At 46.9% G+C, this 1,153,433-nt stretch overlaps 1 protein-coding gene and 1 non-coding gene across 3 annotated transcripts; both read right to left on the bottom strand.

The window, feature by feature from the left end:
• Nucleotides 1–193,711: 193,711 nt before the first annotated feature.
• NYAP1 (neuronal tyrosine phosphorylated phosphoinositide-3-kinase adaptor 1) lies at nucleotides 193,712–857,804 on the bottom strand. Of its 2 annotated transcripts, XM_069644964.1 has the most exons (8): nucleotides 854,958–857,804; nucleotides 756,688–756,793; nucleotides 655,620–655,883; nucleotides 442,481–442,779; nucleotides 438,247–439,668; nucleotides 251,677–251,883; nucleotides 205,154–205,275; nucleotides 193,712–194,913 (listed from the first exon to the last, which is right to left on the bottom strand). In XM_069644964.1, the coding sequence occupies exons 3-8, from the start codon at nucleotides 655,823–655,825 to the stop codon at nucleotides 194,656–194,658; spliced, it is 2,514 nt and encodes an 837-aa protein (XP_069501065.1). In that variant the 5' UTR covers nucleotides 655,826–655,883; nucleotides 756,688–756,793; nucleotides 854,958–857,804; the 3' UTR covers nucleotides 193,712–194,655. The 2 variants fall into 2 exon arrangements, with proteins under 2 accessions (XP_069501065.1, XP_069501057.1); XM_069644956.1 differs by lacking the exon at nucleotides 756,688–756,793.
• On the bottom strand, nucleotides 379,497–379,598 carry LOC138461690 (U6 spliceosomal RNA). The gene has a single exon (XR_011264301.1). It is a non-coding gene; the product is annotated as a U6 spliceosomal RNA (small nuclear RNA).
• Nucleotides 857,805–1,153,433: the final 295,629 nt, after the last annotated feature.

Raw genomic sequence — 1,153,433 nt, 5'->3', positions numbered from 1 at the left:
AGGATGTCATCTTGGAAGTATGACACATTTCTGACTCCTTGCAGGAGGGAATCAATCATCCTCTGAAACGCTGAAGCAGCTGAGGACAGCCCGAATGGCATGCATGTATATTGATACATGCCGAAGTGCGTGATAAACACTGTGAGCTGACGTGATTCTTTGTGCAGGCTGATCTGCTGATATGCATCACGCATGTCCAACTTCGAGAGGATTGTGGCCTCTTCCATCATAAGAATCAGTTCATTTATGCTGGGTCGTGGGTAGCTGTCAGTTATCACCTCCATGTTGAGGCTACGTAGGTCGATGCACACCCTTATGTCGTTGGTTTGGTGTTTTTTTATTAAGATCACTGGGCTCAGCCATTCAAAGGATTCCACTATTTCGATGGTGCCCTCTTTGGCCATTTGGACATTTGAGACTCCAAGGCATGTCTTGCGGTTGCCGGAACAGGTCTCACCTTGTGCTTCACCGGCATTGCATTGGCTTTGAGCTGGATTTTGTGGACGTCATTTTTTATCCTTCATGGATCTTCAGAAAAAGCGCAGGGAATTCCTCTCGTAGACTTGACACTCCTCCTGCTCTGACCAACAGTACCTGGTAATCTGTGCTGGGGCCAAGACAAATGCTTAACTTGTGCTGTTCGTCCCACCCCAACACTGCTTCTTCTGAGAGATATACTTTGGTTGTGGTTTGCCTGCCCTTAAAGTCTAACTTGTCTTTGATGGAGCCTTATAGGTCTACTGACACCCCCACAAAAACTGTCGGCTTGTGCTTGGTTCTTTTAACTTCCACTGTTTGCTGTCCCACCATATTTTTATATGCCTGGATGGGAATAATCATTAGATCGGAGCCGGAGTCAGCTATTATCTCATTGCCGTCTACTTTTATCACGCAATGGGGTTTCTCTCTACTGCTGCGAGTAGAGTTCACCATGATAACGGTTGGTCTGTCATCATCCTCTTCATCATCGCTTGTGGATCTTTGGCCCTCAATGGTCGTGATGTTTTTTTTTTTCCAGGTGCAGGCGACTGCGAAATGACCAAATCTCTGGCAATTTGAATACTCTTGGTTTCTTGCTGCACAGTCTCTGTCATTGTCGTTCCTTTCTGGTGTAGAACTTTAATCGGTTGCAGAACTATGTTCTCTTTGCTTGAGAACCATTTCATGATGCAGCGAATCGCCTCTTTAAATACATCGTCTCCTTCACCCCAAACCGGCTCTGGCTTGAGGCCTGTGAATATCCGCTGCCCTTCAACTCCCATTGCGTTGAGTAACGTGGCCTTTTTTCTGTATGCAGAGTAGCCCGTGTCTCCCAAGGCCACCAGGTATGCAGTGAACAATGGATCCATTGGCAGCCACATTATTCAGGGCTTGCCTGGGGACTGGAGAAACGGCAGGGGTGAGGTAGCACCTTGAATGGTGGCCGCATGGGGCAATTTCCCTGGTCCTCGTCGGCAACTATGCGGTGGCCTGGAATGAGCACTGGACACAAGGTGGTTCTGTGACAGGCGCTCCTGACCCGGACCTGGATTACACAGACCATATAATGCACGTGAGCATGAGAGTACATATAAGTCTAGGAGATAACCACTGCAGTTTCTTCACTGCTGTGGATTTATATCTCAGTCAGTTGGCAATTAAATGTATTTGATGGCTTCACATGTAGTCTCACGAGATCTCGCTGGTCGAGATCTCACGAGGCAAGTTCCTCACACAGCTCCCCGATTAATACCTTGAGGTTTCACATGGAGTACATACAACTGGGTCACAACTGCTGTCATGACCTTAATTGATGTTCTTATGTCGACCCTAGTGAAGTTGGGATATTTCAATTAAGTGATCGGATGGAAAAGAGAACTAGTCCCTTTTCCCTGTTGTGGCAGCCTTCTTTATTTCATTTTGTTTCCTGTGGAAATCTTCTCCCAAAGGAAAAAAGAAAGCCATTTGCATTCCAGATGAAGCTGGATCTGGGTGTGAATGGCTTTCAGGCCCAGGCAGGGGTGGGGGCGGTCATGACTGCTAACGGCCCACTGCCTGAGCCGAGGCCCTCGCTTTGCTTGGGCCTACCATAACTCAGGCTGGCGGGCTGTTACTAGACATGTTCGTACCCCCGTCAGGTCGTGAAAGCCATACTGTCCTCCACTCTAGGGAAAGGGTGCAAACCATAAACAAAACAAACGATTTTTACATTTCTTGTTGAGTAGCCTTTTGGGTATTAAAACAAAATTGTGTTTATCGTACACCTGTCCTCACACCCAGCAACAGGTAAAGACAGCCTGTACATTGACCATCAACATGGAAGGATAGATAACAGGTAGGGCCATTCCTCACATTCCCAGATGCTGAAGTTAGCTTCTTATGCGAGCAGCTTCTTTTATAGGCTAAAGTAAGCTTCTTATTTGGCCAGCTTCCTATTCAAGGTTGAAATTAGCGTCTTATTCGGCCAGCTTCTTATTCTTTGGCTGAAGTTAGTGTCTTCCTCTGCCAGCTTCTTACTTATAGGATGAAGTTAGCTTCTTATTCAGGCAGCTTTTTATTTGAGGCTGTAGTTAGCGTTTTATTCGTCCAGCTTGTTATTCGCTGGCTGAAGTTAGTGTCTTACTCCGCCAGCTTTTTACTTATAGGATGAAGTTAGCATCTGATTCAGCCATTTTCGTATTCAGTGGTTGAAGTTATTATGACTTGGCCAGCTTCTTACTTGTAGGCTGGAATTAGCTTCTTATTCTGCTAGCTTCTTATTCGAGTCTGAAGATAGTTCCTTTTTCGTCCAGCTTCTTATCCACAGGCTAAAGATAGCTTCTTATTTGGCCAGCGTCTTAGTCTCATGTTGAAGTTAGCTCCTTATTCGACATCATCTTTTCCACATGTTGAAGTTACTTTCTTATTCGGCCAGCTTCTTATCCGTAGGCTGAAGTCAGCTTCCTATTTGGTCAGCTTCTGAAGTTAGCTTCTTATTCATTGGCCGAATCTAGCATCTTACTCGCCCAGCTTCTGATACGTAGGCCAAAGTAAGCTTCTTTTTCGTTAGCCTCTTATTCAACCAGCTTCTAATTTGCATGTTGCCATTAGCTTCTTATTAGGACAGCTTCTTATTCATAGGCTGAAGTCAGCTTCTTATTCAACATCATCGTTTTCACATGTTGACGTTAGCTTCTTATTTGTTGGCTGAAGTTAGCTTCTTATTCGAGCAACATCTTCATAAAAGAGTATTTTATTTAGACTATAATAGTCTAGGTATTCCTATCTGATTTTTTTGATAAACTCAAAAATACAATGGGAAGATGTGTGAAACAAGTGGCATTTCACAAACAAAGTTTAGAAAACAATGTCCAGTTTAAAAGGCAAACTGTTCAGGAAATGACACGTGACATGGATAGGTTTAACCTGTCTATAAATGGCAATGTGTTACAACGAGTGTCCAGGCATTTTATCTATTTATTTATTTATGTTGTCATTTGTGTAGCGCACATAACCCAGAGGCATTAAGGTGCTTTTTCTTAGGAAATAGGTTACAATAGTTACTTGCAGCAGGAGAAGTTACATAGCATACTTAGGTCACAGGGGTAACAGGTACAGGATGCAGCGTTATCTTACAAGGGATACAAGTCATTAGCCCCTGTAATTGGTTCCACACATAGCGTAAGTAGTAGGTTGCAGAGAATATGGTCAGGCGTGCATGGGTAACTGTCAGTGTTACAACCGGTCATGAGTTAGTTGAGGTCTTGGGCGAAGAGACAGGTTTTGAGGCCTCTCCAAAAGGACCATAGTGATGGGTCTGTCCTCAAGCCCACAGGCATGGAGGTCCAATGTTTGGCCGCAATCACTGGGAAGCTGGCGCCGTCAGCTTTTAGTTGTTTGAACCTAGGGGTGGTTACGTGGACAGCGTTAGTTGAGCGGGTGGGTCTGATGGATTGAGCTTTCGAGATTTGGCTTGCAAGGTATGCTGGTGCGCTGTTAGAGAGGCTTTTGTGCGTAAGTGAGAGCGGTTTGAATTGAATCCGATTTTGGACGGGAAGCCATTGGATGTTGCATCTGGCTATGCAGATGTGCTCATGTTTGGGTGTGTTGAGGGCTGCTCTGATAGCATTGTTTTGTACTATTTGTAATTTGTTAATGTTTCGGGCGCTCGAGCCAGCAAAGAGGGAGTTGCAGTTATCGATCCTTGATAGGATAAGTGCTCTGGCAAGGGTGATGCAGTTGTCTGTGGACAGAAAGGGTCTGCTCTGATCAGTTTGGAGGTGTGGGCTGCTGAGGAGGCTATGGCATTGACTTGCCTTGTTAGGGCGAGTAAGGAGTCAATGTATACACCTAAAGTGTTTACCTCCTTAACCCTTTAAGTGCCATGGGGTTTTTCCCCCAGTGCCAATGCCTTTTTTGGTGATTTCGGTATGTCGCCATTCAATGCCTTGTAACTTTTTTGTTACATGAGATATGTGGCTCCTTTTTTTATGGTCATAACGCCACCCAGGATTCCCACATTTTGTTCATGTGGGCAACCTACAGATTTGGGCCTAGGGTGACAAAGCCAGAAAGGAAAACAGGGAACCCTATGCATTTCTGAAAAGAAGACACCCGTGGGAATCCAAAGATGTCTGACTTGCGCAAATCTCCCCAGAATGTATTACCCACAAGCCCCACCAAAAACCCACATGGGAGAAGGGTGACAAGGCCAGGGATATTACCGCCGACTTTGCTGGAGCTCTGGCTGGCCTGTGTTACAGCTTCTCCTCACCAGGCAGTCCCGGCAGTGTGCCAATACCTACCCGAAGGGAAAAGCTGTAATGCAGCCCAGCCGCAACTCCAGGACAGTTGGACGTGATGTCCCCGGCCTTGGACATCCATGCACCATGTGGGTGTACCGTTCCCTAAGCACAGCGGCAGTTCCAGGGATCCCCCGGCAGGATCCCCATTCCTCCCCAGAGGTGACACCTGTAAAGTAGCACAGCCAGAGCTGCAGATTGGGCTTGCAGACGGACAACCCACATGGGAGACATCCGCTCCCATGGAAACACCAATGTTCTGCTGGCATGGGGCATTATTTGTGGTCTGCCTCTGCAATTGTGTCCCAGCCCACCAAAATATCTGCCCAGACGGCCCATTCCCACCCACACCACCAACAATCCAGCCTCAGTCTCACCCACCCCACTGACAGTGGGCCCTAACCATAGAATAATGAAAAACAGTACTCACATAACGTTGCAGCTGCTCGTATAGAAAAAGCTGTAAACAAAACAAAAAACATGTGTTACCTACGGTTACACCAGGAAAAACAAATCAATACTTTCCAAGCATGCCCCCCTTGCAAGCCATCCCTGGTGGGCTACTGAACCTCACCCCCCCCCCTCCCAGTGAAAATCCACTTGCCCCTTCCTACGGGCAGATATCTTCCCCCAAGGAGGGCTGTATGAGGTGGCCCGCCACAATCCATTTGGGGGCACCTCATGCAGGCCTCCCTGGGGCTCCTACGAACGGCTGCATGAGGTGCCCCTACAGCATTTGGGGTGGGGGGGAGAGGGCCACCAAAAAGCATGGGACAGGCCCCCCAGTGGGGCAATAAGGTTTGGGCGCCCCGGGGGCAGAATGGCACACTATTGTGCCCATCTGCACCAAGGGGAGTTGGGTAAACAAAGAACAAATTTGAAAATGGCAGGCTGCACTTTAGGGGGGCTGAGGGGCACCCTAAACAGCCGGGGAATTTTGTAATGTGAAGGGGGTGCACCTCTGCACCCCCACCCCAATTGGAGGGGCAGCGCATCTCATGTAGCCCTCCCTCGGGGCAGAGAAGGGGGGCTGTCTTGCACTCCTCCCTGAGGTCAGGTGTCCCTTCCTAGGAGCAGATATCTGCCCCCAGGGAGGGCTGCATGACATGGCCCCCACTCCATTGTGGGTGGGGGGGGAAGGCTCACCAAGGGGAGTTGGGTTACCAAAGGAAAAAAGGTTTGGGCACCCTGGGGCCAGATTGGCACACCAATGTGCCCCTCTGTGCCAAGGCAAGTTTGGTAAACAAAAAACTTGAAAATGGCAGCCTTCACTTTAGCAGAGGCTGAGGGGCACCCTAAACCACCAGGTAATTTTCTAATGTTATGGGGGGGGGGGATGGACCTCTCCCACCCACACCAAATACAGGGGGGAAATCTCATTCACCCCTCCCTGGGAGTAGATAAGAGGGGGGTTATCATGCAGCCCTCTTGCATGACGTGACCCCAAGTCCATTGTGGGTGGGGGGGAGCAACCCCTTTCCATAGAAAATATTCCCTGGTGGTCCAGTGGAGAGGGGCACTCCCCCCAACACCAGCCATGACATTTTCTTTATTTTTTATTTTCTTTGCCCCCATTCCCTAGGAGCAGTGGGGCTCCCATCTGCCCCAGGGGGCCCTACCCTGCAGGCCCCATCGTTTGAGGGGCCTGCCCACAGTTTCCTGGTGGCCCTCTCCCATCACCTCATTGGATGAGGGGGCCACCTCATGTACTCCTTCCTGGGGTGAGAAATCTGCCCCCAGGGAGGGTGAAAAGGGCCCCCCTTTCCACTTGGGGTGGGAGGGAGAGGGCCACCACCCTTTCATATCCTAAAAGAAATCTGTGGTGGCTAGTGGTCCGCAACCCCCTCCCCCCTTCCCATTGTGTTCTATTTTTATTTTTATTTTTTTCATATGCCCCCAGCCCTGGGGGCAGATGGCCACTCATCTGCCCCAGGGGTCTCTATACATATGGCCCCATGCTTTGGGGGGAGAGGGCCGCTTACCTAGTAAGCAGCCCCCCCCCCGCTTCAAATGGGATCCTGGTAGTCTAGTGGCCATTGCTAGGCAGGGATCGAGCACCCTGCGCCCTATCCGTGGCTAGCAATGCTGTCACACAGGGTGTCGTTGGAATCTCCCCTTTCCAAGGACAACACCTAAACAAAATTCCATGGTGGCTAGGGTTCCCAAACCCCTCCCCCCTTCCCATTGCGTTATTTTGGCAATATTTTTTTTTCTATTGCCCCCACCCCTGGGGGCAGATGGTCACCCATCTGCCCCCAGGGATCTCCATACATGTGGCCCCATGCTTTGGGGCCTCGGGGGTTGAGGGGGACGCTTACCTAGTAGGCAGCTGCCCCTCCCCGTACTCAAAAGATGTCCCTGGTGTCTAGTGGCATTGCTGCCCACGGATCGAGCGATCTGCGCCCGATCCGTGAGCAGCAATGCTTACACAAAGGGTGTTGTTGGAAAGGGGAGAATCTCTCCTTTCCAACGACACACAGCGGCAGCCCGAAATGGCTGCCGCAGTGAAATTACATTCACTTTCACGCCGGCGTGCATTACGCATGCCGACGTGAAACTGAAGGTAATCCAGCCCCCTGGCAGTGAGGGGGGACCTCCCCCTTACATAGCCCGGGGGTTGGATTACAGTTTTGAGCGATCCCTGCTTTGCAGGGATCTCTCAAAACAAGGTGCCAAAAAGGACAAGCTATCTCATCCTTGGCACTAAGGGGTTAACTACCGTGAAGATGTTGTCGTCAATAGTGAAGAATTTATATGGTTGAGGTTGTTTATTCAATCTAGATTGGCTGCCGATGATGAGTATTTCAATTTTATCATCGTTGAGACAGAACTTGTGTTGCGCCATCCAGGCTCGAATGGTCAGGTAGATTTTATTCAGTAGGTTGCAATCGGTGTCATAGATTCTGGTGATTTGTAAAAGTATTTGGGTGTCTTCCTTGTAGTTTGTATACACCCAATGTGTCTACGAGGTCAAAAAGTGGCTTGGTAAAGACATTGTACAGAGCTGGCGAGAGTTGGCGAGACACAAAGCCTTGGGGCACTCCGCAGGAGACCGGTGCCGGAGCGGCTGCTGCCGTAGTGGAGAAAACTCTCATTGTACAGTTAGAGAGGAATGATTCAATCCACTCTAAGGCCTTGGTCCAGAAGTGGCTAGCTAGGGCAAGGTGTTATGGCTAACCAGGTCGAACGCTGCAGAAAAGTCAAGTAGAAGGAGAATCGCTAAGCCCCCTTGTCCTTTATTTGGTACATCTGGATTTTGAGGTTTAAGAGTGTTTCAGTGCCGTGGTCAGGGCAGAAGCCTGACTGTCGGAGGCCTAGGAGATTGTTGGATTTCAGGAATTTTTGTATCTGTAAGTAGGCTACTCTGTCGAGTATTTTTAGGAGGAAGGGGACCATTGTGATAGGCTGGTAGTTAGTGGGGATATTAGGGTCCAGTGTGGGTTTTTTAAGCAGTGGGAGTACAAGGCTTCTTTCAAGTTATCTGACACTTTACTAGCGGAGAAGGAGATATTGATCAAAGTTGTGATAAAGGGCACAAGCTTGTTGACACAGGGCCTCATTACGACCCAGGCGGTAGGTTACCGCCTGGGTCGTACCTTTACCGCCATGGCGTAAACTACGTTTACGCCATGGTGGTTGGCGGACTTACCGCCCCATTCCGAGGTTGGCGGGGCGGTAAGTCCCCAATCCCCATTTACCCTTCCCCATTCCCATTTTTGCCCCATAGGGCATAATGGGAGCGGGGAAGGCGTTAATTACGCCACCGTAAATTACGGTGGCGTAATTAACGACAAGGTCCCTTAGCGCCATGGATTTTAACACCTGCTAAAATCCAACTCATACTGTGGCCGTGCCAACAGGAAAGCAAAAAGGAAGTGCCGCCTCACCGCGTTCTACAGAAGACTTCCTGGCTGAAAAAGACCTGATGGAAATCTCTCAACACTTCGATGATCCCCAACCCGCATTACCGGCTAAGGGGGGGGATAGCTCCACAGGAGCCACCCCACCCGGCTACACTGGGTGCTCCGGGCAGTCTGCCGGAGCCCTCAATCATTGAAGATCCAAGCGAAACGGACACAGGGGACAAATTCATCACTTTGGAGGACCGCAGGAACAATCTTCTTCGACGGTGTACACGCCCCCCCCACAGCCCTTCAGGTGCTAGAGTGGTGTCGTTTGCACCTCCGAGACCCAGGGACTCGCTGGGTCGAAACAATCCGGCCTCTAGTGTCAAGTTGGGCCACTACGCCTTTATGGGGGCATCAGCCAGAATGTTCCATAAAGAAAGGAGGGAGTTATCCCTCAGCACCCACATCAAAAGATCAATGGAGGGCGCGCTCGGCGATCCACTACTCCTCAAGAACAGAGTGTTACCGCAAGGAAATCAATTCTTTGAGTGAGCCTCCAATCAAGTTGGAACAACAACGAGGACGACATAATCCTAAACAGAAGAGGTATACTTTCATTATTCAACCTGATCCCAAGCCTTCGTGAAATAAAATCCTCTGACCTAAAGATAGTGGACCCTTACCACTCGCATGACAGAGCCAAAGCGAACATCCACACTGTTTCTAAGAGTGTGAAAAAGGAAATAGTGCGAGCAAAAGAGGATTTGGCCGCTCTAGGATGCATCATCAAAACCCAAAGCCTAAATTCACATCCAAAGGACTCGGGTCACTTTGAGAAAAACTCGGCCTGCCAGGATAAAATCATTGGAAATGAGAAGGGACGAGAACGTAAAAGAAGTCCGGGTCAAATCCAAACTGGGGTTAACTCTAATCCAAAGCCTCAAGAAACACCCTCGACCACCTTTCCGGACAACTCAAGCCCGCTCAAGCTGACTAAAACCTTTGATTGCCAGACAGCAAGGTCTCCTAGGATAAAGTTTAAATCGCCCGAAGGGGACTCGACATAGCACCGAGCGCAGAGAAACAGGTCAAGCCCGACAGCATCAAAACAAGCCACTCCCTCCAAGTTAAAACCAAGAGACAAACTACAGGGATTGTGGGCTTGTCTTCCCAAGGTGTTGTCACAAACGAACAAATAGCAACCCGCAGGTCGGCTGGAAGGGCTTCTGGATCGTCCGACGGTCGACCACCATCCTACTTCTCTCCATTTCTGTTCATGGAACACCCGCGGCCATCTACACCCTACAATGAGGTGCGACGCGAACCTAGCATCATTCGACATCATTTGCTTACAAGAGACCTGGTTGGTACAAACACCCGCCATGGATGGTTATGACATCATCTTGGCCCCAGCCAACAAAGGGCTATTGGGTCGCCCGACCTCTGGCCTCCTTACGGCTTATCGGCAGGGAATTGGCCTAAAACACAAGGCCACACTTCTTGCTAACCTCTCGATCTTGGCAGTACTACTCGATTGGGTTGAAAACTCCTACTCCAGATCTTCGCAAATCGCAATTGTTAACACATACTGGAAGCCAGCAGCCATAAACCAACAGTCTTACTTAACGATGATGGAAAACCTGGTTGATGAAATCCAAGCTAGGTACCAGGTCCTTGCCATTATAATCTGCGGGGATTTAAATGTTAAATGTCGCGACGGCCTTGCAAAGCCGGATAAATCTTCTAACTTGACCCCAGTGGGGAAAAGAGGGCACCTTTGGTCGTCCTTAATGTCCTCAAGAAATCTGGAAAACTTGAACTTTGTCTTTCCGAACGCCCATCGTCTGCCAACTTGGGAACAAGGTCCCCTCAATGCCATCATTGATTACATATACACATCCAGGCAACTCTTGGGCAAGGTGAAAGCCTTCGAAGTACGCAAAACAACAGCCAGCGATCACAACCAGCTCACAATGTCATTGGTCAACCATTTTACACATCCCGCGCTGTACGTCCTGGCAGTGGAATGAAACCATCGTGGAAACAGATTGAATTTGACAGCGCGAGCAGTCACAACCCTGCGGGCCAAATATGTTTGTGAGGGGAGCATCGAGAGAAAAGAAAACCTGGACTACGTTCCTTTATTGGTACAATACCGGGAGAAACCTAAACAGTTGTCTTTGTTCATTCAACCCAGACATTCCTATGATGCTACTCTTGTAGCTAAAAGACGAGAGCTCTGCAGGCTGTAGAGACAGCTGGGAAACCTTCCTCAAAACAAAGATGAATTAAGGCTGGCAATAGTAACCTACAAAAACTAGGTAAGACACCATCGCCACCAACTCTACCAGCAGGATGCGGAATGCATGCTAAAGGCCATCTGTGGAAACAAAGCAAAGGAGTTTTGGTCACTGTTAAAATCATCGGCCCCATCACTTAACAACTGAACTTTTAACGCCATGGCTGAGCAAAAATTGATTTCTCATTTCTCCTCAGTCTTCCAAGCTCCGGAAACAACAGCTCCTGAAACAGAGGCCTCACCAGGAAACAATCTGTTGGTGTCGAAATGGCTAAAACTAGACGACCTAGCCGAAATCGGAGACCACATTAAAAAACTGAAGATCTCTAGAGCAGCGGGCCCCGACGGCATCTCCAACATAGACTTGAAAGCAAACCCAGCAGAATGGGCATCGATGATCGCGTCGATTTTCACAAAATGCGCGACGCAGAAAGCCCTTCCGCCTTCGTGGACTAAATCCATCATCGTCCCGATCTACAAGAAGGGCGACATCACAGACCCCCTAAACGACCGCCCTATTGCACTCTTGGACTGTATTGGCAAAGTTTATGGTAGTCTGCTCCTGAAACGATTCCAAGCTAGGGCAGCGTCGGCCCCGTGCAATGACAAGTTCCAAACAGGCTTTAAAAAGAAGATGGGTACGGCGGCTAATATCCTAATCATCAGCACCCTAAAAAGTAAGGTCTGGGAAGGTAAACCTCGAATTTTCATTGCTTTCATCGACCTCTCCCAGGCCTTTGATCTAGTGGACAGGAAACGGCTATGGCAAAAACTAGAAGGGTGGAGCTGCCCTCAGGAGATTCTGCAACCAATTAAAGCCCTACACTCGGACACCACCCTCAGGGTTCGACTGTCACAAAGGGGGAACCTTTCAGGGGAAATCCTGACTGGGCAGGGGGTAAAACAAGGCTGCCCCTTGGCTCCAGCGCTGTTACTGGCCTACATCGGCGACTACGGGGCATCAGAAGACCTGGCGCGCACTTTCCACCACTAATCGCAAATGTCAAAATAAGCCATCTAGTGTATGCCGACGACCTAATCTTACTGGATCAGAATCAGATTGGCCTCCAGAGGCAGCTTTCAAATCTCCTCACCTACACGGAGAAAAACAACTTAAGAATAAACAAAGAGAAAACTAAAATCTTGATACTCGCAGCTGGTCATAAAAAAATCAATGACAAATCCACATGGCGTCTTGAGGAAAACGAGATTGAGAGGGTTACCGAATATAAATATCTAGGTGTTTCGATTGACGGCTCGAAACTTGAGACCTCCATGCAGGCATCCCTCCAAAACAAAACCAAGAAGCTGGCCTCCCAAGGGAAAGCAATCGATACACAATTTGGGAAATTCTCTTGCATTCCAGTGCTAGAATTTTACAGGAAAATGTTGTGCTGTCCATCACCTATGGTGCTGAAGCCATGCCATTGATCCCAGCCAAAACTTGGCGGAACCTAGAAAGCCTGTTTTGGAAGACGGTCCTTTGCCTTCCAAAATCTACATCTATCGCCGCAATTCGTCGCGAGTTGAGCCTCCTGTCATTAAAGGCAACGGTAAATATCAATGCACTCAGGCTATACAGGAAATGTATAATGGACGACCGCGATCATATTTATGGTCTCCTCAATAAAGAACTCTATTCCGGCAAGGTGAAGATGTTGACAGCCTGGAAAGACTTCAACAGGGCCCAACTTGAGTCGGTTGAGTGCTCGGAAATTGATCTCAACACTAACCCCACAAGAGTATACCAGAAACTGAAAGATCTAGACTGGATTCAAACTCAAGAATCAGCATCTACGAACAAACTTCTCCTTCACCTTCCTCCATCGTTCAGCAAACTCAATCAGCCGATGAAATATCTGCAAAAATGTCCCAGTAGGGGCCTGAAATGCGCTTCTAAGGATCAGATTGAACCTGCTAGAGACTAATGAAATCCGGAAGATCAGAGGACTAGCGGATTCAAGCACTTACCGCCTGTGCGCAATTGAGATTGAATCAATTAGACACCTGCTGATGGCCTGTCCGAAAACCGCAACCCTGAGAGCTGCTTACTTTAAACATCTAATCGGGGACGACAGAGGGTGGGACGAAGAAACATGGTGGCCAAGACTGATTGGTGGAGATCGTACATCGTGGCTCCTAGCAACCACAAAAATCTTGGAACATACCATGAAAATGTTAACATCTTGAGGATCCCACCCTGAGTAGTCGCAGTGACTTTGTTCTTCTTTTCTTTCTGCAACTTGTCCTTTGTAAAGTTCGTTTCTGAACATACACAAATAAAACAAACAAAAAATAAAAATAAAAAAAGTTGAATTTAGAAAGTGTGGATAATAGCATCACTATGCTAAAGTTGAATTTAGAAAAGTGTGAAAAATAGCACCACTGTGCTAAAGTGGAATTTGGAAAGTGTGCCTAATAGCGTCAATGTGCCAAAGTTGGACTTAGAAAGTGTGCCTAATAGCGTCACTGTGCTAAAGTTGGAATTAGAAAGTGTGGATAATTGAGTCACTGTGCTAAAGTTGAATTTAGAAAGTGTGAATAACAGCATCACCATGCTAAAGTTGAATTTAGAAAAGTATGAATAATAGTGTCACGGTGCTAAAGTTGAATTTAGAAAAGTGTGAAAAATAGCGCCACTGTGCTAAAGTGGAATTTGGAAAGTGTGCCTAATAGCGTCACTGTGCTAAAGTTGGAATTAGAAAGTTTGAATAATAGCATCACTGTGCTAATGTTGGATTTAGTGTGAATAATAGCGTCACTGTGTTAAAATTGAATTTAGAAAGTGTGAATAATAGCGTCACTGTGCTAAAGTTGGATTTAATGTGAATAATAGCGCCACTGTGTTAAAGTTAAATTTGAAAGTATTCCCAACATCATTGTGTGAGCCCTAATAGCGTCACCATCCTAAAGTTGAATTTGAAAGTATTCCCAACATCATTGAGTGTGCCCTAATAGCGTCACTGTGCTAAAGTTGTATTTAAGAAAGTGTAAATAATAGCGCCACTGTGTTAAAGTTACATTTGAAAGTATTCCCAACATCATTGTGTGAGCCCTAATAGCGTCACCATCCTAAAGTTGAATTTGGAAGTATTCCCAACATCATTGAGTGTGCCCTAATAGCGTCACTGTGCTAAAGTTGTATTTAAGAAAGTGTAAATAATAGCGTCACTGTGTTAAAGCTTGAATTTGAAGATATTCCCAACATCATTTGAGTGCGCCTAATAGCATCACTGTGCTAAAGCTGAACTTAGAAAGTGTGCCTAATAGTGTCAACCTTTTTAAAATCTAATTTAGAATGTAACCAACAACAGTGAGCAAAGGATTTAATTGAGTGTACCCAAACTATTTCACTGTGTCGAGTTTCACATCTAGATCCTGTACCCAAATAGCATTGAGTGTCTCACATCTAGATCCTGTACCCAAATAGCATTGAGTGTCTCACATCTAGATCCTGTACCCAAATAGCATTGAGTGTACCCTAACTGTTCTCACCGTGTTGAGTCTTCACTTCTAGATAGTGCACCCAAATATCACTGATTGTACCCAATTGTCTCACTGTGTTGTGTCTACATCGAGATAGTGTGCCCTAACTGTTTCACTGTGCTGAATATCACATCCAGATAGTGCGCCTAAATATCATTGAGAGTGCCCTAATTGCTTCTCTGTGTTGAGTCTAACACCGAGATAGTGTGCCATGACTCCACCCGTCTTATCTAGATCCAATCTCAGAGCCCCACTCTGGTGCGCATCACACCCCCCCTCCTTGAATCCTCCCTCTTCCCTGCCCAATCATCCCCACCCCCCTGAACCACCCTGCACCCACCATCTCGAACCCAGCATGCCTTCTATCCAACTCCTAAGCCAGAGGAGTCTGTTGGCACTCCGACACCCAAAGACCTCTGTCTCCTCCACCCCTCCCACACACTCTCCTGCAAGCACACCAACCCCCCTTCTAAACCACCATTACCTCACAGTCCACCCTTCCCATCGACCCTCCCACCCCCGCACTGAACTGCCCACCCACACGTGAAGAACCACCCATATCCCCCACCGTCCCCTGCCCTTTTCCCCACCCGAAACACCCACCAACCCCCCCACCCACCGTATCCGTTCCCTTCCCTGAGTACTGCACGTCTCGCCCAGGCAAGAACTGTGGCCTCATCTCCATCACCATCAGACCCCCCACCCTCTCTCACACACCAACTGCACTAAATCCCTTGAAAAAGAGGAAACACTCCTGGGCCCCATCTTCCTCTCTCTACTCCTCACCCCTCCTCCGCCGATCCTCTTCCACATTCCCTCTCCACCAACCTTCACCACCCTCTCCCACCCCTCACTAGTCTTCCAACCCCTCTCCCTAGATTTCTCGCCCAGCACACCCAACCTCACCAACCCCATGAGATCCACACACAGATTCCCAAACCCTACTCCCTCCCTGTCCCTGTCCTCTAACCAACCACCGACCCTGCCCTCTGACCGACCACTGTCCCGCACCCGCCCACCCAACACCGTCCTCCCACCACTCCCTCCCTCCTCTGCCCACCTCCTCTTTCCCTCAACCATCGGCCAGCCAGCTACCATCCAAAACCTGCTCCCGCTCTTCCACCTCGCTTCGCTTTCTAACCCTCACCCACAACCCACCCCACCCACGCCTGCAAATCCCCCAACCCACACCTCTTCTACCGCAAGGACAACCACTCTCTCAGAGGTCAGATGCATCCTCTTTAATGCCCGCTCTGTAGCAAAAAACAGACACAGCATCTTTGACCTCCTCTCCTCTGACAATCCCGACCTAGTCTTTATCACCAAAACCTGGCTCACCGACGACTTTGCCCCTGTTGCTCATGAAGCCCCCCCCCCCAAAAAAACTCCCTCATCTCACTCAACAGACCCTCTAGAGGAGGCGGAGTTGAAAGTCGTTTTCAAATCACACTTCTCAGTCTCACTCTTCGACTACCAGACTTCCACTCCTTCCTGCGAATCCCTTCTCGTAATACTCTCACTACCCCCGTCATACTCCCGCAGCTTCCTAATCATCTACAGACCTCCCGGCTATGACAGACATTTCACAACCAATCTCTGTGACTCTATAGCCACCATCCAAGTAAACCACCCCTCTCTCACCCTCCTAGGAGACTTCAATATCTGGCTAGACATTCCGACCAACCCCATGACCCACTTTCTAGTCGACTGCCTCGATGCGCTTAACCTCTCCCTTCACATAAACGGACACACCCATTCCAAAGGACACACCTTTGACGCCATCTTCAGTTCACACGACCAGATACACCTATCCCCCCCCATAGCTCTCAACTGGTCCGATCACTTCATCGTCCCCTTCTCCATCCGATCCTCTACCCGCACGTCCATCCCTGATCCAGCCACCCCCCCTCCTCCGCAAATGCTGGAAGAAACTAAAGATCCTTCCCAACCTTTCCGAAGCACTGCTTCTCAGACCGCCCTCATACTCCTCCTGCAACAAATCCTTAAACATCAACAGCTTCGACTCTTGGCTCATTAACTCACTAACCCCGCTCACCCCCACCTGCCGCTCCTCCCCACACCTTAGTCCTCACCCCAAATGGTTTGCTCCGGAGATGAAGATTGCGAAAGAGCGGAACAAATCCCTAGAACGCAAATGGCCGAAAAGAACAACCAATCTGAGTAGATCCAACCTCGCCTTGCACCATCGCTACTATAAAGTTGAAATCCTGAAAGCCAAAAAAACCACTACAATCGGATTCACAACTGTAAAAACCCCAGCAAGGAACTCCACAAAATCATTTCTGAGTTTGTCAAATCATCCTATACCTTTGCCCATTCTCCCTCTTCTCAATCTCTCTGCGACTCACTCTCACTGCATTTCTACTCCACTGCCCTCGACAGAAGACCTCTCTTAACAACAAACTGGCCCTCCCCTCGCTGCCACAAAATCCGCCGGCCCTTCCGGCCACCGCCCCACCCGCCACCACAACAACTCCACCCATTTTCCAATCCTTTAAGCCAATATTCAGATAAGATTTTCTCGCCCTTCTCTCTGCCCGAAAACCCTCTGGCTCCCTACTTGATCCTTGTCCCGCCTCAGTCCTCAAAGAAATATTCTCTTCCACCTGGGAAGGAGAATATTCAAGAACCATTCTAAACGACTCCCTTACCTCTGGAATCTTCCCTGATGCCTTCAAAATTGCTCACGGCAAACCTCTCCTAAAAAACCATCCTTTGACCCCCTCGACACCAAAAACTACCGCCCCATCTCGAACACCAGATTCCTTGCAAAACTCATCAATCAAACTGCTTACTCCCAACTAAACGTCTTTGCGGAATCCAACAAGCTCCTGGATCCCGCCCAATCTGGGTTCAGACCAGGACATGGAACAGAAACCACTCTGGTCTCAATCTGGGACAATCTTAAGATCACTGCTGACTCTGCAGGATGCGCTGCACTAATCCACCTAGACCTCTCTGCCGTGTTCGACACAGTCAACCATTCAATCCTACTTGACCGCCTCCACTCCCTAGGAATCTGTAGAACCGCTCTCAAATGGATCGTCTCCGTCCTCAGCAACAGGAAACAAATAACCCAACTGTCCAAGCTCAGCACTCCTCCTGGTGATCCCAACCACCAACTCGGTCAGGAGTGGAGGATCCTCGTTCTCAGTCTTGGCCCCCACTCTTTGGAACTCACTCCCCCCTCGCATTCGACACACCGAGGACTACCTATCATTCCGCAAACTACTAAAAACATGGCTCTTCCCATAACCCCAATGATCACCTTATGATGCGCACAAAACTAACCACCTGAAAGTCAAAACTCACCCCACAACCAATGGTTGGGATGAAGCGGATGGACTGAAAGGATGGAATGGACGCTCATCACCTTATCCCCGCTCACTGTGCTCCCAGAAGGTGGACAGAACGGATAAGGGGGAGTGAACGGAGGGAGGGGATGATACGGTCGGAGTGAATGGAACTGAGAGAATTAATGGAACGGAGAGAGTGGACCGAACCGAGGGAGTCGATAGCACGCAGGGACTCGATGGAAGGAAGAGTGCATGGAACAGATGGAGTGGATGGAACGAAATTAGTGGATAGAATGGATGGAGTGGATGGAACGGATGGAGTGGATGGAACGGAATGAGTGGATGGAACGGAATGAGTGGATGGAACAGAATGAGTGATGGGAATGGACGGAACGGATGAAACGGATGGAGTGGCTGGAACGGATGGATTGGATAGAACAGATAGAACGGATGGAGTGGATGGAACGGACAGAGGATGGAACAGATGGAGTGGATGGAACGGATGGAGTGGTTGGAACGGATGGAGTGGATGGAACTTATGGAACCAGGGGAACGGAAGGAGTGGATGGAATGGATGGAGTGGATGGAATGGATGGAGTGGATGGAACGGATGGAGTGGATGGAACGGATGGAGTGGATGGAACGGATGGAAAAGAAAGAGTGAATGGAACGGATGGAGTGGATGGAACGGTTCGGGTGGATGGAATGGATGGAGTGGATGGAACAGATGGAGTGGACGGAACGAATGGAGTCGATGGAGTGGATGGAGTGGTTGGAACGGATGGAGTGTGATGGAACTGATGGAATGGAAGGAGTGGATGGAACAGATGGAGTGGATAGAACGGATGGAACGGATGGAGTGGATGGAATTGATGGAGTGGATAGAACGGAATGAGTGGATGGAACGGAATGAGTGCACAGGACGGAATGAGTGGATGGAAGGGAGAGAGCGGATGAAACGGAGGGAGCGGATGGAGCAGATTGAGCGGATGGAACGGATTGAGTGGATGGAATGGATGGAGTTGATGGAACAGATGGAGTGGATGGAACGGATGGAGTAGATGGAACGGATGGAGTGGATGGAACGGATGGAACAGATGGAACGGATGGAACGGATGGAATGGAAGGAGTGGATGAACGGATGGAGTGGATGGAACGGATGGAGTGGATCGAACGGATGGACTGGATGGAACGAATGGAGTGGATGGAACGAAAGTAGTGGATATAACGGATGGAGTGGATAGAACTGATGGAGTGGATGGAACAGATGGAGTGGATGGAACGGATGGAGTGGATGGAACAGATGGAAAAGAAAGAGTGGATGGAATGGACGGAGTGAATGGAACAGATGGAGTGAATGGAACGGATGGAGTGGATGGAACGGTTTGGGTGGATGGAATGGATGGAACAGATGGAGTGGATGGAACAGATGGAGTGGACGGAGTGGATGGAGTGGATGGAGTGGTTGGAATGGATGGAGTGTGATGGAACAGATGGAGTGGATGGAACAGATGGAGTGGATGGAACGGATGGAGTGGATGGAATTGATGGAGTGGATAGAATGGAATAAGTGGATGGAATAGAATGAGTGGACAGGACAGAATGAGTGGATGGAACGGATGGAGTGGATGGAACAGATGGAGTGGATGGAACGGATGAAAAAGAAAGAGTGGATGGAATGGATGGAGTAAATGGAACAGATGGAGTGAATGGAACGGATGGAGTGGATGGAACGGTTCGGGTGGATGGAATGGATGGAGTGGATGGAACAGATGGAGTGGATGGAACAGATGGAGTGGATGGAGTGGATGGAGTGGTTGGAATGGATGGAGTGTGATGGAACAGATGGAACGGATGGAACGGAAGGAGTGGATGGATCAGATGGAGTGGATGGAACGGATGGAACGGATGGAGTGGATGGAATTAATGGAGTGGATAGAACAGAATGAGTGGATGGAACGGAATGAGTGGACAGGACGGAATGAGTGGATGGAACGGAATGAGTGAATGGAACAGAATGAGTGAATGGAACGGATGGAGCGGAAGGAGCGGATGGAATGGAGGGAAAGGAGGGAATGATGGGAGCGGATGAAACGGAGGGAGCGGATGGAACGGAGAGAGCGGATGAAACGGAGGGAGCGGATGGAGCGGGTTGAGCTGATGGAACGGATTGAGTGGATGGAATGGATGGAGTTGATGGAACAGATGGAGTGGATGGAACGGATGGAAAAGAAAGAGTGGATGGAATGGATGGAGTGAATGGAACAGATGGAGTGAATGGAACGGATGGAGTGGATGGAACGGTTCGGATGGATGGAATGGATGGAGTGGATGGAACAGATGGAGTGGATGGAACAGATGGAGTGGACGGAACGAATGGAGTGGATGGAGTGGATGGAGTGGTTGGAATGGATGGAGTGTGATGGAACAGATGGAACGGATGGAACGGAAGGAGTGGATGGAACAGATGGAGTGGATGGAACGGATGGAACGGATGGAGTGGATGGAATTGATGGAGTGGATAGAACGGAATGAGTGGATGGAACGGAATGAGTGGACAGGACGGAATGAGTGGATGGAACGGAATGAGTGAATGGAACAGAATGAGTGAGTGGAACGGATGGAGCGGAAGGAGCGGATGGAATGGAGAGAACGGATGGAACGGAGGGAATGATGGGAGCGGATGAAACAGAGGGAGCGGATGGAACGGAGAGAGCGGATGAAACGGAGGGAGCAGATGGAGTGGATTGAGCTGATGGAACGGATTGAGTGGATGGAATGGATGGAGTTGATGGAACAGATGGAGTGGATGGAACGGACGGAGTGGACGGAACGGATGGAGTGGATGGAACGGATGGAGTGGATGGAACGGATGGAACAGATGGAGCGGATGGAGTGGATGGAACCGATGGAATGGAAGGAGTGGATGGAATGGATGGAGTGAATGGAACAGATGGAGTGAATGGAACGGATGGAACGGTTCGGGTGGATGGAATGGATGGAGTGGATGGAACTGATGGAGTGGATGGAACAGATGGAGTGGACGGAACGAATGGAGTGGATGGAGTGGATGGAGTGGTTGGAATGGATGGAGTGTGATGGAACAGATGGAACGGATGGAACGGAAGGAGTGGATGGAACAGATGGAGTGGATGGAACGGATGGAACGGATGGAGTGGATGGAATTGATTGAGTGGACGGAACGGATGGAGTGGATAGAACAGATGGAGTGGATCAAACGGATGGAGTGGATGGAACGAATAGAGTGGATGGAACCAAAGTACTGGATATAACGGATGGAGTGGATAGAACGGATGGAGTGGATGGAACAGATGCAGTGGATGGAACGGATGGAACGGATGGAACGGATGGAGTGGACGGAAAGGATGGAGTGGATGGAACGGATGGAGTGGATGGAACGGATGGAACAGATGGAACGGATGGAGTGGATGGAACCGATGGAATGGAAAGAGTGGATGAACGGATGGAGTGGATCGGACGGATGGAGTGGATGGAACGAATGGAGTGGATGGAACGAAAGTAGTGGATATAACAGATGGCGTGGATAGAACGGATGGAGTGGATGGAGTCTATAGAACGGATGGAGTGGATGTAACGGATGGAGTGGATGGTACAGATGGAACGGTTGGTGCGGATGGAACGGTTGGTGCGGATGGAACGGTTTGTGCAGATGGGACGATTGGGGCAGATGGAACAACTGGGGTGGATGGTACGAGTGGGGCGGATTGGAATGGTTGAAGCGGAACGGTTGGAGCGGATGGAACGGTCGGAGCGGATGGAACAGATGGAACGGCTGGAGCGGATAAACGCCTGGTGCAGATGGAACGCTTAGTGCAGATGGAATGCTTAGTGCGGATGGAACGCTTGATGCATATTGAACACCTTGGGCGAATGGAACGCTTGGGGCGGATGGAACACCTGGGGCGGATAGAACGGTTGATGCGGATGATACGACCAGTGCGGATGGAAGAATGGATGGAGTGAATAGAACGTATGGAATGTACCTAATGCATGGAATGAATGGACCGGACAGAGTGACGAAGTGGACAACATAGACTGAATGGAGGGAACGGACAGAGTGGGGGGAACTGACGGATTGTATAGAATAGACAGAACAGATGGAGTAGACAGAGCAGACGGAGCAGACGGAGTGGACGGAACGGACAAAGTGGATGGAACAGACGAATGTGAATGGAACGTATGAGGTGGAAAGAACAGATGGAGTGGATGCAATGGATGGAGTGGATGCAACAGATAGAGTGGATGCAATGGATGGAGTGGATGCAATGGATGGAGTGGATGCAACGGATGGAGTGGATGGAACCGAAGGAGTGGGTGGAACCAAAGGAGTGGATGTAACCGAAGGATTTGATGAAACCAAAGGAGTGCATGGAACCGAAGGAGTGGATGGAACAGAAGGAGTGGATGGAACTGAAGGAGTGGATTGAACTGAAGGAGTTGATGGAACCGAATGAGTGGATGAAACGTGAGGAGTTGATAGAACGATTGGTGCAGATGGAACTGTTGGTGCGGATGGAACGGTTGGTGCGGATGGAATGGTTGGTGTGGATGGAACGGTTGGTGCGGGTGGAATGGTTGGTGCAGTTGGAACGGTTGGTGCAGATGGAACGGTTGGTGCAGATGGAACCGTTGGAGCGGATGGAATGGTTGGTGCGGATTAAACGGTAGCTGCGGAAGGAACGGTCTGTGCGGAAGGAACGGTCGATGCGGGAGGAACGGTTGGTGCGGATGGAACGGTTGGCGCGGATGGAACGGTTGGCGTGGATGGAACGATTGGTGCGGATGGAACACTTGGTGGGGATGGAACGGCTGGTACGGATTGAACGGTTGGTACAAATGGAACGGCTGGTACGGATTTAAGGGTTGGTGCAGATAGAACGGTTCGTGCAGATATAACAGTTGGTGCGGATAGAACGGTTGGTGCGGATGGAACGGTTAGTGCGGATAGAACGGTACTGATGAAATGGTAGGTGCGGACGAAATGGTTGGTGCAGGTGGAAGTGTGGATGGAGTGCATGGAAAGGATGGAACTCATGGGGTGATCGAACAGATGGAGTGGACGAAACTGACGCAGTGGATGGAACAGAACTCTAATAAAACACAGCTAACTGAGCACATTCCGGCTAGCTTAGGCGTTCCTCAGGCCTAACTCAGCCAGAACCCAGTCTAGGTGTCCACCCACCAGACTGAACACATCCAACTGATTTCATCAACACCACACCTATCGCTATAAAGCAACTATCATCCAACAACCACACCAGCTGCACACATATCCGGTGCACCCACGTACCATACAACACTCCTTCTCTCTACTGACTTGAACTACGGTTCCCGAGGGCGTTCAACCTACCAGCCCTTTGAAGTCATACCAATGATACATAAGGCGCTATATAAATGACAAGTAACATAACATAACATAACATAACATAACATAACATAACATAACATAGACACCCACTCTGCCTCCATCCCAATGGTTCCCCTGTGCCATATGAACCCAGCCTGCCGCCTTTCCAGCGCACAGGCATAGGGCTACTCGTACAGCATGTAGGGCAATAGGACCAGGCTTGTTACACAAACGCAAAGATGCTTGTGTGAGTCTTTGCTTTTTTTGAAAGGCGCATTCTTTTTAGGCCATGAATGCCAGTTTGATAACTTAGTCCAATATGTGGGTAGAAGTAGTGAACACTGTTGCTGAATATATATTAACATGCTCAGTTTACATCGACTTATCATCAAAACATTCACCTGGGTAATATTGTAACGATGCACGAGAAAGGAGGATGGATGGGGATGAGTTCAGCACAAAAGGCAATGAACAATGCTCTTTGGACAAAAACATTGCTTGATTGCAGGGACGGGGACTTGAAGACGGGAGTATGGAGAAACTGTATGGCATGGCCATGTGGACAAAATAAATTGATGAGCCCTGGCACAAAGCTACCAGTGATTGCAAGAGAGCTCGCCAGACAAGAGGTAGGTCCACAAAACACAAACCTGATAGCCCACAAAGGTGGCAATCGGTGAGCTAAAGAGGGCTAGTTCCAGTTTCACTGTATAAGTGTCCAACAAGTACAGATCTAGGAACACAATACACACCTGTTTATTTGTGCATGGTCTTCGGTGCAAACTGCCATTGATACAGCATAGGGATGGAGGGAGGGGGATGGATGGACTTGAAGAGGGGAGTCTGGGGACACATGGTCTGGGGAGGGCCATGTGTACAATGGTCAGCGTTCGGAAGATCCCTTTGAAGTGTACATGGTGTTCGACAACTTGAGCAGTCACACCCACACAGCCCCCTTGGGAGTGCACAGTTATTGGTGTGAAATGCCATTGAATCTGTAAGGGCAGGGTGGATGGACATGAGGCGAGCGAGAAAAGCCGGAACAATGCTGAAGGGACACAAACGTTTGATGATTGGAGGGGCTGGCACTTGAAGCGGGGAGTCTGGAGACACAGGGTCTGGGGAGGGACATGCGGACTATGGTCAATGTTCAGAAGATCCCTTTGAAGTGTACATGGTGTTTGACAACTTGAGCGGTTACACCCACACAGTCCCCTTGGGAGCGCACAGTGATGATATGATATGATATTTTATTTATATCGCGCTCATACACAGGTGTTTCAGAGCGCAACCAGGCAAAGGGAGGGGAACAGGGGAGAAAAACGAAAACAGCGATCTTAGGGGAGGCCAGGAAGCAGTGCAGGAGGGTGGCAGGGTGAGCAGGTACCTGGGCCAGAAGGACAGAGGGTGGCCAGGTGCAGAAATGCCAAGAGAGAAAGCAGATCAGCAAGAGAGAAGAGGGGCAAAGGCAGAGGCGAAGAGGAGGGTGTTGAGGAGCTTCCGGAACCGTAGATGGTTCTCCTCAAGTTTGAAGGTGGCAGGAAGGCAATTTCATAGGGAGGCCCAAGCCGAGGACAGGGATCTACCCCCAGCTCGTTTCTTTGAGAAACGACTGACCCTGAGGGAGTTAGAGGTAGAGGAGCGAAGGGCTCGAGAGGGGAGGTATTTACGGAGGGATAGTTGAAGGTATTCTGGACCCAGGCCCCAGAAAGCCTTGCGGACAACGCAAAGGGTTTTAAATGTAATCCTTGTGTCAACTGGGAGCCAATGAAGGGATTTCAGAGCTGGAGAGATATGATCCCAGGGATGGAGGCCAAGGACAAGATAGGTGTGAAATGCCATTGATACTAGAAGGGGGATGGATGGGGACAAGGTGAGCACAAAAATGCACCAACCAGGGCTGGACAGGCCTACAGAGTACTGTGGAGATTTCCCGGTGTGCCTCTGCACTTTGTGCCTATTTTGTATTTTATTTTCACATCATATCACAGGAAAAGCGTTGAGCTAGCTCAACATTTGTAATATGGGGACAATTTGCAAATTGTTTCCAGTGCCTCCATTCGTTCCCAGTCCACCACTGGCACCAACCATTCTTTCATGACACTCACAGATGATTGAGCGTGTTCTTGACTCACTTAAAAACTCAAAGAACTATCCATATTTACTCAGTTGTATTTTATTTAATTGGGTGATGTTGATGGCACCAACAAACTACAAATTGTATACTTGAGGTTGAAGTACAGTATGAGAAAATCCCCTGTACTGTCTGCTGTCAATGGGGAATTTCTCGCGAATGGCTCGAACGACACATGCTGGTATTACTTGTCCAACGCGGTATCCAAGCCTCCCATGAAGCCACCATTTAAACGAACGATAGGCCACCAGCCTGTACCACCTGTGAAAGAGAAACATACATATTTTAATTGAATGAACCTGATAAGTGTACCACCCAACTTTAAAAAGTGCATCCGAAATTCGATGGCATAGTTACAGCACAAGTCCCAATGATATGCTAAAAGAAATAATAATAAAATACCCCAGAGGTTTGATGTACCATCTGCCTTGCTTGAATCATAGTGATATAGGTTGACGTGTGTTGCCTTTTGGAGAACATACTGATGCACGGGATTAGGGCTGTGGTGGGTGTTCAGGAAAGGTCAGTGCATGGGGGTCAAATGAGTATCAGCATGAAAGCAACTGGGTGGTTGGGGCTGGTGGGACCCTGGCCTGGAAGGGCGGGGTTCGGGAGGGCACAGGCAGTTTAGTGGAGATGAATGTACACTTGGGTAATGGCTCGTCACGGTCTCACTCTCTCCTCAGAGCACCTTCTTTCAGAAATTATATTACAGAATTGTAACAAGGCATGGCTGGACTTTCGTGATAACAGTGCTCACGCGGAGCTGACAGGGTGAGGCAATGGTGTGTGTGTGGGCTTACCGTGCAAGGCGCTGGGGAAGGTAGAGCTGCATTTCTACAGAGAGATCGATCACAGTTAGGACAAAGTAGGAGAAAAACATGCAATTCTAATGGTCTCAGTAGTCAAAATAACTTAGCTTCTAGAGTATACTTACTCATTACTTGGATTGCGAGGCTGAACTGTTGCGCAAAGTTTGTGCATAAGCACCATCATAATCCTCAACACGGACCTTGTGAGGCAGGCTGCCCTGAAGTCATGCAGCTCGGTAACCCAAGCATCCAGAAGTTTCTTGGCAACAGCATTTCTCCACCTTGATTGGCATGACCTCGCAACAATTGCAGGTACACCAGGTGGACACGTCTTCCATGCGACAAGGCTGGGTCTCACACTTGTGTGATTTATCTTGCAAATTATCGTCTGATTCCCCATCGTTTCTGCAGCCTTCTCTTTCCATTAGTTCCTCCTCTGAATACTCAGGCTCATACTGGTAGGGCTGTATTGTTGACATTTGTCAACAAATATTTAACCAAAACTAAAGTAATGAGTGAAATCAGTTCTGCTACTGTGTGTAACAGTTCGCAGGGGCTTCGTACTAGGAAGATAGCTGCACCAAGCAGAAACGAACCACGGGCGATTTAAATGAAATACAGTGAAACTATTGACAAAGAAAGTAGAATGTTGTCTGATCATAAAGGGTCCGTTTACACTTCTTGGGGAAAGCGGTGACCTGACATTTCCATGAAGACACGTCAATAACTTGCGCACATAGAACGTCGAAAGGAGATTGGCATTGTGGAAACAGCCTAACGGGTCTAGTGATGTCAGCTTCAGGGACACATTGTTTTTGCATGTGTAAAAGTGAGGAAAACTAAGGTAAGATGCATAGGAAACACTTTTTTGATCGACCCTAGTATGCTTAATGCAACCTGCCCGAACGATCGGGACAATAACAATTTTGAGCACACTTTGATTTGACAAGCAAGAGATTCAGGAGATTTCTGTGGTATTCAGATGACGTTCCTTGTATGAGGATTGATTTGTACATTTCTGGGGGCAGGCATTCATGGCTGATCCTGCTTTCTTGTTCTTTTACCAGCTTGACGAATGTCTACACTGATATTTGCAGGAAGTTTTGGAGTTTGTGCTCTGGCTCCTCTTCGTGTCCGGTTGGTTGTGTGTTAGGATTGGTCGGTCTGTTTTTTATGATTTGTCGGATGTCGTTGATTTTGTTTCTGAAATGGCCTGCTAGGTTGTTGCATAGTTTCTGTGAAGGTATTGGAGTGTTGTCGCAACCTGGTGGATTTCTCATTTCATTTATGATGTTGAACATTTCTTTTTGTGTGTTGGTGGCTTTGGTGATTCGGTCATCGTAATGCCTTTTCTTTGCCTTTTGAATTTCCTTCTTGTATGATCGTATTTATCACTGGAACTGAGTTTTCTTATCTTGGTTATATTCTTTCCTCCATTCTAGTTCCAGCTTCTTGTTGTTCTTTTTCATGGTGCTTAGTAGTGCGGTGAACCATTTTGTCATTGCTCTTTTTCTTGAGGGGGTAAAAGTTTTTTCCGGGGAGATGTTTTTGATATTATCTGCAATCCATTTTTGTAGTAGATCCATTTTCCTGTCTAGGTTTGCCTTCTCCAGTTCTGTAGTGGAAGGTTTGGTCAGCTCCAATTGTTCTATTAGGTTGCTTGCTTTGACGGTTTTCCAGTTTCTTTTTGTGGTGGTTGGAAGTTTGAGGGGCTGGTAGGTAATTTTGGTCGGTAGCATGATCACAAATGGAATGATGAGATGGTTGCTCCAAAGTATTTGTATTGGCGGTGCAGTGGTGATAGGTTTTTCCTTGGCGAATATTGCGTCAAGTGTGTGCCCTGCCGAGTGTGCTGCTCCTTTGACCAGCGTTTGTAGTTTCATGGTTGTTAGTTGCCCGATTAGTCAGTTTTGTGAGTTGGTGTGTTTTTCTTCAAACCATATGTTGATTTCTCCCTGGATTATCAGATGCTCCTGTTGATTGGCTATCTAAACCAAGATGGACAAAGTGCGGGCATAGAGATTGTCTTAACTACAATACCGGCCATGGAATATGGTCCCAAAAAACTCTCAAAGCACATATCACAATAGGCTTTACACTGAAAGCGTGGAGGTTAACAATTAGAAACTGACGTATCCCTTTCAACCAACCATTGCCAGATCTGCAGTTATAACACTGGTTATACAGTGGATATCTTCTCCTGGGTTGACGTAATGCTATCAGTGCGGGAGTAATAAGCGTGGCCCTTAACTATATCTTTCAAGACGGGACATTATTATGCTTCAAGGGGATGTGTGACAGGGGCATTCTTAGGCATTTGGAACGGCTGTTTTATGGACGGTTAATGGCAAAAGCAGGGCAGGAGACCCCGGCATCCAGTATTAGACGTAGTTTGACATGTTGGCAAAAGGTCTCAAGAGAACAAGATCTAGATTATCCCAAATTCAGACCATCATACACGTTGTTGCTTTCTAACAATAACTTACGGTTAGGGGCATTGGTGAATATATGGTCTCAAGATCTTCAAGTGGTTGATGGAGTGGCAGATGTCTTGGTTGTATGGCACCTGATGTCAGATGTGTTTATCTCCACAAGACCTAGGCAAACTCAAGTTAAACTACTACACAGGGTCTACCTAACCCCCAGAGTTCTGTAGAAGATGGGAGTAAGAGATTCACCAGAATGCTGGAGATCTTGACAGGAGACAGGCCCTATGGGTCACATGTTCTGGTCATGCTTGATCAGAACCCGTGTATAGACCAAGTGGGTGACTTTATTCAGTTTATAAACTTTAAATCAAGGAGTGAGGGGGAAATGATCACAGACGCAAAGAGGAGACCAACAAGGGCAGTCAACATTAGCATTCAACATTGCATTCCTAAAGCGATGTGTTGAGGGGATGCCTCATGGGGACTGTGCATACAGTCAGCTCAAAAGAATGTGTGGTTTAGGGGAGACCTTTTAAAGGGAGTTCATGATGTAAAGTCAAGGAGGCAGTTATATTGGGTATAATATATATGTCTCTAACATTATACTATATTGTTAGTACTAATAGTGATTACTGACATACACTACATGCTGTAAGAGCGTCAGTGCAATCCATAGAGTGCAGTACTTAGCTTTGCATTAATGAGCACATGCGTAAGATCAGGAAAGCGACACTATACGGACAAAGGGTTATTTGTTACTTTTTAGTTTCCCTCTGTCAATTGACATTGAGCACCATTGTTTATAACCAGCGCGAGATTTAAAACTTACCGGTTAGCAGTAACGCTTGTTTTGGAATTTTTCCATGACAGCGATCACTGCTTGAACTTTCAAAGTAGCAATACATAATATAGGGTGCATTTATTTACCTCTGCTTTCTGGTTCCTAAATAGAACGAACTGTGCTGTGCACACAATCTATAACAAATATGATAGTTTGTATTTTAAATGTAACAAACTATGCAAATTACACAATTCAAACATGGCGGCCCTTTAACTATAAGACTGTGTTTGTAAAAGCGACTCTCTATACTGAAACCATAGTGATGATGTTAGTTTATGAGTCCTTTTTCTGTGTTTCTTACCCTCAACTTGAACTAGCGGTTTGTTGCTGCGAAACGTGTCATTGTTTTTCGTGTTGCTATCTCTGTCCTGGACATTATATTAATTAAAGCTACTTTTTGTGCCTGTAACACCCTGGCTTCCTGTTTCTATGTTTGGAGAAGACTACTAGCCCCAAACTTCTTCCTGGAGTGCCATCCACTTTCTTTGTACTTTCGTACAGAGACCTTTCCAAATATTAACACGCCGAGGAGAAAACGGCGTTGGAACGTGCACCCGCTCCGTCAACCGGCAGCATAACGCAGCATCCGCTTTCTCTCTTTAAAAGGAGCTGCGAGTTTTGCTCCGGATTGCCCAGGGAAAATTTGTGAAAGTGAAGCCACAGTTCCAGTTCGCTGAGACGGACTTGCCACATATATGAGAGGAGGAGCCATTACCATCGGAGGGTGGAGGGCCATCCGTCCATTGCGGTAAATCCAAAACTGTTGACACTGGGTTACTGTGTTTCCTACTGAACTGAGCTTCACCCTAACTGGGCATTCGTTTTATGGATTGTTTTTCAAGCATTTTCGCTTAAAGAAAACTTTGCACGGGAAGTGAGAATCCTTTCTCTGGAGAGACAGGCAGCTATTGTCAGGCATTCCCAATCACAATATGTCAACATAAAAGGACAGAGAAAGTGCACGTAAGGAGCAAGCAGTGTTCTTATTCTGTGAAAAACAAACCTGTGCCACCACGAGCAAGCCCAGCAACAAACCACCAGATGCAAAATGCAATGAAGAAATAAGACTCCTTAGAGAACTGGAAAAGCTCCAAAGAAGGGAGATCAGCAAATGGTGGGAAGAGTATCCATGGCAGAACTATGTTGATGTGGGACGGGTTCCCAGAGGGCTACGCATACTCACAACACCGACTTTTGAAGAGCAGGACCCCCACATGTTGGAAGAATGGGGCGAATCAAGCAACAAATGCTCAGTGGCATTCCTTAATATTTTAATAAAATATGCAAAGATTGACCGTCAGAAAACATTGCTCAAAATACAAGAGATTGAAGAACAGCTAAAGATCATTGATCAAAGCGAAGAAGGAAAAGCCATTCGAGCAAATATGGAAAAGGGGCTTAAAACATTTGAGGAAGAAATTAAGCTGCGGAAACAACGTAAATTCCTGCGAGATAAAGATGATTATGAAAAAGGGAGGGTGCTCACATTTGCGAAAAAGTTTGACACCTTAAGACAAAAGCTCCCAAAAACAACATCAATTCCAGAGAACGAAGCATCCAGTGCACCATCATCCTCTGATGTTGATACCACAGAGAGTGAAAACGAACAGCCCCAAAGAAAGTTTAATTTTTTAGAAGAGATGAGACTCTTAGGAATGGATGGCAGAAGCAGCAATATCAGCAAAAAAACAAGAGGAAGAGGACGGGGGAAATCAACCAAGTCACGAGGAACAAGAAAACAAGGAGGAGCAACCGCCTCAGATGCAATAAAAATGGACAAAACAGGCAGACAAACACGCTCTGGGATAAAAAATTGATGGTAACACAAAGTAAATTACCAGACATGTCCATTATCAACTTAACATCACACAATTTCTCGTTGGAAGAACAAAAAGTGTTAAAACTTGATTTGAATTTCTGTCCCTCCTCTCCCTACAACTACGCAGAAACAAGAATTGATTTTGACAGGTATATGCGTAAGTGTTAAGAAAGGAAGAAGGCAATGAATATGGCAAGGGAAATGTGCACGGAATCGCACAGTGAACAACTTTGAATCTAACAACGTGCATACAATACCCAAGACTCATGTATACTAAAACCCAGGAGTGCAAATAGAGTGAAACAATAATACCAATATATGAAAAGGGATGTGGGGTAAGCACTTAGAACCTCCTTATGACTGAAAGGAAAGTCGGCAAACTCCTTACCCACTATGCTATTACAGATACTGACAGCGCTAAGCCCACGTAGAGGGCAAGCAAGGACAGGATTTGTGAGCTGACACTCTGGATGATACTGAATAAGGAACTTAGAAACAGTACTCACAAGGACCAGAAAGACCACTTGAATGTCAGTAAACCCACGAACCCAGTTGATCAAACAGGGACCCAGAAGGCTATAACAGCAATGGGTGGAGGATAACTAAATACATAAGACCCAAGTCAAGGGGCAAGTAGGAATTGTGATTATAGAATAGTGAGGAAAACAAAAGGCATTCACACAGGAGCTAGTTACAACAGCACCCCACCCCTAATAATCAATGGGAAATAAATGCAGAAGTGCAATGGAAAACATGGAATGGATCCCAATAGAAAGTAAGGATCAGGAGCAGGGAAAATGATATCACAAAAGGAAACCTTTCCCACCCATCCAAGGAGAAAAGGCAGGAAGCTAAATCTAAAAAGGGAAAGACTAATGCATCAAGTTTTTCAGTAGCAAAGGACAACATCAAAGAAACAGAGAACACAGGCAAATTGGGCTGCATCAAAGGGTAAAGCACTGAGAAAGGCTGCCTGCAGACAGAGGAAGACAGAAAGGGAAATCCAGAAAGCAGAAATCAATTAAGCACATACATTCGAAATCCAGGGCAGAGGAACAAGAAACAGAAACTAGGAACTAGGCACAAAAGCTAGGAACCAGGAACAAGGGACCAGTCACAACAGGAACACTGCAACAATGACCAGTGCTGGACTGAAGCAAACTGAGGCTTTTAAAGCTGCTTAACGAGCACACCCCTCAGGTGTGCCGCCTACTGCACCTGCAGCCACAGGTGTTGCCTATCCTCCACCCAACCTTGTCCTGCAAGGGAGGTGGTGAAGCAGTGAGCCAGGCATTCTGGGAAGCATAGTCATTAGATTAAAGTAGCATGCTGGCTGCCAAAAACCTGGAATGGATCCGGAAGGGAAGTAACTTGGAAAATAAGGTTTTAGCGCTCCCAATTCATCACAGCACTGTAGCATAAGGTTCGGAGGAAATATCCAGTAGGGAATAAACCCCAAAACATGCCCCAAAGTGGCGGGAACGGGAGCGAAGGGAGCGAGCTGTGACAGTAAGATACGCTTAAAGAAATTCTTCGCCTCCAATAATCTGAAAGCCAAAGACGATGAACCTCTATGTGGGTACACGCCCTTGGTTATAGAAGACATGCATGTATTAAGAGATCTCATCCATTTGGAGACTGAATGGCAAGAAAATGAAGATATCAGTGACCCACAATGGGATCTTATGAACATCTGTACTGATTGGCCCTGCAAGAGCAATCTTAAACTAAAATCCCGCTTTAATCCCATGTTCAATCCGGGAGGAAATATTGAGGCTTTCCAAGATTTGGTTATCAATGATCTCAAGAAGTTTAGAAAAACAAAAACTTACCCCAAAAAAAATCTAACTCGCCGAGAAGAGGAGATCCTGTCCAGTATCTGTGCATTGGAAGACTATGTCATTAAACCTGCTGATAAAGGCACCAACATAGTCATAATGAATCGGGAGGACTATATTACCGAAGCAAATAGACAATTAAAAGATCCCAAATGCTACAAGTTACTGGACAAAGACCACACGCCAGACATGAATGACAAACTGTTTGAATTATTGATGAGATGGAAAGAGAAAGGCTTATTGGAAGAAGATATGTGCAAATATCTGCATCCTAAGTGTCCAGTGATGCCCACTATTTACTTCCTGCCTAAGGTTCATAAAAGTAGAACTAGACCACTTGGGAGACCCATAGTGACCCTATGTGGGGCACTCCTCGAAAACGTGTCAAAACTAGTAGATGAAACACTGATCAAGTTTGTTACCAGTTTACCGTCATATCTACGAGACACCAAGGATTTCCTTAACAAAATAGACGGTATACCTTGAGAAAAAACCTATCTACTAGCAACACTAGATGTGGTCTCCCTATACACATCAATAAAACATACAGATGGCCTGAAGTTGTGTGAGTATTTCCTAAAAACAAGATCATTGAACTATTTGGAACACGGAAAGATGATTTTAGAGATGATCAACCTTTGCCTAACTAACAATAGTTTTTTATTCAATAAAAACTTTTATACTCAGTTGCAAGGAACAGCCATGGGCACAACATTCGCCCCCGCATATGCAAATTTAACGATGGGCTGGTGGGAGAAGTTTGCAGTATGGGTCCCTCCCAATAGCCACCAAACGGACAAAGTGCTCCTTTGGTTGCGCTATATAGATGACTTATTTGTAATTTGGGATGGAACAACAGATGAATGGTTGGAGTTTGTTAAGTAGCTTAATGTAAATGAATATAATTTACAGTTCACCGAATGCCACAGCAAGTCTGACATTATTTACCTAGATATTTGTGTAAGTGTGGCACAGGATGGATTAGTTACTGAACTTTATCACAAACCAACTAGCTCCAACATTCCCCTGCATGCCAAAAGCAGTCATCCCACAGCCCTCAAGTGGCGCATCCCCTGTGGTGAATTTATCCGCATAAGACGGAACTGTTCGCAACTGGACACTTATGATAAGGAATGCAGAGATATGGCCTTGAGGTTTCAACAAAGAGGCTATCCTAAAAAAGTACTGGAAAGAGCATACATTAAAGCACGGCAGAAGGATCGCTCCATTTTACTGATGCCCAAAATTCAATCTGAGAGTGTATTGGAAGAAACAGATACACGACTCATTCTGACTTTCAGTAAAGCTTCCAAGCACATTCGCCATATAATACACAAACATTGGCATGTACTTAAGCAAGATGAACATCTGGGGAGCATTTTGGGTCCTAATGCCAACATAACATATAGACGCTCAACCTCATTGAAAGATGACTTAGTTTCCAGTTACATGAGTCCGAAAAATTCACAAACTGCCTCGAGCTGGTTAAATGCCAATCCAGAGGGCTTCCAGAAATGCGCAAAATGTAAAGAGTGTAAGTTTGCTAGAAACACTAAAAATTATCGACACCCTGTACTACAAAGAAATGTGACCATAAAATCTAGAATCACATGTGAAACAGAATATGTTGTGTACGTGCTCACATGTCCATGTGACAAATGGTATGTGGGGCGTACGATCGGCAAACTTAAACTGAGGATATTGCAACACATAAGAGCCATCAAAAATGTCGATCCCGCATATCCTATGGCCTTACATTTCCAAGAGAAGCATGGAGGCAAACTAGAGGGCTTTGGATATTTTGGCATTTACACCATTCCAAAAACAGCAAGAGGTGGTAATCGGGAACTCTTTCTTAGACAATCAGAAACCAAAAAGGTTTTGCACCTCGAAACCAAGAAACCAAAGGGCCATAACCTAGATGAAGAATTGTACACTTTTCTAGGCACTTAAATTGTCTTAGATGATACAACAGCATTGACTACATAGACTTTAAAGAAGATCCCAGATTCCCACACTTTGTTGGGAGGTCCTGTTTTTCCTATAAGCATGTATTTTTAAGAGACTTTTCTTATTACTACAATTGAATGCCTAGTCTTCCTCTTTCTCTTCCCCACTTTTCTAATACGTGTAAAGGCTTCTTCTCAATTGGAGTTTACATGAATTTGTCACAGGTTAATGTTTTCCACTAATATTTAAGGACAGAAGGTCTATCGATTTAAGAAAAACTTTTATATCGACTAAGAAAATTGAATGTATTTTAGACCTTTTTCTATTCTTTCTTTCTTGGTTTTTACTCTTCTTTTACTCAACACCCCTCTCCCCTTTTTTACTTCTCTCCTTTTATAGGGTAAGCAACATATTTATTGTTGAAATACTGATGAAACACAGGTAAACTAACAGTCGCACTCACATCACCCTTTTTAGCCATGATTTGATGTTTGTGATTTTAATTGTGATGCAACAACATGACCTAGGAGGTTTTTTTTTTATACATGTGTAGTAATGATATTTAGTGCAGTGGGTAATGATTGACATGTATACGTAAAGCATTAAGCACTTTATTTACTTCCGAATGAGGATTATTATGATGATGCTGCTAATGCACGTTGCACTTTACCAACAGTTTGTTGGACTCCCTTGCTGCTAATAGCACAAGCACTTTATCAACATTAGGTTGAATATTGCAGATTTGCACAGTCAGTCAAAATAGGTATTCAGGGAAGCAATTCCAATACCTGTCAACCACAGCACATCATGGTCAGGTACACTAAGCACTTAATCTCTAACATTATATTATATTGTTAGTACTAATAGTGATTACTGGCATACACTACATGCTGTAAGAGCGTCAGTGCAATTCATAGAGTTCAGTACTTAGCTTTGCATTAATGAGCACATGCGTAAGATCAGGAAAGTGACACTATACGGACAAAGGGTTATTTGTTACTTTTTAGTTTCCCTCTGTCAATTGACATTGAGCACCATTGTTCATAACCAGCGCGAGATTGAAAACTTACCGGTTAGCAGTAACGCTTGTTTTGGAATTTTTCCATGACAGCGATCACTGCTTGAACTTTCAAAGTAGCAACATATAATATAGCGTGCATTTCTTTGCCTTCTGCTTTCCGGTTCCTAAATAGATCGAACTGTGCTGTGCACACAATCTAATATTGATCTCTGCATATAGTTCACAAATGGTTATGTTGCAAATGTTACAATGTCTGTTTTTGCAATGCTCGATAACAAATATGATAGTTTGTATTTTAAATGTAACGAACTATGCAAATTACACCATTCAAACATGGCGGCCCTTTAACTATAAGACTGTGTTTGTAAAAGCGACTCTCTATACTGAAACCATAGAGATGATGTTAGTTTATAAGTCCCTTTTCTGTGTTTCTTACCCTCAACGTGAACAAGGGGTTTGTTGCCGCGAAACGCGTCGTTGTTTTTCGTGTTGCTATCTCTGTCCTGGACATTATATTAATTAAAGCTACTTTTTGTGCCTGTAATACCCTGGCTTCCTGTTTCTATGTTTGGAGAAGACTACTAGCCCCAAACTTCTTCCTGGAGTGCCATCCACTTTCTTTGTACTTTTGTACAGAGACCTTTCCAAATATATATATATATATATATATATATATATATATATATATATATATATATATATATATATATATATATATATAATCTTTATTGTCATCAGTTATAGATAATACATTTTCAATCGAAAATACATACATATTATATCAAATCACATATATATATATCTCTTATATCACATATATCACATTTATCACGTATCACTTACAACAATGTTAGATAAACAAATTAATCAAATAATCACCACTCATAATAATGATACTATTATAGCCCATCATACTCTAAAACTTAAAGCTCAGTACAATTTTACACTATTAAAAGAATACTACTGCTTCTCAATTCCAAGCAATAATACTCAGCAAAATTCAGTCACATAGCTCTCCCATCACCTCTCTTATTAACTTCTTGCTCACTATGCATACCCTCTAATCACACATTTAGCCAAAAGAATGCAGTAACATTATGACTATGACCGGTGCAGTACAAAAGGACCTATATGGGGTTAGTTAACACCTGACTCCACACCCGCCACAATGCAATTTGTAAAAACAGAGATTCTGGGTTCAAACAATTGTCCCAGAAAGCTTCACAAAGTATAGTGGTATAATTATGCACCAAAGGTCCATAATTATTCATATAAATACCGCCCATTTTAATACACTGGCTGAGTACATGTCTAGCTGTTTCCAATTGCGTTTTAAGTGTGCAAATACGACAGTAACGTTCATCAGCCGCCAATCCCAGCCGCGAACCCATTATTGTACGTAAAGGAAGTTGATTAGTACGTAATTTAAGGATAAAAGTCCTTAATGCCGGATCTGGGCTAAGTAGTGAATACGGTTGGACTTTAAAAAAGCGATGTACCACGAGGGATACCTCCTCATATCCTTTAAGCTTGGCTAGATGGGTGTAATTATTACACCAATCCCATCTGTCAAATGTTTTCCTCAGATGAATATAAGGTATAGACATACTAGGTTTGTAGGTCCAGCCAATAGCTTTGAAATGTTCTTCGTTCAGCTCTAGATAGTTTCCACCCATGAAAAACCTTTCACTAACCATATTCTTACCCACTGTTGCCAGGAGCACGCAAGATGGTTTGGAGCACGCTTTAAGGTAAAAACAACCTCTAGCCCGCTTCGCCATACCGCCTAAAGATATTAGACCCAGCTCCAGTCTCAGATATTCCATGGAGCATGATGGCCCCGTATGGAATAGTGAACGCCAGAAAAGACCTTCAAGTACATCAAGCCAGAAAAAATCTTGCATGGCCAGGGCATCCAAACCATAAAGCATTGGGTATAATTGAAAGGGGTCAATAACCAAGGATTTAAACAGTTTTATTTGTCCTTCCTTGATATTATGCTGTTAAGGTTCAAATGAACACCCTAATATATTGGCAGGAGATTGGAAATTTGAGAGCCTTTGTGGATTGTTGTAATAAGCTATCAAAAAGGTTCAACAGTATACCTGTGGACTCCATGGAATGGGGGTTTACCTACCGTTGCCAGCACCTGTAAAATGCTGGTAATTACGGTATATCAGTCACCGGTATCGGCTGGTCCCGCTGGAATTACCGGCGGGATACCAGCAAACTTATAATGACGGCCACAGAGAACCTAAGCACTGAGCAAGTAAAGGAGTTGGTTTTCATTCACTACAAAGACATAGCGCATGAGCACTGACCAAGCCAAGTGAACCAGAGGAACAATGCCTATTGGGGGTTGTAGTTCATGTTCTTTACAGACATACAACACATGTCCTCAAGAGTGGACACACAATATACCCCTTGCCCCGATGCAAGGCACCTTCTCTTGTACAATGACTCCTTCCTGATTTATTTCTAAGTGTGGTGCTAGGTGGAAACCCGGAAACCCAACTGCCCATGTGCAAGGTAGTGCCCGAGCCGCATGCACAGTGATTTATGTCAATGCGCTACTACTCATCTATGCACCTTCGGGCTTCACTCACATGGCATTGGATTTGCAAGTGAATTTGACAAGGCCCTCCGAATGAGGAACAGGTATGAGAGCTGGGGTTGAATAACACCTCTGCCAAAGTTCAACCACTGAGAGGCCCAAATGAAACTGTGAGAGACATTATTGAAAGGAGAGAGGCTTAGACTTGGGGAAGGGACCCTTGAGGGGCCGGAGAATTAATGGTGCCATTTCCTTTGGAACCAGAAGGGTCAGAGTTTAGGGAAGGAAACCCCAAGGGACCCAGAGGCCTTATAAACTACATTTGTTTGGAAACAGCCGGGTCAGAGCTTGGGGAAGGGAACCCTGTGAGACCCAGAGACATTGTGAACTATATTGACTTGTTGTAAGAGCCCTACCTGGAAGATCCCGAGGGCACCCCTTTTGCGTTGAACTATTTTTAAGACTTGCAGAACTAAACCTCCTGGTAAGGCTACCTGAAACCAGCCTTGGTTTACATTTCCTTTTGAACCACAATTTTTTCTTTAAGATGACCCGACATCACATTTGTCTTAAGAGCGAGGGCAGGCATAGGTTTTGACACAGACAGACTTTGGTTTTGGACTTACGGACATCGACGGCCCTTAGAAGCATGAGTTGAGGGAACAACCCCACTAGAGTTAGAGCCAGTTAGGCATTACACCAACCCTACACCGTTTTATAATAAGCGTTTTCCAACTTCACACTTTTGAGTCTGTGTCTCTATTGATACCATGCCTGTCTCACAATGCACACACACACTCCCACACATCCAAGTGCATGTAACTCAACAGGCTCACACACACAAACACAAAATGGTAGTACCTGGCCATAGCACAGTAACTGTTAACAAATGATGTGAGCACCTGGGCATATGATTGCTGTGCTAGGCACATGCCTACAAAAGAGTGAAAGCTGTTGGCGTTGTCAGTGCTTGTTTCTAACTTGAATTTATTGCAAGTAACGTATATACAAAAACACATATTGCTTATAAATCAAGGGTGTGAAGTCACACTTGCTTCAAGCATTTTTATTACCCCAGTAGCTCATTTAAAGCTACAGTTAGGCCATTACCTTTCAGAAGATGGCATGGTAGCCCCATACATTCCATATTATGATGTTACTGCTTGAAAGAGCTTGCTCAAAGAGATCCCAGGAGAGCGTGTTTTGGGCGAGGCGGGGTAGGTAGTTGTCAGAAATAGCCATTGGGAATAGCATGGGCATGGCCAGTCAATTAGTATATTAAGCCATACAACACCCACAGGTTGTGTGTCCCACCTATTTGTGGAACTATACAAATAGTTTTTGGTTCTTAAACACCACTTAACAGCCAAAACTAAAATCACAAAATTGGCAGACTTCAAAACAAGAAATGTAAATAAGAGGAAAAGACTGGAAAAAGGCCTGCCCAAACTGTGCACCTGCTTCTCATGCTCCCGACGCCCTCCCCGTATTGACTGAGATTGGAACAGAGAAAGGCATGAGAGTGCCAAAATGACAGGACCAGCAAGTGCTCCCCAGGGAACATGCTCGGCTTGCAGGGGCACACTAGGTAACGGGCGGTGGGCTGCTGCTGTAGTATGGAGTTCAAGGGTGCAGGGATCTTAGATGTCAAATGTGTGCGTGGCCTGAGCTGGTATCCCAGGACTGCAGGTGGCATGTCCAGGGAGTGGCCTGGGGTGGCACGTGCTACCCCAGGAATCTGATTGGCCACCCCGGGGGATCCTAAACTATGATCATTTTGTGTGTGCGCTCGTACCCCACAAGTCAGTTCCCCACTTGGGCCGCCCCAGTCAAAAGAGACTGGGCACACCACCGCAGGACTGCAAGTAATGATAATGGTCGGAGACACCATGTGACTGCATGAGACATCATGTGACTGCACTTCCCCCTCACTGCTCCCTGCACCGTCATATCCGCTGTACTGCCAGCCTACACGCCCCTCCTCCATAACGACGTGGATGGGCAGTACACAAGGCTATATCCAGCATCCTTCAATTCCTGGAGGATGCATTTACCTGGGTGTTGGCTCTCTCTTGGTGTGTGACACCATCTCATTGGTCAGCACTACAGATGGTTAAACAGTGTCCCTGGGGGTTCAGGTTAGATCAACCAGGGTGTATCTGCATCATGGACTGAGTCACAAGCAGCTCTGCTACGCTACATTTACCGGGCTGCAACAAAGAGGAACCTTGTGCCTTTGGATAGTGTAGTATTGTACCTATCTATCTGCACTGGGTGCACACAGTGCTTCTAGTAGAATACAGCTATGTCATATGGAATGTGATGGGACCTGAGGGTTCCAAGAACTACAGTTGGGGACACAGGATGCGAGAACCTTACTGAAAGGATGTCATCTGTTTAGCTCCCTGCCCTTTCTACATAACTAGCCCTGTAACTCTGTAAGTTATAAATAAACGTACTCCTTTTATATATACAAGTCTCCTGTGCCTTACCTGAATCCAGATGTCTTCTTACCATCCCCGATACTACAAATGGCGACGAGGATGGGATGAACAGGTATTTGCTGGTTCCAGTTGGATGGAAATATATTTGCCTGTTCACCCCAAGATAAAAGGACCCACTAAGGAAGACCTGCTGACTCCTGTCATGATGAAAATGTTTTTAGCAGATGTCCATGATGCCATGATGAGCCCAGCAGTGGCACAGCCCAGCACCAGCTTCCATGCGAGATGACTTCACAAATCATTTGTGCTAGGTGTAAGTCCTGTTTCTTCATTTTTAAATACTGCAGCATGCCATGTTTTATGCATGCGTTTTCATTAACCATCCTACGTGCAATTCATGGGCTCTTTGAAGTATATGTATACACGTGTAACTGATGTTAACTGTTTATTTGCGGGTGATTGGAATTCCTTTAGGAGCAGTTTAGTTTAAATCTATTTACTAGATTAAATGCATATTTTAATCATTGCTTGAAGGTTAGAGGCAATGGTTCTGCACGTCATATGGTTTAAGCTGATGTACCTTATTAAGTGGATTGTGCCATATTGTATGGTAGGGTAAATCCTACTATTTAAAAGGGTCACAGAGTGTAATTGGTGTTTGCATTTACTTTATGAGGGAGAGTGGTTGTATGGGTTTATGTATAACACTATATCACACCAACACCCTAACCAACAAACAACACAAAGAAAGAACATTTTTTTTTCCTGCGTGTAGTGTTTAACAATATTATAGGATTTTCAGGTCTTCAAATGCTGAATTTCATATATATTTGCAATGCATATTGATATATTAAATGTGTTATTTCCAAGGAGAAATATGTTCATTAATAACATATTATCCAAGATGTGGATTGGAATAAGTATAATTTAAGTGGCACAGTATCGTTCTGTTCTCATGTTAGAGTATAATATTTTTTTTTCTTGGCACAGCATCGTTCTGATGTCATGAAATATATAAGTGAAATTGCTGAGTGATCTCCATGTTAAAGGAGATAGCCCTATGGTTAAATGCGACATGAATGTTGCATGGTATGTATACCATTTTTGGGCATATTACATATGGCATGCATGTGAAGATATTACCGGTTTATTTTCCTTGGCCTAACATGTTTTTTTAAACCTTGGATGCTTTCAATTTTTGGCTGCATTCAAAACTATTTTTTTTCAAAGATCATTTGCACTTGGACTCAGATCTGATCAGTCTCTGTCGTGGTGTATTCTCTTCTCGCGCTGTTCTTTTCCAGCTGCGTTGTTTTAATGTGATCTTTGTTTTGTGAGTTTTCTTTCCTGCATTTTCCCACTTTTCATTGTTTCTTATGGCAGGGTGTGTATGTGAATATGTGATGGGGCAAACCACAGGTATTTCTGAGAGGAATGGTGGTGTATGTAGTTATGGTTGTGAGGAAATTGTTATAAGGATAATATATATGGTCCATATGAATGTTAGATAGTTCTTGATGGTTGCGTGAGTACGCGGTTGTGCTGGGTGTGGCAGACCCTTTTCTCCATGTGGCAGGTGGAGTGGGAGGAGATACGCTTTGATGATTGAGAGTGTGGCAAGGAATGTATGTGCTCGCAAGTGGCAGTTGTGAGGCCCGGGAGTGGCAGTCCCGGGCAGGTGGTGAATTGTGTGTTTGATTGTTTTGAATGTTAGTTACGTGAATGTGGATACGCTTTCTTGGTTGTGAATGTTGTATAGAATTTACTGATGTGAAGGATTGTGTAATTTGGAAAGTCTCTCTAAATGTCTGGTCTGTGATATTTTGTTTGTGTGTTCAATTGAAGAGAGGGAGATGTGTAGTATTGTACCTATCTATCTGCACTGGGTGCACACAATGCTGCTAGTAGAATACAGCTATGTCATATGGAATGTGATGGGACCTGAGGGTTCCAAGAACTACAGTTGGGGACACAGGATGGGAGAACCTTACTGAAAGGATATCATCTGTTTAGCTCCCTGCCCTTTCTATATAACTAGCCCTGTAACTCTGTAAGTTATAAATAAACTTACTCCTTTTATATATACAAGTCTCCTGTGCCTTACCTGAATCCAGATGTCTTCTTACCATCCCTGATACTACAGATAGAAAGTACCAGTTGCACATTGAGGACCAGGACACTCAGTCCTTCTGTCACACTGTCCTACAAGCCCTATTTGCAACTTGTGGTGGCCTGGAATGAGTACTGGACACAAGGTGGTTCTGTGACAGGCTTTATTGATCCTTGATAATACAGACCATATAATGCATGTGAGCATGAGAGTATTTATACGTCTCTGAGACAACCACTGCGGTTGCTCCACTCCTGTGGGTGTATATCTCGGTCAGTTAGCAATGAAATGTCTTTGGTGGCAACCACTGCTGTTAAGTTCACAAGAGTGGGTTTATGCCTTCATTATGATGGGCAGGCTCTGATTGCTGGCATGTATGCTCAGACTAAGAGCCTGATAGCCAGAGGATCGCCGGGGAGTGTCCTCCTGTATCCTGGTCTTCTCCGACACTCGCTGTCTACGGGATCCTTGCGCGCTTCTTGTGTGTAGTCTCACGTGATCTCGCTGGTCGAGATCTCGCGAAGCAGGTTCCCCACATATTTTCTTTTGTCGAGTAGTTTGGTCCTACTCCATAACAAAGTCTCTATACTTGGTTGGTCTTCTCTTCTCCTGCTGGGGTCGGCTCTCATGGAGTGAGGACCTTGGTGGCATGGTCCCGACATCCGGTGCTGCCTCTCGATCTGATGGTCCTGGCGTCCTCTGTCTGTGCTGTTCTCATACTCCTGGTGCGTGATCCCTCTTGTCGCCTCTTTCTTGACCCTCATCCTCCAAGTTCTCTGTCTCTATTATCTCAGTCCATTCCCATGGATCCCGATGTTCTGTTAGACACTCTGTTCCTGTGGATTCTCTCCTCCCGAGGGAATTTCTCTTGAACATGGCCACTCTCTCCAAGTTCCACCTTTTGTCATCTTGGTTGTAGATGTGGTTGGTGCCTCTTTGGAGTACCCCTATTGGCTGGCTGTACTTGGACCCTGTTACCATGTCCTTGTGCGGCTGTTTTATTTTTTACTAAATCTCCCACCTCAACTTCTGTCCAATTAGCTGCTCTGCGCATGTCACCCTGTGCACTCATTTGATCCTTGTTTTTTTGGATCCTCCAACCACTTCTCTCATGTCAATGGCATCATCTTGACTCACTTTGTGTAACCATGGCGGTACTAGCGTGGATGAAGCCCTCCTTCCTCTAAGCATTTGGAAAGGTGACACTCCTGTGACCGCATTGGGGGTCAGGCAGTGAGCAGCTATGGCTTTTTTAACTGTTTTGTGGGGATCCATTCCTGCTGCACAGGCTAGTTGTAGGGCTCCTTTTATGAACCTGTTGGCACGCTCTACTAATCTATTAGCTTGTGGATGATAGAGACTGGCTTGTTACTGCCGAATGTTGCGCTTCCTTAGAAATCCTTCCATGTCCCTCGAAATCAGCTGGACGCCATTGTCCGTGACTATTTCTTTGGGCAAGCCTCCAATCTGGAAAACTGAATTTAACACTTCAATCACGGTGGTCATGGTGTTGTCAGATACAAATTCTACCTTATCCCATTTGGACAGGTAATTTACTAGGAACACCCCATACTTGTGGTCCTGCAACATAGTATCCATTGGGCCAATGAAATCAAACCCAATTTTGTGCCTTATGCCAGAGGGGCTCTAGGTGGGAAACATGGGTACTTGCATCATTTTGAGCCTATTGCCACTGTTCGCATCATTCGTGACACCTCTCAATCATGATCCTGACATCTTGGCCTATGCCTAGCCACTAATATGCTTCTCCCACTCTCCTCCTGGTCATGTTGCCTCCGAGGTGGCCTGTGTGTGCCCTGCACAGTATCACTTTACGCATGCCTCTAGGTGGTATTACTTGGTCACCTCTCATTGCGGGACAATCCATCTCAAAAATGTCCTCATTGACTTTCCAATACGGGTGCAGATCTTTCGGAAACAGCCTTCACATTAGGCCAGCCATTGTGGACCCAATTTGCCACCTTACTCATGAACTTGTCTTTGTCTATGTCTTCCCTACTGTAGGCTACACTCATCTCCAGGAATTCTTGGCTTGTCAGATCCCTTGCAGATGATACAAGCAATCATCTTGGAGGAACGTGGTGCCCGGGGTTCTGCGGTCCAACAGCCTTGACATGCAGTCTGCTTGAGCATTCCTCCACCCTTCTATGTGCACAATTTTGTAAGTATATTCTTGCAGTTTGGCTGCTATCCAGGCTAGTCTTGGCGTAGAAGTCTTGGTGCCTCCTGTGCTCAACATGTGAACCAACGGTTTGTGGTGGGTGACCAGTTGGAACTTCATACCCCATACATACGTCCTGAAGTATTCAACTGCCCAGGCGCATGCGAGCATCTCTTTCTCTACGGTGGAGTACTTTTTTTTCAGAGTTGGAGAGCGCAATGGATGCAACTGCAACTATGTGCTCTGTGTCACCTTTCTTTTGTGTGAGCGTGGCTCCTAGTCAGTAGGAACTTGCATCTGTTGTGATATACGCTTCCTACACTGGATTGAACGGTTTCAAGGATGGGTGTTGACAATCCCCGTCTTGACTTCATCGAAAACGGTCACTGGAGATTGACCCCAGTCATACTCTGCTCCCTTTTTCAATAGCTCTCTCAGGGGAGCAGTTGTTTTGGATAATCTCTGTAAGAATGTGGCTTAGTACTCTGCGAGTCCAAGGAAGGACCGCAGTTCGTCTTTTGATGTTGGGCCAGGAGCATTTATGATGGCATTGGATTTGCAATTGAATTTGACAAGGCCCTCTAAATGAGGAACAGGTATGAGAGCTGGGCTCGAATAACACCTCTACTGAAGTTAAACCACTGAGAGGCCCAAAAGGAACTGTGAGAGACATTGTTGAAAGGAGAGAGGCCTAGACATTCGTTTGGAACAGGCGTGAGATCCTTGTGGGAGATCCTTCCTACAGGATCTCCTACAAGGAGTAAGAGATCCTTCTTAAGGCTTACTCTTTCCTTCAAGATCCGATAAACAAGGTATTCCACTTCTTGGGCTCTCAGCACACATTTCTCATATCTCAGCCGAACCCCTGCCATTTGGAGTTTATTCAAAACTTTCCTCAGTGCTTTATCATGAGTCTCTTCATCTACAGCATATATGAGGATGTCATCTTGGAAGTATGACACATTTCTGACTCCTTGCAGGAGGGAATCAATCATCCTCTGAAACGCTGAAGCAGCTGAGGACAGCCCGAATGGCATGCATGTATATTGATACATGCCGAAGTGCGTGATAAACACTGTGAGCTGACGTGATTCTTTGTGCAGGCTGATTTGCTGATATGCATCACGCATGTCCAACTTCGAGAAGATTGTGGCCTCTTCCATCATAAGAATCAGTTCATTTATGCTGGGTAGTGGGTAGCTGTCAGTTATCACCTCCATGTTGAGTCTACGTAGGTCGATGCACACCCTTATGTCGTTGGTTTGGTGTTTTTTTATTAAGATCACTGGGCTCAGCCATTCAGAGGATTCCACTATTTCGATGGTGCCCTCTTTGGCCATTTGGACAATTGAGACTCCAAGGCATGTCTTGCGGGTGCCGGAACAGGTCTCACCTTGTACTTCACCGGCACTGCATTGGCTTTGAGCTGGATTTTGTGGACGTCATTTTTTATCCTTCATGGATCTTCAGAAAAAGCGCAGGGAATTCCTCTCGTAGACTTGACACTCCTCCTGCTCTGACCAACAGTACCTGGTAATCTGTGCTGGGGCCAAGACAAATGCTTAACTTGTGCTGTTCGTCCCACCCCAACACTGCTTCTTCTGAGAGATATACTTTGGTTGTGGTTTGCCTGCCCTTAAAGTCTAACTTGTCTTTGATGGAGCCTTATAGGTCTACTGACACCCCCACAAAAACTGTCGGCTTGTGCTTGGTTCTTTTAACTTCCACTGTTTGCTGTCCCACCATATTTTTATATGCCTGGATGGGAATAATCATTAGATCGGAGCCGGAGTCAGCTATTACCTGGGTCTCATTGCCGTCTACTTTTATCACGCAATGGGGTTTCTCTCTACTGGTGCGAGTAGAGTTCACCATGATAACGGTTGGTCTGTCATCATCCTCTTCATCATCGCTTGTGGATCTTTGGCCCTCAATGGTCGTGATGTTTTTTCCTTTCCAGGTGCAGGCGACTGCGAAATGACCAAATCTCTGGCAATTTGAATACTCTTGGTTTCTTGCTGCACAGTCTCTGTCATTGTCGTTCCTTTCTGGTGTAGAACTTTAATCGGTTGCAGAACTATGTTCTCTTTGCTTGAGAACCATTTCATGATGCAGCGAATTGCCTCTTTAAATACATCGTCTCCTTCACCCCAAACCGGCTCTGGCTTGAGGCCTGTGAATATCCGCTGCCCTTCAACTCCCATTGCGTTGAGTAACGTGGCCTTTTTTCTGTATGCAGAGTAGCCCGTGTCTCCCAAGGCCACCAGGTATGCAGTGAACAATGGATCCAATGGCAGCCACATTATTCAGGGCTTGCCTGGGGACTGGAGAAACGGCAGGGGTGAGGTAGCACCTTGAATGGTGGCCGCATGGGGCAATTTCCCTGGTCCTCGTCGGCAACTATGCGGTGGCCTGGAATGAGCACTGGACACAAGGTGGTTCTGTGACAGGCGCTCTTGACCCGGACCTGGATAACACAGACCATATAATGCACTTGAGCATGAGAGTACATATAAGTCTAGGAGATAACCACTGCAGTTCTTCACTGCTGTGGATTTATATCTCAGTCAGTTGGCAATTAAATTTATTTGATGGCTTCGCATGTAGTCTCACGAGATCTCGCTGGTCGAGATCTCACGAGGCAAGTTTCTCACACAGCTCCCCGATTAATACCTTGAGGTTTCACATGGAGTAGATACAACTGGGTCACAACTGCTGTCATGACCTTAATTGATGTTCTTATGTCGACCCTAGTGAAGTTGGGATATTTCAATTAAGTGATCGGATGGAAAAGAGAACTAGTCCCTTTTCCCTGTTGTGGCAGCCTTCTTTATTTCATATTGTTTCCTGTGGAAATCTTCTCCCAAAGGAAAAAAGAAAGCCATTTGCATTCCAGATGAAGCTGGATCGGGGTGTGAATGGCTTTCAGGCCCAGGCAGGGGTGGGGGCGGTCATGACTGCTAACGGCCCACTGCCTGAGCCGAGGCCCTCGCTTTGCTTGGGCCTACCATAACTCAGGCTGGCGGGCTGTTACTAGACATGTTCGTACCCCCGTCAGGTCGTGAAAGCCATACTGTCCTCCACTCTAGGGAAAGGGTGCAAACCATAAACAAAACAAACGATTTTTACATTTCTTGTTGAGTAGCCTTTTGGGTATTAAAACAAAATTGTGTTTATCGTACACCTGTCCTCACACCCAGCAACAGGTAAAGACAGCCTGTAAATTGACCATCAACATGGAAGGATAGATAACAGGTAGGGCCATTCCTCACATTCCCAGATGCTAAAGTTAGCTTCTTATGCGAGCAGCTTCTTTTATAGGCTAAAGTAAGCTTCTTATTTGGCCAGCTTCCTATTCAAGGTTGAAATTAGCGTCTTATTCGGCCAGCTTCTTATTCTTTGGCTGAAGTTAGTGTCTTCCTCTGCCAGCTTCTTACTTATAGGATGAAGTTAGCTTCTTATTCAGGCAGCTTTTTATTCGAGGCTATAGTTAGCGTGTTATTCGGCCAGCTTCTTACTCATTGGCTGAAGTTAGTGTCTTCCTCTGCCAGCTTCTTACTTATAGGATGAAGTTAGCTTCTTATTCAGGCAGCTTTTTATTCGAGGCTATAGTTAGCGTGTTATTCGGCCAGCTTCTTACTCATTGGCTGAAGTTAGTATCTTCCTCTGCCAGCTTCTTACTTATAGGATGAAGTTAGCTTCTTATTCAGGCAGCTTTTTATTTGAGGCTGTAGTTAGCGTTTTATTCGTCCAGCTTGTTATTCGCTGGCTGAAGTTAGTGTCTTACTCCGCCAGCTTTTTACTTATGGGATGAAGTTAGCATCTGATTCAGCCATTTTCGTATTCAGTGGTTAAAGTTATTATGACTTGGCCAGCTTCTTACTTGTAGGCTGGAATTAGCTTCTTATTCTGCTAGCTTCTTATTCGAGTCTGAAGATAGTTCCTTTTTCGTCCAGCTTCTTAGCCACAGGCTAAAGATAGCTTCTTATTTGGCCAGCGTCTTAGTCTCATGTTGAAGTTAGCTCCTTATTCGACATCATCTTTTCCACATGTTGAAGTTACTTTCTTATTCGGCCAGCTTCTTATCCGTAGGCTGAAGTCAGCTTCCTATTTGGTCAGCTTCTGAAGTTAGCTTCTTATTCATTGGCCAAATCTAGCATCTTACTCGCCCAGCTTCTGATACGTAGGCCAAAGTAAGCTTCTTTTTCGTTAGCCTCTTATTCAACCAGCTTCTAATTTGCATGTTGCCATTAGCTTCTTATTAGGACAGCTTCTTATTCATAGGCTGAAGTCAGCTTCTTATTCAACATCATCGTTTTCACATGTTGACGTTAGCTTCTTATTTGTTGGCTGAAGTTAGCTTCTTATTCGAGCAACATCTTCATAAAAGAGTTTATTATTTAGTGAATAGTTAATCTAGGTATTCCTATCTGATTTTTTTGATAAACTCAAAAATACAATGGGAAGATGTGTGAAACAAGTGGCATTTCACAAACAAAGTTTAGAAAACAATGTCCAGTTTAAAAGGCAAACTGTTCAGGAAATGACACGTGACATGGATAGGTTTAACCTGTCAATAAATGGCAATGTGTTACAACGAGTGTCCAGGCATTTTATCTATTTATTTATTTATGTTGTCATTTGTGTAGCGCACATAACCCAGAGGCATTAAGGCGCTTTTTCTTAGGAAATAGGTTACAATAGTTACTTGCAGCAGGAGAAGTTACATAGCATACTTAGGTCACAGGGGTAACAGGTACAGGATGCAGCGTTATTTTACAAGGGATACATGTCATTAGCCGCTGTAATAGGTTCCACACATAGCGTAAGTAGTAGGTTGCAGAGAATATGGTCAGGCTTGCATGGGTAACTGTCAGTGTTACAACCGGTCATGAGTTAGTTGAGGTCTTGGGCGAAGAGACAGGTTTTGAGGCCTCTCCAAAAGGACCATAGTGATGGGTCTGTCCTCAAGCCCACAGGCATGGAGGTCCAATGTTTGGCCGCAATCACTGGGAAGCTGGCGCCGTCAGCTTTTAGTTGTTTGAACCTAGGGGTGGTTACGTGGACAGCGTTAGTTGAGAGGGTGGGTCTGATGGATTGAGCTTTCGAGATTTGGCTTGCAAGGTATGCTGGTGCGCTGTTAGAGAGGCTTTTGTGCGTAAGTGAGAGGGGTTTGAATTGAATCCGATTTTGGACGGGAAGCCAGTGGATGTTGCATCTGGCTATGCAGATGTGCTCATGTTTGGGTGTGTTGAAGGCTGCTCTGATAGCATTGTTTTGTACTATTTGTAATTTGTTAATGTTTCGGGCGCTCGAGCCAGCAAAGAGGGAGTTGCAGTTATCGATCCTTGATAGGATAAGTGCTCTGGCAAGGGTGATGCAGTTGTCTGTGGACAGAAAGGGTCTGCTCTGATCAGTTTGGAGGTGTGGGCTCCTGAGGAGGCTATGGCATTGACTTGCCTTGTTAGGGCGAGTAAGGAGTCAATGTATACACCTAAAGTGTTTACCTCCTTAACCCTTTAAGTGCCATGGGGTTTTTCCCCCAGTGCCAATGCCTTTTTTGGTGATTTCGGTATGTCGCCATTCAATGCCTTGTAACTTTTTTGTTACATGAGATATCTGGCCCCTTTTTTTATGGTCATAACGCCACCCAGGATTCCCACATTTTGTTCATGTGGGCAACCTACAGATTTGGGCCTAGGGTGACAAAGCCAGAAAGGAAAACAGGGAACCCTATGCATTTCTGAAAAGAAGACACCCGTGGGAATCCAAAGATGTGTGACTTGCGCAAATCTCCCCAGAATGTATTACCCACAAGCCCCACCAAAAACCCACATGGGAGAAGGGTGACAAGGCCAGGGATATTACCGCCGACTTTGCTGGAGCTCTGGCTGGCCTGTGTTACAGCTTCTCCTCACCAGGCAGTCCCGGCAGTGTGCCAGTATCTACCCGAAGGGAAAAGCTGTAATGCAGCCCAGCCGCAACTCAAGGACAGTTGGACGTGATGTCCCCGGCCTTGGACATCCATGCACCATGTGGGTGTACCGTTCCCTAAGCACAGCGGCAGTTCCAGGGATCCCCCGGCAGGATCCCCATTCCTCCCCAGAGGTGACACCTGTAAAGTAGCACAGCCAGAGCTGCAGATTGGGCTTGCAGACGGACAACCCACATGGGAGACATCCGCTCCCATGGAAACACCAATGTTCTGCTGGCATGGGGCATTATTTGTGGTCTGCCTCTGCAATTGTGTCCCAGCCCACCAAAATATCTGCCCAGATGGCCCATTCCCACCAACAATCCAGCCTCAGTCTCACCCACCCCACTGACAGTGGGCCCTAACCATAGAATAATGAAAAACAGTACTCACATAACGTTGCAGCTGCTCGTATAGAAAAAGCTGTAAACAAAACAAAAAACATGTGTTACCTACGGTCACACCAGGAAAAACAAATCAATACTTTCCAAGCATGCCCCCCTTGCAAGCCATCCCTGGTGGGCTACTGAACCTCACCCCTTCTCCCAGTGAAAATCCACTTGCCCCTTCCTACGGGCAGATATCTTCCCCCAAGGAGGGCTGTATGAGGTGGCCCGCCACAATCCATTTGGGGGCACCTCATGCAGGCCTCACTGGGGCTCCTACGAACGGCTGCATGAGGTGCCCCTACAGCATTTGGGGTGGGGTGGGAGAGGGCCACCAAAAAGCATGGGACAGGCCCCCCAGTGGGGCAATAAGGTTTGGGCGCCCCGGGGGCAGAATGGCACACTATAGTGCCCATCTGCACCAAGGGGAGTTGGGTAAACAAAGAACAAATTTGAAAATGGCAGGCTGCACTTTAGGGGGGTTGAGGGGCACCCTAAACAGCCGGGGAATTTTGTAATGTGAAGGGGGTGCACCTCTGCACCCCCACCCCAATTGGAGGGGCACCGCATCTCATGTAGCCCTCCCTCGGGGCAGAGAAGGGGGGCTGTCTTGCACTCCTCCCTGAGGTCAGGTGTCCCTTCCTAGGAGCAGATATCTGCCCCCAGGGAGGGCTGCATGACATGGCCCCCACCCCATTGTGGGTGGGGGGGAAGGCTCACCACCCCTTCCCATTAGAAAATTCCCTGTCGGTTTGGGTTGCCCCACAACCCCCCTAAAATGCGGCCTACCATTTTCACTTTTTTCCTTTGGTAACCCAACTCCCCTTGGCGCAGATGGGCCCAACAGTGTGCCAATCTGGCCCCAGGGTGCCCAAACCTTACTGCCCCACCCACTGGGGGGCCTGCCCCACAATTTGTGGTGGCCCTCTACCCCCTCATCCCAAGTGGGTGGCGGGGGCACTTCATGCAGGCCTCCAAGGGCCTCCTAAAAATGGCTGCATGAGGTACACCCCCCTCCTTTTGGGCTGGGCGGGAGGGCCACCAAAAATGATGGGACCCCCAAGTGGGTGGGGCAGTAAGGTTTGGGCACCCTGGGGCCAGATTGGCACACCAATGTGCCCCTCTGTGCCAAGGCAAGTTTGGTAAACAAAAAACTTGAAAATGGCAGCCTGCACTTTAGCAGAGGCTGAGGGGCACCCTAAACCACCAGGTAATTTTCTAATGTAATGGGGGGGGGGGGTGGACCTCTCCCATCCACACAAAATACAGGGGGGAAATCTCATTCACCCCTCCCTGGGAGTAGATAAGAGGGGGGTTATCATGCAGCCCTCTTGCATGACGTGACCCCAAGTCCATTGTGGGTGGGGGGGAGCAACCCCTTACCATAGAAAATATTCCCTGGTGGTCCAGTGGAGGGGGGCACTCCCCCCAACACCAGCCATGACATTTTCTTTATTTTTTATTTTCTTTGCCCCCATTCCCTAGGAGCAGTGGGGCTCCCATCTGCCCCGGGGGCCCTACCCTGCAGGCCCCATCGTTTGAGGGACCTGCCCAGAGTTTCCTGGTGGCCCTCTCCCATCACCTCATTGGATGAGGGGGCCACCTCATGTACTCCTTCCTGGGGTGAGAAATCTGCCCCCCAGGGAGGGTGACAAGGGGTCCCCCCTTTCCACTTGGGGTGGGAGGGAGAGGGCCACCACCCTTTCATATCCTAAAAGAAATCTGTGGTGGCTAGTGGTCCCCAACCCCCTCCCCCTTCCCATTGTGTTCTATTTTTATTTTTTTCATATGCCCCCAGCCCTGGGGGCAGATGGCCACTCATCTGCCCCAGGGGTCTCTATACATGTGGCCCCATGCTTTGGGGGGAGAAAGCCGCGTACCTAGTAAGTAGCCCACCCACCCCCCGCTTCAAATGGGATCCTGGTAGTCTAGTGGCCATTGCTAGCCACGGATCGAGCACCCTGCGCCCTATCCGTGGCTAGCAATGCTGTCACACAGGGTGTCATTGGAATCTCCCCTTTCCAAGGACAACACCTAAACAAAAATCCATGGTGGCTAGGGTTCCCAAACCCCTCCCCCCTTCCCATTGCGTTCTTTATTTTGGCAATATTTTTTTTTCTATTGCCCCCACCCCTGGGGGCAGATGGTCACCCATCTGGTCACCCATCTGCCCCCAGGGATCTCCATACATGTGGCCCCATGCTTTGGGGCCTCGGGGGTTGAGGGGGCCGCTTACCTAGTAGGCAGCTGCCCCTCCCCCGTATTCAAAAGATATCCCTGGTGTCTAGTGGCATTGCTGCCCACGGATCGAACGATCTGCACCTGATCCGTGAGCAGCAATGCTTACACAAAGGGTGTTGTTGGAAAGGGGAGAATCTCCCCTTTCCAACGACACACAGCGGCAGCCCGAAATGGCTGCCGCAGTGAAATTACATTCACTTTCACGCTGGCGTGCATTACGCATGCCGACGTGAAACTGAAGGTAATCCAGCCCCCTGGCAGTGAGGGGGGACCTCCCCCTTACATAGCCCGGGGGTTGGATTACAGTTTTGAGCGATCCCTGCTTTGCAGGGATCTCTCAAAACAAGGTGCCAAAAAGGACGATCTATCTCAACCTTGGCACTAAGGGGTTAACTACCGTGAAGATGTTGTCGTCAATAGTGAAGAATTTATATGGTTGAGGTTGTTTATTCAATCTAGATTGGCTGCCGATGATGAGTATTTCAGTTTTATCATCGTTGAGACAGAACTCGTGTTGCGCCATCCAGGCTCGAATGGTCAGGTAGATTTTATTCAGTAGGTTGCAATCGGTATCATAGATTCTGGTGATTTGTAAAAGTATTTGGGTGTCTTCCTTGTAGTTTGTATACACCCAATGTGTCTACGAGGTCAAAATGTGGCTTGGTAAAGACATTGTACAGAGTTGGCGAGAGTTGGCGAGACACAAAGCCTTGCCGGTGCCGGAGCGGCTGCTGCCGTAGTGGAGAAAACTCTCATTGTACAGTTAGAGAGGAATGATTCAATCCACTCTAAGGCCTTGGTCCAGAAGTGTGTAGCTAGGGCAAGGTGTTATGGCTAACCAGGTCGAACGCTGCAGAAAAGTCAAGTAGAAGGAGAATCGCTAAGCCCCCTTGTCTTTTATTTGGTGCATATGGATTTTGAGGTTTAAGAGTGTTTCAGTGCCGTGGTCAGGGCAGAAGCCTGACTGTCGGAGGCCTAGAAGATTGTTGGATTTCAGGAATTTTTGTATCTGTAAGTAGGCTACTCTGTCGAGTATTTTTAAGAGGAAGGGGACCATTGTGATAGGCCGGTAGTTAGTGGGGATATTAGGGTCCAGTGTGGGTTTTTTAAGCAGTGGGAGTACAAGGCTTCTTTCAAGTTATCTGACACTTTACTAGCGGAGAAGGAGATATTGATCAAAGTTGTGATAAAGGGCACAAGCTCATTGACACAGTCTTTAATGAGGTTGGCAGGGCAGATATCACCTTGGCATCTTGAAGGCTTTAAGCCTTTAATGATTTTTATAGTTTTGGTGATGATCATAGGGGTGAATTCAAATTTGTGGGCTATTGATGGTAACACAATGTGAGTGATACGTGGTGGGTTGTCTCTGATGAGTTTCGCTTTTTTGTCTTTGATTTTGTTTTGGAGAAGGGATATTTTGTCAGAGAGAGCATTTTGGACGTTTGCGCGCCAAGACTGATCTTCGATGCAGTGGTCAGGTAGTGGAGCGGATGATTCAAGCTCCCGAAGAATGGAGAAGAGCTCCCTGGTGCCCGACTGAGCATTTTCAATTCTCTGGTTGTATGAGTTGCTCTTTGCTTTGAAAGTGGCTTCCTTGTATTCAGCCGCTAAGGTGTTGAACTGTACCTTGTTTGCTTCTGAAGGTGTTTTTTTCCATACACACTTGCCCGTTTTTTGCTGAGCGCAGGGTTTGGAGGCTCGCAGTGAAGCAAGATTTAGCGTGAGCAATGGGTTTCACTTAACGGCTGCCCAAGGGAGCAACTTTGTTGATGCCGTTAGGACAGTTTGGTTATTGAAGCTATTGTTTTCGAAACATTTAATGAATCACAATTTATTGTTATTACTGTTTATATTAGATGTTGTCCTAGCTCTGCTATGCATAATTTGTTGTTGCTTGAAACTCTAATAGATGCATGGTCACTGATATATATATATAAAGCAAAAGCAGACTAACTGTACATGGTATTAGGAGACCTAAATTTAAAGTTTGAACCACTTGAGATTATATATGGTTTATGTGTAGCCTTTGATATCCCCAACTTCAATGCCCCAAAACCTAACAGAGAAGATTGTTTTGTCTCTGAAATAGCCCCACTGTGGCCTAGAGTTGGCCTCAGAGCACTCAATGGCTGCTTTCAAGAAGGGAGTCTCGCCAGACCTACTTATAGAGGGGTTGGGCGTTCTAGCCATATTGACTACACTGAGTATTTGGTTAACTCCTTTAAGGTTGTTAGTTGCCCTGAGGGTGACCATGAACCACTTACTGCATCTACTACAAAGTACCAGGTACTCTAACCTCATTCCTCATGGATTGTGAAGCTAGTATTAAATAATCGCTGCATATACTCGAAATAGGATCAAGTGGGGCAGGAAAGATTGAAAATTATATATGGACCTGCTTCTGATCCTGTAACGAATATCCTGCTGCTCTGATACATGTGATCCAGAGACGGGAATTGATTTAGTCTCTAAAGTGGGCAACAATGTTTCCTTCCACACCTTAAAAGAATCAACTAACACCAGTCATAGAATGAATTGTAGGGAATCCTAGTGTGACCCTGAGTGCAGACGACGTAAATGAAAACTACTATTATTGGTTAAAAACACCACTACTAGAAATAACGCAGTGATCTTGTCAGTGAGATGTGAATATAAGAATCTAATTAAAGAAAAGAAGATGGGGTATGCCACCAAAAAATGGGAAACCCAATTAGCATCAGTTGAAACTGATGATTCATATGTGTTTTGGGAATTAGTGAATAAAGGATAAAGCATTAACTTTGTATCCCGGAAAGCCTTCTTAAGAGAGTTCACTTGGATTCAACAATTTAGGAACATGTATCATGAAGGAAGGGCAAACCTGTTATTAGGAACGGATTATGTACAAATGTTACTTCGCCACCAGAGTTAATGACAGATGAGTCGCAAATAGTGATGTGTTCTCCTAAGCCCCCGTCCAAGATGGTATTTCTGCAAATGTTTCCAAAAGTGAAGAAACAGTTTGGGCTCCACTTCTAACTAAACGGTTCAACGCGATTGTAACTGCCAACAAAATTCCTCCAACATACAAAAAGGTCAGATAAGATAATCGCGCACATGACAACCCGATCTCCCTCCTTGCGGGGAAACCATCTGGGAAGATCTTGGAAAGCCATTTAAAGAACCGGGCCTGTTCAAATGGTGTACTGTTTAACTTACACGCAGACTTTCAGAAAGGGATCAGAACTATTGACCAGATATTTTGGCTCATTCGGCTAATAGAGAAGTGTGTCATCATCAGGAACATAAATCTTTATTGATGTTTTATAGATCTTAAGAATGTCTTTGATTCAGTCCCAAGGCAAGCACTGAGGTTGAACTTGCAGAAGAAAGGGTTTCTACTAGACCTCTTAATTCCAATGATGCGTTTACATACACACAACAGCGCAAGAGTGTGTTATGACCCAGTGGTAGTGAAAAAGAAGACTTTCCTGAACTGAATCGGGAGTGGGGCAAGGGTGCGTTTTGGCCCCTGTCTTCTTCAGTCTTTTCATGAATGATCTAGCGGAAGACATCTCTGACTCAGTAGCCGATGTGCAGCAGCTCAATGGAAGTGCTAGGGGGATTTTATTATTTTCAGATGATGCTGTTTTAATATCTAAAATGGTGTCAGGCTTTGAAAAGCAAGTGTCTTTCTTTGCTGAAATGTGTAAAGTCAAAGGCCTTGAAATCAACTATGCAAAGACCAAACCCTATGCTGCGGAACTACGAGGAAGCTCAAAAGACCAGACCTACACATTGACAAATTTCTGATTGACGAAGTGACATTGCACAAACATTCAGGTGTTTCAATAAATATAAAAGGCACATGGCATTGCTAATAATCACACTGCACCTTGGCTAAGAACTCTGGAACAGTTTGAAGGTCCGCCAGGGTGCATAGAGGCAGACTAATTAAGCCAGCATTAACTGTTTACAAGGCCACGGCTAGACAAGCATGTATCTAGGGTCCAGAACTATGGGGCTACTATTTAGACTGCCAAGTATTGATATGTTGTGAAAATAGGTTACTTCGACTCCCACTATCAGCTTCCGTCTCGAATTGGGGTGTCTCTTTATAGACCCAGTGATTTTATTGAGTTCGGTATTGGATTGGTATTCGAGCCTGATTGTTTCTCAAAAGGTGCCATGAATGATGTTTTCAATCAATTAGGAGCTTCCCACGTATTAAAGTAAATCGGTGGGGCCGATGTATGGGAAAATCCCACTCCAGCTAACAGGAGTACCCTATCACTGCTTAAGGTGAAATATCACTTCTGGTATCAGGAGCAATCTCTCCATGTACCTCTGTTCCGTTTCTAAGATGGCGAAGCTGGCGAATGCTACTGGTCGCACCTCGCCAATGGTATCAAGTTGTGTCAATTCCGCCCCAAGACCAAACGGGCTTGCGCCCATCGTGATTTCTGATGGAAGAGACGGGTCGAAGAATGCCATAGTGTCGTTTGCCATGAGGGCCATCTTCAGATCATCCAATGCAGCCTGTTCCAGTGGGCCCCACTGCCAGATGGTGTCTTTCTTTGTCAGGTTTCTCAACAGCTCCGACCGTGTTGTCAGATACCTGATAAACTGCCCACAGTAGGTCACCATACCCAGGAAGCTGCGCACTTCTGTTACCATCAACGGGGATCTGGCGTCCTTGATGTCCTTTACTTTTCCCGGGTCGTGAGATACACCCCCTTCTTTGAAACCAAAACCAAAGAAATTAATGCTGGTCTTAATAAACTTACATTTTTCCTTTTGCAAAGTGAGGCTTAGCAACAGGATCCGTTCTAGAGTCTTGATCAGCCTCGCTATGTGTTCGACTTCTGACCCGGCAAACACCAGAATGTCATCACCTATGTTATGTTAATGACGCTCTCCAGGTCAGCCAGGGCACCGCGTATTATATTCTGAAAGACTTCAACCACAGACAACACTCCTATGCTTAGGCGCTTGTAACAGTACAGCCCTTTGTGAGTCGTAAACATGGTTATGTACCTGGATTCAGGGTGGAGTACGACCTGATGATATCTAGCTGTTAGGTCAAGTTTCGAGAAAAACCTGGTACCTTGCAACTTGGCGATGATGTCATCAATCGTGGGTGTCAGGTGCCTCTCCCTCTTTATTGCTTTGTTCGACAACCTCATGTCCACACATATTCTCACCCAGTCAGGCTGCTTAGGTTTCTCGCTATGACAATGGGTGATACCCAGGGCTTTGGTTCTTCCACCTTCACAATTATGTTGAGTTTAATTCTCTAGCTCCTTGTCTACGAGTTCCCATAGGTGAAACGGGATTCTCCTATGCTTTAGAGTGACTGGATGGATAGAGTCATCTATGTGCAGTTCGATGGGTTCCCCCACCAGCTGGCCAATGCCAACAAACATGTCAGCAAATCTCTCTAGCACCGCTTGGACGTCTTCGATGTACACCCTGTACGCAAACTCACTATATTCAGTGCCTCTGCTGCCGCACTGCTTAGCACAGTGTTGCCACTTATATCTGTGACAAAAAATCTAGTCTTAATCGAGCTGGATCTGTGCTCCACCTGTGAGATGAATGCCCACATCAGTGGGATTGGTCGTTCTCCTGTGAAAGTGAATATGCATGTTCTTGGGTGCTTTAGATCTGGAGAATCTGCCATCGCTTCATGGTGTCTTTTTGCCATGACATAAACAAAGGCTCCTGTATCCACTAATACTGGAATCTCGGAACCATTGACACGTACCACACACTTCGGCTGTCTTGCCTTTGTCTTTATCTCCCTCACATTGGACATGAAGACAATGTTCTCTTCATCCTCTTCTGCCTACTGCCCGGTTGCATCCTTCTCCTGATCTATGAGGGCCATGCTCTGGGGGCGCCGTTGTTTAAAGGATCCCACCCTGGCTGGCCCTCTGTATCACAAAGTGTGCAATACATTCAAGCGTAGTGGTCAGAGTTTCCGCATCTACCACACGCCTTCCCCTTTGCAGGACACTCTGATGGTTGTGGGAGGTCATATCCACACTGTGGGCACAAAGCTGGTGAATTCACACCCTTCGTCTTGCGAGCGTCATGGCCCTTCGGACCCGTCTTGTTCCCTGGACGCACCCCACGGCACAACTATCATCAATCTTTATTGTGCATATAGCCGCATTCATTTCGGAGGCACATGTCTCAGCCACTCCATACGATCTGCCCAGCTCGAGAATCCGTGCCAACATCAGGCCAGGTTCCAGCAGCACTTGATGCTGCAATTTACCAGATGCACACCCTTGAATCAATTAGTTACGTATCATACCTTCTTTATTGTACCACACACCCGTGGCTGAGAGACGCTGTAGCTGGCCATAGAACTTATCCAGGTGTTCATCGTCCTTCAGCTTGGCTTTGCACTTGATGAATCTTTCATAATCCATGTTCGCGAGGTGCATGAAGTGTTCCCTCAGCCTGTTTTTCACAGCTGCATAAGACTCATTGACTGGTTGCAGCGTCTTGAAAATCTGATGGACCGCAGGTGTGTAGACGAGAGTTGCCACCTTGGCCTCATCGCCAGTTTCCTCAGTGGCCTTGAAATACATCTCAAGATGATTGATCCATAAATTCCTCCTCAGTCCCAGACTAGAAGGTGCTCCCGAGACATCAAACTCCAGCATTGGGGCCAGGAACCCTTGTTGGCGTGGCATTCGTGCTCTCACCTGGGCAGCACCAGCGACTGCAGCCTCATTTCCTTGATTGTCTTCCATCGCATTTGTTCAATTTGGTGAAAGTGTGTACTGGGCGCACCACAGGCACCCCTTTTGTGACAGGTGCCGCAACCCAGAGACCATGTGTCCACACTAGGTCGCAATGCATGAAGGCTGACGCAGATCCTCAGAGCAAAACCACCTGGAGCACAATTGGATGATGGAATTCTCCCCTTTGTGGAAATAGAACATTTTTTTTTTAAATTCCTTCTCTTTTTTTCTCTTAGAAGAAACACATATCAGTTTGTTTTTCTTTTTGAAAAGTTGCAGCACATCCGTGGAAGCTCCAAATATTGTCCGTGGAGGACCACGTGCACTCCGCTGGGGAGCTGCAACCTCCATTGGTTGATAAAACACACGATATCTCACAGGGACGCACGAGTAGTCTCCTCGGCCGGTGAACGTCTCTCCCCTGAGCACTGCCCTCTGTGGTTATTGCTGGGATCACCACTGCATGACCCAACCGTCGGGTCCTTCAAACCAATAACCCCTACGTCACCATTGTTGGGTGACCACGCCCCCTTTTGGTAGGTCACGCACTGTACTAGCCCTGGACCACACAGAAGACTCGGTGTTCATGGAGGCCCACGTGCACGCCGCTGGGGAGCTGCAACCTCCATTGGTTGATAAAACACGAGATATCTCACAGGGATGCACGAGTAGGGTCCCCGGCCAGTGAACGTCTCTCCCCTGAGCACTGCCCTCTGTGGTTATTGCTGGGATCACCACTGCATGGCCCAACCGTCGGGTCCTTCACACCAATAACCCCTACGTCACCATTGTTGGGTGACCATGCCCCCTTTTGGTAGGCCACGCACTGTAGTAGCCCTGGATCCCACAGAAGGCTCGGTGTCCGTGGAGGCCCACGTGCACGCCGCTGGGGAGCTGCAACATCCATTGGTTGATAAAACACGAGATATCTCACATGTACGCACAAGTAGGCTCCCCGGCCGGTGAACTTCTCTCCTCTGAGCACTGCCCTCTGTGGTTATTGCTGGGATCACCACTGCATGGCCCAACCGTTGGGTCCTTAACACCAATAACCCCTACGTCGCCATTGTTGGGTGACCACGTCCCCTTTTGGTAGGCCATGCACTGTAGTAGCCCCGGACCCCATAGAAGACTTGGGAGACCTTGGTGTCCGTCCGGGATCCGCTTGTGCAATGAAGCACATCGCTGGAACGCCCCCTTGATTCCACGCCACGGAATAGCGTAACTCTGTCACGTGTGCTCTTAAAGCAACACAAAACAAGTCTGCCGAGGGGAGCTTCATTTTGTGTATCGGATGCATACGGTATTTTGCCTTATGAGACAGCTGTATCATGCATGTTTATTTTTATCACTGCATTAACTAATTCTCTTTTGCAATGTTTTATATTTTTATGTTCATTGAGTACCAATTTTAGTTGGGTGATATTGTATGTAAATATGTGCTCTGTAAAGTGCTTTGGATTAAGGCGCTTTATAAATAAACACATCATTATCAATATTATCTTTTTTAGGCCCCTTTGCTATTCAGGTGGTGGTCGAAGCGAGTAAACGATATGGCCAGTCTCCACGCTGCCCAGCAACATATGGCTGAACTACCTGCCTTTACACTGGTAACCGTGAAATACGTTGTGTACCGGCATGGCAGTGACAGCCCTTCTTCTTGGTAGATGCAGTTATACAGTTTGAACAGAAGAGGTCACTGCTGCATAGCCTATATCTGCTTAGCTTTATAGATGAACATTGCATGCCCTGTGGTTTCTTCAGTGTTCCTTTCTACTGAATCTAATTAAAATTAAAATTTTAAATGCAAATTAACTTTTTGCGGCTTGACGCCTGAGGATGAGTCGCACCACTCACCTGCAACACCTTTCTGCCTCTGAAGCACACGCAGGCTCTCCACCAGCTGGGGAGCGAGAAAGTCACAGTGAATAAGTCAGCCTGACCTCTGACCCTTTCTCTGCCGCTTGCTCTATACAAACAGTGTAGGGCGAGTGATTTATTTTTTGGCCAATATATCATAGAAACTCCCCTGCGGCACTATATGAGGGTGGGTGCATGGCGCTTTTGAAGAAAAGTGGAATGCGTTGTACTTGGTACTCCTGTCCTCCTGTTCCGGCCTGTTCCGGTTTTTACACCGTTCCTCCATTTTAGATATGTAGACGCATGAGTCCCCTTGACAAGCGTGACAAAGTCGCCAGTCCTGTTTTTTTTTATTATCTTCGAATTCTGAGCCTTGTATAGTGCAGGGTTCGTAGCCCCCACAGTCTTAGCGGTCCTTCCGGTAAGGATGGCAGGCCCTCTTCTGAAACAGTGTGCGACCCCCAAGACTGGTGGCTATAAGGGTCGCCCCAAGGATTTTACCCCCTATGCATAGAACACCTAGCTAAGTAGGTGAACGTAGGCATAATTCAGCTCAGGGATGGACTGGGAACCAAAAGAGGCCCTGGAACCGGGCCCTGGAAATAATCTTCAAAGTGGCCCCATAGTACACATTTTCAGCAACCATTTTCCTATGGGAACAATTGAGAATACAACACAAAAGAGGCTCAGGGTGCAGAGGCCTACCAGGAAAGCTCTACGGTTTCCTATAGGCCAATACACCCCTGCTTAAGCTGTCCGTAGCGGAAATCAGTAGCGCAGCAATTGAAGGTGCTAGGAATGAGGAAAACAAACAGAAGAACCAGCATTGTACCACCGTTGCAAAAAAACAGAAGGAGAGGTGAAGAGAAAGACAGGAGCATTCAGGAAGTGTGATGATGGACCCTTTCCTATGTATAGTACCGTGGCCAGAAGAAACTATTTTCATGGAAGCAATCAGCGCCATGTTTAGGTTGGCAAAGGAAACTCTGAAGGGAGTATTGAGCTGGAGGCCGCCATCTTGTTGGTAGCACTAAAGTAAACCTTCAGCAGTACACCAATACCGCAGTCTGTGAAGCCACCATGTTGCGGGCCTGACAGCCCTATTAAGAGAAAGCTGAAGTCAGACACCGGAACACAAGATGACACTATGCTGGGTGCACTGAAACCCAGGCACATAAAGATGTTTCCTAGTAAATGAAGGAGTGGCATGGTGGCCCTTCAACGGATATGGGTCGTTTGACCAAAAATGTTGCCCTCCTGCCGATTTGACTGAATTATTTTGGTCACATTGTTTTTACCTAATGCAGAGGGAGACCCCCGCAACCTCTCCTAATGCTGGGGGAGAGCCCTCAAGCCCCACTGACCTTCCTCCACTTCAACCTGTTCCCTTACCCCACCCCACAACTATTTTTTAATTAAAATATACCATTTGACCTACCGAATTTGACTACAAAGATGCAATCAAATCGGAGTAGGTCAAGTTGGCATTAGGGCAACTATGCCAATACGGGTTCAACAACCTTTTCTTTGACTGCTTCTGACTTGCAAGTCATAGCACCAGATCCTCTTACCGGAGCCCTATGTTTCGGAAGGAGTTAAGAGAAGGTCTGAAGGTGCTTGGACATCACGTGAATCTTCCCAGGGCGCTTCAGGTTTTTCAGTTGCTTCTGTCTCCCATATTTCATCAAGATCACAATCTTAATGTCACTTCACAACAAGAGGGGGTAGTGACGCCATCTTCCTGTCAGAAAACCAATTTGAAACAAAGGGTTTCACTTGTAATACATGAAACACCAGATACACTTGACATGATCTAGGCCAGTGTAAACAGTGCAATCTGAATCTGAATCTGAAACAGTGCAAGGCAATGTGGTGCAAGCTTGATACGACGGTCTTTATGAAATAAGGATAACAAAGCCAGCCACCTGTTTTACAACGTGCTTGCTTATTTTCTGCTTGCTTTTTCTTATGCTCCTCGCTTTTCTGAAATATTGAGTTAATGGCTGAATGATCCTGTGTGGTAAACATGGTCGATGGTACCTGTACTTCTACAGGAAGAATATCAAGAAACGCACATGGATGTAGTCCAGTTAGAAAAAACAAGGTACTGAAGAAATCTGGTAGGGCGAGTTTTTTGTTATGAGCACAATCAGCACGTGTTAAAGCCATTGCAATCAGTTTATGCAGTGCAAGTAAAGTCTATGAGCTCCATTTCCAGTGTTTGATTTAAACCTTCTGTTGCCCACTGGACTTGGGATGATAACAAAATAGCATCGGTCTTTCTATACCTCATAACTGACGAAGGGACTTCAAAAACATTCATTATATTGTAATTGTTCATCCAAAGAGATTTTTTCAGGTAGTTACACAAATCTTTAATGTATGTGCTGGACATTCAGACAAGATAGTTGTACGTTTGAATTGACACAGACTTAATACGTGTGGCCTGCAACACCACATGACGGGATTGAACCAAATTGCAAGGTGAAGCTTTGCCATAGCATTGCAGGGCACAGACCTTAAGTCTTTGCTAATTCAACTCTTTGGGTAGATACATTTTTACAAAGACCTCTGACCCATCCAGTCTCCTCTCTCCCTTCTCGCTTCCCCGATGTGTTCTCTTGGGACTGTGTGATATCAAAAATTCCTGATGAAGACACTCTGTACAGATGACGAGCTTTTCCTTGCCTTCTCTGCCTTTACTATGTTGGTGAAAAACTCAGCCTAGACCCTTGACTCTTCAAAACCAGCATCTCTGCACTCATGCTCCACCAGTGATCACAGCAGCACCCCTGTCGTCTGCCAACCTCCTGCGTCATTCCTTCAGGTGAGCTGGGCCACCTCTCACTCGTTCTCACCTGCTGTCCTCCATATGTTTCCAGCTTCTCTATTTGCCAACTGTTCAGTGTCGCCTCTTTTGACTGGGCCCTAAGCGCGGTGCGGTGCTTCCATGGGAGGTTCTTCCTCATGTACCCTCTTGCGGCTCCTTGCAGTTCACTAGCTGGTTTGCTTGCCTGTTGCCTGTGTGGTTTCTGGTGTGGTGACCCCACAAACCAGCACTGTTTAGCACATTGAGCTGTCCATTCCCAGCACTGGCATCCTGCTCACACCGGCATCTCTTCCTCCGGACAAAACTAGGTATGCGTTTCTAAAACAAGAAGTTGAAATACTTGTCTTTACACTGCACTGGACAAAACATAGGAATTTGTTTCACAGTGTACAATCACAATAATATATGTAATATCGTTGTTCACAATAAAGTTTATACTAGAATACGTACACCTTTACCCACAATTGCAAAGCATATATTAAGGGAATTGATATACCGTGAACCAGCATAGAGGAGCATCGTGCATGTGTGTAGTGCCAAATCCCAGTAGCATAGTTGTGCTATGTTACTGGGACTTATACCATGCCCCCTTGCCATGTGCATGGTCTCCAGGTGCTCTGGTGGATCTGAAATAGAAGGGAATGGGTTAAGTTAGTAGGAGGAGAGGGACCATTCAAGGCAGCTTTGCTGTTCTGTCTATGCGTGTAGACTGGAAGTATCCTGAGCTCTGCGTGCAAATCTGTTTCTAGATTTCCTGTGTCAAGAACTTAGAGCGACATAGTGCTAAGAACTCAGAGGCATTAGGATGTTTCAACAAAAGGTTATGCAGACTGACTTGGCGTTGAAAGAGACCTCACGTGGGAATTGTTCGTGGTCGTAAATTAGCTAAAGCTGAGACGGAATAGATATGTTTTTAATAATTTCATAAAGGAACGGAGATGCGCCTAATCAGCCGGCACTACTACTAAACCAGCAGTGAGCCCAATCATAAAGGTGAAGCAGGCACAGACCGACAGGTTCATCTCTTATGGGACCGTGGGCTCAGTGCAGGATACATCTTCAGTCAGGGTCTGATCCGATGCCGTTGCAACACAAATGTCAATAGTACAGCGCTACCAGAAGAAAAGAATGGCCGATCGAGGTTCTATACAAAAAAGGTTGTATGCCCAATGACCGTATTGTTTGCCTATTTTTTTCTATAGGTTTTTTGTTTTCTACAATTTTCTCCTCTAGTTTTTTTTTTAATAGAAAGCAGGGAGAGACCCCTGACATGCCCTCACCAATATTGCTTAACCCCAACTCACAATCTATATTTTCTGGGGCCAATTTGGGCAAAAATGATTAGAGTAAAAAAAGCAACCAATACATCTACTTCCTATAAAAATATAGGGATATTAATAAAAACAATGTAAAAACACTAGAGACCCACCGCTGTAAGAGAAACACAGAGAATGCAGACTTCGATGAGAAAGAGCACTCTGAGTTGATAAGCATCGATGTCCAGGCAAAAGACTTCAGCCGCAATGTCAATGTTCAAGTATGTGTTCATAGAAATGCATAGAAGGGGGCCTTTGATGTCACTATAGTCAATTAAAGTGTACCAGGGGTATATGACCTCTTCAAGATACCTTCAGTTCTTGTCTTGGGTGATCAACAGTGATGAGCTGGGCTTGTAGGTACTTTTACTGCGATGAAACTGATGTTGAGACGTATGAGTCGTGCAGTCCCACTGGTGAGTCAGCATCGAGTCTGTACGATATGTGGGCTTCCGTTGGTTTGAGTCGGATGCTTCCAGCAGGTCGAGTCGACGTTCATATCAGTTGCTTCCATGGAGTCGAATCGGTAATTGGGTTGGGATGAGGCAATCTGCTTGAATGGGTTGAACAACCATCTTGATGCCTCAAAGAGGCCAGACGCAGGTTGCAGATACTAAAAGTATTTACTGTGGGTCCTGTAGCAGCTCGAAGAGCATTGAGCATGGCTGAACTGGCTTGAAAGTGTCTTAAGGTGTTGAAACAGGGTTCCAGCTGCTTCTGAACCTTTGGGGGTGCTGGGAGACCCGATCGGGAGTCCCCAGGGACAAGCTGAACCCTTAGTTCCATGTTTACACTCCATAATGTTATCTGGCACTTACAGGGGGTCCTTCACCTCCAGTGAGTAGGGTCCCAGTTCCAGTGCACAGGCTGCAGAGATGCCTTGGTCCACAGCAGTGTCACCCCCACATGGGAAGTTAGGGAGAAGAGCTTGCCTCTGCCTTGGATGCCTTCTGTCTACACCTCTCTGGCAGAGGACTATGGAATAAGTTGTTTTCCCAACAGAGGTCCAATACATTCTTCTTCTTCTTTTGAGAGTCTAACGATCTTCTTCTTTTGAGAGTCTAACGATCAATCAATCAGGGGGAGATTTTCCCCTCCTTCTAAAGGCAAAATGATACAGGGATTTGGTCCTAAGCAGGACTGCTGTAAGGGGGAAAATCCAGACTGCTGTAACAAGTGTCCTTTGCCTTCTGATATCATATCCGGAGAGCCATGTTTAGAGGAAATGGGGAGGACACGAAGTTGTAGAGCGCCCCAGCAGAAACCAAGATGATGGAACCCCTCTCTCAGCCTACATCTATCCCCTGGCTACACTAACTCCACCCCTTGCCATGTTTGCACATTTAAAAGGGGACTCCAGTGGTCAGCATCCTGGTATGAGAGTGTCTTTGTTATGTCAATGTTACCTTTGGAGCACCGATTTCCATGGGGCTTCCTGGGGAGGATTCCTGTGCCCAGCGAGGAAGGCGTTGCCTTTCCTCCACGAGGATAAAAAGGCAGCTTCCTGGCTGTTGTCCTGCATGGATGTGGTGGAGACACTAAGGCAAGGCTGCTAATATAAATCCCTGTCGTAACTGAGCACCACACACCAAGCTGACACTAGTAGGATATCAAATTGCTGCGAGGGTCTAGGATTAAAAGACGGACACAAAGGTGGCATGTTAATTGGCACAGACTTTTATTAACAACCAAAATGGGGCAGGGGGATTTGGAGGAATTCCTATCTAGCTCTACTGCTAAGCAGGGACATCATTTCACCAAAATGCCTGGGGTAGTGGAAGTGACATCACATGACCCTTGTCCTCTGATGATATCAAAGGAAGTGATGTCATTTGATCCCACCCTGAAGTGACATCACAGGAAGCGATGGGACATGACCGTTTAGCCCTTGACAAAACAGGAAGTGGCATCACATAGCATTGTTTCTAAGTACACTGTGAAAAATATGGTTGCAATATTACTGTAACGTGATATACATTTCATACAAGAATGGATCACCATATGTATCGGCAGAAAAAAAACGTATAACTGCAACTGGCAAAAAGCAAAATACATCTGAAATGGATGCATATTCTACTCTAAATGCTATTTGGAGGATTTTGTCTGCATTGTGAATTTGAGGTGTTTAAGAACAGACTAAATCAGTGAGTACCCTCTGAAGTGTGCCTGAAATAAACCTTCAATGAGTCCAGCAATTATTGTATGGAATTCCAGAAAGACAAATAGCTCAAATAGCCACATGGCATTGGCCATAGCCAAGGAGCTTCAATTTGTAAAAAAATAAATACATTAAAAACTTTTTTTAAAGGCGTAGCAAGGGAGACCTCAGCCCTTAATGATGTCCCTGCTGCTAAGAGGGGGGTTTCCTGCCTCAACCAAACTATCTAATTATACTGTCTCTCTACAGAATGTTCAAAGTAAAGTTTTCTGGCCTGTGTCCAAATCCTAACCTGTACCTCACATGCCAAACTCAATATAACATGAAACGGGAAAATGTCTCTTGGACTGCCGACCTGCAGCCCAACTTTGCGGTTCCAAAGCAAAGTTCCAAAAGGGTGTAGAAAACAAACAAAGGTTCCACAAGACTCAGGGGGTTGTCTTCCTTTCCCTAGAGTCTTTCCGGCTTTACCCAACTTGACCTGAACCCAGCTCCTGCAATATGGAAGAATGGCCTGGTCACCTTGTCCAAGTGATCTGAGGGTCCCAGACCCTAGTCTCAGTACCCCTCACCTTGGCACCCTCTCCTGCAAGGTAAGATACTTCACGGTACTTGTTCCACAGTTCTGTATCTCATTATTTGCTGTGTAGTATGAAATAAAATGGAATGAATTTATTGCATGAATAAGAATGGAAGTAATTTTAATATGTTTATATTGTTGTAAAAGTTAATTTCAACTAAAAAAACAACAATAAATAAATAGAATAAAATCATTTGCTTTCACCCTGAGCTTTGGTTTACTCTCCTGACAAGGTCTTTGGGTGTCCCTTGTGTACACAGCTTCCGTATTCCTCTTATTTGTAACTTGGGTTATTCTTCCCCAGTTTGGGGTTACACTCCTGCCCTGGTCTGTGCACGTCACGGATATTTGCCCAGTTCGTATTCCCCTTTATATCTAGTCGGGGTATGCTTTCCTTATGTGTGTCCCAGACCCCCTTCACTTCCTAATATTCCACTTTCTCTTGACTTATTCTCCCCTCGATCCACAGCCTTGGTTTACTCTCCTGCCAAGGGCTGTGTGTGCCGTTTATGTTTGAATAGTTTGTGTTCCACTAAGATACTGGTAGGGGTATGCTTTCGTTGTATGGGTCTCAGACCCACATCATTAGGTTATTCTACCTTGGTGGATGTTGCATTCATACTTTGCTTCGGGCGCCTCTCACTCTCTGGGTCTCCCCAGCCCTGCAACCAGCCATCCCTATATATTTAGGGTCCGGGCCGTCACCTTCCGGCTGTTCACAGGTCTCCCAAGAGCTTTGGCGGCTTTGCTGACCTCTCGGGACGTCCCTTGGTTTTCCGTGTCCCTTCCCTGTATTTCTGTTTGTTGGACGCTAGCCACCTCAGTTACCGGTGAGTATCCCGATTCCTCTCCGGTCTGCCTTTTGCATCGCATGCTTTCTGGGGGCGCTTCTGTGAGCGTGCTTTCTTCCAGGGCACCGTCTGCCGTACTGCACCCTGGGTCTGCGCGGGCGTTGCTGAGTTCTCGGTCTGTGCTGGACTGATGTTGAAGACGCCATTGTTCTCTTCCCTCTCCTACTTCAATTTACAGCAGACCAATAGGTGCGTCTGGGAAACTAGAACGCGTGTACTCGTTCTGGTTAGTGATCATCAATCCTCATGGCCTCTTCCTCATCCCAGTGGTTCTCATTGGGGATATTCTACTATAGTACATAGATAAGAAGGATCTCGAGGGAAGGTTGAAAGGTCAACGGGATACCACATTCTCCCAAAATGGTCACTGCTCTCAATGGGGTCCTCCCTCCCAATGAGATCCTCCTACCGAATACCGGGGGACTATCGGGTAGCAGCCTCACTACCTGGCCCCATGGGAAGGGGCTTCCCAATCTAAACCAGTGATGATACCTCAGGATTCATCACACACCGAAATGCCCATGTACTTACAACATAGTGTGTGTGTATGTGTTCACTGTCTTGGCATGTGCAGTGTGTATGTATTTGTGTCTTAAACAGTGCGCATGTGTCTGTGGGCATTGTGTGCTAAGTGGGCAGTGGTATAATGTGTGGGAGAGTGTGTGTTTGTGTGCATGTGTGGGGAGTATTTGGGGGACAGTGGTTTGGGGAGTGTGGTTGGGGGCTGCTTGTGGGGGCAGACATGAGTGGGCCAGCGTTTGTGTGTGGAGGCAGTGTTTTTATGAGGTATGTCTCTGTGGGGGCATAGTGCCTGGTGTGGGGGAAGTGTGTGCTTGTGAGGGAGTGTGTGTTTTGGGGCATTGTGTGTGGGGAGGTATGACAGTAAGCAGGAAAAATATTCACACATTTGATATCAAAGGATGAACAAGCAGGGCTTTATTTTTTTGCAAGAAAACATACAACTTTCCATCCAGACCTGCACATTCAGCCAACCAGACCACCCCCGCCCCCCAATTCACCTCCCTTTATACCCCCTCAGAGGGTCGATCCTAGTTGTTTTCTAGGTCACGTCCGGATGATTATTCCTGCCTCCCAGAAACAATAAACTCTATTGTTTTACTGTGTACTAATATGGTCCATTTTCTATTTCCAGCACCCGACGATCATCACGTGGCCTTATCCATCTGGTTCACCTTGGTCCCGTTATTAACTTCCCGTCTCGTATTCCTCAGGCAAGGGGCATAGGTCCACCACTTCCTGACGTGTATTCTCTTGTAAAGAAGGCCCCATTGTTAGGACTGGACATAACCAGTGCTGTCCAAAGATGGTGACTGAGTGGCCTTCACAAAGCGCCCTAAGCGTCTCAGAAAATGCAAATGCTGAGCCTAACACTCCAAAGAAGCATTAACAAATGTCAACTCAGTCCATGGAATACCCTAACCAAAGTCTGCTAGAATTTTCCAAAAAGAAAAAAAACACTCTGGCTCATAATAAGCGAGCATGGCAGAGGCATCATAAAATAGAGAGATAAATGTATTTCCAATCCCTCCCACTGTATTCTTTCCCCCGCCCATGCCCTATGAGACCAGAGATACCAATGTTTATCACTTATCCAAACTTGGAGTGTGTCACCGTTGACGGGGTGTAGTGTGTGGTGACAGTGTCAGTGTGTGTGAGCAGTGAGTATGTGTGGTGGATTTGTGGGGGTAAAGTGTGTGTGTTTGTGAGAAAGGTGTGTATGGTGTGAGAAACCTGAAGGTATCTCCCACGCTAGTCCATGGGGATCTGTCATCCAGGTGTCCAGGAAACAGCCATCGCTTTTGGATTCAGTTCCTGGGGGGTGGACCAGTGTGGGAGGATCACCTCGGTGAGCGGTCTTTGGGGAGTGGGATTGGGACAACGGAAGGCAAGAGGTGTGTTCCCCTTCCCTGCAACACCTTTACCCCATCCTACCAGGCCAGATAATTAGGAACTCAACCCCCCCATCTCCCAACACAAACACTTTCCCACGAACAGCTTGCTATGAGAGAAAAAGGACTAATACCCGAGTCGTATACCCGACATGTCCCAATACAATCGTCAGGCAGGGTCAGGCAATTACTGACCATTACACACACACCTGAATTCCATTACACTTCCCCATACTGATAAAAGGCAGAACACGAGAGCACACTCTGAGCGAGCCAAAGCACACAAGGAAACAGCAGTTCCAAGATGACAGTTTAATACAAGGCGAAAGAAGGCAAAACCGAAGAGGTTTGCAAGGAAGGAAGTGCCCTTGACATTTTCAACAAGGAACCGTTACTTTCATGAACCGTTGAGAATAGAAAACTTAAGACCAGGAAACAAGGCTGAAGAATCCTGCATTGTGTGTCGGCGATACTCCCGCATCAATAGTCAAGGCAGGGAAAATCGATTGCCGCTGTGGTACTGTCCTTCAACAAAGCAGCGCCAGTGAAGTGGGCACAGTCGGTCTGTTGGGGAGACTGATACCAGACTGTTATGTGTTGAAGCCAAGGTTGCAAACAGCAACATTGTATAGTGAACGCTGAAGCGAACATTGTATGACGCGTATGTGATAATCAACGCGAGTACATTGAACAACAAATGAATGATTGAACTTTGAGGCCAAGATACGATACTTTAGACAGAGTGGTCCGGCACTGCATGCATGCTCATTCAAAAGTGTCTATAAGGTATCCAACTGAAAGAGTGACAACGAATTGTGAATTGAAGTGGTCGAGCCAAATCCTGTGCACAATCGAAAGTCTTCAATGTTAATAGCATAAAGAAAGTTGATGACAAAGTAGATGAAGTTGGTCCGAGCCCAGCGGAGGGAGACTAATTGAACATTGGGTTAAAGAGGATATGAGCCCGGCTAAGGGGTATCTGGGGTGAGCCGTGAATCACCCGAGAAATTAGATACATGAATATCTTATGAGAAATTGGATGTATGAATATCCTACGAGAATTGTGTTAAGAGGATCTGAGCCCGGCTGAGGGGGATCCGAGGTGAATAGTGAATCGCCTGAGAAATTGAATACTTGTCAAACCCTAAGAGGAAAAAAACGTATTGTTAGTTTGATGCATCAGGCCCTCTGAAAGAAGAGACTTTGAGAGGCAAAGCGACTTGGGCACGGAAGGTCATGATGCTAATAATTGAACTTTATCCTGGTGCTAGAGAAGCCAGAGACTGTGCTAAGCTCGAGCGTACCGCCTTGTCCAGTGCTGAAAACGTGGGGAAGGGCAGCCAACGGCCTAAACATCCTGACATATCATTTTGTCAACACTTCTTTTTTTTGCATAACATTGTTTCCCACACTATTTGTATTTAGAGGTAAGGATTGGCAATAGTTTTGTTTTTTAGTATAGGCCCTTTTATTTTGACAAGACACCACTAGGACTGCGTTATTATTATTTGATGGTCGTAGCTTGCTCCCATCTGTAGACTTAGGATTAGATAGGCGTTTTTCAAACCCTTTTTGAAGTTCAATAAACACCCTTGAACTGTGGTCACTTGTGTCTGTCTTACTGTTGATACCATGCCTTCCTTACAGTGGAGTCAATGTATGTGAGGTGACTGTGTGTTTGGGGGACAGCATGTGCTTGAAGCAGTGTGTGTGTGTGACTGTGTGGAGGAAGTATATGTGTGGGGGCAGTGTATGCATGTGGGGCACTGTGTTTATGGTTCATTGTGTACCGATTTGGAAGGGAAGTGTGTGGGGGCCAGTGTTAGCTTGTAGGTACGTGTTGATGTGTGAGGGGACAGTATGTTTGGGACGTGCATGGCAGTGTTAGTGTGTGTGGGCAACGCGTGCATGTGAGATGCTAGCCAATGTGTTTGAAGGGAAGTCTGCATGGGGGCAAAGTTTTTTATGCATAGTGGGAGCTATATGTGTGGTGGGCTCTTAGGGGGCAGATGTGTGGGCAGGGGGTGTGCATGGAAAATGTTTGGGGGCAGTGTCTGTTTTGTGAGGTCAGAAATGACAGACGGAAACAAAGTTGTCATGTTTTTGGTTATAGACTTTTATTCAACTTAAATGGGTTGAAAAAATGCCTCTCTCGCCCTATTCTAAAGAGGAGTTTCCCTACCTAAAACCAAAAACTAAGGCTGTCTTTGTCAGGATGTCATAAATCAAACGCCGTCCCTGTGTCCAAACGTTCTATCCTGACTGTCACACTACAAACAAAATAATAAAGTGAAAATGGAAATGTCTTTGACCTGATATTTGCAAAAAGTTTTCTCAAATAATAATAGAACAGCTCCAACGTAACTGTTCTTCAATATGGAAAAGACATTAGTTCGAGAGGGTGATTCCCTTCCTCTGGGTTCTTCACTGATATCACAAATGTCTCAGGCTCTAACAGTTCCCCGTGTCTTTCTTGGCCCACAACAATCCTGCTAAACAAAAACTATACAGTCTTTTAAGTTCTTCCCTACCTAAAGTTCCTTCTTTAACACAAGTTCCTTCTTTGTTTAACAAACACTGTTTCTGCTTGACACTCCTTGTAGGGTTGCAATTTGCCTGGTACACTCCTCTGCCAGGACCTTTCTTGTACTCACAACTGTCTTGTGTACTCCCCTGCCAGGACTTTCTTTGTACTCACAACTGCGTGGTGTACTCCCCTGCCAGGACTTCTCTTGTACTCACAACTGCGTGGGATACTCCCCTGCCAGGATTTATCTTCTCACACGTTCAACTGTGTGATGTATGCTTGCCAGGACTTCTTGTATTATAGTTCCTCTTTACATCCAAGTAGTACATATGTTTCTTAGCTTGATATTTCTACTTGTTTCACTTTTCTTTTAAGCTTTCCCCACATTTGAATTCATTTCTTTTTGGGGTTCCGCTTGGCACTCTGCCCTTTCGATTCACAAATAATCTTCTTATTATTTCACTTTCGATAACTTCACAATGTTCAAATTCCCTTTGGTGCGGCTGCTGAAATGCCCTGAGGTCCCCACTCTGCTCAGGCTGACTCACTGGCTCTGTGTAGCGTCTTTGGTCTTGCTTGCACATACGCGTTGTACCTTTGCTACTTGCTTCCCACTCTGGGCGTCTCTCCAGCTTCTCTCACAGCTCCGCTCCTGAACGCTGGCTTCTCTTCAGCTCCCAGTAAGGACAACGCTGCTTATCCCAGTTGCTGGATGCCCAGGAATCCTCTTGCAGTTCCTAGCTTCTCAACTGCATGCCTTGCTTGCATCACATTACTTTCCTTTTTCTGCTGGCGAGCTCCTTTATCTTCCGCCACACCGGCTCATGCCTCCATCTGCCACACACTGGCTTGTGACTCCAGCTTCTGTCCCCATTCAATAGTTTTTTTCTCATAGTTCGGTTACCATGGTTAAAGGTCGAGCACACAGGTGTTTTCACCAAACAACTAGCACACTCAATAAGCTTGACGCTCCTGCTGCTCTATATCCATTTCTTCATCCTCCTCGTCTCAGTTCTTAAGTGGTTGTGGGAATTTAAGCCCACTGATATTATCTGATGACTTAGGTGTTTGAGGGAATTGAAATTCATTGATAGTTTCTGATGCATATCTCTTGGAGAATCTCAATGATTCCATATGGAAGATCAGTTGAACATGAAAGAAGACTAGAACTGAAAAAGGTTTTCTTGGAGCTTTTACTCTTCAGGTTATGCATGGGAGTCTGGCCTAAAGGGTGTTGGGAAAAGGTTTCTTTATTTTCCCTATGGGGGAACAGATGCATGGCAATAGGCCTTTAGGGTATTGGGTAACAGGGGGTCCACATAATGGGAAAATGGGGATACCGTGCCTCATCCAAGGATGCCATGACATCTCCCCGGTGGCTTTCTCCTCCCCTGTCATCTACCCTCATATAGCCGCCCCAGGGTCAGGATCAGGTAGCGGCTGCCGTCCCCTTGCCACATGGAAGGAGGTTATCATCTGGGACTCCATTGGATTCATCAAAGTGTGGACGGATTGCAGGGGCAGTGTGTGTGGGATTGTGTGTGTTTGTGATGGGAAAGGGTGCATGTGTGAAGTCTGTGTGTCATGAGTCACGACTCTAATTTACAATCTGTATCCACTGTAATGACTTTTGTCTGTATATTACCTATGTAACTAAGCCTTGACCCTTCTTGTAATTTGTGCGCCCTGATACCTTCGGGTCTGGTGCGCAATACAAATGAATAAACAAACAAACAAACAAACTGTGTGCATATAGTTTGCGTGGGTGGAGTAGTGTGTTTGGGGGAATGTCATTGTGTGTGTGGGGGAAGTGGAATTGTGTGTGGTGGAAGTGGGAGTGTATGCGGGGTGAAGAAAGTGTGTGTGTGCAAGCAGAGTGTGTATTTGCAGGGGAAGTGTGTATTGCGCAGTATGTGTGTGCTGTTTGTGTGGGAATTGGTGTGTGTGAGGAGTGTAAGGAAGGCATGGTATCAAACAGTAAGACAGACACAAGTGATCACAGTTCAAAGGTGTTTATCAGACTTCAATAGGGTTTTGAAAATGCCTATCTAAACCTAAATCTAAAGATGTGAGCAAGCTTCGACCATCAAATAATAATAACGCAGTCCTAGTCGAGTCTGTCAAAATAAATGGGACCTATACTAATAAACCTATTGCAGTCCTTAATTCTAAATACAAACAGCGTGGGGAATACTGTTATGCAAAATAAAAGTGTTCACAAAATGATATGTCCGGGTATTCAAGCCATTGGCTTCCCTTCCCCACGTATTCAGCATGGGACAAGGCAGCTCACTCGAGCTTAGCACACTCTCTGGCTTCTCTAGTACGAGGATGCATTTCAAAACCTCAACATCAGGGCCTTCTGTGCCAAAGCCTCTTTGCCATTCAAAGTCTCTTATTTCAGAGGGAATGATGCAACACGACAAACATTAAAATTCCTTTCTTAGGATTTCACATATACAACTACTCAGTTGATTTACTCTTCACCCTAGGCCCGCCTCTGCCGGGCTCAGGACCACTTTAACACAAAGCCTTCCATTGGTCTCCCTCTGCCAGGCTCAGACCAAATGTATCTACTTTTACAAATGTTCTATACTTCATCAAAATCTAAGACTTTCAACTGTGCACAGGATTTTGCTTGACCCATCGCAGGACCACTTTGATTCACAATTACTTGTTCTCTTTTTGATATAACCTTTTTCTCACTTTCACTTTTGCAACTTCTCAGCTGGATACCTTACTGAGACCTTCGATTGAGCACCCAGGCAGTGCCGGTCCACTCTGTCAAAGGTATTTGCATCTCGCTTTTGAAATTCCAACACTCATCAGCAGTTCAACTTTACTTGCATCTCTTATCAAATGCGTTTGAAAAATGTTCGTTCCAGCGCTCGCCATTCCATGTTGCTGCTTGCAACCTTGGCTTCAACACAGACCGACATACAAAAAAGGGATCAGGCGCCCCTCTCTAGAAAGAACATGGCATGATAACCTGTTCTGTGGTTTTTTTTCCCCACTTTGAGAGTACGCAGCCATTGCTTTTTGCTCACTGTACTTTTCACAAAGGAGGAATAACCATTTGCATATCAGTCTTTGTCCCGCCCAAAAGGGCAGCCCAGCACCGAACTGTCAGGAAAACCTCCTTTGAACAAGAGTACTAACAGCAATCCCAGACACGTGTTTCAGCCTTGTTGGGAACAAGGAGTAGGCTCCACACACGTTTCTACAAATATCGCGTGTCTCGCCAAGCATTCCGCGAAGTGAACTGTAAAGTGTTTGCAGTCTGCATTAGGAGACTGCAGTGTGGAGACTCTGTTTGTGGCAGCATTGTTCAGGTGAATTTTGGGAGCAAGGAGTAGGCTCCACCCATGTTTCTACAAATATTGCGGATCCCGCAATGCGGACCGCAAAGTGAACTGTAAAGTGTTTGCAGTCTGCAGTCCGCGGCACGCAGAGTATTCATCTAAAGCGGATGTGTGGACGGTACAGAGCAGAACCGCAAATAAAGTGGCTTCCTCAATAAACATTGCTGGCCTACGATTTTTGATTATAAGTGCTGGAAACACGCTGTTGCTGAATAAGCAATCTAGGCACTGTGGAGCAATCCTTTGAGCCGGCTCTTTTGTAAAGCTTGACAGTACATGAGAGTGGGAAGTCATAGATGTTCGTTGACTGTTGGGCCGATTCTTTTAAGCTAGCCTGAAACTACAAGTCCCAGAACATTAAGCAAAACAGGATTGGACGTCACGGATACGGCCAAGGGAAACGTGAGAGCGTTGGATTCCTGCCTCCCTGCATGTTAGGAGAGTTAAACGTTTGAGCGTGGGCTGCTTTGTTATCAGTGAGCTCAAAAATACTTCAAGAAAGCATTTTGATTTGTCCCTGTCTGAAAACCAATTGATTGGGTGGTAAATTGTGATTAGCCCATTGCCTCTATTTTTTTTAAATTATTTTATTTGCATTAGGTTAAAATACAAACTTTTACCAAATTCCCTTAATCAACATTAATATATCAGATCCCTAAAAACTAAAAAAGAAATTTGTTTTTATACAATTTTCTTCCGCAGGGACACAACCAGGCTTTCTGCTTTCTGTTCCATTTTCGCCTCGTAATGAGCCATCATGTGATTACCATAAAATCTGTGACACTGTACACAACTACCAACTACATTTGTTCCAAACGGGTAAAAACCTCTAAGTAGTTTAGTAGTGCTAAAGTTAAGGATAAGCTCTCCCCCAGAATCAGTCGATCTCACCATTCATGCACTGACAATGATGGAGAGGCATGGATAAAAGAGGCCAGCCACTTCGTCCTCAGTTCTGCAAGGGCAGGTCAAGTGAGGAGCAGTTGCTGTAAAGTTTCAACTGCCAAATCATAAGGCAATGAATGGAACAACCTTCATTTTATAGAATTGAATTAGGGGCTTTAAAGTGAAGTTACAATATTTCCCCTTGATAATTCTGGCCTGTGAGACCAAAGTCTTCATTTTCCTCGTTGGGGTTTTTAGCCTGGGGCCGTCCACCATACTGTAGTTGATACACTTCCACAAATAGGTCATTGAGCTCACCTGAGTAAGCTTTTCATCATTTAGGAAGAACAACTCCTCTTTCCTCTCTTTCTCCCTGATTCCAAGGTCAAAATTCAGGATTATCTTGTATTTATCATCAGCCCATTTACACTGACATAAACTTGTAAGGCATCCAATTGTCTATGCAGATCGACCTGGGTGTGATCTATAAGGACCAAATGGTCCGCACAGAGGAGCCTATCAAGAGGGAGGCCGGCCAGTTTGGGCGGAAAGCTTTTTATGTTCATTTATATCTGAAATTAACAGATTGAAATGGGCGTGTGCCCGAGAACAATCTTTCTTGCAGCCTTTCATTGTTGGAATTGAGTTGGAGAGTAAGCCCTTACCATCCAGTTTAACTTGCAATGAAGTCTCAGAATAAACATCTTTAATAGCTTCTAAGAGATCGCCCGGGCAGCTCCAGCTCTTCATCTTGGACCATAGTTTGTTTACGGTCAATGGTATCGAAGGCCTGGGCCAGATCTATGAAGGCCAGATGAAACTTAATGCCTTTCTTCTCTCTAGTTCGACTTTTCAGGATGTTTAGCAGAAATACATTCTGCGCCGTACCCATTCCTTTCACAAAGCTTGATTGTCTGGTGTCATACTGGCCCGCTTCCGTGCTCCAAATCCTGCGGCCTTGTAGGATCAGAGATGCAAAGAGCTTTTCTGCCACATCCAGTGAAGCAATCGGCCTATAGTTAGACGGGATAGACCTGTCACCCTTTTTGAAAATGGGGACCATAATCGAGGTTTTCCAGGATTCTGGTACTTTCCTGACCTTTTTAATATACTCAAAAAGAACCCACAAGAAGGATGCCTATTTTCAGGGTTTTTCTTAAGCATAACATTCATCATCCCGTCTGGGCTGGGGGCCCTAGAATTGCTAGCTCTTTTGATCAGATGCAGAATCTCCTCTTGTGTTGTTTCGAAAGACCATCTCCCAATCATTGTAGAGCATGACCTATCCACAGGCAGATCTCCAGAATGAAACAGAGCCCCAAAGTGATCTTCCCAGCCTTTAGCTGATACTGCATTCAGAATAAGGCCTCCTGGGCTGGTTTACACCATTCATCCATTGCCACACCTGTTCTTAGCCTCGATGTTATTAAGCATGTTTTCGGCATCACGTTGCGTGGGCATCTGTTTGTGTGCTCGGACCCAATTTCGACAGATCTGCTGGAGCTTTTTGCTGCTCATAAAAGATTCTTGAGTTCCTTATTTTCTTAGTTGCCTAAGCCTGCTGTTTAGCTGTTTTTTCTTGGTGGCAACTACTTTATGAAAGCAATGCACTGGTCTAAATGATTGGCATAAAGGTTCCTTTCTGTTTTCAACAAAGTCCCACATCTGTTGGCGGTAATCTACACCTGGTTCCCTTAACAGGGAATAATTCCTGTGCATTCGGCTTCCTAATCTTCTAACTAGAAGATTAATTCTTGCTTTGTTTATCACCAATCTGTTACAGCCTGTGTTTACCCCCAAGGGCACTGTCTAGTAAATTGCAGATTGCACAGACTGGGGGGAGAAAACTAGTTTTAACATATGATGATCACTCTGGTTTGTGACTACTACCAATAGTTGTTCCAAGTAGCCCAGCATGTTTTCAGAGGTGAAAAAGTAGTCTAAAGTTTTTTCCTCCAGATCTTTCCTCCAGGTGGCTCCAGGAGGAATATCCCCTTGGTACTGCCATTCAGCATATGGATGTTTCTTAGTAGTAGACCTTCCCGCCCCCGCAAGCCTCTAAGTTACGCTTCCATAGATGATGGAGAGGTGTCTTCTATCAGACACTTCTGGTTATCGAAAAAGTGTATATTCAGATCCCCACAGATTCTAATGAAGGTATCTGGCCAGGTTTCCCGGGGCTTATCCAGAAGAGCCATCATAACTTCATGGAGGTGGACACATTCGTGAGCTTTCTTGTTCCAGTATAGATTGAATAAGATCAATTGTTTTGAGGCAGTGGAATTTCCTCCCTTCATCCCTATTGTGATCATCTGTATGTAGAATTAATGTTCACACCAGCCCAAACATCCAAATTGGCGCTGTGCTTCACAGCAACAAAAGGCCTGCCATTGGCCTCCCTTGCATTCCTTTTACAGCCGAATTAAAGTACACAGTGAAACCTTCAAGTAATGGCACCCTCCTCATCCATGTTTCCTGGAGGCAAATAATAGCAAGACCATCCACATTAATATCTCCATGGCCAAACAAATGTCTGAAGCCTCTCGTGTTCCAACACCCAAGGGCTACATTCTTTCATTCTAAATTCTTGGGCTGTTATGCTCTGGTAGATCCCCAAGCCAATGCACCAGCCAACCAACTCCAATTTTCTTCCTCACGAGGATCTGATTTCTAGATGAGCTCTGTCATTTTCCAAGGTTATCAAGAGTAGAGGCTCTCCTCTCTTTCCACCACTTTCCCATTGATTTGCCTCAGCAAGATCTACCTCCAACTTTGCAGATGTTTTCTTGATAATTACATTCTCAGTCTCTTTGCCCCTCCTGGGCTTAACCTTCTCCAGCCTTGAATAGCCATAATAGACCCCTTCCCTTGTAGTCAATTCCCTTAAATCATAACCCATCTTCAACAATCCAGGCACTGCATCTAGCAGTTTGGACAGTTATTGAGGGCAAATGTAGAATCACCCAATCAAGGCACTCTTCTTCTGGAAAATCTATAGTGTTTAGATCGTAGGTTGTGATTGTTTTTAGGTTTGGGAGGCGATAGAACAACCTCAGGACATTTTCCAGATTCAAAATCAAGCCAGCAGCCTTTTCAGAAGCAGGCTAAACACCTCACTAAATATTGGATTTGACTTGTCTTTTATAGCTCGAGATCGTTTATCCCAGGGATTTCTTGGTGGGGCAGCAGGTTTGAAAATGAGTTCACTCTGCATAATAGCACTTCTGCGTTCCTCCAATGTTTTGCAGATAGGAGAGGTCATTTTATGCGGCTCCCGGTCTCCTTCCCGCTCATTATTTTTAAAGGATACACAACGAGATGTTGCCAATTTGACGGATGAAAAGTCCTTCTTGCCAGGAAGGCCACTATGGGCAATTTGATCTTGCGGCCTATGCTTTGAATTTGACCCCGCCTGAGCACAGATTTGCTCCTGATTATCCAGGTGTGCTGCGCACCCCTCTGCATGCCCAATAACTTTTAAAGGGTTTGAATTTTGACCTTTCTCCTGGAACTTGGCCGCTTTCCCCACTGCATCACCTGCTATGGGGCCTGTGATGGCCCTGGCTCTTATGTTACGCTCCACGTTTTCCTCATTATCCGATACAGAGTAAGTTGACAGATTCATTAGATCCAGACTAGAATCAAGGCTGCTCGACGGGTAACACTCAGTTATCTCAGCATTCGGGCATGGGGGAAGCTTCTTCTCGAAAGATTTAGCTCTCAGGGAATTTGAGGTTCAATTTTTTCAGCTGCTTGGTGGCTTGTCTGGAAGCGTCAGATTTCTAACAAAGGATTTGCAAATATTAGATCTTAATTTAGATGATATTTTCATGTTCTTCATCTTCTTGGTTAGTAGCACCTTTTAATTTAAGAACTTCCTTAACTCCGACATCTTTACACCAGACACTTCTGAGTTCTCAATTACAGATACAACCCTCCTCGTTGTTTTTTTTTCCAACGTTGTCTTAGCAAACAGATCGTAGTTCTTGGATTTTATGTGGGGGGCTTTCTGTGACACTTGAGAAGCCCCTCCAGCGACTGGAGATAATGCATTCTCAACCTCTACCGCGTCCTCATCCGTATCTTGAAGGTCTTCAATCCTTGAATCAATTGATATATCATCCTGACTTCATCCCTGGGCCCTCATGCCCAGATCATTGCGCAACAAGCCTTCTCCCAGGATACCACTGTGCGAGACGGGGGTTGCCACACTAGAGACACTTGTGGTCCTATTTGTATCTCAGCCATTTCTAGAGGCCAGCTCACATGTTGGTTGGGAGTATGGCTTTTTGACCTTCTGTATTCCCATTCACATGCGACTCCTGCAAGGGGGCCATTGATGTTGATAATCTTTCCAGCCATCGCTTGTCTTTAGCTTGAATAATGGGATCCAGAATTTGATGAAGAATATTTGCAGTTTGAGCCGAATGTGTGTCTAGATTTGCTTGGAAATAAGCTCAGAGTGCAACATAGCGAGTACTGTAGTGTTATCTTTTAGTTGGTCGTTCACCGACTCATATAGTTTTATGAATGGGGCAATGGTGATGGCTAAAGCTGCTATCATATTGGTATGCAAACTTGAGCAATGCTCTGTAGCCATTGGAGGGCTCAGGTCATCCTTAGCTCCAGACAGCCATGTCTGTCTCCTGCTGCACTCATTAGGCGGCTGTTGCAGATCCATCTCTTCACCTAAGGCCATCCTCCCATCACCAATACCAGAACACAACTGAGGGCGTTTACTGATGTTTCGGGGGGAGAGGGACAGGATATTAGTGGAGTTGTAGCAACTCGCTGGCAGCCCTCCATAGCAGTCCTGGGTATAGCTTCCTCCAGCGTAAATGGCAAGGTCTTCTCTGCACTGCCTTCATCGATAGTCCACGAGGGCTGAGACGTAGTCTGATGCTCCGCCTCAATACCTACCATGCTCTCAAGCAATGCACCACCAGAACCCTCATTTGCTTCCTTCAAGTACTGGTTCTGTTGCATGCTTTTGAGAGTAGGCCTTGAAGGAGATTTTTTGTTTAAAAAAGTTGATTTAATACCAGGTTAGTTGCAGTGAAGCCCGCCGGCTGCCAGGTTGGGAGCAGACTGCAGGCAGTGTGGAATTCCCGGTGGCTTAAATACTGGCACCATTTATTACCACCTCCTTCGATTCGGGTGGATACATCGTGGCCAGAGTCTTGCCTGAAGTCCAGACGCCCGGCCAAATGTAGAAGATAGTAGCTGTGCTTTCTTTGCTTTTGCTGGATTTGAACAGAAATGTTTTGGGGCCAGAGTTCCCTGTTGTATTTTGCTGATCCTCCAATAGAGCCTTATTAGTGGAGGGCCCCATTGTAACATTCTTTCGCTCTATGGGGACCAAGCACTCGTCGCCCCTCACTTCCCCAAAGATCTGTGCCGTGACTGTAACCGGGCGGGACAGCACCTCCGCTATAGCGCTGCTGGTAGATGGAGGAGAAGCAGCACCCCTGCCATTACTTTCTTGCATCAAACATGGCACCTCATTTTCTTCTCGCCTGTCTGTTTCCTCCCATGCATGGTCCACAGGGGGGCAAACAGAAGGGGTGGCAACCTTCTGCAAACAGCCAGTAGGAGAGGCAATTAAAGATTGTTGGCCCGGCCCGGGTGCCTCCTCAGGCGTATCCACTCGACCCGGATCGGCCGGAGCTGTAATGGAAGGTGCCTTTGGGCCAGGCTACAACGATGCCTTTGGGTCAGGTGCGCAATACAAATAAACTAAATACAAATTCAAGGCCTGGCAGTATGCTCATAGTGCGCCGTCTGGGCCGTTATTTGAACTTCCACCTCTAATGGACAGGAAAGGAGGCTTGACCCTACCTCCCGCTCCTTATAAACAGAGTTGGAGGTTTTCAGAATATCCTTCTGAATCAAAATGAAATGGTCCGGGTTAGCCCGAAATGACCCCACTGTAAAGCGCAGTGCTATCTGCACACACCTCATGTGGCTTGTCCGGGTCTCTCAAATCTCTCGAACTGCATTCATTCTGTGGCGACTCCAGTAGCTCCGGGTGAAGTCCCAGCCGGGGAGACGGGCAAGGCGGCATTGCCGCGGATACAACTTTCTTCGTTGCTACGTGTCACTGTAGTTCTCCGCCTCTCCCCGCCGATCACTGCTGAACACTTCACGCACTTTACCGCTTCACTTCCGCCTGGGAGCCGGTATTTGACCAGAAGTGCCTTCTGGGTAGGAGCGTGCTTAAAGGGCCAGCAGTAGTTCTCTGGTGACACACTCCAACACTGCACACTGCTGAACACTTCTATTCCCTTCCAGCCCCCCTCTCCAGTTTGTCAAACAGGACAAAATGACAATAACAGGAGTCGCTGGCAACATTTCAGGAAAGGTTATGGGAAATGCAAGGATGTGACATGTGGCCACTGGAAAGGCAGTCAGAGAGAAAGGTGTGCATAGGCTTAGACAAACTAGCAAAGGAGGACACAAGATGCAGAAAACACAGCTGCAGTAAACTATGAAATGATCAAGGACCTGCTCGTATTTACTGATTCATTTATTGAGAAACAAAGTCATGGCCACTTATCTATAGTTAGATAGAAAGAGTACATTCACTCAATGACATATGATGTTGTTGTGCAATGGGCACAGCCGGTTTAAAGCTGCTGACGAGGAATCACAAACCAGAGCATGTTCTTTTACCTGGGAGGTGTGCAATATGCCGCATGTATATGACATTACTTTACAGCCCTCATGCTGCCCCATGTCAGGAGTGAGTAGTCTGAGAAAGTCAGATTTAACTGCTGGCTTTATCAATGCTTGTATTTGATAGGACTCCAGTGCAAGGAACAGATATAAATGAAGGGGCTGAAGGCACACTTGATTAAGACATTTGTATTACACCAGTAGCACATTTTACAGCTTCAATTAAGCCATTAACTCTTATCAGACTACTTGATAGAGAAAGCCCAAATAGATCCCAGAGGTGTGTGTTTTGGGTGGGGAAGAGAAGGTACTGGGTGTAAACGGCCATAGGAACTAGTATGGCCATGGGCAGTCAATGGGTGGGCAAATAACCAAACAACACCTACAAGCTGTGTGTCCGTCCTCACATGCCATCTCTCTCCTAGCTGTACCCCAGTGCATTCGTTTCGGCTTACAGGTAGCGCAGAAGCGCCACCTAATAGCCCAGGCCGTAAAGCAGCACCCACTTCCTGACAAAATGATGGTATGCGTGTTACCCACAGACACTCCTTACACAAGTGTACATGTTGTGTACTGCTTTACAACTCTAATCGGAGCTCTCCTGCCTCTTTTCACGTATCAAAGAGCGCATGTTTTCAGGCCTTCAAAGAGCTGTGGTGCAAAGAGTGGAGACAATGCTTACGAGCAGTCAGACACGCAAAGGCTCATGGGTTGACAGGAACACTGCGGTATACAGTGTTTATATCGGATATTGTATATCGATTCCCACATATATCTAAACTTATATCTTGAAAACCTTTATATCGAATATATTTAGGGAGGGGAAAAGAGTTACATTTTTTGGGGAAACGGTCGGGATGGGTTTTTAGGGGTCGGAAACAGGGATTTGGGTACAACCCCCCAAAAAAAAAACAAGAAAAGAAAATGCATTAAATATTAAGGTTTTCAAGATATATGTTTCGATATATGGGCATCTGGTATACAATATCTCAGTATATATAAAGACATGTAACCGAAGACGGCAAAGGGGTAAGGCCACCATCTGCCACCTTCCTCCCACAGTGCACAGCATGCCTCTGAGCTCATTTATATTTGGCTAGCATCCCCTGTCGGGAGCCATTTCTCTCTCCTAGCAAGTCCTATACCCTTCCATAGACATCAATGGGCTCTCACCTGCCAAAACATAAACACTTTATTTCACCCGGTAGGGAGTTATGGTGTACAACTGAAACAGGTCTGTCCCTAGGATGTGCAGGGAACCTCATTTGCATATTAGTGACATCACAGAAAAGGACGTCACAGAGTGAGTCTTTGATACTCCAGGGGATCATGGGAAGTTACATTAAAAGAAGTTGCCACGTGTGAGCCAAGAGATGTCTGATGTCCACTAGATGACTGGTCACTGTTATTATTATTACCGTGGGCAGCGTGAGATGCATTGGGACAAGGATTTCACCTTTTAGCAGGTAAGCCTCCGAAAGATGAAATGATTTGTCATGGAGCACACACTTTGTTTAAGTGGCTAAGCCGGGATTTGTGACCAGTCTAAAACTCAGATGCTTGAACACCAACACCAAATGCAGTGCAAAAAAATAGGATTGTGTTTTGCTGACTGACGTAACGTGTTTCATTATTGCTTTTATTTTCATGATGTATATATTTAGCCAAGTCAAACCAAATGTCTGCTGTGACCCTGTAATGCTCCTGTATATTGGCAATCAGTTAAAGTTCATCGGTGACAAGAGGGAATGCCCAAACCTCTTGAAATTACAAGGTTATTGAACAAGCACACACACACTCTGGGCTGATCCAATTCAATGGTTTTATATAGTTTGAATGTAAAAGCTAAATTGATGTGAAATTCAAGTAGCAATTGTACAAACAATGTATTTCTTATAACAAAGTACCCTCGCCGAACCGACACGTGTTTCAACCAGTCTTGGTCTTTTTCAAGGCTAAAATGGCAAATTCAATGATACTGTGTTTTAGTACATCATTCTGTTTCCAATCCATTGCAGTTCGGGTTCACAACTTCTCTGGTTAAGATATTAGTGGTCATATGGACTCAAGCCTATTGGGTTTCAATATATTGGAATTAGGGGTCTACGTGGGGCACCGATTGAGCCGGATGACCCCAACAGGTCATCCTATATAGACGAAGATGAAATCCAAATCGATCTGGAGACAATTTCTAGAATCAACTTAAGCGTATTGCACGGTAAAAGGATCACTCAAGACGCAATCCCACTCGTATCAGAGGAAAACCCTAATTCCAACATATTGAAACCCAATAGGGATTGCAAACCGAATGATGTACTAAAACACTATCATCCATTTGCCATTTTAGCCTTAAAAAGGTATACCAGTTTAGCAACTTCTTTTCCCACATCGTTGGCAAATCACGTGACCCACTTGCCCACTCTTTCTTTCCCCTCTTTAGCCCCATGTTTGGCTTTAAACAGTACTTTATAAAGATGACTTCAAGAGTACAAAAGCCGTAATCGAACAAACATGTAAATCCTTCTGTACTATGAAAAGAAAAAAGAGCAGGATTGCAGTGTAATTTTCCACCATCTTGAAGAATTCAGATACCAGAATGCAATTCAGCAGACGGCTGACATCAAGCATTGGCAATGCCAACAGTTTGGGCTTTTGTGTGGGCATGGGAACGACACTTGCCAGGCACAGCCATAGCGGTATTAACTACCAATTGTTGGTAGCAGGTGATCTAATAGCAATACAGAGTAAAAGCTTTAAACCTATGCACATGCCATACATGTTGGCTTTGCCAATGCTTGTTTGAAACAGGACTTCAGTGAAGGACATGCAGATTGTTTGGAAATCGAGTGGCTGAAGGCAGACCTGGTAAGATATTTTTATTACACCAGTAGCGTGTTTACAACTCCAATTAAGTGATGAACTCAGAAGACTGCTTTGAACATACACTGGCAGGCACTTTGAATGCAAAGCCTGATGGTAAGGCTTGATTAAAGCGAGCTCAAAGAGTTCCCACAAGGAGGTGTTTTGAGCAGGCAAAGGGAGGATTGGGTGGGAAAATAACCAAACAACACATACAGACTGTGTCCCTCCCCATTTGTTATTCCTGTGTGTCCCCCATATGCCGTTCCTCTCCAGCTTTACTTCAATGCAATAGTTTCCGCCCAGTGGTGTCGCAAGCAACACTTAATAGCCCAAACTAAAAAATGGCCTGCAAGTTTTTTAAATGTAGTTTCAAGACTTTAGGGCCTCATTACGAGAATGGAGGTAATGAAAAAAGGAAGGCGGAATGGTAATAGCGGCATCGTTAACGGGTCCGGGGCATTACGACCCAACAACCCGCCAATATCGGCACCGCCCGTAACGTGCCCCCTCATACCGGCATGGGCGCGTACACGCGCCTCTTCAGGGAGTAAATACCGGCATGCCGGTAATAGGAGGACATCACAACCCACCCGGGCATGCAAATACCGGCATCCCAAAGGCGGTAATCAGGGCCTGCATGATGGCGGCCATACAGGCATCAAGGACCACCCTTAAACAGCAATCAGCAATCAAGCAAACTGCCATAGGTGCACACAATCACCACAGGTGGACTCAATGGAGTCTGGCCCAGCATAAAAGGAGTACACACACCACACCCCTTCCTACACCAAAATGCTACCACTAGCTGTTGCAATCATGGTGCTGGAGGACATGCCTATACTGCTACAACTACAGCAACAACAGCAACTACAACAACAATTACAGCAGCAACAGGCAGCACAGAGGAGACGCAGGAGGAGAAGGAGGGTGAGACAGGCCCAGCAATTACCACCAGTGCAGCCAGTAGAACCTCGTAGGCAGCCACCAATCCCTCGCATCAGACCCAGCCCATTCAATCTAACCCCTGACCAGATCCACACCCTGTACCGGTTGGACCGGGACACCATCACCATCATAGTGGACATGATAGGCAATGACATTGCCAGCCTCATAGAAATACGCACTGCCATCCCCCCGCTACTAAAGGTGGTGTCTGGGCTCCACTTCCTGGCCACAGGCACCTACCAGCACACAGTGGGCCATCTGCATGGCATTTCACAACCACTATTTTCATGCATGTTGACCCAAGTGCTGTAAGCCCTCCTGAAGCATGCTAGCACCCACATATCCCTACCACGGACTGCCCAGGAGATAGCCGACACCAAAGTAGGCTTCCATGCACTGGCAGGCATGCCCAATTGTGTTGGTGCCCTGGACTGCACCCATGTAGAATTGGTAGCCCCCCATGCTGTAGAGGCGGTGTACTGGAATCGCAAGCAATACCACTCCATCAAAGTGCAGATGGTATGTGACTCCAGCAAGATCATCACACATTGCTGCGCCCGATTTCCAGGATCAACACATGATGCCATGGTGCTGCGTAACTCCACGCTACCCCGTCACATGGAGCGACATGCTGGACCACGTGCCTGGCTGCTTGGTGAGTTGCCTGACTGGCCCATGGCAGTGCATCGGGGTAGTGATGTGTTGGGATGCATACTCCACCTGGGTGGGAATGGGGGGGTGCATACTCCACCTGGGTGGGAATGGGGGGGATACATACTCCACCTGGGTGGGAATGGGGATGGGATGCATACTCCACCTGGGTGGGAAGGGGGGGATGCATACTCCACCTGGGTGGGAATGGACGGTGAGTGGAGAATGCACGCAGAGCTAATGACTCCTGACCTGAACCCCCCAACCCCAACATGACACATAATTGGCACACATCTGACCATTAACGTATATAAATGACCACATGTAAAACGCACAACCTGGCCACCATGTGTATGTCAAGCAATGCATGACTAAACAGGATCGCAACTGTGCCAATGTGGCTAGTGTGACCATGCACAGTGTAGTATACACAACAAAAATGGGAGGTGAAACATTGTTGCACAACCACAGTACATCCGCCTCAGCATGCATTATTTCACCCTGCATCATCTATTCAACGCCACCCAGGCTACCTCACCATATCGCAGTATCGAATGCATCCAAACAATATTGGTGCATACGTACAGGGACATGTGCAGGTCCACAGCAAATAGCTGTGCCCATGACTGTGTATCCTGAAGGTGGCAGCTCAGAGTTACTCACATAGACCTATCTGTATTCTCTTGCAGGTGATGGAGGATATCCCTTGAAGCCGTGGCTACTTACCCCTGGGCGGGACCCGCGGAACAGCCATGAAGTGGAGTACAATCGGGTACATACCCGTACCCGTGTTGTGATTGCACAGACCTTTGGCCTGTTGAAGACGCGGTTCCGCTGCCTAAGCAGGTCTGGTGGAGCACTCCTTTATGGCCCTGAGAAGGTGGCAAAGATCACCATGGCCTGTGTCATGCTGCACAACATGTGCATCCAGAGAAATGTACCACTGCCACCTGACATTAACATGCATGCACCGGATGAGGATGATGAGGATGAAGATGGAGGAGAAGCAGCACCCCTGCCAGTACGTGATGCACATGATGGCCGTGCAGTACGCCAATCACTGATTCACAAATACTTCTGACACACAGGGACCTTGATAGATATGTGTCAGTGACACATTTACAATATGTCCATGTGGACATGCACACAGGGAATGTGTGGAGTTGGCCACTAACACCGTCATACATTAAATTGATACACACAAAAAGATGAATGTCCAGCCATTGAATTTTTTTAACACAACGGGTGTATTTATATCAACTGAAGAAAGTGCAAACCCAACCACCCAGTGAACTCCCTAAACCCCCAGTGAACTCTCAAAACACCCCAGTTAACTCCCAAACCCCCCCAGTGAACTCCCAAAACACCCTAAATTACTACCCCTAATACTCCCAATCACCACCAACACCATTTTACCCACCCCCATAGTTCTCCCACACTATTTGTGGGACTTCTTGCTGTCCGGGGGTGCCATTTCACTGTGCCTCGCACTGTGCCGTGTTTGACGGACAGGGCTGGAGGGTCCAGAGGAAGCAGGGGCAGAGGAAGCGGGTGTGGTGGATAGGGAGGATGCTGTGCTCATTTGCACGCCTGGTGCAGGTTGTGGCTGCTGCATGTGCAGCAGGATGGATGTGAGGACCTGCGTGATGGCCCCCAGACAGTCTCTCATCAACAAAGCCGAGGTGTTGACGCTGGCTGTGTTGGCAGCTATGGCGGCTGTGTTGGCGGCTAAGGCGGCTGTGGTCCCCGCTATGGCCTGGGCTATCCCGCGCCTGGTGTCCTCCCCATCCGCAATATATTGCCGGAGCAGGTCCAACATAGACTCCTGTCTGGTCTCCACCCTCGCCAGCCATGCCTCAAGGCTGATGGTGGGAGCAGCAGTGGTCAAGGGTGCTGTGATGGGGGCTGGAATGGCAGTGCTGTCCTTGTGGATACTGTTCAGGTCGGAATCATGTAGGCAGGGATCTGCACTGCTGCAGGTGGGCGAGGGCTGAATGTGGGGTTTGCACGGGACTTGGGGAGTGTGGACATGCCACATGCGTCAGTCCTTCCTGCTCCACATGCTCCTCCACTGCTTTATCAGTGTTGGTGTGTGGTTCTATGGCCTCGTCTTCCACTGGTGTGGGTGTAGGCAGCTCAGTGTCCATGTTGTCAGGCGCACTGGGTGTCGGAGTGGGCTGCGAGGCTGCCCCAGAGCTGGTGTTGTCACTGGCCGTTGTCATTGGCCGGGGCGTGGATGCCCTTGTGGTGTGATCCTGGCTGCCATCTTCTCCATCGGTGCCTGGGGGGGTAGAAGAGATGCAGGGCATCAGTGATGGTGTTACATGCTAGAAGCATTATAGGGTGCTGTGGAGTACTTCATTTATCATTCATTCATTCATATTTTACAGGGGTGTCACACAGGGTAGTATGAAGGGGGCATTTTGGCATTTGCTGCATGGCAGGTGGCATGCCATTGCATTGGGGTTTGTGTGATGTGTTACATGGGCACGGTCCGTGTGTTGGCTGTGTGTTGGTAATGGGATTGGCACTCAGCATGCATTTCAGTGTGGCAGGGTTTGGCCCTCCATCTGGACAAGAATATGTTGATGTGTGTGTTGGGACATGCATTGCCTTGCCTAGACTCTCTTCCACATCACTTGTGCGACGTCATGGTTTCCCCTACAGGGATCTGCAGGGTCACTCACCTCCATCTGCAGATGTTGCTCCACCCGTCTCCATCTCCCCAAATCCCTCGATGAACTCCATATTGAGGAACGTGCTTGCCGTCTCCTCCCAGGTGGTCAGTTTGGCAGGAGAGTGGGGACCCCCGCCTGTAGCCATGGCCTCCCTCCTGCTGCTTGACAGGATATTACGGACCCTGAGGCGGAGGTCATCCCACCTCTTCTTGCAATCCTTCACTGTCTGTGGGGTTGTTCCAACAGTGGAGACCTTGCGGGCTACCTCCTGCCAGATCTCCTTCTTGCGCTGCTTTACCTCACGCTTCAGGTTCTGCTCATTTATCACATCAGCATATGTGGCAAGGGTGTCTGTCAGCATGTTCAATTCTGCATCAGAAAAGCGCTTTTTGCGCAGGTGGAGGGCACTTTTCCGGGTTGCCTTCGACATGATGTATGGATTGCCACTGGTCTCTCCTGGAAACAACTGTTGGCTTGGGAGTATTGCAATGGATTGTGTTTGTAAAGATGGCCGCTGGCCCATTTCCCTTTCAGACGCGATGACGTTACTTCCGGGTCCAGTATTACGAGCCCGGTATTAGCATGTTGTTACTACCGGGTCGGTATTAAGGGGGTCCTCCTAGGTGGAGGCGGTATCGGCGGGTCCCGTGATGGCGCTATCGGGGGGTTGGAGGGCCTTTAGCGGCATGCCGGAATGGCCATTACCGGCATGGGGGTTTGTGCATGCTCGCGCACTCGTAATCATCCTCTATTAGCGTCGTCATACGAGCACGGACCCGCTCGTACCTCCATGCCGGTAATGACCCGGTTTTTACCGCGCTACTCGTAATGAGGCCCTTAAAGTCTCACACGACAAATAATGTGTGAAACGGTAGCCTGGTGGGTTTTCATTGTTTGGCAATGGTATGAGAAAGTGTGACTTCTATGATGAAAAAAAAGCTTTTTGGTGTATCAAATAAAAACACATGGAAATAGGGGAGCTAGTTTAAATCTTTTTTGTGTGGCATATTTTAAATGTCTTGTAAGAAGGCATAGAATTGGGCAGTGTGCTGATGTTTTGTGTGTGCTTTCATAATACATGTACCCTATTTAAATTTGCCAACCACCACTTATAAACAACATTGAAAACGTGGTTGTAGACCCTCCTGAGTAAAAGAAATTCCATAGAACAGGATATTTGACCCATGCTCATTCTCAGTAGAGGGGCTCCCACAGGCCTTTGCAACATCACTTATAAAAAGTTTACTCCTGAAATACTCTGCCAAAGTAAAGCGGGAGATAGGTAGTAAAGTAGTTATGGTGCCGCCGCAGGGGGATTTATTTCCTGAGTTTCAAAGGGGGTTGGGAGGTGACATGGCCTCACTAGGGCAGACTGAAAAAAGTGCCTGGTGAGTGAAAGCTTTAGAATACAACCGGTATTATGAAGGTACCAAGCATGGGCCTAATTTTAGGGGTGCGGGGGCAAGGGTGCTTGTCCTTCCAAACTTTCATGGTACACCATTTTGTCCCCCTCATTTGACAGGGGCCCCTGTCCTTTAGATGTCATGTCCCGCCAACATTTTCAGCAAAGTTACTCCACTGGTACCCAGAAAAGAAAGTATGTTAGCCAGGTCATGAACAAAACAGAAAGGGAAGATCTCACCCCGCCCCCTCCCCCTGCACCATCAAGTCACTGAAATGCATACCCTGCCTGCTCCCTTTTCCCCTACACCCCAGATCGAGGCTCTTCAACTTCATAAGTGTGGCCTAATGTAACCTTTGTAAGCCCGAGACTTCCATCGTCCAATTGCCTTGACAGGCCTCTCCTTGGTCCCATATCCTGCGACAGTGGTGGCAGCCCCAATTCAGAAGGAATGGGGGCCAAACCCCAATCCCTACCCCCTTCAATGAGCTCTCGAAAAATCCTCCTGCATTGAAACCTTGAAAGGTAAGAGCCATCCTTATGCAGAAAATGTGGGCAGCCCCGCTCCCCTGTGTATCACAAAGGACCCTAGTAACGTCACCGGACAAATCCTGGCCCTGCAATGGACCGTTGCGGTGACCCTGGTGCCCCTGCCCTCCTGATCAGTTTTCGACCTTCTGATCCAAAGGTGCACCACACTGTCCCCTTCAAAAGAGAGGTCCTCACTGGATAATCCACCTGACCAATGGGTCGTGAAGGCATCCACCAATTCCCCCATCCTAAACGCTCCAAGGAATGCCATGGGAAAAGCTTTTCTGAACAAGGACACTTCCCATTCATCCCTACAAATTCGCCCTAAGCCTCTCATGATGGAGGCCAATTTTTCCAGATCCAATGGCCGCCTCTTGTCCCACCTACAGCCCTCCACCCTCCTCCAGCAATTTAGTGCTGTTTTTACTCCAAAGTCGATGTCGATGAAGGAGGTTGCCCCAGGGCGGTACGAAACCCTCAATCAGTGAGGCTAGTTCCGGGCACCAAGCCCCAAAGTATTTCGAGAAAAGGCGTCATCGCCGGGTCTGCCGTCAGTAGGCAACGCTCGGACTCCTGGAGTTTGAAATGAGACAAAGCATCAGCCTTTGCATTGTTATGAATGCCCGGCACATGTTTAGTCTGAAAACGCACATTTTCAATCAGACATGACAATACCAATCTCTTCTTAGGACACACTGCTTTCAGCTGTTAATGGAACACACCACAGACATTATAAATGACCATTACAACACATTCCTGCCCTTTAAAACCTCTCCCCAGATGGTCAATGCCACTACTATTAGGAACAGCTCCAAGAAGGTAATGTTTTTGGTCAGTCCACTGTCCACTCAGCTGGTGGGTCACCGCTGCCCACACCACTTATTCCCCAAGAGGGCTCCAAAACCCACGCTCCCTGTGGCGTCGATGTAGAGCCCCAATTGTATTCTGTCGTTCACATCAGTGAGCCAGACCTGCACCCCGTTAAAATCAGCCAGGAAGGTGTCCCAAATCACCAGATCTTGCGTTTGCTCCCCGGATAACCTTGTGTGATGGTGTGTCTTGGTCATCCCTGACATGGCATCTGCGATTGCTCTCGAGAAAGGCCTTCCCACTGGGATTATCCTCAGGGCGAAGTTAAGCTGTCGCACAAGATTCTGAAGTTGACCTAATGGCCTGTAGGCAGGCAGCTACTGCCTCCCTAAAATCCCAAACCTTGTCCTTCGGGATACGGCACACACCCCTCTCTGAATCAATCTCAATACCCAGGAAACAGAGAGATGTAGTTGGCCTCTCTGTTTTGAGATGCACGAAAATGCTAATGGTCTTGAAACCCGGCATGGAAGGGCAAAGTAGAAAGATGTTGGATGCCACAAGGCTCGAGATCGGGATGGCACAAGCTAAGGAAGCCTGTCCCGTGCACCTGGCAATGTGCGGTTTAAGGTACAAGAGTATTTTTGTATAATGCACCATGGGGGCAGGGACCTGGGGTGCCCTTCTGGGGCTTAGGGCCCAACTAAAAAGCTTGAAAGGCCCGGATTCCGCCCCTGGCACATATGTTTTGGGCTTTATAGAAATGTTTCTGTTAGGGTAAGTCGTGAAGAGCAGATAGTCCAGCTTGCATTACTTGTTCAGGAGGGTTTTATGCCGAATCACTACCACAGACAGATTACAAATGTAAATTGTGGTCAGGCTTATGATCCCAAAATGCTGTTTGCTTTTACACGTATCACAAGGATAGTCTTTCCTGAAGAGAGAGGGTGCTGGCCGACTTGTGCTGGGGCTCCACCCTTCAACCCGATCCACATTATGCCCCCTAGCACAAAAGAGGGGAGGGGGATTTCCCAGAGTACGTTTTTTCAATTTCCAGCATTGCTGGTCTGGTACCTGCAGTGGGGCGGGGGGGTGGGGGGAGGGTGTGGGGCCTTGTGTGCAAACGTCTGCGCTGAATTTTGGGGAATGCACTTCATTTGAATCCCTACACATCCTTCTGGGACCAAAACACACATTTGCAGATTCATCCCAAATTCTGCCCCCTGCCCACCCCATACGTTACTTGACCTACCTATGAGCTTTGCTAATAAAGTTAAGAATTTAGAATTTTATTTGGAAATGTGATCTTAATTTGGGCATGTAAACAGGCTCGGACTGGCCTGTCGGGCAATAGGCCCATTGCAGAATCAAAAACGCAAAATGCGTGTGTGTGCCCGTTCTTGGGGTCAAAGTGGGCTACTTTTTTGGCCACTGTGGGACAGTTTGATGAGTTTCTTCACTATGTGGCTAATAGATTTGACCAGTGTTGCTGAATAAATATTCTTTAAAAGCTACAATTTGCATCACATTTGATCAAAAACCTCCCCCTTGGATACTATTCAAACAGCGCCACAAAAGGAATGAATTCCCATTTGCAACTGTGGGCCACTTTTTTGTTGGTGCCCGAGACCATTTTATGCCCCAGTCCGACCCTACGAATAAGTCAACCGATGATTAAGATCTTCTTACCTAGACAGGCGCCTGCTTTTTTGGGGCCGAGAATACCATTCTAAGGCGGGGGCGGGCGCTTTTAATCAACAAGACTTACTACCTGGCCATTCCTGAGCATCAAATGGACGCGTTTAAAAAAATCCAAAATGCAGCAATTCGGTTGATTTTGCAGCTTTCTCTAAGTGACCCTGTCCAGCGGTGTCCCCAGGTGTCCCAAACCCCTTCATTGTCTGCCCATAAAATCTCGGATTTGCTTTAACGTGGTGTGCCTCACTTTCACATGTTTCCACAGTCTTGCTCCTTCCATACTTAAAAAAGGAAATCCAGCCACGCGTGCCCCTGTGAGCCCTATGATCAAGAGAAGGCTCTTCGGTCAATTCCCAAATCTCACGTCCTTCACAGAAGTGATCGTGGGGTTTTGCTGGCACTGGAACAGTCTCCTTTCTCAAGCCCAATCAAGTTGATGATCTCCTGGCCTTCCGTAAAGCCATTAAAACCTGGCTTTTCTATTAACCACCTAACTTCATTCTCTGGATTAGGATATTTGCAATTTCCACACCTTGATGCGGTACATTCTGCCTGCGGCGCGTTACAAATCAACCAAATACAAAAAACAAACTAAAATACAAAAAACAAACGAAAATACAAATAGGGCAGCCCTGTATGGAAATAAGGATCCGAAAACTATAATCGGACACCTTAGGACACAACGGCGGGTTAAGCCTGAAAATTATAAGCAATTCCACGGCTGATCTTCTTAGTCCAGCTTGTGGAACTCGCATCCCTTACGGTCTAGCTCGAAGAAGAATTTCTGCGACTCCACAGGGCCTGACATTGCACTTTTGCTGTCCTTATGTACGGTGAATCTCCCTTTGCTTTATCCATTCCAAGCACATTTAATACCTGTAATCATTATCTCTGGGCTTTAAGTGGGGTGGGACTAGCCAGGACTCAGCCTTAATAGGGTCAGAAATTGTCCTCCAGTTGGAGCTCTCTGACCTGAATCCCCCACCATTAAAAGATGATACATGGCAATACTGTCCTTCCTCGGTAGATGTCACAGTCACCCATGTGTGAAATCACATTATGTGTTTCAGACACATGAGTTACATTATTTGATCGCCATTACTTAGAAGGGAAAATCTAATAGAGACTACGTTGTTTGATTTTTTACAAGATAGTACTACTATACTGATGTCTTCTTGCTAGAATGATTCAGTAATATGAATACATATATAAGAATTATGTTTTCTTCAAAATAAGTGAGGAATCGATACCTGCATTGGCCTATTTTGATTCAAATTCGTTTTAATATTTTAAGAGTTTCATACTAGTCTATTTTGTTACTGCTGTCTTGTTATATCATATTATATTTAACACACCTTTCAAGGTAGATTTGAATCGCTTTCATGCAATAAATGGAACAGCAACCATGCCAGTTAGGCCGGTCCTTTTCAATACTGCGGCAACATCTTTTTGAAGTTCCTTGGTTACTTGCGATCCTTCCGACGTTCCAGAGATTTTGAGCGGCCCGATCCCACATATTGTTCCGTGACTTATCAGTACCCCTCATATTGTTCTGTGACTTGTCAGTACCCCTCCTTGATATTCTATCCATCTAACTGCACTGCTTGCAGTAGTGTGCAAGACAATCCAGCAACTTTCGCCTGCATCCATGTAGCACTTTTGGACACCCCATCAGCACTCGGGCCTACCTCGACAGACCCTTTTGTGAAAGTGTTAGCCAAGAATTTGCCTCTTTAGTCTGTGAGTGGTTCTGTGAATTGAGCCCCTTGCCGCCTCCATATGCACCTGGACCCAAGCAAATTAGCTAATATGTATCCCCGAAAGATTATTTTATGCTCCCCCTCTTTAGCCGTCGCCAATACTGTCCTACTACTTGCCATTTTTTCCTTCACTGCGGCCCCACCATTGTATTATCCTTACCTGGATGTTCTGTTATTGCGATTTATACCACGCACCACTGTCATTATCATCGTCCCCAGGCGCTCTGGTGGATCTGAAAAGGAAGGAGGGCTGGGAGGGCTCAGACACTTAGTGGGATTGAGAGGGAAAAGCGCATGCGAGTTTTGATGTGCTGTTGATAGCCTCAATTTGGAAAACCGGTCAGATGTTATGTGGTGTTTGGTGTATAACGGCTACCTGTCGTTTAAAAGCGGTACCATAGCGAGTTGGCTCACTTCAAACCAGCAAAGGAAATAATTACAAAATAAATTACATTAGTGAAAAACAAAGCGTCAAAGCTGACCCTAGCCCATTTCACACCTGAATTGAACACCTGACAACGACTTCCAATTAAAGTCAGAACCGAACTGCGGGTTTTTTGTTTGCTTCACCTACAGGGTTTACAGCAAAGGAACTGCATGAAACACCCGAAGTACTGTTTCATTCACAATACCCCACCCCAATACTCTATGAATTAGGGGCACCGAGTACACAGGAGCTCTGTGGCTCAGGCACCCCAGTGGAAAAGCCATTTGTGCTAAATGCCCCTATACTTTCAAGGGACTTCCTAAAATCTGTCCAATGGCAGCCCCAGGGAAAATCAAAAGTCAGCTCTCCTGCCAGGTAGCTAAGCTCGTCATCAACCCTGCAACATCAAGAACTCTGCACCAGAAAAAATAAAATGGCTGACATGCTCCTATCACTGCAAGGCCCCATATCTTGGCACACGCTATCACGCAATCTCAAACTTGGACTACCCCTGACCCCTCCACACACACTTGTCCAGAAAGCACCAGCAAGACCACAACAGATTTTACACTAGCCCCCTCAGGTGCAATATCTCCCTAATTGATGAAGTAATGAGTACATGAATTCTCCTCACCACACTACCTGCATCCCAGGGGTGCAACTACGGCCCCCGCAAGCCCCCACGGTGTGGGCTACCCACACCTGTGTGATCACGTGGAGGCCTCCACTGGGGCCCTATAAGCCGCCCCCCACATTAAAAGATGCCTCCTCTACTACCCCCAGTCCCCCTTCCCCTGCCTTCTCTATCCCCTCATTAATAGAGCTTTCCTCCTGCCTGTCCCCTCCTACGCCTCTCGTGCACCCTGAGGCGAACCTTTGGCACGGTATAAATCACCAATACATTTTTTTTAAAAAGATGCTGCGGTCTCCGGCAATGCGTAAAGTACTTGAAATAGTAAAAGCAGTGTATACAAAACCCAAGGGAAGAGATTGAAGGCAGCGTGCCAGGCGCTACGCACGTGCGTCGCTCTCGCGCGCCGCTCCCGCGAGATCTGCGGGGCAGCGTGGGGCCTCCCCGGGGAGGTTAGACACACACAGGACAGCCTAAACGGGAACAAGGCCGCGGAGCTGGCAGCGGGCTTAGAGTCATCAAGGAGCCGACGGACGCGCCCCGTAAGCGCCCCGCAGGGAGGCGGGACGAGGGGGGCAATCAGCCTGCCCGCCCACCAGACACACGCCAGATCTAATTATAATGTTTGGAGAATGGGAAATCACCCCATTTACCGCCGGAATCTTAATTTCCCTGTAATTTTCTTCTTCACCTTCACCATCAGGGGGGAGGTTATGAGGGACGGGTGGGGGAAATTCATGCAGGATTGGGCTGGGACAGCAAATTTGAAGAGACAATGGTACCCACATTAAATGTGCCAATGTAGTAGACTTGTAAATCAGGATTCATGATTTTTGGGGCCAACCTTGCACTCAGTTTTCGTGCATGTATGCTAATTTTCATATCACCCTGAAAATGAATCCATTTCCCTTAAGGGGGTTCCACGTCTCCTGTGCCCGTCCATCCCAACGCGCCCCCCCCCCCTTATCTCCCCATCATTCCTATCCTATTTGAATAACTGCACTTTCCCCTTGTTCACTTACGTTATGTTATGGTGATTTATACCGCGCACAGCTACCACCCTAAGGGCAGTCTCCAGGTGCTCCCAACCATATACATCAAGAACAGTACTTCGACTACCTTTTGTTCAAATCTTTGTCACATTGACAGTTGGATTCTGGGGTGCGGGATAGGGTGGAGGTGCAGGGGCGAGATAGGGCGGGGGTAACAGGAGAAGTGACGAGTTTAAGCACGGGCAAGGCAGTATCATGTAGGAGGTGTATGAATAAAAATGTGTTGCGTATGACACCTGCCTCCCGTGTCTTTGAACTGCAAAGCGCCAGCGCTGGGGTAGGAGGTCCCTCACCCCGGGCCCACTACATTGGTGACGAAGGAGAGACGTGCTACGCGTGGGAAGCTCCAGCGCTGGGAAGGCGAAACGCACGGCTGCAGAGGCCCAGGAGATGGAGAAGCCCCTCCCTCCCACATCCCATAACGCCACGGTGTTCGTGCCTCACAGGTGGCCGTATGAGGGACTGTAGGAGTTCCCAAGGGTGAAAGTGAGTGTGATTCCTGATACACTCCAGAAATATCCCAGCAAGGCATTCCATGGGCAGTTAATCAAAATGTGCAGGCAGCGGGCCAGGAAGCCCCACAGGATGCAGCACCATACAGACGCCCTGACTCTCTGGAAGTGCATTTACCCGGAGCGTTTGATGTGGCTGACACAAGCAATATAGGGCCCAGGTGGATTAGAGATTTTGATCTCTACATGGGGGCAACAGGGCCCGTGGATGAAGAAAGGAAAAAGTGCCTCCTTAAGCTGGCGGTGGGTCCCGCAACTAGGGACATCATTGATGAAATGCCGGCAACCTCAATTGACTCGATTCAGGACTTGAAAGGTGCGTTGGCTGCTTATTTTACACTGCATACGAACGTAGCCTATGAACGTCATCTATTTCACAGTACGAAGCAGGCAAAAGGTGAAACGATGGACACCTTCGTCATGTGTCTACAAATAAAGATGAAACACTGTGATTTTGCAAATTATTCTAACAAAGAGGCCTTACGCTCCCGGATCATTGCAGGCTGTGAATCTCAATATTTTTGGCACAAGCTACTTCAAAAGGCTAGAACACTGTACAAGATCCTTACCCTCGCAAGGGCAGAATTGGCTGTAGACACTTAGGTTGAGAGCTTCAACACGACCACCCAAGCAGAGACGGTCCACAGGCTACAGAATGACAGCAAATAAGAAGAACCGTTCTGTTACCGGTGTGAGTATGAATATCCGCACGAAGGAACTTGCCCAGCAATTGGCCAGAGATGCTCCGCCTGTGTGAGGAGGGACATTTCAAATCAGTATGCCGCGTGGTGAGAGAGGGCGAGACAAAGGGAGAGAGTATAGTGCTTGTTACAGGGCAAGGCCCCTTCTCCCAGGGACGCAAATGTCCCAAGCAGCCAGTTATTCTCAACACAGGCAGAAAGAGTCAGAACCGAGGGAGCAGGAATCGGGGGGAGTACAAATATAGGAAAGACAAAAAGGGGAGACGAAGATACATCATGCGCTCACAACCAGACCAGAGATCAAGAAGCCATGTGTGATATCTCGTGGAACAGTCTCTGTCAGACACAGAAATCAGCTCGTTGGCAGTTGAGCAGTGGTAGAGGGGCTACGTGTACGCGCTAGGTAACTCGGCTGCGACAGAACATAGCTGTCCCTCATGGGGCTAAATGAAAGACCGACAGAGTTCCTAATAGATACCGGCACCACAGTGAATGTGGTAAGTGAACAAGTATAGAACGAATTACGCCATCCACCGAAACTCAAGCTGGTGACGTACAGATGGACGGGCCTCGAACAGATGGACGGACTGTTGAACAGATGGACGGGCCATGTCAACTATTGACTATGATTTTACTAATGGTTGTGGCCTGCAATTAAGCGTTGACATGGCCATCGTGCATCGGCACGAGAGCAACCATTTTCCTGTATGTATTCTTTTGGCGACCATATTAGCAAAACAACCAGTGTCGACTTATGATGGAAATGGCCAGATCAATCCAAATGAAGCACAAAATCGTATTAAATGGAATGAAAGAAATATTTCCTTCTCAAACCAACTAGCTGTGGCGACTGTTCCTACTTTCATTAAGCAATGTAGTGACAGCATTAATGAGTCGAACATAATTGAGTCATTTTCTACTATGATGAGGAAAATAGGAACAAATACAAGCTCAATAAGGTCTTATGCCACTCCATTGGAACGTGCTAATAAAGATTTAAGCAGCCGACAATATTGTGACAAGGCTCTATCAGGTGCAAAAAAATTACTTTGTGAGTCTATTGCAACGGCTATAAGCCTTGACTTACCCAATAACAAGTCAAGCGATACAGCCACTTTAATTTGGAAATGTAAAGAAGTGTATCGAATATGCATAATTATAAAAAAGATCAGGAACTACAAAAGTGGAAAACAATTGCACATCTGGCAGTTAAAACGAATAATACGACAATATGGGAAATCTTGCGGGGTTTTAAGAAAAGGGAATTTATGATAAATTGTATCTCTTGAGAGTCAGTGGACTGATCATATTAAATCCCCTTTAGGATCTCGAGTGGAATGTGAACACGCATTTCCTTTTTCTAATGTAACTTGGAATTGTGATCATAGTGTTTTAGACATTGTGATAATAATAGAACAACTCAATAAGTCAAGGGCTGCTGGGCATGACGGAGTGTGTAATACACTACTGAAACGCTCACCAGAATTATGGGCTCATGCACTTTATGTATTATTCAAAGAAATAGGACGCAAAGGAAGGATACCTGAAACATGGCATATGAGGTATCTGTTGGCAATATATAAAAAAGGTGTGTGGAACAATCCGGCCAACTATCGTACATTGGCCATGTTAGAAATCTCATCCAAAAAATTTGCCAGGATTTTGTTGGCAGAGTTGAATCTATGGAATAAAGGTAGGAAACTCCTACCAGCAAACCAGATAGGTTTTCGACCTTAAGCTAACACTATGCATGCCCTGTTTGTTCTGACAATGGTTATCGAGTACTCCTGGAGTCACTTGAATGCAATGTGTATTGTGCTTTCATAGACTTCAGTGCAGCATTCGATACCGTCCTCAGAAATAGGCCATGGCAAAAATTAAGTGCTTGGGATATCCCGCAGGGTCTGTTGAAAATGTTAATGTTGTTGTACGCAGACACTATGGTTCGCATCAGATAGTAGGGGAAAACCTTCTGTTCCCATAGATACTTATCGAGGGGTTAAGCAGGGTTGCATTGTGGCAGCAACCCTGTTTAACCTGTACTTGGCCGATATGTATGAGCATTTTAGGAACTTGCTAAGCAGCCCTGTAAAGGTGGGTACGGCTAATACAAGCTGGCTAGTTTATGCAGATGATTAGCATTCGGTTGACCTTACAGCTAGTGGCCTTCAACACCTGCTAAATGCCTTATCGGACTACGCCAACCTGAATGGTTTAAAAGTAAACATTCAAAAAAGCAAAACTATGTTTGGTGTTAAGAAAGTAACAAAACAATACGTATGGCAAATTGAAAATACATCATTAGAACAGGTAAATGTGTACTCATATCTCAGTGTCATGATAGATGAAAAGAAGAAGTGGCATTACCATTGGCAAGTAATAAAAGAAAAATGTAGGAAGTCAGTCAATGCTACGAGCTCATTTATTGGGAAAAATGTTGGTATATCTACTCATGCTATTCTGATGTTCTAATCTGCTAACATTCTGCCACTAATGCTATATGGTTGCGAGATTTGGGCCTATAACTACCTAGATGCACTCAAAAAAATCGAGGCGTGGTTGCTTAGGAAACTCTTCAGAATGCCTAGGAATTTAACAATTGAGTATATCTATCTTGAATTTGAATTGAGCGGCGCTGTTTTAGAATGTATGAGGAAAATGGTTATGTGCCTAGAAAACATGATGCTGCTAGACAATGATACAGTCATTGTGACCTACACCCAAGCATATTTAAAATTGGATACACATGCCACTGTTGGTATAACGGGGAAAATGATTAAACAACATAACAAATGGACATCCGGGTATGATAGATATCTAAATAATGCATCACAAAATAATATGAAACTTTGGCTTAAAAAGAAAATGCAGGAGTACAGCCGTGAGTCCCATATAGTCGAATTATCGGCCAAGAAAGTTAGTGCTTTGTATTGCCAATATTGGCTGTCCCGGCTGTCTAAGCCTCAGTATATAATAGCTTTCCCTAACGGATATATTTTTAGAAATTACCCATTAATGAAATTCAACGTTTGTGACACCTTGGAAGTGATAGGTGGAAGGCAAGGGAGGTCAGGCACTGACAGATACTGTCATTTATGTGGGTGTAATGTGATGGAGACTTTGGAACACCTGCTTGCTAATTGTGAAAGTTTAAACAAGGTGCGTACTATGTACCTAAAATTTTATGATAATGCAGTTTAATGTGACGAAAGTTTTGAAATATGGTTAACTTTTATGAAAGGTGACGACTGCCATTTTATGTACCATATGGTGAAATTTTATTTGAAGATACAGATGATTTGCTTCAAATTCTAGGATAATATAGAAAGTATGAATTATGTTTTAGTGTTGTCACCTCGCTTTTAAATGTGTAAGTAGGCGCTGTTAATAGTCTATGTGTAATCTAAATTGTATGATAATTAATATGTAAATTGCCAATTACTTTTATTGGTCTTACAAGGATTTTTTTCTTTGTTGATGTGTATGTTTGTAATTTTATGTTGTATATACTAAGCCGCTGGCTAAAGGTATATTACTAATAAACTAAACTAATATACCCGTATGGGGCAATCGTTCCCCTGAGGTGCCTAGGACAGTTTGAAGGCACCTGCCGATACAAGCCGCAACAAAAGAACATTCTAATACATGTGCTCGCCACAAGGGTTGAAAGTGGGTGCGTAATCAGCTTCTGGACAGCAAATGACATGGGATTGATACACCTACTGTACAAATTGATGGCGCACAAATATATAGAACCCATGAGCATGATTAAAGAGCTGCACCCAATGCTTTTTAGGGGATAGGCAAATTACAAAAACACACAAATTAAATTGCACATAGACAAGGACAACCCGCCTGTGGCGCAAGACTACATGGGCATACCCGTAATTAACCAGTGGAAGGTAGAGGAAGAACTATATAAACTTCTAAACGTGACATAATTGTACCAGCCACGGCCCCACAACATGGGTTTTCTGATAGTCCCGTACTGAAGAAAGGCACAGACGCCATTTGCTTGTGCGTGGACATGTGGAGACCCAACCAGGCCATTAAAAGAGTGAGGCATATGGCACTACGTAGCACGGACATGATACACTTTCTGAATGGTGTGTACTGAGGAGACCCCCGGCCGGCCCATAGAGTCGGGGATTGCTCCAAAAGTACTTTAAGACGAGATAGCTGCACCTTGAGATGGATGGGGGTGCAGATTTATTACTCCAACACCCATCAATAAGGACAACTCAATGGTTTGGCAAAGGGAGTCTGTTTAAAGACAAGTACAAAAAACGGGGAGTCATGGCAATCAGCAGTGATGCGATAGTCCGTCTCGCTTCAACTCCACTGAACTTCATACAAAACACATCGTTTGTACTGAAAATTCGTCATAAGTGACGTGTAACACTCAAAAGTTAATTATCATTTCTATTGGTTAGGAAAAGGTAACTTTAATATAGGTGCTATATCTGTATGTGGTAATGGAGTGAGGGATTGGGTAAAACACTTTCAGGTGGGAGTCTAAGCCCTTCCTTCAAAATGACTACTGTGGACGTCACCAAAAGTACGACGTCCCATTGGGTCTACTAACTATAGGACCCTAGATTATTTGGTCCATTGTGATTGGGTTGGGACAAACCCCATGCATAAATTTCCACTTTGCTTAGCAGCACGCAGAATGGACAGCCAGGTGCAGGGTGCCCCCTCAGTTACCAGGCCATCCTCCAATTAAGGTTACAATCAATCATCACTTCACCAACAATGTGTCAATTATGTTACTGTGGTTGGCCTTGAAACTGCATCTTCTACCTGAGAAAGTTACGCTATCTTCTCCTTGGCGGATGACACGCGTAGTTGTGCTCGCTCGGATGGTCACGTGATGCAGACACTGTGAATTTGCCTAGTTTCTCTCGATTTGTGCATTTAATTCTTATTCGGCGTGCCACCTGCCTACGTTTCCTTATCTTTACCTTTCAGGGGCAGGATATTCTGTTCTTAAGTTTCAATTAGATGTAGCTACTGTTCGTTTCTTCTATTGGTATGACCTTGGCTCCTTTGGTATGAGTTGCATCTGCTGAGTTTCGATTCAGCCGTTTATCCTCGTTTTGCTAGAATATGAAGCTTGTTGTGCTTGGCCTCTAGTAACCTAAGTTGATTCTGCTTTTCGTGCAAAGTGAACTCGTACTTATAATACTGTGCTTTGTTTTGAGGTACATTATATACAGTCATGCTTGCCACGCTATTCCTCTACTTAGCATAGCAAGCCGTACTGTTTTCTTAGCTTTCTTGCAGTTTCAAACCTATGTACAGGCGTAAACTGATCGACTGTAGTCATTTTGCTTACAGCTTAACTCTCTTACATTTGTGAGTCTGTCCAGGCTCTCGGGACGTCACCATTCGTCTTTCATTAAGACCTTTTTGGTTTCTTCCAGGTCGATACTTAGGCAATCTTCATTTCATCTCATTTGTTGGTAGGGTTTTCTTAATGGATACCTTACCATGGTTGTTTGGTTATTGGTACTTCACTAGGTGTTGTTCTTATGATGGGTACTGGGCAGAGCCCTACTGCGGCTCTCTGCTGATTTATTTGTTCATCATGCATCACATATTTTTGTGTGAATGTTCCTGGTACTTCAAAATGAGCGATAGGAGTGCAGGCTTTATTTGGGACCTCCTCTACAGGTGCTAAAGTTTTCTCCAAACTGGACCTCTAAAAAGGGCTATCACCAACTAATACAGAGCACAGAGAGTTGAAACATAACATTCGTGACACATCTGGGACTCTACAGATACAAAAGGCTCAGCTTTAGGGTGTCCTACTCAGATGAGATTTTCCAGGCCGAGATTCATAATGTAATTAAGAACATCCACAACTGTATTAATTACAGTGATGACATTCTGATTTTTTGGTACGGATGCTGGGAAGCACGACAAAACACTATCCAGAGTATGCATGGTGTTGGAAGTGGCCAATCTCACCCTCAAGCAGGACAAATGTGAATTCTGGAAGAGCACCCTAAAATTCTTCGGTCACATATTTTCCGAGAAAGGCATGGCCCCGCACCTGGAAAAGGTAACGGCCCTAAATGAAACAAAGCCGCTGGCAAATATCTCGGAGTTAAGATCCTTCCTGGGTTTTACCTGTTGTATGCGGTACATTAAAGACTTTGCCACAACCGCTCCGTGCTCTGACCAAGCAGTATGCCACTTTCCACTGATCAGAGGAATGCCAGCAAGCTTTCACCACAATTCGCGACAGAGTGGCCCGTGCTGAGAAAATGGCATATTTTGAAGGCAGCCGACAGTCAGAACTGACAGTGGATGCGAGCCCCATCGGGCTGGTGGCGGTTGTAGCTCAAATCGACCCTGATGACCCTACACACACACGCATGTGCATATGCCAGCTGCAACCTCTCGGCGACTGAACATGCCTATTCTCAAGCAGAGAAGGAGAGCCTTGCGGTAGTGTGGGCATGCAAACATTTTCACCTGTTCCTGTATGGCAAGACCTTCATGGTGGTGACGGACCACCAGGCGCTGCTCTTCCTATATGGCAACCCTCAGGCCAAGATGCCACTCCGTATCGCTCGGTGGGGACTCAGACTACAAGACTACCCGTTTGAGTGCACAGGCCAGGGAAGGAAGAAAACCCAGCCGACTTTCTATCACGTCATCCGAGAAGCAGCGACAACCCAGAACCGTCTGTAGTGGATCACTACATCTGATATCTTATTCAAGAAGCCATACCCAAGGGCATCAAACCCGCTACCCTCGCTCAGGAAACTGAGATGGATCCAGCATGCCTCATTGTCAGTGAAGGACTCAGATCAGGGCAGTGGAGAAGGGTCAAAGAAAGAGGTTGCATTGAATCAGAGCACGTCCGGAGAGAAATAGACAGGCTCTTACTGGTGAAGGAGGAAATGGCCATGTCTGAGGACAACCTACTACTAAAAAGACATCAGATAGTGATCCCAGCTTCACTCCAAAGGAATGTAGTGGAACTAGCCCATGAGGGGCACCAAGGAATAGTGTCTACGAAGTGCATGTTGAGACAGAAGGTCTGGTTCCCCCAACTAGATGCACTCGTGGAGGAGGTCTTGAAAGAGTGTCAGACCTGTTGCCTCATCACACCCAATAGACATCCAGAGCCACTACGCATGTCTGTGTTACCAGAGGGGTTGTGGGAAGCAGTGATGGCTTATTTCTTTGGTCCCATCGAAGGGGGAAAATATGTCCTAACCGTAATGGACGCTTACTCCAGATACCCAGAGGCGCAATTCACCATGTCATCCCAGTCATGGACTGCATATTACGGCATATAGCATTCCCCAAAAAGTGAAGACGGATAACGGCCCCCCATTTGCTGGCCAAGACTTTGAGCGTTTCAGTGACTACATGGGGTTTCATCACCAGAAGATCACACTTTTATGGCCCCAAGGAAATGAGATGATCGAGCGTTTCATGGCGAACCTCAAACGAGCGCTACAGGTGGCCCAGTTAACTGGACAACCCTACGAGCAAGTCCTCCATCAACTGCTTAGGGACTATCAGAGCACTCCACACAGCTCCACGGGGAAAAGCCCCGCAGAGGTCATGTTTTGGAGAAACGTTTGGACCTGGCTGCCACAGCATGGTCCCCAAGACACTATGCGGCCCGAGGACGGTGAAATGAGAGATTGTGACCATGCCGCCAAGCAGAGAATGATGGACTATGCGAACAACCGCAGGAAAGCCAAGGACTCCACACTAGCAGTTGGAGAGGTAGTGACGGTGAAGCAGCCACAAACCTAGAAACACACAGCAATCTTCAAGGATGATCCCCTAGTGATTACTGCATCGATGGTTACAGCTCAGGGCAACCATGGTTCCACCACCCGCAACTCCTCACATTTCAAACGGTTTCCACTAGCCACCCCACGGCGGGCCCGGGGGAGAGGTAACATGTCCAATGAATACCTAACAAACGATTCCTTCCATGGAGACTGAGAAGACTCCGACGCCTCTGGTGTGGAAGATGCTGGGGAGCCGGCGGGAAGAATGGTGCGAGAGACAGAGAACTTGAGATCCCAAAGAGCGGGAAACAAACCGCAATGTCTCATTGAAGCAATGGGCTGAGGCGCACAATCCCAGGGACATGTTGCATCCCCGTTGAAGTAATTGTTTAATTTGGGGGGATGTCACGTTGACAGTTGGGTTCCGGGGCATGGGGGTGGAATGGGGTGGGTGGCAGGAGTAACAGGGCAAGTGACAAGGTTATGCACGGGCAAGGCAGTACCATGTAGGAGGTGTATGAATAAAGACGTGTTGCGTGTGACACCTGCCTCTCGTGTCTTTGTACTGCACTGCAAAGCGCTCGTGCTGGGGTCGGTGGTCCCTCACCCCAGGCCCACTACAATCTTGCTGGTCGGACGACTCAAATACATTACACGGCCTACGGTAGCAGCTGTGTAGTTATGGTTAAGATGCTCAACTCATAGGACGACCGCTTTTTGGGCAGCTTTGAACTTTTGCGCCGTTTGATGAATCCTCACCAAAGTTTGCAAAATAAGTATATGACCGCGTATGAATCAATATGCAAAGTTTGGTGCGGCTTTGTCAAGGGGGGGCAAAGTTATAGGGCGGTCCTGAAACTTTTGAAATCCTCATAGACATAATGGAAACAAATTGTTGCTCATGCCTACAGCCCAAACCGCAGCACGGATTTGCACCAAACTTGCACGAGGATCGGCAGCTTGGTCCCGAAAGCGCGCTTTTTCAAATTTGGTGTAAATCCGCCCAGTAGATGTTTTTAAAAGGTCCATAAAGTAGGTCAAAAAATTTTGATATCTGCATCCGGTCCGCAGACTCCCTTTCTGATTCGGTGACACCTCTGGACCAATCAGAGAACTGCGTGATGTTCGCGGATATCGTACGTGCTTGTTGATTGGTCAATTAAAAATATGAGGTGCATCCAAACTTTTGAAGCGGTCGCCATGTCGGATTCACGGACTGCACCTGTAGTCTGCGAACATTGCAGCAAAAACATATTAATAAAAACAATATTACATTTCTCTAACTAATTAAACAATCTCTAGGAAGGTGAGATGGGATAAAGATGGGATGGGATATGGCCATAAAAAGTCAAAACTTAGGTGTTTTTCTTCTCTGAAGTCCGCAAACATCTCAGATGTTCAGGGACATTGCTGAGATGCTCACAAACTAAGTTCGAGGACATCCATGCATATTTTTGCAATATAGGGTCAGTGAAAAGCAGTTTTTGGATGTCTTATAACTATGGCGCTACTCAATGAAACTGCATTACATTTTGCAGTATCATTTTAGGCCAATCCCAAAATGGTTCTGCAAAGGTTGGTGCTGTTTCACCAAGAGGGGACAAAATTAGAGGGGGGTCCCATAATATTAAACAGGCTTACAAATTTGGTGCCGATTGACGAATCTGCACAAAAGTTTGTAAAAAGATTCTACACCCAGATATGAATGTTTTTGCAAAGGTTGGTGGAATTTCATCAAGTGGGGCAAAATTAGAGGGGGTTCTCAACATTTTAAGATGGCTTATAACTGATGCCATTTGACAAACCTGCACAAAGGTTTGCAAAAAGATTAAAGACCCAACCTTGAATGTTTGTGTAAAGTTTGAATGGATTTTGTCAAGTCGGGGCTAAGTTATATGACTATTTTTTGTATGTACATTTTGGCACTTTAAAAAAAATAAAACATGGATGATCTGCAGCAAACTCGTGCAAGGTGCATTGGCAAGGACTCGAAAACATGGTTTTGCAAATGTGTCCATGTTTTATTTTTTGAAAAGGGTCATAATGTAGGTACAAAAAATAGTAATATACCTTTGGTTGAAGCCCTAGTATTGAATGTGAAAAAAAAAATAAGCTTACGTAAGGAGCATCTCCAAGGACTTGAAAGCATGCTTTTACAAATCTGTCCTGTGTTTTACTTTTTCTAAAGTGTCAAAATGTAAGTACAAAAAATAGTGATATAACTTTGGTGCCTGAACAGTGGGCTTGGCCCTCCACAATGACGAATGCCTACTCTGATTTACTTTTTGGGGCATGTGGTATGGCTGAATCCCTATGTTTAAATGGGGGAAGAATACTGCTTGCGGCTGCAGCCTGAAGTGCTGGACGGGATTGCCGCAAAATTGCGCGAGTAGCATCAGCAAGGACCTGAAAGCATGCTTTTGCAAATCTGTCCTGTGTTTAACTTTTTCGAAAATTTCAAAATGTAAGTTCAAAAGATAGTGTTATAACTTTTCAGCCTGGGCAGCGGGCCTGGTCCCTGGCAAGGACAACTGTCGACTCTGATTTTCTAATTGAGGCATGCCGCATAGCCCAAGCCCAGGCCCCATGGATTGTGTAGGCGGCTCACAACTGAGATTAGCAGTTTCAGCCCGCATTTCGAGCAACCTGATTGGTTGGCGCCTCCGCCCTGGGTGCTAATATTATATTAGTCCCTCTGAAAACACAAGATTCCAATTATATCACAAAAAAGGAAACAAAAATACAAAAAGACAAAGAAGAAACAATAATAGAAATTAAATAAAATGTCCAATTTTACGCTAACTCAACTTCACACTCTCCTAATTTCCGTGATCTTAAAAATCCCACCTATCCAAGGTTATATTACCCCTTAAGCATCTATTCGAAAAACAGTCCACATCCATTAAGGGTGCTGATTGAAAGAAGCGGCCAAAGTATCTCAGTCTATTCGTTTGTTGAGGGCATTGAAGAATCAAGCGTCTTAATGTTTCAATTACATTCACAGACCGACAAAATCTGCACAAGACATCCCCTATTCCCAGCTTGTTATATTTCAACAGAATTTCTTTAGTGGGGTTAATTCCATCTGAATCTGAGGAACTCACACCAAACCCCACGACTCGGATAAATAGACACAAATGGTGCAAGAACTCATAGCTTCTTATGGTCTCCTGCTAGGAGCGGCAGTGAGTTATAACTGAATTGATCTTTCAAAGGCTGAGAGGTGATGGAAGCCTTTCTTGAAACTAGCATCTTTAAAGTTTTACTGCGTTTGTGAAAATATATTTTTCTGCACAAACACAGTACAACTTTAAAACCTTCAGGCAAGGCTTGCTTCCCTCACCTTTCTGGTAAACAAATAGCACGTGTGCACATCAGCCCTCTGCCCTCGGAAGTGAAAGATTTGAAAGAACATATAACCAGTGCTTTCAGTACGGTGGTAAATTGAGGGGGTGGGCGGCTCTCATTAGGGTGTTTGACCTAAGTATTGTGAATAGGCCACCCCCACAACAAGATGCCCCCTCAGCCCTTGCATTCAAGGAGCCGTGGTTAAGGAATCGCCTGCGGCGGTTGCTGGCCCTCCCAGTGAACTCTTTAGCCACATGGCTCCTTGAATGCAATGGGCTGTCTCCTGCGTGATGTCTCTTTATTCCGAAACATGAAGAGGGCTGGGTTGGCCAGCCTCTCCTTTTTTTGTGAGTAAAGAGCTAGCACACAGTGGAAGCTCTTTAACCAAGCACGCCTAATGGGCTTCCTGCTGCATGTTAGCTCTTTACTCAGAAACAAAAGGAGAGGCTGGCTCACAGAGCCCTCCTCCTGTTTCTGAATAAAGAAACATCATGCAGCAGGTTTAGCCAATGCGCTGCTCAGTTACACGGCTGACTTCAGGTGTCAGCATTTCAGATTAGAAAAAAGAAAAGGTTAATCTAATCCAAAATTCTGACACCTGCAGGCATCTGTGTAACCGAGCAGTGCTCGGCTACTCGGCTGCCTGAGAGGTTGGCGTGGCGGGGGCTAGTTGGGGTGATTCCCAGCAGGGCCCCGGCTCGTGAACCCATCGCAGAGATTGCCGGGAGAGAGGAGGGGTTTGATGTCACTCCTCTACCCACCTGCCACTCAGCACTGCTGCATGTGCACAGTGCACATTTAGAGACTCTGTGTTTGGTATACTTGCGAAGTTAAAACCTGCAAACCTCTTCTGCATTAATTTACTTGTTTCGCTGCTGCAGTTTTGGACCAATCTAATTTCATGTTCCATTCCGTGTTTTGTGTTAAACCAGCAGCTGCATTCTGGTACATATATGCTGTCCATAAGGCAGAGGGCTGGAGGAGGCATATTAAGTACATGTGTGTGCAGCAATCTACTAAGAGCTGGAGGGACGCTGATTGCATTCACCTGTTAAAAGCTACTGCAGGCTAGGCTGCAAGAGCTGGAGAACCTTTCATTACAAACCACTGCTGCAGGCTACTGAAGCCAGGGCTGGGCTTAATTGAAAGAAACCGTGTCCACAGTCTGTGGAACATTTGCGTCCCCTGCACACCCTGGGTTTTGTCTAAAGACAAACAATAATTAATCATTAATTAATCAAGACTGATGTCCGTTGAGCCAGTGGTTTTGGAACGCAGAATATCCACTTATAACATCCATGCTCAAATCATTTCATGGAATCAATTGTACATTTTCTTTAAAAAATGTATTCATACATTTCCATACACAAAATAATCAAATTATGACAAAATATTCTAGAATATTCAGTTCATATTGTGAAATGCACATATATCCATATATTTAATTATACCAACATCTAACAATGAGCGCTACGCGTTTCGGGAATTCTGTTCCCTTTGTCAGGAGCACTATCTCATCTATTGTTCAACTTTCTTATTCAATCTTGTAATTCATTCAGCAGATTCTGTAAAACAAGGTGAAAAAAAGACACCAAACATGGTGTATATTAGCTATTTCCGTCTTCTGTGGTCAAACGTCATTTGTAGTTATCACCAGATATATTACAGTTCCCTACCTCTCATTGGTGCCCTTTGGAGTCCCCTATATGGGTGTTGACCAGTGGTTTTGCAGTAGTTCAAGAAAGGAGCCTTTCCCTCATTGTGTCTTGGTATGGGGAATGGAGGTTTAGTTACCCGTTCCAAACTTCATTCGAGAAGTTATTGTAATTAGGAACATGAGTAATATGCTGTTGTGATTCTACAAATCCTACCTGATGACAGGCGCTGTGTCTAGTGATCTTCAGTTATAATCTGCTCTCCTCTTACTGCTAGACCTCTCGGCCGCATTCGACCTTGTGGATCACAAGGTCTTATGTGGCCACCTGGATTCGGCTGCCCACTTCTCTATAGAGGCCATTAGATGGATTGAATCATTCCTGAGCGATAGAACCATGAGGGTCTTCTCCCCCTCAGCAGTGGCTGACCCTATTCCTATCACGTGCGGTGTCCCCCAGAGCTCTTGTGTCTCCCCCACATTATACAATTTATTCACCAAGCCCCTGTTCGATGATCTGGACCTTCTGGGTATCACCTACACTAACTATGCAGATGATGCTCAGATTCTCCTCCCACTTTCTGGGGATTACGACAGGATTTGGCACTGCTGAATAGAGTGTATCTCATCATCAAGGCATGCATGGCCACCCACGGTCTATGCCTGGATGATGACAAGACCGAGTTTATCATCTTGGGCACCCACACCAACCTTAAGGAATTAGGCCAGGAATACTCATCATTCAACATTGACGGAAACCTTATTAAGGTGGCTGAGGAGGTAAAGACCCTGGGCTTTTACCTTGACCATGGCCTCTCTTTCGACAAACAAGTGAAACCATTGGCCTCCACCACTGCCTACACCTGTAAGCTCATTAGGTCCGGCAAACCGTTCTTGTCAAACGATAACTGCATGATCCTGGCCAGAGCTTTAATACTCTCTAGGCTAGAGTATTGTAACGCCCTCTACATCGGTGCTAATAAAACTATTATTCAAAGGATACAAATCCTCCAAAATAACGCCTTAAGAGCCACTCTAGGGGTGACCAGAAGATGACATATCTCAGCAACTAGGCGCCAAAACAACTGGCTCTCGACGCATAATAAAATCCTTCTAAAAACGGCATCCCTTGGTCACAAACCATTAAACAATTCTGCCCCTAGCTATCTCATGGATAAACTTCATAGAAGAACATCCACCAGACCTATGAGATTCGGCAACGCCAACTGTCTTACTATCCCCAGATTTCCTGTGAAAGCAGCCAAACTCTATAACTCCTTGCCACACCCTCTTAGAGAAGATCAACCGTACTTGACATTTAGACACAACTACATCATCTTGCTCAAATCCACAGACCTATAGACTTTACTGCTGTGTTAGCGCTACCCTGGGAATGCTTCTGCACACTCTCTCAAATATTTCTTGACATATGTTTGCTGCATATTTGTATTTGTATTTGTATCTCATCTGATTATAACCTACGTATATGTTTTATTCTTGCTTGTATCTTGTATCTTGTATTTCTGTAAATAAGCTGACGCGGTTGGTGCAAATACCCTCACTGTTCTGTTGTCCAAGAAGGATTGTATCCTTGCAGTGGCTTTGGGGGAGAAGTGGGCCGCTGTCATGAGGTGGTTGCAGAGCACCTTGTGATTAACTTAATGAAATGCGGCAGATAAGTCTAGAAGAAGAAAAAGCGCTACTTTGCCCTTGTCCTTTAGGTCATCCACCTGATTCAGTACCATGTTTGGGTCTGAAGCCTGATTGTCGCAGACCCAGGAGATTGTTGGATTTGAGGTGAGTATGAATTTGTAAATAAGCTGCCCTCTCTACGGTTTTCAGAAGGAAATGTACAGTGTTTATTGGCCTGTAGTTGGTCGGCATGTTTGGATCAAGACTTTTTTAAAAGAGGGAGGACCCATGCATCTTTTAAGTTGGTAGAGACTGTGCAGGTATCACAGGAATGCGTTAATTAGAGTAGCAATAACAGGCACTAGATCCCCGGCTGCCTCTTTGATGATAGGTGCTGGACAAGTGTCCCCCTGGCACCCGGATGGTTTTAGACTGTTAATTATTTCCATTACTTCAGGGATGGAGAGTGGAGTGAATTTGAAAAGGTTGCCTGCTTTTGATGGAAGTGGCTGTGAGTCCTGTGGGAGCAGGTCCCCTGAGAGACTTGGCTTTTTCGTTTCTATTTTTGCTTGTAGGAGCGAGATTCTGTCGAGGAGAGCAGTGTGAATATTAGTGCACCAAGAGATGTCTTTTGTGCATGGTTCTCGCAGTGGTATAGGGGATTTTAGCTCTTTCAAGATAGTGAAGAGTTGTCTAGTAGGGGAATTGGCTTTGTTAATCCTCTCGTAGGTATCGCTTTTAGTTTGAAGGTTAGCATTTTTGTAGGTTATCAAGATTTTGGAGAGTTATTCCTTGTTTAATACTGCTTGGTTGTTCTTCCAAATTGATTCAGCAATTCTTTTTTTGTTGCGTAGGGCTTTGAGGTTGGGGCGTGAAACAGGAATTTAGGTGTGCTAAAGGCTTAGCTTTGCACCTTTTTAGTGGCACGATTTTGTCAATCGCTTGCTGTATGGTTTTATTATAAAGTTCAACTCATTTTGAGGGGTCTGTTCCTGGGTTGGTATGGTCGGTGATAGGTTTAAGTAAAGGTAATAGTTTCTCCGCAGTTATATAACGCACATTTCTGGTGGGGGCTGGTGGGGCCAGTGCGTTGGGCAAGTTTGATTGTAAACTGTCGTGAAGTATGAAAGAGATAAGTTGATGATCAGTCCAGGCGTGTGGTTCATTGGAAAGGATATTAGTGGCACAGTTCTTCCTTTGCTGTGTGTGGGTGTGTGAAAGTGATGGGTATATCATATTTCTGTGTGGAGAGGGTATTCCATTATTCCATTAGGACACAGACCCGGCTGTATAGGTTATGCAATTCTTATGTCATTTTACTCTCCAAGAGGGAGTTGCTGGCTGAGAGTTGAAAAGGCATTGTAGCAACTGAGCATTTCCTGGTGTGGTTAATTTCCCCTCTTTCTTACTGTAGCACTGCATTTATTTTACTTAAGTTAAATGCAAAGCCAACATGATGAGTATCTTATGGGGGCATTTGTGCAGCTAACAATGACATATTTTCTTACTGTTGCATGCCATATTCTACTAGGGGTTAGGCAAAGCCAACATGAGGAGTGCTCATACATGGGGGGCATTTGTGCAGCCAGCAAGGACATGCTTTCTTACTATGGCATGGTATTATTTTACTAGCGTTGATGAAAAGCCAACATGATGAGTATTCTTAGATGGGAGCAGGAGGCATTTTTGCAGCTTTTAAGAACATGTTTTCTTACTGTACCATTGCATTGTCTATTAGCGTTAAGGGCAACATCAACATGGTTAGTGTTGTTGCACGGGGGTACATTTGTGCTGCCAGCAAGGACACATTTTCTTTCTGCAGCATGGAATTTGTATTGCCATTATGGGCAAAACCAAAATAATTAGAGTTATTACGTAGGGGGTACTTTTGTGCAGCCCGATAAAATATGATTTCTTACTGTGGCATGTCTTTTTCAGTGACTTTGAGGGCAAAGCAAACATGAGTGTTTTACTATGTGGGATTACTGGCATATATTGGTGCAGCCGGCATGGGCATTTATGGGCACTGTCAGAACAAACACAATGTTTTTTAAACTGGCAGAATACTGGGATATTGTGAGCAAAGCAAAGGCATCATGACAATGCTTCTGTGTATTGCTTGTGACTTGGCATTTAATAGATAGTTTTTATTTCTGATTGTACAAACCCGATTGTGTTGCTTTTTGCCCCATCTGGCATTGAAAGTGGCATTGAAAGTGTGCTGTAAAATGCACTATTTTCACCTGTTTTTTTAACATGATCTCAGAGGGAGAACCCTCCCCCACGAACTTCGCTTGGTTGGCCTCCCACATTATGATCGTGTGCTCCCGCCCCTCTAATTAAAAAATTCACCAGCTGCCATTCAGTCAGAGGGCCATAAAGCCATTCATGAATGAAGAAAATACGTGAAGTCAGCACAACTCATCAAATGGCACTCGGAATCCATGCCCAGAGGCATAGCTTGGCATGGGTAGTTAGTCCTCGGAAGTAGAGCAGATGCGCATGCATTAGAGACCGTACTTCCGAGGCACGCAGGAACATGGTACATTGCTGCCAAGTTGCCATGTGTAATGCCTTCCACCTTGAGCCACTCCTGTTTTTTCCCATTGCATGGTGGGGTTTGTTCACCCATACTTACAATGGGGAAAATGAAACTGCAAGTCTCAGCATGAATTGGGAAAAACAAGGACTGGCTTGAGGTGTCATGCATGACATAGGGCAACCTGGCAGCTATGCATGCTAGCAAACCCTGCACATATCCTCATGTTTAATAATGTGTAGAGGAGCAGGTGGACGCATTTGCCCTAGATCCCGCCCCCTTACCGCTGCCATACTGGAATAGCAGGAGAAGGGCTATATGTGGGACTCCATGTGTTATTCCCATACCTCATTGAGTGTATGAGAGATGATATGCACCCAGACAACCGTATCGAATGTACCCTGGCACTGAAAGTGTGGAAGGATGCTGTATGAAAGGATGCCAGAATGCACCATTAGACATCATGGAGCGCTGAGTGAAATCTGACGTGGGCAAAGTGATGTCATAAAGAAGATATACGAAGCCATGCTGAAATGATATGAAAATACTGAAGAGTGACGATGTAACTGAAGAAATAAGAGAAACATGTACGAAACGATAAAGTAATCATGAATGCACAGGAAGATAAATTAACTTACTGACCAATAAGTGTAAATATGCAGTAACGCAAGGTAGAAAAGATACATAGAAGCTTGCTATTGAGGAATATATAACGTGGCAAGGACAACCATTATTGGAAAATGGACGCCAGCTCATGTAAATATTCAATTCAACTACCTCAGAAGCCGATCAGGGTTGGAGAGTCAGGAGAGGCTGCACGAACAGCTTTGTTTGCAAAACAAATAGGAGTCAATGTTGGCCTGGGATCAAGGAGGCTATTTTTAAGGAATAGCTGCAAAGCACAAAGGGAGGCAGACGTATTTCTCTAAGATTAAGGAAGAAGAAAACATCTGCAAGAGCCAAGTATTGGACAATTAAAAGTGTATAATTTTATGCCATAACTTCCAGTGCAATGCGGATGACACTCAGCTCATTTTCAGGCTACCCTCAGCCACCTCTTCTCCTTCTCTCATCTCTGACTGCCTGTCCGCCATCCAGGAGTAGTGTGCCGCCAACGATCTCTGCCTTAATGCCAGTAAGACCGAGATGCTCCTCATCAGCGCACCCGCTCCTTCTTTTCCTGGCACTCCCTGGCCGGCCTCTCTTGGCCCTCTTCCTGCTCTCACCTGTGAGGCTAAAAACCTCGGGGTCATCTTCGATTCCACACTCTTCTTCTCTCCTCACATCTCTGACGTCTCTAAGAAGTCACACTACCGGCTGCACCTCCTCAGAGGTATTCTTCCTTTCCTCTCCTTCCCCCAGAAGCTCACTGTCTCCAGAGCTCTGGTTCTCTCTAGACTGGACTATTGCCACAGCCTCTTTCTAAATCTGCCTGCTTCTACTCTCCGCCCTCTGCAACTCATCCAAAACAGGACTGCAAGACTTGTCCTTGGCCTCAAGCCCAGGGATCGTATCTCTCCAGGACTGAAATCTCTACACTGGCTCCCAGTGGCTGCAAGGATTAAGTTCAAAACCCGCTGCATTGTCCCCAAGGCCTTCTGGGGCCTGGGGCCTCAATACCTTCAACTGTCTTTTCCTAAATATCTTCCCCCTGGAGCTCTTTGCTCATCCGCCTCCAACTCCCTGAGGATCAGTCGCTTCTCCAAGCAATGAGTTGGTGGTAGATCTCTTTCTTCGGCTGGGGCCTCTCTCTGGAACAGCCTCCCTGCTTCCCTGGAACTTGAGGAGAATCATCTCCGGTTCCGGAACCACCTCAAAACCTTTCTCTTTGCTTCTGCTTTTTCATCTCCTCTCCCCAGCCAAATTCCTGCCTGAAACTGAAACTGCACTGGTTACCTGGTCACCCTCTGATCTCGGCCTCAGGTCCCCACCCCTGCCAGTAGCATTCCTGCACTGCCTTCTGGGCAACCCCCGCACTTGGGGACTGTCTTCTCTGTCCTTTCAGTCCCACTTCCAGCACTTGATGCCCGATGTTTGCACTTACCATTGCACTTGCCACCAGCTGGCCGCACTTTTACCTATTGTTATTTATTGTTTATCCCATGAACTGCACAGTTCCATCACCCGCACTTTTCCCTTCCCCCTTCCTATGTACTTGTGTGATCTGATTGACACCTGGCCTAGTAGGATCTCTGTCTTTGTCTTCCCTCTGTTCCCCCTCCCTTGCCTTGTCGCACCTTGAAACACTTGTGTATAGGCGCGTTATAAATGCCATATCATATCATATCAAGGTAGAGTGAGCAAGTTTCTCGAGGCCAAGAGGAGCAATGACACCCAGTATAATTAAATCAAATAGCAGTAAATAAGAGGATGAATTGTACACGTTTGTGGTCTCTTCAAACGTGACCCAGAAGTCGAAAACAAGGGCTATTCATTAAGCCTTGAATGAAGATAGTGATGTGCCTTCACTCCTTTGAATGTCCTAGAACAGACACCAGGCAACATGGTTAACTATAGATGGGAAACTTTGGCTCATGGACGAACTGATGAGAGATGAAGGACTAATTGGAAAAGGAGAGGGCAATCTGACATGATCCAAGCACCTGGGTTTCGGTTTCCTTATGTGCTGCTAGCCAAGTCGAAAGGCCAAGGTTGGGTGAGAATGCCAACCAATTAGTGGGTCTATGGGGCAACCTGCTATACAATGTTGCATAGACCAATCAGCTGCCATTTTGTTTGCTATAATCGGTATACGTATGAGGAGATAGTCCAACGGTTGTCTCACAGATAAGAGACAGCCAATGAAGTATTAACCCGTATACCTTCTATAAATAGATATGGTCCCCTATTCCAATCCCTCTCGCTTATAGGTTTTATAATTTGCCACGCAGGATGACGTCATAGTTGACGCATATTGGGGTATAAGACCCCTGTGCAATCAAGTTTGTGTGCGAGTGAACAAGCATCGGTTCGAAGTATGCCAGATGACCCTGATTTATTAAATTAATAATAAAGTAGTACTTATTCCTTGAGTCTGTCTGGTTATTTGGCCTGAGATCTTTAATGGTAATTCCATCTAGCACAAGAGATGCTTCAAAGTGCTAGAGCACAAATGTATCTACTGTGAGCAACCTGGGGGCTTCCTCACTTCTTTTCCCCCTGGATCCTCCTCTGAGGTGGCCAGGGAAAGGCCATTGCTTTTAGATCCCGACCCTAGAAGTGAATTTGCGAGGAAGGATCACCTGAGTGGAGGGAACTTGGGGAGTGGGCAGAGGACGTCCTTAGGTGAGACATGGTATCCCCATTCCCATTTCAGAATGAACCTTCTATCCCCCAAGTCGTTGTAGGCTGCTGTCAGCCTTTTCTGTTTTCTTTCCTCCAAAATGTCCCCCAGAAACACTACCTTAACATTGGGATGAGGAAGTGACCAACTAGGAGAAGACATCCTCGTTTGGGTGGATAAGCACAGGTCAACCTGATATTGTTAATACAGACACATATCAGTCAAGGAAAAAGTTGAGGAAGAATCGACACAGAGTTATGCACACTTCCTTTAATTCAAATATCCCCAAACACAACTCTGGTACTGAGACGAAGAAGAGGACTATGGAGTTGTACCAATGGAACAGCCAGGCATGGGCAGCTAAGGAGTTTCACTATGTTTAGGCAATTGAACTTAATGACCCACTGCTGTGGTCATTTTACATTTCCAATGAGTACAAAAAGCCTTGCCACACAGCAAGAAAGGGAATAAATAGGCGGGCTGCAGAAGCGAGCTGGAGCGCAGCTGGCTGGAGAAAGCACAGCAGGAAACACGGGAGCCAGAAGCCGTGTCGAGCAGGAGAGACGACACAGGCAGAGGCTGGCCATGAGAGGGTCTGGAAGCCCTGCAAGCCCTCTTTGCCAGGTGCGTACACAGGAGCTGTGGTGCACTGAAGCACTCCAGTTACCGCCAGAGTCAGGAGAGCGAGCAGTCCACTCTATTGCCTCTGCAAAAGGAGAGAAGAATAACAGGAAGCCGGAAAGCAGTGCGAGGCACAGAGGGCAGCTGCAGGGAGTTGCTGTATGGAGCCCGTGAGTGAAAAAAGGGAAACACTCCTATCGGGGCACTCCAGGAGCCTGAAACACACACTCTTGAATATCGAAGGTACTGACAATGGTAAAAAGCTATTTTGATTGCCGAAACAAGTGCTTTAGAAAATCGAACAAACTAAAAGTTATTAGCACTTTCGAAGGCTTAAACAGATACTTTTGAATACCGAACTAATTGGAAAACATTATAAGCATGTTTGAATGCTGATCAGAATAAAAGCAAATTATGAGTACTTGTGAACAGAATGAATGTAAGGTGGTGTAAGCAGCAGATACCACGGAATGAATGGTGTGAGACACAATTGCTGGTAAAGACAAGAAAAGACCAAGAAGGTTATGAGAAATGAAACCAAGTATTGGGAAAAGTAAAAAGAGTACAAGGAACTTCAGGTTAAGGGAAAACCTGTATTTGCCAGAGCCAGAATAATGCAGAAGGTGTAACAAAGTGCCTAGTGGCCAAGCAAGCCACGGTAAAGTGTTGGAAGAGTGTGACACTGATGAAAGAGACAAGTGTCCCTGACAAAGATAAGCAGTGGACCATTGTTGATGGGAAGCAGATGGGGTATCGGTTGCGTGACCTGTAATGGGTGGAGCGTGTTGTCCGACAACTGCGACTAGACTGAGTGCCCCCCTTTGGGAAAAAGCCTATGAAAGTATCCATAAAGAAACTTGTGTTTTGCTACAGCCGCTTATGTGATATTGAAGCCAAGAAACAGACTTATCTTTGTGAAACAGTGAAAAGTACTAATGAAAAGAGAGCTGGGAAGTGTCCCAAGGAACTATGTTGTTTTGAAAAAACTGGAAGATTTTAACTTTTGTTGTTTTGGAAAGCTGCAAGATTTTAACTCTTGGGGAAGGGAACCCCGATACATTGTGAACCATTTTGAACTTGGGGAAGAGGAAGCTGATTACAAGTCAAGAGCTGGAAGAAGCTCTGAACTTTATTTCAAACACTATTCCTTATGATGCTAATATCCCATTCATTGTGTATTAAGTTAGTTATGAGGGAAAGTATAGGTTTTTAGACACAGATAGACTTTTAAGTTGGACTTCCTGACACAACCTATCCTCAGTTTTCTTTAGGTAGTGAAATCACACCTTAAGATAGGGTAAGTTAGTTATGTTATGTTATGTTACTTTGCATTTATATAGCGCCTTATGTACCATTGGTATGATCTGAAGGCGCTGGTAGGTTGAACGCCATCAGGAACCATAGTTCATGTCATTAGAGAGAGAGAGAGAGAATCATAAGGTGCGTGTGAGCACCGGATATGTGTGCAGCAGGTGTGGCATTCGTATGATAGCTGCTTCTTAGCGGTAGGTGTTGTGGTTGGGAGATCATAATTATGTGTTCGTTCTGGCAGGTTATTATCCAGACCGATTCTGGCTGCGTTAGGCCTGAGGAGAGCGCCTAGGCTGGCAGGTGTGTAGCCAGCTGTGTTTAATTAGGATGATGGGGAATATGAGGCAGGTGATGGTATGAGAACGGCTATACCGAATGTGTCATGGTATTGCTGTGTTCTAGTTGAGTGGTGGTGTATAGAAGAGAGTAAGCATGGAGATGTGATATGGTGGTTTACATTAGGTGCTTGTGATCGAGCGCACTCCAACCATTCCATGCACTTCAATCGTTCCATGCACTCCAACCGTTCCATGCACTCCAACCGTTCCATGCACTCAAACCATTCCATGCACTCAAACCATTCCATGCACTCTTACCATTTTTGTACAGTGTCCATTCCGTACCTCTATCTGTTCCGTGCATTATATCCGTTGCATGTACTCGCTCAGTTCTATGCACTCTATCTGTTCAATCAGTTCTATATATTCCTTCTGATCCATGCACTTCGTCCGATCTATGCATATTACCCCTTCATCATCCGGTCCACCCATTTCATCCATTCTACCCACCTTATCCGTTCTACATGCATCATCTGTTCCACCCATTTCATCCGTTCTACCCAACTTATCCGTTCTACAAGCATCATCTGTTTCAACCGCTTCACCCGTTTAACCCACCTTATCCGTTCTACAAGCGTCATCTGTTTCTAGTCCTTACTCCATCCTGCCATTTGAGTTAATACATCTTTTGATATCCAGTTTTGAATCTGTTGTCTGTGTCTATTTCATGATGCCTTCACACTACGCAGCAGAGAGAGTATTACAACAAAGAGACTTTTTGAGACCACCCTAGCTCTTTGAAGTCTGCTGCATAGATAGAATACAGGGTGATGTAAATGTCCATCCTTGCTTGGGGGTCTGCCTCAGTCGGAAGTACTTGTTTTGAAAAGCAGCAGAGCATGCCTATCTGGCAATAAGAAAGGTGATGCCTGCCTATCTGCGCTACCCTAGCCAGACAGTAATCCAAGGTTAGTTTTGTAGCAGAAATTAACCCAATGCCACACTATCGTGGGTTATACAGCAAGTATTTTTAATTAACAAAAGCAAATCAACTCTACACGCCAACACGTGTTTCAGCCCTCTCTGGGCCGTCCTCAGGGCGTTTGTATATTACAATTAAGTGTAACTGTTCAATAGGCATGACGAAATACATTTAACCAATGTTAAACCAAAGTAATGAAACAGCCAATCCATTCAGTAGAATCAAAATTAGTTGCATGGATCATATAATTCATAAGGTGGAGAGGAGGAGTAGGATAGAGGGCAAAAGAAGGGGTGTGGGGAGAAAAAGGAGAGAAGAAAAAACAAAATGTTAGCATTAAAAAATGAACATTATTATTGAAAGTTTGACTTTAAATAAAGGTTCATGTTAACAACCTGTAGTTACTAAGTTACTTGATACTGAGTACTGGAGTAACTTATAGAAAATTATTCTTATTAGGTGAAGTCGTTACACCAAAAAGACAGCAAAATGGTCAAATGTTATGCTGTACCTTAAATTGGTTGATATTGCCAAATAGGTGTCCTATGTAGGGTAGATAGGTTCGAATCTGAAAAAGGCTGTAGTGAGTATACAAAAGCATATTTAACATTCTATAAGGTGCCAGCAACTTACTTACAATATTTCATCTGATCTGTGTGTTAAAATAAGTATCAACTCATAATATTCAAAATTCCTTACCACTGATAACAGTGTTGTCAAGCGTTATCCCGATAAAAGGGGTGTGTTGCTGCAAGTCTATTGTCAGTAAAGTACGAGCGTCATCTATTGCAAAAGATAAGGAGGATATTATAAAAAGCTAACGGTACTATAATGGTTGTAATATAACCTGGTCTCTTATCAAAGACAAAGACAAAAAGCAGAGACAGAGGCGCTTACCATAACACGCCTGAATGCGTTCCTGCACGGTAATTTCTGCCTGCAGGCAGTGGCACTCTGTGCTAAGTGAAGGAGTGGCTGGTTAGGCCAATAGCTATGCTGCTTTTGCTAGAAAAAGAGTGCGGTCATGTGACCGGACAAAGTTCCTGTTGCTAGGTAACAAAGTGAAAGAAAACTAAATGAACGGGACTGCTCGTAAGTGCAACCATTCTATTTTAAAACCATTAAAAGGAAGCCTAAGCTTTTGTGGTTTGACAAACATTACCTTGTACTGCAATGTGCAAGGAACAGTTACGAAACTATAATTACCTGTGTGGTTCGAATGCTACGTTTACAAGCTGCTTGTACTAAGGGAGAGTGTGGTCATGTGACTAGACTGAATCCCTGTTGCTAAGTAACTAAGTGAAAGGAAGCTAAATGATCGGGACTACACCGGAGTGCAGTAAATGTATAATAAAAGCTTTATCAGTATTAGTAACCATTGTGATACACTGTAAAGTACGGTGACAACGTAATGAAACTAACATAACCTGGAAAAGTAGTGTGATTTACAAGGACGTATTGAGCCATCTTGTTTGTTAAATGGTGTCTTAAAGTTAACAAGCATATGAGGTATGTCAAATGATTGTACAAGCGTTGCAGTATAATTCCCATGCTTAGTGAGAGAATAGGTTAACATGGAAATTAATATGGGACTTGCCAAACAATTAACTTACGTGGATCATCCATAAATTATCGTTCTAATAACGAAGTCAAAAGCAGCACACCTCGAACTAAGGTATAGTTTAAAGTAACATGTAATGGTAAAATGAGTATATACTGAGCTGCTAAGTACAAAAGCAAAGAAAAGATCAATATCCTGTGGATGGTATGGGAATTGGTTAATGGATTGGACCAATTGTTGTCCTCTAAGGTGTAACGACTTATTCAAAAACAATGTATATAATAATACTCTTTTATACCAAATAAACTAAAATTAAATCACAGAAAAACATTAAGTTCATGTTCTTGGTTGAGTCCCATTTGAATACATCTTAATCTGCATATCATGCGGGCCTCCGCTTGTCGAAGAAGAAGTTGTCTGTTTCCCCCTCTGGCATGAGGTTTAATGTGTTGCAGTCCAACAAATCTAATTTCACTCTTGTGTCCCATTTGATGTTCTTTTTGCCAGTGGGTTGCCAATGGTAACTTGACATCTTGACTGTTGAGGTTTGCTAGATGTTCTCGGATTCTGATCCTTAGTTCCCTGATGGTGCTGCCCACATACACTTTTTTACAGACACAGATGATACCATACACTATATATTTAGAGCGACAATTAATGAAGTCCTGGATTTTCGTATTCAAATTACCGTGGCAGATAAATTCTTTAGTGGGTGCCAAAGCATATTGACAAAAATTACAGGTCCCACATTTGTGGAACCCTACAGGTTTAAGACTTTGCGTCAGCCAATTCTCCTGTCTGCTGAAACCAGGTTGCATGAAGGAGGGACATAGTAAGTTTCTGAGTGTTGGTGCTCTAGAAAAGATTATTCTCGGTCTTTCTTTAATGTAGGTTTCCAAATCTGGGTCAAGTTGTAAAATATTCCAATGTTTATTAAGAATATGGTAAATGAATTTTGAATCACTACAATATTTCGTAATAAAGCTCACATGTGATGGAAACCCTTCAGGTTTTTTGCTTTTGGGCTCGGTAAGAAGTGACGGTCTTGTAACCGTTTGCACACCCTTAAGTGCATGGTAAATATTAGATTTGGTATAGCCTCTTTCTTGGAACCTGGTTCCTATAGACTTACATTCTGCAATGAAGTGAGAATCCTCGCAATAAAGATACACTGGCCTATGCATAGTAATGAGCTTGGGCTGCGCTGTTGAAGCGCAAGCCAGTCAGTATGCACAGGTTACCCCAAAGTAGGGCCCGACTGGCCCTATCGGTCGATCGGCCCGTGGCCGAATGACCTTGAGGACTGGGGGCTGATTTTTCATGGAGCCACCCCTGGGCTGTTTTTTTAAATGAAATAATTTGTGTTAATTCCGCGACAGTCGCAGGGCTCTCTGCACTGCAGTGTGTGCTGCGGCGTGGACCGCCCGTGACCGAAGCTGGCTGGGCCGTTTTTTGTTCTTCATAAATTTGTGTTTGTGAAATTAATGTGTGCCTGCCGTGCCCGCGGCCGGAGCAGCTCAGCTCGCCTCGCTTGCACTGTCTGTCTGTCTGCCTGCAGGGGGCAAGGAGGCTGGGGCCATGGGCGGGCAGGGCTCACCGGCTCAGGGCTGTGCTGTGCAGCATAATGATCAAAGCAAGGTAACAACACACACACGTTGTTAACTTGCTTTGATGATTTGCAAAGCATGATTATGATGCATGATGGAGCATCATGAAGCCATCACTCCAAGAGGGCCGGTGCTCTGTGCTTGCCGCGCCCTTGCCCGGCCCTGGTCCGCTCTGATGTGTTAATAGTATAACACCTACTGCAGTGGGAGGCTGTGGCTCCCTCCTGCAGGGCTGGGGCCGGGCCCGGGCAGGGCTGAGGCCCCCTGGGCACAAACAGACATGGTGCAGCACCTTGTAACCCATAACAAGTTGCGCTCAACTTTGCAGGAAGTACAACAAATGTGTTGCACTTCTTTGCAAAGTTGAAAGCAACTGGTTCTGGATGTGGCTGCTGAGCAGCAGAGGCGCTGCCGCCGACACAGACTCTGTGCCGCCATGTGAGAGAGGATATTAGGTGGAGACACTGACCGGGATCATGATCCTTTTTTTGGCCAGGAGGTGGCCCACCACGACGACGACTCGAAGCAGCCAGCAGCGCCAGTGCAGCAGCCAGCCAGCCAGGCCAGCCCTGTGCCCACCACCACCACCACTGGAGACGACACAGTGCAGCAGGCATCGCGCAGCAGCAGCCCTGCCCACTGCTGCCCAGCAGCCAGCACTACAGCCAGAGGGCACAGGCAGAGGCAACTTCACTGCATCTGCCAGCCCAGTGCCGACAGTGCTGCGGTCCCTGGCTGCCCCGGCGCCCTGCCACCTCACCCGACGGTGGGTGGCGTTCACAGCAACGGTCGGCGCCGGGAGAAACTCTGGAGCCCTGAGCCAGGCATCCGATTCCTGAGGTAAGTCCACATTGGAGCACCGCTAATGCACTGCAACCACAGTGTTTGAAATGGCTGGGTGGGTCTGGGTGCCCCCCATGCCCAGCTGCACTGAATGCCAGGCGAGGTGCCCCCCACGGCTGAATAGCAGCGTGCCAGTTCTCTAGGCGATGGTTGGGTGCTGCGCAGACAGGTGTCTCTAATGGACAGCGAGTGCCCTGACTGACCTGCATGTGCTGCGTGTGTGTTTGCTAAGACGTGTCTCTTCACTCGAAGGTACAGAGAGGCACAATGACACTCAACATCTAATAATACAACTGGAAGGTGGTGTGTCACCATCTGCACGTTTCACAGCATGTGTGTCGCTTCAGGCCCCTCGGGGTAGTGTGGAGGCCTCGGGAGACACACTTGCTTCAGTTCTAGCACCCCAGGGGCAGAAGAGTGTCCATGAGGGTGGCAGCCTTCTTAGGGATTATGCTGCAAACCTTCCTAAAAGTTTGCGATCAGCACGCTTTAAGTGGGTGGGGTCTGCCCAAGTCCCCAATCCAGGATAGCTGTAAAGATAGCCCATAGTTTCACCTTGATGGGCCCCGGTAGTGTAGGCCCAGAGCTCGCCCCCCTCACTAAGCTGCATTGCCTGCTCTGCTTCCTTTCTGGGCCCATGGTAATGTGTGCCCAAGCTGCTCGTGATACCAACCAGGAGAGCACTTTTGAGTGCTTAGCCACATGCCCAGTTGGCGTGGTATAGCTCTCTATTAAGCCGTGACGCACAGGCGAATTCACTGGCTCTTAATGGTGAATATGTCTTTCAGGCCACTGTTATATTTGGAATTTGTTTAAGCTTCTGTTGTACTTTTTGTTGCACACTTTGTGTCCGTCTGCACAGTCATTAATCTCCTATTAGATGCTGGTCTTGTAAAGCTAAATTATGTCCGCAAAGGCATGGAAAGATTCACGGGCAAACTTTGCCCCCACAATGCAGCAATTCTCCTTCCCCTAAAATTGATATGTCCCACACTCTGGCCCACAACTACACAAGAAAGTAATGTCAGTTGTTATCAGCAGCAGTATATACCTACATCTACACTGTGTGTCGGGCGATCACTGGGTTTATTTGCTCAGGCACTTGCTTTTTTATGCCATAAAGTGGCTAAGGAGATGTGAAATTTAGAGCCAAAAGCGCTGGGTCCCAATCCCAGCTTCCCCCACAGCACCAGCGATGTGTGATCCTCGGACACCACCTTTGCCCTTGGTGCCTCTGTGCATCTAGTCTGCCAGCATTGTGCCCCCTGTACGAACGAGTCACTGTATGCACATATGAAAGCAGGATCTTTCTCCCCTGGCATGTTTTGCTGGGGCTCGCACGCAGCGTCTGCAGATATGAAATGTGCTTGGCATGGGATCCAGTCTCTCAACACGTGGGGGTCGCTGCTATCCTATCACGAAGCTTAACATGCAAAAGACGACTATGCCACTCCTTGCCTTTGCCCCCACACCTCACACATGGAGGGCAGGTTGTACGTGGGGCCGTGCATGCTTACCCCATGCCCTTCAAGTGCACGGCTGCCCACTATCAGGTGTGTGTGCCTTTGCTTTGTGCACTCTCCCCAGTAACCCTCAGCTCAGCACGCTTAAGATGTCTCTCTTCCCCCAACTGACCTGAGCAAATCGGAGGACAATAAGTGGCGCATCTGGGGTCAGTGTTGTAAGGTCCCTGTGCAGGGCATCACACAGGGCACCTCCTGCAGGAGATGAGGGGACTGCAGGTCCCAGTGTATTTGCATGTATTTGAAGAACAGGCCTCAGAAAGGACTTACAATAACATGGCGCCTGTAGGATAGCATAACATGGCGCCTGTAGGATAGCATAACATGGCGCCTGTAGGATAGCATAACATGGCGCCTGTAGGATAGCATAAAGAGGAGAACAAGTAGTCGCCCACTTTCTGAGGAGGGACACAATCAGGACATACGCCCGGCTGCACCGAATGCCAGGCGAGGTGTCGCCTGGACGAGAAAGAAAGCTCCCGGCCTGCATGTTGCACACTTCTGCTCAGGCTTCTTGCCCACTGCTTATCCTGCACTGCAGCCTGTCACTACTAAATCCATCACTTAGCCGGACTACTCCATATTTGCCCCGCCCTCTTCCCTCTGTGTGCAATGGCGAAGACAGTGTGGCTCCAGCCCAGAGATAAGGGCCCTCTGCTCTGGATGGACTGATTTGTTCTACTAGTTAGTGGGCCCCGATTTGACTTTCTCTACCCGAGAGGTTGTGTTGCCAATGGCGAGTGCTGTCTGCCTTGGCCTCTAGCGGCCAACGCCTCAACACACCCTTGCTTCCTGGTGGCAAGCGGCTGGCTCCTTTGCTGTGCGTGGAAGGACCGCAAAGATAAGAACCGCTCTCTGTGTAAGAGCCCAGCCAAGGGGGTGTGGGCGCAGGTACAGGTGTGCTCTCCACTGCCCCAACTTAGCCCCACAGTCGAGGGCATACCTGCCCAGACTGCCCCTCCCCGGCAGGGAGCGCCCTGAGAGGGACCCTCAACCCCTTGGCGCTCTCCACAGGAGCCACGGTCCTCGCCTCCGATTCCAAAGTCGATAGATGTGTCTCAGTTTTGGGGGGAAGTGGAGGTCCCTCGCCTCCTCCTCCTACGCCCACTTCAGCTGTCAAGGGCAGTGCCATGATATGATATTTTATTTGTATCGCGCTCATACACAAGTGTTCTGCAACACTGTTGTTGCTTGGGTGGGGGTGTTGCTGTGCTGCTCGGTATGTACTGCATGCTATCGTGCTGTGCGAAGTGAGGTTCATGACATGCTGATGCTATTGTGTCATGTAGTGGGTGGCGTGCTGCAGTGCTGCTCGGGTATGCTGCATGCTTTCGTGCTGTGCGACGCGTGGTTGGTGTGACATGCTGATGATGCTTTTGTGTCATGTGGTGGGTGGCGTGCTGCAGTGCTGCTCGGGTATGCTGCATGCTTTCGAGCTGTGCGACGCGTGGTTGGTGTGACATGCTGATGATGCTATTGTGTCATGTGGTGGGAGGCGTGCTGCAGTGCTGCTCGGGTATGCTGCATGCTTTCGTGCTGTGCGACGCGTGGTTGGTGTGACATGCTGATTATGCTATTGTGTCATGTGGTGGGTGGCGTGCTGCAGTGCTGCTCGGGTATGCTGCATGCTTTCGAGCTGTGCGACGCGTGGTTGGTGTGACATGCTGATGATGCTATTGTGTCATGTGGTGGGAGGCGTGCTGCAGTGCTGCTCGGGTATGCTGCATGCTTTCGTGCTGTGCGACGCGTGGTTGGTGTGACATGCCGATGATGCTTTTGTGTCATGTGGTGGGTGGCGTGCTGCAGTGCTGCTCGGGTATGCTGCATGCTTTCGTGCTGTGCGACGCGTGGTTGGTGTGACATGCTGATGATGCTTTTGTGTCATGTGGTGGGTGGCGTGCTGCAGTGCTGCTCGGGTATGCTGCATGCTTTCGAGCTGTGCGACGCGTGGTTGGTGTGACATGCTGATGATGCTATTGTGTCATGTGGTGGGAGGCGTGCTGCAGTGCTGCTCGGGTATGCTGCTGCTTTCATGCTGTGCGACGCGTGGTTGGTGTGACAAGATGATTATGCTATTGTGTCATGTGATGGGTGGCTTGCTGCAGTGCTGCTCGGATATGCTGCATCATGCTATGGTGCTGAGTGTGGCGTGCAGCGTGCTGATGCTGCAGTGGATCGCACTTGGAAGTGCTCAGCCATGCCCCATGTTAATAAGAGTGGTGGGTGATATTTTTGTATTTATTAGTTTTATATAGCGCTCTACACCAAAGCGCTTTACAAGAAACAACAAGAATACATTAGAATAAAATGGAAGCATTATTGTACAACATGAGACAAACCGCCAAAAGCAATATATAGAACAGTTTTCAGAAGAATGAAAGAGAAACTGAACTGGGGAAGAGTAAGAGGGAATCAAGGTGAAGAGGAAGGGGAATGCAGAAGATGAGCTTTCAAGGAAGCATGGAAGGAGGTGTAAGAGGAAATGGAGTGGATAGAGAGAGGTAGAGTGTTCCAGTGTAGAGGGGCAAGGAGCTGAAAGGAACGGAAACGAGAATGGGCACAAGGGGAAGGAGGAACAGTAAGTAGGAAGAGATCAGCAGATCTGAGGGGGCGAGTGGGAGCACAGAACGAAAGGAGAGAGGAAAGGTGGGGTTGATATATTCAAATAGTGTGGGGGGGGTGCCCGAATAGCAGCTTATTGGACATCGTTATACAAACGGCGGGAGCCGTCTACAGGTATGTCAACACGTAACGGCTCCCCACCACCAAATTACTCATTTGAACAAAATGAGCTCCCCTGTATTTTGGGAGCATTGTTTCCCTGAACCTTCAGGGATTTATTTTATGCACTTCAATTTGGATTATGGGGAAAATGGAGGAGCACATGAGTGTCAGAGTGGTACCGCGTCCCAAGCCCTCTTCCAGGTAAGCCCTCTAAAATACTTTCCCTGTATTGAGGCCCTTTGGAATTCAGGCTGACAGCTAGCTTGTGTTTTTTTACACGTCATAGGAATCCTGTGAAGGGCCTGCTCCTGACGTCCCTTGTTTTGTCTCCCCTCTGTCCCTGGGCAGTAGAATTCCGGGGTTTGACCTTCATCAGAGAGTTCTAGGATCTGGATGGGGCTGGCCATCTACATGTGACATTGTGGGAGGGAATGGGTGGTAGGTCTTAATAACTCAAGCAGGTGAAGGGGAGTACCAGGGTGTGGTCAGTGCCCATCCTTGTGCGCAGAGCGAGCAAAGTAGGCCACTTACATGTGTGGAAGACTGGCAGTCATTTGCGGCACAGCCGGGGCTGCGTTCACAGAGCTCAGAAAGCAGGCATGCGTGCATTTCCTCAAGGAGTGGACAAACATGGCTGTGCTGTGTGAGCAAATACACAGTTCACACTCGTATGCATGTTTGGCGGGGAGCGATGCAAGTAAGAGCATGGCTAGCACCGCAGATATCTCAACGCATGTGGCCTAAAATCAGCCAGTGCTTAGTTTTCCGCTTCCTGTTTGCGTACCATACATGGGGAAGGCTCAGCCAGTGTAAAAGCACATTCTGGCCCTCTGCCCTTCTATGGCTGAGAAACCGAGGATGTTATACAGTCATTGCTTGCCAGGTGGTGGGGTGAATGCAATCTTTCGTGAGCATGTTCATTTTATTTGGCTGACAACTTGCCTTACGTTATCAAAAGTGCGAAACCAGGGTACGTGGGAAACCAGGGTGCGTGGGAAATCAGGGTGCGTGGGAATGACTGAGCATTGCAGTAACTGCTTATTCCCTGTTTAGTGGATTGAGTAAAAATGTCTTTCTAGAATTCCTGTAGGCGATCATGTGCAGACTTCTCTAGGATCTTTCTGTAGGAAGTCTTTATTTATTTATTTATTTGTATGTATGTATTTATAAAGCGTGCTGGCAGCCCAGGGGCATCGAGGCGCTGTTACAAGAGAGTGGCTTATTTACAGGTTACGACATTGCTTACTGGTTAAAGGTTACGAAATTTCTGACGCGGCGCAGCAATGCATGAGCAAGTTACATGGGTCATTACCATGTGTGGAAACAAATGAGAATCCCCCTCCATAATCTAGATTTTTATTGGCGTTAGAAAATCAACTTCTTTTCTAAATGTCTGAGCCTATTGGGCTCAACCAATGTAGTCAAAAATATTGGTGACATTAGAAGCCAAAAACATTTCTGCAATGATCACACTTGCGGCCGCTCTCCACATGACACAACGGCGTGTATGCCAGTAAACCAATTTTTTGGGACATAGTTGCTAACAAACACCTATTAGTAATCGTTTTCGGGAACCAAACTTTCCATTTCCCCTGAAGCACCATAAGAAAATTCCTGATTTTCAGAAACATGGAATCCAAAAGGTGGAGTTTGCTGGGGGAGAAGAGACACCAATTCAGATTTTCAACACATTCGTCCCAGAAAGTCATAATTCTATTGAAGACATGGAGGCGAAGGATTATGCTGCTCTTTCATTTTACTACTCGAGCAGCAATGAACAAACCAATGATATGATAGTAACAAAGATCAAACAACAACTCCTAGTTAAGATAGTCTTTGGTAGTCCCAATATTATTGGTCTCTAAACTGCCCACATGACCACCATTACCAATCATTACAGACCATGTCCATAAACACACTATACATCCTCCATCACTTCCTCTTTCTTTGCTTGATCGAAATTGCATCCACCGCTAGCCACAATCCTGTGCATGATCAGTCCCGTTCCTCAACTCCCAGACGGCTTGGAATTCACCACCATACCTAGTATGACAAAATATATTTGGTGATTGTAAGTCAAAAGAGGGTGGGACAATCGTAAAACACCAACAATTCAAAATTATACGTTCATATCAAATAAATAACATGTTCAACATTTCATCATTGATCATACGATTGTAAGGGTGGGATAATCCTTCGCCTCCATGTCTTTAATAGAATATGATTTTCTGGAACGAATGTGTTGAAAATCTGAATTCTATGTCAAGACAAGAGGCTCAGATTATGCTTGTTCAAAGCTTACTCATTACCAATGATGCCATATTCTCCACTAAAATAGAAAGTCTTAAAGGTCGATTAATTTGACCAATCTTCTGATCTTATGATGTCTTGCAGCGTGGCTCCTATGTTAAAAGCCTTGGAGGCCATCACTCCTCTCACGGAGTGAGCACTGTAACTCACTATGTCAATGCCTGCCTGTACCATCACCCATTTCAACCATCTGGCTATTGTTGATGGTGTTACGGCCTTGTATGGTTTGCATAATGCGATGAACAATTGGGACACCCATGGGGGTCTCACTTCCCTTGTAATATCTTCATATGCTGTCAAACATCTGATAGGGCAAAATGTGGGCTGCCCTGGATAAGAATTGTATGATATAGATTTCAATCATGTCTTAGCCCTTCTCGCTATGAAGAAGTCACCCCATTCAGTGATATACTTTTCTTGTTGACCGCCAACGCTCTAATGTCCGAAGATTTCTTGCATGACAACAGACATAGAAGCATGGATAGGTTGGTTGAAAGGGCCTTCCTGGATAAATCCTGGGTGTCCGGCCATGATATGAATAACTTCAATACTCTGTCAACATCCCACAGTTGAGTGCACTTTTCCCTGGGAGGTCTGGACATTTTCACTCCTCTTAAAAGGGGTGTTCACCTATAGTGACCCCTTCAATCCTGGTATGCCCAGCCGATATTGATTGATTGATTGATTGATATTTTATTTCTATCGCGCTCATGCACAAGTGTTTCAGATATGGTGGACCTGGCCGTATTGATTGTCCTATATGCTTTCCCCTGGGCTGCCACCTGTGCTAATAAATTGGAGTAATCAGGACCAGGGATTCTTTCTGCCTCCTCGCTTGGGCTAGCATCTTCGCAATCATGGAGAATGGGGGAAACACGTAGTTTATTTGCTGACCCAATGCTTGGAGTAAAGCGTCTGTTGCTTCTGCTCCCAGGTGCGGCGTCCAGCTGAAAAAGCGAGGAGATTAGCTGTTCAATCTCAATGCGAAAAAATTGATTTGGCATGTACCCCACAGAACCATTAAGTCTCCGAACACCTCTTCGTCCAGCTTCCAATCACTGGCGTCTTTGAGATATCTGGAGTTCCAGTCGGCCACCTCATTCTGACAGGCCGGTAAGTACTCTGCTGTTACCGAGACTTGCCTCTGAAGGTAAAGTTTCCAGAATTACTTCGCCATTTCTACCAACAACCTCGACCTCGTGCCTCCCAGCTTGTTTATATATCTGACTGCTGACACATAGTCCATCTTGAGAAAGGCACAACATTGGGCACTGTCAGCTATGTGTCCTTCAAGTCTATCCTGGTAAGCCAGTCGCCTAGAATTAAGGTATCCCTTCCATTTTCAAATGTCTGTACATCACAAATTTGTTCAAACCCCTCAAGTTTATAATCAGTCTTACTTTCTGCTTCCCCCTCAGTAGGAACATGTTGCTTATGAATCCTAATGAGGAGTCCGTCACTTGTCTTATAGCCTTTTTGCATTCCAGCCCCTTCAACTCTTCCTCTAACAACTGTAGGTCCTCTAATACTTAGACATATGCGTCTTGGGGGTTCATCTGGTGTGGAGTCATGTAAAAATCTATGTGGAAACCCTAAACCCGCTCGAGGAACCAGGAATCTCTGAATATAACGCGCCAGCCTTCTATATGTTCTGCTAGTCTCCCCGCTACTGCCTGGGTAATTATGCGCATATCACTTACCCTCACCTGTGGAATTCTGTTGACAATCTCCTTGTCACCAGCCTCTGCCCCTTCCCCGAACTCTGTAGGTAAAGAAAGGGGACTGTCTCCGTTCCTCATGGTCTCTCCAATGTGTTCAATCATTGTAGGTCCTGTTGTATGGGAAACGGCAGGAAGAGCAACCCCTTTCTCTGACGGTGTCTCCCGAACATGCTCTTGAGAAATGCTTGTGCCTTTTCCAGTGCTGCATAGGAATTCACAAATTTGGTTAATTATTTGATGAAACAATCCCCAAAGACTTTCCCCTTCATTGCGGTCGGTGTTTCGTGAGAGCCTAACTCGCTCAATTTGGGGTCTATTTTCACTAGTAGTGATCTCCTCCTTTCTGTGGTAATAGCACAATTTACGTTTCCCAAAGTAAAAATGGCCCTCTAGGCCAACCCGATTAGTACCATCGGGTCCACTGGTTCGTTCTTTTCTCTGGCCTCTTTGCTCATTTGTAATATTTTAGTGAGTGGTCCTACTATATCCAACATCTTGTCCTGGCAGGAGCGCCAGGACCTATCCAAACCTTTCCTCACGTCCTTCACATATTTCCCCAGAAACGTGACAATTTTCTCGTCTGTCTCGGGAGTCTCAGTGGCTCCATTAGGGAGATGTGGTCTCGGGCATTCCGCCATCAGTTTGATTTTGACTTCTTTCGCCAGTGGTGTTTTTTAAGATAGGCTGCTACCTTTTTTGGTGGCCCCCATTCAAAAGACCGGGGGTGTATCAATGCATCAGGGTCAAAGTCATCCCTCCCCCGTCCTCCTCGTTATCAACTTTCCTTTTCTTTGGCGCTTTACGGCCTTCCTCATTAGAGGATGATATTGAGAAAACCTCCTTCTCAGAGTAATCATCCTCCAAACCGTCATCCTCCTCGTCTGAGGTATTGGATGATCAACCTTGCCACCTGCTATGCCTTGCTCTGGCTCTCACCTTTCTTATTTTACAAGGAGGTTTAATGGGTTAAACCCATCAAATTTGTAAATATATGAACTTGTTTCAAGTCAGTTAGGCTTAATTATGTGTATAAGTAGCAGGTATTACCTGGGACGCTACGCGTCATAAAGAGCTGCAGTGGCTCTTGTGTGCTACAGGGGCGCTGTTCTCAGCACTTGCGATCCACGGTTGTGATGCTGGGATTCTCAGTGCTCTCGGAAGTGCGAGCGTTCACCCACAATAGATAAATAGGTATTGCGAATGATGTCACCTAACTCCTATGTTCTCTCTTGATTGTTTAATCGACACGGTCACCGAAGAGAAATGGAAGTGCCGGAACTACGCAGTCCTGTCGCACTCCCTCTTCTGTGACCGGGCTGCCTTCTATGGCTACACCGAGTTGTTGCGGTCAGCCGAGCATCAGCTGCAGCAAACTCTGCCCACACACCTGTGGATATGCTCCGCCAATAACCCACGCTACGCGCGCGCGCTATACTAAACAATCAAATAATCACGGTGTACCCTCATGAATTATAAAGGAAATAAATGTGTATTTATGTACTTAACTCGCTGCCGAAAGAGGAAGGGATGGAGGAGGTTCAGTGAATTATTACCTTGATGGATATTCTTAGTGTAAATCCAAAAAATAAAAAGAGGACGCCTCATCTTTGCAATAGTCCCAATCGCACACTGGTGCAGAACGCAAGGGGAGCATGTCTAACACCATGGCCAACTCCATCACAATGATCACTGCTAAACTGAGGGCCACTGGCACCAGAGTTGATACAGCTTTTACATATACATTACGATGTGAGTGGATGCCATGTGTGAAATGGACTGTGAGTATCGGACAGCCCAGATCAGGACAGAGAAGCAGAGACACTCCCGCACCTCTCGTGGAGAGAATGCAGAAATTTAACACCCAGTTCCAGTCAGCAACGCCAACTAACCAATTCACTAACAATTTCACCCCTCTGCATACACCTCTCAAACTCTAACCAAACACAACCACAAGTCTACAACACAACAATCCGCCCAAACTTCACTACACTTCAACAACAAAGCAAACCACCCATAGACTCGCACAACAGCACACGAGGACCACCAATTGTCAAACACCCCAAGCACAGCCAACAGACCCACCGGGCTGAGGCCGCCAACAGCATATCACTGCACTCTTGCACTTACCACTACCACTAACTCACCCCATCTCCTTTCTTTCAGAACCGCCAGAGCGCCAGGGGACCACTCCAGTGGTGATAGTGTGTGGTACAAATATCCTTTAGCATTAACATTAACATACAGCTCTGCATTTGAATTCATAAGGCAAGTCTAGACGATTTCTGACCCTCCGCAGAGGCTCGAAGAAAAGGTTAGGACTGCCATAAAAAGACAATTTCACAGGTTATGAGTTCAAAACATGAATGACTAAACAAGTGAGCCGAGGGCCAGAGGGCGATGAGGAACCGGTGGGAAGAAGAATGCATCCAAACAAACAAACAGAAATGTCCTAATGTAAGTCATTTTTTTGATTATTTATTATTTAATGTTTTATAGCTTAACATAAGGTTTTCACATTTCATAAATTACATAATGTAAATACTCTTGTAACATCATATAAAGAAATATACATTAAAAATGATTTTTAAAGGAAAGACAGTAGCAATAATATGTAAAAGTATTTTCAGAGTGTCTAAAATACGAAGTAAAAATGAAAGGAAACAAAAGAGATAGGGCCTCATTACGACCCAGGCGGTAAGGGGTTTACGGCAGCGTAAACAGCGCCGACCCTTACTGCCTGATTACGAGGTCCCTTAGCGCCATGGAGGTTTTAACACCTGCTTTTAGCTAAGGGACCATGGAGTTAATTACGCCACCGTAATTTACGGTGGCGTAATTAACGCCTTCCCCACTCCGATTATGCCCTATGGGGCAAAAATGGGAATGGGGAAGGGTAAATGGGGATTGGGGACTTACCGCCCCGCCAAGGTCGGAATGAGGCGGTAAGTCCGCCAAACACCATGGCGTAAACGTAGTTTACGCCATGGTGGTAAAGTCACGGCCCAGGCGGTAACTTACCGCCTGGGTCGTAATGAGGCCCATAGAGAATAGTAATTAGAGAATAGTTAACAAGCAAATAGCCAGAACCAGTTATAAACAATACAAGAACAGCAGTAAAGGATGAGAAAAATATCTGGATAATGTATAGTCCATACATTGGGCTTCATTACAACCCTGGCGTTGGACCATGGTGCTATTAGCACCATGGTCCATGCCGGATTCCGCCATGGTGGATGGCGGATTTACCGCCCCATTCCAAGGTTGGCGGGGCAGTAAATCCCCATTCACCATGGCCCCTTCCCCATTCCCATTTTTGGCCCATAGGGCTCAATGGGAATGGGGAAGGCGCTAATTACGGCACCGTAAATTACGGTGCCGTAATTAGCACCAAGGTCCCTTAGCGGGTTGGACTTTAACGCCTGCAAAAAGCAGGCGTTAAAGTGTGAATCGGGCGTTAAGGGTTTAATGGCGCCGCAGCCTTTTACAGCGCTGTTAACCCCTTAACGCCAGGGTTGTAATGAGGCCCATTGTCATTAATTAGTAATTACGTGGGCCTCATTACAACCCTGGCGTTGGACCATGGTGCTATTAGCACCATGGTCCATGCCGGATTCCGCCATGGTGGATGGCGGATTTACCGCCCCATTCCAAGGTTGGCGGGGCGGTAAATCCCCATTCACCATGGCCCCTTCCCCATTCCCATTTTTGGCCCATAGGGCTCAATGGGAATGGGGAAGGCGCTAATTACGGCACCGTAAATTACGGTGCCGTAATTAGCACCAAGGTCCCTTAGCGGGTTGGACTTTAACACCTGCAAAAAGCAGGCGTTAAAGTGTGAATCGGGCGTTAAGGGTTTAACGGCGCCGCAGCCTTTTACGGCGCCGTTAACCCCCTAACGCCAGGGTTGTAATGAGGCCCCTCATGTTATATCTATTGCCTGTTCTAAAAAGAAAATTCTAAGAGACAAATTACTAGTACAGACACTTATTGGTTCATAGATGGAACTCTGGTACAAATTAGCAAATAAGACAGTAGGATGGCTATATAGTTATATCAAGTAATTTCTCTATAGTCAACTACATATTGTACATTGCAATATAAAGTTTCAGTCCACTTGCATTGATCGCCCTTAGCCAGAAGTCATTACTGCTGATGTGGTCCAATCTGTGGACAAAGTCCGCATAGCATGTAGAATAGACTTTTAGCATAGCAGGACATCTGGTAAGGACATGTTTGCCAGTTTCAGTCTCAGATCTGTCCGTACACAATCGGCAGGAGCGTTCAGGTATGGTGAAATTGTTCATAATCCCACATATAGCCAGTACTGGAAGCTGGTCAATCCTTAACAGGAGGATAAATCGTCTCAGGTGCGGTGAAGGGCAAAGAGGCAAGTATGGTAATGGCTTCTTGAAGGTGTAGTTCATATATTGGACAAATGTATAGTTCTTCAGGTCTTCCAGATGCGCAAAATTATTAATCCAATCGTGCAATTCGGATTTCTTAGATAACGCTCTGAGTGAAGAGGCTGTGTCCCCTAGTGGCCTTTGGGTCCAACCAATCGTTTCCAGGTAACAGTCCATATGTTTTTTCATAAGTGGATTTAAAGAGGACTTGTTAATTTCGCAGTACATAGCAGTAATTTTGTTCTAATGGATACCTTCTTCCTGCAGATGCCTCATCTCTTGAAGACTCCCTGATAGGGCGGTGGGCAGATTAGGAGGAACCAATTCTTCTGCTGTAAGGCCGGCTGGCCGTCTTTAATGAAATTGAGGGGGGGGGGGCTCTAACACATCATGAGGCAATATTTGGTGGCGGGTCCTAAAAAGGGTCTTGCGCAGCTTCACTTCCCAAGTAAATAATCCAACTTTAAAAGAGGTGGGCCCTATGTAACTAAAGTTGTGACCCAACAGAACAATCACACTTTCATGTGTATAATTAAAGGAGTATATTTTACTTTACAAGATGTATTAAAATAAAATTGATGTGTGTAAAAAATGATTGACTGATATAAATAAATTCAATTATACATAGGATATCAACTCCAAATATTTTCTTTGAAAGAGTGTCTGATTCTTCCAAATTAAAATCATTCTTTAATATGCACTGGAAAAAAATAATCAAACCATGTATTCTGGTATATTTTCCATTCAGTGTTTGAAAACAAGAAAATTTCTTTAACTCATGTTATGGTTCCAAAGCTAACTGAAAGTGACATCTACTGTTGAAGAGCAGTATTGGCACACATTTTCATTTGCATTACTGCAGGCAATACATCTGTTTGGGGAGCCCTGGCAGAGGCCTGGCTCAATGTTAATATTTGGAGACTGACCGGACTGAGCCCTAGCCCACTTAAAGCCCTGTCAGTAACGGAGCCTCAATTTGCAGAGTGGAAGTAGCCATGTAACGCATAGATGAAGGGACCCTGATGCCGTTTGTTGCTTCCATGGTCGTCTTATCATAGCAGGTTTTTATGCCCATGACAATCCATTGAGAAATAGTGCGTTTGGTAATGGTGTTACCCTTGCGGGGTACAGCAGACCACAGATGTTGAATATTCTCATAGGGTTAAGATGATGAACTTGCTTCTTTTAGAAGGATGTGGATGAGGAAAAAACACAGGAAGATTAATCTTTTGAGCGAAATGGAAGTCTGAGACTACTTTTGGAAGAAAGGAGAGTACTAGTTTCAAAGTTACCATTTTCATCGAAAATACCAGAAAAGCCAAATCCACACAGAGAGTCCGCAACACCCTTGTACAGAAAGTTGAAGTAGTGGCTGTCGGGAGATGCAAGGGACACAACTGCAGAGGCTCAAAAGGGCCCGCCGTCAGAAAAGGTAACACCAAGTTCAAGCCCCAAGATGGAACTACAAAAACAATCCATTACAATCCTGACAGCTGGGGGCGTGGCTAAGCGCCATTGCAGATGGCTGCCTGATTTAGTGCTCCCGCTCTGGCAAATTCATTATATACATTTACCAATGTTTTGTAGCATGTAGGAAGCTTTTACAGACTTGCCTGTGGCTCGGATTGCGAATTTACAGAAAGCGGTGCAGTCCGTGGTGTGCAGCCCCGGCTGAAGGGTGAAACGCAGACTGTGTGTGAAAGATGGTGGGCGTGGCCTAAAGCAGCGATAATGCGTAGCAAGGAGGCCGACGTCTCCTGTCAGCTGGTGCGGTTGACGTGAGGCAGGGGGTAAGCTCTTTGTAGGGAAGCGTCTTTTATCCACAACAAGGGCTTGTGAGTAACATTAAAGCACAACCTTAAGGAAACAAGATATTTTAAGCACACAGGCACTAATATTGTAACTGGGGAATGCTTATTTAGTAACATTGAAGCATATTTGATGACTATTCAGTATACCCACACTGGAGAAAGGTATTCTTTTGGCACACTACCACCTGGAATTTTACACAGAAACACCAATGAACTTCTAATATAATTGCCTAAGAGAAAAATACTGTGAACACATGGCTGCTTGGAATTTCTTTTGAAATATGCTGTTCTGTCATGATACAAGCCTGTCCATCAATTCTTAATATAACAATATAAGACAGTGAAATACTTGGGGCACTCGGCTACTTGAAATTTCATTGGTGAAGTGCTCCTTTGATACATAAGGAAAAGGGACTTTTGGCGCACAGCTGCCTGGAAAATAATAGGGAAGAGCTGTTGTGTCATGGCAAAGGCACATTAAGGTGTCTTTAGTACTGCTACATAAGGTAAATACTCCTCTAATACGTGGCTGCCTTAATATTAGCTGATACTACAAACTTGAGGTAGCCGGATCAGCCGACATCCTACAAGGTATCGGCAGTTCATATTGTGTGTCTTAATTCACAATAAGGTGCATCATCTATGTGACTTCTGAATCATCAACTAAATTTGGGGTAGAATGTTTGTGCAAATTGAGTACTGTATACCAAGCATCAAAATGACCTCAAAAAAAGGACAACCCAAGGATTTGCCCTCAATAATGACTAACAATGCTCCTAAGAGACAGAAAAGTGACTCTCCCACACCCAAGGATGACATACAAGGCCCAAACCTTTCATGGAAGCTACAACTGCCAAATTGCAAATGCTGGACGATAAATGGTCCACGTTCGAATTGAGAATAAACAAAGTTGAAAGGAGGGTCAGCGATGAGGAAGATGTCACAGGAAGAGTGGCGTCTCTAGAAAATAGGAATAGGAGGAACAACCTACGAATTGTGGGTCTTCAGGAGAGCAGTGAAAAACATAATTCCATTCAATTAATATATTATATGCTTCCTCTGCTTCTAGATCTTTCTACACCCTTGCAACTCAACATCCAAAGGGCTCATCGTGTAGGTCCCAGAATCTCATCTCGTAACGCTCCAAGAACTTTAATCTGTGCCTTACTTGATTATACCCATGTCCTTCTCATCATAGACAAAGCAAGGGAAAAAACAGCAACTTGTGAGGGAAGGTACCAAGATTTTTATATCTCAAGATGTCTCCAGTGCCACTGCAGCAAGGAGAAAATAACTTTTGATGTTCAGGCCAGCTCTACGGCAACTAAACACCAGATGTGGGGTCATCCATCCAGCTTCTCTAAAGGTTACCCTCAGTGGCCATATGTTCACATTTCAGAGTCCGGCTGACCTGCGCAACTTTATGCAGAGCCACAGAAGAGAAGAAATTGACACATCAAGACCACCTACATGAAGTGGAATCTGTACAGAAAACGTCTATGCTTTCATGATGTCCTCGCCGGAGTGTGTCACTGGGTGAGCACTTCCGTGTCTGGCTCTCCACCCCTACTACTTACCGTTCCAACTCCGACATGGTTTGGAATGGCTGTTTCCTGTTAGCCACTACTATCTTCATCATTATTTGGTTTTCCTGCAAATTACAAAATTCTATGTTGACTTTGTTCGTCTTCCCCTTTTCCTCATGTTTCTTCCCTGTTAATCTATTCATGCAATACTCTGTTAAATTGGACTATAGGTTTGTATATACCATCCTGACGGCTACCTATGTCATTTAAAATAACTTCATGGAACGTTAAAAGACTGCATAATCCTATCAAACAGCAAACAATTACTTCCCATCTTAATAGGGCCAAACCGTCCATAGCTTGCCTACAAGAATCTCACCTCTCTCAAGCAGAAGCCACTAAATTGAAATGTTTGGGTAGGCCAAGTCTTTTTTTGAGTGCGGCATTTGGAAAGAAAAATTGAGTCACCACCCTTATCAATAAACATCTCCAATATAAGGTTATTTCCACAGAGTCGGATGATGCGGGAAGTTGGGTTCTGGTTATGCTCCTTATTGATTCTACTGAATACTCTATTTTAAATGTATATGGTACTACCAATGCTGACTCTACTTTTTGGATTCAATTAAGAAATGATATCTTTAGATCTAGCCCTAATAACCTCATTGTGTGCGGTGACTGTAATGAGATCATGGGTCCCCTTCTTGTTAAGAAATCAAATGTATGTTTAAAAAAAACTAATTCTCACGTGCAATTTGCCAACTTTGTTTCCGAAATAGGCCTTACTGATGCATGGAGTTTGGCTCATCCCTCAGGTATGGGATACACCTTCTACTCCCCTCCTCACAACTCCTTTTCATGAATTGATTATGTTTTTATTTCCATGACTAACCGTTTGCTAGATGCTAAAATGGAATCTTTAACCCTGTCAGACCATGCTCCTGCATGCTCCTGTACACATTCAACTATCTAATCCGCACAATGTACATTAATATAATAGATGGAGATTTAACTCAACCCTCTTGAAAGATGAACAATTTATTAAATTTATACCCATTTCTTCTCCAAAAATCTTAATGCAGACACATCCATTGATAACAACTGCCACTGCTATAAAGCTGTATTAAGAGGTCACATCATATCTTATACTGCCATTAAAAGGAAAAACCTTAAACAAGAAACAGAAGATATCCATAGAACAATGAAATCTCTAGAATCTGAATACATACGCCCCAACTCTGCCTCAATTCTTCCAGAAATAACTCAATTTAGAATACAGTATAATAACTTGGCTACACAGTATTCCTGTGCCAATCTTTTAAAGTACAAATCAAATATGTAGCAGCCCTCTAATAAATCTAGCATCACTAGTTTCTTATCTCAAACTAAAAAGGGACAACACCAAGATTGCAGTGCTTAAAGATCATAATGGTAACAGAGTCCTTACTGATGAAGGAATTGTGCAAGCCTTTTCAAATTTATATCAAAAACTGTATTCCTCTGAAGTATTATTACCCAATAGTACCCATGCCTCCGACTTCCTTGGACATATACATCATGACTCATATGTAAACACTAACTTCCAAGCATTAAATACTCCCATACATGCAAGTGAACTATATATGGCTATTAAAGACCTCAAAAAAGGTAAAGCTCCCGGCCCGGATGACTTTCCAATTGACTTCCTTGCACAGTTTAATGATCTATTGGTACCTAAGCTTAATGAACTTTATACTTCCTTTATTCCTAATGAAAGAGCCATTGAGTCCTTCTCGGAAGCAGTGCTTATTGTGTTCCTTAAACCCAACAAAGATCCTGAATTGACCCAAACTATACACCTGTATGCCTAATCAATACTGATTGAAAATTCTTGGCTAGAATTCTAGCTAATAGACTAAATCCTTTTCTTCCAAATCTAATATAAAATGATCAGGTAGGCTATGTCAAAGGGCGGTTATCACCAGCTAATATTAGACTCTTCACTAATATCCTTATTATCCTTTGGAAATCTACTAATCCATATGCGGCTATAGCATTCAATGCACAAAAAGCCTTTTCGGCGCATGCCGAGGGAAGCACTGTTAAAGTACTGCTTTGCTTGCTGACTCTCTCCTGCTTTGTTTACAGCTACAGCTACTAGCAACGCTATCGTCACTGCTCCCACAGCCTTATCTGTGTTAACTACGAGCATTAGACATGCCCCTTGAGGCCAACGTTACAAAAACAGGCTCCCGCGCGCACTGAGGGAAGCACGTTGAAGCACCGAGTTGCCCGCTGACTCTCTCCTGCGTTGTTTCCAGCTACAGCTACTAGCAATGCGATCTTCACTGCTCCCACGACATATCTGGTGATAGAGACACTAATAGTGCATACTCTGCACTTGGACTTCAGCTTAAAGCATATTGACCCATATATACTCTTATTTTCATTGATATAGGTCTCATCTGTATTAACTACGAGCATTAGACACGTCCATTGAGGCCAATGTTACAAAAGCAGGCACCAGCACACACCAGCGTGCGCGCACCGAGGGAAGCACTGCTTTGCCGCTTCGCCACAGCGTTCAATATTTGGTGCTCGGTGTTAGGCTCCCGGTGCTCGGTGCTCAGTGACTGTTAAACAGACTTAGAACACAGGTATATTTGTTTCATTGGCAAATTGCAGAGACTTCATGAAGAGAGGTCTATATTCAATACTGTTTGAAGCCTGAAGCACAGAGACATTTGCCCGCAGAGTGTGATTGTAGTACCTTTGGAAAGTTTGATGCCAATGTGTCCCCACAAAAAAACAATAAGTCTCCCTCTAAGGCAGAGGTCTTCAATCTGTGGGGCGCGCCCCCCTTGGGGGGCGCGTGATGCCTGGCGCAGAAGAAGAGTAACGCTTTTTTTTTTTTTCCTGCACTGAACTGATCATGTGCAATGGGCCACTGGCTCCCATGCACATGATCAGCCAGTGGGATGTGCTGGGGGCGTGGCCATGAAACAGGAAATAAACGCAGCCTGGACGCGCGCTTTCCTGCATTTGGATCGCGCGTCCAGGCTGCGTTGTGGTGTCCTGTGTTCCTTGCTACTGCTGCCGCCGCCTGTGAGAGGTAAGTGACCCTTTATTTACAACACGGCTCCCCCGTGGCAATCTGCCACGGGGGAGCCGCGTTATTAATACAGTACTGGTCCCCCCTTCACCTCTCTCCCCCTGCGTCCCCCACATTAGGGGGCATGGAGGAGAGGAGGCGAGCGGGGAACCAAAACTGCTCTGCCGGTGCTGTATTAATAACGCAGCTCCCCCATGGCAGATTGCTGGAGCCCAGCAATCTGCCATGGGGGAGCTGCGTTATAAATACAGCACCGGCAGAGCAGTTTCGGTCCCCTGCTCGGCTCCTCTCCTCCATGGGGCATGGAGGAGAAGAGGCGAGCAGGGGACTGAAACTGCCCTGCCAGTGTTTTTTTACAACGCGGCTCCCCCATGGCAGATTGCTGGAGCCCAGCAATCTGCGATGGGGGGAGCCGCGTTATTAATGCAGCACCGGTCCCCCAGGTGCCCCTCTCCCTCTGCAACCCCCCACATTAGGGGGCATGGAGGAGAGGAGGCGAGCGGGGGACCAAAACTGCTCTGCCGGTGCTGTATTAATAACGCAGCTCCCCCATGGCAGATTGCTGTCTGCCATGGGGGAGCTGCGTTATTAATACAGCACCGGCAGAGCAGTTTTGGTCCCCCGCTCGCCTCCTCTCCTCCATGGGGCATGGAGGAGGAGAGGGGAGCAGGGGACTGAAACTGCCCTGCTGGTGTTTTTTACAATGCGGCTCCCCCATGGCAGATTGCTGGAGCCCAGCAATCTGCCATGGGGGGAGCCGCGTTATTAATGCAGCACCGGTCCCCTCTGCAACCCCCCACATTAGGGGGCATGGGGAGAGGAGGTGAGCAGGTTTTGGGATTCTGAAAAATTGAATAGTAATGCTGTTGATGAAGGCAACGCTTTGAGCGGGAAAAGCAGAATACATTCTGTTTCTTCTTGAAGCCCATCTACAAATCATTTGAAGCGCTAAGAAGTTGATTATTTACCTAAAAATCCGTACAAAATGTATGATATATTTCATTCAAATTTATCATATTGTGATGATCATTACCGCTCTGCTCTAATGATCCTTACCTCTTTCGAGAATTTACTCTGAAGAAGTATCCTAGTGTGCAGGGCACGGGAATATCTTTTATTCTTGGAGACCATTTCTTGTGACGTTTTTGTATTTACAATTTTTGTGCCAGGGTTGTTGTCTTCTCCCCTGCACCTTTATACTTCTAAAATGTCTTTACCACCTTAAGCAATACTTTCTTTTTTTCTTAACTAGTGGTGTGCAATTTGGACAACTCATTTTTTGCAGCTTCACTCCCCCACCCCATGCCCCATGGAGAAGAGGAGGCAAGCAGTGGAGTACCTTTGCTGAAAATGTTGGGGGGGACATGACATCTGCTGAAATGTTTCCCCAGCTAAATGAATGGGGATAAAATGGTGTGCCATGAAAGTTGGGGTGGGGGGACAAACACCCCTGTCCCCTCTAAAATTATGCCCATGGAGGCAAGTGGGGGACTGAAACTGCTCTGCTCTCGCCTCTGCCTGTATTAACCTCGCCTCTGCCTGTGTTACCCTTGCCTCTGCCTCGGTTAAGTGTTGTATGTGACAGCCATTTAATTTTTAATATGTTGCTGGCACGAGCCTACGCTATACACAGTGTTTACTAGTCACTCCTCAGATCTGCCGGTGTTGTGTTTGCATGTTAAAAGCCTGTCTTTAACAGTGATGCCTCCCCACCTCTGCTCTAACACCTTCTGTCCTCCCCCCAGACCTGCAGCACTTGCCCATACTTTGACGGATCTTTCCTGCCCGTCGTCCGATCTTCGTATTTCCCTGGTAGGTGCCAGTGCCATTAGGTAGGAAGGGCGTCTGGGGGACAGGTAGGAAGGGCGTCTGGGGGACAGGGGTGGCAGCGCCATGCGGGTCATGTATTTGAATCAGCGATTTCAAACTTATCTATTTCTGGGGCTGTACCTATCTCTGATGCATTTTACCCAAGAGCTGGGTTTAGCTCCTGCTCATCTAATCCTAATTTGAAGTCTCAGGAAGACCCATATATCCTTGTGTAACTGTTCTGTTTTCATTGCAGCAGCATTGCTCCATGTAACCTTGACTAACTGTTCTGTTTTCATTGCAGCAGCATTGCTCCAAGCGTCAGTCTATCAACCAAACCACCTGTGTTCCGGCAAGAAAATCCCAGTGAAGCACTTGCCCCAGTCACGCAGGTAAGGATTTATTTTCCCTGTGTGCCATTGGATGAGTAAATATGCTGATGTTTTATATCCACCCTGTGCAAGGTTGCACCTGCAACCTAGTCCGGGGCCAGACTGCAAAAATAAATTAGAGCTAGGCCTGCATGATCTGAATAGTAATTCTTCTGAGGTTTGTACCAATGTATTTTAATCCAACTAGTGTTTCTGACCCATTTTTTTGTGGGGCTTCCCTCCCCCACTCCCAAACTTTTCAGACTGTTTTTTGCTGAATTTTTGCTTTTTAAAAATCGCCTGTCCTTTTTTCCCCACCCCATATTTCTGACCCTTTTTTGCATGGGGTATTTCGCACCAACCCCAACCTTTTCACATGGCTCAGTTTAACTCTTTGAATGTTGTGTTTGCCATGTTTACGCTTTTTTGGGGGTGCAGTTTTACTTTTTTAAAACCGTTTGCAATGTTCAGGCTCCTTTTCTCGATGGATCGTTTTCTAGTGCCCAAAGATGGTAGGGATCTGAAACGTAAAGCGGAAGGAGGGAGGGAACAGACAAAAGAAATGCAAAAACACAGAAATATGATCAGAATATACAGAATTGATATCGCGCTTGAAAGACAGCCAGTTCGCCCTACAGTTGGATGAGGCCACTGACATATCAAAAGAAGCTCACTTAATTGCCTACGTGAGGTACTACCATGGAAAGGAGATGTTGGAGGACTTCTTATTTTGTAAGCAAATTAAGGGCAGAGCAACTGCACCTGAACTCTTTGAAATTTTAAACAACTTCCTAGGTTCCAACTGCCTAAAGTGGGAGGCGTGTGTTGGTATTTGCACGGATGGTGCTCCTTCAATGTGTGGTGCTAGAGCTGGGCTAAAAGCAAAAGTATTGGCAGTAGCTCCACATATTGTGTGGACACACTGCATGATACACCGAGAAGCTTTGGCTGTGCGCAATATGGGGCATGAACTGACACAGGTTTTGACTTCTGTTGTAAAGATCGTACATTTTATTAAGATGCACCCCACAAGAGCCCGTCTGTTTGCCACCTTATGTGCAGAAATGGGAGCTGACCATGATGCTTTGCTGTTTCACACAGAGGTCAGGTGGCTATCCAGGGGAAAGGTTTTAAATCGCTTCTATGAACTCAGAAACGAAGTGAGACACTTTCTCCTGGAGTTAGACCAGACAAAAGCAGAGCCTCTGTGTGATCCACGCTGGCTTATACTGTTGGCTTACCTTGGCGACATCTTTGAAAAGCTAAATTTTCTAAACCTCTCCCTGCAAGGCACAGAAACCACATCATTTGCCATGAATGCAAAAATATCGGCATTCAAGAAGAAGCTGGAGCTTTGGAGGAGGAGGGTTGATATTGGCATAGCCGATGCGTTCCCATTATTAGAAGATGCTCTTGAGGAGACGGAGTATGATCTTTCATGTGTTTCTGAAGTAATTGGAAACCATTTAAATGCTCTCAGAACCAGTCTCGAAAAGTACTTTCCTGACGACAATTGCAACATGAATGACTGGGTGGTTCAGCCTTTCCTAGCTGACATAGGAGCCCATCTCCCAAAACAACTCCAGGAGGAACTAATGGAGATCCAAAGTGACCGCCTACTAGAGAGCCAATTCAGAAAATTGTCTTTGGGTGCATTTTGGCAACATGTGTCTGCAGAGTTTCCAACTTTATCAAAATGTGCAGTCAATGTACTGTTACCTTTCAGCACCTCATACCTGTGCGAAAATGCGTTCTCTGCACTTGCAGCCCTAAAGACAAAATATCGGTCAAAGCTGGAGGTGGAAGAAAGCCTGCGGTTGGCTATTGGAAAAATTGAACCCAATATTGACAGGCTGGCTGGTGAAAGGCAGGCCCACCCTTCACACTAGTTCTCCAGTATGCCACTGCCCAACTTGCAAGTGACAGCATTGACAGTACGTTGTTGTACTTGAGAAACAAATTGTTACAGCACTTGCATAGCAAATGTTACTACAGGACAGCAATATTGGGTGTTTTCGTTTTTGTGAAATAAATATCCAACACTATTTTTAGTTGAGTCCTCTGTATTGTAGCAAAATCGGAATGCTTTGTTCACAAATATTTGTCCTCTAATCTGATTTGAATCATTGCAAGCAATGATTTTGAAACAACGTGGTGTTTGGCATTCACTCCTTCGCTAGGGGCACCATTCTACTACCGTTCGCAACCAAGTACAATTTTGGAGTCCATGTTTATAGGGGGGGCCTGGGCCGGAGAAATTTTTCTTAGGGGGGGCTTGGGGTCAAAAAGTTTGAAGACCACTGCTCTAAGGTCTCCTTGTCTGACAGCTTGGTGTTTTCAAAATGCACAGACTGCTCCGAATTTGACAAATGATTTGGAAAAATCCTATGACACTATTTCGGGTGAGGTAGTGATTGACTTGGAGTCTAGTGGCTCATGATTTTCGGTCAGAGATGTCTCTCAAAATGTATCAGGTTCTCCTGATTTATTTCTTGATATGAGTAGTCCTGACTCATCTCTAGTGCTGTCATTTATAGCTCGGATGCCTCGTGAGTTAACACAACTTTCATCCGAGAACGTACCCGTAACTAATGGATCAACTTCGATCAAGCTAATTGAAATCACCTTGGAGGTAATGAACACTGCCTTGATGTCTTGATGTCTCTGGCTAAACTTTTTTAGTCTCTTGATATCAAAATTAATCAACAAATGGATCAGCGTGCAGTAATACTAGATTGGCAAAGAAATATAGACATCTCTGTAGCCCAAATGTCAAGCGCCACTATGTGAGCTCGTAACGCTATAGATAAACAGACTTATATGTCGCTAACAACTAAAAAGTGTACTTTTGAAAATGCTCTCCAAGATCTTGCTGTCAAGGACACTGTTATTACTTCAGTGCCCTTTGTAAAAGGGATTATTCGAGATGCTACCCCTGAAGAGCCAAGAGATGCTGAAATTGTAATAACAGATTCTATTCATGATCCACATTACCCAGCTGATATGCCATCAAAGCGTCCTCATACGATATTTTCAGCCAATAAATGTCATAAAGTGAAAGCATCGACCAATTCACAACAAAAGACAACTAAAAATGTGAAAATATCAAAAGCAATAGCCACATCAGCCACAAAACCTTTTATTAGGTCCATTAACAGCTCTAAGAAAGGCACCTCCTTGGCCTCTACTGCAGTTACTAAAAAATATGCTATGATGGCACAAGCAAAAAAACTTAAATCTCAAGCCATCAACCCAGTTCCTATTCCCTCACATCCTCCTCTTGATGCGCTCGTGGAGGCCGCAGAGGAGTTACAGACTCGAGAAAGATTTGGTTTCCATCAGTTCCAACCACAACAACAAACAAACTCATAGTTAGCCATTCCTCTTGATGAAGACAAACATGTTGAATCCCGTAGACATGAAATTAGAAAAGCGTTAGATGATTACATGTTAATGCACAAATTCCATCCAAATGTTACTAAACTGCCGTTAATGGATGGAGACAAACGTAAAGCTACTTCCACCATGTCTGAGGCTAAAAAGAAATCATTGTTACCATCTACTGGGAAGACGGATGTTCAAGTCTTGAATACACCTATAACTCCAAAGATCTGCATCTCAGATTCTCACAATGTTTCCTTATGTAAGCAAACAATTAGTAATGAAAATTGGGATGGGCTTTCTGACATTCGGATTACATTAAAACAACTCCTGACTGTACAAAATAATAATATTAACTATTGCCACTCTATAATGAACAGTGATCAAATCAAGAATGCAGTCAGGCTGGATTTGCACTCTTGTGTGCAGAATCCATTACCAAATCTCCCAGAATTAAACAATGACAAAAAGATCTTAAAGACTGTTACCTCTTTAGACAACACAGATAATGTAAAGCAAGCTCCCAGTGCAAACAAAGATAAACAGCTATTACATTCCCTCCTTATTAGCTGTCGTGCACCTCCTTTTACGAGGTACGATATGACTAGAAGGAGCATTATGTCCATATTCTCAGAAATTCCAGCCTTGGATGATATCATGTCTAGTGACATCGATCAAGTGGAATTTGTTGACAATAGGGATCTACGTGTTATCCGCATATGAATGAAATCTCGTGTATGTCATGAAACCCCGGTATTGTCCCCTCTGTTCTTCCTGGTCTCTACGGCACCGCACCACAGCGGCCTTCCAAGCCCTCCAACATGGCGGACGCCGTGTCAGATCTGCGGTCTAGCTCCTGGGACTTCCTCACTAGCTTGATAAGCGCTTTGCAACTCCGGTACGCCGCGTCTCAACGCTCCATAGTTTCCGAGTTCTTCGAATGCTGCTATTCCCTGTGCTCCTGTTCGCTTACCCTCGGAACCATTATCCTGCGGTTCCATCCTTCTCTCCACCCTTCCTGGACTCTTTGGCCTCTGCCGATTCATTGCAGTTCTACCGCAGTTGCCTTCAGACCGCTTCTACTCCTTCCTGGACTTCCGGATCTTTCAAAATTGCTGTGGTTGTCTTTGGACCACTCTAACTCCTTCTTGGGTTTCCGGATCCTTTGAACCTGGGGACCCTGTCTTCTCCCTGGATTTGTTGAACTTCGGTCACCCTGGGAATTATTGCTTCCTGAGTTACCGCTCCACCCGGGGCTGGAGCCCCCAACTGACTACTCGACAGAGTGGCGTCGGAGGAAACCCATCCTTACCTCCATGAGACCCGCACCTCTAAGAAACGCGGGAAGCCTGAACCTACAAAGAAGCGACTTTCCAAGCCTCCACAGGTGAGCCCAAGTACAGATATTGATAGTGTAGTATTAAACACAATTTGGCTGGCTAAAACCTCTTTTTTTGATGTAGGCTTTGATCCGACAGTAGGTACTGTCCCTGAGATTCCTTGTTTGATTAATCTATTTTCTCGAGATCTCATTACAAATCACAAAACCCCTTTGACTCAGAATGCTCAGAGTATTCAATCACTGAATCAGTGCAGCTGCCATTGCACTCATAAAAAAATATAACTAGATGGACAACCTGCACAACAGAAAGTCTCCATTGTAAGTTGGAATACATGAGGTTTCAACCATCTTACAAATGGCCTCGATGCTATGACGTAATATTATTGCAGGAAATGTGGCTAACCATAGCCCCTTCCTGGAATAATTATAATATCCATCTAATACCAGCAAAAAGAGGTGACAAGGGAAGACCTATGTCAGGATTATTTACTGCTACAAAAGTCAACTCAAATATTAAATCTGAAGCTTGGGCATCTCTGAATGCCTTTATGCAGCTAACCAAGCTGACTGTTCGTTCCTGCAAGTATACATTAGTGTTCTGAATTCATTTGAAGGAGCGCTTGGTGGACTGAACGTGTAGACGTTCCAACGTGCGTGCATTTTCTCTGTTCCCCTGCAGCACTGCGAGCTCTGCTCTTGCTGCTCCCCCTGCTTCCTGGAGGAGGCGGGGACTCCTGCGCACACGTGACGCATCACGTGACTGGTACCGGATACAAATTGCCGGCCCAACCGCCCGAGCGGTGTGTTCTGAATTCATTTGAAGGAGCGCTTGGTGGACTGAACGTGTAGACGTTCCAACGTGCGTGCATTTTCTCTGTTCCCCTGCAGCACTGCGAGCTCTGCTCTTGCTGCTCCCCCTGCTTCCTGGAGGAGGCGGGGACTCCTGCGCACACGTGACGCATCACGTGACTGGTACCGGATACAAATTGCCGGCCCAACCGCCCGAGCGGTGTGTTCTGAATTCATTTGAAGGAGCGCTTGGTGGACTGAACGTGTAGACGTTCCAACGTGCGTGCATTTTCTCTGTTCCCCTGCAGCACTGCGAGCTCTGCTCTTGCTGCTCCCCCTGCTTCCTGGAGGAGGCGGGGACTCCTGCGCACACGTGAGGCATCACGTGACTGGTACCGGATACAAATTGCCGGCCCAACCGCCCGAGCGGTGTGTTCTGAATTCATTTGAAGGAGCGCTTGGTGGACTGAACGTGTAGACGTTCCAACGTGCGTGCATTTTCTCTGTTCCCCTGCAGCACTGCGAGCTCTGCTCTTGCTGCTCCCCCTGCTTCCTGGAGGAGGCGGGGACTCCTGCGCACACGTGACGCATCACGTGACTGGTACCGGATACAAATTGCCGGCCCAACCGCCCGAGCGGTGTGTTCTGAATTCATTTGAAGGAGCGCTTGGTGGACTGAACGTGTAGACGTTCCAACGTGCGTGCATTTTCTCTGTTCCCCTGCAGCACTGCGAGCTCTGCTCTTGCTGCTCCCCCTGCTTCCTGGAGGAGGCGGGGACTCCTGCGCACACGTGACGCATCACGTGACTGGTACCGGATACAAATTGCCGGCCCAACCGCCCGAGCGGTGTGTTCTGAATTCATTTGAAGGAGCGCTTGGTGGACTGAACGTGTAGACGTTCCAACGTGCGTGCATTTTCTCTGTTCCCCTGCAGCACTGCGAGCTCTGCTCTTGCTGCTCCCCCTGCTTCCTGGAGGAGGCGGGGACTCCTGCGCACACGTGACGCATCACGTGACTGGTACCGGATACAAATTGCCGGCCCAACCGCCCGAGCGGTGTGTTCTGAATTCATTTGAAGGAGCGCTTGGTGGACTGAACGTGTAGACGTTCCAACGTGCGTGCATTTTCTCTGTTCCCCTGCAGCACTGCGAGCTCTGCTCTTGCTGCTCCCCCTGCTTCCTGGAGGAGGCGGGGACTCCTGCGCACACGTGACGCATCACGTGACTGGTACCGGATACAAATTGCCGGCCCAATCACCCTTGCGGCGTTAAGCCCTGGAGACAGTAAGGGCTGGAGCCGCTGTTGTGCTGTTTGGCTGTGACCTGTGAGTAACCTGAACTCGGATCCTGTTGCACAGTACATAACACTTTATCAGCTCTAAGGGTCTGGGGTGGAGAGTCGGACTCTGGCAGCTCCACAAGCTGTCGGGCGTTCCCTACCCTGAGACTGAGCGCTCCTCTTAGATCCTCAGACAATTGTGGTTTCTGCTAAAATTAATATTCTTTGAATACGTATGGACTAAGATCTTTTCATCCTTAGTTCACAATACATCTGTTTTTACTATTTTGTTTTGGGGTGGGGGGGTTGCATAGATCCATTTCTTTCTGTATTTTAAATCTAAGAGTGTTTTTGGGACAATTGTTATTATTATTTTTTTTCTTTTTGTTGGCTGAGGTTGCCTTGGTTTTCAGTGCAACATTTATTAGATTGCTGTGTTCATATTTTTATCGACTGTGGTGTATAAAATAGGTATCATTGCAATTTCAGTCTACTTTTAGCTTAACTTTTTACTGTTATATTCTTAAGTCCCCTGTTTCTAACTACTGGGCTCTGGTTCTCTCTGAATGACACGCAAGGGACTGCGAAGTCAGACAGCTATGGAGGCCTCACTGGCCTCGACTCCATCTGCTATTGGTAATTTACCCTCTGTTTCATCAGTTACTACTGTCAGTCCCTCCCCGGCTACAATGGGGAATTTACAGCATGCTCCACCTGATGCCCCTTATAACCCTTTACTCCTTAAAACCCTAGCCCGGGCTCAAATTCATGTCAGCGATAGCTCCGAGGTACTCAATGCTATGAGTAGTTTACCCCGCAATGCAGTCTACAATAGCTGCATTTTTAATGGAACTCATGATATCTCGATAGACACACAGGAAGAACGCCTAGCAGCTACCTTAGCCTCTAATCTTGCGAAAGGGGCTACCTCTCAAAAGGATAAGGGACATCTGGATTATTCCAATAACAATGTGGTTAATTCTGTTCTTTCAACATCTACCAACTCCGACTCCAGGATGCCTATCCTATCTGTTAGGGCGGCTGACCTTGTAGCTACTGCCTCTGCATCACCAAGGATAACGGTTAATGGGAACTCTGCTCTTCCTTCCACTGAACCTCCACTCGAGGTTAATTCTGTAATTAGGGCCATTAATCATACTTCGACTATACATGTTAATCTGTCTACTAATGTGGCTGGTATTCCATATACGCCTAAAGGGAAATCGATACCTACCTTGTTCAAAACTCCATTTAACAAATCCCATAATCCCACCCTCAAAACAAAATCCAATCTGGGTACCCAAGGGAAACCAATTCAAGGAAAAAATATTTCACACTTCTTTGGAAAGAGGTCTACATCTAGTACCCTTGTTAAATCTTTACACTCACTTCCTACAGTGTCTTCATTAGATCATACTAACCTAGTTGATGTAGTTAAGAAATTGGTGATTGAAGATCCTTCAGCTCAGGATATTGACGATATCAGCATTATAGAATGTGCAGACAGGGCAATTGCTGATAGTCACCAGGCCCCTAATTGCAATAATATTAATAATGTCACCCAGCAAATTTGTGATGATTCCTTTGCAGGCTCTCCTTCTGATCTCATCAATTTTATTGATGAGTACACAGAGAAACAAAATTGGTTGAAAGAAAGGGGTTTACTCCCAGACCCAAAAAAGGATCAGGGTAGCGAATCGATCTTACATCACACTCTTAAGGAGGCAGATGAAAGAATTAAACTTTCCCAACCCACTATTTCGGCTCTGAATATGGTTCTGAGTTCCTTTGTGAGTCTGTATGACAATATATGGTCTGAGGTCAGATCGCACTCTCTCCTCTTATCTGAAATTTATTCTAGGTTAGAGGGCCTTGACAGATTTGAAGAGCTAGTTAAAATTATAAAGGAAGAACATCCACTTTTGCCTACACACGGTCATGACCCTACTCCTCTTATTCAACTACCCTCTGCAGCCCATACCGTACATAAAGGACTTACCGTGATCACGCCAAGTATGCAGGAGGTAGTTTTAGTTCAGGGCCAGAGTCCTACGGTCCCTCAAGGTCCAGTTTTGAATTCTTGTACCCAACCCGCTAATATGTCGATAACTACCTCTGAGGGTCGGCGAAAGTTTACTGGATCGAAGCCACTACTAACTACCCCTCATACCAAACTTACGATGGTATCAATGGAGGAGAAAGTCCAAGAGGAAGCGGCTGGTCCGCTTCCTAATCCTATTGTTCAAGGTCTTCCCCTTATGGGAGGGTCTTTAGAATTGGCAGATCTCTCCAAGGGTCCCCCTATCGTCTCTTCTCTGGAGTTCATATCTATTTCGACTTCAGAGAATTCATCTATTTCCATTGAACCCATCAAAGAAATCCTACATCAAAAAGTTGTGCCCTGTATAGGAAGGAAAAGGAAAATCACTCAGCAAATGAAGAAAACTAAAAATCAGAAAAACGTGAAACATCTAAATTCTTATACGAACCAATTTTTTAAAAATCTCTTCTTGGCGAATACTGTGGCTTCCTCATCTACTACTCTCGTTCCGAAGGGGACTGGGAACCATGCTGATTCAGTGGCTTCTAGGACCCCTATTCCTACTACGGTGGCTAATGCAGCCACAGCTGACCTACTTCCCACTACAGCAGTTCTATCTCCATTACCGGATGGTGTGGTTGATAGTCTCTCAATTAACAACATTCCTTCCCTAGTAGTAGGACCCAATATCGAGGGGGTTGTGGACTCTGTGGCTTCTGGTATCCTGACAACAACTCCAACTTTACCAAAGCCGACCCCCGTCAATGCCTCGACTGCGCCTACTACTAATGCTATTGTTAAAGCAAAGGATTTCTCCACTGATGCAGTATCCACGACTATCTTATCTAACTGTATATCAGGGTCAGTTCAGAGTCACTCAGAGACTACTCGGCCAATGACTACAGCAAACCTGGTTAACATTGATATGGTCAAACATCTTTTCCGGGAGATACTGGCTCCTAAAACTGTATGTGGGGCAGTGCCTAAATCTAATTTATGCCTGTCCCTAGATGGGGCTTCTTCTACCCCGCCCCTACCTCTGGAGCCAACGCTCATTGCTGTCACTGAGGGTTTCCCTGTGACTACTGAGCTTATAACGAGGGACGGGGATACGGGAGCTCTACTAGAGAGGGATTCTTCTGCCCCTCTCCCTTTTAACCCAGCTTTTCTAAGTCTACCTATTGCTGCCCCGATTATGGACCGTGAAGGTGCTCCCTCTGGGCTTGATTCTGTTCGCTACAATACTTCTCTCAATTTCTGTGAAAGACTTCCTGTGGGTCCAAATGTTATTCAAAGTAGGACTATACTAAGAGGTGCTAGGGGTCCCGACTTGGCGGTTGATTCTTTATCTCAGTTTACCAAAAAGATCTCTGACTCTCTTCCTAACATGTCAGAATCAAAAGTTCCTCGGGATATTATACAATTTACCAGCCTCTGGGGCCAAGATACGCCAATCTGCTTAAACCGTGGAAATATTTTAAAGATCTTCCATCAACTTCCCTCGCTCTCACTCATCTCTAGCTATGACTTGGATAGCATTATCTTCCCCATTCATGACCGGGTAGATGTAAGTAATATCATTCTTAAATCAAGAGTGGTTTTGGATTTGATCATGGGACATAAGGAAGGGTTAAAGCAACTTGGCTTTGAAGCAAATTTACTAAAATCCACTCAGCCCTCCACTAACAATGAAGGGGATGCAAAATATAGGGATAATCTCACTATGGTATATTATCCGGAAAGAACCCCACAGCCCCATGGGAGGCAATTCATGCCCAAATCAAATGGACAATTTCGCAATTGGGCACAGGTCACTGCAGGTCTGTGGAAATGAGTCCCTCCTGACTAATCCAGAACTATCTCCAGATGCTCTTCCTGTGAATAGCTTTGGGTTTCTCTCCTGGAATTCTAGAGGTAACTCTCACCTCTTTACGAACTTAGACACTGTTACTGTGATCAGGGCTTCACATTGTTTCTTTCTTCAAGAAACCTGGATGCTCTCAACTCCCATTCTAGATGGGTTTAATATCTTTTCTCAAAATGCTAGACCCAGCCTGGGAGGGAGCCATCGGGGGGTCTTCTCATGGGATTAAGAACTTCTTTGGGTTATAGGACTAAGGTGCTTTTGGATACGCCTTTTGGTATCCTGGCCCTGGAGGTGTTCTCTCTTGATTTTACGGTTACTCTACTTCTGGTTAATGTATACTGGCACAAGGGAATCTCTCCTCTTGAGCCGTTTCTGCAAAAGTTAACGGATATGCTTCTTTCTTGGAGATCTGTGCATCCCAGGGGTAAACTGATTCTGGCAGGTGATCTTAATTCGGATTGTTCTATTTCTTCTGAATCCAAATATGACGACTTGGGACTAGCGATGGAGGACGACTCCCGCCTAGGCATGAAATTTGCACGTGGTCGTTGTTGGAATTTCGCCATGGATTCAGTGGGTCTTACTTGTCTCAATGGTTATTACGACGCTACCAATCTATCTCGACCCACATGGCGTAGATCTTCATTAACATCTACCTTAGACTACGTGTTTGTAGATCACTCTCTCACTCCTTTCTCATCTAATGTTGAGGTTTCCTTCAATTCATGGAGTGACCATGGTATTCTTCGGGTCTCATTTCTTTGTCTCCTTCCGACTAAGTCTTTGCCCGTGGGGGGACCTACCCATCTCCAAACTGTGGGACAAGGGACAGGGGTTCGTTGGACTCCTCTCAATATCAGCCTATTGAATCGTAAACTGATCTCTTCTTTTAACCATACCTCTTTTTGTTGGAAATTGGCAGTCTTCAATACAGTTCATTTCGATAGCTTTCTCACTGCCCTACAGCGCAGTATTCACGGCCAGCTTAGGAAAGGTGTTATTAAAATATCTCACCCTCATAGATTTGATCAAGAATTGGCTAACGAAAAGGGTCTCACTAAGAAACTCATTAGAGATGTACAAGCCCTAGACATGGAATGGGCCGAAAAAAATATAAAAATTAAAACCATCCGCCAAAAATATAAAAACTATTGTAAGTTTAGAAAAGCTTCTATGCTACAAAATGATGCAGATCATATGCTTGCAGTGCTTATAAAACGAGATCTGAGGGCATTTTGGGTTACAGTAGCTAGCCTAGATAATGCGGCGGTCGCCGACCAGCTAAATGCCATTCCTGAGGTTCAATGGGTTGAGCACTACACCAAACTTTTTGACATTGGGGGTGAGGGATCAGTTTCCTGTCTTCTGGGGAACAACCCCTCTAAGGAATTATGGAGCCTCCGACTGACTCCGAGACAATACTTGGACTCATCTCCAAAGCCAAGAAATCTAGGGCTCCTGGGCCTAACGGCCTTACTAACAACACATTCAAAGCTGAGCCAGCTCTCTGGGCTAACCTCCTCTCTTTGCTCTTTGAAGATGTCGTTAACTCCAGGAAGGTACCCACTAGTTGGCAAACTGCTCACATTGTCCCAATCTTCAAAAGAGGCCTGCGTAACGAGGTCAAAAATTATAGACCTATCTCGCTTATAGATGCGGATTGTAAGCTTTTTGCCTCCTTGTTGCTCTCGCACCTTAATGTTTGGATCAGGGAAAATCATATTCTCCCCAAACTACAAACAGGCTTTAGGGCAGGCCACTCAACTAATCTCAATGGTCTTATTCTCAGTGCCCTACAGACCTCTTATTGGGGTAAATATGATGGTCCTCTCTATGTTGCATCTATTGACCTGTCAAATGCTTTTGACCTGGTTATCAGGTCAAGACTATGGGGAAAACTAACCAAATGGGGCATTCCGGCAGGGCTTTTATCTCTTATCATGGCCATGTATGAAAATTCAGGGGTCCATATCAGGCTCGACTTGGCAGGAACCCTCTCCAGAAGGATTAGGACACGTATTGGGGTGAGACAAGGTTGCTCGTTAGCTCCCTGTCTCTTTATCCTTTATATGGCTGATGTGGATGACTTCCTGAGAAATGCAGGCATGGTGAGTGCTAAACTAGGGGATCTGAGGCTCTCATGGTTGGCTTATGCCGACGACTTTCTTCTTTTTGACAAAACTAAAGTGGGCCTGCAGAGGCTCATATGTAAATTTGAAGAATACGGTATTCTTAATGGCCTTAAGATTAACCCGAGCAAAACCCGTACTATGGTCTTTTCAAAGGGGAGAATGGGGAATAACAAAGTATGGAAAATAGGTGGCGAAAATATAATTAGAGCAAACAAAATCGTCTATCTTGGTTATTTGATTTTGGCTAGACCCTCGGCGATCGAACTTAGACGATTCCTCAGACACAAATTGCTCCCTCTCATCTCCCAATCCCTCAAACTAGATAATAAATATGGTATGTTCTCCCTTAAGCCTGTAGTAGATTTTTTTAAGGGTAAGGTTACTCCTAAACTTTTGTATGGAATGGAATTCCACTACTTGGCACTTTTGATTTTCTGGGACTCTCTTGAGGGTATCTATTGGAGGAAAATTCTAAAACTGCCAAATTCCATTCCAATAGCGGCTATTAGGTATGATTTAGGGTTAGTCTCATTTCGAGCCAGGATTCTCTGGAGGATTCTCTCACTTTTCTCAGCTTTGCTTTTTCCCAAACCTGACACTCTTTATGCTGATGTGGGCCACATGATTTCTTCTCAGGGACATTTAGTCAAGAATCTATATCTCAACGCTTTTAGTGATCTCTGTGACAAGACCCTGTTGGATATTTCCTCCGATAGGGACACCCTACTAACGAATCCGAATAAGGTCAAGGAGTGTCTCTTTTCTCACGACTGGAGTAATACTATTGAAAAATTACATTCGTACCCCTCTCTGAGAGATTTACAATTTGATCATAAGAAAAGAGGCCTGTTGTCTTTTATTTTGAACCAATTCCCCAACAGATATTATCGCTCCCTTCTTATTAAACTCAGATGGAATCTCCTCCCTACTCGGGAAGTTCTACATAAAAGGAAGGAGTTCTCTGATTTAGATCTTAGTTGCTGTTTCTGTAAAACTTTGGGGGTGATTGAAACCGCTCGGCATCTCTTTTTAGACTGTACTGCTTTGACAGCTTTAAGGGACAAATATCTAGGACGTTTTAATGTAATGGGGCAAATGGGGGAGGCCCATTTGATCTGGTCCCAGTGTCTCACTATTTCAAACATTAAGGATGGAATTGCTGTGGCTGGATTTATCAAAGCTTTAGATTTATACGCCCCGCTGTTATGATTATGCTTGTTATGACTATGCCTGACTCTATGAAATTTCTCTTTATTCTCTGCAGGTTTATTTTCTATCTTAGAATTTTGTAAATTTTAAATTTTATTGTCGGTATAATTTTAATGCTGCAGTGTATTTTGCACTGAACTCTTTAAATTTAAATTTAAATTTGTCCCTTATTCTCTGGAAATCTTAACTGGAAATTGGATCTATGTTGTTTGTATAGTTGAAATTTAAATGTAATGAATGTTTTTCTACCTTTTAAAGACAATTTTTTTGTAAAGGTTTCTTGTGAACCATATACAATAAAATAAAAAAAATAAAAAAAAAAAAAGAATATATACTGGAATCCCATGGGTATATCTAACTCCTGCTTTTTTCAGGATTTAAATAATCTAATGCAAAAGATTTTGTTATCAACTGATATCTCTTATACCATCATAGCTGGATATTTGAACGTGCACCTTTTTGATAACAACTCTTCTAAGGCTTCTGAAAGGCTGACCTTGTGGCTCAGTTTTACTAAGACACAGAATCTTGTTCTACTAAATGGAGTCTTTGCTAATGATACTCCGCTGCAAAAGACATGGCAGAGGGGTTCTCTTAATGCAATAATTGATTACATTTATGTGGACTCGAATCTTTTTCCTATAGTCTCTCACTTCTCTATTGTCTCCTCAGAACAAAGTGATCATCATATGCTCATAGGGGAGTGGAGTGTGAGGGATCAAGGAATCAGTGACTTTCGAGATTATTTATCTGGCACAACAATTACCAATAATAATCTAAACAGAATAAAATGGTCAGAAAAATCTCTGCTTCACTTTAATGATCTAGTGACTGTTGAATATCGTAGAATTATTGGTGATCTAACAGTTAAAAACCTAGCATACTATGAATTAATGCAGCTGTTCCATAATGAAAATTATGACACTAATAAAAAGCCTAAAAATAACCAGACCTTTATACATATATTCGGCCAAGACATACAGGACAGAAAAACATGATATCGGCAACAGAAAAGACAAGCAATGGCATTAACCTTAGAAGATAGATATTTTGCCTTACGATCAATCAAAACCACACATAAAAATTGGTTGCGAGCGCATAAATCTAGAGTATACCAGAATGATGGAGAATGTATGTTAAGAACTTTACAAAAGAAAAACATGCCCCAAATTTGGAAAGCGCTGAATAAAACTAACTAGCCACCCAAATAAATGGAGTATCAGAAGACAAATGGATTGCCCATTATTCACAATTATATGCGCTTCCGAAAATTGAACAGCTTTATGACCACGAGCCAACGACTCATCGATTCCACCTTAAATTTGATACAGAGGATATTCTCCTCTATATAAATAAGGCGAGTCGTTCCAGGGCCCCGGGCCCTGATGACCTGTCAAACTCTACTTTAAAACAACATCCTAAAATTTGGGCTCTGATACTGCGTAACATTTTTCTGGTATCTTATATAAACAACAGATCCCTGAGTTATGGCGGCATTCTATCATCTTGCCAATCTATAAAAAGGGTGATCGGCAGGACCCGGCCAGTTATAGACCGATAGCTCTGTTGGACGCACCAGGTAAAATCTTTAGTCGAATCATACTTAGAGATCTTAATGCTTGGTCTTTACTTTCAAATAAAAGAGATCCCTTTCAGACAGGGTTTGTCACCAGCCTGGGTACTTCAATAAACATCACTGTACTAAATATGCTCAAGTCTTTATACGTCACACGGAAGCAGCCATTATACATGACTTCTGTGTGGCGCTTGACTCCATTGAGAAAAAACTCCAACTTTATGATTGTCCTGAATCATTAAGAACACTGATAGAATTATTGCATAAGAACACCACTATGCAAGTTAGACTCACCTTTGAAGGCCTTTTGTCCTCATCATTTAAGACCAAGCGAGGGCTTAAACAAGGATGCATACTGGCCTCAACCTATTCATTTTGGGTATGGGGGCCAATGTTTTGGAAACATCTGCAGATGCTCCTGAGCTAGGCACTTAGATCATAGCATGGCTTCTCTATGTGGATGATCTTGTGCTTCTCTACCAAACCCCGATAGGATTGCAGAATTTACTAAATGCTTTGGACAAGAATGCCCATTAGAATGATCTAATAATTAATCTTGAAAAAACTCAGATTCTTAAATGTGGGAAATACAATAAACGCAAATCTAATACATTTGTGTGGAAATTGCAGTGCAGGATTATAATCTTTGTGTGGTTCCTGAATACAAATACTTGGGGATTCCAATTAATAATCAGCCTAATGTTAATGTTAGTGTTAAAGGACATTTTTACCGCATACTATCACCACCGGAGTGGTCCCCTGGTGCTCTGGCGGCTCTGAAAGAGGGGAAAGGGAGGGTGAGTTAGTGGGAGGAAGTTGTAAAAGTGCAAGAGAGCAGTGGTGTGCTGTTGGCAGCCTCAGCCCGGTGGGTCCATTGGCTGGGCCTGGGATGTTTGCGGCCGGTAGTCGTTGTGTACTGTTGTGTGAGTCTATGTGTGTTTTTGTTTTGTTGTTGCAATGTAGTGAAGTTTGTGCGGTTTGGTGTACTGTAGGCTTCTGGTTGTATTTGCTTTGGAGTTCTGAGAGGTGTATGCATAAGAGGAAATTGTTCGTGGATTGGTTAGTTGGCATTTCTGTCTCGAAGTGAGCCTCTGGATTTGCGTAATCTTCCCAGAAGGGGTATGGGAGCATTTCTGCGCCTCTGTCCTGATCTGGGCTTGTCCGGTATTCACAGTCCATTTACCATCTGTCCTGCACTTCCATCAACTTCCTTCAAAACCTTACCTGTCTTCCTTTTCCACTCATACAGCCAGTGTACCTGCTAAGGTCCCCAGCTCAGTTCGAGTGTGGTGATTGCTAACATATAGAAACTCTAAAACAATGTGGTACCTGGTAGCACTTATGGAATTGGCTGTGGTTGTAATGATAAAGCTTATCTACTAAGTTTGGACTCAAAATTAGCAACCCTCACGGCACAGGCAAAGATTTTGCTGTATAAATGTGGCAAATTGTCCTGTAGCCCATAATGACATTTTACCAACAAAAAGTAGTTTATATCATTATTGATGGTGCTGACACAAAAGTTCCCAGAAAACAACAATTTTGGGACAAATTGGAGACCCGGATTTGGAAGCGAGTGCTAAATCTGCACAACTACACTGCAACTGTTTTGCTCCAATATTAATTGGAAATGTTATCCTTGTATGTACAAATAATTTGGAAAATGCGTTGCTTGTTAAGAAAATGTTTATTGGGCAATAGCACAAAATATAAATTAAGTGTTTTTGCCCATTATCTACTTACATCATCACACGAGTTTCCAAGCAAATGGAGAAATCACATACTAAATGCTCTTGCCGATGCTTGCATATCTATGGAATTATTAGTTGAAAATCCAGCTAAAGCTAAAACCAAATTGTACCAGCACGATTGGATTCATACACAGGATAAGTGCTCTGTGCATGCAGATTTTGATATTGCTCTATTTGGACATAAGGAATTTCGCAGTATGGTTGGTTATCTGACCAAAAGTCCATAGCATTATAACAGGAGTCGATTTTTGAGGTTTCGCCTGAATTTATGGCCAACAAATGATATATTGGCTAGGTAAGGTATAATTAATAAAGAAATGAGCAATTGCCGGTTTTGCAAAATAACATCATGAGAGAAACCATAAAACATATTATTGTCGATTGTCCTTCTTTATTGTTGCATCATAAAATCTAAGTTCACATTGTCCATTGGGTGTGATAGAACTCTGGCGTAATATCTTCTTGTCCTCACGAATAGCAGTTAAAATTGCAGTAGTACATTTTTTAGATTCAGTATTGAATTATTCTGATGTATATAACCATGTCAATAGAACATAAATATAATGTTGGATAAGTAGTTACAATTGGCTTTTGTAAACTGCCTTAATTTAGAACTTTGATATTGCATTGTCTCATGAGGCTAATAGGGTTATATTTTAGTTAGAAATCCGATTGAATGATAGGGATTGTATTTGATTATTAATTTTGTATAGTGATTAATTTTATGGAATGACACAAATGTGTAAGATATGTTTATTATATGTTTATTAACAATTTTAAAGTAAACATTATAAACTTTGAAAGGTTGACATAAGATCAGCCAAACAAAATAAAAAAAAATAAAAAAGAAAAAGGCCTTTGATAGGGTTGAGTGGAATTATATGTTTAAGGCTCTTAAATGGCATGGCATTCCTGATCCTTTTATTTCTATGGTTAAGGTACTGTACTCCAATCCTAAAAAAGCAGTTTTTAAAATTGGTCATATGCCCTCATCTATTTCTCTTCACAGAGGTACCCACCAAGGTTGTCCTCTTTCCTCCCTTCTTTTTATTCTTGCACTGGAACCTTTCCTAGAGGCGATCAGACAAGAAGAAAATATAACCGGTATTCAATGTGGGGATATTCAGATTAAGACCGCTGCATATGTAGAGGATGTTTTACTGCTTCTGAACATAACAGACTCATGTTTGCATCACTTACTTCACATTATCAGACAATTTCCTTTAGCTTCTGGGTACAAACCTAACACAGATAAATCAGAAATCCTTCCATTAAACATACATTGTACCAAGCATCACTGCTCAAGTTCAGGAATGAAATGGTGTCCCTCAGGTGTTAAGTATCTAGGTATCCATACAGCTTCCTCTATTAAGGATATTATTAAACAAAATACTGCAAATGTCCAGGCTAGAGTAAAGGAGCTCACTAGTTCATGGTCCTCTTTGTATCTATCATGGTGGGGCAGGCTTGAATCTGTCAAAATGATGATTTCTCCAATTTTACTCTATACTTTACATATGCTCTTTATTTCATTTCCTTCATTGTTCTTTAAATCTCTGGACTCCTTCATTCTTTAATTTCTCTTGGGGGAAAAAGAAACATTGAATTTCGTTATGTAAACTTAAAACTCTTAGGGCGAAAGGCAGAGTTGGCTTTCCAGATTTCAAAAAATACCATAGGGCGTTCCTATTACGTCAAACCCAATTGTGGTTTATCCCCACTAATCCGAATCCACCTAATTGGCTTCTTTTAGAGAGAGCAATGGTTTCCCCCATATCCTTATAGACTGACCATATATTAAAGGAAACAACAGATTCTTTACCAGTAATAGTATTAATATTTCTGTTGTATATCTTAGGCCCTATGTATTCCCATCTATTTCTTAAAGTCCCAGTTTGTATCTCAACATATTTGGATGAATCCCCTGATAAAGCTCAACAAAAGAATCAAATGTTGGAAACCATGGCTCTCTCTTGGTGTTAAATATGTTGGGCAGCTCCTCGTTCAGGGTATTCCACTCACATTTAATGAAATGGTGACCGAATATCATATACCACTGATTTTTATGCACCAATATATATGTTTGATTGATGCAATTGCGGAAAACTATGATTTGTTAACATGCACAGCTAATGTCTATCAAGCTGACAGATTTCAGCATATGTCTAACCAAAAGTTCACAGCCTCTATCCATGTCAGTAGATATGAATCCATGGAAATGTGAAGTGGCATGGAAACTACTGGTGCTCAACAAATGTGGCCATCTGTAATTAAGAATATATCTAAAGCTATTGCTTTGGCAAGTTTATTCCAAACATTGTATTCCTTCCACCACTGGGCCTTTATCACTCCACTAATTCTCTTCAAAGGCAGATTTTCGCAAAATGAAAACTGTTGGAGTTGTCTTTGTACTCGAGGCTCTTCCAAACATATTGTTTTTATTGTATCCATGTTAAAAGGTTCTGGGAAACGGTTCTATTTTCCATATACAACATGATTTCTGCCTTTCCTTTTTATACCTTGGCAGTAGAGCTGTTCAGCCTGCAATTGATAGAAATAAATGCAATCTGTTTGTCCTTTTAATTGCAATAGCTATCCAAACTATCACCTCCAACTGGAAAATCTCAATCACTTTAGAATACGGTGGAACTCTGTGCAACATCCACAGAATGGAAAAATGCAATGCTACGTCCCCATTTTTACAGTTTAAGCACAAATTGAAATGGCAGTCATTTGTTGAATACTTAGAAAAAGCAACTTCTAGTCGATAGGGACAATATTAATCTGTTGTGAATATACACTTTGGAGAGCATTATCCCGTCCCCTCCTTCTGTTCATGTTAGTCCTGTGTGACTTTGTCTGTTAAATACTACAATACATGTTGTATACATATATACGTTTATTTTGAATTGCATTTTATGCATTGGGATAGAGCATGTATGTAACAACATATATGCCAATGAAGTCTGATTTAGATGAACTACTTATCCTATTGTATAATTACATTCGGTTTATAGACATAATTTCGAAATCAAAAATTTCGGAAGTCAAAAAGTCGAAAAAAAAATGTTGAAAAAAATTATGTCGAATTAATTTTTTATGACTTTTTTTTCAAAACCCCCCCTTTTTTATTTTTACCTATTTTCTTTATATAAACTAGAGCCAAAAAAAAATATCAGAAAAAAAAATAATTCGACATTTTTTTTTTCGACATTTTTGATTCGACTTGTTTGACATTTGAAATTTTTTATTCGATATCATGACTGGACACCATTACATTCTACTTGTTCTTGTATTTATATGTTTACGAACCTTAATAAAAATATTTCAACAAAAAAAACTATCCTGATAGCTGGCCAGTTTCTTAAAGTACATCTGACAACAGATACAGCAGCTAAATAGCTACTAAGGGTGCTCATATTGTGGCTTCACTCAGCCACACACAGCATAAAATCCAGAGTAATGCAGTAAGACACAACAAAGAGGGCGCAAGATTCTTTCCATGGTACCAACTGGAGAACTTTCTTAACCGAGAGTAATAAACATCATTTGTGGATGGCCTCACATCAAGAACCACATAAGAGAAGTCAAAACTCTGGTATATCAACTTCACAAAAGGTCATGCATGAAAGTTCATGCTGGCTAAGGTCAAGTGGAGGACCTGATCCTCGCCCCCGGTTTGTGACGCAAGAGTCATCCCCAGTAAAAAGATCCACTGGGGAATCATTAACATTTCAAAGAGTTCATAGTACCACATCCTTTCCACCCATGGTCATGGTCATTCTGTACCATCCAAGCCACCGCATGACTAACAGAATCTGGGTGCATAGTGGCAAGGTACCGAAGAGTGTATGCCCAGAGAGCCTCGGAAGATTAACTCCCATGGTCATAGTCATTCTGTACCATCCAAGCCACCGCATGACTAACGGAATCTGGGTGCATAGTGGCAAGGTACCGAAGATTGTATGCCCAGAGAGCCCCGGAAGGTTAACTCCCTGGAAATGGACAAGAAGGATTCGAAATGCAGGCTGAAAAAAGGATTATCGCATTAAAAGATGCCAAACATAACCTTCAGATTGAGCTCTTGCTTGTAGGTGGTTCACACCTGCCTGCTCGAGGCATCCACAAAAATGTTATCTTTCCGTTCCCAATGGTTTATTGAAAATGAGACCTCCTCGCTCAGGGCACAGAACTTGATGGGCCTGGCATCCTTTCCAAATGGGAGGGAGACAACCAACATCACAAGCGATTCTCTGCCATTGCTCACTGCCTTTGGGATAAATTTGCAGGAAACATAAGGCTTGTCCCCAGTATTGTGTCAAAAAAAGAATGGCTGAACAACGAGGCCAATAACACTGAATTTTAATTGAATTTTTAGATATTTTGCACATTTCTTAAAATAAATAGATGGGGGTTGTTTTAGGGAATTATACACGGGTGTGGGAGAGGCTATGGGGGTCTCTACCCACAGTTAAAAAGGAAAAAAGTGTTATAAAACAAAAAACATTTTCGAAATTCGGAAAAAAATGGTTTTGGACCCAGGTCTTTTTTCCATTATTTTAACTTAGATTCTCATCCCCAACCGGATGTCTTTCAGAGCAAAACTGAAGACTCCCCTTGTCTAACAAGACATGCAGGATAAGTAAACATAAACAGTAATTTGCAGTGGTATTGCCAGTCAGAATGTTCTGGAAGGAATGACCCAGAAGAGAGGCCTTCTTTCTCTAGGTTCGCTGCAAGACTATGGAACCTCCTCCCCGTCAACATCAGACTTGCCCCATCGCTTCTATAGTTCAGGTAAGAGCCCAATACCTTTCTTGTCAAGCAATGGCTCCTTCCTAACACCTAGGGCCACACACCCTGCACCCCCCACCCTACCTGAGATTCAGTGATCTGCTCCCTACTGCTTGTAGATCCCTTGTCTCTAATTGTTCACCCTCACCCTCCCCTGTTGTTGCCCGCTTCTCTGCTTCCCTCACTGTGTTCTTTGCTCTATGATTGTAAAGCGCTCCGTTGCTTTCCGGAGCTGGGTCCGCTCTCAATAAATACCCCAATAATAATGACAAGCTCCGAAAGAAAAATAGCAAAAGTGATCATGAGGGCCTTACATTTGGAAGGGGTTGATAAGGAGGTCTCACTCTTGCTCACCAAATGGCTCATCAGAGAAAGACTGGACAGTGGGCTCAGCAACCAAAGAGGCCAGCACCTGCCACCAAAGTCATCTGTTTCAACCCATGCCGAAATGTTCTCACTGACTGGAGCAGGATGAATGGAGATGCCCATAGGAAAGATCTTATTGCACACTGGCATTGACATTGATCGAGCCGGTCAGGTCCTCCCAGAACCGGGTTCATAGCTGACGTTGTGCACACTGCAGAGACTGTTCTCAGCCTTGCCTCAAGGATCATAAAAAGCACTAGGCCATGAAGTCCAGGAGGCAGAGAAACAATGAAGCAGAAATCTGTCTTAAACACGCACACCTGCAAGGCAGTGTGTGTGTTTGAGACCCTCTCTTGGGACGGAACAACCCCAATGAACTGAAGACGAGAATCAAATGAGGAACATGCTTGATCATTTGCAGAGTTACAACTGTTATACATTTTGTGAGAAGGACACAAATGTGCCACCAGGCCATGCTATATCATGTGGAGTTGGTGATTGGCTTACCTAATTCCCTATGATCAACTAAAACCACATATCTAGTTCATATGTCAGGGGCTAGTAGAATTATTAAGTTAGGAGACATAACTGTTTTTTGTTAAAAAGTGGCCAAGAGAACAAAGAATAGTAATAAAATGCAAACAGACAGATGGTGCTCTCTTCCCTTGAACCAATCATGCCAGGGGGTGGAGAGAGGAATGGTAAACTGTCCTATCCGAGCAGTAGAGGTAATTACAGAGTACTCCCCCTAGATTGTAAAGGGAGTGATGTCATTTGTGCTTTATAGGGGGATTTTACTAAGTCGACAGGACACGAAAATCCGGGGCGACAGAAGGAGGATGGAGAGAAGGCGGCTGTACCTAACCAAGAAAGAGTGCAGTGACCAGATCCCTTGCCTATCTGTCCAGAGTGTCCTGAGATCCAGCTGGCTGTCCAGAATCCCAAACAAAGGCAGAGTGCAGTGACCAGATCCCTTGCCTAGCTGTCCAGAGTGTCCTGAGATCCAGATGGCTGTCCAGAATCCCAAACAAAGGCAGAGTGCAGTGACCAGATCCCTTGCCTAGCTGTCCAGAATGTCCTGAGATCCGATGGCTTTCCAGAATCCCAAACCAAGGCTAACCTTGTAAGTAGCAAATACCCCAGCCCTAAATTGCATATGCCCTTTCTTTTTGCAGCATTAAACCCCATTAAAAACCCCAAATTGCCAGTGTAATTCAGTCGCCTTTCCATAGAAGAATCTATTGTTATCCTATGTATGTTATCATCTCTCTTTTAAAAACCTCTCAGTGTGTGTAAATCCTTAACATATTTTTAAGTAAAGTAATGAATTCCTCTATTTGAAAATCACGGTTCAAGAGTGTTAAAATTCGAAATTAACCATCTTATCCCTGGTATCTTTCTTTAATTATTATAGTCATTAAAGTTTTGCCTCAACAGAATTAGCCTCCTTGTAACTGAAAACCGAATTTGTCCGTGTATTGTGTTCATTACCCCACAAATTCCTATTTAAATCTGTCCTATTAAAACCCCAAATTGTAGTCCCATTGAGTGCAATCCCTTTTGCCTACAAGTCTATCTGTTATGTGCCTCTGTCCTTGTCAGTGAAAACCGATGTTCCTATTATAAGCAAAACCCCTTCCTTGAGCTGCCTGTCATTGTAAATCCAGTGTAAAACTAATTTCCACTTGCCACTGTATTTCCCCTTTTGCATTTGATTTCTCCCAAACCCGATTTTTCCATTTCATTCTTACTTTGCCTTGGTGCGCTGATTAGTATTATCTAAGCTTCCCTATCTCCTCCAGTGTAAGCTATACGAATTCCCTTTCATTCTGTCATGTTGTGAGTACTAATCAAAATTCCATTCTGCCATTTTGCTTGAAAAATTGGTTTTCACTTTCTTTTCTGGCTTCCCATCTTGGGGTGGTGGGCTTCACCCCAAATCTGATTTTCTCTCTCTATTCCTACTCCTTGGCAGTGCCTTTCATTCAAAGGAATCAAGTTAGCTTATGTTTGTGGGTGAGTGTAGAAGGGGGGAGTGCTAAACCGTTGGTGTTATCTCTTCATAAAATTGTTCTTTTTCTGTGTTGCCATTAAAGACTGTGTGAATTGTAATAGGATCTCTTAACCTAATTGTTTTGTGGAGATTGGTGCAGTTCGTGTTGCCACAACATTGGTGGCTGTGAAATTGTCTGATTTTCCTTTTTCATTAAATAATAAATTAATAAATATCTTCTTGATACACACCGTCCTGATTCCTGGTCCATTGTGACACGGGGTGTTTGTGGAGGTTGGGTGCAAGGCGGGATGGAGGCGTACTCAAAAAAAGAACCCGTGGTTTATTAAAAATAAAAAGCGCTTTATTGTACGCCACATCCATTGTCAGAGAAGGAGTCCCTGGTTGGAGTGTGCCGTGTAATAAAACCGTGACAGTTGCCTGTCAGTTTAAACTGCATGGAGTGAAGCTGTTCCACGGATGGCAATACAATCCACTACGGCTTTCCAAAATCTCAATGTCTGTAAGCCCTATGTTTTGGCTTGGTTGTGGGGAGAGGGTGGATTATTGGCACATGTGATGGGTGTGTCGGCAGTCCAGGTTTTTTGGGCAGAAGTCCTGGGGTGGACCAATAATGTTGAGGGGGTGCATCGTAGCCTAGACCCAATGTTGATACTGTTTGGTTTGGCAAAACATGGTGAGCACTGGAGCGCTTGCCACGCATGGCACATTTCTTGTTGCTTGCGGCCAGGGCTTGCCTGGCTAGATACTGGAAAAGGGTGAATCTTACCAGTTTGGATGAGTGGGTCGCAAAGGCTAAGGACATCTTCCTCATATAGAAGATCCCAGCTGCGATCCATGGGGGAAGCTCAGGGAAGGAGGGGTACGGCTGAGATTCCATAATACATTTTGAGGTTCGGGCAAAAGGGGGAGCCAACCCTGGGTATGATGCCTGTCCCGTTAGTAGGTCATTGATCCTAAATGTTAGGCACTGTATTGTAGCTTTACAGTTTTTATGACCTTTCTGAATTGAAATATCCTTAGTTATGTTTATGGGACAGGGAGGTGGAGGGTGGGCGGGGTGGTGGTAGGGAGGGATTCAAGTGAGGGAGTGAGAGATTTACGTGATCAATGATTTTTGTTAAGGAATGTTGGAAAATGTTTTTCTCCACTCTTTTGTGAAAATTAATAAAAACTTTATTTTCAACAGAAAAAAAGAAGAATCCCATTGGATGAGACAGTATCCAAGTAGCGGGTGCGACTGATGTTGCGAACCAACAGATCTATTCATAGAATACTGTATATGTCTCCTTAGCTCACTCACCCTTCAAGCAGATGTCACCGAAAACAAAATGGCTGCAAGAAGCTACAGGCTCAAAAGGGTGTCTAGTACTAAAGTCACGTCCCACTGATCATGTGACTCCCTAGTAGTAGGGAAAAGTAAACTCTCCAGATGACACTGATGACTCTCATTCTGTACAGAGAAGATCGTCCGAGCTGGTGACGCAGGCTGCAATGGCCGACAAATAGTGCTTACAAGAACCAGCCGTAATGCCAGCGCTGGTCAGGTGACCATTAAAGAGGGTTCATCAGCGGGGGATGCTGCAAAAGGTTTGATGCGTTTATCTTAACCGCAGTGACATATTGCCTCTTGATCTGACTCTTCCTGGCCACTCTCCGGCTGCTTCCCCCAGGCCTCGCCTAAAGTAGATGTGGCCTAGCCCGCATACATATTAACAGTTACCACTTAGAATATACCTTTTACAAGGATGTAGAAGCCCAAGCTTTATTCCATTCAAACATTGTAATGGCCAACCAATCACTCTGAGCCCCACTTTTAAATGTTTAGTACTTCTTTCCAGGCAGACTTGGAGATGTAGATTCAGCTTTGCATCCAGACACTGGGAAGTCCTGTTCTTATCTGGATATAGGGCCGGGGGTGCATTAGCAGCACCAACCCAGGCACGCGGTTCAGTCTGGAAGGCAACGGCCCACTCGGGGACAAGTCCGGCGGGCCAGGAAGTAAGGAAGCCCTGCGTCATGTGAGGAGTGCGGCCCGAGGGAAGAGGCACACAAGTCCCAGACCATGTGGTCACTGGAACTGGGGCACAGCTTGAGTGGTGTACGGTCCACCCGGGGGCCAGACTGGGCGAACCGGAGAAGATCCAAAGTCCTGGGCTACATGGTGCGCGGCAGCCCGGGTGAAGATGGCATGGGCTTGGGGAAGTCCAGCCCCCATGGGGCCAGAGGCTGGTGGTGAAGATTGCTTTCCCTTAGGGCACCAGGGCGTAAGTGGGGCCGCCAGTACCACTGGAGTGCAGTGGAGTCTGCTTCCTGCCCGGGGCCATATGGGGAGGGCGGCGCAGCACAGTACTAACGCGGAGCCCAAACACTGTGTCCAATGCAGCCGGGGCTTAGTGGAGGAGTACAGAGGTTCATGCAGGCTCCACCCAGGTGGGCAGGACCTGGGAAGAACCCGACATGGGACTTGCTGACTCCGGACCTGCAAAGGGTAGGGTGTAAATGAAAACGCTGCCACGGAGCAAAAATCTAAAAAGCACCCCAATAGAAGAAAGAGGGGATGCATCTACAGGCCTGAATTAGGGATACACCGCCAAGGTGGAAAAGGTTGCCAGCACACCGCCACGGAGGAAATAAGAGGTATCAAGGATAGCCTGGCATTGCCCCGAAGGGCAGTTCAGGTAGCTCATGGCAGCCACCCACGGCAGAGCAGGAGTTTGCAGCCTGCAGGAGAGCAGAGGACCGTACATACTGAACACTTTGAGGGTACTGCTCTTTGTTGTTTTCCTATAGACCGACATACAAGTTGGGGACTTAGACTTAGTATTGAGGACAGAATGCACTGCCATTATTACTAGGGTAAAAAGGGAAAGGTGCTGAGAGAGAACGGGAAGCATTGCATGGCAAGGTGTGACTAGGAACCCGTCTTAGGGTCATGCGTTGAGGGTGTTCGCCTGGAAGGGTTATCCATTACCCTCAGTAATTCAGAGACAAACCGTGATTCGGTAAATGAAGCAGAAGAACTGTGAAATGAGGAATGTACCCCATATTCTGTTATATTTTATAATCTAAACATCCACCATAGTTAAAAAATCGCCCCTCCAGTGCACCGTATACATTATCAGGAACCCAGGTGTGTGGCCCATCTCCTGTATCATTATCTTTAATTGCAGGTTGCTCAGCACATCATCTAGCTAGCTGGTCTGCTGCTGTGGTTCCAGTGTGGCCCAGTGCCTGCCGGGGGTAGAGGGGTGGGCAATTTAATGTGTGACCTCACCACAGAAAACCAGAGACTACACTAGCACCATGTGTTGTACACTGACCTTCAGGAATTTAGGACCCTGAGGGATCACATAGGCATTCATGTCACTGGTAAGCCCTAGGGTTAGGATTCGTTGGGAAAAATCAATAAACCAGGCACAGGAAATTATGACAACACAGACACATTACAACAGAACGACAGATTTGATCTCACAGTCGCGTGCAATTTTAAGATCAGACCCCGATATCCCGAACATCAACTAGCTCCCTGTGAACCAATATGTCAGGTTTCACAGTGGTTTGGAGAGACACAGACTCAACTGCTCTCCTGAAGCAGAAGATCCTCTCTGAAGGACATCATTATACGTTGGGAGTACCAACACGAGAGGCCGGTTCCAAGCAATTGGAATCGTTATTGTAGCACTCTTGAGACAGTGCTTCTGCAAAGTTCTGCGAATCCTCTGGAATTTGAAGACTTGCAAAGTAGATCATGTCCCACCAATCCAGAAGTTATGCATCCACCATGATCATCCGACCTTTCGCCATCCTGGATGTGTACAATCGATATTCTGCATTCTGCTCCTTAGCAACCAGAGCTGTATGTAGATGACCCCAACATAGAACATTTAATGGAGCTACCTCTGAATTCAACACCCAATTGAGAGGTTCGGCTTGCTCTCTCACACATAGCCAAGATAGATCAGTAAATTTCTACTTTCCAGGGAAGAAGGCTGCGGAAACTTGGGGTGAGGCTCATCCTGAGTGTCCGCACCCTTCACCGCACGCCTGTACGTATACTGGAGTGATCTACGCTGTGCATGAATGCAAATGTTCAACCACAATGGCCCTATAACAATAATAGTGGCTGCTATTATCATGGACGGCTCTTGATTTATTTTCTGGAGCAGGAATTTCATGCACAATCTGTCAAAATGTCCCAGTTTCACAGGGATCGGAATACTGTTATATATATATATATATACACACACACACACACACACAAACACACACACACACATAAACACAATTATTTCCTTTGGGATCCCATCAGCGATGGGGCAATTGCTGGCTGAAGGTGGCAAGATTTTTTCTCTTCTCCCCAATAAATAAACATTTGCCTTTCCAAAGATTGGTCATAAACCCCTGGAAAATAACCCAAGAGAGGGGGAGCATTTCCTACAATGTTTCAAGCAAACCATAAAAGGTGCACCCATTTTAAACCTACAAAGCTTTACTGAAATCATTTCTGCAGAGTACAATCCTAATACAAAATTTCACTGGGACCCTGATCCGACGTTCACGTGGTCTTGTGGGTAAGTATCTCAACCCTGGTCCCAAAACCCTAGATTGGATAAGTGCGTTCCCCTTCTGAGCATTCTTCAGACGAAGGTGACTTCAGAAGAAGGTGACTTCGGAAGAAGGCAACCAATCCACCTTCTGAAGAGGTTCACGGAATTAAGGAATTTCCACCATCTGGAAGATTTGTAACAAGAGGAACAAGATTTAGAGATGACAATCCAGAACTAACCTTTCACCCCCTGGCTTCTTTAGAATTTTAAAGTAATGGGGATGAAATCCCTTAGTAGTTCCTCATATGCCTAGAGCTGCAGCAGTGTCTGGATCTCCACAAGGTGTTCTCGAGTAACCCTCTGATGACAAGAGGGAAAACAAATTAATTCATAGAGATTTACACTCTACGAAAAACAGTGAAGACCCAACTCTCATTTGTAATCCTTGTAAAAGATCAAAATAAATCTTTATGGTGGCTTTCTCTAGCTGGGTAATGAGGTCTGCTTGCTCTGGCTTGATGATGGCTTTCTCTGGCTGGGTAATGTGACCTGCTGGCTCTGAGTTGATGATGGATTTCACTGTCTTAATGATGGCTTATTCTGGCTGGAGAATTATGCCTGCTTTCCCTGAACTGATGTCTCTCGGCCTTGATGATGGCTTTCACTGTTTGGGTAATAATGCCTAATTGCTCTGGCTTGGTGATGACTTCCTCTGGCTTGATGATGGCTTTGTAGGGACTCATGATAGCTTTCTCTAAGTAGGTAATGATGCCTGCTTGCTCTGGTTTGATGGTGGCTTTCTCTGGCTTGATGATGGATTTCCCTGGTAGGGTATTGATGTCTGCTTGTTCTGGCTTGATGTCGGCTTTCTCTGGCTTGATGATTGCTTACTTTGGCTGGGTAATGCTGCCTGCTTCCTCTGGCTTGATGATGGCTTTCTCTGGTTCGATGATGGTTTGCTCTGGTTGGCTAATGAGGCCTGCTTTCTCTGGCTTGATGTTTCTCAGCCTTGATGATGGCTTTCGCTATTTGGGTAATAATGCGTAATTGCTCTGGCTTGGTGATGGCTTCCTATGGCTTGATGTTGGCTTCCTAGGGCCTCATGATGGCTTTATCTGAGTAGGTAATGATGCCTGCTTGATCTGGTTTGATGGTGGCTTTCTTGGGTATGGTACTGAAGCCTGCTTGTTCTGGCTTGATGATGGCTTTCTCTGGCTTGATGATGGCTTGCTCTGGCTGGGTAATGCTGTCTGCTTGCTCTGGATTGATGATGACTTTCTCTGGTTCGATGATGGCTTGCTCTGGCTGGGTAATGATGCCTGATTGTTCTGGCTTGGTGACAGTTTTCTCTGGCTGGGTAATGAGGCCTGCTTGTTCTGGCTTGATGATGGTTTTCTCTGGCTTGATGATGACTTTCTCTGGCTGTGCAATGAAGCCTGCTTGCTCTGACTTGATGATGGTTTTCTGGTTTGATGATGGCCTGCTTGCTCTGGATTGATGATGGCCTTTCCATGGCTAGGTAATGTAGCCTGCTTGCTCTGGCTTGATGATGGTTGTCTCTGGTTTGATGATGGCTTGCTCTGGCTGTGTAATGAAGCCTGCTTGCTCTGACTTGATGATGGTTTTCTGGTTTGATGATGGCTTGTTCTGGCTGGGTAATGATGCTTGCTTTCTCTGGCTTGATGATAGTTTTCTCAGGCTGAGGAATGAGGCCTGCTTGCTCTGGCTTGATGATGGCCTTTCTATGGCTAGGTAATGAAGCCTGCTTGCTCTGGCTTGATGATGGTTGTCTCTGGTTTGATGATGGCTTGCTCTGGCTGAGTAATGATGCTTGCTTGCTGCGGCTTGATAATAGTTTTCTCTGGCTGGGCAATGGGGTCTACATAGTCTAGTTTGATTATGGCTTTCTCTGGCTTGATAGTGACGTTCTCTTGCTGGGTAATGAAGCCTGCGTGCCCTGGCTTGATGGAGGCTTTCTTTGGCTGGATAAGATTGCCTGCTTGCACTGGCTTGATGATGGCTTTCCCTGGATTCATGATGGCTTCATCTGGGTGGGTAATGATGCCTGCTTGCTCTTGCTTCATGATGGCTTTCTCTAGCTTGATGATGCGTTATCTCACTAATGATGCATGCTTGCTCTGGCATATGATGCCTTTCTCTGGTTTGATGATGCTTGCTCTGGCTGGGTAATAATGCCTGCTTTATCTGGTTTGCTAATAGTTTTCTCTGGCTGGGTAATGAGGCCTGCTTGCTCTGACTTGATGGAGGCTTTTCCATGGCTAGGTAATGAAGTCTGCTTGCCCTGGTTTGATGATGGCTTTCAATGATTTGTTGATGGCTTACTCGGGCTGGGTAATGATGCCTGCTTTCTTTGACTTGATGATAGTTTTCTCTGGCTGGGTAATGAGGCCTGCTTGCTCAGGCTTGATGGTGGCTTTTCCATTGCTAGGTAATGAAATCTGCTTGCCCAAGCTTGATGATGGCTTTGTCTGATTTTACGATGGCTTATGTGGCTGGGTAATGATGCCTGCTTTCTCTTGCTTGATTATAGTTTTCACTGGCTGGGTAACGAGGCCTGCTTGCTCTGGCTTGATGGTGGCTTTTCTATGGCTAGTCGATGAAGTCTGCTTGCTCTGGCTTGATGATGGCTTTCTCGGGTTTGATGATGGCTTACTCTGGCTGGGTAATGATGCCCGCTTTCTCTGGCTTGATGATAGTTTTCTCTGGCTGGGTAATGAGGCCTGCTTGCTCTGGCTTGATGGTGGCTTTTCTATGGCTAGGTAATGAAGTCTTCTTGCTCTGGCCTGATGATGGCTTTCTCTGGTTTGATGATGGCTTGTTCTGGCTGGGTAATGATGCCTGCTTTCTCTGGCTTGATGATCATTTTCTCAGGCTGGGTATTAAGGCCTGCTTGCTCTGGCTTGATGATGGACTTTCTATGGCTAGGTAATTAAGCCTGCTTGCTCTGGCTTGATGATGGCTTGCTCTGGATGGGTAATGATGCCTGCTTGCTGCAGCTTGATGATAGTTTTCTCTGGCTGGGCAATGGGGCCTACTTTCTCTGCATTGATGATGGCTTTCTCTGGCTTGATGATGATTGTCCATTGCTGGGTAATGAAGCATGCCTGCCCTGACTTGATGGTGGCTTTCTTTGGCTGGATATGACTGCCTGCTTGCTCTGGCTTGATGATGGCTTTCGCTGATTTGATGATGGCTTTCTCTGGGTGGGTAATGATGACTGCTTGCTCTTGCTTCATGATAGCTTTCTCTGGCTTGGTGGTGCTTTATTTGGCTCGGTAATGAAGCCTGCTTGCTCTGGCCTGGAGATGGCTTTCTCAGGCTGGGTGATGATGCCTGCTTGCACTGGCCTAGTGATGGCTTTCTCTGGCTTCATGATGGTTTTTGCTGGCTTCATGATGGCTTTCTCTGATTTGATGATGGCTTGCTCTGGCTGAGTAATGATGCCTGTTTGTTGTGGCTTGATGATATTTTTCTCTGGGTAATAAGGCCTACTTGCTCTGCTTTGATGATGGACTTTCTATGGCTAGGTAATGAAGCCTGCTTGCTCTGGCTTGATGATGACTTGCTCTGGATGGGTTATGTGATGCCTGCTTGCTGCAGCTTGGTGATAGTTTTCTCTGGCTGGAAAATGGGGCCTACTTTCTCTGGATTGACGATGGCTTTCTCTGGCTTGATGATGACTTTCTCTTGCTGGGTAAGGAAGCATGCTGGCCCTGACTTGATGGAGGCTTTCTTTGGCTGGTTAAGACTACCTGCTTGCTCTGGCTTGATGATGGCTTTCGCTGATTTTATGATGGCTTTCTCCTGATGAGTTGATCTGGTTTAATGGTGGCTTTCTCGGTAGGGTACTGAAGCCTGCTTGTTCTGGCTTCATGATGGCTTTCTCTGGCTGGGTAATGCTGTCTGCATGCTCTGGATTGATGATCGTTGTCTGGTTTGATGATGGCTTGTTCTGGCTGGGTAATGATGCCTGCTTTCTCTGGCTTGGTGATAGTTTTCCCAGGCTGAGGAATGAGGCCTGCTTGCTCTGGCTTGATGATGGCCTTTCTATGGCTAGGTAATGTAGCCTGCTTGCTCTGGCTTGATGATGGTTGCCTCTGGTTTGATGATGGCTTGGTCTGGCTGTGTAATGAAGCCTGCCTGCTCTGACCTGATGATGGTTGTCTAGTTTGATGATGGCTTGTTCTGGCTGGGTAATGATGCCTGCTTTCTCTGGCTTGATGATAATTTGCTCAGGCTGAGGAATGAGGCCTGCTTGCTCTGGCCTGATGATGGCCTTTCTATGGCTAGGTAATGAAGCCTGCTTGCTCTGGTTTGATGATGGTTGTCTCTGGTTTGATGATGGCTTGCTCTGGCTGAGTAATGATGCTTGCTTGCTGCGGCTTGATAATAGTTTTCTATGGCTGGGCAATGGGGTCTACTTAGTCTAGTTTGATGATGGCTTTCTCTGGCTTGATAATGACGTTCTCTTGCTGGGTAATGAAGCATGCTTGCCCTGACTTGATGGTGGCTTTCTTTGGCTAGATAAGATTGCCTGCTTGCACTGGCTTGATGATGGCTTTCCCTGGTTTCATGATGGCTTCATCTGGGTAGGCATGATGCCTGCTTGCTCTTGCTTCATGATGGCTTTCTCTGGCTTGATGATGCATTATCTCACTAATGATGCCTGCTTGCTCTGGCATGATGATGCCTTTCTCTGGTTTGATGATGGTTGCTCTGGCTGGGTAATGATGCCTGCTTTCTCTGGCTTGCTAATAGTTTTCTCTGGCTGGGTAATGAGGCCTGCTTGCTCTGGCTTGATGGTGGCTTTTCTATGGCTAGATATTGAAGTCTGCTTGCCCTGGTTTGATGATGGCTTTCGATGATTTGTTGATGGCTTACTTGGGCTGGGTAATGAGGCCTGCTTTCTTTGGCTTGATGATAGTTTTCTCTGGCTGGGTAAGGAGGCCTGCTTGCTTGGGCTTGATGGTGGCTTTTTGATTGCTAGGTAATGAAGTCTGCTTGCCCTAGCTTGATGATGGCTTTGTCTGATTTTACGATGGCTTACTCTGGCTGTGTAATGATGCCTGCTTTCTCTGGCTTGATTATAGTTTTCTCTGGCTGGGTAATGAGGCCTACTTGCTCTGGCTTGATGGTGGCTTTTCTATGGCTAGTCGATGAAGTCTGCTTGCTCTGGCTTGATGATGGCTTTCTCTGGTTTGATGATGGCTTCCTCTGGTTGGGTAATGATGCCTGGATTCTCTGGCTTGATGATAGTTCTCTCTGGCTGGGTAATGAGGCCTGCTTGCTCTGGCTTGACGGTGGCTTTTCTATGGCTAGGTAATGAAGTCTTCTTGCTCTGGCTTGATGATGGCTTTCTCTGGTTTGATGATGGCTTGTTCTGGCTGGGTAATGATGCCTGCTTTCTCTGGCTTGATGATTGTTTTCTCAGGCTGGGCAATAAGGCCTGCTTGCTCTGGCTTGATCATGGACTTTCTATGGCTAGGTAATGAAGCCTGCTTGCTCTGGCTTGATGATGGCTTGCTCTGGATGGGTAATGATGCCTGCTTGTTGCAGCTTGATGATAGTTTTCTCTGGCTGGGGAGTGAGGCCTACTTTCTCTGGATTGATGATGGCTTTTTCTGGATTGATGATGACTTTCTCTGGCTGGATAATGAAGCGTGCCTGCGCTGAATTGATGGTGGCTTTCCTTGGCTGGATATGACTGCCTGCTTGCTCTGGCTCGATGATGGCTTTCTCTGATTTGATGATGGCTTTCTCTGGGTGGGTAATGATGCTTGCTTGCTCTTGCTGCATGATGGCTTTCTCTGGCTTGATGATGCTTTATCTGGCTCGGTAATGATGTCTGCTTGCTCCGGCCTGGTGATGGCTTTCTCTGGATGGGTAATGATGCCTGCTTGCACTGGCCTAGTGATGGCTTTCTCTGGCTTGATGATGGTTTTTGCTGGCTTCATGATGGCTTTCTCTGGTTTGATGATGGCTTGCTTTGGCTGAGTAATGTTGCCTATTTGCTGTAGCTTGATGATACTTTTCTCTGGCTGGACAATGGGGCCTACTTTCTCTGGTTTGATGATGGCTTTCTCTGGCTTGATGAATACATTCTCTTGCTGGGTAATGAAGCATGCCTACCCCGGCTTGATGGTGGCTTTCTTTGGCTGGATAGGACTGCCTGCTTGCTCTGGTTTGATGATGGCTTTCTCTGGGTGGGTAATGATGCCTACTTGCTCTTGCTTCATGATGGCTTTCTCTGGCTTGATAATGCTTTATCTGGCTCAGTAATGGTGCCTGCTTGCTCTGGCCTGGTGATGGCGTTCTCTGGCTGGGTAATGATGCCTGCTTGCTCTGGCCAAGTGGTGGCTTTCTCTGGCTTGATGATGGTGTTTGCTGGCTTCATGTTGGCTTTCTCTAGGTTGGTTCTGGTGCCTGCTTGCTCTAGCATGATGGCTTTTCACAGACTTGACAGTGGCTTGCTCTGGCTGTGTAATCATTATTGCTTGCTACGACTTGTTGATTACTTTTTCGGGCTGGATAATGATGCCTGTTTGCTCTGGCTTGATGATGGTTTTTACTGGCTGGGTAACGGTGATTTAATTGCTCTGGCTTGGTGATGGATTTCCCTGGCTTGATGTTTGCTTTCCCTTGTTTCATGATAAATAGCCTTCTCTGGGTGGGTAATGATGCTTGCTTGCTCTGGCTTGAAGATGGTTTTTACTGGCTGGGTAACGGTGCTTTAATTGCTCTGGCGTGGTGATGGATTTCCCTGGCTTGATGTTTGCTTTCCCTTGTTTCATGATAGATAGCCTTCTCTGGGTGGGTAATGATGCTTGCTTGCTCTGGCTTGATGTTGGCTTTCTAGTGCTGGGTAATTATGCTTGCTTGCTCTAGATTGATGATAGTTTTTTCTAGCTTGATGATGGCTTTCTAGGGCTGGGTAATTATGCCTGCTTGCTCTGGCCTGGTGATTGCTTTCTCTGGCTTGATGATGGTTTTTGCTGGGTTCATGATGGCTTTCTCTAGGTTGGTTCTGGTGCCTGCTTGCTCTAGCCTGATGATGGCTTTCTAGGGCTGGGTAATGATGCCTGTGTGCTCTGGCCTGATGATGGCTTTCTAGGGCTGGGTAATGATGCCTGTGTGCTCTGGCTTGATGATGGCTTTCTCTGGCTGGGTAATGATGCCTGCTTTTTCTGACTTGCGGTGTCGGTGGTGCAATTTCACCGCTCACAGATGCATATTTTTCTTTTTTAAATTAGAAGTGTGCCCGGATGGTCTAGTAAGACTAGTTGGCACAAAAGGAATCAACTCTGCACAATGCAAACTTGTTTTGTAAGGTGTTCACAAGTGTATATAATATTTACAAATGCTTCCTGCTGCATGTTGATCAGCACATCTTTGTCTTTACCAATTAATGCTCGTTAGCAATAATGTCATTTCTTTAGCTTTGCCTTCAAAGCATATTTTTCTTTTTTAAATTAGAAGTGTGCCCGGATGGTCTAGTAAGACTAGTTGGCACAAAAGGAATCAACTCTGCACAATGCAAACTTGTTTTGTAAGGTGTTCACAAGTGTATATAATATTTACAAATGCTTCCTGCTGCATGTTGATCAGCACATCTTTGTCTTTACCAATTAATGCTCGTTAGCAATAATGTCATTTCTTTAGCTTTGCCTTCAAAGCCAAAAATATAAAACTGAAATGTCATTTGGTCTATGAACCAGTTGTTGCCCTGATGAATTGTTTAAAAGTAAGGGGCGAAACATGAAACACATGTTGGCAACTCTGTCATATTTATAGGGACTGGAGCAAACGATTTAATTAACCTGTGATGTTTTTATGTATGCTGCAAATAAATACATTAACAGATTTTGTACTGTATAGAGAATAGTCACGAAAGGACGTTTATGCCACTGCACAGCTCAACATGTACCAATCTCATGAAGAAAGACACTCAACCCAATATGAATGTATGTTTCTGTGTGGATGGGAATAGGGAATAGCTTGTAATGCCCACCTGCCCATCGCAGTCATGCTTGCATGTTAAGATGATTAGATATGCTGGGAGACCCCTGGTGCGCAGGTGGGCTTCTTCTCGGGGACTGCGGCTTCTTGCTGGTGGTCAGGCATGCTCACTGAATAGCCCTGGGCTCAGCACTTTTCTCCTCCCCGGTTATCTAGACACATGCGTTCCCCTTGCTGCAGAAACGCTTCTCTTTCTTCCGCTTTTGCCTCCCTCTGGAACAGCCTCCATGTCTCTCTGAAACTTGAGAAGCACCCCAAGACTTTCCTCTTTTCTTCTGCCTTCTCGCCTCCTCTCCCCTGCTGATACTGCACTGGTCACCTGGCTACCCTCTGAATTCGGGCCCAGGTCCCGGCCCACCCAGTTGCACTCCCGCACTGCCTCCCGGCATCCCCTGCACTTGTGGTCTGTATCTGCAACCCAACAGTCTCCTTACCTGCACTTATTGACACCTATTGTCTGCACTTTAACACTCGCACCTGTTGGCTGCACTACTTGTTTGTGATCCTGTTTCTGGCACTTGCCCATCCCCCCGGCACTTCTCCCATCTCCTCTCCCCGGCACTTGCGCGATCTCAATGTAACTAGGCCTAGAGGCCAAGTAAGATCATTGTTTTTGTCCTCCCTCTGTTTCACCCCCTTGCCTCGTCGCGCCTTGAAACACTTGTGTATAGGCGCGTTATGAATGCCATATCATATATCATTTGCTAGCAGGAGACATGGAGTCAGAGGGGCAGGTTCTATACCAGTTTCTGTTCTTTCTAAAGTCAGGCAGGGGATTCGCCAGGGTACTTCTCCCTTTGCAAAGCTTAGAAAACTCCCCCATCCTCCGTTGCCCTTCTGGTGGCCACATGTGGCTCAAATCATTTTGCAGAAATGTATCTTTCAGAATTTTGAGCCTTCGCCCTTCAATGCAGCAGTAACGCTATTACCACCGCATTTAAGGGTTGGCCCAATCATGAGTCGGCCAGTAAGTGGGAGTTTTACCTTTGATGGAGGTGAAAATGTCCCTTTACTGCCCATTTTTGTCAGTTATTCGGCGCAATTACCACCAGTGGTAATAATGTGACCCAATGGTGAATGGGAACTTACTGCTGTACCGCTACTCGTGGTCTGGAGCTAATTACGCCGGACCGAGTAGCAGCAATGCTATTTGCACTGGTGGTATTCTGGCAGTGTAACCGCTGGGATACCAGCAAACTCCTGATGGGGCATGTTGGCAAAGCCCTAGAAATACATTTTAGAAACTTGTGTTAAAAAACGAAAGGAACTAAAATGCACGATCTACACCCATAAAGGTGTCCAGCCTTTTGTAACCCAGAAAAGTCACTGCAGAATTTCTTTACTGCACGTTTTTTTACCAGCATTTCTGCCACAGAATTTGGGGGGTGCAGGGGGGGAGGAATTATTTGAGGCAATATCTAAGTCTTTTTGCATTTTGCATTTAAAAATAAAAACATTTTTAAAAAAAAGGGGAAAATACCACTGTGAAAAATGTGCCGTAAAAACACCTGAAACCACCAATGAAAAAAGATGTTTTTCATATGCTTTCTTCCGAAAAAGAGGCAGGGGATTCTCCCGTGCAATTATCCCTTTGCAAAGGCTAGGGCACCCCCCCCCCCACCCTCCTTTACCCGTTACACATATGCCCATATGCGGTACCCAGCCTCCACCCCGCCCTTTTGCAGTGTGTAAACAGACACGTTTGGTAATGTTGGCCATTGTGCATGTTTCAGTGCCAGGCACTGGTTGCACAGAGCGTCTTACACAGTGAGTTCCCTGCCTATTTCACAACCATTTCTAATTAGCAATGTACATCCACCCAGACCAACTATATAATGTGTCTTTCCGCTTTGCACTACAAGGAGTGGAACATTTTAAGACACAACTGTTTTATACAAAGATCAGCTGTAAAAGGGAAAGGGGTGGGAATTGTGGACTAGGTGAAGGATGAGATAGCAGGGAAGGTGCAGGACCCCTTCAGAGGAAGGTGGGGGTGTTCAGGCTGAGGGCAAAAGTGAAAGAAACAGTTCCTCCAAACATCTGATTTTTCAAGCTTATGATTTCCAATACTTTCATTTTTCTGACAGTGATATCCAAAGAAAAGAAATGGAGCCGGGTCCTTTCTGCTGGCGGGTGTGATGACTTTTCCAGCTGTTCTATTGACTCCGGGGTTGGCTTTCTGGGAGGGGAAGCGACCAAGGCTGCTCTCTGCGGTGTGTGTGTGTGTATGTGTGTGGGGGTGGGGGGATCAGAGTATTCAGCAGCAGCAACTCTGGCATGGCGAGTGGTAGAGGTGTACCAAGTAAGTAGTGGAACTGTGACTCCAGCGGCAGACAGCAGGAAGGAAGGGAGCAAAGTGCAACACATTTTTCAAGGGTGACAGTCATGCTGGGTGACACCAATGGAGTTGAAACAGATTTCACTTTAGCTGTAACTGATATCAGGTGCTAAAGTGGAGAGGTGTGCTCTAACTTCATAAAGAACAGTTACAGAATATTGAGCACGGTTGCAAAAGTGATGGAGCTGTTAACATTAACAGATAAAGGTACTGGAACACGCTCCCGACCGTTCCCGCTCACTTCGACTATTGGGCTAGACCGAAGCAGCAAAGCTACCTGTGGATGCCGCCCAAATGTGTTACTGTGCAATGGGCGCGAGACATCTGGCCATACGTGTTACTGGGTGTGTGGAAACTGCCAATATAGGTTGCTAGAGACGTGGGAGCTGGCAGTGCCTCTAAATGGCACGTGGAAACCGCAAGTATGTCTCCCTGGGCATCTCAGAAACGGCAAACCTTTCTTACTGGGTAAGTGCCAACTGACAACGCCTGTGGCATATGCTGGGAACGGCACTGCTCATTCATGGGCTTGGGCAGGGGGCATTGCTCAATACATGTACCTGGTCATGTGACCATCGGGAAGGTGTGTTAGTCGCAGTAGCGACTGCCAAATATTTATTACTGGCAAGCGCACATTTGTAATGCCTGCTAAAGGCAGAGGGTATGTGGGAATTGAGTTACTGGGTATGATATGATATTTTATTTCTATCGCGCTCATACACAAGTGTTTCAGAGCGCGACAAGGCACGGGAGGGGAACAGGGGAGAACAAAAACAACGATCTTACTAGGCCCAGTGACATTGAGAACGTGCAAGTGCAGGGTAGAGGGAGAAGGGGGAGAAGTGCATGGGAGGGGGGACAAAAGGAGAGTGCGGAGCGAGAAGGAGAAAACAAAAACAATACTAAAATAATAAATAAAAAGGCAACAAACAATGGGCGTGCAGCCAGCAAGTGCTGGGTTTATGGCAGCAGGCCGTGTAGGTCTGAAAGTGTAGGGAGAAAAGGGGGGGGCTGTATGGGTACAGATACAGACCCCAGTGCAGTGGGTGGCCCGGAGGCAGTGCGTGAGGGTGGCAAGATGAGCAGGTACCTGGGCCCAGAGGACAGAAGGTGGCCAGGTGCATGGTGCCAAGAGAGAACAGATCAGCATGGAAAAGGGGGAGCGAAGGCAGAAACAAAGAGGAAGGTTTTGAGGTGCTTCCGGAACCGGAGATGGTTCTCCTCAAGTTTTAGAGTGGCAGGGAGGCTGTTGCAGAGGGAGGCCCCAGCCGAAGACAGAGATCTACCCCCAGCTCGTTTCTTTGAGAAACGACTGACCCTGAGGGAGTTAGAGGTAGAGGAGCGGAGTGCTCGAGAGGGGAGGTATTTGCGGAGGGATAGCTGAAGGTATGTTGGACCCAGGCCCCAGAAAGCCTTGTGGACAATGCAGAGGGTTTTGAATTTAATCCTTGCATCCACAGGGAGCCAATGGAGAGATTTCAGAGACGGAGAGATACGATCCCAGGGCTTGAGGCCAAGGACAAGTCTCGCAGTCCTGTTCTGGATAAGTTGTAAAGGGCGGAGAGCAGAGGCAGGTAGATTAAGAGGCTGTTGCAATAGTCCAACTTAGAGAGAACCAGAGCTTGGGAGACAGTGCGCTTCTGGGGGAAAGAGAGGAAAGGAAGAATACCTCTGAGGAGGTGCAGTAGGAGGTTTGACTTTTTTGATACATCAGCGATGTGGGCAGAGAAGGAGAGTATGGAATCAAAGGTGACACCAAGGTTCTTGGCCTCGCAGGTGGGGATAGGAGGAAATGCGGAAAGTGCTAACATCTGCTAGCGAGGCATTGTGGGAACTGCCAATTCCTCTGCCACGGGACAGTGGGTATGCAGAAACTGGCAATAACTGCCAAAGGGTAGTGGGCATTTGGGGCTCTCACTACCCTTTACGGAACAGTAGCCATGCGGAAAATGGCAATATTGACTGTTGCGAGTGATCTGCTAATTACTGCTGCTGGGCAGGTGGGAACTGTCCATGCGCGTTATTTATGTATTTATTGTTTGCCTGTTAGGTGCTTGTACAATAAGAATATACTGTTTCAAAGCTCCCACAAGGCAGGGAGGGAAAGAGCGTGGGACATACATTAGAGCACAATATTTCAGAGCAGAGGGGGAAGAGGGAGGGGGACGAACCTACTATGCCTTGTGAGTATTCAGAACGTTACTAGATAGCAGTTACCTGGAAACCAGCGGGAACAGTTACTGGGCAGCGGGACTACGGAAACTGACATGTGATAGTGGGCACTGTGGAAGTGGGCTATATCCGGGCATGGGAATTAAGTATTTGGAAACGACCTATGTCTGTTACTTGGCAGCAAGAATACCTGTTTACTGGGAACTCTGACAGTGCCAATATATGAAACAAACTGGCAATATCTTTGACTGGGCATGGAAAACTGCCAATAGCTGTGAAGGGGTGTTTGGCATGTGTAAATGGCATTACAATTCCTGTTACTAGAGCAGTGTATGAACTGGCAATGTGTGTTCCTGGGCCTATAGAATCTCACAGAAGGAGACTCCCCAATTGCTGTTAAAGTTATTTTAAATACCCTTCCGATTACGGTTAGTGTTACTGATCTAGTGTGCTTCATATGCACAGTTGGAGGCTAACTGTACCCAGAAATTCTCGGGGAAACTCCTTAAGCCATAGCTGGCCATATTTATGCTAATAGAGTCGTGTTTACATCCTATCAAGAGTGCACATCCATGACTGGCAATCTCACTGCCATTAAATCAGGGGGTGGAACCCGGCTCCACACTTATCACGATGCTCGGCAGTGGAGCCCAGTCTTCTGCTTTACACCACTCCTCTTCCTGTGTGGGCCTTTGTAAGTGGGACACATACCCAAGTTCATTTTTCACCTCTGTTGCTTTTGTCCTGTTTTACATGAGTCTCTGTGCAGGACTTGGCATGTCTGTGGTAAGGGGTTGGTGGTTGGGTTGGAGTTACAGTTGACGCGTGCTGGTAGATGGCTAGCTCGTCCTCTGGCTAGTTATGGTTCCCCATTAAGTGCCAGGCTCTTATGCAAGTCTATGCAAAAAGGACGAACATACTCGTCCATGGCACTTACTGGTTGGAGTCAGGGTGGCACCCCGAACAGATGGTGGTGCAGTACATGTATAAAGCAAGCTAGATATGTATCACACATGAAAGACATTCCTGTATCAGACCACGCCACGTGTTCAGCTTTACATGGACTTACACTGTGTGTTACTCTGCGTATTGTACAACAACTGTGGCTGCATAAGCACTGCAACACTGCCAATGTCTTAACAAGGCCGCCAAACGCTACAAAGCCAGGGACTCAATAGACTAATGTAAACTTTATTGAGTGGTGTCCACCATGTATACCCTGGAAGTGGCTTAGCAATCTATGTCTACCTCTACCAGACAAAGCTGTCCGTACATTATGTTCGCCCCTGACATGGTTGACATAGCCGGGGTTTTCCCGCTCAGCCTTCCATCACGTTGCTTCATGTGTGTTCTTCTACTGCCGCCAGCGCCTGACATCAAGATGGCTGCCATGTCACACCCATGTTTACTTACAGCATCCCGGGGCCCTATCCGAGGCATGGGATGTAAAACTGCCACTCCATATCAATAAACATAGTTGAATAAATTAACATATAAATTAAATACATTGCCGATCAATTACAATACATTCTGCTCCACAGGAAGCACCGACGTCTTTCGCAAGCCCTCCACTGTCAGTTGGACGAAGGGAACTTAAATAAATAAATAATAAAAACGTGCCCGGTTTGGGACCCAGCCCACTTGAACGCCAGTGCCTGGCTTCCCTTGTGAGCACTGGGTCAATGTCTAGGGATTTAGTTCAAGATCGGCCTATCATTCCGGCGGCATTCCAAACGTAGGAGGCAAGCACGCAGAACGCCCACCAAAGTGCCCAACTCCAAAATGTTCCTGCTTTAAGACCTCCCTCCCACCACCCTCTAACCCCCCCAACATGCCGAACAACCCAAAGGCTTTCTTCATTTGTCTCATTCTGTGGACTGCGAACATGGAGAACCTAGTTGATTTTTGCGCCGTCATGGCCTTCGACAGCGATGGTTAAATAAAAAAAAGACATTGCTGACATTGGATAAGAACTAGTTTCCTGTTCTGTTTAGCCCTATCTGGCATGATTTCCTGGGGCGCCCCAAGTCTTTTGGGGCCCGCCTCTCCTGCGCCACCGCGGTCGTGTCCGCGGCGCTGGGTGCACTGTGTAGGCCCGAGTACCACCACGGCCTCTCATATTGCTGTGTCCCACACCACGGCCTGCTGTCGGCGGCATGGCGGCGTGCCGGTCTTGCGGTTCTCAACGTTCTTCCTCCAGCTGGGCAGGATGGGCATGCTCTCCTGCTTGCAGAGGCTCCGTTCAGGCCTCTGGCGGGCTTTTATCTCCCGGCAGAGGTAGCGCTTCCGCTCGATGACCTCCAGCAGTTTGCCGTCCCGCTCCTTGCCTCCCTGGTGGCCCTGTGCTTGCAGCTCCTGCTCCTGCATCAGGCTCTGCAAGAAAGTTAAATACAAAATCAGGAAATAAGCACATCGATACATGTCATATTAGCAGCAGGACTATTTGCACCTGATAGATGTACTTTGCTTAAAATCACACTTGATGCACTGGCTGAAGAGTTAACAGGGTGTGCTGGGGAATGCATCAACACCAAGGGTACAAGGTGTGCAGTGCAGAACAGGACGTTCCACCAATGGCTTGAAGTGAAGAATCTGTATTTATTTATTTATTGTGCATTTGTAAGGCGCTTATACATCAATACATTGTGTTTCAAAGCGCCAACAGGGCAAAGGGGAGGGAACATGGGATCTAAGGCAAATAGAATAAACTGATGGACAGGAAAGGGGGGTCCTCCTAGGCCTTGTGAGCATTCAGGACATACAAGTGCAAGGAGAGAGAGAGTGGGCAAAGGAGGGGGTAAGTGCTCGGAGTTCCACAAAGGCAAGTGCCGAGGAGTCAGCTGTGTGCAACAGTAAGTGCCACGCAGAGATAGTTTGGTACATAGCGATCACCTGCCAATAATAAGTGCAGGCCTGTGAGAACACAAGCCAGTGGGGGCCCGGAGGCAAGTGCTGGGATGGGGCTGAAGGCTGAGGGCGATTGGGCGGAAGGCCCGGGACTCACAAGAACACATTACGTCCCAGGCCACCAATCTCAGCGACTGTGGGGTATTAGCACAGGAATGAGAGGGGGGAGGAGGAAGTGAAGAGGAAAGTCTTGAAGAGCTTCTGGAATTTGAAGAGATCTGGCTCAAGACATAGAGGAAGGGGGAGGCTGTTCCAGAGGAATCAGCCAGCCGAGGAGAGAGATCTGCCACCAGCTCGCTGTTTAGAAAAGTGCCTGACAGGCAGAGACTTGTAGCTGGAGGAGCGTAAAGATCTGGCAGGAAAGTATTTGGTGAGAGTAAGTTGTAGATAGATTGGACCACGACCCCAGACAGCCTTATGCATGATGCAGAGGGATTTGAATGTGATCCTTGAAGCAACCGGGAGCCAGCGGTTGGATTTTAGGGCTGGAGAGATGTGATCCATGGGCTTGAGGCCAAGGATGAGTCTTGCAGCCCTATTCCGGACAAGCGGGAGGGGGCGAGAGAGGAAGAGGATAGATTGAGGAAGAGGCTGTTGCAGTAGTTCAGCCTAGAGAGTACCAGAGCTCTAGAGACATTGCGGTTCTGGGGAAAAGTAAGGAAAGGAAGGATACCTCTGAGGAGGTGGAGTTGAAAATAGGCCTTCTTGGCAAGGTCCATGATGTGTGGAAGGAAATAAAGAGAGGAGTGAAAGATGGCTCCAAGGTTCTGGCTTCAGATACAGGAGGAGGGAGAGAGCCCATAGAGGGTGGCCAGAGTGGAGGAAGGAAAGAGGGAGTGGGAGTTCCAATAGGAAGGATTTCAGTCTTGCAGGCATTGAGGCAGAGATCATTGGAGGCACACCAGGACTGGATAGCAGATAGGCAGTCGAGAATGGTAGAAGAAGTATGGAGAGTATCAGGGGGAAGCTTGAAGATGAGTTGGGTGTCATCTGCACAACACTGGAAGTGAGGGGAGAAAGTGGAGATAAGGTGAGCAAGCAATGTGAGAAAGACGTTAAAGAGCCAGGGTGGGAGGTTAGAACCCTGGGAACGTCACAGGTGGAGATAGAGGTAGGAGAGGCAAAAGAGCCCAGGATGACAAGGAGGGGCAGTCAAGGGTATCATTGAGCCGTTTTATGAGGATCGAGTGGTTGACTGTATCAAATGCAGAGGAAAGATCAAGTAGAATGAGAACAGCGGGAGAGTTAGTGTCAAGAGATGTGAGTTGTTCTTCATGGGTGTTCAGAAGAGCAGTTTCCGTGCCTCTGGATGCTCAGAATACAGATTGATAGACAACCACAAGCTCAGTATGCTGGCCCAGTTGGGGGAAGACCAGCTTTTCCAGGAGTTTCCCAAGGAAGGGAGTGATAGAGATGGGGCAGTAGTTAGCCGGACACAAGGGGTCGGCAGATGGCTTTTTCAGGAGTTGGGCGGACAAAAGAGTGCTTGAACGAAGAGGGGAAAGACCCAGTAGCAAGAAAGTGATTGCAGAAATCAGCAAGCGCTGGGGCAAGGGAGCCGATATTGTCCTTAATAGTTCTGGAAGAACAGGGGAGACCTGCTTGGGGGAGACCTTCATAGAGCAGACAACCCTAGCGACCTCATCCGATGTGATACGAGAGAAGGAGAGAAAGGCTGAGGGAGGTTGGGAGGCCAGGGGTGGCAGGCGGATGGGCAGATGGGGGGGAGGGAAAGAAGAAAGAGTGTTCAGGATGTCCTCAGTTTTTGTAGTGCAGTGCAGTGGGTAGCCTGTGCTGTGCAGAGGGCCTGAGAGGGAAGAGGCAAGGTGGAGACTGCAGAAGGATTGGCTAGTTCCTTGCAGATTTTAAAGAGTTCAGCCGTGTTGTTGGATGCTCCAGAGACACGGGCCTGGATGTGGGCCCTCTTAATGAATGGTAAGACGATATTGCCTTTGGAGAAGGCGACAGGCCAGTTTGTCAGAGGGTGAGCCTTTGGTCTGCCACTTCTGTTCTGCAGCTCTGCATTCGCGCTTCAGTTCTCCTAGATTAGAGTCGTACCAGATGTTACGCTTGGTGGCGTGTTTCAGGCGGATCCTCATGACTGGCACAAGAATGTCGAGAGTGTTAGATGGCGAGATGGAAGTTGCCGAGAGCAGAGTCGGAGGTTGAGTCTGCAGTGGGAGGAGGGGGTGGGATGAAGGTGGATGCAAAGGCAACAACTGACACTCGTTTCATCGGGCGGATGTGCATGAACATGGTTGGCAGATCTAGGGGAGGTGCAGTCAGAGGGTTGAGAGGGTCCAGGTGGGAGGAGAGGAGGAAGTGGTCTGACCAGGAGAGCGGGGTGGCGAGTGCGGCGGAGAGCGAAAGATCAGTGTGGATAAAGGCATCAAGAGTGTGTCCCATAATTGTTCTTGTAATTAGTTATTTATAACGCGCTTAATACCCAGAGGTTTCTAAGCACGGACCCGGGCATCGAACCTGCGTTGCTCCATGTCGTCTTGCTTCCAAGGAGAGCACGTTGCCTTGTGCTATCCTCCCGCCGAATCGGTGGGACCAGAAGGGATAATGGAGAGGGAGAATGAGGTGCAGAGGTCATAGAAGAGAGTGGACGCTGTGCTTAAGGAGCCAAGGTGGATGTTGAAGTCACCCAGTAGAAGGAGTTTAGAGGAAGATGCCAGGAGAGAGGAAGAGAAATCAGCTCATTCGGAGAGGAACAGGGTGAAAGAGTCAGTTGGCCTATAGATATTGGCAATCGTTAGGTAGGAGGTAGGAGAGGTAACCAGCTTGCAGACCAGGCTCTCAAAGGAGGAGTAAGGCTTGGCGGGTACGAGAGAAGAAGGGATCCACTCAGGGAAGATCAGGGCAACCCCACCGCCAGAACGGTTAGGGTGAGGCTAAGAGATGATCTTGTTGCCATCAGGGAGAAGAGTCAAAAGCAGTGACTGAGCTGGCCTTGTACCCCATCTTGGTTGGAGCGAGGATATCGAGGTCAATATCTTCAAGGAGGAGGTAGATGTCAGCAGAGTGTTTGATAGCAGAGCAAGCATTAAGCATGGCTAGATTACACAGGTCTCTGTCTTTGAAGGTTTTCCGAGGAGGGGTACAGGGGCGTGGTGCACCAGTTCACAACAATACACAATAACTCACAACCTTTTATGACTTCCAGTTACATTGAAGTCCTTGTAGCAAGCAAACGAAACTTCCAAATATGCGAGAACATAACATACCAGACATTTTTTTAATTTGGAAAGAATAGCCAGTCCTATTGATTTAGCATGATCACTGTCGAGTGGCAAAGAGTATGGGGACTTTCCGGGATCTCTGGATAAATATTTGCCCGCATGCTCCATGGCCTTACCACTGCCTCCACTGTGACCGCTGCATCTGCGACTCAGAAGGAGGTGAAAGGGCCCTGCTGGCTGTGGCTCTTCCATTCACCGGGAGGTATGGCGTGACATTTGTGTATGGTTGTGGTGTCTGGACATGTTTTATATCTACTTCTCAGATAAAGAGGACATATTGGTATTTTATTTAGGTAATACACCTGCGGCCTCAAATCCTGAGGCAGAGTTTCAGTTGGTGCCTTAACATGAACCCCTTTAACGTAACCCCCAAGCGTTACTAGAGCGGATGATGTCCCTGCCTGGCGGGTGTATTGCTACCAGGGTCCTATTTCTTAATTTGAGAAACGGCACAGTGACGGTTAATCACAGTTGCCATTTCTCAACTTAAAACACTACAAACAAAGATGGCCGCCATGGTCAAGGGAGAATGGAGCTACACATAGTCCCTTCTGCCGCTCATTGGCGCCCATTGCCATGGTGGGCATGCCCTGAAACACTGAGTGTTTCAGGTGCTGGCGAGGGACTGCCAGCGTCACGTAAGTGTGGCAGAGGTTGGGTTGTGGCGGGGGAAATTGGGTTGTGGGGTGAAGGGAGCACGGGAGTACTTATCTTCAGCCCAGTGTGGAAAATGGCAGACCCCCGCTAAAGAGCGAGCTCGGAACACAGGATTTACCATGAGGTAAAGCCTGCGTTCTATGCTCCCTGATTGGTTGGGAGGCCTGTTGATCCCCCTCCTCCCCTCCTGGGTGCTAATGAAGACACATGACATGACACATGAGTATTGGGAGCAGGAAAGTACATGCATCGCTTAGCATGAACTTTACTCTATTAGGGGACTTGGCATGGGTCACAATGCATTGAGGAAACGGTTCCATGTGATAATTTCCCCCCAGAAATGTCGCCATACAAGAATGGCGCCTTTGTTCGGTGGTATTACCATATGGAAGCTGCAGGGGACACTCCTGCAACGACCATATTTTTTTAAGGTAGCGAGGGACACCCCAGAAACCCCTGCTCCCATCTACCCCATATGCTGTCCCCATAATTAATGTCTCCTATGCCATTTCCCGGCGACTATATGTACAGTCACATTATTTAGTATACTATTACCCGATAGAGAGGAAACCTATCCCTATAACAGTGCAGTAGAAAGTAGACATAGGAGCCACGCATATTGAATTAGGGTATTTGGGAAGGCTAATGCAAGCATGTGCTGGGAGAAGTCTGTTGGCTTGTGAGGACTAGGAGACCAGTGAACGAATGCTACTGAGACTGAAGAAATGAAGAAAGGTGGGAACGAGAACTCTTGAGACCAAATCCTGTTCCTAAACAGGAGTAAAATGCCTCTTCTGTATGAGGGTAGAAATAGCAAATATCAGATGAAGAGTGGACTGAGTTTCTTGTTCATCAGCTTGACTGGGAATATACACATTCGCGTGATTACCCTAGGTTTCCCAGGGCGGGGGACTGCGTGTTGCAGCTGCGGGTTCACGCCTGTTCTGGCCTGAACTCTCAAGCGGAAATACCGTTTCCCTTTGTCAGTTCTGTTACCCAGAACGCATGCGAGGTCAGGGGGCCATGGAAGGTATGGGGGTGTTTTGCTTCTCCAACCTTGCATGGACCATTGGGGATGAAGGCTGGGGAACTGAACATTTGTATGTGCAAGGGGACGCTCCTGGGCCTCCCGGCACATATAAGAGTCAAGCGTGCGTCAAGGAGTTGGGTGTTGTGAAGGCATGATCCTGCTGAAAGGATCACGAATCGGAGAGAGAAGAACAAAACAGTGGATGCTGGGAAAACGCAGAGTCGGTGAGGAGGCCCAATTGAGAGAAATGTACCAGGTATCTGAGGCAGTGACAGCGTCAAGGTGAGCCCCTAGAACCTAAACCCATGAAGAGAAGCAGAGCCCTGGAGGCTTGGGCGGACAGACAGCAACTGGAATAATACCCTTATTCTGTGTAATGGTGTACAATCCCAAAGCATAAACAAAGTAAGCAAAAGAAAGCACATTTAGTGCTGTGTTCTGTGATGGGGTGCAATTCCAAAAGCAGAAATAAAACAAGAGAAAGATAGCAAGTGAAATACTGCGTTCTGAGGGAGAGCTTGCAAGTCCTAAAGCATAAACTAAGTAAGAGAAAGGAAGCAAGTGAAACACTGCGTTCTGAGGGACCGCATGCAAGTCCTGAAGCATAAACAAAGAGAAAGAAGCAAGCGAAACACTGCATTCTGAGGGACGGCATGCAAGTCCTGAAGCATAAACAAAGAGAAAGAAGCAAGCGAAACACTGCATTCTGAGGGACCGCATGCAAGTCCTGAAGCATAAACAAAGAGAAAGAAAGGAAGCAAGCAAAACACTGCATTCTGAGGGACAGCGTGCAAGTCCTAAAGCATAAACAAAGAGAAAGAAGCAAACGAAACACTGCATTCTGAGGGACCGCATACAAGTCCTGAAGCATAAACAAAGAGAAAGAAGCAAGCAAAACACTGCATTCTGAGGGACCGCATGCAAGTCCTGAAGCATAAACAAAGAGAAAGAAGCAAGCGAAACACTGCATTCTGAGGGACCGCATGCAAGTCCTGAAGCATAAACAAAGAGAAAGAAGCAAGCGAAACACTGCATTCTGAGGGACCGCATGCAAGTCCTGAAGCATAAACAAAGAGAAAGAAGCAAGCGAAACACTGCATTCTGAGGGACCGCATGCAAGTCCTGAAGCATAAACAAAGAGAAAGAAAGGAAGCAAGCAAAACACTGCATTCTGAGGGACAGCGTGCAAGTCCTAAAGCATAAACAAAGAGAAAGAAGCAAGCAAAACACTGCATTCTGAGGGACCGCATACAAGTCCTGAAGCATAAACAAAGAGAAAGAAGCAAGCAAAACACTGCATTCTGAGGGACCGCATGCAAGTCCTGAAGCATAAACAAAGAGAAAGAAAGGAAGCAAGCAAAACACTGCATTCTGAGGGACAGCGTGCAAGTCCTAAAGCATAAACAAAGAGAAAGAAGCAAGCAAAACACTGCATTCTGAGGGACCGCATACAAGTCCTGAAGCATAAACAAAGAGAAAGAAGCAAGCAAAACACTGCATTCTGAGGGACAGCGTGCAAGTCCTAAAGCATAAACAAAGAGAAAGAAGCAAGCAAAACACTGCATTCTGAGGGACCGCATACAAGTCCTGAAGCATATACAAAGAGAAAGAAGCAAGCAAAACACTGCATTCTGAGGGACAGCGTGCAAGTCCTAAAGCATAAACAAAGAGAAAGAAGCAAGCAAAACACTGCATTCTGAGGGACCGCATACAAGTCCTGAAGCATAAACAAAGAGAAAGAAGCAAGCGAAACACTGCATTCTGAGGGACCGCATGCAAGTCCTGAAGCATAAACAAAGAGAAAGAAAGGAAGCAAGCAAAACACTGCATTCTGAGGGACAGCGTGCAAGTCCTAAAGCATAAACAAAGAGAAAGAAGCAAGCGAAACACTGCATTCTGAGGGACCGCATACAAGTCCTGAAGCATAAACAAAGAGAAAGAAGCAAGCAAAACACTGCATTCTGAGGGACCGCATGCAAGTCCTGAAGCATAAACAAAGAGAAAGAAGCAAGCGAAACACTGCATTCTGAGGGACCGCATGCAAGTCCTGAAGCATAAACAAAGAGAAAGAAGCAAGCGAAACACTGCATTCTGAGGGACCGCATGCAAGTCCTGAAGCATAAACAAAGAGAAAGAAGCAAGCGAAACACTGCATTCTGAGGGACCGCATGCAAGTCCTGAAGCATAAACAAAGAGAAAGAAAGGAAGCAAGCAAAACACTGCATTCTGAGGCACAGCGTGCAAGTCCTAAAGCATAAACAAAGAGAAAGAAGCAAGCGAAACACTGCATTCTGAGGGACCGCATACAAGTCCTGAAGCATAAACAAAGAGAAAGAAGCAAGCAAAACACTGCATTCTGAGGGACCGCATACAAGTCCTGAAGCATAAACAAAGAGAAAGAAAGGAAGCAAGCAAAACACTGCATTCTGAGGGACAGCGTGCAAGTCCTAAAGCATAAACAAAGAGAAAGAAGCAAGCAAAAAACTGCATTCTGAGGGACAGCGTGCAAGTCTTAAAGTTTAAGCGAAGTAAAAAAAAGGAAGCAGGTGTAACACTGCACCCTGAGAGACAGAGTGTAATTCCAAAAGCATAAGCAAGGTAAGACAAAGAAGCTAAGTGATGAAGGTTACGAGAAGCACAGACTTTGGAGCTGAGAAATGGTTGCTTGTAAAGTTAGCACACCAGGCAACTTCCTTAGTATATCGGTTGCCAGGGTAAAAGCCATCTCAAAGCCTGGCTAACACGCCAAGTGCTGTGTTCAGTGGAAAGCTGGAAACGTTCGCCCTTCACGACAACAAACAGCGTTTTAGTATAATCCGATTGTAATTTCACTTGCATAGCGCAATTTATACCCCACTGTGCACCTTGGCACTGGACACAAATGATAATATTAAAAACTCTGATCAGAAAATATAAGTACAGCAATAACCCTACAGGCGGAAACAGTGGATGATTATGTCTCTTTAGAGGAAAGAAGGTTCCTGTCTGAATATCATGCAGCTGGAGGGCAATGCCACAGGAAGCCCATCATAGGGTGAGTGCTCAGAGGCAGCAGTTCCAGTGATGCTTAAGGACTGCTCATCCCAATGAAGCTGGTTAAGAGAAAATGTGCTGAATTTGCATGAGGCCTCTGCTCCCACTCCATCTCGGCCCTGCTTCTATCCATGAGGCGTCGGCTTCGCATGGCCCAGGCTCTGCCTCCAGATGTTCCAGTAGGGCTCTAGTGCGACTTGCCCTGCCTGGGGTGAGTGTTCAGGTTCTGATGTTTTTATCAAGCCTTCTTCCTGCTAGGACTCAATGTTTTAACTTTTATGCCGGAGACTGTGGTGTGCAACCCGAAATTAGATGTAAGCAACAAACAGCCCTCTTTCCACCACCAGGTTCGTAGACCCGTAGACCTTTGAGCACTGCGGGTGCATGAGTGGAGGGTTTAAGGGATATGACAAAGTAGTTTGCGTCGATTGCCTGTCATTTTTGGGATGGGACCAAGCCTGATTTACATATGGTCTTTCCCCTTCTGTAAAGGCTTGGCAGGCTGAAGAACGATGGTCTAGAGAGTTGCCCAGAGCGATGCGTGCGGTTTAGATCAATTCTAAACCTTCCAGCCATCACCCCTTTTGTATTACTGCAGGCAGAGAAACAGCAGGGAAAGTTTGTGCTGACACAAAGGAGAGTAGGAGAAGGCACGCCACGTGATAGGACCCCAGAAGAGGCAGATGAACAACAGAAGATAGTTGGGTCACTAATGGAGAAGAGAGAAACAATGTGGACAATGCATGCTAACACCATGGAGAACAGGGAAGCAGTGGTATGTGTTGATGCTAAGGAGAGCAAAGAAAGGTTTGATCACACCACAGAGAACAGTGGACACATGTTTGAGTTCTGAGCCAAGGAATGGGCAGGCTGCAAATTGTCTTCACACAAGGGGAAAAACAGAGAAATGGTTGCAATCACATCAGAGAAACACCATGAGATTGAAGTAAGATCAGTGAAAGGGGTGCCGCCAAACCAGGGAGAGCAGGAAAATATCAATGAAAGGGTTGCGCCCGGCATCGGGGGAACAGAGGAGCAAAGAAAGGGTAACACTGTACAAGCAAGATCAGAGAAAGTAGTAACAATGCCACAGTCCCAATTGTGCCCGAGGAATCTTGATCTGCGAAACACTACTGTGGAAACTCATAAGTGTCAACATCAGACTCCCTCCCACCATCGTGTAAATCAGAAAATCCGAGAGAGGATTGCGTTCACATCAGAGGAATATCAGAGAAGGGGTTGGGTATGAATCATGAGATAAGAGAGGGTTACCGCCACAGCAGGGAGAGCTGGGAAACATCCCAGAAAGTTTTAGCTACACACCATGGAAATAAGAGGAACGTCAATGGTATGGGTGCATCGCAACAGTACCATCAGAGGGACAACGGAGAAAGATTGTAACTCACAATAGGGAGATCGAAGAAACATCAGAGAAAAGTTTGCATTCACAAGAGGGATAGCAGAGGAACACCAGGAAGTGGGTTGTGTTTCCACCAAAGGAACAGCAGGCCAGGAATATTATGGGATCATTAGGGAAAGGGTTGTGTTCATACCAGATGACCAGCAGGGAAACTGATCTGTTTACAGCAGGGGGGAAAGTGCTGCATTCACACCAGGAAGAGCAGAGAAATGTCAGAGAAGTGTGGTTAACACTAGGAGAAGAGCCGAGAAATGGTTGTGTTCATGCCAGGCAGAGAGGAGAAGGAGCAAGGAAAGGCTTGTGGTTGCACCAGAGACCCACCTCCTCTATTAACTGAGCTGGGGTCTCTCTGCCCTGGAGCGAGTGTCTCTGAGCATGAAGAGCTGCATGGCGGACCCCAGAGGTGGACGCAGAGCGTCCCAGCCGGTAACCTCCTGCCAAATCTGTGGGATGAAAAAAGAAAATGTTAGAACAATCATGGCTCCTAATAAAATTGGTGTGCAGACACCTCAGATAGAGCTAGTTTAACAATGAATGCTATATTCCTTGCATAGATTCTGTTCACTGCATACTTGAGAAGCGGGAGCCAAACTTTTCGCCAGCGCATGGGACTAGCTGGGAGTGAGTTGCATTCTCTAAGTCTGGCGGCTAGGCACTGTGTTATCTTTCCTGGCTCACCCAAGATTTCCGCAGCCAAGAAGAAAGGGCAAACATTCTTCCTGTGAAATCTTCCCAATGCTACCAGATACATAATGCAGTTATCAATGTATTTATTCGTATTTGTATAGCGCGCAACAGCCCAAAGGCATCGTGACACTTGTCACAGAAACAAACTTAGTTACAGAATTATCACGCGACACTTGTTACATAGAGTGAGCATATTTTTATATTTGGAATTGTCGAGATATTGGCAATCACCACTCTACCTGAGAGGTTGACATTGGCAGGTGCACTGGCCACAGGAGTATGAATGGAGGTTAAGGGGAGCCATGAGAGAGCATGTTAGAGGTGGGGGCCAGAGAGTAAGGAACCTTGTATGCCAGTCGGACCCAGATCAAGACAGAGCGCCTGAATTCAGCATAGAGACGCAAACTAACCAACCCTACTAACAATTTCCCTTTCTGCATACACCTCCCAAATTCCAAACCAAACACAACCAAAATCTACAGCACAACAAACCGCACAAACTGCACTACATCGCAACAACAAAACAAAAACACGCATTGTCTTGCACAACATTACACGACGACTACCGGCCGCAAACACCCCAGGCCCAGCCAACGGACCCACTGGGCTGAGGCCGCCAACAGCACATCACTGCTCTCTTGTACTTTTCCTGCCTCCTCCCACTGACTCAACCTCCCCTCCTCTTTCAGAGCCGCCAGAGCGCGAGGGGACCACTCTGGTGGTGATAGTGCGCGGTACAAATGTCCTTTAACATTAACATTAACATAACATACTTGTACAGTTGTCATGAGAAATGTTTAGAAATAAGATATATGTACATAGATTACAATAAGGATGAATGTCCAATTCGTTACTTGAAAAAAGGAATATTTTTGTTAATTATAGTGCAAAGGGTAGATACAGTAACTAAACTAACTAATCTAAACTATACCAACACATCAAGGGCAATACACATCATTACTCTTTTTATATTAAAGTGAGGGACAAAAAAAGGGAGTAGCAGTCAAACTTAAGAGCCCTGAAAACTTGTAGAATGACGGATGAACCAAGTCTGAACATTAGAAGATGCCGACTAGAATTGGATTAAGGGCCATACCTGTAACCCTGATATTAATAATAATCAGAGGATGATGCAAGCATTGCAATCTAAGACCACCAGGGATTTTTGGAGTTTCAATAATAAAAACTCCAACCAACAAATTAACTTTCAATCAAATCCCATAGAGGAGGCACAATGGATTTCAAATTTTAAGTCCCTCTGGGAAAAAAGAAGCACCTGCTTTGAGTCTGAATTTGGGTAGTTTCCCTGAATGGCAGGGTTCCTTCAGTGCCAAAGATATTGAACAAAGAATTGGGAAATTTAAAAAACTCCAGGTCAATTGGTCCAGACGTCAAAGTAATTTGGCCTTAAAGGGCAATCCCAACATTTCGGCCCTTGTTTTATCCAAACTGTTTTATCCCCTATTCAAAGTAATACATATTTTGGGGCTCTTACTCATTACATTGCATAAATCTGTCTTTTTACTAGTCTTCAAAAAGGGGGAAAGGGAGATAGCTGACAAATTATAGAGCAATAACACTTTTAAACACCTCAAGTAACATTTTCACCACCTTTATTGGATGAACTAAATTGGGCTGTAAGAAATGGGAGGCTAAGTAAGCCCCAAACTGGTTTCCAAAGATAGATGGGTACCACCCCAAATGATTCCCATAGTAATCGGAACATGTTTAAATCCGATGGGTGATTTTCATAAAGTGACTAGGCAGATTCTGTCATATAAACTATTGTCCTGGGGGATACCTGCAGGTCTTCTGAAACATATCATTCTTTTACATAAAGACACAAAGATTCAGGCCAGATTGAATGGGAAAGGGGCCCTCTCTGAGGAGATATTGACATAGCTGGGCTAAGGTAGGGGTGCATACTGTCCCCTGTCCTGTTCAACCTGTAATGTGTCTGATTTGTCATCAGTTTTAAAAAATTGCAATCCTTTTCCTCCAAAATTGAGAGAAATTCACATAAACTGATTGACATACGCTGATGATATTATCTTGTTTGACTATTCCCCTATTGGCCTATCAAATGCACTGTTGAATTTATGAAACAAAATAGGCTGGAGATTAAAGGAAATACGTTATTATCAAGTTTGCAAGAAGCAATAACGTTGCTAATTATACTTGGAAAATTGAGGGGGATATTTTCCAACAAATTAAATCATTAATTTATCTTGGTTTTCCAATCTATGGCCAGCTCTGCAAAATTAAGTTGATTGGAAGATTAAGGTTTAAAGCCACAGATTTAGCAGCTCAAATGAAAAAAAATCATAGTTAAATCTGGGAAGGGAATAGTACAAAAAGTGTGTAGAAAGACCCATATGACTCTACCTTAGCAGTGAAAAAAGGAAATGCATGCCGAAATTAGGCTCATTAAGAAAATGAATATGGGAGAGCCAGAAAAAACTGAGACTATCAAGAAGGTTAAGTTGAGTTATAATAATTGGATTAGAAGACATAAGGCTTGGCTATTACAAAATGAAGCAGAAGCCATGCTCGACAGCCGTAAAACTAAAGACTTTACACATTTCTGGAGAATAGTTAATTTGATAAAGGGAGGGTAAGGGGAATCTCTTATTAATGCGGTTTTGGAAGAAGCTTGGGTCTCACATTTTAATTCCCTTTATGTTGAGGATGGATTTCCTTTTGGTGGAAAGCGGGCCCACACAGAAACAATAGGACCTATAATATGATCCTCAAAGCTAGTAATTCTTGAGCCCCACGCCCAAATAATTTGTGGAACATCCTATTTAAGGGAGACTCGGTAACCTGGGCAATGACATTGACATTTTTGTTTGATGGCATCATGCAGAAAGGACAAATTCTTCCTTCCTCGCAAACATCGTATATAATACCCATTTTTAAGAGGGGAATCAGATCCGACCCCAAGAACTATTGCACAATCACAATATAAGATGCTGACAGTAAAAGCTTTGAAGCACTAATTTGACAACATCTGAAAGGTTGGGCGATAGGAACGGGAAGAATAAAAAACACTCATACAGGGTTTCAGAAATCCCATGGTACTTATTTGAATGGGTTGCTAATAAAATATTGCCAAGAGTTAGTTTGGGGGAAAAATACGAGGTGATATATTTAGCGGAAATCATCCTATTCTCAGCATTTTACCTTGTCAGTCGTAACCGCCTATGGCAGAAATTAGATAGCTGGGGTATACCAGCGTTCCCGTTAAATTTAATCATTAGGTTGCACGATAATTATAACATGCAGATGCGGTTAAACCAAAAGGGGGGCCCTTTCACAAAAAATCTTTACCTGAAATGGCTTAAGGCAGGGGTGCATTTTGGCCCCCAGCCTTTTTAACTTAGTTTGGATGTTAGTGAAGCTATAGATCAGGCCGCCTTCGTACCACCGAGATTGGGAAACTTCTGTTTAAAACGGCTTGCCTATGCGGACGATTTCATACTAGTGGATTAAACTGTCATAGGCTTACAGAGTTTATTATCTGCTTTTTCGGATGATGCTAGAGCTAACTCTTTAAAGATTAATGCAACGAAAACAAGAATTAGGATAACATCCTGTAGAAAAGCTGTCAATATGCAATGGAGAGTGAATGAGGCCCCTCTGGAAAAGGTGAAGCACCCAGTATACTTGAGATATCTCGTTACATGAAAACCAGATAAAAACGACATTGCTAATTATTTTAGGCAAATGGCAGAATGCTTATAGTCCAAATGAAGTTTGGAAAGTACAGACACAGCAAATGTACTTATACTCCTTTATCCAATTACTACGTAGTCAAGGTTATTCCTGAACTAGAGAATTTAGGAAAAACATGTTAAAATTCCCCAGGACTGGGTTTTGGATTTGCTTGAATCATTGGAGAGTTTAATATGGCGAAAAGTACTTGGTATTCCCAATACGGTTCCATCTGACGCCATTAGATTTTAGCTCAGCTTAAACTCTCTCAAGACAAAAGGCTAGTGGAAAATCTTAGCCGTATATCGTACATTTCAGAGCCCTTGCACACAAACGTTATACGAGGACTTGAGAGATATAATGGAGGCGGAAACAGTGTTAAATGTTTTTGCTGATGATGTGAAAAGCTTTTGACAGCACAAATCAGTCAGCACAAATCAGCACGGGGGGACACGGGAGTTGGACCGCTACTTCTTCCACTCTGATGGATTTGCCAGTCCAGTGGCACTTGTCCCTGATGATGGAATTATGGTTAGTTCAGGTGGGCACACACCTGGCTCTGCAGATTCAGAGAGCATGGCTATGATGATATAAATGACGATGGGTCTAGCTAAACACAACCGATAGAGTGCACTTTGGCAATGTTTATGAAAAAAAGATCGACCAATTCATCAACTGTCGCACCAAATTTGTTACATATGTAACATTGGCAGCACCATACAGGAACTAAGGACAAGGATAAGAGAACACCTACATTCCCTGAAAACCACAGAAGCAAGATATCCGCTGGCCACCCACTGGTAAGAAAAACACCAAATGGACAACCAAAAAGATATCAGATTTGTTGGTTTGGAGACCATCAAGCTCGACTACAAAGGAGGAAACCGAGCCTTGACTTTACTTTACTTTAATATATTTGTATAACGCGGCCATGAACCCGAAGGCGTAAGGGCACTACAAAACACATAAAACAGAAAACAAAAGACAGTGTCATGAAGCAGGGCCGAGCGAGAGTATCACAGGCAAAAAGGTTGTTTAATGGAACAGATATGTCTTTAGTCTTTTTTTAAAGATTTCTAAAGATTCAATAGATCTGAGACTCAGGCAAAATGAAGCAAAACTCATTTGTAGAACTAGAAATATGGAACTCGGTCTAAACCGAACATGAGTTAAATGTGTTCTTGTAAACATGCAAGTGTTACTGTCCTACGACTGACCTCATCACACCACCGGAGCAATCCCATTACTTTAGCCACTGACCCTCACAACATGGCAATTGCTCCCATGCCTCTCATCTCCTGATAACAACCCAATCCAATAACTCACCTTGTATATACAAGGGCGAACAGAAGTCTAATTGCCCAGTATATATTATGGACCACCCAAGCAATCCGTACCTGCGCCCGCCATCTGGGGACCGCAGCATGGGCGAACCTATATAACTATGGTGGCCAACTGGAACCCCAGCACCGACCTGGCATCACAGCATAAGCTTCACGCCCAATCGGGGGCCAGAGGGTCACAACCTACAGGGACACTCAACTTCAACCCTGGGTGAACTGCAACCCTCGTTCCCAAAGAATGGACCAGGACCACATGCCTGTCATCTGTACCCCAACATCACCTTCCAAACACAACTTATAGTAGTTTGTATTACAGGGATCACTGGCACCGTTACACAAGCCCACTGCATTTTAATCAACACCACTCCCGTCGTACAGATCACCGCCAGCATCACTCAGACTTCACTGGCACAACCACGCTCATGCACAACTTTCGACGCCACAGCCACACTCAGCTGTACTTGTAACCAATCAGGCACCCCAGCTCATTAACCAATGGGGGCCCCGCCACCTGGCCTATAGACACGGGCCGCTCTAACAATATAACGCCACGGGACAAGCTACTCATTGTAGCTGGATCCGGAGGCAGTAACAGACCGATTACGAGAGGTAAGATGCACCCCAATCTCTGGCACGGCATTTTGCCCAATCTGTTTTCTTTTCTTTTAATCTTCACGCTTGGGCAACCGCCCTTCCTTCCCCCCTTCAATTTTTTCTCTCCAAGTCGTGACTTCTGATCGGACGTAACTCATCGTTCGCTCTCCATAAATATATTCGGGAGGCGGCGGGTGGCCCGTGACCCAGACACCCACCTCACCTTCCCCAATGCACCAAGGCAAATTCCATTAGTGGGGCCTCACATCTTATGCACAGGACACAAGCGCACTGCGAACACTATTATGTGCACTTCAAAATAGATGCACGCACCGTTAGCAACCATGGACCCTTCCCACATCCCCCCTCTGGAGCCTCCTGAGGGAAGGGTCCCCGGGCACAAGCGCCCTCATGACCAGGACCAGCATGGGCCACGCACCAAGGCCAATTCCATCAGTAGGGCCCAACAACTTATGCAGAAGACACAAGCGCACTGCGAACGCTAGTATGTGCACTTTAAAATAAACGCACGCACCGTTAGCAACCATGGACCCTTCCCGCATCCCCTTCTGGGGCCCCCTGAGGGAAGGTCCCGAGGCACCAGCACCTTCCTGACCAAGACCACCACGGGCTAGAACTCAACCCAGGGCATCTCCACTTCTCCAACACGTACCCAGCCCTGTCTTCATACAGTGGGGCACAACGACATGCACGCACCTAATTGACACAGGCCCTTCCCGCATCAGCCACACAAGGCCATTGAGGAGCGGGTCCCCGGGCACCAATGCCCCCATAACTTAGACTGCCAAGTGGCAACTCACCACAACCCTAGGGCGTTTCTGCTCTCATGGCCGCTCATCCCCCACAATGTGTGCATTTAACCACAGGACTCTGATGAACTTCACCCTGTGCCAATCATTGCAGCCATCGGGCACGAGCATTTGCTAACCATATACACCTTCCATTATTCTTAGGTATTGACCTCTGAGAATTAATTAACTGGGCAGACCTTAGCTCTAAACAACCCAACTACCCAGTATCGACCTGACGTACCTGAACCCAGCAGAAATGAAGACCATCCCTTCTCATCATCATCTACCAGGTGAGACCCCTGCCAATTGACTCAGCCAACCATCAACTAATGCAACTTTCTAGGACCAATTCTAATCTAGTTTACGGAAATCTCGTTTTTCTCTCCCTCCCATGTATGAATTACTGTTTAATAAATTCTGTAATTAAAAATGTTTTTCAAAATGTATGTACCAATCGGAAAACAAATATGAAACTGTGTAATCACCAATACTGGACTGTATGTCACTTTCACTGGGAACTGACTCACCCCCACATAATGTGTCTAAACACAAATGTCACACACTGTTAACATGATCACGAATGATGAATGCCCAACCTGTGGACCCCATATTCACCATATATGTATCCATCCTTTGTATTAAAACTAAAAACTGGTAGCCTAGAAAAAGACCTGTTAGGTCGAAACACATGTCAGCACCACTTGTTATACCATCAATTGATGAATTCAAGAAGAATAAAACTTTGGAAGAAATGAAAACCAGAAGCTTTGTGGAACTGCATTTTTTATGCACGAAAAAGCAAGGGAGTAAATCCCAGAATATCAAACAGCACACGCGCCGAATGAGTGGAAACTATAACAAATCTCGGTCAAGCTAAACTGGTTGGTGGGAAGCGGAGGTCAGCGGCGACAGGTCATGACTCCTAAGAGAAGGTTAGCAAAACAAAGACTTGCTCCCTGGAATGTTTTTACCCGATCCTAACCATTGGCATCTCTTCTCCATGAGATTTCAAACAACTCCAGACCTAGTTCAGTCTCATTGGGCAACGTCTGTGAGGTGAAGCTTGGGTCTCAAGGTAAAACTGGCCTGGGGTTCTCATCTGAGCATACCTGTCCCGCTTGTAGGGACTACGAAAAACTAAAGGATAAGGACTTGATGGGTCTGACTCAATCATAACTGCTGCCATTGTTCTGGGCAATCCTACAGACCATTTAATTTGAGCCTGCTATGATGAATCGCAAGGGGAAGGGCCAAATGCAGATCAGAGTTGGCCCATCACAAAAGGGTCAGTCTCTTCTGGCTGAGACTGTGTTAGGACGTGTTAGTGTGGTCTCTAATCATAGCAAGCTTGCCACCATGTTTGGGTATACTCGTCCCACTTTGGGCAGCACTTGGGGTGACATTAGGAAAACGTTTAATTCTCCTTTCATTGGTCAATCCCTTCTTTGATCGGCAAGCAGGTAGACACTGCTTCCAGTGGTTAAGCGTGTCTGGTTCAAGGTCGTCCAACGTAGGAAGCGAGTGCTCCAGTCAAGCCTCCCGGTAGCTGTTCTGAGGTTGTGGTTATCTCCAATAGAGGGCCAGTGGTTATCGGAGGATTCAGACAGTAAGGCAGCCAAGGCCACAACCACACAACTGTATTCTTTAAAATTCGAACGTCCTGGACATTCAGGGTGAAGTGCACCTCATTCAAGATTTGTGGTCATGGTGTCTATGGGTCTCTGCATTTGGCTATAGTAGTCGATTGGCAACTAACCACAGCTTATGGAGACCAGTAGGCATCACCCCCTTGTGCATCCTCCAGGCTGAACACCCTAAATTAGTAAATGCCACCAACCGGACAACTTGGAAACAGTGAATTATGTGGGCATACTTGTAATTGGAAAAGGGGGCACTTTGGGCGGTCTGTCCTGCACAAGTCTTAGAATTTGTGGGCACATATCAGAAATGATACCATGGGGGAATGGGGATCAACCCAAAGTTTAACGGGGAAATTGAGAAAAGTGACAGGGACACAGCAAGCTCCTTACCCATTAGAGCTCTCGTGCTTATAGTGGGCACCAGGAAGCCCCCCTGGACCTGTTTTATTTGTGTTTGTGTATAAACTCTTGGGGCCTCATTGAGAGTTCAGCGGTGTAGGAAAAAGGGTATTAGGTAATATAATCGCAGCAAAAATGTCGTCTGTAAAAAAAGCGGAAAGAATGCTGTGGTTTGACCGGGTAAAGGTGTACCCCATTATACCATTTAAGGGGAGCGGAGGTTTGAAGTTCAGGGGGAAGTACACCTCATTCAAAATTTGTGGTCATGGTGTCTATCGCTCTCTGCATTTGACTATAGTAGTCAATTGGCAACTAACCACAGCTTATGCAGTTATGGTCGGTTTCCTAGAGAAAGGTGCACCTGATTTTTAGTAGGCATCACCCCCTCGTGCATCCTCCAGGCTGTACCCCCTAAATTAGTAAATGTCACCAACTGGACAACTTGGAAACAGTGAATTATGTGAGTGTACTTGTAATTGGGAAAGGGGGCTCTTTGGGCGGCTCTGTCCTGCACAAGTCTAAGAATTCTTGGGCACATATCAGATCTGCTACCATGGGGGAATGGGGGTCAACCCAAATTTTAACATTTGGCAATCATGTAAATTATGAGGGGGAAATTCAGAAAAGTAACAGGGACACAGCAATTTCCTTACCCATTAGAGCTCTCGGGCTTACAGTGGGCACCAGGAATGTGCATGCCAACCCTCCCACCCCCATGCCTGTTTTATTTGTGTACATGTATAAACTCTTGGGGCCTAATTGAGAGCTCAGCGGTGTGGTAAAAAGGGGGTGGTAATGGAATTACTGCTACTACCACTGCCCTACCAAATTCAGAGTTTCAATACAATACACAATCCCCAATAAAGTGCAATGAGCTCCAAAATGGGGAACAACTGAGGGGTCTTGCAGACCTGTCCTGCTACTGCATGCTTAATGGTCAAAGGGTTTGGCAGTTTTACCCAGAGGTGACAGTGCCAAATTCCAAACGAACAAGTTAATTTATTAAAAAAGTGACATAAATTAAAGATGTGGTCTTGGATCTTTCTCAGGGGCCACCTCAATCTATGTGCTGGCCAACACCTAGTGTGCATGACTGACAGGAGCGCGCTGGGGAGCGCGCTGGGCCTCATTGTGGAGGTTCCTCCTTGCTGGATCTGGTAGACACGCCCCACCAGCGGCAACCACATCTGAAAGTTTGACATCACTAACTTCCATCCCCTCCTCAGCCCTTCAAAGGGTGAAGAAATACTAATTTGCTATACAATTGAGATGGGCTGCTGGACAAAACGAGTAGAGAGCCAGGTCCAAGTGACTTCCTGTACTGCCCCTTCATGGTTTGTACCTCCAAGGTTGAAATAGCCTTAAACTGGTCATGCAAACGTGCTGCTGCTGTACTCTCTTGATGAAGTTGATATGCAATTATTGTGTTCCTTTTTTTTTACTAGAGGAACATGAAACATATCTCTTTCCTATCTCAGGAATTAACGACCCTGAATCCCCGCTAGGTTGGTGTACAGCGTAAACATTTAAAATGAGAGCTGTTATTAATATCACCAGCCGTTCATTCGTTTACTGAATCCTGGATGAATCTGGCTTGCTCCTCTAGGTCCTCTACTCAGTCAGGAGCACTCAGGGTGCTTGTTGCAGCGTGTTCCTCCTCCCATATGATTGCATGCCTGCGCACACCTCCATTGCCTCAGTCGGGGCATCCATGTGGCCCTCTCTAGCATACTTCTGTGCTCATCTCTGCTGGGACCTTCTCTAGTGGCCACACATTCTTTCTCACTCCTGAGGCCTCTCCCAATACCTCCACCTCCCCACCAACACTCAGAGGATCAATGGTGCGTTGTGGCTGAGGTCTGCAATCAGTTGCCACAAAGGGCATGCGGTTCCACCCTCAAATGTTGTGGGGGAATCAATGTTCTCCTATGAGGAGGAATGCAGCTTGTTCTACTCTTCCTCCCCACAGCCCTCTTGTACTTCGCAGACCAGTGTGGCAGCCGGCGTACCATTCCAACAGCCACAACAGTGAATCATGGATGTGTGAACCCTAGAGCCAACGGTTTAGGTCCACTTGGTCGCAAATATTTGACCTTTTCACATTTGACCGAATAATTATTTCTTGTTTTTTGGTCGAAATTTCAGGGTAATCCGCCACAACTCCTCCTCTATTCTCTTACCCCATCCCATATATATATATTTAATTAAATTTGATCGAATTTCAAGCAAGGAAACAATCCAAAGAATTCGGTCAAAAGTAAAAGGTCAAATGTTTTTCGAACAAGTAGGCTAATACTGAGCCAACACAACCTCGAGTGGACAAATAAGTGGACAGAAAAGGGAACAAACAAAATCTTCCCACAACTACAACCTGCAATCACAAAGATAGATTTATTTATTGGAAATCTGGACATTGGTATGGTGCCTATACACAAGTGTTTCCAGGTGCCACAAAATGAAACATATACAATCTACAAGCACAACTACCACAAAACAATACAATACAACCGGGAACAACAAAACTCAATTAGGAGAAGGATTTTTTGTGTTGTTTTGGGAAACATGAGTAGGGATCTTTTTTGAAAATATTTTATAAAGGGTCACAGAAGAGGCAAGGTATAAGAGGAATAAGAAACCTTTATTTCCTTTGTTTTATAAAGGGAACTAACTCAGGACACCAACACATATTGGACGAACAGACAAGAGGTAACAGAAAAATGGCTTTAAAAAGACACTGCTTCACAAAGGACTAACAACATACTCCTAAAATGACTGCAGAAATGTTGTAAAAGCTCTCCAAACACCCTCCAGGTGAGATCGTGCCCTATGTAACACGTCCCCTCACAGTCTAGCAAAACCCAAAAAGGAAAATGAAATGAGCAGGGACTTATACAGAGGGGAGAACCTCCTTTAGGAGTTTTGTGGCCTCTGATTGGCTGCACTAAGTGGGCCAAACTCCCAGAATCACCCGTGAGATCCCTGATTGAATAGAGGAACCCGACAAATAAACCTGTTATTCATCACGCTATCCACCACTGCAGAACGGATGTCGATTCATCTTATGAGACCCAGAAGCCCGCTGCGAGATTTCATCTTGGGTTTGTAAGTATATAAAAACCTGTCTCTTCTCATGTGAGGGAACATTCATCTTCGTCCTCATAATACGTTTTTTAGACTCTACATTTATTCATAAAACTACACATATACACATCTTGTCATATTAATAATCTTCTCTAAAAAGGATTCCTCCGCTACTGCATGTCCATTTCCAGAAAGTTTGCCCAAGTCTACTTGGAAGGAAGGATGTTGTGCTTTGGAAGTGGCTGTCAAGTAACCTGCAAACTGTAATAAAATGTAAGGAGGCATCACAAAGTATTACTGCTCAAGACATCTTCTGTGCATTAAGTGTGTATGAAGGAGAATGAATGCGAAGCAGATCCTCTGGTTTATGCTGGCCACCCGACCCCCGCATGGCCTCCTTCTTGGTCCTGGGCGCTCTAGTTTTCCATGAAAACTCCTGCTTCTGGTCAAAGAGTATTTTGGGAAGACAACCTCAACTTTTCCCTTAGCCATAAACAAGTTGAAAGTTAGAATGTCAAAATCAGGGTGATGTGGTATGGTTTGGTAAATATACCAGAGTTCCAAGCAAGGCATTCCGATTCCTATAGAGTAAGCAGGGTCTTGCTGCTCACAGGCCTGATGTGGACTGCTCAAATCACATGAAGCCATTTATCTTGTAGTAGAGTTTAAGAAAAGAAATCTTCTGGGATGGACTATTCATGTGCTAATGTTGCCACAGCAAGAAGTATCACTAGATAGCCAGGCTCCTGTCTACGGTTGGGGTGATGAATAGCAGCACAGCTGGAGGAAGAGTGGAAGGGACATTAAACAGGTGGGCAGAAGGCGTGAGGCGGCGTGCTTACACGTCACAAGTGCCTCTGCTCACAATCTTCGAGCGACCATGCCCTTTCAAACCACTTTACAGAATGAGTATAGAGAATGCTGGGATGGAAATCCAGCACCGCAGCCACACCTCCCGGAAGCACGCCACCGGAAGGGAGTCTCAGAACGCGCAGCGTTGGCACTAGTCCCTCCTTCGTCAGATGAAGCGTTAGTGGCTGCGGAGTTCTCCTTGTAGAGAAATGGACGTCCCCCCCAGTAGCCACAGCCAATGTTGCAGAGAGTCAGGCTGCAATAACTCTACTTGTTTAAATTGGCCAACAGGTGAACATGAAAAGCAGAATACATTTAAATGGATGAGCGCTATGTAAAAAATATTTGTGAGTTGCTATGTGGGCGGGTGGGAATGTTTGGACCAATAATACTGATTGAATCTTTAAACACCTTACTTTAATTCCTGTATAAAAGCCAAACATTTAGCGTACTTGTCTTAAAAGACGAAATTGCACTTTTAATTGCCAAGTTCAATTTTCTGCTGTTACCACAAATAATGACCTTCTCAAGGTTAGATTTGAGGCCTGCTTGGGCAAGTCTCTATTAGTCAGAATGTGCCCTTTCTTGTAAAGTGTTTATATAACAAGACAGATTTTGAAGGAACTTTTGGGTTGATATCACTTAGAACCCCCACGACCTGATTAAATGCAAACATTTGCACTGTTGCATTGGTGTGCCATAGAACGGAGACTTCGAGTTCCTCAACTCTGTTTGTTTAATTAGGAAACCAGGCTGCTGTGGTCACACCTTATTACTGCGCCAGAAAAAAAATTATGCTGGAGACTAAGTCCAATTGCTGTTGTCTGATAAGAAAGTTTAATTGATCTGCCCTATGGATTACACGTGTTTCGGCAAGGTGCCTTTCTCAAATCAGGGCTTATCCAACTTTATTTCTCTTGATCATTACTGGAAGTGTAATAACGGGGATCAATCCCAACTGCAAATATCATTGCCGCATCCCGCGTTCAAGCGAAGTGCGAAACACGTGTAATCCATAGGATTAGGAGCGAGACACTTCCCCTCAAGACCACTTTAGTGTCTGATCAGGAGCCCTATGAAATCCCTTTTTCATATTTCTACTCTACAAGAAAGTACACCTTTTTAGGTTTAAAAAGGTGTACACTTTATGCTTTGCTGACAACATTATAAGCAACTGGGCTATTTTCCAGGTGTTCATGATTAATCTTCTAACAGGCTGAGAGGCAAATGTTTATGGGGGGTGAGTAAACTACCTTCTTATCCATCCACAGCCACAGTGCCGGGTGGGATCCCTAGTAAAACACAAACATCAATTTACAGCCCAGCCAAAAACCACATAGAACTCTAACAGCACACAGGACTCTGGTAATCCGTGCCCACGCTCATCAACACTACGCACCATCCTCTCGCTTATAAACAGCCCCTCTTTTTTGGCGAAACTCAAGGCCACCATACATTTTAGGCATGCACTATACAAGATGAAATTAGATTACATTAACATTAATTTGGGCAGTTATAACACTTCTCCAGCATGGGGTCTGGCATGGATTCACATGCTCATGAATATTCCCCGTCATCAGGCTGGGAATCCTCGGTAAAGAAAAAACCAGTATCAGTTTCGTTCCTGATCTGTCTTTCGTAGTAATAACCAATCACTGGTCTCTGCGTCATACTGACCACAGCCAATGACTGCCCTCTACCTAAGCACCGCCTCTGGCAGCCATCTTCAGATTTTTACCGCACGTTCATGTGTTGGGATCCTCGTGCTATTGCTCTCGAGCGTTAGTGCTATTTTTTCACGTTTTTCTCAAAAACTTCGTTTTTTTCGGTCAAAAGAGCCTCAGCTCCACCGACTCTCCATCCGATCAACGGGGACCCGTGTCGGATTCGTCTGCGCCCCTCAAGGGTGAAGATTTCGTCGAGCTTCGCTTTTGGAGGATTCCAGAAGCTTCTCAGGCCCGGACATGGCCCAGGAGAAGGGAAGCTCGACGCCCGGAAAGCTGTTCAGGGTCTGCCCTGGATGCCAGCTGCAGAACGTCTTTAAGGAGGATGAACACTCCTTTTGTCTCTACTGCTTACATGAGGACAAGACGCACGTGGAGAAGGACTGTGCGTTTTGCGGCAATATGTCGGAGCGGACCATGAAGGACCGCCATCAACGTCTCGCCAACTGGCTGGAAGGGAAGAGCCCGTCAGGCGAGAAGAAGAGGAAGAAATCCGAGCGGTCTTCTAAGACCTTTGAGGACGCCCCGGCGACGGGGGTCCAACACAAGGCCAAGCACCGCGAGTCCGCTGGCACCGGGAGCGCCGAACGGTCGGGCTCTACGGGCGCCAGGCAGGGCGCACCCTCCCCGCCACCTTCAGCCACGAGCCAATGCTCTGGGTCGGCTAAGAGGAAGGGCGAGCACCCGGCGAAGCTCCTGGAGAGGCCCCGGTCGAGCTCGAAGGCCCCATCGGAGGGGGAGCGAGGCAGTGTCCCCCGCCTCAAGGATAAGGCGGTGAGCGCACCTAAGGTGGTGAAGGCCTTAATCCATCCGGCCAAGCCCTCTATCGATACTGTCGCGGCGACCCTGGCTCAGCCTGTGGAGGCTACACCAGTGGTGGCGACCTCGGGGCTCAGAGTCTCCCTGCCACCGCGGAGGGAGTCCTCTTTTGTGCCCATCGATAGGACCCCCGTGAAATCCCCGGCGGGGAAGAAAAAGGGGGGGCAGGGCGTCGTCGTAGATTCGGCTTCAACCTCGGAGGAAGAGCTGATCGAGGTCTTAAGCCACGGCCTTGGCGTGGAAGAAGACCGGCCCGTCGGGATGGATCCCGACGCAGGTGACGACGACATCATCGAGGGTGCCGACGGGGCCCCTGATCGCCCGTCGGATTCCCCTCTGCCAGCGCCGCAAGACAACTCGGCGGCCATTTTGTTGGCTATACAGTCCTTATGCTCAGAGATAAGAACGAGACTACCGTTGCCGACGGAGGAACCTCTCCCGTCGGGGGATCCTGAACCGGGACCTTCTGGTGTTCCCCCGCCCAAGAGAAGAAGGATTCACCCTCCACCTCCTTTTCAGCTGTCGCGCCCCGTCCAGCCCTCCTCCCCGTCCACCCGAGGGGATGATACGGGGACTGACACGGCAGCGACGGGTACGGACGACGAGGTATACAACGAGGATCTACCGTCGTCACCTCCCACCAGGGCTTCTCCGCCCGACGAGATTGGATCGTTCCACTCCATGATCGCCAGGGCATCCGAGCTTTTCCAACTCTGCCCTGAGGAGAAGAAAAAGGAAGGATTCCTTTATCAACGGCGCGAGGCCAAGAGGAAGACGGTCCTTGCGGTGCCTCTACTGGACGACATTTGGGATGAGGGCCTCGCCCTCCTCAAGAACCCTTCCACGACGCCAGCTAGAAGAGACCAGTACGAGAAGAAGTACCGGGTTCCGGACGCGGCCCCCCTGTGCCTCCGGGCGCAGCCTACCCCGGACTCCGTCGTCTCCGCGGCGGCCAGGAAGAAAGCGGGGGGGGGGGGGGTGCGGCCTCCACATCGACTTCCCCACCGGACGGCGAGGGAAAGAAATTGGACGCTATGGGACGCAGGGTCATATCTCGTCTGCAGCGACGACGATTAAAGCGGCCAACGCCTTGGCTATCGTGGCCCGCTACGACAGGGAGCTATGGTACAAACTGGCTCCCCTGCTGGACTTCCTACCGGACGACAAGAGGGCGGATGCCCTGGATATCCTACAGGAAGGTGAGGTGGCGTCGGACCACGCCATCACTATTGCGACGGACATCGCCGACACTGGGTTTCGCCAGTTGGGCAACGGCGTGTGCCTTAGGCGGCGTGGATGGCTCAAGGCTACGGACTTCCGTCAAGACGTACAGACCAGAGTCCTGGACATGCCGTTCGATGGGAACAACCTGTTTGGGAAAACAGTGGACGATTCCCTTCAGGCCATTAAAGCGGACACTGAGACGGCCCGGGCCCTTGGGGTTCTGCAGCAATGACGGATGCCCTTTCGGAGCAGCGGAGGCAAGGGCGCCTCCAAAGGTTCCGGCGGCGGTTTCTCCACCTACCGTCAAGCGGCCCGCTCGTCGTCTCAGGAGGCCTACAGAGGACGAGGCAAGTCGGGCGGACCCCGCCGTCGTCGCCAAGGAGGTCAAGGCGGCAAAGCCTCGTCGAAACAGGATTGAACCGGCCGTGGGGTCGGGCCCCCACCGAAGCACCCCAGTGGGAGGCCGGCTGGCGAGCTTCGTCAGCGTGTGGGAGTCCATCTCCACCGACCGTTGGGTGCTGGACGCCTTAGCCCGGGGCCACGCGCTCGAGTTTCAAAGAAGGTGCCCGCGCGTCCCCCCCGTGGCCAGGAAAGAGCTTCACGTCCCTCAGCTTCTCCTGGAGGTAAAGGCGATGCACAGGAATGGCGCCATCGAACTCGTCCCAAAGAGGCTTCGGGGCTCCGGAGTTTACTCGAGATACTTCCTCGTGAAGAAGAAGACGGGAGGATGGCGCCCCATCCTAGACCTGCGACGTCTGAACAAGTTCATCAAGGCGCAGAAGTTCCGGATGGTCACCCTCCAGCACGTCCTGGGTCAGCTGGAGGAAGGAGACTTCCTGTCGTCGTTGGATTTGGAGGATGCCTACTTCCATATTCCCATCCTAAAGGGGCACCGAAAATTCCTCAGGTTTGTGGTCCAAGGGCGTCACTACCAGTTCAAAGCCCTCCTCTTCGGACTACGGTCGGCACCCAGGGTATTCACCAAGTGCCTTGCACCGGTGGCGGCGCAGCTGCGCCGCGAGGGGATCCACGTCTACCCCTACCTGGACGACTGGCTCATCCGAGCCAAGACGAGGGAGCTCGCCGTGGAGCACACGGCAAGGACCGTCCAACTTCTCACGGACCTGGGATTCTCCGTGAACTACGCCAAGTCCCACCTGGTACCCGCGCAAAACGCACTGTTTCTGGGAGCGAAGCTCGACACAGTGTCCCTTCTGGCCTCCCCGTCGGAGGAAAGGACCAGGTCCATCCTGGGCAAGGTACAGCGGATGTTGGTTTCCGACGCGGCCAAGGTGAGGTCCATCAAGTCCCTCCTCGGAATGATGTCTTCTTGCATCTACCTCATTCCCATGTGCAGGCTCCGGATGCGCCCGTTGCAGGAGTTCCTGGACGCGCGCTGGATCCAAACGACGGGCGGCTTCGAGGAGAGGATCACACTCGACGAGAGTTTCCGCCGAGCGGTCCGGTGGTGGGGCACCCGCGCGCATCTGACGGCGGGCATGGACTTCCAGACCCCAGACCACCAGGAGACAGTGACCACGGATGCCTCCCTGGAAGGGTGGGGAGCGCACACCGAAAATCTGCACGCGAGAGGCCTTTGGCTCCCGACGGAGAAGTCCCTCCATATCAACGTCCTGGAGCTCCGTGCAGTGTTCTGGGCCCTCAGGTCCTTCCTTCCGTCCCTCAAGGGCAAGGTGGTGAGGATCTTCACCGACAACACCACCACCATGTTTTACATCAGGAAACAGGGCGGAACCAGGTCCCCAGCAATGTCCAAGGAGGCGCAGGACCTGTGGCATTGGGCCGTCGCCCAAAGGATGTTTCCGGTGCCGTTTCATCTGGCAGGGATAAAAAACACCATCGCCGACTCACTCAGCAGGGAGCTGTGCTCGTGCCACGAGTGGGAACTACGGCAGGATCTAGTGGATCGCCTCTTCCGACGGTGGGGCACACCCCAGATCGACCTGTTCGCGACGGCGACGAACTCCAAGTGCCGGAGGTTCGCCAGCAGGTTTCCCCAGGCGAGGAGCATGGGCGATGCTTTCTCGTTCCCCTGGGAGGGCCTGTTCCTCTACGCGTTCCCTCCTTTGCCACTGCTAATCCGGCTCGTCAACCAGCTCAGGAGGTCACGGTGCAGGATGATCCTCGTCGCACCTGCGTGGCCGAGGCAGATATGGTTCCCGGACCTTCTGGACTTGTCAGTGTCCCCGCCAATCAAGCTGCCGGTGGACGCGGATCTACTCTCCAGGGAAGGAGGCGCCATCCTCCACCACGACCCGAAATCGCTGAACTTGCAGGCCTGGCTCCTGCAGCGCTAGAGTTTGGAGGATACGACATACCGGCCGACTGCAGAGAGGTTCTTGCAAAGGCCAGGGCGTCCTCGACTCTTAAATGCTACGGACACAAATGGAAGAGGTTCTCTGTCTGGTGCCACGCACAGAAGATTAACCCTCTACGGATTACGGCTCCCCAGGTACTGCCGTACCTGCTGACGCTGGCCAAAGCTGGACTGGCACACGCGTCCATCAAGATTCATCTTGCTGCGATCTCCCGATACACCAGAGCCACGGGCCGGACGTCCTTGTGGTCTCATCGTCTGGTGAAAGAGTTCATGAAGGGACTGTTCAGATCGTTCCCGCCGGTGAAGGCTCCGGCCCCGGCGTGGGAGCTCAACGTGGTGCTGACCAAGCTCATGGGACCTCCGTTCGAGCCTCTGCACTCGGCCCCGTTGAAGTTTCTGTCGTGGAAAACAGCGTTTCTTGTGGCCATCACCTCCGCACGACAGGTGGGAGAGATCCAGGCCCTTTCCTGCAAGGCCCCGTACTTGACTTTTCACGACACGAGGGTAGTGCTCAGGACGCACCCCTCCTTCATGCCCAAAGTACCGTCGGACTTCCATCTCAACGAACTCTTGGTGTTGCCTGTGTTCTTCCCGTCGCCTTCGTCGCCGGCTGAGAGGACTTTGCACTCGCTGGATGTGGCTAGAGCGCTGAAGTTCTACGTGGACCGCACAAAGTGTTTTCGGAAGACGTCACAACTCTTTGTGAACTTTGGACCTGTCAATCAGGGGAAGGCTCTCTCGAAGGCTTCCATTTCCAGATGGCTCTCCGGCTGTATCATGTACTGTCATCGGTTGGCAAACCGACCGCTGCCTGGCCGTCAGAGAGCGATCGCAGCTACCACGGCGTTCCTTTCTGGTGTGCCCCTGCTGGACATATGCAGGGCTGCTACGTGGAGGTCGACGCACACCTTCACGAAATTCTACTGCGTCGATCGGGATTCCAGGGAGGAGTCCAGGGTCGGCCAAGCAGTGCTGCGCAACCTGTTCGCCTGAGGTGAGCCTGGTGAGGAGGTAAGATGCTTAATGTTGAGTTTGATGTAATGCTTAATGTTGAGCCTTTGCCACCTCCCGTGGTTGTGCATGTGTGTACTGCTATGTATTCTTTATTCATGAGCATGTGAATCCATGCCAGACCCCATGCTGGAGAAGGAACAAGTTACTTACCTGTAACTGTTGTTCTCCAGCATGGGTCTGGCATGGATTCACATGCGAACCCTCCCGCCTACCCCTCTGCGGCTCTTCACTTGGTCATACTGCCACTTCACGTGATTCCAAAAATCTGAAGATGGCTGCCAGAGGCGGTGCTTAGGTAGAGGGCAGCCATTGGCTGTGGTCAGTATGACGCAGAGACCAGTGATTGGTTATTACTACGAAAGACAGATCAGGAACGAAACTGATACTGGTTTTTTCTTTACCGAGGATTCCCAGCCTGACGACGGGGAATATTCATGAGCATGTGAATCCATGCCAGACCCATGCTGGAGAACAACAGTTACAGGTAAGTAACTTGTTCCTTACTCAATCACTTCGACGAGGGAGATATCCGCCGTGGATTGCAAGATAAAATCAAAATATTATTGCTAAACTTGAAATAGAGAAATGTTTGTGAACCGTCGTGATGGGAGTTGTACTATGTACATGTGGCTTGGTTACAATAAAGGGTGGTGCAGTTTGGACTTTGAAGGTAATTGTCATTTATAAAATACCTAGTGGTTTCTAAGCGCGGACCCGGAGATCGAACCTGTGTTGCTGCACATCGCCATGTTTCTAAGGTGAGCACATTGCCCTTGAGCTATCCTCCCAAGACAGGTACATGACAACGGGGATGGGGAAGAGCGGGGTTCACTGCAGACTTAATTTATGTTGTCATGTACTGCTTCATTGATTGATTTAAAGCGACAGCAAGAAATTAGGGAGAAATGTGTTAAATGAAAAACACAGTAAAGCACTTGCAAGATCAAATGCCTTTTGAAGTATTTGTGCTCGTGTAACCTTATTGTAATTTGATGCACAACTTGTACTTTCTCAAAGCTACTCTGAAATTGCCTAATATCCCCTTTTAAAAAAAATGCAGATTCATAAAATAGGTTTCTTTAAACTAGTGAGGCCTGTTACCCTGTTTTTGTGCACCCACTCCCCCCCCCCTGCCTGATATCGATTTCTAGAGGCGCCTCTGTTTTGACTGCAGTGAGATGTGGGGTCTAAGCTTTACTTAAGCGAACCTATCACATAGCTCTCAACTCACACGTTTTTGGCGGTTGTCAGCCGCCTTCTAAAGGGCTGACTCACCCGCCAAGCCTCCTGCACGCCCATTCATTCCAATGGGCGTCTCACCCGCCAAAAACAAAATCTGGTGATTTCCCCCACCTTTGCAACACAAATGGTTGAGAGCTATGCCTATCGCCAGTGGTCCCAGTTCATTTACCAGCAAACATTGGGATTTGCTTAGAATAAGAAAACACGAGCAAACGCATTATGCTGTGTACATGGCTGAAGAGACACCATGGTCGGCATTCAATGAAAGTGAGAGCTAAAAAAGACTCTCGCGCCGAATGAATCACTGCCCTATAAAGGCTGCCGTGCCTCTGCAGCGGCGAGGAAGAGACTTGGCATGTTTCTGATGCAGCATGTCTCCTGGTGGCCACCTGCGCGGAGAACAGAGGCAATATTGCAAGGTGTGGGACTGCAGCCGCCCCAGGATACCGCCCTGCACGCGTCACGCGCTTCGCGTTCCCCCGCCTCCTGCAGGCGGCTCATCGATCTGCTGCGCAGGCGCGCGTCAGCAAATGACGTCCTTCTGCGTGCGTAAGGCGCTGACGCGGGACGCATTAGGGAGAGCGTGCAAATGGAGAGCGGTCGATTTTGGTCCATTCCACTTGCCAACAAGATTTGTAGAGTACATCTGGAGACGATACTGAAAAACTCACAAAGACCATGTCCTGGTTGCTCAACCATACATGCCAACCCTACCGATTTAGGTGGGAGACTCCAGATTTTTGAATGAAAAATATCGCTACTTTTCATGATAATTGTACCCCGATGCATTCCTATGGGAACAATCATTTATCCTTATTTCATTGACCAAATTTCTTTCCTAGGTGGTTCAGAATGTTTTCATCTATGCTCAACACATGTAACCTTCCACTGGTACCTAGGCTTTTGAACCATGAACCTATCTTGCACACTCTTAACAAATGCAACCTGTGCATATCACAGTTAATGTGAGCTGCAGTATGACAGTTTGATCACAAACCCCCTGCCAGAAGTCTTCCTTGTTTCACGTGGGCTATGGCCTTCTCTAATGTGCTATATATGCAAAGGCAGAACTGGGGAGTAGTGTCTATATAAGCTAGGCAGTCTGCATGCACCAGAGCTTCTGGTCTAGAGTCAACTTGATTGCTTAATGCATATCTCTCAACTCACGCGGTTTTGTTGGGTGTCATCCGCCTTGCAATCAACTGACTTACCCGCCAAGTCGCCTATATGCCCATACACTGCAATGGGGTCTTGGCCCCAAAAAAATAAATCGGGTTCTCGACACAAAAGGTTGAGAGCTATGCTTTATGTTTCTGATGAATTTCATTTTGTGCAATAATACTCCACGTTTTGATGTTACTGTAGCCTAGGTGTTCCAATATTCAGGTAGAAAAGTTGATATATCATATTTTCATGCATAGCGCCTTGTGTCCGATTCCTGACCCCCCTACTAAGTGCTGTACAAATAGGTGTTATAACTTGAAATGCAATGGTGCTTATTTATCAACCTAAGAAGGATTAAAGGCTGAAATTTGAACTTGGAAAGTACAGGCTGGCAGATGTCAGAGGTGAGCTTTTAACTCCCTATGCTATCCCATTGCAACACAGTTGGCTGTTTGAACAACTGTGCAGTGAAAAAAAGAATCAATTATTAAGTTATCAACCCACCATTCTCTCCTGTCATCTGTCCCTGCCAGCCCTTTAAAACAAGTCATGACACTACTACTATGTTTACTATTGGGCCATGCCATATCGTCCAGCTTCTAAGCACTGTAATAACAGGTGTTATATTTGTTTTAAAAAGTGTAATCCCCACAGCCAAGGCATTGCCAAATGCTGTGGTGTACACATTTAAGGAGCACTGGCTGGCAAGATAGCTCACTGTGTTAAGTGCTTATTACTGGTATCCATGTGTGATCCACAGGTCGCAGGTTTGATTCCTAGCAAGGTCTACTCAATGTCTAATTCTTTTGAGGTCCACAGAGTAGCATTCATTTCAGTTGGTGGATAAGAATAATTTTAAATAAAAGTGTTTTATGCAAAAGTGCTTTGCCGAACATAATCTCTAAGTAACAGACTATAATAAATGCCTGAATGTTAGCATAAAGAAATTGCAGCACAAACTAAGAATGAAGTCAGTCTTAAATCAGTGTCACTTCTGTGGTTCTTATTAAACTTCAAACATGCCTGTAATAAAAACTATAACCAAGTGTTTCTTTGATTCCTTGATATATTTGCAAATATGCTTTACTTGAACACATCTTACTTGGAACAAAAACCAGCATGATACCCCCCCACCCCCACACCCACCAGCAACTCTAAGTGCCTCCCAAATATAACTCCTGGACATGCCACGGCTCTCTTCTTTCCCCCCAACCCGTCTGGTGGTCATGAATCACATGAGAAGTATCCACAAAATAATGTATCTATGCATGCTTCCTCCTGAAAACCGGATACGGCACTTGGGGGAGGAGAGGGCCTCAAGCAGGAATAGGAGAGATCTTATCGGAGGCAGGCTGTCCAAGCAAGGCGCAGAAAACCCAGGTGGCAGGGAGGGGATCTCTGTGCAAAACACAGCCCACAAGGGGCACAGTGGGAGCTGCACACAGGCTCCTCTTGTAGCCAGCCTGCACCCTGCTATGTTGCTGCTGTATGGTGTTGCATAGTAATACAGTTATAGACCGCTGGGCATTGACCAGGGCCCGCTTTATTGTTTTATAGCTCAGGGGTAACACGAAGAATTGGTTGGGCCACGAGCAGCCTGTGGGTTGCCCAGGTTGCAGTGCGGAAAATGAAGATGTGTTGCATTTTGTTTTATTGCACCCATTTGATCATGATATTAGAAAGAAGACTATTACCCCTTTACTGAGAGAAGCCAATTTTAATTAACGTTGGCCTGCTTGATTTTTCTATTGCGTGCTGAATCAATTGCTGTTGCATGGGGGTGCGTGGAATTCTTATGGAACAGAAGGAAATACCCGGTGAATGATCAATCTAATTTTTAATGTTTTTATCGATGTCGCTAGTCATATAATATCAATATTCTATTTTTATACATTTTGCTTGATACTATGCATTGTTGCACTATTTGTGCTGTGGTTTATGGATTTTATCGGAATAAACTTTGATTGATGATAAGTACTAATGGCCGAGGGAGTGGATACCAGCCTGAATGCCAACCTGTGACGTGGGCATTAAAGTGCGCATACATTCAGACGGAGGTGTTAATGATTCCACTCGGGTGGCAAAGTTGTGGAAATAATAGATCCCCTTGAGAGGCCTAAGTGAGTGTGACGGCTGGGGTAGTTTGGCCACCACTCGTGACAGCCCTGTATGTAGGTCTCTGCATTTCCAGTCAACGGACGATAGCTCAGCATGTTAATGCACCTGTTGCAGAGATCTGTGAGCAACCAATAGCTCGGATGTTCCAATACAAGGGGAGGAGCTCATTGGAGTAGTGCCTCAAGTTAGTGTGTGTATATGTGTGTATGTAATTTCAAGTCACAGCATTGAAGCTGAGTAAGCTACCGTGGGGTATGAATGTGCATGTCTTTAACTTGAAGGTTGCATATTACTGTTGTGCAGTAGGATAGTCAAGCGAGTCCCTGCACCCCCAGGTCCATTGCAGTATCCATTCACGGTGGGAGTCATAGAAAGCTCCCAGCCAAGACACCAGTCATGTCCATTGAGTGCAAGACCACGCTGCTCGCCTCATATGGAACGCGGGCACCACAGCAAACTAGCATCGAAATCTCCTTGCTGGCTCCAAAACCATGAGTCAACCATAGAAGGCTCTAAAATGGGGCTGGTGGCCTAGATGTGAGCCTCTTGCACCAAACAGTACATTACCATTTTGGGGAGGGACAGGCCTCCCACATATTACAAAACACAAACATGTAATTGCATGGGAAATAGGTTTTAGAATGAAAATATGTTCACTTCCCACAATCTCTTAACAATTGGGTTTGCCAGTGCTACTGCGCAGCCTATAAACAACGAGTGCAGCTTTTTTTGATTCTGTACTCTGCTCACTGAATCCCTTGTAGGGAATCCCAGTTTTGTCAGCTAAGACACTGATTATACAATTTGCCCAGGAGTGCACCCTTTGCTTAAGTGTCGAATAGAGCCTAGTCTGCAATTCAGGCACTGGACAAAATATATTCCCAGTTCTAGTTGGTTCATTTACTTGTTAATGTTTGGCCTCCCGGCACTACAATATCACTGTACACAGATATCTTGAATAATTCAGAAATCGCACAAAAAGTCAACCTGACAATATGTCAATCTTTACAAAAACATGTTGAGCAAAAGGAGTAACATGTGACCTTTATTCTCCCCATCCCGAAGAGCCTTAAAGCCACACAGCTAAAGACGCTTTGAGACAACATGTTACTTACTGTATAAGCGCCTAACAAGCACACAATACATTAAATAAATAAATACATGATAAGGTATACTTACCATCAGCTACCCTCCCCTCAGTCTAAGTATGCATTTGCCAGCCATTTACACAGTCCTACTGAGGACCATCCTACACCTACTCACTACAATAAACATTAACATACCTCACACTCTGCGCTTGCCGGCCCAGCGATTATGTTAGCTATTCCAGAGGACTATATCCTTTTAGGAATAGACCGTACCACCTCCCGAGGCGGTGGCCTAGCCATAATTGCCAAAACCAGTCTAGCACTGAGATTTGCTTCTCCTCTAAATGTAGACTCATGCGAACTCTTGACCACCAAGCTAACCATCTCAAATACGCAAACTATATCTATCCACCTAAGCTACAGACCTCCAGGTCCCCTAGGTTCCTTTGAAGAAGATATTACTAACATCCTATCGGATAACCTTAAAAATACTTCACCATGCCTTCTCCTAGGAGACTTTAATCTTGGCTATAACTAGAAGACCCACTAGATCCCAATGCTACACAGATTAATGACTCCATCGAGGAACTAGGGTTTACCCAAAAGGTAACAGGCGCTACACACACTAAAGGTAGAACCCTTGACTGGATAGCGGAACACCACTGGCAAACTTCCGTCACTGCCAGAAAACCTCTACCTTGGTCTGACCACCACCTGATCTCCTTTTCCCTCGAAGCCACAGTCCTCCATCATGTTGCTAGCATAGCCGCTGCTATTCCCACTAGGAATAAAAATAACATTACAGCTAACAAACTCATTCCTCTGATCCTTCCTACTTTGAACTCTCTTCCTGCCTCCACAGACCCACGTACTTTGGTCGAAGTGTACAATAAAGTAATGCTCTCTGCCCTAGACACTATGGCACCTCTGAAAACCAGAAAGTGCAAACAGAAAAAACACATTAACACTTGGTTCATTCCCCACCTAAAAGCTATCAGATTAGAGAAACGTAAATGCAAACAAATATGGAGCCTAGACCCTTCTGATACCAACAAAAACAACCTCACCGAACTAGCTTCCTTGTACAAAAAAGAAATAATCCTTGCCAAACAAGAATCCTATAATTTGCGCATTATCCAAGCTAACTCCAACACTAAAGAATTGTTCACAATTCTCAAAGAAATGGAAACACCCATCCAAGCCCCGGACACCTGCCTTAAAGACAAAACAAGGTGCACCAGCATTCAGAGTGCCTTAGCCAATAAAATAACAACCCTTCAGGCTAAAATTAACAACAAAAAAGAGTCCCTTCAACTTGCCGCCAATTCTAACAACATCACTACCCCTGCGCCTCCGATCACCTCACCTCTCGTTCCTTCCGAACTGCCTAAACCCCTTTTTGACTTCAAGAAAGTATCCATTCTAGAAGTTGAAAAAGTCATACTAACTCTCAAACAGTCTAACTGTCACAGCGACCCTTGCCCAGCGCAAATCATAAAGGATGCCGCACAGGACCTCTCCCCATTCATAACTAAGCTTATAAATGCCTCATTCTCCACCGGTACCATTCCCAACAACCTGAAACAATCGTGGGTCCTCCCACTCCTAAAAAAACAACACTTGACTCATCCATTTCCACTAACTATCGCCCCATTAGGACAGTACCGTTCCTGCTCAAAATCCTTGACAAGGTGGCGTACCTCCAAATCCAACAATACTTGGAATGTAACCACCTCCTAGGAGTACGTCAGTCAGGTTTCAAACCGCAACACAGAACAGAAACTGCACTGATTGACCTTAAGGCACAAATAGACACCCTGAGAGACAACGGTAATACAGCACTTATACAGTTGCTCGACCTCTCAGTGGCGTTTGACTTGGTCGATCACAAAACTCTCTGCCACCACCTGGACTCCACTACCCATTTCCCCCAAGAAGCAATAGGATGGATACAATCCTTCTTAGATAATAGGACCATGCGGGTCTTTGCACCCTCAGCAGCTGCGGACCCCATATCCATTACTTGTGGTGTGCCTCAGGGCTCATGCGTTTCACTCACTCTGTACAATATCTTTACAAAGCCCCTTTTCGATGATCTAGATGGCCTGGGTATCACCTACATTAACTATGCGGATGATACACAGATCCTCATCCCGTTGACGGGAGATTATGACAAGGATTTAGCCTTTGTAAACAGAGTATATCTCATCATCCAGGCATGGATGGTCTCTCATGGACTATGCCTGAATGACGACAAAAAGGAACTCATTATAGTTGGTACCTCGGCAAATCTCAATAAATTGGGTCACCTCTATTCTAACTTCATCATAGACAACAATAACATTACAGTAGCCAAGGAAGTTAAAAATCTTGGTTTCTACTTAGATTCTACGCTCAACTTCAAAAAACAAGTAAATTCCATGGCATCGGCGACCGCTTACACCTGTAAACTAATCAGATCAGCTAGACCCTACCTTACACCCAACTGTATCACGCTAGCAAGAACCCTGGTATTATCCAAATTGGACTATTGTAATGACCTATACGTAGGGTGTAACAAATACATTACTAACAAGATTCAGATCCTGCAAAATAATGCTCTGAGAGCAGCTCTCAACATCCCTAAGAAAGCCCACATATCCAACATCAGAAGATCCAACAATTGGCTCTCCACCAAAGATAAAATCTTCCTCAAATCAGCCTCCCTGACTCATTAATGCCTACACATGGCCGCTCCTCAGTGCCTTACCACTAGATTCCTAAGACAATCCACCAACCGCCCCTCTAGAACAGCCACTGCCAACCTACTTCGAGTACGATTCCTAAGACAATCCACCAACCGCCCCTCTAGAACAGCCACTGCCAACCTACTTCGAGTACCCAGATTCAAACGCACGAAGACAGGTCGTAATAGCTTCCCAGTCAAAGCTGCCCATAACTGGAATTTACTCCCACCCTCTCTAAGGGAAGACATGTCTTACCCACGTTTTAGATCTAACCTTATCCTATTGATTAAGGAACATAACATCTGACTTCTTACCACTACTACTGTATATAATTGTTGTCTGTTGTCTCTAGCCACCACTTGCCTACTTGTATTATATCTGCCTGCACTGTTTATTAATGTTTTGTATTGTAACGCACAGCAATGTAACCTAATCTGAACAATCCTCTTTTGCTTTCTGCGCCCTAATACCTTCGGGTCTGGTGCACATTATAATTAAATAAACAAACAAACAAACAAACAAACAAACAAAATAAGGTCACCAGCATGGATCTTTGTATGGTTCTATGTCATTTCATCGATGGGTGAAATTTCAATGGGTTTTTTCCCTAAGTATTTTTTATTAAAGAAACTCATTGAAATTGAGCCCCCTCCAAATCCCCCATCCCCTATTACTTCTTTTTACCTATTCCGACCACCCCACCCCTTATACATACTTTTCCAGCCCCCCTATATATTTCGATGAGTTTTTTCAGTAAAATGTACTCGGGAAAACCCCATCGAAATTTCACCCATCAATGAAAGAACAATGTTCTTTTGATTGGCTTGTCTGATGTTTGTGTAGGTGATGGGTTTAAGTTTGTTATGATGGTAGGATGGAGATATGAGGTGGATGACCTTGTATATAATGCAGAGTCCTTTGAGATCAATACTCTGGGTCATGTGGAGCTGGGACAGAGCTGGGGGTGTTGGGCGAGTGTTTTGGAAAGGCAAAATAGCTCTTGCTGCTGTGTTCCGTATGACGTAAAGGGTTGGGGGGGGTCCAGGGTGTGGTTGATGAGTCCAGTGAGGATCGTGCTCTGCCCGAGAGAACTAGAGCCTGGACCACGGTATAGAAGTCATCAAGGGGAAGGATGTGTATTATCGTGTGCAGGAGGTGTAGCTTTAGGGTGCATGCTTTGGTGACAGCAGCTATGCAGTCTGTGAAGGATCAGGACAGGTCAATGGAGGGCCAAGAGATTTGATTGGTGTGGATAGGGAGATGTGTGAGTTCTCTGTGATGAGTTCTTTCATCCAGGGTGTGAGGTCTGGTTAGTGCCTGGTGGGGCAGATGAGGAGGTATTCTGCTTTGAATTTATTGAGTTTTCGGAAGGGCGTGGTGTGATGCTGGAAATGCATTGGAGGGACAGGGCCTCCGTATCCTTGTCCTTTACTGCTTTTTATCATGTGTTCTGTCGTGTTTTCCGTGCAGGAGTTAATGTGGGACTCCTGGCGGTGCAGCTCTCTATTTTGGTTTGGTGTACAGACCCATGGGATACCCTTATGGCACTCATGGGTGGGGGTACAACCCTGCGCCCCTAGTGTATGTTTTTGGGCACCTGTATGTGGCCCACAGAGCGGGGTATGGGCTGGTGGCAGCTCCATGCTGAATTTGACAGGTGCTCTGAGTATCCTCCATTTTGGGATACCCAGGCCCTGCTATTGGGATCAGTTAATTCCTGATAGGAAACAAGATGGCCCCCGTGGCCTCTTGCTTTCTATTGCCTGTTACCTTGTTTTCCCAAAGTCCTGGGAAGCCCTGACTCTGTCCCTTCCCCCTGACTGGCTGTTGGGTGGAAGTTTCATATATGGTGTTGTTGTGAAGTCCAGGCCAGACTGGCTGGAGCCTTCCCTGTGACTGCATGTTATGGGTACACCCTGTGGGTGGACCTGGGTGAATGGAGTGTGTGACGAATACGCATTCTGTGTTGTGGGTGTCTAGTATCTGGTGTTTGACACAATGACTGAGACAGCCCTGCCCGAAACTGGTATGAATGCAGTGTGGAGTGTTGAATGGCTGGGTACTTGTCCCAATACACATAACTTGTTGTGAGTGTCTGGAGAGGAGTGAATGGCCTGCATGCACTATGCACCTGATTGGCTGCCTGCCTGCCTGAATGCCCTTCTGACCGATTGGTTGCCTGAGTGTGACCCAGCAGAATGAATGGGAGACCAACTAGTATGTCTGGGGGCCTCTCACTGCTAGGAATCGTGTTCAGAAGCTGAAGAGTAACTGGAGTGAAACTGAAGCTTAACCTTAAAGCCCTGCTGGAAGAGAAGAATTGCTGTTGCTCTCCTTCACAATCTGAAAGCTGCTGTGTCTCCAAGAACTGACCCAGAGAGGACCTGGTAAGGCGCCCTATTCCCGAGCTACGAGGGTCCATCATGCACCAGCTGATCTTTGCCAAAGCTCCCTGTAGACAGACCTTCGAGAGGGACTGCTGCGGAATCCCAAGGAGAAGCACCCCGTTTGTTGTACGCCACTGTCGACGACTCGACGACTGCCATTGCCGACCGGAGCCGCCGTGCTCCTGTTTGCCTAAGAACTTAATTTGATCCAAGGACGCTCTCGTCTGCATCGTCGCCGCTGTATCCTGCTGGAGAAGGCCTGACCGCATCTGCCGGTGGGTTTTCCGCCACCCAAAGACCACAGAGAGCCCGACGACTCAACGCCCTTGCTGGGCCACAGTTCTTCAAACTCTTTGCGGTCCAGCACTATCGACATCGAGGTGCCCCGCATGCCTCTTCCTTGCAGGACGTTTATGCTTCCCCGTAAACGAGCACCGCTAGGAACAAAGCTGTCACTTCACCGTCGTAGCTCACCCTGTTCTCTGTCGGACGTTCGACGACCCGTGACTCCTTGCTTAAAGGGAGGGCACTCAAGAAGGGCCGTCGATTCCCCGCCGAGGAACGCTACAATGCCAGGTACTTTTGGGTTGCAGAACTATTGGGAAGTCGAATTGTGAATAATATATGGACTGGGCTTGTATCTTTATTCTACAGGTTGCCCAGGTGGGGGGGATCTCCGCATAGAGCTGTGTTTAACGGTAGCAACCAATATTCTGCCAATTGTTCAACCGTCTTGCTTTCCTTCCTCTCTCTACTGCTGGTTTCCTCTTTATTGATCTGTGTGACATTTTGACAGTATAGTTGATGCACTTTAATGAGAACTGATAATATTTGTGGTACCACTGTAGAATTGTACATATTTACCATTGTTGATTTTCTGAGCACAAAGTGAGTTATTGTGATAGTGTTCATAACCTTGAATATTAATTATATAAAGACTGTGTTTTAACCGATACAGTGTGATGACATTCCTTTGTGGGTGCTTGTGGGCTACACTGTACTTAAGAACCAGCCTGCATCACCTCCTGAGAAGCTAGGCCTTGTCTGCTCGACCACGCACCAATAATAGAGAATCTTGGCTGGGGTCCTCTGTGCCTCTCCTCTACCATATAGAGAGCGGAATTACAGACACCCCCCCTCCAGTCTTTACACTGGTGGCAGCGGTGGGATGCTTATGGTTTTAAGAATCAGTGTATAACCGTGCCACTTACAAAATATCTGCACTTTGTTAAATTGAGGCTTTGTTGTGTACAATATAACTACATTACAAACCAATGGAATCTATTGTGAATGGTAAATTGACTCGGGTGAGCTTAGAGGCTCTCCAGAGTGCTTGTGAAGGAAGAGAGTTAGACTTTGTGGCTAAGTCTAGGGCTAAGCTGATAGCTGCCCTGATGGACTACCAGACTGAGTGTGTGTTACGCTCACCTGGCTCCCACAGAGGCGTCGATCTGAACTGGACAGCTGCGGTCTCCACCAATGTGACGCGTAGGGCCGAGATGACGGACTGGACTGGCCCACCTAGCTTCTATTGCTTGGCCCGTAGGAATATTCTTCTGTAAATGGAGAAAGGGAATTAACCACCCGTGGGGTTGAGCGTAAATCCACCCACCCCCGCTGTTCTCCCCACAGATCACCTTTGATGTCCCCTCTTATTGTCATGCCTCCGCCATGGGCACATACATTTGCGATCAATATGGACCTTATTTCCCATTTGCGAGACTTTGGTGCTTTTCTATTTTTCCCAACAAACTACACTTACCACAATGCACCTGGTTATAACCATCTATTCCTGGCCATTCCTATTCGTCATCTTCGGAACTACATTCCCCAGAAGCACTAGGGATCTGCTCTGCTTCCACCAGCTCAGGAACAGAGAGGAAGGTGGCCGATTGTCTGCAGGTGTGGTGATCCAGGTGCGACCAATTAGCCTGCCTCTGTGCTGGGCAGGGCGGTATAAAAGCTGCTGCCTGTAGGGGCTCAGTCTCTTGCATTAAGAGTCCTTCCGGCACCTTTTTTCTTCGAGCTACGGATCTTGTATGCGGTTCCTCCTTACTCCGGTTTTGGATCCATTGCCCTGCCGGACTCTCTGCCGATCACGCTCTGCTGCTTTCCAGCCTCCTCCAGTGCCCTGCCGGGCTCTCTACGTTGCAGCCGATCACGCTCTGCTGCTTTCCAGCCTCCTCCAGTGCCCTGCCGGGCTCTCTGCTTTGCAGCCGATCACGCTCTGCTGCTTTCTAGCCTCCTCCAGTGCCCTGCCGGGCTCTCTACATTGCAGCCGATCACGCTCTGCTGCTTTCCAGCCTCCTCCAATGCCCTGCCGGGCTCTCTACATTGCAGCCGATCACGCTCCGCTGCTTGCTACCTACAGCCTTTGTCCGCTGGGTTCTCATTTTAGCAGCCCTCTACAGTCCTCTGCAGCCTTCTACGGTCAGCGGCCCTGCCCCCCAGGGCTCACTCCTTGCTGCCCGGCCCTTCTGGGCTCCTTGCCGTGTAGCCTGCTTTACTCCGCTGCCCTAAGCCCTTTCCCTCTGGGTTCCCTACCTTACAGCCCTGCTCCTGTGGGCTTGCTCATTGCTTTCCTGCTCCTCTGAGCTCTAAATCTTGTTCCCTACTGTTCTCTGCTCTCGAATCCTGTTACACGACTTTCCCTTCATTTCCTTCTGCCAGTTTGCTATCGACTTCCTTTTTCCTGGATTTGTCTGTTAGTATCTTCTCTTGTACTGTTTGTAGACCCTTTTGTACAGAGCTTGTCCGTTGGTTTCCGTCAGGCAACCTCTGCCCCTTCCCTTGTCTCATTTCTACGTTACAGACACCCATAGCTGTTGTTCCAAGCCATGAGCAAAGAGCGTGGGCCTCTGTTATAGCAAACTGTGTAGAAGGCTAGAGTTTTCCTAAGGTCCATGGAACACTCTTTTCCTATATCTGCATACACCCCTAGAGGGAATCCATTCTGTTGTAGCTTATTCCTTGCTACACTTGTCTACTCTTCGTTCTCATTACTTTCAGCTGTGTGTGTACTTTTCTGTCCACCTTACTTCGGCACAACCACCCAAAATCCTTCCTGGGTGTCCTGTGCCACTCTTTACAGGGTGTCATCCCGTGACACTTATAGTCTCACCTGATGGTTTGAAAAGATGGGCTCTCCATCCTGTATTGAGCGCAGGGGCGTGTTGATAACCAGTTGCTTCACTGGCTCGAAGGAATTGGTGAGTTCCAGAACAATATTGACTCCGAAAAGTATGTAGTTCGTAACAGTTCACATGTCTGACTTTCACTCTTGTCCGATTCCTTGAAGTTTGCAGCTTGACCCCAGCGAAGAGTTCCGCGTGGTAGCTGACGAAGTTCAGGTAAGGATTTGGCTTATCCTACACAGTTCAATAAAATAAGGCCAGCATGTAACCTGTGGCTTGCTCCCTTATTCAGGTGTGAAGAGAAAATATGAAGTTCGGGGAATAATGCCTCCGGCGGTAAAATTAGGTAAGTCTAATGTGGTGAGAAGAGTTCCCCTTGTTTGTCCCTTCGTCTCACCTTGTTGTCCTTTTGTTCCCTTTAGGGGCCGGGGTACGGCGAGGATGCAATGGAGACTGCGCCGACCAGTGAAGAGGAATAGTACCCCTGGCGGTAATCAGGTAAGTCTATGGGGGTAGTTACTATTGCCTCTGTTTATTCCCTTGGCTCACCTTTGCTGTTCTTGTGTTCCCCTTAGGTGCCAGAGTGCGGCGGGAACGTGCAGAAGGATGCGGTGGATCGTGAGGATGCTGCGAAGGCCGGTGAGTTCAGTGCGGCGCTGCAGCAGGCGAGGCGGCGCACATAAATGCTTCTTTCTTCCAGCTTGAAGGCGCGGTGGATCCGGAATTCAGGTAAGGATCGAAGGTTTTGCTATTATTCTATCCTCTTCTCCTTCTGTTCCTCCCTTTTTCTAGGAGCTGCAGACTCGAGGCGGGCGTGGCAGAAGACTGGATGCAGGCTTGCAGACACGGTGAGCGTTACGCTCCTGGATGCAGAATAACGCAAAGCATGTGCTGCTCTTCGGGCGTGGTTTAAATAGCCTCCAAAGTAGTCCCAGGTAAGTATTCCTCCCGAGCACCACCCGAGTAAAAAATAGTCCCTAGGTAAAATAGTCCCTTCCAAGCCTCATTTGGCTGGGAGCTCTCCAGCATGGTCTGCATCAGGTAAGCTTGCAGCATGGTCTGCATCAGGTAAGTTCTACTCTATGAGCCTGGCGCCGTAGGCGCCAGGATTGACTCTCCATCTGAGCCTGGCGCCATAGGCACCAGGAGCGCACCCAAATAGCCTCTAGCAGGGGTTTTTGGGCTTGCTCAAAATAACTTGATGCCTGCTTCCGGGGTTGCTGGACCTGGTCTGGTTCCCAGGGGGTAGGCATCATGACAGTGTGAAACTCTTGAAGGGGGGATGCAACCAATGAGGATTCTACCCTGAGGGTTGTCGCCGAATCTGATTCTGGGAATGCCACCATTCCTGCTGCCTATGTTCCAAACCCCAGCACTTCCTTGGAACTTTAGTTATTAAGGTTGAAATTGGCCTTTGAATAACGCAAGTTTGAAATAGATGCTGAGCTCAAGAAAGGGAAGTTGGCACAGCAAGTGGAACTCAAGAATAGGGATCTTGAACTCAAAGACAAGGACACTGAAGGTCAGCGAATCCAGTTAGAGAAAGCTCGAGTGGAGACTTCAGCTAAACTAGTTGAGAGTGTCAGGTCCCCAGCAACCAAGTTTATGAAGGATTTGGTTGGTGTGTATGCAGAGGGTTCTGATATCCTCCAATGGATTGAAGCGTTTGAGATGGCTTGTGCAATTCATGATGTTGATAAGAGAGATTGGGCTAAGTGTTTGTTAAGCAGAGTGCCTCAAACTGGATATGACTGTATTCTGAAACTGGGTGGGGAAGAAAGGGGCCAGTATGAGTGCATGAACTCTGCTTTAATTGCCAAGTTTGGCAAAACACCTACCCAGTACCTTAAGAGGTTCAGGGATTTTAAGAAACAAGAGAATGTGTCTTGGATTGACTGCGTGAGTGCCTCGCACATGAACATGATGGGGTGGATTGATGGTTACAAAGTAAAAATGTTTGTTGAGTTGTCCAACCTTTTGTTTTTTGAACATTTTTTGGAAGCCTGTTCACCATTGCTGCGTCAGTATGTTGCTGACCAGAACGTTTTGGACCTCTTTAAGCTGGCTAGGTTGGCTGACAAGTGGGTCTCCCACCGGGTGTCCCCTAAGGACTCCAGTGGGAAGGACAACGACAAAGAAAAGGGGGCCTCTCAGAAAGTTGAGGAGTCCCAATAGCAATCACAGTCGCGTAAACCAAAACCCTCCTCTCCGAAGACCCAAAAACCTAGTGGGGATAAGTAGTTGTGGGTGGGAGTAAGAGTAGTGGTCCGCCTGTTGCAAAGCAGGGTCCCAGTGGTTCCAGTACTGTACCCCGCACTCCCGGCACTTGTTGAGATTGTGGGGCTCTGGATCACCAAAGGGGTGACCCCAGGTGTAAGGGTAAGGCACTTGGAACCCAGGCTGTCAGCCTGACCTATCCCTACTCCGTCCTTGAGGTGGAGGCCACTGTCCTCCCCTCCTCTACTGGAATCACCTTCGGTGCTCCCGTAGAGATTTCCTTAGTGTCCCTTGGGGCCTGGGACCAGTACACAGAAGTACTGGTGACTATCCCACAGAACACTCGTAGGTTTTTGAGAAGTGTCCACTTGAATGGCCAGCCTTCTACTGGTTTGAGAGACACTGGGGCAAGCATGACAGTGGTGGACAGGACCCTGCTCAAGCCAGAGGACTATGTAGGTGCTCCTCTGAGAACCACCAGGTTAGCTGGTGGGCCTCCCAAATTATCGCCTGTAGCCTTAGTCAACATTACGATTTGAGACAAGACAGCAAAGCATCTGGTCCTGGTTCAGGACAACGTGTTTGCGAACATTTTTTTGGGAAACGATTTGGTCGAGTTGGGGATTATCACGGATGGTTTACCCATGGCTGCTGTGGCGGTCACCCAATCGCAGGTCACACAGGGTCCGGGTGCGAGCCCGGTACCCTCGCTGACGGGGAAACCCAAGGCGCGAAGGAAACGGAAGAGTAAGACGGCCACCTCTGTGGAGGGAGCCCCTGCTCTTCCTGCTGTTCCGACAGCACCCATTGGGATCCATGCTCCGGACGGGCTGGGTCCAGTGGTACACCCCGTCTCAACTCCTGTGGGAGAAGAGCCAGAAGACTCTCCTGTAGGAGAGGTTCTCAACTCGGAGGATCATCCCGACCTTCAATGCTTGTTAGCTGAAGGGGGACCCCCCTGGGCAGACTTCTGTAAGGGATAGAGAGAGTGCCACTCTCTCGAGGGTTTGAGGAGACAGGCCCTGTCCCAGGCACAAGGAGAAGTGCCTAGGACATTCTGAATCTATTGGGAGGGTGAGCTCCTTGTTAGTGAGCCCACTATGGGAGTAGAGGTGGAGTCCCACTGCAGGACCTGCCCAACTTGTCAGTTGTCTGGCAAGACTGGAAGCAGTGGAATTGCCCCACTGCAACCACTGCCAGTGGTCTGCACACCATTTGAGAGGGTGGGCATCGATTTTGTCGGTCCCTTTGACCCTCCCACTTCAGGTGGACATCGGTTCATCCTGGTCTTGGTAGATCATGCCACCAGGTACCCTGAGGCTATACCCCTTCAGACTGTAACTGCCAAGGTGGTTGCCAGGGCTCTTCTGGGCATTTTCACCCGTGTTGGATTCCCTAAGAAGGTTGTCTCTGACAGAGGATCCAACTTCATGTCTAGTTACATGTAAACCATGTGGAAAGAGTGCGGGGTAACCTACAAGTTCTCCACCTCTTACCACCCCCAGACCAATGGTCTGGTTGAGAGATTTAATAAAACTCTCAAGGGCATGCTAGGCGCTTTGGAAGAGCCCCTAAGGAGGCATTGGGATATTCTCGTGCCATGCCTGCTGTTTGCTTACAGAGAGGTACCTCAAGAGGGTGTTGGTTTCAGCCCCTTTGGGATACTCTTTGGACATCCCATGAGGGAGCACCTTGCCTTGATCAGAGAAGGTTGGGAGGCCACTCCTCCAGGTCCCGCCAAGCAAGTGGGGGACTATGTGTTAGGCCTCAGACGGAGGATGACTCAGATGATGGGTCAGGCAACAGCGAATCTCAAGGCCAGCCAGGAATTGAATAAGTACTGGCATGACCTTAAAGCATCGCAAGTGGATTGGACTCCGGGACAGGAGGGCCTCGTGATGGAGCCTACCAAGCCTCGGGCTTTGGCAAATAAATGGACTGGACCCTTCAGGATAATCTCCAAGATGGGTGAGGTCAATTATCTGGTTGACATGGGAGCCTCTGGGGTAGCCCCTCAGGGATTCCATGTTAACAGGCTCAAGCCTTGCCACAGTTGAGCCGAAGTCTCATGTCTCTTGCTAGCTTCAGAGCAAGAAGAGGATGAGAGTGAGCCCCTTCCTGATTTGCTGCATAGCAACCCTCACGATGGCTCAGTGGAGGGAATACATCTCTCTCCAGATCTGACGACAGAGCAGCAGAGGAATCCCAGTGATTTGACCGAATGAAAAAGTATTGAGGCTGAAATATCCGAAAACAAAGTGCTCGAATGACCAAAAGTTCGAACACTTTGTTTTCGGACATTTCAGCCCCGATAATTTGTTAAAACACACATTCTCAAACACACACCCACAACACACCCACAACACCCCCCAGCATACCCCCACCCACACCACCAACATAAAGAAACCCCACTTACCTTCACCTTCACGCTGGTTCCTGCAGCGCCAGTTTCCTTTCACTTCTGTGATTGGGAACTGGCGCTGCAGGGTCCTTTTCTTTTCTTGTTTTTTTTTAAAAAAAAATTTAAAACGGACGGCTGCGGGGGTGTCCCCCGCAGCCCCTGCTCACTATACCATAAAGTATAGTGAGCGGGGCAATGCGGGGGACACCCCCGCAGCCCCCGTTTTTTTTTGGTTTATTTTTCACCGACAGCTGCAGGGGTGTCCCCCGCAGCCCCCGCTTACTATACCATGAAGTATAGTAAGCGGGGCAATGCGGGGGACACCCCCGCAGCCCCCGTTTTTTTTTAATGCTACCACCAGAGGATCGAACCTTTGGTGTTCAATCCTTTGGTGGTAGCATTTTTAGAACTTTTGATCGTTTTGACCTTTTTTTTCGGTCATTTCGACCTAAACCGCAGCAGAGGGCATGCAGGGCTTTGTTCCAGCAGTATGCCTATCTGTTTTCCCTGACACCAGGCCTTACACCGTGGTGTAGGCACGAAATTCACACTGGTGACAGAGTGCCTGTCAAAAGCAGGTGCTACCGTATGTCAGATACAGTTAAGAACCACATCCAGGCTGAGGTTGCCAAGATGTTGGATCTGGGTGTTATTGAACCCTCAACCAGTCCCTGGTCCAGTCCGGTGGTCCTTGTCCCAGGCAGGTACCAAGGATTGGAGGTTCTGTGTGGACTACCGAGGAGTCAATGCTGTCACCAAAACTGACGTGCACCCATTGCCCAGGGCTGATGAGCTCGTGGACACCATAGGTGCTGCCAAATTTGTGAGCACCTTTGACCTTACCTCATGTTATTGGCAAATAGCTTTGACGGATCATGCCAAGGAAAATACGGCGTTCTCAACACCTGAGAGACTCTACCAGTTTAGAGTCATGCCTTTTGGGTTGAAGAATGCCCCTGCCACCTTCCAGAGATTGGCAATCATGCGCTCAGTGGGCAGAAGGCCTTTTGTGTGGCCTACCTAGACGACATTGCCGTCTACAGTTCCAGCTGGGAAGAGCATTTGACACACCTGGATAAGGTATTGCAGGCCTTGGAAAGGGCTAACCTCACTATCAAGGCCACCATGTGCCAGATAGCTCAGGGGAACGTCACGTATCCTGGCCATGAGGTAGGAGGGGGTCAAATCCAACCTCTCCCCAGTAAGGTACAGGATGTACGTGACTGGGAGACTCCCACTACTCAAACCCAGGTGAGAGCCTTTTTGGGCCTCACTGGGTACTATCGCAATTTCATGGCAGACTATGGAACCATAGCTGCGCCCCTGACAGCTCTGACTCCACCAAAACAACCTAGGAAGGTTAATTTGACTGAAGACTGTCAGAGGGCCTTTGATGGCTTGAAAGAAAGTCTTTGTAGGGCACCTGTGTTGTGTGCGCCTGACTACAGCCAACCCTTTATCGTCCAGATGGATGCCTGCGACACTGGAATTGGAGCTGTCTTGTCCCAGTTAGATGACAAAGGGGAGGAACATCCTATCATATTCATCAGTAGACAACTCAAGAGTAGAGAGCTTAGGTGGCCTACTGTTGAAAGGAATGTTTTAGCATAGTTTGGAGCCTTAGGCGTTTTAGGCCCTACCTTACAGAGTCTACCTTCAAGGTCCAAACAGATCATAAGCACCTGAAGTGGCTTATGCAGATGAAGGGTGAAAACCCGAAACTGCTCAGGTGGTCCATTAGCCTGCAAGGGCTAGACTTCACCATAGAGCATAGACCTGGGAAGAGTCACAATAATGCAGATGGCCTTTACAGAAGGTATGCTGACCGTCTGGATGAGGGTGTCTATCTCGTGGGAGATTAGGCACCCTAACCTCAGTCTGGGCGAGGGGGGTGACTGTGATGCTGGAAATGCATCGGAGGGACAGGGCCTCTGTATCCTTGCCTTTATTGCTTTTTATCATGTGTTCTGTCGTGTTTTCTGCGCAGGAGTTCATGTGGGACTCCTGGCGGTGGAGCTCTCTCTTTTGGTTTGGTATACAGACCCATGGGATACCCTTATGGCACCCATGGGTGGGGGTACACCCCTGTGCCCCTAGTGTATGTTTTTGTGCACCTGTGTGTGGCCCACAGAGCAGGGTATGGGCTGGTGGCAGCTCCATGCTGAATTTTACAGGTGCTCTGAGTATCCTCCATTTTGGGATACCCAGGCCCTGCCATTGGAATCAGTTGATTCCTGATAGGAAACAAGATGGCCCCGTGGCCTCTTGCTTTCTATTGCCTGTTACCCTGTTTTCCCAAAGTCCTGGGAAGCCCTGACTCTGTCCTTTCCCCCTGACCGGCTTTTGGGTGGAAGTTCCATATATGGTGTTGTTATGAAGTCCAGGCCAGACTGGCTGGAGCCTTCCCAGTGACTGTATGTTGTGGGTAAACCCTGTGGGTGGGACCTGGGTGAATGGAGTGTGTGACGAATACGCATTCTGTGTTGTGGGTGTCTAGTATCTGGTGTTTCACACAATGACTGAGACAGCCCTGCCCGAAACCGGTATGAATGCAGTGTGGAGTGTTGAATGGCTGGGTACTTGTCCCAATACATATAACTTGTTGTGAGTGTCTGGAGAGGAGTGAATGGCCAGCATGCACTATGCACCTGATTGGCTACCTGCCTGCATGAATGCCCTTCTGACTGATTGGTTGCCTAAGTGTGACCCAGCAGAATGAATAGGAGATCAACTAGTATATCTGGGGGCCTCTGACTGCTAGGAATCGTTTTCAGAAGCTGAAGAGTAACTGGAGTGAAGCTGAAGCTTAACCTTGAAGCCCTGCTGGAAGAGAAGACTTTCTGTTGCTCTCCTTCACAATCTGAAAGCTGCTGTGTCTCCAAGAACTGACCCAGAGAGGACCTGGTAAGGCACCCTCTTCCCGAGCTACGAGAGACCATCATGCACCAGCTGATCTTTGCCAAAGCTCCCTGGTAGACAGACCTTCAACAGGCTGCCGACCCGAGATGGGGACTGCTGTGGAATCCCAAGGAGAAGCGCCCGGACTGTTGTCGGCCACTGTCGACGACCACCGTCGCCGACCGGAGCCGCCATGCTCATGTTTGCCTAAGAACTTCATTTGATCCAAGGACGCTCTCATCCGCATCGTCGCCGCTGTATCCTGCTGGAGAAGGCCTGACCATTGACGCGGCGAGGAGCATCCGCCGGTCGGTTTCTCGCCACCCAAAGACCACAGAGAAGCCGACGACTCGACGCCCTTGCTGGGCCACGGTTCTTCAAACTCTTTGCGGTCTAGAACTATTGACACCGAGGTGCCCCACATGCCTCTTCCTTGCAGGACGTTTACGCTTCCCCGTCAATGAGCACCGCTAGGAACGAAGCTGCCACTTCACTGTAGTAGCTAACCCTATTCTCCGTCGGACGTTCGACGACCCGTGACTCCTGCCTTAAAGGGAGGGCACTCAAGAAGGGCCGTCGATTCCCCGCCGAGGAACGCTACAACGCCAGGTACGTTGGGGTTGCAGAACTATTGGGAAGTCTATTGTGAACAATATATGGACTGGGCTTGTATCTTTATTTTACAGGTTGCCCAGGTGGGGGGATCTCCACACAGAGCTGTGTTTAACGGTAGCGACCAGTATTCTGCCAATTGTTCAACCGTCTTGCTTTCCTCCCTCTCTACTGCTGGTTTCCTATTTATTGATCTGTGTGACATTTTGACAGTATAGTTGATGCACTTTAATGAGGTCTGATAATATTTGTGGTACCAATGTAGAACTGTACATATTTACCATTGTTGATTTTCTGAGCACAAAGTGAGTTATTGTGATAGTGTACATAACCTTGAATATTAATTATATAAAGACCGTGTTTTAACCGATACAGTGTGCGGACATTCCTTTGTGGGTGCTTGGGGACTCCACTGTACTTAAGAACCAGCCTGTATCACCTCCTGAGAAGCTAGGCCTTGATTGCTCAACCACGTACCAATAATAGAGAATCTTGGCTGGGGTCCTCTGTGCCTCTCCTCTACCATATAGAGAGCGGAAGTACAGACACCCCCCTCCAGTCTTTACAAGTGGCTATACAGGTGTTAATGGTGGAGAGGCAGTTTGAGGGAGTGGATTTCCAAGGAGGAGGAGATGTCATATATTTGAGTGTCATCAACGTATTGGTGAAAGTGGATGTTGTGGCATCCGAAGAGTTTGCCTGAGAGATTCAACATAAGTTGAACAGGAGGGGAGATCGGGAAGATCCTTGTGGTACCCCGCTTGCGTGGTTGGGATTGTGTATAAAGAAGCATCAGGACACATCTAAAATACTTTTATAAACCGTAATGGGTTACGTACACTTGACAAAACAGGATAGTCTCCATGTTGCGTGGAAGTTAGATTTGCGATATCGGTGCTTGCCAACTCCTCATTCCCCAGAGGTAGCACCTGTTTACTGGGTGATTCCTGATACCCAGGAGCTGGGTTGAACCCCTGCTATTCAAATCTTTATTTCTATACTGGAAATATTTTAGTGGTAGCTCCTCCCACTATTGGAACTCCTCCCACAAGGTGACTTCATGCTTTGAAGGGGACCTGATATGAAAACCTTTCTACTCTTGCGAGGGTATGGACCGGACCCAAGCTCTTTCAGAACGACCATGAGTTGGATGGGTGCCACCGCAAATCTGCAAATGGAACAGAAACGTTGCTTCAAGTCGCGATTGAGGTGCCCTGGCAGAGCTGTGTGGTGAAACCCTAATACAGGACTTGAGTTGGGCATTTAACTTGGGACCCTCCACAGGTTGTGAACCACATGCCCCATGAGCCCTCATCACTGCCTTTACTTGCTAGAGCTAATCCAGGGGTGGCTCATCCATAAAGGGCAAAAGTGCGGGCCCCACCTGCATTATGGAGAGGACCAAAGAAGACTGACATGATGAGTGCATATGCCGGTAATATAGCTCAGCGGGTTAAACGCTCGCTGCTACGATCTGAGCTTGATCTGCAGGTCACAGGTTCCAATCCCGGCAAGGCCAACTCAGCCTTTCATCCTTCCGAGGTCGATAAATAAGTACCAATTTCGGTTAAGTGATATTGTATGTAAATATGTGCTCCGTAAAGCGCTTTCAATAAAGGCGCTATATAAATAACACATCATTATCATTATATGTCAACCCCAGAGGTGACTGGTTCAAAAGCAGGCACCAGTGCTGTACAGGCAGTATCTGCCTGTAAGAGGCATCGATAGCTGGTTGTAGCCCCGGATAGAAGCTCAGGGGCTACATACAAAAGACTAGCTAGTCCCGACAGACCCGACATTAGCCTAGCCCCAGATCCTTTCCAGACCTAGCAACACCCTTGCTGTCTGTGTCTGCAGGGACACAGATGCTCTTTTCTTCCATGTGCGTAAGAGGCAAGGCTCGCCTTCCATGATGTGTCTAAGAGGAAAAGCTCGCCCAGTCATTCATAGACATCATCAGGTACAGTGTAGGGCCGTGGAGCACTGCTCCATCAGAAGCCCCGGAGTGTCTGATATTTAGAGCCACTGCATGTCCAGAAGGGCCTGCGCCAGAGCTCTGAGTATCAGAGACCGCAATGCCTCCCATGGTTTCTGGAGGAAGGTGCAACTCAGGGATACGCCTGTCAATCATCTCTCTCTCTGCTTCCAGCTTCCGCATGTTGGCGTGCAGCATTGGGCCACCCACCAAGGACCAGGAAAAAAGGTAACATCATTTGTGTACATGTATCATGCATATGTGTGAGTGCAAACATGAGTGTGAATTGGAGTTCGTCTCAATGAGGGGGAGCTTCCTGCTTGGAACAGGAGTTCACACGAGGCAGAGCCTGGGGCAGTGGGAGTGGTGTGGGCAATAAGAGTGACATGGTGCAGATAGAGCGGATACTGTTACCCACCCCCACCCCCACCTTAAGATATTGAGATATTTTCCAGCTGTTTTGCCATGGGCACTGGATTTTGACTGCCAGCCTCCTCACCTGCATGGAGTCACGGTGCTGCTCCTTCAGTGGCCTCCCGTTAACCTCTTTCAAGGCAGCCCACCCGCCTCACCCAGCGTATGGGGCCGATTAATGGAATTTAGTACAGAAATGGCGCTATGGCTGCACGCTGAGAAGGATACTGCGCCATCCACCGCGCAGTAATAAAAATGCATGCAACGCGTATTCGTGTAATTGACCACGCAACGTAACCGAATTCGCAAGTCACGGTTGCAACACCCCCGACACACCATACGCAAAGCGGGAATCTGCCACATCAGCTATCTTTGCACGCTCCCCCGGGTGCGAATACACGCACCCTTCAAACAGTGCGTGGGGTCCCTCGTAAGCAGGCCTGCAACTCAGGGAGCCTGCACGGTTTCCCCCGTAACTGTACCCGGCACCCCGACAACACACGTATGGAAAATCATAACTTGGCAGTAACTCTGGAAATGTGCGTGCGAGCCCACTTGAAATGTTTCTGCACCCCACTACATAGATTACGTGCACCCCTACACATTACATCAGAACCCCGATTGAGTACACGCACCCCCTAATCCAACATATGATTCCACCTGTGGGCTGAAAATCCTACGCACAAATGTACTTACACCAGCCTTCCGATGGGGGATCCTTTGAAGGACTTGTGTGGGCATTTCCCAGCAGAGACATTGCGCAATCAATTCCATGAACACATCTCTCGCCGCGCAATAGTGGGCGTGCGAGGGAATGCCCGCAGTCTGTTCTCGGAATACCCACTTCTTCGCAAGTTAGTCCCAATTTCTGGTGTTCCGCCCCCTTCAATGCCATCTGCGGAGGCCACACTCACCCTCTGCTCGGAGTCTCGCGCAAGGGCCTCGACGGCTCGCACAGGGGTGCCAGGCCAGCGCGGAATCGATGCAAGTCTAGGAAAAATGCAGCGAATTCCATTCCATGAATCAACAAACAGAGGTGTGCGTGCAGATTGGCCGCAGATTAGGTGCAAGTAGCCTATTTTCTGAGCTATAATTCCATGAATCAGCCCCCATCTGTTTTTTGGACCCACAGAGGCCTCTTGAATAAATGTATACACTGCCTCTCCATGCGTTCTTCTGTAACATGCTTGCAACCTCTTGGCCACACTTTTAGGACCTGTTCAATAATTATATTTGTCTGCTCGTCACCACAGAGCTTTCCCCAGAATCTACTCCAGAACTGGGTCAGTAGGCGCAAACCGGGGGCAATGAGATATACATGGGAGAGAACCTAAAGTAGGGGTGTGAAACCGGCCAATGAGAGGGACTTTGAGGCAAATCAGGGGCAATGGGACCTGGCATCTATAGTAAGTGGATAAGTTATCCTTTCCCTTACAGAATTGCTTGTAAATTCTATGGCTTTTAAAAATGTATTTTCAACCAAACAAATGAGCTGTAACATGCAAAGTTTTGGCTTGCACGTTCTTAAGGCTCAGACTGGCCTCTAGCGTAATTGTAATTGGTTATTTATTAATACCCCGAAATTTCTAAGCGCAGAACCGGGGATCGGACCTATGTTCCTCCACGTTGTTTTGCTTCCAAGCCAAGCCTGTTGCCCCTGAGCTATCCTCTATAGATCAGTATCCTAAGTGCAGGTCCAACCTTCTAGTGTGGGCCAGTTTAATGAACTACTTCATTATGCGGCAAGTAGTTTTGACCAGCGTTGTTGAACAAAAAATGTTTAAATTTACAATTTGCAACATATTTACTAAAAAGCTCCGTATTGTCTTCTACTCAACCAGCCTTTCACAAAAGGGATAGACCGCTATTTGCAACCACAGGCCACATTCTCATTGGTGCCCGAACCAATTTAATGCACCAGTCCGACCCTGATTGTCTCCTAGCATAAAATACCTGAAAAGGTGTGTCCCTTAGCTGGACAGGTTTGGCCACATGTGTGCCTTTGATCATCTGATGTTCTTTCCTGTTCCCCTGCTTTTGCACCTACATGAGACCAGAACCTTTGATTAGTAGCACCCAAAAATGTAAGACTAATTAATCACATTATAGATTTTCCTAGACTATTTAGGTCTGACAGTTGTGAATGTTCGCTAAATGCATGGTTTTCCCCGGCCACAAAATGGAAGCCATTTTCTGACACGTGAGCACGCACAGTACGCACCTCCACTTCGATGGCACGCAGGGAATGTCTGACATGGGATGGGAACCCCACTCCTGCCTGCCAGCTTGGCTCCAATGCTGTCCAGACTGTGCTGCGTCCGGACTGGTATTCCCGACTGTGAGGCGCTGTGGTTGGCCTTCTCGTCCCTTTCCATTTTGGCGGTGGAGTCAGGGGTGCCGTTCCAGGCTCGTGTTCCATCCGAGGCCTCTGTACGAATAAGAAAAGAGGAGGATGAGAAAAGTGGAAACTAAACGGCGAGACCTCAAAAAAATAGATTACCATAAATTGCTTTGAAGTGATTTCACAAGAAGAAGAAAACTCATGAATTGCATTAGGAATGAACCTCCAGGCACTTACTCCTTTTACTTTTGAATCAGAGGTTCCTTCAGACAACAGCTCTGTTTAGAGACTTTTTCCACCATGTTAAGCAAGCAATGACATAACAGGCACAGGCCCTTCCTGAACCTCTTCCATACAAACTGCCCTATTCAACTAAACACGATTACATGTACTCCTAATGCTTTTGCACACATGCAAAAAATGTATCCACTTGAACTGTATGTAACTAAGTAAGCAACTCTGTAACCAGCGCCACCATGCCTTCGGTCTGATGTGCGCTTAACAAATGCGAATAAATAAATAAATAAATAAATAAGAACAACCTGCTGCTAATACTCAATATGGAAATTGATTGAAGCCCACACTCCTGTGAGAGATTGCTGAGCATTCTGGGAAAGTGCCCCTACACTGACAATTGTACAATGTATGATAGGTCATAAAGATGCACACATTTTAAGAAATGAAAATGTAACATGGCCGGATTCCAGTGCGTTGAGTTGATTTTTCAAAAGAGTGGCGGCCATCTGGCGTCAAACTCACGTGGCAATGATGGTACACAAATTGGGTGCTACCTCAGTAATCTCTATTGTCAGGTCTCATTGCTATGGCCAGAAGTGTGGTGACTAATTGAGATCCTAAATCTTGCCCTAAGACCATGATCTCAGAAACAGGAGATTATGGCCCTGGTCACGCCCATATTAGTTCGAGGCGGGCATGGGGACCCGATATTATCCCTAATCTGTGATCCCGAAAGAAAGGAATAACCTGTGCCCGATCATCTACCCTACAGTCTGTGTTCCCAGAAGATGGGAATAGCCTGTGCCCCATCTTCTACCCTGCGGTCTGGGGTCCCGGAAAAGGGGAAAATGCTGTGCCTTCTCATCTACCCTGCAGTGTGTGCTAAAGGAAGATGGGAGCATCCTGTGCCCCCCCGCCCCATCAGCCCTGCAGTCTGGGGTCCCAGAAGATGGGAACATCCTGTGCCCCCTCATCTACCCGGCAGTCTGGGGTTCCAGGAGATGGGAACATCCTGTAACCCCTCATCTACCCGCAGTCTGGGGTCCCGGAAGATGGGAACATCCTGTAACCCCTCATATACCTGCAGTCTGGGGTCCCGGAAGATGGGAACATCCTGTAACCCCTCATCTACTCGCAGTCTGGGGTCCCAGAAGATGGGAACATCCTGTGCCCCCCATCAAACTTGCAGTCTGGGGTCCCAGGAGATGGGAACATCCTGTGTCCCCCCATCTACCCTGCAGTCTCGGGTGCTGGAAAATGGGAAAATCCTGTGCCTCCTCATCTATCCTGCAGTCTGGGGTGCTGGAAGATAGGAACATCCTGGGCCCCTTCATTGATCCTGCAGTCTGCGGTGCTGTAAGATGGGAACATTCTGGCCCCCCATCTACCCTGTAGTCTGGGGTGCTGGAAGATGGGAATATCCTGTGCCCTCTCATCTATCCTGCAGTCTGGGGTGCTGGAAGATGGGAACATCATGTGCCCCTTCATCGGTCCTGCAGTCTGCAGTGCTGGAAGATGGGAACATTCTGGCCCCCCATCTACCCTGCAGTCTCGGGTGCTGGAAAATGGGAAAATCCTGTGCCTCCTCATCTATCCTGCAGTCTGGGGTGCTGGAAGATAGGAACATCCTGGGCCCCTTCATTGATCCTGCAGTCTGCGGTGCTGGAAGATGGGAACATTCTGGCCCCCCATCTACCCTGTATTCTGGGGTGCTGGAAGATGGGAATATCCTGTGCCCTCTCATCTATCCTGCAGTCTGGGGTGCTGGAAGATGGGAACATTATGTGCCCCATCATCAACTCTGCTCTCTGGGGTCCTAGAACTTGGAGTTACTCCTTGCATCTTGAACCTTCTGCTCTAGCATCCATGGAGGTCTGGATTGAGAAAAATTGCCACCCAATAGTTTTTTTAAAACTGTTTCTGTGGTTAGGTTTACTAAGAATCCTAGTACGTTACAGAAAATCATTACAGATAATATGACATAGATTAATACAAAATAAAATGACAACAAGAATAAATTCAACAATTCTGTAGCATTGCACTTATAGTAAAAATCCAGGCCTTAAATCTTAGAAATATAATTGATTGTAGCTGTAAAAATGGCTGCTTGATTGATAACTGCACTGTATTCTTTTTTTTAAATTATGATTATTGTTCTTTTATAACACACTTACAGGGTAATTCATAGAATCCAGCGCACAAGTAGCGCACGCGGCTGGCGCACAGCGTGCGCCTGCGATAGTCTGCGCCAGGCACGTGCGCTAAAACTGATTTCCGCGCACAGCGTATTCATGGATTTCATGCTCCCAAACCAGCCGTGGCGCAGAGAATCGCAGCGAGCCTGCAGCAGCGCCAGTAACGCCCGCAAGAACGCCCTCGCGCAAGGAAAAGCCATCAAAATCGCTAAATCATCGCTAAGGGCTGCGCTAACCCTGGACCACTTCACAGGGCAGGCAAACAAGGAAAGCAAAGCGGGCAATCTTCAAATCAGGAGTACGCGGGAAGTTCTACACGCGACTAGGCAGGGAACGTGAATTACAGGGGTACGCGGGAATTATCACACGCGAACATCCAGGGAACGCGTATTACAGGGGTACGCGTGAAGTAGAACACGCGATAGGCCAGGGAACGTGTATTACAGGGGTACGCGTGAAGTAGAACACGCGATAGGCCAGGGAACGTGTATTACAGGGGTACGCGGGAATCATCACACGCGAACAGCCAGGGTGCGTGTATTACAGGGGTAGCGGGAAGTTCAACACGCGATTGGCCAGGGTACGTGTATTACAGGGGTACGCGTGAAGTAGAACACGCGATAGGCCAGGGAACGTGTATTACAGGGGTACGCGGGAATTATCACACGCGAACAGCCAGGGTGCGTGTATTACAGGGGTAGCGGGAAGTTCAACACGCGATTGGCCAGGGAACGTGTATTACAGGGGTACGCGTGAAGTAGAACACGCGATAGGCCAGGGAACGTGTATCACAGGGGTACGCGGGAATTATCACACGCGAACAGCCAGGGTGCGTGTATTACAGGGGTAGCGGGAAGTTCAACACGCGATTGGCCAGGGTACGTGTATTACAGGGGTGCGTGGGAATTATCACACGCGAATAGGCTGGGTGGGCCCTCACAGGTGTACCCTGTACACCCTCCACGGCCCCTGCAGGCAGCCCACAAAACAGGGGACTACCCTGCACACCTGATCATGTCCCCCTGCACCCCCATCCACCAGGGGCACCCTCCACCAGGCCCCCACCCATGTCTCCCACCACCCCCACCCCCCAGCAGTGCAGGGGCACCTGCCAGCAGGCCCCCACCCATGTCTACCACCACCCCCACCCCCCATCCACCAGGGGCACCCTCCACCAGGCCCCCACCCATGTCTCCCACCACCCCCACCCACCGGCACTGTGGGGCACGTGGCCAGCAGGCAGTCAGGCAGCAGCAGATGGCAGGTGGGAGCGTGCTCAGGGCTCTGGGGGACTGTAATTTGGCCTCCTGGCCAGGAGCGTGGTCTTTCGTGTTTGAACGCGTGGACAGCCTGATAGGGAGTGATTTTGCACGTGAAAACCCCACACTCAGCGAATCGCGCGAAAAACCGTCACCAGCATATGTGCGTCTATAGTTACCTGCACGGGCAGTGTCAAAGCGTGTGATTGGTGAAAATGGATCTACACGCAGGAGTGACAAAGCGTGTGATTGGTGAAAATGGATCTACACGCAGGAGTGACAAAGCGTGTGATTGGTGAAAAGTGAGCTACACGCAGGAGTGTCAAAGCGTGTGATTGGTGAAAAAGGATCCACACGCAGAAGTGACAAAGCGTGTGATTGGTGAACATGGGCCAAGCACGTACACGCCGTAAGTGACGCTGTACGTGTGGGCCTGTATATAAGGTAGTGTAGAACACCATTTCCCTGTACGTGCTTTTCGTGGAGAGCGAGTGGGTGAATTCTGTACTTCTTGTCGTTTCACACGCGATTTACTTCACGGCGTTTCCAGTTCGTACTCCCTGTTACCTCTGACAGCTTTTTCTCTTTTTCCTCTTGTACTGGTTTACCTGGGCCTGTTCCCTCAAACAGTGTCCCCTTCTACTGTTGTCCTGTCTCCTCAGACAGCGTACACATCTTCTTTTGGCGGGGGTGTTGCCAACCAAACGCGCTCATTTTTCACGCTCTTTTACCTGGCAGACGGTGAGTCACGCACGTATCTAACTTCTGTGCTTGCCCCGTGTGTAGCCTACCCCTTCAGAGGTCATTCTAGGCTGCGTGTGACACGCATACGTTCATTGTGTTACTGGATGCCACAGCGTAGTGCAGGGTTTTCCATCAGCACACGTGGTCTAGGGGGGGTATTGTGCACGTTCCTTAACTTTTCTGGGGTGCCTGTGCGTTGCGTGACCCGTCATCTTTCCCCAGGGGTGTCATATAGCCTTGCCACTGCACTAGGGTACGAATACCATCTGGTACCCAACCCCTTTGACACCCAATTGCCCAGGACAATTGTGCACACCGACTCCCATACGCACAATAACATCAGTGCCATGGTTGGGAGGCGTGCAAGCCGTAAGGGTGGCAAAGGTGGCCGAGCCACACGTGGTGGCCGTGGAGGATCCACTAGGGGACGTGGTTGTGACTTGCAGGGTGCCCCTGTCCCCCCCAGTCTGGAGGACCAGTCAGGGACACCCATGCCCCCCCCCCCAGTTGAGGGTCATGTGGCTGATACCAACCCTGATCAGCCCTTGTCGGACCAGCCCATTGTGGCACCAGACCTGTCCGAGGGTGATCCCATCGCTGACATCCAGGTCAGCAGGTCCACTGCACGTGCACCGGTGCACATTGGTGTCATCAGGGCACGCGCATCTATGCCAGATAGGTCATCTGCTGGCCCCCGTAGCCAGGGTGTGGCTCCATCCACCCCTCCTCTCATACACCCTGCCAAGACTGTGTCGGTCCTAGTTCATGCACCTCAGATCAGGCCTGACCCCATCCCACTACCCCCAATGCCTGCACCTACTCCCATGCTGAGTGTGCAATCCCACACACCCAGTACTGAGTCCACCACGGCTCCTGCCCCTAGTGTCCACAGCGGCGTAGGACACTCTGGATCCCCACCCCCTTCCAAGCGCAAGAGGAAGAGTGCACGTCCGGCACAGGCTGATGCCCCAGGCACGGCTGCACAGTCCGGCCCATCAAGGAAGCCAAGCTTCACAGACGCCGAACTGAATGCACTTGTTCAGTATGTGTCAGATCATGATAGGGAAATGGTCATCGTTGCAGGGTCCAAGACCACACATGCCAGACGCCAGGCACACTGGCAGACCATTGCTGACAGAATAAGTGCCCTTGGAGTAGTGAGGCGCACAGCTAGTGATTGCCAGAAGCGCTGGAATGACCTTAAGCGCAGGGCAAAGGATAAGCTGGCCTCAAGTCATGCCGCAACCTTGGTGACTGGAGGTGGGTCCCCAGCACAGGAAATAGAACTCACACCACACGAGTCCGTAGCTGGATCCTACGTCACCGAGGGACAACTCCAAGGCGTGGGAGATCTCCCTGATTACGAGGCATCATCCGGTGAGTGCACATGCATGTGTGCATTATCCATGTGCATGGTGTGTGTGTGAAGCATTCATGTTGGGTGCCTGTCAAGGGGGTGTGTGGCAGAGTTGATAGTGGCACCCATGTGCCTCATCCAGTATGTTCAGTGCAACACCATCTGCCCACAGCACTATCCCAACTGGCAACAGTGCACATATGGCCCTACACCATGGAAGTTGCCCTTGAATTGTCATTTTGTCACTACATTGTTGCTCAGACTCCCCTGTCTATTCATCTGATGTCTTACATACCATTCCTATACTTTCCCCCAGCCATTCAAGTTTCATCTTCACATGCCTGACATGCAATGATACCACATGCTAATGCGTCCTCTGTATATAAATGCCAACCAACATGCTGTCATACTGTGGATGTTGCCTTGACATCCACCTCCTACCTGTGTGCTTTGGTACCGTCTGGTTTCGAGCCCCATTCCCTCACACTCCATGCTGCTCTTCATGGTCTATCTTCCCTGACTTCTACAGTTCAGACCATCGTGCCCTACTCACGACACCTGCTTGCTAACAGTCATATGAGGGCACCCTGCCCTCCAATGCGACCCACCCTATTGCTGACAAGTGCATCTGAGCCTACTCAAAGCTAACTCTCACTGACATCTGCTCATACATGCCTTTGCCTGTCCCATAGACCCTTCACATGGTCCCTGTCCTCTCTCCTTGCTCCTCTTCCACCATCAATGGTGGGACCCGTTGGGGTGTACTCCTGGCCTCCTTCCAATCCTCAGAGGCCACAATTGATGTGCATGGTAATGGGAGCATCTCAGTCCAAGGCCCTTAGGCCAACCTCATTCTCCTTGAGAAATGCTACCCACATCTCATCAACTTCCTTTCCTCTCCTGCTGTCCCCCCTCCTCTCTCCTCATCAATCCTGCACTGCCTCCCTGCACCCTCCCATGATCCTTCTCCGCCTCCCACTCCAACTCCTACACATGCTGCACCTCTGATCTCTAGCACTCCCCGTAAGTCCTCCAAGGCTGTCAACCTCCTCCACAATTACACTCCTTTCACTGCGGCTGCATCAGGCATTCCTCCGATATCTGTCACTTACATGAGGTTATGCACCTTGACATCCTTGGTCTCATGGAAACATGTCTGACGGCCAGCTCTGTCTGCATCCTTCACACACTCCTACCTGATGTTCAGGAGACCCTCTCCCTGGCCCGCCACTACTGTGCAGGGGGGGTGTGCCCTTGGCTTCCCTGAGGGTATTCCTGCCACTGTCACTCCTACTTAGACCTACTCCACTCTGGAATGGCTTGTGTGACGTCTCTCTCTACCACACCTTGACATTCACAAACTGTGCGTACTGTGTCTGGGAAAACTGGTCAAATGTACTACTTCCTTTCTGAGTGTCCTCACCTCTCCTCCTCACTCATGTCCCCAGACACAGAAATCCTCTTCCTTGGTGCTGTACGCATCCACCTGCATGCTTGTTGACCCCCCCACGTGACCTTTCTGTGACCTCAGCAACTCCCTCTCACCCTCTAGACTCCCGTCTGTCCCTACTCATTCTGCAGGGCACACTCTTGATGCTCTGATCTCATCTGACTTTCCCCTCTCCGTCCATCTCTGCACTCCTCTCTCCTGGAGTGATCACATTCTCCTCTCCTCCCAGCTCACCCTCACCACCCCACAGGCAAAGCCACCCTCACCACTGTCACACACCTTCTTGGTATTCCAACCCATGAAGTGTGTGTCAGTCGAGGCTCATGCTGCCAAGATCTCCCCCCCATCCAGCTCCCCCTTAGGCTCACTCCCATCCTGACAGGGCCCACTCCATGCTCCACTCTATGTCAGGTACACTGGATGTCTTTGCCACGGTCATGACCACCTGTCTGAAGCCCCATGCCAATGCAGAGTCCTGGCATGACTCGGATCTTGTGAACCCAGACCACAGGTGCCGGGTGGCAGAGAGGGAATGTCCTGCATCATGCTCATCCTCTGGCAAACTGGCCTGCCACATGCTCCAAAGGCAATAGCGCCTCACCCTTTTCACCAAGATGAGATCCCCAATCCAAGGGCACATATCTGCGGCATGTGACAACTCTGCAGGACACATAGAAATCTGCAAGGACCTTGCCGAGCCAGATGCAGTGTGTACCTCCCCTGTCCCCTCCGAGCCCACAGCACTGCATGATTGTATCTGTACCCCTATAGGCCACCCCCCCAGCACTTGTCTGCGCCTAACACCATCTGCCCTTGACGTTAAGTCCTACTTACCTTGTACAGCACTTCCAGCCGCCACTTCCCCTTGCACTTCATTGTGCCACCCACCCCTGCACTTGCGTGACATGAATGACACCAGCACCAGTAGGATTGTTGACTGGCATCCCCTTCTGCCCCACCACCCCTCAGTGCTCCGCTGTACCTTCATACATTTCTGGACCGGTGCTTCACGAATGCTATATGATTCCTTTACAGGTGATGGGGAGGTGGAATCTCATTGTTTACTGCATTTTGTTGATGTAGACAAGGCACTGTGCATCGTGGCCAATTTGGACTAGCAGATCCATGTACAACATGTTAACTTATTGATGTGATGATGCAATGTCAGGACCAGAGTGGTTGAAATCCAAAAAAGTTGCCCTCCTCTCCCTCTTCACTTGGTGGCTATGTCACATGCCATGTGTGTGATGGCATGTGCCTTTGACATGGCAATCACCGGCCAATGTGTGATGGCAGTGCTAGGCAGCATGGTGAGCAGGCGTTGCTCTCCAATCTGTACATTGTATGCCCTGAGCCTCCCCTACAGACCCAGTGATGGTGAATGCATAGGAGGTCTCCCAGTCATGTGGGACATGTGTCGTAGAACTACTGCCTCTGTTGTTCATCAGCCCTTGTTGCATGCCATGGTGCTAATGCCTGTTTCCATTTTTCTCTTTCATGTCTTTGCAGGGGACGAAGCACTTGTTGATGCTGGGGATGTGGTGGTTGAGCCGTCCCAGGAGGGCAACCCGGGCCGACCTTCCACAAGTGAGGGACGTGGTGTGTTTGTGGGTGAAAACCCACAAGTGCTGCAGGTCGTGCTATCGAGGGGTGTCTCTGGGGGTTCCTCCCCCGAGCAGTATTCAGGTGTAGACTCGGAGGATGACACCTATGTGCAGTCGCAGGTGAGTGTTCTTGGGAGAGAATCTCCTCTGTCCGACCCACCTGCAGCCGGGCCATTGCCCTCAATGGGGATGTCAGTGTCGGCAGCTCAGCCTCCGGTGGTTACGGATGCAGGGCCACACCACACAATCTCTGATCCTGTTCCTGGGGCTGCAGATCAGAGAGGGAATGCAGTCCTGCAGCCTGAGGCCTTGCCGGCACAGCAAGGCGCAGTCCGCCTTGCCCCAGGCAGGTGTGGTGCCCGTCAACGTGGTGGCCGTATGCCACCTGGCAATACCGCTTGGGAGCAATCCATCTACGGTATGGCCAACCAACAGGCAGCATCATCCGAGATGATTGCACAGGCCATGGATAGGGTGGCCACTTCCATTGTCCCCCCAGAAAGGCTGATGGAGCGACTGGAGCAGGCTACAGAGTCCATCTGCCAGGCACACAGGGAGGATATGTTGGCGTCCAACATGGACAGGCGGGCGGCACTGGCGACTCTGCGGGAATCACTTTCCATGGAGTCCCAGCGCCACAGGGAAGGCCTGAGGGAAGAATTCCATCACCTCAGGTCGACCCTGTTAGAGCTTGAGGCTTCATCCCATAGAAGGACAGAGGAGCAGCTGGAGCGTCTGACACGGACGCTCTCGGCCGAGATGCAGGCAACTCGTGCAGAGGTCAGGTCATCCCGGAAGTTACTGCATGGGGACCTCCGCATGATTACAACCCAGAACCAGAACTACCAGACCCGCCTGCTTGCAGCCATGGAGGAGCAAACTCGTGCTTTGCGTGGGCTGCCTCCCATTGTCACACCATCTTCTGAGGCAGCTCCCCCACCTCCTGAGTCAGCTGCAGGGTCTGGCCAGAGCGATAGCGACTCATCTCCCACAACAGAGTAGCCGTGTGGGCCACGAGCCTATGGGGTGTTTTAGTTTCCCATGATCCACACAGGTGGATTGTGGCGTGCATCCTGTCCTCGGACCTCATAGGTGGCCCCCCCCCCCGCTGGCCCTTTCATGGCCATTTTTTCTCAATATTTTTTTTTCTTTTCCAAGAGTGTTGCCTTGTGTGTGTACCTGGGCATACACTGTATTGTGGCTGGGCACATGCAGGCTTGTCCTGAGTTTGGTTTCGATGCTTGGGTAGCAGACATCCACACCCCTCCTGCTTCCGTTTCCATGGGCTTGCAAAGGGTATGCCCAAGTGACAGCAAATTACACGGTGACATTGGACTCCCATGAGCTGTTGGCCAGTCCATAGTCAATACTGTGTAGACATTCATAGTGTACATTGTTGTTGCACCTAACTATGCATGATGGTTTGATATGTGCCTCTACTTACATATGTTGCTCATGTTTTGCAGGTATTTCACACAGTTCTTCACACGGGCATACTCTCTGGAGTCAGACTACATGTCGGTAGATGTGCACTGACACTTTTGCGTGGCGCCATCACTGTACATCTGGACGGTGAGGACATACCAGCAGAATCAGGTAATGAGACTACCATTGATTACATGCATTGTGTCTTGTTTGGGTGGGCTTCAGGGTGGGTTGGTGTGTAATTTGATTGAAATTACTCTTACACAGGTGTGTAGTAGTGGCTCCAGCGCGGTTAGCTGTTCAAGTGCGGCTATGTACCATTTGGGGCACTGCTATTTGTGACACCGGTGTCATGTTGTGATGGCCAGTTTGTTTGCTCTCACATACCATGACATGGTGTCCTCAGTGGCGGGACTGTGAAGGGAATGGGTGACATGGCAATGTTGTCATGTAGTGAATCGCCTGTGGCAATGCATATTTGATTGATGGAGTTGTGTCTTTTCGTTGTGATGCATTGCTGGTGTATGTGTAGGTAGGGGTGCACACATAGTGACACTTCCATGTTAACAATCTCAGGCTGAAGTGTATCTGACAGTTTATTGTCAAGTAATTTTGTGACATTGTCAGGTAGTGTCATCATTGATTGTCAGATGGTATGTGCCAGAGCAGTGTGCACTAGCCAGCACTGTGATTCCTAGGTGAAGAAGTTGGCCACCAGTTGCGTACGGGCTGCCTCCCCCCGTGCCCTTTCCCCTCCCATGCGCAGCGGGCGTGCATGTGGTTGTGGATGTGGGGGCACCACCATGTCCACGGGCAGGCCCCGGCGTGTTGCAACGTTGTGCAGGACACATGCTGCCACTATGATCCTGCACACTATTCGGGGAGCATATAACAGCTGCCCGCCAGAACGGTCAAGGGAGCGAAAGCGTGACTTCAGCACTCCGAATGTGCGCTCCACTATGCCCCGTGTTGCAATGTGGGCTGTGTTGTACCTTACCTTGGGTGGCGTGGTGGGGTTCCGGATTGGGGTCATCATGTGGGGGCTGATAGGGTAGGCACTGTCCCCTGCGGAGGTGGTGATGGGTATCATTAGTGGTGTTGTGTCATGACCCAGTATCTGACATGCATGCATGTGCAGTGGCATTCATGCTCACCAAGCAGCCATGTATCTCCATGCTGGCCAGCCTCTAGGTCCCGGCATAGGGTAGACATTCTGTAGATGAAGCTGTCGTGGGTGGACCCGGGATAGTTGGCATATACTGATGTGATTATTCCCTTGGCATTGCATACAACTTGCACGTTGATGGAATGCCAGTGCTTGCGGTTTCTATAGATGTGCTCTGTTGCCCTGGGTGGACGTAGAGCCACATGTGTGCAGTCAATTGCACCAAGCACTTTGGGGAATTGACCCACACCATAGAATTCCTGGATGCACGTCCGCCTTTCTGCATGAGTCCTGGGGAGATATATGTGCCTGCGGACTGATGGCCGTGCAGTGATGATGTTCAAGACCTGGTGTAGGCAGCGTGACTGCGTGGCCTGTGACACACCACCCACTATGGCACTTGTCCGCTGAAAGGATCCAGTGGCCAAGAAGTGCAGTACATTCAGGACCTTCTGCAGGGGGCTGAGTGCTTGGGAGCACAGGGTGGGTGATGTGAGGTCATCCTCCCACTCACTGACCAGGTCCAGTATGATGTGTGCTGGAAACCTGTACCTCCCATACACCTGGTCATCAGGCATCCCGAATAGGCTGGTTCTGGGTGTGAATATTCTGGCCCTGACTCTCCTCCTCCTCCTCCTTTGGTAGCCCACTGCCACTGCTGCTAGGAACGGTATGTTCATCCTGGCATCTGGCTTGTTTATTGATAAGTGCGCAAATTAATGCCTTGCGCGTGTTCTAGGCGAGCGTGTGACCCTCGCACCCCTGGAATCTAGTTCCCACTCCAATAGCGTGTGGAAATTCCCACGCAGCAGGCATACAGGTGCGCTGACGTACTTGCGTGTGTAAGTGCCCGCGCACTCCTGAAATACACGTACATAGGCCAATGGCGTGTACGCGCACTTTTGGCCAATTACACGCGATGTAATACACGTACATTGGCCAATCGCGTGTACGCGCACTTTTGGCCAATTACACGCGATGACACTCTGACGTGCAGTATTTCCACGTGTGCTCCGTCATCACGTGCTGAGTGGGGAACGCCCGTGCGGATCACGTCAGACGCGCTTACGTGGTGAGGGACTCTGGTCCAATAGAATCGCGTATGCGTGCTGACGCACTTACGCGCTAAGGCCCTTTCCTCGGATTTCACGCTGACGTGCAGGAATTTCACGTGCCAAATCACTCCGTATCAAGCTGGCCACCCGAAAACACACGGAACACCACGCTCCTGCCCAGAAGGCCGAGTTACTGCCCCCCCAGTGCCCTGAGCAGCCTCCCACGTGCTATCTGCTGCTGCCTGCCTGCCTGCCTGCCTGCTGCCACCGTGCCCTGCCATTTGGTGCCTGCACATCAGCCATCTGCAGGGGTCCAGTTGCTGTGTCCACCCCTGCTGGAACTGAAGACTCCCAACTGGGATTACATCGCTCCACAGCCCAGCCCCAGGACCCAGTTGCCCACCCACACCTGCCTCTGGGGTTGCCATGTCGGGCACTTCGACATCTGGCACCAGTGGCAACCCCAGGCCAGAGGGGCAGAGGGGCACCAGCTTCACTGCCACCAAAGTTGGTGTCCTGGTGGAGCATGTCCTGGGGCAGTATGATGCCCTCTTTGGATCGTCCTGCGCCAGCAAGGAAGGACGGGAGAGGATCTGGGCCGACTGTGTGGTTGCCATCAACGCGGAGGGGGTGGCAACCCGCAACGTCCAGAAGATCAAGAAGCGCTGGGAGGACTTGAGGTCCAGGACCCTTGTGAAGGCCCGGCGCCTCGTGGAGGGGGGCCGGGGCCGCATGAGTTCCATCCAGAAGAGGGTCCTGGAACGCGTACGCCCAGCGCTCCACGCCCAGGTCCTTGAGAGGGAGGCCCGTCTGGAGTTGAGCGGTAAGTGTGCAAGCATTACTGTGTGAGACAGGGCATGTTGCGGTGTGCTGGTTCTATGATACTTGCCTGTATGTGTGCCATGGGCCATGTATGCATGTATGTGTGCAGGGACATCATGGTAATGCATGTGCGACCAGTGATGTGTGACCCACATGGTTGTTGCATGTGTTGAAATGTGGCATGGGGAGCCCTATGCAGATTTAGGACATGAGAGCATGCCAGTCTCTGTACCTGGACATGGATGGGGGTGAAGGATGGGTGCTGATGCCAGGTACATATATGGTAGCCATGTCTGTGTGCCTGACCTGCGTGTCTGTGACTTGTGCATGCCATGGATGCATGACACATGTGTGTGACAATGCACAGATTCTGTGACGCACCCAACTTACCCTTGTTTCGCCTGTGTTCGTTGTGTTTGGGGCCAGATGGATGTGACTGAGGTGAAGTGTGTGCATGTGATATGCATGAGCCATGATGCATGTGAGTTACATATCATTGAATGTTTCAAGAGTCAATTGGACATGCATGGAAATGTGCATGGCATGCACCATGCCTGTTACTGTGTGTGTTTTGCCTGGACTGACCCATGTGTTGTGGAGGGACATGATGGAAGTGTACTTTGACAGGGGTGCTCATCTGCTATTGCTTCCTGTCTAGGGGACCATTTTACAGTAGCCTGATGCTTGTGTCCTTTGTCTCCCTCTACGCAGCGGCTAGTGAAGAAGAGGGCGGAGACGGCGCTGTGGAGCAAGGCGGCGGGGATGCCCCCACGGCTGCAGCGGAAGGGGTGGGTGAGCCCCCACAGGGGCCTGCTACGGCGGGAGACGGTGAGGAGCCATCCAGGTTGGTGGTTTGCACAGAGGAGGAGGAGGCCGACACTGGTGCACACATGGGGCCTGGTGGGAGCATCCCTGCTGGTGCAAGTGGTGCAGTCCAGGGCCAGGGGCAGGAGGCAGCACAGGTCACCGTGGTGGTGCCTGTGCATGTCGCTGTCCCTGACCCTGTGAGTGCACCACCATGCACCAGCAGGGATGCCCCGTCCCAGGCCCGTCCGCAGGTAGTGGGGATGTCCATGTCAACTGACTCCCCTCCACCTGCGGCCGTGGGAACCCCTGGCCGCGTGGAGCAGGTCCTGATTGGGGTCGCGATGCGCACGGCTGTGATTCGTGATGACGTGCGTGCTTCCCGGGAGGAGCACGCACGTCATCACGAAGTGCACCGTGCCGACGTGGCCCAATTGGGATCGGCCATGTTCGGGGGGTTCCTGCATGTGTTGGCCAATCTGACGGCCCTCTCCTCCTCTGTGCAGGCTATCCACCGGTCGTTCTCCTTGCCGTCTTCCGGCCCAGATGCCACCATGGCCCCCTGTGGACCTGCCCCGACCAATGCAGCCAGCTCGGTGGGGATCCCATCCCTGCCACAGTTGGGAGTCGGAGGTCCAGCAGGGGTGGACGACACAGCAAGTGGACCCCAGCAGATGGAAGATGTGCCGGCATCATCGGGCAGGGCACGTGCACGACGGCGTCGGTGGTTACCATCAGCCTGGATGCCGTCGTGCTGGCAGAGGCAGTGGCGTCGGAGGCAGCAGCGGGCTCGACGTGGGAGGCATCATGGCTCAGGGCCATCAAGATCAGAGGGGCAGGCATCGGCCGGAGGGCAGGGCAACCCTGGCATGGCGGTGTGTTCCGTGTGGGAGGAGTTTGGCCAGCGGATAGGTGCGGAGCGGCAGCGGGCGGAAGAGGAGCGGCTCGCCATGGCCAGGGCGGAGATCTCCATGCGTCGGGCATTGAGGCGGGCTGAGTGCCTCGAGGAGGCTCGCAGGGATTTTGGTGAGCACATGGGGTTGTCCCTGCGAGACCTCGGGGCCAGGACAGAGTCCCGCCTCCAGGACATTGACATGGAGTTCGAGGATGCCCTGGCCAGCATCACCAAGTGAGCCGCAGGACTAGCCCACTGCCTTTGTATATAGTTTTTTAGTTAGTTAGTGCTAGGTTTCCTTTATTTATTTTTATTATTTTGGACCGCTCGGACAATGGCCACTTTTTTGTACATATTTATTTTATTAGTTAGTATTAGGTTTCATTTGTGGTGTTGGGCTCATGGACCCTGGAACATTCCTGTATATATTGTTATATTTTGGGAGATACATTTTTTAATTTTTTTATTGTTTACACCATGACGTAATGGTTTTTCTTTGATTTCCTACTACATGGTTTTGCTTTGGACAAATTCTATTGATTTTTTAATCCTTTGTTTTTTGGTTTATCATTTTTGTTCTCGGACATGGACCTTTTATTTACTTTGCCACATAGTTGTATGTTTTATTGGTTTACTTGATTTTTGTTTTTAATACATTTTTATATTATCTTACACTTGTGTTATTTTCTCTTTGGTTTCTTACATGTCATGATATGGGTTTTGACATTCACTTGCACCCATTGTGTATGTGTGTGTGACGGACATGTGTTCTTTTGCATACTTGCCTTTGGGGTTGTGTCATGTGATTGCATTCACTATGTGGGTGCATGCAATCCTTGCCTGGGTGTTTGTGCTGGGTATGCTGGCCATTACTGCCATGATTGTGTATCGTCAGGACCTGGGGCCAGGGGGACATGGGTGGGGGCCTGCTGGCAGGTTCCCCACAGTGCTGGGGGTGGGGGTGGTGGGAGACATGGGTTGGACACGGGTGGGGGCCTGCTGGCAGGTTCCCCACAGTGCTGGGGGTGGGGGTGGTGGGAGACATGGGTGGGGGCCTGGTGGAGGGTGTCCCTGGTGGATGGGGGGTGGGGGTGGTGGGAGACATGGGTGGGGGCCTGGTGGAGGGTGCCCCTGGTGGATGGGGGGTGGGGGTGGTGGGAGACATGGGTTGGACATGGGTGGAGGCCTGCTGGCAGGTTCCCCACAGTGCTGGGGGTGGTGGGAGACATGGGTGGGGGCCTGGTGGAGGGTGTCCCTGGTGTATGGGGGGTTGGATGTGGTGGGAGACATGGGTGGGGGCCTGGTGGAGGGTGTCCCTGGTGGATGGGGGGTGGGGGTGGTGGGAGACATGGGTGGGGGCCTGGTGGAGGGTGTCCCTGGTGGATGGGGGGTGGGGGTGGTGGGAGACATGGGTGGGGGCCTGGTGGAGGGTGCCCCTGGGGGGTGGGGGGTGGGGGTGGTGGGAGACATGGGTGGGGGCCTGGTGGAGGGTGTCCCTGGTGGATGGGGGGTGGGGGTGGTGGGAGACATGGGTTGGACATGGGTGGGGGCCTGCTGGCAGGTTCCCCACAGTGCTGGGGGTGGGGGTGGTGGGAGACATGGGTTGGACATGGGTGGGGGCCTGCTGGCAGGTTCCCCACAGTGCTGGGGGTGGTGGGAGACATGGGTGGGGGCCTGGTGGAGGGTGTCCCTGGTGGCTGGGGGGTGGGGGTGGTGGGAGACATGGGTGGGGGCCTGGTGGAGGGTGTCCCTGGTGGATGGGGGGTGGGGGTGGTGGGAGACATGGGTGGGGGCCTGGTGGAGGGTGTCCCTGGTGGATGGGGGGTGGGGGTGGTGGGAGACATGGGTGGGGGCCTGGTGGAGGGTGCCCCTGGGGGGTGGGGGGTGGGGGTGGTGGGAGACATGGGTGGGGGCCTGGTGGAGGGTGTCCCTGGTGGATGGGGGGTGGGGGTGGTGGGAGACATGGGTTGGACATGGGTGGGGGCCTGCTGGCAGGTTCCCCACAGTGCTGGGGGTGGGGGTGGTGGGAGACATGGGTGGGGGCCTGGTGGAGGGTGCTCCTGGGGGGTGGGGGGTGGGGGTGGTGGGAGACATGGGTGGGGGCCTGGTGGAGGGTGTCCCTGGTGGATGGGGGGTGGGGGTGGTGGGAGACATGGGTGGGGGCCTGGTGGAGGGTGTCCCTGGTGGATGGGGGGTGGGGGTGGTGGGAGACATGAGCAGGTGTGCAGGGTAGTTCCCTGTGGTGTGTGCTGCCTGCAGGGGCCGTGGAGGGTGTACAGGTAATGCCTGGGAGCACACAGCCAATTCGCGTGTGGGACTTCCCGCGCACCCCTGAAATCCACGTACCCGGCCATATCGCGTGTGGGACTTCCCGCGCACCCCTGCAATCCACGTACCCTGCCATATCGCGTGTGGAACTTCCCGCGCACCCCTGAAATCCACGTACCCTGCCATATCGCGTGTGGAACTTCCCGCGCACCCCTGAAATCCACGTACCCGGCCATATCGCGTGTGGGACTTCCCGCGCACCCCTGAAATCCACGTACCCGGCCATATCGCGTGTGGAACTTCCCGCGCACCCCTGAAATCCACGTACCCGGCCATATTGCGTGTGGAACTTCCCGCGCACCCCCGAAATCCACGTACCCGGCCATATCGCGTGTGGAACTTCCCGCGCACCCCTGAAATCCACGTACCCGGCCATATCGCGTGTGGGACTTCCCGCGCACCCCTGAAATCCACGTACCCGGCCATATCGCGTGTGGAACTTCCCGCGCACCCCTGAAATCCACGTACCCGGCCATATCGCGTGTGGAACTTCCCGCGCACCCCTGAAATCCACGTACCCGGCCATATCGCGTGTGGAACTTCCCGCGCACCCCTGAAATCCACGTACCCGGCCATATCGCGTGTGGAACTTCCCGCGCACCCCTGAAATCCACGTACCCGGCCATATCGCGTGTGGGACTTCCCGCGCACACCTGAAATCCACGTACCCTGCCATATCGCGTGTGGAACTTCCCGCGCACCCCTGAAATCCACGTACCCTGCCATATCGCGTGTGGAACTTCCCGCGCACCCCTGCAATCCACGTACCCTGACTAATCGCGTGTGGTACTTCCCGCGCACCCCTGAAATCCACGTAGCCGGCCATATCGCGTGTGGAACTTCCCGCGCACCCCTGCAATCCACGTACCCTGACTAATCGCGTGTGGAACTTCCCGCGCACCCCTGAAATCCACGTACCCTGCCATATCGCGTGTGGAACTTCCCGCGCACCCCTGCAATCCACGTACCCTGACTAATCGCGTGTGGAACTTCCCGCGCACCCCTGAAATCCACGTACCCTGCCATATCGCGTGTGGAACTTCCCGCGCACCCCTGAAATCCACGTACCCGGCCATATCGCGTGTGGAACTTCCCGCGCACCCCTGCAATCCACGTACCCTGACTAATCGCGTGTGGAACTTCCCGCGCACCCCTGAAATCCACTTACCCGGCCATATCGCGTGTGGAACTTCCCGCGCACCCCTGAAATCCACGTACCCGGCCATATCGCGTGTGGAACTTCCCGCGCACACCTGCAATCCACGTACCCTGACTAATCGCGTGTGGAACTTCCCGCGCACCCCTGAAATCCACGTACCCGGCCATATCGCGTGTGCAACTTCCCGCGCACCCCTGCAATCCACGTACCCTGACTAATCGCGTGTGGAACTTCCCGCGCACCCCTGTAATCCACGTACCCGGCCATATCGCGTGTGCAACTTCCCGCGCACCCCGGTATGCACGCACACGTTTATTTTTTCTCTCAGCGCGTGTCTGTGTTTGTGGGTACCCCTTTGTACGTCATTTGTCCTGGAGGGCCACAGTATTGGACATTGATCATGTCTGTATATAGGTGCTATTTGTTGGCGCACCTTTTAGCGCACATTTCTTGCAGGCGCAGAGACGCTACCGCCTGCTTTCTTGTGGCGGTCGTGTTTGTGCCTGTTTGTGCCTGTGCGCTGCTTTGAGCGTGCGCTTTTTTGCCCTATTCTATTCCATGAATACGTGTTGTATGCGAGCGTGTGGGCGTTCCGCGCACTTGCCTCCTATACTTTCCCCGTGCCGCCCACATTCTTCCCCATTCCGAGTGTTGTGCCCCATTTTATTCCCCATTCCGAGTGTCCCGCCCTGTGTTCCGCCTACTTTAGAGCTGTGCGCTGCGCTCGGAGTGATAGCGCAGTGGCCGTGGCGCACGACGTTGGTTGACCTGTGCGCCGGCCTGCGCCGCGCGCTTTTTCAGCGCACGTCCTCTGCTTTTCTTGCGCACGGACTTCCATGAATCGACGTGCGCTGGTTTCCCTGCGCTTTTCGCTAATTTTCGGCGCAGCGCACGTATTGGCCCCTCTGCGCCGGGATTTTCGGCGCACATTTATTCCATGAATCGGCCTATTAATACCAACAAGTGGTTTCTAAGCATGGGATCAGGAATCTAACACTGCGTTGTCATGCTTCCAAGACAAACATGTTGCCCCTGTGCTTTCCTTCCTCCCTTTCCAGCAGTCGCAGTTAGAGACTGCTCATGATATACAAATCGATTAAAATAATGTATCCGAAAAACATGACACTCTATAAATAAATGTTCAAGTGTTTCCAAACTTTCCACTACACAGCAAAAGCCACAAGAAAATGTAGTTTTAAATGCATAACGGCTATCTTTCCCTTTCTACTGGGAAACACGATTAAATAGTTGTACAAAAAAAGTATAAGGTTTTTCTTGTACAGTGATATATGGAGAAGACTTGAAGTTCCCCGCAGCACATCTAGTTAAAGACCAATCCCAAACAAATAATCTATTTATTATATTATTGGATTTTACAATAAAAGCGAGTGTGTAGCGTTCAAGCTCTCCAACAACGTATTGCATTCATCTATCCACGCATTTAGTGCAGCACATTTCTTAGAATTCATTAATATTTATAAACGTAGGGTCCCCAGTAGGCCTTAATCTTCCAGGATATCATCAACATTTCTTGTATATGTTAGAATTCATCAGGGCACATAGGTGCTCAAACAAGGAATTACCAGGGGGTGGGAGGGTCTGAAAGATTTCTGAATAATAACAATTTTTTCCATAATTTCATGGCCTGAATAGAAATAAAACCTAATTTGTATCTAATATATACAGTGGGTTCACACCTAGCAAGCTGTAACACTTTCTTCCAGATAAATGATTCTAAATTATTCCAATCAACCTTCAATTTTAAGGGATGAATTGCAGCACCATAGACGATTTTTGGAATACTAACGCTTTTTAAAATCGGACCATCGGAACTAATGAACACCACCCATATTTTGCATTTTTTTTTCCATTTTAGCTGCAAGCAAGCATTTTTCAACTGATTTCTGTACATTAATTTTGCCTTCAATAGTAAAACCAAGGTATTTCCAATGACTCACTTTCCCTAGTTTATTATTGATTATGATCCATGTGAAAGTACTGACTGGGCCATTGGTTTTTAAAATGAAAATAAAAACCTTGGAATTGATGTGCAGGTCATTATTTTTCATGTAGACTTCTAGAGTTGCGAGGCATCACTCCAGACAATAGGCATTTGGTCAAATAAAACCAGGTCGTCAGCGTATACCAAACATTGGATAGGAATATCAGATAGCCGTGGTGGAGTAAAAAAGCGCAGGTGGAAGCACGCACCCCTGGCACAAGACTCTGTGGGATAGAATTGGATCGGAACAATCCTCATTAGCATTCAAATGAACCCGAACTTCAGTGCCTGCACCATGTCACGTAAATGGGTGGGGCATTTCCACTAGATCAATTTATCCCACAAACGATCTCTGTTTACACGATGGAATGCTGAGGCACATATATTGGTTGCTGTTTAATGATGTACTGATTTTTCAGTGGAGAAATTACAAGACCATTTAAATCAGTTCCCAATCTTTTTCTAAATTCCGATTGGGATTTATCTATAATTCAATTATTAAAGCTCCAAATTGAAAGTTCCTCTAAAATAAGACCTTTGAAAATGTTACTAATTGCATCTTATAAGGCAATTGGCCTGTAACTGGACGGATTCAAGCCATTTCCTTTCTTAAATAATAATGTTTTATACAAAATCTTCCAAGAATCTGGTAACATACCAAATTGAAAAATAGATGCAAAAAGCATATCCAAGACCACAGTCCACATAAATGGATCACACTTTAAAATGAAATTAGTAATGCCATCGGGCCCAGGAGCTTGGAAGGATTTCGAGTGTCTGATTAAGGTTTCGATCTCTTCAACTAAAGCTGAAATCGTGGCATAATTCGATTTGTTAGGAACAATGGAATCCTGAGGAAAATTGATGGGGGCGTATAGTTCACCAACATATTTGATCAGAATCTGAAACCTGTTAGAGTTGTTAATTAAGTCCTAAAAGCATTGCACATTTTTGTAGGTGAGAGTGCGCAACATGCAATCTTTGGGAGTAACAAAAAATGATAGGCTTTTTGAACCCGTTTTTTAGAACCTTTATTTTAAAAGCTTGCGCTCCCTCTATTTAAACTCAGGATCAGACATTCAAAGTCTTATGAGATTCAATCGCAGCTCACGTTTCTTATTTTGGACAGAAGAGTCAAAGACATGTCTCCTGGTGCGTGAAATATTTGAAACAGCATTAATATTACAAGGCTTGACCTCCTCCACAAATTGCCCAAGATCATCATCAAAGAAATAAGGCACCATTGAGTCTTTATAGTCATTGCGATGAGAATACTCATTCCAGTTAGCTAATTTCTTGTTGAGTGTGAGGCTCTTCTTGGGGCACCATTCAATACTTTATTTTAGTGTTGTTTAACCTTAATGTACCCCGGAAGCAACTCCATTTCTATGAAAAGATTTTAACTCAATACTCAACTATAAAATGACCACTAAAGGGGTTATCCTTTATTGCCAAATTGATACTGTGACGAATCCAGGAATCAGAGCCACCCCCTTTGAGGTTAGGGAGGTGAGCCCGCTCCGCAAGACCCTCCAAAGGGGATTGGGCAAGGTGGACTTCACTAGGAGTGACTATCCCTCAGAGGATAAGAGCCCCCAAACTAGAAGAATAACCCCTGTGAAATATATACTCCCCACCTATATGGAGCCCACAAAAGTTAGAAATGTGTTAAGATCTTTTTGTTTGACTGACACCACTGCTGAATCCTCCTCGGAGTCGACATCTTATAATCAGAAACCCGTTACCTCTCGTTACAGAGATAACTATACAAAATAACAAAGTCTTCACTTGGAGGAGGAGACTCCCTGATACAGAGTGGAATGGCAGAAGATGGGATGCGCAGATTGGGCGCTGGAGTGCGGAATAGACACTGCCTTAAGTGGTGGACCCATAACCCGCGCAATGCTGCTGAATACAGGAACGCTGAGGACGAAAGCTCCTCAAACCCTATGCTGAGAATCCAAGTAAGAGACAGAACCATGAGTACAGGTGAGACCGCGAGAAGGCCGCCAGAGCGAAAGGCACCCGAAAGACAGGCAGAAAGGAAAGTCACCAACACAGGCATCACCAACCCTTTCTGGCAGAAGCGCAGTGGAAAAGCAGGTATATGGGCTATTCAGGAAGAAGGGGCAGTGGATTGCTACGAAGGGGAAATCCAAAACCCAAACCCTTGAACGGCTACGTTAACTGATTGCAGATTGAATCAGGGCCGAAGAGTCCTAAGAGACACTAAGAAAGTAGAGAGGCAAGAGAAACCGAATGCTAAGTCCAAACAGGAGAAAGGGAGACGATCTCTGGCAGAAAGTCAAGCGAATCAGATTGCCAAGTACTAACATGAGATGAGAAAGGGAGGCAATTTCCAGCAGAAAATCAAAATAATGAGAATGCCAAAGTTTTACTTTCCAAATAATGTGTGCTGGGCCAGAATACAAGGTGATGTTTTATTCATAGCGCTTCGTGCCATGTCCCACCCACTTCTAAGTGCTGCAATAACAGGTGTAATAATTACCCCAATGTTATGGTACTCTTGTCAACCTCGTAAGAATGAAGGCCTACCTCATCTCTTCCAGAACATTCCATCTTGTGGAGTGCGCACGGCCCTCATGCCAGAGGCCACTGCTTTACTCGCGATCTATCCCCACGGCCATGCCACACCTGGCATGGGTTATCTTGACAGGCAGGGATGCCTACTTCTGGTGGCCACTTGGGGGGGACGGGGGTGTTTGCACCCCCCAACTTTCATGGCACACCATTTTGTCCCCATTCATTTGACTGGGGCACCTCTTCTTCAGATGTCATGTCCCCCCCCCCCAAATATTTTCAGCAAAGTTACTCCACTGGGGGGCAGCATTCCTCCCCTCCCCGCCAACCAGTTGAATATGAGCACGCCACCGAGCTCGACCAGTCCCCAGCTTCATGAGATCTAACGTATATCTCCCAGCAACAGTCAGCTGACCCGCCGTGCTAGCTCGCAGTGTTCTGAGTGTTCCAGGCCGATTCTGCTCTCACTCCCTGAATTAGCAGCAGTGCAGCGCATGCGCGTGGCTTAAGGGCCACCGGTGTTGTATCTCCTGCAGGGCTGACAAGGGGGGCACCGGGGGGAACGCAAAGCGTTTCCCCCCGGGGAGCTTTTTGGCGCTGCACACGGCCAGCGAGTGGCTGTGGGGGTGCAGAGCGCCTCCCTAGGGGTACTTAAGGGCTCAGGGAAGGTTCAGGAGGCAGGCGATGGTTAGGACTTGGTGATTGTCAGGTCCTGTTGCCTGCTCCCGAGCCTTCCCTGTGTAGCTGGGCCTAGGAGTGTGCGGGGTAGAGCAGGTGAGGTAGGGGATTGTTAGTATAGTGGTAGTATAGTGGGCGGTCAGGTAGCTTTGTTAGTTTGTAAAAAAAAAAAAATCATAATAATATAGTTATATACAGTTGGGAAGGGATATTTAGGGGTGCCGTAAATAAGACACCCCTCGCTACTTACCGTAGCTCCTGTTCCGCGTCGTTGTAGAAGGGTTTGTTGGATCGAGGGCGCAGGGTGCCGTGGGCGTGCAGAGGAAGTTTGTCGAGGCGCAGCCGTGCTCCGTTCGCTCGCCGGCTGGGGGCGGGGTGTGGAGAAACATCGTGCTGCCACGAACGGCATCCGCACGGGAGCGTGTGGGGAACAACACATTTTCTGTGTATACGGGATTCGAGTTCCCGTGTTGTGTCGTCGGGGAGAGGGGAACTGTGAGTACGGTGTCCGTCGTGGGACAGAGGGGGCAGAGCGCTCCCATTTAAAGGGGCCTCATCCATTTGTGGGGCTGAGGTGCGGTGGTGCTCACTAGCCGCCAGGGGGCAGTGTGACAGGGAAGAAAATAGTCCCTGATATTGGTTAGGTTTATTGTTGGTGGGATTTTTCTTTAGCTGGTGGCACTTAGTTGCCGGGCAGGGGGCTACAGGGGATAGGGCAGTATTTAGGAGGTAATTAGAGGGGCAAATTTAAAAATAAAAAAAAATCCTAGTTTAAAAGTTATCAGTTTCATTTTTGGAATATTTCCACGGGTAGTTTCGGCTCGGGGGCTTAGGTTTGCTAGGTTCATTTTTCAGGGGGCATATATATTGTGGTGCACAACCAATTTATTAGTGCACGATGGTGGGCCAGGGAGCCAACAGGAGGGGGTTGGTTGATGCCAAGGCTCTTAGGGAGGCGTTGGAAATTATTGGTATGGCGTCCAGAGCCCAGTTAGAGGGGGCAGTGGGGGAGGTCACTAGGGGGGGCACGAGGGAAGGGGAGATAAGTGAGGGTAGGCCACAGCGTAGAGCAGCGGCAGATGGGGCCCTCGCGGCAATGGTGGCTTGCACCCCATCGGCGGGAAAAGGGGAGGTTTTGGAATCTAGAGGTAGGAGGTTGAGGAGGGAGATAGATAGGAGGGCGGCAGGGGGAGAAATGATATCGGGTGGACAGCCATGGAGGGAGGGAGCGTGTCAGAGGGCTAGGGAAGATAGGAATTTGCAGATGGAGGGGGCGCAAGGGAATCAGAGTGGAGCCAGCGATGGGGTGAAGAGGGGGTAAATACCTGCGGAACAGTGCAGGTGGGAGAAGGGGGGAGAGGTCACCGTCACTTGAGGAAGTGGGAGTGGGGCGCGGAACGGCCCCCTCGGGTAATAGGAGTGAGGGCGGAGGGCGCTGCGCAGCTCCCCCTGGCCAGGTGGAGGTTGAGGGTTTCAGTACGGCCCCTCCTCGGTCAACGCAAGGAGAGCCTAGAGGGCGCAGCACAGCCCCTAGCAATGAGGATTCCAGGGTGGAGGTCGGAACGCCTCGCCCGAGAGAAGAGGACCAGGCAGGGGTTTCCACAACCCCGCCGAGAAGACGTCAAAGGAGTGGCGGGGCGGACGCCCCGGGCTCGCAAGAAGATCATCAACTGAACTCGGGCATGAGCTCGCATCCGCAATGGTATTTAAGGGGTGATGAAGTTGGATGGGAGGAATATGTGGGGCAATGGGGATTGGAAGATTACAGGGCGGAAAGGGAAAGGGGGGAGGAGAGAAGAAGTTCAAGGTGGGATATGGAAAGGGAAGTGCAGGGTGGACGGGGTGAAAGGGGACAAGGGAACTATTGGCTGGGTGAGTGTGCTGACATGTTTTGTCCCCGCAGTAGGAGCCCTGTAAGAAAGGAGAGGAGGAGCATCGGTGTGGACGCCAGACCGCAGGTGGCAGGTGTGGAAAGAGGTGAGCGGGAAAGGGAATGGTCATCTGCATGGCAGAGAGGGGTTACAAATAGGTGGACAGGGGAGGAACGGGCTGGTCTTCAAGGTGTAAGGAAAGAAGTTGGTGTGCAAGCCATTGGAGCCGAGGGGGTTGAGAAGAGCATTTGCTCAGTGGAGGTCCAAACGGACAAAGTGGTGGAGCCGTTGGGGCTCGAAGTGCAAGCTGGTAAGGATAAGGAGGTGGAAGTGAAAGGAAAGGAGAACAAATTGCCATACATGGGGATAACAAAACCATTGGGGGCGCACTTGATGGCAGCGACCAGAGAGAAGATTCAAGCGGGGGAATTTGTGGATGTCTTCAAATTGCTCCATAGGGAAGTGAGAGCGAAGGAGGGGTCTAAGGAGGAAGAGAGGGAACTGGCTTCACGCCCGAGGGTCCCGGTGACCATTGAGAATTGGACATCGGCGTTTATCATTTATGCCAGTGTGTATTGCGACAAATTCCCGGAGCGTTGCGTGGCCCTGCTTAAATATATGGATGTAATAAGGAAGGCTTTCACAAGCTTTGGGGGCTTTGCCTGGGTAAGGTATGATGAGGAATTTAGAGCGAGAATGGCAGAGGAGAGTCAGGCGGTCTGGGGGGAGATAGATATGGATCTCTGGCTGCAATGGATGGCCCCAACGAGGCCTGCCCCGACATTACACACAGCAAGTGGGCTGCCTGTGCCTTTCCGGCCCTTTCTTGGTCGCCCCGCCCATGAGGGGGTGGGGCGAGGAGGCAGGGGTCAGTCCTCAGCAGCGTGCTGGGGTACAATAAGGATAGCTGCGCAAGAACCCTGTGTAGGTTCAGGCACGAGTGTAGCAAGTGTGGTGGAAAACACCCTCTCACGCAGTGTTTCCAACAGGGAGACAGGGGGAGGGGTAGAGGTTCAGGAAAAGGGGTTGGGGGGAAAAGCTTTTACTCCAATTAAAGTGGGTGTGTTGGAAAAATGGTTGCAATTTTATTCGGATAGGGAAGGGGCTAAGATTTTGAGTGAGGGGTTTTGTCAGGGTTTCAGATTAGGTTACCAGGGTCCAAGGGTGCGTCGGTGGGCGGAAAATTTGTCGGCGAGAGAGAATGTTGAGGTGGTAAGACAAAAATTGAACAAGGAAATAGCGGCAGGAAGGATAGTGGGCCCATTTGATGACGTGCCGGGTGACTTAGTGATATCACCATTGGGGGTGGTGCCCAAGAAAGCTCCAGGGGAGTTCAGACTGATTCATCATTTGTCATGGCCAGAGGGTATGTCAGTTAATGATTTCATTCCCCCGGAAGAATGTGGGGTTGTGTATGCAAGTGTTGACCAGGCGGTTGAGCTGATAAGGAAGGAAGGGCGAGGGGCCTTCATGGCCAAGTGCGATATCAAGGCGGCTTTTAGGTTATTGCCGGTGCACCCGGAGGATTTTTGGTTGTTGGGTTTGCAGTTTGGGGACCGTATATACATAGCAAAGCATTGCCAATGTGGTGCGCAATTTCCTGTGCTTTGTTTGAACGGTTCAGCTCTTTTCTACAGTGGGTTTTCTCATTCAGCTTAGGATGGGAGAGTGTGCTGCACTATCTGGATGATTTTCTGTTCATTAGCGGGGCAAAAAGAGAGGAGGATTGCAGAGAAATGCTAAAGTTGTTTCAGGAGTTGATGGAGGAGCTGGGTGTACCATTAGCCGAAGACAAAACAGAAGGGCCGGCAGTGGTGTTAACATTTCTAGGAATTGAATTGGATTCGGTGGCCATGACCTCACGCTTGCCGCACGACAAGGTGAGCAAATTGGTGGCACTGTTGGAGAAAGCGGTGGGGGCCAAGAAAATGATGCTGGTGGAGATGCAGAGATTGGTTGGGCATCTGAATTTCGCATGTAAGGTGGTGGCCCCAGGGCAGACGTTTTGCAGGAACATGGCAAGGGCCATGGCGGGAGCAAAGTGCCCACATCATCGGATAAGAGTATCGGGGGCAGTGAGGGAGGATTGGAGAATTTGGCTGCGCTTCTTGGAGAGTTTCAATGGAGTGTCAATGTGGTTGCAGGGAGACCCGGTGACATGGGAAGTTCAGATACTCTCGGATGCAGCGGGGGCCGGTGGTTTTGGAGTGTTTTGGGGGGGAAAATGGTGTGCGGAAAAGTGGCCAGCGAGGTGGTTGAAGGAAGGGAGAGTATAGCATTTCTTGAATTTTTTCCATTACTAGTGGCATTGGAGTTGTGGGGGAAGGAGTTACAAAACAAGAAGGTGAACTTCAATGTCGACAACGAATGCGTGGTCCATGTGGTGAACAGACAGTCAGCTACGGATCAGAGGGTGGCAAGACTGATGAGAGAATTTGTCCTGCGTTGCATGGAATGGAATGTGGTGTTTAAGGCAACACATGTGCCGGAGAAGGATAATGGCATCGCTGATGCATTATCTCGTTTTCAATGGCAGAGATTCCGTGGATTGGCTCCAGAGGCAGATCAGGAGGGGCAGCAGATTCCGGAGGAGCTGTGGAAGATAGGAAGCTGAGAGCGCTTGCTCTGGTGGAGGGTTCATTGGCCGCGGCATCTAAGAAGTCATACAGGAGGGCCTGGGAGGATTTTATTAAGGGAGGAGCTTGTAGTTGGAAGGGTAGATGGGATGCGGAAGAGCGGAGGAGGGATGATGTTACGAATTTCCTTCTGAGGTGCATGGAGGGGCTGGTCAAGGGCAACGATAGCAGGAAAGCTAGCAGGGATTTCCTTTTACGGGAAATGGTTTTGGGGTTTTCAACCAAGTGGGGGGGAGATGGCGAGTAGGATGTTAGAAGAATGGGCTAGGGAGAGTAAGAGGGACAAGGATACGAGGAGGCTGATATCGGCTGAATTGCTGCAGAGGTTGATTGAGGTGGTGGGGGGAGTTTGCTGGTCGGTATGGTAAGGTGAACTGTTTGCGACTTGTTTTACATGGTTATTTTTTGGGGCCTTCAGGGTTTCTGAGTTGGTCGGGGGAAGAGAGGGGATAGGGGGACTGCAATGGGAAGATGTTCAAATTACGGAAGAAGGTTTAGACATCAAGATTAAAAGGTCCAAGACGGTTCAGAAGGGAAGGGGCTCTTGGGTTCTGCTGGGTCGAGGGAGCGAGGTTTTATGCCCAGTTCAGGCAGGCAAGGTGTGGAAGGAGCGCTGTGGGGGTAAGTCAGGCTTGGTTTTTCTGCATGCGGATGGATCGCCGGTTACAGCGGCACAGGTGCTAGGGGTATTGCGGAAGGCGCTGGTCACGGTGGGAGAAAAGGCTGAGGAGTTCGGGACTCATTCTTTTAGGATGGGCGCAGCATCTGAGGGTACCAGACTTGGTTTTTCGGAAGACAAAGTGAAAAGATTGGGGCGTTGGAGGTCGGGGAAATACAAGGGTTACGTCAGGGATTTTGGGAAAGGGGATTGTTGAAGAAAGGTGGAGGAGGACTTTGTGGGCAAGATGTTGTTGTTGTAATATGTTTGACTTGTCAGTAATTTTGTAATTTCTGTTTCAGATGCTGCGCAAAAGAAGGGTGAGTTGGCGCAAGTTTGGATTGTTGGCCATTCAATTGTGAAGTGGGCTGGGAAAGAGGCGGAGAAAAGGGTGTTTGGAAGGCAGTTGGGGTGCAGTTACAACGAAGTGGTGGTGAGATGGCACGGTTTGGGGGGCCTGCGGTGGGATCAGCTGCTGCCCATATTGGCAGGGATGAGGGAACGCTATGGAGTTCCAAGGGTGGTGATGCTGCATGCTGGGGAGAATGACCTGGTGAGAGATACGGGGGTGGCTCTGCTAAAGAAAATGAAGAGGGACTTAGTGTGGATTAGGGATATGTGGCCTCAAGCGGTGGTGGTGTGGACTAAGTTGTTGCCGCGAAGAGTGTGGAGGGGAGCAAGAAGTGAGGGAGCAATAGAGCGGGCCAGGATGGGGATAAACAGGGAAATGGAAAAATGTTGTGCCTCAGTGGCGGTGAGGGTCATGGACCATAAGGAAATAACATATGAGGGTTTTCTTATCTTTAGAGAGGATGGGGTACACTTGTCCGTGTATGGGAATAATCACTACCTGGCGGACTTGGGTTCTTGGCTGGGAGACTGGGTAAAAAGTTTGAGGTAGAAAAGTTGGGGGGGTTGGGGCAGAAAGAACTCCTCGGGGGAGGGTTTTCTGGTGCGGGGGGCATGGCCCCTTTTGATGTGGGGGGAGGGAAGAACAATGGGGGAATGACACGGGAAAGGAGGGGGTGGCGCTGTTTCCACAAGCAGGTCACCCCGGGGGAACAGGTATTGAGCCTGGAGTGGCATGGCCCCTGGGAGAAAGCGGGACGCCTGGAAAAGGGGCAAGGAGACGGTAGGATCCAAGGGATCATTAGGGAGGAAATTGGTTATTTAATTATTTAATTGTTGAGGGAAAATGAAAATGTTTAAGTTATTTAATTGATTGTTCAAATATTTCTTTAGCTTGTTAGGCCATGGAGCCAGTTAAGCGTTTTGATTGTAAGCTTTGGCCTGTCACATTAAAGCGACCTTTTCCACTTTTAAATGAGTCTGGGTTTTTGTGCAGTAAGCCAAAAGGGGGACTCCGGGGGGAACGCGAAGCGTTTCCCCCCGGGGAGCTTTTTGGCGCTGCACACGGCCAGCGAGTGGCCGTGGGGGTGCAGAGCGCCTCCCTAGGGGTACTTAAGGGCTCAGGGAAGGTTCGGGAGGCAGGCGACGGTTAGGACTTGGTGATTGTCCCGCCCTCCCACCCCTTCATTTTGGTTTTAGGGTAATGTCAGTTATGGAATAGGGGGGGGTCCATTGTTCATGGGATTATGCGGGGGGTTTCTAGATGTCATGGGGAGTTTTTTATGAATTTTTGGGGTCTGTTATGAGGGTAGGGTTTGGTAGTTTTGTGTGACAGGTCGGGGCATTGTGAAAGTTTGTGTGTAATATATGTTGCTGATGTGGCAGGTCAGGCTGGCTGCAGGTCATAGGAAGGGGGAGTTTGGTGTAGAGGGGAGTTTAAAAGGGGTCGAAGTGGGTCGGGGCGCCGGGGGCATGGCCCCTTTTGATGTGGGGGGAGGGAAGCACAATGGGGGAATGACACGGGAAAGGAGGGGGTGGCGCTGTTTGCACAAGCATGTCACCCCGGAGGAACAGGTATTGAGCCTGGAGGGGCATGGCCCCTGGGAGAAAGCGGGACGCCTGGAAAAGGGGCAAGGAGACGGTAGGATCCAAGGGATCAGTAGGGAGGAAATTGGTTATTTAATTATTTAATTGTTGGGGGGAAAATGAAAATGAAAATGTTTAAGTTATTTAATTGATTGTTCAAATATCTCTTTAGCTTGTTAGGCCATGGAGCCAGTTAAGCGTTTTGATTGTAAGCTTTGGCCTGTCACATTAAAGCGACCTTTTCCACTTTTAAATGAGTCTGTGTTTTTGTGCAGTAAGCCAAAATGCGTGCAGCTGAAAAGAGTAAACATCTCTTCAGGGGCAAATTGTCCCCTTGCCTCTCTCCCTCCATACTCGGTGCCGACGTAAACAGGGATGCCACTGTAGCATGGAGTATAAGGTAGCATGCACAGCCTCCTTTCTCCAGGAGAGGGCAGTGTGCTCGCTAAATATAAATACAGTGTGCATAAAAGATCAGGGACTGGTAGGTAGGGGTGAAAACAAAGAAAATGATCTTTTTTTCTATGACCCAGGTTTTTTAGTTAGCACATTATTGGGGTCCCTTTAAATTAAGGCACTGAGAGTGAGATTTGAGTTGGGCTGCTTTGATAGCTCAGCGGGTTAACTCACGTGCTTACGCTTAAACGCTAAACCTGTGTTTCACCTGGAAGCCACAACGTTGAAGGGTGGATGGAGGGTTTTGGGAGGAGATCCACACTTTAATCTATCTTAGGTTGATGAAATGTGTGCAAACGAGTTTTGTTGATATTGGGAATGCGTCTATACCGCCCGCCCCGCTATGTACCATGGCATTAACTGGAGGAGGTAGGGCGCTGAAAGTGGCGAGGGAATATTGCAGAGCTCGCCATTCCTTGCCCTCTTGCTGGAAGGTCATCCTTAGGCTCCAGACGAACGCTCATTCAGACGCCAAGACCCGACTCCACACCCCTCTCTGGGGGCTGAGTACCCTCCAATTGTGTAATATTCAGAACAGCTATTATGTAAGCGCCGAGAAGTGGAAGGATTCAGTGCTTCGCGGGGCTTTGAAAGAGGAATCTATACTTTTCCATGCCACTAATTTGTGGACCACGCTGCATTTTTGGGAAGTCAGAATACTCTGGAGTGAGTGACTTCAGAGACAATACTATTGAAGTCACCTGTTGGGTAAGAGGAAGGCTGCCTCCTGCCTTCTATTTTCCCAAGTCCAAGAACAACCCAAAAGGCAAAGTAGCAGCTTAATTCACAACAGGTCAAAACTGGCCATAGGGGGTTGATGGGGGGGACCCCAGGAAACATTCAAGGAGGTTGGGGGGCACCACCAGCACATTTGAAGACTTCCGAGGTTAGCATAGGTGAGAGTAAGTGAGCAAAGACCGATACACAAGCAGGGCTGACTGAGAGCAACCTACAGAAAAGGCTACTTAGAAATCTATGAGGTCGTTCACAAGTGGGAGATAAAGGAGAGGCAGGGTAAAGCGAGGCCAGGGCAGAAGAGGAAGTGAGGGAAAGAGAGGAGGCGGCGTCATCAGCCGGTCAGATAGCACAGGGAGTAGAGCGCTGGCTTTGACATCCGTGCAGAGCCTGTCGATGCAGGTTCAAATCCCGGCAGGGCCAAACTCAGCCTTTCATCCTTCCGAGGTCGATAAATGAGCACCACACGCTGTGGGTAATAATAAGCAGCGCTCAGATGCCTGAGGGTTTGTAGTGCTATATAAATGCAAAAAAAAGCAAAAACAATCAGTGGAAAGAGAGGCTCCAAAGTACAGGAAGAATAGAAGAAAGAAGTATCGAAAGTGGAGGGAAGGAAAGGGAAGAGAGAGGGGGATGGTTAAGGGAGGGGATGAGCAGTAGTAAAAGAACGATAGAGAATGCTGACACCCCCACCCTCCCGATATGAGGCACGGGGGGGGGTATGCAGGAAAGAGCAACACCAAGAAGGGGGGAGAGTAGCAGGTGTGACAGTATTGAGGGGAGAACACCAGGTCTGGGTAATGCAAACAACTATACTTTGAGATGGGTATCTAGGATTGAGTGGGCCTTGTTACCGAGGGAGCAGGTGAGAGTGACGGGAGCTTGGAGCAAGCAGGGCTGCATAATTTAGAGACATTTCGATTGGCTTGATGGACTGGAGAAGGGTGATAGGAGTAGAGCGTGGGAGCGTGGGAATAGCTATCAATTGTGGATACTAATGGCGCGCGAGAGGGATGGGGAGTAGGGTAGGCAGAGACTACCGAGCAAGTGTATGCAGCGGGGAATGGGAAAGAGAAGAAGAAAGACTCGTCCAGTGAGAGGATTAGCTCCCAGCTGTCAACTGTGTTTCAGGGCATTTGCCGGACTTCGCCCTGCAACGCGTTTTGTGACGGAGGACGGCCCAGGCACGCTTCCCGCGCTCTGCTCCGAGACGCTGCTGGCGAGGGAAGGAATGATTCCCTCAGATGTAGGAGGTCCCTACAGGAGGGGCTGGAGCAGGCCTTTAAACGCTGCTTGAGAAACCCTGTTGCCCAAAGTTGGCTTCTGCAAGTTCGAGTTCGACCTCAGGTAGAGACTTTGAAAAACGCTCTTAACACCAACCGTATTGGAATCCTGAGGGCAAGGCTTCCCCAAGTAATAGCAAATGTACACATACTGGACGAGGGCGGCTGCAATGCCAGGGCCGGCGCCCATGGAATCCTTTTCTCCTGGAGCAATGAGAACACGAAGAGCACCCAAAGTTCCAGAAACTACACGAAAATGGCCTTTTCGACAATGTTTACTCTGAAAGCCACCATTGACCTGTCTGCACACTTTCTAATATTCCCTTCCACATAAATGTACGGTATTCCTTGTGTGTAACCTGAACGTTATACCACTCACCCATGTGGAGACCAAATAGCGAGATGAGGTGGCCGGGCAAGGGGAGACCCTTGGGAGTGGCTGAAAGGATGAATGTGGACGCAGTTCGGCCATCAGCGGAAGAACCTGGTCACCAGTCTGCTTAGGCACATCCTCCACCGGTGCAAACCACACCATCGTTCCCACTCTCTTCCAAAAGGTTGTGAGATTTACTTTTACCCTGACCACTTACTTTCAGATGTCCGGGGAGGAGTTTTGCAGCTGCTGGTTGGTTTAATAGCAGCTGTGTATCTTATTATAACCAAGTGGGATATGCTTATATACAACTGGTTATTACGAAGTCTATTTGGATGGGCCTTGCATGCTTAGGCCCCACCCTGTCTACGCCTCTGCAAAGCACCAGTTATCTTGAACATCTGTGTTCACTCATTTGAGCAACACAAAGCGACCATTTGAAGATGTGTTCATATCTCTGAGGTCTAGCATATTGTCATGCAAAAAATGAGGTTGCTTTAAGTTAGTAATCAGATGTTATCAACATCCTGAATGACAACGGGCTGGAAGTTTGTGACAAAGAATTTCCCTATCTTTGTTTGTTACCCAGCTTCATTTATCGCATATCTTAAATCACTGAAAGTACCATGGGGCTAACTAGCTTTTTCAGGTTGGCATTATCTTGCATTCTGGGACTTATAGTTCACCATTCAGGATGTGAAAATTAAAGCCACAGTGATATTCTTTTGGCTTAGCATGTTGCTATAAGAATTTACTATCAAAAAAAGGCTGAAACACGTGTCTGGGGTTGCTGTTGGTACTCTTGTTCAGAAGAGAATTGCCATAGCATTCCGGTGCTGGACTACCCATGTGGGCGGGACAAAGATTGATGTGCAAATGGATATTTCCCATCTGTGAAAGGTACAGTGAGCTAAAGTGTGGCTGCATACTTTCGAGTGGATACCTTCCCAAAGAACCGGTCATTTAGCCATGTTCGTTCTCACAGAGCGGCGCCTATGACTATTTTTTTATTGTATAAGGATTCACATGTTGTCATGTGGCTTTATTATGCAATTTTTGTTTTTTGTAAGTAAACTCTATAAGACTTTATTACTGTAGCCCTTGAAATACAACAATTTGAGTCAAAATGTGTGATCATGGTCGCCCCTCCTCAACATCCCGGCCATTTGTCCGACCATCCCACTCCCTCCTTTTTGGAAGCAGTCAGAGTACCACTAGTTCCTTTTTTCCACTTCCACCCCTGGTACTTGGTAAGCTTTTGTGTGTCTGTGAATTACGTGGCTTCTATCAGCAAACAAGGTAGGCGGAGGCTTGGTGGAGGGAGCCCTTCCTGTTACAACGAGGCCACTCTCACCCTGACAGTCACCAGTGACCGAGATCTAAAGATTCCTGGGGCCATGCATGAGAAGGCTATCCAGTCCTGATTTTTTTTTGACTTGGTATTCTAGGATTTGTAATTTTTTTTTTTTTCCCATTTAAGATTTAGAAAAACTACAATTCCCAGAATTCTAAGCAAAAACAGTACTGGGTGGCCTTCTGCTGCATGGCCACTGGAAACTTGAGAGCTCTGCAGGGAGAGCCAAGGAACACACAAGGGTTTGGTCCATGTTGAAGGAGTCCAAATCTCATTCCAGCGGGTTGCCAATCACACGCCAGTCCGATAGCAAGGCGAGTAGAGGGCTCGCTTTGACATCTGTTCAGAGCCCGCTGACGTAGGTTCGAATCCCGGCAGAGCCAAACTCAGCCTTTTATCCTTCCGAGGTCGATAAATTAGCACCACACACTGTGGGTAATAATAAACAGCTCTCAGATACCTGAGGGTTCGTAGCGCTATATAAATGATAAATTATTATTATTATTAGGCATTAAGCCGGTTTGATAGCACAGCGAATACAGCGCTCGCTTTGACATCCGTGCAGAACCTGCCGACCCCGGTTCCAATCCGGACATTGCCAGACTCGTCCTTCCGAGTTCGATAAATGAGCACCACACACTGCGGGTAATAATAAGCAGCTCTCCGATGCCTGAGGGTTTGCAGCGCTATATCAATGCAAATTATTATCGTTATTATTACACTACTAGCAAAAGGAACCCACACACGAGCTTTATGGCCGCAGGGGTGCGCTGACGTCACAATGAGGCAGTCTCACACTGAATGCGACATATACATAGTCCACTCAAATCTGCTGGGCAGGTGGTGACTATTCCTACAGGGCCTGCGGTTAGAGAGTGGATGTTTTTGTTCTGTTATTTACTCGCTACCATTGAGGGTGTGAGGGCCAAAACCTGTTGTAAACTGGTCGCTTGCCATCCTTTCCGCGTGCTAATTGCACAAGCAACGCGTGCGCTAATTGCATGTCTGGAGCATCCTCGGCATTCCGTTGCCTGGCAACCAAGTCGCCGCCCCTCCTGCTCATGGGAGCGTTGCCATGGAGATGCCCGCCAATGTATGCACACATGGAGCGTGCACCTCCAGCAGCTGCCAGAACAGAAGAACGGCAGAAAATGAGGCGTAAAGAAAGGGAACGACGCTGCTTGAGCGACTAATATGAGAGAAATCGATGGAGAGGGCTGTGTGGAGGAGGGGGCGGCGGAGGTTCTTTCCCGACCCTCCCCCCTGGCTGCGACAAGTCACCCGTGGACACGTGTGGACACGTCAAGGTGACCCGTCGAGAGCGCGCGAAGGAGGCCCAGACACGGCCCTCAGGCCCGCTGTGGGTTGTGCGCATGCGCGCCTGCGCAGAGCCCTGTGGAGCTTTAGTCCGAATGCCTCAGCAAAGATTTCAGGAACGTCGTTAACTAAAGAAAACAATGTCCGTGTTTTGGGAACATTCAATATTATTTCCCAATCTAGGAACCCTGATTGGTTTGGGAAGGCTTGTTTATATGTATTTTGTATTTCTTAGACAGGGCCGTATGTAGAGGTCCTCTTAGCTTTTATTGTCCAACCAAACTGCTCTAATTTGCATCACAGGATAAACTGACTTCTACATCTCTAGAGGACCAGGGCAGAGTTAGTATGTGTAATTTTGAAACCAGTGGCCTGCAACATGCATGTATAGATAACATTTTTAGTTTGTTCCAGTAACGAGTGCCTTGATAAAACCATTCTTTCTGTAGCTCAGTGAGTGAATGCGTCTGCTGCAGAAGTCGTCTGGTTTTATCATTCTGGCCAAGGAGAACACTACAAAAATGTCGACGGTGGATTGGAAAACACAACAAATTGTAGACCAGCGTTAAAAAAGTAAGTGATAAGCGGGTTGGCTTTTTGTGGTCTCCTGACAACTTTGACCAACGCACAGTCTACACATCGTCGTTATTAATGGGAGCAGTGACACCAGACTCCATTATAATTAGTTAGACCCCCAATAGCATAACCCCATTGGTGGACTACGGAGAGAGATTTAGGGCCTCATTACACGGTAGGCGGTAAGGGTTTACCGGTACCGGTATTTAACCGGTACCAGCAAACCCTTACCGCCTTACTACGAGGCTCCTTTGCGGGTTGGAGAATTTAACGCCTTCTTTTTGCAGGTGTTAAAAACCAACCCGCAAAGGGACCAGGGAGCTAATTACGGTACCGCAATTTGCAGTGCCGTAATTAGCACCTTCCCCATTCCCATTATGCCCTATGTGGCAAAAATGGGAATGGGGAAGGGCAATGGGGGAAGGGGGAATTACCGCCCCACCAACCTTGGAATAGGGCGGTAATTCCCCTTTCCACCAAGGCGGTGCCGGTATTTTACCGGCATGGACGGTCCACCGCCGTCCGTGTAATGAGGCCCTAAGTGTCTCTCCAATACTGTTTCAAGGTGTCCGGTCAAAGGATCGAATGCAAAAGGATCGAATGCAATAGGGTCGAGTCAATAGGACCTAAAACAAAAGGGTCAACAGGAGTTCCAGGGGGAACCCCCCCAAAAAATAAAAAAATAAAAAAATAAAAGAAAATAAAATAATTCGACCATTTTGTTTTCGGTCCTTTTGATTCGACTCTATTGTATTTAGATCCTTTTGATTCGATCCTTTGACCTATAACCCGGTTTGAATCCATGGGCGTAATTTTAGGGGGGAAAAGAGGTGTTTGTCCCCCCCAGCTATCATGGCACACCATTTTGTCCCCATCTAATTAGGCTGGGGCACCTTTTCTTCAGATGTCATGTCCCCCCCAACATTTTCAGCAACGTTACGCCACTGTTTGAATCTCCTGGAGAAAGCGAGAGTCAAGAGGAGACTAACGATCCTTCAATTATGTTGTGTCCTGAACCTACTACATTTAACAACAAGCATGAAAGAAAGTGGTGTAAAGCCAAAACAATGACAAAAAATGTACCTGCACAAAATGTGAACAAACGCCACTCTTCATTACAATTCTTACGCTCTCCATCTATGGCTGGGTATATCATTGTCCTGAATAAACAGGGGTCAGGCCCAGGCGGGACAGCCATAGATAACTTAAACACTGACAGAAATGATGGAGTTTGTAAACTTGGTTTGGCACCAAGGGAAACAATGGATAACCTGAGCAAGATAACTGCATATCTACGCCCCACAAAAGACGCGGCCTGTGACCACTTAATTATAGAGGATGACTAAGGGGCTGACCAGAATTGTGGGGGGCATGTAGCAATACCAATGCCAACAACTATTGCTACCTTGCCGGTAAATAAATGACCAGTGGTACACGAAAATAAGGAACAGGTGAATTCACATGCAAAATCCTCTTCAGTCCCCCTGCAACAGATTTCCAACCCCCAATCCAATTGCAGCTTCCATCGAAAATCTTCAACCATCATCGGTTACTGAACCGAGGGAAATTACTGGAGATTTCCCAAATAGTTCCTTCATTGCGAGCTCTTCTTTCGGGGGACATTGAATATGTGGCTCAACCGGATCACACAAATGAGCTCATGGTTTGTCACTTTGACTCCACTTTCATAGCCTGCATGGTACAGGAGGAGAGGCTTTCTAGGACTTGACCTCCATGAACTTAATAATCAGGAAGAGGCTTTGGCCTTTTTTGTCTATCTCATCCTTATCGCAAAAACTAGATAAAGTGGACAATGACCCGAAGGGGGTACCTGACAGTCTGCAAAGACCAGAACTGAACAATCAACGTCTTGAACTGGCGCACCAGCACAAGATTGGTCATGGTCGGAGGCTGCTATAAAGATGTTTTCAAACAGCAGACAGGGTTTGAATTTACCTTAATGAACTGCCTTTATCGATTGCCTCTTGGAATGTTTGTGGTCGAGCCAACTTGGCTACATTTCTTATGAATTCATCTTCTTTCAGGATAAAAACCTTATTATGTTACAGGAAACGATGTCTGAGCACCATTTCGAATTAGAGGGTTTTCCACATTTACCAAACCGGTCTCTTGTGGCCACATGGGTCACCAAAGTGGAGGTTCGGCTATTGCAATTGACTTAAACTTGGCAATTAATATGCAGAATATCGATTCTCCACACAAAGGCCTATTGGCTCTTGGGTTGACTTCAAAGGCAACTAATCTGGAATTCCTCTTAATTAATTTGTGCTGGAATCTAACTAAGTTTACCTTGGCCTCGATACAAACAATACAATGATTACCAATTTCGGTTGGGTGATATTGTATGTAAATATGTGCTCTGTAAAGCGCTTTGGATTAAGGTGCTATATAAATAACACATCATTATCATTACAATCTGCTCTATTAGCGATACTGGAGGACTGGTTAGAGCAAAAACGCCCATATGTTGTGATCTTGGAAGGGGACTTTAATTGGAACTGTGCCGCAGAAGCCAAGGTAAACGACTTGTTCACGCTCCTCAGAGCGTGGTGAGGGGAGTAGCTTGGGACGTGTTATTGACCAATTGGGACATGCCGTTGGTGTCGCCCCATGTCATTAATGATTCTACAACTTATTACACCTGGCATCGAGGGAAGGTCCATTCTTGGATAGATCATATATTTGTTTACAACACTGTTAACAACTTGTAATAATGGGTTCAAATGTTGCATTTCAGAGCATACTTTTACAAAAAAATGGGTAAAAAGCCAAACAGTTTGCAATTGGCACTGGGGGCCCAGGGGGCAGGCATGATATTTTTTACTGGACATCTATGATAGATGTTCAGTAAAAAAATACCTTCCCTGTCCCCTGGGCCCCACAGTGCCTAACACAATCAACATGATTATGTGTGTATGCAAGACACTAGGGGGCCAAGGGGGAAAGCACAGTATATTTGACTGGATATCTATGATAGATATCCAGTAAAAACAGACCATCCCTGTCCCCTGGTCTCCACAGCTCCTCAGAAGGAGAGCTGATTTTGGCAGGTGGGTAGGGGGATTGTGCAAAAAAGGAATTTTTAAATGCCCTTGTTGCACAACCCTCCTTCCCCCCTCTAACCTCAACTCCCCAAAAAGCAGCTGAGGGAGTGCTCAGTGTTTCACTGGGCTGGCTCCTCCATAATGGGTAAGGGGGGCCACTGGGTGGACTCTCCCTTGCCCATTTGCCCATTATGGATGAGCCGTCAGGCTCGGACTGGCCTATAGGGCAATAGGGCAATGCCCACACCAAAAATGCAAAATGCTAGTGTGGGCCAGTTAAAATGGGCCACCTTTTTGGCCAAAGTGGGGCCAGTTGGTTGAGTTACTTCACTATGCAGTTAGTAACTTTGACCATTGTTGATGAATAAATATTCTTTAAATATTACAATTTGCTTACATTTGAACAAAAACACCCCTTTGGGTACTATTCAAACCGTCTGTGACTAAAGGAATGAATATCCATTTGCAACAGCGGGCCACTTTTTCATTGGTGCCTGAGACAGTTGTATGCTCCAGTCCGACCATGTGAGCCGCCCCTGCCCATTTCCTCCCCGGGGATGTGGCTGCGCCCCCTGCGGGAGCGCGCCCCACAGTTTGAAGATGTCTGCCTTAGAGAGTCATGTTTTACCAGCACATCATTTCCAACACTTTTGTCACGTCCATTGGTCTAGAACATGTGGGCATTCCCTTATCCATCCTTACTCCTTTCTTTACTCCCACCTTGTCTCCAACCTTGCCTTTGTATCTCAACACATGCTTTCCATACTTCAACTTGTATCTCCTTTGTGCTCTTAACATATATCCTTTAAGCACCACTGGAGTAACCTCCGTGTATGCAGAATTGGCAGTGACCCAAACAGGGATCCATTTAGACTTCAAGTCACTCTGATGCATCAGTTAGAAGGAGGATAACCTGACCACAGAATTTGGCATGGACCTCACACTCCAAATGGTATCTCTGACTACCTTGGATGTGTCAAAACTGATCTTGCTGCTTCGTCAACTGTCCCTGTGACTCCCCGATTAAACCTATCCACGAATCCATTACTTTCTGGGTAACACATTGAATGGAACCTCCCGTTGATACCATTCCCTTCAAGTTACCTGACAACCTCTGTACTTCTGCGTTATGACCCGTTGTCGATGAACATCTCTTCGGGATAGCCCAGACTTAATTGGGCTTTCAAAGCCCCCACCCCGCTGCTTAAAAATCCCTCTCATCTGCATGCTGTGCTTCTGCGTCTGAGAGACTGGAAAGAGTTCTGCCTTGTTATTTCCCATTTTTATCTTTTTCCCAGTTAAACTAATTCCGGGTTAACTTGGGCATCCATAAAAAACGGTAGATCGAGATAAGGGTAGGATACTATATCTTTCTCTATTTTCTGTCTGTGCCTCCTGCTTGCCACTGTTTTCCACTTGGGGTCTCCAATATGACCAACACAGCACACAAACATCATACAAATCAAATGCCTCCACACAGGTCTGCCGAGAGAACTATTTACATATACCTACATACTCCTTGGCTGCCACTTTGCACCTGTCCACACACACACACACTAAATCAGCACCCTCATCACCACACACCTCTGACATTCTCTTTTTCACAGACATGGCTAAAACGCCATTACGCACACCTATCATCCCTGATATGCCCCCGCCGTACACTACCTCATCCACCACCGCCACACAAAACAGATGGTGGCATTGCCATTACTTACAAAGATTCACTCGCACTTCGCAACCCCGCTCACCCGCCATACACATCCTTTGAAGCCTCCTCCCTCAGCTGCTCTGCTCCACCAAACCCACATGTATGTCCAACTTTACTACTAGCAACCAAAGCACTCCGTGCGCAAACATCTACCTAAGCGTGTCCATCTCAGGTAGTGTCCACCCAGACAGCAACCCCATACTGAACAGTAGCCTCATTCCACTTACAACCTCAACCAACACACCAGCTACCCTACCCTACAGTGTTGTCAGCTACACACATAGCTGACAACACTGTTGACGAGACAATTTTGTCACCCCCTTTGCGCTCACTCTGCCACATAACATTTATTTATTTATTTCATTTGTAAAGAGCACAAACAATCCTGAGGCATAGAGGCTCTGTTGCTGGTACAAATCAGGAAGCATACAAGTCATACAGATAGGAGTTTACAGGCACAGCAGGAAACAAGACAGGATCAAGTAAAAATCCAAAGACCCCCCCCCCCCACAAGACACACATCCACCACCCCCAGCCAGGCACATCACGCACATCACCAACATAGCTCTCACATCACTCATACCACCCCCCACTTCTCTACAATCACAACACCACAATCTCCAGATGACTCTACCAAATAGCCCTCCTAAAGAAAAATAAACCCTCAAGCACCCCCAGTAACCATGGTTCTATGCCTGCCTCCTCACCATCAAACAAGAAGCAAGCCCGGCCAAAGAACCCATGCCCCTCCACCAGGACACCACTCAAAATACAAGATGGCAATACGGAGTGCCAAAGTTGCCAACTACGTCAATGAGCTCCAATCTGCCCCCAGTTACACACTGAAACCTTTACCATCATCAATTGCATTCAACCAATATGCCCCTGCACCACAATACTTTCCAAGATGAATGTAATGCACGAGCAGCGCCAGGGGGAGCAACTGCGACCCTATGCACTCCCCTCCTTTCACTGTAGAGTCATGATGATTGAAGCCGCACAAGATCACGTGGAAGGTAAGTCCTTGTGCCTCAGAGATGTCATCTCAATCTGCTATGGAGCACATGGGGGGGAGGTTGGGCAGTGATGGAGGCCTTTCTCCATGAACACAAGGAAGGTCAGTCCAGTAACTGGTCTTGCCCTGTAGTGGTGATGGAATCGCTGGTGGCCTATGGTGTAAACGCATGCAGAGGCGGCAGCAATGGAGAACCTCTCACAGCAGCCTGGGTGGCAGGTGCTGTCACTGGTCACTTCTTGCCTGGTGGCCCTCTTTTGTGGGGTAATCAGGATAGAGCCACAGGTAAGTGAAAGGTTCATTTATTGAGGCCCGTGCATATGGTGGTGGCCACCATCTTCTCTTTTCCACCAACCAACACTCTCCCAATGTTCTTTTCTATGTGTTCCAACAGTGGCGCATGGCATAGTTGCGTGACCCACACCATGGAACGCATCACTGTAACACCCTTGCATCCCATCGGCTCCGGCCCTCAGCAGAATGGTTCGCCCCTCCTGCTCGGTTCAGTTCCGTTCTCAGAGCTGGGCTTGAGGAGTGTGCCGCTCTGGTATGAGGGCACCGTCACCGGGTAGGGGCGGAAACCCTTCGCAGAGTGCTTTGGTCAAATGGATCCAGTCAGAGTGCAAGCCAAGTGGTGCCGGCCCCAAGGCTATGCCGCTGCATGGTCATCCATACCTGGATTCCAGTCCTGCGCTATGCCGCGTGAGGCCATGGAAGGACCAGGAAGGAGTAAGGCGTATGTGGCACAATGACCATGCACAGACTCGGCTCAGTCTACCTCACTTTCTGAATCAACTGCCCCCTGAGGGAATCCTGGCTCCCCACAATCTGGAGTCAGAAGTCCTCCCATCATTCTACCTACCAGGCTGGAACAGTGCAAGCTGGAAGTCAAGCTGGAAGTCAAACACATAGATGAAAAGGTGACGTCATGAGGCAGATAATACTAAAACAATACAGATCAATGTTCATTCAGAGGAGCATATAAGAATATCTCTCTCTGATCATACCAATCTAAACTACTGCAAAGATGACATGCACACCCAGGGTAGCCAATACGAGCAGCCCCACCACCCCTTCCACGGTTCAATGTTCACAAGGGAAACCCAATGTCCTGGTGGGATTCTGGCTCAGGCCTTGTGACTAGACTGGGACTCAGCACTCCTTGCCGGGGGTCTCGGGGTTCAGACTGCACTGCAAGAGTCTTGCTAGTTGAGGGAGTGTTTCATCCCTCTTCCCCTGATGTGTGTGGTCCCTCTCCTTTCAGTATTCTCCCCCTTCCTTGCTACGTGTACGCATCGGGTGGTCCTCTCATTTCAGGTGTCCTTACAGGCCAGAGAGACAGCCGCGGTCACCTGTCTGCGATATAGGCAGGCAAAGAGACAGGAGGCATTTAAGAGAAGACCCTTCTAGGTGGAAGTGGGCCTTCACCAGCTCGACCAATCGCAGGTCTAGTAGACTACAAGGCGCTGCTCCCAGTGGGGTAGGAATTACTGGGAGAGACATGTCATGGGAAAGATACCAGTATGGATTACTGTGATATTAGCGAATGAAAAGTTAAAGAACGAAATTTTAACGAATCATAAACAACGGAAAAAAATATTGTTTCTTTTTGGACGGTCCCCTCCAAAGCCCACCGGCTCCCCCTGTTTAAAACCACAGCCTAGACCACTCCCACACAGATTTAACCCCTTACCCCACCCGCACATACATTTTTTAAACAGAAATTCGGCTTTAAAGTATTTTCTATTCGTTCCAATTTCATTCGCTTTTTTAAATTCGGTAAAATCACTGGATACCTATCAGTACACTCAACTACACCTGGCAAAGGATCCTGGGAGAAGGACATGATGGTGCGGGACTCATATGGCCTAGGCCCCTTTAAGAAGAAGTCCCTACCATTACATGCACAGGAACACGTGGGCGAAAGGTTATGCAGAGAGGGACTTCCCTGAAACAAGGTGCAGGGGAGTTTTACTCCAAAAAGCGGATGGAAGGATACACGGGAGGAGTATAGATAGCGGCACTGCTCCTCCTGGTGGTTTCCTGCCAGCTCAGCAAGGCTGTACCCCCTTACTAGCCCACTGTGCACACCAACAGCCCCATCCCTCCGGAACAGTTATAGGCTTGTGGTGATCCCATATTACAAGAAACCGTAGCCAGAGCACAGAAAGTTGTGCGCACCATGCTATGTGCCAAATCTATAAAAGAGAAAAAGAAAGATGGAGAAGGGCTGGAACTCACAGCAACTGTAAGTGCCGTAAAGAGACAAGAAAAGGAAGCGGTTGTAGAGATAGCCGCTGCAAGCCGCGAGACAGGAAGGTGTCACTGCCAAACTGAGGGACAGGAAGAGGGAAAAGAACTACAAACATAGTCACAACGCCCACTTCTAGACATGGACAGAATTCTGGCCAAGCTTTTGGGAAAAAACATTTCAAACTGTGATTCCAAAGGCAGTGGCGTAGTACAAAATGTGGGGGCCCCCCTGTGAGCCACGCTGAGGGCGCCTCCCGCCACCCCTCCCCATGCACCCCCAAGCTCAGCAACACATCACAGGTCACAGCACTCACTGGGCCGGCCTAGACTACCACGCTTGCGCAATACACACAATGATCATGCTGCTGCAGGGGCATGCCGCACACTGCACTAGGAGAAAGATATAAATATGTGATTTAATGCATTATACAGCACACTTTCTGAGGAAAATTGTCTGAAAAGCCCGAGCGTTTGCAATTGTTTTGTAGGGTAACACCAATCCAAAAATCCAATACATTCAAGTCACCAACAATGCACATGAACATTAATGCTTTAATCAATGTAATGCTTTGCTATTAAAAAGTCAATGCCACAATGAAAAGATGTCCAATTGGCTGCACCATGTAGACCAGTCTAGACACGTAATAGGCATATTGCAATAAAACATGCCATGCCACGTTAAGACATACCTAGACTGGTTGCACCAAAATGCCAGTCGAAGCAATACCAAGTATCAGGGTTATTTTATCCCAGATGCCCAGAAAAATATACAATGCCACAAAGGCAAACAGTTTGCAATTGGTTTTGTAGGGTAACTCATGAAAAAATCCAATAGATGTAAGTTAGCAACATGCACAGGAGCCTTTCTCCAACATATTTTCATGATGCCTTTGCCCACAATATGTCCAAGTATAAAACATTTTCACGCTTGCTGTGCCCATACATTTCCATACTGGCTGCACCAATATATTCCAGTATTCCCATGTAAGAACATACTCACATTTGCCTTGCGCATAATGCCAGTAATGCTACTATAAGAAAATGTGTCCATGCTGGTTCTGCCAATATATACCAGTACCTCAAAACATACTCCTGTTGGCTTTACCAAAATGCATGCCAAAGTGTGAAAATATATCCAAACTGGCTGCATTTAAATAAATACCAGTCTAGCTACATACTAACACTTATCATGCTTGCTTTATGAAAGATGCCCAATATAAAATGTCATACCACAATAAGAAAAAGCTAAACTGGCAACATTATAACAGCCACTCTAGCTACTTAACACTTATCATGCTTGCTTTATTGAAGATGCCAACACAAAATGTCATGCAAGTATAAGAAATGGCTAGACTAGTTGCACCAAATTTCCAGTCCACCCCATAATAACACCTATCATGCTTGCTTTTTCAAAAATGCCCAATACAAAATGTCATGCCACAGTAAGAAAAGGCTAGACTGGCTGCATCAAAATGCCAGCCTAGCCACATAATAAGACATATCAGGCTTGCTTTATCACAAATGCCTAGTATAAAATGTCATGTCTGCTCCTTGGGCCCCACCGCTCCTCAAACATACACACAATCAAAGGGATTATGTATGTATATGAGGCACTGGGGGGGGGGGAGGCATGGTATTTCTTACTAGACAGCTAGACAGTATTTACAAGTAATTAGGGGTGAAATGGCGGGGGTTTCTGGTCCCAATACAAGTATTGCCTTCATTGAAACATGGCAGGCATCATCATTTGAAACTTAGCAGGCTTTGTTTTGCGGCTGCACGGGGATGTGGATTCCACCGGAATGGACAAACAGTGACACACAAAACCCATATCTTGTCAAGGCCTATTGAGCAACAGGCAGGCAGTGCCATGATCGTATATGGACAACCACTGTATGATCACACATGGCAGAAAACAACGTCCGACTGTTGGGAGGAACCTGCAGATGACGCGTGCTGCATTGCAGTTTAGGACTTCTGTTTTCCCAGATGGTTTATTAGGACAAGACATAGACTGTAGACACCTACTATATCTAGTTATTGTGGCTTCAATCGAGCGCCAACCTCTCTCACAGCAGCTGTTTCTTTATGAATGCTCCAGCTGTTCACACCGAAACACTCTGCAGTTGCTAGGTTACCGTGGCATTCAATTCACCTGCTATGACTTCAATAGGTACCATTGTATTCACATGGCTATGACTCAGACCCTCGTTTTCACAAATAGGAAGAGCATAGAAAATGCAAAAGCTAAACACCAAGAGACCCAACTCCCCCTGAGAACACATATGTGCCTGCCTAGGTTTCCAATCTCTACCATTTCCACTTCCTGATATCTTGTAAAATCAAACAACTGCCGCCAATCTAGCTAATTCCCCCATGTGTTTATGTGAATACAAAACCGTGTGGGCATTTGAATAACCTCAATGGCAGCTTCACTTTCCCCCACTCTCCCACCTTCCATTCCACTTATGTAGGTCATATTACATTTTGCATGCCAACTCAAAGCAACAGACGGTTTGTCCTTAATCTTTAGTGCTTTTGCCCTCATTAGTTTACCAACATCAACACAATAACCCCATTGGATGGTTAGTGCAACTCCATTTAATTTGGGAAAGGGTGTGATAGGCCCCGAGCACATGTCCGTGCCCCTTGTGGAAGAATGGCATATCATACTATAAGCACACATTTTATTTATTTCTTCTCCGTTCTAATCTAGCCCTGCCCAAGTCACTCATTGAAAATGTGTAGCTTTTGGTTAAACCTCTCTACAAGACCACTAGATTGGGGATGGTACAGGAAAAGTCATAAGTGGGTTACATTCATGCCCTCTGGGGAATATATGATTTCTTTAAGTACACAATGGCACCTTTTTCCCCTTTATTTATTTACTATTTTATTGGCTGATTTTAACATGTGCAAGGCAGGACAAACATAACTTCTGAGCATGTTAGAGAAAAGGGAGGGCAGTGAGAAGATAGAGGGAAAGGGCGGAATGAAGGGGCAAGAAAAAACTGAAAGGGAATCTGGTATTCTTTTAAAAGGTAGTTTCTTTGTGTAGAGGAGGGGAGGGAAAAGACTTCCTGACTTGTGAGGCATATACACTAAAACTCCTAGGGTTTGTGCTGTGAAGCATTAACTGACAATGAGCATGGCACTCATGGATTGAAGATTCCTGAGTGGTTGGTGAACCATAATAACTTGTTATCCAAAGCACTTTACATAGAACATATATACAGACATTTTTAGAACCAGACGAAATTGGTACTTGCTTTATTGACCTTGCAAGGATGACAGGCTGAGTCGACTGTGCCAGGATTTGAAGCCAAGAACTGCAGATCAAATACAGATCACAGCAACAAGCCACTGAGCTATCCTACAGGCTTGCCATGATTCGGAATGGAAGATAAGCGTGGCCAGCATGATGTATAGATTTCCGGGTAATGCAGAGGATTTTAAAGGCAACACAAGAAGAGACTGGGAGCCGGTGGAGCTTCTTCATTGATTGTGTGATATTATTGTGTTGCTTGATGTTAACGTTTGCTATGATGGATTTGCTCCAATTGATTGAAGCTTGGTAATATAACGTTACTCTCATAGTCCAGCCTGGAGAGGATGATTGCTCTGATGAGTGAGACAGTGTTGATTAGGCCATAGAAGGGGAGTTTGCCATAAAATATGATGCCAAAGATGCATATGAATTAGCAGGGCAGAGCAAAGGACCAAAGTCCGTCAGCCAACGGAAAGGTGAGAGAAGGAGGATGGCTGAGGAGCTGGCGTTAATTCAGCGTTTAACACACATGTTTTATGTTTCACTCAGACTTGTATGGCTTTCAAGCAGTCAGCAAGAAAGAAGAGACTACAAATGCCATCAGCTGGGGAGCCTTTGGGAACCCCGCAGTTAATAGCATGGTGGTGACAGAAGCAGGGTCCACCCTTAATATGTGAGTTGTGGTTGAAGATGAACACTTTGGGCCATGCAATACATAAACAATATTTCAGTTTTTGGACCCGGAATAGAGTCAAACGTCCCAGATGAGCTGGGAAGAAGTAAGACCGTAGAACAGTAGTGTTGAGTTCTGCCAGACGGCGTTCCCTCATATAGAGAAGGACCGATTTGGTGCAATGCGTCGGTCTGAATGCTGACTGGCTACTATGTTATAAGTCATGGGTTTAGAGCCAATTTGGAATTTCATGGGCAAAAAGATCCTTCATAATTTCTCTGGCTCAAGTGATGTTGGAGATTGGTCAGAAGGGAACAGGTGAGTTCATACCCTGGTAAGGTTGCTTCAGGAGGGGGTGCTGATAGCATGATGAGTAATTTGGGAAAGATGCTTTCCACAAAGGATACTTAGATAATGATGGAGAGAGTAGCACGGAAGGTATCTGTCAATAGGATATAGTTAAAAAGCAGGGCAGGGAACAGAGGGACAGTGGGAGTTGGTAACAGCCAAAGAATGCGATCTGCGTGAGAGGAGAGCTGTCTGGACGGGAATGCTGTAGTAGAGGAATTTGCCAATTTCAACCTGAGGTTGCAGAGTTTTGTTGGGAAGTTTGTGGTACTGTTGTAAAGGTCTTGCGAGGTAATTCGAGGTGGGAGATGCACTTAGGTTTGATTCGTTATTGGTAGAACTTGCTCGGCTGTTGATGGCTTTGACGGTAGGTTGAGTGTAGTTGGCTCTTTTGGCTTTAATGATGGCTCTTTTGAGTCAACTTGTTTGGATGTGACAAGCAAGCTTTTTGGAAGGGAGCCCTGGGCACTTCAAATGCATTTCCAGCAAGATCTCAGCAATTTTGGAGGTGAGGCGATGGAAATGGATTTTGTTTGTTGGATGTTGATCAATTCGGTGATTTCATTCATGGGGACATCTACCAGTTGGGTGGTTGAGAGGTCAGTGATCTACTGTTTGATGGGCTTAACATTGTTGGTGAAAATAGTAGGGAAGGTGGTGTGCAAGATGAAGGCCTCATCAGGAGTTGGACGGTATCCCGGCGGTAAAACCACTGGGATACCGCTGGGGCTATTAGCGTTACTGCCAAACCCCCACTGGCGCTATTAGCGCCAGATTACGGGTTTGGTGGAACAGTAATTCCCCACACCGCACTGGGCCCATTCGGGAATTCCCCATTGGGCCCATTCAGGAATTCCCCATTTCCCATTGGGCCCAATGGGGAATTTTCGGCTCTACTACCATCGGTGGTAATAGCGCGCAGTAATAGTGCAGAAAATTGGCAACTTTGCAGTGGATTTACCCCCAGGTGTCAGCTGGGGGTAAATCCTGCCAAACCTGTGATTTGGCGGACCCTTAAATGCAGCGGTAATAGCATTACTGCAGCATTTAAGGGTTACCGCCAAACTCGTGATGAGGCATAAGTGAAGATATTCCCACTAGGGTGGTGGGTGATGAAAGGGGAGCACGAAGGAAAAGCAATGGTGATCAGCCCAAGACATAGGAGGGGTGGCGATATTAGGGATCACAAGGTTGCAAGTAAAGATGACGCCAAGGGAACGACCTTTAATTTGGCAAGCGTGGCTGCTGGATGGAGTTGTGGTCGGCGAACCTATAGAATTGTTACTCCAGCAAAGGTGTTGCTGGCAACCTTCTGACCAGATGCTAAAATCCCACAGAATTAACATATAAGCAGCGATTGGATAGTTTGTCAAGATGACCGCAGCGGTCGTTGATGATCATTGGTCATATTTCCGAGACTAGCGGATGAGGGCGATGATGAAGGTAGACGAGTGACCAAGGAAGCATGGCTTTTGGTTTCCACCATGAGTTGCGTTAAGTAGGGAGGGGAATGAAGGTAATGTAGATTACGGAGAAGGGATTACTTTCCCTGTCAGGCTGGTCCATGGCAGCCTGGAGAAACCTCTTTCCATTTAACCTCACACAAGCCCTGATTGCAACGCTGTCTGGCAAATACGCAAAGATTGGCTGCGGAAAAGAAAAGTTGCACTCTAATGTCCCACGGAAGGATTGTATAACACTGGAGCAAAGGCAATATACGGGTTTAATTGTAAAGAGCTGGAGTTGGGCACGAAAGTGTATCTTTTTAAATGCAGCATTATTACGCTGTTACTCACATGTGCATTGAGATCTGTTTTCAGACATGAAATTGTACTACCCCAGGAGTACTGCCTCCGTACCGCGGCAGTTATATTTGTGATGCCTTAGGTATCAGACTTCAATTTCCACCCAGATCCACTAAAGCGATCCCAGCTGTGTATTAAATTGCACTGCAACCATCAGCAAAAACTCTGCTCTGGCAAGACCTGCCCACTGGTCACCCGGGCGACGTGGGAGATTGGTGGCACCTCAATTGCACCCTCCTCTCGTGCCATGTTCAATCAGATTAGACGGTCGCTTCTTCTCCCTTTGAAGAGCTGCTCAGACAACCCACGTGTCAACGATAGGTACATGGGAGGATAGCTCAGGGGCAATGTGCTGGTCTTGGAAGTAAGATGACGGGGAGTAACACAGGTTCGATCCCCCAGGTCTGCCCTTAGAAACCTCTGGGTATTAAGCTCGGTATCATTGACGGCTGGGGCTGGGCCCTCCCCCCTCCCCTTCCCCCGCCAGTTGAAACCAGCAGTCAAAGAGTACATGTGAGCTGCAAAGTGTCCATTTTTTCTACCACGCTTGGAGCGTGCATGCTTTTAAAAATGCAAGATGATGAACATTTGGAATGTCAGAGCTCTGGGGTATTACATCCACATGGGTGCCGCCTTGCCCAGTGATAACCAGAACATATGACGTCCTTTTGCCGACAGGAATTCTTTTGAAGTACTTGACTTAAAATAATTCTGCTGATAAAACCTATCAAAATATATGTGGGGAGGCGGGTTAAAGGAGAAGGAAGGGGTTTGGGGTAGAGGGATATTGTAGGGAAATGGTGGACTGGGGGAGGATCCCCCAAATAAAAAAGTAAAAAAATGTGATGAGTTTTGTTCACAGAATTCCGACGAAGTAAAGTACTTCAAAGGAATTCCTGTTGGCAAACCAACATGGAACCAACCATAGATCATTGAGAAAGTCAGTAAAAGAATTGTCCTAATAATATAGCTTAGTGGCAGCACAGTCGTCGAAGCAACACAGGTTCGAATCCCGGGTCTGTGCTTAAAAACCTTTCCAGTATTAAGCGTGTTATAAAAAAACTATTATATATATATATATATATATATATATATATATATATATATATATATATGGGGTTCCATCATAAAATATTCTAGTGGAATTATTTGATCAATTTAATGGTGAGTTCTCACATGAATCTAATCGAGCTAACTGGTATGGTACTATGCATACATAGTTGGGAATTTTACTACAGTAATCGGTGATTCAGTAGTTTGTGTATCTTTTCAAGGGTAGCAGACTACATACGCAATTCCACAAAGTTCCTCACACCCCAATTTATTTAAAAGCATGCCCTTGGAGGTGTTACAATCCTTAACAAGCTGACGAAATCTACTGAACCTCTAACACCTGGCATCACCTACCACTGAAGAACCAGTAGAGAATGCAATCTTCTTTACAAAGTGGCCCCATAGGACAGGACCTCTTGGTAGCCGAAGACATTGGGCCTCATTCGGAGGTCGGCGCACTGGCGGGTTGCCGCTGACCCAGAAACACTGAATCCGCGCCTGACGTCCCGGTGCCACTAGTACATTACATGTCCCAGCGGTGTGGGAAGTCAAGCGTCGGATTCTGGAAGTCCCCGTTCCCATGGAGCCGCATAGGACTCCATGGGAATGGGGACACGGGAGCACCGACACTGTTGCTAACGGTGCCGGTGCTCCTGTGAAAACTCTGCGGGCGGATATCATCCTGGCAGATCTGACCTGTCGGGCGGGAAGGCACCCGCCTGCAGAGTTGTAGTCTGCCGCTCCGGAAGCAACAGTGCCAGCAAGCTTACCGGCACCGTTGTTTCTGTACCTGCACACTTAGACTTAGAATGAGGTCCACTGAATCACAATAACCTCTGATAGAGCCATCACACTAGGAGATTGTGATTGCAGGAAAAACCCTTGCCTGGCTGACATCTTTTCTCAAAGACAGATGGTCCCACATGCCATTGAGCCAACATGCTTCAACGCCACCCTTTCAAACATACACAGTGCCAAGAAGTTTGGCCTTATCCTAATGGCTATTTAACTAAGAACTTATGCAACACATTTTGAATCCTTTGAGTCCCCTTTCCCATGCTATGCGGACGACTCTCAGATCTTGATCCCCCCTCGTAAAAACCAACCGGCACAAGGTCACTGCCTCCTTACTTCAGATCCAGAACTGGATGACCACTTCCTATGACTCAATTGGTGCAAGATTGAAATCCTGGTCAGTGGCTTGACAGAAATCCCTAACCTGACCTTTAACTGGCTTTTCTCCCTCAGCACTACCTATGAGGGTCAGACACACATGGGGGTTTCATTTTTGAGTCATGGTTTGGCTTTTTTTCAACATATTTAATTTAATTTAATTATTATAGCAATGAATCAATGACAAAGCTTATCAACCATAAACAACAGTAACGATGGAAGGTACAGGAAAGAAGGAAAAAGAAAAGAAAAAAGGGACCATTGTCCTGAACACATCAACCATAAATATAAGTCATTAACAGCATTCCAGATGTTAGCACCTTCTTCCAACATGCTCTTCCTTTCGTAAGATCCTTTCTCCCTAGGAGAGAGTGCCATAAAACTATTAATCCATTCTTCATGTGAAGGACTAGCCATATTTTCCACAATTACAATATCTATTACTTGGCCACAATAAAAGCCCTATAAACCCATTTCTTTTTAGAATGATTTATCCCTAGAATTCTAGGCATCACCCCTAAGGTACAGGACACAGGCAAACGTGCAAAGGAAAGATTCAAAATCATATCTATACTTTGTAACACTTCCTCCCAAAAAGCCTTCACCTTTTTACAATGCCAGAACATGTGAATAGTTGTTCTGCTCACAGACTAACACAGACCAACACATATCGTTTGGTAAAAATTTACAATGCCACATTTTCTATGGAGACCAATTCAATGAGAGGAATATCTTCTGCTGTTTGTACCTCAAATCCAGATACATTTTCCACCTAGAAGGTCCAGCACATCTAAGAGATCAATCTTCACAGGTTATATCCTGACATAACTCCAATTCCCATTTGTCTCTCCCATTAAATAACTGATAGCCTGGGTCAGAGTCATTCATAAAATGATATAAATGAAAGGCAGACAGAGACTTGGGTAATCTATACAGATCTGGAATGTTGTGAAGATTTACTTCCAGAGTCGTTAATCAAGTCTCAAACATCTGTTCAAGTTGTCTGTAACAATGAAACTCTTTGGCTTCCAGATTGTACTTGAATTTAAGAAATCTCAAATCTCTCAATTTTGTCCCATCCAGGGCTTGTTTCAAGAACCATATTCCAGCCCCTTATGTTTCCATGAAACTGTTCACAAATACTTGAGCTTCCACCTTTTTATATAATGCATCAAAAAGGCTGAAAGAATTAGGGCCACAACCAATTTTACAAAGGGATTTTACATGAATAGGGCCAACTGACGTCATCAAAGGCCTTCTCTGCATTAATGCTAAAAGTTGCACATGCCACCAATGATGATTTATGGAGATGTAACACATCAACCAATTCTCTCAGATTGGCGGAGGTACATCTACCTGGGATAAAACATGTTTGGTTCTTATGTATCACATTAGGAAGGATAGTCCCCAATCTTCTGACATAGATTTTGGCTAATTAGTTTACATCAGCATTCGGTAAAGAAATCGGCCTGTAATTTGCACATTCCGTTTAGCTTTTTCCAGGTTTAGGGATTACAGTAATTAGAGCTGACTGTATTGAAAATATATATTTTCTTCAGAAATGGAGCACATATCTGACTAAAAGGTTTATAGAACTCTATGGGCAAACCATAAGGTTCTGGACTTTTCCCGATTGGATGATAAGGATTATAGCGTCTAATATTTCCTCCAAAGACACTTCTTTCTATAAAAGTTCTGTTTCATGTTCCCTCATTGTCGGAATCTTCAATCTGTCTAGTAACTCTACAATCTCCATATCCTCCAGTATTCTCTCTGGAGTATATAGGTTCTCAAAAGAAGATTGAAAGAAATGTGCTCAAGCACCTTGGAGCGTCTCATGTGCTTGATGGAATTACCAATAATGATCTCAGACCCAAATAACTGGACATACTCAAATAGTATGGCAAAGTACTACTTCATTTTCAGCTTGAATAAAGTAGGGCAATCTGGCAAACAACAAATTGTAGTCCACACACTCACACTTCAAATTTGATTTGACAAAGGTCTTATACCTCAATGTATGTCATCTATAACGTCATCCTGCGTGGCAAACTGTAAAACCTATTGAAGGGAGGGATTTGTTACGGGAACATGTGTACCTATATATCATATATGTATTAGTAATATCACTGGATGCCTCTTATCTAGTGGGCATGCCTTGAACCACCTCTAAATACGTATAATACAGATTATAGCTGAATAACAGCAGCAGGTTAGCCTTTGCAACACTGTATAGAATGTTGCTATATAGACCCTCTGATTGGTTGGCATTCTCTCTCAACCTTGGACTTTCGGCTTGTTAGCAGCACGTAAGCAAAATGAAACTCAGGTGCAGGAAGCAACGTCAGACTACTACCCACTTCCCCAATTAGTCCATCATATCTCATCAGTCAAGCCCTAAACCAAGGCTTCTTCTTTATAGTGACCTTGCAGCCTGTTCTCTCTTCTGGGACCTTCAAGGGAGTGTAGGTACACCATTATCTTTGTCTGGAGCTTAATGAATGGCCTTTGTTTTCAACATCTGAATCACTTGTGAGGAGACCACAATTTTGACCATTTTGTCCTTCTATTTACTGCTATTTGATTTAATAAAGCTAGGTGTCATTACTCCTATTGGCCTCTGGCGACTTGCTCACTCCACCTTGCATAGGCTTTTCGCATCTTTCATTGTCCAATACTTGGTGCTTGCAGCTGTTTTCTTCTTTGCTTAATCTAACAGAAATATGTCTTACATACATGAATTATCCTCTTGACTCCCCTTGTGCCCTGCAATTATTCCTTGATGTGGCATCCTTGATCCCAGGCCAAAAGACGCCTCTGTGTTCCTCACACAAAATTGTTTTTCCAGCGCATTCTGACTCTGAAGCCCTGGTCTGTCTCTGAGGTAGCTTGATTGGTTTAAACACGAGTCCGGATTCTGTCTTTTTATAATGGCCGCCTTATCAACGTTATGTTTTCTTCTGCAGCATGCTTCTATCTGTCTCAACTACCTTGCGTTTCTGCATATATACATTCAATTAATCTATCCTCACTTATTTCTTTAGTCCATATGATTTCTTAGTCTTCGATTACATGTTTCTCTTATTACTTCAGTTACATCTTTATTCTTTAAGTATTTGCATATAATTTCAATGCATCTTCATGTCTTTCCCTCATGATGTCACTCTGCTTTTGTCCAATTTCACTTATAGCTCTTCGATGTCCGACGGTGTGTGCAGACATCCTTCCACCCTTTCAATGCGGAGGCACATTCGATACAGTTGTCTGAGTGCATATCGTCTCTCATACACTCGATGCAGTATTGGATAATACCTGGTGTCCCACATAGGGCTCTTCTCCTGCTGTTCCAATATGATTGAGGTGAGGGGGTGGGAGCTAGGATGACATGTCCTGCTCCTCGACATTCCACCCTCTCATCAACTAATGTCTTCTGTACAAGAAACTTGGCAGCGCATGTGGCATTGGGGTGCGTACATGGACCTGCCTCAATCCATCTGTAAAAGGGACATACCACAACCAGCATGTACCTATATCTGTTGTATGTCTGCAACAAATCCAAATAATCTATATGTAGATGCTGAAATGGATCATTGGTTCTAGGGATTGCTCTTCTCACTGTTCGCAAAGTATGCCCTGCTGTAAATCTCTGGCACACAATGCAATTTACAATAAACTGTGCCACATGTTCTAATAAATTTGGTGAAAACCAATTTTCTGCAATCATAGCAGCAAGACTCTCTTGAGCTGTATTCGTGGGGTAGTCAAGCTGCTCCAGCGCTACCCTCAATAATGCTAGAGGCATAACTGTCTTTCCAGTGCTATCCTGCCTCCATATTGCCTCGGTGTGGGATAAAGAACACCCTCCATAAATCTTGCTCTTCCTGTGGGGCTCGATTAACTGAACAATAGATAACATATTAAAGCCCTCCTTTACCATCATAAACCATCTGTTTAATACTTTTTACTGCAACATCAGAAATGTTTGGGAAATAGGCTGCCTTGTTGGTTTCTAATTCTGCGGCTTCTTCACCCCAAGAAATCATGTCTGTTCTTTTAGTGTGGGCTGTGCATGTCACGACTGCGATAGCCAATGGGAGTCTTAGCGCTTCAATAAGCGTATCCAGTAGGGACGCATGATGTACTGATGTGCCATCTGCACGGAGGAAGCCCCTCCTGTTGCAGCGTGACAAACCTGAGTGCTCTGGAGTATGGCGATAAGCGCCACTAATTCTGAAGCCTGTGCTGAACAATGCAAAGGCAATGTCGTCCTTGTCACTACTTCAATTTCACCATCACGATTCAGCTTTACTACTGCTGATCCAGTATGCCTTTTGCCAGGGGTTTGGCCAATATTTGAAGAACCATCAATAAAGAGAATTTGCACCCCTCAGAGAGCATTTTCTCTAACACAGGGAATGTCATCATAAAACTCAGTATACATTGTGCAGTCAGGTACATAGTCGACCTATCCTGGTGGTTCTGCTATGAATGTTGCTGGGTTCACTGTTCTGCATTTAACAATTTTGATTGCAGGGTTCAAAATAATTATCTCGTATCCTGATGCTCTTTGTATAGTCAATGTACTTTTGAACCTTTCTAGAATAGCAAACAATGCATGCTCAACAAATAATGTCACTGAACACCCCATTGTAGTACTCAAGGCTTTTTCAATAGCAAATGCAGCAGCAACTAATGTTTGTTTTCAAGGGTAATGCCCTTTCATTACTGGATCTAAAATCCCACTATAGTAAGCCAATGATTTGTGTTCATATCCTAATGTCGTTTTTTGTGTGAGGACTGCTGTCATAACTTCTCCATTTGAATGAGAAAATAGGTAAAATTCTTCATGATAGTCTTGAAGTCCAACACAGGAGCTGCACGAATTGCCATTTTTAATTTTTCAAATCCTTCAGTCATTTCATCTGTCCATGTTATCTTACTTTAGTCTACCTGTACCTCTTTAAGTCCTTTTAAAAGGTGTCTTACTTAGCTACCTCTTTCCAGCCTCGCCTATCCATGTGTCTTACTTAATACCTCTTTCCAGCCCAGCCAATCCATGTGTCTTACCTAGCTACCTCTTTCCAGCTTAGCCTATCTGTGTGTCTTACTTAGCTACGTCTTTTCAGCCCAGCCAATCCATGTGTCTTAATTAGCTACCTCTTTCCAGCCTAGCCCATCCATGGGTCTTATTTAGCTACCTCTTTCCAGACTAGCCAATCTAAACATCTTACTTAGCTACCTTTTCTGAGCCTAGCCCATCTGGGGATCTTACTTAGCTGCCTCTTTCCAGTCTAGCCTATCCATGTGTCTTACTGAGCTACCTCTTTACAGCATAGCCTATCCATGCATCTTACTGAGCTACCTCTTTCCAGCCTAGCCTATCCATGTGTCTTACTGAGCTACCTCTTTTCAGCATAGACTATCCATGCATCTTACTGAGCTACCTCTTTCCAGCCTAGCCTATCCATGTGTCTTACTGAGCTACCTCTTTCCAGCCTACCCTATCCATGTGTCTTACTGAGCTACCTCTTTTCAGCATAGACTATCCGTGCATCTTACTGAGCTACCTCTTTCCAGCCTAGCCTATCCATGCATCTTACTAAGCTACCTCTTCCCAGCCTAGGCTATCCATGCATCTTACTAAGCTACCTCTTCCCAGCCTAGCCTATCCATGCATCTTACTGAGCTACCTCTTTCCAGCTTAGCCTATCCATGCATCTTACTGAGATACCTCTTTCCAGCCTAGCCTATACATGCATCTTACTAAGCTACCTCATTCCAGCCTATCCTATCCATGCATCTTACTTAGCTACCTTTTCTGAGCCTAGCCCATCTGTGGATCTTACTTAGCTGCCCCTTTCCAGCCTAGCCTATCCATGCATCTTACTGAACTACCTCTTTGCAGCCTAGACTATCTATGCATCTTACTTAACTACCTCTTTCCAGCCGAGCCAATCCATGTGTCTTAATTAGCTACCTAATTATTTGTTTTGTGCTTTTAAAAAAATATATAGTAGTGCTTGTACGTTTTGCAATAAATATTGATTTTGTTCCAAAAATGACCAACTTTACATTAAAAAGCAGTATATCTTTATATGTTTTGTTCGAAAATGTACATGTATTTTTTTTTACGAAGGAGAGATGTGTGAATATGTATGGCATGTGTGTATGCACCTGGCATATGTGAGTGTGCACATGCCCGCCGTAGGATTTCTCAGTTTCTCTTAGTCCTGCAAACCCCAATGAAAACATATGAAGACTTTTTGTTTATTTTGAAAATTGCTATTGAAGGCAGACGCATATCTCACAGACGATGCATTATCTATTGCACGCTTTAAAACTGAAAGTTGATGGCTGGAAGGTTTCAAATTAATCATAACCACTGGCGGTGCAATGGGGCAACCCTCCAAACGATACATTTTCAGTCTGCCATGTCATTACAGAAGGGGAAAGACCATATGCAAATCTGCATTGGCCCTACCATAATTGAGGCAGTCCAGAGCCTGATCTGCTCTTTTCTGCACAGGGCTGCCAGCAACCCCAGACATGTTTCAGCTTCAGTGGGCATCATCAGTGGAGTGCACCAGGGCTCTCTAGGCCAAAGGCTAGAGATCTACGTCTGGGTATACCCATCCTGGTGAGGTGGAAGGTTTCTCATAGCACTGCCAGTGGTTAAGATTAATTCAAAAACCTCTTCCCATCAATGTGTTTGGCTATAGTTTGTCTCCCTGTCCGGGAGAGGGTATGCCCAGATGCGAAACACATCTGAATTTCGTGTGAAAGGGGCGTGGCCTAGCAGTTTCAGGTGGACAACCCCCAATTGGTGGCAGTACCAGACTGATTTGCATATGGCCTGCACCCGCGGGTGGTGTGGAAGGAAGCCGAGGACAGTGTTTAAGATTATTTCAAACCTTCCCAGTTTTTGGTGATAATCTACTTACGTCACCTGACTGGGTCTGTGGAACTCCTCCGTGTTTTGCCTTGTACCGTCTTGGCATGTTATTCACAGCCCAATAAAAGGTATCAGGGCCTGCAGTATTTACATTGTCTAAGATCGTGCTAGAAGTGTACAGAAAAAAGTAGTGGAACTGTGGTCTCAGAAGGGGAGAGGGTAGGTGGAAGCATAGGGCAACATGTGCCTAGGTGTAGCAGCCGGGGCATTCCAATAGTCTTAAGTGACTAGTAGCTAAGGCTCCTATTACAACTTTACATTTGCCCAGGGACATGAATGGACAAATCTTCAATATAGAATGCTGAATATGGGTGTGAAAGGTAGAAGAATGGTAAAAGAAAAAAGAAAAGAAGTGGAACACCGCTCCCGACCGTTCCCGCTCACTGGTAATACCAGATGCACATCTCCGGGGCTCAGAATACAGTGCAGGACACAAGAAAAAAAGGATGGGATGGTTTGGTGAGGGGTACATGCATGACCACTGACACCCCCATAAAAACAGCTTATCCCAGTAAGTATCAGAAGCCAGGTATATTCATACCATACTAAATACAGCCTCATGACATTCAGCTGGTAAGATGGCTCAGCGGTTAAGCGCTCGTTGCTGTGATCTGTGTTTTACCTGCAGGTCACAGGTTCCAATACCAGCCAGCAGGACTCAGCCTTTCATCCGTCCGAGGTCGATAAAGTGAGTACCAATTTCGATTGGGTAATAATAACAATGTATGTAAATGTGTGCTATGTACAGCGCTTTGGATGGAAGCAGTATGTATGGCAAGTTCAGCCACATGTGCCCAGGTAAATAGTGCCATCCTATGCCATGTGTAGTGACCATAAGCAATGCGCAGCCTCACATGCCCGAATACTGCCTCCTTATGAGAGGTCAAGCGTCAAATGCCAGGTGTCGTAATCACAAGTGAGATATAGTCTCACATGGATAGGCCCACATGTGCTGGCCCCCTCCTTACTATCCCCTGCCCTGTGATTTTAGGTGCATCTCAGCAAAAAAAGAAGGAATATGTGCTAAGAAGTAAAATGCATTGTCATGTGCTTTTTCTCAAAAACCTTTAGGCCTGTGTGTAGGAGAGGAAGATGTCTACACTAAACAGGTGCCGGACGCTGACATCTATCAGCACAACAGCGAGAAGATCAGGACGGGACTATACGGTAGTGTCTGTCCATCTTACTAATGAGGTCAAGGAACTACTGTGTCCAGGAGAATCTATGTTGTTGCATCCGCCGTTTTTTGCTGAATTTATTTCTCTCGAAAAAACTATTATTGACTCTTTATTTCCCACCTCCTACCCCTTCTAACCCTTTACACACCCTCCCTATATTTTCCAATGAGACTTTTAATTGAAATATTTTCGGCAAAAAACGAATAAAAAAATATACTGGTGATGTAACAACGTCATACCATCTAGGATACTACGCCCAAAGGTCCCCGCCCCCCGGTAAAAAGCTACGAACAAGCATCCTATGTCTCCAAGTATTGAAAACCAAATACTACTGTAAATAAGGGATCATAGTCCTCAATGGACCGCAGAGAGGCGACTCCTTTACACTCCACTATTTATTACACCTCCTTATCATTGGATCAGAAGCAGCCGGCAAGCCCGTTCCCGATCCCGCGGACTTTGGCTCTCTGCATTAAGGAATGAACTCGGAAGTCATCATTAGAAGAACATGAAACCAAATCTCATTTTCTTCAGCTTTCGGGGCAAAGGCAGAACACAGTTACTAGATTCATTTTGCCCCTCCCACTCCCATGCCTTTTGTTATGCACCTCATGTGCACCTCTCACACTTCCTACTCTTGGGTTAGATCACTGTGATGAATCCGGAGGAGTCATCACTGGTTCCCCGTCAGTGGCCTCCTCCCAAGTGGACAGGTCCTGACCCTGGGGGTGGATATATGGGAGAAGATCACGTGGGAGGAGACAGCTGTTGGGGGGAGGCGATGACTCCATCAGACGAAATACTGCCTCCCCTTCCTCCTGAGTATCGTATAATACCTCAACTCTTGATGACATCCCACAAATGCCCCTTTTTTGTAGAACCCCAAACTCCTTTCATCATGTCACTCTTAATAGGGTTCCTGTTAGATTCCAAAAATTGACAACACACATATGACTTCTTCTGTTTCTGATGATTCTACAACTAAGACTTCTAAAAAACATAATTTTAGAAATCCCATAACACCTACGGACTTCAGCTCCCATAAAGCCTCCAGAACTGAGACGAAGAAGAGGAGTACAATAAGAAGAAGTAGAAAAGCAGTTAAAGAAAGCTTAATGTGGAATGTATCATATGAATAAGACCTTTTGTGAATCCAGTACAAAGAAACCAAGGAAGTGTTGAATGTTATGGAATGTATTGTTTGCCCCAGAACCTTCTAAATCTAGTATACAGAACCAAAGGAACGGCTGGACAAAGATACTTTTGTAATATCAAAAAACAGTTTTTTGAAAGAGACACTTTTGCCATCCTACTGAAATATCCTGGGGAAGGGAAACACCCTCTGGATCCAAGGGTATATCTCCTTGGAAAATAAACGTCTGTTGGATTTACCTATGTACGTTGATTAAGAGCAATTTTTGCTAAACATAAGTCAGAGACATTTCCTTGCACCCTTAGTTTTTTCTTTCTAGTGTGAGGGTCAGATTAGAATGTTTTGAACGCAAGGACACTTTATACGTTTTAAAGACTTGACACAGACTGAATCTTAGTTTCCTAGACAGGGAAACTCCTCCTAGGATAGGATCAGAAAGACCTTTATCCAACCCATTTCTTCTTAATAAAAATGTCTGACAATGAGAATATTACAACTTTGTGTCTGCCTCTCATTTTTCTGACCCCTCACACCGCCTTCTGGGGTCAGCTTGCTTTACCCAGAACTATTATTCTGGAATGTTCCTCCGGTACCATAAATAGAAACTGTCGGTATTAAACCCTACATTTCTAGCAGGATTGCCTGAGCACGTACCCAACACTTCCCACGGTCACATTCCTAGTAGTCTAAGGCTGCCTTGCACTCCCAATGCATATATCAATTGAGCCCATTCTTTTCTGCAGCATCGCTTCTGTCTGTGATAGCGGACTAACACACATCCAGACTAATGCAAAGTGTTTCCTTTCGCTGTTCCCCTTCCTTGCGTCTGCAAACACCTTCCCCGCCATCCCTCTCACTTACTTCACCCTCAGGTCTTGCTCTGCTGCCCAGCAGATTAAAGTTCAGCTTTCCCAGGTGCAGGCACAATACATTAAGCACAAAGGGCATCACTTTGAAGCTAGCAAGTGGGTGAGTCGGCGCAGTACTAAAGCATATTAACACAACATAACATATGTCAAGCGTGGACCTATTTCACACTGGGCACGGCTTCCCAGCAACGGGGAAAGGGTCGCCTAGTGATTAATGTCCAAGCGGGCTTAAGAGGGCACGGGCAAGGAGGAGGACACGTCAGGGGAAGGTTTCTAGTTGGGGAAATTGTGTGTTTTAAGCATACATGATTTAGCTTGTTTGAATATCCTATAGTGCAAATTAAACTGACTCACTTGTAGGGGATCTCAGTTTGAGCAGCTAAGGAAAATGAGGCCTTTTGGGGTGAAGTAGTTGGTCCCCTAACTAGAAAATGTGGTCAAGTGGAGAGGTCGGGGTTGGAACCCTTGTGTCCAGTAATCAAAGTGAGCGGGAGCTGTCGGGAACGGTGTCCATTACTTTTATTTTTTTCTGTTTACCCTTCCTCTACTTTTTACAACCATATCCACCATTCTGTACATAGGATTTGTCCATTCATGTCCCTACATACTAGTCACTTAGACTATTACAATCCCCCAGCTACAACACCTGTCACATGTTGCCCTAAGCTTCCGCCAACCCTCTCCCCTGCGGAGACCACAGTTCCGCTACTTTCTTTGGTACAATTCTGCCACTGCTCGTGTCCTGATTTTGCAGTCTCCCATTTGCCAGAAGACATCTTCCCTGCTTGAATCTTTAGTTCTAGACCAACATGTGAGGGAGTGCGCATTGATGTCTTTCAAAGCAGAACCATGGGTTTAATAAAGCTGACATGCAAAGCACCAAAGCACATTCTAAAGCAACCCGAACATATTTGAGCCCTTTTTCCATTTCTGAAACACCAATTATGCAACTATCCTGAAGTGAGAGAGAGGTCACCACCGTGTACGGCAATAATGCAGAACTGAGATAGATGGGTGCAAGAGTTACTAACCTGAGGCTTTATGAGAATGTTGCTCCAGCGGGCACTCTAGCCCATAACCACTCACTCTATCACGAGAACAGCCTCCACGTTCTACCATGCATGCGCAGGATGGCAGATCAGCCTACTATAGACTCAGTCCACCAAGCGAAAAGCGGGGTTGCAGGCATGATAAGTCCACCTGTGTACTCACTGCATTACCAATCCTCGGCCCAGAATCACAAACATACATATGTGTCTGCCATAGACGAGAGCCCTGTCAATTGGGAGGGATCAGCTGGGTCTATAAATATATGAAGTAAGCAGTAGGGGGTGTGAGGAGTTTCAGCAGTAGTGTGAGCTGGGTGTGCAGAATGAGCTAAAGGTGCATGAGGAGGAGGCATTGAAAGTGAAATTGCAGATGGAGGTTGAGAGTGTGCTGAAGGTTCAAGAGGAGGAGGAGGAGGCGTTGAAACTGAAATTGCAGATGGAGGTTGAGAGTGTGCTGAAGGTTCAAGAGGAGGTGGAGGAGGCATTGAAAGTGAAATTGCAGATGGAGGTTGAGAGTGTGCTGAAGGTTCAAGAGGAGGAGGAGGAGGAGGCGTTGAAACTGAAATTGCAGATGGAGGTTGAGAGTGTGCTGAAGGTTCAAGAGGAGGAGGAGGAGGCATTGAAAGTGAAATTGCAGATGGAGGTTGAGAGTGTGCTGAAGGGTCAAGAGGAGGAGGAGGCTTTGAAAGTGAAATTGAAGATGGAGGTTGGGAGTGTGCTGAAGGGTCAAGAGGAGGAGGAGGCTTTGAAAGTGAAATTGAAGATGGAGGTTGAGAGTGTGCTGAAGGTTCAAGAGGAGGAGGAGGCTTTGAAAGTGAAATTGAAGATGGAGGTTGGGAGTGTGCTGAAGGGTCAAGAGGAGGAGGAGGAGGCATTGAAACTGAAATTGCAGATGGAGGTTGAGAGTGTGCTGAAGGGTCAAGAGGAGGAGGAGGAGGCTTTGAAAGTGAAATTGAAGATGGAGGTTGAGAGTGTGCTGAAGGTTCAAGAGGAGGAGGAGGCTTTGAAAGTGAAATTGAAGATGGAGGTTGGGAGTGTGCTGAAGGGTCAAGAGGAGGAGGAGGAGGCATTGAAACTGAAATTGCAGATGGAGGTTGAGAGTGTGCTGAAGGGTCAAGAGGAGGAGGAGGAGGCGTTGAAACTGAAATTGCAGATGGAGGTTGAGAGTGTGCTGAAGGGTCAAGAGGAGGAGGAGGAGGAGGCGTTGAAACTGAAATTGAAGATGGAGGTTGGGAGTGTGCTGAAGGGTCAAGAGGAGGAGGAGGAGGCGTTGAAACTGAAATTGCAGATGGAGGTTGAGAGTGTGCTGAAGGGTCAAGAGGAGGAGGAGGAGGCGTTGAAACTGAAATTGAAGATGGAGGTTGGGAGTGTGCTGAAGGGTCAAGAGGAGGAGGAGGAGGCGTTGAAACTGAAATTGCAGATGGAGGTTGAGAGTGTGCTGAAGGGTCAAGAGGAGGAGGAGGCTTTGAAAGTGAAATTGAAGATGGAGGTTGAGAGTGTGCTGAATGTTCAAGAGGAGGAGGAGGCTTTGAAAGTGAAATTGAAGATGGAGGTTGAGGGTGTGCTGAAGGTGCAAAAGACGGATATGATATGATATTATAGTTTATTTATATAACACCTATACACAATGTGTTTGAAAGCTCTTCACGACAAGGGAGGGAACAAAGGAACATACAAAAACATTCTTAAAGGCCATGAACAACAAGAATGTGAAATTAACTATCGTACTCGGCCTGGCGACATTTCAGATAGTGCAAGAGCTAAAACACAGATAGGACGGGGGCGGAGGAGACAAACATTTGTTACTATCATACTAGGTCCAGCGTCAATTCCAATTGAGTAATTGCATAGATAAATTAAGGGAGGGGGGAGGAAAGAAAAAGAAAGGGGAAGGTAGAGGAGAAGAGAACAGTAAAAACTGTGAAAAAGAGCAGAGAAGCAGAGGGGAGAGTGAAAAACAGTTGCAGAGGTCAGTAAAACATATAATGTTGCAAGGGAACACAAAATGTAGGAAAGGATTCAGGATGAGGTGCTGAAGGTGCAGGAGGGGGGAGAGAGTTTAAGGTCGGGGAGAGAAGGTAGAGAGAGAGGAGTAGGAGGTGAAAAATTGTGAGAAAGAGCAGAAGGAGGAAAGATTGGTGGACGAGTACAACGAGCAGGAGGTGCAAGGACAGGGAATGGAGGTGCAAGGACAGGGAATGGAGATGCAAGGACAGGGAATGGGGGCGCAAGGACAGGGAATGGAGGTGCAAGGACAGGCAATAGAGAGGAATATCCAGCTGGAGGGGAGTCTACAGCAGCTGAAGGAGAACATCCAGAAGTAAAGGTGGAAGTAGTCTACGGGGAAGGGGAATGAGGCGGAGAGGCAAGTACAGAGTGGGTCAGAGGTGGGCGCCGGCATAGGAGGAGGACGTTCCTGGAGGTGGCAATGGGAAGTTGATACTAGCATAATAGAGAGTGGGGAGACCCCCTGCATGTTAGGTCCTGCCACAGACAGCTGTCCGGAAGGATTAGTTGGAGGATCATGCCTGTGGTGGGGCGACAAGGAGGCCACCTGACAGAGACCCCAAAAGTGAGTGGCTAGGCTTAGAGACTGATCTCCAGGAATGAGTATGTGTCAGCTCGGCGAAGAGGAAAGTGAGCTGGGACTGGGTGACAGGATGACATCCTGCGGTGAGGGCAGCAACGTATCCCCTACCCTGGCATTCAATGACCCTCCTCTTTTGCACACTCTATTCCTGGGAGACCCTGTGGATACTACAGCTGAAAAGCCTGACCCCACAACATGAGTCCCTGGTCTTATCCCCGCATTTGTGTGATCCCAAGAGGCTCTCTGTGCTATAGCCATCCCCTTCTATACATTGTTTAAAAGGAGGAGGATGTCACAGTGTTTTGCACAGTTTTCAATAAGGTGTCACACATAAGCCATATATAATGACACTTATGTAAAGTGCAACTACAACCAGAATTGTTACACACACACACACACCCACACACACCCGCACACACACACCCACACACACCCGCACACACACACCCACACACACTCTCTCTCTCTCTCTCTCTCTCTCTCTCTCTCTCTCTCTCTTTCTCTTTCTCTCTCTCTCTCTCTCTCTCTCTCTCTCTCTCTCTCTCTCTCTCTCTCTCTCTCAGTAACAGGTCTGAGGAGGCAATAGCAGGGGCTAATGTGTACAATGGTCAGTTTCCTAATGCCAGCTGGAAGCAGGTCCTACTCCTATAGGACCTTATTTTGCACTGTCTGTCAGGTGGTGCAAGTATTTGTATTGTTTTACTGTGCATTTTCTTCCATTAAAGAAAAGATGCCTGTATTCAGCAATATACAGGGCTTAGACAACGCGCAGCACCCCGCCTCCCACCCACCCGGCATGCTACCTTTTCCGTGACGCAGGTCTCTATCGAGATAAGTTGGTGCGCCCCCCTGCCCTCATCCACTGTTCCTGTGCGGGTGGGCCATACCAGGCTTCATATTGGACAATGCAGTGTCAGGTACTTGGCGCCTGCAGTGATTATTTTGAGGGTTTTTTGGGGATGGCTGCTGAACCCCTTTGGTGGAGAATAGCGTCCACCAGTTCAAAGGTGTCATGATAGAATATTTCGATTAATACTTTAAAGCATTTTGTTGCGACACAAGATGATCAGCAATTTATGGCCTTCTCTACCTCTAAGATTCTCATTCACTCCCTAAAGTTTCCCCCACGTGACAATGGCTCTGTGCTTTTCTTTGTCCATTGAACTCCATCTGTAATTCCGCAGTCCCTCTTCTATTTCCGTTCCCTCACTCTTTTCCTATCTCACCTGCCTTAGTTTTGTTTGCATGGCTGTCATTCCTTGACCGCTCCAGTTTCAGTACCTATATATTATTGTTGAAGGCACATATGGCTTAGCTCCCGTCATGTGTGGTGCGCACGTGGAGACACCACGTGGTGTTCTTAACAAAGAACCATGCGGGACCGCTCTGCAGTATTTTACCACCATGACTCCTGACGCCAGAGGTGCGCAGTAGGCAGTGGGTGTGTCTACAAGGCCATCCGCTAGGCCCCTAGACCACTGGTACCCCACATCAGCTACTGCTTATCTCTGGGACATTTGTGATGTCATCTTTGATGTCCTGGGTGTTAGCGTTAGCAGTGCACGGTGGCACGAGTTATGGTTGCTTATCTTACCATAACTGCCGAATTTCAGGGGTTTTTCGGTTTTACTTTGAACCATAACATCCCTTTAACAAAGTTTTTTTTACAGAATTTCATAGGTTTTTAGTAGCGCAACTTAACCATAACGTCCCTTTTTAACAAAGTTTTTTCACTGAATTTCATAGGTTTTTAGTAGCGCAACTTAACCATAACATCCCTTTAACAACGTTTTTTTACTGAATTTCATATGTTTTTATTAGCACAACTTAACCATAATATCCCTGACTTTATATACATGTAGCATAGAACATACTGAACCCCTAGCTAGTGATTTCGATGTCCGTGGACTACCGCCATGTCCGCGGACATATCGAAAATTTGACCGTGGTGAATGTAAATTTAAATAGTGTGCCCCATTTCCCCTTTGAGGTTGGCTCTGACAAGTCGTTTTTTTTGCAGATGCTTGACAGACACCTGTTATTTTGTATTTTTTTTTCTTTTTTTCTTACTTTACTCCTAAAATCTTCACATAACCTTCTCCAAAGCAACCCTTACATTCCAAAACAGCATGGCATTTCCCATAAAAGATAAGGAAATGCCATCTTCTTTAAAATAAACAGCATTACTGGAATCCATATTCTCATTATTACAGAAGAACATACCAGCACTAAGCATGAAGGCACACATGCCTCGGTTGATTACACACCTAGCATTGTTTTGCTGAGGACAAAAAACTGAACTATTGTCCTACATTGCCCTAGGTAGTAATCCAGAAAAAATTATTTTGGCATTTGGAAGGATGTTCATTACTGCTTCAACCAAGTGTTCCAAATCTGCCAACAAAGTAGGGGCACTGACATAGCCCAAACGGAAAGCACCTTAGTGCAAAACTACCACATGGGGACTGTTGATCCTGCCCATATCTTCACAAACTTGTACAATTCCCTGTACATTGCAATCAGGCACAGTGCTCCACACGACCTCCACTCCTTTAACATCAAAATTCTTTGCAACATGCCTGCATTGAGCATACTGTTGTAAACCATGCACAAACATATCTCCGAGCACCAACACCCTGACTTTCTCCACTTCTGCCATCTTCACTAAACACAGTCTCTTTAAACACAAATCCACAACCTCAACATCTGATTGGCTGATCCCTACAGTCTTCTTTCCATGCTGGATTTGCAGGAAAACCCCGGATGTAGCACGCCCTGTCCACAGACAGCCGCGGTGTCCACGGACCGCGTAACTCTTGGACAGCCCTTCTACCATTTCCACTTCACTCTCTGTGCCATTCCCTCATTGCATACAGCTAAGCAGTCACACAATACGGAGAACGTCCTCAGAACACCCCCATTTTGTTTATTTTCGAACATTTCAGGACACCGCCAGTGTTCTTATAACACATGCAACTTGCCAGCGAACAATACGGACAACGTCCTCAGAACACCCCCATTTTCTTTATGTACGAACATTTCAGGACACCGCAAGTGTTCTTCTGGCTCACTCTTTTTTCTTTTGCTGACATACTTAGGCCACATGGTTTTCTTCAGTAACAGTCAGAAACTAAAAATTGTATTTTATTTGTAGACGTATCCTACAAGTAGGTTCTTATAGTAATTCCCTTAGGGTCCAGTCACATCACATGAAACATATACATAGGGGAAGACACAAGCTTTAAAGACAGCATTATTTTCAAGCAAATAAATGATGATTTCTCTGTTTCAAAGCTGCTATTTACCCTATGTATATGTATATTGGTATGTGTTCTTGTCTCTTTGTGTTTTCTCTGTAGTAATGCAATTATGTAATACATGGGTTTTATTAGCTACTTATTACATATTTCACAGTACACAAAAAATAAAACAATTATCATTTAATTATTCAACATATTAACATTACGAATATTATACCTTCATCTTGTACGCTGCACACAATGCTATGTTTCTGCATTAGTAGCTTAGTATACTAGATAGAACCCCATAATAGAATGCTATTTATATCAATGCATCGTTCAAAGCACTAATTAGGGTATGATATTTATTGCAATGATCCATGACACTTTTTTCGCAACATTATAATAAGAATCCCTTGTACACATATTTCATGAAAAGTACATACACATGTGATGTCATCAGTGATGTCATCAATGACATTTGTGATGTCATCTTTGATGTCCTGGGTGTTAGTCTTAGCAGTGCACGGTGGTGGCGCGAGTTATGGTTGCTTAGCTTACCAAAACTGGCGAATTTCAGGGGTTTTTCGGTTTTACTTGGAACCATAACATCCCTTTAACAATGTTTTTTATTAGCACGCAAACAATATACAAAGATGGAGTGTAAAAAGCAATTTCTCAGAGATGGCTGTACACAGAATGTTGCAAACTAAGAATTTATGGTTGTTTACAGTGAAGGTCAGCTGCTTCCATTTTTTGCTCGCGTGCCGGAGAGGCCCACGACTCGCACTATAAGGTTCTATTGTTTTTTGACCTTGACAGACAGGGATCGTGCTAAAAGACTTCTTTTGAAGGAGTGTTGCAAAAACGTAAGACACGATAAGGATGAAATTTCTGAAACAAAACCACTTTTATATATTATATCACTATGAGAAAGATCGTTGGCACAGACGGAGTCGTATTTTGGGACTGCACTACGCTTAGACAATGAAAATGCCAATATAATGTAAGTAATCCTTTAGATTATTTTATACCGAAATATAATAACAATAGCGTGGCGTTAAAGCCCGGTTAAGTTGTACTTGTTCGTTCAATGTGACATAGTGTTTTCTACCGCGCACTATCACCGCCGAATTGGTCCCCTGTTGCTTAGAGGGCTCTGAAAAAGGCAGAGGACAGAGGGTGGGTTAATGGGAATAAGTTAACATACTCTGTTGCACTATCCCCGCTAGCAAATAGTTTCACATCCTAATAAATAAAATGAATATTTTTAATGAAGATCGGCTGGTGAGACTAATTTATGTTTTTTAAAACAGGTACGTACTTCCGTACTGTCAATGCCACGATTTTCAGACCCCGGCCAATGGATTTTTTAACTGCCAGGTGCAGCTACTTCTAAACAACTTCATGACCCTCACCATTTTATGGGACAATCGCCAAGGACCAATATGCCCTTACGCCGTACTTGCGGCTAGAAGCAACATACCAACCATTATGGTGGTCTAATGCCTCGTTGTTGGAACAGCCTTCCGATTATCAGTGCGACCATAGTGCTTCTTTTATCATAAACCAACACCCTGTGTACCGCAAAGGAACAGCCCGTGACTCAAGATGAACTTTTGCGGATCGACGGCAAAGACAAATGCAAATCGCTGAATATTCTCTAAACATTTGAAGTCAAATAAAAGTACTTTACGAAATGTACAATCTTGCTGTTTGCTTTTAAATCACAGTTTCATATTCCGAATTGTGGCGCGCTGTGTTGTGAGATGATCTGTGTTGTTTTCCGGGTTCTGTGTAAAGTCGCGTAGGACTGGAGACGACTGGGCCTTACGCGGTACTAGCGGCTAGAAGCAACATACCAACCATTATGGTGGTCTAATGCCTCGTTGTTGGAACAGCCTTCCGATTATCAGTGCGACCATAGTGCTTCTTTTATCATAAACCGACACCCTGTGTACCGCAAAGGAACAGCGCGTGACTCAAGATGAACTTTTGCGGATCGACAGCAAAGACAAATGCAAATCGCTGAATATTCTCTAAACATTTGATGTCAAATAAAAGTACTTTACGAAATGTACAATCTTGCTGTTTGCTTTTAAATCAAAGTTTCATATTCCGAATTGTTGCGCGCTGTGTTGTGAGATGATCTGTGTTGTTTTCCGGGTTCTGTGTAAAGTCGCGTAGGACAGGAGACGACTGGGCGTGTTTGGCTACGCACTCTGTACCGTCACAGAGAGAGACAGGGAATATGAATGCTTTGATAATGTCAGGCTTAGGGGCGGGAGATATGATTTAGTGTCGCAAAAGCAGGTCAGCCAGGTCGATGGGGCAAGGGATAGGATTATCACATAATGTCGGTGCACAGCAGCCTGATTTATTGTTTGTTTAGTGGACAAAAAGTCGGGTAAGGCCCAGAGGAAATTGTAATGTCAACGGACATGAGGAGAGTTCTTAGAACACTTTCAACCTGACAACGAACAATACGAACAGCGTTCTCAGGACACCCCCATTTTGTTTAATTGCAAACATTACCTCCATGTCCACTCTTCCTCGTCCCAGTACTTACTTCATGAGGCCCCTGCCTCCGACACAGGACCTTCTTCTATTTCTTTAAATTCCTATAACTCCTCCCCACATCCACATCACTCAGTTTCATATTACCAAGCTGGAGCATGGGACCTTCCCCGCAGGGAGGGTGAGGAGGGTCGTCAGTACTGTGGCGAGGAAGAGTAGGACTAGGAGTAATGAAGATTACTGGTAAGTAATCAGAGCATTTCAGGACACCGCGAGTGTTCTTAGAACACATTCAACTTGCCAGAGTACAATACGGACAGCGTCCTCAGGACACCCCCATTTTCTTTATGTACGAACATTTAAGGACACCGCGAGTGTTCTTAGCTCAATTTTAGCTTGCTTGCGAACAAAACGGACACATACTCGGTCCTCAGAACACCCCACCATTTAGTTTATATAGAACATTTCAGAACAGCCGTGTTGTCCGCAGACAAATCGAACACAACAAAAGTGTCTAGCATATAAAAAAAACAGAACATTGAACCTATCTCATACTCCCCCACCCTCCCCAAACACTCTTACACACCAACACACTCCACTAAATACAATTTTTAATCCAAGTTTCACTGCGCTGTCCGCGATCGTCCGCGAATGCAAGATGGCGGGCGCCACAGAAAATCTGACTCGCTTCACGCACCACGCCGTCCAATCAGCAAACACGTTGCATGTCCGCGGACATTACGCAAGCCGCTCGGCCAATCAGGGCACTGTCCGCGAGCGAACCGGGAAGTCCGTCCGCGGAGCGAACAGAGATATCATTAATTTTTTTGCCTTACATTTTGATCATTTTAAAAAAAAACTACTGGATGGATTTACACCAAATTTGCAAAAGCACGCTTTCGGGACCAAGCCCCCGCTCCTGCTGCAAATTTTGTGTAAATCCGTCCAGCGGTTTGGGCTGTAGGCGTGCGCAAAGTTTTTTCCCATTATGTCTATGGAAAAAAACAAAAGTTTTGGGACCAAACTGTGCAAAAAAATTCAGAGTGGGCCATATACTTTTTTTTGCAAAGTTTGGTGAGGATTCGTCCAGAGGGAGCGAAGTTATAAGCCACCCAAAAAATGCTCTTCCTATGGAAACACCAACTTAACCATAACTACATGGACGCTACTGCGTCCATGTAATATATGTACGGGTATATATATTATATGATTGTTTTGCACTATCTTCCAAGAGTGTCTTTTACGACTAGTGACATTTATGTCCCACATGTATTGCTGATAATCTCACAATTGTGAATTGCATTATTGTCTGAAATGATCGCACCCATTGTCCCACTTGTAAAGCGTATTTTTTAACACAACTGTTAACAGTTTCTCATTTGTACACTTGATTATTTTCCCATACACATGTACTGTAGTTACTCATGTGCGGGCTGGATTCTTCCCAGCGTTACTGCATGTAATTATCTATTTGTAATGGTTTCCGTGGTCAAAATCGATGCCTGTTATTGCGTATCGGAAATCTCATTAGATCCTCTAGCAGCGCGGGAGTTCTATCGCCGGGACAAGCTCTGAGAGATCACTTTAATAAGCAGAGCTCGGGTGGCTGGTAGTGGGAGTGCAACTGAACAGCGTAAACCGCCTCAAGTGGATACGTGCAGGGTCGGCCTTTGTGGCGGCAGTGACCCGGGCAGCGAAACAAAAATCTGGCACCCCCTTGCATGCCCCTGATTATGCGGGAGGGGGGTCACCACATTTTTCAATAGGCGCCAATGCGAAAGCATCAGCACCCTATTGTTAAATGTGCAGCGCCCCGCAGGTGCGGGACGCATTTAATTTCAATAGGATGTTTGCTACGCCTTCTCCCACCACGGCAGCTCGGCGGAGCCCTTGAAAGACTCCACGGAGCAAGTGTGGCGTGGGGCTAATGGCGCCCAGGGCAGTTGCCTGGGCGGCCCTGCCCTGAGGCCAGCTCTGACCGCGTAGGTCCAATGCGCTAACCGTTGCATCTTCTGGCGAGTGTGGTACGAAGGGAGATGCTACAGGCGAGGTTGGGTAACATTCCGGTCAGCGCTCTATGGCACATGCTGGTATGGAACAGGGTTACAAAGTAAGTGCCCGGACCCGCCATTTGTCTTAGCCGATGCCACAGTGCAATACGTACTGCCCCATTGGCAAGCGTTCCGAAAGAGCTTTTTTTTAAAATTGGTTTGGGATCTAGCGACTATTACACAACACAACACATTAAACCTGCATATATCATATTAAGTGTATAAATTATAAACAAAGTGCTGCATCTTAAAAGACATTTGGCCAAGTGAATCAAACAAAATGGAGTGCTAAGGACTTTAGAAAATCCAGTGCTTAAATAGCGCAGTTCTCTGCTTCCTGGGATTATTTTTTGTCAACGCGCAGCTGTGCAATGCTTGTGAAGATACTTTTCCCAAGTGTCTGGCGCGAGTCACAATAGCAAGCCAGCTTCCAGAAAAATGGGGACATTGCGCCAAAAGCTGCATTTTAGGCAATCTTTTCTCAATACAACAACTACCCAGCTTCAGTCTGCCTTATAAGCAGCAGCCGGTTCTATGTGGGTTCAGATTTTGTATACACAGGGTCAAACCGGGGCATAACATTGTCTCGGGCACCAATGAAGACGTGGCCCACAGTTGCAAATGGCAGTTCATTACTTTTGGGACAGACTGAGTAGTACCCACGGAGGAGGTGTTTGATAAAATGTGTAGTAACGCTGGCCAAAACTACTAGCCACATGATGAAGTAACTTATCAAACTGGCCCACACAGGCCTAAAAGTGCCCCACTTTGTCCCAAACAACCGGCCCACGCGAGCATGTTTGGTTTTTGGTTCGGGCATTGCCCTATTTATTTAATTTATTTATTTATTGTGCATTGTAAGGTGCTTAGACAGCAAGTAAATTGTGTTTCAAAGCACCCGCAGCGAGGGGACATGGGAGTGAAGAACAAATACAGCAGTGAAAGATAGAAGCCGCCCTACTAGGCCTCGTTGCCCTAAAGGGCAGTCTGAGCCTGAGTGTACAGTATGATCGAGTAAGAATGCTTGACACCATTTTAAAAATATAGATATATGACAGCTATTACGTACCCGATAATCGTCTAAGGACACAGGCGCGGGTTAAGGATTGTGTTACAGGAACGCCCGGCCCGGTCCATGGCCATTCTGAATTTGAAAACCACACAAGATGTCCACACAAGATGTAATACTCCATACCAACCACTGGATGGTGGCGTATGCATAGCACGCGAATCTAAGCAGATTAATGTTTTCTTATAATGCAGGTTCCCCCATATGTCCTTCCCCTGCCAACCTTCGCCCCTGCATACACCACCACCCCTCCCAGCCCTTCTCCCTATATACATAAATACGGTCTGTTTTCGAGAATACTGCAGTGGAGTCGTTTACTGTTCTCAAAGTACAGTATAGCTTCGCTTGGGCCCATAGGTTGGGCTTGAGGGCTCAAAAGATCATTAGCACCGGGCACGATAGCCAATCAGGAGGCAAGGAATGCGGGCTGAATCTTCTGATGTAAGCCTGCGTACTGAGCTGCTTGGTGGCTGCTTCCCCTGCCCGCCATCTCCCTCCCCCCACCTCCCCACTTACCTGATTGCGACGGCAGCAGATTGTCGCAGCTGCTTCCACTCCTGGTCCATGGTGGCCGCCATGGAATTGGAAGAGGGGCTCCATAATATAGGGGCCACCTTACTGAAGTATTTTCATTCAATGAATGGGTCGCCACAAGGTGTCCCATTCCTTCAATGAAAATTCAATGCTCTCAGCCTCCTGGGTTACCACATAGGCAACCCGTGTGTTAATAATGCTAAAACCCTCCTCTCGCTTCACTCAGGCCTTTAACTCGGGCCACGGGCCGAATAACACCCGATCCGGCCTGCCGGATCGGCTCTTAACGCTTATGTTCTACCCACAGCTCCGGGCAATACTGCTTAATTATGATTCTGGAATGTTGCCTGCTGTTTCCATTGGACAAGCTACGGGTCCTACTAAGCAATATAGCCCACAGGTTCTTCAGCACAGCACATGCCACCACACTGGCAACACTGACTGCCATGTACCCGCAGCAATATTGCCAACGACCGGTATACATTAACATTAAAGGGTTAATGCAAATGCCAAACGTGCAATGCGAATTACTCCCAGGAAGTAGCAGACACCAACCCATCTGTTACACAGGAAGGCAACAGCATTAATGGCATGTACCATGGTGGGTATATTACCATTATAGAGCCCTCCCTTGGGCCAGACCAGGTTGTATGTTACACAACCTCAGTGATCAGTGGCCTTTAACTTTGTCTTCAGGGCTTAAGGGAACGTTCCTCGGACCAGTCTATGAAGCCTGATTAAAACCCAGAATGGGTGCGTGGTCCAATCAGCTTGCTCCAAGCCTGGTCATAAATCATTGATTTTTTAAAAAACTTTCGTTATTGATTTTCATAATTCAACCAACAGACAACTTAACAGCCCATCCATCACATGGCCTCACCCTTCCCACCCCCCCCACACCAACTGTTATCGTCTCTCAATAGCACACACTCTGATCCCAAGTATTCATAATAGATACAGATGATATCAATGCAGTCTTGTAACCAATAACACACTGTATCGCTTAATATCGTGAGTCCATGGGTTGCAAACCCCATCTCCTACAGTTCACGAGTGTCCACCAGTCTCATTTCTGAAGAGTGAGACCTGGCGTCTGTTTCAGCCAGGTACAGTCGGAATGGAGGCCAGTAGTCAAATGGGCGGCTTGTAATCGGCATAGTTGTAGCATACCTGGGCTCCCTCAGTTCACACAATTTCATGCACTCTAGCCAGGAGTTAAATGTCGGGGGGCTTCTCTTACCCCATTTCCTGGCCACCGGATGTCTGGCCACCCCTGCCGCCATTCCCAGCAGTTTCTGTTCCGTGCCGGACCCCCCCTCAATCAGGGCCAACAACCATACCGCAGGCGTGTATATCCGAGGTGTAGGAAGCATTTCGTTCATTGCCTCCTCGACCTTACTCCAGAACAGTCTGATGTGTGGGCAACCCCACGCCACATGAAAAAAATCAGCAGGTTCCCCACCACATCTCCTACACCCCGGGGGGCTGTCAGTGTAAATTCTGCTCAATTTCATCGGCGAATATTAAACCCGGTGCAAACATTTAAAGTGGGTCAATCTGTATCGGGCATTCAGGGAAATCTTTCGGGTCTGGATGCATATGAGTTTCCATTGAGCGTCGCTCAAGCCACAGCCCAGGGAAGCTGCCCAAGCACTCTTGTAAGCCGCCTGTCTCGCCGCCATTGCACTCCGAATCCTTTTATAAAATGAGGATACTAATTTTCTGGAGATCAGAGGTTTAACAATGGACTGTTGTACCAGGTTGGGGAATGGGGCCTTCGGGAATTTGGGCCATTTAGTTTTTAATAATCCCTGATTCTATAATACAGGAGAAAAGTGACCGCATTGTGCTCACCTCTACATCGCAGCTCTTCCCATTGTATAAACTGCCCATCTTGTATCATGTCTCCAAGCGATTGCACCCCCAGTTTATGAAAGTGCTCCTTAAATACTTTTTTTCGTGTGTGAGTGCTATGCCTATAAAATCATAAATAGAATGATAGTAGGGCGTAGCATCCGACAATCGGCTCACCCGCTCCCAAGCCTTACAGGTCACGTTTACAGGCTGAACCTTCCCACTCGGGACTGCGTCTCTATTCCCCCACAGCATTCCCATTAGACTATTCAGATAGGAGATCACTTTCGCTGCCATGGCATGTGGGGAAGCCGGGCTCGGGGAGTTCCAACCTACTATATACTGCAATTGCGCTGCCAGAAAGTACCAGTGCATGTTGGGGAATTCCAGCCCGCCATGCTCATAAGCTAGCGTCAGGGTGTTGTACGCGATACCAGAATGTTTACCTGCCCACAATATTCTGGACATCATTGTCCTAATACGAGACCAATAAAGGCCGGGGGGCCATATGGGGACATTGTTGAAAATATACAGCAGCTTGGTAGAATGACCATCTTGCCCAAGGCCATCCGTGCTGCCTGCAAAATGGGGAGCTGGATCCATGACACTTTCTGCTCTAGGACCTCAAGCACTTTAATATAGTTATTCCTGTACAGCAAATTGACTTCCGTGGTAACCATGATGCCCAGATACCTCAATCCACCAGGGCACCATTGAAAGTCATTGCCCACATCGGTCTGCAGTACCCCTGGTTTCAGAGGGAGAGTTTCGGATTTATTCCAATTGATGTTAAGGCGAGACAGTTCCCCAAATCTGAGCACTTCCTGCGTTAAAGGAGCTAGATTCTGCTTGGGATGTTTGACATACAGTAGGATGTCGTCCGCATATAGCGATATTATAGCTTGATGCGTGTTCACGCAGATACCTCGGTGGGCATGTAGCACCTGGACATGACATGCCAGAGGCTCCATGGCCAAGGCAAACAAGATTGAGGAAAATGGGCACCCCTGCCTCGTACCACGAGTGGGGTAGAGGAACTCAGAGGTCACCCCGCTTTTATATGCAGCAGCACGTGGAGCAGTATAAAGCAGCCTGACCCAACTAATATAGGTAAGGCCAAACCCCGAGCGCCTCAACACCTCAAAAAGAAAGGGCCACTCAACCGAGTCAAATGCCTTTTTGGCGTCAAGTGCTACTAGTGCTATGGGGAGCTCGGGGTTGACATTATGCATCAGAGTAAATAAGCGCCTTAAGTTATACTGGGTGGACCGACCTGGTATAAAGCCTGCCTGGTCAGGAAGAACCAGAGCAGGCATGTGTGGTAATAGTCGATTAGTTAGTATTTTTCCTAGTATTTTAGTGTCGGTGTTAATCAACGACAGCGGTCTGTATGACGCTAGCTGGCGAGGATCTTTACCTGGCTTTGGGAGCACTGTCACTAAAGCTGATCTAGTCGATTCAGGGAGTGAACCTCGAGACATGGCGTCTTCATACATACCCAGCAGATGGGGAGTTAAGATGTCAATGTAAGCCTTATAAAATTCGGCAGTGATGCCATCTAACCCAGGTGCCTTGCCGTTAGGAAGTGATTTTATAGCTTCTCGGACCTCCTTGTCTGTAATGGGGGCGTTTAGCGCCCCACCCTGCTCACTATCTAGCCACCCCAGTGCTACCTCATCAAGGTATTCAACCAGCTTATCGTGCCCACCTGTGTATCGCGATGTATATAGCTGCGCATAATAATTATAGAACTCCTTATTTATCCCATATAGGTATTTGACGGCCCCACTGTCTGATCCCATAATCTCTGCTATGGGGGAAATTTGTTGCTCCCGTCTAATAGCCCAGGCCAGAGTTCTACTCGGGCAATCTCCCTCCTCATATCTTATTGCCATTATAGGGTCTCCCAGAACTTTTTCTTCACTCGCTGCTAGCTGTTGGTACTCCCCCCTACGTGCCCTCAGTTCGTCCTGAATCGCTAGGCCATCGGAGGCACTTTGTTTGTTTTCTAAGTCGCGCAATCTCCTCATAGACCCCTGCAGTGCCTTCAGTATTCCCCCCTCTCTCGATATGCAGCCCCCCCTGACGTACACCTTAAACGCCTCCCATATTGTGCTCTGGCTAGGCACCGAGCCAGTATTGGCCTGAAAGTATGTTTGAAAGTCTCGCTCTATGTCGGCATGAAAGGCCACGTCCTCCAGGGTTGCAGCCCTGAAACGCCACCGGGGCGAAGATGGGGAGCTCGCATTATCCTTGATATTGACCAAAACATGTGAATGATCTGAGAGGGTTCGCGGAAGTGTCCTAGCTCCAACACCCCTCCTGGCGATGGCGGTGGATGCCATAATGTAGTCAATCCTGGGGGAGCTGCAGTGAACCCTAGAGAAAATGGTATACTCTCTAGTGGCAAGGGTGCTCCTCCCGCCATAGATCACAAAGGTTATGATACGCAGCAATAGAGGACCATGCCCTAGCCGCCTGCGGGAGTGCCTGCTGTAATGTGGCCAATCTATCCAGGTCCAGTGTAAGAGCTAAGTTGAAGTCGCCTGGCCAGAGAACTTCATAGGCCGGGAATGTATGGATGTGTCTAGCACATTGGTGAAAGCATTCTGGGCTGTGCGCATTAGAGGCATATATATTTATAATTAGGATTTTTGCACCACTTTTTTCCCCCGCCAGAAGTATAAAACGGCCCTCTTCATCCTTAATTTGTTTGTGTAGTCGAAACTGAAGGGATCCATGTATGTACGTCGCCACCCCTCTGGCATGTGAAGAGTAGGACGAACAATACCTATGTATGCCCCAGCCTGCTAGTTTGGGAAGGTGCAGATCATTAGCCAGGTGTGTTTCTTGTAAGCAGAGCACGTTGACCTTATGATTCCTGATGAAGTTAGCTATGAGGCGAGATTTGATTTTATTTGTGAATCCTCTCACATTCCAAGTCATTATTGTAATCTGCCGACCCTGCCCACCACTCATCCCCAATGCGACCATAGATTACAGGGTGTAATGACTCCCATCATCCCACTATCTATATTGTGTATAGTATTAAGGGACCAGAAACCGCCAGGATTAGCGATTGTACCAGTGCATGTGCAAGATGATGAATCAGTACTACCAATGCAATTCCCGCGTGATCCTGACATTGTTCCTCCTAGACCGTCCCTCTAAGTCCTCATTCTTTGCAGCTGTTTTCTTGACCAGCTGCTGAAGGGCCGTGACCTCGCGCTGCAACAAAGTGACATTGTCTTCTGTAGATCCAATCCTCTGCTCCACTTCTTCCATACGCCCGCAAAGTTTTTCTATCTGTACTGGTGAGACATCAACTTTATAAGTGAGGGCATCTATTTTAACCCTGAGCGTATCTGTATTCCCCTTCAGCGCTAGCAGCGTCTGGTTCAGGCCGCAATGTCTACCTGTTCCGCGACTGGAGCCTGCGAGGTCGCCGCCTGGGACTGGGCCTGTTCTGTACGGGCAAATTGCTCCATCCTTGCTTGCTTCTTCTGATTACCCTTAGAGTCGTTCAAGGGAAGTGGCCGAGCCAGATATGCTATCTCCGGCCCAGATGGTGCCAGCGGATGTTCACTTACTCAACCAGTCCAGCACGGGCCTCACCCCCAAGGCACAGCCCCGGGGCTATAAGGGACTAAAGGAGCACAGCCTCCACCATCCCAGAGAAAAACAGCACACTGATCTGTTTTTTCGCCCAGCAGCCCACCTAGATACCTCAAAGGATTTGTAGTCCAATATGTTAGGCAGCAGGGGCTCACCACCTCAAAAGGAGTTCTAGACAGCAGGACATCGGGTCCCCTCCTCCAAGACAGAGCACCACATTACAACAGTAGAGCACTGCGCTCCCCAAGGGCTGTTACACCTGCGCAGGGCCCAAGAGTTGCGAGTGACCACCAGTTGCAAAACCAAGGCCTCCAATGTTACTGAGCTGTCCACCATCCACAGGTGTCCATTGCTCAATCTCGGCTTTCGCTGAGGGATGTTCCTCCTTGTGCCGAGTAGCGCACCCCCGGCCTGATCCCTTCCAGCGCTTCCTTCCTCTCAAAGGCAGAGTCAGCGCAACTCCAGACCGGCCAGGCGCGCTGCTCCACGACCTGCAGCTCCTCCTCCCTCAGCCACACAGGTCTCCCAGGCCCAGGTCAAGCCAGTCCACATCCAGCTCCGGGTACCGCAGCGCTCCTTCACTCCAGGATGTCAAAACGAGAGGAGCCCCACCCCGACACCAGGACCCGCTGGGAGTCCCATTTGGAAACTCAGACGAGTGCAAGTGAGCTGGTGGGGCGGGAGGGGGAAGGCCGGCTCCAGCAACGACCAGGCGCGCCCGGTCCCACAAGTTCGCCAATAGGGGTCCGCTCACAATCCGGGGTGGGTGTCGGCTCCGCCGAGACGGGGGGGGCACCGAACCATGTGCCGCCGCCCACTGAAGCCAGTTTTGCAGGCACCGCAGATCACCGGCCCATCTCGTCCACCACCACGGCAACCTCTGCAAACATGCCCCAGTCAGCAACTCCGCCAGCTACGACGCTGTTGTCCCAAGCGGTATGGGTGTCCGCTGAACGGGACCACTGCCACAGGCACTACGGTCGCCTCCCGTGCTGCAAGCCGCTCCACCCCCACTCTCTTCAGTCGGGCCGCAAGGCCCCTCTCGCTGTTGCGGCTCGCGGTGCAATGGCTGAGCACACCATTCCATCCGGGGGTTCCAGCTGTGTTGCCTATTCCCACCAGCGATTGTCGGGGGATTGGGGTGGAGAAGGAAGGATATTTGAGGATTTTGATATCAGCCGTTACCGGAGCTTTTCAGGCAGCGGCCATCTTGGTCTGCTGCGCAACAGCGCCTCCCATAAATAAATTATTGATTTAAGCCTGCGTTCAGAGCGTTCTGCGTGCTCCTTACGCTCGCCTGCCATTTTCTAGCTTTCTGTTCCAACGGATAACTTCCCCAAAAAGTATGACCAACTGTTCCCTCATTCTGGGATTGACCTTCACCCTCTGCTACACTAACAGGCTCTCCACAACTGTCCACCTGCCCCAAACCACTTCCCTACTTCCCTTCGTGGCTCACTGTCACTCCCTCTCCCAGAAAATGGCTACCAGGTAAATGGTGATAGGACAACAGGCAGTTAGTTCCTTCCTTTTTGCCTGGCAGCCATTTGGTTTTGTACTTTTATATTAACTTGTGGAACACCGACCTCGTACTGTCACAACATTTACAAAAATCTATAAGCACCCATTCCCAAGCTAGTGATAACAGCAATAATATACATGCTTCCAAGGGGTGCCCCATGCGGTAACGGCCTGGGGACCCCGATTAAAGGCCTGCGTGTCGGTCCCTGGGCAGTTACGACATGAGTAACTATGGAGAGTTACAATGCATTCAAAACGTAGTCATTGTAATCAAAAAAATCAATATGCAATGTATAAAGTTTGGGTGCAGGGGAGGAATCAATACCCTGACACGAAGCAGTCAATATAAATGTGTAGAGAAAGAGTTTGTGACATTATTGGTAAACACCCCAATAGAGATGTGTAGCACTGGGTGGTATATAAAACATATCTAGACCCTCTACATTAAATTGATGTACCTTTGATTTTGAACCTGGAAGTGACTCTGTTGAGTGTCTAGTCAAAGGATCGAATCCAAAGGGTCGACAGGTCAAAGGATCAACACCAAAGGGTCGACAGGTCAAAGGATCGAATTTTAGTTTTTAATTATATACATTTTTTTAGGTTTTTGTTTAGGGAAAAAAAGTGTTTTTGGGCAAAAAAAAGGGGGTTAGGGGACCCCCCCAAAAAAAAACGTGAAAAAAATAAAAAAATTCCACCCTTTGACCTGTCGACCCTTTGGTGTCAATCCTTTGACCTGTCGACCCTTTCACTGTCGATCCTTTGACCTACAACCACTCTGGTGACGTCAGATTCGGCTGTGAGCCCTTGGCATGCTGATCTGTTTGGGTTATTGAGGTTTGGGTGAACAATGTAACAGAGAAGTAAATGCAGTCTCTCTTGATTAAATTCAGCTCCTGAACAAGGGGATTAACTCCGTGAAACGCGTCGATCATCCATTACAGCTTTGTATTGACTACATTCTGCTGTTTCAATCATCAAGAAGATTAAAAAGATATGTTTGTTTACTTGAAGTATATTATGTGTATTCTTCACAACAACGTCTAGACAACCACATTTAGCCAGGGATCTGGCAAGATGGCGTGCAGGGCACGGGAGGGCTCATAGGGTGGGCTCTTTCTCTATACAGTTGCATGATCCAGGCCTTGGAACTGTGCATCTTGTGTTTATAATCTGGGTATGTTGACCAGCAATTGTAACAATGGGCTAGAAGTTGGCCGTAAACCACTGTTACTTCGCCCCCACCGTTCGGGCTCAGTGCCCAGTGCCTCTTTTAGCCAGTCTTGTTTCTAACCTGTTCTAAATCTGTTTTGTGATTTTGACATATTTTAATGGCAATAGAGCCATAAAAGGAGGATGGGCTGTAACGGGTATTATCAGCCCTTATTCTCATTATACACCCTCGGCTTTGCCTTGGGCCCATTACTCAATTGTGGGTTGAGAACACCTATTCCACTCTGCCATTAAAGGACTTAACACAAAACAGGCACGCCCAGAAAATCCCAAAACATGACAGTAAATCAAACACTGTTCTGTCACACCCCAGACATCTGCACACTCCATATTAAATTGACAGCAGAGGCGATCAATTGACAGATTAGAAAATAGAGAATATTCACCTTTCAGCAAATCCCAACGCCAGAAACATACAGAAGGAGGGACTGACACATAATTAAGGCAGATGTGCGGTCATATCCCAGTTGCTACCTACCACTATCCCTTCTGCTCCACTAGGGTCCAAACCACAGGAAATATAGCTGCTTGAATCTCTCCCGGCACTTCTGTGACCGTAGTGTGCTGAATCTGTTGGGGTTTTGGCCTGACTCCTGAAGGAGACCCATCTTATGGGCTTTTAACAAGGATCCCTGGGTCAGTACCGCCCGGTTTAGCACATGAAATAGAGTATTATTGTTACTAGCCCCCCGGGGCCAATCCCACAGGTGCTAATAGTGTGGAGGAACATGGTTGTCATGGAAATGAAGGCCGGGCCAAAGAGTGAAGTCACTCTTCCATTTCCATGGTATGTGTTGGTGGATTGGTTTGGGTTGACTTGATCAAAAACATTTGGTTGTGGGAGATTGTCTATTTTTTTTGTCAGGTGCATTTTGTTGCATAGATATGTGGGGGAGACCACCGCAGCCACTCCTTTAAACCCCCCTTATTAATTCCCCTAAATCGCCCCCACATATATATGCTGCAAAATGCGTTGTGAAAAACGCAATGAAATCTCCTGCGACCAAATGTAGAGCTCAGTAATCTACCATTCCCGGTGGGTCTAGCGAGGGAGAGGAAGCGGAGGTGTGGAGAAGAGCCAAGGGGGGCGGAGACCGGGGCTGTGGTAGAGAACAGGTGGAGATGGGGAGTGGGAACAACAGAAATGTGGGCGGGTGGGCGTAGCTATGAACTGGAGCAGGAGGTGTACTTGGATCAGGGCTCTGAGTCGGTATCCAGTGATTGTAACAAATGCAAAATAAAGAAAGAATTTTAAACGAAACAAAAACAACGAGAAAATACTAAATAAAAAAAATAAAAAAAGATATATATATATATATGAGGGGGCGGGGTATGGGGTTAAATCTGGTGGGAAGGGGGTTGTTTTTTTCATTTTCTATTAGCATTTGTTTTAAAATACAAACCTTTCCGCTATATCACAAAAATAAGAATGAAAAGAGAAAACGAAGAAGAGAATAAAGAGAAAAAGAAAACCACGAGCATCCATGAAATTTGAAGATAAAAAATAAAATAAAATCCTAGTGTACAAAACTGATGCCAAATTCCATGGGGTTTTAAACATGGGGAAATGGTGAGTTTTGGGGGAAGCCCCCCAAAAAATATTTGTTATTTTTTTCATTGTTTTTGTTTTGATAAATATTAATTATTTTACGCAATATGACCCGAGCGGCGGGGGCATAACCGACTCAGGTAATGCCCCGGGGCCCATAGCGAGGGCCTTAAGGAAGGCCCCTGGGCATTACCTGAGTCGGTAATGCCCCCACCACAAGGGTCATTTTGCTATTAGAACCCCGGCCCGCAATATATGCGTGACCGGGGGCACTAAAAGCTATTTATCTGTCCCGAAATGCTGAGGGAGGGAGGGAGGAAAAAAAAAAAAAAGAATAAGCTTAATTTTTGTTGCATTCTGCTTGACTCTCGCCGGGTTCATTAGTACCCGGCGAGAGTCAAGCAGAATGCAACACGCATTCTGATTGGCTCTCGCCGGGTCCTTACCCGGCCGAGAATCCTTTGATTCTCGGCCGAGATTCCAGCCGCCTTGTCCTCGGCAGGGGGCGTGGCAGCCTCTCAGCAAATGAGGAGGCTGGAAGCGGGGCCATCCCCGCTCCGAGCCTCCCCGCGGCTGAGAGGCTACCTTCGCCCCCCGCCGGGGACTCGGGTAAGGCTTTTTTTTTTAATTCCCTTCCCTCCCTCCTCCCTCCCACCCCCACTTACCTTCTTGTTCCTGTTTACCCAGCAAGGGACGAGGGAAGCCTCCAGCAGTGTGGAGACTTGGAGCGGGGGCCCAGATACCACCAAACTGTATTTCTATTACCGCCACTTGGTCTAGTTGAATTACGTCCGGATTACAAATGGGGGTGGCGGAGTGAATCCCTATCCTTTTAGAGTCCATAGGAGTCAATGGGGCTTTTTCAACAAACCTCTGCTGCGGTAATTCTGCCGTTAATGGGCAGAAAGTCTGCGGATTTGCCTCCAGCTCATGGTGGGAGGTTGAATCCTCCAAATTTCCCCCCACCTCATGGCTTGGCGGCGTCGGAATGCGGCTGTATATTGTGAAATCGCTGGATTTATCCCGCACCGCCCAACTCATAATGACGCCCAATGTATTTGTACTGTTTACACTACTTTTAATGTCAAATTGTTTATTTCCACCTAATTTGCACCTCTGCATTTGCCGTTGGGGGGGATGAGGACATAGAACACTGGCCCAGGAGGAAGACGTTTCCTGATAGAGCAAGCTGCACGTCGGATGCAGGAAAGATGTGCTATTTCTTAACCGCAGTGACAGAATGTGTGTTTGTAGCTCTTTTCTCCATGTGTGCTTTACGATACCTTGAGTCTCGGCTATTAGCACAGAGTGACTCATTGGCCCTCATTATGAGTTTGGCAGTAGCCGTGCCAGTAAATACCGGCACGACTGCCCAGAGGCGTTGCTAGGGGGGGGGGGTGAGGGGGCTATAGCCCGTGTCTTTTGGTTGTAGCCCCGGATAGAAGCTCAGGGTCTACAACCAAAAGGCTATAGCTAGCCCCGAATCCCGCCAGTCCCAACATTAGCTTAGCCCCCGATCTTTTCCAGAATAAGCAACACCCCTGCGACTGCCGCCGGAGTCGTTTTTTTACCGGCACCCTGCAAAGGGCAATTACCGGGGCATTCCGGCCCTGACGGACCTGGTAATTGCCCATTGCCGGGTGACGGTAATTGTTAGTCCCCATTCCCATTTGAGCCCCATAGGGTTCAATGGCAATGGGGAGGCCGGTAGCACCGGCACCATTAATAACAGTGCCGGTGCTATCATGTAGGTCTGACTTACCGGGCTGACAGGCACACACGAGCAGACCTCGTAGTTTGCTGGTCTGGTAACAACGGTACTGGCAAGCTTACCGGTACCGTTGTTACCGGACCGCCAACCTTGTCATGAGGCCCATTGTGTGGTCTAACACCTCACGAGCGAGGGCACATTTAGCGTCCCGCCTTTCAGGGTGGGTGACCTGAGTTCGTAGTGTGTGGACACACCTAACCTCCCATCTCTCAGGGGCAGCTCGTAGTGTGAGGGCACATGCTGTGAAGTGTCCTTTCCCAGAAATGACCAGGCGCTGCAGATACTAAGGAAAGCCTTTTCATTGGTCACAGCACAGGACAGATGAGCCCGAAGGCTTACAGGAGGCAATGCTCAGGTAAGGTAGGGAACATCCCCCAGCACACCCTCTCTCACAGGCAGCCTCTCTCCAATCATCACACTAAGCACACTCAGCTGTCAGCACCAACCATCTTCCACCCTCAGAGTCTCGTGATCTCAGCACACATGCATAGCAGACATGGCAGGAAGAAAGGACATTACAACAGCACACCTAACTTCCCTTTTCTCAGGGGTAGGTGACCGGGTGTATGAGGGGGGGAGAGGTCCTTAGTGTGAGGGCACACCTAATATCTCTTCTCTCAGAGGTAGCTGACCGCAGGTCGCAGTGTGAGGGCACACTGACCCTCCCCTTTCTCAGGGATTGGCAACCGGGGGTTCTTAGCTTCTCCTGGGTGTAGGTGACCTGGGCTCTTAGTGTGAGGGCACACCTAACCTCACTTCTCCCGGGTGTAGGTGACCTGGGATCTTAGTGTGAGGGCACACCTAACCTCACTTCTCCCGGGTGTAGGTGACCTGGGATCTTAGTGTGAGGGCACACCTAACCTCACTTCTCTTGGGTGTAGGTGACCTGGGGTCTTAGTGTGAGGGCACACACAACACCTAACCTCACTTCTCTTGGGTGTAGGAGACCTGGGGTCTTAGTGTGAGGGCACACCTAACCTCACTTCTCTTGGGTGTAGGTGACTTGGGGTCTTAGTGTGAGGGCACACATAACGTCACTTTCAGGAGTAGTTGACCTGGGGTCTTAGTATGAGGACACCCCTAATCATCCTTCTCTCAGGGGTAGGTGACATGAGGTCTTAGTGTGAGGGCACACCTAACCTCCCTTCTCTCAGGGGTATGTGACCTCGGGTCTTAGTGTGAGGTCACACCGAACCTCACTTCTCTCAGAGGTAGGTGACCTGGGGTCTTAGTGTGAGGGCACACCTAACCTCACTTCTCTCAGGGGTAGTTGACCTTGGGTCTAAGTGTGAGAGCACACCTAACCTCACTTCTCTCAGAGGTAGGCAACCTGTGATCTTAGTGTGAGGGCACACCTAACCCCTCTTCTCAAACGGTAGGGGACCTGAGTTTCTACTGCCAGGGCACAGTTTATCGCCCCTCTCTCAGGGATGGACGACCGCAGCTTTGCCGGGGATATTTGGAAGTTGATAGATGTTTCACTAAAACCATTTAGAAGAACTTTAATCCTGATTCCTGCAGCTGTGTCCTATGCCAGCCTGTGAACCAATCAGCAGAGCACAGGACAGACTGCTTGCTGGAGTGGACTAGTATGGTGGTCCCATATACTCCCCAGGCCCCCTACACGGCCGACACAGGCATAACCGGTGGACCCAACAGGTTGATGACTGACCCCATCATCCCCCATGCACTTACACAAAACATTGGTTGAGTTTTGGCCATACAAGGAACTGGGTTTTTATTGCACATCATTACGCAATAATACACCAGACAATCATAATCATAATACACAATGTGTACGTTTGGACACAAGGTCCTGAGGTTACGCCCTCGGGACGTGCTGCCTTCTTGGTCCACGACGATGTGGGCCTGTAGGGTGCCCCGTTATCTCTTTTCCTTCTTTTCTCCCCTTTTTCTTGGGTGGGAGGGTCTCTTGGGAAAGAAAAAGTAAGCTGCGTGTGCAGGATACTTGTTTAGTGCTCCGTGTGGGGTCCCAAACTAAGTGTGCTTTCTGGCTGCTCCTGCAGCTCCTTATATTGGCCAGGGACTAGCCCTGGGCTTTTGTCTGTCTGTGTGGGGGCTATGATCAGCCCCCGGCCGGCTGGCACCGCAGCATTTCGCATCCTGGGGTGCTCCTTTGTCCCTGCCTGGGTGTTTCCTGCTCCCCCTGCCCTTGGGTGCTTCGCACTTCCTTACTGTCCGGAATAAGGTGTTGTTCCCACTTAGCCCCTCATCCTGCCTGGCTCCAGGAGTATGAGGGGAGTTGCGGGAGAGAGGGAGTTATGCTTACTAGTTTCCCAGCACACTGGCTGATGCTCTGCCAGCCAGGTCCTGCCCCTCTTCCTATCCTGCCGTCCTAGGGCCACAGGTTACTGGACCCCGCTTTTCAGCTGCGGGGTGCCCCCTCCGCAGCGCCTTTTATAACACAATCATGCAAAATAATAAGCACCCTCCTTTCTACGTGCTTAATCCTCTGGCACAGGTGGCACTGCCATTATCCAAACCTTTACCCCATTTGGGTATTTCATTTTATTGGTGATTTAGGCAGCGCCAACATCCAAAATGACTACGTCCAGAGGATACATGGGTAAGAACACCTACAAGCGCCTAGATGCCCCCGGGCTTGGCGCGCTATACAAATGTCAAAAATACATGTCATAAATAAATAAATAAGAGCAGGTCTCCCCATCGTCAGGCTCAAAAGAGCCATGCATCTACCCATTCAAACCCGGCGCAGGGACAGGGGGTCCAACATAGAGGTGTGTTGGGGCATTGTGTAGGGCATACACTGAGGGCACCTGGAACCTCTAAATGCACACTCATTGGTGCACCCACTGTCGTCTGGGTGGGTCTTGCCTGGAGACACTTGTCTGAAAGGCCAGGGACCGTCTCTGCCCTCAGGCACCCAGACCATGAAGAGTGGCAGTCTACCCCTTAGGAAGGATGCCCCCTGCCGATTTCTCCCTCCATTGCTTTGGTCTTCCCTCCACCACTTTCGCCGGAACAGCGCTGCCGGGGATGGTCATAGCCGCTAGAGGCTCATTTCAAAGGCCTGGAGTGTCCCATCATTCCACGTACACACAGCAATTCTTTCTAATGTAAACTACTATCCTGAAGCACCCCTGTTTTGTTAATGAGTAGCGAGGATGAACAGTCAGGCTGATCTCTAAGATTGGGGGAGTTACGCAATGACAATGGTAGATATTGATCTGCACCAGTAATAAAACATGAGTATTTTAGGCAACTCCCTTATAACTGAAATAATATAGAATACACTAGAAAGGGGCTCAAGCGAGAATTTGCCAGTTATGATGTCTATGTACTGAAAAGAATTAGGTTTGGTGAACTATGGTGGACCGTCTTCCCCTAGCCGGCTGCCGAGTTTGGGGGGTGGGGGAGGATGATTCGTTGAGCTTCAGCCCATCAAGGAAGGGCTAAATCTTGAGCTTGGTCTACGAGCCCATGCATAAGCCAAAGCTCCCACATGCCAGGGCTTCATGGAGCTATCCCTGCTGCAAGTGCATATTGGCACCTCTGTAGACCCCAAAAATGAGACGCATGCAGAGCAGCGACTGCAAGACGGGGTGCACGCATTCCAACTTCCAAATGTCCCTTAATGATGGAGACCCCAAGAAATGCACTGTCCATGGCACTCGAGACTAGCAGCGTACCCGCAAATTCTCTAATTCGAGGCAAATATCTCAAACAGGGCCCTGCTTAGTACATCCTTTCAGGGGCGCAGCTCTGCGTTTTCCCAGCAAGCTATGCAGCGCACCCAAAATACTTGATATCTGTAAATAAAACACTAGCTGTAGTCCTCTGTGACTGCTGTGCCTCCAGGTCACTTACTAGAATGCCCGGAATCGTACCAAAATGTCGAACTGACAATTGCGACGGCCGAAAATGCCGACTTTTTATTTATTTATTTTCTGACCCCCCTTAGACCACATATATATGTGGGTGGGGTATAGAATATAATATTTATATGGGGGGGTCTCCCCCGCATATATATGTGGTGTAAAGGGTTAAAAAGAAAAGTCGCCATTTTCGGCCGTCGCAATAATCACACAGATCCGAGTGCCCCACATTTGCAGGAGGCTTATCTCAGTCATAACCACATCCTGTCATGCCTCCCATCCAAGTCTGCCTGGATCGACCTTCGCCCATCAGGCAAACACTGTAGCATGTATCTCACCTCTACTCTGAAAAGGGAGGCAGGTCTCGCAACAGAGGAAGCCGTGAGCGGCAGGAGACACTCTTCAGCCTCTGGCATCCACTAAAGGGTTGTCCAACTCCAGACCTTGAGAGTCGGATCCATGTCGGATTTTGAGGATACCACTCATTAATATTCATGAGATACATCTGCATACACTGATTCTAAATGTATGCACAATTTAGCTCATGAATATTAATGAGGGATTTCCTGGAAACCTGTCAGGTTTCCGGCCCTCGAGTACTGGAGTTGGGTAACCCTGCACTAGATAAATAGTGAAATTATAATTATATTCTCTGCAGCACTGTATTCTTTTTAGCCATGCACGTATGAGCATTTTTGAATACTGCACCCCTAGAGCTAAGGAAAACAAGGCACAGCGATAAGGGAATGGCCCCGGATCACATACTTCAGTGAAGTGGGCGAGCTGGCATCCGGTTCTACAGTATTAATTCAGGCAATAGACTACATCACCTCCAATCACATCTTTCATTTTGTATCAGCATAAAATACCCTTTGCATTGTTGTCTTTCAAAGGCTGCATTAGAAGAATGTGCTCAACAAAGCTCACTTGCAAAGTGCCAAACCACATGGTAAATCAACCTGACAAAAACGAAGACCTCTTTATAGGAATGTGTTCGGTGAAACAACGTATGAGCCACCCTGAGAGGAGTAAAGGGCTGAACAGGGAATGCGTATCTGCAAAATGATTAAAAGGCAATCCAGACTAAAGGCAGAGTGATTGAACATGAGTCTGTCGTTATCCACAGTACAATATCAGATACATGGAAGGGAAAATACTACGTATAAATTAACATTAGTGCACTACGTTAATTTACCATGGGTATCTAATTGAGAAGTAAACAAATGTAATGAAAAAACGTACTGCCGTATATCATTTAGCGATTGTTTATGGTGGTGTGCCTGACCACACCACCCCAAAACAATCGCTAAGCAAATCCACACACAACCCCGCCCAACAAAACAAATAAAAATAAACACATGCAAGGCCATATGTACCTTAGTACCCAAGACATGAGGCAAGATAGTTTAGAAAGTGGGGTGCCGCACTGCAGAAATATGTGTGTGTGCGCGTGTAAAATTGTAATGTTGCTAGGGCAGCCTTAACTCTTGATCCCCCTGAGGAAAGCAATGATCATGTGAAGCAATCATAATAGCTATTAGTGGCAAGCAGAGACAATACACACTGTGGGCCTGTTTATAATGTGCACACATTCTGCCACTACACTCTCGGGAGGATAGCATAGGGGCAACGTGCTTGCCTTGGAAACAAGACGACACAGAGCAACACAGGTTCGATCCCCGGCTCCGCGCTTAGAAACCTCTGGGTATTAAGCGCGTTATAAATAACCTATCATATTATATCATATATGCCTGCAAAAGGCTTCCTTACCACAAACTGCTGTCTACTATATCAAACCCCACACTCGAGGGAGAACAAAGAGCCACCGCTCGCAGTCTACTGGGCTTCACTCTACCCCAGGGGCATAGCTCAGCCACAGACCTTAGCGGTCTCATTATGATGAGGTTTCTCAACTGGCATTGTGGGGAAGCAGTGTACCTCTGACTGCTCAGCTGCATAAGGGGAGTTTGCATACAAAGTAACTTCTAAGCAACACAATTCTGATGGCCAGCAATGTCAACAAACTACTGCCACGTTCCTCCTCTAACTTCTCACATTCATCTCGGGATGATAGCTCAGGGGAAACGTGCTCGCCTTGAAAACAAGAGCACGAAGCGACACAAGTTTCGATCCCGGGTCCACGTGCATTATAAATTACCAGTTACAAAAAATTCATTTACACTGATTTCTGTACAATGCGTAGAACCAGAGGTATTGTACAATACAATGCCAGTCAGGGGATTTTCTGCCGCTCCTGTGTTTTTTTAAAGTTTATGCCATTTTCCTCTCTTAATGTTTCATTTTCCTTTTATAAATGCAAGACTACCATGTGCAGGATGATGTAATCCAGGACGTGCGTGAATTATCTCACTCTTAAACATTGCGCAGCCTGATGTGTCTAAAAAGAGGGCAATGCATTCCAAACACATCTTTGCGAAGCTTCCGCGTCACATGACTCCACATGAGTCCAGCTCCGACTGTTTAGTGAACAGCAGTTTGCATTATGCGACTTGTATTTTAGCTTTTGTAAATGAGCTGTGGGCTAAGAAGCAAAGACCAGCAACTAGTCAGCAGCTCTCCCACCACTGCCTACTTATTCTATTAAGGTAGATGTAAAGGAGGGATACAGTAAGATGGTAAGATGGCTCAGTGGTTTAAGCACTCATTGCTATGGATATGTATTTATTTATTTATTTTTTATTTTGTCATTTGTATAGCGCACAAAACCCAAGGGCATCTAGGTGCTTCTCTGCAGGTCATAGATTCAAATCCTGGCACGGTCAACTCAGCTTTTTATCCCTCTGAGGTTGATAAAGTGAGTACCAATTTCGATTGTTTAATAATAATAATTTATGAAAATATGTCCTTTGTAAAGTGCTATGGATAAAGGTGCTTTATAAAAAACAAATAACTATTATGTATCCATGCACATCATTCCCCTGCCTTATTTGTTTCTTTACATGATTGTGCCTGTACTTTGTGATAATTCCCGAGCTACAGGTACATGAGAAGGAAAAAGAAATTGTTGTGTAGGACTGCTGACATACGACATTAGACTACTTGAGTTACCTGTAGTATTTGCATGTCAAGGTGCACATTCAACATGATAGCATGTATTGTGCGTGGATTTATTTATTGGATTTGATTAGTAAGGTTATACATGAGAAATTCGTGCCAGAGTGCCTTGAAATTGAACCTGGAGCTCTAACTATGCCCTGTGTCAGGTGTGAGTGACCCTTCTCTCTGCCCCCAGTCCAGTTTCTTACTCAGGATTGGTTTAGGAGTCTAGAGCATAGATATGGCAGTTACCATTTGAAATCCTCTTTTGTTTTCATGTCAACATTTGCCAAAAATCTAGTTATGCGTCAAAAACTTCATAATTAACTAGTAACTACTATAGTATATATATATTTTTCACTTCCGCTAATCATGGGGAATTTCATAAAATGACAGCCAGGTGCATACCATATTGCACGGCTGTGTGGCAATTCTCCGCCATTTCTACAAAAAGCATAATAGTTAAGAACATGCAATTTACTCTCCACATACCTAATTTTACCCTCCACCAGTTCACCAAATCTTAAATTCAGAACATGTTCAGAGCAGCCAGAAACACATTTTAGCTTGCCATTACATTCCCCTAAGTTGCAGGTGGACAAATTGTATTTCAACAAATTGCCTGAAATTATCTAAAAAAATGAAACATACATGTATGCAGTGTGACTTGTAGTTGCTGCGATAATGCAACAATTGTGATAGTCCATTTAAACTAATAGGAAATCTTCATGTTATGCAAATTGTAGCTCTGCTGTCTCGAGGCCATTTGCCACTCATGGCCAGACTCTTTGTTGTTTTTAAGTTGGTAGGCTGTAGTTCGTAAATACTTGGGATGCACTGGTCAACACAGAGATCCCCCACTGCAGATAATGAATTAGGCTGGCCCTGTAATGTCACAAGGAAATGCACACATCTGGCATCCTGTCCTCTTATCTGAAGGGGACCACCATTTGATCTGGAAAGCTTCTATTTTCCAGTATTTTTAGAGTTCACCCTTGATTGAAGTCCATGTTTTCACTCATCTCCCCTACATTCCAGTCATGCACTGGCTAGGCCATCTGCCCTACACAGAATAAGCTTTCAGAGACAGCAAGCCTGGGGAAATTGTTTTTCAACACCCTTAGCAGCCACATTGTATTGCAGTTATAAACAGCTGGGGAACACGCCAGGCTTTCAGAGGGGGAGTCCTTGTGACGGTTGCCCAACAACAAGCAAAAGGGTCTGCCTTGGGCCTACAGGAAATGTTCATGTGAGCCATGGAAAAAAGTGGCTTTTTCTTTTCAAATGTTGCTGGTATTTTGCATGTGAAGCAATATACATTACTTTTTGTCAACACACACTATGGTCCTGATTCACAGAAGAGTTTTATAATGGCGCAATCCCATAGAAAAACACTCTGTGAATCAGGCCCTATGTCTTTTACCCTGACGTCTTTATGCTAGATGGGGTACATTTTCTCATGTTTTGCTTTACACTACAAACACCCTCATGTCTTGTTGGTTAAAGAAATGTGCAACTACTTAAAAGCTCTTCCCTGGCGCCAGCTCTTTATATAATATTATTTTCTGCATGTTTTGGTGTTGTCTGCATGAGTGCTTCTCAAATCCTTGTGTGGCTGCTACACAGTTATAAATGGAAAGTTAGTTGATCTGAGAAAACAAAGTCTACTCAAATGCGCCAACCTGAAAGGTTAATTTCGTGTTGGTGAGCCTTCAAATCATAAATCCAATACTTAATTAAGGAGAAAAATAAAGCTTCATTGCACCAGCAGAAAGCTGGAATAATAGTACCTGCATACAGCACAGACCATCTACTTAAAAACACCAAGCAAAACTAATGTGGATAAATTCAAGGGATTAATAATTTGTTAATGAAGGAACACTTGGATCTAAAAAATAATTACAGAATTGAACGTGTGATGATAACACTTGGAATTGAAAAGAATTAAAGGATTTTGGAATACGACATTTGACATGCAATGAAGCTTTATTTCTCTCCTTAATTAAGTATTGGATTTATGATTTGAAGACTCACCAACACGAAATTAACCTTTTAGGTTGGCGCATTTGAGTAAACTTTGTTTTTTCTCAGATCAACTAACTTTTCACCCTCATGCCTTGCTTTAAACTGCCAATGCCCATGCAAAGTCATTTTTGGTGTTACTGTTTGAAAATCCTGCTTTCCGCGTGAAAGGGGCATTTGAATTTCTTCTGCCTTTGTGAATTAAAATGTTGCTTTTCCTTTTGTAATGACCGGTAGGCCTTTTTCACATGGCCCTTTCTTATGTTACTTGCAGAAACCCAACAGTCTGCCTTAATTGCCCCATTTTCAGTGTGAAGGTTTTGTTACGAAAGCTGGCAGGTCATTTTTTTCAATGGGCCTTTCAGTTCAGTTGGTGTCGGGCCTTTGGTTAAACCCCACACTACAGATTGAAACTGTAATGGAGAGCCTGGCAGGAAACCCAGTGATGACTTCTCTGGTTCCCAAAACACACCTTAATGCCAGGCAGGCCTCTCACTGGTTCAACATGTAGAGGTGATGCTGCTTCCTCCCACACGGCTCCACAGCTATGTTCACATCAAGGGTACCAGTAGAATGGTGGCACAGGACTAGAGTTCTCAAGTTTCACATTGCCATGCGTGCAAAGGTTTTGCCCGTTTCTAATAGACTTGTTGGCCTCTCTCTATTTGGGCTTCTGTAATGATCTCTCCTCCCATCTGTGAGCTCCTTACTCTTGTCTCTTCTTGGGTCTACTCGTTTTCTTGGTTTTCCCGTTCTTGGGCTATTGGTACTTCTAACCGCTCGCAGGTTATTTTCAGTTTTGGCCCCTCCTAGTCCTTTCATGGTATTAGCCACTTGCGGGTTTAGTCAGTGTCCTTCACTCCCCATGGGGTATTCTCATTCTGATTCACTAGGTTCTCCCCTACCTAGGACGCTCACACTTGTAACGCCTTGCGGGTTTGTAGCAGTTTCAGTGTCATAGGCCCTTTCACAGCATTAGCCCCTTGCAGGCTACTTTGGCATGCCTCTTCACTCCATCCACTTCCAGTCTCAAGCCAGTGGTTGAAGTGGGTGGGAGCGTTTGGGAGCAGTGCTCCTCTATTTATTTGTTTAAGTTTTATTGTTCGTATACTTTAATTTGAAAAAGAAACCATTCCGGAATTGTTTAGTTTTAAAATAAAAGTGTAGGAAGAAGTTTCAAACTTGCACTTCAGTGCACTGAATTGAAAATTCCCTTAAACAGCAGGTGTGTTTGTTTGGGGGTTTGGATTACGCGTGGGAGGGGGCATGGCAATGGGGTTTGTGAGGATTGGGGGCAGGCCAGAAGCGAACAAAGCTCCACGACTTCTTTTTGTACAATTCGACCACTGTCTCAAACTGTATACCTGTTTGCAAGCACGTGGTGTCGTGCCAAAGGTGGCATCTCTTCGGGTGGCAGGACCAGAAGTCCGACTTTCTCGCTGTTGGGTCTCTGCTTGTGGTGCCTCCGGTCGGTCAGGTACCGGTCTTCGGTGTCTGCTTTCCTGTATGTTGGGGTGCGTTCTCTGTGGCGGTTTCTTCCTGTTCCTCTCGGCGGCTCTGTTCTCCCTGCCTCTCGCTTGGGCTTGGCAGCATTGCATGGGCTCGCTGCCCACCACACTTCCAATGTGGTCCTAGCTCCAGGTGACGGTGAGGGATAACCTCCCTCCTCTGCATTGCAATGCAGGTGGCTTTTCTCCAGCCACGGTTTGGCTCTGCCTCCTCCTGCTTGGGCCCAGGCCTTTTTTAATTCCTGTTTGCTGTGAGAGGGAGAACTGTATTGGTCCTGGGCTTCAGGGAGGGGCATCACACAGAGTCAGAAACCAAGCCAAAGCCTTTTAAAGAGACCTGTATATTATTACAAGGTTCTACTGCCATGTATTCGTCAAAGATTGCGATTCATAATACAAGGCAGGTCTAAAAATGTCTTTGATTGAGGAAGTCTTGTTCCGTACGGAGGGTCACCCCCTCTGAGATCCCACTTGCCCTGCCCCTATGGAGTATATTACATAGCGAGCTTTCCTCCCTAGTCTCAGAAGGGGTGGCTCCCCATTGGGGAGAAGGGCCGAATTTCCGGGTGTTGTCACAGATGTGAGCCACCACGAAGCATCCCAACAGCAATAGTAAGAGTCTAGGAGCTTCCTGAGGTGGCAATTCGGCGTCGGGTTCCTGAGTGGGTCGACTGCGTCAAACATGCTGTGTGGTTCAACAAATGCCAATGGCACATACCATTAAGAAGCATGGCAAAGACAGGCCATCTCTGTGTCGGCATATCTCATAGGTCCAATTAGAGGTCTAGGAGCCCCTCTACTGTCACAAACACAGACCATTGACCTGTTCTTGGGTGGATGGCCCCTGGGAGAGGCTCAGGCTCAACCCGCTTTAGCTCACTGCGCTTTTCACAGAGAATAAATCTCCATATACATATCAGTCTTTGTCCCACCCAAAGGCAGTCCAGCACCGAAATGCTCGGCAAATCTAGCATCTGGGCCGAAAGACGTGTCTGGGGTTGCTGTAGGTACTGTCGTTCAGAGGAGAATTGCTGAGCATTTCGGTGCTGTATTGCCCTTGTGGGTGGGACAAAGACTGATATGCAAATGCATATTTCTCCTCTGTGAAAGGTACAGTGAACTAAAACATGGTTGTAGACCCTCCTGACGTGACACCTTCCCATAGAGCTGGATATTTGGCCATGTTCGTTCTCGGTAGAGGGGCTCCCAGACCTTTTTGCGCATAGCTCAAAAGTGGTTTGAGCAGGAACCCGAGTCCAGATGTGTTCCTTTGTGCCTGGGTCGCTCCGGATCTATATGATCACTGCATGTCCGAAATGACAGAAAACGGAAATTCTGAATGCAGTGGTCACATAGATCACACATCTATGTTTCAACGGATCAATGCCGGCCTTGATCTGCGGGGGCACCTCGCAACCCCCGAACTCCATATGGGTTATCGTTCTAAGGGGAGCAGGGGACATTCCTGCAGTCCCCGAACCCCTTATCGTTTATCGTTCTAAGGGGAGTAGAGGACACCTCTGCAACCCCTGAAGCCCTTATCGGTCTAAGCGGAGCAGGGGACACCCCCGCAGCCCCCGATTTGCGTGTGCGCGATAATGTGAATTCAACATTTTTCTGTACTGCGTAAGCATATATTCTATTTTGTTTCTCCCTATTTGTTAGTGATACCGATCCCTCCAAGACCCGGTCCATGGTTTCAAAGAATGAAGTGAGCCATTGTTCTGCCCGACCAGCCACGGGTTTCCAGAAAGCACTTGCAGGGGCTGTTAACTCCACTGAACAGACTCCTGGGTCCCAGTGTTCTGCTTGCAGGCAGGCCTTGTCCAAAAGCACTTCATCCCAAATGGTCTTTGGTGATGCATGAGAGGAAGGGTTTTCTCCTCTCTTGGAAGTCTTTACCTTCAACTCCGTGGCACAGACTGTACCCCCAAAAAAGTTAAAGATGAAATTATTCCTTTTCTATAGTCAAAATGATTCAGCCCAGGGGGTGGGCTCGTCCCCTTAAATAGGCAATCTGCCACAGTGGATTGGTCCATGTCTAGCCTTCTGTAAGAGGCCAATCATGGAGATGTCAGACCCAGAGTGCTTTGTCTGCAAGAAGTACGGTGGGGGTACAGGAAATGTAAGTTGCCAAGGAAATACCAAGATGGTGGAACCCCTCGCTTTCTGTTAATTTCTCCCTTGGCTACTCTAAATCCTTCTCCCTGTCTGTCCTGCATCACTGGGTCTCCAGTAATTACCTTCCTGATGTAACTTCCCAGTAGTTGGCAGAGCTGGTCCTTTGAAGCTCTGGTCCCGTCTTTACTCCAGCAGGGCTGAGCCGGTTCTCCTGGAAGGTGAAAACCCTCCCCAGGTAGGTACAAAGTTGGGCTTTGGCTGGGTTTAGCACCCTGCTGGGAAGATACTCCAGCATCAGGCAGGCGTATCAACAATCTCTAACACAAGAATGAGTCACTAGAAACCAGTTTGATAGCCAAATGACTTCAATGGATTTTGGCTAATACAACTGTGTATTCCCATCGGCCACCATATCGGAAACCAGATAAGGCTTGATATACTTTTTTTTTATCAATCAAGCTCCCTCAAGTCACTGAGGAATATACTGTTAAATGTATAACTGTTTGTTAACTTTCAAAGGGATTCCTATTTGTATTCAAAAAATGGCCACTGTAAACTCAGAATACCCTTGATTCTAGTCAGTCCAGTGATGGGTGGTTTAGAAGGCACCTTCATGAAGTAGCCATTCGAGCCGTCTCCGAATTGTAAATGGCTAACCTGTTTGTAGAAGAGATGGTATAAAAAAAAATCAGATTTATATTTTTAGGGAACACATCGTCTGTTGCACTTTTTAAAGTGTCATTGCAGTGCTGCAAACTTGCTTCTGGGATGCCCAATCCTGAGGCCTAGCAGCAAGAATAGAGGGGTGTCGTCTGTATATGGCTGTTGGCAAGTTCAATTATGCACGCAATGGCCAGCCGACCATCTTGGTACCAACCCAACCACACTAGTTCTTAAAACATAGAGCACTGTCTGAATGTGAGACTGTTTAGCAGATGTGACTTCCATTGCAGAAGCCATTACTAGAGCCGGTTACAATGGCAACAAATCTGTGCGATTCCCCCCAGCAGATGGAAATCGGTCACCGGGTTGCCCCATATTTTCCAGAGTCAACCACTTTCTCAGACTCGCTGGCCACTGCGACGGCTGAGAGCAGTCAGAACACATGTCATATTTATGGCACTCAAACATAATACCGAAAGCACATTTCGAGGACAAACTATTGAAATGGTGATATGTACACCACTCTCGGCCCTCAAGCATGGCAGTCCCAGAATGGAATTCCTGGCGCTTGCTTGTAGTCCAATATGAATGTATGCCGCAGCGAATAAGCCACCACGGTTGTATACGAATTGTTTGTTTTACAACTGTTCGAATTACAATTGACCTTTTCACAATTGACCGAATTGTGAAGGTCAATTGTAACATATATGTGGGGGGAAACCCCCCACAACCCCCCACCCAACGTCAAACCCCCCAAAACCCCTATATATATATTACCAAACCTATATATATATATATATATATACACATATATATATATATATATATACACGATCAATTGTGAAAAGGTCAATTGTGACCCTTTAAATTCAGTCAATTGTTCATTCGAACAATTGTAAACGAACAATTTGGGTAATACCAGCCACCACACTTCAAGGGTTTGCCAGAGCACCTCTCTAGCCTGTCATGCATCCAAACATTACCTTCTGAACTCATTTCTGTTTCTCCAAATCTGCATCGAAACACCGACCTCTGACCGCAAGCACTTTAGGGACATACCCTTCTGTCTGCATTATAGAGTATGGTTCAGGACTGACATGCACCCATGCTATTGGGGAACATTTTGTCCCCATTTCCGTTTCTTCAAATCTGCATCTAAACACTGCCCTAGTCAGTGCTTTAAGTGGGTCGGGGCCTGCCGGGGCTGAGCCCCGGCACTCTCCTAAAAGTGGGGTTGAGCCGGGGCCCTGCCAGGTCCTCTGGTCCCACCACAACATTGGCGGGATGCATGCGGCCACGACGGGAGATGCGCCTGCTAACAGGTCAGGCAAGCTGACAGAAGTCTCAGCCAGCCACAGCATCGCTGTAGCTGGCTGGCACTTCTGTCAGTCACTGTAACTTCCTATGGTGAGCTCTCGCGTGAGGGGTCACCAGAGGACGTTACTGTGCCTTTGTTTCCCCAGGTCGCCGAGGCGTCTTTAACCCTCGGCGAACCTGGGGACTCCTCAACATATGTCTATGTTTATAAAAGATGGCTTGAAAAGTGCACAATTCAAGCCATCTTTTATAAAGCTTTGCCAAAGGACAATGATGCCTCGGACTTTGTCCGTTGGGAAAGCTTTAGAAAGGATGGATTGAATTGTGCACTTTTCAAGCCATCTTTTATAAACATAGAACTGTTTAAAAAAGATGGCTTGGAAAGTACACAAACCATACGGTACACACACAAATATATAAATGCTATATATTTGTGTGCCCACCTTACTATGGTTTATGTACTTTTCAAGCCATCTTGAAGTACACAAACCATAGTAAGGTATGCACACAAATATATAAAATGTTTGCGTACCTTACTATGGTTTGTGTACGTTTGTAAGGCCACGCCCATCCCACAAACCACGCCCCTAAATGAGGGCCACCCCTCGATTTCTTACCCCACTTAAAGCCCTGGCCGTATGACCGCACTTTAGGGACATACCCTTCTGTCTGCATTATAGAATATGGTCCAGGACTGACATGCACCCATGCTATTGGGGAACATTTTGTCCCCATTTCTGTTTCTCCAAATCTGCATCGAAACACCACCACGGTCGGACTGGGACAAGAAATAGGCCCGCTCACCCCAAAAAAAGTGGCCCACCCCTCCCCTCAAAAAAGTGACCCACCCCTCGCCTCACGACCCTTGACCTCTGATGACATCACCGGAAGTGATGTCATTTGACCGCACCCCAAAGTGACATCCCATGAAGTGATGAAACACGACCTTTCCCCCCTTGGCAAAACAGGAAGTGGCATCAAATAGCATTGTACCCAAGTACACTAAATTACTGTGAATGCAAGCAGACATCCAAGGCTAAATGATAATGTTATTGTATAGCACTGACGTTTAAGCTCTTTTTTATAGAACAAATATGCATACAATATCACCCAACCTGTGTTGGTACTCATGTATCGACCTAAGAAGGATGAAAGGATTTTTGAAAAAAAGAAAAAAAATGGAAAAAAATATCTTTTTTTTCAATTTTGTTTTCTTCCAAACCGGCCCAGGTATGGCCAGAAACCGGCCCCAATCCCCATGGAAGATTTCAACCCGGCCACGGCCCGAAAGGCCGAGGGGCCAATCCGACCCTGAACACCACCCAATGATCGCAAGCACTTTAGGGACATACCCTTCTGTCTGCATTATAGAATATGGTAATGGACTGACATGCACCCATGCTATTGGGGAACATTTTGTCCCAATTTTGTTTCTCCAAATCTGCATCGAAACACCGCCCAATGATCGCAAGCACTTGAGGGACATACCCTTCTGTCTGCATTATAGAATATGGTCCAGGACTCACATGCATCCCCCATGCTGAATCCTCCCAACCCGGTCTGCGGTATCCATTCCTCTTTCCCATCCTACTACCTCCTTTGCTTTTGGCAGATTTAGACCAATACCATTGGTGGGAGCGCCATACACAAATGCATGCACAGGCCTAGACGCTCCCTGACTACTTCTGTGGTGGCTGGGAGCAGTAATAAAACATCATAAGGGTAGCTGTAATGATCAGCATGCCAGAGAGCTCAAGAGTGAGGACCCCACAGGAGGTCAGCCACCAGTCGCAACCCGAGGCGTAGACAGGGTAGGGCCTGAGCGGGCAAGGCCCACCCAATATCTGTAACTGGCCACTCAGCAGCGCTGTGTTGGCATTTACAGGTGTTCATGTCACTGCAGTGGGCCCAACTAGATTAGCTTCAGTCCCTACTTGTTATACAATCCTGGCTACGCCGCAACCCTCTTCAGCTGTGGAGTCTCAGGGTTGCTAGATCACTACCTTGAAATTCCACCCGAGGCATGCTGGGAAGGTGATCTACATGCCACACAACTCCTCGGGTTTCCTCCCTGAAAGAGGCAACTTGCCCTGACCCAAACACAACCTCCCATGAGCTACAACTATATACACAACAAGGACCATGAGGGTAACAAAAGAAACATTGTAAATAAAGCTCACACCCAACCCTCAGACAAAAGCACTCATATACTTGGTACCCCATATCTTTATTTTGGGTCTGGGGATTTGGGGACAGGGGGTTCACATCCTCCCTAATATCATCAGGCACATTTTTACTGTTGATGGGCGCTGCCCAAACGTTTCTCTCCTGATAGCGGCATATTCCAGACCCTGCCACAGCGGTCTGTAAACTGTGGCCCTGGCCCCCCTAAAGGTGCCCGAAGAATGGCGAGGGGCGGCACACTGCTCTTCAACTAGGGAGTACAGTGACTGCTTCCAGTAGAAAATATTTATTTATTTGTACATTTGTAAAGCGCTCTAAACCCGTGGGCATCAAGGTGTGCCATATATGCATATATGGCACCTGGGGGGCTTGACAACACTATTTTACTCCGGGTTGGGGGCTTAACAACAATATTTTGATTCAAGGTGGAGGCTCAGGATAAAAGGTTTGAATACCACCGCTTTACCATCTGCATGCAGAGGGCATTGTGCCCATTCGGGCGCTTCACGAGGGGGGTCCAGTTACACTGAGCAAATGAGCGTGTGGGCGGTAGGTGGGCGGGCACAGGCAAGAGCGTAATGGGCACCTCTGGGGAGAAAGTGAGGCCTGCACTACTCAAGGGCCACCAGAACGACTGAGGCCTTTGCATGGCACCAGATGGTCGGCCTATTCGGGGCCCCGCTGCGGATCTTGCGGGGCCCTCCTCATGCTGTGTGACGGCGCAAGTCTATATTGCAAATTATTGAAGTGTGGCTGAATGCGCGGGTTTGGAAGAAGCATAATGAGGGATATTGATTTTGAAGGACTTAAACACCTAAACCCATATAATCGATTACACACTTAATTAAGCACTGAATTCACTGTTGAGATATTTTCCCCTTTGCGGATTATGGTTTCAAGGTTTCGTTTTATGATATTAAGAGTTTACAATCTGTGTTTAACACTAAAAATAATGTTTACGATTACAAAGAGCAAGCACAGCACCACTCTAATAAGGAAGCACTGCTCAGCGTAGGCGCGCGCACGCACGCGCACGCACTGCCGCCTCTGAAAGGAAAAGCAGAGCAATGAAAACACACCGTGGCCGTTCTCATTGGTACTCATTGTGAAGGCTGTCATGGAAACCAGGGCAGAGGGTGTACCACTGCACGCGTTGCTAGGCGACACGATGCTTCCGTCTGGAGACCGCCACCCAGCCAGAGCAAGCGGCGAGGAGACGCCGGCCAGACTGAAAAGGCAGTGACCAATGTCAAGAAAGACGGGCACCTCCGAGGATGCGGTGGAGGGGTGGGGGAGGCAATAGAACGTTGGCGGAGGGCTTCACATCTGCCCAGCAGTGGGACCATACAAGCCACTGCAGAGTACAGTTCATACCGTACTGCATCGTCTTTAGTCGCAATAATTAATTAAAAAAAATAAAGCTCGCACTGGATGGAGTGTATTACAGCTTGGAAATTCCGGATGTACTTCTAGCTGCTTTTCATTGCCTCATAAACGCATATATAAAGGCTTTCTCCCTTTCTCGTTCTTCGGGCCCATTGGTACCTACTATAAGTGTAAACCCAAGAACAGCTATGTCTACCCTCTCTTCAGTGCACCATGAAAGTCAACGTTTTGGGGCGCCTGGGAGGGTGCATTTGTCACAGGAAGGGGAGAACCAAATCCTCCCATTGGATTGTGAAGAAATCTGAGGCACGGTAAGTGTAATCTGTTTATTCTGGACCCCAAGCAGGTAACAGCCAGCAGAGCCGCACGAGAAAATAACTGACACGCCTGTAATGTTGACCTACGAAGTAGAGCCACATTCCACGCGTGCCAGGCTACAACATATCTACCCCCTTAGCCCCCAAACCCAAATTGAAAATAACACAAGAGAATATTTAAAAGAATCAACAGTGCATTACAACATTGGTAAATATAACAAAACAGCGCATAACAACCTCTGCACCTATATCCCATAATAGGAAAAACAGAATTATACTATCGCACATAATCTCTGAGCCTTATGGGAGGCCCACGGATTCTGACTGGATGCCCTACACCACCAAAAAACTACTTCACCAGGCGAACCATTATCACTGTTCACATGAATTCCATCACTGGACGACTCACAGCCCTCACTACCCCCTTCAATGTCATGGACAGCAACACCTTCTCTCGGCCGCACTACATTCTCCACCAACACCTTCCCAAGACCTTCCTGACAGTCTGGAAGATAATTCAAAATTTCACCATCCATACAAGGAACGGGAACACTATCCGTAGGTACCTCAACCTAACTCCTATCTAGAACCACAATGCGTTTTTACTTCACCTTGAGCCATCCTCCAGCTGTACATACCCCACTCCACATCTTACAACTCTCATGGAGGGTAAAAATGCACTACTTCCTTTTGGTACAAATCTGGGATTCTTGACACAAACCACATCCCCCACTTTCACCTGTAACTCCTTCCTACCACTTTGACTCATCCTTACCGCCTCCTGTCTCGCCAACACCCTCCGTTGCACACATTCTAAATCTATATCGCATGGACCGCCAGCACCCAACGCCATGGTCCTCAATCTCGACCCCGGCTTTCTCTCCCTCATCAGTTCAAATGGTGTCTTTCCAGTACTAACCGACAGAGTCCTGCAATACGCAGACAAATATTCCGTAACCACGTCCTGCCAATCAAACCCATTTGCAAGGGCAAGTTGAATAGCACTCTTAATTACACCGTTTACCCTTTCCACCAAACCATTGGCGCTCGGTTTATATAAAACGGCTCAACCCCAAACTGCCTCAAAAAATCCTTCATGAGCTTGGACACAAATTGAACACCATTGTCCGTCACCAAAGTGGCCGGCATCCCTTCTCTGTCAAATATTTTTTTTAGAAAAGCAATGACACACTCCGTCGTTACTCTGCCAAACAACACCACTTCCACCCACTGTGACGTATAATCCACCAACACCAACAAAAATCAACACTCTGGTTGTAAGCATTCAAATGGACCCATAATGTCCAAAACCACCTTCGACCAGACTTCCTTAGGAATCTCGACAGAAAGGATGGGCTGTGGATGAACCACCTTGCTCTTGTCGCTGAGTGCACACGCACAATAATCTTTGATCACCATTTCCACCTCTCGATCCATAGATGGCCACCAGTACTCTTCACGCAACCTCCTCTTGGTTAAAGATCGACCTAAATGACCTTCGTGGGCCAACGCCACCAACCTACTCCTTACACTGACAGGCGGAACCAATCTCTCACCCCTTGACACACCCCACGGACCCACAGCCAACCCATCCAACACCTGGGCCTAACCCTTACCCTCTGGTTTACCTCTAACAGCATCCCAACCTTTGAGCAAAGCCTCCTTAACCCAACACAACTCAGCATCCTTTTCAATTTCCATTAGCCGGTCAAGTGGCACAGCGAGTAGAGCGCTCGCTTTGACATCCGTGCAGAGCCTGCTAACGTAGGTTTGAATCCCGGCTTGGCCAAACTCAGCCTTTCATCCTTCCGAGGTCGATAAATAAGTACCACACACCGTGGGTAATAATAATCAGCGCTCAGATACCTGAGGGTTCGTAGCACTATAGAAATGCCAAATTATTATTATTATTATTATCTCCCAATCACCCATGTCAACTGTGGGAAGAATACTAGCAACCTGTATATCCTCCTCCACAACAACTTCTCCTTGTGCATTCACTGGCCTTACCACCGGTAAACGGGATAAGCAATCAGCAACAACATTCTTCTTTCCAGGTAAATAATCCATGGTGAAATTGTACTCCTGTAATTCTAACACCCATCTTGATATTCTTGGAGACACCGATATAATAACCCTGGTGGAAAACACATGCACCAGCAGTTTATGGTCGGTTCTGACCACATCAGGAATGCCCCACAAGAATGTTTTAAAGTGCTTGGATGCCCACGTCACAGCTAGAGCCTCCTGCGCAATCATCGAATACCTACACTCAGCATCCCTCAAGGATCTGGAAGCAAATGCCACCGGCCCACATTCTCCATCACACCACTGCTCCAACACAGCACCCAGCCCCACTTCGCTGGCATCCACCGTAAGAATTTTTTACATTTAGGGTCAAATGATCTCAAACATGGGGCATGGTCCACCTCATCCTTTATCATGTTGAACTCCTCCTGGCATTTGTCAGACCATTCAAATCTGACACATTTATTAAGTAATGCTCTCATGGACACAGTCTTCTCTGCGTAATTAGGAATGAATTTTACATAGTACTCTGTTAATCCTAAAAATGACCTCAACTGGTCCTTGTTTACGGGCGCAGGCGTCGATTTCATCACCTGAACCAAATCCGCCTTAGGACTGACACCACCCGCACTGAGAGTATGCCCCAAGTATGTTACTTTAGCCACCCCCACTTGACATTTTGCTAATTTCACAGTCAATCCCCTCTGACTTAGCACTTTCCTGACCGCATGCACCCTGTCATCATGTTCAGCACGACAACTACCCCAGACCAATATATCATCCTGAAAATAACTCACACCCGCCAAACCACCAAACAATTCTTGCATGAGTCGTTGAAATACTGTGGATGCCGATGCCAACCCAAATGACATTCAGCAAAACCGGTAAGCACCAAATGGGGTTATAAAAGAGGTAAGAGGTCTAGAATCCTCATATAAGTCGATCTGGTGGTATGCAGCTGATAAGTCAAATGTTGAAAAACATGTAGCTTTGCCCAGGGTAAGCAGTAACTCATTAATATTTGGTAACGGATGGCGATCTACCCAAATACTGGCATTTAACTCTCGAAGGTCCACACACATCCTAAGACCCCCATCACTCTTCTTAACAAGTACCACTGGGAACAACCACTTGGAACACTCTATTTCTTCTATGACACCATCGGACTTAAGCTTTTCTAATTCAGACCTCAATCCTTCTTTCGCCATTACCGGAATGCTCCTCACCTTATGTACCTTGGGTACGGCTCCCCTCTTGAGAACAATGCGGTGGGAAAAACCCTTAAGTTTCCCCAACTTCTCAGAGAACACTTCTGGGTATTTATCTCTCAACAATTCAGATGTTAACCCAGACTCATCTCCACCAGATTCATCCTGAATACTTAATACTGGTACCTCCTTTCCTGGGTGAATTTCAATATTTAAAGCAGCTTATGCAGCCCTTCCGCATCCCCTCCTCCGTCTACCTCCGCCGACACGGACAACAGCCAGATGGCCTCGCTGCCGCAGAGCACCAGCTCCGATGCGGCCCGCGGCCCCTCCTCCGACTAGGCGCAGGCTGCCTGATGCAGCCCGCAGCCCCTCCTTCGCTCACGCGCCGGCTGTCCGCTGCCTCTGCCGCCACTGTCGGCACTCAGACCGCCTTACAGCCGCAGGGTGCCAGCCCCGAAGTGGCCCCCAGCCCCTCCTCCGACCAGGCACAGGCTGCTTCTGCAACCAGCCTTCCCAGAACCAAGATCAGGAAGCTGGAGGGTGGAGGCGATGGTCCCCGCATGCGTGGGACGGGATCCAGATTACCTCGTAGCCAGTTTAGAAATCTGAGGCACGGTAAGTGTAATCTGTTTATTCTGGACTCCAAGCAGGTAACAGCCAGCAGAGCCGCACAAGAAAACAATAACTGACACACCTGGAATGTTGACCTACGAAGTAGAGCAACATTCCACGCGTGCCAGGCTACAACACATTGCATTGGGATTAGAATAATTTTAGGTGGGGGAAAGTATTAAATGGAAACATTTGTCATTGAAACATCACGCCACCTCACCCTCGCAAAATCAGGACACGGACTGCCTCAGAGCCCCCAATATATGCTCGCATTTCATGCAGGAACACCAGGGTTGGAGCACGCCTCAAAATGTTGGGAGGGCTGGATGGCAGATTTGTAAGGCTAGCAGTGAGCCATCAGCCCCCCTTTCTTGCTCTGAGCCCAGGTGGCTGGAGAGCCTTCTCAGACTTCCTCTGACCCATTAGGTGCATCTTCCCCCAATCCAGAAGCTATTTCGTTTCTCAGAGATGCTAATCGTTGGAGGCGTGGGCCTGCCATCTAAAAGCTGAGCCCAGCAGTTAAGCCTTTGCCCTCACCATAGATTGCCTGGGAGGGGCAGGCTTCTGTCCTCTACCACTGTATACTGCCGCCGTCAATAAATACACCACTCTCGGAGGTGAGGCATTTCACGGGTGGGGTGGGATATAATGCAAGTATGGGGGGATGCAGGGGTCTCCCTCGCATATGTATGTGGTGTAAAGGGGGTTGAAAAATAAATTAATAACAAAGTCGGCATTTTCGGCCGTCTGACTTCTGGGGGTCGCAGTAATCACATGGATTCCACTCTTTGCTATAGGAGCCACAGCTGGGCGTCACAAATGAGTGATACCTTCCGCCTAAAAATGCTTGGGCTTAAGCCTCCCCACCCGAGCCAAGGCCTGGAGCTGCCCATGAGCACCACTGGCATCTGGTGGCACCCATCCATGGATGCTAACATGCCCCATGGTGTTGCCAGATGCTCCTCCAATCGGCTTGTCTACCTTTGCATTCTGCGGCATGCAGACCTGGATTTACGATGGGAACATCAATCACATCAGAATACAATGAAAAAAACCTATTGGATGAGCATTAAATGGGGCATGTTGGTATGCATAGTCACACACCTGTGCTGTTGTACTACTACAAGACAGTCAGCCCTTCTGCAGTGGAATTCTATAGCACACCCATTGGCCTTGGTGATAAACACACACAGTGCAGCCGCGAGCGACTTTATAGGAAAGTCCAGGTGGCTTTATTTGACATATTTACAGTTAATGAAGGTTCCAGCTATTCTTGTAGTGTATACATAAAGGAAGATCACCCATCGGCCACCCTCTTTCACTCCAGCTCAGGCCCCAACTGACACATTCAGAACACTTACACAACACTTTGCCACATACTCCTGAGCTGTCAGTCATTCCCAGTCATTCCCATGCATCAACATTCCACTAGCATGCATGTACGACCAGCAATACAATGCAGGTACCAAGTCACAACTGCCTGTTCAGCCAGTCTCGGGAGGATAGCTCAGGGGCAACGTGCTCGCCTTGGAAGCAAAACAACACGGAGCAACACAGCTTTGATCCCCGAGTCTGCGCTTAGAAACCTCTGGGTGTTAAGCGCATTATAAATAACCAGTCATATCATTTCACACACTTACTGTGCAGTCACACCCATACACTACAACACATTTCTGAAGTGACACTGGTACAATGCAAACATACCTTTTACAGTTATACGTCTATAACGTGTGCAGCAGCATGACGCAATGTGTCTCCGTGTTATCCAAATGGTAACTGTTACGCATCCCGACGGGGAACTACGAGCTGGTTCCTCCCTTTTATTATCTTCCTCATGGACACACATCACTTCATCCTTTTTATAACCACCTCTAAACAAGCAACATAGCATATCCCCCTCAGAGTATCCCAACAACGGTGTCAGATACAAGTAATCATGTCTCTTGGCTCATGCCCTCATATGACACCCGGATCTCCATCTCATCCCAGAGGCGTTGCCGGGATTGTCTAACTAGTGGGGCCAGAAGCGAGTGTACTTGGGCCCACCACAGTGACATTAGCATCTGTAAATACCCACACAGCGCTGCGGAGTGTGCATGTACAGATTTTCAGTGGGCCTTGCCTGCTCAGGCCCTACCCTGTCTACGCCTCTTTCTCATCCTTCTGGGGAGTCGATCACAGAGTCCTGCAACTTGGTTGGCATCCGTTTCTGTTCTGTGTGGGGTTACCTATACAGACTCCCGCCCCCCACGGCCACTGTGTCCAACCCCTGAGCTCCAAAGATGTCCACAGGTGTAGCTGGGAGTTCACGGGCTACCTCCCCACTCGAGAAGCCCATCTGCTGCTCCTGTTTGCTCCCAGACTCTTGCCCCGACCTTCACCGAGACTGGTCCTCCATTCCTTCTTTGGAGGAAATCTTCCTGAGCCAGCTACAGTTTCGCGTTACTACCTCTCCCGACCGCCCGGCCATGATCAAGACGCCCTTTTGGTGTGCCATCGAAAGGGATTCGTGACAGCCTATGCATAGGCTTGCAGTTCTGGATCAATTCCATGTGTCCTACTTGAATCAGGGACAGCTGCATGACTCTCCCAACAGTTTCCTGCTCATTATGCAACTGCCCTTCCTCCTGAATCTTGTCGGCATCAATGTCCACCTACCTGCTGGACTCATGCTCCGGCACCAAAGACCAAATCTTCCTACCCATCAGCTCCTCCGCCCTGGTGATTCCTGTTGCTTTGTGCGGGTGGTGCGGTATGCCATGAGGAACACTCTGAGCACCGTTTCCACCGCAGTACCCTGCTCCAGCACTATCTGAACACCTTATTGACCCTGGGGCCAGCATGGGGTGATGCGAACATGCTCTATGCCATTATTAGATGCAAAGTCCTAAAAAGGTTTGCCTTGAAACAGCTATCCAATGTCCGGCTTCGGCATCAGGGGCTGACCATGTGCCGCAAAGATATCCATCAGCACGGGTATTAATGTCTCTGCTGCCGTTGACGGTACAAACCGCACCTCTCGATACCTAGAAAATTCATCCAGCACCATCACGAAGTTGCGGTTTTGCATGTTTGTTCGAAAGTCCACACTGACAGCTTGCCACGGTCCCTGCACTCTTTCCGGTGATTCTATTGGGGGCTGTTTCTGTAACCACCCAAATGCCAGTCACCACCTGCAGCTGGACAGCACCATCTCCACCCTTCTCTCCAAGCTGGGAACCATACTTTTTTGTGTAGCTGGGTCTTTCGTCTTCGCAGCCCCTTGCTGCCCTTTATGCGCTATCCTGGTCACCTGCTGAATCCGCTCTGGAGGTACCATCATTCTGGACCCTCTAAGCAGGACCCCTTCAGCTCCCGCCAATAGCTCTTCCCTCACTCTCCAGAGACTCTGAGGAAATAACCTTGTGTTCGGCGTGTATCGCACCTGCTCTGCCAGGAGCGACTTCTACTGTCCGCAGTGCAGCAGATCCATGGCCCGTTGCAGCTCACTGTGGCTTGCTGTTGCTTCTGCTATCTCGCCTAGAGACAAGGCCTTGGGGACTGCCAGATGGGTGATCATAGCTACCACTTCTTCTGCATCACGCTCCATCCCTGGCACACTTTGTACCACTTCCACTGGATGTCGGGACAGATAATCAGCTGGATTCCCTACACACGCCCTGCACTGAAGCAGTACCCCAGAGTCATGCAATTGTAGCATCACCTTTCCATTCTCAGGGGAGGTCGTAATGCTGCGCCCTGCAGGATGGGCAGCAGTGGCTTGTGATCCATTACCACCGTCACGGGCAGGGATGTCATTTGTGGGTCACCATGGGTCGCAGTTGCAACTCCTGGGGATTTCCTTTCTGCCTCTGCGACCCCTGCTAAAGGTCCGCTGAGGCGGTGTGAAAACATAGAAATCACCCAGTGAATTAGGCTTTCTCTAAAGCAGAGGCCTCGCTAGGGGAGCCGTGGGGTGCTATAGCCCCGGGTCTTTTGGTTGTAGCCACGGATACAAGCACAGGGGCTGCCACCAAAAGGCTAGCTAGCCCCGACAGACCTGACATTATCGTGGCCCGGATCTTTTCCAGACCTAGCAACACCCCTGCTCTAAAGTGCTGTATACGCCATACAGCAGAGGCACAGTGGCCCGGCTCTAGGGTGCCAGAGTATTTCCCTCTGAAGGACGCTCGTTTCTCTCTCCTCCGCTGCTACCCTGCTATCTGCCTGTGTTAAGGCTCTAATGGTAACTGTCACGGGACATCACAAGTCCGGGGCCAGTAAGGCATACTTCGAAGGCGTGCCAACTTGCTTTGCTAATCAAAGCTAAGCAAGTGAAAATCATTTTTTTTAAAAACCGAATTCAGAAGCATACATTATGCCTTCCAATTCTTCAAGATCCAATGTTGTGGGTGGGCCGATGAAGGAAGACTTTTATTAACTGCCAGGCTATTATGCAATTCTATGCAAAAAGGACAAGCATACTCCTCCTTGGCACTTAAAGTTAAAGTCTCCGCCCCTTCTGGGCCGAGCAACACGCTGGGGAAAGGATACCAGTTGCCACGTTCTTAAGGTCAGCGGCGGAGAGTTGCAAAAGGTCATCATTTAAAAGCGCCAACGTCTGTTATTTCCACGCTTCACCTAAACCTGGTAATTAGGTGAAGATCATGTAAAGAATGTTCTCATTACAGCTTGTTGTGGGACATCACTATCGACCTGTAATTAGAAAATGACGTCACTAAATGGGCAGAGGTTACACTTCAGTTGCCATGCCACAATGCCTATTGCTTGAGCCACCGCAGAGCAGAATTATAGCAGTATGCTTATTTGGTGCACTACAGATGTTTAACACACGTTATTACTTATTTTAAAGCCAAAAACGAACATGTTTTTATATGCATTTTTTGTTAACCTACTTTTCTGCAAAATCTTGGGAACTGCATATTATTTTTTTCTACATTCATTCTAAGCATTGGCAAGTGAAAGGACTACTTCACTGAATTAAGCACAAGGCCAGGTATTAGAGGGGATGCCAGTATATAGTCATGTATTTTATGGAATAAAACAGCCCATAATGTACGTAAAAAGGATATTATAAGCCCCCTCAAAGTTCAGAGACCTTATAAAGGAACTCAGCCTTCGGTTTTGTTTCTCAATTTGGTCAGGAAACTCCTCAGTGACTTTCAATATCTTTCTAACATATGGTATGGGGTACTTTATCCCATAACTTATAGGGCTAGACTGGCCTGCATTGGTGCAGCCAGCCTGGCTATATTGTTTTACTGTGGCATGGCATTTTTTACTGTGCATCAAGGATAAAAGAAATATATGCAGCCTACATTGGTGCAGCGAGTCTGTGGCATGACATTTTTACTGGCAAAGCCAACAAGGTTATGTTCTATACTGGAAAATATTGGTGCAGCCGACATGGGCAGTATGGGCACAGGCAACATGAAAATGTTTTTAAATTGGCATATATTGTGGGCAAAGGCATCATGAAAATACTCCTCTGCACAGTTCATGACTTGCAAGTATTTTTTCATTTGTTACCGTACAAAACATATACTAAACTGTGTGGCTTTTACCCAATTTCGAACAGAAAACCGGCTCATAAAATGCACCATTTTGTACCGATTATTTGTTTCTCCCCCCGAATCCTCCTCATTTATTTATTTTTTATTTGAATTTTTGTTTAACGCTGGTCCTACCCATTGGGTCTCGGATGGCCTTACATGGTTAAAATATTGAAAAGGTGGGAGTTGGAAATAGAAGTTATTAAATGCTTTCAGGAAAAGATAGGGAGACTATTATAGACAAGTGATAGAAGTAGAGGAGGGCAGAGTTATGTGTAGGGAAACAGGTATGTGTTGAGCCTCTTTCTGCAAGTGGTGATGGAGGATGCAGTGCGTATGTGGAGGGGTAGAGTGTTCCATGCCCTGGGTGCCCAGTGGGTAAATGCTCGTTTTTGTGTGCATATGAGTTTGAAGAGTGGCATGTGCTGAAGGTGTTGGCTGGCTTGTCTGGTGTTTGTTTGGGTGATGGGTTTGAGTTTATCATGAAGGCAAGATGGACCTTTGAGGTGGATGGCTTTGAATACAATGCAGAGTCATTTGAAGGTAATTCTCTGCGCTATGGGGAGCCAGTGGAGCTGGGCAAGAGCGGAGGTGAATGTGTGGGTAGGTTGAGGATGAGGCTAGCTGCTGCATTTCGCATGGTTTGCAGGGGGGCAAGGGTGTTGTTGGGGAGTCCAGTGAGGAGAGAACCAGTGCTTGGACTGCAGGGTGGAAGTCGTCAGAGGAAGGATATGTCTGATTTTTCGTAGGAAGTGTAATTATACATTGCATGTTTTGGTGACAGCAGATATGTGGTGTGTGATGGAAAGGTGGGGGTCGATGGTGAAGCCAAGAGGTTTAACAGGTGTGGAGAGGGATATCTGTGGGCTGTCCGTGGTGAGTTCTTGGATCCAGGGGATGAGGTTGGGTTTGTGACTTGGGAGGAGGGGCAGATGAGGAGGTATTATGTTTTGGAAGGGTTGAGTTTGAGGAAGTGGATGGCCATCCAGTGGGTGATGGTGGAGAGACAGGTTTTGAGGGTGTGTGGTTGTGAAGGAGATGACATTTTCAAGTATATTTGCGTGCCATCTGCGTATTGGTGGAAATGTATGTTGTGTTTGCTACAGGTCTGTCTAAGAGTTCAACCTATGGGTTGAAGAGGAGAGAAGCTAGGGAGGAATCTTGTGGGAATCCATGCTTGACAGAGGTTGGGTCTGGCCGATAAGGGGGCATGGAGACAAAGTGTTTCCTGTCAGTGAGAAAGAAGACAAACCAGTCGAGTACAGTGCCAGAGAGATTCACCCTGTGGGCTACGATGTCTAGTAGAAAGGTATGGTTGATGGAGTCAAATATCTGCTGGAGTAGAAGTCCCAGTACTGCATCTAGGTCGAACGCCAGATTGGAAGGGGTTGAGTAGGTTGTTTGTGGGGATGTGTTGTTGCAGTTGGGTAGTTACAACGTGTTCCATGATTCTGGCAATGTATGGTAGGATACTAATGGGGCAGTCCTTTTCAGGAAGTGTGGTGTGGATATATGTTTTTTCGAGGTGTGAGATTTGTCCTGTTTTGAGTACAGTGGGGATAGTACCATGTGAGAGACAGGAGTTGATTATGTTGAGCAGCCAGTGTGGAGAGAGGGTGGTGATGCATTTGGTTGCAGCTTGAGGTGGGCATGCATCATCCAGGAAGTGTGCAGGGTTTGTTTTGGCAGGAAGGGTCATGAGGGAGTCTGTGTCGATGGGGTGGAATGAGTCCCATGTGTTGTAATGTTTGGGAGTGGGGGGTGTGAGTGGGGGAGCTGATGGGAGGGCTGTCCAGATGTGTGTATTTTGTAGTTGAAGTAGTTCATGAGGGAGTTGCATACTGCAGTGGATGGGGGTGCAGAAGGTGTGGGTGGTGCTTTAGAGATGTACTTGATGATGTTGAACAGCTTCTGCGTACAAGTGGTGGCGGATTGGAGTTCTTGGAAGCACTGGATGGATTTGGCATTGCATATGGCTGTTTTATATTTGTCATAGCAGTGCCTGAGGGGTGTGCAGGTTGAGGGGCATGGGTTCTTCTGCCAGTCTCTTTCTAGGTATCTGGCTTCCTGCTTTATAGAGAGGAGGGAACTGTTGAACCATGGTTTGTGGTGGTTGTTGTGGGGTTTTTGTAATTTGAGGGGAGCCATTTTGTCGAGTGCCTGTGTGATGATGCTGTTGTATTGGCGGAGTAGGATGGAGGAATGTGTGTGTGGGGAGTGTGTGGTATGAGTGGTGCTAAGGTTATAGCTGTAATGCGTTTGGTTTGTCTGGCCTAGCTGGCGGCGAGGGTGGTGTGGGGCATGTTGTGGGTTTTTGTGTGTTAGTGTGAGCATGAAGGGGATAGCCAAGTGGTCAGACCATGATACCCGGGTTCGTTTATCCATGCTCCCTCGCTATGCTTAGTTGCTTCTGCATGTTAGGCAGAAGCATTTACGCCTCTCCAAATGAAAACGTTACCAGCCGCCACTGGCAAACCGGCAGCTGAAGATTAGTATTTGGTTATATAGGCCAGGAAGACTGAACGCCCAACAACAAGAGCTTCTTATTCAGGGTCAACTGCAATGCTTTATGTTTCCAAGGACTGTAACTCTGTGCAAACCTACTCCATCTTTTCATTAAAAAAAAATGTAATATGTATTGATTTTCATGTCAAACAAAAACAATTACAGCCCCCCCCCAACTCACCCCACCCCTGCCAAAGGGTCTGATCTGGTTGGTCGATCACCTGATTTCTCTTAATATTGTCACATTATGTCCAGAATCCATATTCTATGAGGGCACCATTGAAGTATATAGTCACTTTGTAAATAACCCAGCACGTCTTCCCGGTTACACTTAAGGAAGGCCAGGTCCCCTTGGACCATGTAGCTAGCCCATTCCAGCGAGATATAAGACCATATCTTCTGTAACCAGTCTAGGTTCGATGGCGCCTGTCTATGTTTCCACTTTCGTTCCACTACAAGCCACACTGCTATCGGGGGAGTCATGAAGTTACGTAAACTGTTTTTTTGAGAATGTTGTCTGTTTCGGATCCCATAATGAATCAATGTTGGAGAATATCCTCCCTGTTTGATTCTGCACCTCGATCCAGTAAGGTCCGATCACCGGGCACTCCCACCAAATATGTCTCCAATCCCCCCTTCCAGCATAAATCAGATACCGTTGTGTACATTGCGTGAAGTCGCTCGGGGGTGTATTGCCACTGAAATATCATCTTGTACCATGTTTCCCTCTAGTGGATGGAGCAGGTGAGTTTAGGAATGGCTCTCGTAAATAGTTCAATTGTTCTCTTGGCACGGCGTTGGCTAATGTGGCCTTCCATTTTTGTTATATAGTTCCATTGTACTAATGGTGTGTCATTGTTTAATATTTTGTAAAGGCTTGAAAGTAACTTTTTCGAGCCAGTGTGGGTCATAATGTACTTTACGAAGGGTGTCAATTGTTGTGTGGCCGCTGCTTTAATCCTTGGGCTCATTAGCCAGTGCCGTAATTGGGTGTAGAGGAATCTATCGTCCCCCCCACCCCCAAGTCTCTTTTGCAATCCTCGAAAGTTCTGAGATCTTGGCCTTTAAACATATGTTGTATATCTTTAGACAGCCTGCCTCACTCCAAGCTCTGAATGCTCCGGGTTCCGAAACATTGGAAGAAACGGGGAAGGGGAAGTGGAAAAAGCCACTTTTTTAATGACTGAGTCCCATACCTCAGGGGGCATCCTTGTTTAGTACCCCGCTTTATACCAATAGTGTTCCAGAGTGCCCAATTTATAGCTAACGCTATTTGCAGAGAGAAACCCCATGCATTCCATGGTCCGGAACAGGAGGGACCATTCTACTCTATCGAAAGCCTTCTCAACGTTCAGCGATACCAATATCGCCGGTTTGTGTGTTATGGCCGTTTTTTCCAGCAGGTGGTATACTCTTCGGACATTATCGTGCCTCTGTGAGATAAATCCAGACTGGTCCAGGCCTATTATGTTTGGCAATATTTCCGTTAAGCGGTTCGCCAATACTTAGGTATATATTTTGGCGTCTATATTGATTGACGCTATAGGCCTAAATGAACCAGGGAAAAACAGGTCCTTGCCTGCCTTAGGGAACACTACCAGCTTCACTTTGTTCATTGAATTCGTAATCGTGCCCTTTGATCTAAATGAATTATATAGCTTTGTGATGTGTGGCCTTAAAGTATCTCGATATTGTTTATGAAAATGTGCGGGATAGCCATCCGGACCCAGAGCCTTGTTTTTATGCAGCGATTATATCACATTTATCACCCCTCCTTCCTGAATTTCCGCTTACAGCTTTTCCCTGTCTGCCGGTGTAATGCGCGTTAAGGGGACTTTCTTCAGATATTCCACTCGTCTTATTTCTTCTTGGTTGTCAGAAGCATATAGTGTTGTATATAAATCGTTAAATGTTCCCAGGACCCCCGACATTATATATGGTGACAGTATGTATGGTGGACGGGTTGCGGGGATGTCCCCTGCTCCCATTGTTAAAAATAATAATAAATTGTGTGTTACCGGGGTGTCCCCCCACATGTTCAGTGTAATAATGTGTCCACAAAAAACAGCAACTTTTTTGTCAGGGGACATTTTTGCAGGGACTTTATTACATGGGACCGATGTAGAGAAACCTGGTGCTAGAGCGGGCAGGTATGCCAGAGTAGGACCAGAGGGAATGGGAATAAACAGTGCGCCAGGGAATATCTAGTAATGTCCAAGTGCTCAGAAGAAAGAATTAACCACAGGGAAAGAAACGGGGGAAGCAATGCAGTCTGCCGGAGTGATTGTATAGATGAGGAAGGAGAACCGACAGGAAAAGTGTATTAAAAAGTAGGCCGGTGATGCCAACAGAGTGTCAATGACGTGGAAAAGCCTGGGTATTGACCAATGCCTCAAAACGTGGCTTTTTGAACAATACCTAACCAAGGACTAATCCTGATGGATGCACAGACTGCAACTCACAGTATGGCGCCACTGTTGGAATTCTGGCTATGCACACCCTGTACAGCACTCTGCTGCTCTCGGGCTAGGCCTCAGGTATGCGAGTGCGTAGCGACTGCCATCACGGTGCCCCGTGGTTAGGCTACTGACTGGACGGTGAGTCATGGCACCCAGTCGACTGCCACAGCCAGAGTAGGGCAGGAGGTAGGAGTGCGTTCTGGCATCAATTGCAGAGATATACACACAGTGTGAACAAAATAAAATGAACTAAGACTGATCCCCACAGGCAGCCCAGGGAATCCTAGCTGACCAGAGATATGTGACTCAAACTAGCCCGAGTCTCATTGGGCTGGCCACATTTTGGAAATCTCTATTTGGAACAATAGTATGCAGAGAAAGGGTCGTGCTTTAGGCACCACACCTGTGCCTTGTACCAAGACCATACAAACGTCATCACAAAGTAAACCTTTTTGTAAACTGTATTATTTATTTTCATCATGTCTGCTTTTTTGTGCTGCAAGTTCGTGTCAAACAATGATTCTAAACGGGTGACCTTATCACGCAATTCCACTTATTTAAGTAACTTGAAGTCTTGGTAGTTCAGTACTAAAACCCAGAGAACATTCTCTAGCCTCATATCTAGCTTTGCCGTAATCTTCCATTTATGCTGGGGGAAATGAAGCCACAATCATACTCTTTTGATTAGCCTGTCTACAGATCATTTTGCATATTCCTTATGGTTGATTGACCATGTGATTTGTGTATTTTGCAAGTCCTTTGCATGCCAAACAATTACGAATAACTGTAACTTGCTGTACAGCTAGCGCTCGGAAGAAATGTGGTCAGGTGCCTCGATTGCAAATCCTAACTTCACCACACAACCAATGTGTTTGATCCTGGGTAAATATCTCTGTGTCTTATATATAACATTGCTGTCCCTAGAACTGATTTAAAAGCCAGTGCGCACTATTAAAAAGACGCCACACTCGTGGTGAAATAGACTGAGAAGATTTATTTTTATTTTCTATTTTATTGTTTAAAGAGCGGACTTGGCTCAATAGCATCAGAGCGCTGTACAGTGCGTGGGTAGCCAGCATTTGGGCTGGCATCATTTAACAGTAGGAAAGTACAGTGAGTTAAGGTCTGTGCAGCGGTATGTGGGCAGGTGTTGTTGAAAAAGCCTTGATTTGAGAGATTTGCAAAATTGAAAAATTGTGAGGGCATTCTGAGCTGAAACCGCGATCGTTTTCCAGAGGGTGGGTGAGTGACAAGAGAAGGATTGTTAGTGGGTCTTCTCTTTGTGGGCGAGTTGTGATTGAAGCTGGTTGGTCGATTTGCGGCGCAAGGATCGTGTGTCTCTAGGCACGCTGGTGTGCTACTCGTGACTGCTTTGTAGATGATACACGAAGTGTTGAACGGTATCGTGGCCTAGAGAGGAAGCCAATGTAGTTCGTGTAGGATGGGAGTGGCTCGGTCAAAGTTCTGTGCACCCGTAATAAGACGCGCTGCAGCAGGGTGCACGGCTTTTAGGGAAGCCAAGTGAGCAGCTGGGAGCCATCTATATATTTTCATATTATTCCGGTGCGCTCACTAAGCTCTAGCTCCAGCATCTCCTTGGTCACCCCTTGCTACAAGAGCAAAAGAGCAGGAGGCGCAAGCTTTGGGGTTTTCCGCACCAACTCTGGACCGCTCTCCCCGCCAACATCAGAAACGAACAATCGTACAAGGCTTTAAGAAAAGCTTGTAAAAAACGGGCTCTTTGATAAGTCTGAATAATGCGCTGTATTGCCTGTACGTTTTGCTTCTTTCCACTGTCCTACTGTACCAAACGCCGTGATACCTCAGGGTTTGGACGTTCTATAAATGTCATAAATAAAATAAATAAATATTCAGATGCTACATATATAATATTAAAAGGGATAATTCATATGTATTTAAGTTTTCACTAAGCACACTTCATCTATAAATGTAATGCACAATGTAACATTTCAGAAATGACATACAGGCTCAGCCGGGGAGGAGGCGGTGCTCTTTAATATAGACAGGGTTAAACAGGGTGCAGGTTCGCATGCGGGACCAGGGCACATGACCTAGAGGGGAGGTCGCACCCACATCAGAAGGCGAGACAGCGTGCTGGCTCAGGAACGTGGTGTGGGACCAGCGAACAGGCTCAGGCAAAGAACAGAGCACAGGCTCGGGGTGTGGGGGCGGCAGGGTGCAGGTTCAGGATAGGGGACATCAGATGCTCAGTTAGGCTGGAGTCCACCAATTCAGCAAAGGGCACAGTGCACAGGCTCAGGAAAGAGCACAGGCTCAGGAAATGATACGGTGCACAGGCTCAGGAAAGGGTACCGCGCACAGGCTCAGGGAAAGAACAGAGCACATGCTCAGGGTCTGGGGGTGGCAGGGTGCAGGTTCAGGATAGGGGACATCAGATGCTCAATAAGGCTCGAGTCCACAGGTAAAGCAAAGGGCACAGTGCACAGGCTCAGGAAAGGGCACAGTGCAAAGGCTCAGGAAAGGGCACAGTGCACAGGCTCAGATAAAGGGGCAGTGCACAGGCTCAGAAAAGGGGACAGCAAACAGGATCAGTAAGGCTGGAGTCCACAGGTACAGGAAAGGGCACAGTGTACAGGCTCAGGAAAGGGGCATGGCATTGTCTCACAAAGGGAACAGTGCACATGTTCAGCAGGGGTGGACTGGTCTAGGGTGTAGTGGTCTATAGGGAACACGGGCGATTTCCCAGTAGGCTTCTGCATACTGGGCCTCTTTTGTGTGGCATTTCCAAATGTTCCCATAGTAAAAGGGTTGGGCTTGCTGAACATGTGTAATATGGGGCTACTTTGAAAACTATTTCCAGGGCCTTACAGGGCAGTTCTGGTGTTCCTCGCCTCCTTCCGTCTTCTTCTCCTTTGACTCGCTGACTGGCGGTGCTTCCCGTTAACTGTTTGGCTCCCGCTTTATCTTCCTTTGCTTCTGGCGGATCCAGCTGCTTAAAGCAATGAAGCAGTGAGCTTGTCTTGGCCCGTTCTCTCTGCATGCCATTCTTGTCAGCCTCAGTGCTGCCTTCCACAGCGTGCTCGCCTCTGGCGTTCCAACCAGCATCCACATAAGCTGCATTCTGCTGCAGTCTCTGTCTCTCCATCGTATTCTGTTCAGCTGTGTGTGTTTTAAACTTCCCGGCATTAGTTAACACTTTCCAAAGAGCAGAACGCTGTGTTTGCTTACCGCTTCTCGTCATCCTCATTGTTCCATCTCCCTTCCTCGTCTCAGTACTTAAAGCGGGGGAAGGTGAATAGGGCTGTTGCCTAAGAAAACTTGTGAATTATCTATCTGCATCACAATAAGCCATGCAGGCATGTTGCAAAGGCTCATGGGTGTCATTAAGAATAACATCTGAAGGTTTATTTTAATTCCGTGTTTTCCTGCCTCTCTGGAGTTGTCCGCACCTATGTGGTCCTCTCACAGATAGCCACCCCAGGGTCAGAGTCAGGTAGCTTTTGCCTTTCCCTGGCCACGTAAGAGAAACTTCCCTCCAGAGAATCAGTGATGTTGCTGCTGGATTCGTCACAGTACATACAGGACATTGATTGTATTGTGATGCTATATGAATGTGTACATACATGAAATTTGATATGATTATTGTAATATGATTTTCCAGTGAAGAAATTGCATATTAATGTGTCTATATATTAAATTAATATCCCTTATAAGATATTTGTTTGGTTGTAGGTATGAATGTGAAAGTGTGTGCAAGGAAGATATTTAGTGCTGCAATGTATAAATAAAATGATTTGTTTTCATAGCCCAAATAATTGATGAGTAAGTGTTAAGATTTGTTCTAATGTGAAACAAATGTCTATATACAGCGTCGTCTTGGTGCCCAAATTGTTTCCTCTTCTCATAAAGCTGTGGCCCCACACTGTAAACTGTCAATCCCCCTGAACTACTGCCTCTCCAACCTGAAAATGACTTGTCCCACAGAAACTGTAGCCTGCGCTCCCAAAATGCACACCGCCACCCTCTTCAGCTGCTGTCCCTTTCCCTTTTGGTAAATTGCATTGAAGGGTTTGTGACCCAATACTTGGAAAGAGAGATTGATACAAATACAAACAGTGTGAAGAAAGTGTTGGTGACCCAATACCTGGAGAGAGAGATTGAAACAAATACGAACAGTGTGAAGAAAGGGTCAGTGAGACAATGCTTGTAAAAGGACATTGATACGAATCTGACCAGTGCTAAGAACTTTGCTGAGAAAGGGTTGGTGACCAAATACTGGAAAAGCATTCTTTCTTGGATGAAAGAAAGAAGGAACAGAGAACGGAAAAGCCCTGGCAGGAGAGTAAACCAGGCACTTTGCGACCCGGGGACCCACATCCCAAGAAACAGAACTGTGATATCCTGACGGGAGAGTAAACCAGGAATGATAAGTAAACCTGAAGCCGTGGAAGTAGGGGTGTTGGTAGGTCTGGAAAAGACCCGGGGCTATGGTAATGTTGGAACTGTCGGGACTGGGGGCTAACTAGCCTTTTGGTTGTAGCTCCTGAGATTCTATCCGGGGCTAAAACCAAAAGACCAGCGCCTATAGCCCTCTTAGCCACCCCCTAACAGCGCCTCTGCATGGAACAATAAGGACAAATACAAAAGGGAAGGTCCACATCACTTTTAAGGATCAGTGATAAAGTCCCAATACCTTGGCAGGAGAGTACACCAGAGGTAAAAAGAGGAATGATCAAAGGACAAGGGAAAAACCATCCCCTTTCAAGGTAAACTGATATACAGAGTGGGATAAACTGAATATTTAAAATATTTGTGTATTTAAAGGAGACTCAATGGAAGAGTCTTCCTCCTTGAACTGTGATACAGTGACAAAACTACTAGAAGAAATCTAGAGGAGAGGGAAGACCCCTTTTCTGGTGGAACTGTATTCCTTTGTTTTTGACACCTTTGAACTTTATGTTTTGAACTCTGAGAGAAAGCTACAAGTACCTAGCTTACAGAAATACCCCTTTACACTTTATATTTAGTTTAGCATGTAAGGGTCAGTTGAGGGTTTTGGACACAGGACTGTGGATGCTCTTTTGTTTAACTTCTGTTCCTTAGTTTTGTTGAGGCTGAAAAACCCCTCTTAGATTTAAGGATAGATAGGCTTTCTCCCAACTCCCTTATTATTTTGTGACAAATGAAAGCTTATAGTCAATACTGAACATGTCATTGAGTCTTACTCTTGATCCCTTACAGTACACATTCACATATAACCAAATTACAAATGCTACATAACATTCATATAGTCACATATCCAAATTCATTTTGAAAATCTCTGTCACATTACTTCTGTTAAGTACATTTCAAAAAGACTTAATGTCCTTCAAGCTCTCTTATATTGCCCCATGTCTTCCACGCTTTGTCACTGTTCACCAAGACCACCAAAGCCCTATTTTCTGTACTGTTATTCTTCACTACATGAAGACTACTAAGATTATCGACCGGTTTCGACATGTATGGCCAATTAGTGGCATGTCTTCATCCGGGTGATATATCTATTGGGAGACAGATTAACTATATTATAATTCACTGCACTGCTTAATTACTACACTTTTATTACCTTGGTTTTCTTAGACAGGCTGAACAAATAATTCAGCCTGAAGAATAAGTGTTATGATTTTTCCCATGTGAAACACATTTCCGTGTGCAGTTTTGTTGCCGGGTCCTCCACGGGGAAAGTGATATCTGCTTTTCTGAATATGCATGCCAAGGTGACAGTTATACAATCGGTAGGGCGCTGTCCTCGGTGGTAGATAGGTAAACATTTAAGAAGAAAACAAGAGGATCCTAGTTATTGCAGGATGTTAGTTGAGCTCTTTGGAGACGTGAGGTTATTGGGATGCTAAACCCAGTTCAGTAATTCATACATGTTACGTCTCACAGTCAGGTGGCCTATGCATGGCAGGCACGTGAAGGCTCTTTCTTACCTAGCCGTATGTGAACGTTTGCATGGCCAGTGCTGCTGCTAATGCGACAGTATTCATGGAACGCTTTCCTATGGGATTGCGCCATTATAAAACCCTTCCATGAAAAAGGCCCTTAACATTGAAACACACTGTTGTGGATGTTACCCTTGCTGCAATTCCATTCCTTACACTCTCACGCCCCATGGTGTTAGTGAGTATCGAAGACCATGCTGTCGCACACCACTGTGGCATTTTCTGTGTTGTCACTCTATATGCAAAGTAGGGGGCTTTCATGTCCTGCGGTGCACAGGGTCTAACAAACCCTAGGAACCAGCCCTGAATCCAAATGATCCAAGACCAGGGCAGTCTATCTGCAGAAGATGTCTGCACGGAATAGTTTCCTTGAAATATGATGGTCGCCAGCTGCGACTGGTGACATATATTACTCAAGAGGGTTTACTTGGTATATAGTCGGTTCATCTAAAACCATTCCATCTAATACCATTCCATCAATATTTTTCCATATAAAAAATATCCATCTAATGCATGTTTTTGGGGGAGGAGGGGTAAAGGGTTAATATTTGTTCAGGTGTATTTTAAAGGGTAAAGAATGGGGGTTTGGACCACCCCCCCCCAAAAAAAAGAAAGAAAGGTATTAGATGGAAATTTTTTAGATGGAAACATTTCGATGGAATGGCATTAGATGCAATGGTTTTAGATGAAATGACCATAAACCGTTTACTTCATTAACTCGTTACATGCCTGCTTTTAATAGCGCACTGCATTGCAATTGCAAAAAAAAAAGACATAATGCAGAAAATGCATCGCAGGCACTATTTGATATTTAGTGTATAGCTGCAATTTCAAGAAGTAGTGAAATGCTATCCCCTTGTTCCCTCCAGGAGCCCTTTCTCCGCCCCAGGAACCACAACCAGCTTCCTCCTTTTTTTTTAAGGCCTGATGCATGCATTTGCACGTCGTCCTTGCGCAGGGACCACGCTAATCTTCTCTGTATCCTTTCATGTTTCTGGTGTACGTGCTGCCACCTTCTCCCAGGCCAAAGAAGTGCAGGCGGGGCAAGGGAAGCATACCTTTGACCCCTTTGCAGACCGTGAGTGGGCCAGCCCTATCTTGGCTGAGGGACAGGGCATCACCAATCAGAGAACACTCAATGATCACACTCCATTAGGGTCATTACGACCCTGGCGCTTAGGGGTTAACGGCGCCGTAAAAGGCTGTGGTGCCGTTAACCCCTTAGCACCTAATTACGAGGTCCCTTTGCGGGACCCGACCTGAACGGCTGGTCTGGACCAGCCGTTAAAATAGGGACCCGCAAAGGGACTTTCTAGGTAATTACGGTACCGCAATTTGCGGTACCGTAATTACCACCTTCCCCAGTCCCATTGAGCCCTATGGGCCAAAAATGGGAATGGGGAAGGGCCAATGTTCAATGGGGAATTACTGCCCCGCCAACGTTGGAATGGGGTGGTAATTCCCCATTGAACATTGGCAGACTTGTTACAACACGTGCTAATAGCACCATGGGTTACCGCCAGTGTTGTAATGAGGGCCCATGTCTCATTGGCCAGTCAAATATGGAAGGCAGCCAACCAACATGAGGCTAGGTTTGCATCGGGACGCCGTCCACAAGAAGGACAGTCTCTTGAAAGCGACCTCAAGGTGCCATGTAGCACTGTACAAAACGCCTAAATAAATAAGGGAAACAAATATGTCTCCCAGACATAGAATACACCTCACTCCACCTCTACAATAAGGGACCAGAACTGACACACTGGAATATTCCCATAGTTCTACGCAGCCTTCTGATTGGCAGATGGGCGTTATACAAGTACAATGGGTGCTATACAAGGTATTCTGGCATGACATGGCATAACATGGCATAATACAGGACCCTTTTGTGACCTAGCTCTGGACTATGTACCCTCCTCCTGCCCCGCAGCATACAGATCACAACACAATCGCTCACACACTTGCCCGATGTAGGTGTAAATTACACGCATGGTGAATGACGCCTTCCCACGGGGTGGCTATTGCGAGTCTTTCCGTGGCATTGCAGGTGTTCGGCTGGAACCTGGCCAATCTGTGCACTTGGTTCTTGTTTTTATCTCAAGCGTCTCCGCCTCATCATATGGTATGCTAGTTTGCTTTTTGGCTCCGCTGACTTACCACCTTCCCTCGCCATAGTAAATGCTCTTGCACTATCAGAAATGTCATCAGGCCTAGTACGATAGTTTGTTTGTTCCTCACCTCTCTCCCCCCCATCCTGCCCTCATTTCTTGCAAATACTCTTGCACTATCAGAAATGTCGTCAGGCCTAGTACGATAGTTTATTGTTTGTTCCTCACCTCTCCCCCCCCCCATCCTGCCCTCATTTATTGCCAATACTCTTGCACTATCAGAAATGTTGTCAGGCCTAGTACGATAGTTTATTTTTTGTTTCTCTCCTCCTCTCATCCCCCCATCCTTGCCTCGTTTATTGTCAATGCTCTTACACTATCAGAAATGTCGCCAGGCCTAGTAGGATAGTTTATTTGCCCATTCTTAATGTCTCAAGGCCTTGTAAGAATGTTATTGTATTTCACCTTCCTCCCTACCCCGCCTTGAAGCGCTTTGAAACACTTGTGTATAAGTGCTATATTAATAAAATATCATATATCATATAACCTTAGTAGTATCAAAGCGCTAAGCCCTTGTCCGAGGCTCATAGTGCCCCCACATGGGGCCACCCGCTGGGAAGAATAGCCCGAGCAAGGGTGAAGTGGGAGGGAACGCTAAAGAGCAGTTTCCAGACACTGTGGTCGAGCTCAGCGATCTTATCGCTTTCATTAGTATGAAGGTGTGTTCATCCATTATACATCGACTATCTTCCAGTGAGAGGCAACGCCAAAGATAATGTGTTGAGCTATTATACGCACTGCGAGGCAGTTCTGAGTAGTATAATAGAGAGATCCAAGAGTGTTGGGTGTGGGGCAGGCCCGAGAGCGTGCCCAGGCAATGCTGGTAGATATGTTGTCTTAAAATACCTGCCATGTCCATTTATGGACTGTACAAAAACCTGCCACCTGCGCCCTAACTATCAATACAAATCTGTTTGATCAGATAATCACAACACCAATGCTCCTAATTAGACACTCTCTGTGTTTTATTGGACAGTCAACACGTGTTTCGACCCTCTTAGGGCCTTCCTCAGAGATGCGTACCATATTAATGAACAAAATGTACCATCTATTGTTAAACAATATAAAGATTGTCACATGTTCACACAAAATTGTGATACAAAGTAAAATGCACGTGGGAAAGAAATGATACCCAATCAACGCATGAAAAAGAACCAAGCGCTTCCCATTCAAATTGTTGTCTGTACCCACAACGTGCACTACAGATTGATCACAATTCCATTATTTCACACACCACAACATTCTCAATTGCAATTGAACCCAAATAACAATAGGGATAAGGACGGGAGAGAGGAAATGGAAAGAGAGAGAGAAAGTCACCATATTTATTGCCAACAGGGATTGAATGTGGAAACTACCAGAACAATGGGCCTCATTACGACTGTTGCGATAAGGCAACAACGACGCTGGTAGTGCTACCGGCGCCGTTGTTGCCATTGTCATGACCCACAGAATGCACCCCTTTTGGACTTCATGGTCCTTATCACAACGGGGCTTGCACTCCTTGATACTTCCAACATGGCCGTCTAACGTGGAACGCCTTCCTCTATCTTTACGTCAGACGTGGTGTATTTTACAAATAGGCTGCGGCCCCGCACGTCTCAATGCTATTGCAAGCAGCGACTAGACGTGTGCTCCGTAGTTCGCTACTCTGTTATCCTTGTTCCTGGACCTTCTAATTCCATTCCCTTACCCCTCTTCCTTCTTCCTTGTTTCCTGGACTCGTGCTCCGTGTGCGCACCTTCTTTGTTCCTGGATCCGGGAGTATCTGAATCCCTGGAGTCAGAAGAGGCTCGCGCAGGCTTATACAAGACCAGGTCCGTGCGTAAGAAGACACCGCCCAAGAAATCCTGCAAGGATCGCTCCCAGGTGAAAAAGGGGGAATTCCGTGACAGCCATGCTGCAACATTACGAGTTTGCCCGCGGGTGCCGCTCTGGACGCCGGGTCAGATCAGGCGTGCAGAGCGGCACCGTGCAGACCAGGATGGTAGCAACGGTACCGTTATGAACGGTACCGCTGCTACCATCCTCCCCGTTCCCATTGAGCCCTATGAGAGCTCAAATGGAAATCGGGACATACCAGCTCCCGCGAAAGTGAATTACCGGGCCCTCCAAGGTCAGAATGGCCCAGTAAGTCCCCTTCTGCGGGAACAGGAGCCGGACCCAAGTTTGGGGGTAGCCATGCCCTTATTAAGGGCCTGGCTACCTCCAAACTCGTAATGATACCCAATGTTTACATCAAATCAAATTGCTTCACTCGTCCGCTACCTAAATATCGTGACCAAATCTTTACAAAAACACCTCATGTGTCACTACCATTCGCTATAAGATGTTAACGCACACCAGATTATGCCACCACTCTGCCAGCGCTTTTCCCAAAATAAAAGGGATTGAACAATTATAATCACTTAATCCTATATCTATGAGTCTTCAAACACTTATGAACCCTTCACATTCTAGTGCTTCATAGGATCACTTCCTATTTCTGGAAAAAGGTTTTTAACCTGTGCTAGCAAAACTGTTACTGTCATCGGTATGGATATTCGTTCGCATTGTGAATTCCGAAAAGCTCGAACTACGAAATAGCGCATTAGGCCGCATTATGCAATTCGAGTTTATCAGAAATAGTGCATTATGCCGCATTTGTCTCCTACTTTATCTTTCATGTATGCAGGGACACCCGTGCAACTCCAGAACCTAAAAATACCGAACTAGGGGAGCAGGGGACACCTAGGCAACACCCGCTCACCCAGTTCGGTTTTTTGGGGTCCAATCTTTTTTACCTATGCCGAATGCGACCAACACTGGCATTAAGCATTTTATATTGGATAATTTGGTGCAAACCCCATCAGTATTCCGGTTACTCATGCATAACTTACATTCTAGATGGTTTTAAGCCATTTAGGCCCCTGTGTTTATAAAACCATACCCCTTTTTCCCCCTGAAATGGCTAATCATATCGTTTCCCCGTATCCCTCTTGTTGGTAGGGTAGGGTTGTCATTCCAAGTTCTAAATTTGAACACTCCAATATTCTCCACTAGAAAAATAAAAGACAAACAGCACCTTGTCACGTGTAAGTTTATTTCTAAATCATTCATCTAGTTTAAAAATTAGCACCCCATTAGAAAAAATACTCCCATCATTTATTGGGTTGTAAAGCTCAGAACCCTGGTAGGATAATGCGATGTTCCGCATGGCAACTGGTAGCTGTCGCCATCTTTTTTTGATGTTTAATTATACCCAGCGTGACGTTGCACGTCCATCGGCTGACGTTGCGCTGTCATTTCTATACGTGAACAGTGTTACATCTCAATGGACGTCCTAACTGTACTGCCCATGTGGCTTAAATGGACCGCAAAAGCGCATTCTCTTACATAATCTAATCCTCGGTCCTGCTGTTTCATTCTTATAACCTTCAAGCGAATGCGGGGAAAAGGCATCACTGGTTTCACAAGTAGTTCAGAGCTAAAGAACTGTGTTATGTTATGTTAGTGGTTTTTATAAAGCGCCCGTTCGCTAGGAGCATCGGCAGCAGGAGGAATTGGAACGGAAGGGTTTTTAAAAGTCAACGAAAGCCAAGGTGGTCAGCAGTTGTCCGGCGTGACAAAGGCAAAGCGTTCCACAGTTTTGGCTGCCGTGACCGAAAACAGTGGCCACCCATCCGATCCCGCCGAAACCGAGGGATGACCTGGAACCTGGCATCACATGATCTCAAAGGACGACCCAGTTGAAAGTGCTGAAATTTCTCCTGTGGGAATTCGGCTCCCACTCCATAATACGCTCGCTGCATAATACAGAGGGATTTGAAGATAATCCGCTTCTGAACCAGAAGCCAATGGAGTGAATGCAGAACCAGGGAGATCTGCGCACCGTAAGGGGTGTTGGTGGCAATACGGGCTCCAGGTGCTGCAGAACAACGCCTTCAAAGCGGCACTAAGCATTCCGCAGCATGCCCACATATCAAGCTTTAGACAGGATGCCCACTGGCTCCCAGTAAGGGACAGAATCACCCTAAAATCACTCGTCACCATCCACAAATATCTTTCGAACACTGCCCCAAGTACTTCGCTGACAAATTCAATCTACGGCTATCAACCAGACCTACCAGGTCAATGTACACACATTGTCTCACTATCCCTAAATTCAACTTTAAAAAAGTGGGTGGCTGCAGCTTCCCTACACTAGCAGCCAAACAATGGAATGCTATGCCTCTATCCTTAAGAATGGAACCATCGTTCTGGACCTTCAAAGCTAAAACGAAGGCCTGGCTTGCCAGCAAGAAATGCGCATGTGTTTGACCATTTTTGCCGGACTTGTTCTGTATCTCACCTGCACTGTATTTCTACCTGTACCAATTCTATGACCACCTTTGTAACCGGTCACCTGCACTTATCAATGTAGTTTTTCCTTGCTTGTATAATATGTAACTACTTGTAACCTGCAGTTATTGTCTAAAGTCTCTGGCGCCCAGTTACCTCAGGGTTCGACGCGTGGTATAGATAGAGAAACTAAACTATACTAAAGTAAGGTTTTGCAGTAGCTGCAACCAATGGAGGATGTAGGTCGGTTGGGCCTAAAATAGAGGGTTGCAGTATTCGAGCCGGCTCAGCACCAGGGAGCAAACCACAAGAGGACGGAGCATATACATGGAGCATGAAGTATGTCGCGTGATCGTGAAAAATCGACTGTGGTAATAAAAATCAGAACTATTTCTGGAAACTCATCTTTTTGGAAATTAACTCTAATTCACGTTGCACGAGATGCGTGTGGCGCCAGGTCTGTATTATTAGATTATTAATCAGTCACTGCTGTTGCACTTGCCATCATTGGTTTCACAAGTAGTTCAGGGCTACAGAAACTATATACGTACGCGCACATTGAAACTAACCAAGTCTCATCCGAAATGAAGACCGTATATGTTGGGAGCCAAAATTATATAATGCAATTGCTCAGATTCAATTAGGGATTTCTAAAAATGTTCCTCTGATCTAGTTTATTCTTCAAATCTAAGTAATACAATATCCATCTATCATGCAGACAATATATTTGTATCAATCAGTACCCAGCGCGGGTGTTTCTCATTGTAACAAATGCACTGATTGGTGTGTTTGTGAGCCTTACCTGACGGTAAGGCTGCACACGTAATTGTGCGTAATTCAGGCCACCATGGAAAGGGAGAAGGGACTACACGTAGTCCCTTCTCCCTATTACATGGCAGCCATTTTTTTTTGTTTACTTTTCTTTTAATTTACTTGAATGGCCACCATGGAAAGGGAGAAGGGACTAAGTGTAGACCCTTCTCCCCTTCTATGGCAGCCATTTTCTTTGTTTACTATGACTGCCACTGACTACATTTCCTGTCCGCGGCAGCCATTTTTTAAACTTTTCTTTTTTTTTTGGCTATGAAATGCAAGGCGTCTCGCAGCCAAAAAAAAACCACCATTAGTACCCCTTTCTAACAGGCTGGGGGTATTAGTGGCAATAAGCACTGAGCTTTTGGCCATTGCCGCCTAAGTTAACGCCCCCAGGGCCTTTGTTAATACCTTCGCTACGGTCTGGACTGTGACTATCTGCCCCAGGGGCATTACTTTATGCGGTAACAGCCCGCAGGCTCGCGGCTTATTGCCTAATATCTACTGGTCACTAACTGTTGGACGCACAATAATACTTAATTCTGCACCCACCAAATTGTACCATATGCATTTTAAATGGTCTCCGAGTGTCTAATTAGGAGTAGTGCTGTTGTGATTATCTGATCAAACAGATTTGCAGTGATAGCAGAAAGCAGTGGGTTGAGCCGCAGGTAGCCAGCGGTTGTACAATACATGCCTTTTTCTGTGAGAGTTGGGTCAGCGTCTCATGCAACTAGAGCCTCTGCCCGCACACTCGTGTTCATCAAACTAAAGATTGGCACTATGAAATGACTAAGATACAAAGTTAGGTTTGGCAGTTAACTCAACCAGGTGTCAGCTCCATCTTTTTAAATGTCCATTTATGGTACTGCAGGTTCATTCCCGAATAATAGGCGACCTCACAGCACTGAGGAGCAGGGGGGAGGTATATCTTCAGGCTGCAAGCCAGCAATGCAAGCCCCGGTGTACTGTGTAGCGATTTTGCGATAAGGCTGAATAAGACTGGCAATCATCATATCCACAGATGGAGGTACAACAGGCCAGACCATGTGATCTACAGGTTCTGATCTGCAGGTTACTCAGGATTCAACAGCTCTTTCCTACTGAGCTATCTTCCTGGCGTCTCTGAGTTCAGTGCTAAAGAAATACGAGATTGTGGAAAAAATTGCGGGCACCTGGAATGTGTGACTGACCGCATATCGTGGTGTATTGCAGGTATGTGGTAACTTGATTACTGCCACTTTAATTTACTGCACCGGCATACTACGAGTTTGGAGATAAAGTAGAGGCAATACTACTGGCACTTGGTGGCATTTCCCCCACTTTACTTTCCAAAACTGGAGCAATTACCACGGGCCTACCCACGGAATATCATGGCACTCCATTAACTGGTAATAACAAAACTTTACCGCCACTCATAATCTGGAAGATTTACCACCAGACCAAGTTGCAGTAACAGTAATTGATTTTGGTGGAACTTCCACAGGAATTACTGCCAAACTCGTAATGCCACCCACTGAAGTGCTACAGTCAGTGGGCTACTGTATTGGAATGGCAAGGTTCCAGCTGGTGAATTAATGCTGTGGAGGGACCTGCAGGTTTGCGCCCCAATAGGACCCACTCTGTCCTTCATCAGTTCAAGGTTGCTAAAGGAAGGGCTATTGAGTTTGGCAATAGTAAGTCCTGTGATACCACATGTAACACAACCTTGCCATTTTAATATTGTGTTTAGTTGGAGGAGTGATGGACTAGGCCTGGCAAAGGGCTCTTCCAGGGGCCGGATGTGACCTTTCACCTGGCCAATTATATTACAATCTGCTAGTTTGGACATTACACTCGACTGAATATTTTATAATCTATGCAAAACAAGGGTGGGGTCTGGGAATCTCTCAAGGTTGCTGTTGGTACTCTTGTTCAGAGGAGAATTGCCTAGCATTTCGGTGCTGGACTGCCTCTGGGCAGGACAAAGACTGATATGCGGTGAAATGTTTTTTATGTGAAAGGGACAGTGAGCTAAAGACTTGGTAGAGTCTCTCCCAGGGGTTATTCACCCAAGAACAGGTCATTGGGCTGTGTTCGTGCTGGTAGAGAGATTCCAAGGCCCCCCCCCCTGTTTTATTTTATAATCTAGTTATGACATTCCCAGGGATCGAAATTAAGTTTGGATAAGCAGGCGCTAAAAGCAGCTCCTAGGTATCTGGCATTAACCAGTGAGCAGGAGCTACTTCTGAGGAACAAGAAGCTAGTACACAGTGCTCCGCAAGTCTAAGTTACGCACAAGATGCAGAATTAACATTATGTCCTTTGTTTATGACTCTTATGCTTTAAATGTCATATAGATGTGTCCAAATGCTCATTTATAGATCACCCCAAACACAAAGTTAATGTCACATGGGTGTGTTTTTTTGGCATCACTTGGCCTTGGGAGCCAAAAGTAGCTCCTGGTAGCTGTTGGTGCCAAGCTAAACAAGCGCTTCCAGGCTACAAGCAGATGCTAAATAGCTCCCAGCTCCCCTCAATTTTCAAAACCCTGCATTACACATCACAACTGTTCGATGGTATTATAACATTCCAGTTGTGACAACACACTTGGCCAATTATATTTTAATCCTCTAGTTGTGACATTGCAGCTGGCTGATAGTACTACATTCTTTTAGATGTGGCATCACACATGGCTGATCATGTTGTAATCTATTTGTGACATCACTAGTGATCCAGTGTATTATGCTGTAGTTGTGATGTCAGAGAACGGAGACAGGGAAAGTGCAGTCCCCGGGTTCATTCACTCAGACATCTGAACTTTCTGAAAACAAGCGACAGTCCTACTACCTAAACACTGTAATACTCCCCTGCTCCAGGACTCCTACAGGGAAACCTGAAAAGGAGACTGTTCATTAGACCGTCAGCATCAGACTCGCCCCGCGTTCCTACAATTCAGAAAAGAACTCAAGACCCACCTCTTCAAGGAGTCTCACCTCCACTACACCTAGGCCCCCTTACGCCACATTAACTCACTAGAGGACACCAGCCCATGTCCTCCCCACCACCTGATACAGCAGTACCCCTCCCCTGTGCCCTGCTGTATATCTGTTCTGTTATTACCACTGAAAAGCGCTCCGTTACGCATCTGTAATGTTGTACACCTCTGTAAAGTGCTCCGTTGTGTATCTGTATTTTTGTGTACTTCTGTAAAGCACTCCGTTGCTTCTCAAAGCCAGGTCTGTGCTCAGTAAATACCATAGTACTAACAATAATGCTTTGGGCGCTCTCTAGGGACTTTATAGCCCCAGATTTCAGCTTATAGGACAGCCCCTTGAGCTGGAAGGTCCTGATCTCCCCAAGACACAGATTTACCTAAAGATATAATGACTGCTGTGAACCCTAAAAAGAAAACCCTCCCCCAAAGAGAGCCAAATTTATAAACCCTGGCCCTGAGGCAGACATGGAAGAGGTGGTGCCTAACTCCCCAAGGTCGCCCAGGATGTGGGACACATGACGATAACCAGAAAAGACCTCTATGGTAATGTGTCTCATCTAGAGAGTAGAGTGTCTGTAGGGCATCAGGTAATAATGTCCCCATACATAATGTCCCCATACATAATGTCCCCATAAATAATTTTGCTGGGAAAAGCCATTGGCGACGTTTTATATGGTGACATTATGTATGGGGATGGGTTGCGGTGATGTCCCAAGATCCGCTTGTAAAAATTTCCACAGCATGTTCAATGTAATAAAGTCTCTGCAAACAATGGCAAATTTTTTATCAGGAGACATTTTTGCAGGGACATTATTACATGGAAACGTCTGTAGAAGAGAAGAACACTGGGGACCGTACCGGCGAGATGGCTGGAAGCTTCAGGGCTTCCAAGCTACGTACCCGCATTACCGACCTGGATTCGAGAAGAAGATCCTTCAGCCTGTGCATTATGAAGGTGGTGGAGTCAGGTGGGGGTGAAGGAAACATGAACTCTTCAGTTGTCCAGACTGTCTGTTGATTTTGGGACCACTGTCATCAATCCTTCTGAGGTGGAAATGTCCTACAGAGCCGGGAAGATTTACCCGCAGAGGCCATGGCTTGTGGTAAGGAAGGGAGCACTGATTCCCATCGTCCTGGACTTCCCCAAGGAGGTGGTGGAAAGAAGGAACGCAATTCGATAAACCAAGGCCCTGGCAAGGGAGATGAAAACAAGAACTATGTCGACAAAGCCGGCTAACATGACTTCTTGCCAGACAGTGTGAGGAGCACTGAGGACCAAAGTCAAGCGATGGTCTGACTAAGGAGAATCTGCATAGGCCCCATCTATGACTCAGACTAAAGATGGCTCCCCCTGACCGCTGGGAGACTGTGGTGGCAGTATGGAGTAGCGTTCCACTTTTCATGCCCCTGGGGTTAAACTATGCAAATTAACCTTTTTATTGATTATTACACTGGACTTTTGCTGAAGTCAATATGGCACGGTGGGCATGCAGCAGTTAACGGCTGAACCGGAACTCAAGGGCAATGGCTCACTCTGATCAAGATAGGCAGTCCTGGAATTGACATATGCAGATGAGGGTCCCTTCCTCTAAGTTCAGTGAGGCATTTTATTTATTTATTTATTTATTTATTTACATTTATATAGCGCACAAGCAGCTCAGGGGAATTGAGGCGCTGTTACTTGCAATAATTTAGTTAAATGGTACAGGCATGGTAGCGATTGTTGACACATTATGAATGTTACAGGAAATCATACTGTTATTACAGATATTGCTTTTGGTCATATAATACAGTATACATGAAAAGTATTTGTGCTGATGTGTCTGGCCTTATGTGAAGAGGGTAGTTTTCAGTGTTTTTTGCGGAAGGTGGTGAGGGAGGCCTCACCACGGATAGTGGGTGGTAGGGCATTCCAGTGAGAGGGCGCGAGATAAGGGAAGCTGGATCCTCCCGCTTTTACTCTTTTTACTAGTGGCACAGAGAGCATGTTGGTGTACGGTGATCTGGTTGGCCTGGTAGTGGAGACGGGGTGGATCCTTTGTGAGAGGTATGCAGGAGCAGTGACGTGAATGCACTTATGGGTCAGTGTAAGGGCTTTGAATACAATCCTTTCCTTTATTGGGAGCCAGTGGGCTAGTTTTCTGGCCTCAGAAATTTGCTCTCTTTTAGCAATGCCTTGGGCTGCCCGGAGAGCATTGTTCTGTATTACTTGTAGTCTCTACGTTTTTATTGGAGGTTCCTAGAAAGAGTATGTTGCAGTAGTCTAGCCTAGAGCCGGTGATGGCTCTGGCTATGTTGGTGCAGTTCTCTTTGGAGAGAAAGGGTCTGACTGCATTGATAAGTTTAGCATGATATGCAGCTGCAGAGGCTATTGCATTGACTCGTCTGTCCATGGATAGGCTGGAATCCAGGTAAACTCCCAGAGTTTTGACAGAGTCGGAAACTGGAATTTTAATGGAATCAATGGTGAAGTGGCTGAATTGGGCATCTAGATTTTTTAGAGTGTCGGGGGAACCTACCAGGAGGAGTTCCATCTTGTCAGAGTTGAGGCATAGTCCGTTGTCCGCCAACCAGGCTTGGATGGTGTTGTAGAGGTTGTTGAGGGTCAGGAAGTCAGTGTTGTAGTCACCTGTGAGAGTGAGGAGGATCTGAGTGTCTTGTGGCTGTGGGGAGACAGACGCGGAAGGAAGAGCCTGTGTGGAGTTGCTACTATGAGAAGTGTACTGAAGGTGGAACGCCAAGGTGAGAGCTGTGCATGTTGAGCGTAGGCGGGTCGACCAATAGATAGTGAGCGGCGGTCGGGCCTGATGGCGGTTATGAAATCTACATCAGAAGAAGATGTAAGATCTGGACTATGGAAGGGATAGGAATTTATGAAGAGCGTGGAATCCCTGAATTCCCCGGGCTTGGGCGGGGTCAGGCATAGGACTCCCCCCGAATCAGATGTTCCAAGATGGATTAATAATGACCACAGAAGAGACACACATACATGGACTTGCCACCTGGCTTCCTCTCACTGCAGTTCGCACCTGACTGGTCACAGCTCCTGAGGGTCAACTTTAGGGTTGATCAAACAATACGGATGGAGACGGGAGCATCCGCCATGGAGGTCACTGAGAATTGCAATACTGGGACCACTTGAGGTAGTTCGGTGATGTGTGCTCATCAACCAGCCTTTTCCCACTGCACGTTGCACCTATCTGGATACAACACCCGAAGGGACTACTCTAGGGATGTAGCCACAATCCATGAGGGCGACACCAGATTATGGAGGGCTGCGCGGCTATTGTACACTGGCAGATAGGGGGCATCTAAGTTTGAGCTAAGACGAAGTGATAATGGATGGCTGGCCTCAATGTCTGCTACTTAGTGTACTGATAGGTTCGAATGGGGGATGGCAGTAGATTTACGCCAGGGGTTTTGAGATCGGATAGCGACTGTAATAGGGTCACAGATGAGCTCACTGAAGATAGGGGGAGGGAGTATACAGTTCATTTCTGGGTTAGGTTAGAGGCAATTTAGCAGCACCATGACATAATGGACACTGGTGCGGAAGGAAGAATCTCGGGTATCAATGACCAGTAGGCTGACACGGGTCAGACTGTAAGTGAACTACAGTGGACTGCAAGAAAGCTGCTGTGGACTGCAGTGGACTACAAGGGGACTGTAAGTGGGCTGCAGTGGACCTCAAATGGGCTGCAGTGCACTGCAAGTGGACTGCAAGTGGGCTGCAGTGGACCTCAAATGGGCTGCAGTGGACTGCAGTTGAATTTAAGTGGACTGCGGTTGAATGCAAGTGGACTGCAGTGGACTGCAAGTGGGATGCAGTGGACTGCAAGTGAACTGCAGTTGAATGTAAGTGGACTGCAGTGGAATGCAAGGGGACTGCAGTGAAATGCAAGTGAACTGCAGTGAACTGCAAGTGGATTGCAGTGGACTGCAAGTGAACTGCAATGGACTGCAATTGGACTGTAAGTCGCTGTAGTGGACTGCAAGGGTGACAGCAAACAGATTACAGCTAATTTGGGCTCATTTTATAAGAGGGTGGCACTGCCAAAACAGCACAGTAATTTGTGTCATGGAATATTAGTGGCTTTAATAATCCAATCACAACAAAAATGGTATTCACATCCATAAATAGGCCTGCAAGTGACGTGGTGCTGATTCAGGAAACACACCTGTCGGGGGAGTCAACGCATCAGGGCAGAGGTTGGGTGGGCCAGCTATTTTTCTCCAGAGGAGCAGAGAATTTGATTTTGATACGGAAACACCTCCAGTGAGTATTGCTTCACACAAAAGTGACAACGATGGACAATAGTGTCTGTGCAATTGAGCATCCAGACCACCATAGTGATGGTGGGGAATTTGTGTATGGCCCGACAGTGGACGAACATGCAGTCTATTACAGACTGGTGCAGCACCCGCAGGAACATCTAGGAGATGCGATTCCTGCTGGAGGTGACCTCAATGAGGTAATGGACCCAACACAAGATCGCAATAGAAGAGTGAATAAAATCGAAAGGGACATAAAGAGTCGTGGGGCCATGAAGAGTTGTGGGGCAATGGAGAGTCGTGGGGTCAAGAAGAGTCCTGGCACCATGAAGAATCATGGGGCCATGAAGAGTTGTGGGGCCCTGAAGAGTCGTTGGGCCAAGAAGAGTCTAGGGACATGAAGAGTCGTATGGTCAAGAAGAATTGTGGGACCATGAAGAGTTGTGGATCCCATGAAGAGTCATGGAACATGAAGAGTCGTAGGACCATGAAGAGTTGTTCGACCATAAAGAGTTGTGGCACCATTAAAAGTTGTGCAGCCATGGAGTTGTGGGGCCATGAAGAGTTGTGGGGCCATGAAGAGTTGTGGGGCCATGAAGAGCCGTGGGACATGAAGAGTTGTAGGGACATGAGGAGTTGTGGGGCCATTCAGAGTCGTGGGGCCATGAAGATCCGTGGGGCCATGAAGGGTCGTGGGGCCATGAAGAGTTGTGGGGCCATGAAGTGTTGTGGGGCCACAAAGAGTCATGGGGCCATGAAGAGTCTAGGCACATGAAGAGTGAGAGGGACATGAAGAGTCACAGCGACATAAAGAGTTGTGGGACCACAAAGAGTTGTGGGACCATGAAGAATCATAGGAACATGAAGCATCGTGGGGACATGAAGAGTCGTGGGGCCATGAAGAATCATGAGGGCATTAAAAGTCAGGGGCCATGAAGAGTTGTGGGGCCAAGAGGAGATGTGGAGCCATGAAGAGTCGTGGGGCTATGAAGAGTCTAGGGACATGAAGAATCATACGGACATGAAGAGTTGTGAGACCATGAAGAGTCATGGAGACATGAAGAGTCATGGGGCCATTGAAGAATCGTGGGGACATTAAGAGTCAGGGGCCATTAAGAGTCGGGGGCCATGAAGAATTGTGAGGCCAAGAAGCAATGGCCGGAGCAGTTGTGTTGCTACTGGATGTGTAGCAACTGGATCACACCACAAGTAGAGAATACAGTTTCCATTCTGGGGCGCATGCTGTGTATTCATGGATAGACTGTCCTAACCTCCGGGCGGGTCACAAAAAACTGCCTAAAGAGTGTGGTAGGTAACATCCACATATGCATATGGGAACATGCCCTTGACCTTACAGGTAATACCTCAACCTCTTGGAAATTAAATGCATATTTGTTGGTGAATGAGGAAATTAAGGAGTGTGTTGCGAAGGAGGCGCAGCAGTTCATAGGACTGAACAGATATGTGGCAGTGGTGGATGCTATGCTGCAGCCTGGAAAGTCTTTAAATGTTGTATGCTGGTCTGGCAATTAGCCTGTCCAGCAAACAAAAGTGCACATAAGGCCGGGAAATCAAGGGGCAGGAGATAGCGATAAAGGAATTAGAAACTGCATCTGCTTGTTACCCCAATGAGGAGAGAAAGAGGAAGTTTACGAAAAGGAAGTACCTCCTACACAAGATGATGTCTGAAAGAGTAGAGTACACATTGTTCAGGACTCGCACACGCACTACGAAGAAAGAGGCGAGACACGTAAATATTTGTCTTGTTGAAAAAGGATAGCGCAGTGGCGCTGCCCAGTAGGTATAGACCAGTAACACAGATTGCAAAAGACTAAAGAAGGCTCTGAAGAGAAGATTTTAGAGACTTGTGAATCAAAAGACTACAGAAGGCTCTGGAGAGAAGATTTGAGAGACTTGTGAATCAGAGCCACGTGGTCTTCGCCAAGGCATGATTTAGTGCAGTGAATAGGAGGAGACTATCCATTGCTTTGATAGAGAGAAGGACGATGGATGCTCCAGTTGCGGGGATCTCTCTGGACTTGGAAAAAGCATTCAACCACATTCAGTGGAAGTTTCTCTTTAGGACAATGGAGGACACGCATTTTGGAGACGGCTTCGTAACATGGGGAGATGCTATATACCGGACCATTGGTTTCGGGCCGGCTTCTGTCATCATGAATGAAGTGTGCTCTGGGGCCCATTTCCTGACTAGCCGAACAAGACACGGCTGTCCCCTCTCGCTTACTCTTAACGCTCACTATAGAACCACTTGCGATCTGGATAAGGGAGGCGAAACAGAATTAAACGGGTGAATTATGCAGCTAATGAACAGAAACTATGGCTCCCCGCTGATGATTTGATGCTGTTGCTCCAGAACCTGGAGGACCATATCCTGACATGGATGCACACAATTGATCAATATGGGGAGATATCCGGTAATATGATCCATTGGTTCAAATTGCAAGCATTTCTAGCCTCACTGAGTCAACAGAGATGGCACCTCACACACTGCTGGTTCAGTTGGTGCCCAGGCAGGATGAAACACCTGGGCATCTGGACCACAGGCCTGAGACACATAACGGGAGAACATGGCAGACACAATGTTGGGCCTAAGAGCAGGTCTAGATAGATGGGTGGCGCTGAAGTTTGTGGGGAGAGGATAATCTCTGGGGGATGTCGACAGCTCCTCGAATAAGCTACATCTTGGCAATGGTACCGCTCTTGCCTGGGAAGCGAATATGCAGAGAGATATGAGATTACAGCTACATCTAGGATAGGAAACCTTTAATTATTTTATTTTATTTATTGGTCACTTATTAGGCGCTTATACAATTAGCAAAACTGTTTCAAAGCACCAACAGGGCAGACAGGGTGGGGACAGGGGAAGGTTGATGAGTTACGGAAAGGATAAATAATTGCATCAATAGTACAAACAAAGAATGAGAATAAAGGGAAGGGGAGACGAATCCACTCTGCTTGTGAGTGTTCAGAACGTGCAAGTGCAGAGGGGGGAAGAGGGATGAGGTGCTATAATGATGCTCATTGAGAGGAGCTCAGGATAAGTGCTAAGAGGAGAAGAGACGTAAGTGCAACCAGGCATGGGCAGGGTGAGCCCAAGTACGTGCAGCAGAATACAGCGGCTATTGTTATGGAATCTACAACTTCCACGGGCACAAGAGTGGTATGACTGTGCCCAGCTTTGCCAGGGACCACTTGGCTTTCAACACAAGACACATCGTGGATTTTCAGGGACAGGATTCTGATGATTGGACAGGAGCAGAAGGGACCAAAACAAGCACACGGCTGCCCAGAGCACTGGGAATGCCAGTGTCACGGAACACAGAGGAATCCACAATGCTAATTAATTTCTGAAGCAATGTTGGGAGGAGATATCAAGAAAAATTGATTGTGACCCTTATCAAGCTGGGGGGGGGGGGTATTTGCATGGCTCAATGTAGACGTTCAAGTGAAAAAGAGGATAGTCTTCTGGCCGGCCTGGTATCCTTATGAAATAAAATGGACCGATTGCCTCATAGAAGTCAGAATACGGATCCAACTAGAGAAAATGCGAGCAAACAGGAGGATGAAAGGCTGAGTCCATGGAGAATACTATTGCCTGACAGCTGAAATGGGGAAAGGTGGAGGACAACCCAGAGACTAGTGAGCTGCAGCTGGGGAAGCAAGGGCGCCTGCGCCCACTGATGTACCATCTACAGAGGCAGAGAATTGAGAAGGGGATATGAAATTGCTGGTTGAAGGCATATTCTGGCGTAAAGTTCTTTCGTTGGCTCCCTCATTCCCTGTATCAAGGATAGGGTACAAACTGGCACTTCAGTCTCTTGAATCCATCCACAATTGGAAACAGCTTGACGTATACCGCAAGATTTCCAACGAATGATGGCACGCCAGCAATGAGGATCCTGACGCAAACGAAAGAGACCCCAATCTCTCCCACCCTGAGAGCTTGGAAAGAAGCCTGTCAAGCTCTGCTTATTCAATATGATATTCAGCTTGAGGCTCTGATTAATAGACCTACAAAAGCGAAAAACAGGATCAAGGAGATTGGATCCAAACCATTGAAGAAAAAGCATTACAAAATAAACATAATCCCTCAACTCGAAACAAGAGCTCTGAACAAATTACTTCCTTACTTAGAAAAATGTCCCTCCAAATCAATCTGTGACACATACTTACGATTCAGACTCAATGTCCTTCACACCAGAGAATATCTTACAACTGCCAAGCAATTACCCACAGAAGAACATTTCTGCAGGTTTTGTGAACAAAGAAACCAAGAAGAGACACTTTACCACATCTTCATGGAATGCCCCACGTGAACCGAGCACAGGATTTTATTTGCCAGTACGATGAAACATCCGAGAACAGGTTCTGGAGTCGGAGATGAGGAAATGTGGCTCCAGATAATATCTGGCAAAAATATCAAGTTGATCGCTATGATAGCTCAATTCTGGACATTCATCATGGATAAGAAATAATTTAAATCTGTATGAATGGAAAGACATCTAAATCATACAAAGAAACTAATGTTGAGAATCTTCTGAGTATATGAACCATAATGTAAAACTTTGTTTTCAAACTAACACGTTTATAAATAAAAAAACGAAATTAAAAAAAAAGAAATTGCTGGTGGAGTGTTCATTGGGACTAAGATGAGTCCATGGAAAACTGACTATGGTAATTGTGACTGATGGCTTCAATAACTCAGACAATAAAATAAGGTTTTATAGTTCCGAAATGGTACAAATGTAGCTAAGGATTTCCTCTCCACCTCCTGTGGGCTCCCACCTCCCTATGGCACTGTCGAATCTGAAGTTCACCCCCAGGACAGTGTTTCTCCCAGTGGTGTGTGCTATTCCCCTCAGTTTGAAAGAGACACTGCATGTTTGAAAGTAGCAAAAATCTCTGCATTAGGGAAATGGCAGAGAGGGAAGCTTTCGAGAAACCCAGCCGCTGCGTATTCCCAAATCTGAATACTGGAGTAGGGAACATGCAGATTGTGAAGCTTTTGAGAAACCCAGCCTCTGCATATTCCCAAATCCGAATACTGGATTAGGGAACAGGCAGAGAGGGAAGATTTTGAGAAACCCAGCCTCTGTGTATTCACAAATCTGAATACTGGATTAGGGAACATGCAGAGAGGGAAGCATTTGGGAAACGCAGCCTCTGCGTATTCCCAAATATGAATACTGGATTAGGGAACATGCAGGGAGGGAAGCATTCGGGAAACGCAGCCTCTGCGTATTCTGAAATCCGAATACTGGATTAGGGAACATGCAGAGAGGGAAGCTTTCGAGAAACCCAGCCTCTGCCTATTCCCAAATCCGAATACTGGATTAGGGAACATGCAGAGAGAGAGGCATTCGGGAAACGCAGCCTCTGCGTATTCCCAAATCCGAATACTGGATTAGGGAACATGCAGAGAGGGAAGCATTCGAGAAGCGAAACGTCTGCGTATTCCCTAATCCAGGGAACATGCAGAGAGGTACGTTTCCAAGAAACCCAGCCTCTGCGTATTCCCAAATCCAAATACTGGTTTAGGGAACATGCAGAGAGGGAAGCATTCGAGAAGCGCAGCATCTGTGTATTCCCAAATCCAAATACTGGATATGGGAACATGCAGAGAGGGAAGCATTCAAGAGGCGAAGCCTCTGCATATTCCCTAATCCAGGGAACATGCAGAGAGAGAAGCATGTGAGAAGCCCACCCTCTCGGTATTCCCAAATCCAAATACTCGATTAGGGAACATGCAGAGAGGGAAGCTTTTGAGAAGTGCAGCCTCTGCATATTCCGAAATCTGAAAACTGGATTATGCAACATGCAGAGAGGGAAGCATTTTTGAAACACAGCCTCTGCATTTGCCCTAATCTGAAAACTGAATAAGCCTCTGCATATTTCCCAATCCAATTCTTGGTTAGGGAACATGCCGAGAGGTAAGCCTCCGAGAAGCACAGCCTCTGCATATTGTGATGAATCCTATGGAATCCTCACAAAATCCCTGCCTAGAATCTCCTCCCATGTGGCCAACGGAAGGCAGCCACTGTCTGATCCTAACCCTGGGGGTGGTATTAGCTGGATGGATCACATGGGAGGAGAAGGCCATCGAGGGTATGTGAGGACTCCATCAGGCTATACCCAGTATTAATTCTCTTTTGAGGGGGAAGGTTCCCTAATCCCTGAATATTTGATGTAGTGTTGCCATAGTAAATCTTCCCCTCCCAGACTTTCCCAATGTACCACATGTGGGATTCCTTTATGTAAACAGGAAAACAAGGTATAGGAGGAGGGACAGGGAGATAATACAACTACTCTTAGTAGGTATGATTTTATCAAAGGTTTGAATAAACCTAAGATAAAGACGTTGTCTCCTTTAAAACATCCTCTCAAAAATATACCCTGTAAACCACTTAAACTACGTAGATTAGATGACTTTAAAACAACTAACAACATTATGGACTTGCCCTTAGTACTGAGACGAGAAAGAGGAATGCAGAGTTGCTAAACCATAGTGAGCAGTCTAGTTGCTTTGTTCTCAATTGCAGTTTGTCAGTCAGTTTTTCATCAATCTGTAATTGACAGCACTTTTGCTAGCAGGCAACAGTGAGCAGGGTGATTATCCGGCAGCAATAAATGTAAATGGGTCATGAGGGTAAATTCATCAACAATGACCTTTAATGTTTAAATGCCCATGACAAGTGCTAATGTTCTGTTGTAAATACTGACATGCCATATGCGGTTTAACCCAAATTCCCACCACAGTTAATCTATACATATAAAGTAGAAAATCTGTTAGTTTGCCCCTTATACAATTCCACAATGTTCCACTAATCGGCACCAAGTTGCATTGCAACCTGTTATGACCCTCCGGGCATTACTGGCTACATGACATTTGGGCACTCCACACCTTTCCCTGGATTTCAGCGTCTGGACGTGAGGAACAAAACTCAAAGTTACCCATGGAACCTCGAAAACATGTTTCAAGGCCCTAGGACACACCGATTCTGAGATATCTGTGCTGTAACGCACTGCACCACACCAGGGTGAGGCGACAGGCTAGAGAGAGCACAGAAAGTCCCAGTATGCTGCAGCATGCCAACTCTCGCCTCCCCTCCACGTCTGCTGCGCGGTACGCCAGCCAGACATACGCGCTCATTCTCAGAGTTCAAAGCGCATCAAGCACTAAGCGACTCGGAACAGCGACCTACAGGATCATTGATTTTCAGCAATTGATGAGAGCGTTATCATGTCTGTCTTCAGAACCCGTGCGAAGTGCGGCTACTTTTTGCTAGTTGCTTATATATCTGAAAGAAAAATGTCCCAAGTGACTTGCTTGTTTGCATAAAAAGGTAATAATTTTTTGTGAACACTCATCTACCTTATTTACACAATGCATTGAAGCAATATGCATGCCTTTTCCAAACAATGAGAAAAATAGATGACCCAACCATACAACTCAGAGAATCGCCTGCAGACACCTGCAGTGTTTCCCGTGACAGTGTCAATACAACATCCAGCATTGCCTTCTTTGCTTTCTGCCGCTTGCAGAGCTGCGTTTTTAATAGAAACTCGAAGAGAAAGGGTTTGGCGCCGTGTTAGTCCAGTTTTATGATCAAACAAAATCCAAGTTTTGATACCGTTTATTGGATGATCTAAGATCTAAACATATTGGGCTGACATGCTAGATGCACTAACTTTGGAAGTTCCATAGACCTCTTCATCGGATGGTGGTCACACGATGAAATGAGCTACGAAGGAAAGCACACACATAACTGGACATATCTTTGCGAGGAATGACGTAAACACAAGTGATCCCCCCTTTAGGCTCCATTGCCTGCAGGAAGAAATGTGCACGGCCATTCTATTTACAGGGGCAAAAAGACACGTACACTTCAAGCACAGACACTTAATTCACCCAATATTTTGCAGCTAATGTGTGCGTTTATAGTGGAGAATCTCTTTTTTTTTTCTTTCTATGCTAAAGACATGCCGAGCTCTGTGTGTGTTTTTCTTTGTTGCTCATTTATTGTGTGACTACCTCTGATGAAGAGGTCTGTGGGCCTTTGAAAGCTAATGCTTTGTTCCATCTCAGCATCACATTTTTAGTTAGTCCAATAAAAAGGTATGAAAACCTGGATTTTGTTTAATGGAAACACAAAACTACAAGCACCAGAATGCAGGGAAACAACATTTGTAGCCAGAATAGACAGATTGACCAATCACCATTTGCCTTTCCTGGGCGCGATTGTGCTTTCACCGCCCGCACCTGTGGTATAAAATAGAAAAGGGATTTTCGAATGATGGTGGCCATTTTGGAACATGCTTTGTATGGCCGCTGTCATCCGAGAAAGTACCTAGTCCCTTTTCCATTTTAATGGCAGTTGCCATTTTTTCAAAAAGAAATTCTCAGGCGGGGTATGGGCTCCGGCTGAGCTGATCTCCCGTCAGACAAAAAACCCCCAGAAAACTATCTGCACCCAGGTAAATCCCAGAATGACAAGAGCTTTCATGCCCCAGTGGGGGGAGGGGGTTGGGGTCATTGGTTTTAACGGCTTACAGCCCAAGCTGAGGCCCTCGTTTCACTCTGGCCTTTCAAAATTCAAGCTGGCGGTACGTTAAGGGCATGTCTGTCCCCCACCTCTGCCAGAGCGTGAATGCTATAATACAGGTTGTACCTCTCTTACTTGAGGTGGCGCATAGTAAGGTTATCAACCAACTGCATAGTAACTGTGCTCTGCACCATGATCTCAAATTCAAACGTCACATCAGACAGCTTAAGTTGTATTTAGAACAGTACATCCAGTCCGGATCCTTTTTAATTGGAATGCTGGGGTCTATAGTGCTGCACTTCTAATGGAATAAGAATAAAGCGTGAGTACAAGAATGCAAAGAAGCACCGCAGGTTGAACCACTCATGCATGTTACACAGAAAGTAGGCGGTGGTGCGAAAAAACTAATAGGCAGCCATTTGCTGCTTGTAGTCAACAACACTTGGCACTTAATGACTTGTAGGCCCTCACTTAAGGTGAATGCACAACTACAAGTCCCAAAAGGCAAAACGTAGTTAGCAGAAATACCGGGGCTGCACGGTAGTGTTAGCTTAATTGCGTGGCTAAACATTGCAAGGTATACTAATGCCTCACATTGTTGCTAGGCATAGCAATGCCTCACATTGTTGCAAGGTATATTAAAGCCTCACATTGTTGCAAGGTATAGCAATGCCTCACATTGTTGCAAGGTATAGCAATGCCTCACATTGTTGCAAGGTATACTAATGCCTCACAGTGTTGCAAGTTATAGCAATGCCTCACATTGTTGCAAGGTACACCAATGCCTAACATTGTTGCAGGCTATACTAATGCCTCACATTTTTGCAAGGTATATTAAAGCCTCACATTGTTGCAAGGTATAGCAATGCCTCACATTGTTGCAAGGTATACTAATGCCTCACAGTGTTGCAAGGTATAGCAATGCCTCACAGTGTTGCAAGCTATAGCAATGCCTCACATCTTTGCAGGGTATACTAATGCCTCACATTTTTGCAAGGTATACCAATGCCTTCCATTGCTAGCCAGGAAATCTCATAATTAACCTTGGAAGGGGTCATGATTATCAGATAATGATCCTATCACATGGTATTGTCCAATATTAAGCAGAGGGTTATAAGTTGGGAAAGGGTCATTATCCTGCGATCCTGGCCCCTACACAGGTCTCTGAGGCTATTTGCAAGCTCATGAGGTTGTGGAACTAAAAAGGAATGGAATTATTTTAGGCATGAGGACTATTACAGAGGCTCTATACTGCATTTCTAGCATTTTGATTGGCTGAGAGATCTTTAATGAAATCCATGCCAATAGGTTGTATAATTACTCAACCTTGTTTGATTCCCCTCAAAAGGTTGAAGCACGATCTCAGTCACACTAAAATGTAAACTTGTATCCTAGGGATCACACACTTCTCTGCAGCAGACCCGCCACCCACTGAGCTAAAGTACTATCACTGTTTTACATGTTATAGTATATACTGTTGTAAATAGCATCTCAAAATCTATTGACAGTTCTCCGTTCTCGTCTTGCAAGAGTAGGAGGCCGAGCTTCCTCGACTTTAGGACCCACCATATGGAACTCCTTCCCTGGGCAGTTACTTTATTTATTTATTTATTGCATTTGTTACTCGCCCAGACCCTTGGGTATTATGGCAAAGTTACAGAGGGCTTGATCATACATACAATATATCAGTCAATCGGGCATGTCTGTCCCCCACCCCTGCCAGAGCGTGAATGCTATAATACAGGTTGTACCTCTCTTACTTGAGGTGGTGAAGGTACGCATGCATATGTAACGTTGTGCTCACACTTGGAGTTTGTACTAATCACCATATGCGTTAAATGAATGTACCTTTTGTTAAAAGAAGAGGCCTTCTCTTTATACGGCGGCGTTTAAGACCTGCTGACCTGGCAAGAACTTGTTTTTAACAGAAGAATTGTGTTTGGTCACTGTATGTCGAAGCATGCTGAGCCTGCTAAAACTATCTGCAGATTACGGGTGGGGGGAAGGAATGAGTAAGCATGGCCTCGAGCACAGAGATACGGGCACAAAGGGGCATGAAAGAATGTGAAGACCGGGATAACAGGAAACCACGATAGACCACGATAGCAAATGTGCAATGGTTGTTCGTTAAACTCCAACGGGATACTTCAGATAAGCTCCAACTGGAGATCCGCCCTGGGGTGGACGTGTTCTATGTGCAAGGCAATGTAAACAGGAAAGTATAAAAGAGCACGATGTGTAGAGGAAGGCGCGGCACTTCGACGACTTGCTTAGCGAGACGTTTGAACTTGCAGCCCATTCGCGAATGCTTGTGCATTAATAAAGTAATGTTTACTTGGCTCTTTTCTGTCTGAGTTATTGCAGGGTCCCTCATTGTACTGGTTATGGTGACGGCGAGAAATCGCACCCACAATTCTGGTGTCAGAAGTGGGATGCGAAGGAGCGACAGTCCGTCACTGGGTGAGGAACGCCGCGGCGGAACCGGAGAAGGAATTGATCACGGGGCCCCAACAACTGAATCCGCACCTTTGATTGCAACCAACGCGTCATCCTTGTTTTTCCGGCTCCGTCGGCGGTGGAACAGCAGGCTGTCGCCCTTCGGGTCCGGAACACTCTGGCGGGACCCTTAAGGTAAGTGGTATGGATGGATGCATGATGGAATAAGGAAATAACGATTTAGGGTTTATGAAGAGGACGGTGGTATGTCCGTCTATGGAATAATAATGATGAAACGGTGATGTATTGATATTGGTATGGCGATATATGTCAGGAGGATGTACTGTTAATGTTAGCCTATTAATGCACATTTGGGAAAGGTGAGTGTTTTTAGGCAATTGCGGTATACCAACAAAATGGGTCAAGCGGCTTCCAGCAAGAGTGGTATAGGCAAGAGACACTATGCCCCTCTTGAAGGAACCCCTGCATTTGATATGTTGATTAAACATGGATTGAATTCAACATTGTTCTTAAGGGAGTGGTCTGAATATACAAAAGATTCGATTGACCATAAATGGCCAGACACCGGGTCCTTTGATGTGGACCGCATATCCAAAGTAGAAATAGAATTAGTAAAAAGACGGGTCAGACCCGCACAGTTTGAGGCTATACGACTATGGAGGGTAGAAGCAATGCGCAGGCGCAATGCTCAGAACAAACAAAAGGCAAAGGGGCAGAAGAGAACAGTAAATCAAAAATTACGTGACCTAGAGATAAAAGAGAAGGATGAGAAACTAGACCAGTTGGATAGACGTATGATGATTAAGAATAGCGGGGGTATGTATCCTGCCTTGCCGGCGCCTCGGTATGAAGATGTGATAGGACTAGAAGCAGAACAAACAACGACTGAATTGTTATTTCCAGGGGCTACGGCTCCTCCGAGAGAAGGTGAGGGTGAGAGGGCGGAATTCCCAATGAAGTATGGAGACCCAGATAGGTTGATAGACCATAGGAGAACGACTACTGTAGAAAAGGATAGAGATGGAGACTTGCAAATCCTTATGACCGGGCTGTATGGCACACCCCTCAATGACAGCCTACGGGACCAATTGGGGCGTTTTACACCTTTGGAATTTAGGACAGTGGCCACTAAACTATATACCTTTTATGAGGGTAACTGTAAATTGAGAGGACAGAGTACTGCGGATCTGCCCTCAGCATATCAGGACGCTGTCGCGTTACTACCAGTGACTGCGTCCAGTGTTCAGTTATGGGGATGTATGTCCGACATAATAGCAGAAGTCATAAGGGGCGGTGTTGAATGGGAGAAGGAAAAGAGGGCATGGGAAAGAGAGGTGAGGGAAAGAGAGGCTAAACTCAAAGATGCAGACCAGGCGGGCCAAAACGTAGCTAATCGTATGATAGCATCCATACACTCGCAGTCCATGTCCACCCTGGCGAGTCTGATGGAGGGCCTTGGCTGGCCTATACAAGTAAACGTAATTAAATATCTTCTTATTAGGGTGGATGATATAGAAGAGGAAAAGGAGCCTAGATATGTGTCCCAGTGGAATAGGATTAAGACAGAATTGGATAAGAAACTGCTACCTAATATAAGAATGGATGATTCTGGGGCGGAAGAATGGAGAATGGCTAAGGTGGAGAAACTGTTAAAAGATTATAAAAAAATAAAAGAGAAAAACCTTAGTCACCAGTCCTCTGCTTCATCACCAGTGCAGGCCCTTGTAAGTGAACAAACAAACATGGAAAAGTTACTATCAATGCCAATGAGAGAGTGTCAACCCACCATAGATGCAGTTACTGGTAACATGATGCGCACCTATGTGTATGTCCCCTTATCTCAAATAGAATTGATGCATATCACCAAGTCCATCCCCGACCCCCGTATAGACCCGGCAGGATTCTACAAAGAAGTAGGAAAGCTATTCAGACCCGGGTTATTTACTGTAGAGGATGTAGATAACATATTGTTAGCTATTGTCCCAGAGGAGATATGGACCCCCTTTCGTGCCAAAGACAATGATACAATAAAATGGAAAGATGTAATGGAGGCGAGTAAAAATAGGAAACTGCATGAGGAATATCCCGAACCCCTAAGGGGGCATGGCATGGCAGTCCTGAGGGCTCTAGAAAAGGTATTACCCCCATTTGATGTGAATGTGGAGAAACTGTCTGCTGTGATACAGGGCGCAAGTGAGGAAGTAGCACAGTACTTCCTGCGTTACGAAGCAGCATTTAAAGCACACAGTGGGCTAGAGATAGGGTCTGAGACGGGCCAACGGTACTTTGCCACAAACTTTATAGAAGGGCTCCACGGGCCAATCCAGGAGAACATTAGGAAGGCAGAAAGTACGTGGATGACTAGAAACCCCCGGGATCTCCTCGAAATGGCCAGGTATTATGAAAGAGGAGAAAGAGTAAAGGGACAACAAAAGGCACGACAAGAGAAGGATCTAAAAACCAAAGTGTTGATGCAACAGTTGCATCAAGGGCCCCAAGGCAGGTATAACTACAATAATAATGGCCAGTCACAGGGCTATAGTAGCAACATGATAGGGGGCCAAGGGACAGGTAGAGGTACAGTGCAAGGAGGTGCGCTATATGGGAGGAGGGATGGGCTACCCCAAGATGTATGTGCCTTCTGCAAGAGACCCGGACACTGGAAATCCCAGTGTCCCCAGAGTGGTGGGAGAGGAAGGGGCGTACGGCCTCCTTTACAGACAACATTTGCCCCAGGAAATAGGACTGGTGGGTACGGCAATCAAGACAATAGAATGTTTTAACCCCCTCAACCCAATGCCTTTGACGGACAAGCAAGAGGGGATGTTCCCTGGCCGGCCCCGCCTCCCCCCAATCTACTGTATCAGCCACAACAAACAACACAAGTACAAGGTGTATGCCAGGGCGAAGGATGTGGGGAAGGGGTATACTATAATGACGACTTCCAGGATAACACAAGTAATATGTCCTGAGGAGGCCGAAATGAGACAGCGGGAGTGGTACAAGTACCTATAGATCAGAGGGGGCCTTATGCCTCCATTAGGATCGGCCCCCACCGAAACTTGAGATGTCTGGTAGACACGGGAGCTGGAAACAGTTCCGTGAATATCAGAGCCGTCCCCGCTGTCCCATTATCGGATAAAAGCAAGGTATCAGTTGGATTTGGGGGAAATCCAATAAAGACTCCTGTAAGTGAAATAGTAGAACCGGAACTTCATGGGGTAAAATGGGAGAATGGGTGGCTATTGACCAATCACTGCCCAGAAAACTTGTTAGGTATTGATGCATTAAAGACACTAGGGGCCACAATATATTGCTCCCCTCAGGGGGTGAGAATGACTATAAGCAAACCTATGGGTATGATAGGAGTAACGCAAACCCTGCCCCCGGAACTCCAAGACATCCCGAATGAACTATGGGCCACTCATGGGAATGATGTAGGGGTGTTGGATGTTTCCCCAGTAGTAATCAAACTAAAGCCCGGTGCCAGGTTGCCCAGGATAAAACAATATCGCATATCACACGAGGGAGAGCAGGCACTATATCAAATAGTACAGGATATGATACGGTTAGGGGTGGTAGAGCCAACAAATGATAGCCCTTGTAACTCTCCGATCCTTCCAGTACACAAGAAAGGTGATGAAGCGGTACCCTATCGTTTCATTATTGATTTGAGGGAGATAAACAAAATAGTAGAACCCAGATATCCAGTTGTCCCTAATATTGCAAGTGTACTCACTTTAATTCCCAAAACGGCGAAATGGTTTACGGTAATTGATTTGAAAAATGCCTTCTTCAGCATTCCTATTGCCGAAGAAAGCAGGTACCTGTTTAGTTTCACTCTTCGAGATAGACAGTACCAATTTACTAGAGCCCCGCAGGGATATACAGAAAGTCCCGCCATATTCAGCCAAGCACTAAAAACACAGATGGATAACCTAGCCCTACCCGCTAACACTGCTCTGATACAATATGTTGATGATTTGCTATTATGTGCAGTCACCGAAGAGGAATGCCATTATGTGACCAGATTGGTGCTAATGCACTTAGCAGAGAATAAGCACAAGGTAGCCCTAGCAAAAATGCAGTATGTAAAACAAAAGGTCCATTATTTAGGCTTTGAGTTGTCCGAAGAGGAGCGAACTCTGTCTACTGATCGCATTGCTTTGATACAGTCCATAAAAGGCCCCGACACGGCAAAAGGTCTCCGAAGGATAATTGGTGTTTTATCCTATTGCAGGCACTGGATTCCTGAATTCTCTGTATTGATCCAGCCCATGCTAAAAGCCTTAAAAGAAGTACAAGAAAACGGACCATTAGAATGGACACCTGAGATGGAAAAAGCCCTGACAGCTATGAAAGATGTTTTATGCCACGCACCGGCCTTAGGCACACCTGATTATACCAAGAGATTTTGCCTTTTCGTTGATGAACAGGAAGGTTGCGCTGTGTCAGTCTTAACGCAGGAACAAGGGGGTAAACAGAGACCATGTGCATATTTCTCCAGTGCTCTGGACTCAGTAGCTCGAGGCCTACCCCCATGCATGAGAGCAGTGGCCGCAGCAGCGGCAGCCCTAAAACAAAGTGCAGGTATCATCCTAGGGAGCGAAGTGACAGTAAAAGTCCCACACGCGGTGGACGTTCTCCTGAATAGAGTGCATACACAGCATTTGACCACAGCTAGACTCACACAGTATGAGATGATTCTGTTTGCCAGTAATGTAAAAATCGAACGATGTAACACTTTGAATCCAGCGACACTGCTTCCTTTGCCCGTCTCACCTAATGACATTAGGCATGATTGTGTGATCCAAATGGAAGAACACACTAAGGGTAGAGCAGACCTGCAAGACACCCCGCTGGTTGATAATAAGGGGATATTGTTCTGTGATGGTTCCTGTTTCAAACTGCCAAATGGGGAGACAACAGCAGGGTATGCTGTAACCACAGGGGAGCAGTTGATTGAGAGTGGGAAAGTGTGTGAAAAATCGGCCCAGGCAGCGGAATTGATTGCGCTAACGAGAGCATTAGTGTTAAGCAGCGGTATGAAAGTGACAATTTATACTGATTCAGCCTACGCTCATGGGGTGGTTTCCAGTTTTGGTAAACTCTGGGGAGAGCGTGGGTTTTTAACCTCCCAAGGTGATACTATTAAACATGCCCAATTGATTGCTGAATTATTACAAGCCCTTACGTTGCCCAAGATGGTGGCCATAGTGAAATGCCCAGCGCATAAAAGGACTCTAGATTATGTCACGCAAGGAAACTCCTTAGCCGACCAGATGGCTAAACTAGCTGCCACAAGGGATACACGGTGGGAGGCCCGACAACTCATAGTGGGGAGGGATGTGACTATGGAAGGGACGCAGGAGCGCGTAAAGGAAATCCAAGCAGATGCAACCATTGAAGAAAGACTATCTTGGCACAAGGATGATCAATACGAGGAGACGGTAGATGGGCTATGGGCACATACCAATACGAATACTTGGGTACTACCTGATGCATACTTACCTGTGATAGTGAGTGTGGCTCATGGTCCAACTCACATTAACGCAAGGACTATGGAAGAAGTTTTGAGTGCTGTGTGGTACAACAAAAGATTGGGAATGTATTGTCGTCAATGGGCAAAACAATGTGAAATATGTGTTCTATACAATGTGGGGAAAGGTGTACCAGCCCCGGCGGGCCACAGTAAGTTACCCACCTGCCCTTTTGAGGTGGTGTATATGGACTTTATACAGCTGGAGCCTTTAAATAAACATTCCTACTGTTTGGTGATGAGATGTGGGTTCTCAGGATGGGTGGAAGCATATCCCCTGCGGGACAATAGTGCCACCTCCACAGCACAATGCATATTGAAACACTGGGTGCCCTTGTATACGGTCCCCAGATATCTATGGTCTGACAATGGGACTCATTTTACTGGTGAAGTAGTACGCAAAGTTTGCAAGGCCCTTGGTATTGATCAACGCTTCCATGCAGTTTTTCATCCTCAATCAGCTGGGATTATAGAGGACACAAATAAGGTACTGAAGAACAAACTGGCAAAGGCTTGTGCTGAAACGGGACTGAAATGGCCGGATGCATTGCCTATTGCATTATTGAGTATGCGTACTATGCCTAAGCGTACACATGGTTTATCTCCTTTCGAAATTGTTATGGGGCGTCCACCAAGTATTGGGACCCCCATATCACCTAAGAAATTGTCTGAGCAAGCATGGCCTGCATTACAACAGTACTGTATTGGGTTAACTAATAGACTGATTTCTATTAATGCACAGGTGAACGCAGTAGCTCCATCTCCTCTGATAGGAGAAGGTCACGACGTGCAGCCCGGTGACTGGGCTGTTATAAAAGCCTTCGATCGCACCAGCAGACTGCAACCCAGATGGAAGGGCCCGTTTCAGGTGCTCCTCGCAACACAAACTGCGGTAAAAGTTGATGGCAAATCGCACTGGTACCACGTGAATCACGTCAAGAAGACGCTTCCACTACTGATTCCTCCAGAAAAGGGAACCAACCAACCCCAGGTTGCAACAGTACTGCCAGACGCCATTAGTAGGTGTGCCCATCGTCTCCGATCCCGTGACGTGTATATGCCAAGCAACGTGTAAGGACACTGTTTTGAACTTTGATCATTAGGGAGATGAACATTTGGACTCTCTTGTTGGTTTTAGCAGGATTGTGCCTTACTGAAGACAACGGGCTTGAAGCCTGAAGGGCCTCCGGCGTTCCCCTCATGGGACAGGCACTACGAGGCGTGGGACAGATCGGATGAAGGTTTTCAGTGAGACCTACCACTATTAGAGTAATAAGGACACTGGTGCTTTAAATAGGGAATACAGCTATATCGCTAGGTTGCATCTGATACGCATACGTACCTATAATTGAGCCACATACTGAATTATGTCTGCACCCGTATATGCTGGTTTAATCCCTGAGCAGATAAATGTATGCTCCCCAAACACAGAAGGTAAGAGAAAAATACCACTTTGCACCACAAGGAACAAAATCTTATTTTTTGTATGCTCGATAGTAGTATTAATAGCGTTCGCCATATTATTCTGGTATTTGGAACATCCATCTAGATATGAATTAAAGAACTTGTTACCCGTGTCAAACGGAACAGGGAGAATAGATCGGGTCAAGAGCAGGAATCGAGATGCCTATGACCAACACGACCCGGAAGACTATGCTAAAAATGAATACGTGAAGATAATAAACACAACATATGTACAACAGGAATTTTTTGACATGGGAGGCCTGGAGAAGATTATGGTACATACATTATGTAATGATGTTGCTTTCCTGCCATCTGCTTATGCTAGGACTGTTTAGATTGATGCTCAAGTGTGAGCAAAGGGTGGATTGAAGGTACGCATGCATATGTAACGTTGTGCTCACACTTGGAGTTTGTACTAATCACCATATGCGTTAAATGAATGTACCTTTTGTTAAAAGAAGAGGCCTTCTCTTTATACGGCGGCGTTTAAGACCTGCTGACCTGGCAAGAACTTGTTTTTAACAGAAGAATTGTGTTTGGTCACTGTATGTCGAAGCATGCTGAGCCTGCTAAAACTATCTGCAGATTACGGGTGGGGGGAAGGAATGAGTAAGCATGGCCTCGAGCACAGAGATACGGGCACAAAGGGGCACGAAAGAATGTGAAGACCGGGATAACAGGAAACCACGATAGCAAATGTGCAATGGTTGTTCGTTAAACTCCAACTGGATACTTCAGATAAGCTCCAACTGGAGATCCGCCCTGGGGTGGACGTGTTCTATGTGCAAGGCAATGTAAACAGGAAAGTATAAAAGAGCACGATGTGTAGAAGAAGGCGCGGCACTTCGACGACTTGCTTAGCGAGACGTTTGAACTTGCAGCCCATTCGCGAATGCTTGTGCATTAATAAAGTAATGTTTACTTGGCTCTTTTCTGTCTGAGTTATTGCAGGGTCCCTCATTGTACTGGTTATGGTGATGGCGAGAAATCGCACCCACAGTGGCATAGTTAGGTTATCAACCAACTGCATAGTAACTAGCTCTGCACCATGATCTCAAATTCAAACGTCACATCAGACAGCTTAAGTTGTATTTAGAACAGTCCATCCAGTCCGGATCCTTTTTAATTGGAATGCTGGGGTCTATAGTCCTGCACTTCTAGTGGAATAAGAATAAAGTGTGAGTACAAGAATGCAAAGAAGCACCGCAGGTTGAACCACTCATGCATGTTACACAGAAAGTAGGCGGTGGTGCGAAAAAACTAATAGGCAGCCATTTGCTGCTTGTAGTCAACAGCACTTGGCACTTAATGACTTGTAGGCCCTCACTTAAGGAGAATGCACAACTACAAGTCCCAAAAGGCAAAACGTAGTTAGCAGAAATACTGGGGCTGCATGGTAGTGTTAGCTTGATTGCGTGGCTAAACATTGCAAGGTATACTAATGCCTCACATTGTTGCTAGGCATAGCAATGCCTCACATTGTTGCAAGGTATATTAATGCCTCACATTGTTGCAAGGTATAGCAATGCCTCACATTGTTGCAAGGTATAGCAATGCCTCACATTGTTGCAAGGTATACTAATGCCTCACAGTGTTGCAAGTTATAGCAATGCCTCACATTGTTGCAAGGTACACCAATGCCTAACATTGTTGCAAGGTATAGCAATGCCTCACAGTGTTGCAAGGTATAGCAATGCCTCACAGTGTTGCAAGCTATAGCAATGCCTCACTTCGTTGCAGGCTATACTAATGCCTCACATTTTTGCAAGGTATACCAATGCCTTCCATTGCTAGCCAGGAAATCTCATAATTAACCTTGGAAGGGGTCATGATTATCAGATAATGATCCTATCACATGGTATTGTCCAATATTAAGCAGAGGGTTATAAGTTGGGAAAGGGTCATTATCCTGCGATCCTGGCCCCTACAGAGGTCTCTGAGGCTATTTGCAAGCTCATGAGGTTGTGGAACTAAAAAGGAATGGAATTATTTTAGGCATGAGGACTATTACAGAGGCTCTATACTGCATTTCTAGCATTTTGATTGGCTGAGAGATCTTTAATGAAATCCATGCCAATAGGTTGTATAATTACTCAACCTTGTTTGATTCCCCTCAAAAGGTTGAAGCACGATCTCAGTCACACTAAAATGTAAACTTGTATCCTAGGGATCACACACTTCTCTGCAGCAGACCCGCCACCCACTGAGCTAAAGTACTATCACTGTTTTACATGTTATAGTATATACTGTTGTAAATAGCATCTCAAAATCTATTGACAGTTCTCCGTTCTCGTCTTGCAAGAGTAGGAGGCCGAGCTTCCTCGACTTTAGGACCCACCATATGGAACTCCTTCCCTGGGCAGTTACTTTATTTATTTATTTATTGCATTTGTTACTCGCCCAGACCCTTGGGTATTATGGCAAAGTTACAGAGGGCTTGATCATACATACAATATATCAGTCAATCGGGCATGTCTGTCCCCCACCCCTGCCAGAGCGTGAATGCTATAATACAGGTTGTACCTCTCTTACTTGAGGTGGCATAGTTAGGTTATCAACCAACTGCATAGTAACTAGCTCTGCACCATGATCTCAAATTCAAACGTCACATCAGACAGCTTAAGTTGTATTTAGAACAGTCCATCCAGTCCGGATCCTTTTTAATTGGAATGCTGGGGTCTATAGTCCTGCACTTTTAGTGGAATAAGAATAAAGTGTGAGTACAAGAATGCAAAGAAGCACCGCAGGTTGAACCACTCATGCATGTTACAAAGAAAGTAGGCGGTGGTGCGAAAAAACTAATAGGCAGCCATTTGCTGCTTGTAGTCAACAGCACTTGGCACTTAATGACTTGTAGGCCCTCACTTAAGGAGAATGCACAACTACAAGTCCCAAAAGGCAAAACGTAGTTAGCAGAAATACTGGGGCTGCACTGTAGTGTTAGCTTGATTGCGTGGCTAAACATTGCAAGGTATACTAATGCCTCACATTGTTGCTAGGCATAGCAATGCCTCACATTGTTGCAAGGTATATTAATGCCTCACATTGTTGCAAGGTATAGCAATGCCTCACGTTGTTGCAAGGTATAGCAATGCCTCACATTGTTGCAAGGTATACTAATGCCTCACAGTGTTGCAAGTTATAGCAATGCCTCACATTGTTGCAAGGTACACCAATGCCTAACATTGTTGCAAGGTATAGCAATGCCTCACAGTGTTGCAAGGTATAGCAATGCCTCACAGTGTTGCAAGCTATAGCAATGCCTCACATCGTTGCAGGCTATACTAATGCCTCACATTTTTGCAAGGTATACCAATGCCTTCCATTGCTAGCCAGGAAATCTCATAATTAACCTTGGAAGGGGTCATGATTATCAGATAATGATCCTATCACATGGTATTGTCCAATATTAAGCAGAGGGTTATAAGTTGGGAAAGGGTCATTATCCTGCGATCCTGGCCCCTACGGAGGTCTCTGAGGCTATTTGCAAGCTCATGAGGTTGTGGAACTAAAAAGGAATGGGATTATTTTAGGCATGAGGACTATTACAGAGGCTCTATACTGCATTTCTAGCATTTTGATTGGGTGAGAGATCTTTAATGAAATCCATGCCAATAGGTTGTATAATTACTCAACCTTGTTTGATTCCCCTAAAAAGGTTGAAGCACGATCTCAGTCACACTAAAATGTAAACTTGTGTCCTAGGGATCACACACTTCTCTGCAGCAGACCTGCCACCCACTGAGCTAAAGTACTATCACTGTTTTACATGTTATAGTATATACTGTTGTAAAAAGCATCTCAAAATCTATTGACAGTTCTCCGTTTTCGTCTTGCAAGAGTAGGAGGCCGAGCTTCCTCGACTTTAGGACCCACCATATGGAACTCCTTTCCTGGGCAGTTACTTTATTTATTTATTTATTGCATTTGTTACTCGCCCAGACCCTTGGGTATTATGGCAAAGTTACAGAGGGCTTGATCATGCATACAATATATCAGTCAATCGGGCTTAACAAGACAAGCACATAGCAAAATAGAAAATACAGAGCACAAATGTTCATGAGCAATCATATATACAGAGGAGAATATGTATACATCAGATTGTATATATTACAGCAGATTGAAAGCCCTGAAAATGCATCTCTTCTGATAGGGATTTACTTTGAAGTTTGGTGTTTTATCTTTGTTGTGGTTGCTGGTTATTTGTTGTTCTCCTAGTGCTTAGATGCCTCCGGGCCTCAGTTTAGCGCTTTATAAAGTTGTTTACATTACATTACGAATACCTGCAGATAGCACACTAATCGATAGTTGAAAGTTATGTGGAAGTGTGTCCACTTCTCAAAGAACTGCTTGTTATTTATGGATTTCAACAGAGAGAGATTTTCCTTCCTTGCGTTGCATTAATTTGGAAAATTACATCGGCAGATTTTTATTCCAAGTACTTTTCTGCATTGCCTTCTGCTCGTGTTACAGAGACATGTTTTGCCATGCTGGTTTTCCCTTTCATAGTGAATCAAGCCTATTTTGCCTAACAAGTTTCAATATTTGACTATTGTTTGATTGATTTACCATGTGGTTTTGTGCTTTGGAGGTGAGGTTGATTAAATGCAACACTGCTTTAGCTTTTAACAAGACAACTGAGCAGAAAGCATGGCGTATGATAGGATGGGAGGTCATGTAGTCTGCTGCCTAAAGGCCAAACTGTGGAATCGGGGACCAATCCTGGCGCCCCCATTTATCCAAACTTGAGCATCCTGGGAAGTTCAGCATTGTGCATTATTAGTACAGTGGGTTTTATCTGACTTACTAGTAAGGCTCATCTTTTATTAACATTTTGCATTTTATTCATTGATGCCAATTGCTACGAAATGTTCACGATAAATGATCACGTGACATCACTTCCGCTACCCCTCCCATTTCGCTCATTTCACGTCACTGCCTGGGCCCCACCAATGCATTTGAGAAGCTGGGAGGGACTTGTGGTCAACATTTTATAATGGCAAGATTGGAACTACAAGTCCCAAAATGCAAAGAAAAAAACCCAGGACTGGATAAACACCTACAGATTGGAATGGGTCATGTTGGCAACTATGCGCTTGTACCCAGGGAAAGCCCTCACTCTACCCCACATCGCTAGAACAGGACACGACCGCCCCCTCCCGTCTGAAGGTATTGATCCCGCCCCTGTGTGAGTCACAGCAGCCCAGGGCGGAACCCCAGGGGCCTGGTCAACCGCATGCCAACAAGGCACACTTGAGAGTGGACGCTAATCACACCGGGGATATCATATAGCACACCTGTACTAAAAGACTACAGGCGTGTTTGCTTGATCCTGGGCAGCTCATGTCTGATTTTCACTAAAGGGAAGCTGTACTCCCACCTCCCCGCTGAATATCAGCAAGTGACCAAGAGAAACGTGGAAGCAGTCTTAAGATTTGGGGGACTGGGTGACCGTTTTGAACACTGGTTGTGAGTGGAACCATTAACCCCTTAGGTTGTCACCCTTCCTCTGGCCAGGAGGCTGAATAGCTATTATGCCTTCCTATGGTCCATGGGCACATCTGTGCCATTCTAGAGGGGGAGAATGGGGTTCCTCCCCCAAAGATTGTGGCACACCATGTTGTCCCACTCATTTGGCAGTGGCGTCTTTCATTTAGATGCCATGTCCCCCCAATATGTTCAGCAAAGTTATTCCACTGCATTGGCTGCCTCTCCCTTCCAACTTCAGGAGCTGTTCACTTTCACAATGTGACGCTCATCATTGGGGGCATCGGCCAAATAAAAGCTGCGCCCAGCATCATCATAGGGGGGTCTATTGGTATCGCCTGGGCAGGCTTATGTCCTCTGCCACTGTGCAGTCCGCTGCTGGCACTGCCCCGAGATGGACATTCCCCGGAGCTTTTGGTGGGCTCTTCACCCGCTTAGAATGTGCTCAGTTATTGGTCAAAATAGCGCACTTTAGAGCACGTTATGCATTCAAACTCTGAATGCATATTCCATTCTGACGACCTGAGATGTTTGCAACAGTCACTCAACCTGTGGAGCTACCTTTCCAGCTTTCCAGTACTACAGGACTTGTTGCCAGCATTGCAGTTTCTATAAATGACTTCAAAGTCAGGGGCATTTTGTTGTCCCCCTACAGTGAAACTGTGCTTAGTTTCGCTTAGGATATGCAGTCGGAAACCAATAACTGTGCTCAGTTTCGCTTAGGATATGCAGTCGGAAACCGAATCCTGTGCTCAGTTTCGCTTAGGATATGCAGTTGGAAAACGAATTCTGTGCTCAGTTTCGCTTAGGATATGCAGTCGGAAACCGATAACTGTGCTCAGTTTCGTTTAGTATATGCAGTCGGAAACCGAATCCTGTGCTCAGTTTCGCTTAGGATATGCAGTCGGAAACCGATAACTGTGCTCAGTTTCGCTTAGGATATGCAGTTGGAAAACGAATTCTGTGCTCAGTTTCGCTTAGGATATGCAGTCGGAAACCGATAACTGTGCTCAGTTTCGTTTAGTATATGCAGTCGGAAACCGAATCCTGTGCTCAGTTTCGCTTAGGATATGCAGTCGGAAACCGATAACTGTGCTCAGTTTCGCTTAGGATATGCAGTCGGAAACCGATAACTGTGCTCAGTTTCGTCGGAAACCAATAACTGTGCTCAGTTTCGCTTAGGGTATGCAGTCGGAAACCGAAAACTGTGAACAATTCTATGGTGCAACTTTAGGATGGTACCACTCGTGTACACTGCGCCCATGAACTGACCCACACCTCGCACTCACCTGCAATGCTACTGGCTCCTTCTGCATCTCTAGATTGCCCCTTATTTCACCAATTCAGGGCCGTGTCTTGGGGTGAGGGACGCAGGCTGCGTGATTGGTTATCACCTCTCCTTGATATCACCCATTTAAAATTGGCAGTGATTAGTGGTAGATGGGTGACAAAGTGTGTGATTAAAAATGGTAGAAGCTTCATGAAATAATGACTACAAACAGATGAAATAATGACTACAAACAAATGACCGTATCATTTATTTTCTCTCACGGAGTGCTTCAAAGTCTTGAATGTACAGCTGTGAAAGCCATAGGGGAATTGTTTAGCCTTGCATCACTTGGTATGCTGATGTTTGTATTCTTCCATCCAGGATTGGAAAAATAAAGGTAAAGTTATACAATTTTTGCTCAACATGTTTCTATAACGATTTAGCTATTCTTAAATTAGTTTATTATGTGATTAGAGTATTCATCACGCAAACTCTATAAAAAAGAGTAATATTTTACCTCTTGCTAACCAAACATTATCAAATATTTGTACACATTAGAGAGGTCAAGTGGCTTAATTGAAGACTGGGATCCAATCCTAGGTTCAACATTTACCCAAATTGTGCGATCCCGGGCAAACAATGTAATCTCACTGTGCCTTGTCTGCCAAAACGGAGACCTACCAGTTTAAACTACAAAACAAACCTCACCATATCATTATGCTGCCCCATATATAATAATTTATTTACATTTTTAAAGCACTCACACAGCCAGGGGGCATCCTGGCTGTGTGAGTGCTTAAATACCCAGAGGTTTCTAAGCGCGGAGCCGGGGATCGAACCTGCGTTGCTTCGTGTCGTCTTGCTTCCAAGGCGAGCACGTTGCCACTGAGCTCTCCATAATCGTGACCATTCATGTGTTCCACACCAAAAAGATATTTCTTAACTTCGTGAATGCAAGTGCCCTTCCCACAATTCCCCCTAGTATCAAAGACTGTGTTGACACACCCTGAAAGGCGCTTATCTGTGACGTCAACTCGGATGATGTCAAGATATAATAATCCAACATGCCTTATGCTGCATAGGGCCTCTTACTGGGCGATGCCATGTATGCATAATACCCTCACAAAAGAAATCCCAGTAAAACCAGATGCTTGCTCGTGCACAATGACATGGTTTACCTCTTGGTTTCGTAGCTGAGATTAGAATAAGCAACCAGAGGTTGCCCGTGGGGAGAAAGGAGAGGTTGGGGAGGCAGAAGATGGACGACAGAGTCAAGGGTTGGGGGGAGAGGGGGTTACTTTACAGCATTATTAGTGGCTTGGCACCAGGTGACGTGTCTCATTCATCCTTGCCTAGAAACACTTGTGTGCAGGCGTGTTATAAATGCCATATCATATCATATATCATATTTTAGGGGGATCAGAGGAGTGTCATCATAACTCCCATTTTCCCAAAAACTGGAATTTCCTTTCAAAATCCCTTTTTTCCTGGTTCTTTAGCCCAAATGAAACCGACCAACACACCGCCCAGAAGACATGAATTTGCAAAATGAAAGCCCTGGGTTGGAAAAGAAAGTGCCACAGTTGTCTGGCCAATCCATACTGTGTACTGGGACACTAAAAAAACAAAACAATTCTTTGCACAAGTTGGGAGAAAAGCTGTATCTGTACCACATGTTTTCACTGCCCCAAACCTGCAGAGTAGAAAATAAGAGTTGGGAAATTGGATAATAATGGGCCTGGAAGATAGCTCAGGGCCAATGTGTTTTTTTTTGGAAGTAAAGCAACACAGAGCAAAACAGGTTTGAATCCTAGTCCTGCACTTAGTGACAGGTCTCCGGTATTAAGCGCGTTATAAAAGATTAAAGAATTCATTTCGAGCCGAGGAAAGTAGACTAACAAAGACGCACTCACATTAATGTACAGTTAGATTAGGTATCATGGCAAAATGTCCTTCACGTGTGCTAGATACCAAGGAAAACATGTACATGCACATGAAGAAAACAAGCACATACAAAGCCAACCATTTTGACTAGTATGGAAATTTTCTTTCTTGCAATATATTCACCAGACAAAGATAATTAAATGGTTAGTAAATGTGTGTTGCCCTGTGCATTTGCTGTTGCTGTTCGTCAGAGGAGGTCCATTTAATTAAAACTATTGAAACACATTTACAGTCTTAAATGGCCTTTGAACTTTCAATAAAGAGCAAATTGATGTGAAAGATACATTACACAGAAGCAATAAATACTTCTGCAGAAGCACCATCTAGGATCGTATTTAGACAATGATTATATTTATACATCAGATGACAAAAGTACATTCTTTTTTGCAATATTCTTGTCTACTCTGCTTCGCCAACCTATTACTTTAAACCACTTTCATTGCAATGTATGCAAAAGCTGTGTTAATAACCATTTTTAGTTTGGGCTAATAGGTGTCACTTGCACCACCTATAAGACAAAACTATTGCATTAGAGTACAGTAGTTAGGGTGAAATTGCATTTGAGATGGAACACAGTTTATAGGTGTTGTTTGGTTATTTACTCACTCATTGACTTCCCATGGCCATGCTAATCCCTATGGTCATTCCCACCCAGTTCCTCCCTTTCAAAAACACCTTCTAGTGGAAACTCTTTGAGCTCGCCTCACTCAAGCCTTACCATCAAACTTTGCACACAACGTGCCTGACAGTGTTTTTTCAAATCACTCTTCTCAGAGGTAATGACTCAATTTGAGTTGTAAACGTGCTACTTGTGTAATTAAAATGTCTAAACCAGGTTTGGCTTCAGCCTCTCGATTTATTAGCACTATGCGTGTCCTTCACTGAAGTCCTGTTGAAGACAAGCATTTCCAAAGCCAACAGTGTTGGCGTGTGTATAAATATTAGGCATTTGCCAAGCAAGGCTATTCGATGTCCATGTACTTGATATGATATGACATGATACATCATCTATAACGCGCTTAATACCCAGAGGTTTCTAAGCGCAGACCCGGGCATCAAACGAGCATGTTGCCCCTATCCTTGCACAATTTTGCATCTGCTACCATCAATGGCCAGTTAATACCACTACTGCAGTGCCTGGCAATTGTGCCTTTCCCAGGCCTACACAAAACCCACACTGTTGGCATTGCCAATGTTTGTTTAATGTTGAAGTGACGTGTGCAGCATGGAAGACACATTAAAGTGTTTCTTCTAGGCACTACACTGACTAGAAACTTCCATCTCCCAACAACGTGGTATTACTGTTTTACGTAGGCCAGTCCATGAATCTGCAGGGAATGCTGCATACTTAAAAGGAGTCCTGTCACCCATGGCAAACCTGCGGAAGGGACTGCTGTGCCTTCTCCATCCCTTTGTGACTAAGCAAAGACTAGGGTTCATCGTGGGGCTCTGCCCTCGAGTCCCACACTGTGAATCCTGGTTCTAGAAAACAAGCTTGCCTGCTGCCTGCCTATGGGGTCTCTTTTGACCCATCCTGATCTACATTAAAAGGGATTGGCCCTCATTACGACCCTAATAGCACCATGGTCCATGCCGGTAACTTACCGACTCCGCCATGGCGGACTGGTGAATTACCACCCCATTCCGAGGTTGGCGGGGCGGTAATTCCCCATGCCGCCATGGCCCTTCCCCATTCCCATTTTTGCCCCATAGGGCTCAATGGGACTGGGAAAGGCGCTAAATTACGGTGCCGTAATTAGCTCCTAGGTCCCTTTGCGGGTTGGTTTTTTAACGCCTGCTAAAAGCAGCCGTTAAAGTGCCACCCACAAAGGGACCTCGTAATCAGGCATTAAGGGTTTAACGGCGCTGCCACCTTTTACGGCGCCGTTAACCCCTTAACGCCTGGGTTGTAATGAGGGCCATTGTCTTGTCTGTGGTACAAACACAGCCATCTGGCATTTCTTTTATTTTTTATTTATTACATTAGTTGTGTGGCCAGACCTTGAGGTATCACGGCGTAGTTACAGACAGTTTGTTATTGCAATCTTTACATTATAAATTAGGGAGGTAAGGGGGAAGGGAAACAAAATACAGTACATAGTGAAACTGGTGCATTGCGCATAGTAGGGATGTTGGTATGGGCTATCTGGGTAGGTTAGAATTGGTTGAATAGCCAGGTTTTCAGTGACTTTTTGAATTGCTGGTGGGAGACTTCATTCTTGATGTTGGTCGGGAGGGTATTCCAGTGTTTGGGGGCTAGTACTTTGAAGCTTCTGCCTCCCGAACTCGAGCTTTTGAATCGTGGGATTTCTAGGAGTGAGTTGTTGCTGGATCTAAGGGGTCTGGTGAAGAGTTTTTTCGTGACTGTATTGTTAAGGTATTTCGGAGCTGTGTGGGTGATGCATCTATGCGTAATGCATAAAGTTTTAAATACGATTCTCGCTTTAATGGGTAACCAGTGATGGTTTCTTCTGGTGTTGGAGATGTGCTGGGACTTCTTTATGCCTAGTGCAGCTCGAAGGGCTTTGTTCTGCATGAGTTGGAGTTTGGTCAAGTTGGTGTTGGACGTGCCTAGGGAGGAGTCCATGATGAATGAAACATAAGCAGGCTGGAGAGAGTTAATTCTCGCAGAGGATCCGACTATGAGTAGCTCTGTTTTTTCATCAGTGAGGCAGAGGATGTTGTGGGCCATCCAATTTTGAATTAGGGCGTAAATTTAGTTGATTGAGTAATGAGTCCTGCTTGTGGTTTCACCGATAGGGGGATGAGGATTTGGGTGTCATCTGCAAAATTAGTGTAGATGACACCCATGGCATCCAGGGCTGCAAATAGCAATTTCGTATAGGCATTGTCAATCAACTGTCAGCTGAGACTTCATGGCCCGAGAGCAAGAGGGCCGTTGTGTTCTACAAGGGTCTGAACAACACTATGAAAGATGCACTATCAATAGTTCCCTCCTTGCCCACATCGTTCCCCGATTTAGTGGATCTGGCTCTCCAGGTCGACGCCAGATGCTCAGAACGGAAAGCTGAAGCTGGGTTCTCTGGTTCTATCCCTTCTGCAGTATCCTCTCATTCCGAGTCTGCTTCGGAACCTATGCAAGTTGGAGGCCTACATAGCCCTTTGACTTCCACGGAAAGAGAACGCAGGAGGGTGGACAATGCTTGCTATTATTGTGGGTTGATTGGTCACTTTGTGAAAGAATGTCCACGTCGCCCAAAGGCTAAAACTCAGGGTTTTCGGGCAGCTCGACCATAGATCCGGGGGCGGGTTCGAGTGCTATATGTCATTCCCCGGGCCAGGTACCTGCGTTTGGCACCATCAGACCCGTGATGGTACATGCATTGTTACAACCCAGTACTGAGGACTCACATTCAGTTACCGTCATCATCGATTCTGGTGCCACTGGTAATTACATAGATATCAATATGGCCCACACACTCAATCTCCCTCTCATCACTAAGACCCGACCAGAACCCGTACAGACTTTAGACGGTAGTTCGTTAGTTTCTGGCCCAGTTAAACAGCAGACAGCACCTCTCACTTTGGTCATACAAACTACCCACAAAGAAACCATTAGTTTTGACCTGATATCCATGCCCCAATACAGCCTTATTTTGAGCATTCCTTGGTTGCGCCTGCACAACCCTTTGATCAATTGGAAGACAGGTTCTGTGCTTTTTGAGTCAGAAGTTTGCCAGGAGTTTTGCCTCACTATACCTCCTACTGGGAACACTCCAGCCCAACTCCTCAGTACTGTTTCACAACTCTCCTTGGAACCCTCTTCCGTTCCCTTGTCGGACACACACATTGTTGGTCTTGTAGCAGAGACAATTCCGGAGCCCTATCGGGACGACCTGGACGTCTTTGATAAGGGCTCATCGGAAATCCTTCCACCTCATAGGATGTACGATTGTCCTATTGAGTTACTACCAGGTTCTGTTGTCCCAAAGGGTCGTATTTACTCACTATCTCCCACTGAGGAACAGACCTTGAAAGCTTACATTCAAGAATCCCTACGTAAGGGTCACATACGCCCATCTTCATCCCCAGCGGCAAGTCCCATCTTCTTTGTCCCAAAGAAGGAGGGAGACCTCCACCCATGTGTTGACTATCGACGCCTGAATCCCATCACCAAAAAGGATAGGTATCCTATACCTCTCATCACGCCTTTATTAGATCGCCTCACGCATGCTTCAGTGTACACCAAGTTGGACCTCAGGGGTGCGTATAATCTAGTCCGTGTGCGAAAGGGTTATGAGTGGAAAACGGCCTTTTGCACTCGTTACGGGTTATACAAATATCTGGTCATGCCCTTCGGCCTTTGCAATGCGCCTGCTACATTCCAGCCCTTCATTAATGAGATATTTAGCGATATTCTAGATGTATTCATGGTGGTCTATCTAGATGACATTCTAATTTTTTCACGTTCTCAAGAGAAACACATCCTACACGTAAGGGAGGTACTTAAACGTTTACGCATGTTCTCCCTTTTTGCAAAACCCGAAAAATGCCAATTTCACACCGACAACATTGAGTTTTTAGGGTTCCACATCACTCCTGACGGCCTCACTATGAACCATGCCAGAGTCAAGGCAGTATTGGACTGGCCAGTTCCCACCAATCTTAAAGCATTGCAGTCTTTTTTGGGTTTTGCAAACTATTATAGAAGATTCATTTCTGGATTTTCCTCCATAGCAGCACCTCTTACTCTTTTGACCAGTCCTCTTGTCCCATACAATTGGTCTAACGTTCAACAGCTTGCATTCGATACCCTTAAAGCTGCATTTACCACTGCTCCTGTCCTTTAACACCCTGACAGTGATCTTCCTTTCATAGTGGAGGCAGACGCGTCCTTGTTCGCCTTAGGGGCAATCCTATCTCAAGAGTGTGTCACTACTGGACGATTGCATCCAGTCACCTTTCACTCCTGGAAGTTCACCCCCACAGAGTGTCACTATACGGTGACCGATAAAGAACTTCTGGCTGTTAAAGAAGCTTTCCAAGTCTGGCGTCACCATCTCCTGGGTGCAAAACACCGGGTGACGTCTTCTCGGACCATCAGAATCTTCGCGATCTAGCATCACTAAAATGCTCAAATAGCAGACATGTCAGGTGGCACCTGTTTTTTGCCGCTTACGATTTCCAGATCATGTATCGTCCTGGTACCGTTCATGGAAAGGCGGATGCTTTGTCTCGCTCTCCTGGCGGGGTTTCATTGCCAGTCTATCCCGAAACATTGCTAGATAAGAAACATGTGATATGTCTTTGTACCCCTTCTCTGACTCTGCTGGATATGGTCCGCTCGTGGGTTTCCACTCACCCATCCTTACTTCCAGATTGGGAATAAGACGGTCTGCCCTGCTTTCAGAACAAGTTGTTTCTACCTACCACTGATGTCCGCAATCTGGCTCTTGAATGGTCCCATGATCTCCCTGTTCATGCACATCCTGGTCAGCGAAGAACACTCTTGGTTCTTCAGCGCTGGTGTTGGTGGCCTTCCATGAGAAGGGATGTAGAATGCTGTTAACACCTGCTCTGTTTGTGCCCAATCCAAACATCGGAAAGGACGCCTGTTGGGACTCCTGCAGCCTCTACCCATACCCCCGAGGCCTTGGCATACCTTGACGATGGATTTCGTGACGGACCTTCCCAGGGTTCAGGGTTTTGATTCCATTTGGGTTGTGGTAGACTCGTTCACCAAAATGGCACGGTTTATCCCATGGTCGGGCATTTCTTCTGCTCCTGTCCTGGCGGGATTGTTTTTTAAGTCCATCGTCTGCCTTTTTTCGGTTTGCCGTCAGTGTTGGTGTCCGACAGGGGTCCTCAATTCACTTCTCGTTTCTGGTGTGCCTTGACTAAATTAGTGGGGATCGATTCACGTTACTCTTTGGCCTACCCTCCTGAGATGGATGGACAGACCGAGAGGGTTAATCAAACCATGGAGCAGTACCTGCGTTGTTTGACTCTCCAGCAACAACAGTCCTGGTTTCGCATCTTGCATATGGCTAAATTCGCCTATAACAACGCGGTGCACTCCTCCACTGGTTTCTCTCCCTTCTATGTCTTGTATGGTCAGCACCCTAAGATCTTGCCCATCCCGGATTTCTCGCTTTCTGGTAATCTGGCTGCCTCTTCCTGCATCAGAGACGTCTTGGCTGTCCACGCGCAGACCTTGCTGCACCTCAAAGAAGCCCGGGATTCAATGAAGGCTGCCGCGGACCGGAAGTGTTCTGTTGCCCCTTCGTTTGCTTTGGGGGATAGGGTTTGGCTTTCTTCTCGCCATCTACATCTGCAGGGTTGCCGCAAGTTGTTGCCCCGGTTTGTTGGTCCTTTTGTGGTCTCCCGGGTGATCAACCCTGTGGCCTATCGCCTTCGAGTCCCCGTTTCATGGCGGCTTCACCCTGTCTTTCATGTCTCTCTTCTCAAACTTTGCCCTGGTCCTACCCGTCTTCGTTCCCCTGGGGCCCTGGTTTCCCCTTCCTCCCCGGATGTCTTTGAGGTGTCTGCTATTCTGGGTTCTCGTTTCTTCAGGGGGAGTTTGCAGTACCTAGTGGATTGGAAGGGTTATGGCCCGGAGGAGCGCTCATGAGTTCCCGCGGGTGATGTTCATGCCCCTCGTTTGGTTTCCCGTTTCCATAGGGACAATCCATTGTAGCCACGGGGTCGTGGGCCTTTGGGGGAGCTCTGTCACGCTATCCTCTCATTCGGTCCCTATTTCACAAACATCTAGGACAGACAACACTCACAATGCATCAGTTACCCCAGCCAGGTTCCCATTTCCTGTCACTCACAGTGGACGGGTGTCACGTGAGCGGGTTTACCCCAAGGGTCACATATGCAGACTCAGGGATTCCCTGTTTCTTCACTGGCGTCTGCCATGGCATCTCCAGGAGGGAGCTCGCAGACGCCGGCTGCAGGACGCTGCGCGCAGAAAGTCATTTCCGCGATCATTGAGATCTAAACAATGGTCACGTGTCGCGCTTGCGGGTCACGTGACGCGTTCATCCGTCTCACTCGCGGATCATGTGACGCGGAAGCATCCACTACTTAAGCGCTGAACTTCCGCGCTTCACAGCTGTTCTTTGGAGGACTCTGTACGGCGTTCGGATACTTTGTGTCTCACGGCCCTTGACTCTTGGACTGTTATTCGGATTTGCTTTGCTCACATCCTTTGGCTCTGTTTGCTGGATCATTTGAACTCGGAACGCTTTTTAGACTGTCTTGGATTACCCTGAATGGACTTGCCATGTTCCTCTTCACTGCATTACGTTAGCAAGTACTTTGGATTTTGGTCCTTTCATTTCATCAGTTACAGGAGGGCAGGTTGGGTCTATACCCAGTCTACAGTTCTTCTCCCTATTGTCATCGGGGAAACCAGCTCACGTGCCCCTCCACTGAATTATCACCCATCATAGGATTCTGGGCTCCATCACCCATCAGCTTAGGTAAGCACTGCTCTTTATCCTGCTTGTTTGCTTGTACTGTACTCATTTGATTGCTAATAAAGGTTTTCCTTTACAGCTGCCTTGGGTTTCGACATTCCGTGGTTCCGGGCTTCAAGAACTACCAACCTGTGGCCTCAATGATCGCATAGGGAGTAATCTTGTATTCTCTCTCTGTGGTACTTGGGGACGGAGGTATCATACTCTTCACGACAATCAAGCAACCTGACAGTGCTGCTGAGGCTAATCCTATTCCCTGTCTCTTGTTGACAAGTACATGCTGCTCTGATTAATGTATTTGTTCACTGTGGTATACATAGTTTGTGTATTCACTATGGCACATTGTAGCATTTATGTGGGCATCATATTGATCATGTGCAGCCAAATTTGATGTACATATTGATAAAATCGAGTGCTGTGATGATTCAGAAGATAGCTCAGTGGGTTAAGCACTCATTGCAGAGATCTGCGTATATATGCAAGATTACAAAAGCAAATTCCAGCAAGGCTGACTCACCCTTTTCTATGTCTGAAGTTGATAAACCTACGTGTATATGCACGGTCTACAAATTGCTTTCTTCGGACGAGTGGTTGTAAAATTTAGGCAGCTACCCCTAACAAAGAACATACATTGCTAGTCTGGAGAGGTGATTAGGTATCCAAATTCAAGGCATTCTATATTGTGTCCTGGCTTGGCCAGCAGACGATACAGTGATCCTGGACAAATCATCTTATATGCTGGTAAAATAGCTTAGCAGGCTCAGCACTGATCTGCACATCACAAGTTTGAATCTTGGCAAGGCCAACTCAGCCTTTCATCTTTCTGTGGTCAATAAATGAGTGCCAACTTCCGTCGGGTGATATTAAATGGAAATATGTTCTATGTAAAGCGCTGTAGCGAAAGTGACGTGTAAATAGCACATGTGCAAGGGGTTCTAGACAGAAGACTGTGGACCAGATTGCAGGTCTCTCTGTCAGGCACACAGATATTTCAGGCCTCTGGAAAACATAGTTTAAGCTCTGCTCCTTTGACACAATAAACAGTTTTCTATTTTGTACAATTCAAAGGATTATCTGCACGTTTATAAATAACATTTTCACAAGCATATTTAAAGCTTTAAAATACAAAAGAGAAACTCAGATTAAACCTTTTTTTAAGATCACATCAATTAGAATGCTGGTACTTATAGACTTCCCTTGATGATGGACAATGAAGCTACTCATTCCAATTTTGCATAATCTTCTTCTAAAACATTTAATTTCTTTTAATTGTCATGTTGGGTTATGTGATTTTTTTTCTTTCCAAATTATTTCTATACCATTTGATTATTTTAGTTCATGTTAAGAACTGGAAAAGAAAGTGGTAAAGTGCAGAAATTGCAGAGTGGGCACAAATCTGAGCGTCACCTCTTAACCAATGTGTGATCTTCATCTCATTTAATCTTGTATTGTCTAACCTGTCAAAATTACCAGTCCCTCAAACCTTTCAAAATGGACTCCCTTCAGAGTGATTTCATTCTAAGGGTGTGACCTTCAAAAATGCACAGATGATTTCACTGGCTATATTGTTGGATCCTCTCTTTTAATAGTGTGCATTTATGCATTGCACATCTCGACCACTTGTTCCTTTGCTCTCCAATGTCAACACTACTTGGAAACCATGTGCCTCTTCTAATCTCAGTCTGTCTGCATAGCGACACCTTCCTGGTAGCTTCTAATCTTCATCCACTATGTATGCTGTGGTATGTTTAGCTTTCTCCTTGCTTCCAAGCGGTCTCCTGTATCCATATGTGAGCACGTTTGCATTCTGTGAGGCGGCTAATCTGAAGCGTCTGTTTATTCTGAGTTATGTGCACCTTTTCATACCATCTGTGTCCTGCATTTATACCATGTCCAGTATACTTACTTGTGGCTGCTATTGATCAAAAATGTCCTGCACCTGTGTTAGAACACAAGTGCCCTTATCAAAAGACTGCTAATGCTTGCTTTGAAATGCTACTTGCTTATAATTCTGATTACAGCAAGAATTAAGAGTGTAATGAGACTGAAAAGGGAGCACCCATGCTTAATTTGATAATTGCGAGGCAGCGTATCAAGCTATGGGTGGTAATCGTGATGAGGAGGGGCGTGGCCAGATATTCGGATCCCTTAATTACTTTGGTGAAGGGGGGCCCCAAAGGTGTTTGTGCACCCAGGCCCCAAAAGTGCTTAAAATGACCCCGCCACCACTAGGGGGGGTGGGTATATGATTTAGGGACATTTCAATATTGGACTTTCCTTATGGTACACAAGGTGTTAGCCTTAACTGGTGTCAGGCTGATAGGGACATTGATGATAGGGGATGTTACCAGCCAGTCCGGCCCACTGTACCCACTTTATTGTCATTAACAACCAGCAGGGGCTGGCTATGCGGTGATGGGAGGGTGACCCAAGAAAAATAGAAGCTACAAGCAAAGCATAAATAGCAGGCAAAGAGCAGGGTCGGACTGGGACAAGAAATAGGCCCAAAAGAAGTGGCCCACCCCTCGCCTCAAAAAAGTGGCCCACCCCTCGCCTCACGACCCTTGACCTCTGATGACATCACTGGAAGTGATGTCATTTGTCCCCACCCCAAAGTGACATCCCGGGAAGTGATGAAACATAACCTTTCACCCCTTGAAAAAACAGGAAGTGACATCAAATGGCATTGTTCCTAAGTACACTACGAAAAATATGGTTATGATTTCACTAATATGATATACATTTCATACAAGAATGGATCATCATATGTATCTTTAATATCTGTGTGTATAGATCCATATTGTCAAATTACTGTGAATGCAAGCAGACACCCAAGGCCACATGATAATATGTTATTGTATAGCACTTACACTAAAGCTCTTTTTTATAGAACAAATATACACCCAATATAACCCAACCTGTGTTGGTACTCATTTATCGACCTAAGAAGGATGAAAGGCTGAGATGGCCTTGTTGGGATTCGAACCTGCAGATCACACACACATCGCAGCAGCGAGTGCTCAACCCACTGAGCCATCATATCGGCTATGGTAAAATGAGCAATTATTCCGTAGTGGATGCCATTAAACTGGTAACTGAGATTTAACAGCAGACCAGTTAAGTTCATCTGCAGGTCTGGTGCAAAGTTGGCCGCATGTCAAGCCTGCATGCATCTACTTTCAGGCTTCAGAGGGTGGCAAAATAGGGAAAGCAGCCCATTCACAGGACATCCCATACTCTGAGCACTTGTTACCTCATACATGCAAACAAACATCCTGAACAGCATGCCAGGGAGATGGTAAAGATAGACACATTGCAACAAAGCATTAATTGTGGCACCATAAAGTCAATGACCACTTGATTTGCTATGGTCAAATATTTCTACACTGTACAGAAGCTTTGAGGCACAAGGATTTTGTCAAGTGACCGAGGACACCGAGATGGAATGTCTTGTGATGATCGTAACAGAGACAACGGCAGAAAAAAACATGCTATCGCTGCAACTTGCGAAAGGCAAAATCCATAGTCCGAAATGTATGCTTATTCTACTCTAAAATTGGTTGTTTATCACTAATAAATATTTATCACTAATACAACTGCAAAGCCACTCCAGGGGGCACCGTGCCCCTTGGATTCGCGGCACAGTGACAGCTGCCAGCCCGGCGGTGGCCCCGGCCCCTCAACTTTGCATGCTGCAGCAGCATGTGAATGATGCATGCATCATAATCTATGATGCACACATCATACATGCAAATAAATCATCAAAGCAGGGTACCTTGCTTTGATGAATTATGTTGTTGTAGGTGTTATTTTTCTTTTTTTTCAAAAATATATATTTATTTCCCCACCCCAAGATTTCACATTTATTTTTTTGTTTGTCCAAACCGGCCCAGGCGTGGGCAGAAACCGGCCTACACTTCCCATGGACGATTTTGGCCTGGCCACGGGTCGAGAGGCCGAGGGGCCAATCCAACCCTGGCAAAGAGACTGGCAGGGGAGGAGCCAGTAGGATCAGGGATCCAAGGACAATGGAGAGCAGAAAGAAGAGGAGCGAGCCGAGCTGACGCCCAGCTACCACCAGCACACCCCTGCCTGCCTAACGAAGCATGGAATCACTGCCGGGAGTGGAATAGGAGATGCGGATTGGCTGAGGGAAGGAGAAGCGAGTACAGGACGGAACGGAGCAAGGAATCTCAGCATTTATTGCTGGAGTCAGCCCGCGTTTCTGGGAAACTGACCAGATGAGATCTGGGTGCTAATTAGCTTGAAAGACCTGTTTGCTTAGTCCAATGTTGGTCACTGATGCAGTTTTCCTGTTTGTGATGGTCCCTTTTTATTTCTAGAAATATCCTAATTTCTGTGCCGGCTATGCCTTGCAGCTTATCCTTGCTTCACAGGCTTGTGCTTTTTTAGCATCCCACCCTTGTTTCCTGAGCCAGCTATGCCTTGCAGCCTATCCTTGCTTCACAGGCTTGTGCTTTTTTAGCATCCCACCCTTGTTTCCTGAGCCAGCTATGCCTTGCAGCTTATCCTTGCTTCACAGGCTTGTGCTTTTTTAGCATCCCACCCTTGTTTCCTGAGCCAGCTATGCCTTGCAGCTTATCCTTGCTTCACAGGCTTGTGCTTTTTTAGCATCCCACCCTTGTTTCCTGAGCCAGCTATGCCTTGCAGCTTATCCTTGCTTCACAGGCTTGTGCTTTTTTAGCATCCCACCCTTGTTTCCTGAGCCAGCTATGCCTTGCAGCTTATCCTTGCTTCACAGGCTTGTGCTTTTTTAGCATCCCACCCTTGTTTCCTGAGCCAGCTATGCCTTGCAGCTTATCCTTGCTTCACAGGCTTGTGCTTTTTTAGCATCCCGCCCTTGTTTCCTGAGCCAGCTATGCCTTGCAGCTTATCCTTGCTTCACAGGCTTGTGCTTTTTTAGCATCCCACCCTTGTTTCCTGAGCCAGCTATGCCTTGCAGCTTATCCTTGCTTCACAGGCTTGTGCTTTTTTAGCATCCCACCCTTGTTTCCTGAGCCAGCTATGCCTTGCAGCTTATCCTTGCTTCACAGGCTTGTGCTTTTTTAGCATCCCACCCTTGTTTCCTGAGCCAGCTATGCCTTGCAGCTTATCCTTGCTTCACAGGCTTGTGCTTTTTTAGCATCCCACCCTTGTTTCCTGAGCCAGCTATGCCTTGCAGCTTATCCTTGCTTCACAGGCTTGTGCTTTTTTAGCATCCCACCCTTGTTTCCTGAGCCAGCTATGCCTTGCAGCTTATCCTTGCTTCACAGGCTTGTGCTTTTTTAGCATCCCACCCTTGTTTCCTGAGCCAGCTATGCCTTGCAGCTTATCCTTGCTTCACAGGCTTGTGCTTTTTTAGCATCCCACCCTTGTTTCCTGAGCCAGCTATGCCTTGCAGCTTATCCTTGCTTCACAGGCTTGTGCTTTTTTAGCATCCCACCCTTGTTTCCTGAGCCAGCTATGCCTTGCAGCTTATCCTTGCTTCACAGGCTTGTGCTTTTTTAGCATCCCACCCTTGTTTCCTGAGCCAGCTATGCCTTGCAGCTTATCCTTGCTTCACAGGCGTGTGCTTTTTTAGCATCCCACCCTTGTTTCCTGAGCCAGCTATGCCTTGCAGCTTATCCTTGCTTCACAGGCTTGTGCTTTTTTAGCATCCCACCCTTGTTTCCTGAGCCAGCTATGCCTTGCAGCTTATCCTTGCTTCACAGGCTTGTGCTTTTTTAGCATCCCACCCTTGTTTCCTGAGCCAGCTATGCCTTGCAGCTTATCCTTGCTTCACAGGCTTGTGCTTTTTTAGCATCCCACCCTTGTTTCCTGAGCCAGCTATGCCTTGCAGCTTATCCTTGCTTCACAGGCTTGTGCTTTTTTAGCATCCCACCCTTGTTTCCTGAGCCAGCTATGCCTTGCAGCTTATCCTTGCTTCACAGGCTTGTGCTTTTTTAGCATCCCACCCTTGTTTCCTGAGCCAGCTATGCCTTGCAGCTTATCCTTGCTTCACAGGCTTGTGCTTTTTTAGCATCCCACCCTTGTTTTCTGAGCCAGCTATGCCTTGCAGCTTATCCTTGCTTCACAGGCTTGTGCTTTTTTAGCATCCCACCCTTGTTTCCTGAGCCAGCTATGCCTTGCAGCTTATCCTTGCTTCACAGGCTTGTGCTTTTTTAGCATCCCACCCTTGTTTCCTGAGCCAGCTATGCCTTGCAGCTTATCCTTGCTTCACAGGCTTGTGCTTTTTTAGCATCCCACCCTTGTTTCCTGAGCCAGCTATGCCTTGCAGCTTATCCTTGCTTCACAGGCTTGTGCTTTTTTAGCATCCCACCCTTGTTTCCTGAGCCAGCTTTGCCTTGCAGCTTATCCTTGCTTCACAGGCTTGTGCTTTTTTAGCATCCCACCCTTGTTTCCTGAGCCAGCTTTGCCTTGCAGCTTATCCTTGCTTCACAGGCTTGTGCTTTTTTAGCATCCCACCCTTGTTTCCTGAGCCAGCTATGCCTTGCAGCTTATCCTTGCTTCACAGGCTTGTGCTTTTTTAGCATCCCACCCTTGTTTCCTGAGCCAGCTATGCCTTGCAGCTTATCCTTGCTTCACAGGCTTGTGCTTTTTTAGCATCCCACCCTTGTTTCCTGAGCCAGCTATGCCTTGCAGCTTATCCTTGCTTCACAGGCTTGTGCTTTTTTAGCATCCCACCCTTGTTTCCTGAGCCAGCTATGCCTTGCAGCTTATCCTTGCTTCACAGGCTTGTGCTTTTTTAGCATCCCACCCTTGTTTCCTGAGCCAGCTATGCCTTGCAGCTTATCCTTGCTTCACAGGCTTGTGCTTTTTTAGCATCCCACCCTTGTTTCCTGAGCCAGCTATGCCTTGCAGCTTATCCTTGCTTCACAGGCTTGTGCTTTTTTAGCATCCCACCCTTGTTTCCTGAGCCAGCTATGCCTTGCAGCTTATCCTTGCTTCACAGGCTTGTGCTTTTTTAGCATCCCACCCTTGTTTCCTGAGCCAGCTATGCCTTGCAGCTTATCCTTGCTTCACAGGCTTGTGCTTTTTTAGCATCCCACCCTTGTTTCCTGAGCCAGCTATGCCTTGCAGCTTATCCTTGCTTCACAGGCTTGTGCTTTTTTAGCATCCCACCCTTGTTTCCTGAGCCAGCTATGCCTTGCAGCTTATCCTTGCTTCACAGGCTTGTGCTTTTTTAGCATCCCACCCTTGTTTCCTGAGCCAGCTATGCCTTGCAGCTTTTCCTTGCCTCACAAGCCTGTGCTTTTTCAGCATCCCACCCTTGTTTCCTGAGCCAGCTATGCCTTTCAGCTTTTCCTTGCCTCACAAGCCTGTGCTTTTTCAGCATCCCACCCTTGTTTCCTGAGCCAGCTATGCCTTGCAGCTTTTCCTTGCCTCACAAGCCTGTGCTTTTTCAGCATCCCACCCTTGTTTCCTGAGCCAGCTATGCCTTTCAGCTTTTCCTTGCTTCACAAGCTTGTGCTGTTTAGCCTCCCACCCTTGTTTCCTGGGCCAGCTGTGCCCTGCAGCGTTTTCTTGTTTCACAAGCTTGTGCTTTTTTAGCATCCCACCCTTGATCCTGAGCCAGCTATGCCTTGCAGCTTTTCCTAGCTTCACAAGCATGAAACCAATCATGCCGCTTAAGTAGACCGGTCAACAGCTTTTCCTTGCTTCACAAACTTGTGCTATTTAGCCCCTCACCCTTGTTTCCTGAGCCAGCTATGCCTTGCATCTTATCCTTGCTTCACAAGCTTGTGCTACTTAACCCCCACCCTTGTTTGTTTCCTGAGCCAGCTGTGCCTTGTAGCTTATCCTTGCTTCACAGGCTTGTGCTTTTTTAGCATCCCACCCTTGATCCTGAGCCAGCTATGCCTTGCAGATTTTCTTTGCTTCACAAGCTTGTGCTATTTATCCCCCCACCCTTGTTTCCTGAGCCAGCTATGCCTTTCAGCTTTTCCTTGCTTCACAAGTTTGTGCTATTTACCCTCCCATTCTTGTTTCCTGAGCCAGCTATGCCTTGCAGCTTTTCCTTGCTTCACAAGCTTGTGCTGTTTAGCCCCCCACCATTGTTTCCTGAGCCAGCTATGCCTTTCAGCTTTTCCTTGTTTCACAAGCTTGTGCTATTTAACCCCCACCCTTGTTTTGTGAGCCAGCTATGCCTTGCAGCTTATCCTTGCTTCACAGGCTTGTGCTTTTTTAGCATCCCACCCTTGATCCTGAGCCAGCTATGCCTTGCAGATTTTCTTTGCTTCACAAGCTTGTGCTATTTATCCCCCCACCCTTGTTTCCTGAGCCAGCTATGCCTTTCAGCTTTTCCTTGCTTCACAAGTTTGTGCTAATTACCCTCCCACTCTTGTTTCCTGAGCCAGCTATGCCTTGCAGCTTTTCCTTGCTTCACAAGCTTGTGCTGTTTAGCCCCCCACCATTGTTTCCTGAGCCAGCTATGCCTTTCAGCTTTTCCTTGTTTCACAAGCTTGTGCTATTTAACCCCCCACCCTTGTTTCCTGAGCCAGCTATGCCTTGCATCTAATCCTTGCTTCACAGGCTTGTGCTTTTTTAGCATCCCAACCTTGTTTCCTGAGCCAGCTATGCCTTGCAGCTTTTCCTTGCTTCACAAGCTTGTGCTATTGAACCCCCCCACCATTGTTTAATGAGCTAGCTATGCCGTGTAGCTTACTGCTTCACAGGCTTGTGCTTTTTTAGCAATCCTCCCTTGTTTCCTGAGCCAGCTATGCCTTGCAGCTTTTCTTTGCTTCACAAGCTTGTGTTTTATTTTAGCATCCCACCCTTGATCCTGAGCCAGCTATGCCTTGCAGATTTTCCTTGCTCCACAAGCTTGTGCTATTTAGCCCCCCACCCTTGTTTCCTGAGCCAGCTATGCCTTGCAGCATTTCCTTGCTTCACAGGTGTGTGCCATTTATCCCCCCACCCTTGTTTCCTGAGCCAGCTATGACTTGCAGCTTATCCTTGCTTCACAGGCTTGTGCTTTTTTAGCATCCCTTGTTTCCTGAGCCAGCTATGCCTTGAAGATTTTCCTTGCCTCACAAGCCTGTGCTTTTTTAGCATCCCACCCTTGATCCTGAGCCAGCTATGCCTTGCAGCTTGCCCTTGCTTCACAAGCTTGTGCTATTTAGCCACCCACCCTTGTTTCCTGAGCCAGCTATGCCTTACAGCTTTTCCTTTCTTCACAAGCTTGTGCTGTTTAGCCCGCCACCCTTGTTTCCTGAGCCAGCTATGCCTTGCAGCTTTTTCTTGCTTCACAAGCTTGTGCTTTTTTAGCATCCCACCCCTGATGCTGAGCCAGCTATGCCTTGCAGCTTTTCCTTGCTTCACAAACGTGTGCTATTTAGCCCCCACCCTTGTTTCGTGGGCCAGCTATGCCTTGCAGCTTTTCCTTGCTTCACAAACTTGTGCTATTTAGCCCCCACCCTTGTTTCCTGAGCCAGCTATGCCTTGCAGCTTTTCTTTGCTTCACAGGCTTGTGCTTTTTTAGCATCCCACCCTTGTTTCCTGAGCCAGCTATGCCTTGCAACTTTTTCTTGCTTCACAAGCTTGTGCTTTTTTAGCATCCCACCCCTGATGCTGAGCCAGCTATGCCTTGCAGCTTTTCCTTGCTTCACAAACTTGTGCTATTTAGCCCCCACCCTTGTTTCATGGGCCAGCTATGCCTTGCAGCTTTTCCTTGCTTCACAAACTTGTGCTATTTAGTCCCCACCCTTGTTTCGTGGGCCAGCTATGCCTTGCAGCTTTTCCTTGCTTCACAAGCTTCTGCTATTTAGCCCCACACCCTTGTTTCCTGAGCCAGCTATGCCTTGCAGCTTTTCCTTGCTTCACAGGCTTGTGCTATTTAGCCACCCCCTTGTTTCCTGAGCCAGCTATGCCTTGCAGCTTTTCCTTGCTTCACAAGCTTCTGCTATTTAGCCCCACACCCTTGTTTCTTGAGCCAGCTATGCCTTGCAGATTTTCCTTGCTTCACAAGCTTGTGCTTTTTTAGCATCCCACCCTTGTTTCGTGGGCCAGCTATGCCTTGCAGCTTTTCCTTGCTTCATAAGCTTCTGCTATTTAGCCACCCCCCTTGTTTCCTGAGCCAGCTATGCCTTGCAGCTTTTCCTTGCTTCACAAGCTTCTGCTATTTAGCCCCACACCCTTGTTTCCTGAGCCAGCTATGCCTTGCAGCTTTTCCTTGCTTCACAAACTTGTGCTATTTAGCCCCCACCCTTGTTTCGTGGGCCAGCTATGCCTTGCAGCTTTTCCTTGCTTCATAAGCTTCTGCTATTTAGCCACCCCCCTTGTTTCCTGAGCCAGCTATGCCTTGCAGCTTTTCCTTGCTTCACAAGCTTCTGCTATTTAGCCCCACACCCTTGTTTCCTGAGCCAGCTATGCCTTGCAGATTTTCCTTGCTTCACAAGCTTGTGCTTTTTTAGCCCCCACCCTTGTTTCCTGAGCCAGCTATGCCTTGCAGCTTTTCCTTGCTTCACAAGCTTCTGCTATTTAGCCCCACACCCTTGTTTCCTGAGCCAGCTATGCCTTGCAGATTTTCCTTGCTTCACAAGCTTGTGCTTTTTTAGCATCCCACCCTTGATCCTGCGCAAGCTATGCCTTGCAGCTTTTCCTAGCTTCACAAACATGAAACCAATCATGCCACTTAAGTAGACCGGTCAACGTCCTAGTAGCGGGTGACCAGCTCACTACGATCACGGTGAAGCTTCATGCCTGGTCAGACTGCTGCTTGCCTGCAATCACCCGCCTCAATCAAAACGTAGTAGAAATGTCGTGCAGTTGTGAAATTGACGACCTTGCAACTGCACATATCTCAGAGCTCCTAATAATATGTTAACGTTGCCCATAGAACTCTAACTGTTTAAAAAAAATCACGGACCAGCACATAGTGGCTTCTAAATACAATACAAACAATACACCTGTATTAACAGTTTCTGATTTTGCAGTTGGTCACTTACTTTCTGACTCCCTGGACTTCCGGCTGCACGAGGCCTTTCTTTGCAGGGCCCAGCATGAGTTGAACGACTCCTCGTCATCTGGGCTGGCAGTTGCCCTCGATTCGGTGTTCGTCACTACTTGAGGAGAAGAGGCGCTTGGAAAAGTCCCCCTTTCTTGGACTTGTGTCTTGACCGTGGCCTGGGGTCCAGCGGGACAGTTTTTGGGGATCCCTGCAGGCTTGCCACTGTCATAGGAAGGTGGTCTTTTTAACCCAGACGAAGGGTGGCCCCACAGTATTCCCAGAGGTGAGGACGATTGTTCCTGAAGGCTGTGGGGCGTCGAGCTTCGAGTAAGTGCTGACGTTGGCCGCCCCGGTGTGGAAGCTCGACTCGTGGAGCAGAGCATGCCGTGGAGAACAGAGATCTCCTTTTCTGTCTTTTGCTCAATGGAGACTTGGGGTGTTGGAAGCACGGAATGAGTCACTTTCACAGCGGAGTAGACCATAGTGTAGGAGAGAGCTTTGTCCTTGGGTTGGGCCGAAGTCTGTGGGACTGGAAGCATTGAGTGGGCTGTTGCCGCTGCCGCGGCAGCAGCAACCCGAACAGGTGGACAAATCATACTGTGGGAATTTGGAAGCTCCTTCTCAGACTTCTGGTGGCCGGAAGCTTGGGGTGGGAGTGGCGTGGAATGGCTGCGTGCCCTACCGGCCGGACCAAGCTGCTGTTGGTAGGCTTGCATGTCTTTCTCTCCTCCTCCACTGCCTTCTCCTCCTCTTTGGTGCCCGGGCACTTGGGGGGTGGCTGGTGATGACACCGGCTCTCTAGTTTGGGGAAGGCCAGCCTGTAGGATGGGAAGTTTAGAGCCCTGTTGTGGCACCGGTGCCGCACTGGGTTTGTTGGGCTTCTGAGACTTGGCCAGTGGGAAAGCCAAGAGGGGTGGGCGATGTTGGAGGAGGTTTGGGAAGGGTGGTGGGATCTCACAGGAGGAGGCTTTTGAGTGGGAGCCAGTGGGTATTTTGGTGGCCTCTCTCTTAGCGTGGTACCTCATTTGATGGTGATGATTGTAATGGTGATGATGGTGGCCAGCCACGCCATTGGCTTTCGAGTCACCAGAGTCCTCTACGAGGGGGTACTTCATTTCCTCGTAGATGGCCTCGCTCTCGTCTGAGTCTTCATCTGGGGTGCTCTGCCCTTTAAATATGTCACCCACCATTTCAATGTAGACAGGCTCATCGTCCTCGCCATCAGAGGTCTTAGTGTTCAGGTGGGAGTCTGTCCTACTAAATCGGTGCCGGATACCCACCGGTGCCACCCTGGCCATGGGCCGACCTGGGTAGCCTTCATCGAAGGAAACTGACAAGTGAGTGTTAGGACTCCGTTTCGGCTTCTGTGGCGGGATTTTCCTTCCAAACTCTCGATTCTCCGGAGCCGATTTCAGTGAGGCTGAAAGAGCGAAAGCATATGATTAGGGGAAATTTTGCTTTGATAGTCACACTCAACACTTGTTCTACTTTATCACTGAAATGTGAGCAAGAATGTCTGTCACCTTGGGTGTGTAAAGCCATTGTCCCTTTGATCCAAGGTTCCACGGTCCGCGGATACCCTGTGCACCACCCATCTCTGCCGCTGATGCCCTAACAACTGTAACATGGCATGACTGTTCTCAAACGTCCAGGTACCATGTGTTACCAGTAGTCGATCTCTTGGATCCCTGGTACCCTTCGGTTCAGAGACCTTTTGCCCCCCTTGGCATTAAAGCCGATGGGGATGTGGCGCGGTACAAACATTTAAATAAATAAATAAATAAAGGCAACACACTATTATGATCTCCCCTGGAGCATGTTTAAGAGGCACAGTTTGATATTCAATGCCTGCTCGTCTACCAAGCCTTCGGCCATGACATTGCTGGTTATTTGCAAATTCCTTGTGTCGCGCTACTAAAGCACCAGTAACACCTGCGCCACATTAATGCCCTAATCAATGCTAATTGAATAGCCAGCACGTGTCTTTACTTCCTTAGTTCTAAAATGAATATCTCCGGAAAGGTCAACACTCAAGTAAATATACAAGCCTTCTTAGCTCAATTATCCTCGCAGATGGACTTCACATTTTAATTAAACCACGCGGAATGTGAAATCAGGGCGGAGAATTGTCACCCTTCCTTTCAATTTCCTGGACTGTCTCCCTGAAGAATGCAAGAGGCATGAGAACACTTGCTAGGTGACGTCACTGGGCAGGGGATTAGAGCTTGGAACCAGAGTGCACCCCTCCCCCAATGCAGTTCCGCATACCAGAGGGGCCGACATTGAACCCCCGCCTCCCCGGGCTGGTGGAGTTGCTTCCTAAATCCCTGCAAGGGCTATAGTGGCACGCATGCCTAGTGCCGATGGCACGTTACCATCAACACATGGCCGGCCGCGCTGAAGAGAGCAAGACGCGCCAAAAGTGTACCCCGCATGCGGCCCTCCCCTTCGCGTGCATGCATACATTTGACACCCCCTTGCTGACAGCTGTTCAGCTTTCTTTGTTTTACCATCCGGGATGTCCTACCACTGCCAGCACTTGATACAGAGTAGAGCCCATTTCAAGACTTCATTTAGTTCTACTCGGGGTGCAGGTCCCTCCCCATTATTCTCTGCATTAAAGCGGTACTGACCGTTTCTGGTGACCAGTGCTGCACAGTACACACCTGCCAATCAACAAGGCTGGACTAAAAGCTTCACTTATTCCAAAGGCGGGAGGATAGCTCAGGGGCAACGCGCTCACCTTGGAAGCAAGAGGACGTGAAGCAACACAGGTTTGATCCCTGCGGTCTAAAGCGTGTTATAAATAACCAATTACAAACTAAGGAGAGTCCTAGCACGTCTATAGCATATGGAACCTAAGCCACCAGGCCCAGAATCATATTTAGTGTTCAATATTTTATTGATCCCAAATTCAAGATAAGAGAGCTCATGAATGCCAATATCAAATCATGGTTAATGCACTGACAATTGTACTTCAATTGCCCATGACCAGCCGTCCAACACCGTCACGCGACGGAGGCAAAGTGTATGAACATCTCAAATGTGCTGTTATCAGAATATACTTGGCTGGAAAATGGGCCTTCTCTTGAATTGGGGGAATAGAGACATTCTCAGTGTTCTCCCTTCAAGGGTAGGCTTGTTTCCAACACCCAGGTGGGGAGCATAACGGTAAGGGGCGGCATGCCCTTCAGATTCCTGCAGGCTGAGTAGACTGTGATAACCTTTCTTGCTGGTACATAACTAAATCTAGTGGGGTCAATATTCTGTTTATTTCAAGGACACAGTTTATAAAAGATCGGGGAGAACGAAGGGAGGTCTATCTCGCAGCTGCTCTGGAAATTGAAGATCCCACTATCCCCAGAAGTGTTTACGGGCGCAATTTACAACTGGCTGTAGTTTATAAATCCCTCTAGAAGATGAATGCTCCAAAGTGACAAAATAATAAACGCTGACTGCGCTGGTTTCATTTTCATTTTGATATCATGGGTGTACAGGACATTTCCATATGAAGGATGCAACGCTTGATAGGGCTCCGCTTACTTATTAATCAAGTGCGAATAACTCTGATGAGCAGCTGGACCAATGAAATACAGAGCTTGTAGACACATCAACTTGGAAAATGGATATGGATCTTTGTCATACACCAAAATATCATTGAAGACCTTATTAGACATTTGCTAGGTTGCCTAGGTTCAGTTGAGACTAAGGACACTGGAACGTTCCAGGCGTAGGTGTTTTTGGAGTGGGGAACTGGAAAGAATAGCACATCCTGCTAACCTAGATCGCCAATGTTGACACTGGTTTCCTGACGTTAGAATACTTTTGTTTACAACTGTTTCCAGCCCTTCAGGTGGCCAAAGAGCAAGTATTCAAAGGGGACGCTTAGTTTACAGAATGGATGGCACATAAAACATGTTTTCGCCTGCAGATCGGGCAAATGCTAGCGCTGTCAATCCCAAGAACCTGACCTACCCTACCCTAATCTCCCACGTTCTACCCTTTTGTTAGATCCGCCTTTTCTACAGTGACCTTTTGTGATCTTCTCAATGGTGGCTAAGGGATCTCACCATGATCCCTCACTCCTCCATATTATGAAATGTGTTCCCAATGGACCTATCCTCCAGTTAGTCCACCGGCTTAACCGCGCTCGATCCCTTGCGCAGTAACGCCTAGTGAATCATGCAGGACCACACATGTTCTTGGTGACATTAACACATGCAAAGACTCACCAGCTTTCTTGAGACCAGAGTGCTCAGACATCGCCCCTGGCCGTGCCTCCCCAGACATGGTGAGCTTGGTGCTTGGATGGCGCTTTGGTTTGGCTGGGGGCTTCCTGGTGCCAGGCGGGTCACTGCTATTTTCCACGCTGCCCACAGAATGGCAGGAGAGTGAGCGTGGGGCCATTTGACTGGCGCATGGGTGTGGAGCATGCTCCTGGGAAGCTGGCATTGTCATGAAGCCCATTCGGAAGTGCTTGCGGAAAGAGGCGATATCCCGGACCTTCCCAACGGTCACATCCTTCCCAGCGCTGTAAGAGAAAAACACAGTGTACATCATGAATTGCAAATGTATTCTTATCAACCCCTCTCACAGACTTTCAACATGTCTCGATTTCAACTAGCTCGCCAATCCCAACCCCGGGTCTGGTGGTACTCAGAGGAGAGAAATGTAGGCACATTTACAAAAAGTTAAAAAATGCGGGAGTCTCTCGACTGAAAATGGACGCAAGCAGATATCGTATTCTATGAGCTGGTTCCAACTCAGGGAGGTCTACAACAACCTTGTAGCTCACTGTACCTTTCACCCAGGAATATCGGTCTCCTCCACCCACTCCAGCAATGAAATGCGAGGCAATTCTCCTTTGAACAAGATTACCAACAGCAACCACAGACACGTGTTTCGGGCTTGTTGGGCTTCTTCAGGATGGTGATGCTGAGCCTCCCTAAGGCATAGTGATGAAGGCGTACACATCTGGGTCATCCTTAGTAACTTAGGGTTGTTCAGAGGAGAATTGCCTAGCATTTCAGTGCTGGACTGCGCTTGTTGTATCTGTCACACAGGAATATCGGTCTCCTCCACCCACTCCAGCACTGAAATGCTTGGCAATTCTCCTCTGAACAAGAGTACCAATAGTAAACAAAGACACATGTTTCGGCCATGTTGGGCTTCCTCAGGATGGTGAGGCTGACCCTCCCTAAGGCACAGTGATCAAGGGGTAGCTGGGCCGTCCTAAGGCACAGTGATCAAGGGCTACATGTCTAGGTTATCCTTAGTAACTTAGAGTTGTTCAGAGAAGAATTGCCTAGCATTTCAGTGCTGATGTTGTTCTCAGTTGAGGGGCTCCCACATGTTTTGATGTTTCTAAAAACTTGGGGTTTAACCGTGACTTGCCCAGCAGCATCTTAGGTTTTCAAGAGTATGTCTACCTTAACAATTTACTCAGCACCCACGGTCAGCCACTCACAATCCTGGCCATCAAATTGTTCATATACAAAGGATGTGGAGGCCACAAGATGCAAGCCAAGGCTCAAACCTTCCGAATGCTTTTATCCAAAAACCTTAGACGTGAATCTGACTTGCTGAGGTTCTGCCAAGCCTTAAAGACTGTGATATGATATGATATGTCATTTATAGCACGCCTGTACACAAGTGTTTCTAGGCGCAAGAAAAAGCAAAACGTGTCAAAAAGCATCTGACCTGGAACCATAACACACATGATCCATACCCCTAAGAGGTCCCGAATTTGCCAGAAGAAGGCCCATATATGTCCGCTTCACATTTTGTAGTCCTGGTGACTAACACTGCTAGCTGGTCAGAATCCTATGATCGGCTGCTTGGACTGATTGCCTCTACTTCAAATCGGCTAGCAGCCACCCATGGCCAAATAAATTGCTGTGTCTGTCCCATAATCCTCCCTTTATTTATTACCTATTCGTGCAAACTTACAAAATTTCAACCCTTCCTTTTATCCTTTCCCCCCTCCCTTTTGCCTCTATTGCTGGCTCGCTCTGCCAATGTACAGCAGCTTATGTAGTGTAATGTGTCATTTGTATAGCGCCTTTTCCCATTGGTATGGCCTCAAAGAGCTGTAGGTGAACACCCTCAGGGGAACAAAGTCCAAGGTATGGGAAATTGGTCAGAGGAGTTTAGAATGTGTGTGTGCATTTTAGCCAAGACGAGGGTGGGAAGAGGTGGCCAAGTCCCTGCAAGCTGCCCATGTTGAGCAGGCTTGTGGCCGGGTGCTATGAGGTGGTTTGGAGAGTATGGGAGTGCAGTAGACTCATTATGTGTCCAGCTAGACCAAATTTCTGTGGTGGGGGATAGCTGCATTCTAAAGCACCTACAACTAAATAAAATAGCTGACAGAAGGCATGGGCAGACAGTAGGGCCCAATGAAAGTGAGGCAGGAAAATAGGCAGACTCGATTTATTTATTTGTAATTAATGTGTGTATATCCAAAGTTTTTCACGTCCAGTACAAATGCCTAAGAAGAATGGAAACATTGTGTCTTTTTCTATGCTGTCAAATTTTATGTTTCTTTGTTACAGACCGGGACAGAGTGCAGGCCTTGCATTGGGCAAAGGATGCCTTGGATACCAAAAGGGGGGGAGGACCAGGTCAGCGGTGGAGGGGCAGGAAGTGGTAGGTCGTCGAGGGGGCGAGTGGACTGTGGTTAGTGGAGGGATTTGAGGCTCAGGAGGGAAAAGAGGGAGGTGGGCAAGTGGCAAGGGTTCCGGGGGTGTCCCCTGGATAATGTGAGTGAGGATCTGTAAATGTTTATTTATCATTTTAATGTGTAGTCTCAGGAGGATAGCTCAGGGGCAACGTGCTCGCTTTGGAAGCAAGATGAAAGCCTCTGGGTATTAAGTGCGTTATAAATAACCAATCATATTATACACCTATAAAATTGCAGGCATATTTTCTTATGGTATTTTACATACAAATGTATTGTTTGTATTAATGTATGATGCGAAAAGTGATAACTAAACCCATTAAATAAATAGTTTTTAAAAAGATTGTATTTTTTCTCCCTTTTCTACCTTGTCTACATTGGGGCCAAATCCCCATTTTTGCGGTCCATTTGACTCAATGGAGTGCTTGTCGAAATTACCACGAGGGGTGATCCGCTGCAATAATTCAACTGCGTTTTCAACCGCAAAGTGCAGCATTTTGCTGGAGGTGATTCCCCCACCTTTTCTGCAAACTCAGAATTTAGCGGTGCCGTAAAAGTGGCGGTAATTCCGTTAACGCCCAAAAGGTGGCAGTAACAGAATTACTGCCACTTTTTTTTTTTTTTTATCACACTGCTGAACTCATAATGAGGTCTGGAGAGCGGTGGAAGTTCGGATAGATGAACGAAAGAGTGATGAGGGAGAAAGGGAGCATGAGAAAGGGCAGCAAAGAAAGGAAGAACAAAGAAAGGCTGGGGAGTGATATATGCTGCTTATGTGGCCTCACTATACAAGGCCAACCTATAATGAACCAGACATGTTCTGAAAGAGAATTGATCAATTGCTAAATCAGTAGGTGACAATCCCTTTCCTCTGCCTCCCACCTCCTCTACAGCTGCTAGTTCAGTGACTGGACTGTTTACTACAGGGTCTCAAACATTCACAACTTTACCCAATGGGCCACTATATAGCACCCTATACCCCCAACTGCTCATTATAAGGGTACTGCAAGGGTTCCGTTTTATAATAATCCAAGAAAAATAACCAATTTAACGACAATGAACCAGCTCAAACAAAGAGGAAAAATAAACTGTAAAAATAAAAACTTCTTTTTAAAAAAACTTTATTTAGTACTCGATATCACAAACAGGTGGGACATCGTACATGTACGGAAGTATACAACACAGCTATGTTCGGATTACAGCTTAACATCACATTTGCCAGGGGAGGAGAGAAAGCGAACAGCGTACTTCCCAAGGCGACGAGAAAAGTGCTGCACAAAGCTCGCTTCTACTCCCGCAGTTAGACGTTGTTCAGTAAATACAGTTTGACATCTGGCCAGATGTCGATGGGTCTGATCCTTATAGGGGTAAGCAGTGATTTAAATGGGCCAGTCCTACCCGGCCCTCAGTACCTGCACTTCTTATTTTTGAGCAGTTAAGTAGCTGCACTTCTCAACACCTTAACAAGAGTACCGGTACTCAACTATGTTGCAAGATGAAAATGAAAGCTTTTAATTTCACTTAATCGCAACTTAAAGTACTAAGGTGCTGCAGTATTTAACTGGGGAAAGCAGTGTGCTCTCTCTCCCCCTCTATCCACCACTTGCAGTGCCCACCCTGAAGAACTAAAGGAGAGACAAACATTCTGTGATCTCCGCACACTAGGCGCTGAACAGTGTTTAGCTAAGTGGGCTTTACCTTGTACTTGATGGAGCAGGAATTGATTTGGAAAGCCTGGGAAATTACTTTTTAAACATGTTTCTTTGTCATTAGCAGTGCCTATTCTAATATGTAAATGTTTAAGTAATTGGAGTTGTGATGGAACGTGTTCGAGTGAAAACTCGCACACAGCTCCAGTTACGTCCCGAATTTCTTATTAGGCAATGAAAGCGAGCAATAATAAAACTTATGTGGGGTGTAATCAAATGTCCCAAACCAATGGAACTGAAGGGCCCACTGAACAAAATGACCTGCCAGCCTTCATAACAAACCCTTCACACGGAAAATAAGCCTATTAAGGCAGACTGCGGGGTTACTGCAAGTAACACACGCAAGGGCCATGTGAAAAAAGACTACCTGTCATTGCAAAAAGAAAATCAGAATTTGAATTCACAAGTGGCAGAAGAAATTCAAAGGTCCCTTTCACATTAAAACAGGAGTTTCAAATATTGACACCAAAACAGCCTTGCATGTGTGTTTGCACTTCAAAGCAAGACATGAGGAGAACATTGTTCCACTGCTAACATCAGGATGTCATAGAAAAATACATAGGGCCTGATTCATAGAACATTTTCCTATGGGATTGCGCCATTATAAAACGCTTCCATGAGTAAGGCCCATAGTGTGTGTTGACAAAAAGTAATGTACATTATGTTTCACATGCAAAATACCTGCAAAAAATTTAAAAGAAAAGGCCACTTTGTTTCCATGAAAGGTTCCTGTAGGCCAGAGGCAGACGATGTGGGTGTCTTTCTGCAGTGGAAATCCAGAGAAAGCTCAAACAAAAATGTAAACCAAGTGCGTATTGGAAGAGCAAATCACATTGTTGGCAGAGAAATAAATGCAGAATTTTCACTGAAACTGCCACCCATCAAAAGGTGGTTCACTGTGACAATTCAGAATCACTTTTCAGCAGAAAAACAAACAGCAGATAATTAAAAGTGTATTTTATTAATAACTGAAAGAAACAGCCCTGTACTTTCAGTGCAAAAGCAAAGTGAACCCTGATCAGTAAAACACACTGTATGTCAAAGAATCAAGGCTGATGTTAGAAAATGCAATGTGTGAGTCCCATTCAGCAGGGTGTTGAAAATCAAGTTTCCCTAGAACTGCTGTCTCCAAGGGCAGCTCTGTGCAGACCAAACATTGTAGCCAGTGTATGACTGGAATGTTGATGGGAGGTGTGAAAACAGGGCTGCAAACAAGGCTGAACTCTGAATTCAGACAACAAAGAGGGTAATAAAAAAAACCTCTGGTCACAGGCTGGCTAAGAGTGGCAAATGGCCTCCAGGAAGGGAAGCTCATATTTGCACATATGAAGATTTCCTTTGTTTAAATGTAAAATCACAATTGTTGCATTTTCCCAAAAACCACAAGTCACACTGATTACATGTATGTTTAATTTTTTACATCATTTCCGGGCGATATTGTTGAAATAAAATTCATCCACCTGCGACTTAGTGAATTGTAATAACCAGGTAAAATGTGTTCCTGGCTGCTCTGAACATATCTGAATTTCAGAACTGGCAAACTGGTGGAGGGTAAAATTAGGAATGTGGGGAGTAAATTGCATGTTCCTAATGATTATTGGATTATTGTTTTTTTTTTAAAACAGCGGAAAATTTACAAACGGCTGTGCAGCATGGTGCGGACCCAGATGTTTTTATTAAATACCCCATGATTAACTGAAGCATAATATGCATATATATATTAGGGCAGTTACTAGTAAATTCTGAAGTTTTGACATATAACTAGATTTTTGCCAAAAGTTGACAAGGGAACAAAGGGGGATTTCAAATGGAACTTGCCCTATGTCTGCTCCAGACTCCTACAACAAGCCTTAGAAAGAAGCTGAACTTGGAGGTAGAGAGAAAGGTAACTGTCCAATCCTGGTTGTGATAATTCTTGCAGGGCATCACCCAGTATTGAAATCTTGATGGTGTTATCACTGGTATATAAAGTGGATGCACTATGAGCAAAGGAGAGAGCTGCTGAAAGTTACCATCTGACATCTGTAAGGAAACACCAAAAGGAGATTTTGCTGAAATTGCATCTGGGTGGAGTGGTCTATTGCTGAGAATGCCTAAAAGCTGACTGAGTCCCATGGTGAAGAGCTGAGGACACCATCCTTGAGAGTGGAGTGACCAGACCCCTGCCCTGTTTTCCTAGAGGGTCCTGAAATGCAGCTGGCTTTCTTCAACTTTGAACAGAGTTTTTGAATGTAATTGTATCATTTGAAACCAAAAGGTGGGGGAGTCTGCTTGCCTTAAATCCTTTCTCTTTATGGTGTGTGTGTGTGGGGGGGCAGTGGGTGGGGAGGGCTGTGTAGTTCCTTAGCCTATTTAAGAAAAAATATTAATTTAATTAATTCCCCTTGACAGACCACTACAGTTGAATTTGGTTAAAATTCGAAATCAACAAGGCTCATTCCCTGTGTGCGCCAAAAATTAAAGACTGTAATTTAATTGGGTAATCCTATTTGTCCATCTTCCCCAACACAGACCTTTAAGTGGAGGCGGGGGGGATCTGAAATCCAAAATTCTCAAATCATCCCAATTGCTACTGTCCAGCTTCCCGACACCAAACTTTCAGTGCGGAGGGTCTGGGAACAAACTGCTAAATCACCCTGGCCCTCATTACGACCCTGGCGGAGATCCATGGTGCAATTTGCACCATGGACCATGGCGCAGAGCTGCCAACTCCGCCATGGGGGTTGGCGGACTTACCGCCCCATTCCGACCTTGGCGGGGCGGTAAGTCCCCAATCCCCATTTACCCTTCCCCATTCCCATTTTTGCCCCATAGGGTATAATGGGAGTGGGGAAGGCGTTAATTACGCCACCGTAGAATACGGTGGCGTAATTAACGAGGGGTCCCGTAGCGCCATGGATTTTTCCGCCCGGAAAATCCGGGCGTAAAAATCACCATGGCGCTACGGAAAGTCCTAATCTGGCGGAGAGGTACGCCATGCATTACGCTGGCGTAAACCCCTCTCCGCCAGGGTCGTAATGAGGGCCCCTGTGTTTATTTAAACAAAAATTTGGGGGAAATCAAAATTGCCATATGCATGTGTATCAATTTATAAACCCAACTCCTAGCCTTTTAAGTGTGCAGAAAAATCAAAATTGTACAACACTACATATGTAAATTGCCTTTCCTTATTGACCAGTTAGATTATTTCTTGAAGTGAAATCTGTAGGCAGTAAAGTATTCTGATGTGTGTTTCTCCTGGCCAACTTGCGTGATTTATTTGTTTAACCAGAAGTTTAATTGTGAGCCACAAAGCTGGTCGCATGTGTCTTTTAGTGTGATCTCTATAACCTATCTTCCAAATAAATACAAATATATTTCCTATACCCCGGCCTGGTTCTTGGCTCGCTGTGGGCAAAGGGGTGGGGGGGCGGGAGATGTGTGTGACTTTATATGAGTCTTCAATAAGGCCAGCGCAAAAAAATGTAAGTGAGTATTGTAGGGCTCCTTGATTGGGGGTGGGAACTCTGCGGATTAAGGGTGGTCTCAATATAACATGACACTCCCCTTCTAAGGCATGGTTTTGCAGCTATATCTGCTAGTTTTATATGCAAATAAAAGAAAGTCTCATTTAATATAGATATTCAAACTTTCTTAACAAAATTCATAACAACAAACTGGAAGTTTGTGTGAAATGTTCTTAGATACACTGCTTTACCAAAGTGTGTGATCCTTGGAACATACTTTAATCTCACTGGGCACTGCCTGCAAACAACAGGGTGTGCCAAAAATGGACCTGTGCCCAAAGTTCCTCGCTGCAACGGCCGGCGGCAACAGCGCTCTCTTTACAATGTTCCGCTTCACAGCTTACACTTCTTTTTGTCCATTTGAAGTACTGGGGGTAAGGGACACCGAGGATTCTTCCATATTCTTGCACCATATTATATCTTGTAGCCAATTCTCTTTATCAGGAGCCCCCTTGGGAGTCCAGCGCATTAAAGTACATCTGTGGCTAGGAAACATAGATTTAGCAGCTATCGCTTTCGTCCAGGGTCCTGCTTGTATTGCCCAATATACCGCAAGCTTACCCAAGTACCCTCTTCGAGCGTACCACAGGCATCCTCACAATATGTGGTCAGATGAAGGTGATTAACCATGCCTCTCAGATCCGGCGGAAGACCACAGCTTACCAGCCGCGACTGAAAAAGCCTGTCCTCCCAATCTGGAGAAATGGATTTTAGGAATTGTCCCCAAGTTGGCATTACAAGAGGAAAGTAATCGTCCTGGGACATAAGGGCACAATATGGGACAAGACCATAGCACATGTATGTAGCATCATTTGTATAATAAACAGAAATAATCAGGATGGGGAGATCCAAAACAGAGACACAGAGGTGCTAGGCGTGTGTGTTTATTCTGTAATCACACAGGAAAAGGTAAGTATCTGTACAATTTATTTTACATTACTTCCGATAAGCACGAAAGGTGGTATAGAGAAGACGGACAGGGTTGGTTATGCAGTGGTGACACAGGTGGGTGCAAACCTCTGGAGTGTAGAGGTCAGCATTACATTGAGATGCATATTGCCTCGTATATCGAGGGGGTATAAGGACCCACTGTTGAACATAAACACAAAGAGCACACAATAATCTTGAAAGTGAACAGGTACACGTAGTGATGCTGTTGTGATGAGTAGTTCGACACAGGGAGTGACACAGGGTGTGTTTCGGCCAAAGAAAGTGGCTTTGGAAGTAGCCGTCTTTATGCTGGCCTTCGTCAGGAAAAGGGCACCAGTAGTGGTGCTGTCCGTGGTGTCTGTGGGTGAAACAAAGCTATTAGGATCTCGGGTAGTTGTTCAATAAGTACTCAAAGTATTAAATACGGGCCAAATTAATGCCCAAAAGATACCCGGTACGGAGTATCTTAAAAAACAGCTTACCTGCCGCCGAAGGGGAGCAGGTGGGTGCTGTCGGGTGAGCCGCGAAGAGTGCAGGCGGACCGGTGCTGGGTGAGGCACCAGGTGGAGGGCTGTGATTGCCTACGAGCCTACGTGGTCATGAGTATCACGAAGCAGGAGTGGGGCATAACTCGACCCAAGTCTGGAATGAAAATTAAAAGGTATAGGTAACCTGAGGGAAGTGTTCCAGGAAACCAGGGCTATCCCGCGTGAGAGTAGGGGGACTTACTGTAGTCTGGGTGGTACGCTGCCGTGCTGGACGTAGACTGGTGGGAGCCGGATGAGTCGGACACCAAGGTGCCGTGGTTGATTGTATAAATGGCCGCCCGTGGCTAGAGACAAACGAATGGGATCCCGCAGCCCAAGAGCGGCAGTCTGCTAGGGCCAATCAAACGGCAGTGCGCCGTGTTCCAATGGAAGGCGGTACTACGTGTGTGGTGTTGGGTAATGTAGTCCGATAAGGGCAGAAGGGACTTCTGTTAAAGGGAGCTCGCACGATAAGGCGGGCAAGTCACATGGAGGCCGACCAAGTGGATGGATAGTTACGCTGCCCACTGAGGGTGATTCAATACAAAGGGTTCTGGTGTGTAATAATCAACAAATCATCATAAGGTGAAAAAACAACGATGTCTCGAGTGTGCACAGAGAAGATGGTGACAGTGCACAAAGCATTTACACGGTAGAAAAACATAGATGTCTAATGTACATATTAAGATCAATCTAGTGGAGTGGACACTGGTACGTTACCAGAGAGAGGATGTAGGTGACTCATAGCTGGTGGCAATTTATGTTCTAAAAATGTTTCCATTCAACGGTTATATTGAGGCCGTCTTGGACGGAGTTCAATTTGTGGACCCATCTTTGCTCGAGTCTAGTAAGGGCAATGTTGATGTCGCCTCCTCGTCTCTGAGGCTGAAGTTGTTGAATCACGGTCCACGTGAATTGTTCATGGGTATGTTTTTTCTGGCTGAAGTGTTCGACCAGAGGTTTGTCCTCTATTTTGTTTTTGATGCAGGATCTGTGTTCGTTGATCCTTTGTTTGACTGGTCTAATGGTTTTGCCGACGTAGATCAGGTCACAGGGACACTTGATAGCGTAGATCACGTGTTTGCTTTCGCAGTTGGTGTGGCTGTTCTGTTTCCATATTAGGTTCTTATGGATGAACGAACACAGATCCTGCATCAAAAACAAAATAGAGGACAAACCTCTGGTCGAACACTTCAGCCAGAAAAAACATACCCATGAACAATTCACGTGGACCGTGATTCAACAACTTCAGCCTCAGAGACGAGGAGGCGACATCAACATTGCCCTTACTAGACTCGAGCAAAGATGGGTCCACAAATTGAACTCCGTCCAAGACGGCCTCAATATAACCGTTGAATGGAAACATTTTTAGAACATAAATTGCCACCAGCTATGAGTCACCTACATCCTCTCTCTGGTAACGTACCAGTGTCCACTCCACTAGATTGATCTTAATATGTACATTAGACATCTATGTTTTTCTACCGTGTAAATGCTTTGTGCACTGTCACCATCTTCTCTGTGCACACTCGAGACATCGTTGTTTTTTCACCTTATGATGATTTGTTGATTATTACACACCAGAACCCTTTGTATTGAATCACCCTCAGTGGGCAGCGTAACTATCCATCCACTTGGTCGGCCTCCATGTGACCTGCCCGCCTTATCGTGCGAGCTCCCTTTAACAGAAGTCCCTTCTGCCCTTATCGGACTACATTACCCAACACCACACACGTAGTACCGCCTTCCATTGGAACACGGCGCACTGCCGTTTGATTGGCCCTAGCAGACTGCCGCTCTTGGGCCGCGGGATCCCATTCGTTTGTCTCTAGCCACGGGCGGCCATTTATACAATCAACCACGGCACCTTGGTGTCCGACTCATCCGGCTCCCACCAGTCTACGTCCAGCACGGCAGCGTACCACCCAGACTACAGTAAGTCCCCCTACTCTCACGCGGGATAGCCCTGGTTTCCTGGAACACTTCCCTCAGGTTACCTATACCTTTTAATTTTCATTCCAGACTTGGGTCGAGTTATGCCCCACTCCTGCTTCGTGATACTCATGACCACGTAGGCTCGTAGGCAATCACAGCCCTCCACCTGGTGCCTCACCCAGCACCGGTCCGCCTGCACTCTTCGCGGCTCACCCGACAGCACCCACCTGCTCCCCTTCGGCGGCAGGTAAGCTGTTTTTTAAGATACTCCGTACCGGGTATCTTTTGGGCATTAATTTGGCCCGTATTTAATACTTTGAGTACTTATTGAACAACTACCCGAGATCCTAATAGCTTTGTTTCACCCACAGACACCACGGACAGCACCACTACTGGTGCCCTTTTCCTGACGAAGGCCAGCATAAAGACGGCTACTTCCAAAGCCACTTTCTTTGGCCGAAACACACCCTGTGTCACTCCCTGTGTCGAACTACTCATCACAACAGCATCACTACGTGTACCTGTTCACTTTCAAGATTATTGTGTGCTCTTTGTGTTTATGTTCAACAGTGGGTCCTTATACCCCCTCGATATACGAGGCAATATGCATCTCAATGTAATGCTGACCTCTACACTCCAGAGGTTTGCACCCACCTGTGTCACCACTGCATAACCAACCCTGTCCGTCTTCTCTATACCACCTTTCGTGCTTATCGGAAGTAATGTAAAATAAATTGTACAGATACTTACCTTTTCCTGTGTGATTACAGAATAAACACACACGCCTAGCACCTCTGTGTCTCTGTTTTGGATCTCCCCATCCTGATTATTTCTGTTTATTATACGTATACCCACCTGGGTAAATCGGGACCTAGCCAGGTGCCCTTAAGATTTAAATATGTAGCATCATTTGTGCCACCTCTCGGACGCCCCACCCCTGCACAATCCAAGTGAAGCAGCCTGGCAGGTGTATAGTGCCACCTATTCAGTATTTATATTGGATAAACTGAAACCGGGCGTTCAGAGACACCGCCTTTTCCCAGAACCCACATAGATTGCCACATATCATCCGTAATATTAACATTAAAGTCCCTGTCCCGTTTTGTCTGAGTGTTACTGAGACCAGAGGGAGTCAACGCTCGGGGATGTCATTTCACCAAAATGCCAGGGGGAGCGGATGTGACATCACACGACCCTTAACCTCTGATTGCATCACAGGAAGTGATGTCACTTGACCGCTACCCCGAAGTGACATCACGGGAAGTGATGAACACGAGCTTTCATCCCTTGACAAACTAGGAAGTGGCATCACATAGCATTGTTCCTAAGTATAATATGAAAAATATGGTAACGATATCACTGTAATATGATATACATTTCATACAAGAATGGATCGCCATATTTATTGTTAATATCATTGTGTACAGGCCCATATTACCAGATTACTGTGAATGCAAGCAGACCTCCAAGACCAAATGATAATGCTGTGTTATTATATAGCACTTACGCTTAAGCGCTTTACATAGAACAAATATACACACAATATCACCCAACCTGTGTTGGTACTTATTTATCAACCTCAGAGGTTTGAATAGCTGAGTGGACCTTGCTGGAATTTAAACCTGCAGATCACACATCACAGCAGCAAGCACTCAACCCACTTAGCTATTTTACCGGTGATAGCTATCTTACCAGCTATAGTAAAATGAGCAATTACATGTCTGAATGTTCTCAAAGTCAGAAAGCAAATTTGCACTCTGTAGAAGATACCATTAAATTAGTAACTGAGATTTAACAGTAGGCCCGTTCATCTGCATGTCTGGTGCAAAGCTGGCCACATATCAAGCCAGTGTGTATCTACTTTTCAGGCTTCAGAGGTTGGCAAAATGCATACCTTTTGGTGGGTACATAATCGTGCACTAAAGAATTTAGAGTAGCGCAGTGAAAGCAGCGCACTCACATGACATTCTGTACTCTGGGCATTCGTTACCTCCTACATGCAAACAAACATCCTGAACAGCATGCCAGGGAGATAGGAAAGATAGACAAATTACAACAAAACATTAATTGTGGCACAATGAAATCAAGGGCCACTTTATGTGCTATGGTCAAACATTTGTATACTGTACGCAAGCTTTTAGGCACAAGGATTTTAACAAGTGGCCGAGGAAACTGAGCTGGAATGTTTTGGGACAATCATAACAGAGACAATGGCAGGAAAAAAACATGCTATAACTGCAACTTGCGAAAAGCAAAATACATAGTCCAAAATGGATGCTTACCATATATCATATATTTGCTTGCATTGTGAATCTGAGGTGTTTAAGAACAGGTGAAATCAGTGACTCACCCCCCTGAAGTGTGCCTGAAATAAACCTTTAATGAGTCTAGCAATTTTTGTATAGAATTCCAGAAAGGCACATTATTTGGTATTCCTATTCTTTCTTATTTAGGGTCAGTGCTCAAAGTCTTACACTTGTCGCACCCCCTGGTATTTCTTAAGAGGCCTGAACAAGAAAGGCAGCCACTCCAGACACAAGGAGCCACATGGGGCTGGTCACAGCCAAGGAGGTTCCATTTAAAAAAGAAAAAAATATATCCATATATATTGTTTTAGGGGTAGCAAGGAAGACTTGCGACCCCTGGCGACTCCCAAATCATGTCCCTGTCAATGCGATAATGAGTTTATAGCCTACATTCCCCAGCGTTCACTATATATGCAAGGCAAGGATCATTGATGGTTCTGCTGGGAATTTAGATCGCCTGGATTGGACAGCTGCGCGCAGCCTACCATGCGGCAGTACCGCAAAAAAGGTTTCCATCGAACAGCAGATATGGCTTGCGCGAAAAAGAAAGATTTTTTAAAGAAGTGAAAATGATTGACTTTATTATCACATTTTTTTTTCTAAAAACACAAATTCTATGCAAATGCATTTGTTGTAAATTGTGATTTTGCTTTCTTGTTGGTTTAAGTGTAGAAGTGAAGTTCCCGGCTAAACCCATTATCCCATTATTCGATATTTTCATTCACATATTTCCAACCTTGAAGATACATTTCCGAAATGGGGGAAACACCCCGATAGCTCTAAGCCCCATTGCCCTCCTCTGCCTTCCTCGCTTGTTCTAGACCAGGGTTATCCAACTCCGGTGCTCGAGGCCTGGAATCCTAATGTGTTTTCAGGATATCCCTGATTAATATTCATGAGGAAAATGTGCATACACTTAGAATCACTGTATGCTAATTCATCTCATGAATATTAATGAAGGGTGTCCTGAAAGCCCGACATGGATCTAGCCCTCAAGGCCAGGAGACCTCTTGTCTTTATGTGTTGGTCTACAGTTAAAGTTGGGTTATGTTTACTTTCTTCATGTTTACCACAGTTATATCCAGTAAAACATGTGTACCTCTTAATTTCGAGTCTTCTGCGCTTTTGCAGAGTTATCTTGACTGTGTATCCTTAAAAGTCACCATTGAGTCCTGTGACATAAATGCCACGAGGCTGCAAGCCAGCGCTTTATATGGCATGGAACCCTGAGGTGGCCTTTAATATCGAGAATACTCAGCAGAAGGCAACAGGAAAGTTGGCAGCGCTGTACCCACTCCTGAAGACTATGATCAACGTCTACAAGGTGATCATCAGACCTACCCTGACGTATTCCTCCCCAGCATGGATGAACTGCCATGAGTGACACCGGAAGAGTCTACAGATAGTCCAGAACAAGGCCCTGCGGATATCGTCTGGAGCTCCAATCTTCACAAGGATAGCAGACCTTCACAGAGCGCTGGACATCAAGATGTTGGACGAATATCTAGCAAAGTTGAGTAAAAACTTCTGCCAAGGACTGGATCCGAACCCGGACCCTTTGATCAGAAGACTCACTGCCAACACTGCAAACCCCTTCTAACCCTACCCGTGGCCCATCACGGTGAAGACCCTGTGAAACCAGCCCTACTGTGAGCAGTCCACACAGACCAAGGAGAATCCTAACCCACGACTACATACTCAACCCGAGAAGATGGAGTAATGAGGCTCAAGCCTCGGCAGCCAAAATCACAGCTGATGGATAGAATCTATCAGCAAGAAGAAGACAGGCAGACAGGTGGCTTTTAACACCCTTATAAGCTGGGCTCCAAGGTAAGATTTTGGAGAGGGAATATTTTACTCGCAATTTTTTTCAAGTTGGGGATATTGGGATTTTTCCGGGAGTAAAAAAGCAATTCCCATCCCGTGTGTGGGTATATTTTAGGCAAGTGCAGATATAGTTGAACTCTACAGCGGATATCACGTTGTTCTTTCTTTATGCAACAACTAATGTGTGCAACTTAAATCTCCTTTCCTGAGCAGGCAGTAATAATAGTAACGCTCCATCAGGGGGCGCTACTTTGTTCGTACGACTGATTGAAATGCACCTGGAAAGCTGGGGGGAAAGAGGTGAAAGCAGAGGGCCGGCTTCCATGTGTTTGTTGTTTCCTCGTTTTCTCTGCGAGCATTTTTAGTACCTATTTTTAATGCTGGGACTATTTGCCTGATTTCAGGGAGTATAAGTTCCCAGTACACCACTTATCTGCAGGGCTGATTATAATGTAGTGTGTACGGTGTGTGGAGGGTGGGGGTATATTACTTTTATGTTGTGATTATCTAAACTAGCAATGCTAGCGATGTGAAAGGAATTCAGGAGTGTGCAACCTTTGCCTCTCCAAATATTTCAGAGTACAACTCCCATCAGCCGGTTCCATGTAATAAAGTTGCCGCAAAAATTGTCGTTTTATAAAGAATTGCGGCAAAAAGGCTGTGGTGTGGCCCCTGCAATCCATGTAATGGATGCAGGGGACACCCCTGCACCCCGCAACCCCCGCTCCACTTGTGTGGTATAATGAAAACACTTTTACCGGGTCACACCACAGCCTTTTTGCTGAGATTTCTTGTAAGAACAGCCATTTTTCAGCGACCTTATTAATGGATAGCCATCAGCCCAAGGTTGCCGTGCCAGTGCTGCACTATCATTGGAATTGTAGTCCACAACATCTGGAGAGCCACAGGCTGCAGACCCTTGCTTCAGGTGAGCATGGTTCTGACCCCAGTGAGGTGCAAGGATGGGCCTTGCGTCAAGGATGGGCCCTGGGGGTGTTGATGCCTCTCAGGGTGAAATGCATCCCTCTGCATCAAAGAGACTCTAGATGGTGATGATGGGACGTAGATAGGGTATCGCCTTGGGGTACTGAGGGACCTCTGAGGATAGGAGTGATGTGGAGAGGGAATGGGCCTCAGGGAGGGATGGGCCTCATAGAAAGGATGGCTAGAGATGGGCCTCAGGGTAGGGCTAGACCTTGGAATACAAAGGGCCTAGAGGCAGGTATGGGTCTCTGTGTCTTGTAGCACGGATGGGCCACAGGGCAGGGATGGGCCGCTGATCGGGCATGGTCCATGAGTGAGACAATGGGGGTGGGCCTAGGGCAAGAATGGCATGTGGTCAAAGTTCTGGGAGGTTCTAAAAAGAATGCTTGGTAAGGTTAAGTTCGGGTGAGACGGGCAGCGGAGCAGCGGCTTGCGTTTACTCCTCCTATTTGTCCAGATGGGATTCCCCCAGATCACCACTCACCACCTGTGTCCTCCCACAGAGATCCATCCTCTCACCGTTGATCTTCAACCTCTACATGGGGCTCCTGGGACCACAACATACACATCCACTAATATGTAGCAACACACCCCTCTACCTGAAAAGAGCATCCATCAGAGACTTCCAAGAAATCAAGGCCTATCTCACCATGATCCCAGCCTGGATACACAGGGCCTACTCCAAAATGGATCCCACCAAGGCGGAATTCCTGCTCCTCACCAGCGACAACACTGAACATCCTCGCATTCTGAGCGTGCAGTCCGACAGGAACCTCTAGGGCTTTCCTCCAGATGTGAAACCCTACAACAAGTCATTTTACCAAAATGCCATGGGTAATGGAAGTGACATCACACGACCTATGACCTCTGATGACATCACAGGAAGTGATGTCATTTGACACCCCCACCTCGAAGTGACATCACGGGAAGCGATGGGACATGACCTTTCATCCCTTGACAAAACAGGAAGCGACATCACATATTGTTTCCTAAGTACACTATGAAAAATATGGTTGCGATATCACTATAATGTTATATACATATCATACAAGAATGGCTCACTGTATGTATCATAAATATCAGTGTGTATAGGCCCATATTACTGTGAATGCAAGCAGACGTCCAAGACCAAATGATAATGATATGTTATTATATAGCACTTACGCTTAAGCCCTCCATATAGAACAAATATACAATATCACCCAACCTGTGTTGGTACTCATTTATCGACCTCAGAAGGATGAAAGGCTAAGTTGAGGCGTTTAAGAACAGACTAAATCAGTGACTCACTGCCTGAAATAAACCTTTAATGAGTCTAGCAATTATTGTATAGAATTCCAGAAAGACACATTATTTGTTATTCCTATTCTTTCTTATTTAGGGTCACTGCTCAAAGTGCTGCACTTGTGGACCCCCTCATTTTTTAAAGACGCCTGAACAAGAAAGTCAGCCACTCCAAAAATAAAGAGCCACATGACACTGGCCACAGCTCAGGAGCTTACATTTAAAAAAGAAAAAACGTTAAAAAAATATAATTTTATTTTTTCTAGGGGTAGCAAGGGAGACCTCAGGGGCGACCCCCAAAGGATGTCCCTGCCTACCGGGATATTTACCAAAGCAGGTCCTTTCCAAGAGGCGGGCAAGGGGGTTGGGAGGGCCACAGTCTTTGCCCCACTTTACATGTCCATTGACAGGTGGGGAGTACCACCGTCAATCACCCACTGCCTGCCTTACACCAGGCCGGCCAGTGTTCTCTCGTTTCGTCTTCAGAACTACAATCCCCAGAAACCTCCGTGGCAAGTCATGAAACAGCGGACCCACGGCAGAGAGACGCGGCTAGGAACCCAGAATGTGCAAAGAGCTTACAGCATTTTGGCTACGGCTGGGCATGCCAGTGGCTCTAAAATCAGCCATTGGTGTGTTGAGCGGCTCCGCGTGGGGGAAAAGGGGCGGAGCTAAACAAGCATTTTGGAACCTTGCACCTGTGTGAGCCGACCCCTGTGGAAAAGCTAGGGAAGATTGGCTCACGGTAGCAGGTGAGCGCCCCAATAAGGTGGAGGGAAGGCTAAACCACAAAGGTAACCGCATAAAATGAAGAGTACCCGAGGGTTGAGTGTGGGCTGCTCGGGTGAGGAAAGGTGGCAAGGAGGTGGATCGCGAGACCAAGTGGAGGAAGGGCAGTGGAGCAAGGCCTGGAGGAGACAGAGTTTGCAAACACGGTGGTATTGGCTGTCCAGGAAAGTGGTGTGACAGTGTGTGTGTGGTGACTGAGTGGTGTCAGGATTAGGGAAAGGGAAGAGGGACAAGTGAGTGAGGGTGAGTGAATGAGAGTGGATTGTCAGATGGACAGAGGGTGGAAACAGAGAGAGGAAGAGAGAGAGAGGGAGAGAGAGAGAGAGAGAGAGAGTGGCAGGAAGAGGGAGTAGAAGGAGGAAAAGAAAAGACCATTGGGCAGGAACATAAGGCCTTGAAAGGGGGAAGAGTATGTGAAATCACGTGGTTGAAAAGTCACCCCAGACACCCCCTGCAGATGTTAGGATAGGCCCCAGAGGGCCGTCACTCGAGCCAGTAGTTCAGAGAGTAGGGGTTGTGGATGTCTAGTTGCCAATCAAGGGGACTGGCACGGCCGGACTAGGATGGTGGAAAGCCCACGGGAGACGAGAGAGGGTCCTACTGCCCTCGCATACTATCACGTTTCAATCTTATTTAAGTTCTTACAATTAAACCCCTGTGAACCTTCTTCTGGAGTATTGCACGTCTGTGACAGCTAGCTACAGCTACGAGCACGCAGCGTCATATGCAAAGGCGCCAGGGCACGCGCCCTACCTGACAGAGAACGTTCCCATCTCGAGCGGTCAGCAGGGCTGGGCCAGCAATTAGGCAACACGCATATTTATGTCAGTAACATTGGTCAATATTACAATGAAGTAACTCACACAACTGACCCACTCAGGCTAAAGAAAAACAGGTGCATATTAGCAAGTTTGGCCAGTCCTTTGGACTTTGCCCTACAGACCAGTCCGACCCTAGAAGTCAGGGGCTGGCCAGACTAGAGCTGCAGAATTGCAACCAAGAACCAGGAAATGAGCATCCGCACCCGTGGCAGGGCCCGAGCCAATCAGGTGGCTGGAATAGCTGGCTAGAATACACATTCGCCACCTGCTGTTTCCAGTCACCAGAGGCCCTTCCACAGGCAGCGTCATCTTTTAAAAAAAAATGTATGTGCCTCTCCCTGTGCCCTATGTTCCCTGGGTTAAATTTGGGGGCTAACCCCATTCTGCCTATCCCCCTTCACTACTACGCCTACCCCAAACTCCTTCCCATCCCCTTTTTACTCCTTAACCCACAACTACATATATATTTCGAAGTCATTTCGAAGTAAACACTTCGAAGTAAATCACTTCAAAGTAATTTTTCTGTGGTTGAAACCACGGGATACCGCTGCCTCCCTCCATCCCCACCCCCCCCACATTAATCAAGCCTCTTTTCCACCCCATTTACCAGCTGGACCAGAGCTTTGTGCTCCATTCCCGGTGCGCCTCTAGCTCACTGTCGCTGCCATAGACATAGAAAAGGACTTTGTCTCTTTTCCCTATGGCGGTGGCCATCTTTTTTTGTTTGTTTTATTTTCCATGGGAGATTGCCATTGCTTGCTCAGCTCATATATAGAGGAAAACAAATAAACCATTCGCACCCAGATGAAGCCTGAGGTGCAAAGGGCCTACCGAGGCTTGGGCTGGTGGGCCATTTCCCGCCATGTCCACCCCCCACAATGGGGGGTGCCAGCCATATTTTTGCTCTTACTCTATTTTTGCTCTAGCCCCTGGACTGTAGAACCGCATACCGGCCAACATCTGATCCACACCCACCATCAAGCTAATCAGAAAATAAATCACCCCCTCCCATGCAAGGAGCTCATTCTTGACACCTCCCAAGCCCAGTCTCCCTCATGGTGACTCTTTGAAGCCCTCCCCAATTCTACTCCCAGAGCCTACCTCAGCACGGGGGCCCACTAACTGAAAATGTTAAATACTCCAGGCCACCCTAAATTGAATGCCATGTGATGCAGGTGTAGACATGTGGCTACCCAGATGATTTGGACTACATCCCCCATGATCTCTCACGATTGACTATGCTGGGGGAGGGCTGATGGGAGTTGTAGGTCAAAGCATCAGGAGAGAGACTTGTTCCCTATCCCTAATCTAATGTAAGACTGTAACCACTACTGATTGCTTCACAGGATTAGGTGCGTGCTTAATAAATACGCAAAATAAAATGCGGTTTTGCCAGAATCGCTAAGTAGAGCTGCTTTATTCGACGTCGGAAGGATGAAAGGCTGAGCCAGTGCGGCCTGGTGGTAACCCACACATGTAAAGCTCTGCTGCAGAAGCCCATCCCGCTAACCTACCGGCCCAGCAGGCCTCTCCAGCAGGGGCGCAGCCCCCTGAGCTACGTGATACGTTTCTGCTGTGTAGAGGAGGGCCCTCCGAGCGACCTTCTGTGCTCCTGGTCAGAGCTGTCACGTTTCAACCCTCTTCCCCACCCCCTAAATAAGACAAGTGTTCTCCTCAGACGAACCGTTCAGTCGTAACCATGGCAACTGGAAATCCGCCCTTCTCTTCCTGCCTTGCAGCCTGGTCCCGGGGCTCAGACGGAGGCACCAGACGGAATGAAAGCGATAATAAAATTAACAGCACCCGGGGAAGCAAGGAGCTAAGTGCACTGGCGTGGGTCAGGAGAGGTGGTCTACCAGACAGTAAATGGCCAACCGAGGGAGGCAGGGAGAGGGATGTGGTCTAGTGCTGAAGATGCGCCCCATGCGATGTGGTGAACCAGTCTAGAGATAAATGGGCGGGAGAGGCGGGAGAAAGGCACTGTCTGGTGGTGGAGATGTGGTCTAGCATGGGAGATGTGGTCTACCAGACAGTAAATGGCCAACCATGGGAGGCAGGGAGAGGGATGTGGTCTAGTGCTGAAGATGCGGTCCATGCAATGTGGTGTACCAGTCCAGAGATAAATGGGCGGGAGTGGCGGGAGAAAGGCACTGTCTTTTGGTGGAGATGTGGTCTAGCATAGGAGATGTGGTCTACCAAACAGTAAATGACTAACCGAGGGAGGCAGGGAGAGGGGTGTGGTCTAGTGCTGAAGATGCGCCCCATGCGATGTGGTGAACCAGTCCAGAGATAAATGGTCGGGAGTGGCTTGAGAAAGGCACTGTCTGGTGGTGGAGATGTGGTCTAGCATGGTAGATGTGGTCTACCATACAGTAAATGGTCAACCGAGGGAGGCAGGGAGAGGGATGTGGTCTAGTGCTGAAGATGCGGTCCACGCGATGTGGTGTACCAGTCCAGGAATAAATGGTCGGGATTGGCGGGAGAAAGGCACTGTCTGGTGGTGGAGATGTGGTCTAGCATGGGAGATGTGGTCTACCAAACAGTAAATGGCCAACCGAGGAAGGCAGGGAGTGGCATGTGGTCTACTGCTGAAGATGTGCCCCATGCAATGTGGTGTACCAGTCCAGAGATAAATGGTCGGGAGTGGCTGGAGAAAGGCACTGTCTGGTGGTGGAGATGTGGTCTAGCATGGGAGATGTGGTCTACCATACAGTAAATGGTCAACCGAGGGAGGCAGGGAGAGGGATGTGGTCTAGTGCTGAAGATGCGGTCCACGCAATGTGGTGTACCAGTCCAGGGATAAATGGTCGGGATTGGCGGGAGAAAGGCACTGTCTGCTGGTGGAGATGTGGTCTAGCATGGGAGATGTGGTCTACCAAACAGTAAATGGCCAACCGAGGGAGGCAGGGAGAGGGATGTGGTCTAGTGCTGAAGATGCGCCCCATGCGATGTGGTGTACCAGTCCAGAGATAAATGGTCGGGAGTGGCTGGAGAAAGGCACTGTCTGGTGGTGGAGATGTGGTCTAGCATGGGAGATGTGGTCTATCAGACAGTAAAGGGCCAACCGAGGGAGGCAGGGAGAGGGATGTGGTCTAGTGCTGAAGATGCGCCCCATGCGATGTGGTGTACCAGTCCAGGGATAAATGGTCGGGATTGGTGGGAGAAAGGCACTGTCTGGTGGTGGAGATGTGGTCTAGCATGGGAGATGTGGTCTACCAGATGGTAAATGGCCAACCGAGGGAGGCAGGGAGAGGGATGTGGTCTAGTGCTGAAGATGCGGTTCACGCGATGTGGTGTACCAGTCCAGGGATAAATGGTCGGGAGTGGCGGGAGAAAGGCACTGTCTGGTGGTGGAGAAGTGGTCTAGCATGGGAGATGTGGGCTACCAGACAGTAAATGGCCAACCGAGGGAGGCAGGGAGAGGGATGTGGTCTAGTGCTGAAGATGCAGCCCAGGCGATGTGGTATACCAGTCCAGAGATAAATGGGCGGGAGTGGTGGGAGAAAGGCACTGTCTAGTGGTGGAGATGTGGTCTAGCATAGGAGATACGGTCTACCAGACAGTAAATGGCCTACCGAGTGAGGCAGGGAGGGATGTGGTCTAGTGCTGAAGATGCGGTCCACGTGATGTGGTGTACAAGTCCAGAGATAAATGGTCGGGAGTGGCGGGAGAAAGATGCTGTCTGGTGGTGGAGATGTGGTCTAGCATGGGAGATTTGGTCTGCTAGGCTGAAAATGGCCCACCGAGGGAGGCAGGGAGAGGGATGTGGTATAGTGCTGAAGATGCGGCCCACACGATGTGGTGTACCAGTCCACAGATAAATGGTCGGGAGTGGCGGGAGAAAGACACTGTCTGGTGGTGGAGATGTGGTCTACCAGACAGTAAATGGCCAACCGAGGGAGGCAGGGAGAGGGATGTGGTCTAGTGCTGAAGATGCGGTCCATGCGATAAATGGTCAGGATTGGTGGGAGAAAGGCACTGTCTGGTGATGGAGATGTGGTCTAGCATGGGAGATGTGGTCTACCAGACAGTAAATGGCCAACCGAGGGAGGCAGGGAGAGGGATGTGGTCTAGTGCTGAAGATGCGGTTCACGCGATGTGGTGTACCAGTCCAGGGGTAAATGGTAGGGAGTGGCGGGAGAAAGGCACTGTCTGGTGGTGGAGATGTGGTCTAGAATGGGAGATGTGGTCTACCAGACAGTAAATGGCCAACTGAGGGAGGCAGGGAGAGGGATGTGGTCTAGTGCTGAAGATGCACCCCATGCGATGTGGTGTACCAGTTCAGAGATAAATGGGCGGGAGTGGCACGAGGAGGACACTGTCTAGTGGTGGAGATGTGGTCTAGAATAGGAGATATGGTCTGCCAGAATGAAAATGGCCTACCGAGGGAGGCAGGGAGGGATGTGGTCTAGTGCTGAAGATGCGGCCTATGCAATGTGGTGTACCAGTCCAGAGATAAATGGTCGGGAGTGGCGGCAGAAAGACACTGTCTGGTGGTGGAGATGTGGTCTAGCATAGGAGATATGGTCTGCCAGAGTGAAAATGGCCTACGGGAGCAGGAGGGTGTGGAACCTCGGGGTGACTATGTGGTCTAGCTAGTATGTGTAATCCTGCGGGCGTGATGTGGTCTAGGACAGCAGATGTGGTCTACCAGATGGGAAACGGTCTAGGGGGGAGGTTGTGTTATTAGCGTTGGCAACCGTTCAGGAAACTCTACTTGAGGGGAAGTAATCTAGTGGAGCAAATGTGACCTGGTGGAGGAGATGTGGAGTTGGGAGCACAATCTGGTATCAGGGAGCAGATCCTTTTTAGAGGACGAGATGGGATCTAGAGGGAGATGTGATATACTAGAGGAGATGCGATCTAGTGGAGGAGATCTAAGGATGGCTGGCTGCATGGGGGTATGTCTGAGGAAGGACCTCTCTTTAACAGTAACGCTGCCAATTTGCTGTATCTGGGTGGTAAGGCAAAGGAATTACCTCCAGCATTCCGCTGGCGGTGTTTCATCTGCCTTACCTCCAAATCTGTTGTTTGGTGGTGTGGTAATGTGGCGGTAATGATACAGACAGCAACAGTGCAACACACACACACACACACACACACACACACACACACACACACCCACCCACCCACCCACCCACCCACACACACACACACACACACACACACACACACACCCCCTCTCCCCCCAAGGCAGAAATGCTTCAAAGCGCTTTATAAAGCTGGTAAGATAGCTCAGCGGGTTGAGCGCTGCAATCTGAGCGTGATCTGCAGGTCGCAGGTTCAAATCCCGGCAAGGCCAACTCAGCCTTTCATCCTTCCGAGGTCGATAAATGAATACCAACTTTGATTGGGTGATATTGTATGTAAATATGTGCTCTGTAAAGCGCTTTGGATTAAGGCGCTATATAAATAACACATCATTATTATAATGATCATAATAAATACATGTAAAATCCACAAGTTGCATAAAAACACCAAATAAGAACATATGAATGTACAAAATCTAAAATCATCATGGAAAGAGAAAGAGCGGTTATTAAGAGATCATAACAAATTAACAAAACATCCAATCGTAATCCTTTCAGTTGGGATTTCCAAAGCAATGCTTTCAGGATTTTCCTGCATCCTAGGTAATGCAAACTTTTACATAGATCAGTTGGGAATAAATTCCAGAAATGTACAGCAGCACCTGATAAGGATCTTTTGGCAGAAGTTATACATCAAAATGTTGGTACCTCAAGAAGAAGTGAGTCTCGACTAAGGAGCCCTCTCGACCCTCCTGCAATTTTTATTTTGTGCGCTAAATTAGCAGAAGTCTTAAAATGAATCACTTTTCAAAATAATCCTAGCTTGCAGGGAGCATGAGAACCAGCGGAGAACATGTAAGATCGGAGGAATATGATCAAATCTCGTGCCCCCAAACACCAGGCGCGCAGCTGCATGAAGTACCTCTTTTAAGGGGGCCAATGATGCTTGTGGAATTCCAATTAAAATAGGGTTTCCGTGATAAAACCAATAATTGACTTAAAAGTCGAAAATGATCTACAGAGATATGGTTCATTATTCCTCCTAGCAGAAATAGTTGGAAATCGGATGATCTTGCCAGAGTATTACTATGGGGATAAACTCTGTCTTTAAATGGTATCACTTTAGAAAATGGGAGGCCATCCAAGATTCAGTGTCTGCTAAGTAGTCACGTAATTGTTTTGTATCTAAATCTAAAAAATAATCGAGTGCTGCATATTTAACCGCTAGATTCCCTATCGGCTCCATATATAAATTAAAAAGGAAGGGAGAAAGGATTGACCCCTGAGGGACTCCATAAGGGACTAAACATGGTTCAGTGCAAGGCAGACTGTTGCTGTGCAAGACACACAATGTATGATTCAGACAAAAGCAGACTTAGACACACAACACACACACACACACACACACACACACACACCAGGAATAATACAGATAGCATCTGTGCAACATACACACACACCAGGTATAATATATAGAGCAGCTGTGAAACACACAATAGAGAAAGAAGCTGTGCGAGATGAAGCAACACACACCCACAGTTTTCAAGCAATTTGGTATCATTTGCCCTTTGCATTGAAATAGGTGCCCGTGCGGGCTCCTGTGCGAAGCAGAAATGTACGTAAAATGTACAGAAGCGGAGACACTCGTTGTGGGCTCAGTGGGTCCGTCCCAGCGCATAATGTAGGCTATAGCCGAGGTGCAAGCCTAGGAAAGAGTGTAGGAAGAGAGTGTCCCAAGTGGGTTCTGTTGTTTTAGATGTTGTGTGTAAGGGCCTGTGGTGCGCTCAGATCACGCGGCTGCGCTCTTGTTGCTGCGCGTAAGTCACGCCCGCGCAGCTGCAAAGATATTCGCTGTCAGACAGATTCAGTGCAAGAGTTGTTACGCTCGTCCCCCGACATCCCATCTGGCGAGAAATGGCCCCTAGCAGCTCATGATATCCGTAAGTGGAAGGGCCTATTGATTGGCTGATGAAACCCTTAAGTGTTGGCTGAGGAGACCAGCCAAGTTTTGACAGGCTTCCGGAAAGTGAGGGGAGTGCTGCGGATCCGAAATGAAAAAGAATTCTAGGGTTTGAACGTTTGGACTGACCAGGTGGCATTTCCAGAATCTGTGGATTCTGATTAGTTCGGACTGTAGGTACTTTGGGCCTCATTCCATGTCGGCCGGTTCGGTAAACAAGTGCCGGTATTGATGTATCCCGGCACTTTACTGGACCGGCTGACTGCAGGTTGGCTAGTGGGGCACCTGTGTTACATCAGCTAAGATCTGGAGCTAAGGCAGACACCCTACCGGCAAAACAATCCATCGACCGGTGCTGGTAATTATTGCCAATGCCCTCTTGGAGTCTAATGGGACTCCATGAATGGGGATTAACACTGTTCCTCCGACACCCGTAATCCAGAGGCAATGCAGCCGGACTGGGTGCCAGAAATGGCAACAACTTTTGCCGGTATCCTGGCGGCTCTACCGGGCAGGTGGCCAGTAATTATTGAAGCACATTTCGGGCTGGAGAGATGTAAGGCCGGGAAGGAAGATTGAGAAGGAATTTGGCTCGCAAGTTAATGGAACAGGCCTTCCTCGTCACCTAAAAGCCACTGGTATAGTCACTGGTATAGTGGGCATAGGATAAGTGACGAGGTAGCACAACTCGGTACCCCGCCAGTAATTCTGGCATGATACCGGCAAACCTGCCTTACTGTCTCTGCCGCCTGATATCCCAGTAGTACTAGGTTATTGCGGGTGGCGGAGTGCCGGTAAGTTCCAATTCCTATGGAGTCCCAGATGGATTGCTGGAATAACCGGCATCGGTAGTACTGGTGCCAGTGATTCCGCCAATTATTAGCCGATAGGGCCTGAACTCCCGGCAGGTCAGGACTGCTGTGAGACCCGCGTCCCCCAACTGTAACCTTGAAGTGAGCCAGTCTGGATAGAATGCTGGAGCCGGTATTACCAGCATTTATTTCTAACCAGCACACTTATAATGAGGCCTTAAGACTCTCCAATTGACGACTGGATTGCTTTGTGGTGCTAAGGTAAGCTCTGAGTCCAGGATGACACCTGGTATTCAGGGTTTGGTTGGCGTTGGTGTGGGAACAGGCTTGGTCAACCACTGGGAAGTTTCAGATAATTCAGGATCTTTCTGGTGTCAATTTCAAACCCTCATCAAGCAGGAGATTGCCAGCCTCTGACCTAGGGGATTTGGCATTTGAGGATGTCAATGGCGTAGCTATAGAATAAGGAGGAAAGAATCGGGGCGAGGCCTAATGTAGATGTTGAGCAGAAGAGGAGAAAGGGTGGACTCTGATGATCCCACAAGGGAGGTCTGGCAAGGCGTGGAGTAAAAAGAGTTGTCTTGGCCTCGGTCTTCGAGGAACAAGAAGCTTCCACCCGGAGATCAGCCCCAGAGGCCCATCTGGGCAAGTCTAATAATGGTGACCCTCTCTTTCTGTGGTAAATGAGGGTCTCGCTGGTTTACTCACAGGCAATATTCGTGCATTCTCGTGTGCTCCCTAACAGTAGCTCTTTCTAATCTGTCCACATATCAATGCATATTCCACCATTTATTGCGCCAAATTGCTTTGGTATTCTTCCAGTAGGTGGTAACCACTTGTACCCCAATGTTGTATGTGAATAACGGATAGATGCGCAGGAAGCCCCGAATAACAGCCTCACAAGCCAGCGGAACAGATGTTGGCAATGTATGCTGCATGTCCACCAACACGTTTCCAACTAATTGTCAATGACTGCATGCAAAATGCATTAATTCCAAAATCACCCACTGGTCTCAGAGTGGCAGCGTATTTGTTTCATTTTCTATAGCGCTGAGACCAGATTCCTGTAGCTCCTGAGCGCTGCACAAGGGATGATATTATTACCCTACTCTTGTGGCATAGATCACTAGCCTACCAGGCCCGCAGCACATATTGCACTAGGTGTCCAGTGAAATAGGCGGTCTCGGCGAGCGTGGCCTAGCCGGCAGTGGAGATCCTGGTGCATATTTGTAGACTTGTCTATTCAGATTTCTCGGTCTGATAAGCTCATACCGCGCACGAAAGCTGATGCCCTCCCATGCGCTGATATAAATAATACTCGATTCCTCCTTAACACCTCTGGTCACCGTTACCGTAGATTTCTTCGAATACCATTTCACCTACTGGGTTTTCACCAAACGTATTTCACCGAAAATGGTAGGGGACACGGCATATGTGTAATGCACAATAGGTGGGGTGTTGGGTAAGACTTTAAGTTAGTGCAGGGAGGAGTAAGGGGGGATTTCAGGGGTTCTCCCCCGCATTAAATAAAAAGAAAAAGTAGAAAAAGTAAAAAGTAGATTTCATTTTTCGGTGAAATGGATTCGGTGAAATCTCCATTAGGTGAAATATTTTTTCGAAGAAATCAAAGACATCCTCTGTTCAACCACCTCCGCTCCCCACCTAACCTGGGACTGGGCCTCATCCTTCCCCATTGCTACGAAGCTAGGTCCATGCTCAATACATAACATTCAAACAATCATAATATTCCAGCTTCTTCCTTTGTACACGCTGAAATACATGCCAGCATACACGTTGTTAGCATTCTCTTAGCGTTCTGGGACCTGTAGTCCTAGATTTATAATGGGAAAAAAATGATTTGAAGCACCTTGGAAGCTGGCTCGGGCTCTCACTAGGAAGTAAGTTGATAGCAAGAAGGTCCAGCAAAACAAATGTGCACAAAGCCCTCACTTCCCGCAACTCCTAAAACTGGCGGTGCCATAGGCAAACCAAAGCAGATGGCATGCCCACACACAGGAAGCAAAAAACATACACTTTATTCACTATAGTGTTTCATGAGGACTTGAGGTGCCCCTTATCTTGGATTTGAATCTTGTCCTCCCCTGAAAGCTCTATGGATTGTGCCAAGTTTTACTTCCATCTGACACAGAAGGAGCCTGGTTTATCAGGACGTGGTATGGACAGAATGGCCAAGCGGTACCGTGTTATCAGAATCACTGCTAACTAGTTGCGGCTTTTTAGACAACAGCACTTTGCAAGCTGGGCCTTGTAGTTTTAACTTCCATGTTTCGGGAGGATGGATCAGGGGCAATGTGCTCACCTTGGAAGCAAGACGACACGGAGCAACACAGGGTCGATCCCCGGGTCCGCGCTTAGAAACCTCTGGGCATTAAGCCCGTTATAAATAACCAATCATAGCATATCATGATAAGTGTAGCCTTCTAAAGCCCAGCCTGTAACGCGCTGTTGGCTAAAAAGTCAAGGATAAAAGGGAAGATCATTTGGCTTTGTTTGTTCTCAGTGGGGGGCTCTCTACTGGTTGCCCAGTGTTGATCTGCTTGGGGGTTCCCCCTTAGTTAGTAAGAGTGAGCCATCACCGATGTTGTGATGAAGTTCCCTACCTTATTCTGGGAACAATTTATGGGGTGTCCAAGGGATGTGGACAGTGTAGGCTGGCCGTGGGAGTCATATCAACAAGATCTGATAGTTACCCCGACTTGGCATCACCACTAGGCAGTAGACTGTAACATGCCTGAGAAAAGCGTTACTGGCCCTTTAAGTGCCCTGCCGGAAGGCGTGCAACCTCACGCAGGGAAATGCAAACCATCACCGAACCCGACTCACCAAGATGGAGGCCACTTACGGGAGAACTTCCTACCGCTGACCGTGCTTACCACAGGTCGCATTGCAGACGTGGCTCTGCTGCGGTGTGTCGCCGCATGCTTGCATGCGCAGACCCCCACAGACAAGAAACCCAAGATGGCGCGATGGTTTCTTAAAGATGTGGTCTAGCCATTTGGATTATATACTAAGACAGACTCTCGGTTGTAGCTGTATACTAGTGGCAGAGGTGTTGCGGCAAATCAGGGGGTTCAGTGCGATACGTTATGTGAGCAGCGAGACCGAATTTGACATAGCTGTAGCTGCATTCTAGAGTGCATGGATGGAGAGCCGTGCCTGTGGTAGATCTCCATGGATGTGGTGCGTTTGTACATACCCTACGCCTAGCGCCAGCCTAAGGTGACCCTGGGAGAAGAGAATTTGGGTTGTGAAGAACCCTCCTGCACCCCTAACCTAAGCTTGGACTTGTCTATAGGTCCATGTCCGTGATATGAATGCGGTTGTAGACCCTGCTGAGTGGCTGCCGTTCCATACAACAGGATATTTGGCCTTACCCCATCTCTGCAAAGGCTCACATTATTTCGGGCAAAAATGTGGATAACGGTGGCTGCTTACGTGGGGACACAGGCCAACCCTGTAGGTGCCTTTGAAAGTCCAGTGGCGCTGTGGCAGGGGATCTTGGAGCCTGAAATGTGGCTGACCCTGCCCCCGCCCCACCAGCCTTTTGCAAACTCCAGCCTGTTTTATGGTTGCCTTTTAAGCCACATGTCTCCTCTTACAGAGGCTGCTGTCCACTGTGATGCATGTGTAAGCTCTGGTCCCTGTGAAAGATGCATTAGGACTAATGGACGGAAGCAATAATGCAATTTCAACTTGTTCGCTTTCTAAGTGTCCACTCCAGGGCCTGGCGGAGCTCCTTGGAGAGCCGCATGTTTCCCTTCCAACTGAGTGAACTTGCACATGTCCATGAACTGGTGATCTGCAGCCTCAGCATCTGAGGGTTTAACCCTCTAGACCCTGTACCATGGGAAGCTGGATACCGCTCTCCCAATGTACCTCAATCCTGCTCTTCAGCATCCATGCAATTCTCCAGTACTGGAGCTCACTCACAGCTTTACCAATGCACCTCCATCCACCCCCACAGCATCCATTAACATTATTCAGTTCCGGGAAAGACCACGCCTCTGACATTGTCCCTCAGTCCTTCCCTGGGGTAGAAATCTCCCTGGATGTAATAACACATTGGTGCCTTCACAAAAATGATGCGATCTCACGGATAATTTAACGTATGAAATCCCTGACATACACTGGATCATACAAAGTAGTCCGTGCACCATTCCGTACCTATCCCGGGACCACAGAACAGGCTGAACAGATTCCTCCAAATCTCAAGCGAAAAACTCCTCAGACTGGTGAAAAAAAGCAACAAGGCAGCCTCTCCAATGGTCCCCTGCCCACCTGACATCTATAAATCAATCCTTACACAGGGCCCACCATTGGAATGCCTCTTCAATCTATCAGTCTCAATGGGGAGAGTACAACGAGCATTCAAATCTGCCTACATCAAACCACTCCTCAAAGACACAACGGGCGATGTGGAAGACCTAACTACGGACCGATCTCAAACATTCCCTATTGGGCGAAACAACTAGAAACCTATGTCTACAAACACCGGAACATGTAGAAAATCACCAACTACTGGACCAGGCACACGTTGGCTTCCGACTCATGAGAGGGACGCAGACGGCACGTCTCTCTATAGTGGACGACCTAAAGACCAATGCAGACTCCAACACAAACTCGACACTGCTACTATATGACCTCTCTGCGGCATTCGACATAGTCAGCCATAACAACGTCATCAAGAGACTGGGAGGAATAGGGATCACCGACACAGCAGTGCTCTGGATTAAATCTTTCCTATCTGAAAGAACAGAAACAGTATGGTTACAACCATTCAGATCTGACCACGGGACACCACAAGTGGAGCACCACAAGGATCCTTGTTATCCCTGCTTCTCTTCAACATCTATATGACACCACAACTCAACCTCATCATAAACAAGGCTTTATTTGCTACAACTATGCAGATGACACCCAAATCATCTACAAAATCGACGATGAGCAAGAGGAGAACTCAAAGCTAATAGACTGTCTCAAATGACTCTACCAATGGAAGAACACTAAAAACCTCAAAGTCAACCCAAACAAGAGAAAAATCATGATTACATCCAACAACCAAGGACGCAACCAGTACATCCCATGGCCCACAGAACTTGGAAAATCACCCACAGCATACAAAAAGTCAAAAACATTGGAATCTGAATGGCCAACGCTAGAACAGCAAGTAATTGTGATAATCAAGAAATGCTTCCATCTATACAGAATCAAAAAGATTCTACCATTCCTCTCCTTCACGCATAAAACACTGGCTATCATTGCCCTCATCATGTCCAGAATGGACCACGCCAACAGCTTATACCTTGGAATATTTGCTGAAGAAACTGCAAAGTATACAGAACGCAGCTGCCAGACTTTTCCGCAAACTCTCGCGAAGGGACCACATCACTCCAGTGCTAAAGACGCTACATTGGTTCCCAGTCAAAAAACGAATCACCTTCAAAACAATGTGCATAAGACACAGAGCAATCCACGGCCTAGGAGTGGAATTCATACAAAAGAAAATCACCATCTACCAGCCAACTGGAACACTCAGATCCAGCAACGACATCGTCCTAGAAACTGAACCATACACGAGGAAAAAACCTGGTGGATCAGCATTCGCCTGCTTAGTCGTAAAACTTTGGAACTCCCTCCGCAGAGAATAAGGACCATATAAAATTCAGAAAAACTGGCTCTTCAACTCAGAACGTGACAAAAACGAATGAAAAACTCCCACTCACCATGAAATGAACACACAAGTGAAAAGTACTGGGGAGGAGGCCGGACCAGAGTGGTCAGGGAAGAAGAAAGGAATCTCAATGTGGGGAGCGTTGGGAGCGGCTACGTGTACGCATCCCCATATAGGGTCAAGTGGAAAAGAGGGGAAAGCGATGGGTCAGACTTAATTGGACCACAGATAAGGGCATAAGGTCCTTACACGAAAAAAAGGATAGAGGGATGTACCGATCTTGGAACTGGTGGAACACAGGGAACACCCCTCCCCCTGGAAGAATCTGTGGGGGTGGTTATTTTTGCTGTGCACCAAAATATACTAACGGGGTAGGGATATGAGTCGCATTTCGTCTGAACACTAGGGGTAGAAAAGGTATTGCCACTGAATAGTCCTATTGAGGACCCTCACTTCTGCGCACAACACACAACACAGGAGAGTCATTGAAGCACACCAGAATGCACGACGGGGAAGGGATAAAAGCCACAGCCAATCAAAACAGAGGGGTAGGATACGGTACTGCCACAAACCAACCCTACTAAAAATCTCATTCTTCTGCATACCCCTCTCAAACTCTGAGCTAAACACAACCATGCCTCTACAGCACAACAAACGGCACATACTTCATTGCACCTCAACAACGAACCAAACCACACGTAGCCTCAACCAAAAAGCACAACTACGCTCAGCGAAAGGTGTCAACCGAACTGAAGCTGCCAACAGCACATCACAGCTCTCTTGCTCGTTTCTTCCGCTCAGTCATACCAACTTCTCCCCTCCTCCCCTCTTGCTTAAGAGATCCACCAGAGCGCCAAGAAACCACACAGGTGGCAACAATGAGCGGTAATAAGACATAACATCATAATACTGTCACACACACACAAAGTACTATCAATGCACTACAGCCCTGCCGCATCCCTTACAGTTCTTTAGCACTGGAATCTACAAACAGCTTTGCCTATGCACCCCAAACCTACTCTCCAGCATCCATACCATTCTATTCACATTTCCCAGTACTGGGGTTCACACACAGCTTCACCTATGCACCCCCAACCTGCTCTGCAGCATCCATACCATTCTATTCACATTTCCCAGTACTGGGGTTCACACACAGCTTCGCCTATGCACCCCCAACCTGCCCTGCAGCATCCATACCATTCTATTCACATTTCCCAGTACTGGGGTTCACACACAGCTTCGCCTATGCACCTCCACCCTGCCCTGCAGCATCCACTGCCATTATCCGCTACTGGTGTGGCCACACAGCTCTGCACCTCCACCCTGCCCTGCAGCATCCACTGCCATTATCCGCTACTGGTGCGGCCACACAGCTCTGCGCCTCCACCCTGCCCTGCAGCATCCACTGCCATTATCCGCTACTAGGCAGCCACACAGCTCTGCACCTCCACCCTGCCCTACAGCATCCACTGCCATTATCCGCTACTGGTGCGGCCACACAGCTCTGTGCCTCCATCATGCCCTGCAGCATCCACTGCCATTATCAGCTACTGGTACGGCCACAAAGCTCTGCTCCTCCATCCTGCCCTGCAGCATCCACTGCCATTATCCGCTACTGGTGCGGCCACACAGCTCTGTGCCTCCATCCTGCCCTGCAGCATCCACTGCCATTTACCGCTACTGGGCAGTCACACAGCTCTGCACCTCCGCCCTGCCCTGCAGCATCCACTGCCATTATCCGCTACTGGTGCGGCCACACAGCTCTGCACCTCCGCCCTGCCCTGCAGCATCCACTGCCATTATCCGCTACTGGGCAGCCACACAGCTCTGCACCTGCACCCTGCCCTGCAGCATCCACTGCCATTATCCGCTACTGGTGCGTCCACACAGCTCTGCACCTGCACCCTGCCCTGCAGCATCCACTGCCATTATCCGCTACTGGTGCGTCCACACAGCTATGCACCGCCACCCTGCGCTGCAGCATCCACTGCCATTATTCGCTACTGGTGCGTCCACACATCTCTGCGCCTCCACCCTGCTCTGCAGCATCCACTGCCATTATCCGCTACTGGTGCGTCCACACAGCTCTGCGCCTCCACCCTGCCCTGCAGCATCCACTGCCATTATCCACTACTGGTGCGGCCACACAGCTCTGCACCTCCACCCTGCCCTGCAGCATCCACTGCATTATCCGCTACTGGGAAGCCACACAGCTCTGCACCTCCACCCTGCCCTGCAGCATCCACTGCCATTATCCGCTACTGGTGCGTCCACACAGCTCTGCACCTCCACCCTGCCCTGCAGCATCCACTGCCATTATCCGCTACTGGTGAGTCCACACAGCTATGCACCGCCACCCTGCCCTGCAGCATCCACTGCCATTATCCGCTACTGGTGCGTCCACACAGCTCTGCACCTCCACCCTGCCCTGCAGCATCCACTGCCATTATCCGCTACTGGTGCGGCCACATAGCTATGCACCGCCATCCTGCCCTGCACCATCCACTGACATTATCCACTACTGGTGCGGCCACACAGCTATGCACCGCCACCCTGCCCTGCAGCATCCACTGACATTATCCACTACTGGTGCGGCCACACAGCTCTGCACCTCCACCCTGCCTTGCAGCATCCACTGCCATTATCCGCTACTGGTGCGGCCACACAGCTCTGCGCCTCCATCCTGCCCTGCAGCATCCACTGCCATATATCCGCTACTGGGCAGCCACACAGCTCTGCACCTCCACCCTGCCCTACAGCATCAACTGCCATTATCCGCTACTGGTGCGGCCACACAGCTCTGCGCCTCCATCCTGCCCTGCAGCATCCACTGCCATTATCAGCTACTGGTGCGGCCACACAACTCTGCGCCTCCATCCTTCCCTGCAGCATCCACTGCCATTATCCGCTACTGGTGCGGCCACACAGCTCTGCGCCTCCATCCTGCCCTGCAGCATCCACTGCCATTATCCGCTACTGGGCAGCCACACAGCTCTGCACCTCCGCCCTGCCCTGCAGCATCCACTACCATTATCCGCTACTGGTGCGGCCACACAGCTCTGCACCTCCGCCCTGCCCTGCAGCATCCACTGCCATTATCCGCTACTGGGCAGCCACACAGCTCTGCACCTGCACCCTGCCCTGCAGCATCCACTGCCATTATCCGCTACTGGTGCGTCCAAACAGCTCTGCACCTCCACCCTGCCCTGCAGCATCCACTGCCATTATCCGCTACTGGTGCGTTCACACAGCTATGCACCGCCACCCTGCGCTGCAGCATCCACTGCCATTATCACACAGCTCTGCGCCTCCACCCTGCCATGCTGCATCCACTGCCATTATCCGCTACTGGTGCGGCCACACATCTCTGCGCCTCCACCCTGCCCTGCAGCATCCACTGCCATTATCCGCTACTGGTGCGTCCACACAGCTCTGCGCCTCCATCCTGCCCTGCAGCATCCACTGCCATTATCCGCTACTGGTGCGGCCACACAGCTTTGCACCTCCACCCTGCCCTGCAGCATCCACTGCCATTATCCGCTACTGGGAAGCCACACAGCTCTGCACCTCCACCCTGCCCTGCAGCATCCACTGCCATTATCCGCTACTGGTCCGTCCACACAGCTCTGCACCTCCACCCTGCCCTGCAGCATCCACTGCCATTATCCGCTACTGGTGAGTCCACACAGCTATGCACCGCCACCCTGCCCTGCAGCATCCACTGCCATTATCCGCTACTGGTGCGTCCACACAGCTCTGCACCGCCACCCTGCGCTGCAGCATCCACTGCCATTATCCGCTACTGGTGCGGCCACACAGCTATGCACCGCCACCCTGCCCTGCAGCATCCACTGACATTATCTGCTACTGGTGCGGCCACACAGCTCTGCGCCTCCATCCTGCCCTGCAGCATCCACTGCCATTATCCGCTACTGGGCAGCCACACAGCTCTGCACCTCCGCCCTGCCCTGCAGCATCCACTGCCATTATCCGCTACTGGTGCGGCCACACAGCTCTGCACCTCCGCCCTGCAGCATCCACTGCCATTATCCGCTACTGGGCAGCCACACAGCTCTGCACCTGCACCCTGCCCTGCAGCATCCACTGCCATTATCCGCTACTGGTGCGTCCACACAGCTCTGCACCTCCACCCTGCCCTGCAGCATCCACTGCCATTATCCGCTACTGGTGCGTTCACACAGCTATGCACCGCCACCCTGTGCTGCAGCATCCACTGCCATTATCACACAGCTCTGCGCCTCCACCCTGCCCTGCTGCATCCACTGCCATTATCCGCCACTGGTGCGGCCACACAGCTCTGCGCCCCCACCCTGCCCTGCAGCATCCACTGCCATTATCCGCTACTGGTGCGTCCACACAGCTCTGCGCCTCCATCCTGCCCTGCAGCATCCACTGCCATTATCCGCTACTGGTGCGGCCACACAGCTCTGCACCTCCACCCTGCCCTGCAGCATCCACTGCCATTATCCGCTACTGGGAAGCCACACAGCTCTGCACCTCCACCCTGCCCTGCAGCATCCACTGCCATTATCCGCTACTGGTCCGTCCACACAGCTCTGCACCTCCACCCTGCCCTGCAGCATCCACTGCCATTATCCGCTACTGGTGAGTCCACACAGCTATGCACCGCCACCCTGCCCTGCAGCATCCACTGCCATTATCCGCTACTGGTGCGTCCACACAGCTCTGCACCGCCACCCTGCGCTGCAGCATCCACTGCCATTATCCGCTACTGGTGCGGCCACACAGCTATGCACCGCCCCCCTGCCCTGCAGCATCCACTGACATTATCCACTACTGGTGCGGCCACACAGCTATGCACCGCCACCCTGCCCTGCAGCATCCACTGACATTATCCACTACTGGTGCGGCAACACAGCTCTGCACCTCCACCCTGCCCTGCAGCATCCACTGACATTATCCGCTACTGGTGCGGCCACACAGCTCTGCACCTCCACCCTGCCCTGCAGCATCCACTGACATTATCCACTACTGGTGCGGCCACACAGCTCTGCACCTCCACCCTGCAGCATCCACTGCCATTATCCGCTACTGGGCAGCCACACAGCTCCACAGCTCTGACGTTGCAACTCAAGCCTGCCCTTGAGTAGGCCTTGATATTCCGTTACTGTGACCCACAGCCAACTCTGCCAATGCACCTTAACCCTGCTCTGCTGCATTATATGATCTAACGCGTAAGTGTTGTGCTTCATAAACAGCTCTGAAAAAGGGCCTCAACCCATACATTGATCCATAATCATCCGGTACTATTTTAGTATTGGGATCCACAAAAGCTCTGTACGCCTGACAAGCCTGGCCTTCTTGCAATTCTAGTACTGTGACGCACACACAGCGCAGTCAATGCACCTCAAACCTGACATGCATGCCCCCTTGCTATCTATCCTAGTACTGCGATCCACACACAACTCGACCAATGCACCTACATTCTGACATGCATTCCCCCTGCTATGCAAGTACTGCGATCCATACACAGCTCAGTCAATGCACCTCAATCCTGACATGCACGCCCCTTGCTATCTAGCACTGCGATCCACACACAACTCGGCCAATGCACCTCAATCCTGACATGCATGCCCCCTTGCTATCTAGAACTGCGATCCACACACAGCTCAGTCAATGAACCTCTATCCTGTCATGCATGCCCCCTTGCTATCTAGCACTGCATCCTACACACCACTCTGCCAATGAACCTCAATCCTGACATGCACACCCTGCTGCTATTCTAGTACTGCGATTCACACAAAGTGCAGTCAATCCACCTCAACCCTGACATGCATGCCCCCTTGCTATCTAGCACTGCATCCCACACACCACTCTGCCAATACACCTCAACCCTGACATGCATGCCCCCATGCTATCTAGCACTGCGTCCCACGCACCACTCTGCCCATGCACCACAACCCTGACATGCATGCCCTCTTACTATGCAAATACTGCAATCCACACACAGCTCAGTCAATGCACCTCAACCCTGACATGCATGCCCCTTTCTATCTAGCACTGTGTCCCACACACCACTCTGCCAATGCACCTCAACCCTGACATGGATGCCCCTTTATATCTAGCACTGCGTCCCACACACCACTCTGCCAATGCACCTCAACCCTTATATGCATGCCCCCTTGCAATTCTAGTACTGCGATCCACACACAACTTGGCCAATGCACCTCAATCCTGACATGCGTGCCCCCTTGATATTCTAGTACTGTGATCCACACACAACTCGTCCAATGCACCTCAACCCTGACATGCATGCCCCCATGCTATCTAGCACTGCGTCCCACGCACCACTCTGCCCATGCACCACAACCCTGACATGCATGCCCCCTTACTATGCAAATACTGCAATCCACACACAGCTCAGTCAATGCACCTCAACCCTGACATGCATGCCCCTTTCTATCTAGCACTGTGTCCCACACACCACTCTGCCAATGCACCTCAACCCTGACATGGATGCCCCTTTATATCTAGCACTGCGTCCCACACACCACTCTGCCAATGCACCTCAACCCTTATATGCATGCCCCCTTGCAATTCTAGTACTGCGATCCACACACAACTTGGCCAATGCACCTCAATCCTGACATGCGTGCCCCCTTGATATTCTAGTACTGTGATCCACACACAACTCGTCCAATGCACCTCAACCCTGACATGCATGCCCCCATGCTATCTAGCACTGCGTCCCACACACCACTCTGCCCATGCACCACAACCCTGACATGCATGCCCCCTTACTATGCAAATACTGCAATCCACACAGAGCTCAGTCAATGCACCTCAACCCTGACATGCATGCCCATTTCTATCTAGCACTGTGTCCCACACACCACTCTGCCAATGCACCTCAACCCTTATATGCATGCCCCCTTGCAATTCTAGTACTGCGATCCACACACAACTTGGCCAATGCACCTCAATCCTGACATGCGTGCCCCCTTGATATTCTAGTACTGTGATCCACACACAACTCGTCCAATGCACCTCAATCTTGAGGCAATGGGAGGGGCATTACAGGAGGTGATACCACAGGGTAATTCCCACAGCATGCAGAACTATTGTGTGCATGTCCCCGGCGTTCTTACCCCACACACTTGAAATGTCATTGAACATCACAGACTTAAAGGAGTTCACCTTTTAATCTCAAAACAGACCATGGGTTACCTTTTTTGTGGGTGCTGATTGTGGCACTGGAAAGACCCCTTAAGTGAAACCCACCACTTTCATATCTCGTCCAGCTCTACAGGGCCCTCCTGCAGGGCAGTGAATGGAAACGGAGAGGGAATACGGGCAGAATAGTAAGAGAGAAGGGGCCGGTAACATGAACAGTGAAGGGACAGGAGGGTGGAGAATGAAGGAGGGCAGAAGCATTGATGGAGCGATTGGAAGATAGGGGATGTGGGAGTAAAAGGCTGAATGGGTACAGAGAATGAATGAGGGCAGGAGAATGGGGCAATGGTTAACAAGGCACAAGAGTGAGGGGAAATGCAGGGTGAAGAGGGCTAAAGGGAGGGGAAATCGAAAGCAGGGGGTTCAGGGGTGTAAGGAGAATGGGGAATAACGGACGTCTAAAGAGTCTGGGGGAAAGGAAGAGGGAGGGCAGGAGAAAGGGAGAGAAGGGAGGCAAGTGAGTAAGCAATGAGGAATGGAGGGGCAGAAATGTAAAGGTAACTGGTGTGATGGATAAACGAGGGAGGGAAACATTGAGTGAAGGAAGGCAGGTGAGTATGCGACTTGCAGCAACACGAGGAAGAGAGCGGTATGTTTATAACAAAGAACCTCTGTCAGAAATGGAGAAAGAAAAGGTGAGAGGAGGATGAAGGGAATGAGACAAGAACAGAAGATGGCCCAGTGTTCACAAAGAGCAGGAAAGAGTGGGATAGTAGAACGGAAATTGCTAGTAAGGAAAACAGGAGGGAAAAAAGACAGCAGTATGGGAGACAATGGAAGCAGGATGGAAAGGAGTAAAAGGGGAGCATATTTGTGATGCGAGTTTGGCAGGTGCTTGCCCCAGCTGCCCACCTATACACAGTCACAGCTGCAATAGATAAATGAACAGGTAAACAGTTAAAATGCAGCCACTTAGATATGTTTTTTTTTTTTTTTAATTTTTTATTTTGAAAATAAACAATACAAACCAAACTTGCAGTATTAATTACAATAGGCTCGAAAACATCAATTAATACTTGTTACTGCACCCCAATTCCCCCCCCCTCCCGCTCAAGAGCTTATCAACATTTCGGTTCTGTATCCACTGCGTGTGGCTGGGTATCGCTTCCTTCCGAAGCTGCAGGGTCCGCTACTATGCCAAACAGTCCTGTTATTAACATCCTCCAAGCCGTCAAGTTGCCTACTTCTTCCTCCCCGCAATTGCTACATGCCACCTGCCATACCACTGTTTCAGCCTCCGCCCATTTTTGCAAGTCCCGCCACCATACCTCTATCCGTGGCTTGTGGCATTGCTTCCAGCTCATGGCTATCCTTCTCTTAGCAAGCACATATGCCAGGTCCCTCAGTTTCCCAAGGTGTTTAGTGTTCCGTGGTCTGGGAAACCCTCCCAGCAGGCAGGCCCAGGCCGTATCTTTGTGTAGCGGGACCCCTTTGTCTGCTAGTTTCCGTGCCACTTCCCCCCAAAAAGCTTCGATCACTGGGCAAGACCAAAACATGTGTGTCATATCTGCGTCTTCCTCATCGCATTTCGGACATGCTTGTCTTCCAGCGTTCGCAAACTTAGATATTCTTTTCGGGGTCATATAGGCTCTATGCGTTATATATAGCTGTATTTGCTGCAATCTAGCATTTCTGGACACTTTCTTATGGTATCCCATGGCCCGTTCCCACATCCCATCGGTCAACTGCGCCCCCACCTCCGCTTCCCAGGCCAGCCTCAATTCCATCAAGTCCTTCCCCACCCGGGTCATCATCACCTCGTATAATCTGGAGATCTCGTGCCCTCCCTCCGATATGTCATATATCGTTCCAATTAGTGCGTCTGGTTCTTCCGCCAGCACCGTCTCCGGCCAGGTTTTACGGATAGTCTGCACCAGCCTAAGATACGTAACATATTGGCCCCCATATAGCCCTGTCTCTTCGCCCAGGTCTATGACTTCTTTTATAGCCCCTTCTTGCCATATGTCTCCCAATGTGGCCAGCCCAACCGATTCCCAATAGGTCCTGATTATCATCCTAAACTGGCTGTCTCCCTTAGTTAAGGCAACTAGCGGCACCTGTGGGGAACACGGGCACGGGCTCTCCATCAATTGGCATGCTCTGTGCCACATCTTCCACCCAAGCAACAGCATACTCGGGCGTTCATTCAGTTCAAGTCTAGGAACCCAGATGATCTCTTTTAGGTCAAACGGGGCGCAGTCCTGCCCAAACAGCCTAGATTCAGGAGTTTCTTCATCAGAAAGCCATTTGGTTACATATTGCAATTGGCTGGCTACATAATAGGCCTCAAAGTTCGGCAGCTTGATGCCCCCTTTATCATGGAAGTTCTGTAGCTTCCACAGCGCCACTCTATTGCGGGTGCCGTGCCACAGGAAGTCCCTACACATGCTGTTTAGTTTGGCAAAGAACTTCTTGGGTATCAGATGTGGTATGTTACTGAAGAAATGCAACAGCCTAGGAAGGACCACCATCTTGAGCATCGCTCCCCACCCCATCATCGCCAGCGGCAGCTTCTCCCAGAACTTCATATTCGTGAGGATTTTCTTCACAGCCACCTCAGTATTGTGCAAGTGTTCCGCCTCCACAGTATGATATACATCTATTCCGAGGTAGCGGAAAGAATCAGCTGCCCAAGGCACGGACAACACTGGCAATCGTTCCAGAGGGACTCCTGTGTAGCTCCCCAATGGAAACATGCTCGATTTTTGGGGGTTTAGCCTGTCTGATCCGGGTGTATCAATTTACTGATGACCCTTCGTAGCCTATTAGCCAGGACCGCTGTCAGGATCTTGCTATCCTGGTTCAACATTGACAGTGGCCTATACGAGCCGCAGCAATGCCCTGGCTTGTTGGGCTTGAGGAGCGGTAAGATTAGTGCTTCTCTAAGCGTATCCGGTAGCCGACCCTTCTCAAAAGACTCATTAAACATCTCTAGCATAGGGGGGAGTACCTCTGCCCTATATACTTTATAAAACTCGCCCGGGAATCCGTCCGTGCCCGGGGTCTTGCAGGTGGGCAGCTGTTTCACCACCTCCTCTAGTTCATCCAGGGTAATAGGTGCGTCTAGTTCCTCCCTTTCTACATCACTAATCTTAGAAAGTTCCATGTCTTTCAATGTTTCTCTAATCTCCTCTTGATTTTCCCCTCCTCTGTCCTCATATAGTTTTCTATAATAATCAAAAAATGCCCCATTGACTCCTTCCTGGGTGTCAACCACCTCCCCGTCCTCTCTAGTTATTATCCTAATCGGGGGCCTGGGGGTTTCGCTCTTATATAACCACGCCAACAAGCGGCCAGTTTTGTCCCCACCTGCATGTTGCCTCTCGACATATTTTTTGTAGTTAAGGTTGCAGAGCCTTTCCCAAAGCTCCGCACACCTCTGCTGCAGCTCGAGTACAAGTTCCGCATCCCCTCCTGCCCTGTCGCTTTCGCGCTCCAGTTGCTTCTCCGCCTGCTCCAGTTCCATTAGGACCCCACCCTGCAGGCCTTTTGACTTAGAAATGGCAGTACCCCGCAACACAACCTTAAAGGCCTCCCAGAGTGTACTCGCTGAATCCACACTGCCCGTGTTCACCTCAAAGTACTGCAAGATCGCATCCCTGATGTCTTCCCTGAAGACTGAGTCTCTAAGCGCCTCCGCACGGAGGCGCCACGTCGGTATCCGCGCCCTAGGGCGACAGTACTGCCAGGTCAGCACCAGGGGCGAGTGGTCCAACAGGACCCTTGCTCTATATTCTATGTGGGTGGTCTCTATCACCACATCTGGCGTGGCAAAAAAATAATCTAACCTCGTATGTAGATGCTGCGGAGCAGAGTAGTGAGAGTACTGCGTGTCATTAGGGTGTTTCAGTCTCCAAAACATCCGCCAGCCCAAAGTCCTCTAGTAATACCTGTAATACCCTGGCCGCCGGGGTGGGCAGATCGATCTTCTCATCAGACCTGTCTGCCTTTGGGTCGAGCACGCAGTTAAAGTCCCCTCCCCAAATAACCGCTCCCCCCACACACGCGCCCAGGTGAGTACATAGGGTTCTGAAATACGTGGCAGTGTTTTGGTTGGGGGCATATGTATTTATAATGCACACCTCCCTATTCTCTACCAAGGCCCTCAGCATGACCAGCCTGCCCTCCGTGTCCACCACCTCCTGTATGAGTCGGAGCGGAACATGCGGTGCCACCCAGATCAGCACTCCCCTAGCATAGGCAGAGTACGGAGAGCCCACTACTGTGCCTCCCCACTTTTTCCCCACCAGTTCCAATTTTTGTTGGGTCAGGTGTGTTTCCTGCAGCAGCGCAATATCAATCCTCTGTCGTTTAAGGTACATCATGACCTTGTTCCTTTTTAAATAGCTGTTAAGTCCCCTGACATTCCATGTTACGATCTTAAGGTCTCCCATGGCTCATGAGTATCTTCTTGCTTCCCATGTAGCGACTCCCCTTTGCCCACATGATACAGATAGCATCTCGTTCTAGTAGCTCCTCGTACCAGCTCAAACCCCCTTCAACTATGTACACAGCAAACCCCAACTTCCCTCCCCCCCCGTCCCTTCCCCAACATCACACACCCCAACTGCTGCCCAGCTCCAGCTTCGGAGCTCAGGCACCCCCACATCTAGCCCTGCAAGCACCGACCGATGCACAGAGCTCAGTAGGGTGAGGTCGCCCTAATGGCCACCCATTTAAAACTATCGTGGGGTAAAGAGAATTGTTCCGTAAGGCTCCCGTTAAGTCAACATTAACCACAGTGCTTATGACAAGTAGTGCAATCATCTGACCTTCTCTACCGAAGGCGGCGCAAACAACTATATTCAAGTCCCACGTGCCACGCCATCTTGCGACGCCATCTTCATGCCTCCCGTATCTCTTCCGAGCTTTTTCTCCTCCGGACTTCTGACTCCTGGGGGCATCCTTGTGCATCGAGCCATCCCATGGCATCCTCCGGGTCTCAAAAAACAGAGTTTTATGTTCGTGAATGACTTTCAATTTTGCGGGGTAAAGTAACATATATTTGTGTCCCGCCTCCCTCAATCTCCGCTCTACTGACCCAAAGTTCATGCGGCTACGCTGTACAGTCAGGGTATAATCCAGGTAAGCCGTGATGTTTGCCGCTCCTCGTGTGATCGTTCCTCCCTTACGAAAGTATTCCAGTATCCTCTCCCGGTCACGGTAATTGAGAATTTTGGCGATCACAGGCCTAGGCGGGTTCCCCGGCGGCAGCCTCTTCGTTAGGGCTCTGTGTGCCCTTTCTACTGCAAATCCTTGGGATAGGGCTCCCCCGGGTATCTCTTGTAATAACATGGATTCGATGAATTCCGTAGGATCACGGCCCTCCATCCCCTCCGGCAGGCCTACGATGCGGATGTTATTGCGACGGGCACGTCCTTCCGCCTCCTCCGCTCTGCTCTCCAGGTTGCCCACTCTTTGTATCAGGGCGTGCAATTCGGCTTTATGGGAGGCGCAATCCGCAGTATTCGGGCCGACTTCCCTCTCAAGGGACTCCGTGCGCTCCGCCAAGGCCCTGACATCCTGTCGGAGTAGGTTAACGTCCTCTTGAACCTCTCTGACCTTGAGGTCCAGCTCCGTTTTTAGTTCGGTGACGGCCAGTTCGAGCTTAGATTCCCAGGCCACCCTTAGGTCCGCAATCGCCGCCAAGATTTCTTGGTTGGCGCCCGAAGTCATCGTGCTGCTCGCAGCCAGCTTGTCCCTGCTCTTGGTGATGTCCTGACCCGGGGGCGTCTTAGTAAAGTCGTCCAGGGTGGGCTGTTTCGCCTTCGGCCTCACCGTCCTATTCGACTTGACCCAGGGAACCTGTAGTTTGCTCAAGTGACAAATGTGCACAGAGTGCGCCGCCTCCACTGGGTCACCGTGCGGCTCACTTCTTCCTTTGTTCCGGACTCTGGTCGGCCATTTTGTGTCGTCCGTCGTCTCCGGTGTTCTTTATCTCATCCGCACCAATCTCCGCCGCCGTCACTCCTGCACCTTCCAGAAGTTCACCCTGCGTAGCCCAATCATTCACACAACGACATGTGTTTTGTGAGTGGTCGGCGGTCCGTCTTAACGCACTTATTTGCCCGGATCGTTGCAGGATCTCGGGAGCTCCTCCAGAACGCGTCCTCCTACATGGCTCTCGTAGCCACGCCCCCCCACTTAGATATGGTTGTATTTAAATGGGCCAAAAAGATACACATGGTTGATGAAAAGCTCCTTTGTGCGAGCTTTCGCTGTTCACCTTATACCAAGTTGGCAGCTAAACAAGCCCAGATGAAACCCAAACTTGGGGAAAAGGGCTGGGCGTGTCTGTAGGGTGGTCAATCACCCCACATTTTGCAGGACTGTCCAAATTTCATGGCCCCTGTCCCTTGTCTCGCACACAGCCAGCTCGCGACAGGATTAAGGCCTGACTTTTCTCCTCGGAACCAGGATCAGCTGTCCAAAGTCTTCCCGATTGGTGGGTGATAATAAATGGGAAAGGAGTTTAACGCTACATGCTGTGTAAAATATTAACTCAAGCAGATTACTGTATATTGAATTCTCTTACACATTGAATACATTTTTTTTTAAACCACATATTATTTTTAGGTCCACATTCCTACATAGGCTGCTACTGCAATCATGCATTCAGGGTGGTGAAAATAAAGCTATACATGTCTTTTTGCTGTACCTATTTCTATACCAATGCATATAATGTCAGGTTGGTTTCTTATTTGATTTGTATGTTTTTGAAAGGCATTGATAGGAAAACAAATTATTTATTTTTTGGAAATCCAAACTTTAACTGGTAAGATATGGAGTCAAGTGCTTAAATCACAGCCTGGGCACAAATACCGAATACACAACTTTAACGAAATGTGCGATCCTGGGCAAATCATTTAATCCCACTGTGCCTGATCTGCTGGCATTGGGTGTCGCTATTTGTTATTTAGTCTGCAATTTTTGCTAAGAGGAAAAACCCTCATGCTTTACTAAACTGAATTTTTTAATTATCCTAGTCCCGAAATTTAACTTTTCTTGCCCTGTAAAGTTTTGCGCTGACTACAATGGAAATTTCAGATGAGAAATCTTTAGAAGTTTCGTTTTTTTCGCCAAATTTAGTTTTTTATCTGAAAATGGGCATAGCCAGGCACATTTGGCCTACAATGCCCTTATTTTTCTATGGAGTGAAACTCTGACGTTTGGCGCCCCCTAGTGGAGGGAAGGTCAGTAGGGGAACAGCATATAACCTTGGGTTGCATGTCATGATCATGGGCATCCGGTGTGCATGGGAGACTTACCGGTGTCTCTTGAATGGGTGGATGAGGTCACTGATTGGCTGTGTAGACTGCAGCGCAATTACGCTTTCGTGGCAGGACAACAATGCAATAATTACCAAACATGAATTATACATATTTCTTATCATATCACCATATGGGTTTGGTATATGGTCTCTTTAGTCCAGGGGCCTGCAAACTTTGCCGTGCCAGTTGTTTTGGACTGCAACTCCCATGATCCTTAGCCAGCATAGTCAATAGTTAGGGATCATGGGAGTTGTAGTATAACTTTGCAGATCTCTCCGTCTAGTGACGCAGGGTTTAGTTGTCTGTGGCTCTGATCTTTTGGGTGCCCTGTTATTTTGTGACATTCTGCTAGCTCCCTTGCTGATTTGTCACTCAGCAGTCACATCTTCTTTTCATTGTCTACATACGGGCAGTTTCTTTTATGTTGCGAGGTCTCTAACATTACCAGTGAATTCCTGGGCAGTGACATGCCTGCTTCCAGGGTCGCTGTACCCAGTAGGGGTATTGATCTAGGGGCACGGACGGTAGAATAGTGAGAAAGAGCAGCGCAAAAGGCCAGAGGTTCAGTTCCGCCAGTAGGCGCAGAGCATGAGGGAGAGGAGACAGCTGTAGGTGGTCCTGGGTGTGTCTGGGTGAGCTTAGGGGAGGAGGCCACCCAGTGATGAATGACATCTGGGAATTCCACTGACGGAGGGTGCTCTGCGTGGGCAGACGAAGGCCGAAGTAAGGGGGATGCCTCCGGGCCATTTGTTGTCTGCTAGGAGTAAGGCCTGCTGCCCAGTGAAACAACGGGTGTGGGAGTCTAGCCACGTAATATCACTTAACATGTTTGCTTTACTCTTGATGGACAATAAGTGTGCATCACGGGTAAAGCAAACCTACGAATGTAGCCCAGTCTAGCCACGTAATAACACTTCACTTACCATCTTTGTTTTTCCCTTGAAGTACAGTACTGTGCATCAAGGGTAAAGCAAAAAGGAATACCATGCCCCCAGTAGCCAGCATCCCTGAATTTAGGGGCTCCACCGAGCAGGGTGACTAAGTTTAGCAGTTGACACACACGCACACAAACAACACGTCAATCCACGCATTCACACATAATTCATACAACTCCTTGCATGCACACATTAAAAAAAACAACCACACCAACATACAATATGCATACACATTGGGCCTCATTCCGAGTACGGCGCTAACCAATGGCGCTATTAACGCCTTGGTTGACGCCGTACCCGGACCGGCAGCGCCTTGGTGGTTGGCGGAATTACCGCCCCATTCCAAGGTTGGCGGGGCGGTAATTCCCCAATCCCCATTTACCCTTCCCCATTCCCATTCTTGCCCCATAGGGCATAATGGGAGTGGGGAAGGCGTCAATTACGCCACCGTAAATTACGGTGGCGTAATTAACATCAAGGTCCCTTAGCGCCATGGTATTTAACGCCTGCTAAAAGCAGGTGTTAAAAGCACCATGGCGCTAAGGGAACTCGGAGTATGGCGGTAAGGGATTACCGCCACCGCTCTCGTTAGCGGTGGCCGCTATCCCTTACCGCCATACTCGGAATGAGGCCCATTACATTAAAAAAAATGAACACTTATCTTACCTAGATGCATCCTCTACATGCGCCGCACAGTGTCGACATGGAGGACTGGATGGCCCTCCTCTCTGCAACGTAAACATGCTGTTTGACAGGAGAGGGCTCCTCTCCAGTCAGGCAGCATGGCTATGCTGCTAGCTAAATAATTAAGAAATAGGCCCCAAGATGCGGGCCCATAGTTACCATTGTGAGCAAAGCATGGGCCTAAATGTTTGCCGTGGGGCACTATCTGAAGCGGTAATGCCCCCCCCCCAGCAAGGGGCTTATTGCTAATAGTACCCCGGCCTGTTAGACTGGGGTATTAATAGTATCTTTTCTCTGTTACAGCGTTTCACAACTGAAAAAAGAAAAAAAAAGATGCCCGCAATGGAACAAGATACGTAGTCTTTCTCCCTTTCCATGGTGGCCATCTAAAGAAGTAAACAAACAAGATGGCCACCAAGATATGGGGAGAAGGGACATGAAGTCCCTTCACCCTTGCCATGACGGCATGACGGCCATTAAAAAGATGAAGAAAAAAAAGAAAACTAAGAAGATGGCTGCCCTGGAATGGGAGACGGGAGTAGACGTAGTCCCTTCTTCCTTTCAATGGTGGCCGGAACATCAAGGGACACAGCGCTAACTGGTGCGACCGGTGCCTTGTCGGGCTGGTAAGGATCCGGCGACGGACAATCAGATTGCTTGTTGAAAATTGATTGATCCTCGCCGGGTAGTAATGAGAGGTGGCGGGCCCAGGATTCCAGGGGCCCGCCGCCTCTCATTATTTTGTGCTACATTTGTTGTGGAGCACAAAGGGCTCCGCATAAACACACGCACACAAAATTGCATAGCAGGCAGCAGTTCCCTGTGAAAAATACAACACACAGGTGGACAGTGGTGTACGCCAGTTAGGCGAGGGTGACATTCAACACAAACAATGCCTTTGTCTGCTCTTTTGGGTACGTGAAGGATGGTTCAAGCGTCCTGATCCTGGATGGGCAGTAATGCTGTGGCAGTTGTGTGGCAGTGCCAACCTTGTCAGCGATGTGATGCGCTCCTGGAGGCCCTCCCAGTAGAGGGCGCTCACCTAGAGACATTGTCAAAGCCATGCAGTCTCTTCCGGGTAGCGGGTGCAAGCTGGCGGCAGATGGCCATGCTACAGGTCCTCAGAAGCAGTGTTTCTCACCCCCCAAAACAGGTCTATGCAGGCTCGGACTGACCTATAGGGCAATAGGCCCAGGGCCGAACCAAAAACACAAAATGTTGGCATGGGCCAGTTTTTTGGGTCAAAGTGGGCCACTTTTTTGGCCAATTTGGGCCAGTTTGATGAGTTAATTCACTCTGTGGCTAGTAATTTTGACCAGTGTTGGTGAATATTGTTTAAAATGCACAGTTTGCATCACGTGTTATCAAAAAACTCCCCCTTGGTTACTATTCGAACAGTGTCAAAAAAGGAATGAATGGCCATTTGCAACTATGGGCCACTTTTTCATTGGTGCCCGAGACAATTGTATGACCCAGTCCGACCCTGCGTCTATGATAAGAAGGCCAGCACCGTGTCGTCCTACCTTAGAAGCACATAGCATAATGATGTGGCGTGACAGGGGCCCACCACCGGCATATCTGTGTGCATAGATGCCATGTTTGATGAGTGTCTGGTGTTACCTATATGTTTCTCGCAAATTTTAATCCTTAGACAAATGGATCAGTGGATTGGAAAAGTCAATCAGTCTTAAGACTGCAGGTGACTGCAGATGCCCGAGGCACGCCCTTGAAGGTACATCTCGTCAAAGTCAAACAACAGACTGACCAAATGTCCAGAACTACGAAGGACACCCATGTGAGGACGTGTGGACTAGCACTCCACTCCAGAGAAGACCAGGACTCCTGGGAACCAGTGGGCAGGTCAGGAACACCAGGTGGAGTAGTTACATACTTTACTAACTGACTCACCTAGGGGGAAAGATAGCCATTGCCGAGGGTGAGCACAATTCCAGAAGCTTAAAGGCACACCCAACCCCACCCTATCCCCCGACCCTCCCACCGCCCCGCCCTGGGGGCGATACCGGGAGACCTGGGAACCCCTCCTGAACTGCCCTTCTCCTGATTGCTCTTCCCCCATCCCTGCAGCCATTACCAACCAGTCCAGGACCGTCCCACGAGCGCCTGCCTGGAAACGCGGGATTACACAAAAATATTGTTTTTAAAAACCCGAATGGTTGAAATGATCGGATTTCGGTTGTACCAAAATTAAGTACAGCCAAAAATGACAAGCTATTTGGTTTTTCATTATAGCGAACAAGAGATGCAGGAGTTGCGGGGGTGTTCCCTGCACCCTTGTTTGCTATAATGGAATCATGGATTCGGGGGGTGTCCCCTGCATCCAAAACAACAATGTTTTTTAAAAAAAGAAATAAAAAAGAAAAGGACCATGTAGCGCCAGGTTCCCATCCACAGAAGTGAAGGGAACTGGCGCTTTAGGGACTAGGCAGGCACACAGCGAAGTGTGCTGCCAAAATGTAAATAAGGGAGTGAGGGGGCGGGGTCTACAAAGGACATTTAGCAGTGGGGTGCTTATTTCAAATACGGACATTTAGACATTTGGTCTCCAAAATATTTGTATTAGAAATAATTACGTACATCCTTAAGCAGACCGTCCCACTCCTCAGTACAACCACTAGGGGCAAATGCAAACAAAAATGTTCCGTTAATAGTCAACCAGCCTAGTAGATCTGTCTCTGTGCCCATACACCACCAGCATACATTGTAATTACAGGGTGGGGAGGGGAGGGGCGCACGGTGGGGGGTCCGGAGACAGCAGGAGCAAAGAAGGAGAGTGACCCTCTCTGTCCCTCTTTTAAATCCCTTCATTGGCACCGCGTTCCAGACCCTGTGGGGCCATACATGTTTTATTCCATTGCCGGGCAGCGGTTCCTGATGACAATTTTTAGCTCCCAATCCTTTGTGTCGCCAAGGCAAACACCCGATTTCTCTTTTGGGGGGTGAGAGGCAATTGAAGTGAATGGGCGTATTGGGGGCTTGGTGGGTGGGTGAGTTAGCTGATTGCAATTCGGTGACTCCCGCCAAAAGCATGATGTGCGCTGAGAGCGATCCTGCTGGTGGGAACCAGAGATTTGCTGCTCGCCACCTGACCCAAGGCATTGATTTGGAAACACCCAATCAGCCTACAGGATGTTGCCATGTGAATCACAAGACAGCCAACCATAGCCGAGCTGAGGTGATGTGTGCTGTGTGCTCATAGCAGCAGATGAGGAAGATGAAGGGGTTGAGGCCCTCCCGGATGAGAAAAGATGGCTCAGTGGAGTACGTGGGTCTCACCGCCACCTTGATTTATCAACAAAAGAGGAGCACAGGAAATGGGCAGGAACCACACGGAACGAGGCTCCTGCAAAAGGGTGCGTTCAAGAACTGGGCTTCAGAAAAGACACATGGCTTAGAACATGTACCCTGGCTCAGGGACCACTCTCAACAGGAACTATTCTGAAACCGAGCACCCCGCATTTCAATGCCCTTCAGAAGACTGGGCACACTATGTCCCTTCCTCTGGAGTACAATTCGCGCCTACAAACACTTGTGTACAGGTGCGTTATAAATGACTTATATCATATTATAATAATGAGTGGGACCCCCGCTGGTGCTGTCGCATGCACAAGATCATTGTGGCACAGAAGGAATTTAGGTCTGAGGTGTGTTTGGCTTAAGAGACTGAGATTTTCGCATGATGAAGGAGGTTCGGCCAAGCAGACTGAAGTCCCCAGTTGGCTGTCAAAGATGGCCGCCAGCCAAAGTCTGCACATGTCCTTGCTTTTGGTGGTTCGTAGGTCTACTATCAAACATTTCACGTGTGCTTCTTTCTTCATCGTAACTTCTTGCAGACCCTGTGATTAATCTGAACAATGAAAGGTGGGTGAACGTTTTAAGTGTCCAAATGATTGTGCAACATCCCTGGACAATTGGTGTCCAGTCCTCCACCAATAAAATGAATAGTTTCAGGGAATTTCTGAGTGCAATTAAGAGCTTAGATCACAGGTCTAGGACCATGGACTTCCTTCAGGTGGCAAAATATTTCTTGGCAAGTCATAATCCAAATGGACGGACTTTTGGAGGTAAACAACAGGGGTTGCAGTTGGCTATGAGGCAATTGCCAAACCGCAGAAATTTGACAGTTATCTCAAAGCTGTTCACAAACACTATTGTATTTATTTTAGTTTTTTCTATTTTGTAGTGTTTGGTGTAGCGCTAACGGTCTAGCCCACCTTTGCCGACCTACACTTCAAATAATGGATTTTTCTATTTACAAACTTTTTTTCCACTTTCTTTTGCCGCAAAATGCACATGGTAAATTGGGGTATGGTGTATTTGGGGGTGGAGTTAGTACAGACCTGCCTCGTCTTCGGGATCAGGCCAAAGACTACAGAGTTTACGCTCTTCTCTGGGTCTCTTCGGAAACGCGTGGAGTCTCTGGGATTTCCGACCCTTGGAGTTACTCGATGTGATTGGATACGAACAAAGCAAAGTGGCCAATCACATGGAGGTGTGGGCGGAGACAAAGTATTGAGCGTGAATCCCGCTCAGATTGACATCATTCGACATTGGGATTGGTTTAAAACAAATAAAATGTGGGTGGGGTGGTTGGGCGGAGTCTCTGAGAAAAGGGGCGGGTCATCCGATGATGTCATTCTCTGTGTGTTTTTCTTTTGCAAACGTAGGCAGTTCTCGGTTAGTAAGGGAGATTTTGCGGTAAGAAAAGTGGAAAATTGGTTAAAGAAAATGGGAGGCAAAAGTAGAGGTTGGCAAAAAATAGCCGCCAATCCTTTATAGAACCTCGCTAAGGGCAGGTGCTGGAGTTGACGGCTAAGACATCCAGAAATGTTACCCTGATGTCATCCTTGCCTGCTAACAGCCTGTTGAGCAGTCTCCGGCCCTTCCTTGAGTCCAGAAGGCATCACTGCGGACTGGTAGGGGTGCTCTTTAAGGAGGACGGGCCGGCTTGTCCTTTTTTTCATCCACCATTCAGTCCTCTTTGGTAATACCCTTGTGCTCAAACACTTGACATCATCCAACCTGACCATGAGTTCCTCAGTCCTCTCCATTCAGATGGCCTATGCCTTAGCAAGAGCTTCAGACCTAAGCAGTCTAAGTGCAGTCAGAGTTGCCTGGCACCAGAACAGCTCAAAGAACAGACGTGGGACCAGCATCGTTCCCGCAGGCATCGAAGTTGGACTCTGTGGTTTTGACTGGTCAAAATATTCACTCTAACAATAAAATGTCTGTACATTCCAGGACGTATATACCAGTTTGGTGAGCTGCAAAAAGTATGTGGGGCATTGGCTGTTTCTGTAGAATCCCTGCCATCAATTCACGGCCAACCTTTCAAGCACTGGCTTCAACGGCGCCAATAGAATCACCAAGACTGGTTCGGCTTTTTGCCCAAGTACTGGAAGGAGGGGGTGGACAAGGGCCTCCATCCTGGCCCTAATATGGGCGTCTTCTCGCCCTAACTGCAACATTTCTTGGCCGGGCGGGGCCTTTCATGCTGCAGGCCCAACTGCAAATGCCCCAGAGCAGAGGCTTTGCTAGGGGGTATGTGGACTGAGGGATTATAGCTCTGGGTCTTTGGGTCATAGCCCTGGATAGAAGCTTAGGGGCTACAACCAAAGGGCTAGCTAGCCCCGGGTCCTGACAGCCCCGACATTAGCGTAGTTCCGGATCATTTCCAGACCTAGCAACACCCCTGCAAGGAGCTTATGTTTCCTGATTACACTTGAGAGCGAAACCTCAGCGCGGAAGCAAGGGGGCAGTGGTGAATCCTGTTACCTTTTATTTAGCACTAACATCCCTTCCGACAATGGTGGTCAGCAATGTACAATCTACTGCCAATTGATGGACCATGCAGAAACCCGAGAGAGAGACAGAGAGAGAGAGAGAGAGAGAGAGAGAGAAAGAGAGAGAGAGAGAGAGATCTAATATTCTAGCTAGTTTACAAGAAGATCATGGACCTTCAAAGACAGCACAATGTCATGTAATCTCATTGTGTCACGCTCCATGCTCAGGGGTCTGTAACCTTTGACTTTACAGATGTACTGAACTACAACTCCCAGTGATGCCTCACAATTGTCAATGCTGGCTAGGGTTGATGGGGGTTGTAGTCCATAACATCTGGAGAGCCAAATGCTGCATATACCCCACCATGCTGAAACTGTAGGCTATAAAGTGGGCAAATTGCGTTGTCCTGCCAACCCAGTGCGGTTACTGACCAGGTGAGCTCACAGTGATCCGACCTAATTGGACTTCTGGTTTCACCTGTAACGACTGGTACCGTATAGGAGAGGTCATCCCTCCAGCGGCATTGGCACTTCCCTATCTCATATGCCACAATGAAGAGGCAATCTTGGGCTACCTCGGCTCTTACCCCAAAAGAGGGAGGTCAGTGTGCTGGGATGGATGACCCTTTGCCAGCCTTTCTTAAGGGACCACGTCTGGAGACTCCTTCCTGAGTTTGCAGGTTCTTTATCTAGCCCTCCTGATTACTTGGACTACAGATGCCACATGCCGAGCCAGCATATTCAATGCTGAGGAATCATGGGATTTGTAGTGCTAAGCACCTGGAGCCACTGTTTGCATACCCTGGCCTAGCTTCTTGCTCTCAATAAGTGCTGCCTTGTCACTGTTAGTGGTGGGGGGCCCATGGTCATTGGGAAACCCAGAAAAGCAGATCTGTAGATAGAGGAACTTGCGGGCAACATCGTGATATGATATGCTATGATTGGTTATTTATAACGCCTTAATACCCCGAGGTTTCTAAGTCCAGACCAGGAGATCAAACCTGTGGTGCTACGTGTCGTCTTGCTTCCAAGGTGAACATGTTGCCCCTGTGCTATCCTCCTGAGATATGGTGCGTTTAGATCAGTTTGCTGAAAAACGTCAGAAAGCCATAACCAAAATACAACATATGAAGGAAAGTGCTTGGATTCTTGCAGCAGGAACAGACCACGAGCTCATTCCGTTTGGGAGTGTTGTGGCGTAGCCGCAAGGAGCCAGATGGCACAATCTTCATCTTTGTGGGTGCTCCCGATGTTAGACTTGATCCCGGGATCTTTAGCAGGTCCCCCAGCTCACCCCAGCGGTCCCCCATCCAGGCCGTTTCCGCTGGAGCCCGTTGTATCAGGGCCACAAGGAGCCAGATGGCGCAGCCTTCATGTTTGTGCGAGCTCCCGAGGTTAGACTCAGAGGGGGGCTGGGAACCAAAAGAGGCCCTGGAATAAAAATTCAAAATGGCCCCATATTACACATTTTCAGCAAGTCCAACCCTTTTCCTATGAGAAAATGTGGAAATACCACACAAAAGAGGGCCAGGGTGCAGAGGCCTATCAGGATACTTCCAGAGTTCCCTATAGGCCAGTCCACGCCTGGATAGGCCAGTGCACCCCTGGTTAGACTTGATTCAGGGTTATTCAGCAGGTACCCCTCTCCCGCTCGGGTATACGTTAAAAGAACGTAGGACGAAAAGATCGAATTGCAAAATGCCGAGGCCCAGTGTGCCGCATTTTGCAATTCAATGTTGCTGTTTTTTTAAAAACTTCCCCTGCATTCACTTTCATGCATGCGGGGGACACCCCTGCTCCCCCCGAAACCGAAAACACTGAAGTTGGAGTGCAGTCGCCACCCCTTCAACCACTGCACACCTACCTCGGTATTTTAGGATTTGTGATTTTATATACATGGCAAATGCGGGGAAACCATGTGTACGGTCTTCTGGATACGACCCTTTGGCTCGATACCGCCCCCCTCCACCCCCGGGCCTCCCGTCCAGCCCATTGCAGCTGGCACAGGCTGAATGGTGGCCTTAAGGAGCTAGACGGCACATCCTTCTTATTTGTGGGTGCTCTCGAGGTTAGACTTGATCCAGGGTTCTCCAGCAGGTGCCCCAGCTTCACTTGCCTACCCAAAGGCCAGCAGCGTTGCTAGGGGGGTGCTGAGGGGGCTATCGCGCTGAGTCTTTTGGTTGTAGCCCCGGATAGGAGCTCAGGGGTTCCAACCAAAAGGCTCGCTAACCCCGACTCCCCACAATCCCGACATTAGCGTAGAGCCAGATCTTTTCCAGACCTAGCAACACCCCTGCCCAAGGCCCTCCAGTCCAGACCCTCGGCGCTGGTCCTCCTATCCAAGAGTCCAGGCCCATCTTTCCAGTGTACCTTTGTTTGGTTCTTTAGGTAGGTAGGCCAGTGATGAGTTTGCACCCCCCCCTCCTTTTGGTCTCGATTAATATCTCTGTTTTGTTCTTGGTTTGGCTGCCAGGACTTTGCTTGTAGTTCTTCTTACTGGCCTGCCTGTTCTGAAGAAGCGCTTTACCCTCTGCATTTCCCAGAGCAGAGAGAGAGGGGGCACTTTTATGCAGGATATTCTCGGCCTGGCTTAGAGGCCGGCCTGGCCCTGCTAGGCCTAGACTAGCACACCATGTGCACCCCTCCCTCCCGTGCCAAAAAGCCCCATGGGCACAAAGGCACTGCACCCAGGCCCGGATAAAGATGTGTGGGAGCCCATTTCAATGTGATGGTTGTGCCCCCCCACCCCCTTGCTTAGAGTGGAAAGCAGCCTGGGGCACCTGGGGGGGGCATACATTATAATGGAGATAAACCTAAGGTTAATAGCCGCCAATTATCACGAGACTGCGAGCCTACTCGCTGAAACACTGAATGCCAGCTGAATAGCTATGAATCCTTCTAAGTGGCTGACGCTGAGGAACAAGTGTCGAAAGGCAATGAGGTGATAACACTTCTATTTTCCCCCATGGAAGTGACAGCCAGACAGGCTCGAGTAAAGGCAGCTTGTAAGGTGAGTAAAGCGCACATTGCAAGCCCCAGAAAGTAAGTAATATATAAAGGCATATATTGCCGTATTTTTGGACTGCTGACTGGTAATACAGGGGCTGTTATTGGGGTCCTCGCCTGAGTCTCGAGGCCCCTTTCATATGAAAAGGTTGAAAGGCCCTGATGCTGTTCCAGGCTCTACCTATGTCCTTTATCTGAGGTTACGTTTCCCAGTAAACGGCACCTGGGGGATTTGGGGGATATGTCAGGTATTATTCAAAAGCATAAGAATCTATGGAAGATGCCAAGCCTGAACAACTGTTGACACAAGAGCCTGTGCTGGATGTTTCTTCCCCATTAGTCACTCTACCATTGCCTTTACCTGTGGTGTGTTGAGCGCTCTCCAGGAATATGGTAATGAGAATACACATTAAAGTTTTTCCTTGTGAAACATTATTTTACAATTTAAATGCAATAAACAAATAAAACAAAAATTAAAAAAATGATTGCTGATAATGACCAGTCTTCACGTCATAGATATATTACCTGCATGCAGCTCACACAGGGGTATATAGAGGATTGCCTCATTTTTTGGGTGGGTGGCGACATCTCATTTGCATAATTCGCCCAGCGCAGGAGGTTGATTGAGACCTCTCTTCAATTATTTATATTTAATTATAAAGCTTGCTTTCTTTTGGTGTAGAGGTGAGGTAGTTTCGCTTCGGTGCACATGTCATGTGTTGGGGGTGCGTGGTTACTCACTAGAGAGACGAGGGCGCATCCTGGTCTGGCACTGCCCGGTGTGGTTGCCATCAGTATCACCATACAGGCATAGCTGCCAAGTGGCCCCATGTGTTGCCAGATAGCCGGAGCCAGCCCTGGCTTTTAACTTTGCATGCTGGGACTTGTAGGCCCATGTTGACAATGAGAACGTGAAATCCAAAGACCCAGGATGCAATGGGAAAACCAAGACTGTTGCAAGGTGTGACGTATGACATTGTATAGCCGAAAAAGTGATGGGTGGAAGGTTTTGAATACATCTGAACCACTGGCACTGCTCTGGACACCGCTCAGCACCAATTTTTGTAGCCAGTCTGCACCACTGCAAAACGGGTCCAACCATATGCAAAACAGTCGGATACGGCCACCAATGGGAGCAGCCCAGCCAGAACTGCTTGGCCATGTCTTCTGTGCATGGAAACACAAGCAACCCCAAACATGTGTTGGCTTTTATCTTTGCATGCTGGGACTTGAAGTCCCAAACATACAATGAGAAACCGAAATGCAAAAGTCCCAGCAAGCAATGGGAAAACCAGGACTGTCGCAATGTGTCACGCATGACATGGTGCCACTTGACAGCTGTGCAGTGGGGATGATGCCAACCTGGCTCGGGCATGATCTCCTGGAATCTGACAAATATTATTCTGTGCCCGAATGGGTTGGCCGGCCGCAGCCCTTCTCTGTCATACCTACCCATATAGCCACTGAGATGGTCTTTCTTTAACCCTTAAGATCCTGGTGGATAGCTCGAAGCTTGATCACGTGATTGGTGCCGAATAAAGGTGACCGATCGCAATTGCGTTCCATCCTTCTGGTTGGGCGCCGCGTTTATTTGGTCGAATATAATGAGTGCTGGACTCGTCCAAAAAAATAGGCACGGGCTCCAAAAGTCTCTCCACTTGTGCTTCGGAGGATAGCTCAGGGTCATCGCACTTGCCTAGGAAACAAGACGATGCAGAGCAACACATGTTCGATCCTTGGGTCCGCGCTCGGAAACCTCTGGGTTTTAAATTTACAATTATAAAAAAAGTGTCCCGCAAATCGCTTTTCATTTCGATTTGCCAAAATCTCTTAATACTTGAGGGTACGTTTGTGGTGAAATGTGTAGCAAACCATGCATTTTAACCTCCAACACAGTGGGTGAAGAACATTACTTAATATATTCAAGTGGCCAACCCATGACAGGTGGCCCACGTTAGCAGATGGCACTGCCCTCGGGACATAGCTGGGTGGCACCTTCATGTCCTGGGCAACGAGGGTGCATAGTGAGGGGCAACTGCTGTGCATAGTATTCTGCATATCCCCATCATCCCACAGGCCAGTCCAGGCCAGAATAGAACATGACCTGACTTTTTGGGGGACTGGCCTTGCCCATTGGAGACAGGAAGTGCTATATTGCTCAGGCGTCATATGCTGGATATGTTCACTGAGGACCACTAATGGTTCTATGAAGGGTGCTTGACTTGCACCTCTCGCTCCTAATGTCTTGGACGGTCAGCTCAGGGGCAACGTGCTCGCCTTTGAAGCAAAACTACACAGAGCAACCTCTCGCTCCTAATGTCTTGGACGGACAGCTCAGGGGCAACGTGCTCGCCTTTGAAGCAAAACTACACAGAGCAACCTCTCGCTCCTAATGTCTTGGACGGACAGCTCAGGGGCAATGTGCTCGCCTTTGAAGCAAAACTACACAGAGCAACCTCTCGCTCCTAATGTCTTGGATGGACAGCTCAGGGGCAACGTGCTCGCCTTGGAAGCAAAACTACACAAAGCAATACAGGTTCGATCCTCAGGTCTGTGCTTAGAAATCTCTGGGCATTAAGCGCATCATATCTGACACCCTCTTCTATATACCTAGCCAAAACCCACTACTTATCAATTTGTGCATTGGAAAAAATGTAATTCAATCAGCTTACTAGTCAAAGTGTGTGAAATCATGCTAAAAACAGATTAACTTCATCACATATAATCATAATGTTTTTTTTTTATATAGCACTTTAAGCTAAAGTGCTGTACATAGGACATATTTACTTGCATTACTATTATTACCCAATCGAAATTGGTACTCATTTATCAACCTTGCCAGGGTTCAAACCTGCGACTTGCAGTTCAAACACACATCAAAACAACCAGCATTTAACCCACTGAGCCATTTTAGCCACATACAAAGGTGGACTGGGAAACAAAAGTAGGTCCTGGAAAGTGGCCGCACGCTACACAATTTCAGCAAACCCAACCCTTTTCCTATGAAAAAAATTGGAAATCAAATAAGTTACCATTGAAAAGATTCCCAGGGTGCAGAGGAGATTTCCCTATAGGCCCGTCCACTGCTGCCCGTGTCTCCTCCCACTAAGGGCCGCTTGCTAGTCATTGCACTTAGCGGCCTGGTCGATCGCACTGATGGAAGAGGTTTCCACTCCTCCTAAGATTAAATACACCAGTGCAGGCTTTCTTGCTGCTGACACTTTCACTTTGTAATTTCATGGACGCCATTTTGGAAAGATCTCAGGCAGCCCTCATCTTCCCCGTGTAAACACATATTTCCCACATGGGCCCTGGGGCTCACAGGCGTTTGCATGCATGCCCTTTGCAAGAGTTGGTAGAGGGCCGGTGGGGGAAGGACCAGTGATCGAAGTGAGCGGGAACGGTCGGGAGCGGTGTTCCACTACTTTTATTTTTTTCTGTTTACCATTCCTCTACTTTTTACGACCATATTCACCATTCTATACAGAGGATTTGTCCATGAATGTCCCTGTGCAAGTGTAAAGTTGTAATAGGAGACTTAGTCACTACTCACAAAGACTATTGGAATACCTCAGCTGCAACACTTGCAACATGTTGCACTATGCTTCCGGCTACCCTCTCTCCAGCCGAGACCACAGTTCCACTACTTTTTTCGGTACACTTCTACCACTTGAAAGGATGTGTATCTTCAGACCCTCTCTCCAGCCGAGACCACAGTTCCACTACTTTTTTCGGTACACTTCTACCACTGGAAAGGATGTGTATCTTCAGACTTGGTGGCCATTTGTACACTCCGTAGCCTACACGCTGAGCTCTCAAGCTTCTCCATGTCATGTGTCAGGAAGTTTTTGAGTCCTGTATTTTTCTTGGAATTCTGGTACTTGTAGTCATATGTATAAAAGGTGAAAGATATGGCGCAAACTCAGAAGAATTCCAAGAAAAAGGTTCAACAGGATTGGATGACTTTTGGTTGCATGTCATTTGTAAAACCGGTGAGCTTGGCAGAGATTCAGGGCAGTGAGATGGCATGTCAGTGGGTGCCACAAAGTAATTTTCTATTGCAGTGGGCGCTGCATCATAGACAGTATATAGATAACAGATTGGGTTTGTTTTGGGCATTGGGCCACACATATTAATGACCCAGAGCCTGGAGGCTCCCATATGTTCTGGCAAGTGAGAGGCCAGGTTACCAACAAGGTAAGGACCAGAACAGTATTGCTTTGCCAATGGCGGAGCTCCCCACCCACAGCACAGCAACAAATGATGGGTCGCGCCACATTCCAGGCCGGCCTTGACTACTATGCTTGCTCAATACACAAGATGATCATGCTGCTGTAGGGGCACACCACACACTGCACTAGGAGAAAGATCTACATATGTGTTTTAAAGCATTATACAGCACACTTGCTGAGAAAAAAATGATAAAAAGCCATAGCATTTGCAATTGTTGTGTAGGTTAAAAAATCCAGTACATGCTGTTCACCAACAGTGCACAGGAACATTAATGCTTTGATTGATTAAATTCTTTGCTATTAAAAATGCCATGCCACAATGAAAATATGTCGACTTACTGCACAATGACCAGTCTAGACACGTAATAAACATATTACAGTAAAACATGCCATGTCACATTAAGACATACCTAGACTGGTTGCACCAAAATGCCAGTCGAACCAATAACACTTATCATGGTTATTTTATCACAGATACCCAGAAAACTATACAATGCCACAGTAAGAAATGGCTAGACTGGCTGAACCCAAATGCCAGTCTAGCCACTAACAACCCATATCATGCCTGCTTAGCCTGGTCATGGATGACCATTATGATTTAGCGCACAGCTCCCACCCCATGCCCCCAGACAACCCCTCTTCTTCCCACCCCTAACCCAAACACCAAAATCAGTTTCTTGGCCCAGAGATACCACTACGTCCCTCTTCCTCGTTCCAGTACTTACCTATGAGGCACCTTGCCTCATAGTTAAGTACTGGGATGAGGAAGAGTGGGACTAGGAAGAAATAAGATTACAGGTAACCAAGCCAGGCATTACCTCCACGTCCCTCTACCTCATTCCAGTACTTGTGTACGCGGAAAGGAAGAGTAGGGCTACGAGTAATGAAAATTATCAATAAGTGGCCATTTCCTCTGGGATATAGGGGGAATCTACTATCTGTGGCAGAGCATGGTTATATACTCTGGGGGCCATAGGATGGGCCTACCCTAGGGCATGCAGTGGCCATTTCCTCTGGGACATAGGGGGAATATATTATCTGTGGCATGGCATGGTTATATTCTCTGGGGGCCATAGGATGGGCCTATTCTAGGGCATGTGGTGGCCTTTTTTTCTAGGACATAGGGGGAATATATTATCTGTGGCATGGCATGGTTATATTCTCTGGGGGCCATAGGATGGGCCTATTCTAGGGCATGTGGTGGCCTTTTTTTCTAGGACATAGGGGGAATATATTATCTGTGGCATGTGATTTGAATATCGTCTCGGGCATATGAGGGGCAAATTCGGATTTGAGTCTGTGCATCGCCCATGTAAGATCTATATTTCAGAAGGCTGCCACCTAAAGGCCACAACCCCACAAGGCCACGCTGCCTTTCTCCTCTCCCCATGCAACTTTCAAAGGGGCCCCCCTGCACCCGCTGTTTCTTCCCCTCCTGCCTTTCGTCCAGCCTCCTTTCACTGCTAGCCCCATTTACTGGCACCCTCCCCTCCCTTCAACTACAATGCCCCGCTGTTGGCCATGAACCAACGCTCTTTTGTGTGTCACGCTTCCCCCTGGTGACCCGTAGACCGCAATCACTGGCAGTACACTAACAAGACGGAATAAAGCAGACTACCTTCCCTTGTCCTTTGTGTAAAGATGTGGGACTAGCGTAATATTATTATTATTATTATTATGGTGTTTATTGAGCGCGGACCTAGCTCCGAGAAGCAACAGAGTGCTTTACAGAGGTATACAACTGTACAGATGCATAACGGCGCGCATTTCAGAGGTAACGCCAGAACAGATATACAGTGGTAGGGTTGCGGGGGTAGGATACAGAGGGGCAGAGAGGAGGGGTACAGCTGTCCCAGGTGGCAGGGAGGATTTGGGTGGGCGGCGTCTAGCGAGTCAGATGGGGCAAGGGGCAACGTGATGGCATAGATGGTGAGGAGGAGAGAGTCCTTGAAGAGGTGGGTCTTGAGTTCTATTCTGAATTGTAGGAGTGTGGGGGCGAGTCTGATGCTGATGGGGAGGTGGGTCCATAGTCTGGGGGCGTAGGCAGAGAAGGCTTGTTTTCTGGTCCTTTCCTTTTTGCAGTGGTGGATTTCAAGTCTGCAAGTGTGCTGGCTGGTGGCGGTGCGCTGTCCACTGGAGAGGCTGAGTTTCTCAGAGAGGTATCTGGGTGACCTGAGGGCGACTGCCTTATAGATGATGAAAACAGACTTGAAGGTGATTTGTGCATGCAGTGGGAGCCAGTGAAGGCCGATGATGACCGGGGTGATGTGGTCATATCTGCGTAGACCCTTGATGAGGCGTGTGGCCGCCTGTAGGACACTTCTCAGGGGAACAACGGAGGATGACGGGAGGCCTTCGGGGTGTGCGTTACCCAATCCAAGTGGTATCGGACCAGTGCTTGAACGGTGGATCTGAAGATGTCCGGAGGGAGAGCTTGACTTTCCGCAGGAGGGAGAGCTGAGACCAAGCTTTCTGAGTTTTCTTAGCTATATGTGTCTTGAGGAGAGGTGTATGTCGATGTGGAAAGGGGTGACCCGGGAACTAAAAGAGGCCCTGGAAATAATGTTCAAAGTGTCCCCATTTTACACATTTTCAGCAAGCCCAAAACTTTCCCTATGAGAACGTTTGGAAATAAAGCCCAGGGTGCAGAGGCCTACTGGGAAATCTCCAGAGTTCACTGTGGGCCAGTCCACCCCTGGATGTGGAACCCAAACATATCATCATATTTGCCAAAATCTACTTATCACATTCTAAAAAGGAGAGGACACAGACCCTGCCGGCCTACAATTCCTTCCCTTCCGCTTCTAAATGAGCCAGCAGCTGCTTGGGTGACTTTCTTATATCTGGTCTTTGCGCGGAGAAACAGGTTGAACATTTCTTAATACTTGTCGTGCATATCCTTAATCCATTAGCATTAGGGATTTATTCACTGTTTTTGCAGTGCTCTGTTTTACGAGGTGTGAAATGAAACAAAGTAAATGTATACATGGCTCTATCCCTCTATTATATTCTCTGTTATTTAATTGATATTACAATGGTGGTTTTTATGGCACGCTCCTCGCGCAGCAAATCGACTAACTGGCTGGAATCACAACTCGTCTGCAAAGCGAGGACCCACAAACAATCTTTCTCTTGTCACGCACCTACCCTCTGGAACTCGACCTCGGTATCTGCTTGGATATGCCCCCACAGTTCTCCAATTTCACAAATCTCTCAAAACGTGGCTATTTCAAGAACACCTGCCCAATGGCTAAACACAATGGACCTCAACTACGAGCACGGCGCTAGTGTTAAAAAACGCCAGCCCAAACGCTGGCTACCCACACATTGTACAGCGTACTGCTGCTCTCAAGCTAGTTTCGGTCTTTAAACAATAAAATAAAATATGATTTTATTGTACTTTATTCCATGATTGTGTAGTTTCATTATTATGTTTGTACTTTTAGATTTTCTATAACTGAAATAAAACTTTTAGATGCAAATCTTGGGGATACCCTCATGGCCATATCCACTGGGCCAATTGATATCCATCGTCTCTTTGGCATATGAGCTTACCCTAGGGTGCGTATGGCATATCGTCAATGGTACATGGTGGCTGCACTCTCCATGGAATGTGACGAGAGTATTTGCAGTTTCATACAACAAACATATTCTCGGTAGAATATGATTGGCGTAGTCTCAGTGGAGCATCTACACAGAACCATGGTCCACCCTTGTGGTTTTATTTTGGATGTATGTGATTTCTTAGAAAATATTTCACCTAATGGAGATTTCCCCAAATCCATTCACCGAAAAACATAATCTTCTTTTTACTTTTTCTACTTTTTCTTTTATTTAATGTGGGGGGAGACCCCCGCAATTCCCCCTCATCCCTCCCTACACTAATACCCTCACCCCACACCCCACCTATTATGCATTACACATATACCCTTTTCCCTACCATTTTCGTTGAAATAAATTTGGTGAAATCTCATTAGGTGAAATGGTATTCGAAAAAATCTACGGTAACATTTAATTTCTTCCCTATCCTCTCTGTCCAATGTGGATTTTGTTACAGACTGAATTTGTGGGGGGTTTAGGTGAGTTTTGCTAATTTTCGTTTTCACTTCTTTCTTTCTCCCATTCCCCTTCATGTTTTGAACATAAAGCTTTTGTTTTTAACACGCTTGTTATGATCGTTGTGTTATGCCTGGTTTGGTTATTCCGTTTCATATTAATGTCATCCTATGATCGTTGTGTTATGCCTGGTTTGGTTATGCCGTTTCATATTAATGTCATCCTATGATCGTTGTGTTATGTCTGGTTTGGTTATGCCGTTTCATATTAATGTCATCCTATGATCGTTGTGTTATGCCCGGTTTGGTTATGCCGTTTCATATTAATGTCATCCTATGATCGTTGTGTTATGTCTGGTTTGGTTATGCCGTTTCATATTAATGTCATCCTATGATCGTTGTGTTATGTCCGGTTTGGTTATGCCGTTTCATATTAATGTCATCCTATGATCGTTGTGTTATGCCTGGTTTGGTTATGCCGTTTCATATTAATGTCATCCTATGATCGTTGTGTTATGCCTGGTTTGGTTATGCCGTTTCATATTAATGTCATCCTATGATCGTTGTGTTATGTCTGGTTTGGTTATGCCGTTTCATATTAATGTCATCCTATGATCGTTGTGTTATGTCTGGTTTGGTTATGCCGTTTCATATTAATGTCATCCTATGATCGTTGTGTTATGCCTGGTTTGGTTATGCTGTTTCATATTAATGTCATCCTATGATCGTTGTGTTATGTCCGGTTTGGTTATTCCGTTTCACATTAATGTCATGTTGCTATGTACAAGACTGTCAAGTGCTTGTACAAAGTGCTTGTACATAGTGTTGAAGCACACACGCATTCCAAACTTTGCTGATGAATTTCCCATACCTTGGACTTCGGTACCACAAGACCGTTCACCCACAGTGCTTTGAGGCCATACCAATGGGAAAAAGGCACTATAGAAATGACGCAGCTCTGCGCAAAACACTGAAATAAATAAGACACATAAGCGGCACAGCGTACATGAAAGGTACCATAAAGCCCCAAGCAAGCCTACCAATGTATGCTGAAAAGCAGACATTAGTTCCCTGCTAATCCTAAGAGACCCTGCTGCCTTTTTTGAGACATAACAAGCTAAATATGCCCCAGGATATAATTTATAATTGTTCTTTTATAATGCGCTTAATACCAGAGTTTGGTTTCTAAGCGCAGTATCTAGATTCAAACTTGGATTCAAACTTGTGTTGCGCTGTGTTATCTTGCTTCCAAGACTAACACGTTGCCCCTGATGTATCCCCCCTCACCAATAAAAAGGATCAACAAGGCTAACTTCTGGAAATGAACTCCCAGAGGAGCACAGATTTAGCCCAAGAACAACCCAGACTCCCACACCAATATGACCATTCATATAGGCCTCAAAACATGTTTCCCGGGGGACCCACGATTTATAACACACCCTTTTTTAAGGGTGCCTGTAGTTAGTCCCACGTTTTCTGTCTAGAGGGTTCCTGTTCCTTTGTGCATTGATCCAACAAACCCAGACCAGCAATGGCAGTCAGGTGTTGAAGGCCTCAGAACCTGACCACCCCAAAATGAAAGACCTACATCAATAGAAGACAAGAGTGCCGGACTGACTGCAAGCAGAAGGACAGGCGTCTGACCCATCCGTCTATATTTACGCTGTGTGTATCGGTCGGCATTTGCCATTCCCACAGTCTATTCTTGACTTGGCTTGGCCACTCTAGACCACTAGGCTTGTTTTGTGGGGAAAAAGTAAACATACTCCCAGGCAATAAAAGCCAACATGTTTTGAGGGTCTGCGTGAGCACATCTCAAATACATCACACATCCGCGTGCTACTTTTAGTGATACCTATTAATCTCGCTGAAATTGCCCATATGCAAAAATTCCCTTCTCTTATAGACGTGTTAGCATTTACCCTCCTCATTTCTGCAATCCTGATCCATGATCTACTTTGGCTGGATCGACATGCACCTACCAAAGCTATCACAGACCCCGTCTACGTGATATTGCTAGAAGGGTTCGGGAAATTGGATCAGAAGGCACTGCTTTCCATTGGATCACCAATAGCACCAAATAGAACACATGGTTCTCTTCAGGTCATGTCCCCATAACCTCACATGTGGAGTGCCCCAAGGATCCAGCCTTTGGCTTCTCCGTTTCAAAAGCTACATGACTCCTGAAACTGATCAAGAACTCAGGCCTCAAATGCAGCAACTACACAGATGACACCCAAATCACCTGCAAGCTCACAGACATCAAACACATCACATCAGGGAGTCCACACTCAAAATACAGGCTAAAGCCATTTAAAGGAGCTGCCCCTTTGAAATCTGAAGGACCGGTGCATCATGCTATACCCGACCTTCCCGCACAGAACCCTGGTGATTAATGCATTCTCACTTTCAGGGTTAGACAACGCCAACAACCTTCACCCACGTCTTCCGGTTTGCCAACTGAACAGACAACAAAGAGTCCAAACCTCGGTAGGTAGGCTTTCTTCTGAGACTTCAAAGACACAAACACATTCCTCCAGACTCCCAAATACTCCACTGGCTCCAATCAAACAGAGGGCCCTTTTCAAAACCCTAATCACAGCGCACTGTGCTATCCATGGCTAGGGGTGGACTGTCCTATAGGGAACTCTGTGCCTCTTTTGTGTGATATTTCCAAATGTTCTGCATCAAGAGCTAGGTTTGCTGAAAATGTGCAATATGGGGCTACTTCGAAAATTATTTCCAGGGCCTCTTTTGGTTCACAGTCCTCCCCTGTCCATAGCAGGGGCCCCGAATTAACCACAAGATAATTTGGCCACAACAAAACATTGAGAATGCTTATTATCGCTGCCAAGATTGAATCTCGGGAGGATAGCACAAGGGCAACGTGCTCATCTTGGAAGTGAGACGACACAGAGCAACACAGGTTCAATCCCCGGGTTTGCACTTAGAAACCTCTGGGCATTAAGCAGTGTTAGGGAGAATTCTCTGTTTGGGCTGAATTTCCTAACCTAGTGAGTCCCCCAGCAGCTTTGCTGGATTTCTGGAGTTTGTTTTTTCTCCTGCCAAGAGTGAGACTCTTTTTTCCCACTCTTGGACATGATTTATGGTGTTCCTTTGAATGTTAATGTTTTTCATGGGCTATGGGGTCTTTTACTCCATAGGGTCTCATATGTTTTTGTATGTGTGTTACACAGCACCCTCCGTGCAGTACCACTGGGGTGTCATAGTGACCTCCCACCATAGACTCCATACCCTGGGACTGACTACTGTCTCCCAGGGCATGTAAAGTCACCATTGGCTTTACTAGTCCCAAATTACTAACAGAACCAGTACAAACCATCATATTGTGGACGTACTGGTAGGGGCAATTCGATTGCCCCTGGGTCTGTTATTCGAGGGGGCACTGTCCCGTCCCCCTCGTCAAGTTTTGGCTGGTGGCAATGGATACTACTTTTTATATTCAACCGCGAATATATCTCTATAGGATTTTCCCATTGTTCGAGGCTAATACTTTTTAACATAGCCTCTAACATACTGCCGGTTTATTTATTTAATATTAATTCACCGGTTGGTATTTTCTGCCAGAACTCGGTTTTAAAATGGCGTTTGTGTTCGCCTCTGTAACTCCAAACCAAAGGTCTGGAGCCCTTTGTTCCACTTTTTGGCGGGCTTCTCCACAGAAGCCTCCAAAAGTGGTGCCACTCTGTCTGGGTACCACAGGGGGTGTGGGAGGGGGTTTAGGCACCCTGGACTGAGTTACCTTGGTAACTCAAGTCGCACTCTTGTGTGATTGGCCCAAGTGGTGAGCCGGCCGGCTCACCACTTAGCATGTTTGATTGACAGCTAGGCTGAGTGAATGGGGGTGTGCCGCATAAAAGCAGGGCTTTTGGGACTGGAACTTTAGAAGTCGCCACAGGACTTGAAAATCCGACGAGGGAGAAGCTGAGCCGGCCTGCTACGACGACACCACTGGTGGAGCCCTGCTGAACCGACTCACCACTTCCCAACGACAGAGGAGATCTCCCGGCTGGAGAGTCTTCTTCCCCTGACTGGTGGGCACAACCAGTTTACCTTCCTTTCTCGCATCCCAGGACGTCTTGTGGTCGAATTGCCTGTGCCAAGCACCCCGGCAACCGGATAGCCACTTACCACTGGACCGCGAATAAAAGGACTGCTCCTTCTAATTGAGAACTCTGCGGCTGGTTTCTTCCCTGGCAGTGCAACGGACTCCTGCTTTCCTCCCCGATGAGATCCTCTCTTCCCCCGGACGAAGCACCAACTTGTACCCACTGCCAGGAACAACTGCCCCCGCTGGAGCGTTCTCACCATTTTAAGGTACCATGTCCGCCAGGCCTCTCTTTCTAAAGATTGCTACAAGGTAACAATAATCCCTAAACCTTCTGGACTGGGCTGGCCGCCTTGACCATCTAACTGGTCCCTTTCTTTTCGGTCCAACTCTTTCTGAACTTATTGCCAGACTTTTGGGCACTTTGAACCCTGTGACCTTGGACACATTTCGACCGGAGCCTCTTAAAGTGGGTCCGGCCTTGTTAACTTTGACTTTACGGTTTTAGCCTGCCTTCCTCTCCTACTGTGTTCTTCCGAAAGTGTTGGGATCTGTTTCTATCTTTGCTCTGCCTTTCTCTCCCTTTTAAACTGATTGATTAGAGTGCCATCTTCGTTAAGCGCTCACCGCTGTCTGAAAATAAGTGTTGCTTTACTGAAGACTTGTCTAACTAATCGTTGAAGGGAGTGTGTATCTTTTAGTGACCGTGTTTTTGAACTGCTCAATATTAGTGCCAGTGTGTTTTACTAGATGTGTTTTTAAATAAATAATTATATCTCTTTTACACCAAGCTCTGGTCAGTGTTTGCTTGTTCTGCTGTGTTCTTCTGACCTATTGTGAATACTCTGTATACTGCCTAACTCTTCTTGAGAGAAGTCTGACTGCTCCGCCACAGCTACCAGGTAAATCTGGGTGGTACAGACTGCTACCAATTGGGTTTACTGCCAACCACCTGTAGTCTCAAATCTTTTTACAGTGGTCCCAGAGGGAACTGCACAGGTTTCTGCCTAACAAGCATGTTATAAAAAACCTCTCATAGCATGGACGATCTTCCTCCTTCGTCTCAATCAAACTCTGGATTTCTATACCTAGACATTGGAGCACAGAGAAAAATCAACTTAGGTTCAGAACATCTCTAAAAACCTAGCTATTCAACTGAAATCAGCCTGAGACCAGCACCAAATCTCACCCAGCGGATGCCCAGTCTTCGGGACATCGTCACGAAGGAACAGACACACCATTCACGGAGAAACACCGCCACCAACTTCTGTATTACCAGCATCACCCACCCACACCAGGTCCTTGTACGTCACACTTCAGCTTATATATCTCGAGCTCCCCATTTTGGATGAAGCCCACAAGCAAGGTACCTCGGCCACGATCTGCCTAGAATCCCACTGACACTCGGGACTCGGGTACTTCCGCTCTGCAAGCACCAACACCATAAGATTCGCATCTTTCTTTTCCCCAAGCCCACAAGCACTCCCTTCCTCTTTTCTCATAGGACCACACGCAGCAAGGCTGCCAAGATGGCAGAGGAACGCAATACAAGACCACTTTATGCTACATTTAACGTGGAACATCTCCGTTTCACCCTCCCTGTTTATCTGAGCCCTCTTTCCCCAACCCTTCACCCAATCCCTTTTTCTCTGCAGACTATGTTTCCATACCCTTGGGATGGAGGGAGGGCACGATACGCCAAGTTGCAGACAAGCCTTGGCACTTTAAGAGCAATATGGTGGTGATTTGGAAAAGTACAAAACATTTCTAACCTAACACATGAAAGGCATGTTCTTGGTAGCATTTAATAGGCATATTTTTGGGCATATGAGGTGGGTGGGCGACCAGCGCTATATAAAAACAGATATAGATAGATAGATAGATAGATAGATAGATAGATAGATAGATAGATAGACTCTCTGGGATGTGATGGGCATTTACTATGCGGCATTTAAAGAGCACACTCCTGGTGGCACATGATTGGCTTGTCCTCTGGGGGAAACGATGGGCCTATCCAGAATGAAGTGGCCTGAATAGTAACAAACACCTCACTACACAAATATTTATTGAGTACATTTGCATAGCGCACAGCAGCCCTTGGGCATCGAGGCGCTGTTACTTGAAGGGAGCTTAGTTACAGGGGGAGGGCACACGGGGATCAGCAGTTATACGTTGATCAAATATAGAGCAAATATACATTAGGATATATATAATATACATATAAGCATGGTACATTTATGTGAAAAACAGGTTTAGCTGGAGATCATGGCGTACTTCAGTACTTCAGGTGAAGAGCATAGTTTTGATGGCTTCGCGAAATGTCATGAGGGATGCCTCGCCTCGGAGGGTAGGAGGTAGGGCATTCCAATGTGAGGGTGCTAGGTAGGGGAAACTAGAGCCACCTGCTCTAGTTCTTCTTACCATAAGCACACAGAGCATGCTGGCATAGGGTGTTCTAATCTCATTGCCTTTCCGCTCAGTCTAGAATCACGTATAAATGTGCTGCTATTACTCATTAGGTCCTCTGCGCCAAGACTCTTTTCTAAATAATTCAGCCTCCATGTGCAGCCCTTGTGGAAACTTGCTGACCGCCAATTCTCATTATCCTGGTTGCACTTCGATTTTGCCCTGAAAGCGCAGTTCAAAGCGCCCTCGTTTGCCATCCACCTTCCTTAGGCCTTCAGTCCAACTTAGAACCGTTTCTAGAAATGACTAAAAAACCCTCTACAGTTTTGCAAATCTCTAAAAACGTGGCTTTTTCAACCAGACCTGACCAAGGACTAACCCCAATGGACCCACAGACTGCAAGGCACCGCACTGCGCTACTGTTAAAAGATGCCAGCCCAAATTATGGCTACTCACACCCTGTACAGCGCTCCAACCTGCTCGGGCTTGGTCCGCGCTTTAAAAAATAAAATATAAAAATAACCTCCCTGTTTAAAAGACACTTTCTTTCTCAGCTCTATTGCGTGGCTTAAATGCTTCCATGTGATTGCATCGAAAACAATTCCACGGATACGATTTCATCGAATGTATTATTTTTTCTTTAATTCAATCTGGCTACAAATATATGCGGGGGGGAGACCCCGCACAACCCTGCCCCCACTTCCCTATCTTTATAATCACGACCCCCCCCACATATATTTTTGACCAAATTCGATTAAAAAAATTAGTCCAATTAGTATTCAATTAATTCTTCCACGATGTAACCTCCCTTTCCCGCTTAAATTGCCAAGGACCTGCTTGTTTCCTGTTCTTCTTTAGTGCTTTAATGCTTCAGCACTCTACAAATAAAAAGTTAATGTAACTTATTTGCAAAGGCAAATGATGGGTTAATTCTCGGTTGGATATACTGGGGGCATTCTAGGTGGTATTTAGCTAGCATATATGCTGTGCAATTTGATGGGCAAGTATTGTGAGGATGGGGGGAGTTTGGTGGTATTTCCAGTGAGGTTCATATGTTCCGCCTGATTTGGGTGCTTTTTCTGCTGGCACTCTGTTTGCACCGGCACCGCCTCGTGCTGACTGCGTGAAGTGGCTGTCTCTGGAGTCCGTTAGTGGACCGTTTTGTTTCTTTCTGATCTTAAAACAATTAATTAGCCCAGTCAAGTCATTGACAGATTACAGTACAGATGCTTCTGAATAATACATGGGTAAACTATCCCCAGGGGCCCGGCCAGAGAACTCCCTTCACGTGGGGCCCCACCATATCAGCTACTGTGGAAGCCATGAGAGCTGCGTCACAGGGAACCCTCGGAGAGCTGCAAGATGGCTGACAGACTGTACGATTCCCCACTGGCATCCTAGCCCGAATGAAACCTAGAAGCAGACAAGACCCTCCTAACCCAAGATGGCATCCCAGACTGAATGAATTTATGAACTCAGAATAGAATGAAGGAATCTAAGCTGCTGACTAGACTAAAGGAATCCAAGATGGCTGACTAGAATGAACAGCTCCAAGATGACTGACTAGAATACTAAAATCCAAGATGGTAGACAAGACAGATTGAATATAAGACACCTTGCTAACCTAAGATGGCATCCCAGACTGAATGAATTCATGAACACAGAATAAAATGAAGGAATCCAAGATACTGACTAGACTGATGGAACTGAAGATGGCTGACTTGAATGAAGTGCTGCAAGATGCTGACTAGACTGAAGGCACTGAAGATGGCTGACTTGAATGAAGTGCTGCAAGATGCTGACTAGACTGAAGGCACCGAAGATCGCTTACTTGAATGAAGTGCTGCAAGATGCTGACTAGACTGAAGGCACCGAAGATGGCTGACTTGAATGAAGTGCTGCAAGATGCTGACTAGACTGAAGGCACCGAAGATGGCTGACTTGAATGAAGTGCTGCAAGATGCTGACTAGACTGAAGGCACCGAAGATGGCTTACTTGAATGAAGTGCTGCAAGATGCTGACTAGACTGAAGGCACCGAAGATGGCTGACTTGAATGAAGTGCTGCAAGATGCTCACTAGACTGAAGGCACTGAAGATGGCTGACTTGAATGAAGTGCTGCAAGATGCTGACTAGACTGAAGGCACTGAAGATGGCTTACTTGAATGAAGTGCTGCAGGCCTGTAAGATGCTGGCTAGACTGAAGGCACTGAAGATGGCTGACTTGAATGAAGTGCTGCAAGATGCTGACTAGACTGAAGACACCGAAGATCACTTACTTGAATGAAGTGCTGCAAGATGATGACTAGACTGAAGGCACCGAAGATGGCTGACTTGAATGAAGTGCTGCAAGATGCTGACTAGACTGAAGGCACTGAAGATGGCTGACTAGACTGAAGGCCTGCAAGATGCTGGCTAGACTGAAGGCACTGAAGATGGCTGACTTGAATGAAGTGCTGCAAGATGCTCACTAGACTGAAGGCACTGAAGATGGCTGACTTGAATGAAGTGCTGCAAGATGCTGACTAGACTGAAGGCACTGAAGATGGCTTACTTGAATGAAGTGCTGCAGGCCTGTAAGATGCTGGCTAGACTGAAGGCACTGAAGATGGCTGACTTGAATGAAGTGCTGCAAGATGCTGACTAGACTGAAGACACCGAAGATCACTTACTTGAATGAAGTGCTGCAAGATGATGACTAGACTGAAGGCACCGAAGATGGCTGACTTGAATGAAGTGCTGCAAGATGCTGACTAGACTGAAGGCACTGAAGATGGCTGACTAGACTGAAGGCCTGCAAGATGCTGACTAGACTGAAGGCACGAAGATGGCTGACTTGAATGAAGTGCTGCAAGATGCTGACTAGACTCAAGGCACCGAAGATGGCTGACTTGAATGAAGTGCTGCAAGATGCTGACTAGACTCAAGGCACTGACTAGACTGAAGGCACGAAGATGGCTGACTTGAATGAAGTATTTGTATTTGTATTTGTTTTATTTGTAACGCACAAACCATCAGGACTGGAGGCATCAGGGTGCAATTTGTACAAAGTTGCAGCAAAAAGCATATATATAGACATGAAAAATTACATTAGCAGAAATATTAACAGGGTTACTATCTACATATATTACAGTGGTTTCAGTGCCGCTAAGGCCTAACAGTGGATATACCCATAGGGTGTGCAGAAAGAGGTAGTAAGGGAGGTCAGTGGGTCAGAGTATGCAAGACAAGGGCGCTGAGCATGTCTTAAAGCTGGTCGAAAAGCCAAGATTTGGTTTTGGCCTTGAATGTATTGAATGAGCCTTCAGCTATGATTGTAACGGGGAGGGAGTTCCATAGCTTAGAGGCTAGGACAGGGAAGCTCGAGCCCCCTGCTTTTTGCAGTTTAAACCTAGGGATCGATAGACAGTGGGACTGGGCAGATCTTAGTGGTCGGGAGGTCAAGTGGCGCGACAGCCGACTGCAGAGGTAGATAGGGGCCTTGTTAGCCAAGCATTTGTGCGTAAGAGCAAGCGTTTTAGTGAAATTCTCTGCTTGACATGTAGCCATTTTAGGTTGGTCCTGGAGTCTGAAATGTGGTGGTTGCGGGGGATGTTTAGGGCAGCACGAATGGCGTTGTTCTGGGTTGTTTGGAGTTTATTCAGGTTCTCTTGGCTGGTGCATAAGTAAAGAGCACTACAATAATCAATTTTAGCCATAATGAGGGTTCTAGCTAGTGTGACACTGTTAGGGGTGGTAAGGTACGGTCTGCAGGCTGCAATAAGTTTGCATGTGTATGCAGAGGCAGATCTGACTACATTTATTTGTCGGGAAAAGGATAGGATGGCATCAAGTTCTGCAAGATGCTGACTAGACTGACGGCACCGAAGATGGCTGACTTGAATGAAGTGCTCCAAGATGCTGACTAGACTGAAGGCACTGACGATGGCTGATTTGAATGAAGTGCTCCAAGATGGCTGACTAGAATAAAGAAATCCAAGATGGCAGACAAGACACATTCAATATAAGACATCCTCATAACCCAAGATTAACAAACTGAATGAATTAATTTAGTCAGAAGAGAATGAAGGAATTAAAGATACGGACTAGATTGAAGGAACCGAAAATGGCTGACTTGAATGAAGGGCTCCAAGGTGCTAACTAGAATAAAGAAATCCAAGATGGCAGACAAGACACATTCAATATAAGACATCCTCATAACCCAAGATGGCATTACAGGCTGAATTAATTCATGAAGACAGACTAGAATGAAGGAATCCAAGATGCTAACTAGGCTGAAGGAACCCAAGTTGGCTGACTAGAATGAACAGCTCCAAGATGGCTGACTAGAATACAAAAATCCAAGATGGTAGACGAGGCACATTGAATATATGACATCCTCATAACCCAAGATGGCATTGCAGGCTGAATGAATTCATGAAGGCAGACTAGAATCAAGGAATACAAGATGCTAACTAAAGTGAAGGATCTCAAGCGGGTCAACTAGAATCTATCAGTCCAATAGGGCTGATGAGACAGTCTGCATCCAACATGGCATTCCTGAATGAATGAATTAATGATGCCCGATTAGAATGAAGCAATACAAGATGGCTGACTAGAATGAAGGGCTCCAAGATAGATGACTAGAATGAAGGAATCTGAGGAGGTCAACTCGACATACTAGCCTGAGTTAATGTGGGATGGCAGAGTAGACAACAGACTGTATACAACTGAGCTGCTTCACTGAGGCACTTCTCAGACCCTCCAGGATTTTGTGGCATAAAATGGCAAATTTTGCGGCGTGAAATGGCAAATTTTGCGGCACAAATCATTATTTATGGCAGCATTTTTGCAGCACAATGTTTATTGACTGGAGGGTGCAAGATTGGTACATTGCAGGAAAGAGGCTGTGTGCAAGGCTACAAGAGAGACAGGGTGTCAATATATGTAACTTTTATATCAAATAGGAAGAGTACTAGATGTCTCTGGCTTGGCAGAACTGTGTTTGTTTTGGCTATGTTTTTTGGTTCAATGTGCATGCCTATTTAATATTAACGTTATTAATCATTATCAGTTGTAATGCTGAAAATGTTCCCCAGTCCCGCAAACACCCACACAACTCTCACCCAACACACCTCACACGTCTCAGCAATTCCCCATCACAACTTGTATTTTTGAACATCACGCTCAGTCATACACATACTCGCATGCTCTGTCACATTGCCAAGTCACAATTTGCGCTCTCTTGTCCCTGCCAAACTCCAAATCATACTCCCAACTCACACCGTACGCTCCCCAATTCCTCCCGCAGTATACAGTCCTTCTTTCTTGCATGCTACTTCTGCATCTTTCTTCCTTTCTCCCATTCTATCACACGCTTCCCTCATCCTTTCTCCCAATCTGCAGCCCACTACTGCCCCTGAGCCCACGTTCCTTCCACTTTCTGTAACCCCACTCTCTGATTTCTGGCCCACAGCCCCACTGCATCCGATCTGCTCTCTTGCCTACTGCTTCGCCCTCTGACCCACTGCTCTCCCTCTGATCTCCCTTTGCTTTCTTGCCTACCACGCCACAGCTCACCCATCACTCCCCTCTCACTCCTTTCTCTCACATATTGTGACCATCTCTGGATTTTGTCCTAAAATAATGGGGCATCTAAAAATAGAGCAGATGATGTGCTGTTTTTAGATAAGTCATTTTTGGAAGTGACCGGGCCACCTTAATCTCAAAGGTGACATGGGCATTTCCACAGGGCAGAGCTGTAGTGCAAATGATGCACTGGCCAGCCACCTTGAATACGTTTGCGTTAGAAAAGCTCTCCTGACAATGGTCTAGAGGCTCGCCGTGCATTTCACTGTGACTGGCCCTTAAGGGTCCTGCCACTGTAAAATGTAACCCAAAAAAACACATTTTCATCCCATTTGGGAATAGAAATCCAAGTGAGACAGCAGCTGTCACACTTTTTTTTAAAAGTATTGCATGAGTCTCCAGGGTCAGTAAAGACCCTGTAAAGCAGTGGCACACCTCGTACATGTATTTAAAGTGGGCACATAGAGAGGCCTACAATTTCTGCACATTTAAAAAAGCATCTTCCTTGTCAATTTGGGATGCGCTTTTAAATGCGCAGAAACACCCTCTGATTTGCGCAAAGGGGAGAAAAATGACATCTGAATGGGCGCATATAAGAAGCGTCCATTCAGATGTCCTTTGTGGATCGGACAGCTTTTTTTTTTTTTTTGCTCAAGTGATGAAATGTGCTTGCGCATTTCATTTCTTGAGTCCAAAAAATAATAGTTGAGCCCCTTGGCCCCTTGAGTTTTTAAATTCTTTTTTTTTTTTACAAAAACTGACCTTTTTGTGGGTGTTTTTGGAAAAACAGCAGTTTTTGCGTTTTTTTGCAAAAACTGCGTTTTTCGCGGCATTTTGCAGGATCGCAAAATCGCTATAAGCTGGAGGGTCTGTGTAGAGTGAGTTCATTACAAGGCCAACAATTTGGCTGAAAGAATCCAAGATGACATCGTAGCCTAAATTAACCCTACATGGACAGCTAGACTAAAGATTACAAAAGACAGGTAATACAGGCTGAGTCCAAGATAATCTCTTAGAAGAAAGGCACACAAAATGGCAGATTGAAGGAATCAAAGATTGTCGACTAAACTGAATGACTCCAAAATCAGACAATACTTCCTGAATCCAACATGCCAGCTGAGACTAACAGAATCAAAGAAGGACTACTAGACTGTATTAATTTGAACGGGGAGAGCTACAATAATTGACTGAATCCAAGATGGCAGACTAGAAAGGAGGATGTAGCTTTAAGCCACAGTGTTTCATGTACTGTGATGAGGAGGTTAAATAATGGACACTACATGCCTACGCGAGAGAGGCAGAGTAGGCAGAAGAAAAGCCTGTGAGTTGGAAACTCACCTGGAGAGTGAAAGACGGACGCCGAGAGAAGAACGAAAGAGAGGGGTTGGGGTGCTAGAGCTACGGCATCAATGTGACACGTGAAACCCTAAGCACGGAAACCAAGAGAGAAGCTCTTGGACGACACGATTCACGGCATCAGCCAGACACGAGAAACCCAAGGAACGGGAACCAAGAGAGAGAGCGGTCGGGACGCTAGACACATGGCATCAGCCTGACACGAGAAGCCCCAATCATGGAAACCGAGAGAGAAATGCTGGAAATTCTGAACCATGGCAACATCCAGGCATGAGAAACCTGAGAAAGGGGAACAGAGAAAGCGAAGCGGAAAAGCCAAAGTCAAAGCACCAACACAGACTGACAGATGAGCACCTTAGTTAGAAAATAGGCAGGGCTCACCCATAGAGATAGGGAAAGCAAGGCCTTATTTTACTTAAGTATAAATATTGTGAACCATGTACATAAAGCGTCTGCATCCTTCTTCTGACCCGCCACATCTGTCTGAATGAAAGCAACGAGGATGACTTGACTGGCTGAGTACAATATTGCCTAATTATTCAAGATGCAGACCACTATGAATCATTCCAAGATAATCTAATATAATGAATGAAAGTCCCATGATGATAGACTGGATTGATTGCGTTCAAGATGGCTAACTAGACTAAATCAAAGTTTCACGGTCTTAGACTGACTCAATTAAAGATGGCCTGTTAGAATACCTAGACAATTCTACCTGACTGATTAAAGATTGTAGGTTTTACAGAATGAATATACCAATATCCACTAGACTGCATGAAAAACTAATACGGATGACTGGAATGAATGACTACAAGAAGCTGACTAGATGGAGACATCCAAGATGACTTACTAGGCTTAATGAAATATAAAAAATGGCCGACTAGAATAGATGAACGATCCAAGATGACACAACCAACAGAATAAAATGGCCCAACACTTTAGACTAGAATAAATAAAAGATCTAAGATGGCTGGTTAGAATAGCTGAATGATCCAAGATGACACAACCGGCAGAATAAAATTATCCAGTACCTCAGACTAGACTGAAGGAAAGATCCAAGATGGTCGATTTGAATAGCTGAATGATCCAAGATGACACAACCGACAGATGAAAATAGTCCAACACCTCAGAATAGACTGAATGAAAGATCCAAGATGACCGTCTAGAATAGCTGAACGTAACAAGATGATACAACCGACAGATGAGAATGGTCCAACACCTCAGAAAATGAAAGATCCAAGATGGCCGACTAGAATAGCTGAACGATCCAAGATGACACAACCGACAGATAAAAATGGTCCAACACATCAGAATAGACTGAATGAAAGATCCAAGATGGCCGACTAGAATAGCTGAATGATCCAAGATGACACAAACGACAGATGAGAATGCTCCAACACCTCAGAATAGTCTGAATGAAAGGTCCAAGATGGCCGACTAGAATAGCTGAACGACCCAGGATGACACAGCCGACAGATGAAAATGGTCCAACACCTCAGAGTAGACTGAATGAAAGATCCAAGATGGCTAACCAGGGTGGTATGGCAACTGTCCGATAAATTATCCAGTAATCTTTTGGAGATACAACTGCTGTCTTTGCATTGAAGCTCTAAGATCTGTGTAGGCAAAGGGCTAGCCCTGCTGTCAGCAGCCTGAGATTGCTGGATTCACAGAACATGAAAACAACACTACGGTCTGGGGCCTGAGACTCAAAGCTCTGTGAAACCTGAGCAATAGCTCTAACGTCTCAGATAGGAGCCCGTAAAATGCAGGGGGCAGCTCCACTATATCAGAACACACCCTGGAGGGTAGCCCATGTGTCTATAGCCAAAGGCTCAAGGCGTTGCGGAACGCGAGAGGTGGCCCTGCTGTCTGCAGCCTGAGTGTGCACAATCTGAACAGCACAAGGGACAACATTGCTGCCTGATGCTTGAGCCCGTCAGTTCTGCAAAACCGGCAGGAAAGCTCTGCTGGCTGCGGAAAGAGGCCTGTGTAATATATGGGATAGTTCTGCTGTCTGACAGTGTACAATACGGGCAATCTACCACTTGAGTCCTGAGCCTGAGAGATCTGCGTAAAGTGAAGGAACTTTTGCTGCCCGAGTGGTTAGGGCATTTGTAGAATGAGGACTCTCTCTGCTGTGGGATTACAAGCGACCCACAAGACTGGCTGAAAGGACAACCGGAGACATCCGGAGACATTAAGCCTGTGAATCACAAATGGGTGGCTAGATTGCGTCAGCCTGCAAGATCTGCTCACTTTGAGCCTGTAAAATCTGTCTTTTTTACATTTATGTATTGATTTGGCTGAAAATTTCAATCTTTCAATATTCTAATACAATAAACAATATGTTAACATACATTTTAACCTTGAAATTGACAAATACAACTTTACAATTCACAGATTTACATTAAAACATAAATAAAATGTTCAAAGAGCAATAAAAAGTGGTTCTTTTAAAAAAAATGTTTTATCAAATTCTACATCCATTTTTTTTAGAGGTATGCGTTTCAATCGGTCAACATCTCAACATACTATACAGTCATTTCGTCACTATTGTCCAGATCTAATTATTTCAGATAATTCACAATAGCATACCATAACAGTCTTGATTCTACATGAAATAAACAGTACCATAACATTTTTTCATCTACATCATCATATGGTTTAAAATATTTCCTGAAATATTTATTTCTAAGTGTTATTAAATTTGGACATTGTACCATTATGTGATGTAGGGTCTCTGTGGATTTTTTACTATACCAACATAACACAGTTGTTTAAGAGGATACCATCTTGCTGTGATCTCTCTGGTTTGCCATAGATTCAGTCTAAAGCGTAAAATCCATCTAACCTGAGATATAGCACTACTGCCCAAAGCCCAAGCTGCTACAAGGCGTGGAACCTGAATAATAGCTCTACTGTACGAAGCCAGGCTTTGCAAGTGTTGAATACGCAGAAGCTAGCTAGCTCTGCTGTCAAAGATTCAGGCTTGTAAATGATGTGTACCCTGAGAGATAGTTCTACTGCCTGAAGCCTGAGCCTGTAAGGTTTGCGCATCCTGAGAGAAAGTTCTACTGTCTGATGCCTGAGCCTGTAAGGTCTGCGTATCCTGAGAGATAGTTCTACTGAGTAAATCCTGAGCCTGTACGGTCTGCATATCCTGAGAGAGAGTTCTACTGTCTGAAGCCTGAGGCTGTAAGGTCTGCACATCCTGAGAGATAGTTCTAATGTCTCAAGCCTGAGCCTGTAAGGTCTGCGTACCCTGATAGTTCTACTGAGTGAAGCCTGAGCCTGTAAGGTTTGCGCATCCTGAGAGAAAGTTCTACTGTCTGATGCCTGAGCCTGTAAGGTCTGCGTATCCTGAGAGATAGTTCTACTGAGTAAATCCTGAGCCTGTACGGTCTGCATATCCTGAGAGAGAGTTCTACTGTCTGAAGCCTGAGGCTGTAAGGTCTGCGTGCCCATAGCGATAGTTCTACTGAGTGAAGCCTGAGCATGTAAGGTCTGCGTATCCTGAGAGATAGTTCTACTGAGTGAATTATGAGCCTGTAAGGTCTGTGTATCCTGAGAGATAGTTCTAATGTCTCATGCCTGAGCCTGTAAGGTCTGCGTGCCCTGATAGTTCTACTGAGTGAAGCCTGAGCCTGTAAGGGCTGTGTGTCCTGATAGTTCTACTGTCTGAAGCCTGAGCCTGTAATGCCTGCATATCCTGGGAGATAGTTCTACTGTCTGAAGCCTGAGCCTGTAAGGCCTGCGTACCCTGAGAGATAGTTCTACTGTCTGAAGCCTGAGACTGTAAGGTCTGCATGCCCATAGCGATAGTTCTACTGAGTGAAGCCTGAGCCTGTAAGGTCTGCGTATCCTGAGAGATAGTTCTACTGAGTGAATTATGAGCCTGTAAGGTCTGTGTATCCTGAGAGATAGTTCTACTGAATGAAGCCTGAGCCTGTAAGGTCTGCATACCCTGAGAGATAGTTCTATTGCCTGAAGCCTGAGCTTGTAAGGTCTGCGTACCCTGAGAGATAGCTCTACTGTGTGAATCCTGAGCCTGTAAAGTCAGCGTATCCTGGGAGATAGTTCTACTGTCTGAAGCCTGAGCCTGTAAGGTCTGCGTATCCTGAGAGATAGTTCTACTGTCTGAATCCTGAGCCTGTAAGGTCTGCATACCCTGAGAGATAGTTCTACGGTTTGAAACCTGAGCCTGTAAGGTCTGCATATCCTGAGAGATAGTTCTACTGTCTGAATCCTGAGCCTGTAAGGTCTGCATGCCCTGAGAGTTAGCTCTACTGTCTGAGCATCTGATATGTAACTATGCATCCTGAGAGACAATTCTCCTGTAAGATGCCTCACCTGATAAGCTCTGCTGTTTGAGAAGTTAGCCTGTAAGACCTGTGCAACTTGAGATAGAACAATCGTGTATGGTGGATGACCTAAGGCTGCAGAATGTGTCAACTAAATGATTCACCTTCTGTCTTTGTCCTGGGCCTGTAAGAGCTGTGTAGATGATTCCACGGCCTGAAGCCTCAGTGCATAATGTGTAACCTGAGGGCTAGCACTGCTATCTGGGGCATGGGTGTGTACATCTCCTGTACACTAAGGAATGGCTGTGCGGTCTTAGTGCAGTACCTTCTGAGGACGTAGATGCATAGGAAGTAGATGCATAGTGGCAATATCTGCACCGTGAGCCTTCGCGGTCTGTATAACTCGACCCCTGTGGGATCTGCGCGGCCTAACACATCCTCCTGCTGACTGAGGCCTAAGCATCCAAGACTTCTGTAATGAGGGGGATAGCTCAGCTGTCAAAGAACAGCATCTGCAAGAGCTGTGTAACCTGGAGGATAGCTCAGCTGGCTGACATCTGTGCCTGTATGATTTGTCTAAGCTGAAGGTGGCTCGGCTGCCTAATGCCTAAGCCTGTATTACCTGGCTACCTTGAGAGGTAGCTCAACGGCTGGATACCTGCCCATGTAGGATTTCTGTAACCTGAGGGATGGCTCAGTTGTCTGCCACCTACCCCTGTATGATCTGTGTAGCCCGAGGGCTAGCTCATCTGCCTGGTGCCTGTACCTGTATGATTTGCTTGGCAGTTTCTAGCCAGCTTGGTGCCCAGGGCGCAGCACTAGAATGTGACCCATTGACTGCCACATGTCACTCTCAAACTTCACCTCTGTGTCACGTGACAAAACCCTCCTCAATATCAATAAATAATTGCTAAACGAATGCAGCTGGTTTCATTACATTGTAATTCAAGAACTTTACAGAAGAAATCTAATTTGAAAACACAGCTGTTGCTGCCCAAGTATATGGTTCTTCTGTCACCTGCTCTTAGTGAAGGCCTTGCTGGAATGCAGTTTCAAACTGTCCATACTGACACACTCTGGTGTGAACAGTCTGCCGGGGCCTGGGGGCTCACGGACCACTGGTCCTGTGTTGCAGGCATGCTGTTTGAACCACCTCAATTGTATTCTGAAAGGTTTAACACTAAACTAATCAAATTAATTATTTTCTGATAGAAGGTTATCATTCCAAGGTGGACAGACTGGTACACTCTATTGTACTCTCTCAAAATACTCCTATGAGATAGGGAAAGTGGATAAATAGCACCAATGCGTATTCCTGTCTGCTTTGCATTAAATCACAGACCATTTCGGCAATATAACAATGATGAGAGATCACTATATTTGATAATCAAGTCTGTGAAAAAGGTTGTATTTGTGAATCAGTAACTACATAACAGACACATGGCTTGGTGCTCACATCACTGTACACACCACTCACCCTAACATTAATATGTTTGTAACCATGAACCATACATACTCACTTGGACATCTTAAGTTTTTGGATTTGAGGATAAAGTGGCTGCAACATCAGCCACTCAAATGAGGTATAAGGGCTCTTTTGCTTCTTGTTTCTAGAGAATTTTAGATGAGGAGTGGCAAGGTCTCCGTCTGAGCATGCCCAGACCCCAATACAGCATCATCTTTAGGGTTTTATATCTTTAGACAGGAACGGATACCCTACAAGAGGGAAAATGTACAGAAAGGAGTGTACTTCTTATAAACGTTAGCCTGACCAATAATACGCTGATGAATCGTTTTAATCAAAACCGACTTCTGATATGTGGTATAGGGGCCACTATTCCTCAACCACTACCTCTTCACCATTGCACAGGCCTCAGGGGTTATTTCTGCAAAAAAGAGCAGGCCCATTCTTTATCTAACAGAGCTGGCAATAGCATCTCTTTTTAGTGCTGGCCTGCAGATAGTGAAAGTCATAGTATGGTGGGGTAGAAAGGTTGTCGGGCCTAGTGGATGTACAATATGAGGGAACTTCTTTGATTGCTTTGTGTGTTTTAGAGTGGGGACAGTATGGCACACTCGTTAGAGCTACTTACACAAACAATTCTAGTGTGCTATTGTATGGACACGGGACACATCAGGCAAAAACAGTCAAATGTGCTGTTACATAGAGGAGCACCACATAGACGCCATTAACAAAAAGGGTGGTGACTTGGGCAGCGCACAATTCATTGCTGCACACATCACTGCATTGATTTGCCATGGACTACTGTCTGCACAGTGACACAATGGACCCTGCTTTCCTAATCACACTGAGGAGCCATCTGGCAGTGGTTGGCGTGTAAGAAAATGAAAAGTTATTTGATGCTGAGCGGATGCATTTATCCCAAGCAGCCACTAGACAACATAGGCATTTGCGGCATGGCTGCCTCCGAACTCGTCCAAACTCCGGCCAGGTGAATGGAGTAATTACTGGTCCATTCGGAGGTCGGAGGGACCGGTAATTCCCCATTCACTAGGGCCATGCCCCATTCCCTTTTGAGCCCCATAGGGCTCAATGGGAAGGGGGAAGGCGGCAATAACGGTACCGTAAATTACGGTACCGTTATTGACCCTGGAGTCCCTTCGCAGGTCCCGTCCTTAACGCATGTTAAAAGCAGGCGGTAAGGAAGGACCTGCAAAGGAAACTCGTAGTAGGGTGTAAGGGTTTAACGGCACCGGTCTCGTTACCGGTGACCGTTAACCCTTACCGCCCTACTCGGAATGAGGCCCATTGAATTGGTCAGCTAACTGATGCTTTGTGCTGGCCTTCAGAATAAAAATGCCCCATGTTCAGTTCTTATCCCTGTAGTGTGAAAGCAATGGCTTTTTAAATGAGCCATCACTTATAAATGTCCCCCACTTTAAAGGCTCTATCAACACAACAAGCATAATCTGGACACTGTGGGGCCAGAGGGGGGGGCGAAAGGAGGTGTCTTCGGAGCATCTCAGAGGCAGCTGTCTGGGTCGGACCCTTCCTGCGCCACCCCCCTGAACACCTTAAGCTCTGCTACCTGGACAGTCACCCCCTCCCAGGAAACGGTGCTGATCATTTGTGTAACTGAGGGATAGTTAGGCTGCCTGACGCCTAAGCTTAGTTATCCGGGTACCCTGAGTGGTAGCTCAGCTGTCTAAGCTGTGTGATCTCTGTAACCTGATGGGTACCTAGCTTGTTTAACCAAAGAGGTCGTTGATTTATGGGATCTGTGTAAACCAAGGGGAAGCTAGCTTGTATGATCTGTGTAACCAGAGTGGTAGCCGTCTTGTGTAATCTGTGTAAACCAAGGGGTAGCTAGCTTGTGTGATCTGTGTAACCTGAGGGGTAGCTGGTTTGTGTGATCTGTGTAACCCGAGGGGTAGCTAACTTGTGTGATCTGTGTAATCCGAGGGGCAGTTGGCTTGTGTGATCTGTGAAACTCGAGGGGTAGCTATCTTGTGTAATCTGTGTAACTGAAGGGGTAGCTAGCTTGTGTGGTCTGTGAAACCCGAGGTGTAGCTGTCTTGTGTGATTCATGTAACCTGAGGGGTAGCTGACTTGTATGAGCTGTGTTACCTGAGGGGTAGCTGTTTTGTGTAATCTGTGCAACCCGTGGGGTAGCTAGTTTGTGTGATCTGTGCAACCCGAGGGGTAGCTATCTTGTGTGATCTGTGTAACCTGAGGGGTAGCTGGCTTGCGTGATCTGTGTAACCCAAGGGGTAGCTAGCTTGTGTGATCTTTGCCACCCGAGGGGTAGCTATTGTGTGTAATCTGCATAACCCGGGGGTAGCTGTGTTATGTGATCTTTGCAAACCAAGGGGTAGCTAGCTTGTGTAACCTGAGGGGTAGCTGACTTGTGTAATCTGTGTATCCTGAGGGGTAGATAGCTTATGTGAGCTGTGTAACCCGAGGGGTAGCTGTCTTGTGTGATCTCTGTAACCCAAGGGGAAGCTTGCTTGTATGATCTGTGTAACCTGAGTGGTAACCGTCTTGTGTAATCTGTGTAAACCAAGGGGTAGCTAGCTTGTATGATCTGTGTAACCCGAGTGGTAGCCGTCTTGTGTAATCTGTGTAAACCAAGGGGTAGCTAGCTTGTATGATCTGTGTAACCCGAGTGGTAGCCGTCTTGTGTAATCTGTGTAAACCAAGGGCTAGCTAGCTTGTGTGATCTGTGTAACCTGAGGGGTAGCTGGTTTGTGTGATCTGTGTAACCCGAGGGGTAGCTAACTTGTGTGATCTGTGTAACCCAAGGGGCAGTTGGCTTGTGTGATCTGTGAAACTCGAGGGGTAGCTAGCTTGTGTAATCTGTGTAACTGAAGGGGTAGCTAGCTTGTGTGATCTGTGAAACCCGAGGTGTAGCTGTCTTGTGTGATTCCTGTAACCTGAGGGGTAGCTGACTTGTATGAGCTGTGTTACCTGAGGGGTAGCTGTTTTGTGTAATCTGTGTAACCCGTGGGGTAGCTAGTTTCTGTGATCTGTGCAACCCGAGGGGTAGCTATCTTGTGTGATCTGTGTAACCTGAGGGGTAGCTGGCTCGCGTGATCTGTGTAACCCAAGGGGTAGCTAGCTTGTGTGATCTTTGCCACCCGAAGGGTAGCTATTGTGTGTAATCTGTATAACCCGGGGGTAGCTGTGTTATGTGATCTTTGTAAACCAAGGGGTAGCTAGCTTGTGTAACCTGAGGGGTAGCTGACTTGTGTAATCTGTGTATCCTGAGGGGTAGCTAGCTTGTGTGAGCTGTGCAACCCGAGGGGTAGCTGTCTTGTGTGATCTCTGTAGCCCAAGGGGTAGCTAGCTTGTGTAACCTGAGGTGTAGCTGACTTGTGTGATCTGTGTAAACCGAGGGCACGGGGTAGCTGTCTTGTGTGATCTGTGTAACCCGAGGGGTAGCAAGCTTGTGTAACCTGAGGTGTAGCTGACTTGTGTGATCTGTGTAAACCGAGGGCACAGGGTAGCTGTCTTGTGTGATCTGTGTAACCCGAGGGGTAGCAAGCTTGTGTAACCTGAGGGGTATTTGACTTGTGTGATCTGGGTAACCTGAGGGGTAGCAAGCTTGTGTAACCTGAGGGGTAGCTGACTTGTGTGATCTGGGTAACCCGAGGATCCGGGGTAGCTGGCTTGTGTCATTTGTGTATCCTGAGGGGTAGCTATCTTGTGTGAGCTGTGTAACCTTAGGGTAGCTGACTAATATGACCTGTGTAACTCCAGTTACATCTCAGCAACCCAAGTGGTAGCTAGTTTGTGTGATCTGTGTAACGCGGAGATCGCTTTACCGTCAGTCCCAAAAAGACAGCGGCGGGGGAGCATTTACTGCCATTTATGCCACTTCGTGCCCCCTCCCCCTATTACTTCCCTTCTCCCTAATTTGATTAATGTGTTATGGGAGGCATCTCTTTTAATTAGGGGTTGGGGAGATATAAATCTACCCCGAGGCCCAGTGACTGTCACAATACTCTCCTCCCGCCCTCCCCTCCTCCTCCCCACAAGCCGGCTCCATATTGATCTGGGGAATGAAAAGATGCCTGCGTGTAATAGTGAAGGTTTGGCAGGCATCCCAGCCGTTTCCATGGAAACTGGGATTCATTGACCTATCCAGTGCGTCTGGCCTGGGCTTCCCAGCATCCCTCCTCCACCAGGGGATGCCAAGCTTCCCAGACAGGGGTCCACTTATCAGAGGATGCCCTGCGTTTATCGGAGGCGGGCAGCCAACTCTGGGGTGCAAGTACAGAGCACCAAAGTTCTGCCGAGAGAGAGAGAGAGTCGGTGGGAGTGACGGCGGAAAGAGGTACACTGACCTGAAGGCACTGGCTGCTTGAGAGCACACTGAGTGTCACTGAATAGACCAGGTTATACTGAGGCATGCAGAATTGGAGAGGCTGCCTGAGATCACACAGAGTGTCACTGAGAGAGTCGAGGTTATACCGAGGCATGCGGAGATGGAGAGGCTGCCTGAGATCACACAGAGTGTCACTGACATATTCGAGGTTTAACTGTGGCTCATGGAGGAGCACATGAGATCACACAGAGTGTCATAGAGAGTCGAGGTTGGATTGAGGCCCAGAAGGGGACCGACTCTGCCTGAGATTACACAGACTCATTGAGAGAGTCGAGGTTGGACTGAGACCCAGGAAGTGGATGAGACTGCCTGATATTACACAGTGTTGTTGAGAGAGTCAAGGTTAGGCTGAGGCCAAGGAAGGGGGCTGGGACTGCCTGAGATTACACAGAATAACACTGAGAGAGTCCAGATTTGACTGGGGCCCGTGAGGTAAAACAATCACCTGAGATCACACAGCATGTCACTGAGAGAGTCGAGTTTAGACTGAGGCCCAGGGAGGTAAAGAGACCACCTGAGAGCACAGAGCGTTTTACTGAGAGAGCCGATGTGATACTGAGGTACAGAAAGATGCAGAGACTGTCTGATATCACATAGAAGCACTGAGAGAGTCAACATTAGACTGATGCACAAGTAGGTAAAGGGACCGCCTGAGCTCACACAGAGTGTGTCACAGAGATAGAGTTAGACAGGGGCCAGGGGTGGGGCAGAGTCTGGATGAGATCACACAGGGTGTTACTGAGAGAATCGAGGCTAGACTGAGGCCCGTCAAGGTGCAGTGACTGCCTGAGACCACACAGAGTCGACATCAGACTGAGGACAGTGAAGTGGAAGAGACTAGCTGAAATCACACAGAGTCACTGGTCAATGTTAGATAGAGTCAAGGTTAGACTGAGGCCCAGGTAGGTAGAGACTGCCTGAAATCACACAGAGTCACTGGTCAATGTTAGATAGAGTCAAGGTTAGACTGAGGCCCAGGTAGGTAGAGACTGCCTGAAATCACACAGAGTCACTGGTCAATGTTAGATAGAGTCAAGGTTAGACTGAGGCCCAGGTAAATAGAGACTGCCTGAAATCACACAGAGTCACTGGTCAATGTTAGATAGAGTCAAGGTTAGACTGAGGCCCAGGTAAATAGAGACTGCCTGAAATCACACAGAGTCACTGGTCAATGTTAGATAGAGTCAAGGTTAGACTGAGGCCCAGGTAGGTAGAGACTGCCTGAAATCACACAGAGTCACTGGTCAATGTTAGATAGAGTCAAGGTTAGACTGAGGCCCAGGTAGGTAGAGACTGCCTGAAATCACACAGAGTCACTGAGAGAGTCAGGGTTAGACAGAGCCCAGGGACCTAAAGAGGCCACCTGAGACCACGCACAGTGTTACTGATCGAGTCGAGGTTCCACTAAAGCCCAGGAAGGGCCAGAGACTGGCTGGAATCTCCCAGAGCGTCCCGTTGGCAGCTAGATGTCAGTGAAGTGGTCGGTGCGAGAGCCGGGATTACACTAGGCCGATAGATTTGCAGTCTTTGATAACACAGAGAGTCAGTGGCTGAGCCAACATTAGACAGGGCCGGGGAGTTATAAGTGATCACATACTTCATGACGTTTCAAATTCAGAAGAATATTAACCATTTGCAGCTTGTAATTTATGTGTCACTTGTTTTGATTCTCAGCTCCACCCGATTATTTTTAGATAATTTATCCGGTACCTCTTTATCTTATCTTTGCAAACACCTTCACTGGTAATCACGAGACGTGGGATACCAGATTACAAATTATTGCACGAAAACAGCAGGATTAAGAGGATTACTTTATGAATACTCTATGCGAATCTTTTGATTCTTAGCTTGTGTGTTATGACTTTCACATTTTGAACACTAGTATGCATGATGGATTTCTTGTTCTGAACGTTACTATTTTCTTTCTTTTTCACAGTTGAAATCATTGTTCCTGATGAAGGGAGACTTCTCTCGAAACACGTAGAGCTGTAAGTGAATACACCTGGACACTCTGAACTATTTTGGAGTTGAACATTTCTTTGGAATCTATTACAAGACTACTCTCGTATTTATTTCTGTAATTTGATGTATTTACACTATATTCAAGTTCTGCTGAAAATTGAGTTAGAACTGGTTAATCCCCATTTAATGGTGTGCAGGGGCAGTGGTTTCTCTACTATTGTATTTACAACTCTAGTGCCCGAGTTGTTTTTTTCCCCTGCTCCCAAATAGAATTGAATCATATCAATAAGATGTAAATATTTCCATTTCGAGGTGTGCGGATATCTCAGATTCTTAGCTACCAGTGCCTCCACAGTCAGTAGAGACGCAGTGACTGCCCGAGATCACACAGAGCGTCCGCGGCAGATCTGGGGTTCCGGCTTAGCACAGAGAGGCACTCATGTCACACTGTGTGGCTGGGAGAGTGGTCGCTGTGTTCACCCAACAGATCTCAAACCCACCTGTCACTGGTGGGCCTCACCATTAGGTGTCACTATTTCATTAGTCTCACGCCCACCGTTCACTCCTTGACCATCACCCTCAAATCTCACACCCACCTCTCACTGCACCGCCCCCACAGTTCTCACAATGACTGCTCACAATGGTGATAGATCCAACTAGATCTCACACCCACCATTCACTGTGTGACCTTCACAGAAACTGTTCACCGTATGGCGTTCACCCTCAAATGCACCTAGACCCACTACTATGTTCTTCAGAAAGGGACTCCGGTGACTACTTACAGCAGCAAGCGTTCAACCCGTTGAGCTATCTTACCGGCTGCCATCTGCCATCATTATGATTTCAGGTAAAGAAGTCTGCTGTTGGTTGTTTTTATTTATAATTAACGCTGCTTACTTTTTTCATTGTTAAAAACAGGCTGTTAGCATGTTGCTTACAGAGGTGTAAACAGAGTGTTCAGTTTTGCATTTGCGCAAATATGCATTTTCTTCCCTTTGAAAGAAGTAGGCAGCTTTGCACGTTTCTATGCACTTACAGCGGGCCTTTTCTTTCAGAAATAAACCAAATAGCTTCTGCACTGGGCTTTAAAATGCATATGGGCCCTCAAGATGAACAGTTTTAACGATAGCATGAAGAGTTGCAATTTTGCACATGAGAGTGTCACTGAAGGTGAACTTGCCCTTCCTGCGACCCAGTGTGAGGAATTCGACCATCCGCAGGGGGAGTGTGTGCTCGCCTGGGCTTTTAGAAATTTTGTAAGAAATAAAATAATGGGAGACAAATCTCAGAAAATGCGTGGGGCTAATCTGCACACATTTTCTTCTGCTCTCCTCACAAGATACACAAAGTCATGCGTACTCTGGGGGAACCCAGCCTACAGGTGCAATCCTCCCTGTCACGTTAAGCTGGAATGTGACAGCCACAGGTACAACAACGCATCTCAGGAAAGGGGAGGCAACACTGTCCTACTGCCATGGCCAGCCTAGTTAAAATTTCAAAGGCTCCATGGAACTGCCTTGTTCTATTGTCAAAGTTCTGACTGGTGGCAGTGCATACTGATGAGAGTTAAACGAAGCAGACCTGCAAAGATGCCTGGTCACAGAACTAACACAAGGGTCAGGAAACTAACATCCCTTTGATATGTAATGTGTCAGCTTGACGCTAGCTCCCACCCCTCTTTATGAAGGGCAGTGAATGTCATGTCTAGGACAACTGTTTACAGTAGGCAACCCCTGCAGGGAACCTCTTTTCAGAGGGAAGAAGTATGTGATTTGATGGTGACAGAAAGCCTGTTCTTGCCACAAACTTCAGGGAGACCTGCGCTTTGATCAGGAGCCACAGAGAGCTCAAATTAACCATAGAGACACTTTAATCCACAACAGACAGGAAGATGGGTGGGATGTAGTAGTACATGTAGTTCATGTCACCCCCTACCTTTCCTGTTGCAAAGCACTCTGTTTATGACCTCACGCATAACAGAATATTGTTGGTGGGGACCCAGGATTGGTTCATTAAGGTAGACGTAGGCTGCACCAATCACTGGGGCTCATTTGGCTTTAAAAGAGGGTTGAGCCCATATTTTGGCAGATCATTTGACGTCTTCGAAGGGAGTAAGAAGAAGGACTCATTTGGACCCTGGCTGAAGGTACATTCTGCCATACAGCTTCCGCCAGTGAATGAAGGCCAGGATTTCCAAGAGGGAAGCAAGTTCCCTCCCCTAAACATCTCGCACGGAACAGTTGGAGATACCGACCTCAGAGGACCCCGTCCAGCAGCTCCAGAATCGGTACCCAGCCAGCACACAGCGTGTCCTGCTAAGTTCTGTCAACAAGCTTCCTCGGTGGGAAGTGACAGAGAGTCTCTGACCAAAAGTGTGGAGCGGATGAAGAGTGTGGAACGGATGAAGAGTGTGGAGCGGATGAAGGGTGTGCAGCGGATGAAGGGTGTGGAGCGGATGAAGAGTGTGTAACAGGTGAAGTAGGTGGAACGGATGGAATACATGGATCGGACGTAGTGCATGGATCAGATGGAATGCATGGAACTGATTGAACAGATGGAGTGTATGGAACTGAGGGAGTACATGCGAAGGATGGAATGCATGGAACAGATAGAGGGCATGGAATAGACATTTTGCAAGAATGGCTGGAGTGCATGGAACGGTTGGAGTGCATGGAACGGTTGGAGTGCATGGAACGGTTGGAGTCTATGGAACGATTAGAGCACATGGATGGATGGAATGGTTGGAGTGCATGGAATGCATCGAGTAGTCACTACGGATGGCGCGGACTCAAAGGATGGAGTTGAACAGACGAAGCCGACTGGAAAGACTGAGTGAATAAAACAGATTGAATAAATGGTTCAGATGTGCGCCCGATCTCAAGCACCCACTGAAAACCACCATATCACATCACCACGCTTACTCTCTTCTATACACCACCACTCAACTAGAACACAGCAATACCATGACACATTCGGTATAGCTGTTCTCATACCAACACCTGCCACATACTCCCAATCATCCTAACTAAACACAGCTGGCTGCACACCCGCCAGCCTAGGCGTTCTCCTCAGCCTAACGCAGCCAGAATCAGTCTGGTATCACACTGCCAGAACGAACACATACTCCTGATCTCCCAACCACCACACCTACCGCTAAGAAGCAGCTATCATACGAGCGCCACACCTGCTGCACACATATCCGGTGCTCACATGAACCTTTTGACTCTCTCTCTCTACTGACTTGAACTATGGTTCCCAAGGGCGTTCAACCTACCAGCGCCTTTAGATCATACCAATGGTACATAAGGCGCTATATAAATGCAAAGTAACATAACATAACACAGGACAAAGCCGTTGCCTGCAAACACTCTCCTCAGCTTTGGACGGCCCATCTTAAAGGACGACACAAGCCCTGCGAAGAAGCTAGGAGTGCTCAACCAGGGTGCAGCTTTTAAGATAATTTACAAGACAGTCGAGCCCTCGAACCACGACTGCCTGCGCCACTGATTGTTGTCATGCTGAAATCACTAAAGCCGCCTGAGACGCCTCGACCAGTGTTCCAGATCCACCAAACAGCACAGAGACAACGATTCTTGACATGAGTCGCCATGTAGGCCAGCCTACAGCCGTACATCTGTCCTCGCTTGCCTGACCGCCGGAGACCTAATACCCGCCGCGTCTCCAGTCTTGAACTCTGTCGCAGGAGCTGCAAAGCATCATAGAACTGACTCAACACTGTCGAGCTTCAAGATCATCTCAAGCACCAAGTACATTGTGGTTTTGTCCCACTGGTCCTTCTCCAAAGGCCCCTAGTGACATTAACAACCCCTTGCTCCCTTGGTGCTGGAGCCAAATTACCTTGAACAGTTAAGACTGATTACTTTACTATCCTCTTTTCAATTTCCAGAGTGCATCCCTTTCCTCTGTGAAACTGTCTGTCCTCTGTGTTCCTTTACAGGGTTGGTTGTATTTTGTAGTGGGCTAGAACTGTATGTTGTAATAATAATGAAGTAGATATTTGTATATAACCTTAACTGGACAGTCCATTTTATCATTGGGTAATAACTGTATTTTGGCTGTTTTGCAACTAATCAATGATCCATGACCTTGCAGAGATAAGCCTGCCGTTCCGTCTATGCTACCAAAATTGGACAAGGAGGTTTATAATTTACTTATTTTTCCAATCTGTTCCGATCCTTTCTAGTGTACTAGAGGTGTGGGGCTGATTGATGGTTTAGAAACTGATATTCATCTCTGGACCACTGGTGCCCCGGAAGTTGATTCGTCACACCCAGTTTGCATTAATTGCTGCCTGCTGGGCAGCCCTTATCTGACACTTGAGCTGTAAATCGCGGCCCCCATGAACAGTGAAGGAAGCAACTTCAACTCTGGTTGCCACACACCTTCTAACCCCTCAAACCGCTCCTACTACCCTGCAACTCAGATTGCCCTCCCAGTGGTGTGATGAAATCCGGATTTATGGTCTGTCAAACCGGACAACTGCACAAATCTCTAAGGAAATAGGTCTGCCCGGAATAAATTCGGGCAGGTGGCAACCTCTGGTCTCTACCTTTCGCCACAGCAATGCCACATCATCTCCATGCACTTGCCCAGAGACGTTGCTAGAGCGGGCTGAGAGGGGTATAGCTTGGGGTCTTTTGGTTGTAGCCTCAGATAGAAGCTCAGGTGTTACAACCAAAAGGCTAGCTAGCCTTGAGTCCCGACAGACCGGACATTAGCGCAGCCCCAGATCTTTCCAGACCTAGCAACACCCCTTCACGTGCCCTCCCCACTCTCCACTCGAAAGGGGCTGCTGGGTGGGCAATCTCGGTGGGTGGTAGGTAGCTGCAAGGCCGCCAGCCACTGGATTACCTCGCTTGTCTTTGAGCCTCGTTTCTGAAGCAGAGCTTTAATCCCTCCCACCAGTGGGGAATCCCAGCGTGACATTCCCGGAGACAGTGCGTGATCGGTGTGCGAGATGCGCGACCGCCGTGTCCGCGCTCACAGTACACATGAGAACTTGCTGTTCCGAATGAAGCCTGCTCTACCCAGGGCCAGTGCTTTAGATGGAAAAAAAGAAGTGCAGGTATTCTCCAAGCTACGAAGCCGGACAAGGCGGCGCAGCGCTTTCCGCGCCAGCTGTTTCGGCTCAGCACCTAGGGCACAGGTCCCTTTTAGACACACCGTGTTGTTTGCAGGCAGTGCTCAATGAGATTAAATTATGAGCCAAGGCTCACACACTTTGGTAAAGCTGTGTATCTGAGATCCTTTCAAACAAACTTGCAGTTTGTTGTTATAGTTTCAATATCTATATTTGTTAAATGGGACTTCCTTTTTTGCGTATCAAACTAGCAGATATCACAGCTGTAAACTAAGCTTTAGAAGGGGAGTTTTATTATTGCTCGCTTTCATTGCCTAATTAGAAATTTGCTAGGCAGCTGGAGCTGTGTTAAGAGTTTTCAGTCAAAAATGTCCCATCACAACTCCACCATCACAACTCCAGTTACGTAACTATGCAGGAATTGCAGTGGTGGCCCCCGCAGCCAATCCCAAAAAAGTTTAAAAAAAGAATAATTTAAAAAAAGGAAAGGACCCTGTGGCACCGCTTCCCGATCATGGGAGTCAAAGAGAACAGGCGTCGCAGCGACACAGCTAGTCTGTGGCATACAGCAAAGTGTGCCAGCACAAGGTAAGTAGAGGAGTGGGGATGGGGTTGGGGCCAAGTCGGAAATGTTCAGGGGAGAAAAGACTGAAGGTTATTTTTGAAAAAATAATGTTCGCTCTTTTCTCTCTCTCGATTCCAACCCTGATCCTATTTATCCATATTCTTTTGTTGTTGGCCTTTTTATCTGTTTTTATCCGCATTTATTATTTTTCTTTACTGAAATTAAGTTTAACCAGTATGCTTCCACATTCTTTCAAATCAAAAGTTAACATGAGCACTTTAACTTTGCAGATGCATTTTTAAATGTAATATGCATCAGAGAATGCAAAGTAAACTGCAGAATCCCATTATGGTGGCAATGCTGAGAAACAACTGCCTACTCGTGACACCGGAAGTCACCCTGGAGAATAGAATGGCCACAGGTGTTACTTTGCGATTCACCTTTTACGTTGTTTTAGGATGAGGCATAGATTAAGCAGCTGAAGTGCATTCATTGTGGGCGTTCAGTTGCTCATTTAGAGCTAGAAGTTCTGAAAGCACAAATCTTAAACAACCTTCAGATTGACAACAGTCACTTCAACCATCCATTCACCAATCACTGCTGATCTGCAGACGAAAGGGCTGCCTCGTTCCCAACCAGTGTGGAAAACAAAGGGTGAACTAAACGTTTTTGCCAGGTCATCAAGAGGTCCTGCACAGAATACAACTCTGCCTACAAGCGAAAGTCACTTTCTTTGGTTACATTTTCCAAGTTGACAGTCTGTGCGGCCTTGGCCAGCCAAGCCTGAGTGACAGCATGTGAACACACGCTTTTCCATTTTATATGCCTTTAAAACATTAATACAGACAGAAAAGCCATTCATTTACGACTGTATTTACGTGTAAAAATCAGTAAAAACTGATAACTGGGAGCCCTAATTATAAGACATACAATGCTGATTCCTAGAAACTTAACTTGATTATGAGACACACAATGCTGATTCCTAGAAACGTAACTTGATTATAAGACTCATTATGAGACACACAATGCTGATTCCTAGAAACTTTACTTGATTATAAGACTCACAATGCTGATTCCTAGAAACTTGACTTGATTATGAGACTCACAATGCTGATTCCTAGAAACTTAACTTGATTATGAGACTCACAATGCTGATTCCTAGAAACTTAACTTGATTATGAGACTCACAATGCCGATTTCTAGAAACTTAACTTGATTATGAGACACACAATGCTGATTCCTAGAAACTTGACTTGATTATGAGACTCACAATGCTGATTCCTAGAAACTTGACTTGATTATGAGACTCACAATGCTGATTCCTAGAAAGCTGACTTGATTATGAGACACACTATGCTGATTCCTAGAAACATAACTTGATTATGAGACACACAATGCTGATTCCTAGAAACTTTACTTGATTATAAGACTCACAATGCTGATTCCTAGAAACTTAACTTGATTATGAGACACACAATGCTGATTCCTAGAAACTTAACTTGATTATGAGACACACAATGCTGATTCCTAGAAACTTAACTTGATTATGAGACACACAATGCTGATTCCTAGAAACTTAACTTGATTATGAGACACACAATGCCGATTTCTAGAAACTTAACTTGATTATGAGACTCACAATGCCGATTCCTAGAAACTTGACTTGATTATGAGACTCACAATGCTGATTCCTAGAAACTTAACTTGATTATGAGACTCACAATGCTGATTCCTAGAAACTTAACTTGATTATGAGACTCACAATGCTGATTCCTAGAAACTTAACTTGATTATGAGACACACAATGCTGATTCCTAGAAACTTGACTTGATTATGAGACTCACAATGCTGATTCCTAGAAACTTGACTTGATTATGAGACTCACAATGCTGATTCCTAGAAAGCTAACTTGATTATGAGACACACTATGCTGATTCCTAGAAACATAACTTGATTATGAGACACACAATGCTGATTCCTAGAAACTTTACTTGATTATAAGACTCACAATGCTGATTCCTAGAAACTTAACTTGATTATGAGACACACAATGCTGATTCCTAGAAACTTAACTTGATTATGAGACACACAATGCTGATTCCTAGAAACTTAACTTGATTATGAGACACACAATGCCGATTTCTAGAAACTTAACTTGATTATGAGACTCACAATGCTGATTCCTAGAAACTTGACTTGATTATGAGACTCACAATGCTGATTCCTAGAAACTTAATTTGATTATGAGACTCACAATGCTGATTCCTAGAAACTTAACTTGTTTATGAGACTCACAATGCTGATTCCTAGAAACTTAACTTGATTATGAGACTCACAATGCTGATTCCTAGAAACTTGACTTGATTATGAGACTCACAATGCTGATTCCTAGAAAGCTGACTTGATTATGAGACACACTATGCTGATTCCTAGAAACATAACTTGATTATGAGACACACAATGCTGATTCCTAGAAACTTAACTTGATTATGAGACACACAATGCTGATTCCTAGAAACTTAACTTGATTATGAGACACACAATGCTGATTCCTAGAAACTTAACTTGATTATGAGACACACAATGCCGATTTCTAGAAACTTAACTTGATTATGAGACTCACAATGCTGATTCCTAGAAACTTGACTTGATTATGAGACTCACAATGCTGATTCCTAGAAACTTGACTTGATTATGAGACTCACAATGCTGATTCCTAGAAACTTAACTTGTTTATGAGACTCACAATGCTGATTCCTAGAAACTTAACTTGATTATGAGACTCACAATGCTGATTCCTAGAAACTTGACTTGATTATGAGACTCACAATGCTGATTCCTAGAAAGCTGACTTGATTATGAGACACACTATGCTGATTCCTAGAAACATAACTTGATTATGAGACACACAATGCTGATTCCTAGAAACTTAACTTGATTATGAGACACACAATGCTGATTCCTAGAAACTTAACTTGATTATGAGACTCACAATGCTGATTCCTAGAAACTTAACTTGATTATGAGACACACAATGCTGATTCCTAGAAACTTAACTTGATTATAAGACACACAATGCTGACTCCTAGACACTTAACCTTTATTATAAGTAAGTCTCCCGGTTTTATGTTATTTATTTTTGCACCATTTCAGCCTGTATTTACCATATTCAATGTCCTGTTATTTTTTCAGTATGTGTCCCGATGTATTTTTTAAGTTGTAACTAGTGTTCTGCCACATTTATTTACATGCAGAAATCACATTTGTACTTGGATTCCTGTAATGGGGAAACTCCTAGAGCTGAGTTCTTGCACAAGTCGAGCGCTATGTGCAGACATTTAAACAAATGTAAAAAGAAATACATTCCCTTTTCAACCTTTATGTTATGTTACTTTGCACAGCCACTGACCCGCCATGCATGCTTGACAACTTCCAGACCCAATCAAGAGACCTGCATTTCCGTTTTGATCAATTTTCTGCAAATACATACTGAAAGGAAAACGAGTGATTTCTGTCTGTGTGTGTATACATCAGTAAAACAGAAAACGGTGAGCCTTAATTATAAGACACGCAATGCTGATTCCTAGCAACCTAACCTTGAATATAAGATACACAAATACTGCTTCCCAGAAGCTGCACCTTGGTTATAAGACACACAATGCTGATTCCTAGCAACCTAACCTTGAATATAAGATACACTAATACTGCTTCCCAGAAGCTTCACCTTGGTTATAAGACACACAATGCTTCTTCTGAGAAACAACCTTCATTATAAAACACACAATATTGACTCCTAGACATGTCACCTTCATTATAAAACACCACGCGATGCCCAAAAACCTACTAACCACCTCCTTTCGCAAGCACGCTCGCTCACCACACACTTACCACACACGCCCCAGGTGGCAAGTGAACCCCCAATACACACCAGGACATCACTCTCAAACCAACTCACAAACCCCCTAATAGCCTAAAACGCCCGACATCCCAGACACTGGATGCCACCCATCCGGAAACAGGAAGCACCCAGTGTGCAAAACAAACCACAGCGTTACTCCTGCTTCTACACACAACAAAGTCTGAGCACAACACCTGTCTTATCCATCTGTTCCGCCCTAAGCAACCCACCCCACCTTACCATCCCGAACCACGAAATACACACAATCCTGATTTCTAGAAGCGTAACCCTGCTTATAAGACACACAACTCTGTTTACTAGACACTTAACCTTCGTCATAAGACACACAATGCCACTTCCTAGAAACCTCACCTGGATTACACGACTCACAATGCTTCTTCTGAGAAACAACCTTCATTATAAAACACACAATATTGACACCTAGACATGTCACCTTCATTATAAAACACCACGCGATGCCCAAAAACCTACTAACCACCTCCTTTCGCAAGCACGCTTGCTCACCACACACTTACCACACACGCCCCAGGTGGCAAGTGATCCCCCAATACACACCAGAACATCACTCTCAAACCAACTCACAAGCCCCCTAATAGCCTAAAACGCCCGACATCCCAGACACTGGATGCCACCCATCCGGAAACAGGAAGCACCCAGTGTGCAAAAGAAACCACAGCCAGAAAGCACACACGCACAGATGAGAGTTACTCCTGCTTCTACACACAACAAAGTCTGAGCACAACACCTGTCTTATCCATCTGTTCCGCCCTAAGCAACCCACCCTACCTTACCATCCCGAACCACGAAATACACACAATCCTGATTTCTAGAAGCGTAACCCTGCTTATAAGACACACAACTCTGTTTACTAGAAACGTAACCTTCGTCATAAGACACACAATACCGATTCCTAGAAACGTAACCTTGATTATTAAAAGACACAATACTGATTCTTAGACACTTCTCACCTTTTCTAAGAAACACAACACGGATTGCTACAAACACTGGTAGCCATGCATCATTGAGTTGTAGAAGCCGAACATTGATTCCAGGACACACAACACTGAGTTATAAGAACTCAACAACATTTCTAAGACACACAGCACTGAGTTCTAAAAACCCAACCTCAGTGCTCTGACTCACAAGATTGAACGCTAGAAACTCACCATATCTACTTGAATACACAATACCGCGTGGCAGAAGTGCAGACTCGATTGTAATATACACACCATTGCGCTCTATAGATAATCTTAGATTGTAAAGCAGACAGCAATGAGTTGTACAAATGCAACATCGATATCAAGGCACACAATTTTCAATGTTGGCAGCTGAACATCTGTGCTTTGGCACAAAACACTGACACAAAGAAATTCAACAGGGGTCTTAGTGAACACACACACGAGGGTCACAAAGGCAGCATTCATTCTACTGCATATAGTATTGATTGCTAGAAACACAATACTGATTCTAAGGGACACAACAAAAGGCACTGGAAACATGGTTTAAATCAACACACAGCGGTTGTAATCTGCACAGCGAACCACAGAAAACCAACTTTGAGTCATAGATACACAATTTTGAGTGTTAGAAATTCGGAATTATTTACAAAAAAATACTTATTAATAGAGATCGAACCCACACATACAGACACGCAGCAACACACACACTATCGAGTGTGAGAAACATAGCATTGGTGCCAAAACACAAATCAGACGCATTAGGGTTCCCTGGAAACGCAACCTGGATTCCACAATAGTAGACACACACTATTAAGAGTTAGAACCTTACACCGAGTCAAGACACACACACAATAAGAGCTAGTCACCCAGTACTGATTTTAAAACACACAACACTGTGTGCTCGAACAGTGATTCTTGGACAGACAGAGGGCCTGATTCACAACGCGTTTTTCAACGGCACAGTGCCCTTTAAAAACACTTTGGGAATAAGACTCCCCAAAAATCACCGAAGTTTAAAAAAGGTAAAAATGGACTCTGGGATCCACACCAGTGGGCGCGTGGCACTCAGCCACAAGCCTGAGACTCGCTACATTGATTGCTAGAAAATCAGAATCTACTTTAATGCACACAACAGTACGTCACACACGTGTTCATCATGGCGTTGTGTAAACAAGAGGGTCGATGTTCGTAGGAAGACACATTGAAGTAGCTGCTGGAACACAGAATGACTTTCATGGTGATAAAATAAACATTACAGTGCAAAGGTTAGGAGTGCAGCGAGAAAACTACTCTGGGCTTAAATATTGTGTGACCACATGCAACAGCATAGATTAACTGGATTGCAATCTGGAGTTACACTCTGGTTATTGTTAAACCTAGTGCGTAATGGTACGTGTCATTTCATACATTAAAGCAGTCACTGTTCAGTTCCAATGTGAGCCCGTTGGGTGTTGAAGATTTTGGGTGTGTCTGGGTGGGTCTAAGGGAGTCTCCTTTTCTGGTTCTTAACTATCTTGAGGTGCTTCCAACATTAAGTATGTTACATGAGCAGATCAATAGATATATAATGGAGGAAGAGCGACACTTGATGAACCCTCTGATTACCTATTGTTGTGAGTTCACTAGAGGGACCTCAGTGGTGGTCATGATCACATCTCCACACCCCACGGCTGAAGAAACCTTGAGTTCCGATCGGTGTCCATGTCCTAGTTGTTGCCTGGTTAGCCTGAAATGGACATCGACGTAGGATATTTTCTTTCGTATAGGACATAACCGGGTAATATCATTGTGTTCCATGTGAGCTGTTATTACTTTCTGAGATGTCTGTATTTTTAAGTATTTTCACAAAGCAGTGGCTGTTACTTTTGGACTTGTGTCATAGCTTGGTTTTCCGTTTGTGTCCTTGTTGGATCTTGCCCTCAGCGCTCATCACGGCATCACTAGGAAGATGTCTACTGAAGCTCCAGCTTTTTGGAGAATACTTAGCGATATCCCCGTCTTGAAAATCGTTGAATAATCAAATTGTTTACTTTCTCATATATTTTGGGGTCCTATGGCATTCATCCCCCGTTCCAATGGCTGGAATGGGGGATAACGCCCGGAAGCCCAAGTTATTGACCCGAGCAAAGCAAGGGCGGATAATGAGGGCTTCGGCCCGTTATCCTCCGTTCCAGCCGCTGGATCGGGGGATTAAGACTATTAGCACCCCGGGTTACCGCTGACAACCCGGGGTTCTAAAAAAAGGTTTTTCTTTTGTGCAATGGGACGTGCATGGTGTCCCGTTGTACGAAGGAAAATCCTTTTCCAATATGGCCACCATGAAAAGGAAATAAGGGGAAGGAGTTGATGTGGTGGCGGCAACTGCCACAGCCGAAAAAAGGTTAGTAGTGGGGTTGAAAAAAGAAAAATAAAGGGACGGAGGGTGGGGGAAGATGGCGGTGGGGAGAGCCGGCTGTCAGGCGTCATGGAACACTGGCTTGTACCGGCAGTTCAAGCCCGCGTTCCTAGCCATCTGATTGGCTGGCTCCTCCTGCCAGGGTGCTAATATTATTTAATGTAGGGGGCATTTTACAACAGGGCTCTTTCCTGGGCCACTTGTTGCTTTGAGCACTGCACGAGCAACAGATTTAGTGCAAAAATATTTTTTTTGTTGCTGTTGTCAGAAATGAAAAATTCAGATCTAAAAACAGGGCACATTTTGATTGGACGTCATTGTAATATCTATTTTGAGGCTATTGTTTATGCTTTAGATAGATTATTTTAGTTCCTCTGTAGAGACAACCCAGGATCAGTGGGAAATGATCTACGTAGCAGACGCGAGCTATATTGTTGTATTTTGGTAGTAGCCCATAAATAGTGTTGCATACTCAAGGTGAGTTTCCTGCCCATTGCTGTGGCTTTTCTTGTCCGTAATAGTTTCCACTCAAATTGAAGACGCAGTTATACAGTGTGAACAGGGCATTTCCAGAATCCTGCCACTCGGATAACCTTATCAGGATAATCCTGGAGATGGGAAACAGACAGTAGCTGTGCACCCTAAAGGGTTCCATGTGATAATATTCCCGCAGAAATGTCGCCAGACAAGAATGGGGCAATTGTTGTTGCGGCGATATTACCATATGAAATCTGCGAGGGAACACCCTTGCAACCCCCTCCCATTTACCCCATACATTGTTCCCATAACAATTGCCACCTATGCCGTTTCCGGCGACTATATGTATGGCGACATTATTTATGGGGATAATATTACCTGACACCTCCTAAAGCATAGCTTATTGCGGAAGAAAATGTCTTCACCTCCAAGGTGACCAAGACAGTGCATTTGCTGTTGTAGGATATGGAGTTTGACACCTCCATGGAAGACCAAGTTGAAAATGAATGGACGGATACATGCATTGCTTCCATCCTGGGGGCTTTCATATTAAGAAGTTGGGACACCATCCAAGTCCCAAGATTGGCATTCGGAATATGTATTATTATTACTAATATGGTATTTATTGAGTGTGGACCTAGCTTCGAGTAACAACAGGGCGCTTCACAGATGTATTCAACAGTACAGATGCACAACAGAGCGCTTTACAGAGGTAACAACAGTATAGATATACAGCGGGGGTAGGATACAGAGGTGCACAGAGGAGATGCACAGCTGTACAGGGGTGTCCAGTCAAATGGTCGAAAGACAAATGGTCGACAGGACAATTGGTCGACACAATTTGGTCGACAAGTCAAATGGTCGATTTTTTTTTAATTTATATATATATTTTTTAGGTTTTCATTTAGGGAAAAAGGGTTTTTTTTAGCAAAAAAAAGGGGTTTGGGGTGGGACCCCCCCCCCAAAAAAAATGTGAAAAACACAAAAAAAAATAATTCGACCAGTTGACCTGTCGACCTTTTGGTGTCGACCAATTGTCCTGTCAACCATTTATTTTCGACCAAATGACCTAGAACCCTGTAAAGGGTGGCGAGGAGAAGAGGGGCGGACGATGTCTAGTGAGTTAGGTGGTCTGCAGGGCGACGTGATGATCTAGGTGTTGAGGAGTAGCGACTACTTGAAGAGGTGGGTCTTGAGTTCATTTCTGAATTGTAGGAGCGTGGGGCCAAGTCTGATGTGGACGGGGAGGAGGTTCCATAGTCTTGCAGCGGCGGTTTTCAAATCTGCCCGTGTCCTGGCTTCTAGTGGTGCACTGTCCGCTGGAGATGCCGAGTTTCTCCCGAGGTAGCTGGGTGACTTGAGGGCGACTGCCTTATAGATGATGCAACAAAACTGAAGGTGATTTGTGCATGCAGTGTGAGCCAGTGAAGGTCGGTGAGGACTGGTGTGATGTGGTATTATGTGCATAGACCCTTGATGAGGCGTGAGGCCACTGGTAGGACATTTCTCAGGGGCACAAGGGAGGACGACGGGAGGCCTTTGAGGAGGGAATTGACTGGATTTCAAGTGTAGGGTCTGTTCACAGTTTTGTATAGCATTATTCATTGTAATGGTGTGAGAGGTTTCAGTGTCTAATTGGTGGCATTCATATTTTAAACCCTTCTGCCTTTTTGGGCTTCTTGGATGATAAGTTGGTCAGTGTTGAGAATGCCTTACTTGTCATATTCCTTGATGAGGTTTAATTCTTAATGTATTGAGATGGAGTTGGGTTGTTTTCAAGGTCAATAAGGCTTTCACCTGCAATGTCTGTGTACAGCGAACCCCTCCCTAAATCCCCATCGGCTCCAGCCATTTTATTCTACAACAAATTTTGGAATTTTATTAATCTGGGAGGATAGCTCAGGGGCAACGCAAACAAGACAGTGGCAAGCAGCATGGGTTTGATACCCGGTCCCACGATCAGAGGCCGTAGTCCAGCATGAAGTGCGTTATAAGAGACCAATTTAATTTGTATTTTTTTTTATCTCTTTGTCTTTAATGGAATGTGAGGTTTCGAGGTCACGGATATCAACAGTCGTCATAACTGAGGGGTGCAATTCTTGTAGATGGGATATCACTTGTTGGTCTTTGCAGTTGCTATGATTTTCATCATCCTGGTACATTTCAAAAGATCAATGTGAAAGTCCGAAGTGGTGCCACTTTTTTAAAGTGGAGCAATGAAGGTCCCTTTTCAAGGACAGACTGTTGCCTATAGTTTAGATTGCAGGGAAAGATGTTCTTAACTAGGCATTGAGTCAGCAGTGCTGGTTCTTCGGTTCGTGTCTCTTCAATTCATTGTGTTGCGATCCATGAATTTCATGGTATGCACCATCTCGGATTCTTTCAGAGTGTCTCTCGTTTCTTATGTCCACGCCACTGGTGGCTGTGTTTGTCTTGTCCTGAAATGGAGCACGTTCCTATGGTGCCTGAAGCCACCTTGGCTGTGTCTGTATTGCTTCCAAAAAACACCTCTTTTTCTTTGTTGTTCTTTCCCCTTTGGGTGGCTGACCACCCCGCCCCCATCCATTGGGTTTTGCTCTTCCTTCTGAGAGCTATGGGGCATGGCCCCTGTTGTGCATGTTCAGGAGGATGGTTTAATGCAGCTTCATTTTTAAGTGACAATCCCCTTTGATCCCTGAAGAGTTTGACGAGATTTCCATAGTCTTATTTTCTCTTGTGGTCCAAAGCTTTGCAATTGGTAGATGTGGCTTTCGGTTCATTCATGGATACGACATTGGCCCTCATTACGACCCTGGCGGAATCCGCGGTGCTAAATGCACCGCGGAGCATGGCGGAAAGCCGCCGATAGCGCCATGGGGGTTGGCGGATTTACCACCCCATGCCGACCTTGGCGGAGCGGTAAATCCCCAATCCCCATTTTACCCTTCCCCATTCCCATTCTTGCCCCATAGGGTATAATGGGAGTGGGGAAGGAGTTAATTACGCCGCCGTAAAGTACGGCGGCGTAATTAAAAACGAGGTCCCTTAGCGCCATGGTTTTCTCCGCCCGGTAAAACCAGGCGGAGAAAACCTCCATGGCGCTAAGGGAACTCGTAGTACGGCGGACGGGTCCGCCGCGATTACCGCTGGCGGAAACCCACTCCGCCAGGGTCCTAATGAGGGCCATTTTATTTTTCTATCACCCAACGTCCTTCTAAAGTGTTCCATGACATCGAATAACTAGTTTGACGACTTCAATTGCGCTTGATTGTGGTCTGTGTTCCCTTTCTAGGAAATGATGTTGACATGTTATTTCTCAAAGTAGATATTTTGGGAAGCAATACAGAAAATCTATCAACATCAGGGCTGTTAATGGTTTGAAAAGAAAAAGGTTCTTTTAACAAAAAGATGTTTTAAATCTGAGTGTCCTTTTATGGAATTAAAACATACCCACCGACAATTAGCTCCTTTAAGTAGAAGGCACATTTTATTGTATTTTTGGGGTAACAGCTGTGAAAAGGGGAAGAGTGCGTGCAAGGTGAGTGGGGGAGAAGTGTGGAGGCCATTTATGCTTGTAATGCAGACATTGTGCCAGCAAAAAGTGCCCCTGTTTCAAGCTTCCAATGCCAAAATGCCATATCATATCATATCATATCATATCATGTCATATCATGTCATATCAAGCATCATGCGTGGTTGAGTTGACTTCTGCTGCTGCTGTAAATGCCTACGAATCCTTGATGAGTGTAAAAACAATGCCATATATACAGGAATACAAGCTCTGTGTCTAGGATTTGACCTTCATTATCTAAGTAGTGACAGCGGTATCTTAGGAAACAGTGGTGAGTAAAATTTGTATTCCATATGATGGAATTTCGAATGAAAGACTTTACGAGTTGGCTGGTCCGGAAATAAAGTGGCGGTAACAAAGTATACCGGCACCTTTCCGGACCGGTGAACTCCAAATCTGCTGATCCAGAGGCGACAGCAGCATTAAATGCTGCACGAATCCAAAAGCCAAGAACAAATATCACTAAAGTGTTGATGAATTTTTGATGTATTTGTAAAGAATCATCAAACACCTTTTGCAATTTGGTGTAACTTTGTGTATAGTGTGCTTTTAAATATGTGCTTCATCTATTAATCAATACTTGTCATGTTTTATATATATCAAGTTAGTCATAGATTGTCTCAGACGGAATGAAATTAAATGATTAAGTCAATCATTCTGAATAATGCTCATGAATTGATCCCAGGCGGTGATTTTCGTTTGTGTTGATTTCTTTACCCAATGTCTTAATAGGGCTTTCTTTATGCATCATCCAATTATTGAAATATTGACCAATCTGTATTGTACGCATGCAGTGGCAATCTATGTTTCACTGGAAACTCGAAACAGCGCAATCCTGCACACGAAGACAGCCCACAACACTAGAGGACCATACCAATGGCAGAGGAGGGATTTACACTCTGTTGCGTTCCGCACCGAAGGCAAGGTTGTCCAACTCCAGGCATCAAGTCCCAGAAACATGTCGGGTTTTCAGGATACCCCTCATTAATATTTATGGGATAAATTTGCATACAATGATTCTAAATGTATGCTCATTTTTTCTCATGAATATTAATGGGGGATATCCTGAAAACCTGTCAGGATTCCGGCCTTCGAGGCCTGGAATTGATCAACCCTGCACCTAATGCATCCAACGCTCAACACTCTCTTTTGCGCGCTCTCTCTCTCGTCACGCCACCGCATTGCCAAGCAACGACCTCAAATGGCTGTTTTTTCACTTCAAATTTTTCTCTATTCACAGTTCTTGTGCAAACACCAGGCGGCTGCTGCGCGAACGGATGCCCGCGGGAAACTGGCACGGAGAAGGAGTGATAGGATATTTTGCAAGCTAAATTCTGTGTTGGTTTATTGCGTTCTTTCCCTAGCCTGAAGCAGAGCTCCCGCCTCCCCTCCTCCTGTGCTGAAGCAAATCTCCCTGCTTGCAGTCTGAGTGCTAATGAAGGACTCAACCCGCCCCCTTAAAGAGCTGGCAGGGGCCCAACCGGCTGGCCTGCCAGAGGATTCGGGCAAGCCCTTAGCTTGCCAGCCCTAGGCAGGCCATAACAAGATCCGTGTCGCAGTGCTTCAAAGCCACCTCATTGTGCCACAGGCAGGCAAAAAAGGGGATATTTGTATAGATGTGTATGAGAGTCCTGTAGGACCGCCTTTCCATAATGTAAGGCCTCTAATCTGAAGGTTCCCTTATATTTGTGTGTCATTTATTTTGTTTAATTAATTATTCTTTCATTACGTGCTTAATACCAGAGACCAGTCTCTAAGTGCGGGACCAAGATTCAGACCTCCGTTGCTCTGCGCTGTCTTTTTTCCGAAACAAACGCTCTGCCCTTGAGCTATCCTCCTGGCCTATGTTAATATACAGCGCCTTATGGCAGGTTCCTGCTGCTTCCACGTGCTGCAATAAGCAGTGTTATGGTATTTAATGGTAGTCCATGGTTCAAATGAGTGCATTTAAAACTGAAATGCTAGTGGTAGGCGGCCCTGAAGGTTCTGGGCCTTGGGGCTCTGGGTCCTGGCATCTGTCCTGTTACTGTCACAGCTGTCGGCTGGTGTCCGGGCATGCCAACTGTTTCAATTGTAAGGGGCCCCACACCTCGGTGAGAACCTCTGTGACTTTAACAAAGAAAGCTTGATTTAATGATATCATTTCTGGTGGTCCATGGGGTCTCAGCTCCCCCACCGGCTGTCAGGGCTGGAAGGTTTAGAATTACTCTCTACCTCTGGCATTGCACTGGGCAACCCTCCAGACCATTGTTCTTTGCTTGCTAAGCCATTTCAAAAGGGCAAGACCATATGCAAATCAGGCTTGGTCCCACCCCAAAAGGGACAGTCCAGCCCAAACTGCTAGGTCACATCCCTTCTGCACGAGACCATGAGCATCACCAGACATGTTTCGACCTTGTTGGGCCTCATCAGTGATGACTAGCTTGGGTCTCTAGGCCCAGCAGGCACGGCATCCACGTCTGGGCATACCCGTCCCACTTGGGGTGACAAAGCAAAACAGAGGGGGTATGGCTGGAAGAATTAGAATTAATCTCAACCTCTTCATTTGCTCCTCTACGCAGAGGACACTACTAAGAGCCTGATTTACAAAAGCGCTTTTCAATGGAAAACCTCCATTGAAAAATGCTTTGTAAAACAGAGCCTAAATATCTCCCAGGATGACCCGCAGCCACACACCCCCTGCTTTGCCTTCGATAGGATTTTGCCACCGAACGTAGCCACAAACCGAGGCTGGCGGCATGCACGTATTCCCTGAGGCAGCCTCAGTCTTCACAAACTAAAGGCTGTGCCACTTTCAATGTTCACTTGCTGGCCAAAGCCACACCTCTATGAAATGTGTTCAATCATTTCAGATGGTTGTGGGGGGGGGAAACCCCCACAACCCCCCACCCAATGCCAAACCCCCCAAAACCCCAAAACCCCTATATATATATATATATATACGGTCAATTGTGAAAAGGTCAATTGTGACCCTTTAAATTCGGTCAATTGTTCATTCGAACAATTGTAAACGAACAATTTGGGTAATACCTTTCAGATGGGTCCATGTCATTTCCAGCAAGTCAACTACTTTGTGGCAATTTACTTTGTGGAAATGACTTCAACATTTTGCATCAAAATAGTTTTTTTGTAATAGAGGCGTCCCTCCCCCAAACCTCCCTTCCCAATTCATTATAACCCTTACCCCAAACCCCTCCCCAACCCCTTTTACACCTTAACCCACAAACACATATACATTTCAAAGTATTTTCGAAGTAATTTCCACAAAGCAAATTGCCACAAAGTATTTTTCTTTGTGGAAACAGCCGGAGACCTTACAGACATGCTTTACCCTGTGTGCAGATCTTTACTGAGGGGCGGTGCGCATGGAGTTCAAGTGTGGCTCACGCGTGCATGCATGCTGGGCATCTTCCACTCCACCCTGTGCCTCCCCACTCTCGCTCAGGGCCACAAGCTGTGCCCTGTGCACTGCCAGAGACACCAGCCCACTCCAGCGTGCCCCAAGACACCCCCTCACAAGTACCATACCCAAAGTGCACCCCTAGCAAGACCACGCTATGGCCACACCCGATAGATGGTTCAAAGTGGCCGCCGGGCCCTCCAACCCTTCGCAACCTCATACATGCATACAAACTAAGGCGCTGGCACGCAGCAATTCGATGACCCCACCCCCCAACATATCAAACAAACAGAATGCTACATCTCTACATTGAAATTACATATCACATCCCCAGCCACAGCATCATAGCACCGTGTGAAAGCAAAGCTCCCCTCTGGACACAAGTGCCCCTGTGCTCTCAACACACGACACAAAAAACAGACCTGCACACGCGGTACTTCTCGCATGCATTAACACAACAGCAAAACTGTATTGCATTTTCTTGCTCTCCCCACTAATCCGACCCACACTCCTCTCATTCAGATCGGTCAGAGTGTCTGGAGACCATGCACATGGCAGTGGCGTGTGCACATGCAGTGCCAGGACCCAAATATTTACTAGCCCACCTCGGAAGCACTGTGTGGGCAGCTCTTGGCCCGATGTTGGCACCACCCACCTCTGCTCGCCATGTGCCAGCATATTTTTTTTTTATTTTTTTTAAATTATTAGTGTTAGCTTCAAAAGAAGCTTTTTACCATTTACAGTTCAAATTCAACATGAGAAAAAAAAAGAAAAATGAGAGAAAGACAAAATAAAGAAAATATATAAGCAAAAAATTCCATAACTCTGAAACCATTCCATAGTTCTGAAAACATATAATACAATTATTTCAGTCAATTGCTGTGAAAAGGAAAAAGGAAAAAGGGAGAAAAATAAAAGGAAGGAGAAAAAAACGGGTAAAAAGAAGGAAGAATCAGTTCAGCCACAGTTGGCAGCTTCTATCAGTCTTGTTATGCAGAAATAAACTTTCTTTCTCACTTTTCTCCATCATGGAGTTATAGATAAAGTTATAGATAACCTTGAGCCCTGTAGCAGCTGTAACCAAACGTCTTTCTTTGTTAAAGTTCGATTGTTGACAAAAATTCTCCCCAGTAGGTTGCGACGAATGTCCATGATGCCCTGACAACTCATGATGAGATGGCGAAGTGTTTCCATTGGATGACCACAGAGTCGACATCTATAGTCTCTCGTACTTTTCTGTTTTCTTGCTTCAAGAATTTCTTTGGTTGGAAAGATATTGAAGCAAAGTCTGAGAAATTGCTGTCGCAACTCGGCCGAAGGAAACTTACTCAGATACAGCGGAGTTTGGCCTCGCTTGTTCAAAGCAACGCAGTTTTTGCCATAGAGTTTAGATGGTTGCGTCAGCACTGAGGACTCGATCCAATCATACTCATACAACCGTTTCTTTACAAGATCTGGATTTTCAATAAGTAGTTTCGGAGTAGAGTCTATTGAATCCAACAGGCTCAAACATTTGGTGCTCCAAGTAAAGGCTCTCTTTCTGACTTCAGTGCTTGGCCCAACAGTCCAAACCCGCTATCTGGTGGAGGCAGTAAGCATTTGCGATAGAAAGATAGTTTTCCAGCTGACGTAAGTAATGAGAGAAGTCAGTCCAAACTCTTTTCTTATTACAGCCACAGGTATACAGTTAGGGAGGTCAAGTACGGCTCTCCAAAATAGGCCATCTAAGATTTGCCATATCTTCCAGCTCATCTGAAGAGAGCACTCAGCCCCATAGGTCACAATGGGGACTACCTTCATGGTGTAAAAACGGAGCAAAGTTGTCAATGTAAATTTCCAATATCTGCGTTTGATCAGTCTTGCCTGGGCTGTCAGCATCTTCAATTTGCACTTTAGCGCTATTTCTCTAGGAGCTTCACTATAGCTTGCGTTGATTGGGATGCCTAAATAAAGCAATTCTGATGTCTCTTGGATCTGGTCACCATTTATGTGCCAACCCTTAAACTTCATGAGTTTGCGTCTTGTCTTCCCCAAGGTAAGCACCATTGATTTGGTGACATTTACTCTTAGGTCGTTGGAGGATAAAAAGAGAGCCAGGGCATTCAATTGGCGCTGGAGCCCGATTGGAGTTTCATCTAGAAGAATGACATCATCCGCGTACAATAAACGATTCATTGGGGAGCCCGCAATACAAGGGGGGATGCATCTAATTTCCGTAAAGGCGTCACCTATGTCTGAGATGTATAATTTAAAGATGGCTGGGGCTAGTCGACACCCTTGCTTGAGGCTCACTCCTGTTTTGATGGAGTTTGACAGGTCTCCCTTTTGGTTCAGCTTGATTTGAATGCTTGTGTTGTTATGAAGGGCCTCCATAGCCTCGCGTATGTCAGTGGGGCACCCCCAGACTTTTAGCTTCTGCCAAAGTTTCTCTCGATTTACTGAATCAAAGGCTTGAGACAAGTCCACTGATGGAAGGTATATGTTTTTACTGCTCTTTTTTACCGTTCTCAGTTTCAGGTAATTTATCAAAAAGAGGTTTAGCGATGTTCCGATTCCCTTTTCAAACCCTGCTTGCCAGCCATCCCGATGTTTTGATACCCAGCTCCAGGCTGTATGATGATTCAAGATCAGGGCCGCAAAAAGTTTGCCGATAACATCCAAGAGGGCGATAGGTCTGTAATTTGGGGCCACAGACCTATCACCCTTCTTGAAGATCGGTACAATGATGGATTTCGTCCAGGTGGCCGGGATACAGCGTTTTATTCTCACCAATAGAAAAAGTTGGTGTAAGAAAGTTGCCCATTCCTCAGTATATTGTTTTAATGACAGATTCGTGAGGCCATCAGGACTTGCCGCTCTGGAATTGTTGGACGATTTAATGAGGGCAAGGATATCTTCCCTTTCAATTTCAAACTCCCAGTTCGAGCAAGAGTTTTCTACAGCCTTTGAGGCTTGCAGGGTAGGCTTTGAGAAGAGCTTGGAGAAAGGGTCCATCCAGTCCTTCGCTGGAATAGGGTTGGAAATGAGACTCTGTTGAGGTGCATCTAGCATGTTAAAAATTTGCCACATTTCACTAGAGTTTTTAGATGCAACTAATTCCAGCATATGTTCGGCATTCGATTGCAATAGAGATTGCCTATGCTGTCTTATCCAATTATTGTATGCAGTCCTCATTTTCTTGATGGCCACAAGTGATGCCGAGGAAGGATTTTTCTTCAGCGCTCTTTGCAACTTTTTTAGCTTCCTTTTTCTTGTGGCAACCTCATGGTTGAAAGTGTATTTGTGGCAAAAGCCCTTTGATCTTCCTGGGCCAGATTTTTCGCTAAAGATGGCCAAGGGCAGCGTATAATCTATGTCTTCCGGCCTGCCATTGTCTCTTAGATTTTTAGATAATGTTGATACATTTTTCCTCAGTAATCTTACTCTGTTTCTTCCAGGCTGTACTTCCAAGACATCCCCATCTAGCGAAGACTTTGATGCCCTGCCCAGTTCAAGTGTTAATTTCAACATATTGTGGTCATTCTGTGGAGTTTCCATGATCGTCAAAGCCACTACTCTACAATGAAGGCTGTCAGAGGCAAGAAAGTAGTCTAAGATATGAGAAACGGTCCCTCTCTTCCAAGTTGGAGTTGGTGGGATGTCCCCCAATGTAATGCCATTTAGTAGTGAGATATTTCTCAGCTGGAACTCCTTCCTAAATGACAGGCCTCGTTTTTCAGCTTCTTGTAGATTGCTCGCATAGAAATATATGAGAGCCCCACAGTTATTGAAACAGTGAATGTTTAGGTCCCCACATAAGATCACATTCAAGTTGGAGTAGTCAACCATTGCAGCGTCGACCTCCTCCAGTAACTGGTCCATGAAGTTCTTGGCTGCAAGGTTGTTGCAGTTCCAATACAAGTTACACAAAAGGATCCGCCTCATAGCCTCCTCTTCACCAATTTGGTATACCAGTAGGGTGACTTGAATAAACGGTGAAATGTTCTTTGACCAGGCCACCCGCAGGCCACAGCTTTCGTTGATAGCGGTCAATAGGCCTGCCATTGGTCTACCCTTCGTGCCTTTTATTGCTGGGTTCATAAGGACGACGAAGTCCTTGATGATAGGTTGAACATACAGCCCTGTCTCCTGCAAACAAATGACCTCAAAATCTTCCAGTCGAATACTACCATCACCCAGAAGATGTTTAAAACCACGCGTGTTCCAACAACCCAAGTGGATGTAGGGTGGGGGATAATTGTTGCCTGGGCCCTGGCATTATGATCTCCTGGCCAATGAACTGGCCAGCCAGTCCCAGTTGTCCCCATCCCTATCACCCCTGGTCCCTCGTGGAACACCGGAAGTGATCTTTGAGGCAGTATGGTTATTGATCGTGATTCTGAATTTGCCCTTATTTTTTTTACTCGATCCTTCATCACATCTAAATTGGTTTGTGTTCAAGGAGCAGTCGCTGTCCATGTTGTCTGTCTTCCCGCTCCCCGCATCAGGATTGTAGCTGTTAAGATGAGATTTAGTGGGCATCTGGTTATAGAATCTGGCCTCATCTCTTCTTCCTAGGTTCGAGGTTGATCTAGCGGTTAGGGAAAACCCCATATTCTTCAGTGGTTCAGAGTTGTGCTGTAGTAGAGTTTTCACATCCATGGAAGCAAGATGTATTATGGCTTTATCATAATTTGATTTATCCGGAAACTCTACTAGTGATAAATCCTTTGTGTTGAGTCCAGAGAGTGCATCAATACTGCGGAAGAGCCTCAAGATGTTAGCTCTATTTAGAACTAGATTGTCTTTAATACAAAGGATTCTTCGTAGTTCCATGCAGTAGGAATCTGACGTAGTCTCCTTTCCAGGGTTGTACTCACGTTGTCTGTTGTCCACGTTATGGTTCTTTGTCAGCCCCTTTGGTTGCTTAGCTTTGGCCCTACTGTTTTGATCCTGCGTCATAAATCTCCTGCCCAACGGAAGCAGTGAATCCTCACTAGAGGATCTATTCATGTGAACTCTGGATACAGTTCTAGTTCTGGATTGAGATTTTATAGTCGAGGGCTGGAGCATTTATTTTAAATCCTCACAGTCAGAGTCACTAACAGACTCATCATCAATCACTGCAATCATGTCCAATAATAAATCTTCGTCAGATATTGAATCATTGTTCCTAGGGTCGATCTCCACTGATGAAGAAAGCCTGCGCCGTTTCCTAGGGCACCTTGCACCTAGTGAGGTCGAAGGATCTATGGGCCTTGGGGACTTGGCTTTAGTTGTGTTCTTCGTTCTCCCACTGTGCTCAATTTCATCTTCTTCACTATTATTCGCTCTCTTGCCTGTTCGAGAAGGAGAGTTAAGCGCCCTGGAGTTTCCTCTCGAAGGAGCTGCTTTCTTCTCATAAGCGATTTCCAAGCCAAGGCTGCCAGGATTTTTATCTGGGTCGATTGTGGTTATGTGATGAATAATTGGTATTACCCAAATTGACCTTTTACAATTGACCTTTTGCACAATTGACCTAATTATAGTGGTCCTAATTGACCTTCTGCACAATTGACCTTTATATTATTTTAGTTATTTTACATATGTATTGGGTTGGTTTTGGATTATAAATAATATAAGGGGATTGGGTGGGGGGTTGCAGGGGGTTTTGGATTGGGTGGGGGGTTACGGGGGGGTTTCCCCCTGCATATATGTCCTAATTGAACATCTAAATTAGGTCAATTCTCCCGAGGTCAATTCTCCCCAGGTCAATTGTGAAAAGATCAATTAGTATACAACCGAATAATTGAGGTTTGCCTATTTTTTCCGGGGCACCCCTCTTGGTTTTTCCGTAGGGGGGGGCATCCCCACCTTTTTACTTAGGCGGAGAGTCTCAGCAGTAGGCGGCAGGATAGATGGGGGTCTTGAAGAGGAATCACTCTGTGGATAGCATAGGTTCCCAAAATTAGAGCCAAAGCTTAGGCCACTAGGTTTCCATGCCTGTCGCCTAGGGACCCCTCTATTAGAGGTCTTATGGGGTTTGGGCTCCAAGGATTTGGGAGGACCGGTGGGTGTAGCGGTAACACAGGATATAGCGGCTATAGGTAGGTGGACCTCATCATCTATACTGACCATGGTCTCCTTATGAGGTTGAATTGAACCTGTGGCGATGTCCTTGTCCGTCGTTGGACAATTTTCCTTAATCTCCTGTGGCTCTGTTGTAGTCGCCTCTAGGTCAGGTTCCACATAGATGCAGGAATCATTTAGTTGGTTTTGTAGTGTTGCCGAACTAGCCCCATCGCCGAGGGTATTTTCAAGATCCATGGTATTTTTGGCAGGCTCTGTTTTCTGCCCCACTACAACTAGAGCCTCTACCGGATGATTTGTGGTAGGCTCTAGGTCGAGGCTGGCGACTAACCCTCCGCCCATGGTTTTGTCTGAACTAAATGGGCCTACAGCTGTCATTGCACCACTGATTTGGTCAGGCAAACGAGATTCACAGCCACTCATGCTAGACTGGAGGATGGCTATAGTGTGTCAGTTGTCAGCTGCAGCTATGCCAACTGCAGCTATAGGCTATGGAAAGAGCACTGTAAAACGTGCAAGGATCTTTCCTAGTGTCTTTATCCTGTTCTTTTTTGACAATAGACAGTCAAAGGCAGGAAAAAGAGCAACTTTATTTTAGGGTGTAATGGAGTAGTCACAATGTGAGTGAACAAGTAAGTGGAGGAGGAGGAGGAGAAGGAGGTGGAGGGAGCAGTCTATGTGGCTAGGGGAGCTCAAGGACATATAGTCCACAGTCACTCTATAAATCACTCTACAATCACTCCTCTTCAGACATGTGCTTCTTACCGTGGTCCTCGTTTGTTTGTCTCCGCAGCTGCCCACAGCCCACGGCTGCCCGCCCACTCAATACGGCTCTCCTCCAGACCAGGTCCAACTCTCCTCCAGAGCTCCGTTACTTGGTGGGAGTGGGGACCGTAGTGTTCCGTAGTGCTCCCCAAGCTCCCAGGGATGACAAAGACAAGGCAAGGACGAAAAGTGCGGGACACGGACACGGACCTTGGGACTCAGCACTCGGCACTCGACTCTGTAGTTTTCGAGGAAAGGACCTGAAAATGTTCACGCACGCAGAATGCAGAACGCAGAACTCAAGCCGCACCTCTCAGCTCGTCAACACAGCAAACCGCAACAGAGGCCGCTTCCGAGTTCTCTTCCCTTGGTTGCCAGCATATTTAGCAGTAAAGCTGTAACTCCCATTGGCTATTGTGAGTGATGGATGGGCGATGTGCAATTTGCACATACCACTCAACATAAACTAACATAACACATCAGTTTAAGGCAAATGTGTGGGTGCTTCTTAAACACATCATCATCATTAACATTTTTCTCAGATTCCATAGGCGGCAAGTGGAACATGTTGACCCTCTATGGCCAGAAACAAGAGCAAACGTGCTTTCCTCCAATGGTAAAGTGATTGGCATGCATTCCTGAACTGATGAGACTTGCTTGGCAAACACTGTAGCAACATGTTGGTGTTTAGGTTGGCACTGGGGACAGATACTCCTGTTAAGCAGTGGCTTCTCCCGGGCTTGCCCTGTTGGTGCTGCTGGCTGGTGACTGACCTCTTGCTGTCAACCTACAGTGTTCTGGCAGTGTTGCTGGTTATTACAGTAGCGCTGCTGCGCCATGCTATGTGGATGACTGGAGCATTGTGTGAGCATGGCCACCACAAGCACACTGCATTGTCAGCTTCCGACTCATTGCTATCCATGAACTGCCCTCCTGGGTCATCTGGCTCATAGATAACAATGAGCCGCCTGAGGACAAAGAGACTGTGCTCAGTGCAGAGTGTTGCTGGTTATTAGAGAAGCACCGCTGCGCCATGCTATGCAGATGACTGGAGCATTGTGTGAGCATGGCCACCACAAGCACACTGCATTGTAAGCTTCCACCTCATTTCTATCCATGAACTGCCCACTTGGGTCATCTAGCTCATGGATAACAATAAGCTAGTTCAGGATGAAGAGACTATGCTCAGTGCAGAGTGTTGCTGGATTTACAGTAGCGCAGCTGTGCCATGTTATGCATATGACTGCAGCATTGTGTGAGCATGGCCACCACAAGCACACTGCATTGTCATCTTCAGACTCATTGTTATGCATGAACTGCCCACTTGTGTCATCTTGCTCATGGATAACAATGAGCCGGCTCAGGACGAAGAGACTGTGCTCAGTGCAGAGTGTTGCTGGTTTATAGAGTAGCGCAGTTGCGCCATGTTATGCAGATGACTGGAGCATTGTGTGAGCATGGCCACCACAAGCAGACTGCATTGTCAGTTTCCATCTCATTTCTATCCATGAACTGCCCACTTGGGTCATCTAGCTCATGGATAACAATGAGCCGGCTCAGGACGAAGAGACTGTGCTCAGTGCAGAGTGTTGCTGGTTATTAGAGAAGCACCGCTGCGCCATGCTATGCAGATGACTGGAGCATTGTGTGAGCATGGCCACCACAAGCACACTGCATTGTAAGCTTCCACCTCATTTCTATCCATGAACTGCCCACTTGGGTCATCTAGCTCATGGATAACAATAAGCTAGTTCAGGATGAAGAGACTATGCTCAGTGCAGAGTGTTGCTGGATTTACAGTAGCGCAGCTGTGCCATGTTATGCATATGACTGCAGCATTGTGTGAGCATGGCCACCACAAGCACACTGCATTGTCATCTTCAGACTCATTGTTATGCATGAACTGCCCACTTGTGTCATCTTGCTCATGGATAACAATGAGCCGGCTCAGGACGAAGAGACTGTGCTCAGTGCAGAGTGTTGCTGGTTTATAGAGTAGCGCAGTTGCGCCATGTTATGCAGATGACTGGAGCATTGTGTGAGCATGGCCACCACAAGCAGACTGCATTGTCAGTTTCCATCTCATTTCTATCCATGAACTGCCCACTTGGGTCATCTAGCTCATGGATAACAATGAGCCGGCTCAGGACGAAGAGACTGTGCTCAGTGCAGAGTGTTGCTGGTTATTACAGTAGCGCAGCTGCTCCGTGTTATGCGGGTGACAGGAGCATTGTGTGAGCATGGCCACCACAAGCACACTGCATTGTCAGCTTCTGACTCATTGCTATCCATGAGATGCCCACTTGGGTCATCTGGCTCATGGATAACAATGAGCCGGCTCAGGACCAAGAGACTGTGCTCAGTGCAGAGTGTTGCTGCTTGTTGTGTGACAACTGCTGAATGAGAGATAAAATAATAAAGTTGCCAAAACAACTCACCATAATCAGATGGAGAAAATAGGTGCCGGGGCTCAGAAATAAGTGCCGGGTCTGTGCCCTGGCAAACACCCCTGCAAATTAAACACAGCGCTTTGAAACTCTAATAATGGTAAAAATGGCGCTATACAAATGACAAGTACAGTGCAGTATTCAATACCATCAAATACAGGCCTGTCTCTTCTGAAGGCAGCGTTTACTTGGGAGGCCTTACGGCCGCTTGCTATGCTCCTCGGCCGCCCTAAAAAACAAACAAAGGGTGGTTGGATGTTCTCCGTGCTTGCACCCCAACGCGGAAGAAGCTACCTACTCATATCAGGTAAGTCTCTTGTTTCGGAAGACCCTTCCAAGTATCAGTGGGACTGCTACGACTCATAGTACTAGTGCTCGGAAGCCTTACATTCTGCTCTGTAGGAAATCCCTGTACCATAAAATAAATGCATTTACGTGTTTTGAAGAGTGCTATAGGTCACCACTTCAAGGCACTTGGCCACTGTGTGGGCAGCACAGAGGGGAAACCCGGGCCTGATTGGTCGCCGCGCTTGGTGTGATCGGTGGGGTTGGAAGGACAGCGACCACCACAGTTCTCTCCGGTTGTTGGGACCAGGTCCCTTGGACGAGGGTGGACTAGTCGCAGAGGCGCTGCTGGGGGGGGGGCAGAGGGGGCTATAGCCCTCGGTCTTTTGGTTGTAGCCTCGGATAGAAGCTCAGGGGCTACAAGCCAAAGGTTAGCTAGCCCCGAGACTCGACAGTTCCAAAATTAGTTTAGCCCCGGATCTTTTCCAGACCTAGCAACAGGCTTCAGTTCCCTGCCCGCAACACCAGGAGCTCTCCTGTAGGAGCTCTCCTGTGGAGGACAGTTTCCGGTTCAAGCAGAGGGGGGCGCTCTAGCACTTCTAACCTTAGCATGCGTTGCCATGAGCCTCACACCAGCTTAGATGGGAGGCTGGGGCACTGCTGGCCCCTGGCAATGCCCAGCAGACAGTAGTGACTGTATCCCCTACTCACTCTCAGAGCTTCGACATGTGTGACTGCACCCCCTACTCACTCTCAGAGCTTCGACATGAGTGACTGCACCCCTTACTCACTCTCAGAGCTTCGACATGTGTGTGCAGAACTAAGAGAGAGTCAAGGCGGATCTGTGGGAGTAGAGAGAGGACTTGAGGAGAGTAGGTATAGAGGCCGGGACATCCTATGCATGACGGTGGGGCACTGAGGGCACCTATTAAATAATGATATAGGCGCACCGAGGGGGCCTCTTCATCGATGTGTATAGGGGCCATGGAGGGTACACTGCATACATGTCAACAGGGGTGCAGAGGAGGCATGTACATGTGTATATGGATCACTGGGCAGAGCTTTCCTTTCTACCTGAATGGCCAGTGTGGTACAGGGGGGCTTCTAATGCAGCAAGCAATGAGCCTGAGACACTGCCATGCAGTGGGCCTCCAGCCCCCAGTCCTTTGGTGCAGTGGGTGTCCAGCCCCCCAGTCCTTTGGTGCAGTTGGTGTCCAGCCCCCAGTCTTTTGGTACATTGGGTGTCCAGCCCCCAGTCCTTTGGTGCAGTGGGTGTCCAGCCCCCAGTCCTTTGGTGCAGTGGGCGTCCATCCCCAGTCCTTTGGTGCAGTGGGTGTCCAGCCACCCAGTCCTTTGGTGCAGTGGGCGTCCAGCCCCCGGTCCAGTGATGCAGTGGGCGTCCAGCCCCCAGTCCTTTGGTGCAGTGGGCGTCCAGCCACCCAGTCCTTTGGCGCAGTGGGCGTCCAGCCACCCGGTCCTTTGGTGCAGTGGGCGTCCAGCCCCCGGTCCAGTGATGCAGTGGGCGTCCTGCTACCCAGTCCTTTGGTGCAGTGGGCGTCCAGCCCCCAGTCCTTTGGTGCAGTGGGCGTCCAGCCCCCAGTCCTTTGGTGAAGTGGGCGTCCAGCCCCCGGTCCTTTGGTGCAGTGGGCGTCCATCCCCAGTCCTTTGGTGCAGTGGGTGTCCAGCCACCCAGTCCTTTGGTGCAGTGGGCGTCCAGCCCCCGGTCCTTTGGTGCAGTGAGGCGTGTCTAGTCTTTGATTCCGCAATCAGTCTCAGAGCAGTGAGTGCTTTCTACTATGCACTTTAGTGAACTGAGTAATTCTCAATCTCATGTACTTTTTGTAGTGCCTGCTCAGCCTCAGGTACTCAGGGAGTAGTCGGTATCAGGCAGTGAAGTGTAGTAAGCATTCGGATTCACCTAAATTAGTTGCTCGATGTAGAGAACTTTTAGGGCCTCATTACACGTTAGGCGGTAAGGGAATAACGGTACCGGTAAGATATTACCGGTATTGCTAAATTCCCTAGCTAATCACGACCCGGACTGGCCGCTATTAGCGGCACCGCTAAGAACGGTGCCACTAATAGCGGCCATTCCATGGGCACGTGACCCCTCATGTCAGAAATAGCGGCATGGCGCTAATAGCACGCCATTACAAGGCATGCGGGCATGCTAATAGCGGCATGGTATTGGCCAAGGAAGCCCATACTGGCAAGGAGGAAATACCGGCACCACGAACCACATGTTAAGAGAGCTGAGTAGTGTCCCCACCTGCCACAGGTGGCCACAACACCACAGGTGGAAGCAATGGAGACTGGGGCAGCACACAAGGAGCACACCACACCCCTTCCCACACCCCTTCCCACACCAAGATGGTTCCAATACTTGCAGCATTACATGGGCTGGAGGACATGATTGCATTGCAGCACCAACAACAACAGGCAGCATAGAGGAGACGCAGGGGGAGGAGTATGGCGATACTGGCGCAGCAAGCCACACCAGTGCACCCAGTCATACCACAGAGGCAGCCAGCAATCCCCAGGATTCTAGCCATTCCATTCAACCTAACCCCTGAGCAGATACACACCCTGTGCCGCCTGGACCAGGATACCATCACCACCATGGTGGACATGAATCACAATGACATAGTGAGCCACACACACATCCGTACTGCCATCCCCCCTCTACTGAAGGTGGTAACTGTGCTCCACTACCTGGCCACAGGCACCTACCAGCATATAGTAGTGCAGATGCATGGCATTTCACAACCAGTATTCACACGCACGCCGACCCAGGTGCTCGATGCCCCCCTGAAGCACACCAGTGAACACATAACCCTGCCACGGACAGCCCAGGAGATCTCCAACAACAAAGTTGGCATCTATTCACTAGCATGCATCCCAAGTAGCATCAGGGCAATCGACTGTACCCATGTGGAAATGGTGCCCCCAAATCACAATGAGGCTGTCTACCGAAACAGAAAGCATTACCACTCCATCAATGTCCAAATGGTATGTGACTCAAAAAAGAGAACAACAGTGACCGATACCCCTGAACAACCCATGAATCAATGGTCCTGCGGAACTCAATGATACCAGGCAACATGGAGCTCCATGCTGGACAAAGTTTGTGGCTACATGGTGAGTAGCAGGGCAGGCACATGGCAGTGTGATGTGGGGTGTGTTTGGGGGGGGGAGAGATGTATACTCCAACTGGTTGTGGACTGTCGTCCGTACAATAAAGGGACATACAGATGTACGCCAATGTCCACCAATGCAGCACACAATGGAGAGGACACGAAACCACATGCAAGTAGTAAAATGCACAACAAAGGCATCAATCCATAACGCAATACATGACACATCTATCCACATGCACATTGCACATCATACCATACCCTACATGACACAAAGCTACTACATGCAGCCAATATGCATAATGTAAATGTGCGTTGAACAACATCACAACAGATATGCACCCTTGAGTGCATGCAAAGGGATCACCTGTAGCCATTGTACAGAACCACACCCGTACACCACTACTGATGTGCCGCTTCACCGCATGGGGACATTGGAATCATAATGCCAGTACACTAGCAGTGTCGTACAAAGGTTGCCTGGGCCCAGGAACACCTAGGACCTATCCACACCCAGGACATTGGAAATACTGCCGGAGGCATGCATGGTGCACGTCCACTTGCAGGGAATAGCTTACCTTCTCACATTGCAGTTACATTGATCGTCTCCATGCATGCTGGGAATCGTGGATGCTAATCAGAATGCTTACAGAATTAGTGTGAAATGTTCAGGTTGCAATTGAGGTGACCAGTAACAAGGCCCCATTGTTCCAGCCATGCAGGTCATGCTGGCTATCCCCTGAAGAGTTGGCTCCTTACCCCTATACGGAACCCACAGAACAGGCACTAAGAGGAATAGAACCTTGCACAGAACCGTACCCACGTCGTGATTGAGCAGGCATTTGACCTTCTGAAGACACGGCTCCGGTGCCTAAGCTGGCCGGGTGAGGCTCTCCTGTACGGCCATGACAAAGTGCCGAAGACAACCATGGCATGTGTCATGCAGCACAATATGTGTATCAGATGGAATGGGCCTCATTAGGACCCAGGCGGTAAGGGGTTTACGGCGGCGTAAACAGCGCCGACCCTTACCGCCTGATTCCGAGGTCCCTTAGCACCATGGAGGATTTAACACCTGCTTTTAGCAGGTGTTAAAATCCATGGCGCTAAGGGACCTTGTTGTTAATTACGCCACCGTAATTTACGGTGGCGTAATTAACGCCTTCCCCACTCCCATTATGCCCTATGGGGCAAAAATGGGAATGGGGAAGGGTAAATGGGTTAATGGGGACTTACCGCCCCGCCAACCTCGGAATGGGGCGGTAAGTCCGCCAACCACCATGGCGTAAATGTAGTTTACGCCGTGGTGGTAAAGGTACGACCCAGGCGGTAACTTACCGCCTGGTTCGTAATGAGGCCCAATGTGTCTATGCCTCCTGACATTGACATGCAACCACCTGATGAAGATGATGTTGATGGGGATGAGGATGGGGGAAATGGGCCACCAGGACATGCAAGTGGCGATGGCCAGGAGGCACACGATGTGCGTCAGCATCTGATTTATCAAATATTCTGAGAGACAAGGGTCAACTATTTTGGATGGAGATGGGTATTGTTGCCCTGCTGTATGTGGTGAGGCGCACAATGGACCCTGTCCCCAATAAAGTACACATACACAATGAAGAAGACCAAGCCTGTGTCTCAACTTGTCAACAGTGTATTATGATTAATTCGTGAACAAAAAGTGCATGGCCCCAACTGTGCAAACACCCTTTCCCTCCTCCCCCCACAACACTCCCAAAAACACTCTTTACCCCCTCCCTCACAACACTCCCAAAAACACCCTTTCCCCCCTCTTCCCACAACACCCCCATGTGTGGCTTGTAGTGCGTAGGTGTCCTGCTGCACATGTGCCAGCTAGTTCTTGCTGGCCCTACCTCTCATGGCCTCCACCGCCATAGGGAGGTTGGGATGGCGTGCGCCTCATGGTGCGCAAGGAGCGGCGGCGGGGGCTTGTCTGACGAGAACTCGCAGAGGAGGAGGTGCCCGGTTGATCCTGTGGTGGGTGGGATATTGTCGCTCCATAGCGTCTGCTATGCGTGTGAGGACCTGCCTCAGTTGGGCCATCTCCTCACATAGCGTGTTTGTGCAGGCCTCCATGCCCTCTCTTGTCTGACTTGCATTCGGCCTAACCTCCTCCCTCAAACGGGATGCCTCTTCCACATGCTGGCCAACCAGCGCTGTTATTTCCACCTGCCTCTGGCTGATGGCTGACAGGTCATGGCTACTGCGTCCAGCTCTTGGTGTGGCTGCTGCACCCTGGTCCATGCCTCGGCCATCAGGTGAGGACACCTGAGGGCTCCAGCACCCTTCCACTGTGTCGTTGCCAGATTGTCCATGGCTACTTGATTGCGATGGTAGCCGTGGGCTTGGCTCAATGGATTGCGGGGGGCTGGGGGTCTGCCTTTGCGTTTCAAGGTCAATGGTCTCCTCAACGTCTGACAGCGGCGCGGTGGCTGCTGCCTCACCAGTGGAACTGGTGGCGGCAGAGAGCGGGCACCCCGTGCTTGTTTCCAATGACAGGGGGAACACTGCCGTGGGTGCAGCTATTGTAGCAGCTGTGGCTTCAGGCCGTGTTGAACTGGCGCTCTTGCTGCCTTTACCCCTCTGCTGGTGCTCACTCCTCCCAGGGCCCCTTGAGTTGGTGGCGGTGTCCCCTGTCTCCTGTGTCCTGGGCTTTTTCTTGCCTGGGAGAGCGTGTGTCACAGTGCCCTGTTCATCACTGTCTGTCTGTGATCCTTGGGGGACAAAAATAGGGAATATCATTGGTGATGGTTCTACGTGCCTTATGCAGAATGATTACGTCATGCCGCTCTATGCCTTGGGACCTCTTTAGTTGGGAATCCGGTAATGGGGATGTCGGGAGGGTTATGCATGAATGGGTCTGTGTTGCATGTGTATGTGGTGAGGCGTGCATGTGTGTGTGTTGGGGTGTGACATTCACATTGACAGGGTTGTGTGCATGTATGTTTGTGGCTGGATTCATGGGCTGGTTCTGGACTCAGATTTGGGGGGCCCCTCACCCTTCCATTGTTTAATGTGTACACTCACCTCCAACTGATGAAGTGGGCGCACCACGCTCCATATCTCCGACTCCCTCGATGGATTCCACGCCAATAGTGCTGGCGCAGGTCTCCTCCCACTCCTGGAGTTTTATTGGTGAATCAGCTCCACTTCCTGTGGCCATAGCTAGGTTGCGATTTGCAGCCAGAATGCTGCGGACCCGGAGCTGCAGATCGTCCCACCGCTTTCTGCAGTCCTTGACAGTGCGGGTGGTGGTGCCCACCGCACTGACTTTGTGGGCAACCTCAGCCCAGATGGCCTTCTTCTTCACGAGGGTCTCACGCCGCATGTCGTTGGTGAATACAACATTGGCACTTGCGGCAAGGGTCTTGGTTAAGATGATCAGCTCCTCGCTGGTGAATTTTTCTTTGCGCTGCCGATCCGCACCTTTCTTGATGGCCTTTGGCATCTTCAGGGTATCCGGGATGATTTGGTGTTGGAGTGGAAACAGGTCCTGGCTGCTGAGGATGACAATGGTTGTGTTTTTAAAGATGGCCGCGTGCTCTTTCCCGTTCCTGTGCGATGACGCTATTTCCGGTTCCGCAATTTTATGGTCACCGCTAATAGCGGTGACCGCTATTTGCATGTAGCGGGAGGTCGGAAGTGCTATCAGCGCTTTTGTCGAAGCCGGTAAGTGACTTTTTGGGTTCTTTTGCGGCATGGCGGTAGGGTCATTACCGGCATGGCGCTGTGCTCGTGTCCGCGTACTCGTAATGCCACGCTATTAGCGGCATCATGCAAAGCCGGACACGTTAATAGCGCCATGCCGGTAATGGCCGGATTTTACTGCATAACGTGTAATGAGGCCCTTAGTGTCCGAGAATTCAGTGCAGTGAGTGTTTGCTCTCTGCAACTTAACTGAACTGAGTATTCAGATTCAGACACTATAGTGTATTGAGTATTCAGTATTAGGCACTTTAGTGCAGTGCTTATTCTGTCTCAGCTACTGTGATGATGATAATAAGGGATCATTTATATAAATCTTTCGCCAAAACGCTTTATAATCAAATCTTTGTATATACTATTATTGTTGCCCAACCAAAAGGCCCACTGGCATGTGGCACTTTATAAAAACTGAAATAAATAAAGAAATAAATTAAATTGGTCCTCATTAATGTATTTATTGTTCAGCATGGGTTAATTTAGTGCTGTAACAGCTCAGTCTCATGTACTTCAGTGTGGTGAGTGTTCACTAGAAGCTACTTTAGTGCAGTGAAGATTGTTCACCCTGCCGCGTGTTAGCACAGTTCAGGTTTGGCCTCTGGTACTTTAGTGCAGTGAAGATTGTTCACCCTGCCGCATTTTAGTGCAGTTCATGTTTGGCCTCAGGTATGTTAGTGCAGTGAAGATTTTCCACCCTGCCGCATGTTAGCGCAGTTCAGGTTTGGCCTCAGATACTTTAGTGCAGTGAAGATTGTTCACCCTGCTGCATGTTAGCACAGTTCATGTTTGGCCTCAGGTACTTTAGTGCAGTAAAGATTGTTCACCCTGCCACATGTTAGCACAGTTCATGGGTTGCCTCAGGTACTTTAGTGCAGTGAAAATTGTTCACCCTGCCGCATGTTAGCGCAGTTCATGTTTGGCCTCAGGTACTTTAGTGCAGTGCAGATTTGTGTTCACCCTGCCGCATGTTAGCGCAGTTCAGGTTTGGCCTCTGGTACTTTAGTGCAGTGAAGATTGTTCACCCAGCCGTATGTTAGCACAGTTCAGGTTTGGCCTCAGGTACTTTAGTGCAGTAAAGATTGTTCATCCTGCCACATGTTAGCGCAGTTAATGTTTGGCCTCGGGTACTTTAGTGCAGTGAAGATTGTTCACCCTGCCGCATGTTAGCGCAGTTCATGTTTGGCTTCTGGTACTTTAGTGCAGTAAAGATTGTTCATCCTGCCACATGTTAGCACAGTTCATGGGTTGCCTCAGGTAGTTTAGTGCAGTGAAGATTGTTTACCCTGCTGCATGTTAGCGCAGTTCATGTTTGGCCTCAGGTACTTTAGTGCAGTGAAGATTGTTTACCCTGCCGCATGTTAGCGCAGTTAATGTTTGGCCTCGGGTACTTTAGTGCAGTGAAGATTGTTCACCCTGCCGCATGTTAGCGCAGTTCATGTTTGGCTTCTGGTACTTTAGTGCAGTGAAGATTGTTCACCCTGCCGCATGTTAGCGCAGTTCATGTTTGGCCTCAGGTACGTTAGTGCAGTGAAGATTGTTCACCCTGCCGCATGTTAGCGCAGTTCATGTTTGGCTTCTGGTACTTTAGTGCAGTAAAGATTGTTCACCCTGCTGCATGTTAGCCTAGTTCATGTTTGGCCTCAGGTACTTTAGTGCAGTGAAGATTGTTCACCCTGCTGCATGTTAGCACAGTTCATGTTTGGCCTCAGGTACGTTAGTGCAGTGAAGATTGTTCACCCTGCCGCATGTTAGCGCAGTTCATGTTTGGCTTCTGGTACTTTAGTGCAGTAAAGATTGTTCATCCTGCCACATGTTAGCGCAGTTCATGTTTGGCTTCTGGTACTTTAGTGCAGTGAAGATTGTTCACCCTGTGGCATGTTAGAGCAGTTCATGTTTGGCCTCAGGTACGTTAGTGCAGTGAAGATTGTTCACCCTGCTGCATGTTAGCCTAGTTCATGTTTGGCCTCAGGTACTTTAGTGCAGTGAAGATTGTTCACCCTGCTGCATGTTAGCACAGTTCATGTTTGGCCTCAGGTACTTTAGTGCAGTGAAGATTGTTCACCCTGCCGCATTTTAGTGCAGTTCATGTTTGGCCTCAGGTACGTTAGTGCAGTGAAGATTGTTCGCCCTGCTGCATGTTAGCACAGTTCATGTTTGGCCTCAGGTACGTTAGTGCAGTGAATATTGTTCACCCTGCCGCATGTTAGCGCAGTTAATGTTTGTCTTCATGTACTTTAGTGCATTGCAGATTTTTGTTCACCCTGCCGCATGTTAGCGCAGTTCAGGTTTGGCCTCTGGTACTTTAGTGCAGTAAATATTGTTCACCCAGCCGTATGTTAGCACAGTTCATGTTTGGCCTCAGGTACTTTAGTGCAGTAAAGATTGTTCACCCTGCCACATGTTAGCACAGTTCATGGGTTGCCTCAGGTACTTTAGTGCAGGGAAGATTGTTTACCCTGCCGGATGTTGGCGCAGTTCATGTTTGGACTCAGGTACTTTAGTGCAGTGAAGATGTTTCACCCAGCTGCATGTTAGCGCAGTTCATGTTTGGCCTCAGGTACGTTAGTGCAGTGAAGATTGTTCACCCTGCCGCATGTTAGCACAGTTCATGTTTGGCCTCAGGTACTTTAGTGCAGTGAAGATTGTTCACCCTGCCGCATTTTAGTGCAGTTCATGTTTGGCCTCAGGTATGTTAGTGCAGTGAAGATTGTTCGCCCTGCCGCATGTTAGCGCAGCTCAGGTTTGGCCTCAGATACTTTAGTGCAGTGAAGATGTTTCACCCTGCTGCATGTTAGCACAGTTCATGTTTGGCCTCAGGTACTTTAGTGCAGTAAAGATTGTTCACCCTGCCGCATGTTAGCACAGTTCATGTTTGGCCTCAGGTACTTTAGTGCAGTGAAGATGTTTCACCTTGCCGCATGTTAGCGCAGTTCATGTTTGGCCTCAGGTACTTTAGTGCAGTGAAGATGTTTCACCTTGCCGCATTTTAGCACAGTTCATGTTTGGCCTCAGGTACTTTAGTGCAGTGCATGATCAGACACACATACTTCATAGTTGTCCCTATAATTCAGTCTAAGGTACACTGGTGCTCAGTGTTAGGTACATTAGTGCAGTGGAAAGTGTTACTTCTCAGGTACTTTAGCACAGTGAATGTTCAGCATAGTAAAGCCAGTGTTCAGCCTCATGTATTCTAGTGCAGTGAGTGTTTAACCCATTTTCATGCATTGAGCGTGAAGTCTCAGGTACTTGAGTACGTAAGGGCGGATAGTATGAAATATCAGATACCTTTGTTCAGTGAATATTCAGCTCCAGGTATTTCAGTACTGTGAGTAGTTAGTATGAAGTCCTTTAGTGGAGTGCATGTTCCATCCACCTCATGCAGTCTAGTGCAGTGCGTGTTCGGCTTTAGGAACTTTGATGCTGTGAGTGTGACACAATGATTACTCAGCAATAGTAATGTGCTACCAAAACAAAATGTCTAAGCAGGGATCTATACATCTATAAACAGATCTAGGATCTTTCATTAAACTTACACAAGTGCACTGAGCTAATAAAAACATTGCTTACCCACCAGTATAATGAAAGAGAAAGAGCAGACTTTAAACCAAAGTGGCACTCTGGGGCTATAGAAGGGGTCTCAGGAAAAGACATCAGCTGCAAAATGTCAAAGTTAATGAAGATGTCTTAAAATCATAGAGAAGGGGGCTTTGTCACCTGGGTCCTTTAAGGGAGACCCAGGAAAAAGGCCACTTAAAATACCATGGGCCTCATTACAAGGATGGCGGTAAGGGATTACCAGTACTGGTAAGGGTACCGGTACCGGTAATCCCTTACCGCCGTACTGAGAGGTCCCTTCGCGGGGGCCTACCTTAAAGGCTGGTTTTACCAGCCGTTAAGGACGGGACCCGCAAAGGAACCTTGGAGGTAATTACGGTACCGCAATTTACGGTACCGTAATTACCGCCTTCCCCATTCCCATTGAGCCCTATGGGGGCAAAAATGGGAATGCGGAAGTGCCATGGTGAATGGGGAATTACCGCCCCCGCACACCTTGGAATGGGGCGGTAATTCTGCCATTCGCCATGGCGGACTCGGTAAAATACCGGCGGCAACCATGGCGCTAAAAGCGCCATGGTTACCGCCTTCCATGTAATGAGGCCCCATTAGTTCTTGTCTTTCAGCGGTCAACAGCATCGAGCTAGGCTTTTTGGCTTCGAACTAGAATTCTGGGCACTTTCGGCACAAAGACATGGTCAAGTCAGCGAGTGGCAGTGATGGGCTTGGATGATGCAGTGCTGTTCGGTAGCGGTTATGGCTTGTGGATAGATGCTGTGAGAAGCAGGCAGTGGCATGTCAGTGGTATTTGAGGATTGGGAAGCTTTCGGTGGAGAGAAGTGCAGACTTTCCTTCAGCGGGAAGTGGGCTCGACTGGCTCAGTACATTGTGGTGGTACTGCAGCTTGGTGCTCGGAGAGGCTGTGAACCAGGCAGGCAGTGTCATGTCGTTGGTATTTGATGATTGGGAAGCCTCAGGTGCAGAGAAGTGGAGACTTCCCTTCGGCAGGAAGCGGGCTCGATTGGCTCAGTACATTGTGGTGGTACTGCCGAAGCAATGGCTTGGACCTCGGAGAGGCTGTTAACCAGGCAGGCAGTTTTGGGGGATAATAGAAGACTTAGTGGGTTTCAAATGCAGAGACATCTGATCCTCCGCATTGTCCTCAAGCAAAACTTGGAGGTCCAGAATTTTCCTTGCAGCCGCTTTGGCGGCATGAAAGGTCCCTAACCCCGCTTTGAGGCAATTCGGAGACAGGCAGAGCCAGAGGTCACTCACTTAGTTCTTTGGCTTCTGGGACACCCAGTCCGAGGTTTTAAGGGGAAGGAAAATCCTTTCTTTTGTCCGTCCCAACCAGGAGGGTCTGTAGAGTCTTGTCTCGGGAGGATAGTTCAGGGGCAATGCACTCACCTTGGAAGCAAGACGACGCAGAGTAACACAGGTTCGATCCATGGGTCCGCGCTTAGAAACATCTGGATATTAAACGCGTTATAAATAACCAATCATCATCATAGAGCGCACTTCAGGAGTCTATCACCTTCAGTGAGCAGGGACCTGGTGTTACGCTCACCTGGTATCCACAGGGACGCCACCCAGCCCTGGTTGGATGATTTGCACTCTCAAACCCTCTCCTGGTCCCTTGGTAAGGCCTCTGGTTAAAGATGGGTCTGCAATATAAGAGAGCTGGATTCAATACCAGATTGTCTTTATGTTTTCCCACCTCTCTTGGCCTCAACTCCTTCCTCCCCCTTAGGCCTTCTCCTCACCTTAATATTGGAAAAGGAGGATTCTCAGTCCTGCTCCTCGTGGCAGGGGCGCGTAGATGTGGGGGGCGAGCAGCGACCAAGTTACTTCACTGGTGCAAGCCCTCCTGTGGGAATCCAGGCCTGCTGCGACTCCGTAGGTTTACTGCTTTACAGTCTTTAAATGCAGTTCTTATGTTCCTCTTAGTTCGAATAATAATGTCTTGCTTCTTTCCTTTTAGGTATGGAAAGGTATTTTGGTGTTGTCATGTAGTTTGAAGATGAGAATAGGCTGGTAGGCGAAAGCGCGGTGTGCGCGATGCTGTCTGTTGAGAAATGCGCGATGCGCGGCGCTGTTTCGGCTTTTATATTGCTAACCTGTGTCTTTTCTCTCCATGCAGGTTGCGATGTCCCTCGCCGAGCGCCGTAATGTTCCAGCAATGATACTGACCAGGAGATGACTACCCAGGTAAGAATTGTGTGTCTTTCTTCATTCGGGAGGAAACGTGAGTCAACACTTACTAATGCTGTCTTTCTGTCTCCTCTTTCCAGGTTATGGTATTCCAGGATGCATGCGGTGCCGGATGATTGGGTTCGTACCTTCAGGTGAGTGGAACTGAAGTCGGCGATGGATTGAAGACCGTTCCAGGTAAGTTTTGAAGTATTCTTTCTCTCTCTGCAGGTCCTTGGTTTCAGGTAAACTGGCATCAAAGAACTGGACACGGTGAGCATTACGCTGCCCACAGCAGAATAACACAAACCATGTTCTGCTGTTTGGGTGCAATTTAAATAGTCTCAGGTAAAGTAGTCCAGGTAAAATAGTCCCAGGCCTGTCACACCCAAAGTAATCCAGACAAAGTAGTCTCAGGCCTGCCACACCCAAAAGACTAGACCGCATAGCTCAGTTCCTTGTAATTGACCTATGTGTGTGACTCCATGTTGGCTGAACCCCCTCCCAAGTGAAATAGTCCCAAGTAAATAGTCCCATTCTAATGTTGGTCTTCATGATGGTTATGAGCCTGGCGCCAAAGGCACCAGGATTGACTCCAAGAGAGTCTTGGATGAGGTTTTAAGGCCTTTGACCTGGCCCTAACTGGAAGGCTGACTTGCCAGTGAGGGCAAGGGTCATGACAGCACTCCCCCCCAAGGCCCCTCTCACGGTGGCACTTCTGCCTGGTCCTGGTTTGGCTGGGTAATTCTGATGGAACTTTTTAATTAAGCAAGGTGCATGGATGTATACAGTATGTTCCCCTGATCTGTCTTGAGGGCCGTATCCCTTCCAATCAACTAAGTAGTATAGTTTGGATCTGGTGTATTTTGAGCCTAGGATATCCTTTACTTCAAACTCTGGTTCTCTGTCAACTAATACTGTTTTTGGTGGTGTTGTAACCCAAGTACCGGGTTGTACTGGTTTCAGGAGTGATACGTGAAACGCAGGATGAATCTGCATAGTGGGTGGTAGGGCTAATTTAACTGCCACTTGATTTATTATGGATTCAATAGAATAAGGTCCCAGATATCGGGGACGAAAGCTCTGAGTACCTTTTATGGGCACATATTTTGACGCTAACCAGACCTTGTCTACAATTTGATAGTCGGGGGCTTTACTACGATGTTGGTCAGCAAATTTCTTTTGTCTGTTCTTGGCTTGGAGTAAATGTTCTGCTGCTTCTTTGAAGGCCTGGGAAATAGTCGTATGTAGGGTTTTAACTGCTGGCATTTCCAAGGGGGTTGAGAGATCCAATTCTGAAGTATGTGGATGTCTACCATATACAGTGTAGAAAGGGGTTTGTCCAGTGCTGGTGTGTAATGAATTATTATAGGCATATTGAGCTATCCATAACAAGTCCTTCCAATTTCTTTTCACTTGATGTAACATGCAACGTAAGTATTGCTCAAGGGTTTGGTTTGTTCTTTCTGTTTGGCCATCTGTTTGAGGATGGTGACTTGTGGATAGTCGAATGTCAATTTGGGCCATTGAACAGCATTTCCTCCAGAAGTTGGATACAAACTGACTACCTCGATCTGAGATCAAGACCGATGGAAAGCCATGTAGCCGTACGATTTCCTCCAGGAATACTTTTGCTAAATTGGATGCATTTGGAAGACTCCTAAAAGGAATTAAGTGTGCCATTTTAGGGAACAAGTCTACAACTACTAAGATGGTGTTGAATCCTTGACTGGGAGGTAGATCTGTAATGAAATCAGGGGACAGTGTGTGCCATGGTGCGGGAGGAATTTCCAATGGTTGGAGAAGACCAGCTTGTTTCTGCTTTTGGGACTTGTTTTGCGCACACACACCTCAAGCTTGGATAAATTGTATGATGTCTTTGCGCCATGTGGGCCACCAATAGTTTTGTTTTACTTTAGCTAGAGTTTTGGCAATTCCAGGATGACCTTCAATCAGGGAGTCATGATAACCCGAAATAACCTGCTCTTGTAAATCTTTACTTGGCAAGTATAGACGGTTCCTAAAATATGGTACCTGGTCTTTAATGGTGTAATGTTCTCCTTGAGTACACCACTCTTGTGGGAAAGTGGGATCCATTAAGAGTTGGATCTTGTTTTGGAGTTCACCCTGTGTCAATGTTGTCATAAGACCCAGGAGTTTGTCTTCTGGAATGATGGCTACTGGATCTGGAGTTATGTATACCTTTTCATCAACACCCATGCGGGACAAGGCATCAGCCCTTCTGTTTCGGACTCCTGGCCGGTAGGTGATCACATAGTCATATTCAGCGAAGAAAAGAGCCCACCGCAGTTGACGGGATGATTGAGCCTTTGCTGTTTTTAGGTATAGCAGGTTTGGATGATCAGTTATGACTGTGACAGTATGTCTAGCACCAAGGAGATAGAGTTGCCATGCCTTGAATGCAGATTCTATAGCCAAGACTTCTTGTCTGTGATAGCATAGTTGAGTTTGGGAGGTGAGAATTTTCGTGACAAGAAGGCCACAGAGTGTAACTGGACAGTTCCTGGGTCCCTTTGTGAGGGAACAGCTCCCATAGCCATGCTAGAGGCATCCGTTTCAACTATATAAGGGAGGTCTGGGCGATGATGCCGTAGAACTGGAGCAGAAGTGAATTTTTTCTTACGTTTTTGAAAGGCCTTCTCTGCTTCTTCAGTCCAATGGAACTTTTTATTGTTTTTTCTCAATAGTGATGTAATTGGACGCACTATTTGGGAAAAATCTGGGATGAATTGGCGGTAAAAGTTTGCAAAGCCCAACATACTCTGGATTCCGTTAAATGAAGTTGGTGACGGCAAGTTAAGAATGGCATCTACCTTGTGGCTATCCATTCTGATACCTTTTGGTGTGAGGATAAAACCGAGGAACTCCACTTCGGTGACACGAAAAGAGCATTTTTCGAGTTTAGCATACAGTTTATGTTGGCAGAGTTTAGTAAGGATGGAGCGGACATGCCTGACATGGTCTTCTTTTGTAGCAGAATACACTGAAATGTCATCAATGTAAACCAGGGCGCAAACGTCGATTAACTCTCGCAAAACATCATTCATAAAGTACTGGAATGCAGCAGGAGCGTTGCAAAGTCCAAAAGCCATTACCTGGTATTCATACAAGCCGTATTTGGTATGAAAGGCAGTTTTCCATTCGTCTCCTTTCTTCACTCGAACAAGATGGTACGCCCCCCTAAGGTCCAGTTTGGTATAGATTTGGGCATCTTTGACTTGATCCAATAATTTGGGAATAAGGGGCAGTGGATAATGTTTTTTTACTGTGATCTGGTTTAATGCGCGATAGTTGATGCAAGTCCTCAAATCTCCTTCCTTCTTTGGTACGAAGAATAAGGGACTGGCTGCCGGTGATTTAGATGGGCGGATAAATCCATTTGCCAGGTACTGATCAAGATAAGATTTCAAATGGAGGTTTTCTGGTTCAGTAAGTGCATAGATTCGACCACAAGGAATTTGCGCACCAAGTATGAGGTCGATCTGACAATCGTAGGGCCTGTGCGGTGGTAGAGTATTGGCTTGTTCTTTCTGGAACACGTCTTGAAAATCTTGGTATTCATTTGGTAGAGTACTAGTCACACCTAGTACAATCGCCACCGTACTGGGAGTAGCAGATGTACATAAGTCTGTTTTCCCCTTTTCTTGGTAATAACAGGTGCGAGCACAATCATCGGAAAATGACAACTTCTTGGCACGCCAATCTATTAGAGGGTTGTGAGCTACCAACCATGGCATCCCTAAGATTAGTCAAAACTGAAGAGCTTTGATGAGATCGAATGCAATAGATTCTTGGTGTCCATCCTGGCACAGTAGGGTTAGTGCTGCTGTACATTGGGTTACTGGTCCGGAAGCTATTTCTGTCCCATCAACAGTAGTAACTTTTTCAGTAGTCGACTTAGAGCATAAGGAAAGCCCCATATCTGCTGCCAGTTCTTGGTCTACATAATTCCCAACTGCTCTGCTGTCTATGTATGCTTTGACAGCATGCATCCGAGACGGTTGTTGGTGATTGATCAAAATTACTGGTAATGCAAAGTGTGAGGTCTATTGCTCATCCTTCTCGCTCGACAAGCGGACCTCTATGCTTGCCGGGCTTGGTAGTTTTATGACTCCTTGTTATTATCTTCGTCTCTGTGGCTCCAACAGTTCTCCTTGATGGTTTCACTGGACATACTTTGAGGAAGTGGCCTGATTTTCCGCAATATAAGCATAATTGCTGTTGCCTTCTCTTGTCTCTTTCAGTTTTAGTTAAAGGGGGGCGTACCCCTCCGATTTGCATGGGTTCTACCATGTTTCCAATGTACGTGGAACATTATCCTTTGACCGGACATACACAGCTGGAGTGTCTGACCTTATCCGGTCCGCTTTTCAGTCTTGTAATCTGTGATCTAATTGCACCATAAGGTTGATGAATTCTCCACAGTCTTTAGGTGGGTTAACCACTTGAGCAAGGACATCCTTTAGCTCCCCTCGTAGACCCCGATGAAATAGTCTGGTCCTTTTTTCCTCAGGCCACCCAGCTTCAATGACTAGTCTGTTAAATGTTGCTATATATGTAAGCAAGTCTTGACTTCCTTGACCGAGTGACAAAAGTTTGTTGTCTAATGCTTGGCCTTGGGTATGACGAGCAAAGAGTTTTTCCATTTCCATCTGGAAACCCCCAAAGTCATGTAACAACGGGTTATCCTGACTTACCAATGGTACCGACCAATCCGCAGCACTGCCACTCATATATGACAAGACAAAAGCAACCCACGCTTGGTCATTAGGTAAAGCCCCCGGTCTGCAAAGGAAATGAAGACAACACTGTTTCATGAACGTTGCATACTTCTTGGGGTCCCCTGTAAATCGTCCAGGTGGAGCTAATGGAACTGCTCCAGGAAGGGTTATTTGTACTGGATTGGTGGAAGAAGTTGGTACAGGTGCTGGCGGAATGTTACCAGGCAATGGGGTCTGTCCTGCCTGTGATTGGAGCAATTGTCTACTTATTTCGTCGGTACGATCCTCAGTAACAATCAAATCCCTCCTAAGAGCGTTGGTTTCTTGCCTGGCTGAATGTACTTCAGCGCGTAATTGTCCCAACAACTGAACTAACTGGTCAGTCTCTGAAGTCTCCATGATGCCCATGTGGATAATATTATTGAGGCTTTGCGTTCTGTTACGCTCACCTGGTATCCACAGGGATGCCACCCAGCCCTGGTTGGATTATTTGCACTCTCAAACCCTCTCCCGGTCCCTTGTAAGGCCTCTAGTTAAAGATGGGTCTGCAATATAGGAGAGCTGGATTCAAAACCAGATTGTCTTTATGTTTTCCCACCTCCCTTGGCCTCAACTCCTTCCTCCCCCTTGGGCCTTCTCCTCACCTTAATATTGGAAAAGGTGGATTCTCTATCCTGCTCCTCGTGGCAGGGGCGCGTAGATGTGGGGGCGAGCAGCGACCAAGTTACTTCACTGGTTCAAGCCCCCTGTGGGAATCCAGGCCTGCTGCGACTCCATAGGTTTGCTGCTTTACAGTCTTTATATGCAGTTCTCATGTTCCTCTTAGTTCGAATAATAATGTCTTGCTTCTTTTCTTTTAGGTATGGAAAGGTATTTTGGTGTTGTCATGCAGTTTGAAGATGAGCAATGGCCAGTAGGCGAAAGCGCAGTGTGTGCGATGCTGTCCGGTGAGTAATGCGCGATGCGCGGCGCTTTTTGGCCTTTTATATTGTTAACCTGTGTCTTTTCTCTCCTTGCAGGTTGCAATGTTCCTCGCCGAGTGCCGTAATGTTCCAGCAATGATACTGACCAGGCAATGACTACCCAGGTAAGAATTGTGTTGCTTTCTTCATTTGGGCGGAAACGTGAGTAACGCTTACTAATGCTGTCTTTCTTTCTCCTCTTTCCAGTTTATGGTATTCCAGGATGCATGCGGTGCCGGATCATGGAGTTCGTACCTTCAGGTGAGTGGAACTGAAGTCGGCAATGGATTGAAGGCAGGATACTGTTCCAGGTAAGTTTCGTAGTGTTCTGTCTCTCTCTGCAGGTCCTTGGTTTCAGGTAAACTGGCATCAAAGAACTGGACACGGTGAGCATTACGCTGCCCACAGCAGAATAACGCAAAGCATGTTCTGCTGTTTGGGTGCGGTTTAAATAGTCTTAGGTAAAGTAGTCCAGGTAAAATAGTCCCAGGCCTGCCACACCCAAAGTAGTCCAGGTACAGTAGTCCCAGGCCTGCCACACCCATAAGACTATACTGTATAGCCCAGTTCCTTGTAACTGAGCTGTGTGTGTGCTTCCATGTTGGCTGAACCCCCCCAAGTTAAATAGTCCCAAGTAAATAGTCCCATTCTAATGTTGGTCCTCATGATGGTTATGAGCCTGGCGCCAAAATTAGACCATCCAGACCAGGGATGACAACTGATTACTCTTTCAATTTGTAATCGTTAGCTATTTATTCTGCAACAACCCATATGTCAAATTACACAATAACAAATATGTTCATACAAAATATGGCTCTTTGAACTTTGAAAAGAACACATCCCTCAAAACTTCATGCATTCATCACATTCACAAACGATAGAAAAAATGATATTTTGTTCATATCACAATAACAATGGCAATTAAAGCGTTTCTTGGTTTCACACTCGATTAATTTACAATGTGTCCATCTGTCAACATTCAGAGGATAGAAAAACTGTTTGTCGACATGTTTCGGTTGAGTTCTTAAGGTGGGCAATGACTTCCCTTTGTGTATTATGTTCAACCTTCTTCAGGACAAGAGACGATCGCCAAATCCGCGTGGTCTCATAGAAGAGTGGGGGTGTGTGAAGGGCAAAGAGGCCTAGGTCTAAAAAATAAGAAAAAATATATATATGGTGTCATCTCTGTTTCATAAAAACCCAGTACTTGAGTAACAGCTAGCTACTGAAGTTTTGTGTGAACCGGCTCACCTCCTCTGATTTTTTCAGTGGCTGGCGTGTCGGTTCAGGTGGAGTAAATCCCGGCGTGAGAGATCTCGAATAATGAGTTTCACGTCGTACGTCCTACAGACATATAAACTCGTAAGTTTATAGGAAAAGTATAGCATACTATTAAAAAAAGCATTAATGAATCGGTACTCACTCAGTAGGCGTAATGGGGCTCGCAAAATTGTCCGAGCTGTCGGTTCAATCAGACTGCAGGGGAGGAGACAAAGTGTAAGTGCTTCCGAATTATACACCCATGTGTCGCGTAACTATTGTCACAATATAAAGCTTGCTTTAAGAATTCTAGTAGATGTCAGCTCTATAGAATAGAAAACATTGTGTGATGGGCCCACAATAGGGATCCATGAGTCTACACAACTAAACATCAGAATGTCTAAGTCCCTGCGGTGAACTCTAAACCACTCATGAAAAATAGAGAAAATGAAGCTTACTTCTTAGGTTCTCTGTAATGAATCACTTGGAAGAGAGTACCAGTTGCTGGTCAATCACGGGTCAAAGAGTCACGAAATTTGTAACAACAGCGCATGGTTTCAGATAGGGGGCCGAAAGAGCACGAACTGGCATAAACTCTGCCTACTGCTGTCTACTTACTCTGTGTTTGCCTCGGCTCTGTCCGTCAGTGTATGGATCTATTGGCGCTCCTCCGCTAGTGATCGCGGCGAACCGGCGTACGTTCCAAATAGCACCAATGGACGCACGGCCGCTCGGGATTCTGGGTGGTATGCGGCTGCTCGGCATTCTGGTCAAAGTAGTTCCAGAGCACCGGCGGAACAAGAATGTACGTCTAGTTACCAACCAATGGTGAATGTGCCGCTATGCGCGCTCACTGAGCGTGACAGGTGGTCCAGTATGTCAGTGCCCAGATGATGGAGCTAAACACTATGGGATATGTCAAGAGGCCTCATTATTTGTTATTAAGTTTAAATCATGAGACCTCTCTTCCCATGTCGCAGGGCTATGAAAAAAGATTACAGATGGATGTAAAAGTCTAGTGCTCATATTCGGCCACCATAGTGTTATGTACTATTCAGGATGTTCCATTCCACCGAAATATTTAACCCATGGCGGACCGTATCTAGAGAATAGATCCACTTCTGTTCCAGGCGGTGTAGGGCACTGGCCAAAGGTGCCAGGACTGACTCCAAGAGAGTCTTGGATGAGGTTTTGTCCTGGCCCTAACTGGAAGGCTGACTTGCCAGTGAGGGCAAGGGTCATGACACCTGGGTACCAGTGCCTCAGTTGCAGTAGGACTTGAGGCTGCTCACCTCAAATAGGCCCGTTGGATGGTTAGGAAGAAGAGATTTCCTCTTCCTTGGAGCTTCTGCTCTTCACCTCTCTGACAGATGTCAGGACTGGACTCACAATCAGGTTCCAGTGAATCCTTCTTCAAGCAGGGTCCAAAGATGAAACCACTGAAGTGTGGGTCCCTCCCCCACTTATACAGCCAGAATGCTACAGCAGATTTCTCCACAGCAAGTCTTTTGCTAAGGGTGCAATCCAGTCTGCTGTAACAAGTGTCCTTTGCCTGCTGATTCCATACCCAGAGATCCTTGTCTGAAGGAAGTAGAATGAAGGCATGAGGTTTGGGAGCTCTAAAAATGCAAATGCTAAGACCATTCTTTATTTATTTATTTTTGTATAGCGCACAGACAGCCCTTGGGCATCGCAGCGCTGTTGCTTGTGAGGAACTTAGTTGCAAAGAAATGGTATTACTTATTAGTCATATACATAGCATACATGTATACATTCTTATCTTGTAGTTATAAATCCCAGGCTAGCTGTGGCATGACAGGTGGTGCTCAGGTGAAGAGCAGCACTTTCACTGCTTTGCAGAATGCCAGGTGAGAGTGTTCTGCTTGTAGGAGTGGTGGCAGGGCATTCCATTGTAGGGCTGCTAGGTAGGTGAAGCTGGCGCCTTCTGCTCAGGCTCTCTTGATTTTGGGTACTGTGAGCATGTTTGTGTAGGGTGTTCTGGTCGGTCTTGTGGATGCAGTAAGGTGTATTCTTTCCGAGAGGTAGGCAGGGGCAATTTGATGGATACACTTATGGGTCAGGGCAAGGGCTTTAAAGAGTACTCGCTTCTTGATTGCGAGCCAGTGTGCTAATCTCTCTCCTGGGCTATTCTAACCCCGCCCGATTCCCCTCACTACATCAAAAGATCTCCAGTAATCAGTACCAAATGTAAGGAGGCCATTGTAAGGACAGCACTGCCTTTGAAGCCCCAGTTACCAGGGAAACATCCAGGTAGTGTACCTGTTTCCTGAAGGGGGTTTACAACCATTGTCAGGGGGATCAAAGAGAGGGCTTTCAGGATGGACCTAATATGGTTGTTGTGGTTACACCGAGCATAGACAGTTTGATACACACCAGGCCTTGTCATGAACAAGTCACTGCCACCAAGATCACAATACAATATGATATGATATGGCATTTATAACGCGCATATACACAAGTGTTTCAATGGCATCAATGGCTTATGGCTTTTTAATTTCTAATCTTAGTATCTACCATTTCAAAAAGCTAGTCATGGCTTATATTTAGTTTTTAACTGCCACCAGACGTTTGAGGTGCAGAATTATATGGTTTTGAACCAGAGGGGCATGCAGGTGAAAATGCACCCCTGCCTGTTGCAACTTTGGGTTCAAGGAACTGCTTTCAGTAATAGCACATGTGACCTTTGTGCCTGCTCTGCTGCCACTGCAGGGCAGCTGTTGAGAATGTCAGGAGAAGGTCACAGCAAAAAACATGCGCGCATTATACTTTTTAGCACGGGGCATTACGAAAGTAGAGTCTGATGATCGATTCTCACTTCCAGAAACAGAATCATTTTATTATTCATCTAGAGCCAAACCGAACACACAGGGCCTCATTACACGGATGGCGGTGAAGCATGGCGCTATTAGCGCCATGGTTCATGCTGGTAAAATACCGGCACTGCCTTGGTGGAAAGGGGAATTACTGCCCTATTCCAAGGTTGGCGGGGAGGTAATTCCCCCTTCCACCATTGCCCTTCCCCATTCCCATTTTCTATGGGAATGCGGAAGGCGCTAATTACGGTACCGCAAATTGCGGTACCGTAATTAGCTCCACTGGTCCCTTTGCGGGTTGGTTTTTAAAGCCTGCAAAAAGCATGCGTTAAATTCACCAACCCGCAAAGGGACCTCGTAGTAAGGCGGTAAGGATTTACCGGTACCAGTAAAATACCGGTACCGGTAAACCCTTACCGCCATCCGGGTAATGAGGCCCACAGTGACTGTTTTTTTTCTGAACTAAGGCTACCGCCAGCACAACAAAATCTCTCTTGCACGCTCCCTCTCCGTCCCACCAACTAACCCTCCCCTAACGCTGCTCCCTTTTCAGATCCGACAGAGCGCCTGGAGACCATGAAAATGGGAGCGGTGCGCGGTATAAATCTCAATGGCATACCATAACATAAAAAATAAATAACAATCATACTTCCCATTCTCGTAGATGGCCTTCTGTCACACTCCAGTAAAGAAAGTGAGTGCACACCCGTGGGTACTTTATTGCAGTATCCGTGCAGTCTCACCTACTTTATTGCAGCGAGAATGCAGTATAACATACTGTGGTGCGGCGGGCGTTCAGCTTAATGCAGTGAAGGTGCAGGTTCCGGCCTGGTGGAATGCATAGCGACATACATGTTACGCGCCAGGAACTGTGGTTCAGTAAGTGTGCAGCTGTGTGTGTTTGTGTTTTGTTAAAGGTTCTTGTACCGCGCACTGTTGCCTCCTGCGTAGTTTCTTGGGGTGTGTGTGTTAGTGTGTTTTGTTTCAATTTCAAGTGCAGTGGGGGCTTGACGGGCAGGCCCTGACTATTTTTGACACATGCCAAACTCTTTTCTCATTACTGCACGGTCTCATTTGAGCATCCTTCAGGCCATGTTTCATTTCTGTTTTAATTTGCGCTGCGTCCCCATGGGGGTCAATCTCCAGTGCACAGCAGCCCCAGTGTTCAAACCATGGCCGCCAGTGTCTCATGGAAGGAACGACCAGGCTAAGAGCTGTGGCGGGGTAGGGTGTGGGGGGACGCTAAACCCTGTCCAATCTCAGGGTTCCCTGCTGCGACTGCTGGGGCGATGCCATGCCAGGCCTTTCTGTACCCCCACCTCCCTCCATCTGCCAATCCCTCCTGCAGCTCAGACTGTGGTTTCCCTTTCATGGAAATGAGATTTCTGCTGTAATCCCATTAAAGGGGGCTCGAGACAAGTGGCCGCGCGTGCTCTGCCGGCTCTCACACCGTGCAGGAGAATACTAACGAACACAGGCGCTGGCAGCAGAGCCTGGTTACGCTTGGGGGCGTGGCCTTACTTGCCTACTTCCGCCCACATAGGTTGGCTGTGTTTGGTAACGCTTCCTGTCTCCTCAGCCCGGTGCAGTACCGGAAGGCAGCCTGTACCCCGGAGACTTCCGCTCTGCTTGGGCCTACTGTCCACCATCTTGAGTGACAAGTAAAAATAACTCTGCAAAATTGAGGAATATTAAAATGCGGACGTAAAAGTAACTTTTACTGAAAAAAAACAATGTAAAAAATGAAATAAGCAAAAATATAGCAACTTAATATTTCAATACAAAATTCTAAAATTGAGCAATATATAAAGAAAACACTCCTGGCTTAAAGCATGGAGCAGGAAATATGGTCAGAGAAGAGATGGCATGATGTTTGGGGGACATGGGAAGTCCCCTCAGTTTCATTGCATATTTTAACGGTGGAAATAGATAAGTGCTAACAATGGGGTGATAGGTTAATAGGGGGTGATATGGCGGATTAAACTGGTACTGCTCAATCAATAAATCAAAAACACATGTTTATAACATATTTGCACAGCATTTCCTGTTTTTAGAAAAAAGGAAAATAAATTCGATAGATCTATATTTTTACCATTTATCATTTCAGTGGTAATTTCTTATGTTTACCTCTTTATTTTTACCACATTCTTTTCCATTTGGATTATGATTCCTGGCCCCTTATAACATGGACCCATATCATAGTGGATACGGACTGGGATTATAGGTTGACAGATTATAAATAGCGGCTGGGGTGATATCTCCCTTGGAAAGACAAGAACATTGAAATTTAATGTTGCAACATTACCAGCCATTTCCAAGCCTGCTAGAATATTTATTAGTGTCTGGGGAAAATGGCTGTGAAATCCTGAGCAGATGAGACGGTCCAGCAACCTTGCATCCTGTAAACCTTATCCGTTGACCGGTCAGGAGAGGGCCCGGATTGTAACTCCACCCACCTAATGGCAACACCAGCACCTTTAGAGCCAGCCGAGTAGAAGACACGCAGCTACAGGGGGCGGTTTCACTTTAAAGACAAGACCCAGATATATCAATATGTTTTATTGTATGGGTCATAGTATGATATGGTATGATACTGCATTTATAATGCGCCTACACACAAGTGTTTGAAGGCGCGACGAGGCAAGGGAGGTGGAACAGAGGGAAGACAGATAACGATCCTACTAGGCCAGGTGTCATTCAGATCGCTCAAGTGCATGGGAAGGGAAAAGTGCAGGGGGGGAAGGTGGACGGGACAGTTCATGGGATCACAGAATAAATAACAATAGTAAAGTACGGCCAGCAGGTGGCAAGTGCAAGGGTAAAGGGTAAGTGCAGGCATCAGGTGTCAAGTGCTGGTGGTGGGACTGTAGGGATACAGAAAACAGTCCCCAAATGCAGGGGTTACCAGGAGGGTAGTGCAGGTGTACGACCTGCGGAGAGAAATTTCAAAATATGGAAAAATAGTACAAGGAGGTCGAGTGGAAGGGAGGGTCTTTAGGCGATCCAGAGAGAAGAAGAGGAAAGTAGGGTAACAGTTGAGCAGGGACTGGAGGCTGACTAAGCTGCAGGTTCCTGGAGGCCATGCAGAGAGAACAGCAAATGAAGGGCAAGGGAAGAGGACAAGTGCAAGGATACAAACCTTCAGGAAAGTAAACTATTCAGGCCTTGCACATTCTTAAAAATTCCACTGGACCTGCAGGGCGAGTTCCTTGGTTAACATACTCGACCTAAGTGAAATGCACTTGCCCCCTGGTGATGTGTGACAACATATTGACCAATGCTTTCTGTAAAATAGAGCATGTCAACATAAGCACACTTCATATTTGGTGCAATTTTTCCAACCAAAGGCCAGCCATGCACAGGGATTCTTTTATATGGCATTTACTGTAAACACAACTTGTTTAAGTAAATGTCAAATCAAGGTTCAAACATCTCATACTCACCAAGGTCGAGTACCATGCAAATGGTACTCACCATTTATAATATCTGCTCGCCAATGCAAGTCGGATAGAAGATTTTGCCATTGTAATTCCTCTTATTCTATCCCAGGATATAAAAGGCTGAGTGCAAATGAAGAAAGCACCAGAGGTCAGTCATATAAAGAGTACTCATAGATAAGGGAATACTCATAGGTGATTGGAGGTGTTTGATAAGTACGTGCCATTCCATGATTGGATGAGGGTACTGTTGGGTGTCCTGACCCACGTTTGAGCTATCATGCTGCAACATTTGGTGGTGTGGGCTTAGAAAATCCAAGATGGCCAAAAAGCCCACATGTGCGCCAGAATCCAGGAGAACCACGCAGTTTGTGCGCACACCAAAATGGCTGCCTAACTTGCCACCCACCAGTGCGAGCATGATGGGCCAGGGTGCCATGAGTGGAATGGGTGCCAAAGGTAAAACAGCAGCGCCTGTTAGCTCAAAATCGCTTTAAAATTACCTTTGGTTTCTCTGAATGCCAGCTCAAAATGCCTATTTTCAAACATTGCAACACATCCAAAAATCTCACTGAACACCAGCAGACATCTGGCAGAATGAAGTATGTGTGCATACAAAATCTGGGAAGTTGAAGAGCCCCAAAACAATGTTCATAACAAGACTGGCTGAGCTCTGCAGGTCTGCAGCAGCCTAACTGAAACTGGATTTAAAACTACCAAAAATCAAAAATGTTTAAATGAACTGAGTGACCTACTTTTGAGTGTCACCTAGTTTGTAACTGTTAAAATGTCATAGTTTTGAACTTAGAATCAGCATTCTAGCTGCATATGTAAAAATTGTCTTGACTTAAACTGGGGAACAAAAAGTGACATTTTACCTGAAACCTGGCTTAAGGAAACTGGAATTCTGCCAGACAGCTACCCCCGACAGGAGTGGGGGCTTGCCCAACAAATGCATTCCAAGGCCTGGCTGCATTCTGTTGCTCCTGCCAAAAGGAGGTCACACACTCTCTGATTGAATTACCAGGGGATTGCAAGAAACTAAAGAAAGGTCCCAAGCAGATGGTTTATTGGGGTGGTCGTATATGGCTTCCTTTTGAACAAAGCCCTGCCTTGACTTAGGCAGATGGTTTATTGGGGGGACCGTAAAATAGCTTCCTCTTGGCAGAAGCTGGGAGGGGCAGGGTCTCTGAGCTTGGCGGAAACTGGATGAACTGGTTTCTACACCATGTGACCTGAAAAGACACACCCCTGTTGGCCAGAATATGATTCTAAGAAAGATGTATAACTCACAGTGCGGACTTGTCAAAATTATTTAAATGATACCATAATTCTTGTGATTTTTCTGTGCACGTTTTAAGATGCGTTGGGAATTTGTGTGATGTTCTGGGACAAAACCCCGCTATTTATTGACACCACATACTCTGTGTTTAAGCTAGCGACCTGGAAAGTTACTGAGATATGTGTGGGAGGGGGGTGTACATGTGTATAAATCTGGAGAAAAATCCGATGTTGCAAAACCCACTAAAAAGCACAAAATGTTGCCATTTCTGGATGCAAGCCCCCAGGAAGAGCAGAGTTTGAACAGAGTATACCTCATGTGATATGTGATGGGTGCATGTAATTTTAAACAAATGTGTACTTGTGCAAATATGTATTTGGGTCAAATATAGATTTGTGTGCAATTTGACAGGAGAGTATCCTTTCTGCAGACCATAAAACAGCATCACAATGACACACATTTCCTTCCCCCAATCAAAGCAGTGCGGAAAGCTTGACCAATGGGCAGTTGAGAGAGGGGCTGGCTAGTGATGCTGCACACACACCCACTTTCAAAAGACATAAAAAGAGCCACTGGAAGCTAGAGAGGACATTCAAATCCAGTTGCTGCAATGCGCTCTGCCGGACCACACAACATCCAGAAGATACCAGATCCAACACTTAGACTTTAAAACTCCAAAGAACTTGATTCAGAACTCAAAGCAAAGACCTAAACCCACAAACTGAGAGCTCTTCTCAGCAGGCCTCAGCATCCAGCAAACCTAACAGCGGTAGCAGCATCCAGGAGCCGTGCAGGTCAGCGCTGTGTCCAGAGAAAGCTGTGCAGAAAGATCCAGAAACAGTGCTGTACCCAGAGAAGGCAGAGCAGTATCCAGAACCAGAGGCCAGAGATCCAGAGTGACCCAGATCACTGTGAAGTGCCGACACCAGAACCGGAGTCCAGTCCAAAACCTGACCAGATCCGTGGCGAGGCCTTTTTCAAAAATATATTGTGAGTACCTAGCAGAACTGTGCAGAACCAATCTCTTAGTTAAAATAATCTAATCCAAACTATTTTAATCTAACCAGACTGCCTCCTAGAAGTTGTCACTTGTTATTTTGTAAAGCTGCACCACTGTCATTTGTCAATTCTGCAGCTGCAAAGCTGTCACCTGTCATTTTCTAGCTGCAAGCTGTAACCTGTCGCTTTGAACTTTTAAAATTTCAAATCCGAAAAACAACCTTCACAAAATCGTTCATATCTCCGTAACCGTTTGGGCTAGGAACTTGGTTTAACTTTCCTCTGAAAGCTTAGAATCTTACCTATCCAAAATGCCTAGACCTACTCCTTATACTTTCTCCGCAATCACGATTCACGCATTCGTGAATTTTGCCGCGATTTGCGATTGGGCCCGATTTCTTTACTTGTAAAAAGATAGCTGCTTTTGCCTGAACTGCTAAATTTCGTTTGCCTCTTAAGAACCATCCCTGAATCATTGCTAGAGTGAGCCTGAACTAATATTAACTAGATACCACTCACCCTGAACCTCCTGAAGGGAATTAAAAGCATTTTCAGCATATTTCTCACTGCATTGTCACCATGTTCAAAGCATTTTGCCTGTGTTTCCAAACTCCTATCTGTGGTATAAGCTGCTGGGGGGGAATTGAACTGAATTCTATTTGATTGCATTCATAAGAACTGTGTGCTCCCATCTTCATCTCCTTACATTGCATAAAGGGGGGGGGGTGAATCGTCCAAGAAAGTGATTACATTGTCTTTTGCTGAAATCCTATCAAGTTATTTTCTGTACTGCAATTTCATTCCACATTGCATCTATTTGAACCCATAAAAGTATTGTTGCTATCTTATCCATCCTATACCCACTCATCATTGATTATAAAGAAGTGTGCTAGTGCCAGACTATCCATTATTGATTACTGCTCAGATTAAGTGTGATATTCAATTATTAATTTATTATAAAGTGTGATATATATATATATATATATTGTTTACATTCTCAAATAAACCTTTTAAACTTGCAAAACAGAACTACTTCTTGGCTCAGTGGGGTCAGGGGGATTCCAAGAGCGGGGTGTTGTATAGGGGTAGTCATCCAGAACTCATGAACTGGACATAAAGATATATCAATAAGGGTTTCCATTCAGTATCCCAGACTAGGCAGTGACTTAGCTGTAGTGTTGAATTGAATCCTCTTAGAAATTGGGGGCTCGAGCTGGACGTCTGGGTTAGATCTATCACTTGTGCAGCTTAATACAGTGTGCTAACTGACGGGATACATACATCCAGTCGGATCACCACGCTGCATTGCGCTGTAAAGCACTCCTCAAAAGGGACACTCTAAGGAAAAGGTCTGTTTTGCAAAAATAAAATACTAATTTCTGTAAGTCAGGACAGAGACCAATCTCTAGAATGACGACCTTAGTAGACATGAAAATAGCCAGAGAGCACTTCTTACATAAGTTATTTGTGAGAGGTGAGTGGACTCACCATGGTCTGGTTGCAGGCCATCACGCAACAGGTCACTGAAACAGGGTCAGATATATGGAGAGATCAGGGTCCCTTACATGTGGCCCTGAGTGAACTATACATGGCTCCTAAAGCTAAGGATGAACAAGACAAGATGGTTAGGATTGCGGCATATTTGTATCTATATATGGGAGCCATGCAAGACAGATGTGCTGAAGGCCACGATCTGGCAAATAGGCAACAGATGGCGTTAGAAAAGGTCCAATCTGACCTGGTCTCTTCTGAGCAGAGGCTGCAGAGGAGCCAGGAGGCAGAAAATGATAGTAGGCAGTATATCATTAAAATAAAAGAGGACATGGATATACTGCAACAGGAAAAGGCTGACCAGGATACCAGAATTCTGGCCTTGCAGAAGGAACGCCAAGACAGTTTGGACTCCCTACTGCAGAGCCAGAAAAAGCTGGAGCAACAGATCAATTTCAACAGGGCATGCACAGAGCAGGTAGCCACCCTGCAAATCCAACTAGACAGAGAGAAAGAGGAGAGCAATAAACTGATCCTGAAAGACTTGGATACCCAGGCAGAGTTTGATCAGGAGCGCCAGAAAGCTGGTGCCTTCCAAAGGCAAAGGGACGACCTGACGGCACAGATGCAGACTCTTAGTCAGGAAAGGGACACCTTAGGCCAGGAAGTCTGCCACTTAAAAAGAAAAATGGAAGACAATCACCTGGTCCACCAGGGACTGGGTGACCTCCAAAAAGAACACCAGGACTTGCTAGAGCACACCAGGAGGGTGGAGGAGGCTCTGGCAAGACAGGAGCAGGCCAGATGGGACTCAGGAGGTACCCCTCCTGCAGCAAAGACTGGCCCAGTGCTCCAGGACCAATCAGGAAACGCAGAGAGAGAATGAGGCTCTCTGCCAGCACAATGATAGGCTCCAACAACAGGTAGCGATGCAGGAGAGACTGATAGAGTCTAGTAAGGCCTTAACTGAAGGCACAGGCTCTTGCATTGCAACAGGGAGCAGGGGCGGATAGAGACCAGGTTCGCTGGGAAAGGGAAACTCCTGAGCATAACCTCAGGAGCCCTAGTACCAGAGGCCTTTATCTCTCTCAGTCCCTGGACTCTGCCACCCCCATGTCCCCTGGCGCACATGAGCACCGGGCCACAGGGATGGCAGATTACTATCCAGCCAGAAGCATGGGGCTCATAGGCCAGTTCCTCCCATGAATGGATGGCCGGGCATCCGGGTATGGGCACCCAAGCACAGTGGAATTTAGTGGGGAACCCCAGGAGAATAGGCCCATTAAGGGCATCCTGAAAACTTCTGCCCAGTTAGGTCAGTGGGGGGGGGGGTACCCATCAAATCCTGGCAGCAAGGAGGAATCTGAAGACTCCTCTGAATGGCGCAGGACACAGGAGACCAGGTCCCCACATTCTGCCAGCCATTCCCAGGCTCGCAGAATCCGGGAAAACCTGGAAGATCAGACAGGAACCTCTGGGAGCAGTGCCTCTGAGTCAGAGGATGAATGGACCAGGGTTACCCGAACCAAAAAGTCCAATAAGGCAAAAAGGACCCATTGAAACAGATTAAGGCAATCAGGAGTGTCATCATGCCTTATCATAAGAACGCCAAGTACTCTGTTTGGGAACACTTGGAGCTCTATGAGCAAATGATGGAGACTTTCCATTTGAAGGACAGCAGTAGCTACATCCAGTACGTCAAATGGACATTCTCCCCAGAATACTCCAGTTTCTTTGCGGGGCTGGAGGACCAAAATCATTTAAGATGGTCCACCTATAAGGCGGCCATCTTGAAACATTTTTCTGTTCACAGAAATCCTCAAGAGGCTCGCAAGGTAGCCTACAATTTGCAATGTGGGGAGGATCAGACCCCACAAGAGTTTGTGCAAGAATTAAAGCGTGCTTTTGCGCAGACCACCAGAAGGGTGCGCACAGACAGCAAAGAGTTTGTCAATACATTTTTCCATGCTCTCCCTAAATATATAATGACCCAGCTCGTGAGAGATTTTCATGAGAAAAGATCTTTAGACTGGGTCATTCAACAGGCTACCCGGATCTACGAGGTGCAGAAGCCTATCGAAAATAAAAATAACGCGCCGAAAAACCCCAAAACCAACAGCACCCCTGCTGCTGCCAAGGTGGCAGGGGTAAAGGTGCCCCGGTTTTAGATTTGGAGATGGGGGGGCCTAAAAACCTGCCTGCACCAAATAACTCACAGCCCAGAAGGCCCTCGGGCCAGTCACAGACAGGGAGTTGAGGAGGTAGTCCCACAAATGGGGTCCCCCGCTCCCCTGACTATGTAAGTCCCCGCTACAAGGGAAACCGACTAATCCTGGGTTATGTGTGGACTCCTCCAGCCCAAGGGGGGGGGATCCAGCCAAGCACCTAACCCAGGGAACTTCCCACCCAACATCCCCCAGGAGGGCAGAAATTCGCCAAATCCTGGGCAGACCTTTTTCCCCAGGTATCCACCCAATTTCCAGCCCCAAAATCATCCATCGTTCTTTCCCCAATTCCCTGAGCCCAGACAACCTAATCCGGGAGAGGGGAGGCCAAGGGTGGAGGGGTACCAAAATCTTCCCAACCAGGGGTACTACCAGAGAAGGGATAGCTACCCTTCCCGGGATCAGCCCAGGGGAGAAAATAGAGCCCCGTATCAGCCTGAGCGGGTTTCACAACTTGAGCGCCAGGTCCAAAATATGGCACGAGATCTGGGTCACATACTGAGGGCTCAACAGAACCGTCAGATGAGCATGCCACCACGGAATGCCCCAAACTCGGGACCTGGTGCTCCAGAACAATGACAGGGGCAGCACCCCGATAACCCACCGGTTCCCAGGGAGGAGGCACAAGGGGAAGGGGGGTGTAAAGCCTTGGAGGAAGCTTCCTTCCCAACTTGTAAACAGCCCCTGGAAAACCAGGAACCGGAAACAAAATCTCCTACCCCTGAAAGCCTGCCTCCCAAGGAGCAGGGGGGGGTAGGAGAAACAAAGGACCCAAACAGACCCACTTTGTGGAGGAGGTACAGGTCTTCCAATTTGAGGGAGAGGGATCCTCAGAGGATCCTGGGGAAAGGACCTTCTCCTTCAGAGATGGGGGAACTCCTCCCAAGGAAAAATGGGTCCCAAGGGATTCCAATCCAGACTGGGGAGATGTGGAGACTGAGCTACCGCCGCCCATCATCTCATCCCAGAACCCACAATACCGAAATCCCCTGGTTCAAACCCATCCTGGTGACTGCCTCCAAAAAGGGGGGGGGGGCGGCCCAGAACCGGAACCAGGGGAACCCACGGTGGCTCTGATCTCCAGTTGCCAACTTTTTCTTTCAGATTCCCAAGGCTCTCCACAAGATTCTGCCCAAATCTCTTCGCTAGCAATGTCCAAAACCAGAAAGTTAGCCCACCAGTTGTCTAAAAATGTGCATTATCTGTGCCCCCTTGAGGAGAAGGAGGGAAGATACTATGCCCCGGTACAAGTACAGGGGCAGGGTACAATTTTGGCACTGGTGGAGACTGGATCCCAAGCTACAGTTCTGTCCAAAAGGGCCTTTGATGAACTAAATGCCGGAAGGGGGGAGAATTACTGTATTCCTCTCACCTCTCTTCCTGGACAACTGCAGAACTTTGACGGGAAGGAAATTCCCGTTGAGGGGACTGCAGACTTGGACATTAAAATTGGGCGACACAAGGTGAAACACCCGGTCATAGTAGTGACTCCAAAGGGCACCCCTTGTTTACTAGGGAATGAACTCCTGAGAAGGTTGTCACCCCTAATAGATTGTGTAAACAATCAGACTAGCCGACCAATAAAATTAAAACAGAGTGTCAACCATGTTAGTTTAAACGGCACCTGCCACATGGTTGAACAAAAATCTGACCAAGTAGAATTTCACTTCCAGAACAACCAAACTCCAGACGTGACAGTAATAGCAGTAGGACAACAGACTGCTGGTGGGGGGTCCTCTCTATTTCTGAAAATCAACCTTCCTTCCAGTTTAAGGTGGTATTCCAAACTGGAAGGAAACACTCTGAAATTCTTCACCAATCCACAATCAGAAAATCCCACTCCTATAGTCCAGAAAGATGTGAAATCAGCTCAGAGCCTGGCTGATATTCAGCAAATTGGAGAGCAGTTGTTCATCCCTGTTCAGTTAAATGATGGGAAGGACTCTGTTCTCGCTCGAGTGTGTGTGAACAACGGTAAGAGCTTCATCAGCAAAGCCATGTTCCGCCAACTCCCAAAAGATCCAGCCATTCCCACATTCAAACTGATAGACAAATGGGAAATGGACCTGGAAGCACCTAATTCCAAACATCTCCTGGCAAGCAGGTGTATGCTCAAAATCTCCATTGGCAACAAGAGAATAGTCCATAATTGTTGGGTCGTGCGAGACGTCACTGCCGCCTTTTACTTAGGCAGTGACATTCGCAATCGCTTTGCCATTAGTCTGGACCTAATAAACTTCAAAGCTTGGTCCCGATTATCGGATAATCCCATGGGCTTTGATGATCCAGAAAAAGCATTTAGGTCAGCTCAATTGCTACCTTATGCAGTTGAAATTCAGATTAAAGAGGAAGTCACCATCCCAGAAAGGACCCGACAATTCTCCCTGGAAGTGAAAGTTAAAAGAGGACAACATTTGAAAAACCCTGATGCTTACATACATCTAAATGCTTCTCTCCAATAGCAAGGGTTGGGGGTAAACCCAACTCCATTAGTCAACATAGAACATGACACCATTCTAATAGAGGTGGATAACAGCGACTTAAAGAGTATTACTCTAGCCGCAGGCACCATTATTGGAATGGCGGTTGATGACCGACATTTTTCCATTGATTGGAAATTAACTGTTAGGACCAATCCCCAAGGACTATTTTGACAGTGACAGTGATGACAATACAACACCAGACAGGATTTTTACCCGGCATGGGGGGAACTTCCTGGTGTACACTTCCTGCCCCTATGGTAAGGACGATGTGACTTGTGACTTCAGGAGAGATGAGGTGATTTTCCAGGTCCATGAGGGTTGCCTTTCCCACCTGAGGCCTCCAGTCCAAATCAGCACTCTGACCAGGGACTTCTCCACCCAGCTGGAGGAGGACGCTGAGATAGCCAAACCAGAAGTCTTTCCAGGCTTCAGGCAGATGGTGGAAGAGAGACCTAGCTGATGCCTGTGTGACTCTGGAACAAAGGCAAAAGTTGAAACAAGTTTTCTTGGATTTCCAAGATCTCTTTGCGGTAGACTCATATGACTGTGGTCGCACCGACATCCACACAACAACAATTCCCACAGACCCTGGAATGACTCCAGTGTTTGTGAAGCAATATTGTTTGCCTCTCGCATCCATGGAGTCCCTTACTGAAATAATTAAGAACCTGGAGTCCCGGGGAATAATAATCCGTCCAGTTCACAGCACCTTCAATAACCCGGTGCTGGGAATATTGAAGCCAAACGGCCAGTGGAGACTCTGCGCCGACCTCAGGGAGCTCAACAAACAGGTCCATACTTCCCGATGCCCTCTGCCCTACATTGACCAAGGGCTGGCCCAGATCCAGGGGTCACAGGTATTCACTGCAATAGACCTGACCAATGGATACTGGACTGTGCCTGTCAGTAGGGAGGACCAATACAAGCTGGCTTTTACCTTTGGGGGCCAGCAGTACACATGGACCCGGACTCCCTTCGGATACCTCAACTCCGGCAATTAATTCAACATTTTCCTACACAAGGCCATGCCCGACCTGGGTGCAAGGGGTACCCTGGCTTATGTAGATGATGTCCTCATCAAAAGTTCATCTGTGGAGGAACACATAGCGGAGATCCGTCATGTTCTGACCCAGTTGAGGGCCACCGGAGCAAAACTTTCCTTTCAGAAAGCACAGTGGTGTAGAACCCGTGTTAATTTCTTGGGGCATGAGATTACTCCTCAGGGTCTCTGTCCCCAGGAAAAGAAAGTGGAAGCACTTCAGAAACTGAAAGACCCCACAACTCTGCGGGAACTAAGGAGCCTCCTTGGACTGACTAATTACAGCAGAAAGTTCATTGAGGGCTACGCAGAGATCACCAGACCCCTGATTCATCTCCTGAAGGGGGGAGTCAAGTGGGAATGGGGTCCAGAAAAGCCGAGGCCGTAAGACAACTTAAAAGAAGCCTCTCACAAGCGCCCAGCCTAGCTTACCCTGTCAGAAACAAGGAGTTCTTCCTGGAGACAGGGTTCTCTAATACGTGCTTGATGGCAGTATTATACCAAAAGCATGACAAGGTCAATAAAGTAATCTCCTATGCGAGCAAAACTTTATCCTCTGTGGAGGAAAAATTCAACGATTGTGAGAAGGCACTCCTGGCAACGGTGTGGGCATTGAGGAATTACCGCCCGTTTATCCAGGGGGAACACATCATCGTGGAGACTCCACACCAGCCTCTGCAATATCTCCAAAGTGACAGAATCTGGGCCAGAAATGTGAGTAATTCCCGAATTACTTCCTGGATTCTGTCAATGCAAGGCTTTCCTGTGGAGGTCAGATATGGCCAAAACAAGAAGAGTCCCCTCGCGCAAGGTCTGGCTGACTTGCATGATTGTGCCAGAGAAAACTGTCTCGAGGACGAAAGTCTAAAAATCAAGGACAACATGGAGGCATACCTTAATTCCCCACACAAAGTCTTTGAAGAGGACAAGTGTGAGGAAATGCCCACTGTCTATGTGGATGGATGCTCTTACCATGTTGAAAACGACGGGGAGAAAGAACTGGTGGCTGGCGTAGGGAATGCATGGGTGAAGGAGTTCCCAGAACTCTCCGCTGGATACAAAATTGGTTCCCGAAGTAGTCAGGTGGCAGAATTGATGGCTGTGCATCAGGCCATCCTCACTGCTGTCCAGCATCAACACCACAAACTGGTCATAATCACCGATTCGGATTATGTATGGAACGGGTTCATGGAGCACCTGGTTAATTGGAAAACCAGAGGCATGTTATGTGCTAACAACAAACCCTTGAAACATGGGAAGTTGATCCAAAACATTGATGATCTGGTCACCTCGAATGAGATGACCATCTATTGGAAAAAGATCAAGGGTCATTCCAAAGTAGAGGGACCAGAGAAAGCTGGAAATTACTTAGCTGATCAGCTGGCCAAAACCAGGGCCATCCAAGGGGATCTAATTGAGATTGAGTCCCTGTTTGCGGAAATCCATGTCACTGCTATCACTAGGTCCCAGACAAATGCTCACAATGATCTTTCAATTGCACAATGGAGTAAGGAGACCCCTGATGCTGATTTAATTACAGCTCAGAAGGGGGATCCAATAATTGGTAAATTTTACCAACACATTGAGGACCCTGAGAACTTTCCCCTGACGGATACCGATTACAACGGGAAAAAGGACCTTAGAGTATTGATGAAATGTCCAAAAATGTTCCGGATCCAAGACGGTTTGTTGGTAAGGAAATCCCAAGCTGGCCATGATCAGTGGGTGGTTCCTACCTCCTTCCGAAGCCTGATGTTAAGTCACGCCCATGATGCGGCTACCGCCGGTCATAGGGGGTTTCATACAACACTTGAGATCTTAAGAGAGGTTGCCTACTGGCCACACATGTGCCAGGACCTCAAACAAAATTTGAAGGGTTGTCTTGTGTGTGCACAATTTCAGCCAACATCCCTCACACACCGGGCGCCTCTCCAAAAGAGGGGAATAACAATCCCATGGTCAGATTTACAAATCGACTTTGTAGGCCCCGTGATTCGCTCTGCTAGGGGGAATAAGTACATGTTGACTGTGACATGCTTGTTTACCAAGTGGGTGGAATGTCTCCCAGCCCCAAACTGCAAGGCAGAAACGGCCGCTGCCTTGATGATTAACCACATCTTTTCCCGTTTTGGTCTACCTCAAAGGATTGAGTCAGACAGAGGTAGCCACTTCACCAGTGAAGTGATGACAAAGATGTGGGAGATACTGGGGGTCAAGAGAAAGCTACACATTGCTTACAGGCCAGCTTCTTCTGGAGCAGTGGAACACTACAACCGGACAATTGTGAGCATCTTAAAAAAGTTTGTGGCAGATTCTGGGCCAAATTGGGATATCTGATTTCCTCTGGTCCTAATGGCCATCAGATCTACCCCTTCATCTGCAACCAAAATGTCACCATTCGAGTTGATGACTGGGCGCAAGATGGTGCTTCCTCAGCATTTGCTCTACAGGACCCAAGAGCAGACACTGATAAATGCCTCCACAACTCATGAGTATGTGGAGGATTTAAGGAAACACCTTCAACATGCTTTTGCCTCTGCTCAGCGGAATCTAGAAAGATCAGCCGAGAGAATGAAGACCCACTATGACCTGAAAACTTCCAGGAAGGAATATCAGGTGGGGGATCAGGTCTATTTATACAACTTTTAAAGAAACCAGGCAAAACAGCGAAAATTCTTGCCTACATGGAAGGGACACTTTGAGATTATAGACAAGATCTCCCCTGTGGCCTACAAGATCCGCATCCCCAAAGGCGGTTTGGCAGAGGGGGAAGACAAGTGGGTCCACATAAACCAGTTGAAGTGTTGCCATCCCAGGCACACTTTGCAGCAACTGGAGGAGTCCTCGGTAATCCCAGAGGGTACCGCTCCAGAGTAATTCAATTCCAACCCTAAAAGATCCTACATATAGCCTATCAAATTCTGCGTTTCCCAAGTTTATGTGTTCCTGTCTCTTAATTTAAAAAAATGTGCATGTTCATATCTGTTGAGTTCTAAAATATATATGCCACCCCACTATATCAATGGTGGGGGAGAAATGTCCATGAATAGGTATTGCCGCTCTTCCTTTGTCGTCCTAGGAGAAAGAAAACCTGGAGACTGGCCAAGGAGGACGATCCGGAGACCGGGAGCAGAGACCCAAGGGGCCCGGGGTACCGCCCAATCCTCCCATCAGGACCAGCGAGGAGAACTGATTGATCGACTGGAGGGAGGAAAAGATGCTGAACTGTGCCATTTGCAGAATTGGAAGAGGATTATGCGGACATACCAGTACGTGGGTCAAAACACTCTCTGCACCCGACTCCCCATCGACTCAGATTTAAAGTGCAGGTGGGTGGGGGGGCCTTGTTGGGTGTCCTGACCCACGTTTGAGCTATCATGCTGCAACATTTGGTGCTGTGGGCTTAGAAAATCCAAGATGGCCAAAAAGCCCACATGTGCGCCAGAATCCAGGAGAACCACGCAGTTTGTGCGCACACCAAAATGGCTGCCTAACTTGCCACCCACCAGTGCAAGCATGATGGGCCAGGGTGCCATGAGTGGAATGGGTGCCAAAGGTAAAACAGCAGCACCTGTTAGCTCAAAAACGCTTTAAAATAACCTTTGCTTTCTCTGAATGCCAGCTCAAAATGCCTATTTTCAAACATTGCAACACATCCAACAATCTCACTGAACACTGCCAGACATTTGGCAGAATGAAGTATGTGTGCATACAAAATCTGGGAAGTTGAAGAGGCCCAAAACAATGTTCATAACAAGACTGGCTGAGCTCTGCAGGTCTGCAGCAGCCTAACTGAAACTGGATTTAAAACTACCAAAAATCGAAAATGTTTAAATTAACTGAGTGACCTACTTTTGAGTGTCACCTAGTTTGTAACTGTTAAAATGTCATAGTTTTGAACTTAGAATCAGCATTCTAGCTGCATATGTAAAAATTGTCTTGACTTAAACTGGGGAACAAAAAGTGACATTTTACCTGAAACCTGGCTTAAGGAAACTGGAATTCTGCCAGACAGCTACCCCCGACAGGAGTGGGGGCTTGCCCAACAAATGCATTCCCAGGCCTGGCTGCATTCTGTTGCTCCTGCCAAAAAGAGGTCACACACTCTCTGATTGAATTACCAGGGGATTGCAAGAAACTAAAGAAAGGGCCCAGGCAGATGGTTTATTGGGGTGGTCGTATATGGCTTCCTTTTGAACAAAGCCCTGCCTTGACTCAGGCAGATGGTTTATTGGGGGGACCGTAAAATAGCTTCCTCTTGGCAGAAGCTGGGAGGGGCAGGGTCTCTGAGCTTGGCAGAAACTGGATAAACTGGTTTCTACACCATGTGACCTGAAAAGACACACCCCTGTTGGCCAGAATATGATTCTAAGAAAGATGTATAACTCACAGTGCGGACTTGTCAAAATTATTTAAATGATACCATAATTCTTGTGATTTTTCTGTGCACGTTTTAAGACACGTTTGGGAATTTGTGTGATGTTCTGGGGCAAAACCCCGCTATTTATTGACACCACATACTCTGCGTTTAAGCTAGCGACCTGGAAAGTTACTGAGATATGTGTGGGAGGGGGGTGTACATGTGTATAAATCTGGAGAAAAATCTGATGTTGCAAAACCCACTAAAAAGCACAAAATGTTGCCATTTCTGGATGCAAGCCCCAGGAAGAGCACAGTTTGAACAGAGTATACCTCATGTGATATGTGATGGGTGCATGTATTTTTAAACAAATGTGTACCTGTGCAAATATGTATTTGGGTCAAATATAGATTTGTGTGCAATTTGACAGGGGAGTATCCTTTCTGCAGACCATAAAACAGCATCACCATGACACACATTTCCTTCCCCCAATCAAAGCAGTGTGGAAAGCTTGACCAATGGGCAGTTGAGAGATGGGCTGGCTAGTGATGCTGCACACACACCCACTTTCAAAAGACATAAAAAGAGCCACTGGAAGCTAGAGAGGACATTCAAATCCAGTTGCTGCAACGCGCTCTGCCGGACCACACAACATCCAGAAGATACCAAATCCAACACTTAGACCTTAAAACTCCAAAGAACTTGATTCAGAACTCAAAGCAAGGACCTAAACCCACAAACTGAGAACTCTTCTCAGCAGGCCTCAGCATCCAGCAAACCTAACAGTGGTAGCAGCATCCAGGAGCCGTGCAGGTCAGCGCTGCGTCCAGAGAAAGCTGTGCAGAAAGATCCAGAAACAGTGCTGTACCCAGAGAAGGCAGAGCAGTATCCAGAACCAGAGGCCAGAGATCCAGAGTGACCCAGATCCCTGTGAAGTGCCGAGACCAGAACCGGAGTCCAGTCCAAAACCTGACCAGATCCGTGGCGAGGCCTATTTCAAAAATATATTGTGAGTACCTAGCAGAACTGTGCAGAAACAATCTCTTAGTTAAAATAATCTAATCCAAACTATTTTAATCTAACCAGAACTGCCTCCCAGAAGTTGTCACTTGTTATTTTGTAAAGCAGCACCACTGTCATTTGTCAATTCTGCAGCTGTAAAGCTGTCACCTGCCCTACTCCTTATACTTTCTCCGCAATCACGATTCACGCATTCGTGAATTTTGACGCGATTTGCGATTGGGCCCGATTTCTTTACTTGTAAAAAGATAGCTGCTTTTGCCTGAACTGCTAAATTTCGTTTGCCTCTTAAGAACCATCCCTGAATCATTGCTAGAGTGAGCCTGAACTAATATTAACTAGATACCACTCACCTTGAACCTCCTGAAGGGAATTAAAAGCATTTTCAGCATATTTCTCACTGCATTGTCACCATATTCAAAGCATTTTGTCTGTGTTTCCAAACTCCTATCTGTGGTATAAGCTGCTGGGGGGGGATTGAACTGAATTCTATTTGATTGCATTCCTAAGAACTGTGTGCTCCCATCTTCATCTCCTTACATTGCATAAAGGGGGGGGTGAATCGTCCAAGAAAGTGATTACATTGTCTTTTGCTGAAATCCTATCAAGTTATTTTCTGTACTGCAATTTCATTCCACATTGCATCTATTTGAACCCATAAAAGTATTGTTGCTATCTTATCCATCCTATACCCACTCATCATTGATTATAAAGAAGTGTGCTAGTGCCAGACTATCCATTATTGATTACTGCTCAGATTAAGTTTGATATTCAATTATTAATTTATTATAAAGTGTGATATATATATATTGTTTACATTCTCAAATAAACCTTTTAAACTTGCAAAACAGAACTACTTCTTGGCTCAGTGTGGTCAGGGGGATTCCAAGAGAGGGGTGTTATATAGGGGTAGTCATCCAGAACTCATGAACTGGACATAAAGATATATCAATAAGGCTTTCCATTCAGTATCCCAGACTAGGCATTGACTTAGCTGTAGTGTTGAATTGAATCCTCTTACAGTACCATGCAGACAATCCATTCCTGCCACTGGCTAATTGAGTGCATAGGGAGGGGGCCTCAAAGTAGGGTGGGAAATGTAGAGGTATAGACTCTTTATATATAGGCACAGGAGAGAACCTCTGGGGGAACTCCTCGCCAACACAGACATCAAGACACACCAATGACAAGCATTTCTATCTAAGGATAAATTGCATGAACTACATACATCAACTCAAGCACTGTATGTCCCACATCCAAACCTGGAGGCCAAGTGAAGCGCAACCCTACAAAAACCAAATACATTCTCCTAGGAAACCCCACCAATCATGCCCAACTCTAGAATTAGGGTGACTGACATGATCATTCCACACCTCTCAACCAATGCAGAACCTCGTGGCTTTACCATCGACCACTCGTTCAACGCACCCTTCACCAGGAAGCCCCAAGCAGCATGGTACTAGCTTAAACTCTAACGTCAAGCCTTCATCTCTGCCTCAAGTTTCATACAAGTTGTCTAAGCTATGGTCATCAGCCACCAGGACGGTGGAAACACCCAACTCACAGGAGTCCCAGATGCCACCATGGCCCATCTGAAAGGCATCTAGCATGCTGCTCCCTCACCGCAGCACTACAAAATACAACCACATCACTCCACCCTCAAGGAGTGGCACTGGCCGCTTGTCCAAACACATATCAGGCTGCAGACAGCCTCCACCACCAACAGGGCCGTCACCGTCAATAGGCCATTCTGCCTCATCAAGGAACTCACCACTGGTGGGGGCCAGTGCACCACCAGAAGCCACAAGATCACCAGTAGAAGCCACAACATCACCGGACTGAAACAAAGAACTGCAAGAGGGAAAAACCAGGACACAAGCCTTTTCCTGCCATGCATCCTGTCTCTGGAACAAGTTACCAACCAAGATAAAACTGGCCCCCTCCATTCTACACTTCAGAAACTCCCTGAAGGCTCTACTCTCTAAATAAAATCTCAACAAGAGCCGATCACTACACTCAACCCTACTTCTCTCCATCTGGCGCACCCTCCAAGGACTCGTACTAAATGCAGCTCCTCTTCAGCTCTGTCCCCCACTTGTAACCCCCTGTATGCACCCGCTAGGTTCACTCTTTGTAAATCACATATATACATGAGTAGAGATAATCTCAATAACCATTTTTGGATAGAAAGGAAATCGATCTTGGGACTTGTGTGGCCTGCAACCAACTCATACGCGAGATGGTGCATTCACGCAATGTATCAAAGGATGTGGAATGTTCTCGGAAAAGAGTAAGGATGTACACTGGAGGGGAGCTAGACCAGGAGCAGCTTCAGTGAGAACAAGTTAGCTAGTTTTGAACTGCTGAGTGTCTGGGAACTTGGGACTCCTTATTGCGATAGGTTCGCGGATGAGTGTTTCCCCACTCACGATGTATGTTGGTAATTGACAGCAATGGTGGTTGGTTCTCTTGGCGTCACGTGTGTAGCTTTCTAGTTTATTATTTCTGCATGCATCGGATGCTTTGGCTGACATGTCTTTCGCACTTGGGAGTTATTGATGGCCAACTGGCGTCTACTATACGAAGATTATAGAAGCATTTCACGGCCTTAATCCCTTTATTTTCAATGCAATAGTATTCATGGATAATGAGGGTATTATGTATATAAATCCTTGGTCCTAAGGTACGGTTTCATGGTGGGTTCTTTCAACTGGCCGGTAGTTAAAAGGAGTCCTCCTGTGTTGGCCATGGTGGAGTCAGTGTGTGATCCTCGCGTTCCACCTGGAGCTCCGGTCACTTGAAACAAACTACCATGAAAACTTACCTTAGACCATGGCTTTAAAATTTCGAAGCCCAAAATGCCCAAATTCAATACTCCCATTTTACCATATATATTTATATATGTGAGGTTTGGGGTGGGTTCAGGAGTTTTGGGGGTTGCAGGGAGTCTCAGCCCGCATATATATGTGGTAAAAAGGGGGACAAAAAAAGCAATTAGGTATTTTGTGGTTCGGAATTTTTTCTCTCGCAGTACTGACATAGAACAGGATTTATCTAGAATATTGAACCAGTATATAATGAACATTAGTTGGCCATGAGGAAGCGCCCAATGAGCAAAGCCCGTGTTGGTGCAAGCATATACTGGCCGTACAAACAGTAAACTAGAAAGCTACTCAAGGTTATCATTGTTATCTCTGGCCAAAATACGTATCTGGAAAACATGAGTGGGCAAACATTCAGCTTATAACAAAGGAGGGTCAACCCCAAGCTCAGGAATTGACTACATGGGGCAATTATAGTGGCAAGTGAGCACACCAATCACAAAGCCAAATTCCAGCATAATGGCAGCTTTGCCGCTGTTAACTCTGCACTGCCTTTGAAAGAGAATCAGCGTCCTGCGATGCTCGGACGACAGAGCCCAGCCTGGGACTGATCTATAGGGCAATAGGCCCAGGACCGAACCAAAAACCCAAAATGCTGGTGTGGGCCCATCTTTTTGGTCAAAGTGGGCCACATTCTTGGCCAATTTGGGCCAGTTTGATGAGTTAATTCACTCTGCGGCTAGTAGTTTTGACCAGTGTTGCTGATTAAATATTCTTTAAAATGCACAATTTGCACCAAACTTTATCAAAAAACTCCCAATTGGTTATTATTCAAACAGTGTCACAAAAGGAATGCATTGCCATTTGCAACTCTGAGACACTTTTTCATTGGTGCCCAAGACAATTTTATGGCCCAGTTCAACCATGACAGTGCCATACTGCCCTCCCAGGGCTAGTGGATAGAACGGACGTCCACGTAGAGACCATAGATTGTCCAGCGCAAAGCACTTCAAGAGGGTGCTGGAAGATACCAGCACTTCAAGGGGGTGCTGGAAGATACCAGCTGTCAGCAGGGAGGGGAATGGGAGCTGCCTGAACCAGTGGCATAGCTCTCAACCATTTGTGTCGCAAAGGCGGGTGAAATCACCCGATTTTGCTTTTGGCGGGTGCGACGCCCATTGGACTAAATGGGCGTGCAGGAGGCTTGGCGGGTGAGTCAGCCCTTTGCAAGGCGGGTGACACCCGCCAAAAGCGTGTGAGTTGAGAGCTATGCAGTGGAGTCATCTCTCTGCAACGATCAGGGCCAGAGCACCTCCCCATGGGAGGGCCACATCCCCTGCTTCTGTGCTGGTTAGCCCAGGAGGTGCAAACCTGGCGCAACACTGGTGGCACCAAGTCCTCAAGGTAGCGCTGCTTGGACTGCTTGCTGGCGACTGTCCCTGAAGACGCCTGTGCCCCAGACTCTGTCCAGCCTCCCCTAAAGTCACTCCAGTGCCCCCCACCATATACCATGTGTCCCCCGCCCAGACCCTATCCCTGGAAAAACACCAAGTTTCTCAATTCCACAGGGTGGGCTCCATCCACCAGAAAGTATCGTACAAATAATTTTTTTTATTTCTCTATCCCTTTCCTTAATTAATTCGCTGGTGTTCATGAATACCTCTTCCATGGCCTTGAATTTTTTTAATCCTTTCCTGGATTTAGGGGAACATCCAGAGTGGGGCAGAGGGCCATGGGAAAGTCATGTTATTGTGTAGCAAACTGGCCCCTCCATATGTGGCCAAAGAAGGGAAACACACATAACATAACTTGCCATCTGCTTTGGCTCCCGGGCCAAACACCAACAATTTCACTACACTCTGGAGCAGTGGCGGCTGGTGAATTCTTAAACTGTAGGGGATGTAAATGTGTTCCTGTAATGGGCATAAACAAGCCCACACTAACCCAGTCGAATTCTGATGGATTGACCCACCAATAACATTTTTATTTCAATTGGGTTGAAATAGTGCATGTTGCAGCATAAATATCACAACAACGAGTAAAAGGCTGTGGGACAACATGGGGAACATGAATAAGGACAATAGAGACCAAGTCATTAGCAGTACACAGGAACATTCGCCATTCATGTTCTTGCCGAATGAAGCCCAAAAAACCACGAGGACTGTTGGATCAATATATGCCAGCATTGTCCCTGCTTTTATACTGGTTGCTCCCAAAGTAGATCATGAGGCCTGTCACCGCTCAACAATATATGCCAACATTGCCCCTGCTTTCATACTGGTTGCTCCCAAAGTAGATCACGAGGCCTGTCACCGCTCAACAATATATGCCACCATTGTCCCTGCTTTTATACTGGTTGCTCCCAAAGTAGATCAGGAGGCCTGTCACCGCTCAACAATATATGCCACCATTGCCCCTGCTTTCATACTGGTTGCTCCCAAAGTAGACCACGAGGCCTGTCACCGCTCAACAATATATGCCACCATTGTCCCTGCTTTTATACTGGTTGCTCCCAAAGTAGATCAGGAGGCCTGTCACCGCTCAACAATATATGCCACCATTGCCCCTGCTTTCATACTGGTTGCTCCCAAAGTAGATCACGAGGCCTGTCACCACTCAACAATATATGCCAACATTGCCCCTGCTTTTATACTGGTTGCTCCCAAAGTAGATCCCGAGGCCTGTCACCCCTCAACAATATATGCCACCATTGGCCCTGCTTTCATTCTGGTTGCTCCCAAAGTAGATCACGAGGCCTGTCTCACCTCAACAATATATGCCAACATTGCCACAGTAAAACACATTTGCATGTTGCTTGTAGCTAAAGGTTATTAGAGGTCTATCGAAAAGATATGCCAGCACCATACTCTGTTCAAGTTGGTTGTGGCCATAGAAAGTAACAAATCTTTTTTCAACCAATATTGCAACCTTGTACCAGTAAAAAACATTTTATGCTGCTCGTGCCCGAAGAAAAACAAAAGGTCAGCCAACACAATCATATGACATCTAAGGGGCATCTACAAACAGAAGCATTCATAATGGAGTCATCCATAGCAGTGATCCTCAAAATGGGAAAATGCTGCATGTTTCCTCCTGACATTCTGGCGGCCCTCATAATGGCACAAGACTGCATGTTCCCCCGCTCAATAGATACTACATGCGTGGCCAGCTGCAGAGCTCAGCTTTGCTTCAGTGATGCTTGGCACGTTTCCAGCTGGCATGGGAAGGAGCAGGCGGGAGGGAGTATCACACTCTAGAGCCACACATGAGAACACAGAGACCCAGAGACCCAGGGCAGTGGCGAAACACACACACATGCTCCACTGACTGCCTACAGGGGGCATGGCAAGCAGACACAGAGCAATGCATAATCAGGGCAGGGGTGAAAAGTCGTGGGGTGAATGTGTGGTTCAGAGATGGGGCGCAAAGGGTTCTCCCCATGTAAAGTATGAAACATGATTAAAAAATAACAAAAGGGCACTCATGAAGCGCTCCCTCATGGAAGCGATCTTTAGTTTCTTTTTAACACTTTTGATTTCAGCTGTTTGAAACCTGAACACAATATGCCAACCCTTCATGTTGCTGGTGCCAAGAGCAGAGCATGATGCATGTCAACAATATACGCCAGCATTGTGACTGTAAAACATATTTTCAGGATGCAATTGTACAATGATATATGCCTGCATTACAATTCTAATACACATTGTAATCTTGCTAGTGGCCAAGGAAATGTTGAGACATGGCTGATCATGTTGGTTATGACCAAGCAAATAATGTGGTCTGTCTCACCAACAAATACCTCTACTGATAACACTTTGATGCTGCTACTCTGCAACACAAATCATATGGTCTTTTCCAACAATATATGCCTGGGCTGCCCCCAATTTATGCTCATGTCACAGTGTACATAACCACCCCCTTTGGACCATCATACACATCCAAAACATATGCGCACACATACACACACACACACACACAGACAGACAATCGCATCTCAAACTTCTTAGTGAAAAGTGCCACACCAGCACTGCTTGCGGAACCTGCTGCTACCATTAAAGTACTGCCCGCGACCCTCATACCTTCCCCCACAGAGGCACCAGTTGGGTAAAGAAGTTCCACATGGGTCCAGAAAGTCCAGTTTACTTTCCTTGTGCAAGCTTCTCCTATTCAACCCCCGCCCATGGTCAGTACATCATTGCATTCGTCGCACTGTGCCAAATGATTTTAACACCCATGCATAGGGTGACCACACATCCTGGTTTTGCTGGGACCGTCCTGGTATTTGTTTTCCCCCCATCCTGGTGTCACGACACTTTTTGAAGTTTAAAAACCCTGCCCTGGGATTTAGGGGTCGGGTGGATACTGTCCCAGATTTCTTTTGTGAAGGGATTGCAAAATCCAGACATCTGTATGGCTACCGCTCTCCCCATTTACTTTGAACCCCCTCCTCCTTACCTTCCTCTAGGTCTTTTTTTATTTATACCACGCTTAATACCCAGAGGTTTCTAAGCACGGACCCAGGGATCAAACCTGTGTTGTTCTGCGTCATCTTGCTTCCAAGGCGAGCGGGTTGCCCCTGAGCTATCCTTCTCTCCGTCTTTGTGCCTCTCATTCGTCAGGACAAGCCAGCGATACAGAAGTAGGACTAAACCATTCGCCGGAACAGGGCACCTATATAGAAGTACGACTACATTTTTATTAGCGTCCCATTTGTATTTTAGCCCTTTTGCATTTATTTGCCCTGAATGGGAAGTCCTACTTCTATGTCAGTGTCTGTCTGCATTTTTTATTTGCGAAATCGGGTCATGGGTAGGGTGACCAGAAAAGCCGGCCTTAGGGTGGAGTGCCGGGCGGCCGCGCGGGGTGCCACGCCCCCTCAGGGAGCCATTAGCCCCGCCACACCAGCTCGGGGGAGTCTTTCAAGGACTCCCCCAAGCTGACATTGTGGGAGAAGGCGCGGCAGGCGGTCTTTTACTGGCGCATGCATTTAATAACAATAGGGTGCTGATGCGCCCTATTCACATCATTACCTCCTCGTAAAAAGAAAAAAAATGGCACTTCCTGGCCCTGCCCCTCTTGACCAGGGGTGCACAGTGTGTGGGGGGGGTCAATTCACCCAGGGCGCTGCTGCCCCTAAGGCCAGCCCTGCCAGATTTCCCAATGGTGGGAATATGCTTTGAGCATGGCCTCTGCTACCAAAAGGTAAGCCAACAGGGACTTCTACGTGACTATTTGATCTCATTCTATCTGTTTGCTTAGGGTCTCACAAATACATGCCCATACATAGACACACATGCGTTGGTTCAAAAGGACACCATTGTTAATAGTGTTACGAGTAATACACACGTACACTAATATAGGTGTCTGCAACATGTGGCTCTCCAAATGTTATGGACTGCAGCACCCATGAGCCCAATTAGCATTGCCTCTCGTGACCAAAGTGAGTTGTATTCTATAACCACTGCATAGCTAAAGATTGCAGACCCACGCAACTATTACAAGATGCTTTAACTTGAGGGTGGAAATGAAACATTATGCAAATGCCGGCTTGGTCGCCGTCCAGGTGTGTGCACGCGGCGCACGCCGTCTTCTTATCTATTGCGCCAGAGGATGCAGGCATCCCATAGGCTTATACGCTGGGCCGGGTGCTTGGCGAGGATCTCCCCCGAGAGGGTTGGCATTTTGCATATTCAAATCAAGGCCACTGAGCCGGAGGCAGCTATGCAAACTCTCCAGGCTCGGGGACGTCTGGGGCATGTCGCTTGTTTTTAAATAGCTCTGCGTTCCGTCCGGTGCCAGCGGTGCCCAAACAAAGGCACTTGACCAGGGATTGGAAGATAAGGGCGGGCCGACTCGCCGCTTTCCCCGCCCTCCCAAAGCTCTGTGGATGCTCTCTAATGGCGGCCGGCGGGCTGGTGCTGCCGCCATGTTGGCAGTCGTTTTCGTGATCTCCCAGCGCCTCTACTGCCTGGCGCCGGCTCTGGGCAGAGGGGAAACGGCCTCCATATGGAGGCTTTGAGGGTTCTCCATTAGTGCAATAGCAGCTGCAGCCTACACGTTCACAGCTGATGGCGCCCACAGCGGGAGCCTGCCTGGTGGTCAGGTTTTTAGATGCTTAAAGAGGCGCTAACTACGACTCCTGGACAGTGATAGATTTAAGGCAAAGGGCCTTGGAGTGGACAGGGTTGCACAATGATGAACTTTAGGGACAAATGCTACCTTTTAAACGTTTTTTTTGGACAGTTTTCTGTTTTTGGGGGCGGGGGTTGACTGCAGCTAGAGCCAGCTGGGCCTCTTCGCTAGGTGTTGCTGTCAATGGTGGTAATATTGAAAGACCAAGCCTGAACCTAATGTTGGATATGGTAGGGTGTAGGGTTCAAGACAGTGGGCAATAACATGGGCAGTGGGGGGGGGGGGTCCATTACAGGAGGTGACATCACAGAGTAATTCCCACAGCATGCATAACCATTGAGTGCATGTCCCCGGCGTTCTTACCCCACACACTTGAAATGTTATTGAACATCATAGAGTTAAAGGAGTACACCTTTTAATCTCAAAACATACCAGGGGTTCGATTTTGTTGTGGGTGCTGCTTGTGGCACTTGAAAGAGCCCCTTGACTCCAACCCCCACTTTCTTATCTCGTCCAGCTCCACAGGGCCCTCCTCAGGGCACTGAATGGAAACAAAGAAGTAATACCGGCAGGATAGTGAGGGAGAAAAGTAGAGCCGGGGCCGGTAACAGAACACTGAAGGGACAGGAGAGGGGAGAATGAAGGAGGGCAGAAGACTGAGGGAGAGATTGACAGTGAGAGGAGATAGGAGATAAAGTGATTGAACGGAGCTTGGTGAGGGTAAAAGGATGAATGGGTACAGAGAATGAACGAGGGCAGGAGAATGGGGCAATAGTTCAAAAGGCAGAAATGCAGGGTGAAAGGGAGGGGAAATCAAGAGTAGGAGGTTCAGGAGTACAAGGAGAATGGGGAATAGTGGAGGTCCAAACAGTCAGCGAAAATGAAGCGTGAGAGAAGGGAGGAAACTGAGTGAGCAATGGGGGGTGCAGGGGCAGCAATGTAAAGGCAACTGGTGTGACGGATAAACGAGGGAGGGAAACATTGAGTGAAGGGAGGCAAGTGAGTGAGCAATGGGAGGTGCAGGGGCAGCAATGTAAAGGCAACTGGTGTGACGGATAAACGAGGGAGGGAAACATTGAGTGAAGGAAGGCAGGTGAGTATGCGACTTGCAGCAACACGAAGAAGAGAGCGGTATGTTTATAACAAAGAACCTCTGTCAGAAATGGAGAAAGGAAAGGTGAGAGGAGGATGAAGGGAATGGGGCAAGAACAGAGGGTGGCCCAGTGTTCACAAAGAGCAGGAAAGAGTGGGATAGTAGAGCGGAAATTGCTATTAAGGAAAACAGGAGGGCAAAAAGACGGCAGTATGGGAGACAATGGAAGCAGGATGGAAAGGAGTAAAAGGGGAGCATATTTGTGATGCGAGGTGAGCAGGTGCTTGCCCCAGCTGCCCACCTATACGCAGTCACAGCTGCAATAGATACATGGACAGGGAAACAATTAAAATACAGCCACTTAGATAAGAATGTGTGCTCCACCAGCACCCTCAGCTTCAGCTTTGTGTCAACCTCATTTACAAAAAAATGATTAGAGGTTGATGATCCAGACTGTTGTCAGGTGCTATTGGTGGGTGATAATAAATGCCATGTGAGTATAATGCTGCATGCTGTGTAAAATAATGGCTCAAGCAGATTACCTTATTCTCGTTCACTATGAATATCATTTTTAAAACCAAATAATATTGTTTTTAGGTCCACATTTCTTTGCAGGGTGCTACTGCAATTCTGCATTCAAGGTGATGAAAATAAAGCCATACAGGTCTTTTTGCCTGACTTATTTTGTATAAAAATGTATGTAATCTCAGGTTGGTTTATTATGTGATTTGTGTACTTTTCAAGGTATTGATAGAAAAATGAATTATTGCGGTTTTGGAAACCCAAACCTTTATGTGACCTATCACTAGGAATATGTGTATTCTAGTGCTTAAATTAAATCACAGCCTGTCCCAAATACTGATGTCACCACTTGAACAAAATGTGCTTGATCTGCTAACATTGGGTGTCGCTAGAAGTGATTTAGTTTGCAATTTTTGCTATGAAGGAAACCCCTCATGGTTTACTAAACTATTGAGTTGTATATTTCTCATAGTGAAAATGTGTATATGCACAGCATATTATTCTCTTGGTTACAGATGAAAACTTCTTTTAACTTCTTTACCAAAGGTGTCCTAGAGTATTGACAACTGATGTGGAAATTAGGGTTCTACATATCATTTGCTGGACAGGCCTGGAATACAAATTAGAACATATAGTACCTTGTATGCCTAACAGACCCACAGTGTTGTGAATTTGTTGTGCTGTGTATGTTTTGAAGAGGCTCATGAAGGTGAGGGCCACGCAGCTTCCCCTATTTTAGCTGTCTTACTACAGAGAAACGTATTTCTTTCATGTGCACTTTGCCTTATGTGCATGTTACAGGCTGCCGTTTTCTGGCTGCTGTCACCTTAGCTCACTGGTATTCCAACTTTTTCATACTAAGCCCCCTATCCCCTTTTTCATGTCTGAGCCCCCCTACCTAGATGTTGGCCACCTGAGGGGGGCCAAAGGATATCCCGGGTGGGTCAGGCTCTTTAAAATATAAGCAGATATTCTACTGATTATATTTTCTATTGAAAACAGTCACATTAATCCTTTCTTATATTAAAAACATTAATCTTAATCTTATTTTACAGAGTCTGGAAGCCCCTGCTGGACATCCTTCGGCCCCCCTTCTTTGAAGACTTTAACTACCTTAACTGAAGACTTTAAATGAGCGCTTGGCAGCAGGTTACAGACTGCCACTGATAGCATCCAGCAGTGTTATCACCTCTTTGCCTTTTACTCTGGTGTCATCTGTGCTGGCAGAGCAATTACTAACTTTTCAGTGACAGTTTAGTGTTTCAGCCCGCCTCTGGCTGCCTGCCCCGTGAGATTAAGGGGATTTCCTTTGTATCCATTCTAGAGTGCCACAGACTGTGTCCATTCCTCCTAACTGTAGGCGTAGGTAAGGGGTAGAGGCAGGTGCAATCATATTGAAATGGGCCACCATGAGCCCAGACAAATGTTTAGTTTGCCGGGCCCTGTGAGTGAGTGCAGCTGCTCTTTGTTATTCCAATCTGCCTGACTGCCAGCAAGGAGGGAGGAGGGCGTGTGTGTTCGGGCTGGTGTGATGAGATGGGAAGGTGTCTGACTAGGGAACGGCAGGGCCGCTCGCCTTTTTTCTGTCAGCTGAGTGCTGCGTCTGCCTCTGCTCCTAGAGTTTGAAGTCAAGCAGACCCAGTGCAGAAGGCTGCCTGTGGTGCCCGCAGCAGGGGGACAGCAGGGGCCGCTGCTGGACCCTCAAACATAAAATCTCGCACCATTGTAGCTGGGAGATGGGGGCAAAACCGCACTTCGCTTGGGTCGGCAAACACCTTTGCACCGGCACAGATTCCAAGATAAGGATAATGAGGCCCCTGGACTTTTAGCTCAAGCTCAGTGCCAATGTTTGTCAATACTTAGCACAGGGGCTCCATCAATGCAGCTAAAACTCAATGGTTCACCCTACTGTACCATCCGGGCACGGGTCAGGCGAGGAGACCAACCTCCCTAGATTCATCAACCCGAGACAGTGCTGCTATATGAGGCTAATTGTTCAGTAGCACTTTCTGAGCGTATCCATGCACAGAATGGGATTAGCACAATGAACAGTCTTGGACGCAAATGACCGGACAGACTCAAAGAATGTGGCAAAGCGCTACTTTTTTGTTATCAGTTCAATCAAGTAGGGCAATCTGGCGAACAACGAAATGCAGTCCACAAACTCACACTGATAGTTTGGTTGCACAGAGGCTTTAAACCTCAAAGTGCGTCAGCTCTGACGTCATCCTACATGGCAAATAATAATAATCGGGTTCAGGGATTGGCTAGGGGAACATATCTACTTATAGAGTCTATGGGCCTCATTCTGAGGTTGGAGGTAGCCATGGTGCTATTAGCACCATGGCTACCCCCTTATACCTGGTCCGGGTTCCTTCAATGAGGAATTACCGGGGCATTCCAACCTTGGAAGACCCGGTAATTCCTCATTGGAGGAACCCATCCCCATTCCCATTCGAGCCCCCATAGAGCTCAATGGGAATGGGGAGGGAGCTAATAACGGGACCATTAATAACGGGCCCGTTATTAGCTCCCTGGTCCCCTCGCGGGACCCGCAAAGGACGTCTGGTCTGACCAGACGTTATTTGTGGGTCCCGCAAGGGAACCTCGTAATGCAGCGGTAAGGGGTTACCGGCGCCGTTAACCCCTTACCGCCGCACTCGGAATGAGGCCCTATGGTTCTCTCGAAGCTGGATTACTGTAACTCTACCTTAATCTGCCTGCCTCCACTCTCCGCCCTCTGCAACTCATACAGAACAGAACTGCGAGACTTGTCCTTGGCCTCAAGCCCAGGGACCGTATCTCTCCAGGACTGAAATCTCTACACTGGCTCCCAGTGGCTGCGAGGATAAAGTTCAAAACCCTCTGCATTGTCCACAAGGCCTTCTGGGGCCTTGGTTCTAAATACATTCAACTCTCTCTTCCCAAATATCTTCCTTCCCGAGCCCTTCGCTCATCCGCCTCCAACTCCCCCAGGGTCAGCCGCTTCTCGAAGCAACGAGCTGGGGGTAGATCTCTCTCCGCGGCAGTGGCCTCCCTCTGGAACAGCCTTCCTGCCTCCCTGAAACTTGAGGAGAACCATCTCCGGTTCCGGAAGCACCTCAAAACCTTCCTCTTTGCCTCTGCTTTCTCTCTCCCTCTCCCCTGCTGAACAGCTAATATTCTTCACTGAAACTGCACTGATTCTGCAACTGGACCACTCTTAACGGCCTCGGTCCTGGGCCCAGCCACTCTCCACTTGCACTGATGCCCTGGAACCCCTCTGCACTGCGGGACTGTCTCTGTATCCCTACAGCCCCCCCCTTTTCCAGCACTTGTTCTGCACTTACCTTGCACTTGCCACCAGCTGGCCCTATTTATTTATTACTTTACGCCACTTACCTTGTACTGCACTTCCCCCCCCTCCCCTTCCCCTTGCACTTTTCCCCCTCCCCCACCCCTGCACTTGCGCGATCTGAATGACACCTGGCCTAGTAGGATCGTTGTCTGTCTCCCCTTGTTTCCTCCCCTCCCTGCCTCGTCGCGCCTTGAAACACCTGTGTATAGGCGCGTTACAAATGCCATATCATATCATATCATATCCTATCATAAGTGTTAATCACTTTATTGGCTGCTCCTCTTCTGGTAAGCTAGCCTCGAACGTCCCTCTAACTACGTATAATCCAGATTATAACAGTATAACAGTAGCGGATTGGCTCACACAACGTTGTATGCTGATTGGTGCACAGGCCCTCATATTAGGTTGGCATCCTCTCCCAACCTTGGACACTCGGCTCACTAGCAGCACGTTAGCAAAACGAAACTCAGGTGCAGAGAACGTCAGACTACTACCCACTTGCCCAATTAGTCCACCATCTCTCATCAGCCAAGCCTTCAGCCACGGTTTCTTCTTTGTAGATGACCTGGCGGGCTGTTCTTGCTCTGGTACCTGCAAGGGAGTGTAAGTACACCATTATCGTCACCTGGAGCCTAATGAATAGGCCTGGTTTTTGAGTTCTGAATCACATGTGAGGAGACCACGATTTTGTCCATTTTGACCTTTTGTTTAGTGATATTTACTTCAATTAGGCTGGGTGCCATTACTCCTCTTGGCCTCTGGCGACTTGGTTGCTATTCCTCACATAAGCCTTCTGCGTCTTTGATTGTCCAATACATGGCACTTGTAGATTTTTTTCTCTGTCGCTTAATCTAAGAGAAATATGTTTTATGTACATGCCTTATCCTCTTGACTCCCTTTGAGCCTTGCAATTATTCCTTGATGCAGCATCCTTGATCTCCGGCCAGCAGCTATTCTTTGTTCGTGCATGGATTTGTATTTCCAGCCTCTGTTAGCTCTGCAGCTCTAGTTTCTCTCCTTCCTTCGAGCTCTTTGCTTACTATCATTGAGAGGCGGCGTCCATCTTTCCAACAAGGACGTTATGTTTTCTACTGCAGCAAGCTTCTATAGTGCTCATCTACCTTGCGTTTCTGCGTTTCTACATTCACTACTCATCTGGGCTCTTATCTTCTTTGTATATATGATTTATTTTTACTTGTACGCATGTTTACACTTGTTTCTTCAGTTACATATTCTTATATCGTTTCTGTGCGTCATCGTGTCTTCTCCTTAGGACATCCGTTTGCACCTGTCAGATCTTCTTTATAACTCCTCGATATTCAGCAGTGCCTACAAGTCCCCTGCTACCACCTCAGTACAAGGGTACATTCGATACGGTTGTCTGAGTGCATAAAGTCTCTCATACACTTTATTCGGTATTGGGATGAAACCTGGCGTCACGCACAGTGTCTTCATGTTATTCATCCCGTATGACGGAGATGAGGGGGCGGAGTCTGTCAGTGATGTACGCGTCTGCTCCTCTACGTTGGGATTCTGCAAGCTGGGGAAGGGTTAGCTAGACCAGACATGAGTCCGGAATAAGTGTGCCTCACAGAATGCTGTGCTTTCATGTTAAAGGGCCTACTGTTCTAGAAATTCACGTGCTGTGTGTTTAAGGGGTTCCTGTTAGAAATCTGAGAAACTAGCAAATCCACTCAAAACTATGCAATGCCTTAAATTGCTTCCTGCTTGAGGAACCAGGGAGGTCCATAGGTTTGCACTTATTGTGAATGTGCTTTCCCACGCCATCCAAGGGACAAAGGGCCTCATTACGACCCAGGCGCTAATGGGTTAACGGCGCCGTAAAAGGCTGCAGCGCCGTTAACCTATTAGCGCCTAATTACGAGGTCACTTTGCGGGACCCGATCTTCTTAATGGCTGGTAGGGACCCGCAAAGGGACCTTGGTGCTAAGTACGGTGCCGCAATTTGCGGCACCGTACTTAGCGCCTTCCCCTTTCCCATTGAGCCCTATGGGGCAAAAATGGGAATGGGGAAGGGCCATGGCGGCATGGGGAATTACCGCCCCGCCAACCTCGGAATGGGGTGGTAATTCCCCATTCCGCCATGGCGGAGTCGGTAAGTTACCGGCATGGACCATGGTGCTATTAGCACCATGGTCCAACGCCTGAGTTGTAATGAGGCCCAAAGAGAGTTAATGAATAATAATGTATGTAAATATGTCCTGTGTAAAGCGCTTTCGATGAACGGAAAGCGCTGTATAAATAACAAATTATGATTACTATTCTTAATTATTACTTAGATCACTGTTGATTGGACATGCTGTCACAACTACTGAGTTCCTGCTGTGTGTCAGACAATTGGCATTTGGAGAAAGGTGTTAGCAAGTACAGGTATCACCGCAGAGGGGGATGTTACTGGTGTGATCTGAAGAGCCCCTTGTGATGCCAGCAGACGACACCTCTCATTTGGGAAATGCCATAATTGTATGAGCGAAAGTTGTATGATAACTGTCTGTTAATTGCTTAACGGGAGCTCCAATGGTTCTATTTATTTATTTTTAACATGCACCCGTCCTCTTGAAGGCCATTTGGCAATGGGAGAGTGAAATATGTGCTTGGAATCTTGAAGTATACATGAAGCAGATTATGACAAGTGAATGACAAAACAGTAAAAACATCGTTAAAAGACAGGGATAGTAAAAGGGGCATTAAGGAAATGGGTGCAGTAATTATAATTAATCATTTTTTATTAATCTTTTTTTATAAAGCAGTTAATACCAACCAGTGGGTTCTAAGCACGGGATTGGGATTCCAACCTGTGTTGCGCTGCGTTGTTTTGCTTCCAAGACAAACGTGTTACCCGTGAGCTATCCAAGAGTGACCTTGGAACTGGGCATGGGAATGGTTGCGGGCCATTTCACATTAACCAACAGCATCGCTTGACAGAGTCACAAGGTGGAAATGTGACACGCCACAAAGGATTAAAAGGCATCAGGCGGGGAAAGAATGGGTAGATTGCAGCAGCGACCGACTCAGCCGCTGGGGGGACAGGCATTGGCAATGCCAACAGTTTGGCCTTTTCTGTAGACATGAAAAAGGCACTGCCGTAGTGGTATTGACTGGCTATTGATGGTGGCAGGTGCAAAATGGTGCGAGTACCTGGGCATCTAATAGCAGTGACTGGCAAATGCCCAATACCTATACACAAGCCAAAACTGCTGGCTTTGCCAATGCTTGTTTTTAACAGGACTTCAGTGAAGGACATGCATAGTGGTTATAAATCAAATGGCTCAAGGTAGGTCTGGTTAAGACATTTTTATTACACCTGCAGCACGCTTAAAGCTCCAAGTAAGTCCTGTCAAGCGAGGGTTTCTTGAGGAGAGGGCGTACCCAGGCTTCTTTAAGGCCAGTTGGGACATGGCCAGACTGGAAGGTTGCATTTATGAAGGCTGTGATGAAAGGGGCCATGGTGGGGGCACAATCTATGATGAGCTGCGCAGGGTGGGCGTCCCCTTTACAGTAGGAAGGCTTAATGGATTTGAGAAGGGCCAAGACTTCAGGTTCACTCATTTCCTTGAAGTGGAATGATGGGGGTCGCTCAGATCCATGTTCAACAGACTTGCTGCTATGTAGGTTAGCAATTTGGCGGCTGAGAGCCTGTTGATGTGGGAGAATTTTACTTTGTAAAGTGTCAAGTTTATCAAGCATGGCAGCTTGCATATCATTACACCAATTTACGTTGTTAAGGAGAGTCTGAGGGGAGTGATGGGGGATTCCAACTCCGTAAAGATGGCAAAGATTTCTTAAGTCCCTGATTTAGCATTTGAATCCTTGCATTATATGATGCGGAAACTATAGACCCATCGCTAGAGTTCCATTACTATTACAAATCCTGGATAAGGCAGCCTATCTGCAAATCCGAAAATTCCTCAAAGCCAACCATCTTCTTGGCCTTCGGCAGTCTGGTTTCCGCTCAGGACACAGCACCGAAACTGCACTCTTAGACCTAAAAAATCAAATGGGTGACGTCCGTGATGCAGACAAACCTGAGCTCCTGTTGCTCCTTGACCTATCCGCAGCATTTGACCTGGTGGATCATAATACACTGTGCCACGATTCTCCTCTGCGGGACACTTCTACCAAAAGGCTTGTGCTTGGATCACCTTGTTTCTTCAGGAAAGGCTTATGAAAGTCTTCTCTGCCTGTGCACACCCAAGCAACATAACATGTGGCATCCCACAAGGATCCTGCATCTCGCCTACCTTATATAACCTATTCACAAGGCCATTGTTCCGCATTCTGGACGCCATGGGCATCTCATACACTAATTATGGGGATGATACTCAGGTGCTTATCCCCCTTACTGGTGATTAGAATTCCGACATGAACACCCTCAACTCCAATTACTCAACTGTCCAAACGTGGATGGCAGAAAATTGGCTTTGCCTCAATACTGAGAAAACTGAACTTCTGCTTATTGGATGCCCTGCCACTATCGGAAGACTGGACAAACAATATAGTTCCTTCCTGATTGATAACACACCATTCCAGGTTTCCCAGGTTGTTAAAACCTTGGGTGTATTTCTGGACTCCAACCTTACTATGGACAGACAGGTCAACGCCATTGCTTGTACCTCAGCATACCATTCCAAATTGCTCAATGCAGCAAGACCCTTCCTCTCAAAACAGAACTGTCTCACCATTGCAAGAGCAATAATAGGGTCCTGATTGGACTATTGTAATGCCCTCTTCGCAGGGGCCTCTGGAAAAAATATTTCGAAGCTCCAAATAGTACAAAACAATGCTCTTAGAGCCACAACGGGTATCTCCAAAAGGCAGCATATCTCTGAGCCCAGGAAACACGTCCACTGCCTCCCCGTCAAAGAAAGGACCATCTTTAAAATGCTCGCCCTCACTCATAAATGCGTCCATAATCTAGCACCTCTCTACCTTGCCCAAAGAATTGTCAAGGCACTCTCAGAGCTGCCTACACTAACAGAATTGCCATCCCTCAGACCCAGAGAGTTCTAGCTGGAGGCACAAGCTTCCCCACCATGGCCGCAACCCATTGGAACACCCTTCCACCTCACATTAGGAGGATTGACTAAAGACTAAGCCTTTCGTAAAGCGATTAAGACAATGTTATTTGTATAACATAGCAACCCTTCTTTGGCCTACTCCAAGGTTGGATCTGAAATCTGTAATGTATTTGTTTCCTGACTATACTCCTCATCAGAGGAAATGTAATGTGACAACAACTAAGTTTTATGCTCTATGTAACCCTTGAGCAACTACCATGAACCACGAACCAAGTATTCTTTTTTGTAAACAAGACAATATCATGCAACAGCACCTCGATGCCTTTGGGCTGTAGTGTGCTATATGAATTCAAATAAATAAAATAAATAAATAAGACTGCTTTGAAAAAATACTGGCATGCACTTCAAAGTTTCATAGTAAGCCTTGTTTAAAGCAAGCTGGAAGAGTTTTCATGAGGAGGTGTTTAGGGCAGGGGGGTGCAGGAACTGGATGGCAATGGCCATGAGAAGTCAATGGTGGGCACATAACAACACAACACCTACCAGCTGTGTGTCCCTCCTCTTATGCCATTTCGCCTTACCTGCACTCTAATGCAATAGTTTCGGCTTATAGGTAGCGCTTGCCAAAACTAAAAATCTATATAGTGATGCTCAGAGAGAGCAAATCCAGCAGTTGAGATATAGTTCTGCATAGCGCCCCGAAGCTAAGCTTGTGTCTTCTAGTACAGGCTTGTTCATCCCAATTTTTGGTGCAATTACTGTCAGAGGTATTACTGCGCCAAAATTGCGCCAAAAATCAGCTAATTCCCGGCGTATTTACCCCCAGCTCAGAGCTGGGGGCAACATTGTTACCGCCACATTTAAAGGCTTCCGGCAAACTCGTGATGAGGCCGTTAGACTCTGGGCCGTGAGTTCTCCATCTTATCTCCATCTTATTATCTGATCAAGCTAGCTGGATTGCCTTAAACATCCGCAGTCTCTAGCTTTACTAGAGACTTGTTCCTGCCCTACATTTGTCAATGGTGTTCAGGAGAAGCTACTCACAAGAGATACTGCAGGAGCAGGTTGCAGGAGTAAGTCAGTTGTATATTCGTGTTACAAATCTTTTTACAGCTTTTGTTTATTAAGTGATTATTACCTAGCAACCACTGAAGGGTTGGGCTGCCTTCCCAGTGCGTGAAAAACCTATTTGTTAATAACGGATTTTTCTTCTATATTTAACTCTGTTGTGTTTTATATTTTATTAGTGTGATTTGTTTGCAAAATGTAAACTGAGGAGTAATCTTGAAACTGTTACAGCTTCAATGTTTTCATTAGCCACAATTTGGCTAAAGGACAATGCGTGATATTTTTCTGTGAATACGCGGTTTATTTATTTACCTTCATAATAACACGATGAGGCCATATTTACTGAATTTACTGACATTGCATGCATGTGATATTCTATATTCCGAGCCAATGAATCACCTTCTACAGAGAACAGCCTGCGTGTCCAGCCTCGCTACCAAATGATGAGCCATGAGTTTATTTGCAAACCCCTCGTTTGACAGAAGCAGCAATTTTCACAAGTCACACTGTCATAATAGACAACATGCTGGACCGCACACACTAGACCCATCAATGTTCCCCATGTGTGGGATAGACAGTCGAAATGTGATCCTCTGCAAGTTCCCTGACACCCCTGTATATGCAACTCGTAATCTAATGTCACATTAATCAGCCCTGACCAACCCTTTAAATGACTGGCGTGAGAGGGGTCCAATAGGCAGAGAGTCGCTGTTCCACCTGTTGGTAGAGTGTCGGGCTCTAATGGAATGGCACATGTTTTACTTCCAGCGCCTTCTAGAAGATTTTAGAACACAATGCGAGCAGCATTGCGTGGCAGAATATTATAATTTCTACTGGTAACTATGGTTGGAGTTGGGCGACACTCCACTTTTCCAAAGACATTTTACCTTTTTGAAAGAGTCTTTTATTGCAAATGCTTATGTACTGTGTATTGTTTTATTTATCTTTCTACTTTATCCTGTACTATAACCTACATGGGAATACTGTAAATTGTTCTCTATTGAATATGAAACTTGTTAAAAGTTTGTTTTTAAACTCGTTTCTCAACAGAATTTTAAAAAAAGGCCACCGGGGAAGGGAAAGCAAAGTCCTTAAACAAGCATCTTTCCATGGCGGCCATTAAACAAAAAGAATGGGCGTAATGGAAAGGACAGAAGGCACTAAGTGTAGTCCCTTCTTCCTTTCCATGATGTCCTGTCGCAGATCGGGAGCGGGCGCGCTGGGGTCAGAAGTGTTCTGAAAAGAGGGTTACTGAGGGGCGGGAAGGGAATTCTGTGGATGGGGGACGAGGGGGAGGACCATACTTACCTCGTTCCCCGGTGGGGGAAGATGGCGGCCTTCAGCCACTGATAATGCCCCTGTTTTGAGCCTCCTCATTGGCTGAGAGGCTGCCACAGCCCGCCCATCGGTGACTAATAACCGATAACAATAAAAAAAGAAAAATAGGCAGTGAGAAAAATGCCTAGGAGAGCCAGAGGGAGACAAGCCCATACAACAGTCTGCTCGTGGTGCGCAAACGTTCAGCAACTGGGAGATTTGCTCTGGGTGAGAAAATCATTCCATAGAAAAATACTTGATGATCGTATGTAAAATGTATCAGCTGAGAGGATATTTTAAAATCAATAATCCACACCAAAGGCCCCCGGAATTAGCACCACCCAGAACCTCATACTATTCGCCTGTGAAAAGCCAGCTGGTGCCGCTGTGTTCTCCAGGGTGGAGACCTTTCTGCTAGGAAGACAACACCTATTGCCATCCTTCAGACCATTGAGACCCTGGCAGATTCATTGAAGATCAAATAGTGGCACAGGGCATTAACGTGGCATTAACACCTGCAGTTTTGTTTTTATTTTCGTCGAGTGTTCGGCCTAAGGATCTGTTCACCTGTGCGTCAGAAGGGTTAAATCAGGAAGAGTTTGCGGAATGGATAGAGGCACTGAGGTATAGGGCCTGCACAAGCCAAGGCTTGGGATGGTGACACCCCCCACCCCCATTTTAATCCTCCTCTGATCTAGACGGAAAAAGGGAGGGTGGGCTGGGTGAGTGATGACGAGTTCTCAAACCAGCATCGATTGGTAGGTTCCCATTCTGAAAGGTTCCCATTCTGAAAGCTGCCCATCCTGAAAAGTTCCCATTGTGAAGGCTGCCCATCCTGAAAAGTTCCCATTCTGAAAGGTGCCCATTCTGAAAGGTTCCCATTCTGAAAGGTGCCCATTCTGAAAGGTGCCCATTCTGAAAGGTTCCCATTCTTGATTGAAACCTTCAAGTACTTGAGCTGAATCCATGCAAGAATCTGCCTTTGACCAAGCCAACATCCTTCTCCTTGGTGCCCCTCTGGGTCTCCCCTGGCTGCTGCAGATTACCATTGATATAAAGTCCATCCTTATCCTAGACAAGGGTCTTTAAATCCTTCTCTGTTTTGGCTGCTGCGAGTGATGTGCAGGTCATGACATTTCCTACGGTTATCGTGGGTATTGTTTGCTCTTTGCTCCTTCTTGGGCTGTCTGCTTCTGCTTTCCCTGATTCTCTTCTTCGCCCTCTTGGGCGCAGACCTTGGATTTATTTATTTATGTATTTATTTATTTATTTATTTATTTATTTATTTATTTATTTACTTGTATAGCACACCTAGGCGGGGGGCATATGTGCGCATTGCTTACAGAACATCCGCATCAACTATACAATGACAAAACAAAAATGTGGCATCAAGATGGAGCGCCGGAAAAGTAACACTGTGCACTTTGCGTACAGGACATATATTTCAAAGATACAGTGACAAAGCAGAAGTGGCATCAAGCTAGAGGGTCGGAGAGTAACAAGGAGTACAGTCAGACAGTAAGATCGCAGCAGAAAGAGGTACAATGAGTGCACAGAGAACAGGCTTAGGACTCATGAGAGAGGAGCAGGGTTTTTCACTTTTTCTGAATGGATGGAAGGAAGTTTCTGACCTTAGGGCGGGAGGCATATTGTTCCAGAGTTTAGCTGCTTGCACAGAGAAACTACTGCCTCCAAACTTTTGGAGCTTGATCCTTGGAATCTTTAGGCTGTGTGCATGTGAGGATCTTGTGGGTCAGTCAGATGTGTTATGGGAGAATGTGTCTGTTAGGTAGCTAGGCGCGAGACTGGCTAGACACTTCTATGTAAGTGACAATGATTTGTGTGCAATCCTTTGTTTGACAGATAGCCAATGTGTGTTCTGTCTTATTTCAGAAATATGTTGTGTTCTGGGGAGGTTGAGCGCTGCTCTAAGTGCGTTATTCTGTATAACCTGCAGTTTGTTCAAGTTGCAATGGCTAGTTCCCAGGTAGAGCGTGTTACAATAGTGTAGTTTTGAGAGAACTAGTGCTCTGGCGATAGAGATGCAGTTGGTCCTCGATAAGAATGGTCTACATGCATCAATTAGCTTACAATAGTATGCAGTAGAGGATACTGTCGCGTTGATTTGTCTTATCAAGGTAAGAGCCAAATCCAGATAAAAGCCTAGCGTTTTCACATCTTTGGAGACCTTTATCTTATTGCTGTTAAATTATGTGAATTTCTGGTCAAGTTTGTTCAGTATAGTTTGGGATCCTAGCAGGAGTAGCTCTGTCTTGTCATCATTAAGGCAAAGACCATGCTTTGCCATCCATGCTTGTATTATAAGGTAAATGTCATTTAGCACTTTGGAGTCTGTGCTGTAGTCACCAGTGATGGGGATGTGTATTTGGGTGTCATCTGAGTAGTTTGTGTAGGTGACACCCAAATAATCCAGGTCGCCAAAGAGTGGCTTAGTGAACACATTGTAGAGCGTAGGTGATGGTGCTTGGATTCATGACACTTCTGTCGTTTATGGTGGGTGTTGCTCGCTCTTTGCTCATTCTTGGGTTGTCTGCTTCTGCTTTCTTTGATTCTCTTCTTCGCCATCTTGGGCGCTGACCTTGAATGGTGCTTGGATTCATGACACTTCCGTCGTTTATGGTGGGTGTTGCTCGCTCTTTGCTCATTCTTGGGTTGTCTGCTTCTGCTTTCTTTGATTCTCTTCTTCACCATCTTGGGCGCTGACCTTGAATGGTGCTTGGAGTCATGACACTTCCGTCGTTTATGGTGGGTTTTGCTCGCTCTTTGCTCATTCTTGGGTTGTCTGCTTCTGCTTTCTTTGATTCTCTTCTTCACCATCTTGGGCGCTGACCTTGGATGGTGCTTGGATTCATGACACTTCCGTCGTTTATGGTGGGTGTTGCTCGCTCTTAGCTCATTCTTGGGTTGTCTGCTTCTGCTTTCTTTGATTCTCTTCTTCACCATCTTGGGCGCTGACCTTGGATGGTGCTTGGATTCATGACACTTCCGTCGTTTATGGTGGGTGTTGCTCGCTCTTTGCTCATTCTTGGGTTGTCTGCTTCTGCTTTCTTTGATTCTCTTCTTCACCATCTTGGGCGCTGACCTTGGATGGTGCTTGGATTCATGACACTTCCTTCGTTTATCGTGGGTATTGCTCGCTCTTTGCTCATTCTTGGGTTGTCTGCTTCTGCTTTCTTTGATTCTCTTCTTCACCATCTTGGCGCTGACCTTGGATGGTGCTTGGATTCATGACACTTCCTTCGTTTATCGTGGGTATTGCTCGCTCTTTGCTCATTCTTGGGTTGTCTGCTTCTGCTTTCTTTGATTCTCTTCTTCACCATCTTGGCGCTGACCTTGGATGGTGCTTGGATTCATGACACTTCCTTTGTTTATCGTGGGTATTGCTCATTCTTGGGCTAGCTGTTTGTGCTTTCCGTGATTCTCTTCTTCACCCTCTTGGGCACTGACCTTTGATTATGCTTCGATTCATAACACCTCATTCGTTTATCTTGGGTATTGCTCATTCGTTGCTAATTTTTGGGATGTTTGCCTCTGCTTTCTTTGTTTCTCTTCTTCACCATCTTGGGTGATGACCTTGGATGACGCTTGAGTGCATGACACTTTTTTCGTTTAGCATTGACAATGTTCACTCTTCAATCATTATTGTGCTGTCTGCTTCTGCTTTTCTTCATTCTTCTCATGATCATCTTGGATTCATGACACTTCCGTCGTTTATGGTGGGTGTTGCTCGCTCTTTGCTCATTCTTGGGTTGTCTGCTTGTGCTTTCCTTGATTCTCTTCTTCACCATCTTTGGCGCTAACCTAGACTGGTGCTTGGGTTCATGACACTTCATTTGTTTATCGTGGGTATTGCCCACTCTTTGCCAGGGGTGTTGCTAGGTCCGGAAAAGATCAGGGGCCGCTCTAATGTTGGGATTGTTGAGACTCGGCGCTAGCTAACCTTTTGGTTGTAACCCCTGAGCTTCCATCCGGGGCTTCAACCAAAAGTCCCAGGGCTATTGCCTCCTTAGCCCCCTCCCCCCGCTAGCAACGCCTCTGCTTTTTGCTCATTCTTGGGTTGCTTGCTGCTTCTTTCCTTGATTCTCTGAACGCTGACCTAGAATGGCGCTTGGATTCATGATACTTTATTAGTTTATGGTGGGTGTTGCTCGCTCTTTGTGCATTCTTGGGATGTCCGCTTCTGCTTTCCTTGATTCTCTTCTTAACAATCTTCGGCGGTGACCTTGATCGTGCTTGGATTCATTAATAGGCGTGTTGAATGAGTCTGTCTGGTTAGATATTGTGTATGAGGAACCAGGAATCTGGGGGATGAACTTTGTGATGCCCTTAGAGTTGTTCCCCTAGGATGGCCGCAGCAGTGTAGCTTGTTCTATTCTATTTCTATGATTTGGACATTTGGCTGTGTTTGCTCTTAACATCCCCTCCGCAGGTTTTCAATTTCCTCCTTCTGGGATTCGATTAGCATCTGCATTTCGTTCTGTATGTTCCACCATAATCTCCCCAACTTGCCCTATTGCCCCAGTTCTGCTACCACCCCCCTTCATCAGCTTTTCTTTCTCCCTATATTCACTCCGGGGATGGTGGTCACTGGATGGGGTGTCCTGAACCAGGTGCTGTTTTGTATTGGGTGATTTCACATTAGTATATATGCTCTCTTTAGGGGGCTCATGGGGTGATGCCTAATTCCCTACCCCTGCGTGATGCTCTTCATTCATAAAATGCCCCAATCACACTCCTCCAGCAGGTAGGTGCTTGTATCCTCAATTTGCTCCCCTCGAGGACATAGTGATCAAATCTGGTTATATTTACAGATAGCCTGTCCCTTTTCAATGTCTACACCACTTTTTCTCGTCTCCAATCCTACTCCACCTGGTCCCCCTTAATCATCTAGCTGTCAGTGACTTAATTCAAGCCAACTCTCTTATTTATTACTAATGGGAAAGCCCATGTACACGGGAAAAGTGCGTGAGGAGAGACATCTGACCTTATATATTTCCTAAGGCAACATTTTATTTCCTAAGTCAACAGCTCCCTCTAGCAGTGACAAAACGCAAAACGGGCAGTCTCTACTGCACATGACTGCATCGGACAAACATACATCTGGCTTTTTATTATATTGTATGTTATTTTGTGTAGGTATTGAGTGTGAACCTAGCTTCAGGCAGCAACAGAGTACTGTACATCGGTTAGAGTCACAGCCATACTGGTATTGTTGTCCTCAGTCCTTTTATTGGGCAGTTTGTGATCTTGGTGTAGAGGAGCAGGTCGGGGCTATCCTACTAGTCCCTGCCCCCTTGCCACCATCATATTGGAACAGTCGGTGAAGAGCTATAGATGGGACCCCCTGCATCATTCCTATACCGCTTCGATTGTATGAGAGATGTTATGCACTCAGACAGCCATACAGAATGTACCCTTGCACTAAAGTGTGGAAGGATGTCGCATGGAAAAAAGTTACATGGAAGGATGTCGCCTGCCAAGATGTCAGAATACATCTGTGAACATCATGGACGGACGTTAAAGTAAAATCTGATGAGGAGAAAGTGATGTCATGAAGAAGATATATGAACCTATGCAGAAACGATAAAAAAATACTAAAGTAATGTAACAGAAGCACTAAGAGAACACGAATCTGATGTTAAAGTGCTCATGAATCTAAAAAGAAATGAAGCAACTTGCTGACCAATAACTGCAAATATGTAGTAAGGCAAGGTAGAAAGAAAACGGATAGAAGCTTGCAATAGAGGAATATATATCATGGCAAGGATGGCCATATTGGGAAAATGGACGACGGTTCATGTTGATAACTAACTGTTATTTAGTACTGTTTACATTTACTGAATGTAACTAAGCTACCTCAGAAACAGGTTGACGTTGTAGGAATCAGAAGGCATGAAAAAGGCAGCCCCATAAGTAAACCCGACGATAAAACAAGGTTGGCCCAGTGCGAAGATTCTATTTTTAAAGGATATGGACAGACCACCAATGGAGTACATGGATAAGCTCGGAATGTGAGACATTCTTCTTAGGTGGAAGACGAAAACATCTGAGAGCCAAACTGCTGATCAATTAAAAGTGTATAAAGTTCATATGAGATAGAGTGAGCAAGTCTCTAGAGGCCAAGATTAGCAACATCACCTTGCATAATTAAATCAAATAGCAGTAAATGGAAGGCTGAAATGGACTCATTTGTGGTCCACTCACACGAGACCCAGAAATAAAAAACAACAACTATTCATTAGAACTTTAAGCTAAGATAGTGGCATGCTCATACTCCCTTGAATGTTCCAGAACAGTCACCAGCAACAAGGTGAACAACAAATGGAAGATTTTGGCTGATGGCCTACCGATGACAGATGATGGTCTAATTGGGAAAAAGGGGGAAGACTGGTAGGAGTTAAACACCAAAGCTTTGTTTCACGTATGTGCTGCAAAGGGGCCGAAAGTCCAAGGTTGGGATAGTATGCAAACCAGTCAGTGGGGTTGAGGGACAACCTAACATACAAATGTTGCAAGAGCCAAAACCCTGATATTTTGACCATCATAATCAGTACTTTATGCATTTAGAGGTAGTTCAAGGCGTGCCCTACATACAAGGGGTAGCTAATGAAGCACTGATCCATATATATTTTGTTCCTTTAACCAATCCCATCCTTCGATAGGTTTGGAATTTTGCCATATAGAATGACGTCATACGTGACGTACATTTTGGGGTAGAAGACCTCCATGTAATCAAACCTGGTTGTGAGTGTGCAAGCCTCAGTCCGATGTCTGCCAGTTGACCCTGCTTTACTAAAATGATAATAGAGTAGTATTTCACCATATTCCTTGAGGTGGTCCGGTTATTTGGTCTAAGATCTATTATTGTAATTCCATGTATCACAAAGGACGCTTCAAGGTGCTAGAGCACATTGGTATGGTTTGGGTGGCTGCAGCTCGAGCACAGCATATGGAATATCTCGAACACCGTATTTTAAGCATTGCAGGTTATGTGGGGTCCGGCGAGTCTGAGTGCATACATTCAGGCAGGGTATTTATTTCCCCATATCTCTTAGGCCTCTTAGGTGGTGCCATGGCTTCGGTGAGGGATCCCAGGCATAGGGATGGAGGATAAGATGCCAGGTAGGCAAATAAATGCCTTTGGACCTGTCACATACGTAGACATTACGTACCCGTTGCAACCCATCACTGATGACAGGGACACCGCATCAGAAGGTGGCAAGGCTGGGCATCCTATCTGTGGGGCCAGTGGTGAAAGGCTCAGAATGCAGCCATGGCGGGTCCTGAGGTATGCACACTCCTAGTGGTAGAAGTGTATCAAAAAGAAGTGGAACTGTGACCCCAGCAGGGTACAGAGTAGGCAGGAAGGAGCAACACACATCACATTTTTCAAGGGTTGCCGCCATGCTGGCTGACAGCCAAATAAGATGAAACAGATCTCATTTTAACTGAAACTAATAATGAATATTAAAGTGGAGAAGTGTGAAAAAAGTAGTGTAGCTGTTAACAGTAAAAAATGAAAGTAGTGGGACGCTGATCCCAACCGTTCCCGCTCACTTTGACCACTGGGGCCCTCTGATGCAGGAGCTGGGACGGATTGGGTAATGGCCATTTTTGGGATTCATTGATTTTGTCTATGGCCTGTCCATCACCCTTTGTTCTGTTGGTGTTTGTAATGCAGGGCCTTTGCTCCAATCCTAATAGGACATGTTGTTGCAACTTACACTTGTTTAATTAAAATCTGTCCTTTAAAAAAAAAGGAAAAATTTAACACTGATTTAGGAGTGGCAAGGGACTGAAATCCAATAGCCCCCTGTCTGGTTTCCAAATTAGGGTAACTGACTCTGGTTTCCATTACTGACTCATCTCTGCAAAACTATTGACCAGTTGTGCCCGAGTTTCCTCTAGAAATATTTACCCTTTGGTCTCCAAGCGCTTTTCAGGACTTCATTAAAAGAATCAATAAAATTGAGCACTTATATATTAAAAAGCGGAGCCAAATGTGCCAAGTGCAAGAACACGTGAATGCTGTGTGCTATACTAAAATTAGAATTGTGTTTATTGTTAAACAATCTTGCCAGTGCTCCAGATAATATTTTGAAGTGGGGGTATTTTACTTCCTGTTTTTTAAAGTTAGTAGTAAATTGATTTTTTTGGGAGTAAAACAGTAAGTTTGATTCCGAATGGGAGTTTTTTACAGGCAAGTAGACATGTTTTAACTGTAAAACAAGTGTTTTTGTAATAAATATTTCTTTGCACCATAGTTTCTTCCAGTGGAACAACTTGTGCTACTGGTCCAAACGTAGCCAAAGAGTTTTGTGGGCGCAGTATGTGTGTTTTCTAATGTTTCTAATTTTTGTTGGGAGTATTTGTACTCCCTATTTTTATTTTTGTGTGCTATTTGCCAATTTTTAGGGAGTAAAAGTGGCTGATACACCCTTTATCTGTAGGGCTGAGTCCTGCAATCAAGGATTGTTGTGCTGTGATGAATTTGGCTGGGAGGGGGATATTAGGGCAAGGAATTTTCGAATGGTCTAAATACTATTGATTTAGATATTGGATGGGGGTGGCGGGGTTCCAGAGAGACATATTGAAGTTTCAATCTTGTCTTCTCAGATCTCTGGTTCTTCTTGGGGTCTCTGGACGAATCCCCTGTCCAATGGCGATGATAACATTGTCCTTTGGTGGGTCTTATTCCGCTATGTGAACGCTTCTTGACCTACTTCGGTCACAATTCCTGACCCGTCCTGGTCCAACCTCCACAGTAATCCAGGCTAGAGCGCTGATCCAGAAGGCCTTCCATGGATCTGCTCTTACGAGAACTCCTGTTCGTCAAGTAGTGGTGCTTGAGCTGAGGCTTCGCCGACGGCCTTGATACCTTATTCTTTCTACACGCCAGCAAAAATCACAGTGAGTTTCTCTTTTTCTGTTGATGTGGACCGCGTGAATATCATGTGGGTGGAGGAGTGACGTATCATACATATTCATTTTGCGTGTTGGCTTCGAAGGCTGGCCTTCTTCCTGAGCTCTACTTGTTGGCTTTCCATTTCTTTCCTTGGAACCTCATTCAAGGCAACTGATTCCACGTGTGGCACACAGGACGGTAGGCGGTCGCCAGCCTTTGGGGGCATTTAGGTTCTTTGTGGTGTCTGTAGCAACATTGCTCGTCCTCTCAGTTTAAGGATATGAGTCTGTCTGTGGGCCGCAATGGGGCAATAACAAGGAGAGCGAAGGTGCCATCAAAATGAGCTCTTCCTCTACTGGCGTTTTGTGCCGTTACCCGTCATCGTTTGGACGCTTCCCCATCAAAAGTACTCTTTGTAGGTCCAGTGCTTCTTATATCTCTATATCTGACCTCACCTGGACCTTCAGGGGATGTAGTTTGGGCATATCAAGGTCCCAACCACCAAAGGAGGTCTTCACGTTACCCCTTTCTTACCTTTCCCCGGCAGGCTTGGAGTTATTTTCAAGGTCCTATCCGAAATGGAAGCAAACAAGTCGGCATCCCCCAGTTCCCCCATCCCCCTGTTTTTTTTTCTCTCTTACCTCTTCCGATGCCCCCTTCTTTTGAACCCCTTGGCTTTTGATGCACGCAGACAAGTAGCCAGCCTCCTGGTGTACTGTCGCACTCTGGCTGTGGGCTTAGTGGGCCTAGTGGGCTCTTAGTCTACAAGAGCATAGAGTTCTTCTGCAAATAATATCTGGGAGACTGGGGCCATGTATGTAAGACCTCTGTTTCCCCAACTTACTCAAGTCTTTTGCACCTCTATTCAGGGTCATCCCTTCTGCTGTGTCTTCTCACTCTTGTGATCCTGGTCACAGTCCAGGCACTTTGACTCCTCTCCTTGACCATGTCCATTCCACTCTACTCTATGTTTAGCAGCCTCTAGATCTCATTTTCCCCAATGTTCCTGCAAGCTATTGCACGATAAGCCGCCTTTACCTAACATTGGCCTGTCCGGAAATGGTGCACGAGGGAGTTGCCGGCCGCAGAACCAGGCAGAACCAGGATGCCACTCCGGCGGGGCCATGAGGTAAGGAGAAGGGTGTTGTTGACTGTGGTGATGGAGCGCAATGCCAGAGGGAGAAAGGAAAGACACAGCAGATGTGGCAGGGAGTGTCCCACATTGTAATGAGGGTGGGGTACAGTTGGTGGGGCCAGGGAGAAGGATTCTCTGCTGTGATTGGATCTGCACTATTGGGGTTGAGGTAACCTGGTCATATGATTTTGCCGTCACACCTCCAATTTCCAGATTCGTTAGTAGTGGACATTCGTTACTCTGAGTGACAAGATATAATGGCTGGAAGCAGGCTTGGACTGGCCTATAGGGCAATAGGCTAATGCCCGAACTAAAAACACAAAATGCCTACGTGGGTCAGTTTTATTAGTCAAAGTAGGCCACTTGTTTGGCCAATATGGGCCAGTTTGATGAGTTACTTCACTATGAGGCTAGTAGCTTTGACCATTGTTGCTGAATACAGATTCTTTAAGTTGCACAGTTTGCATCACATTTTATCAAAAATCCTCGCCTTCCACCAGTCCATCACAAAAGGAACAAATTGCCATTTGCAACAGTGGCCCACTTCTTCATTGGTGCCAGAGACGGTTCTACGTGATTTCGCCGAACGAAATGTCATTGTGGGACATTTAATCGCCGAAATCTCATCGCCAGAAACCCTGTATTTTTTATTTTATTTTTTCCTGGGGGGGGGGCTTCCCCCCCACACCCCCACCCAACTTTAATAATCATACCCCAACCCGCACAAAACACCCCACAAATTTTTTTTTTTTTAAAAAGGGGTTTCTGGCGATGAGAATTCCGGCGATGAAATGTCCCGCGATGCGTGTATACCGCCAGAGACACGTTTATGCCCCAGTCCGACGCTGGCTGGAAGCTGATAGATGGGTTCCATGTGTTAATATCCCTGCAAAAATATCGCCATGCAAAAATATCGCCATATTTTTGCGGCGATATTAAGGCATGGAACCTGCGGGCCCCGCAACCCTGCATTATTTTTAAAGGAGCGGGGGACACCTCTGCAACCCCTGCTCCTAAAACCCCAAAAAATTATCCCCCCCAGAAAATATCACCTATGGCCGTTCCAGACGACCATATATACAGCAATATTTTTGGTGGGGATAATATGTAGTGAAACGGTAGATGACATACAGCGTAGAGGCCTAGATGTGTGTGTGTGGGGAAACTAAGTGAAGCGCCAGGAGTGTAGAGCCCAGGCGTGGATGGACTCTCTGCCCTTTTACCAAACCTTAGCTCCAGCAAACCCTGCATTCAGGTACACTGGGTCGCATAGAAAGGTTCGTACTGACACCGAGTGGTGCCATTTGCTAGCTCACTCCCGGCTCCCGCAGCCAACATTGGGAAAACAGGCGAATGTCCCTTACCTTCATGGGGGTCCATGCTGATGCACAGGCCTAGTCCCTCCCGACCACTGTTAGTCCTGCTGTCTGTCAGTGGCTTGTACAGGGAGTGGCCTGGTGTGGCACATACTACCCCTGAAATCTGATTGGCCACCGTAGGTGTCACCCCATTATCGTAAACTATGATCATTAAACTTTAAACACAGGAATGTAGGACACGAATGTACGTAATTAAAGTATATATGGGTAGTGGGGACAAATAGTAAATTAATGCTTTTCAGACACGCGCGTGTGTGTGTGCGTGCGTGTGTGTGTGTGCATGCTCGTACTTCATACCACTCCTGCACAAGTCTGGAGACGCCACTGCAGATGCTACCACCTCGGACCTTCACTTCATATGAGCGTGCAGAGAGGTGAGGGTGGTGCCAGTACGGCCAGGACATGAACCACAAAGAGAGGGTGCAGGTTTGGGAATCTCTGAGATGTCTGACATAGTAGCAGTGTGATTCGTTAAGCCGCACCGGAGCATGGGCAACAGTGTGGGTCATACATGCTCGCAGTCGCTTCCGCCAGTCCATGCCGGCACAATCGCTTCCGCTAGAATGTCCTTGAGTTTCTTATAGAAAGCGTCAGTAAAGCCTCAGGCCCGCAGGCATTGCTAGACGGAAAGCCTTGCACAACTCCTCTGTGGCTCTTGGTGTATGATGTCTGCTGGCGGTGTCTGCATCAATTTGAGGCGGAAGAAGTACGTCCAGGAATTGGGACTGAGTGGAAGGGTCCACATCTTCAGGGCTGTAAAGGGCCTCCATAAAGACTCCTGTCCTTTTCGGCTTCTCTAACTCGCCATACACTATCTTCTCTCATGAATGTTGTAGTCTGAGGTTGTATTTTCTATTGGCTTGGGCCCTCATTTTCAGAGCCAGCACCCGCCTTGCTTGCATTAGTCTAGTCAAGTTTACAGAAGTTAATGAATGGCCTTCCTTTATCGGTTTCCCTTCCAGCTAAGTTTTTATTCCTTCTCTCTATCTCTGCAAAGACCACTGCCAAGAAAGCACTCCTGTGGTGAACGTGCGCTCTTACAAATGACCATTACATTTCATTTCATTAAATTACTTCCACCACCATAATAGATTTCTCATAATTAAAAGAGGATTGTACTGCTCTGTCCATGGGAAGGGATGGCAGCGGTGTTGGGTCAGAGGCACTAGAAGAGACGGCGGCCTCAGGTGTGTGAAGTGGAGACTGTCTTTTGGCAGCAATCAAGCTTGTTGGCTCAATATGGTGTTGGGGTGGTGTCTTGGAGCTCGAAGAAGCTGGTAACAAGGCAGGTGGTGTGTCGTGTTTTGGATGCTAGAAGACTCGGTGGGTCTCCGTTTTGGCTATGGCGGAGCTTTGTAATTAAGCAAAGCTCGGATATGCATCAGCGTTCAGCATCGAAGATGAAGAGGTCTCAAGCGGCTCCCTTGCAGCTGCGTGGATGGCGTTGAATGTGCCCAAACTGGTGATGAGACAGTTTGGAGGTGCAGGGTGTACCTGGCACAACTTCTTTGGTTCTAGGATTGATGGGAGAGCCCGTCCAAGGTCTCAGCGGCAAGGTGAGTCTTTCTTTCTATTATTCTTAGCCTGGAAGGGTTTTAGAAAGTACTTGCAGGGATATGTCACCTCCAGTGAGCAGGAACGTGGGTACCATAGTCTCAGTTGCAGTAGGCCTTTTCCAGCCATCTGGATGTCCCAAATAGACCATTGAAATGGTTAGGGAGAAGGGATTTCCTCCTCCTTGAAGATCTCTGTCTTCACATCTTTGGCAGTGGGTTTTGGAATAAACTGTATCCCCAACAGAGTTCCAGGTGAACCCTTCTTATCCTGGAGTCAAAAGATGAATCAACTCCCTTAAATAGGCAATATACCTTCAGCAGATTGGTCCACAGCAAGGCTATTGTTATAGATCCAATCTTGGCTGCTGTAACAAATGTTCCTTGCTGGCTGATGTCATACCCAGAGTGTCTTGTCTGCAGAAAGTTGGGAGGGGGGACATGAGGTTTGGGTGCTCGAGCAAAACTCAAGATAGAGAGACCCTGCTGTACCCTGAACCTCTCTTTTGGGCTGCTATAACCGTGCCCCTTCCTCTGTTCCCCTATATCAATAGATCACCAATAATCAGCAACCTGATGTGAGATGCCATCGTCATGACAGGACTGTCTTTAAAGCATGTGTTCCCAAGGGACAACCCACCTCATGGGATCAAAGACAGCTTCCTCACATGGTTGGAGTGGGTACACAGAGGCTACAAACAGCTAATACACACCCAGTACACACCCAGAGCTATCAATAATGGGTCACTGCCCACCAAGCTGACAATAATATTACAAACAAAACGTATGGCTCTATAATTATGTAACCTTAACAGCCACCATGTCCTAACTAGACGTAGCTTATATTTATATTTATATTTTAATAATTGCCACCAAGCTGCTAGGGCACACAATTATACTATTTTAAACCGGAGGTGCAGATGGGTTAAAAATCACCTCTGCCAGATGGAACTTTGTGTTCCAGCAACTGTGCCCAAGAATGCACATGTGAACATTAAACCTACCTTACTGCCCCTGCAGGTAAGTTGTTGGGATGTCAGGAAACGATCCAAGCAAAGTACATGTGTGCATTATGCTTTTGGACATGGGGCATTATGAAAGTGGTGTCTGATTAACAGATACTACTTTCAGAAACAGAATTACTGGCATCATTACATAATAGAAAAATAAAAAAAAGGTATCTTTCCCTCACCAGATGGCATTCTTTCATACCCCGGTATCAAATAATAGTCCTCTTGAAGATAAAAACCTTTCTCCCACCAGACGACTTCCAAACCATAGCCCACACCTTTGCAATTGTCACATCAACAGAGGGAACGCCTTTCTTATAGGTGCCTAAATCTAGCAGGTCAACACGCCACTGCGCGGTTGAACACAGGATCAAAGAAATGAGTCCACATTTCATCCCATGCTAAGAGAACTGCACTGCCCATTCCAGCCAGGATACTCTTCAAGATAGCCAGTATGTACCCATCACAGCCAGGATACTCTTCAAGATGGCCTGTATCTACCGATCCCAGCCAGGATACTCTTCAAGATGGCCTGTATCTACCCATCCCAGCCAGGATACTCTTCAAGATGGCCTGTATCTACCCATCCCAGCCAGGATACTCTTCAAGTTGGCCTGTATCTACCCATCCCAGCCAGGATACTCTTCAGGATAATCTGTATCTACCCATCCCAGCCAGGATACTCTTCAAGATGGCCTGTATCTACCCATCCCAGCCAGGATACTCTTGAAGACAGCCCGTATCTACCCATCCCAGCAAGGATACTCGTCAAGACAGCCTGTATCTACCCATCCCAGCCAGGATACTCTTCAAGATAGCCTGTAACTACCCATTTCAGCCACGATATTCTTCAAGATAGCCTGTGTCATGTTTGTGGCAATTACGTCCAGACGCCTGCCTACCTTACCACAAAACGCACTGTCTTAGGTGGTACACACTCTACCAGGAGTTGAACCATCACAAGGCTCAAGACAAAACAAGCACACACCAAAACCACAAGGAAACAAGCATTTTCTTGGTTCCTACCAGTCTACTGTAACACTACTCCGGTCGCAAATGGGACAGCCCTCATGCTCTGCACGCTCAGGAAGGACTTTCAGCGTTTCTCTCCATGGAGTATCAGGGAACACCTGGCCCCATCAGTTTATGCTCCCAGGAGTAAACCACCACGCTTGGCCCGGTACTCCCAGGTCCACAGATGGCCCCCTTTATTAGGGCATAAGCGCCATCCTACCAGCTTCAATGTGTGCCTGATTTCCTACCCAGGATCACTTTTCTGTGGCTAATTCACGTCTAGCAACTGCCTTTCCCCTGCTATTAGATTATCCGTACAGCAGCGCTATTAACACATGGAATCCTTTGATGTGGTCCTGCACAAACCCAAACCAAGATGGCTCCCGCAGACTTCTCCCACAAGTAAGATGGTAGGCTTGATGCGATCTGGCCTTGGCCAGCCTAAAACAATCTCTAATGCCGGATCCCACAGACATGTGGTCACCGGACTAACTTGAAGGGCACTGGCTGCACCTGGGGGCAGCGGCGGGGAATAATTAGTGCCGCGGCGGATCCGTTCCTTTCTGACTTTATTGCAGTGCCCAGATGAAGGGCACACCTTCCACTCCCCTCGCCTTTCCTTCCCAGAAAGTAAAGCATATCCCGCCCTACGTCCGGGCCTGCACGGGAGGACCTAAGCCTCCCGAGTGGATTAAGGCCTCGGAGAGTGAAGGGGAAAAACACTGGGTGAGAAAGAGCGGTCTCCGGTGCTTGCAGGAATCGGTCAAAGCGTGGCAAGGCACATGGAAACAGAGCGTTAAATGCCAAGGGAGCCTTCCGGGCCTGGTACCCTACTTAAAGGGGCCCAACCAGGCGTGTTTGAAGCATGCTTGCTGTGAGGCTGCCAGCAGTTAGCTATTCTGAGGCCCCCACAATGCAGGCCTAGTTGGTCGCTTGTGGGCACAGGGCACTATACGAACATCCTGATGACCCAAGACCAGGCCCACACTCAAGCAGAAGAAAACATAACTGCCTAAAGTGCCTGTAGCTCAACTTCTGTTATTCTATCTTGCATTTGTATAGCGCCTCCTGGCATAGTTTATGTCTCCGAAGCCCTTTATGTTATTTTGCATTAGTATAGCGCCTCTTGCCATAGTCCATTGCTTTGAAGCGCTTTGCCTGTCAGAATGGCAAAGGAGGACACTGATAGAACATTCATTAGTGGTAGGGAGGGGCAAAGTCGGCTAGAGAGTTGGGAGGAGGGGAAGGATTAGATAAGATGCAAAGGAAGGAACTAGAAGTAAAAGTTAGATGAGCTATGCATGCAATTGATATAGCACATGAAGCCAGATTTCTCCTGCGTCAACTTGTTATAGTTAGGCAATAATGCCTGGAGTGGAGGAGGGCCATAATGCACAGCAACATCCTGTGCCCTTGATCAGGGTTGTCCAGCTTTGTGTCTCGAGGGCCGGAATCCTGACGGGTTTTCGGGATATCCTTCATTAATATTCATGAGGAAAAATGTGCCTTCACTTAAAGGGAGGGCCTATCACGAGGGAAGAGGGCCGTTACCACCTGGTACGGCCCACCACTCTAGTTATTAATGCCATTACCATCTCCCACAGGCATCTCATGAGCGTATGACTTGCAGTCAGCAAGGCGACATTTGTCAGTAAGGTGGACTGGCTTTTATGTTAACGAGAGAACAGGCAGTGAGGTCTCATCAGGGCCGGCTGGCTTGGCCATGCGTACAATATAGGCCCTATGTCCCACTTTGGGTGCGGACAGATGAAGAGTGGGAAGAAGACTGTAGCTACTCATCACAAAGCAGATGCGAGCAGCTCCAAAACCACCCTGGACAGTTAGCAGTCCAGAGTAAGCCTCATTAATAGTGCAAGAGTTCACATTAAACCGGGTACACTCCCAGACAGCTTCCATCCCCACTAACTGGGAGATCTCTTACATACAGGGACATACCCATGGGGCAGTTCCACCACTACAAGGACCTGTCAGATGTCACTTGGGCTCACTAGAGGTGCAGAAGGGAGGGCCACACCTCCCACACCTGGAGATGGGAAATATGCTGCTGGCTGAGCTGGTGGAATTTCACTCTAAACATTTCCAGTTACAGCTGTGTCCGTTGGTGTCTATGGGGTTTTCCCTGGTAGTTAACGCGGTATAACGTCGTTTCATCGACTGTCATTTTTACGACTGCATTTTAAACGTGTAGAAAATTACGAAAAAGATAATCGAACATTTTGGGGGGTGGCAAAGGGCAGTTTAGAGGTTGGGGGGTTTGTGAATAGTAAAAAATAGGTGGTGGAGGGATGTGTTTGGGTGGGGAACCACCCCCAAAACAAAATAAATTCGATGACCTTTTCGTAATTTTATACACGTTTAAAAGGCATTCGTAATTATGTCGGACGATGAAAGAACGTAGAACCGTTAGCGCATGGTTCATGCATTCATTTTCACTAGCATATTCCAATCAGGCATAGGCACGCTTTCTTAAACTTACAACTAAAGGGGGGGAAGCAGGCGCAGACTGGTTCTCTGCTGGGGATTTGCAACATTAGCTCATGTCAGGCTAATGATGGCACCTGATTCCTTCACATAACATCATATGTGTTCACCCCCAGCCCACTGCAAGGGATTTGACCAAAAAGTGATCACAGGACTATTTGCCCACCTCTGAGCTGCGGTGCACATGGCACATGTACATTTCCCCCATCGGACTGCTTTACAAAAAGTGCAGAGCTAGTATTTAATCAAGGCCACAGCAAGGAATTAAGAAAACGATTGGGAACACAAATCTAATCCACCTCACTGGATTACATGAATAATAACGGAGCTACTTTACTCCTCCCCATTGTCTCATAGAGTTACTCTTATATACCAGCCCAGCTCACCTGCACACCTCATGGCAGAGATACTCCTAGGTTGCAGGCTGCGGCTGACCCCCTACCTCATGGATCAGGCTGTCGGAGTTACTCTATTCTCACACGCTGCGGTGGTCGCCTCGCCTGGCTGTACACCCATTCTGTAAAATGGGAACCGCTACTCGTGTGGCCCCAGCCTTCCTCACCTGAGTTTCTATTGGCTTTGCTTGCCCCAGCTAGGTTATAGCCTGCTCATTCTACCCCTGCCTCAATTCCTACCTGCTCTAAGCAGACAGCAGCCTCCTTACAGCCTGCTTAGTCGTACTATGCCTCCCTCCGTGCCTGCTTCAATTGATGTCAGCCCGCTTCATCTACACTTGCCACAGTTATAGACTACTTAGGAAAGACCCCAGCCTGCATTGCCTACATTTGCCTTGGTTCCAGACTACTCTGGGTGAAGACCACACTGACTGCATTCTTCATGGAGGTAGACCATTGTCTTTGTCTAAAGTGACCAATCCCTGGATGCCGGCACTCCTCCCCGAGGGGGAGTCCCTTACCATGAGGCCAGGGAGGTGAGTCTGCTACCCGATGGTCCCCTTGGGGGTGGCACTCAACAGGTGGATCTCATGGGAAGGGATCCCCCCTATTGGACTGGGGGAAACTATCCAGGGAGAGTGCGTTATGTACACACTTCACCACAAACTCCCCCAGCCTTCTACCCTAAACAGAACACTGTAGTTCCCCACACTTCCATTTATTTGTGTCACATAGACCACACAAACCTCATTGAAAGTGCTGAGATGAGGAAAAGTAGGGACAACCTATCTAAGACAACCAGAAGACTGGGATGAGGACAAGTCCAACTAACCTAGTAGAGATTAACCATGCCAGTACTGGGACGAAGAAGAAGTGCAGTGCAATGATGCATGCCCTGCGGAACCAAAGTAAACGTTCCAGTCAATGTGGACACTGTCCAAGCATAAAAAGTGAGGAGGGACTTGAAAGAGTGTTTGACCCTCCATGGAGGAACACAGAGAGAAGTCATCCTTGGAGGAGCCGGGATTGTGAGAGCAGGAAAGCAGTGGGACTTGAAGACACCATCTGGGATGCTTACTGACATGCTGATAAGCTCACCATTCACAGAGGGCGGACAGAACGGAAGGCTACAGGAGCCAACCTCCAGAAGTCAGAGACCATTGAACGTCCCAGTCAGAGGCAAACGCGCCTCTGACAGGGACATTCCATGAGAAGCAGAGGACTGCGCAGCCGCCGCAGCATACGAAAAGGCGAACAAAGCCTACAGGAGCCCAAATGGGGATGTTACAAAGCCGCACACAACCCAGAGAGTGTAGACAAGAGATACAAATGTCATGTCTGGGACCCACACCCATTTGAGAAGAGCATCACAAATCCTCTTCTTCGACACAGTAGCTGGCAGAGGGGTGAGCCAGACAGAGCAGAACAGTTAGAAAGAAAAGTATGAGTCTGGGACCCACACCCAATTGAGAAGGGCATAATTAATCCTTTTCTTCGGCACAGTACCTGGCAGAGGGGTGAGCCAGGACTGCCAAAGCAGCCAAGAGAAGAACAGGTCTGGGACCCGCACCCAATTGAGAAGAGCATTACATATCTTTTTCTGTGGCTTAGTGTGAGGAATTTTACTATCCGCACGGGAGTGTGTGCACTCGCCTGTGCTTTTTTGATTTTTGAAATGAAAATGAATGATCGTAGATCAGCCTCCGAAAATGTGTGGGGCCATTCTGCACACATTTTCCCTGCTCACTGCACAACAAACGCATTGTCCAGTGTACTACGGGAGGACACAGCCTACAGGTGCCGTCCTCCCTTGTCATGTTCAGCTGGAATGTGACAGCCACGGGTACATCAAAGCATCTCCAGAAGGGAGAAGGTAACACCTTCCTCTGGCCATGGGCAGCCTAATTAAAATATCAAAGGCTCCATGAATCTGCCTTCCTATTCTCTAAACTGCTCGTGGCAGTACATACTAATAGGAGTTAATTGGAACAGGCCTGAGTCAGGCTTGATCGCAGAATGGACAAGAGGAAGGCAGGACTCTCACCTCTTGGACATGCAATGTGTCAACTCAAAGCTAGTTCCCACCCCTCTGTATGAAGGACAGTGAATGGCATGTCTGGGTCCACTATTTACCGTGAGAAACCCCTGCAGAGCGGACCCCTTTCAGAGGGACGAAGTATGTGATTTGAGGGAGACAGAAGTCTGTTCTTAACACAAACTTCAAGGGAGACCTGTGCTTTGATCAAGAGCCACAGAGGGCTCAGTGAACCAGAGAGACACTTTGATCTACAACAGAAAGGAAGATGGGTGGGATTTATGAGTACGTGTTGTCACCTCTTACCTTTCATGTTGCAAAGCACTCTGGTCCTGACCTCACGCATAACAGAAGATTGTTGGTAAGTGACTCAGAATTGGTTCATTAAGGTAGGCTTTGCCTGTACCAATTACTGGGGCCCATTTGGCGTTAAAAGAGGGCTGAGCTCCTCACTTAGCAGATCAGGCGACGACTTTGAAAGCAGTATGAAGGCTGACTCATTTGGACACTTGTTGAAGGTCTAGTCTGCCTTACATCTTCCTCCAGTGATGGAAGACCAGGATTTCCAAGTGGGAAGCACGATCCCTCCCCTCAACCTCTCCCAGGGAACAGAGGGAGATACCGGACCCAGAGGACCCATTCAGCAGCTCCAGAACCGATACCTAGTCAGCACACAGCATGCCCTGCTAGGTTCTGCCAGCAAGCTTCCTAGATGGGAAGTGCCAGAGTCTCTGAACAAAGGACACAGCTATTGCCTGCGAACACCATTCTCAGGTTTGGTCAGTCTACCTTAAAGGATGACAAAGAAGTTAGGAGGAGTGCCACAACAAGCATCAACCAGCGTCCATCTTTTAAGGAAAGTTCCGAGGCAGACGAGCCCTTGAACCGCGACCAGTTGGGCCATTGACTGTTGTAACGCTGCAGTCACTAAAGCCATTCAAGACGCCTTGACCAGAGTTCCAGATCCGCCAACCAGCACATAAACAACAATTCTTGGCCCTGAGCCGCTGTGTAGGCCAGCCTGCAGCCATCCATCCAGCCTTGTTTGCCAAACTGCCTGCTGTCTGAAACCCGCAGCTGTCTCCCGTCTTGAACTCTGCCACAGGAGCGTCCTGGAACTGACTTGACGCTGTCGAGCATCAAGATAATCTCAAGCACCGGGTACATTGTGGTTCTGTCCCCCTGGTACTTCTCTGAAGGCTCCTAGTGACATTTATGACCCGTTGACCCCTTGCTCCCTTGGTGCTGAAACCAAATAACCTTGAACAGTTAAGACTGATTGCTTTACTGACTACCCTCCTGTCAGTATCCAGAGTGCTTCCCTTTCCTTCGTGAAACTGTCTGTCCTCTGTGTTTGTATACAGGCTGGGTTGTATTTTAAAGTGTGCTAGAACTGTCTGTTGTAATAATAATAGCGTAGATATTTTTATACAACGTTGACTGGACAGTCCCTTTTATCATTGGGTAATAATTGTATTTTCAATGTGTTGCAACTAACCAATGATCCACGACCTTGTGGAGATAAGCTTGCCATTCTGTCCATGTTACCAAAATCGGACAAGGAGGTTTATAATTTACTTGTATTTCCAATCTGTTCAGATCCCTTCTGGTGTACTAGAGGTGTGGGGCTGATTGATGGTTTAGAAACCAATATTCATCCCTGTACCACTGCTGCCCCAAAAGTTAATTCATCACACGTAGTACCTGACAGGAAAGTGAACCAGGCCTGCCAAAGGAAAGCATCAGAATCCTATGGGCCTGGGACCCACACTTATAAAACAGTAAAACAAGGTGAAAGGAAGTCATGGTAGGGGGTCAACCCCACTGGCTTTCCGAAGTTTGATAAAGAGCCTGAGAAGGGCCTGGGGAAGGGAGTCATTATCCCAGCCTTCATGAACTGTCATAAAGAGCCTAAGAAGGGCCTGGGGGAGGGAGTCATTCCCCCAGCCTTTGTGAACTGTCATAAAGAGCCTGTGAAGGGCCTGAGGAAGAGAGTCATTCCCCCATCCTTCGTGAACTGTCATAAAGAGCCTAAGAAGGGCCTGGGGGAGGGAGTCATCCCCCCAGCCTTCGTAACGTAAACTGTCATAAAGAGCATGTGAAGAGCCTGGGGGAAGGAGTCATTCCCCCAGCCTTCATGAACTGTCATAAAGAGCCTAAGAAGGGCCTGGGGAAGGGAGTCATTCCCCCAGCCTTCGTAAACTGTCATAAAGAGCATGTGAAGGGCCTGGGGGAAGGAGACATTCCCCCAGCCTTCATGAACTGTCATAAAGAGCCTAAGAAGGGCCTGGGGAAGGGAGTCATTCCCCCAGCCTTCGTGAACTGTCATAAAGAGCCTGAGAAGGACCAGGGGGAAGGGAGTCATTCCCCCTACTACTGTGAAAACTACAAAGATCATGGGAAGGAGGCCATACCCCCCGATATGTTGTACCATGAACCAATACCAATGAAGGCCCAGGGAAGGGAGTAATTCCCATGGCACTGTGAAAGTCTTGAGAGTAAAAATTACCTGTCGAAGGGAGATATTCTCCAGGAACCCAAGATTAAGGAAACTATAGGCAATAAGGAATGATGTTTGAATTGGAATTTTGGAATTTTAACTGAGAAGTTTGCAGCACCTCAAGCTGGAACTTGGTGTTACATCCTGGAAAGGGACTAAGAACGGGAGCAGGGAATCATTCTATCAGGCACAGTTCCTACCTGCCTTTTGGAACTATAACACATGGTCTAAAAAAGGGAGTCATTCTTCTGGACCCAGTATCTCTTTAGTTTAATTAATAGTGTAAGGGATTGAAGTAAGCATTTTGACACAGAACGGTGGACTCTTTTTCATTTACTTGGACATTTTGACAGATTCCTTAGTTCCTTATTTGAGGCAGGGAAACTCCTCTTAGGGTTAGGGAGAGATAGGTTTCCTCTTTATTTCTGGATCAAATAAATGTCTTTGCCAATATCATGATACCTGTGTGTCAGTCTCGTACTTCTGCACCCTTACACTACCCTTGTATTCATTGAAGCCTAATCTGAATGGAGGCCACCCTGGCGGCTCTGATCTCAATTCTTCATGGAGATACACCATTGTCTTCCTCTACCCCGCCTTGGTTTGTGGCTACTCTGGGTGGAGGCTACACTGGCCACGGTGATCTCCATGCTCCATGGATATACACCATTGTCTTAGTCTACCCTTGCCTTGGTTCAAGCCTTCTCTGAATGGAGGCCACCCTTCCCGCTGTATTCTCCATGCCTCCTGGAGATACACCATTGTCTTCGTCTACCCTTGCCTTGGTTCAAGCCTTCTCTCAATGGAGGCCACCCTTTCCGCTGTATTCTCCATGCCTCCTGGAGATACACCATTGTCTTTGTCAAAAACTTGTCTTTGTTCAAGTTTACTCTGGTTGGAGGCCTCCCTGCCTGCTGTGATCTCCATGCCTCATGGAGATACACCATTGTCTTTGTCAAACTTTATCTTGGTTCAAGTCTACTCTGGTTGGAGGCCTCCCTGCCTGCTGTGATCTCCATGCCTCATGGAGATACACCATTGTCTTTGTTTACCCTTGCCTTGGTCTAAGCCTACCCTGGATGGAGGCCTCCCTGGCCTCTGTGATCTCCGTGCCTCATGGAGATACACCATTGGCTTTGTCTACCCATGTCTTTGTTCAAGCCTACCTTGGATGAAGGCCACTCTGGCCGCTAAATTGGTCATGACTCATGGGGATCGACCAATGTCTTCATCTACACATGCCTTGGTTCAAGCCTACTCTGGATTGAGGCCTCCCTGGCTGCTATTATCACCATGCGTCATGGAGATACACCTTTGTGTTCATCTACACATGCCTTGGTTCAAGCCTTCTCTGGGTGGAGGCCTTCCTGGTGGATAGGATCTCCATGCCTTATGGAGATACACCATTCTCTTCATCAACCCTTGCCATGGTTCAAGCCTACTCTGGATTCAGGCTTCCTTGGCCGCTGTGTTCTCCATGCCACATGGAGATACATCACTGACTTCATCAACCCTTGCCTTGGTTCAAGCCTTCGTGGTTGGAGGCCTCCCTGGCTGCTGTGATCTCCATGTTTCATGTAGATACACCATTGTCTTTGTCGACCTTTGCCATGGTTCAGGCCTACTCTGGATGGATGACACCCTGGCTGCTGTGATCACCATGCTTTGTGGAGATGCACCATTGTCTATGTCTACCCTTGCCTTGGTTCCAGTCTACTCTGGATGGAGGCTACCCTTGCCGCTGTGATCTACATGCCTCATGGAAATTCACCATTGTCTTTGTCTACCCTTGCCTTGACCCGCGCCTACACTGGATGGAGGCTTCCCTGGCCTCTGTGATCTCCATGCTTCATGGACATACACCATTGGCTTAATCTACCCTTGCTGTGGTTCAAGCCTACTCTGGATGGAGGCCACCTTGGCCACTGTGATCTCCATGCCTCATGGAGATGAGCCAATCCCTTTGTCTACCCTTGGTTGAAGACTACCCTGGATGGAGGCCACCCTGGCACCTGTGATCTCCAAACCTCATGGAGATACAACATTGTCTTCGTCTACCCTTGCCTTGGTTCAAGCCGGCTCTGGATGGAGGCCACCCTGACACTGTGATTTCCATGCCTCATGTCTCAGTTGCTACCAGCTTTGAATAGACTTCATCCTGCTTAATCTACCCTTCCCTCGGTTCCTGCCTTCACCAGAGACACTTCAGCCTCTTTTGTCTACCCATGTCCAAGGTCCTATATGCTCTTGCTAGCCCTCAGCCTGCCTACTTCTCCTGGACCTCCACCTGCTTCAACTACTATTGTCTTCTGCTACTTTAAGTAGACTCCAGCCGGCTTCCTTTTGATTTTCCTCAGTTCTTGCCTGCTCCAGATGGATTTAATTAGATATGGGTTAACCATGTCTAGATAGGCATCTGTCTGCTTCCTTTACATTTAGCTCAGTTCCTGCCTGTCACAGTCCAGAGCAGCCTGTTCTGTCTGTGATTGTCTCAGTTCCTGCCCACTCCAGTTACACCACGGCTTGCTCCTTGCCTAAGTGCCCACCTGCCCCTTACACAGTAGATCACTGCCTGCCTTACTTTAGCTCCTGTCCTTCATAGTGAGCACTGTGTGCTCTGTCTCACCTTGCATCAGCCCACGTCTGCTCTAGATATACCCCAGTTTGTTTTGTCTTCCCTTGCCCTAGTGTCTGCCTTGTCTTTATAGACCTCAACTTGCTTTATTTAACCCTTACCCGAGTTCCTGCCCACTCCAGATTGACCACTCAATTGTAGGCTGCTCCAGCAAAACCACAGGCTGCTTCGTCTGCCCTAGTCTCAGACTGCTTAATCTGAACTTCCTCTGTTCCTGCCTCAGCATCAAGCCCTGACTGTTCCTGGCTGCTCATCTACCTATGACTATATTTCTGCCTGCTCCTCTACCATTGGCTCTATTCCTGTCTCATTATCTATCCTTGATTCTTTCCCTGCCTGCTCCTCTACCATTGGCTCTATTCCTGTCTCATTATCTATCCTTGATTCTTTCAGTGCCTGCTCCTCTACCTTTGGCTCTATTCCTGTCTCATTACCTATCCTTGATTCTTTCCCTGCCTGCTCCTCTACCATTGACTCTATTTCTTCTTGCTCATCAGCCATGGCTTCTACTCCTGCCTCTTCATGTGCCCTTGCTTCTATTGGTGCCTGCTCATCTACCCTTGCCTCCATTCCTGCCTGCACATCTACCCTTCCTGCTATTTCAGCTTGCTCATTTGCCCTGGCTTCTATTCCTGCCTGTTCATATGCCCTTGCTTCTATTTCTGCCTGAATATCACCCAATGACTCTATTCCTGACGGCTCATCTACCCTTGACTCTGTTTTGGCCTGCTCCTTGACTCTTGACCCTATTGCTTTCTCCTTATCTATCCTTGACTCTTTCCCTGTCTGCTCCTCTCGCATTGACACTATTCCTGCTTTTTTGTCTACCCTGGCTTCTGTTCCCGCCTGCTCACGTGCCCTTACTTCTATTCCTGCCTGCACATTTGCCTTTGCTTCTATTCCTGAATGCTCACGTGCCCTTGCCTCTATTCCTGCCTGTTCCTCTGCCATTGACTCTATTCCTGCTTACTTGTCTATCCTGGCTTATGTTCCCACCTGCTCACGTGCCCTTGCTTCTATTCCTGCCTGCTCACGTGCCCTTGACTCTATTCCTGCTTACTTGTCTATCCTGGCTTCTGTTCCCGCCTGCTCATGTGCCCTTACTTCTATTCCTGACTGCTCATTTGCCCTTGCTTCTATTCCTGCCTGCTGGCGTGCCCTTGCCTCTATTCCCGCCTGCTCCTCTGCCCTTGTCTCTGTTGTCTCTGTTCCAGTTGGATCTGCAAATACCCGAAGCTTAATCCATGTGTTGCTTGTTGGCCACTGAAGACGTCACAGTGCCATATTGAACCTCATAGTCCACCAGTGCATGGACTGCAGGACAGACTTATGAGCTTGGGTAACTGATTCTCGGATCATATGACTGCCCATTTTCTCTCCATGATGGAGCCGCTTCCCCTGGCCGATGGCCAACATGAATTAGTCGGCGTTCCTGTAATTCAGTCATAACACTAAATCAACTACCAGTGATTGTGGGGTTCTACAAGATGAGAGTGGTTGCAAGACCATAGACACGGTTGTCCAACTCCAGGTCTCGAGGGCCAGATCCATCTTAGGTTTTCAGGATGCCCCTCATTAATATTCTTGAGATAAATTTGCATACAATGATTCTAACTCATGAAGTTTAATGAGGGATGTCCTGATAACACGTCAGGAATCCGGCAAACCATATTTGGATAGTGAGACTATAGTTACACACACACCCTCGGGACTGAAAATGTAAATCATGGCCATCGTTTCAGCTCTTTAATGTGGGCGGTGGGGGTCCCACTGAGCCCGCCATAGTGACCTCAGACTTTTCCAGGCTGAGCATCGAATTGTGTTCCGTTCACCGGAAAAGTCAATAGCGTCTGCTGCGTCTGACTCAGCAGGGGATGACTCATGTGCCAGCCTATCAGCAGCAGCTTATTGAAGCCATTGCAGATGAGGCCTCGTGGTGAGGTCAGCCAGTGACCTAACACACATGCTGGAAAACAGTAGGGAGTGCATGACGTCCTGAGTCATTTCAGACAGAGCCAACCCAACAGGAGACATCTAAGGTCTCATAATGGCCTGATTAGCCTATTCCACAGAGACGAGCCAATCCATCGAAAGCAGTGCTCTCCACCCATTGAGATCCATCAAATGCTGCAACTAATGGTGTCAAACTTTGCTGAAAGGTCCAGCATTACTGGTGCTTGTCAACAGCCTTAGGCCATGGCCAGAAGGCCACCATTATCTGCACTAGGAATTAGTTTCACGTGCATAGTTATACCCGGGTAGGTCTCATCAAGACTGCGGCTGGATGGTGACATCTTCTCTAAAAAGGACATTTGGACGAAATGGAAGTTGACCAGAATGGTACCATGGCCTCTTTCCTCAGGATTAGAGGAACCACCGTCTCCTTGAAGGAGGTGTCGACTAATGCACCATGAATAAACTAATGAGGGGGCCAGGTCAAATTTGAAACTGGTTTCAACTTTTATACATGATCAATTTTGTAAGTGTAACATTATGTTCATCCATCCCCTTCAACAACTCTGGTGCACCTTTGGGTGCAGCCCAAGTGCAATACAACCTTAGTAATGACGTCAAACCAGCGGCATCGGCCATAGGAATCCTGACTTTTGCTCAGAGACTGGTCCCCACACCTTACTCACCTGAATAGATTTCCTTTTTAAGTAAAGTTGGTTTTAACTTGTTTTAAACAGCCTACCTCTTTCACAATGTCCTCCCAAATCCCTAAGTGAAGAGGAATGTGGGTGCATGGCCAGGGCTGTGCTTTCCACAAAAGCAAGCCTCAGACACATAAGAATCTTGTGGATCAGAGCTGGGCAGAGAGTATATAGAAGAGCCATGAATTAAAAACTAATGAAGGAAGCACATCCAGATTGATACTCTGGGGAGAATGACTGAAGTCTTTTAGAAGTCAAAGCCATTAGCCAAGAACAAATCCCACAATTCCTGATCCAAATCTCACAGAACTCTCCTCCAGCCAGCAGACTTTTCCATTCATCGTCCACACCATTGCAAGGTTTAGTCTGGTGGATGGGCTTTCTCCATCCCCTCTTCTCACCTCTGGAACTCACTTACTGTCACCATCTGGTGCATCAACAATCACCTTACCTTCCGTAAGGGCATAACGACCTGGCTCTTTACCCCAGGTACTCCTCCCTAGCTATATCGTCCTATGTGCTAAAAAGTAGCAAAAGACCCCCCCCCCTTGTGGTGTATGTCCGAAATAAATACCAACTTCTCTCTAAACGAAGGTGGGGAGCAAGAAAGACAACACGAATTTGAGGGACAAACTTCGAAAAGCCAGATCTAAATTTGGAAGAAGATAAGGTATACACGTTACCATCATATATGACAATCTCCAAGAGAAGAGATGGACGAGATCTTCTTCAGGATAGCGAGAAGGATTTGACATTCATGAGGACCATCTTAATGGTCTGAGTTGAGCCACTTTACCACCAGTGTTTCTTCTGCCATGAACTAAGATTGATGAGGTGGTCATTGCTACTCAGGCCCCGGAAGGAGCCAAACACTGGATCTGACAGAGATGTGAGATCCAGTGCCTAAACCGCGGTCAATTCACAATGTAGTAACGCATTATTATTATTATTTTTATTTATAAAGCGCATGACACAGGCCCGAGGGCATAGTAGCGCTACCAAGTCATACAACATGCAGAACATAAAACAGATACACCTGGGCATTGAATACCCCGAAATGTACAGGCAACCTAGAGTACATGATCCACACACCGGAGGATGTCAAAAGGCTGCGCTAGTCAAGAGTTCAGCCGAACCTCCTAGTTTTCAGGTCCCATAGAAGAAGATAACCAAGATGAAGACTCCTCAGGCCAACCCTTAAAAAAATGAAATTGCTGGAAAAGGGCAGGACTACTACGTACAGCGGGGGTGCATTTCTCCGGATAGTTGGACCAGTCAAGTGCAACATTAAACTGAAGGGAAAAACAATCAAGCAACTGCTATTGTGCAAAAAAGGAGAGGAACCTGGTAGGTTTAGTTCTTCAATCACCTAAACCTTGGCTATTCCATTATTTCTATCCATAAGCCTCCCACAACACCCATTTCCTAACTCTTCACCAATCGGCTACATATTCCGTCAGCAAGTGGAAGGGGTATGCAGTAGGGGTCTGAAACCTTTGGCTCTCCAGAAGTTTTGGACTACAGCACCCATCATCCCTTGCAAGCTTGGCCAATGGTGAGTGATCACTGGAATCATAGCCCTCGTCCAAAACATCTGCAGAGCCACAGAATGAAGGCACCTGGCACACATAGCCATAATCCCAATTCACACATGTCTCCATGCCATTTTGACCAAAAACTCCCCCACTGTCTTACAAAAATCTCGACACATCCCTGTGCCATAATACTGCCATGTCAAAACCACCAGCAACCGCAGGCCTTCAAATATGCTATGACTGGAGCTAAGAAATAAATACGTCCAGATGTAGAATACAGAGTGAAGGCTAGATTTGAGTTTGGCCCTGTCCTCATATGCCATTATGATTGTGCATAGATCTAAATCCTCCATCGCATTAAAACATGTCTCCAATGACCGACCTTGATTTCTTATGTATAGATCAGAATTATTTGAAGGTTAAGCACATATATGAACAAGCTAATGCATCGATAGTGTATTGGATTTTAATTATGTGGTGTGAGCATCTAAAAAATATAGTAATGAACTCTGAAGAACCTCAGTCTTTAACGGGTATCAAAAATTGGTGGCAGCGATGGGATACCATTTTACTTCCTTAGTACGGGGCTGCAGATATGGTATGAGATAGGTTCTTACCTCTTCTTGGGCTCCTCCTCCTTCTGCTTCCACTCGATCTTGGTCTTGCGGTACAACAGGTTCATCTCGGCGCGCGGCTGTTGGCTCACTTGGCTTTCACTGCCGCCCAGACCCGTTCTGCTCAATGCACCATAGGCCCTGTTCCCCCGATTTTCGACGGAGTGCAGAAAAGGCGAAACGGCTCCATCCTGGAGACCAGAGGTCATCTTCCATTGGCCGGCTGCTCCAGGGGGAAGGCGGGCAACGCCAGCTCAGAAGGCTAGACTGGGGAGAAGAAAGGAGAAGGTTAAGAACATTATGCAGACAGCCAAGACTGCTAGTGCAGTCCCATATCCTCCGCCCTCCCAAACATTGACGCATGGTCCCAACAAAACCATGAAGCTCTGTTATCATCAGCTTTAGCAATCTCTTGGGACATAGGAGTAGCCACACTTTGGAGCTCGTTCATTAGGGCCCTAGCCACTGAGATGTCATGGAATGAGGATACCTTATTCTCCAAGACTGAGCTTACAAAACACTAAATCGCTCACGACAAAGGCCACCGCGTCTTAAGTTGGATGCTAGTTGGCCACCTTACTTTCATGACTCCTGGTATGTGTGGTATGGCTGGATAAAGTTGAATATCACTTCCCAAACCTTAAATATTATTGAGTGATGTTTTTCAATCGATTGGGTACTTCTTGATTACAGCCCACTCTGCCCCCTGCCAGTCTTGATTCTGCCTCAGATGGATAACTGGAGTGCATTTTCTTGCAAGGTCTCAGGCCCCACTGGGTCTTTCTGCCATGTGGAAACTCCTAGCATTAGGTACACTTGGAAACACATGAGTATTCCCTGCAGGTAAGCTGCGCCTGTCGCGAAGGTGGTGGTTCCGTTCCTATTGAATTTTCATGTTGGGCCTTCGAAGAGGGAATCCTCAGAAAACTCTGGATACAGCCCACCTTCTTAATGGGGCGTCGGTCTGTCTGATATCAGGTTTATTGCATCTTCCAAGAGAAATCAGTGGTTAGTGGGTTTTGGGGAAGAGAGGCCCGGCATTTTGGGAATATGGCTAAAAAGGATCTCCACCAAGACCTTTTCAAGCCACCTTGGGATGGTAGCAAGCATTGACCAGCAGTGTTGTTATGCAGGACATCCTTGGGCATGTGTGTGTGTGGGAAGGGGAGTAACCTCATTTGGCTGATGGCGCTTCACCCTCCCCTCCAAAACTCTGGGCTGCTCTTGAAGGAACCCGCTCACTTTCCAAGCTGCCATGAGCAGCACAGAATACAGATGATACAAAGTTTCAGCCAAAAACAACAGAAGCTCTCCCCACAGGAAAATGGTCTTTAGATTGTGCAGTGTAATCATTTACTGCATCCTAATTTACTCCAAGAAGGACAAAAAGATAAAGGAGAAAAGGAGATCACTACAGGCTGGATGCTGTCTCAGGTAGTGTCCCAACCTAGGCTATTTGCTCAACGCAATGTCATATACATATTAACTACAATTCAATTCATTGGACATCAAACCTGATAATAGAAAAATAAATTCACAATTTATTGCAAAAATCTATTTTTTTTTTCACAAACTCAGGTTAACATGTATTTCACAAAACAACATCACAATTGTACAAAACAATCCAACAATAATAATTCAATAATAATTGGTATCAACTAAAAGAAAGTGTTAAGGAACACATGAAAAAGAAACTAAGAAAGGTAGCAATTAACATGTAGACATCCTCCCATGTACAGGGATTGCTGCCCACTGGCTTCTATAGGTCTATTGCATTGCGAAGAGAAGCATCACGTATCATCACAGTGGTAGTTCATTTATTTAAGAACAATGTTCCACTACTATTTTGGCTCTAATTCAATTCAGGACAAAAATGGTCACACAGTAGCATTAGTGTCCAATAGCTTCTGTGGGACTATTCATTTCATGTGGGAACAATCTTTGGTTTCAGCCAGCACCGTCACAATGGCCTCACACTAAACACATTACTTTTGCTATCAGCATCTCCTTCCTTATATGTAAATGTGTAGGCAATTGGCACTGTGATGGGGCATTTCCAACTGAAACCCCCCACAGAGCTCCAGTTACCTCCCAAATTTCTGTCTGCTTCCCAGACAACTAACTCGATGAACACAATAAAGCTCCCTTTTAAAGATGTGTTTATATCCATAATAGCTACTATTTTGACATGCTAAAAAGATTGCCTTTGTGTGCAGAGTCACATTTTCTTAACATCATATATAACAGCCAGCTAGAGATTGTGAAAAGAAATCTTTATACCCAGGTGACTTTACTACACATTTTCTTTAGTGTGCGTCTTAAAGTGCAGTGGTGAAAAATAAGTGATTTTTCAGGCTTGCATAAACGTGCAGTCTGAGATTTGTAGATTCCCATGCGGGATGCAGAAAGTAAAGCTACAATGATATTCATATGGCTGATCACTTTTCTACATTTGCATTGTGTCAGGTTGCTTTACTATGCATTTTGTGTATTTTCCAAGTTCATTCTATAAGACAGTATTATTTTAGTCTTAGAAAGCCAAAACCTAACTGTGTGCTGAGTAGAGCTCAAAGGGCACACGGATAAGTGCCCAAATTGCAGATTGTCTTAAAATCCCAGGTACACTGCTTAATCAAACTGTGTGCTTCTGTGCAAATTATTTCATCTCAGTGTTGCCGAAGTGGAGACGGTGGAGTCCGTAGAATTGATTAAGTGCGCACTATTAAAAAAAAAAGACTCCCTTACGATTGGGCAGATTAAATTATTTTAGGGACACATTGGCGTCCCTTCCTGCTCTTCCGTTAGGACCCAAGAGGCTGTTGCCTAGAAACGCATAATTGACTGTTGCTCTGGTTCTTCCTCAACCCCATATCATTTGGTGGAGAGTTGTATTTCTCAATCTGTGGTGGGTTAGGGCTCTATCAGGAGTTGGGCACTATGCCGACAGTAAATCCGCTGGGATACCACCCAATGCAATTAGCTTTACTGCAACTTGGTCCGTGGCTCTTAGCACCAGATCACAAGTTGCAATGGCAGGGTGAGACCCCATTGTTCCTGAGACCATGGGAGTCAATGGGGCATTTTTGGTGCAATTACTGTGGTGGTAATTGCGCCACAGTAATTGCGACATAAATGAGTGGAAACTTGGTGCAATCATCTCCGGTTCAGAGATGGAGGTGAATGGTCCGAGGTTCCTCCAAACTATTGAGGCGGTAATATCGTTACTGCCACATTCTTACCACTCCACCCAACTCCTGATGAGGCTCTTAGTGTGGTGTTAAGGGAAATTTAGTGTAGGCCAAAGTCTTCAGGTGGTGCATGATCCATTGCGTAACCTGTGCTATGTCGGTGCTGGGGTTTGATGTCGAGATGTGTTGTCGAATATAGTGGGACGTAGAATGATTTTCAGGTGGGTATTGTCACCATATCTTGCCCAAGAGACCACACAATAATTGGGGACCACCTTTTCCACTGCGGACACCTCACACTTGGTCACATTTATTTGTTTATATCCATCCAAAACATTCTTCCCTGAGCTTTTATGCCTTGTTTTTCCAAAACATCTCTAAAAATAATATTACGCGATGTTAGGCTAAGTGACGCTACATCAGTTGCCACTTTGCCATGGCCCAAATTCAGGGCCCACAGTTTCTAGCCATCTGCCCGGGACCACCCTTTTGGCTGCCCCCTGACATCTGAAAGACACTCCAACAGTTGTGCCACCCTGTCATACAAGGGATTATGGTACCATGCAGCTGAACAGGCACCATGAACTAGCAAGTGAGAAAGCCAAGAACACCTACCGTCACCGCCCCAGCATCACCGCGCTGCTGGATACCTTTACACATTGTCATTTTCCCTTTAAATCCTATTGCATTTGTGGCCAGTGTTACTGCACCAAATATGTTTTACAATGCACCATTGTCTACTAATTTAACACTATTTCCCACAAGCATTGATAATGATAATGATAATGATAAGGCATTTGTAACGCGCCTATACACAAGTGTTTCAAGGCGCGACGAGGCAGGGGGGGAACAAGGGGAGACAGACAATGATCTTACTAGGCCAGATGTCATTCAGATCGCGCAAGTGCAAGGGTAGAGGGGAAGGGAAAAGTGCATGGGGAAAAGGGAGAGGGGAAAGTGCAGTACAGGGTTATTAGCATACAGCATACAGGATAAATAACAAGGGCCAGCTGGTGGCAAGTGTGAGGTAAGTGCAGACAAGTGATGGGAAGGGGGGCTGTATGGATACAGACACAGTCCCATAGTGCAGGGGTTGCCGTGGAGGCAGTGCAGAGGAGAGTGGCTGGGCCGAGAACGGTGAATGGCCCAGTTGCAGATTCAGTGCAGTTTCAGTAATATTAGCAGGGGAGAGGGGGAGAGAAAGCGGAGGCAAAGAGGAAGGATTTGAGGTGCTTCCGGAACGGGAGGTGGTTCTCCTCAAGTCGGAGGTGGTTCTCCTCAAGTTAAAGGGGGAGAAAGGGAAGGGGGTCCCAAATGCCCCTCCCTCACCATTTGTAGTTTCCCCCTCCCCCCCAAATGTCAGTCTAGCTGTTCCCCTGTGTGTAGGGGAAGGGAGACGGATTATGGAAGGACATAGAATAAGCTTATATTGGACCCCAGGGCTACTTGAGATGTCTCCTACCATCAGATATTAGTAAGGTTCTGGGAAAGGAAATGGCCGGTTCGCCGTGCCACACAGCCCTCGCGTCAGAATGAGAGATGTTATCATTCGTATGGGGGCAACATAGAACCTGTTCCTGGATTTAGAGCCTCTGCCTTTGTGCCAGTGTAATACTCATCGTAGTGCGCTGACTGATCACAGTGGTCATCCGGCACGCGTTCAACGCATAAAGCGCTTCCTCATAGTTTATGATATTTCATGATCAGTGGCACTAGAGGGTTGTCCAACTCTGGGTTTTGATGACCGGAATCCTGACGGGTTTTCAGGATATCCATCTTTAAAATTCATAAGGAAAAATGTGCATATATTTAGATCATTGCAAACTTATCTCATTAATATTAAAGAGGGGTATCCTGAAAACATGGCATGGATCCGGCCCTCGCGGCCTCATGTTGGACAACTATGCCGGGCGCAGGCTAGAGCATATGGAGACCAGCCAAATGATAGCAGTGTGCGTTACAAATCACCATAACATAACATAACCTCGCTATATCAGCTGAGAAGAGTATTTTAGTCCCAGGAAGGCTCCTACATGGGTCAGACGATTACTTAATTACAGATGAGTGAAACAGAGAAACAAAAGATGGTTCACACTAGTAAACTCAACTGGTAAGGTTAGAAACATAGAAAGGGAGACGCTCAAATATTCCTGATCTTAAAATGTGCTTTAAAAAAAGCAATGTCTTTATAAGCGTGCGATTCGTAAAGCAAAATAGAGATATTTTGTACAGCCTTAATTTAAAGAAGGGACTTTTCCCTGTTTTAGAGGAGCTGTGCAATACAACAAAGGCCGGTACCGGCCTCGCACCCTCACAAGTGATGGTGGATAACCTCACTATTTTCCTTGTCGAAAATAGACTAAATTAGATTTGAATTAATCCAGGATAATACTAATCCCTCCTTTGATCCTTATGCTGAAATCTCCACCACAGGCCCACCTAGGTGTATTTTTACATCTTTTAGAAAACTCGACCAGACTACGTATCTTTTGCCACTGGGGGAGGAGGGTAGATAAATTACCACCCTGGTGGCAAAACATACTTTTTCCATAAGGTAGAAAAGAGATGTCATTATCAATTTATCGATAAACTCCGGTCTACTTCCTTCCGCCTGAAAATAAGCTGCTCAGAGATTCCACAGATGCTGGTCATTTTGGTCCTATATTGCAATTATCTTTTCTGGTGAAACAACCTGAATGCGCGGTAACGTGCCGGCTACACCCTTTAGAGGGTTTGAACCTTTTGCACTGTGACCAGTTTGGCTTTAGAGCAGCACAAAGCTCTGAATTAGTGGCGACAGCTCTTCTTCAACTGAGGGAAGAATCGGGGCGCGGTGGCGCGGGGGCACTGATCAGTTGGATTTGTCAGCTGCGTTCGATAGAGTAGACCACAGATTATTGATGACCAGGCTGATAATAATGAAATGGCAGGCATAGACTTGAAATGGCTGCACTCTTTCTAAACCTATCATACTCAGTTATTACAGCTGGGTGATTTTTCATCAGAACCAATGTCTCTGAGTTGCAGGGACCTGCGGAGCTAATCATTGTTGCCACTACTGTGTATTTTTTACATGCGCGCCTTGATGGACATAATACGTCATTTTGGATGTCCTAGTTTGAATTGCACCAATGCTAAAGAAAAGAAACACACTCAACCACAAAAAATGAAGGAAATTTTAATATCTATGAAGCTTTTGATGGCCAGGAATTATTTAAAAATGGATCGTATTATAATGTGGATCTTTTTATGTTATTATAACCACTTGCACCACTCCAGACCAAAATTCAAATAACAATACCAGTCAAATTAACTCAGTATAAAGACCAAAGATTTTCCAAATAGTATTGCTTTTCCGAAAAGCCAACACGTGTTTCGACCCTTACACAAGATCTTCCTCAGGAACCTTCCTCTATACTAACATTGACATCAAATACCACAATATGGTTACTATCCAAATCTCAATAACTTCTTTATACTTTTGCAATAAAGTTAAATCGATCCTCAATTCGCAGATCGTATGATAATGTAGAGGTGAAAATGTGGTGGTTCAATCCCATTTGTAAAGTCAAAACAAAACCAGGTTTCTTAGGCCCAGCAACCTTATCGGCATAAACCGCAGTGTTCCCTGTGGCTGTTGCGGTCCCATAGTTCTTGGCTGTGAATACAGCTTCTTACTCTAGTAAGTCCTCATTGTGGCCGGACTCCTTCAGCCCCTACCCACACCCAAGAGATCCGGTGTAAAACCTGGGAGTTATTCTAAATCCTGTTTTTTGCACCTTAAAATAAAAGCCTCTCCTTCCATCGCTAGCCTTTCCACATCGGGAAGACGATGGATGCTTTTCTATCAAAAAGACTAGAGTTCAACAGCAGCTTTTATCTGGGCCTTTCAGGTAAACTGATGGGCCGGGCTGCAGAGAGCCCAGAATACAGCACCACAAATGCTGATTGGATCAAAAAGTATGTACATCTGTCTCCTGGTCTCGTCTGCTCACACTGATTACCAGGGGCGAAATCCTAAAAAAAAACGTTGGGGGACTCATTAACATAACACTTGAATGTGAATTAGCATATCAAGGTGCCCTCGGAAAAAAGCGGGGGACTCCGTCCACCCGTGTGTACCCTCGACTTGAGCCCTGCTGTTCATCAGTTCGAAAGCGAATAATATTCCAAGCCTTGTGTCTTTGCATGGCCCCTAAACGATCCTTCCGCCCGCACAAACTGAATGTCTATCGTCCACGAGATTGATGTCTAGCAATTTAATTAGAGCGCTATCTTTTACCGAAATGAGCGAATAGGAGGTCGCTCCTTCTCTGTTCTCATCACGAAACACTGGCATTCCCTCCGCCTTCCTCTTCGATCCGAACTGAAGCTACTCACATATAGGAAGCAACTTAATACCTGCACCTGTTTAATCTGTCATAGCTCTCGTTATAGGTATAGATCTGTATGTTAGCTTACCTGTTCTATAATGCCAAGATACCTTTGGATGAATATTAGCGCATTATACATAACTCAAAATACATACATTCATAGACAGAATTTAAGACAGAATCAGTAGCTGATTAGCTGGCTTAGCCGCTGTACTGAAGTACAAATGGGGCTAAAACATTCTGCTCACCTGCTATAGTGATCATAAAATGTCATAAGCCCTGAGGAAACACTTTATGAATGAAACTTGTGTTGGTTGATCATTGTAATGAAGCAACACACTACTTAAGCAATAAGCCCTTAGTGGGCGGGGGGGCATTACTGTGTGAGGTAATGCCCTGGGGCTGATAGTTACATGAGGGCTTCAACAAAGACCCTTGGGCATTACCTGACATGGTAATGCCACCCCGTTGAGTGGCTTATTGCTATTAGTACCCTGGCCCATTACACCAGGGTACTAACAGTGTCTTTATTTTTGCTGCAAAACAGTGGTGTTTCGCAACTGAAAAAAGAAGATAAAAAAGATGGCCGCAATGGAACAGGGTGAAAGGACTATATGTAGTCCCTTTTCCCTGTCCATAGCGACCATGCAAAAAGGGGAAAAAAAGAAAACAAAGAAGATGGCTGCCATAGAACAAGAAGGGACTAAATGTAGTCCCATCTCCATTTACATGGCAGCCATTGAATTGCGAGTAAAACAATAATTTTAAAAGATGGCCGCCTGGGAACAGAGAGATGGGACTAAATGTAGTCCCTTCTCCCTTTCCATGGTGGCCAGTCACGTAAAAACACAGAGGAACGCAACTGTAACTGGTGCTTTGTTGGGAAGTTAAGGACCCATTGAGGGCGAATCAGATCGTTTGTAACAATCTGATTGTCCCTCACCAGGTTATAATAATAAGTGAGTACCTCTCACGTCATAATTACATTAACATAAGTATGAGTGCAACTGAATCACATCAGGTGGACTCCCCCTGTTGTATTAATCAAATCGTGTCCACCATAGTTTGTGGCCTGAAAGAGAGATGGGTTAGATACATTATATCTGAAATGGTAACAATTCGACCCTGTGATTTGTGTCTCATGCATACTCCCAGACACTGCTAGAGCTTGGAAGGATGGCATGCAGTGAAAAAATCCCTTTAGAAATTTCGGGAAAACAAGTTTGATTTAGAAAGACTGCTCCGAAACCGCTCTGAGCAGTCTTTCTAAATTGACCAGCCATGACCTTCTCCACACACAAGTGCGTGCAGGTGCTGACAGGCGCAGGGCGGGAAGACGGAATTCGCGGGCGCACCAGGTGTGTGTATCTGTATTTTGTTTGTCTGTGGTGAGTGTCAATGGCAAATCTTTTGGGTGGGGAAGGGAGGTGATGGAGGAGCAAAGGATGTTTTGGGGGCGAGGGGCAGAGGTGGTATTTGATTCCAGTATTGATTAGGGGCTGAAATCAAGCAGAAATCATAATCCCAGAATTGAAGGATGCACCAAAACAGCTGAAGAATAAAACAGTCTTATTTGCGTGCAGCCTTCTATATTCTGGGTGATCAAATGGAACTTGATGGACACTGCCCCAGCTTTCTCCCTTCATCAGTAACCTCTGCCATCCTTGTGGTAAATATAATGTTAGTGTTGCCGGCAGCCCGGCACTCTACTGTAGCCCATGAAGGTCATCAAGGTGATGGTGTCGCAATCTGCTCCCTGCGATTAAAGACAGAAGATTTCTTCTGAGCTTTGTGCAAGCCAACACCCACAAATATCAAGTGGAAAGAAAATGGCCTACAGGGTGACCCAGAGGTGGTCAACATGCCTAGAACCCACAGTAGGGGCCAGCATACAGCTATAACTCAGTTAATACTGGCTGTTTTTAAGAACTGACATAGGGCCTCATTCCTAGTATGGCGGTAGGGGGTTAGCGGCAACGGTAAGGATGTCGGTGCCATTAACCACCTCCCGCCACATTCCGAGGTCCCTTAGCGGGTCCCACCAGGTCTAACCAGCCGTTCTTAGCGGGACCCGTTAAGGGACCAGGGAGCAAATAATGGCCCGCTGTTAGCAGGCACATTATTTGCTCCTTCCCCATTCCCATTGAGCCCTCTGGGGGCTCGAATGGGAATGGGGAATGGTTTTCTGAATGGGGACTTACCGGGTCCTCCAAGGTTGGAATGACCCAGTAAGTCCCCATTCAGAGAACCCGGACCCGGGTTTGGAGGCAGCCATGGTGCTAATAGCACCATGGCTGCCTCCAAACTCGGAGTGACCCCCATAGGCATATAACAGAACAAAGACCTTTGGAGCTGATATGATTTGCCTATGATCAAACAATGTGGTTACATGGAGAACACGAGAGCTGTAGAAATACCGGTGACATAAGGAAATATGGTATTACTTGACACCTCCTACATGATAGAGGAACCAGTAGACCATGTATGGCTCTTTGATGTATAAAGAATGTAGCAGCACCTTGGCTCGAAGTTCCTAGAAACAAGTAAACGCCTTGAAATTGACTCGTTCTGTTACTGGAAGCCAGTGTAGTTTATGGAGAAAAAAAAGGGTAATTTGTCCTTTTTTCAGGTGCCGGTAGCTATTCTTGTTGTCATAGTCTGCAGCAGTTGGAGGCGATCTATGGCATATTGGGGTGCCCCCAGTCATAAGGCGTTTCTGTAATCTATACGTGAGCCAATAATTGCTTCAGCTATGGAGACCGGTCCTTTTAAGAGGAATGGGCAAACCTGTCTGAGAATCATCAGTTAGTTATTGGCCGAACACAAAACTTTATTAGCTTGATTTACCAGAGCCAATGTTGATGCAAAGTTAGGTTTTCGAACACCTGCGAGCGTTTTAGTTTCGGCATTTGGTAAAGAACCCTTTTTCTAAGTATCACTGTCTTTTAGTCTTGAAAAATGTGTGGACACAATTAGATTTTCGGATATGTCCATCAGTGTAGCTACACGGGTGCTAATAAGCTTTTTTTTTAATGGAAAGTATTTACTCTCCTTGAACGGGACGCCTCTTGGCGTCCCATTCATGGAGAGAAAATACTATACCAATATGGCCGCCATGGAATAGGAGAGTGGGGCTCCTTCCATTTCCATGGTGGCCAAAAGGAGCGGGAACAGGAGCGGCAGGAGCTGCAGCAATCAGGTAAGTGCGACTGGGGCACGGAGAAAAGAAAACATGGCCTGTGGGGGTAAAATGACAGGTGTGGGATCCGGCCATTACCTCCACGTCCACTCTTCCTCGTCCCAGTACTTACCTCATGAGGCACCCGCCTCCGACACAGGACCTTCTTCTATTTCTTCTTATTTCTATAACTCCTCCCCCACACCCACGTCACTTAGTTTAATTTTTCCTGCCTCTGGCAGGTTGGGCTTGTTTTTTCTTCCCGGAGCGGGGCGCTGGGGAGCTCCGAATGCTGGCCCCCTGGTGGGGCTGTGTGGCGGGGCCTTCGGCTCCCTCAGGTGTGGCAAGACTCCTGGGTTCCCTGTGGGGCTTGGGACCCGGTTGAGTCAGGCTGCCTTGCCTGGTTTCTGCTGGGCTTTGGCCAGCGCAGGGCATCGTGGCCCGGGTTCTGGGCGAACGGACCCGGGTTAAGGTAAGGAGAAGGGGGGCATGTTTTTCCTGTTGCATGGCCATGCTGCATGGGCGGCTGTGCACGGATTGGCGGCTCCTTTTTCTTGTTTGAGCCACGTGCTCCGGAGGAGGGTGGGCTCCTCCTCTGGTGCTGCAGGCATGTTGCCATGGGAATTAATTGATGTTGTTCCTATTGGTTGTTGTTCTTTCTGGCCTCTATTTGAATGTGGGAGAGGCACGTTAGCAATTGTTTGTATGTGGAGCCTTGATTCGGTGTACAGGGGTCTTTGGTGAAGCAGGCTTCCTTGGTCACTGTTTTTGAGCTTACTCAACATGGGAAAACATTCTGGTCCTGTCTTCTTCTTCTTCGTCTTCCTCTTCTCCTGATTTACACAGAAAGAGAAAGAAGAAGACTAAGCGTTTTTCCCTGACCAGAAAGGAGTTGAAGAAGCTGCTTAAGCATCGTAGAGGGAGTCGCACACGTGCTCATGGACACAAGCTCAGGCGTCTGTCTTCCTCATCCTCCTCTTCTTCTGGCGCTGAGTCATCGGCCTCTTCTTGTTCCTCTTCGGCTGATGCTGAAGGGAAGTATCTGGACAGGGAGGGAGTGGAGGAGGTGCTGGCTCAAGTTGGGGATTGCATGGGATTTTCAGAGCCCCTGGTGCTGGTGGAGGGGGCCGACCCTTCTATTCGCCAGTATAGGCATACACCTAGGAAGGGGTTGCCATTGGTTTCCGATATCCGGGAAAAAATCCTCCGTGAATGGCATGACCCGGAGAAGATTGCAATGCCCCGCTTCATGTCCAAACTTTACCCTTTGAAGGGTGAGACTTTGCTGTCTGATCCATTTGAGGTCGACGATATCCTCGCCAGCCTGGTGGGTTGCTCCTCTATGTCGGCCGAGGAGGCAGCCGTCCGGGATCCAGTGGACCGCTGAGTTAATTCCGGCCTTAAGAAGGTTCATGCAGGGGCGCATCTGGCCCTTCGAGCAAATGTCTATGGTTCCTACACGGCTAAAAGTGTTGAATGGTTTCAGGGAGTTGAAAAAGGCTGTCAATGAAGGCTCTGATTGTGCCCCTTTGCTTACAGACATGCAGAGACAGGTTGAGTTTGTGGCCGATCTGGCTTTTGATGGGGTGCGTGGTTCAGCCATGACCATGGGGGCTGGTATATCTGCCCGGAGGCATTTGCACCTAAGGGACTGGAAGACTGATGGGTTCAGAAGGCGGCTGCCCTGAAACTTCCTTTCACTGAGTCCAGGCTTTTTGGTGATTGCCTTGAGGATAAGGTGCACAAAGTTTTCCGGGCGGACAAACATGTTGACAAACTTCGAAGCAAGCCTCCTTCAACGGCCAAGAAATCTTCCTCTGGGGCTGGTCCGGTGACCAGCAGGTCTTTTCCTGGCTCCTCATCACATTCTTTTCGGAGAGCTAGGGGGGGTCGGGGTCCTCCACGCTTTTCACATCCTGGGCCGGCACCTAAGTCCTGACGGTTTGGAATTGCCGGTGGGCGGGCGGCTCCGGCAGTTTTTTCCAGTATGGGAAAGGTGGTGTTCCGACTCATGGGTTCTGGACACAGTACGATGCGGGTATCGAGTGCATTTCCTGTCTCCTCCTGTCCAGCATTGCATGGTTCGGACTGTGATTCCCAGGTCTCGGCTCAAGAGGTTGGCCATGGACGCCGCGCTCTCCGAATTAGTGTTGAAGGCGGCCATCATGCCCGTTCCTCTCCCTGTGCAGGGTCAGGGGTTCTACTCACGGGTGTTCCTGGTCCCCAAACCTTCGGGGAAGTACCGTCTAATTCTGGACCTCAAAGCCCTGAACTGCTTCGTCCAAAAGGAACACTTCAAGATGGAGACTTTACAGAACATTCTTCCGATGTTATTAAAGGGGGATTGGATGACATCTCTGGATCTCCAGGACGCTTATTACCATGTGGCTCTCCGTCCCTGGCACATGCAGTTCTTCCGCTTTGCAGTGGGATCCCGACATTTTCAGTTCAGGGGGCTCCCGTTCGGACTGCGATCTGCCCCCAGAGTTTTCACCAAGCTGGTGGCTCCCCTGGTGGCGCACTTACATCTGCGGTGCATTCAGATATTTCCCTACCTGGACGATTGGTTGATCAAAGCGTCCTGCCGGCAGACTGTCATTTCTCATCTCCGATTGGTCTGCCAGGCATTGCAGGACTGGGGTTTCCTGGTGAACTGGCAGAAGTCCCAACTGGAGGCTTCTCAGGATCTAGTTTTCATTGGTGCACAGGTTTGCACCAGGATGGGGAAGGTGTTCCTGTCCCTGGAGAGGGTCCGTCGCTTGCTGACTGTTCTGGGCAGGGTTCTCGGGAGGCAGTATGTCCCGGCCCGCCTATTGCTGAAATTGCAGGGGCACATGGCTTCTAGCGTGTTTCTAGTTCCCTGGGCCCGTCTTCATCTACACCCCCTGGTGTCCTACCTTCTCTCCCACTGGTTCCCTTCATCTCAAGCTTTCGAGGCTTTGATTCTGGTGTCTCTGGCGCTGTGGGTCTCCCTGCAGTGGTGGTTGAGGGTTCCGAAACTACGGGCTTGGGTGTCCCTGATCATTCCTCCTGTGACCACACTTACTACCGACGCCAGTGGAAGGGGCTGGGGAGCTACGTTGGGAGTCCTCTCTGCTCAGGGATTGTGGGATCCGGAAGAGAGCCATCGGACAATCAATTGGCGAGAGTTGTGTGCCATTCTCCGGGCTCTAGTGTACTTCAGGAGGTTGCTGATGGGCCGGGCAGTTTTGGTCCAGACGGACAATACGACAGCTTTGGCTTACGTCAACCGCCAAGGGGGTTCCGGCCGCTCCTTGAATGTCCTGGCAGCTCAGATAGGTGCTTGGGGGGAATCACATCTGGTGTCCCTGGTGGCTTCACATATCAGGGGGGTGGACAATGTTCGGGCGGATCTACTCAGCCGCCGGTTTCCCTCCTCGGTGGACCTGGTCCTCTCGACCCAGGTTTTTGCAGAGATCTGTGTCAGGTTCGGGACCCCTATTCTGGACCTGTTTGCGTCTCCAGCCTCAGCAAAAGTTCCCCTCTTCTGTTCTCGTTTTCAGACAGGGGGGGTGTGGGGGGTGGACGCCCTCTCTGTGCAGTGGCCTCAGGGTCTCCTTTATGCTTTTCCACCTATTCCTCTTCTGCCTCGGGTGGTTCAGCGCATCAGAATATCCAGGATGACTGTATTGTTGTTCGCTCCGTACTGGCCCCGCCGGAGTTGGTTCCCCTCTCTGTTGTAGCTTCGGTGCCAGGAGCCTTGGCTGGTTCCGAAGTGGCCTTGTCCCCTTCTGGGGGAGCTATGGTTGGGGGTCCGCCAGATACAATGGGCAGTGTGGATATTGCACGGGCTAGGCTGATATCTCAGGGGTTTTCTGGTCCTGTGGTGGATTCCATAATGAATGCTCTTAGACCCTCCACTCTGAAGGCTTACGGCAGACATTGGAGCCATTTCCGGGACTGGTGTGGGCGGTCTGGGATCCCCCCACTGCGTTCTGGCCTCCCCGCTATCCTTCAATTCCTCCGGGATGGGTTTGACAAGGGCCTGGCGGTTTCCACGCTTCGCTCTCAGTGGGCCTCCATAAAATTCCTTTTGGGGGACTCTGATGGGCACTTGGATGGGGAGGTGTTGGTGGGGAAGTTGCTCAGGGGTTTTTCTTCTTCCCGTCCTTGTACTTATAAGGGGCTTCCTCCTTGGGATCTCCCTCTTGTCTTAAAGCTTCTTCAAGGGCCTCCCTTTGAGCCCATTTCCGAAATTGATATGAAACATCTGACGCTGAAGACTGCTTTTCTGATTGCCATAACTTCTGCCCGTAGGCTTGGGGAGATTGGGGCTCTGTTATGTCACCCCCCTTTCCTGAGGGTTCTGCCGGACTCAGTGGTGCTGAGGTGTGATCCGAAGTTTATCCCTAAAGTTGTTTCTCGTTTTCACACCTCTCAGGATCTGGTTCTCTCTGCCTTTTTTCAAAATCCGCAAACGCCAGAGGAAGTGGCTTGGCATAACATTGATGTGCGGCGGGCGGTGTTGGAGTACTTGGCTAGAACTGCCCCTTTCCGTCGCTCTGACAGTCTTCTGATTACTTTTGGCCCGGCTGGGGCTGGGCGTAAGGCATCTGTAGTGTCCATTAGCCGATGGATCCGTCTTGTGGTCTCCATGGCCTATGTGGCTTCGGGCCTGCCTGTGCCTGCGCACGTTCAGGAGCGGTCCACCAGAGGTTTGGCGGCCTCCTGGGCCGATGCTAGGGGGGTTTCTCTACAGGAGATATGTAGAGCTGCCACTTGGGCTGATCAGAGCACCTTCATCAACCACTATAGGTTGAATGTCTCCCACTCGGGGGTTGGTTCCTTCGGGGTTGGAGTTTTGTCTGTGGGGATGTAAAATTGGAGTTATTAAAGGTGTGTGTTTCTGCACTGTTTTGACTCTGTGTCTCATTGGGACCTTTTTCCCCGTTTGTTGCTTTGGTATACCTCATGAGGTAAGTACTGGGACGAGGAAGAGTGGACGTGGAGGTAATGTTCTGATTACTTACCGATAATCTTCATTACTCCTAGTCCTACTCTTCCTCGTCACAGTACTGACAACCCTCCTCACCCTCCCTGCGGGGAAGGTCCCATGCTACGGCTTGGTAATATGAAACTAAGTGACGTGGGTGTGGGGGAGGAGTTATAGAAATAAGAAGAAATAGAAGAAGGTCCTGTGACGGAGGCGGGTGCCTCATGAGTTAAGTACTGTGACGAGGAAGAGTAGGACTAGGAGTAATGAAGATTACCGGTAAGTAATCAGAACATCAGGCGACTTGCAACGCGGGCTAACACTAGCAATGTCAGCCTGCGTTCCGTGCCTCCTGATTGGCTGGCACCCCCTGCCCAAGGTGCCAATTTGGAATATGTCATGGTTCTATTACAGAATGTCATTGTTGTAGTACATACTTTGCCCGTCCTTTTTAGACAGAATGTCGCCTTTGTACCACAGAACATGGCCGATATTTCACCACAGAATCGGCCCATTTTTTGCCCAACAGATGTTGCCATTGTAATTCAGAATACGGTGCAAAACAAGTTGTGTCGATGATAGAGTCTTACTTTAACATACTCAAGGTATTCTAATGCGGAAACTCTATGGGTCTGATTCCCAAACTGTTTTTCAATGGTTTTTCGCATTGAACAAAGCTTAGTCAATCAGACCATGTATCTCTTTTCTCCTTTAACATCTTATTGTTCCCCCTCCTCCCCCCTCTACCTCTCTCTTTCTCTCTCTCTCGCGCGCGCGCGCTCTCTCTTTCTCGCGCTGAACACTGGATGCTTTCAACTTTCGTTAGTCAATTACTCGTGTATTTTAAGACTTTAAACGGTGGCATTTATTCCAGCTCCCTGAGGAGTCCTTTCAGTGAGTATTAACTTCCTCCATCGGAGGCTGCATCGGATGCGGCGGATGTGGCTTTTCTCCCACTGAAAACACTCGCCGACGCCTCCCACAGACCAGGCGGGGCCTGTGGACTGGAATGCTTTACTCGTCTAAGGGAAGCAAACTCTGCAAGGCCTTGTGCGGCGGCAGGGCCCGGCGGAGTAGATACCACAGGAGGCACGGCATTCCAATTAGGAGTATTAGAAAAAGGGACAGGAGAGGGATCCCGCAACACAGCAGTCAATGGAGGTGTGGAGCGAAGACTAAAGGACCTGCCCGCCACTGCACTACAGAATACGCCATCGTTGTACTGCAGTATATGCCCGCCACTGCACTACAGACTACGCCATCATTGTACTGCAGTATATGCCCGCCACTGCACTACAGGCTACGCCATCATTGTACTACAGAATATGCCCGCCACTGCATTACAGACTACGCCATCATTGTACTACAGAATATGCCCGCCACTGCACTACAGACTACGCCATCATTGTACTACAGAATATGCCCGCCACTGCACTACAGGCTACGCCATCATTGTACTACAGTATATGCCCGCCACTGCACTACAGACTACGCCATCATTGTACTACAGAATATGCCGCCAATGCACTACAGGCTACGCCATCATTGTACTACAGAATATGCCGCCAATGCACTACAGGCTACGCCATCATTGTACTACAGAATATGCCCGCCACTGCACTACAGGCTACGCCATCATTGTACTACAGAATATGCCGCCAATGCACTACAGGCTACGCCATCATTGTACTACAGAATATGCCCGCCACTGCACTACATAACATGACTATTGTTGAATTATAGAAATATGTCCCCATTGTACCACAGACAATGGCATAGTTGTACTACAGACTAGGCCTTCATTTTACTACAGAATATGCTCTCATTGTACTATAGAATATACCTGTCACTGTACTATAGTGTATGCCAAAAGTCTACTGCAGAATATGCACTCAGCGTACAACGGATTATGCCATAGTTGTACTATAGAATGTGCCGTCATTTTACTGCAGACTATGTGAATGTCATACTTCAGAATATGTCCTTATTGTACTACAGATTATGCCATAGTTGTACCATAAAATATGCCATCATTGTACTGCAGACTATGTGAATGTCGTACTTCATAATATGCCCTTGTTGCACTACAGTCTATGCCATCATTGTGCTACAGAAAGTGCCCTCATTGCACTGCAGTCTATGTCACCATTGTACTTCAGAATAAACCTTTTATTGTACTACATAATATGTCATAATTGTACTCTTGAATATGCCTCCATTGCACCAGGGATTATGACATTATTGTACGATTGAATATGGCCTCAATATACTGCAGACTATACCATCATTGTACCTAAGAGCATTGTTGTACTACAGAATGTGTCCTCAAGGTACTAAAGACTAGGTCACTGTTGTACTAGGGACTATACCATTGTCCTACTACAGAATATATCATAATTATGCTACAGACTATACAATTATTGTACTATGGAATATACCCTTGTTATACTACAGACTATGTCATTGTTGTACTACAAAATATGCCCTCATTGTGCTTCACACAATGCCCTAATTAACCACAGAATATGGCCCTCTCTGGCCTACAGAATATGTCCTATTCTATCACAGACTATGCCATCGTACTACAGAATATGCTCTCCTTGTTCTACAGACTATGCCATCATTGAATACAGAATATGGCCCTCTCTGGCCTACAGAATATGTCCTATTCTATCACAGACTATGCCATCGTACTACAGAATATGCCCTCCTTGTTCTACAGAATGTGCCGCCATTGTACTACAGAAAATGGGCCTCACTGTACTACAGATTATGCCCTCATTATACTACAGAATATTCCCTTGTTATATTACAGACTATGCCCTCATTCTAATACAGATCATGGCATTGTTGTATTACAGAATATGCTCTGACTGTACAATAAACAATGCCATTGGTGTACTGCAGAATAGGCCATCATAATACAGAATATGCCATCCTTGTACTGCAGAGGAAGCCATCATTGTACTAGAGAATATGCCATAATTGTACTAAAGGATATGCAATGGTGTACTACAGAATATGGCGATCTATGTCTAGGTCATATGGTATGGCATATTCCAATCAATCATGAGCCTTAAGCCTAGAAATTCAATTCAGAGAATACTTAGGTTGTTGTTTGTAGGAATATTCATTGAATCAGGAGCCCTTGTGACTTCTCCATCATGGGCTGTTTAGGATCTTAACTACAAGTTCCAGGATGCAATGTGTCATCTCCCCTTTGATCCTTATTAGCCATAATTATGCTTGCAGAAGCCATCACTCCACTTTTCTGGGTACAATTGTCTGTCCCCCATCTTGCCCAGTGAAACTGATGGATATATGGGAGAAGGACTTCAAATTCCTGTATGGAATAGCTTTACTCCCTCTAAATCATTGTGTTCAATTTCATTGTTCTGCATTTGGGAACCTTCCTGTCCATTTCCAGAATGCCACGTGAATTCTGTAATTTTGTACTATTGGAGCTGTCACTTTAGATTTCAGAATGCAATGTGTGTGGTCTCTTTAGGTTCCACATATTCTTTGATGCTGTCGTATATGTGGGAACCTTCAGTTTGGGTGCCAGGGTGCAATGAGTGATCTTCCTTTTTATCACAATGCTGCATTGCAATGGTATATGTTTGGTACGTGTTCCCTTCCTTCAATATTGGAAAGAAGGCCATGAATTTCGCCACTCCTAGATTGCAACATTTATTGTCAGAGAAGAACACCTTGAAACACCATTTGCTGTATTGGCACATTAGAAATACCCAATAAATAAAATGAATAAAATAGAAATACCCCACTGAAGAATGTTCCGTAACACTTTGGTAACAGAAACGTGTTCGGCATAAGGACTGCAATTAATCAATAGTTGCACTGTTCTGGTATTGTGGAATTTGTTGGGTCTTTACTCAAAATACTTTGTTTTTTCCACAAAAGGGTTTTTTCTTTTGATATTGCACAGTTTAAGGTGTATTTGTGGTTTATTTTTTTCACAATTGTCACTTGGTGATGGGTTATTTGTGTAATTTTAAGGCTCATTATTCATCATAAGCTTTTTTCATCGTTTTTTTGTGGTGATTTTCGGTTGAGGTTCATCTAGTAAATTGTTGTTGTATGTATACACAATTGTGTTTAATCATACATTTTCATGCATTTTTATATATTTGTTAATGGGAATTAATTATGTATTTTTAATAACATTTGAAACATACTTTTTTCAGATCATCTGCCTGGAGGCGAGTTATTATGTGTGCAGCATAATATTTAACATGAAAGGACTCCAATGTCATGTATTTTGTTAACCCACCCGGTCTGTCCTTCCATGTCATAACCGGGGTCATCCAATAAGTTTGTGGATATGTTTGGGAACCTTCACTTCAAGTTCCAGAATGCACTGTGTTTCTTCATGTCTTATCCGAATATTCAATTGCTCTGTTGAATGCTTGGGGAGTCTGAGAGGCAATGCCAGATTTCCTTATTTGCCACAATACTCAATGGCTGTCAATATAAGTGTGGGAGTCCTCACTACAAATTCCAGAATGCAATGCAGCCTCCTTCCACTCTCATCTCACTCGTCGGTGTTTCTCTGGCAGGGGTTCACTTGTACATTAACGTGAGCCCTGGCCCCAATAATGCCCTCTGTTTGATGGGTTTGGGTTCACTTCTGGTAGCGCCCCAGCATGCTTAGCGGGGTGTTAATATTTATTTTTAAAGATGATATCAGGCACAGTTTCAGATAACAGTATGTGCCATCCTTGTACTACAGAATATTACAGACTATGTGGGCAGGGGTATGAATGTATAGGGCACACAGTAGCTGGTAGCATCACGGCACTGACTTCAATGGAGATGTGGGATGGTCCTCGAGGAGGAAAGCAGACTTTTAAGAGAACGCGAAAAACTGAAATGTTATTGATACAAATGAGGTTAAAAGGTGGTTTGTTCCAGAGTGTTGGGGCTAGAACAAAGAAGGCTCACCCACATTTGTGTTGTAAGTGGTTATAGGGGACCTTTTTAAAGTCAACAAAGAGCATAAAGGACAGGCAGGATGGTAGTGTGAGAGACGCGAGATAGGTACCATGAAAAGCTCAGTGGACAATACAATGGACCATGAAAAGAGAAGTAAAATAGGTCTGAAGTTAGAAAGAAAGTATGGACCGAGTGACAGCTTCTTAAGAAGAAGTATAAGTGCAGCTGAATTAAGCGGGTTAGGCAGCACCCCGTTTTGTAAAGGGGAATTGAGTAGACATATCAAGAACGGTACAACTGTGCTACAACTAGAAACTGGAAGGATATGGGGTAACCTGACTGACTAGCAACCGGAAGGCTATCCGAAGGAAAACCAGAATAACTAGCAACCAGAAGTATATAAGAGGAAGAACCAGACTGACTAGCAATCGGAAGGCTTTCAGAAGGAGAACTAGTTTGACTACCAACCAGAAGGATATCCATAGGAGAACCAGACTGCCTAGCAACCAAAAGAATACATGAAGGAGAACCAGACTGACTAGCAACCAGAAGGATATCCGAAGGAGAACCAGACTGACAAGCACCAAGAATGATATCAGAGGGAGAACCAGACTGACTAGCAACCAGAAGGCTATCTGAAGTAGAATAGAATGTAAGCAACCAGAAGGATATTTGAAGGAGAACCAAACTGACAAGCAACCAATGTCAGAGGGGATAACCAGACTGACTAACAACTGAAATGCTATCAGAGGTAGAACCAGACTAACTAGAACCGGAAGGATATCAAAGGGAGAATCAGACTGACTAGCACCTGGAAGGATAACAGAGGGAGAAGCGGACTGATTAGCAACTGCAAGGATTTCAGAGGGAGAACCAGACTGACTAGCAGCTAGGAGGATATCAAAAGGAATACCAGACTGTCTAGCAACCAGAAGGATATCCGAAGGCAAACCAGACTGACAAACAACCAGAAGAATATCATAGGGAGAACCAGACTGACTTGCAATGGAAGGCTGTGAGAGGGAGAACCAGACTGACTAGCAACTGAAAGGCTATCAGAAGGAGAATGAGACTGACCAGTAATTTGAAAGATATCAGAGGGAAAACCAGACTGACTAGCAACCAGAAGGATATCAGATCGAGAATCAGACTGATTAACAACCAGAAGCATATCAGAGGGAGAATCAGATTGACTAGCAACTGAAAGGCTATCAGAGGGGAGACTGGACTGACAAGGAAATGGAAGGATATCAGAGGGAGAAACAGACTAACAAATGTAAGGTCCTCCAGGGGAGAATCAGACTGACTAGCAACTGAATGGCTATCAGAGAGAGAACCAGATGGCTAGCACCTAGAAGGATATCAAAATGAGAAGCAGACTGATTAGCAGCCGGAAGGATGTCAGAGGGAGATACAGATTGACTAGAAACTGAAAGGCTTTCAGAGAGAAACCAGTCTGGCTAACAACCAGAAGGATGTCAGAGGGAGAATCAGACTGACTAGCATTCAGAAGGCTATCAGACGGAGTACGAGACTAACTAGCAAACAGAAGGACATCCGAAGGAAAACCAGAATGACAAGCAACCAGAAGGATATCAGAGGGAGAACCAGACTGACTAGCAATCAGAAGGCTATAAGGAGAACCAGGCTGACTAGCAACAGGAGGCGTTCAGACGGAGTACGAGACTAACTAGCAACCAGAAGGACATCCGAAGGAAAACCAGAATGACAAGCAACCAGAAGGATATCAGAGGGAGAACCAGACTGACTAGCAATCAGAAGGCTATAAGAAGGAGAACCAGGCTGACTAGCAACAGGAGGCTATGAAAGGGAGAACAAGATTGACTAGCAACTGAAAGGTTATCAGAGGGAGAATGAGACTGACCAGTAATTTGAAATATATCTGAGGCAAACCCAGACTGACAAGCAACCAGAAGGATATCAGAGGGAGAATCAGACTGATTAACAACCAGAAGCATATCAGAGGGGGAATCAGATTGACTAGTAACTGAAAGGCTATCAGAGGGGAAACTGGACTGATTAGGACATGGAAGGATATCAGAGGGAGAAACAGGCTGACTAACAAATGTAAGGTTATCCAGGGGAGAATCAGACTGATTAGGAGCTGAAAGGCTATCAGAGGGAGAACCAGATGACTACCACTTGGAAGGATATCAGAGGGAGAAGCAGACTGATTAGCAACCAGAAGGATGTCAGAAGGAGAGACAGATTGACTAGCTACTGAAAGGCTTTCAGAGAGAAACCAGTCTGGCTAACAACCAGAAGGATGTCAGAGGGAGAATCAGACTGCCTAACAACTGAAAAGCTATCAAAGAGTGAACCAGAGTCACAAGCAACTGGAAGAATATAAGTGGAAGAAACAGACTGACTTGCAACTGGAAGCAAATCAGTGGGAGACACTGGGCCTCATTACAACTTGTGCAGAATGGGTTAACGGGTTCCACTAATGGATGCGGACCCGTTAACACCATTCCACACCATTACGAGGTCCCCTCGCGGCACCTGGTAAGGACGCCTGGTAAAACCAGGCGTTGTTACCGGGTCCCGCGAGGGGATGAGGGAGCTAACAACGGCCCGGTCGTAATCGGCCCATTGTTTGCTCCCTCTCCCATTCCCATTGGGCACTATGGGGCTCAAATGGAAATGGGGAAGGTCCGGGCCCGGGTTCCCTGAGGGAGGAATTACCGGGCCCTCCGAACTCGGAATGGCCCGGTAATTCCCCATACAGGGAACCCGGTAAAGGAGCTAATAGCAGCATGGCTACTGCCAAACTCGTAATGAGGCCCACCGACTGATTATCAATCGGTACACTAACAGAAGGAGAATCAGACTGACTAGCAACTGGAAGGATAGCAGAAGGAAAAGCAGACTCTTGATTGTCCTACATGTCCTACATTTAAACAAAAGCGTGATACAAGATTTCTGAACTTGCTCTATATGGTGAAGTGGTTAAGGAAAATCTTCCACTGAGCCCCTTTTTGGTCGAAGACATTTTAAGAGAAAATTGATTTGCTTGTCCAAATCCAGTTATTTTCAAACTGTTACCAAGACTCCTACGAATTGCATTGTACCACTTTTAATGTGACAACATATTTCCATCCTTTACTGATTGTTTCTGGTCTGTAACCAGTTAAGAGTGCCTCTGATATGTTTTTAATTAATGTGACTTACGTAGATCTAAATGGATATTGAATGTAGTTGTCCCTCACTTCTTGTGCCTCGTACTAGTCCTACATAGGATATGTGCTCGGTTCACAACATGCAATCTTTTCACCCTGTGGATATTAATAGGATAGTTGTAAGCATTTGGAGTTTGTTAGACAATCTTCATTTTCCAGCTTTACGCTCCTACGGTTCTATGTGATTTTGTTGAGTTTATTTCATCAAATTCGATTTCGTCTAATTCTTTTCTTTCCATTTGCCCACAAATATATGCAGGGGAAGAACCCTCTCTACTCCCCCAGACCTCTACTCACCTTAATTATTACCTTTCCCCACTCCTCCACATATATTTGCGGCCATATTCAGCTACAATAATTCAACAAATTCTACTGCAACGAAACCTTCCTATCCGGAGCATACATGAATTTGTGGATCAGGAGCTCATACCTGACTGCTTGATTTTCTTTCAAGAATTAAAGTTTGGACAAATCCACCCGTTAACCCCTCTCTCCACATGATCTAATGTGGGCAAAGTTCTGTAGACAACGCCTGACATCTAGGTCAAACTTCACACAGACATTTTAATGAAAGTTTGTTTACTATAACCAATTTTCAGTTCCATTTCAGGATATCATCAAAACTAGAGTACCAAAATAATTACTCACAAATTAAGCGCGCATATATATTGACCTCTTATTAAACCCTTCACACAGAATGCACAGATTGTCAACTTCCTGGAAAAATAATGAAAAATAATTGTAAACAAACTTAGAAGAAGACCTACCTTTTTTTCAAATTCAGAGTTAGCAGGAGTAGGGTAGGGGTTGACATTAGGAATACCCCTCTTGCTCTAAGGAATTCCCACTCCCTCCCTTACCCACGTACTGCTAGTCATAGGTCAAGCCTTTTATCAAAAAAGTAATATTTGTTACTATTTAGCTGTATTTTATTTCAAGCAGCATATTGTGACCGGTCATTCCTTGGTCTTTCATGCACTCTCCTCCTTTTTGTTAATCACCCTCCACCCCTGGAACAGGATGTGGCATCAGAACAGGACAGGGACAGTAGTCTGCAGATTGATAACAGGTGCAAATGTGCAAAGTGATAGATTGTATTTTCCTTCACTTTAGAACAACAGGTCTACATGCCGAGTAACCCTGCACCCCTAGCATCCTGTTCTGTGCCGTGGTGCCCACTTTATGCCCTATATTCCCTGTAGCCTGTATGCCTACACCCATCAACATATCCTTGCAATCCTGCCCCATAGACACATTCATCATCCTACCCCATTATCACAACTTGCCCCACCTTCCAGAGTCCTGTGGGTACTCCTAGTAATACTGCTATTGATGGTTCTTCTGGTAACGCCATTGCTACTATTACTCATATTAATACTGCTACACCTGGCAATGCCCCAAGTGCTAGTAGTAGTATGTGTATCAGTAGCAGTAGTAACAGTAGGGGTAGTGGTAGCACATGATTAGCCCTACTACTGCTACTGTGGCTGACATTACTACATTAGCTAACATTGGTAAACCTACTATCCACCTGACTCATGCTAGTGTTACTTCAAATACTAATCTTCCTACTTATTCAACCACAGTGCGATTACTATTACAAGCATCACCGCAACATGGCAGCTGGAACTATTATCACTACTGTCATTGATAGCATTGTTAGGTTGGAGGATGATTGCATAGTTATGATTTTCAGTTCCAGCAAAAACTAAAACTGAATGTTATTCATGCTGGCGTTTATAATTGAAGTGGAAGAACACCCAGAGGTGCATTTTGCCATTTGGAAGGCAGAGAGCAACCTAACACTGATGCATTTCATCAGCTGAGTACGGAAACATACCTAAGCGTTTTATATATATAGATAGATTTTCAATGTTTTTAATACTATTATATTGTTTTGTTGGGGTTCAATATGAAAGTTCTTTAAAACACAGTTCCTCCCTTTCGGTGACGTTTGCTCTAACACAATGAAAAGTACTGCAGAATCTGCCCATCATTGTTCTGTGGCAGTGCCTTCAAACTGTGGAGCTGAAGCACTTTGGGGTGCCCGAATGATGGCTGGGTGTTGGGTGGGGTATTCATACGGTGGTACAGTGACGACTTCTGATGGAAAATATAAGCTGTTATGGCATCTGGGGGGGCACATCAACAATATTGTTACACAAGGGGGCATCAGCATGAAAATGTTTGAATACCACTGTTCTACAGACAAGGCCTTTTGTATTTGTATTTATTAGAGAGAGGTAAATGTATCAATCGTAAACACTGTAGGATAGGTCATATGGGCAGCAGCAGTGATCCCATTACTGTGTGCTTTAGAAAACGTGCAACAAAGTATAATGGATGATACAGAAACCCGCTGGTAGAAAGGAAGGGTCTTGGAAGATTGCAGTCTCATCAGTAGTCACACATTGGACAATGTCTACATATTTACAGAGGGGCCTGTTGCTCATTGATGGGGATAGTGACACTCTGGCTATGAGGGGATGTGTCAAGTAAGTGGTTTTGATGCTGGCCTGCTGTGGGGGACGTTCATAATCGTTGGTGGAAGGGTGGTCTGGTAGTGGCAGGCGGGGGGGAGGTAGGAGGAAGATCGAGTAGAAGACAGTGCAAGGTGGAGGTTAGGGATGGTGAGTTTGAGAAAGGCTTGGAAACGGAGTGAAACAGGAAGTATACCACTAGACAGAGTCAGCAAGGTGGAGAGGAAGGGGGAAATGTGGGTGGGGCGAATCGAATGATAGATTTAAAGATCAGAAGAAGCAATTGGAAAGGGAGTGGTTGTGAATGGAGAGTCAACCCACATGGAGTTGTGGAGCAGAGGTGGGTGATGATCGAAGCAAATTCATTAGGGTGCGAATGGCAACGTGAAGAACTTTGTTGAGTGGGGCTAAAGGAACAGAGTAAGGAACACGGGAGGAAGCTAGAGCGGCAGTTGGTGTCCAGACATTTCATCGAAAAAAAATTCATTGACAGGACATTTGGTCGACGTAATTTCGTCGAAAACCAAATGGTCGAATTTTTTTTAAATTTATATATATATTTTTAAGGTTGTAGTTTAGGGAAAAAAGGGTTTTTTAGAAAAAAAAAGGGGGTTGGGGGGGACCCCCCCCAAAAAAAGGGGTAAAAATAAAAAAAATAAAACATTCGACCATTTGGTTTTCGACCAAATTGGTTCGACCATTTGTCCAGTCGCCAATTTTTTTATTTTTTTATTTTTTTCGATCAAATGTCTGGTAACGGCGGCAGTTGAGTTTGCTCAAAACTGATGTGGCAATCAGGGTTTCAGTGGAGTTGAAAGTGTATGAGGGACACTTTTTTCTGAAGTTGAGCTGGCTTAGCCCAAAGCTTTGGGGCCAGAGGTAATGAAATTATGAGTTTATGGTTGTTGTCAAAGAGCACACCTAGGTCTTGAGCCCTGGGGATGGGATGAAAAGAGCAGCATGCAAGTATATAGGGAATGGGATTGTCTTTAGGGCTGGGAAGAAAACTCACTTCTCTTCTTGGGTAGTTATGCATCAGTCTTCCAGTGATGAATGGCAGAGAGGCAGTCAGTTGTGTGGTAAGAGAGTTCTGATGCGAAAGAGGAGAAGATTTGGGTGTCATCTGCGAAGAGATGATAAGAACATCCAAAGGATTAGAGGACATTGCCAAGATAGGAAGTGTGGGGGGTAATACTACAGAGCCTTGGGAGACCCCTGCAGGGTGGTGTTGCCAGTGGACTGGCCTGTGTTCCAAGAGATGTAGAAGAAAGAGTCAGCAAAGTAGAAAATGATCCATGGTAGGGCAGTGCCCTGAAAGCGGATCTATGTGGTCACTGCACCGCTGAACATTTCGACAAAACAATAGTTGAATACAAAAACGGCAAGGAACAGTGATCACATAGATCACTTTTCCATGCAACCCCATACCCGCGGCCCTTTCCCTCAAAACGTACCTTTCGGCGGCACACTTTTGTGTGTGCCGCCGACTCCCCTCTATCCCTGCAGCGTCAGTTCCCTTCCACTAACGTTGGTCGCAACTGGTGCTGCAGGGTCCTTTTTTCTTTTTCCTTTTAAAAAAAAATGTATTGTCCTCTTCTATCCATGTAATGGAAGCGGGGGACACCCCCGCGACCCCTGAGCCCATTACACCGAACAAGGGGAGCGGGTTGACACCCTCACAACGCCGCTCCCCTTATTCGGTGTAATGGGATTCGGGATGCTTTTTGCTGCCAGAATGTGCAGTAATTGCACAGTCAGCATTTTTAATTTGGCACTTTCGGCTGATACCCTGAACGCCAAGATGGGAGAGAGTGCAGGGGAACGAGACGTGGTCAACAGCGTCAAAGGCATCTGAGAGATGCAAAGAACGAAACTAGAGAAGAAGCACCTGTGATGAACATTAGTGAGGAAGTTTGTGAGATGTTTCAGTAGAATGTCAGCTCTGGATCACAGATTTGAGGTGCTCGCTGCACTTGTTATCCTCCGGGAAGCAAGGGCGCCACCAGGTTGCACCCAAGGGGGGCCACAGCCACCCTTATAAAACGACTGCCCCTCACAGGCTCATTCAGTTATGTGTGTTTGTTTTGGTGTGCCACCCCAAGATTTCCAGTGTGAAAAATGTCTAGGGTCGCCACTGCCGGCTAGGTGGTAATGTATGAGTAGTGAGGGAGAGAGGAGTCGGTGACCTCTTTAGGAGTAGGTATGATGGTAGCCACCTTGAAGCAAGTCGGATAGATTTCAGTTGATATAGAATGGAGAGAGGAGACAGGCCAGAAGCGATAACGAATGACAAGTCTTTGACTGTTTCTGGTGCAAAGGGATTGGCAGGAGCACAAGATGGGTTGGCAAATTGGAAAACAGATGCCAGTTTAGCTGGTATCATGGGACTGCGGGAGTCAAAAAGGAAAGGAAGAATAAGGGTGGGGGCTTGTGAGAAAAAGGAGATAGAATTGCTGTGAGGGGGCTTTCATTGTATTACACAATATGGCCATCATTGTACTAAAGCAATACACCCTCAGACAGAGTTCTTAACTGACAGTTGCTCAGGGACCAAGAAAAAGTAACCGACAGGTAATGGCCCTAGGACCAATCTAAACGCCAGAGTGAAGTTAGTGGGCCTCATCACGAGTCTGGCGGTAACCCTTGAATGCGGCGGTAGCGCTATTACCGCTGCATTCAAGGGTGTGCCAGATCATGGCCTTGGCGGATTTCCCCCCAGCTTTGAGCTGGGGGGAAATCCACAGCAAATTTGCTGATTTTCGGCACTATTACCGCAGGCGGGAAATCCACCGGCGGTAATAGCGTGAAAATTCCCCATTGGGCCCAATGGGGAATGAGGAATTCCCGAATGGGCCCAATGGGGAATGGGCACTAACCGTTCCGCCAAACCTATGATCCGGCGCTAATAGCGCCGGGGGGGGTTGGCGGTAGAGCTAATAGCGCTGGCAGTAATACCACTGGTGTTACCACCCAACTCGTGATGAGGCCCAGTATCCGGTGCATTACAGGCTGGCAAAGCCTCCACACACGCAATTTGTATAGCTATTTTATTTTTACAACTCCAAGAAAGTTATGGTGGGTTGAAAAAGGTTTGAAAAACAACCCTTTCACCTGAAATGTGAAAGTAGGAAAGTCCTTTTGGGCCAAGTCACACATTCCACAACGCCACCTAGAAGCCACTGCTGGAAGTTCACCTCCAGTTCTGAGCCACAACAGCAAGGCATTGTGGGTATGCAAATCAGCACAAATGCAAACCTTTTCTCCGGGAAATAGTCTTTGTCTAAGAGGCTCAAAACTGGGCGTGAACTGGAGGTGGCTACTAGGGGTGCCGTGGAGTGTGTGAATCGCTCAAATGGATTTTCCTATTTTATTTTATATCTATATATGTAGTTATTAATACCACGGTCGAGGCGGCACAGATGCGCTGGTCCCAGGGTACTAATTGGGGGAGTCTTTGATTTGTAGGTGTGTGCCAGGTCTGCAGGAAGAGAAACACACCCATTTACTGATAGGAAAGGCCAGCAACCTCCCAGCAGGAGGCAGAGGTCGAGGCCGACGTGTGGTTAGACGGTTCTATGTCATGTCATCGACGGGTGTAATTTCTATGGGTTTTTTACGAGTATTTTTTACTGACAAAACTAATTGAAATAGTTTTTTTTATTTTTGGAGGGGTTCGCCCCAAACCCCCACCCCATATTGTTTTTTTTCCTATTCCCAACCCTCCTCCCACGCCCCTTGTAGAAGCTTTTCCGACCCTCCTATCTATTTTGATGAGTTTTTTTTAGTAAAATATACTCGTAAAAAAAACATCGAAATTGCACCTGTTGATGAAAGAATGCTATAGTGGTTGGACAAGGCATGGAAGCAGGCTGCATGAGATGAGCAGAGATGTTTTATTTATTTGTATTTATCAACATGATTTATAATCAAATCCGTACACATTTCTCAAAGATGTGAATACCAACAACAACACACTATTAACCCAGCTGTACAATTTCATCCCACCAAAACAGTGACTTAAAAATTCAAAATGTCATCAATGCATCTTAATGATGATAAGATCAGAGGCCAATGTCTTCCACTTAAGATTGAATTCCAAAACCAAGGCTGATTAAAAATTCCTCTATCATATAAACACTTATTAAAATCTTTATAACCAGAACAGTCTGTGAGCAAAGCGTTAGAAGATGTTCCAGGGTTTCAACGGACCCTATATCCCTATAGAATCTACATGCTCGTTTAGCCGTTTCCACCTCCCGCCATCGCCGATAAAACATTTATTCGAAATCTTAAAAATGTATTTCTCCAAAAAGGCCAGAGTCATCTCTTAATATAAGGCTCACCCTCTGATAGGAGCTTCACCCCTTTTAACACATTTTGGAATTTTTGTTGGAATCCACAGTCCCAAACCAATCATTCTCCCAAATTGTCCTTTTGGCTTTGTACGGCTCCCTTTCTAAGCTCTCCATAGACCGCAGCGTAGAGGATAATAACAGCCTAATCGCCTGCACCCAGACTTGTCAAGTAGTGACAGGTGTTATTTACCCTCACAGCATTTAGTTTGATAACTAAGGAGTTCACAGGGGGGAAGACTAACTTTCCTAAGGAAAGCTAGTGACCTCCATTAAGGCACGCACTCATGGACCGCAATCCCGGTTCCTGGCGAATTCCAGAGACTGCGACGCAGTTGCGAAGCCCAGTACTCTTCTTCATATTTGGCACCCGAGAGAAATCCAGTCAGATTCCTGACTATAAGAGGAAAGATCTGCGTCATATTATAAGGCGGGTATCAGTACAGCTGTATAGAAACACTTGTGTACAGGCGCGTTATAAGCGACATATCATATCATATAATATGAAATGACCAACAGTAATGAGAATTTCCCATATCTGTCAATCATTCTGTTCATTTGGTATTTATTTATCCCACATTCTCTTTTAAAACACTCAAAACGTTCCTTCTTCTTTTGCAGACTATTAATAGTAAATCCCAAACATGTATTTTGATCCACTTGATTCAGTCTCTTATTTTTGATTTTCTGTACAAAAGACAATTTCTTCTGTTTAGGTCCTCCCACCATAACTTTCATTTTCTAAATATTTATTGCGAGGTCACGCGTGCCATGGATTTTGAGTCAGGGTGTCTAGAAACCGCTGAAGCCCCAAAGGAGTCTTGTTGAAGATGACCAGATTTGTATTTTTGTTTATTTATAAATAAATAAATACAAACACAGATCATCCGCGTAGGCTAAATAATGACATTTCATGGATCCCAGACGCGGAGGATAGGTGTTTGCAGCTCCCAACCATGCTCACAAATCTAAAAGGTAGAGGTTACAAAGAGCAAGCACCAAGACACAGCCCCTGGGTACTCCTCGATTGGTAGACACTGACTTGGACAAAGTGCCTTCACTGTCTCATCGAACCTTTACATTTGTATGAGTGTGAATAGCAATCAGTGTTTCCAACAAGCTATTAGGAATCTTCCAGCTTCTCACCTTTTCCCATAAAGTAGCTCTATTAACGCCATCGAAGGCTGAGGAGACATCAAAATAAGCTCTATAAAGTGGTTTACTCTCCCATCTTTTCAACTTTATCAACATCACAGAGTGAATCCGTTTACCGAAGTCCCAAGCCCTCTCCTGAACCATGCCTGATTTTCATCAAATCGGCCTGCCTTCCCCGTCCAGACAATTAGAGCCTTCAGGACTATTGAGGCAAAGATTTCACTACTAACTCCAAGAAGGGCGATAGGTCGATACTTGTTTGGGGACAACCTATCGCCCTTCTTCAAGACAAGTATCAAAATAGCAGTTTTCCAGGATTCCAGGTCCTCTTAGAGTCAAGGATATTCCTAAAAAAACATCCAAAGTTTATGTCCATTAACCAGGCTCAGGCTTCATTACAAAATTAGATATCCCATCCGGGCATACCACCCTTGAAGGTTTTGCCGCCCTTATAAGCCGTTCTATCTCCTCTCTACCTATAGAACCCAGTTTCTTAAGACTCTCTGTCATTACGCCATCTTGCTGATAAATTCGCTCGCTATGACCTTTCAGACAATTTTTATATGTTTGCTTCCGTTCTTTCACAATTTTTTCCAGATAGGCTCCTCCTAATAAGCGCGTGCAGATCTCTCCGCAGACCTTTTTTCCTCTCCTGAATCACACCAACCAGAAAAAACACTCAGTTGAGTTTTCTGTTGCAATTTCATAGCTTCTACCTTCAAAAAGTGAGAAAAGTTGGGCACAGATGCAAACTCCCTAAAGCTATGAACACCTAATGACTTATTTAACCCCTCAGGACTCGCTTGAATGGATTAATTGTTCCCTGCCTCCATCTTAAGTGATTAGATGAGGTGTTAACACACACATAGGAGGATAGCTCAGTGGCAACACGGAGCAACGCAGGTTTGATCCCCTGGTCCGCGCTTAGAAACTCTGGGTATTAAGCGCGTTATAAATAACCTATCATATCATTTCATACATTAACCGCTAAAGTGTCTTCTCTTTTTCGCCCTTCTCACTTGGAAGACGCTGCTTATTAGGGAGTGGTCGCAGGTATTAGTGTTAAGAACGCCAAACCCCCTATAGGCGTTGAACAGGTGTAGAGAAGGGAAAACCTAATCTAAGACCGCTTGATTGCATTTCCACGTTTTTTCAAGATCTTTTCCAACCACATTGCAAATCCCAGTCTGTCGTGAGCCTCATTGCGCCTCACGAATCCTTTGTTAAGGTCCTTTCTTTGACCCCCGTCCCTTCTCTAGCAATGTAGGTCTCCCAGTAGTACTATCTCCTCCCTGGAGCCTCTTTCAGGCATGCCTCCTGGAGAGGTATTGCCTACACAGCTCTCAGAAGGGCCACGCCTCTTCCCGTTCTCAGGAGGTGACTGAAACCTCGAGTCTTCCAAGCTGTCATCTTAGCACTCAGTTCCTATGGCTGACATCTAACCCCACCACGTGTCCAATCGTTAGCTAGGCACGCCGGTAGCCTCCCCCAATCCCTGTCTTCTGCGCGTGTTCTCCCTAACTCGTTCTCCATGTGCACAGTTCCACCTCCCTGCTGGTGCTCAGACTTTAGCTCCGCTGCCCCTCCACACTGCTGTCCATGAGCAGAGCCCTTCCTCGGAGGCCTCCACCACTTCAAAAGCTGGCAGCCCATTACCAGCGAAGCTGCCCCTACACTCTGCGTTTAATAAGGAGGAAGATGACGTCTACTCTATGGGAGTCCGGGGGGCAGGGGAGTTGCTAGCTCTGGAAAAGACCCGGGGCTAAGCTGATGTCGGAACTGTTGGGACTGGGGGCTAGCTAGTCTTTTGGCTGTAGCTCCTGAGATTCTATCCGGGGCTACAACCAAAAGACCCGTAGCCCCGGGTCTTTTCCAGACCTAGCAACACCCCTTTATTCCCGGCTTATACTGCAATATATGGCCATTGGGCTGCCAGTACTGCCTTATAGAGCTACGAAGCTGCCAAGTTCCCGCCCTTTAAATTCTCTGTCATTGAACTTTCCTGCGGCAATCGCGCGGGAACTTGCCGCCCTCAAAGATGGCATTTACTTCCAGTCTCCGGAGAATTAGTTCAGCAAATGGATCTCTCTTCCCAAATGGCTCTGTTGGATGCAAATGTTATCCTTTCCCCCTGCAACTATTCACCAGCAGAAGAAAGTCATGGCTGGCTCCAGGCGGCAGTGGCGGTGCCTGCGGTAGGCCTGGCCTCGTGGAACCGCTGATCAGCCAAGGAGTGAGCACAAAATCTCCAGTAGACACCTCTATATATGTGTCGCAGACACTTCTCGCGCGTATCCTGAAAACCTGACTGGAGTTTACCATTCAGCGGATCATGGAGCACAGGCCGCGTCTCAATATTAAGGGTCTGATCTACAAAGCGTTTTCCAATGGGATTGCTTCATTAAAAAACGCTTCTGTAACTCAATGTCTTATGTTCTAGGCACCAAAGTCAATGAGGTTTCCAGTGGTCGCCCTTCCAGCTTCCACTTCCCAATTTTCCATCAAGCAGGTGTGCGAGGATGGACAGGACTGTGGGGGATGAGAGTTAGGGACACCAGGGTGGGAAAGTTAGTTAAATATCAGCCTGAGTGTAGGATGGGGGGGGGCTTTCCTTTGGGGAGGATTCCTTTGTCAGCAGCTGCTGAAAGGGGCGAAGAAACAGCTGCAAAGAGTAGCAGCCATTACAGCAGTGGTCTTCAAACTGTGTGGCTGGTCTCCATAGGGGGGCCCGAAGGATGCCCAGGAGGGCGCAAGGCTCTTCAAAAAGGGACTACCGTGACTGCGTATAGTAGAAAATATAGCAGATTTGGCATCTGGGGGTGGGGGCAGCCACCATACTTAATTCAAGGGGGAGCTTGCCAGCCAAATTTTTACTCAGGGGGGTGGGTCAGAATACAAACGTCTGAATACCACTGCATTAGAGAGACGGAGAAATGGGGGGGGGGTGGAAATGAAAGTAGAGACAATCCCAATAAGTGTGTTTCTCTTGTTAAAAGAGTGGCACCTCACACTGACCCTATAAAATTGTCGGACATCAATGCAGGGTCTTCTTGTTGGCCAAACGACCACATGCACTTGGGCATTTCGGTTCAATGATGACATGAAGTTAGCATGTCATTTAATGGCTTTGTCGATGCTCACTTTGTCAGGTGTCTCGGTATGGCCAGTTGGCCTCATCTCTGGCCACGGTTCTCATAGACTATTTCATTTTCCTTGGGAAATTTATGTGTCAGTTTCGCAATCGTAGGTTGCTGGCGTCACCTTCGAATGGGCTTGAATTCTGGGCAGATAATGGTTAATCTTCTCGGCTGCTCTGCTTCTCTCTGCTGCTCCTACTTTGTTTTGTACTGTGTTAGGTTACGTTGCTATGCTATAGCAATGCTCCAAACTTAAACCCTTAAGTGCCAAGAACGGGTATGCTCCTCCTTTTTGCATAGACTTGCATAATAGCGTGGCAGTTGACCCATGTGTTCTGTACAGCGCTTGAGGCCGCCTCGTAGCACTGAGCAGTGCTGGGAATCAATCTTTCAGGTGCCAAGCCAACAATGTAAGCACCAGAGATTCCAAAGCGCATCACTCTCGAAGGGCCACTTCTCTAGGCCAGTCCTCATTTCATTTGATTCTATTCAAAGCCTCTCCTTCAGAGGTACTGGGACTGTGGACTTCAAGCCCCACAATACAACAGTCCTTCACAGCTACAGTAAGCCCTGGCTCACACTCTGATGCCCTCTGCGGGACTGTCGCCACTCTGTGGGCTACAGAGGAACTGGGGCTGGCGGAGAGATGCTCAGAGAAAGAAATAAGGGAAGACATTGATGTCCGCGTTCATAAAGACAACATCATTTACAGAAATGAATGGAGGTTAGAATCAGATTGTACAAAAATCACAAAACTACCACAAATGTGTTTAAGTTTCCCATAGTCAAGAGGAGAAACGACTAGCCCTACTGCATCCAATAGGAGGTAACAGGATACACGGGAAAATCCAGGACCTGGACGCCTAGACCCAACTCTTGACCCTCCGGCCTCAACCTTGGCAAAGGAGGTGACAAATATATGAGCCCTGACAAGTCCTGAGCACAAAAGATAATCTGTCCCTCAAGACCTCACAGCCATCCCCCGGCTTCCCTAACAAGGAAGGATATGATCCCAAGAGCTCACAGCTATCCCCCAGCATCCCTAACAAGGATGGATATGATCCCAAGAGCTCACAGCTATCCCCCGGCATCCCTAACAAGGATGGATATGATCCCAAGAGCTCACAGCTATCCCCCGGCATACCTAACAAGGATGGATATGATCCCAAGAGCTCACAGCTATCCCCCGGCATCCCTAACAAGGATGGATATGATCCCAAGAGCTCACAGCTATCCCCCGGCATCCCTAACAAGGATGGATATGATCCCAAGAGCTCACAGCTATCCCCCGGCAACCCTAACCAGGAAGTATATGATCCCAAGACCTCACAGCCATCCCCCGGCATCCCTAACGAGGAAGGATATGGTCCCAAGATCTCACAGCTATCCCCCGGCATCCCTAACAAGGAAGGATATGGTCCCAAGACCTCACAGCCATCCCCCGGCATCCCTAACGAGGAAGGATATGGTCCCCAAGACCTCACAGCCATCCCCCGGCATCCCTAACAAGGAAGGATATGGTCCCAAGAGCTCACAGCCATCCCCCGGCATCCCTAACAAGGAAGGATATGGTCCCAAGACCTCACAGCCATCCCCCGGCATCCCTAACAAGGAAGGATATGGTCCCCAAGACCTCACAGCCATCCCGCGGCATCCGTAACAAGGAAGGATATGGTCCCAAGAGCTCACAGCCATCCCCCGGCATCTCTAACAAGGAAGGATATGATCCCAAGAGCTCACAGCCATCCCCCGGCATCCCTAACAAGGATGGATATGATCCCAAGACCTCACAGCCATCCCCCGGCATCCCTAACAAGGAAGGATATGATCCCAAGACCTCACAGCCATCCCCCGGCATCCCTAACAAGGAAGGATATGGTCCCAAGACTTCACAGCCATCCCCCGGCATCCCTAACAAGGAAGGATATGGTCCCAAGACCTCACAGCCATCCCCCGGCATCCCTAACAAGGAAGGATATGGTCCCAAGACCTCACAGCCATCCCCCGGCATCCCTAACAAGGAAGGATATGGTCCCCAAGACCTCACAGCCATCCCGCGGCATCCGTAACAAGGAAGGATATGGTCCCAAGAGCTCACAGCCATCCCCCGGCATCTCTAACAAGGAAGGATATGATCCCAAGAGCTCACAGCCATCCCCCGGCATCCCTAACAAGGATGGATATGATCCCAAGACCTCACAGCCATCCCCCGGCATCCCTAACAAGGAAGGATATGATCCCAAGACCTCACAGCCATCCCCCGGCATCCCTAACAAGGAAGGATATGGTCCCAAGACTTCACAGCCATCCCCCGGCATCCCTAACAAGGAAGGATATGGTCCCAAGACCTCACAGCCATCCCCCGGCATCCCTAACAAGGGAGGATATGGTCCCTCGTTGAGCTGCCTCCTTCTCTGTCAGCACAGTCTCTGTCAGTGGTTGCGAGCCGTCTGGCTGCGTTCTCTCTCTGTCAGTGGAAGAGAGATGCTTTGTTTGTCTTAGGGGCGCTCTCTGTCACGCTTTCTCTCTGACTGTGACTCTCTCTCTTTCTCTACATTTCACTCTCTCACTCTCACAACACGTTCTTTCCCACTCTCCATCTATCCATCTGCGACCTCACTTTTAGTGCTGCAGGGTATAATCTCTCTGTTAATCTTTCCCCATCAGTCACTTGCTCCCTCAGTCTCTGGCTCAAACACTCTTGCCCTCACCCTCTCTGTCCCTCTGGAATCTCAGTGTCAGTACTGCAGAAGGTAGTCTCTCTTCTTTGCTCTTCCTCCATCTGTGAGGCCTTTGTCTCTCTCCTTCTTCTTTCTCTTTCCCACGCTCTCCCTCAGTCTCCTTCTTTCTCTGAGCCTCACTATGAATACTGCAGAAGGCAGCATCTCCCCCTCTGTCTAGTGGTGGACTATCCTGCAGGAACCTTGGAGATTTCCTGGTGGGACTTCCCACCATGGGCCTCTTTTGTGGGGGTGTCCTGGTTTTCTGCTCCTTTTACCCTCTCTCCCAATCAATCACCCCCACCCTTGCCACCACCTCGTCTCATTCCACTCATCCCTTTGAAGTATTTGTTCCTCATTGTTTAACAAATGTATTATGTCTGTTTCATGTTGAACTACTTTTTAATCTCTATACAGGGACAAATGTGCTTTAAAATACACTAGTTGAGCCGATCTTTCAACATTCTTTTGGGCGGAGTGTGGGGTACATTTACCAGCCCAGCAGAACTCCCCTACACCATCAAACTGCATTTTCAGCAGTTACAAGCAGAATGGCTGTGCTGGCTCTGCTGCACACTATTCCCTTGCATCAAAACTGCATTTGGTAGTTACAAAATAATGGCTGCGCTGTTTTTGCGGGGCAAAGATGGGGCGAGATGAAACATAGAACACTCCGAGAATTGCTGCAAGTTATTTTCTTCATGTGCACCAAAAAGAAGAATTCAAAAGGAGCGTAGTGCAGCACTGCTATGCTGCCAGCTTAAAACTTCCCACAAAAAAGGAAATGTTCTGTGTTTAAAATGGCTTTGCACTGATGCCATTTCCATTTTTTTCAACATTACACAGTTGGTTCTAGTAAGACACGTTCATGTCCATCTGTCTCCAGGTAGTACACCAGCAAAGGAGGGCAGTCCTCCCTGAAAGGCATGATGTGTCAAGGAAAATCTGTGAAAAAGCATAGAAATTCACTCCAGGCCATAGAGCAAATGTTTTACTTTTGCAACAATCTAACACCGTCCAAATTCTTCACAGAAAGCTCTCTCTCTCCTTTTGCTTGATGTCAGTTTCAAAGAACCCTTGTGTTGAACAGATTCCTGTGTATTAGAAATTGAGGAGGGCTATAAATAATTCAGAATAAAGATGCGAGGAAAAACCACATTTGTAAAGTGACATCCAAGAAAAATTAACCCACGTGTAAAAGGGTGCTTTTCCCAAGCAAGCAAATGCCTTTTGAAAGTGAAATGTTAAACTAAGGCCTTGTGCTTGCATAGAAATGTGATGGGGGTTTGCTCTAAAATACACATGATATTTATTCCTAAAAAGAATCGGTTTCTTTGGCAGAAAGTATGAAATAAATCTGTGTGTTTGAAAACAGCAGAACAAAGGGGCCCGGGCAGGACACTCAAAGGCACTAAACTTCCTGGGACAAGAATCTCCCCCACAAACTATGAATGGGCCAAGGTGGAGAATCTAGCAACCTCGTCAGACAGAGTGGCATTGCTGCTACATGACACAATAGACCGCCCTGGCACAGTGGTATAAATTCCTGGTGACACCTCCCCCCAGCTTCAACTGACTAAGATCAAAGGAGAATCCATGGCAACCTAGGGATAAACTGACCAGAGCCTGAAATGTGGGTAGGGTGGGAAAGACTGCCCATATTTGGAAACAAAGCCAGCCCATTTGATTTCAGAGACTGTTCAGATCGTAGCATTTATTTCAGTAATCAAAAGAAACAGCAAGGTGAAATTATGACCGTTTAAATGTTATTTCTGCACCATTTAAACAAGACATTGTAGGTTTTTCTAGCATGTTGGGGAGGCAAACGCCAGTAAAATGTCATTTCGGGGGAAAGCGTACATGGTACTGTTTTGTAATTTGATGAAAATATGGCCAGTGATAATATGTATACATATAGGCAATTGTAGAATTTTTGGTGAAATGTTTTCCAGGGAAATGGCAAAAGATTGCCAAAATGACTAAACAGCATCACACCGTCTTGGGAGTTGGATCAGCATGTTTTTTTGTAAAATATGGGGTCTGCCTTTCTAATTTTCCCTTATGATGACATGTGTGGATATAAGTGTTTTGTGTCATAACCAGTGGTCAAAGTGAGTGGGAGCGGAGTTCCTCTACTTTTTAAAATTACATTTTACAGTTCCTATACTTTTATTTTAAAAAGAAACCGTTGCAGAATGGTTTAGTTTTAAAATAAAAGTGTAGGAAGGAGTTGAAACTTGCACTTTCAGTGCAGTGCACTGGACGGTTCCTTAAACAGCAGGTGCACATGTTTGGGGGTTTGTATTGTATGTGGGAGGGGGCGGTGTGATGGGGTTTGTGGGGAGTGGGTGCAGGCCAGCAGGGAACATAGTTTCACTACTTCTTTTCATACACCCCGACCACTGGTCATTACTTATGTTGGCAAAAGTAACTTGGTAAAACAATAGGACATCATAAAACACCCACCCTAAAAACTGAGTCATCTCCTTCAGTCCAATCTGCTTACAGGGAGGAGGCGACATTACAGCCTGGCCTATCCGATTTAGAGGTATGTCCAGCTTAGTTCGGCCCACATTGTAAAAATACTCTGATGTCATCTGCCCTATAAAGGTGGAGACATTCAAAGCTCAAGACACACAGATTCCAGAAAGACAGACAGACATTCAAGAAAATCCAGCATTCATAAATCAACATCCAGAGATCCAGATATTCTGCATTCACCCTACAAGATTCCACATTCCAGAAGCCATGCCAGAGGTAGCTGATCTGACTCAGGCTGATCCACTTATCCAGAATTAAATCCTGCAGAAATCCCAATAATTCATGGAGAAAGGGGGAAAGGCTGTGGAACCCTTTTTGGGATTATCCAGTGACCAGACTGGCTTTGCCCTGCTGCCTGTTTTGCCCAGCTGATGAACCTCGCTGTCCCCAGTGATCAGATTAGGCCTAGCTGTCACCTTCTAGGAAAGCCCGCCGCTGCACAGTGACCAGATCTTGCCTCACTGCCCAGAAACCCAGTTCGCTGTCCAAGCTACCCCATTCAAGTGCTTGTTGTGAGTATTTCCCTTCCCCAGAAACCACAAACTGCATCCCTTGCTTTGTTACCTTGTATTATGTCCAATCCATAGAAATCCTATAACTACCCCAGTAGAATTCCTTAAAATTGTCAGAATCCCAAGTGTACCCTGTTATTAGGCAAATTTGTAGTGATCTCAATGTGTTAGCGCCGTTCTTTCCCAATCATTTCAGTCTGTTGTATCAGTCATTAGCACTATTTGGAATGCATTAATTAAATTTCCATCTAAAGAGACACAAGGCGTGAAGGGGTTACAATTGCAAAGTAACCTGTTTTTGTGGCGGCGTTCCTCTTTTCTAGACACTAAAATATAGTATCAGTAAAACCTGTCATTTTCCTTTTCAAATTGATTTTCCCTGTGCAACTGCTTTCATTTTAAAAGGCTAATTTTTCCTTTCCCTGTAAGAATCCCATACTGTCATCCATCCATAGTCACCCTTTCACCTTCATATCATACCTGTGAGGTGCCTTTGTACTTTAGCATCAAAACTGAATTCCGATTTTGCCTCTTTAGCTCAAATTCCAAACCGTTTTGCTATTTTAAACCCGTGAAATGAATCAATTGCAATTTCTCCACGTGTGATTTTTCTGCACTGTGTTGAAGCCTCACTAGGAGGGATTTGGCTTCCTTGTTAAATTCACTTGCATTTTGCAATATTGGGGCACTTTGAAAAATATTTCCAGATCTACTTTTGGTTCCCAGTTGAGCCCTCCACCAGTCTTCCTCTCTCTCTGAAGCCTCCCCCCCCTGCTTCCCTCTCTCCCCCTGGAGAGCACTCTGGGTAGAGTGCAAGCTATTTGCCCTCCATCCTTTTCTCCACCTTCTCCTATCCCTATATCTCCATTTTCCTGGAACCTCTTAATTGAGGAGCCCTCTCTCTCTACCCTCTCCCTTCCCCCTCTCCCTCTTCCCCTGTCCTGTATGAGGTAAACGGTCCTGTTGGTTCAGGATGGGGAGGAGGGGAGACGATTATGGGCCAGGGAGCCTTGCCTAGAGCCACACAGGTAGTCTAAGGATAACTGTGCTGGGTTTGATGTGTGTCTGTATGTACATGGTGAGAAACCATGCACGGACATGCTTAGGTTGAAATCTATGGCGGCATGGAGAAATATGTTTTAAAAAGAGTTAAGGCACCTACTAATAAAAGGTGAATTATTTCTGTTTATTGCACTACTTTTAAATCATAGCTCACAGCACCTCGCCGCTGCACTTGGGGATAGCGGAGAGATGCAGTTTGGTGACGTATGTCAATGGCATTGTTAAAATGAGTGTTGTTTAGAAGTGGAGTAGCGCGATGGACTTTGTCTTTGGAAAATACTTAGGACCTCATTACACGTTTGGTGCTATTTCGGTGGTTAATCCGGCAAAATATCTCCAAACAGAATTGCTGTTGCCACCACTTGGTCCCATGGATTTACCACAGGATTACAAGTAATCGTAGGCGGTGTAAATCCCCATTAAAGTCCATGGGATTCCATGAGGATTTCGGCAGAATGACGGTTGTCGGTAATTCCTCTGGCAGTAATTCTGCAGATTTTGTTGTTTTTTGGCAGTAAGGTGGAGGATTTACCTCCAGCATCTTGCTGGAGGAAAATCCTCTACCTTACCACCAAAGCTGTAGTACAGCGGTGCAGTAATGCGCAGTAATGCTAGTGCTGCTGTATTACCATTGTTTTTTCCCACACTGCCATACTCGTAATGAGGCCCCGTGATTTGGCCCCCAAATTGCTGGCTCCAGCCTCCCATCTGCGTGGGTGAAGGGGACCAATGCATACCCAAGTCTCGGATGCACCACCTGTACTTGGCGGCGTATGCGCAACAGTTGCCCTCGCAATCCAGACATGTTTCTTCAGTTTCTCCTGAACACAGGCCTCCCGTGTGAATAAGGGCACCCCTATGCAGTCCATGTCGGTAACTAGTAGGGAAGGGCGGGCAGCCACTTGCTGGTTGCATCCTGGGGCTACCAGGTATGGATTTGAGCCACACTGTGCATTTGGTAGACATGCGCGTTGCTTTTTGTCTGACCTGGGCAACCGTCCAGACAATCGTTCTTCACCTGCCAAGACATTGGCCAAGACATTGGCCAACGAGGCAGAAACATGTCTGGGGATGCTTGTGGTCTCGTGCAGAAGGGATGTGGCCTAGCAGTTCGGGCTGGACTGCCCCTTTGGGGTGGGACCAAGCCTGATTTGCATACGGTTGTTCCCCTTTTGTAATGGCTTGGCAGGTAAAGAACTGTGTCCAGAGCAATTGCAGATGGTAAGATTAATTTTGAACCTTCCAGCCATCACCTCTTTAGTTTTGCTGCAGGCTCTCCTTGAATAGTCAGTAGGGCTTGGGCCAAGTAAGGGAGTGACATGTCAGGCCTTGCTTGTGAGTGACCAAGCCCCAGTCGTACTGGGCTTTCAGCTGCACCAGTCATTTGGGAACCAATATAGTTGAGTTGGTGTGGAGCTTGGGGAAGCAGGCCAGGTGAGTACAGGCTGCTTCTGTGTCTCTGTGGCTTGCTGGGGGTCTGGCACTATGGAGGGGGGTGTAGGGGGTTCAGTGATAGTCAGCTGACACTTCAAGTACCCAAATCACAGCTTGGGAAGGGGTTTCGCTGACTCTGATAGGAGTTGGCATAAGTTAAGAGCTGGAGTACCCAAGCTACGCCACCCTGTGCTCGCTTCGAGGGAGCTTTGCCGCTGCACAGCCAGGGACCGCCTTTGCCTGCAGCGCTTCAGCACCGTGGACAGCGCAGTCGCTGTCCCTGATGCGGTGCTGCACTGCTCTTGTAATGGTCGTCAGCGGAGGGGGGTCGAAAGGACCCTCCTGCCCCCTCCCCGCCCCTTCTTCCCGAATGTGCACGCGATATTTCCAGAACTGAACTACTGTCCTGCAAATGAACTGTGCAGTTTTGATTTTTAATGTAAGCATGTCATTAACCCAGGAGCTTTTGTTCTGATGAACATTACACGTTTTGCTAGTTGGTTTTCCGGCAAGTCTGTGCAGCTCAAGCTGGTCATGCGTGTGATGGGGTGAGTACGTGAAAGGTTGGGGTTTCAAGCCCAGCCTGGGATGTCAGAAGAGCCCTATGTAAAATGCTAATTACTCTGACGTTTGCTTGGTTTATAATCAATATTCAATCATGTCATAGTGTTAGGTTTCCCTTGATCCCAAGCACCGGGACGTGGTTTTAAAATTAAAAACACCCTCAGGATAGTGGACAGAGGGCCTAATTCCGGGACGTCTGGTCACCCTGATATAAGAGGTGTGCGCTACGATGCAAGGGGCGTGGCCAAATTACAATTATCTTGTGTATTTCTAGGTTTCGTGGAATTAGCGCCACCTAATTTCACGTTGTTCGGGGTTTGGAGCCCATGTCCACACACCTTTGGGACACAAGTGCTCCATTAAGAAAGTGATACTCCATGTAAGTGAGGGCACTTTAGCTCAGTCCTGCACCGCACTGCACCTTGGGAATGAAGTGCTGCGTTAAGAAAGTGAGACTGCATGTAAGTGAGGGCACTTTAGCTCAGTCCCGCACCGCACTGCACGCTGGGAATTAAGTGCTGCGTTAAGAAAGTGAGATTGCATGTGAGTGAGGGCAATTTAGCTCAGTCCTGCACCGCACTGCACTTTGGGAATGAAGTGCTGCGTTAAGAAAGTGAGACTGCATGTAAGTGAGGACACTTTAGCTCAGTCCTGCACCGCACTGCACCCTGGCAATGAAGTGCTGCGTTAAGAAAGTGAGACTGCATGTAAGTGAGGGCACTTTAGCTCAGTCCCGCACCGCACTGCACCCTGGGATTTTCATCTAAGTGAGGGCACCTTAGCTGCTTTTTTGGCGTGTATTGATTTTCCCAGGATGACGCATTTTGATGAAGCAGAGAAGAGAGGATTCAGTCAGAAATAGCTGCATTCCGCTCGGCAGCTCGCACATTCTGTCCTCAATAATATCAAACTATAAGAACATGTCATGGACTACTCTAATTGCAGATTTCCTTTCATTGTAACTTTGTAGTGCAGCGAGTCTCAGATATGTCCAACAATGACAGACTTGGTTCGCCCACATTTTGAACTTTGACGTATTTTTAGAACTCAGAGAAAGTGGCGAAATGAAGGTGGTACAAAATCAATGGTCGGCACTGAGAGGCAGAAGATCGCTGGAGAGATAGGATGTGGTGCCATAAAGCATTGCAGCTGAAGGTTTGGTCAGATACAGGGCTTTAAGTGGGCCGGGGCCTCCTGGCAGTCTACAAAAATGGCTCCCACGCTGTGGATCTGAGAGGTATCCTCTGCTCACTAGCCCCAGATATGACTACCTCCTTACGCAGCCCGTTCAGTCAAACAGATGCATGGTTAAAGGACTGCCTGCAGGTTTTGATGCTTCTAATTAGAAAAAAGGAGAGCTATCTGCCGATGCTTCTCCTTTTTTCTAATCAGAAGTGCTGACACATGCAGACAGCCCTTTAACCACGTGGCTCCGTCAGTCAAAGGTCCGCCTCCTGGGGGTTGGCGGGGGGGGGGGGGTGGTTGGCTCCTCACTCTAAGAAACAAAATGAGAAGCCAGGCGCACCAAAAGAAATCATAGAAGCGACTTTTTTTCTAGAAATGTTTAGCATTTTTTCTTGTACTTTTCTTGTATTTTTACATTTTTTGTATTTCTGTATTTTTGAACATATATATTGGTGATTAATGCATTTTAAAGCTTTTTTATGTTATGTTATGTTACAAATATTTATAGAGCGTACGTACACCACAAGGGCACCTTGGCGCAAGGACAGTCCCTGCAGAACCCTAGCTGCCTATCTAAACAGAAGGGGGTTTAAGGAAAATAGCAGATGATTCTCTAAATCCCGCTTTGCTGTGGGCAGCTCATTCCAGAGTTTTGCCCGCTGCAACCGCAAAGACGCGTTCACCTAACTGAGCTCTTCGAAATTTCAGAACGATGACCAAATTGGCCGTTTCCGAAAGCAGGGACCTAGCTGGAATACAAGGTCTAAATTTGTCCTGGAGAAACGTGGCGCCCAGCCCGTAATAGGCACGATAAACTAAGCACAAGGCCTTAAACTTAATCCTCTCTGCCACTGGGATCCAATGCAAGGCCCGAATCACCGGTCTAATGTGGGCACAATACGGCGATCCTGTGACTACCCTTGCCGCCATATTCTGCATGCACTGGAGCCGCTGAATAAGGCCCTTGGCTGAGCCAGAGAAAGGGCATTGCAATAGTCAATGTGACTGGTGATCAGGGAAGCAACCACCTGAGGACGTAAGGTCTCGCGTAGGAAAGGCATAATCCTACGAAGGAACTTTAACGAAAAGAAGCCCATCTTACAGACGGTGCTCACCAGCCCATCCATCGAGTGGTGAGAGTGAGACACCTACATTCCTGACAGATGCTGCAGGAGTCAGGGCATCCCCCAGAGAAGACGGCCGGAACAACTGAGTCCAAAGAGACGCACTACAAGAAGAACCCACCACCACCACCTCGTGCATCGTTCATAAAATGTGTAATATTGTTCATCTAATCATATAGAAGTGCTTCATCAGCTCCAGGTGTGTGTGTATAGGAAAATACCTGATTGGATGGGGTTTGGTTTTTCTCATGTTGTCTCTTTACCCGGTTGACCCCTTCCTCTTTCTTCCGGGTCCCTTCCCTATGTATTGGTAGTAATGTCATGATTTCTAATGTGAGGCTACTGGACTGTGGGTGGCAATGGGCAGGCTGGTAGCGGGACTGTGGGTTGGCACATATAGGCTGGTAATGGGACTGCGCGTGGGCATCTTCTTGCTGGTAGTAGGGCTGTGGGTGGGCATTTGCAGGCTTGTAGTAGGACTGTGGATGGGCACATATAGACTGGTAGTGGGTGGGCATCTTCTTGCTGGTAGTGGGACTGTAGGTGGGCACATATAGTCTGGTAAGTGGGACAGTGGGTGTGCCTTTTCTTTCTGCTAGCTGGACTGTGAGTGGGCATGGGCAGGTTGGCAGTGGCACTGTGTAGTCTGGTAGTGAGGCTGTGGGTGGGCACATATAGTCTGGTAAGTGGGACAGTGGGTGTGCCTTTTCTTTCTGCTAGCTGGACTGTGAGTGGGCATGGGCAGGTTGGCAGTGGCACTGTGTAGTCTGGTAGTGAGGCTGTGGGTGGGCACATATAGTCTAGTAAGTGGGACAGTGGGTGTGCCTTTTCTTTCTGCTAGCTGGACTGTGAGTGGGCATGGGCAGGTTGGCAGTGGCACTGTGTAGTCTGGTAGTGAGGCTGTGGGTGGTATGTGTGGGCTGGTAGTGGGACTGCGAGTGGAGCGTTCTTGCTGGTAGTGGCACTGTGGGTGGGCTCATAAAATCTGGTAGTGGGACTGTGGTCAGGCATCTTCTTGCTGGTAGTAGGACTGTGGGTGGGCATTTGCAGGCTTGTAGTAGGACTGTGGATGGGCACATATAGACTGGTAGTGGGTGGGCATCTTGCTGGCAGTGGGACTGTAGGTGGGCACGTATAGTCTGGTAGTGGGACAGTGAGTGTGCCTTTTCTTTCTGCTAGCTGGGCTGTGAGTGGGCAAGTGCAGGTATGCGGGTAGCAGAGGTAGCCAGAATGGGTAGCGAAAGTAGTGATTCCTGCTAATTCCGGGCTATTGCATCCCTTTTATATCCTCTCTCTCTCTCTCTCTCTCTCTCTCTCTCTCTCTCTCTCTCTCTCTCTCTTTCTCTCTCTCTCCCTCTCTCTTTCTCTTTCTCTCTCTCTCTCTCTCTTTCTCTTTCTCGCTCTCTCTCTCCCTCTCTCTCTCTCCCTCTCTCTCTTTCACTCTCTCTCAGGGAAAATCACATCTTTGGTAGCTCCTGCCCAGCTTGAGGAGAGAAGTGTTGTGTCTTGTCTTTCCCTGCACACTGCCCTGTATGCCTGGAATGCAGTGAGTGGGAAGGGGAGTGGCATTTCATGGTGCTGTTGTCCCACTAGGTGAGGACGGTTCAGGGTTCATGTGGGTGCGTTGTTGGAAGGATTTGTTTGGGAAGTTGAGGGTTGTACATGTGTTGGGTTTGCATGTGTATGTATGTCTCTTGCTTCTTGGGTGTGTCTTGTGTTGTTTAAGAGGGAAGATATGCTGTTTCTTGTCTTTCCCTGCACCCTGCCCTGCATGCATGGTATGCAGTGAGTGGCTAACATGGAATGCTGTGAAAATATTATGCTCTGAATGGTTCTTTGAATGTCAGTTGTGAAGGTGGGTTGACTGTGAGAGGAATGCTGGTGGTTGTTCTGTCCAAGTAACTTACCTGATGTGCCCTAAATGTATTCCTGTACCTGGTACCCGGGGCTTGAATGCAATAAAGATGTTTTCTGTTCTTACACTGGTGTCAGTGTCATGCTTGGCCAGGACCTCAACTTAACAAGAAGCTACCTTTTCCTTCAACAAACCATTTGATTGATTGATTGATTGATTTGTTATTTATTGTGCGCCTATACACACGTGTTTCAAGGCGCAACAAGGCAAGGAAGTGGAACAAAGGGAAGGCAAGACAAACAATCTTACTAGGCCTTGTGACACTCAGATCGTGCAAGCGCGCAACACGAAGTGCACGGGAGAGGGTCCAGGGGGAAATGCAACCAGGGCAGCGGGCTCTGAGTTAAGTGTGAGAGAGGCTGGGGCAACAGGGTGCTATCCCAGCCAGGAAGTGCAAGGTAGGCCAGGTAGCAAGTGCAGGAGGACTGGTCTGGGGGGGGTATGGTGCCCTGTAAGACTCAGGGGGCACCAAGCAGCCAGTCAGCAGAGTAGGAGGAGCAGGAGCAAGGGTAGATTAGCAGGGGTGAGGGAGAGAGAAAGAAGAGAAGGACAGGAGCCTCTTGAGGAGTTTCTGGATCTTAAGGAGATCCGGCTTAAGATGGAGAGAGGCAGGGAGGCATTCCAGAGCGAGGCACCTGCAGAGGAGAGAGATCTTCCTCCCATTGTCTGCTTGGAGAAGCAACTCACCCGCAGAGAGTTAGAGGTAGATGAGAGGGGGGCTCTAGCAGGAAGGTATTTAGGAAGAGACAGTTGAATACAGTTAAGGCCATGGCCTCAAAAAGCCTTGTGGGTGATGCAGAGGGTATTGAACTTGATCAATGCAGCCAGTGGAGGAATTACAAGGCCGGAGAGATGCGGTCCCTGGGCTTGGGCCAAGGATAGGTCTTGCATTCCTGTTCTGGATAAGTTGTAGAAGGCACAGCGTAGAGTTAGGCAGATTGAGAAAGAGGCTGTGGCAGTAGTCCAACCTAGAGAGAACGAGGGCTCTGGAGACAGTAAGCTTCTGGGGGAAGGGGAGGAAAGCGAGAATACCTCTGAGGAGGGGCAGTTGGAAGTGGGCTTTCTCGGCAATGTCCATGATGTGGAGGGAGAAGGAGAGGGCGGAATCGAAGATGACTCAATGTTTTTTGCCTCACAGGAGGGTGAGAGGAGAGGGCCCAAGGAGGGCGGCCAGAGTGAGAGAAGAAATGCAGGAGCAGGGGTCCCAATGAGGAGGATATCTGTCTTACTGGCATTAAGGCAGGAATCGTTGGAGGCGCACCATGCCTGAATAGTGGATAGACAGTCAGGAATGAGCCAGGCGGGGGAGGAGGCCGAAGGTAGCCTGAAAGAGATCTCTGTGTCATCCATATAACACTGAAAGTTAGAGGAGAAGGTAGAGATCAGGAGGGCCAAAGGAGCCAGATAGACATTGAAGAGCCGGGGTGAGAGGATAGAGCCCCGGGGAACAGCACAAGTGGAGAGAGAGGTGCTGGAGAGAAAGGACCCAAGCTGGACCTGGGAGGGTCGGTCCAAGAGGAAAGAGGTCTGCCATGCCAGGGCCTGATCCATGAGGCCCAGGTTCTTGCAGAGTCGGTTAATCAGGATGGCAAGGTTGATTGTATCAAAAGCAGAGGAAAGGTCAAGGAGGTTGAGGACAGGGAGTGCTGGAGTTGAGGTTAGAGAGCAGATCTTCACGGGTATTCAGGAGAGCAGTTTCCGTGCCTCTGGCTACTCAGAAGCCAGATTGATGGCCCTGGAGACAACTAACATATTCAGCGCAGAGGGTTAGCTGGGAGATAGCCAACCTCTCTAGGAGTTTGCCCAGGAATGGAGTAATAGAGATCGGGCATTAGTGAGCCAAACAGGAGCGGTCGTCAGAAGGCTTTCTAATGAGGGGGTGCACAAAGGAGTGCGTAAGAAGAGAGGAGAAAGATCCAGTGGCTAAGGAGTGATTACAGAAATAGGCCAAGGCTGGAGTGGAGAAACAATGTTGTCCTTAAGGGTTCTGGAGGAGCAAGGGTCACCTGTTTGGATGACACTTTCATAGATCGGTCTTGTCTAGAAACATCATCAGGTGTAATAGGAGAGAGGGAGGAGAGAAGGAAAGGAGAGGGGGGTGGCTTAGTGTGGTCTGAGAGGGGTAGAGGAGAGAGAAGAGAAGTCGAGGAGAGTGCGGACAGGATGTCCTGGGTTCTAGTGGTGAAGTGAGAAGCCAGAGCCATTTAACTTGGTGAACAGGGCTTGGCTGCTGGGGATTTTTCCGAGGTAGCTGCTAAGCATTACTCTTGTTGAGTACAATAACAGCGCTGTACCCCAAAAGTCTATATGCTGCCCCCACACAGCCTCCCCACATCATGCCGATGATGGTACCCTCCTTTGAGAAAGGGACGGTCAGAGCTTTCAGGGTGCACTTCCAGAATTACAACCCTGCCAGTTCTCTGGAGATCAGAGTCCACAGGGTAAAGGTTGGGGTCAGGTGACTCATGCAGGGAACAAATGAAAAGAGTACAGGGGCAATGCAAGCTTCTAATAGTGCAGGACGTTCACAATACTGCAAGTCTTATCTACTCATGTGCCATTAACTGCACACACAGCCTCAAATGCTACTGCACTCATAGTTTACTATACAAAACAGTCTCAGGAGTAGGACTGCAATAAAGATGACAGAAGAGGCTTCCACGGGAAGCTTGACGTCGGAAGTAAAAGTGCTGGTGAGGCCCAGGATACCCCCTGGCATTCCTTTACCATTGGCTATCTCTCTACACTCAGCCAAGAAGCCGCAATGCCACCCATAGAACCAGCCTGAAAGACTACAGGGGAACCACTGGACCGTGCTGATATGCCATTGATATCACAAGTAACCTAACCTAAGATATCACAAGTAACCTAACCTAAGCTATCACAAGTAACCTAACCTAAGCTATCACAAATAACCTAACCTAAGATATCACAAGTAACCTAACCTAAGCTATCACAAGTAACCTAACCTAAGATATCACAAGTAACCTAACCTAATGTCATGAATCACAGAGTGCGCCCATTTTGGGCTTCTTGGTCACTGTCACAGCAGGCTTACACTCATTAATACTCCCAACATGGCCGTCCAGCGTAATCCCTTCTCGCTCCATGCGCTGGACGTAGCCTTTTCTACTAATAGACCACGCCTTCCGTGGCTCCGCGTGTCTCAATGCTATTGCGAAGTAGCGACCAGACGTGTGTTCCGTAGCTCGTGGTTCTTCTCATTTTTCTAATCCCGCTATCCCTTCCTAGTCCTCCCCCTTCTACTTACCTCCTGGATTCCTGGCTAGCGTGCTTCCACTGCCTCCTGGATTCCTGGATTCGGCATCCCGGAAACTGAACGCATTCTGGATTCGGAAGAGAATTGGGCAGCCTTCTTCAAGACCCGGTCCATCCGCAAGAAGGCATCGACCAAGGACACCAGTAAAGAACGGACTCAGGTGAGAAGGGTGGAACTCCTTGACACCTAAGCTATCACAAGTAACCTAACCTAAGATATCACAAGTAACCTAACCTAAGCTATCACAAGTAACCTAAGATATCACAAGTAACCTAACCTAAGATATCACAAGTAACCTAGCCTAAGTAGCGGGAGTCTGCTAAAAGTAGCCAAGGTTGGTTTCTCCTCTGCCATGCCCAATTGTCACAAAGGAGCAAAATGGATGTCCTAAAATGGGCGGTGCCAGTTGTATATACCCTTCTTGCTCTCCCCACCACCCAGGTGACCAAAGGTGTCTCCTCTGCTGAAGGATTCCCAAAAACAACGGATGTCCTGGTTCAGATGAAAGTCTGACATCTTTGGGACAAAGGTATGTTCCCCTACTAAGTAAAGCGCTCAACTCCCTCTGAAGATGAGCCAAGTGGCAACTGGAAAGAGTATTTTTGTCTACATTACATTTAGAGCTTTACGGCAACTTTCAAGAAGAGGGCCGCAATCAAGGGAAGACCCCCAGGAGATCTTACCCGAGGCCCAGTGGAATTGAAACTCCAAGCTGTATAGAGTGTAATCACGCCAATGAATTCCAGGTTTCCTTCAATCCTCCGATGGCCGCCAAGTGACCACTGAGTGTGGGTGCATAAATCCCTGCCAGGGGCCCCTCGCTAGGGCAATCTGACCCTGACGGCAATTGCCTTAAAAAAGGAGCCAATGTCCTGCCCACCTCGAATAAAACAACCCGTACTGATGAGAGCAAAACTAAAGGGTCAAAGAGCATTGAGACTGATAGACAATTAAGACAACCTCTTCCGACAAACCTCACTTTGAGGACTGACCAGCTTGGCTTTCTTCCCATCAACCACAAACTGTGAACCTGGACCGGAGGCGTGGTTGGCCATCAATGCGCAAGTGGAGAGAGAAGAGGGGTCTGCTCTATGGCCACTGACATGAGTCCAGAAAGGGAAACCATGACTTCTTGACCCTTTAGGGAGGCACCCAATCACCATTGAACCCTCCTTCCTGATCTTAGAGAGAGAGAACACTGGCAATCAACAGGAATGGAGGGGGGGCACTTAGCAGCCACTGCAGGGATTGACATGGCACCTACTTGCCTGGATCCTGGACCCTTGATAATACAGGATACCCCTAAAATAAGAAGCCGTCCATCCCCAGAACTCCAGTCCTCCGGCAAAGCAAGTCCCCTTGCGTTTCCGTCACCATGCAGGATTTCATTTCCGCGCACGGAACTCATCGTGACACGATACCCTCGGGTCATAGCTGAGCTTAAAAAATTCCTTTAACATAACATCTTTGATTCTGCCTACGAACACAGGAAGCAAAGAACTTCTGCCAACACACCGGGCCTGGTGCCCCCTGGCAGGCCATATTCGTCTTGGCAGCTAGGCAGACTATACCGGGTTCCACAACCTGACCTGTCCTAGGGCTCTGAGAGATCCTGGATCACTTGGAGAATGGCCGAAAATTACTGCCAATTTGCTGATCTCACTGCTCTGCCTGAAAGACAGAGGCCCTGAGCACAGGAAGACTACACAGGTCGTGGCTATTGGTTGCTTTCTTCCTTGTGCAGTGTGTCTATTGCAGCAGAACGAACAGAAGACAAGATACTGAGATAGAAACACCAACGTCCACTAGATAACACAGCACATTGTTACTTAGCCTATATATCAAGGTGTCTTCCACTTAGTGCACAAAGGAGGCCCAGCATATCCGACAAGCATTTAAGAGGTGAAGTTCAATGCACCTTTTCGTGTGCACCATCCGCGCGTTGCAAATGTGCCAAGAAACTGTCGCACAATTCTTCCCCAGATCCAAAGTTAGAAACAGCACCTTCTTTCTGGGAGGTGTGTGTTGCTGCTTAAGATTGTCAGCGAAACCTTCCATAAATATCTATGCAGGGGGAAAAGGCACCAGACTGGATCACGGTTTACGCGGCACTAAAAGTCACCCCATAGAAAGATTTATTTGACATCTCCTCCAGTAGCGGTGGGGTGGGGTCTGGTGGAGCTGGTAAACAGTGAACTGACGGGCCGGAGCATTTCTCGCCATGGGGGTCCTGTTATATAAATATGGCTGACAATATTCCAAGGAATGATGGTCAGTATACCAGTCATGTAGATTGTGCCAATCCAAGAACTGCCAAAACTGGTCCTCCATAAATACATAATCTGGCAGAAGGCAGTTTCTGACCTTTTCCGGTTAACTAATTATGACAGAATGCCAGTGGCGAGGGAGGGCAGGATAGCCCAAACACATGGGTAACTCTGTTTCTAAAACGGGAGGTCTGTTGATCAGATCCCTCTTCCATAAAGCTCGGTACCAAAAGCATAGTGTATTCATGTGGGTTTGCTGTACCGGTCTCCTCACATCTATTGGCCTATCTTACCTGTGCGTCTTGGTGTGTTTTTGTGGCGCCCTGATACCCGCAAGCTGTCGCCGTGGTATAAACAAATAAATTAATAAAAATCTACAGTACCAGCTTTGCTCTAGCTGCAGTGCAGGTTAAAAGGTAACATGTATATTCTTGAAAGCTGCTGGAACAGAAAGTTTCAACAGACAGAGGAGGCTTTATAATTTTATGCATCTCTGATTCAAAACATAATAATTGTGTATCTTAATCAGTCTGGTGGTACTTGAAACTGTACAAATAAGCCATGTCTGATTATGACATGGAATCTACTAGGTTCACACAATTATACAGCCACAGCAATGCGTTACCATTCTAGTGGCAGCTTGGTGAGCAGTGCTCAGCTATGGCTGGGATATGCATTAGCTGCCTGACCCGGGCTTCTCCATAACAACAATGTTGGACAATGGCCAGGAAGCTGCTTTTTGATCCTCCTGGAGGAAAGGCAACACCCTCCTCCTCTGGCATACAAACACCCCCCACCCACCCCCCAGGGAGGTTACTAAATAGTTCCTACCTTTACTGTACCTACAATTGCATAGCTCAACAATGTATCACCATGTACATTAATGCTATCTGCCTGATTTGATGTTTCGCTGTATATAATTGCTTTTTTCTACCTCACCTTGGTACTTATACTATATCGTATCTAGATAGTGTAACCATTTATTGTAACCTTCCTATGTACCTTAAGCAATGTGCCCAGTTACCTGAGGGTTAGGTGCCCTATATTAATAAACAATTCAATTCAATTCCCCTGCAATTTAGTGCTTCAAAGACAACACTGACATAACAAAGACATTCTCACACCAGGGTGCAGACCACTGGAGTCCCTTTGAAGTCAGCAGATATAGGAATAGAGTGGAGCTAGAGTAACAAAAAGAGAGAGATAGGCTGAGAATGAGCCTTCATTATCTAGGGTTCTGGTAGGGCTCTTTACACTTTCCTGTCCTCCCTATTTCCTACAGACAAGGCATCCTGGGCATGATGCCAGAAGTCAAAGGGCACCTATCACCACAGCCTGGACTGGACTCCTTACAGCAGGCTTGCTTTGGATCAATCCCCTTTGAAATATTGCCTTTATAAGGAGGGGAAACCCACTCCTTAGTTGATATGTCTTTGGACTCTCACAATAAGAAGGATTCACTGGAACTCTGCTGGAAATACAGCCTTTTTCAAGGTCCACTGCCATAGAAGTGAACACAGAAGGCATCCAAGGGAGAGGCGAGCTCTGTTTCCTAACCATCCCCAGGGAGCAGTGGGGGTAACAATGCTGTGGACCAAGTGCTGGCTGTGCACTGCATTGAGGATCACTGGAGGAGAAGGACCTCTGGAGGTGCCACACAGCACCTTGGACTGAAAGTATGCAACTAAAAACTCACCCTGTCCCTGGAGACCCTTGATTGGGCCTCCAAGCAACCCAGAAGTCCAGAATCTGCAGGGACCATGGTTCAGTGCCTGGAGACGCCTTCAAGCTAGTTCAATCACACAGGACACACTTTGAGCCGCTACAGGAAATCCAGTTCTGCTTTTAGCACTGTAGACTTCTTTGAACTGCTTCCCTGCCTTTGGGCCGGGAGGATAGCTCCGGGGCAAATGCATTCGTCTTGGAAGCAAGACAATGCAGAGCAACACAGGTTCGAATCACGGTCGCACGCTTAGAGACTGGTCTTGGGTATTAAGCGCGTTATAAAAGATTCATTAATGAATTGCCTTATGAGCCATCCTGATGCTGGCTCAACCAATTGAAGTGGACTGCCTCATCTAGAACAGATTGCCGGCTCAATTCCATGGAAGACATGGATTTGAATGCCGCCTCAACCTGCTAGAAGCCATTGCTCATTTCAAACACCGTCTCAACCCAACGGGAGCCCGTGCATCAAACTGACTTTACTCTGACCTTCCAATGGAACCGCTTGACTCAAATGTCTTGACATCCTCTCAATCACATGAAAAGTGCCGAGAAGCATGGTTTGATGCTGTTAAGCACCCCAAAAAAAGGACTAAATGCATTTCGGAGAGGCCCTGACCCCCTGTGCTTTTTAAGGAAACATAGTGACTTGTAAGCCCCCCTTCTTTGCCGTTTTGAGAATATAACCTTGAACACTGACATTGCTGCTGAAGTCCTTTGCCTGAACACCCCCGCTTATCAACCCAGCGTGTCCTATGTCACCTAAGTCCGCATTCCCTGTGTTTTTCTTACAGACGTCTGCAGGTGTTTTGTGGTTTTAATTATTCGTTGATTGCGTTGATTGTATTTATTAAAGTAACTTAATTGGACATTCTTTTGATTTGATAACATTGTACAATTTTTGTTTGTGTTGAAACTGTATCAGCTCACACCCCTCCCGGAGAGTACAGCCTGCGCTTGGCCTGCACTACCAAAAGCTGTGTAGGAGGTATATCGGTCAGGCTATGCCTTTTCCACCTTCATGATTGGGACTGCTGCTGGTTTAGTAGTAGTGTGGGGCTCAGAAGGTGATTTAGACACTACTCATCGCTGTACTCCTGCAGAGCAGTAGGGATTTCATCACACCAATCCTATTTCCAACACCAATCATTTCATCGGCTCAAACCACTGTAAAGTGAAAGTCGTACTATATATTCAAAGTTGCCTGATGTTTCCTTGATGAAGGATTATATTCATTTATTTTATATATTGAGTATTTGTATGGTGCCTATACATCAAAAGATGTTTCCAGGCACCACAAGGCAAGGCGGGTACAGGGGAAGAATAACAAAAACGGTCCTACGAGGCATTGTGACATTCACATCGTGCAAGTGCAGTAAAGGAAGTGCATGGAGAGGGTAAGGGAGAAGTGCAAGGGGAGGGGGCCAAGGGGCTGGGAAGTGCTAGGGGAGACCCAGGAGGGCAAAACCTCATGCAAGGGGATAGGGGTCAACTAGTGCGAGGGAGGGGAGGGGAGGAGGACTAGACTCAGTAGGCTAGTCGGGGAAGGGTGCCCGAGGGCAAGTGCTGGCAAGGGGTAAGGGAGGGTTACTGGTTAAAGAAGGGCCTGCCCCAGTAAAGCTCATGAGATGAACAGGCCACCAGTCATAGAGGCAGGTGGAGCTGGCAGGGGAGGGGCAGGCGGAAGGAGGAGGAGAAAAGAAAGGTCTTGAGAAGCTTCAGGAATTTAAGGAGATCCGGGTCAAAACAGAGAGGGGCAGGAAGGCCATTCCAGAGGGAGGCTCCTGCAGAGGAAAGGGATCTAATCCCCACTCTGCGCTTAGAGAAACCTCTGACTTGCAGAGAGTTAGAGCTAGACGACTGAAGGGCTGTAGCAGGGAGGTATTTAGGGAGAGAGAGTTGGATGTAGTGGGGTCCCAGGCCCCAGGAAGCCTAGTGAAAGATGCAGAGGGTCTTGAATTGGATCCTTGCAGCCACCGGGAGCCAGTGGAGAGATTTTAGGGCTGGAGAGATGAGGTCCCTGGGCTTGAGGCCAAGGATAAGTCTTGCAGTCCTATTCTGGATTGGTTTGAGGGGGAGCGGGGGGTGGGGGGGGGAAGAAATGAACCAAAAAAAGGATGATGCTGGATGTCCACCAGGAAGACCTAAGATGTAGCTAAACATTTCAGGATTCCTCGCAGCACATTATTAATAATATTGTGTTCTCAAAAAGCGCTTCAGGCCGGACACCTGTGGCTTTTCAGCACTGCAATAACAGGCATTATCACTATTATTAGTTGTTGGTCAATTACATGGCCCATACAGGGAGATGATGATTCGCTGCACTCGTAGTGAATTCTTATGTTAACTCTCAGACTCATCAGCACCATAGTGAGTTGGTGATAGAATCCAGATTCACTAACCATATATAAGAAAGCAGTCATGGATTATGAAAATGCCATACTCCAGGCTAAGAGAAACTTTCATAACAATCGTATAAGCAATGCAGATTCTGATACTTAAGAATTGTTTAAAATATTAAAGGAACAGGAAACCACGCCTGCTCCATTGGGTTTAGTGGAAGCTAATGACAAGGATGGATGTCAACTTATCCAAGACGGTCTGCAAAATAAGTTGCACAATATCCGAGCAACTATGCTTGAAAAAGAGAAACAGAATTCTGATTCTTTGGATATCATTTCTCCTAAGGTCTTTAAAAGGAATATAGATATCCCTATTTTTAATTTCCACCCTAAAAGTGAACTGGAACTTCATAGGACAGATGACATCATCCCAGGGCAGAGGAGATGCCTGTGCATCACTGGTAATCAAATCGTGCGCCCCATCCTTAGTAAAAGCAGTCTGCACCTTTGTTAATGCTTCACTTATGGAGGGGACAGTGCCAACGGAATTAAAACAAACTCAGGTTACCCCAATTATCAAGAAATTAGGGTTGCCTAGGGACACTCCTCTGAATTTTCACCCCATCTCGAATACGCCTTTCCTGGTAAAAATCCTTGACAGGGTGGCATACCATCAGATCTCTGAACATCTGAATCAGTTTCCCATCCTGCATTCTCATCAATCAGGTTTCAGAAAACTATTTGGCACTGAGACCTCTCTTTTGGAGCTTAGGTCCAAGCTACTAACATAGATGGAGCAGAGCGGACTCTCACTGATCATATCATTGGATCAATCTGCAGCCTTTGATTTAATTGAACATTCCATATTGAATACGAGGCTCAAGGAAGTGGCTACTTTTTCAGATCAGGCCGCTTCATGGATCGCTTTCTTCTTAGAACGCAGACACAGTAGTGTCTGTTCGGATACAGTAGAAGCTGATTCAATCCTGGTACTCTACGGAGTCCCACAAAGGGCTAGTACTTCACCACGTACCTACAATCTTTTCATGGCGCCTTTCTTCTACATGTTGGAGCAGGAGGTGATACCCAATGTGCAGATGATACCCAATGTGTGGTTCCGTTAACTGGCTCCCATGAACAGGACGAGATTGAAGTAAACAGAGTCCTGGGAGGATAGCTCAGCGGCAGCGTGCGCGTCTTGGAAGCAAGTCGACACGAAGGAACAACAGGTTCGATCCCCGGGTCCGCGCTTAGAAACCTCTGGGTGTTTAAGCGTGTTATAAATATGTATCTAAGACAAAAACACAATTACGCAACTAAGAAAAACAAACAATTCCTGTAACAGCGCCTCGATGCCTGCGGGCTGTGTGAGCGCTTTATAAATGTTAAATAAATAAGAGTATTGAAAACCGGATGTTGAATAATTATCTTGCTTTAAATAGAGGTAAGACGGAGCTAATGATTGTCCGCTCCCCACATGCTCTGCAGGGCTTAAATCATTCCTACAGCTCTTTCAAGCTAGAGGATGATATTATAAGCCCACCTCCAAAAACTAAAATACTGGGTGTCATCCTTGATCAGTCTCTTACTACGAAAGCGCATGTGACCGCTGTTGTGTCCTCTTCAGTTTATTATGTTAAACTATTGTCACACTTGAGGCCACTCATATCACAGAAAAGCGCTGAAACCATCGCTAGAGCGATAATAGGGGCCAAGCTGGACTATTGTTGTAGTCTTCTGCTAGGTACCGGCAAGCGGGTTTTACAGAAACAATTGCTTCAGAATTGGACTGTGAGAGTTGTGGTGGGGCTATCAAGACGCGAACATGTATCGGAAGCCAGGCGAGGGCTTCATTGGCGGCCAGCGGAGTCTAGAATTAAGTTCAGAACCCTGGTTATAACTCTTAAATGTAGAATGCAGCTGATGTCTCCGTATCTTCAGTGTTACATTACTGATAAAGTAAATACTAGATCGTTAAGGTCTGCTCTCATAACCTTCTCGAGCAACTCAGACCAAAAACCGCTAAGGCCGAGAATGGGGCTTTTGCGTTTAAAGCGCCTATTTTGTGGAACCAACTACCAAATTATCTGCGTAAACATAAACTCCTTGCAATATTTAAGAAAGATCTCAAAACCTTTCTTTTCACATGAGTTTTGCTCTAGGGGGTAGCACTGCGGGAAGCATACCCTCACCTGGCCTGATCTATTGTTCATGCCTTAAATCGGGCTTTAGAAAAGTATGTTTTCTTTTTTGTACAGGTGGCCTTAGCTGTTGTATGTCTTGTCCTTCTGTTAGCACCTTCATGCCTACGGGCCCATAGTGCGCTATAGAAATATAATGTAATGTAATACGCCTTCGAAGCTGATCGGAATACCTGTCCACCCCACTTATCATTACACTTTCTCTGTGAGCATCATGAAATTGGATCCCGGAGTAATCAAAGAATGGGACCGGCTCCATTCTCTTCTGCTGATGGATTCTGACGGACCTACATGGAAACGTCCAGGGCCCAGGAATCTGGATGATTATTTTCCCACCATTAAAAGTGAGATGCGCCAGGTCACCACCGCGCCACCACCAGCACGTTTTCCACGCAATGGCGACAAACTCTGGTGGGAGCACAAATGACTGCATTGTCTGCGAATGGAAGGATGGAAAAGGGAACCCCTAGAACAATGGGGGGGAGGGGGCTGCGATGAGTTCTGTAAATAGGTGCCTATATCACTGTTAAAAAGGTTAAAAAGCACCAGGGCTAAGACAAAACCTTGATGGACTCTCTTCAGCAGCAGCACAGGGGAGGGGGGGTGGGGAGTCTGTCAATTCCACTGACTCACTGCAGAGACGTTGCTAGGGGGGGCTAAGGGGGCTATAGCCCCTGGTCTTTTGGCTGTAGCCCCGGATAGAATCTTAGAAGCTACACCCAAAAGGCTAGCTAGCCCCCAGTCCCAACAGTTCCGACATGAGCGTAGCCCCGGGTCTTTTCCAGACCTAGCAACTCCCCTGACTCACTGTAATGTAACTGACCTGTGAATGGAGAGACCCAACAGGCCCACAGCTGGAACCTGATATAAGGGGAGCCTTATGCAGACCCCCATGGTATAGCGGCATTGATTTCCAACTTCTGCTGCAAGAAGAAGGGCCCCTCACGGCACACATGTGTAAATCCTGCGTCATTTCAGCTCGATTTAAAGAGCCATTGGTAGCTTCTAAACGTACATCATTCAATTACTAATGTCCTTCTGGTACCTAAGGATTTAAAAACCCTCTCACAGAAAGGAATTCGCTTCATATAAGAGATGTGAGGGGAGACACTGGTTCTGTGCATTACGTGGATTGGTCGATGAGACTCATCATGATACCCGTCACTGGGTAAAATACATGATTTCACACTTGTTTTTTTGCAGTATTTTTGTGGCATTTCAGAAATTTTAAGGCACATTTAAAAATTAGAAATGTTGTGAGTTTGGGTTGCAAGTGCAAAATCCCTAAAAAACGAGATAGTCTGCTGGAGTCTAGGCTAGAGAAGGGAGAGACTTTGTGTCCTTCATAGGAACATAGGCCACAAACAGGGAGGTTCTATGTTGTTTTGCCGACAGCAATTCCTTCAAAGTACTTTCCTTCAAAGGGATACTGCCGACAAACCTCATTGATTCTTTTGGGGAGGGGGAGTCGCCCAAAACCCCCTTTCGCAACACCCCTCACGCTTCACCTGCCACACACCACCCCTTTTAACGCTTTAACCTCCCAAATATAGTTAGATGCGTTTTTGACGAAATTCTATCGAAACAAAGTACGTCGATAGAATTCCTGTCAATTAAAGGACATCATACCAACAGGGCACCCCCATTTAGCCTAACAAGATTATGTACGCACTGCAGGGTTCATTGGAAGCCCGGTCCATAAGCCAGCATTCCTCCACAAACCCATCTTGGACTTTAAAAATGACAGACGGTGCCTTAGTCTCTCCAAAAAACTTGAAATTTAGCAAAGTGATCAGTCAATCGTATTGACTTATAAGCTCACCATCACCTGAACTGACTTTTTTTCAAAATAATTGATAGCAGTAATTTTTCCAGGCTCTGAAAGTGATGCTAATAAAATTATCACTGCAAATTACGGTGTGAAATTTGGGGTCCACAAAAAACTTAAAACAGGCCAAGCATTCAATATTACCTGGCGCCCGGACACAAGAAGCACCTGGAGAATTGACAAGACATGGCATTTTTGAACCAGAGATCTTATAAATCTCATCCTCACATTGGGGTCAAGAATCTTGTGCAATGTCCAAGAGGCACCTCAATAGCTTCTTGTGATTTAAAAAAAAAAAAGCAAAGACACATATTTCAAGCCTGTGGCAAAACAAGACCACTTCTTAGGACTTATGTAAGCATCCTTAGGGCGCTCAAGGGGTACAATAAATAAGATAAAGAGCCCCTATTCAGCAAGTTGTCCATAGGTTTAGTGCCCAAGCTTAAATGATCAAAATGTCCAAAACAAAACTGTCCCATGTCCAAAGTTTTATTCTGACCCTTACACTAAAACTAAACAGTGAAATGGGAAATGTATTTAACCTTGGAAGGTTTAGAAAAATGTTCACAAAAGAAGGATAAATGGCTTCAACTCATCGTTTTACAAGGTTACAGGTCTTTGCTCCAGAGGATGGTTCCCTTCCCTTCGATTCTTCCTGGTTCTCTGCAGTTTTACATTCAACAGTTCCTTGTGCCTTTCTGGACCCACAACAATATTGACACACAAACGTGTCTTGACTTTGCAATTATATTACTCTTGAACACCTGGTTCATACACTCCTTTCCAAGTCCTGATGTTCCTGTTCAGGACCTCTTTGTTAAATAACACAGTTCTGGTTGCCTGGTATAATCTCCTGCCAGGAATTCTTGTTTTCACACACTTGTGGTTGCCTGGTATACTCTCCTGCCAGGTATTCTTGTATTCACACACTTGTGATGGTTGCCTGGTATACTCTACTGCCAGGGCTTCTTGTAGTCACACACTTGTGATGATTGCTTAGTATATGCTCCTGCCAGGGCTTCCTGCATTCACGCAAGATCTCTGCCCTTTTCCAAAGTCTCTTCTATTCACAGGGATCTCTGCCCTTTTCCAAAGTCACATACACACATTGTTTCCAAATCTGTCCTCCGGATGTATTAAATTGCTCCTGCTTTTTCCCATGTTCACACAAATGATATCCATCCGTTTGTAATGGTTTTATCTGCAATGTAATCCCCCTTCAAATGTTAAGTTAATTTGTTCTTTCTCTCTCACTTGATTGTTGTCATTCACTTGCATTCAGCATGACCACCGCCACACCCTGGGGTCCCCGATGACTCTGGAGGACCCACCAGCTCTCGTTGGCATTCCTGGATTCTCTAGTGGTCAACCGCAGAAGCACTATTGTCTGATTCATCCTCGTTACCACATCCGCCTGGTTTCTCTGGGTCCCGCGGATTCCACGTGCAGCCTCTGCTTCACTCAAGGCTACGGTAAGTAAAGTGCTGCTCTTGGTCACCTGTGAAAGGCCAGGAGTCCTTTGCTGGCTCCTGGCATCACTGCAGTGCACCTTTCTTGCGCAGCAACCTTCTCCTTCTTCTCTGGTGAACCGCCTGGCTCCACCACGCTGGTAATTGCCCTTCAGTATCCTCACCCTCACGGATAGATGCAGCTCTCTCCCGCCAGCAGCAGATGTTGATCTCCTGTTTCACTTGCCTTTAAAACTTCCCGGGCACAGGTGTGTATGAACAACCACTAGACTGCTCACTGTGCTGTGGGCTTTCCACATTCTGCATTACTCGATTCATCTTCTTCGTCCCAGTACTTTGATCATTCTGGGAAAGGAAGTCCAGTTTTTGGAGCTGATTCGGAAAACTTGAGAATAATCATTTTCAGTAGTCTTTTTTATTTTTATTTGCTTATTTATAAAACAGCAGCAGGAGAACAGATACATTCGCAATGCTTATAGCCTCACAGCGCCTATAGCACAGAAAAACATGTTCCTCCCACCCCCAAGACCCCAGGCAGGCCCCGTCCCGAGCCTCACTCAGCCTGATCCGGGGCCAAACAGTCGGCCATCGAATCCAGGACTCTCGCGACCAAGCGTGGCTTGAAGGTCAGGGCCGGATAGTTCTGATCGTAGTCCAGGACGGGAACACAGATGTCATTAAACCGGTGGAGCAAACCCACCTTAGCTGCGTGATCTTTTCCGCTATCAGGATGTCCCACAACTTAAGCCACCAGAGCGTTATAAGAGGTCCCTCCACCGACTTCCAGGTGCGAGCCACCGTGATCCTGGCCGCCAGGAGGAATTGGGAGATCAGCGTTGCCCTCCTTCCAGATCTCGGATACAAGCCCGGGAGCGGTACCCCCAGGAGGACTTGCTCAGCCGCAAGCGGGAGTTCAACTTGGGTGATATCCTTTATGATGGCCAGGCATTGACTCCAGAACTCTCCCACCTTAGGGCATGTCCACCACATGTGGAAATAGGAACCCAGGTGGCCACAAAGGCGCCAGCAATGGGGATCTAGGGCTTTCTGGAAGCGGTGGAGGCGCAAGGGGGTATAGTACCAGCGCAGGAGGAGTTTGTGGGAGCATTCCCGGTTAGTAATGCATCGAGATGCTGTGCGCTTTCTTGTCCAAACATCTACCCACGTGTGGTCCTCAATCTCATGACCCAAATCCGCCTCCCATTGGGACATATAGGAGGGCCTCGTCTGGAGGGGGTCTTCCAGTAACAGTTTATAGAGGGCCGAAATCTTACCCCGGACTGGCAGGTCATTCACTGTGAGCTCCAGCGGAGCTAGGGGTCGTGTCGCAGCCTCCCGGATCTGGGGATGTGAGCACCAGTGTCTCAGCTGGGCGTAGGTAAACCTATCTGTCTCTGTCAGCTGGAAGGTCGATTTACATCGCTCGAAGGTGAGGGGGGAGTCCCCTTCAAAGAGCTGCCCCAAAACCTCAAGGCCCCCTGCCACCCAATTCCCAAAGTTCTTAGGATGAGCTCCCGGAGAAAAGGCGGGGTTAAGGAAGATTGGGGAGAGAGCACAAAAGCCTCCTGGGATGCTACCACATCTGCGGGCCCACTCCCATGCCTTTAATGACTGCTTCGTGGCAGTCAGAACTCCTGGCCAACATCGGCGTAGCGCGGTGGGAATGAACGGAAGAAAGCGCAGGGGGAGAGGGAGGCAGGATTGTTCGATCTCCACCCATTTCGGGCGCCCCGTGGCGAGGCCCCACACTTGAAAGTGGGCTAGTTGGGCTGCAATTTGATATTTCCAGAGGTCCGGCACCCCTAGTCCCCCCAGTCTAGTACTAGCCATCATCGTCCTCCGCGGGACCCACGGTTTCTTGCCCTTCCAGATTCCTTTGGAGGCGCAATAGAGGGGGGAGAGGGATCGAGATTGGGAGCGATGCGCAGGCATAAAGGAAGCGGGGGAGGAGGTTCATTTTACAAGTCGTGATGCGCCCCAGCAGCGAGATCTCCTGTGTCTGCCAGCGAGCCAGGTCCTTTTCCAATTCCTCAAAGAGCGGGGGGAAGTTGGCCTGGTAGACTTTCGTTGGGTGGGCAGGGATCCGAACCCCCAAGTATGAGATCGCCTGGGTGCTCCATTGCAGCGGGCTGTGCTTCTCCAAGGCCTCCCTCTCGCCTGCGTGTAGGCCCACTCCGAGGGCGGATGATTTTGGGAAATTGATGGCGAACCCCGAGACCCTTCCGAAGTCCTGGATTTCGTTCAGGGCTGCCCTCATAGAATCTTTAATGTTAGTGATGGTTAGCAGCACATCGTCCGCATAAAGGGCAATTTTGTGTTGGGTTGGGCCTATCTTCGGACCAGTAATCAGGGGGTTCCGGCGCACTCGCTGGGCTAGCGGCTCCATCGCCAAGGCGAATGGTGAATGAGTCTTGGATGAATGATAGGTGGAACTGGAGAGAGTGATCTCCCTACTATTCATGGCAGAAGGATTGGGCCTATAACAATAGGCCATAAGGGTATGAGATATGGGAGGGTTATTCTCAGGAGAAAATGGGGGATTATTCCATGTCCCATCCCATGAAGCCATGACATCTCCCCGGAGGTTGTCACCCCCCATGCGATCCATTCCTTATAAAGCCGCCCCAAGGGTCAGGATCAGGAAGCGGCTGCCGTCCCCTATGGACACAGGGGAGGTGGTCACCACTGGGAAATCAGGGATGACTCAATCAGGTTACATATAGGTGGTAAAAAAGAACAGAGTATGGCTCGCTCAGATGTGTAAAAGAGTGTAACCCCTGACTATACAAGACTGGATGGTAAAAGTGAAGCGTCAGTACCAAACAAAGGTGCTGACAGACTCCAGCTGCATTGGGCTAAAGGGGCAACTACTTGAGTGACTAATGGAGGGGATTAGGGGGGCAACGACACTAATCACGACTAACTCCCGATAAGGTGATTCCTAGGGGCAAAACAGGCCTCGGCTGGTTGGGTACATCCGCTTGAACTCACGCAGTCATGCAGAGAAGGATTGGAGGTTTTGGATCTCAGAAAATGTATTATCGTAGAGTAATAGTGGTCAAGGAAAGGGAGGTTAGGTGGGGTGGGTTGGCCTACCTTTGCTGGTAGTGTAGGGGGTGGTTAAAGGGTGTTCGCGATTCAGCAAACATTTCCCTGAGAATAATATACACTATTTGCGTTCCCATAAAATGATTTTTTTGATATAATAGGGTGCACCAGGAAGGATCCCTCTTCTTACGCCCTACCCCGAAGGGGGGCAGTCCACATTTTCTTTTTATCTGTTTTTATTCATGCAAGTGAATGAATGAACGCATTTATAGAGCACCATATTGCAAAATGATTTGCTGTGCAACAGTCCTGCCTGCGCAAAACGTGTGCAGCGAGATGGGCCTCCCCCGCAGACATCGGTCTCTAGCCCCTTCTTGGAGGCCTAATGGCAACATATTGTCCAATAGTTGGGGAATGACGTTCCCTACCACTCGTGCTATAAAGGCTGTCAGGGAAGAGGTAGGCGGTGATAATGGCTTGGGAAATAGAGAAGCACATCACGAAAGACATGGCCTCCCTGGTGATGTGATCCTCCCACGTATAGCAATCCATATCATGGGAAACCTTTCACATGACCATCTTCATACAGAGAGAGGGGCCTCCGCCATGTCCTGCCGTTGCCCTTTCTTCAGGCGCCACCACTTCTTTGAAAGGTGATTTTGTTCCTTTCTGTAAATAGTGGATTTCTTCCTCGGAATAAGGCATTCCTTCAATTTCACCATGAAAGCTTCTAAGCCAGGATCCTGGTGTTTGGATTCTTATTGGAGCACGAGTTCCTCTTTTTAGACATCTTTTTAGACCACCAATAGAAGCCTGAATTCCATGGTTCGCCTTTGTTCCTCTCTCAGCTTCTAGCTCTGTGGCCAATCAGCACACTGAAAAGGAGGGGTTTAATTGTCTACACAGTCTTCATTCCCTTTGTGAGGCCTACTCACCGGGCACTGGGCAAAGAGGCATTGGCAAGCTCTGGCACAGGAGGCCCCAAGTGGGCACCTGCTGCAACAGATTAGAACCCCTGGATCCTGCTCTATGGTCTGCTAGGCTCCGTTCCCCCTCATAAAAGACCCTCGCCTTCACCCCGGGATCTCTAACTTGGGGGTCTGTCCCCTACCATGCAAGAGAGTCTTCTTCTTCTGCAGGCTCCAATGCTTCTTTAGGAAGTGGCATACATGATGTGGTACAATGCCCGGAATGACCCTCTCGGGCCAAATGTACCGCCTCTGGTGGACTCTTGTTGAGCTCATTGCTTCCTGCTCCTGATCCCTCTTAGCATTGTACTCCGGTCCCAGGGTTACATGAGGAGGTTTGCGATTCCGTGCACTGTGACCATGCAGAATAGGAATCAGTTGCATTGCAAGGAATGGAAAGTGGCCCTGTTTGGCACCCGTCTGCCATTTGGTGGCCACACTGCATGTGGCCATGTAAGGAATGCAGGGTTGGGAGTGGGTTATTAGTGGGACAGAGGGAGAGGCAGATGCAATACCTAGGGTGCTGACGGGAAGTACCAGAATCGCGACTGCCAGTATGGCTATGGCGGCGACCCGTCAGTATCTGAGCACAGGGGCGGGAAAGCCTCAGAGCTGATAAATTACAGTGCTGCCAATCTAAGTTACCCGCTGGTGTGGGGATATGTGATGGAGCTACAGAAGGAAGCTTTGTCATAGCTCCATTAATGATGAGGTCGTATGCAGTCATCATGTTTGGGAGATGTATGTGTCCTGTGTAAGGCGGTATGAGATTTGAGATCTGAGTGGTAGTCCGGGAGAAGAGCGGAGCAGACACACCTGGTGGTGCATGTGGTGAGGATCTTTTACGGGCCGATTCCATTAAGCTTGCATAGAGCTTGACCCAAATTAATCTGGTTTCCAATAGCTATTTGCTGCCAGTGGGTTTTCTGGTATGGTCCTGTGACTTTGGAGGCAGGGAAAACTTGTGTCAAAATGGCAGCGAGCATTCTTCTTTGGTTGATGGTTTCATGCTGATCTCAAGTTATTAGCCGTTTTATATTTTATGAAGAACATGTGGTCTTCTACTGTGCAATAGTGTTTGGGCAGAGAGTTCCAGAGTTTGGTTGCACGGAAGGAGAAGGGAGATCTTCTGTGACATTTCCAGTTGAAGCTTGGGGCTATTAGTAGCGCGACCCTGCTGGACCTGTGCGCTCTCAATAGTTGGTATTGGGTGAATTTCCTTGCGATGGATTTGGGGATGATGACTTGGAATGTGGGATGGGTTATGCATGGAGATCAGCAGTGACTACCTGTTTGATCGGGAGCCACTGGAGTGTTTGGAGGGCTGGGGTGACGTGTGCGTATCTTTTAAGTCCCAAAAGGAGCCTGGATGCCATGTTTGGGGTTAGTCGCGATAGCCACAATACAACAACCCAGTTGTTGTTGCGTATGTGTCTTCTCTGATTCCCATTTGCATGGAAAATAAATGGGTGTGCTCCCCTGTCACCACAATGCAGAAAGTGGTAGGTGTAGATAGTAGACAGGTGTCACATCACATCCTAACAGGAATGTACATGAAGGATATGATATGATAGGTTATTTATAAGGGATTTCTAAGCGCCGATCCAGGGATCGAACCTGTGTTGCTCCATGTCGTTATGCTTCCAAGGCAAGCACGTTGCCCCTGAGCTATCCTCCCGAGACCGGAGGAGAGGTCGGAGATCATGTGTGGATCATTGCTCCCTTAAGGATCTCCCACGAGCGGGAATGATGGACACACTGATGCCTGCGGGTTTCCGACGCGTTATAAATATATACATACAACATATACATACTAAGCGACCAATGAGACAGAAGGCAACAGTTTTGACTGCAAACTACCGGCCAATAAAGCAGAAGAAATCAAGTGAAAATCCAGAGGATGGACCTTGATGCAGGAGCAATCAATAAAGTCAGAAGAAGGGAAGGCGACTTAGTGGTGCAAGGCTGAGAGGCACAAGATCCAAAGTCAGGAGAATGGATCAAGTGGAGAGGATCATCCCTAACTGTGGGGCATGAGAAGCAGGAGGAGGATTGGTGGACTCTTCCTTTGCAGGATCACTAGATCTCCTTGACATTGATCGGTGCTACTTCAAAAGACCTATGAAAAGATGCAACATCGTTACTGTGCATGAAGCACCGAGGAGTAATCCAGGCCTCTAACACACCGCTTTTCAACTGGCCAGGCTCAGAAGCCCATGCAGTCTGGCACCATTTTGGTGAAAGCACTGAGCTGGGCTCACAGAGTGGCACAAGTCATCCAGTTGGGCCTCTGATCTTGATCCTTAGGAACAGGCTTCTGTTGAACCAGATCTTCCAGGACGAGGATGCTCCCAGGGCCCTGCTGCCAAGCCAAGTGTGAAGTGTTGCCATCTGTGAAGGTGAGGTGGGTTTCCCGATGCCAGGGTGTCGTATAGAGTTGAGGCATATGGGACTACCAAGTCCTGGAAGCAGGGGAATTCTGAAGCGCACGCATGAGTGCAACATCAGCGCATCTGCATGTAGAGTGGTGCAGTGGTTTGTGGGGCGCGGGAGGTTTATGTGGTGCATTTGCAGATGATCAGGCAGGCTCTCCTTCTGATCCTGCACCCCCTCCACTCCTGTTTCCTGCCTTTACCTCTGTAGCTATTGGCGCACATTCATTTCAGCTTACGATCAACGGCTCGGACATCCAGTCCAACTTTGGGGAACATTAAGTGTTCTATCATTCACTATTCACTTTGCAGTACTATGTTCAGCCTTACCTTTAGCTGTTATGTTACTGCTCCACCCCCTTCATTGATACCTAATGTGAATCTGTTTCCATGGTTACCGTTCTCTGATCTACTGCATCCTCTTCAGTCAAATTCCTCTGCTTTTTCATTGACTAAGGTTGGAGATAAGTGGTGGAAGCGGACGGGCGAACATCCTGTCCTGATGCTGACAGCCAACAACTGGCGCATTCTGCGGCGTGGCTTGCTCTGCTGCGACTGTCTTCCGCCTAGTTCCACAAGCCCTGTGTCTGGATCCACCTGCTCCGCATTCGGCTTGCAGGGGAGATATTCTCGAAGGATTGACTGTGCCCAGACCCTTCCTCAGTACCCATCAATTTGACCTACTTTTTAAGGGCCCTTTTCAAGCAGGAGCTTTCACCCATTCGCACTGCACTGCTGCTCGCTCTGTACATATTTTGTTTTACACTTCTTGTGATGCGCCATAGGAAGGGCTAGCGTCGCGCTGCAGCAGCTTCAGTTTAGCCGCGGCCCTTTAGCTAATTAATGTGTCAATTTTTCCTGAATGTCCTCAGTCCCTGCTCTGTTAACTCTGCCATGGCTTTAAGCAAAAAGCCAAGGGGGAAATTCAAGGGCAGCAACTTTCGGACATCAAGAGCTCTTCATAAAGCTGAACTGAACAATTATGCACACAAATTGAGCCTGATCATGAAGTATAGAGATCAAGTATTTTTTCGCCACCTAATGGCGTCAGAACAAAAGCCCAAAGTGGTCAAGTATCAGATATCAACCGATAACCATATCTGCTGTGACGTACAATTAGCAGAATTTGTAATCATGCGTCAATCAAAACAAGGAATAAAAGCACCCAAAAAAGTCCGCTGACACGTGTTTCGACCCCCACAGGACTTTCTCAAGGCTTGAAATTAGGGGCGATCCATCAATACGGATGTTAGGTGTAAAATAAGAGATGATTGGTAGCTTTGAAAGTCAAACAGTAATCTGGTTAATTACATATATTATGTCCAGGTCTTGACGAATATGCTGAAATAGCATGGGCAGTGTAGCTCAGTGGCAACATGCTCGTTTTGGAAGCAAGTAGATGTAGAGCAACTCAGGTTCGAATCCCAAGTCTGCACTTAGAAACCTGTTCGGTATTAAGTGTGGTTATAAATAACCAATTATAAATGCAGAGTAACTGTAATTAAAAGAAGCTGGTACTGTGCCGTGTTCAATTCTGGTGTAGTTTGATCGGTGGTGTACTGCCTCCCTAGTCCTTTTCTTTATGAGGGTCATTTGGAATCATAAAGGGCAAGACAGGAAGCATTTGGGAGCAGTAGGAGGAGAGCATAAAAGCACATCCGGTCTGGTCACAAATGTACTTCCCCCGGCTATCGAGGTTGCACTTTCCTCTACCGTCATTAGAGCTCACATTCAGCAGAAGATAACTAATTTACTTAAAATGGGAGGCCATGCCTGTGCAAGGGATTGCGCCTAACCACGGCACCAGTGCAAAGCCCCGCAGTCTGCCCCAGTGATGACCCAGGCGTACCCCAACTATAATTTCTTGACAATCCCCCAGAGACGATGAGGAGAAAAGAACCCCAAACTGGGAACACAATAGGATCAGGAGAAGGAGGAAACTGGAAAACAGTATACCTGGGAATATTTTCATGGACTGAGGGTGTTGAAGGGGGTCTTAGAAGACTCCCCGAAAAGTGAGGAACCTCTACAATCAGGGAACAGGAAGGAGATTCGGGAACACATCAGAAGCAGACCACCCTGACTGTTATTAGGGGCAAGACAGGCGGTAGGCCACATTTATTCATTGAAAATCAATGCATTGTGGGAAAAAAACGTCTGAGAGTCTGCTGCCACACTCCTCTTTAACAGGTCCTCTGATAAGGCCAGAAATAATCCTGAGAAGTGTTCCCTTGAAGGTCCAAACATGTTCTTGATGTCGATCTCCAATTGGGAATATTGGTCAAGAAACATCGTCGCGAGAGAAGATCTTGGGTCTCATTTCAAGTTTGGTGGTATCTTAGTGGTGAATCAGCCAAAATACTGTGAAATGGATTTACCCTTACCGCTGCATTGCTGCTGTTTTTTCCCGCATCGCCATACTCGTAATAAGGATCCTTGAGACGAAAAACCCACACGCTGCATATCGCAAAAAGTAAGATGCAATCCTAAACTCCGGACAGCCTGAATGACGCCATAACTTATGTGGAAAAGCCTTCGAAATGGTACCCTGGAGAAGTATCCAAAAAGAATGTAATGTTGTGCTTCCATTATGAAATGGGACCTGGAATTATGCGAAGTGGTAATCTAAAAATCTGCAGAGAATTCAGCTAAACACATTGAACTCTCCTCAAGGCAGCGGCTATATGCTTGAGCGATGCGGTCAAAGCAATCTTCCATACAGACAGTAAGTAAGGATCGCGGCGGAAGATCATTGAAGAGTAAATCTATCAGAAAACCTCATGGAGTCCAGGAGGGGACACAGACAAGGCTCTGCTGTTGGCAGTAGGCGTGAGGAGCGTTGTTTATTTCCGCCCTATCTGACATGACATATGTTCTGTTCTCATCAGCAAGTTTTCACCTTTTGTAGTCTCAATTAGTTTGCCTATTTGCCACATAGTCTATTTAATATGTGTTTATCTATTCTTTCGGCATTGCTCTTATTTGGAAATGGTATGTTTTCCTTCTCCTAGATAGCCAAACTGTGATCAATCAAAATGGCTGCCGTGGCCTGTGGGTCCTGTCATTCATTAACTTCTGTACATTAGTTGAACTGTCTCCGGTTGGCATTGCTGCCAGTCCTTCACACTGCTTCATCTTGTTGTATCTGCTTCCCGCCATTCTAGATGTACCCACAGGGGTGTTGCTAGGTCTGGAAAAGATCTGGGGCTACGCTAATGTCGGGCTGTCAGGACTCGGGGCTAGCTAGCCTTCTGATTGGAGCTCCTGAGCTTCTATCTGGGGCTACAACCAAAAGACCCGGTGCTATAGCCCTCCTTTTATCCCCCCCAGCAAAGCCTCTGTTATCCCACCATCCAACAATGTCGGCAGCATAATGTCCGGAGCTGGATTCTTAGGATCTTTAGTTTGAGGCCAACATCCCAACCTCTTGTTTTGAGGTTTCATTTTTCACTGTTTTGCTGTAATACCTCCCCTTTCAGATCTTAAGGTGTCTCGAGCGGTGCGTGAGCGGAGATGACCATATGACCAATCATTACGTTCCGTGCACGCTTCAAGGACACCAAGTGCAGAACTCGAGACGCTAAACCTCTGAAAAGGGGATCAGCAACAGAAACTCAAGATTTTTCTGGAGGTGTGGATTTGGGCCTGGGCATACTGTGAAGTGAGTGTGTGGGGGGGGGGGTTGCAGGGATTTGATCTTTGTGCACAATGCCTCCCACTCTATGTGGTGGGGCTGTGCAGTTTTGGGGAGTGCCGCAACCCTGATTTATGTACAACAAGGAGTAATCTAACCAACAGAGGTGCCTACGCACTGGCCCTTTTAGCATATCCTCATCGCTATGACACATTTAGGTGCTGCCAGTGTGGCCAAACTGGCACACCATTGTGCAAATAGGCAGGACAATTCTAATGCTGCTACACTAGGCACTCAAAGCGGCAAGGGAGGGCATCTAGGTCCTTCTCGCTGATGGCTGGAGTTATAGTGGTGCCCCCAGGCAGGATAGTCCGACTTTCAAAGGTAGGATTTATAGCCAGGGCACAATCCCAGGGATTGTCTGCAGCCAAACAGATAGGTGGGTACTCTTCATACAGTGGGCACTTCCCTGGCACTTCCAATCTGCGGGCAGAAGCACAGGCAGATAGAGGTACGTCAGCCACTATCCTTGGTGGGATTGAGGAAGGCTGTTTGAAGGATATATAGGGAATAGATGCCATCGTTGGCAGAAGGCTCCCGCTCCTCATGTTGCCATGATATGATGTGATATAGCATTTATAACGCGCCTATACACAATTGTTTCAAGGCGTGATGCGGCAAGGGAGGGCGAACAGAGGGGAGACAAAGACAACAATCTTAGTAGGCCAGGTGACATTGAGATCGTGCAAGTGCAGGGGAGGGGGAAATGGATAAGTGCGGGGGAGGGGCGAGGCAGGGGCAGTGCAATACATAGGATCAACAGTGAAAAAGTATAAATAAACCAATAGGTAATGGGTAAAAAGTGCAGCCAGCTTGTGGCAAGTGCAGGGGTAAGTGCAGACATCAAGTGTCAAGAGCTGGTAGGGGACAGTAGGGATACAGAAACAGCCCGCAAGTGCAGGGGTTGCTCAGAAGGAAGTGCAGGTGTGTAACTGGTGGGGGAGGGGACCTGGGCCCACGATCAGAGGGGCCCGAGATCAAACTGTGCCTGTGCAGTGGGGAAGGCATCATTTCAGAAGATCACCCAACAAGCCCCACCTTGATAGCAAGCCAAAGCACCTGAAGCCTGCTCTAGGTGAGAGTTTGCCTAACCTCTGTGCCGAGTAGGATCATTGGCAGCCCAATCATGGCGGCTCGCCGACTAGCAATGCGCAACAATGAGGGTGGCAATAACCCTTACTGTGTTTTTATATTGCAGCCTTACAGACACCGTAAAGCCTGATGTGCCTGAATTGCACTTTCAGCATCCAGGTGGGGGCTGGAAGCAAATTAGCGTTGTAGTGTCGGGTGCATGCTTCTGACACTTAAGTACTCATGTTCTTAAGTACTTGTCAACATGCGGGTTATAGAGTAACATGTGCATTCCTGCAAACAACCTTTTGAACCCAGTTCTGACAGCCAGGGGAATTCTTGAAACAAGTAATAAATCAGTTTGCACATCCATGGCCTGGTGGCAGATTAATACATGAAAATACACCAAACCTGCTTTGATATGGTGGTATATGGGAATATACAATTATATTGCCAAAAACCTTTTGCTGTTATTTGTACGTCGGCCTGGTTTCTAGTGAACCATTCAGCTGTCAGAGTTTGTGTAGCCTTATCCTGGGGATGAGTTTCACCCAAAACAATTTATTTGGGTCCAGCCCTAGAAGCTCCCCTTTGTTCTCTTGGGAAAGGCTTGTCACCCCCAGAAGAAGACAGGATATACATATACCCTCAGAGGAGGAGCTGAAAACCAGTGCTTTAAAGATGAGCCCTGACAGGACCATGGAGAGGTCACACCAGGGGGGTCATTACTCAAGTCTCTTCGATGTAAGGCAGACAGGGGAGATGGAGGAGTGACAGTAGCCCAGGGGAGAGGTTACAGGCAAGAGAGGGGTTCTGCCACATGGGGATTTCTTAGGCAACGCTCACGCTTCCTGTGCCCTTTCCCCACTTCTTGCCGACAAAGCACTCTGGGAGTGACATAACCAGGAAAATACACTGATCACAGCATCCAGGATTGGACCCTTGGAGAAGGCTTAAAATGGACCAATACACCACAGTGAATTAACTATATATGGGGAAGAAACCCTCACCCTCAGTCAAATCATCTTTGTAAATCAGAAGAAGGGGGATTGTAGTGGAGACTTAATGGGGTACCAGTCGGCTCAAGCCCTCAGACATTGAGGTGAAGATAAGGATCTGCACGGAAGGGGGCAAGGCCCTACCCTCCCCCGCGTCATAGGACGTTTGCTGCTGGAACACAACCTTCCCGCTTGCTGAGGCGCTGGTACCCATGACTCTGTCCACTGCCAGAGGCATCCCTGCTAGTACTCTTTGGCATCCTTTCTGGCAGTGAAGGGCAGAGGAAAGACGCACCTTGTCCTTCGAGACGCTGGACGGGATCGCAAAGCAACCCAGGACAAAGAAGCAGCTCAGGGCTCTAGTGCTCACCTCAAGCTGCTTCTGAGCTACGCTGAACTGGACATCACCTGCCGGTCCCAAGCTTCTTCGTGCTGAGTGCCGTCGCTGCATGTGGAACTGCCAACCAGCTCACCAAGCCAATGCAATATCGCTTGCTGCCTCTTAACGCTTCCAGCCTCCCAGATTGACGCTCTCGACCCCAAATAGCAAGACTGGATTGGTGCTCTCCCACTGGCCTGGTTTTAAGGGCACTAGTGACATGTAAGTCCCTACTCTGTCATTCTAAAAGACATGTACTTAGAATGTGAACATTGCTGCAGGGACTATTGCCTGTCCCTCTCTTCAGCAACAGGACACCCCTTTTATCCAAATGTCGGCCTACTCTGTGTCTTCCATCATAGGGGTGAGTTATGAGTATTTCTAGTTTAAGACTCCCACTTTTATAGAACCTTTATTGCGCCTTTTTTTCTTTAAGTATTACTGTATGATTGGTGTTTGAATGCTTCAATGCTGCCTCACAGCCCTCCTGAGGCGCTTGCAGTCTGTGTGCCACCGCGCCGGAAGCCCGGGGCACAGTAAGGCGTGCTTTTGTGCGCGACCTTCTGTGACCGGCTTCCGGTGCCGCGGCACACAGACTGCAAGCAGGGGTGGGAGGCTGGCAGATGGAGGCCAGAGCGCACATCAGGTAAGTGGGGCGGAGGACGCCGAATGCCACATAGTAGCTGGAGGTTTTTGGGGGGACCCCCTACATGAATCATGGAGGGTTGCGCACAGCAGGTCGCACCCGTGGAATTGCAGCCTTTTGTGCAGCAATCGCAGGTGCAAACTTTTGTGCGCGACCCATAGACGTACAGCCTTCTGAAAAGTATTGCATTCTGTCGACCTGCACTACCCTAAGAGTAGAAGGAGGTATACTATGCATCGCGGGCCTTTTTCACCTTTATGATTGGAATCACTCATGGTTTAGTAGTAGTGTACGGATGAGTAGAAGTTAAGAATCACCCCTTTACTCCTGCAGAGCTGGGCTATTCCGTCACAATCATATGACCCTTGGAAGAATTAGAGCCCACACCAGAGGGCTGTATTGTGTGGTAGGTGCACGCCACCGAAGTTAGCGCTCCGTACAGAGCCCCTCTTCCCTTTCCATGGCGGCCTGCGGGAGGCAAGGGGAAGGAGCATAAGCGGCGCCAAAAAATAAAGTAAGCATGGGGTGAAAAAAAAGAAAAAAAAGGAGACGGCGGGTGAGGGGAAGATGACGGCGGGGGGAGCCAGCCGTCAGGTGGCAGGGAATACAGGCTTTCACTGACAGTTGAAGCCCGTGTTCCTAGCCACCTGATTGGCTGGCACAACCCGCCAGGGGGCTAATGGAGGTTAGCCTGCATTCCACACTTTTTGATTGCCTAAAAAGGATAACATGTTCTAATAAGTGTTTGAAATCTATCCTCCTGAACTTAACTCTCTGCCAGAGACATCTCCATGAACTGGACAAATTGGTTCCTGACTTGAATGTGCGTCAGTATTCACTTGGGAACCTAACTTCTTAGGCCATTGCAATCCATAACGAACTGCAAAATAAAATAAAAGACACAAACAACAACTACACCACCTCAACCGCACTGTCTGAAAATGGAGTATGTGTTCCTGCATTGCGCCCCACTCCATCTCGTCCATAGACTTTGCCTGTGGAAGTGCACATGATCGAAGACCATCCAGCCACAACCACACACCCCCTCCACGAATGCAGCACCTCTTCCGACTGCTCAACATCTCTGTGGAAGCCGCCTGCCACCTACTATCACAGTAGGCCACTCCCATCATCTAGAGAGGTCGGCGAACTCCACCACCAGCCTGCCCAGGTGCCCACCAGCCACTGCAGTCCTTGGGAAGTGAGGAGATGAACAAGAAAAGGTCAAATTCAACATGAACACATAAGGCTGCCACCACTTCTGGGCATTCTGCAGTGAGCTGCGGTCTTCCCTTAGGATTTGCCCCAATAACTAGGGTAGCTCAGCAACATTTTGTCCATCTCAGGAGCATAGTCCAGCATGATCACTCTTTCCTAGACTTTCGATAGTATGCGAAGCGCTGGCCGAGAGCGACCGACCAGAGACACTCCACCCACCAGTGATGGTGGAGGATAGAAAGATGGAGCTGGTGAAACCCAGCCTGAGCCCCATCAGGCCCAGTGCCGCCCAAAAGGATATCCGGGCACGCTTCGTCCCCTGAGACACCTCCGGGATCCACTTTTCTCCACACCTGCTGTGGTGGGCCAGGGTCTTCTGTGGATGGTCTGGTTGAGTGAGCGGGACCTCTCGATTTCCAAGTGGCCAGATGAAATGTGGAGCTTCTGCTTCTAGCGTGGACTTGACTCCGCCGGGTGAATGGGGCCTTCTAGAAATAGCTTTACGGGGCGTAAAATCGGAGCAAGACTGTATCGATCTGTGGGTGTCAGTGCTCTCTGAGCCTGGAGCGGATCTGGAAACTCGAAGCGCCGCTGGCAGGCCGAACAGTCTGGCTAACCTCAAAGAATTGAACAGATGGGCTGTCAAGTACGATATGACCACGTGGAGGACACAGACGATGTAATAAGATAAGCTTGCCCATAATATGAGTGCTTTCAGTAATATTGATTTGTAACATAAAAAACCCACTAAATAAAATACCGGAAAAGGACAATGCAGGTGGGATAGGGAACTTATTCCCTGGAACTCCTTGGCTCTCATAAGAGTTGGCCAATAGTCCATCCATGATTATCGTTAAAAATCTGCATGTTCCTGCACCATTATGCCATTGCGGAGGTAAACTCATGGCAAACATGCAGAATTTCAGAAATGTTTCATGACATTTCATAACATTTCTGAAATATCATGTAATGTTTTTTTTATAACCAAGTTTGTGTGGTTCCATGTCTTACCGTTGATCCAATTCCCACACCTCTCTTATGGCGGAAATCTTCACCACGCCACCACTTGCAGCCAGTCCTACATGCTCGTGGTTCCATGTCTTACCATTGCTCCAATTCCCACGCCTCTGTTATGGCACAAGTCTTCACCATGCCGCCACTTGCAGCGATTCATCCATTCTTGTGGTGTCATGTCTTACCGCTGCTCCAGTTCCCGCTCCTCTATTATGGAGCAAGTCATCATCATGCTGCCACTTGCAGATATTCATCCGTTCTTGTGGTTCCATGTCTTACCGTTGCTTCAATTCCCACGCCTCTCTTACGGCGCAAGTCTTCATCATGCTGCAACTTGCAGTGATTCATCCGTGCTTGTGGTTCCATGTCCTACCGTTGCTCCAATTCCCACGCCTCTGTTATTGCGCAAGTCTTCACCATGCCGCCAGATGCAGCGATTCATCGGTGCTTGTGGTTCCATCTCTTACCGTTGCTTCAATTCCCGCGCCTCTCTTACGGCACAAGTCTTCATCATGCTGCAACTTGCAGCGATTCATCCGTGCTTGTGGTTCCATGTCTTACCGTTTCTCCAATTCCTGCGTCTCTCTTACTGTGCAAGTCTTCACCGTGCCGCCACGTGCAGCGATTCCTCCGTGCTTGTGTTTCCACCTCTTACCGTTGCTTCAATTCCCGTGCCTCTCTTACGGCACAAGTCTTCATCATGCTGCAACTTGCAGCGATTCATCCGTGCTTGTGGTTCCATGTCTTACCGTTTCTCCAATTCCCGCTCCTCTCTTACGGTGTAAGTTTTCACCATGCCGCCACTTGCAACAATTCCTTCGTGCTCGTCTTACCGTTGCTCCAATTCCCACTCCTCTCTTACGGCACAATTCTTCACCATTCTGCCACCTGCAGTGATTCCACCTTGCTTATGGTTCCATGTCTTACCGGTGCTCCAATTCCCACACCTCTGTTATGGCGCAAGTCTTCACCATGCCACCACTTGCAGCGATTCCACCATGCTTGTGGTTCCTTGTCTTACCGTTGTTCCAATTCCCGCTCATCTCTTACGGCGTAAGTCTTCACCAGGCCGCCACGTGCAGCAATTCCTCCGTTCTTGTGGTTCCATGTGTAACCGTTTCTTCAATTCCTGCGTCTCCCTTATTGTGCAAGTCTTCACCGTGCCACCACATGCAGCGATTCCTCCGTGCTTGTGGTTACTCGTCTTACCGTTGCTCCAATTTCCGCTCCTCTCTTACGGTGCAAGTCTTCACCATGCCGCCATTTGCAATGATTCCTTTGTGCTTGTGGTTCTATGTCTTACCATTGCTCCAATTCCCGCTCCTCTCTTACGGCATAAGTCTTCACTATTCCGCCACTTGCAGGGATTCCTCTGTGCTTGTGGTTCCATGTCTTACCGTTGTTCCAATGCCCACGCCTCTGTTATTGCGCAAGCCTTCACTATGCCGCCACTTGCAGCGATTCATCCGTGCTTGTGGTTCCATGTCTTACCGTTGCTTCAATTCCAGCACCTCTCTTACGGCGCAAGTCTTCATCATGCTGCAACTTGCAGCGATTCATCCGTGCTTGTGGTTCCATGTCTTACCGTTTCTCCAATTCCTGCGTCTCTCTTACTGTGCAAGTCTTCACCGTGCCGCCACGTGCAGCGATTCCTCCATGCTTGTGGTTCCATGTCTTACCGTTGCTCCAATTCCCGCTCCTCTCTTACGGCACAATTCTTCACCATTCCGCCACTTGCAGCGATTCCTCTGTGCTTGTGGTTCCATGTCTTACCGTTGTTCCAATTCCCACGCCTCTGTTATGGTGCAAGTCTTCACCATGCCGCCACTTGCAGTGATTCCACCGTGCTTGTGGTTCCATGTCTTACCGTTGCTCCAATTCCCACACCTCTGTTATGGCGCAAGTCTTCACCATGCCACCACTTGCAGCGATTGCACCGTGCTTGTGGTTCCTTGTCTTACCGTTGTTCCATTCCCGCTCATCTCTTATGGCGTAAGTCTTCAACAGGCCGTCACGTGCAGCGATTCCTCTGTGCTTGTGGTTCCATGTCTTACCATTGTTCCAATTCCCACACCTCTGTTATGGCGCAAGTCTTCACCATGCCACCACTTGCAGTGATTCCACCGTGCTTGTGGTTCCTTGTCTTACCGTTGTTCCATTCCCCCTCATCTCTTACGGCGTAAGTCTTCAACAGGCCGTCACATGCAGCGATTCCTCCGTGCTTGTGGTTCCATGTCTTACCGTTGCTCCAATTCCCACGCCTCTGTTATGGCACAAGTCCTCACCATGCTGCAACTTGCAGCGATTCATCCATGCTCCTGTGGGTCTCCTGCCTTGCACCTTTCACTCAAAGGGGTGGTTCCCTCTTAACCCTCCGCCACTCCGCCAACCTCTTCTTTTCAAGGGGTGATCCCCTCTTTAGCCCTGTCGCCTGTTTAGCCTCCTCCCCAACTTTCCTCTCTCGCCAAGAGCTTTGTCCTTCATCCCTGCCCCCTCCTTACCTCACCCACACCCCTTCACGCCCTCTCCCTGCTCCTGAATCCCCATTCAGCCCAAGCTGCCATTAGCAGTAAGGAGAACACCTGCGCTGCTAACAGCAGTGTGGGCAAGACAGGAAACAATGGTTCCTGTATGGAAATGAATGCCTCCCAGTAGCACTAGTCACCGCTCGGTGGCATGAGAAATAATGCACAGAAGGGTCGGCCATGAGCCTTCTGTACCTTATGCAGCGAAGCGGGTGAGAGGGTGCACATCGCAGATGTCCATACTACCAATCTCCTGGAGCTCACATGGCCAGTGGGTCCTTCAATTTAATGACCTCTGTTTTGCGCCACCCTAAGTGTCTCCAAAGACCGTACGAAAGTATTATTAATTAGGTCACGCTTTCCTGATATCACCGCTGACCAGTTTGTGGGTGGTGGTGCTTCTGACTTCAGCTAAGGGAATGGGCCAGGCAAGGTGGCACCACAGAGTGTGAAACAAAAGTCCCGAGAGGGCTCGTGGAGAGAAGGCAGAAATGAACTTGCCTCTCACAGTGCCTGGGGTCGCACACTCCTGGCTCCTCGAGGAGCTAGCGGCTAGGGGGCTTCCAGGATGCAACGCCATGACCTTATAAGCATTTTCTCCGTAGATCACAGGACTTGTCAGCTCTTTAGCTCATTAAGATGGGGTGTGGAAGTTGTACCAGCTGTGTTCTCCCAGGCAAAGAGAGGGTTTCATGGAGCACAAGCTACACCAACATGTGGCACATCAAGGAATGGCTCCACCCTGACACCTAGGTCCACATACCCTCCACTCCCCAGCCAAGCTAAGACTGGGGGGTTGGCTCCCCTGACACCTAGGTCCACACACCCTCCTCTCCCCAGCCAAGCTCAGACTGGGGGGTGGGCTCCCTCTGACACCTAGGTCCACACACCCTCCTCTCCCCAGCCAAGCTCAGACTGGGGGATTGGCTCCCCCTGACACCTAGGTCCACACACCCTCCTCTCCACAGCCAACCTCCACTCCCCAGCCAAGCTCAGACTGGGGGGTTGGCTCCCCCTGACACGTAGGTCCACACACTCTCCACTCCCCAGCCAAGATCAGACTGGGGGGTTGGCTCCCCCGACACCTAGGTCCACACATCCTCCTCTCCACAGCCAAGCTCAGACTGGGGTATTGGCTCCCCCGACACCTAGGTCCACACACCCTCCTCCCCCCAGCCAAGCTCAGACTGGGGTATTGGCTCCCCTCACACGTAGGTCCACACACCCTCCACTGCCCAGCCAAGCTCAGACTGGGGGATTGGCTCCCCCGACACCTAGGTCCACACACCCTCCTCTCCCCAGCCAAGCTCAGACTGGGGTATTGGCTCCCCCTCACACGTAGGTCCACACACCCTCCACTCCCCAGCCAAGCTCAGACTTGGGGATTGGCTCCCCCGACACCTAGGTCCACACACCCTCCTCTCCCCAGCCAAGCTCAGACTGGGGGGATTGGCTCCCCCTGACACCTAGGTCCACACACTGGGGCTCTGCCGCTCCTAGTCGATGCAACGCCTCTGACCTCAAACCAATAGCACAAAGTGCATTACCTCAAGTTTCCAAGATTCCGGCTCTTGCTGAAAAGATGGAGGCTGGAAATTGGTCTTGGGTGGTTGCGAAATACCCCAACATACAGAAGAAAAAAAACAATTTGGCTTGGACAAAAAAAAAGAAAAACCATAATGTCGAACGAGGGGAACGGGGGTTGTCTGGGTGTCCCCTCTCCCCTTCTTCGACATTATAGGTTCAGGGATTGTGGGGGACAATAAAGATGAAAAAAAAAAGGAAGGGACCCTGCAGCGTCAGTTCCCACCCATCATTAGGAGATGGAACTGACGCTGCAGGGAGTAGTCCGATGCGGGGATGACTAAAAAATGCATAAATACCGGACAGGCCATAGACATAGAAGTAGGACTAAAGTAAACACAAATAAAACGGCAGTCCTACTTCTATGTCGCTGGACTGTTGCGGGAGGGTGGGGAGGTACTCACAGGCACACTCCTCTCATTGGAGAAGAGGGGCCCGGGAGGGAAAGGGGGAGGGGGAGAAAATGGAGGCGTGAATGCTTTTCACACCCCCATTCACACGCAGGAAGAGTGGCACCAGGCATGAAATCGGGACGTCGAAATCGGGTCCCAGCATAAACCGGGACCATAGCCACCCACCCTTCCAATCCCAGGACGGGGTTTATAAAATTAAAAAAACTCCGGGAATGTCCTGGGAAAACCAGGACGTGTGCTCACCCTATTAAAGGGGTGGTGGGTAGAGGGTATAAGGGTATTCGAAATGTTCGTTAGACGAAAATATCGGCTTCTTTTTTTTCGTCATGGTAAAATCTGCCACGATTTTATAACGAATATCCTGGTGGTTGTAGTCCACCACAGGGCAGGTGGAAACCGTCACCTCCCTCCTACTGGGAGGATGGCCAAGGCCCTGCAGGAAGTCCCAGCCTGCATGATTTGGGCAGTGTCTTCTTTGAGGTTTGGCCAGAGAGCGAGATTTGAAAGGAGCTCCCAGCAAACCCACCTCTCTGCGTTTCTTCTCATTGAGGAAATAATCGAGACGTGTCTGTCGGGAGATTTGTTTGTGAGGCTCTGTGCATCTCATGGTTAGGTTTGGAGCAAGCATTCAGCACGCTCTACTCCCTGCTCCACGGTGAGGCCTGAATGTGGCCTCAGTTGGGATTCTCTTCAGTGTTATTTTCATGCTTGCATTATTTTAGCTGATAACCATAAAGTAATAAAGAGGGTTTATTGTCATTCCATCGACAGTCAAAGCATCTAATGCCATACCATCTAAAAAAAAGCATCTAATGCCATACCATCTAAAAAAAAAGCATCTAATGTATTTTTTTTTCCATTTTATTTTAATGTGGATCTCCCCCAACCTCCCTTTTTAACCTTTAAAACCCATTTTTATTAAACGAAATCCTTTACCAACTAAAACAATTCATTAGATACTTTTTGTAGATGCTTTTTTTTAGATGGTTTGGTTGTCGATGCTTTGGTTGTCAATGCAATGACCGGATACCAATAAAGAGAGATGCGGTTTGGGGCAAATTGCTTTAAAAGGTTTGACAGTAGAATTCTCAGAAAAGAGGAAATCACCCCAAATCTATGGGACTCATTAAAAGTTTGGGGGTCCAGTAAAAAAAATGTGGTGGTAAGTGCACAAGCAAATTTAGACTTTCTGTCTTGAAAATCAGTATCACATCCTGGTTTTTAGTGTGGGGTAAATGTCTTTGTGACAAAACCATTACAGCAGGCGGTAATTACAAAATCCCAGTGGGTCCTATGGGACTCCAAAATGGCCAATATGAAGGGTCCATATGACTCCAAATGATGCTGATCCTTCCTGTTACTTTTAAAAAATATATATTATTGTTATAGCTGATATAATCAACTTTTACAATATTTGTTTAAAACGTCAAAAGAATTTACATTAATATAAACATATAAAAAAGTTTGAAATAAAATAAAATCCAACCAAAACTACTTGTCATCCACACACATGAGACTTCGTAACAGTGTAAAATCTTAAAAAATACACAAAACACAAAAAATGCTAAATGCTATTATACAACTGTAGTATCATCATGGCCTGGGTCATTATCTAAGCACAAATCTTCCAACTTTAATGCATACAAGTAATTGATGGAACCTATCCCCAGAGTTGGTAATAGACATGAGAAAATCCTTTTCCACAATTGATCTGATGACATCTCTCTCTGCATAATTAATGGATTTTTGAGAAATTGTTTACGAAGATCAGTCAGTTGCCAGCAAGTTGTAGGTAAATGTTGCAGGGTTTCTTTTTCATTATCTACCCCACAGAAACGACAATCTGGGTCATTATCTGCCATCAATTTCCTTCTGGTCAAAATTTCTCTTGTGGGCCAAAGATTGAAACGCACTCGCATAAAGTCAGTTCTATGTTTCGGGGATGGATATTGTTTCAAGTACATTTCAGGTTGGCTAAACTTCTCGTCTAGCGTGCCAAACAGCTAGTAGTGCTGTCAGCTACGTGATCCGAATCTAAACGGTCAAAGATTAGCACTTAGTGCATCTTGGAGCGCTCTACAGCTAGAGCCCTCCACTGTAAACAGCTGAATTTCAATACAGTTTGTACTGTCTGTTTTGATCCAGGAATACGACAACACAGTTGATCCATGGTGAGACCAAGCGTTGGCTGCCTGTGAATACATCCGAGTCACACGAAGAGACCCATACCTAGGTCAGTGGCAATGTATATGACCAGGTTAACAATAGACAGCATAGTACATTAGCACACTCATGAAAGAGTGGTCCGGGCAATAGAACATGCCACAAAATACTCAAGCTAGCCCTTGTTAGCCCTTGTTAGTCGGGGGTTCCCTTGGTGTCTCAACTGGTTTATGTCCATCCTCCTACTAACAATTTTGCGAAAGAGGTAATCCATACCACGCCCCGCGTAGTGTGTTTTAGATCAGGATTGGCACTAAAAAATTGCTGATCTTAAAAGCCATTTATTGGCAGTGAACAACCTATGGAGACTCGTTTAGTGAATATGTTCTTGTTTCTTACACAGGTCACCTGTCTGGTCCAGCCCTGCCATAGCATGGAGGTGGTAAAGTATCTATTATCCAATTTCCTTACCAGAAAACACACATGGGGCAGAGTACTCATCTCTCTTCCCCAGTGATGTTAAACACATAGAAAAAGACTGTCCTGAAGAAAGCAACCCTAATAAACATGAGCCGCTGAAACCGGTAGACAGTAATTGCTACATAAGATAGATAACAAATTAACTTTCTATATATGAGCAATTTTTTACCATCCTCCACTCGCTAGACCACTAGGAAGATCAAAAAGAAGGCGAAGTGGAGAATGTTGTAATTGTTGTCTTTTTGATGTTGGTCTAAACACAGGCTCAGAGTGATCCCAACCTGAACTGGTGATATTCCTTGTTTTAAAAATCACAGTGGATGAATTGTGACTAACAATCCTTGGGTAAATAAACGTGTATACAACCCATAGGATGTTGTTGCTCCCCATCACAATAACACTGTTTTTAGATCTGGTCTCTCCCCATGCAAACACATAGTGGGAGAGAGTGGTTGTAGGGCACATTTGCTGCGAGGCTGAATGGTGCATTACATTTAGAAGAAGCTAGTTTCTCTTCTTATTCTATCCCCTGTTTTTTGTGTAGGCGGTCCAGCAGCGCTACACAGGGACAGAATAGCTGACTAGGAAGGGACATTCAGAATTCCACTCTATCCTTCTCTGTCCTCCCACACAGCCTTGCCCCTCTGGGTGTTAAAACCCACAGTACTTCCTTCTGTGACAACTAAGTGTGCCCTCAACCACGGTGGTATTATTCCGACGAACAGGTTGATTACCTGACTTTGGAAAATAGACTAGACCTTGGTTGTTTTCACCTAAATTGGAATACAGTTGGTAATTGTCCATACCTTTCCTGTTATAAAATTGATTTAATAAGGGCATTGCCTGTTAACTTTACCCTTTGCCCCAATATATTTCGTAATAAACTTCTTATGACCAAAAGGTTGGTTGCCTAAATCTTGATGATTCAACATTTGTTTCGTGTCTGAATCCAATCAAATTGGAATAATAATGTTTTGCCCCTGCTTGATTGAGGAGCAATACATCAAGGGATATGCTTGCATCAGTTAATGCACGGGTTACTGACAACCTCCATCTCCTAGCAAACAAATCTTGTTACCACATGCTTAACGCATGAGGCATGGATAATTCTGTTTGGTGGTAATATCACCAAACTCTAAGGAAAGCCATAGTAATGTGATAAAATGTTTCCTGCTTGAGAAATCATAAAAATATATAGTTTGGGCGGGAGTGTGAAGCTATGGACTGTACCTTCCCACCCCAGACAAGAGACAGAGAGAGTGACCCTTCAGCGTCAGGCCAGTGCCCAATGGAAATGGGAAATCCAAGACCTCGCTACGAGTCTGGCGGTAACTGGAAAAGCGGGATGTGACAATTACCTCCTATGTTCTCAGTCCGCCTGATTGTTAGTTGCAAACCCGACAGGAGGTAATGCCTCCAATATATGCGGCGTGGGGGTTTTCCACTTGCAGAGGGAGTTCCCCCATTTTCCACTAAATTCCCATTGGACTTCATAATGTGGACTAACCCCAACTCATAACCAGGTGGAAATTTTGCAGTGTCCAGTATTGGTAACTGTAATTCTGTTTCGAGGAATGGGCACGATTTATACATTCAGGCTCGCAAAGAGGCCAGATTTTTCCAGACAAGGTTTTTCCCTTCGTTCTAGGAATATATAGTTATGAAGACAGTTGCTAAATCAACCAGGACGATTAGATGGGCAGTGGTGTAGGCGGGACTAAGGCGGGCCGGATTTCAGTGGTGTGGGCGGGACAGGGGCGAGCTAAGTGTGGGTTCCCAGAATATAGGATGCTGTCTGATTTGCATAAACACAGTGCATTTTGGGAACATAAGAAGGACCTCCAATTGATCAAACATGCCTGTGCTAGTTATTAAAACGTTCATTCCTTCTGAGCATGCAATGCACACTTGGTATGGTGCTCATATCCCTGGTCAGAATAGTCACCCCGACAGCAAAATGAGTGCAAAGCATGAGACATATATATAAAGCTTTGGGCAGTCCCATTGTTTGAATTTGGGCTGATGAGCAAAGGATGACTTTCAGATGCAGTCTGTGAAGTCATTGCATATTGCAGCTCAGCTGCACGCATAGAAACACTGTGTCTATGTGTGGAGCGCCCGCATAGTTGAGGAAGCTCTCTGCCTCTGACCGCTGTGCAAGACTCGTGCCAGTTCATGAACGCTGTGTCGCAGACGCACCGTTCAGGAGATTCGTGACAGTCAGGGGCAGAGAGCTTCCTCAACTTAGGGAAATTTGGGCCTCGGGTCTACACGGAACGCCACTCCGGACAGTTTTTGTCAAAGTGCAGCCCCCTCTTGTTCATGACCAATTTCTCACCTGTAAACACTACATTTCTTTAAGAAGTAGACTGCAAGTGCAACACAGGACTTTAACCCGCCGCACTCCACTCGCGGCAAAGAACTATGCGGCAGGGAGAGGTGTGGAGTGGGTGTGGGTGGTTATGTCAGGAGGCATACAGGGAGGGGGCAGCAAGGGGCCATTTCGGGGTTTGAGGCAACAAGGGGACAGCAGAGGTTTATGTGGGTGTGGCAGTTGGCGGAGGCGGGTGGTGAAGGAGGGGTGGAATCTTCACTTTGTGGGAGTTTAGGGAAGAGGGTTTGGGGTAAAGGCTGGACCCCCTTTCTAGGAAGCAGGTTGGAGTGGGACCGGGCAGCGAGGGAACGAGCTTTCGGGGAGCGAGAGAACGAGCTTTGATGTAGTGACTGTGCAGCAAATACCTACGCAGTAAATACATGTGAGGTAGAGACATGAAACCATATGAGAACAATCCTATTCCATTGGCTTGTGTTTATGTCAACATATGTTTTGACGGGTGCGAAAGCAGACACCTGTTCCTTCTGTATCTTTGTCAGAATGGAAACATTGTGAGTTTGTTGGGACAATCTTGTAATCCCTGAGGTAAAACGATACAATTATCTAGACACCAATGTGTCATAGCAGTCAGTGCTTAGTATAATTGATGTTGTATATCAATTACACAATTTAGAAAAACGCATTCCCATATCGGATTTCTTATAACATGAGCCAATCATTGATATTGCATCTATGCGGCATTCTGTAATACGAGCCCGCAATCCGCACTCTATAGAGTGCAGCCTGAGTGCTCAACCATGCTACCAGATGGGAAAGCTAGTGCTCTCTTAAACCTCTTGTTGGCTATCAGTTGACATCAAATTAAGAGTGGAGTGTACATCAGTGATCTTAAGGATTATCAAGGGTGGTCTCCCAAAACCCCCTTGGAGCTTACAGACCAACATTCTCACATCCGCATGCATGGACAACTTGCAAGATACCATGCTCTGTCTATAGCGCAACCAGAGACAAAGAAAACATTCTAGATGCAGACGCCCTTAATGGGGGAAAACCGTACGGCAGAAACCCAGCTCTGGATCTGGATCCAGACTAGGCTGTAGAGACCAAAGCACCATAGACCAAGTTGAGAAGAGTCTGGCTGCAAGCATGAAAGTGAGGAGAGTTCCATCACATCCTTCCCTTATCACCTGCCCCATGTATTCTAGCACAGGGCCATGTGACAGACAGGAAGTACCAGATTGCTGTATTGGACAGTCACCACTCCTGGAAAAGAGAAAGGAGATGAAAGAAGCCAACGTCTATCAAACCGTGCCTATCGACGCCTACCACAATGAAGCCAGAGACAAGGCCTCATCTACTAGAGACCACGTAGACCAGAGATTCCGTGGCAAGTGCCGCACACTGTTATACATCCATATGTTCCTCGATCACAACACTAACACTGACACCAAGAACTGCATTCACAACCGGCACGCGCCACACTACCAGTCCGCCACCAAAGCCTTGGGGCGCTATACTTATCAAGATGCATAATGTTCATTCCATGCATACGGCATGTCCATGCTCAGCCACAGAACTCACTCTCCCTGCTCCAGGAAGCAGTATTGCCCCGTGAAAGCAAGCTCAGCTCTGGATACAAGCAGCCTCTGCCATCTTTGCACCACAGACCTCATGGATTCTCACCCTATTGCTGCAAGAGTTGACCGGGGAAATAGGATTGCTGTCTGTTCAAGGAGTGCAGACTGTAGACCAGGATCTTTGCTTTGCCTTTCTCAGCTAAGTGCTGAGGACAGGTATGTTCATCCTATTAAGGTGTGGTTCCGCTCCGGGCAATTCTCAGGATATATTCCTAGTTCTACTCAATTTACGGAGAAGCTGAAGTTTGATATGACTTAAAACTTCCCTTCTCTTTTGTTCCTGACTCAATAAGCCAATCTGGTCCCCAGGTTGGGTTACAACAGGCAAAGTCTTTACAACCCTATGTTAGGCCCGCACCCTTTTTATACGCCCTATTGAAATGAGTCTCTCGTTTCCCAGCACGGTGCTCGTCCGGCATGCTGCCTCCATGGAGCGGCTGTGAGTAGAGTTTGGTGAGTGCTGCTGGTAAGTCGACTGGCGTCAGCGCTTCTCTCTCAGGCTTGAAGCTGGTGGCTCGCCACATCCCTCTACTCTCGCCTGGCTTTCTGGGATTGGTAGACTTGTAATAACAGGGAAAGATACAAGCATAGAGGTCTTTCAGTATTGTGTGTCAGGTAACATAAGATAACGGCGTATTTGTAAAGCGCATGTTCACCCCCGAAGGGGCATCTTGGCGCTAATAACCGATGTTTATTGTTACCCAACGTTAATGGTACTAATTTTATTGACCTCGGATGAAAGGTTGAGTACACCTGCTGGGATTTGAACCTGTGACCATGAGGTCAAACACAGGTCCCTGTAGTGGATGCATTAGTCCACTGAGCTACAGACCCAGCTAGTGCCCGGGGGTGTTACCACAATCATCCACAGGGCACATAAAAGTGGGACAGAAACTGGGACCCTCCACATTCCCTGCCTATGGGACAGGGCTGGCTCTGGTTTCCACCCTGGTAGGCAGCGTAAGCCACATCGAGAGGCGTCTTTGTGCCCTGTTGACTGGGCCCAGCGCAGGAACCTTTCACGAGGTTAGGGGTGGAATAACAACATTCTTTCCATAGTTAGGGAACATTGTGGTGCAGCTTGGAACAAGGAGTTGCGCATCAGGTGCCTTAAAGTGTCAGAAGGGATTAATGAGACCTCAGTCACCGGCAGGAGGAGAATAGGACCGCCATATGAGAATGGTGTTACGGAACCGGACACAGCATGTAGAAAGGAGGCATAAAATGTCACCACTTAAAGGGAGAACGAAACTAGGGACGAGCCAATCAGACCCTTTAACGAATGGTCAGGATAACCATCAATACATGGCAGGTGGCGTCACAGAGTGGACTACCAGCCTGAAGGCAGTGAGGTGAGGGCGAGCCCAAAGAAGAGTCGAACGCTGCCAGGAAACAAGACCAAAGAGAGTGAGACCAGAGAGCCTGATGGTGGCCATTTTGTCCTGACAGGCAAACTTTCCCAAATGGGAAACAGCACATGCGGAAGAGGGGGGAGTAAAAGTGGGGGTAGAAGCGGGCGTGGCGTGACTGGAAAGGTGAGGAGAGGTAACAGACAGAGGGGTAGCTTGAGATTTGATGCAGAGGTGATTCAGAGCAGGAGTCAGAGGAAAGAGCGTGCCGTCATAGGAGGGAATGGAGCAGAGCCCAGTGGGAGACCGAGGCTTACGGGGGAGAGAGGGACGACCCGCAGAATATGAACGAGATGGTATCTGGAGAGGGTGAGGGAGAGAATGGGGTTTGCGGGGCTGACCCCTGCATTAGGGAACGCACCGGAGGAGCAGCTAAACATGGTGTCTTATCGCAGTGGGAATGCCGGGCCTGAGAGCACTGCTTCCACAAACCCAGACAACGACAAGACAACATTGAACCCCAGAGGGGTGGGAGGGTGTATATCAGACACCGGCTGAGATCAGACCAAAGAGAGAAACCAAAGAGCTCGTGCAGGGAGAACCCTTGCTTACTGTTAAACACCAGACAGAAAATAGAGGAGGATCTGGACCAGGAGGCCCACCTGTTCTTCGGGGGCGAGACTATCGGAGCCTGACATACCCCAAAGACAGCTTGGGAGGAACCTGCGTGTAGGAGGTTGTTTAGGGTCTCACTGGATGCTGCATTCTAGAGTCTACGAGTGTGAGCCGAGAACTGCAGAGACTTTGAAAGTCATCAAAGAAGAGTTCTGGGAGATATAGCTCTGCTCCTTTGTGGTAGTTACGGGGTCCTGGGAAGATTAATATCCCAATAGTTAAGCCCTTAGGATGCATGGAGTGAACCCGTTCGGACACCCTTAAACACAGTATCCTATATGGTTGTCTTAGACCCTTTAGGACCTACACCAACACATTCTGACACCCTTTAACATAGCATCATATATGATTTTCATTAGCCCCTATAGGAGCTACACCCTCCCATTCTGACACCCTTAAACATAGAATTTTATATGGTTTCCCCTAGGCCCATTGGGAGCTACACCCACCCATTCTGACACACTTACACATAGAATCCTATAGGGGTTCTCCTCGACCATTTAGGAGCTACACCCACCCATTCTGACACCCTTAAACATAGCATCCTATAGGGTTTCTCCTGGACACTTTAGGAGCTACACCTACCCATTCTGACACCCTTAAACATAACATCCTATATGCTTTCCTCTAGACCGCACAGGTGCTATACCCACCCATTCTGACACCCTGAAACCCAGTATCCTATATGGTTTCTCCTAGACTCTATAGGAGCCATACCCACCCATTCTGACACCCTTACACACAGTATCCTATATGGTTTTCCCTAGACCCTTTGGGAGCTATACCCACCCATTCTGACACTCTTAAACATTGCATCATATAGGGTTTCTCCAAGACCTTTAGGAGCTACACCCACCCATTCTGACACCCTTAAACATAGCATCCTATATGGTTTCCTTTAGACTCTATAGGAGCTATAGCCGCCCATGTTGACACTCTTAAACATAGTATCCTATTTGATTTCTCCAAGACCCTATAGGAGCGATACCCACCTACTCTGACACCCTTAAACACAGTACCCTATATGGTTCTTCTAGACCCTATAGGAGCTATACCCACCCATTCTGACACACTTAAACACAGCATCCTATATGGTTTCCTCTGGACCCTATAGGAGCTATACCCACCCATTCTGACACCCTTAAACATTGCATCCTTTATGGTTTCACGTAGACCATTTAGGAGATACACCCACCCCTTCTTACACCCTTAAACACGGCATCCTATATGGTTTCTCCTATACTGTATAGGAGCTATATCCACCCATTCTGATGCCCTTAAACAAAGCATCCTATATGGTTTCTCCTAGACCCTTTAGGAGATACACCCACCTATTCTGACACCCTTAAACAACACAGCATCCTATAAGGTACGCTCTAGACCCTATATGAGCTATAACCACCCATTCCAACACCCTTAAACAAAGCATCCTATATGGTTTCCTTTAGATTCTATAGGAGCTATACCCACCCATTCTGACACCCTTAAAACTAACATCCTATAGGGTTTCTCCTAGACACTTTACGAGCAACATCCACCCAATCTGACACCTTTCAACATAGCATCCTCTGGAGCTACACCTACCTATTCTGACACCCTAAAACCCAGTATCCTATATGGTTTCTCCTAGACTCTATAGGAGCTACACCCACCCATTCTGTCACCCTTAAACACAGTATCCTATATGGTTTCTCCTAGACTCTATAGGAGCTATACCCACCCATTCTGACACCCTTAAATATGGTATCCTATATGGTTTCTCCTATACTGTATAGGAGCTATATCCACCCATTCTGACGCCGTTAAACAACACAGCATCCTATAAGGTTTGCTCTAGACCCTATATGAGCTATACCCACCCATTCCGACACCCTTAAACATTGTGGTTTCACCTAAACCCTTTAGGAGCTACACCGACCCATTCTGACACCCTTAAACACAGTATCCTATATGGTTTCTCTCATACCGTATAGGAGCTATATCCACCCATTCTGATGTCCTTAAACAAAGCATCCTATATGGTTTCTCCTAGACCTTTTAGGAGATACACCCACCCATTCTGACACCCTTAAACAACACAGCATCCTATAAGGTTTGCTCTAGACCCTATATGAGCTATACCCACCCATTCCGACACCCTTAGCCATTGCATCCTTTATGGTTTCACCTAGACCCTTTAGGGGCTACACCCACCCATTCTGACACCCTTAAACACAGTATCCTATATCTTTCTTGTGTGATTCCCCTAGGCCGTATAGGAGCTACACCCACCTATTCTGACACCTTTTAACAAATAATATCCTTCATGCTTTCACCTTGACCCTACAGGAGCTATACCCACCCATTCTGGCACCCTTAAACATGGCATCATATAGAGTTTCTCCTTGCCCCTACAGGAGCTGCACCTGCCTATTCTTACACCCGTAAACACAGTATCCTATATGAATAAAAAGAAACTCTCCCGGAGACTTGCGCCAAAGTTAGGTAGTTCGTCAAATTGACAAAGCCAAAGTTGGGTAGTTCGTCAAATTGTTGATTCGTCAAAATTGCCCAACTGTCCTTAATGATGACACGTGTTTCGGCTGTTTAGCCTTTTTCAAATCAGGGCAAGTACACTTTCGTCCATAATTGGTTTCCAAACGAAATTCAGGTGCTTATTTCATTGGCTCGACCCCCCTGCAATGTATTAACAGGAGTGATTCCGCGTAGCTCTTCTGAATGAATCCCTCCTCACGAAAGGCAGTTGGTTAATTGTGACAAGTAAACAATTTGACAAACTACCGAACTTGGCGCAAGTCTCTGGGTGAGCTTCTTTTTATTCTTGTACACATCAAGGTGGTTTATGGCTTTCCCTCGACCTACTCCAGGGCGACGCGACAACATCTTTCAATTATACCTATAAATGACAATGCCAACTGTATAAGAATACCAGACGTATTTTCAAGTCGCCAGCAGAAGACCAGTCCCAGGGAGAGCACGCTTCAATTACAGTATCCTATATGGTTTCTCATATGAATCCCCCTAGAGCCTATAGAAGGTATACCCACCCCATCTTGACACAATTAGTAGCAGTGTTGATGTATGTATGACTCGTGTGTGTTCGGTTGGTCCCTTGTCATGCGTGCCTGAGACGATGAACAGAACATAGAGTTGCAACTTTAGGGGTGTGAAGTTACTACCACTGCATGCATTCTAGATGCAATGGCATGGTTCCAGGATTATTCATCTGACACTGGTGCGGCATCTTTTCCATGGTGACAGCGGAGGCTACAATTGCTGCATTACATTTTATCTTCCAATCTGCTTTTAAATGAGGCTCCAGGGAGATGAGGAACGTGCTTTTCTCCCTGATATAATTATGTGGGAACAATGAAATAATCCTAAATATCTGACTATGAACGGAAGAGATGATGTAAGAGATAACTATTTAAAATTAAGTGGTGATAATAGGTTGGGGTCTAATTATTAATTCAGATTGAATATAATATAATAGTGTCAGAAATCTGATGACGCGCGCGTCAGACGCCTGCGCTAACAGGTGTTGTGTTAAAGGGAGCAGATCCCTATGCTCTCGGCCTGTCTATCAAAGCCCCTTCAAAGGCAGGCACTCTATTACACCACCACTTCCCGGCTCTCTTTCACCTGCAGTATTCCAAGGTATGTGTCTATGTATGTATGTATGTATGTACTTTGTTTTCAAATTTCCTTTATTGGTGAAATCAACAAAAAAGAAATGAAATAAATTCCCACCAACTAAAAGAGCTTATCACCCTGACAACCCTCTGTTCAGATGGCAGGACATTCATCACCACAGCCAAAGTAAACTACTACATTACAACCATCATGAAAGCATCCACCAAGGTCTTCTAAACTGTAAAGCATTGCAGCCAGCTCCTGCCAGACCCTGAAATATTGCAATCCACTGACAAACATCATCCATTTCCACAAAGAAAGCACATTGACAGCTCCAAACACATCCCAAGCGCCTGGTCTATACCAGCATGCACCATATCGAGATAGACCGAATTCATTGCAATTACACCAGAAGACCTGAAAACAGTGTTTTATCCCTGATACCCTCCAACTACAAAGAGGCAATCTTCCCCATCTCCACTGTGAAGGTCATCACAGGTGAAGCACTCACACCCCTTCTCATTGTCATCAAAGCATCCTTCACACAAGGCACTTGCCAGGATGCACTGAAAACAGGACAGATCCTCCAACTGCTGAAGGAAACAACACTCGACCCAGAGAGCCTGGCCAACCAATGTCCCATCACGCAACTACCCTTCCTCGGCCGTGTGATGAAGAAATTGAGTTGCATGAAAGGATTGCTCAGCACAATCTCCTTTGTATATAAGGGCTCCTGGAAAAAAAAACTATTCTGCCCAGGAGGGCTCAATTGAAAACAACAAAGTGAAAGGGTTGTGTGCTCAATCCCCTCACTGCTCATTCACCATTTTCATTTAGCACTAGAAAGAATGCACCACTTCTTGATATTTCTAATGTACTTCTATTTATATGTGAAAATATTCAGTTACTGGTGATTTTTAGGTTGAACATCATTGGTTTTGGTTCGTGTTACCTTTTGAATGACGTACCATCTGAGATCAGTGCCCTTGTGATTCTTGAGGCCAAAATGTTCTACCAAAGGTTTGTCTGGGATATTGTTTCTAATGCAGGAACGATGTTCTGAAATGTGCATCCTGATTGGGTGAATGGTTTTGTGAGTAGGCCACAGGGGCATTCGATGATATAAATCACCCCTTTGGTGTTGCAATTTGTATGTTCTTTCATTGTCCATTTGACTTTCTTATGTTCAAAAACTTTTTTTTTGGGAGGGGCAGTGCACATGCCACACATTTCCTGCACTTATAGTGTCCCGTTACCGGAGGCAGGTTCCACAGTGTGTTATTTGTTGGAGTCGCCGGTTCTAGGAAAGTGTGAACCAATGAGTCTTTTAGATTTTTGTTCTTCTTAAAAGCGAAGCAAGGCACTCTACTTAGTGTGCCCGCTTGTTTGACTAAATGCCAGTTTTTTCTGATGGTTTTTTGTAGCATGTTGCTTAGTGGACTAAAAGTAGTGACGCACACCAACCTCTCCAGTGGCTTTTTTGGTTTTACCTCTAGACACAGTTTTCTTGGCCAGAACAAAACAGGGCTTAGACAGCCCATAGAACTGGCTGAAACACCTTGGTGTAGACGAAACTTCCCCTGTAAGCCACCGCGTCATATGTTTTACCACTGTTTATGTAATGACTAAGATTGTAAACTTGTTTTTGATTTGTGTATATGTATCAACCCCTGTCGTTGTTTTCATATTTATCGACAGCAGCAACAGCATTATGTTACGTGTATAACTGTATGTGCAAAGATGTGCACATGTTTCACTTTATGTTTTTGTGCAAATAGATTTGCTTTACTTTGTAAAACCGATGATGTTCAACCTAAAAATCACCAGTAGCTGAATTTCATATATAAATAGAAGTACCTTAGAAATAACAAGAAGTGGTGCATTCCCTCTAGTGCTAAATGAAAATGGTGAATGAGCAGTGAGGGGAATGAACACACAACCCTTTCACTTTGTTGTTTTCAGCACAATCTCCTACAGGATCACCAATCCAGTTGCCGACCACAATGCACCACAGAGAATGTCACCATCCGAGTTATCGAAGACACTCTATAAATACTGGACAAAGGAACCCTAAGTTTATTGGTCCCACTGGACCTCTCTGCACCTTTGGTACTGTTGACCATGAGGCCATCCTCAATTTTTTAGCCACATGCATGTGACAGAGCAGTCTTGAAGTGATTTGCCTCTTATCTCCCCGACAGAGATCAACTTGTCCAGATGAACCAGTAACCTGCAGAGTTCCCAATACTTTGTCCTGTTCCCTATCATCCACAAACTCAGCGCGGTACCTCTGACGCGCAGTTGCAGGGAGCATACCGAGTTCTACTACCAGTTTGTCAATGCTCAAAACCACTTCCTGCCATAAGGATTGGATTTGGGGACAATTCCATACCATTGGCCAAACGTCTACGCAAGAGGGGTCAATTTTAAGTAAAAAGGGAGGTGCATTATATTATGCTGTATTTTTTAATGTGATTATTTTTGTATATGTTGGGTTCTACAGAACGCAGACCTCGTTTGGAGGCAATGAACACTGTTTTGAGCAACAGGATACCATAATACAGATACACATTAGACGGATAGACTATTGTGGGTACACTTGGAAGGTCATGGAGAGAGTGGATATAGGCGGGGATACAGTGATAGGATACAATAACATGGGTAACCTTAGATGGATACACTATTGTTGGTGCACCTAGAAGGTCATGGAGAGAGTGGATATAGGCGAGGATACAGTGCTAGGATACAATAACATGGGTAACCTTAGATGGATACACTATTGTTGGTGCACCTAGAAGGTGATGGAGAGAGTGGATGCAGAGGGATACAGGCAGGTGATACAGTGATAGGATACAATAACATGGGTACTCCTAGAAGGATAGACTAATAATGGTGCATCTAGATGATGATGGAGGTTGTGGCTGCAGAGGGATACAGGGTGGATACAGTGATAGGATACAACAATATGGGTACTTCTAAAAGGATACACTAATAATGGTGCATCTAGAAGATCAAGGAGGGATGGGTGCAGAGAGATACATGCAGGTGATAGAGTGATAGGATACACTAATATGGGTACTCTTAGAAAGATACACTATTAATGGTGCATCTAGAAGGTGATGAGGAGAGTAATCGCAGGGGATACAGGTGGGGGATACAGTGAAAGGATACAATGATATGGGTAATCTTAGAAGGATACACTATTAATGGAGCATCTAGAAGGCGATGGAGGGAGTGGATGCAGAGGGATACAGGGGGGATACAGTGATAGGATACAATAATATGGGTACTCTTAGAAGGATACACTATTAATGGTGCATCTAGAAGGCGATGGAGGGAGTGGATGCAGAGGGATACAGGGGGGATACAGTGATAGGATACAATAATATGGGTACTCTTAGAAGGGTACACTATTTATGGTGCACCTAGAAGGTTATGAGGGGGTGGATACAGAGGGTTACATGTGGGGGACACAGTAGAGCTGGGAGAGACCGGGCTCCAATGGCTAAGGCCAAGCCAAGGCCGAGCCAGGGGGTCTAGCCTGGTTCTAAAGGGCCAAACACAAGCAGAGCCAAAGAAATGGCTGCGCAAAACATGGGAGGGTCTTTGTCATGAGGGCAAGAAAATTGGCAAAAAAGAGGCTGGGAGTCTAGAAAATGGGCAGGAAATGGTGTTTGGGCATAGAAAAGGGGGCTGGGGCAAGAAAAGGTGTGGGGGCAAGGAAGGGGACTGGAGGTGACAAAGTGTGCTGGGGTGAGAAAGGGCCCTGGGGGGCTGAGAACCAGAACTGGGGGCAAGAACAGGCTATGGGGGCGAGAACAGTGCCTGGGTGCGAGAACCTAGATTGAGGGCGGGGCAAGAACAGCGGCTGGGGGCCACACCATGGGTGCGCAAGAACCTTGGCTGGTAGGGCAAGGAAGGAGGGAGTGAAAAGTGCCTGCAAGCTCTTGGGGCGAGGGGGGATTGGAGATGGTGGCATGGGTTAGAGGGACAGAAAGGGGGCTGGCAGCACGTTTCTGTAGGTACTTAGCAGCACAGTCGTGCTATAGTTGTGATGTGGTGTGTGTTTGGTTTTAGCCCATTGCCCATGTCCAATGCCCACGTCCCGCGTCATTGGCACTATAATCCCATTCAAGACAGCCTCGATATGGTGGGAGCATCTTTGAGGGAGCAGATGGGAGACCCCGAACCTCTTACTACACAGTTTAGGTCCTGAAGTGATACCATGATATAGTAATAAAAAATAATAATAATTAGGCTTTTATATAGCGCTACAAACCCTCAGGTATCTGAGCGCTGCTTATTATTACCCACGGTGTGTGGTGCTCATTTATCGACCTCAGAAGGATGAAAGGCTGAGTTTGGCCCCGCCGGGATTCGAACCTGCGTTAACAGGCTCTGCACGGGTGTCAAAGCGGGCGCTCTACTCGCTGTGCCACTTGACCGGCTTTAAGTGTACCCTGACATAGCATGACTTAATCTACCATCACATAATATAGCATAACAAGGCCTAAAGGCTGTAGAAATAATGCTTTTATTGGATATAAACAAGTACATGTGATGAACTACAAGTTCCATAATGCAAACCAAGCACTCCTCTGAAATGCAAGAGCTGACATTCTGATGACTTAACTAAGACCTTGTCATCAATAAATAAATAAATGGTTTTAGCTGCGTGTGAGCCCTTTGTTTAAAAATAAACTACCTGTGACTCCCTTTGATAGTCTTGCAAGTAGTCACAGATGTTTAGGTAATTGCAGCTGTGCGCGGGCTTTCAGTTCAGAATTTCCCATCATGGTTTCAATTGCCTTAAATATGTATGCGTAAGAAAAGCTGCTGCTGACAATACAACCTGTTACAGAGGTAATCCCCAGGTCTTGGATAACCCCAGCACAGCCCCAGACACTGCTTCCTGTCCTGCCTACTTCTGTAGATGGACGAGGTCCAGCCAGCAATTTCAGGGGGTGTAAGCTAAACCCCCATTAGCCCAATGGTCACTGCGCGCCTGGCTTCTGACGTTAAGCACCTGAATGCCGCCACCGTTCCAGAACACCCAGCGGGACTGCGCCATCTTCTGGAGGAAAGAAGGTAACTTGCGCCTTGAGGCCTACGGGCGTATGGCACAATATAAGAATCTAATAGATGGATAGAAACTGGGGCATCAAAAGGAATATACTCCCAAAAGTAACTTCTACCGGAACGGTCCCTCCAAAAATGTCAGCGGCATATTGTTATATTGTTTACTCCTCTGGCTGGCCTCTTTCCTTGGCGTCTTCCGGGATCGAAGTGAGCGGGAACGGTCGGGAGCGGCGTTCGACTACTTACCATTCGTCTACTTCCTGCCTTGAAGTGTCATACTCTAGGGTACCTACCACCCTCCTCGTGTTAAAGCACATATGAGCGATATGCAGCCCATCCGTGCTACAAACAGTACAAAAGAATACATTCGCTGATTATCAGATTTTGTCCAATACAAAAATAATAAGACCAAGCAGTGTAGATGGATGTTGTGACAAAATGCCATCTTGTGAGGGCAGAAAAGCCTCTGTTGTTATTTTATTTTTTATGCTGAAATGATGCTGTAATTCTATTTCTGAAAGGGAGGTGTGCTAATCAGAACCCCCCCTTTATCATAATGCTCCATGTCAGAATTATAGTGTATAAGCGTACCTTGCTGAGAAAGCATCCTGGCGCCCTCAGCAATAGCTCTGCTGTGGCACATCGCAGGTCCAAAGGTCACATGTTCATTCCTGACAGCTGCTGGAACACCAACATCCTGCAGGCAGAGATGGCTGTTTAATTGTCTGCACCTCTGACCTAAATTGTAATGATTGTGTAATCTAGTCAGTCTGAATATATATATATATATATATATATATATATATATATATATATAGTCAAATGTATATTTTTTATTTGTATTTTTTATTTTATTTGTTTGTAACGCGCCAAAGCCCGCAGGCATCAGGGCGCGGAAATAAAGACAACAGACCAAGCGAGTGACAAGACAAGAGACAGGCTACAAATTACAGGCTACAAGGTACGAGTTCCTAGGTAGTTCATGAAAATATAAGTAATCCCGGGGATGGCATGGTGGGTGCTAGAATCACACTATTATAAATCCACAGCAATGTGGGATCACAATAGGGTCAGCTCCATGAGAAGAGCTCAGCTATGACAGGACTGATGTGCATTAGTAGCTAGTCTGACTGTCTTCATTACAGCCATGTGGCTCAATGGCCAGGATGCCACCACTTTGATTCTCCCGCAGGAAGGGTAACACCTTCTCCCAGGACAAAGGGACATACCCCAGGAGGCCTCTTGGAAACTGGTTATTCAAAAGCAGCACGGACATACCAAAAGCCACTCTTACATAAGAATGCTGACCACTGCAGTCCTTTTACAGTCAGCAGGCAAGGGTGGGGGTGGAGATAGAGTAGCCAGAAGGTAGTGGGGAGCTGAGGGAGGGTTTCCACCATCCTGGTTTCTGTTTGGGCTCTCTTCCACTTACTGCCCCCTCCATGTTCTGCAGGCAAAGCACTCTGGGTGTGAAGTCATAAGGCAAAGGTCACTTGTAACCACACCCTGGATGGGATCCCTTGCAGCAGGCGTGTTGGGAACCAAGTGCTTGTGACATTTTGCCTTCTATAAAGGGATGACCGCCTCCTTCTTTGATTCATTTCTGGAGTCTCACAAAAACAGGGAAAATTCACTGGACCTCTGTTGGGGATGCTGCCTATCTCATCTCTCTGGAAAGGAGGTGAAGGACGAATTCATCCAAAGCGAAGGGGAGAGCACTGTGCCCTAGCCATCCTCACAGAATAGTGTGTGTGAACTACTGTGGACCAAGGCCTCTCTGCTGGCTGCACTGGAAACCGGGAAGAAACATATATAGAGGGGGCACCCAGATACTCAAGCTGTATTGGGGTCATTGGGTCAGCAACTGCCACATTCACCTAAACTGGAACCCGATGTGTTATGGAACAAATAGTTGTACACTTTAGAAAAACATAAATTAGGTTGAGCAAACGCCATATGTGAATTTGGTGTAATGTATTCCAAAGGTACAAGGAAAAAAATCTACTATAGAAAAATCTGGTCACATATCCAAATAGTCAATCAATAAAAAAATGCATTAAGTAAAAAAGCCAATCCCCCCCCCACGTAAAATGACATACATATAACCAAAACACCAAGTTTGAACCCATCACCATACTATATAAAGGCACAAACATTTAGTAATTCATAAGAAAATAAGTCAACTGTCTACGCTACCCTAGTTCTACTCTCTTGATTACAAAGTAAACAAGGCAAAGTTCCAGTCTATTTAGTCGCATATAACGGAGGAACAATCTTGTTTCCCGTAGTGTGCTTCAGGAGGCACTGAAAACAGGACCCTGCTCAGTGGAGGTGAACTCCAGAGCAAAAAGAGACCCTATGTCCCAGAGCCCCTGGGATAGGACGCCCAGCAAACCAGAATCCCAGAAGCAACTGGAATCCAGGCTCATCACCTCAAAGCGTCTTCACGCCAGATTGACTGCGATCAACACCCTTCAAGGCGCAAACAGAATCTCTGTGCAAACTTCCAACTACTTGCTGCACTTTCTGCCGGCCAGACGCTGGCTCAACACATTGAATCGAAAAGACTCGGCCTGGACTGAATCGCTGGCTCTGCATCATGGGAGCAACTGACTTGAAGGCCTCCTCAACTACTCGAAGCCATCTCACTCACCCATCTCAAACCTTTAGTCAACCTCTCAGCCAATGAGGAGCCTCGGAACGGGGGCATTATCAGCAGTAATCCCACCGCTTCGAGCCACCACACAGCTGGAAGCCACCATCTTCCCCCTCTGGGGAACGAGGTAAGTGTGGTCTGTCCCCTTTGCCATCCATCCTCCCCCAATCCACAGAATTCCCTCCCCGGCCCCATTCACCTTCTTCTTAGTCACTTCTGTGCCCAGCGAGTCCATTCCTGCTCTCCGACATATTTTTTGTTTACTTTTTTCAATAGCAGACATGGAAAGGGAAAACAGACTCGGCAAGGGATAACTAAGGCCTGTAACTATGGGCCCTGGGGCATTACCTGAAGTGGTCGTGCCCCCCCAGCTCAGGGCTTATTGCTTAAACACATAACCTTGATCAGTGACAATGTTGCCAATTGAGTGCCTGAATGCTGTTTCTCATCTCCCCACCATGCCGTTTCACAAAAGTCTGCTTTTGCTGTTTTTTTTCTTTATAAGGGTGATTTTTATAGTATTTTCTAGTTAGTTGATTGTATTTTTATTGCTTAATTAAAAGTCAATGGGCCTCATTACGAGTCCGGCGGTAACCGAAGCGGTAAAACCGCCTGGTTACCGCCGGACTCGTATTACCATTCCGCCTCTGTGATTCCCGGAATTACCGGGGCATTACAACCCCGGTTTCCCGGGAATCACAGAGGCAGAATGGTGTTAATCCCCATTGAGTCCTATGGGACTCAATGGGAATGGGGATCATGGAAACACCGGCAGCATCTCGTAATGCTGCCGGTGTTACCTCGTCCGCCTGCAGGCGGGCGGTGTTAAACCCGGCAGGTCGGACCTGGTGGGAACATCACCTCCCGCCTGCAGGAGTCAGGATCAGGCGGTCCGGAAACAACGGTGACGGTGGGTTTACCGCCACCGTTATTTCCGGGCCACCTGATTTGTAATGAGGCCCAATGTTTTTATAGAACCATGATTTGACATTTGTTTTATTTTGGAGTCTTTGTAGTAAAGTTGTTTGAGTTGCTACTGCTGCCAGCTCATAGCTCTCCTGAAGATATAGCCTGCCTTCGAAAGAGATTTACCTGCCGGGCTGTGTTTGTTTTACTGTTATTATTTGGTCACTGCTGGTTTTGTGACAGTGTGGGGCTGGGTACGTGGTTTGGGCACTATTCATTCTTGTACTCTTGCAGAGCAGTAGTTATTTTGTCACAGATGCCTATGACAGATGTCTCAACCTTCTATTGCCCCCTCTACCACTCTCTAGAAAGCTTAAACTCGCCCCGTCATAGTAGACTCTCAAGTCTCGCTCATCTTCTTCTCCCGACACTTCAGACCCTCTCGTTCCACCTCCGCTGCATCTTCTGGGCCTGTTCCACCAAGATACCATTTTCCCTATGTCGCTCCCACTTAAGCAGTATAATCCCTCACTCAGTTCTTCTATATAAGTGTGACATCACAACTGAAAGAGACATGCCGGAGAGTGCTCAGAGTCTTAATGTGTTCTAGCTGAGCTCCCACAACACTCCATCCAGGTGCGTGCAAGTGGGAGGTAACACACCTAATTGAAGGACCATTGGCTCACTTGTATGTAGCGTGGCCAAACTTCAGACTTAACTCTGAAGGGGGGGACGCAGGAGGCAGACATTAAACGATCACAGTGCAGTACAGTTTGGAGGTAAACAAACTGTAGATCGAATACTAGTCAGCACTCAAAAGACTGCAGATCGTAACGAGAGAACTCAGAACTAACTTAATCTTAAATGTTTTTAAAGTGAGAAAAATTGATGGGATCAAAAGCAGTCCCTTTTTGAGAGAAAAAACCCAGAGCTGTTTCACTAAAGCAATCAAAAGCTGAAACAATTAAACGTCATTCAGTATAGCTCAAGACATGCCGTAGTGTCCAGTAGGAGGCCAAGGTGCCGAGAGGGCAGGTTAGGGTCAATGCCTTCCCCTTGGGGACAAGAGAATGCGTGCAGCAGGGCTTCGATACCTGCAGAATCTGGGGGAGTCCCGTCATCAAGGGCTCTATGAATGACTCACTAGAAAAGTGATCCAACCTCGGCCAGTAGAGTGCAGGGTCTGGGGAGGGAAGTCAGCGGCCCCTTGGGAGCTATCTAGGGTTAATTTGGGGACTGCACCCAGTCTCCTAGCAATGATATGATACGATATGATGTGGCATTTATAACGCACCTGTGAACAAGTGTTTCTAGGCGTGACAAGAAAAGGAGGGGGAAACAAGTGGGGACAAAATAACGATCTTACTAGGCCTTGTGTCATTCAGATTCTGCAAGTGCGGGGGAGAGGGAAGGGGAGAGAGGGAAGGGGGAAGAGCCAGGGGGAGAGGGAAGGGGGGAAGAGCCAGGGGGAGAGGGAAGGGGAAATGCATTTTACTCACAAGTTCAGTCAGTGGGTGGCTCATAAGTGCAGAGAGAAGGCACTGTAGGGTTGCAGATACAGACCCTTAAGAGCTGGAGAGCCCGGAGGCAGTGCAAGGGCAACTGGACATGCAGGAGCCTGGGCCCGAGTTCAGAGGGTGACCAGGTGACCAGTGTGCAGAGCAGCCAGGTGCATCAGTAGAGATGAGGAAGAGAGAAAGCGGAAGCAAACAGGAAGGTCTTGAGTTGCTTCCAGAACGTGGTATATTTTGCTGTAATTTATGTTAAGAGAAAAAAGAATTGACACAGTAGGACCACTATAAATTCTAAGGCAACAGCTCCCTCTAGCAGTGACAACAGGTGAAGCAGACAGTCTCTACTGCGCATGACTGCATCGGACAAACATACATTTGGCCTTTTATCAGAGTAAGATAATACACCCACATTTTAGACAGCTGAAGATGTCTCAAAAGCACCTTGCACAGATTTTCAATTGTTTCATTAGAAGGTCAAATGTAACTGCTCTGCTGCCACAGCCAGCGGGTAGTGGGGGTGGGGGAAGCGAAAGAGTGTATGTGTGAGAGAGAGAGTGCAAGACTGAGAAAACAGTGAAGGAAAATACTATGGAGAATTGAAAAAAGTGAGGGGGCAAAGCAAAAGAATGGGAAGTCAGAGGTACGAATTGTAGGAATTGCTGGTGCAGCTCCTGGGACTCAGCAGTGCTGTTAAGAGTTTCATAGGGTGAGAAACTCAGTGAAATATAACTACAATGAGAGCACAGCTGCAGAGGCAGCAACTAATGATTAAAGAGTTGGGCCCCTGTGGCTCCCATCCTGTATCCTGTGCCTGCAACCCACTGTGTCCTCTCTCATCATGACCTTCCAAGTGCACCCTTAATACCCTACCCCTCATAGTATTCCTCCTTCTTAGAGTATCCACTTGTGCAGCGCTCTGTGCGCACACAGATTGGTTTGCACTACTTTAAAATGACTGAACACGAGGAAGGGAAGGAACGCATATAAAGGGATATAAAAAGAGGGAGAGATGGAGGAAGGAAGGAAGGAAGGAAGTGAGGGACGGAGGGAAGGAAGGAAGGAAGAAAGGGGGGTAAAGGGGGGTGGGAGGGAAGTAAGGAGGGAGTGGGGAGACACCCTACAAGCGAACACTTAATAGTCTCGTGTTCACTTACATAGTTCTCACAGCTTTCTATTCTCTCTCTCTCTCTGCTCTCTCTCTCTCTCTCTCTCTCTCTCTCTCTCCCTCCCTTTCTCTCCCCCTTTATCTCACTCTATCTCCCCCTCTATCTCCCAGTGAAGAAGGTAGTGTTCTGACCCCATCTCAAGAGCTGAAGGGTACAGTGGAGGCAGCCTACCAGCACACTCAAGCTGAGGCGGTTTGGTATCTGGCAAGAGTCTCTCTCCCCATTGTCAGAACGATGCCCCCCTCCATGGCCTCTCTCGCCTTGATCTGCTCTGTCATTCCTTCATGGGCATAATAAGGTTGGTGCCAGACTGCTCCCAGAGGCAGAGAGAGCCAAGAAGCCAGGGAGTCCTAAGAGCGCCGAGAGGCCAAAAAGACCCAGGGTGACGTCTAAAGAGCGCAGAAGATCTCCACAATACCCGCAGCAAGAACACAACCCGACCAGCTGGCGAGAGTATGTGGGGCTGGCGGTCGGAGCGAGCAAGGTGCTATGTCTCTCGCTGCAGAGTGAGCAGGACACTATATCCCCAGAAGATACACCAAGTGTGCTTAAGATGACACGAAGCACGCCAGACACTGTATCACTGTGATGTGAGTGTCAAGAAGTTGGCTAGGCACTATAGCGCGGAGACGGACAAGATAACGAAAATCGTGCTGGGACGGGTGCTATATCCCTGCCACTGCTAACGCTTAAAGTAGCATGCTTGGTGCTATATCTCTAAGGTTGTCAAGAGGCGGACTGGATACTATACACCAGGGACTCTCAAGAAGCAGACAGGGTGCTATATCCCGGGACTCTCAAGAAGCAGATAGGATGCAGTATCCATGGACTCCCAAGAAGCAGACAGGGTGCTATATCCCGGGACTCTCAAGAAGCGGCCGGGATGCGATATCCCGGGACTCTCAAGAAGTGGATGGGATGCAATATCCCTGGACTCTCAAGAAGCGGCCGGGATGCTATAGCCCTGGGACTCTCAAAAGCGGCCGGGATGCGATATCCCTGGGACTCTCAAGAAGTGGATGGGACGCAATATCCCTGGACTCGCAAGAAGCAGAGGAGGTGCTATATCCCTGGGACTCTCAAGAAACGGACGGGCGCTATATCCCTTGGACTCTCAAGAAGCAGACAGGCGCTATATCCCTCGGACTCTCAAGAAGCGGATCGGGGTGCTATGGGACTCTCAAGAAGTGGACAGGTGGTATATCCCTGGGACTCTAAAAGTGGACGGGTGCTGTATCCCTGGGACTCTCATGAAGCAACCGGGGAGCGCTTTATCCCTGGGACTCACAAGAAGCGGCCAGGATACTATATCCCTGGACTCTCATGAAACAGACGGGGTGCTATATACTTGGGACTCTCAAAAAGCGGCCGGGATGCAATATCCCTGGACTCTCAAGAAGCAGACGGGGTGCAATATCCCTGGACTCTCAAGAAGCAGACGGGGTGCAATATCCCTGGACTCTCAAGAAGCAGACGGGGTGCAATATCCCTGGACTCTCAAGAAGCAGACGGGGTGCAATATCCCTGGACTCTCAAGAAGCGGCCGGGCACTATATCCCTGGGACTCTCAAGAAGCTGGGACTCTCAAGAAGCGGCCAGGCGTTATATCCTTGGGACTCTCAAAAAGCGGACGGGCGTTTTATCCATGGGACTCTCGAAAAGTGGACAGGGTGCTATATCCCTGTGGCTCTCAAGAAGTGGATGGGGTGCTATATCCCTGGGTCTCTCATGCCGTGGATGGTGTATTATGTCTCTGGGACTCTCAAGAAGCGTCCGGAGTGATATATCCCTATGACTCTCAAGAAACAGACAGAGCACTATATCCCTGAGACTCCCAAGAAGCGGACATGGGCTCTATATCCCTAGGAATCTCAAAAAGTGGCCAGGGTGCTATATATACCCCTGGGACTCAAGAGGTGGTCGGTGTGCTATATCCTTGGACTCTCTAAAAGCGTACGTGGTGCTACATTCCTAAGACTCTCAAGAAGCAGGCAGGGCACTATATCCCTGGGACTCTCAAGAAGCAGATGGGCTGCTATAGCCTTGGGACTTTAACGAAGCGAACGGGATGCTTTATCCCTGGGACTCTCAAGAAGCACATGGTGTCCTACATCCCTGGACTCTCAAGAAGTGTCTGGGGTACCACATCCCTGGGACTCTCATGAAGCAGGTGGGTGCTATATCCCTAGGTGCTCTCAAGAAGCAGCCGGGGCGCTGTATCCCTAAGACTCTCGAGAATTGGACAGGCATTATATCCCTGTGACTCTCAAGAAGCGGTCAGGCCCTATATCCGTAGGACTCTCAAGAAGTGAACAGGTGTTATATTCCTGGGACTCTCAAGAAGCGGCTGGGATGCTATATCCCTGGGACTCTCAAGAAGCGGCCAGGCGTTATATCCTTGGGACTCTCAAAAAGCGGACGGGCGTTTTATCCATGGGACTCTCGAAAAGTGGACAGGGTGCTATATCCCTGTGGCTCTCAAGAAGTGGATGGGGTGCTATATCCCTGGGTCTCTCATGCCGTGGATGGTGTATTATGTCTCTGGGACTCTCAAGAAGCGTCCGGAGTGATATATCCCTATGACTCTCAAGAAACAGACAGAGCACTATATCCCTGAGACTCCCAAGAAGCGGACATGGGCTCTATATCCCTAGGAATCTCAAAAAGCGGCCAGGGTGCTATATATACCCCTGGGACTCAAGAGGTGGTCGGTGTGCTATATCCTTGGACTCTCTAAAAGCGTACGTGGTGCTACATTCCTAAGACTCTCAAGAAGCAGGCAGGGCACTATATCCCTGGGACTCTCAAGAAGCAGATGGGCTGCTATAGCCTTGGGACTTTAACGAAGCGAACGGGATGCTTTATCCCTGGGACTCTCAAGAAGCACATGGTGTCCTACATCCCTGGACTCTCAAGAAGTGTCTGGGGTACCACATCCCTGGGACTCTCATGAAGCAGGTGGGTGCTATATCCCTAGGTGCTCTCAAGAAGCAGCCGGGGCGCTGTATCCCTAAGACTCTCGAGAATTGGACAGGCATTATATCCCTGTGACTCTCAAGAAGCGGTCAGGCCCTATATCCGTAGGACTCTCAAGAAGTGAACAGGTGTTATATTCCTGGGACTCTCAAGAAGAGGACGGGGTGCTATATCCCTGGACTCTCAAGAAGCGGCCGGGCACTATATCCCTGGGACTCTCAAGAAGCGGCTGGGATGCTATATCCCTGGGACTCTCAAGAAGCGGCCAGGCGTTATATCCTTGGGACTCTCAAAAAGCGGACGGGCGTTTTATCCATGGGACTCTCGAAAAGTGGACAGGGTGCTATATCCCTGTGGCTCTCAAGAAGTGGATGGGGTGCTATATCCCTGGGTCTCTCATGCCGTGGATGGTGTATTATGTCTCTGGGACTCTCAAGAAGCGTCCGGAGTGATATATCCCTATGACTCTCAAGAAACAGACAGAGCACTATATCCCTGAGACTCCCAAGAAGCGGACATGGGCTCTATATCCCTAGGAATCTCAAAAAGTGGCCAGGGTGCTATATATACCCCTGGGACTCAAGAGGTGGTCGGTGTGCTATATCCTTGGACTCTCTAAAAGCGTACGTGGTGCTACATTCCTAAGACTCTCAAGAAGCAGGCAGGGCACTATATCCCTGGGACTCTCAAGAAGCAGATGGGCTGCTATAGCCTTGGGACTTTAACGAAGCGAACGGGATGCTTTATCCCTGGGACTCTCAAGAAGCACATGGTGTCCTACATCCCTGGACTCTCAAGAAGTGTCTGGGGTACCACATCCCTGGGACTCTCATGAAGCAGGTGGGTGCTATATCCCTAGGTGCTCTCAAGAAGCAGCCGGGGCGCTGTATCCCTAAGACTCTCGAGAATTGGACAGGCATTATATCCCTGTGACTCTCAAGAAGCGGTCAGGCCCTATATCCGTAGGACTCTCAAGAAGTGAACAGGTGTTATATTCCTGGGACTCTCAAGAAGAGGACGGGGTGCTATATCCCTGGACTCTCGAGAAGAGGACAGGCGCTATAAACCTGGGACTCTAAGGATGCGGATAGGTGCTATATCCCTAGGACTCTAGAGAAGTTGCTGGGTGCTATATATCCTTGGGACTCAAGAAGCGGAGTGGTGCTATATCCCTGGGACTCTCAAGCAGATGATGGGGTGCTAAATCGCTGGGACTCTCAAAAAGCCGAATGGGTGCGTTATCCCTGGGACTCTCAGGAAGCGTTCAAGGTGCCATATCCCTGGGATTCAATAAGTGGACGCAGGTCTATATCCCTGGGATTCAATAAGCGGATGGAGTGCTATATCCCTGGGATTCAATAAGCGGACAGAGTGCTATATGCCTGGGACTCAAGAAGTGGATGGGTTGCTATATCCATGGGACTTTCAAGAAGCAGATGGTGTTCTATACAGAGGTGTAGCCAGGATTGTCTAACAAGTGGGGCCAGAAGCTAATGTAGTTGGGACCACCACAGTGACATTAACATCCGTAAATTCCCACACAGCGCTGCTGAGTGGTCATTTACAGATTCTGGGTGAGCCTGGCCCACTCTGGCCACGCCTATGGTGCTATATCCCTCAAGAAGCGGCTGGGGTGCTATATCCCCACCACTCAAGAAGCAGGTAGGGTTCTTTATCCCTGGGAATCTCAAGAAGCATCTGGGGTGCTATATTGCGGGGACTCTCACGAAGCGGCCGGGCGATATATCCCTGGCACTCTCAAGACGCCAACTGTGTGCTTTATCCCTGGGACTCTCAAGAAGCGTCCAGGGTGCAATTTCCTTGGGATTCATGTAGCAGGCAGGGTGCTATATCCCTGTGACTCTCAAGAAGCAGATGGGGTGCTCTATCCCGGGGTCTCTCAAGAAGCGTCTGGGGTGCTATATCACTGGGACTTTCAAAAATCGACCCGGATACTATAGCCCTGGACTCTCATGAAACAGACAGGGTGCTATATACCTGGGACTCTCAAGAAGTGGATGAGATGCAATATCCCTGGACTCTCAAGAAGCAGACGGGGTGCAATATCCCTGCACTCTGAAGAAGCGGCGGGATGCTATATCCCTGGGACTCTCAAGAATCGGCCAGGCACTATATCCCTGGGACTGTCAAGAAGCGGCCGGGATGCTATATCCCTGGTACTCTCAAGAAGCGGCCCGGCGTTATATACTTGGGACTCTCAAAAAGCGGACGGGCGTTTTATCCATGGACTCTCGAAAAGCGGACAGGGTGCTATATCCCTGGGGCTCTCAAGAAGTGGATGGGGTGCTATATCCCTGGGTCTCTCAAGCCGTGGATGGGGTACTATGTACCTGGGTCTATCAAGAAGCGTCCAGAGTGATATATCCCTATGACTCTCAAGAAACAGACAGAGCACTATATCCCTGAGACTCTCGAGAAGCGGACATGGGCTCTATATCCCTTGGAACCTCAAAAAGTGGCCAGGGTGCTATATATACCCATGGGACTCAAGAAGTGGTTGGTGTGCTATATCCTTGGACTCTCTAGAAGCGTACGTGGTACTACATCCCTAAGACTCTCAAGAAGCAGGCAGGGCACTATATCCCTGGGACTCTCAAGAAGCAGATGTGGTGCTATATCCTTGGGACTTTAACGAAGCGAACGGGATGCTTTATCCCTGGGACTATCAGAAGCAGATGGTGTCCTACATCCCTGGACTCTCAAGAAGTGTCTGGGGTACCACATCCCTGGGACTCTCAAGAAGTAGACGAGGTGCTATAACCCTGGGACTCTCATCAAGCAGGTGGGCGCTATATCCCTTGGTGCTCTCAAGAAGCAGCCGGGGCGCTGTATCCCTAAGACTGTTGAGAATTGGACAGGCAATATATCCCTGGGACTCTCAAGAAGCGGTCAGGCCCTATATCCCTGGGACTCTCAAGAAGTGAACAGGCGTTATATTCCTGGGACTCTCAAGAAGAGGACGAGGTGCTATATGCCTGGACTCTCGAGAAGCAGACAAGCGCTATATCCCTGGGACTCTGAAGAAGTGGACAGGCGCTATATCCCTGGGACTCTAGAGAAGTTTCCGGGTGCTATATGTCCTTGGGACTCAAGAAGCAGAGGGGGGCTATATCCCTGAGACTCTCAAGCAGATGATGGGGTGCTAAATCGCTGGGACTCTCAAAAAGCTGAATGAGTGCGTTCAAGGTGCCATATCCCTGGGATTCAATAAGCGAACGGAGTGCTATATCCCTGGGATTCAATAAGCGAACGGAGTGCTATATCCCTGGGATTCAATAAGCGAACGGAGTGCTATATCCCTGGGACTCAAGAAGTGGATGGGGTGCTATATCCATGGGACTTTCAAGAAGCAGATGGTGTTCTATACAGAGGTGTAGCCAGGATTGTCTAACAAGTGGGGCCAGAAAGTATTGTAGTTGGGACCACCACAGTTACATTAACATCCGTAAATTCCCACACAGCGCTGCTGAGTGGTCATTTACAGATTCTGGGTGAGCCTGGCCCACTCTGGCCATGCCTATGGTGCTATATCCCTCAAGAATCGGCTGGGGTGCTATATCCCCGCCACTCAAGAAGCGGGCAGAGTGCTATATCCCTGGGACTCTCAAGAAACATCTGGGATGCTGTATTGCGGGGACTCTCAAGAAGCGGCCGGGCGCTATATCCCTGGGACTCTCAAGAAGCGTCCAGGGTGCAATTTCCTTGGGATTCATGTAGCAGACAGGGTGCTATATCCCTGTGACTCTCAAGAAGCAGATGGGGTGCTCTATCCCGGGGTCTCTCAAGAAGCGTCTGGGGTGCTATATCCCTGGGAATTTCAAAAATCGACCGGGTGCTATATCCCTCGGACTCTCAAGAATCGGCCGGGGTGCCACATCCCTAGCACTCTCAAGAAGCGGCCGGGGTGCTATATCCTGGGACTCTCAAGAAGCGGCTGGGGTGCTATATCCCTCGGACTCTCAAGAATCGGCCGGGGTGCTATATCCCTAGCACTCTCAAGAAGCGACCGGGGTGCTATATCCTGGGACTCTCAAGAAGCGGCTGGGGTGCTATATCCCTAGCACTCTCAAGAAGTGGCCGGGGTGCTATATATCTGGGACTCTCAAGAAGCGGCTGGGGTGCTATATCCCTAGCACTCTCAAGAAGTGGCCGCGGTGCTATATCCCTGGGACTCTCAAGAAGCAGCTGGGGTGCTATATGCCTGGGACTCACAAGAAGCGGCTGGGGCGTTATATGCCTGGGACTCACAAGAAGTGGCTAGGGTGCTACATCCCTGGACTCTCAAGAAGCGGCCGATGTGCTTTATCCCTGGACTCTCAAGAAGCGGCTGGGTGCTATATTCCTAAGACTGTGAGATATGACAGAGATCCAGAGAGAGGCCTGTGTCTCTGCCAGACAGAAGAGCCCTGATGCGGTGTCGTGTATCCCTTTTGTTTCGATGGTTTAGGGAAGGGAGCATTATTTCCCTTAGCTGAGATAACCCTTAGAGATATAGGCCTTCATCCCACCCCCATCTTGAATGCCCTGTGCTTTATTGGTCTGCGACAGTCCCGCTCCCCAGAACTCTCAGTAATCTCTTTGTCCTCCTTCAGAGCTCTCTGCTTCTATGCCCTGGAAGCCCTCGCTCGCCCTGTCTAGCGGGCTCACTCGTGTCTTTTATGCCTGCATGTATAGGATATATTGAGTGTGGACCTTGCTGGACAGAAACAGAGAGATGTACATAGGGGACTCACCCAGGGGGTTACAGGGAGGGTAAGGGGGTAGTAGCCGAGATGCAGGGTTGGTACGGGTAGCCAGAAAGGGGGACGAGCTCCGGGGGGGGGGGACCTGAGTGGAGCCATCATTGATTGACGAGATATTCTTTAAAATGTAGGTTCTTCCACAGTTATTCCTGAAGTGTAGGTTGGGAGGCCTTGTCATCCTCACCCCTATGTTTTGCTGTAGTCACCCCAAGTGGGAAGGGTATGCCCAGACATAGGTCCCGTGCCTGCTGGGCCTAGAGACCCAAGCTACTCCTCACTGATGATGCCTGAGGCCGAAACATGTCTGGGGATGCTTGTGGTCTCTTGCAGAAGGAATGTGACGAAGCAGTTCGGGCTGGACTGCCCCCTTTGGGGGTGGGGCCAAGCCCGATTTGCATATGGTCTCCCTTTCTGTAATGGCTTTGCAGGCAAATAAGATGTTCTGGGGGCCTGCCCAGAGCAATTCCAGAGTTTATGATTAATTCTAAACCTTCCAGCCATCAAGTCTTAGTTTTGCTTCCTCCCTCCCTCGATCTCTCTGACACCTCTTTCCATCCTTTAGAATTTGCGCCCTCCCTTGCCTCCTCCTTGGCATTCTCAGCCCTCCTCACTCTCTCCCTTTCCAGCAGTCACTGTCCTCTCCCACCTTTCCTCTGCTACCCACTCTCCACTCGCTCCCCCCAGCCCTCTTTCCTGTCCTGCAGTTGACCTGGCTCCACCCGTCCCTCTTTCCAGCTGGCACTGCCATGCCGGATGCCCCTCCTGCAATCTGGCTCCGCTTCATCCAGACGCACATAGCGTTAGCAGCTGTGCGGCAGCTGCGGTGACACCAATACCCCTCCCGTTCCTGCCACCCCGAGGCCCTCCACCCGGCGTGCACCCGCGTGCCGGCACCAGCTGCCCTTCCCTCGCGCCTCCCCAGCCAGGCTGTGGCCTCCCTGCCTTGGCAGAGAGAAGGGGCAGCCGTGCCACTGTTCAGGGCTGTGGCTTCAGGCCTTGCCCTGCCTCCCACTCTGCCTGTTCAGCGCTATTAGCTGGCACTGCAGTCATGGCGCTATACAACACAGAAGGGTAAAATAAAACAAAATGAATTATACAAACTACACGTTTCACTTTCCACATGCTGGCTATTAGTTTCCAGTCGTGCTGCTTCAGGGTAATATATTGTGGTAAACATAAAAGCAATTCACTAGCCATGAAGCAAATAATTTAGTGAGTTTTAGGGATTATTTTATTTATTTGGTCATTTTTATAGCGCACCAAGCTCTTTTGTTAAGGCGCTTATGGCGGTTGTGTATCCTCTATCATAGACATGCTATCTATTGGCGGTGTTAGCAGATGCTATGACATTAATAAATGTGTGTTATATTAATGCAGTGTTACTGATTACATTTTACCTTATGTTATGTGCTATGCAATGCAATACATTACGGTGCGCGGCGCTGGCGCTGCGCATAACATTAGCAATGAGAATATAACGCGTTGGTGCTTTTTTGTTGAGTTGTACAGATACAAGGTGAGAGTCCCGTAGAGGAGGCATCCAGACTTGTAAATTAATGATACGTTATATATGTACGTATGCTTTTATGAGAGCCAGCTATCACAGTGGGAGGTAATCACACTATACTGGTTGATTTAGCAAGGATTGGTATCATTATTTATTCTTTGTGTTTATTTTGTATTCATATTCTTTGATTTTTAAAAGCTGTCATGGCCGACGGTGTATATACGTTGAAAACAGGCATGCCGTGTGATGTTAATGTTGACCAAGTTGACCAGACAGCGAATGCTGATGCGAGGAAAAAAATACAACCTCCCTCCAAATTCAAAACAGGAGGTTTGCAAAAAAGAATACAACGCTCTGTTTCCTTGGCATCTGACATATGCCAATTTTGTACAGGTGATCTAATAATGCGCAAGCCTAAAGTAGTGCATTTATATGCTCAAGACACCGCTACACAAGTGACAACCACATCCTTGAATTTAATGAGGACTGATATAGCTAAAAACCCTGACGTCAGCACATTGGCTCAAATGCCTAATTCCATTCCTGGTGCTGACCAAGCTCAATTGGAAATAACAAACTCTTCTTTAGAACCTATAATAGAAGGGACGGGCAGGACTTCCTTTAACACACTTAGTTCTACACTTTCCATTTCTAGTAGTCAAATGGGCTCCCATATGGAAGACTCGAAGGGGATTGACCCAAGATAGGTCATAGAAACATCTGACTCAACAATGCTTTTTGCATATAATAGTAGTGAACGGATGGCACCACAGTCTCTCATAACACCGTCCAGTAACTTACTAGTCCAAGAGACTAGTTTGCTGGACTTGCCTATGCCGCCTTGCTCAGTACTTGCACAACACAAGCTGCAGGCAGCCCATGAAACAATGGTCATCGCAGGTGAGATAGATGAGGACATGATAAGCTTCATGAACATATCCAATACAACTTGTATAGATGCTGCTGATGTCTTGTATATCTGTTCAAACACTGGCGATTTGACTCCGCTAAGTCAAGGGAGCAACTGAGCCACAACTTTAAAAAGAACGCCCACTAGACAACTTACACCCCTTAAACATCCATCGAGGGTGAAGGAGACAAAAATTCCATCTAATGAACTATCCAAATCGCCAGTTATGTTTGACAAATCTCCAGGATGCTCATCCAATAACTCGGTTTCATTTATAGTGCCTACCCCACGGGGCACACATTGTGATGAGCAACCTCCAGACCACAGTTTTTTTTGTTAATGGGCTACGAGCAGGTCGTCCTTCTTTCCCAGAGGCCCCAGCCCTAAATGACACTTTAAGTGCCATGAACACAGCCTTGTTGTCAATAGCAAGACTGTATGAGGTCCTGGAAACCAAAACAAATACCCAGACGCAAATCGTGCAGCAATTGCTAAGAGAGGGGATGAAGACTTCAGACATACCCAGATTCTCAATTGTGGTGCCACCCTTCGTCAGAAGCTTTAGTGGCTCCTAGTATAGCCCCCCTTATTGATATCTGTGGAAATCAGTTAAAACCATTACAATGTGAGGAAAGTGTCCATCATAGTTTTCTGGAGATGCAGATACCCCAGAGTAAAGAATAACATGTCGATTGTAATAATGATACATCGAGTGGAAAGCAGGCACTTAATGACACGACCAAAAAAATACAGTTTGTCCAGATGTAAACATTGGCAGTGATTTCCAATTTGGACAAAGTCTGAAAATCCCTGATCCTAGCATGTCAATCAACATGTGTGGATTTGGCATCAAAAAGGCACAGGCATTCGAGAAATGCCAGAGCCCGAAATGGTCTAATCCATTTTCCTTCATGGGGAAAACAATGATGTGTCACCAATCGAAAAGAAAGAAATCAGTGACATTGACTAAACGAACAGCTTCTAAAAGCTCACAAATGAAAAAGGTGGCCACAAAAACAAGTGACCCGAATACTGTCAAAACGAAGGACTCAAATTTAGTCCATCCAAGTCAGTCTCACAAAAAGTATACGGTAAATGTGCCTTCTCCTCGGGAACATGAGCCACTAAATGCTTTAGTGGACATGATATCCAATACAAAGTCAGGAAAAGATAGCCAATCCCCTTAGCAAGAACAGCAAGTAGACAACTCGCAAATCTATCCCTCATTAGAAGAAGTACCGAATGAAATTCGGGATGCCATAACTCAACATCTTGCGAAAGTAATTGTACCCTCTGTGACGCAAACAAAAGAACTCCCATCACAACATCTGGATGGCAAACTGCAAGAGGGGACCAAAATAATAATACCCACTAGGCAAGATCTGCGTGACGAGATTAGAGATTCTATAGCGTATTACATCTCGCAGTCTAAAGATGCTGTGGGTTCCATAATAATGGCACAGCAATCTCCCGACGTGACGCCAGATGTGTCTCAATTGTTGAAAGGACCAATCGGTAATCAAGGCGATGCAGTCCTCTTGACGGCAAAGTCACAAATTATAAATACAGCCAGTAGTTTAGAAATAATGAGATCTGATCGGCAGGTACATGTTCATGGGGCATACTCACATTGCCACCGGCTAATAATGACCTGTCGTGCTCATCCATTTAAAAAATATGACTTAAACCGAACGAGTGTCCTGAATGTATGTGCCGAGGTGTCATCTCTGCAGGACCTAACAAGCACAGACATTGACCTAGTGGAATTAATTGACCATAATGACCTGTCCAAAGTGAAATTATTCATGAGATCTGGGATTACGATGAATGCACTTTGGCAAGCAAGATCAGAATTCCATAATCTGGGCTTTGTCATGCACAAGGCATAACTCAAGGGACGCCACAGGTGACATCCATCTCATCTTCTGAAACATATCCTAATATGATGAACATACCCCTGCCTACCCATTTGAGCAAGGTTCCACATGATGGTCGTAAATCTTATCAAAACAACTCATAACAATGCAAGACAGAGGATGATATTAAATTGATCTCCTGGAATACGCGTGGTCATAGGCCCTTCATAAACACATGGAATAAGGAAATTAATGCCTTTGATATCATCGTCCTCCAGGAGACATGGCTTGTTAATGAACCCACATGGGATCCATTTTATATCATCATGACTCCCGCGATCAAGAATTTGTTTGGTCGACCGATGGCAGGTTTAATGATAGCGGTCAAAAAGTCATTGAATCTGCGAATAATTTCTTGTTCTTCTCCGTCCCCCTATATCCAATTGGTAAAGTTACGCAAGGCATCTACCACAATTGCCATTGTCAATCTGTATTGGGGAAGACAGCAATTAGCAGCAGAGCAGTTTTTTTCATATATTACTGATGTGCTTAATTCCTTAATATTGGACAAAACTATAAACTATACGATCGTAATGGGTGATCTCAATTTACATCTACTTTCATGTATGCCTAAAGGACATTCGCATGACGAATTACACTGGTTGGAAATGATGAGAGAAAGAAACTTTATAATGTTAAATGGTTCCATAAGCGGGGATACTCCTGGCAAGGTTACCTGGCGCAGAGATCTATCATCTGCATGTTTGGATTACATGTATGCAGATGCCGGTTTTATGGACCTGGTCACCTCTCTGGTTGTGTGCGAAACAGATTTGAGTGATCATAATCAATTATGCTTGTCATGGAAATGGCCGTGCCTGCGTGATTCTGATATTCTAACCATACAGCAGAACTTGCAACATATTGAAATTAATCAGGCAGGAAACCGCATTAAATGGACCAATCGTAAGCTTATAATGTTTAATTACGCACTGGAAACTGACCTGGGATGCCAATACTTCAAAGAGGGAGGCTGTTATATACAATCTATGCAAATGTTCATTGGAAGGCGGACCCATGGTTGCCAGAATACTATTGGTCACATTCATGCATTTGATCTAGAGTTCAAAATAAGAAAAGCCCAGTTACGTAAAGATACACAGCTTCTCTCTAAAGATCTAACGAAAAAGAATATTGATCTGATTGAAAGATTGAAACAACTTTATAAAAATTGGTGCCAGGCGCGGAAGTCTGCTCAATATCAGATGGATGGCGAGAGAATGTTGAGCCAGATTGTAGCAAAATCTACTAATGGCATATGGACCCTGCTCAAGGAGGCTTCTCTCTCGACCCAAACTGCACTACAAACTAATCCAATTCTTGAAGACAAGTGGTCTGAATATTATGCTGACCTCTATCGGACCCCCTTTCCTCAAATCTTACTGAATTGGGCTGCCTTAAAAATGAATCATCAGTTTGAATTTGACACGGATGACATAATGCACTGCATCTCTAAACTAAGTAGATCCAGAGCAGCCGGCCCCGATGGCCTCCATAATTTAATGGTAAAACAGAATCCAAGAATGTGGGCATCTATCCTGCATAAAATCTTCAATCATGTACTGCAAACAGGTCAGATTCCCCGGTCATGGAAGAAATCTATAATAGTTCTGATATACAAAAAAGGACTCAGGACTGATCCAAGATCGTATTGACCTATTGCCCTGCTGGATTGTCCTGGCACGATCTTTGCACGTCTGCTACTAACTTCATTTAACGTGTAGTTGACCAAAGGAAACCTAAGGGATGAATTTCAAACTGGGTTTATAGCGGGTCTTGGCACGTCAATTAATTTGATCACCCTCAATTCACTCATAGATGCGCATAGACAACGCAAACAGCCAATTTTTGTAGCCTTTATTGATTTTCGAACTGCGTTCGACGCTGTACCTCAAGAGTTGCTTTTCAAAAACCTCTTGGATAAGGGTAGTCCATGGTCGATTCTAAAATGGATAGTCCAGCTGCACTCTGATACAAGCATTTAAGTTTGTTTACGTAGAGACAGTCTATTATCTAGAGATATTAAACAGACCGCGTCTTGAAACAGGGATGCCTAATAGCGTCCGCATTATTACATTTTTTCATCTCTGATATAGGTTGTAGCTTCAAGGGTCTGAATCCTGATGCACCAAAACTCAAGGATACTCCCATAAATTGGCCATTGTACGCCGATGATATGGTCCTCTTATCACAGACATCACTGGGTCTTAAAATAATGTTGAAAGCACTCGATGAGTATGCACACAAAAACTGCATATCTATTAATGCGTCAAAGACTCAGATCATTCAATTCGGCAACCCGACTCAGGGATGCCGTACATACTCTTGGATACCACAAAACAGCTTTCTGAGTGTGGTAACTAGTTATTCATATTTGGGAATCCTAATAAATAACCACCCTGTTGATTTACCCTATGGAGAAGCTAAACAGATTAAATTACACACTGCTATATCACAAGCCAGGATTATTAAAACTAAATTTTGTAAATTCTCAATACATCCTGTAATAACTTACTACAAACAGAAGATGACACCAGTACTATTATATGGTACAGAAACTAAAAAATGGCATTCCTATAATTACTGGGCCAAGATTGAAGGAGCCTATTGGAAAAACATACTACAAATACCCAAGGCTGAGCCTCTGCCACTGATTCGATATGAGCTAGGCTTAATATCATTACATGGTACATACAAGTGGCAATGGTGCTCGATATATCGCAAGTTGCTAATGGATAATCTTCAAAATGGCCGAGCTCGGTTGATGGCATCATACATCGCTGAAGAAATGCATGAAGAGTTCCCAAGAACATGGAGGCTGAGAGGACTTAAACTGCTTTGCGAAGCAGATATATCACTCAAATTGCTAATCAAAAATCCTTGTAAGGCTAAGCAAAAAATGTGGGAGTACGATTGGAATCAAACATATGTCCAATGTACACGATATAAAAAATTCCAAGAGAATCCCTTTGAATTGAAAAAATATGGACAAACAGCACGCTATTTGTTAGTGTCACCCACACGTCAGCATCGCCTGGTGTTTTTGCGCTTCAGGCTCCATTTATGTTTAACTGCAGATCTTTTATACAAACGCAATATGTTGCCTCAAGGTAAAGCAAAATGACGTTTCTGCAACACTGGAATTGAGACTCTGAGACATCTATTAGTGGATTGTGTTAATTTACTAGCACTGAGATGTACATTCTTTAAGCCCTTTTTTGAAGGACATGTCAATGTCATGCATGAACAACTACGGCTCACCTTATTTCATACGAATAAGAAATCTCTACACTATGCAATAATTAACTATTTGAATTTTTTAAAACTTTAGGAAATTCAACCAGGAAAGAACGTCTAAAGTGCCGCCTCCTCAATACTCGCAATAATCAAGATCATGAAATTGCAGCTACTCACACAGAATTTATTTTTAAATGATTGATGTCTAATATATTAGTAAATGAACAAATATAGATAATTTTATTTATGTAAGAAAGTATTTGACCATGTTCGTTCTACTGTTTTTGTTGGTTATAACTTGTGAAATATGAAATGTAAAATGTTGAAGGTTGGAAAAATGTATTTTTCTATAGCCAAAACAACCATAAAAAAATAAAAAAAAAAAACGGTCTTGTATTCTTCGAATGATGGTATGTTATGCTATGTCATGTAATCTGTTATATTCTGCTGTGCCATGCCATGCTATGGTTCGGTGTTTTTTGCTGTGTTGTGTGCAGGCGACTAGTTGGCCGTGCTAGGTGGGTACACGAGGATGAGGAAGGGTGATGAGTGCCAGTCAAGCCAGACTAGGGTGACCACACGTCCCGGTTTTCCCGGGACAGTCCCGGGAAATCGCCCTCCGTCCTGGGGTCCCGGGAGTTTTTTAATTTTATAAACTGCATCCTGGGATTGGAAGGGTGGGTGGCTACAGTCCCAGTTTTTGTCGGGACCCGATTTAGAAATCCCAAAGTCGGGCCGGCGCGACTCTTCCTGCGCGTGAATGGGGGCATGAAAGCTTTTCACGCACACATTTCTTCCCCCTTCCCCTCGCCGGCCGCTCTCCTCCAATGAGTGGAGTGTGCCTTACGAGCACACACCCCACCACCCGACGCACCAGGCCAGCGACATAGAAGTAGGACTCCAGTTTTATGTGTGTTTACGTTAGTCCTACTTCTATGTGTATGGCTTGTCCCGTTTTTTTTTATCTGGTCACCCTAAGCCAGTCATCAGGTAAGGGGGCAGTTGGAAAGAGGGTGTCACCCCATTCGCAGCGAGCCCCGAGGCTGCATTCCTGAAGGCTCGTCTACCAAGGGGAGTTAAGTGCAAGATAGAGGGCAGCTTCTTGAAATTCACCGTCAGGTGGCAAGCGTCCTCTTGGAGGGCCTATTTCAGGAACAGCCTGTGGAGCTGCCACTGTCGGGCAAATGGGTGTTATGTTTTGTGAGAAATATGGGTGACATGGGGGATTTACAGCAAAAGTGACGTGGTCGGGTGGCAGCTCCTCCACTTTCTTGGGGTCTGGTCCTCTCAGTGGGATCCCCCTGACAGGCCTACGGTGGACCCAGTAGGTCAACCCAAGGCCCAGGTACTCATTGACTGTTCGTGAGGGAGGCCCGAGCCATGCATAGAAAGAAGTCATGTGCCTGCCTGGCAGGTACTAACTCTACTCTTTCACTGGTAAAAGCCATCAATCGAGTCCTCCTACGCCTGGTGAGATGCTGTCCCTCCTTTCGAGTCCCAAGACAATCCTTACAACCCTGTTCTGGAGCAGATGTAAGCTTTTCCATCTAATCCACCGTTCCCTGAACAGCTTTAGGTGTTTCATCACTTCTACCCCATTACATAAAATCTGCAGGCACTTCAAATGCTCCACCCTACTCTGGACACGCTGCAGCAATGTCAAATACTGCTCCACCCTACTCTGGTCCTGCCGTAGGTGTTTCATATGCTCTACCCAACTCTTAACCAGCTGCAAGCATTACATATGTTCTACCCTACTCTGGAACAGCCGTAGGCTTTTTGTATGCTCTACCCTATTCTGGATCAGCTGTAGACTTTTAATATGCTCTGCCCTACTCTGGACCAGCTGTAGATATTGCATCTGCTCTACCCTACTATGGACCAGCTGTAGGCATTTCATATGCTCTACCCCATTCTGGACCTGATGTAGGCTTTTGAAAGGGCTGCCCTACTCTGGACCAGCTGTAGGAATTTCATATGCTCCACCCTACTCTGGACCTGCCGTAGGTGTTTCATATGTTCTACCTACTCTGGACCAGCTCTAGGCTTTTTATATGCTCTACCCTACTCTGGACCAGCTGTAGGTATTTCATATGCTCCACCCTACTCTGGACCTGCCGTAGGTGTTTCATATGTTCTACCTACTCTGGACCAGCTCTAGGCTTTTTGTATGCTCTACCCTATTCTGGATCAGCTGTAGACTTTTAATATGCTCTGCCCTACTCTGGACCAGCTGTAGATATTGCATCTGCTCTACCCTACTCTGGACCAGCTGTAGGCATTTCATATGCTCTTCCCCATTCTGGACCAGATGTAGGCTTTTCTTTTGTGCTGCCCTACTCTGGACCAGCTGTAGGCTTTTTATATGCTCTACCCTACTTTGGACCAGCTGTAGGCTTTTAATATGCTCTGCCCTACTCTGGACCAACTGTAGATATTGCATATGCTCTACCCTACTCGGGACCAGCTGTAGGCATTTCATATGTTCTACCCCATTCTGGACCAGATGTAGGATTTTCATATGTGCTGCCCTACTCTGGACAACCTGTAGACATTCCATTTGCTCTACCCTACTCTGGACCAGCTGTAGACTTTTTATGTGCTCTACCCTACTCTGGACCAGCTGCAGATATTGCATATGCTCTACCCTTCTCTGGACCAGCTGTAGGGCATTCCATATGCTCTACCCTACTCTGGACCAGCTGTAGGCTTTTTATACGCTCTACCCTACTCTGGACCAGCTGCAGATATTGCATATGCTCTACCCTTCTCTGGACCAGCTGTAGGTATTTCATATGCTCTACCCCATTCTGGACTAGATGTAGGCTTTTCATATGTGCTGCCCTACTCTGGACCAGCTGTAGGCATTTCATATGCTCCACCCTACTCTGGACCTGCCGTAGGTGTTTCATATGCTCTACCTACTCTGGACCAGCTCTAGGCTTTTCATATGCTCTACCCCATTCTGGACTAGATGTAGGCTTTTCATATGTGCTGCCCTACTCTGAACCAGCTGTAGGCTTTTTATACGCTCCACCCTACTCTGGACCAGATGTAGGCTTTTAATATGCTCTGCCCTACTCTGGACCAACTGTAGATATTGCATATGCTCTACCCCCTTCTGGACCAGATGTAGGATTTTCATGTGTGCTGCCCTACTCTGGATAACCTGTAGGCATTCCATTTGCTCTACCCTACTCTGGACCAGCTGTAGACTTTTGATATACTCTACCCTTCTCTGGAACAGCTGCAGGCATTTCATATGCTCCACCCTACTCTGCACCTGCTGTAGGTGTTTCATATGCTCTGCCCAACTCTTAACCAGCTGCAGGGATTCCATATGCTCTACCCTATTCTGGACCAGCTGTAGGCTTTTCATATGCTCTACCCTACTCTTAACCAGCTGCAGGCATTCCATATGCTCTACCCTATTCTGGACCAGCTGTAGGCTTTTCATATGCTCTACCCTACTCTAAACCAGCAGTAGGCTTTTCATATGCTCTACCCTACTCTGGACCAGCTGTAGGCTTTTCATATGTGCTGCCCTACACTGGACCACCTGTAGGCATTTTATATGCTCTACCCTACATTGGACCAGCTGGAGGCATTTCATACTCTCCACCCTACTCTGGACCTGCTGTAGGTGTTTCATATGCCCTACCCAACTCTTAACCAGCTGCAGGAATTCCGTATGCTCTACCCTACTCTGGACTAGCTGTAGGCATTTAATATCCTCTGCCTACTCTGGACCAGCTTTAGGCTTTTCATATGATCTACCCTTCTCTGGACCAGCTGCAGGAATTTCATATGCTTTACCCTACTCTGAACCTGCCATTGGTGTTTCATATGCCCTACCCAACTCTTAACCAGCTGCAGGAATTCCATATGCTCTACCCTACTCTGGACCAGCTGTAGGCATTTATTATGCTCTACCTCTGGACCAGCTGTAGGCTTTTCATATGAGCTACCCTACTCTGGACCAGCTGTAGGCGTTTCATATGTCATGCCCTACTCTGGACCAGCTGTAGACATTTCATCTGCTCTACCCTACTCTGGACCAGCTGTATGCATTTCAAATGCTCTACCACATTCTAGACAAGCTGTCGGCTTTTCATATGCTCTACTCTACTCTGGACCAGTATAGGCTTTTTATATGCTGTACCCTACTGTAGACCAGCTGTAGGCATTTAATGTGCTCTACCAAACTCTGGACAAGCTGTAGGAATGTCAAATGCTCTACCGTACTCTGGGCCAGTTGTAGGCATTTCATATGCTCTACCCTACTCTGGACCAGCTTGTAGGCATTTCATATGCTCTGTCCTGCTCTGGACCAGGTTGTAGGCATGGCATATTCTTTACCCTACTCTGGACCAGCTGTAGGCATTTAATATGCTCTACCTACTCTTGACCATCTGTAGACGTTTCATATGCTCTACCCTTCTCTGGACCAGCTGTAGGTATTTCATATGCTCTACCCCATTCTGGACCAGATGTAGGCTTTTCATATGCGCTACCCTACTCTTGACCAGCTGTAGGCTTTTTATACGCTCTACCCTACTCTGGACCAGCGGAAGGCTTTTAATATGCTCTGCCCTACTCTGGACCAACTGTAGATATTGCATACGCTCTACCCTACTCTGGACCAGCTGTAGGCAATTCATATGCTCTACGCCATTCTGGACCAGATGTAGGATTTTCATATGTGCTGCCCTACTCTGGACAACCTATAGGCATGCCATTTGCTCTACCCTACTCTGGACCAGCTGTAGACTTTTCATATGCTCTACCCTACTCTGGACCAGCTGCAGTCATTTCATATGCTCCACCCTACTTTGGACCTGCTGTAGGTGTTTCATATGCTCTACCCAACTCTTAACCAGCTGCAGGCATTTCATATGTTCTACCCTATTCTGGACCAGCTGTAGGCTTTTCATATGCTTTACCCTACTCTAAACCAGTGGTAGGCTTTTCATATGGTCTACCCTACTCTTGACCAGCTGTAGGCTTTTTATACGCTCTACCCTACTCTGGACCAGCGGAAGGCTTTTAATATGCTCTGCCCTACTCTGGACCAACTGTAGATATTGCATACGCTCTACCTTACTCTGGACCAGCTGTAGGCAATTCATATGCTCTACGCCATTCTGGGCCAGATGTAGGATTTTCATATGTGCTGCCCTACTCTGGACAACCTATAGGCATGCCATTTGCTCTACCCTACTCTGGACCAGCTGTAGACTTTTCATATGCTCTACCCTACTCTGGACCAGCTGCAGTCATTTCATATGCTCCACCCTACTCTGGACCTGCTGTAGGTGTTTCATATGCTCTACCCAACTCTTAACCAGCTGCAGGCATTTCATATGTTCTACCCTATTCTGGACCAGATGTAGGCTTTTCATATGCTTTACCCTACTCTAAACCAGCGGTAGGCTTTTCATATGGTCTACCCTACTCTGGACCAGCTGTAGGCTTTTCATATGTGCTGCCCTACACTGGACCATCCTGTAGACATTTTATATGCTCTACCCTTCTCTGGACCAGCTGCAGGAATTTCATATTCTTCACCCTACTGAGGACCTGCTGTAGGCGTTTCATATGCCCTACCCAACTCTTAACCAGCTGCAGGAATTCCATATGCTCTACCCTACTCTGAACCAGCTGTAGGCATTTAACATGCTCTACCTACTGTGGACCAGCTGTAGGCTTTTCATATGTTCTACCCTGCTCTGGACCAGTTTGTAGGCATTGCATATGCTCTACCCTACTCTGGACCAGCTGTAGGCATTTAATATGCTCTACCTACTCTTGACCATCTGTAGACGTTTCATATGCTCTACCCTACTCTGGACCAGCTGTAGATATTGCATATGCTCTACCCTACTCTGGACCAGCTGTAGGTATTTCATATTCTCCACCCCATTCTGGACCAGATGTAGGCTTTTCATATGGGCTGCCCTACTCTGGACCAGCTGTAGGCATTTCATATGCTCCATCCTACTCTGGACCTGTCGTAGGTGTTTCATATTCTCTACCTACCCTGGACCAGCTGTAGGCTTTTTATACACTCTACCCTACTCTGGACCAGCTGTAGGCTTTTAATATGCTCTACCCTACTCTAAACCAGCGGTAGGCGTTTCACATGCTCTACCCTACTCTGGACCAGCTGTAGGCTTTTCATATGTGCTGCCCTACTCTGGACCACCTGTAGGCATTTTATATGCTCTACCCTACTCTGGACCAGCTGGAGGCATTTCATATTCTCCACCCTACTCTGGACCTGCTGTAGGTGTTTCATATGCCCTCCCCAACTCTTAACCAGCTGCAGGAATTCCATATGCTCTACCCTACTCTGGACAGCTGTAGGCATTTAATATGCTCTACCTACTCTGGACCAGCTGTAGGCTTTTCATATGATCTACCCTAGTCTGGACCAGCTGCAGGCATTTCATATGCTCCACCCTACTCTGGATCTGCCGTAGGTGTTTCATATGCCCTACCCAACTTTTAGCCAGCTACAGGAATTCCATATGCTCTACCCTACTCTGGACCAGCTGTAGGCCTTTAATATGCTCTACCTATTCTGGACCAGCTGTGGGCTTTTCGTATGAGCTACCCTACTCTGGACCAGCTGTAGGTGTTTCATATGCTATGCCCTACTCTGGACCAGCTGTAGACATTTCATCTGCTCTACCCTACTCTGGACCAGCTGTATGGATTTCAAATGCTCTACCACATTCTAGACAAGCTGTCGGCTTTTCATATGCTCTACCCTACTCTGGACCAGTATAGACTTTTCATATGCTGTGCCCTACTCTGGACCAGCTGTAAGCATTTAATGTGCTCTACCAAACTCTGGCCCAGCTGTAGGTATTTCATATGCTGTATCCTACTCTAGGCCAATTGTAGGCATTTAATGTGCTCTACCTTGCTCTGGACCAGCTGTAGGCAATTAATATGCTCTACTTACTCTGGACCAGCTGTAGACGTTTCATATGCTCTACCCTACTCTGGACCAGCTGTAGGCATTTCATATGCTCTACCCTAATCTAAACCATATGTTGGTGTTTCATATGCTATACCCTATTCTGGACCAGCAATAGGCATTCCATGTGCTCTGCCCTACTCTGGACCAGCTGTAGGCTTTTCATATGTGCTGCCCTACTCTGGACTAGCTCCAGAGGTTGCATATGCTCTACCCTACTCAGGCTCAAGTATGGGTATTTCATAATTTCTACCCTATTATAGATGTTGGCATTTCATATGCTCCCCACTACTCTGTACCAGCTGGGGGCATTTCGTATGTCCTACTTACTCTAGACCAGCTGTAGGCATTACACATGCTCTACCCTACTCTGGACAAGCTGTAGGCATTTAATGTGCTCCACCCTACTCTGAACCAGCTGTAGGAATGTCATATGCTCCACCCTACTTAGGACCAGCTGTAGGTGTTTCCTATGCTCCACCTTACTCTGGACTAGCTCCAGAGGTTTCATATGCTGTATTCTACTCTGGACCAGCTGCAGCAGTTTCATATGCTCTACCCTATCTGGACCAGCTGCAGCGGTTTCATATGCTCTACCCTATTCTGGACCAGCTGCAGCAGTTTCATATGCTCTACCTTACTCTGGAGCTGCTGATGGTGTTTCATATGCTCTACCCTATCTGGACCAGCTGCAGCGGTTTCATATGCTCTACCCTATCTGGACCAGCTGCAGCGGTTTCATATGCTCTACCCTATTCTGGACCAGCTGCAGCAGTTTCATATGCTCTGCCTTACTCTGGATCTGCTGATGGTGTTTCATATGCTCTACCCTACTCTGGACTAGCTGCAGCAGTGTATGCTCTACCCTACTCTGGGCACGCTATAGATGTTTCATATGCTCTCCCCTATTATGGACCATCTGCAGCGATATATGCTCTACCCTACTCTGGACACACTATATATGTTTCATATGCTATACCCCACTCTGGACCAGCTGCATCGGTTTCATATGTTCTACCGTACTCTGGACCAGCTATAGATGTTTCATATGCGCTACCATAGTATGGACCAGCTTTAGGTATGTCATCATTTCTACCCTATAGTAGACCATCTGTAGACGCTGCATCTATTCAATCACTCAAGTTTATTTCAGATCGAGCCATCCCTAAAACTCATAGACATTAAATCAAAGCAGACATATCTTGCAATCGCATAAATAACAGTTCAATATGTTACAATTCTCTTTGTCCAGCTGAACAAAGAAATACTAGCAGTTCCAAATGTTACAATTTTTTCCAACTAAAATAAATACACAGTCACAGTATTAAAAAGATCAAAAGCCAACACAAGCACACAACTAATATAACAAGGTTCATAGCAAAGTTAAAACAGCACAGGTCCAGCAGGTAAAAAACAACCTAAAAAGAAAACCCAGCCATCCCTTCCTGATCCAAGTGCTGACATTTTGACCCTTCGACTGCTTCATTGGTGGGGGAGAAATCTTTATGTAATAGAACTGGAGTGAAACTCTGTTCACGAAGCGGCACAGCATAGAGTCTGATAGGTTTGATCCAGCAAGTTATATCCAATTTGGCTTGTGGTTTGGCTATAAACACTTGCAACAAATGGAGATGTAGAGAGGCAGATGTACACGTCATTTATAGAGCCCACCCCCTCACCTCCGCCCTACTGGAAGAACAACAAGAAAGCACTGAGTTTGACACCTGGTATCATCCCAATACTGCATCGGAGATACGACAGATGCTATGCACAACCGTACTGAATGTATCCCCGAACTGATGCGTTAGACATGAGCCTGCAGACACCACTTGAGATAGAAGAACTATAAGTAAAGTCTGGCAGATGTAAAGTGACACCACTAAAAAGAGAAGATACGTGGACGCATTGAACACGATGTATGAATATCTAAAGAATGAAGATGTGATTAAAGTGTCAAAGTAAATATATATGAGACTACAAGGAAAACTATATACACTAAGAAGATAAGTGACAAGAGATGTAACACATGTATATCTGCAGAAACACATGGTAGATGAGAAAAAATAGAAGCTTGCTAATGTAGAAAATAGAACGAGAGTAAAGCAGCCATGCTAAGAAAATGGACCTCAGCAATGCATAACAGTAAGCAAGAAGCGTCAAGAAGGAAACCCAATGCTGTAATGCTGATAGCCACTGGAACACAAATACGTGCAAGAACAAAGGGTATTTGCTTGGCTCAGAATCAAGGATGCCGCAGCAAGAGCAACTACATGTCTCGAAAGGAATCGACGAGGATAAGCTCTGTACGCAGGACATATTTCTCTTAAGATTAAGTAAAGGGGAGAACATTTGTGAGTGCCAATCATTGTTCAATTAATGATGCAGAAAGCATATGCAGAATGGAGCAACCAATTACCCAGAGGCCACAGAGAGTAATAACACCCAATAAAATTGAATCAAATAGCACTAAATAGAAGGGCAAAATGGAAATAATCATGGTCTACTCACACGTGATTCAGGACTGGAAAACAAGGCCTATTTATAAAGCTCCAGACGAAGATAGCAATGTACCTGCACTTCCTTTAAAGTTCAGAGGAAGAGAACAGTCAGCAAGGTCAACAACAAAGAAGAAGCCTTGGCTCATGGCCTAACTGATGAGAGATGGTAGGAAATGAGCTAAGAAAGGCGGTTGTCTGACATTGTACCTTTGCACCATGGTTTCGTTTTGCTCAGGTGCTTCTAACAAGCTGAATGTTCAAGGTTGGTAAGAGAGTGCCAACCAATCGTGAGGGTCTATGCAATGATGGACTATACATTGTTGCACATGCCTTTCCGCTGTTGTTATTAGGTTATTATCTGTATTTTACGCTGTAAGAGGTGGTTTCAGGTGTGCCTACCAGATAAGAGGCATCCAATGATGATACTGACTTATACAAACTATATGTATATGTTTCTCTTAATCAATCCCTCCAACCAGTAGGTTTTTCCTGTTAGCCCCGTAGGATGATGTCATAGCTGACGTATGTCATGGTATAAAACCTTTTGTGCAACCGAATTGCATTGAGAGTGTGTGAGCTACCATCCATTTGTTCAGCAGGTTTCCCGACTTTATCGGGCTGATAATAAAGTAGTATGTTGCCATATTCTTGGAGTCTGTCCAGTTATTTGGGCCTGAGATTATTTATTGTGGTCATCCCATTCGGCACTTGGAACGCTCCAGGCGCTACTGCGCAGAGATTTCCTGACAGCCCAGTGCCCCTGAAGGTGGGTAGAGCCGAGGGCAGAGTTAGCCACGTGCCAGGCCCTCTTACCCGGCTCTACCCTTCAAAAGTGCAGGCCTATGTTTGGCGTTCCCTGTGTCCTTGCAATGCATGTCATCACTGGGTCAGTCTGTACATAGCTCGAACAACAGACAGATTGAGAAGTGTGTAAGACATTAAAAAGAATCATAAAAGTTGTAATAACTTTTCAGTTATATTTCTGGGCAAGGGTGTCATCAAATTCCATGCCGAAACGTGTGCATTTATTTCCATTTCTTCATAAGTCAAAATATGTCCATGCTTAAAATGTAGGGTGCAAATGGAAGTCAATGTGTCAATAGCTTAGCTTTTTTTCAAGGATCAACCTGATCAGTAAAAGTCCCAATCTGGCAACAGGGAGTGAGTGGGAGGGGTATAGGAGGAGTCCGGTAGATGATTAAAGAAAATAAAAGTTTGGGCCATCAGCAAGTTTAAGAATACTCCTGAGGCGGCAGCGCTGGAAGTCATATCTTAGGCACTCTGCAAATTCTATATATATATACACTCACTGAAAAAACTTTGCTAAAGCAACCTTATTGTTAAATTGCACTAATAAAACCTATGAAATTCAATGAAAACACTTTGTTAAAGGAACGTTATGGTTACAAGTAAAACCAAAAAAAAAACCAGAAATTCACCAGTTATGGTAAACTAAGCAACCATCACTCACGCTACCACCATGCACTGCTAAGACTAATACCCAGGACATCAAAGATGACATCACAAATGTCTATCACCCAGAGAGAATCATGGATGTGGCAGTTCACTGTTGGGAATGTACGAAAGGCTAAAGCTACTGAAGTGAAATGCACTGAGTGCAACGATATACTCAGTCGCAGACTACCTAGACAGTGCTCCTATGGGACCATCTCCATGCGCGGCCCCACCAAATCCGACCACTGCAATGCTCTCAGAAAGGCTGTTCCTTTCTTAGCAAGCAGTAGGCTGCCTTCCTCCACCTCATCTTTCTCAACCAATACTGAAACCACACAGCCTACTTCTGCGTCACACAAAATCCCACCGGCTACCTTACAAGTGATAAAAGAGGCTGTTGATCCATCTCTTTCCAAGACAACAGTAGTCTTTATATACTGCAGCACACCACTCTGCAGGGGGAAGCAATTTCAAAGTGCTTTTGAAGCTGTAATCAAGTAGCATGAGAAACACTGTCTCCTACATTAGGTGTATTACAGGCGCAACATCTTCCCCTGTCCAACTGCCCCTCTATATTAGTGGTTGGTGCCTCTTCCATCATTTCCCTCTCCACCTTACTTTCTGACCTCTCCTGCAAAAAATACAAAATAAAAAGGTTCTTTAAGGAACCACCTTTCACAGTTAAAAAATAGAACTAAAAGACACAATCTTATATACTCCATCTACTGTAAATTTCTCAATAAAGTGGATAGACTCTATAAGATTCTCCAACATTTCCATTAGCATTTTTTGTTATGCTAATGGAAATAATGTGGAGTTTATCCCCCGTTCCAGAGGCTGGAACGGGGGATAATGGCCCCCCAGCCCAAGTTATCGGCCCAAGTGAAGCGAGTGCGGGATACAAGGGCTCCGGGCCATTATACCCCGTTCCAACCCCTGAAGCGGGGGGTGAGACCATTAGCACCCCAGGTTGCCAAAGCAGTAAACCAGAGTGCTAATAAAAAAAGAATTTTCCTTCCTACTTGGGTAGGCGAGCGGGATCCCAGTGAAGGAAGGAAAATCATTTTCCAAGATGGCCACCATGGAAAGGGAAGGTGGGGCTCCATGAGGAGTCCCACCTTCCCTTTCCATGGTGGCCTGTGGGAGGCGAAAAGAAGGAGTGAATGCCAGCGGCACCTGTCACTGTCAAAATAAGGTAAGTAAGTGGGTCAGGTGTTGAAAAAAAAGAAATGAAACAGTGGGGCCGGGGGGAGATGGTAGCGGAGTGAGCCGGACATCCAGCGGCTTGGAACGCAAGCGTGGAACGCGGGCTTATCCAGGCGGTTTAAGCCTGACTTCTTAGCCACTTGATTGGCTGGCTGTCCCGCCCAGGGTGCGAATGGAAAATTGTATAATAGAGAAAAATATAAAAGGACAGAAACCATTTTCTGTCCCAAATACTTTTCTCTAGCATACAATAAGGACCATGATCGATGGACCTGTATAACTATCCACGGTCTCCACAGTCCTCTTTCCTGGCCATGGATCATTAAAAGACCTGGATGGCATGTGCACACCATCGCACAGGGCAGCCCTTTTTAACTTTTTAAATTTATATTTGTAACACTCCCTCAATGCCTGCTTTCAAACAGTCACACATCCATTCACCAATCTCTAACAAAAACTCTACATCTAACCCTATTACCATATTAAGCTTCCACAAGCCAACTGCCACTTAACAATCTTCTACAAATCTGTTGCATCTGCATTTCAGATGCCATGGTGGGGCGCCACTGGCTAACTACTGGAGGAAAGGAGTCCCAAGGGTGGGATGCATCTTAACCATAACATCCCTTTAACAAATGTTTTTCTGTCAATTTAATAGGTTTTTATAAGTGAACATGTTTCATGGTGTTACTTCACTGTATATAAGTCTTGAGTAGCCCCTTTGGGTAGCAGACTCATCCTATACTGCAGACACGTATTGGTACCGCAGAGGGACTCCTTGTTTGAGGATCTAGCCCTGCATCTGCAGTTGGGGGTATTCTCCATACTGACCCAATTGCGGGACATTGTAATTAAGATACTGCATGATGTTGGTAGGCCTCTGGAGAACATCAAAGTAAACCCAATGGCCGCTAAGAAAGCAATCATGGACCGCGATTGGGCCAGAACTCTAGATACAATGCGCTCCTCAGTTATTGCACCATTCCTCTCGGTCAAAGATAAGCCTAAAGGCACCTTACTGGCTTATCTCTCCCGAATTCCAAACTCTAGGTGCAGAACAGAATTCCTAAGATTTAGGATGAATGTTATAATTACTGGGGAGATAATGGGGTTTCCGGGCAAGATCTAAAGGGGAGAAGTCGTCCCAAGAGTGTAGCCTTTGTAGCTCTCAGCAGGTACAAACTTTGAGACATATTTTTACAGAATGTGGTGCTCTCCGGTTCATGCGTGTAAAACATTTCTCTCACTTTGTGCTGTCCAAGGAGTGGCTCACATCCCTCCAATTCTGGGAGAGAATGGCCTCAGGGCATGAACTAAGTGTGTTATTGGAGGTACTTAGATTTTTAAATGTTTTAGGTTTTATTAAATTGTAAAGTTAAGATGTACCTATTATGTTGAATTGCGTTAACGATTAATTTTCTTTTGTTCTCATTGATTCCTTTGTGTTTCTTTAGAATATTGAATCTGATTTTGTTTGCTTTAACCAGTATGCTGAGTAATTAATTATTTTTTGTATCTGTTATCTATTTGTGAAAAGTCGTTTTTTGACTATAACACAATAAAAATACTATAAGTTATTAATAATTCCTCTTTTCATATATATTAAAAAACTATAAACCTCCATTAAGAAACATATTTTTTGCAACACATACTGTCATTAGCAGCAGCGCATGCTGGGTATGGAAATCCTTGTTCAATTGCCTACGGTATAAAGCTCCACCATGACCCCAGCCACGCCAAACCAAACCAAACCCCTATTATTCACTGCAACTCCCCTGCATCCTAGCTCAGTGTCCACTATACCCGAATAATGTGACCAATGGCCAGTGCTCATAGCTTGCAGCCATGTCGCATTCCCCAATAAGCAAATCAGAGCACACATTTGCATTTGCCGAGGGCCAGGTCCACTACCCAGAAACCAAATGTATATCACTAGTTGTTCTACTTACATTCTTACACTTTGGAAAAATAAAACACAAGACATATTTCCAAAAACATGCTTTCAGGTCCTTGCTAATGCTTGTTGCGCATGTTTGTTGTAATATATTCCACCACTGCAGACTGTAACCGCAAGCAGAATATTTCTTCGCATTCAAACCTACCGCTTTGCCCAAGTCGCATGCCCCAATAGGCAAATTACAGTACACATTCCTCCTTGCTGACAGCCAGGCCCATTGCCCAACACCAATGTTATATCATTGTTTTGTGTACTTACATTTTACACTTTGAAAAAAATTCAAATAAAGGACATATTTGCAATACCAGGCTTTGAAGTTCTTGCTGACTTTCCTCGAGCATTTCTGCTGCAATCTCAACCAGCATTTCAATCTGTACCCACAAGCAGAATTTTTCTTTCCCATTCAAACCTATCCCAATTTCGAAAAACTTTACCACATGCCCACTTTAACCCCATTGCTAGTCCCTCGTGGTCATAGCCAGTAGCCAGATTATCCGGGTCATCACCTTAGGCCATGACCCAGACAATTTGGCCACTGCCAATGGCCACAGGCTATACATCAGTCACAAAAGGTATATCACTTTTTTTGTACCTACATTATGACACTTTAAAAAAAATTTAAAAAAGGACACATTTGCTAAACCATGGTTTCAGGTCCTTGCCAATGCTCCTTGCACTAATTTGCAGCAAATCTGCCAATGTTTTATTTTTTTGAAAAGTGTCAAAATGTACATATTTAAAATAGTCATATAACTTAGCCCCCACTTGACAAAATCCATTCAGACTTTGCACAGTTTCAAGGTTGGGTCTTGAATCTTTCTGAAAACATTTCTGCAAATTCGTCAAATGACAACAAAGTTATAAGCCATCGAAAAATGTTGAGCCCCCCTCCAATTTGGCCCCCTCTTGACAACATCCCACCAAACTTTGCAAACACATTCATATCTAGGTCTAAAATCTGTTTGCAAACTTTTGTGCAGATTCGTCAAATGGGACCACATTTATAAGCCTTTAAAACATTTTGGAACCCACTTCTAATTGTGTTCCTTTTTGACAAAACAGCACCACACTTGTCAGAACCATTCAGAGTCAGGTCTACAATGAAATTCAAAAATGTCATGCAGTTTATATGAGTGGCGCCAAAGTTATAAGCCATCCAAAAACTGCTTATCACCAACCCTGTAATCAGGAAATAGGCATAGATGCCCCTGAACATCTCAGACGTTCGGGAACATTACAGGACTGCCCCGGACATTCAAACTGTTAGCGGACATCAGAGATGAAAAGCCACCCATTTTGATTTTTTCCATCCTCATCACCCTCACCTCCCCAGAGATTGTTTCATTAGTTTCACAGGTGCAATGTTGTGTTTTTTAATATGTTTTCACCACGCTGTCCGAAGACACCGGCTGCTCTTTGTGAATCAAACATGGCGGGCATTTCCAAAAACCATATGCACCTCATGTTTATATTGACCAATCAGAGGGAACGTCCGATGTCGCGGACATCACGTCGCCCTCTAGGCCGATCGGATGCCCACCCGCGGAAGGACAGGGAAGTGAGACCGCGGACCGAACCCGGATATCACCTGGAGAAAAACTTTGTTCCGCCAAAAAGCTTTTGTTGGAAAATCGAGCCGTACTCACAGAATCAGACTCTACTGGAACACAATTATTTTTGTATTAATTTATTAGAATTTCTGTTCAGCGCTGACCGTATTCAGGGAGTCTTAGAGCGCCTTACAAGGTTAAAAATGTTGACGACGAAACCTAAGTAACAAAATGTTTTCAGGATAGGCTAGAAAGATTAGGATAGACAAGTGGCAGCAGGGGAGATGGAGGGGCAGGGTAATGTGTAGGTGAAACAGGTGTGTTTTGAGTATCTTTCTGAAAGTGGTGATGGAGGGGGCAGTGCTAATGTGAAGAGGCAGGGTGGTCTATCCCCTGGGGGTCCAGTGGGTAAGCACTTGCTTTTGTGAGCATGCTAGTTTGCAGAACGGAATGTGTAGAAGATGCTGGTCTGGTGTTTGTTTGGGTAACAGGTTGGGGTTTCTCCTGAAGTTGGGTTTTCTGTGGTGGGTGGCTTTGAAAACATACACAGTCCTTTGAAGGCAATTATTTGGGGTACGGGGAGCTGGTCAAAAGCTGAATGTGATGTGTGGGGTGATGTGTTAATGTTTAGTTAGGTGGATGATGAGTCAGACTTCTGCATTTTGTGGGGCTTGCAGTGGGGGCAAGGGTGGTGCTGGGGAGTCCAGTGAGGAGCGCATTGTCGTTGTCCAGCTTAGAGAGAACCATTGCTTGGATCGTGGTGCGGAAGTCATCAGGAGGAAGAATGTGTCTTATCTTTCGTAGAGCGTGTAGTTTTAGATTAAATGTTTTGGTGACAGCCGCCATGTGGTGTGAGAAGGAAAGGTGTGGGTCAATGATGAAGCCAAGGGGGTTGGCGGGGTGGAGAGGGATAGGTGTGGGCTGTTGTTGAGCCAGGGGTTGAGTTTGGGTTTGTGTCTGGGGGTTAGGGGGCAGATGAGAAGGTATTCCATTTTGGAAAGGAAGAGCTTGAGCAGGTGGGTGGCCATCCAGTTGGTGATGGTGGAGGGACAGCTTTTGAGGATGTGAAGGTGGGACGGGGGATGAGATTCTGAAGTCTATTTGTGTGTCGCCTGTGTATTGGTGGAAAATGATGTTGTATTTGCTATAGGTCAGTCCAAAGGACTCAACATATGGGACGAAGAGGATTGGAGACAGGGAGGAACCTTACTGGCCCCCGCACTTGACTGGTGTGAGGCTGGAGCGATAAGGGGGCAGGGAGAAAGTGTGTGTTCTGTCAGTGAGGAAGGAGGAGAACCAGTAAAAGATGGTGCCTGAGAGTCTCAAGCTGTGGGATAGGAAGTTCAGTAGAATGGTTTAGTTGATGGTGTCGAAGGCTGCAGAGAGGTCACGGAGTAGTGCTGCGTGCTCTTTGTAGGAGATGCTATGGAGGACATCGAGGATGTGAAGGTAAGCAGTCTGAAATAGTGATTCTTTCTGGATTCCTTGGGTGTCTAGCCTCTGTAATAATAGCTGCTGTTATCAGCCATTTTAATGCCACTAAATGGATCGACTTCAGAAGCATGAAGGGCTACGTCGGCAATGCTGGCAAACAATCTTGTGAAGTGCAGGCTTGCTCCAGTGGCAAGCGCTTAACGCACAAGCTTTTCAGCTGGCCATAATGCATAAGAGGTAATAAACCTGAATAAAGCCTGGTGGCATGAACCTCCACCCAGTAAATCTGGTGGATGCCAAGCGGATGGTGTGGCATTTAGTTGGGGGCATGCCCCATTCCAGTCTGGCCCAGCCTCCCTGCACCTCCTGCTTAGACTTCAGAAACAGTATCACCGAGCCAACAGGCCAAGAGGAACATCTGCCCAATTATAGACCAAACTTAAGCAGATGTAAAGTTGGGGAGATTTCATGTGGGCACCTGCAGGGCACAATAAGAAAAGGTAGCATGTAAGGTGAAGGCGCAACGCGGCCACCTCGAGCGGTTCAAAGTGGAATTACTTTCTGTAATCCTACAAGGCCTTGATTCAGTGTATAGCAGAACGATGTACCACCCACTGAAGTGAACATAAATATTTAAGCAATAATATTCGGTTTGAAGGTCCCAACACAGTGACTGCCTTGAACGAAGGCCCTGTGCTATCCCCACCCGGTTCGGACCTTACAATCGGTTATTATTGCTATAATGACTCTATGCACCTATGGGCTTCTTCAAAAAAAGAAACCACGGCTCGCGCAAGCGCACGATCCATGGACTCGTAGGGAACAAAATGTCTGCCATAAAAATGGAAGCCACTGCTCCACATGGAGTCCCTCTTCCATTTCCATGCAGAAAGATGAGGCAGTGGGGACATGCAGCGTGTGCAGATAGTGAGGGGCTGCTTCAGCGAGACGGGGGGAGTGCGTGAGGCCAGCACAGGCAGGCACAGGGAGCGGAAAAAGGCGGCCTGGTCCAGGGGCAAGGTCTAGATATGGAGGCCCAGGTAGAAATGCACCGGCTGGCAGGAGTGCACATAGACTTATGCCAGTAAATCAAGCCTGCGTTTCGGGCACTCCTGATTGGCTGCTGCCTTGCCCCCTGGTCCTAATATATGAGCCTTCGCGTCTTTCTATCCAAACAAACAGCGACCCATAGTTTTTCGATTTTCCAGTTTCAGATCTCCAGCTCGTGGTTCTGCTCACACTAGCATTTTGTGTTTTTGGTTCGGGCATTGCCCTATTGCCCAAATACCCAGTCCGAGTCTGCCAACCAAGGCATAATACATGCTAGAATGACGGAAAATCCCAAAGCTGGAGTTAGTTTAGTCCAGGTAAAGCTGCCTGACCACCAAACAGAACATAGACATAAAAGTGACCACACGGACAGGACCGTGCATGGGATAAAACACAAGTTTAAGTTTAAGGTCTGCTGCCTGCCTTTAGATCTGCTTGTCTCCAGTAGCCACCTTTCTGTCTGAGAAAGTGAGAAACTAGAAGCAGATCTCTTGCAAATCCTGAAATTCCACGTCTTTGTTGAAGTAGCCCTGAAAATCAAACCCTTTCTATGTCTTTCCCTGCTGACGGGAACCACTTCCAGATTCTTAACATCGGCCTAATCCCCTTCTCAGTTTTTGTATAGAAGTAAAAATAAATGCTCTCCTTTTTAATTCTTGCCAGTTTTCTGTGTTTTTTCTTACAAAATAGTGTTTTCGCCTTTAAGTTTTATCACTGTTTAATTGTGTTTCATTCTTTTATATATTTATTTGTTTATTTGCATTGTTAAAGCGCTCACGAAGCCTGGGGGCAATTGGGTCACTGTTACAGGAATATGTTTCCTAGTTGCGTATTTATGACGCACTTAATACCCAGAGGTTTCTAAGTGCGGACCCGGAGATTGAACCTGTGGTGCTGCGTGTCGTCTTGTTTCCAAGGCGAGCGCGTTGCTGGTGAGCTATCCTCCGGGACAAGATATACATTGGTGCTCATTGTTGTACAGTGCTCTGAATGCCATCGGCAACGTCTGTGCGTTATCAAATGCATGTGCTTGGGCAGTTCCCTGCATAACGTACCTACAGGCACACATAGAGAGCGGGTAAGTGAGTGGGTGTTTACCTCCATTTGTTTTGTGCCCTCTACCCCAAAAGATCTCTTTGGCATAGTTGACCTAAGCTATATTCTTTTTTTTTTAATTAAAAAATTGTATTAGTTGATAAATCAACTTTTTCAATTTTGTTATTTCCATTAACACTTCACATCATCATGTAAGGATATAGAAACAAAAGCTTACATTTATATCACATGTTTGGACAGACAAGTTAGTGCTAAAGTGCATAGTTCATATAAAAGAAATAACCTTTGCAAAAAGGGACAGTTAGGGTTAGCAGTTAATAGCAAACATTAAAACCAATAGAGGATTAGAGTGCATAGACAGAGGTCGGCGTAATTAGTATAATAAAATAAGCTAGGATTATATTAAAAACGAATTCTATCATAAAACTCTTAAAATCTGATACAAATGTTATTGATTCCTGGAAATTCTAACATGCAATGAGTTCATATACAGTTTGTGAGCATCAGAATTGTCCTGCATTAAGTCACAATTATTCTTAGAACGTCCTCAGAGGGAAAACATATGAAACATATATGATTGCATATTGTTGTAGTGAGGACCGATAATTAATGTGAGCTATGCATAGAGTTGAGATTTATTGCTCTAATGAACTGAATCGTGTCTATAAATAATGGCGTTTTGGTTGCATTGAATACCTCTACCATAGCTGATCTTGCGTCAATAGAGTTCTATCTTTGAAGTGTTTATAGATATGGTGCGATCTCATTTCAGCAGTCATTGGGCATTCAACAAGCAAATGTTTACTTGTCTCCTTAAAAATGTAATTTTTACAAAATCTACAGTTCAGATCTAGGTTAGTTGCTTTGTTGTATTTCGCCATGCTCACTTTTGTTCTGGTAAGATTTAAACTAAATCTTAGAAAGTCGTCGGCATAACTGCGATCCAGGAATTTGCTTAAATAATGGGGTACCATATTCATAGATTTATGTAGGAAAGCTCCAGCCTTAAAGGCAGCATATGTGTTGCATCTCTCCCATGTGCAGATCAAATCCCATTGCCATAGTTTAGTTTTTCCCTTGTCTGGGAATTCTAGAAGGAGATCAAGTGGGATGTCTGCATTTAGAAGCGAAGTAGTGCATAGATCTTTCCAGTGGTCGAGCGGGCCAGAATTAAGAGTTTGCAAGAGGTCTTTCAGTATTGGAAATAAGTTTTGTGACTTGGGTGTGGCAAGAAGACATTTCTATACAAACACAACATTAACCAGATTATTTTTGTGGATAAGGAAATTAGGCCTAGTTTAAATCTAATAATTGCCATAGGCATGTTTTGGGGGTCCTGTAAAATAGTTTTCCAACATAAACCTTCAACGGTATCCCATCTGTATGCATCTGGGCTAGATTGTGTCTGACTGCCATATATGATTATGGGTTCAGCTTTCCAGAGGTAGAAGATTCTTGCAGGTAGAATAGCAAATTTCCCATATTTATTTTGTATCGTTTTTCCTTGGATGGCTATGAGTATTATTTCGCATACATCTCTATTTTGTATGGTAGATCTGACGAATGGGTGTTGGTGTTGACGCCCAGATACTTGTATTGGTGAATTTGTACTAATGCTCTCATTAATAGTCGCCAGTTAAAGTGATAATCTGACTTTTTTTAGATGATGGTGGAAAATAAGTATATTAGATTTTGAAATATTAATCCTCAGGTTATTATCCGTGGCGTAGTTACTCAGCACTGTTAGTTTTCTTTGTAATCCAATGGGAGTTCTGTCCATTATCACCAGATCATCTGCGTATAGTAAGTAGGATATTTCCGCAGAACCTAGTTTTGGTGGGAACGATCTAACTGATTCAAAAACCAGTTCAATGTCATTGATAAAAAAATTAAAAATAATTGATGCAAAGGGGCATCCTTGCTTTAGGCCGGTGTTTGTTGTAATGGACTTCGATAAAAGGCCTTCTATTGTTAGTTTGACTTCGATAGAGGTATTCGAGTAAAACCGATGTATTAGAAAGATAATATGCGGGGGACATTTATTGTTGATAAGCTTAGACCATAGAATATAGCGGGGGACAGAGTCAAACGCTTGCTTGAAGTCAATCAGAGCTAGAAAGAGCGGTTGTTTAGATTGAACGGCCTGTTTTTTAAGAGCTGCTAGGATTATTAGATTCAGAGAGGTCCCTGAACCTGGTACAAAAACCTGATTGGTGTCTATCTAATAGGTTTTCTTGTACTAGCCATTTCATTAGATCCCATAGCAAGAGTATGGCTAGGATTCAGAAGTGCAATGGGTCTATAGTTGTTTGATTTCTGTTGCAGTTCTTGAAAATAGGGATGATAATTGCTTCTTTCCAGGAAGTCGGAATTTTACCAGTGGCAATGATTTACTTGAATATGAGTTCTAAGGCAACGGCCCAAGCTTCTGGGTTGGCTTTTTAATATGTAATTGGATAGGTTGTCCGGTCCTGGGGCTTTGGACATACTTAGTTTTTTGATTATTATTAGTATGTCCAAAGAATCAAAAGTAAATTGTGTTAGATCTGGTGTTACAGGGAATAGTACAGTTAGTTTCTCTCTATTGTTCATTAAAAACTTTTGAAAATGGATACTCCATGCTGCTTCGCTTATGGTATTCAATAGTGTAGATTTAGCAGCATTTGAGGGGCTGTGGTTAATGACACTCCAGATAGCGCCCGTAGATTTCAACATGAGTGCAATCAACATTCTTTCCCCATCTATCTGTTTTGAGCTGCATGGAGTTGTTTAAGGTTGTTTTTGTATTGGGTTCCAAGTGCTATTCTTTCGGTGTTGTGCCTGATGGGGGATGAACTGCGCAGGGCTCTACGTAGTTCAGTGTTTATGTTTAAAATTAGGACGGGAATTGTTTTGGATTGATTGTGTAATGATCTGAATAGAGTCAATATAGTTTTGTGAAATGTTTATCGCTTCTGGGTTGTTAGCTTCAGCAAGATTTAGAGTGAGGGAATTGATGAGGCGGGGATTCCAACGTATCCGGTTTACAGCATTATTCAGTTAAGTGGAAAGATGTAGTGGTGTGATCCCTGAATAGTATGAGAGACCCAGTGGGTTTCAAGGATGTGGTGGTTGATAGTGGTAGTAGGAGTTTATTATAAACGAAGCAATGTGTTTGTTAGCATTGTTCGAGATGAATACATAGTCTATGATCGAGTTACTCTTGCCTCTAGATAAAGTCAGAGCTGGTGGGAAGTCCTCAGATGACAAACCATTTAGCATCTTAAACTTTCTAAAGCTGTATTCTTCAAAAAAAGGGCTGTTTCGCACAGACTTCCCAAGACATCTTCCTGTGATTACAGAGGCGAGGGTAGATTTTCTGTTTTTGGGTGCAAATTATGGCACAGTCTTCCTTGGGAGATTAGGAAAGTGGAGTCTTGTTCCTCCAGCTTCGGAAAGTGGTGAAAACCCACTTGTTTAAATCAGTTGAGGGGGCTATGACTATACTGCCTTAGGAAACCATCCTTGATACTTGTACCCAATCTTGTTAATTCTCTTTGTCAATTGCGCTTTGATAGGATTGAGTTTGACCTGAAGCGCACTATAAAACCCTCAATCGAACAATTTGATGCAACTGCAAAGGGATGACATTCCAGTTTGAAAAGCCCCAAGAGGCAAAATGTCTTAATCCTTTGGAAGAGAATCAGGCTTTGTGATCGACTTGCAGTAACTTGTTGTTGCTCCACAACGCGTTGGAGTGAGAAGACTGTGATTCCAGAAGAGAGATACGTTACGGCTCAACCCTGTTGGCATGGCAACGCCGGACAAGCAACATTGAAATGCGTATTGCTGTTGACAGGTAACCAGTGACCAGGGGCACCTTGCCTAGGAAGTATGGACCCTTTTAAAGTGGCTTAAACAGAAGAGGTGCCGGCCGGAAGGGTTAGAATTAATCTTAACCTCGGTCATTGCTCTGGGCAGCCTTCCAGACCATCGTTAGTCGCCTGCCAAGCCATTACAGAAGGAGGGAAGGGCACATGCTATATGACACACAGTAGAGTGCTTAATTTGTGAAAAAATAAGTGCCACGGCTCAAATATTTTCTAGCACTCCTGTGACACTGCGGGCGGGCTCCACTGCTGCCACCGCCTATAGCTGCTCCCCACAGTTTCGACATATTTGGGGTTACACTACAGCTCCCACCTGCTCATTGTGGTTGATGTATGCACTATCACCACTTCATAATTGAAGAGAGTCTGAGAAAATAACTGCAAGGGCTCAAGAATAAGTGCCAGGGCCGAGCCCTGGCAAACACCCCCACAAATTAAGCACTGAAACACATCTACTTAGATTTTGAGGAAACAAATGAGTCAATTGCACTTTCTTTGCGTAACACCTACATTTCTGCTGCTGCACAAATGTGCACGCGCGCGCGCACACACACGCAAACGCGCACGCGCGCTTATCTGTTCACATTTCCTGGGGAAATAATTCAATACATGGGCAGATACCTGCAAACACACACATACGCAAACACACCCACACCCACAAAACATGTATATGAGGAAACTGTGATGTGCACGGTCAGTTCCATGTAATGTACGCGCACATGCGTATCTGCTTAGATTCTAGGGGAACCAATCCCCTGCCTGGAAGCGCGTACATGCGTGCGCCCTCCCCCTCCCGTGTGGCTGCATAGATAACGGGACTTGGGGTGCAAAGGTCATGGCGGGGCGGGCGCGGAAGTGTGAAATCCTCGCGCGTTTGCTTTCTGAGCGGGACATTTTCCATCGGCACGCTTTTGCCCACACCCCACCACCCCATTGCAGACACAAAGCCCTCGATATTTGCATATTGCCTGAGCACGCCGCTCCCGGCCCGTCGCCAGATGCCGCATGTTTGTAAACTGCCGCTGGGCTGTGCCGGATCCGGTTCCTCTGTTTACCGCCGGGCTCTGCCGAAAACCTTTAAATCTATAACCCCAATTAGCCCCGCATCCAGGACAGCCGCCCGCGTGCTCTGGGTGGGAGGGATTGCCTCGCTCTGCCCGGAATCCCCCGGCTCGGAGAAGCCTCAGGTCAAGCCAGTGTCGGCGCCTGGGGTCACCTCACCGCCCAGCGGATCCAGGGGGAGAGGGGGGGGGGGGGGAGGCATTCACTGCTGCTAAATGCCGGGCCAAGCACTAAAGGCACACTCGTTGAGGTCAGAATTAAAGTGGCAAAACAATATCACGAGTTAGGAAAGGAGGAATTTGCTGGTGAGGGGGGCCACATCTGGAGTTCTGGAGGCCACATCTGGAGTTCTGGAGGCCACATCTGAAGTGATGCGCCTATTTAAAGGGGTCTGAGTAAGGCTCATCAGATGCACAGGGGCATGTTCTGGAGGCCTCATCTGGAGTTAAGTGTGCAATTCTGGAGGCCACATCTGAAGTGTTCTAGTGGCCTCATCACCAAAAGGAAGCAGAGAGATCAGAGACAGCCTGGAGACATACACCAAAAATGGCGGACGAATTACACGCGAGAACTAAGAAAGGACAATACACAACCCAAACATTTGCACACACAAGGCACGGGGCATCAAAGAGGTAGTCCGAAGCTGCACCTTCCTTCAGAAAAGTACTCCTATATCTGTGTGTGTGGGGGGGGGACCCCTGAGAGGCTCGAGCGTAACAACTATGAACACTGCCCCCCGGAAACGTAAATACAAACCAGCGCCAGGGCATGTCTGGGGAGTTGAGGATTGTGCCCTCCGCCTGCAGTACCCAGACCCCAATATGTGGAGGAAAGGCAAGGGGAGTAGGTGGTGGAGGAAAATGTGAGGGAAAGATTCTAGGTGGGGTCTAGTGTTTGCATGTCGGCGTCACTGGCGCAGAAGAGAACGCTACGCCCACCTGGCCGCACCCATTCCACTGCATTTTGTGGTGGCAAGTTTGGGGTTGGTATAGACTATGGGGAGGCCAAATAGTAGTTGTATAGGGGTGGGCCGAATGAGTGCTGGGGGATGAAAATGGGAGCTTGGGAGGCTGCCCCCCCATACCTTATAAAAAATGCTGCAGTGAAATGTGGCCAGTTGTACCCGATGAAAAAGAAGGAAGGGCAGGCACTGCAGGGAACAACCACAACGGAGGTGCCAGGCACACACACATTACATGAACTTATAAGATCCTGCAAAAGAACCAGGGCAACTAGAATACCAAAAATACAAGGGGTCAAGCCGGAGACCACGCTGGGTCTGTGTGTCAAAAGAAGGCATGGAGCGGGCAACTGTAGGCGCCAGGCATCATCAGTGGAATTAGCTCGGGACCCACAGAAAGATCATACAAGCGTCATCACTGAGCGTGATGGATGGAAACAGCTCCACATTAATCTCAACCACTGGCAGTTTGCTTCAGTTTGCCCTCCCTTGCATTGCGGTCTCATTCATGAGTTCACAGCAGTGCACACATGCCTTTTTGTGCATTTTTTCACCAGTAAAATGAAGGGCAAATCCTGCTTCCCCCTAATCCAGGTATATTTTGTATGAGCTGCTTTTTTCTATTGTTTTGCCTTTTTTTGTGTGTGTAAATTAAAAGAATTTCTATAATATTATGATACTGTGGTCAACTCTTACACTGAAATAACATAAATGAAGCACACACTTTCCTAATTGTCCAATCCACCCCCCTCTGAGGCGTGTGGTGTGCCATCCTGGTGGCTGTCCCCAGGGCAGGGTCTAGCCAACTTGGTGCCCAGGGCGAAACATCAGAATGCACCCCCCACCCCACCAGACTGGCACACATCACTCCCAAACTACACCTCTGTCGTGCGATAAAACCCCTCCTCAACATGAATCAATAATTGCCATATAAAATGCACCTGGTTTCATTACATTGCCATTCAAGTACTTTACAGAAGACATCTAATGTGAAAACACAGCTGTTGCTGCCCAAGTACATGACTTTTCTGTCACCTGCTCTTAGGGAAGGCCTGGCCTGAATGCAGTTTCAAACTGTCCTTACTGAAACACCGCGGTGGGACTAGCCTACCGGGGACTGAGGGCCCAGTGTCCCTGTGTTGCAGGTGCTCTGTTCATGCCACCTCACTTGTATTTCACAAGGGGCAATCCTAGACAAACCATATACATTATTTTCTGATAAAAGGTTATCATTCCAAGATGGGTAGTCTAGTACACCCTTATTGTACTCTTTCAAAATACCTCTACGAGAGTGGGAAAGGGGACAAATAGCACCAATAAGGATTCCTGTATGCTTTGCAGTAAATCACAGAGCATTTCAGGGCTATAGCGGTGATCAGAGATCTCTTTATTTGATAAAGTCTGTGATAAAAGGATTGCATGTGTGAATCTCTAAATGCATAACCGATGCATGGCTTGGTGCTCACATCACGATTCACAATACACACCCTAACATTAAAATGTTTGTAACCATGAACCATACATGCTCATTTGGACAGCTTACGTTTTTGGATGCAAGTATAAAATGATTGCAACATCAGCCACTCAAATGGGGTACAAGGGCTTTTTTGCTTCTTGTTTCTGAAGAATTGTAGAGGAAGAAGGGCCGGGTCTCAGTGTGGGCTTGCCCAACCCCAATACAGAAACATCTTTAGGGAATTATATCTACAGATAGGCCAGGATACAACACAAGAGAGACCCAATAAACAATGCACAGAAAGGATTGTACCACTTTCAAACTTTAGTCTGACCAGTAATAAGCTGATGAAGCGTTTTAAAGGAAAACGTCTTCTAATGCATGGTAGAGGGTCCACAGATCCTCACCCACTACCTCCTCACTATTATGCAGGCCTCAGGGGTTATTCGGCAAAACGAGCAGGCGCATGCTTTATCTAACAGAGATGGCATAAGCATCTCTTATCAGTGCTGTCCTGCAGCTAGTGAAAATCATGGTGTGGCGGTGTAGAAAGCGTGTTTGTCCTAGTGGATTTACAATCTGAGGCAACTTCTTTGATTGCTATATGTGTTTTAAGTGTGGGCACAGTATGGCATGCTCGTCAGAGTCATAGGAGGTGTAGTTGTAGATTACATGTTTTGGCAAGAGCAGTCATGTGGTGTTTGAAGGAAAGGTGGGGGTGGGGTAAAGCCAAGGGTTTTAACTGCTGTGGAGAGGGGTATGTGTGGGTTTTCTGTGGAAAGTTCTTTGATACAGGGGGAAGACCAGTTTTTCCCTGGTGGGTGGTGCAGATTAGGAGTTATTCTATTTTGGAAGGGTTGAGCTAGAGGAAGTGGCTGGCCGTGCAGATGGTGATCGCGAAGAGACCGTTTTTGAGAGTGTGGAGCTGTGAGGAGGATGAGAATTGGAAGTATATTTCTGTGTCGTCTGTGTATGGGTGGAAATGGATTTAGTTTTGGTAGTAAGGATGATGAGGGTACCTGTGACAATGGGGTGGAATTTGTCCCATGTATTGGAAAGTTTGGGAGTGGTGGTGGGAGTGAGGGAACAGAGGGAATGCCCTATGTTGTGTATTTTGGAGTTGAAGTAGTCCATGAGGGAGTTGCATACTGCACTGGATGGGGGTGGGGAACGTGTGAATGGTGGTTTGGAGAGGGATTTGCCAATATTGAAGAGTACCTGTGTACGGTTGGTGAGAGATTGGAGTTCTTAGATGTATTGGGTGGGTTTGGCATTGCGTATGGCTGCTTTGTATTTGTTGCAGTAGAGTTTGAGTGGTGTTGTAGTGGCAGAGCATGGGTTCTCCTGCCAGCCTCTTTCTAGGGGTCTGGACCCCTACGTGATAGAGAGGAGGGAGCTGTTGAATCATGGTTTGTGATGGTGGCTGCAGTGTTTTTGTGATTTGAGGAGGGCAATCTTGTTGAGTGCCTGTGTGATGATGGTTATGTAATTGTTGAGGAGAATGGAGGGATGTGCGTGTGGGGAGGAGTAGTATGAGTGCTGCTAAGGCTGTGTCTGTAATGTGTTTGGCCTGTCTGGCTGGGGGGCGAAGGAGATATGTGGAAGGTGGGGGGATCTTGCGTGGAAGAATGAGCATGAAGGGGATAGCAAAGTGGTCTGACCACGACTCGATGTTCTACCTAGACATGACTTCAACATGGAATCAAAAGGTCCAGGGTGTTGCCAGCTGTGTGTGGGGGGAAGGTGGAGTGTTGCAAGGCAATAGGAGGTAAGTGGAGTGAGGATACTCTTCAGTATGGGGGTGCTCTCTGGAAGGGAAACTCCAGGACTGAAGTCGTCCACGTAGATATTGAAGCATGGCGGGGCTGTGGTTGTAGTTGTGGAGTCAGTTCAGTCTTAGTGGAAGTTGGGATTGTGTGTTGGGGTGGTAAATGAGAAGGGGAAAAGTGGGCTGTGGGGGTGATGGAGGGGAACCAGTGAGAGAAAGAGTGCTTCAAAGTATGTGTATGGGGTTTTGTAGGGTTGCTAGGTGTGAGTGGCTCTTTATATGATTGCATTAACACCACCGTGTTTGTGTGGTTGGTTTCTCTGGTAGGTGAGATAGTGCAGAGGAAGCAAGGCACAGATAAGTGAGTGGTGGGGTTTGGGCCATGTTTCTGTAAGGAAGAGTATATCTGGGGAGTGTGTGCTAATGAGTTCATTGATTTCACACATGAGCAGGTGTAGAGTTGGCAGTTGAGAATAATGCAGTTGCATGCAAATAGTTATTTTAGTGGAATGTTGGTGTTGGGGTTTAATTTGAATGTTGTTTTTGTCCTTTGTATGAGACATGTTTTGTGGCAACAGGTAAACACTTCTGGGGGGCACTAGAGACTGAATCAACTTGCGCAGCACTAAAGGGTTAATTGTATAATATATAGGTGTGACACTTGTAATGTGCTGGGTTAAACCAGCAGCAGGATCACAGGAAGTGGAGGCGTTGCCCACACCTCGTGTAGTGACTAATTGGAGTTGTACCTAGATATCTTGCGCTGGTAATTGACACGTGTTTCAACCCTCAAGAGGTCTTTCTCAAGGCTGAACCAATACAGGAGGCAACCATGTGCCCACATAAACATTGAAACTAAAATTAAAATTGTTAAATCACAATAAGAAGTCAAAACCATAATTAGCAATATACCCATATGATGAACAAGAAAAAAAAAAACTTTTTTGCGCAATCATGAATATGTCACATGATAAGAAAAAAAGAGGGAGCCGGGTTAGGAAGCGAAAGAGAAAAACAAACTATTAGTATTTCATTATTTCGTCAAAGCTGCTGCTTATTGTAGCAGAAGAGGGTAGCAGCCAGGGCATGAAAAGCCTTACCAATGAGATTTGGATTGTTCCCATAGAACTCTGGGTATGCCGCACACACTGCGAATAGATAATCTGTATGTGAAAAGTCTAGCGTTACTTGGAGTAACCACATTTTTGTAAAAATTGTGACTGTAGTATAGGAGTGAGTAGAAACCCTTGGTGAGCCCTATGGGTGTGATTGTTGTATATTGGTGCCAAAATTGGCATTATTCTGAGCTTAGGGCAACACTGGAACCTGAAGAGATAGAAGTACCGGGAAGGGTACACCTTGTGCCACATATTGAGTGAATCATTTGGTGGTAATGTTGGCTAGTTGAAGCATGCCACCCGTGGATTAAGGAGGTAACATGAGGGCAATGTCTTACCCTAAATAGAAAGTTCTGGATGGGTCCGTGTTGTGCACGTTGAGGTGTAGCTTAATAGTCGGGCTACCGATAGGGCATGTATTTCATGATCCCATGGGGGCTGGTGACTAGTAATCTACAATGAGATAGTAAATTCATGTATACTGATTCCGGCAAGTAATATCTGATTCATGTCTGTCATAAAGACAAAACAAACTGGTACGACGTTCACTCAACGCCCGTTTTCTTTCGCCACACTTTTTGCAGATTTTGTTTTGCCGAAAAAAACAACTAAAAATGTGGGGGTTTGGAGGGCATATTAGGGATACGGTGTGGTGGTGTATAGAGAATAAATAATAGAGGAGCAGTGGATTCGGGGGGATCCCCCCCAAATAAAAATTAAAATAATTCAATGATTTATTTTTACACAACTATGCATGTCACTGTAAAGACTGGAGGGGGGGTCTGTACTTCTGCTCTCTATATGGCAGAGGAGAGGCACAGAGGATCCCAGCCAAGATTCTCTATTATTGGTGCGTGGTCGAGCAATCAAGGCCTAGCTTCTCAGGAGGTGATGCAGGCTGGTTCTTAAGTACAGTGTAGCCCCCAACCCACCACAAAGGAATGTCCGCACACTGTATTAGTTAAAACACAGTCTTTATATAATTAATACTCAAGGTTATGAACAATATCCTGATAACTCACTTTGTACTCGGTTATCTACAATGGCAAATATACAGTTCTGCGTGGTACCACTATTACTATTCGATCTCTTAAAAGTCCATCAACTGTACGGTTAAATGTCACACAAATCAGTTCGTAAAGGAAACCACCAATAGATATAAGAGAAAAGCAGTTGGTTAGAACAATTGGCAGAATACTGGCCCCTACCACTAGACACAGTTCTGTGTGGAGATCCCCCCACCTGGGCAACCTGTAAAATAAAGATATATCACAAGCCCAGTCCATATATTGCTCACAAGAATCTTTCCAATAGTTCAGCAACCCCAAAGTACCTGGTGTTGTAGAGTTTCACGTTGGGAAATCGATGGCCCTTCTTGAGTGCACTCCCTTTAAGGCAGGAGCCACGGGTCGTCGAACGTCCGGCGATGAACACGGTGAACTACGGCGGTGAAGTGGCAGCTTCGTTCCTAGCGGTGCTCGTCGACGGGGAAGCGTAAATATCCTGCAAGGAAGAGGCGTGCGGGGCACCTCGATGTCGATAGTCCTGGACCGCAAAGAGTTTGAAGAACTGTGGCTCAGCAAGGGGGGTGAGTCGTCGGCGTCTCTGTGGTCTTTGGGTGGCGGGAAACCCACCGCTGGATGCTCCTCGGCGCGTCTACAGCCTGCCCTTCTCTGGTCGGATAAGGGGGCGGCGGTGCGGACGAGCGCGTCCATGAATCGAAAGTTCTTAGGCAACAGGAGCACGGCTGCTCCGGTCAGCGACGGCGGTCGTCGACGGTGGTGGACAACAGTCCATGCGGTTCTCTTCTCTTGGGATTCCGTGACAGTCCTCGTCGCTGGTTGGCAACCTTTCGTAGGTCTGTCTACCAGGGAGCTTTGGCATAGATCGGCTGGTGCACGATGGTTCCTCGTAGCTCGGGAAGAGGGCGCCTTACCAGGTCCTCTCTGGGACAGTCCTTGGAGACACAGCAACTTTCAGATTGATGAAGAAGGGCAATAGCAATTCTTCTCTTTCAGCAGGGTTTCAAGATCAAGCTTCAGCTTCATTCCAGTTACTCTTCGTAGTGGACTTCAGCTTCTGAACACAAATTCTAGCAGTGAGAGGCCCCCAGATATACTAGTTGATCTCCCATTCATTCTGCTGGGTCACACTCAGGCAACCAATCGGTCAGAAGGGCATTCATGCAGGCAGGCACCCAATCAGGTGCATAGTGCATTCAGGCCATTCACTATTCTCCAGACACTCACAACAAGTTATGTGTATTGGGACAAGTACCCAGCCATTCAACACTCCACACTGCATTCATACCAGTTTCGGGCAGGGCTGTCTCAGGCATTGTGTCAAACACCAGATACTAGACATCCACAACACAGAATGCATATTCGTCACACACTCCATTACCCAGGTCCCACCCACAGGCGTACCGACAACATACATTCACTGGGAAGACTCCAGCCAGTCTGGCCTGGACTTCACAACAACACCATATATGGAACTTCCACCCAACAGCCAGTCGGGGGAAGGGACAGAGTCCGAGCTTCCCATGACTTTGGGAAAACAAGGTAACAGGCAATAGAAAGCAATAGGCCACAGGGGGCATCTTGTTTCCTATCAGGAATCAACTGATTCCAATGGCAGGACCTGGGTATTCCAAAATGGAGGATACTCAGAGCACCTGTCAAATTCAGCATGGAGCTGCCACCAGCCCATACCCTGCTCTGTGGGCCACACACAGGTGCCCAAAAACATACATTAGGGACACAGGGATGTACCCCCACCCATGGGTGCCATAAGGGTATCCCATGGGTCTGTTCACCAAAAGAGAGAGCTGCACCGCCAGGAGTCCCACATGAACTACTGCACGGAAAACACGACAGAACACACGATAAAAAGCAGTAAAGGACAAGGATACGGAGGCCCTGTCCCTCAGATGCATTTCCAGCATCACAGTCACCATGTAAACTAAAGATCCGACAAAAAGTATCACGTTGTAAGGTACCATCAGGACAGTGTTTTGTGGCAAGCAGTGGCAAACAAGGCTATCAGGGGACAAAGATTGAAAAAGGGAAACAATAGTAGCAAGACCACTTTGCTCCTTTGCTCTGGATGCCCTACGAAAATCACTTAAATTCTCAAAGTAACCTGGAACTACTTAATCAGGAAAGCGATATAAAGAGAAAGCTAGTCGTCTTTTGAAATGGAAAGCAGCAGCTGTAGGATGCTGGTAAGGAGCTGGACCGGGGACTTCATCTGACCTGTTTATGACTCAGATCTCACAGACACATGTTGGACATATTTAGAAACACTGTAAATGTTTATGTACTAAATAAATAAAAATCAGATACATAGAAAGAGTCAGGGTGTCAGATATTTATCAATAACTTTATCTAAAGTCAGTGAGTGAAGGATAACTACAGCAGTTCAGAATTTTTACAAGCTAGCAAATTCACCATTTCAAGATGGCCGCCCTATTTACAGTTCAATGTGTTATCCTGTAGTCAGCTGATTTCCAAATGGGCCTGTGTCAAGTTCAATCTGTCAGAAGTGAGAGAAATGGGGGGTGGAGGAGGGGCAGGGGATAATAAGAGGCTCATACTGTGGTAAACAGTCTGACATTCTTTCTGCGCTTTGCATGGTGACTTCCTTTATTCATTTCTATTAGAGATTTCTACTGCCTAAAGCACATTGGCATTGGCCGGCTTAAAACAGACAAAGTTCAGTGATGTACATCACCCACAAGGTACTGGTGGTAATGTCCAAATGCAGCTGCTACCTTCTTGTCACGTGGATGCTGTAGTAATTGATGGGGATGCCTTTGCTTCTGACTTATTATATTATTATTATAATTGGTTATTTATAACGCACTTAATACCCAGAGGTTTCTAAGCATGGACCCGAGGATCAAACCTCTTTTGCTCTGCGTCGTCTTGCTTCCAAGGCGAGCGCGTTGCCCCTAAGCTATCCTCCCAAGACTTAAACTATTCAATTTTTTATCAGAGGGGTAGGAAGAAACATGGGGAAATGAAGGGTTAAAAACAGCAAAAGAAAAGCGAGAATGGTAAATGGATGAAAGCACAAAGTAACTCTGGCTCGAGAAAGTTCTTGAGGGCTATTAGCTTACCTGATTACTCCCGTGAGGGGGAACAAGAGGTGCAAAGATATAATAAGTCCTTGATCGGCAAAAGAAAAAGGAACAGGTCAGCATCGAAAAAGCAGACGATGATGCAGAAATTGTGGGACGGTACGGGAGGTTCCATCAGAATCTTTGCTGATTGTGTCTACATACCCGAATGAAGAAAAGTCTCAAGAAATAAGTGCCATAGAACCCCTGTTGGTGAGGCGAGTGTAGACGCAGAAAAATCCATTTAGCGTGCCACAAGAGAAACGTTGGTTGACTTTAACGTCATCCCAAGAGGAAACCAACTTTTATAGAGTCGAATGATTTTAATAGTGTTTCACATAAATCTGCATTAGTTCATTGTTTATTATTAGAACGTCTACCAATCTCTAACAAAGTGATTATACTTAATAGATCGAATGTGCCAGACATGCTTAAATCTGTGAAATCCTTGAGTAATATTCAATCAGCAGATATTGAGAAAGTTGAATTCATCAATGATTTTGATTTGGATGGGGGTAAGATGGTGTTTCAGTTACTTTTGGCAGAAGCAGATAAATTGCTACGGTTCGGTTATGGTTTAAAGAGATGAATTCTGCTCCTGAGGGGAGGGAGCAGTCAGAGTGGAGAAAGTATGCAAGTAGGCAGTAGTCAACTGAGAAATGTACCTCCGATGTCGATCGCTTGTGTGGTGGGCAGGAATAACATCAGGAGGGTTTGTGCAAATGAAATGAATATTAAGGATGTTGATGTGGTGGTCCAAGATTGGTCATGGGTGACGTCTGCGACGGTGGTGGATTAAAAGAAAATTGCTCCATGCTGCTGACGGTGAGGGATGGCCGAAACTTGCATCCTGGAACACTCGTGGGTTTGTAGATCTATTTCAGGGAGGAGAATGTGTAATGGTGGGTGTTGGCATGTTTTTAATTCAAGAGACGTGGTTACTGGAGAAGCCTTTTCTAGATGGATATTCAATCTTTTTGAACCCAGCATGTAGAGATTAAGGGGAAGCCCTTCCCCGGGATTACTGATTGTGCTGCATAGGGGCTTGGGCTTCGCAGGGGCTCTTTGGAGTAACCTGAATCCATATATTCAGGCTGTGGAATTAAGTTGGGATAGTGTGCGATATCGCGGTCTGACATATACATGGTTAGTCAACGTATGCTGGAATCCGGCAGGCATAAACCAGAGCAGGTTTATAGACGATATAGAGTAACTGCTGGATAACTGGACCACCCACCACTATTTGTTTAGCATACTGATCTGTGGAGATTTTAATGCAGATCGAATGGGAATTACTACCGATGATGTTATTACCATAAAGGGTAAATCCCAAAATGTTATGAGGGGTAGGATCTGGGTTAACCTCATAGCCTCATGGGGATTCCAGAGGCTTAGCAGGTGCATAGAGGGAGATACACCCCCAAACTTCACTTGCAGAATAGGGGAATGTACTTCTGTGTTGGATTATATTTAGGCTTCTGGAGAGTAATTCCGACAGACGGTAGTGATCATGAAATTCTCCTTTTGAATTGGGGTGTTCGTGTCAGGATGTCTGCGGATTTTAAGTGTGCCAAGAACTTGTTGATAAATAAGGGAGGTAATAAGATACACTGGTATGTGGGCAGAAAAAGTTTACCCGTTCACTTGAATTGGCTGTTTCCCAAGAAGGGCTATTGGATAATTATGGCTCAAGGTTGGTCCATCTTTATGAGCAACTGAACAAAATAGGGCAAGCAATACTTAAGAAAAAGCATATCTTTCATAGGCCCGTTCTAGTCAAAAGAGATGACTATGATCAAACGTAAGGCTCTTAGGTAAAAGTGGTTCGTTAGAGAAGGTGGAGGTTGTTAAAGAATTTAAAAGGAACTATAAAGGTTGGCTGCGATGGCATAACATTATGTTACATCAACGTGACTCGGAAGCTATATTAGCTGCCGTGGTCTCTAAGAGTTCGGACAACTTTTGGCGTAGCATTAATTGTTCGTCTAGTGATCAGGCCTATGGACAGGTGAACCCCATCGCAGTGGAAAATTGGGTACTTCACTTTGAAAGGATTTATACTAAAGGTAAAACAGAGAATTATGGGAATGGCTTGAACCTAAGGTATCATGGGTTATGGACGTGTATGCGGATCATATTTATGATATTATATCTAAGCTAAAGATATCAGGTACACCAGGTCCGGATGGTCTGTCGAATAACATGCTGACATAGGGCGCAATGATGTGGTTAAATATACTACAACCAATTTCTCTGGAGGTTGTAAGAGGGAAAATACTGCTCCCTCTCGGACTTCCATTATCGTGCCAATTTATAAAAAAGGGGGACAGACTCAAACCAAGGAATTATAGACCCATCACGCTCATGCATGTCCCCAGTAAAAGATTTGCCAAAATAGTGCATGAAAAAATAGAACTATGAGCATTCAAAAGTGGGAGAATGGATCCGCTTCAGACAGGCTCAATCAAAGGAATGGATACCGTGGTAAACGGGTTCACTACAAATGTTTTGAAAAGTAAGGCATTGGCAAAAGGTGTGCCCTTATACTTTGCATTTGTTGACTTCGCCATAGCCTTCAATAGCATTAATAGGGATATGCTATAGTTGAAGCTCATGAAATGGGTCTGCCCCAGGTTCCTAGTTGACATTATAAAGGTACTGCATACAAGTTCTTCAGTTCAAGTTAGGTTAGACAGTGAAAGAAGGCTCTCGTAGTCAATTTTAATGGAGCGTGGCCGAAAACAAGAGTTTTGGCCTGACTCTTTTTAATTTAATAATTTCAGATACAAGAGACTTCCTTAATTGTGCAAGAGCTTTTCCTCCCCAATGTCAAAGGGCAATGTATGAGATTATTGTATGCGTGCAATTTCAACGTAATTGATCAAACACCAATAGGCCTTCAAAAGCAACTGGTCGAGCTTCAGAAATATACGAATGCGAATGACCTATTCATTAATGCTGATAAGACACAAATTATATGAAGATAGGTAGGAGAATAGATAGTAGAAGCCGTACCTAGCACTTGGATGCAGGTAAGTTAAAGATTTTAGAGATATTCACCTACTTGTGATGTAGGATTTTGCAGAGTCCTAGTAATGCCCCCATCTCTCCTCACTTTCCTCTTCCTCCCTCTACTTCTCTCAGGCCCCATTTGGCCACCTCTCCCCCTCCTCTCCCGCTTTCCTCCCTCTCTCTGATAACACCTGATGATGTTTCTAGGCAAGTCCGATCTATCAAAGTGTCTTCCAAACAGGTGTTCCCCTGCGCCTCCAGAACTATCAAGGACCACATTGCTTCACTTGCTCCAGCCTTGGCCGTTTATTGCAATCACTTTCACTACTGGAACTTTCCCCTCTCTCCTCAAGCACTACCTTCTAAAAAAGCCTTCTGCTGATCGTTCCTATCCTGTGAACTATCTCCCGATCTCCATCACTCCTTTCCTGGGCAAACTCCTGGAAAGTCTGACCATCTCCCAGCTAACCCTCCACACTGAATCTGTTGGTTGTCTCCATGACCATCAGACTGGCTTCAGAGTAGCCAGAGGCACGGAAACTGCTTTTCTGAACACCTGTGAAGATCTGCTCTCTAACTTTGATTGCAACTCTCCTGCTGCACTCATCCTCCTTGACCTTTCATCTGGCTTTGATATGGTCAATGAAGCCATCCTGATTAATCGATTCCTAGAGAACCTGCCCATCACGGATTAGGCTCTGGCGTGGCTGAACTCCTTTCTCTTGGACCGACCCTCACAGGTCCAACTTGGGTTGTTTCTCTCCACCAGCTCTCTCTCCACTTGTGGTGTCCCCCAGGGCTCTATCCTCTCACCCTGGCTCTTCCATGTCTACTTGGCCCCTTTGGACCACCCGATTTCCACCTTCTCTTCTAATTTCCAGTGTTATGCCGATGTTTCAGGCTTCCCTCAGCCTCTGCTCCTTCCTCGCTCATTCCTAATTGTCTATCCGTGATCCAGGAATGGAGCGCTTCTAACGATCTCTGCCTCAACACTAGTAAGATTGAGATTCTTCTCATTGGTAACCCTGCTCCCATTTTCCCTCTCACACTCTTGCTGCCCTCCTTGGGACCTCTACCCTTGCCCTCCTCAGAAGCAAAAAACTTTGTGGTCATATTCGACTCCCCTCTCTCCTTCTCTCCTCACATCACAGACCTTGACAAGAAGGCCCAATTCCAGCTGCACCTCCTCAGAGGTATTCTTCCTTTCCTCTCCTTCCCCCAGAAGCTCATTGTCTCCAGAGCTCTGGTTCTCTCCAGGCTGGACTACCGGAACAGCCTCTTCTAAATCTGCTTAACTCTACTCTTCGCCCCCGTCAACTAATCCAGAACAGAACTGCGAGACTTATCCTTGGCCTTGAGCCCAGGGATCACATCTCTCCATCCCTGAAATCTCTGCACTGGCTTCCGGTGGCTGCAAGGATCAAGTTCAAGATCCTTTACAATGTGCACAATGCCCTCTGGGGCCAAGGTCTGTACTGTATCCAACTCTCTCTGCCTAAATATTTTCCTTCTAGAGCCCTTCGCTCAGCTACCTCGAATGCTTTGCGTGTCAGACGCTTCTCTAAACTGAGAGTGGAGGGTAGATCTCTTTCCTCTGCAGGTGCCCCCCTCCTTAACCGCCCCCCTGCCCCTCTCAAACTTGAGCCAGACCACCAGATGTTCCGGAAGCTGCTCAAGACCATCCTTTTCTCCTGTACCTTCTCTCTCCCTCTTTCTTGCTAACCTTCCTCTCTGCCTGCTCTAACTGGCTACCGGGTACCCTCAGAGTCTCACAGGGTACCAGGCCCCTTCATGACCAGTCTTCCTGCACCACCTCCGGGCCTACCACGCACTTAGGGGCTGTAACTGTAACACCTACAGCCCCCCTGCCTTCCATGCACTTAGCTGCGCTGCCCTGGCTGCACTTAGACAGAGCCATGGTGCCCTGACTGCACTAAGTTCCCCTCTCCCTTGCACTTCCACCTCTCCCTTTCCCCTTGCACTTTTGTTGTCGCACTTGCACGATCAGAATGACACAAGGCCTAGAAGGATTGTTTATCCTGTGTTTCCTATGTCTCCCCCTTCCTTGTCTTGTGGCGCCTAGAAACACTTGTTTACAGGCATGTTATAAATACCAAATCATATCATATCTATGCTTTATTACAACATAAGGTAGTTGCACTGGTGGCTCACGCTAAGGTTTGAAAAATTGTATTGAATACGGAAAGTATTTCTTGGGAACGTCTGGAAGGGATATTTTGGTGCAGAGTGCTTAACTTACCAGTGGGGGTGCCTATATCTGTAATAAGATATGAGCTGGGGTTGCCATCCCTAAAAACTTCTGTGAATTGGAGAATTCTGTCACTTTTTAGCAAGTTTCCCCAGGCTAAAGATGGTGCTCTGTTTAAGCAGATCCGCCATCACATTATAAATGGTTTAGGTAAAAGTTTGAAGACGTGGTTGTCATGTCGCGAGCGCGACTGACCACTCCTGCCACATTGTTGTGTGGGATGGCCCGTGTTTGGGCCGTATCCCTGGGGAAGTGACGGTGGGGTTAAGGTGGCGGGCGGCGAGGGGAAAGGGCAGTTCCGTTGTTACACTGAATAAAGAAGACGTTGATGAAGTCGCTCCGTCTGCTGTTTCGTCATTATCACCGGAGGTGACATTCTGTGTGCCAGCAGGATGCCGGGAAGTCCCCGTGTGCCCTTGCCTTTATAGTGGACTGTGAGGTGTATACATCTATTAGCTGAACTAAATGTAACTATGGCCAAACTCGGGAGACTCGGGAGGATAGCTCAGAGGCAACCCGCTCACCTTGGAAGCAAGATGATGCAGATCAACACACGTTCGTTCCCCGGGTCCGTGTTTAGAAATCTCTGGGTATTAAGCGTGTTATAAATAACCCATCACAATTAACAGCGTACAGAGAACCCAGACCAGGTGAAAGTCCTCAGGACTGGATTGAAACCATTGAGGAGTGCTGAAAATGGTTAAGTTGCTAAACCCATAGGAAGAACACTTTTTGGGTGGCTTATAACTTCGCTTCCCCTGGATGAATCCTCACCAGGCGTAAGGTATACGGCCCACTCTGAATCTTAAGGTTGGTGAGGTTTGGTCCAGGGGGGGCAAAGTTATAGGGGGGTCAAAAAATTTATTTTTTCCCATTGACTGAATGGAGAAATAATTTCTGTCGTGCCTACAGCCAAAACCGCTGGATGGATTTTCACCAAATTTGTGGCAGGAGCGGCGGCTTGGTCCTGAAAGTGTGCTTTTGTAAATTTGGTGTAAATCCTTCCAGTAGTTTCTTTTAAAACGACCAAAAAGTAGGTCTAAAAAAATGTGTGATATCTAATCTATGTCCGCTCCGCGGACACACTTCCCTGTTCGCTGCGCGGACCGGACACCGATTGGATAATCGGCTTGCGTCATGTCCGCGGACACGCAACGTGTTGTCTGATTGACTGGAATGAGGCATGAGGTGCGTCAAATTGTTTAGGTGCGCCTGCCATATTGGATGCGCGGACATGCACTGGAAGTGAGCATAAATCCAATTTTGGGCAGTGTGTTTGAGTGCTTGGAGAGGGTGGGGGAGTAAGAGATGGGACAAATGCTGTATTTGTTTCAGTGGGAGAAGGCTGTGATGTCTTCACGGTGTCCGCGGACATAATAAACACTGGTCACACTACTCAATATTTTAGTTTAGTATGATGTTGGTTTTGGGTCGTTAGAAGAGCATTGGGTGAAGAGGGTATGTATTGAAGAGTTTCTACGTTGGTTGTAATTATTTTTTAGAATGTTAATTGAAGTGGGTAGGTTTTGAGGTGGATATATTATGTTTTTGGGTTGTGGTTATTTGGTACGTGTTTGTTTCTATGGGTGTGTTATGCTGCAGTGGTTGTGGCCAGGGCCTAGAGTCTTGGGTGCATGGCCGAAGTGCCGGTGCATGGCCGAAGTGCCGTAGGCCTTCGGCCATGCACCCAAGACTCTAGGCCCTGGCTACAACCACCGCAGCATAACACATCCATGTTACCAAAGATTTTGACTGTTGTATGTGGACTGCTTAGGGGTTATGTTTTTAAAAATGTGTGTACTGATTGGCAGTAGTGTAATAGTGTGTATAGGTAAGTGACATGATGTGTCTTAGTTTGTTTGTTGGATTGTGTTCAGAATGTTGGTATTGAAGACTCTCTTTGGGTCGTATTTATTGGTGAGGTGTTCGTTTGCATGGCTGTGTATGTTGTGGTGGTGGTGAGTTTAATTATTATATACTTAGTGTTTCTTTTGGTGAGGCTGATTGAAGAGTTTTGGCCAGGCCATGCAGTCAAGATTGTAGTGTTTGGCAACAAGCGCTGCAGCTTAAGATACCCATGGAAGCAAACATGTTTGATTGCGGTATATGGTCAAGTGTTTGCTTGAATGGGTGTGTTATGCTGTGGTGCTTGTGAGTCCAATCATTATATGAAACTTACTGTTTGTGTTTTTGTGGTTGTATGCAGTTTTTTCATGCAAATTACCAAGAGGGGTCCTGGGATTCGCTCAGCTATACATTAGTCCTGGTTAGGAGAGCCTTACCCAGAGTCTTTATCTCACTATCTTCCACTCAGAAAAAATATCCCAACCATATCAGCCTTTATCCTGCACTGGGGCAGTCCAGCACCGAAATACTACGCAATTCTCCTCTGAAGAAGAGTACCAATAGCAATCCCAGGACACCCCTTTTTTTTGCATATTTATGTAACTTTGGGTCTCATCCTAAATTACTAGGGGAATCCAGACTTGGACCCCCTTGATCACTATTCTTAGAGAGGCATAGCTCCATCCTACTGATGAGGTCCAACCAGACCAAAACCCGTGTCTGGGGTTGCTGTTGGTACTCTTGTTCAGAGGAGAATTGACTAGTATTTCGGTGCTGGACTGTCCCTGGGCAGGACAAATACTGATATGATTGGGATATTTCTCCTCTGTGAAAGGTAGTGAGCTAAAGAATCTGGGTAAGGCTCTCGCACCCAGGACTAATGTCTGGCAGAGAGACTCCCAGGAAACCCCTATTTTTTGCATATTTAATAACTTTGGGTCCTACCCTAAGTTACAAGGGGAATCCAGACGTGGATCCTTTACTCGCTATTCTTAGAGAGGCACAGGTCCACCCTACTGATGAGCTCCAACCAGACCAAAACCCGTGTCTGGGGTTGCTGTTGGTACTCTTGTTCAGAGGAGAATTGACTAGTATTTCGGTGCTGGACTGCCCCAGGGCAGGACAAATACTGATATGATTGGGATATTTCTCCTCTGTGAAAGATAGTGAGATAAAGAATCTGGGTAAGGCTCTTGTACCCAGGACTAATGTCTGGCAGAGGGACTCCCAGGAACCCCCTTGTTTTTGCAGTTTTTTCATGACAAGGGTAGTTGGAGCAGACATTTTTTTTCAATCACTGTGATAAAAAAAAAAAGCACATGTTGGTGAAGGTAGTTTATAATGAGTATTGCATTGCATAGTAGACATTTCTGTATTTTGTAGACCCTCATAGTTAGCATTTTAGAAGTACTATAGTTCAAACCAGTCTACTGTCCAATTTGCTCAGTTCCTGTGTTTGTTAAATAAATCATTGGGTGTGTGGGAAAAAAATCTATGCTGGATTAAAAAAAAACCTTTCTAAGTTGTGGTACAATATATTTCTTTCATTGAGTTCAGTAGGAGGAATTGAATATGTGTATGGTTTTTGTTTTGGAAGTGGTGGTAGTATTGTTGCAATTAGATAGCAGTTGGTGTATTTTATTTGTTTATTTCTTTTCCCATTTTAGTGGTATTGATCTATCTGTTGGCTTGTTGCAGATGTTTAGGGCAGTTAGATATCTGTTGGTGCATTGTAACTGTTTATTTCTTGTTTCATTTTAATGGTATTCATTTATTTGTTTGCATGTTGCAGAATCTTGGGGCAGTTAGGTACCTGTTGGCATTTTCTAACTGGTCATAGTTTTGAGGTTCAAGTTTTGTTTAAGTTCATACACAGATTAGTTAGTACATTTTGGTTTTAAGAATATTAAGTAAGTGTTTAGAAGATTTGCTGGTAATCTCTGTTTTACAGTAATGTTAGTATCATTACATTTGACCCATCCACAATTCTTTTTTATATATGCAGTGTAGTGACCTGCATTGGTTGTGGCTCCTGCATGGTAGATTATACCTATTGTTGTAAGGTTTCCTTACCAAGTGATACTTTACCATGTGTGAAACCACTTAGCTTGCCATTGTTTTTGGTACCAACTGCATTATAACGTAAAAGCAGTACTATTACGTGTTTACTATGTGTCTGTATTTGTAAGGTGGCAAGGCCCCCACACCGTTTACCTCGCTAGTGACCCAAAGTGGGATAGTACAAACACACGTGTGCAAATTATAGGCCTCTAATGTATAACTGTGGTCATGGGGTCAGGGGAACGCGCCGTGGCCGGAGGGGGTAGCAGTGCGGCTTGGTCAGAAATGTTTGTACGAGCACATTTTGTCAGGGCTGGAGACTTGCTCCTTGCGAATAATTTTTACGTGATTTCCCGTGTGAAGAGGAGGTGGGCTGAGCCGACAGGTGGTGTGGCCTGGCTGTAGTAGTTGCTGGGAGAGTGTGAAGTTCTCAAGAGGATCAAAGTAAACGCGTAGAAGTAGTGCCCGCATTGGTAAATGGTAGCAAACAATTGATATCTTTTTACAAAATATTTGTCATGCCAGTGTGGTCTCAAGGGCTATTGGTTCCCATTTTGAGTGAAGGTCAGCATCATTGAATTTTCGCTTCTGAGCTGAGGAAACCCATGCACCGTACACAGTATAAGGTTCAATTGTTTTCTGTCCTTAAAACAAAGGCAGGATTGCAAAAGGAATGCAAGAAGGGAGGGATGTAACACTGTCAAATATGATAAGGATCACCATTCCAAAACTGGACAGAGGAACATGTAATTTCATTTTACAAACATTGGTTGACCTAAACGGAGTGGCTGCGTTACGCTGAGAGAATGGATTGCCAAATATTATGTATGTTTTATTTTTGGTGATTTTATAGACCAACGCATCAACTTATCATTCGACGACCGTTATTGCTGGCTTATATTGTACTCGGTTGTTGTTTGTGTCATATTGCAACAACATGCAAATACAACTTGTGTGTGTACTTGCCTTTGTCACAGGCACATGGGCGGTCCAGGGTCGAGATGCGTGTACTCCACTAGTGGGGTCCCCCAGGTTCCACAAACGTTTAATTGAACGCTAATATTTAATTAAAATTCCGTCTATGTGTTCTTCGAATTGTAGGGTCAGCTTCTGCATCCCATTTCGAGCTGAACATACTGCATAGACTAACCTTTGAAGTAAATTGAAGAGTCCTTTCCACGTTGTTTTCTGTGTATTCCCATTGTTTCACGTCCGTGTTCATTATTACTTTAACACGGGGCCGAATTAATGGGTAAAATGATAAACTGTACTAAAGATTGGCTACTGAGACACATTTCTGTTATCGTTTTTAAACAGTTACATCCTGCCATTCTGCGATTGTCATCGATTCCAGATACCAACTGACAGGTTTTTCAACCGGCAGGTGCAGAAACATGTAAATGCCTGGATAGCAATGACTCTTTTTTGGGACGATATGCCCCTACGCGGTAGTAGTGATAAGGAGCAACCTGACATTGTTTATGGAGGCCTAGCGCCAAGCTCATGCCAAAGCCTTGCGAATTACAGTGCGTCCAATGTGCTTTTAATACCCAAAAGGAACACTGCGTGACTCTCGATAAACAATTTGTGTATCGAGAGCGAAGAAAAGAATTACCCATTTGCTTGAATATGGCAATCGCTGGATGTTCTCGGAGCGTTTATTGTGAAATAAAAGTACTTTAAAAATTGTACAGTTTTGCTATTTCCTTTTAAAGTATGGTTTTATATTCAAAATTGGGACGCGCTGTGTTGGGAGATGATGTGTGTTGATATTCCGGGTTCTGCGTCAACTAACGTTATCACGTTAGGCTACGCTGTCCAGTAATGTCCTGGAGATAGGATCACGTTAGGCTACGCTGTCCAGTAACGTCCTGGAGATAGGCGGACAATATGACTAGGTTTGGTGATGTCAGCCTCAGGGGCGGGGCATATGAATTAGTGCTGCCAGGGCAGTCCACCTTGGGCGATGCGGCAACGGATAAGATTATCACAAGATGGCCGTGCCCTGCTACTTGAATTTGCATGTGTAAAAAAGAGGAAAACTACAGGAAGGTGCATAGAAAATGTTTGTACGATCCATCAACGTATGCTTAGAAACACATGCCCGAACCCTCGTTACAAAAATATTTCTGAGTGTACTATTCCTTTAATAGATCAATTTTCTGCTGCATTCGCTGCAGATGATTTTCTAAGGTCTCTGTTTCTGTATTATTTTTAATGTCTGTATGGTGTGTTTTTTTATTGATAAGTACACATAAAGTAATGGGTAATAATTGGTTTATATAGAGAAGTGTAGTGTCTACCATTAGTATCTCTGTTTTCACGCATTTCATCACGAGGAACATTTGCTCCACACATTCCAAAGTACTAGACATTTCTGTGTCTTACATATACAGTTTCCACTTCTTATTTATTATTGAATGTAATTAATGTATGTGCTGCTTTTTGAACATGTCTAGTGTTTTCTTTTTGGATGATATAATAATTTAAGATTGCCCCTGAGTTTTTGGATAGTGCTGTTGGTGTCCGAGTTCGTCCGAGTTCATCCGCGAACAGGCGCATGGTCTGCGGATATCAGACCCACTAGCACAGGTAGGGGGTTCATTATGTTCTATGTTATATGTACATAAACTAAGGGCATCCTAGTAAACATATATCAAATTTACATTATCTATATATATATACATATTCAGTGAAAAAGCTTTGTTACAGGACCATAATGGTTAAGTTGCGCTACTAAAAACCTATGAAATTCAGTAAAAAAACTTTATTAAAGGGACATTATGGTTAAATTGCGCTACTAAAAACCTATGAAATTCAGTAAAAAAACTTTATTAAAGGGACATTATGGTTAAGTTGCGCTACTAAAAACTTATGAAATTCAGTGAAAAATACATTGTTACAGAGATGTCATGCTTCCAAGTAAAACCGAAAACCCCCTGAAATTCGCCAGTTATGGTAAGCTAAGCAAATATAACTCGCGCCACCACCTTGCACTGCTAAGACTAACACCCAGGACATCAAAGATGACATCACAAATGTAATTGATGACATCACTGATGACATCACATGCCAGGGTCGCTCTTTTTTCCTTTACTGACATATCTAGGCTAGTAACAGTCAGGAACTAAACATTCAAAAAGTACTATATTTGTAGACTCATACTTCAAATATGTTCTTACAGTAATTCACTTGGGGTTCACTCACAGAATATGAAACGTATACATAGGGAACACACAGACTTGTATGAAGATGATCAGGAGGGTTATGAACTCTTTCTTATAGTTCTGCTGTGTTTCTATTACTGTAATTTCCCTGGATATGCTCTTATTTGTGTACATTGTACTCACACTACTTTCCTTAGGGTCCAGTCACATTATGTGGTAGTTATACATCGGGAAGTAGTAGCTTTGAAGCAGAGCAATCATTTCTGTGAATGAAGATGATCAGTTAGATTATGAAGATGGTCTAGTAATGCTGCTGTTTTTTGTTTATTTCATTTTCCCTGTCTATGCTCATATTTGTATGTGTTTTTGTCAGTTTGTGTTTTGTCTGTACCAATCAATTAAGAAGTAAGGGGGTTTATTAGCTACTTAATACATGTTTCACAGTACGCAAAAGTCTAATAAGAAAGCATTTATCATTTTACTATTCAACATGGTAAGATTATTAATATGGCACCTCCATCATGTCTGCTGCACACAATGCCTATGTTTATACATTTGTACCTTAGTACACTGGAAAGAACTTCACAATAGAATGCTATTTGTATCAATGCATTGCTTAATGCACTACGTACCTCATGATATTTATTCCAATGATCCTTGACACTTTTTTTTATCAACATTACAATAAGAATCCCTTGTACAGACTTTTCATGAAAAGTAAATGCACATGTGATGTCATCAGTGATGTTATCAATGACATTTGTGATGTCATCTTTTTTTTTTTTTTTAAATAATTTTTATTTTCAAAATAACACAATACAAACCAAACTTGCAGCATTATACATTGCAAACTGTAAACATCAATTAATGCCGTATTACTGCACTTAAACCCCCCCCCTCCCCTGAGAGCTTATCAACCTTACAGTTCTGTGTCCGCTTGGTGCGACCGGGCGCCGCCCCTCCCGGAAGCAGCAGGGTCCATTTCGGCGCTAAAAAGTCCCGTAATTAACATTCTCCAAGCCGCCAGGTTGCCCATTTCTTCCTCCCCACAATTACCACACGCTTCCTGCCATACCCCCGTTTCAGCCTCCGCCCACTTCTGCAGGTCCCGCCACCATATCTCTATTCTTGGCCCATGGCGTTGCTTCCAACTCATAGCTATCCTTCTCTTAGCAAGTACATACGCCAGGTCTCTCAGTTTCCCAAGATGTTTGGTGTTCCGTGGTCTAGGGAACCCTCCCAGGAGGCAGGCCCAGGCCGTGTCAATGCGTAGCAGAACCCCTTTATCTGCCAATTTCTGTGCCACTTCCCCCCAAAAGCCTTCAATCACTGGGCAGGACCAGAACATATGTATCATACCTGCGTCTACCTCATCGCATTTCGGGCATGCTTGTCTGCCTGCATTCGCAAACTTAGCTATTCTCTTCGGGGTCATATATGCTCTGTGCGTGATGTACAGCTGTATTTGCTGCAATCTAGCATTCCTGGACACTTTCTTATGGTATCCCATGGCCCGTTCCCACATCCCATCAGTCATCTGTGCCCCCACTTCCGCTTCCCAATCAAGCCTCAAATCCATCAGGTCCTTCCCCACCCGGGTCATCACCACCTCATATAATCTAGAGATCTCATGCCCGCCCTCTGATATATCATATATCGTTCCGATCAGTGCATCCGGATCTTCCGCCAGCGCCGTCTCCGGCCAAGTCTTGCGGATGATCTGTACCAGCCTTAGGTATGTAACATATTGGCCCCCGTGCAACCCTGTTTCTTCACCCAGGTCTACGAATTCTCTAATGGCCCCATCCTGCCATATGTCTCCCAGTGTGGCCAGTCCAACCGTTTCCCAATATGTCCTGATAATTTTCCTGAGCTGGCCGTCCCCCATAGTTAGGGCGACCAATGGCACATGCGGGGAACACGGGTGCGGGCTCTCAATCAGCTGGCACATTCTACGCCATATTCTCCACCCCAGCAGCAACATACCTGGGCATCCTTGCAAGTCCGACCTAGGGACCCAGACAACCTCTTTTAGATAAAACGGGGCGCAGTCCTTCCCAACCAGCCTAGACTCAGGAGTTTCCTCATCAGAGAGCCATCTGGTCACGTATTGCAGCTGGCTGGCCACATAATAGGCCTCAAAGTTCGGCAGCTTGATGCCTCCCCTATCGTGGAAATTTTGCAGTTTCCACAAGGCTACCCTGTTGCGGATGCCGTGCCACAGGAAGTCCCTGCATACACTATCAAGTTTGACAAAGAACTTCCTGGGTATGAAATATGGTGTATTACTGAAAAAGTGCAAAAGCCTGGGCAGGACCACCATTTTAAGCATCGCCCCCCGGCCCACCATTGCCAGCGGCAGCTTCTCCCAAAACCGCATACTCTCGCGGATTTTCTTTACCGCCGCCTCGGCATTATGCAAGTGTTCTTCCTTCACAGCATGATATACATCAATTCCGAGGTAGCGGAAAGACTCAATCGCCCAGGGCACGGGCAACACCGGCAACCGTTCCAGAGGGACTCCAATAAAGCTCCCCAACGGAAACATGCTTGATTTGCTGGGATTAACCGCTATGCCGGACAACTCCGCATACTTTCCCATGACCTCTAAAATGTACCGGAGGTTTTCCTCCGGACACCTCAAGTACAACAACAGGTCGTCAGCATATAGGGATATCAAATGGCTCTCTCCTCCCACCTCGATGCCAACCAGGTCATATTGCTGTCTGAGGTACACCGCCAGGGGCTCCAGGGCCAATATGTACAGCATCGGGGACCAGGGGCATCCCTGTCTGGTGCCTCTGCTAAGTCGCCACCTTTTGGATATCACAGATCCCGTGCGCACCCTGGCCAGTGGCTCGCTGTACAGCAGTTTCGCCCACCTCACATAGCCAGGCCCAAACCCGTACCTCTCCAAGGCCGCCAGCAACCACGGCCATCTCACTGAATCAAATGCCTTAACTGCATCTAGGGACACCAACACCATCTCTTCATCGCTTCTATTCCCCTCTTCAATCACCCGGTGAAGTCGCCTGTGATTGTGAGTTATGTTCCTGTTGGGGACATAGCCCGTCTGATCCGGGTGTATCAGTTTACTGATGACCCTACGTAGCCTGTTGGCCAGGACCGCCGTAAGGATCTTGCTGTCCTGGTTCAACATCGCCAGCGGCCTATACGATCCACAGCTTTGTCGGGGTTTATTAGGCTTGGGGAGCGGCACTATCAGTGCCTCTCTGAGCGTCTCCGGTAACCGACCCTTCTCGAAAGATTCATTGAACATTTCTAGCATCGGGGGGAGTACCTCTGCTCCATACACTTTATAAAACTCACTAGGGAGTCCGTCCGTGCCCGGGGTCTTACAAGTGGGCAATCCCTTCACTACCTCCTCCAGTTCCTCTAGTGTAATAGGCGCGTCCAGCTCCCCTCTTTCTTCCTCACTAATCCTGGGCAGCTCTATGTCTTCCAGTGTAGTTCTGATCTCTGCCTGATTTTCTCCCCCTATGTCCTCATACAGTGCTTTATAGTAATCAAGGAAGGCTGCATTAACTCCTTCTTGGGTGTCTACCTCCTCTCCGTCCTCTCTAACCATCATCCTGATCGGGGGCCTAGGGGTTTCTCTCTTATATAGCCATGGCAGTAGGCGGCCAGTTTTGTCTCCCCCCGCATGCTGCCTCTCAACATATTTTCTATAGTTAAGGTTACAGAGCCTCTCCCAAAGCTCCGAACACCGCTGCTGCAGCTCAAGTACTAGGTCTGCATCCCCTCCTGCCTTGCTACATTCGCGCTCCAGTTGTCTCTCCGCCTTCTCTAACTCCATCAGAACCCCACCCTGCAGGCCCTTCGACTTGGAAATAGCGTCCCCTTGAATGCCTCCCAAAGTGTGCCCGCCGAATCTACACTGCCCGTGTTAACCTCAAAATACCGCTGGATCGCCTCCCTGATGTCCTCCCTAAAAACCGTGTCCTTAAGCGCCTCCGCGCGGAGGCGCCATGTAGGTATTCGTGCACGAGGGCGGCCATACTGCCAGGTCAGCACTAAGGGCGAGTGGTCCGATAGGACCCTTGCTTTATATTCAATTTGAGTGGTCGCCAACACCACTTCTGACGTGGCAAAAAAATAATCCAATCTCGTGTGTAAGCGCTGTGGGGCAGAGTAGTGAGAATACTGCGAGGTACCAGGGTATTTCAGTCGCCAAACATCCGCCAGCCCAAAGTCGCCCAGTAACGTCTGTAGTACTCTGGCCGCCGGGGTGGGCCGATCAATCCTAGCATCGGACCTATCAGCCCTTGGGTCGAGAACACAGTTAAAATCCCCTCCCCAAATGATCGCTCCCCCCACACATGTGCCCAGACGGGTGCATAGGGTCCTGAAGTATGCGGCAGCATTCTGATTGGGGGCGTATGTGTTAATAATGCAAACCTCTCTATCCTCCACCAGGGCTCTGAGCATAACCAACCTGCCCTCCGTGTCCACCTCCTGCCACATGACTCTGAACGGAACGTGCGGTGCTACCCAGATTAGCACTCCCCTGGCATAGGCAGAGTACGGGGAGCCCACCACCATGCCACTCCACTTTTTCTCAACCAGTTCTAACTTGTGTCGGTTCAGGTGTTTTCTTGTAATAGTGCGATATCAATCCTCTGCCTTTTGAGATACAACATAACTTTATTCCTTTTTAAATAACTATTAAGTCCCCTGACATTCCAGGTGACAATCCTAAGGTCTCCCATGGCAAGCTCGTTCCCCCCTGCCTCCCATGTAGCGACCCCCAACCGCCCCCATGACACAGATAGCGCTCTGGTCCAGCAACTCCTCATATAAGCTCAAACTCCCTTCAACTATATACACAACTAAACCCCAACTCCCCTCCCCTCCCCCCACCCGTGCCTTCCCCAACATCACACACCCCAACTGCTGCCCAGCTCCAACTTCAGAGCTCAGGCACCCCCACATCTAGCTCCGCAAACACCGTACGGCGAACGGAGCCCAGTAGGGTGAGGTCACCCTAGTGGCCACCCAACTAAAACTATTGTGGGGTAGAGAGTATCGCCCCGTAAGGCTCCCGATCAAATAAAAATTCACAGTGTCCTGGCAAATAGTGCAGTCATCTGACCTTCTTTACCGAAAGTGTCACACCGACTATATTCAAGTCCCACGAGCCACGCCATCTTGCGACGCCATGTTATGATTCCCGTGTCTCTTCCGAGCCCTTTCTGGGCCGACCTTCTGGTTCCTGGGGGCATCCATGCGCATCGAGCCATCCCATGGCATCCTCCGGAGTTTCAAAAAACAAGGTTTTATGTGCATGGAAGACCTTCAATTTTGCAGGGTAGAGTAACATATATTTGTGGCCCGCATCTCTCAGCCTCCGCTTTACAGACCCAAAGTTCATGCGACTACGCTGTACAGTCAAAGTATAATCTGGATAAGCCGTGATGTTTGCCGCTCCTCTCGTGATCGTCCCTCCTTTGCGGAAGTATTCCAGTATCCTCTCCCGGTCGCGGTAATTAAGGATTTTGGCGATCACAGGCCTAGGCGGGTTCCCGGGAGGTGGCCTCCTAGTTAGGGCTCTATGTGCTCTTTCTACCGCAAATCCTTGAGATAGGGCCCCTCCAGATATCTCCTGTAAGAGCATGGATTCGATGAAATCCGTAGGGTCGCGGCCCTCCATCCCCTCCGGTAGGCCCACGATGCGGATGTTATTGCGGCGGGCTCGTCCCTCAGCCTCCTCCGCTCTGCTCTCCAGGTTGCCCATCCTTTGTGTCAGGGCGTGCAGGTCGGCCTTATGAGTGGCGCAATCTGCTGTATTCGGGCCAACTTCTTTTTCGAGGGCCTCCGTGCGCTCCGCCAGGGTCCTGACATCTTGTCGTAGCAGATTAACGTCCTCTTGGACCTCTCCAACCTTGCGATCCAGTGCAATCTTCAGTTCCGTAACGGTCAGTTCCAACTTGGATTCCCAGGCCGCCCTCAGTTCTACAATCGCCGCCAGGATTTCTTGGTTGGTGCACGAAGATGTCGTGCCACTCCCAGCCAGCGCTTCCTTACTTTTGGTGGTGCCCTGGCTCGGGGGGGTTCTAGTGAAATCATCTAAGGTAGGCTGTTTCCCCTTCGGTCGCACCGGCTTGTTCGACATGGCTCAGAAAATCGATCGGTTGCTAAAATAGCAAGTTTGTGTACAGTGCACCGTCACAGCTAGGCCACCGCACAACTCGCCTCTATTCTAGTCCCGGGCCCCGGTCGGCCATTTTGAGTCGCCCTTTGTTCGCGGGGTCTTTTAACTCATAGCCACCGATCTCCGTCGCTGTTAATCTGATTCTCTCCAAAAGTTCACAATGCGTGGCCAACACCCTCACACACCATCCTGTGTATCGTCGGTGGTCAGCGATGCGTCGTACCGCACATATCTGCCCGGATCGTTGCAGGATCTCGGGAGCTCCTCCAGGACGCGTCCTCCTACATGGCTCTCGTAGCCACGCCCCCTTGTGATGTCATCTTTGATGTTCTGGGTGTTAGTCTTAGTAGTGCACGGTGGTGGCGCAAGTTATACTTGGAACCATAATGTCCCTGTAACAAAGATTTTTTCACTGAATTGCTTAGGTTTTTAATAGCGCAACTTAACCATAACGTCCCCTTAACAAAGTTTTTTTTACTGAATATATATATATATATATTTACACAAACACACAACACCCAAAGAGGATGGGGTGAACCTGTAAAACGCTTCGATGGCACACGCCCAATAATGAGAAAGGTCGGCATTGCCCCACTAGGGCCGATTACCAGAAAGTGTAAAGTTCTGCCACTATCGCAAAGGCAAAGTCCGCCAGATGAACGGTAGTTGCCAGAGAAGTACGTTGCATGGTTTTGTTGTAACTCGAGTGTGTATGGTTTGCTTTCAAAATGCCCCTCCCGTGTGCCTGCCCTCTAGGTCGCCCCCTTGCCGTGGCCCCGCAGCACCCAGATCTGAAAGGCCGCCTGCAATAACGCGCTATGTATTGGCAGGCCTGTAAAGCTCTCGCTAACAGACTGGGGGCGTGTTCTCCGCCTGATCAGCACCCCGCTTCCGGACAGCGCTCTTTTCCATTTCGGCTAGTTTTCTCAGAAGACACACACTTTTAAAGCATGTCAAAACTACCAGCCCGATTTGAGTCTTTCCTGAGTACTGCTTAGGGTCTCTGGTGCAAGCATGCGTCTTTTAATAAGAAGAGGGGTTGGACTATGCCAGCTGAACCCCAGCTGTCCGATAATACCCCTCTGATCTGTCACTCCTTGGGGTGCGGTTTGGTCATCTGTAAAAAAAAGAGTGCATTGTTTAGAGGGCCGTGGATCAAAAAAAAGTGTGAATGCAGCAGCTGGCTGACAAAGAGCGAACGTGATAAACACAGGGCGCAGACAGCAGCTAGCTCTGAAAGATAGAAACCATAAATACAGGCGAGGCAGCAGCTGCCGAAGGGGGAGCAGGAGTACAGGCGGCGACTTGCTTTGACGGGAAAAACCTACGGCCAGTCTCATTCACCCATCCCCCCACGAGTTCATTACCCCCATGTGTTCCGTTAAAACAAATGCTGCAGCCTCCTGCTGCCCCAACCCCTGTACCATGCTCTAGTTTCTGCACAGCTGGGTGAGTGCTTTATAGAAAACAAATACATTCAAAAACAATAGAAATAAGAGGGCAGACAGCAGATGACGTTTGGAAAGAAAGAGTTGGAACAGGTTCAGACAGCGGCTGGCTTTGCAAGTGTTAGCAGTAGGTAGAGTAGTGCAGACAGCGGCTGGCTTTGCAAGGGTAAGCAGTAGGCAGAGTAGTGTAGACAGCAGCTGGCTTTGCAAGGGTAAGCAGTAGGTAGAGTAGTGCAGACAGCGGCGAGCTTTGCAAGGGTAAGCAGTAGGCAGAGTAGTGCAGACAGCGGCTGGCTTTGCAACAGTAGGTAGAGTAGTGCAGACAGCGGCTATCTTTGCAAGGGTAAGCAGTAGGCAGAGTAGTGTAGACAGCGGCTGGCTTTGCAAGGGTAAGCAGTAGGCAGAGTAGTGCAGACAGCGGCTAGCTTTGCAAGGGTAAGCAGTAGGCAGAGTAGTGTAGACAGCGGCTGGCTTTGAAAGGGTAAGCAATAGGTAGAGTAGTGCAGACAGCGGCTAGCTTTGCAAGGGTAAGTAGTAGGCAGAGTAGTGCAGACAGCGGCTGGCTTTGCAACAGTAGGTAGAGTAGTGCAGACAGCGGCTGGCTTTGCAAGGGTAAGCAGTAGGTAGAGTAGTGCAGACAGCGGCTAGCTTTGCAAGGGTAAGCAGTAGGCAGAGTAGTGTAGACAGCGCCTGGCTTAGCAAGGGTAAGCAGTAGGTAGAGTAGTGAAGACAGCGGCTAGCTTTGCAAGGGTAAGCAGTAGGCAGAGTAGTGCAGACAGCGGCTGGCTTTGCAACAGTAGGTAGAGTAGTGCAGACAGCGGCTGGCTTTGCAAGAGTAAGCAGTAGGTAGAGTATTGCAGACAGCGGCTGGCTTTGCAAGAGTAAGCAGTAGGTAGAGTAGTGCAGACAGCAGCTGATTTAGAAACTTAGGAGAGCACTGCTTAGCACACAGGCTTTGTGCGAGAAAGTACTAATAACCATTGCAGACAGTGGCTGCTGGGATAGCATACATCTGGCATTAAGACTTTTTCAAAAGGCAGGAAAAGAGTCTATTGCCAGGAAGTTTCCAAAAAGCAGCTGCATCTATCGCAAAACACTGCCACATAGACAGTTAGGGCCCGATTCGTGGAAAAGTGCGTAGAAATCCAGCAGAGCCCGTGTGTTGACAACGTCACTGTGCAGGCCTACGTGCAGACGTCTTTCTGCACACTCTGCGTATTCATGGGATTGTTCGTGCAAAGTAACCGTATACACAAGTCACGGCCAGACTGCCCTGACACACCTCCACGCAAATCAGAAACAGACACCTTCACGAGCTCCCCGCAGGTGAATACATGCACACTCAGAAAAGTGAGTGAGGTCCCCAGCAAGCAGGTCTGCATCTCGGGGATTATGCGTGCGGTCACCGTAACTGTTACCGGCACCCGACAACATGCATACAGTTTATATCGTGACTTGGGTAAAACTCTGAAAATCTGCTTGCAAACCCCCGTAAACCATTCCTGCACCCGGCTACACTGCGTATGAGCAACCCTAAGTTAGATCGGAAGCCCGGCTGCGTGCACGCACCCCTTAATTCGACACCCGATCTTACCTCTGCATAGTGATTCCTATGCGCAAGTGTCTGTACACATGCCTTCCTGTGGCGGATAATATGAGGGCTTTACTTGGCCATTTCCCTGCCGGGAGGTTGGGCGGTAGGTTCCTGAATCTGTATTTTTCTGCACAATAGTGGGTGTGCGATGGACTACTTGCCAGCCGTCCCTCGTAACAACCACTTTTTAAAATGTTATTCTTACTTTTACGAGTTCCGCTCCCTTCCCTGCCGTCTGCAAAAGCCACGCCCACGCTCTGCATGGTGTCTCACGCAAGGCGCTCGGCCAACCTCTGCTCTTTCCTTCACCCCTTATGCAGCGCATGGATGGAAATTGCCAGGAGGGAGCTGTTGAGTTCCATTAACCCGGATCTACTTTTAACTCCTCACGGCAACGGGTGATGCCATACAAACATGCCTGTATGACTTTCATTTAGTATGTTTGAGAATGAAGGAGAGCTGGGACACAACTAGGAGACTTCAGTGCATGGTGGATAAGCATTATGGGTCTTATTACACTTACGACATGCTATGTACTCGCTCCTTGTTCTCCAGGGGCAGCTCCTGCTTGTTGGAATCCCAGGGACTGCTTCCATCTCCTGCACCCCTGGTGTTTATATCAATCCCTGCTTTTCCTCCTCCTTGGAAGAGAGCCACTGAGGAACCAGGCGTGGAGGGGTTGGGGAGGTGGCACCTTTTCAATGTTGGAGAAAGACCCACTTCTCTATAGATCAACCTGTATTGGAGTCAAAGTATGACTTCCCCTTACCAGTCGGGTAAACAACTCTTAGCCCTCAACTTGTCGCAATCAACTTGGCCGCGTGCACTCCCTTGCTTCTCTAGCCTCGTGCGCTCTCTCACATCATAGGTCCCCGCCTCCTGTTCCGTCCCTCCCCTCCTGAGTTTCCCTTCCTTCCTCTCGCATCTCAGCCCTTCCCTCTTCGATCTATTGTATACTATTCTGACACTGCCTCATGCTCCCCTGTTTTTTTGGCATTACTTTGCATTGCCTGAATTCTTCTTCTGTGTTCTGTGCCTTGTTAACTGTATTGGTGTTTGCTCTCTACGGTTCTTGATATTGTGCTGCTATCCACGGTTTGTGGCATCACATTGCAATTGTCTGCATTCTTCACTCTTAGGTTCCCTGCTGACTTCTGTGTTTTGCTTTTGGTCCTGTATTGCATATGCATTCTCCACTTCTAGGTTCCGTGCTGCCTTCTGTGTTTTGCTTTTGGTCCTGTATTGTATATGCATTCTCCACTTCTAGGTTCCCTGTTGTGCTCTTTTCTTTCTGATGGTTCCGTGCATCTGATTAGTCGGTCCATTGTTCTTGTTCTTTGTTGTGCCCCCCTCCCTTTCGTGTCCTGCCCTGTGCCTCTCTCCTGTCTGCCCCCCATGCGTGACCTCCACTGCCCCCTCCCCGGCCGGGGCTGCTCTCTTCACCCCCCCCTCTTTCCTCTCCACACCACCTATGGTGCTCTCTGTCTCACCTATCTTTTCTAACTGCTGGCAGGAAGAAGGTCAAAATCGACATCCAGGTCTCCAACCCAGGCCGCCTTATCGCTGATAACTATACCAGTGCTTCCTCCAGAAAGACCCATACCAACATACTCTTGGTCATTCCCTCTCCAGGCCTATGCACCCCCCATTTGGTCTCTGTTATCTCTACTTTTTCCTCTTCTCCCATTAATGGTGGCACCCAGTGGGAGGCCCTCCTGGCCCTCTTCCACTCCTCTAAGACCATCATTAATGTCTACTTAAATAGCACTGTCTTGGTCCAGGGCCCTCAGGCCAATCTCCTCCTCTTTGATAGATGCTTCCAGTGCCTTATCAACTTCCTTTCTTCTCCTGCTATCCCTTCTTACCCCCCCTCCCGGCCTCCTTCCTCTGCCACCTCTTAGGCACCCCCTGCTGCTTCTCTGGCCACCCTGTTGCACACCCTCCCCTGCCACCCCTCTGGCACTCTCTTCTCCCTCTCTGTCTAACCTGCCTTCTCTTCCCTCCTCCTCTGCCAATCCTTCCACACCTCTAACCCTTCCGCCGGGTGTACCTCTGGCCTGTACACCTCCCGGAAGTCCTTCAAATGTGGCAACCTGCCCCACATCGCTACTCGCAACTCTCGTTCAGTGGTCAAACATTCCACTGAGATCTGCTGTCTCTTGGATGAGCTTGATTTGGATGTACTTGGCCTCACCCAGACATGGTTCACTGCCTGCTCTGTTACGTATTTCGACACTCTCCTTCCCGATGGCTACCAGATCCTCTCCGAACCCTGAACCAACCGTCACGGTGGGGGTGTAGCTTTGATTTTCCTGGAGTGTATCCCCGCTCATATCATTTCAATGCAGCTCTACTCCTCGTTTGAATGCCTGGTCTGCAGGTTCCTCTCTTTCACTGTGGCAATATCTACAGGCCGCCTGGCCAGGTTTCCCTCTTTCTATCTGAGTGTGCTGACCTCTCCTCCTTGCTCCATGCCTCAACCTCTCAACCTTTCTTCCTTGGAGACTTGAACATCCACCTGGATGTTACCAGCCCTTCTTCAGGACTCTTTCGCAACCTCTGCAGTTCTCTCTCTCTTTCTCTAATCTTCCCTCAGGCCTGACTCACTCTGCATGGCACACCCTGGATGTTCTGATCCCCTCAGACCTCCCCTTCTTTAACCCTCTCACCACTCCTCTTTCTTGGAGTGATCACTTTCTTCCCACCTCTCTCTCTCTTCCCCATAGGTCAAGCCCACTTCAGCACTGCCACCTACCTTCTCGGTTATACGACCCATGGAGCATGTGTCTGTTGAGGCTTTTGCTGCTACTTGCCCTCCTCCTCCTGCACCTTTGGCTGACTCACACCCTGACACAGCCCTCTATAACTTTCATCTCTTTAACACTCTGGATATCTTTGCCCCTGTCAAGAGGATGTACCTGACGCCCAAATCCAAGTGCAAATCTTAGTACGATTCCAACTTTGCCACTCTTAAACGCAAGTGTAGGGTGGTGGAGAGGAAGTGGAGGACATCGGGCGCACCCCCTGACAAAGTGGCCTGCTGCCAAGGCAGTAGAGATCCTCTGTCCTCTCTAAGAAGAGAGCCTATTTCCAAGCTTGCATCCCTGCGGCATCTTGGCCGATCTTTTCAAAATCTGCAAGCAGATGGCCAATACTGCCGCAGTCTCTACCTCCCCTGTTCCCTCCCAGGCCCTCTGCACTGCCTTGGCCTCTCATTTCACTACTAAAAATCAAGACATCTTACTCTACCTCCTCTTCCTTCTCCTCTACCACTCCTGGCACGTCTGAGGTCATCTCTCCTCCTCTTTTATCCTCCTTTTCCCTGTTCACCCCTGACAATATTTCTAGACAAGTCTGATCTATGAAAGTCTCATCGAAGCAGGTTCTCCTCTGCTCATCCAGAACCATCATGGACCACGTCCACACCCTTGCTCCAGCCTTGACCAAGTTCTGCAATCACTCCTTTGCCACTGGAACATTCCCCTCAAGCACTCTCTTGTACACCCACTTCTAATGAAGCCCTTGGCCGATCCTTTCTTTTTGACTAACTATTGCCCGATCTCCATCACTCCTTTCCTGGGCAAGCTCATGGAAAAGCTGGCCATCTCCCAGCTTAATCTAAATACTGAATATGTTGGTTGCCTCCATGACCACCAGTCTGGCTTCAGAGCTGCCAGAAGCACGGAAACTGCTCTCCTGAACACCCGTGAAGACTTGCTCTCCAATCTTGACTCTAATCTCCCTTCTGTCCTCATTCTACTTGATCTATCCTCTTCGTATGGCACGGTCAACCATGCCATCCTGCTCAATTGCATCCATGACAAACTTGGTATTACTGATCAAGCCCTGGCCTGGTTGACCTACTTTCTCACCGGCCGACCCTCTCAGGTCCAACTGGGGTCTTTCCTCTCATCTATTTCTCTCTCTACTTGTGGTGTTCCCCAGGGGTCTAACCTCTCTCCCTGGCTCTTCAACCACTACCTGGCACCTCTTACCCACTGCATTGCTACTTTCTGCTCCAATTTTCAATGTTATGCGGATGACACTCATCTCTCTTTCAGGCTCTCGTCAGCCACCTCTGCTTCTTCTCTCATACCAGACTGTCTGGCTGCAATTCAGGAATGGTGTGCCACCAATGATCTCTGCCTTAATGCCAGTAAGACTGAGATCCTCTGTCATTGGGACACCCACTCTCTACTTTCCTCTCTCCCCCTGGCTAGCCATTCTGGGCCATCTTCCTGCTCCTTCCTGTGAGGCTAAGAAGCTTGGTGTCATCATCCACTCCACCCTCTCCTTCACTCTGCACATCTCTGACGTCTCTAAGAAGCCAAACTATCAGCTGCACTTCCTCAGAGGATTCTTCCTTTTCTCACTATCCCCCAGAAGCTCACTGTCTCCAGAGCTCTGATCCTCTCTAGGCTGGACTATTGCAACAGCCTCTTTCTAAATCTTCCTGCCTCTACTCTTCAACCTTTACACTTATCCAGAACAGGACTACGAGACTTGTCCTTTACATCAAGCCCATGGATCGTATCTCTCCAGCTCTGAAATCTCTTCACTGGCTCCCCATGGCTGCAAGGATCAAGTTTAAGACCCTGTGCATCGTCCACAAGGCTTTCTGGGACCACTCTACTTCCAACTTTCTCTTCCAAAACATCTTCCTTCTCAAGCTCCCCGACAATCCACCTACAACTCTCTGAGGGTCAGACGCTTCTGCAAGCATAGAGTTGGGGCAGATCTATCTCCTCGGCTCGGGCCTCCCTCTGCAACAGCCTCCCTGCCTCTCTCAAACTTGAGCAGAACCACCTCCGGTTCCAGAAGCAACTCAAGACCTTCCCTTTCGCTTTCGCTTTCTCTCCTCCACTCCCCTGCTGATGCACCTGACTGCTCTGTGCACTGGTCACCTGGTCACCCTCTGAACTCGGGTCCAGGCTCCTGCATGTCCAGTTGCACTTGGACTGCCCCCGGGCTCCCCAGCACTTAAGGGTCTTTATCTGCAACCCTACATTCCCTTCTCTCTGCACTTATGAGCCACCCGCTGGCTGCATTTGTGAGTTAACTGCACTTCCCCCGTCGCCTCCTCCCTGGCACTTCTCTGCTTCCCTCCCCCCCGCACTTGCATGATCTGAATGACACAAGGACTAGTAAGATCATTATTTGTCCTCCCTTTGTTTCCCCCTACTTGTCTTGTCACGCCTAGAAATACTTGTGTACAGGTCTGTTATAAATGCCACATCATGACATATCATATCATATCGAGAGCTGCTTGGAATTTAAGGGGGGAACGACGCACATGCAGCCTCCCAGAGATAGCAGGAGGTGCAGCCTGTCTACCCTGGCTCTCATTGCCCCGTCTGTGTGTACCTCTTAGCGGAGCGGAACACCCGCTCCAGATCTTTCAAAGAGTCAAGTTCCCCAGGGCCACCTCCAGTCACCAGTGCTTGCCATCTTGAATTTCGTGGAGCACAGTGTCAGGTCATCCCCCAGGGGCTTACAGCCTACCCACATCGTTGTGTGGGTGGACCGCCGTTGCGGTCCTTTCTTCCGACAGCAAGGGAAGTGACGCAGAATGAGGTAGGGGGGTTGCGGGGTTCTGGCAGTTACTGCCATGTTGATAATAAAGCAGGTTACCATTACCCCGGCTCCCGTGTGATATGTCCTACGTCGGTTTGAGGCGCCGAGCAAAACCTCACATCTGGCGACGAGGGGTGTGCGACACCCACCAGTGCCAGGGAGGCCCGCAGTCGAGCGGTTTGCAGCACATCGGCGCACCTCCAATCCTGAGGCCCGGGGGCCCTGGAAGGCACGCAGAAGACCGCGGTCGAGCGGCGAGGCGTGTCGGCGCTCCTCTTGTGGCAGAGGCCCCTGCTGAGGGGCTCCATCAGCACCGCAGGTAAAGCAGATGCAGGCCACAACCAACACGCAGCACGGGAGTGCTCAGCAGGCCACAAGGAGGCCCCAGCACACGCAGAGCGCGTTGAAGGAGGCGACCAAGCCCCCCCCATCCACCACACGCCGCGACAGGCGTTAATGAAGAGGGGGGACAGCGGGAAGTCCCGCGAAGGAGGGGGAAAGTCTTTCACGGACTCCAACACAGAGGCACACACACCACAGCCTCACACTACACGTGGTTTGTGAAGGTCACGTGCTCTACGAAGAAGCAACACGTACATCTAGGCCACAGCCTAGCAGCACTACAAGGCACAACAGAGCAGAGGTGGGCTCGGAATAACACACAGTCACTGGAGTGAACCAAATAAGCCCCCAGAACCATGTCATCTCCTGCAAACCCAGCGGCATCTTCATCAGGAGGAGCAGGAACTACGGCGGATGATCCACAGCAGGCCCAAGGATCAGGTAACACCTCTCAAAACCTGCCTATACCCAGTCCATTTGATGTTAGAGACACTTCCAATCTGGGACCCAGGTGGGTCATATGGCTAAGGGACTTTAAGTTCTACGCGGGGGCAATCGGCTTAATTGATAACGCAAGACTAAAAAACACCTTATTCATGACAGAAGGCCCAGCGGTCAGGGACATAGCAGGGGAGCTGATGAACGTAGATACTGTCACCTAAGGAGAACTTCATGGGAAGCTATCTGAATATTTCGCTCCACACACCAATATTGACTATAAGCGACACGTGTTCCACACCACTAGACAGGAAAAAGGAGAATCGCTGGACAACTTTGTGATGCGCTTGCGCATCAAGCTGAAATACTGTGAATTTCACAAATATTCCAACGAAGAAGCATTGAGATCCCAGGTGATAGCTGGCTGCATATCACAACCATTCAGAAAACAATTGCTCCAAAAACAAAGATCCCTTGAGGAAATCCTCACCTTAGCCAGAATGGAAGCCGCAGTGGAGTCGCAGCTGGACAATCTAGGCAAGGTCACCTTACAACAACCGTCATCCAACTCGGACACCATCAACAAACTCTATGTAGCCCCCTTACAAAGCGGAAAACGTACAGATGCCATATGCTACCGATGTGGTTACGAATATCCGCACATGGGTGAGTGCCCGGCCATTGGAAAAAAATGTGCCGCCTGCGGCGGAATGGCCCACTGCAGAGCCGCATGCAAGAACGCGCCGGGACCAGTACCCAGCAGACCGAGACAACACGAACGAAGGAGAAGCTTGCGGCTCAGCCCGCCAGCAGGGAGAAGGGAGGATGAATTGACGGGACCTAGACAAGAGGACAGGACCCAGAGGAGTGCGTATGCAAGGGAAGACAGAAAGTCATCAGACAGATCCAGAAGGTCTCAGAGGAGGAGGTTCGTCCGCTACATCGAAATGCGATCTCCATCCGGCAGTGAATCCCAGTCGTCAGAGGATGACCAACGAAAGAAGGGGTACGTGTGGGCGCTTAACAATACCATGGCCACCCAACACAGTCCCACGCTCACATTACAAGTTAACAACACCCTGCTCGAATTCCTTATTGATACAGGGGCAACAGTCAACATCATAAGTGAACAAGCATACAACTCGCTCACCAGCCCTCCAAAAATCCGGAAAGCAACGGTGGACATCTATCCGTATGGCACCACCACCCCACTACCCTGCAAAGGGACTATCTCAGTATGGTGCGTGCACAAATCACATGCTGCAAAGATTCCATTACACATTTTAAAAACTGAAGCCAACAGCGGGTGTATCCTCAGCTTCAAAACGGCAGTAGAAATGGGTTTGGTGCACATTCTGTATCAACTCATGGACCACAAATACTTCACCAGACCCGATGTGATAGAACAAACGTTCCCAAACCTATTCAAAGGTCTGGGCAAGCTGAAACACAGGAAGGTACAGCTGCATATAAACCCGGACATACCACCAGTTGCCCAACACTATCGCGGGATACCCATCAACATACAACACCAAGTTGAAGAAGAACTAGACAAGCTCATCAAACTCAATGGGCCTCATTACGACCCTGTAAATGGTTACCGCCATCGTTTTCCGCCAGGTCCGATCATGACTCCTGACCGTAAACTACGATGCCAATAGCAGCATCGTAGTTAACGCTGCCGCTAACTGCGCTAAGGGTGCGCGCACGCGACCGCCCACACCGTACTTAGCGCCATGGCGGAAAGGTACGCAAATGCCGACCCAAGCGGACATGCACCTAACGCCATCACCGAGGCCGCTAAGTACCTTACCACCATGGTGCAAATAACGCCATCGCGTACCAACCGTAAAGGGCCAATTCAAGTGAATGCAGCTGCCACAGGTGCACAGAAACAGCACAGGTGAAGGCAATACAGACTCAGGGGAGTACAAAAAGAGCACACCCCACCCCTACCCACACCCAGTCACACTCCACAATGATGGCAATACGACTAGCAATGTTGGGGCTGGAGGACCTGATAGCAATGCATGTGCTACTACAACAGCAACAACAACAACAACAGGCAGCACAGAGGAGACGCAGGAGGAGAAGGAGGGCAAGGCAGGCCCAGCAAGCCCCACCAGCACAGCCAGTGCCACCACGCAGGCAGCCCCCAATCCCACGCATCAGAGCCAATCCAAACAACCTCACTGCTGAGCAGATCCACACCCTGTACCGTTTGGACCGGGACACCATCACCGCCATCGTAGACATGACACACGACGACATCGTCAGCATGATAGAAAGTCCAACCGCCATCCCCCCCTACTGAAGGTAGTGGCTGTACTCCACTTCCTGGCCACAGGCACCTACCAGCACACAGTGGGGCACCTGCATGGCATTTCACAACCATTATTCTCACGAACACTCATCCAAGTGCTCGATGCCCTCCTCAAGCACACAGACGACCACATCTCATTACCACGGACTGCCCAGGAGATTGCAAACACCAAAGTGGGTTTCCATGCACTAGCCAGCATACCCGGTTGCATTGGTGCCATCGACTGCACCCATGTGGAATTGGTGGTTCCACGTGCCATGGAGGTACCGTACCGCAACCGGAAACAGTTCCACTCTATCAACGTGCAAATGGTCTGTGACTCCAACAAGATCATCACACATTGTTGTGCCCGATTCCCCGGATCAACCCATGATTCAATGGTCCTGAGGAACTCCACAATACCACGCTACATGGAGCGACATGCAGGCCCAAGATCCTGGCTACTCGGTGAGTGCAATGTCATGGAAGTGGGCATGGGAATGACGTACCAGTGCATACTCCACCTGGCAGAAAGGGGGGGGGAAGATGCATACTCCACCTGGCAGAAAAGGGGGGGGGAAGATGCATACTCCACCTGGCAGAAAGGGGGGGGGGGAAGATGCATACTCCACCTGGCTGTGAGTAACACAGAGAACGGATACAGAGGAAGGGCACTCACAATGCACAAAACCCCTCTGCATACATAGGGTGATGGCATGCAAAACAGGCCATGGCAGCAATGAGCATATACTGGTTGCATAGTGTGAATCAATTAGTGCATGTAGAAGTGAGCCAAGGTAACAGTTCCATGCCAGCCATGGTGGAACATCATGTTCCTGATCAGACAACATGACTGACACATACATTCTCGCCTACATACAGGTGATGCAGCCTATCCCCTGAAGAGGTGGCTCCTCACGCCAGTCCGGAACCCGCAGAACCAGCACAAGGAGGACTTCAACCGTGCACATACACGTACTCGTGTGGTCATAGAGCAGACATTCGGCCTCCTGAAGGCACGGTTCCGAAGCCTCAGCAGGTCTGGTGGGGCACTCCTGTATGGCCATGAGAAGGTGGCAAAGATCGTCATGGCATGTGTCATGCTGCACAATATGTGCGTCAGACGGAATGTGCCCCTGCCCCCTGACGCAGAACTGCAACCACCTGACGATGAGGATGAGGAGGGTGCAGATGGGGCGCCACCACATGGAGGAGGCGATGCACAGGAGGGGCGTGCCATGCGCCAAAGTATCATCGACCACTGCTTCTAGCACACACGGCTGGTGTTTATCGCATGGAGACTGCACTTGGGGCATTGTGTGTCTCTGGGACATGCACACTGTGGACTGTACACCAATAAAGCACACATACGCAATGAAAATGTCCACACATTTCTTTTTTTGAAAGAAAAAAGTGTATTGGAACTATGAACTGTCGTGTCACACCCCCTCCCACCTCCCCCCTGCACACCCCAACACACCCCCTCCCACCTCCCACCTCCCCCCTGCACACCCCAACACACCCCCTCCCACCTCCCACCTCCCCCCTGCACACCCCAACACACCCCATGTAGCTGTCAACAGATGCCTGTGACCGTGTCCACAGGCCGTCACAAGCCCCCTCTCCCGGCACCCGGGGCACCCCTGGCTGTGGAGTGCAGGTTGCGTCCAGAACGGCGCACGGGGCTGCTCTGCGCAGAACTGGCAGTGGAGGATGTCCCTGGCTGCCCCTGTGCATGCAGCTCCTGTACTGTGTGGGTGAGGTCAGTGACCGCACGACGCAAGCCCGCAAGTTCGGCACAGATGTCCCTGGACATGGCCTGCATGGCATCCCTCAGGGTGGCAGTGCTCTGCGCCACTTCCGCCCTTAGTGTCTCCGTGGCCTGTTCAATGCTGAACCTAGCCCCCACACATTCCGCTGCATGCTCATCCAGCATTGCGGACAGTTGATGCTGCCGCTGAGTGATGTCCTCGAGGGACGGCTGGCCGTGCTGGCCCATGGCCAGTGCAGGTGGAGTGATGGAGGGGCTGGTCCCCTCCTGTGGAGTGTGGACAGGGCATGGGGTGGAAGGCCACTCCTCTGCCTCAGTGTGCCCCTGTGTGTCGCCCTCATGGGGGCTGGCGTCTGAGAAACAGGGGGAATGTAGTTGGTCAGTGGGGCTTCTGACCTCCTGCTCCATGTCCGAGTCAGAACATGCAGCTGTTGCAGCTGTCTCCCCGATGTTGCTGCTGGCCGCTGACCCCCTGCCTTCTGTGGCAGGCAATGTCGGTGGAGGTGGAGCAGCTGCTGCTGGCCTGCTGCCAACAGGGGTGCTTGCCGGTGGGACCTCCGGTATGCCTGCAGTGGGACCTGCTTGTCGTGGGGTCTGCCTCACTGCAGCTGAGGTTGAGGGTGCAGGGAGGTTGTCGTTGGACTTCGCTCTCTTCGGCGCAGGGGTGTCCTGGTCCTCTGGGTGTGATTCTGTGCCTGTGGTGGAGCAAAGGTGGGAGGGCGTTATTGATGGGTCTACGGACTTCTGAATGACAATGGTTGACATTATTTTGGCCAGTGGATGAGGCAGATTTCAGGCAGTGCCATGCAGGTTGTCTCCTTTTGGTGTGGTATGTGGATGCAGGTATGCGGGTGCCAGCAGTGTATGCAGGGTGGTGCTCGCATGTGGCTATGGGCAGTATTGATTTGTGTTGCATTTACACTCTAGGGCAACCTTGTGCTACACATGATTGGACTGCTGTGACTATGGCATGTCTTGTATGAGGCACCTACCTTCATCGCCTGATGTCGGGGCTCCCCTTTCCATCCCTCCAACGCCTTCGATGGATTCCATGCCGATGGTGGTAGCACAGATCTCCTCCCACGGGTGGAGTTTCAGGGGGGATTCCGACCCTCCACCGGTTCCCTGGGCAAGGTTGCGGTTTGCCGAGATGACGGCTCTGACCCGTATGCGCAGGTCATCCCAGCGCTTCCGGCACTGCTGTGGGGTGCGGGGTACGGTCCCCACCGCGCTGACGCGCTCAGCCACCAGGGCCCAGATGGCCTTCTTCTTCCCGATTGCTGTCCTGGTCATTTCAGGGGAGAATACAACACCTGCGTTGTCCTGCAGGGTCTCCGCTAGCATGCAGAGTCCCTCCCGGCTGAATCGCTCCTGGCGCTGGCGGTCACATGCCTTTTTCACGGATTTTGGCATTTTCGGGAACTTGGATGGGTGGGTGTTTGGTTGGGACAGGTGTCAGGGTTGGGTCTGGTGTTGTTTGGTAGGATGGCGATGGATTGTGTTTTTAAAGATGGCCGACGGGCTGCTTCCCGTTCCGGCGCGATGACGCTATTTCCGGTTTGGCCTTTTACGGCCGCCGCTAATTACGGTGGCCGAAAATTACGGTGGCCATAAATTACGGTGGCCGCTACTTACGCTGGCGGAAGGGCACCTTGCTCGCTTAGCGATGCCGGTAGGGGCCTTTTCCGCCATGGCGTTAATTGCATTACCGCCATGGCGTAATGCTCGTGCGCGATGGGTCGTGATGTGGCGCTCTTTACGCCATCGTCCCACGGCGTAAACGCTCATTACGCCATGGCGGTAATGACGGGCGATTACCGCCAGGGTCGTAATGAGGCCCAATGTCATCGAACCAGTCTTGGGTCCACTCCATGGGTATCCCCCATCGTCCCCGTCCCCAAAAAGTCACCTGATCGATCAATACGCCTGTGCGTACACATGAGGAGGGCCAACGCAGAAATTGAAAGGGAGAGACATCAAGCACCCCGGATCACTGACATGATCCACCTCCTTCATGGGGCACAAGTCTTCTCCAAATTGGACCTCACAAAAGGGTACCACCAGATCGAGATCGCACCCGAGTCCAGGTACATAACAACATTCGTCACACACCTGGGCTTATTCCAATACAAAAGACTTAGTTTTGGGATATCTTCTGCCGCCAACATTTTTCAAGAAGAAATACACAGAGTCATCAGGCATGTGCCGAACTGCCTAAACTATTCGGATGATGTTCTGGTCTTTGGGAAGACGAAGGAGGAGCACGACACCGCTCTTCACAGAGTGTGCAAAGCGCTGGAAGCGGCTGGTTTAACACTAAATAAAGCCAAATGTGGATTTGGCAAAGGCTCACTACGGTTTTTCGGTCACATATTCTCCAGCAAAGGAATGCGGCCAGACCCGGACAAAGTGGCCACCCTCAACTCAGCCGCACCCCCAACAACCACGACAGAGCTCAGGTCGCTCCTAGGACTGGCCAGCTATTGCTCCAGATACTTAAAGGACTATGCGACAATTAGCAACCCCCTGTGCCTACTACCGCGCAAAGACCAACCCTACACATGGTCCACAGACTGTCAGAAGGCATTCGAAGCAATACGTGACGCCATTACAAAAGCGGAAGATATGGCCTACTTTGACGCCAAACGACACACGGAAGTAATTGTCGATGCCAGTCCCGTTGGCTTAGGTGCCATATTAACACAAATAGACCCCCAGGTGCCCACGAGTGTATACATAGTAGCATACGCCAGCAGGAGCCTAACCCCCACAGAACAGGCATACTCCCAAGCGGAAAAGGAAAGTTTGGCCGTGGTATGGGCATGTGAGTACTTCCACTTGTTCCTATACGGTAAAGAATTCACCATAATAACGGATCATCAAGCCCTACTCACAATCTACGGTGATCCAAAATCAAGAATGCCCCCAAGAATAGCCAGATGGGGCCTGTGTCTACAAGACTATAAATTTATCATCAAACACTGCCCAGGCAAAGAAGACAACCCGGCAGACTATCTGTCTCGCCACCCAAGTGGACCCGCAAGCCCTCAACCCTCCATTGCAGATGAATATCTCAACTATGTCGTCCATCACTTGCAACCCCTGCCCGTAGGATGGGCAGACATAGTCACGCAATCGGAACCGGACCCGGCGCTACGGATAATATGTCACTGCATACAAGAAGAGAGTAGAGCGCACATGCGACAACAAGCGAGACAGGAATCTGAGGACGTTCAAGAAGATGTCAAATACATAGACCAAGTCAGAGACGAACTCTCGATAGTTGATGAACATGTCATTCTAAAAGGTTGTAAAGTACTTCTCCCGAAATCGCTATGAACTAGGACGATACAAGTAGCGCATGAAAGTCACCGAGGGGTGGTCGCCACCAAGCGGCTACTAAGGCAGAAAGTGTGGTTCCCCAGGCTGGATGCAATGGTGGAAGACATAGTGGGCAACTGCCCGACGTGTGCTCAAGTAGCACCACCCCCACACCCAAACCCACTACACATGTCTCCCCTACCAGGACACGTGTGGGAGGAATTAGCGGTGGATTTCTTTGGGCCTCTGAGAAACGGCTCTTATGTACTGATACTAATAGACGAACACTCAAGGTTCCCAGAGGCTCAAATCATCGACAGCACCGCTGCCTCTAGTGTCATCCCAGCACTAGACCGCATGTTGTCCACTTATGGAATACCCAAGATCATAAAGTCGGACAACAGAGTGCCATTCATGAGTCAGGACTTTGAGAACTGCTCAAAAAACATGGGGTTCCAACACCGAAGAATATCACCGAGATGGCCTCAGGCGAATGGAATGGTCGAAAGATTCATGGCCAACATTAAAAGAACACTACAAATAGCAGCCATACTCAATAAACCTTTTGAACAAGCACTTTACCAATTCCTCAGAGACTATCGGCACACACCTCATAGCACGACTGGAGTATGCCCGGCTAACCTGATGTTCAGAAGGCCAATCCAAACAAGGTTACCGGAAGACACTCGCTCAGCAGAAGCCACACCGTTAGAACAGGAGGCCTGAGCCAAAGATGACACAGCAAAGGCTAGGATGAAAGAGACAACTGATCACAAAAGGAGAGCACAAGAGTCGAACATCGAACCAGGGGACCAAGTGTGGATGCGACAACCGAAGCAAAGAAAGGAGGATGCCACGTTCGCAAAAGAACCTCTGACAGTCACGCAGAGAAAAGGAACAATGGTCACGGCACAAAGAACGAATCAATCCTCAGTGACTCGGAACATATCGCACTTCAAGCCCTGGACGACACACCCACAAAATGCTCAGGATAGAGTCGAGGACAGTGATGACGACAGAAGTCGGGACGCCCCCTATCTAGGAGACAGCGAGGGCTCTGACAGTGAAGACAACCTAATGCAACATGAAGAGGTGGGGCGGACGCCGAGGAATTCAGGCCGGCCACAGAGAAGCTGCATAAAACCTCACAGACTCATAGAGGAGATGGAGTGAGAAGAGGCAAAGACCCTGCACGTTAAAAAGGGTTGAGATGTCAGGTCGTCCCCCACGGGTTTACAGCCTACCCACATCGTTGTGTGGGTGGACCGCCGTTGCGGTCCTTTCTTCCGGCAGCAAGGGAAGTGACGCGGGATGAGGGAGGGAGGTTGCGGGGTTCTGGCAGTTACTGCCATGTTGATAATAAAGCAGTTTACCGTTACCCCGGCTCCCGCGTGATATGTCCTACGTCGGTTTGAGGCGCCGAGCAAAACCTCACACACAGCTGCCAATTCATATGGATAGCAGGCTACCCAGTGTGCCATTGGAGCAATCCTACACACCTGGCCCAGCTGTGCGACCTCCATCTTTGTGACAGCTTGACTAACCAACTTTTGGTGTCTCTGAATCCAATGAGAAGGCCCAGAAACCGCCGGTTCCACCTTGCACAGTGGTACGTCTGCACTTAAAAGTGCTCTAGGCACTTGGAAGCACTTGCATAAGGAAAGCACTGAATGCCTCAGATAAGTTGACACCTTGTGTCAATGCCTTGGGTGCGGGAGGCCCACTGGGCCTTTCTGCACCTCTATGCTGGGCAGAGCCACAAAGTGTTCAAATGTGAGAAAATCCATCAGAACCACGAGAGCGCAGACTCTGCTTTCCCCCAATTCTGGCCCTCCGGAGGGCAGAACCCCAAAGGGACCAGCATGCAGGTCTGGAAATCCTCTCATGAGGAACAGGGGTCTAAGTGGGAGAAAAGTTCTTCAAAACCACCAACAATGAAAGTGCAACACTTGGGCAGGGGCCCACCGGCACAATTCAACAAGGTTCCACCAGCAGCCCTTAGCCACCCAGTGTCCAATGTTCAGGCTATGGCATTCTCTTATCCTCAGACCAATCACCGTGGGGTTACATTATGCCACTGTTTCCCCATCCCTCCAATGTGATTGGTTGAAAAGGATGCCTGCATGCTAACAGCAATGCTCTACCATTTCTATCGATAATAATCCTGTCACAGGCATTTTATAATTTAAAAACGTTTTGGCCCAGACTAACCAGTGCACATATATTTTTACTTTCCACTTGTGTAGATTAATAAAGGGTGTGTTCAAAGTAATATCCGTGTGCTTGTATAATACACTGTCTTTGACCCACTCGTGCTTTGTGTTGCAGTGTGTCTCACTCTTCTCCCATTTCCCGGGGAGCAATAACCTAAAATTCACCGTCACTACCAAAGAAGCCATAGGAAGGAGCCATGTTTGTCCCGCCAGTAACTAGACTCAGATCATTAGGTTGGAGGAGAGGTTGGTTAGTGTGTGGAGGGAATACTCACTCACTCTCTCTCTCGGCCTACTCCTAACACAGGCTGAGCCTGTGATTTTTCCAAGTGAGCCCACAGGCTTGCCATGGGTCCATTCCAACAGTTAGCCTTGAACACCTGCAACTGCTGGCCAGGGTTCAAGCTCAAGAACTCACAATGAATCTACAAATACAACACTTCGCAATGAACACCCACAAAAGCTGGCCATGATTCCAGATCAGGAACTCACAATGAATCTACAAATCCAACACTACGCAATGAACACTCGCTACAGCTGCCCATGATTCCAGCTCAAGAACTCCCAATGAATCTACAAATCCAACACTACGCAATGAACACCCACACCTGCTGGCCATGATTCCAGATCAGGAACTCACAATGAATCTACAAATCCAACACTACGCAATGAACACCCACACCTGCTGGCCATGATTCCACCTCAAAAGCTTCACAATGAAACTGCAAATCCAACACTTTTCAATGAACACCCACAACTGCTGCCCATGGTGCCACCTCAAGAACTCACAATGAATGTACAAATCCAACACTTCACAATGAACACCCACACCTGCTAGCCATGATTCCTCCACAACAGCTTCATGATGAGTCTACAAATCCAACACTTTGCAATGAACTCCTGCAGCAGCTCACAGACTCCACCCTAACCTTTACCACAAATTCACCACAATAGTCCTACATAAAGCCACCCCACGAGTTCTGTTCTGCTCAATATTTCAGCGTAAAGGCTCACCCTGAATCCAGCTTACTCGATTGCCACGTATTCACTGTGAATGTTCCCCATGAAAGCCCCCCAGCATTTCCCTATAAATCCCCTTGTTCACCATTATGCTACCATTAACCGGTCCCCATTGATCTGTCGAAATGATTGCCATGAATGCTCTTTTATGGTTCACCTGAACTACGCCCCGGTTCATCGATGATCCACCACGATGCCCGCTGGGAATCAAGCCCATTTTGTCATTAATGTTCCTCACCTGTTTCCCATGACACCACCCAATTAAGTGCAGAAATAGACAAATCCACATGAAGAGTTTGTCATGAATTTACACCCATGATTGGCCATGAATGCACCCCAAGAACTAAGAAAGAATTAAACCCAACCAGTGGTCATTCAAAACACACTGAGTTCACTACGTATCCCCCCAACTCATGGTATGACTCTCCCAGCTTGACAACAATCCACCTCCACAATGTAGCCAAGAATATACCCCATTGTTCTTCCTGTTGGCTGGAATGGAGCGCTTGACTGCTGCGCTCATTAACCATTGAGAGCTCCTGGCGGCGAGAGATCTGATGGGAGCAGGAGAGATCCAGTTGGATCAGTGAGAGCAGCAGGGAGATCCGATGGGAGCAGAGAGCGACCTGGTGGTAGCAGTGAGCGATCGGTGGGAGCAGTGAGAGATCCAATGGGAGCAGCAGGGGGATCTGATGGGAACAGCAGAGAGAAGTCTGATGGGAGCAGTAGAGATTGATGGGAGTGGGAGAGATCTGATGGGAGCAGTGAAAGATCCAGTGGGATCAGTGAGAAAACAGTAGGGGCAGCAGGGAGATCTGATGGGAGCATTGAGAGATCCGGTGGGCGCGGGGAGAGATCAGTGGGAGCAGCAGGCTGATATGATGGGGGCAGATGGGAGATTCGATGGGAGCAGCAGTGAGGGATCCGATGGGAGCGGCAGGGAGAGATCCGATGGGAGCATCAGGGAGAACCAATGGGAGCAGCAGGGAGCGATCCAATGTGAGCAGGAGCTATCTGATGGGGGCATGAGAGCTATGATGGGGGTAGGAGAGATCTGATGGGGGCAGATCCGATGGGAGTAGCAGGGAGATCCAAAGGGAGTAGCAGTGAGATCTGATGCAAGCAGTGAGTGATCCGATGGGGGCTGCAGTGAGAGATCCGATGGAAGCAGTAGTGAGAGATCCAATGGGAGCAGCAGGGGGATCTGATGGGAACAGCAGAGAGAAGTCTGATGGGAGCAGTAGAGATTGATGGGAGTGGGAGAGATCTGATGGGAGTGGGAGAGATCTGATGGGAGCAGTGAAAGATCCAGTGGGATCAGTGAGAAAACAGTAGGGGCAGCAGGGAGATCTGATGGGAGCATTGAGAGATCCGGTGGGCGAGGGGAGAGATCAGTGGGAGCAGCAGGCTGATATGATAGGAGCAGATGGGAGATTCGATGGGAGCAGCAGTGAGATATCCGATGGGAGCGGCAGGGAGAGATCCGATGGTAGCATCAGGGAGAACCAATGGGAGCAGCAGGGAGATCCGATGGGAGCAGCAGGGATCGATCCAATGTGAGCAGGAGCTATCTGATGGGGGCATGAGAGCTATGATGGGGGTAAGAGAGATCTGATGGGGGCAGATCCGATGGGAGTAGCAGGGAGATCCAAAGGGAGTAGCAGTGAGTATTGATGCAAGCAGTGAGTGATCCGATGGGGGCTGCAGTGAGAGATCCGATGGAAGCAGTAGTGAGATCCAATGGGAGCAGTAAGCGATCTGGTGGGAGCAGTGAGAGATGGGAGCAGGCGCAGCAGGGAGATCCAATGGAAGCAGCAGTGGGAGATCCGATTGGGAGCAGGAGGGAGATCCGACGGGAGCATGCAGGATATCCAGTGGGATCAGTCAGAGATCTGTGGGAGCAGCAGGGATCTCTGATGGGAGCAGTGAGAGATCTATTGGGAGCAGCAGTGGGAGATTATATGGGACCAGGAGGGAGATCCGATGGGAGCAGGAGGGATATCCAGTGGGATCAGTGAGAGATCGGTGGGGGAAGTGAGAGATCCAATGGGAGCAGCAGGGAGATCCAATGTGAGCAGCAGGGAGATCCCATGGGAGCAGAAGGATGCGATGCAATGTGAGCAGGAGTTATCTGATGGGGGCTGATCCGATGGGAGTGGCAGGGAGATCCAGTGAGAGATTGGTGGGAGCAGCACAGAGACCCAATGGGAGTAGCAGGGAGATCTGATGCAAGCAGTGACTGATCCGATGGGAGCAGAAGTGAGAGATCCGATGGGAGCAGCAGGGAGATCCAATGGGAGCAGTGAGTGATCCGTTGGGAGCGAGAGATGGGAGCAGCAGGGAGATCCAACGGGAGCAGCAGTGAAAAAAAATCAGATCGGAGCAGGAGGGAGATACGATAGGAGCAGCAGGGAGATCTGATGGGAGCAGTGAGAGATTGGATGGGAACAGTTAGAGATCTGATCGGGGCAGTGAGAGATCTGGTGGGAGAAGTGAGTGATCTGGTGGGGGCAGTGAGAGATCCGATGGGAGCAGCAGGGAGATCGAGAGCAGTGAGATATCCAATGGGAGCAGAAGGGAGATCCGATGGGAGCAGCAGGGAGATCTGATGGAGGAGTGAGAGATTGGATGGGGCGGTGAGAGATCTGATGGGGCAGTGAGAGATCCGATGGGAGCAGCAGGGAGATCTGATGAGAGCAGTGAAAGATCCAATGGGAGCAGTGGGAGATCCAATGGGAGCAGAAATGAGATCTGATGGGAGCAAAAGGGAGATTCGATGGGAGCAGAAGGGAGATCCGATGGGAGCAGGAGGGAGATCCGATGGGAGCAGGAGGGAGATCCGATGGGAGCAGAAGGGAAAACAATGGGAGCAGAAGTGAGATCTGTTGGGAGCAGCAGGGCGATCCGATGGGAGCAGAAGGGAGATCTGATGGGAGCAGAAATGAGATCTGATGGGAGCAGCAGGGAGATCTGATGGGAGCAGGAGGGAGATCCGATGGGAGCAGCAGGGAGATCCGATGGGAGCAGCAGGGAGATCTGATGGGAGCGAGATCTGATGGGAGCAGGAGGGAGATCGGATGGGAGGGAGATCCGATGGGAGCAGGAGGGAGATCCGATGGGAGCAGGAGGGAGATGCTCCAGAGGGAGATCAGATGGGAGCAAGGTCCGATGGGAGCAGGGGGAGATCTGGTGGAAGTGAGATCCGATGGGCACGGGAGGGAGATCCGATGGGAGTGAGATCCGATGGGAGCAGGAGGGATATCCAATGGGAGCGAGATCTGATGGGAGCAGGAGGGAGATCTGATGGGAGCAGGAGGGATATCCGATGGGAGCAGGAGGGAGATATGATGGGAGCAGGAGGGAGATGCTCCGGAGGGAAATCCGATGGGAGCAAGGTCCGATGGGAGCAGGAGGGAGATCCGGTGATAGCGAGATCTGATGGGAGCAGGAGGGAGATTGCTTAATATGCAGGAAATGGGGCGGCTCTTTTTTTACATCAGAGACAGAATTTCATCAACACTGAAAATAGCCACAACATTTGGCAGACTACAGCAAAATTACATTTGGCAAAGGTTTTTTTCGGCTTTGTGCCTAAGCTCTGGGCAATATCTGTTTTTGTTTTTTAATAAAATACACACACAACAACAGACCTTTTTATCCTCTCCAGCCACAGCACCGGATACCCCTCCCCCCGCACCCCTCACAGTCCTCTTTCAATGTTTCCCTCTTATTCGCTGTGGGGACCCACACACCAAAGACAGGGTCGTAAATCAGAGGCCTTGAATAACGCTCTGTAATGAGTCAAGCCGTCTTCCCCCGCCCCCAGGGGCACGCCCATCCTCCCACCTCAGCCCTGCCCCTCATGCAGGAGCAGGTGCGCCGGCATCGCAGCCAGCGCAGGGGGCGGGGGCGGGGGTAGCAGGGACGCTTGGCATGCACCCTGCCCAAGCCCTGGTGCCCGCATCGCAGCCAGCGCAGGGGGCGGGGGGCAGCAGGGACGCTTGCCATGCCCCTGCCCCGGCCCTGGTGCCCGCATCGCAGCCAGCGCAGGGGGCGGGGACGGGGGGTAGCAGAGACGCTTGCCATGCCCCGGCCCTGGTGCCCGCATCGCAGCCAGCGCAGGGGGTGGGGGCAGCAGGGACGCTTGCCATACCCCTGCCCTGGTGCCCGCATCGCAGCCAGCGCAGGGGGCGGGGGGCAGCAGGGACGCTTGCCGTGCCCCTGCCCCGACCCTGGTGTCCGCATCGCAGCCAGCGCAGGGGGCGGGGGGCAGCAGGGACGCTTGGCATGCCCCGACCCCGGCCCTGGTGCCCGCATAGCAGCCAGCGCAGGGGGCGGGGGGTAGCAGGGACGCTTGCCATACCCCTGCCCCGGCCCTGGTGGCCGCATCGCAGGCAGCGCAGGGGGCGGGGGGTAGCAGGGACGCTTGCCATGCCCCTGCCCCGGCCCTGGTGCCCGCATCGCAGGCAGCGCAGGGGGCGGGGGGTAGCAGGGACCCCCTGCCCCGGCCCTGCCCTGGTGTCCCGTCATGTGCTTTCAGGAACGCTCTCCATTTAATACGACCTCTGGGCACCCACTACGTCCTCGATGCATTGCGATGGGGCATAAGTTTGGGCATCCAGGCTCCCTTGGACTTCTGCACGCCAATCAACCTGGCGGCACATCTGGTGTTTACATATCAACAGAGAAAAGGAGAAGAGCGTGAGAAGAGAGGGGAAGGGAACAGAGGAGAAGGAGGGGAGAAGACACTGGGAGAGATGAGAGTAAAGGGACGACAGGAAGGAAGGGGAGAAATGGGAGAGAGGAGAGGAGAAGACAGCAGAGAAGAAATAAGAGTAGTAGAGAAGGGAGATGAGGAGACACGAGAAAAGAAAGGAGGACAGGATAGAAAAGAGAACCTGGGAGAGAAGACATGAAGGCAGGAGAGGAAAAGAGACAAGAGGAGAGAGCCGAGAAGACAGGAGAGTAGAGGAGGAGAGAAGGGAGGACAGGAAAAGAGAGGACAGGAGAGGAGAAGAGAAGGCTGAAGTGAAGAGAGGAGAGATGATAGGAGGGGAGAAGAACAGAGAAGAGAGAGGGGGAGACTGGACAGGAAAATAGAGGAGATGGGAAGAGTGTAGAGTACAAGAGAGGAGAAGAGAGGAGAGGGAGCATAACACAACACGGCATGCACGCAGTGGTGAAATTGACAAATGGAGGCGCCGGCACAGTACCTGCAGCCGCTGCGGCTGGTGACCTTCGCGCATCAAGGGCCGCATCTGTGGAGCTCGGATGCTGGTGCGCGGCTCTGCCCAGACAGGCGCTCCCCGGGGCGGACACGGGCGGCCCTATCCATTCGGGAAGGGGTCCACGCAGGGGCGGGTGGCCATCTTATGTCGGTGCCTGCAGGATTCCGGAAGGGGGCTCGTATCCGTGTGCAGCGGCCCACGAGCTTCCTCACAGGGCTGGCACGGTTGCCCACCGAGGCACAGACTGCAACCCTGCACGGAAGCCCCGGCGCTGTACCAGCCCACCGGAGGATCGGGAGCGCCTTCCAAGGCCCGCGGCCATGCAAGGGATGCGTGTGCGCTCCCTCCTGAAGAATGGCTGTCCTGCCACCAAGTGTGGGTGCAGCCAGCCCTGCGCAACGTAGCACACTCCTGCGGGAGGGCGCTGCTGGGGAACATTCAAAGCAATGCCGTCCTGCAGAAAAGGACCGATGCTGTCCCTTTCAGGGCCATGCGCTCCTGCAGAAAAGTCCAGATGAGGGCACGGATGCTGTTCCATTCAAAGCAATGCGCTCCTGCAGACAGGTACAGATGCTGTCTCTTTCAAGGCCACGCGCTCCTGCAGAAAACTCCTGATGCTGTCCCTTTCAAAGCAATTCAATCCTGCAGAAAAGGACCGATGCTGTCCCTTTCAGGGCCATGCGCTCCTGCAGAAAAGTCCAGATGAGGGCACTGATGCTGTTCCATTCAAAGCAATGCGCTCCTGCAGACAGGTACAGATGCTGTCTCTTTCAAGGCCACGCGCTCCTGCAGAAAACTACTGATGCTGTCCCTTTCAAAGCAATTCAATCCTGCAGAAAAGGACCGATGCTGTCCCTTTCAGGGCCATGCGCTCCTGTAGAAAAGTCCAAATGAGGGCACTGATGCTGTTCCATTCAAAGCAATGCGCTCCTGCAGAAAAGTATTAATGCTGCTCTATTGAAACTGGTGCAATCCTGCGGGAAAGCACTGTTGTTGTGCCATTCAGAGTAATGCACTCCTCCAGAAAAGTACTAGTGCAGTCCCATTCCAAGTAATGCCATCCTGAAGACAAGAATTGATGCTAGGCCCATCAAAGCAACGAAATCTTGCCGAAGAGTACTGATGCTCTCCCATTCAAAGAAAGCACCGGGGCTGTCTCGTTGAAAGAATTGCAATTCTGCTGTGAAGTACCAATACTGTCCAACTCAAGCCGTCGTAGTGCCAGTGCTCGCGTATTCAATGTGTTGTGGTGCAGCGCTGAGAAGTACTGATGCTAGTGAACAGAGGCGCCGCCCTACTGCCGTCGAACTTTGCCTATGGCCCCTGTTGGTATCACCAGAGATCCACCCCCTCTCTGGATAGTGACAGCAAGCGAGGGGGTGGCTTGCCCCCCTGTCCCTGCTCACACCGAGGCGTCGCTGCTTCTACCCTGACTTGGCCGTCTCTTAAAAGTAGGGGTCCTCAAAGAACCCCGCTGAGGTCACCAGGGCCGGATCACCCCGCCAGTCTGCCGTGGGGGCTTCGACTATTGGCTTTCAGACCCCGCGTTACCTGCCCCAAGTGCTTGAAGGCTATGGTAGCGCTTAGAAGCCCCAACAAGTGAGGCGGTTTTAGAATTCAAAGCAAAGGTAGAGTAGTTTGGCCCCAAATCGGGGGTGCTGACATGGTATGCATGTGGCTGACAGTCACGAAAACACAGAGAGAGCCTTGAAGCGGAGTGCTTAGGTGACAGGAGCGTGTCCAGGTGGAGCCTCCAATACGCTGCTGCTGAGGGCAGCGCCAGGCATTGGCAAAGCCCACAAGCCCGCTGTCACCTGCTCAGGTAGGCGCCAGCTCCCATCCTCTGGCGGCAGTGAGAGCCCCGGACCACCCAAGATCTCAATGGACCATCCTCAGCCAGGGCCCCTCCTCCCCCTGCACCCTCCCTAGGCCCAGTCTGCCCGGCCTTCCTAGGGGGAATGGCCGCCCTTCTCGTCGGCCCCAGCCATGTCTGGTTCCCCGACTCGTCTTCTAGACGAAGGAAGACTGGGGGAAGCGAATCACTCGAAGGGGGGCCCTCTACATTCTACGTGCCGCCGCCCCCCCCTGCTTGAAAGGACTGGATCTAAACACCTAGGGCTATGACACGAGGTCCCCTGTGTACTGGACCCCGGGACTTCCCCCGGCGTAGGAGGCGCCGTACTCAGGTATGCGTGCAACGGTCACCCGTGGTGGAGGGGGTTGGAAGCCCTGACCAGCCGCCCCCCAGGTAGACGGGGTATGCCTATCATCCCCGGATCCCCCCACGGCTCCTTCCACGGGCGCGACCCTTCCCAGGTGTCTGCATTAGCGTGCCACCCACCGGCACAGGCACCGCATCACACGCGGCCGGTGGACCCCCCTCACTGTGCAGCGTCCAGCTAAGCCCCCTTCGTCCTTCCCAGAATCCCCGTATGCAGGGACTTAGCAGTGGTCGCGTCTGCCCGGCCTCGCCCCCGCGCACTGGAAGCAGGTGGCGAATCTTTGTGGTGTCCGAGCCCCACGCGTGCATGCCGTGCGCGGTGGCTCCAGGGGCGGCGCGGCGCCGCTACCGCCTCCCCGACCTGTGGTCTCCGCGCCGTGCGCCTGCCTCGCCGCGGCACCGCCCCGTCCTCACCACCGCCGCCGGCGCAGAGGGAGGGGTGGAGGGGCTGATTTCCCGAGAGCCCGCGGCACGGGGTGGCTGCCTGGGGCCAGAGGCCGGCGTTATTATTCGCTCCTCTCCGCAGAGCGCCGGGAATGGGAGAAGGGCTCCTCGCCCTGCTCGCTCTATTTCTGGAGCAATTTTCGCGAGTCTTCTCTGGAGAAAGAAAAAAATAGCCCGAAGAAAGAATACCGTGAAGATAGGGAGACAGATGGGGAGCGGGTGGGGGTCTCAGAGGGCCCCTGAAATGAAGAAACCACACAACCCTGCCATGCCCATCTCAGCCTTCCTCCCATCCATCTATCCTCCATGCTTCCATCCATCATCTATCCCTCAGCTGTCCATCTATTCATCTATCCATCATATATCCCTCCATTCATCCATCACAGATCCATATAGCCATCATCTATCCATCCATTCATCCGTCATCGATCCATCATCTATCCATCTATCCATCCATTCATCCTTCATCGATCCCTCATCTATCCACCTATCCATCATCTATCCATCATCTATCCATCTATCCATCCATTCATCCATCACTGGTCCATATATCCATCCATTCATCCGTCATCGATCCCTCATCTAGCCATCATCAATGCATCATCTATCCATCATCTATCCATCTATCCATCCATTCATCCATCACTGGTCCATATATCCATCCATTCATCCGTCATCGATCCCTCACCTATCCATCAATCTACGCATCATCTATCCATCATCTATACATCCATCAATCTATCATCGTCTACCCATCATCTATCCATCTATCCATTCATTCATCCATCACCGATCCATTCATCAGTCATCGATCCATCATCGATCCATCATCTATCCGCCCTCTATCCACCTATCCATCATCTATCATCTATCCATCCATTCATCCTTCATCAATCCCTCATCGATCCATCATCTATCTGTCTACGCATCATCTATCCATCATCTATACATCCATCCATCTATCATCGTCTACCCATCTATCCATCTATCCATCCATTCATCCATCACTGGTCCATATATCGATCCATCTTCGATCCATCATCTATCCATCTATCCATCATCGATCCATCATCTATCTATCCATCTATCCTCCATCTGGTTCTGTAGTTTCTTCAACGGTTGTAATTTTGATGAGTTTTTCACAAGTATTTTTACTGATAAAACGAATCGAAATTGATTCATTTTTATTTCCCTATCCCCTATTATTTGTTAACTATTCCCGACCCCTCCACCCCTTATATACACTTTCCTAGCCCCCCGCCCCCTATATATTTCGATAAGTTTTTTCGGTAAAAAATACTCGTAAAAAACCCATTGAAATTACAACGGTCCATCCATCCATCTATCATCATCTACCCATCCATCCATTCATAGATCATCTATCCATCTGTCTGTCATCATCCATCTATCATCTATCCACCCATTCATCAATCAGCAATCTATCCATCATCTTTCTATCCACCATCTATCCATCATGTATCCAGCTATCCATCCATCTATCCGTCCATCATCTATCCATCTATGCATCAGATACCTTCGGGTCTGGCGCGCTACAAAAAATAAATATATCCATCTATACCTCATCTGTCCATATATCCATCTACCAATCATTGATCCATAATCTATCCATCTATCCTTCATCCATCGATCCATCGATCCATCGATCCATCCATCATTATCTATCCATCATCTATCCATCATCGATCCATCTATCCATCATCTATCCATCTTTCCATCATTGAACCATCTAGCCATCATATATCCATCCATCCATTTATCCATCCATCATCTATCCATCATATATTCAGTCATCAGCTATCCATAATCTATCCATCTATCCATCATCTATCCACCTGGCCAAAATCTACCCATCTATCCATCAATCCCTCTAATCCATCCATTATCCATCAATCTATGCATCATCTATCCATCATCTATCCATATATCCTCCGTCTATCCATCATCTATCCATCTATTCATCATTTATCCATCTACACTCCTATCTATCCACCATCTATTTACCTATCCTCCACCTATACTCCATCTATCCATCAACTGTCCATCTATCACTCCAATCTATCCGTCATCTCTCCGTCATCTAGCTATCTTTCACTCCAATTTATCCATCTATTCTCCATATATCCTCCATCTATTCATCATCTATCCATCTATCCTACATTTATCCAAATCTACCACTCCAATCTATCCCTCATATATTCCTCTATCCCCATATATTACTATCTATCCATCATCTATCTATCTACCCATCATCGATCCATCTAGCCATCATCTATCCATCATCTATCCATCCATCCAATTATCCACCCATCATCTATCCATCTATGCATCATATATTCAGTCATCATCTGCCCATAATCTATCCATCTAGCCATCATCTATCCACCTGGCCAACATCTACCCATCTATCCATCAATCCTTCTAATCTATCCATTATCTATCAATCCATGGATCATCTATCCATCATCTATCAATCATCTATCATCTATCCTCCATCTATCCATCATCTATCCATCTATCCTCCATCTATTCATCATTTATCCATCTATCACTCCAATCTATCCATCATCTCTCCATCATCTGGCTATCTTTCACTCCAATCTATCCATCTATTCTCCATCTATCCTCCATCTATCCATCATCTATCCATCTATCCTCCATCTATTCATCATTTATCCATCTATCACTCCAATCTATCCATCATCTATTCATCTATCCTACACTTATCCTTTATCTGTCCATCAACTATCCGTCTATCACTCCAATCTATCCATCATCTCTCCATCATCTAGCTATCTTTCACTCCAATCTATCCATCTATTCTCCATACATCCTTCATCTATCCATCATCTATCCATCATCTACCATCTATCCTCCACCAGTCCACCTATCCATCATCTATCCATTAATCCCTCCAATCTATCCATCATCTATCCATCTATGTATCCATCAATCCCTCCATCGATTTACCTCCCTCCTATCTATCTATCCTTTGTCACTCGCACCTCTCCCCTCCCATCGTACTTCTATCATTTTCACCCTCTGCCACTCCTTTCGCTCCTCAATCCCCCTCTACTCAAGACCTATAGTCACTGTACTACCACTCGCCCCTTCTCTTAAGTTCTTCCTCTGTACTGTCTCCCCTCCACCGCGACACCTTTCCCTCTCTGCCTATTTCCCCCCTCCTTCCTCTTGGCCTTCCCTTCTCCTCTCCCTGCCCCTTTCTTCTGTCCCCACTTTCTCACCCCGTCTCCCATCCCTCTTCCACCTTTCCTCACGCCTTCCTTCTCTCCCTTTATCGCCCCACGCTCCCTACCATTCATCTCCTTTCACTCATTCCTCTCCCTCCCATCTCACTCTCCCCTATGCATTAGATCACTTCTCCCACCCTCCTTCTGCCCCATTCCACTTCCCCTTTACCTGCTCCCCCTCCTGCCTCTTTCTCCCTCCCTCTTACTCCCCTGTTTACTATGTCCATCTCCACCTCCCTCCCATTCTTACCTGCTCACACTCCCCTTCCCTCTCCCACTCTCCTTGCTCGCTCCTTATCACCCACCCCCCTTCTAGCCCTCCCTCGGCTCCTCTATCTATATTCATGCAAAGCCGTGGGGAGGCCAAAGGCTCCCCTATTCATGTCCAGTGGAGAATTCGAGGGGAGGGGTGAGGTGCTGCTGGAATGGGAGTGGGGGATGGAAGAGTAGGGCCTGGAGGCATACATTAGCTTTCAATCACTGACTACTGAGAAAAAAGACTGGGGTCTAAGGGCAATTAGTATTTGAACATATCATAGTGCTGCTTAGGTAGTGGGTGGGGCGGAGGCACTGTGGCGATCACGAGCACAGCCAGAGTCCTTAAGGTAGAAGGCGGGTCAAGAGTTCATAAACAGTGATCCCTGGGAGTCAATCTGTCAGATATGTGCCCAGAGGATATTAAGATGAAGATCAAGGTAAACAAAATCCAGCAGGATGCAGAGATGAGCATGGCAGCCAGATCCAGACTTCAGTAAAAGGACAGAGGTGACCATGGCAGCCAGATCAAGACTTCAGTGAAAGCACAGAGGTGACCATGGCTGCCAGGTCCAGACTTCAGTAAAAGCACAGAGGTGACCATGGCTGCCAGGTCCAGACTTCAGTAAAAGCACATAGGTGACCATGGCAGCCAGATCCAGACTTCAGTAAAAGCACAGAGGTGACCATGGCAGCCAGATCCAGACTTCAGTAAAAGCACAGAGGTGACCATGGCTGCCAGATCCAGACTTCAGTAAAAGCACAGAGGTGACCATGGCAGCCAGATCCAGACTTCAGTAAAAGCACAGAGGTGACCATGGCTGCCAGATCCAGACTTCAGTAAAAGCACAGAGGTGACCATGGCTGCCAGATCCAGACTTCAGTAAAAGCACAGAGGTGACCATGGCAGCCAGATCCAGACTTCAGCAAAAGCGCAGAGGTGACCATGGCAGCCAGATCCATACGTCAGTAACAGCGCAGAGGTTACCATGGCAGCCAGATCCAGACTTCAGCGAAAGCACAGAGGTGACCATGGCAGCCAGGTCCAGACTTCAGTAAAAGCACAGAGGTGACCATGGCAGCCAGATCAATACGTCAGTGAAAGCGCAGAGGTGACCATGGCTGCCAGGTCCAGACTTCAGTAAAAGCACAGAGGTGACCATGGCAGCCAGATCCAGACTTCAGTAAAAGCACAGAGGTGACCATGGCTGCCAGATCCAGACTTCAGTAAAAGCACAGAGGTGACCATGGCAGCCAGATCCATACGTCAGTAACAGCGCAGAGGTGACCATGGCTGCCAGTTCCAGACTTCAGTAAAAGCACAGAGGTGACCATGGCAGCCAGATCCAGACTTCAGTAAAAGCACAGAGGTGACCATGGCAGCCAGATCCAGACTTCAGTAAAAGCACAGAGGTGACCATGGCAGCCAGATCCAGACTTCAGTAACAGCACAGAGGTGACCATGGCTGCCAGATCCAGGCTTCAGTAAAAGCACAGAGGTGACCATGGCAGCCAGATCCAGACTTCAGTAAAAGCACAGAGGTGACCATGGCTGCCACATCCAGACTTCAGTAAAAGCATAGAGGTGACCATGGCAGCCAGATCCAGACTTCAGTAAAAGCACAGAGGTGACCATGGCAGCCAGATCCATACGTCAGTAACAGCGCAGAGGTGACCATGGCAGCCAGATCCAGACTTCAGTGAAAGCACAGAGGTGACCATGACAGCCAGGTCCAGACTTCAGTAAAAGCACAGAGGTGACCATGGCAGCCAGATCCATACGTCAGTGAAAGCGCAGAGGTGACCATGGCTGCCAGGTCCAGACTTCAGTAAAAGTACAGAGGTGACCATGGCAGCCAGATCCAGACTTCAGTAAAAGCACAGAGGTGACCATGGCTGCCAGATCCAGACTTCAGTAAAAGCACAGAGGTGACCATGGCAGCCAGATCCATACGTCAGTAACAGCGCAGAGGTGACCATGGCTGCCAGTTCCAGACTTCAGTAAATGCACAGAGGTGGCCATGGCAGCCAGATCCAGACTTCAGTAAAAGCACAGAGGTGACCATGGCAGCCAGATCCAGACTTCAGTAAAAGCACAGAGGTGACCATGGCAGCCAGATCCAGACTTCAGTAACAGCACAGAGGTGACCATGGCTGCCAGATCCAGACTTCAGTAAAAGCACAGAGGTGACCATGGCAGCCAGATCCAGACTTCAGTAAAAGCACAGAGGTGACCATGGCTGCCAGATCCAGACTTCAGTAAAAGCACAGAGGTGACCATGGCAGCCAGATCCAGACTTCAGTAAAAGCACAGAGGTGACCATGGCAGCCAGATCCATACGTCAGTAACAGCGCAGAGGTGACCATGGCAGCCAGATCTAGACTTCAGTGAAAGCACAGAGGTGACCATGGCAGCCAGGTCCAGACTTCAGTAAAAGCACAAAGGTGACCATGGCAGCCAGATCCATACGTCAGTGAAAGCGCAGAGGTGACCATGGGTGCCAGGTCAAGACTTCAGTAAAAGCACAGAGGTGACCATGGCAGCCAGATCCAGACTTCAGTAAAAGCGCAGAGGTGACCATGGCTGCCAGATCCAGACTTCAGTAAAAGCACAGAGGTGACCATGGCAGCCAGATCCATACGTCAGTAACAGCGCAGAGGTGACCATGGCTGCCAGTTCCACACTTCAGTAAAAGCACAGAGGTGACCATGGCAGCCAGATCCAGACTTCAGTAAAAGCACAGAGGTGACCATGGCAGCCAGATCCAGACTTCGGTAAAAGCACAGAGGTGACCATGGCAGCCAGATCCAGACTTCAGTAACAGCACAGAGGTGACCATGGCTGCCAGATCCAGACTTCAGTAAAAGCACAGAGGTGACCATGTCAGCCAGATCCATACTTCAGTAAAAGCACAGAGGTGACCATGGCAGCCAGATCCAGACTTCAGTAAAAGCGCAGAGGTGACCATGGCAGCCAGATCCAGACTTCAGTAACAGCGCAGAGGTGACCATGTCTGCCAGTTCCAGACTTCAGTAACAGCGCAGAGGTGACCATGGCTGCCAGTTCCAGACTTCAGTAAAAGCACAGAGATGACCATGGCTGATAGGACCAGGCTTCAGTAAAAGCACAGAGATAGCCATGGCTGCCAGTTCCAGACTTCAGTAACAGCGCAGAGGTGACCATGTCTGCCAGTTCCAGACTTCAGTAACAGCGCAGAGGTGACCATGGCTGCCAGTTCCAGACTTCAGTAAAAGCACAGAGATGACCATGGCTGATAGGACCAGGCTTCAGTAAAAGCACAGAGATAGCCATGGCTGCCAGGACCAGGCTTCGGTAAAAACACAGATATGACTGTGGCTGCCAGGACCAGGCTACATGAAAAGCTCAGAGAGGACCATGACTGCCCGATCCAGGCTTCAGAAAAAGCGCATAGATGACTGTGCTTGATACGACCAGGTTTCATTAAAAGCACAGAGGTAGCCATAGCTGCCAGGACCAGGCTTCAGTAAAAGTACAGAGATGACTGTGGGGGCTAGGACCAGGCTTCAGTAAAAGCTCAGAGAGGCTCAAGGATGGCAGGTATAGGCTTCATAAGAAGCTCACAAAGGACCATGACTGCCAGATCCAGGCTTCAGTAAAAACACCGAGATGATCGCGGCTGCTAGGACCAGGCTTCAGTAAAATCACACACATAGCCATGGCTGCCAGGACCAGGCTTCACTAAAAGTGCAGAGATGACCGTGGCTGCTAGGGCCAGGCTTTAGTAAAAGCTCAGAGATGACTCTTGCTGCCAGGACTAGGCTTCAGTAAAGGTGCAGAGATGACTATGCCTGCCCGGAATAGGCTTCAGTAAAGGTGCAGAGATGACTATGCCTGCCCGGACCAGGCTTCAGTAAAAGTGCAGAGATGACTATGCCTGCCAGGACCAGGCTTCAGTAAAAGCGCAGAGATGATCGTGGCTGCTAGGTCTTTGTTTCAGTAAAAGCAAAGAGAGGATCATGGCTGGCAGGTGAGGCTCCATTATAAGTGCACAGATCACCATGGTTGCCATGTCCAGGCTTCAGGTAAGGCTCAGAGATGACCCTGGCTGCCAGATCTAGGCTTCAGTAAAAGCACATAGATGACCATCGCTGCAAGGACCAGACTTCAGTAAAAGCCTAGAGATGACTCTGGCAGCCAGGACCAGGCTTCATTAAAAGCCCAGAGATGACCATGGTTGCAGGTCCAGGCTTCAGTAAAAGCACAGTCATAGCCATCACTGCCAGGACCAGGCTTCAGTAAAAGCCCAGAGATTACCATAGCTGCCCGGACTATGCTACAGTAAAAGCGCATAGGAGACTACGTCTGCCAGATCCAGGCTTATATAAAAGCACAGAGATAGCCATGACTGCAAGGACCAGGCTTCAGTAAAAGCCCAGAGATGACTCTGGCTGCCAGGACCAGGTTTCAGTAAAAGCCCAGAGATGACCCTAGCTGCCAGGACTAGGCTTTAGTAAAAGCGCAAAGATGACTATGACTGCCACATCCAGGCTTCAATAAAAGCACAGCGATGATCATGACTGCCAGCTCATACTTATGTAAAATCACAGAGATAGCCATGGTGGTTCGGTACAGGTTTAGTAAAAACACGGGGAAGGTTTCAGTGAAAGTATAAAGGTGAATGTGGTTGCCAGGTCCAGCCTTCAATATAAATAAAGAGATGATCATGAAGGCCCGGTCCAGGCTTCAGTAAAAGGCCAGAGGTGACGCCGGATGCCCAGTCCAGGATTCAATATAAGCACAAAGATGGCCATGGCTGCTAGGTCCAGGCTTCATTATAAGCACAAAGGTGGCCATGGCTGCCAGGTCCAGGCTTCAGTATAGGTGCAGAGGTGGGCATGGCTTGCAGGTTCAGGCTTCACTATAAGCGCAGAGGTGGCCATGGCAGACAGGTTCAGGCTTCAGTATAAGTGCAGAGTTGGGCATGCCTGAGGGGTTCAGGCTTTACTATAAGCGCAGAGGTGGCCCTGGCAGACAGGTTCAGGCTTCAGGCTAAGTACAGAGATGGCAATGGCAGACAAGGCCAGTCTTCAATGTAAGCACAGAGATGGCCAGAACTGCCAGGTCCAGGATTCAGTATAAGCACAGAGATGGCAGGTCCAGTCTTCAGTACAAGTTCAGAGGTGGACATGGCTGCCAGGCTTCAGTATAAGCGCAGAGGTGGCCATGGCTGGCAGGTTCAGGCTTCAGTACAAGCACATAGGTGGCCATGGCTGGCAGGTTCAGGCTTCAGTACAAGCACATAGGTGGCAATGGCAGACAAGGCCAGTCTTCAATGTAAGCACAGAGATGGCCAGAACTGCCAGGTCCAGGATTCAGTATAAGCACAGAGATGGCAGGTCCAGGCTTCAGTACAAGTTCAGAGGTGGACATGGCTGCCAGGCTTCAGTATAAGCACAAAGATGGCATTGGCAGACAGGTTCAGTCTTCAGTATAAGAACAGAGATGGCCAGGTCCAGGCTTCACTAAAAGGGCAGATGTGGCCATGACTGCCAGGTTCAGGCTTCAGTATGAGTACAGAGGTGTCTACGACTGCCAGGTCCAAGCTTCATTAGAAGCGCAGAGATGGCAATGTCAAACTGGTCCAGTCTTCATGATAAGCACAGAGATGGCCCAGGCTGCCAGGTCCAAGCTTCAGTAGAATCACAGAGACTGCCAGGCCCTGGCTTCAGTAAAAGTGCAGAGATGGCCCTGGCTGCAAGGTCCAGGCTTCAGAAAACGCTCAGAGATGACCATGACTGCCTGGCCCAGGCTGCAAAGAAAGTGCAGAGATGGCCATGGCTGCAAGGTATTTGAAGGAAAGGTTAGTCAGATAGGAGCCTAAGAGGGCCCTTTGATCCAACAATGCTAGTTTGCTCCATTGCTCTAGAATTAGACAGGCAAAGGGAAAAGGTAGATCGTTTTTAGTATTGGCAGCTTCAATTTGGATGCCCTGCTGCTGAACCTATAACAGGAATCCAATCCCTAGTACTTCTGGAAACTTTTAAAAACTGTGCTCTTTAACTAAGCTGTTTATTGGATGACTATTCCTCTCTGCTTGTCTCATCTTTGATGTGTTGTCCTGTGTGTCTGTGTGCGTCCTGATGCCTGCGGGCTACAGTGTGTTACAAACAGATAAATACATAAAGGTTCTGGCTTCAGAAAAAGTTCAGAGATGACCATGGCTGGCAGGTCCAGTCTTCAATATAAGCACAGAGATGACCATGACTGCCAGGTCCAGTCTTCAATATAAGCACAGAGATGGCCATGGCTGCCAGGTCCAGACTCCAATGCAAGTGCAGGTATGACCATCGTTACTCGGTCCTTGCTTCAGCAAAAATGCAACGATGACCATGGCTGCCACGTCCATACTTCTGTAAAAGCACAGCAATGATCATGACTTCCAGCTCGATACTTAAGTAAAAGCACAGAGATGGCCATGGCAGCCAGGTCCAGTCTTCAGGAAAATCACAGACATGGCCTTGACAGTTTTGTACAGGTTTAATAAAAGCATAGGGCATGTTTCAGCAAAAGCGTAGAGGTGAACATGGCTGCCAAGTCCAGCCCTCAATAAACAATAAAGAGACGGTCATGAAGGTCAGGTCCAGGTTTCAGTAAAAGGGTGGAGATGGCCCTGGCTGACAGGTTCAGGCTTCAAATTAAGCACAAAGATGGGCATGGTTGCCAATCCCAGGCTTCAGTACAAGTTTAGAGGTGGTCACGGCTGCTAGGTCCAGGCTTCAGCATAAGCAAAGAGATGGCAATGGCGGCCAGGTTTAGTCTTTAATATAAGCACAGAGAAGGGAGGGGCTGCCAGGTCCAGGATTCATATAAGTACAGAGCTGGCCAGATCCAGGCTTCAGTATAAGGGCAGAGATGACCAGGTCCACGGTTCAGTAAAAACACAGAGATGACCATGGCAGTCTGGTCCAGGCTTCAGTAGAAGCCCAGAGATAGCCATGGCTGCCAGGTCCAGGTTTCGGTAAAAGCTCAGAGATAACCCTGGCTGCCAGGACCAGGCTTCAGTAAAAGCACAGAGATGACACTAGCAGCCAGGACTAGGCTTCAGTAACAGCGCATATGTGACCATGGCTGCCAGATCCATGTTTCAATAAATTCACAGCAATGATCATGACTGCCAGTTCCATATGTAAGTAAAAGCACTGAGATGGCCATTGCTTCCAGGTTCAGGCTTCAGTAAAAGCAAAGAGATAGTCTTGTCTGCCAGGTCGAGGCTTCAGTAAAAGCTCAGAGATGACTCTGGCTGCCAGGACCAGGTTTCAGTAAATGTGCATACATGACCATGGCTGACAGGTCCAGGCTTCAGTAAAAGCTCAGAGATGACCCTGGCTCCCAGGAACAGGCTTCAGTAAAACCACATAGATGACCATGGCTGCCAAATCCAGGGTTCAATAAAAGCACAGCAATATTCATGACTGCCAGCTCCATACATAAGTAAAAGCAAAGAAATGACCATGGTGGCCAGGATCAGGCTTCAGTAAAAGTACAATGAGGACCATGGAAGCCTGCCTCAGGCTTCAGTAGAAGCCCAGAGATGGCCCTGGCTGACATGTTCAGGCTTCAATATAAGCACAAATATGGCCATGGCTGCCAGGCCATGGCTGCCAAGCGCAGGCTTCAGTACAAGTTCAGAGGTGGTCATGGCTGCTAGGTCCAAGCTTCAGCATAAGTGCAGAGGTGGCCATGAGTGCCAGACCCAGGCTTCAGCACAAGGGCAGAGATTGCCATGGCTGTCAGGTCCAGGCTTCAGTAAAACTGCAGAAGCGGCCAAGGCTGCTAGGTCCAGGCTTAAGCATAAGTGCAGAGTTGGCCAGTTTGCCAGGTCCAAGCTTCAGTAGAAGCACAGAGATGGCAATGGCAAACTGCTACAGTCTTCATTATAAGCACAATGATGGCCAGGGCTGCCAGGTCCAGGTTTCAGTATAAGCACAGAGACCGCCAGGCCCAGGCTTCAGTAAAAGTGCAGAGGCAGCCACGGCTGCTAGGTCCGGGCTTCATCATAAGTGCAGAGCAGGGCATGGCTGCCAGGTTCAGGTTTCAGTATAAGCACAATGGTGGCCATGGCTGGCTGGTTGAAGCTTCACTGTAAGTGCAGAGGTGGCCATGGCTGACAGGTTCAGCTTTCAGGCTAAGTACAGAGATGGCAATGACAGACACATCCAGTCTTCAATGTAAGCACAGAGATGGCCAGGACTGCCAGGTCCAGGATTCAATAAAAGCACAGCGATGATCATGACTGCCAGCTCATACTTATGTAAAATCACAGAGATTGCCATGGTGGTTCAATACATGTTTAGTAAAAGCACAGGGAAGGTTTCAGTAAAAGTATAAAGGTGAACGTGGTTGCCAAATCCAGCCCTATATACAAATAAAGAGATGATCATGGAGGCCCGGTCCAGGCTTCAGTAAAAGGCCAGAGGTGACCCTGGCTGCCCAATCCAGGTTTCAAAATAAGCACAAAGATGGACATGACTGCCAGGTCCAGGCTTCAGTATAAGCACAGAGGTGGCCATGGCTGCCAGGTCCAGGCTTCAGTATAAGCGCAGAGGTGGCCATGGCTGGCAGGTTCAGGCTTTATTATGAGCGCACAGGTGGCCATGGCAGACAGGTTCAGACTTCAGGCTAAGTACAGAGATGGCAATGGCAGACAGTTTTCAATGTAAGCACAGAGATGGCCAGCACTGGCAGGTCCAGGATTCAGTACAAGTTCAGAGGTGGCCATGGCTGCCAGGATTCAGTATAAGGGCAGAGGTGGCAATGGCTGGCAGGTTCAGGCTTCAGTATAAGCACAGAGGTGACCATGGCTGACAGGTTCAGGCTTCAGTCTAAGTACAGAGATGGCAATGGCAGACAGATTCAGTCTTCAATATAAGCACAGAGATGGCCAGGACGGCCTGGTCCAGGATTCAGTATAAGCACACAGATGGCCAGGTCCAGGCTTCAGTAAAAGGGCAGATTTGGCCATGTTTGCCAGGTTCAGGCTTCAGTATACGTCCAGAGGTGTCTACGACTGCCAGGTCCAAGCTTCAGTAGAATCACAGAGACCGCTAGGCCCAGGCTTCAGTGAAAGTGCAGAGATGGCCCTGGCTGCCAGATCATGGCTTCTGAAAACGCTCAGAGATGACCATGACTGCCTGGCCCAGGCTGCAAAGAAAGTGCAGAGATGGCCATGGCTGCAAGGTATTTGAAGGAAAGGTTAGTCAGATAGGAGCCTAAGAGGGCCCTTTGTTCCAACAATGCTAGTTTGCTCCATTGCTCTAGAATTAGACAGGTAAAGGGAAAAGGTAGATCGTTTTTAGTATTGGCAGCTTCAATTTGGATGCCCTGCTGCTTAACCTATAACAAGAATCCAATCCCTAGTACTTCTGGAAACTTTTAAAAACTGTGCTCTTTAACTAAGCTGTTTATTGGATGACTATTCCTCTCTGCTTGTCTCATCTTTGATGTGTTGTCCTGTGTGTCTGTGTGCGTCCTGATGCCTGCGGGCTGCAGTGCGTTACAAACAGATAAATACATAAAGGTTCTGGCTTCAGAAAAAGTTCAGAGATGACCATGACTGCCAGGTCCAGTCTTCAATATAAGCACAGAGATAGATGGCCATGGCTGCTAGGTCCAGGCTCCAATATAAGTGCGGTGATGACCATCGTTACTCAGTTCTTGCTTCAGCAAAAATGCAACAATGACCATGGCTGCCACGTCCATACTTCTCTAAAAGCACAACAATGATCATGACTTCCAGCTCGATACTTAAGTAAAAGCACAGAGATGGCCATGGCAGCCAGGTCCAGTCTTCAGGAAAATCACAGACATGGCCTTGACAGTTTGGTACAGGTTTAATAAAAGCATAGGGCATGTTTCAGCAAAAGCGTAGAGGTGAACATGGCTGCCAAGTCCAGCCCTCAATAAACAATAAAGAGACGGTCATGAAGGTCAGGTCCAGGTTTCAGTAAAAGGGTGGAGATGGCCCTGGCTGACAGGTTCAGGCTTCAAATTAAGCACAAAGATGGGCATGGATGCCAATCCCAGGCTTCAGTACAAGTTTAGAGGTGGTCACGGCTGCTAGGTCCAGGCTTCAGCATAAGCAAAGAGATGGCAATGGCGGCCAGGTTTAGTCTTTAATATAAGCACAGAGAAGGGAGGGGCTGCCAGGTCCATGATTCATATAAGTACAGAGCTGGCCAGATCCAGGCTTCAGTATAAGGGCAGAGATGACCAGGTCCACGGTTCAGTAAAAACACAGAGATGACCATGGCAGTGTGGTCCAGGCTTCAGTAGAAGCCCAGAGATAGCCATGGCTGCCAGGTCCCGGTTTCGGTAAAAGCTCAGAGATAACCCTGGCTGCCAGGACCAGTCTTGAGTAAAAGCACAGATATGACACTAGCAGCCAGGACTAGGCTTCAGTAACAGCGCATATGTGACCATGGCTGCCAGATCCATGTTTCAATAAATGCACAGCAATGATCATGACTGCCAGTTCCATATGTAAGTAAAAGCACTGAGATGGCCATTGCTTCCAGGTTCAGGCTTCAGTAAAAGCAAAGAGATAGTCGTGTCTGCCAGGTCGAGGCTTCAGTAAAAGCTCAGAGATGACCCTGGCTGCCAGGGACAGGCTTCACTAAAACCACATAGATGACCATGGCTGCCAAATCCAGGGTTCAATAAAAGCACAGCAATATTCATGACTGCCAGCGCCATACGTAAGTAAAAGCAAAGAAATGACCCTGGCGGCCAGGATCAGGCTTCAGTAAAAGTACAGTGAGGACCATGGCAGCCTGCCTCAGGCTTCAGTAGAAGCCCAGAGATGGCCCTGGCTGACATGTTCAGGCTTCAATATAAGCACATATATGGCCAGGGCTGCCAAGCGCAGGCTTCAGTACAAGTTCAGAAGTGGTCACGGCTGCTCGGTCCAAGCTTCAGCATAAGTGCAGAGGTGGCCATGAGTGCCAGACCCAGGCTTCAGCACAAGGACAGAGATTGCCATGGCTGTCAGGTCCAGGCTTCAGTAAAACTGCAGAAGCGGCCAAGGCTGCTAGCTCCAGGCTTCAGCATAAGTGCAGAGTTGGCCAGTTTGCCAGGTTACAGGCTTCAGTATAAGCACAGAGGTGGCCATGGCAAACTGCTACAGTCTTCATTATAAGCACAATGATGGCCAGGGCTGCCAGGTCCAGGTTTCAGTATAAGCACAGAGACCGGCAGGCCCAGGCTTCAGTAAAAGTGCAGAGGCAGCCACGGCTGCTAGGTCCAGGCTTCATCATAAGTGCAGAGCTGGGCATGGCTGCCAGGTTCAGGTTTCAGTATAAGCACAATGGTGGCCATGGCTGGCTGGTTGAAGCTTCACTATAAGTGCAGAGGTGGCCATGGCTGACAGGTTCAGCTTTCAGGCTAAGTACAGAGATGGCAATGGCAGACACATCCAGACTTCAATGTAAGCACAGAGATGGCCAGGACTGCCAGGTCCAGGATTCAATAAAAGCACAGCGATGATCATGACTGCCAGCTCATACTTATGTAAAATCACAGAGATTGCCATGGTGGTTCAGTACATGTTTAGTAAAAGCACAGGGAAGGTTTCAGTAAAAGTATAAAGGTGAACGTGGTTGCCAAATCCAGCCCTATATACAAATAAAGAGATGATCATGGAGGCCCGGTCCAGGCTTCAGTAAAAGGCCAGAGGTGACCCTGGCTGCCCAGTCCAGGTTTCAAAATAAGCACAAAGTTGGACATGACTGCCAGGTCCAGGCTGCAGTATAAGCAAAGAAATGACCATGGTGGCCAGGATCAGGCTTCAGTAAAAGTACAGTGAGGACCATGGCAGCCTGCCTCAGGCTTCAGTAGAAGCCCAGAGATGGCCCTGGCTGACATGTTCAGGCTTCAATATAAGCACAAATATGGCCATGGCTGCCAGGCCATGGCTGCCAAGCGCAGGCTTCAGTACAAGTTCAGAGGTGGTCACGGCTGCTAGGTCCAAGCTTCAGCATAAGTGCAGAGGTGGCCATGAGTGCCAGACCCAGGCTTCAGCACAAGGGCAGAGATTGCCATGGCTGTCAGGTCCAGGCTTCAGTAAAACTGCAGAAGCGGCCAAGGCTGCTAGGTCCAGGCTTAAGCATAAGTGCAGAGTTGGCCAGTTTGCCAGGTCCAAGCTTCAGTAGAAGCACAGAGATGGCAATGGCAAACTGCTACAGTCTTCATTATAAGCACAATGATGGCCAGGGCTGCCAGGTCCAGGTTTCAGTATAAGCACAGAGACCGCCAGGCCCAGGCTTCAGTAAAAGTGCAGAGGCAGCCACGGCTGCTAGGTCTGGGCTTCATCATAAGTGCAGAGCAGGGCATGGCTGCCAGGTTCAGGTTTCAGTATAAGCACAATGGTGGCCATGGCTGGCTGGTTGAAGCTTCACTATAAGTGCAGAGGTGGCCATGGCTGACAGGTTCAGCTTTCAGGCTAAGTACAGAGATGGCAATGGCAGACACATCCAGTCTTCAATGTAAGCACAGAGATGCCCAGGACTGCCAGGTCCAGGATTCAATAAAAGCACAGCGATGATCATGACTGCCAGCTCATACTTATGTAAAATCACAGAGATTGCCATGGTGGTCCAGTACATGTTTAGTAAAAGCACAGGGAAGGTTTCAGTAAAAGTATAAAGGTGAACGTGGTTGCCAAATCCAGCCCTATATACAAATAAAGAGATGATCATGGAGGCCCGGTCCAGGCTTCAGTAAAAGGCCAGAGGTGACCCTGGCTGCCAGGTCCAGGCTTCAGTATAAGCACAGAGGTGGCCATGGCTGGCAGATTCAGGCTTCACTATAAGCGCAGAGGTGGCCATGGCAGGTAGGTTCAGGCTTCAGGCTAAGTAGATGGCAATGGCAGACAAGTCCAATCTTCAATGTAAGCACAGAGATGGCCAGGACTGCCCGGTCTAGGATTCAGTACAAGCACAGAGATGGCAGGGCCAGGCTTCAGTACAAGTTCAGAGGTGGCCATGACTGCCAGGCTTCGGTATAAGCACAGAGGTGGCTATGGCTGGCAGGTTCAGGCTTCAGTATAAGCACAGAGATGGCCAGGACTGCCAGGTCCAGGATTCAATATAAGCACAGAGATGGCCAGGCTTCAGTAAAAGGGCAGATTTGGCCATGACTGCCAGGTTTAGGCTTCAGTATAAGTCCAGAGGTGTCTACGACTGCCAGGTCCAAGCTTCAGTAGAATCACAGAGACCGCCAGGCCCAGGCTTCAGTGAAAATGCAGAGATGGCCCTGGCTGCCAGGTCCTGGCTTCAGAAAATGGTCAGAGATGACCATAACTGCCTTGCCCAGGCAGCAAAGAAAGTGCAGAGATGGCCATGGCTGCAAGGTATTTGAAGGAAAGTTTAGTCAGATAAGAGCCAAAGAGGGCCCTTTGATCCAACAATGCTAGTTTGCTCCATTGCTCTAAAATTAGACAGGCAAAGGGAAAAGGTAGATCGTTTTTAGTATTGACAGCTTCAATTTGGATGCCCTGCTGCTGAACCTACAACAGGAATCCAATCCCTAGTACTTCTGGAAACTTTTAAAAACTGTGCTCTTTAACTATGCTGTTAATTGGATGACTATTCCTCTCTGCTTGTCTCATCTTTGATTTGTTGTCCTGTGTGTCTGTGTGCGTCCTGATGCATGCGGGCTACAGTGTGTTACAAACAGATAAATACATAAAGGTTCCGGCTTCAGAAAAAGTTCAGAGATGACCATGACTGCCAGGTCCAGTCTTCAAATTAAGCGCAGAGATGGCCATGGCTGCTAGGTCCAGGCTCCAATATAAGTGCGGTGATGACCATCGTTACTCAGTTCTTGCTTCAGCAAAAATGCAACAATGACCATGGCTGCCACGTCCATACTTCTCTAAAAGCACAACAATGATCATGACTTCCAGCTCCATACTTAAGTAAAAGCACAGAGATGGCCATGGCAGCCAGGTCCAGTCTTCAGGAAAATCACAGACATGGCCTTGACAGTTTGGTACAGGTTTAATAAAAGCATAGGGCATGTTTCAGCAAAAGCGTAGAGGTGAACATGGCTGCCAAGTCCAGCCCTCAATAAACAATAAAGAGACGGTCGTGAAGGCCAGGTCCAGGTTTCAGTAAAAGGGTAGAGCTGGCCCTGGCTGACAGGTTCAGGCTTCAAATTAAGCACAAAGATGGGCATGGTTGTAAAGCCCAGGCTTCAGTACAAGTTTAGAGGTGGTCACGGCTGCTATGTCCAAGCTTCTGCATAAGCAAAGAGATGGCAATGGCGGCCAGGTTTAGTCTTCAATATAAGCACAGAGAAGGGAGGGGCTGCCAGGTCCAGGATTGATATAAGTGCAGAGGTGGCCAGATCCAGGCTTCAGTATAAGGGCAGAGATGACCAGGTCCACGGTTCAGTAAAAACACAGAGATGACCATGGCAGTCTGGTCCAGGCTTCAGTAGAAGCCCAGAGATAGCCATGGCTGCCAGGTCCAGGTTTCAGTAAAAGCTCAGAGATAACCCTGGCTGCCAGGACCAGGCTTCAGTAAAAGCACATATATGACACTAGCAGCCAGGACTAGGCTTCAGTAACAGCGCATATGTGACCATGGCTGCCAGATCCATGTTTCAATAAATGCACAGCAATGATCATGACTGCCAGTTCCATATGTAAGTAAAAGCACTGAGATGGCCATTGCTTCAGGTTCAGGCTTCAGTAAAAGCAAAGAGATTGTCTTGTCTGCCAGGTCCTGGCTTCAGTAAAAGCTCAGAGATGACTCTGGCTGCCAGGACGAGGTTTCAGTAAAAGTGCATACATGACCATGGCTGTCAGGTGGATGACAGGTCCAGGCTTCAGTAAAAGCTCAGATATGACCCTGGCTGCTAGGGACAGGCTTCAGTAAAACCACATAGATGACCATGGCTGCCAAATCCAGGGTTCAGTAAAAGCACGGCAATATTCATGACTGCCAGCTCCATACATAAGTAAAAGCAAAGAAATTACCCTGGGGGCCAGAATCAGGCTTCAGTAGAAGCCCAGAAATGGCCCTGGCTGACAGGTTCAGGCTTCAATATAAGCACAAATATGGCCATGGCTGCCAGGCCATGGCTGCCAAGCGCAGGCTTCAGTACAAGTTCAGAGGTGGTCAGGGCTGCTAGGTCCAAGCTTCAATATAAGTGCCGCGGGTGCCATGAGTGCCAGACCCAGGCTTCAGCACAAGGGCAGAGATTGCCATGGCTGTCAGGTCCAGTCTTCAGTAAAACTGCCTAAGCGGCCAATGCTGCTAGGTCCAGGCTTCAGCATAAGTGCAGAGTTGGCCAGTTCGCCAGGTTACAGGCTTCAGTATAAGCACAGAGGTGGCCATGGCTGGCAGATTCAGGCATCACTATAAGCGCAGAGGTGGCCATTGCTGACAGGTTCGGACTTCAGGCTAAGTACAGAGATGGCAATGGCAGACACGTTCAGTCTTCAATGTAAGCACAAAGATAGCCAGGACTGCCAGGTCCAGGATTCAATATAAGCACAGCAATGATCATGACTGCCAGCTCATACTTATGTAAAATCACAGAGATAGCCATGGTGGTTTGGTACAGGCTTAGTAAAAGCACAAGGAAGGTTTCAGTAAAAGTATAAAGGTGAATGTGGTTGCCAGATCCAGCCTTCAATAAAAATAAAGAGATGATCATGGAGGCCCGGTCCCGGCTACAGTAAAAGGCCAGAGGTAACCCTAGCTGCCCAGTCCAGGCTTCAATATAAGCACAAAGATGGCCATGGCTGCCAGGTTAGGGCTTCAGTATAAGCACAGAGGTGGCCATGGCTGCCAGGTCCAGGCTTCAGTATAAGCGCTGAGTTGGCCATGGCTGGCGGGTTAAGGCTTTACTACAAGAGCAGAGGTGGCCCTGGCAGCAGGTTCAGGCTTCCTGCTAAGTAGATGGCAATGGCAGACAAGTCCAATCTTCAATGTAAGCACAGAGATGGCCAGGACTGCCAGGTCCAGGATTCATTACAAGCACAGAGATGGCAAGTCCAGGCTTCAGTACAAGTTCAGAGGTGGTCAGGGCTGCTAGGTCCAAGCTTCAGCATAAGTGCAGAGGGTGGAATGAGTGCCAGACCCAGGCTTCAGCACAAGGGCTGAGATTGCCATGGCTGTCAGGTCCAGGCTTCAGTAAAACTGCAGAAGCGGCCAATGCTGCTAGGTCCAGGCTTCAGCATAAGTGCAGAGTTGGCCAGTTCGCCAGGTTGCAGGCTCCAGTATAAGCACAGAGGTGGCCATGGCTGGCAGATTCAGGCTTCACTATAAGCGCAGAGGTGGCCATGGCAGGCAAGATCAGGCTTCAGGCTAAGTACAGAGATGGTAATGGCAGACACGTCCAGTCTTCAATGTAAGCACAAAGATAGCCAGGACTGCCAGGTCCAGGATTCAATAAAAGCACAGCAATGATCATGACTGCCAGCTCATACTTATGTAAAATCACAAAGACAGCCATGGTGGTTTGGTACAGGCTTAGTAAAAGCACAAGGAAGGTTTCGCAAAAGTATAAAGGTGAATGTGGTTGCCATGTCCAGCCTTCAATCAAAATAAAGAGATGATCATGGAGGCCCGGTCCCGGCTTCAGCAAAAGGCCAGAGGTGACCCTGGCTGCCCAGTCCAGGCTTCAATATAAGTACAAAGATGGCCATGGCTGCCAGGTCAGGGCTTCGGTATAAGCACAGAGGTGCCCATGGCTGCCAGGTCCAGGCTTCAGTATAAGCGCTGAGTTGGCCATGGCTGGCGGGTTAAGGCTTTACTACAAGAGCAGAGGTGGCCCTGGCAGACAGATTTAGGCTTCCGGCTAAGTAGATGGCAATGGCAGACAAGTCCAATCTTCAATGTAATCACAGAGATGGCCAAGACTGCCAGGTCCAGGATTCAGTACAAGCACAGAGATGGCAGGTCCAGGTTTCAGTACAAGTTCAGAGGTGCCAACGGCTGCCAGGCTTCAGTATAAGCACAGAGGTGGCTATAGCTGGCAGGTTCAGGCTTCAGTATAAGCGCAGAGATGGCCATGGCTGACAGGTTCAGGCTTCAGTCTAAGTACAGAGATGGCAATAACAGACAGGTTCAGTCTTCAAGATAAGCACAGAGATGGCCAGGACTGCCAGGTCCAGTATTCAGTATACGCACAGAGATGGCCAGGTCCAGGCTTCAGTAAAATGGCAGATGTGGCCATGGCTGCCAGGTTTAGGCTTCAGTATAAGTGCAGAGGTGTCTACGACTGCCAGGTCCAAGCTTCAGTAGAAGCCCAGAGATGGCAATGGCAAACTGGTACAGTCTTCATTATAAGCACAGAGATGGCCAGGGCTGCCAGGCCCAGGCTTCAGTAAAAGTGCAGAGGCAGCCACAGCTGCTAGGTCCAGGCTTCATCATAAGTGCAGAGCTGTGCATGGCTGCCAGGTTCAGGCTTCAGTATAAGCAGAAATGTGGACATGGCTGGCAGGTTCAGGCTTCACTATAAGCACAGAAGTGGCAATTGCTGACAGGTTCAGGCTTCAGACTAAGTACAGAGATGGCAATGGCAGACACGTCCAGTCTTCAATGTAAGCACAAAGATAGCCATGACTGCCAGGTCCAGGATTCAATAAAAGCACAGCAATGATCATGACTGCCAGCTCATACTTATGTAAAATCACAGAGATAGCCATGGTGGTTTGGTACAGGCTTAGTAAAAGCACACGGAAGGTTTCAGTAAAAGTATAAAGGTGAATGTGGTTGCCAGGTCCAGCCTTCAATAAACATAAAGAGATGATCATGGAGGCCCGGTCCCGGCTTCAGTAAAAGGCCAGAGGTAACCCTGGCTGCCCAGTCTAGGCTTCAATATAAGCACAAAGATGGCCATAGCTGCCAGGTCAGGGCTTCAGTATAAGTACAGAAGTGGCCATGGCTGCCAGGTCCAGGCTTCAGTATAAGCGCTGAGTTGGCCATGGATGGCGGGTTAAGGCTTTACTACAAGAGCAGATGTGGCCCTGGCAGACAGGTTCAGGCTTCCTGCTAAATAGATGGCAATGGCAGACAAGTCCAATCTTCAATGTAAGCACAGAGATGGCCAGGACTGCCAGGTCCAGGATTCAGTACAAGCACAGAGATGGCAGGTCCAGGCTTCAGTACAAGTTCAGAGGTGTCCATGGCTGCCAGGCTTCAGTATAAGCGCAGAGGTGGCTATGGCTGGCAGGTTCAGGCTTCAGTATAAGCGCAGAGTTGGCCATGGCTGACAGGTGCAGGCTTCAGTCTAAGTACAGAGATGGCAATGGTAGACAGGTTCAGTCTTCAATATCAGCACAGTGATGGCCAGGACTGCCAGGTACAGTATTCAGTATACGCACAGAGATGGCCAGGTCCAGGCTTCAGTAAAAGGGCAGATGTGGCCATGGCTGCCAGGTGTAGGCTTCAGTATAAGTGCAGAGGTGTCTACGACTGCCAGGTCCAAGCTTCAGTATAAGCACAGAGATGGCAATGGCAATCTGGTACAGTCTTCATTATAAGCACAGAGATGGCCAGGGCTGCCAGGTCCAGGTTTCAGTATAAGCACAGAGAACCCCAGGCCCAGGCTTCAGTAAAAGTGCAGAGGCAGCCACGGCTGCTAGGTCCAGGCTTCATCATAAGTGCAGAGCTGCGCATGGCTGGCAGGTTCAGGCTTCAGTATAAGCACAAAGGTGGACATGGCTGGCAGGTTCAGCCTTCACTATAAGCGCAGAGGTGGCCATTGCTGACAGGTTCAGGCTTCAGGCTAAGTACAGAGATGGCAATGGCAGACACATCCAGTCTTCAATGTAAGCACAGAGATGGCCAGAACTGCCAGGTCTAGGAATCAATAAAAGCACAGCGATGATCATGACTGCCAGCTCATACTTATGTAAAATCACAGAGATAGCCATGGTGGTTCGGTACATGTTTAGTAAAAGCACAGGGAAGGTTTCAGTAAAAGTATATAGGTGAATGGGGTTGCCAGGTCCAGCCTTAAATAAAAATAAAGAGATGATCATGGAGGCCCGGTCCAGGCTTCAGTAAAAGGCCAGAAGTGACCCTGGCTGCCAGGTCCAGGCTTCCGTATAAGCACAGAGGTGGCCATGGCTGGCAGGTTCAGGCTTTATCATAATCACACAGATGGCCATGGCAGACAGGTTCAGACTTCAGTCTAAGTACAGAGATGGCAATGGCAGACAAGTCCCGTTTTCAATGTAAGTACAGAGATGGCCAGGACTGCCAGGTCCAGGTTTCAGTACAAGTTCAGAGGTGGTCATGGCTGCCAGGCTTCAGTATAAGCACAGAGGTGGCCATGGCTGGCAGGTTCAGGCTTCAGTATCAGCGCAGAGGTGGCCATGGCTGACTGGTTCAGGCTTCAGTATAAGCACAGAGATGGCAATGGCGGGCAGGTTTAGTCTTCCATATAAGCACTGAGAAGGGCAGGGCTGTCAGGTCCAGGATTCATATAAGTACAGAGCTTGCCAGATCCAGGCTTTGGTATAAGTGCAGAGATAACCCAAACACGGGACTGAAACAGCCCTCTTAGACCTCAAAACCCAAATTGAGGACCTAAAACATAACGGCAAATTGGCACTATTACTCTTATTGGACTTAACGGCTGCCTTTGATCTGGTCAACCACCAAATCCTCTATCAACATTTGAAGTCTGCCGCCCACTTTTCTAATAACGCCACCAATTGGATCAGGTCATTTCTAGACAAAAGACACATGAGAGTCTTCTCCGCTACTTCTTCAGCTGACCCAGCGCCAGTCCCCTGTGGGGTTTCGCAATGGTCATGTGTATCACCCACCCTCTACAATGTATTCACTAAACCCCTGTTTGATGTGCTTGACTATCTGGGTGTCACCTACACCAATTACGCCGATGACACCCAGATACTCATTCCCATCACAGGTGACTACGTTGTAGACTCTAAATCACTAAACGACATTTATCATGTCATCCAAGCCTGGATGGCACAACATGAGCTCTGTCTCAATGATGATAAGACAGAGCTCCTCATCCTAGGCACTCAACAAAGGCTCAACAAGTTGAACCCCTTGTTCAGCTCCTTTAATATCAATGGTAACTCCATCAAAGTATCCAAAGATACAAAAACCTTGGGAATCTACCCAGATTCCACACTCTCACTTCACAGACAAACCAATGCAGTGGCGTCTGGATCAGCTTACACATGTAAGCTTATCCCAGCCTGTCGCCCATTCCTCTCTTCACAGAACGGCATCACCCTCGCTAGGACACTGGTTATGTCCAAACTGGACTACTGTAATGCACTGTACCAAGGCACTAACCAGTGTAACCTCAATAAACTCCAGATCACTCAAAACAACGCCATTAGAGCAGCCCGCAACATCCCTAGATCAGCACACATCTCTGAAATGAAGAAGAACCTTCATTGGCTTTCAGTCTCCCAAAGGATTTCACTCAAATCACTTGCTCTTACTTACAAATGCTTACACAACCAAGCCCCATACCTACCTAGCTTTGTGGTTCAATCAATACATCCCGCAGCGGTCACTTAGGTCTGCCCATAGTCAAAGCCTTGCCATCCCTAGATTCAAGCTCCAAACAGCTGGAGGGGTTAGCTTCCCAGTCCTGGCAGCCAAACTTTGGAACACTGTACCTCTCTCTATTAGAAATCTTTCATCTCTTAACCTATTATACTCAAGGTTAAACACTGGTTAGCCACATCAGATGTCCAATTACCTTCTGAATAGCCTACTTCTCAGAGTTGTTATGTATGCCCGATTAATTTGCACTGTTCCTGTAGGCCTATGCTTTGTACTATGCTCCTGTAATTTTGTATCTGTTACGTATGCTCCTGTAATGCTGTAACTTTTGTTTGAAGATATGCGCCCGGTTGCTTACGGGCCTGGTTTGCGTTATACAAATAAAATAAAGACAAATAAATACAAATACAAATGACCAGGTCTACGGGTCAGTAAAAACACAGAGATAGCCATGGCTGCCAGGTCCAGGCTTCGGTAAAAGCTCAGAGGTGACCCTGGCTGCCAGGAAAAGGCTTCAGTAAAAGCACAGAGATGACCGCAGCTGCCAGAAATAGGCTTCAGTAAAACCGCATAGATGACCATGGCTGCCAAATCCAGGGTTCAATAAAAGCACTGCAATGATCATGACTTCCAGCTCCATACTTAAGTAAAAGCAAAGAGATGACCCTAGCGGCCAGGACCAGGCTTCATTAAAAGTACAGTGAGGACCATGGCAGCCTGCCTCAGGTTTCAGTAGAAGCCCAGAGATGGCCCTGGCTGACAGGTTCAGGCATCAATATAAGCACAAATTTGGCCATGGATTCCAGGACATGGCTGCCAAGCGCAGGCTTCAGTACAAGTTCAGAGGTGGTTGCGGCTGCTATGTCTCGGCTTCAGCATAAGTGCAGAGCTGGCCATGGCTGCCAGGTCCAGGCTTCAGCACAAGGGCAGAGATTGCCATGGCTGTCAGGTCCAGGCTTCAGTAAAACTGCAGAGGCGGCCACTGACTAGGTCCAGGCTTCAGAATGAGTGCAGAGCTGGCCATGGCTGCCAGGTTCAGGCTTCAGTATAAGCACAGAGGTGGCCATGGCTGGCAGGTTCAGGCTTCACTATAAGCACAGAGGTGGCCATGGCAGACAGGTTCAGGCTTCAAGCTAAGTACAGAGATGGCAATGCAGGCAAGTCCAGTCTTCAATGTAAGCACAGGGACGTCCAGGACTGCCAGGTCCAGGATTCAGTATAAGCACAGAGATGGCAGGTCCAGGCAACAGTACAAGTTGAGAGATGGCCATAGCTGCCAGGCTTCAGTATAAGCACAGAGATGGCCATGACTCTCAGGTTCAGGCTTCAGCAGAATCCCAGAGATAGCCATGGCTGCCAGGTCCAGGCTTCGGTAAAAGCTCAGAGATAACCCTGGCTGCCAGGACCAGGCTTCAGTAAAAGCACAGAGATGACACTAGCAGCCAGGACTAGGCTTCAGTAAAAGTGCCTATATGACCATGGCTGTCAGATCCAGGTTTCAATAAAAGCACAGCAATGATCATGACTGCCAGCTCCATATGTAAGTAACAGCACTGAGATGGCCATTGCTTCTAGGTTCAGGCTTCAGTAAAAGCAAAGAGATAGCCTTGACTGCCGGGTCCAGGCTTCAGTAAATGCTCAGAGATGACTCTGGCTGCCAGGACAAGGTTTCAGTCAAAGTGCCTACATGACCATGGCTGTCAGGTCCAGGCTTCAGTAAAAGCTCAGAGATGACCCTGGCTGCCAGGGACAGGCTTCCGTAAAAATGCATAGATGACTATGGCTGCTACTTCCAGGGTTCAATAAAAGCACTGCAATGAACATGACTGCCAGCTCCATACTTAAGTAAAAGCAAAGAGATGACCCTGGCTGCCAGGACCAGGCTTCAGTAAAAGTACAGAGAGGACCATGGCAGCCTGCCTCAGGTTTCAGTAGAAGCCCGGAGATGGCCCTGGCTGACAGGTTCAGGCTTAAATATAAGCACAAATATGACCATGGCAGCCAGGCTATGGCTGCCAAGCGCATACAAGTTCAGAGGTGGTCACCGCTGCTAAGTCCAGGCTTCAGCGTAAGTGCAGATGTGGCCATGGCTGCCAGGCCCAGGCTTCAGCACAAGGGCAGAGATTGCCATGGCTGTCAGGTCCAGGCTTCAGTAAAACTGCAGAGGCGGCCACGGCTGCTATGTCCAGGCTTCAGCATAAGTGCAGGGCTGGCCATGGCTGCCAGATTCAGGCTTCAGTATAAGCACAGAGAGGGCAATGGCAGGCAGGTTTAGTCTTCAATATAAACACAGTGACGGGCAGGGCTTCCAGGTCCAGGATTCATGTAAGCACAGAAATGGCCATGTTCAGGCTTCAGTATAAGCACAGAGATGACCACATCCATGCTTCAGTGAAAACACAGAGAGGCCTATGGCTGCCAAATCATGGTATCAATAAAAGCACAACGATGATCATGATTGCCAGATACATACGTAAGTAAAAGCAGAGAGAAGTCCATGGCTGCCAGGACCAGGATTCAGTAAAAGCACAGAGAAAACCATGGCAGCCAGGTCCAGGTTTGAGTAGAAGCCCAGCGATGGCCCTTGCTGCCAGGTTCAGGGTTCAAGATAAGCACAAAGATGGCCATGGCTACCAGGCCCATGCTTCAGTACAAGTTCAGAGGTGGTCACGGCTGCTAGGTCCAGGCTTCAGCATAAGTGCAGAGGTGGCCATGACTGCCATGCCCAGGATTCAGCACAAAGGAAGAGATTGCAATGGCTGTCAGGTCCAGGTGTCAGTAAAGGTGCAGAGGAGGCCACGGCTGCTAGGTCCAGGCTTCTGCATAAGTACAGCGCTGGCCATGGCGGCCAGGTTCAGGCATCAGTATAAGCACAGAGATGGCAATGGCGAGCAGGTTTAGTCTTTAATATAAGCACAGAAAAGGGCAGGGCTGCCAGGTGCGGGATTAATATAAACACAGAAATGACCCGGTCCAGGCTTCAGTATTAGTGCAGAGATGACCAGGGCCAGTCTTCAGTGAAAGAGATGACCATGGCAGCCTGGTCCAGACTTCAGTAGAAGCCCAGAGATAGCCATGTCTGCCAGGTCCAGGCTTCGTAAAAGCTCAGAGATAACCCTGGCTGACAGGACCATGCTTCAGTAAAAGCACAGAGAAGACCCTAGCAGCCAGGACTAGGCTTCAGTAAAAGCGCATAGATGACCATGGCAGCCAGATCCAGGTTTCAATAAACACAAAGCAATAAGCATGACTGCCAGCTCCATATGTGAGTAAATGCACCGAGATTTACATGGCATCCAGGATCAGGCTTCAGTAAAATCAAAGAGATAGTCATGTCTGCCAGGACCAGGCTTCAGTAAAAACACAGAGATGACCCTGGCTGCCAGAACTAGGCTTCAGTAAAAGCGCATAGATGATCATGGCTGCCAAACACAGGTTTCAATAAAAGCACTGCAATCATCATGACTGCCAGCACCATACGTAAGTAAAAGCACAGAGATGGCCATTGCTTACAGGTTCAGGCTTCAGTAAAAGCAAAGAGATAGCCATGCCTGCCAGGTCCAGGCTTCAGTAAAAGCTCAGAGATGACCCTGGCCGCCAGGTCCATGCTTCAGTAAAAGCACAGAGATGACCCTAGCTGCCAGAGCTAGGCTTCAGTAAAAGCGCATAGATGACCATGGCTGCCAAACACAGGTTTCAATTAAAGCACTGCAATCATCATGACTGCCAGCACCATACGTAAGTAAAAGCACAGAGATGGCCATTGCTTCCAGGTTCAGGCTTCAGTAAAAGCAAAGAGATAGCCATGCCTGCCAGGTCCAGGCTTCAGTAAAAGCTCAGAGATGACCCTGGCTGCCAGGACCAGGCTTCAGAAAAAGTACAGAGATGGCCCCAGCTGCCAGAACTAGGCTTCAGTAAAAACGCATAAAATCCCATGGCTGCCAAATCCAGGTTTCAATAAAAGCACTGCAATGATCATGACTGCCAGCTCCATACTTAAGTAAAAGCAAAGAGATGACCCTTGCTACCAGGACCAGGCTTCAGTAAAAGTACAGAGAAGACAATGGCAGCCTGGTCCAGGCTTCAGTAGTAGTCCAGACATGGCCCTGGCTGCCATGTTCAGGCTTCAAAAAAAGCACAAAGATGGCCATGGCTGCCAGGCGCAGGCTTCAATACAAGTTCAGAGGTGGTCATGACTGCTAGGTCCAGGCTTCAACATAAGTGCAGAGGAGGCCATGGCGGCCAGGCCCAGGCTTCAGCACAAGGGCAGAGATTGCCATGGCTGTCTGGTCCAGGCTTTAGTAAAAGTGCCGAGACGGCCATGGCTGCTAGGTCCAAGCTGCAGCATAAGTGCAGAGATGGCCATGGCTGCCAGGTTCAGGCTTCAGTATAAGCACAGAGAAGGGCACGGCTGGCAGGTCCAGGATTCATATAAGCACAGAGATGGCCAGGTCCAGGCTTCAGAATAAGTGCAGAGATGATCAGGTCCAGGCTTCAGTAAAAACACAGAGATGACTATAGCAGCCTGGTCCAGGCCTCAGTATGAGCCCAGAGATAGCCATGGCTGCCAGGTCCAGGCGTCAGTATAAGCACAGAGATGGCAATGGCAGGCAGGTTTAGTCTTCAATATAAGCACAGAGAAGGGCAGGGCTGCCAGGTCCAGTATTCATATAAGTACAGAGCTTGCCAGATCCAGGCTTCAGTATAAGCGCAGAGATGACCAGGTCCACGGGTCAGTAAAAACACAGAGATAGCCATGGCTGCCAGGTCCAGGCTTTGGTAAAAGCTCAGAAATTACCCTGGCTGCCAGAAAAAGGCTTCAGTAAAAGCACAGAGATGACCCAGCTGCCAGAAATAGGCTTCAGTAAAACCGCATAGATTACCATGGCTGCCAAATCCAGGGTCCAATAAAAGCACTGCAATGATCATGACTGCCAGCTCCATACTTAAGTAAAAGAGATGACCCTGGCTGCCAGGACCAGGCTTCATTAAAAGTACAGCGATGACCATGGCAGCCTGCCTCAGGCTTCAGTAGAAGCCCAGAGATGTCCCGGGCTGACAGGTTCAGGCTTCAATATAAGCACAAATATGGCCATGGCTGCCAGGCCATGGCTGCCAAGCGCAGGCTTCAGTACAAGTTCAGAGGTGGACACGGCTGCTAAGTCCAGGCTTCAGCATAAGTGCAGAGCTGGCCATGGCTGCCAGGTCCAGGCTTCAGCACAAGGGCAGAGATTGCCATGGCTGTCAGGTCCAGGCTTCAGTAAAACTGCAGAGGCGGCCACTGCTGCTAGTTCCAGGCTTCAGCATACGTGCAGAGCTGGCCATGGCTGGCAGGTTCAGGCTTCAGTATAAGCACAGAGGTGGCCATGGCTGGCAGGTTCAGGCTTCACTATAAGCACAGAGGTGGCCATGGCAGACAGGTTCAGGCTTCAGGCTAAGTACAGAGATGGCAATGGCAGACAAGTCCAGTCTTCAATGTAAGCACAGAGATGTCCAGGACTGCCAGGTCCAGGATTCAGTATAAGCACAGAGATGGCAGGTCCAGGCTTCAGTACAAGTTGAGAGGTGTCCATAGCTGCCAGGCATCAGTATAAGCACAGAGATGGCCATGACTCTCAGGTTCAGGCTTCAGTAGAAGCCCACAGATAGCCATGGCTGCCAGGTCCAGGCTTCGGTAAAAGCTCAGAGATAACCCTGGCTGCCAGGACCATGCTTCAGTAAAAGCACAGAGATGACCATGGTTGCCTGATCCAGGTTTCAATAAAAGCACAGCAATGACCATGACTGCCAGCTCCATATGTAAGTAAATGCACAGAGATGGCCACGCTTCCAGGTTCAGGCTTCAGTAAAAGCAAACAGATAGCCATGCCTGCCAGGTCCAGGCTTCAGTAAAAGCTCAGAGATGACTCTGGGTGCCAGGACCAGGTTTCAGTAAAAGCTCAGAGATGACCATGGCTACCAAATCCAGGTATCAATAAAAGCACAGCAATGATCATGACTGCCAGCTCCATACTTAAGTAAAAGCAGAGACATGACCATGGCTGCCAGGACCAGGCTTCACTAAAAGCCAAGAGAGAACCATGGCAGCTTGGTCCGAGCTTCAGTAGAAACTCAGAGATGGCCCTGGCTGCCATGCCCATGATTCAGCACAAAGGCAGAGATTGCCATGGCTGTCAGATCCAGGCTTCAGTAAAAGAGCAGAGGCGGCCATGGCTGCTAGGTCCAGGCTTCAGCATAAGAACAGAGCAGGCCATGGATGCCAGGTTCAGGCTTCAGTATAAGCACAGAGATGGCAGTGGCGCGCAGGTTTAGTCTTCAATATAAGCACAGATAAGGGCAGGCCTGCTAGGTCCAGGATTCATATAAACACAGAGATGGCCAGGTCCAGTCTTCAGTATAAGTGCAGAGATGACCAGGGCCAGTCTTCAGTGAAAGAGATGACCAAAGCAGCCTGGTCCAGGCTTCAGTAGAAGCCCAAAGATAGCCATCGCTGCCAGGTCCAGACTTCAGTAAAAGCTCAGAGATAGCCCTGGCTGCCAGGACCAGGCTTCAGTAAAAGCACAGAGATGACCCTAGCAGCCAGGACTAGGCTTCAGTAAAAGTGCATAGATGACCATGGCTGGCAGATCCACGTTTCAATAAAAGCACAGCAATGATCATGACTGCCAGCTCCATATGTAAGTAAACGCACCAACATGGCCATGACTTCCATGTTCAGGCTTCAGTAAAAGCAAAGGAATAGCCATACCTGCCAGGTCCAGGCTTCAGTAAAGCTCAGAAATGACTCTGGCTGCCAGGAACAGTTTTCAGTAAAAGGTCAGAGATGACCCTAGCTGCCAGGGCAAGGCTTCAATAAAAGTGCATAGATAAACATGGCTGCCAAATGCAGGTTTCAATAAAAGCACCACAATGATCATGACTTCAAGCTCCATACTTAATTAAAAGCAGAGAGATTACCCTGGCTGCCAGCACCAGGCTTCAGTAAAAGTACAGAGAGGACAATGGCTGCTATGTATTTGGTTTAGAAAAAGCACACAGAGAACCATGGCTGCCAAGACCATGCTTAAGGAAAAGCACAGAGAGGACCATGGCTGCCAGGTCTTTGCTTACAAAAAACACAGAGGCCCACCATGGCTGCCCGGTTCGCACTTCAATAAAAACAGAGCGATGACCATAGCTTCTAGGTCCAGGCTTCAGTAAAAGTGTCAAAATGAACATTGTGGCCTGGCCCAGGCTTCAATACAAGCAAAGAGATGGCCATGGTTGCCATGTCCAGGCTTCAGTAAAAGCAGAGGGATAGCAAAGGCTGACAGGTCCAGGCTTCAGTGACAGCTCAGAGATGACTAAAAGCATAGAAATTACCCTAGCTGCCAGTTCTAGGCTTCTGTAAAAGTGCATAGAAGATCATTGGTGCCAAATCCAGGCTTTAATAAAAGCACAGCGACGATCGACTGACAGATCCATACTTAAGTAAAATAACATAGATGGCCATGGCTGCCTTGACCATGCTTCAGGAAAAGCTCAGAGATGACTCTGGCTGCCTCAGGCCCAGGCTTCAGTAAAGGCACATTGATGACAATGGCTGCCAGGTCCAGACATCAGTAAAAGATCAGAGATGACTGACTTCCAGGACCAGGCTACAGTAAAAGCTAAGAGATGACTCTGACTGTCAGGCCAAAACTTTATTAAAAACACAGAGATTACCCTGGCTGCTTCATGCCCAAGCTTCAATATAAGTGCATAGATGGCCATTGCTGCGAGGTCCCCATGTCAGTAAAAGCTCAGAGATGACTGGCTGCCATGACCAGGCTTCAGTATAAGCACAGAGATCGCCCTGGCTGCCAGGACCATGTACCAGTAAAATTACCTAGATGACCATGGCTGCCAGGTCCAGATGTCAGTAAAAGCTCAGAGATGACTAGCTGCCAGGACAAGGCTTCAGTAAAAGCTCAGAGATGACACTGCCTGCCAGGACCAGGCTTCAGTAAAAGCAAAGAAATGAGCCTGGCTGCCAGGACCAGGCTTCAGTAAAAGTGCAGAGAGGCGCATGCGTAGAGGAGCAGCCGTATGCCTCTGCAGGAAACCTTGCCCGCCTACCTCACATATTTTAGAGACCAGAGATAATGGCGTGTTTGACACCAGCAGTTGTGCCAATACCGCAAAGTGTGTTTGAAAGAAGATACCCATAGAGACAACCCTACTGAATGTATCCCAGAACGGATGACAACCTAGGGGAGGAACTCCCTGAAGGAATATGAAAAGAGCAGAGATAAAAAGCCTGTGACATCACTAGGGTATTAACGACATCTCGAGACAATGGCTGAAGAAAACTAATAATGAAGTAAAGAATCAAGTGAACTTTTAAATACGAAAAAGAGGATTGCACATGCACGAAGTGCTGCAGAGAATCAACAGGTTGAATAATTGTACAGATGCTGAAACGCAAGTAGATTAAGTCATCATTGAAGCTGGCTATATTTAGTGAATAGAATGCAGGCAAGCCCGCCATTGTATAGAAGCTGGATATCGGTATCATGAATTTAGTATGCCAGGACCTATGAAGGGCAAAGGGAAAACCATGTTGCAGCAAGAATAAGCTCAATCGTGGAGTTGTATGGCCAGGCTGTCTGGCCTTGAGTCAAGATTGAAGCAGCCAAGGTCAGCTATCTATTCTGGAAAGGAGCAAATGTACGAAGGATGAATCCTCTCGTGTTAAGGTGCAAAGAAGGAACACCAAGAGTGCCAAGTTGAATTAATTTTATACATTTAAAAGCTGCAAATATGGATCAAATCATGGTCTCCTGTCATGTGAGCCAAGGATGAAAATAGAGTTCAAACTTGGAGTCCTAGAACATGATAGCGCGTGCCTTCACTCACGTGTATTATCAGAGAAAAGGATACTTTGCAAGGCCAAGTTCAAAGACAATCTTCATGGCAGAAGGCTTGGGTAATGAGAGATGTTGGGCTAATTGGGTGGAGAGGTAGAGTCATGCCCCATCTCATTGCACCTGGGTCTGAGCTTACCTGCTGCTAAGTAAACCGAATGTTCCAGACATGGCACAAGCATGCCAACCAATTGTAGTGGTCCATATAAAAAAGGATAAAAAGGATCTTATAGTTTGAAAACCAATGAGAAACCGTGTATCTCGTGTTTCTAAAGATTACATGTTTTAGAGTTAGGCATATGTTGTCCACCTGACTGTGGCCAGCTAATCACAATCCTACTTCCTTTAGATAATATACTTAGATGTTCCCCTTAAGCCAATCCCAATCCCTAGTAGGTTTTTCATCATTTGCCACATAGTATAATGTCACCTCTGATATATAATATCTGTTTTGTGAAAAGATTGCTGAGAGAAATCGAGCATACGTCCGTTGATGTTTGTTGTAACTCCCTGTTTTAGATATTTGTTGATAAAACAGTACTTTGTCATCTTCCTGAGTTGGTTCGGTTATTTGGACTACATTCATCCGTTGACGTGATTCCCCAGGCACATCAGCAACTGGTGTGGAGCGTGACCTTGCGTCCCAATCCACCACAGGCGGAGGTCCCACCACCGTCTGGCCCCTCAGTGCAGGTGTCGCGGACAGAGGAGCGTCCATATCAGAATCACTCACCGTTGATGAATGGGCCCGACGCACATCCAATGATCATCCGGCTAGACTCATTGGCAGCCCTAGACACGATGGTCTGGAACACAAGTGGGTTCTCGTGGTCTACCACCCCACGACCCCCACTTGTGCTGGGTTGCTGGTGTGATAGCAACCCTGTGCCTGGCATGACAACTCCATCCCCTGGCTCCATTGCGTCATCATCTGAAAACTGGAGAAAAAAAAACATGAGTACACATGTCAGAAGCACATAACCCACACACACAGACATCACATTGACAGCCAACATATGAAGCAGACATATCACACACAAATGAGAACCTGGCATGCATCCAGTGGCCTTGATATGCAAACACATCCCAAAAGCAGAAATGGAGGTGTCTAAATAGCAAAGCCTATACAAGTACAAAATGTAGTACATGAACTCCATCAGACACCACCTCTGTCAGGCACATGTCACAGGCAGAAAAGACAGATGGCAACAAAGAGATGGAACATACCATAAGCATGTCTGAACTGCAAATTGACCACTGCTGCAAGTGAATCCAAACACACAATGACACATGTAATATGCATGTAGACATGCATCACTAAAGCATCATCAGCAATATAGCGCCATCCATCTGCAGCTCGGCCCGTACTGGGTGGCATGGCCCATGTGGATACAATGAATGTCCCAAGCAAAGCAAGGGCCTGCAACCAGGCATGAGGGACCATAATGCCCAGTACAGTCTGAGCTGCAGGACATGAGGCCTCGCCAACACCGCTCAGCGCCTGATTGAGCACATTGGGCTATGCATGTGCCCTATTCCATCATTCCTTGTGTAAAATCTCCACGGCCAGGCACCACCATATTAGCTAAGTGGGCCTTGGCGTACACATACTGCACAACAGTGCACCTTCAGGATCATGCCAGTTCAACATAACGTGCGCAATGCAGAAATCTCACCAGCATTAACGTCAATCAACTACATATTAGTCAGTCAACAAAAAAACTGCGGAAGACACATGTGTAAATGAACACTTTCACAAACATATAAGTCAGTAGTTGCAATGTTGCACTACACAACGTTGAAGCTGCTTGCATATGTACATGTGAAAGCGTTCAAAAACTCCCCTTTCCCCATACACCTGTATTGTGAACATGAACAGCATCCACAACGCTGCTTGCTTTGATGTATGTGAAAGTGTACACATACACACGTGAAGGCAGCTACACAGTCATTACAACCCAGTTGGTAGGCTAAATTCAATCTGCGCCCTATGCCAGTTCAACTTTGCTGAACAACCACTAGGGAGTTCCAATACTGAGTACATGTGTCACAGGATGCACCGTGGCATTCATGAGAAAGAAGGTATGAAAATCTGATCATACATGTCAGGTCACATTGACATTGCAGCAGTGAGTAGGTATGTAGAACGGTGTAACATGGCTCAGAAGTGGCTTGATGCAGTGCAGAACATGTGTACGTTACCCACTATCTACATGAACTAGTACATTATGATGTCTATCAATAAACATGAAGGCAGTGTAAGGGCAAGTTCAGGCATCACATGCAATGTGCTTGCAATGGGTTGCATGGCTACAAGCAAACCCCCCCCCCTCCCAAATGAAAATTCAGGGAGCCATTGCATGGCAGCGAAGGGGTGACCAGAGACCTGTGTATTGGCAGACAGTGTTGACTAGCGTCAATTGCATCATCTGAGTCAACTGACAACACAGCAGATGATAATGGGACAGTAAGCAGGACACATGATGAACCCTCAGTAGTACACCCATGTGTGCAGAAGCCACTACACCAGTTGAACAGAGCCAGGGGTCCTGAAACAGGGGGAGGCCTGTGCCCCACACAGACTGGTACACCCTAAACATGTGAGTGATGCAGGATTGAGCCAGAGTAGGCATGGAATGGATGATCAAATGCTATGAAATGTAGGTCATCCTGGACATGTACTACAATGATAATCCAGTCAAGGACACATAGGGGCATGCATGGAATGCCCATGGAGCATGAATGGGCACTCATGTCCCTGCGGGGCATCTGCCATCTGCACAGTCCAAGTGAGATACCCTGCATCAAGGACAAAGGATGTATCCCACTGTATGTGTCTGGCAGGTTGGCTGGGGGAAGTGTGCATGTACACAGGAGCCTTGAACAGGCCATTGCAGTACTCCAACATGATACACACCAGTGCCATGATGAAGTTAGGGTGCAGGGGGGTGGAGGGGCAAGGGAGCATGCCTACGTGGAGTATCCGCATGCAGGCAGAACACACATGCACGTCAGTCATGTAATGACATAGTCCCAGTGCTGAGAGGAGAGACACCCCAGGCTACATGCAGAAGGGCCAGTGAGCTGGAACATGGAACGGAGAGGCAGCCGGGTGACTAGCATGTGAGTAGGGTGCAAGTGTGGTGATGAGGACAGTTCCCGTCTGCTCTACATGTCAAGCATGCTGCACAGCAGCCACACATCAGTGAAGAATTGCGTGACTCGCACATGAGAACCATGTACACATGACATGTAGTGGCAGTCAAGCACAACACATCACACAAGCAAACCACACATGGCCTGGACAAATACGCAACAACACTTACTGGACAGGGCATCAAAGTCCAGCATCTCTCCCACTCCTCCGACCAATCCTGCCGGTATGAACCCCGCAACGACTGACTTGTGCGAAGTGAGGGCTTCCTCCTGAGCTGGTGACCCACCGCCAGTCAACCCAATCACGGCATAATTGGAGGCACGCTTCGCATTAGCACTGCGTCGGCGGTCATCCCAATGCTTTTTGCACTCTTGAGCTGTGCGCACATCATGCCCGAATGCACGCACACAATCCGCAACTTGCTTCCAGTGGGACATACGATGGGCAGCCGTAGTGTGACAATTCGGCCCCAGTAGCATATCACGGTCGTGGTCCCGCACGTAGTCCACAAGGAAGTCCAGTTCCTGCACGCAGAAAGGCTTCTTCCTCGACGTGCCGGAGGCCGGAGCTGTGTTTGGGGTCCCAGTCTCTACTGCAGGTGCAACCTTCCTCCTCTTGGACATTGGTCCGGACCCTGACTGGCAAATACCGCCCTGATCAGTATGGGCAGTGGCGCTGGTGGATTGAACCAAGGGAGTGGCAGGTGTAACAAGGACGGTAGCCCTGACTTGCGTCGGTGGCTGCTGGGTGCCCATGACTTGACCCTGAGCAGCAACATCTGCTGTGCTAAGGTCACTGACCGGGACTGTTCTGGATGGTAGACTCACAGCCGGGGTGGTGTCGGCTGCATCTGCCCATGCACTTGCCAACACCCAGCAGCTTAGGGCAGCAGATGACAATACTGCCCCAGGGACATGTGCCTCGGTCAGGGCAGCCCTGCGTGCACTCACCCTGTGCCTCCTGAACTCCTGGAAATCATCCAGGGATTCTTCTGGTGCCAACGCAGCATGCGCTGGCCCACCCTGAGCCTGGGTGGTGGTGTCCACAGCTGCACCTGCAGCTACCACTACCCTTGGGCTCGTGGCAGTCGATGAAACGGACTGCCGGGTCACATGGGCACCAGTGCCAGATGCAAGAGTTGCATATCCCGTAACCACAGGGGGTGGTGGCATGACTGCACCAACATGTGGCACAACATCGTGCCAAACTGGCGCACACCTGCCTCTTCCCCCTCTGCGGCCACCCTGGACACCCTGGAGTCCCCCTACTCCCTGGTCATCCCAGCCACGTCCCTGACCACGCCCGCCATGTGGAGTACGCCCAGCTGAGGTGCCCCTCACCTTTCGTGGCCTCCCAGCCAAGCCACAGATGGAGTAGTGCCGGCACAGATGAAGTAGTGCCAATGGGAGGTGTGCACGACAATTGTCCTGGGCAATTGGGGTGAAAGGGGTGGAATAGAAGATGTTAACAGCACCCCTGTGCACCTGCAAGGCTGTATATGACCCCAGTGATAAAGTGACAGGTCACGCAATGCTCAGGCACCCCAAAATTGCAGTAAAACCGTGCACGCAACCCCCGGTAGCCCACGTGTGTGGAATTGACCTCCTGCAGTATGCGGTGGCACCGAGGGACACGAAAAACACGTACGCGTGGGACACTATGACCTTGAAAACGGGTACGCGATACACAGGGGCACCCGCAGTGGGAAAAATAGCATGCGCGACTCACCGTCAGACTAGCGTGATAATGAAAAACACGCGTAGCCAATACCCCTGCCAAAAGAAGAGATACGTCCTTGATCTGCTGTGAAGTTGTGATGGCGCGCGAAACAACACGAAGTAGCAACACACACGTCGGTCTCCACGAAAAGCACATACAGCTAACTGCTGGCCCCGCTCACCTTTAGCCCGTGCTGAGGGATACACCCACGCGCATCACTTCACTTACGTGCTTAGGCCCTTTCCTCGAATTACACGCATTAACATGCGGACGTGTTGTTTTTTCACGTGCTGATTGACTATTCACTCGTCATGAGGGAAACACACGGGCGCGTTATGTCAGAGACGAGTTTATGCGCTAAGGGCCTATCCTTGAATTACACGCTGACGTGCTATTTTTTCACATGCCAATTCACTCTGTAAGAAGCTGGCCATGCGACAACACACAGAAGACCACGCTCTTGCCCAGAAGGCCATTTTCCTGCCCCCCAGAACCCCGAGCACGCTCCCACCTGCCTTCTGCTGCTGCCTGCCTGCTGCCCACATGCCCTGCTATTTGGTGCCTGCACGTCAGCCATCTGCAGGGGTCCAGTTGCTGTGACCACCCCTGCGGAACAGAAGACTCCCGACTGGAGTTCCATCGAGCCACAGCCCAGCACCAAGACCCAGTTGCCCACACACACCTGCCTCGGGGGTTGCCATGTCTGGGCAAACACAATCGGAGACCACTGGCAACCCCCAGCCAAAGAGGCAGAGGGCTACCAGCTTCAGTGCCGCAGAAGTTGGTATCCTGGTGGAGCAAGACCTGGTGCATTATGATGCCCTCTTCGGAAGTTCACGTGCCGACAATGAAGGACGAAAGAGGATCTGGAAGGACATTGTGGCTGCCATCAACGTGGAGGGGGTGGCAGCCCGCAACATGGAACACGTCCGGAAGCGTTGGGAGGACTTCAGGTCCAGGACCCTCAGCAAGGCCTGGCGCCTCTTGAAGGCAGCGCATGCAGATCGGTGCCGGGTCCGCCTTACCAACATCCAGATGAGGGTCCTGGAATGCATACACCCAGCGCTCCATCTCCAGATCCTTCAGAGGCAGACCCGTCCAGAGTCGAGCGGTAAGTGTCCATGCGTACTGATTGGACGCTGTGCATGTTGAGGTGTGGCAGGAGTGTGCAGGGTGGCCTATGACTTGAAAGGCCCATGTATGGATGTGTATGTACAGGGACATGAGCCTGCCGCATGTGAGTCCAGTCATGTGTGAGGCACATCAATGGTGTATGTGTTCAAATGCATGGTGCCCAAATGCATGTGTTGAGTGCACACATGTTTACATTTCTGTGTATGTACTGTGGCATGGTTGTGGTGTGACACATGGATGCTGGTTCCACCTTCATGTATGTGTACAATGTACATGTGTGTGTGTGTGTGTATTTGACATGTTTGCCACTGTGATACACCATGGATGCATGTGACACCGACATGTAGGAGGCTGATGACAGATGTGACATGGATGTCGATGATTTCACTGCGACAGGTGGTGGAGATGTACAGATGCATGTATGTCTGGTGGCGTGTGTGCATGTGTTTGGCACTCCCCGTGTTGCATGTGACGTCAGGCTAACCTTCGAATGCTCATGCTGTTGTATGTGTATGGATGGTGCTGCCTGCTGCAACATTCCTGTGAATTTGCGCATGTGTGTGTGTTCAAATGATATGTGTGTTGGGGAGTGTGATGCCATGTGAGAAGTTTGACACTGCCACTCATGTGCAACTGTCACGTGTGTATCAGACCATTGTACAGTACCCTGATGCCTGTGTTCTATCTCTCCCTGTCTGCAGCGTCAACTGATGAAGAGGGCGGAGACGGTGCTGTGGAGCACAGCGGCAGGGATCCCACCGCCAGCCAGAGACGCAAGGCCCAGCTCCCCTCCCATGTTGTCATCTCGTCGGGGAGTGAGGAGTCTGGTGCCGTGTCCGCGGCCGCAGCTGCCGAGGGTAGGTCCAAGAGGCGAAGGTCGGTGGTGGACTCCTCGGCAGCAGAAGGGGCAACTGAGACCCCACAGGGGCCTATGGAGGAAGATGGCACAGAGTCATCCAGGTTGGTGGGGGGTTTGGTTGAGGAGGAGGCCGTGGAAGGGCCACACACGGGGTCTGGAGGGGGGATTCCACTGGTGCTAGTGCTGCAATCCAGGGGCAGGAGGCAGCACAGGCAGCCGCGGAGGTGCCTGTTTGTAATCCTGTCCCCGACCCTGTGACTGCATCATCCCGCACCAGCAGGGATGCCTTCGTCCAGACCTGGTTTCAGGGAGGGGATGCGCACACAACAACTGGCCTTCCTCTCCCTGCGGACGTGGCAATCCGGGACCATGATGAGCCTGTCCTGGCTGGGGTGGCGTTGCATCAACGTGGTATCCGGGTTGACGTGCAGGGTTCTCGTGAGGACACGGCACCTTATTTCGGATGCCTCGTTGACCGCGTCGACCTACTAGGATGGGTCACTAGTGCTGGGTTCCTCCATGTGCTGGACCTTCTACCGACCCCCTCCTCACCTGAACCACCTATGCGCCAGTCGTCTTCTGTGCCATCTTCCTGCCCAAGTATCACCTGGGCACCCTGTGGAGCTGCCCCTGACCCAGCAGCCAGGCTGGTGGAGGACACATCCCTGCCACAGTCGGGAGTCGGAGGTCCAGCAGGGGTGGCCACCCCAACAACTGGACCCCAGCAGGTGGAGGACGTGCAGGCATCAACAGGCAGGGAACATGCACGGCAGCAGCAGGCTCAAGGTGGGAGCGATGATGGCTCAGGGCCATCAACATCAGAGGGGCAGGCATCGGGCGGAGGGCAGGAGGACCCTGGATTGGGAGTGTCTTCCGTGTGGCAGCAGTTGGGCTGGCAAAGAGAAGCAGAGCGGCGGCGGGCGGAAGAGGCACAGCTCACTATGGTCAGGGCGGAGAACTCCATGCGCAGGGCGTTGAGGCGGGCTGAGTGCCTCGAGGCAACTCACAGGGAGTTGGAGGAGGCCATGGCTGCAACCCTGCGAGACCTCAGGGCTAGGGAAGAGGCCCGCCTCCAGGACGTTGAGGAGGAGTTCGATGATGCCCTGGCCCGGAACATCAACAAGTGAGCCGTTGGACTTGCCCGCCGCCTTTGTAAATAGTCCTGTAGGTATAAGTTTCCTTTCTATTTTTTTTCCTTTGGGGCGCATAGACTATGCCCCGCCTTTTTGTATATAGTTATTTATTAGGTAGGATTTAGGTTAGGCTTCTTTTGGATTGTTGGGCTCATGGACCCTTGGATGTTCATTTGTAAATAGTTTTGGACCTGGATTTCATTTTCCTGGACCCATGGTGGAATACTTTGCTTTTTTTAAACTCTGATTTTTGTTTGATGGACGGACCCATTGGAGCCATTTTACTTTGGATTTTATTGGTTGCAGCATTTTTCTCATTTGTTTTGTGTATGTCACAATGTGGTTTTTCACAGTCATGTGTCCCCATTGTGTGGGTCTGATGGACATGTATTCATAGGCATGCTGGTTATTTATTTTCTATCATGACATTGGGCATTCAATGTGGGTTGTTTGGACTCGGGTGGCGTGGGGTGGGATTTATGTGGCCATAAGGGCCATGGGTCTGGAGTGTGATGACGTGTCGGGTGGGGGGACATGAGTCGGGGCCTGCTGGCAGGTGCACGTCAATGGTGGGTGGTTGGGGGACATGAGTCGGCGCCTGCTGGCAGGTGCCCATCAATGGTGGGTGGGTGGGGGACACGAGTCGGGGCCTGCTGCCAGGTGCCTGTCAATGGTGGGTTGGTGGGGAACATGAGTCAGGCCCTGCTAGCAGGTGCACGTCAATGGTGGGTGGGTGGGGGACATGAGTCGGGGCCTGCTGGCAGGTGCATGTCAGGGGGACATGAGTCGAGGCCTGCTAGCAGGGGCCCGTCAATGGTGGGTGTGTGGGTGGGTGGGGGACATGAGTCGGGTCCTGCTGGCAGGTGCCCTTCAATGGGTGGGGGACATGAGTCGGGGCTCACATGTGCATGGTGCCATGTGGGCTGCCTACAGGGCATGGTCAGGGGTGTTGGTTAGTCCCCTATGGTGTGGGCTACCTACAAGGCATGGTCAGGGGTGTAGGGTAGTCCCCTGTGGTGTGGACTCCCTGCAGGGCATGGGTAGGGCGGAAAGGGCACACCCAGGAGAGCCCACAATGCCAAATTGCGTGGCTCCCTGCGCACCCCTCGAAATATACGTACCCTGCTCGTGCCAAAACTATCGCGTGTAAAACTCCCCAGGCACCCCCAAAATACACGTACCCTGCTCATGGCAGGCCGATCGCGTGTTACACTCTGCGTACACCCCCGAAATACACGTACCCCGCTCGCGCCAGGCTGATCGCGTGTTAAACTCCCTGCGCACCCCCGGAATACGCGCAGGCAGAACATCCACCCTCTCCATGCCCCGCAGGCATCCCATTCACCCTCCCCATGCCCCGCAGGCAGCCCATCCACCCTGGGCATGCCCCAGATGCAGCCCACACCACAAGGGGGACTTTTCCCACGCAATTTACCTGACGCGATCGGGGTACGTGTATTCCGAGGGGTGCACAGGGCGTTTTACATGCGATAGGTATGGCGCGGGCGGGGTACTGACAGTATTGACAGTCAAGTGAGACTTGTCATTATGGGTGATACTCCTCTCATGCACCAATGCAAGACACTGCCAAAACATATGCCCAAGCACAAACAGTACAGTGCAGAATGGGTAGAGGTCACTGCAGATAAAATGTTCATGCTGTGGCCACAAAGGGTATCATTGTCAGGAGCGGTATTGCAACACATAACCACATACTTGAACACTGCATACACAGGGAAGAAATTAGTGAAAAGATTAGCGATTTTGGAGCTCTGGAAGATGTATCAAGAGGAATGAGAAGACCTGCCACCTGATGAGTGGATGCTTAATCAGCATAAGGAGGAAGGTGTTGAACACTCAGCTTCCCTTAACTTGCCTGAAGTGAAAAGTGTTGTTACGGAAGAAACAGGAGTGTATCCTCTAAAGGAACTGAGAGCAGTGACAGGGTATATTATTCTAATATGTGAACCCCTCGCTTACAATAGTGACAGTAGTCTTGAAGAGAATAAAAGAAAAGAAGATATTTCTAAACCTATACAACATAAGGAACAAAGAAATGAGTGGGCAAATTTGTCGACAGAGATAGACAGGGAAATTAAGGGATGGAAAGGAGAAAAATATAAAGATAACAAGGTAGCGCTTGTGCAAAACGAATGGATCAGAGGACAGATATTACTCAAGATAGATGGGGAAAGTATCAAGGAAGTTAGGCAAAGAGAAGACAAAGACGAACAGGAAAGAAAGGATAAGGAATAAGAGAAGAGGATTAAAAGAGGATGAGCAGAAAATGAAAAGCAGGAAGCGACGAGAGCAGATATATCAGGAAGAGCAAGAGAAAATTGAAGAACAGGCAGAAGAACAAAGAAAGTATGGCAATAGACAGAGAGGGATAGAAGAAAGGGATAGAAAGGAAAGAAAGAGAGAGGAGGAAGAAGCACAAAGATAAAGGGACAAAAGGTTACAGAGACGAAGGGAAGACGTAAGGAGAGAAGAACAAAGGCAAGAGGAAGAAAGAATAAGAAGGGATGCAAGAAAGCAAAGGCAAGTAGATGAAGAAATAGAATGAAAAAGGAGACAGCAAGGTTTTTATGCCAGTCTCATCCAAAAAGAACAAATGAGGCTGATCCAGAAATAGGATGGAATAGAGTGGAGGAGATTCTTCCAATAAAGGAAGCAACACCAGCAGTATCTAGAGTAGCGCTAGAAGAAGAAAGATTTGATGCGCAAAGCATCGGAGAAAGGGTCAACAAGGTCTGTCAACAGTTCAGACGAGGCAGCGGGTATGGAACTCGAGGGAATGGTGATTGATCCCCAGTAATGCAATTACGCTATGAGGAAGGAAACTTATTTAGTGATGAACGCAGAGCATTGTCTTTGAGCAGGCTGACCTTAGACAAGGCTGAGTGGGATGATAGTCACACTAGTTGGGGCATAGACATGTTAGGCGAGGAAAGAGAGTCTGGTCTTGGGGCAGAACGAGGGAAAACGTGTATCCCTGAATAAAGCCAGCAAATGGATAAAGAAGTGAGATGTTCGGATCTGGAACAACCTAAAGATAGAAAGCCAGATCCCATAGCATATCCTGAGCGTCCCTGATGACGATCACATAGTGAGAAGGGAGAGTCTCCATCATATGTAAGCAGGTTAAGGTCATTACCGACAAGAAGACAGACAGGGATGATTATCCCTGCCATGGATAGACTAATAGTGGGATCTGACTATGGGACGGGGATTACACAGTTTCCCTTGTTAGAAAAAGGGGGAGCAAAACTGCAATATATTCAATATATTCCATGGCCACAGATGGATAAGGATAACTTAAAATGCAAGCTCCCTAGTTTGACATTGAGGGCTGGGAAATGGATTTACGAATTAGTGGAAATGACAGGAGGAAATATGCTGGCCATAGGAAACATAAAAGGTCTCCTGGCAGCCATTCCTGGAGAGAGGGCTGATGACATATGGAGGAGAGCGGGGTATTCAAGTGTGACTGCACAAAACACAGCACATGATGGAGCACAGTTTAATAATTGTAGAGCAGTTTCAGTGAGTGGGGCCATATAATCTAAGGATTTTATACAGTGAGGAGACCAGTTTGTTCATAGTTGGGGAGAAGTGATATACAGCAGTATTGGGTATAAATGCCAATAAAAAAAAACTGTTTGAAAAAAAATGTAATAATAATAATAATTGTAGAGCAGACGTTTGGAGTTCTCTCAGGTTACTGTATCCTGACACATCAGATATGGGTGCAATTATGACACGCAAAATGAAGGAAGATGAATATTCTATTGCTTCCATTCAGGATATCCAGGAGAAATGGCAGCTTGAAACCTGTGAGCCGTGTGAAAATACAGTAGCACCATTTTACCATATTTTCTGGAAAGAGTAGGTATATCGTAGGCAAATAATTTGCGCCTGATGGACCAAGGTGGGTATGGGTTTATGCCACGAGGTAGAGGTATGGGTTATAGGATAAGATGAGGCGGATTTCAGAATGATCAAGGTGGGTTTCAAAATACACAGAACTAAAACCAGAGCACTCAGGGAAGATATAACCAAGGAGGGATTAACAGGAGGTTTCCCCTAGTGTATTGGAATTGTGGAATGAAAGGACATATTGTGCGCCTATGTGGGAGCCAAGGGAATGTATAAAATTGCCAATTTTCCAGAGGAGGGATAGCTTATCCTCCGCCATATAGCACACAGACCAGAGAGGGCGTTGCCCAATATCACACATCTTATCAGGCACAAGCACCGTAAGTGCAGCAGGTTCAACAGCAGGGACAAGTACAAGTTAATCTGACACAAGGGCAGTCGCAACAAGCCCCTATGCAGATACAACAGTATGTAAATACAGGACAAATATTGACACCTAGATTAGGAGGTGTCACTGTGGTAGGAGGAAATCCTTTCACAGGGAGAGGGATGAGCTTGTATCCACAATAGGACAGCTCACAGGGTGACTTGATGTGTTCAGTACTATATGTGACACCAGACCCCAAGAGGAACCCAGAGTCGATGTGTCGATAGGAGATACATCCTTCTTTCCCCTGTAGACACTGGAGTAACTTGTTCGTTTATACGAGAGGGAGAATATTCAATGTCAGGTATTGCCATGAATGCTCAAGTGTTCTCTGGAGCTACGAATCTAATTCCTTTTACTGATTAATTACCAGTTTCCATAGGAGAATGTGACATGTCCGTTCCCCTGTTATATTCACGACAGACACCGGTTAACATTTTAATAAGATATTTAATGACAGAATTTAACATGATGATTTCCTATACGGACCAAGGAATAGTTTGTTCCATTCCAGCAATACACTATTTTAACATGGGAGAGTTTATATTGGCATTCACAGCGCAAGTGGCTCTGCGAGGTGTTCCAGTAGATCCTGAGATTTTTATATATGGGAGAGCATTTTATTGACATGGCTACCTGTCTTTGTGGGAAAGATTGTGAGGATACCTGACAAGTTTTGTTTAGACCACAAATAACTATGGATGAGCAGGGTAGACATACTATTCCTATAGAGTTGGAAGCAGCCATAGTGCAAAAATAAATGGCAATGCTCGAAGGAGTAGACGATGAGGGTAGACCAAGGAGCACAGTGATAGCTCTTGAGGAAGGGTACAGATTGATTGACATACCTGCTGATGATATTTTTGGAGAAGACCGAAGCGATGATGAAGTAGTGATATTCATTAGCATTACATACTGAATAAAGATAGAGAAAAGGGAGGTCCCACAGTGAATGGCTATAATGCGGCAGCGAACAGCAGTCTTTCAGGAGGATCTTGAAAAAGTGTTGAGTGCCCTATGCACCACTGGCCCTTATGACGTAGGTTTATTAAAGGGGATGGGGAAGGTTAAAATAAAGCTTAAGCCAGGAGCAATTTTACCCAGAGCGAAACAGTACTCCATGTCTTCAGAAGCTAATGAAAGCATATTTCAGACTATTTCATCACTGATGAATCAGGGGATTCTGGTGCCATCAGAGTCATCGTGTGATACCGCGGTGTATCCTATTATACAATCTAAAGGTGCGTCATGGAGATTTATCCAGGATTTCAGACCGCTGAACCAGATGGTAGATGCTGAATTTCCTTTAGTTCCTAATCCATCGACAATTTTATGTAGTATCCCAGTAGAAGCTCGATACTTCACAGTGATCGATTTTAAATGCACTTTTCTCGATCCCATTGCATGAGGACTCCCGGGATTTGACTTCATTTACGTTTTGCCAAAAAAGACTAAAACATACTAGGCCGACTCAAGGGTACTGTGTCCCCATCAATCATTAACACAGTCCTACAGATGGACCTAGGCAATATCGATTTTGAAAGTGTGTTGATACAATACGTAGATGACCTATTGACCTATTGACTTGCAGTAAAACAGAAGATGAGTGCAGACAAGACTCTATCCGATTAATTACTATTCTACTAGACAAGGGATATAAGGTGGATATAAGGTGGATAAGGAGAACTTACAGTATTGTCAAGAAGAAGTGTTATACATAGGCCAGTTGATTTTCATGAAGGAAAGAATTTACACCTGAGAGAGCTGAGGTAATCATGAAAACATCAAAACCAAACACAGTGAGACAAATGCCATTATGCAACTACGTCAGGTTCTGGGTATTTGATTATAGTACATACACAGGCCACTCCTGCAAGCATTAAAGAAAGCACACGTTGGTAAAACAAAATTACAATGGACTAAAGAAGTGGAAAAGGGATTTGAAGAACTGAAAAAAGCAATTTTAAGGAATTCCCAATTATAGCAAGCAATTTCATCCATTTTCACACATAGATGGGTCAGTAATGACAGCAGTACTTACACAAATAACAACATTGGGGTATAAACCTTTGGAATATTAGAGTGGGATTCTAAACCCAGTTATGAGAGGACACTTCACTTGCGAACAATCTTTGGCAGACGCTGCATTTGCAATTGAGAAGTCCACAGGTATTGTCATGGGGTGCTCTTTGATTTTCTTTCGTGGAGCAAGCTCTTTTTGCCATTCTAGAGAAACCCAAAGGCACATTGACATCTCAAAGAGCTTCAGCGTATGAGGTAACAATTTCTAACCCAACGTTTAAAATTGTAAAATGTAAAATAGTGAATCCAGCCACATTCATAGCTGAACCCATAGAAGAAGGTGATCATGTGCATGACTGTGCCAATTATGTTGAATTTTATGATGACTTTGCCCCGTGTAAATTAGAATGCATTAGCGGGAGGGGAGATTCTTTTCATTGATGGTTCTTCTAAAATTGATCAGACTAGTGGGGAAAGGCATTCAGGCGCTGCAGTAGTAAGACCCATATTGAATGGAGGATTCGAAGTAGTAGCAAGTGCATGGCTACTGTCTCACTTTTCAGTGCAAGCAACAGAATTAGTAGCGCTTATTGTCGCACTTGAGAAACATGAAGGACGTGTAGTGACAGTGTAGAGTGACTCTTCCTATGTGATGTCAACCGTACACTCAGGCTGGGCACGTTGGAAGAGGAGGGGTTACGTCTGTGCAGATAGCTCTGCAGTGCAGCATGTGTCCTTATTGGAGAGACACATTAAGGCACTACAACTCCCAATAGCCATTGCAGCCGTTAAATGCGAAGCACATACTAAGCAAACAGATTTTATCTCTTCTAGGAACAAAACCACAGATGTAGAAGCCAAAAAGGTTGCATATTCTCCATACATTTTGAGTTTTGATACTGAGAGTATTAAAGAGAATTCAGTTACAACTATGTTAGTACAAGAGGGGTTTAATAAATTGTCAATAACCCAATTAATAAAGATTCGGGGAAGCGCTCCACAGGAAGAGCAAGAACTGTGGAAATGAAGGGGATGTTCTTTATCCCCCATGGAAGCATTATGGTGACAGGATAGCACTGGAAAGCCAGTGATGGGAGTACATTTATTGAAGGTCACGCTTGAACAGTTGCACTACCCCGCACATGTAACTAGAGAAAGTCTTGCTGCTAGTATTACAGAAGCCTGGTTAATTACTAATTTATTTGAACACATTGCACTGTTCACAGTGAATTGCATCGTGTATCAAAGGTTTATTGTTGTGCATACACTGAGTATGATTAGAGGAGTGATACCTCGACCAAGGGGTCTGTTTCAGCATTTACATATCGACTATGTTGATATACTGCAGACATGTAATGGATACAGGTATCTATTAGTGGTGGTGTGTCCCTTTTCTAGGTGGATCGAGACAGGTGCGTGTACACACCCTGATGCAACTTGCGCAGTGAAGTTTTTAGTGGGCAAAGTATTTTCGAGGTGGGGTGTGTGTGAAGTGCTGCGATCCGATAATGGCCCACATTTTGTCAATGAGTTATTCGATCAAAGATGGCATTTATTAAGTATAAAGCACAAGGTCTCTTCTGCGCATCACCCGCAAGCGAACGGAAGATGCGAGAGACTCAATGGCTTCCTGTAAAGAAACGATTGCAAAGATTACATTGACTTTGAAAAAGCTATGGCTGTACTGCCTACCCCATGCCTTATATGCTCTTTGGAATCAACTGGGATCGGACCACCACCTCATCCCACATAAACTAGTGACAGGGTGTTGAATGAGAAAGCCCCTTACAACTCTGTCTAGGATTAGGAGTGATGCCCAGAGTGTAGCCAAAACTTTAGGTAATGAGAAGCATGATTATTAGACATGTATGACTTCTAGTATTTCTTTCATTTCAGATCAAGTGAAGCGCCAGGGGGATCAGTCTAAGACACAGAAGAAAATGATTTGGCAACCAATCCAAGTGAACTATTAGCACCACCTAAGCTATATGCTGGGGACCTAGTGTTAATTAACATTTTTACCAGGAAGTGGAATGAGGCACGTTTCCATGGCCCTTTCATTGTTGAAGAAGTGTCCCCTTCTGCAGTTAAAGTACCAGGAAGAAGAGCTTGGTTGCACCAGAGTGACGTGAAGATCATGAGGGCAAGACCTTACCTCCCACCGTTGCTGATCCAGAAGCAAGACAAGAAGAAGAATGTCCGCGTGTGCAGACTTGATTGATGAAGTACCAAGTGATTACCACATACTTTATTTGGACTGGAATTATATAGACACTCCTTATATATATTTTAGCAGCAAGTGCAAGGATTGTAGAGAATTCCAGGATTTTTAAAAATGATTTTTAGAAATATATTGAAGCAAAGAATAATGAATCAGAGTTATGCCTAAACATCCGTTCTTGATCAGAAATTGGAAACGAGACCAATACCCAGATTCATTTTGTAGAGAGTATTTGTTTTAAAAGTGATAAAAGCACTGAACTGGGGGTCTCCCAGCCCATTAACATAAGATAGCTATATCCTTGAGATGTATGGGGATGCATAAATGATCAAACATCAATAATCGCAAACAACTCAGGTAGTTGGCAAAGGATAACGGTTTTAATATCAATGATCTAAAACAGGGAGTACAACAGACGTCAACGGACGTCGCTCATCACGATCTCTATCCATGCATCTTTAAAAAAAGTTTTCTTTTATAGCAAACAATCATCATACGTGACGTTAACCCACGTATTACTAATGTCATCCTACATGGCAAACTACAAAAATCTAATGGTGAGTGTGATAAGGTCTAAAAGGATCATCTAGGTATACCATTCATACTCGTCTAGGGCAGTAGAATAACATGATTCACTTCTTCTCTTTAGGTGGGGCAACTAAGTCCTCCCCAAAAACATATAACTATGAACATAACTAAATATACAACGTCCCATTGATTATACAACTATAGGACCCTTAATGATACGGTTTCAAAAACCAGATACATTCACACTGCGCTCATATCAAAATGTTACATGCATATATTGCATGAAATGTATTGAGTTTGAATTCAGTCTAACATGTGTTTCGAGCCACTGCTCTTCTTCTGAGGCTGAGTTGTGACATAACATTTCAGTCATGAGACACATACATTAAAACAATAATGTAAAATGACATCACAAACCAAAGTACAACAAGGTGAACAGTTTTACATGAGTCCATTGACAGATATTAGAGGCATATAATTGCACATCACAAAAACATGAGGCATCCATTATATAGTTAACAGAATGTTTGTAAAACTGGTCATGTAAGACGTACAAACATATTACAAGAGGAAAACACAGAGGGAGGGAGAAGAATTGAAAAATAAAAGAAGTGGGGAGAGAAAAATGTAAAAACACCAATAATTATTAATGTCCATTTCGGTTAATCTCATGGATCTTTAGTAGCAATGTGTCACATCAAAGGTGGCAAATAGCACATATGTACCTTAAGTGCTCTTCTGTCCTTGAGTATGTCTCTATAAAAATAATATTCATAAAATTGGTTGTATAATAATATCCTCCTAGGTATCAGTATTTTCACTGGTACTGCACGTGTCTCACACTCTTTTTCCCAAAATATAGGCACTAAGGGCGAGGTGATTGAAGGGGGGTACTTAGCTCCTTCTCTACACTCCCCCCTCTGGGCAATTCATCGACCATTCTCCCATCATTCTTCATATCTAGACATCCTTGACTGAAGAAATGCTTCTTTGGGATCCATATTGTTATGACTCCCTTCAGGCATCCAGCTGATTTCACATGCTCATCCTTGTTCCAATTCATGAGCATGCACTGTCCACTTGGACTGCAATAGATCCATCTTCCCACATACTTCTTGTGGTTCTTTGGATACAGGAACTTGGTTCCCTCAGGTGCATGGGTACTGGCCTTCACAAAGTCTCTGATCTCTTCATCTGTCAGATCTCTTGCCTTCCATACTGATTCAACATCGATCATGATTTTCATCCCTATGGCTTTCTTTGCTGTCTTTTTGCACTGTGTGATTATTATCTTGATCACACAGAATCCAAGCAATACTAACACGATCAGGGCTTCATTGAACATGACCATATCTGCCATCCATTGTGGAACCCAAGAAAAGAGTGATCCAAACCAGCTGTCATCAGCAATGTCTCCTACTTCGTCTATCATCTGGACCTGTAGCTTTGTTAGCATCTCTATGGCCTCTGAATCCCTTTATGGTTGTGTTGATCGGCTGCAGCAATTCCCATCTGGTAATCTGCAGCCATTTGGTATTTGCTCTAACCTGGATTCTCATCATGAAGATTAATGTGAATACTGACAAAGTCTGGCTGAACATTCTGTGTTCATACGGGATGGAATCAAAGGCTTCTATTGACTTGGCAGAGAAATAGTTCTCCCTCTTCATTCAATTTATCAGCACCACAGACCTCTTCTTCCTTACATGAGCATCTGCTTTCAGGAAACTGTCAAGATTCAGGTCACTCTTAGGAATCACCAACGCAGAAACATGAACATTCTCCAATGAACATCATCCTCCCCAATCCTTGGGCAGCTTCATATATGCTTTGGATCCACAAGCCCAATAATGATCCATAATCACTGCTCTTCCAATTGTCATTCCTGGTACATCAAAGATACACCCACTGTTCTTATTCTATCCAATCTTTCTTGTGCCATTGTTTCTGAAGCACAGCTTTGCACTCTCCAAAGGCACTATTTGTAGGGGTCCACCTCTGTCTTCGACCCAGGCCAGTAGTTTAGCAAGTTCTGGCCTTAGAGGCTTTCATCCATTTTGCACAATGTCAATGGTTGGTTTATAACAACCAAGGATCACCCAGGCTCTGCAGATGACCACTCCTTCTTCCCAACCATCTGGCGATAATACAGGCCTCCAAATCTGCATCCGTCCTCTGTTCTTCCATCTACAAATCTCTTCTGCAGATTTTCCTTCTACCTCAAGTTTTTTGTTTACTTCTCATCTAACTTCAGCTCATTTTACTCCAGGCTTTTCATATCTAATCACAAGAATCTTAGGGCATCATTACACGGTAGGCGGTAAGGGTTTACCGGTACCGGTAAACCCTTACCGCCTTACTACGAGGTCCCTTTGCTGGTTGGAAAATTTAACGCCTGCTTTTTGCAGGTGTTAAAAACCAACCCGCAAAGGGACCAGGGAGCTTATTACGGTACCCCAATTTGGGGCACCGTAATTAGCGCCTTCCCCATTCCCATAGAGCCCTATGGGGCAAAAATGGGAATGGGGAAGGGCAATGGGAGAAAGGGGAATTACAGCCCCGCCAACCTTGGAATAGGGCGGTAATTCCCCTTTCCACCAAGGCGGTGCCGGTATTTTACCGGCATGGACCAAGGTGCTAATAGCACCTTGGTCCACCGCCATCTGTGTGATGAGGCCCTTAGTCTGCGCCTTGTTTCTTGTCTTTGTATCTTGGATATAATCATCTTTGTCTCGATCTGTCCATTCAGTTGACCATGAACTGGCCTCTTGTACGGCAGAGTGCTATGTGTGAGACACAATGTGCTGTCTGAACATCTATTTCAGTAGCTATGAAGATCTTAGACTTCCCCATGCTATAAGGCAGGAGTGAACATATAAAACATTCCCCCTTTGAGGTTCTCCTTCCCACTTCCTTCGTATGCTGATACCAAAGGTTATTCACCAAATGTGCTGTACTGTTGAGATAATTATTTAGCTCATGATCATCCTCCCTAACACTTCTTTTGGGCCTCATTCTTCTCTTATCAGCCTCTGTAATCATCTCATGGAGTATGTCTGCATAGTTTCTTCTTACAGGACCAATCATAGAAACATTAATCAGTAGACTGGGTGTATTTACATGTGCTACCTATGTAGGAGACATTTCCAAAACCCTTTTCTTATCCAACTGCCATTTCCTAGCAGCAGCAAATGAAGGCCATACAGAGTCCGCTATAACCTCCATGCATGACCTCCCTCCAAAACATAATTTAGGTTCCTCTATCACAGGATCTGGTGCTTTTCTGTGTACCTCTAAAGTAGGGACAATTACATAAGGTCTTGACTGCCTAGTAGTTGCCACATCTGTACCCTTCTCTTGTGCAGGAAGATACACAGGAATCTTTACTTCATGTGTCTCTACATAGTACGCCATGCATACTGTAAGTGAGTGCAATACCACTATGAACACAATGCAAATGTATGTGACTCGCAAATAGGACAACTTGCAGCCCATGCTTTTTGAATATCGTGGACATCTTTTGTGATCTGCCATGACAAAGTTGCTACTGATACTGCCCATTTTACAATTAAGTAAGTAAAAAATTATTTTAATGGGGCAACATCATGCACTGCTTCTGGAATCTTCTGAGTCGGCTCAAAAGTTCCTCGATCAGCTTCAACTGGCTGATTTTAATCAATAATAAATACAAATTCCCAATGGATGCCACAAACTGGCCTCTGACCAGACGACATGAAGATTTTCTTTCGGCATGAAGCTAAAGTTCCTTAATCAGTAGACTTTTGGATCTTCTTCCTCGAAAGTCTTATTTAGTTCTCAGGGTTCTCTCGGAGTACCTGTTCACTTGGACTATGATGTTTCTCAATATTTGATTAAGTGCTGCATTGTTTCTCAGGTTTCTCAGGAAAGTTCTAACATCAGTTTGTCTCCCAAAAAGAAGTAGACATTCTTCAACCCGATAATAGAATACTAAACTGACCAGTCTATGCGCATTATCCGGTGACAGGGGCATTTGTGTCTCCCCTACTGAACTCAGGAAGCTGAAGGATCTGCTCAATGATAGCTAAAAGCAATATTCTCACAATTGGGCCATTCTTAGGATCTTGCAGGAAAACATGAATGCTGGTAGTTCACCCCATAAGCGCAGGGTAAGTGCGCAATATAAACACGAAAACAGCAAGAACGATCCATGAAACGTTGTCATTGGGCACCAATATAGGAACCTCCAAACAGGAATTCAGTAAGAAAGGATTCAGAGTACTGCTCCCTCTTCCAATAGTCAAACAAGAACTCCAAATCTGGCATACTCTTTTTTAATCAAGGCTTAAGTGTGCCTCAGTCCAATGCCAACAACTCTTGTGGCTCAAGAACAATTTGATTCTAAGGCACAGTCCAATGAACTCTTTGGGCCTCATTCCGAGTATGGCGGTAAGGGATAGCGGCCACCGGTAACGAGACCGGTGGCGGTGATCCCTTACCGCCATACTCCGAGTTTCCTTTGCGCCCTCGCCCTTAAAGCCTGCTTTGAGCAGGTGTTAAAGTCGAGGGCGCAAAGGGGCCTCCAAGCCAATAACGGTGACCGTAATGAACGGTCACTGTTATTTGCATCTTCCCCATTCCCATTGAGCCCTATGGGGGCTCATTTGGGAATGGGGAAGAGCCTTGGTGAATGGGGAATTACCGCCCCGCCAACCTTGGAATGGGGCGGTAATTCCGCCATCCACCAAGGCGCTGCCGGTCCGGGTACGGCGTCAACCAAGGCGTTAATAGCACCATTGGTTAGCGCCATACTCGGAATGAGGCCCTTTATATTTATTCAACAGCTTCTGCGTCCTTCTTCCTCACCATAGACATAGTCTGCACGTGCTGTGGCTCTTCCCGATGCTTGCTTCCGATGGGTGTGGGTCTGATGGGGATTGTCCAGTATGGACCTTTACATCTCTGAGGAATGTACAAGCACGTCTGCCTTATCTCTTGCCTGCAGACGGTATACTGTCTTCCACTAGGAAGGGGCCTTTGTCATAAAGCATGCGCCAGAAAACACAAGAACAGGGACACCAGGTATTTCACACTCCGGTCACACCTGGTAAATTCTAAAACATGTAAAGGCAAAAAAGAGGCCAGAGTGTGGTGCATCAAGGTAGGAAATGCATGGCAACAAAACTCTCCACTATTTTCCACAGTTCACGTCTGAATAACAACTAGACAAAGAACAATCAGTAGGGCATGAAAGAATTCAATACATACGCACTTTAACACTAATATTATAAATTCATTGCACTTAAAAATTCCATTAATGGAATACTAAAAATTCATTACAACAATGAAAATGATCAATGGTGTGGATACAAAAATGATATCTATTACCAACATCAAATACTAAATATAAACAAAAAATGTTTTAACATCAAATCATCAACAATGGCAATCGTAAAATAATGCATATACCTCAGAAGCACTCACTCAACCCTCAACTAAACAGCACACATTCACAATCAATGGAACACTAAACAAACTTTTACAAATACGTAATAAATCAAATAATAAATACAAAAATACCCAAAACTAAATACACCTATTACCATAAATCAAGAAAACGAATAAGTGTGAAAAAATGGAAAACTGAAAAACAGTTCAATATAATGACTCCCTAACTAGAGAAAATCTAGCTGGTGTACATTATTAGGTCATAAAATGTTAGACCCTTCAAAATCCAACATGTTTCTTTCCGCTGGGAAATTCTTCAGAGGTTTTAACAGCATAGAAGTCTTGTGGGTATAACACCTCTTAACAAATGTTGAGTGGCGGAGTCGTATTCCATGGATTTTTCCTACAAAAAAAAGATGCACAATATTACTGAACTAATATTATTCATAGTTCAGGCTGCTAAACATGGCACAATAAATGAGACATGCACAACTCTAGTCAAAATGGACAGATAAAGAAACCCACCCTTACCCTATTGACAATTAATTAGTCATTCTGGAAAGGGTTGAAGGAATCTCATTTTCCTCATAGAGCTGGGACTGTGTCATCAAAGCCAGAATATAAGGAAGGGAGGAGAAACAGGAAAAGCACAAGAGACAAGAAAACAAGGAAAAGGAGAAAAAGGAAGGTCATTTATACCATTCTCCTAAGTTGTTTCAATTGGCCCGTACAAATAAAGCACTCTGCACATTTAATCGTCACCTCTAATGGTTAAATACTTACACTACAGTCATCAAAAAAAGTCTTTGTTGCCAGCTGTTTGTCTACTACGGATTGAGAGCAGTTTCCCAAACTTAGTCTTAAAGAGACATCGCCCTTTAGCAGTGTATATGTCCACCAAGTCCGTCCTATGAAATAAAATAACAAGGACCAAATGTCTATCAATCAGTCAAATAGTTCACTGTTGACGACTTTTACCTGTATAGCAGGGTGTTCCCGGTGTCAAATAATAAGAGGAACTTACTTTAGAAATAGTGTCCTGGAGTGAAAAAAGGAGGACACATCGTCTCAATTGTTACTGCTTTGCTGGGTACTATAAATGTTCCTCTTTCTTGTACTAGACTCAACTGTAGTATCGCCAGCAGTGTAAGTGTAAATACAAAGTGCAATCACTTACTCACATGTTCAGACCCCATTGGGTATATAACAATGATATATTGGCGTACCTCATACTTTAAATATCACCCATATTCAGTGTCTGCCAAAGCTAATAAAAGATCCAGCAGTGACACTGGGGGTTAGGTGAATAGACTATAATTCTCAATATATCCCGCTGTTTTCTATCACATGGGTCACCTAAGTAATGTAGTAGTAGTGCCTAAATCAATTCGACTAAAGTAAATATACGTCTCAAAATCTGTCGGCTCCAACACACCTCGCCCCTCTAATCACACAGAATAGCTAATTGCTAACGTATCCAAGTAAATCCCAAACGTGAATAATTCTGACTGTAACTATTGTCATTGGTAGCCACCTTCTAGCAATGTTTTCAGATTTATGACCGAATTTCCGAGGAAAAGTTTGGAAATACAAAGCTGATTAGCTCCTGTTGTTGTAGCATCTCCTTCTGTGTTCTGCGCTGCCCCACACCCTTGTTGCTTGAGCTGATCTGAAATGACAAGTCATACAAATAAGGCACTCATGTAGCTCCTTTGCTAACAATTCTGCTGTTTGATGGACATTAGTTCTAGTTCTAGACGGAGGTGTGCGAGGTGTCCTCATTCGCCACCCTATCGCTATCTTGTGGGATAAGATGGTGGTCTGAACCTGGTTGATTTCTCAACACTTACAATGTCAGTGATAGGCAATGCAACCATCCTTTCTTGAGGGTCAATTTCAAATTGGCTACTCTCTCTTTAAGCAAGTTTGTTGAGTCTTTTAAAGACCTTACTTGCCTGCGGGTGACATGTCCATGAAAACGTGTACTTTATTCTAAGCAAAACTCGTATGTATTCACAGACTTCTTTTAACAAAAATAAGGGCCATTAGCCAATCTCAATACTTCACATATTCCCCATTTAGGAAATACTTCTCATACAAAAAATGTGGCTGTTCAGGTGGTGTCTGGACCTATACACGGTCCAGTTTTAATCCACTTCAAAAAAGGTTATACCACTACGATCATATACCTGTGCCCAGTACAGACTTTGCAGTACGTCAATGTTAGTCTATATGCAAATGCTGAAATGGACCATTAAGTCTTGGAATAACTGCTCAATTGTGCGCATTGTGTGCCCAGATGTAAACGTTTAACATACGATACACTTTACTACATAAAATGCAACGTGTACTACTATATTTGGGATGAACTAATCCTCTGCACTCATTGCGGCGAGGTTCTCTCTAATAACGTGCGCAGGGTAGTGTAGCTGTTCCAACACCACCCTTAATAAGGCTACAGGCATCACCGGTTTACTAGTGCTGTCTTGTCGCCACAATGTCTCAGAGGGGTTTAAAGAACACCCTCTCCTCGTCCACAAGTCTTTCTTATCTTGAGGCGCTTTTCTTTAAATCCCCACCAACTAGTTCTAAACAAATGATTACAATAATTAAACACACTTATCGTCATCATCATACTTCATTCATATCAAACATGTCAAATGATGTAATCACTTCTATATGCAACACGTTTCACTTCCTCATCTGCTTTTTAATCTCTACATGAAATAAAATCTGCCCTTTTTAGTGTGAACTGCGCATTTTTAACTACTGCGATTGCAACTGGGAGTTGTAGTGCTCTACTGAGTCTGTCCAATAAGACTACGTGCTACAATGTAGCGCCGTCCGCTTGGAGATAGCCCCTTCTTTCCCAATGTACGAGCCCTGCGTGCGCAGTCGACGTCACATAGGCAAAGTCATCGTACACTGTCACTTCCTGGTCTGCGTGTCTCTCGAGCGCAACAATCAGCACCACTAATTCTAAAACTTTGTGCCGAAAATTGAGACTGCACTCTTACACTTTATCATTACTTTAAATTCTCCATTGCTCTTGTACTTCATCACAGCAGCACCTGTATATCATTGCCCATTATTTTGATTGATTCCCGAAGAATTGCCAATAAAGAGAATCTCCTTAGTTGCCAACGCAACGTCCCTCACCCTAGGGAGTTCATCATAACGTTTCTCATAGTTTGAACAATCATGAGTATGCTCGACCTCTGCCAGTGGTTCCGAATTCATTATTCTTCACCTGACCATTTCAATCGCCGAATTTTGATATGATTACCTCAGAGGCAGAAGCCCTCTGTGATGTCAACGTGCCTTTAGGTTTTTCCAAAATGGCAACTATCGTATGTTCAACAAATAACGTCATAAAACATCCCGTTACTATACTCTCAGCCGTCTTAATGGCGAACGCGGCTGCTAGCAGGAACTGTTCACAACAAACATGACCCCTCACTACCAGGTCAAAAATCCTGCTGTAATATACAAGGGCTCATATACCCTATAATGAAAAATCTTTTTTTCTAATGGCACTCCTCATTATAACCATCCCTCCTATAAATTCTATAATACATTCACTCTGATTTTAACAATGCATACCTGGTGACAAACACACTGTGCCTTCATTAATAAACAAAATCACCATGCTCAATTTGGTCGTTAAATCCTGGCCCAACATATGGATAAATGTCTGCCTTAAATACAACAATAATTGGTCCCGACATGTCACTCTCTCCTATAAAGACTGGCAATATGTAATTTTAAGAAACTCTGCTCATAGCTCCTGTGAACCTTTAAAAACTTATAACATTTTTCCCACTTCGAAAATGTTTCCCTCTCGCATACATGAACGCGTTACACTCATGTCTATAAAAACAAAAAGGATTTGCCTTTCCTATCACCGTCAACCCTTGGTTCCATTATGAGGATTTTAGGCGTCACCAATAACTTTAATTATATTCAAATCTCCCATTTGGGCCGTCCTATTGTGGACACATTCCTCATCCCTGCACCTAGACACATGATTCCTGCCATCAACAGTAACTCTCCTTACTCTTACGAGTCTTTAATTTCCCTGTGTTTGTGCTCTTTCGTATCTCCATGGGCGACTACTGAGTTTGCAAGTCTTGCTGCACTATCGACGTTTGTCTACTGCACTGCTTGATTCTGAGCGAACCCATCTCCATTCTACTGTGAATATGAAGGTAGGTTTACAGTCGCCCTCTTGAAAATTGCCCAGTCTATACAATTCTCTGACCTCTGTATGCACGAAAAGGTGCTTTATCGTACCACATGTCCAGCATGTAGGCTGAGGTCTTTTTATTTGTCCCTCCTGCATGCCTTGATTATCTTTCTGTATGTTTTTGAAACCCACCTTGATTATTCTCGAAGTTTCCCCGATTTATTTTGGAAGCCCCTACCATGAAAGCCTTCCCTTCCCCATGGTGCAAATCCATTATTATTTTGATCGAACCACCTTTGGTTATTCACCTATGGCATGTTTTGCTGCTTGCTGTGAACCTGACCAATCTCCACTAGTCAACATTGCCCCTTTGAAGGCGCATTTGGATATTTTGTCCTGCACTAACCTAGCCTCTTCGCTTTTTCTAACATCGTCTTTCTTTCATTTCTTGCAAAAGCCTACAATAATGCGCAATGGTCAGTTGTATTTCTGATCACAGCTTCACTTTAATGCCAACCTGTTTCTTAAGATGCTTCTGTACAGCGTCTGGCAGCCGTTGGCATGATTATAACTTCCATATCCGACATGTCTGGATACAGTACCTTTAAGTGCTTTCCAACCTGTCATTCTTCAGTATTTGAACGGTGCTCCAACATGAGCAGTGTTTATCATAGTAACACCAGAATATCCTGCTCTTGATCAAATGTTATCAGCTCTTTCCCCAGAAATAGCGGGTATAAGACCTTTAATGTCTCCTGTAGCTAATGTGTCTTCTCCTGTCATTTTTCTACCTCATGTATTTATTTCCCAGCATCAGACATTTATACTCTAAAGTATGCATCTTAAATTGTCCTTACCCATCTGTGGCCAAGGTCTATATTATGGCCTACCTCCTCCTTTTGTCTTCATAAAGGAAACTAGGACATCCAAAGTTCGCATTCATCATCAATCGTTTGCCTGTCCATAGCAGGGACTATGATTCCGCACTGCCTTCTACCTGGCAATGACCTTAGCCTGCTCACATATAGTGGCGATTCCCCCCTCTGACCATGGGACTACTTTTGAGGTCAATTTAGCTATGTCAATGATTTTGACGCCCGAGATATAGGGAGGTCTAAATCCGACCATCTTACTTCCTTATCCATTGAAAAATACCCTTCAGGGGCACGTGCATTATCTTCCTTCCCATGAACGGGTTCTCTATTCTCACCTGACATAGTCTGTCCCTAGCCTGTGTGACTTTTTCTCTTCTTCATCTCTCTTCATCATCATCTTTATTCAGAGTCAGTCTATTTAAAGACAGCTCATTGGTTTCAAAACTGTATGCGTACTCTTGAGTCAATCATTTTTACCCTTCTCATGCAATACTTTATTCGTCTTTATATCATAATAGATTTTCTCAGATACGTCCCCAATGCTTCTAGAGTCAAACTCATCCTTCCAATTTGCTTTGGTCGGACCTGCTATTGGCTCACGTTTTGGAGAGAACTCTTCTAAATCTCCCCATGCCACCACTGGATTAGGATTCATTACTTCCTTTTCCATACGATCAATACTGCGTGATCTTTGCCTTCTTTTATCCTTTAATGTCTGTTCTTCCTAATTTAGCCTTTGCTTCACGTTCTCTATGCTCTTACCATCAGGTTTGAGAAAAATCCGACCACCCATTCATTCGTTCTATATAACCGCTAAATCATCAGTCTTATCTCTTTCTTCTTTCCATCCCCTTATGCCTCATCCTATATCTAGAGATATACTTAGTTTTCAGTTTCTCTCCTTATCGCGTCTCTCCTTGACCCTCGGGACCTTACAGATTTCATCTTTCTCAATACTTTTCTTTGAGCCCTCGTCGCTGCTTTGCGCAGGTGACTCATGTACCAGGTTACTATACCCTGTTGCTGACTTGGGTACAGCCCGTCATACTTCTTGCTATCGCCGTCTGCTTCAGGCGCGGTGGGTGGAGCGAAAGGCTTCTCACCCCCCTCTGACCATATATTAAGTAATCAATCTACAGGAGGCGGGTCCTCTGTACCCTCCTGTTACATTTACTAGAGCTCTAGCTCACTAGTCGCTTGTCTAACTTTAACTAGCATGCAAATATGTCATCATATGCTGCAGAACTGCCTTCGATAGTGATCCCCCTTGTGGCCATAGCCGGGATCACTTTGTCTGTTATGCCTTAACCCATTCTGCACTGTACTGCCTCAGCTTGGGTGCATTCTTGCAGAGATATATAGGTGGAATAATACCCTCCATTTTAGACACGTCACTCTTTAACTGTCAATACTCACCTTTACACTTTGCAAAAAGATACGTTTCAGCAGAACAAAATACTATGAGGGTGCACCATTCGTCGCAGGCCCAAACCCTCTATATTACAATTTTTACTTCAATCTATATTTTCCTTAAGCACCATCAATTCAGAACCAATAATGAAACTTAGTTCACAATTCATATGTTCTCTCTTTTGCGTCTATCAATTCCTCTGTTGTTTTTTCACCATATATAATTCACGTAAAACAAACAGACGTACTCGACCGGTCACATATATTTCTCACTGTCTTCTCTCCAAGACTGTCTTACCCTCTCCGTCTTACCCTCTCCTCTACATGTACTCCGATCTTCAAATTTGTCTTTAAACAAGATTCATTTCCTACGTCACCAATAACAGGCTCTAGGTGTGATTTCTTCTGACCGTTCTTTAAAACGCAGGTATCTAGGGCGTACTCTTTTATTGTGGCCTCTCCTCACGATACTTCTTAATTGTTTTCGCCTCTCCTGAAGTCAATTTTACTCAATATTCAACACTCAACGTTTCTCAAGTTATGTTATCCTGTACATTAAATTATGTTGGGATAACATAACTTGAGAAACAATGTTACTTATTTTTAATATTCTCTTCACCCACTGCCCATTCACTCTTTTGCCACCTCACTCAGTTTTACTCACCATTCGTGTTTTCAACTTCCGACTCTCGGGATCGTACGCCTCCTCAGTGGCCTCTCCAAACTTTCATTCGTTCAGCTTCTTGTAGATGCCGAGAGGGGATTCCCTGGAAACTGGGGCACCCGTCTCACCCTAGCTTGTACAAGGCTTACTTTACTCTAAACCACTATCTACAGGGAGCTTCACATCCTTTTAGCCGAACGGCAGAGGTCGTCCAATTTTTCCGGGACCCCAAAGCTTACTTATCTTGATAGGAATCAAACCATCCTCTCAGCTACCACGTGAACTGGGGTCTCCCAGCCCTTTAAGATAAGATAGCTATATCCTTGAGATGGATGGGGATGCAGAAATTATTCAAACACCAATAATCGAAAACGACTCAGGTAGTTGGCAAAGGATAACTGTTTTAATATCAATTATCTAAAACAGGGAGTACAACGGACGTCAACGGACAATGCTCATCACAATCTCTCTTCATGCATCTTTAAAAAAAGCCTTCTTTTATAGCAAATAATCATCATAGGTGACTTTAACCCACATATTACTAACATCATCCTACGTGGCAAACTACAAAAACCTAATTGGGAGTGTGATAGGGTCTAAAAGGATCATCTTAGTATACAATCCATGCTCGTCTAAGGCAGTGGAATAACATGATTGGCTTCTTCTCATCAGGTGGGGCAACTAAGCCCTCCCCAAGACATGTCACTATGAACGTCACTAAATATATGACGTCCCATTGGTTATATAACTATAGGACGGTTATTCATGTGGTCCTCTATCATTGTTTGGCTTCTAACCTCCGTCAGTACCTTCCCACCTACGATTAGCAGAACGCAGGATGAGAGCCTAGGTGCTGGTGAGCTCGCTTTAACCATAGCTTCCCAACAATTAGCATATTCATCCATCATCACCTCAGTGGGCTGCTGTCAATTAGGACTTTGAACTTGTCCTTGGAAGTATTATTTGCTCTGGAGAATTCAAGGGAGTGAAGGCACGCTCTGTCCTCGTGCGTGCGTATGACCTCCATGCTCATCCAACAAAATTCGAGTTTCTAATGTATTAAAAACCTATTTTTCTAATAGACCTCTGATGTCTTCTTGTTTTTGTCCATGCCTCCTGAAGAGGAGCTTCATTCTTTCACACAATTTGTATCCAGTGTCAGCCTTGGCTTCTTGGCTCATCCAGCCTCGCCTTTCTGAGATTCGCCTTTAATTCACTTGTTTTCTATCTGCAGCATAATGGAAAAGAGGCCTTCCTTTGTTGGCTCAGCTCTGCTATTGTACGTAGTGGAATATTTTATTATTTACTGACTCCAATATATATGTACATGTTGGCGCATGCCGCAATCTATTCACTATAAAGCTAGCTTCAATAATACTTTGTCTGCTTGCGTTTCTTTGCAGGTGTACATATTAAAATAACTTGATATCTTCAACGTTTCTGTAGCATAAGTTTCTTCATCTTGATCCCAAAATGCCACTTATCTATGATACTTTATTGATGCCATATAGTATAAGATATCTGCATTATCTGGTCTCTGCATCACTTCTATGCATGTCACTTCTTCTCTACATGATGTCACCATTCGTCTTCATCATTCAACCTTTCTGATTCTTCTGGAATTTCATTTAAACGACCATCATACTGTCTCATATGCAGGTATGGTTTTCTTAATGGGAACCTTGCTTCCCAGATCCTCCTAGGTATCAGTATTTTCACTAGTACTGCATGTGACTTACACTCTGGCTCCCAGCATATAGGCACTGTGGGCGTGGTGATTGAGGTGCAGATACTTAGCTCCTTCTCTGCAGCACATGGTACCTGCCAATAGCGATGTTCATCGGCTTGTGGTTGCTATCTTTGTGTTCATACTTCAATCTTACCCAGCTCCTGTTTGGAAGAGACGTTAATATTCAGACTTCGTATTGCTGTAATTGAACACATTTTACAGTTGTAAATATAAAGAAACTTGATGACTGTATTAAAAATTATTAATGAAAATGGCAGGGTTATAGAGAATGAACAAGTTCAGCAAGCAATAGGATGGTGCAAGAAATGGTTGCCCAGATTCCTATGCATGATATATTTATTTATTTAAATATGCATTCAGCCAAACCTAGCTTTACATATTACAAACATATACATCATATTAGGTTGCATACATCAATCACTAAAAACAATTATAAAATCTCACTTAACGACTAAAATACCTGAAGACAATTTTTTAAAAATGGTTAAAATTAGCTCATAAAATGTCATCATATGAAAAATTAGATTAATATCATTACCTTCTAACAAACATTGCCAAGTCATTTCAATCTCATCTAGCAAGCTAGAGTTGTTATTTCATTTCAGGTATCGATATCGCAACTTATTAAGGCTTTCACAATAGCACAGAAGGTGTTTAGCGGTTTCAATATCTGCAGTCCCACATGGTCTACATAATCTTACATATCTTGCAATACCAAGTTTAGCACCAACAATTTCCATTGTATCACATTTATTAAATTTAAAAAGCATTTAGGACCTGACAATATTACAATGCAGAAATTAATATTGGTATTTTGTTTTTTTGATATCTAATGTCCAATATTCTAGAAATTGTCCAGTGGCATTCTCTTTCGCCCATTTTGTGTAAATCAGATATAATGAGTAGATCGATTTTAGCCTATAATAGTTATCTCCCTCGTTAAACGTTCTCATCAAGTCAACCATAAATGTATTATTATTGAGGGTACACAATTTCACAAATAGCATGGCAGCTTTATATTCTAAAATATCACTAGCATATCTAAAATCACATTCCAATCAAATATATTCACAGGATAGCGGTTGGAAGTCCAAAAAGCCATCTTAAAATGTTTCCTTCAAACATACAAATTTCCTTGCAAAACATTTTCCCCAAATCTCCGACACATAGAGAAGACATGACACAATTTTAGTTGAGTGTAATAATAAAACGGTATTAACAGACAAACCACCCTGTCTACCAATAAAGTGACTCAAGGCACCTGTTGTTTTTGAACATTTCAGTTTGGTTTCTTGCCAATGTTGCTTCCATGTTAATTTATGGTTGATAATCACACCCAAGTATTTGCAGCATTCTACAAGCTCAATTTGTTTTTTCTCTACAAACCACTTGCAGTTGTTAGATCGAGAGTGCTTAACCTTGCCTAGGAATCCCATCACCTTGGTTTTAGCGATATTTATCTCCAGACCATGTTCTTCCACACAATGTACCAGACATTTTAGCCTATTCTGTAGACCATTAGGAGTGTGATCAAGCAAAAGCAAATCATCAGCATATCCTAACAAGCATATCTGTAAATTGGCAATCTTAATCGCATCAACCGTTGAAACACCAAACTCATTCAAACAGTCTGCCAGATAGAGTCATGCCCCATCTCCTTGCACCTGGGTCTAGGCTTACATGCTGCTAAATGAACCGAATGTTCCAGACATGGCACAAGTGTGCCAACCAATTGTAGTGGTCCATATAACAAAGGACCTTATAGTTTGAAAACCAATGAGAAACCATGTATCTAATGTTTCTAAAGATGCCATGTTTTAGAGGTAGGCATATGTTGTCCACCTGACTGTGGGCAGCCAATCACACTCCCAGTTCCTATGGATAATATACGTAGATGTTCCCCTTAAGCCAATCCCGATCCCTAATAGGTTTTTCATTATTTGCCACATAGCAAGATGTCACCTCTGACATATTTTTGATATATAACATTTGTTTTGTGAAAAGATTGCAGAAACAAATTGAGCGTACGTCCGTTGATGTTCATTGTAACTCCCTGTTTTAGATCATGGTTAATACAACAGTACTTTTCCATCTTCCTGAATTGGTTCGGTTACTTGGACTCTTACTTGGAGTTATTCTGTGTAAACTCATCATTGAATGCATGTTCCTAAAAGGGCCCAACGCTTACATGACTGCAAGGTCCAGGTTTCAGTAAAAGCACAGAGAGGACCATGGCTGCTAGGTCTTTGCTTTAGTAAAAGCACAAAGAGAATCATGGCAGCCAGGTTCATAATTCAGTAAAAGCACAGAGATGACTATTGCTGTGAGGTCCAGGTTTCAGTAAAATCGCAGAGATGACCATGGTGGCCAGGTTTGAGCTTCGGTAAAATAGTGGAGATGACCCTGACTGACAAGATCAGACTTTAGTAAAAGCAGAGAGATGACCCTGACTGCCAGGACCAAGCTTCAGTAAAAGCGCAGAAATGGACATCGCTGACAGGACCAGACTTCAGTAAAAGCAGAGAGAACACCCAGGCTGCCAGGACAAGGCTTCAGTAAAAGCATACAGAGGACTATGGTTGGCAGGACCAGGATTCAGTATAAGCACATATATGACTCTGGCTGCCAGGACCAGGCTTCTGTAAAATCACAGAGATGACCATGGCTGCCAGATCCAGGCTTCAGTAAAATCAGACAGAGGACCATGGCTTCCAGGCCTTTGCTTCAGTAAATGTACAGAGAGGATAATGGATGCTATATCTTTGCTTCAGTGAAAGCGCGGAGAGGACCGTGGCTGCCAGGTCTTTGCTTCAGTAACAGCACATAGGGGACCATGGCTGCTAGGTTTCTGCTACAGTAACAGCACAGAGAGGATCATGTCTGCTGGGTCAGGATTCTGTACAAGTGCAGAGAGGACCATGGGTGCTAGGCTCAGGTTTCAGTAAAGGCGCAGAGATGACCATGTCGGTCGGGTACAGGCTTCAGTAAAAGCACAGAGATGACCATGGCTGCTAGGTCCAGGCTTCAGTAAAGGTGCAGAGATGACCATATTGGCCTGGTACAGGCTTACGTAAAAGCACAGAGATAGTCATGGCTGCCAGGTCCTGGCTTCATTGAAAGCTCATAGATGACTCTGGGTGCCAGGACCAGGCTTCAGTAAAAGCACACGGATGACCTTGGCTGCCACGACACAGCTTCAGAAAAAGTGCAGAGCTGACCATGGCTGCCAGGTCCAGTCTTCAGTATAAGCACAGAGATGGCCATGGTTGTCAGGTCCAGGCTCCAGTACAAGTGCAGTGATGGCCATCTTTGCTCAATCCTTGATTCAGTAAAAGTGCAGAAATTACCATGGCTGCCAGTCCATACTTCTGTAAAAGCACAGACATGGCATGGCTACCCGGTCCACACTTCAGTAAAAGCACAGAGATAACCATGGCTGCTAGGTCTTTGTTTAAGTAAGAGTGCAGAAAGGATCATGGCTGTAAGTTCAGTCACCAGTACAAGTGCATAGATAACCATGGCTGCCAGTTACATTGCTGCAAGGTCCAGGCTGCGGCACAAATGAATAAATGATCATGGAGGCCAGGTCTAGGTTTCAGTAAAAGCACAGAGATGAACCTGGCTGCCAGGTCCAGGCTTCAATATAAGTGTAGAGATGGTCATGGCTGCAGGTCCTGGATTCAGAATAAGTACAGAGATGGTCATGGCTGCCAGATCCAGGACTGAGAATAAGTACAGAGATGGTCAGGTCCAGGCTTCAATATAAGCACAGAGATTGCCAGGCACAGACTTTAGAAAAAGCGCAGATATGACCATGACTGACAGGTCAAGGCTGCAGTAAAGGCCCACACCCACAGATGGCCATGGCTGCCAGTTCCAAGCTTCAGTAAAAGTTTATAGATGACTCTGGGTACCAGGGCCAGGCCTCAGTAAAAGCACAGGGACAATCCTGGCTCCCAGGAGAATGCTTCCTAAAAAGTGCAGAGATTACCCTGTCTGCCAGGTACAGTCTTCAATAAAATCACATAGTTGGCCATGGCTGCAAGGTCCAGGCTCCATTACAAGTGCAGTGATGACCATCGTTGCTCAATCCTTGATTCAGTAAAAACACAGAGATGACCATGGCTGTCATCCATACATCTGTAAAAGCACAGAGATGGCAATGATGCCCTGTCCATACTTCGTTTAAAGCACAGAGATGACCATGGCTGCCAGGTTCAGGCTCCAGTACAAGTGTAGTTGTAGAGGTGGAGCCAGGTACCCCCACTCAAAGCTCCTCCCCCATGCTGCCTATATGTTGGGATCCAGTGTTTGAGACACGTGCAGTACCATTGAAAATACCTATACCAAAAAAGAATCTTGGAAGTAAGGATGCCATTGAGGAAGCCATACATGCATTCATGACAATATGATGGTCATATGAATGAAAACGCAGAAGAAGTGTGAAAACTGAGCAAAAGCGAACATTGGTGACGTCATAAAAAGCAGAGCACCTGGAAAAGAGACAAGAAGCTGAAGACCATAGACTTTCTATAGGCTCTTAAGAGGAGGTGTCAACGATGGGCAATATTTCAGGCTCGAGATGGAGATTCACATGCTACACAAATAATGTAAATGCTATCAAGTCATTTTACAATTGTACAGATGCAGTAACACAAGCAGACAAAGTATTCTTAAAGCAGTGTCTGTGTGATGTGGGATCGTATATGAAATGTGCGCTAGGGACCACTCTTATGATAACTCGGCAATATAATATTTTCCTCAAATTGAAATGACAAAATTAAGGCGAAAAGACGGGTGGCTCCCACAGAGCTTCCCACAAAGTTCTGTATTCATTTATACCTTAGACTATCAACATCTCATTTTCTTATGTAATGATATGATCACACAATGATTTGAAATGTACCAGAAAATGTGAAGCCACTCAATCACATACTCATGTGATACAGTTTATCTATTAACATCACCTCTATGTGTGCTTTCTGAAAAGAAACGTTCTTAAATACACCCAATCATGATGTCAATGAATATTAAAGGCTGGCTTTGTAAAGAATAGATTGTGGTGATGCGCCAATGTATATGCATAGGAATGTATGGACAATGGATGATTCCACAATGCATTCTAGCAGAGCTGGATCCCGTGAGCAGAAAGGCTTTTTAGTATGTCGCAGTTGGAAAGCAATTGAATTACAAAGATGGATCGAAGAAAGGCTTGGCTAGCCCAGAACCATAAAATCAAGGCCACCGTGAGCCTGACTGTTCGTGCAGTGGTTACAGAACGTGTAAAAACAACAAAACTCCTGTCTTAGGTCAGGAGCGAGAACATTGAAGACATCAGAGGTTTATCATTTAATAGTATTTTAAATACAGAAAGACTCCAAACATGACCTGCAGTCATGTGGTCGGATGAAAATAAGACACTGGGAAGAGCTGTATCGAAACCAAGAGACAGAGTATGCCTATATTCCCTCTTATTCTCAGGCGCAGAGAACATTTCCAAGGCCACGTTCAAAGACTTAATTGACTGGCAGAATGCAAGACTGATGATAGATCGCAGGCTGATTGGTGAGAAGCTATGGTCATGACCAGCCCACCAGCACCTGGATGCCAGCCTGCGTGCTGCTTGCGTGTGTGGAATATTACAGAGGGGTACGAAGGTGCCAACCAATTATAGAGGGCCACGTAGTAGAAGAGCGCTATAGTTTGAATAACCAATGGTATGTCTTGTATTTGATGATGTTCGTAGAAACCTGCACTAGAGGAGGGCTTAGTTGCCCCACCTGTTGTTAAAGACCCAATCACCTTCCCTGACAAGTATGGAACATATACCTAGATGTTCCCTGTAAACCTATCACTTTCACAAGTAGGTATTTGTAGTTTGCCACGTAGGTTGATGTCAATGATGGTAAGTTTTTAGTATGTAAGCTAAATATTTTTATGAAATGCGTTGAGTGAGAAGATCGAGCGAGTTCGTTGATGTTCGTTGTAACTCCCTGTTTTAGATAATTGATATTAAAACAAACATACTTTGCCAACTTCCTGAGTTAGTTTGATTATTGATGTTTGAGTATATTCTGCATCCCCATCCATCTCCAAGTATTGTTAACTCATCTTAAAGGGCTTGTGTTGGACACACAAGTTCACGTGGTAGCAGAGATATGATGGTTAAAAATCCATCAACCTAGTAAGCTTTGGGGTCAGCGGAAATATCAGACGTCCTCCGCCATTTAGCTGGAGGAAATTGTAGTTCCCTGTGGATAGCGGCACTAGTTAAATAGAACTTTCAAGTACAGGTGGGACAGGTCCCTCATTTTCAAGCGGAATCCCCTCCCGACTTCTACAGGAAGCTGAGCAGACCGAAGGCTGAAGAGGTCGGTTGAGGAGGAGGCGATATGAGGGTCGGAAGTCGAAAACACGAATGGGGAGTAGGCCGAGTGCGGTGGCAAACTGAATGAGCACTGAGTGGGGAAGAGTGAGAACGGTAAAGAGTAATGGAGGGTTGGTTGGGTTATTTTATTTTTTGGGTTTAAGACGAAGAGTGTCATAGTCTAAGACGAAGAGCATTATAGTTTAAGGTAAATAGACAAGGAGCGATCTATATGATAAGCCCGGAATCCTACGTCAAGGACGTCTAATAGGAATTATCCTAGAGTCCAAGTGGACGTATCTAGGCTACTGTTAATCCCCTTAGGATCTTCCCCGGAATTCCAATTCTCCTCTTCCTCCTCACCTGAAGTACTGGTGTCTGGGCTGTTCTTCGTCAGGTGTCTTCGGGATCTGTAGTGCTTCTGTTTTTATGGAGATAGGGCCTACCCCGAGAAGAAGACACAGTGGTTGCCTGTATGAAGTGCAGGTCTGTGGCCCCTCTGCCGGGATCGAACAAATGGGGAAAAAGCCCAGTTAGCAGGAGGACCGTTAGCGAAGCTTGGTCTTCGATGTGCACTACCAATGTCCATTGTAACAGGGTCCAACTGGAAGGCAGGTTCAGGTCTGCGCTGAGTAGGTATGGCAGTACTGAGTCTGCACGAGGGCAGAGAGAAAGAACAGAGTTGCACTGCATGAGGGCAGAGGGCTCCCAAAGCCAGAGCCATAAGGAAAGAACTGAGAGGGTGCTCCGATGAGAAGGTAAGGGAGGAGAAGGGGGAGCCAGGAGAGAGGCCGTGCTCTGAGAGAGAGAAGGAAGGGCGCGTGGCTGAGGCCACGCAACAACAAGGAAGTGAGAAGAAGAGAAGGACAGAAACACCAGGAGAGAAGGAGAATCGCAGAGCAGAGTAAAGCACAGCGGAACGCCCGGCGAAAGCGGAGCGAGAGAGGGAGAGATCTACGGAGGAAGAGCAGGGAAGCCTTAGGCAGGGAGCTCGATAAAAAGAATGAACAGGACAGAGGGTTCCAGAAAGGAACGAAAAAGAAGCACTAGCGTGGCGAACCAAGGCAGAGGAGACTAACTTCTAGGTTGCAACACGCCGACGGCTGGGGGAGGAGGGAACAAGTACCTCCTGGCAGCGGCCATTTGGGAACTAGAGCACTGAGCAGGGCACAGGCGATAACGTGGTGGAACTGATCAATGGTGGCCCAACCTCCATTGGTACCAAAGGCACCACCGAGCCGGGCGCATGACCGCTATGAACGATAAAGGATTGTTAAAGAAGACAATTCAAACTCTGATTGGAGTCATTATTAGGGGCAGGTTTGGTCACAAAGAGCATTGATGGAAGTAAATGTGGGCTGGCAGGTCTGTCAGTTTGTCTTTCTGTCTGTATATTGTATATGGTGTATGTGGTAAAAAAATGAAATATTGAAAAACAAGGGAGAAATAGACTGTGGTGGAAACATTGAGATTTGAAATTTAATTATTTATTTATTAGTGACCGATGATGTCTATTAAATAGGTAGATTGAAGTAAAACGTGACACAAAGGCTTGGAGTTGCGACAATTGGTGCACGCTCATATTGTATTCGTTTTCTTTTTGGGGAAAGCATTTATCTGTGTAAAATAACAGTAAGTTGTGACAGTCAATTGTGACAAGGGGCCTCATTACACGGAAGCCGGTGATCCAGGGTGCTATTAGCACCCTGGACCATGCCGGTAAATTACCGCACCGCCTTGGCGGAAAGGGGATTTACTGCCCCATTCCAAGGTTGGTGGGGCGGTAAATCCCCCTTCCGCCATTGCCCTTCCCCATTCCCATTTCTGCCCCATAGGGCTCTATGGGAATGGGGAAGGCGCTAATTACGGCACCGCAATTTTGCGGTGCCGTAATTAGCTCCGAGGTCCCTTAGCGGGTTGGTTTTTAATGCCTGCAAAAAGCAGGCGTTAAAGCACCTACCCGCTAAGGGACCTCGTAGTAAGGCGGTAATGGTTAACGGTCACCGTTACCATTAACGGTGGCCGTTAACCATTACCGCCTTCCGTGTAATGAGGCGCTAAGTCATGATGGAGGGTATTACTCCGGTTATAAACTTGTGCAGACAGCTGCCAACACGCACCCAAGTACAAGGAGTTCAGTGCAGAATGGGTTAAGGGTACGGTAGATAAAATGTTCATGCCATGGCCACAATGGGGATCACTGTCCAAAGCAGTTTTACAACATATGATGATATATTTGCACGCAACATACACTGGAAAAAAGCTAGAAAAGATGCTAGCTAGATTAGAGCTTTGGAAGATGCACCAGGAGGAAAGAGAAGACCCACCTCCTGAAGACTGGATGCTTAATCAGTGTAAAGAGAGGGGTGACGAGTCTTCTGCTCCCCCTACCGTGCCTGAAATAAATGGCGAAAGTACGAAAGATGAAGTATTATATCCTTTTAGAGAGTTTAAGGCAGCAACAGGGTATAGCAACCCAACGTATAAGTCGCCTGCTTGTAGCAGCGACGAGAGTCCCGAAAAGACTCCAGAAAGAGATGTGATCCCTAAAGTCTCACGGGACCAGGAGAAAAGTGATCGACCAGGTATATCTCTAGATATAGAGAGAAATAAAAAGATGGAAAGGAGAGAAACATAAAGCAGACGAGGTAGCACTCATACAGAACAAATGTATGGGTGGTCAGATATTGCTCAAACTTGATGGAAAGAGTATCGAAAAAGTAAGACAAAAAGAAGATCAGGACAAACAGGATATAAAAGATAAAGAAAGAGAGAAATTATTGAAGTAAGACGAGGCCAAAAGAAAGAGTAGACAAAGGCGGGAACAGCTGTATCAAGATGGACAGTTGAAAAAACTGAAAAAACAGGAAAGAGCAGAGGAGCAAAGAAAGTATGGAAAGAGCAATGGAAGAACGAGAGGGTAGAAATGAAAAGAGAAGGAGAGGAAGAACAGAAATTAAGAGATAAAAGAATGCAAAAACGCAGAGATGAAGTGCGTAGGATAAATGAGAAGAGGGTTGAAAAGACAGGAAGAGGAAAGGGTTAGGGAGGAAGCAAAGAAACTAAGAGAGTTTGACAAGGAAATGGAACTCAAGAGAAGGCAAAGGGCATGCGACATTGAACGCATAGAGAAAGAATCAATGGAAGCTAATCCAGTAGAACATGGGAGGACATAGAAGAATTCTTCCCGACACAAGAACCAATGCCAGGACCGTCTAGAGCAGATCTAGAGGATAATTGGAGAGAAAATCGATATGATTTATCATGAAATGAGGACCAAAAGTGAATAAAAAAATAAAAGAAAAAAATAATTGATTGGAAGGTGCACGGTCGCAAGGCAAAGACTTGACTTTGGAAAAATTGACTCTGAATAGAGATGAGAAAGAGGGAAGCCACACTAGTTGGGGACAAGATATGTCAGACGAAGACAGAGAAACCTTCTGTGGGGAGGAGGGAGCTAGTGCATGTGGTTCTGAGGGGTGTACCCCGACAGACAGGGAAGTGAGATGGTCAGATCTGGACCTACCTAAATCGAGGACGCCAGCACCCCTGGCACAACCAGATCCACCTGAAGGGTGATCCCATAGTGTGAGGGGGGACTCGCCACCTTATGTGAGCAGGCTAAGGTCATTACTGGGAAGAATGACAGGAGGAAATACGCTAGCTATAGGGGACATTAAAGGTCTTCTAGCATCTATACTTGGGGAGAGAGCTGATGACATTTAGTCGAGAGCAAGGTATGCAGGTGTCACTGCCCAGAACACAGCTCATGACACGCTCTGTAGCTCGGCAGTCTGGAAAGCGCTTTGAGTACAATATCATGATACGTTGGATATGGGCGCTAAAATGGCACGTAAGATGCAGGAAGGGGAGGATCTGCTTATTTACATTCAGAATTTCCAAGAGCAATGAAGATTGGAAACACACGAGCCGTGGGGGAAATCTATACCTGTATTCTATCATATACGGTGCAGAGAGAGCTCAAGAAGCTGGTGGGTATGGAGGCAAAACCATGCCCAGAAATACAGCTGACCATAGCGCATCATTGCTGATTGTTCCAGGAAATACAGCTGACCATAGCACATCATTGCCAATTGTTCCAGGAGAAAAATCAAAAGAAAGAAGATGGTAGGAAGCTTGAGGAAGCTACGTAAGTACACAAAAATCTATCAAAGTATGCTATATAAGGAGCCATGTTAACTAGTGGAGAATGGCCAGGATCACGACAAACAGCAGGTATGCCGCAGGTGAATAACCAACGGCAGTTCGATCAAGGAGGGAATCGAATTATACCACGAGGTAGGAGAAACTTCCGCAGAAGATGCTTTCAGAATAATCAAGGACAATTCCAGAGTAACCAATGTGGGTTTCAACCTATGAGGTTTTGAATGGTAGTAAGATCTTTTGGCTGCCCTACGCTGGTGATATTGTCCTGTTGGACAAAACAGCAGCGGGGTTGCAGCGCCTTTTGAACAAGTTGGGGGATTATGCCAAACTAAATGGTCTTTCCATTAACCCAGACGAATCAAAAATAGTTGTCTTCAGACACGCCAGAAGGCAGGTACAGTACTCTCAATGGCTCTTGGAAGGTAAAGTGATACCAAGAGTCAAGGAAGTAGTCTACCTGGGCTATGTGATGTATGCATCTCCATCGATAGCCCGGGTGGAAATGGCTGTGAATGATAAAATTACACAGCTGATACCCCAGATGAAAAAGGTTTACCTTAAGTACTGTAGATTTCTTTTTTTTAACTCTTTATTTAGCATTATAGAAAACAAGTTTCAGTACAACAAGCATCTTACCAGAACAAAATTAGAACAAAGTGTCCATATCAGAAAGTTCATAAAACAGCAGAACTATAGATAAATCAAAGTCTAACAATATGAACCCCCCAAACAAAAGTGAGACAATAGTCTCGAACTCTAGAAAAGATCCATGACACACATCCACAAAGACAAAACAACACAAAGACACACATCGAAACAGTCCTACACAATCTCCCATTCAAACAATAGGCCATCAAGCACCGGAGCCCCTGCATTCAGCCATACAGGTCATTAAAAGGCCCCCAAATTGGATGATAACTCCCTTCCTTTCCATGGCCAAAAAGCATAACTTTTTCATATTTTGATAAGACCTGTATGTCAAAAAGCCAATCCTCCACACCAGGCTTCTTCCTAGATTTCCAAACTCTCAATATCGGTTTCATCGCCAAAACCATAACTCTGTTAATCCAATCTGCACCCTTCCTAGCCCTGTCCCCTCTACCCATGTTGGATAACAATATGGTCGAAAGGAATGTGCGCGGAAGCTTCTCCTCCACCACAAGATCTAACCTGTCCAATACATTAGACCAGAAATCAGAAACCCTCGAGCACATACACAACATATGCATCAATGTACCACCCCCACATCCACATCCCCAGCGCGAATCAGAGTCCGATAGACCCAACCTAGCCATACTAGACGGAGTCCAATGTAACCTATAAAGGACCCTCTGCCTAATATTCCTCCGCTGCAAATCCATCTTTGCTTGTACTCCCACATGGAGCAAATAAATCCACTCTTTCACAGGGATATCCACACCAACCTCATCCGTCCAGGACAAGCGAAGTCTGTCCCACGCCCTCTCATCCGCCTCGTCCAACGGCACCAATCCCATGTACGTAGAAACCACATATGAGGCCGAACGGAGAGGTCCACACAATGAAGGCCTCTCCTCCATAGCCCCTCCGTCCAACATTCCAGTCCGTTCAATCAATAGTGCATTCAGAGCATCGTAACAGCATTTCTCCCTAGCTCCAATCCCAAAAGACGTTCTCAACTGGTCAAAGGGAATCATACGACCGTCTCACCACACGTCACGAATGCGAAGATTACCCCTATTTACCCAGCTCTTCCAGCACAAGGACATGTTTTCCAACTGCAAACACGCATTATGCCACAAAGAAGCATCATAATGTATCCAAGCATTTCCCTCATCCATTTCTACAAAGCGCAATATTGCTTCCTTAGTAGCGCACATCGTAGGCAACTTTTTCACCGAAGACGGCACTTTTGACATAGAATATATATCTCTAAGAGCATAAGGTAAAAATTGGGAACTCTCAATAACATTCCAATTGGGAACATAATCATCGTCAGCAGAGAAGTATGAGGTCGATTTGATCAAATATTACGTGGCAAAGGTGGTCCCTGTGATTCTTTATGGGCTGGAGGCCAAGCCCGTACTTTAGAAGACAAACTGGCAAAGATTGGAGGCTCTTATTTGGAAAAAAGTCCTCGAACTACCAATGGACCTCCGAACCTCTTGCCTTAGGTTTGAGCTAGGGCTGAAATCATTATGTTCTTTGGCAGATTGGAAACTGGCTTAGCTTTATCAGCTGATTAAAACCGCACAGCCCCTAACACTTTATGTATATATTAAGGACCATCTGGAGAGCTCCAAGTCAATGGTTCTATCTGACTTGGAGGCTTTGGAGGCTAGGGTCAGGGAGTCCCTGAGGAAGGCAGACACAGATGTCGAGACATTTTCCGCCAACCCCACTAAAGCCAAAAAGGCTTTAGAAAAGATGGACTGGATTATAACAATTAACAACATGCGTAGTTCAGCCTCCTCAAACCAATTCTTAGTGGTCGACAAGAAACTGGGGCATCTCCCAAGATACCTTGTGAAATTCCCTAAATGGAAAGCTAGGAACAACTTCCTTAGAATTCCGTTGAACCTTGTCCACACTGGAGAAGTTCTTACCAGATGGAGGCAGGGGGGAGTCCGCCCACATATTGTGTGAGACATGTATGAACCCACCAAAACAAACCCTAAAACATCTTGATTTAGATTTAAATTTTGAGGAATTTATTACGCGCACCAGACAGAGTAAACCGTATTTGGGCGCAGATGACCACTAACCATAAACACATGAAGAAAAGCAGGAGTTTAGTTAGATTAGAACTACAATTTATTTAAATAGAACAGTTTTCAACCTTTTCCTAAAGAGATCCAACGTCTCACACATTCTAATCTCCAATGGGAGTTGGTTGCTGACTTTAGGCCCAAAAACTCTAAATCTTCTATCTCCTCTGGAGACATATTTGGTTCGTGGGACACAAGTCAAGAGTTCATCTTCCGAACACAGATTCCTTCTTTGGTGGTATAGCATGATCTTTTCAGCAAGGTAATCGGGTGCAAGCTCTCTCAGGCATTTAAAGACTAAACAGGTCATTTTAAATTGTATTCTATCCTCCACCATCAACCAATGGAGGGATCTCTGCGCTGATGAAACATGATCTCGTTTCCCGAGATGTCCTATTACTCTACTGCCGTGTTCTGAGCTCTCTGCAGTCTAGCCACTTGTTTGGATGGGATTCCCACTAGCAAGCTGTTGCAGTAATCCAGGTGGGGGTTAGTCATTGCCCCCACCATGGGTGCCCTGTCTTCCTTTGGAATAAAAGGGAGCACATTCTTTAGTGATCGCAATGCTTAAAAGACTGCTTTCACCTTTGCCCCTACTTGGGTCTCACTGCCCAGGTTTTCGTGCCGCATACAACCCAAATGTTTGAATTTTTTGAGTACTGCAGTTGTTCCCCTAAAATCAAGGGGGGGGGCTCTGTCTCTCTAGCAACATTTTGCCCTTTGGGCCAAACAGTATGATCACTCTTTTGGAAGCATTCAGCTGCAGATGGTTATATGTCATGCACTCATTGAGCTCTTCCATACACCGGTTAATTCTCTCAAAGACATCCTCGAAGTTCTGGATCTCAATATATATCTGCGTATCGTCTGCATATGAATGGAATCGCAGATCATACTTCTCAAATATCTTAAAGACCGGGTGGAAGTACAGATTGAAGATTAAGGGGGATAAGGCGGATCCCTGGGGCACCTCACATTCCAGCTCCACTATTTCTGAGGTAAAGCCTTCCAATGTGACCCTTTGAGATCCTTCAGAAAGGATTCAAACCATTTTACGACCTGTTCAGATGCCCAACGTGCCATTGATTTTTCGATGGATTGTGAGGGTACTTGGCTCATAAGAGCAGATATGTTCCCCAGATTTATGGACAGAATTGATGGCATACTTTCAGATATGTTCTGGGATAGACTGATTTTGGGGTATGAAACAGCACTGGTAATAAAGACGATACAGGTACTTGAAAGAAGTAACATTATTACATGAATGTAGCTACCCTCTTTCTTCTATCCAGACTGCCTTGTAGTGTTCCCCCTTTATTTGCTCCTATGGGCTTCAGTGGGCTCTAGTGGGATTTGATATGATTCTGCCCTCAATCGCATGAATGGAATTTATAAGTTTGCATGGGAATTGTGGAAGTTTTTTTCTTTTCCTTTTTAACTTTTCCTTTTTGTTCCTATATTATGAGGTCATTTTACATTTTGTCATATATTTTGTCAATTAAAATGAACAATACTTTGTATATTTTTGTTTTTATTCTCTGTTTGGAAAGGTGTTCTTATAACCATATACAATAAAAAATAAAAAAAAATAAAAAAAATAATCAAGGCATGCAGGGAGGGCAAATTAGAAGACTCACTCCTGTATGTTGGACATGTGAAATGACAGAGCACATAGTCCGAACATGTGGGATCTAAGGGTATGTGCAGAATGGGCAGTTCTGAAGAGGGGGACCGCTTGTCCGCCTGCATATAGCTCACAAAGTAGGGGCGGGTTTGCCCAAGATCAAACAGTGTATCATGCACAAGTGCTGAGAATGCAACAGGCTTTGCAACCACAGCAAACACCATTGACTCCACCACAGGGACAGTCACAGCATGCACCCATGCAGATAAAGCAGAGCGCAAACACAGGACAGTTATTGACTCCTAGGATAGGGGGTGTCACTATCAAGGGTGGGAATCCTTTTACGGGCACAGGAATAAGCATGCATCCACATTAGGGCAGCTCACTGGGTGACCTAATGTGAAGTAATGCCAAATCCTCAAGAGGAACCAAGGGTTGACATCACGGTAGGAGGCAAATCCTTTTCTTTTTTAGTAGACACAGGTGCAACTCGCTCATGTATACGGGAGGGAAATTGTTTACTATCAGGTAATGCCATGAATGCTCAAGGGATCACAGGAGCTACAAGTAGAGTTCCTTTTACTGAAAAATTGTCAGTCTCTATAGGAGAATGTGATATGTCTGTCCCATTGTTGTATTCAAAACAGACACTGGTTAATATACTGGGTCGAGATCGAATGATGACACTGAACATGACGATTTCTTTTACTGATGATGGCACAGTGTGTTCAAAGCCAGGAATACATTATTTAAATGTGAGCAAATTCATCATGGCATTTACAGGACAAAAAGCCACACGAGGGTTACTGTTAGGACCAGAAGTATTTCATTATGGGGTACGTATTTTGTTAACATGACTGCCTGGTTTAATAGGTAAAACCATAAGAATACCTGATGAACTTCTCTTTAGGCCTTAGATTCCCATGGATGAAGAGGAGGGATGGAGTTTTCCCTTAGAGTTCCAAGCAGCTGTAGTGCGAGGGGTCTTGGCCATGATAATAGGATTTGATGATTACAGCAGATAATGGACACAGTCATTGCTATTAGAAAGGGTTACAGATTAACTGACGTCACTGATGAGGACATATTTAAAGATGACCTATCTGATGATGAAGTAGTGTTCGAAATGAGCATTACATATTGGGTTAGGGCAGAAAGACACGAGGTTCCACAGAGAATAATGATAATGAGACAGCATCCTGCATTTTTTGATGAAGACATGGCGAAAATGCCAGTTTCATTATGGACTATGGGCCCTTACGACGTAGGCCTATTAAAGGAGGTTGGAGATGTTAAGATTGAACTGAAGCCAGGAACAATTTTACCTCAAGCACGACAGTATCCCATGTCTCCACAGGCACACAAGGGCATTTTCAAGACAATAGCACCATGGTCCATGCCAGTAACTTACCGACTCCGCCATGGCGGAATGGGGAATTACCGCCCCATTCCGAGGTTGGCGGAGCGGTAATTCCCCATGCCGCCATGGCCCTTCCCCATTCCCATTTTTGCCCCATAGGGCTCAATGGAAATGGGGAAGGCGCTAAGTACGGTGCCGCAAATTGCGGCACCGTACTTAGCACCAAGGTCCCTTTGCGGGTTGGATTTTAACGCCTGCAAAAAGCAGGCGTTAAAATCACAAAGCCGCAAAGGGACCTCATAATCAGGCGTTAAGGGGTTAACGGCGCCGCCACCTTTTATGGCGCCGTTAACCCCTTAACGCCAGGGTTGTAATGAGGGCCAATATCCGCCATGATGGATCAAAGCATTTTAGTGACATCAGAGTCACCATGCAAAACTGCAGTCAATCTGGTCAAGAAATCGAAGGGGGGTCGCAGCGTTTAGTGCAACACATGCGCCCAATTGTTCAGCTTTAATGTTACAAGCAGTTAGCTCTCTCCTTCATGTCTGAAACCTCCTGTGTGAATGAGGTGTCCCCTTTCCCCCGAACCACCCTTGCAATCGCTCCCCTGACATGCAAGTACTAACACCCCAACACAATTTCAATTGCCTAAAAATGTATGCATAAGAATGCCAGTGCTAACAATAAAATGCTTGACATTAGTAATTGCCGGGACTTTGTTAATTATGCAGCCACAGGTACCGTTTATTGTCTGTGCTCTGTTCTGTCATGCCATGGGTTGGTAGGTCAGGCAAGTCAACATAACACAAAATGTGGTGGGAAGAGCTAAAGCCCAATGGACATTGCACCACTGGTGGTGCCATGCATGAAAATAGGATATTGTAGGCTATTGCAGTAAGCCTCCTATACGTCTTGTGCTGAGCAGAGTAGTCTTTCTACAGTTGTTCCTTGCTGCCAGAGAGGGGAGCCTGCCCATTAAAAACTCCATTGGAACGCAGAGTGTTCGCAGAGTTGTTCGTTGAGCGTCTTGTGCGGAGCAGAGCAGCTTTTCTACAGTGTTTCCTTGCTGCCAGTGGGAGGAACCTTACCATTAAAAGTTCCATTGGAACGCAGATCGTTCACTGAGTTGTTTGTTGAGGTGTTCGTCTTCTGCCGTCTTTGGCAGATGACGGCAGTGAATAGCAGAGACGTACTACTCATTTGTAAGATCTTTGAGTAACTTTGCAGCACACCGAGCAGTGTACGGAGAGCTTGTGTGTGAAGATTCCGGCTGATTGGACCTTACCAGCAGGGCGGCAGGGGGGCGCAAGGACAGCGGTCTGGTAAAACAAAGTCGCTAATCTAGTATTCGTGTGCTGATTCCTTACGGACCATGGCTTGGTTCATGTAAGACTTTTGGGCTCCTTTTGTTGTTAGATGTGGTGCTCTTACCGATTGAGTCTAAGGACGAAGGACAAAGGAACTTATTGAAACCAGTTGTAGAGAAGGAGCTAAGTACCCCCAGCTCAATCACCTCACCTATATTGCCTATATGTTGGGAGCCAGAGCATGAGACACGTACCGAGCCATTCAAATTACAGATACCAAGAATAATCCTGGAATACAATCGTCCCATTGAGACAACCATACCTGCATACGAGACAATATGATGGCTGTCAGAATGAAATTCCAGAGGAAAACAGGACGGTTGAATAACGAAGAAGAATAAGAACATCACACGAAGCAAAACTGACGTGCACAGAAGAGATGCAGTAGCTAGAGAATGCAGGCAATCCTATAAGGCATCAAGAAAGTATCTAAGATAAGTGACATTTCGGGCTCAAGATAAAGAAACTTATGCTATAATAATAAAGAAGATATCAAGCTGTTCACGCATGTAAATAGGCAAAGAAACGCAAGCAAACAAAGTGTTCGTGAGGCTAGCTTTATAGTGAATAGATTGCGGCATGCGCCAACATGTACATATATATTGAAGTCAGTAAAGAAAGGATGTTTCCAATACGTACAATAGCAGAGTTGAGAAGACGAAGGAAGGCCCGCTTTTCCAGTATGTCGCAGTTAGAAAAAAAGTGAATTACAGGCAAATCTCAGAAAGGCGAGAATAGATGACCCAAGGAGCCAAGGCCATATCAAACTGGAGTGAGCTGACATTGGATACAAAATCGCGTGAAAGAACAAAGCTCCTGTTCAGTAGGCATGGACAAAAAACAGGAAGACGTCAGAGGTCTAGAGGTCTATTCGAAAATAGTATTTTAATACACTAGAAGCTTGATTATGTGGTTTTCAGTCACGTGGGGAGAAGAAGTTGGACGAGCATTATGGTCACACCTACGCACCAGGGCAGAGCCTGCGTTCACTCCCCTGAAACTCCCCAGAGCAAGGAACATTTTCAAGGCCGAGTTCAAAGCCCTAATTGACAGCAGACCGCTGAAGTGATGATGGATTGATATGCTAATTGTTGGGAAGCTATGGTTAAGAAGAGCTCACCAGCACCTGGACCCTCAGCCTGCGTGCTGCTATACGTTGGCGGGAAGGTACTGCCGGAGGTTAGAAACTAACCAATGAAAGGAGACCACATGATCCTATATTTGGGTAGCCAATAAAACGTTGTATATTTAGTGACTTTCATAGTGACATGTTTTAAGGGAAGGGCTTAGTTGCCCCACCCGATGTTTAAAGACCTATCACCTTCTTTCACCCACTTAGAAAAGAGTGACGTGTTAAAATGGAGGATATTACTCCACTTATACACCTTTGCAAACAACTGCCGAAACATGCACCTAAACTTAGACAGTATAGTGCGGAATGGGTTAAAGGAACCACAGACAAAATGTTCATGCCATGGCTCCAAGAGGAATCGCTATCAAAGGCAGTCCTGCAGCATATGATGACATATTTGCATGCTGCATATACAGGTGAAAAGTTAGACAAAAGACCAGCGAGCTTAGAGTTCTGGAAAATGTACCAGGAGGAGAGAGAGGACACACCTCCTGTAGATTGGATACTTAATGTATGCACAGAGGGGGGTGAAGAGTCTTCCGTTCCACCCGCTGAGCCTGAAGCAAATGGTGATAGTAAGAAGGATGACGGCCTGTACCCATTAAAGGAGCTCAAGGCAGCAACAGGATATAGTAACCCGGCATATGAGTCACCTGCGCAAAGCAGTGACGAGGGTCCGTAGAAAAATACTCAGAGAGATGTCATCTCTAAGGTTCCGAGGGACAAGGAGTGACGCGATAATGAGAAAAGCGAGCGACCAAGAACACCTCTGGATATAGGACGAGAAATAAAGAGATGGAAAGGAGAAAGGATAAAACTGATGAGCTAGCGCTTATACAGAATGAATGGATGGGTGGTCAGATTTTGCTCAAACTGGATGGTAAGAGCATTGAGGACGTAATGCAAAGGGAAGTTCGAGATGAACAAGATAAGAAAGAAAAAGAAAGGGAAGAGAGATTGAAAGATGATGGGACAAAAAGAAAAGATAGACAAAGACGGGAACAGTTGTATCAAGAGGAGCAACTGAGAAAGCAGGAAAGAGCAGAGGAACAGAGAAAGTATGACAACAGACAGAGGGTGATTGAAGAGCAAGAAAGACTAGCGAGGAGAAGGAGGGAAGAAGAGATACAGAAAATAAGGCATAAAAGAAAGCAAAGACACAGAGATGAAGAAATACAAAGGGCAAATGAGAGAAGGGACATGAAGAGAAAAGAGGAAGACAGGGCAAGAGATGAAGCAAGAAATCAAAGAGAGTTTGATGATGAATTAGAACGAAAGAGAAGATAGAGAGCATGCGATTCATGATCGCATGGAAAAGGAGGTAATGGATCCTAATCCAGTAGCGGCATGGGACGATTTAGAAGAGTTCTTTCCCGCAGATGAGCCAATAGCAGGTCCTTCCAGTGCAAATCTGGAGGAGGAGTTTGAATGTAGAAGCATTGGAGATACAATCGATAAAGTCTATCATGATATGAAAACCAAGAAGGTGCTACAGGGGAAGGGTAAAGATTATTGACTTGGGAGTACGCAGCTGTACCACAAAGAGGGAACCTCATGTAGTTTTGAACCCAAAGAGCTGTCTTTAGATAGACTGACTCTGAACAGAGATGATGAAGAGAGAAGTCACACGAGCTGGGGACAGGATATGTCAGACGAGGATAGAGAACCTGCTAATGGGGAAAAAGATAATACATGTGTCCCTGAAGGGTGCTTTTCAATGGATAAGGAAGTCAGATGGTCTGATTAGGACCTCCCTATATCTCAGGTGTCAGAATCAGTGATGCAGCTTAATCAACCTGGAGAGCAATCCCATGGTCAGAGGGGGGACTCGCCACCATATGCGAGCAGGCTAAGGTCGCTGCCAGATGGAAATGGATCGGAACCACTGTCCCTATTATGGACAGACAAATGATGGGTGATGAATGCGAGTGTGGGGTTTCACAGTTCCCTTTGTTAGTGAAGGGAGGGGCCAGACCCCAATATATACCGTGGCCGCAAATGGATAAGGATAATTTAAGGTGCAAACTCCCAAGTTTAACATCTGATACTGGGAAATGGATACATGAATTAGAGAAAATGACAGGAGGAAACATGTTAACCATAGGGGACATTAAGGGTCTCCTTATTGCTATTCTTGGGGAAAGAGCTGATGATGTTTGGTCGAGAGAAGGATATTCTGGTGTTACCATGGTAAACACTGCTAATGATGGAGCACTGTTCAATAATTGCAGAGCAGCAATTTGGAAAGCGCTTAGAGTGATATATGTGGATACATCAGTTATGGGAGCTATAATGACGAAAAAGATGCAGGAAGGGGATGACCCACTTGTTTACATTCAGAATTTTCAAGAGCAGTGGGCTTTGGAGACACGCAAGGCTTGAGGGAAATCTATACCTGTGTTTTATCATATACTATGCCAAGGGCTGCCAAACCCAGTACAGAAGCAGCTCAAGAAGTTAGTGGGAATGGAAGCAAAGCCATGGTCAGAGATTCAACTGACCATCATGCATTATTGCAGGCTTTTGCAAGAAAAGAATCGAAAGAAAGACGATGTTAGAAAAGGCGAAGAGGCAAAGTTAGTGCAGAAAAAAACTATCCAAGTACGCCATTGAAGGGACAATGTTGACCAGTGGGGACGAATCAGGTCCACAGCAATCAGCAAAGATGCTGCAAGGGAATAATCAACAGCATATTGACCAGGGTAATTATACCACAGGGAAGGGGAGGCTTGCGAGGAAGATGCTTCCAGAATAATCAGGGAAACTTCCAGAACAACTAGACTGGGTTCCAGAACATGCAGAATGAAAATCAAGGTATGCAGGGAGGACAGATTAGGAGACCTCCTATATGGTGGACGTGTAGAATGACAGGGCACATGGCACGTGTGTGTGGAAGCCAAGGGTTTGTGCAGAATGGGCAGTTTTCAAGAGGGAGGATGTCAAACCCGCCTGCATATTCATAGCAGAATGGAGATGGGTTTGCCCAGAATCAGACAATGTAGCAGACACAAGCGCAGAGAGTAAAGCAAGATTTTCAAACACAGCTGACACCAATGAATCCGCCACAAGGGCAGTCGCAGCAGTTACCTATGCAAATACAGCAAAGCATGAGCACAGGACAGTTAATGACTCCTAGAATAGGGGGTGTCACTGTTGATGGAGGGAATACTTTCACAGGTATGGGAATGAGAATGTAACCACAATAGGACAGCTCACTGGGCGACCTGATGTGTTTGATACTACCAATAACGCCCAATACTCAAGAGGAACCGAGGGTTGATGTTAATATAGGAGGTAAATCTTTTTCATTTTTAGTGGACACGGTTGCAACGCGCTCATGTATACGAGAGGGGACATTTTTGATGTCTGGAAATGCCATGAATACTCAAGGATTCATAGGAGCTACAAGTAGAGTTCCTTTTACTGATGCACTACCAGTCTCTATAGGAGAGTGTGACATGTCTGTTATTATATTCAAGAAAGACACCTGTCAATATAGTAGGTCGAGACTTAATGACTAAAGTAAACATGACAATTTCGTTCACTGCTGAAGGCATAGTGTACTCGACACCAGGAATGTATTATTTAAATGTGAAGGAGTTTGTTATGGCATTTGCAGGACAAGTGGCCGTATGAGGAGTACCCTTAGAACCAGAAGTTTTTCACTACGGGGTACGCATTCTGTTAACATGGCTGCCAGGCTTAGTGGGTAGAGCTATGAGCATACCTGATGAATTTCTGGTTAGGCCAAAGATACCTATGGATGAAGAGGAGGGGAAAATATTTCCTTTAGAGTTACAAGCAGCCATAGTGCGAGCAGAAAGGGCTTTGCTTGATGGGAATGACCATGAAGGCAGAGGATGGAGCACAGTGATTGCCATTGGGGAAGGTTATAGATTGACTGACATTATGTATGTTTAGAGATCATCCCTCAGATGATGAATTAATATTCGAGATGAGTATTACTTATTGGGTGAGAGCAATTAAACGTGAAGTTCCTCAGAAAATGAAGATAACACTGAAACGCCCAGAGTATTACGACAAAGGCATGGCGAAAATGACAGTTTCTTTATGGACAAAAGGCCCCTATGACGTAGGCCCATTGAAGGGCGCTGGGGAAGTAACAATTAAATTAAAACCAGGAGCAATTTTACCTCAAGCACGACAGTATCCCATGACTCGAGAGTCAGATGAAGGTATTTTTAAGACGATATCTTTAGTGACGTCAGAATCACTGTGTAATACCGCAATCTATCCAATCAAAAAAGGGAAAGGGGGGTTGTGGCGTTTAATTGAAGATTTATGCCGATTAACCAGATTGTAGAAGCTGAGTTTCCTCTAGTTCCTAATCCGGCGTCAATTTTATGTAATATACCTGTCGAGGCACGATATTTTACTGTGATTGATTTGAAAAATGCGTTTCTCTCAATCCCATTGCATAAAGACTTGCAAGATCTGATGTCATTTACATTCAGACAGACTTGCCTGAAAAGCACTTGTTTACCACAGGAGTACTGTGAGTCCCCATCGATTTTCAATAGGGTCCTGCAGATGGACGTAAGCAATATTAATTTAGAAAGTATTGTGTTACAATACGTGGATGACATATTGGTGTATAGCACATCAGAGGAAGAGTGCAGACGCAATTCAGTTCAGCTGATGGTTATTCTTGCAGACAAAGGATATAAAGGAGGCCAGGAGAAGTTACAGTACTGTCAGGAGGAAGTGCTGTATATAGGACAGTTAATCTGATATGAAAGGAAGAAGGTTACTCCTGAAAGTACTGAAGCTACATTAAAAACAGTAAAGCCAGTCACAATAAAGCACATGCAGAGATTTTTAGGACTATGTAATTATGTGAGAGCATGGGTCTTGACTATAGTTCATATATAAGGCCCTTGCTGCAAGCTCTGAAAAAAGAACAATCAGGTCAGGAAAAGATTGTTTGGAATGAGGCAATGGAAGAAGGTTTTGATTAATTAAAAAAGCAATTTGTACAGCTCCAGTTCTAGAGATTCCTAATTATACAGAGGAATTCCACCTGTTTTCACACACAAATGGCACTGTTATGACAGCTGAACTCACGCAGAGGATCACGTTGGGGTACAAGCCCCTTGTTTATTACAGTGGGATTTTAAACCCATTATGAGGGGTCACTTTCGTGTGAACAATCTTTGGCAGCCGCCTCCTTCGCCATTGAGAAGGCTACCAGTATAGTAATGGGATGTTCTATGACGTTATTTGTCACACATGCATTATTGGTCATTTTGGGAAAACCTAAAAGTACATTGACATCCCAAAGGGCTTCTGCCTATGAAGTGGTTATATCAAATCCAGTGATTAAAATAGTCAGATGCAGAATAGTGAATCCTGCCATGTTTGTAGCAGAACCACTGGCAGAGGGTAAGCATGCGCATGATTGTTCAAACTACGAAGAGTTCTATGACGAGCTCCCAAAAGTGAAAGAAAATGCATTGGCAGCTGGGGAGATTCTCTTTATTGACGGTTCTTCTAGAATCAATCAAAATGATGGGCAAAGATATACAGGTGCCGCTGTGGTAAAGCACCTGGCCAATGGAGAGTTTGTATTATTGACAAGTGCACGACTTTTCGGCACAAGCTGCAGAATTAGTGGTGCTGATTGTCATGCTTGAGAATCATGCAGACCAGGAAATAGCAGTGTACAGTGACTCAGCCTACGTGACATCAACAGTACACGCAGGACTAGCGTGTTGGAAAAGGAGGGTCTACCTGCGAGCGGACAGCACTCTGGTGCAAAGTTAAGGATTTTAAAGAGGCGTCACACTCCAGACCAGGACTCTTGCTACAGGCCAGGGACGTGGCACACAATAAAACAGTTTTATGTTTATTTCACTCAGATTCCATTTTTGAGAAGGCAACCAACCCCTCTCGCACCACCCTTAACGTACACCCCGTGTCGCAATGGACCATGAACCAGGCCAGTGTGTAATAATGAAATATTTATTTATTTTCAATTATGAATAAAAACAAACACATTCAATATAGGGCAGCATTCACCAGTGTGGTGATAATGACACAATAGAATTATAGGATACACTTAGTTTAACCTTCTACCATAAGATACACAATGCACAATTGAAAGAACGCAAGATTACTTTTGGGTAGTGCTTTTAAATGGTACCACAGTTATGCGCTCCCCTTGCAACAATCCCTCAAACCCCAAATTAACAAAATTGTATTTGGTTGGTGGGAGGTAGGAAGGAGCCAGGTATACTAGGCAAAAATCGGAATGAAAATCCGACCTACCACCCCTGAATGGGAGGCCAAAATCGGATTAAGCTCCCTTGAAAAATGAGCAAAATGGCACTTGGAATTACTGAATGGTGATTTTATATGTGTGGTTGAATGAATGTGTGGTCGCTTCTTTGGTACAGCTATACACAGTACCAAAGAAGCAAGAAAACTCACAAGCTACAAGGCAATGTACTCATCAATGGGCATACAGTGTAGAAAATCGAATTTGGAAGGAAAAATACAGTGCAGCAAGAATCACACGTGGCAAAATTGCAATTGCTTTGTTTCATGGGTTTAAAATAGCAAAACGGCTTGGTAAATGAGCTAAACAGACATAATTGGAAATCGGTTTAAAGCTAAGGTACAAAGGCACGTAACAGGTATGGTACTAAAGTGAAAGGGTGACACCGGATAGGGATTCTTTGTAGGAAAAGTAAATCGGATTTTCTAATGAAAGCAGTTACATGGGCGGAATCAGTTTTAAGAGGAAAATGACAGGTTCTACTGAGACTATTTTTAGTGGCTAGATTATTAAAGAAAAACACTGCCCGCGAAAAGGTTAATTTGCAATTATAAGCCATTTACACCCTGTGACTCTTTATATGGGATTCAAATAATGTATTTCCAATAGTACTAAGGATTTATACAATGGACTGAAATGATTTGGAAAGAATGGCGCTAACACACAGGGATTAACACAGATTGTCCTAAGGACAGGATATACAGGGGATTCTGACAATTTTAAGAAGTTACTAGGATACTTATAGAATATTTTATAGGGTTTCTTATGGGGTTGGACAAATTGCTAGGTAAAGCAATGGATGCAGCTTTTTGGTTACTGGGGGAAGGGTAATACTTACAAGACACACTTGAATGGGGTCATTTGGACAGCCAGCTGGGACTTTGGACAGCGAAACAAGGGTCTGGTCACTTGGGCAAAGGCTGGGCTCTCCTCTAGGGACACAGCGAGGCAAGAGGGGTATGGTCTCAGTGGAGAGCTGGGTGCATCAGCTGGGCAAAGCAGGTAGCTGGGCAAAGCAGGTCCGGTCACTGGATAATCACAAAAGGGTTCAGCAGCCTTCCCCCCGTTTCCTTGAATTATTGGGATTTTAGGAGGGTTTTAATTCTGGAGAGTGGTTCTGCCTGGATAGGAGGTTTTGCCAGGAAAAGATGTTGTGGTCTTGCTCTCGAGTCTGGAATCTTGCAGGGTGAATGTTGAATGTCTGGATCTCTGGATGTTGAGTTGGATTTTTGAATCTTGGATTTTTGATTGTCCTGACTTTTGAATGTCTCCACCTTATATAGACCGGATGACATCAGAGGATTTTTACTACGTGGGGAGAACTAATCTGGACATACCTTTAAAATGGATAGGTCAGCCTGAGGAGGTCGCCGCCTCCCTGTAAGCAGATTGGACTGAAGGAAGTGACTTAGTTTTAGTGTGTGTGTTTTTATGAGGTGGCTTTTTTATACAATAGTTACTTTTGCCTAAATCAGTTATGACACAAAACCCCCATATTTATAAACTATAAACGTCAACCTTATAAAAATTGGATAGGCAAATACCATATTTTACAAGGAACGTTTCCGTCCAAACGTCAAGTTTGTGCGATATTGCTTTGTTCTCATGGCATTCTTTCATAATTTCTATGAAAAATAGTTCCCTTAAAATTCTAAAAATGTATGCACCTAATCCTATTAATGTTGGGCATATTTGCGTTTAACTTCATAACAATGTCATGCATGCTTTTTCCAGAAATGACACTTTAATTCCATTCGCATCCCCCACACGCCAGGATAACACACATAGGGCCTCGTTACGAGTCTGGCGGTAGCCGCGCTGGAAAAACCGACAGGCTGCCGCCGGACCCGAAATGCTATTCCGCCTCCATGATTGCTGGAATCACTGGGGCATTACAACCCCGTTGACCCAGTAATTCCAGAGGCAGAATTCCGTAAATCCCCAATGACTCTATGGGGATGGGGACAATGGAAACACTGGTTCCGTCTATGACAGAGCCAGTGTTTCCATTTCCCCCTGCAGGCGGGTGTCAAACCTGGCAGGAGTGACACCTCCCGCCTGTAGAACTCGGAATCAGCCGGACCGGAAACAACAGTGGCGGTGGATTTACGGCCACCGTTGTTTCCGGACCAGCAAGGTCATAATGAGGCCCATAGTCTCATTTTACTTGCGCAAAAAATACATTAAAACCATCCTAATTTCCCATTACTGCGTCTTTAGATAACTGAAATAAATACTTTGATGTAAAAAGACTTTTAAATCAAATGGATGGCATCTGTCACTGGAGGGTGGTTCTTAATATTTCCCCGGTCATCCTACCCCCACTGTGTCAGTTCTTGCCACCAGGGTTACCTTAGCACCCTTTCATTCTGGCAGATCCAGCTGAAGAGAGGTGTCACAGGAAATTCACACTTGCCTGTAACAAGGCCAGTTCCCCTGATCCATTGTCCCTTGCTGGAGAAATGCCAGGAAATCAGACAAGGTCGCGAATTCCCACACCTTGGTCCTTTCATGCTGCACGGGAACTTCCTTTCACATGGGGCTAGTACATTTAGAAGTGCTTGCCTTGCAGAAACAGGTTTGACAGCAATTTTTGTCAAAAGCATGGTGTTGATGATGAGTGTGCCAAACTGTTATAGCAATCTATGTAGAACTCAGTTGGGAGATCTCCAAGGGGAAGTGCCCTGAGATGTAAAACACTTGTGTATGCAGAGAGGGTGTTCTTTAAACTGGTGACAAGACAGCACTGGTAAACTAGTTATGCCTGTAGCCTTATTAAGGGTGGCATCGGAACAGCTGCACTACCCTGTGCACACAACTAGAGAGAGCCTCACTGCAACAATAGCAGAGGATTGTTTAGTTCCAGATATAGTAGAACACATTGGGCCTCATTACACAGTAGGCTGTAAGGGTTTACCGGTACCGGTAAGGGCACCGGTACCGGTAAACCCTTAACGCCTTACTACGAGGTCCCTTTGCGGGACCCGACCTTAACGGCTGGTGTAGACCAGCCGTTAAAGTTGGGACCTGCAAAGGGACCTTGGTGCTAATTACGGTACCGCAATTTGCGCTACTGTAATTAGGCCCTTCCCCGTTCCCATTGAGCCCTATGGGGCAAAAATGGGAATGGGGAAGGGCCATGGAGAAAGGGGGAATTACCGCCCCGCCAACCTTGGAATAGGGTGGTAATTCCCCTTTGCTCCATGGTGGTACTGGTATGGTAGCGGCGGCAACCATCGTGCTAATAGCACCATGGTTTACCGCATTCCGTGTAATGAGGCCCATTGCATTTTATGTAGTAAATTGTATCGTATGTCAGAGGTTTACTGCTGGGCACACATTGCGCACAATTAGAGGAGTTATTCCGAGACCTAATGGTCCTTTTCAGAATTTACACATTGACTATGTCAACATGCTGCAAGTCTGTAATGGATATAGATATCTATGATTGTAGTAATATGTCTCTTTTCAAGGTGGATTGCAGCTGGACTGTGTACTCACCCAGACACCACCTGTGCAGACAAATCTTTAGTACAAGATGTATTTCCTAGATAGGGAACATGTGAAGTATTGAGATCAGATAATGGCCCTCATTTTGTCAATGAAATCTTTGAACAAATAAGCTTGTTGCTTAGCATAAAGCACAGGTTTTAATCAGTGTATCACCCGCAAGTGAATGGTGTCTGTGAGAGACTCAATGGCCTGTGCTTTAAGAGAGAATAGCCAAATCGAAATTGACTCTAAAAAAAGGATGGTTGCACTGTCTACCACTGGCATTGTATGCGTTGAGAAATCAACCTGGTTCAGACCACCATCTTACCTCTCACGAGATAGTGACAGGGAGGCGAATGAGGACACCTCTCACACCTCCATCTAGAACTAGAAGTGATGCGCAGCCAACAGCAGAATTGTTAGGAAAGGAGCTATGTAACTATCTTACATGTATGACCTCAAGTATCTCTGTCATTTCTGCTCAGCTCAAATGAAAGGCGTGTGTACTGAGAGACCCCCGGTCGGCCCATAGAGTCAGGGTTTGCTCTTCAGTACTTTAAGATGAGATAGCTGCACCTTGAGATGGATGGGGTGCAGGCTTTCTTACTCCAACACCAATCAATAAGGACAACTAAATGGTTTGGCAAAGGGGAGTCCGTTTAATGACAAGTACAAAAAACAGGGATACATGGAAATAGACAGTGGTGCGACAGCCCGTCTCGTTTCAACTCCCCCGAACTTCATACAAAACATAACTTTTATACCAAAAATGTGTCATAATCTGATGTGTAAAACTCAAAAGTTAGCATTCAGTTCTATTGGTTGGAAAAAGGTAACTTTGATATAGGTGCTATGTCAATTAGTTCACTGTGGTTGGCCTCGAAAATGCAACTTCTTGTCTCGAGAAAGTTCTGATATCTCTGTTTGGGCGTATGCCAGGCGTAGGTGTGAAACTGTGCCTCTTCTCGCTCGGCTGGTCATGTGCTAGCACACCAGGGATTTGTTTCGTTTCTCTCATTTTGTGCAGTTGATTTTCGTTTCACCCTGCCACCTGCCTACGCCTTCCTATCGCGTTCCTTCAGTGGCAGGATATTCTGTTCTTAGTTTCAATTAGACATAGCTACTGTTCATAGCTCCTATTGATATGACCTTGGCTTCCCCGGCACAAGCTGCATTGGTTGATTCTCGATTCAGCCTTTTTCCTTGTATTACTAAAATATGAAACTTCTTGCGTTTGGCCTATAATAACCTGGGTTATTTCTGCTTTTCATGCAAAGTGGATTTGCACTTGTATAACATACGATATTTTGAGGTAGATTGTGTACAATGGCGCTTGACTGCTCTATTTTTCTACTTAGCATAGCAAGCACATTGTTTTCTTTAGCTTTATTGCGGTTACAAGCATATGTACAGGCATTAGCTGATTGAATATCTTCATCCTGCTTACAGTTTAAGCTCCTTTGTATTCTAACATCGCTTTCTTCTTATAGGTTCACAATATCTTTATTCATGGTGTTTCGTCTCTTCACATCATCCTTTGGTCATCATATCTTCTATGGGTGCGTTAGTCCAGGCCCTCGTGACGTCACCATTCGTCTACCATTAAGGACTTTTTGTGTTCTTCCTGCACAGTACTTAAACAATCTTCGTTTCGTTTCATTTGCTGCTACGGTTTTCTTAATGGGTACCTTACTGTCCATGGTTTTCTGGTTATTAGTACTTCAATAGGTGTCATTCTTCTAATAGGTACTGGGCAGAACCCCACTGCGACTCTCTGCTGGTTTATCTGCTCCTCATATGTCACATATTTTGGTGTGAATGTTCCTGGTACTTCAAAATGGGCGACTGGAGTGCAGGCTATATTTCGGACCTCCTCTACAGGTTTCGGGCAACGCAGAACACAGAAGGAGATGCTACAACAATAGGAGCTGATCAGCTTTGTCTCCCTAAACTTTTCCCCCGGAGACGCAGTTCTAATATGTAATCTGTAATTTCACTCGAAGGTGGCACATCACCCACACCCCCGCCCCCATTGGAAGCTAGCATCGGGGAAGAACCACAGCACATGCAGACTAGGTCTATGACGAGGAAGAAGGACGCAGAAGCTGCTGCCAAGTAACAACAAAGAGTTTATTGGACTGTGGCTTATTTCGGGACACTCTTCTCAGTCACTAAGAGAGTTAAGGGAATAATAACTGTTCTTGAGCCACAGGAACTTGTTGACATTGGACTTAGACATGTTTAAAGTCTTGATCATAAAAAAGAGTTTACCAAAATTGGAGATCATTTTTCAACGTCGGGAAGAGGGAGCAGTTCCCTGAGTCCGTTCTTATTGAACTTCCTTTCTACGGTGCCTATGGTGGTTCCCAACGACAATGTTTCCCGGCTTGTTCTTACTGTCTTCCTGTTCATTTTATACGCTTACCCTGCGTTGTTGGGGAGATCTACTAACGTTCATTTGTTCTTGCAAGATCCTAAAAACGGCCCAATTGTGAGAAGGTTGCTTACAGCTATTATTGAGCAAATTCTTCAGCTTCCAGAGATCAGCGGGGGAAATACAAATGCCCCTGTCACAAGAGAATGCACATAGGCTGGCCAGTACATTATTTCTATATCTGATAGAGGAATGCCCACATCTTGTTGGGAAACAAACCAACGTCCGAACTTTCGTATGCAGCGCTCAAATAAATATTGAGAGACATCATAAACCAAGTGAATGGGTACTCAGTGAGAACCTTAAGAACTGAATGAGACTTTTGAGGGAGAAGATCAAGAGGTTTACTGATGGAACTTTTGTTTCATGCTGAAAGAAGATCTTCATGTCATCTGGTCAGAGGCCAATTCGTGGCATCCATTGGGAATTTGTGTTTATTATCGATTAAAATCAGCCTGCTGAAGCTGATAGAAGAACTGTTCAGCCGTCTCCTCAGATTCCAGAAATAAGTGCATGGTGTTGCCCCATTAAAGTCATTTTTTCTTTCCTTAAAAAGTAGTATGGGCAGCATCAGTAGCAACTTTGTTATGGCAAATCAAGAGAGACATCCACAATGTATCAAAGGTTATTGCTTTAAGTGGTTGTGTTTGTGAACAATTTACATCTGTATTTTGTTCATAGTGATACTGCTATCATGTAAAAGTATATTTTGCATGAATACTGCCTGAAAGTAAACGTTGGCCTAAGCACATTCTTATCACACTGTAAATTGCATTGAATTAACCTGAAACAGGCTGGCTACCCCGCCATTTTGAGTTATCTGCCATTTTGCTCACCTATTGCTTTCTGTCCCATGTTATAATTTGTGTTTTCGGCTCCAGCAGAGCAAAATGAACTTTGTGCTGTTTCTATGATGTCAACATGGATAAGCATTTTGAAGCTACTAAGGTGGATTGTTTTTCCTACACTGAAGGAACCTTGAAGCTAAACAAAGGCCGTACTAATCAGTATTTTAGATACCATCTGTTCCAATAGTGCCTTGCCCGTTCAAAAAGTAGAATGATGAATAGTTGAAGGTGCTCTTCTTGCAGAAATCTTTGTTTTTGCTCCTTGAAACTAAGCTGACTTTAAACTCAAGAACAAATGGTAGACAAATATGAGCGAGTAAAATAAGGGATGTTAACTTTGCGTCTTATGTTTGGAAAACATGTGAAATATTTTAAGGGAAAACAATGAACAATGTAAAGATGTTTAAACATGAATTATTTATGTGGAAAGGCTATGAACCCTAGGTAAATGTATTACACAAAGAGGGGCTGGACGATGTGTCCGGGATTGTGGAAAACCTGTGTAAATACTTGTTTTTTTTAGATGTCCAGCACTCTCTTATTTCACTGTGTCTGCGTGCACATATTGCAGGGTGTTGAGAGCCAGACAGCTGCATGTTAATAAATGTACATTATACATTGACCTTGTGACCGCCGTATTTCTATTATGTGGTATTAAGCCTCGATATTCTTTAATCTTTCAGATGGTGCCCGAATAGCGAGCCTCAAGATTGATGTCACATCGCTAGATGAAGACGAGGCTACCGGACCGAGATCGGAGAGTGACGCGGCACCCTGCAAAGTAAGACACGACTCCTCCACAGTACTGCACACCTGATCCCTGGACGGTGAGCAGCGTTTAGTAGGGCCTCACAATGAGGGTCCCGGTATCGAGGCCTGTTTGTGGAAAATACCAGCCACGATGATTTAATGTCCGATCGGACCCTTCAATTTGCAATCAGGAGAGTCATACCCGAGTCTTAAAGGTTCTGATATTTGTTGCAAGTGTCTCTGCAGAAACAAACATAGCCAGGCACGATCGCTATTTAACTATGCCTGGGAAATTGTCATCCTGTTGCAGGGTATTATTCCGCAGAGAAAGACAATCTTTGAAACAAGGCCAACCGGCGCCACCCGAAGGCTCGCCAGCTTATTTTTTTTTTTAACTTTGGTTTTATTGGTAATTTTTCAGAAAAAGAAACAATGACAACACCGGGAGCAGTATTGTTAGGAAAGATTTCGTAATTGTAGGTAATTTTCCTTCCATGTGGCAACCCCTAAACTTTTTGCTATTGTTTTTCACCTTGTTCCTGACTTTGCCAGAGAAGTGCAGCCTTCTGCCGCACTCCTCTGGGCTTTCGCTCCTTTTCTTATGGGGAAACTGACATGCCCTTAAGACAGTCAGTACCGGGGAACGCTGTTTCCCGTAGTTTCTTTTATCGTGTTGCGGCTTTAGTGCAACATGACACAAGAGGGCACTGTAAGCTAAGTTACAGCTCTCTTGGGTCTCTAGCCTTCTACAGGCCCTAGATACTCTTTTAGGATGGTATTTGATCGGTGCAAGTCATTCAGGGACTCGAATGGTGGCAGCGATCGTTTTGTTTATTTTGAGCTCCTTTTGGCGTTCTGAGCACGTTTTTCGCACTGAACCCAAAATGGTGGCCTGGCTCCCAAAATGGCCAGACCACGAGGCTCCTTTGTCTTGTCCACTGACCGTCTTGCTCCCTTCAGCTTCCCCAGGTCGAGCGACCCGGGGCCTTCCTTATTTGGGCATGTACTTTCCCGCGAAACGTGGTTGCTTTCGCGGGCTTCTACATGTCGTTTGTGTGCCTCCAGGGTGTGGGCTGGGATGTCTGGTCCCAATACACATCCTGGGTGCCAGAGAGTCTAGGGTGGTGTGAATGCCTGGGACCACCGTGGTCCGTGATTGGTCCACGTATGGTATGTGTGTTGATGAGCGGATCTCCCATTGGCTCCCCTCCGTTTTGGCGCGAAGGGAACCGTGGATAAGAGGGGGCTGGAAACACCACTACCATGTCGATCTCCTGAGTTCTCACGAACGAAGGAATACAGGAGCCAAGTATCCTGCAACCACGAGGCTGGACCGAGGAATCGCTGGTGACCCGCTGAAGGAATCCTCCTTTGCACTGCTGTCGTCCTGTGAAACCCTTTCCTCCTTTGATCGAACCAGAAGGCCTGTACTGGTGCTTCGACCTTTGGAATAGCAGGAACAGCTATTCCCGGCGACTTCATCCTCTCCTGCCAAGTAAGCCTTCGGAAGTGTCTCTGGGCCATCCAGTTGACTGACCAGCTTACAAGGGAGTCCTGCTCTGTAACTGCCGCCAGGTTGTGTTGTATTTCGAGTCCTGGTCACTCTCCCACGCTTCGTACGCTTGGCGTTCCCAAGTCTGAAGGGAGGAGTGTACATTTGACTTGAATACACACGGCCGCTCCGTTGTCCTGCTGCGGCAACAAAACTGTGCTGGTTTCGTCGATTGGGACGTCTTTTTGCTCTACACGACTACGAGGCGTTCCCTGCTCTTCTGAACCTGCCAGCTGCTGAAACTAACGTGGAGAAGCCTGGGTCTGCTTGCTTCGGGGACCGGTGAGTAGTTTAGCTAGGATCTGGTCGCCCTCCTGCAGTATCCCATTGCTTTTCCCTGCTGTGTAAAAACAGCACCCTTTTGGCCGTACTAGCGCTCTGCTTCTGCCCACTGTGGAGGCTGCGCTTGAGTTGCGGAACCTGTTCTCCTTCTGCTGTGCACTAACCCGAACTGCCTGACTTCCTCCGAAGAGCTTCCCCTTTTGCCCGTTGGCACCGGCGTGGCAGGTACTTTGAGCACAAGGCTCCACTCTTCGCAGGGCTCGGACTTCCATCTAGTTAGGTGCCTCTGAAGGCGAACTGAGTCTAAAGCGTTATCGCACTGCCTGTTTTCCTTTCCTTTCAGGTGGACTACATATTTCGTGCTTTAAACGCTTGCGACTGTGTATTTGTATATATATTGTGTTGATATGGTATGTGTTGGTTTAATATTGTGATATTGTGATTTTCTCGCTGCGGTCATTGTTTTAAAAGCCTTAAAATAAATGTGTATCTATTTTTGATATAACAACTGTTTGGAGTAGTTTGTCAGCGCTCTTGCTTTGTGTGCTCACTGCGGGCTTTCAGTCACCCTCACCCCTCTTGAGACCTAGTCTTGACCGCCGCGATCGCTACCTTGATTGGTCTGGCTCGTCCAGAGGTTACCCTGTTCCAAGTAATTAGGTTGGCCTTCTGAACTTCTGCGCCACCAGGACAGAGTTCAGAAATCCGTCTTAACAAATTGGTGTACAGCGGTGGGATGCGACTGAAGGTATCCGGTGTTGCGCTCGAACTAGGGCATTTCAGGTTATTCCAGGCAGTACACGTAGTGAATTGTTGTAGTATAACTTTAAAAAGGCCATAGTCCTATCAAACAGTATGGAAACAAATACCTTGTTAACTTTAAATGCTTCCAAATCAGAAACATTGAAGAAGATGTGTGCGGAGAGAGGTGTTTCCTCTCAAGGCACTAAATTGGAAATGATCCAAAGAATCGTGGCGTGGCAAGAAGCGCAGCTTGACGCTATAACTTCTGAGGACAGTGCGGAAGGTGGTGGGGCTGCTCTCACTGGTAGAACCGACGGTTCTGCCGCCGCACTGATCCATCGCGACCACGAGGACAGGGAGGACGAGATGTCTAATGTTTCCTCTGCCAGTGTTGATGGGGAGGCTATGCTTGAATTCAAGAAGCAAGAGCTGCGGTTTAGGCAGCAGGAGCTTGAATTCAGCATAGCCAAACTGAAAATCGAACAGGCAGAAAAACAGAAAGACAGGGATCACCAGTTGGAACTGGCCAAGCTTCAGGTTGCAAATGGGTCCCAAGGGTCCTGGACATGGGTCTGGGGCTTCCTCTCATCCACGGTTTCCAAAAGATCTGCTCAGTGTGTATGAAGAAAGGAATGACATTATGGACTGGCTGAATGCGTTTGAGTATGCATGCGAGGTTCAAAAAGTTGATAGTGCTGATAAGATTGCGTGGTTGCTCAGTAGACTGCCCCATTCTGGCTGTAGTGCCATTATGGAAATGTCGAAGGCTGAGCGGGCTGATTTCGCAATGTTAAAGCAAACTCTCATTTTAAAGTTTGGGAAGACTCCGGCCCAATATTTAAAGCGTTTTCGAGAGTATAAGAAAAAGGAAGGTGGTACTTGGGTATCTTATGTCGCTGAATCTTTGAAAAACTTAACTGGCTGGGTTGAAGGTTATAAGGTTTCTACCTTCGAAGGCATGATAAATCTTGTCATGCTGGAACACATTTTTGCTTCTTCTTCCCCTGAGCTTAAGCAGCATTTGGCCGATTCGAAGGAGATAGATCCTAAGAAGCTGGCCATTGCAGCAGACTTATGGGTGTCACATCGAGTGTCCCATAAGGACAAAACTCATCCTGGTAAGCAGGAGGAAGGGAAAAAGTCCAAAGATATGGAGGGTGGGGAATCTGCTAAATCTTCTTCCCATAAGGGCCACAAAAAGAAAAACAAGGGTAAGACACAAGAGAACTCACAGGGTAGTGGAGGTTCGCCTCCGAAACAGAACTCTGGTTACAATAAGCCTCCCTACATAAACAGACCCACTGGGGCTTGTTTTTCTTGTGGAGCAACTGACCATGTGAAGGGGGATCCCCGTTGTAAGGTTAGACCTTTGGGGGTCCACTCCGCTAATCTGGCCTTCTCCTCCTACGAGGAAGAAGAGATTACAGGAGCATCCTTCTCCTCAGACTCATTTCCCAGCGGGATAGAGGCTGAGGTAGTTTTAGTGTCCCTGGGTTCCTGGGAGCCTAAAGTCGCAGAGGCTTATGCTAGGATTCCGGATAATACCAAGCACTACTTTAAAGACAGTGTGCTGATCAATGGAGTGGATACTCCAGCTCTTAGGGATAGTGGGTGCAGTCGCACTGTAGTGGATTCTACCTTGGTAGACTCAGAGGAAGTTGCCAGAGCTACTCTGATGCCCACTAAGTTGGCTGACGGCCCCCTCCGTATGTTTCCCGTGATCCCTGTAAATCTTACTTTAAATGGTACAGCAGTCAGGATTCCAGTGAGCATTCAGAGAAACGTCCCGGGAAAGGTCTTGTTGGGTAATGATCTCAGAGCTTTAGGGCTCGTAGGAGACACTGCCGAAAGACCCTACACACGGTCTCAAGCACGGGCAGCATTGGCCAAGTCCAATACGCCGCCCCAGCCAAAGGGGAAACCCAAGGCGAAAGGAGTCTACAAGTCAAAACGAGGGAAAGAGAATATTCCCCCGAGCTCGCCTACCACTGCGGTGGAGGAAGTTGGTCAATCGCCCGGGCCTGACGAGGAGGTGGCGATGCCTGAAGTATTCGACCCCAACGATCATCCTGAACTAAAAGACTTGTTAGTTGAAGGAGGTCCTGATAGGGACGAATTCAGTAAAGGCCAACGTGAGTGCCCATCTCTGGAAGGCCTAAGGAGACAGGCCTGCTCCCAGCTTGAGGGTGAACCTCCTGGGTTGCATAGGATTTACCAGGAAGGTGGACTCCTGTATAGTGAGCCCACAGAGTCTACAGGAGGAGACCATAGGAGGTTGGTGGTTCCCCTTGCTGTTAGGCCCTTCCTCCTGCATTTGGCGCATGACGTTCCCCTTGCTGGTCACCTTGGTATGAGGAAGACCAAGCAAAGGTTATCCATGCACTTCTACTGGCCCAAGATGGGGGAGCAAGTAGAAAGTCACTGCAGGAGTTGTGCCGCCTGCCAGTTGTCTGGTAAGGTTGGCGCGACAATCCAAGCTCCGTTGGTACCGCTCCCAGTTGTGGGGGTACCATTTGAAAGGGTAGGGATCGACATGGTTGGTCCCCTTGACCCGCAAACATCCTCGGGCAATAGGTTTATCCTGGTGCTGGTCGACCATGCAACCAGGTATCCTGAGGCCATCCCATGGAAAACTGTAACTGCCAAGTCAGTTGCAGAAGCTTTACTCGGCATGTTTACTAGGGTTGGCTTCCCTAAAGAAGTTGTGTCGGATCATGGCAGCAACTTTATGTCGAAGTATAGGCAGGCTATGTGGAAAGAATGTGGGGTCACCTACAGGTTCTCTTCTGCATACCGCCCCCAGACCGATGGTCTGGGGGGGCGTTTCAACAGGACGTTAACGAGCATGATTGGGGCTCTGGAGGAGCCTCAGAGAAGAGAATGGGATCTTCTTGTTTCATGCTTACTGTTTGCCTACCGAGAGGTACCACAGGAGGGTGTTGGCTTCAGCCCCTTCGAACTTCTGTTCGGTCATCCCGTACGGGGACCCTTAGCCATCGTCAAAGAGGGATGGGAGATGCCCACTCCCCCTGTTACTACCAATGTAGTTGATTATGTGCTAGGGCTCAGAAAACGGATGGTACTTCTGATGGGCTTGGCTAGTGATAAATTGAAGGCAGGGCAAGCGCTGGTGAAACATTGGTACGACCAGAAAGCTTCCCTCATCAACTTTACACTTGGTCAGCAAGTCCTGATCATGAATCCCATAAGGCCTCAAGCTTTACAGGACAAATGGTCAGGCCCTTACCCAGTGGTGGAGCCCCTGGGTGAGGTTAACTATTCAGTGGACCTTGGAAGGCCTGGACAGGCTCTAAAAGTGTTTCACGTGAATAGGCTGAAGGCTTTCGTCCCAAGCGTCGAAATCGCAGCACTGCTATTGGCTTCAGACGTTGCGGGAGAGGAGTCTGAACCTCTCTCCGACCTGTTCCCAAGCAGTCCTTCAGATAGCTCTTTTGAGGGTGTCCGAGTGGCCCCTCACCAAAATGGACAAGGCTCAGTGGTTTACCTTGGACAGGAAGTAGGTGGAGGGAGGAGACAGCCTCTACTCAGTCAGGTACAAGCAGTACAAGACTGGCCTACCCCCACTACGCAAACCCAAGTGAGAGCCTTTTTAGGACTCACGGGGTATTACCGCAATTTTGTGGCAGACTATGGCACCATAGCTGCTCCTCTGACTGCCCTCACAACTCCGAAGAAACCCAAGAAGGTAACTTGGACCGACGAGTGTGAGAAGGCCTTCAATGGCTTAAAAGACTCCTTGTGCCAGGCCCCTGTCCTTAGGGCCCCTGATTATCAAAGACCTTTTATCGTGCAGACGGATGCCTCTGACACTGGGATAGGAGCTGTACTATCACAAGTAGATGAGAAGGGTAAGGAACACCCTATCGGTTTTATTAGTCGCCAGTTTAAGGACAGAGAGCTCAGATGGTCCACGGTAGAGAAAGAATGTTTCTCTGTTGTGTGGGCCCTAAGGAAGCTGAAGCCCTACCTCTATGGGACCCACTTCACTGTGCAGACTGACCATAAGCCGTTAAAGTGGCTAATGAACATGAAGGGGGAGAATCCAAAGTTGCTTAGGTGGTCCATAAGTCTACAAGGCTTCGACTTCACTATTGAGCATAGGCCAGGTGTCCAACATAGCAATGCTGATGGGTTGTCCAGAATGTTTAACCGACCTGAACAAGAGACTCATCCAGGGGTGGATTAGTTCCCCCTGTCCATAGTCTGGGAGGGGCGAGTGTTAGGAAAGATTTCGTAATTGTAGGTAATTTTCCTTCCATGTGGCAACCCCTAAACTTTTTGCTATTGTTTTTCACCTTGTTCCTGACTTTGCCAGAGAAGTGCAGCCTTCTGCCGCACTCCTCTGGGCTTTCGCTCCTTTTCTTATGGGGAAACTGACATGCCCTTAAGACAGTCAGTACCGGGGAACGCTGTTTCCCGTAGTTTCTTTTATCGTGTTGCGGCTTTAGTGCAACATGACACAAGAGGGCACTGTAAGCTAAGTTACAGCTCTCTTGGGTCTCTAGCCTTCTACAGGCCCTAGATACTCTTTTAGGATGGTATTTGATCGGTGCAAGTCATTCAGGGACTCGAATGGTGGCAGCGATCGTTTTGTTTATTTTGAGCTCCTTTTGGCGTTCTGAGCACGTTTTTCGCACTGAACCCAAAATGGTGGCCTGGCTCCCAAAATGGCCAGACCACGAGGCTCCTTTGTCTTGTCCACTGACCGTCTTGCTCCCTTCAGCTTCCCCAGGTCGAGCGACCCGGGGCCTTCCTTATTTGGGCATGTACTTTCCCGCGAAACGTGGTTGCTTTCGCGGGCTTCTACATGTCGTTTGTGTGCCTCCAGGGTGTGGGCTGGGATGTCTGGTCCCAATACACATCCTGGGTGCCAGAGAGTCTAGGGTGGTGTGAATGCCTGGGACCACCGTGGTCCGTGATTGGTCCACGTATGGTATGTGTGTTGATGAGCGGATCTCCCATTGGCTCCCCTCCGTTTTGGCGCGAAGGGAACCGTGGATAAGAGGGGGCTGGAAACACCACTACCATGTCGATCTCCTGAGTTCTCACGAACGAAGGAATACAGGAGCCAAGTATCCTGCAACCACGAGGCTGGACCGAGGAATCGCTGGTGACCCGCTGAAGGAATCCTCCTTTGCACTGCTGTCGTCCTGTGAAACCCCTTTCCTCCTTTGATCGAACCAGAAGGCCTGTACTGGTGCTTCGACCTTTGGAATAGCAGGAACAGCTATTCCCGGCGACTTCATCCTCTCCTGCCAAGTAAGCCTTCGGAAGTGTCTCTGGGCCATCCAGTTGACTGACCAGCTTACAAGGGAGTCCTGCTCTGTAACTGCCGCCAGGTTGTGTTGTATTTCGAGTCCTGGTCACTCTCCCACGCTTCGTACGCTTGGCGTTCCCAAGTCTGAAGGGAGGAGTGTACATTTGACTTGAATACACACGGCCGCTCCGTTGTCCTGCTGCGGCAACAAAACTGTGCTGGTTTCGTCGATTGGGACGTCTTTTTGCTCTACACGACTACGAGGCGTTCCCTGCTCTTCTGAACCTGCCAGCTGCTGAAACTAACGTGGAGAAGCCTGGGTCTGCTTGCTTCGGGGACCGGTGAGTAGTTTAGCTAGGATCTGGTCGCCCTCCTGCAGTATCCCATTGCTTTTCCCTGCTGTGTAAAAACAGCACCCTTTTGGCCGTACTCGCGCTCTGCTTCTGCCCACTGTGGAGGCTGCGCTTGAGTTGCGGAACCTGTTCTCCTTCTGCTGTGCACTAACCCGAACTGCCTGACTTCCTCCGAAGAGCTTCCCCTTTTGCCCGTTGGCACCGGCGTGGCAGGTACTTTGAGCACAAGGCTCCACTCTTCGCAGGGCTCGGACTTCCATCTAGTTAGGTGCCTCTGAAGGCGAACTGAGTCTAAAGCGTTATCGCACTGCCTGTTTTCCTTTCCTTTCAGGTGGACTACATATTTCGTGCTTTAAACGCTTGCGACTGTGTATTTGTATATATATTGTGTTGATATGGTATGTGTTGGTTTAATATTGTGATATTGTGATTTTCTCGCTGCGGTCATTGTTTTAAAGGCCTTAAAATAAATGTGTATCTATTTTTGATATAACAACTGTTTGGAGTAGTTTGTCAGCGCTCTTGCTTTGTGTGCTCACTGCGGGCTTTCAGTCACCCTCACCCCTCTTGAGACCTAGTCTTGACCGCCGCGATCGCTACCTTGATTGGTCTGGCTCGTCCAGAGGTTACCCTGTTCCAAGTAATTAGGTTGGCCTTCTGAACTTCTGCGCCACCAGGACAGAGTTCAGAAATCCGTCTTAACAAGTATGAATATCACATTTAACATCATCATCAAACCCCCGTGGTCTCCTACCCCCGTCCCCCTTCCCAACTCCGCCCCTCCCCCCAGATCAGTGTCCCATCGTAAAACCAATCGCAGGAGTGGTCATCAGTACTCGTAGTTCGGTGCCTTGGAGCTGTGCTATGCGTTCCCGTAAATGCTGGCCTAGACGGATCCGCTGTCTCCCAGGCCGTGGGTTACACCATTGTCCTTGAGTGGTACTCTCTGGGCTCCATCGCCCTCACGCCCCGTGTTGTCCACATAATGTCAGTGAGCATCCCACCCCCATGCCTGGTAATCCCCATACCAATTTGCCTGGAAGGTGCTTGATTCATTGTTTACCATGGTCGTCAGTTTGTCCATGAGGAACATGTTCTTAAGTTTTTTTAGCCAGTCTTCCTTAGGGGGGTCTCCGGGCTTTTCCACCTTTGCGCTAGGGCCACTCTTCCTGCTCGCAACATGGTCTCCCACATTCTTGGGTACCTATATATTTCCGCCTCCTCCGGTGGGAGGCCCAACAACATTGTCAATGGATTGAGTGGGAGTAGTTCCTCAATGACCTCCGCCATCCATCCCCGTACCTTCTGCCAGAACCCCTGTACCTTAGGGCAGAACCACCACATGTGACCCCTCATCCCCACTTGGCCACATCCTCTTGGGCATCTGGGGGGCACCCCCGAGAATATCTTGGATAACTTCAATGGGTCTCTATGCCATCCCTGTAAGATCTTAAAGTTGTGCTCCATGTCCGACGTGAACAGGTTCCCATGGAAAGCTATTTTAAACACCCTGGACCATGCGTCCTCCGAGAGAGCCTCTCCTGCCAAGTCATTCCAGAACCCACGAAACCCTCTCCTCCCTTCCAAGTTAACAGTGTTCAATATTTGGTACATTTTGGATACTACCCCCTTCCTTGTTCTAGCTGTGTCTAATAACTTTTCAAAGGGGGTCAACTGTCTCCGCAGATTCAGGCCCCAAGTCTGGTCACAGAGGATGCCCTTCAGGCGCAAATATTCAAAGACTGAAAGAGACCCCCTCCCAAGCGCATCTCGCAGCTCCTCGTAATCGAGGAAATCGCCCTCCTTGAACAGTTGCCCCGCCCATTCCAGCCCCCCATGCGACCAGGACTGGGCATTCCTAAATCCCCTGCTACCTAGTTTGAGCGGGTGGCCCCAGAGCGAAGACATCGGGGAGGGCCGTGAAGTGAGGTGCGCAGTTGTGGGTCCTTCTTTCCAGATTGACCAAAGTATTCCCAGGGTTGGGTGGGTCTGCAGTCTATTTGGGATGTGTTTACATGGCAACCACAAAAGGTCGCATACTTTCAGAGGGTGGGCATCCATGTCCTCCAGATAAGACCAGTAGGTGCCCATCCCCTCCCTCATATGCTCCTACAGGACTCTTAGCTGGGCGGCCCGGTGGTAGAGAAGGAAGTCCGGCAGCCCGAAACCACCCTCCTCCCTAGGTAACGTTAGAATGGCCTTCCCTATCCTCGGGTTCCGCCCTTGCCAAACAAACTCTCGGACTGCCCTCTGTAGGTCTCGAAACATCTGGTCGGGGACCCCCGTTGGGAGTGCCGTGAAAAGATACAGCAGTTTTGGGAGGATGTTCATCTTCACCGCTGTCATGCGCCCGTACCAGGATAGGATCATACCTCCCCACCTCCTCAGGTCTGATTTTATCTCTGCCATAATGGGCCCATAATTCGCTGAAGCCAGTTTTGAGAGATCTCTCGTGAGGAGCACACCCAAGTACCTGATGGAGTCCCTCCCCACCACAATCCCCGCACACCTATCCCGGTGGTCCAGCCCCGGGTCCCGAGTCCTCATAGGTAGTAGATTGATTTTGATGCGTTTATTTTTAGCCCCGAGAATTGCCCAAAGGTCGTCATCAGGGACAGGAGGGGGGGAGCGAGGAGCTGGGCTCCACCAGGTATGCTAGAATATCGTCAGCAAACAGGGAGAGCTTGAACTCCACCTCTCCTCTTTTAATCCCTTTAATGTTGGGGTGAGCTCGGACCGCTATGGCCAGGGGCTCCAACGTCAAGACATATATTAAAGGGGAGAGTGGGCATCCCTGCCGCGTCCCCCACGTGAGAGGGAATGAGTCGGAAAGTTCTCCATTCACCTGTATTCTCGCCGTTGGGACTTGTATAGGGCGGAAACCCAGTTCCTGGTGTGAGCCCCGAAGCCCATTCGACGGAGGAGGAGTTGCATGTACCTCCACTCTACCCTGTCAAAAGCTTTCTCGGAGTCCAGGGAAAGCAGACTTTCTTCGAGGTCTGATTCTTGGGCATGGTGGATTAGGTCTATCGTCTTCCTGATGTTATCAGAGCCTTGCCTGCCCCCTATGAACTCCACTTGATCCCAGTGAACGAGCTTGGGCATTGTCCCCTCCATTCTTTTGCCTATCACCTTGGCCAGGATCAAAACATCTATATTGAGGAGGGAGATTGGGCGATATGAGGAGCATTCAGTGGGGTCTTTGACCTCTTTGGGCAGAACCACGATTATGGCCCTCATCATGGTATCCGGCAGAGAGCCCCCCTCTAACGCCCCGTTAAACACCCTCACCAGGTGTGGGGCTAGGATAGCCCGGAACCTCATGTAGAAGTACACGGAGAAGCCGTCTTCCCCCGGGGACGTTCCCACCTTCATCCCACTGATTGCGTGCTCCACCTCCTCTTCCGTCACCCGGCCCTCTAGACCCCCCACCATTTCACCTGTCAAGGACGGGATCTGGATGGAGTCCAGGAAACCCTCAATCTGAGTGTCATCCCCGTCATATTCTGATGAGTATAACTTTTCATAATAATGGTGAAAGGCTTCTCCAATGTTTGAGGTGTCGTGATCTAATGATCCCCGATCATTCTTCACTGCCTTCACCGTTCTGTTCCTTTGAATCTCTCTGAGTTTCCAGGCCAGGATTTTGTCAGCTCTGTCCCCCTTCTCATAATATTTCTGTTTCACTAGCTGGAGGCTCCGCTCGGTCTTATGTAACAGGAGGTCTTTCAACTGGAGTTTGTAGTTTTCTAGGGAGGCAATCTGATCCCTTTCCAGGGGAGCCTCCGGGAGGTCACCCGGCTGGAGTTGGGCTATCTTTTCCCTCAGGGACTTTTCCTGGGCCTCCCACTCCCTCTTTTTCTGGGCTCCCATTCTAATGAGGACACCGCGTAAGGTCGCCTTAAAGGCGTCCCACAGCACGTGTGTGCCCACCTCGCCATTGTCGTTCAACTCGAAGTACTCTGAGATGGCGTCCTGCACTTCTTGTGCTAGAACTTCGTCCTTCAGCAGGGAGTCATTACATTTCCATCGCCCTCTACTGCCACTCCGCCATCCCCCTACTATGGTGGTACGGACCAAGTCGTGGTCGGACCAAGGAACCGGGTCAACCCTGTGGCCAGAGACATGTGGAAGAAGGGGTTCGTCTACCAGGATGTAGTCTATACGGGAGTATGATGTGTGGATTGCTGAGTAGTATGTGAAGGAGGGGAGGCCTGTCCTGGGAGTCGGAATGGTGTCCACCAGGCCCAGCTCCGCGTTGACCCTCTGGAATGTACGGGCCATGGTTTCATCTGCGGCCCTAGTGAGCTGAGGCCCCAAGCGTTTTCTATCCGTGGTTGGGTCTAGGACCATATTGAAATCCCCCCCCCACCACCAACATCCCGTGAACAAACAATTTCAATTTGTCCTTCACTCCCTCCCAGAATTGCGCCTGGCCTTCATTAGGGCCGTACACAACTGCCAGAGTCAGAGGGGAACCCCGCAAAGAGCCCTTTGCCAGCAGATATCGGCCCTCTGGGTCCTTCACCGTGGCTTCCACTTCAAAGCCAACATCCCTTGCTAGCAGTATGGCTAGCCCCCTTTTCTTGGTTCTGTGGGATGCGCTGAGGACCTCCCCGATCCCGCCCCCTCGCAATTTCGGTTCCTTCCCCCGAGCCCAGTGTGTTTCCTGAAGAAAGAGCAGGTCAAGCTTTGCCCTCCTAAATTCCCTGCAGACCAAGGATCTCTTGGTTGGGGTGTTCAACCCCCGCACATTAAGGGAACCCACGCCCAGGGCAGGCAGATCCTCAGCCATTGTCTAGGATCGACATCTTACTGGGTAGCTGACTCATGGCACTTTTCCTTTCCAGCTCCTTTTGTGTTATAACCTGATCTCCCTTGCCCCCTCCCCACGCCCCTTAGGTGGGCCTTAAATCTGTCCCCAACTGCACTCTGGTCCCCCTTCCGAACTGAACAACCCCAACTATTCCTTCAACCCCCACCCCACACCCCGGCGTCCAGCCAAATAGTTCCGCCATTGCTGGTAATTGGCTGGACCACCAGCCTACCGCCTCCGGCTGGGCTAATGTCGGAAATCACTCCTCCTTGATCCCTCCCCCTTTTCCCCCCCGCCTCCCCACCAAGCCCCCTCCCCCAGGTAACCGACATACTTGCTGTTCTGGGAGGTCCCTTACGTCCTTAGACCCCGTGGTCCTGGAAGTCTACTCGTCCTTGAGCCAGGCCGGACGTTGTGATCGTGAATTAAGTTCTTTGCCCGGTTTCCCCGTACCCTTTTTCACTTCCAGATTGGTTTTCCAGCTACCAGGCTACCCCGGGCCCGACCGGCCCGCTCCTCCGTGACCGGGGTCGGCGTCTTCCATGTCCGTCATCGGGGACGGCGGGTTCAGTTTCTTAAATTTCCGTGGACCCGTCTTCTTTCTCCTCTCTCCTTGTGACCTGCGTTCCCTGGCTCCTTCCGCTGCGAATCACGTGGGTTCTCTCCGAGGGGCCGGGTCCGACACATACTCTTGGATGGCTCCCCTTATGTCCTCCTCTGTAATCAGGGTCGACCGTTGACCCTCGTACTCGAACGAGAGGGAGAAGGGGTACCCCCATCTATAGCGCCCCCCCCTTCTCTTTTAGCATTTGTGTTAGAGGGCGGCACATTCTGCGTTTGGCCAGCGTGTATGAAGAGAGGTCCTGGAAAACGGACACTTGTGCGTTGTTATAGGTTATCTCCCGTGTCTTTCTGGCCTCCTCCAGAACCTTCGCTTTCTCGGTGTAGTAATGAAAGTGGACCGGGATCGACCGGGGGCCCCCAGCTCTGCCCCCCGCTCTGTGGACCGAGTCGAACGTTGGTTCGGTCGTCATCTCGTCCGAGAAAAGGAGGGTGATGATGTCCCTCACCACCCAGGTCAATTGTCTTTCCGTTTCTCCCTCCGACTCCGGGACCCCAAAAATTCTGAGGTTGTTCCTCCGTTCCCTATTTTTGAAGTCATCCATTTGCATGGCCCTCTCCTCGTCCCTTTTTTCTAGAGCAGCTATTCTCATGGACATGTCCATCTCTTGGGTCGTTGCTGACGACTGGTTGGTCTCCAGCTGCAACAGTCTGTCCTCGACCTTGTCCACCCTACGGTCCATGTTCTCCATTTTCTGGGCAATGTCCGCCCGCATGTCCCTGATCTCCTGCAGGACCGAGGCAAAGCCCTTTTCCATTGTAACGGTGGGCGGGGGCGAGGTCTCGGGCTGGGACATTCTATTCGTCTGATCCAGGCTGCTAATCTCCCTTCTGGCGTCCTGGTAGCGGTACTCCTGGAGGGTTTGGCGCCAGCTCATCCGATCTCCCTTTCTCTCCCTCCGGCCGGTGGTCTTCGGGGGCCAAGAGCGATGACCCTGCTGGGAGACCACCCTCTCTCCTTCGGGCAAAACCGCTCCGTGTGGAGCTATCTTTGAGCAGGCACATGCCCCACCGGTCTCCGGCGGGGGCCTCACACTCTCTACACGCCCTTTTCCCGCTGTTTGTGGTCGTCTGTCCCTGTGGTGGGGAGGTGGCGACGATGTGTATCAAATTGTGATCGGATGAGGGTCCAGGCTAGCCCCCCGGGGAAGGGGGGTGCAGCGCCCACAGCGTGCTGGTTAGGTACTATCGGCCATGTTTTCTTCTGGGTTCATCTCCAGGCGGGCACTCGCCCTGGGAAGGAGCCCAGGGGCCACCACCTGTATAAGTCTCTCACCTTCCTCACCAGCCGTGCCCCGCTGTTGTCCGCTGTACACCGCTCTGATGGCCCTCGCCAGGGTCCGCTGGACGGGGTCTCGGCGCCCCTGTTGTTCGACTCCATGTTCGGGAGCTCGGGTCTAGCGGGCTGCCTCTCCTCTGGCGGGTCTGGGATTGCGGCTCGAGTCGCCGCCACCAGGGGCTTCCGCTCTGTGCTGGTACCGTCCTCCTGTGCCGTGGGGCCCCGACGGTGGAGCCCCCGACGAAGCGCCGCCGTGCTCTGTGACCAGAGTAGGGTGGAAGGGTCAGGCGCGCTTGCAGGCCTCAACGGCTACTGCGTACCATGGCTCCCCGCTCCGGAGGCGGGTGGGGCCTCTCGCAGATTCTCTTGTTGGGCCGCGAGGCCTCGTTCTTGGGCATCCGAGAGTCTTTCGGCGTCGCTCTTTCGCCCGGGGGGGTCCCCCGGGGTTCACCGCCAGTGAGAACCGCAGATATTTCGTGGGGGGGTTGCGGGGGGGCTCAATCCCTCAACACGGCCCAGTTTCGGCGGGAGCGGCGTCTTCAGGCAGCCATCGCCTGTGCGCCCCCTGGTGGCCTCCTCGCCAGCTTATTTAATGTATTGTAAGTATGGCCTAGGAACTATTGTATCTAATGAAATTTGGCACAGGCAGACCAGACATGTTTCCAAACTTCAGTGGCCAGTTTATGGCAGTTTTCAAATTGCCCACCTAGAGCATTTAGAATCTGTATTGTTGTGAAAAAAGGCTAGGCCTGCAGCATTTGATGCAGTTAGAGATTGGAGGAAGGAAACTATGCAGAAAATCAAAAGTAGAGAAAAGCATGCACGTAGACATATGACGAATGCTGAGAAAGCATTATTGCATGATCAGCAGAAACAGTCAGAATCCAGTCGAAGTATGGACAGGGCTTTCCAACTAGATGTGCAAAAGATATATCCCTCTCAGGATTTTCCCACATCAGATGAGCTACTTAATAAATTATTGAATGAACATAGAACTGTTTCAACTGCACCACCTCTTTATGTACCGCCTCCCGTTGTTGTTCCTCTTCTTCCCGTTGTTGTTCTGCCTCCTGCAACGCCACCCGTGCCAACAGTTGCCGTCCCCATAATTCCATTTGCACCGCAAGCGGTATTACCTCTGCTACCTATTGAACAAGAATTGTATGAACCCTCTTTGCCAGGTGGTTCTGCTCGACCTGTAGGGGTTGAAGGGGTGGGAGCTAATTCAAGAATAGTGACTCGTGGCACAGTATCTAAAGACAGGACGAGAGAATTGTATACGTGGGCTTAAAAGTACATAGAAGAGGGTGATGAATCGGCTGTTTTAGTTGCGATTTGTGATCAAGGGGGTATTCCTGACCAGAATATTTTAATAGAATGGATGGGAATGTATTTAGTTGATATATGGAGTGATTTGATGGACATGAATGTCCCACAGGGGTTGAGGGATTTGAATGTCCTTACCCGCTCAAGGGATACTGAGCGATACTGCAATGAACGTATATGAGCACGTAGAGAAGGTATTTGAGTTTAAAAGGGAGCTAGATAGGTTACAGAAAGATGCGATGGATGAAAATGGACGGCAGGCTTCATATGTGAAGAAGCGATTTCTTCCTCCATTGAAATCAATGAGTGAAGTAATGCGCATTTGCACAAGAGACGCTCTTGGATGGATTTTGGATGTTTCAATTTCTCCCATTGAAGTGCATGAAACGTTTAGTCAGTATGCTCCGGCAATGCAGAGGAAAGTGTTACAGGTTATGGTTGATTATTTACAAGATGAATTTATGAAGAGAAAGGAATGTTGTCCCGCAGATTTGATGGCTATTTATAAAAGAGCATTTTCGCCCGATACTGCTTTGACTACTTTGTCACTCGGTTTGGCCTTGTTGCTTAATAGACGTTTGGATTTGCCTACTTTATAATTACTGATGAGAGAGGTTCCTCTGACATTTGTTCCGAAAGTAGAGATTCATGCTAATGCTGCAGCAGGAACACCTGCCACTACTATTGAAGCACATTATGTCTCACAGTTTGTCCATGTCCCGTTTTCTAGTCAGGAAGTGAATACCATTAGGTAATGAATTCCAGATATTAGGAAGGATCCAACAGGATTTTATAAAGAAATTGAATCTGTCTTGCATTCGTCAGTTTTCACGCTGGGTGATATAGATCTGTAGTTTCCCGTGATCCTTCCTGTTATGGAAGCAGTAGATGATCAGGCAGGGATGGGTGATACATGGGATGCCTTAGTACAAGCAGATGGGGAAAGGAATGCCGGTCAAAAAACCACCACAGGTGATATTGATGTTTCCAGACAGAATAGTGACTAAAATAAAAACTCTGGTTCCTGAAAAAATAATCATATGGGATAAGCTTACGGCTTGCATGCAAGGGGAGTCAAAGGGTGCAAAAGAGTTTTTTAACAGATTTGAGCACGTATTGTTGGATTTTAGTGGTCAAGATTTAAGTACAGAGCCAGGAAAGAGGTTATTTGTTGATAAGTTTGTGCGTAGATTGTTGCCTGAAATCCAATCACAGATCATGACTTATAAGAGTGCCTGGCAATCGAAATCACAATCTGTAGTGTTACACATGACTCAGTACTCTGAAAAAAGGGTTAATACAGAGAAGGAGAAGGTGGAAAAGAAGAAGGGAGACCTAAAGACTAGAGTGTTGTTACAGCAGATAGCTAGAGGAGCCAGAGGTGGGAATAAACAGTTTAGAGGACAATTTACACCAGAGGGTGGTGCACAACTGGGTCCCGTACACATAAACAAGTGTGCATATTGTAGACAGGAGGGTCATTGGTGAGCACAAATCTCGACCATTCAGCGGAGATGAAATAGCATTATTGGTGCCATGAGTAGACGATCTAGAGGCCATCATGGGATAGGGGGTCCTGGTAGAAATCAGTTTGCACAGAACCAACAGACACCGTCACAAGATAATTAGCTAAAGAATATTAATAGTGGGACATTTTTGATAATCCTCCAAATTTCTATTTTTTTGAAGATTTCTCCTCTGATGATATACTGTTCCGTTAGGACAGCCCGAAGGAGGGTCTGGAACCAATACCTATTCCCGTTGATCAGAAAGGGCCCTACGTTGAAATAAAGGTGGGGAATAGGGAGAATCTCTTCTTGATAGATACAGGAGCACAGAAGTGTTCTATTGATCATTCACAGGTTCCAGATATTCCACTGTCAGGGCAAAGCAACATTTCTGTAGGGTTCCCTGGTACGCCAGTGGTTAGTCCGATCTCTCGGCCGATACCAATTTCACTGGGACCATTTACTTATTCTTGTCCATTTCTATTGATAACAAATTGTGGCGAAAATGTGTTGGGATTGAATTTATTAAAGAAATGTAATGCTGGTGATTTACTGTTCTCCAGATGGAGTGTACTTAATGATTTCGCCCCAACAAACTTCCATTCCACAGTTTTTGTCTATGCACTTACCAACTGAATTGAATAAGGGTCCGACATATTTATGGGCAGTTAATGATAATGGTGTTGGAATTTTACAAATTGAGCCAGTTAAAATTGTGTTGAAACCAGGTGTCAAATTGCAGCGTATTCCGCAATATAAGATTTCGGCCGAATGTGAACAGGCTTTGAAAAGTATTATTTCTGATTTCGTATACCGAGGTGTAATTGAAGAAATTGCGGGGAGTGTGTGTAATAGTCTGATTTTACCACTCTATAAGAAAGGGGATAATGCGATTCGTTTTCGTTTTATTTTTGATTTGCGTGCAATTAATAAGGTGGTTGCTCTGCAGTTTCCGATTGTACCCGATGTCACCACAATTCTGACTATGATTCCAGCCACGGCTACACATTTTAGTGTTGTGGATTTGAAAAATGCTTTCTTTAGTATTCCTGTGCATGTTGATAGCAGATATTTGTACCCTAGGGGGATGATCGTTCACATTCCCTTGTGTGCCACAAGGGTACACTGAGGTCCAAGCATCTATAGTAGAGCATTGAAAGAGCAGCTTGATACGCTCGAGTTGCCTTCCACTTGCATGTTGTTGCAATATGTCGACTATCTACTTTTAGTTGCTGATTCTGAAGATGCTTGCAAAGAGGGCACTGTGTTGCTGCTTATTCATTTAGCAGAGCATGGGCATAAGGCTTTGTTGAGGAAGTTTCAGTATTTTAGACAGGAGGTCCCTATTTGGGCTATCTCCTGTAGAAGGAGGGAAGAAGACTGACACCTGAACAGATAAAAAGCATCTCTGATATGTCTGTTCCAAATACACAGAAAGAGGTCAGAGCTTTAATAGGCATGGCCTCATATCGTAGACAGTGGATCCCTAATTTTCCGTTGTTGATAAAACCTATGTTGGTACTGACAAAGAAGGACATTTCTTTGCCTTTACCGTGGAACATGGATTTCCAGAACGCTTTTGATTTGCTTAGTGCTGCGCTGTATTCAGCACCAGTTTTGGGCAAACCAAATTATGAAAAAGGCATTGTTTTGTATGTGCATGAATCTGATGGATGTGCTTTGGCTGTTTTGACACAGGAACATGGGGGCAGGAATAGGCTGTGCAGCTATTTTTCCTCTACGTTAGACCCTGTTCCATGCGCTTTGCCAAGATGTTTGAGAGCTGTAGCTGCTGCTGCTGTATCTGTGAAACGAAGTGAGGGTATGGTTTTAGGTCACTCTTTAACCGTGATGGTACCCCACTCCGAAGATGTTCTATTACTCAGAATGCAGGCGCAACATCTCACATCAGCCCGACAAACAAGGTACGAGCTGATTCTATTTTCTCCGCATATCCAAATTAGGAGATGTTGTTCATTGAATCCGGCTGAACTATTGCCTTTTCCACAAGAGAAGGATTGCAGTGATGAAATGTCACATGATTACCTCTTTAGTACAGAACAAGAAACAAAGAGCAGAATTGATTTAATTGATATACCTTTAAAGAATCCGCAAGGGGAGCTATTCTGTGATGGCTCCTGTTTTAAACTACCGGATGGTACATCCACCGCCGCTTATGCAATCACCACGTTAAGCACTGTTGTGGAGAGTAAACAAATTCTGCATAATTCTGCACAAGCTGCAGAGATTATTGCGTTAACCAGAGCTTGTGAAATTTCTGAAGGGCTTAGTGTAAACATATATACAGATAGCCAATATGCATTTGGGGTAGTTCATAATTTTGGCCGACTATGGGCTCAGAGAGGATTCTTGACCTCACATGGAACAAAAATTCAACATGGCACTCTGATAGTCCGGTTGCTTTCAGCACTTGCGCTTCCTACAGAACTAGCAATAATGAAGTGCGCCGCACACCAGAAATTGATGGAAAAGGAAACGCTTTTGCTGACAGAATAGCCAAACAGACTACTCTTGATTTGTACTAAAAAATGTATGTGCTGGATGCAGCAAGATGGGTTACTGATACTTGTATGATGGTTGAAGGGGTTAGCAGTGTAAAGGAAATTCAAGCTGAAGCTACTCCAAAAGAAATTAAACAGTGGGCTGAAGGTCCAGTGGGTTTAGATGATGAGGGTTGTTGGGTGGATAATGAGAAACAAAGATGGATGCTACCCAACGCCTATGCCAATGCTATGGTCACCATGGCTCATCGCCCAACACACATTTGTGCTAAAAAGATTTGTCAACAGTTAGATCCCGTCTGGTATAACACTAATATACAGAAAACTGCTGAATGTTTGGTACAGAGTTGCATGATATGTTTGCAACATGACATTGGGAATGGAACACCGACACAGAAGGACAGTTTTGGTCCCCCCGCTATGCCTTTTGAGGTAATCCATTTTGATTTCATTGAGATGGAATGCAACCAAAACTATAAATATGTCTTAGTTGTGATCTGGGCCTTTAGCAAATGGGTTGAGGCTCTCCCACTAAAAAACACCACAGCAAAGACCATGCTTAGAGAATATTTCCCTAGGTTTGGCTTGATGAGGGTAATTTGGTCCGAGTCGATGCGGACGACTGAACAGTCAAAGACAGGGCTCTCCCCCTATGAGATTGTCATGGGGAGAGCAGCCAACGTATGGAACGCATAAGACCCAAACAGTTGAAAGATATTGAGTATCCGCTTTTGTCTGATTATTGTGACCAGTTGACTCAAAACTTGCGTTTGATTCACCAACAGGTACGAGCAGCCCTCCCTGTAAAATACGAGGGAACATGTCACCGACTCCGACCTGGTCAGTGGGCCTTGGTGAAACATTTCAAGAGGGGCACCTGCCTTGCACCTCATTGGAAAGGACCACATCAGATCCTTTTGGCTACGCAAACTGCAATACTAGTGACCGGAAAGAAATACTGGATCCACGTGACACATGTGAAGAGGATTCCTTTTCCTCTGCCCTATGATGAAGTGGAGGAGAAGGGAATTGATGATCCTGACGCTCACAATGTGCCTGCTTTGATTGACACTGAGGGTGCCACGAAAATTCTTCCTGAGCCTGTGGGGCCTGGGGAGATAGTTGCTTCTTCTTAGAAATTCCTTCATGAGCCCGTGGGGCCTGGAGAGATTGTTGCTTCTTCTTCATTTTCTTCTTCACCGTCGATCGATCTTGTTCCTGCTTCTTCATCTTCTTCAGGAAACGACGACATTTTGTTCACTGACCATTCCGTACCTGATATCTCAAGGTATAATCTGCGACCACGGAACAGGATTTAGTTTTAGAACTTGCTGACATTACATTAATGTAAATAGAATAGGAAAGTACAGCTAGGATTGTGTGTCCACAAGAAACCAACAAGAAACCAACGTTGAGCCAGTCGCTCTTCATTCCTTTGCTGCATACAATAAGAGGCAGGGACTGGCAAAGTTACCTTCAATCAAGATAGGCCACGTGGTCAAGTGCCACCCACGGATGAACTAAACAAGCCTAACAGTGAGGCTTCTTAACGGACACTGAGAAACTATGCCTGCCTTTGGGGGCCACTCGTACTACAAAGGATACTGCTCATTTTGTTGATGATGAGTCCTCCCAAAGAAGCATTTCTTCAGACAAGGATGTCTAGATGTGAAGAATGATGTGAGAGTGGTTGGTGAATCGCCCAGAGGGGGAAGTGTAGAGAAGGAGCTAAGCACCCCCACCCTAATCCCCTTGCCTATATTGCCTATATGTTGGGAGCCAGAGCATGAGCCATTAAAACTACAGATACCAAGAAGAATCCTGGAAGCAAGGTTCCCATTGAGACAACCATACCTGCATACGAGACAATATGATGATGTCACACAAAGCAAAATTGATGTGCATAGAAGAGATGCAGAAGCTACAGAATGCTGGCAATCCTCTAAGGCATCAAGAAAGTATCAAAGAGAAGTGACATTTCGGCCTCATGATGAGTAAATTTATGCTATAACAATAAAGAAGATATCAAGCTGTTCACACGTGTAAATAGGCAAAGAAATGCAAGCAGACACAGTGCTCGAGTCTAGCTTTACAGTGAATAGATTATGGCATGCACCAACATGTACATATATGTTGAAGTCAGTAAAGAAAGGATGTTTCCACTACGTACGATAGCAGAGCTGAGAAAACGAAGGAAGGCCCACTTTTCCAGTATGTCACAGTTAGAAAACAAGTGAATTACATGCAAATCTCAGAAAGGCGAGAATGGATGAGCCAAGAAGCTAAGGCCATTTCAGACTGGGGTGAGCTGACATTAGATACAAATCATGTGAAAGAACAAAGCTCCTGTTCAGGAGGCATGGACAAAAAACAAGAAGATGTCAGAGGTCTATTAGAAATAGTATTTTAATACACTAGAAGCTCGATTTCATGGTCTTCAGTTACATAGGGGGAAGAAGTTGGACGGGCATTATGGTCACACCTACGCACGAGGGCAGAGCATGCGTTCACTCCCCTGAATTCCCCATAGCAAGGAACATAGTCAAGGCCGAGCTCAAAGCCCTAATTGACAGCAGACCACTGAAGTGATGATGGATGACTATGGTAATTGGTGGGAAGCTATGGCTAAGACGAGCTACCCAGCACCTGGACACTCAGCATGCGTGCTGCTATACATAGGTGGGAAGGTCTGACATAGATTAGAAACTAACCAGCGAAAGGGGACTGCATGATCAAGGGTCCTATAGTTGTATAGCCAATAAAACTTTGTATATTTAGTGACGTTCGTAGTGACATGTTTTAAGGGAAGGGCTTAGTTGCCCCACCTGATGTTTGAAGACCTATCACCTTCTTTCACCCACTTAGACAAGTATGGATTATATACTTAGATGTTTCCTTAGACCCTATAACTTTCTTCAATAGGTTTTTGTAGTTTGCCATGTAGGATGACGTTAGTAGTACGTGGGTTAACTTCACCTATGACGATTTTTTGCTATATTAACAAGCTTTTTTCAAAATGCATTGAGATTGTGATGAGAGACGTCTGTTGATGTCCGTTGTACTCCCTGTTTTAGATAATTGCTATTAAAATAGTTATCCATTTGCCACCTACCTGAGTTGTTTCAATTATTGATGCTTGAATAATATCTGCATCCCTATTCATTTCAAGGGTATTGCTACCTCATCTTAAAGGGCTGGGAGCTCCAGTTCACAGGGGTAATATTGCACGCCTAATATTAAAAACTAATCATTGGGCACTGCATTATCTATTATTTAACGAGTGGCATTCATCGGGGTGATCCGAAGGCTATTGAAGGGGATTGTGTGGAGGGTTCTGACGGAAACCCTGATTTAGGTTCAGAGTGCCAGGCGGAATATCTTAGTTGGCAACAGATTGTCATCAAATTGTGACCCATAATGTCTCCAGGCCATTTCCTGGAAGGAATACATGAAATCCTCCTCTTTAATGAGAAGAAAGATTATAGATTGTTTTCCAATAGGCCAGGATGGGAGTCTAACATATGAAGAGGCTTTGGAAGGTGCCAGGGTTACAAATCCTACGGGCGTTTCTTTATTGGGCCCAGTATTAATAACTTCAATGGTGCAGAAGCCAATGGACAATCCTCTGCCAAATTCCGATGGAAGTAAAAATACAGACGTGTCGCCTTTTGGTATGAAGTGAGGCCTACCAATGAGTCCCATCTTGTCATCTAATAAGATGGGTACGGTTGGGAATGTGGGTGAGTTGCGAAGGGAATCAGAGTCCTTTGAAAGGAGGGAAAGTCCCTTATTATCAGCAACGATACATCGATTCATCTCAATCAACGTTAACAGCATTAAACTTTGTTTTGACCTCCCTAGTTAAGGACTCCGAGGGAAGAGAGGGAGGGTGAGGTTTATGAGGTCAGTCTTCATGGAATGAATAAGTACAGTATTTTCTCCCTTCTGCCCAGCATCCTGTCAGTGGTCTTTCATCGATTTGAGCTTTCGGAAGAGCAGCTCTAGTGTACAACAATGTGAGATTAATGAGTTGGAACACACAGGGTTCTTGTAGTTTTAAGAACAGGACCATGCAGGGTTACATTTTTGGTGGATATGATTTGGTTCCACTATAGGAGACATGGCCGTTAAGATCTTTTTTGTGGATGGTCTTACTATAGTGGAACAATTGGCGATGCACTCATATTGAGGGAACCCTCCGAGGGGTCTACTCATTTCTACCAGAAATTCCATTGTATCTGACATTGTGAATATACCGGTGGATACACCTGGAATTTGAGCTGAGATGGCTATAATTAAAACGAGGGAGGCAGTGAGAGCAGTTGTTCTGCTAAATTTGTATTGGCACCCCGTTTCGTCCAATTTATTTGCTTTTTGGAGTCTTTTTCCTCTCTCTTGTAGACCAATATGAATTTCGCTAAGCCTATGGGTATTGGTCTGGTGGGCAATTTAAATTCTTACTGCTTGGCTGAGGAGGATTTCAAGGGTACAAATAAGATGGCTTTAGCCAATGGAATTAAATGGCTAGAATTTTTAGACAGCTGGAATATTTGCATGGCAAATGGCTGCATCTAGGGAGACTATGAGGCCAACGCAACTTGGATGAATGGCCATCATAGTTCAACGATCGACTATTTGTGATTGACAGAGAATCTGTTCACTTGCTGTGATAAAATGTTAATTAAAACGACTGTGAGAAGTGATCATGGTATTTTGGGGGCGGTCTTTAACTTTGGGGAGCGGTGTTCCCCGGGGAAATATAACACAGCTTTGGATGTCAACACAGGCGGTAATAGGGCAGTGAAATCCCAAAGAGAGGGGAGTTCCCTTAACCAAAACCTTGAGCAGTATTTGTGCTATGTGGGGGAGGCAGAGTCGTCATTTGATTGCAACTCGTTTAATTTTAGTGATTTTATCTGGAGTGTGGACGCACCTGATTCAGTGAATCAGAACGTGAAAGCTCGTCCTTTACATGAGTATGATGAAACAACGCGTAAAAGGAAGAGAGAATTGAGGAAATCCATACAGGCCCTTAAACATGAGCGGGTTGGAGGACAGGTATTAGCCGACAAATGAAGGAGACTGCTAATTGGTTATAGGCACTGGTCTAAGACCCACCACGCGCCGACTGCAGAGAGATGGGGAGTACATGCTAAATGCGTTAGGTAGGAACAACTCTTGTAGTTTCTGGGCAATTGTAAATCAGAGTAATGGGGTCCAGATGGGGTCACAGGTGAATGTGGTTCCTTCCAGAGGATAGGGGGTGTACACATTTTTCGAATTTGTATAGGCCGCTGATGTCAGTATATGAAGTTCGTCACACTTCTGTCCAGTGGTCACTCACTTTGTCCAGGGAAGTTATTGCTGAGCTATTTTCAGGGACCTCCAGTTCTAGAACCCCAGGGCCGAATGGCCTGACCAATGCAATTCTGAAGTCAGATGTAGCCCTGGGGTCTAGAATATTGAGTAATGTTTTTGAAAGTATGCTACAACCTAGGTAGACCTCTCCTTCCTGGAGCACTGAGATTATTGTCCCTATTTTCAAGAAGGGAGATAGGGCAGAACCTGCCAACTACCGCCCTATCGCCCTCCTCGATGCCGATATCAAGATTTCTGCTGCTGATATTCGGAGAGAGTTGGAATCTTGGGCAGAGACTAGAGCAATTCTGCAGAAAGACAGGATTTAGGAGGGGCTTAAATATTTCCTTGAATGGGCTTATAATTAATACACTGATTGGGAAATCCTGGTCAAAGAGAGGTCCTGTCTTATATGGGCTATGGATTGATCTATCGTTAGCCTTTGATACCATGAACAGGAACAGAGCCTGGCTTAAATTACGGCAATGGGGCTTCCCGCCGGGTCTGTTGGCCATAATAATACACTTACACACAAACACACAGATTCAGGTCAGATGAGACAGAAATGTTGATCTTTCCAGACCGATAGCTACAGGCGGAGGAGTCAGGCAGGGATGCATTCTGACTCCCTGACTGTTTAACCTCCCCCTTGCTGATCTTGATAAGGCCCTGACATCATGTGCGCCTGGCTCTCCAAAGATTTGGAGACAATCTATATGTTGGCTGGCCTACGCAGATGATATTGTCCTTAACGATTATACTCCAGTAGGCCTCCAAAGTCTGTTGAGGGGGCTTGAGAATTATGCAGTGAGCAACGATTTGATGATTAATGCGGCCAAGACCAATATTGTCCGATTTTGTAACTCAAGGACCCGACCACCTAATTACAATTGGTTTTTGAATGGTTCCCCTGACCCGGTTAAGACACAGATCAAATATGTAGGCCTTATACTGTATTCAACCCCTTCCATAATGGAAGTGACAAGACGATTGGAAGGGACTACATATCAACTCAGCTGCCAAATGAGAAAGTTTATGACAACATACTGTACATTTTCGATGGTGCCTTTAGTTCGTTTCTATAAAGGGAAGATGATACCGAAGATTCTCTAGGCCTGGAGTCAGAATTTCAGGCGTGGTCCGTAAACTGGACATGGATGGAAGGGAGACTATGGAGGAAAGTTTTGACTCTCCCTCAATCCCACCCAATGTCCAGTTTGTGGTATGAATTGGGGTTGAGTTCTGTGGAGGGTTTATTTGAGCATAGAACAGTTTCCCTCGATCGGTTGGTGTTGGTTTCTAGGAAGGGCTCCTTATATGACGATGTTGCCGATCAGACCGCTCTGGAGAATTCAGCCCAACTCTTGAGACTAAAAGAATTTGCTCTGAAAAGTTTGCCCGATATTAATAAACGACCAGAGGATTCGACCAGGAATCCAGAGGAAATGAAAAGGGCCCGTCTGGATTTGGACTGGATACATACCATCGACTCCATGCGCGCACTGAAGTTAGCGGGGTCATTCTCTATTTTGGGTAACCCCAGGTGGGCTTTACCAAAGTATCTGATTCAATTTCCAGAGGCCCATGAGAGGAAGGAGAGTCTCAGGTTTCGCCTGAATGTGATTCATGTGGGCGACATCAGGGCCCCCCCGTTGTAGCATACCGACTGATGATGGCCTATGCCGTCTATGCGGGAGTGAGGAAATACAGACTCCTATGCATATGGTTGTGCACTGTCCGGCAATAGGGGATTTCATTATCAAGTATCGTTCCCGTTTTGTCGACAGTGAGGAATGGTTAGGCACAGATGCATTCTGGGAGCGAGCCTCTTCTGGTTTTGAAAGCAATTTATCCCTGGGTGTTCTCCAGATATTGAAATGCACAGTTTATTTAGAAGATTAGGATGTTGCATACTTTCGTTTATACTGTTGAAATTAATTTTACTTTTTTTACTTTGTATGTAAATTTGCCTGAATATGCACATTTCTTTTTTTCCCTTTGATTTCCATTTTGTGATGTTATTGATGTTTGATTGTTTTAAATAAAAATAAATGTGAAAAGTCAATGTTGGTTAAACTCAATAAAAAATAAAGCTTATGTCGGATGTGTTGCTAAGCCTTGATAGGCGGAGGTGTGTCCACTTGAGAACCCCCCTTCCACCACTGAGACGTGCAGGTGGGGCCTCCGGGGCTGTGGGTGACTCGTGCACACACACCTGCTGTATTACAGCTGCGTGTTCGTAATACATGTGAAATGAAGCGGTGCGAGACCGTGTCGCAGTTGGAGCTCGCAAAGCTATTACTAATGTCTGTGTGGCAGGTGCAGTGTGCCTCTGTTGGGGCTGTGGGTGCGTCCAGTGCCCCTCCTGCCCTCTGCATGACAAAGCCTGCCTTTGATGGCCACCCTCCCCGCCCCCCACCCTCTTGACAGCCGCCTCTACTCGAAGAGAAAGAGGAGGCTAAAAAAAGCGCCGCGCAAGTGTTTTCGGGCCCAGACTGCTGCGTCGTCATGTTTGGCTAATGTGTCTGGGACGGGATGGTGTGCTCCGAGGAAGCAGCGAGGCACGGAGGCACGGAGGCGAAGGCCGCCTGTCAGCCCCCATCACCGTCCCGGCATCTCCTGCCTCCGCTCTGGAGCTCTGCGAGGGGCACGGCCTGGGGCACGCCCGCTGCCAGCCAGGGCACGCGCTCTCAGAGGGTGGCAAACGCCGGCGGTCCCCGCGCCTCACGGTGTGGGCGTGGCCTGGGAGGGGCCCGGAGAAACGTAGGAACCTCTAAAGGAGGCGCGGCCTAGGCACCTCAAGGAGTAGTCTAACAGGCACAGTTGTGTTTACCATCCATTACAAAACATATGGCACGAAAGGGGGAGGGGAATGCATGGGCAAAGGCGTGCTAAATATATAATATTAAATAAATAATACCTCAAATAAGTATATATACATCTTAAGAAACCAAATCACATTAAAATAGGTAAATGCCAGTTCCAGTCCCTGAAAGATACCTCGTGGTGTTCAAAGCGCTTTGGCGTAAAGCACTATATAAACACAATAAGCACATACATATGTGCTACAAAGCTCTGCTTGCACCCAGCAGGTCAGACTTTTAAATATCCCTGTAAGAAAGCTCAGCGGGTTAATGTGCCTACTGCAGACAGCTGTGTGCAGCCCAGAGCCCCCGCCACTGCAACCACATAAGACATACAGGAGCTCATTTGCGGCCCAGTGCACCGTTAGTTGAAAGCGTTAAAGTGTGGCGTAGGATTATCAGTCTTTCAATTATTGGTGCACCCCATTTTCTTCGATTTGTATGGCGGAGAGGAGGGGCCGAACAGAACTTTCGTTCACGCCTCTCCCTTCCTGTCCACCATGAAAGCAGTCCCGGCGTTTGCACTCCCATACATTTTCATGCAAGTTGAAAATGTTGGGGGTCACTATGGAGTCTGCGGCCTTCATGCGCCAGCATATAAAGCAGAAGACCTTACAGAGATCCATTGTGAACACTCCCTGCCATGCGTACATGGCAGGCCGCGTTTACTTCACTTGCGCGGCGGAGTGCAAAAGTGCATGCCAAAGGCAGCGTAAACGCTTGCACGCTGCCTTTTGCCCTACACTTTTGCACTCTGCTGTACAAAGACCAAAACTCAGTTGCGGGGTCCCGCCTACATGTATGTCCACATGTAACCGAATTACACGGGTCAATCACATGAGACCCATGGTGTTACATCCGCCAGAGCGCCTGGGAACCAATTCCGTTGGTGACTGTGCGCTATAAGTACCTATAACATAACATAACTCCAGAAAATCTCCCAATCCCAACAATGGAAAGTATACACTCACCAAATGTAAGTCATTGAAAAATGGTGAAATCGCTTCCCTTTTAAAGCTGGAGGAAGGTTTTAACGAATACAAGGTTTTCCCTGTGGCAGTGTGCAGTCATTTTTTAAACTGTTTTTATTTATTGGACAATTGTATGGCGCCTATACAGCAAAACGTGTTTCCAGGCGCCACATGACAAGGGCGAAGGGGAACTGGGGAGGATAAACAGCAAGTCCTACTAGGACTTGTTCCATCGGTTCGTGCAAGTGCAGTAAACAAGTGCAGGGGGCCCGGGGGGGGGCAGGGCTGAGGCAGGGCAAGTGCTAGGGTAGCCCATGGTGGGCAAGTGCGAAGGGAGAAAGGGGTTAGGGTAAGTGCGAGGAGGAGGAGCTAGTCTGGGGAAGGTGCCCGAAGTCAAGTGCTGGTGACTACTGCGAAGACTGGTAGGAGGAGGGCCTGGCCCCTATAGGACTCAGAAGAGACTAGGCAACCAGTCATGGCAGCAGGGGGGGAGTCAGTAGGAGAGGGAGAGAGGGAAGGATGAGAAGAGAAAGGTCTTGAAGAGTTACCAGAACTTAAGTAGATACGGCTCAAGTCTGAGAGGGGCAGGAAGTCCATTCCAGAGGGAGGCTCCTGCCGAAGAAAGGGATCTACCCCCCCCACTCTCTGCTTGGAGAATTGTTAGAGATAGAGATAGAGTACTCTAGAAGAGAAATCTTTAGGTAGAGAAAGTTGGATATAGGGCTGTCCCAGGCCCCAGAAAGCCTTGTGGATGATGCAGAGGGTCTTGAATGTAATCCTTGCAGCCACCGGGAGCCAGTGGAGAGATCTTAGAGGTGGGGAGATGCGGTCCCTGGGCTTGAGGCCAATGATAAATCTTGCAGTCCTATTCTGGATTAGTTGGAGAGGGCGGAGTTAGGCAGATTGAGGAAGAGGCTGTTGAAATCGTCCAGCTTGGAGAGAACCAGATCTCTGGAGACATTGGGTCTCATTCCTGTTCCGGCGGTGGTTGCCCATGGACCCATAAAAAATGACCGGCACCTGCCTTCCCAGTGCCACCGGGCTATTCCAAGTCCAGTGGCCAGGAAGTCAGATGCCAGTCATTTTGTTAGTCCTCATTGGGGACACGGGAACACGGTCACCGTTAACAACAGTGCCGCTGCTCCCGGCTCGGTCTGACCCTGGCAGGCAGGACAGCACCCACCCACAGAGTTGTAGTGTGCTGGTCCAGAAACAACGGTGGCGGTAGGCTTTCCAACACTGTTGTTTCTGGACCGGCACATTTGTAATGAGGCCCATTGAGTTTCTGGGGGAAGGTGAGGAAGGGGAGAATGCCTCTGAGGAGGTAGAGCTGACAGTAGGCCTTCTTGGCAAGTTCCGTGATACAAGGTGAGAAGGAGAGAGAGGGGTCAAAGATGACTCCAAGGTTTTTTGCCTCGCAAGAAGGGGAGGGGTGGGGGCCCAAGGAGGGAGGCCAAAGATGATAGGGAAAGGAAGGAGCACGAGTTCCAATGAGAAGGATCTCGGTCTACCAGAACCCCCTCCACTAAAAGCACTGCCCGGGCTCCTAGAATGCACTCTAGACATGGTCTACATCTTCCATAGCTTTACCATAAAAAGAGGAGCTAGTGAAGAGGCACTATGAAAAAAATACATGTCAGGGCTAGCAGACAGGGCTGCTTTAACGAAAAATAACATAGCTCAGCGTTATCATCTGCTCTCAGGCTGGCTTGAAGCACCCTTTGCATGCTGGGACTTGTAGTTGAAATGTTTCCAATATGATTGGGCGCCTACGTGGCGCCCAGCGTATGAAGCACTGGTGGCTAAAGGTGAGCCTGATGACATGAGCTTACTTGTCAAACCTAGATTGAGCTTTTTTCAGACATCTCGGCTGTCACTTCTGGACCTCCAAAACACCCATGCTATGCCATGCTCATCAATGCTTGCTCCGTAGTACTACATGCAACAGACATGGCTGACCCCATCGCCCCGGCGGGTGGTAGAGTAGGCAGGAAGAGAGCGACGTGCAATACATTTTTCAAGAGTTGCAGTTATGCTGGTTGAGAGCCACCTGAGATGAAATAGATTTCAGTTTAGCTGTAACTGATATCCGGTGGGAAAGTGGAGAAGTGTGCTTTAACTTCACTTAACAGTTCCAGAATGGTGAACATGGTTGCAAAAAGTCGCAGAGCTGTTAATAGTAAAAAATAAAAGTAGTGGAACGCCGTTCCCGCTGACTTCGACCACTGGCTGTAACTGGATAAAAAGACTGTAAGACGTCACTGAGAAGGTCTGAAGGGAAGGATGGGAGCACAGAGCACCGTGTCTCTTCAGCCGAGGCAAGTGCCGAAAACTACCTTGCACGCTTATTGCGCGCAGCCTCTAGATCGCCAGGTAGCTTCCAATCTGTGGGGATAAGGAAGGGAAAGGCAGTAATGGTATTCATCACTTTCAGGAACACAGGCGCTATCTGAGTGGCACTGTGCTGTGACCCCTCTCCCTCTGCCTGAGCTTATCCCCCTTTTATGGCATCTGTGTGTCACGCCGCGCGCTCGCTCGCGGGCGCCACTTACATGTCCTGGGGTCCCTGGTCCACGGCCGCAGCGGTCTCCTCCTTCATGGAGGCTGTACCCGCGGTGGCGTCTCTCCTCACGCCGACCCGCGGTTCGGATGGGCGCCGTGGACGCCGCCATCTTGCGAGGATCTGCGCATGCGCGGATCGTCAGTATTCGACGTCCCGCGCATGCGCAGTGTCGGAACATGCGTTCCAAGCCTCGCTTTGACCCCGAGCCATAAAAGGGCACCGCATACACAGGGACAACGCGTCTCAACGCGGTTGTTACTGTGTATGCGCTGCTAGAGTCCTGGCACTCGTTTTCCAGCACTCCTGTTCTACCTTTTCCTGTCTAGCCCTGCCTCAATTCCTTATTTCCTTCTTGCTTCCAGGCCCTCCTACCCTTTCTTCCCTATTTTGCAGATTCCTTGCCTGTTCCTAGGTTAGGGATTCCTTGCCTGGTCCTGGTTCAGGGTAGGGGTGGTCCTGTCTGGGTTCCTAGTTGTTGTGAGGTATCCCCTGTCAGTACTGCCTTTCCTTGAAATCTGTCTCCTTTGCCTGTCTTGTGCCCTGCCGGTACCTGTGCCTTACTGCCTTCTTGGAAGTTCCTGTGTTCAGCCCTGTTATCTTCGGTGATTTCATCAAGCCTTCTCAGCCAGTGGAAACACTGTCCCGACGCCACGCGAAATTCTGAGAAGTGCTACCCGTGGCGTTGGGAGTTGGTTCAGTGCCGTCCTGTCTTATATCGTCAGGAGGGGATTGGGCTGATTCCTCGCGCTACCCATTCATCGGCCATCATACATCGACATACTGGCAACCTCAACTCCACGGTCTACAGAAAGAAGAGGTAACCCACGATCTCGTGAAGATTCGTTTAACAGATTGAGACGCCTCAACCTCAGTCCCGACATGGACGACATGCAGGAACTACGTGAAGATATGCGTGCCATGCGTCTTGAAATGACCACTCTCCGCCAGGAGAACAACACCCTCAGACAAGCGTTGGATCGGTGTTTGGCTACTCCCGCACAACCTGCCACACCGCCTGAGAACTCCATGGCTTACACTACTCCGATGAAGTATGATGGTGATCCGCGTCGAGTGGCAGAGTTCTGTACCCACTGTCGGATCCATTTCCAATTCAGGTCTACTCATTTCGCTCAAGACAAGGCTAAGATCGGGTATATCCTTGGAAATTTAACCGGCAATGCACTCGCTTGGGCCGCACCTTTGGTCTCTACTAACAGTCCCCTGTTGGGTGATTTCGCTGCCTTCGAGAAAGCCTTTTTGGACGTCTTTAAACCGCCCAATTTGGCAGCCATGGCTCAGAACCAATTAATGGAGATCAAGCAGGGGTCAGGTGACATAATCCACTACATCAGTCGGTTTCGACAACTAGCAACCGATTCACAATGGCCCGAAATTACTCAAAAAACCTTGTTTCGTCGGGGACTATGAGAAGAGTACAAAGACGAACTGCTACACATTCCGGAGCCAGAAACGTTGCCAGCATTGGTGGAACAAGTCTTACGCATTGACCACAGGTTAACCGAACGACGGAGTGAACGTCGCAGATCTGACAGATATCAATCATTTCTTCCAGCACAGAACCCCGGACCGGCTGTTTCTACCGATGTGGGTCCTGAACCCATGCAGTTGGGTGCCATCCGAGGTCCGTTGTCCGAGACTGAAAAGAAAAGAAGACGACAGAAGAACATGTGCATGTATTGCGGTGGTTCTGGCCATTTTCTAGGCACCTGTCCGCTACGTCCTCTGAAGAAGCAGGAAAACTAACGGGCCCGTTGTTTGAGGCGAAGGCAGCAGCGGGCCGCCTTTCTGAATCTGTCCTTCCTCCCATGAATTCAGTGCCCTTGTTGATCCTGAAAGTCGGTGTTGCCTGGCTAGGGAAGTGTGTGAAGACCTGGGCCCTTCTGGATTGCGGAGCATCTGGCAACTACATCGATGCCTCGTTCGCGATTGCCAATGGGATCCGTTTACATAACAAGGAACGACAAACAGTCGTCGAGGTGATCGATGGTTCTACTTTGTCTTCTGGTCCGGTTTGCCAACAGTCCGATCCCTTGTGGCTCTCTGTGGAAGGGCATCTCGAACGAATCTCATTGGACGTCATCAAATCTCCCTCATTTCCGGTGGTGCTGGGTTTACCATGGCTGCTGTATCACAATCCCCAGGTCGACTGGACCGCTCGTTCCCTGGTGTTCTCTGCAACACGTTGTCCTCGCGACTGTGTACTTCATGAAACCTTTCCTGCAATTTTGGAGTCCCTCAATCCTGCTGAAGTATCTGCTCGTTTATGTGCCACTCAATCGGTTCCTCATGAATATGCTGGATACCACAAGGCGTTCTCCAAGCCTGAGGACATACCACTGCCACCCCATCGGCACTTTGATTGTTCCATTGACGTCCTGCCTGGTGCGATTATTCCCCACGGCAAGATCTATTCGTTAACTCAACTCGAGAAAGGCGTCCTACAGGAGTACGTTACGGATTGCCTCAACAAGGGCTACATAGTGCCGTCCAAATCCCCTGCAGGATTCCCGTTATTCTTCGTCAAGAAGAAAGAGGGCACTTTGCGCCCTTGTATCGACTATCGTCAACTAAACGAGATCACGAGGAAAGACAGGTACCCGTTACCACTCATCCGGGAAATAATCGAATCCCTGAAATCCGCACATATCTTCACCAAGCTGGATCTAAGAGGGGCCTATCACCTGGTGCGGATTAAGAAGGGAGATGAGTGGAAGACGGCCTTCAAAACACCTATCGGTCACTTCGAGTACAGGGTAATGCTGTTTGGACTCTGCAACGCCCCGGCCGTCTTCCAGCGGTTCATGGACAATGTCTTTTCGGACCTTATTGGGATATCTGTCTGGGTATACCTTGATGACATTCTGGTTTTTTCTGACACTCGTACTGCACACGTGGTGCATGTTCAGGAAGTCCTCCGTAGACTAATAGACAACGGCCTGAATGCCAAAATCGAAAAATGCCAATTTCATAAGGAAAGCATGGAATTTCTGGGTTATGTGATCAGCAACACAGGAGTACAGATGGATCCCGCAAAACTGCAAGCTATACGAGAATGGAAACCACCACATGGTGTGAAGTCGCTTCAAAGGTTCTTGGGCTTCGCCAACTTTTATCGACGCTTCATTCCACATTTTTCTCAACTAGCCAACAATCTAACCCGCCTGACTAGTACCAAGGTGCCGTTTCTCTGGGACACGCAGGCCGAGGAGGCATTCCTGGGATTGAAAAGTTCTTTCATGTCGGCTCCTGTTCTTAGACATCCAGACGATGAAAAGCCATTTGTGGTTGAAACAGACGCATCGGACTATGCAATTGGTGCGGTCTTACTACAGCAAGATGCAATCATGGAAATAGAGCACCCGGTGGCATACTACTCAAGGAAATTGTCAGTGAGCGAGAGAAACTATGCAGTGATAGAAAAATAATTATTGGCGATAAAAGCTGCTTTCGAGGAGTGGCGACATCACTTACTGGGTGGGAGATACCCGGTGGTGGTTCGCACGGATCACCGCAATCTACAGTTCCTGCGCTCGTTGCAATGCAGAACCTCCCGTCATGCTCGTTGGGCCTTTTTCTTTTCACAGTTTGATTTCACCGTCACGTACATCCCTTGTTCCCAGAACACTAAGGCTGATGCCCTGTCTCGGTCTTTGGAAAAAGACGTTGAAAGTGTCAAGGAACCGGAACCTCTGATAGCGCCCAAACATTTTCTATCGATGGTGACACCCCAGCTCCAACAGTTGATTGAGGCCACACGAACGGATTCCTCAAGATCTCTGATACTACAACGTGCTGACATCAGAGAACGTGACGGCTTGTTGTTCTTCAAGGATCGTTTGTACGTGCCCACCTTGGAACTCCAGAAAATCGTTCTACAAAATTGTCATGATTCCGTCGTTTGCGGTCACCGTGGAGTCCGCACAACACAAGAACTGGTTGCACGGCAGTACTGGTGGCCTGGATGGGCTACACTGGTAAAGCACTATGTGGACTCCTGCCCTGTATGTGCCCAGACCAAGATTCCTCGCAAAAGGCCCATTGGTCTTCTGAAACCCACGCCTATCCCTCCGTACCCTTGGCATACCATCGCCACGGATTTCATCGTTGACCTACCCCTGTCTGGTGGTTTCACGTGTATAATGGTGGTGGTGGATTGTTTCACCAAGACTGCCCATTTCTTGCCCTTTCCTAAACTACCCACTGCATCCCAGATGGCACGATGTTTTCTACACGAGGTGTATCGCCTTCATGGCCTTCCGGAGAAGATCCTGTCAGATCGGGGGTCTCAATACATCTCTTCTTTTTGGAGCCAATTGTGTCGGCATTTGGACATTCAGCGAGCCCTGAGTTCCGGCTATCATCCGCAGACTAATGGACAGACAGAACGTACCAATCAGACCCTTGAGCAGTACCTACGTTGTTATGCCAATGCTACCCAAGACAACTGGTCGGAATGGTTGGATACCGCGGAAGCAGCTTACAACAACGCTGTTCATTCCGCTACCGGACTCAGCCCCTTTTTCTGCTCTACTGGTCTTCATCCCCGACTGCTGCCTGTTCATCCTACATCTTCCAGTGCCGTTCCATCTGCAGATGCCCTGGTGACTCTGATCCGCGATCAACATCGTCTGGCGGCCGGTACCTTGGCAGCGGCACAAGCACATATGAAGGAGCAGGCTGACAAGAGACGGAGCCCTGAGCCTGTCCTTCATGTTGGGGACATGGTTTGGCTGTCCTCCAAGAATCTACCAGTACGCAACTTACCCGTGAAACTAGCCCCCCGCTTTTTTGGTCCTTTTCGTGTCATTGAGCGTATCTCGTCTGTTGCCTTTCGTTTGTCTTTGCCTCGCTCTTGGAGGGTTCATCCAGTCTTTCATGTTTCCCTTTTGAAACCCTACGTGCCCGATGTTATGGGTCGTACCTGTTCCCGTCCTGCCCCGGTTTTGGTTCGGGGGGTCCCTGAATTTGAGGTGCAGGAGATATGTGATTCACGGATTTGGCGGGGTGCTCTGCAGCTCCTGGTCAGTTGGAAGGGTTATCCTGCTTGTGACCGCACCTGGGAACCGCGCTCCTTCGTGCATGCACCGCGCCTGGTTTGGGACTTCTATCTCCGCTTTCCTTGGAAACCCGGTGCTCCGGGGTTGTCCGGGAGGGGGTATGGTGTCACGCCGCGCGCTCGCTCGCGGGCGCCACTTACATGTCCTGGGGTCCCTGGTCCACGGCCGCAGCGGTCTCCTCCTTCATGGAGGCTGTACCCGCGGTGGCGTCTCTCCTCACGCCGACCCGCGGTTCGGATGGGCGCCGTGGACGCCGCCATCTTGCGAGGATCTGCGCATGGGCGGATCGTCAGTATTCGACGTCCCGCGCATGCGCAGTGTCGGAACATGCGTTCCAAGCCTCGCTTTGACCCCGAGCCATAAAAGGGCACCGCATACACAGGGACAACGCGTCTCAACGCGGTTGTTACTGTGTATGCGCTGCTAGAGTCCTGGCACTCGTTTTCCAGCACTCCTGTTCTACCTTTTCCTGTCTAGCCCTGCCTCAATTCCTTATTTCCTTCTTGCTTCCAGGCCCTCCTACCCTTTCTTCCCTATTTTGCAGATTCCTTGCCTGTTCCTAGGTTAGGGATTCCTTGCCTGTTCCTGGTTCAGGGTAGGGGAGGTCCTGTCTGGGTTCCTAGTTGTTGTGAGGTATACCCTGTCAGTACTGCCTTTCCTTGTAGTCTGTCTCCTTTGCCTGTCTTGTGCCCTGCCGGTACCTGTGCCTTACTGCCTTCTTGGAAGTTCCTGTGTTCAGCCCTGTTATCTTCGGTGATTTCATCAAGCCTTCTCAGCCAGTGGAAACACTGTCCCGACGCCACGCGAAATTCTGAGAAGTGCTACCCGTGGCGTTGGGAGTTGGTTCAGTGCCGTCCTGTCTTATATCGTCAGGAGGGGATTGGGCTGATTCCTCGCGCTACCCATTCATCGGCCATCATACATCGACATACTGGCAACCTCAACTCCACGGTCTACAGAAAGAAGAGGTAACCCACGATCTCGTGAAGATTCGTTTAACACTGTGGTGGTTGCAAGGCATCTGCGCCGCCCCACAGGGAAGGCATTACACTACCTGGCTAAGACACTCACTGTCTCTGGGGCCACTGCACCACCAGAAACCACATCTCCAGACTGCAGATCTAGACCTGCAAGAGGGAAACACAGGAAACAGGCCCTTTCCCGCCAGAGATGAAGTTACTAAGGAAAATAGGACTGACCCCCTCCTTCATGCACTTCAGGAAGAGGCTGAAGACCCCACTCCTCAAAGAACAGCTCACCAATTGCTGATCACTCACTTCAACTCGAATTTCCCCCCCTGTGCCCCTCTCCTGCTCCCACTACCAATTCCAGATACATCTGCAACCCCCCACCCTAGCTGTTACCCCCGGACGTGTCCCCTTTGCATCAATTCTAGCTGAATCTACTATCCCCGCACCCTAGCTGTTACCCCCTAGGTGTGTCCCCTTTGCATTCATTCCAGCTACATCTGCTACCCCGCACCCTAGCTGTTACCCCCTGGATGTGTCCCCTTTGCATCAATTCTAGCTGAATCTACAACCCCTGCACCCTAGCTGTTACCCCCTAGGTGTGTCCCATTTGCATTCATTCCAGCTACATCTGCTACCCCCCACCCTAGCTGTTACCCCCTAGGTGTGTTCCCTTTGCATTCATTCCAGCTACATCTGCTACCCCCGCATCCTAGCTGTTACCTCCTGGGTGTGTCCCCTTTGCATTAATTCCAGCTACATCTGCTACCCCCGCACCCTAGCTGTTACCCCCTAGGTGTGTTCCCTTTGCATTCATTCCAGCTACATCTGCTACCCCCGCATCCTAGCTGTTACCCCCTGGGTGTGTCCCCTTTGCATTAATTCCAGCTACATCTGCTACCCCGCACCCTAGCTGTTACCCCCTGGGTGTGTCCCCTTTGCATTAATTCCAGCTACATCTGCTACCCCCACACCCTAACTGTTACACCCTGGTTGTGTCCCCTTTGTACCAATTCCAGCTACACCTGCTACCCACACACCCTAGCTGTTACCCCCTGGGTGTGTCCACTTTGTACCAATTCCAGCTACATTAGCTACCCCCACACCCTAACTGTTACCCCCTGTGTGTGTCCCCTTTGTACCAATTCAAGCTACATCTGCTACCCCCGCACCCTAGCTGTTACCCACTGGGTGTGTCCCCTTTGCATTAATTCCAGCTACATCTGCTACCCGAACCCTAACGGTTACCCACTGGGTGTGTCCCCTTTGTACCAATTTCAGCTACATCTGCTACCCCCACACCCTAACTGTTACACCCTGGTTGTAACCTGTTGTACCAATTCCAGCTACATTAGCTACCCCCACACCCTAACTGTTACCCCCTGTGTGTGTCCCCTTTGTACCAATTCAAGCTACATCTGCTACCCCCGCACTCTAGCTGTTACCCACTGGGTGTGTCCCCTTTGCATTAATTCCAGCTACATCTGCTACCCGAACCCTAACTGTTACCCACTGGGTCTGTCCACTTTGTACCAATTTCAGCTACATCTGCTACCCCCACACCCTAACTGTTACACCCTGGTTGTGTTCCTGTTGTACCAATTCCAGCTACACCTGCTACCCCCACACGCTAGGTGTTACCGCCTGGGCGTGTCCCTTTTGTATCAATTCCAGCTACATCTGCTACCCCCACACCCTAGCTGTTACCCACTGGGCGTGTCCCCTTTGTACCAATTCCAGCTACATCTGCTACCCCAGCACCCTAGCTGTTACCCCCCGGGTGTTCCCCTTTGTACCAATTCCAGCTACATCTGCTACCCCCACACCCTAACTGTTACCCCATGTGTGTGTCCCCTTTGTACCAATTCAAGCTACATCGGCTACCCCCGCATCCTAGCTGTTACCCACTTGGTGTGTCCCCTTTGCATTAATTCCAGCTACATCTGCTACCCGAACCCTAACTGTTACCCACTGGGTGTGTCCCCTTTGTACCAATTTCAGCTACATCTGCTACCCCCACACCCTAACTGTTACACCCTGGTTGTGTTCCTGTTGTACCAATTTCAGCTACATCTGCTACCCATACACGCTAGCTGTTACCGCCTGGGTGTGTCCCTTTTGTATCAATTCCAGCTACATCTGCCACCCCCGCACCTTAGCTGTTACCCACTGGGCGTGTCCCCTTTGTACCAATTCCAGCTACATCTGCTACCCCAGCACCCTAGCTGTTACCCCCGGGTGTGTCCCCTTTGTACCAATTCCAGCTACACCTGCTACCCCGCACCCTAGCTGGTACCCCCTGGGTGTGTCCACTTTGTACCAATGCCAGCTACACCTGCTACCCACACACCCTAGCTGGTACCCCCTGGGTGTGTCCACTTTGTACCAATTCCAGCTACATTAGCTACCCCCACACCCTAACTGTTACCCCCTGTGTGTGTCCCCTTTGTACCAATTCAAGCTACATCTGCTACCCCTGCACCCTAGCTGTTACCCACTGGGTGTGTCCCCTTTGCATTAATTCCAGCTACATCTGCTACCCGAACCCTAACTGTTACCCACTGGGTGTGTCCCCTTTGTACCAATTTCAGCTACATCTGCTACCCCCACACGCTAGCTGTTACCGCCTGGGTGTGTCCCTTTTGTATTAATTCCAGCTACATCTGCCACCCCCGCACCTTAGCTGTTACCCACTGGGCGTGTCCCCTTTGTACCAATTCCAGCTACATCTGCTACCCCAGCACCCTAGCTGTTACCCCCGGGTGTGTCCCCTTTGTACCAATTCCAGCTACATCTGCTATCCCAGCACCCTAGCTGTTACCCCCGGGTGTGTCCCCTTTGTACCAATTCCAGCTACATCTGCTACCCCCACACCCTAGCTGTTACCCACTGGGCGTGTCCCCTTTGTACCAATTCCAGCTACATCTGCTACCCCAGCACCCTAGCTGTTACCCCCGGGTGTGTCCCCTTTGTACCAATTCCAGCTACATCTGCTACCCCCACACCATAGCTGTTACCCACTGGACGTGTCCCCTTTGTACCAATTCCAGCTACATCTGCTACCCAGCTCCCTAGCTGTTACCCAATGGGTGTGTCCCCTTTGTACCAATTCCATCTAAATCTGCTACCCTGCACCCCAACCCTTACCCCCTGGATGTGCCCCTTTTCTACCAATTCTAGCTACATCTGCTACCCCAGCACCCTAGCTGTTACCCCCGGGTGTGTCCCCTTTGTACCAATTCCAGCTACATCTGCTACCCCAGCACCCTAGCTGTTACCCCCGGGTGTGTCCCCTTTGTACCAATTCCAGCTACATCTGCTACCCCCACACCCTAGCTGTTACCCACTGGGCGTGTCCCCTTTTTACCAATTCCAGCTACATCTGCTACCCCAGCACCCTAGCTGTTACCCCCTGGATGTGCCCCTTTTCTACCAATCCTAGCTACATCTGCTACCCCAGCACCCTAGCTGTTACCCCCGGGTGTGTCCCCTTTGTACCAATTCCAGCTACATCTGCTACCCCCACACCATAGCTGTTACCCACTGGACGTGTCCCCTTTGTACCAATTCCAGCTACATCTGCTACCCCGCACCCTAGCTGTTACCCACTGGGTGTGTCCCCTTTGTACCAATTCCATCTAAATCTGCTACCCTGCACCCCAACCCTTACCCCCTGGATGTGCCCCTTTTCTACCAATTCCATCTACATCTTCCACCTCCGCACTCTAGCTGTTACCCCCTGGAGGGTCCCTTTTGTACCAATTCCAGCTACACCTGCTACCCTGCACCCTAGCTGTTACCCCTGGGTGTGTCCTCTTTGTACCAATTCGATCTACATCTGCTATCCTAGCACCCTAGCTGTACCCCCATGGATGTGTTCCTGTTGTTCCAATTCGATCCACATCTGCTACCCCCGCACCCTAGCTGTTACCCCCTGGGTGTGGCCCTTTATACCAATTCTAGCCACATCTGCTACCCCGCACCCTAGCTGTTACCCCTGGGTGTGGCCCTTTATACCAATTCTAGCTACATCTGCTACCACCGCACGCTAGCTGTTACACCATGGGCGTGTCTCCTTTGTACCAATTCCAGCTACACCTGCTACCCCCGCACCCTAGATGTTACCCCCTGGGTGTGTCCCCTTTGTACAGCACTCCATTGCTTCCCTGTTTCGTTTGCACTTTATTAATCCCATACATACATATACACATGCATGCATATGTAATTTCTCTAAGGCAAGGTTTGGAAATCTCTACTCATAAAATGAATGCTGCTGTTTTGTTCAATCACCTAGTCCCAGAATGGGTGCAGGTTTAAGAGATATCCATCAAGTTCCTTTCCTGGACCTTGGATTCTTTCAAGGAACTATGCTTGCTCTTAGATGGATTTCCAAACGGTAGACTAGTGTGTGGGGTGAATATCAGTGGGGGATATACCTCTCAAAGGCTGGTGGTTATGGGGGAATCTCTTGACTTCCTTCAACTCAGCTGACTTCTGATTTCCTGTATGCCTGCCTGCCTCTGTTTTCCTGTAGGCCTGTCTGTCTCCGATTTCCTGTAGGCCTGTCTGCCTCTGATAATCTGTAGTCAAATCTGCCTCTGATTTCCTATAGGCCTGCCTGCCTCTGTTATCCTGTAGGCCTGCCTGCCTCTGATTTCCTGTAGTCCTAACCACCTCTGATTTCCTGCAGGGTTGTCTACCTTTGATTTCCTGTAGGTATGTTTGCCTCTGATTTCTTGTAGGCCTGTCTGCCTCGGTTTTCCTATATGCCCGACTGCCTCTGATTTCCTGTAGGCCTGACTGCCTCTGATTTACTGTAGGCCTGTTTGTCTCTGATTTCTTGTAGTCCTGCCTGCCTCCGATTTCCTTTAGGCCTGTCTCCCTTTGATTTCCCGTAGTTCTGTCTGCCTCTGATTTCCTGCAGGATTGTCTACCTCTGATTTTCTGTAGGTATGTTAGCCTCTGATTTCTTGTAGGCCTGCCTGCCTCTGATTTCCTATAGGCCTGTCTGCCTCTGATTTCCTGTAGGCTTGATTGCCCATGATTGTCTGTAGGCCTGTTTGTCTCTGATTTCTTGTAGGCCTGTCTGCCTCTGATTTCCTGTCTGCCTCTGATTTCTTGGAGGGTTGCCTGCCTCTGGATTCTTGTAGGCCTGCCTGCCTCTGATGTACTATAGGCCTGTCTGTCTCTGATTTCCTGTAGACCTGTTTGCCTCTGATTCCCTGTAGGCCTGCCTGCCTGCCTCTGGAGTGATGTTATGTTATGTTATCTTTCATTTCTTTAAAGCCTCCTGCAATAGGTTATGGTGTCAAAGCACGTTGCCTGTCAGAGAGCTAAAGGAGGAATATGCTAGAATATTATGTACATATGCACGAGGACCCCAGTAAGAAGTTGTGGTTCACTATTTACTATAGCTCAGGTAAGACAATTTCTTCAAACGTTAAGGGTGCTCCTTGTTTTTCACATTCTATAAGAAGTTTGTGAAATCCTTCCCGAAGTATAGTTCAAAAGTGATGACTCCTCCCTTCTTACTTCCATTACACCCGAGCGTTCCCGCCGAGTGACCTTTTAGAGCCTCAAAGATCTCATAGATACATTTTGTCATTTCAATACATAAACACCTCAAGTGAGGTTCACCCTCTACTGGCAATGCTGCCAGGGAAAAGCTGCAGCGTACCTGTGTGCTCTAGCACCTTGAAGCATCTCATGTGCTAGATGGAATTATCAATAAGGATCTTGGACCCAAATAACTGAACAGATTCAAAGAATATGGCAAAGTACTACTTTATTGTCAGCATAAAATAAAGTATTGCAATCTGGTGAATAACAGGCAATAATTCACGCACTCACACCCAAATGTGATTATACAAAGGTTTTCAACCTCAATGTGCATCATCTATGATTGCATCCTACGTGGCAAACTAAAACCTATTCAAGGGAGGGATTGGTTAGCAGAACATATGTAACTACAGTATACATAAAGGTTAATAACTTCATTGGCTGCCCCTTATCTGGTCAACACGTCTCAAACTAACTCTAAATCCGTATAATACTAATTATAGCAGACTACATGGTCACGCTCATTAGCAGCATGTAAGCAAAACAAAACTCAGGTGCCGAGAGCAATGTCAGAATAGTCTCCACTTTCCCACTTTCCCAATCAGTCCATCATCTCTCATCGGTCAGGCCCCAAGCCAAGGCTTCTCCTTTGTAGTGGACCTCGAAGCCTGCTCTCTGCCCGAGGACATTCATGGGAGTGTAGGCACACTATTATCTTTGTTTGGGCTTAATGAATAGCTGTTGTTTTCAACGTCTGAATCACGTCTGAGGAGATCACAAATTTGTCCATATCGACCTGCGATTAATTGCTATTTAATTCAATTATGCTGGGTGTCATTACCCTCCATGTCCTCTAGAGACTTGCTTACTTCATCTTAGATGAACTTTCTGCATCTTTAATTGTCCAATATTTTGCTCTTGCAGATGTTTTCTCCTTCGCTTAATCTAACAGAAATAGGCCTTAGGTACATGACTTAACCTTTTGACTTCACCTGTGCTTTGCAATTATTCCTTGAAATAGTATCCATTATCCTAGGCCAATAGACTCCTCTTTATTTCTCACACAAAGCCATTTTTCCAGCATCTCTTGACTCTGCAGCCATGGTCTGTATCCGAGGTATCTTGAAATGGTTTTAATATGAGCCTGATGTCCATCTTTCCATCCTGACCACTCTTGCCATGCTATGCTTTCCTCTGCAGAAAGCTTCTATATGTCTCATTTACCTTGTGCTTCTGTGTGTATACATTTATTATTCAGTAGGTTACTTTATCTTCTTTGCATATACAATTTCTTCATATTTGTTTATATGTTTCAATTTTACTTCAACTACTTTGTTATTCTTAAGTATTTGCATATCTTTTTCCGTGTGTCTCAGTATCTCTACTCTGTGATGTCACTCTGCTCTGGTCAGTTTCACTTATTGCTCTACGATGTCCAAAGGTGTGTGCAGACATCCTTCCACCCTCTCAGTGTGAGGGTACATTCGATATAGTTGTCTGAGTGTATATCGTCTCTCATACACTCAATGCTTTATTGGGATGATACCTGGTGTCTCACATAGGGCTCTTCTCCTACTGTTTCAGTATGATGGAGGTGAGGGGACGGGAGCTAGGGTAACATGTCCACCTGCTCCTGTACTGTCAGGTTCCGCACTCTTTTTTCCTGGCGCAGAGGCAGCACAAACTCCTGCCTCCCCGTTGGGTTTTCGTACCTGAGTTAGTATTACTACAGGCCACCGCACCCCTTCGGGGAAAGAGGGTTAGGGTTCGTTGAGTGGATAGATTGGGGGTTTTCAGGAACAACGGGAAGAGGGTTAGGAAAATTACAAATGGGTAGGTAGGGGGTGATTAGGGAAACATGCTCCTCGGCCCCTGCTTCTGTGTTGAAGATCTCAGCCCTCACACACTTGCACTCTTCACTCATACACAACACTGTCTGTAAGAGTGGGCCTTTGTACTGGAGCCCCAAACCAGAGTGCCGGATCTGGCGGCACGTGAATATACTGCCTTTATTCAAGTCCTTAACTGTGCCCCCACATTGCTTCATGTAGGCTTTAACACTTTTCCCCCACACCATGTAGGTTCCAGTTCACAATCTCACTACAATGGATGGACAAATCCCCAGATTACCACATGGATGGAATGCCCCAAAACATAAGAAACACATTAACACTTAACTTTGTGTTTTGCGGCAAGTTTTCTGGCCCTTTTCGTGCTGGTTTGGCCACGCGGAATCCCATCATCTGATTCACAACTGAAAGAACATAAACAAAGTCAGAAGGGTGCGGGTACACTCGCTCGCTCCCGCAGGTTGTCCCTTGCTAAAGCGTTCGGTCGGTCTGTGCCTTGACCACGCTAGTCACTGGGTTTTCAATAAGTCTCCACGCCCCTAAATACCCCCTTTCATGCATGTGCTGCTCATGCCGGGTTCATTAGAAAGCTTGCGTGCAAGTCAGTATGCAGTTCGTGGTTTTGTTCATGCTCCGGTTAATCGCTGCAGTTAGTAACGCTGGGTGGACTCCTTCCGCCAACCGCTGCGCTTGTAAAGCAAACAGGACTTATCTGGCTTGTCACGTGGGGCCTGGGGTTCTTCTGCAGGTGGGCGGGTGCCCCACGTAGGCGTGCCACAGAGAGCTCCAGCGAACATGTCTTCTCACGTTGCCGGTCGGAATTGCGAGCAGCGCTTGCAGGGCGCGGCTCGCGCATGCACGATGTTGCGGGCGGCACGGGGGGCGTAGCTATCTTCTCCCCAGCAGGCCCATGCTGCACACGGCATCCTGGGTAACGTAGTCTCCGAGCTGTTCTCCACCCTTGGGCTCCAGATCTACAAAATGGGTGGAGAACACGCCTGGAATATAAAGCTGGATTTTGTAGGGCCTTCTTCCTCCCACCAACACCCACCACAGGGACCATCAGACCCACTCCTGCCTGAGACCTGACAGTAATCCCACTCCCTCCGGCAGGTCCTGGTTTAGCGGGATACTTTACATGAAACTGGTGGAGGAGTCGAGGAGCATGGACATGAGATGCAGGTTCCCAGGATTTGTCCTCAGGGCCGTAGCCCTTCCAATCTATTAGATACCATAGGGTCCCCTGTTTGTATCGTGAATCTAGGATTGTCCTCACTTCAAATTCGGGACGCCCTTCCACTTGGATAGGTGGAGGCTTCCTGGTCTTTATGGAAACTGGAGCTGGCTTGAGCAGAGCAACTTGGAAACCCTGGGTGTACCTTCATGTGTGTTGGTAAATCTAGTTTTGCTGCTACAGGTCCAATCAAAGCCTTAATCGGGAACAGGCCTATAAAGCGGGGTAAAAACTTACGGGAGCCTCGGAGGGATAGATTCCACGTAGACAGCCACACTCTGTCCCCGACCTGATACTGAGGACTGGGTCGCCCTTTTTTATCTGCTTGTTGTTTATAATCTGATTTGGCAGTATTCAGATTGCATTGTACCTTTTTCCAAATGGCTTCTAACTATTCCTTTTTTTCTCTGGCTGCCGGCACTTCTGGGATATCACATTGTGGTACCAGCTGGAAACGGGGATGGTAACCATACATACTGTAGAAAGGCGTAGTTTTGGTGGATGAATGAACCGAGTTATTGTATGCTAATTCAGCTAACCATATCATCTTTGCCCAGTTGTCTTCTTGGCCCTGTGTTAGACATCGTAGATATTGCTCCAAAGTTTGATTCAACCTCTCGGTCTGACCATCGGTTTCCATATGATAGCTAGTTGAAAGCCTTATGTCTATGCCTACTGATTTACAGAATGCTTGCCAGAATTTGGATGTAAATTGTGGTCCTCGATCTGAGATAACACTGTATGGCACACCATGTAACCGGACTACATGTTGTAGGAATAGTTCTGCCACTACGCTAGCTGAGGGGGTGCTCAGGCATGGAATGAAATGTGCCATTTTGGTAAGGTAATCCACCACAACTAAGACGGCAGTGAACCCTGGCTCTGGGGTAACTCTATAATTAGGTCCATTGATACTGTATGCCAAGGTGTGGGAGGTGTCGGAAGTGGTTGCAATGGCCCCTCTGGTTTATGATGATCTGGGTTATTCCTCAGACAAGTTTCACATTTCGCAATGTGTCATTGCACATCCCTATGTAAATGTGGCCACCAGAAATGACGAAGAAGCAGTTCTGTTGTCTTGACCTTGCCAAGGTGGCCCACAAACGGCGAGTCATGACACCACTTGATAGCTTGCTGTTGAAGAGGTATCGTGGGCAAATACAAAGCTGATTTATGGAACGGTAATCCATCCTTAATAGTTTGGTCCTTACTTCGAGCTGCCAATTGGACTAAGTTGTGTGCGGACATAGCTTTTCTTACATCCTCGAAGATTGTATCTACTACTACAGTGCCTATGACACGGCTTGGGTCCAGCATTGGCTTGGGTACTTCAGTCTTGGCTTCTGGTTTATCTGGATCTGAGCTCGACTCTGGATATCGCAAGAGTATATCTGCCTTCTGATTTTCTATTCCAGGGCGATAGGTGACCACAAAGTCGTATTCTGAAAACTGCATGGCCCAACGCAACTGTCGAGGGTGTTAGAGCTTTGGCTGACTTTAGAAACTGCAGGTTTCTGTGATCGGTGTATATTACTATGGTGTGTCGGGCTCCCATAAGGTAGTGACGCCACTCATCAAAGGCTGTCTTTATGGCTAGAAGCTCTTTATCCGCTATAGCATAATTCTGTTCGGCGGATAACAGCATCCGGGAGTAATATGCCACTGGATGCAACTGCCCGTTCTCGTCTCTTTGGGATAAGATTGCTCCAGCCGCATAACTGGAGGCATCGGTCTCAATTATGTACGGCTTTGCCGGATCTGGGCGCTGCAGAACAGGTGCCGTGACAAATGCTTGTTTCAGGGCCTGGAAGCTTTCTTCTGCTTTTTCGTCCCACTGGAACTGAACCCCTTTGCATAACAACTGCATAATTGGTTGTACCTTTTTGTCAAACCCGTCTATAAAACGGCGATAAAAATTTGCAAATCCCAAGACAGATTGGATGTCCTTTACTGATCTTGGCGAGGGCCAGTCGATGATGGATTGTACCTTCTTTTTGTCCATAGTGCCGCCCTCGGGGGACTACATAAACCCCAGGAACTCTACAGTTGTCTGATGGGGTTCGCACTTCTCCTTTTATGCGTGTAAGTGATGTTCCCGCAATCTTTGCAATACCGCCTTGACATGGCCTCGATGTTCTTCTAGACTTTGTGAGTAGATTAATATGTTGTCAATGTAAACAACAGCGAATACGTCCAGGTAACCCTGCAGAACTTCGTCCAGAAAGTGTTGGAATGCTGCAGGGGCGTTACAAAGCCCAAAGGGCATCATCTGATATTCATACACGCCAAATTTGGTCCAAAATGCGGTTTTCCACTCGTCACCTTGTCGTACTCGTACTAGATGGTAGGCCCCACGAAGATCCAGTTTCGTATAGATGGTTGACCCCCACACCTGGTCCAATAACACTGGAATTAATGGTAATGGGTAACGGTTCTTTATCGTAATCTTATTGATCGCCCTGTAATCGATGCACGTTCTTAGGTCGCCCATTTTCTTAGGCACAAAGAACAAGGGAGATGAGACAGGTGATGTTGAATGTTTTATGAATCCATTAGCCAAATTGGTTTCGATGTACTCTTGTAGGTGTTAATTCTCTGCTTCGGTGAGCGCATAAATCCGACTGCAGGGTAGTACAGCTCTCGCTTCTAGATCGATACAGCAGTCGAAAGGCCGGTGTGGCAGCAGGGTTTCAGCCGCCACCTTGCTAAAGACATCCCGATATTCCTTGTATTCTTTGGGCAAATCCACTTCGGTAACTCCCCCTACACAATGGGGAACGGATCTTGGGATCACACAATTGGCCTTGCAGTGAGCGGAATCAAATTTGAGTGCCCCTGCCCCCCAGTCTATGGTTGGGTTATGAAGCCGAAGCTAGGTCAGACCTAAAATGAATCCGAATTGTGGAGCTGCTATAACGTCAAAGCTGATGGTTTCTTGGTGTGTTGTTCCACACTCCAGACGAAGGGGTTGAGTATGCTGTGTGATTGCTCCAGACACCAATGGTGAGCCATCCACTGCTTTTACATCTTCAGGACATAACTTATTAAGTAAAGGGAGCCCCAACCGCTGGGCCATTTGACTGTCTACAAAAATTCCAGTTGCGCCTGAATCCACCATCATGGATACGGGTACTCGCCTCCCTTGCCAACTCAAATGACCCGCCATTACTACATGGTTTGCCTGGTCGTTGTTTACGTTTGCTAGTGTGCGAGGGGTGTCTTTAGCTCCGCTCGCCTTAGCCACCCTCACGGGCGAGCTGCTGCGTTTCCCGAAAGCCCTCCCTTTGGTGGTTTATTTGTGCATTCTCGTACAAAATGCCCGGCCTTGCCGCAATAAAGACATAGTTTATCCCTGCGTCTTTTTTTCATCTCTTCTTTAGATAAAGGTCCTGGAACTGACCCAATCTGCATTGGTTCCTCTGCTCCTTTTTCTGATGTTTTGGTATTCTTTTGCTGGTCGAGCCGCACTATTGGTTTGTTTTCCCACCTGCGTCGATCATGTCTCCTTTCACTCTGTCTCTGGTCTAAACGCAGAGCTAAGTCTATCAGCAGTCATCGGGTTGGGGGTCAACTTGGGCCACTAAGTCCTTCCAGTCTTCTCGTAGGCCTTGATAGAAGAGGGCCATTCTCTTGTCTTGAGGCCAATCGTTTTCCATGGCTAGACGATTGAATGTCGTTACATAAGTGACTAGATCCTTACCTCCTTGTGTGAGTGTTAACGATTCCCGGTCTTTGATTAGGGTTGCGGCTCTTCGATTAAAAGTCTTGCCAAACTCTTCAAGAAACAAGTCCCAATCGTATAGCAATGCATCATCCTCGCGGACTAATGGTGTGGCCCATGAAGCTGCGTCTCCTGTGAGGTATGAAATCACAAATGCAGTGCGCGATTGTGCAGTCCTAAAAACGGCTGACTTGGTAAGAAAGTGTAGTTGACACTGCATAACAAACTGATTGAAACACTGCAGAACCCCGTGATACCTCTCCGGGGCCGCCAGAGGCAATGGTTGTTCTGTGGAAACTTGAAACTTGCACCTGCACAGGGACGGGAGAGTGTGTCCTAGATAAGGGAGTTGCCTGGGCTTGACTCTGAAGTGTTAGGGTATGGACCTGTCCTGCCAGTTTTTGGTAGTCTTGCCTGGTAGCTGCTAATTCTGCTTTTAACTCCTGTAAGAGTGTTACTACCTCAGCCATAATTTGTGCTGCCTGGGCGCCTTGTATATACTTGGGCTCGCAATTCTGTCAGGTTCCGCACTCTTCTTTCCTGGCGCAGAAGCAGCACAAACTCCTGCCTCCCCGTTGGGTTTTAGTACCTGAGTTAGTATTACTACAGGCCACCGCAACCCTTCGGGGAAAGAGGGTTAGGGTTCGTTCAGTGGATAGGTTGGGGGTTTTCAGGAACACCGTGAAGAGGGTTAGGAAAAGTACAAATGGGTAGGTAGGGGGTGATTAGGGAAACATGCCCCTGCTTCTGTGTTGAAGATCTCCGCCCTCACACACTTGCACTCTTCACTCATACACAACACTGTCTGTAAGAGTAGGCCTTTGTACTGGAGCCCCAAACCAGAGTGCCGGATCTGGGGGCACGTGAATATACTGCCTTTATTCAAGTCCTTAACTGTGCCCCCACATTGCTTCATGTAGGCTTTAACACTTTTCCCACATCACATCATGTAGGTATCCCCCACATTGCTTCATGTAGGCTTTAACACTTTTCCCCCACACCATGTAGGTTCCAGTTCACAATCTCACTACAATGGATGAACAAATCCCCAGATTACCACATGCATGGAATGCACCAAAACATAAGAAACACATTAACACTTAGCTTCATGTTTTGCTGCAAGTTTTCTGGCCCTTTTCGTGCTGGTTTGGCCACACGGCGTCCCATCAGCTGATTCACAACTGAAAGAACATGACAAAGTCAGAAGGGTGCGTGTACACTCGCTCGCTCCCGCAGGTTGTCCCTTGCTAAAGCATTCGGTCGGTCTGTGCCTTGACCACGCTAGTCACTGGGTTTTCAATAAGTCTCCAAGCTCCTAAATACCCCCTTTCATGCATGCGCTGCTCATGCCGGGTTCATTAAAAAGCTTGCGTGCAAGTCAGTATGCAGTTCGGGGTTTCGTTCATGCTCTGGTTAAGAGCTGCAGTTAGTAACGCTGGGCGGACTCCTTCCGCCAACCGCTGTGCTTGTAAAGCAGACAGGACTTATCTGGCTTGTCATGCGGGGCCTGGGGTTCTTCTGCAGGGGGGCGGGTGCCCTGCGTAGGCGTGCCACAGAGAGCTCCGGTGAACACGTCTTCTCACGTTGCAGGTTGGAATTGCGAGCAGTGCTTGCAGGGAGAAGCTCCTGCATGCGCGATGGTGCAGGCGGCGCGGCGGGCGTGGCTATCTTCTCCCCAGCAGGCCCATGCTGCACACGGCCTGCTGGGTAACGTAGTGTCGGGGGGAAAATTCTGCCGGGGTCGGCTGGGCTGTCCGCAGACCTCCGGGCAGGGAGGCCCCAACTCCTCCCGTATATCCCAAAAGAGATAGAGTATGAGACACACACAAGAAGCAATGTGACTCTGCTGTTTATTAAACACAAACGGCAGGGATGGGTCAAGGATCATACGCGTCTGACCTGACACACACACAATCGTGGGGCTCGCAGGCCCTTTTTACTGTAGTATGACGCGCTACTTGCGTCACTTTAGAAAATTAACAAAAAAAACCTATCGCCACTCTTAATTGGTTGCTCGAGTGGTAGGGTTAGTATAGCATACGTATAGAGATATAGAGAATAATATGAGTGGCCGAGGTTTAGTCAGGTGATATATCTGGGTTGTCCCTACAATTAGATACATGGTTGGTTGATGTTAATGGCGTCAGTGATAAGAGCCCCATGTTCTGATTGGTGCGCCCGTGAGCTTCCCAGCCTGGGACCATCGCTGTTCCCAGCTCTCGGTGTACCTGCAATTTGCAACAATGTTTCACTATTGGTACATGCAGACAATGTGAAGACTTATTCATGAGCTAGACGGCCGACTACTCCCATCGTTGCAGATGTCCATTGATTCTTTCAAGTGTATCTGCCTGTGTCTTGTAACGAGGGATCCAGACGCCTCCTTCCTCCTGGGCTTGGCATCTCATCAGGTTCGGCTTGGTCACGTGGGATGGGACCGTGTTTGAGGCAGAATTCTGCACAATTAATATTGTTTTTCCACTGTGTGCCTGGTTTAATTGCAGGTGCGACTTTGATGTTGGTGCGCGGCGTGCGAGGTTGCAACATCGTGCCCTTGATGGTCTGCTTTTGGAATGTGGGTTTGCAACATTACGACCTTGGCTGTCTGCTTTCCCCAGGCTCATTCTGCAGGATCAGCAACCTGACTCTTGTTCTGTTAACGTCCACGGGAGCTCTTGCTTGCGGCCTAATCAGGCCTAGTATATAGGTGGAACCGTCTGGTGCACAGACGCTTTAGGTTATAGTCTCATATTGTCCTATGGCCAGTATCGTGTCTTCGTTATAATTCTCATTATGGCACCTAAGTGTAGGAGAAGCGTAAGCAAGCTCTTTAGATGAGTTCATGATGCGTCTTGCGTTTCTGCATTTCTGAAAGCCTATATGGAAAATAATAAAGATGCACGTCCGTGAGTATGTCTGTCGCCTAGGTCATAGCACTGAGTATATTCTTCATGTAGATTGGTGTGGGAGTGTCCAGTGTGTATGTTGGCACAGATGTGCTATCCGTTGGCTAGGTCGTCATGGCATCTCTAACGACGTATAGTTTTAGTCCAGTTGATCCATGCCGCAGGCATCGGCATGGGCAGGGCGGGCTGCTGGGCAGGCAGATGGACACATCCGTATTTTCCTGTACCAGGGTATCTGGTCGTCTGGTAGATGGGCAAACTCTTCTCGTGGCGGGTGCTTGGGTCGTGAACCCTTAGGCCAGGCGCGAGAGGGGAAAGAGGGGAGTCTGTTTTTCCATTTCCCCACTTCAGTCCCCCCTCTGGTCGACTTGTCGACCACAAACATATCCTTTTCGTTATCTCCTCTTACTCTCCACACTTTAGTTATTCCTCCTAAATGTCCGTAATGGTTAACATGATCTTCAAATGACCAATACATATACTCACAGGCTCCTCCAGGGGTACAGTATACCCATTTCCCTATGTAACTCCTGGGGTTTCTTGGGTTCTCGACCTTCACCGATGGTGGGTCCAGATGGTTGGTGATGATCTGGTTGCGCAATTTCTCTCTCTCTTGTATTATTATGCCTGTGTGTTGGCCGTCATCTGCTGGCATCAGTGGGTGCATACCGACCATTTCAAGCAACTCGTCAGTGGTGCGTGCCTTCCGTGCTTTCCAAAATCTTATTATGATCAGTGTAGCTCCAGCCAAAATAATACAGCCAACTATAATTTTCAGTCCATCTGACAGCCAAGATGGCATCCTTGACCATAATAGCGAAAACCAGCTCTCATCCTTTTTCACACCCTTACTTTCGTCCACCATTTTGGAGTGTAACTGGGCCAGTTGTGAAACTGCTTCTGTCAATGTACCGTTGTCAGCATCATTGGCAGGAATGAATGTACAGCATGATTGTCCTATCTTTGCGCAAACTCCTCCTTCCATGGCAGTGAGGAGGTCCAATACATATCTGTTCTGCAGTGCTACCATCCTTATTGCTCGCAGCTCTTCTTTTATTGCGTTGAATCCGTTTACTGTAGAATTGATGGTCATCATGAGTTCCCATCTAGTTATCTGGAGCCATTTTGCGTTCGCGTAAGCCTGCAGTCCTGGATGTATTATTGAGGAGAAGAACATTGCTGCTCTGCTGAATAGTCTGTGTTCTGGCGGAATCGAAGTGAGTGCCGTTTCCGACCTTCCCCATAGGTAATTTCCTGTCAGAGGTTCCCGTTGTCTTTTCCGTCTGTTTAGGACAGTATCATTGCCGTTGGTCCTGTTCCCTGGCTCCCCCTGAGGCGGTGCAGATCTCTTATTTCTCTTGTCCCCTTCATCCATTTTGGGAAAGTTTGCCACATTCACATGCTTCTGGGGTACCACTAGCGATGGTACATTGACGTGCACCATCGTGCATACACCATTCCACAGAGGGGGCAGCGTGTGATATGCCTTTTCTCCACAGGCCCAGTAATGGTCCATTATCACTGCTGTTCCTGCTCCGCCCTCAGGTAACTCCATCATGCTTCCACAATTGGTGTTATATCCTACGTCCACCTCTCCTTTATGTTGGTAGCATACCTTAGGCGCAGTCAACGGCAGTATTGTTATAGGGTCTTCATCCGTTTCTATCCATGTGAGCATGGGCACGTATTTGATCCAAGTTGTCCAACATCTGTGATTGTGCGCATCGATAGTTGAAATAGTTTCTTTTGTTACCATGTTGCTGCCAACCACTCCTATCTCCCATTTGTTGTCCAAGTATACTTTCCCCGTTATCGTCACCAGTGGCCTCTCCCAGCATCCAAATTTACCAGGGACTTCAGTGGCATACCAATCACATGATAAGTACTGCAGTGTTACTTTCTTTGTTTCTCCTTTTGCAGGACCACTTGTTATGTATCTAAATGCTTCAGCATGTAAACTGCTCTTGTGGTAATTCAAATAAGTCTTGAGGAAGTTGTTTTCGTATGGGTATGAGTCTCGTGTTTTCCACGTCATATGCACCACTCTTTCTTGAAATCTTCCTTTCGTTTGGAACAGTGCCAAGTATATTATGCACCGTGCCGTTTTTTCGTCTATTTCTGTGGCAACAAATGTTCGAGAAGCGCTCATGGCGTATGGTATTAATGAGCAAACGTAGCAGCTGTCTTCTGTTGTCTGCTTACCAATGCGGGTCATGTGTTGATACCATATGTTGTTTGAGACGTGTGCTGAATCTTGTATATAATTATCAATACCTTTATTATCTGAGTATGTGCTGCGTTGTACTCTATTCTGCTTGTGCGCAATTTTGCTAATATCACCTGACGTAACACCTGTTGCAGCTGGGGATGGGGGTGTGTTAGGTTTGGGTACAGCAATAATATTGGTAGCATAGCTGTACTGCCATACAGAGGCAGCTACGAACCCGGTGATTATCAAAATCCCTATTACTTTTATTACATATGCTAATTTCGCCGGCATTTTGCTCTTACCTTGCTGCAGTCCGGCAGCCAATTCTTGCGATGTTAGAGTTGCCCGCCTGAAAATGCTTAATATGCTGGTTAATGTTAGTTGTTAAGCTCTCCCTATCAAATAGTCATTCAGTGCCCAGGCAAAGAGCTGTTCCCACGCTACTCTGAGCGATCTATCTCTTAGGGCAGGTAAGTACGGGTGGAGGTGGGGCATCGAATATTCTATGGCCAAAAGGAACGCTGTGTAGTAAACTCGTACCCTTTTCCTTTTCAGGTACGTTGGCCTTTTTATTTCATATACAAATTGGTGTGACAATTCCTCTGGGTAATTATCGTCTGAGGGTACCATCTACTCCTGGGCAGTGAATTTGTTAGTTATCTACTTCTTAGCAATACAATAATACGCGGTTCCTGCGTGTGCGAGAGAAAAGAAAAGAGCATTCACGTGTTTACATGTGTATTTGTGCGAGGCAATGTCCTTTAGTACAGTTACTACTGTAATGGGTACAGGGGTCAGCAGATGGTGGGAAGGGGGTGTTTGGGTTCAACCGGTGGGCGTTGTTTTACTCTTTGAGCGTGTGATCATGGGGTGGGCTGGATGGGGATCACCCCTTTCTTCTTCAGTTATTGTCTCTGGGGAGTCTGGGGAGTGACAGGGTATGGGAATACTTGAGCCGCTGGCTGTGGTAGAACCTCCTTCTTCTGTTGTCGATGTTGTTGCTGTTCTCTCAATGGATTTGTTGGTGGCGCTGGGGCGGGTCTGTTGTCCGTAGATCTTTACGTCGTGTAGGTGGTTCCAGGCACGCTTGTCCTGTAACTTTACTGCTCTTGTTGATACCTCCTCTACCAGATGGGGACCAGTAAAGCGTGGGTCATTCCATCTCCTATTGAAGTTGCGAAGTAGTACGTGGTCATCTTTAGCAATCTTACACAGTCCTTCCTTTTCCAGTTCTTTATCCGCGTCTTCTTGTTGGCTTCTATTAGACCCGCCCCGTGTGCGCTCGAGCTGTTGAGACACAAACACTGCACTAGTAATCAAAGAAGACACATATTGGTACATTTCATCACCCAGAACACTTGCAGTGCTTTCATGGTCGCTAAATGCTCTTGACGTTGGCGTTAGGGGAAGGCGCATTTGACGTCCGGTAACCACCTCATGGGGAGTGAGGTGGTGGTCGGACCCTGGCCTATTCCTCAGCTCAAATAATGCTAATGGAAGACAATATAACCAACTCTTCTTTGTTGTTTGCTGTATCTTTACAATTGCCTCCTTTAATAGGCCATTTAGGCGTTCACATACACCATTGGCCTGTGGGTGGTATGCACATGCAAATTTATGTTTAATGTTCAGCAGCGATGTGATGTGCTGAAACATCTCGTTTGCAAAATGTGGGCCGTTGTCTGACCTTAACACCTTGCACACTCCCCACCTGGGGAAGACCTCCCTCACTAAGAACTTGGCTGCTCTAAATGCATCTGGGTGTGAACAGGGCCCTGCCTCAATCCACCTAGAGAATGGGCATACTACTACAATCATATACCTATTTCCTTGACATATATTGATCATATCAACATAGTCAATGTGGAGATGCCGGAAAGGTCCCTCTGGCCGGGGTATAGTACCTCTTATCACCTTTAGAGTGTGGCCGGCCGTAAACTGTTGACATGTGATACAGTTACTGATAAAATTCGACACATGCGAATTTAACTCGGGGCAGAACCAGTCTTCCCTAATTCCTGCTGCAATTACTTCCTTGCCTGTGTGGGCTGGATGATGTAGTTGGCTCAGGGCAGTGTTCAAAAGTGCCAATGGTATTACAACCTTTTCAGTGCCACCCTGGCGCCATAGTGCGTCAGTTGGGGACATTGTACATCCTCTTTTTACCCATATTTCCTTTTCGGCCATTGGTGCAGCCGATTGTAGCTCCATAATCTGTGTGGCTGGGAGATGGTTATACCCTTCTTTTAACAACATCTCTTTTGCTATTCCCCTCCCTCTCCCTCTCTGTGACTCTGGGGGGTTCCATATCTCACCAAAGTATGCAGCATACTTCGCATGTGCGTCTGCTGCTGCATTCCCTTTTGAGACATGATCTTCACCATTGGTGTGTGCGGTGCATTTCACTAAAGCTAGTTCCTGGGGGTCATTTATTACTTCAATCAGTTCAGCCAATAAGAGAGCATGTTGCACTGGAGTGCCATCAGCTCTCCTAAACCCTCTTCTTCTCCATTTCGACAATCCTGAGTGGACAGTTGATGTAACATATGCGCTGTCGGAATATATAGTCACTCGTTTGTCAAAGCTTTCCTTCAACGCCAAGATCAGTGCGACCAGTTCAGCTGCTTGAGCTGAGTAATGCTGTGGTAATTGTACACATTTCACTGCCACACACACCGGTACCTCCATCATTTTCACCACTGCTGCCCCAGTCCTCCTCACACCATCCCCCTGATCGATGGTTGATGACCCATCAATAAATAACAGCTCACCCCCCTCTAGTGCGTTTTCCTCAACTTTTCTAGTACATGAGTACATTTCAGTTGTTTCAGTACAGTCATGGGCATAGTCTCCCTCCTCAATTACTTCTGCTAGGAACCTTGCAGGGTTGACCGTGCTACATCTAACAATTGATAGTTCAGCTCTGGATAGAATGATCTCATAACCTGATGCCCTTTGCGTGGTTAGGGTGGATTTAGGTTTATTCAATATTGCAAAAAGTGCATGTTCCACAAATAGTGTAGTCGGGCACCCCATTGTTATTGTTGATGCTTTCTCCACCGCAAAAGCGGCTGCGGCGAGACCTTGTTCGCAGGGGAAGTGGCCTAACATTACAGGATCTAAGTGGCCACTGTAAAATGCTACTGGTTTGTAGCCCATGCTTGTTTTTTGAGCCAACACGGCTTTCATTACTGCTGAGTCGCAATGTGAAAATATAAAAAATCGCCGCTCATAGTCTGGGGATGCCAGCACCGGAGCAGTTGATATCGCATCTTTTAATTCATCAAAAGCTTCTTTCATTTCCCTCGTCCACCCCAATTTGTTCTTCCCTTTATTAGCTTCCCGTAACGCCTCAAGCAGGGGCCCTATATATGAACTGTAATCAAATACCCAAGCTCTGCAGTAGTTGCAGAGCCCCAGGAACTGCTGCAGTTCCCTTATAGTTTGTGGCATTGGAGTGGCCGAAATAGCTTGTGCTCTTTGTGGTGCGATCTTTCTTCCATGTTGGGATATAAGCTGACCAATGTAAAGTACCTGTTCCTGACAGTACTGTATCTTTTCCATGTCTACCTTGGAACCTTTGTCAGCCAATATTGTCAACATCTTTAATGAGTCCTCTCTGCATGTGTTTTCGTTTTTACTGCAAATTATTATGTCATCCTCTTACTGCAACACCGTGCTTTCTACTTCAATGTTACCCAAATCCATCTGTATCACTCTGTTGAAAATTGAAGGTGATTCACAATACCCTTGTGGTAATCTGGTGTGCTTCCACTTAGCGTTTCTGTAAGTGAAGCTCGTCAGATCTTGTGAGTCTGGGTGTAATGGTATTGAGAAAAAAGCATTTTTAAGATCGATCACTGTAAATCGTGATGCTTCTGCTGGAATGCCACACAATATTGTGGCCGGGTTTGCAGCTACGGGATATTCTGCTTCTACTATGTTGTTCAAGGGCCTGAGGTCCTGTATAAAGCGCCAAGACCCTCCTTTAGCCTTGCGCACTGGGTACACAGCCGTATTACATGGTGATTCTGAGGGGACCAATATACCATTATTTATAAGGGCCGTTATGGTTTCATATATGCCCTCATCTGCCTCTTTTGATAGTGGGTACTGTTTTACTCTGGGGAGTATTGCACCTTTTTTCAATTTTATTTTTACTCCCCCTATACTTTTTATGCAGCCCACGTCATAGGGGCCAGTAGTCCACAATGATTTGGGTACCTTTGACATATCGTCCTTAAAGAAAGGCACCGGGGTGCATGTGGGTGCCTCAAGTGCCATTGCAATTTTCTGTGCTACTTGTTTGTAGGCCACTCTTAGCCATATTTCCACACTCATCATAAACACCATTTCACCTTCCTCCTTTTCATCTGAAAACAGCTCTTCATCTGACACCTGGGTGAGCCTACATCCTTCTGCTAATGCTATCATTGCCCTCCATGCTCTTCCTTCTTTGTCTTGGGCATGTACAGCAATATAATCAGCTGTTGCAATAATGCTCTCAATATCCATTGAAACCACCTTCCCTTCTGGTTCATTAACAGGTGTTTCTGGTCTGAACAGATAGGCTCCTGGCCTTCTCCATATTTTCTCTTGTAGCCCTGGCATCCATGCAATTGCCATGTCGGTTCCATACTGGAACAGTTCACCATCTACTGGCTCCGCCCTAATCGCTGTCTGTCCACAGTATGCCTGCATAATTTGCCGTGCTGTGAGCATGTTAATCCCTGGAGTAGAGCAAATTATGCCGTCCTCAGTAAAGGAGATCGTCATATTCAACCTGTTCATTATATCTCTCCCCAGTATATTTACTGGTGAAGCACTATAATATAAAAGTGGAACTGACAGATCGTAATCTCCAATAGATAAGGGAATGTTATCAGTAAAGGGAACCAACCCTCTAGCCCCAGAGAATCCTTGGGTGTTCATGGTCTCACCTGACATCTTAAATTTACCTTCCCTTATGCAAGACCGGGTCGCCCCGGTGTCAACAAGGAATGATAATTTTTTGTCACCTATCGTTACCTCTATGCGTGGTTCCTCCGCACTAAGGATGGGACACACCAAGGCCGTCTGTGGGCTGTCCTATTGGGGGTACAACGACTGGCCATTCCCGGTATAAGGGTTGTGTCCCAAAACCGTCACCCTACCCAATTGCGTTTGTGGTATTTGTGGTTGTTGTGTGATCGCTACCTGTTGTTGTGGCAATGGTTGGGGCTGTTGTTGTGTTAATTGTTGTTGTTGTTCATTTCCTTGTGGCAACATTTGCTGTTGTGGTATGCCTTGCTGTACTTGTGCGGGCCGTGGTTGTCCCTCACTATTCCATGATGGTGTTCCTGGTCTAACTCTACACGCGCGTGACATGTGCCCCAATAGTCCACAGCTCCAACACACCGGTGGTTCCCTATTCTGCCATGGAAAGCTCCCGGTGTTGTCCTGGTATACTGGTTGCCCTGTGGGATAGGAATTTCTAAATCCTCCCACCTGCGGTTGGGTACCATACCCGTACCCTCTCCCCCTCATAAGTCCTCCTCTCCCCCTGTTATAATTGTAATATCCAGCTCCTTGCATTGGGTATCCTCCTCCCAAGTTGGGCGTGTATGGTTGGAGTGGCGACACCTGTTGTGTTGTAATCTGTGAAGGTGGTATTTGTGAGGAATCTTGTGCAGCCACTACTTGTGTGGGGCTTTGGGTCATTGTTGGAGGTGTAGTTATTAGTGCCCCTTCCATTGTGTACTTAGTAAGCTTTTTCTGTACTAGTTTAGCCTCTTCCGTTTTCCTGTCCTCTTCCTTTTGTTTCATTTTTCCTTGCCATGTCCTACAATGATGCACTATAGTCAGTTGTATTTCGGGCCATGGTTTTGCTTCCATTCCCACTACTTTCTTTAGTTGTTTCTGAACTCCTTCCGGGAGCCCTTGTACCAGTATATGGTAAAATATTGCTGGTGTTTTATCCCATTGTTCTCTAGTTTCCATGCGCCACTTCTCTTGGATTTCCTGAATATAATCAACAGGATCTTCGTTCTCATGCATTTTGCGAGATGTAATTGCTCCTATATCTGAGGTGTCTGGGTACTGTACCCTCAATGCCTGCCATAGTGCTTGTCTGCAGTTTGCGAACGGTGCCCCATCGTGCGATGTATTAGTTATTGTTACCCCATGAAATCCCGCTCTTTTCCATATGTCATCCGCTCTATCACCTAATATTGATATTAAAAGGCCCTTTACATCTCCTACTGCTAGCTTCTGTCCTGCGGTGTGTTTTTCCATTTCATATATCCATTTACCCGCACCTCCACTTAATGATGGGAGCCTACATTTGATATTTTCTTTATCGGTATGCTTCCAAGGAACATACTGTGGTCTAACCCCACCTCTCTCCAACAGTGGCATTAAATTATGTTCCGTTTCACCCTTTGTGTTCCATAATATTGAGTCCTCACACCCTTCCTCCACTTCTCTTTCTTCCGCATTTTCACTTTCGTTTGTATTTCACCTGCTCATACCCCTTTCTTCTCCATCTTTTCCCCTTCTTCCATCTTCCTCTGTATTTAATGTGGGCATGTGTACACCTCTTTCCTGCCTGCGACTAGGGAGGTCTCTAAGCCGCCATGTATAGGGTGTCAGTTCGTCTGTGAAGGGAGCTAGTTTTATTTTGCGTAACGAACGTGAGGTGGTTGATCCTGTAGGGTGCGATAGGGGAGGGCGTGATGGGGATGGGGATGTTGCGTCCTCATTTGCCCGTCTTTCCTCTACCCCTGTCTTTCCCCCCTCACTTCTCTCCATCTCATCCTTTCTCCTACTGATCCATGGTGAGTCCATATTGGTCCGGGTGATGTATAGTTTATCTAAACTTTCCCTTTCACTCTTCCTCCCTTCACTTTCCACTCTCTCTTCCTCACTACAAAAGCTATTTATAAATGGCACCCCCCACTCGGTCTTTTCCCCACTGATCGTTACTGTTTGTAAATCTATTAGGTCCAGTTCTCCTCTTTCTCTTTTGTCAACCGCTCCCCTTTGTGCTGATGTTGTTGCTACTTCTGTGTCATGATATATATTCCCCCATCTTCCACTCTCTCTTCCCCTATCTCCTCTTTCTCCTTCATACCTTTCCTCCATCTCCTTATTATTCTGCTCCCTCTTCCTTTTCAATTCCTCCATCACTTCACTTCTCATCTGTTCTAATATTCTCTCATCCTCTTTCTCCCTCTCCCATTTCGCCCTTTCTTTTTCTACTATACTCTCCATCACCCTCTCTTCTTCGTATTTCTTAGTTGATTCTGATAGTAACCTCCTCCTCCATATTGCCATTTCTTTTTCTTTTTCTTCTTCTTCCCTTTTCTTTTCCCGCAGTATTACTCTTGATACCCTTTCTGCTGCTGCTTTTACCCTGTCAGCTTCTCTCCTTTGCTCCTCAGTTCGTTCCCTTATTTTTTCCACTTCGTTCTTACCTTCTTTCCTTTTCCTCACTCTCTCTCTCTCTTCTCTCTCAAGCTGCTTGGTCAATTCATTCTGTTCATCCCTTAGTTTTGCTAATCGTTCCTCCAAAATCTCTTCCGTTTGTCTTAACAGCTCTTCCCCCCTCAATTCACTCTCCCTGGTATTATCCTCATCTGTTTTCTTCACTACCTCCCTCTCTTCTCCCGTTAATGAACCTCGTAATTTTAATAATATCTGTGCAGCTACCCATTCATCATTTCCTATCTCCACAGACTGGTCTTCTCCAGTCCTCCCTTCCCCTGCTGGCATTTTCCTATGAGCTGCATATGGTGGAGGGCTGTATGCCGGGTTCGAGTATCCCTCAGCCGCCCTTAACTGTCCTCTTTCTATTTCTCCCAATTCTCTTAAAGGATACAACCCCCCTCCCTCTGTTTTTACTCCCGCCCCTATGGGTATATCATTGCTCGGTTCCTTTTTTATTTCATCTGCTTTATTATTCTTTTCTCCTCCCTCACCTCTGTTCCCTGTGTTCTTTGGGTCCTCATACCCCTGTTTCCCATTCTCGTCTTCCTCCTTAATCTCTGTTTCTTTTGGTATTTCCCCCATAGTGAATATCCCATTTGGTCCTGGTCGGGACCCCTGGAACATCCTCCATAAGTTAAACACCTCCATGTGGTTTGCCAACTTCTTCCCTTTATATGTATTGTGCAGATGATTTAATAGTGAATGTTGGGCATATGGATCGAAGCTACCGTTAGGCGGCCACGGTGTTAGCATTTTGTTATCCGTCCCCTGGGTCCATTCTATGCTATACTTAATCAGTTTCTCCCTATGGGGTGGCAGTGTTGTGCATATGTATTGTAGTGGCGTAGTGAGGGTGTTCCCCCACCCTCCTGATCCTGTTCCGTATGACATAGTAGCGCTCCACTCGCTACCCTCCCTTAATCTGGTGTCAGTTTATCCCACTAGTAGTTTACAATATACAACCTAATATCGTTACCTGGCCCCGTAAGTTTGGGGACTTACGATAGTCTGCTTAAGGGAAATTATAAAAATATAGTATGTTGCATTTGTACATTTTCCTCTGCCCTTCTTCCTTTATACAACACCCTTACGGCCCCCTGCGGCCGAGGCGCACGTAGCCCCCTGCGGCTGCGTACCCCTTATTACGTGCTTATACAGTCGTCCTGTTTTCACGTGCTCCTCCCCCTTCTACACTTGCCGTGGCCGGCGTTCTCCGTGCGCAGCCACGTTCCCCGTTTCGCCTTTTCTCAATCAACTCGTTTTACCGTTTATCTCCGTTTCTACTCCCTTACCACCGTTCTCTTCCTGAACACTCTCACAACGAGGATGCCTCGTGTTTGCGATATCCTATGAAAACCCTATTGGTGACGACACCGATCACGTAGAGCTACTGGTAAATTCTTCATATACTCTTTAAATCCAAAATACACCTGCAATCTACCCCCGTTAACCCCACAGCTGTCTTCCTGTCACTCCTGGAACAAGGTAATCAAATCAACACTATAATCGGACTGCACACACTGCGTCGCCTCGCGTGTGATACGCCCCTCGACAGGAGGGCTTAACCAGCCAATTATCTTCCGTATTTAGGCAACTTAACTAGCTACCGCCTACAGGGAAACGTCATCTACCTATCGAGTGTCTTGCTCGACAATAGGGATCCTCATCTACTCATTGATCAATAAATGCCAAATCGTAGGAAACCACACACACACACACCCTTACACGTAGTCGCGGCCTAGGCCAATCAGTTTCTACGAGCGGCCGCACGTGATGTTTTCGTGCTCCGCCCCTTCTCTCGCATTACGTTGCCAACTGCTCTCGCGCTTGTTCAACTATCATTCATTCTATTTCTAACACTAAATTATCAAACCTTCGCCGTTCACCTGTGCAACACCTCCCGCCTCCCGTATTTAATTCTTCTCCCCTCCCTCACAATTTCACATTGTTTGTTGTGCGTGGCATGCTCACCAAGTTCTCCTGATGCGGGGCCGCTCAACTGCGTGCACCCCTCCAAGCGGCTCGCCACCTCCCCTCGTCTGGACCACGTCTGGACACTCGCCAACCGCGGGCGGGATACTTCTCAACCGGCTCCCGAGGGCCAATATTCGGATTGCGCTGTCCGGTCTTCTCGCAGTTGCGCGATGGTCCTGTAGTCCTCAGAAGGGGGCAACGGCAGAGGGGGCCGCGCCGCCGGGCCTTCTCGCAACTGGAGTGCCTGGAAAAAGTAAAAGTAAAAAAATGCCGATCTTAAACAGATCTCAGCAGTGCCTCCAACTTGTCGGGGGGAAAATTCTGCCGGGGTCGGCCTGGCCGTCCGCAGACCTCCGGGCAGGGAGGCCCCAACTCCTCCCGTATATCCCAAAAGAGATAGAGTATGAGACACACACACGAAGCAATGTGACTCTGCTGTTTATTAAACACAAACGGCAGGGATGGGTCAAGGATCATACGCGTCTGACCTGACACACACACAATCGTGGGGCTCGCAGACCCTTTTTACTGTAGTATGACGCGCTACTTGCGTCACTTTAGAAAATTAACAAAAAAACCTATCGCCACTCTTAATTGGTTGCTCGAGTGGTAGGGTTAGTATAGCATACGTATAGAGAATAATATGAGTAGCCGAGGTTTAGTCAGGTGATATATCTGGGTTGTCCCTACAATTAGATACATGAGAATTGTTACATGAAGACTCCTAATGGTTGGTTGATGTTAATGGCGTCAGTGATAAGAGCCCCATGTTCTGATTGGTGCGCCCGTGAGCTTCCCAGCCTGGGACCATCGCTGTTCCCAGCTCTCGGTGTACCTGCAATTTGCAACAATGTTTCACTATTGGTACATGCAGACAATGTGAAGACTTATTCATGAGCTAGACGGCCGACTACTCCCATCGTTGCAGATGTCCATTGATCCTTTCAAGTGTATCTGCCTGTGTCTTGTAACGAGGGATCCAGACGCCTCCTTCCTCCTGGGCTTGGCATCTCGTCAGGTTCGGCTTGGTCACGTGGGATGGGACCATGTTTGAGGCAGAATTCTGCACAATTAATATTGTTTTTCCACTGTGTGCCTGGTTTAATTGCAGGAGCGACTTTGATGTTGGTGCACGGCGTGCGAGGTTGCAACATCGTGCCCTTGATGGTCTGCTTTTGGAATGTGGGTTTGCAACATTACGACCTTGGCTGTCTGCTTTCCCCAGGCTCATTCTGCAGGATCAGCAACCTGACTCTTGTTCTGTTAACGTCCACGGGAGCTCTTGCTTGCGGCCTACTCAGGCCTAGTATATAGGTGGAACCGTCTGGTGCACAGGCGCTTTAGGTTATAGTCTCATATTGTCTTATAGCCAGTATCGTGTCTTCGTTATAATTCTCATTATGGCACCTAAGTGTAGGAGAAGCGTAAGCAAGCTCTTTAGATGAGTTCATGATGCGTCTTGCGTTTCTGCATTTCTGAAAGCCTATATGGAAAATAATAAAGATGCACGTCCGTGAGTATGTCTGTCACCTACGTCATAGCACTGAGTATATTCTTCATGTAGATTGGTGCGGGAGTGTCCAGTGTGTATGTTGGCACAGGTGTGCTATCCGTTGGCTAGGTCGTCATGGCATCTCTAACGACGTATAGTTTTAGTCCAGTTGATCCATGCCGCAGGCATCGGCATGGGCAGGGCGGGCTGCTGGGCAGGCAGATGGATACATCCATATGTTCCTGTACCAGGGTATCTGGTCGTCTGGTAGATGGGCAAACTCTTCTCGTGGCGGGTGCTTGGGTCGTGAACCTTTAGGCCAGGCGCGAGAGGGGAAAGAGGGGAGTCTGTTTTTCCATTTTCCCACTTCAGTAGTCTCCGAGCTGTTCTCCACCCTTGGGCTCCAGATCTACAAAATGGGTGGAGAACACGCCTGGAATATAAAGTGTGATTTTGTAGGGCCTTCTTCCTCCCACCAACACCCACCACAGGGACCACCAGACCCACTCCTGCCTGAGACCTGACATGTACTTCCTCCCTCTGTTCGAGTCCTCACCTACCTCCTCTTCTTCACTCTTCTCTTTGTACTTTATTTTCCTTGGAATCCAAATGTTTGTCATCCCCCTCAGGTCACCTGCATTCTTTATGTGCTCATCCACACTCCAGGTCATATGCCAGCATTCTCCAGTTGGTCAACAAAATGCCCAACATCCTACATATTTCTTATGATCCTTAGGATAGTAGAACCTCATCACTGGGTGTGCCAGCAAACTCTTCTTTATGTTCTGAGGAGTGGTGTCAGTGGAGTATGATCTCCATTCACACCAATCATTACCTTCTTCCCAATAGCTTTCTTGGCAGTTTTCTTTCATTGTGCAAAATGATCCTCATGTGACAGAATCCTAGCAATACCAATACTAGTATTGCTCCAAGTAATTTGAAGGCATTTGCCAGCCAGGTTGGAATTCACAAGAACCGAGACGAGAACCAGTCACCTCCTGCTGTCTCATAGCTTCATCCTTCATCTTCGTATGCAGGGTCATCAACATAGTTATTGCTTCTGTCGGGGTTACATTTTCTCCATCATGGGAAGGTGTGAATGTATAGCAAGTAGGCCAGACATTGGTGCACATGCCTCCTTCCATTGCTGTAATTAAGTCCATCAGATACCTGTTCTGGAGGGTCATAGACTTAGTGGCCCTCAGTTTACTCTAATTGCATTAAATACTTGTTTTGTTGCATTGATTGTTTGCAACAGCTCCCATCTAGTAATCAGCATTGACTTGGCTTTCACTGCAGACTGAAGTCCTGCCATAAATATAGATGTTATTGTCGTCACCATCTTGTTGAATAATTTATGCTCATCTGGAATATCATTATAGGCGTCTATGCACTTTAATGAGAATAGTTCTCCCTCTTCAGCTGGCGGAGGGTGAGCAAACTCTTCCTTCTCTGCTGTTCATCCATTCGTCAATATGAAGGTCACTTTGAGGAATCACTAATGCAGGAACGTGCACGATCACAAGGAAACATACTACTCCCCAAAGTTTAGGCAGCTGCATGTAAGCACTGGAGGCACAGGCCCAAAATCGATCCATCAGCACAGCAGTTCCTCCATTCATTCCTGGTACTTCGAGCACCTGCTTGAATCCTTAATTTTCACTAACCAGGAACAGGTCTTAATTCTTGAAGCATGTTCTCGCATTTGTTAGGGGTATTATAGATACGGGTCCTGCTTCATTGTCAACCCATGTCAGTAGCTTAGAGTACTTGGCCCATACCTCTAAACACATGTCATTCAGTATTTTAACTATGATCACTGGTTCCTTCTTCAATAAGGGTGCAGGGCAAGATAACATTCCTTCTTCCCATCCTGTGCTGGTAGCAACTCATCCATACACCCAATAGCTGAGGTCTCTCCCAGCATCCTGCTACTCCTGATCTTTACAATATGTATGAACATTCCAACTTCCTCATTTTGACAATCTTTATTCCTTCTCAAATCTGGGATAGATACATAGGTTTTTGGCTTGTCAGTAGCTTAGAGTACTTTGCCCATACCACTAAACACATGTCATTCAGTATTTTTACTATGATCACTGGTTGCTTCTTTAATAAGAGTGCAGGGCAAGATAACATTCCTTCTTCCCATCCTGTGCTGGTAGCAACACATCCATACACCAATAGCTGAGGTCTCTCCCAGCATTCTGCTACTCCTGATCTTTACAATATGTATGAACATTCCGACTTCCTCATTTTGACAACCTTTATTTGTTCTCAAATTTGGGATAGATACATAGGTTTTTGGCTTGTCCAACCCATCTCTTTCTACATCTTTTGTGTTTTCACATAAGTATCTTCATATGGAAATGTGCCCTATGATCGCCATCATAGGGTTGCCCATTTCCCTTCGAATTGTCCTCTGGTTGTGTACGCTGCTAGATGGCTGAGGCACTTCGCATCGTGAGCAGGTATTACTTTTGCAATAAAAGTTCTGGCTGCATTCATGGCATAGGGGATACAAGAACACACGTGGCAGCTTTCATCTGACATTCTCTCTCCAACCTCCTTCATGTGCTGATACTATAGGTTATTCTTTAAGTGAGCAGAATTATCAAAATATGTATTTATGCTTTCATGATCTTCCCCAACATCTCTATTAAGTCAAACAATTTGTTTAGTAAAATTAGGGAAGATGCTGCTCATGCTTTTGTTAGGGATTATAAAGAATATTTTAATTGCCCCTACAGTACCTGCATTTCTAATCATTATGTGTCTGAAATGCCATAATAATAAGAAAGAAAAGACAAATCATAAGACAAAATGAAATCACAATTACCGTTCCGGAAAAACCTATCGACTTTTTTGATGGTAGTGAGCCTCTCATATTCAAGAACCTTCCCATTTTATTTAATTCAATATAATATTGTGTTATCTTCTGTAACCCACACTTTTATATCAAGAACTGCAAGATAATTGCCACAATAATTCTGAAAATAATGTGATTGTTTTTAGGATTGCCCAAAAACTTCACAATAGGCCTCATTACGACCCAGGCGGTAAGTTACCGCCTGGGCCGTGACTTTACCACCATGGCGTAAACTACGTTTACGCCATGGTGGTTGGCAGACTTACCGCCCCATTCCGACCTTGGCGGGGCGGTAAGTCCCCAATCCCCATTTACCCTTCCCCATTCCCATTTTTGCCCCATAGGGCATAATGGGAGTGGGGAAGGCGTTAATTACGCCACCGTAAATTACGGTGGCGTAATTAACTCCATGGTCCCTTAGCGCCATGGATTTTAACACCTGCTAAAAGCAGGTGTTAAATCCGCCATGGCGCTAAGGGACCTCGTACTCAGGCGGTAAGGGTCGGCGCTGTTTACGCTGGCGTAAAACCCTTACCGCCTGAGTCGTAATGAGGCCCAATGTCCCCATGTCGTCTTATCAGAGCTGGGTAAGACTGTAATATGTGGGTATAAACAGCAAACAAGACTATGTGTAATATTATTATGATGGGTAGCATAAAAGATGCAATGTATTCCTTCTCCTAATGCTGTGGCTCATTAACACATTGTTCCTTTAGCTTATCTAAAAAGGTTCCAGGATTGCTAAAAGATGATTAATTCCTTACTAGATTTCAGAAATTTCAATCATTATTTCAAGGGTGTTTTATTCTTCCATAAACTCATTTTCTTTGCTCTTGATTACTGATCTTGTCTGCTGTAAGGGCGGTCATAATTATGAGGGTGTCCCTAATTACGCTCACACCTCTAGGGATGTAAGCCCAAGAGTCTATCTTGCAAGGATAACAAGTTTAATCTTAAAAGAATGAGGATGGTAGCAAAGAACTCTGCTGCCTGAATTGTCTTCTTCTGTTCCTCATCCATTCCTTTCTTCTGCCACAGTGATGCCACTGTTTATATAAACCTGGCTCACTGCAGTTGTGTCACTGGATACCGGCCATGCCTCCCTCCCAAACCATCCTTCTTCCATACAAGGGATGCTACAAAACCTTCCTTTCTTCATTATCAGCGTTTTCTGTCAGAACATGCTGCTCTACATTTTGCTACCTTACATTGAAATACACTGCAGATCTGCCGACTTTTACAAACCTTGAGGCCTAGCCCCAGGAAAAACGAAACAATTCTTTATACACAATTTTCATTAATTCTATCCATATGTCACTCATTCTACTCATGTTTTTATCTGTTCCTATAATCTCGTTTAAACCTTATTTTCATAGTTCTTCATTTTGTGTACCGAGCATGGAAATCCCCTATTCATAGACACTTAACGGACAGTAAACAGCTGGTGAGTCACTTTGTGCTGCACGAACACTGCGGAAGCCCGTAGTCTATTTTTAGCACAGGCTGCATTCTTTCCGGGAGAGAGCTTGCATCTACTCTGCTAAGATTTTTAAAATGCATTGGATTTTCACATTACAAATGTATCCAGCTAATAGTTAATTGTGCTTTATATATAATTACTAACTGCCTTCTTTAGTGCCTGCCCATGTCTGTGTATATGATTATATTTTCATGAGAGAGCTTTCCCAGTACATATAGTGCCTAAAAGAGGTCTTGCCTAATTCTAAAGCACTTGCGGTCGGGGTAGGACCCTAGTACCTTCCCAACATGCCCCCTTTCATTACTTCTACAGTAACAAACTCATCCCCACCCAACATATCTACAACCCCAGAAATATAATTTTGAGTTTCGCTGTTTATTGTATGGCAAGGTGTTTTAGAACCCCCAATTGATGCCATCATCTTTGCACTATTAGGAACTATATTGATACAACATCGGAGACCCAATTGGCATGTGCAGAAGAGCACCAAGAAGCATACAATAACAGGCACCAGTACTTGTACTGCTTCCCTCAGCCATAACGGAACCCAATCAAAAGCAAGCAATAGCCAATCCGTGTTCTGAACCCCACCTTCTTTCTTCATTTGAACACTTAGATTGTGCACCGCCTCAATGACGAGGGATAGTGACCCACTCTCTGCATTCTACGGGGGTACAAAAGTGCAGCAGCTGCTTCCCAACTTTTTACACACTCCTCCTTCTATGGCTGTTAGCAAATCCAGCATATAGCAGTTCTGCATTGTCATGAATCTCAATGAACAGAGCTCTACTTTGATGGTGTTGAACCCATTCTTTGTGTCATTGGCCAGCTGGACTAACTCCCATCAGACTATCTGCTCTGAATTGGCGTTAGCAGCTGTTTGTACTCCAGGAGCCAAAAAGAATGAAAAGAAAGTCTCTGCTGAGCTAAAAAGCCGATACTCGTCAGGTATTCCTCTGAGCGGAAGTGTCTTTCGATAGGTAGTCCGATGTCTTCTTTCTTCTCAGCTGTTGAAATCATTCTTTTTCTGGCAGCATACAAAATTCTTGTGTGAGCTTCAAGTTTCTATCTGCTTCTTTAGGTGCTGGAGTGGCTTTTGGCACCTTGACAGGCATTTCTTTCCCCTTCAGGTGCTCTTCCGGGATTACTAGTAGCACTGAGTTCAGGGTGGTCAGTGAACACTTGCCCCTCCAGGATGGTGAGAGGTGCAAGTAGGCTTGTTGGCCACAACCCCAGTAGTAATCCATCATTGTTGCCGTACATTTTGTCATATCAAGGATCACAAGAGTGTGGTTGCACTGTGTGTTTGCGCCAACAGGAACTGTTCCTTCATTTCTAAAACATAGTTCATAGTCTGTGGGCCTCGTTACGAGGTAGGTGGTAAAGGATTATAGCACCGGTAAGGACACCGGTGCCGGTAATCCCTTACCACCCTATTCCGAGGTCCCTTAGCGGGTCCCTTCCTTAACGCCTGGTTTCACCAGGCGTTATGGAAGGGACCCATTAAGGGACTTCAGAGCTAATAACGGTACCGCAAATTGCAGTACCGTTATTAACTCCATCCCCATTCCCATTGAGCCCTATGGGGGCTCGAATGGGAATGGGGAATGGTTCTCGGAATGGGGTCTTACCGGGTCCTCCAAGGTTGGAATGACCCAGTAAGTCCCTATTTTGGGAACCCGGATCCGGAATGCGGTAAGGGGGTAGCCATGGTGCTAATAGCACCATGGCTACCTCATACCTCATAATGAGACCCTATGTCTCTATATATTTGCACTGGCTTTTCCATTTTTGCAATCCATGTCAGCCTTGTAATGTATTGTGACCATATTTGCACACACGTAGTCTCTATTTGGGCTTTTGTTTCTTTGCTGTACTCGATCAGTCCATCTGCCAGGCACGTCTCTGTGGTGCCCTGCCATTTGTCGTTGACATGTGAGTAACATCCCAAGGAAAAATATGGTACTTGTAGACACTTGCTGTATTTCGTATTGACATTGCATAACGCTGGGTCTAGATCAATGTTCCTCAACTGCACAGTGTGTGCCTGGAATGTATCCTTTATCCTATATAGTGCAAGATGTACCAGGAATTGTGCCTCTGTAAATGTGACTGGATGTGGTACTAAAACCTTAAGAGCCCCTGGTGCGTGTGGGATGAGGGCACACACGTAACAGCTTTCATTTATCACATTACTTCCTGGAGTACGCATATCAGAGTACCAGTTGTTGGATGATTCAGAGTATTCGATTTCAGAAATGGCGTCAAAGCCCAACCCCTTATGTAAATCATACGTCATGCGTACTTCCCGTTTTATTCATCTAAGAAAATCTGTAGGGGTGGCCGGGAAAAAGTGGGACAGTGTTTGATTCTTTTTTGCCACAGACATATTCTTACTAGCATTAGCATTATTTTCCTTATTTTACGTTATATGTGACTGTCCATCCCCCCTTTATATGGCCACCCCATAACACAGACATACCTTCATACACTCCAACAACCACGACCAGTGTCATACAAAACAATATAATACCTAAAACACATAATACCTAGAACAAATGACATTCTTTTAAACATTATAACTATATAATAGAAAAGTATGAACACGTCGGTCAGGCATTCTTGCATATCCCTGGAGAGGAGAAAACATGTTATTGCGAAAGAGAGAAAGAAAGCGAGAGAGATAGCGAGAAAAAGAAAGAGAGAGTGAGAGAGAGAGAGAGAGACAGGCAGAGAGAAAGAGAGAGAGAGAGAGAGAGAGAGAGAGAGAGAGAGAGAGAGAGAGAGAGAGAGTGAGAAAAGGGAGAGGGAGAGGGAGAGACCCTTTACCCGACCAAGTTCTGTAAAAATCAAAAAAGAAAAGTAAGAAAAGAGAAAAATCAGGTGTGTGCCACTGCGCACCACACAGACATAGATCCTTTACTTGAGCTTCTTCTTCTTTGATTATGTCCTTACTCTGTTGGTTGAGCTTCGCCTTGTCTCAGGTGCTCTACGGACATCTCAGAGATGCACCCAATATCTTACCTCCTTCACGCGGTCGGCGAGAGGTATACAGAACACCACCTCATAAGGACCTTGAAACTTGGGTTGTTCCATTGACGCACAAAGTTTTTTATGTAGATCAGCTCCCTAGGTAATAATGGTCCATTTGTGGCAGATATGTTTTCAGTTGCTGTCCCTTCCGGTGTGTCCTGTCTTTCGCTCCTGGTTGGCGCAATCTGATGAGAGATATATTTGATATTACATGTCAGTGCTGTTAAATATTCCCTAAATTCCTCTCCTAGTAATGTCGTTGTTTGATGTGCATCTGATGCTTTCCTCACAGGGGATTTGGGGGTCTGCATGCACCTGCCTGTGACTATTTCATGTGTCGAATGGTGGTCCTTACTAGGCTGTGTGCGTAAACTGAAGAGGGCCAAGGGCAAACAGTGCACCCAGTTTTTCTACAACGTGGAACACAATTTTGACAGTTTACGCTTCAAAAGCCTATTTATCCTCTCCACAACGCCATTAGCCTGAGGGTGATAAATCGAGCACATTCACTGTTTTATGCCCAATAGCGCTGTGACATGCTGAACTAACGCATTAAAGAAATGTGTGCCATTATCTGATCTCAATACTTTGCACACGCCCCATCATGGAAACACCTCTCTGACCAGGAAACGTGTTGCACACTTTGCATCTGGGTGTGCACATGGTCCTTCCTCCACCCTCCTTGAAAAGGGGCGAACCACCGCATAATCTATATGCAGTTCACTGAACGGCCCCATAGGGCAAGGTAATGTACCTCTTTATGTCCTTAATGTCATCCCTGTGCTGAAACCTTGGCATGTCAGACAGTGTATTGCTTTTTCTGAAATGCTCTTCTGGAGGTTTGGTACAAACCAGTTCTCCTGAATATCTGCCACAATATGTTGTTTGGAGCTGTGTGAGGGGAAACGGAGTTGCTCAAATGCCACAGAGAGTAATTATTGGGGCATCACCACCTTCCAGAACTCTCCTGCCTCCACAATAAATCAGTGGGAGACTTTTTGCATCCCCTCTGCAACCATAGCTCATTTTCCTACTCAGGCACTTTCCCTTGCAACTCTATAATCTCTGATATGGGCAATGCTGTGTTTGGAACCGTGGTCTCGCCTTCTACAGGGGTGGTCACTATACACTCTGTTATTTGTATCTGTATTCCGAGGTCCCTTAGCGGGTCCTCGGAATTTGTATCTGGGAGATAGGCTTCCAACGTTGCCACCTGGTCTGCAGCCGCATTGTCCTTAGAGATTTCATCCATGGCATTAGTATGGGCAGTGCATTTGATGACTGTCACAGCGGAGGGCCATGGTAAGGCTTCAATCAGTTCTTCCAACAGCCTTGCATGCTGCAGTGGAGAGCCATCTGCCCTCCGAAACTCTCTCCTCCTCCACCGAGACAGACCTGCATGCACAGTTGTTGTGACATATGCCGAGTCTGAGTAGATGGTGACACGCTGCCCTCAAAAGGCTCTCAATGCCTCAATGAGAGCGACAAGTTCCACTGCCTGAGCTGAATAGTGCATAGGTAATCTTTTCATGATCAGAACCTCATGCTCCCCCCTTTACCGCGCACCACTGCCGCCCCTGTGTACCTCTGTCCTGTCTCCTGGTCACTTGTTGATAACCCATCAACATATAGTATCTCTCCTTCTGTCAATTCCCTGTCTCTAGCTTTAGCTTTACCCTCCTCTTCACCCTCTTATGTAGCACAGTCATGTGTTTTTAGATCATCATCAGTGGATCCCTCTGTCAGAAATGTGTCAGGATTCACCGTCCTACACTTTACTATATGAATATGTTTGTTTGTTTGTTTGTTTGTTTGTTTTATTCACTTTTTATGCGCGCCAGACCCAAGGGTAGCAGGGCGCAGTGGCAAGAAAATGCAAAGCTTACAGGTTACATCAAAGCATAACGTACAATATAAAATACAGTGATTACAAAGTATACGGATTTGAGAAAGGTCAATCCAATTACAGGTTACATCCTAGCACATGTACAGTAGAGAAAACTGTGAGGTCATGGGGCACAAGTATTTACAAAATATAAGTGGGACACAGATAGTACAAAATATACAAGGTTCGAGTGCGGGCAATCGGGTTGAAGGTGACAACGGTCAAGTGAGATCAGCTGAGGTTAGTCGAGGTGAGGAGTTGGATGACATTTTTTCTAAAGTGAGGGTAGGGTAAGTCAGCTCTCAGGTCTTGTGGTAGAGAGTTCCAAATCTTTGCAGCCTTTACCTGAAAGCTATTACCACCTATTGTCTGAAGTCTAAAGTTCGATATTGTCAGGCAGTTGGAATTGACAGCTCTAGTTGGTCTGGAGGATGTTCTCCTATGGAATTTGTCAATCAGGTATTTGGGGGCGGAGTTATTGAGGGCTTTATGGGTCAGGGATAACATCTTAAGTGTTATTTTGTTCTCAGTGGTCAGCCAGTTATGATGGCGTCTAGTGGCAGAGATGTGGGATCTTTTGTTTATGCCTAGTGCTGCTCTCAGGGCATTATTTTGTAATATTTGTAGTCTTTGCGTTATAGTTTTATTTGCTCCGGCGTAGAGAGCGTTGCAATAGTCAATCCTAGAGAGTATTAAGGCTCTAGCCAGGATTAAACAGCTCTTGTTGGATAGGAACGGTTTACCGGCTCTTATCAGTTTGCATGTGTAAGCCGTGGAGGAGGCAAGGGATTTTAGCTGTTTGTCAAGAGATAGGGTGGAGTCAAGATAGAATCCCAGGGTTTTTACGTCCTTGGACACTTGGATGATATTCCCATCTATGTTAAATGAGGAGAATTCCTGACCTAATTTTTTGATATTAGTTTGAGTGCCCAGGATAATCAACTCTGTCTTATCATCGTTCAGACAGAGGCCATGGGTGGCCATCCAGGCCTGGATGATAAGATATACCTTGTTCACCAATTCCGTGTCTTTCGCATGATCCCCAGAAAGCGGGAGGAGGATCTGTGTATCATCTGCATAGTTAGTGTAGGTGATACCGAGATGGTCCAGATCATCAAACAAGGGCTTGGTGAAGATGTTATATAGAGTTGGGGAGACGCAGGAGCCCTGAGGGACACCGCATAAAATAGGGGTGGGATCTGCTGCTGCCGAGGGGGAGAAGACTCTCATTGTTCTTTCACTCAGAAATGACTCAATCCATCTGATGGCTTCCGGGGAGAAATGGGCAGCGGAATCCAGGTGACTACAGAGGACTTTGTGATCCACCAAATCAAAGGCGGCGGAGAGGTCAAGGAGTAGCAGAAGTACTGTTCTTCCTTTGTCTCGAAGCTCGTCAATTTGGGATTTCAAGTCAATAAGGGCTGTTTCAGTTCCATGTAAGGGACGGAAGCCCGATTGTCTCTCTCCTAGGAGGTTGTGTAGTTCCAGATGCTTTTGAATTTGGTTATAAGCGGCTTTGTCCAGAATTTTGAGAAGAAACGGTACCGTAGTAATGGGGCGGTAGTTAGTAGGGATGGGAGGGTCTAATGACTGCTTTTTAAGTAGGGGGAAGTACCCAGGACTGTTTAAGGTTGGCAGGGATGGTGGCTGAGGCGAAGGAGGCGTTAATCAGTTTGGTGATAAAGGGCGATAAATCTCTGGCAGCGTCTTTTATTAACTGTGCTGGGCAGAGGTCACCTTTACAGTTAGATGGTTTAAGCGACAAGATCATTTTTTCTACTTCCAAGGTGGTCAATTTGGCGAAGTGGAAGGAGTCACTATGCGCCAGTAGATTATTGGTAGTGGGCATTTTTGGTGAATCCTGAATTTTAAGTACTTCTTTTTTTTGCTGGATTTTATTTTGGAGAGTAATAATTTTGTGTGATAGGGCTTGCTGGATGTCCGTGCACCAAGGTTTGTCCTTGGTACAGGCGTCCGGTGTGGCGATCGGGGACTCAAGTTCCTTTAAAATAGAAAAGAGCTCTTTCATGCTGGAATTAGAGTTGGCTATACGGTCATCATATGAGTTACGTTTAGCCTGGCAAACTTCTTTTTTGTAAGCTGAGGAGAGAGAGGTTAGTTTGGCTTTATTGTCGACTGAGGGACAGAGCCTCCAAGTGGTTTCACTTTTTCTTTTCAAGATGCGCAAGTCCCTCAATTGTGGAGTAAACCATTTGTTTAAGTGGGCTTTAGGTTTGCTTGGTCTGAGTTTGAGAGGTGCCAGTTTATCTAGGGTGACGAGCATGATATTATTGAATTCTTGTACTAGGGTGCTGGGGCATAGATTAGCTGATAATGCATTGAGGGTCGGTAGTATAGCTGGGATCACTTTCTCTACCGTGATGCATTTTTTATTTCTGGTTAAGCAAGGCGGTGCTATTGGAAGGATTGTAGGGTTAGGTCTAGACGTGGCCAGGTTAAAGGACACTAAAGAGTGGTCTGTCCAAGGTAGGGGTCTTATGGATAGGATAGTGGCTGAGCAGTTACAGTCGGCTATCCAGTCTAGTGTTCTTCCCTTCAGATGCGTAGGCTTGTCAACTCTTTGAGATAGGCCTAGTGCGTGAATAGTGTTGGCTACCACTGTGGCATTGGTATCTGTAGTGTCATGGAAACCTAAGTTAAAGTCTCCAAGGAGGATTGTTTGGGAACAAGGTTTGAGGTTATGAGTGAGCAGGTTGTGGAGATCCTCATCAAAGGTGCCTAAAGGGCCTGGTGGTCTATATAAAAGGTGGATAGTGAGAGTTTGATTATTATTTATCTGGAGTTTAGCAGATAAAGTCTCGCAGGATTGGAACGATTGGGTAGGTACTAGTCTAAGTGAGAGGCTTGTTTTGGAGATTATGGCAATGCCGCCGCCTCTTGCACCTTCTCGGTCATTTCTGATTATCGTGTAGCCATCTGGGATGGCTAGCATGAGCGAAGGTCCTGCTGCATTGTGTAGCCAAGTCTCTGTAATAGCGAGAAAGTCAAAGTTGCCTTCTGAAATTAGGTCAGCAATGTCTAGGGCATGGGCGACAAGCGATCTCACGTTCAGGAGTGCTCCAACGATAGTTGGGGTTTTGGAGATCTCTGTGGCTTGGGGGGATGGACTGGTGAGTGTATTAGCTGTAGTGAGCTTATTGTTCTGAGTAGGGCAAGTATTGGAGTTAGGTGGGGGCGGTAGTCTAACATAGCGAGGATTGCAGATCTGCTGGCAGTTAGTTTTGATGTTGGAAGGGGGAAGAGAATATGAGGTTTTGATATTATAATCTCATATGCAGAGGATCTCTGAGTTGTCAAGGTCAGTTTAGATCTTTCCAAAATGGTGAATAGTGAATGTTCCACAAACAAGGCAACAGAGCACCCCATGAGAATTGTGGCACTTTTCTCTATCACAAATGCAGCCTCTGCGAGTGCTTGTTCACATGCAAACTGTCTCTGCATGACTGAGTCAAGCGTCCCACTATAATAAGCCAATGGCTTGTAGCCCATTGGGCTCTTTTAGGTCAATATTGCTGTCATGAGCCATCCATCGGAGTGGGAAAATAAATAAAACTCCTGTGTATAATCCGTAGTTGCTAAACCAGGGGCTGTGCAAATAGCTTCTTTCAAGTCCTCAAATTGTCTAGTCATTTCTTCAGTCCATTCCAATTTACAATCATTTGTCTTCTGTCCTTCTCTGAGTCTTTGTAACTGTGGTCTTGTGTAGGCTATGCAGTCTAGAATCCTTGTACTAGAATAATTAAATAAGCCCACAAACTGCTGCATTTCCTTGAAAGTACTGGGCCTAGGGGCGGCAGTGCGTGCCACCCCTAGTACTGGGCCTAGGGGTGACATGCACTGCCGCGGCCCTATTTGGTAATATTTTTTTCCCATTTGCAGAAATAAGTTGGCCCAAGTATAGTACCTTCTGTTGGCAGTATTGTAGCTTCTTTTTATCTGCCTTGTACCGTTTGTGAGCCTGCAATTTCAATAATGCAACAGAATCCCTCCTGCACTGTTGTTCATTTTCACTACATACCAGAACATCATCCACATACTGGATGCTTGTGCTAGGCACCTGAATATTTTCCAAGTCTGCATGCAATACTCTATTGAAAATACTCTGACTTTCACAGTACCCTTCAGGCAATCTCGTGTGCTCAAAGCACTGTTGACCATGCGTAAACGCAGTGAGATACCATGAATCAGGATGGAGTGGGATTGAGAAGAATGCATTCTTCAGATCCACCACTGTGAAGTATGCCGCTGTCTTGGGAATGCTACATAGGATTGTCACCAGATTTGGAACTACCGGAATCTCCTTCTGCACCATGTCATTAAGAGGATGTAGATCCTGGATCATCCGCCAACTAACCCCTGTTGCTTTCTTGACTGGGTATATGGGTGTATTACAAAGGGCGTGGATGGCACAATGATCCCTTGCTCTAATAGAGCCTGAATAGAGCCTTTTTTTCCCTTCCTCTGCTTTCCTTGACAATGGGCCGCACCCTCAGGAGTACTATTCTTGACTTCAATGTAATCTGTACTGAGGTCACCTCTCTCAGTAACCCAACATCCTGTGGATTAACAGTCTATAATTGTGCTAGCACATCGCATGTCCTCAAAAAATAAAGACGGGTTCACCACTACCATCAGGGGGCACTGTACCTTCCTATATTGCACCATGATATCACAGAGGATGCATATTTCCAAAATAATTTCCCCATTCTGCTCACTTTCCTCTAATAACTCCTCATCAGTCATTTCCGTCAATTGTACTGTCGGGTCTACACATAGTACTGTGTGCCACACGCACCTGTCCTGGTCTGTTCAAATCAGGACTACTCTTTTGTTTGACACTACTACTCCTTGTAAATATAATGACAATATTGTCCCGGCTACCACCTCGGGTGGCACCATGGGTCAGAAAATAAAATCTGTGGGAACTCGCCAACGTTTTGTCACAATTTGAGGCACTGTTTTTATTAGTACGTTGATAACATAGACAAATATGTCCGGGACCACAGGAACTCCACGGACTACTGACTCCCTTGCCATTGCATTGATTATTACCACTGCTCAAGCTACACACATCTCTGTAGTGGAGCACACTACCCCTTGATCTGTGAATGACATATGACATGATATTTTATTTATATTGCGCTCATACACAAGTGTTTCAGAGCGCGACCAGGCAAAGCGAGGGGAACAGGGGAGAACAAAAACAACAATCTTACTAGGCCCAGCGACATTGAGAACGCGCAAGTGCATGGGAAAGTGAAAAGGGGGAAAGTGCATCGAAGGGGGAGAGGTGGAAAGTGCGTACAGAAGAGAGAATAAATAAATAAGTAAAACGAATGAAGGTGGTAGTGCAGCCAGCAAGTGGCAAGTGCTAGGTTAAGCAGATAGGGTATATCTGATAAGTGTAAAGGAGAAGTGGGTGGGGGGCTGTATGGGTAAAGATACAGACCCCAGTGCAGGAGGGTAGCAGGGTGAGCAGGAACCTGGGCCCGAAGGACAGAGGATGGCCAGGTGTGTGGTGCAGAGAGAGAAAACCGATCAGCAGGGGAGAAGAGGGGCAAAGGCAGAAGCGAAGAGGAAGGTCTTGAGGTGCTTCCGGAACCGGAGATGGTTCTCCTCAAGTTTCAAGGTGGCAGGGAGGCTGTTGCAAAGGGAGGCCCCAGCTGAAGACAGAGATCTACCCACAGCTTGTTCCTTTGCAAAACGACTGAGCCTGAGGGAGTTTAAAGAAGAGGAGCGAAGGGCTTGAGAGGGGAGGCATTTACAGAGGGATAGTAGATAGGAGAAACAGATAACGCCATGGGCAGGTAGAGAGAGTAGACAGCAGGAGAAATATTCAACAGTCACTGGGTTAGCAGGTTACAAATTAGGGCCAAAGTTAAATGAAAAACACAACCAAATTTGACTTTCAAAAACACACCCAAAATTTGACTTACAAAAACAAACCTGAATTTGACAGCCCAAAAACACATCTGAATTTGACATCCCAAAAACACACTTGAATTTGACTTCCCAAAAACACACTCAAATTTGACTTCCCAAAAACACACCCACATTTGACTTTCAAAAACACACCCAAATTTGACTTTCAAGAACACACCCAAATTTGACCTCCCAAAAACACACCCAAATTTGACTTTCAAGAACACACCCAAATTTGACTTTCAAGAACACACCCAAATTTGACTTTCAAGAACACACCCCCATTTCACTTCCCAAAAGCACACCCAAATTTGTCCTCCCAAAAACACACCCAAATTTGACTTTCAAAAACACACCCGAATTTGACTTCCCAAAAACACACCCGAATTTGACTTCCCAAAAACACATCCAAAATTGACTTTCAAAAACCCACCCGAATTTGACTTCCCAAAAACACACCCGAATTTGACTTCCCAAAAACACACCCACATTTGACTTTCAAAAACACACCCAAATTTGACTTTCAAGAACACACCTAAATTTGACCTCCCAAAAACACACCCAAATTTGACTTTCAAGAACACACCCAAATTTGACTTTCAAGAACACACCCCCATTTGACTTCCCAAAAACACACCCAAATTTGTCCTCCCAAAAACACACCCAAATTTGACTTCCCAAAAACACACCCGAATTTGACTTCCCAAAAACACATCCAAATTTGACTTTCAAAAACCCACCCAAATTTGACTAGGCAATTGCTAAGGCACCATGGGTAAAAGGAATGAAGTATGAGTTAAAGGTGAGTCCTGGAACAACAGCATTAGAGAGCATGACTGGGAGACCAGGACCATGAAGGTGAAAGAAAGGGTAAACAGAAGGAGGGAACTAACACATGGAGAGGGTCGTAATAGAGTCTTGGTAGTCCAGTTTCATTGCTGAGGGGGCTGGTAGGCCCAGGGAGGGCCAGGCTGTGGTATCATGTGGCATCCCGGTAGCGTACAGAGAGCAGACAGGGGCCTTCATTGTGGTCTTTGTTACTGTTGCCGGCTCCCACCTCCCGGTGGCCCTGATTGGGTAATGAAGGAAGACTGAGCCAATCAGAGAGGCCAGGGTGCAGGCACAAGAAGGAGCCACCACATGGTGAAAGGTGAGCAGCCATCTTTGAGGAATTCAAAAAAAGACTTTAACACAGCACAAGCACTGTGCACCTCGTTTCTTTTTTAAATCAGGGCTGCAGATGTAAGGGCATCACATCCACGTGATGTGTAATCAGCATGAAAGCATCCAGAGGACATTTAGTGCCGTGTCGTGGACAATAAAAAAAAAGAACTGCAGAAAATGCTTTAAATTGTATCGCACAATTCTAAAAATGTAGGGTGAGGAGGTAGAACGCTGGGTAAAAACCTTGCAGGCTTACCTTAGGAGTAGAGCTGGAAGGCTGCTCACTGCTTGACACTCGAGGTTGAAGAAATTAAAGTTACATTTAAATATGGGCCCTTGCCCGTATGTCCACAGCCTGGTCCACGGCTATGGTGACCAGTCCACTCTTAAGGTCTCCTAGTGCTAAGGCTACCCCTGCTGTTATATAGTTACATTTAGTTTACTGAGCAGATCCCTAACCAGCAAGTTAACAGGGGAACTCTCTGAATATAACAAGGGTGCTCATACTACCTGTTGTGGTTGTTGCCCATTTAACCATTGCCTGTCTACCCTATAAAGCAACTGATTTTGACCCCCCTTACCCAAATTGCTGTTATCCCATTCCTTGAGGCCCTTGGAATCCCTGCCCTGTAAGTGATGGTCGATAATTAAATCCCATCCCAAGCCTGTTCCTGCATTCCCTTGCGAAATGCCCCCATCTCCCACAATACCAGCACTGTGATGTTCCCAATCCTCCTCCACAGGCCCTTATCCCCCCAAAGCCTCCTTCTCCTCAAAATCCTCCTCTTCCCCTTGGTACTCCTTCATACTGCCACTGTTGGCTAGGCTACTGTGCCCCACCACATTGTCCCTGTCCTCTTTCGCCTCATAGTGCCGCAATTGTGGCATTCACAATTTGTTGAGTGTCTCCTGTCCTTTCCCCCTGAACCGGTGCCATCACCTGTGCGTGGATGACAACCTTCTTTAGTTTCTTTTCCAGTAGTTTTGCCTCATCCGTTTGCCGCTTCTGGGCTGTCTCCCTGTCCCACTCCTTGATTCTCTTACAATGGTGGACTATTATACTTTGTATCCCCACCCACCCTTTGGCTTCAACTCCCACAATCTTATCTAGTGCCTTCTGGGCCTCTTTTGGTAATCCCCTCTTTATGATAAAATAGAAAAATGGTACTGAGTTGTCCCATTGCCCTCCTGTCTCAACTATCCACATTTCCTGTAATTTAAGAATAAACCTAACTGGGTCCTCATCATCACCGATTGTGCACTGCATTAAAGAATGTAAGTCAGGGGTATTTGGGTGCATCCTTCATAGGGCATCCAATACCCTTGCCCTTACCTCATTAAAGGCTGCTCCATCATGTTCATGATCTGCAAGACTTATCCCAGGGTACCCAGCCCTTGCCCATATGGCCCCAGCCTGGTCCCCAACTATGGCGACCAGTAAATTCTTAAGGTCTCCTACTGCTAAGGCTACCCCTGCTGTTTGTTTTTCAGATTCATAGATCCATTTACTGGCTTCGGCTGTAGGCTGGGGGAGAGCTTTAATCAAAGATTTTTTTCTCCATTTGAGGCCATGGCACATACTGCGTTATCCCTACTTCTTTATGTATAAGAAGTATCTGCATGTCAATTTTGTTTTCTACCCCTTTTTTAATATGTTTCTGATCTTGCACTACCACCATTAAATCTGGTCTATTTCTTGGTCTATCCCTTCTCACTGCCTCTTGTGGTGGGGATGGGTTTCTCACTGCCTCGTCTCCTTGATCTCTTTCTTGTCCTGCCTCTTCATTATTTCTACCACCTTGATCTTCCCCTTCATTTTTCCTTGCTCGTTCTACCTCTTGTCCCAGGACTGTCCATACCCTCTCCCCATCATCATTTTCAACACAAACATTTCTTATTGCCCCAGGGTTGAATCTAAACAAAAAATCTCTTGACATCCAATCCCCTATTTTCTGCACTGGTACCGTTATTTCTGGTGATACTTCTTCAGGTACTCGTAACCTGGCCGACCTTTCCCTCAACGCTCTTAACTCATTGATTATATCTGCTTGAGGACCCATTGGGTACACTGATGCTACGGGCATGTCAGCGCTTGTGGATGGGTTATATGGAGGTGGAGGTGCAAAAGCTCTTGAGCACCCCCCAGTTGCTAATCCTGATAATCCTGTTGTTGACTCTTGTTCTACCACTGGAGGCTTATAGACTGGATTTGTATACCCTACTGCAGGGTTAGGTGTTACGGGGTATATCCCTAACATTGGATCTCTTTTTCATATTCCTGATCTTCGCTGGCCTCAAATAATTGCCAGAGATCTAGAATCTCTTTTCTTTTTTGGAATGTTTTCCCCCTTATATTTTGCTGCTAAAAAGATGGAACAGAAACATACTAAACATTTTTTAGTTTAGTATGTTTCTGTTATGGGAGCTCTGCTCAGTCCAGGAGCAGGGCATTCCCCTCCTTTGTTTTCAATGCCCATTGTTTATGATACTTATCTATCCTTTCACAATACAGTGGCTGAGCCCCATACATGTGTTTAATTGGGGTTTCTTCCCCCATAATGTTGGCACGTCCCTAATGCTTCACTTAGACCTTGCTACTATGCTGCGCATGCTGCTGCTTGTTACACAAAAATACAGATCACCCACTTTTTCTCCCTCCCCTTTATTCTTTTCCACTTTCATTTCAATTTCACACACACACACACACACACACACGCTGCAACCCTTCCACCTTCCTTCATTTCTTACCACAAAAGACAGCAAGTACAAAAATAATTTACTAAAATCCAGGCCCATTCCTTATACCGAGCCACTACTCATTTTCCTTAGTCCTTGTAGTACCACATTCCAAGCTTTTTTAATATGGTGAAGATTGTTAGGGAGTATTCTCCAAAATGGCTATTTTACATTACCTACTGAGTCCCTCAGCAGCTTTGCTGGATTTCTAGGATTTATTTTTTTCGCCTGGTAAGAGTGTGAGCCTTTTTTCCCACTCTTACATGAGTTTTGCTGTGTGTGTTTAACATTTTTGTGTTCATAGACTGTGGAGCCTCACCTACTCATAGGAATCATCTTTTTACTGTGTGCTACACAGCACCTTCAGTGCAGTGACACAGGGTTGTCTTTTAGACTTCCCAACTCAGACTCCATTTTCTGGGACTGACTACTCTCTCCCAGACCACGTAAAGTTGCCATTGACTTTATTAGTCTTTTTAAAAAACCACATACCCAGTACAAACTATCTTATAGTTGTACTGGGTCTGTGTACTGGAAAGAGTTACTAGTTATCCTATTTGTCTGCCTGTCATGGAACATTGTTTCGTTCCCTTTACATTAATATTTGGCTGGTGGTAGTGGTAACTACCCTATTTTTCCTACCGCGGTTATTTTAAATAGCCTTGATATTGTTTTAGGCTATCTTAGTAGCCTCGAACTTAAACCCGCTGGACCATATTTACTTTTATACGGTTACGGCTGGGTTTATTCGCCATTTCTTTTAGTAGAAGTCTTTCCCGTGTTTTACTCTGCGTGCCAAACCAGGTTTGGTTCCTTTGTTCGCTGACCTTTCACGGGCTTCTGCACAGAAGCCCTCCTTAGGCGCCTGTATGTCTGAGGGGGACAGGATGTGAGGGAGGGGTTTGAGACTCCCTGCACAGGGTCTCCTTGGAGACCCATGTTGCACTCTGGTATGATTGGCTGTGATGACTGTCCCGGCGGGACAGCCACCCTGCTGTGTGATTGACAACCAGGCTGGGTGAATGGGGGAAAACTGCATAAAAAGCAGGTCTCTCGGCCTGAGAAGGCAGAGTCGCCACTGGATCGAGAGAACCGAAGAGAAGCTGACAGAAGAGGACCTTTACCATGACTGAACCTTCCGGTGAAGCTCTGCTGCGGGTCCGAATCTCCAACCTTCGATGACAGGGAAGATCTGCAAGGAATCTTCTCCCCTTGAGCTGGTGAGAACAGCCAGTTTGCCAAACTGCAAGCCAGGCCTCCCTCCTCTGGTTGAATTTGCTGTGCACAGCTACAGTGAACCGGATAGAGAGGAATGTCGGACCCTGCTTGGGTTTTAAGGAGCGCACCTTTTATTCGTCGCTTTGCTCCGCTGCTTTTCTTCCCTGGGTAGTGCAGGACCCTCCAGTATTCCTCCTTCTCGTCAGTCCGACTGTCGCTTCAGGAACCGTGAGCTAGCAGGACCTGCCAGGAAAGTCTGCCTCCGCTACAGCATTCTTCTGCCAAAAGGTACTGTGCTAACGCGGTTGTTCGTTTCGTCCATCCGCGGTGAAAGTTTGTGAAATCTTTCTCCAATCTGAGGGCTTGTCCTTCTCTATTATTTAAAGTAAATTTTCATCCGACCAACTTCATTCTGAACTCTTGGCAAAGACTTAACCGCAAACTACCCTGAACTGTGTGATCCTCTGCAGAAACATTGGTCCATTGACTTTGGGCCAGGGCCCTTGATTTGATCTCCTCACTGTAGTTCCTTTTTCTAGATTTCCCTGCTTACTTACTTGTTGGTGCTGCTCAACTTCTGTCTAGCTTTGTCTTTCCCTCCCTTTTATATTACTGGAGTGCCATTAAGCTCACACTTCATTTTGAGCCTAACTTGTCCAGAATCTATTGGGTGCGGTGTAGTGTATTAGAAACGTGATTTTTCAACTGCTTGATAATAGTGAAATTATTTATAACTGATGTGTAAATAAATGTATATTCTTTTACTCAGAAACCTTGAGACAGTGTTTGTTTGAATCATAGTAATTGCTGTGATTTGTGTAACTATTGATACTTCTCACTTTACTCTTGAGATAAGTCTGGCTGCTCAGCGATTGCTACCACTTTACTGTGCAGTACAGGCTTGTACTAACAAAGGTGGCATTGTACTGTCACTTGTAGTCCTAATTGTGTGTGGTGTTCCCAAAGCGTACTGCATATAATTCTGCCTAACAAGGATCCCATTGCTTTTATCATCATAAACGAATAATGTGTGGCACTACCTTCTCAACCTATTATGGCTGAGGATCCGTTACTTCTCAGTCTTTCTATGCTGAGGATCCCTGTCCTCTCAGTCTTTATACACTGAGACTCCCTTTTTCCATTATAAAAAGTAGAAAAACAGAAATACGCGACAATTTTGATTCATAGCCCACCTCCTATCCAATCTATACCTTAACACATTGCCAAAAGTCCTATTTAATCCATACCTTAACACATCACCAAAAGTCCTATTCAATCTATTGACCTCGTAATTCATCCAACATACTGTCATGCATACAGGTCCCCTGTTATCACTTACAAGAGCATACTCACATGTGCGTGTTCACTCGAGTCTTCCTTAGTTATGAAGTCCCGTTACTGGCCAGTCTTTCTCTGCGGAGCCATGCCCTGCTTAAGTGAGCAGAGAGGATTTCTTTTCAAATGGCTCCTACTAAAACCGTTCAGGAAACACATGTTTTTTGATTTTGGGGACCAGTCTCTGTAGATGGGCGTGACTCCTTCCTGGTGACTGGCCTGTGCTTTCGCAAAGTACGGGGGGCAAAACTGAGATCACGTGAGGACGTCACCACTGTAAGGGTGGCTCTAATCATAAGGGTGTCCCTTATTACGTTCACACCAGAATAAATACACCCCTGTAGGGAAGTAAGGCCAATAGTCTATCTTGCAAGGAAAACAAGTTTAATCTTACAAAAATGAGGATGGTAGCAAAGAACTCTGCTGCCTGAATGGTCTTCTTATGTGCCTCATCCGTTCCTTTCTGCTGCCACAGTGATGCCAGGCAGGCGTTTATATATTCCTGGCTTTCTGCAGTTGTGCCACTGGGTACAGGCACGACTCCATCCAAACTGTCCTTCTTCCATACAAGCCTTCCATTCTTCATCGTCAGTGTTTTCTGTCAGAACATGCTACTCTACTTGTTGCTACCTTGCTCACAGCTCTGCAGACTTTTACAAACCTTGTGGCCTAGCCCCAGGAAAACACACTTTTCATTCATTCTATCCTTATTTCACTCATTCTATTCATGTTTTTATCAGGTCCTATAATCTCCTTTAAACCTTATTTTCATATTTTTTCATATTTCTGCATTTTGGGCACCGAGAATATAAATCCCCTATACATAGGCCCTTGACAGACAGTAAACAGCTGGCGAGCCACTTTGTGCTGCACGAACACAGCGGAAGCCTGTAGTCAATTTTTAGAACAGGCTGCATTCTTTCCGGGAGAGAGCTTGCCTCTACCATGCTAAGATTTTTTAAAATGCATAGGATTTTCACATTACAAATGTATCCAGATAATAGTTAATTGTATTTTATATTTAAACACTAACTGCCTTCTTTAGTGCCTGCCCATCTCTGCGTATATGATTATTTTTTCATGAGAGCTTTACCAGTGCCTATAGTGCCTAAAAGAGGTGTTGCCTAATTCTAAAGCACTTGGGGGTGCGTGAGGACTCTAGTTCCTTCCCGAAAATGCTTAATACGCAGAACATCTTCTCTTGCTTCACTGTCAGCAGATGCAGGAGGGGTCAAAGTTTCTCCCTTGTATGGTTTGATGTCGTGCAGATGCAGACAGGCTTGTATTCATTGTAGTTTAACAGCCATGGGGGAATCTACTTCTACCTCATATGGTGCTTCAAAGTGGGGCTTATTTTAGGTGCGGATACATTTTGACACCAGCACCTGGTCCACTGGATATAAGATTGGCTGTTTCAATAAGCAGTCTGGATCACTTGGCTGACTTTCTTCTTCAGTACTCTTTGATCCCACCATTTGGTTCTTGATCTGTTGAGACATGAAAGAAACACTTGCTGTCATTGTTGCTAGGTAATCCTGCATCTCATCAGCTAATGTCTTTGCTACATTGTGGGCATCAGTTTCTACTCTGGTTGGAGGAGCAATGGGTGTTCTCACTCACTGTCCAGTCAACAACCTATGAGTAATTAGGTTGTGCTCTGAGTCAGACTGCTTTCTCAGTGCATATAGTGTAAAGGGCAAACAGCGCAACCACCCCTTCACCAAAGATATCTTAATCTTCGCTATCCTCTCTTTAAGGAGTCCGTCCATTTAATCACTTACAAATCCCTGCGGTGATAGGCAGAAAAGAATTGAATAAAAGAGTTACTTGCTCAAATAATTCCTTAACAAAATTTGGTCCATTGTCAGACTGCAGCACTTAACATACAACCCATCCTGGGAACACCTCATGCACAAGGAACTTGGCAGCGCATATGGCATCGGGGTACATACATGGACCTGCCTCAATCCATCTAGAAATGGGAAATACCACTAGCAGCATGTACTTATAACCATTGGATGTCTGCAACATATCCACATGATCTATATGTAGGTGCTGAAATGGGCTATTGGGTCTAGGAATCGCTCCTCACACTGCTCACAAATTGTACCCTGAAGTACATTTCTGGCACATGATGCAATTCACAATAAACTATGCACATGTTTTAACAAATTTGGTGAAACTCAATCTTCTGCAATTGCAACAGCAATACTCTCTCTCGAGTTGTATACAGGTGTTAGTAAAGCTGCTCCAGATCTACCCTCAATAATGCCCTCCAGATTTCCTCATTGGGGGATAAAAAACACTCCTGCTTTCTCCATAAATCTTGCTCCTCATGTGAGACTCAACCTTGTATTTCAATTAACTGAACAATAGACAGCGGGCCTCATTACGACCCAGGCGGTAAGTTACCGCCTGGGCCGTGACTTTACCACCATGGCGTAAACTACGTTTACGCCATGGTGGTTGGCGGACTTACCGCCCCATTCCGAGGTCGGCGGGGCGGTAAGTCCCCAATCCCCATTTACCCTTCCCCATTCCCATTTTTGCCCCATAGGGCATAATGGGAGTGGGGAAGGCGTTAATTACGCCACCGTAAATTACGGTGGCGTAATTAACTCCATGGTCCCTTAGCGCCATGGATTTTAACACCTGCTAAAAGCAGGTGTTAAAAGCGCCATGGCGCTAGGGGACCTCGTAGTTGGCGGTAAGGGGTCGGCGCAGCTAACGCTGGCGTTAACCCCTTACCGCCAGGGTCGTAATGAGGCCCAGCATGTTAAAGCCCTCCTTTACCAACATGCAACATCCTGCCATTTGCTCAACACATCTTACTTAAAACCATAAATATTTGGGGAATATGCTGCCTTTTTAGCTTTTAAATCTGTGGCTTCATTTCTGTGAGAAATCATGTCTGTTCTTTTAGTATGCGCTGCACATTTTATGACTCTGATAGTCAATAAGAGCCTTAAAGCCTCAATAAGCTTTTCCAGTAGGGCCAGATGTTGCACTGCAGTGCCGCCTACGCAGAGGAAGCTCCTCTTTTCCAGTGTGGCAAGCCTGCATGCACAGTTGGCGTCACATAGCCGGAGTCAGACTACACCTTCACTTCCTCATCCTCATATCTTTGGAGTGCGGCAATTAGCACCACTTATTCTGCAGCCTTGTGACTACTTTAATTTGACCCTCTTGGTTCAGCTTTATTACTGCTAACCCAGTATGCATTTCACTAGTAATTTGACCAATATTTGAAGAATCATCAATAAAAAGAACTACCCCGTCCCCGCCGAGAGCATTTTCTCGAACACAGGGAGTGTTATCATAAAAATTCAGAATACGTTGTGCTATCATCTACATAATCATCCGCCCTATTGGTTCCACTTTGAATGTTGCTGGATTCCCTATTCTGCATCTAACAATTTTGATTGCAAGGTTCAAGATAATTACCTCGTGTCCTAATGCTCTTTGTCTGGTCAATGTACCTTTGGGTTTCTCTAGAATGGCAAACAATACATGCTCAACAAATAATGTTACTGAGCACCCCATTGTAATACTTGAAGCCTTTTCATTTGCAAATGCAGCAGCAGTTAAAGCGTGATCACAAGGGTAATGCCTTTTCATAACTGGATCTAAACTCCTATTGTAATAAGTCAATCGTTTGTGTCCATGTCATAATGTCATTTTCTGTGTGAGAACTGCTCTCATGACTTCTCCATTCGAATGAGAAATAAGTAAAATTATTCATGATAGCCTGGAATTCCTAGCACTGGGCCTGTACTAATTGCCTTTTTAAATTCCTCAAATCCATCAGTCATTTCATTTGTCCATGTTATTGTCTGTTTGGGCTTCTTTAAGTCCTTCTAAAAGGGGTCGAATATAGATGCTGTAATAGAAAACCCAGGCCCTACAATAGTTACATAGGCCTAAAAACTGTTGCATTTCCCTCACTGTTTTAGGTTCTGAAGTCTTAATAATTGCATCTGCTTTTTCCGGTCTCACTTCTCTCCCCTCCTGGTAGATAAGTTGTCCTATGTAGAGGACCTCTTCCTGACAATATTGTAACTTTTCTTTGTCCACGTTGTATCCTTTCCTTGCTAATATGGTCCTGAGTCGCACTGAGTCTTCCCTGCACCATGCCATCTGTCACGCTCACCTGATTCCCACGGAGGCGCAGGTCTGGCTTCGAGTGCTGATGCTTCTTCAATGGTGAAGCGCAGGACTCTGAAGATGGACAGGAATTCCCCTGTGCGTGAAAAGGGAGTATTACCTACTGACGGAATAATGCTCAAGCCTCCCACTCCCTTCCAACCCTCCACGATACCCTTCCACGATTCCCTGTGAAGTCTCACCTTAGGGTCTGGAAGGATGAGTTCTCCATCCTGCTTCTGATGCAGGGGCGCGTTGAAACCCAGTTACTTCACTGGATTGAGGTTTGATGGGAGTTCAAAATACGCTTGACTATTCAGGTAAGGCGCTGTAAGAGTTCTGTTGCAAGTTCAAAAGTTCAAGCTTAATAATAATGTTCATTGTCTTATTGCAGCAAGCGCTAATGCTTATGTCTTTTTCCCCTTAGGGGCCGGGGTTCGGAATGCCGGAGATATGGCGCCGACCCGAAGTGAAACGTGCAGTGCCAGTAAATGACAGGTAAATTCTGGATGAGCGTTCAGGTAATGTCTTTGCATTCGCTCATTCAATGTCTTTGTCTTTTTTCCCCATAGGGGCCGGGGTCCGGAATGCCAGGAAGCGGCAGGACCCGAAATGAAATGGGAATGACCCAACAGGTAAGTCTTAGAAGGAAACTGAGCTTTTCCTATTCCCTTCCTTCTCTCACCTTGTTTTCTTGTCTTTTTCTCTCTAGGCTCTGAGAAGTGGGTGTGGATCCGGATGATCGCTGCTGAAGATGGAGGCGCCCAGGAAAGGTGAGTGAAATGCAGCGCTGCAGCGATCGAAGCAAAATGCTTTTAAAATGATGTCTTCCCTTTCAGGATCGTCGGTGTGATGTCTCTGTGATGCAGCTTTAGCAGGTAAAGTCTTCTTTCTCTCCAATTCTCTCTTATCTCCCTTTGTAGGTGATCCAGGATGCTGACAGGCGTGGCTGAAGTCCAGATGCAGGAGCTGACACGGTGAGCGTCCAGCTGCGAGGAGCAGAACAACGCGAAGCGTGAGTTGCTGATCGGGCGTGGTTTAAATAGCTTTGGTAGAAGTTCCAGTTATGTATCCTTCCCCGACCACACCCAGGTGGAAAGTAGTCCCACAGGTAAAGTAGTTCCATTCAGGCCTCAAGAGGGCCTGGATGTAGCAGCATGGTCTGCCTCAGGTAAGTGCACATTAAAACACTTGAACACATGTCTAGCTTTATGAGCCTGGCGCCTAAGGCGCCAGGACAGGGGTCCAACATGAGCCTGGCGCCAAAGGCGCCAGGACTGTGTCCAAAGGGCCCCAGCTTGGGCCCGCTGGCACTTCCCTGGGGGGAATGATGCCTGCCTCTGGGGTTGCTGGGTCGGACCTGGCTCCTTGGAGGTAGGCATCATGACAGTACCCCCCCTCAAGGCCCCTCCCAAGGTTGTTCCCTCCGGGGGTTTTGGCTTGTTCGGAAATCTCTGGTGGAACCTTTGTATTAATCGAGGTGCGTGAACATGGTTACTAGGCTCCCACGATCGCTCCTGAGGTCCATATCCCTTCCAGTCAACAAGATAGAAGAGTTTCGACCTTAACACCTTGGAGTCTAATATGTCTTTAACTTCGAATTCCAATTCCCCTTCAATTTGAACTGGGTCTGGAGGCTTGGACAGTCGGGTCCCTGGTTGTACTGGCTTCAAAAGTGATGCATGAAAAACTGGATGAATACGCATGTTGGACGGTAAATCCAGTTTAAAGGCCACGGGATTGATTATTGCCTTGATGGGATAAGGTCCTATGAATCTGGGATTGAAGGTTCACGGGCCCTTGAGGGATAAATGTTTCATTGCTAGCCATACCTGGTCTCCTACTTGGTAAGGAGGAGTTTTACTTCGGTGCAAATCAGCGTTTTCTTTATACTTTTTCTTGGCTTGCTGTAAATGAGTTGCAGCTTCTTTGAAGGCTCGGGTTATTGTGGAATGCAGATGATTTACTGCTGGCATTTCCAGGGTCAGAGGTGGATCTAGGTCAGAGGTCCGAGGATTGTGACCATACAAAGTATAAAAAGGAGTTTGTCCGGTTCCAGAATGCACTGAATTGTTGTATGCATATTCTGCGATCCAAAGGATGTCTTTCCAATTTAACTCGGATTGGTGTAACATGCACCGAAGATATTGCTCGAGAGTCTGATTGGTTCTCTCGGTTTGTCCGTCGGTCTGGGGGTGGTGGCTGGTGGACAACCGCACATCTATTTGTGCTAGTTGGCAACACTTCTTCCACAAATGGGAGATAAATTGACTTCCACGATCCGAGACTAATATGGAAGGGAAACCATGTATGCAAACTATATTCTCCAGAAATTCCTTGGCCAAGGTGGAAGCTGAAGGCAAACCTTTTAAAGGGATAAAGTGGGCCATTTTGAAGAACAGATCCACAATTACAAGGATAGTGTTGTAACCAGCACAAGGAGGCAGGTCAGTTATAAAGTCCATTGACAAGGTGTGCCATGGTGCCGGTGGAATATCCAAGGGTTGAAGTAGGCCGGCTGGCCTTTTCTTTTGACCCTTGTTTTGGGCGCAAATTCCGCAAGACAATACAAAAGACTTTATGTCTTTTCTCCAAGAAGGCCACCAGAAGTGGCGTTTGATTTTTTCCTCTGTTTTAGCAATACCAGGGTGTCCTTCCATTAATGATTCATGATGATGGGCAATAACAAGTTCTTGCAATTCTTTACTTGGCAGAAACAACCGCTCCTGGAAGTAGGGTAAATCATCCTTAACGGTGTAATGAGGACCCTTTTGACTCCATTCCAGTAAGGCTGAAGAGTCTAGAAGTTGTTTTACTTGCGTTTGGATGTCCTCAATAGTTTGCAATGAAGTTAGGCCTAAGATTGTTTGTTCAGGTATGATTGCACAGGTTCTAAACTCGAATTGGGTTCTTCCATGCCAATCCGGTATAAGGCGTCCGCTTTACCATTCTTGCAGCCAGGGCGATAGGTAATTACAAAATCAAATTCCGCAAAGAATAGAGCTCATCGGAGTTGTCGTGAAGATTGAGCTTTGGCCGTCTTTAAATACTGTAAATTTCTGTGGTCCGTAATTACGGTGATGGTGTGTCTTGCCCCAAGAAGGTAGTGACGCCAAGCCTTGAAAGCAGATTTAATAGCCAGTAACTCTTTGTCGGTAATTGCGTAGTTGAGTTCAGGAGAACATTTCCTGGACCAAAAGGCCACAGGGTGTAGTTGGTTAGTTTCTGGGTCTCTTTGCGACAGGACAGCTCCCATGGCCGAACTGGATGCGTCGGTTTCCACAATGTAAGGGAGATCTGGGTGCAGGTGCTTCAATACAGGTGCAGAGGTGAATTTGGTTTTCAGGTCCTGAAAGGCTTGTTCGGCCTCAAGAGTCCATTCAAAGCGTTGTTTTTCTTTAGGAGAGCTGTGATGGGTTGGACTGTTCGGGAAAATTCCGGGATGAATCTTCGATAGAAATTGGCGAAGCCGAGCATGCTCTGAACTCCCTTCACCGAGCTAGGGGATGGCCATTTGAGGATGGCGTCCACCTTTCGCGAGTCCATTCGGACTCCTTGAGGTGTCAGGAGGAATCCGAGAAACTCAACTTCTGTGGTATGAAAAACGCATTTTTCGAGCTTTGCAAATAGTCTGTGCTGGTGCAATTTCTCAAGAACTACCCTAACATGTTTTCTGTGATCGGATTCTGAAGAAGAGTACACCAGGATGTCGTCAATATAAACAATGACACAGACATCGATAAGTTCCCGAAGAACATCATTCATAAAGTACTGAAAGGCGGCAGGTGCATTGCACAACCCAAAGGGCATCACCTGATATTCGAAGAGCCCAAATTTGGTGCGGAATGCAGTCTTCCATTCGTCGCCTTCTTTTATACGCACCAGGTGATAAGCTCCTCGGAGATCTAACTTGGTGTACATACAAGCGTCTTTCACCTGGTCGATAAACTCAGGGATCAGGGGCAGAGGATAACGATTCTTAATCGTTATTTGATTAAGGGCGCGATAGTCTATACATGTTCTAAGGTCGCCCTTTTTTTTCGGCACGAAGAACAGAGCTGAGGAGACAGGAGACTTGGACGGGCGAATAAAACCATTGGCTAGGTACTGATCTAAATACTGACGCAAATGCAGGTTTTCAGGTTCCGTAAGAGCATAAATCCTACTACAAGGTAGTTGAGCATTGGGTACCAGATCGATTTGGCAATCATAAAACCGATGGGGAGGTAACGCGTTAGCCTGTTCCTTCTGAAAAACGTCTTGGAATTCTTGGTATTCTGACGGTAGCTGTACAGGGATGGAAGATGCTGAGGCTAGACCCATAGCTGGATTTCTTGGATAACAAGTTGGTTCACAATCAGGAAAACTTATCTTCTTTGCTCGCTAGTCAATTCTAGGATTATGTGTTTCTAACCAAGGAATTCCAAGAATTACTTCAAATTGTGGGGCCTTGATCACATCAAACGCAATTGCTTCCCGATGTCCATCCTGACCCACCAGTGTCACTTCAACAGTGGAATGCGTTACAGGCCCTGAGGTTATTTCGGTTCCATCTACTGTAGTAATGACATCTTGGGTTACTTTCGGGCGGAGAGGGAGCTTAATCCTGGAAGCCAATTCACGGTCTATGTAATTTCCAATAGCTCCACTGTCGATGTACGCTTTTATAGCATGCAACTGCTGAGGCTGTTTTGGGTCCACGAGCACCATTGGCATGACAAAATGCGAGGTCAAAGAGTTTGTTTTCAAGCTCGGCAAGCGGACCCCTACGCTTGTCGGGCTAGGTCGTTTCCCGAATCAGGTGTCAATAAATCGTTATCAGTGGCTCCAACCACCTTCTTAATTGGTTTAACTGGACAATTTTGAAGAAAGTGACCGGAAGTCCCGCAATACAGACAAAGTTGCATTTGCCGCCTTCTCTCTCGTTCCTTCTGCGTTAATGGTCCTTTAACACTGCCGATTTGCATAGGTTCGGATACGTCGGTACTCTTGGAGTTAGCGTGGGTTTTGATCGGTACTCGGGTTTCATACTTGAATCGATCTGCTTTTCTATTTTGAAGTCTGTGATCAAGTTGAACCACCAAGTCTATGTAGTCTGCGCGAACCTGGGGTAGATTTACTATCTGAGCTAGAACATCCTTAAGCTCTCCGCGCAGGCCTCGATGAAACAATGTGATCCTTTTGTTTTCTGGCCATCCAGTTTCCACAACCAGTCTATTAAAGGTGGCAACGTAGGACAGGAGATCCTGATTACCTTGTCGTAAGGATAGCAGTTCGTTATCAAGGGCCTGTCCTTGAGAGTGTCGAGCAAACAATCTTTCCATGCTGGCCTGGAAGCCCTGAAAATCCTGGAGAATGGGATCATCCTGATTTACCAATGGAATAGACCAATCGGCAGCACTGCCACTGAGGTAAGATAGTATAAAGGCTACCTTGGTCTGGTCGTTATGGAAGGCCCCGGGTCTGCATAGAAAGTGTAAACGACATTGGTTCATAAAGACGGCATATTTCTTGGGATCCCCCGCAAAACGTTCAGGCGGGGCCAAAGGCATGTGTTCAGGTAGATTGATTTGTACCGGGTTATTCAAACCCATTGATGTAGAAGTACCTCCGGAATTAGGTAAAGGAGTGTGCCCTGCCTGGGCCTGCAATAACCTTTTGGCCAGGTCATCAGTTCTTTCCTTGGATAGGATCAGTTCTCTTTTGAGAGCGTTAGTCTCCTGGCGGGCTGAGTGCACTTCTGCCCATAATTCCCCCAAAAGCTCAGCCAGCTGGTCAGTCTCGGAAGTCTCCATAGCGCCCGGGTGGGAAATTGTGGGTAGGCTTCGTGTTCTGTCACGCTCACCTGATTCCCACGGAGGCGCAGGTCTGGCTTTGAGTGCTGATGCTTCTTCAATGGTGAAGCGCAGGACTCTGAAGATGGACAGGAATTCCGCTGTGCGTGAAAAGGGAGTATTACCTACTGACGGAATAATGCTCAAGCCTCCCACTCCCTTCCAACCCTCAACGATACCCTTCCACGATTCCCCGTGAAGTCTCACCTTAGGGTCTGGAAGGATGAGTTCTCCATCCTGCTTCTGATGCAGGGGCGCGTTGAAACCCAGTTACTTCACTGGATTGAGGTTTGATGGGAGTTCAAAATAAGCTTGACTATTCAGGTAAGGCGCTATAAGAGTTCTGTTGCAAGTTCAAAAGTTCAAGCTTAATAATAATGTTCATTGTCTTATTGCAGCAAGCGCTAATGCTTATGTCTTTTTCCCCTTAGGGGCGGGGTTCGGAATGCCGGAGATATGGCGCCGACCCGAAGTGAAACGTGCAGTTCCAGTAAATGACAGGTAAGTTCTGGATGAGCGTTCAGGTAATGTCTTTGCATTCGCTCATTCAATGTCTTTGTCTTTTTTCCCCATAGGGGCCGGGGTCCGGAATGCCAGGAAGCGGCAGGACCCGAAATGAAATGGGAATGACCCAACAGGTAAGTCTTAGAAGGAAACTGAGCTTTTCCTATTCCCTTCCTTCTCTCACCTTGTTTTCTTGTCTTTTTCTCTCTAGGCTCTGGGAAGTGGGTGTGGATCCGGATGATCGCTGCTGAAGATGGAGGCGCCCAGGAAAGGTGAGTGAAATGCAGTGCTACAGCGATCGAAGCGAAATGCTTTTAAAATGATGTCTTCCCTTTCAGGATCGTCGGTGTGATGTCTCAGTGATGCAGCTTTAGCAGGTAAGGTCTTCTTTCTCTCCAGTTCTCTCTTATCTCCCTTTGCAGGTGATCCAGGATGCTGACAGGCGTGGCTGAAGTCCAGATGCAGGAGCTGACACGGTGAGCGTCCAGCTGCGAGGAGCAGAACAACGCGAAGCGTGAGTTGCTGATCGGGCGTGGTTTAAATAGCTTTGGAAGAAGTTCCAGGTATGTATCCTTCCCCGACCACACCCAGGTGGAAAGTAGTCCCACAGGTAAAGTAGTTCCATTCAGGCCTCAAGAGTGCCTGGATGTAGCAGCATAGTCTGCCTCAAGTAAGTGCACATTAAAACACTTGAACACATGTCTAGCTTTATGAGCCTGGCGCCTAAGGCGCCAGGACAGGGGTCCAACATGAGCCTGGCGCCAAAGGCGCCAGGACTGTGTCCAAAGGGCCCCAGCTTGGGCCCGCTGGCACTTCCCTGGGGGGAATGATGCCTGCCTCTGGGGTTGCTGGGTCGGACCTGGCTCCTTGGAGGTAGGCATCATGACACCATCTATGTACTGTTAAAAATCGATGGGGAATCACAGTACCCTTGGGGCAAATGAGTATGTTTCAGATGAATATTTTTAAATGAAAAGGGAGTCAAATCTTGTGAGTCCTTATGGAGGGGAATTGAGCAGAACACGTTTTTTAAATCTATAACTGTAAAATATTTAGCCTTAAATGGAATATTACATATTAGTACCCCGGCGAGAGACAATCAGAATGCAACAAGCATTCTGATTGGCTCTCGCCAGGTCCCTACCCGGCCGGGAAAACCTCCGTCGGGATTCCATGGCCTTTGACCCTGGCGGGGGGCGTGGCAGCCCCTCAGCCAATGAGAAGGCTCGAAGTGGGGCCATCCCTGCTCCAAGACTCCCCGCTGCTGAGAGGCTGCCTTCACCCCCGCCGGGGACTCTGGTAAGCTTTTTCTTTTTTTTATCTACCCTCCCTCCCTCCTCCCTGCCCTCCCCTCCCCACTTACCTTTTTGCTGCTGCGTCCCCGCTGGGGAATGATAGCAGGCTCCAGCAGTGTGGAGACACACGGCTGGAGGCTTGCATCGTCCCCTAGCAGGGAAGCAGGTACGTTTTTGTTTTTATTTTATTTGTTTCAACCTTCCCCTGCCTCCCGTCCTCCCAACCCTACTTACCTTCTGCTTCTTTTTTTTCGGGAGCGGACGCGCTGGGAACACTTGTGTCCCCAGCGCCTCCGCTCCTGATGGCCGCCATGGAAAGGGAAAACAGACTCTCGTTTTCCCTTTCCCCGTGTGCATTTTCTTGGTAGTTTTTATTTTTCCTGTCCCGAAATGCTGCAGCTTTTCGGGACAGAAAAAAATGCTTTCAGTGCCCCAGTCACGCACATAATGCAGGCCAGGGTACTAATAGCAATATAACCCTCGCGGCAGGGGCATTAACGACTCAGGTAATGCCCTGGGCCTTCGTTAAGGAACTCGCTTCGCTCGGGCCTATAACTATGGGCCCCGGGCATAACCTGAGTCGGTAATGCCCCCGCCGCTCGGGTCATATTGCTTAAAAATTGTGGCAGGATCTGGAACTAAGGGAAACTGCTTCAACAATATTATTTAGGGGGTGAAGATCCTGAATAGATCTCCATGACCTCCCAGTGGATTTCCTCACTGGGTACACAGCTGTGCTACATGGAGACTCAGTTGGCACCAATATTCTCTTCTTCATTAAAGCAGAAATGGTCTCGAATATACTTTCATCTGCTTCTCGGGCTGGGATATTGTTTTGCTTGTGGCAAAATAGCTCCTGGTTTAAGCTTGATTTTAACTGCTCCTACTCCTTTCAATAGGCCCACGTCATATGGACTGATGGTCCATAAAATATTTGACACTTTCTCCAAATCCTCCAGGAAAACTGGTGGTTTCTTTTTTACCATCACCATTCTCTATGGTATTTCTACATTCTTCAGTTTTATCCAATAATGGAGGCTGATAAAGCATACTAACACACCATCAGAATAATAATTTCTAAAAAGCTCTTTGTCTGTCAAGTCTGGCAATCTATATATCCTTCACCGAAGGCTATCAATGCTCTCCATCCTCCACCCTCATCATATGTTCCATGGACAACAACTCCTTCCTCTCTGACCACTGCTGCTTCTAACTCTAAAGGGATAACCTGTCCTTCTTCATCATCCATTGGTTTTTCTGCTCTAAACAAAAACTGTTTAGGTATTCTCAATATTTTACCTACCAACTTAGGTAACCATAATAATAAAACAGTCACTCCATACAAAATACTTCCGGATCTAAAGGGACTCTTCGTATTACTTTCTGGTCTTTGAAGGCTAATATAAATGTGTTCACATTCATATAATGCATCCCTGTAGTGGAACACACTATTCCCTTGTCAGTAAAAGATATTGGGGCTCATTCCGAGTATGCCGGTATCCCAGCGGTAGAGCCACCAGGATACCGGCATCTGGTATTTACTTTACCGGCACCCAGTCTGGTGGCATTGCCGCCAGATTACGGGTGCTGGCGGAGCACTGTGTATCCCTATTCATGGTGTCCCAGAGGACTCCATGAGCAGATTTGCCATCATTATCGCCATGGCAAGGTCAGTGGCGGTAACAAGTGCTTTTTTGGCTGAGAGCTTTTAGGGCACCTGGGTTACCTCCAGCATTTAGCTGGAGTGAACCCAGGTGCCCCACTGGAACTCCCGTAGACACGCGGTCCAGTAAAGTGCCAGTATCCTTGGATACCGGCACTTTTGTACTGGATGCCCTGGCTCAAAATGAGGCCCATTGTCATGTTAAGTTTTGTCATCAAGTCACGCCCCAGTATGTTACCTGGTATCTGCCGAGAATATAAGTGCATAGACACGCCATGTCTTCCTGTAGAGATTGGTAATTTGTTTGTATAAGGAACACAACTCATTGCCCCAGAGAATCCCTGTGCTTTCATATCAATGCCTGACGTTGTGTATTTTTCCTCCCACACACAGGAACGAGTTGCTCCAGTGTCTACAAGGAACACAAATATCTTGCCTCTTAACATTATCTTGACCCCTCATTCCGATTGGGGGTCCAATGTCACTGATAGTACTGGACACATCGTGTCACTCTATGGGCTGTCCTATTGTGGATGTAAATTCATCCCTGTATCTGTGAAAGTATTTCCTCCTACTACAGTCACACTCCGTAGTTTAGGTGTGGGTGTTTGCTGTATTCCTACATTTGTGTTGCATTGTGGTACCAATGGTCTGTTGTGTCTGTGCTTGCTGGGTCTGTATCTGTTGGGCTTGCATAGGCACTTGCTGTGATTGCCCATGTGGTGATTGCATTTGTGTTGGAGCTTGCTGTGTTTGTTGTGGTTGCGGCACACATACCTTATTCTGTGTGTGATCTTGGACATAATATGCCTGTGGTTCTGTATTATATTGTGGAACATAGCCCACCCCCCCTCTTGGTGCTTGCCACTTTTGCTGCTTTCCTCCTCTACTTCTACATTTTCCGGCTATATGTCCCATCATCCCGCAATTCCAACATCTTTGCAGCTGTCCGCCATTAAATTCTTCTCCTCCCTGATGGTTCTGAAATCCAACTCGTCCTCCTCCCCTGGGTCCATTTCCTCTTCCTCTTGGACAATAATTGTACCCATTCTGTTCCATAGGGTATACTGCATTACTTTGATTCACTGATCACATTTCTTGTGCCCTCACACCTTCATTACTTGTACATACCACTCCTTCGATGGCTAGTTTTGAGCTCATTTTCTGAACTGACTTCGCTTCCTCCTGCTTTCTGCTCTCGGCTTTCCTCTTATTCTTCTCTTGTAACAATCGGCAATGGTTCACGTCAGTCAATTGCATTTCTGCCCATGGCTCCGCTTCCATTCCTACCTGTTTTTTCATCTCTGTTTGTACTGTCTCGGGCCGTGCCTGACATAAAATGTGGTAAAATAATGTCACTGTTTTGTCCAACAGTTGCCTCTTCTAGAGATGCAATCTCTCTTGACTATCATGAATAAAAGCAACAGGATCTTCATCCTCGCACATCTTTGGAGTCATAATCGCACCCATATCTGATGTATCAGGATATTGTACTCTGAACGCTCACCATACATCTGCTCTGCAATTATGAAATCGCTCTCCATCATGTATCATGTTTTATGCAGTCGCACCCGCATATCCTGCTAATTTAAAAATGTCATCAGCCCTGTCCCCTTGGATGCTGCTAGCAGGCCTTTGATGTCACCTATAACTATCGTCATTCCTGATGTCATTCTTTCTAACTCATAAATCAATTTTCCCGCACTGACGTCAAACTAGGTAATTTACATTTCAAATTAGTCAATTTGTGCCCACAGAAAATATTGTCGTGTTTCTCCCACTTTCTATAATAATGAGAATTGTGAAAACCATGATGATAACCATATCCACATATGTTTCGTGTCTGGCAGTTGGGGCTAGTCTCGGCCATTTGTCTCTGTCTTGGCAGTGACCTTAATCTGCTTACATAAGGCGGGGATACATCCCCTGCACTGTGTGACCGTGCTTGTGGTTACTCAGTATACAGTGTGAGTTCTGGTGTTTTTTCTTTAGGGTCCTCTAAGTATGACAATTTTGCCCCTTTCTCTACACTCAAATGTTTCGAGGAACTGCCTGTGCCCTCTCTTCATGCTTTCTCGTTTTCTTCCCTTTCTTCGTCTGACATTATTATGCCCCAGCTTGTGGGATTCTCATCTCTTTCCACATCATCAATATCTTTCCTACTTAAAGACTCCACACTATGCTCTTCTATTAATGCATCACCTGACCCTCCTTCTGTTTCCCTTGATAAAGATTCTTCAGCATCCTTTTGGGGGTATCCAGTCAATATAGCTAAAACATTACAGAATGGTAAATTTCAGAGTCGACCATAATACGGAAATCACCACAAACAAACGGTATTTTGTCCGCGATTAAATTTACCATTCTGTAATTGTGGTCGGTAAAATCACATATAACCCCTCTTGGGTTGTATTCCCATCTTCATCTCTCATTTGCCTTTATAATTCCCCAATCCTTTTCCGTATGTTTTCGGCTTCATGCTCATCAGTCTGTATTCTTGGTATCTCTTGCAGCTCCCTGCAGGGCTGCAGTGACCCTCTCTCTTCTGCAAATCGTTTTAGTGCTTCGATCAGCACTATGCTTCTATGAAAGAGATAATATATCTAATCATTCTTTAGTCCCCTACTTCTATTCATCTCATCTTCCCTTCTTCTCATCTCTCTTTTCTCTTCTTCCTCTTGCCTTTTTTAAAACTGCGCACTTGCATTCTCTGTATTTCTATATCCTCTCACTTCTTCTCTTCTAGTTTTTCTTTTTCTTTCCTTGTCTTGTACCTTGTTCATTCATCCTTTTGCTTCCTCTCTTTTTCCTTCTCTTCTTTGTATGCTCTCTCATGTGCACCTGCTTTCTTTTCCCACTCTTCTCTTTCTTCCCTTTCTCAAACCCCATAAATGCCTTTATCATCTAATTAAAGTAATATCTGTCCACCCATCCATTCATTCTGTACTATCGTTACTCATTTAGCCTTATCTTTCACTTCCCATTGTCCCCTTGCCTCTTCCTCTCTGTCCATCTGTCTGTCCTGTCCATCCTTTCTCTCATCACGCTGTTTACTTTCATTGCATGTTGGCTTATAGTTGCATTCTCTGATTTTGTTTCTTCCATGTTGTCCTGACTGTTATAAATGGGGGGCTCGTATGTCGGATTAACGTACCCTGCTGCTGCTTTCAATTCCTTTAAAGAATAAAATCCCTGTACCTCAGTATCTGTGCTCTTGTCTACAGAAGGGGAAAGAGGAGTTTTTTCAGGAGTGGAAAGGGGAACGAAGGCGTTATATCCTCCTCCTGATGCTGAGGAAGCATTCACCCCATCTCAGGTGGGTCTTCTTTCTCGCTGTGATATATTTTCCACAATTCTAAAATGGCCAATCTTTTCTGTAACTTCTTCCCCTTATATGTAGCATGTAAATATGTAAATATGTTGTCAAATATCACAATACTGCTTTTGACAGAGAACCATCTTGAGGCCACGGCATGAGTGTTTTATATCTGACCCACTCTGCATGATACTGTTTTATCTTGGGTGTATATCTCGGCAGTGTCCTGCATAGGTGTAGCAGAGCAGTGTCCCCCATGATGACAAGTCGATCTCGGCTGTTAATACTTACCATATCTTTTATTCTCTTTTTTATTTTATCAACTATGCCGCACCAATTAATTTGAACAGGCACCTTATTATTAGGCTGCTTATTACCAAAAACATTTTTTTTAACCACTTTTGAAAATCTATGCAATAATGTTCTTTTTTTTCCTTCGTTTACATTTTCTATCAATTTTAACCGTTTCTATTTTTTGTTGTTGATGCTTTCAGAGTCTCTTCTTTATTTACTTATTATCCTCTTTTGATTTTTACCCTCCTGATTGACATCAATCTCTTGATTTAAAAATCTGATAATTTCTTAAATTTTTGTACTGTCGTTTCATATGTCCTGACATATTTGTAACCCCATACACATGTGCACTTTTAAATTTCCTGTTTGCGCCTTCCTTTACTATCTTCAGTAAATGTATCTCATCTCACTTTTTACCCCATTTTGGAGTTTGATACGCACCTTTCTTCTTGGCCTTGCCTCACGAATCCTTAAATAATACCTCTATTTGCAGTTTTTGCCACCTTCGTGTTCTAATTACATCTGTCCCTCAGCATCGACTTTTCCCCAACCAACCAGACCGCCTTCAGTCCACAGGGCACCTGAGGGGACCAGGCAGGAATTTCATCAAAAGGGCACCTGCCCACCGAAACTTCTTACACGTGTTTTGCATGACGATCTCCACAGGAAGCTCCACCGTCTTCTGGCTAATTTCGGAATCAATCAAGAGTCTAAGAGTCTAGATCTTGGCTTAGGTCGATTAGGCCAGAACCATCCGCACTGCCACCAAAATGTGCTCTAGCACCTTGAAGCGTCTCATGTGCTAGATGGAATTACCAATAATGATCTCAGACCCAAATAACCGGACAGACTCAAAGAATATGGCAAAGTAATACTTTATTATCACCATAAATCATCTCTCATTGGTCAGGCCCCAAACCAAGGCTTCTCCTTTACAGTTCACCTCGAAGCCTGCTCTCTGCTCTATGACATTCAAAGGAGTGTAGGCACACTACTTTGTTTGGGCTTAATGAATAGCCCTTATTTTCAATTCAATAATTACAAGCGAGGCGATCACAGATTAGTCCATTTCAACCTTCCATTTGATTCAATTGTGCTGGGTGCCATTGGGCCTCATGGCGAGGTTGCCGGTCCGGTAACAACGGTACCGTATGGTTGCTGGTACCGGTGTTACTGGACCAGCAAACCCCGAGTTGTGCTGCAGTTGGCGGAATGAACGGCACCCGCGAGCATAGCATGCCTGTAGCACCGGCACCGCTATGAACGGTGCCGGTGCTACAGGCATCCCCATTCGCATGGAGCGGTATGGGGCTGAAATGGGAATGGGGATATACCGGCTACGGCACCCGCAAAAGGGCAATTACTGAGTCCGGTGCGGTTGGAATACCCCGGTAATTGCTCGTTTGCGGGTGCCAGACTTTCATGCCGGTATGGAGGTAACCTTGCCGCTCTTACCGGCAAGTCTACCTCCAACCTCGTAAGGAGCCCTGTTACCCTTCTTGGCCTCTAGAGACTTGCTCACTCCATCTTACATGGGATTTCTGCATCTTTAATTGTCCAATACTTGGCTCTTGCAGATGTTTTCTCCTTCGCTGAATCAACAAGAAATATGTCTTACGTACATGGCTTATCCTTTTGACGTTCCTTGTGCCTTGCAATTATTCCTTGAAATAGTATCCTTGATCCCAGGCCAATAGACTCCTCTTTATTCCTCACACAAAGATGTTTTTTCCAGTGTCTCCTGACTCTGCAGCCCTGGTCTGGCTCAGAGGTAGCTTGAATGGATTTAATAGGAGTCCGACATCCATCTTTCCATCATGGCCACTCTTGCCATGTTATGTTTTCCTCTGCAGCAAGCTTCTATATATGTCATGCGTTTCTGCGTATATACATTTATTAATCAGCAAGTTACTTTATCTTCTTTGCATATACAATTTCTTCATATTCAATCACATGTTTCTCTTGTTACTTCAACTACATGGTGTTGTAATGCACTTGATGCGTAGTGAAGAGCTGGCATGGAACACAGTGTGAGCCTGTGGAATGTTTGGCTATAAATCCAGCTCCAGAGTTCCACTATTGTCAGTTGAGCCTGGGTGATGAGACCCAGTGGTCTCTCCTAGATATCAGCTTATGTAACTTGTAATAAAGAACTTACCAATAATCATAGAAGCCTGCAGAGGCTGCTTTTTAACATTGGCGACAAGGGTTTTCAAGAACCTGAACAAGAAGCAGAGGAAAGCTGTGGTGGGGGAGCAGCAGAAGGAGAGAGACAGACCAGTGCCCCCAGCCATCCTGAAGTAAGTCCCATCACGCAGGGGCCCAGAATGCAGGGGGTCAAGAAGTGGAGAAATGGGGGAGAAGTGAACGTGTTAAGCCCCAGAAGATAGTAAAAATCCTGGTTTTGGAGAAGTGAGAGTAAGGGAAAGCTGTGAAGCCCTAGTAAGAAAGCTCCAGTTTAAAGAAGCAGCAATTGGGGGAAAGTAGTAAAACCCCATTATGAAAACATGGGCCCTAAGTGAACGTGTTAAGATGGATGACAGTGGAAGAAGCCACAGGGTTGCGCAAGTGGAAGTAATATGCTATGCAAAATTACAGCTTCATCTGCGCATTACTGGCTGTGCGACGGTTGGGCTGCGGAGCTCAGCATTTCTCCGAGCCTGAAGTAAAACTGATTATGTCAGTAACGAAGCGGTAGGAGTTGGCGAAGCTGCGGTGTGTGAGACGTCATAGTAGATGACAAAGAGACCAACTTTCTATCTGGCGTATGTGAATGCTACGCAGCATCGACAGAGCTGCATGAAGGAGTTTACCAAGGTAACAAGGAGGTCGGCGTCTATTGTGGGGCTGTGAGTAAAGGACCCAACAGCGTGAGGAGTGTACGCAGCCTACAATCTCATACGCTCAACAGGGACAGGTTTTAAAAGTAAAAGTTCCTGTGAAGTGCGGTCATCACGAGGACGGTAGTGTTACAAGCGCCAGTCCCAATATCATTGCGGGATAGTGTGTCGGGCAAAGGATAACACTAGATGTTGATACTGATATTAGACAGTGGACTTTGCTAAACTCAAGGATGTATGCGATTACGAGGAGCATCGCATTCGTGTGCTGACTACGTGGGACAGATCGCAATGGCAGCGCAGATGGCAGCACAGGTTTGGTGTAAATGTTCAGTGTGCAACGTCATGTAGGGACATTGGACTATTTCGTAAAACACAGTGAAGGGCATTACGGACCTTATGAAGCTTCAATTTAAAGCAGCACAACAGTGTGTTCAAGGTCAATGGGATGGATGTGATTCCATTCAAATCAGCACGACAGAGTGTTGGAGTTTTCCATCAAGTAAAGCCAAGGATTAAAGGGACTGATGTGAAGCGGCACAACCTATATCCTTTTCATTAAGTGAAGTGTTGTGCAAAACTCCCATGAATATTTTTGCAAAGTAGTGTTACTTCACATGCAGAATGAAGTTTGATAAATATAAGAGGTGAAGTGGACTTGGAGTTGCCTGCGTTGCGGATGAGTGCCAGGAAGAGTGAGCTGCTGAATTGCTGTACGTAGCTTAACTGTACTATGTGTTGAAGCATAACCGCGCTGAGGAATTTTAGGAAGAACGTTTATGGATATCTAATCAGGTTCACAGGTGTGGTCCTGATGGAACCTAGTTATTTTATGGGAGATGTGTGAGAAGGTATTACATGATATGGGAATGAGTATACTAGATGTAACACTTTGGGGCATTTCAGGGTACGTTGCAAATGGCGACATGGACTTTTAGGAATACAAAGTGCCACGGTTATGTTTGCTGTTTAAATAGCTGTAGGTTCGAGTGTGATGTGTCCATAGTGTGAAGTACCTTCATGAGTCTGTGGGCGTGTGCCACGAAGTATGGGGAAGTATTGTCTTCAAGTGTGAGTGTGTGTGTTTCACAAAAAGTTAGGGAGATAGCGTCTCCAAGTGGGTGTGGGTGACTACCACAACATGTAAGGTGTAAGGTAGTGACTCCTAGTGTGTGGGTTAGTACCACAAAGTTTAAGGAGGTAGTGACGCTGTGAGTTGTGGGTTAGTTCCACAAAATGTTATTAGGTAGTGTGTCCGTGTGTTAGTGGGTGAGTGCCACAATGGTATCAGGGAGGTAGCGCCTCTGAGTGTTTGTGGGTGAGTGCCACAAATGTGTCGGAGAGGTAGCGCCTCCGAATGCATGTGGGTGAGTGCCACAGCAATCTTTAGGAGGTAGCACCTCTGAGTGAATGTGGGTGAGTGCCACAAATGTGTCAGGGAGGTAGCGCCTCCGTGTGTTGGTGGGTGAGGCCACAATTGATATCAGGGAGGTAACGCCTCCGAGTGTTTGTGGGTGAGTGCCACAATGGTGTCAGGGAGGTAGCGCCTCGTGGGTGAGTGCCACGGCAGTTAAGGGGGGTGTTGATGTAGGTTAAGTATGAAGTATGAAGACTGAAGTATGGTTAGGGATATCGTCCCAGATATTTTTAATGAGTTGAATCATTTCTAAAAGATGCACTGTATATTACTCCAGGAGTGAGTTTCTCCTTGTATGGATGTCCCTGTCTCGATGGTGCAATGCAAAGAGGACTATGTGTTGCATGGAGGGCAACCCATGTGGAGGAGGTGTGTGGAGTGTGTTGGACATTTCATTGTTTGGTTTGTCATCGGAAAGGGAGGAGATGTGTTGTAATGCACTTGATGCGTAGTGAAGAGCTGGCATGGAACACTGTGTGAGCCTGTGGAATGTTTGGCTATGAGTCCAGCTCCAGAGTTCCAATATTGTCAGTTGAGCCAGGGTGATGAGACCCAGTGGTCTCTCCTAGATATCATCTTATGTAACTTGTAATAAAGAACTTACCAATAATCATAAGAAGTCTACAGAGGTTGCTTTTTAACACATGGATATTCTTAAGTATTTGCACATCGTTTTCAGTGCGTCTCAGTATCTCTCCTCTATGACTTCACTCTGCCTTTGTCAGATTTCACTTATAGCTCTATAATGTCCAATGGCGTGTGCAGACATCCTTCTACCCTCTCAGTGAGAGGGTAGTCTCGACACGGTTGTTTGAGTGCATATCGTCTCTCATGCTCTCAATGCGGCATTGGGATGATACCTGGTGTCTCACATAGGGCTCTTCTCCTACTGTTCCAGTATGACGGAGTTGAGGGGGCGGGAGCTAGGGTAACATGTCCACCTGCTCCTCTACACCTGGAATCAAGCTAATTTAATACTCAAAATACAAAGAGGCTAATTATTGTTTGGATAATCCTGAATTTCAGGATTGAGGCATGAGAAGGATGCAAACAAGGCATACATGTGTGTCCCTTAGCTAAAGGCACATTTTGGGCTGCATGTCACACAAAAGAGCATTGGTACTGTGGCTTCAAGTCATTACGGTAACCCTGTAGGAGGTCCAGATGAATACTGGGAGATGTGTTGCTACCCTGAAACTGCTGTAGACTTCTTGTTTGCACTACAGGTAGATTAGGACAGCAATAAAACAACCGAAAGGAGGTCACTAAGCAGTGTCTTGTATTTACTTCCAGCCAATGAATTTACTAGCAACTTGTACATAGTGACTAGTTGTCCAGAGGGAATTCATTTCTATGGGATCAATGTTATGTTATGTTGGGGATGAATTAGTGTACATATTGGATGTGTAAGGCGATTTTATATTGATGATGGAGAGAATAAAAAGTGTTATTAAAACCTTTGATACATCATAAATAAGTATTTGAAATAACATCCTGCTCCAGTGGAGATAGGCCATGAAGGTGATTTGAAGTGACATGAGTAAACAATGAACAGTCAGAGGCTGATTGGCCCAGAGGTTACCAGTAGTAACTCTTGGTATCGCCCACTTTCAGCAGACTCCATTTCCCAACAGCCCCATCTGTCCCAAATGCACATGCGTGTATCGCGCATGCATACAGATGTGAATGAATTGCTGTTGGCCAGACACGACAGGTAAGGAAAGGTAAGTGGTGGGGTCAGGGTGGATGGAAAGACTTAGGAAGCTGAGGGAGGGCTGGGAGATTGGGGTAAGAGATGTAGTAATGGATGGGGAGGGAGTGGTTCTGCAAGCAGACCATAGTTTGCTATGGTGTGCCCCTGCACAACATGGTGGAGATTGCGAGTGGTGAGAGTGGAGGAGAGGATGGGGTTGTGGTGGTATTTCCTGCTTTGGAGGAGGATGGGGAGAGGGAGGGGGCTCACAAATGGTGGTTTTCCACCATGTTAAAACTGGTCCTGGGAAACAGGACTTCGGCAAAAGTGGCCTGCGGGAAACCAACCAATTTCCATAACTCTCATGTACTCTTGAATTACTTCCAGACAGTGTATTGGATTCACTAAGAGGTTAATAGGAATAACTATCTTACTCATGGTTTACTCATGGAAAGAGAAGAAATCGTCAGAGGTCCTACCGGTAACTGCATTTTGTGTCAAATAATCTCACTCCAGGAGTAAATTAGGAGTAACTCAGAATTAATCCTGGTAACGTCTTTGTTAATTGAATAGTCTCTCTCAGTACTAAGTCATGAGTTACTGTAGTTACTGAAGGTAACTTGTTTATGAATCGAAAAGTCTGTCACTAGCACTAGCAAGTGCCGACAAGTGCCTGTTTGCCTGCACGACATGCTGCCGGACTGGACTATGAACTTTCTTTCCTTTTCCTTTAAGGGTGAGCACACGATGCTACTGGACCCAACGTGCTCTCAAACCATTTCCTGGACTTTATATAAGCTTTTATAAGCTTTTAAATGCATATTTTTCTGTTGTCTCTACCCTTTTAGGCTAAACCCGCCACCAGCTCCCAGAATCCCTCAAAAGGGCCGGGCCACGCGCACCGCCCGCGCGCACTAGCAAGTGCCGACAAGTGCCTGTTTGCCTGCACGACATGCTGCCGGACTGGACTATGAACTTTCTTTCCTTTTCCTTTAAGGGTGAGCACACGATGCAACTGGACCCAACGTGCTCTCAAAACATTTCCTGGACTTTATGTAAGCTTTTATAAGCTTTTAAATGCATATTTTTCTGTTTTCTCTACCCTTTTAGGCTAACCCCGCCCCCAGCTCCCAAAATCCCTCAAAAGGGCCGGGCCGCGCGCACCGCGCGCGCGCACTAGCAAGTGCCGACAAGTGCCTGTTTGCCTGTTCGCCAGGCGCTGGGGGCTGGAGGCGGGATGCTGCAAATTTAGCAGTTAGACTCTTTTCACGTAGGAGGTTGTGTTTTCAATCTCTGTCACATTCACTACTCGTCTCTGTTCTAGGGATCTGTATTGTTCAACAAAAGAAAGGATTACCCATGTGAGAGGTATGAAAACATTGTTTGAAAATATACCTTCTTTTTTCCTTGAAATGAAATGGTCCCGCAAGCTTGGATTTCTATAAACGTGCTAGAGTTTTAGAAAACAGCTTAAAGTCAGCTGACGGTAGTTAGCTTTAAATGTGCATTTATGGACAGACTTACGGGATTGTTTGTTGTTCTGACACATCTCTTGCCACCTGTTAGAAAACCTTTCAAAGCTCGCACTGTTTAATGGATGTTCAGTGATAAATCCATAGGGACATTGTTGGTCATTGTCTCTTTTACCAAAATGATGTTAAGCTGATAAACACTCGACTACCCGATTACCCGCAGCTGTTTAAACTTTCTTGAGTGTGCTGGTAACCGTCTATACTAGAGGCTGCTGAGATAGCAAGTTAATTGGAAAACGGTTCTTTGTAAATCATTACATGCCGGTTGCAATTGGACGCATGTGTTTGATTAACTATGTTCGCTCGATTTATAGGCACATGACTAAAGTATTCTTTGTTAAATAACAGGGATTTCACTTACCCACAGCCATTAAAAGAGGGCTCTTAATTAATTAATAGATATTGTGCCTACTTATTGGTTTAGGTGCTTCATGCACACTCTACAATTAATTATTAGCTCTAAATACGTATATAATTCAAAACTATCCCGTTTAAACAGTATATTCACACAAGAATAAAGAAGACATGAAGAAAAAGACTATATGCTCCAAAAAGACTTAGCTTTAGGTCCAACAGTATTTAACACACGGAGAAGTACCTTCTTAAAGGCGATGGCGTTGCCCCTGCCACCTTCCCCCAACCCAAGCACAAATCTTCATGATTATGGTGTAGATAGCGAACCCCCACAAAGTACTGAGGTGGAACTTGCAAAAATTGCAGACGAAATGGAGGGGGTTAAGAGCAAATGGGAGGAAGTAGTGCCTCCCCAATCACAGCTCCTCTTTGATGATGAAGTAGAGGGGGGAGGTCAGCCGAAAGAATCCTCTCAAGATCGGCACCTAAGCTCGGAAAGTTTAGATACTCAAAGCAGTCCCATGGCAGACACCCCTCTTATATTCACTACGGGTAGAATAACACAACTGGCTATGATGGGCGAACAAACAGATATCCCACAAGATGAAAGACTGGGGAAGGGCCTTCCCAAAGATTGTAATTTTAACAATGCTAGTAGGGAAAGGACCTTTATAATAGTTACACTTTGTGAACTAAAAGAGTGGCTTCAGAAAGAAATCTCCAAACAAACATTGTGCTTGGAAAACATGAATGAGAGAATAAAACTGATGGAACTTCGAAGTGGTAATGTAGGCATTTTGGAAGCCAATATAGTAGATCTTGGAAATGAAGTGATAAATACAAAAGGAGTTGAAAACTGCAAAGAAGTAAATAGACCTCTCAAACAGAATGATAGACCCATCCCCGATTTAGAATTAACTCCACAATACATTGAAGAATTGGGTGAAATGGGGAAAAATAAAGAGGCAGAATATCTGAAATTAGTGGCATCTAAAAATGCGGAAAAAAGGGAAAAAAAACCCAGAGAGTGCTAAAAGCAGCTGAATTAAAATCTGGAAAGGCATCGTCATTGAAATTCCTACGGAATATAGAAAAGGGGTTAACTGGTGAACAAGTAATTGGTGATATTACTGAAGAGACAAATAAAGAAGCGTCTAAGGAAGGGGTCCCTACCCAAAATGACCCTCAATACGAAAATTCAGAAATAAGACTACAGGATACATTAAAAGGGAAAAACTTAGACAAAAATGAAGGAAGGTATAGGCCTAACAACCTTGAAATAACAGCCAAAGATTTGATTAAGGGAAATAAAATCGGGAAAAGCACGAATATTGCTAAAGAAGGAAAACAAATAATTGATCTATCTAAATCTCCATTAAGAATTAGGGAAGTAAGAGCAGTGTATGACATATTCAAACCCTCCCTACCCGCGCCTGTGACACACCAATATACTACTCCTCATAGTAATGGGAGGGATAGTATATGGGAAATAAGCGGTGACATGGAAAAAGAAGAAGAATACAGATACCCTAAAGGTAGAGAAAGACAAACGTATGAAAGTAGTAATGAAAAACAAAATGATGGAAATGTAGAAACTTCAAAAGAAGTGGAAAAAATAAGTGTAGAAGAAAGTGTCAGGAATATAGTAAGGGAGATACTGAAAGAAAAGAATTGGAGCGATCCCCCACCCACTATAGGAACTACAAGTGAAGAACCTAGGAATAAGAGAACAGAAAGAGGTAGACAGCATGAAGGGTCAAGAGCTATGATGGAAGAGTCAGAATTATACCCTAACAATGGCAACTATTGTAATTTAACTGATCAAATGAATGGTGGTGTTGAAGATAATTACGGAGTGAGAGCCTGGAAACTCCGTAAACCCAAATATCCTAATGCACCGCCTTAGTTTTACAATATCTATTTGAGGAAGGAGGTCCAGTTTCACTCAATAGGAGGAAAATTTTGGACCTTTTCGATGAAATACCTGAACTCAGATTAATTACATCTGAAGATATACAACTTGTTGATTTTATTCATGGCTGGAGATATGACTATGTTAGGCTGGTGATCTACGCTCCATTAGTTAGGAACATCATAATGAAGGAGTCAGATAGCCTCCACAAATATGGTTATGATGTTGGAATATGGGAAATGGAAAAGGAAGTGAGGGAAGATAAAAGTGATCCTCGTTGGAACAGAGATAAATCTGAAAGACAGGAGGTCAATCATATAGACAAAAGTGAAAATCTGAAATTAAGGAGAGTGGCAGAGGTTCTTGTAGACTCAATTGCGCAATTGAGAGCCCTAACCCAACCTCGTTAGGCCTGATAGCAGTATACATTTTTTTAGCTGGAATTCCAGGGGAAGTAAACATTTAACAGGTAACAGTGAATTGTATGTGTCCCTTAAGCTGTCAGATTTTCTCTTCCTACAAGAAACTTGGCTTACTGAGAACCTCTTGTGGGATGGTTTTATAACCGTTTCCATCCCAGCTAAAAAAGGCCTTTTAGGCAGACTTAAAGGTGGAATAAGTATTCTGGTAAAGAAAGGAGCTGGCTTGTTAAAATTAAAGGAAGGGTGTGACATATACGGTGAAATTCTCGGCACAGTATGGACTAGTACAGGGGGTACAAATAAAGAAATCCTCCTCCTGTTGAATGTTTACAGAACCAGGAATTCCAATCTCTCAGTAATTTTAGCCAAACTTGATATACATCTACATGAATGGTTTGGCAAATATGGTGATGTAAGTATAATACTTGCTGGTGACTTCAATGCAAGTTGTAACTTGTATGATATGGAACTTTTGGATTGTTTTCTGACTGACCTTCAACATGTTGTAAAGCTAAAAGGAAAAAAGTGGAAGGTGGTATGTGGTTGAGTTGGGCTTCAGGTTGGGGGCTGCAAAGGTTGGAAAATGACAAATCTACCTGGAATGCAAGGGGTGTCAGTTCAGAGATTGACTTTATCTTTCTTTCCGTGAATATCTTTGATAAAGTAAAAAACTTTCAGGTGAAAGAAATCTGCTTGAGTGACCATTTGATGTTAATGTTAGAATTGAAATGGCAATTGTATAATGCTAATCGGAGTGACAAAAATGTATGCAATCTAACTGCTACTCATAGAGGAACCCGTGTGCGTTGGTCTGAGAAAAAAATGAAGGATTTTAATATGTGTATGTTGACTGAATTTAACACATGTAAATTAGAGGCCAAGATTGAAAGATACTCAGTACAGGGGTTTCCGGTATATCTGAAAACTGTTTTAGATGCAAATTCCTCACCCATGTCTAATCCTAATAGAAAGCATAAACATGCATATTCTTTAGAAATTAGAATGAAAAAAAATGAACTCCGAAGGGACATAAGGAAAATCACTAAGAGCTCTACCTTTTGTATGAATGATGTTGAAAAAATTAAGAAGCTAAAGCAGAGGTTTACTAATTGGTTAAAACTAGAGCGTATCCATATTAGCCAAATAGATGGAGAAGAGATGCTAGAAACCCTTCGGGGTAAAAACTCCAGGGCCTTTTGGGAACTCATAAATTATAAAGAAGAACTGAATTTGCAAAAGATGGCAAATCCTATATCTGAAGAGGTTTGGATTCAATACATTGAGCACATGTATACAACAGAAAGTGCTGTAGAGTCCCCGCAACAATCTGAGAAATGGGATTTAGTTATCGCCATAGATACTATTGAGGAAAAAATAAAGAATTCTAATCCCTCCAGAGCTCCTGGACCGAACAAGCTAACTAATAACATATTGCGTCACTCCTCACATATTTGGGCAAAGATTCTTTACATCCAATTCCAGGACATAATTAAGTCACAAACCATTCCTAAGTCCTGGAAGCTATCTTATATGGTGCCAATCTTTAAAAGGGGCACTAGGTTGGAACCTCAGAACTACCGGACCCTTAGTATTATGGATGCTGATTCCAAAATATTTTGTGCTGTTATTCTTGAAAAACTCAATGACTGGATTCTTGAGAAGAACATACTCGACCACAGAATAATAGGATTCCGTAAATACATGGGTACGGATTGTGGAGGACTTTTGATAAAATGTCTGGAAACACTTGCTTGGAAATCTTTGGATGCACCCATTTATGTTGCATCCATGGATTTAAGCAAAGCCTTTGATTGTGTAAATAGAAATCTCCTGTGGCAAAGGCTTGATAGTTACAGAATTCCTAAGGGGTTATTAAGCATCATTATATCAGCGCATAATGAATCCAAAACACAGATTAGGTTGGATTCTGAGGGCCTACTGTCTAGAGAGGGCTCTGTCGAGAAGGGCATTAGACAAGGATGTATTCTTGGACCCAATTTATATAATCTGTACATTGCAGGAGTAGGAATGGCATTGGATGCTTCAGCTTTGGTGGCACCTAAGATTGGGAAACTCAAAATTAGCTGGGTGAGCTATGCAGATGAGTTTCTGCTCATAGACTCGACTCCAGCTGGTCTTCAAAAACTGATCACAACTTTTGGTAATTACATGTTGGGAATGGAATTAAATATTAACTCAATTAAATCTGTGGTTATTAAGCTTTAAAAGGATCTGTAAAAAGTGGTAAGACAAAGTTTGTGTGGAACTGGGATAGCGAGAAACTTATGGTAAAAGACAACTTTCGATTCCTGGGTTATCCCGTCGTAGCTAAATATAGCAAAATCTTCTTGACTAATTATCTGAATTCAAAAGCCAACAGCATGATAATTCAAATGAAGAGAGTGGACAATAAGTTTGGGAAATTCTCCCTTAAACCATGGAGAGAATTCTACAGAAGTAAGCTACTGCCCTCTATTATGTATGGTACTGAATTCTGGCCAAACACGATGGAGTCAGTATATAAAGCGATTGAAAGCAAAATCTGGAGATCTATACTATTTTTTCTGCCTAAATGTATCCCCATAGAGGCTATTAGATATGAACTGGGCATACAATCACTTGCTAGCTTGATTCAGTGGAAGAAACTTTGTCTCTTGAACAAATGCGAACATTCTAAAGATAGAACTTTGTACTACCTGCTCTGAGTCAATGATACCGATGGATTTATATCTCAGCTTAGATCAGAATGTGAAGTTATACTCCAAGAAATAGGTGCTTCTATGGATCTACTGGGGGAAAATCCCAATTTGGTCAAGAAAAGACTCAAGCTGTTTGATTGGGAAAATACTTGTTTGAAAATTAGTTGCTCAAAGCTTTATACTCAAATTTTATCAGCTGGTAAAGGAGTAAGTGAAATGGAGGAATATCTAAAGAAATTTCCGAATAAAAAAATCAAAGTTGGTTTTATTAGATTTCGTATGAATGTGTTGTTGACTAATGAAATAATAAGTGTAAGAGCTAGACAACTACCCATTGATGGATCCTGTCGATATTGCAAAGACAAGGGTGAAATTGAAACGTTACGCCATCTTATGACCGAATGTCACGAACTAGCAGATAAAAGGGAAATGTATTTTAAAGATTATGTGTACAATGTATGGTTATTAAGGGATCTTTTATGGATTAAAATGTTGCACGGAGATTCAATGTCTTTGATAATAAGAGTTTTAGCATTTATTAAACATGTGTGTGAAATAGAAATAGAAAATACTGCAAAATTATTATGTATTGTATAATAACTGATTGTTAATTCTGACATTTGCAAAAGTGTAAATTGTAAAAAATTGTAAATTGAGGATTTATAAGATTTTATAAATTATGAATTGTTTCTTTTAAAAAATGTTTTTGTAAAAGTTTTTAAAAACTAAAACAAATAAAGAATAAAAAAATAAAAAAGTCTCTCCCTAGGAGTCAGTCAAGATTAACTCATAGTTAATGCCAGTAAGATGGACAGCCTTCTTATTGGGATACCTGTGCCCTGTTTCCCTCCTACCCTCTGGGCGCCTTCCCTGGGCCCTCTACCTTCACTCACCTGTGAGGCCAAAAACCATGGCCATCTTCGACTCCTCTCTTTCCTTCACCCCTCACACCCTGGACCTTGCCAAGAAGGCCCACTTCCAGCTTTACCTCCTCATTCTGCCCTTCCACACCTTTCCCCAGAAGCTAAATGTCTCCAGAGGTCTGGTCCTTTGAAGGCAAGCGTCCCCAAACAGCACGATCCTCCCCGCAATGAGAGACAATGAAGGACTCTCCCAAAATGGGAATAAGGCCAAGACAGAGTGCGGGTGAGCGTAAATGGGAGTTTATCAATCAGAATTGGGCATGCAAAGAACTCTGCAAACTCCGAGAGCGCTCTGTCTGACAATAGCAAAGACAGGCGTATATATTTACAAAAAACGTCATCAAAACCTACATACTATAGGGGGCACAAATTCATGGGGATTGGGTGGCGACGACTAACTATAGGTGCTGCTGTGATGTGGTTGGCTTTGGCTGGAAGACGTCATTGGGCAGCCTCGTGGGTTGGGCTGGGCCTGGCCGGGTGGCGGAGTTCATCCAGGCGGTGTTGTGGGGCCATCGTGGCCAGTGGCAGAGATGAATGTCTCTTCCTGACTTATTAGCCCTATTCCATGCACACCGCAGTCATTCAAGCAGTTTTAGTGTTATCTTCTTCAGTAAATCTTACAATAGGTTATGCAACAGGTTAATGCAACACAGGAGGAATGCACCTTGTGAGGGGACTGGGGGCAATACGTCAGGGCATGGTTACCAGTGTCCTGTTGACCGGGGCCATAGGTCGAGGGGCTAAGCTTCAGGGCCTGGCACGGGCGGTACATGTCTTTCTGCCTTGTTAGAAGTTGTTATGGATGTTCCGCTGTGTGTTGTCAAAGTGTGGGGTGTCTTTATTGCACAGGGCCGTAAGTCTGAGGTGGTCTGGTGGGTTGTGAGGTTTACTGCTATGCTGTAAATAATGCAGGTGGCGGGTGGTGGCCTTGGGTGCTACAGAGGGGGTTACAAATCTTTGAAGCGGCTCCAGTCAGGTTTGGGGGAGGTAAAGCAGCGCGGCGCAGTCTCTGCTCTCATGCCCTTGGCAGCCTTCACAGGGTGGGAGGGGGAATGGCCTTGCAAGTATTTCACAAAGGTATCTCCCTCGTGTGTTGCTGAATACAAGTAAAGACATCGCAAACATTTGATCACTTTCTATAATACTTATTTAGAATCACGTCAAAAACATGCTTTTAACCTTTGCTGGGTGCGTTTCGATTATACCCAGATCGAGCATCATATTTGTACATTACACTCTAGCAGCTACAGTGTTTTAGTTACATGCATATACATTCGCGGTAAATGAGGTAGTGGTTACATCAGTGGAGTACATAGAAAACGACCCGCCACCGTCCGTGACGGTGGTTGCATATGAGGGGCTCAGACATTCACACATGATACGTGCACTCTTGCGCATTCTTTAATGAGTTCATAGTATAGTTGCATCCGCTTTCTCGTGTACTCTAGCAGCATTAGCTTTAGTTATGGCGCGAGCCCATGGGGTGTAAGTATCTCAGTAATACGTGTAACAAATAGATTCTTGGTGCGTTCCTTTATTATTAGCATCCAACTGCAATGGTGTATGTTCATTGTTGCTTATATCATGGGGGCATGATCTCTTTTTAATTATACATCTTACAGGCTTTTATAAGATAAGGGATTTTATGAGAGGAAAGCATCCTTTGCAAGTAGTTTAAACATAAATATATGAGGATTGTCAGGCCTGTGACGACCATTTTACTGTTCATTTTATCTTGCCTAAGCCTGCTGGCCGGGTCATGCTGGGAGCGATGATACGATACACTACGGAAGGTGACTGTTACAATGTTAGAGCATTACACTGGCTCATGTCCTTCTGGTTCGTGGGAACGGGCTCGCAGCGGATCTACCAGGGTGCTGCGGCAACAGGGATGTTCTCCAAGGGTGGGGGCCGCGCTACAGTGCGCTGAGCTCACACCATCTTTACTGGGCAGAGAATGGTTTTTGGGCCTAACTAAATTTGTGTTGTGATCAATAGATGTGGGCATTCGATATGTGCGGGCAATTAATACGTGCGGGCAATGTCTCCAGTGGGCGTGCCCTCCACCACCTGGGCCCGGGTGGCACGAGGAGACGCCCAAGAGAGCCACAGTCCTCACCTGGGGAGAAAGTGCAGGCGAGGGGGGTCGTTTTGGACCAGTCCTCCCCTACATTTCCCCCCTTTCGTTACTTAAGTAACGAATTCTTTAAATCTTCTATCCTCCTACATTCTGCCTCGTCCATCACTGCCTCATCCCATGCCGGAGTTCCTTTGATGGGCATCCATGCCCTGCACACTGCTCTTAAGCTCTCACCTCTCCGGGCATATTCATCTGGAGTACATGTTAGATATATGCACCCACCATCTGCTTCTAAATCTACCCAAACTTCCTCATACCATTCTAGTATACGAGGCTCTTTGATGGTGGTGTGCCACAACTTATCTACAATATCTTTATCGTGGTATATGGGCACCAGTTGGTACCTGGGTGAATTATCTATTCCTGTTTGTACTTGTGCTTCTTGCATTGTTTTCATTGTACCGTGTGAGTTGCCCATTGTCACCATCATCATTGCACCGTTTGGTACTGCGTTGGCACAGACTCGAAGACCCACCTGGCACAGGCAAAAAAGTAGAAGGAGGAACACAACAGCTGGTATTAAAAATTTCACAGTTGTTCCAAGCCATGAGGGAACCCAGGAGAAGATGTTGTCAAACCAGGTGCTCGCTTCTGCTCCACCTTCCATTTTCATTTTTTCTCCCAGGTTGTGGACTGCTTCGATTACATGGGACAGGGAGCCATTCTCTGCGTCTTCGGAAGGTACGAAAGTGCAGCAGGCACTTCCTATTTTTCGGCAAACACCACCGTCCATCGCTGTCAACAGGTCCAGGACATACCTGTTTTGCATGGTCATTAGTCGTAAAGCTCTTAGTTCGACTCTGATGATATTGAATCCTTCTTCAGTGTCGTTCGCCAGCTGAATCAGTTCCCAGCGTGTTATCTGGAGCCATTTTGCATTTGCCCTTGCTTGGACACTTGAGACTAGTGAGGCGAAGAATGTTTCTGCTGAGCTGAATAATCGATATTTGTCTGGGATCTGGGCCAATAGTTCTGATGATGCTTTTGATATGTAATTTGATGCTCGTCTTTTACGGGTTAGCACTTCTCCCTTGCTTCCAGAAGACAGGACATATATTTGTGTCTCTGCAGTGGGTTGAGCCACACTCTGCACGCGTTCCTGTGTCCTTTTGCTCCCATCGATGTGGCTTTCTGGTATCACCATTAGTGCCGAGTGTAGAGTGGCCATTGAGCAGCTGCCACTCCATGACTGGGGGAGGTGTAGGTATGCTTGTTTGCCGCACACCCAGTATGTGTCCATGAGGGCCGCAGTCCCTTTCTTTAAGTCTGGGATGGTGAGGGTCTTGTTGCAGTTCTTGTTTGCTCACATGGGGGTTTTCCCTTCCCCTTTAAAGCACAGGTTATAGTCCATCTCGCTCTGTAGTTTGAATGGCTTTTCAATGGCAGTTACCCAAGTTAGCTTCGAGATGTGTTCTCTCCATACCGGTGTACACGTTTCCTCTATCCACTGTAATTTATCCGGCGCCACACCTCTTAGTGCTTCCGCTTTGCACAGCACTTCTTCATCCTTCCGTTTGTTGTCAGAAAAAAGTGTCCCTTCTATCACAAAAAATGGTTCTTTTAAACATACTACTCCTGTCGTTTTTGGGTAACAGGTTTTCTCGTTCTGCAGCATTCGAAAAGTCACTTCGTGTGCCTGGAAGGTGTTCTTAATCCTGCACAGCGTGAGATGAAGGAGACATTGGGCATCCACAATAGGCAACTCTTTGGGTAACAATACTTTGGGTGTACCTGATGCATGGGGGATGAGGGAACAGACATAACAGCTTTCGTTTGTAGTCTGTTTAGCTGTGGCACTCATGTCTGCATACCACTTATTTGTTTGATGGGGGTGTCGTGGGTCTTCCATCTTATCTAGACCTAGCCCATAATACTCATCATACTTCTTCCTCCCTGTTTCTCTCTTTCGTCTGATGTTCTTGTTACTCATGTATTTCCCACCCCCCTGAGCAGTGGGCAAACTAGACCCCCCTTTCTCATTCCCGCCCCCCTGGGCCCATTCATCATATAGTATTTCGTGTATTTTTAGTAGTTTGTCGTTTTCTTTTCCGACGTTATCTGGCTGATTGTTTTTTGGAATGTGGGCAAGTTTGTTGGTGGGGGTGTCATACAACCATTTGCTGGTGGGGGTGTCATACAACCATGATATGGCAGACGGGTTTCGATCGTTGAGACTATGGGCATTGTAACTGAATACCCCTGGTGGAGATACTGTGTTGCTCTGCATTTCACCATGTGGCTTTTCTCTTTTTGTGGCCACAACACTTGATGGTGTGGTATGATACCCCCAGACAAGTTTAGTTCCGTCCCATATCAAAAAATCACCTTCCCTGGTATTGACATCTGCAGTTGTATTGGGCCCGTTGGTACTGTTAATTGGTCCAGTAGTGTTATTACTCCCTCCCCCCTCGTACATCTCGATAGAGATGAACGCTATAAACCAATATGTAACCAAGCCAAACATCATCATAAAAAACAATGTGATGCATACTGATAATCCACACTCATACGAATATCTACATCTTTCATATACTAATTCTCTCATTCTACTAATTCTATCCGTTGCAGGCTGCCCGTTAGATGCCATGGAAGCTCCTGTTTGAAATATAAAAGTGCATTAAGTGCATGCATGTAAACGTTTTGTTGGCACCATCTGTGCCAATACATTTGACGGGGAATGGAAGCGGGTGGGGGTGCGGGGGAGGGGTATTCACAGACAAGGGTATATACAAGTTATAATATTATTATTTCACTAGTTATACATCATTCACCTAGATAAAAAAAGAAATCCCACACATTTTTTTTTTTTTTGATATCCTTGTCAGGCATTATTTCATTCAATTCCATTGCTGGCAGTATTCCATTTAGGTCCAGTGTTGACACACACACACACACTCACGCAAGCCGATATTTAGACATCCTACTCATTTGCATCGTTTGCTGTTGTCTGTGCCTCCTCGTCTATCTCCTCGTGTACATTGCTGTATGCTTTTCGTACGTCGGTTAAGTGCACCCAGTATCGCAAACCCTTCACCTTTACTGCTGTGGGCGTGCAAAATATTACTTCGTATGGGCCATGAAATCGTGGTGCATTCCACCGACGCACGAAGCTTCTGACATAAATTGAGTCACCTGGCATTAACTGCAGCTGTTGCTCTGGCTCCGCGACAGATCCTGTTACATTTCCCTCTTCTCTAGTGAAGGGTGGGGACAGTTGCTTTGATATTGCGCGCGCTGCCCTTGTTAATTTTCTTAGGTAGTCTGTGAACTCATCCCCCAATATTGCGGCGCTTCTGTGAGCATCTGAGTGTTCACGCAGTGGAGAGTGTGCTGTGTTCATTCGTCTCCCAGTCACGATCTCGTGTGGGGACAAGTGGTGGTCTTTACTTGGTTGATTTCTCAACTCAAATAGAGCCAGGGGTAGACAGTAAATCCAATTTTTCTTTAATGAAAAGCATAGTTTTGATAATCTGCCCTTTAACAGGCCGTTCATCTTTTCCACTACGCCATTACTTTGTGGATGATAAATCGAACATAATTTATGTTTGATACCCAATAACGTGGTAACTTCCTTGAAAAGTTCATTCACAAAGTGAGAGCCGTTGTCTGAGCGTATTACGTCACAAATTCCCCAGCGCGGGAACACTTCCCTTACTAGGAACTTGGCAGCGCTTTTGGCATCAGGTCGCGCACATGGTCCCGCTTCCACCCACTTTGAAAATGGGCACACTACCACGATCATGTACCGCGAGCCATTACACCTTTCCCCCATGTCTGCATAATCTATATGCAGTTCTCTGAAGGGGCCAATGGGTTTGGGAATTGTTCCCCGGAGTGTGCGTAATGTCATTCCTGAGTTGTATATTTGGCATGTTGTACATTCCATTGTCAATCGAGACACATGTTCCTGGAGACAGGGCACAAACCATTCTTCCTGTATCTCTGCTGCGATGTGCTGCTTAGTGTTGTGTGCGGGGAAGTGTAACTGTTGAAACGCAACTTCTAGCAATTGCAGTGGCATTACCACTTTCCCTGAGTTATTTTGCCGCCATAGTAGGTCTGTCCCTGATTGGCTGCATCCCCGTTTTGTCCATGTTAGTTTTTCTTCTGCACTAGCTTCTTCCTGTAATTCTAGTATTTGTGATAGGGACATCATGTTATATCCTTCTGACAGTTCTTTAGTTGTTGCGTTCTTGATCATGAACTCACCGGTGTCGTATTTCTGAAAATAGGAAGCCTCCTTGGCGGCAGCGTCTGCTGCCGCGTTCCCTAAAGACACAACATCTGAGTTGGAGGTATGGGCCTGGCACTTCACTATTGCTACGGCAGTAGGGTTTTGTAGGGCCTCTATTAATTCTTTTAACAATTCTGCATGTTGTACTGGTGTTCCATCTGCCCTTCTGAAACCCCTACGGCCCCATCTTGCTAGACCTCCATGTACGGTCGTTGTCATGTAAGCAGAATCTGTGTATATTGTAACCGCACAGCCCTGTGCTGCGTGTAGTGCTTCTATGAGTGCAACCAGTTCTGCTGCCTGTGCAGAGTAATGCGACGGGAGGCGGTACTGTACTAATGTTTCAAACTCACCTTCCTCTAATCTCACTACCGCCATGCCAACGTGTTTTTCTCCCGTGTCCATATCAATTGATGCGGACCCATCCACAAAGTACACTTCCCCCTCGCTGAGAGCGTTTTCACACACCACTGTGCCCTCCCCTCCTTCTCCTGTGTAGGTTGCGCAGTCGTGATTTTGCATATCTTCTACTGTGCATGCTTCTGTAATGAAGGTGGCGGGGTTCACTGTTTTACATCTCACTATGTGAATGTTGGCGCTGGACAATATAATCTCGTATGCTGTTGCCCGCTGTGTGGTCAGTGTGCTTTTTGATCTTTCAAGTATTGCAAATAATGAGTGCTCCACAAACAATGTCACAGGGCATCCCATTACTATTGTGGCACTTTTTTCAATCGCAAATGCGGCTGCTGCGAGCGATTGTTCGCACGCGAAATGACCCTGCATTACAGCATCTAAAGTACCACTATAGTAAGCCAGGGGCTTGTGTCCCAAGGATGTCTTTTGTGTTAGCACCGCTGTCATAAGTGTTCCTTTGCAATGGGAAAATAGGTAAAATTCGTGTCCATAATCAGGGTTTGCTAGTACTGGAGCGCTTGAAATTAGTTCTTTCAGTGTTTTGAACGATGTGCGCATTTCTTCTGACCACTTTATTTTTACATTCTCCTGTTGTGCTTCTTTGAGTGCTTGTAGGAGGGGCCTGGTGTATGCTGCATAATCTAATATCCATGCTCGGCAATAATTGCACATCCCCAAAAATTTCTGCATATCTTTTACTGTTGTGGGTTCTCCTACCGATCTTATTGCCTCTACCCTGTCGGGAATTATTCTTTTTCCATCTTTCGATATGAGCTGTCCCAGGTATAGGACCTCAGGCAGACAATACTGTAGCTTCTCCTTGTCTACTTTGTATCCTTTGTTGGCCAGTAAAGTCAGGAGCGTTGTTGAATCTTTTCTACACGTTTCTTTGTCTTGTGTACACACCAATAAATCGTCCACATACTGAATAATCGTACTCTCTACTGATAGGTTCCCCAAGTCTTCATGCAATATGCGATTGAATATGCTCGGGTTCTCACAGTATCCCTGTGGCAGTCTGCAGTGTTCATATCTTTTTCCCCCCAGTGTGAACGCTGTAAGGTATCTGCTCTCTTCAGCCAGAGGTATTGAGAAAAATGCGTTTTTCAAGTCCACCACTGTAAAATGTGATGCTGTTTTTGGGATACTGCATAGTATGGATGCAGGGTTCGGGACTAGAGGGAACTCTTTTTGTATTACATCATTGAGGGGGCGTAAATCCTGTATCATCCGCCAAGATCCCCCCTTTGCTTTTTTGATTGGATAAATACATGTGTTACATGGGGAGTTTGAAGGCACTATTATTCCTTGTGCTAGTAGTGCATTTATCGTCTCTTTTATCCCTTCTTCAGCTTCACGGGACAATGGATACTGTTTAACTCTTGGTAAGATAGCTCCTTGTTTTAGGTTTATTCTCACAGGTTGTACTCCATGCAACGGTCCCACATCATGTGGGCCTGTTGTCCATAAATTGTTTGGTACTAGCCTCATGTCGTCATCAAAAAACGACGGTGGTGTTCCTACCACTGCCATCAATTGGACGGGGATCTCTCTGGCTTGGATCAAAATGTCACAGGGCATCGCTATTTCCATTACTATCTCACCATCTACTTCTGTGTCTGAAAAGAGATCCTCATCTGTTACCTCGCGTAGGGCAAGGTTGGCGTTTGTACACAGTACGGTGCGCCACTCACATCCTTCTCTGTCCATTCCAATCACAGCGATCCGTTTCGTTGATACCTGCACAGCGTGCAAGTCCAACGACCCCACTGACCCTGGTGTTGCATTCGGACACACTATGGGGCGGAAGAGGAATTCTGCTGGAATCCTCCAATCCATGTTTTTTAGTTCTGGGACTATGAGGGCCAAAGTCTTTAGCCCTGCAATAAACATCTCTTCCTTTTGTGGCAGCCCTCGTATCTCCTGTGTGGTTGTGTAGGCTTGCACTACCAACATTGCACGCAAGGGACATATCCCGGGTGTAGAACACACTATTCCTCCTTCGGTAAATGATATGGTCATGTTAAGTTTACTCATAAGATCCCTCCCCAGCAAATTTATCGGGGACTGTTCATAATACAGTAAGGGTGCTTTTACGGTTTTGCCCCCTATGGTGACATCCAAAGCTTCTGTGTAAGGAACTTCAATTACAGCCCCAGAGAACCCCTGCGTCTCTAACTTCCTGTTAGATAACGGGAATCGGCCCTCTCTGACACATGATTTCTCCGCTCCCGAATCAACCATGAATATAAATTGCCTGTCTCCTATCTGCGCCCCCACCAATGGTTCCTCTGCTGCACTGTGGGTGGTAGATAGAACTGGACACGCAAGTGTTCTCTGTGGGCTGTCCTATGCGGGGTGTCTCATGGCCCCCCCTTCATTAAATACGTTACCTGAGACCACTGACATGCCGTTATAGGGTGCTGGTGCGGGGGCCCCGTTAGCTGCTGTCGCGAAAGGGTTGCCTGGTGTATATTGCATGCTGTCGTTGTTAGGCATGTTTTGTGGGTGGTTCTGTGTTCTGTATTGGGGTCCCTGTTGCTGGCTCGTGTTGCCCTGGCTTGGGTCTCTCAGTTGCTGCTGTCCCATCGGAAGGCCATATGGGCTTCCCGGATGGGGATGGCCATACTGTTCCACCTCCTGGAACCCGTTGTTTTGTCTACTTCTGCACTCCCTGGAGTAATGTCCCCATCGCCCACAGTTCCAGCAACTCCCCTGGGGGCCCCGGGGACCCTGCCATCCACTTCCTCCCATTCCTCCGTACCCCTGTGGTCCACCTCCTCTTCTGCTCCTGTACCCACCTCGTCCCCCTCGAGGGGTCCACTCTTGCCACTGCAGACCTCCACCCTGCTCCTGCTCGTCCCACTGCCGCTGTCCTGTTCCCGCCCAATTAGTTGCCATCCTTCCTTGTATTGCTATCAGCCCCTCCTCTTCCTCATCTCCCTCCCTACTGTGTGGGAGCGCGGCTACTGCTGCTGCAACCTTCACTAACTTTGACTGTACTAACTTCGCCTCGTCTGCCAATCTTTTCTGCGCCACCTCCTTCTCCCTCTCTTTTATTCTTTTACAATGGTGTACTATTATGCTTTGAATTTCTGGCCATCCCTTTGCTTCAATACCTGCTATCTTGTCAAGCGCCTTCTGTACTTCCTTTGGGAGCCCTCTTTTTATAATGAAGTAAAATAAAGATGTCGATTGATACCAGGGCGTGCCCGTTTCTGCTCTCCACATCTCTTGGACCCGAAAAATGTAATCCATAGCCTCTTCCCCGTCATTCATTGTACACTGCATCACTGACTGCAAGTCCGGTGTGTCTGGGAATGTTTCGCGTAAGGCATCCCACACCCTGGCACGCACCGTGTTAAAGGATGCCCCATCATGGCGGTCGCAGTCTAACGTTACTCCCGGGAAACCGGCTTTAACCCATACCCTCTCGGCCTGGTCACCTACCGCTGATACCAGTAGACTTTTCACATCTCCTATGGCTAGGGGTACCCCGGCAGTATGTTTCTCAAAGGCGTATATCCACTTGCTTGCCCCTCCTGACAACGGGGGCAATAACTTCAATAAATTGGCCTTATCCATCTGTGCCCATGGGATATAGTTAGGCCTCCCTCCTCCCCTGTGTATCAATGGGAGCTGTAGCCTTCCTTTTGTCGTTCCGTCCGGACCCTGTTGATCTGTTGATGTCCCTAGTGATGCCATTTTTCCCACTCTGTTCCTTAGTCGCCCCGTCCACTCATCATCCAGGGTTCTCAGCGAACACGTACCTTCCCCTCCTTCGCTTCCCCCTCCTATCGCCATACTCAACCTGTCATTTTCTTCTACCTCGTCCCTTATGTCACACAGCAACTCCTCTCTAATTCCCCCCCGCCTTTCTTCGCTTGCACTATCTCCCTCTCCGGGTCCTACTTCTATTATTCGCGTTGGTTCTTCCTCAATTCTGAACAAAATCTCGCCTTTTTTCCACCCCTCTTCGGGCTTTCTATTTTCACCTAGCGCTCTGGACGTGCGCCCTGATCTAGGTGCATCTAGTGCTGTCCGTTCACATATGTCTTTTATCCTAGAGAGCTCATCCTTTGCTATCGTCAGTCTTGATTCTAAATCATCTGTGAGCTTCTCTATGTCCACCCTATGTGTACTCGCCTGGCCTCGCTCCCTTGTACTTTCATAAGGTGGGGGTGCAGTGGGCCGGTGGGGTGTGGTAGTTGTCGGGGGAGGTACATACGTTGGGTCACTGTATCCTTCTGCGGGTACAGGTTTCTTTAATATCGGGTATAAACTTATTACCTCCACTGGTGGTGTGACACCTGGCAATTCTTTGATATCTTTCTGTAATACCAGTGGATTGTCTGTAGTAGATGGGAGATCAGGATTTGGTGCTGGCGCTTTAGGCGGTGGCACCTCTTCGAATAACCGCCAAAGATCTAATATTTCCCTCCTATTCTGCAGCTGTTTCCCTCGGTACTTCAAGAAAATGCATGTCATCACCATATCTAGAACGCTTTTGTCAAATGACCCTCCCTCTGGCCATATCTGGGGTAGCCCCTCTCCTTTCAGCTCGGTTACCCATTGGTCGTGGTATTTCTTGATCCGCTCCGCGTGCCCTGGAAGGCTTTTACAAATATGTGATAATGGTGTTTCAGGCCCCATCTTTGTGTGCTCCCCTGGTGCTTATGTGTCTATGTATCTCTACACCTCCAATGGTACTATAGTATAGATATTACTTTTTGTATTCTACTCCACTTCCAGTGTTATGCTCGCTTGGGCTCTCCCTCCCTTAATTGTTCGATACAAAAACTGTCTGTACACAATTTCTACTTTGTTCTCTTCGGGGGACACATACAAGAGCAATCCATCATTTATTTTGACACTATCAACCCAGAAATCAAAGGGTACCCACTCACGTCACTTTCTCAGCGTTGCTTCAAAAAGAATTTTTATCCGGTCACACTTACCATGACCATTTGACAATTACACGTTCATAGCCGTTTTACACATTCGCAATGACAAAGTTATCCCTTAACACATACGAGGTGCACACACCTCTTGGTAACACTCCGTACACCAGTCACGCTGCCCTCCCTTTCCTCCCTAGCCGGCTGTCCCTGTCTATCTTGCTCAGCACATGTGCATATATTTATAGGTTTTAACCTTCTCTCCCCCCCCTAGTAGGACCCTTGTTCTCTTATTTTTCTCCCAAGTTTGTGCTAATTCCGTTGTTATTCTCCCCCTACCCCTAAAGAAAAAGAAAAAGAAGTAGTAGCGATCACTAATATATTCTCAGTGCCCCCTTTTGCTGAACACTTTTATCTTGTATTTCACTTCGTCATATATTCCCAGCACTAGTCAATATAGCACTATGCGGCGCCGCCTTCCACCCCCTTTCGGAGCTAGGTTCCCGTCACTTCTATCTCTTTTTTCACCTCGTAATCCTAATGGCCATATGCAAAGAAAAAGAAAGGAAATTTTAGAGTAATCCTTAGTATATCTTCGTACCCCCTTCACGTTCCCTGTCCTACCCTTCTCTCCCCACTCCCTTTACAATCGCTCACACTCAGTACTCACGTGCCCGTCTTGAACCGATAGTCTCCGAAACTGGGTCCGTCCAGGCAGTGTCACCGGTAACTCAACGGTCAGCCCCTGGCTCCGGCGAGCGGCACTCAAAGGGGATTTTTTTCCAATCGGGATCCCGTACCCTTTCTCATTGAGTGCGTACTTCTTAGTGTGCCGGTCGCCGTTGGCGGGCAGCCTCCCGGAGCCGGCTCACCGTGCGTATCCCTTCTCGACCGGAGATTCTCGTGCCAAACGGGGACGGTTATAAGGAGTTTAGGAAGAAAAAATCACGCTATCGGGGTCACCACTGAAGGCAAGCGTCCCCAAACAGCACGATCCTCCCCGCAATGAGAGACAATGAAGGACTCTCCCAAAATGGGAATAAGGCCAAGACAGAGTGCGGGTGAGCGTAAATGGGAGTTTATCAATCAGAATTGGGCATGCAAAGAACTCTGCAAACTCCGTGAGCGCTCTGTCTGACAATAGCAAAGACAGGCGTATATATTTACAAAAAACGTCATCAAAACCTACATACTATAGGGGGCACAAATTCATGGGGATTGGGTGGCGACGACTAACTATAGGTGCTGCTGTGATGTGGTTGGCTTTGGCTGGAAGACGTCATTGGGCAGCCTCGTGGGTTGGGCTGGGCCTGGCCGGGTGGCGGAGTTCATCCAGGCGGTGTTGTGGGGCCATCGTGGCCAGTGGCAGAGATGAATGTCTCTTCCTGACTTATTAGCCCTATTCCATGCACACCACAGTCATTCAAGCAGTTTTAGTGTTATCTTCTTCAGTAAATCTTACAATAGGTTATGCAACAGGTTAATGCAACACAGGAGGAATGCACCTTGTGAGGGGACTGGAGGCAATACGTCAGGGCATGGTTACCAGTGTCCTGTTGACCGGGGCCATAGGTCGAGGGGCTAAGCTTCAGGGCCTGGCACGGGCGGTACATGTCTTTCTGCCTTGTTAGAAGTTGTTATGGATGTTCCGCTGTGTGTTGTCAAAGTGTGGGGTGTCTTTATTGCACAGGGCCGTAAGTCTGAGGTGGTCTGGTGGGTTGTGAGGTTTACTGCTATGCTGTAAATAATGCAGGTGGCGGGTGGTGGCCTTGGGTGCTACAGAGGGGGTTACAAATCTTTGAAGCGGCTCCAGTCAGGTTTGGGGGAGGTAAAGCAGCGCGGCGCGGTCTCTGCTCTCATGCCCTTGGCAGCCTTCACAGGGTGGGAGGGGGAATGGCCTTGCAAGTATTTCACAAAGGTATCTCCCTCGTGTGTTGCTGAATACAAGTAAAGACATCGCAAACATTTGATCACTTTCTATAATACTTATTTAGAATCACGTCAAAAACATGCTTTTAACCTTTGCTGGGTGCGTTTCGATTATACCCAGATCGAGCATCATATTTGTACATTACACTCTAGCAGCTACAGTGTTTTAGTTACATGCATATACATTCGCGGTAAATGAGGTAGTGGTTAGATCAGTGGAGTACATAGAAAACGACCCGCCACCGTCCGTGACGGTGGTTGCATATGAGGGGCTCAGACATTCACACATGATACGTGCACTCTTGCGCATTCTTTAATGAGTTCATAGTATAGTTGCATCCGCTTTCTCGTGTACTCTAGCAGCATTAGCTTTAGTTATGGCGCGAGCCCATGGGGTGTAAGTATCTCAGTAATACGTGTAACAAATAGATTCTTGGTGCGTTCCTTTATTATTAGCATCCAACTGCAATGGTGTATGTTCATTGTTGCTTATATCATGGGGGCATGATCTCTTTTTAATTATACATCTTACAGGCTTTTATAAGATAAGGGATTTTATGAGAGGAAAGCATCCTTTGCAAGTAGTTTAAACATAAATATATGAGGATTGTCAGGCCTGTGACGACCATTTTACTGTTCATTTTATCTTGCCTAAGCCTGCTGGCCGGGTCATGCTGGGAGCGATGATACGATACACTACGGAAGGTGACTGTTACAATGTTAGAGCATTACACTGGCTCATGTCCTTCTGGTTCGTGGGAACGGGCTCGCAGCGGATCTACCAGGGTGCTGCGGCAACAGGGATGTTCTCCAAGGGTGGGGGCCGCGCTACAGTGCGCTGAGCTCACACCATCTTTACTGGGCAGAGAATGGTTTTTGGGCCTAACTAAATTTGTGTTGTGATCAATAGATGTGGGCATTCGATATGTGCGGGCAATTAATACGTGCGGGCAATGTCTCCAGTGGGCGTGCCCTCCACCACCTGGGCCCGGGTGGCACGAGGAGACGCCCAAGAGAGCCACAGTCCTCACCTGGGGAGAAAGTGCAGGCGAGGGGGGTCGTTTTGGACCAGTCCTCCCCTACACCTTACCAGGCTGGACTACGGCAACAGCTTCCTCCTTTCCTCCCTACTTCCCCTTCAGCTATTCCAGAATAGGGCTACAAGACCTATCCTTAGCCTCAAGCCACAAGGCTTTCTAGGCCCTAGGACCATGCTACATCCATCTCTCTCTCCCTAAACACCTCCCTGCTAGAGCCCTCCGCTCCTCTAACTCCAGCTCTCTACTTGTCAAACGTTTCTCCAAGCAGAGAGCGGGGGAGCAGGCCTCTCTCTGCAGCTGGTGCCTCTCTATGGAACAGACTTGAGCCGGACCTCCTTAAGTTCCGGAAACATCTCAAAGCTCTGCTTTGCTCCACCTCTTTTCTCTCTTTTGACTCTCGCTTATCACCCCACTGCTGCTGAGACTGGCGTCCAAGACCATCACGAATGGCACAGGTACCAGGCCCCCTGCTCAGTCACCACCAGCACCCCCGACCCCTTAGCACTGCCCTTGGCGGCTGTGCTTCCCACCCTTGGGATTCCTCCTTCTCAGCACTTAGCCAGTGACCTTCTCCCCTGGCAACCCTCAGCAATTCCCTCTCGGGCTCTTACCAGCAAACCCTCCCCCCCCCCCGCTCCCTGCACTCTCCTCCCGCCTCCCAGCCATCTCCCATACTTCCCTTCAATTGCACTTGCACCTCCGACTGTCACAAGGCCTAGTAGGACCATGATTGTACATTTACTGTCCTTTTGTAATTACTATTTACTCCCTTGCTCCCTCTACACTTTGTCCGGTGGTGCCTGGAAACACTATTTTGATGTATAGGTGCCAAACAAATACTCAATAAAATAACAAATAAACATAGTTACTTCAGGTAACGTATTTGTGAATCAAAAAGCCCATTTCTTGGAGTAAGACAAGAGTAATTCATAATTACTCCGGGTTACCTTTTTGTGAATCGCCTCCAAATTTCTTATGACAGATTTGATTTCCTCCATGAAATACCACACTTGACAGCTGCACCCAGTGTGGAATACTGCTGTCGATTTTCAGGATCTTCATTTTTGAACGTAAGCTGATGATATGTTTCCATAATTCCTGATGTTTCTGAAGATCACCAGCAGCTTTTCATTGTGACATTACAGACGCGCAGGTTTCTGGCTGCGCCCTCTTTCAACACATCACTTATACACATTTAAACCTATAGAACAAACAGAACACAATTGATTATGTGGCCAGTTTGATCGCAGGTCCATGCAGTCTATTGCCACCATGCACCACAACTATGCACCGCAACTATGCACCACAACTATGCACCACAAATATGCACCGCAAATATGCACCGCAACTATGCACCACAGCTATGCACCACAAATATGCACCACACTATGCACCGCAACTATGCACCACAAATATACCCCGCAACTATGCACCACAGCTATGCACCACAAATATGCACCGCAACTATGCAACGCAAATATGCACCACAACTATGCACCACAAATATGCACCGCATCTATGCACCACAACTAAGCACCACAAATATGCACCACAACTATGCACCGCAAATATGCACCGCAACTATGCACCACAGCTATGCACCACAAATATGCACCGCAACTATGCAACACAACTATGCACCACAACTATGCATCACAAATATGCACCGCATCTATGCACCACAACTAAGCACCACAAATATGCACCGCAACTATTCACCGCAGCTATGCACCACAGCTATGCACCACAACTATGCACCGCAACTATGCACCACAACTATGCACTGCAAACTATGCACCACAAATATGCACCACATCTATGCACAACAACTATGCATCACAAATATGCACCACAACTATGCACCACAGCTATGCACCACAAATATGCAATGCAACTACGCACCGCAACTATGCACCACAACTATGCACCACAAATATGCACTGCAACTATGCACCACAACTGTGCACCACATTTATGGGTATCCCTCAAGCGAGTTAAAAATACTGATTTATGTGAGTTCTGAGTTCTTTTTGACCTAACTGACTCTAAAAAAAAAGTACCTCTGATATTTGTTGTTTTCTTACCAACAAAAGAAATAGTGGTAATTTTGGTCGACCTAATTTTGGTGGTTCGAACTAACATATGTATCGTGAGCTATAAGGGGTGGGGAGGGGTGGGGACAAGTTAGAGGGGGAGGGTTGAGGGACCATTTAAAAGAAATAAAAAGTCGAACTACCAAAATTAGGTCGACCAAAATCACCACTCACAAATGTGTTTCTACGAAACCCCAGGGAACGTCCTGCTGTGCTCCTGGCACGCCCAGTGGTTTTGCTTGCTCTCTTTTTGCACCCCTATTTTTGTTCTCATTTTGAGTATCAGGTCGGTTGGCATCGCCCATTCTTTCATACGTTCACTTCCGGGGCAAGGCTCCCGGTGTCTGGCGAGTGCTTCCAGTACATAAACACATGGCTGTATACAGCCATGGAGAATGGGCCCCCCGTAACATGAGGTGTGGCTTCTAGATTCCTCTGGGTTTTTTGTGCTGAAATACATCTAAACATAAATGAATAAATGAAAACCCAGTGCACGAGCCCTGCTTCCTTTACACCATGCCTGGGCACAGCCCTGTGCAGGTACCCTGCTAGAAAGCAATCCCATAGGAAGTACGGCGCGCCAGGGCCATGTGGAACCTGGCAACCCCATACCCTCCAGATACAGACCTTTAAAGTTGCCCATTTTTATTTTATTACTGGAGAAATGTGTCAAGTGCTCCGTGTAAGATTCAGTCTAGCCGGCCATGTTGGGTCTTTTGGTTTCATTTTGATTGTAGAGTCACGGTTGCACCACAGTGGCACCAAGTGCCCCACACACTGCTAAAAACCTAGAGAACCTCCCTGCATTTCCCTCCAGTACCCTGTGGTGCCTGCTTGGAACCTGCGGTATCCCCTCTCTCCATAGCACTCTAACTGTCCTGGATCTCTGCTGTTTCATATGTGGAGCCGGGCGGATAGCTCAGAGGCTATGCGTGTGTCTTGGAAGCAAGAGAAGTTTGAATCCTGGTACCGCGCTTAGAGGCTGGTCTCTGGTATTAAGCCTGTTATAAAAGATGAATCCATTCATTCTTTAAATCAGGATTTGATCGACTTTTCAATTTTTGGTTCTGCACTTAGCTCCATCTGTGACATGCTTTGCTTTATAAGGGGGGGAGGGCTCTCCCTCATGGCCGTGGGCACACCCACCCTTCCTCTCTAAGGAAACCCAGGTATTTTTTTCCACCGTTGAAATTGAATAGGGTAATCCATTGGTGATGTAAGGGAGTTTCTGCTCTTTTTCGCTGAACGCAATTCAAAGAAACAGCGCGCCCCAATTTCATTGTATTCTATGACTGTATCCGCTTCCTGCGCGCTTTTGCTTTCCAGCTCGGTTGAAGCTATGTAAATACCCAATACATGCATACATATACCACATTTGGAGCACATAGCGATATGCAACGAGAGATTGTATTCTTCTTTGAAAGTAAGACAAGTTTTAATAGCTTAAAGATATCGCAGGATTGTATTTTACACTCTGTTAAGCGGCTTATTGGATTGATTGGTTATTTATAACGTGCTTAATACCCAAAGGTTTCTAAGCGCGGACCCGGGGATCGAACCTGTGTTGCTACGTGTCATCTTGCTCCCAAGGCCAGCGCGTTGCCCTAAGCTATCTTCCCAAGCTTGAGCCATTTAGACAAAGCCCACCAAACTCTAGCCATTGACCAGGCCCCCTCTCGTTCCTCCCAAACCTGTGATTATTACACGTTTTGCAGGAAAAGGGAAAGCATGAATTGTAAAAGCTCAAATGGCTAGGTGCCAATATTTCCGCAGCTCAACGCTATGGGTCTTAGATGTAGCAGGAAGTGTCCATGTTGCCTGCACAAAAAACTATAGATAGCAACGCTGTGATTATTAGATGAGTTACAGGAAAAGGGAAAGCATGAATTGTAAAAGCTCAAACAGCTAAGTGCCAATATAGAACCTAGGTGCTATTACTGGGGATACCACCTCCACAGCTCAATACTTTGATGAGTCTTAGATGTAGCAGGAAGTGTCCATGTTGCCTGCACAAGAAAATATAAATAGCAAAGCTGTGATTATTAGACGTGTTACTGGAAAAGGGAAAGCATAAATTGCAAACCTCAAATGGCTTGGTGCCAACATAGAAAAGGCGCTATCACTGGGGATGCCACCTCCGCAGCTCCACGCTAGGAGTCTTAGATGTAGCAGTGTCCATGTTGCCTGCACAAGAATCTATATATGGCAAAGCTGTGATTATTAGATGTATTACAGGAAAAGGGAAAGCAGGAATTGTAAAAGCTCAACTGGCTAGGTGCCAAACTAGAACCTAGGCGCTATCAATGGGGATACCACCTCTGCAGCTCAATGCTAAGAGTCTTAGATGTAGCAGGAAGTTTCCATGTTGCCTGCACAAAAAACTATAGATAGCAAAGCTGTGATTATTAGCTGAGTTACAGGAAAAGGGAAAGCATAAATTGCAAACCTCAAATGGCTTGGTGCCAACATAGAAAAGGCGCTATCACTGGGGATGCCACCTCCGCAGCTCCACGCTAGGAGTCTTAGATGTAGCAGGAAGTGTCCATGTTGCTTGCACAAGAATCGATATATGGCAAAGCTGTGATTATTAGATATGTTACAGGAAAAGGGAAAGCAGGAATTGTATAAGCTCAAATGGTGCGGTGCCCACCTAGAACCTAGGCGCTATCACTGGGGATACCACCTCCGCAGCCCAATGCTAAGAGTCTTAGATGTAGCAGGAAGTTTCCATGTTGCCTGCACAAGAATCTATATATGGCAAAGCTGTGATTATTAGATGTGTTACAGGAAAAGGGAAAGCAGGAATTGTATAAGCTCAAATGGTGCGGTGCCCACCTAGAACCTAGGCGCTATCACTGGGGATACCACCTCCGCAGCCCAATGCTAAGAGTCTTAGATGTAGCAGGAAGTTTCCATGTTGCCTGCACAAAAAACTATAGATAGCAAAGCTGTGATTATTAGATGAGTTACAGGAAAAGGGAAAGCATAAATTGTAAACCTCAAATGGCTTGGTGCCAATATAGAAACGGCGCTATCACTGGGGATGCCACCTCCGCAGCTCCACGCTAGGAGTCTTAGAGGTAGCAGGAAGTGTCCATGTTGCCTGCACAAGAATCTATGTATGGCAAAGCTGTGATTATTAGATGTGTTACAGGAAAAGGGAAAGTATGAATTGTAAAAGCCCAAATGGTGCGGTGCCCACCTAGAAACTAGGTGCTATCACAGGGGATACCACCTCTGCAGCCCAGAGCTAGAAGTCTGAAATGTAGCAGGAAGTGAGAAAGCAAATATATTATCTCCGTGTCCATGTTACTGCACAAGAAGCTATGGAAAGCAAAGCTGTGCCGACAACACATCATCTCAGGGCTATAGTCTAGTATAGGTGTCTGCAACTTCTGGCTTTCCAGATATTTTGGACTACGACTTCCTTGATGCCTCACCATTGACAATACTCACTTGGGCAGGTGGGAGGTATAGTAGAAAGCCTGCCAGGAAATTCCCTAATGCAAAAAAGGGCTGTCGCTCGAGGCCAGCATTGGGGACCTGTCCAGATTTTCACTCCTGACAGATCAAATCTAACAATATAATAAAAGGCCAGATGTATGTTTGTCCCTGTATGTTTGTCCGATGCAGTAGCTTCGCCTGTTGTCACCGCTAGAGGGAGCTGTTGCCTTAGGATATATAGAGACAATTCTAATTTGCATAGCTTCGACTGTTGTCTGAAAAGTCACAGCTGTCAGACCCCTGGGCTAGTAAGCACGCTAGGAATTTACACCTGTGACATAGTTCCAGTTTCTTTGCTCGTGGCAGTCTGTGACATACTCGAATTGCATCACCTTAGTACAGGTGTCTGTAATTGTTATGCAATACTAGAACCTTAGGCTAGTTACAATAACTCCCGATTGAATAGGTTTGGAGGTCTTACCTGAGCAGACTGATATGTTCAACGGGAAAGCAAATGCTGAGCTCAAGAATCTCCCCGACCAATGCGTCAACCTCTCAACCGGTAGGGAAACTCAGCGTGAGAGGTACGCACCAGTCAGGGAAACCCTCTGGGGAAGAAAACCCTGGTCGAGCGCAGGATCCGAAGATTGGAGTGTGGTTTGAGTGTGGTTCGCAGGCTGATGACTCCTATTCGATCATGGCGTTGAGTATCGGAAGACTGCTTCTGGAGAGGGGAGAGATGAGAAGCGAAGAGATGAATAGTAGCAGTACAGGAAGGGAAATGGGTAAAAACAGGCAGGAGACTGATTTCCCTGACCTCTTAACCAGCCGGATTAGAAATACCAGGAGAGAAGCCGAGAATACGGGACACAGAGAGTGGTAACTGGAACACTAGTCTGTAAGAAGAAAGTAAAGGTAAGTAGAATCAGATCCTAAAATACTCGAAGAAGGAAGGGACTTGGACGAGAGTTTTTGTTAATACCCAGAATGCAGTAACTCGAGAACTCTGAGGCAGCGTTTCAGAATGAGACGCTAGATGAATCCGGGGAATATGTATCTGCCAAGAATGCTGGATAGAGGATCTGGAGGGTCAAGAGAAGAGGGGTTAGTAATGGTAGAGGTAGAGGCTTTACGAAGGATTGAGATTGCCTAGTTGCGAACTCACGGAGCATCCGCTAGCACAGTAGCGACGCGAAGAGCTGGAAGTCTCCATGGCCTATGAAGAGTCACGTGAGCGGTACGCCGTACCTCTGGCGAACGTGAGAGGACTGGAACGGCAATAGCGGAACCGTTCGTACTGCGATCCACCATCTTGGAGGTACCATTCCGAACGGAACCGCAGAGCCGGCTTCTAGACCAAAGGGACCAGCGCTTCGTGAGTGTAACAGTATGCCCCCTTCTCCTGGGGGGCGACCCTGGTTTCCCTGGATGCAACCTAAAGAATCGTCGGACCAGACGTGGAGCATGAACTCCAGAGGCCGGCTCCCACGTTCTTTCTGCAGGGGAGTACCCCTTCCAGTCCACCAAGAACTGTAGCCTCCCCCTCCGATAACGGGAATCACAGATACTGGCGACTTCATATTCTGGACCAGTATCGGTAGAGATAGGAGGAGGAGGGGTACAATCCGACCGGTGAAATCGATCCGGTACTGTCAACCGAATCTGGGAGAGGTGAAAAACAGGATGAATCCGGGACCATGACGAGGGCAAATCGAGCTTGACTGCCGCAGAACCCACCATCGATAAGATCCTGAATGGACCGAAGAACCTAGGGGATAACTTGGAAGGGACCAGATGCCGGGGAAGAAAGCGAGAAGCCAACCAAACAGTATCTCCCGGGCTCAAAGGTGGGACGTCTTGGCGATGTTTATCAGCAGTCCGCTTGGCCCTATCTTGAGCCATTCGTAATGAGACTCTAGCCGATTTATGTCCTTCTTGTATTTCGGAAATAAGGCCATCCACTCCTGGACAACTAGAAGGGGATAAAGGGACAGAAGGAACAAAGGAAGGATGGAATCCATAAGTACAATGGAAAGGGCTAGTATGAAGGGCCGAATGAAGGGCATTGTTATATGCAAATTCGGCTAACGGCAACAAGTCCAACCAATTGTCTTGGGCGGCTGATGTGAAACACCGTAGATAGGCCTCCAAGGTTTGGTTAAGGCGTTCCGTCTGTCCGTTCGTCTGTGGGTGATATCCCGAGCTGAGAGCCCGCTTGATTTCTAAGACTTGGCAAACCTTTTCCCAAAACTTGGAGGTGTATTGAGGGCCCCTATCGGAGACCACTGTGTCCGGTAGGCCATGTCTGGAGAAAATTTCAGAAAGGAAAATCTTAGACATTTCCCCAGCCCCAGGCAGCTTGTTCATGGGAGTGAAATGTGCCAATTTCGTAAGATAATCAATGGTGACCATTATGGCGGTCTTGTTGCGTGAGGGAGGAAGATCTACTATAAAGTCGGTAGAGATCACTTGCCAAGGTTTCTCTGGAATCGGCATCCGGGTGAGCAGCCCCAAAGGTGGAGTTCTGGGATTCTTGGATTGGGAACAAACGATGCAGGCTGCTACATAGTCCTGTACATCCTTGCGGACTTCCGGCCACCAAAAATATCTTAGCACTAGGTTCAAAGTGCCTTGAACGCCTCGATGCCCAGCGGCCCGAGAGTCGTGACACATTCGTAATACTTCATGCTGCAACTCTGAAGTAGGGATGAAGACTTGCGATTTGTGAAAGAAAAAGGAATCGTCCTGGGAAAGATGGTAAGTACTGGCTGTCTTCTTGCAGGCGTCAAGGTTAGAAACCGATGCAGTCCTCAATTCGCTTAAGAAGTCGGTGATGACAGCGATGAATCTTGCTTTGGGGAACAATTGTTCAGAGCTGAATTGGGAGACAGGAACGTCCTTACGAGAGAGAGCATCCGCCCTCTGGTTTTGTTTTCCTGGAAGAATAGTGAATTCGATCCGGAATGGAAGGAAGAAATACGCCCAACGTGCTTGTCGGCTGTTGGTTGTATGTGCATTCTGTAGGACCCTGAGATTTTGATGATCTGTTCGTACCACTACAGGAAAGGGTGAACCTAGTAACAAGTGTCTCCACTCTTCAAACGCCCTTTTTATAGCCAACAATTCTTTTTCGAGCACAGAGTAGTTCTGTTCCGAAGCATTGAAGGTTTTAGAAAGATATGCAACTGGTCTTTCATCTCTTTGGTCGGTTTGTTGGAGTAAGACCGCGCCCAGAGCATGATGAGATGCATCAGTTTCCACAAAAAACTGTTTATTCTGGTCGGGGGTAATCAAACAGGATGCAGAAGTGAACAAGGATTTAAGTGTTTGAAATGCAGAATCGGTGGATTTATCCCAAACAAACGGAATTCCCTTCTTTAACAGTCGAGTCAGGGGCAGAATAATATCCGAAAAGTTAGGGATGAATTTCCTATAGAAATTAGCAAAACCTAAAAACCGTTGGATCTCCTTAACGTTAGAAGGTATGGGCCAATCAACCACAGCGGAGATCTTTTTTGGATCCATGGAAATGCCTTGGGCTGACATCACAAACCCGAGATAGGTTACCTGTCTTTGGTGAAATTCACATTTAGATGCTTTACAGTACAGCTGATTTGACTGCAGTCGTTTGAGTACAGTTTCTACATGTATCAGGTGTTCTTCTTGAGAGTAGGAGTATACTAAGATGTCGTCTAAGTAGATGATTACAAAATGGAATAGAATATCTGCGAACAGATGGTCCATGAAACGCTGGAACACAGCAGGTGCGTTCACCAATCCAAAAGGCATGACGTGATACTCAAAATGCCCAAATGGGGTTCGAAATGCTGTCTTCCATTCGTCTCCAGGGGCAATCCGGATGAGATGGTATGCTCCGCGAAGGTCCAGTTTAGTATAAAAGGAAGCTCCTCGGACTGCCTCCAAGATGTCAGGGATTAAAGGCATAGGATATTTATCTGCCACTGTGATTTTGTTAAGACCCCTGTAGTCAATACAAGGTCGAAGTTCATTAGTCTCCTTCTTTGGAATGAAGAAGAGAGAGGCTCCGGCCGGGGAAACCGACTCAGTAATGAGCCCGTTCCTTAAATTGGTTTGGAGATATTCTTTGAGGACTACCTTTTCTTGTTGGGAAAGGACATACATCCTCCCAAACGGGATAGGTTTGTCCGGAAGAAGTTCAATGTGACAGTCATCTCTTCTATGAGGCGGTAGAGTAGGGAACTGGGGATTGGAAAAGACAGACTGATACTTAGAATAGCATTCCGGAACAATCTCCAAGTTGTTTATTGAGGATACTGGTGAAGGGATCGAGTTTTCAGTCGGGATGTAGATGCCAACTGATTCCTTGGCTAAACAATGGCTGACACAGTATTCCGAGCCGAGGAAAAGAGTACCTGCTGTCCAATTTATAAAGGGGTTATGTCTCCTTAACCAGGGGAGACCCAATATAATGGGGAAATGGGCTGCCTTGATTAAATCGAAAGATAAGGTCTCTTTATGAGAGGCAATTTGACAGACAACAGGTTCTGTCTGTTCTCGGATAGGACCAGAACTTAGTGGATGTCCGTCCACTCCTTGAATAGGAGTGACCATCGCTTTGGGTATACAGTTAATTCCATGTTTATTGGCCCATTGGTCATCAATGAAATTCCCTGCAGCACCGCAATCTATCAGAGCAGGTATGTTCTGTACCATCTGAGTGTGAAAAACAAGAGTAACAGAAATAATAACCATGTTTTGAGTGGTTGCTACTGAGTCCAGATTTACAGGGATTCTCTTCGGGGAATCAGAATCTTGCGCCCCTACCGTTGTTCCCCCTGCGGTAGGGCTTTGAAGTTTCCCGACCCCTTGGCTGGAGTGCGTCGGGGGGGAACTAAAGGACAATCTCGTAACTTATGAGACGAAGCTCCGCAATACATGCATAGTCCCATACTCTTCCTTCTCTCTTTCTCACCTATCGATAGGGGCCCTCTCACTGTTCCTATTTGCATAGGCTCGTCTGAAGTGATAGCTTTATTTGTTACGGGGGGATAATCGAGTTGAGATCGTATGCCTCTAGTTTTCTTCTTTTCAAAAGAACGTTCATGTAAGCGGTAATCGATTTGCATGATGAGTGTGATCATATCCGCTAGATTTGCCGGACGCGGAACCTTAGCTACCTCATCCTTTAATTCGTCTGAAAGTCCTCGTCGGAATAAGGTGAGCAACCCATCGTCTGGCCATCCTGACTCAGAGGAAAGCTGTTTGAAGAGAGTGATATAGGTAAGTAGGTCTTTGTTACCTTGTCTAAGATCTAACAGTCTTTCTTGCGTGGATACCGAGATCTCTTGTCTACTAAACATTGCTTTCAAACTGTTGGTGAAAGCAGAATAAGAGTCCAAGATCACATTATTAGAGGTCACTAAAGGTGTAGCCCAGGCCAAAGCAGGTCCGGCCAAATGAGAAATCACAAAGCCAATCTTATCTTTGTCTGTTGGAAAGAAGCGGGACTTGAAGGTAAATTGCACAGTGCAGCTATCAAGAAACTCCTTGAGTTTGTGTGGGTCTCCGTCAAACTTGCCTGTATTCAAACATACTGGAGGAGAGTCTGAGAAGGCACGAGTAACCTGTTGTCGTAATTGGGCATTATCCTGTTTAAGAGCTTGTATCTCTAGGGACATTGATTGCATGGCGGCAATTAGTTGTTGCATTTGCTGTTCCATTGAATCACAGTCTGCCGTAGCCTTATTTTATATTTTTATTTTGGGCGTCGCTAACTGTTATGCAATACTAGAACCTTAGGCTAGTTACAATAACTCCCGATTGAATAGGTTTGGAGGTCTTACCTGAGCAGACTGATATGTTCAACGGGAAAGCAAATGCTGAGCTCAAGAATCTCCCCGACCAATGCGTCAACCTCTCAACCGGTAGGGAAACTCAGCGTGAGAGGTACGCACCAGTCAGGGAAACCCTCTGGGGAAGAAAACCCTGGTCGAGCGCAGGATCCGAAGATTGGAGTGTGGTTTGAGTGTGGTTCGCAGGCTGATGACTCCTATTCGATCATGGCGTTGAGTATCGGAAGACTGCTTCTGGAGAGGGGAGAGATGAGAAGCGAAGAGATGAATAGTAGCAGTACAGGAAGGGAAATGGGTAAAAACAGGCAGGAGACTGATTTCCCTGACCTCTTAACCAGCCGGATTAGAAATACCAGGAGAGAAGCCGAGAATACGGGACACAGAGAGTGGTAACTGGAACACTAGTCTGTAAGAAGAAAGTAAAGGTAAGTAGAATCAGATCCTAAAATACTCGAAGAAGGAAGGGACTTGGACGAGAGTTTTTGTTAATACCCAGAATGCAGTAACTCGAGAACTCTGAGGCAGCGTTTCAGAATGAGACGCTAGATGAATCCGGGGAATATGTATCTGCCAAGAATGCTGGATAGAGGATCTGGAGGGTCAAGAGAAGAGGGGTTAGTAATGGTAGAGGTAGAGGCTTTACGAAGGATTGAGATTGCCTAGTTGCGAACTCACGGAGCATCCGCTAGCACAGTAGCGACGCGAAGAGCTGGAAGTCTCCATGGCCTATGAAGAGTCACGTGAGCGGTACGCCGTACCTCTGGCGAACGTGAGAGGACTGGAACGGCAATAGCGGAACCGTTCGTACTGCGATCCACCATCTTGGAGGTACCATTCCGAACGGAACCGCAGAGCCGGCTTCTAGACCAAAGGGACCAGCGCTTCGTGAGTGTAACAGTAATGTGCAGTTCTCCAGATATTTTGAACTAAGACTCCATGACCCCCACCATTAACTATGCTGGCTAGCGATGGAGAGAGTTATAAGACACATCTGGAGAACCAAAAATGGCAGACAGCTGTTTTAGGAGAATTGGTCTCCCCGCCCAATCCAGTGAAGAAGAGCTGCAGTGTCCTTGCTGGACAGCACATTTATTACCAGGGCTGGCCAGGTCATTTTGCTGAGGCAGTTCACGGCAGGCCAGGAATCTAGCTTGCTGGTGGAGCCAAGTGCCAAGGAGAATGGTGGCGGTGGGCACAAGTGCTTCAGTGCAAGAGGGATAGACTGGCAGTCCGTGCCACTAAGGAAGTCCCACAGTGAGATTGGAAACTGCGCCTGGAACCCCAGAAGTTACATTTCTGGGCACTTTGCCCAAAGTGGTGTCCTAGGATATCGTCTCTTTTGGGGCAAGCCTTATAGAAACAGCAAGTGCGAGAGCCCGACATCAGCTTCATCCAGGGAAGACGCGCCTTTCTGCGCTTTCATCATCACCTGAACGCTTTTCTGATCTTAGTACATCATTAACAGCAATTCCTGGCTGAGCAGATCTGGCTTCACAGAACCCTTTGCCTGCCACCTTCATCCCCTGAATAGGACTCTGTTCTGCAAACTCTGCAATGAGAGATGGAACCAGGAGAACCCGCAGCGGGCCCTGGGGCTGGGGCACCAGCTTCACCATCTGGGAGCATCTGCTCCCATCTGACCCATTTCACCACTTCAAAAGCCGATCACCCAGAGCACCTACTGATCCCCTCTGAGGCTGTGGGGACGACCTCAGCCGGATCTGTGAAAATTGAACACAGGTCACTTTTGCCGAGATGTGGGTTCCCATGTCTGTTTTTTTGGCACAGCAGGAAATGTTGCTTAGTCCCCTGCTCCACCCCCTGATCCTTGTCTTGTGCCGGAGACCCCCCAAAGCCCATGGCCATTAGCTCCCCCCCTCTTCACAGCCCTTCCCTTCCCCGCAACCGTTGATCTCCTCCTAGGTCCCACTCTATCCACACCTCTCTTCTGAACTCAATCTCCTCCCTGTCCCTGTGCAGTCCACCCATACCAACCCTGACATCCCTCCACCAATCTCCCACTCCTTACCTCCACCCCATACCTCACTGCTACAGTTTCCGCTCTTAAGTGCATGCAGCAATTTCCAACAGACAGCGGTGCAAACAGTATGGCCTGCCAGGAAATTCCCTATGGCAAAAAAGGGCCAGCATTGGTGACCTGCTCCAGATTTTCACTCCTGACAGAACTAATCTAACACTATAATAAAAGGCCGGATGTATGTTTGTCTGGTGCAGTAGCTTCGCCTGGTGTCACCGCTAGAGGGAGCTGTTGCCTTAGGATATATAAAGACAATGCCAATTCTCAGAAGCTTTGACTGTTGTCACCGCTAGAGGGAGCTGTTGCTTTAGGATATATAGAGACAAAGCCAATTCGCATAGCTTCGACTGTTGTCACCGCCAGAGGGAGCTGTTGCCTCAGGATATATAGAGACAAAGCCAATTTGCATAGCTTCGACTGTTGTCACCGCTAGAGGGAGCTGTTGCCTTAGGATATATAGAAACAAAGCCAATTCCCATAGCTTCGCCTGTTGTCACTGCTAGAGGGAGCTGCTGCCTTAGGATATATAGAGACAATGCCAATTCGCAGAAGCTTTGACTGTTGTCACCGCTAGAGGGAGCTGTTGCTTTAGGATATATAGAGACAAAGCCAGCTCACATAGCTTCCCCTGTTGTCACCGCTAGAGGGCGCTGTTGCCTTAGGATATATAGAGACAAAGCCAATTTGCATAGCTTCGACTGTTGTCACCGCTAGAGGGAGCTGTTGCCTTAGGATATATAGAGACAAAGCCAATTCGCGTAGCTTCGACTGTTGTCACCGGCAGAGGGAGCTGTTGCCTCAGGACATATAGAGACAATGCCAATTTGCATAGCTTTGCCTGTTGTCACCGCTAGAGGGAGCTGTTGGCTTAGGATTTATAGTGGTCCTACTGTGTCAATGAAAACCTGCACTTTGGCGTGTGTACACGGGCCTGCACGCTAGTTTCAGATGAAAGATATCTTATTAGAGTGGGGCCAACTTCCAGAGCATCTTAACCTTTTGGGATTGGAAGGCTTAGAATTCCACACCTAAAAATGAAGAGGTCATTGCATTTTATGAAAGTCAAAATACTTATGTGGTAAAATATTGTGAGGGCATTACTTCCATGATAAAACAAGCATTGGCAATGCCAACAGTTTGGGGTTTTGTGTAGGTGAGGGTTCGACATTGAGGGGAGCTGGAACTATTTAGCTCCTGCTTGTTACCCAGAAGCGCCTGGTAGCTTGACACCTACCTCTACCAGGAGCAATTTATGCCCCCCAACCACCCGGGCCAGGTGATGTACAACAAACACGCCTATGTGAATTGAGCTTGGGGGCAAACTATAAATAAACATTAGGATACTTCTCCACAACATATTACAGCATAAGGGGTCATAAATAATGCACAAAGGGATATTTGGGCATCTTATGTGGGAGTTAGATTTGCAGAACACTGTGTAGTAGCTGCTTGATCCACCAGGCTAGCTCTTGGTCCCGCTGCAGCAGCTCCTGGTCACTGGTTGATGTTGGATACTAAGGAGCTGCTTTTAACTCCTCCTTATGGAATCTTAATTCCGATCCCTGTAGGTATGCGATAAGCATTTGTTAGGCACTGTTATTACCTGACCATAGGATAACAGCTGGAAAATTGAGTGATAACCTGGGTGATGGCAACACCTTGCAAATGCCTATCTGATAGCTCAAGCCAAAACTTAGGCTTTTTCTGTGCATATTTTCAACAGGACTTCAGTGCAAGGAAGACACATAAATCAAGTGACTGAAGGCACATTTGGTTAAGACATTTCAATTACACAAGCAGCCATTTACAGCTGCAATGAAGCCGTCAACACTCAGCAGGCTGCTTAGAGAAAACACTGGCGCCTGATGTCACTGCTTGATAGAGCCAGCTCAAAGAGGTCCCAGGAGGATGTGTTTTAGGCGGGGAGGGGCAGGTAGTCGGTGGGAATGGCCATACGTATTAGCATTGCCATGGGAAGTCAATGGGTGGGTAAATAACCAAACAACACCCATAGTCTGTATGTACCTCCTCCGTGTCATCTCCTGATGGCATTACTCCAATGCAATAGTTTTGGCATATTTAAGTACCACCTAATAGCCCAAACTAAAAATGAAAGTTAATATTTACGCGAGAAGAGAGGTTGAATGTTCCCTCTTCTGTTTTTCAGGTTTGAGATAAAACAGAAGTCAAAGTAGTTACGGAATGCTTGAGAGTCCAGCTCTGGCCACATGCAGGGAGGGACTCTGCGGGATGTCCAGGGAATCGAAAAATACCACCCGCTTGTGTAAGACTTCTTCTGAGACTACACCGTTTTCAATCTATGTCTTTGGCTTTCTGGCTCCTGTTTCTGACAGTTTGGGAGTTGTTCCTATTCTCAAAAATGAGCTTACATGAAGCACTGGCAGCCACCCATTTCAGGCTTTTTTTTATATAGCACTTTAATCTAAAGCGCTTTACATAGGATATATTTTCATACAATACTATTATTACTCAATCGAAATTGGTACTCATTTATCGATCTTGGAAGGATGATAGGCTGAGATGGCCTTGCCGGGATTTGAACCTGCGACCTGCAGGTCACAGACAGAAGACAGCAACAAGTGTATAACCCACTGAGCAATCTTACTGGCTTACTTGGTCCTCTCATGGCCTTGCCCACCTGTTGGCGTCAGTCCTTCTCAAGTCCTCGGCATAGGCACTTTGAAGATTTTCCATCAAACTCAAATTTCCCATAGACTTGAATGCAGAGCTATGTCATTCTCTCCCATTGGCCTTCCTTACAAAGAAAGCCTGTGTTTTCATTATTTAAAAACGGTTCAGTCTATTTCCTGCACTTTGTACCCCTACTCTTGTATAATGGTCTCATAAATACTCACATGTGGACCTGACATTTTTCATTTCTTAAGCAAAGTACAAAGCTCCTTGTTGATTTGTATGCTCCTCCAACCTTTTCCCTCACACCTCTGGGAGAGTTTAAGCCTTGAAGTTGGACAGCGCTACCATATGTGAGCCGAAGGTAATTCAAGGAGTCATTTGAGTTGCTTCTGTTTGTATACCACTGTATAAATTAATCTTAACGTATGCTGACCCTTTCTCCCCTCTCTTACTCCTGTCCTACTAGAGCAGTTTCTCGCCGCCTTCGATCTCCTCTCTCCCTGTCCGCCTCAGCGCACCTGCCTCCAAAATATCTCGCCTTCCATGCAAAGAGCTTTAGAACTGGAGTGGATTTAGACAAATGCTGGTGCACTTTCCTACAAAACACTGCCTTTGCGTTTTGCATAGTCTAAAACCCTTGGAAGCGCACGTTTACAAATACATGCAAAGCTATTTTATTTTCCCAGTCACGCTTTTAAAAATGACCAACTGCCAATTTAAGGCTATCAAAAAATTATTGATTAAATACTGAAAGAATTGATACTTTTTTTTTTACATATTAACATAAACAAGACTCACCTAATACCTCGTTTCCAGCTACTTTGTGCACCCCTACATTACTGTGATCATTATGACTAATGTTTACTTGATGACTTGTTAAATTCTCGCAATTGTTCCATGACCTGTACGGCGCTATGTTGCCCCCGGGCTAGGTTTGCACTAATAACATAAGTATTACAATAATAACTGGGGAATGTAAGTACGTTTCATACAAGCAACACTAAAAGGTAAAGACTCACAGTTGATTGCAAGGCTTGATATAACGTTTTCAATGCTATTAAATAAATATATATATATATATATATATATATATAAATATATACATACATACATACACACACATATACATAAGCATAATAATCAATTTATCAGGTTGCTAACGAAGCAGACAGTCGAGGCGATGCCATCATTTTTTTCAAATAAATATTTATATATATTATATGACGATGACAAATTTATGGTGGGTTTAAACAGGCTTGAAAAAAAAACCTTTCACTAGAAATGTGGAAAAAGAATAATCAGTTTGAGCCAAGTCACACATGCCACAACGCCACTTAGCAGCCATCGCTGGAAGTTCCTTCCAGTTCAGAGCCACATCAGCAAGGCATTGTGGGTATGCAAATGAGCTCACATGCAAGGCAATGCCAAGGTGGCTTTGAAGTAGAGGTGAACTTCCAGTGATGGCTACTAGGTCGGAAGCTTATATAAAGAACCATCAACGTCCTATTTCCATTGCGGGGTGAGTTTGCCTGCAGGGGACAGATTACAGAAACCTCTCCCTGGTGCAAGTGCAAAGTTTGCACGGTATTAGCACTATTAGCACTAGGGCAAAGGTTGCCCTATTTTTAAAAAACAGTGGGACACATTAGAAAACTATTGCACCATGACAAGTGCAGCTTGGCAGGGTATAAGCACCAGGGCAACAATTGCCCCAGTGCAAAAAAGATACATTTTCAATGCGTTTTCTAACCAGGGCAAAGTTTGCCCGAGTGTTACCATTCTGTGTTAGCACTAGGGCAAACTTTGCCCTGTACCAATAATGCAGTGAAAATGTACCTTTTTTGCCCTGGTGCTTATACCCTGCCAAACTGCACTTGTCATGGTGCAATAGTTTTCTAATGTGTCCCATTGTTTATAAAAATAGGGGAATCTTTGCCCTAGTGCTAATCCTGTGCAAGCTTTGCACTTCCACCAGTGCAAAGTTTCTGTGATCTGGCTCCAGGAAGGCGTGGCAGGCCGGATCCACACAGAGGGAGTTGGAGAAAGAGCAGCAGTATGACGAGTTAAGCAGGATTTCTTTTTTATTTGGGGACTGTGAGTTTTATTTGAAACCTTTATGTTTGTTTTTTTACTTTCTGAGCCAGTCACTTAGGAAGTTTATTTGGGAAGCCATTTTAGTTCAGCAGTGACCTTTTTCTTTTGGGTGTTCAATTTCAACACTTTGAAAACTTTGAACCTTTTATTTATTTTTTAGAGAAAATGTTTTTCTTTTGTTCAGAAGAACCTTTTTGGGCTAGTGGAATGGCAAGGATTCAGGGGAGGAATCTGTGTTGTGCTGCTGGAATCTGAAGTGGCGGAGTCACATACTCCGGGCGCGCCACACAGACAATCTGCCTCCTCCAGCAGATGGCGCTGCTGTCGACGTTGTTGATGGGATGGGTGCTGATGATGAGGGTGAAACTGGGGATGATGGTGGAAATGTGGATTAGACAGAGGAGGGGGGGGCGTGAGCTGGTTGCACAGCCAGAACCACAGGGGTCAGGTGGAGAGCCAGCACAGCAGAGGTCCAGACTAGGAGGTGAGTCAGTTCTGCAGGGGTCAGGAGAGGCCAGGAAGCCTAGTGGGGGCTCAGGAAAAGCAGCCAGGAGTTCATCTGGAAGTACAGCAAGGGCAGGAACACAGACCCCCTTTGCCACCAACCTCTTGGGCCTGGGATGATTTTAAGGTGTCTGATGAAGCACGTTGTGTATAGGCGCCATATAAATAAACTATCATATCATATCATATGGTTTCAGAAGCCGAGGCTGAATCTGTGGAGTGCACTTTGTGCCCGGGGATCTCTGTTCCCTAGTCCCTGGGTCCTATGGCCCTCTTGAACCACCTACGGCACCTACCCACCACAACCCCATGCCAGTGATGATGATGAGTCAGCTCCCAGGACCTCCCAGGAGGGCACAGGGGAATGGGGACAACATTGTTGTAAGGACAGGTCTGTCCATGCAGCGGGTGAGCCCTTCTCACCCAGTGATGCGTTGGTACCTACCCACAAAAGGGCCAGGTACATCCCAGGTGCCACTCCAGGGGTTGTGGAGGGTGGGGCCACGGGCATCATTGTACCTAATTGCAGGCACACCTTCAGGCGGGGAGAATTGGTGCTTGAGGAAATAATGGCCAGTGCACAGCATCGTTTTGCGAAGCACCAAGCACATTCGAAAATGCTGAGAGTTGTGCTGTGGTGGTGGGGTATGAAGGACCTGTGAGAATAGTTTTTGTTTTGTTTTTGGAAGGGGTGGTATTAATGTTGTTTTCATTTTCTCCTCCTCCTTAAAGAAAGTAGCAGAAAAGACAAAAAGATCAAAACGTGAAAAAGAATTCTATAATTAAATAAATAAATACCCCCAAACGTGAGACAGGCGCTCTACTTCAGGATTCAGGATGGAATTCGATTGGACAGGAATTTAATGTTATAACACTCTCTGAGACTTTGTATAGGGCCTATATCCTGGTTCAGGCAGGCGGTGCACCATTCTTGTGTCTACAGAGAGGGCCTGCCAATAGGGACCATTACCTTTCCTAATGCAACACACACTAATAAGCAAGTACTATATCTTCCTGAGATTGGGTATTGATGTGTTGCAACGAGTCCCACCAGGCGAAGATACTCAACTCAGACTTGAAAGCAGTCCTTCAATCAATTTCCTTTCATTCTTGCTCGTGCTACCTGAGGTGTAAATATTGGGCGTGTGCCCTCACCCCTGAAAGATCGGAGCGCAGTACGAACTGAGTGTGTGCCCTCACATCTGCAAGACAGGGAAGATGTAAGCATTAAATCTGCATCGACAAGGGAGAGATGTGAAATTAGAGTCTGTGGACTCACCCCTGCGGGACAGGTGAGGTGTAAAATTGGGTGTGTGACCTCATCCCTATGAGACAGAGGGAAATGTAAAAAGTCTGTATGTGCTGATACCCCTACAAGACAGGGGAGATGTAAACATTCTCCCTATGCCCCCTTGCCTGCGGGATAGAAGAGACGTACAAATACAGTGGGCCTCATTAGGACCCTGACGGTACCGGACCAGCACCATTCATTACGGGCTGCCCTATTACGAGAACTGTTGCGGGACCCGCTAAGGAACGCATGGTCAGACCAGGCGTCCTCAGCGGGTCCCGCTAGCAGTCCAGGATGCTAACAACAGGCCCGTCATTAACGGGCCTGTTCTTAGCATCCTCCCCATTCCCATTGAGCCCTGTGGTGCTCAAATGGGAATGGGGATTAATTTTGACCAGGTCCCAGAAAAGGGCAATTAGCAGGTCTGCCAAGGTCGGAATGACCCGGTTATTGCCCTTTTCTGGGACCTGGTAAAAAATAATTACCGGCGGCAGCCGTGCCCTTAATAAGGGCACGGCTACCACCTGGGTCGTAATGAGGCCCAGTGTGTTTGCCAATCTCAGCGAGAGAGAAAAGACATAATAGTTCAGCCCGTGCCCCACTCCTGTGAGCAAGAGAGATGTACGACAGAAGAGGCATAAAAGTCAGCTTTTGATATAGGATTGATGAAAAATGTAATGTGTGCCCCCACTTTTGTGAGAGAGAATAGACATAAAAATGCAGTGTGTGCTCCCATGCCTGCGAGAGAGGAGGGAATTAAAATTGGGTGTGTGGCCTCACCCCTGCGAGCTAGGAATGCCGCAAAATTTGAGTGTGTGTCCTCATCACCGCGTGGCAGGACGGATGTAAAAATTCAGTCTGTGCTCCTCATCCTGAGAGTGAGGAAAGATTTAAAGATTCAGTTTGTGTTCTCCCTCCTTTTGTTTTTCTCCGGCTCTACCAGAAATGTCGTCAGGCCTAGTACACTAGTCGCCTGTCTGTTTCCATTTCCTTCCCACTCTCCTCCTCCCTTCCTTATCTATGTCTTAGCTCTTGCACTATCTGAAATGTCATCAGGCCGAGTACGATAGTTCATTTGACATCCTTACTGTTCATGGCCTGTAAGAATGTCATTGTATTTTCCCTTGTGCCCTCCCTTGTCTTAAGTGCTTTGAAACACATTATTGTGTATAGGCGCTACATAAATAGACTATCTTATCATATCCTGCAAAAGAGGAGAGACAAAAGAATTGAAAGTGTGCCCCCACCGTAAAAAGAGAGGAAAGACTTAAACTGTGAGTGTGGGTCCTCACCCCTGTGAGACAGGAGAGATGTAATAAGTCAGTCTGTGCCCCCCTTCCTCTAAGAGAAGAGAGATGAAAAAATTCAGTGTATCCTCACACCTGCAGGACAGGAGAGATGCAGATATTCAGTGTGTGCCCCTACTCCTACAAGAGAGGAGAGACATAAAATATCTGTGTGTTTTTCCGCGAGACAGAAGAGATGTGCGGTAGGTCAGAATTAGGCGATGGACACAGCAGAATTTTACTGTATGTATCTGCATTGTTTAAAGAAAGCAGGGCCTAAGCTGTCCCTAAGCCTAGGATTCTGTGACCTAGTCTACAAAGAAATGCGTAAACAGGTACACGTCAGGCTGTTTTACATAGATGAAGTCTTCGGTCGAAAATCCTATTCTAACCTGAGTTCTCTTACTACCATTGCAAAGAAAAACACAAATCCAACAAAGACTTGGGGGCCTATTAGATGTTTGCCGGTATTCCGATTCCTGCCAGTATTTCTGGTGGGATAATGGAAAACTGCCCCTACTGTTACCGGCGCCTGATATCCCGGTATTGCCGGAATATTTTAGGGGCCAGCAACAACAGTTAATCCCCATTCCATGGAGTCGCATAGGACTCCATGGAGGGAATTTCCAGAATTACCAGCACTGGTAATACCGGAGCCGGTAATGGGGGCCTGAGTTACATCCAGGTCTTGGCTGGAGGTAAATCAGTTTTCCCACCGGCAAACTTGTGTTTTGCCGGTCTGAGAAAATTGCAGGTGCTGGAATTACCAGCAATTTTACTGCCAATTTTTCCAGACCAGCAAAACTGAAATGAGGCCCATACTTTCAGCCATTGCCCGAATAAAGTGATGTTAGCTGGTTTTACCATGGGCTCCTTGCCTAGATGCAGAGTCCTAAACATACCCTGCGTGTCTCTTCAGTCTCTTTCCTTCGCAACCTGGGTCTATCAAAGGTCTTTCTCCCTTCTAGTCTGGGATTCTTTAAGTCTCTCTTATCTGGGGTCTTTTCTCAGACCAGGGTGTTTCTTTCTCCCCCACACCAGGGTTTGCCCCAGTCCCTTGCTCCCCACTCTGGAGTTGTTATTTTCCTCTTTTCCAACTCTGGGACCTCTTGCTCATATCCCCACTTTGAAGCTTGTCTCCCTCTCGTCCCCCACAGTTTTCATTTTTATTTCAACCCATTCTGAGGTTTTTCCTTGCACTTCCCACCTTGGGTTCGCTCTATTCTCAGCCGCCTTTGTGGCTTTTGAGTGTTCTCCCAAACTTGGGGTCTCTTGGCATCCTCCCCACCCAGGGGCGTCTTGGTTTTCACCACAGCTCGGGGTCTCGATGTATTCTCCCTCCTTGGGGATTCTTGGTCCTCAACCTGCCTTGGCGGTCTCTTGATATTCTCCTCACCTTGGGACTTCTTAGTTCTCACCCTACCTCGTGGTCTCTTTGGTCTCACCCCACCTTGGGGTTTCTTGTCTCTCACCCTGCCTTGGGGTCTCTATGTGCTCTCCCCACCTGGAGACTTCTACATTCCCACTTCCACCTCGCGCCTTCACCTTCTGGGTGGTGCCTCCCGGGAGGGTCGTAGAGTCCATCTGATCAGGAGCCATCAACTGGGTTCTGTGTCGGACACAGCTTGCTCTTGTTTCATGCTGGCTTACAGTGGAACTCTGAACGGGGCTTTCCTGCACGCTGGTCTGTCAGCTCTCGGTCGGCGCTCTCTCTCTTCTGCTCCTCTGGGCTGGGTCCTTACAGCTCCTTGCTCGGAAGGCGCTGTGTTCTCGCTGCGGCGCCAACTGCCTGTGGAAATGCCACACCTGGCATACTCTTGCTCTGCCTTGCCACACCACCCACAAGGATCTCAGATATCTTGAGAGCTCCTTGGACCTCTCCCTCGCCACTTCTGATTGGATCTTTATCTGATGCTACTCCAGGGGGCTGTGTCATCCACTGGTCTGCTGATTGTAGATAACCGAGGTCAGAAACCAAATCAGCCGTTCTAACAGGAAGTTCTAGATTATCATCAACTCCTGCATCGCCAACAGAGGTATTAGGGTTTGGGGAAAGGGAGGATGACTTATACCCCTTTCTGGGGATTTCCTGTCCCCTAATGGAGGCGGGAATGCGGGCACTCCAATGGAACCCAGTTGCCCTGTTTCCTGGGGGGTGTTCAGTGGGCAGCGGACTCACCTTCCTATTCCCAAAGGGGGTGGCTCCCCCTTGGGGTGAGGGGACGAACTCCTTGGATTCATCACAGATGTTAAAATTGACCTTGTGCCCTGACCCCTGTGAGACAGGAGGGATGTAAATATACAGTCTGTGCTCTCACTCCTGGGAGGGATGAGTCATGTAACATGTGAGGGTGCGCCTCACCACTGCGAGACAGGAGGTATATAAAGATTCAGTCTGTGCCCCCACTCCTGCAAGAGAGGAGAGAAGTACAAATGTAGTGTGTGCACTCATCCCTTCAAGAGAAGAGAGATGTAAACATGCAGTATGTGAATGGCTCTGTTCAATCACTGGAACAGATAGGGTACATTGTATGTGCACACCTGTGTTATGCCCTGCTTGTAGAAGCACACAATGTAGCACATTTAGTACTTCACACTCTGGGCGGGAGCGTTATCAAAATGATTGTTTAAACCCATCTTGGTCACCATCCGTCACCACCACAATGCGATGTAATCTCCAGAGCCTGGGTTAGTATGGGAACAATAGTAGCCGCTCCCCCCGACCCCAACTGCCAAGGCTTCCCTGTTCACTACCACAGTCATCCTCTGACTCGACAATCATCTGCTGCTCACTGTGAGGGTCCTGGCACTGTGCTTGTGAGAACAATGGCATCTTGGCATGGTCGACTGGGATATAGGGGGTCATTCTGAGTTGGGCGGTAGGGGCTTAACGGCACTGTTATGGATGGCGGTGCCCTTAAGCCTCTACCGCCCTATTCCGAGGTCCCTTAGCAGGTCCCAGCAGGAACGGCTGGTCTGACCAGCCGTTCTTAGCGGGACCCATTAAGGGACCTTAGAGCTAATAACGGGCCCGTTATTAGCGCCTTCCCCATTCCCATTGAGCCCTATGGGGGCTCAAATGGGAATGGGGAATGGTTTACTGAATGGGGACTTACCGGGTCCTCCAAGGTCAGAATGACCCGGTAAGTCCCCATTCAGTGAGACTGGACCCAGAACCGGCCATGGCTACCTACAAACTCGTAATGACCCCCATAGTTTTCATTCATTTTAATGAATGCTAGTTGTTGTACATGAGCTGCAGAGAGCCTTCTCCTGTGGTCAGAGACACAAGCACCAGCAGCACTAAAACCATGCTCTGACTGTACCCTATCTGGGGGGCAGCTTAGGATGCCAATGACTACACGGCAAAGTTCTGCTGGCACACGGACTGCTTGCAGAGCCAATGCTGCAGTGGGCCAGCATGCTTGACAAGCTGGCACGTGTTGCTCTAATATGCATCACCCATCTGTGTATTTGTAAGCCCACTACCACTACCTGTTATTCTCCCAGGTACAGACACACTTAGGAATGCAGAATCTGGAAGTGAGTCCCACAGTGGTGTATGTGTGAGGGTTGCACACCGTACATGGGGTGGGGTTGCACCTGAGACAGTTACAGTGGAGAGGGTTCTTTCAGATAAAGACAGCATTCTGATTGGCTGTTGGTGGTGCTCAGTTGTTGTTGCCTGTCCTTGAAGCCTCTGCTCTGCAAAGAAGTGATAGTGCAAATACCTTGCAAGTGCAGTCTTGCACACTTCAACTATGTCTTCTGTATGTGTTCTTCCGCTGGCCAGAGTCTGGAAGGTGCCACTTAGCCTTAAGATGGGGTCAGTATTTTCTTTTCTAGGTTGTATAGGTGGGTTATTCTGAAAGCAGCAGTTCCCTCACTAGCTGCGCAAAGCCTGACTCTCCCCTACTATCCCATTGCATATACATTTTGAGCAAGTAGATCAATGGAAGTACCACACCCTGTAATTCAGAGCTTTGGCCCACACAGTGCACTACCACTGAGTCCAGGGCGATGCGGACTGTACGGAGTTAATGTGTGCGGCTGCGCCCGCACGTGCGATGCTCCCTCGTGTGTCCCTGGGCTGCTGCCCCTCGCGCAGTGGGACGCGCAGGATCATCCTTTGAAATGCTCCTGTGTGACGTGCTGTGCGGGGGAAAGCAGAGCACAGTTGCTCAGGGAGTCGGGAGGCTGACGGTGCGGCTCCTATGTTGGAAGCACGACTCTCATCAATAAAGTATTTACCTGATCTCTGCCTCCAGCCTCCTTCCTGTCCTGGTCTCCCCTGCAGGCGGCTCTGCCCGCAACATACTGGCGATGGGTTAGTTCCCCCACGCCGGAGTCTGAAGGACTGGGAAGCAGAACGCAGATCACAACAACTGCTGATGTTCTGGCACCACCTCGTCTCTGTACTATACGCTTCTGTGGCATTGGCGAGTGCTTCGTGGAACTGTGTTCATTTTATCTCTTGCTGTGGGGCATTGGATTGGCACATTGGGAGCCGCACCTGGTACAGTCACGGAAGCAACCATACAGGCCCGCCTGTATTTCAAGCTACACCTGCTGAACCTGCCAATGCTTGGGTTCAATGGAAGAAGATCTTTGACACATACCTTATTGCGATAGAAGATGTTTGATACGTACCGTGTTGCGATTTGGGGTAAGGAATTCGAACCCGAAAGAAAACAGGCCACCCTACTAAATTGTCTGGGTGCGGAAGGTCAAACAGACCACGAAACTGTTGGGACACATCTTACCCCACAAACATATGGGTTCTGGGGCATTTGGGTTTAGGATAATTTGCAGCTCCTTCTGATGTTTCCAACTAAGTAGTGACACCCCTTTGTCTGCCACATACAACACTCCCTTGATCGCTCTATCTTTGAATGCAATTTCTACAGGTTTTGAACCCAAGATGTTAATCGGGGCACCCTTGTATAACTTAGGACATATATCAGGGGCATCCAAGTCATTCATATTGAATCCCGGTTACCAGTCATTTGGTCGAAAAAAAATGGTTGAATGACCATTTGATCGATGTAAAATGGTCACAAAAAAAAGGTCGATTTCTTTTTTTTTTTTTTTTTTTTATTTATGGGGGGTTCCCCACCAACCCCCCTTTTTCTTTATTAAAAAATATTTTTAAGCAACCAAACTAAAAAAAAATATATAAATAAATAAATAAATAAATTTGACCTTTTTCCTCGACCATATTGATTCGATCAAATGGTCATTCGACCATTTATTTTCGACCAAATGACCGGACACCTTGAATCCCAACATCTGCAAAGCATCCATTCCCACTATGGAGTATTTGGAGCCTGAATCCGCCATCATCTTTAACATACGGCCATCAATTCCTACTTCACACCATGGAGCATCTACATCTCCTCCTTCAATACTCAAAATTACTGACTCCTTCTTGCAATAAACTTTCCTCCTCTAGATATCTCACATCACATCCACTCTTGCACACTTTGTCCAAGTGTCCTTTTTCTTGCAAGTTCTACATTCAACATTTCTAGCAGGGCCGCGAGGACTGCTAGAGAGATGGTCTCTCTATCCACACGCATAGCATGCAATGTTTATCCTTTCGGCTTGCAAACAAGCTCCTTGTGGAAAGACCAGATCTGCCCTGGCCCCTTGCAGCAGGGAAAGGAGCCTGCTCTCTGAAGGTCTTTGGAGTCCTGGTGCCCTTCAAGAATTACATTTCTCACTGATATGTGTTCCAGGTACATGCAACGTGGTGGCGGATTGTTTGTCTCAGCTTTCCTTAGAGGAGGAGGAAATTAAGGAAGTGGAGTGGTCCATGATTGCGCAGGTGGGCCAGGAAGGAATTTGGGATTTGGCAAAGTGGTCTGAGGAGAGTGCGGCAGATATTGAGTTGGTTAAGGTTCATCAGCTTTTGGAGTGTGGCTGGCCTAAAGGAGCTGTGGGGGTTGGAGTGCAGTTTGAACAGGTCAAACAAGAATTGTGGATGGATGGTAATGTATTGTGCAGGGGAGAGAAAAGTGTACCCCCAAAGGGGATGAGGACTGGGATTTTGGAAATTGCCCCTAGAGGACACCTAGGGAGGAATTCCACAAAAAGGAGGGCAAGGGAGGCGTATTGGTGGCCTGGAATGGGTGTTGAAGTGGAGCATTTACTGAAACATTGTGTGCTGTGTGATATGATATGATATTTATTTGTGTCGCGCTCGTACAGAGGTGTTTCAGAGCGCGACTAGGCAAGGTGGTGGAACCGGGGAGAAAAACACAACACAACAACGATCTTACTAGGCCCAGTGACATTGAGAACGTGCAAGTGCATGGGAAAGGGAAAGGGGGAAAGTGCATGGAAGGGGTAGAGTGGAAAGTGGGGAGCAGAGGAGAGCAGATAAATAATAATAAATAAAATAAATAGAAAATGGAGGCAATAAACAGTGGTAGTGCAGCCAGCAAGTGGCAAGTGCTGTGTTGAGGGCAGCAGACTGGGTAAGTCTGATAAGTGCAGAAAAAGAAGAAAAGGGCAGGGACTGTATGGGTACAGATACAGTCCCCAGTGCTTCCAGCTACAAGTCCCATGTATAGACCGAGCCTCCTTTGTGTCCGGTAAAATTTCCTACGAAGCCTTAGGAAAAGATAAGCTTGGACATTATCGGTACCTTACCGAAATGTTACCAAGGAAAAAAATAAGGACCAGTTTCACAGAGCGTTTTCCTATGGGATTGCACCATTATAAAATGCTTCTGTGAGTGAGGCCCTAAAATGCTTCTGGCCATGTACTGGCTGGTTGGAGGAGACGACAGCCAAGTGTGTGGTGGATTTTCTTGATGGAATTTCTAGGAGAGAAGGGTTTCCGGCAGTATTACTCACAGACAATGGAGTACAGTTTAAGTCTGACTTGGTGTCTGATTACCTTAAGAGTGCAGCAGTGTACCATGAGTTGTATTGTGCACCCCAGAACGGAATAGTGGAAAGGTTTAATAGGGTGGTGAAAGGGATGCTTCAACTGGCCAAGATGTTTAATTTGGATATTGAGTGGTTGATTCGGGACATGTTTTGGGCATATAGGACGACACCTCATTCCGCTACAGGAATTACGTATTTTGTGGCGCGAAAGGGGAGGAAGCCAGTCGATGAATGAACTCCAGAACGGCTGGGTACCTCAGGACCGGTTAAAGTAAATAGGGAGGAGCAGAGAAGTATCAAAAGAGTTATAATGGATGGTTCGACGGTAAGAAGGGTGTGGTTAAGAAACCATTTGTTGTGCATTGTTGGATCAGGATAAAGAACGCAAGAGTCAGAGGAGAAGGGGCTCCATTTCTGTCCCCTCCAAGGAAAGTGGTGAAAGCGATGGGTGCGATGGTGCTGTTAGATGATGGCACCAAGTCGAATATGAGACAACTGGTGAGGCGTTATGATGTGGAAAGCAAAGGGAAGGGGGAGAGTGGTGCGGTACTCCAAAAAAAGTACCGGTATCGTGTTCTCCGGTTCACCCCTTAGGAAGCAATAGGCTGCCTGTGGTGTGCGTCAGTAGTGGTGAGACGCCCGGTATGAGTGAGAATCTTGGAGTGGAAGCCACATGTGGTTCTGAAGTGGTTCGGCAGGCACCGGTGGAGGGGGGCCTGCATGTGGATGACCGTCCATAAAGTACGATTAGAGAGCGGCAAGTTTGGGAAGGGAATCTAGTGCGTGGGGCGCGGTTGTGACACCGACCAAGCAAATTGAAGGACTTTGTGATTAGCATATTTGGTTAAGGGGGAAGATGTGTATAGAGTTACTGTGTTTACTGTGTGAGGCTGTGCCCACACGTGGGATGGACCTTGCGGGTCCCTGGGCTGCAGTCCCTCGTGCAGCGGGTCATGCAATGCATCCTTTGAAATGCTCCTGTGTGACGTGCTGTGCGGGGGGAAAGCAGAGTACAGTTGCTCAGGGAGTCGGGAGGCTTCTATGTTGGGAGCACAACTCTCATCAATAAAGTACTTACCTGATCTCTGCCTCCAGCCTCTTTCCTGTCCTGGTCTTCTGGTCTCCCCTGCGAGCGGCTCCGCCCGCAACAAAGACCCCCTCTAAAGCTTGACTGGGACTGTAGCAACTGTCAGTTAGAGCACTGCTTTTCTCACACTGCTGGTCAAGCATATGCAATGTTGAATTCCAGCGGGTCGGCACAGACAGTTTTACCTGGTGGTGTAGGTGTTTGTGCTGCGCCTGAAACATACTCAATGTATTTCTGGCACTGTACGATGTCCCAGATGTCTGCTCCTGTGCGGCTCCTACCATCAAAGCCTTGCTTACGTAATTTGGATTGTTGGCGTACAGCATGCAGCTGCTCTGATGACTTCCCTTACTCACAAGACGCATGTTACCGTACGCTGTACGCTGCTACAGCGATGCAATCAGTGCTTTGCCCGCTGTTCAGATAGCCATAGTGCAGTGGACTCTCCCGCCCTCTGACCTGTTCAAGGCTTTTCTCACAGCAAGAACCACTACACCATACAATGCCGCGACAGCCTCGCGTCAAAGGTAAGTCCGGCTGTAGTAAATTTGCCAGCGGGTATAATCACTTGCCATCAACTCCCTGAAACGTTTGTTTTCAATAAAGTTGTAAGGCTTTATGAGCAACGTAACATGAGATGCTCACTCGTGGGTGATTACGATGGTATTTCTACCTGCACTCAAATGACTCACCGAGCCGGGACTGGCGCATAATCCATGTTCCCCTAGCACTTTTTGGGTGCTGGTGTTGGCTCTGGCAGGTACACTACTTTGCTGCGGGACTGACAGCCCCTCCCCCACACTTCCGGTTTGGCTAGTGGCGGTGTGCTGCTGAGTGTTCTCTTACACCCGAGGGGGTGCTGTGTAATATGTTGGTTACACGTATGTGCATGTTCATATAGATCAGAAATCACGACGTACCCAGACGTGGTATTGGTGGGCGCAGGTCGGAAGTAACCAGGACATGTATGGGTTTGCCAGAGACCCTGGGGCTGTGGTGTACGGAAGGAAGGGCCCTAGGTCTGAAAGGCTGGGCATGCATTGGGCAGTATTACTGATTGAAGTGGGGAAGTCGAATAAAGCTGTGTAGTATGTAGTATCTAGTAACTGATAGGCCTGTGGCGGCTATTAGGAGGGATGCAAATGTGTACTCTAAGGTGGTAGGAGATTGTAGAGGAGACGTGGTAAACAAACAGTGGTACACGTAGTATGTACGAAAGTTATAACATTCGGTCCCCGCTGGACTGCTGGTGGATTGAACAGGCATTCGGCGTAAAAGTTAGCAAGAGTGGTTGCGCTGCTGCGGGCATGTGTGTTCGCTACCTTTGGTCTCCTGGATACCCTTAAACCATCTGTAGAGAAGCAGACGTGCACGTCATTAATAGAACCTGCGCCTTCACCCCCGACATAGGGATGACGAACAACAAGACACTGTGAGCGATAAAACAATTTGAGGCTAAATGTAGCAACAGCTAAAACCCTCATCCTTGAGTCAGGAAGTGGTAGACAAGGTGGGCTGAGAAAGTGGTTCTTAAATAAAGAAGCAGGCTGCCAATGTGAAAACATTCACCTATTTGGGGATGTTGGTAAATATTAGCGTAAACGACAGCCCGAGGATCTACGGGCACATTCCAACGCAAACTGTTTTGAGAAGCTTGCTGCTGGAAAAAGCTTCTGAAGCAATGACTCTGCCTAGTCCTCCAGTCTCCCAGTCTACGCACGTCGTGTCACGACCAGTACTCCAGGCTTATCTGCCAGCACTTTCGTATTGTGTGTAATTGTTTGTAGTCCTTATTCATTTTGGTGCTTTCCGAATCCTGAAGTACACACAGTCCACAGGTCTTAAATCCTATTTTGGTTTGCTTATTGTATTGGTTTAATTGTTGATTTTGGTGTCCATTAATGGCTAGGTGCTAGGATTTGATTGTTGCCTAGTTCATGCATTTTTCTGTAAAAACATATTTTAATTGTTCATATATTTTTGCCATTTGTACAGTTGTGGAGCCTCCGGAATGATTTCACTGCATGCATCTGTTTGTGTGCTTCCCAACATTTATATTGCTTTTCTTTTCAATTGATCCATCTAGATGCTTGCAAGGAACTACGACCCGAAGGTTTCTAAGTGCTATGAAAATCACTGATGATTCAGACAGAATGTATCGAAAAAAAGGGAGGACACATTACACTATGAATCAAAAAGAAAAGTCTGTAGCTTTTTTCTAAAAGACAAAAGATCAGAAATGTGTCTGTCGGAGAGAGGAAGAGTATTCTGCAGTCTGGCACCCAAAACAATGCTAGATCTTCCAAAAGCTCTGGCTTTCTGGAACCTGGGAATTTGCAGCTTTAATCACCTCAAAGATCTCAAGGCTCGTGAGGGCACACATTGAATAAAATGTTTCTTTGGATATATCAGAGCAGAGCCATACAATGTTTTATGGATAATCACCAGAATTTTAAACTCGATCCTGGTACCAACAGGAAGCCAGTGAAGTTGCTTCAAGATTGGAGAGATGTGATCCCATCTATAGCTCTTAGCAATTAAGAGAACTGGTGTGTTTTGTAGATCCTGGAGTCGATGGATCTCTTGTTTAGTTGAGCCAATCTAGAGACTATTACAGAAGTCAATCTTAGAACCAATATTGTCTCTAGCAGTGTGTTTCTGTCAGTAGCAGTCTTGGTTGCCTAAGGACCATTAGATGGTAGTTGGTTGAACTAATAAGACTACTGATTTTACAAGTCATTGACAAAGTCACATCCAGAATTATGCCTAACGATTTCACTTTATCTGAGATCTTAATGGGACAGTTAGCCAAACGAAATTCCTTAGCAGTTGGAATTTCTTTCCATCTCATGAACTTGAGAGGGATCAAAAGAAGCTCATTTTTAGCTTGGTTTAATATGCTAACCAATTAACTACCATCCAATTATAGATTGTAATTGTAATTGTTTATTTGTAAAGCCCTTATACACAAGTGAAGTGCTTCAAAGATCTTCTGATACGCGTGTTGGATGAAGCTAACATTATCCTGTGTGTATCCTTTCTGGTAAAACAATATTTGAGTATCGACGGCGTAGTTTTGAAAATCAAGGCCAATGTCCATTAGAAGGTCGCGCAAAGGTTTAACATGAATATTGAACAACAAAGGAGAGATGCACGGTCCTTTGGATACACCGCAGGTCAGGATCTCTGGATATGAACAAATATCTCTAATCTTCTCCCTGCAAGACCTGTCCATTAGGAAGGCTTCAAACCAGCAACATGCAGAATCTGAGACTAAGGCAACGTCCTTCATGCGTTTTAATAAGGCCTTGCTTGAAAGGAAGCTGGTGTAATTTTTGGGCACTATTGTGTTCAGTGCTCCTTGTGTGTCGGCAGGTATATTCTCCAGTAGATGCTCGGCTTTGTGCTCTTTAATCATCACCAACTGTTTCCTATGCTATGTGTCCAGAGCAGGTACCAACAACCTTACGCATCTCCACATCGGCTGCTGTTCTTTATTTGTGTTTTCTCCTCATTGTGGCTCTGCACCACTGAGCCGGTACAGCTTGTTCATCCGATATTGTTTATCTTTGGGTTCCAGTTCCCCGTCACCCACACTCTTACCTTCTCCAGCTCCTAGGCAATCACTGTCTTAGCTTCCCACAGCAGGGATCTAGACAGCCAACACTGCTCGTCGGCATGGTAATGTTGCACCGGTATCACCTCCAGACCAGCGGCTGGCACAGTCTGCCAGTACAAGTCATGTCCTCGCTGCCACCTGGGCTGTGCACAAGCTAAGTGTGTACTTATTTGGGTTGGTGCTGTCCTCCGGTGGCACTGGCACAAGCCACGCTCTTCTTTGACGCCATTATCACAGGCCTGCACTGTCGCACTTCCCAGATCATGTCGAGTATTTGCGTGATCAAGCACAGCTCCCCAGCATGGATCTCATGGATGAAATCATGCGGGGCAGTGGTGCTCAATCCCAGTGCATCCACTCTAGACTCCACCCATCACGTGATCCAAGTTCATTGTTAATGATACAGGTTACAAGTCTGTTTCTTTGAAGACAAGAGGAATTCATTCTCCTAGTGATAAAGGCTACCTTCTCTGTCTATCACCTAACACTACAAAGAGCGGATAGCAAACTCCCTCAGGCTTCAAAAACTGTAGCATTCTTCAGAAGCTTCAGAACGAATCTATGTTTACTTGGTTGTCAAGTTCTGGCAGAAGGAATGCATCTGTTCTTTTGTAGTTTTAAAGCAAGATACTGCACAGTTATCTCCTTTCCCCAAGGTTAGTTAGCTTGTAAATATTGTCACTTGAAGCAATTACACTTGAGGAGGCCAGGCCTAGATTCATATCAATTATGTGACAACAATTTGTATTCAATTTCCCTTATTTTGGTTCATTTTCTTACTACATCATTTTATAGTGGCCGGTCCCAAAGAGTTTTACAACACCCCTCTAACACCTAAGCAGTAGGCAAATAGCTAATGGCCAAGCACAAGTGAGAGCTCAGGTTTTAGCCACTAATTTCAAAGGACCCAACAATGTCTTTGAGGTTTAACAAAATTCTTGTGTGCCTGACTGGCTACAAAATCTGTTGTGTTCATTTGGAAAATATGTTGCTTTGGGGTTTACTTCAGGGAGACACATACCTAACTTTAACACTGTTTCAAACCCAACGTTCACTTTTTAATAAGGGGATTTTCTTTTAAATGTATCTGGTTCAGACATCAGTTAATAGAAGCACAGAATAAACAAGAGGGAGATGATCCTGGGCTTGTCTACCTGTATCATCCTTCCCCAGGGTTCCTGGTGAATGATAGTACAACAGTGGTTGGTTTCCCGCTATGGTCTGACAATTTTCCCTTGAACCACCCCTTCCCATAGCCTATGGGAATGTACCTGGGTTACTGCGGTTCACTGACACCCTAAAGGATTAGCACGCATAAAGAGAGCCCCAGCGGGAGGTCTAGGCGTCTCCTATATTGCACCAAAAGTCTGGAACTCACTCCCTGCCACCCTTAGAGCTGAAAATTCCATCTCTATCTTCCGCAACAACCTCAAGGCCACTCTCCTCAACTAGCAAGTGGAGGACTGCCTCCTCCACTTCTGCCATGTATATTGTAATATAACACAAATGTAATATAACTATATTGTAACCTGTGTATATACTGCTAATGACTATGTAACTATATTGCAACCTGTATATATATTGCTAATGACCATGTAACTAAGGAACTAAGCTTTGTACTGTAACAAGTGCCACGATGTCCTCGGGCTGTTGTGCGCTATATAAATATGAATAAAACAAATGGATCACGCGTCTCATCCCGCACTAAGGCCTGCACTAGTATGGACTCCCAGGTGACCTTGCGCTGTACGTGGTAGTTACTTCACTCTGTGTAATCTTCTCTTGAAAGTCTCTTGCCAACTCCTTGTGCTGCCTGATGTTTGCTCTGCATTTCAGTACACATTTTTCACCTGGTTCCAAAGTCCTCAAGATGTCTTATGTCCAACCTCGTCCTTTCTTCTCATGCAGGTGTTGGTAAGTTCTCTACAGATTTGGTTTTTCTTGTAGGTGACCTTGTCCTTTTTGTCTTTCTTCTTTCCCCAGACTCCGGTGGTGGTGATGAGCGTGGAGCTGGAGACATTTCCAGTTAGGCCCACTCAAGTGATTGGTACAGGTTTAGTGTGTGTGTGTGTGGCCTTATATAGTTCCTCTCCCTACTTCCAGTGATGTCCTACGGGATTTCTCCAGATCTCGTGGGATTCCCATGAATGACAGGATTTTGCTGTTTCGCATGGAGTGTGGAAGGCCTCCTGGGGGTTGGAGTCTTAAGCGCCCTTCCTGAATAGCTATTGGTACTGTAGCTCCACTCCCCTCTAAAGGGCCTTAGAGGCAGTAATCGTTCATTGCACCCCCACCCTCCTGTTTGTATGGGCTTACCCCCAATAACCCAGGACTGCCATGACAGAGTTATAGTCTAATGGTCGACAGACAAAGGGTCGACAGTCAAAAGGTCGACACAATTTGGTCGACAGGTCAAATGATCGAATTTTTTTTTTAGTTATGTATATTTTTTTAGGTTTTCGTTTAATGTGAAAAAACAAAAAAATTAAAATTCGATCATTTGACCTGTCGACCTTTTGGTGTCGACCATTTGTCGACCATTTGTCCTGTCGACCATTTAGATTCGATCATTTGACCTACAACCGTCTAATACATCTGGAGAGCCGCAAGTTGCAGACCCCTATGCGATAAGGAGGTAAGCACTAGCCCCTTTATTTGGGCTATCATGCCTGTGACCCTTGTTGCCACCCCAAGCATCACTTTGAACCCCATCTCTCTTATTCTGCATTTTCTACCATCTGGAGGTAGAATTGCCACAATCTCTCACTTCCCTACATCTATCCCAGCACCCGCACACTGCCCACAGCCCCCCCTAACACCACTTTGCACTTTGGAGCAACAGATGCTTTAGTGCTGTTGTGCCCCCTTGCACCACTTGCACTGCACCATCCTCCACCGGGGCATCCTCTTTGATGTCATTGCCCCACGCAGTCGCGACGTCTAGACGTCCACTCTTCACTGTCGCCGCCAAACTCCTGTTGTGCACCAACGAAATTGAATCTTCCAGTTCGGGGTCTGAAGGCAAATCAAACACTTAGAGTTGTTTCTACATGATTTATGCAGAAAACAAAATAGATGGATCCAACATTAGCTTTGAACCTTGCACAGTCTGTATAGCACACGCGCAAGGTTGTAATTATTGTCTTGGGAGGATAGCTCAGGGGCAACATGCTCACCTTGGAAGCAAGACGAGACGTGGAGCAACATGGGTTCGATGCCTGGGTCCGCGCTGAGAAACCTTTGGGTATTAAGTTCGTTCTAAATAATCTATCATATCATATAATTCCTTTATAGTAATATTATCTTCACATGAACAACAAGATGGTCCATTCAGAGCAAGAAACCCCCCCTTTAATTAATGCAGATGACAACAGAACAATGACTGGAGGCTCCTACGCATTTTTGCTCATGTTTTTCTCTGAAATTCAAAAACATGACTCCTGTGACTAGCTTAAATTATTATTAGCACCCTGAGTGGGCGCAGCAGACAATGAAGTCAAGTCCGGGTTCCGCACAAGCTGTGCGCGGCTCACATCCTCCCAGTCAGCCTTGCCCACCCGGAGCTCCCCCTGGATTGCCAATCCCCACCTGTAACTGCCCATACTCTTCCCACCCCAAAGCCCCCACTTACCTGAACACCTTACTACCTCTTTCCACAGCACTTCTCCAGCACACGTCAGCAGGTCCAGCTCTAGGAGGTGCGGGGCCCTGGGCAGCGGCACAGACTGCCTATTTCTCAGGCCGGCCCTGCACACCAGGGTCTTCCACCCGGCCAGCAACGGTAATGGAAGTGGGCTACGCACAAAGCCAGTCTCATTTCCATGCAGTCATCTTAGGTGTTTTTTGTTGTTGTTGAAAACGAGAGTCTGTGTGCTCACGCGGCACAAAATAATTGCTATTCGCACCACCAGGTGCAACCATCTAATGTAGGCCTGTAACCCCTACCGATTGTTGGCGGTGTTTCTGTTTCCCCCCGACCCCCTAAATAACGACACAAAGGGCCTCATTACGACCCTGGCGGTACGGGGTAAACGGCACCGTAAAAGGTGCCGGCGCCGTTTACCCCGTACCGCCTCATTACGAGGTCCCCTCACGGGACCCAGGAAGCAACGCCTGGTCAAACCAGGCGTGCTTACCGGGTCGCGCGAGGGGAAGAGGGAGCAAACAACGGGCCAACTCGTAATGGCCCGTTGTTTGCTCCCTCTCCCATTCCCATTCAGCCCTATGGGGGCTGAAATGGGAATGGGGAAGGACGGGGTCCGGGTCCTTGGAGGGAGGAATTACTGGGCCTTCCGAACTCGGAATGGCCCGGTTATTCCTCATTCTGAGGACCCGGACGCGATTTCGGCAGCAGCCATGCCGCCAATAGCGCCATGGCTACCGCCGAACTCGTAATGAGGGCCAAAGACATGTATGTTGGTACTCGAGTCTTCGCTTGTGCACTGCCTGGCATGTGTTGCATGAGTCCTTTTATTGGATGTGCACGCTGACGCACGCCCGCCCCTTTAAAGGGCCAGACATAACACTGCTCCTTTTTCAATACCAAATGTTATAATGTGGAACAGGCGAAATTTCCTCACCCATCCACCACATAGTCTTGCAGATGCGCAGGGCTACAGCGATGCTCTCTCATTGGATATCTTCTCTTGCTGCCTCCACCAAGAGTGGCGGATTCCTGATGGAATCTTTCACCTGTGGTGCCTGCGTTATTCTCTTCGTCGGTCAGGTGTCCATTGTCTTCGCACTCACTATCTGCACTATTTCTCGGTAGGCGTTCCTTGCAGGCGATCCCGCCAGCGTCTTGAAGAAACGGAAGCTTTGCATCAGTACCTCATGACCATCTGACACTGTCACCTTCAGTCCTTTCATGTCCACAATGTGAAAAGGTATAGGCTCGTAGGTGAGTGACAACTTCCCTCCAGGGTGTCGTGAGCGCACCAGTACTGCATCACATATGGACAACGGATAGTCCAGCAGACCTATTCTCACATTTTCTCTTCATTCACTCTCTCCCTCTCCTCCTGAACTAGCACGTCATCAATGACAACTGTTCTACAGCTCTCATGGTCAGGGAGGGATCCTCTGGGACACCTCTGAAATAGAGCCTCCGCCAGGTGCACATCAGTAGACGAGTGGCAGGTGGTGCGATATTCTACCACAAACTGATATAGCGCCCTCTTCAAACATGTCCCCCTGTCCATGTGCAATTCTGAAGACTTTATTAAGAGTCTGCATGAGTATTTCAGCCTCCCCATTCGCTCTTCGCCACACAGGAATGATGGTCTGGTGACGGGCCCGACAGGATTGCAGAAATTCCGAGGACCCCTCACTCTGAAATGGGGGACCATTGTCGGAGCACACGTCCCTTGAAAACCCATGGGAGGTGAACACCTTCTCCATCACTGGGATAACGTCAGTAAGTGCCGTGGACTTGATGAACTCAACCTCTGTATAGCGGGACCATTGGCCCACCGTTACTTTGAAGAGATTGTCTCTGCATGTTGACCCAAAGTCCTTGTGTGCTATACCATGGCTCTCTGCTCCTTGCCATGGATTCGATTGGCAGTTCCTGCTGTTTCGGGCCCGTTGTTTGGCACCAAATGCACGCCTTCACAAAAGCGTGCACATACACCTCAAGGCCAGGAAACCACACCTTGAGCTGCAACCACGCTTTTATCAACGCCATGCCCTAGTGTCCATGGTGGGCCAGCTCCAACACTCCCAGAATCAGCACTGTATAGAGCACAATCCTCAAAATAGTAGGCCATCTTCAGTAAAGGTAAGTTCTCCCGTTATACGCCCTAGCTGTTCCAGGGCCAGCTTCGCACTGCTCGTTCTGTTGTGAAAGTCTGCTTGTGCCCATTTCCATTTCCCCCTTGACATCGCCTCCCTCAGGATCTGAAAGCATTCTTCCTCTTCAGTAGCCCTGATGATCTCCTCCAGGGACATGGAGTTGGGGATGGAGGCCTCCAAGACTAGACAAACACAAATGAGGGGGAGTGTCCCAAAAGCAGTGATGGAGAGGGACTGTGAACTAGACAGAAACAAAAGGGTCCACACTGCTGTAGATTCAATTAAGAAATTACTTGGATGACGACTTATTTAATGAGTGTACCAAACGGTATCACTGAACCAACAAATTTAGGCTGCAGCAGACTTTGAAAGCAATCAGGATTGTCTCATAGTAAACAAGTGAACGTATTTATTTTACAAAAAACATCATAGAGAATAAATAAATAAATAAAGAAGACAGTCTTGTAAACAAATGAATAAACTGGTCTGTAGTTAAACAGTTGGACATTAACATAGAAAAACAAAAACAATGATCCTACTTTAGATAATAACAAACAATATAGACTGAAAAGAAACAAAATGCCAACTCTAAGTTTTGACTTGTATTCAGCCAGCACTCAAATTATTCAGCATAAATTTTACAAAAATTTCGGGTTGGCAAAGTTTGCTTATTCTTTTTAATTCTTTTGATTGACCGGTCTGCCTACATGTGCGTGTCATTACATAGAAAGTGACACAAACATCAAACTAAATAGACATCTTGGATAAGATTGTCCTAGAAATACCGGATCCTAAGAATCAAGAACTCATCTTATCAATGCGAGCCCAACTACTCAAACTTGGATTCATATGCTGGGCACCAACATACACAAGGCTCCCCAATAAACCAAAGTATAAAGCGACCACAAAGAGTCAGAGAAAGATCAATGAGCAAATAAAATCATACAAGGAAAAGCAGACACCTGATTATACGAGCGATGACAGATGCCTAAGTCACTCGCCACAAACACGCCAGTCACGCAGAAACGATCAACCAAGTAGAAGAAGCTACGACTCTGACACTTCCTTTACAGACACCGCATCGATGGAAGACTCAACACGAACACGCCATCTCTACAGAGATGTACAACCGATCAGAAGAATTTACGAGCCTGAAACCACCTTTGCAGAAATCGTATCGACAGAAGACTCAATGATGACCAACTCATAACAATCAATTAATCCCGAGTTCACGTGGTCACTATGCTCGTGGAACACTAGAGGGAACCTACACCTTTTTACAAATCCATCTACTGAACTAGAACAATATCAAATTATATGCCTTCAAGAAACCTGGCTCAGCGACCCACCGGCATGTGATGGTTTTATCACCTTTCTCAACCCAGCCATCGTTCAAAAACAAGGAAGACCCGCATCTGGGTTACTCACTTTAATCAAGATAAACCCATGCAGTACAGTAACAATCTCTGAGAACATAAACCCTTGGACCCAACTTATCACACTAACCTCCACAAAGATTGACAAAAAAGGAGAAAGTAAAATCGAGTTAATAATCCTAATTGTAAACCTCTACTGGAACCCAGCAGCAATAACAACGGATGCCTTCCTAGATGGAGTGTTCCTCTCAATTGACAAAGCTACAACAAAATATCAGACATTGGAAATAATAATCTGTGGCGACCTGAATATTAAGTTATACAACAAGAATGGCTGTCTTGAAACCAACTCAGAACTCTCTCCAAATGCAAGGAGATGGATAAAAGAAACCACGACACGAAATTTAATACTTCTGAATCATGCAAGCACCTCTACACCCTACACTCCAACATGGAGTAGATGTTCATCCCACGCAATTATCGATTACATATTTCTATCTGAAAGCCTACATCAATCAGTCACAAAAGTACAAACGGTACCCACCGACAGGAGTGATCATAATCAACTCACTGTCCACTCTCAACCTTCTTTATAACAAAGAGACCCAGCAATATCAAATCTGCTAGAATTAAATGGTACAAGATCAAGTTTAAGGATCCCACAACCAATCATAGCCACTTTACCGAAAAAATTCCAAGACGCCAACCTGACAGACTATGCAAAACTTAACTATGAATGGATTTTAGTTCCTTTCCGACAAACCACTAAAAACCGTCTTCATAAAGACCACCATCATTCATATAATCAAGAAATTGCTGAAAGGAAAAAATCCCTAAATCGAACAATACGACAACTAAAGAAAACCTCAACTGCAGAGAACATTAACCAGATCAAATCTCTGAAACAGAAGTACTCCAATTGGATGAAAGCTCAAAAAAGCGCCATTCAACAAGCTGACGCAGAAAACCTATTGAAACTCCACAAGACTCACAATACTAGAGAGCTCTGGAACTTGCTCAACGAAAACCATCAAAAACAACATAAACTCACAGCCAATGTAGCAGAAGAAACTTGGATAACTCACTTTGCCACCATCTACGCATCACGTAGAACAGATATACAGAACACACTGCCTGCAATAGAACCAACATGGAAAGTACATGCGGAATTCGAAGACTTCATTCAACTGATCAAAAAACTTAACACCTCCAGAGCACCAGGCCCTGACGGTCTATCTAATGCTGTCATTAAACAAGACCCGATTGCATGGGCGAACTTCTTGTGTCACATCACAACTTTGATCAATACACTACACCGAATACCAAACTCATGAAGATCAGCAATAATTGTACCAATCTACAAGCAAGGATCAAGAGAAGATCCCCAAAACTTCCGTCCGATTGCCCTCCTCGATCCACTAGGAAAATTATTTGCAGCAGTACTACTAAAACAACTAACCACGTGGGCCACAAAAAACAACAAATTCTCGACTAGGCAAACAGGTTTTACAGCTAACGTTGGAACAAACCTTAATCTGATACTATTGCAATTAATCAAGCATGAAGCTATCAATTCTAACTCTAAAGTATATGCAGCATTCATTGACCTAAAGATGGCCTTCGATGCAATTTCACGCGAAAAACTATGGTCGAAACTTAGAGCATGGAATTGTCCACCGAACATTCTTGAACCGATTATTCTACTGTACTCAAAAACCACTATAAAAGTAAGACTATCAAAACAAGGAGCCACAACATCTGCCATATCAACAGCAAACGGTCTAAAACAAGGTTGTCCTCTGGCAGCAACACTTTACAATCTGTTCACTGCTGACATCGAAGAGCACCTAACATCCAATAAAACCAACCCTCCAAAAATCAATTCGATTCCAGTTCCGGCTATGGCATATGCAGACGATATCGTCTTACTAGATAAAACACCAACTGGACTACAAGCTACGCTGACAGCCCTGAGCCAATATATGGGAACAAACGAATTAACGATTAATACTGGAAAAACTAAGACAATGACCCTCACCAAACCATACGGAAAAAAACCATACCAACCGAGCTTTATGATCAACGCCTCCAAAATTGAAAATGTGGCATCCTTTAAATACCTTGGCATCCCAATAAATCAATCGAAAGCAGAAGATCAATGGATAGACAAAATTGACCAAACAGCTCAAACTCTATCAAGGCAAGGCTGTATACTTCACAGAAAATATGGCAAGTTCTCTTTCAAGCCCATTATTGCCTATTACAGACAGAAGTATATCCCAATCTTAACATATGGAACAGAAGCAATGCTGAATGCCTGCAAAATCAACTGGACGAAATATGAATCAATCTTCTGGCGTAAAATCCTCCGACTTCCACAAACATACCCAATGCCAAGAATACGCTATGAAATGGCAACTCAGTCAATCGAATCCTTTGTACAATGGAAAAGATTAGACATCTTCCGCAAAATACTGACAGACGAAAAAACTCCAGCAATCCAAATTCTATGAGCTAAAAAAAACACCTTCAATACCACAATACTTCAAAAATGGAAATCTTCAATGAGAAATGAAATGGAGATCGAAGACATTACAGAAGAACTTCTCACGCTCCGCCCACAACATGCAAAAATGAAACTTCTGCACAATGACTGGATAAAGACCATTCAAAAAAAGAATACTTACAAACAGAATCTCCAATGTACAAATGATAATAGGAAAATCCACGAACCACCAGCCTACTTGCAAATCTTCCCAGACCAAACCATTCGAACAACGTTCTTAAAAGTACGTCTGAACATTCTTCCCACAAAATCATACTTATCTACAACAAGACAGATTGATGCTGGAAACAACTACTGTAGGTTCTGCAAAGATCAAAAAATCGCTGAAACCATCTTTCACCTAGTCATGGAATGCAAAGAACTCTCCCCACAACGTAAACAATTTGGAACGTTTTTTCAACTTTCAACCAAACAAATGTCCACGGAAGAAAGGTGGGCCGCCCTTCTCAGTGGCCATAATAATAAGTACACCTACACAATTGTTCTTTTTCTAAGCGCTATATTGGAACTAAATAAAAAAACAATCACCGACTCTAAACCCTAAAGCATTAAACTCAAAGACTAACGAACTTTCTGTAAATGAAGAAAAAGTTTCCAAACAAACTAAATCATCACAAAAAAAAAAAAAAAATAGACATCTTCAACACGTTTCCGCAAAAGAGCCACCTGTCTGGCAAATGATTCCAAGAAATGATTTAAGTTGCCTTCCTCAGGGCGAGAAAACACACAACAACTGGACCCAATAATTGGGACTGTGGCTAAGTAGGAGTAACCAAGCACAGTGCTTGCCGGCGACCGGTGCAGGGCGTCTGGGCGTTTGGGCCAGGGGTGACCACACCAGCGCTACATCATCACAAGGGGATGCGACGGAGAAACACCCTCTGTCAGTGTGTATTGCTTGGCACTGACATAATTTAATGCTGGTATAGCATTGCTCAGCATGCCATGGAATTAATCCTGAGACCGTGAGGTAACATCAGATGAATCCGGTTTGGTGAACCTTTGAGACAAGACGACTTTTGAAACGGCTTAAGGCTTATAGTGGTGCCTGGAGTGGTGGGCGGTGGGCCTCATGACTTCAAAAGGGCGCGATAAAAACTGTCTCGCTATTAGCATACTACTCGAAAGCAGCCAGGTCGATCCAAATCTGCAGTGAGCTAGACAGACAAAATATTCAATGTCAACTTCTTCCTCTGACGGTCCCGCAATGCCAACAGGTGGGTGCCTGGACAGGTGGTCCGCCGCATTATCGCTACCCGGGCGATACACCAGCGTGATGTTGAACTCTTGTAAAGCAGGCATCTACTTCTCAAGGAGAGCAGGAAGCTTTGAGGACAACTTTGCCAAAATACGGAGGAGGGGTTTGTGGTCTGTTATAACAGAGACAGGCTTACCATAGATGACGGCACCCCCACTACTTCCAGGGCCTCTTGTTTAATGTGGGAGTACCACTGCTCTGTACTCGACGGTGCTCTGCTCTTATAGGCCACTGGTCATACCAGGCTTTTCACAGTACACTGCATGAGGACTGACACTAGGCCGACAGGGCCCTCATCCACGACCAGTTCCATGCTCAGGCTCAGGTCGAAAACACCATCTCACAGTCAGCTATTAGTGCTGCTTTAATGTTTTCAAATGCTGTCTGTTCTGTCAATGACCACTGCCAAGGGCAATCCTTCCTGTTGGGATATCTTAGGGGCACTGACAGAGATGCCAAGTCTTTAATGAAATGGCCATAGCATGTCACCATACCTAGGAAACTTCGGACTTCAGAGACCGTTTCCGGTAACTTTGCATTATTGATGTCAGTAACCTTCACAGGATCTACTGACATCCCCCCTTTCTGGAAGATGAAACCAAAATACTCAATCTTTCTTTGCAGATACTTGTATTTCTCCTCATGTAGAGTTAGCCCTAGAGACCTTATCTTTTCCAGGCCTCTGCCCAAACGCACTAGATGTTCAACCCCTGAACGAGCAAACACAGGGATATCATTGCTGATATTAAGGGCTCCCTGAATGCCTGCTAGTGCCCCTATGATGGCGTTCTGGAACACCTGCACAGCGGAGCAGATTCCAAAATGTAGGTGTTTGTACCTGTAAAGTCTCCTGTGGGTGGTAAATGTTGTAATGTAGCGAGAGTCCTGATTCAGGGCCAGCTGGTGGTAGCCCACACGTAGGTCTACTTTTAAAAAAAACACTGTCCATTGCAGGTCAGCATCAATATTATCTGTTGTAGTGGTGATATGTCTCTCTCTCTTGATTGCCTTATTAGGAAAGCACATATCAACACAAATACGAACCGACTCTAGCTGTTTTGGCTTTCGAGCCATGACAATCAGTGACACCCAGGGTTTGGGCCATCGACTGGTTCGATTATGTCCAACTGGACCAGTTTGTATAGCTCATGCTCTATTTGCTCCCTTAGATGGAAGTGAAAATGCTGGTGCATGAGGGCCACCGGTTGCACCGTCTCATCAATATGCAAGCAGACTGGCTCACCTTTCATCTATCCTATTCCTGAAAACACGTCTTTAAACCACCTCTACAGTGACTATTGTCCCTCCAGAACTTGGGAGTTGCCTTTGACATGCCTGCTTTCTGAAAGCTGCATGGCAATGAAGAACTAAACTGTGCCATAAGATAGATATGTAGTAACGTGCCGTGTACACATTGTGATTCACTCTGTTTTTAAACATATTAACCTGTTTTATATTTCTATTATGAGAATGTGAAGGTGCGTCAAACCTGGTTTGACACTTCTATGTGATATGGATTGATTTACCTTGATTTTATTTTATGCTCTGATTTATTGTCTTTTAAGTAGGCCTTAGCAGCATTGATCAATCGTCTGCCTGTAGTGCGGAGGGATCTCCTTGAGCTGGGCGAGGTCAGATGCGCTGCAGGGTTTTCACCAATTCTTTTCTTGTTTTCTGATGGTTTGTTTGTTGAGATTGAGTTCTTCAGTGTACCGGTGCGAGGAAGGTTTAGACTTGAGGGTGCACGGTTTCACTGGGGCATTGTGATTGATCTTGTTTGTGAGGGTGGTCTTGAGTTCTTGGTGAAGCGAGTTGCAGTCCTGATTCATCAGAGGTGGAACAGCCCATGTGAGGTGTAGATTGGGGAGGTCTTCTGTGAGACCCTCCACTGGTAAGTTCTTGAGGGATCTGAAGGATTGTTTGCTTGGTTTTGAATGGTTTTGCTTCAGAGGTATAGGGTGACTAATCTCAAAGGGGATTGCCATATGGTCCAACCAGTCAAACAGAATAGGAGAGCTTTTATAGATGGTGGGTAGGGCAGTGATGATGAAGTTTAGGATATTACCCTTCCTGTGAGTTGGTTCTTTTATGTGCTGTGAGTGGTTCAATGTGTTGAGTCGGCAGTGGAGACCTTTCTTCATTGATTTGGTTGATGGGTTGCCAGGGATGATGAAGAAGTCAAGGAAGATTTTGTTGGCATGCATGGGAGACATGGTGATGACCAAGTCTGTGAAATATTCAATGAAAGAGGTGTTGGGCTTGGGTGGTCTGTAGATGAAGTGAAAAGTGACTGTGTCCATTTGGGAGAGCGGTTAGTGCCAAGATAGGTTTTTTAAATAACCAATGATAGAGATGTCCAGTTGGGTGCGTGGCCATGATGCCTTAAGATTGATGGCAAGGGCTCTGCCAGCCTTGTTTGGACAGTCTTGTTGTAGAATTTTGTAACAGCTGTGGGTGAGGACATCTAGGATGTGGTGGTGAGGTTGGCTATGTCAGCTGCATGGTTTATTGCTGAGTGGACATTGGTGAGCATTCGTTTTCGTGTGTTGGTGGTTGCTGAAGTGGTGATGTGGTGTACGGTAACATAGGTGAGTTTGCTGTGATGTGGTGTCCATGATGTTGCTGGTGAGCAGTGTGGTTAGCGATGAGTGGTGATGGGCTGTTAGAAGACATTGGTGAAACACATATTCAAGGAAGCTTACCTGATGTTAGAGGAGCAGGGGTTCTAAGTCGTCCCGGTCCGCACAGGTCCAAACAAGAATTGCCCTTTTCTTTGCCTGCTCTTCACTTCATACGCCTGGGTGAGAGACACCCTTCATCTAAGAGTTTAGAACAGAAAGGAGGCAAGGCTAAGAAGGTGGGTGGGGCTTAGGCCATGTGACATAGATCCACTTGCACATACTCACCAATTGGAGGCTGTAGGGCTGCTTAAGTAGGGAAAAAGGGTGAGAAACAGGAAGGCACCAACAGATTAGCAATGATTGACAGGTGGGCGGGGCTTGTGACCCATATTCACTTGCACTTGCTCAATAGTCAAGTTGGATTTCCCCAATATAAACACTGATCTACAAGTAGATGCTGCACAGGGTGAAGCAGGCAGGGAAACTAGGACTGATGGAGTACCTGACACTTGACGTTTGGTCAGCCTGATTTATATCGTACCTCTCAACTCACCCACGCTTTGCAGTTATCACCCACTCTGCACTCACAGCAATTCCCATACACCCATACTCCACATTACACTTCAATGGGTTCTCACCTGCTAAACCAAAGACAATGCAATTGCCCTGCCTTGAAGCCTCAATAAGTTGAGAGATATGAGATCGACAGAGAGGGGGGAGCGTGGGGGGGGGGGTGTTGCAGTGCAACAAAGCTTTAAAAAGCGGGGGGGGGGGCATTTTACCATGGCAAATGTGTGGCAGGTGGGAGGGATACAATAGTGAGTATGAGAGATTGGGGTCTAAGATGGGCAGTAGAAAGGGATAGGGACCTGGCCCCTATAGAATGGACATGGCAAAATGAAGTGCAATGAGTCCAATTGCGATTAGTAAGGCGCTATATGCAACATTCGTTCCGGAGCCTAGAGGTCTAATGCAGATATTTACCAAGCTGTAATGGTAGGTGGGAGTGGTTCGTCCATTACTGTGTGTGTTCCTCTGCATTCTGGGACTCGTAGTTTTGCTTTTCAATAAAAAATGCAGTGTTGCAAGTGACAGAAACGCAAGAAAAGGAGAGGGGACTTGGTGGCTATTTACATGGGACACACGAGGTAATAGTGGGGTGTCCCGTGCCCGAGGGATGGTTATATTATCAATTAAGGATACATGCTTTTATCGTTATTTGGAACAGACAGAGAGTGGTTTGAATTATGTGTATATAAAGTGCAGCTTTGTAAAAAAAAGGGGGTTTAACTTTGTACATTTTTAGAAGTGTGATGGTTTCTTTCACAAATTAACCAGTCAAGTACTGTGAGCTCTGGAGGGCACATGGTCAGACAATTTCACCAGAGATACCAATCAATTTCACTGGAAATCCCAATCAATTTCACAGGAAATTGATTGGGATTACCTTGAAGCCCTCATTTCGCTGAAAGTTTTTAATTTACCTAGTTGTGTGGCAGTTATGCTACGATTTGACTTGGGTCTGACCTCGCGTAAGGCTTCGATCCATCAGAAAATGTTGTCCTTATATAGGAAATTGTTAATGCCCCCAGTAGGCTCCCCGTTTTGTGAGTTTGCAAAGGAGGTGCGCGTGAAAATTCGGGGATGCCCAATCAGCCGATTGTGTTTGTTTGCAACTTCTATTTTCGCTGATATAAGTGTCGTCCCTGCAATTTTGATGACTTTCCCTGTTTTGGTCAAGAAGCTTCTCCTACATATAGACACAATTAGTCGGTGATATCTTATTGGCTTTGTAATAGAGTATCTTGTTGTGACAAACCGGTGCGTCAGTTGCCTAAATATCTGGAGAAATGACAGCACCTGGAGTCTGCAATTTCTTACGGTTCGTCTAAATGTAGTCTCGACCCCGGACTTTTTCTCCATACGGTCTGGGGAGATTGTTAATGTACCTAGTTGTGTGACAGTAAGAGTTCTCCTATTTCTCATGATTTGCCTGGCGTTGTTTCTCTTTGCAAGTTGCCCCCAGTCTCTAATAGAACAAATGCTTCTGTTTCCCCGTGAAGTGATTGCTCTTGTTTCTCTAGGGGAGTGATAGCTCTTATTTCTGGTTGTGAGCAATCAATCCTGTTTTACTTTGGGAGGGATCACTCCTGTTTCTCTCTGGGAGGGATCATTCCTGTTTCTCTCTGGGAGGGATCATTCCTGTTTCTCTTTGCGAGGGATCATTCCTGTTTCTCTCTGGGAGGGATCATTCCTGTTTCTCTCTGGGAGGGATCATTCCTGTTTCTCTTTGCGAGGGATCATTCCTGTTTCTCTTTGCGAGGGATAATTCCTGTTTCTCTCTGGGAGGGATCATTCCTGTTTCTCTTTGCGAGGGATCATTCCTGTTTCTCTTTGCGAGGGATAATTCCTGTTTCTCTCTGGGAGGGATCATTCCTGTTTCTCTTTGCGAGGGATCATTCCTGTTTCTCTCTGGGAGGGATCATTCCTGTTTCTCTCTGGGAGGGATCATTCCTGTTTCTCTTTGCGAGGGATCATTCCTGTTTCTCTTTGCGAGGGATAATTCCTGTTTCTCTCTGGGAGGGATCATTCCTGTTTCTCTTTGCGAGGGATCATTCCTGTTTATCTCTGCAAGGGATAATTCCTGTTTCTCTTTGCGAGGGATCATTCCTGTTTCTCTTTGCGAGGGATCATTCCAGTTTCTCTCTGGGAGGGATCATTCCTGTTTCTCTTTGCGAGGGATCATTCCTGTTTCTCTTTGCGAGGGATCATTCCTGTTTCTCTCTGTGAGGGATCATTCCTGTTTCTCTTTGCGAGAGATCATTCCTGTTTCTCTCTGAGAGGGATCATTCCTGTTTCTCTTTGCGAGGGATCATTCCTGTTTCTCTTTGGGAGTGATTGCTTCTGTTTGTCTTTAGAAATAATCACTCCTGTTTCACTTTGCTCATGTTTGTTGTTCAGAGTGGCCACTTTTGCTTGTCTTTGCTCCTGTGTCTGTCAAAAAATGGCTGCCTGTTTGTTTTTGGGAGTGATATCAACTGCCTTTCTTGGGGATACTCTTTGTTGATTCTCTGTGGGAGTGATAGCTCACATGTCCCTTTTGGGGGATCACTCCTGTTTTTCTTAGGCAGTGACTGCTGCCATTTTTCTGTCAGAGTGATCGTCCTTATTTATCTTTGGGAATCATTGCACCTGTTTCCTGATGGAAGGGATTCTTCCTGCTTCTCTGGGGGAGTGGACATCCTTGTTTCTCTTTGGGAGTGGCTGTTACGTTTTCTCTGTGGGAGTGATCAGTGCTATTTATCTTTGGGAGTGATCACTCGTGTTTCGCTTGGAATGAGTGTTCCTGTTTCTCTGTGGGAGTGACAACTGCTGTTTCTCTTTGGGAGGGGTCACTCGTGTCTCAGGTTTGGAATGATTGTTCCTGTTTCTCTTTGTGAGTGATCCGTGCTGTTTATCTTTGGGAGTGATCACTCATGTTTCGCTTGGAATGATCGTATCTGTTTCTCTGGGGGAGGGATCAGAACCCGTGGGCGCAGGTTCTTAATTAGAGACCTCGTCGCTTATTAGTTAGCTGTACCATCCGTCCGATCCATATGTGTTGTTTGTCCTTGGTCTTGCTGTATCAGTGTTCTACGTTCAAGCGCCCTGATGCCCGCGGGCTATCGGCGCTATATAAAAATTAAATACATACATACATACATACATCAGTGCTGTTTCTCTAGTACCCTCCCATTTGGCCACAACCAGGCCACCATGTATTACTGTTTGGTATTTCATTGCAGGTAAAAGCGTTATATGGGGGCTAATAAGGGGTACAATAGTGGGTTTGGATGCTAAGGGAAACAGGTAGTGGGGTTAAGGACAGGGAACGTGGGGGCGTGAACATACGATAAAACACTGCAGTAAAATGCAGTGAAATGGAAGGTGCAGTGATTTATCATAGATCCACTTAGCTTTGGGGCTGATCTTCCTTGTTTCTGTTTAGGAGGGATTGTGCCTGCTTTTCTATGTTAGTGGGGCTCCTGCTGTTTCTCTGTAGATGTGTTGCCTGCTGTTTCTCTGTGGAAGTGATTACTGCTGTTTAGGGGTGATCACTCTTGTTTCTGTTTAGGGTGGCTAGTTTCTGTTTTCCTGTGAGTGTGATCACTGCTGTTTCTTCTTGGGGGTAATCACTCCTGTTTCTGTATTGGAGGGAGTGATTATGTTTTTCCCGTAGGTGTGTGTACTGGTGTTTCTCTATGGACATGATCGCTACTGTTTCTTTTTGGAGGGTGATCACTCTTGTTTTTCCTTTGGTGGGATTGTTCCTTTTGTCTGTGCGTGTGATGCCTGCTGTTTCCTTTTGCGGGTGATCAATCCGGTTTCTATTTTGGAGGGATTGCTCATTATTCTCTGGGTGTGTCAGAGCGGTTTCTCTGCGGAAGTGATCACCACTGTTTCTCTTTGAGGATGATCACTCTTGTTTGATTTGGGGGTGATCAACACAGTTTTTGTTTTGGGGGGATTGCTCCTTTTTCTGTGAGTGTTATGGCTGCTGTTTCTCTGTGGCATAGATTGCCACTGTTTCTCTCTGGGGGTGATCTCTCTTGTTCCTGTTTTTCTGTGGGCATGATTGCTGCTGTTTCTCCGTGGGTGTGATTGCCACTGTTTCTCTTTGGGGTTGATGTGACAAATCAACTTCCGGGGCACCAGTGGTCCAGGGATGAATATCGGTTTCTAAACCATCAATCAGCCCCACACCTCTAGTACACCAGAAGGGATCCAAACATATTGGAAACGCAAGCACATTATAAACCTCCTTGACCAATTTTGGTAACATGGACAGAATGGCAGGCATATCTCTGCAAGGTCGTGGATCGTTGGTTAGTTGCAACACAGCGAAAATACAATTATTACCCATTGATAAAAGGGACTGTCCAGTCAAGGTTGTATACAAATATCTACTTTATTATTATTACAACAGATAGTTCTAGCACACTACAAAATACAACCCAACCTGTAAAGGAACACAGAGGACAGATAGTTTCACGAAGGAAAGGGATGCACTCTGGATACTGAGAGGAGGGTAGTCGGTAAAGTAATCAGGCGTATTGTTCAAGGTTATTTGGTTTCAGCACCAAGGGAGCAAGGGGTAGTAAATGTCACTCGGGCTCTTTGCAGAAGGACTAGGGTGACAGAACCAATATGTACCTGATGCTTGAGATAATCTTGATGCTCGACAGCGTCGAGTCAGTTCCAGGATGCTTTGCAGCTCCTGCAACAGAGTTGAATACGGGAGACAGCTGAGGGTATCAGGCGACAGGCAGTTCAGCAAGTGAGGCTTGACAGGGGGGAATTCTCTGTGGGAATGATTACTGCTGTTTCTCTGTGGGAGTGATCACTGGTGTTTCTGTTTGGGGGTCATTACTCTTTTTTATGTTTTGGAGGGATCGTTGCTGTTTTCTGTGTTGTGATGGCTGCTGTTTCTCTGTGGGAGTGATTGCTGCTGTTTCTCTGTGGGATTGATTACAGCTGTTTCTCTGTGGGAATGATCACGGGTGTTTGTCTTCCGGGGTCATTACTCTTGTTTATGTTTTGAAGGGATTGTTGCTGTTTTTCTGTGGTGTGATGGCTGCTGTTTCTCTCTGGGAGTGATCACTGCTGTTTCTCTGTAGGGGTGATTGCTCTTGGAGGGACTTTGCTGTTTTTCTGCGGTGTGATGGCTGCTGTTTCTCTCTGGGAGTGATTGCTGCTTTTTCTCTGTGGTAGTGATTGCTGCTGTTTCTCTGTGGGGATGATTACTGCTGTTTCTCTGTGAGAGTGATCACTGGTGTTTCTTTTTGGGGGTCATTACTCTTGTTTATGTTTTGGAGGGATTGTTGCTCTTTTCTGTGGTGTAATGGCTGCTGTTTCTCTGTGGGAGTGACTACAGCTGTTTCTCTGTGGGAGTGAATACCGCTGTTTCTCTGTAGGGGCGACTGCTCTTGGAGGAATTGTCGCTGTTTTCTGTGGTGTGATGGATGCTGTTTCTCTGTGTGTCTGTAGCCTGCTGTTTCTCTTTGAGAGTAATCGCTCTTCTTTTTCCAGCAGAACGCTCTGTCAAGCTTCTCTGTCGTAGAACTAATTGTCTTTGTGCCGCCTGGTGTACCAGCACTCAGGCCGAAGGCACAAGTGGCTGCCAGGCAGTGATGCCCGGAGCTTACATGACGCTGGTGCCTCGGTTAAGGCCGTGACATGTATTCCTCGCTAAGTCCCCAGCGGAACAGGCCATGAGACCATTTCAGACAGTCCTGCAGGGACAGCGCGCAAGAGAATAATTCATAATTCATGAAAATTAAGAGTGAGAGCCGGCTGCCAGCAGTTATCCTGTTATACACCACGCATCAAGGAATGCGAGAAAAAAGGGGCGGAGGTGGCGGGGTAGAGGAGCCGCTTTGCATGGCTGAAACTCGCAATTCACGGGACTTTTTTTGGAATGTAACGGCTGCCTGGCTGCGTGGTTTTTAGAGAGGACTTCGCGTCAGCGCCTGGCACCCGACAGATGGGGCTGCAAAGGGACGCGGCCCCTTTGTCATTCCCACAGAAGGCCCATGACAGCTCATTCACTTTGCCAATTAATTCGCAGCCTCACTCTCGCTGGCATCAACTCTGTGCACGAGGAGGGAACCCTGCTCAGAGGCGCGTTCAGTTGCTGGTCTCTAGAGTGACGTGATGGGGGTAGGTGGAAGAGGGGGAGCGTCATTATATTCCTGGTAGGTAGTTCAGTCTCTTGTGATCATTCATTCAATTTCTGGTCTCTGGAGGTTGTGCTCTAGAGGATAAGCTCGTTCAGTCTCCGTGCTCACTCAATTCCAGGCCTCCATAAGAATGTGCTTCGGTAGATAACGTAGTTCAGTCTCTTGTGTTTATTCATTCAATTTCTGGTCTTTATAAAGATGTGCTCTGGGGGATAAGGTAGTTCAGTCTCTGTGTCCATTCATTTCCTGGTCTCTGAAGGATGTGCTCTGGGGGATAAGGTAGTTCAGTCTCTGTGTTCATCCATTCCCTGGTCTCTGAAGGATGTGCTCTGGAAGATAAGGTAGTTCAGTCTCTGTGTCCATTCATTCCCTGGTCTCTGAAAGATGTGCTCTGGAGGATAAGGTAGATCAGTCTCTGTGTTCATTCATTCCCTGGTCTCTGAAGGATGTGCTCTGGAAGATAAGGTAGTTCAGTCTCTGTGTCCATTCATTCCCTGGTCTCTGACGGATGTGCTCTGGAGGATAAGGTAGATCAGTCTCTGTGTCCATTCATTCCCTGGTCTCTGAAGGATGTGCTCTGGAAGATAAGGTAGTTCAGTCTCTGTGTCCATACATTCCCTGGTCTCTGAAGGATGTGCTATGGAGGATAAGGTAGTTCAGTCTCTGTGTTCATTCATTCCCTGGTCTCTGAAGGATGTGCTATGGAGGATAAGGTAGTTCAGTCTCTGTGTCCATTCATTCCCTGGTCTCTGAAGGATGTGCTCTGGAGGATAAGGTAGTTCAGTCTCTGTGTCCATTCATTCCCTGGTCTCTGAAGGATGTGCTCTGGAGGATAAAGTAGTTCAGTCTCTGTGTCCATTCATTTCCTGGTCTCTGAAGGATGTGCTCTGGAGGATAAGGTAGTTCAGTCTCTGTGTTCATTCATTCCCTGGTCTCTGAAGGATAAGATAGTTCAGTCTCTTTATTCATTGAACCCTGTGTCTCCAGAAGGATGTCACAGGAATGGTAGGTCCCTGCACTCATTCACGGATTGGTTTCTAGAAAGATGTCATGTGGGTGAGAGGGTGTGTCAGTCTTTGGGATCCTTCAATCCTTGGTCTCTATAGGGATGTCATGGGGTTGATAAGATAGTTTAGTCTTTTTTTACCTTCAGTCATTGGCCTCCAGAAGGATGACATGAGGTGTAACCCAAACCTCATCGCATAATGATCTGCAGAAATTGGAATACGGATGGTTATTGAAGCCTTTCATTATAACAAACAAATGAAAGAAAACTGGCACTAACAACTATCACCACACATACAATATCCAAATAGCAATGAAGAAAAGGGAACTACGAAGGAATATAAGGAAAAGGAGAAACCTTTCTTGGGAAGACCAAGTAAAAATTGCGAAACAACTTAAACAAAAGTAAAACAATTGGCATAAATCGATAAAGGACATAATAATCCAAAAGGATGCCGAAAATATGCTTTCAGCCATGAAAAATCGAAATAGCAGAAACCTCTAGAACCCGCTAAACGAAAATTGCCAACAAAATGAGACATTAATACAAGATGTCCTGGAGAAAGAATGACTGATTTACTTTTCATCTTTATACCAGAAAAACAGAAGAATACCTAACATATCAGGCAGACAGTAAACTGAAAAAAATTGAACAAACAGTGGGATCCAGAGGATACTCTTTTACATACATACCGCACTCATGGCCCGGACGGGTTAAGTAATGAGATGCTTAGACAACAGCCTGAGTCATGTACAGATGTGTGTCCAACTTTTTCGATCATAGACAGACCAAAGACCGTCCTATCAACCTGGAAGAGCCCCATACTTATCCCGATTTTTAAACGAGGCGATAGGAAATTGCCAGTGAACTATCGGCCCTTTGCGCTTTTGTCCACTGGGTAAGGTTTTTGCGTCAATGCTATTAATGAAACTAACTGACTGGGCAAAGGCATTGGGAAGAATGGATCCAAGACAAACCTGATTTATAAAGAATATAGGAACTAACATCAAGCTGATTCTGCTGAATCTTTTGAAATTAGAAACGATGAAGGATAAAACCGTGGTACACCCTGCATTCATGGATTTCCAACTAGCGTTTGACGCTGTCAACAGAATAAAGTTATGGAAAAAATGAGAAGAATGGCAATGCCCAACGAATATTCTCGAGCCAATCAAATCCCTATAATCAAATACGACGATTAGAATCAGACTGTCACAAAATGGTTACCTATCTTTCGAAATCCAAACGTGGAACGGATTAAAACAGGGATGTCCACTTGCGGCAATGTTATTCAACCTATACACATCCGATTTTCCAGACAGCCTAACGGAAATTACAGCGAATCCTCCAAAATTAAACAACACATCCGTAGTGCACGTGATGTATGCGGATGATCTAGTAAGTTTTGACAAAACTCAAATAGGTCTCCAAAAAAGACTCAAAGCGCTGAAAAATTACTTAGCAATGTATGACCTTAAGATCGACGTCGAGAAGACACAAGTCATGACTCTAACCCGGCATCCTTCAATGTGGAAAAAACTTTTGTCAATATTTCTCCATGAAAAAAACTTGAAACAATGAATACAGTTAAATACCTGGGAGTTATATTGAACAAATTGGAAACAGAAAAAGGATGGGTGGACCTTCTATAACTAAAGCGAATTCTCTATCATCAGTGCTATGCGGATGATACCCAGCTCATTTTCAGGCTACCCTCGACCTCCTCTTCTCCTTCCCTCATCTCTGACTGTCTTGCTGCTATCCAGGAATGGTGTGCCGCCAACGACCTCTGCCTTAATGCCAGTAAGACTCTAAGATTCTACTCATCGGCACACCCACTCCCTCCTTCCCTGCAGCTCTCTGGCTGGCCTTTCTTGGCCCTCTTCCTGCTCCTACCTGCAAGGCAAAAAACCTTGGGGTCATCTTTGACTCCACACTCTCCTTCTCTCCTCACATATCCGACGTCTCTAAGAAGTCACACTACCAGCTACACCTCCTCAGAGGTATCCTTCCTTTCCTCTCCTTCCCACAGAAGCTCACTGTCTCTAGAGCCCTGGTTCTCTCGAAGCTGGACTACTGTAACAGCCTCTATCTAAATCTGCCCGCCTCTACTCTCCGCCCTTTGCAACTCATCCAGAACAGGACTGCAAGACTTATCCTTGGCCTCAAGCCCAGGGACCGTGTCTCTCCAGGACTGAAATCACTGCACTGGCTCCCAGTGACTGCGAGGATCAAGTTCAAAACCCTCTGCATTGTCCACAAGGCCGTCTGGGGCCTTGGGCCTAAATACCTTCAACTCTCTCTTCCTAAATATCTTCCTTCTCGAGCTCTTCGCTCATCCGTCTCCAACTCCCTCAGGGTCAGCCGCTTCTCCAAACAACGAGTTGGGGGCAGATCTCTCTCTGCTGCAGGGGCCTCCCTCTCGAACAGCCTTCCTGCCTCCCTGAAACTTGAGGAGAACCATCTCCGGTTCCGGAAGCACCTCAAAACCTTCCTCTTTGCCTCCGCTTTCTCTCCTCCTCTCCCCTGCTAATACTACTGAAACTGCACTGAATCTGCAACTGGGCCACTCACCGTTCTCGGTCCTTGGCCCAGCCACTCTCCCCTGCACTGCCTCCATGGCAACCCCTGCACCACGGGACTGCGTCTGTATCCCTACAGCCACCCTTCCCAGCACTTGTCTGCACTTACATCGCACTTGCCACCAGCTGGCCCTTGTTATTTATCCTGTTTGCCGTAGGCTATTAACCTTGTACTGCACTTTCCCCTCTCACTTTCCCTCTTGCACTTTTCCCTTTCCCTCTACCCTTTGCACTTTCGCGATCTGAATGACACCTGGCCTAGTAGGATCGTTGTCTGTCTCCCCTTGTTCCCCCCCCTGCCTCGTCGCGCCTTGAAACACTTGTGTATAGGCGCGTTACAAATGCCATATCATATCATAAGGCCTGATCTTCCATTATAAATATGGGGTATTTTCAATGAAACCCACCATTGCCTTTTATTTGCGAAGGAACGTTGAATGTACCAAATAACCTGTGGAATCAATTGGAAGGAATCATTTGACGGAAGATCCTTGTTCAACCACCCACGTACCCAATTCCATGGGTGTGCTTTGAACTTGCATTACAATCTCTTGAATCTATAAGAACCTGGACATTTTTAAGCCTTTATAGGAAAACACTTCTAGAAGAAGATATCCCGGTAGTCACTATTTTACGACTGAGAAAGGTGACATCGCAAAACTGGATGATAGCTGATTGGAAAAAGGCATGTATACAGATCATGGTGAATTAAGAAATACCTTCAGATATAGTGATCAACCGTCCGCAAGAAGCTAAAAAAAGACTACAAAGAAATGACTGGATCCAAAAAAAGCAGATTATCAACTGGCCCTGCGCTGTATAACTGAAGCACATGCAGTGAACAAACTACTTATGTACCTGAGAAAATTTCCAGATCGAGCAACAAGGGACACCTTTTTATGACTCCGACTGAATCTACTCCCAACACGAGAACTCCTGGTGAGAACAAAACAGCTCCCAGAAAAAATGATATATTGTTGATTTTATCAGCAAAAAGATCAAACTGAGACACTTTACCATCTTATTATGGACTGCACAGGTTTGAAAGAAAAAAGACATTTCTTTAGAGACATGTTTCCAAAAACAAAAACTCAAATTGATGCTAACCAGCGATGGCCACTAATCCTAAGTGGTGATGACAAAGTATTGACCTTTAGAGTTATTCAATTTTGGAAAGCAATAATGGCCACAAGTGAGAAAGGAATAATAACAGATATTGCAGTCAGATGATCAATAGTAAATGGAGATGCATGTATTTAATTAAACTATGTTTGATTTTATGTAAGAAAGAATGGAAAAGTTTAAATTTAAACTAACCCGTTCAATTTAAAAAAAGAAAACAAAAGACATGAGGTGAAGGGGTAGTTCTTTCTCTATGCTCATTACATAATTGGTCTTTAGGCGGATGTCATTGGGTAGAGTACTTGAGTGTAACTGCTCACTTAATGCTTGGCACCTAGAAGGATGCACATGGGGGATAAAATAGTTATGTCGCTGCTCTCTTTCAATCTTCGACCTCTAGTAGAATTACATGGAGTGATACAGTAGTTTTAATCTTTAATCTCACCGAACTCTAGGCATGCATAAGAATGTCAGCGGAATGATAGGGTCGCTCCGTCTCCGGAGCACATTCAATAATTTGTCTATAGAACCATGTCATAGGGGTGATAAGGTAGTTCAGTGTCTGAAATTATTCAATACTTGATTTATAGAAGGATGCCATGGCGGTGAAAGAGTAGGTCAGTCTCTAGGCTCATTCAGTTCCTGAAGAATGTTATGGAGTGATAAGATCTCTGGAAGAATGTAATGGGGAGAAACGATCTCTGTAAGAAGGTCATGGGGAGATAAAGATCCCTGGAAGAATGTCATAGCGTGAGAAGATCCCTGGAAAAATGCCATGGGCAGATAAGGTCTCTGGAAGATTGGCATGGGGAGGCAAAGATCCCTGGAAGAATCTCAGGGAATGATAAGATCTCTGGAAGAATGTAATGGGGATGTAAGATCTCTGAAAGAAGAATTTAATAGGGTGATAACATCTCAGGAAGAATGACATTGGGAGACAAAGATCCCTGGAAGGATGTCATTGCGTGATAAGATCCTCGGAAGAATGTCATGGGGAGATGAGGTCTTTGGAAGAATGACATGGGGAGACAAAGATCCACTGGAAAAAGTCATGGAGTGATAAGATATCTGGAAGAATTTCATGGAGAGATAAGATCTCTAAAATAATGTTATGGAGGGATAAGATCTCTGGAAGAATGTTATGGGGAGATAAGCTCTCTGGAAGAATGTCATGTAGAGATAAGCTCTCTGGAAGAATTCTATGGGGAGATAAGATCTCTGGAAGAATGTCATGGAGTGATAAGATCTCTGGAAGAATGTCATGGAGTGACAAGGTCTCTGGAATAATGTCATGGAGAGATAAGATCTCTGGAAGAATGCTATGGGGTGATAAGACCTCTGGGAGAATGTCATGGAGTGATAAGATCTCTGGAAAAATGTCATGGGGAGATACAATCTGTTGCGAAAGTTATTTAGTGATAAGGTCTCTGGAATAATGTCATGGGGAGATAAGATCTCTGGAAGAATGTCATTGGGATATAAGATCTCTGGAAGAATGTCACAGGATGGTAACGTCTCAGAAAAAATGTCACTGGGAGATAAGATCTCTGGAAGAATGTCATGGGGTGATAAGATCTCTGGAAAAATGTCATGGGGACGTAAGATCTCTGGAAGAATGTCATTGGGATATAAGATCTCTGGAAGAATGTCACAGGGTGATAACATATCTGAATTATTTTTACTGGGAGATAAGATCTCTGGAAGAATGTCATGGGGTGATAAGATCTCTGGAAAAATGTCATGGGAAGGTAAGATATCTGGAATAATGGCATGGGTTGATACAATCTCTGGAAGAATGCCATGGGGAGGTAAGATCTCTGGAATAATGTCATGGAAAAATAAGATCTCTGGAAGAATGCTATTGGGAGATAGGATCTCTGGAAGAATGACATGGAGTGATACGATCTCTGCAAGAATACCACAGGGAGATACGATCTCTGGAAGAATGCAATGGGGACATATGCTTTCTGGAAGAATGTCATGTGGTGATAAGAACACTGGAAGAATGTCATGTAACGATAAGATCTCTGGAATAATGTCATGGGGAGATATGTTCCCTGGAGAATGTCATGGGGAGAGGATATCTCTGGGAGAATGTCATTGCAATATAAGATCTCTAGAAGAATGTCACGTGGTGATAACGTCTGGTAAAATGGCACTGGGAGATAAGATCTCTGGAAGAATGTCATGGGATGATATGATCTCTGTAAGAATACCATGGGGGGATACAATCTCTGTAAGAATGTCATGGGGAGGTAAGATCTCTGGAATAATGACATGGGGTGATACAATCTCTGAAAGAATGTCATGGGGAGGTAAGATCTCTGGAATAATGACATGGGGTGATACAATCTCTGAAAGAATGGCATGGGGAGATACATCTCTGGAAGAATGCCACCGGGAAATAAAATCCCTGGAAGAATGCCACGGAGAGGTAAGATCCCTGGAAGTATGTCACCGGGTGCTAAGATCTCTGTAAGGATACCATGGAGAGATACATTCTCTGTAAGAATTTTATGGGGTAGTAAGATCTCTGGAATAATGGCATGGGGTGATACGATCTCTGGAAGAATGCCATGAGGAGATACAATCTCTGGAAGAATGCCACCGGGAGATACAATCTCCGGAAGAATGCCACGGAAAGGTAAAGATCCCTGGAATAATGTCATGGGGTGATATGATCTCTGAAAGAATGCCATGGGGAGATAAGGTCTCTGGAAGAATGTTGGTGAGTAATAAGGTCTCTGGTAAAACGCCACTGTGAGATAAGATCTCTGTAAGAATGTCATGGGATGATAAGATCTCTGTAAGAAAGCCATGGCAAGATACAATCTCTGTAAGAATGTCATGCAGAGGTGAGATCTCTGGAATAATGGCAGGGGTTATACGATCTCTGAAAGAATGCCATGGCGGGATACAATCTCTGGAAGAATGGCACAAGAAGCTACAATCTCTGGAAGAAAGCCACGGGGAGGTAAGATTTCTGGAATGATGTCATGGGGTGATATGAACTCTGAAAGAATGCCATGGGGAGATAAGGTCTCTGGAACAATAAGGTCTCTGGAAGAATGTCATGTGGTGATAGACTCTCTGCAAGAATGTCATGGAGAGATAAGATATCTCTAAGAATGTCATGGGAAGATAGCATCTCTAGGAGAGTATTAAGGAGTGATAAGATATCTGGAAGAATGTAATGGGGAGATACAATCTCTGGAAGAATGCCACCGGGAGATACAATCCCTGGAAGAATGCCACTGAGAGGTAAGATCCCTGGAAGTATGTCATAGGGTGATAAGATCTCTGTAAGAATACCATGGAGAGATACATTCTCTGTAAGAATTTTATGGGGAAGTAAGATCTCTGGAATAATGGCATGGGGTGATACGATCTCTGGAAGAATGCCATGGGGAGATACAATCTCTGGAAGAATGCCACTGGGAGATACCATCTCCAGAAGAATGTCACAGAAAGGTAAGATCCCTGGAATAATGTCATGGGGTGATATGATCTCTGAAAGATTGCCATGGGGAGATAAGGTCTCGGGAAGAATGTTGGTGAGTAATAAGGTCTCTGGTAAAACACCACTGGGAGATAAGATCTCTGTAAGAATGTCATGGGATGATAAGATCTCTGTAAGAAAGCCATGGCAAGATACAATCTCTGTAAGAATGTCATTAGGAGGTGATATCTCTGGAATAATGGCAGTGGTTATACGATCTCTGGAAGAATGCCATGGGGGGATACCATCTATGGAAGAATGGCACAAGGAGCTGCAATCTCTGGAAGAATGCCATGGGGAGGTAAGATTTCAGGAATAATGTCATGGGGTGATATGATCTCTGAAAGAATGCCATGGGGAGATAAGGTGTCTGGAACAATGTTGGTGAGTAATAAGGTCTCTGGAAGAATGCCATGTGGTGATAGACTCTCTGGAAGAATGTCATGGGGGTTAAGATATCTGGAAGAATGTCATGGGAATATAGCATCTCTAGGAGAGTACTAAGGAGTGATAAGATATCTGGAAGAATTTAATGGGGAGACAAGATCTCTTGAAGAATGACATTGGGATATATGATTCCTGGAAGAATGGCATGGGGTTCTAAGGTCTCTGTAAAAAAAAGTCACAAGGAGATAAGATCTCTGGAGGAATGTCATGGGGTGATAAGGTCTCCAGATTAATGTCATTGGGAGATAAGGTCTCTGGAAGAATGTCATGGGGTGATAAGGTCTCCAGATTAATGTCATTGGGAGATAAGGTCTCTGGAAGAATGTCATGGGGTGATAAGATCTCCGTAAGAATACCATGGGGAGATCCAATCTCTGTAAGAATGTCATGGGGAGGTAAGATCTCTGGAATAATGGCATGGGGGTGATATGATCTCTGGAAGAATGCCACAGGGAGATACAATCTCTGGAAGAATGCCCCTGGGAGAAACAATTTCTGGAAGAATGTCACAGAGAGGTAAGATCCCTGGAAGAATGGCACAGGGTGATAAGGTCTCTGGAAGAATGCCATGTGGTGATAGACTCTCTGGAAGAATGTCATGGAGAGATAAGATATCTTTAAGAATGTCATGGGAAGATAACATCTCTAGGAGAGTACTAAGGAGTGATAAGATCTCCGTAAAAAAAGTCATGGGGAGATAAGATCTCTGGAGGAATGTCATGGGGTGATAAGGTCTCCAGAAGAATGTCATGGGGAGATAAGGTCTCTGGAAGAATATCATTGGGTGATAGCCCCTCTGGAAGAAGGTCATGGAGAAATACAGTATATGTAAGAATGTAATGTGGGGCGATAATAACTCTCTGAGTATATTAAGGAGTGATATGATCTCTGGAATTTTGTCATGGAGTGATAAGATCTTTTGAAGAATGTCAGGAGGAGATACGATCTCTGGAAGACTATCATTGGGCTATACGATCTAGGGAAATATAGTCATGGGGTGATAAGGCCACTAAAATAATGGCATGCGGAGATAAGATGTCTGGAGAAATGTCATGGGGTGATAAGGTCTCTGGAAGAATGTCAGGGGGAGATAAGATATCTGGAAGAATGTCATTGGGTGTTAAGATCTCTGGAAGAATGCCATGAGTAGATACAATCTCTTGAAGAATGCCATGTGGTGATAAGATCTGTGGAAGAATATCATGTGGTGATAAGGTCTCTGTAAGAATGTCACGGGCAGATATGATCATGTGGTGATAAGATCTATTGAAGAATATCATGGGGTGATACCTCTGGACGAATGTCACAGGGAGATACAATCTCTTGAAGAATTCCACCGGGAGATACAATCTCTGGAAGAATGCCACGGAGAGATAAGATCCCTGGAATAATGTCATGGGGTGATACGATCTCTGAAAGCATGGCATGGGGAGATAAGGTATCCTGAAGAATGTTGGTGAGTAATAAGGTTTCTGGTAAAATGTCACTGGGAGATAAGGTCTATGTAAGAGTGTCATGGGAAGATAAGATCTCTGTAAGAATGACATGGCAAGATCCAATCTCTGTAAGAATGTCATGGGGAGGTAAGATCTCTGGAATAATGGCAGGGGTGATACGATCTCTGGAAGAATGCCATGGGGAGATACAATCTCTGGAAGAAAGCCATGGGGAGGTAAGATTTCTGGAATAATGTCATGGGGTGATATGATCTCTGAAAGAATGCCATGGGGAGATAAGGTCTCTGGAAGAATTCTATGTGGTGATAGACTCTCTGGAAGAATGTCATGAAGAGATAATGGGCCTCATTACGACCCTGGCGCTAAGTGAAAAACGATGGCGGTAAATGGTTACCGCCATCGTTTTCCGCCAGGTCCGATCATGACCCGTGACCGTTAACTACGATGCCATTAGCGGCATCGTAGTTAACGCTGCCGCTAACTGCGCCAAGGGCGCGCGCACGCGACCTCCCACACCGTACTTAGCGCCATGGCGGAAAGGTACGCGAATGCCGACCCAAGCGGACATGCACCTAACGCCATCACCCAGCCCGTTAAGTACCTTACCGCCATGGTGCTAATTACGCCATCGCGAACCAACCGTAAAGGGCCATGTAAAGTGAATGCAGCTGCCACGGGTGCACAGAAACAGCACAGGTGAAGGCAATACAGACTCAGGAAGTACAAAAAGAGCACACCCCACCCCTTCCCACACCCAGTCACACTCCACAATGATACCAATACGACTAGCAATGTTGGGGCTGGAGGACCTGATAGCAATGCAAGTGCTACAACAGCAACAACAACAACAGGCAGCACAGAGGAGACGCAGGAGGAGAAGGAGGGCAAGGCAGGCCCAGCAAGCCCCACCAGCACAGCCAGTGCCACCACGCAGGCAGCCCCCAATCCCACGCATCAGAGCCAATCCATTCAACCTCACTGCTGAGCAGATCCACACCCTGTACCGTTTGGACCAGGACACCATCACCGCCATCGTAGACATGACACACAACGACATCGTCAGCATGATAGAAACTCCAACCGCCATCCCACCCCTACTGAAGGTAGTGTCTGTACTACACTTCCTGGTCACAGGCACCTACCAGCACACAGTGGGGCACTTGCATGGCATTTCACAACCATTATTCTCACGAACACTCATCCAAGTGCTCGATGCCCTCCTCAAGCACACAGACGACCACATCTCATTACCACGGACTGCCCAGGAGATTGCAAACACCAAAGTGGGTTTCCATGCACTAGCCGGCATACCCGGTTGCATCGGTGCCATCGACTGCACCCATGTGGAATTGGTGGTGCCATGTGCCATGGAGGTACCGTACCGCAACCGGAAACAGTTCCACTCAATCAACGTGCAAATGGTCTGTGACTCCAACAAGATCATCACACATTGTTGTGCCCGATTCCCCGGATCAACCCATGATTCCATGGTCCTGAGGAACTCCACAATACCACGCTACATGGAGCGACATGCAGGCCCAAGATCCTGGCTACTCGGTGAGTCCAATGTCATGGAAGTGGGCAGGTGAATGACGTACCGATGCATACTCCACCTGGCTGGGAGGGGGGAATGATGCATACTCCACCTGGCTGAAAGGGGGGGAATGATGCATACTCCACCTGGCTGAAAGGGGGGGGGAATGATGCATACTCCACCTGGCTGAAGGGGGGGGGGTGATGCATACTCCACCTGGCTGAAAGGGGGGGGGAATGATGCATACTCCACCTGGCTGTGAGTAGCAGAGAGAACGGAGACAGAGGATACCCTGAAGGAACCCATACTCCACCCAACACCAGGAAAGCCAATAGCCAATGCAGGCAGCCCTACCATGTGAATGAGGTTGTGTCCC

This window comes from Ambystoma mexicanum, chromosome 1p (genome assembly GCF_040938575.1).
Source record: "Ambystoma mexicanum isolate Mex_15411 chromosome 1p, UKY_AmexF1_1, whole genome shotgun sequence".
Classification (NCBI taxonomy): Eukaryota; Metazoa; Chordata; class Amphibia; order Caudata; family Ambystomatidae; genus Ambystoma; species Ambystoma mexicanum.
This window is presented reverse-complemented; position numbering and strand designations above follow the sequence as displayed.

Excerpts from the sequence above, each read along its gene's own strand:
- NYAP1 (XM_069644964.1), bottom strand. The coding sequence starts at position 655,825 with ATGACCTCTGGTCTCCAGGATGGAGCCGTTTCGCCTTTTCTGCACTCC. Across the intron at positions 442,780-655,619 it reads GAGGAGGAGCCCAAGAAGAG|CGCTGGGAAGGATGTGACCG; the intron begins GTAAGAACCTAT and ends TTTCTCTTACAG. Across the intron at positions 205,276-251,676 it reads TGCGTGCCATCGAAGTGGAG|ATTTGGCAGGAGGTTACCGG; the intron begins GTGCGTACTGTG and ends TTCATCCCACAG.